This window comes from Podarcis filfolensis (genome assembly GCF_964270895.1).
Source record: "Podarcis filfolensis genome assembly, chromosome: Z".
NCBI lineage: Eukaryota > Metazoa > Chordata > Lepidosauria > Squamata > Lacertidae > Podarcis > Podarcis filfolensis.
Genome location: NC_139617.1, coordinates 13,415,347 through 14,568,779, shown reverse-complemented (window position 1 = coordinate 14,568,779; position 1,153,433 = coordinate 13,415,347). Strand labels below are relative to the sequence as shown.

The window sequence follows — 1,153,433 nt, the reverse complement described above, 5'->3', positions numbered from 1 at the left end:
AGTATGACCCCCACATCTTTTTTACATCTCCAACAAGTTGGTGATCTTCCTTTATACATTTTAGCAAGTTTTAAAGGAGTGTGGTGCCATCTGCATAACATCGTCATGGTGTTTTCCCTTAGGTTATAGCATGCTGTAAATTTAATATCTACCCTAAAAAAAGAAAAGAAAGAAATATGAAGGGAGAGTGGCCTACGTACCAATTAATTTTAGAAATAACCAATAATCACTTTCTAATTCACATGTCAAAGCTATACACATGTACCATTGTCTCTGAGGTTTCCTGCAATAGGACTCGTGTTGTTATTTTTCCTTCACCAGCCAGGTCAGTGCACATACCACAGGTTTCATAAGTGCACACACTGAAAATGTCAGTTCGAACAACAAATGGGAACAAACTTAGTTTTGAGTGTATCATGTATCAAACAGATATGGTCGTAAGAGAACCAGGACTGATTGTGGTTCCCTGCTGAATGTACTTGCAGTGGCAAATCTGCAAAAGGATCTCATTGATAAATAAATATGACCTTTTTGTATTCGTCTTTCAAATTCAGGCCTGGTCCACACATGAACAAAATAACAAGGTGGTAGGGTCCAACTTTCATTTAAGCACTTTTCCATTGTTATTCCTTCATCTTGGAATACTCCTTATTAAGGCTACCTGACCATTTGTTTTCAGCATCTGAGCAAAAATACCTATATAATAAACACTGCATAAACATAAATTTAAAAAAATTAAAAATTGTCCAGTAGCACCTTAGAGACCAACTAAGTTTGCTCTGGGTATAAGCTTTTGTGTGCATGTACACTTCTTCAGAAAAACAGATACTTCAGATATACAGATACTTCAGATACACAGAAGCCACCAGACCCTTATATATGGTGACTTCTGTTTCAGTGTATCTGAAGAAGAGTGCATGCACACAAAAGTTTATACCCAGAGCAAATTGAGTTGGTCTTTAAGGTGCTACTGGACAATTTTTAAATTTTTTAAAATTTATTTCGACTGTGTCAGACCAACATGGATACCTACCTGAATCTAGATTGCATAAACATGACCTCCTTCATATGATGACGATGATGGTGATGATGATGATGAAAAAAGAGGAAAGGTCTAGCTCAGTCTTTCTTGACTAAGAAATGTTTTGAATTGTAACCATCAATATTCTCTGGTCACTTGCCATGATGAGAGCTGCAATTTAAAGTATATGAAGGGCACCAGACTGAGGAAGGCTAATGTAGCTCATCCCTCTCTGAACTGTTAGTTTTTACTTTTGTGGTGGTGGTGATTTTACGCAAGGAGGCAGTTAAAAATGTGATTCTGCACACAGCTAAAAGTGGTATAGCTCTACCATTATTAACATTCTGAAACTCTTATGTTTTATTCTGTTGCATTTGCAGATCCTTAGCTCCATTTAAGCATTACACTGCAGGCTTATACACATATACCTGTAAGTCACATTTAGTTCAATGCATAGGATTGCATTGCAAGTGTCTTTTGGACCCATCCAAAACACTAGTGGCAAACTGAATTAATTTTGAGACAGGGAGGTCTTTGGAGTTTTGCCCAGATTCAGGATGCAAGGACTTCACTACTGATTGCCATGCCCCTGCTAAATCAACTAGTTAAATTATGTGCAGTTAGTAAATCATCCTCTGAATTTTTAAAACGTCATTTTCATTAGCATTTGTAGCTTGATAATTAGCAGTGTATTATTTTTTCAGAGCTACAAGCCTGGCTGACACAAGAGTGATAAGTGATTATCATTGTGCTGCTGACCCCCACACGCTCTGTGGGGCTGGCCTTGAGATTGGTTCGAAAGCTGTAGCTGGTTCAAAACATTCTACTCACTAGGGCAGGATGTTGCCAGCGTGTTGCCAGGCTGTTGAAAGCATTGCAATAGCTGTCAATTAACTAGGCTGAGTTCAAGGTGCTATTTGGGTGGGGGTGTATTATTCTATGCAACTTGGGACCAGGATACCTGGAAGATCAAGCAATCTTTGTGCTTTGCAGGCCAGAGCCTCTTACAGATACCATCTTACCAAGTGTGCAAGAGGGCTATTCCACACAATGTAGCAAACAGAGCTTTTAGTGTTGTGGCACCTACCCCAAGGTATCCCCTCCTCCTCCATAATATTAGACAGGCACCATCTCTTGTTGTCTTTTTGGCACCTGCTTCTTCCCGGTCTGCATCTCTACGGGATTGTTCTTAAGATGTTTTAAAGATTAGCATCATCATCATCATCCATGTTCTTTCCTATTCTGGCTTCCTTTGAGAGGAAGGATGGGGAATAAATTCAATAAATTAATAAGTGGACTTGGAGGCTACCATGATAAACCTTCAGGTCCAAACATTGTCTGTGTTACTACAAATTCAAAATCTTGTCAGAGACTTGACCCATCTTTTTACCTTAGTTGGTATGTTGTAGGAAACTGTCCTGTGCCACTTCAGACTTTTTGTTCATTTAGGTGGGATCCTCTTTAAGGATGGTCCTGGTTGCGGGCAGGCCCCCAGACTGGTTCCTCCCCCCCCCCCGGCATGGGCGGAATAATGCTATCATGCCAGGGTGGCACCACGATCACCCCAGCTTCTTGGCCAATCACTTTTGTGTGGAGTGATTGTGGGGGGATATAAAAGTGGCAGCATGACGCATGTCAGGCACATGCTTCACGCTGCCAAACACCTGTCCACCCACCCTTTATTTTAGGTGCCCTCTGGCCTTGCTTTGGACTTCGGTTGGTCACCTGTCTTGGGATGGGGGTCAGGTAGGAATTTTTCCATTTGGCAGATTGGTGCTGGCCACTTGGTTTTCGCCTACCTCTTAGCAATCGTCACAACTTTGTAAGATTTGGTGGTTAGGCATTGGCTCATTGATTTGTGGGGGAGGGGAGGTCAGCCATCGCTTGCCCCTCCATTGACCAAGGGCATTCCATTAAAGGAATCCAGGGCCTGAATCCTGTCCAAAGTCTGCTTGAGGGGCTAGGGCCATGCCAGGCCTCTGGAGACACTGAGAGCTACAGGCAGGTTCCCTCGATGTGGCTTCCTCTTTGGGTGGTTTACCCTTACTGACTTCCTACAAAGGGGGCAGGAGTCCGATATAGTCCTTTGCCAATGCCTAAGCCAATACCACTCACATTTCTGTAATCAATAAAGTTGTGGCCTAAAATTCTGCCCAATAACCTTAAACCAAAATTCTGTGTCAGTGTGAATTTTATTCTAATGAGGGGCTGGTTTGGGGGCCTTGCCAGGCAACCCACTAAGTTGGATCTCTGTGTGTAGCTCAGTGATAGAACATCTGCTTTGGATGCAGAGGTTCCCAAATTCAGTCCCTGACATCTCCAGGAAGTACTGGGAGAGACCCTGGTCTGAAATTGTGGGTAACTGTTGCCAGTCAGTATAGACAATATTGAACTAGATGGACGAATGATCAGGCTCAGTAGAAGGTGACTTCCTATGCCCCATGCTGTTAGCCCAGTGGAAGGCATAAGCACCTTGTCTTAGCTACACTTTGGGATTGTTGAGGCAGTTCAACATGAACAGCAATGCAAGAAGCGTGTGATCATTATTATTATACTGGCATCAATAGGTGTTGGACCATTGCATTTAGCCAACATCTCCTAATTGTATGAAGGAGAAGGGGTGTGAGTCACCGCTGGAGTAAGGCAATGTGCATTATGACATCCTCCAGCCTGCTGACTAATCTCTAATTTCTTCAATTAGTGAATTAAATACAAATTGTTTCAATATTCTGGGCATTAATGAAGAGGGAAGAAAATATTGTACAAATTGCTTTCTTTCGGGCGGATAAGAACTTCACTTCCTAACATATAAAATGGGATGAAGCCATAGGGTGCCTCCTGTAATTAGCACTGCCATGATTTGTCTGAATTGCAAAGCCAAAGCCTTATTTCCCTCCCTTAAATGGTTTCTATTAATTCTCTGAATAAATGAAATTAGATTGGATAAAGGTATTGTCCTGCACTGATGCCTGGATAGAATGAAGCAGACTATAAAGGGACATGCGCTCCACTTCCTTGAGCAGAAAGAGGTTCCAGGGGCTTTTGTTTCTTTTGGATGAAAGAGAGCGCTGGAGACTTAAACTGCCTTTGCAATATCTACTTTATAGACAGGTTTAAAACACTGAGTGCAAATGGGAACAAATGAACACTCCAACAGTGCAGAAGACACCCCAGACAGGCTGCCTCTATGATTAGACAGAGAAAGGAGGATCTCAGGAATTCTCTCCCATGAGAGATAGCGATGGTCACAAATTTATGGAAGCTAAACCTACCAGTGGCTACTAGCCATGGTGGCTATGTCCTAACACCACTGCCAGAGACAGCATGTTCTTTAGTCACATGCTCCCAAATCTAGCTCATTCAAGCATAGTGGAGGATATTGTGTTGGAGTTGGAGTCAGCTTTAGGTTGGCTTTTGTATGTGGACAGTGGGGTGGGGTGGGGGTTGCGTGCACCATCTTGTCCTTCACCACAGATAGCAAATCATTCAGTTCTGCCCCTAAAGGGCAATTTGGGTAGACTATAATGCTATACTCCCTGTTTCCAGCTAACTGGAAACCTTTGGAGCACTCTTTCACCTCCATCAATTCCAGCAGCAGAGTGGTATATTTCAGAGTCACCCTGGACATGGTGATGGGGGAGCCTCACATATGTTATCAGTGTGTCAGCCCCATTCACATTAAGCTGTGAACCTTAATTAATTCTCAGGGGAGAACACTGGCAAAAAGAAGGCAAAAATTGGATCTTGAAACTGGGAGAATGAAAGTTTTTTTTTTTTTTGCCTTCTGGGTTTCATTGTTGAGGAAGGGAAATGGAGAATCCAATATAAAACAGTGCATGTCAGTCAAGGAATGGTATATTTCATGGGATGGATGAATCTGTATATTTCCAGTCCACTCACTTCCACATGTGCTAACTCATAAATTTGTTCCATCCCATTTTTGTGTTTGTGTTTTTTGGGTGTTTTAACCTGACCTAAAATTCCCACTTAAGTAGGTTTTAAAATATGCATTTCTAAATGCATTTTCTCTCAAAATACACATTTCTAATGATACTTTTTGTGAGCCAAGAATTGCATCAAACATTCAGGAAGTGTGAAAACCAGAGAATAACTTAGCACAGTTCTGCAGTTTTGTCACGGAGGTGCAGATCAGGTCAGTCCTTGTTGAAACTTGCAAAGAATGAATTCCTCAAGTATGCCTAACAATAAAGTACAGCATGGGGGACCTGATCACACACACAAACATTATATAGTATTACAAATAGCAAAATTTGATCATGTCAGGAGTTGTCTGAGTAGATACAGAAAAAGTCAAAACTATGGGTAAGATTTAAGGATGTGTCTGTTCGGACAGCAGACAATCAGATTTGGGTTTCTGATAAGCCAAAAAACACATTCTTAACTGTAACGTTTCCCACTTGCCTTGTGGCAAGCTCATGTTTACACCCCATTCACAAAACTCCTTACTGAAAATTCAGAACTTAGCAAGTTAAATGTTTAAGGAAGTTAACTCTTATATGTTAGCATCATGCAGCTAAAGAACCATTCAGCTACAGTAAAACTACAATGAACAGCTTGGGTTTAGAAATTTGACTTTAAAATAATGTTATTCTAGCCACTCTTTCCTGGGTATACATGAATGGAGAGAAATACTTGCAGTGGACCATTGTGGCACAGATGTGGCATTTAGGTACATGTGATCACAGAAATAATCAACACTGAGACCTAAGATTCCATACATTTTGTATAGTCATTCGCAACTCCATTAAACCTCCAGGGTCACTCACTAATTAAGAACTAAGAGGAGACCAGAATAATTAGGGAAGTGAAATCCAAGTCTTATGGTGCAGGATCTGTAAATGGCAACTGTGCTGAATACAAAAAGCCCCCCCTTTTTTTTCTTGCACAAGGACAGGTCTTCTGGGAACTTGGAGCCTTGGGACAAAAATACTAATTAGTTGAGATCAAAGAGTATGTCAGGAGTGAAGGACAAACTATGAGTAAGTGAGAAGTTGGTACTGAAGAGCAAGGCAGAAAAGAAGGAAAGAAGCATGAGGTAGCCATATTAACTAGAAGCAGGGCTGACCCAAGACATTTTGGCACCTGAGGCAAACCACACAATAGTGGGAGAAGACCAGCAGTGCATCTTATTTCCCAAGAGCATTCCTTGCAGGCCAGATCGCCAGCTCCCAGTATGTGTAAGAGCCACTGTGGTGTAGTGGTTAAGAGCATTGGACTCGTAATCTGGTGAACCAGGTTCTCTTCCCCGCTCCTCCACATGCAGCTGCTGGGTGACCTTGGGCTAGTCACACTTCTCTGAAGTCTCTCAGCCCCACTCACCTCACAGAGTGTTTGTTGTGGGGGAGGAAGGGAAAGGAGATTGTTAGCTGCTTTGAGACTCCTTAGGGTAGTGATGAAGTGGGATATCAAATCCAAGCTCCAACTCCTCCTCCTCTTCTTCAAGGATCCTCTTCTTCAAGGATCCGCCTCACTTTGCCACTTGGCCTTGACCAGAAGTCATGGGATGATGAAGCCGATAATCAGGATCAAGAAGGACAAACCAGGAAGCAGGTTTGAGAAGTAAGCTGGAAATCAGAACCAAAGGGCGACCAAACACACAAGAACACCCCACGGTTCAAAACAAACTTCTTGCTCAAATATGGCTCAGCTGGAACTGGAGGCCTCTAATGGTCTTTCCTGTCCAGGAAGATCCAATACCAGCCTGGCTGTCTGGGTCAGTTGGGGGCTTAAAGATACTGAGCTCCTTAGGCAGATGCTGCAATATGCAGTTCATTGGCTCTTTGTACAGGGCAGTCACACAGAGAGCTGACGTTTATGAGTTTGTGCCCTTGACAGACTTCAGTCTGTGGGTCAATGTAGTTAAAGCAACCTTAGGACATAGGAAAGTCCTGCTGGTTCACGCCAGTGATCCATTTAGCCCAGCATCCTCTTCTGGGAACAAAACCTGGGCACAAGAGCAATTGGTACTCAGAAGCATTAATGCCTCCAACCTTGAAGGCAGAGCATAGCCATTGATAGCCTTATCTTCCATGAATTTGTCAAATCTTCATTTTTCTTTAAAATGAATCACAGATTGCCACAGAAGAACTTAATTTCAGATTGGAAAAATGAGAAGTAGAGAGAAGCAAAATTAACAGATCCACCCACCCTGACTGTAAACTTTGTGCCCACCAGTCAGGTTGATTGCTCAGTAAACAGGTTGTCTGGAGAATCAGCAATGATTTAATTAAGGTAGGGGTTTCAGTTATTTTAAACATTCAGGGAAGAACTTCTGAGCAAAGCTAAATATAGTTGCTCTCTGTGTGTGTGTGTGTGTTTTGTGTGTGAGAGAGAGTGAGTGAGAGAGAGAGCACATTACTGACAAAAATGTAATAATTGTGTTTCCTTGCCTCCATAACATATACCAATCCCACATCAAGCTATAGTTCTCACAGTTCCACTGTTTAATACAGACAATGTTTTTGTTCCTCTTGTCAATGAAAAGATTAAGCTCTCTGATTATACCAGTCATCCATTAGGGCTCTCCTATATGGAATAGATAAAAGAAGAAAATGCAAAGACTTCTCTAATTAAATAATTCATTTATTTTTTTAAAAGCCATATTTTTGTACCCATTTAGTTCATAATATAAACTAATTTCCTTTCAGCGTGTGAAAGGTGTGGGGGAGTACTATATCAGAAAATATTAAACTTCTGTAATTGCATGCAACACATGCCAAGTTTAATTTTACCTTCCTGAAGCTTTGTAAGATTTTTTTTTTTACATCAGTAAACATCAAAATTACATAATTACACATTATAATTACCAATTACATGTATTTACACTAATTACATAATTAGATGAAATTACATTAATTATGTTAACAATGCGGCATCTAAAGAAGTGTGGAAAAACAAGAACATTCCCGCAAATTGAAAGGAGTAAACTGCACTTCGGCATAAGGGGTTGGTGCAGAGGGTTGGTGGGGAGAGAGAGTTGAAACATTAATATTAAATCAGCATTGCTGAGCCACAAGTCAAACTGATTGTGCTTTGTCACTGTTTTATATGAAGTTTGACAAACAATGATCCACACATGTATCCCACCAACCAAGACCTCAACTAACACCAGGTTCAATTTTGGCATCTCCAAGCAGACCTTGGAAAAACGCCTGCCTTAAACACTGGAGAACAACTTGTTAGGGGGTGTGTGGGAGTGTTCATTCTGTCCAGAACTCACTGAAAGTTCTTGAAAGTTCCAGAAGGTTCCAGAAATTGCCAGAAGCTGTTAGAAAGCTGTATGCTAGTCTTAGGACACCTGAGAGCAGCTGAATCTTCACATGTTCAGTTCTTACAGTAGCTGTTTATAATAGATTGTGTTGAGTCAACACTTCACCAAGCAATCTCCTGGCAAGCCCACAGAATGTAGGAGAGAGAAGAGAAGGCTTTGTTGCTTGCAAATGCAAAGCCTGGACCTCCTCAGGAAAAGACTTTTCTGCAAATGGACTCTGTAAATGGAAACTATGAGGTTTTTCTAACCCGGGAGTAAAATACTTCTGTCTGTACTTAATGGCCTCTGTGAGATATTGCCTTTGTTTGGCTGGGTCAGAACTCCTGAACACTTTGACGTTGCACATCGCTCTGCTGATTTATGACTGCTGGCACTGGGAAATATGCCGAGCACCATAAAATGCAACACAACTGACAGTCGGTGCTGGCAGTGCTGAGCTAGATGGACTCATAGGTGCTGTTGGGCTGTGTAGAGCATACCCCTCCCTACAAGAATCCTGGTGACTATAGTTTGCTAGGTGTGCTGGGGCTTGTAGATTTTTGGGTGTTGAACTATCATTCCCAGGAATCTTGAGATGGCATTTGTGCTAAAGTGCTTGTTTACAAAACCATTGTACTATCAACCTTACTGTACGCTTGTGAAACATGGACCACTTATAAATGCCATCTCCAACTCCTTGAAAGATTCCATCAACAGTGTCTCTGAAAATTTTTACAGATCACTTGGGAAGACAGGTGAACTAATGCCAGTGTACTGAAAGAAGCAAAGGTCACCAGTGTTGAAACAATGATTCTTTAACATCAGCTTCATAGGACAAATCTAAAATAAATGTAGCATAAACACTGACAGTTGGGAAACACTGGCCTGTGAGCACTCCGATTGGAGAACAGCCTTTACCAAAGGTGTCATGGACTTTGACGACACTTGAACTCAGGACGAAAGAGGAAAACGAGCTAAGAGGAAGACACATTTGGCAAAATTTGGTGGTGTGATGTGTGTGTTTCTTTCCGTTACATATTTCCCCAGTGTTCTGAAGACCCTGAAGACCCTTTTCATGGTGCTTTTCCCAGTGTTTTTATTAAAGGGCTTCAGAGACTGGCTACCAAGCACATGAGATTGGAACACCCACTGGTCTTGTTTCTAAGGGAAGTTCTTCCTTTTGCATTTTTTAAAAAAATACATCCGTATTGATTTCCTAATTTTTTAAAAAGGTTTTTAAACATAACAATAAACAGTTTCCAGGGGCATGGAAGAGTCATTGGGTCTTGTCTTACTCACAGGAAAAGCCAGCTGAGGAGCTGTGGTGGAGTCTCCTTCTTTGGAGGTCTTTAAGCAGAGGCTTGACAACCATATGTCAGGAGTGCTCTGATGGTGTTTCCTGCTTGGCAGGGGGTTGGACTCGATGGCCCTTGTGGTCTCTTCCAACTCTATGATTCTATGATTCTAGCTCATAGGGCTTTCAAGAATTGTGGACATCAAAGGCAGCTGAAGAATGCAGACCACTGGAGAGACTGCTTGTAAAAGGAACTCATTTGGTCACTATGAAAATAAGGGTAGCCCATCAAAAACCTATCATGCACTCCACCCATTATAATTTTGCCATTTCCTTCCTCCACTTTGATAATTTTTCAATGCAATTAATGGAGAATGATAAAAAAGGAAAATGTTCAACATATCACTCCCCAGATTCAAGGAGTGATTTTTTTTTAAATGCCCTTTATTTGTGATTGAAAATCACTTCAGGACTTTTTAGTGTGAAGCAATGTACAAATTTCATAAACCAAAACCTAAGTGTGTGCATAGGATTGGAGTCTTAATTCCTTAACACAAGGCTGACTTCAGTCCTGTGTGGTTTGCTTTCTCAAGTCTCAGTGGACATTGAAGAATTTTAAGAGTCTCTACAAATATTGTTGGACTCCAGTGACCATGAGTCAAAGACAGCATGGTTTATTCTCAGAGATGTTGGCAACTGAAGTCCAACAACATCTAAAAGGGCACAGATGCCTCATCCCTGACATAAGGTATACCTTATCTAATTCACATTTAACGCCCAATTTAAAGCAGTACCATCTCTCTTTAAACAGTCATGTCTTCCTCCAGAAAATCCTGGGAAGTGTAGCTTATAAAGGGTGCTGAGAGTTGTTAGGAGACTCCTATTCCCTGCACAAAGATACAGTTCCCAGAGTTCCCTGGGAAGAGGGATTGTTAAACCACTCCTATAATTCTTATAGGTCTGTAGAGAGAACAGGTGTATGCATCCATAAGCACCCTCAGACTGAGTGCCTGCTCCTTCAGGGAGAGTGCAGTTCCATACAGGGCAAGCAAATGAACAATCTATAATACACACAAAATTGCACGAAGAAGTCACATCTAACAGTTGCATGGAAATCAAGTGGGATAGGCTAGTGGTCTGACTCTGTATAATGCCGCTTCCAAAATTCCTAAGGGATCCAACATATGGGGTGGAGTTGCACATGTGTCCTTGTTCTCCACCCTCATACAGTGGGGATTGTGTGAAAGCAAATGGCTGAAAAGGCCTTCCATCTTCGTCCAACCCATACTACTTCAATCTACAGATTACAAGTGTGTGTTTTTTCAAATTAACTTTAATATTTCATGACATATCTATCGCAGAATCCAGAGCTTAACAGAAAATACTGTATTCATTAGCCCCAAGAAAATCTATTTCTCCATTCCTGTGACTTGTGAAGAGAACTGGATGACTTCTCTCTTTATTAATAATGCTGCCCTTCGTTGCTTGCTTTTTATTTTATTTTATTGTATTATATAACACTATACAAAAACTGTCACCCAAGTCTCCCTGAAGTGATTGAAGGCACTCAAATTAAGTTTTGGGTTTCTGTAATTTTCCCCCACTAAAGAGGGTCAGTGCCTGAGGTGAACTAATTGTGAATCTGTCTTTGGAAAAAGCTGAAGCATTTCCAGAAAATTCTGGATATTTCCATACAATATATAGCCATTGTTCCTACGTTCCTAGGTACATACAATCTACTGTATGATCACTTTTCTTAACACATATTTCATTCCTATATATCACCAATCTATATATTCCTATTCCAGCCATGTAGACATGGCACATTATTCAAGAATCAGTGGAGACTTCTTTTTTACCTGGTCGGCACATAACCTAGACCTATGGCATATTTTTGCCTCTCAAAAGCGCATTTTGAAAATTGGATTCGTTCAAAACACAGTGGCTCTTTGCAGATTGATTCTGAATTACTCTCTACTGTCCATTTAAAATCAGATGTAGCCTTTCCCAAGAAAAAGGTGTGCTATTACACCTGCCGAATGACATTGTGGCTGGCCATATAGCAAGAATGCAAGGGGATAGTTTTCAAATACTTTATTTATTTGTTTGTCTCTTTGTTTGTTTCTATATCTCCCTTCACCCAAGGATCACAGGGCTGTTTATAATATAAAAACACAAAAATACATAACATAGTAACAAATGAAAACAATTATCCCCCTCTGTTTAAAAGGCAATAGATTGTTTAATTCGCCAAAGGCCTGGGGGAAGGGGTGGGTTTTCAAACACATATCAAGTAACCATACCCACCAGTCCGGACAGCAGGATCTGTAATCAATCTAGATTGGAAGTAGCATGGTGAGCATGAGCATGAAGAATCCTATACAGAGAAAACCTACCTATTTGTTCCACAAATGTTTGTGTGTGCAGCCTCTATATCAGTGGCTTTCCATTCATGTTCCATATATTATATCCAGTTTCAAATGCTCTGTGTCAGTGAAAAATAGTTTCTGGGAAACACAGGCAGAAAAGTGCTATTCCACTCAAATCTTGCTTGTGTGATTCCCTTAGATATCTGGTTGGCCACTGTGAGAACATAATGTTGGGCTAGATGTTTTACTCAAAAGAGCTTGTCTCCCTCTCTTAAACTGAGAGGTGTGTGAATGCACACTGATAAATTTAGTATTAATTGGTTGAAATTTATAATTTACCGGTAATTTATTACATTAAATTAATTAATTAATTAGAAATTCCTACTTTCAAATTTTACTTTTGGACAAATTCATTGGTAATTGTGTGGACTGTGAGCTCCTTTTCAGCTTTTAGTTCTTCTCATCCCAAAATCAGCTTTAAAGGTCCCCAGTACAAAAGCCCCTGAACTTATTTGCCTTCAGCTTGGCATGGTTCTTTCCTAGGAGAATCTCACATGTTCAGTTTTCATACCAATGGTCAACTAAATGCTAATGGAAATAATGTAACCCCCAGCTCACCCTAAAACTAATTGCTGCCCTAATTGCTGTCCCTGCAGGAAAACCACTACAAACTATCATTATGAAATTTAGCAGGATTCATGCCCTCAGATAGAGCAATGTTACGTGCAAATATCATTCAATTCTGCTTTCTCTCAAAAGTAAAAACATTTCCTTTTCATAAAGTTGTGGGTTTTTTGGTGGAGGGAATGAAGTCATATCAAGAAGACTCATGCAGAGCAGGCTGTTTTCCAAGGTGTTGAATCAGGATCCACACCAAACCCTGTGGCCAGTAAAGGTAAAAAGGTAAAGGACCCCTGGAATGGTTAAGTCTAGTCAAAGGCAACTATGGGGTGTGGCACTCATTTCGCTTTTCAGGCCTAGGGAGCTGGCATTTGTCCACATATATACCCCTACATAGGACAGGGCACATATGGTTCTGTCCTTCAAGACTTCACTGCTACTTTCCACCCCACCACTAACTGTAACCTAAGGCAGCTGCATTACTGTGCCTAATGGTAGTACCAGCCCTAAATAAAGCCTCTAGTATTCAGGCAATGGAATATTTCAACCAAATTTTAAGCAAGCACATGTTGCACCCACCTAGGGCTGTCCTATCCATGAAGTAAGGTGAGGTGACCAGATCAGGTGGCAGGATTCACAGGGGCAGGATCCAGCCTCCAAGGAATGCATTGCCTGCTGTTGCTGTTGCCACACTCACCATTGTTCCCCATGTAGAGCTTTATTCCCTCCCCCCATTCCTGATGTACGTCTTCACTCACCTCTTCTTCCCTGGTGGATGGGAGTGCAATTTTGTGGTTTGGAAGAAGAGTTTGGATTTGATATCCCGCTTTATCTCAGGTTCCAAAATGTTTTGGGCTGGGCCAGCAACCACCCACTTATCACAATGTTCATGTGGTTCCCTTTTGATTCTCTTCAGGGTGGCAAAGCTTGTTCAATCATATTATACCATGACAGCAGCTTAGGGGCAAGCAAAAGGTCATAACCTCCACCAAGTGGTACCTGGGGCTTTAAGTCTATCTGTGCCTCATGCTTCTTTGGCCCAAACAATGTGTATTTAATTAGCATGATTTTACCTTCACAGTGTGTTTTCCTAGTTGACAGCTTCTGGCACCAAAAAGAATGTCCTTGAGGGGAAAGTCAGGCCTATTGACTTGTGCATGCTGTTTGACTTAGCGTTCAAGTATTCTGAAGGAGCAGCTTGAAATAATGAAAGACAGAGCACTGTCGAGCCATCTTAACTGACAGTGTCAGGTGGGTCGAAGCTATTGAACAGTTCCTATTAAATTAGCTTAACTTCATCTCGTATAGTTAAAGCTGGAAGCTGACAAATTAGTTGCTTTTTGTATATAAAAGAGGAAAGCCACAATGAGACAACTGTTCACTAGCATGACGACAGCAGATAAGTCACGTCAAAAGGTCAATAAGAACCTGCCCATGGAAGAACTGCAAATGTTTTGCTTATGTTGTCAATATGCTCAGCCTCAAATAGTGAAATATTTATTCCTCCAGCTGACAAGTTCATTGCTGCTACAAGGGACCAGTAATTAATTAGAATGCTTCATCTTAAATTAGATTTCAAATTTTCTTTTGTTTCTTTTTTAAACTTTTAAAGCTATTTTCCCCACAATCTCATGCTCTGTATAAATAAGAGTCTAAAGAACTACAAAACTGATTCCATGAACATGAGTTACAGACCTGCTCTAGGTGGAGAAGCCAAATTACAATTTGGACTTTGGGCTAGTTTGGTCCCAGTTCTCTCTCTCTTTTCTGTCATATACTCTTATTCCCTCCCTGCCTTCTTGGTACAATAAATTTGCACCATCCATACTTTGCCTCCGAAGTGAAATTAACTTCAAAATATAGTTTCCTATTGTGGCTTGAAGGCAAATTATGGTTTGTGGCACCATACTGCCCAGTTTTGATGTCATGGCAAATTATGGTTTGCTTATTCAAGGGAAAGAATGAGGGAATCAGAAAATCAGAATATATGAGGTGGAGGGGAGAAACTTGCAAACCATAATTTGCCATGACATCAAAACTGCTGCTATTGTGTCTGAACTAGCCTTAGAGTTGCTATTTTTCCTTCAAAAACAGACCTCTGATCATGACAAACGTATCTTTAATCTGGGGAAATCTAAGATACCTAGAAGAGCCCTTGCTAGATTAGATCAATGGCCATCTAGACCAGTCTCCTCTTCTCACGGTAGCCAGCCATATACCTATGGGAAGTCCACAAACAGGACATAAACACAACACCATTTCCCCTACATTGATTTCCAGCAACTGACATTCTGAAGCATACTGCCTCCAACAGTGGTGGCAGTTCATAGCCGTGAAGACTAGTACGCATGCATAGTCTTTTTCAGCAGAAAATGGTCTAATCTCTATGTGGAATTGAATGTGATCATTCTTGCAGAGCCAAGTGGGCTGTGCAACATAACATCTTGTCCATTATTGTGGGATTGGTTTCAGCTGGTGAAGACTAAGGGTGTGGACAAGGAGCTTGCAGGAGTTTAGCCCACAGCATGCTTCTTCCACCCTTTCCAATCATGGGTAATTTGAGCTAGTTGAGGAGAGTTGGCCAAGTGGATCCAGGAAGTGGTTAAAGCATTTTGTATGGTGCCTGGGGGGAGGTAAGAATGCAGTTCCTCCTAAGTACGGTAAGTTCTCCTTGAACCCTTCCTTGACAACTACAGGCCAGTCATAAATACCCCTTTTGGGGATGCTATGGCAGCTTAGTGGCATTTCAACTTCAAACGCTCATGGAGGATCCTAAGTAGACATTGAATCGCAGCTATTTTTTTTTCTTTTCTTTAATGAAGCTGAGATCCAGCTCCTTATGAGTAAAGATCCTTAGGTTTTGATGAGTTGTGGTTAATGCATGACTCCCCACTCCTGTGCATGCCTGATGTCAGATAATGTTCATTGTGCATTCAGTTCCAGAACCCTAAAATGAACAAGATATTAAATGTATATCTGCACTTCTAATTAATGCCAGTTTTTATACCAGTGAGACTATCATGGGTGCCACCCCCAAAAATATGGGAATTGCAGGAGGTGGAGTTTCTGTTAAAGATTCTTACCCAACCTTTATGATCAAAACAATAATGGTAATGATTATTTATATGCTGCCCAGCTGACTGGGTTCCCCAGCTACTCTGGACAGCTTCCAACAAATTAAAACATCAATTCAGAGGCTCTTCTATCTGTCTTATAAGTGTGAAAGATACAACAGGTAGACAAATGAGATGAAGTGTTCTTCAGAGTACTGCCAAACAACCCAATCCTAACCATGTTGCACCTATTGAATTTAATGGTGCTTACTCCTAGGCAAGTGAGGCTAGGATTGCAGGCCAATTCAACCTTCCCCAGACTGGTCTTTCTAGAGGGTTTGGACTATAGCTGCCATCATCCCCAGCCAGCATGGACAAAGGACAGAGACAATGGGAGTTGTAGTTAAAATAAATTTGGAGCAGGGAAATGATAGATTAGGAAATGATCTTTCTGGAGAGATTCACCAGGCTACTATTAGACTGCTTTTTATTTGGGCATGTAAGGACCTTCTGTTGTCACCAAGACTTTGAGTTTGCATGGTGGCTGTGTTGGAACTTTTGATTGATTTGATGATGCTTGTTTTGACTCTATTATGTAATTTGTGATATGTTATATTATTATTTTTCCCAAAAAATTATTAATTTTCTCTTATAGAACACAAACATTCACACAAAGAAAAAACATTACACTTAACACCACATAAAAACATCACAACAACAAAAAATAAAAATAAAAGAAGAATTGTTTCTTCTTGTTTCCTGGTTAAATTACATTGCTAAATGACTTCCTCGACACCCTCCAATCTGAATTTCATTGTATCACATATTTAACAGTTTCCAATTTCATATTTATAACACAAATATCTTCTTTCAGTTACAAACTTCTTATCTTTACTTTTTATTCTAATCCATAATATTCACTATTACTAATCTTTTTCTATCCCTAGGCCTGATTTGTTACTTCCAATAATTTTTTAGTTATCTTATATTACAATATCTAGCTAAATATTCTTTAAATTTCTTCCAATCTTCTTGTGTTTCCTCCTCTTTCTGGTCACAGATTCTTCCAGTCAGGTCAGCCAGCTCCAAAAAGTCCATCATCTTCATCTGCCATTCTTCTATTGTCGGTATTTCTTGCAATTTCCAATGTTTGGCTAATAAGAGTCTTGCCGCTGTAGTGGCATACAAAAACAGTCTAACATCCTTCTTGGGCAATTCCAATCCTAAATTTGTGATATGTGATAGATGAGAAGAGGTGTTGATGACCAACAACACCTGATGGGCCACAGATTCTCCATCTCCCCAACCCTGATTTAGCAGGTATGGATGCAAAGAGGAATCCACATGAAGATCTGTTTCTTCCCTTTAACATAAATCACACATAATTTGGTCCTTGGGTTTATATAGGAGTCTGTGGATGTCATAGCCCATGTAAAATAAGACCTTACATACCTTGAGAATCTAATGTTGCTGGTTAGCTCAGTTGGTTAGACCAGGCTTCCTCAACCTTGACCCTCCAGATGTTTTTGGCCTACAACTCCCATGATCCCTAGCTAGCAGGACCAGTGGTCAGGGATGATGGGAATTGTAGTCTCAAAACATCTGGAGGGCCAAGGTTGAAGAAGCCTGGGTTAAACCATGGTGCTGATAATGCCAAGGTCATGGGTTCAATCTTCATATGGGCCAAATGTTCATTCATTCGTTGCAGGTGGTTGGACTAAATGAACCTTGTGTACTTTCCAACTCTACAATTCTATTATTCTATTGGAGTGGGGTGTTTCTGTTTCCTTCAAAGTTCAAATTATCATTCCCAGCTAGAGCTTATGCTGTAGCAAGGTTAAATTGATTTCACCACTCTTTTGTCACACTGTTCTCCTCCATTTCAACTTCGATGTGCTCACTGCAGCACCCTATCTGGCAGAGAGACTCCGGCACCACTGCTGGCATAGTCATTTCAAACTCTTTAAATCTGAAGGCTTTGATCCCAAATAAACATTGTTTGCTGGCTAAAAGGCTGCATTCTTCCCCTCCTCCCATCTGCAGGGAATAATCTCTGGTAAGGACACACTGCCCTTTCTTGGCACTTAGCCTGTTCTGAAAGAAACACACTGCTAATTATTGCCAAGTTAACTAGTGCCGTTTTGAATAAAGTCATGCTTTATTCCAAGCATGGAGAAATGTGAAAAAGCTCTTAACTATGCTTACTTGCAGTTATATATCATGAGTGCAAGTGGGACCTGCTAGGAATGGAGGACAAATTTGACACAGCTCACATTTCAAGGTGAGTCTATTTCATTTGCACCTCTCCCAAACAATATGCAAACTGATATATAGCCACCCTTTGAAATTCACAGACCAGGAGACAGCACCAGCCCCTGCTCTCATCATATCCCTGTTCAACAAATACAAGAAGAATCTCAGTTCTTGTGGGCACAGATGACAATTTTGTGGGAACTCCAGAACTGAATGCTGCAAGATCAGACTGTCCTACTTCCTAGAAGAAAATATACTGGGAAACAACAACAAAACTAATTTCTAGAACATACAGAATACTGCTAAAATAGGAGGCTTAAAACAAATTAGTTAAGGCAGCAATGATACACTGGGCATCAAGTATGGCATCAACATTGAAATTTCAGTTTGGGAAAAGCGATGGAATAAAATGATAAATTTCTCAGCTTGCTATTTGAGAATAGACTAAAGATGGTTTATGGGTGGTGTATGGTGCCCAGCAAACTCGCTAAAATGGATAAAAGAGGGTCCGAACTGTGTTGGAAATGCTCAGATAAATAAATTAATAAATGAAAAGGAGCACTGCAGAGTACCGTTTTCACTTCTGAAAGGAATATTCCCTTTCACTTTCACAGATCCCTCAGGAATCTCCACACCCTCCTCAGCCACATCCTTTCCCCTGGGCCACATCCCTCACTATCCCTGCTTCCTGCTCCCCTTTTGTGTTTTTGTTCTCAAACTCCACTTGGTTTCCCACATGGGACGTCAACAACTATGTGATTCCTCCATTGCAAGGTAACATTTCCCCCTGTTGTTAATGGCCACTTTTGTCCCTGGCCTCACCCACCACTGACACTTGGCCCACGGAAGTCTGCTCTGTCAAATTTGACTTTGGGGTGTGTACCTCAGTAAAAAAAAAAAAAAAGTCCACAGAATTTTGGCATCACACAGGGTGCAGCTGAAATTTGAGACCCCAAGATCTTCCACTGTTATTCTGTCCACTGAATCTCCCTTTAGCTATGAAAATGATAGGGTGCTTAAAGTGTGTATATGTGTGTGGGGGTTTTTAAGGGAGGAAATAAAGAAGTCACTATTTATTTAAGAAAAGTATTCATTATAAGTGAGTAAACTTCCGAAGTTAAAAATAACTATTATTATTCCACCTGTGGCTTTCTAATGCTAACCAATCTTAAACACTTTGTCGACCTATGGAGCACGTCAGTTCAACATAATTGAAGAAAATAAAAGTGTTGCCCTCTCCGCAGCATAGTTAAGAATCATATTTGGTTCGGAATCGGCAAGCAAGGGCATGCATTACTTCCATGTAAGTGCCAACACTGTGTGAGTAGTTTCATCAGACGAGCAGTTTAACATATTTAGGAACTAGGAAAGCAGTCTGGCCGCATCAGCATCCTGCCGGGGGAAAAAACACAACCTCCTATTTAAATAAATAATCTGGAACACTTAAGTGCACCTGGTGGGCAAAGAACTGACATATCGCTTTAATGTGAGTATGCTGGCAGCAGGGTAATAAACGAACTGTTCGGCTTCTGATGAGTGTCTTGTAAGGTATGGAAATAGAAGCAGTAAAATATAACTCTTTCAGGTGGCATATTCTGTGAGTTCTGCCTGCTTGCTCCAGTCAGCCTTCTAGAATAAGAGTTTCTTCTCCTCTCTTGGATCAATACCACATTGCAGGAGGTGGGGTGTTCAGGTATGACACCTTGGGTAGTCCATGACAACTAGGCAGTCCATCTTGAGTAGTAAGTAAGGTGCACCAGTGTGTCTCTATAGCAGTTTATGAACATAAAAAGAGCTCATTTTCCCAACCTTATGTTCAATCCAGTTTCTCTGCATTTTAGTTTATATTGCTCATAGAATACACATTTTGTATAATCTATTGATTTTTGCAAGTGTCATCTCGTAATATAATGCATTTTTTTAAAGTTATTTTCATTAATATGCATGTTTTTAATCACATTTGCCTGTATTCTATCTCACATACTGTTTTGGAAGTACAATCACTCTCACTAGCCCATCATCCTTGGTCAGTGGGAGAGCATCTGAAATTGAAGAAGCAATGAATTTGTGGGTTGTGTTTCAAACACTTTGCATTGACGGTGGGAATTTAAGGAAGGGTCATAGCTTAGTTGTAAAGTATCTGCTTTGTATGCAGAAGATCCCGGGGAGAGCTCACAGAGACTGCAGCCAGTGAGGGTAGACAACACTATGAGTTGGATGGACCAGTGTCTGACTCAGTAGAAGGTGTCTCCCTATATCCCACACTGTTAGCCAAATGAAGAAAAGAGAAATGCCCTTTGTCTTGTCTATCTCTTGGAATTATCTGGGCAGCAAGAAGCACAGTGATTATTATTACTGTACTGATACCAATAGATGTCAACAGGTTTGCAACAATTATGATATATGGAAATAGTCTCCAATAGATTTTGGACCATTGTTTTTAGCCAACATCTCCTAACAGGGAAAAGGAACATGGGTGTGAGGTCCACTGCCAGTCACTAGACAATACTGAGCTAGATGGAGCAAAGGTCTGACTCAGTATAAGGCAGCTTTCTGAGTTCTTAAAATTCAGGCTGAATCCAAATTCTTCCCATCCCAACTAAAGTATGGTGTCTTCTCCTCCCTACACAGTTCAGGGAATAATGTCCGAGAGGCATTCAACTTTATTATGTATCCAGGTTCAAAGTGAGTTATCTGTGGGTCTCTTTGAGATCCTTTTCCTGTTTGCAAGTAAGCCTATGCAGGATTTATCCTGGAATGGCAGAATAGTCACCGCAATGAAAAATTAAGGATAAGTGAAAACTCCTGGGAAATTTTGCTCGTGTTATACAAACTCTTTTTGGCTAAGCAATAAATTTGTTGGTGGTTCTACCTGGACATTGCCTCAGTGTTTTTGCTGAAGGTGCAACCTGATGGCAAGGCGAAGTAGCATGACTTGACTTCCAGGCTCTTTACATCTCACTATGCTGGCAAGGTTGTAATAATGAAAACTGCAAGAAGAGCTTTCTTAATTGATTGTAGCAAGACCAATGAAGAGCCCTGCGGCATTGGAAAGGCTAACCAGATGCAATGTGGCATGAACTTCCTAGGCTACATCCCAGCTTATCAGCATATTTATTCATCATCCTAATAACTTCTGTTTCCTCCAAAGAACACAGAATATGTTATAGCCAGTTCGGAGCAGGATCCCAGAAGTGCACAAGCTCAGAAGTTCTTAAATTCACAGTAGATTCAAGACATCTTAACATGCTACTCACATGTAGAAGGTATGCATGTTGAAGTGGGGCTTAGGGCTGAACAGTCCAATGTCTGGTTGCAAATCATGTGGTGCCAGATAAAGAGCCCTCTGAGATGCTCAAGAGGACAGAAGGAATGAAAATGGCAAGAAAGCAGAGACTGGCAGTTTCTGCATTAAGCTAGATGACCTGCAAGGTACCTATCAACTTATTTTTCCCCATTCCAGTTTGTGCAAAAGATATTTCCGGGTGATGAATTTGAGAGAACAAAAAATCCCTGGGATAAGTGACTGGAGATCAGATAGGCAAGAAAGCATCCCTCATGTACACTTTATAAGAATGGAGATCAGGGTTGTGCACACAAGCAACAGTCATGGTCTGTTTGTGGTGGCTGGAGGGATGCTACAATCGACTGAGGGTATGCTGGACATTATGTATTGACTCTCTGTTTTCAGAACATTTCATATGCACTTCTGTTTCCATGGTAGCCATGAATCTGAATGAAACAGAATTTAATAGACTGCATGTTAGCCTTAGAAAGCTTTGGTGTGGAACATCAAATGACCAGCCTTCTGTCCCAGAACTGAAGACTGCCAAGACAATGTTTCTCAGTTATTATACACACACACATTTTGTGTGCACTCTCCTGGTTTCTTTTGGCAAATTCCTTAAAAAAAAAAAAAAAAACTGCAAATCGCTAGCCAAGCAAACTAGCCAAGCAAACGAAGTGATTGTTTGAGAAATCTCGTGCCATAGCTGTGTCAAAGGGGAGAAATAAGAACAGGTGCCAGTACAGGCACATCTGAGAATGAAGGTTTCCTAAAATTGAAACGGACTCTGCCAACAATGCCTTCTTTTATTATTTCCATTCTCATTGTTATGGCACTGAAAACCTGTATCAGTTGGCTGGATCAGGCCACCACATCCAGTATGCTAACAACAATCAGTCAGATAACTATGCAATGTTTGTAAGAGAACTGAAACACAGCTATCCCTTGAAATTCACACCCCTCTCTCTCTCTTTTGTACTAGTCTGTACAAAAATGTATACACTAGGGTAAAATGTGCATTAAAATGCACATATTAGTCAAATTACGTACAAAATATATTCTGTTAAGGAGAAATGCTTGCAAAAATGTGTATATTAAGCAAAACTGTTTATAAAATCATGTTTATTAGATGAAGTTAGTACTAAAATACTGAAAAAATAGGATTTAAAAATCCCTTTAAAATCATTAAAATCCTAAATTTAAAAAATGTGGTGTTTGTTTGTTTAAAATCCAAGTTGTTGTGGAAATGTGGAGAATTGAGTTTAAGACTGGAAAAAACTGAGCAACTTGGAGAACTGAAATGGACAGATTTATCCATCCTTAGTTGCAAACAAATCACACATCAACCTGTGGAACACAAGCATGGGTGAAAACATTGTCTTCAGTAGTTGCATACCCCCTATCACACACACACGTGTGTGTCAATGGGGAGGAGTGCAGCTAAATCTTTCATGGGCACTCTTATTCAAAGACTGTCCATTCACAGACTGTCCTTCACCAACTGTCCATCTCCTTCATCTGCATGGTAGAGCATCTTCATCACATGCAAAATGCCCCAGCTTCTATCCCTGACACCTCCAGATAGGGTTGAGAGAGAACCCCATCTGAAACCCTGGAAAACCACATGCAGTCAGTATGGGCAATCCTGAGATATGCCTCACTCAGCCTAAAGGCTTGCAGTTTCCCACAGGCACCTGGTCAGTCACTGTAAAAAGAGGAATCTGGAATAGATCCAGCAGGATCTTATTATGTTCTGAGGCAGATTCTTATGTTCCTATGAGCCTGAGATTGGCACAAATCCACAAGACAGTGGTTTACCTGGCTTAATCCATTCACAAGGTAGGGAAGGGACACAAGAAATACTGCAAAAATGATAAAAAGCAATTAAGCTACACTCAATGTGAACGAAGGTTACAATGAACCAAACAGAGATTCTTCTCCTTCCATCCCCGCCCTCAGTTTTCTATTGTGCATTCTAGTTTGGAGGAGACATGCCAGAGTGCGGAATTTTATTTGAGTCTGACGGTGACATTAATATCCCTAGACTCCTGATAGATTTTCAGTCTACTGTTTTATTCATTCCGTTGACCACCTTTGTGTGGTCTGACAGCAGTGCACTTATTAAGCCAAGAGTTATCTATAAGATGTTATCCCAACTTCCACAATCATACAAAGTCAGCATCTAACCATTTGAAAACAGGTCTGTGCCTTGTCATGGATTTTTAGAGACCCTTATAAGACCAGACTATCATATTGGGGATGTTGGGAGCTGCATCCATATTTCTGAGCTTTTTTCTTTTCTTTTTACAAGCAGGCATTTAGCTGTTATGGCTGTGGAGATATGCATGGAAACACACCTGCATTCTCAGGTAATGACCTCCAGCAGCAGGACCCACCAGGGTTCATTCTTGTCCTTGTGTCACTTTCAAGCTGGGTCAGGGAATCTGCATTTTAAATTTACCACAATGCCTTGGAATGCCCTGGAAAAGCACCACTCCAGGACATTTGCTTTTTTTTTATGTACTATAATTTATTTAAAGCCTTTGTTACCCCAGCACCCTTCAGCCCAAAGAGTTTCCCAAACAGTGCCAGCCCAAGGCTTTTTGGCACCTGAGGAGAACCACAACATGCCATGTCCCTCTCCACCAAGGAAGAAGGGGTGAGTGAAGAGCTACACCAGGAACAAGGCAGGAGTTAATATCTACATTGGGATCTGCTGCCCCTGTGCATCTTTCTGCCTGAGGCAGTCGCTTTACCTTGCCTCATGGATGGGTCAGCCCTGCTCCCAAAGCACCTTACAGAATCAACTGTGAAATGACTCAACACAGCCTTTTTAAAAATACAGATACTGTAAGAACTGAGCATGTGCAGAATCAGCTGCTCTCACAGGCGTCCCTTAATTAAAGACACATACAGCTTTCTTTATTATCTTCTGGAACTTTCACAAACTTTTAAGTTTCTCATGTTCCAGCAGGGTCCAGGAAAACATTTCTGCCCTTAAAACAGACATTCAGGCCTGCTTAAGCCATGAGCCAGATTTTTCTTGGCCAGAGTTTGCTTCCATTCCACTCTGTTGCTGTCTAGGATGTTCACCTTCACCATGCATACAGATTCATCCCCATCCCATAATGAGCTGAGTAAAAAGCTGTTTCTGGCAATTCATCTACTGAGATGCCTTGCCAACCACTGCTGCTTAGGAGGAAATACAGGCAAAAACTGTGACAAATAAACACACCCACCCACCCTAAAAAGGTCCCATAATTTTCTATCCCATAACAACTCAAAAACAAATTGAGCATGTATCCCAAATTTCTTTCTCTAAATTTTAATGGCTTAATGCCACCCGACTCCTTTTTTACCCCTTTTTAGATTTTAATGTTTAATGAAATTATTGTAAAAATAATGTAACACTATACTAATTAATTAGTTTCCTTATATATTTCTACAGAGGGCACAGTGTCGCAGATTCATGGCAATTATAATCAAGTTTTAATTTTCCATTACCACTAATTAATGTTGACTGTTCATGTTTCATTAATGCTGCTTCTGCTGACACTGAGGGTTAGTTTTTTGTGTTTTTTAAAAACTCTGGAATGATGAGAAGTTAAGACTCTTTACTCAGGTGGAAAATCCCTTGCAATACCCAGAACATTGTGGGGTTGTTTTTTTTAAGGAAAAGGTCTCATTTTGAGTTATGAGAAACTTTTAAAAGTTACAATTCTTTGATAAAATAACTCATGAGTATAAATTTTCTAGAATTTATCCGTAAGTTTGTTTCTATGTATATAGGACTCAGTCAAGACCAGATGTTTCTTTCTCCATATCAAATTGTAGTTGATGAAAGGAAATACACACACACACACACACACACATATATATTTAAGATGCTGTACCACGAATTCTTTTTTGAGTGGTTGCTGTAATAGACAGGCATGACTACCCCTTTACAATATCCCTCCCCTTTCGATTCTCATGATTCTGCCTGAAGGCAGAAATCTTGTAAGGACCTATCGTTGTATAATAATTTCATGCTCAGGAATTTCATGCCTCATTGCATGTGAAGGATGGTGACACCTTTCCTCTTCCATGGTACTTATCTAAAGCAAAAAACGTCTCCAGCCTACATCTCTCTCTATCCTATGTATGTCTTGTGGCTTTTGTTCTAAGCATGTGCAATGGTTGTGATGGTGGGAGGACAGCTTCCACTGGCCTCACAGGTCCTATTAAAAGGTTAAAAAGCAAGCCAAGTGGGAAGCTCTTCATATTTTCACCCCTGCAAAATGATGCCACTAAAAATGGTCTAAAATTATTCCAGTCTTAGCTAGAACCATGACCATCCCGGAATCTCAATGCCATTCCAGTAGTATTACCCTTTGTTGCTAAAGGGTTGAAAGATCATTTCTTCATAGAGGCATAATGGGCATTTCACAATCCTTAATGGAAGCATTATAAGGTACCACTCTATCACTTGATCAGTCACACGGCTTTTCACATTGCCATCTTTTCTGTTGGGCTGACGAGCAAAATTGACGCCTTCTGCTGCAGACATTATTAATGCATCTACAAGTATTGAAAATGTCTGTAGGTCAGTTCAAGAGGTCAGAGTTTCAGAAGCACTTCAAATAATGATATTTTAATGTGTCTCTAACTTGCCATGCACAAGCTCCAGAGAGTACAATTAAGTTCAAGATTCCGGTTACAATTATCCTGAGCACATACTTTCAAACAAATGTATGTTGGATAGAAACAGACTTGTTTAATACTGATCTACTACAGTGGTACCCTGGTTCTCAAACACCTTGGTACTCAAACAAGATGGAACCCAAACACTGCAAACCTGGCAGTGTTCCGGTTTGCGAACCTTTTTCGGAAGCCGAACGTGCTCCGTTTTGAGTGCTACACTTCTGATTAGAGTGTTACACTTCTGATTTGAGTGCCACACTTCCGTTTTGAGTGTTATGCTGAGTTCTGTCTGTTTTGGCTATTTATTTTGTGTTTCTGTTTTTGTGGCTATTTTTTTGTTTTTGTGACTGTGTGGAACCCAGTTCAGCTACTGATTGATTGTGTGACTGCAGTACATTGTTCATTGCTTTCATTTTATGGATCAATGGTCTCTTTAGATAGTAAAATTCATGTTAAATTGTTGTTTTAGGGGTTGTTTTTAAAAGTCTGGAATGGATTAATCCATTTTGCATTACTTCCTATGGGAAAGCGCACCTTGGTTTTGGAATGCTTTGGTTTTGGAACGGACTCCCAGAATGGATTAAGTTTTAGAACCAAGGTACCATGGTACTTTGGAGACCATATGTGAGATGGAACAATGGGGTTGGAGGATCAACAAACTGGAAAATGAGTATGTTCAACATGGATGCAAAATGGCTATTTTCCTCTCTTCCAAAGACTTACATTGGTAAATAAAGGCTAAGTAAAGTTAGCAATGACATTTCAAAAAATAAAAATAAAAGAAAAAAAGATAGCAAACCATATTTCAATGGTTTCTCCTCTGGTGGAGTGCATGGGGGAGATTATTATATTTGACAGAAGTCAGTAGGGTTTCTCGTACAGAAGGGCTAAACTTTAGTAAGGCCTGAAGTTCATCCTTTCTTTTGAAGAGAGATTCGGTGATGAAAGAAGATATGATCTTGCCTTTCTCTTTTGTATTCTAGAATACACTGAAACATGGGGGAAATCTCCATTATGAGTATCCAGCGGGAATCTAATATATTAAGGCATGCTAGCTTAATGTCTATTACAGGAAAACTGGTTCAAAGCATTATTAAACATAGTATTAGCAAGTACAGTGGTACCTCGGATTACATACGCTTCAGGTTACATACGCTTCAGGTTACAGACTCCGCTAACCCAGAAATAGTGCTTCAGGTTAAGAACTTTGTTTTAGGATGAGAACAGAAATTGTGCTCCGGCGGCGCGGCAGCAGTAGGAGGCCCTGTAGGCTAAAGTGGTGCTTCAGGTTAAGAACAGTTTCAGGTTAAGTACGGACCTCCGTAATGAATTAAGTACTTAACCCAAGGTACCACTGTATAAAAGTAAAGGTAAAGGGACCCCTGACCATTAGGTCCAGTCTTGACCGGCTCTGGGGTTGTGGCGCTCATCTTGCTTTATTGGCCGAGGGAGCTTCTGGGTCATGTGGCCAGCATGACTGAGCCGCTTCTGGTGAACCAGAGCAGCGCACAGAAATGCCGTTTACCTTCCCACCGGAGTGGTACCTATTTATCTGCTTGCACTTTGAGGTGCTTTCGAACTGCTAGGTGGGCAGGAATTAGCAAGTATACAGAAGAACAAATCTTGCTGAAGCAAAACTCAGCATGGCTCCTACAAGGCCTCCACAAGGCTTCATTAACTTTTTAGAGTTCCTTGGGTGTCAAAAAGCTTGTGGACAGAGGTGGTGAAGTTGACCCAAAGTCCCCCACCAAAGCCTCCTGAGTAAGCTTAGTAGGTATGGAGTAAGAGATTTCCTCTTATGCACCCGCAACTGTTTAAGAAACAGGAAGCAGAGAGCAGGAATAAATGGAAAGTTATCCTACAGGAAGCATGTAGAAAGTGAACTTGCCTTGTGCATAAACTGTGAAAATAGGGGTAAGCAGGGAGATAGCTAAGTTTACTGATGATACAATATTGTTCAGAGTGGTTAAAATAAAAAGATTACAAGGAACTCAAAAATGATGTCTCGAAATAAAATGTAAGTAAATCCAAAGTGATACACATTTCTGCAGCCTCTGATTCAAACACTTAGCCCACTGCTACATTTGACAGACTGATACATTTTCACCACAATTGTGACAACTGGAATCCTAAGACTTCCCCCTGACAAAAACCTTGGAATTATCTTCTGACCCACTATCTATGAGCTCAGGGTGGGGCTCCATCCATCTGCTGGCTGGTAGAGAATCTATGCTTTGTCAATCACTTTCTTGATAGCTGTGCCTATTCCCTTTGTTCTGTTTCAATGGTCCATCTCCCCAGGCAATTGTCTGACATGGAAAGCTGGTTTGACCTCTATTTTAACATGCTAAATCCAGTATCTCACAGGAGCCCATCCTAGAATCATAGAGCTGTAGAGCTGAAAAGGACCCCAAGGGTCATCTAGTCCAAGCTGCTGCAATGCAGGAAACTCAGCTAATGACAGATGGCCATCCAACCTCTGCTTAAAAACCTCCAAGGAAGGAAAGTCCACAACCTCTCAATTAAATTCTAACACTGACTAAATCCAGGAATTATGGGTGCCTTGCACCCACAAACTCTGGCACCCAAACGAGGGTCTAAACTAGCAGTGACTGATCAAGAACAAAATTGGAGGGTAGATTGAGGTACCTCCCTCAAATGATACCCTTGCAGTGTCATTATCCTCTCGGAGTCTAGTAACTTCTTTGGGCAGATAAACATTCCTTAAGCGTTCCCAGTTGCGAAAACTGCATTCAGAACATTGAAATACTTTTCAGGTCTTCTCATCTAAAGAAGATTTTTGAAATAGGACCTTATCTGGAAGCCAGTTGTTGTCAACTGCTTAAAGCATTCTTCAGTACAATAACAATTATTTTTGTGCCATATGGTTCCTCATAAGCCTTGCTGAAATGTACACCTTTGCAACTTTAATGATATTTTTGTCTACTTTATATGAAAAGAAAACATACACATCACCCTCATCTATTTCACAATTATAAATGTAAGGTCAGAAGCAAAACACACACACCAAATTGCCAGATACATGCTAAATAAACTCCCATGTGCCCTGAGTTTGGGGCAAAGAAATTGTGAGCCTCCTTCACAGGGAAAGACAACTTTAATTTGAGGGCAAACTGTTGGGCAGCACTAGAGAAAGTACAGTGCTACACCTAGTTGTTGAACCAGATCTTGAGTGAGATTAGTAAAACCCTTGCACAGATGTAAGGTGATTGGAGGTATAGCACTGGTGGGGATCTGTCAGTACAAGATGGGAAAGATTAAAAGTCAAGCCACACTGTCTGTGTCATTCTCTCAAATTTCCCCATCTTGTGCTGGCGTAGCCCTTCCTGTAATATGTCAGCAGTTGCCACCCACCTGTGTCTCTCCCCTCTGCTAGAGTAACATCATTCCCTATGATACAAAATTGTGGTGAGTAGAGGATGGGCCAGTGGGGCAAATGGGGCACTGCCCCACTAACCTCAGTCTTCACTCAGCCAGCCACCATTTGTTTGCCTTCCTGCTTACAACCATTCCAGAGATTAGCCTGGCTGTCAGCTTTCGCCTCCTTAGTCTCAATGTTGCACAACTCAGTGGGGACAAGGTTGGGGACAAACTTAGAAATAGCTGGCACTGCCTGAAATTGGCTCTGGCTTCACCAACTGTTGGACTCTCAGCTTTGTATCTCAGCAGTCCAAATAATCTCACCATCCCTCACTGATTGTGGCCTGCATTACCACATTGTGTGAGCCTCACAGAATTGCTGGTTCTGAAAGTTTTCTGCTCCTACATCTAAGATATTCTAGTATAAATGCTTTTCAGTCTCTGTCTCTCTTTAATATACCAATATATGCCTCAAAACAATTGTGGTAGAGGCACTACTGCATCAATTTTTAGTAAGACTATTACTTTCTCTCTTTCTTTCCCATCTTCTCTCTCAACATTATGCCATTTTGTGTTTATTTCTTATTGCGCCTGATTACTATAACATGATGCAAGGTAACCCAAATTAAGATGACAAAACACACAGGAAATTAAAAACAAGTTCGGGTCTCATCTTGTTATATAATGAGTTTCCAATTAAAAATGGAACAAGCTCAAGCAAATACAAACAAAAAGACATAATGAAATCTGCCCAGCCTTCTTGAAGTAGACAAGCACAAGAGTTTTTAGAAAGTATACAGTCTCCATGGAGACATTGTATTTCTCTCCAAAAAGTTTGAACTCTTTTTTATAATAGATCTTAGTGGTTAATAAAACAATTCCCAGTGCACTAAACTCCTGTTACAATGCAGAATTGCCAAAAGAATGGATTTTAATGGAATACAATAATACTAAAAATTAAGCCTTCAACATCTGTTCCATGCTCGTGTTCTTGGGGAACATATTTCACAATTATAATCAATAAAATTAAGATAAAAGTGATTTATTTCAATGTGGGGTGTTTTTTTCCACAATGCCGCATGCATAGTCAATGATCTCCTAGCCCCTACAAATATGTTTTTTGTTCTCTCTCAAAAGTTACAGAATGTCTAATGCAATTTATGGCTCTGAAGCTTCATGGAGAAGCATGAGCTTGCATCCTTAAAATGTTTAAAGTACAGGTTAAACAGATCCCCCTTTCAAGATGTAAGGATTTCATTGCTCACTTTATTAGCTCTTTCCTCTGCAATTAAGCAAGGAATGGCTTATTCTAGCTGCAGCAGTACATGAGCATACTTTTGAGTAGGTCTACTGATTTCAGTGGGAATGTTGAATGTGTGAGTACAGAGCCATAGGAAGGATTGTGGAAGGGTTGGAGACTCTGCAGGACTGGGACCCACATGCTTTCAAGTGTTCTGGAAATGAGGGTTGGAGCAATGCAAGGGATTAACAGTGTCCCTAAGCCACAGCAGTTTGTGTCGTGTTTCAGAAATTTCAAATTTGGCAAATTCATCTTTAAATGAGAACTGAATTGAATTCCCCACATCCCTACCCAAGACCATCCAGAAGTTGTAGGGATTCTGACTCCCATCATCCCTGGCCATTGGTCATGCTGGCTGAGGCTGATGAGATTCAGAGTCTAATAACATCTAGAGGGCTACAGGATCTCCATCCTGCGGCATGGAGGAAAAATTAATTCTGTCTCTACACAAGGCAGGCTGGGGAGTATTGCAGTTACATAACTGCTCCACGAGTTCTGAAATCCATACACTGTGTTCACATAGCAGTTTATTTCATTTTCTGGATGTTTGTACAATTCTTATTTGCTGCATTATATTTGATCTTTCAAACAACATAAAAGCCACTTCTGAAAATATAGCAGAATATAGTGCAAGTTAAGCTCTCTGTTTGCAAAAAGCACAGAAATGAGTGCTAAGTTTATGCTGTACTCTGTGGAAATTAACAGTTAGGGAAACACCAGGAAAGCTGAATAAACTATTGTGTGTATGCAGCCATATTCATTCTCTCTCTCTCTCTCTCTCTCTCTCTCTCTCTCTCCACAATCACCTGCTGCACAAGTATTTGAGCTGTGGTGGCCCTTCCAGAAACATACCTCACCTGTAGGCTATAATAATGTATGTCTTAGATTTTCAGATAAATGGTAGAGACTAGGGACTTTTTCTCCCCCTGAAGGGCACATTGGTTTTTCTTCGGCTAGTGAATGTCTCTCTTTATATTTTCCAGAACATTACTCACTTGAATGCTGATCTCAAGCACTCCTATTTCTTTCCACAACAGGAAGCCAAACAGATTTTAAAGCTTGGGACACTTAATGTCCATACTGACATCCTCCACAATTCAAACTACAATCTCCCCCTCCACCCTTTAATTGCTTAAATGCTTTGTTCAAAACTCTCTGGGGCTGTGCAGTCATTGGCCAAAGTACTATTATTCTCTTGCGTGTAACATTACCAAAGCTTATGATTAAGCATCTTTTCTTAAATAAATAAATAAATCAGAATAATCGTTTTTCTATTGGTCATTTTGACTGTGGTTTACCCCGCAGTGTTTTGAACTATTAAGAAAGCCTGCTTCCTGCTATACGATTAGACAGCGGTTATTTCTTTCTCTATGTCTCCAGTAAATTGACAATGTTTGGAAAGCCATTCAGTAGGTTTCAGGATTCTTTGGTGAAAAGCAGTTTCACGTCATGTCAAATGATTTGGCTCATGAAAACTATCAAGACTGGTATAAGCACCCAGCACTCTCAGCATTTGCTACGCACCAGTATCTTGGTGAGCCCAGCAGGTTACTAAGAACTACTTTAAATTTCCCATAATACCCAGAGTGCCTGATACAGTACTATTCCAGTGAACAGGATAGCTTTCTGGTGAATCCAGGGCCAGGGGTAGAGCTGATGTGGAAGGGAGCCTACATACATGATGACCATGTGAGTATTATAAGCTTGGGACAACTTTTTGAAGGACAGCACATGACCTTCCATTGTGTACAGTAGAAAGTTTCAGGGCCCTCTTTCCATGGCAACCTTTCCCCAAAGGTAAAGGTAAAGGACCCCTGACAGTTAAGTCCAGTCACGAACAACTCTGGGGTTGCGGCGCTCATCTTGCTTTACTGGCTGAGGGAGCCGACGTTTGTCCACAGAGAGTTTTTCTGGGTCATGTGGCCAGCATGACTAAGCCACTTCTGGAGAAACCAGAGCAGCGCATGGAAACACCGTTTACCTTCCCGCCGGAGTGATACCTATTTATATACTTGCCCTTTGACATGCTTTTGAATTGCTAGATTGGCAGGAGCTGGGAGCAAGGGAAGCTCACCCCGTCGCAGGGATTCAAATCACTGACCTTCTGATCGGCAAGCCCTAGGCTCAGTGGTTTAGACCACAGCGCCAATCATGTCCCACCTTTCCCCAAAGCCACCCCTAAAAACTAGGATCCTTTATACTGGCATTTAATACCAACTCAAAGCTGCAGCTAAATGAGAAAATAAGCAACTAAGCCATGTGAAAAGTAGACCCATAGAAATAAATGGATTGAAGTGAGACATGGAACATATACACAAAGATCAACTGGATTTATTTATGGGGCATGTGTGCATGTACGTGTTCATGTGTGGAGAGATGTCTATTATTGCACTTTTGCATTCAGTGGGGTGTTCAGTGGACATGGGGGACTAGGCTAGTCCCTTAAATGTTACTGGTAAATTGAAGTATTAAAGTATTAAAGCCTGACACCTCCTTCTTAAATCCTGGGAAACTTCTGCCTGGCTTAGGAAAGGAGTTGTGATGCTTCCACACAGGACATCAGCCCCCCCCCCCCAATCACCCTCACAAGCTGGAGCTTCTGGCCCTTATTGTTCCCCTATGAAAAATTTCACCACATGCCACTGATTGCACTGGGGACAAAAGTTGGTCATCAACAGTTAGCAGCAGTACTGTTTTTCTAGAAAAAGTGGTGCTGCAACTCACCATGTACGCCTCCTTTGTTCTCTTATAATGGCAATGGTGCCCACTTGAGAGGTGCCGGAACTGAGTTCTAGTGGGGGTAAAGCCCTGGTTAGCAGTACCTGGTCAACAGATTGAGCAGGCACACAAGTCATGCCTACTATGTTGAGATGTATTTCCATTTAAGCGATAGGAATTCTTAGGGCTGTGCATGCCTCCTCACCTGCTGTGGAACACTGATAGGAAGTCCCTGCACCATGCTCACCCACCCCTTGCTGACCCAGAGACCATTGGTCCCAGATCAATTTAGGGTGAGGGGTAATGTTCAAATGGGACTTTTAAAACTCTAATTAAGTACCGGTATATGGTGCATTCCCTTCCCCCTCAATACTATTTGGGTTATAGCCAACACAAGACTCTTTGGGTTATAGCCAACACACCAATATTATAGGACCTAAGTTAGTAATCTCCATTAATGTTAATGGCTCTACACTGCATATAACTAATGTTGGTAAAATCCTTTGTTGTTTTCTCTGCAACAAACTAAGCCAGCTGTCTCTGGCTTAGTCTTGCTATAGCTAGAATTGCTATATTTATTTGTGATTAATGATACTTAAGAAGTAACAGTGCTATTACATAGCAAGTATTAAATAGTATAAGCTTAATGCTCTACTTATCTACAAGTGTCAAGGGCTCATATGAGCAGAAGGTTACCAGAAGGCCTGTAACGTCCTTCAACTGCCTTAGGCACAGAAGTGTTCCTCCTTGCAGCGGCATTTGGCAATTAATTTGCCTCTCGGTTCAACTTGAAAGCCAGCAAATAGAGAGCATTCATCCCTGTTCCTTTCCCCCAACACTGCTACCTACCAGGCAAGCCTGAGGGCATGAAGGTTCATAGTTCACCTCCTGGTTGACTTTGACTGCCTACCAATAGCCTCCTTTTAAAATTCAATTTACTGTGGCCACTTTATAGAGCAGCTGGAAATGCAGTTGGCCCCCTCCCTCTCGTGTGACAGAGCAAATTATGGCACAGGAGGGGGTTAATGAAACTGTCTGCCAGTGGACTAAATAATTGAAGGGGCCGAGTTCTGGGGATTAGGTTGAAGACAGGCTTGGTGTCCTAAATTATAGCTTGTTAGAGGTAGGGGAGCTGTGTGTTGTTTCTGTGAAAAATGATGACATCGACTTAGCAGGAGCTTTGTTGCACACCTGATATTTTCCTCCACAGCAGGTGATTTCATCCTGGAGGGTCCAACATGAATAAAGTGACGGGGATTCTAAAATGTGCCTGTTAGATAATAATAAATCTTCACTTCTTGTGCTTTTGTGGATATATGCACCAATTCTATTCTACAATTCATTTACACATACGAATGTAGCTTGGGAGCATCACTTGTGGGTGGGGGGGGGGGGAGAGCAATCATCTGCATGAAAATTGTTAGCCAGTCAAACAAAGGAAGCTGTTTTCACATAGGAATGTAGGAAGCTTCCTCAGTATTGTCTACAATTTCATTCATCCCCGATCTCTGAGCAGTGCGATATTTCAGGGGTTCCAGCCTCTTACCCAGGGTTCAGTTTCCTTGAAATGAGGGACAGTGAAGACTGGGGGGGGTGTCTTTAGGATATACAATTTATTTGCACATATATGCAACCTGAGCCTATCATGGAGGGGCTCACTGCTTTTACACCCCAAGAAGATCTTGCTTCTCCCACAGCCTTGGATCCCAGCAGAAATCAGGTATCTCTCTCCTTCTCCCAGCTGCTCAACCTGCAACCTTATTTCTAGTTTCTGGCTCACACACTCAGCTATCAATTATGGCCTTTGTCTTTCTAACTACCAGTGAGTTGAGGGAGAGTGGGGGGGCACCCATTTGTCATCTGGCACAAAACCACTTCCTTTTTCTACCTTAATGGGCCACTACCAAGGTGGTGCTGTGGTCCAAACCACTGAGCCTCCTGGGCTTGCTGATCAAAAGGCTGGCAGTTCAAATTCCTGTGATGGGGTGAGCTCCTGTTGCTCTGTCCCAGCTCCTGCCAACCTAACAGTTTGAAAGCACACCTGTGCAAGTAGATAAATAGATACCACTGTGGTGGGAAGGTAAACGGCATTTCCGTGCGCTCTGGCACTCATCACGGTATTCCATTGCACCAGAAGTGGTTTAGTCATGCTGGCCACATGACCTGGAAAGCTGCCTGTGGACAAACACCGGGTCCCTCAGCCTGAAAGATGAGCACCACAACCCCATAGTTGCCTTTGAATGGACTTAACAATCCAGGGGTCCTTTACCTTTTACCAAGAAACTTGTCTGGCTATTTCAACAATTTGAATCCTTGCTTAGATTTTACCCCCTATGGCAGGCTTCCTCAACCTCGGCCCTCCAGATGTTTCAAGTCTACAATTCCCATCATCCCTGACCACTGGTCCTGCTAGCTACGGATCATGGGAGTTGTAGGCCAAAAACATCTGGAGGGTCAAGGTTGAGGAAGCCTGCCCTGTGGGAATCAGGAATAGAGCCTACCCACCCACCCACCTCATGACACTACTCTGACTGGCAGTGGCTCTCCAGAGCTTCAGGCAGGAACATTTCTCAGTCCTAGGCAGATGCACTCTACTACTAAGCCAAATGACAGAACTTTCAGCTCTGGGGAAGGAATCATAACTGATTTCTGCCAACTGAAGTGCAGAGTGTTTGAAGACTGGGACATTCGCAGGAAAACCAAAATGCTTGTTTACAAAGCTATTGTACTACCAACCTTACCATATGCTTGTGAAACATGGACCACTTATAAATGCCATCTCCAACTCCTCGAAAGAGTCCATCAATGGTGTCTCTGAAAATTTTTACACATCACTTGGGAAGACAGGCGAACTAATACCAGTGTACTAGAGGAAGCAAAGATCACCAGTGCTGAAGCAATGATTCTTCAACATCAGCTTCATTGGACTGGTCAAGTTGTGCGGATGCCTGATTATCATCTTCCAAAGCAACTACTCTATTCCGAACATAAAAATGGAAAGCGTACTGCTGGTGGTAAACAAAAGAGGTTTAAAAACTGTCTCAAGGCAAATCTTAAAAAATGTAATATAAACACCAACAATTGGGAAACACTTGCCTGCGAGTGCTCCAACTGGAGAACAGCATTTACCAAAGGTGTCATGGGCTTTGAAGACACTCGAACTCAGGACCAAGGAAGAAATGTGCTAAGAGGAAGGCACACTTGGCAAATCCACACCATGATCAACTCCCACCTGGAAACCAATGGCTCCACTGTGGAAGGACGTGTGGATCCAGAATTGGCCTCCGCAGTCATTTACGGACCCATTGTTGAAACTGTGTTTATGGAAGACAATCTTACTTGGCTACGAGTGATAGCCAAAGAAAGAAAGAAGAAAGAAAGATTGTTGGATGCAAGCCAAACACTGCAGAAGCAGCTATCTTAATGTGATCATACTCACATATTGATTACATGAATATTCTTTGTGTGTGTCTGTGTAGTGATTCACTGATACACACATGTACTCTTGTGGCTGGCAAAATGCCATGCTAAATACATATGTTCTTTATTATCACTAAAATTTATGCTATCTCTCTCTGTGTGTATCTTTGTTTTTGTGTTGTTTGATCAATGTGGAAAATGCTCATCCATAATGTAGATTAGGTGAAACACTGTGTTAAATGTAAAATTATTTCTCTTTATGTAGCCCAAATGACACTGTTAACATACATAAGGGAGCAATCAGCATGCCTAGAAGAACCAAAGACTTGCAGAAAACACAAACATTTTCAGGGGAAGGGGGACTTAGGGTGGAAGTTTGGGATGCCCCACTATGCTGTCTGCTGCCAATGAGAAGCTAATTTGAAGTCTCTCTTCTCATAGCACTGATCTCAGTAAAAGCTGGAGAACGTAGTCTAAAGGCTCACATTCAGGTATGAACATGCACGTCCTTGCTCTGCTGGTGCATAATCTGTAGCTATTATACACTGCAGACACCCTCTGTAGTGTACCTTTGTGGTTAATGTGAGGAAGAAGCAGACTTTAGCCCCATCTGAATGATTTATTTCAATTTGAAAGTTATCGAAAGAAGAACTGAAAAGTTTGAGTCAGAGCAGCAAAAAACATTTCTGTTATAAAAAAAATCCCAACCTCTCAAACAATCAGAACCATGGCTGCAGCTTCTTAAATTTCATATCGCATAAAAACATAGTTCAATCCTTGACCTTTTCGTTTTCATTTGTTCCCTTCTTTTTGTCTTTTAAAAGTCCAAGTTCACCATTCCACCTCCCCAGAGCTGCAGCCCCTGCCATTAACCCTGAAGTTTGGTGTGTGTTTTTTTGTTTTCCCCAATGCAGGTTTTTCTTACAATGAAATTATCCATAATTGTTTTAGTTCCTGCTGACTGGTTAACTGTAGCTCACATTAAGCACGGCTGGGGATACTTGCGGGGTGTATGTGTGTTGGGTTTAATAACAGCCAATTGTCTGGATGTTAGCTAATAGTCAGTCTCTTTGGATCAAGCTGGAGAGACACTCTGCCTTGTCGCACTCCCCTAGCAGATCAGAGCCTCTGCAGTTCAAAAGAGGACTGCAGTGTGTGTTGATGTCCTCCTTGTCTATTGCAGGGTTTTATGAAATCCCACAGCACTGAAGCACTTCAGCTGAGTTCCCATCACATAGCTTAGCTTGCCCTGGTGAATCAACAAAACATATCTACAGCAAACACCTTATTGTTTGTAGGCACCCGAGGCTAAGAATTGGGTTTCCAGCTTGCAAGCCGCCACAATGAAGGACAAATAGCACTCAGATCTGTACACATCATCAAAGGTGACAGGAAAAGATTAAAGGGGAAATCATAATTTTGGAAGCACTGGTTTCCTAGTACCATTTCTTTCTGTTGAGGTAATGTGTGATTTCCCAAAAATAAATAAATCCAGACTACAAAATGAAGCTTGTATCCAGTTAATATTTTTTTTGTATGCCTCCTTACATACTGGAAGTAGGGAGAGAGGAGAGCCTGAATTGTATCCTGAAGCTTGCTCATCACTCTCCTGTGCCTTGGCAGATCTTGTGGAACTGGGCAGGACACCTATTACTATTCTGTCAATGTACATAGTGCTTTGCAGTGTAATATGAGAAACATACAGTCTAAATCTTGACAGTGGGTGAGATGAGAAGAGGTAGATCGGGAAGGGAAAGGTACATATAACAGATTGGGGAGGACTGGGGAATAAATGAGTAGATGGTGATATTCAGCAAATGAAAAAAATTAAACTGGCTGCATTGGCTCATTAAAAATAAATATAAATGTCCATATTAGGGCAATATCTTTATAAGACCAACTGAAATATCACAAAATAGTGTACAAGTTTTAGAGCTATCCAGAACTCTTCATCAAGTTAGATGATTTTTATTATTATTATTATTTTAAGGTGGGCAAGGGGGGAATACTGTTGGCCGCCAAAGACTGAATCTGGTAAATTTTAAGATGACAGGCTGGGATGAGCTAGTAGGCATTGTGAAAGGAGATGCTTGTAGGTTTCATGTAACACCACCACCTCCTGGGCTGAGGCCTCAATCTCATCAAAGACAACAACTAGCTGTTACTCATTTCTGTCGCCACCCTTAGGTGAAATGGACATATATTCCTGGTAGGTAAGTAACAGGAATAAAGAGAAATTATGTAGTACTTTTATAAACAAGACTAATGAATTCCAAACATCGTTACATTTGTCCATGGCAAGTCTACAAGGCTAGAGTGTGACCTGTCAGACCACTTGAAAAAGGAGAAGCCAGACAATTGAAGGTACCATCTGGGCTTCATTCCTAGTAACCCATGGGTTGTCACAACTGAAGCACATACCAAATCAGTTCTGGATTAAGTGACCTTTATTTGGAATGACAAACAAACATGAGTCTGACAAAACTGCTGGAGGCAGTGGAAGACAGGAGTGCCTGGCGTGCTCTGGTCCATGGGGTCACGAAGAGTCGGACGCGACTAAATGACTAAACAACAACAACAATTTGGAATGACACACAGGCTACAAACATTTATCAGTTTTATTATCAGGTGTTTCTCTTAAAAACTGAGCCTTTTAGCTTTCTTTCCATGTATGCCCTGGAATCAAATGCGAGATCATGGGTGATATCTTGTTTTCCCTCAGCAACCCTGAAAAGAGACTTGTCTAGGAGAAGCTTAGCTTTATATCCAAATGGAAAGTGAACACTAGTTGAGTCTATACTATGGTTTTCTATTTTTGAAGGAACAATGCTGCAATTTATTTTCAATTGGATTAACCATCTGAGGTTTGATTGCCCTTTTGTTTGGCTTGATGATTCACATTGATGTCCCAGTGGTCAGCAAAGGAAGCATAAGTGTATGCAAGGTTATATTGATACACACACTTGGTTTTTGAGACTACAGCATTAATTGTGTGCGCTGGTGGAGCAAAGGAGTCAGACGGCAATGTGTCTCTCATTCAAATGCTTCTGCAGCTGTAAATATTTCTTACTGAATCCCTGAATGTAACCAAATGCCTTTGACATCACTCTCTGCTCCTCATTATTCCTTGAGACCTTTAAAAAATCACAACCACCAGCAATAAAGACATTATGCCAAGACTTTTCCCCAAGGGTAAATTGAATAAAAATTCTCCGGAGCCTATAAATCTATTTGAAGGAGTTAACCTAATCACTTGGATGCCTGTCAAACCACAAGGAAAAGTGATAAGTAAATCAGTAATTCTATGAAATATGGACTTTTACTTATCTGGCTTGACCTTTCTTCCTGCTCTTTGGCCTTTCTGTCCTTCAAACCTCCAAGCAGTTGTGTATAAAAGTTAATGTGTAGCAAACAGCTACTTGGTAAACTGGTGATGTTTGCAAGATGGAACTGTTGGTGTTTCGCCTGATGATTAGTTTCTTATCAGAGCAGACTATGTGTGTGCATGTGTATATACACAGAGACACAAACACCCACTGTGTTGAGTTCTTTTTGTGCTTGATATATCTTTTACAGTGGTACCTCGCAAGACGAATGCCTCGTAAGACGAAAAACTCGCAAGACGAAATAGTTTTTCGTTTTTTTAGTTGCTTCGCAAGATGAATTTCCCTATGGGCTTGCTTCGCAAGATGAAAACGTCTTGCGAGTTTGTTTCCTTTTTCTTAAAACCGTTAATACCCAGGGAATCCGTGCTTCGCAAGATGAAAAATTCACAAGATGAAAAAACTCGCAGAACGAATTAATTTCGTCTTGCGAGGTACCACTGTAAATTGTTTCAACATATCATTGTAAGACACATGATCCTGTGGTGGAGACAGCAGATGCTCAGATTCTCCAGATAGTTGACTAAATGAGCCATGGATTATGGTTATTGCCTATTGCTCCTATTTTAACATCAAATCTCTCTCCACTGCTTGTCACCCACACCTACATGGCTTCTGACCTCTCTGGTGTATCTATACCTCTGGTGTATCTATACTTTAAGTCAGAGATGTGGTATGTGTGATCCTCCATATTTGTTGGACTACATATCCCATAATCTCTGCCTATTGATCATTCAGGCTGGGAGTGATGGCAGTAGAAGTCCAACCACATCTGAAGGGCTAGAGCTTCTCCATCCTTGCATTACCTGCTATTGTAAAGTATTGCAAGGGGCTGGACTAGATGACCATTGCGAACCCTTCCAAATCTACAATTCTGTGATTCTATGATCAGAATAAAATGGCTTAGAAAATCACTAAAAGTTCAAAATGCATATACTGGCAAAAAAGTGTGCATTTTTTTTTTTTTGCATATATTTGTAAAAATAACATGCAAAGGGTTTTGTGCTAGGGAAGATGGCTTTGCAAAATTGTGTATATCAGGTTGTGTGGCACACACACAAAATACATTAAAAGAGATTCACACAAAAATGCTAATGCATTTCCATGAGATTTTTAAAAAGCAATTTGCAAACTGGTGCTAACATCTGGAGAACTAAGCTTAAGACTGGAAATACAAAAAACTGAGAATCTTAAAAAAGACAGATTCACCCATCCCACAGCAACAGTGGTGACATCTGTATTCCCAACCACCACCATTGTGGAACTACTAACAACTAGAGAAAGATTTACCTGTGAGTGAGATCTTTCCAAGTTGGTGTCTGCGGTGTTCTGAAATGGAAGTGCTCCAATATCCTAAAGCTCTTGGTGCCCTGAACCATGGAATGTGTTAGAGCGTATCTGTTCCCTCACCTCTGCTATCTCCACATGACATTCAGGAATTTTGACCATAAGCGGAATAAAGTGTTTTGTGTAACCTTGTGTTTGATCACAAACTGTTCCCCATGTCTTCTTCACCCCATAGGTATGTTGCATCTTTAAAGGCTAACCTTACCAATATCTCCATTTCAAGTAAGCACAGAAAGAGAACCCATATTGAGACGACTTTTTTGTGTGAACAGACCTATTCTCTAATTCAGGTCAGTGAAGAATTCTGTGCAAGTCAAAAACTTGTGGTACAACTGTCTGAGCTTAGTTGATTTGTTCTCAGAGCCTAATACAACATAACAATTATATATATGTATATATATGTGTGTGTGTCTGTGTGTGTGTGTGTGTGTGTGTGTGTGTATTTCCAACCACCAGTCAGCACCTGCAAGGCTACAAATTGCTAGCAACAAATGGCTGAGCAAATTTTAGTTACCATAAATACAAATGTTTTTGGCACCTAGTGCAACGATGAGGCATTTCTCCATCCAAACTGCTTGCAAGCCAGTTGGTCTCCAAATTCATCACGCATTTTAATCTTGCCTCCCATTAAAGGAAACCTCTTCCTAAATGTATATTGAAATGATTTAGCTCAATAAACCTATTTTCTAAGGTGTCTCTTATCGAATTAAAAAAGAGAGCAGTTGTCGCACGGTTAATCTGCTGTTGGAATTGATGGTGATGGAGGGCATTTATCAACATTTTAAGGCTATCTTAGCCACCCACCCAGATGGATGCTAATTTTCAGTGCCAAAAGCATGCTCTAGGAATAGATCTCTGTTTGAGCTAGCCTTGACATCCTAAAATGACTGCAATAATGATTTTTTCTTCTTCAAAAAAAATTATTGTCAGTTCACTTAAATTCTTAACCAGTAGCAACAATGCTTGTATGTGTATAGTTCAACCCATGAATATGAGTTAGAAACTGGTCTATTTGGATTTCAGACAGGGTTCTTTCTCAGTCATACCTGGAGATGCCAGGGATTGAAACTGGGACCTTCTGAATGCAAAGCAGATGCTCTACCTACAGTCCTTCCCCTTCTGGGCTTACCATTTATGAGCACCTGATTTGCCAGTGTGGCAGCTGAATGCTATATGATATGAATCTTTGGTTTATCAGAAGGATGCTAAAAGACCCTGTATTGCTTATGTCAATCAAAGAAGAACAAGCAGCCCATCGGCTGTGGTGAGGACTGCAGGGCCTGCTCCCTTCCAGGGCCTTTTCCAACTGGCCCAGGGGGTGTGGCCCAGGCCCTCACTCTCACCTACAGTTCTTCCTACAGATCAGTTTTGTTTGTTGAGACATTAGGAAGAAAAGGGGGAGAGAGGTGGAGGGGGGAGAGGAACACAAGTGAATAGCAAAGAACCTGTACAAGCGACGCTGACACAAAACTCCACATATATTAAGTAAAATAATAATATATTTATATCCTGCCCATCTTACTGGGTTTTCCCAGCCTTTCTGGGTGGCTCCCAACAGAATATTAAAAACACCATACAGCATTAAACATTAAAAACTTCCCTAAACAGGGCTGCCTTCAGATGACGAAGGTAGGCAGGAACATCAGAGATTTGGGAGGGGCTTTAAAATCACATCTCTTTTTGTCCACCAACTCACCAAAACTATTAGATAAACATGCAAAAAGTTCTCAGAGGAAGTTACAACTACGACCCACTTTGTGAAAATAGTTTGCTGCATCAGAAAATTGTTTCACTATAACTATTAGAATTTTAGTTCAGTAAGGGGGGGGAGATGAGAAAAGGGGCAAGATTCAGGATTAGACCAGAAATGCAACAGGGAATGAATTGCATATAGAATTTAGAAATATAAAAATCAAAATGGTTTCATTAAAGGAAACTACTCAGAAGTTTCTTGTAGGAATTGAGATTAAGAAGTAATCCATGCTTTAAAAGTAGCACATTGTAACTTCTTGTTTTAGTAGCTTATTAAAGCATTTTCCTCTGCTTTACTTCCATCTGGATATTCTGCAGTCATGCAGGCTTTAAGGAATAAACGAAGAAACGTGGGGTTGGGGGTGGGGGGAGAGAACACTGTGTCTTTATGATAAAATATCTCACTCCCCCTTATTTTATGCAAAGAAATAATATACTTGGAAAGAACACAGACCATCTTGAAACAATACGATTCTGTAATTTCAGTTTTCAATCACCAGATAAATCTTAGGGGAAGAGCACATCTTTATACCCTGGAGGCCACAGGTTCAAACACAGTTTGCTTGCTTGCTTTTAGATAAGAAGGCAGCTGATGAAGAAGTCCTTTCCCTGGGACTCCAGATAGTTCATTTCAGTCAGAATCGACAATGCTGGGTTAGATGAACAACTTGGAAGGCTTTAAAAGTGGATTAGATGAATTAATAGAATATAAGGTTATCAAGGCCATCTAGCCATGTTCTACATCCATTGTTGGATGAAGCATGCCTGTTGCTGGGAATCACATGTGGGGGAGAGACCTCTTGCAGTTAGGTCCTGCTTTGAAGCTTCCCATGGGCAATCTGGTTGGCCATTATGAGAATAGCATGCTAAACAAGATGGTCATTTTGTTTGATCCAACCTTTGGTTTGCTCTTACATTCTTATGTAGTCTCACCTGGTATTAGAGAATTTACTGTGTTCATAGGATTTAACTAGCACACCTTGTAACTATTATTGTTTTCAGTTTATTCATCACAATCGTTTTAGTCCCACTTCCTGCAAATAATTTCTTGAGTTGTCCCAGCTCATCCTCATGAAAATCCTGGAAGATAAGTAAGACTGCAATAAGACTGTGTCCAAAGTGACAGAATGAGCATCATAGCAAAACAGAGATTTGAAGGCGGGTCATCCATTGCCTCATATATCATATTGCCTCTCTCAGGTGTTCTCCCTTTTCATCTACAGTTGCTGAACTATAGTAATTAATATACATAGTGAAATCACATGAACACTATTTTATGATTCTGTGATTCTCAACAAGGACCTCACATTGCATGTGGGGGCGTTTTTGTGTGTGTGTTCAAAGACAAATGCCTTCATACATTAAATGAATGTGCAGTGTAACATTCCAGAACACGATCCAGTTCCCAATAAGTCCAAATATCTGCAGTGGCTGGCGAATATTGAGACAGGTACTGCAGAAGGCAGGGAGACCAACAGTAGTTGAAACATGTGCCAAAGACAGGGAGAGCCAACTCACACTAAAATTCTGATGAATTTTTATGGGTTGTTTTTTTTTAAAAAAAAGAAATTGCAAAGTAATATGGAAATGTGGAGAATTTAATTTAAGACTGGAAAAATGAGAAACTGAAATTGACAGATTCAGTCATGCTTACTACCAAATTTAAAACTTAAACTTTGCGGCACTAGGTTCAGCTCTGAGTTTTCTTAGCTCTTCACCATGAAAATCATGTCTTTCTCATTAGCTTTAGTATGCTGGCAAGAGCAGGATGGGTCCACATATCGCTGTGGTGCTTCCAGAATTTACAGCCCACTTCAACCAGGAGAAAGACTTGCCTGAGGAATCTTAAGCAGTGAGTTAAGTTTCATGGTCTTTAGTGCATCTTCTGGTAAACACTGGTACACACTGCTGTAAAATGAAATTGTTTTCCATCTTCCTTTTTTATATCTCTGAACTATGTGTCAAAGGACAGAAGAGCACACACACAAAAAACAAAACCACAAACTGAACAGACTATTTTTTATGATAGACGTAACAAATGACAGGCAAAGAACCCATTTTCTTCCTCTGTAGCCTAATAATGCATCACTTCTTGATCAGACCTAAGGTCCACCTAGTCTTGCTTTTTGCTTGCCATGATGATCACTGACCAGCCAGATTCTTCTCAGAAGCCCATGAGAAAGACAAAGTCTGCAGCAGCAGCAGCAGCACACCCCTGTTATTTTGAGGAACAAGTGCTTGAAGAAACCAATCTTTGTGAATCCCAATTGGGATAAAAACCAATGTCAGGTCACTCTTCTCCTGAATTCTTTCTTTGCTCTGTTCAAAGTTTACCTACATGCCACCACTCTTTTCCAAAGTTTACCTACATGCCACCACTCTTTTCCAATGTGTGCCCAGTTGTCAACCTTCCTATTCTGATTGGCCCCACAACTCTAAAGGTGGCACCTGATTAGCACAGCTCAGATCACAGTCATACTGTTTGCTATGATGTTTTTAATGAAAATGGAAGCAGCCACCTGGCCTCCCCTGATTGTCAGCATGCCACAGCTTGTCACCTCAACCTGGTAGTCCAAACTTTGTGGTACCACTGATTCTGATATGAACTGACCTGATATGTCCCTTGCAGACCAATGTAAAGAACACAATATAGTTTTCCTTCAGATTTTATACTTCTCTGGATTGTGTGATGCTGTTCTCAACTCAGCTGAATTGAGAGTGTTCCATTCTTCAGGGACCTTGGTGTCTGTTTTATCCTCCCCTCAATGCTCACACTGCTGTTTATGGCCCTCTAAAGATTCCCTCTCTATATATACAGTCCTCTGCTGCTAATGCTGTTGCTTCTACTCTTCTTGAGGAATGAGTAGTTTGTTGATTCTGACATGAACGGAGACCTGATCCTAAACCAGTGTTCTGATCAGAATGTTGCTAACCTTCATACCTCCCTGAATTTTGTACGGCACTTCTTGGCTTTTAAAAAAAAGTATTTAAAATATTTTTTGGGGGTAGAAAATGGACCCTAAAATACACAATTAAATATGAAACTTTGTGCTCCTTCTCCTCCTCCTCTTCTTCAAAGCAATTTCTGGTAAATGCAAAACAGCATTAATATTCAGAACTCACTGTCACAGGAGGCAGTGATGGTGACCAACTTGAATAGTTTTAAGGCAAATTCTAAAGGGTAAGGCTATCCACAATCAGAGTAAGTAATGCTTTGGAATTCCAGTTGCTTGAAACTCCAGGGCTGGTTGGGGGCTGCTCTTGTGCTTGAGTCTTGTGCTTGGGTCTTGCTTTTAGGCTCCGCACAGGCATCTGGTTGGCCACTGTGGTAACAGGATGCTGGACTAAATGGGCCTCTAACCTCACCCAGCAGAGAAATGCAACATGAAGATCCAAGCGATCAAAGGAATGGGGATCAAAGGAAAGGAGCAAAACTTCTAGGGGGAAAAAGGGGTGCCAAGTGCTTCAACTGCTCCCTCCACTTTTACTCCCCTCCACTGGTGGAGGAAGAGAATGGCGGGGAAGCGCACTGCCCCCGGCACCACGATCCTGATAGGGTGCCATTGCAGCTGCCCCCTCCCGTGCTGGGTGCTAACCCCCGCAGGCAGTGCACCCCACCCCCAGGATGCGCACCAGCCACTCCCCCCTGCTCTCTGCCCCCAGTGCCAGAGCATGAAGCTCCCCCAACCCCTGAAGGTAAAGGGACTCCTGACCATTAGGTCCAGTTGAGGCCGACTCTGGGGTTGCGGCGCTCATCTCGCTTTATTGGCCGAGGGAGCCGGCGTACAGCTTCCGGGTCATGTGGCCAGCATGACTAAGCCGCTTCTGGCAAACCAGAGCAGCGCACGGAAACGCCGTTTACCTTCCCACTGGAGTGGTACCTGTTTATCTACTTGCACTTTGACATGCTTTCGAACTGCTAGGTTGGCAGGAACAGGGACCAAGCAATGGGAGTTCACCCCGTCTCGGGGATTCGAACCACCGACCTTCTGATCAGCAAGTCGTAGGCTCTGTGGTTTAACCCACAGTGCCACCTGCGTTCCTCCCCCAACCCCTAGCACTTTATTTACTAGGTTATTCAGTCTGCTAAGATTTCAGGACACCACCACCACACAAATGTAGAGGGGGGCTTTATCCGACCTTACATGAGAGCTATGCAATTTAACTTACATTCAATAATGGGGTTTAGGGGTACCCGAGGTGATTTGGTTAATCTCCACACTAGCTATCCAAATGCCCATTGGCCTTACACAAAGAACTTTTAATTAGGACTGGGGGAGCTTGGGGGAATCATTTTTACTAGCTAGCTCTCTCTTTCTTTTATTATATCTTTCCAATATTGGAAATAGAGTCAACTTAATTGCAATCAATAAGGATAATGCACAAGAATGGGGTGGGAATCCTGGCATTGAGGCACACAGTGTTTATGGGAGACCCTAAAGTGGGGAAAGGGAGAAGAGGAAAGGGAGACAGAGAGACCCCCCTCAGGGAAGTGACAGCAGAGACCTCCTTGGGGAGTCTTTCCCACCTGCTCACAGGCAGCTTACTGGGCACTGGCATGGTCAATGCCTCAGAAAATTCTAGGTAGCAACCTGTCAATCTGCCTAACCCCAACACCCAACATGTGGGCGCATCATAGAGATAGGAAAAAGTTAAGAGTGCTTATCGGATGCATACTTCCTGACTCCGCTTGCATAGCAAGTCTTTGTACAGAGAGCAGGTGTGTCCATAGAGACAGGAAAAAGTATAGAGTGATAATCGCACATACATTTCCTGGTTCTGTTTGCAAAAACCCAGACATTTTGACAAATTCAAACAATCTGCCTGGATTGAAATTTTACCCCCGATAAAGAGGACCTGTCCAGGAAAAAGAGGACATATGGGAACCCTAACCCTACTGAACTTGACAGACTTTAGTTCTGATCCCTCAAATGACTCCCATCAGCCCTAGCAATATGCCCATGGGCTGGGGAACATATTTCGTATTGAGTGGTACCTCAGGTTAAGAACTTAATTCATTCTGGAGGTCAATTCTTAACCTGAAACTGTTCTTAATCTGAGGTACCACTTTAGCTAATGGGGCCTCCCGCTGCCGTCACTCCGCCACTGCCGCCTGATTTCTGTTCTCATCCTGAAGCAAAGTTCTTAACCTGAGGTACTATTTCTGGGTTAGCGGAGTCTGTAACCTGAAGTGTCTATAACCTGAGGTACCACTGTATGACCCATCTATCCCAAAGCTTAAATTTAATTAAGATTCTACACCTGAAATGGACTAAGAAATACCTGTTCATATCGGTTTTGTCAGTACAAGTTTTTATTTGTATGACAAAGCACAATTCATGCTAAGAACTGCATCTTTTCTCTCTCTCTTCAGGTTTTGCCAGTACAGCTGGATATCTCCTCTTCCTCCCGTTGCCCAATATATATTCAAATTGTAATGTTTAACAGAGGCCATAAAACTGACAAAGCAGAAAGCACAAGTAGTTTAAAGTGCTCCTTGGCAGCATACAAAAAGTCATGATAGTGAAAACATTACATTTACCAAGTTGGAAGCTTATGCAAAATATGTACTTAACATGCCTGAGAGCCTTTGCTGAACATCGTTTGGTGAAGTGCTATCATATCAGCAAGGCACATGGGGGGAAAATGGCCTTGGACATTTTTGTTTTGTTTTGTTTTTGCAGTAGAAGTTGCATCCTACTTATTGGGGGAAAGTTAGGATTTCCCTCATTTGAAATCTTCTCATAGTTTTGGTACATGTGTGCTTGTGTGCACAAGTAAAACACACTCACACGAAAGCAAATTTTGACTATCATATCATCGTACCCAAATCCTTTTGAGTGGCGTTTTACTTAGATGCAGAAGGTCAAGTGAATATCAGTCAAGTGAAACTCAGGCTTCCCATGGACATCTAGTTGGCCACTGATAAAACAGAATGTTGGACTAGCTGAGCCATTCATCTTATCCAGCAGACTTTTTTTATGTCCCTACGACTTCACGAGGTGAATTATCTTCTGACCTTGTTAAAACCCATTTTTTATTTAAAAAAAAACACACCCAAAAACTAATACAATTGTTGTTATTGTTTCAACTAGCTTTGGGATGGGGATGGAGAAGAGCAGAGCAATCAGTCCAGGGGTGAGTCCCAGCAGACCTGCTCAAGACTGTAAGTCCAACCACAGGCCATCCAAATCTCATTTGTGTCATGAACTTGATTTTTACCAGAGGTAGGTGTCCCTAACTGGTGTGTTTTTTGTTTGTTTTTTAGTATTTGTCCAGTAGAGGCAGGTATTGTTAATTGGAGTAGGAGGGTGTACCTGGGCTGGGGGGTCGCCCCTTCCCCCACTTACTATAAATATCCAGTTAGTAAAACTGCCTGACAGATTTTTAAAAATGCTATCTCCTGAACCTGCTGATTGATGTGCTTTTTAGAATGCTGCCTCCTAGACTTGCTGCTTGACTTTCTTTGGAATGTTACCTGTTGGTAAATAAAGGTCTGTTAAACTCTTTGTATGCCATCTCTTTGTGGTACTGCAGAGAGTGTTTGTTATCTTGTTAAGAGAATGGAAGAAAGAAGTGTTTGTTTGTTTAGAGAGCAGCAGGAAGAAAGCTAGTTGAATGACAGCTAGAGGACTTTGGATGCAACAGATGGAGACCTGGATGGAGAGCACAGTCAGTTGCTGAGACTGGAGACAAGCCGGACAGAAGCTGTTTCTTCACAGTGGAAATGTGGGTGAGAGCAAGAAGTCCCTACTTGGAGAGCCTGTTTTTGAGGAAGTGAAACTTGAGAAGTGACCAAGAAACCCTTCAACTTTTTTTTATCAGCACACACCCACTGTTGGAGGGAGTGTGGAATGAGTGAGTTTACCTAGATGAGCTATGTGGACGGTGACTATGACTGGTTGCCAAGGAGAAGACTGTCCCAAGAGACATCTGTTGATAGGCAAGGAAGAGCCACCATCTTCGTGCTGCCTTGGTGAGGATTTGGATCATGATCTCTTGGCTAGAATTTCTGCTTTAGAATCCAGCCTGTTGACCACGGAGAAGGAAAAGAACTCTCCTTGTTTATCTATTCCTGGTTGCCTACCACGGGAGGGACTGGATTACCTGACAGATACAGAGCCTAGCGGAGAAACCAGATTTGGACGTTCATTGAGGACAGGGAGGGGAGTGATCTCTTTGAGAACGACAAAGATGAGGTGGCAGTGGCGTAGCGTGGGTTGTCAGCACCCGGGGCAAGGCAAGTAATTTGCGCCCCCTAACCCGTGGATTTGCGCCCCCTAACCCATGGATTTGCGCCCCCTAACCCATGGATTTGCCCTAACCCCAGATATTGCGCCCGGTGCGGCCGGCCCCCCCTGCACCCCCCACGCTATGCCACTGTGAGGTGGTGACCTTCGAGCTGGGTGAGATGCTTCCCATGCTGTTGGTGGCAGAATGCAACAATGCCCTGACAGATTCCAAGAATGAATGGAACTTGTTTCATGAGAAGCTAGAAGACTATGACTTGGCTCAATAGCACCTCTTTCTGAAGTCTTGGACTGCCTTTTCAAGTTTTCAGGAAGTTGCACTTTTCCTGTGGTCTTGTGGCAGTGCCTATCCATTCCAGGTGCTGCTGGTGTAATAATAACTTTTTACCCAGGGTCTGTCTCCTCCTGTCCCTGAACCCCACCCTACCCTATTTGGGGATAGGTAGGGATTTGTCCATCAGCCAAATTGGCTCTGGCCTTAGGGTTTTGCCTACAACATAGCAATCATCACAACTTTGGCAGCTTAGGCATTGGGTAACAACAGAGGGCAGGTTGCAGTTTTTGCTTGTTCCTCCAGAAGTAGGGTATCCTTTTAAAGGGATCTGGGAGGAAAAGCTTTTGTCCATATGTCCAGACAGGGGCTTGGGCCACAGAACTCCTCAAGTGAACAATATTTTTATAGTCTTATATTTCAGACTTCTGTTGTTATTTTGTTTAGAGAGATAAGCAAAAGGGGAGATCTAGCCTGCCAAAGACATCCTGGATAATTATAGAAAGCTACAATAATTGAAATAAATGAAATGAAAAAAACTGTAGTAATATACATTAGTATAGCAGGAAAATAATTTTAGATGGTGCTTTAATTTACCTCACAATGGATCATACATCTTCTATCAGATGACAATCGCACATGCCATCACTGAAAACAAGGGTCATTTAATTTTATTTTTGTCATTTCCCCTTCTCCTCAGTTTAAAGAAATTGATTTTGAAAATAAAGATCTGAAACGTTAAAAAAAGGTACGGACGAAGCCAATTGGGGCCATTCAGGGACATGAATGCAAAGTTAGGAGCAGATGGGCTGATATTGCTAAGAGCCTGCAATCTTTGCCATAGTATTCATGAAAGAACCTGAAGGTCATCTCTTTAAGAACAGGACAAGAGAGAGAACAGGAGAACTCTTTTCTTTCTCTCTCTCTTTTTTTCCTGGGAGATGAAATGCTGAGACTTTCTGATTACACAAGGAGCCTGCCTGGTAGTTTTACAATATAACCTATTAGAAGCCTGTCATTGTCAGAGATCAGGATGAGCTGAACCTTCACTATTATTTGGAAGAAGAGCAATGAGAAGATCATTTATTGCAGTGTTTGTGAAGAGTTCCCCCCCCCCCATGTACATTGCGAATTTATCAGAGGACTAGCAGGACATTAATGCGAAGGGACAGTTTCTTCTGGGGAAAGAGTGCCTGTATGCAGAATGAAGGAATTTTCAGATATAAAAAAGAGAGCAGAAGTAGAGAAATAAATGAAATGAAAAGCGTGTAGCATTTATGAATGTCAGGTTTGAGGAGTTACTTCTTCCAAAATTAAACGAGAACTGGGGGAAGGGAACTGGACAAAGTTGACTTCATGTCTGCTTTGTTAAAAAAGGATTTGATGTTCCCTGGAGGAACATTTGAGCCTTGTTAGCTTAGGAGAAAAGGAGCAAGTAAAAGGTGGCATGATACAGAAAGTGCATAGGGAGAGGTTTCCCCTCCCTTTCTAGATATGCTGGAATCCAAAGGGGTCATCTGATGAAACTAAATTTCAGATGGTTCAGGACTGGCAGAAGGGTAGTGCTTCTTCATGCAGTACAGTTTATTTAATTAATTTATGGAGAATAAGACTATCCATGTCTAATGGTGATAATGGCTATGCTCTCCCTCTAATATAAGAAGCCATAACCCCCTTATATCAGTCACTGGGAAACAATGACTAGAGAAGGTTAGCGCATTCATAACCTGCTTGGAGAAAGGCCCTACCTCTGCATGTGAGCACCTGCCTTCCATGCAGAAGATTCCAGGTTCAATATGTTGCTGGCTGGAACTCACATATATTTGACAAGCAGTGAAAACAAATACAGTGGAACCTCGGTTTTCGAACGCAATCCGTTCTGGAAGACGGTTTGACTTCCAAGACATTCAAAAACTAAGGATTAATGGGCGGTCAGCAAACTCCATTGAAAAAAAATGGAAAAACGTACATCAGAAACCGTTTGACTTCCAAGGCCCGTTTGAAAATGGAAGCAATTACTTCTGGGTTTTCTGTGTTCGGGTTCCGAATCGTTCGGCTTCTGAGACACTCAAAAACTGAGGTTCCACTGTAAACACAAATCCCAAATTCACAATTTAGCAGTGAAATACTTCATCAAAATGATAAAGAGGTGGGATCAGTCTCAGAGGCTCTCTTAAATAAAACTGAATTAATTTGGGGTTGAAAAACTGAGGGCTCATCCACACTTCCATTTGGTCCATGACTTCCAGATCACTGCTGCCAATTCAGCAGTAAACAGTGGTGGTTTTCCGGGGAAAGTCGCGGGACCGAAGAAAAACCTCTCGGATCTGAGCCTAGAAGTCCCAGACCAAGTGGAAAACATCTCATGAGAAACAGAAATGTGGGTGAGCCCTAACAGGCAGAATTTTCCCCAGGAAGGAACTTCAGAAGTGATGTTGCTACTAATAAGGACTTGTGCTTAGGATCTTCGCCACCAAGTTTATTTATTTTAATATTTTTGCACTCCACACTTGTCATAAAAAGGCTTCCAAAGTGCCTTCCAAATAATGAGAGAGAAGCCTACCTTCAAGTAAGGAAGGGCTTGACTTAATTTCTTAATTTCAATGGGTCTACCTTAAGAAGCACTTAGTTGGATTCAACCTACGGTAATTAAAATGATAAAGTATCAGTCCTTTGAAATAGAAGCCATCTGGATGAGCTTTAAGGATCAAGGTTTCCTTGTATCCGACTTGACTTTTCAAAGCCTGCAAATGTCGCTCTACGGTGGTGGCTCTGTCTGTTAGCTTTCTTGTTGAGATTTCATCTCTCCACAATGTCTTCAACTAACAGCCTGCAATTGTGACGGGCGAGATTAAATTTCTTCTTCTTCTTCCCCAGTTAAGAGACTGAACAGAATGCTTGTGGTGCTATGTGTGACCAATTGCAATGACAGGGCTGTGTAGATGGCGGCTCATGATGCAGAATGAAAACCACAGCCACAGAGCGTGATAAAGAAGGCTGGGATATAGATGCCTCAGCAGCGATTTGTTTTTGGGATGTAGTGTAAAAGGCCCTATATTAGACACTACATCCAGCCTTCTGCATCGTGGGGAGGGCTCCATAGATAAATAGTAAACTGCATTCTTTTTATACCTTCATGCAAATAGCCTTTCAAAATTATCTACTCTATTTGTGAGCAGAGTTAGGTGTGGTTTTGGTGTATGTGCGGGGCGGGGGGGGGGGGCATCATTTCACAAAATTGCCCCAGAGGCAGAAAACACACCCTAACAGTTCATTGTGGAGGTACTGCTGGTTGTTGTTGTTGTTGTTGTTTAGTCGTTTAGTTGTGTCCGACTCTTCGTGACCCCATGGACCAGAGCACGCCAGGCACTTCTGTCCTCCACTGCCTCCCGCAGTTTGATCAAACTCATGCTGGTAGCTTCAAGAACACCATCCAACCATCTCACCCTCTGTCGTCCCCTTCTCCTTGTGCCCTCCATCTTTCCCAACATCAGGGTCTTTTCCAGGGAGTCTTCTCTTCTCATGAGGTGGCCAAAGTATTGGAGCCTCAGCTTCACGATCTGTCCTTCCAGTGAGCACTCAGGGCTGATTTCCTTGAGAATGGAGACGTTGGTACAAGTAGCTGGTACAAGTAGCTAAAGCAACAATTGGACTGCAGCCTGGCTACCATTTTGCATTATCCATTATTCACCGGATCAAAACATTATTGTAGAGGTGCAGTGGGGACAATGTTCAGCCTGAGGGACACATTCCCTTCTAGGCAACCTTCCAAGGACCACATGCTGGTGGTGGTTGGGGCCAGAAGCAAAAGTGGGCAGAGCAACCAATGCCACGCCCTGTGCTGGCGTGGAACAGCCTGGTGCCCTTGCTCTGGGCCTTGGAGGGCTAAATGAGTAGGATTGGCTGGAGGCTGCAGAGGTCTTGTCCTCTGCATGCTCTTCAGCTGTCTAATTCAATGAATTCCCACACATCCTTGGGAATAATACAACACTACAATTCTCATGGGATACTACAACTCTCATGCATATGCAGGGCCACTTGTACCTTTAGATAGGCATGGGGCTGCTCTTGCTTAGCAGCCTAATCCCCACCACCACCCTACTTCCCAAGAGTATCTTTGCTTTGAGAATATGGCCTGGCAGGGAAAATTAGGGAACAAGCTCCTGATTTGGTTCTGGATCTAAGACTAGGCTAGAACCAGTGCACAGCCCTGATGTAATTCAGGCAAATGTGAGACTTAAAGAGCCAGGCTGAATTTTTTTTTTTTTTTAACAAGAAAAGAGTATGAGGCCATGAGCAGATAGAGAAGTTCAGAACTCACTACAGTGGTACCTCGGGTTAAGAACTTAATTCGTTCTGGAGGTCTGTTCTTAACCTGAAACTGTTCTTAACCTGAGGTACTGCTTTAGCTAATGGGGCCTCCCGCTGCCGCTGCGCCGCCACCACTGCACGATTTCTGTTCTCATCCTGAAGCAAAGTTCTTAACCCGAGGTACTATTTCTGGGTTAGCGGAGTCTGTAACGTGAAGTGTATGTAACCCAAGGTACCACTGTATCAGTTCTGGCAAAGCTGAGGAGCAGGAAGCGATCCAGCAACACCAGGGATGAAATAAGGTAGGAACAAGATGAAATGCTTAATCTATGAACTTCACATAGAAGGTGCTTTCTTGTATGCCGGCAAACAAGGGAGTTGAATACTGGAGAAGGGCTGTGGCCAATCGAATAGGAAAGGCATGGAGTTAGGCAGGTGTTTGGTGAAGCTGTTTGGGATGTCAGAGGGCTGTGATTTTCAAGAGCAAGCAAAAGCTCTAACTTATCCCTGGAACTGTTTCAGTATGAACATCCTGTGGCTGGTGATCTTGACGCAGATAATTGGCACAAGACTCACTGTCTCCACCACACTGCATTTAGGTAATATCTGTTGCATCGCTTGCATGTCAAACTGCATCCTTTACAATGCAATTCCTAAGCAACTAAAATACTTTAAGGACTTCTCAAGAGAGCATTGGCTAGGTTTTACTCATCTGATTTTCTAAAATGAACTCCAGTAAAGCAGTTTCAAGCAGGTAACAGAAGGTGCTTTCTAAATGAAAACACAAAAGAAAGCAAGTAATTACAATGTAAAACTTCAATGTTCCCAAAGTAAGGATGAATAGCTATACATATTCAATTGGTGACTGAGTGCGCAGTGACAGAAATTGCCCAGTAGATGCCAGCCTAAGCTAATTGAGCTGTGCAGAAATTTTTATCAAACCCATTGAAGTCCAGTGGGTGTGGGTGTGTGGCGGGGAAAATGAATCAAAGAATAAAGAAAAGGTGTAGATGGCATTTAACTGAAGTATTAGTAGCACCTGCTTCTCCAGATTTCTTTACAAGAGAAGCGTAGAGATCTAAAAGGCAAGAAACAAAAGGAGAATTGATAGCACAGCTGCTATTTAGCACTGTTGGAAATGAAATTTAAAGGCTAATTCGGAGAATCTTGCTTGTGCAAAACATTTGAGTAATTCAGATAAAAGCAGAAGAGAGAAAAATGCAAACACATTTTTCTCAGGATGCCGAGGTGAAAGTTCCTGAATGGGAACTTAGAGGAAATCACCAATGTTATTTAGCAGGACAAATGGTGTTGTGAGTGGCAGTGATGGGGTAGGCTGTGTGCCTGAGTCTCTTTTTAATTCCTGGATCCAGCAAGGATTCAATTGCTGGAATAGTCAGGGCAGCTTCTTGGTAACAGCCTTAGTTCCGGAGGGCAAATAGGTGGCTGGGAGTGAGAAGGACAAAAAGCTAGGAGTGTGAAAGACAAAAGTCAGAATTGTATGTGAGAGCTGGAAGCTGACAGGCTGTAGGGTGAGCAGCTGAAATCAGCCACGCCTGATTTCTGCTGGGATCCAAGGCTGCGGCAACTGGAGAAGCAAGACCTTACTGGGGTGCTAATGCTGTTAGTCCCGCCATCGTAGGATCAGGTTGCATATGTGTAAATAAACCATATAACCTAAAGATACCACAATCTCCATTATATTTCATTTTGAGGAAACTGGACCCTGGGTAAACAGCTGGAGCCCCTGAAATTTCTCACCATTCAGAGATTGGGGTGGTGTGCAACAATATTGAACATATTCAGGACTCCCCTTTGATAGCATGTACTCCAAAGATGTACTTGTGCCAAGCTATTGGCACAGGCATATAGTTACTACCCTGGTCTTACATTATAGAATCAGAGTTGAAAAGGATCCTAAGTTACATTTAGTTGCATCTAGTATCTTCATAAATATCTCTTTTCCCAGTTCAGTCTCACTACTTAAAGAAAGGACTTTAACTCAGCAAGAGAGCATATTCTTGCATGCAGGTCTCAGCCTCAATAGCATCTCTAGTTTTTGATCAGGCAGCAGGGTGTGCCAAACAACTCTGCCTGCAACCTGGGAGAGCGAATACCAGTCACAGTAGGCCCCCCTTGGCTAGATGGACATGCAGTCTAACCTAATCTAAGTTACCTTTTTGTGTTTGAAATTCAAGTTACTTGCATTTTTAGTATCTTAATGTCAACTGTGTAACTCTGCATGGAATAAATTATGCACAATACAACTACATTCCTGTTTACTGCACAGATGGTGATTCCCCCCCCCCCCCGGTCTATCAAAGAAATATAAAAAATACCTCCTTCTGTCATGCTGTGCTTTAAAATGGAACGTCCTGCTAAATGTCTGTGTGGACTCTCTGTTGGGGAAGGATATCAGAGTCCAGGACATGCGAACCTAGCACTGGTTTCTGTTCTACAATTATTTAGTAAAGCATTGAAATGTAACACACTGAGGTTGAGCCTGTTGGTGGCAGCAATAACTTACCTTTAATTTCTCATCAGCGGCATTTGGAAACACGCACACACACACACAAAAAAAACAGTTGTCATGCCATCCACTGATGACTTGCTTTGATGCAAAAGCCCTTTCGTGAACTACATGTTTGAATACTGTGCACTGATTCCTTCTCCAATACATCTCAGAATTCAAATTTAAAAATAACACCCTTGCTCTGAGCAAATAAGTGCGCCAAGGCTTTGTATCGGGCTGAACAATAATTGCTTATTGATAGCTGTGAAAAATAGATATGAAAGCAACTTATCTGCAGCAATTGCAGCAATGGCTCTTAGTGTTATTCAGAGGCAATGCTGGCTCATCCAGTGGACAAAGGGAGATTTCGATTTGGACAGTGGAAGGCTGCATATATTACATGGAGTGACTAGTCGCTTGTATGTTCCTTTGGAGTCCTCTCTTCATAAAGCATCAGGAATGTTTTCCATTGTACCAGTTAAGGTGGGAGTCATTTGACCGAAATTATCATTTCTATGCTCCCATCATTTTGCCACTAGTCTCAGCCCTTCTTATCAACACCAGCTGCTTGTGGGAAATTAAACGGCAGCACCTACCCGCAATGTCATGATGGGGCATTATATGGAATTGCAATGGCCAAGCACTGACAGGAGCACTGCCTGCCACTATAACTGCCTCTAGGTCAGAGATGGGAAATATTTTCCATTCTGAGGGCTACATCCTATTCTGGGGAACCTTTGGAGAGCCACATGATTCCCAAGAGCCAGAAAAAAAGAGGCCAGGATGGCTGTATTTGTCCACCCTGGCATGCAGCTCCCCAGCCCTGCTTTAGATAAAGGCCTGTATCCAAAGTACAGCTTAGTTAAAGTCAGTTAACTTCTTCTTCTTCTTCTCCTTCTTCTGAAATGGTTTGCACTGGTGGAACATTGTTGCACAAGAGAGTGCATAAGCAAATTGCTGGTAAGTATGTTTCACCACAGATGGCACAATATGTTGCACAATAAGTTTCTGCTGGTGCAGGAGTTGCACTGGATTCATCTGTTGCACAACACAAAGCACCATTAGTCAACTACAGTCATATCCTGGTTCTCGAACAGAATCCAATCCGGAAGTCTGTTTGACTTCTGAAAACGTTTGAAAACCAAGGTGCGGCTTTTAATTGACTGCAGGAGTTTCCTGCGCTCAATTGGAAGCCGTGGAAGCCATGTCAAACATTCAGCTTCCCAAAAAAGTTCGCAAACTGGAACACTCACTTCCGGGCTTGTGGCATTCAGGAACCAAAATGTTCAAGAACTAAGCTGTTCAAAAAGCAAGGTATGACTGTACTACAAAAGCTCTTGCGCTAGCAGGCAGTGAACATCGGATATAGCCCAAAACGTTGCTTAAAAGCGCATTTTGCATGTATATGATTAAGTACATATTTTAAATACACATCCAAATAACATCTTTGTACATTTTTAAAAATAAAATAATTCACTGATGCAAAAATGGGATTGAATATACTTTTGAACACGTGATATAGACTGATCTAGCCATACATGTGGGGCAGTTGCAGTATCTGAATGCTCCTTCATGTTGGTGATGAGGAGGGCACTTAACCTCTGTGCATGCATAAAACCACAGCACACAAGGAAGAATGTCTGCATCCCAACATGATCTCTGCTATACTTGTTTTGTGCTTGCAAAGAATTTGGTACACAAGTGAAGGGCATTCAAAAGACATTATTCTTCCGCCGATACTTCAAAGTGCTACAATTCATTCAACTGCTTCCCTTCCCTTTTCATTTCCCTGAATGAGTAGACCAGTCCTAAGAGTCAGGCTATGGAGTGAATGAAGTTGGAGGGAAGGGTGGGAGGGAGAAGAAACTAGTGTTGTTTAACCTTACTCTCATTTGACCTTCACAACAAATATTGTTCCTCCTAAGTTGTCCTACGTTCCGCATCCAGCTGCCTTACATTTTTGACTTGAGAAAATTATTGCTTAATATGAACCACCAATTCATTGGCAACTAAATGTGTGTGTGTGTGTGTGCGCGCGTGTGTGTGTGTAGTGTGGAGATTAGTGCTGCAATTTCAGAGGGCAATTTTGGGTGTCCTCTAATGCCTGACACAAGAAAATCCTGCTGTCATCCAGACATTTCAACAGCTTTTGCAATTTGCTCTTATGTCGTCTGATAGCCTATCTTTCTCCAAAGACACTCTTATACATTTGCAGAGTCTGAAAGGCAGAGAAACAGTCTGAAAGGCAGAGAAATATTCTATACTCTGAAATTAAGTTGCTGTATTAGTCCTAGACCATAACATAGCATAGAAAAGAGATAAGTGACAGATCATGTGATGCTATGGTTTATTTATATACTGCTTTGGGCCGAAAGGGGCCACATAGATACAAAAGAGAGACACAATATAAAAATGCAACAAAATAATCAATGCAATATAATATTGCAAAACCACCAAATACACACCTATCATACTGGATATACATCTGTGATCTGCAAAGCAATTGCCCAGTAGGTATGCCCTTCCAACACCTCTTTAATGGCAGTCTCCAAATATACAGGCTTCCCTTCCGGAAACCAACTAAATTTTTGGCACTGAGAATTGTGGAAAAATAAAGCTTCACCATGGGACGCGGGTGGTGCTGTGGGTAAAACCTCAGTGCCTAGGACTTGCCGATCGCATGGTCGGCGGTTCGAATCCCTGCGGCGGGGTGAGCTCCCGTCGTTCGTTCCCAGCTCCTGCCCACCTAGCAGTTCGAAAGCACCCTTAAGTGCAAGTAGATAAATAAAGGTACCACTTTACAGCGGGAAGGTAAACGGTGTTTCCGTGCGCTGCTCTGGTGCTGGCTCACCAGAGCAGCTTCATCACGCTGGCCACGTGACCCGGAAGTGTCTGCGGACAGCGCTGGCTCCTGGCCTCTAGAGTGAGATGAGCGCACAACCCTAGAGTCTGTCAAGACTGGCCCATACGGGCAGGTGTACCTTTACCTTTACTTTAAAGCTTCACCATAACTAGAAAAGATCGTGAAAATATAGGCTGGGGGGGAATGTAACCAATAATATATATAATGTGTTTACAGAAACAATAGGGTATTTTGCTGGGTGGGGGGTTCTCCCATTTCTCAGTCAAACAAGTCTCACCTGTCTGAAAGCTATAGAACATTGGGGTTCTCCATGATCATGAAGAACCTTACCATAAAAGAAAAGAAAAAAATCAATCTCTGCACAAATTTGTTTATCTTTCTCAAAGCAGAAATTTATCTTCTGGACTAGACTTAAATTAAAAAGCAATCTCTTTTTAATTCATGTACAGAGTCTCATCTCACATTCCAATGTGATAGAAGAGCCTCTGAGGATAATTACAAGCTGGATAAATTCCTATTTTGACCCAGGCAAATAAGAGCTTTGGAAACATTGATATTTTCCCTTGCCCCTTGTCACAATCTAGCCCGCATCTCCAGAGAGGTACAGTTCGATTGGAGACGGCAGTAAGATTTGGAATCAGGAATTCTAAACATTTAAAGGTAAAGGGACCCCTGACCATTAGGTCCAGTCGTGACCGACTCTGGGGTTGTGGCGCTCATCTCGCTTTATTGGCTGAGGGAGCCGGCGTACAGCTTCCGGGTCATGTGGCCAGCATGACTAAGCCACCAGAGCAGCGCACAGAAATGCCATTTACCTTCCCGCCAGATTTATCTACTTGCACTTTGACGTGCTTTTGAACTGCTAGGTTGGCAGGAGCAGGGACTGAGCAACGGGAGCTCACCCCGTCGTGGGGATTTGAACCGCCAACCTTCTGATCAGCAAGTCCTAGGCTCTGTGGTTTAACCCAAGCGCCACCCGTGTTCCTAAACATTTACTGGGGAGTAAATCCTTTCAACAACAATGGGACATCCTTCAAGCACGGCTGAATAGAAATGCCAATTTCAATTTCTCTCAGTTTCTCAGTTTTTTCCAAGTTTGCCCTATTTCTGTATTGGCTATTTATTTGTTTGTTTGTTTAAAAAAGCCTGAACAAAAATTCATATGGATTGTCATGCTTATTCATCCTACTCTGCACATTTTATATGCAATTCCCCCAAATATGTGCAATTTGAAACTGATTTTCCCTAAATAATTTTTGCACGCTATATTGACTCATATACAGATTTGTGAGTGCAATCTCTCTCAGTGTATCAAGTTATTGGTATACCTTTTGATTTTTGGTCAGAGAACCACATCCTGAAATTCAGAGATGTGTGAATTTCTGCCTTTGGGATTTACAGGGTGGTTTGGCAGTGAGAATTTGATAGGCTTGTATTAAAATAAGAACCAAAGAAATTTCTTTCCTTGGAATAATTACGGATAGGATTGCATAATGGGTATTTTCACAAAGTCAAGGATGTTGTGCCATGATAAAAGGAGATGATCATGAAGAGTGCTGAGTCCTAATTATTCTCTCATTTATTGTGATGGCTGTCTGTCTATTGCACAACTTAAAAAAACTAACCTTGGGAGAACTTTATTGCAAACATTTCCATGAAGCTGCAATTGATATGCATTTCAATATGGGAGCTTCAAAGTGAGGTCTGATGTTTTAATTCTGTGTGACATTTGAGAAATAGTGCAGTCGGAAAGTGATCCCCCCCCCTCAACAAATATAGGGAGTGTAATATTAAAGATTATATTCTTTTGGTGGAAGCTAATAGTACTGTTACCATGGTGCACTTATTCCTTTAATTTCATGTAAATTTAAATTTTATGATGTTTGCTTCTCCGAGATTATATAATCCCTTTTTTATTGAAAAGAATCACAATTATGCAAATGATGATATCCAAGGAGACAAGTCGCAATTAACTGTGAAAGACAGGCTGTTACCGTAAGACATTTATTCACACTGAACAAAACAGGGCTTGCTTTAAAATAAACCTTCCTCTAAAAGAAAGAAATCAATTTGGCATAGTCTTTTAAGGGAGACATTTCTCTCAGACAAAAGTTTGCAGTCTTGGTGTATTAATGTCATTAGTTTTTAATACCTTGTGCTCCAATGCATCAGTCTTTCCCTTTGTTCAGTTAAAATAATATAAAACAAAACTCCAGTGATGGTAATTGTGGCTCTGATAATCTGGTCTACACTTAACAATGACAAGCTGGTGTATACACCTAACAGTGGATATGTGTCCACATTGTCACATAGGTGAAGATTGACCTTCATGAAAACATTTTTCTTCCCTTAAAATTCTTGAGATTGCCAAATTTGCCCCATGATTTCACATTTGGATGGAATTTGAATGGCTTGTGTCCCAAGCCATTTAGGGCTTTATATACTAGTATGAACACATTGAACTGGTCCTGGTAATTTACTGGCAGCCAGGGCTGGTCTTTCAGACCCAGTGATTCATGGACCCATCAGGCTACCACTTTTACCAACCCAGCAGCTGCAATCTGCACTAGGTGCAGCTCATGGGCAATCATTGCCAAAGGGCAACACATTACATCACCCTAAGCAGGAGTATGGTTAACTGAGGCCAGGCTATCCTAAGTATAAGCACTCTTAGCCACTCCAGTGACAAGATGGAATCCAGGAGTATTTCTAGACTATAGACCTGTTCTTTCAAAGGGAGTGCAACCCTACCCAGAACAGGCATTACACAGGAACCACTCACCAACATCACTTCTGTTTTGTTGGCTTTTCCCCACACCCCCATCACTACCTTAGGACTCTGCCTGGCACTTTAATAGCCTGCCCTTAATGCAATGCAATGTAGGAACAGAACTGTGTGTCACTGGCTGACACCATTTCCCAGATCCCCAGATGTCTGCTCCCAATGGTTTATTATAGATTTTAAACAGCATAGGAAGTAGAATGGATCCTTCTAGGAACCCAGATGCCAAAACCCATGGAGCTGAACAACATTGTACTTCTACTTTCTGGTAGCAACCCCAGAAGTATGACTAGAACCACTGTAATACAGTACCTCCAATGATCATCTCTTTCAGTTGCTCCAGAAGAATGCCAATTGCTCAATGACCTCAGGAGCCACTGAAATTTCAAGGAGAACCAACTGTATTACATAAAGGTTACACATTAGACATAGGGCATAGGAAATAGAATGGATCCTTCTAGGAACCCAGAGGCCAAAAGCCATGGCACTGACCAACGTTGGACCTCTACTTTCTGGTAGCAACCCTAGAAGTATGACTAGAAGTACTGTAATACAGTACCTCCAATGATCATCTTTTTCAGTTGCTACAGAAGAATGCCGATGGTCAATGACCTCAAAAGCCAATGAAAATTCAAGGAGAACCAACACTGCCAGTACAGGACTCAGGACATGGTATTGTGGAAAAAAGGTTATACAAGTATCTCACAAGTTGTGAATTGTATGCATTTGGCTTTATGAGCTTGGAAAATGTTTATTTTTTAGAAGGGGGCAGAAACGGGGCACACATCCAGAGATGGACTTTGGGTTCAGTGGCAGGTGGGATTACCAATGTGTTTTGACTATATTTTATTTTGGCTTTACATGCTATCCCTGAAATTTAACCCCTACGTTAAAGTGAGAGTCACCTGTATTTAGTAACTATAAATACAAATACAAGTGTTCCACCAAAGGAGGAATCCTTAAATTCACTTCATTTGTTATTCTGGGCAAGACATCCATGCATTTTTTGTTTTTTGTTTTTGTTTGCAAAACTTTCTTTTTAGCTTTCCTGAGAGCTTAATTCAGATTTCCTGATCCCCCTAAGTCAATATACACATTCAGCTGCTAAATGGATCAACGCTTTATCAGATGAACTGAGCAAGCAGAGTTGCCTACCTAAGAGGAAGGTGATGCATCCAATCAATGGAAATTCAGGGAGTGCTGTTAAACTAACTGCTGCTGTCTCTTTTTATGGCACTGAAATAACTAGGCATGGGATGGGTCAGAAGCCACATTATTTACCGCAAGTCTTTATAGTACTATAAATGACATTTTAAACATGTGCATTGTTTGTTACTCAACCAATATGAGAAAATGATAGAGTGGAAAAGCCTGGTTTATCAGTGGAGATAAGATATTATGATTATAGCACTGAGGATTGTTGAGAGAGAGTTTATTGTTTTGTGAAAACTCTATAACGCTTCCCAGCAGTGTCGTTAACTTACTTGCTGACCCTTGTGCTACAAAAATCCTGCCACACATTATATTAATACTAAGCTCTTATCAGACAGCTCCATTCACATAAATGGGCTGCTCTGCCTTCAATCTTCTGGTTTATAATGACAAAAAGTCTTACACACACACACATACTGCATGATCCCAATGGTTCACCCTGCTCCCAGTGGTTCAGAATCTGAGATTCCTTTGAAATGTATGGATTTAAGATCCCTCCCCCACCCAATGTTGAAGTCCAATAATTTCCCTCCCTCTCTAATAATTCTAAGGGTTATTATTTGAAAACTGCCTGGGAAGAGGTTCAGGACAGACCAAATGAGGTCTGACCTGGGTAGGGAATATATTGCGGGTCCAGGTACTGTGGAGGTACAGGCAGGGAGGTGACTACACATAACTACAGTAAGACACAGGATAGCAATACAGTGGTACCTCAGGTTACATATGGTTCAGGTTACATACGCTTCAGGTTTCAGACTCCGCTAACCCAGAAATAGTGCTTCAGGTTAAGAACTTTGCTTCAGATAAGAACAGAAATCGTGCTCCGGCGGCACGGCAGCAGCAGCAGGCCCCATTAGCTAAAGTGGTGCTTCAGGTTAAGAACAGTTTCAGGTTAAGAACGGACCTCTGGAATGAATTAAGTACTTAACCCAAGGTACCACTGTACTGGGATTTAAACTAGACACAACCTTATTGATTACAGTTGTCAGCAGGTTTGGGTGTTGCATGTGTATCTTGAAATCAACCAGCCCAATTGCTGATTGACGACTGGCAGGATTGACCAAGCTTAAGAGTCACCCTACAACATGTATCATATCCATTTGGGGTTCTATAGCCCATCAGCCCTCAAGTTGGGCATCTGGACAAGAAGCACTTCCCCATGGCTCCCACTGAGGTATGAGTACAGGTCATGTAGTGTGGCCTATTCAATACCAGTCTTTGCAGCCCTGAGAGTAGTTGAATGTGTGAATGAAGGTAGCAGTGAAACCCTCTCCAGAAGGCTTCTGTATCAGAACATATCATTGACTCCAGAGCTTTCAATTTGTATTCGCTTCTCAAAAAAAGATCAGGCCTGGTTCACTGCTCATCCACAATGATAGCTCTCACCTAGCCAGGCATGGGTGTTGTGCAAAACAACAGTGGCATGTGGCATGCAACCCTCAGACTTGTCAACTCACTCTTTCAGAATAGGTGCCACCACAACTACCACCTCCTGGGGCTTTCCTGTCAAGAGAATTAAAGCCATGGGCCGGTGGAGATCCACAGCATACAAAAGATATTTGTGCCAGAATACCCTGGACATCACATCTTCCTGTTGCCGGTATGCTGGTCAAGAAGATCTGGATTTGGGGTTAAGCATCATCCACTGGACCTGAGTCAAGTGGAAGAGGAAGCAACCTTGCCTTTCCCCCAGGCATCCAGATCTCCTGACTAGGAAGGAGAGGCATGAGAAGACAAGAGTTCATGACCATGGCAGCAGCCAAAATTGACGCAGGTGGTCCCCCAGACATCATCATTATACAATTTGGGAGAAATGGTTTAGGTCTCCAGAAGGACACTGACCTCACGTGGGCCATAATCGAAGACTTACAATCACACCGGCCCAATCCCAGGCATATTTGTCAGGTGGTCAGTTACTAGAAAGGTGGCAGTGATGCAGGAGCCCTAACCTTGAAAGCTTGAACTAGGCCAGAAAGAAGGCCAATTGCACAGCTGGGTGCAAGATGGTTCTTTGGAAAGGTTGGGTGAATCTGTACCCCAGGATCAGATTTGACCAAGAAGTGCTATACCATCCTGATGGAGTTCACCTCCCTGATTGCACAAATTACATCTGGTTGAATGATGTGGTGGAAGGATTAAAGGGTTGGTTGCAGGTGCAAAGGTTGATTTTGATCAACTGACTGGCAGTGCCTGCTTACTCCTTTTTGCTGCTACCAACTTCATCTGCCCCACACCTGATGCCATTTATGATGTTAGATATAGGGCACTTGGCCTTTCCTTAGCCAACATGGTCTGGCAAGCCTAATTTCTGATTAGCAATTAGTGGTCTGAAGCCTTCCCACACCTGGAATAAGCCTTATTTAATGCAGTAGGTTGCATAACTGAATAAACCGAATAAACATAACAAGCCACGGGGTGACCTTGGATTGGTCTCTCTCTGACAACCCTACAGTTTGTTTGTTGTGAGAATAGACAGCAGGGGCATCTATGTTGCCATGACCTCCTTAAAAGGATGGTGGGATACAAGTTGAATTAATGGAAGGAGAGAGAAAGATAAGAAATGCTCCCATTGACTTAAATGAATTGCTCTTTATGTCTTTGATTTTTGTTCAGTGCCAATCTAATCTCTTCAGGAAGAAAAAAAAATCTGCACCACAGAAAACTTGCTGATAGTTGCTTGCAAAATCGCTCAACAGGTCGGAAAGCCATGACCCAAAAAATAAAATAGGAAACAATCCCCCTACCCACCCACCCCCTGCCCATCTTCTGGCTAACATTTTTTTATTGTAAAGCTGTAGCTAGCTTAGTAAAGACTGACGTTTCCATGGCTCATTGAAGCAGATACAATAATTCTGTCCCCATGATTGAAGATATTTCAATCAGAAAGGAGCAATCGTTAAATATAGGGTGTACAAACATATCAGGCTGGACACAGAGGCTTAGTCTGTCCAGTGGGCTATGATGGTAAAAATACATAGCTTGAAATGAAGACTAGCTGAGCCTCAGTAGCACAGAAATGGTTTATTCATGAATGTTATTCATGAGATTTGCAACACACATACACACCTTCCTCCTCCTCTGTCACTGAATATTATTTTCCTTGTGTTATTATTCTCCTCGGTTGAATTTTCACACTGCTTGTCTATGTTAAAGAAGTAAAGTTGTTCACTTTAAACAACCTTATATTTAAAGATTGTGTGTAAATCAAAAATTCTCAATGTATTTTTTAAACCAGACAGTCCCTGAAGTCTCCAGTTCAATGGGAAATAAATACTATAAACCTTAGACATCCAATCCCCCCCCCCAATTCAATTGGGAGGAATAAAAGGGCCTAAATTTGGCTGGACTGTGCGACATGTAGGTATGGGGCAAAAATCTGAACTGGGAAATTACTAGCATTGAGTACAATTTTAATCTGCAGAGCCAGTCAAGCATTTATACGTAGGTGTTGAGTCATAGCTCTGAGACAGGTTGCATCTAGGATCCAGCTTGGGTGCCGAGATCAGAAATGCAAAAGGGAACCAGACAGCAGGCTTTCTTGATAGTTGCACCTCTCCCGTGGAATGCCCTTCCATCAGATGTCAAGGAAACAAACAACTATCTGACTTTTAGAAGACTTCTGAAGGCAGCCCTGTATAAGGAAGTTTTTAATATTCAACACCTTACTGTGTTTGTTGGAAACTTCCCAGAGTGACTGGGGCAACCAAAATTATTTATTATTGTTGCTGTAACTGTAATTGTTATTATTTGCTATGGTGGCTGGTGCTGACTGGAGCCCAACAACACCCTGAGGGACTCACTGCTGCATCTGGGAAAACTGGCTTCTGATTTTGCACTAATACTTAGTTCCAGCTTTTCTAGAAATTGTCTCCACTGCTTTTGCTGGTTTCCAAGTACAGATGCTGTCAGCATTCCAGGGTAACTGTCATCCCAGGGCTTAAAGTGAAAAGTATTGAGTGCATGAGCATTTACCAGTGAGAATAAAATGGGCTTATTTATCAAAGTCCACATCCTTGGTGAAGGGCTTACTTCCTGCATCTCTCATAAACACACTTGCTGTGCGTGTAGGATGATAAATATGCATCTAGTATGTCTCTTTCTTTCCCCCTATTTAATTGCCTGGCACATGGCTCTGTATAATCCTCCTCCCCCCCCCCCCCGAAGTGTGCAAAATGTTTATTGTAATAGCACATAATGGAAGACATGATATCTCTGCACACAAAAATGATGCACTACTTGATCATTGTAAGCTGACTTCCCCGCTAGGCAGGTGTAACTATATCTTTCTTGAATTATATTATACAGTAGGAATAGAAAATTTCTCTAGATGGTAGGGGGAGAGAAAAAAAAGAAACTAATCTTTCAAAACCAAGATGTGCTAAGTTAATGCCAAAACTCTGCTCTTGGCTGAGTCTGTGCGAAGAGGAAGGTTATCGAAAACCAGGTAGCTCAATACAGGAAAACTTTTCTCATGCTTAGTATTATTTCTGAGCCTCACTGGGGCTTCTTGATGGCATTCTTGTAACACCTCAATCTTAGCTTTGGCTTTGTGAATGGAGAAACACTTAGCATACAGAATATGATGTGATATGTTACTAGTGCACTGCCAATATTTTCTCCTGCATATTTTCATTCATCATCAATTTGCAGTAGAACTAACATGTATAATATGCAATTAGTTAAAAACAAAACAAAACCCAAACCTTAGATATTATGGTGGATGTAATACCTTGGAAACACACGTTGGTAACCCCCCAGAGAGTTGATTAGTACCATGCACTTTACATGGGGCTGCTGCATGGTTGCTCTCTGAGGCAACCTTTCAACAATTTGTGATACCTTTACCAACTTTCTTTACTTTTCTTACCAACCTTACCAAACTTGATTCCCTCCAAGTGTTGCTGTTTCTTTAAACCATTATTATTCAGCATCAAAATTCATTAACATCTGAGTCAAAATAGTAGGAAAAGTACCAGGAAAGCTCCATGGTAAGGAAAACCCCATTTCCCCTAATATAATGCATTTTTACTTGCTGTTGGTTCACATATTGTTTTGGGAGGTGCGTATTAGATAGATTCATCTTTAAATGTGAATTGAATTAAACTGAAACATATATGCAAGAATGCATATAGTAGAATAAAGTGTGCATAAAAATGTGAACAGCAGTGAAAACAACATGGGGAAAATGCATCATACTTAAGAAAATTGCATATAAAAATGTGTATATTGGGGGGGGATGCACTAAAATGCTGATGAATTTCCATGAGGATTTTTAAAATAAAAAATAGTAAAAATGGCCAACTGCTGGGGAAATGTGAGGAAATGAACATAACATGGAAGAAATGAGAAACTGAAATTGATAGGTTTGCACCTTCCTGTTGGAAATGCAACATCCACTCAGGATCAGGAGAACACACCCCATTTTTGGGTGCCTTGTTTACCCTCCTCTGCTTCCGTCTCTGATTTTTCTCCTTTTCAGTCTGATTTGGGGTGATATGTGGTGTCAGTGAGGGCAGAAGCAGCACAGAAAACACAGCAGCGACATCAAAAAAGAGAGAGGGAGGGATCCAGTTCTCTTTATTTATTACCTGACATCTTCTTTTCCTCTGTCATACTGCATTTGTACTCTAATAAAGCAAGTGATTCCGATGACACAACAGCAAGTCCTTCATCATGTTAGGAAACAAAAGTGATTGCTATTGTTCATCCTTCAAAGAGGGTTGAAAAAATAGCATTGAGGGAGGAATGCAATCACCCACTTTCTATGAAAGCACAATTTGTTTTTAATGTGTTATTGTTGTAATGACAAACATCCATTTATTCTTCCTGCCTCAGCTCGCTCTCAGGTCCCATCCTTGGCTCTCTAAGACTTTTGACATCCTGTCCAATTACCTTGCATTTGCTTCTACAGGAGCCTTGCTTTTTCCTCATAAGGACAGTTGAGAAGTTTGGATAAAGTGTTATCCTTCTCAGCGCCCTCAGGAATATCCATCCTGTTTGGATGGCTTTGTGAGAGACAGCCACACTGAATCGCAAAAACCTCTCATGTTTGACAGGAATACATCCGCTGACCTTCAATTAGGCTGCAGGTTAAGACAATACTGGAAAATCAATTGCTCATTTTCTCCCTTTTGCTCTCTGATTTTGATGTTTGCCAAGATAAAGGATGACAGTCTTGAAGGCGGGACTCTCCAAAGTACATCCATTTGATGTTACCAGAAGCTCAAGGGGTCGTGCCTTGGCGTAATCGTCACAAAGCTCCTTGCCTCTGTTCTGTCAATAAACATCAATCCCACCTCTGGACAAATGTTGCTGTTTCTCTTTGGGGCCTCAGATATTTCTTTAACTGTCTTCAGACTCCGTATTCTCTCCCTTCCTGAATACTTTTTCACCTTTTCCTGGGGAGAAATAATAGTATACGACAATGGAGCATGTCATTTAATTTTATCATGGCTTGGCAGGTGACTCAACTGACGTTGCTTCTCAATTACAGAAAAGGAAGGAATTTTTTTACCTCTGTCTAAAGTGTGGAAGGGAGATGGAGGGGTGTTGTGGTTTGGGAGTGGGGTTTTTTTTTTAGCAATAAAGCTTTGGGGATGAAAGATAATTAGGAAATGTCTATCAGTATTTTAATCTTCGAGGGATGGGAATCAGTGCTAAGCACACAATAGGCTTTGCTCTTATCGTGGTAAGTACATCCCCCCATTTAGTTCAGTAAATATCTTTCATTTAAAAGAAGAGACAACCTCCATCCCAAATTACATTACAGTTTCACAGCTCAGTCATATTAAACCTACATGGTTCCAGCCATAGGCACCATCTCATGGGAGCTGAGCTCCCTTTGCCTGCCCCTGTCCCCAATAAAATGCCAAATTCTATGGGTCTGCTCTGTTTGGGCATAGTCAGAGATAATGTTTCAGCATCTATTTTCTATTTTTCTCAGTGGTATTGTCAAACCTGCTGAAGGTTTGGGACTCAGCCAAGAAAATGCAAATTAATTTCCCCCTCCCAGTTCACTTCTATTTTCTATTGCAGCCGGAGTGTAAAACCATAGATTAGGGTGGGTGAATCACCATCTTTTTTTTGATCTATGTTACTTTTGCATGTAACTTTGATCTATGTTACTTTTGCATGTAACTCCATGGACAAAGACAACAGGCATATAAAAGTTATGATGCTGGAAGTTGAGCCCCTCAGGGCGGAAGGCGTCCAAGATGCTACTGGGGAAGAGCGGAGGACAAGTACAAGTAGATCCAGAGCTGATGAAGCGGCTGGGCCAAAGCCGAAAGGACGCTCAGTTGCGGATATGCCTGGAAGCGAAAGGAAAGTCCAATGCTGTAAAGAAAAATATTGCATAGGAACCTGGAATGTAAGAACCATGAACCTTGGTAAGTTGGATGTGGTCAAAAATGAGATGGCAAGAATAAATATTGACATCCTGGGCATCAGTGAACTAAAATGGACAGGAATGGGCAAATTCAGTTCGGACAACCATCATATCTACTACTGTGGACAAGAATCCCGTAAAAGAAATGGAGTGGCCCTCATAGTCAACAAAAGAGTGTCGAAAGCTGTAGTGGGATGCAATCTCAAAAATGATAGAATGATCTTGATACGAATCCAAGGCAGACCTTTTAACATCACAGTAATCCAAGTTTATGCACCAACCACTGGTGCTGAAGAAACTGAAACTGACCAGTTCTATGAAGACTTACAACACCTTATAGAAACAACACCAAAGAAGGATGTTCTTCTCATTATAGGGGATTGGAATGCTAAAGTAGGGAATCAAGAGATAAAAGGAACAACTGGCAAGTTTGGCCTTGGAGTTCAAAACAAAGCAGGGCAAAGGTTAATAGAGTTCTGCCAAGAGAACAAGCTGGTCATCACAAACACTCTTTTCCAACAACACAAGAGACGACTCTACACATGGACATCACCAGATGGGCAGCATCGAAATCAGATTGATTATATTCTCTGCAGCCAAAGATGGAGAAGCTCTATACAGTCAGCAAAAACAAGACCTGGAGCTGACTGTGGCTCAGATCATTAGCTTCTTATAGCAAAATTCAAGCTTAAACTGAAGAAAGTAGGAAAAACCACTGGGCCGGTAAGATACAATCTAAGTCAAATCCCTTATGAATACACAGTGGAAGTGAGGAACAGGTTTAAGGATTTAGATTTGGTGGACAGAGTACCTGAAGAACTATGGATGGAGGCTCGTAACATTATACAGGAGGCAGCAACTAAAACCATCCCACTGAAAAGGAAATGCAAGAAAGCAAAGTGGCTGTCCAACGAGGCATTACAAATAGCGAGGGAGAGAAGGCAAGCAAAATGCGAGGGAGATAGTGAAAGATACAGGAAATTGAATGCAGAATTCCAAAAAACAGCAAGGAGAGACAAGAAGGCCTTCTTAAACGAGCAATGTAAAGAAATAGAGGAAAACAGTAGAATGGGGAAAACCAGAGATCTGTTCAAGAAAATTGGAGATATGAAAGGAACATTTCGTACAAAGATTACCATAATAAAAGACAAAAGTGGTAAGGACCTAACAGAAGCAGAAGACATCAAGAAGAGGTGGCAAGAATACACAGAGGAACTATACCAGAAAGAAATGGATGTCTCGTATACCCCAGGTAGTGTGGTTGTTGACCTTGAGCCAGACATCCTGGAGAGTGAAGTCAAATGGGCCTTAGAAAGCACTGCTAATAACAAGGCCAGTGGAAGTGATGATATTCCAGCTGAACTATTTAAAATTTTAAAAGATGATGCTGTTAAGGTGCTACACTCAATATGCCAGCAAATTTGGAAAACTCAGCAGTGGCCAGAGGATTGGAGAAGATCAGTCTACATCCCAATCCCAAAGAAGGGCAGTACCAAAGAATGCTCCAACTACCACACAATTGCACTCATTACACACGCTAGCAAGGTTATGCTTAAAATTCTACAAGGCAGGCTCAAGCAGTATGTGGACCGAGAACTCCCAGAAGTGCAAGCTGGATTTAGAAGAGGCAGAGGAACCAGAGACCAAATTGCAAACATGCGCTGGATTATGGAGAAAGCTAGAGAGTTCCAGAAAGACATCTACTTCTGCTTCATTGACTATGCAAAAGCCTTTGACTGTGTTGACCACAGCAAACTATGGCAAGTTCTTAAAGAAATGGGAGTGCCTGATCACCTCATCTGTCTCCTGAGAAACCTCTATGTGGGACAAGAAGCTACAGTTAGAACTGGACATGGAACAACTGACTGGTTCAAAATTGGGAAAAGAGTACGGCAAGGCTGTATATTGTCCCCCTGCTTATTTAACTTATATGCAGAATTCATCATGCGAAAGGCTGGGCTGGATGAATCCCAAGCCAGAATTAAGATCGCTGGAAGAAATATCATCAACCTCAGATATGCAGATGATACAACCTTGATGGCAGAAAGTGAGGAGGAATTAAAGAACCTTTTAATGAGGGTGAAAGAGGAGAGTGCAAAATATGGTCTGAAGCTCAACATCAAAAAAACGAAGATCATGGCCACTGGTCCCATCACCTCCTGGCAAATAGAATGGGAAGAAATGGAGGCAGTGAGAGATTTTACTTTCTTGGGCTCCATGATCACTGCAGACGGCGACAGCAGTCACGAAATTAAAAGACGCCTGCTCCTTGGGAGAAAGGCGATGGCAAACCTAGACACCATCTTAAAAAGCAGAGACATCACCTTGCCAACAAAGGTCCGTATAGTTAAAGCTATGGTTTTCCCAGTAGTGATGTATGGAAGTGAGAGCTGGACCATAAAGAAGGCTGATCGCTGAAGAATTGATGCTTTTGAACTATGGTGCTGGAGGAGACTCTTGAGAGTCCCATGGACTGCAAGAAGATCAAACGCATCCATTCTGAAGGAAATCAGCCCTGAGTGCTCACTGGAAGGACAGATCGTGAAGCTGAGGCTCCAATACTTTGGCCACCTCATGAGAAGAGAAGACTCCCTGGAAAAGACCCTGATGTTGGCAAAGATGGAGGGGACAAGGAGAAGGGGACAACAGAGGACGAGATGGTTGGACAGTGTTCTCGAAGCTACAAACATGAGTCTGACCAAACTGCGGGAGGCAGTGGAAGACAGAAGTGCCTGGCGTGCTCTGGTCCATGGGGTCACGAAGAGTCGGACACGACTAAGCAACTAAACAACAACAACACTTTTGCATGTGGATACCCATAAGCTTGTTCTGACTCATTTCCTCAATCTGCAAATTCATTTTCAATGGATTTACACAAAAAATTAAACATACATTCTAGACTTATCTTCCATTTAAAATATGCATTTTAAGACAAGTTTTCATGTTGTTTAGCTAGTCAAAACTTTCAGGAAGTGTGAAAGCCAGTGGATAACCTAAGCTATGATCAACACTTTAGTAAAGGAGATATAGATGGACACATCCATCAATTTCAAATCTTCTTTAGTTTCTCATAATTCCACTCTTGAATTCACATTGGATTGCATTTTTTAAAAAGCACCTTTTAGTCTACTGCTGTTTTTAATTACTTGTTCTAAACTGCATAGTGGTGGCTTTAATATTCCTGATAGGCCTCTTAGGGTTTTTGTTAAAATTAAGCAGTATGTAGATTGTGTAAAATAGATTAACAAAACCATAAAGTCATGTGAAAATCCATCAGCATTTATGTCTACATTTCTCCTAATATATACTTTTTTGTATTCAGTTCTGCTTACATTTATGTGAGCATGTTCCTTTAATACAATGCAATTATTTATGTTATTTTCACTAACATGCATTTTTTAATGCACATTGTTTTTACACTTGTTTTGTTGTTGCTAAGAACTGTTTGTTTTGCAAAATTCTGAGAACTGCACATTCTGAATGAGATTGGTGTTTTGGTTCAGGTTTCAGGATCTGCACATTAGGTGATTTTGCATTAAATTGCAAAGCAAACAGAATTTTGCAAACCAATATGAGTTTCTTCTCTACCCCAGCATGTATTAGGTCATGTTTGCATCCTGCAGTGCTTCAGGAATACTTTAAATATCACTTTACTTAGGGACTGTCTGGAAAACCTAAGTGGTCCTAGGAGGAGCTACGATCAACTACAGCAGTGCTCTGGAGCAATGCTACGGTATGTTGTAAGTGTTCAGAAATGTAGGAAATTAGCTTGATCACAATGTATGTTAAAATTATTCATTAATACATTTTATGTATGTCCATACTTTTATTTCTTCAGCAAATTTTATTATTTATTTGGAAGTATGTAAGCACTGTTAAAGAAAAGCATTTGGAAGATTCGGTATATCTGATTTTTTAAATAAAAAAAAATAGAAATAGCTGATATATCACTATCCTTAAACAAGAAATAAAGATCTTAAAGTGTTCCCAATAAAACATGTTGGAATCTTCTTGTGTCTTGCTGTATCAGTGCATGACAAGGAGTTGAGAAAAGCAATTCAAACCTCCCTTGTGCTGGCCTGAGGACAGCGTCTAGCTCTTTCAGCTAAGCTAGTCTCCTGCCAGCTGCTGAACATGTGAGTGGGAATAATGCTGGAGTTATATTCACCAGTTGTAGCCAGGAAAAAGGCCCTGGAATTGGGGCAAGGAATGGGCAGGGCTGAGCTGGTCCAGGATCCATCAGATCCTAAGCCAGTTTCTCGGCCATTGTAGAAGGGCGTTGGCCTCTTCCATGCCTGAACACTGCACCAGCTCCACATCTTTCTGCTGCCCTTCCACCCCAGCTATGATGCACAGCTGAGCCCTGTTGGTGAAGGTGGTGGTAAATTGCACCCTTCACCTTTAGCTGCTTGCCATAAAGGTGCCAACAGAATAGTCACTTGCTTACAATATGATTTCTATTTGCATCTGAATTCTGTTGGGTGGCTGTCACTGATCTTTGCTGTTGTTGTTGTTGTTTAGTCGTTTAGTCGTGTCTGACTCTTCGTGACCCCATGGACCAGAGCACGCCAGGCACTCCTGTCTTCCACTGCCTCCCGCAGTTTGGTCAAACTCATGCTGGTAGCTTCGAGAACACTGTCCAACCATCTCGTCCTCTGTCGTCCCCTTCTCCTTGTGCCCTCCATCTTTCCCAACATCAGGGTCTTTTCCAGGGCCAAAGCATTGGAGTCTCAGCTTCAGGATCTGTTCTTCCAGTGAGCACTCAGGGCTGATTTCCTTAAGAATGGAGGGGTTTGAGATCTTTGCTGTAGAATGGCACAATCTAAAAAAAGACCCCTTTGTTTTTAAAAATATATTTATCTATCATCTATCTATCGCTGCAGAGCACCTTTAAAGTGACACTTGCAAGCAAGGGCAGAGATATAGGATATAGATAAACTTTAATTACATCAGTGGTTAAATGGGTGTTTAATTTTAATGAACTGGTAGTCTAGGGGCTCATGTCAATATCGGGAATGAGGGCTACCTTTGCTGAAGAGACGATCTTGTTTCATTCTAAGTGAGAGACAAATGGAGCTGTTCAGAGCTAATGGAGATAAAAGACATCTCTGGTGTTTTGTTCACCTAAGGAAGAAAATGCAGCCATCAATAGACTTTTAACCATTTAGGCTTTGATTTGAACTGTCTGTGACAGCCCCAGAGAGGACAAAGCATGTAGCCATGTTAATGGTGGGGCTAACCTCAAGCAATGTGATCAACTATTGTCTAAATGAGAAACAACAGAGTACTATGGTGCATTAAAAAACCCCAACAACAACTAAAACTAATGCAGTTATTGTGCCATTGGTTTGGGTAGAGTATAGTCTGGTTCATCATATCCAGTAAGTCTCCAGGAAGATTACCAACAAGTGAATATCTTGCACAGATATAGTATCAGAAATTCGGGTATTTACAGAATTAGGAGTGGAGCATTGGGAAGTTTGGATGGAGGGGTAGGGAACGTATTTATTCAAGATGTCAGATTAATCAAATGAAAAAATACTCCTAATAAATTACATCAAGGATGAGAAATTATTTTCAGACTGAGAGCCACATTTCCATATGAGCTAGAAGAAGAGTTTGGATTTGATATCCTGCTTTATCACTCCCCTTAAGGAGTCTCAAAGCGGCTAACATTCTCCTTTCCCTTCCTTCCTCACAACAAGCACTCTGTAAGGTGAGTGAGGCTGAGAGACTTCAAAGAAGTGTGACTGGCCCAAGGTCACCCAGCAGCTGCATGTGGAGGAGCGGAGAAGCAAACCCGGTTCACCAGATTACGAGTCTACTGCTCTTATCCACTACACCACACTGGCTCTCCCCTTCTGGGGGCCACATGCAAGTGGTTGGCAGCCAGAGAGCAATGAATGCAAATGCTTCCTTTGTTCAGCAGGGTTACTGTATGTTCCCTCTGTATCCTCCATCCATCCAAGCAAACAAGAGGCAAAAACACTCTCACCTGCAGATAGTGGGGATGAGGTCTCAGCTTTTTTAAAAAATGATTGTAATTAGAAGATTTTCTGGGTCCCAAAGTATGTGCATTGTCCTTTTTTCAGGTCATAGAATCATTTCTACTAATCAGTTACAGTCATTGTGAGACATTAATTTTGTATACAGTATAAGTTTGGGGGAGGAGAGAAGGGGAAGAAGTGGGGAAGACAGGTATTGTTGATGGTAAAGTATGTAAACTTTTGAAAACTAAACATTTTTTTAAAAAAATAAATAAAGTTTGAATTTTCTCTCCCTCGTTCCCTTATAATCAAACCCTAAGCAATCACCTAAAATAATTTCCTCTTATATTATTTGGACTTTGTGACTATTCTCCAGCATTGCCCTTGGGTTTGTGAGCACTATTGGGACTTAAGTGTGACTATGCTGGGGTTCAGGACAGGTGCCCGCTTCCTGGAAGTCCCACGGTGTCCTTGACAGGCCTTCACTGTGAAGGTGAAGAGGCTAGAAAGGATGGTTTTTCTGAGCCTGACCACTGTTCATTGTTTTTAAGTGACTTCTTTATATTTGCTTATATTGTTATAAGAAGGTAAGAAAACCTACAGAGATAGAGAGGCCAAAGGGATATGGAAAAATAACCCTGCTCCTGAAACAGTTTTGAGGTTGAACTGTGGCTCCTGAAATGCAATTCAAATTGGAAATTGAAGCTGAAGAAAGGCAGAGTTGAAGTTCAGTTATGGAATATGCAGCCATAGCCATTCTCCTCCATTGAGCTCCCCAAGTCCCATCATAGCAAGGCTCCTAGCAAACATAATTCTTCCTTGGATGTGTTCATTAGGAATATGTCATAGTTTTTATGATGGATAAATCTGTGTCAGCAGAAAGAAAAAGGATTCAGAATGTTAATATTTACCCTGTACCTGGCCCCTAGACCATACCTAATGTTCAGATCTCTGTCCCACATGTCCAATCAGGGACCAAGGTTATGTTTTTAATGACATGCCAGAATATAATTTGGCAATTAGCCTGTCGGATCCCTCCAGAGTTTTCACTAAATGAAGCTCTTTGAACGCTTCAAAATTACAACTTAGCATGGTGATGGAGTGCATAAGAATTGCAAGAAGAAACCCTTGGTTTATTGAAGATAGAAGAATGAGACATTTATTGCTCTCAGCATAGAAAATGATGTCCTTTTTAGAGTCTTGGGCTAACTAACTTCATTTTTTATTTTTTTTTTACCTTTAGATGATTAAAACAATGTATTCCATTCTCATTAACGTCTTATCACTGCATGTGTTTCACACATGGAATAAATTTGGCTAGAAAGAGTGGAAGATGCTAAGCAGTGTCAAAAATATAAAACACAAACATTTGTGGGACTGTATTCTAAATCATTATTGCAAGAGTTGTTTTGTAATTGTTATATTTTACCGTCATCTACATCAGCTTAATCCAACCTGGGCTTCATTCAGACATGGGGTTTATTATGCTAATTTTACTAGTTGCAATTCAGGCTTCTCCTGCTGCATTATGGAATTGTGGCTTTTTGATCAATATACCGCAATGTAGTATGAAAAAACTGCATCCTAGGATACTGCCCCAAATTTCATCAATGATGATGTGATTAGGAAAAGAACATGGAAACTACAACACAAAGCTCCTGTGATTTTTCAAGTTAACAGGGTGGCAAATGCATTTTTTCTGGAACCCATTAACATAGAAATGAGCACTAAACTTCCGCTAGATTTCCAAAAGAGGTGTTTACATCATGTGAAAGAGTCACAGCTTCCCCATCCCTGATCTGTGAAATCTCAATAAAGCAAAGACATCTTGCTATTCACAACTCTTTGCTGTTCTGAGATGTTTTATTATTTTCATATTTATGGTCACTTTACAATACCTTGTTGGTGTTGTAGAATGTTGGTGACGTAGAGTGTTAATAGAAAACTTTTAAACATAACAATGGGTGATAGATAACAAATAAGTGATACTCAGATGAGACCCATTGAAATCAATACTCCATAACACTGGATATCACACAATGCAATAGAAAAAACAAACAAACAAACCCTCAAAAATAAAACAGTGCCAAACACAATGTCTTTTACAAAATAAACTAAAGCCACCTTGAAGAGTTAAAACAACAACAAACCACAATCAACAGCAGATACTATAGCAAAGGAGTATAAAGGTAAAGGTAAAGGACCCCTGGACGGTTAAGTACAGTCAAAGGTGACTATAGGGTTGTGGCGCTCATTTCGCTTCAGGTCTAGCAAGCCAGCGTTTGTCCACAGACAGCTTTCCGAGTCATGTGGCTAGCAGGACTAAATCGTTTCTGGCACAACAGGACACTGTAATGAGTGCCAGAGCACACTGAAATGCTGTTTACCTTCCTGCTGCAGTGGTACCTGTTTATCTACTTCAGTGCCTTGTTGGTGATATCACCACCAGGGGCTGCCTGGTTGTCAGTGATCTTTGGCAGGGCCTTTTCAGTGGCGGTTCCTGGCAACCCTGAGATCACTGCATGAAATAATATTTTTAACTAACTGATTTTTGAATGTAACTGTAATACAGAGAGGATCCAAAATTGACAGCTTGTCCTTCTCTACCTGCTGCATGGGGCAGATTAAAAACTGGCATTCTGAAAACTAATGAGCATGAGGATTGGTGCCCATGAGGAACTCATCACATTTCAGGAGCTAGCACATGTGGACTTTGCTGTTTTGTGTGAGCAGTTTCTCACCCTAATTAATGGTGTTCAGAATAGGCTTTCTAAAGCCCTTTAGACCAATGCTAGCTTTGTTGTTGTTTAGTCGTGTCTGACTTTTCATGACCCCATGGACCAGAGCACACCAGGCAGTAGGCATTGCTAGCTTTACTGTAGCTAACAACAACAACAACAACAACAACAACAACAACAACAACAACAACAATATCTTAGCTTGGATACACAGCCCAGACAAATACTAGTTTTACTATGGCCATGAAAACCTGATTCTGATACACAGTTCTTACAAAGCTTGTGGCCTTTATAATCATATAACCTCATGTTATGGACTCACTCCATGGATGGCTAAGGATGTTCTTGTTCCATCTGGGAAATTAGGAGAGCAAGACAATGGGCTTTCTTTTCAGGGAAGAAGCTGATATGGTACATCCCTCCCAACACCTTTGCTCCAGATTTTCTTTGTTGTAGGCAGCTCCATAGAAATATACTTGGATCATCAAGTGAGAATTTTCATTGTATACCCTACAAGTGGCAACTATTCCCATACCTTTATGGCAACAAGGTGACCCATTCTTTTTCAGCTATAAAACTTTTAGTACTTCGTTTTATTGAGCCCTAACGAACACACAAAGCAGCCTCTGTGCTTTGAGCCCTGTGGAGCTGTTAAGTAGCTATCGCTCCCACTAGTCCAGGAAGAAAGCTGAGGAAAGCCGAGGTTCATTAAGGAACCTTGAATCTGAAACATCCTCAACTGGAAAAGAAACATTAGGACACCCCATAATGAGTTAAAGGCAAATGAGATTATTGGAATTATATTACCTATAAAGAGCTACACAGAGGCTGCCAACATCACAGGGATGTAACATTTCAAAGCACTGTTATATTTCATAGCTGGTTACCAGATTCCCTGGTGAAAAATATTGATTAATAAAGAGGAATATATGCCACCCTATACACCTCATCATGATACTTCATATGCCCTTAATGCATTATTTTTCTCCTGGGAAATTTTTTATTTGGAAGTGAAATGATTTTCAGAAGGCACTGATGAGATAGTTGGATTCCTCAAACTTAATCCAATATTGCATCTTTTTCTGTATATGTATGTACCTCCCAGTTACAATTATCAAAGTCAAAACATTGCCCTTTTCCACACATTACAGTGCTACTCCAAAGCTTAGGTTGCACATGGAATACTCTACTGCAGTCCCCCCCCCCCCCGCGCCTTTCAGATCATGGAGTTCCATTTTACCTGAAAAATTCATTGGAACAGTAATGTACAGTATACAGACTATACTGAGCAAGATGGACTAGTAATCTGACTTGATATAAGGCTGCTTTCGATGTTCATATGACAACAGAGCAGGAGGAAGTTGGGGAGAATGAAACAGATAATTTTAAAAGCTCATTTTTTAAAATATCCCTCTTGGCCAGGTTTATACCTTTCCATTAAACAGGCTTAAACCGTCCCATTATTAAACAGTATTTGTGCATATGTGTTTGTGTGTGTTTCAAACATTTGTTAACCATATTGTGGAAGCAGTATGGTATTTTGTGTAGCAGAAAACAGTGGATGCCAGCAGTGTGGTTACAGATATAAAGCTGTAACATGAAATTTTAGTAGCTCATTTAATATTTCCTAGCCTGGGGCTACTGACAGGCTAGGAATTGCACCCATGCCTGTAGGAGAAATGTGATTGATTGTGGAATTCAGAAACCATTTCTTTTACTCAAATCAACCCTTCTTTTTCACAACATGTACCAATTTTAAGCTCATATAGCTCCCTTTTAATAAGCCAGAAATATTGCAAGTGCTTGTCTTCTAGAACAAAGCTCACAGTGGCTTTATAATATATATACCCTAGTGCTTAATCATTGCACCTGTGTTGCAGCAATGGAAAGTTGTGTGTGCTCCATTAAGACACAGCTCTCAGCCGATGGTTGCATATATAGGGTGAGACAGAGACAGAGAGGCAGACAGAATTCCCCCTAGGGCCTTTGCTTCAGTTAATAAGTATGTCACAGTAATGTTGAGGAGTCCAGGCCATGAGGAGGCTCTTTCCTAAGGAGCTTCAAGCTACGTATTAAATATTTATTAGAAGGGGACCAAGATAGAAAACTGCATTCCCTATATAGAGGACTAATAGAGTCTCTAAATACATAATCATGAACAGCACTCTTCAAGTTTGATGCAACTCTCCTCCTGGGTGTGAAGAGAAGAAAGAAATGAAGACGGTACTTATGAGACAGGAATGATTCCTGCAGTTGTCGCAAGAAGGGTTAAAAATGAGCTCCAGTTGCTGTAAGCTCAATATTTTCCTGGGACAGCCTTGACTGGTGTTTGGATTGAGGTGTAGGCTTGCTAATAGCTAGAAAATGTCCCTTAATAGCCACTAACCATCTGAAAGATCATGAAGAAATTTTCCTTTTTTTTTAAAGGACAACTTGGCTCAGACAAGCTTATGACAGGATCGTATTATGCACCCGACACTGGACAATCCCTGGATCACCTGGGAGGTGATCTAAATGCATGTTTATATCGTACCTTAGACAAAAGCAGTAAAATACATTATACAACCACTACTGGCAAGCAACTTTCTGAACTTCCAAAAGCAGAGAGTCTGTGTGACTCCTGGAGAATTCTGTATCCAATAATGAGATCATATACATTCCATCATAATCATTTCAGGACAAGATCTTACAATAGTTATTTGTTCATGTCATTGGATATTTGGGCACAAGGTAGTTGATACTGATATTGGCTTAATAACTATCTGATCATGCCCCTATCTCTGTGCCGCTTAAGCTGGGCTCTTGCAAACCCAGAGAGTTTTAATGGTATTTTGATGCATGTTTGTTATCTGATACTTTGTATCAAGATCACCTTTCTCAGACCTTAAAATATAATTTTGAAGAAAATGCTCAACCAAGTATCAGTGACCCCTTGATGTGGAACACAATTAAATTGGTAGCCAGGAGACATTGTATAAGCGAGAGCTCTAGATGTAAAAAAATGGATAAGGTGAATATTGGGGGGATAGCCTCTTAGCTGAATTAAAGACCCTAACACAAGACTTTAATAAATCTGGATCTAAAATATCATTTAGATGTAGGAAAACAAACGAAAAAGCTGAATTACAAATGTTATAAACAGAGTGTATTTAATGAGCACTATCCTATTTAAGAAGTTCTTATTATGACTTCCGGTTAAGGCAGCATGGTGGATGCCATAGAAACAGGCAGCTCCTGAAGCCAGCCAGAACCTACAAAGCTACCTGGCTGGCTCCTGGGCTGCTGGAACTGCCGCTGCCAGCACCACTGGTGCTGATACCAGCACCGACAATGGAGAGGAATGGGGGGGCGCCCAGAGCAAACCGCAGCCCCCCCATGACCTTGACCGAGCTGGGACCAAGGGCACCCAGCCATCCGGAGCTCAAAGGTCAGGAGGACCTCGGAGCCAGGGCAGAAGCAGGAGGGGAAGAAGATACCTAGGGGTACAAATAACCAGAAACCTCAGTAAACTGTACCTCCACAACTACAAGCCCCTGTGGCAACAAAGAAAGACCTAAAGAAATGGAACAACATGAATTCCACTCTCTGAGACAAAATAGTCATGATCAAAATGATCACCCTCCCAAAACTAACCTGCCTATTCCAAACCCTCCCAATCTGGATTCCCTAAACCCAACTCCGCAGATGGCAGAGAAAACTACACTCCTTTATCTTCTCACACAAAAAACCAAGAATAAGCCCCAAATACCTGCACCTCCCCACCCCAGAAGGATGATGGGGAATCCTCAACATAGAAGCATATTACAGTGCCAACCAAATACGCCATATAATCCCATATATACTAGAAGATGAGACAAAACAATGGATACACCTAGAGAGGGACACTATTGAAAATACCTGCACCCTCTCCTCCCAAACAAACTAAGAAATATTCCCACAACACTTAACAGGTACACACAGACTACGATCAAAGCATGGAAAACAGTAATAGGCAAACTATCCCCAATCCCATCCCCACTAATTCCCCTGGCGTGCCACCCATTGTTCCACCACGCAGCACAAAACCTCCAGATTAAAACCTGGCAAACCAAAGGCTTATATCGCCTAATACAGTGGTACCTTGGGATGCGAACGGGATCCATTCCAGAGCCCCGTTTGCATCCTGAACAGAATGTAATATGCGACCGCGTGCGAGGGTTGTGCATCGCCGCTTTCACGCATGCGCGTGACGTCATTTTGACCATCTGTGCATGTGTGAGCGGTGAAACCCGGAAGTAACACGCAACCCAAAAGAGCTCAACCTGAAGCGTATTTATCCCGAGGTATGACTGTAAAGCGTATTTTTATTCTATAAAAATAAAAAACCTTTGTCAACACAAGAAATACAAGACAAACTAGAAGACACCCAAATTCCCTGGTTAGTACAACACCAATTACATGCCCTCTTAAACAATCCAGCAGTAAAATCAGCAGCAACTAGGCCCCTGACAACCTTTAAAAACCTTCTCCTAACAACAAAGGGACATGGTAAAGGGATGGTATCCGCAATATACAAAATACTACTCCAAAATCCCACAAACCCCCTAGACGCAATCAAAAAACAATGGGAGGATGACATAGGCTATGAGATTAACCCCACTCAATGGACCAGAATGTGGTCTAAACCCCCCTTTAAATCCACATCAACAAAAGGAAAAGAACTCACTCTGAAACTCACCTACAGGTGGTACCTAACACCAAGAAAACTAGCGCTAATACGACCAGGAACCTCACCAAAATGCTGGAGAGGGTGCACCTCCACAGGCACATACCTCCACATGTTGTGGGAATGCCCCAAAATCCAACTATTCTGGACAACAACCATATGAGAAATATGTAAAATAACCAAGCAAGTATTAGAAATCACCGCAGAATTGGCCTTACTCAATATCTTCCAAGACAATAATGTCCACTTACACCACAAAGAACTTATAATCCACCTACTTTCAGCAGGCAGAAACATCATAACCAGACATTGGAGAGACCTGTCAAGAATAAGCATGGACCAATGGTACCAAATAGTATGGGAAACAGCCTTACTAGAAAAATTAACCAATAAACTGAAACTGACACGGGGACAATTAGAAGAAGACACCTTCACCCCAGTATGGCTCCCCTTTATCACATACACAGCCCAACAAGACAATGACAAAAATCCACCAACAGCATACAAATCAATATGGCTAACCTGAACCAAAACACCCACCCACCCCACTCACACATGAAAACAAAGACCACCACAGCCAACCACAAATGAACAACCACACCCTAGGCCAACCCCAACCTCTCTCACTACCAAAGGAACACAAGTGAACAGCAGAGAACCCGCACAAGCAACACTGACACCAAACCCTACACCCCCATCTTCCCCCTTCCCCCTTTTCTTCCTAATGTCTCAACAAATGAAACTCATTTGTAAAAATGTTACATGGAAAAAATATGAGAGACATTGCATATACTTTTGTAAATCAAGAAAATCTTTAATAAAAATACATTTTAAAAAGTTCTTATTATGAGCACAGTGTTAAAGCATAATGTGAAACATAATACAGTGGTACCTCTAGTTACGAACTTAATTCATTCTGGAGGTCTGTTCTTAACCTGAAACTGTTCTTAACTAGAGGCGTGCTTTCGCTAATGGGGACTCTTGCTGCCACTATGCCGCTGGCACATGATTTCCATTCTCATCCTGGGGCAAAGTTCTCAACTCGAAGTAACTCTTCCAGGTTAGCGGAGTTTGTAACCTGAAGCATTTGTAACCTGAGGCGTTTGTAATTTGAGGTACCACTGTACTTTGAATCCTCCGTTGGCTCTTTATAGCATGATACTAGTGCCACCTCAAAAGAATCTGATATATATGATAATTCATCTCCGAAGGTAGTAAGACTCCTACCTCTTTAAGTTGAACATGCAAGTTCTAACTCAGGAGCACAGAACTCTTTTGAGTAATTAGATTTCAGAGCAAGAAGTAACTGATGCATTGGGGGGGGGGAATAAAGAATGGAAAATCCCTGGGGCCAGGTGGGTTTATCAATGAGTTCTATAAAGTCTTTAGAGGCTTCTGGTTCTGCTCTGCCTTAATGGAGGCAGCCCCCATGACAGTGGGAGATCATTGTCGCAGGAAAAACAAGGATGATTGAGGGTAATTATGCTTGCAAATTCTCCCCAGGGATGGGGGAGAACTGGCTTCATTTGCAGTTCGTCTTGGTACTAGGCTCTCACTCCAGCATGGAATGCGGGAGACAGGGGGGCACTGAGTGCAAAAGCACTTCACCTGCCAAAACCCCTCCATTAAGAAGCAGAGGTTCTCCTGTTAATTAGAGCTTAGTTGGACTAAAGTACAGGTGCATGCGTGCTAGAAGAGATGAAGTCACAAATTGCAGAACAAACCAAAATTGCAGGACTAATTGCAAGGACTTTAAGATTTGAACTTGAGAGAAGGCTTCATTTGGTGCAAAAGATGGTGGGTGAGGGTGAAGGGAGTCTGCGGTTTCTTTATTTAAAGTTTTCTTCTCTACATTTATTATTTGGCAACCCTTGTCTGAATGTTAGTTTAAATTATATTTGTACAAGCGAGGATGGAAGAAATTGGCTTACAAATATGGAAGATAACATCCAACGGAACGAGGTGAGTAAAAAAGGGGGAAGGGAAGGGAAGCTCTATTTTGCAAATGGTTTACCAGGGAAACTTAGAGCTGACTCTTCCCCATTCTTTATTATCATTTGCAAAGGTAACTAAGAGGACTTGGAATTTCCTTTAATTGGAAGTACAATTGCTCATATATCTTCACAGTTGGAAGGAAGGATGAAAGAATCTGTGAACTGCCAAGGAACCAATAAGGTTCTATATTGAGTCATCTGCGGTACGAGAGACCACTCTTCTTCCCAGGCTGAGAAGAAAAATGGTGACAACAAGTAACATTTACTGGGAAAGAGTGACTTTTGCAGCTGTTGTTAAAGTTGCAAAACAACAAAGCACAGGATGGAGCGATGGAGAAATTTCTGGAACAACAATGGATATCAGCTCCACCCAAGGCATGACGGATAACAGCAACAACTGGGGAAAGAAAGAAATAACATTTAAATAAAACCAATGAGGAAACCTAGCTTGAACAGGGAATACTGTAATACTTTAATATTTTGCTGGAAGCTGCCCAGAGTGGCTGTGGTATAAATACAGTGGTACCTCTACGTACGTTCACCTCTGGTTACGTATCCTTCGGGATTCGTATGTGGTAAACCCGGAAGTATTTTTCCTGGTTTTGCTGCTTGCGCATGCGCAGAAGCACTAAACCATGCCATGTGCAGAAGCAGCACCTCCAGATATTTACACCTCGGGAACCCACCAGAGCTCCTGAACTGATCCCATGCGCAACCAGAGGTATCACTGTAATAAATTATTATTATTATTATTATTATTATTATTATTATTATTATTATTATTATTATTACAAGGACAGGAAAAAACACCATGGACAGAATAATTGCCACACAGGAAGAACAAGGATATAGTTTGAGTTCACTTATAGTTTTATAAATAATTTAATGTGTCAGCATGAACAGAAGTTATTAATATTGCAGTTGTATGAAGGATTATTTTTATGACCAGAATGTAATTGAAATGAATAAGATTTTGGAACGCAGAAATAAAGTAATCAAACCGTCAAATCTAGCACACGGGGGGGGGGGGGCACTTTATCTACACCAATCAATATGTGCACTCCCATTTCCACATGTCTCCAGAGTAACAATTAAAAAACTAGAAAACTCAATCTCAAGGGTTTCAATTCTAGAAACTATGTGAAGCACAGCTGGCACCCAGAGTATTCCCTCATACACCTATTTTAGACCACCCAAAGTTCCGCTATACAGACAAGTATAGGCAATATAAACAATAGGAAAGAGCAGGAATATCATTCTCCCAGTTGCTGAGAAAAATATTAATTGAAATATTCCTAATTTGTTTCTTAATTTGATCCAAATACGCCATATTTGTTTGTTTGCTCATTCACTTATTTGCAAAAATGAAGGCATTCAACCCCTAATGATGTTTGAAGTTTGGAAATTAGATCTCCTTGCGAAACCCTAATTAAACATTTAAAACGGAGTGTGGCCTTGCTAATAGCTAGAAAATGTCCCTTAATAGTCACTGACCATCTGAAAGATCACGAAGGAACTTTCCTCTTTATTAAAGGACTTGGCTCAGACAAGCTTATAACAGGATCCTTTTATGCCTTTTAAACATTTAAAATGGCAGCAAAAAAATCTCAGTTAAACATTAGCCCCGTCCTCCCCATTAACTCTGGTCCAGATCTGGACTAGGCTGGGTGATCTCCAAGTTGGCCAAAGTTGAATGAGGGCCAACCCATGGCACCAAATTAAGGTCCTGGATCAGGCTGGGGGGGTTATGCATAGCCCCAGTTTTCCTTACACTTCTATACCCTTCACTGTCTTGCATCTGAGGCCACAAATGTGTGCAGCACATGCAGCAGTGATGTTTGGCAGGTTGCACCTAAAAAGCTATGAAGAATGTTCCTTTCTGTCAAATTAATCTTGCATTCAAGTTCCATTACTACAAACCTTTCCATTTAATCACTGACTTGACTTGCATAGCTGTCAATATCTTAATTTGATTAAAGGTTTCCTTCAGCGGAATGTTTCTCAAATGAGATCCAGTAAGGTCTAATTTAGGAGGCATACTAGGCAGCATTAATGGCTGAAATTACCTTTATTATGATTAAGATTAACTCCAGGAAAAATTGTCTTACAGGAATGGCTATACTAAGTATTTATCGGAACAAATATAACACTAATAAAGAGTTCATAACAAAGACATGCTGTTCAAGAATAAATGAAACTATTGAAGTTCTTCTGGCTCCTACTGCTTCCTGGTATTAGGGAAGGCGCACTGCAAAGGTTTCTGTGCACAATCTCCCACTTAATGTACAGTAGCCGCTGCTACTGAACATTAAGCCACTACAGTCATGGCTTTCCTCAAAAAAATCCTGGGAACTGTAGTTTACTTATAAGTAGTTTTATTTTTATATTAACCTCTTTTTTATTAACTTTCCTATCTTTCCTTTCCTTTTGTGACTGTACAAAAAAAGAAGGGGAAGAAGCCACATTTTTTTATTATTATTAATTTTTGCTACCTGGTTTCTTTGCCCTTCCTAAAGGATAACATGAATTTCTTTGAATCAATTAAACTGAAAAATACAGTGGTACCTTGGGTTACAGATGCTTCAGGTTACAGACTCCGCTAACCCAGAAATAGTACCTGAGGTTAAGAACTTTGCTTCAGGATGAGAACAAAAATCGTGTGGTGGCAGCGGGAGGCTCCATTAGCTAAAGTGGTGTCTCAGTTTAAGAACGGACCTCCAGAATGAATTAAGTTCTTAACCCAAGGTACCACTGTACACCATCCATATAGACTGCATAGGGACTCATTTGTCCAGTACGGAAATTTCAGAATGTCCCTCAACTTCATTCAGCTTTCCATGCAAACTGAAATTAGTTTCAAACACACCCCTCTGACTGCTGAACTTTCCTCCTCATCTTCTGTTTTTGAGGTACTATCTTCAAAAAATCATGGGGGTGGGGGGACTCTGCTGAAAAGCCTGTAAGGGAAGCATTCTACACCTGCAGTGCGAATTTTACACTCTTTGAAAGATGCAAGAAGTTAAGGTGAATCCTTTAAAACAGGCATCCCCAGCCTGTGGCCCTCCAGATGTTTTGGACTACAATTCCCATCATCCCTGACCACTGGTCCTGTTAGCTAGGGATCATGGGAGTTGTAGGCCAAAACTTCTGGAGGGCTGCAGGTTGGGGATGCCAGCTTTAAAATGTTTTCCAAGTATTCAGGGAAGGAGAAGGAAACCAACCCCAGCCCCTGTCTGCATTCAGTGTTCAAAGTAGTAGCATACTATTTTAATTAGTCATGGTTTTCCTCAAAAGTCCTGAGAACTGTAGTGTGTTAATCATAAGGTAGCAATATGCTTATATAATTTCCCTCTCTATTAACTTCCCTGTCTCTTGCTTTCCTTTTGTGACTACAAAACAAACACACACACACACACACACACACACACACACACAAACCACAACCCACCATTTTTGTGGGTTATTTTTTACTTCCTGGCTTCTTTGCCCTTTCTAAAGGATAACATGGACGTCTTTGAATTAATTCAGTTGACAAATAACCCATCCATATAGACCTGTGACAGAGCAAAAGTCCTGCATGGGGACTCATTTGTCCTGTATGGAAACTTCAGTGTCCCTCAACTTCATTCAGCTTTCCAAGCAAACAGAAATTGTGTGAATTTTACCCTCTTTGAAAGATGCAATAAGTTGAGACTAATTCTTAAAAATGTTTGCCAAGTGTTCAGGGAAGGAGACACATTTAGAGAAAGCAACCAACACCCAGCTCCCATCAGCATTCCGTGTTGAAAACATAGCATACCACCTTAAATAATCATGGCTTCCCTCAATGAATGCTGGGAATTGTAGTTTGTTAAGACTTCTGAATTTTGTTAGGAAAAGTCCTGTTCTCTCTACAAAGGTATAATTTTCAGAGTGGCTTACTACTCGGTCCCTCTGCCTAGGGAACTCTTGGAATTGTATCTCTGGAAATTAGTAATCTGGAAAACAGTAAACTGTAGTTAATAAACTACAATTCCTATTATTCATTGGAGGAAACCATGACTTGTTAAAGGAGTGTGATACTCCTTTATATGCATAATACAGATGGGGCCAGTGAAAAAGTGATATTTCCACACACCCATCCCCTGTCAAATGCAGGGTGAATCTTTGAAGCTCAGCATAGTCATTGTGGTCATATAGAAAAGCTTTCTGGGCTTTACATAATCCCTGCAACCTTTGCCTACAAGGGGTTGATAGATCGAATTATTTCCTGAGTATTTCAGTGTTGCATATTCTCAATCATAAATTAATCTCTTCCCATTCTCTGCCACTGTGCAAGCTTACACACACAGCATTTAAATTGTACATAAAGGTAAAGGTACCCCTGACCATTAGGTCCAGTCACAGACAACTCTGGGGTTGCGGCGCTCATCTCGCTTTACTGGCCGAGGGAGCTGGCGTACAGCTTCTGGGTCATGTGGCCAGCATGACTAAGCCACTTCTGGCGAACCAGAGCAGCTCACGGAAACGCCATTTACCTTCCCACTGCAGCAGTACCTATTTATCTACTTGCACTTTGACATGCTTTCAAACTGCTAGGTTAGCAGGAGCTGGGACCGAGCAATGGGAGCTCACCCCGTCATGGGGATTTGAATCGCCGACCTTCTGATCAGCAAGTCCTAGGCTCTGTGGTTTAACCCACAGCGCCACCCACGTCCCTTTTTTGTACATATTCCCACCTAAAATTTGTGTTCACATTGCATGCATTTATTCTAAAAGTTTAAGAACAAAGGATAACTGCATTCTGACCTGGAAATACAAAGCAAGTCATTTTGCTTTAAAAAATATGGCCAAAGTAAAGTCATCCAGGATTCCTAGAATTAGCTGGTATCTTTCATTTCCACCTCTACCATTCCTTCACCTGTAACCTAGATGCTTTTTGTTGTTGTTGTTCTGTTTTGTTCTGGCACTTGTTTCATTCCTATCCCCTTTAAGAACATATTTGCTTCTCAGCTGGAGAAGTTTATTTATGACTTGTTTAATGGCTTCTATGAAGGGCACGCCATGCACTCGCCCACCACAAAATGCATTTATTCAGTCCCATAGATTCGCCATTTGCTTTTAAATAGCTTAATGAACACACCTGAAATATTCATAATGAAATGCAGGATCCTGGAGCTATAACAACTTTTGGTTCCTGAAGAGTGTGTAGATTTTCTATTAAAATGTATTAAGTTACTGTTAATGCATTTATGGGGGCATTATGCTGGGTGGCAATGATTATAGTCATAATTCTGGGAGGCTGACAAAGAACCCCAGACTAAGTCATTACCAGAAAGTTTTTATAAGATCACCGAATATAGCAGACCTTAGAAATGATGTGAAACTTCACTGCAGGTTAGACTGCATGCGTAGACAAGGCTTCAGAACTCAGGTCAATCCATATTTTGTTTGTTTAAAATAATTTGGTTTTACAATTTGATAATGTTTTGCAATGTGCCTTACACGTTACTCAAAAACAGTTTTATCTTAAAATAACTTAAAATAACTGGGTAACCAACACTTACCATTAAACAAATCCTAGTTGATTTATGATTTTAAACAAATCCTAGTTGATTAATGAAGATCAATTAATAGATTAAGGTTGCAATCTTATACACCTTTTTTTCAGCCCCAGGGCCATATTCCATTCAGGCACATGCAAATGGTGGGCATAGCTAGAGGCAAGAGTGAGTGGTACAATTAATACAAATTTTACCTCTGTGAATAGACTAGTTTATATCCACATTCACATACAGGCCCTAGTCCTCCACCCAGGCAAACAAGAGGCACTTCAAGGATACACTCCAGCTAACAAAACCAATTCAGGTGTGAAGCAGGGCCAATGAAGTGTGTTGCCTGGACATATGTGGTATGGTCTAGGGGAGAGAACTGAAGGTCCACATTTGGCCCCAGAGCCTGCGGCTTTCCATTCCTGCCATACACAACTATCTGGGAATATATCCAGTTGATCTCAATGGGGCTTACATCTGGGTAGACATAGAGAATATGGTTCTGTTAATTAGATTAGTGAATTAAAACCCTTTTTATAGGGCTGCACTGCAGCTCTGCAGGAAAGGGTGCAATCCTAACGCAATGTGAAATGATTTTGTTACTTGATGCAATTTTGGTATAGGCCTTCAATTTTAAAAATGTTGTTACTTCATACACTGGCATCAAAGGCATAACTTTAGATACAATGTACTATATTGTCTTTTAAATTTTCACCCATGGCTCTCCAGATTTGTAGCTTCATTAACAAAATTACTGATCCCCACAAACTGATGCCAATGTTTAGTGCTCGTTTAGTGCCATTTTGTGCTGCCCCCCCAACTGAGTAATTGAAACTCAAACTTGGGTCATAATTAAATATCCCAAAACCCAACCTGATCCAATTGACTCCAAACGAGTGTCAAAGTGGTGTGCTGGTTTTGTGCCATTTTGTGATGCAAACCCTACTTTCTGAGCAGCCCCTAAAACTGAGTAATTGAAGTCAAACCAGGGGCAATAGGTACACCCCAAAACTGAACCTTGTCACACTCAAACCTGGGTCACAAGTAAATGGCCTAAACCCCCAAATGGGGATTGCGGCACAAAGCAACACCAAACCAGCACAATACTTTGGCACTGAATTGCAGTTAATCAGAAAAGTGTTTTTTTGGGGGGGAGGGGTTGCTCAGAGACCTAACGTCTCTCTCTCAACATCTCAGAGATCAATTAAAAGTGGTGAAGAGATCAGAACTCCACCTCCAGCCCTTTCTGGGAACAGAAACAATTTGGAGTATTGCTTGTCTGTCTGTCTGCCTGCCTGTCTCTCTCCCCCCCCCCCTCTCTGGGGTGTACATATGCCGCCTGGTTTGAGGGTCAAATACTGAGTTTGGAGGATGGCACAGAAAGTGCGGTTGGCAGCAGAAAATGGTACCAAACCAGCATACCACTTTGGCATCCGTTTGTTGTCAAAATGGAACAAAATAAGCACTAGTTTAGGGCATGGGTAGGCAAACTAAGGCCCGGGGGCCAAATCCGGCCCAATCACCTTCTAAATCCAGCCCACAGACGGTCCGGGAATCAGCCTGTTTTTACATGAGTAGAATGTGTCCTTTTATTTAAAATGCATCTCTGGGTTATTTGTGGGGCCTGCCGGGTGTTTTTACATGAGTAGAATGTGGGTTATTTGTGGGGGCATAGGAATTCATTCATTTTTTTTTTCAAAATATAGTCCGGTCCCCCACAAGGTCTGAGGGACAGTGGACTGGCCCCCTGCTGAAAAAGGTTGCCATCCCCTGGTTTAGGGGGATCTGGAAGTTTGGGGTCACACGTTAATGAAGCTCAGATAAGTTGGTCTTCAGATTCCATCAGCTCTATCTAGCGTAGCCAATGGTCAGGGTTGATGGGAATTATAGGTCAGCAATACCTGTTCTCCATTCCTAGAACAACAGAATATTAAGGAGAAGAAAATATTACCTTGTGTTAGAGACATCATGAAAAGCTCTTCTTGTACATCATGTGACACAAGGTTCACATTCATTCTTCAGAAAATAGGCTCATGTGCATATATTTAGTTTTGCTCCTCTCTTTATTGCAGGTATAAGATACTTTCATCAAATGTCTGAGTGACATTTGTTCTGCAAAGGAACAAAGACAGAGAGTTGTTTCCCTAGCAACCACCCTTTAAAAGTTGTTCAGATACCACCTTGGGCCTACTCCAGCTACTCCTGCCCTTTGCTTGTTTGTACATAGATTCTCTGGGTAAATTAGACAGGTCCCAGATGCCAGGCTTACTGGAAGGTTGGAAATGGAGAGAAGATTCCCTGCTTATAGAATGACTTTCCCAAAGAGTTGCCTGCAGAGTTTGAGGCCTTGTTCAGATGTAATGAGAAACCATGGTTTCCTATTATTTAAACAAACTATGGAAAGTATTAGGTTTGCATAGCCACCAACTACTATTCTTCTTTTTCATGTTCACAAATAGAAGATTAAAATATATATTTTTGTAATTTAAAAGAATGGGTAGGGAACTTGCGACCTTCCAGATTTTCTAGTGCTACAACTCTCATCATCTTCCCCTTTTCAACTTTGCCTGGAGAGCAACCTTCTCCAGGATTTCTCTTTAGCACACTGTTCCTGTTTTTGGAAAGGGGAATGAGGACTGTTTTCCAGGTTTTCCTGCCTCCCCTTGCAAATTAGCATCTCTCCGGTGCACAGCAGGTCAAGATCCACCCACACTGCTATGAAAGACAGGAAGGACACTTTAGACTCCAGAGCTTCAAGGAGAGGCTGTGGTTGGAGGAAGCCCCCGCAAGCTGGGAACCTCAGTGGCACCCCTCTAGAAGCTTCACCCAGAGCTGAGACCTTGGCTAGCCTCCAGTTAACTATGGCCCTGAGCATGTTCACTAACAGGAAGCTGCCTTATTCTGAGTCAGACTATTGGTCCATCTAGCTAGGAAGTGATATTCCACCTGAACTATTTAAAATTTTAAAAGATGATACTGTTAAGGTGCTACACTCAGTATGCCAGCAAATTTGGAAAACTCAGCTGTGGCCAGAGGATTGGAGAAAACAGTCTATATCCCAATCCCAAAGAAGGGCAGTGCCAAAGAATGCTCCAACTACCGCACACTTGTGCTCATTTCACATGCTAGCAAGGTTATGCTTAAAATTCTACAAGGCAGGCTTAAGCAGTATGTGGACCGAGAACTTCCAGAAGTGCAAGCTGGATTTAGAAGAGGCAGAGGAACCAGAGACCAAAATGCAAACATGCACTGAATTATGGCGAAAGCTAGAGAGTTCCAGAAAAACATCTACTTCTGATTCATTGACTACTCAAAAGCATTTGACTGTGTCAACCACAGCAAACTATGGCAAGTTCTTAAAGAAATGGGAGTGCCTGATCACCTCATCTGTCTCCTGAGAAAACTTTATGCGGGATAAGAAGCTACAGTTAGAACTGGATATGGAATAACTTATTGGTTCAAAATTGGGAAAGGCTGTATATTGTCTCCCTGCTTATTTAACTTATATGCAGAATTCATTAGAGTGGTTAAAAACAACAACAGAACATTGCTTTGCACCTTAGGAGATTGGATGTTGTTTGCATCATTGCTGGTTGCTGTCATCATTCAAAGACCTCAGTCAACTGTTACTATGATAGGCAATTTTAGCTGTTGCGATTGCTTTTGGGGTTGGAGCTACAGCTAATGAGAACAATGGATGATAGGATTATTAGGGTCAACTATTAGCCAAAGAACATCTTACTGTAGTGCATGAACAAGTTTGATATCCTGTTCCTTCCTTGCCCTACCAAATAGGTAATCCTCTTCCACATTTTGACTTGAGTGAAATGCAAGGAGATTTGAGTTTTCATCTTCATCCTCAGGGAAGACATTTTCTGTTCCATTTTCCTTCTCTGATCTAAGAAGTTGAGTAGGAGGGAGGGAAAGGGGGATTTGAAAGGTCAAGCATAAAATAGATGTACTCAATCCTCTTGTGGAATGTTCCAAAATTAGCCATGTGATTGGCTTGGCATCTGAAATCAACCCACAAGTTTAAAATAAGAAGAGCCAGCAGTCCGTCTCTGTTTCTGCATTGCATTTACAAAAGTGGCCAGGCAGGTCTATCCTAGAAACTCAGAAGCAGAGTATGAAGGCAGTCAAGTCTGCATATACTGTTTGGTTATTGTTATGTATTGAAGTTCTCACCCTGGCCACCAGGAGTATTGTGTATGTAGTTTTCACTCAGGTCCACGTCAGTTATTTTAGGCGGGAAACCCTGGGTTGTTGTTGCTACAATGTTGACAGCCGGCTGCCTATAAAAGCAGGCCGGCTGAGCTGTTTGCTGTTCCAAATGGCTGGAGGTGGCCCTGATGCCCTCCACCACTACCGAGGCCGTCATCCGGGTGCTGCGAGGCCTCTTTGCGACGCATGGGTGTCCTGATGTCCTTGTTTCCGACAACGGACCGCAGTTCATGTCAGGCACTTTTGAGCGGTATCTTTTGGGACTGGGCATCCGCCATGCCCTAACTGCACCATTTCATCCATCCAGCAACGGGCAAGCGGAGAGAATGGTGTGCTCGGCAAAAGAGGCACTGGTGCGCCTGGACCGGGGAGACTGGCATGAGCGGGTCGCCGAATACTTGTTCGTGCAACACATCCCCCCTCATGCGGCCACAGGGCGGAGTCCTGCTGAACTGCTTATGGGCCGCTGCCTCAGGTCACCGCTCGACCGGCTGCACCCGGACTTTGCCGAGGCTGAACCCCCAGGCTGTGCCAACACGCCACGGTCATTTGTTCCAGGAAACCAGGTCTTTGCCCGGAACTATGTGGGGGACATTCCTTGGGTGCCAGCCACAGTAGTGGGAGTCACTGGACCTCGCTCGTACCAGGTATCACTCGAAGACGGACGCTTGTGGCACCGGCACATAGACCAGCTTAGGCGCCCGGTTGGGGACTTGGACACTACCGTGGTGCCCCCAACTGCGCTCGTGGCTCCAGAAGAGACACTTACAGATGGCGAGGCTCCACCTACACCTCCCTCGCAAACTGCCAGCGTGGAGCCGAACCAAGCCACTTCAGAGGGTCTGCCAGACTTACCACAGGCTCAGACCACTCCACTTGCGGAGGCTCCACCCACAGCAGCGGATCCAGGGGACTTGGTTTCAACACCACCTAGGGTCGCACCACAGCCTCAGCAAGAATTGTGTGGCCCCCCGGACTTGGCTACCAGTCCCCGGCGGTCTGGCAGAGTTTCCAAGCGCCCAACTTATTTAAAGGACTATGTTGTTGGACATGTATGACTGTTGGTCTAAGTATGGGAAATGTAACCGATATGCTTTTGTGCCTAATTGAACCATTACGTGTAGTGCTGTATATAAGGAAACCATTACGATTGTAACTAACGCCTTATCTCGGTGGGGAGGGGTGTTATGTACTGAAATTCTCACCCTGGCCACCAGGAGTATTGTGTATGTAGTTTTCACTCTGGTCCACGTCAGTTATTTTAGGCGGGAAACCCTGGGTTGTTGTTGCTACAATGTTGACAGCCAGCTGCCTATAAAAGCAGGCCGGCTGAGCTGTTTGCTGTTCAGTTCTGTCCAGCTTACAAATAAAGAGCTTCTTTGGAAGAATCGCTGTGTCGTCTCCTATGTCTACCCACTATTCAACAGTTATCTTCAGCTCATGGTAATAAGAGTACAGGTGGGGAAACAGTCCAAAACAAACCAAAAAGGTGGAAGAAATAATTACAGTGGTACCTCAGGTTACATACGCTTCAGGTTACATGCGCTTCAGGTTACAGACTTCGCTAACCCAGAAATAGTACCTCAGGTTAAGAACTTTGCTTCAGGAGGAGAACAGAAATCACACAGCGGCGGTGCAGCGGCAGCAGGAGGCCCCATTAGCTAAAGTGGTGCTTCAGGTTAAGAACAGTGTCAGGTTAAGTACGGACCTCCGGAATGAATTAAGTACGTAACCAGAGGTACCACTGTATCTCTAAACCAACCCAAAAGGTTCAGGGAAAATATATCTCACTCATTCCCAGATATTTTCCCTTAGAGTTGTGTATGCCCCTCATCCGATTTAGGATCCAATCTGCTGCTTTGGATCCAACCTGGTATAATCCAGGACTGCCCCTCCACAGATCCAGGCCCTGAACTGATTTGAGCATCTTGAAGAATCAGGAGGGGATGGAGAAGGAGATGTGTTTCTTCTTCATTCCCTTCTGACTATGTTTAATCAGGGTTTCAAACCTTAGTTATGCATGCATTTTCCTGCAGTCAGACCAACCCTGCTTTAACAGTCCTGGATTGCTCCACATGGCTCCTACAACCTGATCAAGCTGAATCCTAGGTGGACTAAAATCAGCCCAGCTGGGTTTGTTATCTGGTGTTTAGATAGACCCAGTGTGCATTCCTACTTTCCCTGCCAGTCTCTTACAGGGCCCATTGAAATTCTTGTTACTACTTCTTGGGGAAGTATGTTAAAAAGTGTATGGGTATGCCCTACTGTGCAGCTATTCCCTTCCATCAGGATTTCGCAGGTGATAACTTGTGGCATTCAAGCAATAAGCTAAAGGATATCCAGTATCAAAGATGAGGCAAATATTTGCATTTTATTTTCTTGAAGGAGGATATGTCCAGGATATGCTTGCTGGATATGTGTATCTGCCTCCACATGGTAAATACATGGCCTGTGGCCATGTACAGTATAGTGCAAATGATCATCTGGCCCATCATGATGCCACTGCTGTATCTCACTTCTACCCTGTATTTTCTATCTTGACTAAGTGCAACTCTCCAGGGTCATTCTTTTCTATCAGTTGCTACCTGCCCATTTAACCAGTGATGCTCAAAATTGAACTTGGGGACCTTTTACATGGAAACCTTATACTCTGGTCTATGGCTGTCATCTTCATCAGAACTCTGCATTTGATTTTTCCAAGATGAGGCTCCCTTTCCCTTGGGGTTGAGGAAAGGAGCAGCAATGTGGACACTGTCCCATAAGAACAAATGGGACTCTGCCCCACTGGCCACAGTCTGGCCTTAGCCAGCCCCCACTTACCGACTTTCTTGTTTACAACTATCCAGTTGTTTGCACTGTCTGATAGCTTCCTCCACCTTAGTCTTGGTGTTTCCTTCATGGAACAAAATAAGGAGGAGGATGGGAGGAAACTAGAATTAGTTGGTTCCGCCTCCCTTGGCACTGACTCAGATCTGCTCCCCACTTTTGGCTCCAAATAATATAAAGCAGATCAGGGAATTTGACTTCTCATTCATTCATTCAGCATTTATTGGCATAATGACTAGACATGTATTACAGTTATCATGGTGCAACCAGTTCAGTTTAGGATAGTTCCAGAATATGCACATAGCACCCCATACGGGTGTTCACATTCATTTCAAAAGAGAGAGCTCATACCCCTCAACTGTCCCAATTAAATTGGGACATCCTGTTTTTGGGCTCTGTGCTCTCATGTGAGAGCACAATACCCGAAATGCATGAGATTGTGGCACCCAAAAAATGTGTTTTGGGGGGCTCCATATTCTTGCATTGGTCATGTGACTCACCCAGAAGAAATGTGTCTCGGTTTCTTTGCTGCAGCAGGTTGGAGGGTATGAGAACTCATACATGCAAACAAATTCATAGAGCTATTCTGATTCTTTGTTGCTCTTTTTAATTAAGTATGACTTCTATAATTTTATTTGCACAATATATACATGGTTCTTAAATATCCTGTTTATTTTTGCAGTATCTAAAGGTAATGTCTAAAGGCAAAAATGGCTACTTTTCTGGTAATAGGTCAAGGAAAGAACCCAGCACATACTGCAAGGACCTTTCAAGACCTGCATTCTCTTGATTTCACAGCAACTGTTCAGATGCTAATTTATTAACTTGCACAAATTGACCTTTGTTTTTTTCCTAAGTGAGCTTAGCCCATAAAAAACTGTGATTTGCTATAATTGTTGGTGTTTATTTTCCCCGAACTAGGCTTAATTACCACATAAATATTCCAGTTAACAGAAAACAGTGACCGTTTAATACTTTATTTGCTATGTCCAATTAACATTTGTGACTGTGGGGCTATGGTTAAGTGAGAATTTTATCCCAGAAGGATTGTCCCCTCTAGTCAAGCCAAAGTCTCGTGCCATTTCATACCTCCCGCAAACAAACACAGAATAACTCTCATTAAGCTACAACAAGAGATCATTATGAATGTTGAACAATGAGTTGCCAGGAGCTTGATGGTTATATTCTGAAATACTTGGTTGATGGGAAGGGGAATTATGTAAATTTCTAGTAATTATGAATATATTATATAGCCTTGGGGGAGGGGTGTCCATATAAATGTAAAGCATTTAAAGCAAAATAAAGCAGTGTCTAATATCTCTTTGTTCCAAGGATTGGGCCTTCCTATCTGCTGCCTGCTCAGTCATGAGTTCACTTCTTCAGATCGTGATAGACTTTATTTGATGGTATATTGGTCTCCCCATTTTGGATTCTCAACAATCAACTCAACAATCAGTTTTCATCTCTCAGGGTTATTCAATGTTCTCATTAAATGTTCATTATAGGCAACAGATTGAATTCCAAACTCACATTAACCACAGACTCACTTGAAAGAATTCTACCATTTTGTAGAACAGGAGTGGGTAATCTTTATTAATCCCAAGGGCCACATTCCCTTCTAGGTAACCATCTAGGAGCCAGTAGGGCCAAGGCTAAAGGCAGAATTGGGCAGAACAATGAATGTGATTTTTACCTTCAGACAATAGGCGGTTTATACCTACAACCGTGCACCCCTGTCTCCTATCCACCCACCATCCAAGCAATCAAGAAGCATCATGATATTTCAACACACTCCAGCATGGAAGAAATATGCAAGGACTACACTGACTATTGCATGAGGAGAAAACAAGCTTGCACCATCTTCCATGTGACCACACTTCAGATATTTGAAGATGCCTATCCTATTTCCTCCCAGTCTCCTCTTATCCAGCTTAAACATACACAGCTTCTTCAACCGTACCTTGTAAGACTTTGTTTCCAGACCCTTTATCATCTTGGTAGCCCACTTCTGCATACCTTCCAGCTTGTCTAACCAAGGCAGAATAGAGTAGAATTATTACTTCCATTGATCTGGACACTATACTTCTATTGATGTACATTTTGGTTGAATGCTAGACAGAGGGGCCTGAGTGATTGTGTCAGGTTGTGTCCTAACCAAGTCTCAGCTAGCAAGGAGAGAGTCGTTTTCTGAGTAGTCACAGCCTGAGTAGTCCACAGCCCATATTTCACTGAGTAGTCACATCCTGCAGCAGCATCACATTCAGAGTTACCTTGGTTCTCAAACTTAATTGGTTCCAGAAGTCTGTTCCAAAACCAAAGCATTCCAAAACCAAGGCACACTTTCACATAAAAAGTAATGCAAAACAGATTAATCCATTCCTGACTTTTAAAAACAACCCCTAAAACAGCAATTTAACATGAATTTTACCAGACCATTTCTGGGTTAGAGTTAGGGTTACTGTATTTTTTGCCCTATAGGACGCATTTTTCCCCTCCAAAAATGAAGGGGAAATGTGTGTGCGTCCTATGGGGCGAATGCAGGCTTTCGCTGAAGCCTGGAGAGCGAGAGGGGTCGGTGTGCACCAACTCCTCTTGCTCTCCAGGCTTCAGGAAGCTCTCCGCAAGCCTTGGGAGCCCGCGGGAGTTCCTGTCGGGCTCCCTAGGCTTGCGGATAGCAGCCTGCATCTCGAAGTCTGGGGCACGCTGCACAGCACACCCCGGGCTTCGGTTGCCTGACCTGATTTGGAGGCTGGCAGTGGGGAGAAGCACGCTTCTCCCCGCCGCCAGCCCCACAAGCTCGGGGGACTGCGGGGAGGTGCAGCGCTCCATCCCGCTGTTCCCCGACCTGGTTTGGGCTTCAGGCAGATATCCGCAAGCCATGGGAGCCCGACGGGAAGTCGCGCCAGTCTCCCAAGGCTTGCAGAGAGCTGCCTGTTCTAGGGGCTGGGGTCGGGGGAAGCTCGGGCTTCCCCTGCCCCAGCCCCGTGCCTGGGGGGGAAATAATTATTTTTTTCTTTATCCCCCCCCAAATAAAACTAGGTGCGTCCTGTGGGCCAGTGCGCCCTATGGGGCGAAAAATATGGTACTTTTTGGACTGGGTTAGGGTAAGGATTTGAATTAGGGTTAGGGTCAGGGTCAGTGTTATTTTATGTTTTCTTGTGATTTTTATTCATTTGGGGTTGGTTTGCTTTTTCAATTTGTTGTGTTGCTGTTTTTTCATGAGTTGCAAGTTTGTTGGCTTTGTGGTTTTCAGGAAAGTTTCAGTTTTATTTTTGAATGCAGCCCTGCAGCCCCGGCTCTGAGCTGATCTCTCAGCTGGGAAGTGGAGGCTTCGCACACCCCAGCTGAGCTGCCTGCTCCCGCTCCTACTTGTGAGCAGCAGCAGAGGGACCAGTGCTGGAGGGCGGCAGGTGCCTGCTCGCTTGCCACCCTGCCCACCTTCCCTCACTAGGAAAACGGAAGTATGGCACTCAAAATGGAAGTTATACTCAGAACAGAGCACATTCGGCTTCCAAGAAAAGTTCAAAAACCCAAACACTCATTTGCAGGTTTGAAGTGTTCGGGTTCCAAGTAGTTTGAGAACTAAGCTGTTCAAAAACCGAGATACCACTGTACTAAGGGGTTTGGAGAGGTGCTTCCCTACCAGAGCTAGGTAGATTACTCATCAGCCTATAGTTTATGAATTCACTTATTTGGTTTGCAGTTCCTTTGAGTAGTTATATTAATAAATATAGCCATGATCCCAATGCTGTGTCTCACGAGTCTTCTTTGTGCAGGTTCAATATTTTTTATTCTTTACAGGATTGATCTTTCTTTTTGTGTCTTTGTGTGGTATCACCAAAGAAGACTTTTATAATGCATCTATAATTATTAAAAGAAACATGAGCTGGTGAAATAAATGTGTCTGAAATGACACTGATGTGAAACTGAAGCGTTTAACCCTTCCAAAGCTGAATTTCTTCATATTTTGAACAGCTCTAAGACAAACTCACTGTGGCTAAATCTTGAGAACCTCAAGTCTGAATAATGTATAGATAAACTATCTGTTGACCTACTACGGTGGCACAGGCAAATAAACAGTTGTGCTGTGGATCCCTTTAGAACTGGAACAAAGGTTGTTGAATCCATTAGTTATCAACATAAATGGGAGCAAATACTGATCACAACTGCCTGTTTATATTCATATATGTTTATGTATTTCACAAATAGTGTAATAATGGCATGCTTAATACTCCAAGCAAATTATAACAACTCTATTTGGCTCACCATAAAGAGCAGTATAACTATATGCATCACCCATAAAGTGGTTAAAGAGCTTGAGAAACCATTTTGCTCAGGAGTACAACTGTCCTATAAATAGCCTTATAAGTCATGCTTGAGAAGTATTATGCTGTTTAATCACTTGTGCTCCCAAGGATACATCTTCCAGTCACCTGAGGCACAGAAAGAGAGACAGAGATAGAAAAAAATCCCATCTACCAGGTTAGTTCCTTGTCTCAAGCATTGTTTATCTAATTGTACATCTAAATTGCAATGAGAATCTCAATCCAAAGGTTACCCAGTTCTCAATTAATAACCTTTGAAGATAAGAAAGAGCTCCCATGTTCCCTTATTTGACGGAACTCATAGCTCAGCCATCAAAATCTTATTTGAATGTAGATACAGCCAACAATTCCCCCTTTTTCATATATAAAGTGTAAAAGTCTTTCATTTCTGGTAATTATAGAGCAAAACAAATAGAAGAAGAGGAGGAGGAGTTTGGACTTGATATCCTGCCTTTCACTCCCCTTAAGGAGTCTCAAAGCGGCTAACATTCTCCTTTTCCTTCCTCCCCTACAACAAACACTCTATGAGGTGAATGAAGCTGAGAGACTTCAAAGAAGTGTGACTAGCCCAAGGTCACCCAGCAGCTGCATGTGGAGGAGCAGGGAAGCAAACCTGGTTCACCAGATTATGAGTCCATCAATCTTAACCACTGCACCACGCTGGCTCTTGAGTGTGGAGAATGTCCTAGGAACTGGCTCAAAAGGTATATTAAAGCCAAACTCTCATTTATCAAAAGATTTCTTCCCACCCTACATATTCTTTTGAGTTGTTTTTCTTTTTTTCATGCTGATAATGAAGAGAGAAAAGTGGAAGTCACAATGTGGGTTTTGCCTTGTAGGAGCACTGCATCCCTGGACAGCTTCTGACACTGACTATGCCTGCCTTAGGACGTCTTTTTCTGGCACTCCAATGAATTATGGGTGGCTTACAGCTACCCTTTAAATATTCTGCAATACCCCAGAGTATGTCCTGGTCAAGCATCACTCTGATACACTGTGAATATCTTCAAGGACAGCACCAAAGCTGTTCAGTACATACTGGTGTACCCTATTGCTTCTTGCTGTCACTGACACCCACTAAGTCCAGCGGGACTCATGGATTCCCTTGACAAAGGAAGAAGGCACTTGAAGGCATTATGTCAAATACACAGCTGGATCCACAGACATTTTTTGTGTATGTTTCACATTGGATCTCAACTGGTAATCTGCTTTCCCCAAAATCCCACCTTGGATGTGCTAGGAAATACAATGACGGTTGGAACTTCATAGCCTGTTGAACCTCTACTGATACTTGACATGAAGCCATTTTATTTAAGCAGGTTGTTTCTGCACAGTTGTGACAGCCCCCCCCCCACCCTATCATGTAAAACTCAGAGGTAATTTGGACATTACAAGAGGCATTGAACATGACATTTTAAAAGTCCCATGCTTCTGATGCAATATTAGAACCTATTATTGGCTCTATGCTCAAAGCCTAACAAAATGCATTAAAACTCATTAAGCTGTCGATGGGGGAGTTTACTTACTTACTTACTAGCTTACCTTCTGCATGTGTGTATAATCTTTCTGGGAACTTTTCTGAATTGATGTGGTAGTGGTGGAGTTTGGAGGGGGGAGCAGTTAAACCCCAATTTGGCAAAAATGAGTACTTGTTATAAAACTGATCTGGCTCATATGAATGAGCTGCCGTTTATAATACTAGGTTGAGTTTAAGGAGTAGGAAAACAAATAATTGCCAATTGCTAATTTAACTTGAAAGATAGCAGTGCTAGACAGTATCGCCAAAGGCACGACATATTTCTTCACCATCCATCAGTTATGGCAGATATTGTCTTGAACAAATCTGTCATTGATCAGATTTCTGGGTTTTTCATTAGGATTGCCTTATCTATATAAACATGCCCTGTTCCACCTTCTCAGACTCCCCTGGAGGTTTATAATAGTTTCCAGTAATCATGTATTACTTTTTTTTTTTAATCACCTATCTTTGATCTTGATTTAAGCTGGTTCTTCTGTAGTTAGCCGGTGGGTGTTTTCCTTTCTCTCTCCCACAGACAAAATGTCATAATGTAGCCAGTTTATATGGCACTGCCAGCATTAGGACAAGAGAAGGGCGAAAGGAGAGGGAATTGCTGTTCTTTTATAGCTTAGAGGAGACAAAAGAAAAGCTGGAAACAGTATGATTGTTCCCCTAACTTTCAGAAAAGAAAAGGTGCAGGCAGAATAATCTTTGAAGAATGTTTAGCTTTGAAATTAATTGGACCCTCAGCAGGACTCAGTGGCTAGTGAATTAACTAAAGATCTGTTGATCGGTAGCTTTTAGACTTTCTGCTTTCAGAATATCCTTTCCTCATAAGCACTCAAGAAACCTGATCATTTCCTAGAAACCATAACGCTGGGCTAAAATGTTCACCTCAATTCATGCCTCAGTTTGCAGTGGAGTGCCTGTTTCAGTTATTTGTGGGGAGGGCATGAAGTATGAATGAAATTCCCTGATGTATTTCCCAGCATCTTTCTGTTGGCAGGATGCATAACTTAGCATATTCCAGGACTTTCTGGTGAAAAATGCCAATAGTCAGCTGAGAAGAACCAGAAGTAGTATTTGTGAGTTCCAACACCACCAGAACTACCCATTGACCTGCACCCTTGAAAAAGAGGCGGTTTCATCCCTCAAATTCCCAAGTCAGCCTGAAAATTCTCATTGGGAAACATCCTGCCCAACCCAATTGAGCAGGACAATATGTAAAACTCCTTATCATGTGGGATTTATATGGAGTGTAGGGACATATACCCATAGAATGCTTTTCTTCAGAGTGGGTGCATTTAGACTTTGGGAATGTTGCAAGTCTTCCTGATTGTAATGCTAGTGCTTCTGTCCCATTTTCGAAAATATTCCTTTCATACTCCAGTACCTGTTGCATTATGGAGCTGTGTCTTTTTGGCCAACATACCAGCATGTCACACTAGATTTCATTCACCCCATTGGGCCTGTTGTAGCACAACAATGAAAGTCACCAGAGAACATCACTACTTGCCTACCCTATCCTCACATGCATGCTAGTGTTACTCCATGATTCAGAACTGTATACCAGTGAAACCTCCAGAGTCCACCACCTCCAGAGGAAACTGTCACAGGGCTCTATCATCTAAAGGAAATCAAACTATTTAGTGCAATCTCTGGAACTTCTCTGAGCTCAGGGAAGTGGGAAGAATGTAGCAATACTGATCAGAATATACATAATGCAGCACCTATTGAAGCAAGCAAGTCTTCATCTGCTCAGTACCTAGATTGGAGACAACCTGAAAATCTTCTGCGCTCCATTGAGTTGTATAATCCAATAATGTATTAAATACAAAATATACAAACATACAGATAACCAAATGCACACGAGATGAGATATGGATCACCATTCCTTATAGTTCCATTCATTGGTTGACTGTTAGGACTTCGTAGTTTGATTCACCTTTCAAAGATTTGATTTTGGGGAAGTCCTTTGGTAAAACATCCAAACTCAAATCATGCTGTCACAAATCTTTTTTTCCTTTCTCTTGGAGATCAAATGTTGCCCTCCACATCTACAGCTAACACTATAAAATATGGCCTTAAGGTTTTCATCTATCTTCAGCGGTGGTGTGTGACCCTGTTGCAGGGCGGGGCAATTCAAATTTGAATGCAGTTAATCATTCTTTCATTTGTCATGTGCTACCCATGCTGGTATTGATTCATACATCATTCTCATTGTGCCAGGCAGAATAATGATGGTCAGTGTGGAATCATCAAGGAATGCTGTGCTGCTTTGGAAAATTGGTTTGATGAACTGGATGACTGGAGTTTGGTATCCAGTGTGATTGGGTCTACTGGATATGTGAGGATTCAGTATTAGGTTGACTTCATTGTAGTGCTTTGCTGAAAACCCTGCCTCAGCCACTGTAATCAGGACAGGACTGCTTTATCCAGACTTCTCGGTATTCCATCTTTTTATATGTAGACTACATTATTTTAAAATACCTGAGTATGGGAGAGGATGACCCAGTTGCATTTTCATCTAAGCTTAGATTAATTCTTTTTTATGCCTCAATTTAACAATTTCTTATTAAAAGACGAGCAATTGTCCTCAGGTATTTTCTCTCTCACCTCAATTTTTGTTGGGTAGAATCCTCTGCTAAATATCTTATAATCCCCCCCCCCTTTTTTTGGGTTCTCCAGCAGATTGCTTTATCACATACAGTTAAGTATGCTGAAGATAATTTATTCTCAAAGGAGTCAAATGAAGCTTTTCAAGCTTGTATCACAAGAAAACTCTTCTAGAGTCTAATCTTAGAAGTATCTATGGAAACTAATTGCTGGATACCTGTGCATTCACCATCTAATTCAACAATCTCATACAATCTCGTCACTTCAACTAGACCAAGTGTGTGTGTGTGCTTGAGTGTTGGAAGGGAGTGTCAGGAGTGACCAGCATAGGGAGGGCAGTGTCACAGAACCAGTCTTCTGACCCCAGTATCACTTCCACTTACCTGGACAGGACAGGCAAGGCAGAAGTGAGGCTGGGGCTACACTGGCAGAGATACAGTGTTACTACTGGTATGGCCACAAATCCATGGTCTTGCCATGATCTCACACCACCCAGGTAAGTGGCCACAGCACCACTGTTAGGATGCGGTCACCACAATGGTCACTCATGGGGCATTTAGGCAAGGAAGATGTGCACATCTAAGTGTTGGACATAAACCATAGATAGAGAGTAAGGCTACCCCTCAGATCTGATCCATATTATGGATGGAAGTCAGCAGGCTTGGGAAAACCCCAAGGTTTGAAATTGCAGGGGGGGACATGCAGGAGGTGAATCCAGCTTGGAATAGAATGGCTAGAAACCTGATTAGGAGCACTCGACAGTGCAACAACATGTTACAGGGGCCACTTGTTTTAGCTGAATATTTGCTACCTTAAGAAGTACCTAAATAAGTTGCACATGCAAGGAATTGATCTTTCAGTGTGACAGCACCAACACTCTGGAATTTCCTTCCCCATTAACATTAGGCAGGTGCCTTCACTGTGCTATTTTTGGCACCTGCTAAAAACTTCTTTATTTAGGACAGCTTGTGGGTTAAACCACAGAGCCTAGGGCTTGCTGATCAGAAGGTCGGCAGTTCGAATCCCCGTGACGGGGGTGAGCTCCCGTTGCTGAGTCCCAGCTCCTGCCTACCTAGCAGTTCGAAAGCACGTCAAGTGCAAGTAGATAAATAGGTACTGCTCCGGCGGGAAGGTAAACGCCATTTCTGTGCGCTGCTTTGGTTTGCCAGAAGTGGCTTAGTCATGCTGGCCACGTGACCCGGAAGCTGTCTGCAGACAAACGCCGGCTCCCTCAGCCTATAGAGCGAGATGAGCACGCAACCCCAGAGTCGTCCGTGACTGGACCTAATGGTCAGGGGTCCCTTTACCTTTACTTTTACCTTTACCTTTACGGAGAGAAAGAGTGAGAATATATTTGACTCCTGTTATTATTTTGTTTCTTCTTTTTTCAGTCTACTTGTTTTTATTTAACACCCCCCCCCAATAAAATGTATACAATGCTTGTTTGTAAAAAATAAAATAAAAGTTCAAAGCAGTTTACAAAAAGACAAAACAATAAAATCAGGGGAAGGTCACAATAGTGCTTTAAAACATATAAAAGTTTTTTTGTTTTTTTAAAAAAACAGATTAAAGTTACCTCAACTTTCTAAGCACCTGCGTAGGCTTGTCTAAACAGGAATATTCTTATCAGGCACCAAAAAGAATATAGTGAAGGTACCCGCCTGATCTCAATAGGCAGGGAGTTCCAAAGTCCAGGGGCTGCTACATTAAGTAATTGAGTCATTACAAATGTGGAATGGCTATTATGTGGCAACTGTAGTACTACCAATTCTGCCAACCGAAGCAGTTGAGTGGGCACATGGGGTAAACAATCTCAGGCAAACTGGTCCCAAGTTCCTTTTGACATCTGCCTTTCTAATTATGATTTTATGAAAACCACTCAGAGAGTTTACCTATTTCTAACTATTAAGTGGTCTACAAATTCTGCTGGATAAATAAATAATACCATGGACAAAATTCCAAGTGATTTATGCAACCGTTGAAGGAGGTCTGCAACGAAATTATAGAGGGGAAGAAGGCACCTGAATCGTGGAAAGAAGCTTATATTACACTTATACCAAAGACAGAGACTGAAAAGAACCAGGTTAAGAACTACCGCCCAATATCATTACTCAATGTGGATTACAAAATTTTTGCAGACATTTTGGCAAAAAGACTGAAAAGAGTTTTGGTGGGGGAGATTCATAAAGACCAAGCGGGCTTTCTTCCAGGAAGACATTTGTCAGACAATGTGAGAAACATAATAGATATTATGGAGTTATTGGAAGTTAATATTAATACCAAGGCAGTGTTAATTTTTGTGGATGCGGAGAAGGCCTTTGACAACATTTCTTGGAATTTTATGAAAAAGAACCTCCAAGGGATGGGGGTAGGCCAAGGTTTTGAAAATGGTATAAGTGCAATTTATTCTGAACAAAAAGCAAAATTGATTGTAAATAACGTGGTTACAGAAGAGTTTGCTATTGAGAAAGGGACACGACAGGGATGCCCAATATCCCCATTACTTTTTATATCGGTCCTGGAGGTCTTATTAAACATGATTAGAGAGGACCAGCTGGTTAAAGGGATTCAGGTCGGAGCTAAACAGTATAAACTGAGAGCATTTGCAGATGATCTAGTTTTAACCTTGGAAGAGCCAGACACTAGTACGAAAAGAGTTTTAGAATTAATACAAACATTTGGTCAAGTAGCAGGTTTTAAGCTGAATAAACAGAAAACGAAAGTACTGGATAAAAACTTAACAGCTGTTGAAAGGGAGAAGTTTCAGAGTGAAACTGGTTTGACAGTAGCAAAGAAGGTGAAATACCTAGGGATTAATCTGACATCTAAGAATGTGAACTTAGTTAAAGACAATTATGAGAAATGTTGGACAGAAGTTAAGAAAGATCTAGAAATATGGTCAAATCTAAGACTTTCCTTGTTGGGCCGAATTGCTGTTATTAAGATGAATGTTTTGCCGAGAATGTTGTTTTTGTTTCAAACATTGCAGATTTTGGACAAAATGGATTGTTTCAAGAGGTGGCAAAAAGATATATCTAGATTTGTCTGGCAGGGCAAAAAGCCCAGAATAAAATTTAAGATATTAACTGATGCGAAAGAAAGAGGGGGGTTTGCCCTGCCGGACTTAAAGTTGTATTATGAATCAGCGGCCTTTTGCTGGCTGAAAAACTGGCTGCTTCTTGAGAACACAGACATTTTGGATTTGGAAGGATTCAATAACAGATTTGGCTGGCATGCATATTTATGGTACGACAAGGTAAAAATCTATCAAGGTTTCAAAAACCATATTGTCAGGAAAGCATTATATAATGTTTGGATTCGGTATAAAGATTTGTTAGAAAACAAAACCCCTAGGTGGTTGTCACCAATGGAGGCTAAGGAAGTGAAAAAACTTAATATGGAATCCAAATGGCCGAAGTATTGGGAAATTATAGAACATGAGGAGGGAAAAGTAAAATTGCAGAGTTATGAGAAGTTGAAATTTAAAGTAAGAGACTGGCTACATTACTACCAGATAAATGAAGTTTTTAAACAGGACAGGAAAATTGGCCTCCAGGTGGAGAGGTCAAAATTAGAAACAGAGCTTTTGGAACCCAGCACTAAAAATCTGTCAAGAATGTATAACTTGTTGCTGAAATGGAATACACAGGATGAGACGGTTAAATCAGCTATGATTAAATGGGCACAAGATATTGGTCATGACATTATGTTTGCTGACTGGGAACAGTTATGGACCACCGGTATAAAGTTTACGGCATGTAATGCCTTAAGAGAAAACATTATGAAAATGATCTATAGGTGGTACATGACTCCAGTCAAGCTTGCAAAAATTTACCACACACCCAATAATAAATGTTGGAAATGTAAGGAAACTGAAGGTACCTTTTACCACCTTTGGTGGACGTGCCCAAGGATTAAGGTCTTCTGGGAAATGATTTATAATGAAATGAAGAAGGTGCTTAAATGCACATTTGTGAAGAAACCAGAAGCCTTTCTCCTGGGCATGGTGGGCCAATTGGTATCAAGGAAAGATAGGACGTTTTTTATGTATGCTACAACAGCAGCAAGAGTACTTCTAGCAAAGTACTGGAAGACACAAGAACTACCCACACTGGAAGAATGGCAGACCAAGGTGATTGACTACATGGGACTGGCGGAGATGACTGGCAGAATCCGCGACCAAGGGAGAGAGACGGTGGAAGAAGATTGGAAGAAATTTAAAGTTTATCTCAAGAACTGTTGCAAAATTAATGAGTGCTAAAATGTTTTGGGTCAGGTAAAACAGAATTGCGGGGACAAATAATTGGATATGAGAAAAAGGATTCAAAGGGGAAAAAAGTGTTATAAGTTGACATTGGGGCTTGCTGGAAAACTTTAAAACAGGGATGCAGAAAGGGGAGGTATAAGGAAAGCGATGAAAGAAGGTTTAAGAAAAAATGTGAAGAAATTATACATGTTTATATGTTTGTTTGTTTTTGTATTGTTTTGTATTGTCTATTATTATGTGTTAAAAAACCAATAAAAATTTTATAAAAAAAAAAACAAAATTCCAAGTGATTTGAAATGGATCTTGTCACTGAGTAAATTTAAACAATGTAGGCTCTGCCTCTTCTCATGAACAAAGTCATCTGTGAATTTGCCGATGCAGGCCTCAAGAACCTGCAAATTTCCATTTGATGAGGAATTCTGTTCTACTCAAAAATGTACATAACCATTCTACAACACAAAGTAATCCCAATAAAGGAAACTGTATAATGTACAGCTCAACATGTTACACTTCTGACAAGTTCTTTCTCTTTCTATTTCAGATGAGCACTGAGCTGAGACCAAACAGCAACCCTAACAATGAATTCCCCTCTTTCAGTTCTTTAATTAATGCATTTTTTTACCATTGCTGTTCTTTCCAGTGAAGCAATTTTGTCCAAATTCCCACTTCTTTGTGATGGTGGCAAGGGATAGAATGCACCCATTTTCTACATGTCTGCATCAATGGACACTCTAATGAATGGTTGTGGCAGTTGTTTTAGAAAAAAAGGTTATATTATCCATTTGCTGGGCAAATTCCAAGTTTCCAAGCTGCTAGGCAAGCTTCAGAGAACACCCTGAGTTTAATTAACTGACTCTAAATATTTCCCAAATGAGAACTACCCAAAATATACATCAAATGTGTCAAACCCCATTTGGAATCTGACATTTGTAAGGGTATTCAGCTAACCCATGACTAGAGAAAGTAGCAAACGTTACTAAATGAGATGTAGAAAATCTTTTAATTCTTAAAAAAAGTGCCTCTTTGAATACTACATAGCATTTAGACAGTCGATGTAAGTGCTTAATATATTGCCAATGTGAAATAGCCCCTTTTTAGTCCTTTAATTCATACACCGCTGATCAAATCATTCCTTTATGTCAGCTGAAAATATCAAAGGCTCACTGATCAAAAAGTAGTTGGTTAATAATAAAACAGGAGACAAAAGCCACTGAAAATCTGAACATGGTGAATATGTTCTGTGGTAAAGTATAACACTCTTTCTAAAAAGAAGTCAAATGTTCAATTTTTTATTTTTTTTATTATTTTTTAAAAAAAAACTTTACTCTTCCATTCCTGCCATGAAATACATATTCTGGGATAAAAGGTACACATAAGCATACACATGCAAAAATGCATTTCACTGGGGAAAATTGCTTTGCAAAAAAAGTATAATAGGCAAAATTCACACTAAAATCCTGCCAGCATTACATGGAAATTGAGGCATGACTACCCCTTCCTAGGATATGAAGCCTGCTAAATTTCATAAGGGTAGGTTCAGCTATCCTCCTCCAATGACAAACTTTTACATTTTTGGAGGGCAAAGTAGAAACCATGTCCCCTTCCCCACCACTTTTTTTGTGGACAATGAGTTTGAAAACTGGACACATGATGGAACTGTCCCTGGTTAAGCAACCTTCCACAGTTCAGACAAACAAGTCCAGAGTTTAATGTGCTAGACAATTTCAGCTATGTTATATAACTTGAAAGGATAGTCTCCCTCCCTGCTCTTGCCATTCTGGATCATAAGCCAGATCGCCTTGATTTGCCTCATCCAGGGTATACACAGACCACCAGATGTACACCCCTAACATATACCCTTTATGGAAACCAAAAGCATAAACTATGTGGTGTATTCAGGTGGATCAAAAATTAACTGGTAGTAAGATCTGAGGAACATATTCCATAAAATTTGACTGTTCACTTTGAGCATACTTGGCCCTGATTTGGGCCTTGTTGTCTTCAGAGATTAGTTGGCCGACAAACTGTGAGTGTTGTTTTCCCAACCCTGCTGCTTCCATCCCAAGATATTACCCTCTCTCTGAACAGTAGTCCACTTGATGCTTAATATTCTGTCTTCCCAGCTTCAGATGGAGATTATTTTCTTTTCCAAAACTTCTGTCTAACTGGTTTATTTTTCTATTAGTTTTTATATGACCCAGGTAGTTTGATTTGTTTATTTGACACTATAAAACTCAAACTTAGGAAAGAATTTTGCCTGTTCCATTCCTGAAATTACTTCTATTTCACCTTGGCCTCCCCAATTTTTAAGCTATAATTTTTTAACAGAAAGCTTTGGTTTCAACAAGTCTGAAGTACAGTCATACCTCTGGTTGCGAACATGATCCGTGCAGGAGGCATGTTCACAACCCACAGCGTATGCAGCCTGAAGCGCCGCGTCTGTGCACGCTTGTGATGCGATTCAGCGCTTCTGCACATGCATGAGCACCGAAACCCAGAAGTAACCTGTTCTGGTACTTCTGGGTTCGGCGCAATCCGCAACCCAAAAGCACACAACCTGCAGCATTCGTAACCCAAGGTATGAATGTAGCGAGAGTAAATGTACTGAGCGACTTGGCCACCGAATTCATCACTAGCTAAAGTTTCCAAACCGTCTTCAGAGGCAGCCCTATGTATAATGTGTTGCAGTAATCTAACCTACAGGGAACCTGAGCATACAGATGACAAGTTATGCTATCCCCGTCCAGATAGGACTGCAGCTGAACCACATGCCAACACTGATGGAAAACACTCTGGACAACTGAAGCCACCTGAGCCCCAAGTAACAGCAAAGTTTTCAAAAGTACTCCCAAGCTGTGTACCCACTCTTTCAGAGAGAGTGTAATCCCATCAAGAGCAAGCAACTTCCCAGTTGCCTGGTCTAGGAATCTACTGACTAACAGTGCCTCACTTTTACCTGGACTGAGCTTCAGTTTGTTGGCTCTTGTTCAGTCCATTACAGAAGCAAGACAACAGTCCTGCATATCCACTGCCACACCTGCAGATGTAAAGGAGAAGAGCTGAGTGTCATTAGCATATTGCTGACAATGTACTCCAAACCACTGGATAACCCCACTCAGAGGTTTCATGTAGGTGTTAAACAGCATAGGGGATAGAATCAAATCCCAAGGAACCCCACATTGAAGGCTTCACGGGGCTGAAAAACACTCCCCAAACAACACCCTCTGGAAATGTCTATCCAAGTAGGAGTGGAACCACCGCAAAGCAGTGCCACCCATCCCTAACTCGGTTAGCCATTCCAGAAGGATACAATCATCAATGGTATTAAAGTGGCTGAGAGGCCGAGAACTAACAGGGACAGATTTCCTCAGTCTCTCCTGCAACAGAGGTCATGATACAGGCAACCAAAGCAATTTCTTTGGCAAAACTGGGTTTAAACCCTGACTGAAATCAATCTAGAAAATCAGTTGCTCTGACATACCTGCAAACCACACACACAAACAATACACTCAGTACATGTAAGCACATAATAACCCTTAGATTTGTTGTTTCTCTTATCCTGGTGTAGATTTCAGTCTGCACAGTATATCCCTCCAAATAAAGAACATGTGACTGAAATCCACAATGCTTTTTTAAAATAAGTATGTAGTTTAAAGTAAAACCTTTGAAAGTATTTTAGAACCTGATATCAGCCAGTAGAAAATTGTTTTTAATCTTCACCTAGAGTAAAATTGGTGTGCATTGAACTCTGTGATTTTTTTTTTTTAATCAGACATGTCTTAAATGGTCCTGTCCAGGTTTATGTCTTTTAAATCAGAGGAGAGACTTAATAAAATCAAAGTCTCTAAATCTTCTGGAAACGAATGTTCTAAGGGTTGCAAGATTACGAACATGCACACACAGAGAGTAGTGTAACTGGATAACTTTATAGTACCATTTACTGGTATCATAAAGTACAAGATGTCTGACTTCAAGAATACATTTGCAAAGCAGAGTGTAAACCAGTTTACGCATCCATAGACACTTTGTATTTGGGCATTCATTTCCTACGAAATTTGAACTGGAATCAAGGCGCTGTTTTGCCCCAATTTGTGGGTAGGTAGGCATGTGAGAGAATTTCAATGAAAAGGGGAGCAGAAGTTGCCAGAAATTGTTTATTCTTGCCATTTCTGGAACAGAAGTCAATCCAGCAAATATGTTTGGGATTCACTGTTGTTAGTTTTAGTCCACAAACAATATGTAATTGACTAACCCCCCACCCCGCTTGAATTATATTTCCTTTGCATTGAAATGAATTGGGTGAAATAACGTAATGACAACAAATTGGGTGGAAGAGCATAATGACAACATAATTTACATAATTAGGAAAATTGGGTAAAATTTGAGACAATTTGAGTCTTTAGTAGAAGGCAAACTACATTTAAATGGAAGCAGTGCTGCATGTGATGAATAAAGGGTGGGGCAGGTAAATGAAGCTTTCTCACATCCCTATTTGGGAACCAGGATTTCGCCCTATGACATGATTTTGGGGTGGCTGGGAACCAAAGTTGCCCATCTGATTTCAGGGTAGAGATGATGCCGTTATTTACCATAGAAGTCAGTGGTTCTTGAATTGTTATAAAAATAACAAAAACAAAAAACAAAACAACCGACTTGCTATAACAACAGCTGTTTTCCCCTATTATGTGTTTCTTTCAAAAGTGGGCAATCACAGAGTCCTTCTATTTTCTTTTCTTTCTTTTTTTGCCTACAGAAGGAGTGAAAAATTCACATTTTAAATTGTACACATTTCCCCTGCATTATAGGTGCCCATTCCCCCTAAAATAGGCATTTTGTATGTCTTTCAGTGTGTTTCCCCCTAAAAGGTTGATTTCTGTGCACATTTGTTTTCTCCAAAATGCACAAAAGTGCTTGATTTGACTGAAAGCAGCCTTCTGATCTTCAGATAAGTCTAGAAGCAGAGAACTGGATTCGTTTGCTTTAAAACGCAGGGCAAAAGTACTTCTGCATTCAAATCTGCAGCCTCTGAAGGTGGTGCAAACTGGAACTCTAGAGCACAGCTCTGTCTGTTAATTTCACACTCAGGGTCCCCTGGAGCTAGTGGTGTGAAAGTGGCATAATTCCAAGGGAAATCTAGAGGGGAACTGTGGTTGTGAGTTGATGTGGTTTTAAAATGCCTAAACAGCCTCGTGTATCTGAAGAAGTGTGCATGCACACGAAAGCTCATACCAAGAACTAACTTAGTTGGTCTTTAAGGTGCTACTGGAAGGAAAAAAATTTTTTTGTTTTGACTATGGCAGACCAACACGGCTACCTATCTGTAACTAAACAGCCTCGGTCCAGTATACCTGAAGGAGCATCTCCACCTCCATTGTTCAGCCTGGACACTGAGGTCCAGCGCCGAGGGCCTTCTGGCGGTTCCCTCCCTGCGAGAAGCCAAGTTACAGGGAACCAGGCAGAGGGCCTTCTCAGTAGTGGCACCCGCCCCTGGAACGCCCTCCCACCAGATGTCAAAGAGAAAAACAACTACCAGACTTCTAGAAGACATCTGAAGGCAGCCCTGTTTAGGGAAGCTTTTAATGTTTAATAGATTATTGTATTTTATACCCCAGATGGGCGGGGTATAAATAATAAATTTTATTATTATTATTATTATTATTATTATTATTATTATTATTATAGTAAGAAAGTGGTGGAGGGTTGTGGGTACCACCCCAACAGGTAGCATTTATTAATGGTAAAAGAAGAAAGAAGTGGCTGCCACCACCATGATAAGTTATCTCTCCCTAAAACAGGAATGGGGAACTGGATCCAGAAGGTGGGCTTCTGGACACCCAGTGTCATAATTGGGGGCTTTGCTGGGCAGCCAATCAGCTGACTGGTGGTGCCTCCAACCTCTCTTTTAGCCTTGCCACATCTTTGTGCATCCCACATCTGACATCGCACGCACCATAAGTTGTAGGGTAGGTGAGCATAGGTTGTCTGAAATGGATTCATGGGCCAAATAGGGAGAGCTGGTAGGCCCAAAGCTATGCAATCACTGAAATGACCTATCCCGGTTTGACACATACAGCTGAAGTGATGAATCTGGGGGAGCAGTTTGGCTTAGGCTTAGACTTCAACATTGTGAGCTACCCTCAAATGCAATAAAGCAGGCTTTTGGAAATGTTCGTTGAAAAGCTCTTATCCTTGAAAATGTCTACCCCGGGCTCTGTGATCTGTTCGCAGATGAGATTATTGAATGTTTCCAGCCAAACACAATTGAGAAGCATTAACTACTAGTAAAAATTCAAACGTGGCTGCACTTTTCGATTTCTCTTTACTTGATTACTTGGTATTGTGGACAATAAGAGCTTTAAGCATGAGTAAGAGATTGACAGAGCAATTGACACCTCAGGAATGAACTGCTTCCTGTGTAGAACACCTCTGGCCTCTCCCACAGCAAAATGGTAGCTCTGCATGATGCCAAACCTTCTATATGTCAGAGAGTAAAATGCTAGCTGTGGAACAAAATGTGTAGATTGTACAATATTGGTAGAGGTTGTTTAGATTTAAACAGAGGGTTTCTCTGGCTTCAAAGCTGTTTTTGTTCACATCCTCATTATGAATATTTTCTTTCTTACATCAATTTGTGGTTGTGCACACATTTAAAGCACACTTAAAGATCATTACCTTCAAAGGATCTAAAAAAAATCAGTTAACCCTCACAGAGCTACAATTCCCAGGACCTTTAACTAACTACAGTTAGGCCAAAACCAGGCCTAAACCCTGATTGAAATGGATCCAGAAAATCAGTTTCTTCCAAAAGCGCCTGGATCTGGTTTGCAACCACTCGCTCCAGAACCTTGCCCAGGAAAGAGAGATTAGCAACTGGCTGGTAGTTTGTTACGTTTTCTGAATCCAGGGAAGGTTTCTTAAGGGGTGGTTTTACCACTGCCTCCTTCAAACAGGCAGGGACCACCCCTTCTTGTAAAGAGGTATTGATCACCTCCCTGGTCCAGCCAGCTGTTCCCTCCCTGCTGGTTTTTATCAGCCAAGATGGGCAAGGGTCTAGAGCACAAGTGGTCGCCCTGACTGAACCGAGCACCTTGTCCACATCCTCGAGCCTTACCAACTGAAAATCATTCGACGCAACAGGACTAGACTGTGCTCTGGACACCCCGTGAGATTCATCTGCTATAACAGCAGAGTCAAGGTCTTGGTGGATGCAAGCAATTTTATCCTCAAAATGCTTTGCAAACAGGTCATAGCAAGTTATCATTGGTTCTATCACCTCCTTTGGGCCAGCCTGTAAAAGGCCCCATACAACCCAGAAAAGCCGGACAGCATAATGAGGATGCAATGGAGGCAGCAAAGTGTGCCTTCTTTGGTGCCTTCACTGCCACTGGGTAGGCTCAGTGATGAGCCCTTACCAGTGTTCGGTTGTATTCATTCTGATCTTTCCTCCCACCTTGTTTCTTCACCCTAAGCTATGGAGTATACCAGGGGGCCAATCAGGCTCCACAAATTGGGGAAGGGCACTCAGGGGTGATCGTGTCAATAGCCTGAGCCATTTGGGTGTTCCAGAGTTCAACCAGGGCTTTGACAGGAGCACCAGTCATATCAGCTGGGGGGGGACCCCAGAGCCATTTGGAATCCCACTGGATTCATCAGCTTTCGAGGGCAGACCTTGCTAATAGGTCCCCCACCTCTGCGGAGAGGAAAAGGTGCTGACATCCTAAATCTCAGCAGGAAGTGATCTGACCATGACAAGGGACTGATGTCAATGTTCCCCACTTCAAATCACCCTCTTCCTGCCCAGTTGAGAAAACAAGGTCCAGAGTGTGGCCTGCCATTTGCATTGGGCCAGTGACATGTTGGGACAGCTCCATGGTTGTCATGGTGGCCATGAAGTCCTGAGCCGCCCCAGAGCCAGCTGCTTCGGCATGGATGTTGAAGTCTCTCAGAACCAGCCATCTCAGAGTCCTCAACAATGCCTCCAAGACCAGCTCTGTCAGCTCAGGCAGGGAGACTGCTGGGCAGCGAAGTGGGCAGTAAATAGGGATGGTTTCCTGGTTTCCTACCCCATCACATGTGTTGCCTAACTGTGGTGTTATATGTGTGATAGCTTATTCAGACATTGCCTGGTGGGCACATATGTGTCAACAAGTTTGCAAGGGAATTTTCTTTCTTTTTTAAAACTTTTAAACTGCTTCCACCAGTAGGGTTAACCTGAGAATTTGCCTTGCAACAAGTTTTGAGAAGAATTTTATTGGGTTTCTGAAGAGTGTCTACAACGCCATCTCCTCTTGTGCAATCACTGGTTTTATGGGGCATTGTTAACTCTTGGAGTGATTTAGTGTTTTTATTATTCCTTTTTGATTAGTGTTTTACAGAACGGAGCTAAATCGCTCAGAGTAGAGCAGGCACAGTTTATCACAGACAATGCCTCTCTGCTTCTCTCCCCCTCCACCATTTTTAAGGACTGTTTCTATATAATGCATGTGTTCATACAAGTCACTTTTATAGCAAAAGCAAAACAAAACAATTAGGGATGCAGAGAGTTGTCTTACACTGTGTCAGACTGTCAGTTCATCTCTCAGAATTATAAAAAATGAAATACAGTAGCTCTCTAGGGTTTCAGACAGGAGTATCTCCCAGCTTTACCTGAAGAGACCTGTTAGCTGTTATCAACCCTGGAACACAGGAAATGGCTGTTTCTACAGAGCCACTTCCTGCTCAGAAATGCTCAAATTTGGGAGGGGGGGAGCTGCAGTCCATCTAAAAAAATCCACATAAAATGTACAGGATATGCATAGCTGTGGCAGATTACCATTGGTTTTCTGCTGAAACTACCACAATCAGATACAATCCAGTACAGTCTATGGGGCTTTGTAGCAGTTGGAGTATTGGTTACTACTTGAAGATCTAATATTAGAGTTCCCACCAACTTTGTCTAAAGCAAAATTTTGAGGTGATTTTGGAAGTTCCTCCCCTAAGGGAAATATTAACAACATTATAGTTTTTCTAAGACTAGCTGCATTCTCAAGGGTATATATCAACATCTGTGATAATTATGATGGAGCGTGGTGTTATATGATAGAAGTATACAGAGTTATTTTAAGCCCACTATTTTTCCTCTTTTTTATTATTTTATCTAAACCTTTTCATCCATCCCAATAAAGAAGAGAAATAATGGCTGATCCTCCTTTCTGTGGGTTTGTGGAGATATCCCATCAATATCTCTACTGGCAACATTACGCTAAAAGCAATTCACTTATTGGCATATTTAACAGCCCCTTAGTTTATGCATAGCTTTGTCAAGTCTGATTGGAATCAAATCAGTCAGTTGACCCAATGCACTAAATCTAAAAAGTGGCAGCCCCCAGTTCCTCTGTTATCAGAAAAGCCGGCCTTCCCTAGCTTGTTGGTGAGGTGGATCAATGCAATTATCATCCCCTGACATATGGCAAGGAGCTATGAGTATTTTCACATGAACTAAATTGAATGGGACACAAATCATTGGCTTATGTCAAGGAAACCAGAGTCAGCACCTGAAATGCTGCAGATTTCAGAGGGTGCTGACAGCCGGTGAGTGAGGCAAACAGAGCAGCATGCTTCTGCTATCGTGATGGACAAAACTCACTCAAGCACAGCTGGTTTTTAATATTTGCTCTGTCACCCAGAGCAAGTTAAGTTACACAATCTGATCTATGCTCTAGGTTGTCAGGGTTTTATTGTTATTATTATTATTTATGTGCAGTTCTTCATTTATTTTCATATTCCCTCCAGAGGCCAAGCATCTTTCATTCCCTTGGATGCTATGTTTGGTTAACTGTAGTAGTGTACTGTGCAAATTTTCATGGCACTAACTATAGGGGCTGAGAATCATTCCAATTCTGGTGGAAAGAAAGAAAGAAAAAGTATTGCATTGGGGGTTTGATATTTCCATTGCTTGCATTTAGGTCACTCCTTTCCGTCATTTAAAAAGTGACATTTGAGACCTCTTAGGATGATCTAATAGGGACGCGGGTGGCACTGTGGGTTTAACCACAGAGCCTAGGACTTGCTGATCAGAAGGTCGGCGGTTCGAATCCCCATGACAGGGTGAGCTTCCGTTGCTCGGTCCCTGCTCCTGCCAACCTAGCAGTTCGAAAGCATGTCAAAGTGCAATTAGATAAATAGGTACCACTCCAGCGGGAAGGTAAACGGCGTTTCCGTGCGCTGCTCTGGTTCACCAGAAGCAGCTTAGTCATGCTGGCCACATGCCCCAGAAGCTGTACACCGGCTCCCTCAGCCAATAAAGCGAGATGAGCGCCGCAACCCCAGAGTCAGTCACGACTGGACCTAATGGTCAGGGGTCCCTTTACCTTTACCTAGGGTGATCCAACTATTTTAAATGGAAGTATATATTTGTACTGGAATCTGTGATATGCAGTTTTTCCTACTATATAAAACATTTTAATGGAGTTTTCACTGAAATTTTTACAATGCCAATGCAATTTATGTGCACAATTTAACTTAGCACATGCATGTTTGTATACATTACTTGACTGGAGAACCATATTTCGAAATTCAGAGAAGTTTTAAAGGATGGCTGGCTTTCAATTTGAAACTCCTTTTGAAACATGAAAACAATGAAGGTTTGCTTTTATATGTGAACTGAATTAAATTCCTCCCCCATCCCTGGTTGCTAGTGACAGAAAGTGGAGGGGCAGGAGAGGAGTGAAGCTACAACAGAACTCAGATGGGGGCTTGGATGATGGTGGAAGAGAGAAGTTCCACTCTGGCTCAGATAAAAATCCACGTTAGAGAAGAATCACAGGGCTGCATTGCTTGCTTTGTATTGAAGGTGACATTATGAGTTGCCACGACTCTTCTTCTCAACCAATGAATCACAACTTTGGCAATATTAATAGTGATTACTGGAAACCATGGTAGACTCTCTGTCACATGAAGTTTTAGAATTGGGGTAAGATGTCTTTCTGAAAGATATATTCTGCTGTTAAGCTCCAAGTTATGCATTTGATGCAGGACTTACTAGATAAAAATTTCTTGGCCTTTGATATACAGAGATCAGACTAGGCAATTGTAAGGTCCCTGCTGGCCTTCAAATCCATGAATTGTGTATGCCAGGCTGGGAATTGTACATTCAAATGAGTACTTCTAAGGACTGTAAAAGCCAAGGAAAAAAGTTTGCCTGAGCTCAGAGTTACACACAAATATTTCTTAAGATGAACTTTTCTCTGTGATGGTACTAATCTATCAACTGAAACCTTTCAAATTCACTTCGCTGGGTATTTATCTGAACTTTCAGCAGGTCAAAATTCAATGAAATGTAAAAAGAAAACCGGGGGGAGGGGTACATTGCCTGAATTCCCTGGGTTTGATAATTCCTTCCTTCCACTGAAGTGATGTTATCTCCAGCCCAGGAGGGGCTCATAAATTGGGTCCAGTGGGGTGGAAAGCAGTAGGGTAGGGAGACCTTCAGTAGGTGAAGGCAGAGCCAATGGCAAACAAACTATACTGAATTCTACAAAGGCAACACAGAGAAAAGGAGTAGGAAGCTGACAAGTAATGGAACGCTCTCCCATCAGACATCAAGGAGATGAGTACAGAAGACATCTGAAGGCAGTCCTGTATACACTTTTAATATGTAATATGATTTTATATATGTTGGAAGCTTCCCAGAGTGGCTGGGGAAACCTAGTCATATGGGAAGGGTAAAAATAATAAAATTAGTAATAGTATTAGTGGCAAACCACCACCACCCCGTCTGCTTACAGATAAGAACACAGGCAGGTGGCTGAAGAGTGACTGAACTCAGAGAGACAGTGCTTCATCACACTATTGGACTGAGATCAACTGACAGCCAGGTTGGATCTAGAGGTATGATCAAGTTGTGTGGAAGAGGATGTTGGTGAGTCAGAATAAAAGCCATTTTTGGCAGTAGAACCTTATTGAATTCATAATGCAGTTCTGCATTTAATTAATTGTTAATGGGGGAAAGTGAAATTGTAGCGGTAATGCCACCAGAATGCAACCCATAAGAGTGTAAGAAGAGCCCTGCAGGATCAGATCAAAGTCCTTTGTGGGCCAACATGCAGTTTCTTATCCTGTTGGCCAATCAAATCCCCTGAGAACCTTACTATGAATGGCCCATCAGTTAAGGACCTATGTTGTAATCAACTTGAGAAAAAGGGGTGCTCTTAAATACCATTTGAGGTTGTAGGATAGTTCAGGTAAGCCCTTCAATGGTATTTTGAACCCAAACATTCCTTTCACAGCTTTATGCTTTCCTTTTGGGAGGGTATCGTTGGCAGAAATGGTTAAATAAATTATAATAATAAATAATTATAAAGTAGCAGCTGTTTCACTCTGCAGGAGTGCATATTGCTCATGGGAATGACGTTTGATCATAAAGCAAGCCTACAGCCTTCTGCCTTTCTCCTTGCTGTATTTATTTGTTGTGTATAGAGTGCACTGCACACTTAACTGGATACCAAATACATCGGTATAAAAGCTGACAGATGGAAACGGGTATGTACATAAGATATACATAACTGTTCCCTCGGAAGAGGGATTGACAGCTAAACCACTCTGTAAGGACAATATGGGTCTTCTAACAACTCTCAGCACCCTTAACTACAGTTCCTCGGATTCTTTGGGGGAAGGAAGCTGTGACGGTTTAAAGTAGTATCATTGTTTTTCATACATAGAATGTGGATACAGTCAGAGAGAAACTACTTGTGTAATTTGGCAATCTCTTTCTCCATCAATGATCCAGCTCTCACTGCCCCCCCCCACTTTGCTGTATTCTCCCTAGAACTACTTAAAAAGTTGGCAAACATGAGCCAGAGTGGAGGCCTACTGGAGCTTCGCACACAAAGCTGTGTTAGAAATTAAAGCTGGCAGGGAAGGAAAAGGAAGAGGGAATTGGGGAATATTTAAATCTTCTGCCTTACTCATTTTCTTTTTGCAGCATTCAAGTGCTGAAGACTTTTCATACAGGTTGTGCAACTTGAAAGAGGGGGGCTGAACATAGAATTATGAATAGATAGACAGTTTGCCTTTAAGAGGATTTTGTTTTATTTTTTTTAAAGGCAAGTTTCTTGTGGGAGCTCAGAAGCAGAACACCTGCTTTGTATGCGGAAGGTTTCAGCATCTCCAGTTAGAGCTGAGAGAGAGCTTGAATCTCTTCTGAAAAGCTAACCATAGTTAGCAAAACCTGCTACAGATGTAATTTTGGAACATCAGTTAGCTCTAAAAGTGAAGGGAGGGTAAGGGTAGATGAGAGGGTAGTAGTTACTGTGTTGGACTCAAACCTGAGATAGCAGAGTTCAATTCCCCATTTGATCATGAAGCTTCAAGTGTGACCTTGGGCGTGTCACCAACTCTCAACCAGCTGTAGTTCATAGGGTTGCGGTGAGGATGCCACCTTCAGCTAATTAGAGGAAAGACAGGATATAAATACATTGGGTTGCACTTACGCTAGTCCTACAGAGAGTATATCCATTGAAATTAATGAACATGACTTAATGTGGGTCTATTAATTTCAGTGGGTCTTAGTTGGATACAACCCATAAATAAACAAACAATAAAATATATATAGTCAACAATATTAGGATGATTGTGCACTGGGGTCTTTGTGTTCCTACATAAACATTTGACTTCTTCATTCCAAACAAATTGAAACCCATTTTTTTTTTTGTATTGATCTTTATTACGGCCATTGGCCCATCACACGACAGTTTCCCATACCAACATAATGTACTTAAACCTCCAAATTTAAAACCGCCAAAACTTACAAACAACAGACAAGAACCAAAGCAAAACAAAAACAAAGGACCAACATCATACATTACAATAAATTTGTAACATAAACATCGCCCTCTGCTTATAAATTAGTAGAAGACATCCATGGTGATATCACCTAATTACAACCTAAAACATAGATCATAGTTTAAAGGGATTATCCGAGCCGCACAGGAGTCCGTTTCTCTTCTTTAGGGATAGGACACTGATCAAGAATCTGGCAACCATGAGTGATCTTAGGGGGTCATCATCATTTAAAAGATATCTCAGTTTGGCTTCATTCGTATCATCGGCAATTCCCTTTAGATATTGAGCAAGAAACTTGCTCCTGGCCGATGAGTGAAAAGCACAGTCAAGAATTATGTGATGCAACGATTCCGGTGCCCCACAATTACAATCACATAAGAGCGATATCTGTCCATTGGAGAATCTATTTCTCAGCACGTTCGATGGGAAGGTGTTGAATCTTGCCTTTACAAAGGCATATCTATGAGCCGAAGAAGTCAAGGAATTCAAATAGTTTGGGAGCCTTAAGAGGGGTAGAAACCCATTCTTTGTCTTTGACCATTTGTTCCAAGAGCAAATATGTAACTGAATGTTTCCTTTTCTCTTCAATTTTTGCTGCTAGTGGCTTTCTGAAATTTTATTTGTCTTCCATCGTACAAACAATAATAACAACACAAACTTTAAAGTACAGAATCTGGTGCATGATATGGAGAGCAGAGGGCTAGGGGTTTGCAAATTTGTATTTTGGAATGTTTTCCAAAAGATTTCTGCATCTATATTGTTTCTATAGTAGCACGCCAGGAAATTTCAATCCTTCCTTACAAGTCATTGTGTGATGTACATTGTAAATGGTGCCAATTTATAGATGGAGGAACTGAAATTTGAGGAGGAGACTTTTCCATCTAGTGAGTTCAAGGGGAAAGTAGGAGGGATGTAAATCTATTCCAAGGAGAGATGCATGGATCTGTCAATCTTGGTCCTCTAAGTTTCTCTTTTTCCCAGTCTTAAGTTCAGTTTTCCAGGTTTTTGAAAATATTTGATGATGCGTGTGTGTGTTTTAAAAAAATCATCATGAAATTTTCAGTATTTTTGTGTAAATTTCTTCTGATAAATACATCTTTGTATGCAGCTTTTATTTATATACATATTTTTGCAAGCATTTTTCACTCATAACGCTCTTTTGCACTTTATGTATCTTTTTCCTTAGGATATGTTTTTGTGCAGTGCAAAATTCATCAAAGTGCAAATTTCAAAGGATAGATAGGTTTCATGTATCATTTTAGGAAATGCAAAGGGGGTAAATTAATTTAAAATGCATACAAAACCAGAATTCTTCTCAATCCCTCTTCCAAACTGGATTGATACCACTTTGTCTCCAGAGACTGTCAACTTTTAAAATTTATGGTAGTACCACCTTCTTATTTTATTTCCTTCCCCACATGAACATCCTCATAAGGACAAATTTGAGTTTCCTTTATAATCATGTCATATTATTTATGTAACACTCCAAAACTAGAGTACCAAACTGGATGGTAGACCATTTAATACAACTCGCTGGATTATTACTATTATTTTTTTAATGTCAGTAGCAGGATATCTGTGGCTGAATGGGCAGAATTTAAAATGGAACTATGTGGGGGGGGGGCTTAAGTAAGAGGAAGGGGCTGTATATCAGTGGTAGAGTTTATGCTTTGCATTCAGAAGGTGCCTAATTCAAGCCCCAGCAACTCCCAAGTACAGAAGGAAAATATTCCCTGTCTGACACACTGGGCAGCCACTTGGGTTGGATTTACACTGATCTGGAAAATGTTATTTTTTAAAAAAATAGTATAACTCTCAATGCAATTTTACATTGACAATGGATTTTTACTCTACAGCGCCCTCTGGTGTCACATTTTTATAACACATTTTTAACGTTTTCACTGACCAGTGTAAATTAGTCTTGTATACTGAGCTAGATAGATGGTCTGACTTAGCATAAGTCTGCATCCAAACTGTTTCTGTCCCCCAACCCCAGCCCCCTCCAGCCCCATAACCACTCCTGAAGTGTCATTTCACAAAAACAAAGCAAAACTAAAATATAATAACATTCCAAATAAACCACATTTTAGTACTACAGTGGTACCTTTAGATACGAACAGAATCCTATTTGCATCTAGAGGTAAACTTATCTAGCGACGGCATGTCTGCGCACTCGTGTGTCGCTTTTCACCACTTCTGTGCATGCACGTGAGGCCATTTTGAGTGTCTGTGCATGCGCAAGCAGCAAAACCCAGAAGTAACGTGCTCCGTTACTTCCAGGTTGCCGCGGAGCACAACTCGAACACGCTCAACTCGAAGCGTATTTAACCCGAGGTATGACTGTATAACTATAGCAAGAATATTGGATACATGCACTACCCAACAGGGAAAATAACAGTTTCACCTTGTTCCTAGAAACACTCCTCCCATGTTGTTGCTCACAGTCTTTCTCCTGCAGCAGCTTCTTATAATGCTTCCATGGGCAGTGGGTAGAGTAGTTGGAAATGTCCTTCCCATTGTGTTTCTTATCATGAATGCACAATAAAAAGGATGCCTGAGGGAGCATATATGTAGATGCTTTGTATTCAATGTAAATATTAACTGCTAAGCTGTTTGCCAGGCTAGTTGACTACATCATGGCTGGCCTTACTATAAGGAACACAAAGGGCCACCTGGTTTGCAATTCACACATGCAGAGTTATCATATGATGGCTGCAAATTCAACTAATGACTTGTGCGGGGCAGTTGACCTTGAATGACCCTAATTTGCTGACCCTGTTTTGCCCCCATCCACCTCATGAAAGTTCAGAAAAGATTCCCCCCCCCCCCGCCACACTCCAGTTCTAGGATAGGGTTTTGCAACCTTGGTGGCCTGCCAAAAATTGGGTAGTGGGCTAGTATCTGTCTACTGTCCGCCTTCTGCCATAAAGAGTATAGCAGTGGGAAGAATGAGTCTGATGAAGTGTGTGTGTGTGTAGAAGACGTACTATCAGACCAAAATTGCTGCCTACTAATTTTATGCTCAAAGTGGGATAAGCATGTAGTAGATATTGAAAGACAGCGAAAACTGTAGTAATTGCTAAATCAATTGAAATGTCCTTTTAGCTCAAGAATATGCTTCCAGCTCATTTTACCCATTTTCTGCTATCATATCTCTCGCAGGGGAACACAGTTCCATTATAAATCTATTGAGTACAGTATACCTATTTTCTACCTTTTTTGTTATATCTCCATTATAACTCTATTGCCATGGTTGGGAATCCCTGGCCCTTGGACCTAATTAGGTCTGCAAGGCCTCCCCATTTTGCCTGTGATGCTGCTATGAGTCACACCAGCTGTAGACTAGAATCATATGAAGGCAGGTGTTGGGTAGGTAATGATGGAGCTTAACTGAAAGCAGGGTCTGAGGGCACTGCTGATCAGCTGCTTTCAAACCAGGTGGGCAAAGGAAAATAAAACCATTTTTTTAAAAATTTGTAATTTTCCCATAATGAAAAAAAACTTTATTATCATATTATTATTTTATAATAAATAATTCTTTATAATATAGAACAAGCAGCACTTAGTAAGCAAAAGTCACCCAAAAAGAAGAACAGAGCAATAGATTTTAGGCTATTGCTTATTACAGATATAGTCTTCTTGATTGCCATTACAGGCTAAAAGTATAAGCTACAGTGAGGAATGCTTGGGCTAATTAGAGATCATATCATGAAAAAAACGAAAGAAAGGTCAGGTCAACCAGATCATTTTGTACCAAGAGGTTGGATACCATCCTGTCTCAGATTTTGATGTGTATAAGATAAACAGTGGCAAATTGCATGTTTCAGAGGTTTTGATTTGCCTTACATAGATCTTATGTTTAGGACCAACATTTTTTAATTTAATCATGAGGCTACCTGGTAACTAGAGGTGATATCATAACACTAGTGTAAATTTGCTTTGATGTGAGCTCGCTTGAGTTTGCATATTTGATTGTGTGAAGGAATTTAAACCTTTGTGGGGCTTTCAACCCTGCCAAGTCTGCCAACACCCCAGCCTCCTCAAAATCACATCTGGCAATTTTCCCAGCTGTTGAACTTGCTTGGAACTCAAAGACATATAGCCTCAAGGGCAGCCAAGGGCAAAATGTTTTTGTCCCCTTTAGAAGCTGTTGTTTACATCTAGTGTTTAAAAACTGGATGGTTAAAGAAGACTATTTATTCTGAAGAATGAATGACACCTGCCAAATGTCATTAAAAGCCAATCAAAACAATGGATTCTGCTTATTAAATCTGCATATTAATTCCACTTGAAACACAATATTATAAAGCAGGTAATAAATGTTTGGGTACACAGTGATTGTGTGTGACAAGCCATCAATGCAACTATTCACTTTGAGAATGGCTTAGTAAATTGTTTATTAATCCAAACCTTGTTGTTTCTCTGATTTGAGATGCTCTTATAGCTGTAGGGCCTGTGTTTCTCTCTCTTTCTTGTGTTTAGATGACGGGAAGAGATGTATATTTTTTATTCTCTTTGCTTGAACCTTAGAAAAGGCATCAGGCTGTAATGTTGAAAAAAATATTAATAAGCAGAGTACATGCTGGACAGATCAGTTGGTTAGAGTGGAGTGCTGATAGTGACAATGTTGCAGGTTTGATCCCCATAAATGACAGCTGCATATTTCTACATTGCAGGGGTGGACTAGATGATCCCCAGTGTCCCTTCCAACTTTATGGCTCTTTGGTTCTATGACAGTTCTTAGGGTGGAATTTAATTAGTATTATGAACAATGGCCATGCAGAGAGTGAAGTTCATGTGCTTTCTGAACTGTTTGAGACGAACTCATTATAAAAATCTTGCATCTTTATATGCAGCAACATTTGCTGTCTAGATAGACAATCATGGGTGTTTGTGTGTAATGGAAGTGGAAAGGAAACAGTGTGCTGATGTTTCAGGACTCTGAATGTGTTTCACATGCATAGGCACAATAGACTATATGGGAAATTGGGGAGAGCACTTAACTGCTTTTTCACATGGGGTTTAAAATGATGAGAATTGTATCTGAGCATTTATTACGGTGGCCAGAGACCTCCTTCAATTCCTTTCACCCTTCTTTACTTTTTGCTATTTAAAAGGCTTTTGTTTGTAATAATAATAATAATAATAATAATAATAATAATAATAATAATATATTTATACCCTGCCCATCTGCCTGGGTTTCCCTAGACACTCTGGGCAGCTTCCAACAAAATATTAAAATACAATGGCCTGTTAAACATTAAAAGCTTCCCTAAACAGGGCTGCCTTCAGATGTCTTCTAAAAGTCTGGTAGTTGTTTTTCTCTTTGACATCTGGTGGGAGGGCGTTCCACAGGGCGGGTGCCACTACCGAGAAGGCCATCTACCTGGTTCCCTGTAACTTGGCTTCTCACAGCGAGGGAACAGCCAGAAGGCCCTCTGCGCTAGACCTCAGTGTCCAGGCAGAACAAATGGACCGAGGCCATTTAGGGCTTTAAAGGTCAGCAGCAACACTTTGAATTGTGCTTGGAAACGTACTGGAAACCAATGTAGATCTTTCAAGACTGGTGTTATGTGGTCTTGGTGGCCACTCCCAGTCACCAGTCTAGCTGCTGCATTCTGGATTAGTTGTAGTTTCCAGGTCACCTTCAAAGGTAGCCCCACATAGAGCGCATGGCAGTAATCCAAGCAAGAGATAACTAGAGCATGCACCACTCTGGCGAGACAGTCTGTGGGCAGATAGAGTCTCAGCCTGCATACCAGATGGAGCTGGTAAACAGCTGCCCTGGACACAGAATTGACCTGCACCTCCATGGGCAGCTGTGAGTCCAAAATGACTCCCAGGCTGCACACCTGGTCCTTCAGGGGCACAGTTAGCCCATTCCGGACCAGGGAGTCCCCCACACCCACCTGCTTCCTGTCCCCCCAAAACAGTACTTCTGTCTTGTCAGGATTCAACCTCAATCTGTAAGCCTGCATACTGGTGAACACCCAGCCAAAACCCCCTGATGATCTCTCCCAGTGGATGCATGTAGATGTTGAAAAGCATGGGGGAGGAGACAGAACCCTGAGGCACCCACAAGTGAGAGCCCAGGGGTCTGAACACTCATCCCCCCCCACTTTCTGAACACGGCCCAGTAGGAAGGAGCGGAACCACTGTATAACAGTGCCCTCAGCTCCCAGCCCTTCTAGACGGTCCAGAAGGATGTTATGGTCGATGGTATAAAAAGCTGCTGAGAGATCCAGCAGAACTAGGAAACAACTCTTACCTTTGTCCCTAGCCTGCTGGAGATCATCGACCAGTGCGACCAAAGCAATTTCAGTCCCATGATGAGGCCTAAATCCTGACTGGAAGGGATCCAAATGGTCCGCTTCTTCCAGGCGTGCCTGGAGTTGTTCAGTAACCACTCTCTCAATCACCTTGCCCAAGAATGGAAGATTTGAGACTGGGTGATAATTGGCCATATTGGCCGAGTCTAAAGATGTTTTTTTAAGAAGCAGTTTAATGACCGCCTCTTTCAGCGGATCTGGGAAGGCTCCCTCACAGAGAGAAGCATTCACCACCCTGCAAAGCCCATCGCCCAGCCCTTCCCGGCTCGCTTTTATCAGCCAGGATGGGCAAGGATCAAGGAGACAGGTGGTTGGTTTCACTCATCCAAGCAGCCTGTCCACATCCTCAGAGGTAACAGATTGGAATTGATCCCATGCAACTTGACTAGACATGACTCTAGTACTCTCCTGCCCTGCTCCCACGGTGGAATCTACCTCTTCCCAAATCTGAGCAACTTTATCTGCAAAAAACTTTGCAAAATCATTGCAGGAGATCTTGGGGTCCCTACCAGGCCCCAGTGACGAACGTGGTTCCGATAGATGGCAAACCACCTGAAAGAGTCTCCTGCTGCTATTTTCTGCAGATGCAATAGAGGCTGTGAAGAAAGTCTTCTTTGCTGTTGCCATTGCCACTTGGTAGGCTCGACATTGAGCTCTAAAAGAAAAAGAAAGAAAGAAAAGAAACTTTGACAACATAGTTCTAGCTATCACAGTATATCACATGCATAGAGCCGCTGCAATGATGCTAGTGACAGGTAGAGTGGGGGGTTTTAAGTATAAAAATGGGGGAAGGGAACAAAGGAAGACACCGGCTAGGAAGAGAAACATTCCTTCCAGATAATATTCTCAACAGTGTAGTGTAATGATTAGAATATTAGACGAGGATCACGGAGACATGGTTTCATAGAATCACAAAATCTGTGGAGTTTGAAGGAATAATGCAGAAGGAAAATGCAAGGTTATTTTGACCCAATCTCTATCTATCACAGTGTTTTGAGGAAAAGATAAAGGGGGAGAACCATTTAAACTGCCTCAAGCTTGGAGGAAAGGCAGGATATAAACATAGCTCTTGTTGCTTACTACTACTACCTGTTGTTGTTATTATTTTACTTTCACTTACAAAGGCCAAAATTATGAGGCTAAAACCATGTCTTCAAATTAAGCAGAGTCATTGGGAGAATCCAGCCCAACCCTAGTGCCTTGCAGTTCAACAAAATCCCCCGCCTCCCCTCCTGCAAAGCACCCCCCAATGTCTCCTTAAATATCTATACAGGAATAGTACACAGGAAAATAAAATAGCAACAGCCTTTGTTTTGAAAACTCACCCGGTCGGCAGATTAGTAAGCGGTCATAGACTAAACAGGAACAAGCAGTAAAAAATTGAAAGAGAGAGGAAAGTGAGTACTATTAATGAGGAAAGTGAGTACTATTAGTGAGCATGTAAGTAATGATAAGTTGCTACTTGGCAAATGGTCATCTACATGACCCACCCACTTCCACTATCTTCTCCCGCCTTCCAAATGGATCCCCCATTACCTGTCAATGAAGACTCCTCCAAGTACGAAAGCCATCTGTTAAATCTCCTGTTCTCCAGGAAAATCCTCACAGAAGCAGCATGAGTATCGTAATAAACGTATTTTAGGACTTCTGTCCTCAGGAAACAAACATGCACACACACTCCCATTTCAGCCTTATTCGGAGCAGAAGTTTTATTTTGATGGGAGTACTCAAAAATAAGTGGTTTAAGTACTCCAGCCTTGGGAAGAAAAACACACAAACCTACACAAAGCCCTTTATTTTCTGTTCTAAGGTCATACACATCTCCCAAGCACAGCTGCTATAACAGCCAGGAGATCACAAGCCTTGCCAGCTGTAGGACGCTTTAGTGAAACCTATGTGTGTATATAATGCATAATTATCCATAAATCCATGTGCATGCAGGCACACACACTCATACTTGTACACACACTACACAATAATACCCAGGGAACTACACAATTTTTCCTCTTTAAACTTCATTAATCTTCTGTGCAAATGGAAAGACTTCCCTTGAGTGACATTTTTATGTTAAAATTATATTATATTTGATTTGAAAAGCAACCTAATTAAGGTTGGCTTCCTGTAAGCTATTTAAGTCTCACCTCCCAATGGAACCGTGGAACATTTAGAAAAATAATGAATTACATCTTATATAATCTTTATTGCTACTTTTTAAATGAGTAATATATTCAGTTTTGGTTGAAATAACATATCCCTGAGGAGCAATTCATTTCCACAAATTAGATTGGCTCCTCACAGACAAGATTATTAAGCATGAAAGTTATTGGGCTTTTTTGTGCCCTATAGGAACCATATTTTTTGTCGAACCAAGCACTGAAATACAACTTAAAACCTGGCGATAAAAAATATATGCAACAACAGCTACATTTGAAGTGCTAACAGTTTCTCGCTCCCCATTTTCCCTTTTGGACCCTTTTGGCATAAGATCAGTTAAAACTAGCTCTGAGCAGATGATAGATCTTAAGAACTACTGATAGTCCATCCCACTCAGCACTGTATCTCCTGAAAAACACCATCCAACAAGGAAACACAGTTGAATGATGTTTCTGGAATTGCTGACATTCCTATTTTTTATGTTGACATTTCAGTAGTTCTGTGCAGAGAAGAAAAATGGGGAAAGCAGAAGGGTGGTACTATTTTTTCAGCCCAGAGGCCACATTTCCTTCTGGGCAACCTTCTCAGAGCCATGTATTAGTGGTGGGGATGGTCCAGGAGGTTACTTCATTCACTCTTGCACTTCCCTCCACTAGGCAAGAAACTTTATAATATTTCAAGGGCAAATTCCAGGCAGGCAAAAACATTCAAGTAGTGAGCAAAGCAGGGCTGATGAGGGGTGAGGTTCAGGAGAGTGTGGGGGCTGAGGAGAGTCCGAAGGGGATTCTTGGAGGGTTCCATTTCGCCCCGAGATAATCTGTCTCTGTAATAGTTCGTTGTTTTCACAAAGGAAAATTGTCAGGACAAACTTCTTTGTGGTCACGTTCTGCTCCCTGGTTTCCCACATACATCTGGCTGGGCACTGTGAGAACAGTGTGGTGTAGTGGTTAAGAGCGGTGGACTTGTAATCTGGTGAACCGGGTTCGATTCCCTCCTCCTCCACATGCAGCTGCTGGGTGACCTTGGGCTAGTCACACTTCTTTGAAGTCTCTCAGCCCCACTCACCTCACAGAGTGTTTGTTGAGGGGGAGGAAGGGAAAGGAGAAAGTTAGCCTCTTTGAGACTCCTTCGGGTAGTGATAAAGCGGGATATCAAATACAAACTCTCCAAACATGATGCTGGACAAGATGGGCTATTGGCCTGATCCAGCAGGCTATTCTTATGTCCTTGTGCTCATGTTCAAAATTATATGAGGCTTTCTGGAGCGAACAATAAGGAAACATGTTAACAAACATACAAAGAATCAAATTCCAAATTAAGCGTAGCATTGTCATGTCTCAAATCTGTGATGGATTATAGACTCGGGAAATTCTTCTTGTTCTCTATCACCTGCCACCCCCTGCCTAGCCTATGTGGCTCTAAATCTGCCAAACAGCAGGGACAGCTAAGGGACAGATAAGAGGACCATGAATGGACAGCATAGGATAAGTCACAGTTCTATCTTCTCCTGCATTCTCATTATAACTTTCAACAGGGCATGCAGCATCCCCAGGCTTACAAATTAGTTAAAACTGTGTAATTATCTCTCCCCCCCCCCGAGTATTAGGAATTTCAAAGTGTATTGGTGACTTCAATGCTGATTACTGCAATGTACTCTCGATAAGTTTTCTCTTGCCATTGATCTGGAAGCTGTAATTACAGGGGTTATTGGGTTGTTGCTTTTTATTTTGATTATGTATTTTGAGGTTTTATATTTTGATTTTATTCTGTGAACTGCCCCGAGACCTCTGGGTGTAGGGCGGTATATAAATTCAACAACAACAACAACTTTATTATTTATACCCCATCCATCTGGCTGGATTTCCCTACTCAGAGATCGGAGCTTCCTTCCTTTTTGTTCTTGTTCCATACTTAAAAGAAATTGATATTTTAGTGTGGCAGCATCCAGACCGTGGAACTCTTTCTACTAACATCAGACAGGTGCCTTCACAGCTCTCTTTTTGTTGCCTGCTTAAAGCATTTTTGTTTAGGCAAACCCTGTCTGGACATGTAGAAGTTACATATATTTTATTTATTTTCAGCAAGCATTAATTTTAACCATCTTTAAAAAAATAATAATACCCTTTTCTAACTGCTTTATTGGTAATTTTAATGTTCTATTTTACATTGTTGAAAAGAGCTTAGAGGGTTTATTTTACAATCAAGTGGCAAATACATTTTGTAAAATAAAATAAATAAAGCTATTTTGCAAATCCTTGCTTAATTATTTCATATATGGGATTCCTTTGGGGTAATTTGCTTGTGTTACCAAAACTAATTTTGTATCGTTAGAAATGTAGCCTAGGTATAAAACCTTGACATTCTCCTTGGTTAAGGTAAAGTCTGGTAGAAACTCTAAATGTGACTGGAGGCTCACAATTTAATTTGCTCACATTAAGCTCATTGATATCCTCTTCTACCCTGCCCCGCTTGAAGTAGGGGATGTCTGGATTGTCCATACTTTGTTAGGATAAAGCCTAGAGATTAATTGCACTGGTAACAATTGTTGTAAATTGTTGTACATGTTTGCTGCCAACAAATTAAAAATAAGGACTAGATTCATTATTTTGGGTACATGTCTGAATTTCTCATAACATAAAAGATGGGCTTTATGGGATTTTTCTAGCATTGCGCTTTCATAGAATGTGATTTTTCAGTTTCTTTTCATGTTTGACTCTTTAATTTTATCACTATGATTCAGTTCAAGCAAAAATCTCATAATAATAATAATAATAATAATAATAATAATAATAATAATAAATTTATTTATATCCCGCCCTCCCCAGCCAAAGCCGGGCTCAGAGCGGCTAACAACAGTAAAATAATACAACATTCTAAAATCATTTCATTATAAAATTAATTCAAATCAGATTAATGGCAACCATTGGGCTAGAGTTCTATGAGGACTGCCAAAGGAGGGAGTCAGGCTGTGCCCTGGCCAAAGGCCTGGTGGAGCAGCTCTGTCTTGCAGGCCCTGCGGAAAGATGTCAAGTCCCACAGGGCCCTAGTCTCTTATGACAGAGCGTTCCACCAGATCGGAGCCACAGCCGAAAAAGCCCTGGCTCTGGTTGAGGCCAGCCTAACCTCTCTGTGGCCTGGGACCTCCAAGATGTTTTTGTTTGAAGACTGTAAGTTCCTCTGCGGGACATACCAGGAGAAGCGGTCCCGTAGGTACGAGGGTCCTAAGCCGTATAGGGCTTTAAAGGTTAAAACCAGCACCTTAAACCTGATCCTGTACTCCACCGGGAGCCAGTGCAGCTGGTATAGTACCGGGTGAATGTGATCTCGCAGCGAAGACCCCGTAAGGAGTCTCGCCACAGCATTCTGCACCCGCTGGAGTTTCTGGGTCAGTCTCAAGGGCAGCCCCACGTAGAGCGAGTTACAATAATCCAGTCTGGAGGTGACCGTCGCATGGATCACAGTGGCTAGGTCAGGGCGAGAGAGGTAAGGAGCCAAACTCCAGATTATTATTAGTTCCCAAGTGAGATGTACCACAGGAGTAGGGAGTCTGCAGTCCTCCAGGTGTTGCTGGATTCAAACTCCTGCCTCCTCTTGGTCAGGGAGATGTCATAGATTCTGAGAAAGAGTGGGAGTTGTTTGGGTAGTTGGAGCTGAATGACCCTATTAAGGGTCCTAATGGAATGGGAGGTGAGTTGGCAAAGGAATGTTCTGCCTCTGTGAAACTGAAGACCCTTAACCAGGTATGTCTTGTTGTGGATTTGCCCCCAGTGCATTCTCCTGCCAGTAAGGAACCTTTTGCTTCTGGGTAGGCAGCTGAGAACAATTGCTGAGCCAGCACCAACTCTGCCTCCATTTCCAAAGACACAGAGATGCCAGTGTGGGTGTGAACAAATCTCAAAGGCACAGCCCACTTGAAAAGTGCCCATCTGGAAAATCGGCCTCTTGCCATACTAAAAGCTGTGCCTACCCTGTTCTTCAAAAGGGCGGTGCATGGGTATGACACTTGTTGGGCCAATGTCTCAACTAATACTTAGCCATGTGTCTGTACACCTTATGTACCTGCTGTACCTTTTAACCTGTGCCTTGCCTATGTTACTGATCTGCTTTACACATTAAAGCCAGTGGCAGAAACAGAACAGGACATTTTTCATCCAGCAGTGAGGTCCAGGACACTGATGAAGACGTGACAAAAGTTCAGTCTCTCTGCCTTGATTTAAGGAGAGGCTGATCTGTGAATCAGTCAATCACTTCCTTGCAATTGCTGGCATTAAGTACCAGCTACAACTGGGGCTCATTTGGAGAATCTCTGGCGTAGCAATCAACTGCTCAGAGAAACAGAGGAAATAAGGGCAGTCCTAGTGTCAAAAGATGAGAAGCAGTAACCTCTCATGTACTTCAGGGCTTGCTTGAGCTTCGAGCTCCAGGGAAATGGGTTGAAATGTAGAAAGCTACAATATGTACATTCTGACCACCCTGAATTACAAAATTGTGTCTTACAGAGGGGAAAGGAATACACCACCATCTTCGCTGAAGAGTGTAGGCCTCAATCACCAGTAAGAAATAGCCATCTTGGGGGAAAATGGTAAAAAAAGTAAATGGTCTGTGGGTGTCATAGGGATGGATGAATCTGCCAATTTTGATTTCTCTCAGCTTCTCATTTCTCCAAACTTATCTTCAGTTTGCAATATTTCAACTTCAGTTTTTCCAGGGGGTGGGGTAGGGGGACAACATGAAAATTTGCCAGCATTTTAGTGCTAATTTCTCCTAATATAAACATTTTTGCAAGCAATTTCTCCTTATATAATGCATTTGTAAGTTTTTTATATGTTTATGTATTTTTACACATAATTTCTTCCAGTATATGCATGTTGGTATATTTTTGGGGCAGTAGGGTATCTGCATCACAAAATTCAGAGAAGTATGAATTTTGAAGACTGTATTTCAGTTCACGTATTGCTTCTGGAATCACAAATTTGGTGAGGATAACGCTGTGTCCTCTGCTTCTGCCTTTATCTTAGGTGTGTGCATATATTAGTAGTGTACTGAACCAAATCAGGCAAATCTGGAGGGCCTCTAGCCTTGGACAAGTTCCGTACACACAGCCACAGATTGCTGTGAGTTGAGTTGAACTGACCCAGAGTGATCTGTAGTGATCTGCTGTTGTCCACAGGCAAGGCCTTAGGTAGGAAGAAGAAGTAGGCAGAATGCAAAAATGGCTGAGACTTACCTGACCAGCAGCTATGTCTTCCTGGGAGAAGGTGGGCCCAAGCTGGGATTTTCCTTGCAGCCTGATGTGCCACAGGATAAATGCCTCCACTGTACACCCATTGGCATCTGTTGAGTGGGTGCACAGGAAAGCTGCTTGCAAAGCAACATATATGTAAGATCTGATCTTGCAGGGTGCCAGCTTGTGTGCAGGATTCTCCCACTTAGCATCTGTGAAGCCATGCACCCCCTGATAATTGTTAAGGTTTAAAAAAGTTTACACAATTTTTAGCCCTGCCTAAATTGTTTCAGGGACAAATTCAGAGTGGAGACGATAGAATCCAGGACCACATAGTAGATTGGGAGTCTATTAATCAAAAACAAGATTAGTACAATTCATTATTTGCAGATGCATTCTTAGCTTATTTTAATAGATATACTAGACAGACAGACAGACAGACAGAGAGAGATTATAGATAGATACAGTATAGCAATCTTTCTCTCTTTGACAAAATTCAACATGTGCACTGTGACTAGATCCAAACACACGTAAGACAGATATGTCCAATTTCCATTAAGAAATGTTGAAGTTCACTGTTGCTCCTGGTGATGTGGATTAATTCCTACTCATCTTTTATGGCTTCAGGGGACAAGTCGATTCCTGACACAAGTCATCTTGCATAACTGGTAATGCCTTCCTGGAGGGAAAAATGAGGTTTTGATGATGCTTAGAAATGAGATACTGCAAGATGCATTAGCCGTTTAAAACCAAATGACCCAGAGGCAGGCAGAAGATAAAGGTTGAATGCTATTACTGCAAGGTTTAGGGTGGGTTTTTTATGCTTTAGGTACTGTGCCTTTTACATCGTCAGCCCTTTGTTGTGGAACAGATACAATAGCAAAGGTGCTCTGGCCCTTTAGTCTATTCAAGTCCAGAAGTTGAGCCATCAGCCCTCTTGATTCAAGCTAAAATATTTATTCATGTTGTTATACTTACTGCCTAACCCATCAGGAAGTGACAGGAAAGGTAACTAGTAGAATTTATAACTTCCTGTCTCTGAATAAATAAATAAAAACCTTCGTATTGGAATGGAAAGTAGCAAGCAAATTGGATCCAGAAATCTATAAAGGAATCAAAGGCTATGTTCTTGCTCCACTATCAGAAACAGAATACCTTTGAATACCACCTGCTGAGAATTGCATGTGGGGAAAGTGCTGTTGCCTGTGGAACAGCCTTCTGAGAGAGCAGGATGCTGGTCCTTGGCCTGATCCAACAGCCAGGTTCTTCGTCTATCCTTAAGGGTATCAACTCACCTGTTAAGGGACTTCTTTGCTGGTGTGGCTAGACTTCATGCACTCCTTTCCTTTAGCCAGAACTAGATGATTGAATACACCAGCTGGTTTCCTAATCAACATCTGTTAGTTCACCAGATTCTATATGTAGCACAGTTGTACTCCAATTCCCCGCCCCTAGCCAACCAACAATGGTCAATCATCAGACATGATGGATGCTATAGTCTAGCAACATCTGGAGGAGCACAAGGGGGGAAAGGTGGCAGGAACAAAAGAGGCAACATATAATTAATGGCCACAAAATCACATGTATTTTTTAAGAGGATTAATCCATGTGATGGTACCAATAACATTACAGAGAAAATGCCATTTCTGTCCTTACAATGGAAACACATTTGCCCTCACCTCCTCTTTTTATTCAAATATGACTCAGGAGTTTGCTATTGAAGGGTAGGGTGGATCCTATACCCAATGGGTAGGGGTGGAGGGGAGGGCTGAGCTGGGCTTTATATGCCTGCCCCTCCCCTAACTCAAACTCCTTGCATTTCTTCTTCACCCACCTGCGCTTCATATGGCATGGCTGAGTCGGAATTCTTTTGAAATTATTCTCTGAATGGCTTTAGGCTCTCTCCCTTTTCACCTACTCCACACTACTTGGTTGAATTACAGTTGACATCTAGGAGTGGCATGGTTTTGTTGCTTGTAGGGGCACAGGGCCTGGGCAAGTAAAGAAATGGGGGAGAAAAGCAGGTTATACAGATGCATTATAAGGTTAATGGTATCCTTTTAGGATATGTCAATGCACTGGGCTTTGTGGAAACTGGGGATAGGAGGCTTTAGACCTGACATGCACATCAGGGGCAAATGTTGGACAGTGGGACCCAGGTGTATGCTCTGGGTTCATACCCAAGGCTCAGCTAGCAAAGAAGTAGTCATGTCTTCCCCATCCTTTACTGGAGAACCACCGCATGTGGCTGCATCACATACGCAGGGGTTTAAAGAGATGCTTTTTACCAGAGTTGCCTAAAATCCTCACCTGCTCCATTTTTATTAATTTGAATTATTTCGTTTGCAGTTCCTCGAAACATTATATTTAATAAATTAAGCATTTTTTCCAGTGCTTGATCTCACTAGTCTTTTTCATGAGTACTACTATACCTCTTGATACCAGGTGCTGAGAACCACAATTGGGGAAAGCACTGTTGCACCCATGACCTGCTTGTGGTTCCATAAGTAGCTTTTTTGCCACTCTTAAAAGAAGATGCTAGACTAATGGACCTTTGATCTGTTCCAACAGGGCTTTTCTCAATTTCTTCTAGGAAATGGCAGTGATTTAGGGACATATTTAAGCTAAGCTAGAAGTAAAACATTCAACCAAATGTATGAAGCTAAAAATCCTAAGCCCAGAAGGTAAAGCACTTCCTATTTATTTTGTTGTCTTACTCAAGACAAACCACAGAGCAAAATGAAAGCAAGACACAGAGTCACAGAGACTCTTCTTCATTACAATAACGATGCTCATTGGACCAACACTGTTTTCATGTGGCAATAAAGAAGCTCATTTATCATTCACTGAACAGTTTAAAATTATGCTGACTGCTTGGAAACATGTAAAGCCATACAACAAAAGTTTGGTTTCAGAAAAAAAAAGAATTCTACTGGCTCTGAATATTCATTTGATTCACGCAACTGTCACATGAATAGTTACCCATGTATACAATAATATAGCCATTTAAATGAGAGCATAGAGATTTATAGCAAACTTAATCTGCATTCTGCTACTAATCCATCAAGAGGAACAAACAAACACACTCTGTAGGAGAAAGTGAATGTGTGCATCTATCAATTTCCCCATTGGTCCTTCCTTTACAATTAGTTGGGTTCCTTTTTATTATTATTATTCACAATGGCCGTTATATCATATTGATAGAGGCTCATTTTTAAGAGTTTAAGAGAGATGGGTATTTGCAAAGTTATTTGGTTTCTCACTGCTGTTCACACAGAATATATAAAATTGTAAGGAATGAGAGTGAGTGAACTACAGTCTGCAAAGCGTCCAACAGTTGATGTCACACTCCTATAGTAAAGGCAACCTGCAGGAACAAAATTAATTTGTATCAAATAATTAATGAGTGGCAACCAATTTCCCATATAGTCAGAATTTAGTGTACCTTTAAATTGCTCTCCATAGGCTGTTAGCTTTACCATTATTGCAATTTTACAAACTATTTATAACCATTTAACTTTTATCACAGAGTTGTTTGCTGCAGCGAAACCCTGAAAAGTAATCATTAACCTTTAGTTTACAGCTACATTTGGTACAGATTATGCCTTTAAAAAGTTTTAAAAATTATGGAAAATATAAATTCAAAATACTTAACAGCAATTAATGATCCATTTATTAGCTCCACTGAGGAAGTTCAGTGCTTCACTTGGCAGGCACACTCTGTAGCCCATGAGAGCAGTTGTTGGCATTTGTCCGTCTCAAGAAACAATGGAGTGTGCTTTGGGAGGTGAAGTCAAATCCCTGGAGAATCACAGTGGCTTCTGTGGCTGCAGAGACCAGTAACTCATAACTGTGGGCTCCTGTGTTGTTTTTGCTGCAACCTCTCCAGGATGCAAGTCTGAGCAGTGTGTATGGAGGTCCTGGGCTGCAAAGAAGACAAGACCCACCTCTCAGCTTCCCTGGTGTGGTCCAAAGAAAAGCAGAGCAATACATTTGGCAACAAATTTGGGGAAGTATGAATTATAGAAGAGTGGTATAGTCAAGGTGCTATGAATTGGGTGGATCCACCTTCAACTATGAATTAAAATTTCCCCTCCGTTCCCTCAACCTGATTGAAATTTTTTTCTTTTCTTTTTTGGCCCAGTTAACTGCCTGTACTGGGTATGATGGAAAAGGCAATTAGGTGTGGAATGGAAAAAAAATGGCTTCATACTTAATTAAAGAAGAACACATTTAGTTGTTATTATACTATTTAAGGCAGCAATTTAAACACTGTGAAAAAATATTCTCATTTCACTTTCATTTCATTTTTTAAAAAATTCTATGTTACCATATTTAAAGTGGTTTACAACCCATAGTAAACAAGAAAAATACCATCGGCATCCTGTAACTGTTCAAAATATAACTAATTTTAAAAAAAACCTAAAACAAATTAGGAGGGGGGAAAGTATCGGCAAACAAATACAATAAAGACATTCCCCCGGCTTTTACTTAATTGACCAGTGACTGCAATGTGAGCTTCCCTGATGTGGTGAAGAAGGATGAATGGGGGGGGGGAGTTTAGTCCTCAGTTCTCTTCATTGCCCCAGTGCCAATGCCTTTGGGATCTTTAGGTACCAAAATCCAGGCAGAAATTCTGTTGAGAAGAATTTGGGATGCATTCCTTTTCCTACCTCTGTGTCCAGAATTCAGACTGACAAACTTTTACCTGGCAGCAAAAAAGAAAGTGATCTTGACTAACATACAAATCTGGCATGTTTGACTGTAGTCTAATTATCACAGCTGAACTGGATGGCTCATTGCAGGAGGTCTGGGCAAACACTATGATTAAGTTGGTATGAAGACTTTCATACTTCCCCCCCCCCATCCCTCCTTTATATACTTACTATTTTCCTCCCATTTTCATTTGTTAATTTCTTCACTGACTTTAATTAGGCTCTTGCTAGACTTCTGACCTTGGTCGCTACAGTACACGGATTTGCAACTCCCTTGTAGCTTTAATCTTCAGCCTTTAGAAGGGAAGTGCCGGTCTCCAGCTGGGATTGCAAGTGACTAGAATAACATGCAGGATTAACCAAAGTGTCTGAAATGTTTTACATGAGTTGCTTCCAAGTTCCAAGGCCACCTCCTCCCAGTTGTTCTGAGTTATTGCAAACTTCGAAAATAGTTTTACTCTTCCATTGACCTAATAAAAGGCAAATTCTTAAATATTCATTTTGAATTATTGTAATGTAAATCAAGAGGAAAGCGACTGTCAGATAATAAGCTTATACATGTGCAGCCCTGCCTTTTGGGGAAAGCTGCAGTTAAGTGGTAGAGCATCTATCCTGCATGCAGAAAGTCTGGGGTTCAATGTGTGGCATCTTCAAGGTAAAGCTGGAAAAGACTAGCTACTGTCTGAATCCCAGCAAAGTCATTGCTGGACAGTAAATAGACAATACTGAGCAAGATGGGCTAGTGGTCTGACTCTGTATAATGCAGATGTCTATATTTCTGTGATACATACTGTGTTTAGTGAGGTTTACCTCCAGCTGTGTAGTTTATTATCCTTAGCTACTACAGAGCACTTAACAAAGCAATTCAGAAGAGTACAAAAGTGGGGAGGGGGACCAAAGGCAGACGTATTATATAAAATAACAGGGAATGCATGTTGTTGTTTCGTTAAGTAGTTGTTTTTTATTTAAAGAAAACACACTCAGAAGACCCTGACCTCTTTATCCCACCATGTTGCAATGTAATAGAAGAAAATCGCTATGCAGCCTTACGTGACAAGAGGCTATGGATGCCTTGAACTTCTTCTTGATGCTTTAAAATTAAATCTACAGCATGTTTAAAATGTAGCTTTCCAGCAGTCTGTCTACTGTTCACCCTCTATTTATTTATTTTTAAGAGGAGAAACTGTTTGTTTAAAAGATGACAATTATAACACCCGGGAATTTTTCCACCTCTCTACCCTGCAGCACTTGGAAATCCTAAGAACGTTAATAAAATAAAAGAGAAGTATACCCATTTAAATCTGTGAAATTATATTACAGATTAGAGTGTCCTACGGTTAAAGGTTTTGTAACCAAGGCTACTATAAATCCATTTTCAGAGTTTTATAAGTTTCTCATAAATGTTCACTTCAGGCTAAATTCTCAGTACATAAAATCTTGGCTTAGAAGAAATTGTTTTCTGGGTTGTTTTTTTATGAAAGAGGAAAGCTGCTTGGAAACTGGAATTAAGAAATTGATTAATAAAAAATATGTGGGTGAACATTCATTAGTACTAAAAACTAAGTCTTTCCTAGCCCTGTTAACCGAGGGTTCCTTATCTCACCTGTGTCTCTCTTCATGTCATTGTACTGCAGATCCCATAATCCATGTCCATAGGCCATACCAGGTGGGTCTAATGGAAGTTATCCACAACATTTGGAGGATCATAAATTTCCAATCCTTGTTTAATCTGGACATATCAGGAACTGAAGCAGAAACTTTATGTAAATAAAATATTTGTTCTGCAATTGGATTAAGCATGCAAAATTTCAGCAGACTCAACTACCACCTGCTTGCTCCCCAGGGAAAGGGATAGTGACATCTACTGCTTCTCTTTCTCACTAGTGCTGTTAGATGGAGCACAGCTACAGGTGGCTGAAGTAGCAGCCAGGGTGCAATGATGAATATAATAGGGAGGTTTAGAGAGCTCTTTTTCATGCCCCCCTGCTGGGAAATGGGCCCCCAACAGATCCAACCAGGCCTCTTAATGCTAGCCATGTGCTGCAGAATAAGTCCACCTAATTCCCCCAAAAGATGATCTCCAAGTAGCCCTTTAGAAGATGACCTCAGCATACAGGCTGGTTCATAGAAGTGATTGTGTGTGGGTTTTTCCACCTCTGTCAGACATCTGGGACATTTAAGACACCTTTTTTCTTGGATATGTGGGAAATATAAGACTTTGTGGATAAAAACTACCGGTACCACCTTATGCATGAATTGAGAATCAAAATAAAGGTTATCAAAAATTATACACACTGGAGGTACCATCTAAATTATTATTCATAATAATGCAGATTCTAGTACCTTACTCTGTATCTCCAAAATGCACAGCAAGGCTCTTTGGTAGCTAAAAGAACAAATAGCTGTAATTTTCCTTCTGTTAAGTCTTTTCAGCAGAGTGATTAAGCCTGCAGTTGAATAGATCCAGAACGTCACAGCCATTCAGTATTGCAAGGTATCCAAAAGACAAAAAACAAAATAAAATGCAGCCCATCCAATCTTTGTAGTTTGTGTTGCAAAATTAACAATATTAATATGAAGCAGATCTATTAGGAGTTGATGCATTACAGTTATTCACTACAGGCCATAAGTACAGTACTTCATGCAAAGAGAAATCCAAACAATTTAAACTGAAAATCAAAACATTATTGTAGAGCAGGAGACTGTGAAGGGAGAGAGGAGGAAATTACCATAGAGACAATAAACAAGATTGCATTAAATTGTTCATGCCATATGAGTGTTCTCTAACTTCTTGAGCTAACAAACAATCCTATCTAATTACAGCACGATTTTTCTTGATGACGATTGGCCTGGCCCTCTACTCTGAGCTGGGAGTGGAGGCACTGAGACTAGAAATGAAAGGCAGAATGTCAGTCCTTGCTGTCGAGCCCCCATAAGACTATGACTGAACTACTGAGGTCTAGATTGTAATGCCTATATTATAATGTCCATCTAACCACCCAGTGTGTGTCCATGTGGCTAGATGAGCTGGGGTTTGTAGATGCCACAAGAGGCAGTGATGGCTACCAAATTGGTTGGACTTAAAAGGAGATTAGACAAATCCATGGAAGATATGCTTGCTAATGACAACTACAGTCATGTCTCATGTTGCGTTTGCTTCATGATACGTTTTTTCAGGTTGCGTCCGGAAAGGGCTACTTCTGGGTTTCGCTGCTAACACATGTGTAGATGTGCAAAATGATGTCACGTGCATGCACAGAAGCTGCGAATCGCAACCTGTGCACGCGCAGATGCGGGTTGCGTTCTGCTTATGCTGTGAACGGGACTCTGGAAAATTGCTCACCTGCTGGAATAAAGCGCGAGCCCGAGATTGGAAGCGGCGGGAATTGTAAGCGACGTGAGTGGTTGTGTGCTGCATTCTGGTGGGTGAACAATTTTCGGCATCCCCCCCCCCCAACAATCAAGCGGCCAATCGCCACTTACAATCTTGGGCTCGTGCCAAAAAACCATTCGCCCGTCCCCCCTCAGCGCTTTGTATAAGACAAACCTAAATTTTGAACCTCATTTTTGGGTCAAAAAAGCTTGTCTTATACACAGAAAAATGCGGTAAATGCAAACCTTTAGATGTAGATTTTTTTATTTTAAAAAATCTGCACAAAACTGCCTAGAATAAATCTATGATTGTGTGCCAGTGGGAATGAAATGTGATGCAATTAGCTGTTTGATCCATTCTTAACTAAACATTTTGAGGCCACTTGGGCAAGGATGTCATGAATGTGTTCTGGCAGTTAGCAAATTTAGGAATTATGTTGGCCAGCCCGAGCACTTTGTAAAAGCTACCCCAAGGTTAAGGTTATAATCATTATAGAAATTCATACTATGGTGAAATGCTGATAACTATGATGTGATGTAGATCTGGTACTATCCCATTGGAAATATACTCCGGATGAGAATAACTTGTAGAAAGAAGTTAACAAAGCCATTTTCTGTGATCATATATCTATGGAAAAGTAATAGTCAATTTAAATTGGGTGAAGGAGGGGGAATCTAATAAGAGTCCTTAATAAACTATCTTAGTTTTACTCTAATTTAGATGAGTTTTGCCATTAATTGCACCCTGAAGTCTAATGATTCAATTATAATGAAAATTCAAATTTAAATAAGAAAAAAACCTATTATATTCCAATAAGGCTTTTTCTCATCCCCTTTTACTTAGAATTGGTTTTTTATACCCAGGTTGTCATAATTACTTAAATGATCAATGACGATCAAAAGGTAGAAAAGAAAAGAAAAAAGTATAACCTTCTGACTGTATTTTTTATGATTCTTGACTTTTAATTTTGAAGGGTACAGAAGGGTTTGACAGCTTGACAGCTTGATAAAAGTTTTGAATCGCATCATATTAATGGGAATCTAATGGTAAAGAGATGTGTATTCTTCATCCTGAAAGGTTATGCTCATCATTTGATGACTGTAACATCAAGTGATCAGTTGCATGTGTGAATCACATCACAGATCAAAAAACTGCTCTAGATAGAACTTTTCTATCACCCCAGACATCCAGTGTTTTCAGTGGAGTCAGTGCACCCATTCAGTTGCTAGTCAACAAATGTTTAAAGAAAGTAATTGAAGTACATATATGTGTGAATGCATCTCATGTGTAAAATAAGCTGTTTTCATCTATTGCTTCTGCTCTGGTTAGGTTTATAATGATTTAGGGTTGCCATATTTCAAAATTCTTAAATTCCTGGCACCCGCAAAGTTCCTGAGCTTTTTTTTTTAGGAAACCACCAAAATTGTGGAGCTTTTTTCTGGGTGCAGACCCAAATTGTGGAGCTTCTTTGGGGAAACGTCCCCACAAAATAGTGATTTTAAGCTTTTGGAGCTGTTTTCCAATGCTTTTTTCTTTCGTGTAGCCATACATCTGGGTTTTCCCTGACATTTTGCCAGTTCGGCAAAATTGCCCCCTGAGACCATTTTCACATCCTGAAACCATGGCTTGTGCGTCAAGGCCACAGTCCACCCCCCTGGTAATAAAGACACAATGGCACATGCATTAAGTTTAAATGTTAATGGGCAAATTTTGGCCACAACTTTATTAAATACAGAATGTGAGCGATATTGGCTTAGGCACTGGAATCCAAAACTATAACTGACTCCTGCCTGCCTTGCAGGGAGTCTGGTAAGGGTAACCACCTGAAGAGGGAGCTCGGTCGATGGCCATAGACTCGAGCTCTACCCTGGGGCTCCCAGTGGGTCATGGCATGGCCCTCACCCCTCCACTGGTTTCGGACAAAATCCAGACCCCCGGATTCCTTTAACAGAATACCCTTGGACGTGGAGGGGCAGGTGATGACCGCACCTCCTCTCCCCCACACATCACTAATCCAATGCCTAACCGCCAAACCTTACAAAGCTGTGATGATTGCTATGAGGTAGGCAAAAACCAAGAGGCCAGTGCCAATTTGCCAAATGGACAATATTCCTACCAGGCCCCCGATCCAATATGGGCAACCAACCAAAGTCCATAGCAAGGCCGAAGACACACCTAAAATAGAGGGTGGGTGGGCGGTTGTTCCACAGCTCGAGGCCAAGAAGGCTCCCAGTGTCGGGCCGCAGTTTAAATTGGCCCCACGGCCACACACCCCATGCTCCCATTGGAGCACCTCCCTGGGGTGACCGTGGTGCCATACCCCAGCACAGTGCAGAGCACCACTTCGTGCTAAAGAGGGGATGTCCTGCTCCCAGCGCACAACCCAGCCCCTCAATTAAGAGGGTCCGATATGTCAGAATTTTCCCTGACATATACATTTGGGTTTTCCCCTGACATTTTGCCAGTTTGGCAAAATCCCCCCCGACACCGTTTTTATACCCAGAAACCTGGACTTGTCAGAAATTTTCCTGATGTATGACAAGCCTAATATAATGCAGTTTCCTCCATTGGTTATAGCTGTTTTTTCTTTGGGGAAGGAACAAGGAGAGTGAAAGACAGGCAAGATACCAACTGTGGCAACCCTAATCAGCTGTGATTGCAGGCAGGGAAGAGTATAGCCATTTTATTCTCTTTTTAGACATCCTGGATTAAATTGATCCATCATTTATTAATGCCACTTTCACAATCTCTTTGGCCTTTTGTTAATAGGGATTACACTTTAAATAATATGCAAATATTAGAATTACCATGAACTATATCCCCAACTACCCAGATGGCACATTTTTATCACTGACACTTAAAAGCACATCTCTGTGAAGGAATGAATACACACACACACACACACACACACACACACACAATACACACACACACTTAAAGAGTTGTTAATGCCTACCTCTTTTCCCAGTTTCTTAACTGAGATTCCCTATGCGCGGTTTTAATACTCAGTGGATAATAATAATAATAATAATAATAATAATAATAATAATAATAATGTATTACTTGTACCCCACCCATCTGACTGGGTGGCTTTAACAGAATATAAGAAAAACACAATATCAGACATAAAAAAATTCCCGAATACTGGATAACAGCAATATTCCTTATGAAACAAGCTAAAATATAAATGTATTTTTTTTTAGCAGACTGAGCAACCAGTCTCCCATCTTTAGAGAATCTGAAGGAGCTTGTTTCATTGATGAGTTTTTAGCAGACTTGTCAAAAGTACCAAAGAAGCAAAATGGCTGAAGGAAGACCAAATGCAGCTGGGCAATGAGAAGGAACCAGGGTTTTTAACTGAGTAAGCACAAGGATTTACTTTCAGTGGCTAAGTGACAGAAGAATATGTGGCAGGACTAGAGTGGGAAGCCTTCAGGGTCCCATTGCCTTCTCGACAAGCTTCCAAGGGACACTTGACATTGGTGGGAATGTTCAGAGCCAAAAGTAAGCAGAGCAACAAATTTAAATTATACCTCAGGGTGGTAGGATAGTTTGCACCCACCTACCCACCCACCTTTCTCTGATTTCTCCATTCAGATAAGCAAGATATATTACCAGTGTTAAATGACGCAATCCAGCCAGGCAAAGGACATGGGGTGAAGAATACGGCTAGTGAGGGGTATGGCCTAATTACAGTTTTGAGGGCGAGATAAAGAGGCTTTAAGAACTGTATTTGGCTGTCAGGCCTGAAGTTCCTGTGCCTGATATAAGGGAATACAGGTCCATGACTTTTTCAGAGTGGAACTGATGATGTCATCCACTGTGGGCCCCAGCATAATTGATGGGCCCTTCTTGGCCAGACAAGTGAATGAGGTGACAACGAGGCTTTCAAGTAGATTTGACAGATTAGCACACAGGAACAAAGAGAATGGAGAAAATAAGCAGAGGTTAAATATATCTTTCCCTTCCTTTGATGGGCTTCCAACTTTATGGTTGCAGTTTAAATGATAACACTTTATTTGCAGGATGGTTTTCATTTCTAATCAAATGCTAAATGTTGCATTTTAGCTACATTAAGATATTTTTATTTTTATTATTAATTAATTAAATTTATATACCACCATTCATCCAAGGAGCATAGGGGGTTCACAACATAAAAATGAAAAAAAAAATATGAAAACACAAAATACTGTTGCTGTTGTTGTTGTTGTTAAAATTCAGTGTGTTTATCAGCTGAACCAACGCAGTAGAACCACTGAGTGCAACACAACTTACTCCCAGGTAACTATGCATTGGATCAGTCATGCTGATCCTAATAAATTATTATGCTATGTACTGGGGGGGGGGGTATAAAAAGGGTTCCACACAGCTGCCTGCAGTTTTCGACTTCCATGAGCACTTTTAAACCTCATTGTTTTCAATGTAAGAAGTTTAAACATATGTTTATCCCTTCTCCTGGAAATCAATCAGGCTTAAAACTCCTAAACTGTGGCTGGATGTGTTTCTCTCATCATGTGTAGAACACGCCATATTCTGTAGTTCTCATTGTACCCATTTCCTCAGCTGCAGAAGAGCTAGCTAGGAACCACTTAACTTTCCCATGAAATCTGGGAGTGTAAATCGTAATTCATCCTTTCTATAACTCTCACCCACTATTAGTCACTTTTCAAACTCTTCTGGGACTTATCTTTCAGACTGGCAAATCTCCCTCTTGGTGTAGCATCTCATTCCATAACCCCTCAGAATCAACAGCATGCTTGTTGTCTACAGCCACAGAATGTCAAATCAGTGGCAGTTACATTATAATTCACCTGACCAGATCCTCTTTTGGCCTGTTTCCCTTCAGGGTGTTTGCAGTGTAGAAAGCCTTTTTCTTGCTCTTTAAAGGAAGCGGCAGAATTACCTTCTCTCTCAATGTCACTTTGTTTTCTGGCTAGCCATTCCAGGCTTAGTTTGAGCCAAGTCCAAGAATGTGTCTCCAAGTGTTGTGGATCAGCTTTTGAAAACATGGAGCAATAACAAAGTGAATACCTCTGAGAATGTATAAAGTGCAAAGCCAGCCAAATGAGGAAAGAAACCTTCATATCTGGGTTTGGGCCATAACTTTCAGCAGCACATGACGGATGTTCTCTCCATTGTGACCGTTTTGTTCAGCTCGACCTGTGAAGCACCAGTTTCCTTACCTGAAATGGAACAGAATGTACTCTTACATAGAACAACATGCATCAGTGCACCTGTTTTTAAGAGATGCCATGGGTATTCATGAAAGCTCTATTTTATGTCTCTGACTGCACCCGTCATTTGGGGACAGATGTCCCTTCATTTCTGCAGTCATTTCTGCCATCCTACATACTGGCATTCCATGTCTGGGACACTCGTCCAAAAAAAGAAGATATATAGAGCTGAATCAGTGTTCCATACTGCATGTATGTTGTTATTATTGACAATTGGATTAATTGTTCGTCCTGTTAACATCCATCAATTCAAAAGCTCACTTTTGGCTATAGGACATATTGCTTCTACAGATCCTTTGAGTTCTTAGATTTCAAAAAGCATAAGAATCAGAGCTAGTGATAATTCCTACAGATATTTCTGCCTTCTCACACATGGGATTGATGCATTTGAAACGCTAACCCTTAACAGCTTGGCTGAATGGAATTGTATAGTACCACATTCAAAATAAGGCCAGAAACCACAGATAAGGTGCTGAACATCAAGAAATGCTTCTAGCTGGTGGTGCCAAAGAGGATTATGTGAAGCTCCAAGCCCACTAGGGAAGAGTATTACAAAGGGCATTACTGCACCATGTGGCACAACTTACCCACAAACCTACATATACAGTTTTCAACTCCAAAGTTAAAAACCAGAGAAAAAAGTATTTATAGGCTTTTGTAGTCTTTCCATATAACCAGATGAAAGCCAGTATCCAATGGTTGCCTAGATATGCTGTTGGAGAAAGGTAGTGAAGGAATTATGGAAACAAGAGGTTTAAATGCAAATGAGGTTTTGGGGAACTTTGATGGCCATCTGGATTCATTTTATAACTAATCCAACTGAATGGTTAAAAAAAACCAACCCTGGATTTGTTCAGATATCCATTTTGTCATTGCCAATGGAAAGAATAATTTGGTTGACATTTTTCAGCAAATACAAAGGCTACCTATGGTTAGAGAAGTAGAAAAAAGCTAATGAAATAGTTATGACATCAGGTCCTAATGATGTATATCAAATTATTTTTATATATTGGCTCTCATATATTCATTATCTTTTTTTGCCAATGTCATTAATATGCACAGATTTTCCATTTATAACAGGTAATATTATATATGTGTGTGTGTACATATACACATATTATATATGTGTCACTATATATATATATATATATATATATATATATATATATATGACACAAACACATCAAATAGTATAATTTGATGAGCGGCAATTTTCTACACTATTATCTTTACTGTGAAAATATTCCCAAGCCCCACTTAATTTCAAGCTTTGGCTAACATGTTGAAGTACAGCATAGATCAATTTAGTTTTATCCCCATGCTATTAAACTCTACAGTTGATAAAATTTTGATTTGCTGCTTTTGTATGTCTTTGGGGGTGACTCAACCACTGGTGATTCATTTGATTGAAATTGACTCTTTCCATATCAAGAATAAAATTAAAAATCTGAGCTGAAACCCATAGTAACAGGTTTTTTTATATGTCCATCTTTTCATTAGAACCCAGTTCTTTTTTCAGAAAAAGAAACGCTCTGTTTTAAAATTATCCACACAGATAAGGGATTTATGTTAGCTCCTTATATCATCTTCATCTTGGCATGATCTGCCCATTTAAATTGTGTGATAGTAGATTTTCAGCATGAACTATATAGATTGGGATTCATAACATAGATTTAGTAAGTCTCCCAAGGATGTGCATATATTCAGTAGTATTGATAACTTTTTTAAACAACTGCCTTGCATCAGTTCTGACCACTAACTCAGCACTATATACTCTGACTAGTGGTTTCTGATGTATCTTTTTGTTGCTAATATAGTATGCTTTTTAACAACTGAGCCATAGTATGTCTCTCCCCAACATCTCCTTATAGTGGTAGGGATTTCAATGGATGCCTCCCCCAAACTGATAAGACTAGTGCAATGTACTGCAGGATGCTTAGGCTGTCCCCAAATCCCCAAAAATGTGGAGCAAATTTGGTGGTTCCTTTGGAGAAATCCGAAAGAACTTATATGAGAACAGTATAATTTTTCAAGAATTTTTTTCAGACTGCTAATTATATTAGGCCATAGCCATTACTAACCCTACTCACAGTAGACCTACTTGAATTATTGGAATCTGGTCATTTCTATTCATTTCAATAGGTCTACTCTGGCTACCACCTATTGTCTGTGCATCTTAATACCTTTTCAGATATTAAGATGTTCGGAGCATGTAGCATACCCCACACCTTGCCTGGTTGTTGGGTCTGGCTTGCTGCAAGAGTAATAAAGGTAAAGGTAAAGGGACCCCTGACCATTAGGTCCAGTCGTGACCGACTCTGGGGTTGTGGCGCTCATCTTGCTTCATTGGCCACAGGAGCAGGCAGACAGCTTCCGGGTCATGTGGCCAGCATGACTAAGCCGCTTCTGGCGAACCAGAGCAGCACACAGAAATGCCGTTTACCTTCCCACTGGAGCAGTACCTATTTATCTACTTGCACTGGCATGCTTTCGAACTGCTAGGTTGGCAGGAGCAGGGACTGAGCAACGGGAGCTCACCCCATTGTGAGGATTCGAACCGCTGGCCTGATCGGCAAGTCCTAGGCTCTGTGGTTTAACCCACAGCGTCACCCACATCCCTTCTGCAACAGTAGTAGCTGCTACTAATAAGAGATCTTGCTTGACAGTAAAAGAAAGACACAAAGAAAAAAAATCCCTGGTACTTTGTGGAACATATTTTATTTAGAAGCTTGCATGCTTACAGGACTATGATAACTTTCTTGTTTCTAATATGGCTGTTTTTTAAAGTTTTCTACAACACAGGGAAAATATATTAATTTAATATACATATTTGCAAAACTGTGCCAACTGTTTTGGCACAAATGCTACTTCGCATTTCTATAATTTCAGTAATTCTTCATCTTTCTCTGTGGACTCAAATTCCACCTCTACCATTTGTCACAGGGTAATTCATTCCTATTCAGTCCCATCAGGGAAAATTTAGTCTTCTGATTTGCAAAGGGTGCTCTTTCTGCAGGGACATGTTTTGTCCCACTACTTAGGACTGAAAGGAAGATAGACTCAACAATCAAATGCAACATGTGTGTTCACTTGCTGGGCAAGGTAAGGTGTGCATTAAAAGCAGCCCCAGCCTCCTTTTCAGCCTCTTGAGCATTAGGTAGCAACTCATTCTCCCATCCTTCATAAGACTGTGTCATTTGCCAGTTGCCCATTTTTGGCCTGTGTAAGATTTCCCCCCACAATTGGCTAAGGTTCATCTTTTTTCACATACTCTCAGACATTAGGTTTTTATTTGGCTGATTGGTTTAAACAGATAGGTAGGGAAATTAGCATGGACTGCCTTAGTAAGTATCCTGAGACATCAGCATAATTAACTACCTATCATTGCAAACTGACTTCAGTGGAGGGCAGGGTCCCTTAGGCCCTGCAGGCCCTTGTGTGTCTGCCCGTCTGACAATGGGAGAAGAGGGTAACTGGAACAGGGACAGCAACCACTGCAAGCAGAACTGGTAACAAAATGAAAGGAAAACCCAACAGAGTGCTGCTAAATCAAGGGCCCACCAATTCCTAATTTAGCCATGTGGCATTGCATGAGCAGAGTTTCTGTCTAAAAAACAGCAACAACTAATTAATACCAAGCCATTTAGAAGTCATATGGAAATTGGTCAGATGAGTCAAGGAAGGATTGGCGATAAAATCGATTCAGTTGACATTTTAATGTGACTTCATCTAAGCAACTACTCAAAACAATACACAAACCGAAACACAAGTATCATTTGAAATTTACATTTCTCTGAATTTTGTAGAGCATCCTTCAACCCCCAAAAAGTATCTATTAAAGGTCCATAAAAATGCAGATATTGGTGAAAATAATTTCATTTTATTGGGGTAAATTGTTTGAAAAAAAATGTGCTTAATGGGCAAAATTGCATGCAAAAATGTAACTATTAGGGTAAATGTATGTTAAACTGCTTTCAAATTTACATGAGGTGATCCATGGAATATACACTAAATAATAACACAATTGTGCAATACCATCAATTGAAACTTTAATAGTGGAATATATTGGGAGTTTTGCAAATATACACAACTGAGAAACTAAAAAAAATTCTCTCTCTTTTGGGCAGATGGTGAAATATAAAATGGGTTAATAGTTTCAGCCCAGCCTCAATACTCTTGCACCTCACAGGGACTAGACTATAGGCACCTTCCTCTTTGAAGTGTCCTCTGAGAGGCTATAATTGTTGTTCTGTTTGCTCATTGAAAGATCTTTCTCACATTTTTTCCTGTACTTTAGATATTTTGTGGGATATTTGCCTCCATCAATGGCAGCTGAAATGCAATTGAAAAGTTCACTTTTATCCTACGGTGGGAATTTCCCAGTTGGATGCTCTCATTTGACTTACAACCCCCTGATGTTTTTTTAAACACATTTCTGACAACAACCCCTTTTCTAGTCTTTGTATTGTAAAGAATCATTTCTTTTGACCCTGATAGGCAGGCAGCAAAATGTTTCTGTTGATTTCTAAGCTTGAAGTAATTCTTCAGCTATAATTGGAACATGGCTGCATTAGAAAAGAGCAAAACATAGCTCTGGGTACACTCCATGGGAAACACATTTTGCATGAGTCCCATTTAAATGAATTAAAGCTACACATGTAGTGGTCATTTCATTGAATGATTCAAAAAGGTCTTTCTGCTTAGTGATCTCCCCCAACCCACCCCACTTTCTGAATTCATGAAGAGAAGGTCAAGATTATACACCTGAAATGGATTTTCAGGTAGTCTTTCTCAAACAGCAGCTCTTTTGCTCTAATGCTACATGGAAAAATTGCTGTTGAAGAATTGGAGACATTCAGAAAGAGTTTGTGATAACAGCACAAGACAACTGCTGCTCATAGAAAAACACCTCCACCCAATGGATCTGTATCTCCCTCTTCTGAAAGATAATCTCAGACTATGTGAGGATTAGGCCAAAGAATAGGTTTGTAGACAACACATCCTGAAATGTCTCATTGTGGGCGAGGGGCAAAACATTACTTAGGGGGGGATAGATTACATGACATGGGACAGCTAGGCCAGGCATGGCTGGCTTTTATAGCCTGGGAGCAGACCAGAGGAAAGAAGTGGCTGCAACTGTGGGTTTCAGGGACTGGACAGAAAGGGACGAGATGGAGGAGGAATGCGGGAGATCGCGCCCCCCCCTCCTGTAGCTTCCAGAGAAGCGGAAAATAGTATTGAATTAGAGCAGGGGTTTGAGGAAGATCACAGTGCAGAGACCCACAAACAAAAGAGTTGGGAGGTGTTAGGAGAAGGGGGAGGGGAGGCAGAACCAGTTGACACGTTGTCACTGGAGAGTATTTCTGATTCCCCCCCCCCCCTTCGGCCAGAACTCGGTGTTCGTTAAGAGTTCAAGAGCAAAGGACTCAGAGACAGTTTGCCATGAACAGACACCGTGAGGGGGAATGCTATTGCTAGGAAGGAAGGGAGGAGGAGCTCAGTTGGAGCAACTCCATTACCTGGAGGCAGACTGCATTCTTTTGTCTCTTGCTATTATGAATGAATTAGAAAGGACTCTACAGTATACCTGAAGGAGCGTCTCCACCCCCATCGTTCTACCCGGACACTGAGGTCCAGCACCAAGGGCCTTCTGGCAGTTCCCTCACTGTGAGAAGCCAAGTTACAGGGAACCAGGCAGAGGGCCTTCTCGGTAGTGGCACCCGCACCCTCCCACCAGATGTCAAAGAGAAGAATAACTACCAGACTTTTAGAAGACATCAGAAGGCAGCCCTGTTTAGGGAAGCTTTTAATTTTTGACGGACTACTGTATTTTAATATTTTGTTGGAAGCCACGCAGAGTGACTGGGGAAACCCAGCCAGATGGGTGGGGTATAAATAACATATTATTATTATTATTATTATTATTATTATTATTATTATTATTATTATTTTGTTTTCTTTGCTTCTTGCTGCCACTGGGGGAGGGACAGCAGAATTCCTTGAGCTTGACAGTGGGTGAGCCCCAGCAGCCAGTGAGACTAGTGGAGGGTGAGGTGCAGGAAGGGAGATCAGTGTTGCACTCAGATTTAGCTTGTGGGCTTCCCATGGTTGTCTAGGTGGCCACTGTGAGAGTAACACAGCAAGGCTTTTTTTATATGCATTTGTGATAGAATAACTCTGTTTACCTCTGGAAAGTGAAGCTGTGTGCTAAAAGTTCAGTGTATTAAAATTTGCAGCTTGAAAATAACTCCCTTTCTTCAAGAAATTGGCCAGATCATTTCTTATTTTTTAATATATATATAAAAAATCAAACTGTGCTTTGCGCACAGCAGGGAGTGCATTTGATTAACTGCTGACAAGAAAGAAGGCAGTGAATAACTAGACATCAAAGGAGCAACTTTGACAGCACTAGTTGGGCAGTGATTAATGAGCAAAGCAAATGGAGACTTCAGGAATATGCAGAGAAGGAACTCAAACCTCATCATATAGAGTTCATGTAAGATATTAATTGGTTAAAAACAGCACTTAAAGTAATTAATGGTGTCAGTAGCGTTTTAGGATAGGATTTGGTATAGCAACTATGTTGAATAAACCACAATATTAAGAAATTGGAAGGTTAGCATGTAATTTAAAAGGAAAAGGTATACTGCTATTATGTCAAGGAAGAATAACTGATTTCTGAACTCACAACATATCATTTATCTATATCAGAATTACAAGCCTCACTCTGCATGAATGCTATATTATGACAGCTAGGCTGCAATCCTGTACTAGTTTCCTTCACATTGGTCCTATTGAGATCCATGTCTAGGACTGCACTATTAGAGAATAAGGATAAATATTCTACTCTTCCTTCTCCCAGTACAAAAAGATCAAAAGAAAATCAAAATCAACAATCACATGGTCACATAATGTCTCATACACTTAAGGCCAGGTATTGCCAATCTGAAACTTTTGGGTACCAGTGACACCATTACTTCCTATGGTGCCTAAGAAAGGTCCTGGTTTAAAAAAATATATTATTTGCTTGTCCTGCTTGGTCCATGTTTGACTGACTTGGCATCTCCTACATTGAACATGCTTCCTTAAACATATCCACATTTCACTGGATTCCAATATTTTATACCCATTCTTACTTCTTCTCTAAGTGCAGAGGGAGTTGACGCAAGTGTTGCCCCTCCTCCTCCATTGAAGTTGTATGTGTATCATCTAGGCATTTTGTGGTCCTTTTTTTGTTCTTTACATGAACCATTCTGTGTTATGCCACACTCTACAGCAGCTGATTTATGAAAGACATTCACAGAACTTCCTTAAAATTCCAGATGTCCTCAATGCTCCCAAAATGGTGGCACCTCCCACATAAAGCTGTGAGGGCTGTAAATCAAGATGGCCTCCTTCTGCATCTGAAAATATTGCCTTTGGGAAGAAGCAGGCAGTATATTGCCTAGCCAGAGTAAGCTCAGCTGCTTAGACTAACATTGGGTCCAGACGTTAACAGCTGGCCCCTGCCTCAGCCAGAGTTTCTGCATTTATTTAAGTAATGCTATTACTTCTGTTGTTGTTGCTGCTGCTGCTGCTCCTCCTCCTCCTACTAATAATAATGTGTCCTGGCCCTGTGTCTTACCTTTTTTTCTTTGTGTGCAAATAGTTATTATTTTAGAATTACCCATTTCTGTTAGGGCCATGGGATGCTTGCCCCATGGACTTCCAAAAATATAAAAGGTAATATATAGAGAACAGTAGAGCAGAGTGTTCTCCAAAAGGCATGAAACTTGGTAGAAAGTGTATGTGTCAGATTTGCTGTGTAATAATTTAACTAATAAAACTTCAGTGGACAATGTCATTCCATTTCAGCACATTTAAGAGGAAGGATGGGAACATGTAACAAACTGCCCAACAAAACAGAGTGTGCTTAGCACTACATTGTTCTGGAGTTTTGGCATCCCTTGGTAGTTCCTATTGTGTTTTGAACAAGCTCTCCTTAAAATGTCACAAATGCATACAGGTGGGTGGAGATCTTTGTGGCTCATGTTTTCATTTAGCACAGTTCTATTTTTATTTTGCAAGAGGTCACACAAGAGGTTGAGGGAAGAGATCAGCTTTGGGGAGCTTGTGCTCACTTCTGTCTAAACAGTTTGCTTTAATACTGGATGGACCTGACATAAATGAAAGAAGTGATAATCAGGGTAATATGCCTGGCTCTTGCTTAAAGTTGGAAAATTGGGTTTTATTATCATCAAAACAAAACACAATAGTGGCAGTCATGGTTGCATTCCCAGGGTGAATGGAATGAATGGAATTCCAATAATGTAGATCATTGTTATTCTGTTCTACTTACGATTTCTAAAACTGAATTCACAATTGGTGGGTGTACAGTCTCTTCCCCATTCTTAACAGGTTGCCAATGTGCACCAGAACATGCAAACATTTATTAAATCAAGGCATGAATAAATTTTGATGCGATCACATGACTGCATCAGGATTGCTTCTCATGCTGTGATGAAATTGATGCGCATATGTTGTGGTGTGCTTCAGTAACTAATAAGAGGGTGGGGTGAGGGAAAGCACATGAACTGATGAATACATGAAACTGAACATCAGCTGCAGTATGAACAATGTATAAAACAATAGTACAGTGGTACCTTGGTTTACAAACTTAATCCATTCCGGAAGTCTGTTCTTAAACCAAAGCATTCTTAAACAAAGGCACGCTTTCCCATAGAAAGTAATGCAAAATGGATTAATCTGTTCCAGACTTAAAAACAACCCCTAAATCAGTAATTTGACATGAATTTTACTATCTAACAAGACCACTGATCCACAAAATGGAAGCAATAATCAATGCACTGTGCTATAAAATAAATAAAACAGTGTTGTAGATTATTATTTTTTTAAAAAAATTCTAATCTGCACTGATGATAGTCATCGTTTGGATGTAGGGCTTTTATCCATTTCTGGTCACACAATCAAGCAAGCAAGCAATCAGTAGCTGAACTGGGATCCACACGGATCCCCCCACCACGCTGCTGCGGGAAATGCTCCCTAGAGCGTGCACCTCCCACAGCGGCATGGGGGAGAGTTGCAAGCCCGCCAACCATATGGCTGGTGGGTGCGCAGCTTCCGTCTCTCGTGGCTGCAGGAAACGCTCTCCTCCCGCAGTGGCATGGGGGTAGGTGTTGCGCACCTGCAAACCAGCTGGTTGGTGGGTGCGCAGCTTCCTGCAGCTTGTGGCTGCAGGAAACACTGTGACAGCCTCCTTTTCCACTGCTGGACAATGAAAGTGTGGCACTAAAAATGGAAGTGCACCCCAAACGGAGTGCATTCGTATACCAATAAAAAATCTGCAACCCAGAACACTCATTTCTGGGTCTGAAGTGTTCATAATCCAAAAAGTTTGTTAACTAGGCTGTCCGTAACCCAAATTACCACTCTACTGCTTTTGTAAGGCAACACCCATGGCTAAAAGAACATACTGGGTGGTCCATAAGAAAAGAACATACTGGGTGGTTCATAAGAAGCAGGTCCAATAAGTGAAGGAAGATGAAGGGAGCAGGTCCAATAAGTGTGTCTCACACTCACATGACTGGAATTACATAAGGGAGAACAAGTAAGGAGGATATGTTTCCAGTGTGTGGATTGTGTGATGGGTGCACATGTGAGGGTGTTCCTGGGTAGAACTCAATGAGGGTATAGCCCATGCGCCAGTGTCCACTATAGTTGAGTTGTACAAATTGACACTAATTCACTCACTCACACAAAAACCCATACATGTGTAGAAATACTATGTACCTATGCTCAGTGTAACAACCCCCTTGTGTTTTGCGCTAGTTGGAACATAGGAAGTTTACTTCTGTTGAGTGGAACCATTCCCCTATTTGTCAGCTACAGTCACAAGCAGCAGCTCTCTGGGGATTTTACACAGGTGACTTTCCCAGATGTGCCTTGGTATGACAGGGCTTGAACACAAGACTTTTCCAGTGTACTTGCCATTGAACAACAACTCTTGCTTGCAGTGTGGAAGAGCTAGTTGGAAATATGACACGGCCAGGAATGTTGCTTTACAGGTTACATGGGTTCAGTATCTCATTCCCTTGTGCATGAATTCTGTTACGATTTAGAGAGAATGCATTTCAGGGTGATAATTCAGAGATTCCTTCAATAAGTTACATTCTCTTGGGGAATTTTCTTTTTTTAAAAAAATAAAATAAAATGCTGCTGCCAAGTATCTCCAACAAAATGTAGCCTCCTCCGCTGACTTGTTACATTCTTCATTGGGCTTCAGTAACATTAAGGAAAAGATAACAAGATAATTGAGTTGCAAAGTCAATACTAAACTAATCCATAAACTGTAGATATTTTCCCCTCTAGCATCTTCTTTCCAGGAAGCAAAATGTTCAAGTTAATTTAACCATCCTAATTTAACTTAGAGGCTGATAATCTGATTGCTTGTCTTTTACAATAAGGGTGGAGGAGAGAAGTAAAGATAGAAAACTCTAATGTAGCATCTCAGAATTCATGACATATTGGAGTCATTTAGTAGGGTTTCCTTTTATATAATTTCAAGACTATGCTAACTTGGATACAGGGAAAGTGTTCTTCGATTATGGTGACATAAATGTCATATTTATGGTAGTGAATTGACTTGATGTATTCGGAAGCATGCATTGATTTTTATTTTTTTAAAGCCCTTCACCAACCTGGTGCCCTGCAGATGCTTTATAACTCCCATCAGTTCCATCAAGCATGGCCAATGTTCCGGGATGGTGGAATCAGTAGTGCCAACTTGAATAAAATATTGTGTGGGACTGCCCCCCGCTCTGCATGGAAGGTCTTATGATCCCATAATCTTATACTTTTTTATCCACCCGTTCATCAAAATACTGTCCATAATTACCCAAACCACCAGCTCCTTGTTTGAAGCTGAGGTTTGCAATAGTTTCTTCTTGTTCCAATTCTATAGGTGAATTCAGTGAAAGGGGTTTTGTTTTTTGTTTTTTGCTTGGAAGCTGTACTTTATCCAACTGAAAGAGCATTTGTTGACCCCACCCCCCTTTTCATTTTTCTTCTGGGCTCCCGATTTGTAAGAATACATTCTGGAGAGATCATTTATAAATTATTATTTTTTTATCTGAAAAAAGGGGGGAAATATAAAAAGACAAAAAAAACCACAACTAAGAATTTAGTAGTAGTAGAAGTACTGGTAGCAGTGGTAGTAATATTTCCGTACGTTAGGAATTGAAATTGTACCAAATCTGGTACATTAGTACCAAATGTAGCAATGGTGTGTTAGACTCTGACAAAAAACAGAACTGAATGGTTAAAGCACATTAATGCATTCAAGGGTTAAAGCACACTAATGCATTGATGCTATGATGAAAGTGAATAATATTGTTCAGTATACCTCTACATTTCCTAACACTACATGTTGTTTGGGATCATAATTTCTACGCATTGCAATATATAAGACTATGTAGGCTTGCACAACATGAGCACACTAGTATTCAAGAACTGCAGGGCCACATCCTTTCCAGGCAACCTTTTGTGGGCTATATGCCTGTGATGGGCAGAGTCAGAGTAAAAGGTAGGTGGATCAATGAATTTAAATCTTACATTTGTAGAGTTGGCTAGTTTTTACACACATTCACACACTTGTCTGTATACTCCATTTAGGCAATCCCCGGCTGTACTTGAGGGACGACTCCAACAGATTCCACACAAAAAACACCGATGTCAGTGGCGCATGTCCTTCTGGCTTGCACTCTTTATAAAGACTTGAGGAATGAGATTATCGCCCCTCTTTTATTGTCCATTCTGGGTCACCCAACCACTGCCACAGTGTCCTTTCTTTTGGCAGATCAAGATGAGCAGGTGACAGCAAAGGTTGCAAGGTTTTTAGCTGGGGTAATCAGAATAAGGTCAACTATTTGACAATGATTCAAAACACTAAAATGTATTTTATATAACTTTATATAATCCAGAGCCATCGGTGCTCAAGGACATCCCAGCCAGGCAAAAAGCTAGGCTGGTGAGGAGTGCAGCCTGAGAAGGGGGTGTAGCCTGGGAGATAAGTCCAAAGGTGAGACACAGAGGCCTAGGAGATCAGATTTTGCTTCCAGGCTTGAGGTTCTCCACTCCGTTCTGAATGCATCACATGCTACCTTGGTGTTTCCTAGCAATCTTTCCCCAACTCTCTGAACTTGGCCCATTATGCTGAGAGTAAAATTGTAACTGGGACCACCACACACATTTATACATCACTTGTTTTATCAGTACTTGGTGGCACACTACTGAATGTGTAAATGGACTCCACTGAAAACCAGCATTGCATTTTAATTGATTGTCTAAGGATAGAAAATGGCCCAGCAAAAACAATACTTTCTGTATGAAAGATTTTGTTTGTTTGTTTTAAAGGACACACACACAGAGAGTGAGAGAGTGTGGCATTTGGCATAGGTAATGTGCCTTTAAACTAGCTACTCCCAAGTGGAGGCATCTAAGGACCTCTACTTTAATGCACTCTCTGTGTTTAGAAGTAAACTCGTTTAACTATTAACAAATTATGAATAGTTCATAGATGTCCCTCATTCCATCTGCTGCCTTCCACGTTTCCAGAAGAATGGTTATGATGAGAGCTGCAGTAGCAGATGATCAATATGTGCACAACCATTAATTCACAAAGGAGAACGAATTTGTTTCTGAATGTACCTGGAGTGTTTCCATAGCATAACAATGCATTGTAATCAAGCGTGAGCAATAAGGAGCAGGTGGGGGGAGGTGAGAAGGAAGTGCAGCACAGAAATATAAAACCTTTAGAGACTTGCTGTGTCTTACAAGATGAAACCAATTTGTTGCTCTTTCATAGCACAACATTGTGGCTCAGATGCATTTCTGGAATGACTATTGTACTGTCAAAACTTTTTGGTTTGAATTTGAGTGGGTAGATGATGATGATGGGAATGTTGCCGGTGATGATGATTTGGAAGGGTTGATCTTCAGAGGGGCAAGTTTTCTTCAAAGTGTTTGTTGAGGGGTATGAGTGGCCACCATTGTCAGAAGCACGGTTATTCTTTATTTTATTTTTTTACAGCTTTATAGGTCTGGTCAACCTTTGTTTAGTTTTGATGGTTCTCCCAAATTTGGGATAGCACTTTCAGATGAACCTCTGAAATGAAAGAAGGGGGTCGAGCAAAATGGTTTGAGGATGGAGGGTGCTTACTATTGCCACAGGAAATGGAAGGTTTCTTTTCTTCTTTTATTTCGTACAGATGCTTATGTTTTTGGCCTGTGTCTATTATCTTCTTTCAGGGCACATTAGAATCCAATACTATAACCTTATTTCTTATTTTAATTTCACTACACACAAGCATATCTCAGGGTTAGAGGTGTAAGAGAATTCTGAGGGAAACAGGAATGGAAATTTCCAGTGTTGGCCAATTTGTTCAATGTCCAAAATGAAAATCAATCCAATGAAAACAACCAGCATTTGTGATAGTTGTTGCTCTCCAGTGTAGACCCAATATATAGTTCTCTCTCTCTCTCTCTCTCTCTCTCTCTCTCTCTCTCACACACACACACACACACACACACACACACACACCAATCTGCACTGTGTTTCCTGTGCATTGAAATGAATAGGATGAAGTAACACAATAAATAACAAGACAAATAACCGTTTTTGACAGAAAGTGAACTGCAATAGAAAGGGAAAAGTGTTGCATGTGACATATGCAGGGTGGAACAGAAAAAGATGCATTTTTATCATTTCCCAGGGTTACAGTTGGCTTTATCTCCAGACTGTCCCCTTGCAAACTCAGTTTGATGCCACAGGGCATCAGCCATCCTTCACCATCAGTAATAAATCCCACAAGACAAATAATCACTTCAGAAACACACTGTGAAGCCCAGCCCATTAAATGGATTGACACAGGTATAGACAACTGGAATTTAGTGGTCAGCAATTGCTGGAAACAAGATGGACTATGTGTGGGGGGCCCCTCATAATCTCTGGCGTTGCTCCATAGCACTATCTGGCTTCCTCACAAGCCAAGTAAGCAACATTTGCCATTAAGGATCTTAAGATAGTAAGATTTGTACAGACTTCCCACATTCTCAAGCCAACTTTTATGGGACAGAAAATCAATTTGCTTGTGCAGCATCTGCTGTATGTGCTACAGTTGACTGTTGAACAGCAGCATGTTTGGGAAGCAACTAAGATTTTATGAGGCTGCTTGACGCAAGTGAGAATAACGGTGTACTCTGTACATGAACAGGCAATAAGGATTCTTTTTCAACATGTAGAGCCTTTCACACATGTAGAGCTTTGCATCACAGGACTGATTCTTCCTTCTATTGGCCAGGAGGTGGAGAAGGAGGGGAAAGGATCACCCTGCAGGATTCAATTGTTCATTCAGCAGTTGGTGAGCTGAGGATTCAATCATCAGGGTGCTGGTTTGCAAACACCTCTCCTATGGGGATTAAATCCTCTGCTCCTCGGTCTTATTTGGTTCAAGATTTGGCCACATCCAGTACACAGCCCAAGTATCAACCAATGTTACTCTGCTAAAAGGCATATTTCTACCTCCCTTGTGTTTCCTATGCTTTGGGACCCATACAGCATTCTATGCTATGGCTGTGCTAGGCATTTTGGTCTATGGGACAAAGCCTATCTTCGCTCTTCCTCTCATGAACTGGGTCCAGTCAGAGGTTTGTTTCTATTCATTTAGCTTAGTCACTGCAGGTGCAGGACTGCAAAAAGTGCTACTAAAGGTTCATATATGCTGCTGGTTGTTAGTGAATGCTAATCTACAATATTCTTTCTTTTCAAACTATATTGTTGAGAGATGCTGATCCCCAAAGGACAATTATGTATTTTTCAAATCTCACTTCTTCTTTCTATTATTTTTTAAACTGGCCAGATTATTATATTGCATTTTCTGGAAATAATTGGGCATGCTGCCCTTGCATCTATTGCCCTCTTTCTCATCAGCAATAACAGACACAATAAATAAAAATGGAGTCTGCCTATTAGACAAGGGAAACGTTGTCTGCTCCAGTTTTGCTCACTGCCTCCATGTGTTTATTTTTATTAGTTTGAGGCCTCTGTTTCCTATGATTCGTATTTTCCCTAATGGCAGTCATTCCAAATAGGCACAGCATATTCCCCAGCTTCCATGGATGACACTTGCTATCTCCATAATAATAATCATTTGGCTTCAGATTTAAACCATTTCAACAGGACAGCACACTGTGACATTGACAATTGACAGCTTGCTTCACTTCTAAATTGGCTGCTACCTTATCAGTACACTGGAGGTTCTTGTTGGCTGTGATTTCAGAAAGTCCTTGAGAAGTGAAACAAAGACAGCCCCCAATGATTGGCTCTTTGGTGTTTTCAAAGTGGCAGGATCAGTAAGCCAGGAAGACTGGAGAAGTTACTGGGAATGCTGGTTGTGATTATTGTATAAATGCTAGGTGATGGTGATGATAGAAGGTCTTAAATTACTGTAAGCAACCTTTGGTTATCCTACCTTCTTGGGTGATCTATGCTAATGTCAGATACACTTTTCACAGTGGCAATGTTCAAACAAGCAAGCTGTATGTGATTTCTGAGCTAGTGCAGTAATATGGGAGAATGTGCCATGCCACATTTGCACCTCATATATGTCTAGTTGAGCTGTCTGAAGCCACATGCACATTTAAAGCACTATGATACCACTTTAGGCAGTCACATTTTCCTCCAAAGGATTATAGGAGCCATAGTTTGTTAAGTGTGCTCAGAGTTGTTAGGAGACCTCTAGTCCCTTCACAGAGTTCCCAGGGAAGAGTGATTATTAAACCACTCTGACAATTGGAGCTCTGTGAAGGGATTAGGGGATAACCTAATGACTCTCCACACCCTCAACAAACTACAGTTCCCAAGATACTCTGGGGGAAGCAATGATTATTTAAAGGGGTATCATACTGCAAATGTGGCCTAAGTAGGTGGCCGGACCAGAAAACTGAAACCAATAAATGCTAAGCAAATGCTCTTGTTAGTCACTGGTGTGAAATAGTCCCCTGCATGAGTGCCAACTTGAATAAAATATGGGAGGAGTAGATAAGCCCCACCCTGCATAATTGATCACATGACACAGTACATGCACACTGTTTGCATGGCAATGTCCATCAACTGTTTTTTGGGGGGTGGCCCCCTCAAATATTTTATGGGGGTGGCTGAAGACCCCCTCAACCCCTAGGAGTTGCCTACTATAGTCCCCTGATCTGTAGTCCTGGATTTCCAACTCCTGATATAGACTGTGACTAAGACAGGATAAGTGCTGATCTCCACTTGTTTGTTTACTTGGAAGAGAGTTTTCTATAGGGAAACTTTCTAAGATTTAATTCCTCACTGCAATCCCCAAATTGAAGTTAAGGCTGGCCGATAAGGACAAATAGGGTACTGTCTCACTGATTTCAGTCTGTCCTTAGACAGTCACACAACTTTGTCCCCCGCCCCGCAAAGAGCTCAGCAACAGCTTTGTGTCTGGATTTTCTCTTTTCAAAATATGGCAACCCTATCTGAGTTGGAGGAGGATTCAGCAATAGAGAAGCTATGGATTCCTTTATTGCAAATAGTTAAATCAAGTTCATCTTATGTTTATGGGCATCCTGAGTTATCAAATACATACACCACACCTGCCTCCCTACTTATAATACGTCCAGGGCGAGATGCTGGCTGTCAGCTTCCTCCTCTTTAGTCTTAGTGTTGTCCTGTACAGCTCCAGTATGGAGAAGAATGGTAGCAAAACTTGAATTGGACCTATTGAAATTTAGAGTACAAAGCATCAATTAGGTAGATAAATATTTTTCAAGTTGCACTGGGATCAATACAATAAATGATAAATTAATGTGCTCATCATTTTATTAAGCTTTTGTACTGTGGAGATTACACTTTGGCACAGACATAGAGAGGCAAGAGGTAGAAGAAGAGATGGAGATGGAGAGAAATATAATAGGAGAACTATATCAATTTTACTTTCTTGGGCTCCATGATCACTGCAGATGGTGACAGCAGTCACGAAATTAAAAGACGCCTGCTCCTTGGGAGAAAGGCGATGGCAAACCTAGACAGCATCCTAAAAAGCAGAGACATCACCTTGCCAACAAAGGTTCGTATAGTTAAAGCCATGGTTTTCCCAGTAGTGATGTATGGAAGTGAGAGCTGGACCATAAAGAAGGCTGATCGCCAAAGAATTGATGCTTTTGAATGAAGGTGCTGGAGGAGACTCTTGAGAGTCCCATGGACTGCAAGAAGATTAAACACATCCATTCTTAAGGAATTCAGCCCTGAGTGGTCACTGGAAGGACAGATCATGAAGCTGAGGCTCCAGTACTTTGGCCACCTCATGAGAAGAGAAGACTCCCTGGAAAAGACCCTGATGTTGGGAAAGATTGAGGGCACAAGGAGAAGGGGACGACAGAGGACGAGATGGTTGGACAGTGTTCTCGAAGCTACCAGCATGAGTTTGACCAAACTGCGGGAGGCAGTGGAAGACAGGAGTGCCTGGCGTGCTCTGGTCCATGGGGTCACGAAGAGTCGGACACGACTAAATGACTAAACAACAACAATATGTATCAATATTCCAATGCTCTTGAAATATTCATTTGATCCTGGTTGGGGGTGGAAGTTCACACCAAGTTTTCATTTTAATAATTAGCATGTTTGGCTAGAGAAGAGTAATATATAGACGTTATTTGTAGCATTGTTTTTTGTTTTAGGTGGCAAAGGCCAGCAGACAAAGAAAGCTGACCTTTGGGGAACAAATAGTGGAAAATGTCACCCAGCTTGTTTCATTTCTTTTGCTTTTTTTTTTTTTAAAGTAGCTTTTTGAAAAATGTTGTTGTTTCTTTTCCTACCTCTCTTTACAGAAATAAAAAGAGAGAGCATTTGAACTGGAACAATGTCAATATGGTAGAACAGTCTCCTAAGCCCCTTGTCATCCGTAATAAGGACATCAGTTATAGTCATTGTCAACATTCATTAAGTTCAGATCTTCCATCCTTCTGTCCCTCAGGGTGCCTTTCATTGATGTGCTCCTCAGACAAAGAAACAGCCCACATCAAGCCAGCATACAGTGTTGAATTCCTCCCCCTTAGAGTATTGCTACAAAAGGAACAAATTATTTTTAACCATTCCCCACCCCCACTCCCGCTGAGCTTCTCTTGGGTGCTGAACTGATTCTCTTCATACAGATGTAGTCTTTCCACCTGTTGCTGTTCCTCCACCCCTGGCAAATGTTTATGCATTATTTACATACTCACTATTCAAAATGCAGTTGTTGTTTTTGACAGACCAATAATAGGAAAAGCGTATGAACACAGGCCAGGTGTAGGTCACCTACAACTCCCATAACCTCTAGTTATTGGCTATGCTTGCTGTTTGCCACTCCTTCATCATTGGGTCCCAGGGTGTGATAAACCTATTTAAAATTCAGGATTTTAAAAAGTTAAAACAGATATTCTTTCCCCCCTCCCAAGTATGGGATATTTCTCAGTTCATTTTTTATTTTTCATGTCTCTAACATGAATGTCCTTTTCAGGGGTATCAGCTTGAATAAAATATTGAGGGGGGTGGGCTCAGGAAAGCTGTGCCTGCATAACTGATCACATGATGTAGTACACACACACCATTTGAATGTCAATGCCCATCAACTGGGGGGGGGGGGAGCTTAGCCCCCTGAAATATTTTAGGATGGGTGTGAAGGGACCTCAGCTTCTAGGAGTTGGCTCCCATGGTCTCTTTGAAAGGTAAAAGTAAAGGTAAAGGTACCCCTGTCAGTTAAGTCCAGTCGCAAATGACTCTGGGGTTGCAGTGCTCATCTCACTTTACAGGCTGAGGGAACTGGTGTTTGTCCACACACAGTTTTTCCGGGTCATGTGGCCAGCATGACTAAGCTGCTTCTGGCACAGCGGAACACTGAAACCAGAGCACCACACAGAAACACTGTTTACCTTCCCACCAGAGTGGTACATATTTATCTACTTGCACTTTTTTTGGTGTGCTTTTGAACTGCTAGGTTGGCAGGAGCTGGGACCAAGCAACAGGAGCTCACCCCATCATGGGGATTCAAACCGCCAACCTTCTGATCGGCAAGCCCAAGAGGCTCAGTGGTTTAGACCACAGTGCCACCCGCATCCCTGTGGTCTCTTTAAAGATGTCTTAAGTTTGCTGTTGTGTGCATTAGTTACATTAGTGCCAACTACCATGCATTATGAGACTTAGCTCAAAAGATGAGGCTCTACTCCTTCCTCTGCTGTTCCGTCAAATTGGCTTAACTGAGCAGCCCCTTTTGCAAGAAGCAATCACATTTTATTTTATTTTTTTGCTTCATCATTGGGATTGGCAGATACAGTTTTAGACCCTGTTATTTCAAATGTTACCTGTGACTGCAAAAATGTAAATTTATTTTTCTGAACTGAAACCCTTTGTGAATTGAAATGGATAGCCACTGCATCCTTAAATGAGATAAGGTGGTTATAACCATGTACCCTCAACACCATTTTATTAATTAATGCATGTTATATTCCATATTTTCCCTGAAAGCACACAGTGGCATAGATGGCTCTTGCCTACTCAGTATTATCCTCACAACAACCCTGTGAAGAAAGTTAGGCTAACTGGCTCAAGGTCACTCAATGAACTTCAGGACTGAGTAGGGATTTGAACACTGGTTTCGACACCCTAAGATCAACATAAACTGTTACCTTAAGAAAGGTACCATTCCCTCCTTTTTGATATACCATCAAGGAGAAACTGAGCTGAGCCAAAACTAAGGGGAAGAACTCCCCATTAATTAGAACTTTTGTGTTTGCATGTAAGTTTTCCCTATATTGTTGAGTAATTTTTCTAATTACTATATGAATGATTGCATGGACAAAATCATTGGTAAGTCGCAATGGGCAAATTACATAAGTCAGCATGAGGCAGAATGTAACCCAAGATTGGCCCAAAAGAGATAAACAAGTAAATGCTAATGTTTTCAGCGATTTACTGATGAGTAACTTAACTCCAGCCCTCAGGCATTGTTGAAGCCACATCTCTTCCCCCAGTCACATTAGGAACTAATTTGACAGTTGCTGGAGGCGAAGTTGCAACATGAGTCAAGTTGTCAAATGTCCTTTGTCCTCACAAATGCAAAATCTTTAAACTAGATTTTGAGCACGGTTGCATTTTTCATTCTGAATTATTGTTCATTTTGCCTGTCGAGTTGACACTTCCCCCTCTGCTTCTGGTCTGCTTGCACATCCCCCTCCCTTTAAACATTTGCTCAATGGGTTGTCAATCACCAGTGGGCAAAAAGAAGCAGAGAGAATGACAGATCTAACATGCTTGCAAGTCTATGTGGATAAAAAAATGGGATGTTTTAAAACAATGGATTTTCTTTCTTTTTCCATTTCAAGAGAAGTTATATGCCATTGAGGATCGTAAAGTGTATGGTGAGTGAGTCCTGACTAAGCAAGCTGCATTGGTGGCTGCCAGTGAGATACCGGGTCCCATTCAAGTTTAGTTCTAGAGTACAAAGTCATAAACCACTTGCCCCCCCCCCCAAAAAAAAACCACACCTAATAAGTATGTTTCAATGTCAACCAGTTTGGGTCCTGTTGGTGATGCTGCCACTGGGTACTGTTCTTTGGCAGGACCTTCTCAATATCTGTTGAGGGCCAAGTGCACTGGAGACGCAGGTAGTAGAGTCAAGGCATTATATATGTAGTTGCAATAAACACAGGTCAACTAATTTTAGCAGGCCACAAGTTTATCAATTACCATGGTACCTCTGGTTAAGTACTTAATTCATTCCAGAGGTCCATTCTTAGCCTGAAACTGTTCTTAACCTGACGCACCACTTTAGCTAATGGGGCCTCCTGCCGCCACCACATGATTTCTGTTCTCATCCTGAAGCAAAGTTCTCAGTGGCGTAGCGTGGGTTGTCAGCACCCGGGGCAAGGCAAGTAATTTGCGCCCCCTAACCCGTGGATTTGCGCCCCCTAACCCATGGATTTGCGCCCCTAACCCGTGGATTTGCCCTAACCCCAGATGTTGCGCCCGGTGCGGCCGGCCCCCCCTGCACCCCCCACACTACGCCACTGAAAGTTCTTAACCCGAGGTACTATATCTGGGTTAGCAGAGTCTGTAACCTGAAGTGTATGTAACCTGAAGCGTATGTAACCCAAGGTACCACTGTACAGATGTTACCAGGTTTTGTGTAGGCACTGAGTGTGTATCAACAAACCCATCTGCTGGTTGATTGCTTGGTCAAGTTTAAGGATCACCCTATGACATACATCAAATCAGGGTGACCCTCTCCGAATTTGGGGGTGTTTAGGCCCATCAACCCCCATTTTGGCATCTGGACAGAAGCACTCCCCCCTGGATCCCTTTAAGTAGATACCCTGATACAACATACTTTCTATTCAAGAGGCATTCCTTGATTTTCTTACTCAGGTGAATGCTGAAGGTGGGGAGTCCTCAGAATTGGTATAGTTGGACTCCAGTGGATGCTCATCAAAAGAGACACCTCCCTCCCATACTGCCTCAGCATCCTGGCTGCTCCTGACATGCCTATGCTAACTCCATCCCAGTAAAAATCTAGTGATGTCCCACTATCACTATCTGAAGAAAGTGCTTCAATTGCACTTGATTGCTGGACTTCTAGGGATTCTTCTTTAGGAGGTGCCTCTTGCAGGAGCACTTATTTTGCTGCTTTTCAATGGGGGTTCCCTAGCAGAGCTGGAGCCCATTGGCTGCACTGCATGTGGATGTTCCTGCTTGCTGCCTTTAGGGGGAGCAGTCGACAGTTGTGTAGATGTGTCTGATTTTTGAGTTTCTGTGTAGTCAAGCCACCCAGCTATAGCCTCCAGGACTTACACAATGCCCTTCAGGGAGTGGGCACTTTCCCTGGGCCTACTAGAAGCTGGTGTGTGTGTGTTTTTGTAGTAGTTGTAGTTGTCAGGACTAATTCCCTACCCCACCCCCATGGGTGTCAGGGCTAGAACCCTAGCCTCCCTGAATGATGTTGGGGGTAATCCCCTAGCACCCCCAGAGGATGCAGGTAGGCAGGCAATGTGCATTCTAACTGATTGGCAGGGAGTATCTCTCTGAGTATTGCGGGGGGGGAGGGGGGACACACACACAGAGCACATAACCAACTGGGCCTTTTTATAGGGCATCTTCTTTCTTTGGCGATCACTCGTAGCCGAGTAAGATTGTCTTCCATAAACACTGTTTTAACAATGAGTCTGTAAGTGACTGTGGAGGCCAATTCTGGATCCACACGTCCTTCCTCAGTGGGTTATAGGAACATGCAAGCCCACTCACCACGACAAGGTGGTGATCCAGCGAGTGAGTTTTAGAGGGCATAGCGTGGGATACAGGATACCACAGAGATAGTAAGGCAGACTAGTATCCCACCACCACACCCCAATCAAAGATAATCACCCTTCTGCACAGACTGTGATTACATGAACCCAGGTGTCTGTTGGCTGTGATAAGTTTGCATTGCCTACTGTAGCTCCTTGATGGAAGGCTCTAGTGTACCTTGTGGCATGTAAAAACTCCCTTTGGAATCAATGTGTTGTGTTGCTGGTGCCCAGACATAGATTCAGTGAAACCTCTGTGCCCCAAGCTGCTCAACCCTGTATCAGCTGCACCCCAAATCAGCAGGGCTCGATGTATGGGGGAGAGGGTGTAAGTATCTCCCTACATTTCTAGACGATATCCCTAGTGGCATTCCCCACATGGGGGAGAGGGTGGGGAGTGTCTCCCATGCTCTCAAAGGTGTTCCCCTATGGCAGAGGTGATGGGGAATATCTCCTGGATGCTTGGAGGCTTTCCCTTATGGGAGAAGGGGGACTATCTCCCACACCCTCAAAGACACTCGACTATGGGGAAGGGGATGAGAAGTATATCCCACCCCATGTGGCCTTTGGGAGGAAGGCTTGTATAGAAATGATAATAAGAATGTGTTGTATCCAGGTACATTCTACTTAGAATAGACCCATTAAAATTAATTAACCTGAGTTAGTTGTGTCTGCTAATTTCAGCTGATTAACTCTGAGTAGTACTAGCATTGGATACAACCTAATAATAATAAAGGGGGGAATAATCATAATAAAGCGGGAGAGGAGAATCATCTCTCAGATTAGGGACATTATTACCTCTGGAGCACAGAACAGAGGTGAGGACCATCTAGCCCCTCTTTGTTGTTGGGTAAGGGAACATTACAGTGGGGGAACATGTGCCCCCACTGCCACCCCATGGGATAACAACACTTGTTGTTAACACTGGAAGATGACTTATCTCAGGGCCTGCCTGTTGTTCCATGCTCAGCATATTTGCAAGCAAGCAATTACTACAAAAAAGAGTTTTGGTCTTTGTTACTCACCTCTCACTTACAAAAGGCTGCCCCCTCCATTCACACAAAAAATATGCCACTATGGTAGAAGTAGAGATTATCCAACAGCTATATTTCCATTCACTCAACAGATGATCATTTCTCATCCCAAGAAAACTAAGCAAACAGAAGAAAGGATGAACTTTGCCAGAGAGGAAAAGTGCTAAAGCCACCACACTCTGTATCCATCAACATTAGGGACCAGCCTGATGGGAGATAACAGACAGATTGTGGAAAAGGTAATTTTGTGGCTTGGCTCTGATTTTCTTTGCCGTAAACCCAAGAAACGCTTTCTGCTCTGTAGGAGAAAAGACCAGTGGCTTATCTTCTTTACGGCTTTATCGGAAAGATTACATCTAAGCTTTTTTCTTCTTCTTCTTCTCAGGGTCCAGAAACAATAAAAAGTTACACAAAGGTACCTTCAAAGAAATGAATGATGTGCAGAATCAATAGGAGAGCTTTGATAAACTGCTGAATGATCATATCCTAAAGCATCAATTAAATTTCTTGAATGCCTCTCTAATCTAGCCATCTCTTTCAGAAAACACATGTCCCATCGGTGTGGCTGGTAGAGTTTGGGGAAGTAACTTTTTGGGATAATGTCAGTAAAAATCATACCATCTTAACTACCCAAATGCCTGGAACACATAATTTTTGTGTACCAATCAAGTGTCTCCTCTGGCAGCCTTGGATTTAGGTTGGTGCAGGCGATTCCCCTGTACCACCCTAAATCCAAGCTGCATGGGCACAAAATAATAACAACAACAACGCTATATGGATATTATTCTGAGAATACCCATAAAAAAGTAACACTACCGATAGGAATTATTGTGAAAATAAGAAATATTTAAGGGGTGGGGGTGTTAAATCTTGTCCTTGCTCAGGGCACCATGTTACCAAAGTCCACCTCAAGGCACCCAGAGTTGTATGCTGGAACCAAGTTAGGCTCTCAGGACCAGCTGCCTAATTCCACAGGGTGGCTGTTGGCCATTGGGACTGGTAGGGTAGAATCCAGTGAGACCAATGATAGGTAGAACAAGAGCCAATGACAAGCAGAGCCAACTACAGGCAATCCTGCTTTATGGAACCCCTCCTCCACACACACATCAGCAGGGTCCTTGTAAAGTGTCCCACCCCGCCCCTCTTCTGCCCCCGTTTCACCATTTTAGTGACATTTTTGGATCAGTCGGACTCACCTAAATCAGTTGTTGTCTGTAATTCTAGTTTATTCCCATACTTCCCTTGCTGAGTTTTAAAATAGCAATACTGACACTACAGAGAAAGAAGCTGACAGCTAGTGCCACACCCTTGGACTGGATATAAGTAAGAAGGCAGGCAGGTGAGGGCTGGCCGAGGTTGGGGGCAATACCCATTCCCCTTTCCTGTTTCTCATTCTGTTTTGCAATACTTATTGTCCAGTTCTGACCTTTTCTCTTTTTCACCATTCCTTTTTCCTTATCTTTGTCATGTGGCAAACACCTAGCTCTCAAGGATGTAGTAAAACTGTGTCTGGGAGGGATGGTACATCCCACTATATTAGAAAGGAAAATGCATGCACATTGAATACTAGTTTGTTAGTGTGAAGATAGCTTAGGAACCTTCCACCAGTCATCTAGTTTTCTGTCAAGAGAAATGTTGGCACGACTGTTCCACTGTTGTTGTTTTGAACAGCTTGCACTATCAGGAAATTCTTCCCAATGTGTAGATAACATCTCCTTTCTGTTAATTTGAAGTTGTAGTTCAGATTCTAGCTTCTGGAGCAGGGGGGCAGAAACAAGGTCCATCATCTATTCAATGGAGATAATTTTTTGAAAATGGCCACCATTGAAGAGTAGCGTTATTATTATCAACTCTTAATCATACCTTATCAAGTCTAAATTTACCTAGCTCTTTCGACCTTCAGTTTCCAGATCCCTCAGCATCTTTGTAGCTCTACTCTGGACATGCTCCATATAAGATTACCCCAATCATTCCAACAAGGAAACTCAATCTGCGTGCACAAAAGGATGTGCGTACTGAGCTGAATTTACGAATATAAACTTTGGCATACCAGGCCCAAAGCCCATCTACTGAGCCATTATGTCTCCAAAGAGTTTGAAGGCATGTGCCTCCAGAAAGCCCAGAGACATGGATAAAGTTACATATCTCCTGCTGCTAAATGAAGAAACCAGATCTCATAACACCCACTCTTATCCACCCCTCCGCACTAACTTCCCCTGCCAAAGAGAAGACTTGCATAGGATCTTAAACTTCTACTAGAAACTCAAGGTAGGAGTTCTATGGGGGTTGTGCATCCAGTTCGATTTTCATTCTTTACAAAATGAATGCTGTGAGTAATCAATGTGAAATGAAAATCTATTCAGGAAACTCATGTATACTCACTTGTCCCTTGCTCCTACCATTACAGGAAAGCCTTACCTGTCTCCATTAACAGTGGTAGGAACTGAGTGTTTTCTGTCCTACCTAGTTTATGAAACTGATGGGGAAACTCTGCTCTTGACTGCTGCAGGAATCCATTTATTTTTTTGTTACTCAGAAGAGTAGAGCAGAATTAGACTTATGATATTATCACATTGCATCATCATGAAGCCAAATCCGAGTGAGGGTATGAGGGTCATCCATCAGCAGCAAGTCTGTCCCCTTTCTGTTTGTCCCCTTCCAAATGAGAAAATTTGAAAATTTGGGGAGAAACTTCACAGCCAACATACTAGGTTTTGTATGGAGAGGGGTGGTTGTTTCATTTCAATGCTCAATTAATACCTGCTTTTATATATATATTTATAAAAGAGAGTATTACCAGATGCATGAAAAATACATAGTTTGAGTGGCGCTGTGGGTTAAATCACAGAGCATAGGACTTGCCGATCAGAAGGTCGGCGGTTCGAATCCCCACAACGGAGTGAGCTCCTGTTGCTCAGTCCCTGCTCCTGCCAACCTAGCAGTTCAAAAGCACATCAAAGTGCAAGTAGATAAATAGGTACCACTCCGGCGGGAAGGTAAACGGCGTTTCCGTGCACTGCTCTGGTTCACCAGAAGCAGCTTAGTCATGCTGGACACATGACCCAGAAGCTGTATGCTGGCTCCCTCGGCCAATAAAGTGAGATGAGTGCCGCAACCCCAGAGTCGGCCACGACTGGACCTAATGGTCAGGGGTCCCTTTACCTTTACCTAATATCTGATGCAGAAAAACTGCTTAATCTACACACTGAAATTTTTCTGAACTAACATAAGGTGAAGCTTAACACCCACAGCTCTCTTCCACCAGTGGAATGTCCCCATGCCTGTCTAAATATTTTTTAAGAAAAAACAACAGCAGGAAAGTTTTAACACATGCAACCTTTTTCATTTCAGTTGTGTGTATCATGCTGACAAATGACAAGTTTTATAAAAGATAAACCAACCAAAGTTCATTTGTTTATGGGTCTGTTGACAATTTGAACAATTGTTTTTCTTTCTTCTCATCATCAGTACAATCATGTTTGTCAACATAACATCAGATTTGTTTTCTTCTTTCTGGCAGACTCTCTCAATGGATTGATTGGGAAAAAGCCAAAACCCATGTAATGTATGTGAATGAAAGCATTTGAAATGGTAATTTGTTAACAGCGTTTTGCTAGAACTTCTACTGGATACACCCCAACATCTGTAAGTGTTCAACTCTGATCATTACATATTTTGTGTTACGCTATTGCTAGAAATTTCTGTTCTAATTTATGGAGGTTTTCCGTATCTGGTTCAGAAATCAGTGTTAACTATTGAATGACAAATAAGTCAATTTTAATTTCCTTGGTTTCTTATTTTACCTCATTTCCACATCAAGCTTTTTAAATTACTATTATTTAAAAGTCATTGCAAAAACACATATTCAATTTTGATTCCATTTCTTGTAATTTATGTATTTTTATGTAATCTTGCTTAATATATGTATTTTCCCAAGCATTTTCCATGCTATGCTGTTGTCATCAAAATACCCATTTTTTGAAGCACTTTCCCCAATGCACATATTTTTAAATTTCACTTTTAGCTGGAAACCTGCGTCGTAAAATTCAGAGAAGTGTGACTTTCGAATGATGCCTTTGTTTCACTTTATATAGTGATTCCGAATATGTGAATTACGTTTTATTAAAATGAGAACCAAATAAATTTATTATTAACCACTGGATGTTAATACATCCTTTATCAGGCCTATGCTGAGTGGTTAGTGCTATGAGGTCAGCTGCAAATTGATGAATTGGTCACATGTTTAATAAGACTGTTTTAATAAGTTTAAATTTGCTTTAACTTTTTGCACTATAATGACTTTTCTTTTTCCAATTTTGGTTTGCCATGTATTATTGCTGTTGTTGTACCTCACCCTGGGATCATGAATCAATCCCCAGAATTACAGTTTGTTAAGAGTGCTGAGAAGTGTCAGGAGACCCCATATTCTCCTCACAGAACTACAAACCCTCTTTTCTGGGAAGAGGGTTTGATTGATAAACCACTCCAGAAATTGCAGCTTTTGAGGGGAACTGTTATCTTATAAGAACTCTCAGCAAACAAGCTACAGTTTCCAAGATTCTTTGGGGGAAGCCATCACTGTTTAAAGTTTTATGATACTGCTTTAAGGGTGTAGGTCTGCCAACCAGTGCTGGTGGGGCCCCGGGAAATTTAACCGCAGTGCAGCCAGGGCACTCACCCCTTTTCTTCAGATCCCCCTACCCACCCACCCTCTTCTTTTTCCTGCTTTGCTATGACTCAACCTTGCTATGGACAAATGTCGGTTGCCATAATTTTGGGGCTGGGTAGGATTTTTTTCCACTTGGCAGATTGGCACCAGCCATTTGGTTTTCGCCTACTTTGTAGCAATCGTCACAACTTTGTGAGGTTAGGCATTGGGTAAGCCTTTGTTTAGATGGAGGGGAGATTGTAGCCTTCGCCTACCCCTCTTCATTAAGGGTATCCTGTTAAAGGGATCCGTGTGTGTGTGGATTCTGTCCAATGCCCCCAGTGGAAACCCCTCGGGGTGTACCTATTGGTGGTTTACCCTTAGTTGGACTCCCTGGTTTACCCTTAGATGGGTGGGTGGGAGTTGAGATGTAGCCTGACTTCACCCAATGCCTAAGCCAAACCGCTCACATCTGTAACCAATAAAGTTGTGGCCTATTTGAACCCATAAATCAAAATACTCATGTCCATGTGCTTATTATCCACTATGGAACTGCGGGTCATGTGGCCTTGGCACACAATGCAAATGGGACCTAAGATTCACTTATTAGGCTGACAAAAGGTGTAAGTGGAATGCGGCTGAGGTGACAGGCAACAAAATATCTTGGGTTGGCCCAGTGTTAGTTAGTGAGCTTTGATGCTAAGTAGACCTTTGAATCTGAGTTTCTTTAGCTCTACTCCAAGACTATAAACCATTACACTACACTGTTTCTTGGTGCTTAGATAGTATGGATGTGCATAAATTCTTATTAGGAGTTTGAATAATCTCTTTTTAACTTCCCTAGCAATTTCTCTGATGTTTTGCCAAAGGAAGGGCTTCACTTTAGGTGAAATTTGGTGACAAAAAAAATCCCCATGAGAGTTCTATAAAGGAGCTTAATCATTTTTGGCAATCATTCAGAGAATCAGTTTGAAGCACACTGCATGCAATTAGTACTCCACAGAGAACCATCAGCACAAGAACTGTTAATTTGCATCCTCTTATGAGTCTAAAGCAAACAATCAAAATAAAATTAGAATAACTGGATTCTGATTTCTACCCCTCCCTTCCCCCACCACACCCACACATACACACCATCTTCTGAGCAAAATTTATTCATTTTCATTCATCCGTTGAATAACCAAAAATGGACAAAGTTTATTAACCATTCTAATCTTTTGAAATAAGAAGGCATAGAAAAAGAAATAAGCTAAGTTGACCTGGTTCTCTTCAAACACAGCAAGATTTATTTTATGCTAGAATGAACTATGATTAAGACAGCCTGCCTGGATGAATTATTAGGAAATGTTAATTGCAAAAGAAAAGAAAAGAAAAACAGAGGAGTTAGTATGTATTTTGTGAAATGCAGTTGAAATCATTTGCAAGAGCAAATTAAATATATTCATGAGCAAAAGGTCCCAGATCGTTTTATCTATTGACCTTCCAAATTTACTGTATCATTTCTAGCATTAACAAAACAGCACATATTACAGTAACCAGCCTTCAGTTTGCATTCCCTTTTTATTTATGCAGCCACTTAATAAATTCCTGATTTGAAACAAAGAAGTAATATGGAACTGGCTTACTGGGACAAGTTGCAGGCAGTTCCACAAGTGAAACAACGTCAAATAGAGTTCATTTGGGCCAGTAAGTTGGTGCATGCATGCTTTTTTTTTGGGGGGGGGGGTTCTCCCATGACAGCTTTTTAGTGTTTCCAAATGTGCCAATAGGTCCAAAGATCAAAAAGTCCCTATCTAACCACTGCAGCACACTATTGTTGTTTAGTCATTTAGTCGTGTCTGACTCTTCATGACCCCATGGACCAGAGCACGCCAGGCACTCCTGTCTTCCACTGCCTCCTGCAGTTTGGTCAGACTCATGCTGGTAGCTTCAAGAACACTGTCCAACCATCTCATCCTCTGTTGTCCCCTTCTTCTTGTGCCCTCAATCTTTCCCAACATCAGGGTCTTTTCCAGGGAGTCTTCTCTTCTCATGAGGTGGCCAAAGTACTGGAGCCTCAGCTTCACGACCTGTCCTTCCAGTGAGCACTCAGGGCTGATTTCCTTAAGAATGCATACGTTTGATTACACTATGGTATTTCATAATACGTTTGAATACACTATGGTATTTCATAAATAAAATAATAGATATTGCATGCATCAGATTATTATTATTATTATTATTATTATTATTATTATTATTATTATGTTGCTTTTTTGCCACAGCAACTCAAAACGATTTACAATACTTTATGCAAAAACAAACAAATACATATTTTAAAACCAACACACACACAAACACACGCACAAAGGTGGCTCCCTCTGCAGCCATCTCATTCCTGGCAAGAGTTTAGTTTTCCTTCCAGCATCCACACCACTATTTAGCAAGAATTTGCTATCCATAGACATTATGGGGACATTAATAACATTTGAAATGATCATCAGAAGACCCACCAAAGCAATGACTGAGTGTACTCCACAACAAGCCTGAATAAAGTACATTGGTATCCCCCCCCCCTGAAAATTGGAAAGAGGTACGTGATATGCTTTATTTAAAACCGGGGAAAGGGGATCACAAGTGCCAATTTTCATAACTTTTTAAACTTGCTGCCTCTATTGCAATTTCTGTTGGGTTGGTTTGGAATGTGACACTTACATGCTCCTCATCAGGTAGATCATGTATGCCATGGTTATTAGACCAATATATGTCCTTTTAATTAGCTGTAGAATTTGAGGATTATAAGAACAGAACCTTGTTTTTTTACTACTCACCTTAACTGCAGGATGCCAGCCTCGCATGCTTCTGCCATGCACCCGAGCTCCAATAGTATCTCTGCATTTACATTCAAAGAAATATAGCCGATGGGAGCCTATGATGGTAATACATGCGCAATGTGATCTAGTGTGCATTGAGGCAGGCCCTCATATGTATCCCCTTGTTCATAAAGTTTTATGGGTAATTCATATTGAGAAGACTTAGAGCTAAACTGACTATCATGTAGGCTACTCTGCTAAATCCAAACTACTCTGTGTAATTAATCTGGAGTGAACTGAGTCGTGTCCATTCCCCCGCCCTTCTTTTTAAACTCCAGATTAAATCTACCATGTCCTCATTTTGTACTCTAATGGCATTGGGATCCTCAATCTATCATTAACAATACTTTAAAATATTACAGGGAAATGGTGAATGTTCTCGGTCTTTAGGACACTCACCAGAAAATAAAGTCCATTAACCCCAATGGAAATTGCTTTTGAGTAGACATACAATTATGCATAAAATTATGTTATCAGGATGCAACCCTATGCCTACCTACCTGAGAATAAGCCCAAGCAAACACAGGGGGGCTTGCTTTTTTAAAACATGCATAGTATTATACTGCATGCATATTTTATATGATGTTCGTTTTGCTGGACATATCAAAACCCTGTTCCTTTTTGTGTCTGAAGTGGCCTTTGAAGTGTGAGCACATGCAATCAACAATTGCTTATAGAGCTACACCTCAGGTTTAGGCCTTGGGATTTCCACACCAAGGCTCTCTGAGAGCTGATGAAGGGAAGACGGTAACTTTCAGGATTTTACAAACCTAGTTTAGGGTCACACTATTTGCAGCTGCCCTGATCTTTGGCTCTGTTCCAGATGATTTGGCATACAGTTTTTATTTTGTGGATAGTTTAAAAGAACTGAAAGCTATTTGAAATGGGTCAAAACTAATGTGTGTGTGTTTCACAAATGTTTTTTGCCAATTAGCTGATGTCATGCAGTCAGTTCAGAGTCAAGCAATACTTCCTGACTCCACCCCCAAATTAGCTTTAGGGCAGTGCCAAAACTAGGGGCATTTAGCCCAGGATTTTGCCCAGGGTGAAGCCTCCAGAGAGTGCTTTTGAAGCTCTCAGCCTGCCAGATAATCCACAATGAGCTCTGACGGCTTGTTTCCAGCCCTTGCTGGGCATTTCAAAAATGGCTCAGGGCAACTTGGTGGCACTTAGCACTGGTTTCACCCTTGAGCTCTTTCTTATGGGTGAACAATCCCAATAAATAGTGAAGTTTTATTGAAAAGGGAGGGAGAAACATGAAGAGAGAGTCACCAACATCTCACTTTGGCCCCCTGGTGTAGTGTCCCATGGCTTTGTTTGATAGCTGAGTGAGGCTGCATGCTATTGGGGGAGGTGGAGAATGGCTTCCCCATCAAACGAGGCTCTCTTGCCTTTAAAACAAAGGTGACCCTGTTGAGGGTCTTGGCTGATCTTCTGGAAATACAGCCTTTTAAAGATGCTTTAACCAAATAAATCCAAGTCAAACCCCATCCTCAGATAGAGAACTGCTGCACATGGAAGCTCTATTTTTGACAAACAATTTACTTTACTGGAAGGGACACTCATTTTCCCTTTGGTCATGTAGTCATAATACTTCTTAGGATTCTTCAAATGATATTTTATTCTCTTCCTAACTTTCTATGCCCTTTAAGAACAAATGTGTGTGTGTGTGTGTGTGTGTGTGTGTGTGTGTACAAGTATGCAAACATGTGAGCAGGGCTGAACTGAGTCATTGACCCAGGTAAAAGAAAGCCTAGCTTTGCCCCTGCTTTGGGGTCAAATGCAGCCCTCTAAACCCATCTATCTTGCACTCAGGCTACCCCTCCCCAAGCTACACCCATCATCCCTAATTTGCATCCTCCTGGTGTTTCTTTGCCTGACTGCCCTTGAACTGTGATAATGTTTTGTACTTTCCTGGATGAAGAATAGACGGGTTTGAGAGTATGTCTAAAACTATTCTACTGTACAAAAGTACCCTTTAAAATGTGTTTGAGGGGTGGGACGGAGGTTTCTTTTGGTTGTTCGTGTTTTTATTATGCGTTTTCCCCACATAGGGTTGCCCAGAAGTGAATGTGGGCCACAATATGAAAAATGGATTGGCATCATTTAGAGCGGGATAGTAAAAAGGTAAACGTAAAGGACCCCTGACCATTAGGTCCAGTCGCGGAAGACTCTGGGGTTGCAGTGCTCATCTCGCTTTACTGGCCGAGGGAGCCTATGTTTGTCCGCAGACAGTTTTTCCGGGTCATGTGGCCAGCATGACTATGCTGCTTCTGGCGAAACCAGAGCAGCACATGGAAACACCATTTACCTTCCCGCCAGAGTGGTACCTATTTATCTACTTGAACTTTGATGTGCTTTCAAACTGCTAGGTTGGCAGGAGCAGGGACCGAGCAACGGGAGCTCACCCCGTTGCGGGGATTCAAACCACTGACCTTCTGATCGGCAAGCCCTAGGCTCAGTGGTTTAGACCACAGTGCCACCAGCGTTAAAAAATGCAACCAGAGAAGTAGCAGTGGGGGAGGACTGCTGAAAAGAGTGAACATAAATGTCAAAATAGCTACTTCGAAGGTTTCTTTCAGGAAACCTTTAAAGACACATGTACACACAGAAACACCCACACCCCAAAAGACTCAGCTCTCCCCTTTTACCTCCAAAAGTTTGTAAGTGAATGTTTGGCACATTCCTAAAAACTATAGAAGAGAGGCTCCTGATAGCAGTGCTGTGTCAGGCTGCGCCTTTTGGTAACTTGAGGAAATTACCTGGCTACATAACGCTCTCACCTCATTAGAAATGGTTACAGGAAACAATATTTGCATAATAGCCAAGGATGAGATAACACTTTCCTAGTTTACAGAGAGGAGGAAAGGCCTTTTGGAAAGGGAATAAGCATGCACACTCGAGTTAATTTGATTAATCTAAATTGCAAAGGGATCACAAAACTCAACCTTTCATTTGATTCTAAATGAAGGGAAGGACTGAGATGCTGTGGACAAGATTGGTTTCAAACCCGTTGGGACAGAGAGGAAGCAGGCCTGCGATATACAGCATCCTCTTTGCAATGCAGATAGGTCCTCATGATGAACAGGGAGACTCCCAGAACACTTACTCTGTTTTATTTTTCACCTTTAATGTGTCTTCGTAATCAACATGCTCTTTGAATAAATAGAGCCAAGGGACCATTGAAATATATGCAGCTCTTTCCCCTCGATGATAGCTGGAGAATTATGACATGACTACATTGACACCTTTCTCTCCCCTGTGGAACATTTTTGCTCTGAGATGAGTTAAAAGTAAGAATAAGATAAAATATGTTTTACGGCACAATTGATCTTCTGCTCCCTAAAAAAAAAAGGAGCAAATTTAGGTGTCAGCGCTGACAAAGTATCCAGCTAGTCCTGTTTTTTCAAGGTTTGTCATAAAACCCAATCTTTCTGCTCCCCCCCACCCTCATCTTCCCCACCATGACCACACACCCAAAATCTCCTGAGAATTAGAAGCAGAAGCATATCTGAAGAGCACCATAAATACTGACAGGTTTCAAAGGAAAATCAAGCTGCATTGACGGTTTCAAATACAAAGCTTGGGATATAGAAATTAAATTCATCTGCTCCTTGGCATCGTGGTGGTTTGTATCAACCCATGAGACAAGTTTTATCACTCACTAGATGTGAAGGTCTAATGGCAAACCTTTGTATAGCTGTCTGACCTTCCAGAAAATAGTAACATGAGCATCAGTACACCAAGGGTGTTTTTGCACATAAAGCTGAAAACACTCTGCTTCCATTGCTTTCATTAAAAAGGGTATGTAAAACCTCAGTTTACCAGAACAGTTAATTTAGAGTGCAAATGCCCTTTCCCCCACAACAGACACTTTCAGGTGTTCACATAAATAGTACATGAGAGAGATCCAGATACAATCCAAAACCAAATACCATTTTTACAGCATGTATAAAAATGCTTTAAAAGCATATTCATGGAGGAGTTTTCAGCCCCAGTACTGCCACACTGGTTTCTTTAGCTGTTGTTGTTGTTTAGTCATTTAGTCGTGTCTGACTCTTCGCGACCCCATGGACCAGAGCACGCCAGGCACTTCTGTCTTCCACTGAGGCACTTCTGTCTTCCACTGTGGACTTTCCTTTCGCTTCCAGGCATATCCGCAACTGAGCATCCTTTCGGCTTTGGCCCAGCCGCTTCATCAGCTCTGAATCTACTTGTACTTGTCCTCCGCTCTTCCTCAGTAGCATGTTGGACGCCTTCCAACCTGAGGGGCTCATCTTCCAGCGTCATAACTTTTATATGCCTGTTGTCTTTGTCCATGGAGTTTTCTTGGCAGGGATACTGGAGTGGCTTGCCAGTTCCTCTTCCAGGTGGATCACGTTTGGTCAAAACTCTCCACTATGACCTGTCCATCTTGGGTGCCTAGCTCATAGCTTCTCTGAGTTATTCAAGCCCCTTCGCCACAGCAAGGCAATGGGTTCACGAAGGGGTTCTTTAGCTAGCTCCTACCTTTTTTTCTTGTTGGAATTGTCTACATTTGTTTCTTAAATATTGCACCAAAAAACTCCCATCCATCTTGTACTCCTTTATCTTAGAGCATTTATGACCATGGGATCTCGCCCAGTATTTCCCTAAGCATTTTGAAAACAGCCTTCTTAAAGTCTAGAGTGCATTCCTGACTACACTCAGCTTTCCCTTGCCTCTGTATGATGAAACTCAAGAGAGCATGATCACTTCCACCAAAGGTTCCCAGTACTACCACTTCATTCATTAGTTTCTCCATATTGGTGAGAACCAGGTTCAACATGATCCCCATGTTGCATCTTCCACATTATAGGAAATAAAATTGTCAATGAGACCATGGAATAATTTGTTGGACCTTACATTCTTGGAAGAGTTTGCTACAACAGATATCAGGATAGTGCCTATGATATCACTCCTTTATGAAAATTTGGTAAACTGCTGTAGGAAGGCATCATCCAAGTCTTTAGTTGGGCTTGGAGGTTTACAGCAGACTTCCCTGGTAAGGTCACTGTTGTTTCCCTCTCCTACAATTTTTACTCATATACTCTCAATCTGCCTTCCCTGCTCCAAGTCATGGATCTCTTCACAAGTGCACACATCCTTTACATACAGTGCTGCTACTCCTCCCTTCCTGTTTGTTCTATTCCTTTTGAACAGGTTATACTCATCCTTTTCTAAATTTCAGTAATGAGTTTCATCCCACCAGGTTTCAGTGATGCCTATTACGTCATATTTGCCATCCTGTATTAAGAGTGCAAATTCGACTTGCTTATTTCCCATACTCCATGCATTTGTCTGGTGACAACTGAAACCACAAGTCATTCCCTCCAGCTGCTTCCTTCTTGTAGTTTACTGTGCTTAGAAGATATCTAGAGAACCATAACAGTTTCCAGTGCATCAATGAAGGTCCTCTCCCCAGTACCAGGTGCTCCCCTGAAGTCTGTAATATTGTCTCCCTCCTTCTCAGGATTTAGTTTAAAGCTCTCCTGATCAGTTTTGTGAGACTCTTAGTAAACACATTATTGCCATATCTGGCCAGAAGTCCTTCCTCACTGGACTGCTGCTGGCATCCCTTTCCCTTTTGGAATTTCTCCCTAATCATTATTATTTTTTTGTACTTGAAAATGTTGAAGCCACTCCCACCAACATGGAACCTACTGACATTCCCTTTTGTGTCTTGATGGTGCTAGAGACTGACACTTGGAGAATTAAGTTCAATGATAGTTTATAGGAAGATGATCTACTTTTCATGAATGAATTTATTATTTCACTTCCTTCATATAGCACCTTTTTGACATTTAGAGTGTTTTACATTTAAAAATAAACAACAGACTTGTTTGAAGTCATTAGTGGTGCTTAACTGAATTTATTAAAGCAAATAGAGAATAGTTTGTCCTTACAGCAGTTTTTCAATGGATTCTGTATTGGAGTTCACCTTCTGCCCCAAATTGTTAATACTAGAAGTGTTCTGGTCAATTTTAGTTGTCGCTTCAGTAACCTGTTTACTTAACTTTTCCAATGTTTCATAAATTTTGTTTAATACTGAAGTAAATCCCTCTTCAGAGGCCATTCCTTTTGATCCAGCTTGTACAGGATCTTCCCCCTGTGATACAGGAGGGCCGGAAGCAGATGCTCTACGCTGCTGGGATACTGCACTGGTCTGCTGTAATCTGACCTTACCCGATCTTGTTATTTTTTCCTCCATCACACTTTGTCTGGGAATCAAGGACAGTCCCACGGCCAAAGCTTGTTTTGCAGTGGAAATTCCCAAGCTAGTTGAAAGTGGAAAATTCCCCAAGTAGTTGTAACAATTTCAGTATTCCTCTAGGGGGACACAGTAACAGTCAATAATAATGTTGCAATAGAATATCTCTTCCAACTTTTCCAAATCCCCCTTCAACAAAATAGGCAACAGTTTCAAGTCCAAAGAAGCCCTTTAACAAGTATCTCCCTTGCAGAGCTAGCTGTCAAAAAGTTACATTGTCCATAAATAGTGCGACTCTCAGTACAACAATTCTAACGATCCTGGCAATCCGTTCCCAAGGATTAAGTGGTGGTCTTTATTCCCTTTTCTCTCCTTCTTGTCTTTTTTTGCAGGCAAATAAATTACTTCCCTCGCTTCCCTCCCCCTCCTGCAATTCGAGGAGGGAATTCTTTTGCTTTGACGTTCGGATTTAAGACTTTAAACGTAACTCTCCAGGTCTTCGCTTAAACAGTCTTTGCTTTGATCTATATACAGAAAGCGGAAGGCGGACTTCCTGTTTACACCTTCCCGCTTCAGTGCCAAATTAGTCCTTTTTTTCCCTTTTAATCCCAATCTTTAAAACTTCACCTACTCACGGGTAGTTGTTTAGTAACCGAATTGTCACAGGAAAAAGGTCAGCGCTCTCCAGCAACAGCTGCGCGGCTTCACTCCACGGAAAGAGCAACTGACTCTCAGCACCGCGCCGATCTCCCCGTTACGCTCCAGAGCCCCTCGCGGGGTTCCCTCGCGATTTGGGGGGGCACTAAGGGTGCCCACCGAGTCCCACGGTCACAGGCTTCACCCGCCTGTGATTTTCGAGAGGGTCCCCGCTTTGCCATAGCGGCAAGACCCGATTTCCGCGGAGCTTCTCCCTCCAGACTAGAGGGAATCCGCCATTGCAGAGGAAGCAAGGGAAAAAGCAGCGGCTGTAGAGGAAAAAATAACACCGATATGCAAACAGCTTGGGGACCATCAGTCGCTTTTGTCTATGATTAAACTGAGGGAGAAACAGACTAATCTGAGGATCAGGGTGGTCCCTGAACTTGAAAAAGACAGCCTAAGTGACTTTCTTACACAGGAATTTGCAGGCTATTGGAACTTGGATGACAAGCAAGACTTTAAGATAGCAAGTGCTTTTAGACTTGGAAGAGGAGGGAGAAAGAACAGGTCGAGAGACTGTTTGATTACCCTCCGATCAAAAGAGGAGAGAGACAAAATACTGAGTCTGCACTTCCAGAAGACCTTGGAAATAAACGATTCAAGAGTGGAGATATTCAAGGACATTCCGAAATATCTTTTGGACCTTAGGTCTAATTACGGAGATTTGGTGGCCCTGTTGAGAGGAAATAGAATAATTTTCAGGTGGGAATTCCCCCAAGGCCTATCCTTTACCTTTAAGGGGAAAAAAGTTTAAAATAAGATCAGTGGAAGATAAAGAAAAATTCTTGAGAGAACACGAAGAAGACCTGCAAAAAGAAGCTGTAGAAGAGCTAAGAGCTTTAAGACCAGGAGTACTAGACATAGTGCCACCACCTCTGGGATTGGACAAGTTAGAAAAAGTGATACCACCGTCAGAGCAAGAGGAAGTATTGGGAGCAGTTGGAGGAAAGTAGAATAAATACACCATGTCTCTGCAACTATTAAGTTGGAATATTCATGGATTTAACTCCCTGGAGAAGAGGAGGAAAGTTTTTCATTTATTGAAAAAGGAACAATTGGACTTAATTTGCTTACAGGAAACACAGTGATAAGGCTACACAGGAAAGTATTGATTAATAAAAGTTTGGGTCAAGAGTTTATTTCATCGGATAAGGTTAAAAAGAGAGGAGTTGTTATTTATGCAAAAGAGAGCCTATCACCGAAATTCGTTTTTAAAGATGAACAAGGAAGATTTGTGGCAATCGAAATTCAATCACAAGGAGAAAAAATTTTAATAGTAGGAGTTTATGCACCAAATGAGGAGAAATCTGATTTTTTAAAGAAATTGCATGAGACATTGTTAGACTATATGGATTACAACATTATTATGATGGGAGATATGAATGGAGTGGTATCCACAAATATGGACAAGTCGCAGAGACAGGTTGTAACTAAAGATGGCAGACTACCAAAAACTTTTTTTGAACTGACTGACAATATGGACTTGATTGACATTTGGAGAATTAAGAACCCCTTAGGAAGAGAGGGAACATTCTTCTCTGAAGCCAAAATGACATGGACAAGAATTGACCAAATATGGATAACAAGAGGACTGGCACCTAAGACTCGAAAAGTGGAAATTTGCCCAAAAACTTGCTCCGACCATAATGCTGTGAAAATGGAGATGAAACTAACACCAATCGGTTCCTTCAGATGGAGGATGAATGACACCTTGTTTAGAGATCAAGAGGTTATTAAGAAGGCCAAAAAAACCTTGAGAGACTATTTTGAGATAAATTTGAATACTACTACTGAAAAAAGAATAATCTGGGATGCAAGTAAAGCAGTTATGAGGGGGTTTCTGATCCAACAGAATACAATAAAGAAGAGAGCCCAAAATGAGAAAAAAGATAAAATTTTGGAAAAAAATAAAAGAGGGTGAGAAGAAACTAAGAGCGAAACCAAAATCACAAGAGATTCTGAGAGACATAAAGTTATATCAAGTGCAATATATGAAGATGATGAATCAGGAAATTGAATGGAAAATCAAACAAATGAGACAAAGGACATTTGAATCGGCTAACAAATGTGGAAAATTGTTAGCTTGGCAAATAAAAAAAGACAAAGGCTCAATACTATTACTAATTTGGAAGTGGAAAGAAAGAACATTCAGAATCCAGTGGAAATTAGAAAATGCTTCCAGAGGTATTTTAAACAGTTATATACACAAGGGCCACAGAAAGAGTTTGATATAGACCAATTTTTAAAAACAAATGGATTACAAAAAATCTCTCAAGAAAATAAGATAATGTTGAACCACAAAATTACAGAACAGGAGGTAGAAGGTGCCATTCAGAATATGCAGTTGGGTAAATCTCCAGGGCCGGATGGCTTAACCTCAAAATACTATAGATCTTTGAAAGATTGGTTAATTCAACCACCAAAGGAGGTCTGCAATGAAATTTTGGAGGGGAAAAAAGTGCCAGAGTCGTGGAAGGAAGCTTATATTACGCTTATACCGAAAACTGAGTCTGAAAAGACACAACTTAAGAACTACCGCCCCATATCCCTGCTCAATGTGGATTACAAAATATTTGCTGATATTTTGGCTAATAGATTTAAAAAAAGTATTAGTGGAAGAGATACATAAGGACCAAGCTGGCTTCTCCCAGGTAGACACTTGTCTGACAATACGAGGAACATAATTAACATTTTGGAGAAGTTGCAAGTGAATATTAATACCAAAGCAGTTTTAATTTTCATAGATGCGGAGAAAGCCTTTGACAATATTTCTTGGAATTTTATGAAGAAAAATCTTCAGGGGATGGGGGTTGGTCAAGGGTTTGAAAATGGTATAAGTGCAATTTATTCGGAGCAAAAGGCTAAGCTAATAGTTAATAATGTGATGACAGAGGAATTTAAGATAGAGAAAGGGACACGGCAAGGTTGCCCAATTTCCCCATTGCTTTTTATTTCGGTCCTGGAGGTTTTGTTAAATATGATTAGAAGGGACCATCTGATTAAAGGTATTCAGGTCGGAGCCAAACAATACAAATTGAAAGCTTTTGCAGATGACCTAGTTTTGACGTTACAGGAGCCAGAATCTAGTATGAAAAGAGTATTAGAACTGATTCAAGAATTTGGTCATGTGGCAGGATTTAAGCTGAACAAGTAAAAAACTAAAGTTCTTGAGAAAAACTTAACACCGATTGAGAAAGAGAGGTTTCAGAAGTAGACTGGTTTAACATTAGTTAAGAAAGTAAAATATTTGGGGGTTAATATGACTGCTAAGAACTTAAACCTATTTAAAGATAACTATGAGAAATGTTGGACAGAAGTGAAAAAAGACTTAGAAATATGGTCAAATTTGAAACTTTCCTTGTTGGGTCGAACTGCAGCTATAAAGATGAATGTATTGCCAAAAATGTTATTTTTATTTCAATCACTGCAAATTTTGGACAAGATGGACTGTTTCAAGAAGTGGCAGAGAAATATTTCTAGATTTGTCTGGCAGGGCAAGAAGCCCAGAATAAAATTTAAAATATTAACTGACGCAAAGGAAAGAGGCGGATTTCCCCTGCCAGACCTTAAACTTTACTATGAATCAGCAGCATTCTGCTGGTTGAAAGACTGGCTGCTTCTTGAGAACACAGACATTTTGGACTTAGAAGGTTTCAATAATGTTTTTGGGTGGCATGCATATTTGTGGTACGACAAGGTTAAAGCACATAAAGCATTTAAAAACCATATTGTCAGGAAAGCATTGTTTAATGTCTGGATAAGATATAAAGACTTACTTGAAAATAAAACCCCAAGGTGGTTGTCACCAATGGAAGCAAAGGCTCAGAAAAAGCTCAATATGGAGGCCAAATGGCCGAAATATTGGGAAATATTGGAACAAGAAGGAGACAAATGGAAATTGCAGAGTTTTGAGAAACTAAAAGATAAAGTGCGAGACTGGCTTCATTATTATCAAATAAGAGAGGCCTATAATTTGGACAAAAAATTGGCTTCTAGGTGGAAAAATCAAAATTGGAAACAGAACTGTTAGATCCCAAAACTAAGATACTTTCAAGAATGTATAACTTGCTGTTAAAATGGAATACGCAGGATGAAACGGTTAAATCTGCTATGATTAAATGGGCACAAGATGTTGGACATAACATTATGTTGGCTGACTGGGAACAGTTGTGGACCACCGGTATGAAATTTACGGCATGTAATGCCTTAAGAGAGAATATTATGAAAATGATATATCGGTGGTACATGACACCAGTCAAGCTTGCAAAAATCTATCATTTGCCCGATAATAAATGTTGGAAATGTAAAGAAAATGAAGGTACATTCTTTCACCTTTGGTGGATGTGCCGAAAGATTAAGGCTTTCTGGGAGATGATCTATAATGAAATGAAAAAGGTATTTAAATATACTTTCTTGAAGAAACCAGAGGCCTTTCTTTTGGGCATAGTCGGCCAATTGGTGCCAAAGAAGGATAGAACTTTCTTTATGTATGCAACAACAGCAGCAAGAATACTTATTGCAAAGTATTGGAAGACACAAGATTTACCCACCCTGGAAGAGTGGCAGATGAAGGTGATGGACTATATGGAATTGGCGGAAATGACTGGCAGAATCCAAGACCTGGGAGAAGAGTTGGTGGAAGAAGATTGGAAGAAATTTAAAGACTATTTGCAGAAACACTGTAAAATTAATGAATGTTAAAATGATGTTGGATTGAAAATAAGTGGTATTAGCAACAAAGTTAATAAGAATATGCAAAAATGGATTGATAATGGATGAAAATATAGAGTTATAATATGTTAAGATATAGAGTTAAGATAAAGGAAAGAGGGTAAGGATTTGCTGATTTGATTATGTAAATGGGAACACAAAAAGGGGAGGTGTGAGGAGGTCAAGGAAACAAGCTAATGAGTTTAAAGATATAAAAAATGGATTTGTTTTTAATTTTTTCTTACTTATTCATTTTTTGTATTTTGTATGTTTATTTTTTCTTTTTTCTTTTTTCTATTTTATGTATTTTTGTATGTTTTCTTTTTATTTATCTTTTTTATATGTTTTCTTTCTATTTTGTAAACCTTTGTTTTTTGTAAAATCTCAATAAATATTTTATATAAAAAAAAGAGAGAGAATAGTTTGTCCTTAGCTAGCCCTATTCTTATTAAGGCTCTTTCTCCTAGTTCTATAAGCACATACTTCATTAGAATCACTTCTATATAGCCAGTATAGACTACCATTCTTAAAGGAGCAACTCCTTCCCAACACAACGTATTGCCCTCACACCCACAAAGAAAACTTATGAGACCAGAGATCTGAGGAAATGGCTATATTTATTAATATAAGAACTTGGAGGGCCTGCGAGTCAGATTAATAAAATTGATCAAATTCAGAAAGTACATGCAGTTGAGGAATATAGCCGTCTCTGGTAGGGAAGTATGTGATACAACCGCAAATTGTGGCTCCTTAGTGAAGGGTTGGAAGTGCCTTCCTTCTTTCCAGGTGAGCCACGGGCATGAACCTAACATGCACATTCATGCCCCACTGTAAAGTATTCATCCAAACTGGGCATGTCAGGTCTAGAGGACACCTTCCAAGTGACACCCGGAATAATGTGTTGGCAGATTCCTAGGGAGGGTGACCGTAACCTAACAGTGCCCTTGGTATACCTAAAGTATTCCCCCCAGTTTCCTCACCTGCCTGGACTCAAAGGAAGGTGGGCAAGTAAACCAAACCACTCCCAGATGTCAAACAAATTATTCCCAGCAGTGTGAAGTAGGCAAACAAATGGGGACCCTAAGGCCAATCAAGGATCCCTTCCAAAAATCCTCCTACTCAGCTCCTTCAACAGACAACTAGTCAAAGTCTACATTGCATATAGGGAGAGATAGTGCAGCAGAAACACAAGGAGGAAGAGCTCAGGGGAGGGCTGGACTAAGACACCTTACTCGGATCCTTCAGATTTGCCCTTGGACCCCACGTGACCTGACTTTCAAGCCTCTTACCTCAAAGAGAGGCAAACTTCTGATCGCTCTTTGAGGAAGGGGGATGTGGACAAATGCACCCACTGCTGCAGGCAGGGGAATGATACAGTTACTGAGTATAGGAAAACCCCACTAAAAGCAATTATTCTTCCATGGCTATGTTGTGTCATAAATTTGCACCAGAGGTTAAACAATTACAATTGTTTCATTGGAAATTTGAAGTGCCTTGCCCTGGGTTTCTGTTTTCCCACATGAGCCCATGTACCAGAATAAAACAACATGGCAGTTAGCAAAGGATTCCCTCCATAGTATGATTGCAGAGACTCCTCTAAGAACGGGTGAGTGTTCTGAGTCTTGCATCAATTGAAAAGCCACGTTTCGAAGTACGTGAATCATATGCAGAGCGGATCAATTGGCGTTAATAGACTTGGCTTTGCCATGACCATTGAAGTCAGTGGGTCTACTCTGAGTATGATTTTGTTGGAGACAATGCATGAAATTGGTTGTAGATTGCATTTGAGAAAATAGTACCACTGATTCTTTTTAATATTAAATTAGATTATTATTCCCTAGAAATAATGACATCCATCTACCCATCAGATGCACTAAAAGCATAACAATCACTTAATATTCATGTGGCAAGGAATCATTGTTCCCCATACTAGGGCAGATTTAATGTAAATTGTGTTAATCATTTCACAATGTTTGCTATTTGAAGAGATAATGAGGCGTCACCCCCAAAGTAATGTGTCTTAATTACAAAACAGTGTCAGTAGAAGAATGGCATGCTAAAGAACAATGACAAATTATATTTTATTATCAGCAAAAGATAATTAGACATGGAAGTTTGATGTAAATAGGCTGCAATGGGGAGTCCCCAGAACACATTCTTTCCATTAGCTATCAATGGGAACAAGGAGACTTCAAATGGTACATGGTCCCAAGCAGGTCAATGGAGGGGTACTCACTACCTTCAGTTAGAGGCAGATGGAGATATTTTGTTCCTCCCCTCCAGAAACTATCAACTAGCCCCAGCCAGCTCAGTGGTGGGGCTTCTGATGGACTGGATTTAACAAAGGCAGGTGGAATGGCTGCAACTGGGCATTGTTCTTGGAGAGCATATGGTTCCCCCCCCCTTTGATTGATGTGCTAATTGCAGACAGGTGGATGGTGGTGGTGGCGCATATTTAAATATCCTTTTGTTAACTCTTGCAGGAAAGCTTCTAGTATTAGATGGAGAACATTCCTAATTTTTGATTTATTGTGTTGTTTCACAGGCTATTCCTTGGGATGTGCCTATTGCTGGAAACTTGGAATTGTATTGCTTTCTGTGTGATAGGCTGCATGAAAAATGCATTATCACACATCTGCCTAAAAACACCCTAATGAGGCCTTCCTCAATCAGAGCAACCAGTCCTATGACTGCTATGAAAGGCAGACAAAAGAAGGTGATTGTATATACAGATGTATATTGGTTGCAAACTATAATCATCTGTGCAATTTTCAGGTGAGTACATCACGTAGCCCAGTTTATTGGGAAGCAAGATATAATTTGAGGAGTAAATACTTGAAAGGCACTTCTCACTGTACAACTCAATAGGTAGGGAGCAAAAGTGTTCCCTTCTCTTCCCCGCATTGTAAATTGCAACCCACATTAAGCTGAACTGGCACCCCATAATACTACTGGGCATTGACCTATTCTAAATCACAGGCTGCAGTCCAAAATAAAGAAAAAATATGCTTGGTATGATTTGCGGAAAGAAAATAATAATCATTATGGTCTATTAAGATGAACTGAACCACCCAGAGCACAGTGAATAGGAGATCAATACACTATGATTTATAAACAAAACTAAAAGTTGTTGTTTTTTCCTCTTAAAAAGCAATATAGCATTATTTGAAGGTGAACTCAGTATGGTAATGATTTTGCTTTGAACTCAGTAGGAAGTCTGGGTGGTTTCTGATAGAAAGATCAGAGGCATGATAAAATGTCCTAAAACTCAAATACAGTGCTAACTCCGGATGTGGACAGGATTCATTCCGGAGGTCCGGTCAGACCCCAAGGTTTCTGCAACCTCAGGACCACTTCTGCACATGCACAGACCGCTTCTGTGCATGTGTGCACAATGAAACCCGGTAAAATACTTTCGGGTTTGCCACGCATCCCGAAGTTTATGTAACCAGAGGGTTACATAACCGGAGGTACGACTATAAGTACATCTCACCAATGGGGTCAGATCAAAAAGCTTGTTACAAGGACTATGACAATGGTAAACTGTTGGAAGAGGGGCAATGCTTTCTTATAATAGCAAATCCAAATCCTCTATGGAGGTCTCATAAGGTAAGCTACGCTCTTTTGGTTGAGTTTGCATTGGTTCAGATGTGCATGCACATTACTTGATTTCCTTCACTCCACACACACTCTTGGCAAGACCTGATTATGATGATTACACTTATGTATGCTGTGGAGCATGTCTTACACTCCCACCTGCCAGCTATGGCTTCATATTGCTCAGAACACTTATTTTACAGGCCTGTTCTCCATCATTAAAGCAGAGGAATGATGAATAGCAGACCTGATAAGAATATATCACCCATCTCAAGTAGAAATAACCACAGACGCTTTAACTGTATATAAAGTATACAGTGGTACCTCGGTTTTCCAACGTCTTGAAAGTTGAACATTTTGGTTTTCGAATGCTGAAAACCTGGAAGTAAATGCTTTCATTTTCAAACATGCCTTGGAAGTCGAATGGCTTCCACTGAGTTTTTTCTTTCTTTCAATTTTCTCTATTGAATTTGCAGACCACCCTTTGTGCCTCAGTTTTTGAACATTTTGGAAGTTGAACAGTCTTCTGGGATGGATTACATTCGAAAACCAAGGTGCCACTGTGGTAAGGCAACAAGCCAGAATCCTAGAAGGGCTGGCAAAGAAAATTCCTGAAATGAAATCCTAGGAAACTTTCTCTTGCCTTCCTCTTCCATTTCACCAAGGCTGTGTTAGCTAGAAAATTAATAATGTCTTCAAATATAATTCAAATCAAGTTTAGTGTGGTTTTTAAATATAACATATACAGTTTTCTTACGTTGCTTGATTTTTCCCTAGGGTCACTTTACGTTCATTCTAATCATCAGTGATGGCCATGATTGGTGGGCCCACAAAGGAATGTACAACTCCAACTTCATCAGCAAATCCACAAATTAAAGAATGGAACACAGAAAGGCATCTGAAAAAGAAGAATAAAATTATAGAGGGATTAAAGAATTAAAGAAAATTGAAATTGAAAATGTGTGTGAGAAGGGCTAAGTGAAGTGAAAGTTAGAATGTGAAGGTTGTGCTTGCAAGAGAACAGTGAGAAGGATGGAACAACATGTACACAGGAGCTGTTGCTATAGCTGTTAAGGGTAGTTATAGCACATGCCATGTGATTAACCCAGTAGAAGCTAGTACAGTGGTACCTTGGGTTAAGAACTTAATTGGTTCTGGAGTTCCGTTCTTAACCTGAAACTGTTCTTAACCTGAGGTACCACTCTAGCTAATGGGGCCTCCCGCTGCTGCTGCGCCGCCAGAGCACGATTTCTGTTCTCATCCTGAAGCAAAGTTCTTAACCCAAGGTACTATTTCTGGGTTAGAGGAGTCTGTAACCTGAAGCGTCTGTAACCCGAGGTACCACTGTAGAAGGAAATGCTGCCATATATGGACATAACTACTCCTTTGCTTGATAGGTGTATAAATGGTACAAGCGTACCATTTTCATATTTGGTGTGCCACCCCTCAACTACTTGCTGGTTGAGGTAATGTTGCACTGGCCTTGCACCTAAATAAGTGTCCTGTTTGACTGACAGTTGGAATCTGGATTTTATTGACCATCCAGGCTGAACACACAGGGTATTATACTTTGAAATCCAGTATTTCCCTAGCAGTACTGGGCGGAGGTTCTAGCAGGGGAGCGAAGCTATCATAAACCTTTGACCGAAGAACGGTACACTCCTTCTATCTGGGATGGTCGTCCTCTTCCACCAAGTTCACAGCTTTGGGAGGGACACACATGTAGCAGTGAGGGATGAAGGGGACACCCCCTGGCCAGCCAAATCAGCCAAATCAACCCTGGTGATCAATGACAGATGTTGCAGGCAGATCACCCTCACATCCACAAATTCTCAATGCACATATGGCCCTAACTGTTCCCCTATGAAAAATTTCACTACACACCACTGTTGTATGCCTCCTTCTAGCAATCCCTGCAAGCCAAGCTGGTGCTGCATATGCTGTTCTGCTTTCCTTTGGGCCACATCAGTGAGGCCCAGGGCCTCCATACACACTTCCCAGGCTTGTGCCCCAGATAGGGCACTTTGGTGCTGCTAGCATGGTGGTTTGACTTCAGCCCTGGATGCACACTCCATTGCCTCTTGAGACAGTTGGATGCTGACAACAATCCTATAAATCCTATAAATAGTAGTAGGAGAGAGCAGAGGCTAGAGAATGTGAGTTGAGGAGTGTACTTTTAAGGGACCACCTGGAAACATGATGTATCTGGATCTTGATGTGGAGAATGAATGGACACAGCCGTGAGCAGCCTGAGGCTGCTTCATCCTCCTTGAGCATGCCCATGAAAATAAGCCCAGAGTGAAAAACTAGGGTGCTGTCAGCAGTGTCTAGTAACTTTCCTCTTTTTGAATTTTTTGAGGCAGAGATTTGAGTTTTCTTGGGCCCTGGCTGAGACCCAGGGTGAATATGTGAAGGAGGCTGAAAGGAGAGGTGTATTGGAAGAAGGAATTGATATTGGTTTATATGCATTGGTAATTCTGTATTATTATAACATTTTTATATGCAAGTGTTTAATTTTTTTGTAAAATTGGTTATTGCTTAAGTTGTCTTTTGATGCTTTAGTTTTCTGTATAAAAGGTAAAGGGACCCCTGACCATTAGGTCCAGTCGTGGCCGACTCTGGGGTAGCGGCGCTCATCTTGCTTTATTGGCCGAGGGAGCCGGTGTACAGCTTCCGGGTCATGTGGCCAGCATGACTAAGCCGCTTCTGGCGAACCAGAGCAGCGCACGGAAACGCCGTTTACCTTCCCGCTGGAGCGGTACCTATTTATCTACTTGCACTTTGATGTGCTTTCGAACTGCTAGGTTGGCAGGAGCAGGGACCGAGCAACGGGAGCTCACCCCGTTGCGGGGATTCGAACCGCCGACCTTCTGATCGGCAAGTCCTAGGCTCTGTGGTTTAACCCACAGCGCCACCCGCGTCCCTAGTTTTCTGTATACCACTTAAAGATTTTTTTAATATATTAAGTGGTACAGAAATGGAATAAATAAATAAGGTAGGTTTGGCTAGGAGATAGCATATTAAAAATTGTCTGGTAAAAAGAGCAGTGGTAATAGTCCTGGAAATAACTGGAAGGGCAGTTCTAAAAGTGTTATTCTGAGCTCTGTAGCATCTGTGATCAAATCATTTTGCTCCTAAAGAATCTTTTCAATGCCGTAATGAATACTCCCTATCTTTCAGAAGTGTATTTTCCCCACTCTAAAACACAAAGAAATCATTCTTGAAAAGTTGTAAGTTATCATATGCCTTTGTGTGTTTTTTGGTAGCGGGGAGTCACAGGGGTAGGGCAGTCAGAGGGAGGGAGAGGCTTTGGTCTGACCCTGAGATATTAAACTGATCTTTCCAAGCCTGAGCAGCTGACAGTTTATTCTGCCCATACTGAAAGCTCATCACAATATAAGTGCCTGTTTGCTTTTGTGAAATGGAAGTTTCCTTGAATTCACATGACATTTTATACCTGAGTGCCAAATATATAAAGACACATACTGCAGCCATTGTGAAAAGTAATGGCCAGTTTACTTGAGAGATCACCTGACACTATATATGTCCTATTACAGATGCCACATAACATTCTGTTGTAATCAGAAGTTGATATTTTTATGTAGTGGCACCTACATTTTGGAACTCCCTGCTGGTTGACATCAGACAGGTGCTTTTCCTGTTTTATTTTCAGTGCCTGCTTAAAACAGGTTTTAATCTCGTTTACTATTGATTTTAATTGATTTTATTTGCTTTTAACCATTTGTTGATTTTTTAAATATTTGTAATAAACCACTTAAAGGTTTTAACTACAATCGAGCAGCATATATAAACAAGCAAGCAAGCAAACTTAGCACATAGTATGTGCACACATAAGAGTCCACATTGTAAAAGGGTTATAGCTAATTTGTAGAGCAAGTGCCTGCCATGCAGCGTCCCCTAGGTTCAATCCCTGGTAATCCCTGGTAAGGCCAGGAAATATCCTTATTTGATCCCATACTGAGATCCTGCCCATAGACCCAGGATGCAGAATCAGAGTCCCTCAAGTTGTTATTAGGCTACAACCCCCATCACTAATGAGGGTTAGAGTCCTACAAAGCTTCTCCTCCTCCCAGAGGGGAGGGGTTGTGACTGGGAGGCGATTCCCACGTCACGCAGGGGGTGTTCTGCCCCCTGCCCCATCCCATGACTGGAGTGCCACGCCCCCCCCTTGTCGGTCATCCAATCGGGAGGGACGCGGTGTGTGGTTTAGCCGCTCAAATGCGGCCACGCCAGCCATTCTCCCCATTGCGCACACATTCTCGGTTAGAGTCCTACAACATATTGAAAGCCACAGGTTCTCCACCTTTGATGTAGAGAAATCAGGGATGGACACTCATGCAGAAAAGAAAGTGTCTCAGCCCTGTGCATATGTTGTTGTTGTTTAATTGTTTAGTCGTGTCCGACTCTTCGTGACCACATGGACCAGAGCACGCCAGGCACTCCTGTCTTCCACTGCCTCCCGCAGCTTGGTCAAACTCATGCTGGTAGCTTTGAGAACACTGTCCAACCATCTCGTCCTCTGTCGTCCCCTTCTCCTTGTGCCCTCAATCTTTCCCAGCATCAGGGTAGACTCCAGGGAATCTTCTCTTCTCATGAGGTGGCCAAAGTATTGGAGCCTCAGCTTCAGGTTCTTTCCTTCCAGTGAGCACCCAGGGCTGATTTCCTTAAGAATGGATACGTTTGATCTTTTTGCAGTCCATGGGACCCTCAAGAGTCTCCTCCAGCACCATCATTCAAAAGCATCAATTCTTTGGCGATCAGCATTCTTTATGGTCCAGCTCTCACTTCCATACATCACTACTGATGTAAAAACCATAGCTTTTACTATACGGACCTTTGTTGGCAAGGTGATGCCTCTACTTCTGCTGCTTCATCCTCTGAGATGCCACTCAGACCCATGCAGTGGAGCAGAGCCATGGTGAGGAGATCAGGGCTACATGGACCAATTATGTTCTTTCTCCAGTGTATCCACACAGCAACACAAGGTGATCAGGTCTGTGTGAGTTCTGGCTGGAAAAAAAAGCTCTGATAGAAAGATTGCATTTATATAGCATAGGTCATTCATATACAGCCCAGCCTCGTTTTTAGCACCTGGTTTGCTTAAATACTGCACCATCTTTTAAGTAGGGTTTCTCCACACTGTCACTATTTTGTATGTGGGATTCAGGCTACCCACTGAAAAGTTATGTTTGCACAGTTAAAGTGGATTAACACTTTAACACTGAATCTACTTCTTTTTTTTTCTTTAAATAGTTAGGAGGAAGTGTTCAGAAAAGTGTGAGATGAAATGTTCAACAGGAAGACATAAAAGTTAATAAATAATAATAGCAAATCAGGATCAAGGCTCATTGGCTCATTGTCACATAACCACCCCACAAACTGAGAATGAATGTTCAATAAATACGGGGCATAGTCTAGCCTTCTTGTAAGCTTTGTGCAAGCAAATCAGGATGGATGCTTAATCAACAGTTTGTCTGGAGGAACCCTAACATTTCCAGAAATCTCAGGTCAGAAAGTGTTGCATGTGTCCTCAGGACTTTCTAATACAAGACAAATGAAACTGAACATGTCCCAGATACCCACTAGGAGACTATTACCACATGCAGCAAATATGCTATATCAAAACTAAGCAGGTTCTCTAGCTATTAATTCCAGACCGTTTAGATTCTGGTGGGAAAGGAATAATCAGCGCTCACATAGAAACTTTGTAATGTAGCTTGCTCTTTCCCTTTGCAAATTACTTATGCAGAGAATGGAAGTTTCTATTTGGTTATTTCTCCAGGTAAACATCACACTTATTACATTCAGAAAACAAGTGACATTTACACAGCTGAGACAGCACTTATTCCTGTATTGGGTTTGCTCCTTGGCGTTTGTAATAAAGCATGAATTATAGATGGAAACATCCCCTGCTTTGTTGAAATTGTTAAGGAAAGCATTTGTTGCCTAATTAAACACAGAGACCTCTGTCAGGCACCTGGATGAATGAGATTACATTACCCCATTGATTTCAACAAAGAAAGTAAAAAAGAAAAAAAAAGTAACATGATTAAATTAGTTACACCTTATTAATGCTTATTGCCAGGTTTTTTGAGTAGCGTAGTGACTAAGTAGATTGTGCTATGGATCAAGAAATCACTGTTTTGAATCGTAGATCTTACCAGGTGGCGTTAGGCCACACACTGTGAGTTGTAACCGATGTATTGCTAAGTTAAAGTATTTTAGTATACTTGCTGTGTACATGTTGTGCTGATGGGATGAAGTGACGAGTAATGAGACACTCTGTGTTGACCACCAGGGCATAGATTTTCAGAATGACCTGCAGAAGCAGGCTGTTGTTAGAAGAATAACCATGAGGGGTGAGAGCCTGCATAAAATAGCCATTTTCAGAGGAAGTACTGTGAGAGGAGAGACATTTTGTGATTGCCATCAGGTTGGTTTCACCTGTGTTGCCCCCCCGTCAGCCCTAGAAGCCTTCATAAGGGAGTTGCTTAATAGGTACTTTAACTCGGTCAATTGGTAAGCTGTGTGCTAACTTAAATGACACTGTTGTTCCACAAGTGAAAACCCAAAAACATTTTCTGAAGACTATTGTGCAGTCTTCAACTAGCAAAACTGTTGTACTTGCTTCCATTGCTGCACAGCCTTTAAACTCTACCATCTGCTAGAACAGGCTTCCTCAACCTTGGCCCTCCAGATGTTTTGAGACTACAGTTCCCATCATACCTAATCACTGGTTCTGCTAGCTAGGGATCATGGGAGTTGTAGGCCAAAAACACCTGGAGGGCCGAGGTTGAGGAAGCCTATACTGGAGTAAGGGTTCTTCCCTAGTAGACAGAGGACACTAAATATGACCATCTCTCTTAGCTTCATCATACATCTCCAATAGGCCTTATAGGATTGTTCTGATGATTACAACTAGAAAGCCTGTGGCTCTCCCAATGTTGTTAACCTCTAACCCTCATCCACATGACTAGTGGTCAGGAATGATGGAAATTGGAATCTAACAATATCAGGAGGGCCACAGGTTCCCCAGCCCTGCTCTATCCCAATCTTCAGAATAAGATTTTGAGGGACATGATTAATAAACTATAAACAATTTAATTACTTGATTGCTCTTGCTAAGAGTTTGGCTACATATGGTGACCAGGGAGTTTATATTCTTATTTAGTTCAAGAATTCTAGAAAACTAAAATTAAAATTAAAACAGTGCAGTTTTGAAAGGTTCAGTCTGCCTTTCCATTCAAAATGGTGTCCAAATATATCAAAACATAGACAAAGACCTGCTCCTTGGTTCTGGGAACTGTCATTAACAAATGGTTACATTATATGAAGATTCTGGGATATGTTTTTGAAACTCGTTTATGTACCTTTCAAAATGCTAAATAATATATATATATTAAAAGACAGCTTAGTAAAGTAAATAGCAATTGTTTAGTAACTATACAATTTCCCTTTCATATTTCTATAATTAGTTGCAGGTGCAGTGCCGGCGCATCCCATTTTGCTGCTTGAGACAAAATGGGAAGTTCCACCCTGCTCTGCTGCTTCCACTGCCATGCCACTCACCTCAACTGACACCTCCAGTACTCCACATCCACTGGTGGCAGAGAAGCGCTGCCACCATCGGCACTGTTTTCCAGTGAGATCTTGCTGAAATCTCACTGGAAATTGGCACCGATGCAACTTCTGTGGCACCACCGGAGGTGATGGGACACAGGAGGCACCTGCAGGGGTGCCACTTGGGTGCTTTGCCCCACTTCATGGGTGGACCAGCCTTGAATAGGAGCCCAAAATAGCACCCAAGAGGGAATTGTATGGGGGTTCCTCTGAAGCTCAAGTATTAAAAAGCACCAGGAGGCTCATTTGCTCCTTAGTTGCTTCCTCAAAACTGTGGCAACACTTCAAGCCAATAGAAAAGGGGTCCTGCATAGCCAAGCAAAAGCCTTTAACATCTTAGAGCAGAAAAAAAGCTAATGCTTTTCTAGGCTGCATCAATAGAAGCCTCATTGTAGTCTGGTGCTAGCCCTAACTAGAAGACATTCCATGTGCTTATAAGAGCTCCTGCCGCTGTAAGAGGTGGAAAGACCAAGGTGGATCTCTTAAAAACAGCCACATAGTAATGACAGATCAGAAAGGATTGCAACACATGATTTCTAATATGAATAAAGTCTTTCCACATTTAAAATAACCATAAGGATACTGTCATATCTGTATGGAGAAGTGGCTAAAAAATCATCATCCATAATAATTTGTCTGGAAACCTCTGCTGGTCTGGATCCTCACACCATGAACATCAGAGGCAAACATAAGCTTTTGTGCAGCAAGGTGAGCAAATTATGTGAAGGAAATGCATGATTACATCTGTTTCTCCATTGCCTAGGATGCTCCAGTCACAATAAACTTATACTCTTTGCTTATACAAGCTACAGGTGAAGCCAGGCAGCTGTTTCATATCCCAACGCTGCTGAATGAAAGCAGTGTGCATATAAATGAGAGGAGTTAATATTTGACACAATTGTATTTCAGCTGCCTATACACTCCCATTAATTCCTGAATGGATTTAAAAGATGCAATTAGATACAAGAAGTATGCTCCTTTGCATGGCATTTCTATGGCTTTGGGTTAAATTCAGGCAGTAATTCAGGTGCAGAATATGTAATGCTTTGCACTGCAGCCTTTATTTGTGCTATTTTCCTCCCATCAGCTATTACCGCCAGGGAGACAATAAGAGAACCAGTTGCTTCCTGAAAGCCACCCAGGACTCAGTGTTAAGCCACAGAATGACTGGGAAATGCCCTCCTCGGCATTTTTTTCTATTGCTTATTCCATAGGTTACTATAACACATAATGGGGTGAGGAACCTCTAGTCTGCATGCCAGATTTGGTCTGAATGTCATTTTCCCCAAACCATGCCCACCTACCCCACATCTGATGTAATATGTGTGTCAGAAACCAGAGCACATGGAAACACCATTTATCTACTTGTACTTTGTGCTTTTGAACTGCTAGGTTGGAAGGACAGAGCAATGGGAACTCACCCCATCGTGGGGATTCAAACCGCTGATTGGCAAGCCCAAGAGGCTCAGTGGTTTAGATCGCAGCACTACCCGTGTCCCAGTAAGATACATACACAGTAATATACTGTTTTAAAGATACAGTGAAGAATGAGGCAAAAACGATTCAAGTAAGTGGGAGAAAGAATGAACAGAAGAAAGAATCACAGACCTATTTAGAATTGAAGCAATAAAGCGAGGAGTTAGATGGGCTTTTCACAAAGTGTATTTAATAAACTTGAGTGGGGATCCTTACTTGTACTCTCTCTCTCTTTTGGGGGAAGTAATGTTAGTTCTAAACTTGACTGTGGTAGTCATTAAGTGTAAACCAAAATCAGTAATTTATCACCTTGAGTACTGAATACTTGAACCTTTATTTTCCCATTCCCTGCAGTGTAGAAAGTTACTGGTCTCCTGTTAGAAGACAAAAGAAAAATCAATACCGGTGTTGGAAAAAGAAACCTGCATGTTTTACTTCACAAACAAAGTTCTTGTTTAAGCTTCAGGAACAGAAACTGTAATAGAAAAGATACGAATGCCTTGACTTAATTATCGGAGTATACAGAAAAGCAATATTGGTTCAGCAGATGCTGGAGCTCGGGATAGAAATGTTTTTCTCATTTATTTCAGCTGAAAATATTTCAGCAAAAATAAGGATGGACTGATAATGTTTTGACATTAGCATTTTCAACCCTTAAAAAAAAAAAAAAGCTTTACGAGAAGAAAAACTTGTTAACTTTCATTTAATGCCCATGCATGCCTACAGTGATTTGTTGATCCACTGGAAAATTAAAAAAGAAAAAAATGAATCCCCCTTAGTTAAAAGGCTAAGGGAAAGCCATGATTTTTCTGTCACTTTTTTTGGCAAGAGTGATGGCATCTTTTGTTGTTGTTATTTCCATTGCCTGAATATTTTCATGTGTTCATCTGGGCATTCTTGAAGATGAAGAAAATTTAAATAATGTATGATACTATCAGGATTGGGAGAGGGGGAAGCACTAACTTGAAATCCTGCAGTTTCCATTTCCCCCCTCCCACAAATGCTGGAAACTAGTTGTGGAGGAGACTTCAAAGGAAGCATTTGTTCAATAAGATACTGATTATTATTATTTTAAAGGCACAGTAAATGTCCCAGTTCTAATGAAACTATTTTTAACATCTCTGGTATTAATATACATAGATTTACATCTTATGTAAAAGATTTACGGTGCCTGCAAAGTATAGAACCATCCTTTAAGGTAGGGAAGCCTATTAATCGCTATATTGCACATGGTGTAAACTAAGATCTAGAATTGTAGATATGGAAGGGTCCCCAAAGGGCATCTAGTGCAACCCCCTGCAATGCATGTTAAGCTTGTGGTCTACTAAGACCCCTAGATCATTTTCACATGTACTACTGGCAATCCAGATGTCCCCCATCTTATATTTGTGCAGCTGGGCTGTCCTGTCTAAGTGTAGATCCTGGCATTTCACTTTGTTAATTTGACCCAGTTCTCCAATCTGTTAACCTCATCTTGAATCCTGATTCTGTCTTCAGTGGCATTAGCTACCCCTCCTAGTTTGGTGTCATCTGTTGATTTGATGAGCGTGCCCACAATTTCTTTATCCAAGTCATTTATAAAGATATTAAACCACAGGCCCAGGACAGAACCCTGCGTCACCCCACTTGTCAGTTTTCCCAGGATGATAAGGAACCATCTTTGGGTTCAGCCAGTCAACCCACTTTAAATCCACCTAACAGTTACCTCATCCAGCCCACATTTTCCAGCTTCTCCGCAAGAATATCATGGGGGACTTTGTCAAAAGCCTTACTGAAATCAATATACAGTACTTCCACAGCATCCCCCGATCCACCAAGCTTGTTTTTTGTGAAACCCAGTTAATGATGACACCATCCTTTTATATGTGCTCCCATACTGACTTTTTAATTTTCTGTTCTAGGATGTTTCCTGGTATTGACATCAAGCTGGCTGGTGAAGCTGTGTTTTAGCACCTCAGGTGGTAAAAATGTACCTAGAATTTACCATTTAAGATTGTAAGTAATAGCTCATGTGCATGCTAGAGGAACCATGGGCCCCATGATTCTCCTTGTATCTGTGCTTAATTATTATTACTATTTATTTATTTATTGAATTTATATACCGCCCTATGCCTGGAGGTCTCAGGGTGGATCACAGAACAAATTATTTTTCCTAATATGTTTCTGAGTTGTTTTGTGCTGTACTCTGTTTGCTTCTAATTTTGGTTCAGGTTCTGAGGCACTCTGTATAAGTAGATTTTTTATTTAAAAAAAATAGAAGACCCTGCTGGATTAGGTTAAAGGTCCATCTCTGCCAGCATCCTACTCTCACAATGGTCAACCATCTGCCTATACCCATGTAAGGTGAATATCTGTGTTTCCTATCCCCTCTTGCAGTGAATCTGAATATAGTACAGTGGTACCTCTGGTTAAGAACTTAATTCATTCTGGAGGTCTGTTCTTAACCTGAAACTGTTTTTAACCTGAGGTACCACTTTAGCTAATGGGGCCTCCTGCTGCCGCCACGCGATTTCTGTTCTCATCCTGAAGCAAAGTTCCTAACCCAAGGTTAGTGGAGTCTGTAACCTGAAGCATCTGTAACCTGAAGCGTCTGTAACCCGAGGTACCACTGTAGTACAGTACCTTGGGATGCGAATGGGATTCGTTCCGGAGCCCTGTTTGCATCCTGAGCAGAACATAAGACGTGACGGTGCATCTGCGCGTGTGCGGGTTGTGTTTCGCCGCTTCTGCGCATGCGTGTGACGTCATTTTGAGCGTTTGCGCATGCGTGAGCGGCGAAACCAGGAAGTAACACGCTCCGCTACTTCTGGGTTGCCACAGAGTGCAACCCGAAAGCGCTTAATCTGAAGCACATTCAGCTCGAGGTATGACTGTAACTTTTTCCCTTGCTACATAAGTAGATAAAATTTGCAGGCATGGGAGTCCGTCCAGAGTGAATCAAGATTTTGTTGAAGAACTAAAAGGGATTTCATTTCCTCTATAATCCACATAAGGGCAATACCTTTATTGGTAAAAAGGATTCTATTTCCTCTATAATTCGTTTTTGGGAAACACCTTTTAGGGGTAAAATTAGTTTCATATTTTGAAGGATGGTAGTCTTTGTTGTTCTTTCTTACCTTAACTAATAACAATCTTTCCCTTTCAAATCAGAGCATGATTAAAAAAAAATTCCACCCACTGTTCTCCTTTAACAGCAGCAGCAACAAATCATCCAGATCTCTTCTGTGCTCTGCAGGCAGCCTTTAGGCATCCCTAATTCTTGCAAAGACCATGGACCTAGAGTATAGAAATACAGAAACCTAGAAAGACATGGAGTTATAACTGACATAAAATTAGAGACACAGGTGGGGGGGGGAGCAGCATGAGGCTTCACTTCTCAAGAAATGGCAAGAAGAGGAAGTTAATGTAAGGAAAGAGTGGCTATAAACATTACTTTTCTATAAGATTCCAATGTATTGGGGTAACATTTATTTCTATCCACATTTATTTGTTGGGGAGGGCTTTGTAAATCCAAGGAGTGACCAGTCATGTGATATAACTAAGGCATTAAACATTAGATCAACCTTCCCCAACATAGTGCTGTCCAAATGTTTTAGACTCCAGCTTTCATCAGTCCAGCCAGCATGACCAATGTCTGACCAACATCTGAGGTTATTATCCAAACCCACTCTTCTGCACACCTCTCAGTCATTCCCATCTGCTTCTTTGGCTTGCTGTTCTGGTTGCAACAGAGGTGGCCTCTCTGTTATGTGGCATCTGGCATACAGATATTGATGCAGACCAGGTGCTAGAAAGGAAAGCAAAAAACCCCACCATTTTTCCACTTTTTACTACTGTCACCAGAGTGGTAAGGCAAGTAGGAGCAGAGAGGGAGTTTGTGGGTAGAGAGAGAATGGCAAGTAGACATACAGGAAGACGAAGTAGTCAAGTGGGAATCTCCCTATGTAGACTGAAGGGGTGGACTGAATCCTACTGTTGTATGATTAGTGACATCATCAAGAGGTACAATAGCATCCACTTTAGCTCAGGTTCAGAATAAACCAAGATATTTGGGCTTGGAATAAGCCCTGCTGTTTCCATGTTTGGGAGAGGGCGATAGCTTGGTTTTCCAAGGCCACTTCCAAGCCTGACTGCAGAAGTTCAGTCCTTCACAAAGTTTGCAGACCACAAAGCTTCCAGTTTCAATTTTAACTCAGCCTGACTCCCCCCCCCCCAAAAAAAAAACACCAAACCCAACAACCACAAAATGCTATTGCCATGCCAATAATATACTAGGCCATTTCTTCATAATAGACTTTACATGAACTACTCATTGGCATAGCATTTGCAAGGATTTTCTGTAGTAAAGCATGCTGTGTTCCTTGTGGTATTCTTCCTATGCAAAATACCCGCAGAAAAAAGGGTGGAGGAAAGATTTGACATAATGACTCACTACAATTTAAATCTTATTATACAAAGCCTCATTCAAGTCAAGATCCATAGTACAGAACGACAGGGGTAAGTTTTTGAGCCTGGTGTGAGCAGAATGAGTCAAGCAATCCCCATTATGGTTAATGGAAGGAAACTGCCTAATACCCCCGCCCTATGCAAGCACACACAGAAAATGTACCACATGGTTCAGATTACAAATCATGTTGCAAAGTGACTGCTCTGCACTCAGTGTAAAACAGCTCCATTTGGGACAAAGGAGACATCTCACTTAAATCAGGGTGGGCGGAAAATAACAGCAACTGGTTCACTACTGGCTATTATTTGACAACTGTAATAGCCAGGCTGATAGTACTGGAAAGGTGTTTTCCCCCAGAAACACAGCACAACCTTTTTCCTGATGTTGGTGAGGCAATTTATGTTGATTAAGTATGGAAGCAGCTGAAGCCAAAAACCCTCTTTGAGTCAAGCTACCTGGTATTCATAACAGTGACAATAAGGCTCTAAGGGCCCTTAAAGAACTTTTTAAAAATGTTTGTACTGGCTCTTAAACAAAGTTAAGTACATTACAGATAATAATACAAGTTCCTTACCTGCCCCGCCCCCAATCCCTGGCATGAGGCAAAACAGAAAAGAGAAGAAAAAGCATCACCCTAGCATAGTCATCCCACCCATTAATGTCCATGAGTCCCTGGTGGATTGAAACCATGTTTTCTTGTCCTCACATAAGAAATAAAGATTCGCCAAACAAAACAAACCTTGTCTACAGTTGTTTCTCCTTGCTCATACTTCATATATATGTTTCTCTATCAAAGCTAAGGATCCAATTTGAGAGGTCCATTCATGAATTAGTTCCCCAGACAGAGTTCATCAATGTTTAGATACCACCAATCTTGCCACCACAATAAGATGAACAATCAATTTCTTGGAAGTTGATGATATAGAATTTGGGCCAAAGATGGATGGATGGGCTAGCTTAAGAAATGATGATAGATCTTATTAAATTAGGTTCAAGATTTATTGGGGAAATATTCTCAAAAACACAAGAATCTTGGGCAGGACCACCATATGTGGTAGTACAATCCCAGAGTATCACATTCCCTCTAACATTTATTGTCTCCTTTACACAAAATCATATTTAAGCATTGGGGAAGTTTAAAATTATTTTCTTTTTCTCTAGCCGAAATCACTTTATATGGTAAACCAGTCCAAATCCTAAACCAGCCCTGTTTAGGGAAGTTTTTAATGTTTGATATTTTATCGTGTTTTTAATATTCTGTTGGGAGCCGCCCAGATGGGCAGGGTGTAAATAATAAATAATAATAATAATAATAATTAACCATTTGTCATGGAAAAGCAATCCTTCTTTGGGTTCCAGGTTGGTTTACACAGCACAGCAGTGGCTGTTGTGTGTTTTTTCATAGGGGAACTGTTAGGGCCATAGGTGTCAGTTTGCAAGGGCGATTGGCGGGGGGGCGGGGGTGTCATGTGCAGGATATCCTGACATCCTGCCTGTGAGCATCACACCTCTCTTCCTAAACTAGGCAGAAGCTTCCTGGGCTTTGGGAAGGAGGCACCAGGGGAAAATTTAGGGGAATAGCTTATTTCCCTAGTCCAATGACTATACACCGCTGGTGTACAAGGTGCCATCCTACCATTTTAAGAACTCTGGATTTGCGTAGGGTCTACTCCTTAGCCTTTTCTTCTCCTGAAGATATCCCACAAGCCAGCAGAGGTTTAAGATCAGAGGCTTCCTTCGCCTAGGTGGGCTACCTTTCCAGGTAGTGAGGGGCAGATGAGGACTTATAGGGTGAATGTGAGGGTAACAGGCAAAGAGAGATATGCACATCACCCTGAACTGTTTGGAAAAGGGTGGAGTGTGTATTTGTGTGCGTGTGAACATTTTATTTAATAATGTTCTTTAACAATCTTTCTGTTTGGAAAGATTTTCTGAAAAGGACAAATAGCAGAAGGTAAAAGTTAGGGATATGTGAATCCCAATTCTACATAGACTAAAGCTTCATCTTGTTCTTCCTTTGTCCTGCCCTGTATGTGAAAGTAGGATTTCTCCTGTCCTTTGTGGAAGAGAGAGACCATATGTTTTTTTGCCCGATTCATCAAACTGAACTTATATTTCTTTATTATTCATGGAACTGCGTTCCTAACCCTGAATCTCACTTTCCTTCTCCAACTGTATCTCCAAAGCCCTCCCAACTACTTTCACTATAATTTCCCTTGAATCTTCATGGTTGTTAATTCATTTTTGTTTTGTTTTCTGCCCCCTGTTTCTCACTGCCTATCAGCTTCTTATGCTGCATGCCATGTTTAATCTCTTAAAAAATTAGTACTCTTTTTTTTCTCCCTGACACAATATCAGAAAGTCAGCAGTGTCTTCTCAGTTCATCTGTTGTGGTGCTTAGCACAGCAAGTAAGCCATGAAAGACACTTTTGCAAGATTCTAACACTCTATTAGTTCATGTCTGCATCATAATTTAGCTTTATCTGTCACTGTTATAGCTTATTAATTATGTCCACTGTGCCCATGCCTAGGTGCAGCCCATTCCATTTTGCTACCTGAGGTGAAACAAGAAGGTGCTGCCCTTTGTGCCAGCGACACTTACCCCACCTTGCTCTCCCCACCAAAGCCTCACTTACTAAGGTTGTGTGGCCCTGTCATGCTACCTGGGGTTGATGTGAGTTGGAATCCAACAATGTTTAGAGACCCACAGATTCTTCACCCATGTTCTACATGCTGCAAAGCTGTCAAAAGCTCTGAGAATGTCTTCACTTGCCTCTCTGTGCATCAGAACTGGTGCCTTAGCCCTTATAGCCCTCATGCAACATAAGCTTTTATTCACCAAAACCCATTGGTGCATGAAGTGGTTAACTAACTGGGAACACTGACAGAGAAAGGCGGGTGCAGGGGGTGTGGTGCGCACCTGGTGTCAGTTGTGAGGGTGGGTGACATTGCCACGCCCCCCCACTTGCTGCGCGGGTGGCACCCCCGGACGTTCGCTGCATGGGTGGCAGGCTCCTAGGGACGATGCTGCCGCAGGCGGCTGGCAGCACCCCCTGATGCTCGCTGTGTAGGCAGCAGGCGGCTAGGGACGCTCCCCGCATAGGCGGCTAGCCCCTCCCCCACACCGCTCCAGGTGCCAGGGCAGGTAGGTCTGCCCCTGACTGGGAATAGCAGAAGAAAGAGCAGGAAAGGAACATAATGAGTAGATGGAACAGAAGATTAGGATATAGGAGATTCTCTCTCTCTCTCTCTTTAACCAGTTAGACCAACAGATCAAAGAATTCAAGAGATTATTGTAGGTGTGCCATAGTGCTATGCAGGGTGGCAATGAAGGTGGAATACATAGATGTGATTCTCTCCCAACTAGCTGCCTCTAGTGATGAACAGGCATACCAAAGGCCATAGTGTAAAGTTAATGGAAGTCAATATGGTACCACCCAGATTTTGTGTGCTCTTCCCATCATACGCTGCCAGTGTGGCCAAAAGTCAAGGATGACAGAAGTATCGGAGTTGTAGTCCACAAGATCTGGAGGGCACAACATTGGCTAGCTCTGTCACAAGTAAACAATTCAAAATGCAAAACAATAAAAATGGAGGTTGAACTTGCTCGCCTGCAAAGCGAACAGTTCTAAAATAATACAGCTTTACTGCTTTTCAACTGCTGAAAACAATTCTTTTCGATCTTGATCCTCTTCTTTTTAGTAGCCTGTGGCCATCCACTAAGGGACACGATTCCAAAGAATAGCATCCATCAGTAACTTTTCAGACATTCATCTCTAATGGAGGCAGAAAGGGACAAAGTTCGCCAAATAAGTATGGTGGAAACGATTAAAATGAGACAAGTTACAGAATGACAGATGATTACTGGATAGTGGAGAGAGGCAGTTTCTCCCCTGGAAGCCCCTGAAGATCTAGAGTTTTTACCCCCTCCCCAAAGGTGTCCCACCAAGGGTGGTAAATGAATTCTAGTGTTTAGTGCCAATGTTTCCTATGTACAAACAAGTTCATTAAAATTGCAAGCGCCTTTAGCACTCCATAACAACTTGCCCGAAGGTTAACATTTATTGTTCTGCACTGCCAACATCAAGCTTTTATGGGGCACATTTATATGCTAAATTGCCTATTATGTTAAGTTGTAAGTTTCCATTTAGCAGCATCAGGAATAAGATTTGACTATAAGTGTTTAGATTTTTATTAGCACTGTGCCAATCTTCTTAATAGCTCAAACTTCCTTGGGGCACAAGAAACCCTCTTCACTCTCCCAACCCAATGAAGTCACTCCATCCTCCATAGAGCACACTTCTGCAAACCATGCCACCCCCCCCACCCCCAATAGCTGTGATAGGAGTTTAAAAGGTAGTACTTTGTGATTCTGGTCACCACAGAGAAATGAAAGTACTTCATTGGAACTTACCCACAAGCAAATGCTAAATGATGACAACACTTAAGCAATTATTGCAGATAAAACTATCTAAGTAATGACCACTTGCTAAGTTAACGAGCCCAAAGTAACACAGCCAAAAACACCCCGAAGAGCTGAATGCATGCTAATAAGGATAGCTTTTAGGATCCTGTTATTCAGTTATTCTGATGTGCCTGACCTTAGAAGACAAGTGTACACAAACATAGAAGATAAGGCTTTGAAATGAAAGTTTTCAAAAGAAGGAAATGTCTTTGTCTCAGGTATTGCCACTGCAATTCTTATGATGTCATGGCTTAGTGGCCGGGCATACAAGCAAAAAGTTCTAAGTTCAGACCCTGGAATAGCTGCAAACAGGATCAGATATCAGGCCTGGAAAAGGCGATTCTGCTTCAAATTTTGGAGGTCCACTGCTAGTCAGAATCAATCAGCCTTCCCCAACCTTGTGCCCTCCAGATGATTTGAACTACAACACTAATCATCCCTGACCTTTGGCCTTGCTGGCTGGGGCTGATAGGAAGTATGGTTCAGAACATCTGGGGGGCACCAGGCTAGAAAAGGCAAGAATAGATAATACTGGGCTACAGTGAGCAAGTATCTGACAGCTCATGGTTTTATTTTTACACCTTTGTTCTTTCACACTTCCTTCCATCTTATTCAACTACACCCTATCTTTGGAAGTAGTGGCCTCCAGATATTCAAATCAAATCAAATCAAATTTTTTATTAAACGGTCACAGACCAGATTAACTCGTACAGCTAGTCAGCAAAGCATAACACCGGAAAAAACAAAGGACAATTTCAATACAGATTAGGCCATAACAGCAATTTAAAATTAGACAGCATAAATAAAATTAAGTATTTACCTTCGCCTGCATATTGGCATTGGAAAGCTCTTGTTTCCTGCGCCTAATAGCGGCTACACAGAATTTGGCAACATTGATCGTAATTTCAGGAACCTTATCTTCTACCAAGGCTCTCATACGTTGGAACAAAAAAAAATTTTCCTTCCAGTAGCACCTTAAAGATCAACTAAGTTAGTTCTTGGTATGAGCTTTCGTGTGCATGCATACATTCGTGTGCATACCAAGAACTAACTTAGTTGGTCTTTAAGGTGCTACTGGAAGGAAAAAAATTTTTTGTTTTGACTATGGCAGACCAACACGGCTACCTATCTGTAACTCATACGTTGGAGTTCTGGTTCATTTTTAAGCTTTTGTAGAACTGGGGCAATAAAGGTCAGGCGTAGATCATTGTAGTAACTACAGTGCAGCAATACATGCAGACTTGTTTCCACTTCCGATGAGCCACATGGGCAAACACGTGACTCATATGGTTTGCCCTCGTATCTGCCTAGCAGCAGGGCAGAGGGCAGAACGTTAAATCTGGCCAGGGTAAAGGAGTGTCTGTACTTAGGTATTTGTAAATCAGCCAGATAATTTGCCAGATATTCATCAGGCTGAGCTGCTGCCATTTATTAATAAACAACTTTTTGAAAATTTATCAATATTTTAATTTAGCACCTCTCTTCATAGATTTTCCTTGAAGTACCTTTTGTTTTGTTTTTAACACTGCAGCTCCCACTTTTGCAGAAACAGTGGTGAAACACAAATACAGACAATGGGAAAGTGGTAATCACATGGGATCTATGTCCAAGTGCCTGTATATATGTTTCAGAACATAATAGAAGCCCTGCTGGATTTCCCAAAGGCCTGTCTAGTCCAGGATCTTGTTCACACAGTGGTCAACCAACTGCCTCAGGGAAATCCACAAGCCCCGCATGAATGCAACAACAGTCTCCCCAGTTGTGATTATCAGCAGAAGGATACTGCCTCCAACAGAGAGGTAAAAGAAGCCATTCAACAGGAGTGATTAATGGGAAGGCATGGTCACTTGGAGTGAAGTTGCCATCTTCAATAGGTCTTTGAGTCTGAGTGGTATTGTGAAATGGTTTGATGTGAAAAATATTTCTGGTGCCTTTATTAGCATTCTTTGGTGTAGTTGGACTGGTCATGTTGTTCAGATGCCTGCTTATTGTCTTCCAAAGCAACTACTCTGTTCCCAACTTTAGAATGGAAAAAGAAATGCAGGAGGACAACCAAAGAGGTTTAAAGACTCTCTCAAGGCAAATCTAAAAAATAATGTGGTATAAGCACTGATAATTGGGAAACACTGGCCTATGAGCCTCTACCAAAGGCGTCATGGACTTTGAAGAAGCATGAACTCAGGATGAAAGGGAGAAACATGCTAAGAGGAAGGCATTTGCCATGATTAACTCCCTCTTGGAAACCTATGTGTCCACTGTAGAAGGACGTGTGGTTTCAGAATTGGCCTCCACAGTCACTTATGGACGCATCATTAAGAGCATCTTCATGGAAGACAATCTTACTTGGCTACAAGTGATCGTCAAAGAAGAGGAAGAAAAAGAGAGGTCTAGTGATCACTATGATATGACAAAGTGCTCTCCATGCTCCCCATGAATTTGCTGAACCCTCTTTGAAAGCCATCTAGGCTGGTGACCATCACACATCTTGTGAGGGTGAACTCCATAGTTTAGCTATGCACTGTTAGAGTATCTCCCTTTGTCTGTCTTGAATGTTCCAACATTGAAGATCCATCATAATTGTAAGGTGAAAACTGCAATCCTTTGGCTAATTAAACAATCTGCTACTTTTTAAACTCTGGGGTGTGTGTGTGTCTGGGGTGTGATTATTTTGTTTGTTGTTATGTTATGTATTTTTGTGTTTTTACACTGTAAGCTGCCCTGTGATCTGAGGAAATAAAAATAAAAATAAAATGTTAAACTCCAGTCTGCATGATATTAAATCCTATGAGCAGTAGCAGATGGCATGCTGTGGCAGAGGCACTCACCTGGCCTCCTATAGTATTGCTTCTGCTTACGGAGAGGTAGCAGTAGAGGGGCAAGGTAGCCACAAGGTTAGAGCAGTGCAAATGCACCACCAGGAGCCCCAGATTGGCTCAGCTGGTGCATTTGCACTGCACTGACCTCAGTGCCTTTTTGCACCTCCTACTCTACCTCTATATTCTGGTAAGCAGCACCTATGTGACCTACCACCTCACCACATCATCTGCTCCTGATTCTTGCATATCATTTCAAAAACCAACCTGGAAGCCACATTTAACTTTCTTTGCAACTTAAGGGTTAGCAAAGACTGAGTTTCATCAAATCCAGGATGACTTTATTTTATTTTTTAAGGTAATAAGATAATATGAAAGTATAAAAGCAAAGACATTGACTTCAGTAGCAAAGGCCTGGTAGTGGGAAGAGGGGGAGAAGCGATGACCTATTTAAATGCCCCCCTCCCAACCATTTAAAGAAAAGGCTTAGCTAATGCTGTCTTTAATCAAAGTTCTTTTGCAAAGAACTGAAAGGTGACAGGTCAGCAAAGACAAGCTTATTTAAAGACTGTATTTTTAGAATTTAAAAGCTAAGAGTCTTAACAAGCTTAATCTTCTAAGGAATTATTATAAATTATATTAAAAGTTCAAACCTTGTTTATTCAAAAATCAGGGTTTTCTTTAAAAGAACTTAAGAAGTTATACTCAAAGACAGGAAAGTATTTAAGTATCAACCACTTCACAAGTGACACCTAAAGTTTATCTCATCAGGCTAGCTGGTCAGTTTTGAGAGGTGCTGCATTTTATATATTCCCCTCAAATCAGCAGAGTTAGAAAGTAATATGTTTATTTCAATTTATCAGGTGAATATTGTGCCATTGTTCTCTCATTGTCATACACAATAACAGTGAGAAAGTGACAGGATTAAGACAATAATGTTCAAAGAAATATACAAGTAGTTTGCAGCTTCTTAGGATTCTTTCCTCATTATTTCCTCTTTTTTTTAAAAAAAAAAAAACTTTTGTCAATGCTATTGCAGCTAAGCAGCTAAGGAATGCCAAGAAAGGGAGACAGAGCTAAAGTATGGTTAGCTAAACTTCAGAATTACACCTTGAAATTTTCTTATCTTGGACCCACAGAAGACATGAATGCAGGTTATCATAAGAACATAAGAATAGCCAATGACCCATTGAGTCCAGGAACATGTTCTCACAGTGACCAATCAGATGCCTGTGGGAAACCTGCGAACACAAGAGCACTATCCCCTCCTGTGGTTTCCAGCCACTGATATTCTGACGCATTGCTGCCTCCAACTGGGGAGGTTGAGCTTAGCCATCATGGTTAAGCCAAGGTCCGCAATCTTTTCTGGGACAGTGGGCACATGTGAAATTTTGAGGAAATGTTGGGGCGGGCACCAGTCACAAAATGGCTGTGTTGTGGGGTGTGTCTCATAAAATGAAATGGATGCAGTGAGTTGTGTGGCATAACTGACTGCCGCATCTCAAAGAACAGGAAAGCATAGCAAGGTGAACATTGATGGAAAGAAAGGCAGCCACTCCTGCAGTCAATCACAGAGAGAACCCCTTTATTTAGAATGGGAGTGAGGGGTGGGTGTCCAATCCTGGCATCCAATGAAACATGCCTATTTAAAGAGGCATGTTTAGTGTAGGAGAAGCTGAATCAGTGCAAGCAGAAACTGAGCAGAAAGAACAAACTGTCTCTTGTGCATTCTAGATTTTTGAGGGTATATTTTCTGAGACATTTTCTGGGCATCATTAGCACATGAAAGCAGGCACACTGGTGACCATGAATTCCAGCTGGTTACTGCCTGATGTTCTGTGGTTGTCAGGCCTGGTGTCAGCATGTGTCATCTCTGGGCAGGTAGGACCAGTGCTTTTTTTCCTGGGGGTGCTCGAGGGTATTCACTAGAGTAACTTATTTCCTTCTTCCCCCTACACCCCAATGTTTTCTTGCAGCATTGCTGCTACATGGCAGCAGTTACCTTTCTGGTGACTTGGCCCCCATTGCATCCTCAACTGTGCCCCAGATCTAGCATGATTGTAGGACAGGGGCCAACACAAAAAGAGTGATGGGAAGTATTTGGAGAAAATTCTGCAAAGTGGCCTTCTTATTCTACGGAGGTGAGAAAAGGAAAAATATCAGAACATTTCTTGGATTATAATATCTTCTAAGAAATTTCAGCTCTGCAGAAAACACCTTTTGAAATATACCTGCAGACATATCCATTTGTTCTACTTATTTCAGTACTTGTTAGCTCTTTCAGCATACTTCCCTGGGCTTCCAAACAATGCAATTATTGTGAGATGAAGTCCGATACTGAAAAGTATCTCTGTCTTCAGCTGCAGTCATTTCTGAATATTCACCATTAATATGCAATGCAATAACAGATATTGTAGGCAGAAATAAGCTACTACACATGATTACATTTTACATCTCACACCAAAGCCGTAATCATTTCAAGAAAATGAATTACTCATTGAGGAGACAGATCATACACTGAACGAGATATATTACTAGCTGAATTCCATATATCACTTAGTACATCCGATAGATCATAGAAGGAATGGGGGTATATCACCTGCTGAATAAGATATATTACCTCACTGAGCCCAGATCTATCACCTGAATTAGATGCATCACCTTTTGAACCAGAAACATCACCTACTGAATTAGATACATCATCTGCTGAATCTAATACATAAGATAATAAATCAAAGATACCACCCATTGATTCAAGGAAATTGCAATAAATCTGGCCTCTGGGTGCATACAACATGAACACGACCCGTTTCAATAAAATTATGTAATTGGTGTGTGGGTGTATGTGTGGGTGTGTGGGTGTGCGCGCACACACACAAATACGTGCATTAAGAAAGAGAAAGAGAATCCCATTAAAAGAGAGTCAGTAATTTGAACTTTGAATAAAAAAGCACATTTCTTATTATATAAAGTCAGAACTAGTGGCGTGTACAATGCTTGGAACTGATGTGGTGTAGGGGTTAGAGTGTAGGGTTGCCAAATTTTGAAGAGCAAAAAAGAGGACACATTTGCCAACTTCTACTTTTAACTAGGGACACAGGTTGCGCTGTGGGTTAAACCACAGAGTCTAGGACTTGCCGATCAGAAGGTCGGCAGTTCAAATCCCCGTGACTGGGTGAGCTCCCGTTGTTCAGTCCCAGCTCCTGCCAACCTGGCAGTTCGAAAGCACGTCAAAGTGCAAGTAGATAAATAGGTACCACTCCGGTGGGAAGGTAAACGGTGTTTCTGTGTGCTGCTCTGGTTTGCCAGAAGCGGCTTAGTCATGCTGGCCAGATGACCCGGAAGCTGTATGCCGGCTCCCTCGGCCAATAAAGTGAGATGAGCGCCGCAACCCCAGAGTCGGTCATGACTGGACCTAATGGTCAGGGGTCCCTTTACCTTTACCTTACTTTTAACTATGGATTGCTATGATGAAAAAGAGGACATATGGCAACCCTAATAGAGTGCCAGGACTCAAATCCTCACTTGGACATGAAACACCTTGGGTGACTTGGAGCCAGTCACCATCTCTCAGCCAAACCTACTTCACAGGATTGTTGTGAGGATAAAACATGGAGCAGGGGGAAATGTGTATGCCAACTGAAGCTCCTTGTGAAAAAAAGGTGGAGTAGAAATGGAATGAATTAATGATGAATGAATGAATGAATATTTCTGTTTTGGAACTTTTAATATTCAAACAGCATGGCAATGCCCTGGTATAATAAGCAAAGTACAGCTGCCCATGAGTACAAAGAAGTCTTCAATACAAGATCAGTCCAAGTGCAGAGTCAACCTCTGTGATCAACACTCAGCTGCCAAGATCCCAGGGTTCTCTCTCTCAGCTCTTATGGATTAAAACTGAAAACAAGAAAACAATACCCTGATTTTTCTCAATCTTTTTGTATATTGTTATTTTGTCCTGCATACAGTGACTGGGGACTGGGCATCCATTTCAACCATCACCAGCATTGTGTTTGTGTGTGATTACTATATAAAGGTTAATTCAGCAAATAAAAAAAAAGAGGTTCTGCTTCAGAGTCAGAATGCCATTCCGCCTTTCTGCGAGCTCAACCACCATGCGCTTCTTTGGCAGCAAAGTCTGGGTCTTGAGAAGCTGGCCACTATTTAAATTTCCCACACTACCTCCAGAATGATGCTACTTCAGGCTTCCAGGAAATTGTACAACAGTGAAAATAGTGCACAAGTTCCTAGATACAGTCTCTGCTTTCAGGCAGTAGGACAGAAACAGGGTTCGTGCTGGTGGGACTAGGATTTTAATCAGCACAAGTGAACCTTGCTAGAAAACATGGGTCCAGTCTTTTTCCTGCAGATCATGGGTACTGGTGATGACCCTTCAGATGCCTCTCACTTTTAGCTTTTGCATTTTGCCTGGAGGGAAAATAGGAACATGATAAATACACTTGTGACATTTCCAAATTCCAAATTGTGCCAGTGCAAGTTCCAAGTTTCAATATAGTGGTTACATTTTCCACCATGACCAAAGCAGCTTCCAGAGAAATCTCCACTTGTACATTGGAAACACAGAGAAGATTTTTCCCCTTGGTTGGAAGAAAGAAAATGGTAGAGCCCCTGCTTCCACACAGTAGAGATCGGTGTGTGCAAAACAGCACTACAGACTTTTTGGGTGCTTTCCTAATATCCTAAGCATGTATTATGGAGCGTGGTCCCATATGTGCTTGGAACTTGAGGGTTGCTGTTTCATCTTTCCTGATGACCCTGTATGATGGAGGAAGGTGACCTGGATCTTCAAAGCACAGTCTTTTCTGTGACTTTGAAAAACTTAGCTCATTTTTTGGCTCAGTGACCTTGAGGAAAACACATTTACACTTTTTAGATACAGCCTGGTAAGAAACACATTGTGTGAATTCTTGCCTTTTGTTTCCTTAATGGAAAACAAATGTGGCCTTTTTGTTTTTCTCTCCACTGAAAGCATGTGAAGGGTACAGATCAAACAATTGCATCAGTCCCACGAAATGAGAGCCAGAGCAGGTAGACAATACGGGTCCCACCAAAAAAAACCAACAACCTGGATTTACATGCATGATGGGCTAACTGAGGAAAATACAATGCTGTTTGCAGATCAGGGCAGCAGTCACAAAGTGACATTCAGAAGCCCTCCCCCACCCCCCGGGATAGTCAGGCTCCATTCTCTGAATTTTAAAAAGTAAGTACCTTGGCCATTTATGTGTGGAGGCAGAGATATAAGGAAAATAGTGTTGGGGGTACTCAGTGACTCACTAATCACTAAACTTGCTCCTGCTTTTCAAACTTCTGAAAAGGAAGTGAGATAACTGGCAAGGATAAGCATACACACTTACTTTTATCAGAATAGTATCTGTTTTGGGGTCTCCCCACCATCTGTGTTAATGTGCTGTGGGATGTGATCTTCTCTCCCTGTGCACTGCCACAATGCACATGTGCCTTTTCCTTCTGTGCACACATATACTCTGTTGTGTTGAGTCACAATTCATGACATTTGGAAGCCTACAGTGAGTGGGAGAAAATCCACAGAGATGGGAATTTGACAGTGCTAATACAGAAAACAAGAAAACATGTTAAGCAATTGGAGAGCTTTCATTTTCTGACTGATTCCTACTTTATACCAGGTCCAGGGAATAATCCACTGGGTAGCCATCACTCCCCTCAAATATTTCTTGCTACCCCACATCTTCCTATGCCTTTTGTCACAGTACATTAAGAACTTCATGTTGTGGTTGTTGTTGTTGTTGTTGTTGTTTAGTCGTTTAGTCGTGTCCAACTCTTCGTGACCCCATGGACCAGAGCACGCCAGGCACTTCTGTCCTCCACTGCCTCCCGCAGTTTGATCAAACTCATGCTGGTAGCTTCAAGAACACCATCCAACCATCTCATCCTCTGTCATCCCCTTCTCCTTGTACCCTCCATCTTTCCCAACATCAGGGTCTTTTCCAGGGAGTCTTCTCTTCTCATGAGGTGGCCAAAGTATTGGAGCCTCAGCTTCACGATCTGTCCTTCCAGTGAGCACTCAGGGCTGATTTCCTTAAGAATGGATACGTCTGATCTTCTTGCAGTCCATGGGACTTTCAAGAGTCTCCTCCAGCACCATAATTCAAAAGCATCAATTCTTCGGCGATCAGCCTTCTTTATGGTCCAGCTCTCACTTGCATACATCACTACTGGGAAAACCATAGCTTTAACTATACGGACCTTTGTTGGCAAGGTGATGTCTCTACTTTTTAAGATGCTGTCTAGGTTTGTCATTGCTTTTCTCCCAAGAAGCAGGCGTCTTTTAATTTCATGACTGCTGTCACCATCTGCAGTGATCATGGAGCCCAAGAAAGTAAAATCTCTTACTGCCTCCATTTCTTCCCCTTCTATTTGCCAGGAGGTGATGGGACCAGTGGCCATGATCTTCGTTTTTTTGATGTTGAGCTTCAGACCATATTTTGCGCTCTCCTCTTTCACCCTCAATAAAAGGTTCTTTAATTCCTCCTCACTTTCTGCCATCAAGGTTGTGTCATCTGCATATCTGAGGTTGTTGATATTTCTTCTGGCAATCTTAATTCCGGCTTCGGATTCATCCAGCCCAGCCTTTCGCATGATGAATTCTGCATATAAGTTAAATAAGCAGGGAGACATTATACAGCCTTGTCGTACTCCTTTCCCAATTTTGAACCAATCAGTTGTTCCATATCCAGTTCTAACTGTAGCTTCTTGTCCCACATAGAGATTTCTCAGGAGACAGATGAGGTGATCAGGCACTCCCATTTCTTTAAGAACTTGCCATAGTTTGCTGTGGTCAACACAGTCAAAGGCTTTTGCATGGTCAATGAAGCAGAAGTAGATGTCTTTCTGGAACTCTCTAGCTTTCTCCATAATCCAGCGCATGTTTGCAATTTGGTCTCTGGCTCCTCTGCCTCTTCTAAATCCAGCTTGCACTGGGAGTTCTCGGTCCACATACTGCTTGAGCCTTCCTTGTAGAATTTTAAGCATAACCTTGCTAGCGTGTGAAATGAGTGCAATTGTGCGGTAGTTGGAGCATTCTTTGGCACTGCCCTTCTTTGGGATTGGGATGTAGACTGATCTTCTCCAATCCTCTGGCCAGTGCTGAGTTTTCCAAACTTGCTGGCATATTGAGTGTAGCACCTTAACAGCATCATCTTTTAAAATTTTAAATAGTTCAGCTGGAATACCATCACTTCCACTGGCCTTGTTATTTGCAGTGCTTTCTAAGGCCCATTTGACTTCACTCTCCAGGATGTCTGGCTCAAGTCAGCAATCACACTACCTGGGGTGTACGAGACATCCATATCTTTCTGGTATAATTCCTCCGTGTATTCTTGCCACCTCTTCTTGATGTCTTCTGCTTCTGTTAGGTCCTTACCACTTTTGTCCTTTATTATGGTAATCTTTGTACGAAATGTTCCTTTCATATTTCCGATTTTCTTGAACAGATCTCTGGTTCTTCCCATTCTGTTGTTTTCCTCTATTTCTTTGCATTGCTCATTTAAGAAGGCCTTCTTGTCTCTCCTTGCTATTCTTTGGAAATCTGCATTCAATTTCCTGTATCTTTCACTATCTCCCTCGCATTTTGCTTGCCTTCTCTCCCCCGCTATTTGTAAGGCCTCGTTGGACAGCCACTTTGCTTTCTTGCATTTCTTTTTCATTGGGATGGTTTTAGTTGCTGCCTCCTGTATAATGTTGTGAGCCTCCACCCATAGTTCTTCAGGCACTCTGTCCAGCAAATCTAAATCCTTAAACCTGTTCCTCACTTCCACTGTGTATTCATACGGGATTTGGTTTAGATTGTATCTCACTGGCCCAGTGGTTTTTCCTACTTTCTTCAGTTTAAGCTTGAATTTTGCTATAAGAAGCTAATGATCTGAGCCACAGTCAGCTCCAGGTCTTGTTTTTGCTGACTGTATAGAGCTTCTCCATCTTTGGCTGCAGAGAATATAATCAATCTGATTTCGATGTTGCCCATCTGGTGATGTCCATGTGTAGAGTCGTCTCTTGTGTTGTTGGAAAAGCGTGTTTGTGATGAACAGCTTGTTCTCTTGACAGAACTCTATTAGCCTTTGCCCTGCTTCATTTTGATCTCCAAGGCCAAACTTGCCAGTTGTTCCTTTATCTCTTTATTCCCTACTTTAGCATTCCAATCCCCTATAATGAGAAGAACATCCTTCTTTGGTGTCACTTCTATAAGGTCTTGTAAGTCTTCATAGAATTGGTCAATTTCAGTTTCTTCAGCACCAGTAGTTGGTGCATAAACTTGGATTACTGTGATGGTAAAAGGTCTGCCTTGGATTCGTATTGAGATCATTCTATCATTTTTGAGATTGCATCCCAGTACAGCTTTCGCCACTCTTTTGTTGACTATGAGGGCCACTCCATTTCTTTTACGGGTTTCTTGCCCACAGTAGTAGATATGATAGTCATCCGAACTGAATTCGCCCATTCCCGTCCATTTCAGTTCACTGATTCCCAGGATGTCAATATTTATTCTTGCCATCTCATTTTTGACCACATCCAACTTACCCAGATTCATGGTTCTTACATTCCAGGTTCCTATGCAATATTTTTCTTTACAGCATTGGACTTTCCTTTTGCTTCCATGCATACCCGCAACTGAGCGTCCTTTCGGCTTTGGCCCAGCCGCTTCATCAGCTCTGGATCTACTTGTACTTGTCCTCCGCTCTTCCTCAGTAGCATGTTGGACGCCTTCCGACCTGAGGGGCTCATCTTCCAGCATCATAACTTTTATATGCCTGTTGTCTTTGTCCATGGAGTTTTCTTGGCAAGGATACTGGAATGGCTTGCCGGTTCCTCCTCCAGGTGGATCACGTTTGGTCAAAACTCTCCACTATGACCTGTTCATCTTGGGTGCCCTGCTCGGCATAGTTCATAGCTTCTCTGAGTTATTCAAGCCCCTTCGCCACGGCAAGGCAGTGATCCATGAAGGGGAAGAACTTCATTTGTTGTTGTTTAGTCGTTTAGTCGTGTCCGACTCTTCGTGACCCCATGGACCAGAGCACGCCAGGCACTTCTGTCTTCCACTGCCTCCCGCAGTTTGTTCAGACTCATGTTTGTAACTTCGAAGACACTGTCCAACCATCTCGTCCTCTGTCATCCCCTTCTCCTTGTGCCCTCAATCTTTCCCAACATCAGGGTCTTTTCCAGGGAGTCTTCTCTTCTCATGAGGTGGCCAAAGTATTGGAGCCTCAGCTTCACGATCTGTCCTTCCAGTGAGCACTCAGGGCTGATTTCCTTCAGAATGGAGAGGTTTGATCTTCTTGCAGTCCATGGGACTCTCAAGAGTCTCCTCCAGCACCATAATTCAAAAGCATCAATTCTTCGGCGATCAGCCTTCTTTATGGTCCATCTCTCACTTCCATACATCACTACTGGGAAAACCATAGCTTTAACTATACGGACCTTTGTTGGCAAGGTGATGTCTCTACTTTTTAAGATGCTGTCTAGGTTGGTCATTGCTTTCCTCCCAAGAAGCAGGCGTCTCTTAATTTCGTGGCTGCTGTCACCATCTGCAGTGATCATGGAGCCCAAGAAAGTAAAATCTCTCACTGCCTCCACTTCTTCCCCTTCTATTTGCCAGGAGGTGATGGGACCAGTGGCCATGATCTTCGTTTTTTTGATGTTGAGCTTCAGACCATATTTTGCGCTCTCCTCTTTCACCCTCAATAAAAGGTTCTTTAATTCCTCCTCACTTTCTGCCATCAAGGTTGTGTCATCTGCATATCTGAGGTTGTTGATATTTCTTCCAGCAATCTTAATTCCGGCTTCGGATTCATCCAGCCCAGCCTTTCGCATGATGAATTCTGCATATAAGTTAAATAACCAGGGAGACAATATACAGCCTTGTCGTACTCCTTTCCCAATTTTGAACCAATCAGTTGTTCCATATCCAGTTCTAACTGTAGCTTCTTGTCCCACATAGAGATTTCTCAGGAGACAGATGAGGTGATCAGGCACTCCCATTTCTTTAAGAACTTGCCATAGCAAGAACTTCAGAACTTTAAGAACTTCATAGCATATATTAAATTTCTAGAATATCACAATTATTTCAGAATTTGAATGACATTTCTGAGTAGAAAGCCAGCCCAAGAAGAAAGTCAAGGCATTTTGAGGATTACAAGGAAGAAAGAACACACACACCAACAAACCACACAAATGGTATGTGCTGTTACCAAACATTTCTTGAGTAAATACCTTTCTTTTCTCTTTATCTTCATTCTTCATTTGAGTACTGATTCAGAACTGTAAAAGATATCATTAGACTTGACAAATTGGCTTAAAGAGCTGCACATTGCATGACCCGGCGGCGAAAGCCCCAGCCCCTAGGGATCATAAGGAAGGAATAAAGACCCTGACAACGTTATATGGAATTAAAATTAGGCCACAACTTTATTAAACTTCCGAAGACCTTGGCTTAGGTCTTGGGCATGTATCCCTCCCAGCCCCCCATCCGGGGGGAACTGGGACTCATCAGGGTAAATGGGATATGGGGATGCTCTGCAAGATGTAAGTGTAGCAGGCAGCCAAGCCCATACCCCGCACGCAGGGTCATTCACTGACAACCTTTCAGTGTATGACCAGTGACACCCATATATATAACCCATTTAAGAGGGGGACCCTGGAAGCAACGCTGCAGGGGGACTAAAGGATTCCACCTAAGGCCATAACCGCCAAAGTTGTGACGAATTGCTATGGGGAAGACAAAACCTGCCAATGCAGGAAAATTTCTTCCCAGTCCTTCAACAGCAACTAGTCAAAGACCATAGCAGCGCCCGCTAAACAGGAAGAAAAAGTTAACTTGCAAACAAGGAACATTAAACAAAGGAAGGCTGTTGTCACCTCCACCCCCTATTTATAAATGGGGCTGGCCCACCTCGCAGCAAGAAGGTTACTGAGGCTGGGCTTGAACCTCCAGAAATTAACAATGAGAGGCAAGCCAGCACACCACATGCAATCCCGCAAAGGGCACCCACAATGTAAAGTGTGAGTGCTCATTTTGGTGCAGGGCTGCACATTAGGAAAATCCCTGATCTATTTCTGGAGTATATGGTTATTAATAAATTGGTGCTTATCTGTGAACTGCCCTGAGATCTCTGAGTATAGGGCAGGATATGAATTCAATTAATAATAATAATAAATTTCAGTGTGTTTTATGAGGGGGGGGTGTTTGTGTGTGGCAACCTGCCTTGGAGGTTTCACCCTGAAAGGAGGGGAGGAAATGCAGACACTACTACTGTTTTTAAAATTATTAACCCACCCTTCCTCTAAAGAGCTTGGGACAATTTACAAGCTTGTCCTCCTCTTATCCTCCCAACACCCCTGTGAGCCTAGGCTGGGATAAGAGCTGGTGACTGGCCCATAATTACCCATTCAGCTTTGTTGCTTAGGAGGAATTTGGACATGGCTCTTCAAGCTCATAGCACAGAGAACATATGTCATAGAAAGTTACTTTATGTTGAGCCAGAACAATGGTCCATCTGGCTCAGTATTTTCTACACCGACTGGCAGCAGCTGTCTACTGTTTCTTACAAGAAATCTTTCCCAGCCATACCTGTGGATGCCATAATATCACAGTCTGACCAACCACAACCAGCTAAAAAATTGTGCTACTCAAATAACATTTAAGCCACCTGGTTCCCTTAGCTTCCATCCACAGATTCCTGTTTAACCAAGTGGTAGGCTGAACTCTTAATGGTGTTTTTTCCCCCTTTTCTGTCTGCTACTGGCTTGAGAAAAATGGGGAGTTGGGGTGGACTGTCTGTTCAGTCTATAAGTGGAGGACTGAACATGTGCTAATCCTTTCTACATAATTCCTAATTCTCACGCAATGCCATTTTTTCTTCACATTTGTTTATTCAAGCAGTATTAATTATAATAGATAAAACTAAATACAAAAAAGAGAGAGATTTCCACTTGGAAGCATGGCAATTACAGGCATGAATTAGTTTTAAAATATCTAAGTCTGAAAACATTTTACAATGATTGGGTACCCAGCCCCAGAGTTCTTAGAACTTCTTCAAGCCATTGGAGAGTTCTGTTGATGTAACAATGGGCAGATTATGACCATTGTATTTTAGTCTGGTTTTATTGTTATTCCTTTCCCTTTCTTCTCAAATATTTCATTTTGAATTCACGCTGATCAATGAAAGGGAAAAGGGGCTGGTTTAGAGAATATATGTATGCAAACATTAGTCCATTACCGTACCATTTCATATGTGTGCAATCATAGATCAGGGAAGGGCTGCAGATCAGTGGTAGGGCAAGTGTTTTGCATGCAGAGGATCCTAGGTTAATCCCCAGCATCTCCAGGTAAGGCAGAGAGAAGAGAACCCTGTCTGGAATCCTAGAGAACTGCTGCCATTGTAGACAATACTGATCTAGATGGAAAATCTGACTCAGTATAAGTCAGGCTCCTATGTTGGATGGCTCTAAAAGAGGATAAGGCAAATTCATGGCTATCAATGGCAACTGGCTTATTATGCTATATCAGTTCCAAATTGAATATATGAATAACCCTTTGCCAGAGAGCTTCTTGCTCACATTTCTTCAAACTGAATCTGAAACATGGGACCAAAGAATGTGAAAATTAACCCTGCGAACTGGAACTAGCTAAAACTTTTTACTGTCAGACTATTGGCAATTAAATGGAGCTGCCCTGGAAAATGACTCCTAGCAAAACAGTTTACACATTAGTTGAATTGTTTAAAAAGAAAGATGCAAAACATCTGATATGCTCTGCTGAATTTCTTCTTTCAATTTAATTTATTGAGAGCTTCACCTTTCTCAAGGTCAATAAACACTGCCTTAACGGAACTTTTCCTTTGCTTCATCTTCCAAACAAGGATCAAAATAAGATCTTCTGCTTAGCTAGAAGAAAAACAGAAGGCTACCATTTGAATTCACATAATAGGTACATGGGAGCAGTCATATTTTTCTCCACATTTTTCCCCAGGAAGGGGCTGCATGTTATGACAAACAGCTGCTTTGTGGGTGCTTTTTTACACAGATCATTATTATTTTTACCATGCAGCCATGTAAGAGATATTAACTTGCCCTGCACCCAGACTGAATGCCCCATAAGAGAAACGTGTAGAAAGGTTTTATTTATTAAAAGATACCAAGGAAAACTTGTGCAAAGTAAAGGCAGGTAAAACTTATACGGGCAGTGAGCAAATCACCTGCCTTTAGATAATGGTCAAATCACCCTAAATAAATGTCATCAACCAAGCTGGTGTGATGGGAGGCAAATAGCCATCTCCCCACAAAGGGAAGCCAAAGGTGTATTACCTGTTGGAGAATTTTGACCAAAAAAGAAATGGGACTGGAAGTTTCCAATGTTTGCTCATTCACCCCATGTACGGAACAGAAATCAATCCAGCAAATATGAAGAGTATTCACTCCTGTTGTTGCTTTCATAATTGATTATGCCCTCACCCAATTTGGATTGTGTTTCCTTTGCTCTGATATCAACAGAGCAAAATAACATGACAATGTAATTCATATATCATATTTTTCCATGTATAAGACGCCCCATGTATAAGACGCCCCCAACTTTTGAGGACCCCAAATTTAGAAAATAGGCATATGCACTATCCATGTATAAGGCGCCCCCAGATTTTTAACCTTATTTTAAAGTAAAACAAAACACAAAAACTAGTCTTATACATGGAAAATTACGGTAATTAATTATGTAAATTAGGTAACTTACATAATTTACATGAATTACATAATTTCCCCGCAGAGGCCAATGAGATGAAAAACATAGTTTGGGGCAGAAGAGAAACTGCAGTGGAATAGAAACATTCCTACATTAGACAAATGCAAGCTTTAACAGAAAATGATTCCTTTTTTCATCCCTAGTTACCTAACAGGTGTCAGCCACCTCTGCTGTTCAGTGCTCAACTACCAGACCCAAAATGCACCAAACCAAACAGCCCCTCCCTGAGCTAGCTGCCAATAGGAAAAGGTTAGTGAAGTGCTCTCTACCCAACTTGCCTCATGATGCTGACCAACCATTTACCTGTCTGCACTACATGCCAAACAAACCAGCCAAATAACAACCCAGACCACTAGAAACCATGCAAAGCAGGCAAATAAAAGGTCTCCCAAACATCAAAAGGTCTCCCAAAGGCCATGTGGTGGAGTCCTTCACCCACTCCTCTTGGGAGTAAGTTATGTAAGCTTTCCCCCTTATTGGGGTGGAGCAAGTACAACTCCAACTGATTGTTGAGAGTAATCTTCCGTAAGTAAAATGTCAAACAAATAATAAGGAGCTCCCAAGACCACTTCATAAGAAAATGATAATCAGTGAACATACCTGTGCATAGATCCATGCTGTGCTTATTTATGTTCTGATCCACACATTGGTCTGAGGGTGTATGCAGAATGGGTAGGTTCATTCCAAAATGCAGAGATAACTTGAGCTCTCCCCATGATCCACCATGAATGCAGAGACCCAAGACTTTATGCTAAGCCTCAGATCTCTTGTGGAACTTTTCCCATTGTTTGTTTGTTTGTTGGGATTTATTTACGGCTCAACGTACGAAATACCCAACTGGTTTACGTGTTAAGACTTGAAAGCAAGTACAAAATAAAACAGGGGAAATAAATAGTAAGACATTTTTGGCAGTATGGACATCATGGCTCGGCCATTCACACACACTACAAGAGAAGTCTGTGTGAATAAGAACATTTCAGGCAAGCATCTAAAGCTTGTGGGCAACCTTTAATTGATCACATGTCCGTGGTGGGCAGAGTCAGAGGCAAAATGGGCAAACCAATGAATTCAAAATAGGGTAAATCCAGCCACAGTTAAGTCAGAGGTTTCTGAACATCTCTTCATCCTCCATCTAGGCAATCAAGAGGCATTATCACAGTTTAAGGACATGCACCAGTCAGGCAAAAGCACTAAGGAGTGAATGCTGGGGGCATTCAGAAAGATTGTGGCCTGGGAATGGTCTTGAGGGCCTTATAGAGAAGCTTGAAAAGCTGCATCTGGCTCCTAGGTCAGAGATCCCCCACCCTTAATTTTGAGTTCTATTTCTACCAGCAAGATCTTAAACCCAGCCCTGTAGCATACAGCTAGCTAGCCAGTGCAGTTCTAACAAGGGAGCAAAGAACAATGGAGAGAACTAAATATTTTGAATATTTGACACATATCAGATTCAATTTGACCCTGTTTGTGGTGCAGTCTGGAATCTTTATGAAAATACACCTGGGTGAAATACATCCAAAATTCAGTTTCTGAACATCACCCTATTTAGGGACGTCAGCACCATCACTATGAACAAGATGAGGCTAAGAATACAGTGTCAATACCATAGAATCCAACACAGAACCGCAGCATGCAAGATGAATTTCATATCAAAGAAATCAATTATTTATGCAGGACTTTTTCAGATCATTTTGTGCTCCTTAGGAAATTGGACCAGAATGCAAAAGAAGAGAGATGTTGAAGTCAAGGAGACTTAATGCTGCTCTACTAGGAATTTCCGACTTCATAGATATATTTTCCACCCCCCTCCTCTTGCTGGCAAGAGCAATTTTGCTTTGAAATAATTCCCCTTCAGCATCTTCCCCTTTCTTTGGGGAGCCTTCAAGGCAGTTCTGAGAGGTCACTCTTCGCATATTCAGTGCTAGTAAGAGGAAAGAAATTGAACAGCAAAATTTACTAATATTGCAAAGAGCATCGCTAAAACGGGAAAGAGGTTATCTAATAATTCATTCATCAGAGACATCTGCAACTTCCAATCTTGCCCAAACAGAGAAATTCCCTCTGCTTATTTGGCCATATAGTTCTGTAAAAATTGATAGCTTGTGTTAAAGAAGCGGGGGGGGGGGGGAGTGATGGAAAGTGCAGAAAGAGACCTTGAACCAAAGGCATTCAAGAGAAGCAGAACCTCCCAACAGCATATTGTTGTGTGCATTTTTCAGAGTTGGTCTACAGATCAGGCTCTACAGACCTCATTCGAACCTTGCTTTCCCAGGCTCATGGTGCTCATCTACAGTTAAGAAATGGCTAGCAATTACATCTATGGACATACTGAGAAGTTTGTCAAGTGAGCAAGTGGTGGGTGATTTGCCAAATTATCCTGATGCCTTGAAGATGTTGGTGTGAAAGCAGAGTGGGCTCTTGCCAGTATTGTGGAGGCTGCATTCAATGACAGCCTGATAACGGCTTGTACGAAATACTCTTTCATGGTGGTCCTAGTTTGAATTAAAGATTTTAATTCTCTTCTGAAGCCAAGCAAGGCATGTAACAAGCCAAGACTCAAATATATGATGTGTTTTACACACTGCCTTGGCTTTTACTCTATTGATTGCATTGACTAACAGACGGGTTTGTTTTTCCTCTAATAAATTGGTTTGTTAATTAAACATATTGATTTGCTTAAGTTTACCAATCGATGTTGGTATTAAATACATGAGTTTCGATGGCAGCTTAATTAGTGCGTGTATGAAATTCATCGATTCATGATTAGAGTATATTGCTTTGTATGTGCCGTGCAAGCCCTGTTTACCCTGAGCAAAGTCTGCTGTGATTAGTGTTTGTTGGCATTTGGAACAGATGAGGTTGCACATAATGCGCGTTCTGTTCCTTGTATGGGATAATACACAGCCATAATTTGCCCGAGGGAATGTTTTGAATTAAGCACGACAGAATTGTATAAAATAAACATTTACATTATACCATATGTAAATTGCTTCGTTGCATGCTACCATTAACATGTTTTTTAAAAGCATATTCATGTATCATTCTTTCGGAGCAGATATTCAAGATCATGAAAGCCAGACGGGTTACCCATCAACATATTTTCATCATCCTTTAAAACTACAGTTAAAATAATGAATAGGATGTGAATAGTTGGCTTCAAAGTACAGAATCAGTCTATTTTCATGAGCTGAATGTTTTTCTATGTGATTATGATTTAGCGACATAGATTGGTGAAGATGGAACTTGCCACATTCTCACCTTGCTTGGCCATTGATTGGGATGTTTGAGGCATTGGATCTTTGTGGTTTTGTATATGACAGGGGTAGGGAACCTTAAGTCCTGGAGTCAAATTTAGCCCTCCAGGCTGGTCTGTGTAACATGCAGGTTTCTCCCCAGGCCACACACCCTCTCCCCAGATTCTGCCACTCACTGGCCCTGCTCTGTATACCTCTTGTTTGGATTTGCTTTGCTAGAATGTCTTCTTGAATGCTGGATGCTTGTAGTGGTGGCTGGTTCCTACTGAGACTGCTTTTGTGCGAAGAAGGGAGCTCACCAGTAGCTGAAGACAGAGTCAATGAGGGGCAGAGCCAATTGATTCTAGTTTTGTCCTCATCCTTCTCCCTGCAATAGAGAATGGCAACACTGTGAATGAAGCAGAATACGTTGACATGCAGATGGTAAATAAATAAGAAGGCATGCAGGTGGGAGTTGAGGTTGTTCAGGTGGTGCAGTATTTGCCCTACTAGACCTTCCTTCCTTTCTTTCTTTCTTTCTTTCTTTCTTTCTTTCTTTCTTTCTTTCTGCATGCCACCCTTTATCCGGAGATCACAGGGTGGCTCCTAAGATATAAATACATATAAAAACATAAAATGAGAACACAAAATACATAACAAAAAAAGTAACCACCTGCTCCTACAAACATATTTAAAAGAGTACAGACTGTTTAACCAGCCAAGGGACTAGTTATAGAGAAATGCTTTCACCTGAAAAACACTCTAGAAGGATACCATGGTTAATGGTGACAGCTGCTGAGAGGTCAATGAGAATGAACAGGGACAAATTTCCTCCATCTCTTTCCCAACAGAGGTCATCATACAGGGTTACCAAAGTGGTTTCTGTGCCAAAATTAGGCCTAAATCCTAAATTCTAGGCTCTAGAAAATCAATTGCCTCCAAGAGCACCTGGATCAAGAACCTGGTCCAAGAAGGGGAGATTGGCAACTGGCCAGTAATTACTTCTTAAGCATTTAGTGCTTGGAAGTGGGGTGTGGGGTGCAGGAATCTGTATAAATATGTATTTGTAGAAACCTCTAACTTTGAGTTTAACCTAGTGTGGAAAGTTAAGAGTCACATCCATTGTGCCACACATTCTTGCTTCACCTCATGCCCAAGAAGTTGGCATGCAGAAACTGGGAAACCGCCCACAAGGGAATGTGACCTTCAGGATGAATAAATGTTTCCCACCCAGCTACACAGAATAATAACACATTCAAAATAAATCAACCAGATTTTGCACTTCTGAGAATGTTGCATCTTCTTACACATATTGAATATGCATTTAGAAATACATGTTGGGGAAAATATCTATTTAAGTACTTCTTTTTAAGAGATAATTTGCATTTACAAATGTTGAGAGGATCTACATGGCTAAAAACATATTTTGTGAGAAAATATGCACCATGCCTGCAGGAACTCCTGGATTTAGCAGGAAGATAAAATCATGCATTCAGTAGGAGAAACAGTGGAGCATTTGGGCTCAATTATTTGAGCTAATGATATTTTCCTTAATGTGCATCAATGACCATTATTTTCTAACTTGTTCTGCACCTTCAGTTCCCTCCATATGACCTTTAGCATGACTTATCTACCCACCTGCATTTTAATAGATATCCTTGTTTGTAACTATTCAGTTGCATTACGCTCAGAGGTAAATTCTGGACTTCACTGTGTCGGATGACACAAGAAGGAGGTTTATGTCATTGTTTAACCATAACATTCAATAAAAGATGAATAAAAATAACTTGTTTTTAAAACAGTATTAAAATGGCAAGGACATTTAACAATCAGCAGACTGGGAACCATGAGTGGAGCCTGTCTAGCATAACCTCGCGAGGATTCAATTTGGTTTGCTGCACCTCATGCAACATGCATATGAAGGTGCAGAAATTTAAAGCCCATAATTGTAAGAATATTTAGAGCAGCCTTTCTCAACCTGTGGGTCCCCAGATGTTGTTGAACTACAACTCCCATCACCCCTAGCTAGCAAGGCCAGAGCTCAGGGATGATGGGAGTTGTAGTCTAACAATATCTGGGGACCCACAGGTTGAGAACTGTAGATTTAAAGACACTCTCCAGTGGAATGGGAATGTCCCACAGAGAAGCTGCTCCCACCACTGTACCAGGGGAGGCACAGTGCCTCATGGGTTATAGGATGAGTCTCATGGGTTGGACCTCCATTTCCAAGAGTGGAGAGAGAGGTCCATCAAGAGAGAGAGAGGGAAGGAGACACAATTCTCCCTCTACCACCTAGGCAATTTCTTTAGCCCTTGCCCTTGCCAGTGTTGGAGCTCTGAATTTGGTAAAGCCAAAGTCTTACTGGGAGAGGACCAGTGGAAGACCAGAGGTATGATTTGGTTTGGGATTCTGACTTTGACCAAATCCAGCACACAACCCTATTATAAATATATAAAAGTGGCACGGACTGCTAATAGTCACCCATCCCTAGCTTTTGAACATTTCTCAGATATGGTGACATGTCTTTTAGTGCATGTTAGAACATTCGGGTTTCACGTGTTAGAGCACTGAACCTCTTCTACCCCTTCCTCTTGGTTCATGTGGGAACCAATGACACTGCAAGCAATAGCCTCCAGAAGATCAAAAGAGATTACGAGGCTCTGGGCAGGAAATTGAAGCAATTAAATGCACAAATTGTCATCTCATCTGTCCTCCCAGTTGAACGACGTGGCCCAGGGAGAGAGGGAAAAATAGTGGAAGTGAACAACTGGCTTCGCAAATGGTGTAAACAGGAACGGTTTGGATTCTTAGATCACGGACTGCAGTTTCTTGAAGATGGACTTCTGGCAAGCGATGGGCTGCACCTCACAATGGTTGGGAGGAATGTTTTTGCCAAAAATCTCAGAAACCTCATTAGGAGGGCTTTAAACTGACTAATGTGGGGGAGGGAGACAGTGCTCCTGAAGGTAGGAGTCTATCAATTGATGAAGATGATCATCCAAATGTCATAGACCGAATGGAGCAAACAGCACGCAGACCTAGTGGTGGGAGGAAAAAATCCTTAAATAAGAGACACGGGGGAATGATTAATGGACTTCAATGTCTGTACACTAATGCGCAAAGCATGGGAAATAAACAAGATGAGCTTGAGCTCTTGGTACAGCAAACTAAATATGGCATAATAGGCATCACTGAAACCTGGTGGGATAAGTCCCACGATTGGAATGTAATAATGGAGGGATACAATCTATTTCAGAGAAACAGACCAGACAAGAAAGGAGGAGGAGTGGCGTTATATGTCAGGGATGTGTATACCTGTGAAGAGATCCAAGATTTAGAACCTCAAAGCCAAAGTGAGAGCATTTGGATCAAAATTAAGGGAGAGAAGAATAACAGTGACCTCATTGTGGGAGTTTACTATAGATCCCCAAGCCAAACGGAGGACATAGATGATGCCTTCCTGGAACAGATGGCCAAGCATGCAAAAGGAAGGGAGATAGTAGTAATGGGGGACTTCAATTACCCGGATATTTGTTGGATGTCAAACTCAGCCAAGAGCATAAGGTCAAACAGATTCCTCACTGGCCTAGCAGACAACTTCATTGTCCAGAAAGTGGGAGAAGCAACAAGAGGAACAGCCATTTTAGATCTGGTCCTAACCAATGTTGATGACCTGGTTAGTGGGGTAGAAGTGGAAGGATCATTGGGCGTGAGTGATCATGCTCTACTGAAGTTTACTATACAGCAGAAAGGAGCAGCCAAGCATACTAGGACTCAATTTCTTGACTTTAAGAAAGCCGACTTCATAAAACTTAGGGAAGTGCTGGGTGAGATCCCATGGACAGTAATACTAAAAGGAAAGGGAGTTCATGATGGCTGGGAGTTTGTTAAGAGGGAGATAGTAAAAGCACAACTTCAGGCAATACCAATGAGACGGAAACATGGAAGGTACCTAAAGAAGCCAGGGTGGCTATCTAAAGAACTTTTAACTGAGTTAAGATTAAAAAAGGATGTGTACAAAAAATGGAAAAGGGGGGAAACCACCAAAGAGGAATTCAAACAAATAGCCAGCACGTGTAGACACAAAGTCAGAAAAGCTAAAGCACAGAATAAGCTCAGGCTTGCTAGAGAGGTTAAAAGCAACAAAAAAGGCTTTTATGGGTATGTTCGTAGCAAAAGGAAGAACAAAGAAACAGTGGGGTCACTCAGAGGAGAAGACGGTGAAATGCAAACAGGGGACACAGAAAGGGCTGAACTCCTCAATGCCTTCTTTGCCTCAGTCTTCTCTGATAAAGAAAACAATGCCCGACCTGAAGACTTTGGAGCAAATGATTCAGCAGAGGAAACACAGCCCAGAATAACTAAGGAGATAGTACAAGAATACTTGGCTAGTCTAGATGTATTCAAGTCTCCAGGGCCAGATGAACTGCATCCAAGGGTATTAAAAGAACTGGCAGATGTGATTTCAGAACCACTGGCAGTCATCTTTGAGAATTCCTGGAGAACAGGCGAAGTCCCGGCAGACTGGAGGAGGGCAAATGTTGTCCCTATTTTCAAAAGGGGGAAAAGAGAGGACCCAAATAATTACCGCCCAGTCAGTCTGACATCAATACCAGGGAAGATTCTGGAGCAGATCATTAAGCAAACAGTCTGTGAGCACCTAGAAAGGAATGCTGTGATCACCAATAGTCAGCATGGATTTCTGAAAAATAAGTCATGTCAGACTAACCTGATCTCGTTTTTTGACAGAATTACAAGCCTGGTAGATGAAGGGAACGCAGTGGATGTAGCCTACCTTGATTTCAGCAAGGCATTTGACAAGGTGCCCCATGATATTCTTGTAAAGAAGCTGGTAAAATGCAGTCTTGACTATGCTACCACTCAGTGGATTTGTAACTGGCTGACTGACCGAACCCAAAGGGTGCTCATCAGTGGTTCCTCTTCATCCTGGAGAAGAGTGACTAGTGGGGTGCCACAGGGTTCTGTCTTGGGCCCGGTCTTATTCAACATCTTTATCAACGACTTGGATGATGGACTCAAGGGCATCCTGATCAAATTTGCAGATGACACCAAACTGGGAGGGGTGGCTAACACCCCAGAGGACAGGATCACACTTCAAAATGACCTTGACAGATTAGAGAACTGGGCCAAAACAAACAAGATGAATTTTAACAGGGAGAAATGTAAAGTATTGCACTTGGGCAAAAAAAATGAGAGGCACAAATACAAGATGGGTGACACCTGGCTTGAGAGCAGTACATGTGAAAAGGATCTAGGAGTCTTGGTTGACCACAAACTTGACATGAGCCAACAGTGTGACGCGGCAGCTAAAAAAGCCAATGCAATTCTGGGCTGCATCAATAGGAGTATAGCATCTAGATCAAGGGAAGTAATAGTGCCACTGTATTCTGCTCTGGTCAGACCTCACCTGGAGTACTGTGTCCAGTTCTGGGCACCACAGTTCAAGAAGGACACTGACAAACTGGAACATGTCCAGAGGAGGGCAACCAAAATGGTCAAAGGCCTGGAAACAATGCCTTATGAGGAACGGCTAAGGGAGCTGGGCATGTTTAGCCTGGAGAAGAGGAGGTTAAGGGGTGATATGATAGCCATGTTCAAATATATAAAAGGATGTCACATAGAGGAGGGAGAAAGGTTGTTTTCTGCTGCTCCAGAGAGGCGGACACGGAGCAATGGATCCAAACTACAAGAAAGAAGATTCCACCTAAACATTAGGAAGAACTTCCTGACAGTAAGAGCTGTTCGACAGTGGAATTTGCTGGCAAGGAGTGTGGTGGAGTCTCCTTCTTTGGAGGTCTTTAAGCAGAGGCTTGACAACCATATGTCAGGAGTGCTCTGATGGTGTTTCCTGCTTGGCAGGGGGTTGGACTCGATGGCCCTTGTGGTCTCTTCCAACTCTATGATTCTATGATTCTATGTGCTCATGAAAGTACTTGCACCGTAATTACTAGGTTATGAGCAACACACAGGTAAAATGTAATTTATGCCTCTCTCTCTCTTTTCTTTTAAAGTGTCATCATAGTTTTATTGTACCACATTGAAGGCAATCATCATCATATATAAAGCCCTAAGAATTTAATAAACATGCTCATATTTAGGTTGATGGGTTCAACATACACTGTATATTGGTTACTCTATGTGTGTGGGGGAGAGATTTGTGATTTCACTTGAGGCATCTTTTAGGATCAAATAGGCATTACTCAGGAGAGCTAACATTTCTGCTACTTGATCCCACCATCTGTTTGGGTTCTTTTATTCAACAGCAGCACATTTATCAATAGCAACAAACTTAATAGAAAGCATTAACTTGAGTTCTATGTCCAAGACATCAAAAAGGCATTTGTTTACCTCCCAGAACTAACTCAACTTTAAATTATGCATGTTGTAAAGTCTTGTTCATTAGAAGCACTAGAGGGCTGGGGAGGGGAGGGGGGAGATTGGAATTAGTTACATTTTATTAATGCTGGCTGCCATTTCTGGTTTAAGCTACTATATTGGATTTTTATTTTATTTTTTGCAACGTATGTCAAAAAACTGATAAGAACCAGAGAAGGTAATGGAGTCTACATCAGGTAGGAATTGTGGATATTTGGGCAATTTGATATTTGCAGATTCCTATACCTGATCTGAATAGCAAAATAAAAATATCACCCCAAGGTGCACAGTAGCCAAACCTGATCAAGTTGTTTTGCTATTTGAGATGGAAAATCTCAGGAACATCCTTTAAACTCTCTGCCAGAAAAAAATACTATAATAAAGTAGATCACTAATTTTTACTGCCCTTTCATGATACAAAAACTTAGCTGATTGAGATAGCTGCCTCACTCTGCCTTATGGTTGGCCCTGAAGTTCAGAACTTAGCTTTCCAACAAATGTTGTACTTCTGCTATTTTTGCAACACAGTTCTGTACGGTTTTCACATATCAAAAGTTCCCAATGAGCATGCTCAGTGGATATGAAATGATGGTTGTTGGGGCTAGGATAAAAGAAGATGTGAGGCAGGGGTCGAACTGAGTGTCTGGAATCCTGAACAGAAGCACTTCACACTGCAACATTTTGCTATGGGCCCCACTTGTAATGCTCCCACTTTCCCTGTCCATAAAACACACCAAATGTTATGTCGGATTAACCTTAAGAATTAAGCAAATATTGTCATCTTCTTTCAAAAGTAATCTGTAGTTGACCAAAGAGATTCTTCCCTTGCAGTAACGGTTTTTTGATGTTAGGTATTTCAGAAATGTCATTGCATTCAAGAATGAAAAATAGGGAAGAGCACTTGGTAGAAAATGAAGATTCATGCCTAAGTTAAATTCAATCCTGAAAAAATATATATAGGAGGGACACATGACTGCGCTTACAATGCAGATGAGATAGAGTTTAAGAGCTGTCCCAGATCCTCACTTAGATGCAAGCATTCAAGCAAAGATTTGATGGAATGCAGTCAAGCGATGGGCTGCACAATGGACTTGCTTCAATGGTGACCTACTGAAGACAGCTCATTCACCTTCCCCATGTCTTAAAATTATAATATAATTCCAAATGCTAGAGTTTAAAATAACAGAGGATTTCCTCTTCAAAGTTTCTAAGCATGTTTTAATACTCAGAGTTGCATGCAAACTTTTGCACAAGGACAATGTGTTTTCTTTTGTGCATGGGGAAGAGTTGTATCCTGTCCCTTTATGATGGGATGCTTTAACATTTCCTTGGGAACAGCCTTCTCAACATCCCTGGTATGCAGAGTGCCTTCTCCTGCAGGATACATCTGGTGGCAAGTGGCAAGGGTGTCAGGTGACTCGCAAGCATTATGAGTTAATGACTAAAGAGCCTTGATCTTTTGTGAATGTTCACTTGGAATGTTACCCATTTCAGGTAAACAGTAAGGTGTCTATGCATCACTACAAAGTGTATGTAGGTTGCAGTCATCTGTGCACTTACTTGGTTAAAAGCATTGGATTAAGCTGCAAAAGCCACCTGTGAAGGCAGAAGCACATTTCCTGAGGTTACACCTGGGATGGATGAATTTGCAAGAGTGATGTAGTAGTTCAGATGCTGGAATAGGGCCTTGGAGACCAGGGTTCAAATCCCAATGCAGCCATGAAGCTCACTGGGTGACCTAGGCCAGTCCATATTTCTTAGCCCAACCTCAAATGAGAGAGTTGGGACTGTATATGCTGACTTGAACTCCATGGGGGGGGGAGGGAGGATTTTGTTGTTGTTGTCGTTTCTCTCTAATTTTCATTTTTCCAGTCTTGTTCAGTTCACATTTATGTTCACATCAGTTTGTGAGTTTTTTAAGTCTGCATGAAAATCAGACTTGAATGAATATTTCTCCTAATATAGACATTTTTGTATAAAATCTTACCTAATATACAGTATTTTCAGTCAGTCAGTTTGGTTTATTGCATTTAACAAGCAGACATTATACACATAAAATAATAATACCAACAGGAATACTGCTACTAATAATGGTGTATATTTCTGCTCCTTGATCCCTAGTGGATGAATCATTTCCCGTTCCCCCTCAAGTTTTGTTACATAAATCTGTAAAGCCTTAACAGGAAATTAAGTTGTTCTAAAGGATATATATATATCAACATCATATATATATATATATATATATATATATATAATCAACATCGTACAGCAAGAAACAGGTCTTTGCAAGAGATGATCTTCCCTTCTGTGATTTTAGCAATGGGTGGATGTAATTGTTTCTGGGATTGTCATAGAAAGGGCACTCAGGAAGTACATGAATTATGTCTTCTATTGATAAAGAGTAGCAGCCACAAACTATCCTTCTTAGGAACTCCTTTATGTTGACCTGTCCACTATGGTATGCTCATTCTAGCATTTGGTAAATCTACCAGATATCTTGGCAGGGATGGATACAATGGGATAAAAGAAGCATACAATTTATTAGATGATATACAATATTTTACAAGCAGTTCCCAATAATATAATTCACTTTTGTCTGTCATTTTCAGTAATATATTCACTTTATGGACACTTTCATCTACTATCTTCATACACGCTAAGCAGTATTCAATGTCCTGTCACTCCAAGGATTTCTACTTGCACAAGGGGGATTTCATTCCACTCTTCATTCTGCATGTGCTCCACACCTTCCCCAAACCTGCTCCATAGGGTTGGGGAAAACCACAGAACAGATTTAGGGAGGGGAGGAGAAGAGTGTTATGTAGCCTAAGGTGTTATTTTAACACTGATGGAAAAAGAAGCAGTGTTACATTTGCGCAAATTTGGAATAACTGTGCTTCAGTTCATGCATTTTTTGAAGGCGTAAACTACATAGGTTCACAATAAGTGAACCAAAATAATTTCTTCCCAATCCCAAATTATATTCACAGCAAATAGCAATACATCACATGGGTTACATGCTGATGCAAAAGCTATGAAGGCAAAGGAATGTGCTGCATGAAAAAAAAACACAACAAATGGCACAATTAGTAAATGATATTAGCCAAACAGTAAATGATGGCAGACTGCAATTGTAATCTGCAAACAAATGCAATTGTTGCAGTAGGATTAAATCCTCCATGCAGAAGAGCACCAGGCTTTAATAAGGTTAAAAATGGTTTGTTGGTTTGATCTCAGCATAACTCTTTCTCCCTACAGAGGTTTTCTTTTAAATGACAAATCTATCTGGAAGGACAACAGATGAAATTCCATCTATATTAATCTTTCCTAGAGACTGGGCAATTTTTTTAAAAAAAATGTTCTGCATCTCCATGGCTCTGACTATAATGTTATCTCTCGAAGAAGAAGAAGAAAAAGAAGAAGAAGAAGAAGAAGAAGAAGAAGAAGAAGAAGAAGAAGAGGAAGAAGGATGTTAGAACTGATGCCATTTTTGGCTTTCCCAGCTTGTAGCTTGCACATGTCCTTAGGTAGGGTAAATTTAAATTGACTCCCATACTCCCATGAAATTATCTCTTCTACACCATCCACATAAAAAAATGATCTGTGGGGGAATGAACCTCTTCCTATCACAACATTTCTGTCTATGGGCCTGTCCTGCACCCCATACTTAATAAATAAATAAATAAATAAATAAATAAATAAATAAATAAAGTCTTATGTTGGCATTATTTGGAAAACTTTGCCAAGTTTTCTTTTGAAGAGGTTTATTTGAGCTAGGATTTAGTTGCTACACTTAGCAACCATATATGAGGGATGGTGGTGAAGTTAGGTAGGCTCTGGACTCTGGATGGCCAAATCTGTTGAGTTAGATGTTTCTCTGGGTTTCTCATTTTTCACATCTTAAGTTCAGATATTGAGTGATGTATTCCACCTGAAGCTGACTACAAATAAGAAGTCAGTATATGGGACATTGTTGTAGGGGCCATCTAAGACTATACTGGGCAGCATTTGGAAACACAGCTCAATAAAGGCCTTTCTTAAGGAAACTGGTGAGAGTTTGGTCAGATAATTAGTTTTAAAATGCTCTGTTCTCAAAAGTGGATACCAAGGGTTTGGTGTTTCTAATTCGTTGTAGGTCTCTTCTGGATTCAATTCAGAAGAGCCAGTCCCTTAGTGGACACTTATTCAAGGTCAAAGTGGAGCCCAGTTCTAGAAAATAATAGACTAAAACTTCTTTGACAAGCTACTTGCCAGAGTTGGTTATCACCCAATTCTGTATAACACAGTGCAGGAAAATGTTCAGCAGGCATAATAGCACTTTTAAAAATATACTTTATCTGAGCTCGGTCCACTACTGCCTTAATTGTTGGCCACCTGGATTATGTATGAAGAAGACCTGCTGAAATCTGATGGTAGAGAGTATAGTTCCAGGGGAAGAAATATTCTGTGCAGTTTCCAAAGCTTTAATGGAGTTCAAATCAGAGCCTCAGATTTCAGCACCATAGATCATTTGAGTAAGCACTTTGCTAGCAGATAACTTTAGGGCAGGTTTAGAACTTCATCAATGCCCCTATTGTTTTCTGTGCTTTGACTTTCACTGACTTTCACTGCTTCTATATGACACTTCCAAGAGAGTGTTTCTCTAAAGAGTATATCCAGGTATCTAAATGAGTGAGTTTGTTCTGTAGCATGCTAATCCAAGCACCATCTATACCTATGACCATGTATGCCAAAAATCACAATCTTGTTCTTAGAGTAATTTATAGATAGGCTTTCCTGTTTACAGCATTTGTTGAACACAGACCCCATTGGGAAAGAGAGAGGAGTATTAAATCATCTTCATACATCAATATTGAGATCTTTCTGTTCCTAATTACTGGAGAGGGGGAGTTTGCATTGGCTAAATATGGCACCAAATCATTAACATAAAAGATAAAGAAGTGGGAGCCAGAATGCAACCTTGATTCACTCCTCATGACATTTTAAAAGCATCAGTCATACCACCATCTAAACCTACTCTGACCTGCATGTCTGTATTGCTGTATAGTTCTTGGATCAATAGCAAAAGTCTGTAGTCAATGTTAGCAATTTAAAATTTCTCCCACACTCCGTTTCGCTTAATAGAGTCGAATGCAGCTACATAAAGATTATTCTTAATGTTCTTAGTATATTTTGTTATAATATGGTTCAGAGTAAAACATTGATCAATGGTGCCCTTCGCTGAACTCCACTTGGTCTTCATGAACAATGTTATTTTGCAACCAGTCGGATAATTTTTGAAGGTGATACAGTGCGTATAGCTTTAAGGATATGTCTAACAAACTAACTGGTCAATAGATTTGTGAATCCATCCTATCCCTTTTCTTATAAAGCAGGAAAATAATACTCACTTTCCACCCAGAGGGCATTTGGCCCCGTTGTTTATAGTGGTAAATAAACCAGTCGGGATAGGCATCCATAATTCTAAATGGGATTGTTTTTAATGTTTAGATGGGGTGGGAATTATCTTAATCTGATTATAATTATATATTGTGTTTTATTTTCTATTGGTTTACAGTTTATTTTTAAGGGAGAGGTTCAGGGTTGCCATGGGAGTGGGCCCTAGCCAATAGGATGGCTGGGCAGGTTCCACCAGGGTTGGGGGTTGCATTGGGACACCTGCAGTAATCTCAATAATCATGGGCAAGAGGAGGAGTTATGCTAGGACCAGAATATGTCATTACCAAGGAGGCAGGTTTAGGCATTGTTTGATGACTAGGGTCTGGTCCTGACTAGAAGGATACTGGAATCAACAAGGGAAACCCACATGACCTTAAGGTGCTGCTGTGCAGTGCCAAGTCAATGATTCACAAGACCATTGCCATCCATGATTTGATTGTGGATGGGGGAATTGATCTGGAATATGTAACAGAGACTTGGTTGGAAGAGGCAGATGGGCCTGTCCTTGCCACTGCTTGTCCACCAGGTTTCTCTTATGCACAGCAATCCAGGTCATGTATGTGGGGGGGGTGCAGTGATTTTTAGGAAGTCAGTAGCTTGCACCAGGCTTCCTATTAGGGACACCCAATTTTATGAGTGCATGCTCTGGAAGTTCGTTAATAGGAGCAGTACAGGATTTCTATTGGCATACCAACATCCCCACTACACCAAGGATTCCCTGCCCAAGCTGCTTCAGGTCGTGGCAGATGTTCTCCTGGTGACACCTAGCTTGATTGTCCTAGGGGATTTTAACATCCATGCTGACATGACCTTACAAGGGGCCTCTTGTGACTTCATGGAAAAAATGGCCTCCATGGGGCTGTCCCTGAATAAGTTTGACCCAACCCATAGCCATGGACATGGCTTAGGTCTGGTGTACACTTTTATGGACGTGAGTGGTCTAAAATTAAGTGAAAGTGAAACAAAAGAAGAGCCATGGTAGGATCACTTCCTGGTGCAACTAGACTTCTCCGCAACCCTTCCTTTCTGCAGAGAGGTGGGACTGATTTGGATGGTCTGCCCCACCCCTTAGTTCATCCAAATGGTTTCCAGAGAGGGGTAGGGGGTGTTTTATCCCATGTTTATGGCCTCCCAGCTGATTCCCTGGTGGCCCACTAGAATGAGGAGTTAACCAGGACTATCGACTATCTAGTGGGCAGGTGTGGGGGACTCCCTGGTCCTGAACGGGGGGGGGGTAAACCATGCCCCTGAAAGACCCACAGCCTGGGAGTCATTTTGGATTCACAGCTGTCCACAGAGGCACAGTTGAATTCTGTGTCCAGGACAGCTGCTTACCAGCTCCATCTGGTACGCAGGCTGAGACCCTACCTGCCCGCAGACTGTCTTGCCAAAGTGCTGCATGCCCTGATTATCTCCCACTATTGCAATGCGCTCTACCTGGGGCTACCTCTGAAGGTGACTCAGAAACTACAACTAATCCAGAATGCAGCAACTAGACTGGTGACTGGGAGTGGCCACAAGGACCATATAACACAGGTCCTAAAGGATCTTCACTGGTTCCCAGTATGTTTCTGGGCACAATTCAAAGTGTTGGCACTGACCTTTAAAGTCCTAAACAGCCTCAGCCTAGTATACCTGAAGGAACATCTACACCCTCATCACTCAGCCCGGACACTGAGATCCACCTCCAATGGTCTTCTGCTGGTTCCCTCACTGCGAGAAGTGAGGTTACAGGGAATTAGGCAGAGGGCCTTCTCAGTAGTGGCACCCTCCTTGTGGAACACCCTACCTTTAGATGTCAAGGAAATAAGCAACTAACTGACTTTTAGAAGACATCTAAAAGCAGTCCTATTTAGGGAAGTTTTAAAGGATTGATGCTTTTATTATGTTTTTAGATATGTTGTAAGCTGCCCAGAGTGGCTGGGGAAACCCAGCCACATGAGCAGGGTATAAATAAAATAATAAATAAACAAATATGCTAATTTGTATTTATTTTGTCAATTTATGTAAGTGGTGTACTTAATAAGATCAAAATAGCACAGTAAAATCAAGGACTAAAACCATCAAAAATCCAACAGGCATAGAAACTGGGTCATGGATCTGAGAAAGCTTGAGTAAAAAGGAATGTTTTGATGTCTAAAAATGGCATTTGCATAACACACATAGGCAAAACGTCTTACAAAACTGGTGAGATCACACCATTTCTTGTAGCCATCAAGGAAATATCATGGAGCACTATGATGAGCACATCTCCAGCCAATCTCAACAGGCAGATCTCAAAAAAGATATTGTAGAGTTGGGAAAGGTTCAGGAAAGGACAAGCAAAATGATCAATGGGATGCAGAGATTTCCCTGTGAGGAAAGATTGGGACTTCTTAGTTTTTTGGGTTTGTTTGTTTTTTAAAAAGTGAGTATGGGGGGAATTGAAGAAGTTTCTAAAATGTGCGTGGCTTGGAAAAAGTGGATAGAGAAAAGTTTTTCTCTCTCATAACACTTATTGTCATCCAATGTAGCTGAATGTTGGAAGATACCCAAAAGCTCAAAGGGCATATGCAGCATAACCAGCTCCCACTGGATGGCCACCAAACTGGATGGCTTTAAAAGAGGAATGGACAATTTATGCAGCATAATGGATGTGTTTGAACTCAACTATCAAAAGCAATATACTTCTGAATACCAGTTGCCGGAAACTACAGGAGGTTTGTGCTGTTGTACTCATATTCTGCTTGCAGGTTTCCCACAGGCATCTCATTGTTCACTGTGAGAACAGGATGCTGAACAAGATGACCTCATTGGTCCAAGCTAGCAGACTCTTCCTATGTGGGGCTTTGGACTTCTGCCCCAAAGTCATGCCCTAGCAGCACCACTGATGCCAAGTGTTCATTTGAACGCCACTCATAGGGATGCATGAAAAGCTGCACAACCCTGCCATAATGCATGTATTAACCCTACATGTGAGGCAGCCTTCTGACCAAGAAAGAGGCACCTCCACACAAGAGAGGATCCTCAATGAAACAGGATTCCTGTCCTTGCATATAGACTCCTTGTGTGCTTAGGGCTATTTTTATGCTAGCTGAATGTGCAATCTGGGTGGGTGGATGTGGAGGGAGATGTCCAGTACACGAGGCACCCAGAGGCATAGGGACATAGAAAGCTGCCTTGTACCAGATCAGACCATTGGTCCATCTAACTCTATTGTCTACAGCAGGTACAGGAGCCACTTTTAACCCAAACATGCATTCAGGGACACGTTTCTTAATATTTTGCCACATATTTGCATGGTGGCAGTACTCCTCTTGTGACATTGAATCAGGTTGCAGCCCTTTAGTGAATGTCCTGATCCCAGGGCCTACCTGGCAGACAATGTTCCAAGTTCAGAAGCCAATCCACACAATGAAGTTCCAAGTTCCAAAATCTAATCCATACAACGAAATTTCAAGTCCTGAAGTCAATCCACAAAATGAAGTTCCAAGTTCCAAAAGCTAATCCATACGATGAAATTACAAGTCCTGAAGTCAATCCACACAAGCCAAGTATGGGGTCAGTCCAAAGTTCAACAGTCTTTCTCAAAGTAGAAACCCATGAAGGTACAAGGAGAATCCAGATGAGGTCCCTCAACATGGGCAGCTAAGCAGACACAGCGCCTTAGCTCTGCCGCCTTCTTATACTGTGTCTGCTGATTGCAACATCTAGGCTTGTTGAGGCATGCGACCCTCATCTGCTCTCAGCTTGCCCCAGCCGAGGAATCACATGCCTCCTTCTCAACCTGGCCAGCTAGTGAACTAGGCTGCAGGCCCTGGCCTGCCTCTGCTTCCTAGAGTGCCCCACCCACTGTTCCCTGCATCTTAGAACCTGCCATGTTCATGGGGACAGGGGCCGCTCTGGCTCTGGTGAGGGGTCCCACTCTTTGGCTTCCTGTTCACTCGCCCCTGTCCCCTCATCATCCTCTGTCACCCCGTGAGTATTGTCTACAACAACCTCTCATTCCCCATCCCCAGCTTGCTCTTGTGTGACCCACTCCCAGCTGCAGCCCTCACCAGGATCCTCTTCTTCCTCCCTGAAATCCTGCCGATTCATGACAGTGGGTCCTGCCCCACCAGTTGAAGACTAGTGGTTTGTCAGCAGCTCTTAGGATTTCAGACAGAAGTCTCTCCCAGCCTCCCTAAAGATGGTAGAAATTACACCTGGGCCCAGAGTAGAGGCTCTACCACTGACATATGGCCCTCCCTTTCTAATGGTGCTAGAAACCTCAGAGCATGTTGGGAGAGGGGACCTTCAGCTGAGTCACAGCCAGTGGGCATACACACACACACACACACATTTCAGGACCTCAGACAATTAAACTGTTTATTTATCTCAGAGATCTGAGAAGAAAAGACTCCAGCAGTGAGCAATTTACAGATATGGGAAGCATCTCTATTTTTTAGGTAGAAGTTATATTGCTAATGAAGCCAACAATCTAGAATTTAGGTTGCAGGCAGAGAGGAGGGTGGGAAAAGCCTCTTTTAAAAAAAAAAAAGAAAAAAGAAAAGAAAAGCATTTGTTGTAACTACACATATTAGCTGCCCGTCAAAACTCTAATTTCAGCATTGTTCTATCCAGAGGTATTAGTTAATCATTCAGTAGGAGTGAAAAAGAAAGAGGCATTTTCAGCTGAGTAAAGATGGCAGGCCCATTTGCTATAATGAGACACTGGCTGACAATAAGAGAATATCTTTTTTGCCCTCGATCTGAAAAGAAAAAAAGCTATAATACTTCAGTGTTATCATTCCTCGTCCCCAGCAGGTCATTTGCAAATGATTGTAGGCCAGCTTTCTTTTACTCTTGGAGTTAAGAACTAGACAGTTTTCCACATATGCCAGAAGTAGTTTAGTGCTAAATGCTGCAAGAAGAGTAAGATCACAGTGTCATCCTATGTAGGAAGGGAGAGGGATCTGGTGAGTCTTGATTTCAAAGTGCCTCACCTGATCTGACCACACCAATGTAAGGATTGTTCAGGGCTGAGCTCCAGAATCCATGCATTGCTGGATTCCCACTCTCATAAATTCACATATGAGGTGGCATAAAGGCTGGCTGCCTGTCTTCTCCCGTTGTTTTTTAAAAAAATAAATTTTAGCTGCTCATAGGTACACATAGATGTTAGTACATGGTGCTTCTGCCACTGGGTACATCAGGAATGAGGAACTTCAGGTCCAAGGTCCAAATCTGGCTTCCCAGCACTCTTCTACCAGCCCTCAAAAAATGCCACAACCCAAGCCACAACATGGGCTCTCTTTGATGGCCTCCTCAGTTGCTTTTGCCTGGTTAGAATTTGTCCTTGTACATTTGTTTGCTTGTTTGCTTGTTTGCTTGTTTGCTTGTTTGCTTATTTGTTTATATGCCACCTTTCATCAAAAAGTCTCGGGATGGTTCACAAGATACCATGATAATGCCTCTTGTTTCCAGGATAAAGGACATTTGTGTGTGCAGAAACCTCTGACTTTTCTTTCCACTAGTCTTTTGTCTTGTATACAAAGGTAAGGATCACATTCATTGTACAGCCTAATTTTGTCTATGGCTTCACTGACAATTTGCTATGCAGCAGGTGAAACCCAAATGGCAACAGCCATTCAGCCAAGTGGGAAAAATTCCTGCTGTGCCCCTGTCCCATGCAACAGATGACACACAACAGCATAGCAAGGTCAAGCGCAAAAGCCCTAAAAGTAGGGAGAGGTGCGTGGGTGTTCCTAATGCACGCGCTGAAAGAGGAAACTCTGGGTCACGTGAATGGGTATATATAGGTCCCTCGATCTGTTTGGACTGTGCCCCATTGGCCAGATTGAACCCAACACCGAGGGACCTACCAACCGGGTGTTGTGGCTAACCAATCTTACCCACCCATAACACAGGAGGTCGGTCTCCAAGTTTCACCGCAACATGTGCTCTCTTTTAGGGAGGACACGATATGTGAAACGCAAAATGAAATCAGCCCTGAAAGCGACCTCTGACAATGTGTGATGCATTATCATTCACCATTGTTATTTGCTGTTTCTTATGTCAGGGACAGGCACTGTTGGACTACAAATCCCAGCAGCCCCAGCCAAAAACTTGGAGGCTGTCACATGCTCAGAGCCTCCAAGTGTCCCTATATTCCTGAGACAGTCCCAGATTTACAGAAGCCACCCTGGTTTTTTATTTGATCCCAGAATGTCTTGCTTTTCCTTAGGACGTCCCTATTTTAATCAGACAAATGGTGGCAGGTATGGTGTTATGTGACCCTCAAGCCAAGGAGATAAGTAACTATACAACCTTTGGAAGAGATCTGAAGGGAAGGTTTTTTAAAAATGTGTAATGTTTTATTATGCTTTTATATATGTTGAAAGCTGCCCAGAGTGGCTGGGGCAAGCCAGTCAGATAGGCGGGGTATAAATAGTAAAATTATTATTATGGAATAGGGCATCCCTATTTTGACTGGAGAAATTTTGGAGGGTATGCATGCTGTGTGCGGATGGGGGAGCTACAATGAGGCAGAGTGAGGCAGCTGACTCATGCGGTGTATGCTGAGATGCTGTGGGGGGGGGGGGCTGAACAGAGCTGTGAGTTCCACAATCCTGACCTGTACCCCCAGTGATATAGCCTGCTGTCCTTGGGTGCAGTGGAAGTGAGATTTATCTGCCAGTCCAGCTGGCTTCTGCATGGGCCGGGGGAAGGCATCATCTTGCGCTTCACCTCAGGCAGCAAAATGTCTTGAGCCAGCCCTGGTGTGGGTATGGGTGTAAACTCATTCCATTTGTACCTCTCCTGACTTGTTTCTACAGCACATGACCCACCCCTAACTTAATTCAGAGTGGGATGGCGTGGAACGAGCCTGTAACCCACAGGCAAGGATAGTTCTATTACACTACATCAAACCCTAAGGTGGAAAGAGATCCATTGTTTCCTTCCAGACTGATTTCTGTAGCTGTTTTTTTAAAAAATAGAAAAAGAAAAAGAGAAGTGAAGAAAGAAATAGCATAGCCTCTTTTGCCAAGCACAGGAGAAATGGGTTTTTATTTTATTTTTAAAGCTACATTTTCACGAAATAGAAAAAAAGAATACTCCAGTCCTCTGTGCCCCTCTCCAAGAGGCCCTAAGGACTAACGCGGAAAGCTTCTAATAAGCACTAAATAAAACCATCGGCGAGACTTCCCCTTGCTTCTTTGTCCTTGCACACCTGGACTTTCAAACTGCTTTGAAATCAGTCTTTCAGCAGGGCTGCTGTGAAAACGGGTCTAAGAACAGGGATGAGGAAGATTTGAAGTACTTTCCAGAAAGAAAGCTGCTGGGTTTTCAAAGGTTATTGGCCTGTCATAAAAGGGTCTTTAGTCTGAGGGGGAAGGGGAGGAAATGAAGGGGTTTTCTTTCCTTCCTTCTTTTTTATCAGAGAGAAATGTATGAAAACTTCAGCATTTCCTTTTTATGATATTTGAGCCTTTTTCTTGGTTACTCTTCTTTAGTAATGTTTTTCTTTAATAAACAGCTGATGGATGTTCCTTTGAATTTTTATCTACTTATTTGATGTTAGCATCTATGGGGAGTGTTTCTTTACACTTAAAATAGAAATTTATTGAACTGGAAATTGATGTACTGGGTATATTGGACTCTGCAGTGTCTTTATAGGAAGGAATTGACTAGTTTAGATAGATGCTGTCAATGTGATACTGATAATGCCACTTTGAGGCATATGATGTGTGTGTCCAGGGGTGTCTTTGTATCAACCTAGTTTTGGAGAAATCCTTGATATGTGCAAATGTTAAAATATAAATTACCGTATTTTTTGCTCTATAAGACTCACTTTTTCCCTCCTAAAAAGTAAGGGGAAATGTGTGTGTGTGTTATGGAGCGAATGCAGGCTGCGCAGCTATCCCAGAAGCCAGAACAGCAAGAGGGATCGCTGCTTTTGCTGCACAGCGATCCCTCTTGCTGTTCTGGCTTCTGGGATTCAGAATTCCCCCCCCCCTTGTTTTCCTCCTCTAAAAACTAGGTGTGTCTTATGGTCTGGTGCATCTTATAGAGCGAAAAATACGGTATATTTCTGATACGTGGGCCACCTGGAATGTACGCTCAGAATTATGATCAACGTGAAAGTGATTAGGAAATGCTTGCATTTTCAGGAATTTTGTTTCCTCAGTGGAGCTTACAAACATATAGGAAGACCCTGTATAAGGTTGGCAGTCCTTGAAAAGGGTTAGATAGTAATAAGGAAGGATTTAGGTGTCTCGGGTTTTCTTGTTCTAGTAGCTGATGTGATCATGAATAACTGACATTATGACTGGTCAGTCCTGCTTGGCTCATATGATGCAGTGCCATTCTGCACACATTCCCTCCTTCCCTGAAATGAAATTCCATTTAGAGGTCATTGTCATAGAATTGTCTCTTCCAGGTCCAGTTCAAAAAAAGTATAAAGGGGACATACAAATTGCATCTAAATGCAGTATCCTATTTAAAAAAGGGAAGGGAGAATGAAAGGCAGAAGTGTTATTTATTTCCACAACAAAATTTTAAAATATTTACAGCCAGTTCAGATGATGAACTAAGTTCAACACATGCGCCCATCTAGCTTACATAGGAAGCTTCTTTAATTTATTTCAGACCATTGGTCCATCAAGCCTAGTATTGTCTAAGCTAACCGGCAGTGATTCTGCAGAGATTCAGGCAAGGGACGTTTCCAGCCCTACTTGGAGCTGCTGTAGATTGAATTTGGAACCTTCCACATGCAAAGCAGATGCTCTATGACTGAGCTACAACACCCCACCATCAAGCCTCACTGTTCTATTCTAAGAAGAGAAGCATTCTATATGTCCTCAGAGGTTCCCCATAGCATGGGCATTATTTTCCTATGTTGGTGCAAGTGTTCTTCCATAACAACTGTCCATGATTAAATCAATTGCAGTGAGATGAACAGGAGATGGATCAGTGGAGCACAAAATACCTTTTTTATAGTGAAACTCCTGAGTTGCAACAAGAACATTTAATTTTGGACTACGGGTGTAGATATCATTTGCCAATCTGGACTGAGCATCCATCTAAAATCTTTCAGATGTCTCTAGTTCAAAAAAAGGCCCTGCAAGAATTTCTCTCCAGTGATTCAAAACAGGTTTCCCCTCCCCTTCCATACAGCAGAGATAATCAGGCCGAATTTAGTGACTCTGTAGCATTAAGTACCTTCTCTGCAGTCTCAGCCAGAAGTTCATTCCACTCTGCCTGTCAAGCAATCATGGACAGAAGCATGAAAGCTAAATTCTTGTGATCACAGTTGGAAAAGTCTGTAACCTTGAACTAGCTGTTCCCTGATGAACATCAGATGTGTTAAAATTATATTGAATCTGGTGCAAAGTGATGAATATGAACAGAGAATTGCCTTTGTTCTTTGGACAGCTTGTAATCAAGACCTCTGCTTCTTCCACCACTCTGTCCCTTTGCCAAAACTTCAAAATGCTGTAAAAATCAAATAGTCATACTAGAAACAGATTGGGTATACTGATGTTGCAATTCTAAGCACAGTTCCTAGAAGGTCCTATTTAATTCAGCAGGACTTATTTCTATAGAAACATGGTTAGGAATGAATTGAACAAAGAATGGGGGGAAATTCAATTTTGTTTGCATTTCAGTGAGAAACTACCCAATTTGTACTTCTTGAACTTTTATATTATGTCCCCCCCCCATGCAGTTCTCTAAGAAATATGTACAAAAATGCATGTATTAGAGGAAAGTGTTACATAAGAATGCATACAGTAGTGAAAAATAACATACAAAACTGCATTTCATTAGGGCATTGTATGTGTGTACATTAGTCAAAACTCCATGCATGAAACTCTTTCTCTGGTGGTAGTACCCTAATTTTAGAGCACCCTCCCTAGCAGCGGTGACTGGTGGAGAAGCAAACTGGCCAGCAGTGGCATCTCCTGCACTGGTTGTGAGTAGTAAGCTCCCCCTTTCAGGGAGGGCTGCTTTGTGGGCAGGAATGCAGGTCCTCACAGCAATCCGGTAGTGGGTGGAAGAATGCAGCCCACATCTGCAGGATTCCTGGCCGCATCACACACCCCGGTCAGTCAATAGGGTTTGCCTGGGGGCATGGCTACAACAGTTAAATCGTGGCATGGCTGGGGAGGCATCCTCCTTTGCCTCCATTTCAGGATCTCCCAGCCCGACCTCTTTTCTTGCATGGTTTGACTATGGCCTTGCTATGACTTATGTCGGACACCTGGTTGTCAGGGCTGGGTAGGAATTTTTCCGCTTAGCAAAATTGGCACTAGCCATTTGGTTTTTGCCTGCCTAGTAGCAATCATCACAATTTTGCAAGGTAAGCCTTATGGGAGGGGAGGTTGCCTCCACCTGCCCCTCCACATTAAGGGTATCCTGTTAAAGGGATCCCGGGGTGTGGTTCCTGTCCGAAGCCTGGGCATGGGCAAGGGCCATGCCATGACCCCAACAGTGACCCTGGGGGTGCTCAATTGCTGTACATCATAGGGCTCCCCTTTCCGGTGGTTGACCCTTAAGAGACTTCCTGCAGTCGGGCAGGAGTCAGGATATCAAACTGCTCACATCTATAACCAATAAAGTTGTGGCTTCATTTATCCGATTAACCCAATATACTTGTGTATTTATTTTGGAGGGAACTAGGGGGTCCGGGGCCTCCCCATGCAAAGGAAGAAAGCAGGTGGGAACTTACTGAAGACTGAGGTTGGTGGAGAACTGCTTCATTCACCTTGATGAACCATCCTCTACTGCTCCCCAGAGAGATTTGTGGAATTACAATCATAAGTTTTCTAGCGCAAGCTTAAGAATTTATTATTTCCCAAGCAGTATAAGAGTGACATTTGTTTCCAATTTGCTTTTTGGTTTCAGCTGCATTTATTTATTTTAGCCTGTGTTGTTTTATTGTTAATAATAATAATAATAATAATAATAATAATAATAATAATTTTTATTTATACCCCGCCCTCCCCAGCCAAGGCTGGGCTCAGGGTGGCTAACAAGCAATAATAAAAACAAGTTGAATGAATACAACTTAAAAACAAGATTAAAAGACAACCTTAAAATATTGAAACATTAAAATATTAAAATGCGGCCTCATCACAGGAGGAGAAAGGAAAAAGAAAAAAGAAAGAGGGGGAGGGAATCAAATTGGCTCCAAGCCAAAGGCCAGGCGGAACAACTCTAATCTAACTAATCTAATCTAACTTCTTTAGGGCCCGGGACCACAAGGGTATTGCTATTTATGGACCTTGAGGCTCTCCGTGGGGCATACCGGGAGAGGCAGTCCCATAGGTACGAGGGTCCTAGGCCATGAAGGGCTTTAAAGGTTAAAACCAGCACCTTAAATCTGACCCTGTACTCCACCGGGAGCCAGTGCAGCTGGAAAAGCACTGGGTGAATATGCTCCCATGGCAGAGACCCCGTGAGGAGCCTCGCTGCAGCATTCTGTACCCGCTGGAGTTTCTGGGACAGCTTCAAGGGCAGCCCCGCATAGAGCAAATTACAGTAGTCAAGCCTGGAGGTGACCGTCGCATGGATCACTGTGGCCAGGTCAGGGCAGGAAAGGTAAGGGACCAACTGCTTGATGCAGATGTTAAGAACATCCATCTGTCTTGATGGACAATGGAGTGCTCCTTTTGGGGTGAAGTCAAATCAATACGTTGGCGCACCGAAGTGACCTCCTCTAGGCTTGTCTGGGCAGTGCGTATGGAGGTCCTGGGGTGCTGAGATGACAAGACACAAACCCTCCAGCCTCACTGATATGGTCCAAAGAAAAGCAGAGCAATACGTTTGGCACCAGCTTGGCTGCAGGAGTTGTCATAAGGAGTTGTACATGCACCATCCAACCATTTTAGGGACTCGGGTCTGGATTTGTGTAGGGTTTACTCCATAGCTTTTTCTTTTCCCGTAGATATCCACAAGGTGGTGGAAGTTTAGGATCAGAGTGTTCCTCCTCCTAGATGGGCTACATTTGCAGATTGACAAGCCCCCAACTGTCCCTCACTTCCCTCTACAGCATAACCCACCTTCTTGGATTGTTTTATAATGGATTATTATTGTATTTTATTGTTATCATCATTGTAAACCACATAAAGAGTAGTATAAATAGATAGTTATAGCTAGATATATGGAAGAACAACAAATTAGTTTTGTGTTTCCTTGTATCCACACCAATGAATTTATGACAGGGGTGAGATTTCAAGTTTCAACTTCAACCCACTCTGCTAATTTAACTTTTACATGCTCTTCTTGCCATTAAGCTTGATTCCTAAAGGCTGCCTTTCCCAAGCTACTCTCCAGATGTCTTGAATTATGACTCTCATCATCCCTACCAACATGGCCAATGGCTGGGCATGATGGAAATTGTAGTTCAAAACATCTGGATGGCACCAGGTTGGGGTGGGTTGCATGAATGGATGACACCAAGATCCCTCCCTTCAGCTAAATGTACAGGATGGTCGATTGAGAATAGACCATAATGTGTGGGTATGTATGAATATTCTTAAGGATTGTATGAAATGTATGTTTGTATGTTTGTATATTTGTAACATGTATGCATTAATGTTGAATTATTTTAATAATAAAAATTCTTTAAAGAGAGAGAGAGAGAGAGAATAGACCATAATGGTTGTTTCCAAAGAAAGTTATCAGAGTAGACATATTGGAATTAAAGGACACAAGTTAGACTGCAATCTACCACTACCCCATTACACCAGATGTGGTGGTGGTGGGGAGTGAATTGGGTGCTGGCATTCTTTTGTGGGCTTCTGCTGACTCATAAAGTCTTCCATCAATTCAGCCTTCTATCTTTTCCCAGTTGCACAGGCTGATCTAAGGACCAGGATTGATCAGGTTCAGGGTCCACTCCCGAGCCACTCTCACAGCTCATAGTTGGCATTGAGCTGAATCCAGATCCACACATTGCACCAGGCTGGAGCTGTTGCAGAGGTTGGACCTGATCTGGCTGCCCTCACCTTCTGCTGCTGCTGTGGTGAGAAGCCATGTTGTGGATGTGGCATTAGCACTGCCTCTCCACAGAGCCTCCACGGCAGCAATAGGAAATGTGGATTACTCTGCCATTTATGTCTGTTGGGTCTACTCTGAGTATGACTAACATTAGATACAACCCAAAGATTGAACTCCTGCAACATTTAACTGCAAACAGGTTGCATGGAACTCAATGGGGTCTGTTTCTGTCTAGACTCACATTTTCAGTTATATATTAGGTGCACTGGTGGAGGAACGGGAGTGCAGAGGGAGCGGACCACCCCCGGCACCACTGTTTTGGTAGAGTGCCAACACGGCGCCCCCCCGGCATGTGCAGTGCACAGGCGGTGTGCCACACCCCCAGAACATGTACCACAGTCCCAGGGGTGCCAACCATGCCCCCGCCTTCTCTCCGCTCTCGGTAGCAGAGCATGCAGCTTTGCCACTGATTAGGTACAACTCATCTCCTGAATTACAGTAGCCCGCATCAGTAAGGCAAGTATCTTCACTGCAATGCACATTCCCCACCCTGATTTCTGAAGAATGACATTGATTTACTATGCAGTTCTTCAATATTCCTTGAAAATTCTTACCCCACAAAACAACAACAACAACAACAACAAACCTAACATGGAACTCAGCCTATGTGCCCCTAAAGAAATGTCCACACCTACATCAAAATTCGAAGCAAAAGGCATCAGTGAACAACTGGCAAAATAAAAAAAATAAAAAAATTAAGAGCTTTTGCTTTGAAAGCAAAAGGGGGAGGAAACTGTTTAATCATTCCAGAACTCCAGATGGCACTCTAAAGTCTTCTATGCAAAAAAACCCAATTCTGACTTCTTCCTTTTTTTTATAAAGAAACCTAGTTTATTCTTGTCTTTAAGATAGCCTTTAAAGCTGTTGGAAGAGCAAAAAAACTTTCCTGACAGGCATAAGATATATATGAAAAAAAGAGCAGGAATGAAAGTGTAGAGTTCAGAAAGTTCAGATTAATTCTCAGACTGAGGCTTTCTGAGACTGCTCTAAGCATCGGTCACATTTAAAGTGCTGCATTTGGTTGTCATTGACTTGTCATTGATTTCTTACTGATTTCTTTCATTAATTTCACAGCCTTGGATTTTTCTTCCACATTATACAGAGATGATCTCAACACACACAGGATTCTTGCCTTCAAAGAAAGCATGGAAGCCTTTTCTGATGCTTCCTCTAAACAATGTGATGCCGAAAGTTTGCCTTAATGAAAATACAGTATTAAAAGAAGTTATTTGACAGTACAGACATCAGAGATGAGCCTTTTGAATTCATGACTTTGATATATGTTATTTTGTTCATTAAAGACAGGGCTGCTGTTCTGTCTTTGAAAAGTGGCATAATTGCCCTACCCCATGCAGGGGTGGAGAGTGACATTTCCCCTGTGAGCATGCGTATCAGTGTGTGACTGATTTATTTTACCTGTTTATCAAATTTATGCCCACCCTTCTTCCAAAGGAACTCACACAAACAGACAAACAAACAAACAAAGCATATTTAAAACATCTTAAGATGCACAAGACTCTGCTGCTGTTTAGAAGTGACCTTTGGCCACTCACCGTTGTTCTCAGCTTGACCTACCTTGCAGGACTGAAATGCGGTCGAGTGGTGTCAGCAGAGGAAGAAACATGCCTGTCACTTTGAACTTCTTAAAGGAAGAGCGAAATAAGTGTGTATGTGATAAAAGTGCATTCTTGTGTTTTTTGTTTTGTTTTTTGTTTTAAATCTTTATCACACTCACACATGTGTTATATTGTCACCCACAATCGGGGTCACTAGCACACTTCTAGTCCGGAAAGGAACAGGAGACTTGCTCTCCTTCAGGGCCTCCAAACCTAGCAAGAGTGAATGTCACCCTAAACACCCCCCATCCCCTTCAGAGGCCTCTTTTCCCCCACACCACCTTCTATGGCTAGGTACATAATTGCATGCACAGTCCTCAGCCTGCATTCGCCCCATAGGACGCACACACATTTTCCCTTCATTTTTGGAGGGGGGAAAGTGTGTCCTATAGGGCGAAAATTACAGTATTTTTAGATGCCCCACAATTGGCCTTTTTGCCTACTTGGTTGTTTTTGCATTTAGCTAATCAGGTGTTCATTGGGATCCAGTGCTTTCATTTTGAGTAGTTGTCACAATTATTTGAGGGAAAGAGTCAGAAAGTGCAGGCTGGAAGGTAAATTACTTAACATATCCCCAGTGACATATTTTTAGGTGAGGGATACTTAAGAAACCAACTTAACATTGCTCTCCAACTCCTGAGGTTGCTGTGATGGACACAGGCCAGCAGAATGATGCAGTGTGGACTCAACTTGTGTTTATCACAAAATTCAGATAAATTTGGCCACAGTGACAAGGTAACACACTCTACGTGGGGCTGCCTTTGAAAAGTGCTCAGAATCTTCAACTGGCTCTAAGAGCTGCAGCCAAAATGCTGACCAGGGCTGTTTATAGGAAACATATGACTCCCTCGTTAAAACAGCTCCACTGGCTTCCGGTCTGTTTCCCTGCACAGTTCAAAGTCCTATATGTCATAGGTCCAAGCTATCTGAAAGACCATATTTACTTATTATTTATTTGATTTATATACAGTCCTTTATCCGAAGATCCCACAGTGGTGTACGGCATTAAAAACATAATATAACAACAACACAATCACAGGAAAAATAATGGTAACAGTCCCCCCCCCACTTAAGGCCATAGATTTTTTAATGGCCAAAGGCCTGGGTAAAGAGGAATATTTTCATATTGATGGCTCCAGGTGAGCCTCTTTGGGGAGAGCATTCCACAGATGGGGAACCACCACAGAAAAGGTCCATTATCACATTGTCACCTTCTGAATCTCTTGGGGGGGGCACAGAGAACGGCTTTGGATGACAAGTACAGGGTATGGGTTAGTTCATATGAAGAGAGGTGGTCCTGAAGGTATTGAGCTACTGAGCCATGTAATTATTTATAGGTCAGTACCAACACTTTGAATTGGGCTGGGAAACTAATTGGCAGCCATTGCAGTTGAACCAGGGTCAGCGTTATATGCTCAACTTGTCTTGCCCTAGTGTGCAACCTGGCTGTCAAATTTTGCATCAGCTGAATTTTCTGAACTGTCTTCAGAGGCAGCACCACATTGTGGGGTATTCCCTCATATGAACCTGCCTGGGTTTTGAGATATTTGTGGGAAGCCGTTCTCTCAGTCCTGCCACCCTCACAGACATGCTTGGCAGGGACACAGGAGAGGGCCATCTTAGTGGCTGCTCCCAGACTTTGGAACTTCCTCCCTGAAGAAGGCAGACTGGCTCCCTCCTTGCTGCCCTTCTGCCAGCAAGTGAAGACTTTCTTGTACCAACAGGCTTTGGAGAACTGATGGCTTTTAATGAGGGGGCTGGGCCATGTTGTTGTTACGTGATTGTATATTTTAAATAGATTGTATCCAGTGCTTTTGGGGGGGGGACACAGGGGTATGCATACCCCTAAACATTTTGTGAATCTAAGTTTGGCCTCACTGAGGGGCAGTTTTTCAATATGAGTAGGAAAATGAGAGTACCCCAAACATTTTTTTTAAAAGGGGGGGGGGAGCACTGATTGTATCTCTATAGTTTTAATTCTATTAATGTTTAATTGCTTTTAATGATTGTTGTTTCTATGTTCTGACCCTTCCTATTGTATGTGTAAGCTACTTTGAGCCCCTGTCAGGGGAAATGTTGGGGTATAAAGAAACATATAATTTTAAAAAAATGTTGTTGTTTTTTTGTTTTGCTTTGTTTGCATATTGTTTGGTAAAGTGCTGATTGGATAGGTTTGCCTTCTCCTCCATCCCTAAATATATTCTACATTTGTTTATTTGGAAGTACATATGAGTGAATACCGAATCAGCATGTTTGTTTTAAGCAGAAGATTTCAGCATTGGTGGAAAGCAAAGTCTTCATGGCTTTAATCAGGTACATGAGTTTTCCAGAACTGAAACAATTATTATTTACAACTCTATTATCTGATAAATGGTTCTGCACTTTACTGAACCCAAACCAAAAGAGATGTGAAGATAAAGACAAACTTGCTGAAAATCAAAACCTACTCATGCAAGCTAGAAACACATGAAAAACAAGTTCCGTTTACCTGATAAATCTTCTAATAGACTGGTGTAATAATTAATCAACATTAATTGGAAGGGGAGAGAACAGAACAACTGAATCAAAGTCCCATGGCTCATTAAAGGAAAATCTCTGAGGAGTTGTAAAGAAAAATACAGCTTTATCTGGGAAATTTGTTTTCAGAAAAGAAAGTGAGCTTAAACCCCACCCCAAGAAGACTTCAGAGCAAGGAAGCTGAGAAGGCTGGTTTGACACATTTGAAGTCAAATGTATGCATAATTTTATCATTTATTTCTGGAATCCTTGGGTACCAGTGTCCCCACCAGTGCCTTCAGAAGGTCTCAGTGAATAACATGAATTGAAAATCCACAAAGCTGTTCTTGCTCACTGCCATCTTGCACTGTCTTAGCCTCTCCTACAATGACTACACAACCTTAAACATACATGTTGTACACCATCCCAATCTGCCAAAGGTGTGAGATTCCAGGGGTTCCAGGCATTTATCCCAGGTTTATGATTCCTTTGGGAATGCAGTCCTGAATACCATGCAGCCCTTATGATAGGATACAATGCCCTCCAATGGGGCTTGTCAAGACCTTTTGGCAGGGGCATAGTGTATGGGGTGCCAAAATAAATCACACTGGACACAGGATATTTGTTTAAGATTTTTGGCATTAATTTGGCCACAACATTATTGATTACAGCATGTGAGTGGTTGCTTAGGCATTGGTTCGGACTACCTGAATCTGCAACGGCAGGAACAGGACTGACAACTGGAACCTCCAGAGGTCAGTAAGGGAAAACATACTGGGGGAGCACAGAGGTGGATTTCATAGAATCATAGGTGTATGGGGGTTGTGGCCTCAGGTGCACAATTTTTGCAGGTGCCCCTGGTGTGGCCCTGCCCGGTGCTCCTCCTTGTCTTTGATCTGGAAGCTACAGTTAGTGAGAAATACTTCAGCATGATTGCTGACAGGAGTGAGACCCTGACAGTATATAACACCTCTGCTCAGAGACCTGCGCTGGGTGCAATTTGCTAACAGGCCTAGTTCAAGGTGTTACTAGAGCAGAGTTGCACTTTATGTGGGAATTAGGTTCTAAAATCAGTGCATAGGGTGAAATTCATGTATAGTCAAAATTACACTTCCCTTCCAAATGGCCTATAAGTGGAGAGATGACCCTGTGCTGAAATGAATCTTCTGACTGGCTGTGTGACGTGTTTCTATGGTAGCTATGACTCCATCTACTCCTCCCACAGTCCATGTGCCTTTCTTAGGCCAGCAAACAGGAACTGGGTGAATCAGTGTAGCAAAGAGAGGGGATTTCCCACCTTCTCCTCTAGCTGGTGTGGCTGTAGATGGTAGGTGCTGGATGGCAAAGGTGAGAAGCTTGACAGAAAGAATGACTCTGTTTCTCCACTGCCTCCCCTATCCCCTCCATGGGCAAACCTAAAGAGCTCCCCTCTGACTGGAGGAAAAAGCTTTTCCCTAGGGGAAGAATCTGGTAAGGAAACAAGGGAGGAGGAGGCAAGCAGGCAGGGAAAGAGAAAGAAGAAGACAGGCAGGGTAAGAAAAAAGGGCTGGAATATTTCCTGTGGGTGGTAGACAGGAGGAATAAGAGCAAAAGCATCCCTCATCATTGTTTCAGGAGCTGCTTTGGCAGAAATTCTGCTACGGCACACTTCTATCCCCCAAGCGCATATAGTTGACCAGTGCTTTTCTTCTAGGAAAAAAGAAAAAGAAAAATGCCAGTATTGTGTACCCTTGAGTACCCCCAGAAAAACAAAGCATTGCATGCAGTTTACTTCTTGCAAGTCAAAACCACACCTGACACCTTGGCACTACTTTACATGCAAGATCATCTTAACTGTTTGTGTCACATACTTGACCACTTCGATCTGTGCAAATGGCACTTTTATAGGTGCCACATAATACTCATTCCAGATTTGAATGTGAAGACCCCCAAACCCACTCCAAAATAAATCACACAGGACACAGAATATTTGTTTAAGATTTTTGGCATTAATTTTGGCTACAACTTTATTGATTACAGGATGTGAGTGGTTGCTTAGGCATTGGTTCGGACTACCTGAATCTGCAACGGCAGGAACAGGACTGACAACTGGAACCTCCAGAGGTCAGTAAGGGAAAACATACTGGGGGAGCACAGAGGTGGATTTCATAGAATCATAGAGTTGGAAGAGACCACAAGGGCCATCGAGTCCAACCCCCTGCCAAGCAGGAAACACCATCAGAGCACTCCTGACATATGGTTGTCAAGCCTCTGCTTAAAGACCTCCAAAGAAGGAGACTCCACCACACTCCTTGCCAGCAAATTCCACTGTCGAACAGCTCTTACTGTCAGGAAGTTCTTCCTAATGTTTAGGTGGAATCTTCTTTCTTGTAGTTTGGATCCATTGCTCTGTGTCCGCTTCTCTGGAGCAACAGAAAACAACCTTTCTCCCTCCTCTATGTGACATCCTTTATATATTTGAACATGGCTATCATATCACCCCTTAACCTCCTCTTCTCCAGGCTAAACATGCCCAGCTCCCTTAGCCGTTCCTCATAAGGCATCGTTTCCAGGCCTTTGACCATTTTGGTTGCCCTCCTCTGGACACGTTCCAGTTTATCAGTGTCCTTCTTGAACTGTGGTGCCCAGAACTGGACACAGTACTCCAGGTGAGGTCTGACCAGAGCAGAATACAGTGGCACTATTACTTCCCTTGATCTAGACGCTATACTCCTATTGATGCAGCCCAGAATTGCATTGGCTTTTTTAGCTGCCGCATCACACTGTTGGTTCATGTCAAGTTTGTGGTCAACCAAGACTCCTAGATCCTTTTCACATGTACTGCTCTCAAGCCAGGTGTCACCCATCTTGTATTTGTGCCTCTCATTTTTTTTGCCCAAGTGCAATACTTTACATTTCTCCCTGTTAAAATTCATCTTGTTTGTTTTGGCCCAGTTCTCTAATCTGTCAAGGTCGTTTTGAAGTGTGATCCTGTCCTCTGGGGTGTTAGCTGGGGTGTTTCCGCCTCTTAGTTCACCCCAGATGCTCCCAGGAACTCTGGCCTGGCCCTACCCCTGAGAGGGGATCGGACAGAGCAAATCAAGCCCCTGGATTCCTTTAATGGAATTCCCTAGAAGCAGCAACAAAAATGAGGGGCAGGCACAGCCAATCCATAATCCCCTCCACCAAAGAATGAACCAATGCCTAACCGCCAACCTTACAAAGTTGTGACAATTTGCTAGTCAAAAACCAAATGGCACCAGCCAATCAGCCAAGTGGCAAAATTCCTACGGGGCCCCTGCCCTAAAAACAGACAACCCCTAGACAGGCATAGCAAGGTCAAAAACACAACCTTAAATTAGAGGGAGGGAGGGCAGGAGATCTGCTGCACAATGCGAAAGAGAAAGTACTTCACCTCATGTAGCCCCTTAAATAGCCCCTTAGTTGCCAATCAAACTCCAACTGACAGAAATAATAATAATAATAATAATAATAATAATAATAATAATAATAATAATAATAATAATTTATTTTTACCCCGCCCAACTGGCTGAGTTTCCCCAGCCACTCTGGGCAGCTTCCAATCACTTGTTAAAAACAATACAGCATTAAATATTAAAAACTTCCCTAAAAGGGCTGCCTTCAGATGTCTTTTAAGGAGAAGATAGCTGCTTATTCCCCCCAGCAACAAAGGGGCAACCCATGAGGTGCGGAGGTCATCCAAACGGGCCCACCCCAGCAACAAGAAGGCAGTTGGGTGATCTCACTGCAACACATGGCTCTCCGTGATTTGGAGGACACGGTTTGTAAGAAGCTGACATTTTCGTGCAGCAGCACCCATCTTTGGAACTCCCTGCCTGTTGACATCAGACAGGTGCCTTCACTGTATTCTTTTTGTTCCCCAGTCAAAAAAAAAAAAAAAACTCAGACAAGAATTTCAAAAAGAATGGGGAAAATGTAAAGAATACTTCACAAAACAGCACCCTAAAATACACACCTGGACTTGTTTCAATTAATGTCTGCAGGAGACTTTGTGGTGGTTTTTTTTTTTTTAAGTCATAATTTGAAAAATCGTAATAACAACTCATAAAGGAAACAGTTCATAAGAAGTAAACAAGGAGGCCATGTACAGGATAAAGGAAGTCTTTTATTTTGTCATTTGTTATATTTTATGTTTATTTTATGTTATGTTTATGTCTAATGGTGGTGGGTTCGTTTATTTGAGTTGTGGTGGATTCATGTTGTAATAAATAAAATAATAAAAGAAGAAGAAACCAAACATGTTTGTTTATGCATCTCTATCCAGGCATGTAGAATGTTGGCATGTTTAATGTTTTAAATAGTTGTTTTTAACTGTTTTTTAAAACTGATAATTGTATTGTTTCAATCCTTTTGGAAACCACTTAGAGGTTTTATTGTAGTCAAGCAGTACATAACTCTTATGAAATAAAGGAAATAAATTACTGGACTATATCAGGGCAAGCGTCTTCAGGAAATTTCAGAAATGATGCATTCTAAATGTTTGTTGTGTTATCAGACTCCCCTATCTTAATATTAGTCACAGAACTGGAAGAGACTCAGTAACTGCCTTTTTATTGCCTTTTTATTGTTTTAAAAATGAATTTATACTAGCTTATCCATACTGATAGGTCTGTGCGTGTTTGCGCGCGCGTGTGCGTGCGTGCGTGCGTGCACAGGCACAGGCACATGCACATGCACATGCACATGCACATGCACATGCACACACATTTATATTGATCAATGATATTGACTCAGTGACCTCCAGAAGTTTCTGGTTTCTAGCTCCAATAAGCCCAAGCCAGCATGGCTATTGATGAGGGATGATTGGAATGTAGTTCACCCACATATGGAGAGCATGGTTGGCCAAGTCTGGGATGGAATGATAGAGAGGGGGAGAGAGGAGGGGAAGGGAGTCCTGTCCATTGATGGAGAGATATAAATAACAACAACAATGTGCATTTGCTTAGTTTGAAGAATGTACACAGATTAACAAATTCAGCTTTTTCGTGATGCCACAGAGCATTACTGCAAAGCAAACGGAGCCCAGAATAGAACCCTCATACACATGCATATATTCCATCCCAGCCTCTTTCTTGCACAGCTTATGGATGATAGCCTGACCCACATGATCTCTCTCTGTTTATCAATCTAAGCTCTGCATGGTGCATGCTGATCATGAAGATAAGATTCAGCTGGGTTTAAATGTCTTGCAGCAAGCGAAATGCACCCTGTTACCTCTAGCTCTCCCTCTTCGCTTCAGTGCACAAGGACTGTTTTGATAATAGCAGTTTTGCTGGCTAAAACGGTTTTTGCTTCTGGCAAACCCTGTGAGAACTGGCTTCCCTTTCAAAAGCTGGCAAAAAGTCAGCATTAGATAGGGTTTGCATTGCATGCTAAAAACAGAGGAAGACACCCTGCAATCCTGTACATGTCTACACAGAGGTAGGCCACAGGGAGCTCCATGGGGCTTATTCCAGGGTGAGTGCATATCCATTGCAGAGTTAGCAAATGTACTGTTGGGCATTATGCTGCAGTATTGAACCTGGGTTACTGTATGCCATCTATACTTTAAAAGTGTGTTATTTGGGAGGCTTAATAGAATGCTCATTTAAATTCCCAAGTTGCTTACACAATTTCAGACTACTATAACAAAACCCATGCAAATATATACTAAAAACAGCAAGGTTAATAAGAACAGCAGAGGGTTGTATCCAATGCTAGCCCTACTCACAGCAGACCCATGGAAATTAATGGGTCAAAGTTAGACATGCCCGTTGATTTCATCAGACCTGCTCTGAGGTGAACCAACAATAGGACACAACCCATAGCGAATCATTCATTCATGGTCTCTCAGAACAGATGAATGCCAACAAGCAAATCCAACTCACCACAATAAAGCTAGTCAAATTGCATTAGAGGGCCTGATAAAAAACAAAAACCGAATCTTGATTTGATATTAAAGCAAAATCAAAATATGTATCTTGTGAGTTCTCTTTGGGAGAGCATTCCATAATCATGTGCCATCACTGAAAAGGCCCTTTATCTAGTAATCTTGTAGGGAGATATTGGTGGAATTTAAGGCCACTCCTGAATGTATAGGGAACTATGACCCTAAACCTGGCTGTATCTATGACTGATCTTCAATCATTATGTGTAATTGAGTCATGTGAGCTACAATCAGCTCCTCCTCCTCCTCCTTTTGAAAATGGAATTAGCTAAAATTTAAGCTTGTTAAATGATGGAGGCACACTTTGATCGGGGGGGGGGTGTTAATTAGTTCAGTTGTGATTGGAGGGCACACCCATGAACTTTTGAAAGTCAAGATGAATTTTGAGGAAAAGGAATATTAAGCAAAACCTTACAGATGGTGTTTTCTTAGCCTTTACCACTTGAAAGCAAATAGACTTAACTCTTGATGAAGTGGCAATTGCTCTTACCACAGCAGAACGTACCCATTAGTTCTACATTTTAATTATTGATATGTACACACAGCCAATGTGTATAAGTTGCACTATCTGAGGACCTTGCAAAACTATGAACACAGTGACTATTCACACAAAACTTGTACCTGCAAAGGTTCTGTGCAACATACCCAATCAACAGAAGGATGCTGAGGGTGAGGTCAATAAGCAAAATCGCAGTGGCCATTAATGTGCTGAGTGTAAGTGCTTTCAGAAGTTCTCAGACAGAGGTAGTATTTATTCATTGTTAATTATCTTGCACATCCCTCTATGACCTACAAAAAGAATGAATTATCAATATTGATATTTAAAAGGAGTAGGGATGGAAGGATTTGTCACTGGACACAAAGACTATTTTTTGCCTCCAGTCGGAAGCAGTAATGCTTCTCTGAATACCCGTGGCTAGAAATTACCAGAAGGGAGTTTGCTCTTGTGTTCAGGTCCTGCTTGAAGACTCCCCATAGGTCACTGTGAGAACAGGGTGTTGACAGCAGCGAGGATACTACTGACCCAAAGATGGAAAGAAAACAAAGTCCCAACCAGAGAGGAATCACTGATGAAGATGATGGACTAGGCCGTAATGGCAAAATTGACTGGGAAAATTAGAGACCAGGAAGAGAAGAAATTCAAGAAAGGTATTTAAGAGAACACTATAAACAACTGAAAACCTTGGCAGGATTAGAGTAATGTTTGTAACATACAAAATACAATGGAAAAAATGGTTAATAATATTTCTAACAAATTAGAGAAAATAGGATAAGCTGAAGGATAAAGGATTGACAATGGAAACCAGGGAAAGGTGGTGGGAAGTCTAGGGATTCTGAGAATCCTAAATGTGAAGGTGAATGATGACATGTTTGAATTGAAATTTGTTATGTAAAATCTATCTATCTATCTATCTATCTATCTGAACAGGGTGTTGGACAAGATGGGCCATTGGCCTGATCCAGCAAGGCTCTTCTTATGTCACTTTTGGTTCTCTCAGTTTCTCATTTTTCCAAACTTAAATTCAGTTTTCCACATTTCTGCAGCAATCTGTGGTTGTAAAAATCATCAGCATTTTAGTGCAGATTAATCCTAATAAGCACATTTTTATGTGCAGTTTTGACAAACGTACATATTTTCACAAGGAGTTTTCCCCAGTACAGTGCATATATGCATGCTATTATATATGTGTGTGTGTGTGTGCATTTTATGCACACTTCCCTCTAATACTGTGCATTTGGGGGGGGGGGGTAAGTATTGCTTGTTTGCAGAACTGTACCACAAAATTTCAGATAAGTGAAAATTTCAAAATATGGCAAATTTCAAAATATGAACTGAATTTAATTTCTCACTTTCCCCTAAAGGGTAGGGGCCAGAAGTAAGTGGCAGAGAATATGTTTTACAAGCACAATATTCCAGCTTGAATGATCATCTGCTGCAAGAGATGGAGAAATTTATTCTTTGCCAGAGACCCTGGAAGAAGCCAGTCGAGAGTACACTAGGCCAGGTTAGATTGACCAGGCTAGATTTAGGCTGCATTCAGACATTGTGTTTATTGCACTACTTTTGTCTAGATATTTAACCTTCCTTCTACATTGCAGTACCTGTTGCATTATGGAACTGTGGCTTTTTGATCAATACACTACCATATCATGCTAAATTTCACTCGCACCAATGGCATGGTACGACCTCATAGGACATGTGGTACGAACCTCATATGACATGTGGTTATCCCCCAACCCTTTTGGGGCATGCACACCTCTGTTCCCGTATTACTCACCAAGTAATATGCCAAAGTTTTGTTACAAGAGCAAACTCCTGCAATAGCTCAGGTTTCACACTTGGACTTTTAAAAGGAAACAATTAACATGAAAATAAGCATTAAACTTCCACTAGATTTGCAGAAGTGAATTTTATATTGTGTGAAAGATCACACTAAATGTGAAAATTGACAGGTAAGCAAAGAGCAGGAAGATGGCAGGAAGTGCCATCTGAATACACCCTAAGTCTGACCTGATATGACACAGGGTAAGTTATAGTCAAATAATGTGAGTTACATGCAGATTTTCTCCCCCAAGGAATTTCATTCAACTTATCAAAAGACTTCCTCCCACTTCCTTCTAAACTCCTCAGTTGTTTTTGCCCAAACAGCAACTTCTAAATTTGCTTCAAATTTCCTTTTATGTGAAATCCAGTGCCAAACTACCGGTGTGCAGAACCGCCCTAGGATATGCCACCAGTGTCACCGGGAAAAAATACTTTTGTCTTCCTTTGAGATTCCAATGAGCAGAAATCTCCAAATTTTGCTGCAGGTGATATTTGGTAGCAACTTGATTATCTGAGCGAGAGTAAATGTAGACTTTTTTTTTTTTTTAGCCTACTTAATGCCAGACTGTTTGAGGAATGGAAGCAAGATGTAAAACAGTAAAAAATACATGTCTGCAAGAGTTATGCGTGGTTGATCTGTACATTTAAAACAGGCACAACCCAAACTAATTACATTATGCTTTCCCCCCTCTATATGCTCTTGTTTTGGTTCAGTTTGCTATTCTGTCAGGAACAGAATGAACAAGAGGTGTTATTTCCTCCCTTTTTATGCAAGGATGAAAGTTCTAATTTTCATTTATGCTGAGTGACTCAAAGATGCAATTTTATGCAAACAGTCATGTCTAAAAGAAAGCTAAAAACAAAAACAAAAGGCAATTCATCTCTCTCCCTAATGCCTCCCCCTTCTCACCCACCCCAAAAGCTCAACTTTTGATGCTTTATTAAAGATCAAGTGGTTTTTGTCTCATGGCTCTTTTTGCTATGGGCTTTGGAGATTTGCTGAATATACTAAACCACATACTGTGCTTTGCTTTGCAATAAGGGATACAGTAAGCAATCTAGTGTCTGCAGAGGTTGCAATTCTCTGAAGATTTTCATCTGCTGAAAAAAAATCCTGCCTCTGGAGCTACACTGATCTAAACAACTTGCCTGACATCCAACACAGAGAGTGAATAGCCTATATCAAACATTTCAGTCTTCTCCAACCTTGGGTCTCCTAATACTCTTGGACTTCAACTCCCATCATCCCCAACCATTGGCTCAGCTGGCTATGGGATGGTGAGAATTGTAGTACAAGAACTTTTGGGGACTTAAGAATGAAGAACACTGATCCCAGAGCAACATGATATGGCTTCAAGTCATCAAGCATCCGGGAACAGCTAAACATAGTCAAGATTTTCAGGAAGGGAGAAAATCCAGCTGGAAGTAATAGCTATTTTTCAAAAAGGGGGCTGTTCATGAAATGGTTGTCACCATGGAAAAAGATCCTCAGCAGGCTGTGTCACAACCAGAAGGTCCTCCTCCAAAGATCATGAATAATAGGCGTTTCCATAAAGCAGCAGACATTATTTCAGGTAATCTGATCCCAAGTAGTTTAGGGCTTCATAAATCAATAAGAAAACATTCAACCTGGTTCAGTAGTAATTTGGCAATCAGTGAAATTCTTTCAGAAATGGTTTCAACTGCTCATGGTAAGCAAACTAACCATTTGAGACCATTTGCAGTTTCCAGGCCAACCTTAAGGACAGCTGCACATAGAGTACAGTACAGCATTTCAAGAAAAAAGTCTCTTGCTTGGGACACCAAAGAGCCACTGCCAGTGTGGCTCCTCCAGGGAGCCACAGCTCTGAAGCACCGGCAGGGTACCTAGGACTCACCTGTTGTCCGCCTCCTGCTTCCGCCTCCTGCAGGCCTGCAGAGTGGTGTGGACATGCAGCCTGGCCCACAGGGTGCACAGGAAGTCCTATACCACCTCCAGGCAGGCCATGGCTGCACACAAGCCACCTGATTGGAGGCAGGAGGGAGGGAGACAGACTCTGCCAGCAGGCCTGGCTTCCCATCTCTTCTGCTGTCTCCCAAAGGGAAGAGGAGTCACATCCACCCCACCTGGGAACAGTTCATGTCAGTGCTGGGCAGCAGCATTGTTGGTGGGGAAGGGTCTTCCCAGCAGGGAGAGGGAAGCAGATGTGCCCTCCCCCCCCACAAAATCGTGCTCAGGGGCAAACATCCTTCTCACACACACTGTGTGCATCTGCTTTCTGAAGAAAGCTCTGTGTGCATACATTCCATGGTTGAAAAAAGTTGGGGCAATGTCACTTACTCGAGTCTTTATTTACTGAAGGGAGGAAAACACAAACAGTACTAGACAAAATATGAGCAGGCAGATTTGCTTCAGAAATCTGCTAACTGGAGCTGAGGAAATAGAATTCCTTTTGTACTTGTCACACACCACTAATTCACAATCCTATTCATTTTTCTTCTGCCCCATGAAAATATTCAGGCCATCATGGTTTCTGTGCCTTGAATTTAGCCAATTTTCTGAATATACTAATGAGACATGCAGATTGTTGGCCAGTGTTGAAATGGGGAAATGGGCAATCAAACTTGGTAACTAATGTGTTAGGAGAAAGGTAAAGTCCCTCAAAGTCATTTTCTCTTCCTACCAGGCCTAAAACTACTAGTTTTCATCTGTGGACTTATTTATGATCAGACACATAGGGAGGCTGATAGATGCTTTGTCTGTTCCTGATGGATGAGGTGTATATAGATGGGTGTCAACAATGTTAGAGTTTTCAAAAGCTCACATTTCACACTACTGATCTGACAGATGTTGAAAGGAATAATATAAATTCTTTTGGGATTCTTTGTAAAGCCAGAGAGAGCGAGAGCTACCCATCTCAGCTGACAGGATGATGCTGAAATAGCTGAGAAAAGCCAGAGTAATGTGTGGCTCAGGACTTGTCCATCAGCAATGTCAGGAAGGCAGGATCTTGGGTCCTGCAGGTAGCTGCAGTAAGAAATGGGAACCTGGGTCTTTTAGCATTCTCCATAGTGTCTGATCATCTTCAGAAAGTTAAAATCATTTTGATAGCATTGTTTCCCTAAGAGTTTAGGGCAGGGGTTACAAACCTTTGGCCCCTCAGCCAAACCTTCCCATTTGGCCAATGAAACAGAAAATTGTAGAGTTGAAAGGGACCAACACCCTGCAATGCATCCATGGCAAATGGTCATCCACCCTGTGCTTAAAAATCTCCAAGGAGGGAGAGTCCATCACCTTCAAGGGAGTCTGTTCCACTGTCAAACGGCTCATATCTTCAGAACTTTCTTCCTGATGAATCTCCTTTCTTGTAACTTGAATCCATTGACTGTTTTCAGTAAACCACACTTGCTTCTGACATCAGATATGACACCAGATGTGGAGCAGGTATTGACATAGCTCCCAAAGAACAATTGGAAGCTGATGGTCAGAAACAGTACACTGAGTTCCAGTATCACCATGCTTTTTTGCATTGAAGCTGAGGCTAAACCTGAGTTTTTCCTCACTATTTTCGCAGCAGTTTCACTGCAAACTGCTTAATATGATGAAGCAGCAAAGATCCTTGTGCTGTGGTTCCCATGCAGCTGCCAGACACTTGGGAAGCTCTGAACAGCTGACTTTGACAGTAGGGTGGGATAACCCACCAATCAATAATCTGACATCACAGTGATGTCAATTGCTTGTCAAGTGGGTTGCCCAGCTTACTTGTTAAAGCTGCCACTCTTAAGAACATAAGAAGAGCCTGCTGGATGAGGCCAATTGTCCTTCTAGTCCAGCATCCCGTTCTCATGGTGGCCAACCAGGTACCTAAGCACAAACAGGACCTGAGCACAACATCACTCACTCCACCTGTGGTTTCCAGCATCTGGTATTCAGAAGCATGCTGTTGATTCAGAAGTAAGCACCACTGTGTACAATGTCCAAGTAAGTGGTCATAGGATGGTGACCTTTCTTTTCTTTCTTTTTTATCCATTTGTTAAATGTTCTTTAGTCCACAAAAACCAAAAGCAGCATACTACACATTTTTTAAATAAAAGAAATGGAAACCTGAGTTCTTAAGACATTCTATGACCAACAGCAGTTTCTATACTTAATAGTTACATCATGGAATACACACAGCTCTGTACAAAAGCGAATTGAAAAGGCTTATTTTTCAGACCTATAGGATTAAGACTTTGTTGTGGTAAAGAGGTAGCAGGCTTGACAATGTTAACAGCAAAAAGCAACTCAATAGTACCAGAATAAAAACGTTAATCTTCTGTGAAGCAAAGCAGATGGACTGAAAAAAAGTTATGACTCAATAAAGACCAAATGGGTGAAGGAAATGACAACTCAAACACAAAATGTGTGACAACTGAATATGTAGCAGGAGTGACACAAGGTTACTGTTTTCACACATTTGGGCCAATAATATGAAGCTATGTTTGTGTGTGCATACTTAAGGATGCTGTGTGATTTTGCATGGATTACATTTTAAGCAAACTAATCAAAGTTTCCTTTCCTGGGCTATGATGCAGATCAGAACACAGTCATATTTTATGTGGTCCCCCCCCCCCCCCGCTTCTCCAAATTTTGTAATGCAGTTCTTGGCTCAAAAGGTATCCAAGTGCACTAAAAATGTACCCAAATGCATATGTTTTAAAGGGTAAAATGTGTGCAATAATATGTATTTTGTCTTTATTTGTGTGGAATGTTCAAAAATAATGCAAATTTTCATTTTAATGTCAATTAGTGTAGAAACAACATATAACGAGACTTATTAAATAACAGGTGTGAAACTGACATACACCAAAAGTAGATGGAGTTTTCTATCCAAAGCACATATCTACACACCAGCAGCAAATAATGCTTGGGTTGCAGGAACAGGAACATAATATTGTGGGATAGTGGTGGTAAAGCACTGTGCAGGCCAAATCTGATTTAAAGACAAAGAACTCTAAGGACTCAGTTACATTAGTAAAAAAGCAATGTTTTGAATGTGTTATAAACATGCAACATCAGATGGTGCAGTAGAGGAGAAAAATTTTCTATGCAATTTTACATAGCATTTTCTTCTTTTGTTATAATGATTTAATTTCTGACTTATTTATAGCATTTTTCTCCTGTGTGTAGATTCACCCTAAGAATGGAGACTTGTAGGGAACATAGTCTTTCCTAAACCTAGGCATAAAACTGAAAACACACACAGGTGACCTGCTTACAGTCTTCTGCATGAGCAGAATATGTCTTTGTAAATATACATATTTATATTATTATCATTGGGTGATATTCAACTATGTTTTACTCAGAGTATTGAAATTAATGGACTTCAGTCATTTCTAAATTTGCCTATCATCTATTATCTATCTATCTATCTATCTATCATCTATCATCTATCTATCTATCTTCTATCTAAAATATTCAGATTCCTCTCCTATTAGGGCCAGATTGAGACCTAGGCTGGATCTACACTGACATGTCTGATGTTATAAGTACAATATTAGATGTGTCATTCTAAAACGTCACAGGCCATACTTGTTAATTAAAGTGGTTTTTTACCTTTGTTCCCCCCACCACCGGTGAAAACATTGTTTCCCTACTGCTGGTTGGTCTACAGCACCCCGTGGTGTCACATTTTAATAACACATTATGAACATTAGAAGTAGGACGTCATTTTCCATTTTAATGCAAATCTGCCTAATGCACACTAATTCACACTTTGCAAACTAGTATGTGAACCAAACTGCAGTTTTCCTTTAAAATTTGCACTTCTCTGAATTTTGTGATGCAGTTACACAATCATAAACGCACACTTGAGAAATGGGGAAAGTGTATTCTAACCAATATATATTTGAATATAATTCACAACCATGCATTGTATTAGGAGAATTTGTTTGCAAAAATGTGTCTATTAGGCAAAAACTGCATGCCTATGCCTATGTATATACAGTCATACCTCAGGTTACAGACGCTTCTGGTTGCGTTTTTTTGGGTTGTGGACTGTCAAAACCCGTAAGTACCTGGTTACTTCCAGATTTTGGCGGTCGCGCATGCGCAGAAGTGCTAAATCACGCTTTGCGCATTCAGAGAATCGTCGAATCACAACCTGCATGTGTGCAGACGTGCCACTGCGAGTTGCGGACACTATGGGTTGCGAACGTGCATCCCACACGGATCACGTTCGCAACCCGAGTGTCCACTGTATAGTTTATAAATCAAATGTGAAACCCCCCCCCCATACACACACCTCAAACCCAATCCAAAATAATTATATCTTGAATCCAATTCAGAAATTTGAATCTTTGGTCCTACCACTAAGAAGCCATAACTCTTCTCCCCCCCCCCCATTGGTACATAACATTTGGACATATGGTATACCCACAAGGCTAGCTCTGCAAATTTTTATGCAAATATATCTCAGGGATTTATGCAAGCCACCTCAAAGTTTGCTTCCCTCCAAAAATATAAACTATATTTTTTGAAAAAGTAATACCACTTTAGGGGTTATTAGGGAGGGAATTATTGGGCAAGGGTTGGCAAGTATAGTGACAAAGGATGCAGCCCATAGTTATTTTATTTTATTTTTAATGCAAACTGTGGAACTGGGGTGAACTGGCTTTAAGATTTCAAAAAGGAGAAGCCAGATTTATCCATCTCTAGCCAGATGTAAGAAACATGACCCCAGGAAGTCAGATATGAAATCTGAAAGTGGTGAGCAAAGTTCGGAAGAGCCAGAAAATGGTGGCATAATCCCTGCCATGCTGCAGGTCAAATTCCAAAAGCAGTAGAAATGAGAAGGGTAGAAGCAATTGCGTTCAATTGGAGAAAGGTACTGTATAAATGGAATAAAAAAACTGTGTGCATAAGAGAGAATGGACTGCAATAAACTGAGATCCTCCAAACAGATTTAGAATTTTCCATTCAGGATCTGAAGTAGCAAGCACAGGTTTAATATTGAATTACATTTCACCTGTAGATGATGGTACAGAAAAGAATAGTCCCTTTCCATCATGTGTTCCTGCTGTTTTGCTCTTGCTGTGCTCATGCTGTGCTCAAGACAAGGGAACATTATGGGGTTGTTGGTTGTTTTTTTTTGTTTTAAATTGTTTGAAAATGTAACAAAAGTTTTGCTTTGGGACTGAAAGAGAATGCAAAATCTGAAGAAGATGAAATGAAATACCTCTGAGCTGATGAAGAATAAATCTCCCTGCATTTCTGAGGTTACCTTTCTCGTGAATTTGCAATGTGTTTAGCTAGATTTATGATGAATACATGTTGATGCAAAAATAGATTAGATTAGATTAGATTGGAAAGAAGATGTGACAGTGTAATATATTCTTTTTGGCTCTCCTTTGTGGCTCCCAGCCTATGCCAGGGCAAGCTCTATAGGACACACTATATCACTTCTTTCCTTGCCAAAAAGTGAGATAAGATAACCACCATCCCTCTCTTGTAAAGAACAATTTTAAAGTAGCCTTTCTTTACATTTGTTAAAAATACCATACAACGGATTCAATACGTGGCTCGTGCTGATGAGATGTAAATTAGATGCAAGAAATTTGCATGTGTTCAGGAAGTTATCTTGACTACATTCCAACTTTCTTAGTATTGCTGCTGAAACAGAAGCTGGCAAGATACTGACTCCTGAGTTGTTGCAAATATCATAACTAGGGATGGAGGCGAAATTGTTTTTTCAGTTTTTTGTACACCACTTAGAAATCTTTTTAATATATTAAGTGGTATAGAAATGAAATAATCAAATCAATTCACCCTCTGGAGATAACCATCCAAGCAGAACTGAAACCACAGCAAAGCGGTGCCACCCACCCCTAGCTTGTACAACCACTCCAGAGGGATACTATGGTTGATGGTGTTGAAAACCACTGAGAAGTCAACGGGAATTAACAAGGACCCATTTACCCTGTCTCTCTCCAGACAGAGGTCATCATGCAAGACAACCAAAGTAGTTTTGGTGGCAAAACCTGGCCTAAACCCTGATTGAAATGCATTTAGAAAATCGGTTTTCTTCAAGAGTGCATGGATCGGGTCCACAGCCACCTACTCAAGAATCTTGCCCAATAAGGGGAGATTAGCAAGTGGCTGATAATTACTTAGATTTTCTGAATCCAAGGGGGATTTCTTAAGGAGTGGTTTTACCACTGCCTCCTTCAAGCATGCAGGGGCCAGCCAGCCACCTTCTCTTGCAAGGAGGCATTAATCACGCACACACACACAGCTTTGTCAGTCGTCCCATCCCTGCTAGTTTTGATCACCCAAGTTGCGCAGGAGTCCAGAGTGCAAGCAATTGCTCTGATCAATCCAAGCACCTTGTTTGCATCCTCAAGCTTTACTAACTGGAACTCATCCAACATAACAGGACTAAACAGTGCTCTGGACACCTCTTGAGATTCATCTGCTGTAACAGTGGAGCTAATGTCCTGGTGGATGCAAGTGATTTTATCCTTAAAATGCTTTGCAGACAAGTTACAGTGAGCTACCGTCATTTCTGCCACCTCCTTCAGGCCAGTCTTTAAAAGGCCCCACACTACCAGGGAGAGCTATGCTGGATGGATGGCGCAATGAGAATGCAATGGAAGCATCAAAGTATGCCTTCTTTGCTGCCTTCACTGCCACTAGGTAGACATGATGATGAGCCTCCCAAGTGTTTGATTTCATTCAAATGGAGTTTTCTTCCACTTGTGTTTCTGCCGTCTCCCGGGTTGTTTCCTGGGCAAAGCTAGCAGAAGAGAGGGGTTAGCTGTAAGTGGTGAGAGGACTGAAGTCTCTCCTCTCACCCCCTCTCTCTCTTTCTCTCCTGTTTGCCTCCTTGCCACAAACAGTCACTTTGTTCCTTGGACCCACTGAACGCCAGTGAATATTAAGGAAGATTTATTACAAAATCAGAAATTGCTGTGTAAATGTGGAGAACTGAATTTAATATTGGGGAAATGAGAAACTGGGAGAAATTTCATAGAATCATAGACTCATAGAATCATAGAACTGTAGAGTTGGAAGGGACCCTGAGGATCATCTAGTCCAACCCCCTGCAATGCAGGAATATGCAGCTGGTCCATACAGGGATTGAACCTGCAACCTTGGTGTTATCAGCACCATGGTCTAACCAACTGAGCTAAAAAACAGATTTATCCACCCCTAATATTAATGTGTGAATCCCCCCTCCATTTTTTTTCTGCTAAAAGCTACTTATATACACCTTGAGATCTCATACTCCTCTGAGATGTTGCTGTGTAAGAATTGTATAATCTCATTGTATCATTGTCCTCTGGGGTTAACACTTCTCAGGTAGGGAGAAATTGTTCTTGTCTGCTTTTGCCATTATAAAAAGCCGTGCTTAGCTGCCCTGAGGCTTTAAAGAAATATATTGGAATAAAATTGCATTTGTGTTTTGTATCAATTTAGAATGTCTTTTGGTTGCAGTGAAACCATCATAAGAGTTACGCAGGACAATTGAGACTGAGAATCTGTTTTTTCACATTATTAGATGTATATGACCTTTATTTATCATTCCCCCCCTTCTTCTTCTTCTTCTTCTTCTTCTTCTTCTTCTTCTTCTTCTTCTTCTTCTTCACATACCAACATATAGCTAAAATTTACCAAAAACCAAGGAGGAGAACCTGTAGCCCTCCATATATTATTAGACCCCAATTCTTATCAAACCCAGCCAGCATGGCAAATAGTCAAGGATGATGGGAGGTGTAGTCCAACAACATGGCCAACTTTCCTTATTCCTGACACATACCATGGTCATCAGGTCTCATTTTACAGAAAAAGGCTTCACCATTTTGGTTAAAAGTACCTTAGTCCCTGCTGCAACTTTGATAACTATGTTGAGGCAGAATATATAAAAATAGTTTGTCTTTCTAGGGTAAATGGTGGATTCAGAACCCCAGGATTATGTACTGGAGCAACAGGGAAGAACCCAAAATATCCCCCTCCCCAGCAAGTCAGCATAGGAAGTTGTGTTTTCCTTCCATAACTCAACAAGTGAATCATGATGTAAGAGGGTTTTTTTCAGAGGGGTGGTGGGATACAATGGTCCTGGAGGTTACTAGAAGCACCATGACAAATTGGTTGCAGTGGCCACAGTGGAAAAAAGAAAGAAAGAAAAGTCTCTGCTAAGCTGATTCTTAATAAATGCAAGTCTCTACCCTCTGGATGTTTAGAGAATATAGGCACCCATCCCTAAAAAGTGCAGGAGTGGCCTGGGCTGCATTAGTAAGCACTAAATCCAAGGAACCAGTGGCAGATGAATTAAAATGAGGTATAGCTGGGAGTTATGAGCAAATACTTCCAAACCATATGGCTCAGCATCTTCCTATACATGGTCTTAGGGTTGGAGCTCTGAAACACCTGGTAGAAAGTTATACAGAGAAAGCCCATCACTACCCTCTGTAGCTTCCCAAAAACCCAATGCCTGTATCCATTTAAGAACAGACTTTATTCCAGTATGTATCTGTGCTGAAACTATTTTTAGCCATTTTATATGTAGGACTGTTTTTTTTTTTAATGTTTTGAATCGCTTTATATTTTAAAAATTGCTTCCACGCCTTTCTTATTTTATGGTTATAACAGTCTTAGTCATTTTATACTCATAGGTTTAATGGTTGTAGCTTCTGTCCTGGGACCTTATGGTAAAGGGCAAGTCAGAAATCCAATAAAATAAAAATAAACATGATTGCATCAGAAACCCTTTACCGAAAGTCGTTTTTAAAAATCTAGTAATTTTGTCAAAGGTGGACAGAAAGGAGGAAAGTCCCTCCTATGGAGGTGTCAGTTAGATAGTTAGATATTAAATGGAAAGGGGGCAGGGAGCAAGACAATTCCAGAGGTTCCCTTTCTCCACTGTCAAGTGGCAATATGCTTCTGAATATCAATTACTGAGAATCACAAGTGGAGAGATTACCATTGTGCTTAGTCCTGCTTGTGGGTTTTCCACAAGCAGATGGTTAACCACTGTAGCAACAGGATGCTGGACTAGATGGCATTTGGCCTGATGCAACAGTGCTCTTTTTATGTCAAATGACCACATATTTTCTAATTAGGTATGTATGTGCGGGTTTCTTCTAAATATCAGAGCAAATTAGCCTGGCATCTTGCTGAAGAAGAGAGCTTAATATGACTTGTGATGTCTTTTGTTGCATTTCTGAATAGAGTACTCAAAATATTCAATTGGAGTACAATTTGCAGTATTTGAGATGTCTTGAATAATTCACACACATTCATTTATTCTTGATTAGTGGATCAGGCTTGGCAAAAAAGGTAGTATTTATATTATTTTATGACATGTAGTATTAATAATGCATTTCTTTGCTCTCAAGCTGCTTTTTATTTTATTGTATATATTTTAAAAGAAAGAACAAAAATATGCAAAGAGATGAGACTCCTGAATAGAGATTAAGGAAACATGGAGATACTTTAAGTTGTCAATTGAAAATGTGGTTCATTGTATTAGTTATCCCTTATGGGAGCAGAGGAAAATGCATGGGCTGGTAACATGGCAGAAAGGGGGAGGAAGTACGGGTGCAGAGTGGGGAAAGTATAAATAAATAACCTAGTTTGCAACAATGAAAGCAACAGATTTTACTGGTTGAACATGAATCCCCACAGTTTTGTTGCAAGCACCAATCTGCAGGAGGGGGGAGGGAAGGGATGCAGCATAATGCAGGGAAGACTTGTCAGTTGAGACAATCTGCTTTGCATGCAGAAGGTTCTAGGTTCAATCCTCGACTTCTCCAGGTAGGGCTGAAAAAGACTCCTGTTGGAAACCCTATTATGTTTTGCTTCTGGCTGAACAAATTTATTTGGAGTGGTCCAGATTACACCCTTTGTGTTGCAAGATTGCATGAGGTGCCTAGCAGTGCAGGAGTAGCTACATGGACTTGTTGGAACAGCATGTGTGGCAACCATGGCCTTAACCACACACTGTTCACACACTTGACTGGTGCATATTAATGTATACAAGTAGAACTCATCTAAACACAGGGAAATCATTGACATGCTATCCAGAAGCACATAGTGATATGTATGTGGCCACCATGTGTGTTGACTTGTGAGGGGTCAGGGAGAAAGTAAGGCTAGCCTACATGGTCTCACAAACCCTGTTATATATGTTTTCTACAACTTGAGGTGGGGAGTGTCATCTGAATGCTCCTTACGTCTTGTCATTTGCAGAGCATTCGAAGATCACTCCTTGAACTATCAATCTTAGTATTGTATGTCTAGATCTCGTTCTGCCTTTGTTTGCTTTTTCTTTTTTTAAAAAACCACTTTCATCAACCTTGTGTGATTTTCTCCTAATAAACACATTTTTGTATGCAGTTTTGACTAATACACATGTTGTCCTCACATTCAGAAGAAAGATTAAACACAACATGTTATGTGGCAAAAAAAAGGTTAGATTTGTCTTTTAAACAAATAACAAATGAGAGGATCTATCAATTAGCTGAATAACTAAGCATGGGCAGACTGAGTTCAATGGTTACATAAGAGGGAAGTCTCTCTTACCACCACTGGACATGTAAGGAAGAACGCCTATTTGCTCTCCAGCCAAGAATTTTTTAGCTATATGAGCCTTGGATAAGCAAAGTCCAACTTGTGCACCCTGGCTCCGCTGCTCAGTATTCATCAGGATGCACAGACTAGGCCCAAAGGAAACCCCCAAGTACCCCAAAGCCTCTATTGCTCTCCCCCATAATGCCTCAGCATGGCATTACATGGCCTGCACTGAATGCCAAACAGCTGAACAATGACAAATGAGGAAAGGCTGTTCTACAGTGGGAAGTAGAAAATGGGGAGTCCCAACAGCCAGTCTGAGACTCACCCAAAATTCCTACTTGGTCCCACACTGAACAACTAGCCAAAGCCCATACTGTAGAAGGAGGGAGGATACTGCAAAGAGCAAAGGAGGGAGAAGCAGCAGAGCAGCCTTAAAGGGGCTGGTCAACCCTTGTCCACACTGACCGGCAATGGCTCTGCAGGATGAAGAGAAGCCACCACCAACAGGTGCAGAAACAAAAGTCTCAATTCGGACAATATGATTCAATTTCAAATGCACACAGGGTATATTCCTGAGATCAAATTAATGCTGGAAAAAATTGATTCTTGGCAAGATAAAGCCCTGAGTTAGAAACCCGCCCCCCATTCTCTCAACACATAGAAATCCTCTTTGTGGAATGCTGAAGAAAAAAGCCATTTTACTATAATTCCAGATAAATCAAATGCATGCAGCAGAGTGGTATATCATCATCATAAAACATGATCCATCTGATCAAATAAAGATGTTCTTTAGCCTTGCTTAAAATATGTATGAATCAGACTGTGTAACAGCATATGAGCCTCTAATACAACCCACTGGATTATATCACTGAATTAAAAGACTTCCTTGAAATCCCAGGGACTTATTTTCTCTGCCAATTCTTTAAGTGTATTTTTCATGAAGCAGTAAGCTTGGTGTTTCTAATCTTATGAAATGCCAACTACAGTACTGTCTAATGTACACTGCTAGGCTGCCAAAAAACCCACCCAATATCTTATATTTATAGACCCAGATCTCAGCATGGAGGGCAAATGTTAACTATGGGGCCACTTAAGTAATAGTAATCTCAAGTTTGAAACTCAAACAACTTCTATCAACTTTTCTTCTTAGTCCTAGGCACTGGTTCATAGAACTAGAGTAAGTCTTCTTCAGCCTGGTGCTCTCCACACTAGCTGGTACTGATACGAGTTATATTACAGAACAACTGAAGGTCCCCAGGTTGTGAGAAACAGCTTGTGATTGGATAGCCCTCAAATGTAAGTCCTTGGCCTTAATACGAAGTCCTCTAAACATTAGCCCAATCCCAGTTAGCATGCATAAGTACAAAGCACGCACACAGAGCAAATTAGCAATTACAATGATGACTGAGAAATGTCACTGATATACCCTACTGGTGGGGTGGACAGTTCTGGGGAGGAGATCATAGTTCAATGGTAGTGAACATGTTTTGTATGCAGAAGGACTCAGATTAAATCCCTTGCTGCCTTGCATCTCCAGTCAAAAGCGATTAGCTAGTAAGTGATGTCCAAGACCTCTGCCTGAGTCCCTAGAGGGCTTGTCATAGTGAGCAATACTGACGTAGCTGGACTTGGTGTAAAATAATATCATATATCCCATCCAATGTTCCAGTTAAATTAATTTTTTTTAATGTCACAGACATTTGTGAAATTACAATTTAGCACATCAAGATACTCCTTCCTATATTTCTAGTGTGATGTTGTTGCTTATTTCCCAAGATTTGATCCCCCACCTTAAAGGCAATGTTTGGAAGAAGGCCTCATGTTAGGTGAGGATATAACTACATTTACTTTATGAGTCATTCCATTCCTCACATCACGTTTATGGAGTATATGTGCACCTGAGCCTGAGAAAGTGCTGTAGCTCTGTGACAGAGCACCTGCTTTGCATTCAGAAGGTCCCAGGTTCAATCCCCAGTATCTCCAAGTAGGGTTGAGAATGTCCCCTGTCTGAGCCACTGGAGAGCTGCTGCCCATCAGTGCAAACAACATTATGCTTCAGGGAGCAGTGGTCTGACTCTGTATAAGGCAGCTATGTGTTATCTAAATGGCAGCCTTCCCCAATCACTGATGCCGAGTTACTGTCAGAAGTGTCTCACCTGGTCAGATGGAGTCACTGTACTGGCTTCTTGGCACATGGGTCCTGGTGAAGGAGTGAGGGGATAGAAAGTTCATCCACACAAGCAGGAGCACTGGATTGCTTCTGCAAGTGAGTTTGCAGAGCATTAACCCCCCCTGCCACCTCCCCCCTCCAATAAGCATCACTTTCTAGGAAACTAGTACTATACCCTACTTGCTGAGTTGCTTTTGGCTACTATTATTTCAACCAGTTGTGTTTTTCTCATAGATTTCAGCACAATAGCAATCCATAATATATGGATTCCATTTGCTATTGTATTTTTTTTGGAATATAATGAAGAAACATATACCAAACAGCACGTCTGTTTACTAAGAAGATTGCTGTTTTACAACTGATAAAGGTTTGGTTTGAATGCTGAAGTGTTTCCTGGCTCCAAATCTAGTGTTCTTTCTGAGATGTTCTGCTTCAGCTGGTCTTAAATTGATGGATGAGCCAATAACTCAGCCTGAACATGGGCTGAACTTAAATACTTCTTACTTATTCAGGTTTTTCCTCTTTCTCAGGTGCCTATGAAGACTGTGATCCTGGTTCACAGTAACCTGGTATGATGTGACATGATATACAGGACCAAAAGCAGAATCCATCTGAGTAGCAGTTGCAAGGCAAAAACAACAGGAGAGAATATTGCCCTCACGGTCCCGCATTTGGGCTTTTCATAGCAGTGTTGAGGTTTTTGCTTACAGTCAAGCAATACACACACACACACACAAATAAATAATCATCCGTTTGAGCACTGTGGAGGCAAAATGTTGGACTAGACTGGTCATTTATCTCACGTTCATGTCTGATTTTTATCATTTAAAGAGCAACCACAAGGCTGGGGTCATCAGAATTGGGACCACAATGTGTGTGTGCATCAGCAGGGGTGGGGGATAGGAAGGATTCAATCTTTACTTCCACACCACAGTCTGAATGCAGATTGAATCTATTAACCCCAGTTAGAACTCTCCCGTAGTGAAGTCACTATGCCAGTATACTGGATTAAAGAATCGGACTGCACATTTTAAATATTTATTGCATTACCTTGTTAAACCTTTTCACTGTCATATAACCTCATTTCACTCACTTTGTCTACCCAGTCAAGATTCATCTTTCAACTTCATATTTTGATTCTCTTATCTTTTCAGATCTCTCGCTCTCTTTTTAACAGATACACAGAAGACTTACTTTTTTAATAAAAAAAAAGGATGGAGCATTTGTATCCATCTTCTTGAATACATTGTGCTACATTGTGAGTTTTAACTGATTTTTAAATGAATCACAGAAAGCACTAGAGAGGGTTTTCAAAGGTGTGTTCTTAATAGTTAAGTGGGTCCCCACCCACTTCTTGCATGTGGAAGTTAGATCAAACATAGACTATTTCAACTGAATGACTTGCAGGGCTGCTGCATGTTGAGGATATTGTTTTCTAAAGTATGGCAGGTTAAGGCCTTTTTTCCCCTTAAAAAAAAGGGTTCTGAAATTATTTTACAGAACTTTATAGCATTTGTATTGAAAGAGAAAGAAAAGGAAATAGTATTCTTTCCCTATGTGAGTTCTCCTTGACTATATATACCTGGTTTTGTGACTAATTCTCCACCTGCACTATACCTTTACAACGGTATCATACGTCATTTAATAGGTATGGGTTTTCCAAGAATATCCTGGTTACTTTGTTAAGGGTGCTGAAAGATGTTAGGAGACGACTATTCCCCTCACAGAGCCACAGTTTCCAGAGCGGTTTAGCAATCAATCCCTCTTCCCAAATCTAGAACATTTGGACAATCTAGTTCTAGTACATCTGGTTGGACACTGTGAGAACAGGATACAGGAGTAGAGAGACCTTTGATCTGATATAGCAAGGCTCTTCTTATGGTCTTGGGTCCCATGCTGTGGGTGTCCAGTGTCGGCGCACACTGCATTGCACCATGACATCGCACCATGGGGGAGGGGCAAGCTGGGGCAGGGCGCACTGCCAGAACTGTGTCCCTCCCAGCGCTCTCCACTTTGAGGGCTGCTGAGCCGGTCTAGGAGGCTGCATTCCTGCAGGGCACCCTCCAGCTAGAGGGTGCCTGCATGTGATGTGGCGCAGCAGCTCTGGCTCCCTGCAGTCACTTGCAGATGCCCTCCTGAATCTTGCTGGAGGGTGTCTGAGGGGAAGGCAGTGGGTGGAGACCAGCCCCATGTTTCCTTCTTGGGCAGAGCATGGTGCCTGCAGGCGCCTGAGCCACTGTATGACGTGTGGCTCAGACGTGTTGCGGGTTTCATGGGGCCAGCACAGGGTAGTTGCGTACCTCCTGGCCACCCTCTGGGAGCCAGGATAGGGGACAAAGCAGCCCAGCACACTGGAAGCCAAGCCCAAGGACACACTGATTTTGGGAGCAGTGCACTGGGCTCTGCGCCACCCCCAAGGTAAGTGCCGCCCAAGGCACCACATCCTCCCCACCCACGCCTAGCTACACTACTGCAGCAAATGAGCAAGCAAACCTGTCACAGTGGAAAGCCCTGTGGGTGAGGAGGGGCAGGAGTGGATGGGTTGGTGTGCCACTCTTCTCACTCTGCCGCCTGAGACAAGTGGCTCACCTTGTCCAATGCAGACCCTTCCCTCCATGTAGATGGTTTGTAGAATCAGCCGGTCAATAATTAGAACACTGTTTTTGCTAAACATGTTTCAACAAATAGATACACTACGCTAGGGTTACCAGACGTCCCCGTTTCCCAGGGGCAGTCCCTGGATTTGTGAATAAGTGCCCGGACAAATTCCATCCCCGGAATGTCCCCGGATTTTATCTAATGTCCCCGGGAAATACCGCAGCGGCAGTCTCAGGAGCCCGAAGCAGTTGGCTCTGGCTGGCTGCTTGGAAGTCCCCATATGATGGTGATGCAGGGGCTCTAAGATGCAGCTTCTGGGCTGCCTCCACCTTCCCTGACCCCAGCAACTAAGCAGTGAAGGGAGGCTTCATGCTGCCTATGAGAGCAGCCTCACAACTCCTACTTGTGTAAAATCAGGATCGGAGCGGGGATCTCTCAGCTGTGAAGGAAGGCTTCACACTGCCTATCAGAGCTTGTGTGCAAACAGGAGTAGGAATGGGATCGGGGCTGCTCCAATGGGAAGGGAGGCATCGCGCTGCCCAAGCCTCGCTGCCACTGCCACTCTCCGCCTTCCATGCCAGACCTACCGTGCACCACTTCCCCACCACCACCTAAGAACCAACAACTCAGGGGCTGCCCAGGCTCATGGAGAAAGGAGATAGAAGCCTTGGAAGAAGGGAAAACATGGCGGTTGAGGTCAAGGTGGCGGCCGCTCCTGCCACCACCATCGCAGCAGCATCAACATCCTGAATGCTAGTTAATTAATTAATTAATTAATTAAAGCGTCCCCAGATTCGTTGAAAAAAAATTGTTAACTTTACTCTTCCTCGCAGTGTTTCGTTCAGAATTGGGGGCCCCTTTCAAGCAGTGTAGCATTGAGATTCAGTGATATTGCACCTCTGCACACACATTCTAAATTCCTGATTTGGGGCATTGTGACAAAGAACTCCAAGTCCTATGCATCAGTCCTGTGTGGCCCAAGCACTGTGGGAGCAAACCAGGAAAAAAAATAAGTTAAGACAGCTTTAGCAACTTATTTCTTGAACCATTCCATTTCATACTTTTGAAGCCTTTTAAATATTGACTTGAACTGTTTTATCCAGCAGGCAGATAAGTACACAACACATGGTGAACCTCCCCACCCCCACCCCCTCTCCCAAAAAAAGACTCTTTTTTTGCTTTTGTGGCTCTAATTTTATTAATAAGCATCTTAATTAACAAGACAACATGCTGTACATAACCTGAAAGAGAACTACAGTGGGTTTAACTGGACTTCCAATGCTATTGAACTTAACAGCGTACAATGCCCAACAGCACGATTCTAAAGCGTGGATTAGGGCAGTTTCAGTACAAATACACAGACTTAATCACTTTCAAATCCTGTAGTATGCCACAGAGTGAAAAAATCTCCCTGAAGTACAAACTCAAATACATGTATTTACAAAAGCTTTTTTCAGATATCTTCCATAACTAGGGTTAACATGACATACACATAGTTTTGTTTCCTAGGATTTACCAAATACAATCCTTGCCTGCAAGCCTGTTTACTTATGATCACAAAACCCAACTCTTTACTTTTACAAAAAGATAAAGCCCAGACCTGAAACAAGTAGGATTTGTACAAGAGGATGACTGTTATGAACCTTGCTCCAATTTCAGCACACATAATTTGGCCAATGCATTGTGCCCTCATTAAACAAAGGTTGTTAAAGGAGCCTATTTTCTTTTGTCAATTAAGATTAATCACACATTTATGTCAAGAGAGCCCACACACTGGGGGGGTCTTTTTAATTTGCAGGCATCAACAGGCTGCACCTAAATGCTGACAATGACTCTTCTTTTTCTGTCTGAAATAATTTCTAAATAATTAATAACAAGTTTCTAAATAATCTATGTTTATTTTGATTTAGAATAAGATATCACTCATTGCTGAGAAGAATTTGGTTTGATCAACGGAGAGGGAAACAGTGCAGTAAAGACGGCAAGCTCTTTAAAAAATAAATAAATCTACAAAACCAAATGAAATTTGACTTTCTTATTATACTCAGCAACCAAACATACTGCTGCCTATTTCCACTCCTGGTTTTTTTCTTCTTCTTCCCCTCTTGGCAGAATCCTATTCACACTTCGGAATGAAGCTACTCTAGGATGGAGAAAGGAACAGTTGCAACATCCCTCTAAGTATAACTTGAAAACTGATTTTAATTCAAAATGGATTTTTTAAAAAATCCTTTTTTTAAAAAAAGCCCAAACCCCTCCCCTAAGAAGCAATTTGCACATGGATGCCCATTGATGACTGTGTCACAGATTTAACCACAAGGAGAGGTGTTCTATAACCCAGGAGGGGCTGGTGTGGTGAGGAGGGGTCATGGAGACGATCTCCCAGCCATGGAGTTGATCTCATCACTGCTTCCTGGGATGGCAAGTGCATGTGGTAGGGCAGCAGTGAGGGCAATCAGGGTGCACCATTGGCACCAAATTGAACCTCCCAGTTGGGCACAAAAGTTGCCTCAAACTCACTGCTGCCTTGCTCTGCCACATGCCAGTAAGTGGCAATGATTCCAGTGCTTAGAGGCTCGCTCTGCGTTGATTCCACCGGCCCCTTTTGCTACAACCTAATGCTACCTCAGACACCATATATATTTATTTATAATTTTATATATATATATACAGAGAGAGAGAGAGAGACAGAGAGAGAGAGAGAGAGAATCAGAGAGACAGAGAGAGTCAGTTTTCACACATTGCACAAACCAATGCAGAGTGAGGAGAAACCTATTGTTGTGCATAGATGTGTGAATCAGCTAGAAAGGAACACAGTATTATTTCCAACAAACATGTTTTAAAACAAAACCGTTCCTGGTTTTAAACATTGTTTGACACTTTGTTCACCTGAGGAAGGCAAAAAGTGCACCCCTCCCATTTATAATATATAGTATGAAATAAATCTCTGTAGCTACACAGTATGTACTGTAGTATATAGTTTTAAGTTTCTTTTTTAAAAAATAAATAAATCAATTTCAGGCAAATAAAGTAAAATAAGCCAGATGACTAAATAAGATGACACAGATGGTACTGGATGATTGCTTAGATATGGTAACATGTGTAAATGCCCATGGATGTTATTGGGTACTGGCGAGAAAGACTCAGAAAGAGTCCACATATTATTATTATTTTGTATGCTAGATAATTCAGGCACAGTTGTCCTCTTCAAGTATTCTCTAGTCAAGTTAATTAAACCCATGGAGGGGGAAGGGGAGTGGCAAAGGGACATATGCATTAGCTCTCCCTTCTCACCATCCTTCTGAATGCCCTTCCCCAAAGATGGAAGGGAAACTACTTAAGCTGTTCACATTTTAAAATGAACATACAAAACCTGCATCTTCTGAAAAATGTACTCTTCCCTGAAATTTGTCATGCAGAGCCCCGATCTCTCACCAAAAAGACCTGTACCCACCCCGCAAAAGAAAGATGGCAAATGTTAGGAAAAAAATGTGCACAGAAACAATTGTATTGGGGAAAATAGGACACAAAACTTGAACTGAAATACACCCATCCTTCAGAATGTACGCACATTTTGCAATGCTACTGCTAAGCCAACAAACATCTACAAAAATGAACTCCCTGGGGGGGGGGGACATGCTGTGCATTTATGCAAACTAGTGCAGAAAATGTGAAACTTAGCCCAAGACTGGGGACAAAAGAGGAATTGAAAAAAGCCAGAATAATTTTTTTAAAGGGTAGGGAGCTTCCACAAGTACAGGAGTTCTCTCTCTCTCTGAGTTTGGAGGATTATCAGGGTGGTGATGGGGCACAATGAGCACACTTGTCTGTGCATACAAACCCCCTCATGTGATTAATTAAAATGACTAGAGAATGCCTGAAGAGTGTGGCTTGTATTCCTCCTCTGGAGCTCTCTATATAAGGGGCATATCATCCTGCATGGAATTTCTGTCAATGAAGAGAGAGATTTGTGCACCCGATGAAATGTGTACCCAAATAAGTGTTCCTCCATTCAAAATTAAAAGCGAAGTAGTTATTGGTGTGAGACATCAAGTAGTATGTTGGCTGTCCCATGTGAATCCGTAACCACAGTTTTGGAAGTGGGGGAAACTATGGGAAACTTCACTGATCTATTGATGCATGCAGTTTAGTATTGCCTGCAATGACTGGCTAGAAGCTCTCTGAAGTTTAAGGTGGGGGTCTCTCTCAGCTCTAACTGGAGATGCTGGGGATTGAATATAGGACTTACTGCATGCAACACTGATCTCTGCCACTAAGCCTAGCCCATCCAAAACAATATGGCATAAATGAGCTTTGTAGTTTCAGGGAAGGACTGACGTGCATGGAGCTTGGCCCAGTGTGATGCATGGTGGCAGAGCCAATCTGATGCTTCTGCTGCCACATGTTGCACCAAGTCAATCTTGCTGTGCTGCACCCTTCCCCTTTCTTTCTCAGTAAGCATGTGACCCACGGTGTTGGGAAGCTAGAAGAGTAACGCTGATCCATCAACATCACTTCACTGGCCACTACTAGTCCCCAGCACTTCCTGTTTAAAAAAGGATCGAGCATTAGATGATGAGAAGACCTGTGCCTGAGACTCAGGAGAACTGCTGCCAGACAGAGTAGGCAATACTAAGCTAGATGAACAATTATCTGACCTATGTTCCTAACCAATTAAAAAAAAGGAATAAAAATGAATGGAAGTGCACATGGAGCTTCTGAGAGCAAGTGCTCTATCTCTCTCTCTGTATGTCATTAGCTAAGGGACATCTGTGTATGGAACAGAGATTCTACTCCCACAGTAGCTCATACTTTGCTCTCTAGTAGGTTCACATAGGCGTCACTTAATGACCTCATCATGATGACTTGCACATGTGAATGAGACATCAGATTTCAATTCCACATGTCTGATTGTTATCAAACTTCTCACACAGATTTTATATATATATAATCAGAGCCTGTTTAGCTGAAGGCATCAAGAACAGAATAAGTGGGTGTTTCAAGTGTTCAAATCTGAGGGCTCAAACATGTAAAAATCTCAGTTTCATGCAGAACAGGCAGCAGTTTGTTTTTACTGCTTGATTGGAACACTCGAAAAGCCTTGAGCCCCTATTGGAATGAATTGTTTTATACTGAAGATAAGCGATACAACATGGCTTCATCAGCTGTTTAGTGGTACTGAGAGAAACTCAGTTTTTACCTAAGGGGTCCCATTACAAATGTGATCATTAGAATAGTAGTCTGGACTTTTGAAACCTGGGTTCAAGCCCTCACTCACTTATGTAATTCACTGGGTTGACTTGGGGCTAAAATGACATTGCTCTGTCTAACCTACCTCAAATGTTTGTTCTAAATGTAGCATCTATCTCTTTGAGGTCCTTGGAGGAAGCCTGAGATGCAGATGAAGCATCTACTTGAGCTGCCAAAGATAATAATAATTGCTGCCCCTCACCTCCTCCTCTTCCTCCCCGGAATGCCCAGTGGTGGAGTTTGGTCACATGGTAGGCAGCTGAGGAAGTGGCAGTGGGCAGTGGAAGCTCAGCAGCCAACTAGTTGCAAGAGGCAGTGAACAGCACACCCCATGGGGACCAAATCTGCCACCCCTTCCAACTCTCTGGAGCCTGCTGCTTCCTCACCTTGCCTCATGGATGGTTTTATGCATATGAATGCATTAGTAGTAACCATTCAGAATGCAAGCAATCTAATCCGATAAACGGTGTTTCCCCCCAGTAGTTTTAAGTCTTGATATTTAATTCTTCCTACATAGCTTAAAAGCACCATAAAGTTCATTGACACAATCTCCCCCCTCCCCTAATATATTGTGGCAAGACCTAGCAGGAACCATGAAGGTCTTAAAACACGTTAACTATGAACTTTTTTGTGTATTGATTTTCCATGACAGCACTCTCAATTTGCCATTAGGAGATGAAGCCATTTAATTCTGATGGATGGGTAAAATCAGCTCAATATTTTAGCTGTTCAAGTGGATATAAGGAAGCTAGTTTGGGGAAACTTTATGTTTTACCAATGATTTTTTCATAATTTAGTAGTCTTATCATTCTGTGTCAGGGTTCAGAAATCAATGCAGGGCTTTCAATGCCCATGGGAAATCAAAGACGCCAACACATAGGTTGATGGAAACTTAGTCTGAGCTAACCAAGTTAGATGGGGGCCATATAAATAATAACATCATCATTATTATTATTTGTTGGAACAAACACTGGGTAAAATCACCTTTTAGGTTCTTTTGTGCAAATCCCATAAAAAATGGACCTGCACAAGCAAGTCAAGTGAGCAATCCACAGATCTTTGAGATCTAGGTATTCAGCAGGCAAAATAACCAAGCAGAATTTTCCAACATATACCACTGAACTGTGAGTTTGCATAAGAAGTAATTCTGGAGGTACTGACATTGTGGTTGGAGTAAAGTCTTGCTTCTCAACTGTAATGTAGCATATATACCCTGCCCCCCCCATGGATGTTTCGAGAGCTTAGATCTGGTATGAAAGCTACAAGCTTGTTATAATTTGGGAGAGAAGTTTCAACAACCACTAGTTTCTTATCAGGTGCAGCATTTAAGTCACCCATAATCCCGCTTTAGGCACTAGAAAGAGGGCTACATGGGAGGGGGGTTGTAGTGGGATGAGTGTGATAGCACCACCCACTTCTCTAGCAACATTTTCCTTGCCTTCCTTGTGTGGTAAGAGACTATTTGCAGTGAGAGCCTTATAATTCCATGGAGGTTCATAGCACATTTGAGAACCCCAGTTATGCAAAAGGTTCTAAAAGGTGTTGACAGCCTCCACGGATATAAAAAGCTCTCCAGCACAGTCTGTCACCTTCTACAAGCTGAAAAGCTTGGTTGGATTTGCTAGGCTTGCCTTTAAATGCAAACTTAATCAACTTTCTCTCTCCCCGCCCCCTCCCCCTCCCCCCGCCAATAGGGCATATAAACAATATTTTGTAAGATTAACTTTTAAATGGAAGAAGTAAACTTTAAACTTAACAATTATGTGTGCATGTGCATGATCAAGGCCTATGTCGACTATTTTCTAAAACAACAAAGAAGCTTTTTTTGTTTTTTTAATACAAAGCGAACACTGAAGACTTAAGTGAAGGTTTCCTGGAACCGAAGCTGCTTTCTGATTGATTTGTCAAAGTATTTACTGTGCTTGAATTAGTGTTGAGTCGTTGTGTCAGTATCTAAAGCATTAACATGTATCCCAGAATTTACATGCAGTGAGCCCTATCTCAGACAAAGCATTTTGTGGGGTTAGGGAAAGATACACAATAACATAGCCTGAGCTTTATATGAATTAAATGCAACTGGAAAGTTAAAAGTGAAACTTCTCTTGTAATTATTATTATTAGTATTAGTATTACTTTACATTACATGTTAAAAGCAAAATGTGTTCAGAATAACAGTGGGGATAATAAAGCTACTTATAGTTGCTGAGGGCAATACAGAGAAACTCTGTTAGCATTCATTGGAACCCTCAGCAACAGGAATTTCAATAAATGTACAACTCATTTTATATTACAGTAATTATACACACAGAAGTTTGCTCATAAGTTACAGATTTTAAAGTTACATTGATGAGCCTACATGAAGTTCTTTTCACAGGAAAAGATTCTTCTTTTTTTTCAATCACACTTTGCTTCCTTCTCTCCATCAAATTTCGATTGTCTGTGGTAAAGTAAAATTGGAGCTAGGAAAGCTGTTCGATTGTGTTACAGACAGGTTATTTGGTTGCAGAATGTACAAGACTGCAGGAATCAAAGGCTAGGGAGAAAGAAAAAGCAAGTGGATCAGGACTCTTTCATATTAAAAAAAAGAAGAAGACATATTTTCTGTACCCGGTATAGCCTTTACCCGCTATTCATTATACTGTATATGAAAACTAGCACACAGAGATCAGTCATGAATGTCTAATCTTCTCTGGTACATCACCTTGAGCTGCTACAGAATACCGTTAACAAGGGGGACTTCATAATTACATCCCTCAAACATTTGCTTCCTGGTCCTCTCATTCTTTAGACTAATGCCAGTGATTTGCTTCAGCATAGACTGAGCAAAAAATGCCAACAATTATTTTGCCTAATGGCTTTTGCATACAGCGTGTGAAGTTACAGAGTGAAACCTACAGGAACTGACAACATACATTCACTACCACAATGTTGTCTCCTAGAGGATACTTGTTTACCACCAAGAGGCACAACACAGGCCCATGCAGAGAGTGGGGTGGGTGGGTGGGTGAGGGCAATCAGGTACACATGTCCTGGGCCTCAGAGGGCTAAACTGGTTGGGAGCCCCCACCAGGGACCAGCTGCTTTTTTTGTTTGTTTCAGTTTATAATCTAACAAGACTTGGGTCTTGGGCCTCATATAAGCTCTGCATGGGCCAGGCACAACACAACTCATAAAGGTCTATCTATTTGATTGGGGAATCGAGGGGCATAATAATAGTTAGGAATCTTTATAGCCATCCACAGAGACATAATATACAGCAGAGCCGGGGGATTCTTTTTTCAGCTGAAGGGAAGCATTCTGGTGTGGGCAAACTTCAAAGAAGGCGGGCGGGGGGGGGGGCTGGCCAGTGATGCATAGGGTGAAAGGCAACATGTAGGTGGACCCAGACACAAAAGTGTACAGAGCAACAAGTGTGGCTCTTACTTTTATACAGCAGGCTACACTCCAGCTGTGCAAATGTCAGAGGTTTCTACGCCCTGCATGCACATCTCTCCACCTATCCTCTATCACAGTTCAGGGACATATTCCACTCAGGAAAAAGCACATGAGCATGTAGCCTTGGTCTGGTGCGGGGTATGACCAGAGGAGATGGGTGTGGCCTGATGGGGAAACATAGCATTGGGGAAAGTTACAAGGGCCAGAAAGGCTGGAATGGTGCTTTGAACTTCCAGGTCTGAGGTTCTGCACCCCTGATTTTGTGTGTGTGTGTGTGTGTGTGTGTGTGTGTGTGTGTGTGTGTGTGACTTCAAGGAGTCATACTCCAAAATAAGGGAGGTTATATCTTGGTTTGGGGATGTTTTGCAGATCAGACCTATACTTGTGAAAATAATACGTGAAAAAGTGGAAGATAAGAGGTATATCGTCTCCTGTATGGTAAGCTGAAATTTCTTGTTGCTTCCCCTGCCTAAAGCTAGAATCCCAACCCCTCTTAACTAGCATAGTTCAATAAGACTTATGTCTCAGAAGACATGGTTAGGATTGTGCTGTAAAAGGTTAAATGGTACTCTCCTCCAAGTTGGCTAGCTTGGGTTCTTTATTGCTCTGTCCTGGTTTGTAGGTTTGTTAATTTTGTTGAGAAAATGTTTGGGGGTGAAAAGGGGAAATGCCCCTGCCAGGAGCTATTTATACGTCTGCTTATTCACCACATGTTGTAAACCTGATGGTGTCATGGCACCTTGCAGCCTGTCAGAGGAACACTTATATGAAAATGTCAAGGAGGGAAAAAGAAGCTAGTAATCAGTTTGAATGCCAGGGAGGGGACATGTGATTCTATATTGCCCCCTCTTTTCCCCCAGATTGCTGCTGCAGCAGTTTATCATAGCTCACCAAATCAAATCAGATACTAGAAGGTATAGTCCTTCTTCGCACCCATTCAGAATAAAATATTTCCCTCCTTAATGTTTTACATAACAAAATTGGAATGGCTGCTTATCGCGGTAACACCATCACATTCACATTGTGACCTTGTTTTGGCTGAGATCTAGGCCCCACCTGCACTATAAAGGTTAAGCATTATCATACTGCTTTAAATACTCAATAATCTTGGGAATGGTAGTTCATTTACGATGCTAAGAGTTGTTAGGAGACCCCTATTCCCCTTACAGAACTATAATTCCCAGAGGGAAGAAGGTTTGACTATTAAACCACCCTGGCAATTGAAGCTCTGTGAGGGGAATAGTGGAGGTCTCTTAACAATGCTCGGCACACTTTAAGAAACTACATTTCGGGGGGGGGTTGTGTGTGTGGGAGAACCATGGTCATTTAAAGTGGCACAGTACCGCTTTACATGCATAGTGCAGATGGGGCCCATGCCATTGTGCTTTTTTAAATGGCATGTGGAGCTGCAGGATATCACACACACACACACAAAATGTGCTCCCCAGGTGGACCCCCATTTTTATATATATATAAAAGTCTTCCCTCTTCACACCTCATCACCAGTTTCTCAGTGATAGCTTTGCAGCACAGGTAGGATAGAGGAAACAACGCATCAAATTTCCTGCAGTTTGCAAGGCTGGAAGAGACCGATCTGTTGCAACCCTTTGTGATACCACACCAGCCCTTCCTCTCCTAAATGTCTTTGCCCTTCTTCGCTTACAAACCCAGCACTAAGCAAGATGCCCTCATCAAGCCAGAAGATACTGGACATTGTAGGTGTGTGTTCCCTGGGCTATGGTGGAGAATAAATTTATTGCACATTTAATGCAACATTGCAAAGGCTCAGATCTCTTCAGGTGCTTCAAGTGCATGTGAACAGATCACTTTTGTTTGTTTGTTTTAAACAGTTTATACCACCCTTTATCATTTTGGTCTTCTGGGAGGCACATGCCATATTGTAGGTTGCATGTACCATACCACCCCTTCCTAATGTTTCCCCTTTTGGAACTCACCAACATAACAGGAATACTTTACTTTCCATTTTTAGTTCCCTCATGAAGAATTGCAAGGCTCTGTCATGAGTATAATAATTATACTGGGTGTTCATTATTATTATTATTATTATTATTCTGTACAAGTTAAAAGTATGACCTGAAAGCAAAGAGTTTATCCGAAAGTTCTCCTCTTTGACTGTTGCTGAGCAGATCTTTTCCAAAACTTGCTGTCACTTCTATCAAAAAAGGGATACCAGCCTTGTCTTTAAATGATATTTTGTGTCATGACAGCTCATTGGGGAAAGAATCACACTTTTTTGTTTCCTTTTTTCCTTTTGTTTTTTGCATACTGTTATATACTGATTAAGCTGAATTTCCTTTAACTTGTTACTTAGGATAGAGGTCTTCAGCTTCAACTCAGAATTCTTATATACATGAATATTAACAAACCTGAATAGGTTTGCATATGCATTATAATTGTGTTAAGCTGTGCCTATATACACTCACACTTTAAAGCCCGAAATAGCTTGATTTGTCAAGGTATGCCTTTATAGTTGGTGCTCATGGATCAAAGTAGCGTTCTTCCCAGATATGGAGGCTGCCTGGGCCGGGATGAAGTTTGCAAGAGGAATGACTTTGACTGGGTCTTCACTGGTGCAGTGTCTTTCGCAGGTGTTGTAGAACTGAGGCCTGGGTCCCCCTTGGCCTTTGTCAGTATCATCCTTCGGAAGGGGCCTTCCGAGGGTGTGCCTTCCCTCTGGCATGGCTCCACACCCCCATCCTTGCTGGAAGCCGAATGCTGCCAAAGGAGGATTGGATTGCTGGTACTGTGTCAGGGAAGGAGGCATCCAGCAATTGTCAGAATGGCCAAGGATGAGACATTCTTGTGTGCAGGTTTCAGAAGCTTCAGCAAGAGCTTTTTGGAGGTTCACTTCAATAGCTTAAAAAGAAAAGAGAAGAAGATTAGGTGTCATTTAATAATATTTATTTCTTGTAGAGCAGGGGTGGGGCCCTCCAGATGTTGCTGGACTCCAACTTCCATCGTTCTTGAGAACTGGTTATGCCAGCTGTTACTCATGGGAGTTAGGAGTCCAGCAACAGTGAGAGGAACACAAGTTCTCCATTCCTGATGAATTCTATTTGTGATGTTCTGGGGTAACAAGTTTCAGAACACTATTCAACTGAATAACTCTTTAGCTTTATTGTAATTATACATGTATGATTTCATTAACTATGGACATTTATAGCAACATAGGAAGCCACTTTATACTGAATCAATCCATTGCTCTTTCTAGTTCAATACTGTCTACTCCGACTGGCACCAACCCTCTGGGTGTTCAGATAGGGAGCTCTCCCAGCCCTACCAGGAGATGCTGGAGAGGGAATCTGAAGCCTGCTTCATGTGGGATAACCAGTCTCAGGTTAACCAGTCTCATATAACAACGTTCTTAAATCTAATTAATGCATGAAGGGATTGATACCATAGAACATGCTGTCCTGCCAGGCTTAGCTAAGTCACTTCCCTCAACTAGAGAGGAACTACCGGTAGGTAATCAAGCCTTTGTTCTCTCCAGTCTACCTGAGAAGCTCAGCATGTGGAGATGTTTGAGCTAGAGGCTCCAGCTCACCCCTCTTGGCTCTCACCAGCCATGCTTTAGTTTCTCTACCAGTAATTTAGGAACTTGCATCACTTTGTAACTAAGCCAAGTTTTACTGCCTGTGCAGCTTTCTGAAGCCCAAGAATTTGGCCTTTGGAAAGTTTGTAAGTATTTTTTTTTAAAAAAAAATATGTGGTCTTTTTCCTATGCTGGTGGAAGAAGGGAAATAGCCCCATTCTGAATCAGATGAATAGAACTCCACCCACCACAGAATTACACTTCCTATAATTTTCAGCACACCAAAAAAGAGAGAATTATTTTCACTCTTCATGTTTTTATGATCTCTTCATTTAGGTGCTTTTGTTCTCATTTGCATCAAATACAAAGATATCTTTTTGAAGGCAGAGTATGAAGTCTTAAGCTTTGATGCTATGGATAACACAGTTGTCCACTGTTGTAGAAGCAACCTGCAGACATAATGCAACATGCTCTATATCTCTGTATATACACAGAAACTAGGAATGCACATTGAATTTACATGATTCCCTAATTCCAAAGTAGAACCAGATACTTCAGGGGTCAGGCTTACATTTAAATAGGATTTTTAACACTCTTAAACATACAGTAGGGAGGGCACGCATACCCCGAAAACCACACTGCAGAAAACTAAATTGAACCTTCTGTTAACCAGATGGGGAGCAGGGAGTTCAATCCTGCTGGGTGTTGCTTTGTCAATATGTTCCCCACAGGTAACACCCTAGTTAAGTAGACCCCTGCAGCCAGCAGGACTCGGTTTGTGAGTGGAGAGTGCATTAGTGCTGGGATATGCTTCACCAGTGCATTCACATTTACCTATGGATAGCTATGGTGACTCTACCCATGAAAAAGAGGACGTGTCCTGGAAAAATAGTACATATGGCAACCCTGCATAAACTTTGGGTTAAACCCCGATTTTGTTTTTTTGCGAAACAGCCTTTTTGTCTGAATGTGGAGGCTACCTGATGTAGCTCAGTGACTCAGATCTACTTCATTCCCCCACCTTCCTCCATGCTGAGTTCTAGGAGCAGGGCCGGCCTACCCAAGAGGCAAGATGAGGCAACAGAGCAGTAGATTGGGCCTCCAAGGAATACATCACCCACTGCTGCAGGAACAAAGGCTGTGGTATACTCCTTGGAGGCCGGATCTGCCACCTCCTTGGCAGCAACCCCATGCCTCCTATACAGTGGCATGTCACTGGTGGTCTCCTCCCCACCTTGTTTCCGATGTAGATCTTTCTTCCTCCCTTGTTCCTGATGTAGTTGTTCACTCACCCATTCTTCCCTACTCCAGAACCATTTTGTGGTTCACATCAGGTGCCAAAATGTCTTGAACTGGCCCTGTCTATGACGGCAACATAGAGACAAGAGGGGAGGAAGCTGACAAGCTGTGCCAGACCCTGAACAGGAATGGGTGGGGACTTGCTAAAGGCAGACTGGGGTTGGTGGAGAAGTGCTCCATGCATCTTAATGAGTATAATGCAACCACCCATATGGGCAGGGCCCCCCACATTTGTTCTTAGTCTTTCATTCAGTCTCTCTTTCCAGAATCTATTTTCACTGTGAAGTAGAAGAAAAAGAAGAAAGTCTGCAGGATAATATACCTGCTGTGACTCTATTTTATAGCTACAGTACACATACCTGATCAAACTACCACATTATTTGCAGAGTCAGGGCAAAGCGGAATTTCCTGGGTTTTAAGTACTATTGTCTCTCTTTTTTTGTTTTTATGTCGATCACACACAGACACAGTAAAAGTACACATCCTGTTCTTATTTGAACTCCAAATTGCTTTGGGGAGCAAACAGTGGGATCATATTTGTTTAATTTGTCTGCCCCAGAAATAAGAACTTTTTCCCCCCTTTAAGGCTGTCAGGTGAATTCCTGTCTCCTCAAATATACAGATCTGAGTTTGACTTACAAGCATAGCAGTTTAAAGGCTTTTATTCATTGTTCATCAGCCTGTATCACTCGTAGGTTAAAAGAGTTTTCAGTAATTATATATAGAAGTGGAGTGTGGGACAAGAATCAAGGTTGTTGCAGTATTGCCAGTAGCTATCCTTGAGGTTCTTTTTTGTTTTTTTAAATCACTTAACCCAATTGACTTCTCTAAATCTTTTTTCTTATCCATCGAGGGAGGCTTTTATCAAAGACAAAAGTCAGATACAGCAAGCATAAATGGGGATCGAGATATGATTATCCATGAGGAATAATAGTAGATAGTAGAACAAAGAGGCTGGTAAAGCATTCTTGCTTTCCTGTGATGTAAAAGGAACAGAAACCCCACAAATTAAGCAGATTTGATAGCTGCTGCCCTTGGAAATGCCATAGAGATCACAAAGATGCACATGAATCATTTCGCTTGGACCCAGTGTGTTTTGTGTCAGGACATAGTTCCTCAGGGGCAATTGAACCAGTTTCTTCAAAGCAACAGCTCAAACAGCCTTGCAATCTCCCTGGCAAAGAAAACGGAGTGCATCCATCTAAGTTACAGTAAAGCAGCGGAAATTAATGGACCTTCATTACATCCATTCCTTTCAATGGGTCTGCTCCAAGTATAACTAATGTTGGTTATGACAGGTGCCCAGTGTCTGGGACAATATATATATTGTCCAGCACTTTCTCCAAAGAGGGCAGTATACAGTACCTGGTTCCAATGTATCCACTCATTTATTCACACAACAACCCAGCAAAGGTAGGTTTGACTGATAAACAGTGCCTTGGCCAAGTACACTGATATATTACACCACTATTTCATTTTAAAAAATCAACGCGGTTTGAAATAATAGCACATAAAACCATTAGATAGATAGATGATAGATAGATAGATGATAGATAGATAGATGATAGATAGATATGTTAAAATCAAACATCAATTAACTATTGTGGAAAGAGGTGTTCCTGGTTGCTTGCATAGGCTTGACAGAATAGAAAGGTTTTCAGCAGATTCAGCTACCTCTCTACCAGCAGAGTACAGTGGGACCTTGGTTCTTGTATGGCTTAGTTGTCAAACAAATCGTCTCCCAAACGTCTCAAACCCTGAAGTAAGTGTTCCGGTTTGTGAAAGTTTTTCAGGAGCTGAACATCCAACATGGCTTCCGCTTGAGTGCAGGAAGCTCCTGCAGCCAATCAGAAGCAGCACCTTGATTTTCGAATGGTTTCAGGAGTACAACAGACTCCCGGAATTCGAGAACCAAGGTACCACTGTATTCTGTAATACTGGGCCAATGACACTAAAGTCTCTACTTATTGTTATCAAGTGAGCCTTGCCAACTCAAGGAATGACCAGTGATGCACCTGCAGATGATCTTAGTGATCAAGCTGGGATATAAGGGCTCAGGTGATCCCTGTGGTACCATGGACCTAAGTTGTTTAGGGCTTTGTAAATTAATACAAGAGCCCTGAACCTGGCTCAGTAGTAGATGGACTTCCGGTACAGGTGTTTTAACAATGGTGTTCCATGCTGTTGCCCAGATGCACCCATCAGCTGTCTGACTGTTGCATTCTGCACCAGCTGAAGTTTCTGAACCAGACCCAAGGTCAGCCCATGTAGAGCACATTACCGTAATATAGCCCTGAGGTTATCAATGCATGGACTCCAATGGTTAGACTATCCCTGTCCAGAAACAGCATAGCTGGTGAACCAATTGAAGCTGCTAGAAGGCACTTAGTGAGATGGATGGCAGAGGTGATACTTGAAGCCTAGACTCCTCAGAGCTCGTCTGACACTAGATTTGTTCGCACATTACAATGAAGACTATTTCAAGCTGTCTCTAAAAGCTGAGCCATGGCTTAGTGGCAGAGCATTTAATTTGCATGCAGGTGTTCCCAGTTTTAATCCCTGGAATCTACAGCTGGGGCTAAGAGAGAACCCTGCCTGCAATACAGGAGAGCCACTGACACTCAGTGCAGTGTATTTAATACTTTGCTAGATGGACCAATCATCTGACTCATGGCTTCCAATGTTCCTACACGTTTACAAGTGTTGGCGTTAAAGAAGATACACTAACTGGTTTGTTCAGCTCAACTATTGTATACACAGACTGAACACTGCATGTGAACAATTATATGATTACACAGCTGATATTTTTGTGTGCACATGGACACGGAAAGTACACTTGTTGAACACAGCATGTGAACACATCTACTCTAGTCAAGCAGCATATATTTTGTCCAAGATTTAATAGTCACATTGAAATCAATTGGGCAAATATACAATAAACGTGCATGAAGCCTAGGCAGCTATATATGTTCTTAACTTTCCTATTGATTACAGTTGAAGAACTACACACACACACACACACACACACACACACACACACACAGGCTCTGGTGTAGCCTATCAATATGGAACATCTGTCCTCTTTTACAAGCCAGGGAATTATCTGCATGCATTCTGGAAAATCCCTGTGTGTCCCCATGGAACTGTTCTATTAATGAAAAATGGGCCACTCCTGTGCTGCTGGGATTTTGAATCATAGTATAGCTGCCTGTTTGCAACTGAAAAAAGAAAGAAAAGAAAACACTAGAAAAATCACTTAAACACAGTGTATTTTCCTTAGTGTTGTGTAATGAGAAATGTTCAGTCTAGCTAAGTCTCAACAAAAGCCAACACAGAGTTTGACACACTGCTGGATGGGAGCCATCCAACCTTCCTTCGCACCCACTCTTATTTCATCACAAAGCAAGCAACAATTAGCACACAATTAAGCAAATTGCCATAATTATGCCATTGCTGTTCTACTTTTCATATTTCCCCAACACAGTACATATATGAATACATGGCTGGCGGGCCAGCATCATTCGTTCGGCAGCCCAGAAGTGGCTCTCTCAATTGCTGGAACATTTCTTATTAAACAGCTCCAGCAGCACATTGCAGCCTTATCTGCTCAGCAGGAAGTTGCACAAGTGATGCCGATGACAAGCTTAAACTGCTCATGTCAGCCAATAGCTAATAAGGAATGTGCCGGTTTCTTGCTAGAGGTTGTACTCCCGTCTATGCGGGAAGTGTGGCCTAATGTGAGGAAATTATGGCTCAGAATTACTCTGGTGGCCTGAAGTAGCCACTTGGGTACCATAATTTAGCAGCTTTAGCTATGTAAGAGACCTGAAATGACAGTAAAAATGAAGAACAAAGTAGAAGTCGTCTGTTAGTATAAGTCGGGTTGCTTTAATGAGGTCAGTACCAAGACACTTTAATGTAGAACCCCTAAAATGATTGCTGTTATAATATACTCTACCTTTTTTTTCTTTTTTCTTTTCTTTTTGGTTTAATAATAAAATGCCTTTGGGAACAGATTGCCATGAATATTTTAGTTTTCCCATATAAGTTTAAATAAATTTGAGGGAAAAATAAGACTGTGATTAAAAGTTCCAAAGCTTTACAGTTCTTTAATCATAGACTGAAGTAGAATGCACATTAGTCATTGACAGGTTTCTTTTAACTTTTTGGTCTGTTATAAAGAGCTTATTCTTTAAAAAGAAAAAAAAATCAAGGACAAGTGAACTGTCTTATATTATTGGAAAAGGAAACCATTGGTTCCAAAGTTTGTGTTAAATTAATATGTTCTCCACACATTTTCATCATAATATTGGGCAATCCTGTTAATTTATCCTAGAAAGAGCTTGAGAGCAGGTTCCTTGCAACTAATAATTTCCCATGGGGATAAACATTAACAACAACAACAAAAAAACCCTTCTTTCCTCCTCAATCCTTAAATATTTAAAAGGGAAATTGTAATGAATTGTAATGGTTCTGCATTATTTTACAGAGAATTTGATGCATATTCAAAACATTAAAGCATCCGTATTGGAATGAAGGTGGTACGTTGAGCTAGATTTAAGGTATAAATAACAACGGCTTTGTTTTAATATTTCATTAGTCGCTTCACTTTTGAACTGCTCCTTCTTAAAACATTGATAGGAGCTTCTTTTATTTAACAGGGCATATCAGACAACACTGCAATGATTTTGGATGAAAAGTACGGTAATACTATTTTGATACAAATGACTGATAAACACCGTTAAACCAATCAAGTATTTAAAGGGGGCTATTTAAAAGGAGTTCATCGTATACTTGGAATATTCAGGGTAGTCTAAATGTCCTTATTTCAAAATGTTTTCTTCACATACTTTATCATGCAGAAACCTCTTAAACCCCATCACATTAATAGGATATTTGAATAGGCTGTAGATATGTTGAAGATCCATGAATTGTCACCACTGACCTGGTTTTGTTGTTGTTTTTGTTTAATTAAACCAGGTGGGCATAAAAGTTGCTGTTGTCCCATGTGCCAACACTGACAGTCTAGTTGGTTGTTCTAAAACATACATTCCCTTTGGAATGTAAATTGTTGTTGTTTGTTTGTTAAAAAAAAAACAATTGCAGCAGCAATACTAAAATGATTACGTGGCTGCCACATAGGAACACAGAAAGTTGGCTGTTATCAAACTGTCTACATAGTATAGTACTGTCTAGTGTAGTCCTTGCTAACCTGGTGTCCTTCTAACTGTTTTGGATTACAGCTCCCATCAGCCCCAGCTGTTTTTCCTTGAAGTAAACTGTTCTTCAACTCACCATGCTTTCAGAGGTATATTATTCTCAGATAGGAGCCCTTACAAAGATTTTCCTTATCAAATTGACTTCCACCTTGAACTGCTCACCTCCTGGCTATCCCCAGCTGGGTGCGGTGGATGGGAGTTGTAATCCAAAATGGCTGCAGTGCACCAGGTTAGTGAAGGTTGGTTTAGTCTGACTGGAAGCAGCTATCTAAAGCCACAGAGATATTTCACACCCTGCTACTTGGTATCATTTTAATTGCTAGTGCCACATATTGAACCTGCATTGTGGATACATAAGGGCTCACCCACTCACTTCGCTAGAAAGGATAGCTCTCTATGAGCATAGAGATGCATGAATGGAAGTATGCAGATGCACATTCAACAAGTGAATGAGAAAGTCTATGATCCATCCAAAGTAGACCCACAGGCACCAGATTGCTCAAAGCCAATGCCCATGAATGTTTGTTGTTGTTGTTGTTGTTTTATACCCCGCTGTCAGGGAACTGGCATCATGGAAACTTGTTGTGCAATGGCTGCTTCTTGTGAAATCTATTGCACAAGAATCTTTGGTAATGCACTTGTGTTTTCCTTTGCAAAACAATGTTTCACCAGCAGAACAAGGATATCTTTACACTGGATATTCCCATTGGCCTCAAAATGGAGATTACAGACCGGGCAGATGAGTCTCTGCTAGGTACTGCAGGTCTCAGGTTGCTCCTAGGTTTCTGGGGGAATGAATAAATATCTGATCCCTATTTCAAGGGACGTAAAGTCTAGTATTTATCCAGATCTCTCACCAGCCTTAAGTGAAATGCACTGGTTCCTGATTAGGCAGAGATTAGTCAGAAGCAGTGTGTGTATCATATTTTCTGACATAAACAGGCATGCAATATCCCAACAGGGTTAACCACCATTAAAAAAGATGGTTTATACATATGGCCAAATAGAAATTAAAACACATTGAAAATAGAGCCTTCGCTGTTGCATGGGGAGGCATAATTTGCATTGGATTCCCTAATATCAGCAAATTACACAGCCTTGCCACCAAGAAATGTGTTTGCAAGTTCCATGGGGATGCAGCATGCTGTTTAGATTAAAGGAAACCTGGTGCAGAAATAATGACATTCTCAATGGCTCGTCAACTGGACTACAATCCAGCTATTGGGCGGGGGGAGCATCTAAAGATGGCACTTTGGAAGTGAAACAAAGGCTAATTAACTGAAAGCTGCTTAGCCAAATTAAGGTAACTCCGGCCATTGTGGAAAGGCATTTATATCCCCTTTAACAATTGCATAATTATTCCATTCCCTCATTAACCAGGCATATAAGAGCCAATTAGCACCAATTAAACAGATGTGTATACACTTAAGTTCAATTATTTATTTAATCAAGAGTCACTGGCAACATGGTATATGCTATCATTTAAATGAGAGAAGCCTCTTTATATGCATGCAAAGGCTATTGGTGATGGTGTTTTATAAAGTTTACTGAAGATGTGTTAAGAATGAGGAAGTAGTACCTGCTCAGGGATTAAGGGGTTGGAAAGAACAGAAGATTGGGTGAGGTACACTCAAATGCTGCTGCTGAAACTTGATAGATATCTGGTACAGTATACCACACACATAATCTCAGTTTTGTTTGTGTCCAAAATATAATGAAGATATATAATTAATATAGATTCAGGTAGGTAGCCGTGTTGGTCTGACGCAGTCGAAATAAATAAAAAATTGTCCAGCAGCACCTTAGAGACCAACTAAGTTTCTTCTGGGTATAAGCTTTCATGTGCATGCACACTTCTTCAGAAACACTGAAACAGAAGTTCTTTTTCACCCACTGGTATTCCTTGAACAGCTGTCTCCCCACAATTTTGTGTATCACCTTGTGAAACACGTCAACAATCATTTAGGAATAATCCTAAATGTATCTCAGCTTGGTCATTGATATCATACCCTCCTTGTAATCCGCTCTGCTTCTCTTTTCTCCCCACCCAGGGTGGCCCTGTCCTCTGCCTGCCCCTCAGAGATGGCGTGTCATGCAGAGCTGGGCCTCGGTGGCAGCATGCTGTCCTCCTCACTCGCTGTCCAGCAGCCCCTACTAGCTGGCAGCAGTGGCCATGGAGAGGCAATGGAATGCTCCTTTTGCCATTGCTCAGGATAAGTGGAGGCTCATCCTCACCCCTGAGCTTATGCTGATAAGCCCAAATATAGGGTTAATTTTTTTGGGGGGGGTTGATCACTGGGTTTCTGGAAAAAGAGGACATCCTGGAGAGTTACTGGAGAGCAAGCGTGGTAAAATGGGCAGGCAGTAATGCACATTCTTCTCTCCCACACCTCCAGGCTCTTCATGCCCTGGCTCTCTCTGGCTGAATTCACATGGTCTTTGATTCTGAAGTGGGACCATGGTTTTATGCATGGGAAATTCCACCCTGACTGAAATCCTAGAGAGTCGCTGACGGTCTGTGTAGACAATACTGAGCAAGATGGACCAATGGGTCTGACTCAATATAAAGCAGCTTCCTAGGTTCGTATTCACTAGCTGGGTGCAGAATTGCATGTTGGTTGAAGGCCTCTAAATTTTTGGACGTTCCACTGTAGCATATACACTTTTAACAAGGTGGAACACACATCTTTAAACAAACTGAATATTTGGCTTTTGTATTACAAAATTATGGCTTCAGGCCTGTCTTTGTGATTTCAGATGCGATTCTACTCCCCCCTCCCTTGATTTGCTTTAGCACTTATTTAAACCTCAAAAGAAAAAAAATCAAAGCACTTCTCTAAATCAAATGACAATGGAAAGAAATCGACTTCAATTAAGCTTTCAAAATATGCTATTATGTTGCTACAAAAAAGTCTCTTAACTGTCTTCTCCCACAAAAATAAATAAATATATATATATTTTAAAAATGTGCCAGTTCCAAATGAGGGCACTTAAGAGGAGAAGTATATAACCAAACTAATGTCATTTAGCTTTATTTTCATGAGGGTAGGAAGCTATGACTGCTCATTACTGCTGATGAAAAAAAGAAAAGAAAAAATAGGAAGGAAGAACTCTGTCCTCCAGCTAAAACCTTGAAAATCCCATAAAAAGGTTCATGCATTCATGCATAATTAGTAGGGGTCATCAGATCAAACTTATTAATGGAAAGTACATTTTAATTCTCATAAACTGGATGGAGGAGTTTCAATTCTCTTTTGCATATTAGGCTGCTTAATCACACTGTACAACCTTAGCAGGGAGGATTAACTGGCAGGAGAAGACATTGGCGCACAGAATACTCCTTGTCAGGAAAATTCACTTCTTCCCACAGACTCTGTGTCCCCTTTTTTCAGATAATATAACTGTTCCAGGGGTTGAATAATTCAAGATCCTCATACAAGCAAACCTGTTACCTCTCCACACACCAAACCTCAGTGATCTAACCCACTCAGCTTACACAGAACTAATACATCAGATAAGGAACATAGGGAACAGCTTTAGGGGCAAACATTAAGGGGGGAAAGAAGCTCTGCTAATATTATTGCTAATGGTGAGATCCACCTGCGAGAAACTGAAGAACGTCCTCTCAATTTCTATTTCCCCAAATAGAGATAATTTTGCACATAGCTCTAGATCCTGCCAGATGACATCATTATGGAAAGTGCTCCCATTCAACTAGATTCATAGTTTACTGGCATCTCAACTGTAAATCCAAGATCTCTGCTAATGGATATTCTTACCCAAGCAAATGTGACATTCTCAGTTCCTTGCATGAGAATGTTTCCATTAATGTCTCAGCATCTTATCAGTCTAGAAAGTACTTCACCAGTTCCAGCCCACACCTCTGAGGCCAACTTTTGAGCCCAGACATTCCCGAAACTTCTCATTCCCACACCCCAGTACTCCCTCACACTGCAACATAGAAATGGTTGCACAAGGTCGGCCAATTGGTGCCAAAGAAGGATAGAACTTTCTTTATGTACACTACAACAGCAGCAAGAATACTCATCGCAAGGTATTGGAAGGCACAAGATTTACCCACCCTGGAAGAATGGCAGATGAAAGTGATAGACTATATGGAACTGGCGGAAATGACTGGCAGAATCCGAGACCAGGGAGAAGAGTCGGTGGAAGAAGATTGGAATAAATTCAAAGACTATTTGCAGAAACATTGTAAAATTAATGAATGTTAAAATGATGTTGGATTGAAATTAAGCGGCCTTAGCAAAAAGGTTAATAAGAATATGTAAAAATGGATTGATAACGGATGAAAATATAAAGTTATAATATGTTGAGATATAGAATTAAGATAAAAGAAAGAGGGTAAGGATTTGCTGAATTAACCATGCGAACGGGAATACAAAAAAGGGAGGTGTGAGGAGGTTGGGGAAATAAGTAAATGAAATTTAAGATATGAAAAGATTGATTTGTGTTTAACTATTTTCTATTTATTTTTTCTGTATTTTGTATCTTTTTTTCTATGTATTTTTGTATTTTTTGTATTTTTTCTTTTTGTTTTCTTTTTTATTTTGTAACTTTCTTCTTTTTGTAAAACTTTAATAAATATCTTTATAAAAAAAAGAGAAATGGTTGCACAAAAGCTATCCATTGGAAGTAGGGGCCAGGGCTAGCACTAGAAAAATAGAAATACACTGTTATAGAAGTTGCCCATCAGTCAACAAAGTCCCATGATTCCTGGATGGTTGCAATGCAAATTTGCAACTGTACAAAGAAAACTCTTGTTTGAACACAGATTTCAGGAGAGAGGAAACATAGGAAAACAAGGTTGTAGAAAATATCCTGTGACCTGTTTTTCCCCATTTTCATAACATCAATCAGCCTCTATGGACCTGAAATTAAATCCTATATTGCCATCACTTTCAGTGAAAATGAAAGGAAATAATACTATCAGAGGCAGAATGCTTCAGTGTGATTGCTGATGCGTAAGATTCTGTGTGTATATTACACATTGGCTGCCACTTTGCTATTGCAAAGTTCAAGGTTTTACTATTAGTAAATAAAGCCATTACAGTGGTACCTCGGGTTACATACGCTTCAGGTTACATATGCTTCAGGTTACAGATTCCGCTAACCCAGAAATAGTACCTTGGGTTAAGAACTTTGCTTCAGGATGAGAACAGAAATTGTGCTCCAGCAGCGGGAGGCCCCATTAGCTAAAGTGGTACTTCAGGTTAAGAACAGTTTCAGGTTAAGAACGGACCTCCGGAACGAATTAAGTACATAACCAAAGGTACCACTGTAATGCTTTAGGACCAGTTTACTTATGGTATCACCTCATTTACAAGCACCACATAAAGTTTGTTCTGCATTTGCAAAAAGTCATTATTTTAGTCTGGCAGCACTTCCTTGCCTATTGACATTAGGCAGCCATACCCAATATACTGTTTTAGATGTCTGCTGAATACTAAAATATTTCATGAAGCCTACCCAAATATAATTTAGTTATCTATACTTGTTTCAAAAGCTGTGCAGATTTTATCTGGGGGTTTTTTTTAATGCATGTATGTATATATTCTTTTGTGGGTTTTAGCTGTGATTTACTCAGGTTGTATTATGAAAACTTTTTAGCTCTTTGACTAAGTGGTTTGGAAATATATATAAATCAATAAACAACAACAAAGAGGCAACATGATCAGACAGCAGTGAGACCTAGGCATAATGTACTTTGCTCTGCATAAAGCACTAAGTAAGCTAGCAGCTGTCCCTCTCCATCCCTCCAAAATTCTATAAAAAGCCTTTGATAGGGTTGAGTGGAAATACAAAATTGCTTAGGCATTTAATTGTGGTGATTTTCCTTTAAGAAATCAATAGTATCAATGAGTAAACTGCTTTCCTCTTTTTCTGTAACTTGTAGAATAAGAGATGGTTGGCAATTGTTCTGCTTTTCTTGAAAGTTCTATGGAACCATTTGTGATGGAAGACAAAACAAACCAAAAATGTATGTATAATGATATAATATTACATTTGACAAATGTATAAAATTCAGCATCCCAAAAGGCAATCTACTAAAGTGTATTATTATATTTCTTGGTAAATAAAATGTCTGAAATTGTGGCAATAAACTAAACTAGAAGCTATTCTGCAATATAATATGCTCAGTCAATTCTAATGCACTGTCAGTGTCTCAGACCCTGAGTCCTTGGAATCCTTCAGCAGGCAGAGCTAATTTCTGACCCATACTAAGTAGACCCACAAACATCAAATTCTACATTCAACTGCCCAAATTCAAATCTGAATAATATGCTGTCTCCTTTGAGAATCAAGGAGGCTGTGCAGAGCTTCCACTGACAAAGTCTCTGGAGCCCAAAATATTGCTTCCTACAAGGAAGCAATGAATGAACCAAAGAAAGCATATTTTAACTGGTATGTTGTAGCACCCAGAAAACAGTGTACTGACTGGCAGATGTGATCTCAGAACCACTGGCAGTCATCTTTGAGAATTCCTGGAGAACAGGCGAAGTCCCAGCAGACTGGAGGAGGGCAAATGTTGTCCCTATTTTCAAAAAGGGGAAAAGAGAGGGCCCAAATAATTACCGCCCAGTCAGTCTGACATCAATACCAGGGAAGATTCTGGAGCAGATCATTAAGCAAACAGTCTGTGAGCACCTAGAAAGGAATGCTGTGATCACCAATAGTCAGCATGGATTTCTGAAAAATAAGTCATGTCAGACTAACCTGATCTCGTTTTTTGACAGAATTACAAGCCTGGTAGATGAAGGGAACGCAGTGGATGTAGCCTACCTTGATTTCAGCAAGGCATTTGACAAGGTGCCCCATGATATTCTTGTAAAGAAGCTGGTAAAATGCGGTCTCAAGGGCATCCTGATCAAATTTGCAGATGACACCAAACTGGGAGGGGTGGCTAACACCCCAGAGGACAGGATCACACTTCAAAACGACCTTGACAGATTAGAGAACTGGGCCAAAACAAACAAGATGAATTTTAACAGGGAGAAATGTAAAGTATTGCACTTGGGCAAAAAAATGAGAGGCACAAATACAAGATGGGTGACACCTGGCTTGAGAGCAGTACATGTGAAAAGGATCTAGGAGTCTTGGTTGACCACAAACTTGACATGAGCCAACAGTGTGATGCGGCAGCTAAAAAAGCCAATGCAATTCTGGGCTGCATCAATAGGAGTATAGCGTCTAGATCAAGGGAAGTAATAGTGCCACTGTATTCTGCTCTGGTCAGACCTCACCTGGAGTACTGTGTCCAGTTCTGGGCACCACAGTTCAAGAAGGACACTGACAAACTGGAACGTGTCCAGAGGAGGGCAACCAAAATGGTCAAAGGCCTGGAAACGATGCCTTATGAGGAACGGCTAAGGGAGCTGGGCATGTTTAGCCTGGAGAAGAGGAGGTTAAGGGGTGATATGATAGCCATGTTCAAATATATAAAAGGATGTCACATAGAGGAGGGAGAAAGGTTGTTTTCTGCTGCTCCAGAGAAGCGGACATGGAGCAATGGATCCAAACTACAAGAAAGAAGATTCCACCTAAACATTAGGAAGAACTTCCTGACAGTAAGAGCTGTTCGACAGTGGAATTTGCTGCCAAGGAGTGTGGTGGAGTCTCCTTCTTTGGAGGTCTTTAAGCAGAGGCTTGACAACCATATGTCAGGAGTGCTCTGATGGTGTTTCCTGCTTGGCAGGGGGTTGGACTCGATGGCCCTTGTGGTCTCTTCCAACTCTATGATTCTATGATTCTATGATTCTCCATGGTTGACTACACAGCTATGGCCTAAGGTCCCATGACAAGTTACAACAATTAAAATGTAATATTAAAAACAGTTCAAAACAATTTAGAAACACATAAATAAGGTGGGTCCTAAAAAAATACACCTCAAATGTCAAAATTTAGGATAAAGTTGCATCAAGGAGTGCTGAGGCAACTAGTCCCTCCTGCTCTCAGCTAAAGGATTGCTGTCCATGGTCCTTGGTCAAACATTTTGAGCCTGCTTCCTTATCTGACATCACTCCAGCAAGAAGCTTGCTCAGTCCTAGCCATCTTGTTTGGGCTGTTCTCTTGGTGATAGAGATTGCTAATGATCAGGACATGAACTAGGCTACCTGTTAAGATACTTTGGAATATATGTTGATAATAATTATAATATCCTGTTTAAGGACAATTACCCTTCATCACTGGTATAGTACTGAGGTCTTGCTTTTAGGCTTCACACAGGCATCTGGTTGGCCACTTTGAGAAGAGGATGCTGGACTAGATGGGCCATTGATCCGATCCATCATGATTTCATCACTTATGTTCTACCCAGAGGTGACTCAAGAAGTGGCAATGAATAGCAGGTGCTCCCTGAAAACATTTCCCCTAGGATTTGTATTTAGTCATTGTATATATGTATTTCATGCATATCATACAAGCCTATTCTCTTTATAACTGTATTTGTCACATACTTCTGCCCGCCGTGGCTACTGGCTATTCTCAGAGGTCACATGCCTCTGAACACTAGATGCTGGGCATCACATGTGGGCATAACCCTCCAACATTCCTCTGATGCAAATGGGGACATCCTATGGAAAAGTGGGGCATTCCAGGATCAAAGCAGAAACCAGGACGGCTTTTCCAAATCAGGGACTTCCCTGGAAAATAGGGACACCTGGAGGGTCTGTGTGGGGTTCTGCTTGTGGGTTTCTCATAGGTCTCTGCTTGGCCACTGTGGGAAAAGAATGCTGGGGAATATGAGTGTTTAGACTGACCCAGCAGATTAAACTAATGTTTGCTTTTCTGGAGTTAGCCTTTCCAACATGGTGTAATCTTTTATGCGCAAAATAAATGTCGTAAAGACGAAAATTTTTGCTGAAAATAAACTCATTCCAAAAATACCACTGACCTTATCAGGGGAGGGAAAGTAATCTGTATGGAAGGAGATTGTCTTTTGATTTATCAGGGATTTAAAATAAAACACCATGAATAAGTAATAAAATTGCATATGATAGAAAGGGCCATGATAGCTATTCTTTCCCATTCGAAGTAGTAGCAAATTACCAGTATTATCTTTTTTTAAAAGCCTAAGGGATATAGATATTGACAATTCCATATAAAATGTCTTATTGGAAGAGCCATGGAATAAACATAGAAAAAAAGCTTCCAGCAGATATGTTGCCACTACCACAATGTGGATTTAGCCTACATTTCTACACTTAGAATGCAATCCTATACCCACTTACTTGGAAGCAAGCCCCGCTGAAGACAATGAGCTTTGATTTTTAACAGGATTAAAATGTTAGGAACCAAGTCAGCATTAGTCAATGTATCTTAGTGCAGCCTACACTGACTGGCAGCAGCTTTCCAGGGTTCCAGAGAGGGATCTTCCCCAGTGCTTACTGAAGATACCAGGGATTGAAACTGGGAACTCCTCTATGCAAAAGAGAAGATTTACCACAAATGGAGAAAGCTTTCCCCAGCTTACTGATTCAGCAATAAGCCCTGTTAAAAATGTAGGAATTATTTCTCAATAAACATGCATGGGATTGCTTCATTAGACCAGTGCCTCTGTTATTTTGGAAAATACACAACTGAGATTATTGTCAGGATTCCACCCCCCCCCCCCGCAGAATCCTAATTTCCTTTATATATCTAATTAGACTTTTCTTTTACCAAAAGGGGAAAAGAACTGACTATGGAGGTAGATAAAATGATGCTATCTCAAAATATTGTACTCATATTTAGATAGGCAATATACTATAATTTGTTTTAAAGATGACTAGTTATTAAATGGTATTTTGGAACCAAATAAATGCTTTAAAGACATTTCAAGCTAATAACACAATAAGCTGGTTTTCTGCTGAAAATAAAGGTGATCTTGTCTTAAGGTGCATTGGAATCATAGGCTTTTTGGGAAATGATAATGGAAACTACTAATGAAATGTTAAATATTCATCTACTTGTTGATCATTTTTGTGTCTACTGAATTATGTAAAAACTGACACTTTTATGTGGTCACATGAACCCTTGATTTATGCTCTAGCAGCACAGTTAATTTTCACAATACATTGTAAGAAAGTAAAAAAATAAACCGTTCAAAACTGAATCACTTAGAAAATGGTGAGACTCATTTATTTCATGGCCTTACTGAGCTTATCATATGGAATACATAGGCTTCACTTGCACAACATGTAGCTGTAGATCTGGATGTTGTTAGCAACTTTTGTTGATATATTTGATTATTTTTGTGTTATTCCTCTTTTTCTAACATTAAGATGCATAAAAGGGTCATAATTTTTAAAGACTTTTTTTAAAAAAAGAGGAAAGAGAAAGCAGGATGTTTGACAGCCTTCGGATCCCCCGGATGAATGAAATGTGAAAGGTAGTAATTAGACTGGTAATTATTCAGACTTCAGTCTCTTATGTTTTCTATTTCCTCCATTTCTGGGCAGCTGGAGCAATGACTCATTAATAATAATAAAGTCATTTAACCCTGCAGCCACATTAGGAGAAGAATGGTGCCATTTGTCATCCAACATGAATGGAACAATCATTGTGTGTGTGTGTGTGTGTGTGTGTAAGAGAGAGAGAGAGAGCACTGTTTCATATTCATGGCAAAGGATAAAAAGGACATTTGGCACTTATTGTTAACATGACATCCCAATCTGCTTCTTAATTATCAATAAACATAAGGGGACAGCAAATGGCATACAGGGCACTGCTAATGGGGTATTATCCGGAGGTGACATTTCTGTAATTGATTTACAGCTACCCTATATGAACACAATAGTTTGTATTTTCTGCTGGTGAAACTATCAAATGCATACTATGCAAATCTTTGATAAGCGACAAATCACATGTTCCAACTGAACAGGATTTTTTCCCCATGGGTGAACGAACCCTGCTCACTGAAATTCATGCAGCTTTTGTTTTGTGGATTTCTTTTTTTAAAAAATGAAAGATTCACATTTAAATTGTACACATTTTGTATGCTTTTTGAATGTATTATTCCCCTAAACACTATTCTTCTCCCAGACCTTTGGCTAATTATACTATCTATGGCCTTTTAATAGTGGTGTTATTGTTTATGTTTGCCACTATGTAATTTATTCTTGCATTTTTATGTTGCAAAGCACCCCGTGATCCTTGGACGAAGGGTGGAATAGAAATCATCATGACCATCATCATCTACACATTTTCTACAGCTTTTTGCCAACAGACATTTGTGTGCATTAAAAAAAAAATCAAAGTGCATTGCAAAATTCAGAAAAGTGCATAATTTGAATGACACCCGCATTCCAAGCCGCATATAAGTCTAGGACCGTCAGGATGCTGCCAGCGGCTCCCAGCTGGTTGCCCAGGAAAGTATAAAGCCAATGAAGTTTCTTAGAGTCCTTTTTTTATTTACAATTTTTACAGAGAGAGGCTATAGAACGCAGCGTCTCAGATAACGGCATTGTCCTGAGTCAATCTCCACCCTCCATCTCTCCCCCTTCCTCATTTGTCATCATCATCACCACCTCCATAGGTGCTGCTATGTGCCCTCTGTCTTCAAGCTCTTTGCTCTTCTACTTTAAGGCTTGCCAGGTTCTGGGAGATGGTGGGTCTGGAATGCTTTCTAATGACAACGTGTCAGCCAGCTGCTGCTCCTGCTCTCCCGTTATTTCCCAACTTCTCCCTTCATCTGCCTCAGAGATGTGACCTCCCTGTTGTAAATCTATCCTGTCTTTCTCTTCCTGTTCCCTGAAAGGGTCAGGATAGGGAGGCAGTCTCCACCGTTCTTCCTCCTCTGCCCAGTCCCTGACAAGGACTGACAAATTAATTCAGTTCACTTTAAAATGTGGACTAAACAAATGTCTCTTTCATTTCTAACCACAACTGTTTATTCTTGTCTATGGGCCTTGGCGAAGGACAGGGGAGAATTTTGATTTGGTTTGCATTTTAATGTAAACCTACCTAAATCACATTTGCTGGAAAAAAATTCAATCTGAAACACAGACTGAATATTTGAATCACAATGAAACACACTACTCTGAATTTGGTGACACAGTTCTCCACCTAAATGTGTATATTAGTGTGAATAAAATGCATATATTAGTGAAAATACATACAACAATGTATTATATCAGGGACATTGCTTAGCCCCAAATGTGCATATTATGCAAAATCTCATACAACACTGATATGGAAATGTGGAGGTCTGAATTTAAGATTAGAAAAATTAGAAACTGAAACTGAAATTGACAGATTCATCCATCCGTAGCCTTGACACAATTAAATCAATAATAGCTAAGGAACATAACAAAAGGAGTATCTCCGGCTATGTGGTAGAAAGGGGGTTTAAATGAGTCTTTTGCTTATATCCTTGTCTGTCTGTTTGGTTGTAAGTCACTTTGGGTTGCCCTGGGCAAGATAAAGTAGCTAACAAATTCAAAAAATAATAATATTATTTGAGTGAGTATTTGAATTGCATAAAAGGGGAAGATTCTGTAAAAGTCTTTGCTGCTATTTACATTGAAGGGAAAGGAGCTAACAAGCCTTTGTCCCAACTTGCATATGATGCGTGGAGCCAAAGTTTCAGGCCTTTTTCCATACAAGTATTGCCTGCATTCTAGTTATCTCTTACTTCAACTACAATAAGTCACTGGCTTTTCATCCTCTAATCACTGACATTCTCTTTCAGCTCTATTCAGCTGCGAATTTGTATGCCTTCTCATCACAGAAATTGTTATACTGAGACAAGAGAATGGTCTGCCAGCCTCATTGTACTATCTTTCAACGGCACTCAGTCCAAGAGAAATCCAAAATGCAGACAGAATTGGTGATATCCTCTCCTCAAGTCTCTGTACATTATGACTATCAATGGCTACTAGCCATGATGGTTATATTCCACCTCCACTAATGGAGGCAGAATGCCTCTGAATACCATAATGATACTGGGTCCTTGCCTAATCTCAGCTGCTAATTAATTCCAAAGGGCAGGCACGGCAACACTAAAACCCCTGTTTTTAGTCCAAATTAAGCATACTTCTGGGGCATGCGCCATCTGAGGAGTGCAGCTGCCAGGCAGGAATATATGTGGTGAGGTGGTCACTTACATTATTATATCTCTGGCTGTTGGTGTGCCTTTGGGTATAAATTTTGTCTGTTTGCAGCTTACAGATTCAGAGGCTATGAGTAGCACTTTTGCTGGGGAGCAGCACCAGGGAAAAGGATATCATTTTCATGTCCTACTTTTGAGTTCCTCGGTGGCATCTTGTTGGCCACTGTGAAAAATACGTTGCTGGACTATTTAGTTTGATTGTATAGGGCTCTTCTTATGTCTTTATGAATCTATACTGTGGCCATTTTAAGAAGAGATGGAAGCAAGTATCATCTGAAATTAAATTTCATGGAATATTTCAAGAATCCTCCTTAGACAATATTAAATTTAAGGTCGGGAGCCTTTAGAATTGGTAGGATCCATCACTATCCACAGATTCAGTTGCTAGGGACACCAGGCAAGGACTCTGAACAGCAACGCCTTCATGAAATCTTAGGGAGCTAAACCCCATTTCCTATATAGGGTCTAGCATTGGGCCCTATGCCTCAATGCTACACTCTTAACCATTATACACTTGCCAAGATGATTGTGTCACCCAGTATTTCATATGGATACCTTACAGGATACCTTACAAAGGCAAAATAAATGTAATAGTTAAAAAAAGTAATGTTAATTGTTCTCTGCGATAATGGTCTCTTGACTAAATAACGGCACTTCTACAGTATCATGAGAGTCTATTCATTTATCTTGGTAAAATGAGAAATGTTACACTTATTCAGCATTTAACCTAATTAAGAACATCTATTATCCCTAATACTCTTTAAAAGTAGTTAGGGCCTAACAGTCTGAACAGACTTATTGGAGTTTATAATAGGCTTAGAGAATATAGTTAATGCAGGCTTTCCTGATAATTCACACTGACTTAATTTATGAATGGTACAATTTGAGATCATGGATTGTCCTGTTCTCTCCACCCTAGTCTCATTCTCTCTCTCTGCCCATGCCAATTTTGAGAGAAGAGACACACTTCTCACTTTAATGTTTTGGGAACAGTCATGTTGTCATCATCAATTTCTTTCTCCTTTTGAATGGTTTTACAGACCACTTAGGTTGGACCTAGACATCAAAATCATAGCGAGATGTCACACATTAATGGTCTGTAATTTTCCCTGCATATCTTCCTTATCATGTTTCTCTGGCAGCAAGAGGAAAAGTTAGCAGCATGATGTTATTGTCTCACTGGTGAGTTTTCAGCAGGCATAACTGAAAGGATGGATATAACTAGATATGGGAGAACTGATTTCAGTGACAGTCCCATGCCTTCCATAACAGATATGTTTGCTTGCATAGATACCACTGGATCAACTGGGATGCTTACCATATGGTAGTATAAGAAAGTGATTAAGAAGGCAGGAGAGGCCAACAGGGTGGGATGCTGCTTTGCAGCTGGACTTCCAGCAGCAATGGCACTGCTGGTTACTGGGATAGTGCAAGGGCAAGGCAGGATGGTGTCAAGGGCAGTGAGATTGGTCTGGTGGAGCCAATTCAGCACTTCCATCAGTGCACAGAGCCTGTTCTAACCTCACCATTCTCCTGCTCTGCCGTGTTCCAATAAGTGGCAGTGATTCTACTGCCAGAAGACTAGTTCCATAGTGTGTTCGATTCCAGCAGCCAGGAGGGAAATGCCGCTTCCCAGAGACAATTATTCGAACTACGGCACAAGCTGAATCCTCCTTCCATCGGGCACTGGTGGGCAGTAAGGAAATTTTACCATCAAGAAAGAAAGATGCATTGGTGGGCAGTAGGTATAAAAAGGTTGACTACCTCTGGTGTAGACAGTACTGAGCTAGATGGACCAACAGCTTGACTGAGTTTAACATGGCTTTCTATGTTTTTATTTGATTATTTATAGCCATCACAGAGGAAAAACAGCTAATTTGAACTGAGAGCAGTGCTTCCAGATGGGTCACTGGGGTGATCCCAGCAAATTGTATCACTAGTTATACTCTCTGTGTGTGCATGAACAGTTTTGGTGAAAACAAAATGGCTGGGGGTGGGTGTTCACTGGAAGGTGCTAAACATTAGTATAATTTATTTTCAAAAGCACTCCAATTTTCTGCTGTTGCGACAAAAGTGTTTCAAGTACGACAATGCTTAAAAACAAATTCAGTAAATATGAGTCAATGGACATATCATAAATTGAATGGCATTAAGATTACATTCAAATGCACCATACCAAACAATTTATAAAACGTGTTTTTATATAAGGGGGTTTAAAGGTATTTTAATATAATAGGGCCTCAACACAAACATATATATTATACATTTTCCTTTCAAAAACATATTTAAACTCCACCAGTGTAGGAAAGTTATACTCATAAAATCAAGAAAGTATCTGTTACATATCCTCATTTTACCCTTCAGATCCAGAATGTTTCCATTTCAATAACCTGCACTTATACTTTCCAAACTCAGTAGTGGCTAGTACCAATTGTTGTTCGCAGGGTGGATCACAATGAGCTCATACAGAAGATGGGGCCAGAACCAATGATAGCTGGAGCCAGTGGCGTAGCGTGGGGGGTGCAGGGGGGGCCGGCCGCACCGGGCGCAACATCTGGGGGTTAGGGCAAATCCACGGGTTAGGGGGCGCAAATCCATGGGTTAGGGGGCGCAAATTACTTGCCTTGCCCCGGGTGCTGACAACCCACGCTACGCCACTGGCTGGAGCCAACTAATTCTAGCTTTGCCCTGATCCTCTTCCCTACTGAGTTATACAAGGGCAACACTGAGGCTAAGGAGAAGGAAAGCTGACAGGCTTTGCCATTCCCTTGACTCATTATTATGTAGAAAGGCAAGCCAGTGGCTGAGGGCAGACAGAGGTTGGTGGGGCAGATCCCCATTCACCATAATAAACCAGCCTCAACTGCTTACATACGGCTTATTTATCTACAAGTACTAAGGGGGGATGTTTCCTAAGCAGTTTTCTTTCCCTCCCCCTTTTTATAACAATGTACACAATTCCCATTGCAAAAATATCCCTGTATGGACATACCATTAGCAATGCTTGTGATTGTTGCAGTTTTGTACTCTTTTGATGACTTTAAATAATAATAAAAAATAAATCATAAAAAGAGGAGGGCTTTCAGTGCTGCTGAAAATGTTTGCAAGAAAGGAAACAGAAAGAAAAGGAACCTTCTTTACAGCTAAGGCTTCTTTCAAATACTTCAGAAGTCAAAGTTATAATGGGTGAAACTGAATGCACACAAAACATCAAGCCCTATCCTGGTATCTCTGCATCCTCCTTGCCTCAAAGGCTGAGAGCACCTCTACAAAAAAAACCTGATTAATCGCAATATGTGTGTTTTTCTGTAAATGTAACGTTTCACCCTATCCTATAAATAAAAATCAGTAATCTGAATTTCAGTTCTATTTGTATAAAATGTAAATGAGACACGGGGATGCAATACCATTGCAATTTTTCTCTTTATAAATTGCTGCCATGTGTATTACATGAACTCAGTGTGAACTTCAATATTATGGGGGTTTAAACTGCTATTTAGTACAAACAACTGCATCTAAATGTATAATCCAATTTCCCCCCCAGAATAAATTTGTATAAAAGGGAGGGGGGAACAAAAAAAAAAACTACAAACATAAATATGCTTTAATACATTCATAACCAAACTGACAGTCTCAGTACATGAGTTGATGTTCATTATTAGGTACCAAATGGGTAAATAAATAAATAAAGCTAAATTTGGGGAGATTTGTTTCTGTTGAAGCATCAGTCTAGAATTTCTTAAGGAAAGAGGTCTAGTCAAACTGACAAAACAGAAATCTTATGAGCGCTGCAATTTTCACATCAATATGAGGTAAAATGTTTTGAATGACTGTCATTTTTACCCAGTTCGATAAAGAAAATTACCCCCAAATGGGTGATAATTTAAAACAGGGATAATCCAGATTCCATTGTGTTTCAATCATACATAAGAGAGATATAGCAGACTGTGTGTATACCTGTAAGTAATATATATTTCTGTTTAGTAGTGACTTTAAAAAAGGGGGGGGGGAGGATGGTTATTTGGTGTTTCTACAAGGCACTTTTGAAGATCTGTTGAATAATGTAAAAAATGTCACTTGTAATGGTGGTTTTCTCCAATAAGCCCTGGGCAGCCACATGCCACCATTTTAATTTCCAGCATTGCCCATACATAATGTCTCTTCACAACATTGTGGCAAATTGAAATGGTGGCTCCATCAGAGGGCGGATGGCTCTGCCAGGACCCCTTAGTGATATAGCTCCCCATCAGTGAGTAAACCATCCTAGGCCCCATCTGCCCATATCAAAGAGCTATCACACAACTTTAAACAGTCATAGCGTCCCACAAAGTATCCTGGGAACTGAAGTTTGTTAGGGGTGTCCCCTCACAGAGCCACACTTTTCAGAGTTACCTCAAGAGATGCATTTATTGCTAAACGATTGTGAGAAGTGAAGCTCTGTGATGGGAATAGAGGTCTCCTAACAACTCTCAGCACCCTGTACAAACCACAGTCCCCATAATTCTTTGGAGGAAGTCATGACTGTTTAAAATGGTATACTATACTGCTCTAAAGGTCCGTATAGTTAAAGCTATGGTTTTCCCAGTAGTGATGTATGGAAGTGAGAGCTGGACCATAAAGAAGGCTGATCGTCGAAGAATTGATGCTTTTGAATTATGGTGCTGGAGGAGACTCTTGAGAGTCCCATGGACTGCAAGAAGATCAAACCTATCCATTCTTAAGGAAATCAGCCCTGAGTGCTCACTGGAAGGACAGATCGTGAAGCTGAGGCTCCAATACTTTGGCCACGTCATGAGAAGAGAAGACTCCCTGGAAAAGACCCTGATGTTGGGAAAGATGGAGGGCACAAGGAGAAGGGGACGACAGAGGACGAGATGGTTGGATGGTGTTCTTGAAGCTACCAGCATGAGTTTTATCAAACTGCGGGAGGCAGTGGAGGACAGAAGTGCCTGGCGTGCTCTGGTCCATGGGGTCACGAAGAGTCGGACACGACTAAACGACTAAACAACAACAAATACTGCTCTAAATGTCTAGTGAAGACAGGGCTCTACTCTCATCCCTGTCTTTGGACTTCATACATCCCACACCAGAATCTGATAGCTGACTAATCTGCAAAATTAAATTTATTTATTTTTTTAAAAAATAAAATACTTGTCTATTCCCAACTCTAATATAAAGGTTAAAGTAGTAAACTGCAGATTCGATGTTCATTAAGAATTCACCCATCTGCTGTGGTGCTGCCCACCACTGTGGTCCTTGAATTCATCCATCTTCCACCTCAAAAATGTCATTAATATGCTTAGCGTTAATTCATTCTAGTTCCAATGTTTCAATTCAGGTTCATGTTAGCAGAATATATTCATCACAAATGATGAGACTTGAAAAGGCAGATTTAGATTCTGACAGAGAATAATTTATCATGGGCAGGAAAGAAGCTTCCCACCAACTGGGCTATTTGAAAGTTGCAAGATGAAAATATACCAACAGGAGAGACTATGCAAAGTGGGGTGGGGGTGAGGGAGGAAAAAGGGAAATCTAGGGGAGACTGCTATCAGTTTTGGCCTTCTCAAATGAAAGAAACACAATTCCAGGAAGAAATGTATTTTCTTCTCCTCTGCTGTATGCTTCTGCAGATCCGTGAAAAGACATTTGACCCTGAGGTTCTGAATGGAGTATAAATGGAGAAAATAGGGTTGAAATCCCCAAGCAGAGAGTTATATAGAGCAATCATCCATTTCCCAAAGGTCTGAGAGTTTCTGAGCAGGGTAAGAGTTAGAAAATCAGAATAGGAAGCACATACCACCAGCTCCAGAAGACAACACACCAACAACAACCTATAAAAGTGACTGTCTCTACTCAGCCATCTTAGCTGATACAGTTGGTACCTCTGGATGCGAACGGGATCCATTCCGGAGCCCCGTTTGCATCAAGAAGCGAATGCAACCCACATATGCACGTCTGCGTGTGCGCGGGTCGTGATTCGCCGCTTCTGTGCATCCTTGTGCCGTCATTTTGACTGTCTGCACATGTGTGAGCGGCAAAACCCAGAAGTAGCGCACTCCGTTACTTCCCGGTCTCTGCAGCACGCAACCCGAAAATACTTATCCTGAAGCTACTTCAACCCGAGGTATGACAATGACTGTAGTTCAAGACCAGCATCAAGTGTGGCTATTTGTGGGGAAAAGGTCAAATCCCACAACCCGTCTGATGGGCTATGGCTGACTCCTGGAGCCCTCTTTGTTCTCTTCCCTTCTTTGTTGAACAATCAGAATGAACTTCTGGTGCTTAGGAATGTTGGAGAAAACAGAAATGGGAGCAGAAATCTCTGGTGTTTACTTATTTGTTCAATGGCCAGGACAATCCAGTAAATACCATGGTAATCACTGTTGTTCCTTTCAGCGCACAAAAGATAATATAATTAATTATTTCCTAACCCCCCCCCCCTTTTGCACTGGGTTTCGATTACATTGAAATGCATGAGGTGCAATTACATAATGACAATATAATTTATTTCTTTAATTACATATGTTATGAAAGTTACATAATTTCACCACAGTAAGACGAAAAATCTAGTTTTTGGTGGAAGACCAGCCACAGCAGAAGATAAAGGAGGTGCCCCACAAATCTCAGAAATCACTGGGAAGAGGGATTGGTTAAGCTACCCTGAGAACTGCCGCTCTGTGGGGGCAATAGGGTGTCTCCTAATGACTTTTCAGCCGGAACTCCTAATGACTTTTCAGCCGGAACTCAGTTCCGGCACATCTCAATTGGGCACCATTGCCATTATAAGCGAACAAGGGAAGCATTCATGGCGTGTTCTTTTTTTAAAAAGCACTGCTCAGCACCCTTCACAAACTACACTTCTCATGATTATTTGGCAGAATCTATCACTGTTTAAAGTGATATGATGCTATTTTAAATGTGCAGCTCACATGGGGCACAAATTTGAAGCACCAACTGCCATACCACACTGACTTTTCATCACTGTTTAAACATTTTCCTGCTGCCTTGATTACGTTTTAAAAAAGTGAGGCAAACATTCTAGAAATAAAATCATAAAGAAAATAATGTTTAGTCCCAGACTCGTGTGCTATTTGCTGAATTCTTGCATCAGCTCGTTTGCTTTCAGAACAGCAGCTCTTGTTTTCAACCAATCTCTCTCAAAAAACAACACAATGCAGAGTAGAGACTCCATACTAAATGGGTTTGGGCTAAATTAAAGAGACCCTTGAACTGCAACAATCGATGCCTTTCATTGATTTTAAGCTTTTGTCTATTTGTAATTGACACGCTAACAAGCCCAAGTTGCCTTTCACAGTCATTAATAATCCTATAAATGAAGCTGGAAGTCTAATCCTCTCTTTGCACCCCCCTAACAAATACCCATCTTAACCGTAAAGAGTTAATCAATTTCTTTAATAAAGGTCATTTTAAGAAAAAAAAGACTCAAGTAAATGAGTTGAGATGAGAAGATATTGGGAGCAGACCTCAGTGTACTCTCAGCGATATTACCCACCTCAACTTAATTAAAGTCAATGACTTAATAAAGTTCTTCGTTAGTAAACCGATATCCAAATTTCTCATGACTCCTTTAATTTTAATGAACTTGTTTGCAGTCTGTTGTTCTGCCAACAAGATCAAAACACATTAAGTCCTAGTTTACATTGTCAAGTGCAAGGGGGGGCGGGGTTGCGGGTAGGAGAAAAGAAGAGGAAGAGCCGATGGTCTAGACAAATGAGACAAGCTTTCTTTTAATAACCAACAGGCACCAATTGTTCAAGTGAAATCATTGTTCTATTTGCTGCAAAAACAAAACAGCCATAAAGGCCTTATCCAGGCAGTCTCTGATTCAGGGCATAGCTGCTGCTGCTGTTGCTTTCTATATTCAAATCAGCTGATAGAATTAAGCTAACGCATAAGTGCATTGCAATGTGTGAATCAGAATGATTTAGAGTGCAGCTCTCTGAAATCTGAACTACATAATCAAAGGAGCATAAGAAGACTTTGCTGGATCAGGCCAATGGCCCATCTGGTCCAGCATCTTTTCCTCACAGTGGTCAACTAGGAAACATCAAGCTAGACTAACCACAAGAGCACTCACCCCTTCTGTGGCTTCCAGCAATTGTTATTCAGAAGCATTATTGCCTCTTGACTGTGGAATTAGCTCATACCCACCATGCTGGCTATAAGGAGTGAGATTAGTTGATTTGTGAATAGATGCATGTGCATTGCATATATGAATATTCCCCTAGTGAAAAATGACTATGTATATACAAAAACTAGGATGCCAGGGGAAAGGGTATCTAGCTTCTCCCCAATATGAGAATGTATATGCAAAGAGGGTTGTTGTTTTAATATGGGCAATCCAGTATGCCTTGAATAATATAGACAAATTCACATTCCAGTGCCCAGTAGAATGACCTTGTTTGATCGCCCAATCGCTAACGGTCCCTGTTTGAACCAATTGTTTTATTGACCAGTTCTACCACTCTTACGTTCTAATTTTGTTTTATGTCATTATGACCTATGGTCACACAATAAAAATATATAAAACTACTTTAAAAATGGAGAAGCAGAGAAGTCATGCCCCAGTAATGAAATTCTCTCCCTGGGGAGGAAATCTTGTGCAGTTTCTGACATCGGGCAAAGACCTTTTCATTTACCTGGCCCTTGTAAAATACTGCTTCAATTGTGTGTTGTTGTTGTTTTGGGGAAAAAATGCTGCTGGCTTTTTATGGTTCTGCTGTTTCAATGTGCAACTTCAAAAGAAGAAGAAGTGTATTTGATTGTTGTTGTTTTACCTTGATCTTTTGTTTTAATTACTGTATTGTGCCCTGAGAGTTGTGTTAACACTAAAGAAGGGGGTGTAGATGGGCACATAAATTTATGAATTATGTGGTATTGTTGGGACCAGTTCACTTAAGGGATCGCCTTATCCCCATAGGTGTCTACTCAATCACTTTGTGCACTTTTACAACTGCCATACAGTGTTCATTCTGCACTTGTGAGGAGTTAATACTTTAGTGTGGCAGCACCTATGCTCTGGAACTCCCAGCATCTTGACACTAGGTAGGTGCCTTCATGATAATGTTTTAGTGCAAACATTATCAGTTGTTAGCATTCAGTGACTCATATATTAATTAGCTATCTACACATTATCCAGTCTTGGGCAGCTAGCCATTAAGCAACCACACACATGTACAATGCTGACTGCAGACCATCCAAGTGTCCCTGTTTTCCAGGGACAGTCCCTGATTTACAGAAGCCATCCCGGTTTTTGATTTGACCCTGAAACATTCCACTTTTTCTTAGGACATCCCTATTTTCATCAGAAAAATGTTGGAGGGTATGGAGTTATCCGACCCTGAGCTGTCTGAAGGCAGTCCTGTACAGGGATTTTGTTTAATGTTTCATGTTTTATTATGTTTTTTTAATATATGTTGGAAGCAGCCCAGAGTTGCTGGGGCAACCTAGTTAGATGGTGGGGTATAAATAGTAAAATTATTATTATGGAATGGGACATCCCTATTTTCATCAGAGAAATGTTGGCAGGTAAGTGATTGCAGTGGTCTTTGTTTCCACTATCGCCTTTCATGGGATCCTGGTCAGGACTGATCTTTCTCCCTCCACAAGAGTTGGCAGTAACTACCAGTGAACTCCTCTGACAGCTGGCGCTGGCTTCAGCACTGTGGTAGGGGGTCAGTTGACTTTGTACCACTCCAAGGATACTTAGAGTCTTCCAAATTACTTCGCACTTGGCATTTCAGACCTGGGGCTTATCATGCGGTTAAGCCTAACAAGTGAAAATATCTATACAAAGCTTTGTGTACGAAACAGATAACAGCAGGGTGAGAAAGATGGGAACATTCTGTGGCATAACTGACCATAAATTTGCTCTCTAATGAAGGATGGAGAGAAATTGAAGAGAAAGAAGGTTTCCAAATCCCCCCCCCCCCAATTTGTAGGTGTGTTTCCATTAACCAGCCTTTGCAAATGGACCCCATAGGGTTGGTTATTCTTATAGCTAAACCCTGACTGATTATCCACCCCATTCAGTACACTCACATTACTGTGATGAAATGTACATGTTTGGGTCCCAGCATGAAGGTAGAGTCCCCACATGGTGAGTAATTCCATGCTGCTCCAAAGCGAGAACAGATGCATTACCCCAAAGTTAGTTATAAGGAAGACTAGGTGCATCCTTTCTTTATAATTTTATATATAGTCATGCTTGAAAACTCCTGCAGCTTCGTTTTTGGTCTGTGCCTTTTATTTTTCACCCACCATGTTTGTTGCTGTTGTTATTGCTCTGTAGTTTGTTTAAAAATCATGATACAATTTGCTTGCTGGCAGCTTTGGCTCTAAGTAAAATATAAAATGCCATAAATCAGAAATCTCATCTAAAGCATCCATGACGGATGGCCATCCAACCTCTGCTTAAAAATCTCCAAGGAAGGAGAGTCCAACACCTTACAAGGGAGTTTGTTCCACTGTTGAGAAGCTATTACCACCAGCAAGTTCTTTTTGATGTTTATGTCCTTTCTCGTAACTTGAAACCATTGGTTCTGGTCCTACCCTCTGGAGCAGGAGAAAACAAGCCTGCTCCATCTTCCATGTGAAAGCCCTTTAGATCTTTTTCACATGCTACTGACAATCCAAGTGTCCCCCATCTTATATTTGTACAGCTGGTTCTTCTTGCTTAAGTACAGAACCTGACATTTGTCCCTACTGAAATTCATTTTGTTAGTTTGGGCCCAGTTCTCCCATCTGTTAAAGTCATCTTGAATCCTGATACAGTGGTACCTCAGGTTACATACGCTTCAGGTTACAGACTCTGCTAACCCAGAAATAGTGTTTCAGGTTAAGAACTTTGCTTTAGGATGAGAACAGAAATCGTGCTCCAGCAGCGCGGCGGCAGCAGGAGGCCCCATTAGCTAAAGTGGTGCTTCAGGTTAAGAACAGTTTCAGGTTAAGTATGGACCTCCGGAACGAATTAAGTACTTAACCGAGGTACCACAGTACTGTCTTCTGCAGTATTAGCTACCCCTCCCAGTTTGGTGCAAGCTGCAAATTTGATAAGGATCCCCTCAATGCCTTCATCCAAGTTATTTATATAGACATTGGACAACAATGGGCCCAGAACAGAACCATGTGACACCCCATGTCACTTTTTTCCAGGATGATGAAGAACCATTAGTGAGCACTCTTTTGGTTTGGTCAGTCAACCAGCTACAAATCCACCAACAGTTACTTCGTCCAGTCCACATTTTACCAGATTTATCAGGGGGGACTTTATCAAAAGCCTTAATGAAATCAACATACACAGCATTTGCAGGATCCCCCTGATCAACCAAGCTTTTAACTCTATCAAAAAAAAGAAATGTCTGACATTACTTGTTTTTCAGATTCCCATGCTGGGTCACAGTATAAATTGGGAAGGAGGAGAACCAAGTACACCACCTTGAGCTCCTCAGAAGAAAAAGTGGAAAATGGAATAAATAGTAGTAGTAGTAGTAGTAGTAGTAGTAATAGTAGTAGTAGTAGTAGTAGTAGTAGTAGTAGTAGTAATAGATTTGAACATAGGTCAGGACATAAGTCCAGATGTTGGATTCCTATAAAGACATTGGAAAATTCCATCAGAAATATAAATGAAGGCTCCATACACACCATACATTTAAAAGACGGGACCGCCCCCGAAGAATCCTGAGAACTAGTTTACCTCTTGCAGAGCTACTATTCCCAGGTTTCTTCTTTTTTTTGCGGGGTGTGTTTGTGTGTGTGTGTGTTTTAAATGTGCATTAAATGCATGGTGCATATAAAGCCAAAAGTGGACACTGCTGCTGTTCCAGGTTTTTGTCGCAGGTCTGGAACAGAAATCAGTCCAGCAAAGTGGTATTCACTTACAGTGTTGTTCTTGTTTAAGTTGTTTTTAAAAGTCCACAAAAGATACATAATTAATGGCATTATTTTTTATGCTTCTTTACATTGAAATGAATGGTGTGGAAATAATTGGGTCATTAATTACATGAAAACTGTAACTTACATAATTAAGTAAAGTATGTTAAATAACAGACAGCAAGATGAATAATGTTAGTATTTGGAGGAAACCAATTTGCAGCAGAATGGAAACAGTGTTGATTGTGATGATGATAGTTTGGAACAGAAATCATTGCCTTCTTATATCCCTAGTCCCAACTCCCATCATCCCTAGCCAGCATGCTCCATGATCAAGGATGAGGGGAGTTGTAGTCCTGCCACAGCTTTTCCACTCCCAAATTAGAATACTGGCACATTCCATCTAGAGTTGTGTGCTCCCACTTGCAGTGGTTATCTTACAGTTTAGGCAAATGGCTATCCAGGCCCTGTTGAATGAGACTGGTAATGCCAAAGGAGTCTTTTGATGTGAAAACCACATGTTTTACCCCCTGCTATTTAAAATAAAAAGATGAGCTATGGTCAATGAACAAAATGGACATGGTAGGTTCTAAGCATACAAAAGCAATCCTGTAGCTAATGGATGGAAAAGAAATTCATGGCTGGCTTCACATGACAATCTAATCCTCAAGTGGTTGCATGATGCACACTGTGGTTGCATTACTACATGGTAAAAATGGCTGTCTCTGCTCAGGGGTATTGAGCCACAACTATTCCAAGTCTGTGAAACAGAGCTGGAGAGATAATTGCCTTGCCCAGGAGACAAAAAGAGTCCCTGATGGAGGGGGAGTCTTGAACCAAGACCTTAACCAGAACCAAATACAATTCATTATCTCCCCCCACCCCCATCTTTCTCTTGGGCTGCACAGCCTCTCATGGAACAATGACATTGTATGACATTCACTGAGTTGGATTGGTATCATCACTTATGTCAATAATTCACAGGGAAAGAATAGCAAGCAAGCAAGAAGGGGGAAAAAAGAATTAAATAAGGGCACAAGACTGACATTGCCAGCCTTCCTTTCAACAGGGGAGGTTGAGATTAACGGGATTTCAATTGTAGGGAATGCACATCACGTTATCATCGTTTTGACAAGATCAGCGAGTGTCACCGGAGATAACTGTGATAAAATACTAGGATGACAGATAAAAGAATATGAGCACCCCACCCTCCAAACCCAAGCCTCCTGAGATGGGATCTGGCTGTTTTCCGTAACAGTGTCCTACTGATATAATGTACAGCATACATAAACCCCACAGAGTATGGGGATAATACTATTCCTGACATGGATTCACTTGCACTGAGCTCTTGGGCATTACAGAGTCTATTTTAAGTTAAAAGACTTCAGATCATTTTAAATCACTTTTCACAGATCTAGTACAATCAACTCCAGTGGCTGCTTTAATTTCCTTTTTGTCTCCAGAGGGACGATGAAGTGACACTTTTTTTTAGGGGGGTGCGACAGAACTCAAGAGCAACAGTCTTCTTGGGATTAACATCCCAAGCAGCACATAAATCCTCTCTCTCTCTCCACTTTGTGGGAGGAGAAGTGTACATCTCAGCTTGGACACACACACATGCATACACACAAACACACACACACACCCTCAGACTTGTTGTTAGCAAAGTCATTTAAATAATGCACATGCAGGACAGAGAGAAAATAAATCCTCTAATACTTTACTGATGAAACTGAGCAAAACACAATGTATAGCTTGAAGAGAAAGTAAGAAAGAGCATTTGTTTTCCTGACTCTTTACAGGGCAGGGAGAACATTCAACCAAATTTACAGAGGAAAAACTGCCTCAGGACAGCACATCCAATCAGGAGCCCGACTGCAAGCCCAATTCTGTGGAACTCCTCATGGCTGAGCTCAGAGAGGCCTCACCCCTGTTCAACCTCCAATGCTAGGAGAAGCAAGTATTTTAAGTAAGCTGTTCTGATTGTATGGTTAATTTTAACTCATATTGGGCATTATTCAACCAAGTTTTACTCAGAGCAGGCCTGTTGAGATGGACCTGCATTTTTCATGTTTGTTAACTTCAGTGGGTCTATCCTGTATAAATTGGAACTTACTTTTATCTCTATAGTAACTCTTTTGTAACCTCACTGCATACCATTTAGAAATGACAACCCTATCAAGATATAACAGGCACCCACTAGCTGCACCTTCCGAAACAACTACAGTGGTACCTCTGGTTACTGATGCTTCAGGCTACAGACTCTGCTAACCCAGAAATAGTTCTCCGGTTAAGAACTTTGTTTCAGGGTGAGAACAGAAATCGCCGGCAGTGATGCAGGGGCAGCGGGAGGCCCCATTAGCTAAAGTAGTACCTCAGGTTAAGAACAGTTTCAGGTTAAGAACGAACCTCCAGAACGAATTAAGTTCTTTACCCGAGGTACCACTGTAAAGACATTTTTAATCCAACAAGCTTCTCTCAGCTGGATGAATAGGTCTCTACTATGGATGCTGTGTTGTTTTAAAACTGTTTTTCTTAGGTTGTTTAATTGTATTTTGTACACCACGTTGAGACAGACGTGTTCAAACAAACTAACTAACTGTTGAAATAATAAAAATAACCCAATCTGGTGAAAACCATGAATGTTTTAAATCATACCAGTCAAAGTCTTAAATTGTGCAAACATGACAATGAGGTTAATCCAAGGCATGATTATTGTGGTTTTTAAAAGATCACCACCTGACTAAATTAGGCCCATTCATTCCAATAGGTCTACTCTGAGTAGAACCCACAGATATCAAAGGCTTAGTTTACAAAGCTGACTTCTTCAGGGAATATGACCCTCAGGTTTACAGTGCAGCCAGCCACAAACTGTCTGTGCACCTTGGAAGGGGGTTGTTTATATTTAAATATTCTTTTATCACACACACCAGCTTAAAAAAAGGTTCCATAGTGGCTTACAAAGATCAAACATGACACAAAAGGGAAATGGGCTGCCAGTGAGGATGGGGGAAAACAAACTCAGGCACTAGTTATTTGATGCAAGTTGACACCACTGCAGATGGCCGGGAGGAGTTATTGCAGTAGATCTTATGTGAGCCAAGAGACCAGTGTGCTTTCACTTAGACCTGCAAAGCCTCAAACTCTTGCTGAACATCAAAAGCTGTATTTTACCCCTGGAGTGGCCAAAGTTCAGCAACTCCCGGCTTTCTTATTCAACAGCAATACCTTCCATCTCACCTGTCTCCTTATCCAGACTGCCACCTCCGATTGCAGGTATGCTGAGCCCCATCAACTCTCTTTTAGCAATAATCTAGACAAAGTGAAGGCCTTGCTGCCATCCATATTGCTAGTGGCCAACCGCAAGTCAGAGAGATCGATCTGAGCCTTTCCACTTACAGGGGCAAATTAATTAAACCGCCTGCCTCTGGTTACCTAAAATGCACTCCTGAAAGTGAAACAATGGTCTAAATCCATGCACCTGTGACTTGTATGTTTATTCCAGGCAACAGGATAAGAGGCAATATTCATGAATGAACAGAAATGAAGAAGGCAAGGAAAAAGGAATTGCATTCACTTTCCTTCTGAGGGTTTCTAAACAAGCGAACAAAAAGTTGTACTCCTAGGTGGAAGCGCTAATCTGCATTTAAATAGAATTCCCTTTTTTCCAACACCCTCAAATATCAAACAAGTGCCTCAAGCAACATTTTTTACAGGAGACACTTGCTGCTACACTGTGTTTTATTATAGATCTTAATCTGGCTGTCCCTAATCCCCTCACGGCTTGCATATTCGCTTTGCAACCAGTTTATCAAGTCATCTTGGTGAGGAGCAACAGCAGACGTCATTGCTGGTTCTGTTTAATACTTGATTGTGTATGTGTGTAATATCACACTGAAGCAATTTCAAATCAATGGCTTCCTGCTTTTTGAAAACAAGCATCTTAAACAGCACCAGACTAGTGCTGAATTTGAATCAAGACTTCATGGGAACATAAGAAGACCCCTGCTGGATCAAACCCTATACTAATAGCTTGGTCTTCAATGTGAGCACCTTGTCATTTGGGAAGTATCTATAAGAATAAAAACATAGGCAGTTGCCTTATACTGAGTCAGATCATTGACCAATCTCATACAGTTTTGTGTATGCCAACTGGTAGCTGCTCTCCAGGGTTTGATGCAGAGTTCTTTCCCAGCCTTACTTGGAAATGCCAGGATTTGAAACCAGAATGATTTGCATGCAAGTGATATGCCCTGCCTTTGATCTGGAGCCCTTTCTAAAGCTCTAATCCTACAGATATAGATAGATATAGATATAGATATAGATATAGATGATATAGATATAGATGATATAGATATAGATGATATAGATATAGATGAAATAGATATAGATATAGATATAGATGATATAGACAAACCTAGACAGCATCTTAAAAAGCAGAGACATCATCTTGCCAACAAAGGTCCGTATAGCTAAAACTATGGTTTTCCCAGTAGTGAGAGCTGGACCATAAAGAAGGCTGATCACCAAAGAATTGATGCTTTTGAATTATGGTGCTGGAGGAGACTCTTGAGAGTCCCATGGCCTGCAAGAAGATCAAACCTATCAATTCTTAAGGAAATCAGCCCTGAGTGCTCACTGGAAGGACAGATCGTGAAGCTGAGGCTCCAATACTTTGGCCACCTCATGAGAAGAGAAGACTTCCTGGAAAAGACCCTGATGTTGGGAAAGATCGAGGACATAAGGAGAAGCGGACAACAGAGGACGAGATGGTTGGACAGTGTTCTCGAAGCTACCAGCATGAGTTTGACCAAACTGCGGGAGGTAGTGGAAGACAGGAGTGCCTGGCGTGCTCTGGTCCATGGGGTCACGAAGAGTCGGACACAACTAAACGACTAAACAACAACAACATAGATGATATAGATATAGATAGATATAGATATAGATATAGATATAGATATAGATATAGATAGATAGAGATTCATATTCCTGGGAGTGAGGCCTACTGAACTCAGTGAGGTGTGTGTCTGATGAATAGGGACAAGCAAATATGTCAGTTTTGTTTTCTCTCAGTATAACTTTTTTCCAATCATTTCTTTCCAATATAATTCATCCAACCCCATTTTTCCAATCATAAATTTGAGTTTCCCAAGGATTATTACGAAGACCTGCGCACCTTAACTCATTCATAAACAATGTACAGTTAGGAACGAGCAACGAGGTGGCAATGTTTGCTGATCGTTTATGATCCTTTAAAAATGGGATTGTGAAGAGCTCCAATAGGGCCTCTCTCTGAACTGGATGATGCTTGTCGGAGCAAAACAGTATTAATTTCATGTAGACACTCATGGGGTCTGAACTAGCTGTAATTGTCTAGGAATGAGACCTTGGGATCTTAGTGGATTGTCACATCCATTTGGCATATGAGGCAACAGAACAACATAGGCCATTGGCCTGATCTAGTAGGCTTTTCTTATGTTCTGCCGTTCTTATGCCTGGTTCCCTGCGTTTTAACATCAGTTGCTCATTTTTTTTTAAAGTTGAAATAAAAATTCCTCAACATTTAGTGAAAATTTCTTCTTACATGTACATAATGTATGCTATTTCCCTAATAAGCATATTTTTGTAAAGCAATGTTCTCTAATGCATTTTTAATATTTTATTTCCACTAATATACACCCTTGTGCAAATTAATTGAAACAAACAATGAATTTAGTAGTTTATTGTACAAAACTCATATATACATGTACAAAACTCACATATACGTACATTAGTAATGGATATGACCTCTGCTATTTTTAAGCATTTGAACACGGTTTGTCATGGAGTCAACTAGTTTCAAACAGTCCCTGTTGATTTTCGGATCCCTGTACCACACCTGAATCAGCGCCTGAATGAACTTCTCCATAGTCGTACCTTCTACAGCACGGAGGCAACTTTTGCCTATAGCCCACAAATTCTCAATGGGGTTTACATCCGGGGAATTCCCTGACCAATCAAGTACCTGTATTTCCTGCTCTGCCATGAATTTCTTCACCACTTTCAATGTGTGGCAGAGGGCTAGGTCCTGCTGCAATATCCCAGCACTGTCAGGATACCTCTTTCCCAGCTCTGGAATAACTATCTTCCGTTGAACCTCAATATATTGTGGCGAGCGCATCATTCCTTCTATTTGCTGCAGGCTTCTGACACCCTAATGATCAACTGACTTTTCGTGTTTGTTTTGAGTACAGGATTACGAGTAAGATAGAAAAAATGCTTTGTTTCAATTAATTAGCACAAGGGTGTATGCGTTTTATGCACACTCTGGCTTATAGAATGCATTGCATTGTAGAAAACTGTGAGTGTTGAGGGTTTGTTGTGTTTCATTTCACATGTTGTTATTGTTGTTTAGTCGTGTCCGACTCTTCATGACTCCATGGACCAGAGCACGCCAGGCATTTCACATACTGTTTAGGAAAGTATAAATGCCAACTGAAACAAAATCCTTTCCCATCCCTACTGGGGAAAAGTGCATGAATCTGCACTGTAAACGTATTTCAGCCTGATCCAACAGGGTACTTCTAAAGTCCTAAAGTTAAGCATTTTTCCTCCCACCCACAACCATGCTAGGTTTCTTGGTAGTCTTCACCACTTCCCTTGCAAAAACCAAACCACTCCTGAAAGCTAGCAGAAAATGAAAACATAGCAAGGTGAAAACAAGATCAATTACATACTAATTTCATTATATAAAAGATGCTGTGCCAATAAAATAAAAAGTTAAAAAAGAAAAGAAAAGGGTCAGCGTTGGTGGTAGAGCGATACACTTAATTCCACATTATCTAAAAGAGAAACACAATTTAGAAATTGCTCGTAACTTCCCAGATGCTGTCAGCAATGCTTAGCAGCAAAATTAAACCCAATATCTTAAATTAAATATAACAAGGTCCTTTGGCCTGGGTTGCTTTTAAAATGCTTACGTGAGAGAAAAAATATTTAACAAAACATTAGCAGAATCTGATTCAATTTGAATCATTTGCAAGGGAGTTAAGCTAATACACAGGGTTTTAATGGCATTTAGCTTTTTCTCAGAGGTTTTTCACAGATTGCAGTCAAAGAGAAGTAAACACATTTTCCCCCATTAAGAGATTCTTCAGAATATGCCTCCATCTAGGAATGTAAGAAAGCATCATTTCCCTTTCTTCCCCTATTCATTGCATTGAGCACTATTTCCATTCTGCTGCAGTTATTCATCTCACTGTCCACTGTGGCAAAATTACATAACTTATGTATATTACGTAATTAAGCACCGTATTTTTCACTCCATAAGACGCACTACTTTTTCCCTCCTAAAAAGTAAGGGGAAATGTGTGTGCGTCTTATGGAGCGAATGCAGGGGGGAGCCAGGCAGGAAAAGCCCCCAAGAGCTGCACACAGGCTCCGCGCGGCTCTTGCAGGCTTTTCCCCAGGAGGGAGAAGGGACTGACGCGGCCAGTCAGTCCCTTCTCCCTCCTCGTAGAAAAGCCTGCAGGAGCCGTGCGCTCCTTAAAGGGTGTGCGGCTCCTGTGGGTTTTTGCGGAAGGCGGGGGTATTGCCATAGCCACGCGTAGCCCCTCCAGCCGGGAGAGGTTGCGCGTGGCTATGGCTTCTGTAGCTGCATGCAGCCTCTCCCGGCTGGAGAGGTTGCATGCGGCTAAAGAGGAAGACAAGACAGCGAGTGGGATGGATCCCACTCACTGTCTTGGCTTCTTTGCTCTTTGGGGCTGGGGGGGGGAATCCGGGCTTCCCCCGGCAGACCCAGAAGCTCTGGGAGAAGCGGACATTTTTTTTCTTGATTTCCCCCTCTAAAAACTAGGTGCGCCTTATGGTCCGGTGCGCCTTATGGAGCGAAAAATACGATAAATGATGTTAATCCAACTGATTCATTCCAGTGCAAAGGAAATGCAATGCAAATGGGGGGGGGGCGGTGGTAATCAATTGTGTATAATTTGTGGACCGAAAGGAACCAAAAACAGTGAATCAATCACATACTCTGCAAGTGTCCCCTTTCAAGTGGGACATCCTGAATCACAGAAGCCAATCCTGACTTCTGTTTGGATCCTGGAATGTCCCATTTTTTGTACCAAAAGATGTTCACTCTGGCTCTCTGACACTCATCAGCAGGGTCGCAACACAGTGCCTCCCTTCCAACACTCTGAAACTTCCCTCCAAATGCTCGCCACAGTGCCTGCCAGTCGGGTGCTCTGGCAACTTGTTGCAGGGTTGTTGGAAAGTGCCTTCCTTCCAGTGCTCTGGGATGGCCCTGCAGACAATTGCCAGAACACCAGACTGGAACACATCTCCTACCTTACATCTGGATTTTGGGAACAAAATGTTGGGTGGTTATGCAATCATATTTGCACAACTAACCCACAGACATGAGATAAACAGTGAACATCAGAATAGTGAACATTCTGCTTCTGTTTCAGTTTTCATTGGAATTCTCCAGTATCTTGACCCCCCCCCCCCCCCAGTGTAGGATAAGACTGAAAGCTATCACACCATGGACAGTGTTATTAAAAACAAACAAACAAACAAACAAACAAACATGTTTGACTTTCCAGTCATAGCCCATTCAACCAACTCCAATGGCCAATGGCGCATGCTCTAAAGCAAATGCTGAACCAAATTCATTAGAAAGTGAGGCAGTTTACAAGCAATAACAACCAAGATTAGTTTAGATAAAAAGAGAGCACATGACCGGCATGCTAAAGGGTGCAGGTTTAACACAGCAAAGACAGCACTGAGGAAGGATTCCTTGGTAAGCCTGTGTAAATTTATCTACTGTACAAAAGTAAAATTTACATTCTTTGCACCACCTACTTTTGCCTCTGGCCACACCCTCCACTAGCATGTGGCCCCTGGAACATTGCCCAGGAGGAAATGAGGCCCTCAGACTGAAATAGAGTGCATTGCTGTGCAACAGCTCTGCAGATTTTACAGCAAAATAGTTTTCTGAGAAATTCAAACTGTGATTTTTCCTGGGCTGGTAAGCTGTATCTCATTACTGGCCAACTATCTGCAGAATGATTGCAATGTTGTGTTCTCCAGCTAAAATGTGAATTAATTATTTTATTGCTCCAATGTCCTGTTTTTGCCACTCTATTTTATTTTACACTTTTTCTGGCATACCTCCTTCAAGGGGTCTTGAACCTATGGTATAATTTCATCAGTTTACTGGAAGCCTCCTCCTTTTCTTCTCCCCCTCCCCCAGACACCACCAGTTGTCAGTAGAGGAGACCAATAGACGATAGAAAATGAAGAAAGATTAGTGTGATGGCTTTTCGTTCCCGTAGATTGAAAATGAATGGTCTTCTATGGTTGTAATGAGGGCACCTGGAAAACCTCATCGATTGAGTCCAAGGTGAGGGCCATCACTGTTATCCATTATTGCTAAGATTCCTTCAGCTATTACTCCAAGCTTCAGTACATGAGGCCAACTGTGCTGCTGCAACTACACTGAGCCACAGGTCCAGTTATGTATGGTTGACTGTACAATATGCACTGAGAACAGATTTAACGAGAAAGGGGGCTATCACAGAAGATTCTGTGCTGCGTGTGTGTGTGTGTGTGTGTGTGTGAGAGAGAGAGAGAGAGAGAGAGAGAGAGAGAGGGAGAGAATGCTGTGATAATTCTTTTTGTAGTTCTTCATTACATTTATTTATTTTATTTATTGCATCTCCAGGCAGCTCAGGGGTATGTATATAGTACTATCTGCCCCTGATTTTATCCTCACAGCAATTGTGTGGGGTAGGTTTGGCTGAGAGTTAGTAACTGGTTGGTTGGTTAGCCAGTGACTATAGATGGTGGGATTTGAAGCTGTGCCATACAAATCTAATAATAATAATAATAAAGACATTGTCCGGTAGTGCCTTAGAGACCAACTAAGTTTGTTCTGGGGAAGTGTGCATGCACACGAAAGCTTATACACAGAACAAATTTAGTTGGTCTCTAAGGTGCTACTGGACATTTTTTTAATTTTTTAATTTATTTTGAATGTGTCAGACCAACATGGCTATCTACCTGAACCATACAAATCTGGCACTCTACCCAAAATACCAGACTGGCACCCACACAGTAGTCTATTTTCCCAGCCACATTCATAGGGCACTATACACTATTTTCCTGGTGTTTCCCTAACTGTTAATTTCTGTGTAATCTTGCATACTTTGAAAGGGGGAAAACAGAGAATGAAACAATTCGGAGCAAGAGTCACCAGCTCCCATGCTTCTGTCATGGGAAAAAAGATTAGTGCTAGTCAGAAAATAATTGATTTAATTTGAACTGCTTGACAATAATAGATTTCATTCAAATGGCTCTCATTAAATAGTTGCATTTTCTCGGAGCAGCTGGAATGCTAAGGACAGTGGGGTATTTCCTCTTTTTTGTCCATTTAAAAGATATTACTTTGGGGCATATGCTGTGAAGCTAGCCACATATTGTTAAACAAGATTATTTTATGTTGCCATTCCTGTAGGCTTCATTATTGCTATTATTGCTAGTAGCGCTTTCTTATTTTAATAATATTTCCACCAGCTGTTAACTGTGATGGCTATTCATACCTCATCCTAAAAATGTCAGATCTCTCCTATGGGACTCCTTGACTTCTGAGGGGGCAAAACTTGCAGGCGGGTTCAGATATTGCAAAATTTAAAACACTGAAAGCTCTTGGAATTCTGTAACATTTCAAGAAGCCTTAAAAATCTCATGCAACTGATTGTTGTTTGGGCATTAAATTTTGTCATTGAGGTCAGACATGTAAGGCTGTATTTCCAGTACAGTCATACCTCAAGTTGAATGCGCTTCTGGTTGAGCGCGTTCGAGTTGCACTCCATGGCAACCCGGAAGTAACGGAGCATGTTACTTCCGGGTTTCGCCGCTCGCACATGCGCAGATGCTCAAAATGACATCTCACGCATGTGCGGAAGCAGCGAAACGCGTCCCGCGCATGCACAGATGCGCCGTTGCATCTTGCGTTCCATTCGGGATGCGAATGGGGCTTTGGAACAGATCCCGTTCGCATCCCGAGGTACCACTGTACATATATCCAAGACATGTGACGCTGTATTTACATAGATCAGATCAGATTATAGTGCAGTGGTACCCCAGGTTACATACGCTTCAGGTTACAGACTCCGCTAACCCAGAAATAGTGCTTCAGGTTAAGAACTTTGCTTCAGGATGAGAACAGAAATTGTGCAGCGGCGGCACCGCGGCAGCGGGAGGCCCCATTAGCTAAAGTGATGCTTCAGGTTAAGAACAGTTTCAAGTTAAGAACGGACCTCCGGAACGAATTAGGTACTTAACCCGAGGTAACACTGTATTGTGGTGGCTGGCTAATAAGAATGGCTGAAGAATTCATGTAGTCTCTTTTTCATAGCAAATCAACTCAGTCTGAGGCTCCCAGATTTGCTTGTTGATTGGAATGCAGGTCCAGTCAGATTATGTACCTCTCCAGATTTTGCAATGCATTTTTATGCACGAGAAGTGCACACACAATACATATTTAAATAAAAGATTACTGTACTGATCACTATTTAAATGTGCCTTTTACAAAAAGTGTATTTTACAGATGAATGCATTCAAAAGCATTCAAATGTACTTATGTTCCATAAAAGAGTGAGTTTCATGTAGACAGTGCACACGAAATGCATACAATAGATCAGAATGTGATAGAATTGCACATCACTATGCCTATCTACTCAAAAGTAATCCCTACTGAGAACAATGAGTGCTCAGGTGTTTATAAGATTGCAGCTTTTCAGCAGCATGTCCCAGTGGGTTTAATGGGACTTGTTCCCAGTTGAAGTGTAGCCACTATCTGTATAATAATGTTTGTGAGTCCGTAAGTAAGTTTATCTAAGATATCCTCCTCCTGAACAGGTTCACCTACACAGATGCATTTGCGAAGCCAGGAGAGATTGGAAGAGTGTGCCTGGGGACTATGTGATTTTACTTTCAAGATAGCAACCAAATGCTCCCCTCACACACCCAGGAAACAGCAGTAAGGAAGTGGCTCCTCAGTGCCGAGTTAATGCCCATTGTGATTATGGTATCAGCAGCCAGAATCCAATCCTCTTCTTTTCCCCTTTCTGCATACCCTCCAACACTTCTCCGATCAAAATAGGGACATCCCATTCCATAATGATAATTTTACTATTTTTACCCCACACATCTTACTGGGTTGTCCCAGCTATTCTGGGCAGCTTCCAACATATACAAAAACATAATAAACATTAACCTTGTTTTTAAAAAAATCTTCCTTATACAGGATTGTCTTCAGATGACTTGGGTTTTGGATAACTCCATACTCTCCAACATTTCTCCAATGAAAATGGGGAAATCCTAAGGAAAAGCAGGACATTCCAGGATCAAATCAGAAACTGGGACGGCTTCTCTAAATCAGGGGTGTTCCTGGAAAATAGGGAGACTTGGAGGGTCTGCTTTCTCTCATTTGCATGTTTGAACATTGCAAGCGGCTCAGTGAAAGCTGGGCCATACTGCAAATTTCAAAATGTTATTTAATTAGAGTTTATGTTGGCACTGAGTGCCCCAGCTGCAACAAAACATGTCTCTTTTGTATTTGTCCCTGCAGCCATGGCAGACATTACAACCTTCCAAAAATCTGACTTCACGTGCAAAGGTGCACTCCTCCATTGTCTCCTGAGACAGATGGATGCCAACATGCCAATATTGGCACCAAATGACAGTGTAATATATTTGGGAGATAAAGACAACTACCCCAGGCTTGGTCAATAAATCAATGGCCAAGAAAAGCAATGCAACAGGTTATTCAAAGAAGCATCCAGCCTAACATACCTTCTAATATATCTATCCTGTATACTACATCATGCTGCATCTTATACCACTATCTTGGTGACAACCCCAGCCAAAGAATATTTAAAGAGTCCTGAGTTCGTGACCCACAGAGAGCAATGAGTTGACCCACTTGCTATCTGCAGGAGATTTTCTGAGAGAGTAGGGTTTCTTCCCCACAATTCAAGCAGAATGAAAAAATAATGGAGTAGCCTTTCCAATTACTGAACCATTAGAGAAAAGTCTCTTATGAAAGGACAGCACTCCACAGCCTGGTTAACAATGTTGCAGGGACAATTATGGACAAAAGGCAATTCATATGGTGGAAGGTGAAATCAGACAATCATCTGACGAGTCAAGGCCAATTTATTTTTTTTAAAAAAAATCTAACTGAGATGAGATGATGGTAAATCCATTGTACTGTGCATTGCATGCACTCTAGCACAATCTAACACAATCTTAGAAAAAGGTGTTCTTAAAGACCCATTCCAGTTACATTGCATGTGCACACACACCCCCACACTCAGTATGCTGTTCAGATACATGCAACGGCATTGTGGTTCAGAAATGTGTGTGTGTGTGAGAGAGAGAGTTTTAGCTTGTAAGTGTGGCTATTTCCTTCACAATCATACAAATCGATTCCACCCTGCCTACAGCTACATTTGTTTGTGACTGATTTCTTTTCTTTTTCTTGGAGAAATCCTATTTACTGCTTTAGCATTCTCATATATAAAACAACCGGTATGATTTTTTTTCCAGAGCTGGAGAGCATAAAGTGATGATATGCACAAATGGCCTCTCAAAATTCTCCATCACAATTTGTGAGTACTGTAGATAAATTGTGGAGAACCATTTCCCCCCAAATTTCTCCAGCAGGAGGAGTGATGTTAATTGCCCCCTGCACTTGGATGTTCTGTGTGACTGGTCCAATGTTTTGGAACACTCTTGCTTTTGACTTTCAGAGGTCTTTTGAAGTCGTGTGTGTGCGCACGTGTGTGTGCATGCGTGCGTGCGCACCAACAGGTCTTTACAGTTGCTTACTTTCTGAGTAGTCACTCAGCCACCTGAAATGATTATTGGCATGATATTTTATGTTTAATAGTGTCCACCACTTGGATATATTTTCCAGTTTGGAGGTATCATCGTGTGTGTGTGTGTGGAGAGAGATTGAATCTAACACAATATGGCACATACCACCAATCTGCCTTCTCCATTTTAGACCGGAATACAGGGTTCTTACATTCTAAGACATTTCAGCCAAGTTCTAGGTTTTTATCAGGTTTAAGCAATTTGGTGCAGCTTAAAAGCAAGCACCCAGCCCATGGAAAAAGACCGGATCGGCATCCTGATACAGAATGCGCATGTAGAAGAATTTTGACATCTGCATGACTTGAACCACAGTTGCATTTGCAGGACTGTGGCAACTTGCTGACAAGCAGATTTTTGTCAAGTTGAGGTTCAATATTTCCAGAATTACAAGGGAATATTTTGCCTAAAATTTGTCCTGAGGTGAATTTGGAAGCTAATTTATATAAATCATCCGTATATTGCTATTCATCAGATTCCAGGTTCAGTGTACAACATATATGGATATATAAATAAAATACACACACACACACACACACTGTATATATATATGTGTGTGTGTGTGTGTGTGTAAATATATAATGCAGACCTCAGAGGGCTAAGAGGTAAAAATTTAATGGACTAGATCCTATGTTGACAACCCTATACCCAGTTACCTGCCAGTAAGTTTTATTGAACTTAATGGGGTTTACTTCTGAGTAGACACATAACTTTGTCCTGTTAGTCTGGAACTAGCCCTAAGATAGTTGCAGTTAAGATCCATCAGAATCAGTGTGCACAGTGGCTTATTTAAATCTTACATATTTCAATGGGAACTTTGTGAAGCTAATATAGTCTTGTTGGTAGCAACAAAATACGACTAGCAAAACTTGAGGGACGGCTTTCACAAATCTCTGAAATTTAAAGTTTCACACTGTACTTAAATGTATATATTATTCAGATAAAATTGCATGCCAGATCTGTTCAAATCATTGAGCTCTCTAATCACGTTAACAGCGGCTAGTTAAAATGGGTCATCTCTCTCCCTCTCGCTGTATCTATAAATGGGAGTTTGTCAAATTATTCATCTTTTTAGGTATGGTACCCAATCTGCAAAAGGATAGATGTATGGGTGATGGTCAAAAGTCTCATTACTGAAGGCCTTTCTTAAAGAACACGAAGCGTCTCAGTGAAGTGAAGTAAGTGCAGTGTTCAAAATTTCTGAAATCAATGCTCTGGCTTGTAGATGAAACAGGGCTCTAAGATCAGAGAGAGCTATCACATATATTGCAATGCTGCCTCCATATTTTATTCCTCTGCTATTTTGACTTTCATCTTACCTAGCGATTCACTTAGCTTCGTCATGTCAATTCTTCAAAGGAAACTTCTAGAAGAATTTTGTATCCTCTACCTTATCTCAGAATTCACTGAAGCTTTGGCATAAAACAAAAATTACATCCATTCCTGGCTTGAAAGAGCTAGGTAGGATATTGTGGGAGGAGACTAAAGACGAGGAAAGGTGAAGTGAGCTCACCTTGCCAGGCTCCCTACCAGGCTCTCTGCCAGCCTATGCATAAGTATCAAAGTTCTAGCCTTGTGGGATACTCAAGAGAGGGCACCAGGGACTTGTGACCACCAATGGAGAAGTAAGAGCCGTGGTGGGACAAGAGATGGAAACAAGATAAGACAAGAATGGAGAACATCTGTAGATGCAAGGATGCAGCTGTGAGGTCCCCAAAATCTCAGTCTTAGGCATCCTTTACTTAGAAGTAAGGGGCATTCAAGTTCAATGGGACTTACTCCCAGGTATAGGATGAGTATAGGCTGGTAGCCTAAAATTGCATCTCAAAAACTCAGAGCAGGGCTTTCAATGTGGCTGCTCCTGTTCTGTGGGAAAGCATTTGGAGGCTTTTTTTTTTTTTTTTTGAGAAGCTTTTCCAGCTGTATGAAGAAATCTGCCAAGGTGTTCCTCTCTTTATTGTTTTTAAGCTTGCCTTCAGGTTGGGGGGGGGGTAGTTGTTGTTGCTAAAAACTATTTTTAGCTGATTTGATGATATGTCCAATCACTTTGACATATATGTAGAATGTGATTCATAAATTAATAAATTGCAATGAGAGGTTTTAAAAGGATGGTAATAATGATAATTTATATTTAATCATGTATCTTCTCATAAAAAGTGTATACAAGTCCATAGTTTGATACTTGTAAACTGCTTAGAACTGCAGTGCAACATCTCAGCTATTGAATGCCTAAGTTCACTTTTTCCAGATAAAAACAGTGGCTCACATCGTGCATTGAGTTCCATGCCAAGAAGTTGGGCTTCTTCCCAATTCAAATTTGACAACAAACTGAATGCCAAGACCTCAAAACATTTGTGGTTAGCTAAGATCTGATCTATGGGACATGGGTGACGCTGTGGGTTAAACCACTGAGCCTAGGGCTTGCCGATCTGAAAGTCAGCAGTTCGAATCACCACGACAGGGTGAGCTCCCATTGCTCGGTCCCTGCTCCTGCCAACCTAGCAGTTCAAAAGCACATCAAAGTGCAATTAGATAAAGAGGTACCACTCCGGCGGGAAGTTAAACGGCGTTTCTGTGCACTGCTCTGGTTCACCAGAAACAGCTTAGTCATGCTGGCCACATGACCCAGAAACTGTCTGCAGACAAACGTCGGCTCCCTCGGCCAGTAAAGCGAGATAAGCGCCACAATCCCAGAGTCGTCTGCAACTGGACCTGACGGTCAGGGGTACCTTTATCTTTACCTTTAAGATCTGATCTATTTGAAAGTTTCAAATCAGGGCATTTCATATCAGAATTCACACACACAAACTCCTTAAGCACACTGACACGGGGAGTCAGCTGAGTCCAGCAACAATTGCACTATGGAATGTTAGCGCATAACATTGGACTTTACCTAGCTTGTGATGAACAGACACCTAGCCTGATTCTGCTGCGTAACCCAGAGTTAAACAAGAGCTATAGTCATTTCTCATTTAGCTGTTTTGGCATTTTTTTTAAAAGCTTTCACTGTTACTTCAGTGGTAAAAGGTAAAGGTAAAGGGACCCCTGACCATTAGGTGCAGTCATGGACGACTCTGGGATTGTGGCACTCATCTCGCTTTACTGGCTGAGGGAGCCGGCGTACAGTTTCCAGGTCATGTGGCCAGCATGACTAAGCCGCTTCTGGCAAACCAGAGCAGTGCACGGAAATGCCGTTTACCTTCCCGCCGAAGTGGTTCCTATTTATCTGCTTACACTTTAACTTGCTTCCGAACTGCTAGGATGGCAGGAGCAGGGACCGAGCAACCCGTCATGGGGATTCAAACCACCGACCTTCTGATCGGCAAGCCCTAGGCTCTGTGGTTTAGACCACAGCACCACCTGTGTCCCTTCAGTGGTATATCACAGCAATTGCTCTTCCTCAGAGACTCCTGCAAGGCAAATAATGGTGCTCATAAAGTCACTCAGAAGTCAAAAGTAAATAAGAGTGGAGCTGTGGCTATTAAACCAAGTAATATAAAAGGATTACCGTAATCCATTAGAGTTCATGACAAAAGGTGGTATGCTGATCTTGCATGTACAATATCACTAATGGAGAATGGATCTACGATCTCTAATTAAGTGAATTAAGTGGACACCCTCTTAATTATAACAAGCACATTCCAGCAAGCATTGTGGCAATGCAACCGCTGTGAATGTGAATGCAGCTGGTATCAGAACTTCCAGAATCCTTCAGGGAAACATAGGGGTCCAGTTTGCCATTACTCCTGCCCACTCACATAAGAGAGAACATCAGTACACAAGTGAAGTGCAATAGAGCTCATTTCAACAAGGCCAGAGAGAAATAAATATATTTTTGTCACTTATACAGTAGTATCCATTTTATCATTGTTCCTAGAGCTAAAAAGTTATACAGCCTTTTGGGGTGGAGGAGGGTCATTGATTGCAACTTGTACCTACTATTTTACCCCCTCCCGGCTCATGTTATTGCTGCTAATAGTTTTACATATTTCACTTTCCTGACTGCCTGTGTTCCTGATGATACCTGTGTTTTCTGAATGGTGGGAGCCCTGGAGAAGAATCCTTAAGCCTTATAATCCTCCTAAATCCCTATAGGAAGTACTTTACAACATTGCATTGAACAGTGGCTTTTGCCTACAAAGCCTAGAGGAAATCACAAACAGTAGAAAGGCAAAGGTCGTCTGTTTGCATCTCAAAAGGTTCTTTGACAAAATGTGGGCAATCCCAGTGGCCATTTATCAGGCTTTTTCACGGGATAAAAGAGATGGTACCACCGGTGATCATTCCCGTAGTGAAAAATTGTAATACAGAGAACAAAAATCCTAACATATAGTAATGCTTGGATGGGAAACCTGTGGCCATCTAGAAGATTTAGCATCACATCTCTCATTATCCCAGGACATTGATCATGCTGGTAGGGGTTCTCAGGAGTTGGAGTCAAGCAACTCTACAATTCTAAAGAGGACCACAGGTTCCCTGCCTGTATGGATCTGTCACAAGAACTCAGAAATGTCTGGGAGCAACTCAACATGCCTATATTTGATTAAAAAATAGATACCGGTATTTAAGACTGAACAATTCTTATTTTAAAAATGAACTGTGGATTAGCTCAAGCACACCCAGATATAGTATTCTTCTACTCGAAAGCTTTTTGTTTCTAGGACATTATTATTACTGGAAGGAGCACTGCAGATGCCTAAAGGCCTTTTTCTCTGCAGTATGCCCTTCACATTGGGGGTGTCCACATGTTACATCTAGTGAGCATACAACCTGCATACCCGTATGCGATGTTCAACTCGTGTAAGTGATAGCTGAAATTCACAAATCAACAAGTTTACATTCCTTTGCAGAAACACTTCTATATTCATAGAAACAGCCTGCACCTGTGTTTGGTGTAATGTGTGAAGACCCCTTATGTGAACATTCAGTGACAGCATAGGGCTGTATAGGGAAGTTTTTAATATTTAACGCACAATTGGGAGCAACTCAGAGTGGCTGGGGAAACTCAGCCAAATGGGTGGGGTATAAATAATATATTATTATTATTATTATTACTATTATTATTATTGGCATGACAAGTCATCAAAGGGAGGGCAGGTGGATAGAGGAAACTGAATGTAGCTGGCCAGCTTCTGAGAGTGTACTTGTCTCCTATCCTCTCTCCTTCCTTCTTTTAGGCTTTGTCTGTGGCTTCTAGCTTGTAAGCAGAGGACACTGGGTGGAGCTGAGGGTAGGCCAAGACTCTTACTATTTTTGACCACGCCTGTTATTGTTTGGTTAATGGAGACACCTGGAGTGAGCACTGGAACTAGAAAACCAACTACAAAAGAACTACAAAAAGATAGTCTACACCCATTGCCCTTACATTAGAGAGAGCTAACACGGACTGCAAGAAGATCAAACCTATCCATTCTTAAGGAAATCAGCCCTGAGTGCTCACTGGAAGGACAGATCCTGAAGCTGAGACTCCAGTACTTTGGCCATCTCATAAGCAGAGAAGACTCCCTGGAAAAGACCCTGAGGTTGGGAAAGATGGAGGGCACAAGGAGAAGGGGACGACAGAGGACGAGATGGTTGGATAGGGTTCTTGAAGCTACAAACATGAGTCTGACCAAACTGCGGGAGGCAGTGGAAGACAGGAGTGCCTGGCGTGATCTGGTCCATAGGGTCACAAAGAGTCGGACATGACTAAACGACTAAACAACAACAACAACACAGTGATCTCTGTATGTTGTTAGACAACAGTTCCCATCTTATATTGACCATATGCTGCTCTGGCTGGGACTGATGTGAGTCGGGATGGGGGAGCAATTTTATTTAGTTCACATTTAAAGGTATCAAACTAATTCACACTTTCTAAAACAAAAGGACTAAGGCACAGTCATCCTTCAAGATTCACACATTTCCAAATTTGGCAGTACACATCTCCAGCCAAGTAATATACACAGAAATACATATACATACACAAGGACAAAGTGTGCAATAAAAATGTGCATATTAATGAAAATAGCATATAAATGAGGCAAATTTGCAAAAATGTGTAAATTAGGCAAAATTGCATACAAGATGTACATATATTAGGAGAAATTCACCCTAAAATGCTGATTAATTTATTAGGACTTTTTTGAAAAAAGCTAACTGATGTGGAAATATGGAAAACTGATCATTGGCAGATTTACCCATCCATAAATGGGAGTTAGAGTCCAGCAATATCTGTGGGCTCCATGTTGGCTACCACTGTTCCACATTGCTGCTATGAGCTGGAGCCACAGAACACTGTTAGGACACTCGGAGTCTGAAATGTATTGGGGGAAAATAAGCTTCTATTATGCTGGCAGTTATTATTTTTTAAGTAAGTTTTTAATGCTGTTCCGTTAGCTTTGGCTTTTTTAAAACCTCTCATTTTGTGTGACTTTTTCATGATGTGGTTTTGTTGTATTTCTTGTTTACAACCTTTTGATTGTGTGCTGTTTGGGAATGCCTTTTTTTTTTTTTTAATGCAGCCTGCAAATTGCAGCATAATAAATAATGGTGATGAATGGTACAGTAAATAACACCATTCTACCTTTCTGTGTTGGAATGAGCAAAGTGTCATTATTGTTAAGATTCCTGTGAGTAACTGCATGGGGGGAAATTCCAGCTCAAAGACTGCATCTCTTTCTGGGCAACCTTTTGGGGTCACTTGCTAGTGGCAGGCAGCGCCAGACCCAAAGTGGTCCGAGCAACAAATCCGTATTTTACCTATCTTTAGTAGGCTAGTTTCTACATAGTCACACTGTCTTTTATCTTTCACCCAGGCAACCAGAAACACATTATCAAAGTTGAAGGACAGATTCCTGCAGGTAAAAATACTAAGCATTGCTAATTAGGGACAGGCACATCCTGTTTCACTGCCGGAGGAAAAACAGAAATGTGGTTTGCCGACATGTCACCACACCATGGATTCTGGCGAGATCTTTGCAGAAGCCAGCACTGGTGTCAGTGCCGTATCTTTGCAACTACCTCACTTAGGTAGTTTGCAGCTACTTCACTTAGCCTTGTGGGTGGACCTGGTTACGGGTGTGTCTTGAGGAGAAAGGGTTTGGTTGTTGAGTTGGTTTTGCCAGGTTGCAGAGGCCTAGTCTGGCCTCTACACTGAGAACTCCTGGGTGTGTGTGTGAATATTGAGAGTGCATTATTCTTGAGGACTCAGCTACATTAGTAAAGAAACAATGATTTGAATGTGCTATAAAAATGCAACACAGATGGCGCCAGAGAGCAGGAAATTTTTATACACGTTTTTCCATAGGGTGTTTTTTTTTTAAAAAAAATGTTATAACGATCTAATTTCTGATTTATAGCGTCCCCCCCCCCCTGTGTGTAGACCCAGCCTGGAATAATCCCCCAGCCCATCTGATTTGAGAGGCTATCCAGACAGAGGGTTTGTACAATAGTGATAAAGAGTATCAGTGCCTCTCACTTTAGAAATGTATGACTGGTTTACACACCCTGCACATTTCCCATTTCCAGAGCTGGCATAAAACATGACACAGCCCAAGGTGAACTGCTGCTCCTCTTCTTGCTTCCCATCACTGTCAAATGTCCTCTTTAACCCACTTTTCTTTTTAAACATTTCACCAGACTAGACACAATGTAGAAATCAGGGAGAACAAAAGCCCACTGACTCATCCTCCTTTGATCGCTGCAGTCAGCCACTTATTACCAAAATAATAAGAATTAAAAAATTATTACAGGTGATCCTAACCACAGATCTCCTGGTTCACTTGACTGGCAGAAGTTCAACATAGTTTAACCAAAATATGAAAAGCAGGGATGTCAGAATTCCTATGAAAATGGAAATGTGAACAGATATTGCAAGTGCTTGCTTGCTCATTCATCTCATGTTCAGTATGGAAATTAACTATTGGTATTAGTATTATTTATTTATCTATACCTTGCCTTTTCCCCTGACATGGAATCAAGGCAGCTTACAGATAAAATAAGAACAGCTAAAAAAATAGGGGAAAATTATCATTAAAAAACAATCTCTCTCTCTCTCTCTCTCTCTCTCTCTCTCTCTCTCTCTCCCCCCCCCCCTCTCTCTCTCTCACACACACACACACAGAGAGAGAGGGGGGCGGGGACAAAAACAGCACATTCAGCTGCCGGCAAAAGGAAAAGGAAGGATCAAGTCCAAAGTCTGGCAGTAGCCACCAAGAAGGCCCTCTCCCATGTCCCCACCAAGCGCATCTATGAGAGTGATGGAATCGAAATAAGGGCTGGGTAGGTTTGTATGAGTGAATATGGTCTTTCACATAGCTTGGACCAAAGCTGAATGGGGTTTTACAGATCACAAGTAGCATTTTGAATTGTGACCGGAAACAGACCAGGAGCCAGTGAAGCTGTTGTAGCAATGAAGTCATATGCTCCCTATAACCAGCCTTGCTCAACAATCTGGCTGCAGCTCTTTGAGCCAGTTGAAGTTTCTGAGAACTTTTCAAAGGCAGCCCCACATTGAGAGCATGAGAGAAATCAATCCAATGGTTATGTTTGGTATTTGCTTTTGTTGCTGCTTTCAGTCTGCAAATGATATGTAACTTGATTATGTCTCTGCCCCTGATTTTCATTGTTTCCTTTGCACTGAAATGAGAGGAGTAATCGACACAATTAAATAAATAAGCAAACAAATAAATAAATTACATAAATTATGCAAGTACATAATTTAACCACAGGGAACAGTGAGATGAATAAAACATAGTTTTGTCCACAGAGGACAAACTGTAGCTGAATGGAAACAGGACTACGTGTGAATAATATGGGGTAGAATGGAAAATTGTGCCTGCTTACTTTTCTGAAAGAAAATGCATTATTTTGCTCAGGGTTTAGTATAATTGTTTTGTTTTTAAGCTGCTTTTCAACTCCTCAAAGAGGAGAAGAATGAGAAAAGGATGTCGGCTGTTTAAAAAGATGCAAGGGGATGGCAATCCACGACTTGACATTTCTTTTTAGATGTAAAACAGTGACATGAAATATATCTGCTTAGCTGTAAATAATGAGAACTGGAGAAATCACCGGAAAGATGTGCAATTTTAGGCTTAGCAACCATAAAATCTTTTAAATTCATTTTTATTTCTCTTGGTCCTGCCCAACTGCAATTAATTCCTCTTGGTTCTGCCCCACTGGATTATAGTGCTTAGGCTACGCCAAATGAGATTGATTCATTCCATTGACCAGTTACAAATTTATGGCTGGCATGCTATGACTATTGCCCTTCATCAAAATGTACGAATGCCAATAAATAACAGGGCAATAAAATTAACCTGTGGTGGCTTCAGCACTGAATAAGGATAGCAATGGACAGTGATTATCACTTGAATGCAGAGAGCCACAGCTGTGATCAGCTCTTCAGATATCACTCTAAGCCATGAAGGAAATGGGAAATCATTGTTGGAGACCCATGACTCAAAGGCATCTTGGCATGAACTAACTACCCAAGAGCAAAGAGAGAAAACTAGGAAACCCCATCTGTGCTCATCATCTTGAAAATCTGTCTATTGCCTTTCATTTCAAAATAAGGCTATATCGACTCTGTCCTTATTTTGCTAGGAATTTTAAAGCAACCCCCTTCACGCACGTGCACACACACACACACTGTTATAAAAAGCTGTGATTACCATTTAGCTACTAGAATCTTTCTCTACAGCTGAGTTCTGAAGTAATCTGAACTAGCAAACTGCTTCTGAAGGTTGTTACCTGCTGCACACCTGTCATCATATATGTGGGCATGGCTTGTCTAAAATGGCCTGCAGGGCAAATGAGGAGGTCTACTCAGACCCACAGGCTGTAGGTTTCCTACCCCTATTGTAGGGCATGGGAACTACCTTTCCGATGCGGAAAGCCTACAACATATGGGTTTTCTAATGGGATAACACATTTAACCATTGATAATAAACTGATATGAAGTCAGCTGATGTTCATTCATCTGTTAATCCCCAGGCTAGAACAACAGGTGTATCAAGTATGATTTGTCAGAAAGAACAGGATGATTGTGGAGCTTTGTTCTATAAATATTCCTGTGTGAACTAGCACATGCCATCAGCTCAAAGACTTCCACTTGCACAATAGAGCTTTCTCCCCCCCCCCTTTATCCCTTGCACAAATCTTCCTAAATCTGCTCCAGAGGTTTGGGAAAACCCTAGAGGGTTCAGAAAACCCTGGAAGAGATTTGGTGGAGTTTGGCGATCAGCAATCGAATCATTGAACCACAAAACATGTCACAAATATTGGGAGAATGCATTTTAAAATCAGGAAATGGGATAAGATTAATTGTAGGGATGTTCACCCATTTCAATTTTTCAGCAATGAATGGAGCTTTGCTTTTGGAGATGGGAAATACTTTAATGTCTTGTTTGTTTGTTTGTTTGTTTGCTGCCATTGCCCCCACTCTCTGCTACTGCTTTAGTACCATTTACTTCCATTCCTCAAGGTTTCTATATCCTCCCTAATGCTTTCCCAGCAAATAAGAGATCATCAGTGAAAGTGATGATGTTATGCTTATACATGATGTCACACTATGGGCAAATACATCTTATTTATAGTCAGGGCAATTATTTATAGTCAGGCCAACATTTCTCCAATAAAAATAGGGACATCCTAAGGAAAAGTGGGACATTCCAGGATCAAATCAGAAACCAGGATGGCTTCTCTAAATCAGGGACGCCCCTGGAAAATAGGGACATTTGAAGGGTCTGAACCACATAGCATCCATTCTTTTACAACTGCCTTATCCTCATACAATTTTGCAGCACTAGTGGAAACATTCTGTGTGATCAAGTGCTTGGGATGGACATACTGAACTATTAGCACTAATTATAGCTATGGTATAAACATGACAAGGCAGAAAATGTCACTTATTTGACCTGACCTTTCAGACTCTCCATTTTAAGCTATTTGAAGATACATGGCATTAATTTGAGGGACACAACAAATGAATTCACACCATAGATATTTTTTTTTTTAAAAAAAGTTTGCGCTTTTTATGGAGTCCCTGTGTTTAACAATGGAAACTGCTCCTGGATCGATGTAAAAGGGTAACTCTAACCCAGGGGTGGTCAATCTTTTTATACCTACCGCCCACTAATGCATCTTTCTTGATGGTAAAATTTCCTTACCGCCCACCAGTGCTCGATGGAAGGAGGATTCAGCTTGTGCCATAGAACCCCCTACCGCCCACTAAGAATACTGAAACTTCCACAAGTGGGCGGTAGGGACCAGGTTGACAATCCCTGCTCTAACCGATGGAACATTTTGCCCTTTGGGATAAAAAAAGACTGGCCTGATCTTGTTTGAATCCTAGGACTTGACTTAAAATGTTGGGGTAATCACTAAACATTAAATTCAATTACGCATTGGACTGAAACTAGGGATGGGATGCATTTTTCTTGCTCTGATCCTTTATTATTTAAGCAATTCATTTGTTGTTCCTCCTGTTAATGGAAATCAATCCTAGAATCAGATCCTGTGCAGTTTATCTCAGCTTTCAGTTCCTTCTGTTCATTTTGCCCCCCCCCATGTTCCCATTGTTCACATGTGCACTAATAAAAAAACCTAGTCTTCTTTCCCCCTCCCCTAAGTTTCACTTATTATGTCCTAAGTTATGGGGGAAATGGCTGCTCTTATTGTATGGGGTGGTTGCTATCCCTGGGTTTTAACCATGCATTGAGCTGAGCATCACTAGACCCCTTTCCACAGAACTGTGGAAATGTTCAGTATATTGCCAGGTTACAAATAATTTTTTTGGCTCTTCATGCAGAACTTGATAACCTCTATGCTAAGGTATCTTGATATCACCCTGCTTGGGGTCGCAGCCCCTTGTCAGCCCCCATAAATAACTAATCACATCATGGCTGTCATAGAAACACACTGCAGCCACCTAAAATTCTGTTAAACAAGCATGATTTTGGCATGAAATGCTATGTGCCTCACACTTTCCTGCACCCCGCCAGGTGATTGTGACAGCTGTCAGGAGATGTTCTATTTTTGCTGCAAACCTGTGAATTATGTTATCTCAAATTTCTCTCTGGAAAGTGAAAAACCCACCAGGAAATGAAAAATGCTGTTACCATTATTCTCTTCTACAGATCTGCTACCGAGAATGCTCTCCAACTTGGGGTACTCAATAAGCCTGCTTGGGAAATTCTAAACATGCAAGTGGGCAAGGTGATATATAAATAAATGTATTAAATAAATAAAAGTCTTTTCATGTGGGTGGTGAGTGGATTCCATTTATGGGTCCTTACTTGGAGATAACACCTACATTTAGATCCTGCATATTTTTAAAGACACAGAATGAAATAACCTGAGGGAAGCCAAGCTTTATGAAGAACAGTTGAGGGAACTGGGAATGCTTAGCCTGAAGGAAAGAAGACTGAGAAGTGATATGATAGTGGTCCTCAGATATCTGAAGGGTTGTCACATGGAAAATGAACCAAGCTTGTTTTCTGCTGCACCAGAAGGTAGGACCTGAACCAATAGATTCAAACTAGGAGAGAGGAGATTCCATTGAAACAATTGGAAGAGCTTTCCAGCGGTAAGAGTAACAGACAGTCTGACTTCCCCAGAAGTTGTAGACAATGTGCATAGGAAATGAGAGAGGCACATGAGAGTGCCTGAAGAGAATTTCAGGACTGCAGGAGAGGAGTGAAAGCTCATTTATTTTTCATTCAGAAGGTCCTTGGTTCAATCCCCAGCAACTCCAGGTTGGGTCAGAAGAGATCTCTCTCTGAAACCCTGGAGAGTTGCTGCCAGTCAGTGTAGACAATACTGAGTTAGGTGGATCAATGGTCTGACTCAATATAGGGCAGGTCCCCATGTTCCCATAAGATGGACATTCACAAGGTGATTCAAACAAATGAGCCAAGAAGAAGATTAAACACCACGCATCTCCGTTTTGGTGGCAATTTTATCAGTGTTGTTGTTGTTGTTGTTGTTGTTGTTGTTGTTGTTGTTGTTGTTGCAGGAATTGCTTGCCATCTTTAAATGAATATGTGAGAACTTTAGCAGATTGGAAATAAATGCATTAATTAGATCCAAGACACATGATTTGGCCCGATCTAGCAATTGAAGAGAGTGGCAAGGAGAAACCCAAATGTAATAACAAGGAGTGAAATGTCTGTTGCCAAAGACATTTTTGGCTGCGTGCTAAAATCCCACTTACTCAGCAGGAATTCCAGCATGGGGACTATCCTGGCAGACAGCCTGAGCCAGACCCTGACCGTAGCCATTTATCATCCTAAGTGGACATACATGTACTCACTGCTAAATAATATTTTAGCTCTTACATGTGGGTTTTAGAAGCCTCCAGCAGGGGAAGTACTTCCCTTTCTGTCTAAACAATCCAGGCACATTGTTAAACTCTAATTGCTGCAAACACAATTTAATTATCTCTTTTTGTTTGCCAACTAGGACAGAGCAAACAGTTTAACGAGAATCCAACCACACCAGCCTTTGCAGCTCTTAACTTTAATTGCAATAACTTTTCTTGGCTCTCAACACCGAAACGGAGGCATTGCCTCCTTGTTTTACAAACTAGCAGTGCTGGCAGGCTGAGAGAGCAAAAAAGCATAGTCCAGAAGGCAGGCAGCACACCGTAACTGAGTATGCAGCAAATAGAATGAGGCAAAGCTGGTGAAGATGGTGCAGAGACATCATGCAGAGGCTTAGCAGAGACCAAGGTACTCAAATAGAAGACTCAGGTCAGACAGGGGAAAGCGACACATTGTGAGTTGGATGTAGAATAGCACTTAAATTTACACAGTGCATCTGTCCTGCAGAATGCATGGGAATTTTGCATTCTAACGTAAAAGTTTCCTGCATGCATATTACTCAAAAATATTACCAGACCCAAAATAAGAGATCAATTCAGTGAGTGGGTATAAAGACGACATTTGCAGGATAAAAGATACCTTCAGGGCAAAACTGGGGTTGACATTATCTAACACTTTGAAAATAAGGCTGTATCTCTCAAAAATAATGAGGTTAAGCGCAAGAGGCAGGTGACAGAACTTGGAAAGGAATGTTAAATGGTAGAAGAGTTCAGCAAAAGGATAACAAGGTTAACTGTTCAGACAGTGCCGTGAAGGACACCCTTGCAGCTCAGAGTTTTAGTTCATTAAACTTTATCACTTAAGCGACTTAATTAAAAATCGCTCACACAAGAATCATGAAATGTCTCGTTCGGTTATAGGTGTCCGTGATTTCCAAGAGACTTACATATTTTTGATGCTGGATTTAATGTTAATGTTTTGAGGGCATGAAGGGGGCTTTGAAAACCAGAGGGGATGGGGTCTTAAGGAAAAAGCTGAAATGTAAGCATTTTGAAGGACCTGGGAGCATGTGATCTTTCCACCAGGCCATGAAAGAAGTATATGTTATGGTCAAAATATCCAGGAAAAAGGTTTATCTCATTGCTAATTCTTCCACCTAAAAGAGTATTCTGTGAATCAGAATAGAGGAAACTTCTTTATATTGAATCAGACCACTGGTCCATCTAGCTCAGCATTGTTTTTACTGATTAGTAGAGGCTCTCGAGGGACTGGGATCATTCCTAACTCTTCCTGGCAATGCTAGAGATTAAACCTGAGGCCTTTAAACAGGAGTCAGGCTGTGATAGCTGGCCATGTTAGAGGCAAGTCAAACAATTCTAGGCTACTGTTAGATCTAGGTTACAGAGCTTCATTCTGCTCTTAGGAAGTCTTGATGTATGAGAGAATTATATATGCACAATGCTCTGGTTGTCTGAAAATAGAGGATACATTTAGTGCCAAGAGTAGTGAATTTACACTGTAATTCTAATCCCACTTACCCATTGAATTTAATTGGAGTAAGTTTTGAGAAGACATGGATAGGATTGCAGCATTAGAGAAGGAAAGTGTCAGTACATGCATACCACCCAACTCAAGCATTTCAAGCAAATGATAGCACCTTCCCTTTTTGTTTATTTGTTCATGCCTGTTCAGAGCTGCTGTTGTGAAAGGTTGAATAAATCAAATAAACAAGCAGTCATTTGGCATAGCCATGGGATATAAAGATTAAATGGACTGTGTCAGGTCTTTGTATTTGACATCACAAATGTAAGGGTCAAAAATACCATCCAGGGGAAATCCCTGTTCTTAGTCAGTGATGAAGAATTCTAAATGACCCCACCAGCTGTAATTGGCATTATAATAATTTGACTGAATCTAACATTACCCTTACTCAGAATAAAACCACTGAAATTAATAGGCATGATTAACTTAGGTCTATTGATTCCAATATGGAAGTGAAAGCTGGACCATAAAGAAGGCTGATCGCCGAAGAATTGGTGCTTTTGAATTATGGTGCTGGAGGAGACTCTTGAGAGTCCCATGGACTGCAAGAAGATCAAACCTATCCATTCTGAAGGAAATCAGCCCTGAGTGCTCACTGGAAGGACAGGTCATGAAGCTGAGGCTCCAATACTTTGGCCACCTCATGAGAAGAGAAGACTCCCTGGAAAAGACCCTGATGTTGGGAAAGATGGAGGACACAAGGAGAAGGGGACAACAGAGGACGAGATGGTTGGATAGTGTTTGCGAAGCTACCAGCGTGAGTTTGGCCAAACTGCGGGAGGCAGTGGAAGGCAGAAGTGCCTGGCGTGCTCTGGTCCATGGGGTCATGAAGAGTTGGACACGACTAAATGACTAAACAACAACAATTGATTCCAATGGTCCTAACTCTGAGTGTAATGGAGTTAGACACAACCCACTGCCTATTGGCACAATTAACAAAATGCAGTGTCTAAGAGTCATGTAAGAGAAAGACAAACAATGTGCAAATCAAAACACATTCATCCTTTGAATTTTGCTACCCTGAATTTTGCAATGAAGTTCTCCAGCCAAGCGATGTGTACAAAAATTAATGTAGTAGTATAGTGTGCATAAAAACCCATTATTTTATGAAAATAACATACAAGAATTGCTTTGCAACAATTACTATATTAGGTAACAGTGCATATTAAACTGTGCATATTAGAAATTTGCACAAAAATGTTGATGAATTTTCACAAGAACTATATAAAAAAATGCCAACTGATCTTGAAATGTGGAGAATTGAACTTAAGATTGGGAAAAATGAGAACACAAAAGAAACCAAGACTGATAGATGCTAGCATCCCTACTAACAATACAGAACTGTATGTTATAACGACCTCTCATTTAATACAAACGAGGGATGATAAGGCTATCAAAGGCTACTAGCCATGATGACTATGCTCCACCCACACTCCAGAGAGGGGGAAAGGCCAGGTTCAGCAGGTCAGCACAGTGCTAGTACTACAGAAGGATTGTCTGCTACTGTAGGTGGCTAATGTCTAGGGATAGGATATTCTCTGTTATGGTGACTCAAATTTGCCAAAAAGCCACCAAGGTGGAATCTACACACATTTTAAAAATTTTCTGAAATTGCTTTTTAAAGCATTTTTTTAAAAAAATAGATTGAATTTTCCATATGGCTCACCATCGCCATCTAGTGTCACATCGTATATTGCGCATAAAACAAACTTAATATGTTTTATTTGCTATTGTATAGCTGAGTCCCAAACCTAGTCATCTTCAGAGCAAAGTTAAACACTTTTCATCTGTCATGGCCTTTTAGTTCTCTTAGTTTAAAGCTTTATCCAGTTGCTCTCTTGAGAGTTTATCTGTACTGATGTTTGTTTGTTTAAAGAAGCACAAATTATATTGATTTTATTATTGTTGCTTTTGCAGATTCTGTTCTGGAAGCCTGCACTGAAGAGTGGTACAGTAAATGTTTGCAACAAATTAAGTAATAAAAAAGACGAATTGCAATAAAATCACCACCTAATTTCCAACAGAATTTCCTGCCCTGAAAGTCAATTCATCTGCTGTTGTTGTTGATTGGTTTTTGTTTTTTGCACCTTCTGTTCCACACTCCCATTAACACTGAGTGGTTCACATAAGCCAAACTTTAAACAAGTTTTAAAATGCCAATTATGCCCCTGTTTGCCAAAAAAGCTGTTCTTCCTTCACCAAACTCCAAACACTTGGGATATATATATATCTTCTTCCTTCTACCAACTTCATTGTCTTGTTTTCCAAATGCCTCCACTTCAGGATTTCTGTTTGCTTCTCCCCTTTGTGCACAAGCAAATTACTTTAATTCGGGATTAGCACCCTCCTCTCCCTTCATGCACACACACACATGTTTCTTCAGCTGCCTGAGATTCAAAGTATTTAAAGCTTGTGAGTTAATTGGAAGAAACGTGATTGGAAGGGATTAAGCAATCCCTTCAATTCAATATGCAGAATTATGTTTACACAGCCAAAAAGAGATTAATCTGCTATTTTTCTCATTTTGCTCCATTTCCAAAGCTTAGAGACCTCTAATCACAAAAGCATAACAACAAGCCCATGCTCCTGTTATTATATGGTGGAAATTGCCTGAGGTATAGGAAACCAGTACTTGTAATAAGCAGATTGGCTTAAAACTGTCTTGCATCTACGAGCCAAACTTTTACTTCAGCGAGCATACACTATTTCTCTCAGTTTGAGGCTACCAACTATCACCACAGTTTAATGTTTAATGGAACTGAAGATGGCAGTTACCATGAAGTTTTCAATTGCATTGATCATATGTATTTTATATCTTCCGCCTGCTTTATTCCCCAAAGCCTCAAAGTGGGGGATCAGCATTTGGGAAGTAAAAGCTACTTACATTTACACATACTTATGGATTCCATTATTTATTTTGATAGGGTTCTGTTGTGGAATTGCATTTTGAATAGAGTACAACAGCTGCTTCAACAGCTGCTACCTACACTTCTCAAACCTTCTCTTAGACCACAGTCTGCTTCCCTGGTCCAGACAGAGGATAATTAGACAGGAAACACTTTTAGAGATACTAGCTGCCTGAAATTGCTACTGGTCAGACATTGCTACCTGGGTCACTTTCTAAGCTCCCTGCTTCCACCCATGTTTCCAATGGAAAATTTGCATTTGAACTATACAAATTTTGCATGCATTCTGCATGCATTTTGCTCACATTCAATATGCATTTACTCCCATAGATAAATGGTTATCTATGCTTACCACTGCATTTCCCCCTAACCTACATATGCATATGTGCATTTCTTCCCTGCAAAATGCACCATTTTTGTGCACATTTTCCTGAACTGTAATTGCATTGCAAAATTTGGAGAAGGGCGCAATCTAATTGGTAGCTATATTATTGATTTCCATGTAAGTATCTCCATCAACTTTAAAACACAAATGCATTTCTTTGCCATTCCTGTTCTTAGGCAGTTGGCCTAATGTGCCTTTTCCTGGGGAAAGCTGAATACCTTTATTGTGATGAAGTATGGTTTGCTGCTTAGGGAACAGTTTCTTTAAATGAAGTGGAATATGCCTATGGCATTTAGCAGAAATCAATGTGGAAGGACACGAAAAGCCCACAGCTAAGATTTTTCAAGATGTATCCTTGTTTGCTACATCCTGTTACCTAAGTCATTTCTTCTAACGTTTGATAGGAACGCCCCTGGGTGGTATGAGAGGAAACGTCTTCCTTTTTTGAAAAAAATAAATCTTCAGATAATTTAACTTAACTTTTCTGTCACTGGTGAGCAGAGCTTTGCAAACTAAAACACTATATACTCTTTCTTTTCAACTTGTTGGAACTGACTCAGGAAGATAAATACATACTTTGTAGCTTGACTGTTCTTTCTTAGTTAAGACCTGTTCTCCACTAAATTATTTCAGCTTGCTTACCTGTGTGCAAAATAACTACCAACAATTACCTGTAAAGTGATCTTGGTTGCATCAAATATAGTAGGTACTTAAAATTACTTAGCAGAATACAGTACAGAGGCAGATTTAGGGGAGTTAGAACAGTTTGGTTGCACTGGGCATGGAGCCCACAGGGTGCTCCACAGCTATTATGTAGAATGGAAGCTGAAAGGCAATGGAGCACTGAGTTTTGGTGTTGCACCACTGAAATCAGAAACCCTAAGGTCCACTACTGATACAGTACTTATTCTGCCGGTGCAATGTTTTGTGCCAGCAGAGCATTGCAGGACAAGACAATGCATAAGTAGGTTGCTGGTAACTTTGTTGCACAATAGATTGCATAATCTGCTGCACAGTGGGTTTCCAGTAGCACAACTGTGGCATAGGATTCCTTCGCAGAGCAACACTGAAACTCACCTGTTCACAAAAGCAAGAGCCCTTGCACTAGTGGACACAGAATGCTGGGTACTGCCTTGTGTATCTTTAACTTGGTAAAAATGTAAAGTCTAAACGATGTAGGGCCTGAGGCTAGAAATCCAAATAGTACACCACTTTCATATACATATAGGGTCATTAGTACGGGGGCAGGGGCAACCCTACCATTGGGCAGCATGACGTGACTGCCTTTGGTATATGACTCTTAGACACAGTCATGTTAGCCACCTGGCTGTTTCTCCTTAGACTAATTGTTCCCCTTACCCACACAGCTTTTGATCTGTGCTGACTTCTCTGCAGATGCAAACCACTGTTTGCACACAAGCATCAAGTGATGGATATCCTTGTGTGAATCATCCAGGGGGAAATGGCCTTCTATAAACATTGATCATGTACAGCTGGCACAGTTATTGTGCAGCATTGGTATTCCCTCTCACCACTCTAGTTGTAGCAGCTCATGGTTAATTTTCTGAGCATTAATTATTGTCATGAGTTTGTGCTTGAAATCTTAAAATCTGCTTTGAAGCATTTCATATTCTTATATTAGCTGTCAGAAAACAACAATTGAAACCTAGGAATTCTTTTTTCTTTTTTGCTCATTTTCAAATATCTGGAGACAAAGTGTTCCCTCCCCACAAGAAAGATTCCTGAGTTCTAGACGAGTTTTTCTCAAAGGCATCAGGATCCTCTCAAATTACTAGTTTGTTGCTGCTAATACTAATGTTAATAAACCAGCACTAATGGAATGCTTCAATATAATTAATAGTATAGATGCATTCAGGACAGGCCCACAACATTTTGCTGCCTAAGGCAAAGAAGAAACTACATAGAAGCTGCCCAGATTGGAGCCTAATTATTATTTTGACATTGGCAATAGGACAGCATCTTCCACAGCACCTGAGGGCAGCAAGCTAAGTTATAGCACATAACACAAGCTGCAAGGCACTTACATATCTTACATCCTCTGCCCCCCACATCTACTACCTCAGCAGGCCATCTTACTTTGTCCAGTGGTAAGACTGGATCTGTATTTTGAATGGGCTTAGTGACTGGATAACTCTCTCCAACCTTCGGAATTTTACAATTTACAGTGGCAATTTGGACACAAACATATTCTACTGCAGTTTCGGAATGTATTGCAAGTGGAAGCCTGTCTGTTTCCAAAATGCTGTTCTCATGAATGAAGAAAACAGATGCTATGAAAGACACCATAAGTCTGCAGTGGTTTCTCCCATTATAAGGAAACATACTCTGTGAAGAGGCCAGTTCTGGAGCCTCCTGCAACCCTGGTTTTGTAGGGTGAGCTGCATTTTTCATATCAGTGTGGATGAATCATGCTGTTTAAGAAGGTCTGCAACCAAGAGTGTATGGAGTGCTAAAAGAGGGGTAGTACCTCTGGTGGGGGACACCTCATGCTCTTTCTCAGGTAGTTTCTCCACTTTTGGTCCCCACCTTGCACTCACCTGTGGCTCCTAGAAGCTGTCACTATGTGACAGCAGCCACACCCCAGAAACAGCTTTGTCTGGTTGGCTAAACCATGTGAGGGTAGCCAATGAGTCTCAAACCCTTGATGAGTTAGGGACTTCTCCTGCATGTGAAGATTGACTCCAGTGGACTGAGCGGGCAAGGCCAATAGTGGGTCCAATGGTCAAGAAGGTGGTTCCTGCCCATGTTGTAGATGGAAGTGAGGAGCAGGTGAGGCTCACCAACCTGGGAAAATAGCCCATCCAGTAGAAGGAAAACTCTGTTCCTAAGCCTCTGCTACCATGCAGGATAACTTCAGGAGAAGAAAAGGTTAAGGATTAAACCATACACAAATCCGGAGTGGAGTCCCTAAGATGGTTAGATCGCACCTTACATGCCTCCTTCTAGCAACTCCTGCAGCCAAGCTAGTGCCAAATGTATTGCTCTGCTTTCTTCTGGACAACATCTGCGAGGCCGAGAGATGAGTCATGTCATCTGTGCAGCCCAGGACTTCCATACACACTGCTCAGGCTTGTGCCCCAGGGAGGTCACTTTGGTGCTACTAATGCAGCAGTTTGAATTCAACCATGGAGGCACACTCCATTGTGTCTCAAGACAGATGGATGCCAACAACTGCAATGAGAAACACTGTATGTAGTAAGCTAAGCAAACAAACCTTCAGGAAGATGTACCTGTCTGTTCCTCCAGCAAAGGAGACTGCACAGCCCAGTGAACTATGCAGCTGGTATCACTACATCACCTTCTAAAGTACAGGCAAGCAAAACAACAACAACAAACAAACAAGTGGGGGAGGAATTTGCATATATGTGCTGATGGTTTAGACAAATGGAGGATCTTTTAATGTGCCCTTCGCACAGCTGACAGCACATGAAAATGGTTTCAGTTTTTTTTGAAAAACAAAAACTTTTCTGAAATACTGTATGCCCTGTGTGGAGTGCAATAATGGGAATCCATTGTATGAGAGGGGAAAGATCTTGGGCATTGGGATTTTATAAGAAATTACACACTTTGGTCTGGAGGACATTTTTTCCAATCCCACACAAATAATCCAGATAAACAGAAGGCAAAAGCATTTCTTTCTAACCAGGCTTTTGGTTTATTTGATTGGTAAAATGGGTTTTTTGGGGGGGGGAGGGGGTTATTGGGTTGTTGTTTTTTTATTTTGATTATGTATTTTGTGATTTTATATTTTGATTTTATTCTGAGAACCACAACTGAGACCTCCGGGTAAAGGGAATTATAAATTCAATAAATAATAAATGCTTGAGGCAGCTAACAACAGTGATACGTAATTCACGAAATAACACTCAAAAACACAACATAACATTTTAAATCTGCACCAGCTTTTTGCTTCTCAGTGGTAGAGCTACTGTTCAATCACCCACATGTCTAGGCAGGACTAAGAGGGAACAGGTTCCAAAATCTTGGAGAGCCACTGTCAGCCAGTGTAGACAATACTAAGTGAAATGGACCAATGATGTGCCTCAGTAAAAGACAGTTTCCTATTTTGAAAGTGAGAATGGCCAGGTGACATTCCCATGACAGGAGGAATTCCGCAACTGTGGTGCAGCCACAGAAAAGGGCTTCTCATGTGTCCCAACCAACCTTGCATAAGCACATATAGAGACACAGAGCAGGTTCTCAGCTTCATACCTTAGTAAGAGGTAAGTAAGGGGATGGCCTTCTCATTTTGCAAAAGTTAACATCCCCTGCAAAAGACAGTGCATGCATGCGACACAGTGCATGCGTTGTACGTAGTGGTTTGCCGTGGCCGCCGCCCAAGCGCCGTACGGACGGTGGCGGGATCCTCTGCTCACAGCTGCAGCGGCGACAGAGGAATCCCACCGCCATCCGTATGCCGCTTGGGCGGTGCCAGTGGCAAACTGCTATGTACAGTGCATATGCAGCATCGCTGCGTACAGCGCATGTGCGCGACACCACACATGCGTTGTACGTAGCAGTTTGCCACCAGCGCCGCCCGAGTGCTGTATAGATGGTGGCGGGATCCTTTGCTAACAGCTGCAGCCATGAACAGAGGATTCTCCACATGCGGCTGCAGCGGAGCAATGGCTGCTCGCACTGCCACACCCGGAGGCAGTGGGGCGAGCACCCCGTGGTGTGCCTTCTTGTCACCCCCCCCCCAGGCATGGCACCCGGGGGACACTGCCCTCACCCCCCTTGTGACACCACTGTCCCCAGGGGCAGCAGATCTGATCTCCATGGTATGTGTTGCCTGCTGCCACTGCTGCTGTGGTAGAAATCATGGCTGCAGTGCGCTTCTTGGAGGATGGATCTGACTCTTCCTTTACAGCCTCCCATCTCAATGCCACCTCTACAATGGTCTCCGAAGAACTGGATGCCCTACTGGTCTCCTTCTACCCATAGGGAAGGGCTGTCCTCATTGGCTTTGCATCTGCCCAGTGTAATTCAGAGGAGGCCCCTTTCTCCCAACCAATGCCTTTTATTTCCATTTCAACCACTGGGTAAGGTTGAATTTCATTTCCCCTCTTGTTCCAGATGTAGAAAGCTATTTCCCCTTGTCCCCCACGTAGATCTTCACTCATCTCTTTATCCTTGGAGGGAGGGTAGGGTGCTGCCATTTTGTGGTTCGCTTCAGGTGCCAAAATGCCTTGGGCTGGCCCTGTTCTGCCCCATTCACTGGGCACTTAATAATTTATCCAGAACTTTTTCAGAATATCAGTGAGTGCATCTTGAGCATACCTTATCACTGGGAAAGGCTGACAGTGCTTCCTTCCATTAAACATTTCTACAGACTCCTGCTGACTTGAAAAATGCCGATGGGGGAGTTACCCCATGACCCTCTTCCCCTGAGCTTTAAATGAAGCATGTAAAGCCAGAGGGGATGGCTTCCAAGAGCCTCAGACTAAAGCACTCACAGGTTTTATGTTTAAGTGAAGTCTGTCCTTTTACTTTAAAAGAGAGAGAGAGTTAGAGAGAGAGAAAGCTTTCCCACACTTATTTAGTTGAAAGTAAAAAGACTTGACTTAAATATCATAGCAATGGGAAGTTGTCAAGAACATAGCTGGCAGCCTGTCCAGCTTCCCAGACTTACCAGAAAGCCAAGTCAAGGATTTTATGGTGCTTTAAGGATGTGTGGACACCCAGGAAGGCTTTAGAATGCAGAATGCAAAAGAGGTGATTTAAAGAATTAAAGAAAGGGACTTCCGGGTTGGCGCCATCGCCGAATGGCGGACTCCCTCCGAGCTCCGGAGGGAGTCTGCTCGGCAGGGGCTGGGTTCTACCGCACCGGCGATGCGGGGACCCTTAGAAACCACGGCCACGGAGGCCGTGGACATGGAGACTCGGCTTGCACCGTTAGCGCCCTCCCGACTCGTGAAGGAGCCTTTTTAAAGGCTACGGATCGGGTGCCGGGGAGAAGCGTGGTGCCTTGAGTTTTCTGCTTCCCCTGCTGAGCGAAGCCGCATGCCATCCGGCGGAGAGCGCTGACTTCTTCCATTGAAAATTCGGACTTTTCAACAACAACCCGTGAGTAAATTTGGAAATCGGGTTCAAAAGGAGGAAAAAAATTTTTTTTTCGAATTGGATACGAGCGGGGGGGATCCAAAAAGGAAGTCAGTCCCCTCCCTATTGTAAACTTTCCAAAACAAGGACGGGGAAACCAAGACCCAAAAAGGCTTGCATTGCTGATAAAAATCCAAAATTTCACGATGGGGAACTACAAGAACTGTGCTGGAGGAGGAACTGGAGAAGGGAAAAGCAACCCCCCCCCCTGGGAACCGGGGCGACTGAAGAGAGAGCCTGGTGAAAGGAGTCGGAGATTTTGACAGCTGTCAAAATAGCTGTCAAAGTCGAAAAGCGGAGTGGATTTTATTATGAGAACTTGGCTGGTTAAATTTGATACAATTTGCTACAACTTGTTAAAATTTGGATACAAAATGGCGAATATGGATAACAAATTGACTTTTGGATTAGAGGAAACAAAGTTACAACAATCCCCCTTGAGGAGCTTCGGGACATTACAAGGATCGGGAAAGTGGAAAAACACCAAATGGAACTTTACAGGACTGGTTATCTTCTGGGAAAGCCGCAAAACGGAAATAACATCTCGTCTTCAGGGTGTTTTCTTTTTTGTTTTTTTAAAGGAGACAATAGATTTTTCTATTGAAGAAAGGAAGGGACTGAACGTAAGGTTTTGCCCCTGAATAACAACCATCCCTGCAGACTTACCAAACTTTCGAACTACAACGTTTTAGCAGCGGAACAAAGGGAAATCAGACTACAACCTGGAAAGAACAATGGAGGGAGTTCTATTACAGTTTTATTAAAGACTGAAGTTAAAGTTTTGAAAAATAATGATAATAATAATAATTTTGATTTTCAAAAAAATTTATTTTTAATTTTAAAAAGAAAAAGCCAGCAAGGAGTTGGGGAAAAGTTGTGATTTATGGCCTTAAGAATTCCAGGCAGACACCAGGGGTTGATGGTCAGGGGGAAATTAAACCGGGGACAGGGGGGGGAGAACTAAAACTCCAAAGGCTTGCCAACTTGGTTATTTTTTGCTGAATTGGTCTATTAGTCATTATATTTTTTTTTTATTTTCTACCTTTTCTGTTTCTATTATCTGGGGTGCTTCTTTTATTAAAAAATGGAAATTGTGGAATGACATGGGGTGGGTCTTGGGGAAAGAACACTGGGTTTTTTTTCTTTTTTTTATTGTAAAACAAATTAAGTTTCAATTTGGATGGGGAACTTGTTTGGCCAACAATATGAAAGGGGAATATGGTAGGGGTGGGGGAAGGGGGGAGTCCCGTAAAGTGATATTTTTTGTATTTTTGAAAAATTTTTAATAAATATTATTTAAAAAAAAAAAATAAAGAATTAAAGAAAGGACATTCACAAAACCCACAACAACCTTGAAAGCAATGCAAGCACAACAATCACTTTGCATCCCACCCATGCAAATTTCACTGAAATTTTCTCTTCGCATTAGTTTTTAATGCAATTTCTTTTCTTCATTAATTAATGCAAATTGGGACATGGGGTGGATTTATTTTTTTTAAAGCACAGCACTACCACAGGCAGAATGTTAGTTTGTAATGAAAATCATCAGCATTTTAGTGCAAATTTTGATTAGGCAGTTTTATATATACTGCTTAACTCCAATAGTCTCTAAGCAGTTTACAATAAAAAAGTGAAAACTGGTTAAAGCTATAAAATCAATCTTCAATCAAAATGCCTCCTGGGATAAAAGAGTCTTCAGCAGGGACTGGAGGGTCAGCAGTGAAGGGGCCTGTCTGACTTCAGCTGGAAGGGACTTACATAAATTTGGGCCAAAAATACCACATGCATGGCTCCTAGTAGATATGCACTGTGCATCAGAGCCCCTGAGGAACTACTAACAGTGACTAACACCTCCAAAGGCTCAGTAACTGGGCAGGGATGTAACAGATTAAGTGTATCCTGGACCCAAATTGTTATGGGTACTTTAAATTACTGCAGTGACGTTGAACCTGGTAGAATATATGCAGCCAATGCAACATTTTGAGCATTGGAGTTATGTGTTGGAGATATTCTGTCCCCCTCTGTTTTGCACCAGAGAAATTTGCATTAATATATTGGGATGTATATATATTTGAATGTAGTTTTGCAGAATTTGCAAAATTCAGAGAACTGGGAATTTCAAATGATTGATATGTCTCAGTTCATGCTTTGGAAAATGTGAAGTAGGTGGGTTGTTCTTTAAATGTGAACTGAATCAAATTTCTTTACTCCTATCCCTAACCCTGATATCATGTTTGGAAATGATGCTACGGGTCTCTCTGTTTGATCTATGCTACCTCATTCCAACATGCAGATATCAGCCCCCCATTCTTTTGCTGGCAAAAAAAAAAAGAAAAGAAAAGAAAAGAAAAAGGAGGGAACAGGGTAAGTTTCTGGGCTCTCACCCCCATTCTGTGACATATCTAGTAGCAGCAATATTGAAAGGAAGGGAGAAGTTGTGCAGAAGGGGAGGATCAGTTGGCCGGTGTATCCCACTTCCCATCCCTTTCCCCCCATCCTGAAACGCACAGCACATTCCTATCCCGTCATTTCAGCTAAGAAGCAAATCTGACAATTTATTACAGCTCTCGTGTGCCACATAATGGCCCAATTGATGGTATGTGACAGAACAGCTTAACATCAAGAGCCAAAGCTGCTTCCTATAACTGCTGTCACTTCTGCTTTCTGCAGCTTCACCTCAGTAAACGATTTTTCTTGGCGCTGTTTTAAATTTCGATGTGTCTTGCTTCCTCAGGAGATTTCCAAGAAAAGTGAATAAAAAATAGGTAGGTGTAAAATGTATGTTTTTAAAAAGGTACATCATTTTCTGTCTAACATAATCACAGTGCTGGGGTAGCAGTGCACAGAAGAAGAAGAAAGGTAAAAAGGAAAACCCACTACGTTTTCCAGGCTCATATAAATGAATGGTGAACAGCTTACCTTCACTACTACCATTAATCAACAAGGAAATGTGTGGTTCAGAACCAGCCTGATTGCATAAGTAGCCTAAGGTAGTGGCTAGGGATGTGGGAGAAATTTGATTCAGTTTATATTTAAAGACGAACCTATCAAGTCCACACTTCCTGAAACGATGCATGAACAAAACAAAGCCATCCTCTGAAATTTGTGCTTCTCTGAATTTTACAGTGGGGTGCCCCAACCAAGTAATGTGCACAGAAATGCATGCTCTAGGCTGAACTGTGCATAAAAATGCATATATTAATGAAAATAACATACAATATTGCACTGTTTCAGGGGAAATTGATTTGCCAAACTGTATACATTAGGCGAAATTGCATGCAAGACGTGTTTATTAGGAGAAATTCATAGCCTGACAAATTTTCAGGATGACTTTTCTTTTTTAAGAAAGTAAGTACACTGATGTTGAAATCTGGGCAAACTGAGGCCTGGACAAAATGAGAAGTCAGGAGAAACTGAAATTGTTTGATGAGACTCGTCCATCCCTAATTTCATATCACAATTCATTTTTTGCAGTGTTTTATTGAAGTAAAATAAGTAATGAAGAAGGAAGGGTGATAGATACGAGTTAAGGAAACTGAAACTGTGCACAAACTTAAATAAATATGTTTCATCATGCATCAGATCTGCTTCAGAAACAAGGACAGGAACTGTCGGGATTTGGGGACGAAATTGTATGAAAGGCATTTTGGAAGCAATCTTTCTCAGTGCCTATGGTTTCTCCTATAGATCTCCTAACCTACAACTTCCCCTCAACCTGCAATCCTTTGAGGGTTTAGGATTTCTAGTACACACACAGGAGTTCCTCTGAAAAGCTGCTGCCAGTCTGAGTAGATAATGCAGGGTTAGAGGGACAAATGGTCTGATCGCATAACACAGCTTCCAATGTTCTCATTTTCTATGACATTTCCATCCACCTCAGAGTCAGAGACCGATCTGTATGCTGAAATGGGTGACATTTAGTGAGGGTGGGCAATAACCAAATAGGAGCAGTGCATGATTTTGGAGGGGGGGTACTCTAGTTTGCGCACTGTCTTTGGCACCAAAGTAGCTGTACCTTTTTTTTAATCGTGTTCTATTTGCTTAAATAAACAGGTATAAAAAAAACTTAAAGAAGGACGAGAATGATCACATTCCAAAGCAAAACAAAAAACTGAAAACTGAAAAGATCTCCAGTAAGGTCCTGAGATAGACTTTTTACAGTTAACACTCAGCTGAGCCATCACGTTCTGTTTATGCAGCACAGGTGTTTTGGAAGTGTGTCTGACTTTGCATGCCATATGGGCTGTGATGTTGGAAAGGTTCTGGTGTAAGCTTGGCTATATGTGCATGGCATAACATGCCTTTTACTCAGAGCTATCCAGGATAAACTTCAACTAACTCAAGAGGTGTGTGGAAAGAGGGGAGAGAGAACCTGTACAGACACAGCATTATGGCTCTTAAAAAAAAAAGAGTTACATGGTTAATGGAAATCGGGTTCTCCCTTAAAGAGGGCATGTATTGCGGTGAGACCTGGAAACCGACACTCTGTGTTGTGGGTGGGTAAGATTTGTCAGCCACAACACCCGATTGGTAGGTCCCTCGTAGCTGGGTGCAATCTGGCCAATGGGATGCAGTCCAAATGGTTTGAGGGACTTATTTATACCCATGCATGTGACCCAGAGCTTCCTCTTTCGGCGCGTGCATTTGGAACACCCACCCACCTCTCCCTACTTTTAGGGGTTTGTGCTTGACCTTGGCTATGCCATCGTATGTCATCTGTTGTTGGGACAGGGGCATGGCAGGAATTTTCCGCACTTGGCTAATCGGCTGTTGCCATTTGGGTTTTGCCTGCCGCGTAGCAAATCGTCACAACTTGTAAGGTTGCGGATAGGCTCTGGTTCAGGTGAAGAGTATTCCGTTAAAGGAATCCAGGGACTCGATGGTTTGGTCAACCCCTGAGAAGGAGTTGTGCCCATGCCTGAGTCCAGGGGGTCATTTGGGTGGCATTCCCAGCTTTCCGCTTATCCAGGTGTTCACCCTTGGCCGATCCTATGCTGGAACCCTGGGTCAGCGCTACCTATATGGGAGGGAGCTAGCTGAACCAGAGCCTATACAACCAATAACTTTCTGTAATCAATAAAGTTGTGGCCTGAATTCTGCCAAAAACCAAAACTAAAAATTGAGTCAAGTGTGAATTTATTTGGGGGGGGGGGTGTTTTTGGATCTGAACACGCAAATACTATTTTGTGGTGACAAGGGACAAATATTTGATGTTTTTACTCTTATTATGTTTTCAATATGTTTGTGTATTCTTGACTACATCACTATATTTTTGATGACTAAGCAACTAAGAAAAGCCAGCCATGAATCTACCTGTTTGGGAGGGGCCTGAAGAAAAGAGCTTGACAGTAGGAATGCAGCCACATAAGGACTCAGAACTCTTTTGAGTTTTGCAGCTTGTAGGCAATAAAATAAGGTCAGGAAGATGCTCGACTTTGGGCCAGTTGATGCAGCATGAGAAACCAGCACTCTTTATCTCAGTGCTTGCTACTCTGCATCTCCTGCCCCTGCTTGTTGTATTGTTATATGCAAACAAGTCTTCAAAAAGCACTTAAAAGAGTATTATAAACCCTCTGAAACTCAGCCTGTAAAAAGTACACACCCACACCCCTTAACACAGTCACTAACTCAGGAAAGTGAGGAGCCACAAAGCATATGCCATCTGAATGTTATTTATGACACCGTCAGAAAACTTCCTGTTTCAAATTAAATGCATTACTTGGCTCTCCGAAAAGTGATAAATACTATTAATGCTTCACTTTCACACTCTAGGACATTTGTTCTTAGTCGGGCAATCAATTTGGGCATCTGCCGATTGGTGTCCCTGACCTGAGCTTACTGTAAACAAGGACATATTTACAAGACCCATTAATGACATGAAGTGGAGCATCGCTCAGTCTTGGTAGATTATTTTCTGGCATCAACTTGTGGTTGCTTTGTTCATTTGTTTGCATGGTCCTCCAGCAGCATTAAAGGACTGTCAATGCTGCTATTAAATTATATATTGTGAGACTACAAAACAATGGTAAAAGTTAACTCAGGGGACAATAAGCAATTCCAAACGGCGTGATCCTCACTTAGAATTCTGTAAAGCAAGAGGAGTTTTAAAAAATAAATGCCAGGAACTGTTGGAACATAGTGAGCCACTGGACTGGGCTCACTCCACCTATCCAGGCTGACTTTTGCATCCTCCTAGAAAGAAAAGAATATAAAGGGGCTTTCTGTATCTGTTGAACCTTGCTTGAAGTATCAAGCTGGTTTTGAGCTCTGTTGGTTGTTCTTTAATCCTGACTTGCTCTTCAGCCCTGACTAATAGCTTTGCCATGGCTTCTGGCTCTTGGCTCATCACCAACTGGTGCCCATGACCAAGCCCTAACATATAGTAGAACAGCATTATTGAATAAGGTAAATGTTGATTAACTGTGTTACGTGTGTACAGGGATGTGTGTACAGGAGACTCAAGCAGCTGCTCTGTGTGCCAAGCTTTGGTCCTGGGGTGCCAGTGAGGGGCTCTCTACTACCCATTTAACAGCTTGACAAAGCTGGCAACACTGGTGTGAGTAGTTGCATCAATGTCTGAGGTTGGCTTAAAAAAAAAAAAAAACTTGGAGAAATGTAATATTGGGGTACTTCTTTTTCTTGAAAATATATTTTATTGATTTTCAATGAAATGAACAAAGAACAATCCAAACCAGAGTGCAGTGTAGGCAGCCTCATGAAACCATAGAAAATTTCAGCTTTTGCATATTTGATGGATTACATAATAGCAAGAAAATAAATATGTCTAACTCTCCATGTTAATCATCCTTGGTCATTGGCTGTGGTGGCTAGGGCTGATAGGAGTTTGATTCCAATAACATATGGAGGATGCTACATTGGCTACCCATGGCATAACAAATTGATGTGGGTGGGTGTATGCCACAGATACATTCCTTGATGGAATGCCATCTTCTGTAGCACCAAATTATTTTATATGTAATATGCTTGTATGTACATTACAGCTGGGGCGAGATTCCCTCAGTTCCCTGAAAATCTCATCTATGACATCAGGTATGGAACAGGTAAAAATCTGGCTCAGCCAAAAAAGGGGGGTTTGCATGAGCCACAAATCAGCCTTATGCAAACCACTGAGCAGGTAGTGCTTTAAGGAAAGGGGGTTCTGGAATTCCCCTGTGGGCAAAAAGCTCACCTGATGTCACTGTGATGGCGTGTGATTGGCAGGGAGGTGAAGTCACTGACTGGTCAAACTTGGCTCACAAGGGGTGGAGGAGAGAAAGCAACCTGTCCCACTGGCCAGATCCAGTTTCCCCATCCCTGCTGTAAAATTGCAGGGTTTCTCACACACTCCTGAAAAATCCTTAGAAAATGAGAGGTTTTTCTGCTCTCCACTCCTCCCCAGATAGCAAAAAAAAACCCCAAACTGTGCCAAAAGGTGGAGCAGAATTTTAATACTTGTGCACATAACAGGCACAGGAATACAGTGAAGCATGGCCGACTGAATGCTGGTCTAGAATAAGGGAGATCATAAGTTCTGATTCCCACTGTCACAGCCTGTGAAAGGAGGAACAAAGCAATCACCCTTCTAGCTGGTATCTTATCTTTGAATAACATTGTAAAGGTGAGACTGGCAGCAGCTGGACCATCTCATAAGCCCTTTTACGTATACATGTTTTCCCACGCAGAATTTTCAGGAATTGGAACAGGATGTATTTTAGACTTTCCCTCTATGGAAACAGGGTAGGACAACCCTGGAAATATATTTGCATCCATCCTTCATGCCAAATCTTAGTTAATTCCTGTTTTAAGTGCAAAAGACCTCGTAACAGAGAGCAGCATACTGTAAGAAAATCCAAGGCAGGGAAGAAAAAGGATGGTTGAGTATTACAATGACCGATCAAATTCAGTAGCGATGAAATGAAATCTGTCTAAATGTATATCAAACGCTCCTGTATGTGGGGAGAAGAGCGGGGGGGGGGGGCTGTTTGTAGATACCGCATGACAACCACACTCAGATAAACTTCATCTTCCCACAAGGTAAACTGACAGCCGCATTTAATTCTGAGTACGAAAGACAGATTTTTAAAATTTCTGGATATCTCTGGCAGACAAGATGCAAAAATTCACTTGGCACAGCAACACCAGGGCAAAATGCAATTCCAGGCCATGACATGTAAGGAATAGGGACAGTTTGAACAGCTGTTATTTAATAACCTTCCTAAATCAAAGGCGTGTTTTCTTAATGCCTGATAGGGCACCCTGGGGAAACACTGGAGCTACAGTATATGCTGTCTCTTCATGTGGTGAACTGCAGGTGGCAACTTCTCAGTGAACTACCTCAGTGAAATAACTGGGGTAAGGGGTAAGGAACTGGTTCCAAGTGGTGGAAGGATCCAAAATCCCCCCTCACCCAAAGGGCTGCCTACCTTAAAAACCTTAAGAGTGCACTCCAAATTTTTCCTTTGCTGTTGCAACTTGTTCTAGGATGATTGTTCAATTGGAACTGGGAATTTTCTGACTACAAATTGACACTTTTGGAATTTGGCACCTTTTTATATCTCACTCAAGAAAGGACCCTTCCCTCAGACTGAGACATCCAATTTCCTGCTACAGATACATGCAATGGCTGATTAATGCCTAACACAGAGGGGAGAGTTTAAAGTTAATGTAACTTTAAACCTCTAATTGCAGGCATCATTAGCTGCCACAACAAGCCTTGGTGATGCTGCAGCCACTTTCATGGCCACCTAGCTCAGAATACCTTGCTCTTTGGGAAGGACACCCTCCCTCAGGTCTTTCCTAGAATGAGTCAGGCAAGAAAGGAAGCAATATAGAAAATACCGGTAACCAGTTCTGCAGCATTGTGTAAATTGGATAAGAGATTAGAGTTTTGCTCCTTACCAGGGAAGAAGGAATGAGTGAAGAGCAACATCAGTAGCAAGGGAGGGGAGAACAAAGATCAAAATCAGGTTCTGCTGCCCCTATGGATTCTGCCACCTGAGGCAGCCGCCTTACCTTGCCTCCTGATTGTGCTGGCCCTGGTTAAGTGGCATAATCTCTTGTACCAGCTCTGGTCCATTCATCAGCCTGTGATGAAACAAGTGTTCCAACATTTGTGGAAATCACATTTAATCTCCAGAAGTCTGGAGAGAATGGGTACTTGAATCTAGCAAGGGAAGCAAACTAATCCTGGCATTGTGGACTTAGCTTTAAATTTACTTATCTGGCCTTATCTGGCACCACAGGGTAGGACCATAGGTGTGAGGAACCTTTGACCCACTAGATGTTGCTGAACTATAATTCCCATATGCCATAGCAAACATGGTGATGCCCAAGGATGATGGGAGTTGTAGTCTAGCAACATTTGGAGGACCAAAGGTTCTCCACACAGGGTGCAATTTCTTCTTGCTTGTATGCCACAGCAAATCCACACTGGGGGGGATCAAAAGAAAGGGTTAAAATATTTACAGGATGTATGTAAGCCATGTTATTTTTATTTGGAAATGTGGAATTGAATGACCATCTTGCTGGTTTTAAATAGAAAAGGTGTACATGCCGTGCCTATTTATTTATTTGGTAAATTGCAATTATGTATATATTTGAGGAATAACTCCAGATAGTCCAGTCATTCTTAATGTAAACAAAGACATTTGGTGAAGTAATTATTAAACATCTGAAGCAAAGCAGAGCTATCATTTCAAAGTTTTATCAGATGGTTATGAAAACACTTAAAATGTTAAATCCTTCAGTTATGGGGCTTGTAAGCATTTTTACTTCAACACTCAACAAATTTACAAATAATGTCAGCGTAAGAGTTTTTGAGGAGAAATTATCTGGGTTGGGGGGTGTCTATTCATTTGCCAAATCACAGTCAGAGCTTTGTGTAAAGGATGTCATGAAGTAGTTTCAAGGCATTGGAGCTGGAATTATATTCAATATAAACTATATCAGGTGACAAGCTCATAAAATCCAATAAATTCTTATTAAAGAGCTGGTCTTTAGGTTCTGAGAAGGTGGGGGGAATCAGAACAGCGAAGTCACCCAGTATATGAACTTTCAGATCAAATTAATTTGAGCCAGTTTCTCAATCTGTAGCACGAAGGTAGTCAATATACTCTCAGTATATTGTGGAGTAAAATTCCCATCATCCCTAACTGTTGCCCATGCTATAGTCCACAATATATTTAGGACACTACTTGGCTACCTCAGCAGAATCTCTTTCCTTCAAGTTACAGTAAGGGAGGGAGGGGGGAGCATTCCACAACTGGGGAACCACCACAGAAAAAGCTTCCAGACCTCTCATGGAGGAGGCCAACAAAGAAGGGCCCCGGTTGGTTAATATGGGGAACGTGGTCCTTAAGGCACTGCAGTCCTGAGCCATTTAAGGCTTTAATTGGGCCCCAAAACTAATTGGCAGCCAGTGCAGTTGGTGTAATATGCAGTGCAGTGCAGATTGCTGTAATATGCTCAAATTATATTCCAAAGTAAGCAGTTTGGCACTGAATTCTGCACCAGCTGAAGTTTCCAAACTGTCTTCAGAGTCAGCCTTACATGTAACATGTTGTAGTAATCTAACCTACAGGTTACCAGAGCACAGAAAACAGAAGTTAGGCTATCCATGTCCAGATAGAGGTGCAGCTGAGCCATCAGTCGAAGCTGATGGAAGGCATTCTGTGCCACCGAGGCTACCTGAGTTTCACCTGGCAGCAATGGCTCCAAAAGTACCCCCAAGCTGTGTACCTGCTCCTTTAGAGGGAATGTAGCCCCATAAAGAGCAGGCAACCTTCCAGCCATCCAGTCTAAGGAATCACCCACTAACAGTACCTCAGTTTTATATGGGTTGAGCTTCAATTTATTGGCTCTCATCCAGTTTATTACAAGGACAAGGCAACAGTCCAGTACATCCACTGTCACACTGGAGATGTAAAGGAGAAGTAGAGCTGTGTGTCCTCAGCATATTGCTGAAAATGTACTCCAAAATTCCAGATGACCCCACTCAGCAGTTTCATGTATATGTTAAACAGCATGGGGAATAAAATTGAACCCCGAGGAACCCCCATTGAAGGCTCCACAGGACCAAAGAGCACTGCCCAAGCATCACCTTCTGGAAACATTCATCCAAGTAGGACTGAAAGCACCACAAACAATGCCACCCACTCCCAACATGGACAGCCACTTCAGAAGGATATCATGGTCAATGGTATTAAAAGCTGCTGAGAGATCAAGGAGAATTAACAGGAACACATTTCCCCCGTCTCTCTCCTGACAGAGGTCATCATACAGGGCGACCAAAGCAGTTTCTGTGCCAAAACTGGGACCAAACTCTGATTGAAAATGATCTGGGGAATCAGTTTCCTCCAAGAGCAGAGATCTTCAATGATACACAGGCAACATTTGGGGCAGTCTCATTTCTTGAAAAGTCCATGGATCTGGGGAAGCAAATATAGTGGACTACAGCATAGAAACAGAGCAGTAGGCAACATGAAGCTTTACTGGGGAGTCCAATCTGAGTTGGGGTGGTAGTGGGGGTACTGATCTCACAGTTTGACTCAGGAAGGGAGGGGAAATCTCTAGTTTTCCTTGTTCTCTAACCAACACACAAAGCTAATCCAAACCCCTAGAAGATACAGGTGGCATTTCAATTGTCTAACTTAATGGCCCTTTCTGTAAGTAGCAGAGCAAAACCACAAAAACATAAGCAAACATATGCAAGCTTTTATAATCACCAAGGCAGAGGGCATAACTCCCAGTTTTGGCACAATCAGAAGATATTTTGCAATTGGTCCTTGATAAACTGTTTGATGCTACTGAATTACAGGACTATGTTATGCTTGAGGGATCTGCAAAATGTTCAGGAGCATCCGATAGACATTTGAATAGACACAGAAATAGCACAATCCACTGAGGGGGGGTTGGGGAGGCAAAACAGGGCACCTATATCCCCAAGTTTATTTCCTTCCCAGTCTTGCCAAGTGAAATAGTGTGATAATGTGCAGCAGCTTCACAAGATTTGTGTGTGGATGACTGTACTCAGTTGATGCTTTGAGGAAAAAGTCCTGAACCACAATGCATTGTTGTTCCTTTAAAGTTCAAACTCCACTCACTCATCATTGCAGCTGTTTTCAAAAGCACATCATTCAATGCAGAATCATAATAGTGTATGGCTAAATCCATTCATCCCATGCTACTGTAGTGGTACTGTACTGTAACATATGACTGCAAATCCCTTATGCGCTCCCTAAACCCTCAAAGGGGATGATGTACCTACAGTCACACTCAGGCCTTTGCGATATATCTTCAAAGTATAAGATTATCTACGTCTGTCACTCTTCCTACATCAAGGCATGATCTCAGGGCATGTGACACAACCAGCTTGCTGAAGCTAAGCAGGTTTGGCAAGCGGGAGGCCAACCATGTATAGTACCTTTACTTCCATGATGGAAGGAAGGTGGGATTTAATGCCTAGTATGTATAATGAATCACTGCAGAATGTAAGCAACTCCTAATCCTCGATGACAACACTTAGGAGCTTAGATGCATTTAGCATAGGTTGGGGAATCTAAAATGATAATTAAGAATAAATTCCATTAATTTCTTCCAGATGTTTGAAAATGTGCAAGAAAGCAGATTGGTGTTGTTGTCGTTTATGTGAACTTTGCAACAAGCACACATAATCATGTAACTCATTTCTCCATGCTAAAGTGTAATTAACACATTTACCTGAATGCTGGGTTGTTGGTGGTGGGGGTTTCTTTTGTGTGTGGGGATGGCTTGTTTACAAAAAAGGGGGTTACCAAATGCCATTTTTTTGGCGGCATTATCACAAAGCACTAGTGATGCTGGTTATTTAGAAGTGCCTATTCCTTCCAACTGTATGCTTGATCAAGCAAAACTGTTGTTTTACCTCATAGGAGGAGGGAAGAGATGATGGTTGATAAAACTATGGGAAGAGTAGAGTTGGGACCATAACACTTCTAGTATCTATGGATTATCTTAGCACAATTATCTAAGGTTTGGTAGCTATGGGTTTGACTACTGCAATGTGTTAAATGGGGCTGGCTTTGTGTGTGGGAGGGGAAGAGAAATGTTTGGAAATTTCAGCTGGTTCAAAACCTGATGGCCAGGTTGCTTGCTGAAATTCATCAAGATAATCATGCTTCCCCACTAGTTATCTTTCTCCAGAGGATTTCAGTTTCTTTCCAGACAAAATTAAAAGTGGTGTTTTTGACCTATGGGGTTTTAAGTACCCTGAGACCAAGGTATTTCTGATGGAACTTTTCCAGTATGATCCTGCCAACAAAAAAATGTTCCCACCCTAGTGTCAGGATGCTGTCAGCATCTCCCAGGTGGTTGCCCAGAAAAGTAAAAAGACAAGGAAAAAATTCTTACAGTCCTTTTTTATTTCAAACTTTACAGAGAGAGGCTATAGAACCCATCCTCTTGGATAATGGTGTTGTCCCGAGTGAATTCTCTCCCACTTCCTCATTCGTCGTCATCATCACCTCCTCTATGGGTGCCGCTAAGTGCCCTGTCTTTAAGCCCTTTGCTCTCCTACTTTTAAGGCTCGCCGGGTTCTGGGAGATGGGTCTGGAATGCTTTCTAATGACAACATGTCAGCCAGCTACTGCTCCAGCTCTGCCTGCTCCTCCTCTCCTGCTACTTAACAACTTCTCTGAGCTGTGTCCTCTCTCAAACAACTGTTATAACTCTATACTGTCTTCTTCTTCCTTCTCCCTGGAAGGGTCAGGGTGGGGAGGTGGTCTCCACCATTCCACCTCTTCTGCCCAGCCCCTGACACTTAGAATGCTTCAACTTTGGAGAATAATCATGAACCTACCAGAGATAGGACATTTTATGTAAGTGTGGCTCAGCTGTTTCAAGAAGGAGATTTGCCTGAAACTTTTCACTTTTTACATTTTTACTGTCATTTAGATATCAGGCCAGGACAATCATGTTTGGTTTTCACAGTAATATTGATAAACAATAATGATAATAAACTGACATCATTATTCTGACATTTTACAACTTTATTTGTATTGATTAATCCACCACTCTTTTTAAACCTGTTAATTCATAAGATGCCCAGTGCTGAAAGTGAACCCTTACTACCTTAATAACAGGGAGTAAAATATCCCATTGCCTTCCCAACCACACTCCTTTCTCTCACTACACACACGCCACACATATTCTTGTTATATTCAACAAGCATACAATTGCTAAGCTGTACAATATTAGTTATTCATGTGTAACATTTAACATGTATGCAGTCTGTGTTCCCAACTGTTCAGCTGTACAAATTGGCAAGTGTATAGTATTTCACACAAACACTTGTACATGTGTAGTGATAGCTTCGATCTGTGTTACCAACACACACCCTATAATAATGCCAAATCTTTTATTAGCTATATACCTTAAAAGAAGCAGCAGGAAATACTGCTCCTATACTTTCACACTTAAACTGGATGTTTCTGAATCTTCTGTGTGCCATAAATGCAGACACATCAAGCTTGTTTTTAAGTACTGTTTGGCTCTCAAGTTAATTGTGCAATAATTTGTGTGTATTTATGAAAGGTTAAAATGTCCATGTTGTTCTATGCACTTCATTACTGTGCTAATATTAGCAAAGAACAGTGGTGTGACAGTTCACCGGACAAAACAGCAAACAGAGCTCCTGAGGGTTGTGCTTTTCTTTTTTTTTGAGGGGGAGGATTAAACTTTTTAAAAACAAGTATTATACACAACCAAGGAAATACTCATTAGCTCCTTTCTTATTCATTGTCTTTCTGGAATGAGAACATTTGGGGAAATTCATCAGTAAACAAACAAGGTTTTGAAAACATACATGAGTGTCAAGATATAATTAGGATATCTCTCCCTTTCCCTAGGGCAATGAAGACTGTTCAAATTAGTAAATTCAGCCTTGCCCAATGCCCAAGCTTTGATAAAACAACCCAGTCATTCCAGTTATCGTCTCTCTGTGAAGGTGGCATCAAGTGCTCAGGATTTGTTAAGATCCAGTAGTGGCCAGAGGGGCAGAGTGGATTGGGGTGTGTGAGGCTTACCTGGCTTTGCTACACAGAAGCCTTGCAGTGGTGCTGGGATCTGGCTTGGGTTGGCAGGCTCCGATGGAGGAGGAAGTAATGGGGGTGGGGGCTGAATGGAGGGAAATTGAGTTGGAGGAGGAGAGACCTCCCCTTTCCACCCCTCAACTTCAGTCACATTTGAAGGAGGCAGAAAAGAAGAAGAAAAGAGTGCACGAAAAGGCCGATTTGAAAATCCAGTTTATGTGAATAAGTAGTGTATTCAGCATCAAATGCTAATGAGCAAAAACAGATGGAGGAGCTACCATAAAGCACCCATTTCTAAATACATCAGCGTATATACATATTGCAATCTTATGTTCATACAAGCCTCACTAAAAATTATTTTTACTGGTGCCCGGAGTGAACAAGAGAGGTCACTAAATTGCAGAAGGGAGTAGCCCCAACGTGTGCTTGCAATCTTGGCATGAGTGAGGGTTTCACACCTCATCTTTAAAAGCTCCGTGGGAAGGGTGGGGAAACGTCTTTGTTGGGACCTTCTTTGTTGCTTCCATTCAGTTCTGGACACCTTCCCCTGCTGCTGAACCCCTGAATCACGACTTGCGAGCACTGCATCTGCTGCCAAGCCTGTACTAGGGCTGGGTGACATATCCGTATATCAACTAAAACTGATTTCATAGTCTTTGATCACCAAATCATGATGAGTGTTAAGGCTGGGAGATATATCACCCAAAACCGGTTTGAAGTCCATATCGTGATATTGTTTTCATATTTTTTTGACCAAGCAATGTACCCAAAAAATCAAGAAATTGTGTGTGTCCACAAACCATGGGAAAAAAAACCATGCAGTGGGTAATTTTTAAAAACTAATTATTTTTATTATTGTGTGTGTGAGAGAGAAAGAGGACTGCTTTAAAGCAGAACTAGAAGGAAATCTACTTTTTTCATCTATGACTCCATTATTCATTTCTTCCTTGCTCTTTTTTCCCTCTTGTAAAAATATGACCTATTTCCTTCAGATTTCTCCATCTTCTTTGCAACAACATTTCTAAGATGGGGTAACAGATGGAGACTGGTTATCAGACTCACATGCCTAATGTGGGGGGAAGCAGGAAAATACATAAGAGAACTAAAAAAATAATGTAATACTCACTCTGAAAGGAAAAAGGTAAGAAGGAAAGAAAAAAAAAAGCAGATAGGAGAAGGAGAGAACATGAAATATGCATGCATTTGCATACTGTCTCCTGGGCACACAAATTCTTGGCTAAGAGAACATAATAAGAGCAACATTTCTTGTCTATGGTCTGCAGTGCTAAACATTAATTAACAGAGCATTTAGCAGAAGGGTAAAGGTTAAACAATCATATTCCTACTAATGACTGGAAGGACTAAACCTGAAATTTTCTGCTCAAAATTTTATCCTCAAACTCCCTCTAAATAGATGTTTGTCATCCTGATTCCCCAGATGCATTCATAGCATCCCAAATAGCCAATTATCTGCGAAACATCTTTTCTCCATATTTGACCTGCGGTGATATTTGATTCCACTATTATATTTTAATATTTAGTTTCAGAATAATATTTGAAATCTATGGATGTTTTTTTTTTTTGGCAGATAATGATATTTCCTATTTGACAATATTTGATGGTTGATATGTAATAACATTACATATTTGACCATGTGTGATAACTGACATGTAGACTTCCGGGTTGGCGCCTCCGAACAATGGCGGAATTCCTCTGATTGGGAGGAATTTGCTTCGTGGAAACTAGGGTCTGGCCGCCACGGCGAAGGCGGGGACCCACCAAAAATCACAGGCGGGAGAAGCCTGTGAACGTGGGATTCGGCTGGCACCTTTTGCGCCTCCCCTACTCACAGGGAAACCCGGTTTCGGGGATCCGGAGTGACGTGGGGTGAGTGGCGCGGTGCTTTGAATCAACTGCTTTTTTCACGGAGTGAAGCCGCATTGCTGTTGCCGGAGAGCGCTGACTTTTTCCTGTGGGCAATTTGATCTTAAAACAACTACCCGTGAGTAGAACGGAAAATTGGATTTTTAAACGTCTTAATTTGGCACCGAAATGGGGAGGTTCTAAACAGGAAGTCCGCCTTCCCCTTTTGTAAATAGACTGAAGCAAAGAGGCTGCAAGCTAAAGTCTTGGAAAGTCCTTTGTAAAGAGTTAAACTTCCATCGGCTAAAATCAGTAAACCCCCCTTGGAGGCAGGAGAAGAGGGGGGGAAATTTGGACCGTGCAAGCCTGCAGGAGAGAGAGTGAAGAAAGTTAAATTACCACCACTCTGAACCTGGAAACAGGCTGCTAGCAAGTTTGACGTTTTGGAAAAGTTCATTGACTGTGAACAAAACGTATGTTGACAGATAGTTAAATAAGAGAAATACATTGTTTCCATTGTTTCCTTCTGCGTTTAAAAAGGAGTAAAAGTAACTGAAAATTGAAACTGATTTTATTGCTTGAACCGTGCTTAAAAGGATTGATACAAATAGAAATTGTTTCCCTCTAGAGGGAGCCTTTGAAACTGTAACAAGAGTTGAGCTGGGGGAATCTCTAGCTGCAAGATAAAAAATCGTGAGAACCAGGGATTGACCTTGGATCGGTAAGAATGTCAACAGAAGAAGCCTTAGTGATTGCATTATGCAAGATAAGTGACTCATTGGAACAGCTCCATAAGAAGACGGATGTGATGACTATCAAAATTGATAACTTGGGACAAAAAGTGACTAATTTGGGACAAAAAGTGAATATCTATACAGAAACTACTCAGGAATCAATATAGGAATCTACTATGACACTGCAAATTGTGGAGAAGGCGAGGGAGAAAGTTGTTGTTGTGGAACCTAAAGTAATACAAGTGGAAAAGGAGAGAGCCCCAGCCGCACAGGGGCAATTTGATGAATATAAGTTGTTGCCTTCCATGATTGAATTTAGAGAAAGTCAAATTTTGAAGATTGGAGCCCTGCTTGGACTGGAGAAGGAAAGTTGGATAGATCCCCCCATGCAGGGATGTATTGACATTTGGGACCTGGTCTTGGGTCAGGAGGAGATTGGAGTTGTGGGGACCTACAGATTTGGATGGATTTTGAAACACGTCCTGAAATATCTTTTGGATTTTAGTTTTAACTATGGAGATTTGGCTGAACTGCCGAGAAGGAATAAAAACATTGCTAAGTCGGAGCTTCCCCGAGACCTACTCTTCAGCATTAAAGGAAGGAAATTAAGAACAAGATCAGCAGAAGACAAAGTAAAGTGCATGTATAAATATGAAGATCCGCAGAAGGGACTTAGAAAAGAGTTAAGAGCCTCGGACAGATGATCACCAGGTTGATGGACCATATGGAATTGACGGAAAGGACTGGCAGAATCCGAGACCAGGGAGAAGAGACGGTGGAAGAAGATTGGAAAAAGTTTAAAGTTTATTTATAGAAATATTGCAAAATTATTGAGTGTTAGAAAAATGTTGGAATGAAATTACATGGCTTTAGTAGAAACGTTATAAGGAGTTAAGCATAAATAAGTATTATAGTATTAATGGAAAATAAGGTTAAAATAAGTTAAGAAAATTATATGACAGAAAATAGTGAAAGATGGAAAGGAATTGCTGAAATAATTAATAGAAGTGGAATACAAAAAGGGAGGTGAGAGGAGGTCGATGAAACAAGGGAATGAAAGATAGGGCATTGAAATGGTATGATGTATGTTTTTAAATTGTTGCTGCTTTGTTTTATTTAGCCTAATGTGTTAATGTTGTGTATTGTTTATATATTGTATTGTATTGTATTTTCTTTCTTTTGTTTTTTTTCTTTCCCCCCCTCTTTTCTTCTCTTTTTCTTCTTTTTTGTAAGGTTTAAAAGTAATAAATATATATATATATATTTAAAGATAACTGACATGTAGTGGTCCTTTATATCTGATAGATGACATGCAACAGCATTAAGAATCTGACAGCTCCGGAGCTTTCAATAGTTGATGCCTATCAAAATCAAAATAATCAGGAGAAACCAACAAGCAGTCACATTTATTTAATTTATTTTTTTAGGTTAAAAGAAGCATATTGAAGAATAAATGGGCTAATGATGTTGGATATATATTGGTGATAAAAGACAATACCACCAAATAAAATTGGAGAAGCCATTCTTGGCTAAGTTATGGTGCACTCCTAACCATGTCCATTCAGAATTAGGCCCCATTACAACCTTATTTCTTAATGATTTGCAACCTTATTTCTTAATGGCTTGGAAACTGGAATATACTGAATATACTGACCATTCTGATCTACCAAAAGCCGAGTAAATATTCTTGTACCAAGAGCAGTCTGGAGCAAAACCAAACCACAAGCCTGAGCTCAGATTGTTAGGGTTTCAGATGTGCCTGCAAATCAGTGTCCAATAAATCTATATATGCTCTTATATCAAAGAATTAGTTGAAGATTTAGAAATACATCTCAGCCAGTTCATAGTGCTTAGTGATAATATGTCTGGGCCAAAACTGAGACAAAAGTTTCACGTAAGAAAGAAAAGAGATATAGAAGTAGATAATTAGACAAAGCTTGTGGTTCTAGACCGCAATACTTTGTGACATTTCAATATCTTAAATAGTACCATGAATGTAACAGCAGGTTATACAGTGGTACCTTGAGTTACAAATGCCTCAGGTTACAAACGCTTCATGTTACAAACTCCGCTAACCTGGAAGAGTTACCTCGAGTTGAGAACTTTGCCCCAGGATGAGAAGGGAAATCGGGTGCCGGCGGCGGAACGGCAGAAAGAGGCCCCATTAGCAAAAGCACGCCTCTAGTTAAGAACAGTTTCAGATTAAAAATGGACCTCCGGAATGAATTAAGTTCGTAACTAGAGGTACCACTGTATATGTTTACACCAGGGAAAAGACCAGGCCATTAAGACAGTTGCTGGACAATCAGAGCATTACATTCTTTTTATTGATATGTATCACTCGAGTGTATCACTCTTAAGTGTCCTACAAGTGCTCAACAAGCATTAACCTTGCCTAATATATCACTCTTTCATTTTTGTACCCTTGTATATCTGTGTTAAACATGTGGCACATTTGCCCTGCTACATACGGTAGTGCGGCTGCTGTCACAGCTGGAGTAGAGGAGGAGCAAAGTATCTCTGCTCTGGGAGTTAGGGCTTTTGGTGAAGCATGGTTAGGATTGGTGTTACATGCTGGATCTATGTATTTTCAAAGGCTTTACGAAATGGATTTGAATTGTTAAGGTTTTGTTAAGCCACTGTGTGGAGGATTTCCTCAAAGAACAGACGACAAATCTCTTTCAAATAAATTATTTAACGGAAAGACAGTGGACCAACACTGTATTGGAGCTGGTGGGCACTCATTCACTGGATGTATTAAGCAGAGGGTGTTATTCCATCCTGCATTCCAAATCCTATACTGAGCAAGGTCCTGTCCATCACTATAGGTTATGTTTCCCAGTAAGTTCCATTCTGAGTAGACCCTTTGACATTAATGGGCTTAAGTTACCCATGTTCATTAACTTCAGCATGTCTAACTTGAATAGGACTAGTTTTGGATACAACCCTACGGATTCTGTTTCTTTTGATTTTATGTTTACAACAGGACACCCTAACCCATCAAAGAAGGCTAAGCTATCGACGGCAAACAGTCTTTAAGAATCCTGGAGCCATTTTCAGTTATATTTAATATAAATGTTTTAATTGTGGAGGGGAAAACCTTTTTACATTCATTCCTGTGCAGCAGTATGGAGCAAAATGAATCCCCCTCCTTGATTTTAAGTTGGCATTATCGACATTGTGCTGAACGAACCCTGTGCAGATCAGTTAATAATATAGATCAAAATGCAAAAAGTCTGTTATCTATTTGGCAGCCATCAGCTTCCTGGGTTCTCAGAAATGATTTCACTTCTGGGATACCTTAAGAAATAAAGTATCCGCCACATTATGGACCCATCTGGAAATTAAATGTCAAAGATAAATGAAGTAGAAAAGGGGGTGGGGGGAGAGAAGCATAAAGTCAATGACTCTATGGGAAGACACGGAGTATTCTGAACAAATTTATTAAAAAGGAAAAGAGAATGTTTGCTCAGTGCCAGATGCATGCTTTGATTCACCATGAAACCGATTAACTTATCCTGATGCAATTAAAATGCAATTTCTCCTTTCTTTGCTGAACTTAAGATAGATATTCGTACTGTCGTCCCCAGATAAATTTAAAACAATATTGTGTATTATTATTAATCATTCAAAATGTTCTGAAAAAAACGCCTGAATTTGTGAAAAGCTGGGAAACACTTATCGGCTAACCCAGCAATATTTGGCCGACCAGCCTCTTTCACTGATCTCTTGAAAAAACATTCAGATAATTGCTAAGCATAATAACACAGGAAGCTGCTTTGTACTGAATCAGACCATCTAGGTCAGCACACTGAAAGACAGAGTGGTTCCTCAGGATTTCTATCCAGTGGTACTTGGTGCCTATTGGGACTGGGAGGGCAGAAAACAAGAAGACAAATGGCAAGTGGAGCCAGGACCAGGTGGACCACCACCTGGCTTGTTGTAAGGAAGAAGGCAGGCAGGTGGAAGCTAGGTGAAGGCAGACTGAAATTGGTGGGACACTTTTATAACTGCCCTTGTTAACCAGCTCCACTGGTTTTCTCCCAGCCCTGCCTGGAGATGCCGGAGATGTCATGGATTAGGGTCACACGGGTAAGAAATAGATGAGGCCCTCCCTCTGTTGTTTTACAGAGACTAGAACTTGAAGTAGAAACTTTGTCTGAGGGCAGTTTTGAACCCACTGCTGTGCTTCCTACTTGACCTGTGCCTTCAAAGGCTTTCAAATGGAAACACAACTGTTATGTTTAAGCCTTTTTGTTTGCTTGCTTCCTGGCTTCCTTTCGGTAGAAATGTGCTGAGTTCTTTTCAGAGGAAAAAAATTCTGAGAGGTTTCTGAAGAGGATTTCATCTTCCCATACAGTATTTATTGAAGATGTCCCCACCCCACTTTCCCACCCACAGATAGAGTAGAAAAATTCTGGTGAAACTGTCCATCCAACCCAGTTGATTTTAATATTATTGAAGGAAGCAATGCATTTGACCCCTGATATTTAGGGGTTAAATGGGCCCCCTGGGGCCTCTATCTGACCACCAGAACTCACATATCTCTTTTCCCGATATTATGTTCTTCATTGGCCCTGTTTCACACACTTTTCTTTGCTTAGCTGAAGTGTGTCATTTTTACAAGGGCTTACCTGTTTACCATTATGTTTCTTTATTGACTGCATTTTTTCTTTAAAAAATACCTGTAGGAAATGTCATGTTTAAATCCACAATGCTTAACATGTGTGTTCACAAAATACACATTTTAATATTTATTTTGAGACTCTTTTGAGCCAGGAACAGCATAATAACTTTCAGGGAGTGAAAAAGACATTGTCTAAAGCAGTTATGAACTGCATATTACTTGAGAATGTACACATAAGGTCAGTTCATTTTGGAACTTGCAAGACTGAATTCCTAAAGCATCCGTATCCTTAGCTGGGGCCCTGTTAATTTTCCTGTCATCAGCAGCTGGTGACATTTTTTTTAGGTTTTTAATGGGTCATCTTATTCTTGGAGCTTCTGGTTTTATCTTAATTGTTTTACTGCTACTTGTGCCGTTATTTCATTGAGAATGTTTATCGTTTCTATTGATGGCCTGCTGAAACCCTCCATCCTATTCCTCTTGTGCCGATTGGGGTGGGGATGAGGGAAATGCATTTTCCTGGATTTTGTGCAGAAACATTTTGAGCCCAAGGACCACATTTCCTTCTGAGCTATATTCTGGGGGCTAGAATTCTGCATGGGTGATTTTCACCAACGGTTGCAGAATGCTGCAGTGAGGCTCCTCACGGGGTCTCTGCCATGGGAACATATTCACCCAGTGCTTTTCCAGCTGCACTGGTTCCCGGTGGAATACAGGGTCAGATTTAAGGTGCTGCTTTTGACCTTTAAGGCCCTTCACTGCCTAGGACCCTCGTACCTACGGGACCGCCTCTCCTGGTATGCCCCACGGAGAGCCTCAAGGTCCATCAATAGCAACACCCTAGTGGTCCCAGGCCCTAAGGAAGTTAGATTGGCTTCAACCAGAGCCAGGGCCTTTTCAACTCTGGCTCCGGCCTGGTAGAACGCTCTGTCTCATGAGACCAGGGCCCTGCAGGATCTGATTTCTTTCCGCAGGGCCTGTAAGACAGAGTTGTTCCACCTGGCCTTTGGCTTGGAGCCAATTTGATTCCCTCCCCCTCTTTCTTTTTTCTTTTTCTTTTCTCCTCCTGTGATGAGGCTGCATTTCAATATTTTAATGTTGTATTTTAATCTTGTTGTATTTTAATCTTGTTTTAACTTGTATTCATTCAACTTGTTTTTATTATGCTTGTTAGCCGCCCTGAGCCCGGTCTTGGCTGGGGAGGGCGGGGTATAAATAAAAATAAAAATAATTATTATTATTAGATGCCAGTGGTGGGTGGGGCCAGAGTCAAACTTGGACAGAGCATTGAATTCAGTTTTTACCTAAGTACAGTAGGGTAGTTTCTACAAACACTCACACTCCCTTCAGTGTTTGCCACCCAGGCTGAATTGCCATCTGATTGGGCAGCTCCAGCTCTGGACTTACATGATCAAGCAGAAGTCCGGGACAATTCATCCTCCTACTCTACAAGTAGGTGGCCATTTAAAAGTTTTGTTAAAAATAGCAAAGGATTGTGCTTCAAGTGTCTCTAGAGAAAATCACACGAAGTTTGGAGGTTCCTCTTCAGGCAAAGTTTAAAACATTTCAATATGAGTAGCACATTTGCCCCAAGTGAAACTAAGGGAAACAGAGGGTTGGTCCATAGTTCAGCATTGCAGCCTCTGCTTTGCATGTGAAAGGCCTCAGGTTCAGTCTCTAGCATCTCCAGGTAGGGCTAGGAAAGAGACCATCTAAAACCCTGATAGACACTGCCAGTTCACTACAGATGACACTGAGCTAGATTGGGCAATGCTCTGATTTAATTCCCGATGTTCCTAAGATCTCCAACTAAAGATGATGTGAAAGAAAGACCTCCGCCCAATGATATATTGGAGTATACAAAGTACACTGGAGTATAAAAGTACACTGCCAGAGTAGACAATTTTGGAATAGATGCACCAAGAGCCTGACCTGGTATAAGTAAACTTCCTAACATCTTGTGGAGGCACATTATTCTGTGGTGTATGCATTGATTTTTACACACATCTCTTTTATTTATTCTTAGTCTTGAAAGATCGTACACCTGCTTACAAAATTGGCTTTTAGATCCCCTTCTTAATTCTTCATTGTGCAAACAAGGTTGAAATGTCATTGTGTCTTGTTCTACTCAAAGCATGATGGACTACCACATGGTGACGAACACTTAAGAAAAGTCTCCCTTCGAATCAAATTCCCATTAATGAATGATTTTGATGTTATCTGTCAGGATGTGAACTTTGGGGAAATAATCCGTTAAGCAAGGTCTGCAAAAAGTTTCATTAACCTGAAGAAACACAAACATTTCACATCTCAATCGATTTCCCTTTCCTGTCTGAAGACGAAAGAGTCTTCTTTTTGTAGAAGGCATTTAAGAATATAGTCTAGGGGGAAATTAGTAGGCTGGCAAGAGGAAAACAGAGCCTTGTGGTGGCTGAATAGATTCTCCACTGCAATTATGCGCCAATTTGAACATGGGTGAAGGGAACTGCATTAAACTGATTCAGATCATTGGTCCATCTAGTTCAGAATTGTTTACACATGGGATGGGAAACCTATGCCCCCCTGAATATGGACCTTCCATCAGTCCCAACCAGAGTGACCAATGGTCAAGTATGATGGCAGTTGTAGTCCATAAACATTGCAGATTCGTGATTCCAAGACTACGCTATCTGGTTGTGACTCTGCAAGTTTTTCCAATCCTACCTGCAGATGCCAAGAATTAAACATGAGAACTTCTATCTACAAAGCATATGATCTACCACTGAACTACAGTATCTCCCTGTATGTGTCTGCTTCATTTGTTGTTGTTTTCTGGGTAAAGAAAAAGACATAAAGGTGAAAGAATAATGCCATTTTTTGTCCCTAACATGAAAAAAGGTAAGATTGAAATGTGGGTTGCTAATTAAATACCAGAAAACCTTTGAGACATCCACTTGCGATCTCCCTCCATGGAAGTATAGCTAACATTAATTAGTGGGATTGTTCTGATTAATTAAAACTTAAAAGAAGCAGAATAAGTGCATGTAGCATGGCTGACACAATTAACACTAAGCCATAAACAGTTTGCGTTAGAAATGAATTGCTTGGCAATGTATTACCATTAGGAATGTTGCATTTTAAACATGCAGAAGGCTTTACAATTCTCAAGAGCTTCTAAGGGAGGGAAGCATTCTATTATTCCCATTTTACTGAAAGAAAGAAAAAAATGAGGAAGAGGGTCCATCAGAGGTCAGCAAGGTTTACCTCGCCTGGGCTGGTTCACTCCAGTGGAGATCCCTCTGTGGGCTGAATCGCGCACCTGCGCTTGCCACGCACCTGTGGTTTCTGGCATCTGCGTCTGCATAGACACAATTTCTGGTGCTGTGGAAGCAAGTCCCCGTGCCACACCGCAGTGGTTTAGCACACCACCACCTACCCCTATTCCCAGCTGCTTTTATCTTGGCTGGGCTCTGAGACCGCAAAAAGTTAAGATTAGAAAGAAGAATAGGGATTGAATGAGAGAGTTGCAAAGTATCAAAGACAGGAAGTTTGTGCCTTCAAGTATGGATGGAAAAATCTGTCACCTTTGAGGGATAAGGAAGTGGTGAGGTAGTGTGTAGGTGCAAATGCAATGATAATGGTGGCCAGTTGGGTCTGCTGGTGTATTTGCACTGCACTGACTTCTCTCATGTCTCACTGCTCCGTCTCTCCCTTCTGGTAAGAAGCAGCAGCAGCAGCAGCTCACCTGTCAGCTAGTGCCCTCTGCCTCTCTGGGCCATCTGCTACTACAGAACAGCCAGCATTAAAGCAAAGTGTCTCCATTTTTACCATTAAAAAGTTACTAATGTATGTCAATCAAATTATTTTCTAAAAATATCAGCAGCAGAGAACTAATTATAGGTTTAAATGCACAACTAAATTGTTGCACATTATATATATATATATATATATATATATATATATATATATATATATATTCTAAATAACTATTCAGCATGCTGCTGCAACATGGAAGGAAACTGATCAGTTTTACCAAGAGGTAGATTTAGTTTAAAGTCTGTAAATGGCAGCTTCCTTAAGCTCTGATATGAACGCTGATTTAAATGCCAAAGGAACCAAGGTGGCATTGTAGCCATATCACAAGAGTTAAGTTTGCAGTGCAGTCAGCAGAAGCTAAAGCTATACAAAAAGTGAAGCTTAACACAGTGTTAATTGCTTATTAGACAGCAAACATAAATGAAACTGAGCAGGTCTGCTATGATTAGGGAGCTGAATGCAATCTTTTATTTCTTAAAGGCAATTGAAAATGCCATTTCTCATATCAAAGCTTCTGTTACCAATTCTTAGCTGTAGAAAATAATGTAGATATACATACATATGCTAACGGCTGCTCTCAGTGTTATTTCTCATCAACTCAAGTAGCGTCAATGTCACTTTTGGATGGCTATGTATCTGTCAATTCCTTGCCAGTACTATTCTCAAGATACTCAAAAATCCCTAAAAGGGGTTGACCAAAGGCTTTTCTTAAAAGTGAAACTGACATGTAAGGGCATATCTCTCACCAGCTACTTCATGCATTCATTTCCCTAAGGCTTGCTTATGCAACACTGACAGGAATGGTAGGTTTCTTATTCTACATCAATATGCAGGTCACAAGGTGAGGAAATCTCTATTGTTGGTGATGAACTTAGCCTAATTTAACATTTGAGATGACTTTAAAGTTTCCTACTTCGAAGCCCAAATAGATTCAATGAGGCTACTAAAACTTCACAAAAGAATGCCATGAATCCAATAGGAATCACATATGGAGCCACTTATTCATATTTTGTGTCAGTTTCACGTAAGGTCAGTCATAGGTCTGTTTTGTTCTGTTTTACTTCTTTGTACACATTTTATACACATCATTTCCCTAGAAGGTGCATTTTTGTATGCTTTCCCCCCTGGAAATGTACATTTTTCTATGCATTTTCTGGGCAACATATGCATTTATGTGGACATCTTTTGGACCCAAATTGCATCACAGTATTCAGAGAAGTGCATGATCCAACTGACAGAATGTTATGATCCACATACAAGTCCAGGTTTGCAGAGTTTGGTCAGTCCAGTTTAAAATGAAAGCCATCCTTTAAAAAAATATGCACTAAAAACTTGCTAGAGAGGACTCTGTCCAACTCAACTCAGGGCTAGGCTTCCTTGATATTCCCAGCCAGAAAGCTGGGACATAAGAAACCAACTGTGACCTGGTGAAATTGGGCAGTATATTGTATTGAAAAGAAATGAGTTGACCAGTATTGGAGCATTGGTCACTGAATGAGACAGATTATAAATCTAGGTCAAAGTTACAGCTACTCATTAGCCATTTTTTAGCCTGATCCAAATAATTGTTAAAAAATTCTGCTTTAAGCCCTTTTGAACCCAGTGACACCAGTGGAACTAAACTGGTCTAAACATGAGCTTTAAACACTTAGGGATTGAGCTGAGGGCCCCAGTTGGGGGGATACCTTCGAAGCAGGAACAATATTCCTATGTAGGGCTGCCAGAGTGCATTTTCAAAGTGACCCCGTCAAGGCTCATTGTGACTGTATCTTCTTCTGCTGAACTTCTGATAAATGGTTCGTGATTGTATGCTGATTTTGTCAGAAACTCCATCCAGGCATGAACAATGCATCTGCTGGCAGCAAGGTCATGAGAGAGCAAGAATCTTTCCCCACAAAATGCAGTTCTGCTACAATCTCACTTTTGCCCATTTGTGATTGGGAACTCTATGCAACTTCCTTTGTATGCTTCCACACATACACAGGGAACCTCACTGGAGTGCACTTGCAGAAAAAATGTTAAAAATTTAGCTACAATAAAAACAATAATCTCATCCTGACTTGAGAAGTTGCATGCAGAGTTTTCACCAACAGGGTTCTCTTTTCCTTTGGAGACTTTTTGCAGACTCAGCCTTTAGCATTTTCCCCCACTTCCAAAAAAGGTTTAAATTAAAATAGAATTACTAATAGAGCCTTGCCATGTTAAGTACTACTGCTGGGGTTTGGTGCTACATCTTCCAGAAGAGTGGAGGAAGCCCTTGTGTATTAAATGATAGATTACTGTTTAGAGCATAGTTTTAATTATAGCTTCTTGCTGCCAAGAAAATGAACTTTTCAAAGTCAAAATCCTAGTAATGCTGTCTGTTTCAATACGCTAATAGAAATTTAAGTGCATTCCTTTGAAAAGGTTAAAAAAAGAGACCCAATCACCATCATCATCAAATTTATTTTGTATCCGGCCGTGCTAGTCAAATTAGCAGCTGTTCAGAGGTGGACAGTGGGTTGCACAGGGGCGCCACAACAATCTATAACCCTAGGAAGTCAATGTATTATATTCATTTGAAGCACCAGAAGTATTTGGCTAGACATTTTTCTTCTGTGCTGGCTGAATTAAACATCTATATTTGCATCTAGCTTTTCCCTATATAGATTAGAATAGTAAACAGGATCACTGCTGTAATCTCCATGGTGTAGATTGCTACTTAAACTGAGAACGTCAGAGGAGGAGGAGGCTAAGAACAGCAACAACTGGTCCCATTCAAGCTGTATGCTATGGGTCTTTCCCCCAAGAAAGCAGACAGGAGGCAGGTTGGTGGCTTTCCCAAGCCCTGAAACATGATTGGTTTCACCCATGCTGCCAAACAGAGCAGCAGGACTACCAAGGAAAAGAGAACCAAGGAATGGGCAAGGTATAACTTCAGCAACACCTAGGGCATGACACAAGCACTACACAGAAAGAAGAGGAATTGCAGAGGTGCCAAGAGAAAGGCTGGATAAGGAAATACAGAAGCAGCTCTGTAAAAAGAGAACCCAAGAACATTGTCTTTGAAGAAGGAAAAAGGCCTCACACAATGGCAAAGCTAAGTGGGAGAATCCCAAAATCAATTAGTAAAGATGGTTGAGAAAATCAAGGTATGGCACCTTCAATAAAATACATCGGTAAACACAATAGCTAGAGATGCCAGGAGCTGGCATTAGCAGTCAGGAAAGGTTGTTGGTGCAAGCCCCCAACAACTGATGCCTTCCAGTTAGGCACCACCGTGGGGAAAGCTCTTCTCTGCACCACTGGACTTCTGCAGACGGTGGTACAGTAACAGTAACGAACTGCAGTGACTGTAAATGTAATGGAATTGCCTATCCACACTAATCACAAGCCAAAGTAACATGGACAATGTCTGTTCCTAACATTAAGATAAGATACATAGATGCTCAGCCAAACCCCTCACTGTTAATATAGGCCAAATACTCACTGCACACAGGATAACCACAATCCCCCTGTACCAGTCTAAGAATCAAATACCAATTAGGGTAACTATCAATATCAAATTCGAAGTCAACAGAATAAAGTGAAGCTGTTCTAGTCATAACTGAATAAAAGCAAAGCCACATATTCGATTAACTCAATATATGCACAACCACTGACAAAAAAAGGTAACTGTATTGAGGTGCTACAGTACTGTGGGGCTTTCTAGAAATGATTTGGGATATGTGCATGATGAAGCAGCATTTTGAGGTGCAGAATATAATATGGTATTTCAGAAAGGTACCCCAGAGTAGAAGATCCTCTGGTCTGCAGGACAAGCATCCCCCTTCAGGGATTCAAATGTAGATGCACTGCTGCTTTGCCAAACAACAGCCTCCTGACCTATGCCTCCATACTTGGCATATTTTATAACAGGGGTGTCCAACTTCCAAGAGACTGTGATCTACTCCTGCTGTAAATAAACTGGCAGTGATCTGTGAACCCATTGGATTGACCAGAGTTGTTCAGCTTTTGGGGGGGGGCTGGGGGGGGGAAATCACTTAAGATCATGCAATCGACCAGGAAGCCCAAGGGAAGCCCACAATCGACCGGTAGATCGCGATTGACTGGTTGGACAGGCCTGTTTTATAACACCAGGCATGTGGCAGGTAGAGGAACAACTGCCTCTTAAAGTGCTCTCCTGGTTGACCATTGGCAAGGGAATGCAAACTTCAGCTTTACTGTCCATGTGCAGATGGGGAGCAGATCCAAAGCCTGCTGTATCTGGATCAAGTAAACCACAAGTTTCCATGCAGGAATGGTAGTCATCAAGTGAAACAGGAGTGTCGTATACTCAGCTTCCTCACTGAGGCTCTTTGCCTGCAGGTAAGCTCCAAAGGAAAAGGAAATGATTGGGCCATTTGCAACAACACAAGCACGTTATGGAAACCTGCATTTTCACAACACGCTTTGACATTGTGAGTGAAATATCACCTCTATTGCCACATAAAGCAAAACGGCTGCCGATTGTCCTATAATGAATATTCATCAGGTAATGAGCAACACTCTTTAAATATTTTCAACCTTTTGTCTCCAGAACGCTGTATCATTTAGGATTATTGCTAAATTTGACATGTGTACTGTTTGGGCTGTGCATGCAACAGCAGCATACAAGAGTGATTATTTCTAAGAACTGAAGGTGTATTCAAGAGATATGGATGAATTGCCTCATTACTTCTGCATAAGGAAATATCAAGCCTCTATAAACCATGGTTGCAAAGACAGGTCATGTCAAAGATTCTATTTCTTTCTTTAGGAAAAAAAGAATGCAGACATACATTAGAAAGAAACAAAAAGCCTCCAGCTAACCTGACAGGATCTTGGAGAAGGTAAAGGAGGCATTGTACAGATCCTCTATAGAGCTGTTGGAGAGAGGAAAGCAGCGAGAATCTGCAGATTCAAGGACACGCTAATGACAGGGGTTAGCCATCAAGAGCAGTGCCTCTGAACAAGTTTTCTTTGAATTCCACCCCCCTCCAGTGATGTTAAACAAGATGACAGCAGATATTCTAGTAGAGTCCAAGATATTCAGATCATGTCAAAAGTTCATTGTAATGATATCTCTCTAGGACAGGCCAAATCTAGCGTAAACACAAGCCCTGGCAAAGCGACTGACTTCAAGGCCTGTTACTGAACTAGAAATCTGTTACATGGAGCACTGAAACTGATGTGCTTGGATATGACAAGAGGGACAGTTGAGCTGGTGAAGTCAACCAGTGTGTGTTAAAATAGCTACCTAGCCATGTTCTAACTGTAATCTGGCATATGTCTTGTAAGAATACCGAGTAATTTTTTTGCCATCTCTTGGAAATCTCAAGTGCTGACTTCAAGTCAGGGCATTTTGATACTGCTGCAGCTGTCACCCTGGATACAGGAAGGTCATTCTCCACTTATCTATCAACTCAACTAAAGGAACTTACAACAATGTTTGGCATTTCAATGCTTTTGGTGAATAGGCATTACCTAAAAATGCAATCACCTTTTCACTCATATTGCAATATCATAAAAATAAATGCATGTTTCGTAATGCAAGAATGTATATGCCAGTGTCTATTCCCGTGTGCTGGGGGTGGAGGGCCAGAGACAGATAAATAGGTTTACATAATATTTACTCCCTTCCTTTAACTGCTATTGAAAATTCCTTCCCTGTGTGTGTGATCCACATGACAGTGCAATGTTAAAATCCATGGATTGCACACATATCAGGGCTCTGTTATGTGCATATTATTCAGATGTAGACCAACACACCACATTCTACTTTTTACCATGCAGATCATCCACCTGGGGAACAGCTTTTCACCAGCAGCCACAGGTCCTGACTAATATATAAACTAGTTTTTGATCCATGTTATGGACATCCACTGCTTTATCCACAACCAATATGCAGTGGCCAGGCTTAATCTTGACAACCAGAGAATGCACAGCTGTGAACATGGAGATTCCATATAGGTATGTTGCCTAAGGGCCAAATTATATTTGTCATTTAGTAGGCCACTGTGTCTAAGGTCTCCCCCCCCCCCCCCGCACAATTACCAACATGGAGTGTGCCCAATCTAGATCAATGTATTTTCGAAATACTGAACATCTGAAAACTGCAAGCCTTGGAAAATGCAATAGATTCTCTTATTATTAGTGCTGGGTAGGTTCTTATTGCCATTGTGTGAAAAGAGTTGACTGTATGTGCTTTGAGCTCCCAATTTGGTCGGAAATCCTGTGGACTAGTTAGTTATTAGATCATTTTGAAATCACACTTTTTCCAAGGTTCCAAGAGAAGTGGACTGGGAACTAAGGGTGGACCACAACTATTTGGTTAATAATAATAATAATAATAATAATAATAATAATAATAATAATAATATTTACTTATTTATTTACTTACTTATTTATTTATTTATACCCCACCCATCTGGCTGTGTTGCCCAGCCAAAGACACATATTCATATACTCGGTCCTTGCTGAGATTATTTTGGGGGGAAGAAAGGGCTACCTTTGCTAGTAAAAGTCACCCTGGGCTTGAGACCAAGCATGAAAAAGGTTCATTCATCCAGGACCTTGTTTTACAACCATCTGTGCATTGCTGCCTTCTAAAGTAATGATCTGAATCAAGGCAGAACACCATCCACAGGAAGGCAACCTTACTCCATGTGCCAGTGGGGTTCTCCTTAGGGCCCAATGCACTGACCTTGCCTGACCTGAAAGCTGCCAGGATCACAGTGTAAAACCTCTCAGCTAGAGTTGAAAAAGAGGAGAAAAATATCTGATATAGCTAGAAATTATGCTGTCTGCCTTATAGCAGTGCCAGAGTGATACGCTGCTCACTTAGAAGGAAATGCTTCAGCGCATCTTCCCTTGGCTACTAATGGTGGTGGAAACATTTGAAACCATTTCTCTCACCCTCCTTGCCAACTTATTCACATTGAGGGTAGGGGATCACTTATACCCAAACCAGACGCAAGAGGTGAGAATGACTCACTTTATCACAGTGTTAGTACATAAAAGGAAGTGCATTTTGGGGTCCTATACTCACTTACCTGGAGGTAATCTCTGTTAAACTCACTGCACTTTCTGAGCACACAGGGATGGGGAACCTGTAGTTCTGCAGAAATTGTTGGACTTCCACTCCCATCAGCCATAGCTAGACTAGCCACGGACTATGGGTACTGTATTCCAGCAATATCTGGAGAGCTGCCGGATTGTATTGCCAGTGATGAGGAGAGAATGAAACCTTCCCCTAATTATTATTTCCAAGCAGAATTATCAGTGGTTTTGCTCCATTTCTAAAATAAGAATGTTCCAGCCATCTTCTTAATTAATTCCAAGCAGCATTGTTGATCTCCTACTGGAGTGTTAAGAAGAAGTGAAAAGCATTATGGGAAATAATATGACCCCTAGCTCATATCTCCCTTCCCACTGGTGAATTTTTTTGCAGAGGCTTGAACTGTTATTTCTAATAAGAACCAAAACTATAATGAAACTCAAAAAATAAAATAAAATGAAGAAAATGATAGCAACCAGTTTTGGTCTGTACAAATGGTTTAGACAAATGAGTGACTAGAATAACAGTAGTAGTAATGATGATAATGATGTTCTTCTGAATATTTCACTGCTTAAAGTCTAAGGTGTGAAGCAGTATATACAAACACACAGTGTTATTCCTAGCATATCTTAGTTCTGCATTCCTAAACAGAAAAACTACCCCTTCATTTCAACATGCCATCTCTTGTAAGAAAGAGAAATGCATTAACCTCCAATAAAAGGAGGGGGACTTGTCTTCATTCACACCACCCACCCCAACTGGTGATGTAGCAAACTAAGTTCTGCTCAGAGTAGACCCATTGAAATTAATGGATCTAAGATAGTCGGGTCCATTAATTTAAATAGGTCTACTCCGACTGGAACCAACATGAGTTTGACCATGTTCAACATGAGTTTGACCATGTTCAACATGAGTTTGACCAAACTGCGGGTGGCAGTGGAAGACAGGAGTGCCTGGCGTGCTCTGGTCCATGGGGTCATGAAGAGTCAGACACGACTAAACGACTAAGCAACAACAACAGCTCCGACTGGAACCCACATTGGATACAACTCCTAGTATTTAATTAAACAAGGCCTGGGAGTCATGGAAGAATTAATGGATGGAGGAGGATTGTTGAATGGAACTTACTTGGCTACAATCCTAAGCCTCCAGGAATCTGAAATATTTCCCCAACTCGCATGCTGGAATCTCTTAACAGATGCACCCCAGTTGTGGTGTGACGGACAAGGAGAGAAAATGGAAGCTTTGTCAACAGACCTAAGGCCAGGATCTTTACATGGAAGTTCACAAGGTGTGGTAAGAAAGTTAATAGGCTGCAGTTCACAAGATGTGGTGGCTGAAAGAGAATTGCCTTACAGCCGGAGTGGTGGTGGGGATAAGATAATAAATGCAGACTGCACAATATATGTCCTCCTGTCACCTACTTTAAATGCCATCTAACACTTGAGGCAGATAACTCTCAAGACAGTATGCTAATTCTATATCATAATCCTAAACTACAGCAGGATTAATGATGGCATAAGCGAGGCGCACGCAGCGCGTTATAGAAATGTCAGCAAAAGGCGTCGCACCTGCTTCCCTTACTGCATAAATGCTCAGCTTATGAATAATGTGATTTTATATGGATGCCAAGCATATAAGAACATGACAGGCTAAACTAAATAACAGGCTTTGCTTTTATTTGATAATATGCTGGATTTACTATGCAAAACAAATATCCAAAAAATAAGTATGATTTAATTTCATTTTAGGACAAGCAAAAAAAGAGTACTTTTTATTTTTTTTATTAATACTTATTGCCCCAGTTTGTTTCTATAAAGAATTAGGAATTTATTGCTGCATCAATTATTTGATATTTTATGCACATTTCTATGGCAAAGGCATAAAAGACTGTCTCAGTCTGTGCCATTGGCAGCAATGACAGTAGATGATCTTTATCACTTCTACTGCAATTTCGATCTAGGCCAGGACTCAGTGTTTCTGCACACACACAAAAATATTTTTGGCTTGACAGTTGAAAAGGTCACCCAAATAAATGAAAGGATGGAGGAGGATCTTTTTATGGAAGATGAACTGTGCACACAGCAATAAATTAATCCAGTTGTCAAAGACTGAGCCTCTATACCTGACGTAGAGGGCAGAAAACACATATTTTATAAACACATGCTGGAAAAACATACAGACTTGCCCCATTGTCACCAGAAAGCCTGCAGAAGGAGACCTGAGAAGAGATGGATTGATGGATGGTCACTTTCATTCAATACTTCTGGGATCTATCACTGTCACAGGAGGCTCAGGTAGCCTCAATGGCTAGGAGTGCTTTTCCAGTTCTATATAGTTTGCCAACTAGAGTCCCTTTTGGAGAGAAATGACCCCAGGACTCCATTCTTTGGTAACTTCCAGACTAGATTATTTCAATTTGCTCTTCATGGGATTGCTCTTGAAAGTGACTAAGCTTAAACTTCAGCTGGTCTGAAATGCAATGGATGGCAGTGGTGGAGGAAGAGGAGTGCAGGGGGAGCGCACTGCCCCCGGCAGCACAGTCCCGGTGGGGTGCCATCACAGCTGCCCCCCTGCCCACGCTAGGTGCTACGCCCCCACAGGCGGCACGCCATTCCCCTGCATTGGCAGCATACCAGCCCCCGGGACATGTGCCAGCCCCTCCCCTGCTGCTCTCCGCCCCCAGGTGCCGAGCATGAAGCTCTGCCACTGGTGGCCAGATTAGTGGCTGGGGTTCCATTTGGAAATCATATAATCCTTGCTTCAGAAAAGCTACATTGGTTGCCAGTTTGTTCTGGGCCCAATTCTAGATGCTCACATTAGTGTTTGAAGTGTTACATGATTTGACTCCCAAATCATTCTCCTGTCCCACCTCCTTCGACCCCCTTCTCCACAGACCCCCTTGAGTGTTGAGATCAGCAGAGGCTGGTAATTCCACCACCTTCAGAAGCTCAGGGTAGCAGCGGCCTGGGAGAAGTCATTCTCTGAGGCAGCCCCTAAACTGTGAAATTCCCTGCCCATGGAGTTGTATCTTGCACCTCCAGTATACAGTTTCTGCGAATGATGTCGTACCTTTTAACATGTTGCCACAGAAAACCAGAACACACGTCTTCCAGGACACAATCCCTCATGAGTCACACGACCCATTCGAGATCATGCCCCAAATGTCATTGGCACATAAAAATGGGATGTACCGATTTAATCAGGGCAGATGAGGGGCATGTGCTAAGGATACACTTTTTATTTTTTAGGATCCACCCTATTCTTGTGATTAGTTTTAAACAATTTTTAATGTTGTATTTTAAATAGTTGTGACCTTGCCCTGGTACCATAGGAGGAAGTACAAGTAATAAATCAAATTAATAACATTAGTAATACAGTGGTATCTCGGGTTACAAACGCTTCGGGTTACAAATGCTTCGGGTTACGAACTCCACTAACTCGGAAGTAGTACCTTGGGTTGAGAACTTTGCCCCAGGGTGAGAACAGAAATTGCGTGCCGGTGGCACGGTGGCAGCGGGAGGCCCCATTAGCTAAAGTGGTACCTCTGGTTAAGAACGGTTTCAGGTTAAGAACAGACCTCCGGAACAAATTAAGTTCATAACCCGAGGTACCACTGTAATAAAAATACATAAGAGAAAGTACAATTAATAATTTCCTCAAAGGCCACCCAGAGCCTTCTGTTAGAGCAGAATATGTAAAGAATAAATTGCATGTGGATATTTTCATTACGAATCATGAGCAGAAGTCAGCCCTAGTCTACTAATCCTGCTCCTGCAATCTTCTAGAAAATTCCAAATGGATATCCAACTTCAGTGTTATCACCCATTTCTTTAAAAAAAAACAGAACAAAGAAACAGAGTAACTCACACTGAAGGAAAGCATTAGGTTAGAAGAATTGTCTGGTCAAAGCCTACTTACAGAGGTTATAATTTCATCACTGAATGAAGTCGACGTGTTTATGAATATGTATTGTTCAGAGACTCTAGTCTCTCTTACAGAAAATGTCCCATGTGCTATTCTTTGCCAATGAGCCTTGAATTTATGTTTCTTAAATTCCAGACTCATTTATTATGAACTAACCCTCAGAATAGTTTTTCCTCCTGTTCAGGCAGAAAAATGCTTGTACTGAAGGTCAAAACGTGTTGTAAAGTCAGAATGAAAAACAATACATCCTGAAGCATGAAGTGCCATAATAATGGCTGGATACGTTTGCATGGTGAGCAATATTAATTTTAATAACATTCCTCCACAGGTGCAAAAATATGCAGTCCCTCTTGATGTATAATTCAAGTCACCCTACAACATCTCCTGCTGATTGCAAAGCTAATAAGCACCAGTTTTACTGTACTTAAACAGATCGCTGAACATTTTAGCCATGAAAAGTGGTAAAGACCAAATCAAATTTCCATCTTCAGCAGAAGGGAAGGTTCATGCGAGTCTCTATTTGAGAAACAAGTCACACATTTTAAACAACAGCCATGATTATAGTGTCTGCCTAGCTGTCCTGTTAGACCTGGAAGAAAAATCAAAAGTCATCTGCAAAGGAGACATAAGGAATTTTGTAGTGGTGAAAATGAGAGACTAGGGTTGTCAAAGGAAGGAAAAAGTGAGAACAGGGGGAGATTTGTCCTGGTCCCCTAGTGTCATTGCCCTCTTGTTGCCGCTGGTATTTCCAGGCCTCTTAATCAGTGATGGCTGGTGACCATTGGAACCAGTAGGGCAGGGAGAGCAAACAAGACACCAGGGGACCAGGCTCTGCCAATGGGAGGTAGAGCCAACTACTGTAACTATGTTTTTCTGTGTCATCCTCCCTGCTGAGTTGTATAAGGTCAACTGAAATTAAGGAGGAGGAAGATGACAGTCAGTGCCACTGCTCGACGTGGATGTACCATATTTTCTGTGTACAAGACGATCATCTTATACAAGGATTTATATAGTAGGTCTTGAGTGATTTGGCAGCTTCAGCTGAGGTGAGGTGAAGCCAGGCACAGGCTGGAGAGGCAAGGTGAGGCTGTGCCTGCCAAGGCATGGGGAATCGCCCAAAAAATCTCAACGTCAGGGACTGGACAGAAGGGGACAAGAAGGAGGAGGAATGGTGGAGATCGCCCCCCTTTGTCCTGTAGCTTCTGGAGAAGCAGAAGGCAGTATTGAATTACAGCAGGGGTTTGAGAAAGATCACAGTGCAGAGACCCGTGAAGAGAAGAGTTGGGAGGTGTTAGGAGAAGGGGAGGCAGAGCCAGCTGACACGTTGTCACTGGAGAGTATTTCTGACCCCCCTTCTTCCATAACTCGGTGTTCATTAAGAGTGCAAGAGCAAAGGACTCAGAGACAGTTTGCCACGAACGGACACCATGAGGGGAAATGCTGTTGCTAGGAAGGAAGGAAGGAAGGAAGGAAGGAAGGAAGGAAGGAAGGAAGGAGGAGCTCAGTTGGAGCAACTCCATTACTGGGAGGAAGACTGCATTCTTTTGTCTCTCGCTATTATGAATGAATAAACTCATTAGAAAGGACTCTACCTTGCTTTTCCTCTGCTTCTTGCTGCTACCGGGAGAAGGATAGAATTCCCAGAAGCCTGGCACTCAATGGCTTAGAGATGAACAATGATAAAATACTGATTTCTTAATTTTGGGCTCCCAAAAATAGAGGTCATCTTATACATGGGGTCGTTTTATAGTCGGAAAATATGGTAAGTAAGAAGGAAAGCAGGTGGCGCCTGGCGGAGAGCAGACTGAGTTGCTGGGACAATGCCACATTTCCCCAATAGACCAGTCACCACTGCGCCTAATAAAGCTGAGTGGTTTCCTTCCAGATTCACAGGGGGCAACAAACATTTTCAGCAGGGGGCCGGTCCACTGTCCCTCAGACCAGAAAAAAATGAACAAATTCCTCTGCCCCACAAATAACCCAGAAATGCATTTTAAATAAAAGGACACATTCTACTCATGTAAAAACACGCTGATTCCCAGACCGTCCGTGGGCCAGATTTAGAAGGCGATTGGGCCAGATCCGGCCCCTGGACCTTAGGTTGCCTACCCATGTTCCAGAATATTCCTTCAATCACCTCCACACACACACTCCATCTTTTCAACTGGGCGCCTAGATTCCTAAAGTGATTCCTCCTTCTTTATTCCATTTGACATCAAGGCAGAAGGTTCTGAGAAATATATGTAACAACACAAAAAATAGAGTTGCAACCAGCATTAGTCCTACTCAGAGTAGACACATTGAAATTAATTGGCACAACTAAACTGGGACCATTAATTTCCATGGGTATGCTCCTTGTAGGATTTAGTTGCATATAACCCATACATACACATGAAGGACCTTGCTAAATCAGGTTGAATATCCATATATTCCAGGATCTTGTTTCCCAGAGTATTTCCAAATATTTCCTGGAAGAAAAGTAATAGGGTATCAAGACAATAGTCTCTCCCTGCTCCAGAAAACCACCACCATTGATGCCTCATTGAATATTTTATTTGCTTCTGCTTCATCACATAATAAAACACATAAGAAACCAGAACATCCTCAAAAATAGCAGCCGTACCTTAAACTCTCAGTCCCTCTAAATAAAACCTGCCAGATTAAGATTGGCTTTATTCCAAGGATAACCATTGTGATGCCCTCCAGCTATGGTTGTACTCCAAAACACACCAGCTTCAGATGAAATGGCTGGGAGTCTGGGATGATAGGAGTTGTGATCCAATAACATCTGAAGGGTGCAACAATGGCTACCTCCAAATTAATCATTTTATGCTTTAGTTGATTAATTTGTTGTATAAATGGATTAATGGTTGTGGGTTCTCAAAGAAGTAATAAATAAGGATTCACTGTTTCAGCTATGAAAAGGTTAAATAATAGTACCTCTCAAATATATATATATATATATATATATATATATATATATATACGCACACGCACACACACACAGATACACACATATACACACTTGTATGCTATCTGTAAAGATTGTCAAATGACTTCTGCCTGAGTGTCATTTTACTTGGGGCCTAAATGTATAACAGATGGACTAGACTCCACACTGTTTAGTAATATCTCATGCTAAGCCTTGGAGTGCTCTGGCAAAAGCTCAGTAGGCCTGATTTCCAGTGCAGGCTTCATTCGATGCCTCGGGAAGTCGGATTTTGAGCCAAGTATTTAAAATGTGTGGTCCCATCACCGCAAATAAGCTAGCTGTGGCATGCGAATGGACTTTGAGCATCACAGCTGACAGACAGCAACTGACCTCTAAAACTAGGCTTCAGAACGAACCTTTTCAAAAAGCAAGTCCATGTGAGAGGGGTAAGAAGGGAAGCATGCAAAACAGCAACATGGCCTTTAAATCTATGAGTAAAAGTCAAACATCTGTAAAGGCATAAATTTGTGGACTAATAGTAAATAGTGCAAAAGTTTAAATGAACATACACTCTTAAGATTTCCCAGATGAAAACAGTGATACACTTCTGTACTTATAACACCCTTTCTTACACAGCAAGCTGCACTCCTTGATTGCGCTCTCTCTCTCTCTCTCTCTCACACACACACACACACACACAGAAACATTCATTCTCTCTTGCTCTCACACATATGATCATTATCTCATATTGATGAGGAGTATGTGGTATTAGGAGAGGGGTAGTACCTCTGGTGGGGGACATCTTGTGTTCCTTCTGAGGTAATTTGTCCACCTTTGGTCCCCACCCTGCCACTCAGCTCTCACCTGTAGCTCCTAGATGCTGTCAGCCTGCAACAGTGGCCACACCCCAGGAAATGGCTTTGACTGGTTGGCTAAGGAAGGCGAGGGTAGCCAATGGGTCTCAAATCCTCAGTGTATTAGGGACTTTCTTGCACTTGAAGGCATGCAAGGCTAACAGTGGATCCAGTGGTCAAGAAGATGCAGGGGCATCTTAGCCATATAGGCTAGTGGTATGGGGCGCCAGGGCGCCAAGTTCTGGAGAGCGCCAGGGAAGAGGCAGAGTCTGGACGTGGCGCCTCCTGGCATCAGCTCGCTGCCCTCGCCCGCCTCCGCCAGCAGCACCGCACCTGGAGCCTCTGTCTGCTGTGGCCACCATCGCACAAAGTGGCCAGCTGAGTCAGGAGGCGTCGCATCCAGCCTCCGCCTCTTCCTCACTGGAGGAGCTGCTCTCCAGCCGCTGCCCGCCTCCTCCAGCCCCACCGGCAATGCCGTCCTCCCTTAAAAACTCTGGGAAACAGGGGGGAGGCGTTGGAGGGAGCTTTGCACCACGGTGCCGGGTATGCTTAAGACGTCCCTGAGAAGGTGGTTTCTACATGTATGAAGGGCACATGGGGCTCATCCACCTTGGAAGGCAGCTCATCTAAGAGAACAAAAACTCTGGTCCTAAACTTCAACTACCTTGCCTTCTTAAAAAAAAAAAATACAAGGAAAAAAACCTTGAAGTATGTTCAATTGAAGGACTACAAATACTTAAAGGAGCAACTTCTTCAGTACCAGCCACCCTGGTTCTTCTCGGTGATGGCACTCAGTGTACAATACAGCTCTTCCTACCCAATACAGCTCAAACTGCCCTCCACCAAAGCATCAGCTTAAGACCCATTTATTTTTGCAGGCCTTCTTACCATGGCAGGAGTGGCCCCATTTATATGGCTAATTTGCCTAAAATGTTTTCCCTTGCAGTGACTTCAATGCTTTCTATTGCTATTACAGTGGTACCTCGGGTTACATATGCTTCAGGTTACATATGCTTCAGGTTACAGACTCCGCTAACCCAGAAATAGTACTTCGGGTTAAGAACTTTGCTTCAGGATGAGAACAGAAATCGTGCTCCGGCGGTGCAGCGGCAGCAGGAGGCCCCATTAGCTAAAGTGGTGCTTCAGGTTAAGAACAGTTTCAGGTTAAGAATGGACGTCTGGAACGAATTAAGTACTTAACCCGAGGTACCACTGTATATTAATTTGTGTGCGGCTTTAATTTTGCTTTTGTGCCATATTTTATGGATGCTGTTAGTTGTATGAGGAAACGATGAAACCTTTATAGTTTCATACTCTATTTTTAACCGACCAAGAAGCCTTGGTGAAATGAAGGATCCACCTGAAAATTCCTGAAAACATACTTTGGTGTGCAACTTTAATCAAAATGCAGGGTGGGGAGTGAGGGAGTTAGCATACCCACTATAATAGTATCTTATAAGCTCCCTCCCTCATTTCTCTAACTAAAGCCATATTTTGTACAGAAGAGATTTTATATTAATTCAGTTTAAAATGAGTTATGCAATGATTACCTAAAGGAGCATTAAGGGAAATAGGCAGGATAATTCCATCAGGCTTTTTTTTATTATAAAAAAAAACCTATCTGCAATTTGTCAGTCTATTCAGGGGGTTAAGAATCTAAATGGTAGTGGCAGAAGCCACCATTTATGCAGCATTGTCAGATCCCAGGAGTTCTGATTAAGCTCTGTATTAGTTGTGTGTGTGCATGTTTTTTTAGAGAGAGAGCTATCTTAGCATTTATTCAGCCTCATGCACTGGCAGCTATATTCAGTGTTTGGGCCATATGCTACCAATTCAAGTGTACTCATTTAATTTTGTGTTTCAACACCTAATGTTCTTCTTTATTACCTTCTTTAAAAGAGAAAGAGAGAGAGAGAGCACGCGCCTTGGGCTAAATAAGCGAGCCAGAGCACTGCAAAGTTAACAACAATAAAAAAGAGTTGTTTCTCAATTCTGTATTCTCCATATTCTGTAAACAGAAAACTCAGATTCTGCAATTAGAATATATCAGGGCTAGGTGGCCTTGGGGCCTCCAGATGTTGTCATGCCACAGCTCCCATCAGCCCCAGCCAGACTGGCCAATGATCAGGAATGATGGTAGAAGAATGCCAGATTTCACTAGAATTTTGCAGAAGAGAGGAAAAATAGATGCAAGGTATCAGCCAGATTCCTGCCATATCCACACATTCTGACCACAGCATGCATGCAGATATTAGATGGTTCTAGTATAACATATTTTCTCAGTGTTAGGAGAAAAAAATGGGAGGAAGATCAGGGTTTACATAAACATAAAAAAGAGAGTGCTATATGATGCAATAGGCAAGAGCAGGACCTAGTGTTAGGAACAGGAACTAAAAAGAGCAATAGTATTTCACATTTGATCCTGTGGAAGCACTATATAGCCACTTAGAGCAGGCAAAGAAAGACTGAACTCCAATAAGCAATAGTGCTTGATGCAGTAGGACTGCTCTGCTTACCTGGAGTTACTCTGGTCAGGCTGCTGCTGCTGCTGCATAAAGTGATGGCCTATTCTAAAGATTCCCTGGTGTTTTTTGTAGTTTGAAGAAGAGAATTAAAACTCTTTTGGCCATGCACATCCACGAAACATGCTGATACCACTAGTGGAGCAAGAATACAGCCTTTTGACAAGGCCCTGTTAGGATGGTTCCCCAACAGTTTAATGGCAATCTGCCAAGGCATCAAATATAATCTGTGGATCTCAATTTACGTATATCTCAAAAAGCAAGGAGCTCAATACGATACCATTTTGGAGCAAGTGCAACTGCATGGATTAATATAGGGCTACTTACATAAAGTCCATATGGTTCCATGACAAACAAGGTGCCATTTCCACAGGGGGGTTGTAGATTGCTCTCTCAGCAAAACTTATTTAAGTACCACAGCATGAGCTACTAGCTCTTTAAAAATTAAATACAGTGGTACCTCGGGTTAAGAACTTAATTCGTTCTGGAGGTCCGTTCTTAACCTGAAACTGTTCTTAACCTGAAGCACCACTTTAGCTAATGGGGCCTCCTGCTGCTGCCATGGCGCCGGAGCACAGTTTCTGTTCTCATCCTGAAGCAAAGTTCTTAACCTGAAACTGTTCTTAACCTGAAGCACCATTTTAGCTAATGGGACCTCCCGCTGCCGCTGTGCGATTTCTGTTCTCATTCTGAAGCAAAGTTGTTAACCCGAGGTACTACTTCTGGGTTAGCGGAGTCTGTAACCTGAAACGTCTGTAACCTAAAGTGTCTATAACCCGAGGTACCACTGTAAATGCAAATGATATTGCAGTTCGGCACATGGTAATGGTAAAGGTAAAGGGACCCCTAACCGTTAGGGGTTGTGGTGCTCATCTTGCTTTACTGGCTGAGGGAGCTGGCGTATAGCTTCCGGGTCATGTGGCCAGCATGACAAAGCCGCTTCTGGAGAACCAGAGCAGTGCACGGAAACGCCGTTTACCTTCCCGCCAGAGCAGTACCTATTCATCTACTTGCACTTCGTGCTTTTGAACTGGTAGGTTGGCAGCAGCAGGGACCGAGCAACAGGATCTCTCAGTGGTTTAACCCACAGCGCCACCCACTCTTTAAAAATTAAATAATTTCTATTTTTTTTAAAATTACTAGCTCTTTAAAAATTAAATAAATGCAAATGATATTGCAGTTCTGCACATGGTAGGGTTGCCATATTCCAAAAAGTAAAAACCAGGACAGGAGCTTTTTTTTTTAGGAAACCCCCAAATTGTTGAGCTTTGGACATATTGCATCAGTAGCACGTGGAAAGGACTTCTAGAAAAATGAATCAGTAAAATTGGAGCTGCAAACAGTCTCACAAAAATGCTTGACTAACGTGGAGGGCACATTGTCACCAACATTTCTTTCCAGGGGAAGGAAAAACTCTCCAGTTAGTTTTTCAGGGGTTTGGCTCCAGTGCCAATAGCATTTCTTTCTTTCTTTCTTTCTTTCTTTCTTTCTTTCTTTCTTTCTTTCTTTCTTTCTTTTGCTGGGGGCAGGGAAACTTTTGCTGCTGCAAGGACTAACACCAACAACTGTGTTGGGAACGTGCATTTGCATCCTGTACTGGAATTGTTCCAGGACATTGTTTGGGTTTGTGTGATGGTGGTAAATTTCAGGAAATGTTCTGTGAAGTGACCTTCTCTTCCAAGGCAGGTAAGAAAAAAAGAAATCCAGAGGGAAATGTGTGTTCAGAGAAGAAGAAAAACGAACAGCTCAACTCTAACTACAATTCATCATCATCATCAAATAAAATAAGAAAAGCAGATATGTAACCCTGGTGTATATCTATGTAAGTATACAGTACACAAAAGACATGGTGTGGCAGGGAGAGATTTCTTAGCAGCTTAATCCAGAGGGTTTTGATGAATAATTAGCTACATTTAATCATTGATTTTTTTATTTAAAAAAACCACAAACAAACTCAAATTTATTTGCTTATTTATTTATTTATTTATTTAATTAAAGTCATTATCAGTTGACCTGGATATTTCATAGCATTCAACATGTTCCCCTCCTCTGCTTGAAGCAGCTGATCACTTCCTCAGGGGGTAGCATCTGGTAACTGCTAGACAACAATATACTACAGAAACACACACACACACACACTCTCTCTATATATATATATAAAATCACAACTACCTCTAGAGTAATTATTGCAGGAATAATCCTAATGCTGGTGGGGCAGAGAAAGGTGTTATTTTACTATTGATTGTTGAAATATATGCCTCCTGCCTAATGTTTCCATGGCACTTTTGTGCTCAGAGTAAGCCTAAGAACATCCAAAGCACAGTCCACATGCCCAGCTGGGAGCAGAAGAGCTAAACATAGCAGTGCAACCACTGCTGCATTGAAAGGTCCGCTGCTTGTGCTGGTGGTGGGAGAGGCAGTAAATGCAATGTTTTTTTGTTTCAGTTGTTTTGCTGTATCAGCTCCAGAATGGTGCAGTGCAGAGGTCCGAATCAGGCCCATCACCATTAGCTAGACTGGCTTAGATCCCACTGGATCCTTGCCCAGCCAGCTTTGTCCTCTCACTTCCCCCAGTGCTCTAAGTCAGTGTCTTACAATTACCACTGGCAGTAGCAAACACTTTCATCAGATTCATCAGGGCCCTGTATGCTGGTGGCAAGACATTTCCACCATACCCAAACTTTATCCAGCATGGGCTGCTGTGTTGCCAAGGATTTTGAATCTTTGTTCTTTTTTCCAGTCTTCAGTTCATCCCATTTCCCTATTATTATTATTATTATTATTATTATTATTATTATTATTATTATTAACATGAAAATTTGTATGTATTTTGTGCCCATTTATAAATGTGTATAACACATTTTTTTGTGCAATTTTGCCTAATATTTACATTTTTGAAAGCAATTTCCCAAAACCAATATAATTGTAAAAATAGTTTCATTATTACAAGCATTTTTGTGCACATTCCCCCAAAACATATGCTTTTTGTTATGCACTTCTTGATGGGAGAATGCATTGCAAAAATAGCAGAAGTGTGAGTTTTGAAGCACAACCTTGTTTCTGTTCCTGTATTGGTCTCGGAAGTACAAATAAAACAGCTTCACATTAAAAAGTAAAATAAATGAATTTTTCTCTCATCCCTTCCTGAAAGTGATATTGTTCTTTTTGTGGGGTGACTGAATAATAATATTATAATATGCAAGAACATCCAAGCTGAAGTGCCTTATTATTTTATCCATATATAGAAGTATGGATATTTGAGAATGTGGTTTCTGTGAATTCCAAGGCAAACGGATCTGATCTCCACCTCCTGGGCTAATGTGCAGATTAGTTCAAAGCAGGCATATATTTTTCACAAGATGACTTTCTGCCATTTCCTACAGAAAGTGAGATATATTGAGATTTTCCTTACTGGCTTCTAATTGCGTGGACAGGCGGAGTCCCCAGATCCTGAGCGGTCCCCCCCGTAATGTGGAATAACGACTCAAGACAACGTGCTATGGGATTAAATTGACCACAACTTTATTAAATTTCAAATGTGGGTAGACCTTGGCTCAGGCATTGGGCATTCTCCCTCCCCAGTCCCCAGCCGGGACCTAGGGAGCTTCAGGGTTATCCAGTGGGGGGGGGTGGGCCGGCTCTGGAGAACATATGTTCAAGCAGAGATAGCTGCCCCCGTTATGCCGCCGCCGCAGGGGAGAGCAATGACGACCTTTCGGCGTACGGTCAAAGCCTCCCTTCAGAAACCCCTTTAACGGGGAACCCTGGTATCGCCGCTGCAAAGAGGAAGATGGACTAAAGGATTCCGCCCAAGGCCTGATACCGCCAAAGTTGTGACGTTTTGCTACGGGAATGGCGAAACCTGCCAATGCAGAGAAATTCCTTTCCGGCCCTTAACAGCGACCTTATCGTAGCAGCGCCCGCATACCTGTGAAGAAAAGTTAACCTGCAAAACCTATGAAGAAAAGTTAACCTGCAAAGGAAGACATTAACCGAGGGTGGGTAGGGTGGGAAAAACTCTGGAGCCAAGTGAGGATTCCCAGGTAAGATCCTCCCTCTATTGTGTGGGCAGGTAATCCCTCCCCCTACCTGGCCTGGTCTCCTTGGCAACGCTTCACCCAGGTGGGATTGGACAACTGACTGAGGTAGGCGGAGACCTCCAGGTATCCCACCTGAGGGAAGGCAAAGCCAAGCCTATGCTGATGGGGCCGCTCCAGATCTAGGGCTGCGCGCGTCCACGCAAAGGGCGCCCCCCGTTTTAAGCGGGGAGCGGTCATTAGACCAGAACCTCAAAAACCACTCATAATGTGAACCAAGTTGTTGGCCAGGTGTCAACTTGCCTGTGTCCCATACTCCCCCTCTACTAAATACTTGCACATACAATCAAAAGGTTTAAATGGCTTTTTTAAAAAGCAGTAATGTGAATATCAACTATTTTCACTTAGAAATTACTAAAGATGGGGGGAATTTTGTTTGGTTTAAATTGTGATGCAACCCTTTTTAATTTATGCTTCTTTAATTGATATGAGAACTGAATTACAGCTAATCTTTAAAATGCACTCTCCTTTTAAATTTGTGGTGCATATTAGGGAAATATGTACATAAAATGCATGTATGAGTAAACAAAAACAAAAACCCAACAACGTAGAAAAATAACTATATTAAGAACAGCATTGGATTTAAAGCAGTGCAGACCATTTCCCTAGATAGGGTGCTGAGCTGAGGGGGCACAAAATTGAGAAGATCCATAATTGAGACGATCCATTTGGGGGACACAGAATTTTTGCCTCGCACAGGGTGCCATATTATGGAAGATTACCAAAGTCCACCCCTGCGTAGAGAAATTGATTACAAAAATGTCCTTATTTGGAGAGGTGCACATTAAAATGCTGGCAAATATTTGTGATGACTTTTAATTTGCAAATTGATGCATAAATGTGGCAGACTGAACTTCAGATTGGAAAAAAAGAGGAATGCTAACTGATTTGTCCATCCCTGGCAATTATGCTTTCATGTCTTTACTTGGCTGACAGTACTTACAAAATTTAATCCCCCAATCAACCACAAGCAGGGGAAGAAAATGAGAGTTTTCAGCCATTCGTGAGGTTTCCGCTTAGTTGCTTAGAAAAGAATTTTCCCAATAGGTATGCATGCAGTGATGGTATTTTGACCACCCAGCTCTCATGCATAATGTTGATCCACATTCAAGACTATAAATAGATGTAACTCCTACACGGTGGCTTAATTTTGTTGTTGATGAAACTTCTTTCAAATCTCTATTGTCGGATTGTATTTTTACACACAAGCTCCAATTTCTCCCAAGAGCCTCTGGTTATTCAATGACTCACTCATCTCCTATTGAGGAACAACAACAGTCCAAGTGATGAGACAGTTTGCAAACCATATGGAGTGCTAACTGGAAAACAATTCAATTAAAATCAACACACACACAACTTAGTGTGGACAGGAGGGAACAGAATGAAATTGAAGCATTCAGAAGCAAGCAGCCCCGAGTCCAGTCTTCAAGTACAAGACACAGAGCTTCATGACACAAGCAAAAACAACAAAGCTAATCAAGATGTAATACTTTTCTTCTTTATATAACAATGTAGGCCAATTCATACATCCACTGTTGAGATACAATTTCTCATGTAACTATGTTCCCATTTTGCTGTGCTGATTACAGGTCAAGTCCCTATGGCTGACATGCCCCACAAACTGGAAAATAAAGTTTTAAGTAGAGAGCCTCCTCTATGTGTGAAAGCCGCCTGTGAGATTTAGAACCCTGCAATATTCATTTTTTAGGCAAGATCTGAACAACAGATCTACTGACCAGATCAGAGAATTCCAATGAAAACAGGAAAGGAAAGAAGAAATTCACTTACTCATGCCCAGAATGAGCAAAACAAACTTTTGCTGGGGATACTTCCCAATGTGTTTGCAGAATTCCACGTTTCGTATGTGTGTGTGTGTATGTTTGGTATAAAACAAATTGAGTTCTGACCTCTAAATGTGATATCCTGATTTTTGCTTCAATGTTTGATTGCCTGAAGGACCTTAGAGAAGATAAGGGTCTTCTTCATAATGATTACTATTTTTCAGTGCTGCCCAGTGAGATGCAGAGTCATTAAATATTTGATTAAGAAAATGTCTTTCATGTCAGGTGTTCAGAAACAAATTTAAACTCTCCAGAAATCACATATAAGTGTGTGAAAGAACTTTAACATGGAGGGGAGGCTCTCAATTTCCTTTCTCTGTGACCATAATAACATTTTGAGCTACAGAGTCCACAGAATCTAGCCATATTATTGTTAACAGTCCAATATTCAGATTACCGGACTGTATCAGTTAATCATGTTGTCCCCCCCCCCCCCAAAAAAATCATAGATATGATAACAGTAAAATGTTACCCTAAGTGGAAGTTTGGTTCAAATATTTATGAAGCTTATTATAAGACCATATCTCATAAAAATATGGAAAGAACACTATTAATAAGTTGTTGCATACTAAAAGTCTTGGAAGAAATTCTGTGTTATGTGTGTGCATACTCACAAAAAATGGTTTTCATGTGCTTGTTTATTTATTAATTATAGAACATCTGTTGGCTGCAAAACAACAAAGTTTTCTGGGTGGCTCACACCAAGTTCAAACAATATGCAATCAAAACTATTAAAACACTAATTAAAACACTTAAAATGTTAAAAATAAATCACTTCAATTTCCTACCTAAAAACCAGCACAAGGATCATAACAAAGTCTTTAAAAATTAGGAGCAATAATATATTCCAATATATTCTAAAAAAATCTTCTAAAATACTGTGGCCTTTTAGAAGTGGGTGGGATGTTTTAATCTTTCCTCTTGGTTTTAATGTATCTACATGGTTGTTGTTGTTGTTTTGTCCATTTGGCTGTAAGTTGCTTTGGGTTGCCCTGGGCAAGATAATGCAAACAATAAATTTAATTTTAAAAAGGTCTGGGATCTTATGTCAGCCTCAGACCAGACTTCTTACTTTAGAGAGTGTAATCTCTCATGTACTGTTCTCTCCAGCTCCTTGAGTAGACACTGTGGTGCGTCAACATGTGCACACCCAGATGTTGTGTCCTGCCAACATCCTGAACCAATAACCATGCAGCCTGACTCTGACGGGCATTGAAGTCCAAAACATCTGGAAGGAACCATGTATTTACCCCTAAGCCTTTGGACTAGTGATCATAGTTGGAAAACAGGTTGGAGTGTGTGTGTGTATGGTAGGGTATCCATGCAGGGATGCATATTTAAAGTATGCATGCTTAATTGGAGCTGACAGAAACAATTTCAGGGACAAACTGAGTTTGCAAAAGATCAATTAATGCAATAAGATCCTCTTGGCTTGTAGGATCTTAGAAATGAAAGCAAACCCAGCCTGCTCTGTTTTCACACTGGCAGGAACTCTCCATTACAGCGGCTTTCTTGCCTCCTACTTCTGCATGCTTGTGAGGCTCCCTGGGAATACTGGTTTGGGAGCTAGTGGTCTGGTAATACAAAGGGGATTGAGGTGAGAACACAGTTCTCTTGGAGCCAATGTGAAAGGCAAAGGGAAAGGTAGCTTATGTATTTGGCAGTTGGTCCAAAACAGAGCACTGGCTCTCAAGAGAGGCTTGAATTGCTGCAAGACTGTTCACACACAATTCTAAAGACAACCAACACATCAGGGATCAATGCACTTAACAGAAAAAATCTCTCTCACACTTCCCTCCACCTCCAGTTTGAGATGTCCACGTACATCCCCCCTTAAGCCCTGATAAGCTTGGCATGTCTCCTTAACATGTCAGGAATAATAATAATAAAGGCATAAAGATTGCCTTGTAAGCTCTGCCATGGGGGCAAGTCCCAAGAAGTGGGAAAGTGTGTGATTTGCTTACCAGAGTGCAAACTGTACCAGTGCATTAGCACTTCGATGTGTTGAAAAACACCCTTTAGTGGGGAAAAATCGACCTCACTCTACCAAAATAAAAGCAGTTTGCATTATATCTTGAGGTCAACTACCACAAGGACAAAACAGCTGGCAGTACTTCAAAATATACCTCATATATGCCTGTATTCAAACTTTCCCTACAAAGTTCAACGATTCAGAGTTCTGGTTTGAAGGGGTGGGGTGGGGGTGGAATGCACAGCAGGTGCATTATTAATCTTACACAAATGATTCTTTATTTTAACTGCATAATGAGATTATTTCAGTGCTTCTGAATTCTGTACACTGCACATCAGTAAATCTATAGACAGGAGAAGAGCCATGGCTTGTTGTGACACTCAAAACACTGAAATAATGTACAATAAAATGCACACCCACCCACCCGCTTCCTCTATCAAGTATAATGTGTTCCATTTACAACAAAAGACCAGCATATTGGCTGAAATGGGATTTGCATTTTGTAGAATCACTTGTAGCCAACCCGTAATGGAATTCATTTCACTCATAATTGAAGGATTAATTTCTGTCTCTGCAGATTGTACAAAGGCGGCGCTTTGAAAACCGATAGACAAGCATCAAAAGTAGTATTTAATAGTCAACATAACAATGCAAAACATCTCATTGTACAATGAACTCACACCTAATATGTACAAATGGGATTTTCAAGCTTGCATTTCTTGATTTCCATATAGTAATGCAATGTTTTGTTAGTTAACATTTTATTTACATAAACATTTTTCTGTGTAGAGGGGAGAGGTAGTTGAATTCTTTAATAATAAATATCCAGTAAAGGATTCTGTCTTACATTATAGTCATTTTACTATCAAAATTTGATGTGGATTAACACCATCTTTTCATGCAATAAACCAATTTAGAGCTAAATTACATTCTTCCAAACCATTATTTTTTTTGGCTATAGCCTCCTGACTTCTTTCCACACTCACTGCATGTGTACACACTCATTACATCCAAGGCTTTTCACTTTTAATCACTACTTTCATAAGCTAATGGTCCCATTACCCTCACTACACTGATTTATGGCTTGGTTTGATCTTCATCTTCCTATCTGGAGAATGGAAAATAACTTCACAAAGCTGTGTGTTACAGATATGAGAGATAAGGAAGCTGTCACACATCACGCACAGTACCATAAAAATAAAGCAGGACATGGGGTGAAAATAAGTCATGATTACGTACATTTGAATGAAAACATTAAATTCCTACCTCCAACATATTTCAGTTTGCTCTTTTTGGCAGAGCTTGCAAGACTGGTAACAGAGAAGATGAAACTGCTTTACACTAAGAAACAAAATCAATTCCATTGCTATTCAGAGCATCTTAGATACACTTTCTAAAGTGTGGGCCAAATGAATGCACCATTCATTTATCAAACTAAAATTGTTGCTGCAGCACACTTATCACATCTCTTTATCATCACACACACATATTAGATTAATGTGGATTTTCATCATCCTGACCTCCCCAAAGTAACAAAAACCACAACGTCCATTCATAAAAATAATATATCTGAAAAGAATCCCTAATCATCAGTTCCAGAAAACAATGAGGACACCAAGAAGAACCAAACAGATTAGTAATAAATTTAGCATAACATAATATTTGTTTCTATGTATATTGATTGGTACACATCAACCTCCCCCTGTCTATTGCCCTCCAGATGTTACAAATAAATAAATATTTATTTATTTAAAAAGAATTTGGGTTCCTCTATATCATAAAACGGTGGACGCGGGTGGCGCTGTGGGTAAAACCTCAGCGCCTAGGACTTGCCGATCGCATGGTCGGCGGTTCGAATCCCCGCGGCGGGGTGAGCTCCCGTCGTTCGTGAGCTCCTGCCCACCTAGCAGTTCGAAAGCACCCTTAAAGTGCAAGTAGATAAATAGGTACCGCTTTATAGCGGAAAGGTAAACGGCGTTTCCGTGTGCTGCGCTGGTGCCGGTTCGCCGGAGCAGCTTCGTCACGCTGGCCACGTGACCTGGAAGTGTCTGCGGACAGCGCTGGCTCCCGGCCTCTAGAGCGAGATGAGCACACAACCCTAGAGTCTGTCAAGACTGGCCCATACGGGCAGGGGTACCTTTACCTTTATATTATAAAACAGGATGCAGGTGGCGCTGTGGTCTAAGCCACTGAGCCTCGGGCTTGCCGATCAGAAGGTCAGCGGGTCGAATCCCCATGACAGGGTGAGCTCCCGCTCGGTTCCAGCTTCTGCCAGCCTAGCAGTTTGAAAGCACGTCAGAGTGCAAGTAGATAAATAGGTACCGCTCCAGCGGGAAGGTAAATGGCATTTCCATGCACTGCTCTGGTTTTGCCAGAAGCGGCTTAGTCATGCTATCCACATGACCAGGAAAAACTGTCTGTGGACAAATGTCGGCGCCCTTGGACTGTAAAGCGAGATGAGCGCCACAACCCCAGAGTCGTTCGCGACTGGACTTAACTGTCAGGGGACCTTTACCTTTACTTTATATCATAAAATATCAAGACCAACTCCTATCATCCCTATCCAGTGTCGTGCTGCACCAATCCAACATCAGCAAACTTAGACAATTTGTGGAATGGTGTAGTGGCAGGGTTTACCAACAAACTCACAATTCCAAATCAGCCAGCTTTGACAAGGTACAAACACCAAACCTCTAATTTCACACATGGAACGCATGAAAATGGCATTATGGTGAAATATGGCTACCTCCCCTTCCTAAGCCTGCCAATTATCCAGTTTGTTTCATCCGAGCCAACAAAGTTCTAGATTAGTACATTGCTGAATATTTATCCTGTATTTTTCCCCAAACCTTCACCAATTTTGCTTGAGGATTTTATCTGAGTAATAAGTTATACATTGCAATGATATTTGAATTTCTCATATAAATAGATTTACAATAAATTAAAAGCATCATATGGTTGTACATTATCTTGATATGTGTTATTCCGAAACATTAGAAACATAGCTAGTTTCTCCATAGAACTATTTGCTGATTAGTTCGCATTTTCTAATAATGCGTTAATTTATAATTACCATGATGGAACATATTTTATTCAGTTTGTTGAATGAAAGACAACATAGTACTCTTTTCCAATTTTTAGCTATGATTATTTTTGAAACAGTTAATAAATTAATTGCTACCTCAAAATCACTTTCTGGAAAGGGATGTTCTTTAAATATTCAAGCAAAATTATCTTTTGTTTGTGGGGGCAGGGGGCAGGTATCTAATATCCTAACATTTCTGCAATACCATTCAGTTGTAATTGTTGTTAAAATTATTACCCACCCTTCACTAGCGGCTCCTAGGATGGATTACAACAATGTAAAATTCAGTATTGAACAAAATATAGCCACATGAATAGGGTGAGTCCTGAAACCACATATCTCAGTTGCCAAAGGTGTTAAAGAGTTGCATTACAGAAGATCATCAATTTATAAGAAAAGATACTGCACTCAAAGATTATGAAAGGGGGCAGGGCCAGCCCCATCATTAGAAAGAGTGAGGCAGTTGCTGCCGGCCACAGAGGATGAGGCGTGGAGTATAGACAGAGTTGTGTTTGTTGCATGGCCTGCCTAAGCTGTCCTTTGCAGCCCTCAAGTCCATTCCACACAGTGTAGGAATCAGGCCATTAGTGTGGAACTCCCTCCCATTACATAACAGAGAGGCACCAAGTTGGATCCAATGCTAGCCCAATTTAAAGTAGACTTGTTAAACCCAATTAATATTACTAACTTTGATCTATTAATTTCAATGGTTCTGCTCTAAGTAAAACATAGTTGGAGACAAGTCAACTCTAAGAAAATATACAGTAGTTGGAGACCATTCATTATTATTATTTTTGGTGCTTCCTGGAGGCTTTCATTTTTTAAAAATAAAACAGCAACACACCTTTTAAGTGGCTGTTTTTAGTCTGCATCTGTATTGTTTTTGAAATTGCTTTAATACATGAAATTGCTTTAATTGTTGATGTCTTTATTGTAAGGTTACCAGACACTTTTCAACTTCAATGGCTTTTGTATGGGGACTGATTTGTGAATCCGGGGACTGTTCCAGGGGAACGGGGACGTCTGGTAACCTAACTTTATTGCTACATTTGTTCCAGATGTTTTATAGACAGCAATTCATGAATTGAAACAAATCAATAAATAAACTCCCCCTGGGGCTTTTTCAGATCAAAAAGTGTAGGCACCTGGTAGGGAAAAAAAAAAAGAAAAGAAAAGAAAAGAAGACATAAGAAATGCTCACTGTCACTTCTCAGTGATAAGATAAGCTGAAACCCACATCCATCAAAATTCAAAATGAAGTCTAAACTGTCTTGAGAGAGAGACAGAAAAAAGTAGTTTATTTAAGAGGGGATGGAAGCGTTCAAGGAATGGGGGGGGGGCAGTTTTGCCACAGGAGCATTCTATATTGCTTTTGTTAACAGCCTCTCTGGAGGGGTCCATCAAATGATTTCGCTTCTGGCAATTGTTGCAAACTCTGTACACTAATGTGTACCTAATTCATTATTGACTATCATGCCCAAGAGTGCCAGGTATAGGGGTTGCAAGGGGCTTTAGCCCCCTCAATATTTTGAGGCTGGGCACCAAGCCCCCCCAATATTGAGGGAGCCAACATCTGCCAATGCTGGGCACCCTCTGCGCACACAGCCTCTGCCTGGGAGCTGAACAGGGCCTGGGACAAGCAAGGGCAATCTTTGCCTTGTTCCTTCCAGCTCCTCCAAGCCTCTGTTCCCCAGTCTCAACCTGCCTTATGACATCCTTCTCGTCTATTTTGGCCTGCCACTCTCCTCCTGCGCCTGGTCATAGCTCAGGACCCATGGCATGCTGCATGTATTACTTTCTGGAATAGGCTCTATTCAAAATACCACAAGCAACGCCCGTGCTTAAAATATTTGTGTTAGAGGTCTATGGGCCACTACTTTAAAACTACATGTTGTAAAATCCTGGGTTGGCTCATTGCCGCAGTGCAGAAACCTCTGAATACTGTCTTAACCATGTCTGTGTAGGACTAGACCACTGTTTTGCAAGTTAATACGAGGTCAGAATATATTTTCTTTCTTCTGTACAAAGAAAACCCCATCTTTCATTGCAGCCTCTGCTGTCATCTGATGAATATCTCTGATTATTTATAGTGGAGTGAGGGTCAGAGAGCATTAAGAATTGAACTCAAGCAGAATGCAGCTTGCACTTGAATACGCAATGCCAGCAGCCAAAGGGTGAGCTTTCCATTCATTCAGTGACTTCAACCCTGACCCCTCCTGTTAATGTTGGGGGTAAATAAGCTTGTTTTGCTGTTTCTTCCAAGGTCTTGGAAGAACAAATCCTATACAGTTGTATGCACTTGTGGAGGTACGTCTAATTCGTATTGTTATCAATAAACATGCACCTCTTGAGTTATTCTGATGTCAAAAGTATTGTTGCTGCTGTTATTATGAATACATAAACTCCACTGTTCCTTCCTTAGAACAGCTTACCTGTGGTTTCCAGGCAGTCTCTGCTAACAGCTATTTCACATTGTATAAATAACTGGCAAAAAAACAACCCCTCCTTCTACCTGGTATACACTCTCTGAAGATATATGCCCATGCATACAATTAATAGTATGCACAACTAATTCATTGCAAGTATGCCAATTTGTGAGGTCTTCGTACAGCAATTCAAAGCCCCTTTGCAGTTGGCTGGGTGTGTCAGTGTGCTTGCATTTCAATATCTCTCAATTTTCAGTTTGTGCTTTTAGTTCAGTTCTCCACATTACCACATAAGTTTGCATTTTATTTTTTTATTTTTAAGTCCTCATGAAAATCCATCTCAATTTTAGTGCAAAATTCTCATAATATATTTTTTTTGTATGCATTTTTTGCTTAATATATACAATTTTGTAAAGCAATTTTCCCTAACAAAATGCACTGTAATCATCCTAAGTTAATTTCAATGGGTCTGCTCTGACTAACAAATATGCATATCCTTTATTTATGGCCCACTGGCAACAAATAAAAAAATTACAGAATGTTAAATATATAGGAATGTTAAAAGATCAGAATGGCATAGATTGTTTAAGGCAAATTACTATAGCAAGACATTTTGCAACTTTTTGCTTAGTATGTGTGTGTGTGTGTGTGTGTGTGTGTGTGTATACGCGCTTTGAGGACCCTAGGACACCCCCTGTATAAACTAATTCACACAGACACATATTTTAGATTAAGGTTGATGGGCAAAAATTTAGGCCACAACTTTATTGATTACACAATGTGAGCGGTAATGGCTTAGGCATTGGCAAGACGTTAACTGACTCCTGTCCACTCAGCAGGAAGTCTGAAAGGGTAAAAACCAAACAAAGGAGCTTCACCAATGCAAACTGACTGAAGCTCACCCTGGGGTTCCTGGGGGTCCTGGCATGGCCCTAGCCCCTCAAGCGGACTTTGGACGAGATCCAGGACCCCCAGATTCTTTTAATGGAGACCCCACCCCTCCCACACCCAACACTAAGCCAATACCTAACCACCAAACCTTACAACGTTGTGACGAATGCTGGGAGGTAGGCGAAAACCAAATGACCATTGCCAATCTGTCAAATGGAAAAAAATTCCTACCAGGCCCCTGACACAAGACAGGCAACCAACCGAAGTCCCAAGCAAGGCCAGGGTACCGAAACCAAAGAAAGGGCGGGTGGGCGGGTGTTCGGCAGTGCAAAGCAAGTGGCTGAGCCACGTCACGCTGCCACTTAAATACCCCCCACAATCACGTCAATCAATGTAAAACTTGGGACTTGTCCACATTTCTGAGTAAAACTTGGGACGTGTCCACATTTCCACTTGTCCTATGCTTAGAAAGCACAGGTTTGAACAGTTTTCGGCTTGCTCCCCCTCCCCCCTTTTTTGGCATGAGTCTGAGTAGTTTAGCCTTTCCCCTGACACTTCCCTATCCTGAAAATGGTCTCTTTAGAGGTAATCCATGGAAAACCCAATTACCCTTTGTTCCGATTCAACACTAAATCATGTTTTTTTTCCAAGGGAAAGCAGCGGTAGAGAGGGATGTGTGGACAAAACCTTAGTTGAATACTACCCAATGGGTCTACTTCAGTATGGCTACTTTTGGATACATACAACCATTTTTCGCTGGTTTCCACTTCAGTATTAGGTGGTTGATTTTGTGTAAATGATATTTTTTTGAAGAGTAATACGTGATTCAGAATATTTTCCGGGCCTTTATCTTTTCTGTCTTTCCTTGTCAGACACTGCAGTGACGTCTGCCAAGAGACAGCTTTCTTCAAGCCACAATCAATTTTTAAAGGACCACCGGACTCTTTTTAACTGTTTCCTTTTGTGCCATATTAGCCTCGCTTCAGAGCAGTCAACGTAGAGAGGCAAAAGGGAGACATGTCTATTAGCCTCATAACAACTAAAAAGTCATTGGGACAATCTCTCTCGGGTAGGGTTACATCATAAACTTCAGATAACGTTTCCTATTAAAAATGAATGTGTTCTTCATGAAAGTAATGGGGAAAGTGGATGCTCTAATATTTTCAAATGCTTTGACTGCATTTATATAGTTTCAGTGATGGATGGCAGCAGGGAAACTGGTCCAAACCTATTGCAGCCAATATAAATTAGATTCAAAATGCATATGCTGTTAAAAAGCAGCATGATGGGGAAATAAACTGAAACAAAATGAACTTTTATAGAATGAATGCTCTCCAACTTTTTTCTTTGCATATGTGTTTGTGTGCAGTGGTGGGAATATAACATTAGATCACATGAAGAGCCAGTGATGGTTAGAGTCTGCACTAGGACCAGGGAAATCAGGCTAAAAATCCTCCCACCCAACCATGAAACTCACTCAGTGACTGTGGGCCAATCACAGCCTGTTTCATCCTGACCTACCATACAGAGTTGTTGTGAGGTTAAAAATAGGGTGGGAGAGAAAAACGTACACACCACTTTGAGCTCCTTAGTAAAAAGGCAGCATAGAAATTCAATCTATCATAATCATTTCCACCTTTTAAAAATCCATCTACGTATATGCAAGCTTATGGTATTGGGAATTCGGGGAACTTGTGACTCTCCAGATGTTGTTGGAATCCAGCTCCCTTCAAGGATGATAGGAGTTGTGAGTTGTATTCTAACAACATCTGGAGAACATATTCTATTGGGGAAACAAAAAGTGCAAAACTCATTTCAACAACTCAGGTTGTCCCCTATTAACTCGTTAACTTCCACCGTGAATATTGCACGTGTGTGTGTGTGTGTGTGTGTGTGTGAGAGAGAGAGAGAGAGAGCGAGAGAGAGAGAGCGCAGTGGGGCTGACCCAGCACATTCTTGACCCCATAATGGCCCATTTCAAGGCTTTCCATGGTCTAATGCTGGCAGGGATCCCACCAGTGGTACTTTTAACCACCGCATGTTCAGCAGGCATTATCAGGAAGCTCCACGCTGACAGAGAGACATTGGTATCACTCTGAGGGTAGAGGCTAGTGGAGTCCATTAGGGCTAGGTGTAGAATAGGGATGAGGGAGAAATATGATTCAGTTTGCACTTAAAGGCAAACCTACCTAATCACACTTTCCAGAACAATACACAAATCAAAATATAGCAGTCCTTTGAAATTTGTATCCAGATTGTCTAAATGCAGGCAAGGAATGTGTACAAAATGTGTATGTTGTGATACATTGTGCATTAAAATCATATACGGTGGTACCTCAGTTTTTGAGCGTCTCAAAAGTCGAACAGTTCGGCTTTTGAACGCCAAAACCCAGAAGTAAATGCTTATGTTTTCAAATGCTTCTTCGAAGCTGAATGTGCCATGTGGCTTCCGTACTGAGTGTTCCAGACGTAATTGCTTCCAGAAATGTATGCTTTGGTTTTCAAACGTTTCAGAAGTTGAACTGTCTTCCAGAATGGATTACGTTTGAAAACCAAGGTTCCACAGTATTAATGAAAATAACATACAAAAATGCATTACATTAGGGGAAACTTCATTGCAAACAATTATATATTAGGCAAAAATGCATATGAAACATGTATTTTAAGATGTATTTTAATTGATTGCTTGATTTTATGGTAATGTGTCATACATTTGATGTTAGCTGCTCTGAGCCCGGTTTTGGCTGGAGAGGGCGGGGTATAAATAAAAGTTGTTGTTGTTGTTGTTGTTATAAGAGAATTTGCACTAAAATGCAAGTGCAAGTGTGAGGATTGTGTTGTTTTTTAATGTAAATTGATATGGAAATGTGGAGAACTGAATTTCAGATTGAAAATATGAGGACTTTAGAGAGACCAAAATTGACAGATTCTCCCATTCCTACCTGGAAGGAACCCCAGCTAAATTCAATAGCAGTTACTTCGAAGTAGGCGTGAGACTGAAGCAGCTGCCAATATGTGGATTTCTCCCACTTAAGTGAAGCTCTTTCTCCAGCATCTCAGCCAGCTGAAACAAGCATGAGATAGACTAGGAGAAAAGCTCCTTGGTACAAATGTTGTGCAAACAAATAATTTTGTAATAAACAGCGTGTAGAGAAAAGGTTAGTGCTTGTACCAATTACACCTCGGGTTACTGTTTTATGATCCTTAGAATATGAAATGGCATTTCTCTGTCAGGTCTTCCCCTGGTAAACAAATTATGAAATGAATTATTACTCACAAATGCATGAGAATATGACACGGCGGATGCACACCTAAAAAGACCAGACTGCTGAATAGATTATAAAGATGGGCTTTATTGCCCATTTCTTGCACAACTTCAATAATGGATGAATAACACTCTTGTTTTGGGGAGTGTGCTGTTCAGACAGCAGAGGGCCATTTGTTTTATCCCAGACATAATTAATTAACACCTCACAGGAGTTACAAAATTAAAAATATTTTTAATGCAACTTTCAAAATAAAAGAAATGAAGAAAGTGATGTGGTTGCAATGTGAGATGACATTGGGAAACCCTGGTTATTGTGGCTTTTTTTTAAAGTTGAACAGTGACTGGTCCATAGTTCAGTGGCAGTACTATCTTGTTTTACACCAAAAGGTCCCAGGTTTAGTCCCCACCACATCCAGGCAGGGCTGGGAATATCCATGGAGAGCCACTGCCAGCTAGTGTGTAAACACAAAGGCAAATGGGCCAATAGTCTGACACAGTATAAGGCAGCACCCTATGTTCTTATGACTTTATGAGCAGGAGAGATCTGATTCATATTGCAGGCTGAGAAGATGAGCTAATTCTTTTCTCCTGGGCCATTTTCCTGATTAAAAAAAAAAAATGTTCTGGCTCCTGTGTTAATGCAGAGTTCTAACATCCAAAAATGACTAGAAAAATGGGTCCTACATATTTGCCACTTCTGAATGGAGCGGCATTTTATGCCTATTTAATGTGCCATAACTCTTGAGTATTCGCTTGCAATCCTGCAAGCTGTTATTGTAAACATTTTGTACCAGATGGGCGTCCCTAGTCCAGGCAATGTCAGGGCCCTAATCATATAGAGTGGTACCTTGGGTTAAGTACTTAATTCGTTCCGGACATCCGTTCTTAACCTGAAACTGTTCTTAACCTGAAGCACCACTTTAGTTAATGGGGCCTCCTGCTGCTGCCGCGCCGCCGGAGCACAATTTCTGTTCTTATCCTGAAGCAAAGTTCTTAACCTGAAGCACTATTTCTGGGTTAGCGGAGTCTGTAACCTGAAGCGTATGAAACCTGAGGTACCAATGTATAGCTTTCAAAAAGGTGGTGGGTGGGTGGGTGAGAAAGAGAGAGAGGGAGAGAGAAAGTGGCTATATTTATTTTGACTTTCTTTTTTGGTAATTTTTGATTGAGATGAGAATGAAGAGGGCTAGGGAGGATAAGGTGTCTAGACCATACCTAGTATGTATAACCTTATGGGGTTTTAGCTCAGTGTTTTAAACATTTGTCAAGAACTTCTACAAACAAACAAACAAACATACATACATACACACTAGGGAGGAATCTACACACATATTAAAAAATGCTGTGAAAATGCTTTTTTAAAAAAAAAGTTTTGAAAAATCCACTGAAATTACCATAGCTCTCTGTCACCATCTAGTGTCAGATTTGTATATTGCACTTTACAACACACTTAAAATGCTTTGTTTGCAGTTGTCCCAGGAATCTCTAACTGGAAACTCTAACAGTGTGACTGAATCATCTCTTTCTTGAATACGCTGCAGCACAGTGTCCCCCCAGGAACTGCTGGACTCCCCGAAGCCTCAGTGTCACAGGTTTCCCCCATCCCTGCTGTAGCAGCTGCATTGAGCGTCTGGTCTTCTTTCTGCTATGTTGCAGAGTCACCACTGCAGATGGCCCTCCTCCAACCTACTAAAGATCAAGTGAGTCATTAAGCCAGTAGGGATTTCATTCAATACTCTAAAGCAGTTGACACTAGCATGGTAAACTGCAGCTAGAACTAGTGTTAATGGACAACCCACTTGCACTGGGTTGGCTCCTTTTAAAAAATACAAATCCAGCTGCACTTCAGTGCACGTGGAAGCAATTTCATGATGAATTCAGCTTGAAATAAACTAGTTATATTGAGGTAAAGTAATGCTCTAAAGAAGCTTAATATAATTTTCACATTCTTTCATCAGCTGACACTCTTACAAAATATACATTATCTTAATATGTAATGTGTATTTTGTAATGCTTGGCAATTATACATATATTCCAAATAAATGCTGAATGAGACCAGTAGAACTGTGCAGATAATAAGGGGCAGAAACATTTAGGCCTGCAGGACATACTTATTTTAAACCAGAACATTTAAGTAATTGTGTTTTATCTTTAAAACATATGTTCCAGAATGTTAATAGCATGGCGGTCCTGTTTATTCAAAAGCTTACAAAGAGAACAATAAGATATCATCAGAGTAACCACACAGGTCACTGCTTTCAAAGCAGACAGACCGGGGTGTGTGTGTATATAAATGGAACTATTTAAATATTAGTAGTCAGACTGATATCTGGACACTTGACAGTTGATAGGTTCTTTGATCTTTTGTACTTAAGCCAATCTAAAGGGCAAGGATTTGGACACAGCAACGAGTGCAACCCAAACTGATGATTTGGCCAATTGACCTAGGGAACCAAGTATTAATACTCTGCCCTCATTTTGCTTAAGCAGATGGTAGTCTTTTTGTCATTAGCAGTGACCGGGGAGTTTCAGGGACCAAGGAAAATACAGAGAAGATGTCTAAGTAGAGAATGGTACAGTTACAGAAACATTAGCCTCAATGAACTACTCAGATTGGGGTTTACCAGTATCTTTCATGGCTGCATGTCCTGGTGTAATTTTGTGAGGGGAAGAGATCTGTATTTTCATTTTAAAACCCGTGTTGGATCTGCTCCAGTTTCCGCCATGCTAGAAGTGCTATAAAACAGGAAGCAGACTTATAAATATTGCACACACACGTGTGTGTGTGTGTGTGTGTGTGTGTGTGTAAAAGAGACTCCAAACCACATTTATTCAGCAATCTTGAATGGTGTTATTTCTTACCTCCTCAACATATATTTAGTTCTTTTAATTTTTGCTTTTGCAAATGATAACAAACTACTATTATGACTGAAGATGAGACTTCAATAAAAATGCAAACAAAATGTTGTGCTACAGGAAGGGGGCTGGGAAATAAATTTGTTGTTGTTGTTTAGTCGTTTAGTCGTGTCCGACTCTTCGTGACCCCATGGACCAGAGCACGCCAGGCACTCCTGTCTTCCACTGCCTCCCGCAGTTTGGTCAGACTCATGAAATAAATAGAAATAAATACAACTGCTTAATAGAGCCTCCTCAATTACTGGTATAGTAATGGAGATAACAGTCAATGAATCAATGACCTGGACTATGGAAGCTATAACCAGAAAATATGGCTGAAGTGCTGGCGAATGTATCATGTATGCTGTTAGGGAAATTGAATATGACAGAATGAAATTGTAATAGCAATATATAGTTCCAGGTAGTGCAGGATACCGTTCAGATATGCATGTACATTCCACACATGCTTCATAAGTTGTGAGTCAAAGTATTGCCTGACAGCAACTCAGGCTGATGGCTCACCCAGTCCAACGTCTTATTCTCACTTTGTTCAACCAGATGGGAAGCCTGTAAGCAGGACATGAGAAGCAGAATCCCCACAATGCTTAGTGTACAACCTAAACTCCTTTGATTATCAGTCATATTGAATATATCTATCTAGAGTATCTTCACTTTCAATGGAATCACATGACAATGGTTTCCATAGAATCAACATATTAGTGTTCTCACCCAGTGAGAAGGAGGGAGGGGGTCCCATACAAGCGAAATATTTAGCACATCTCAGAGAAGGAAGGTGATAAGATAGCCATCTTTCAGATATACAAATATTCTCACATGACCCTTCTTCCTCTGACTGTGGTCCGAAAGGTGCAAACTAGAAACAAATATGCACTCTACACCATATGATTGATTATGCAGGGTCTATAGCTTGGCTGTTAGTTACTGAAAGCAATCAGAAGTCCCATAGCCATGTCACAAGGCTCAGTTTATATTTTTTTCTTCTATATGACTGGTTAAATAGCCTGTAACCGCCTCCAGTGGAAGCTTTAAGTGATTATGAACACTCCCGCTTTTCATTTCAAATTAGCTGGGATGGCTTGTCTATCATCCAAGGAGCTTTTAAATCAGTGACCTTAAAATCTGCTCAGCAGCAGGCATGCTAAAATGAAACTTCGCTTCACTTTAATTGGTTCATATTATCCTTTGTTTCTAACTACAGATTAGCCTAACTGATCCCAATATAATTCTAAAGGTTCTTCATTTCACATTCAAGAAAGAGTAACAAAGCATTGCTTGATGGAATGCAATGGTCATTTACTGGTATAGAGAGTGGTTTAAAAAATAAAGGGTTAATTTGTTTTTGCCTTGATTAACAAATTATTTGAGAACATATTTATTATAATTATTATTAATTTTATTATTATTTTCTTGATTTTTTAATGTATCGATATGTTCGTTAGATTGCTTATTTGTATTAAAGTCCTTATTAGGGCAATAACTTTGTTAAGCCAAACAAAATGTCACAAAACAAATGCAAGATTCCTGTAACTCTTCTTCAAGCTATGTGGTGGGAGAGAGAAAAAACTAGAATAACACCAACAGCCTTTTTCCTCTCTTTCTATCCCACTTCATGGACTTTTTAATACATAGAGCCTGATGAATAGTTCTGGGAAACTTAAAAGTTTGCACTCTATGTTATGGCATTTTGGTTATGCTGAGAAAGGTTTTGCTGTCTTATGGACTTTGGATTTTTTCTAACAGTCCAACAATGCTACTATTTACTTATTTTTAGCCTGCTTTTCCACCAAAAGGTATTCAAAACAGCTTACAAGTCAAAAACAAAAATCATCATTACCATCATCAATATGCATATTAAGTAGCCTGTGCAGCTGCAAAATAACCAATTGCAAAGTAAAATGCATACAAAACTGTTTAAAATCAAATATCTATAAAAAGAAAAGAAAAGAAAGTGTGGGAACCATATGGATTTTTAAAAGGGGGGAGTTCAACAACTTTGCTACCTCTAGGTTGTGTTTGATGCCCCACACCCAGCAAAACACACACACAATACTTCTGATAGGGTAGGAAACAAAGCCACACTAGTTATTATCTCAGTTGCTGGTCCATTTCATACGGCGAAAGGCTGTGCTTGATACCCTGGGCCCAAGCGGTATGACAAGCACTTTGAACTGTATTACAATTAGAGACATGCTCACTGATGTCTACATCAGCTGATGTTTTGGACATGCAGCAAGCAGCAACACCAAATGCAGCATGTTACGGTAGTCCACCTTGGATTGACTACGGTATGTGTGATGGGGGCTGGTCTGCACAGCCACCACAAATTATTATGCTACCTTACCCATCACCGCCACTCCTCTGGTTGATCTCCCCTACCCCTCTCCTCTTTGTGGTGGCAGCTCCCCCTCTGTCTGTATCCCTGCTCTGCTTACTTTTTCTTTGTTTTGCTTTACTGGCAGCAGCAGTGGCTAAGCCCTCCTCCTCCTCTCCTACCTCAACCTAAGAAGGGGAAGGGGATATTCATCCAAGCAAAGTATCCTGTGAACTCCCCTGAGATCTGTGGGTATATAAAGGTAAAGGTAAAGGTACCCCTGCCCGTACGGGCCAGTCGTGACTGACTCTAGGGTTGCGCGCTCATCTCGCTCAAGAGGCTGGGAGTCGGCGCCGTCCGAAGACACTTCCGGGTCACGTGGCCAGCGTGACGAAGCTGCAACTGGCGAGCCAGCACCAGTGCCGCACACGGAAACGCCGTTTACCTTCCCGCTATAAAGCAGTACCTATTTATCTACTTGCACTTAGGGGTGCTTTCGAACTGCTAGGTTGGCAGGCGCTGGGACCGAACGACGGGAGCTCACCCCGCCGCGGGGATTCGAACCGCCGACCTTACGATCAGCAAGTCCTAGGCACTGAGGTTTTACCCACAGCGCCACCCTCTGTGGGTATATGGAGGTATATAAATTCAATAATAATAATAATAATAATAATAATAATAATAATAATAATACTGGGTGAGGTGGCCATAGCCACAGTTTCCTGGGGATTTGGGTTGATGGGTATTTATTTCTCTCCTTACAACTTTATCTTTCTGGTACCTGCTGCCCCAGTTCTTCTTTAATTTAGTGTTTTGTAGCATCTTGATTGCATTGTTTTATCACATTGTTATCTTTCTACCTGTCATATCCCACCATCTGTCTATCTGGCATGTGTCTCTGTTACCTGGCTTAAACTTTTCAGATAGGTGGGATAAAAAAGGGTTTAAAATAAACTGCATACATCGGATAAAATGAATTAATTAAATAACCGTGGGTTCCAGCACAGGGGATACAACAAGCTCTCTGTGAATGAGGCTTTTTTCTTTTAGCACTTGCAAAATCCCATGTAATTCTTGGAAATGGCTTTTCTATAAAAGCATTTGGTGGCTTTTATCATTCCAAGACAAAGAGAGATGTAAGACTCTCAATTCCCAGTGGTGACTCCTGCTTTTACTGCTGGAAAGATCACAAAAGAAAATGGATCACAGCCTGAATATAAGTGACCTTCACAATTACCTTCAAAAAATTAAAACAAAAATTAACAGGGCTTTGCAGAATGCAGAAACTTGTTTCTTTCTTTTCCTTTTGCTGATAACATAGTTTCACTAATAAAATAACGTAGAGAAATGTCACTTTGCTCTCGAAATGCTAGAATTTCTATAACTGCCTGTCTGCCTCTAATTCTGTCGGATTGTTTTTCCTCCATAGCAACACCCACTACACACACACCCCTCTCCTTTCTTTCCTCAGCCCAGAAACTAAGCAAAAGTGCACTAAAATGCTGGAAAATATTAAATGGGGAGGGCTGTGAAACTGAAATTGAATCTGGGACTGTCTCCATGCAAAGCTATCAGAAAATCCTTTCCTGCTTCTGATAAGCTTACCTGCATGGTGGTAGCCAAGCTGAGGAACAAGATGTTGGACATTTGGTATGAACCAGCGGTGCTCTTCTTATGAATAAAGGACTGGGGCAAAGGATTTCAACTCCCTACTTTGTGTGCTTTCACCAAATACAAGCACATCAAAACGACAACAAAGAAATGGAACACATACCAATTCCACAGAGTTTAAAGCGATTGATACAAAAGACAGACCAGCTCATAGCTCTTTCCATGAATTTGAGACCAATCAATGTAAACTTCTTAAAACTGTACAAAGTGGAAACTGTAATAGAGTTTGTAAGAAAGCAGCCTGGGAAGATCATTTTGTAAAACATATCTAAAAAACAAAACAAAGCAAAAAAAAAAAAGTGTGAAAGGAATCACTTGGCTCACTCTTGTCCTAGACATGGCAGCCCAATAGCTTATGCGGCTCTTATCTTCCCATTGTGTTTCCCAGTTCTGCAGAGAGGAATCACAGGCTATGCCAGATACAGTTTGCATGTCTTCTATATAACTTTGTCTTTGACTAGTCCAAGCATTGGGTTGGGAGAGCATACAGTTTAGGGACACTGATTCTACCTGCTTGCTGGGGGAACATTTCCTGCAGAATATTTATATTGCATTAAGTACAACACAGAGACACACACAGAGAGAGAAGGAGAGAGGAAGAGGGAGAGACCCCCACAATGTTATTCATTATCTTACTACAGGATGAAAGCTTGAAGGGGGGTTCTTCATGTGTTCAGAGGAACAATCTAATAATTCTCCCAATGACCAGGAATCCTACAGAATCAGGGTTCCCAGTCATGACGATTCTAAGCCCATTCAGGTGAATACATGAAGAATCCCACTTCAGACCTTCCCAAACAATACAGAAAAGTCAGAGGTGGAGCTGGTGGGGTGATTAAGTGCAAGGCTGGTGCATACAGCCCCTATCTCCACTAATGTTTGAACCCAGAACAGAACTGAGGTCAGAACCAGTGTGGATGTGGGAGGGCTGCCTTAACTCAAGCACGGCCAAACTTCCAAGGACCACAGGTCAGTAGTGGGTCAGGCCAGAAGCAGTTCCTGAAATTTTTATCTTTGTATGGCAGGCTAGTTTGGATGCACACTCACACACCCCTCTCTATCCTTTTTTCAGGCAGGCAAGCTGCATGTTTGGAAGTCAATGACATATTTAAGACAGGACAAAAAACACTAAGGAGATGGCATCAGTGCAGCTAGTGCAAGGTACTGCTGTATCAACTGGAGAAAGGCAGAAGGCTAGGATCCTAGTGTTCACGCTAGGTCTGGCCAATCTGCAACTAATATTTCACATCCCCATTGCACTCCTTTGTGGACATTTCCTATCCGAGGAAAACCATCCATGCAAACAAACCCAATGAGGGCTGGAAGACCGTTCAATCTTTTATTTTTTAAAAACGCTGATATTTAGTGTGTAAACCCAAAGCCTACATGCCACCCACACTGCTCCAGTATCTAAACTGCCTAGATTTTAGACATTGTTTATACTATTTGACTTTGATTCTTTTGATTCTTTCATTATCCTCTAAACTCCAATAAGTGCAAACCAGCCTTTCTTTTTTTAAGGGGGGAAAAATTGCTTACATGGTGAAAAATAAAATACACAAAGGCTTGCATGTAGCTCTGTTGTTAGAGCCTATTCTGCTTCAGCATTGTTAAGCCTGGATTTCAATCACGATTTTGAAGAAAAGCCAGTGACTAAAATCAATCGAACTACCCAGTCCTATTCATCAATTTTTGCTTTATTGGCAGCTTATGCTTGGAAAATTAAGTCTCACAAAAGGAACCTGGGGAGGGGCAGGACGTGTCTGCCTGATAGTTGTGTTGCCAGATATTATCTCGAAGACAAAGACCTGCTTAACACCAGGTCTTCGCAGCTCTTCTGATTGCAATCTCATTTCACTTGTCCTTGGTAGTGCTGTGTTTGCTGTGACCTCCAGCTTGTTAAATATTCAGCAGAAAGTTTATGGGCTTTCCCATAACCTTGATTAAAAGCCTATTGGGAACCTGAATGCTGAACCAAGAACTTCATTTTCTTCTTCTTTTCTTTTCATTCTGAAAAGCAACTGGAGTAGTTCATGCTGATTTCTGTTTTGTTAAGAGTACTTCTAATCAGCAGGCTGAGGGCCTAAAGATGGGACTGGGAATGTGGGGTGGGGAGACAAGAACAAGCCAAGAGCCAGTCCTGAATTGCCTTTGTCCTTTACAGCTAGAATCAATGTCAGCCACAATATTCAGTTTGCAAAGCTGGATCCCCTTGTCTTGAGAGGGAAATTAGATTGTGGATGTAAATAAGGTGGGCCTTAGGAGAAAATCCCCACTTATTGTTTTCTTCTTTCTCCTTTTATTGCACCAAACCACTTTGTATATGTGTGTTTGCTTATTTGCTCTCAGATATCTGTATGTGCTTTAACTACACATCTCCTTGAAAGACAACTCTTCCTCTAAACCATAATTTCAATCAAATGATGCAGCACATTTAGATAAAGTGTTGTCTTTCAAGGAGATGCAGAATTCAAAGCATGCATAGGGTTGTAGGTAGAGGAAGCAAGAATGGGGAACAGGTAGACTCACAGAGCAATCCTAAGACCAGTTGGTGCTGGTTAAAGGGAAAGCGCCCCCCCCCCTTTTACACTAGGCTGGTATAGCTTCAGGGATCAGAGATCAGGCTCCTTGGAAGATTTATATGGCTTTTGATCAAGTAGATCCAATGCTACCAATGGCCTATCCCTAATAAATTTTGAGGTTTTCTGAATACTATTGCCAGTGGTAGGCGATGAGTGTGGTCCTGAAAACCTACCCCTTTTGTACACACTGCAGGTAATCCATAGCAAATAGACATTCAGCCAAATGGGCCCTGTTCTTCATTCATTCCAAAATAAATGCACATCCATTTTGTCTGGTCACTGACCCTGTTAAATCACCATCCCTATTACGTCCCTTTATTACGTTCTTAAAATTATGGTAGCACAAATGGTAGTGTTGCCATTCTTAAGGATTTAGTACTCGGGATCTGCAAAATGTTAAATCTAAACAAAGGATGGGTAGATATTTCTTCTGCACACATACACAAAAACATGTGCATGAATGCTAAGGTGCCATGCTGTGTACAGCCTGCCATTGTACACTGTCACTGTTAATGTATATTTTGAACCACTCACAGTTTGTAGGCTACTTGTGCTTATGCAGTATATCAGGGGGAAGTAAATGCAATGGATGGAGAGGCTGAAGATGTATAGGAGCAGAGAAAGTGGGGCCGGGTGGAGCTTGCAGCCTACACAGGAGGCTAAGGGCTCTTGTCCGGCTTCCTTACCCCAGAAAAAAAAAGTTATTTAGTGGTCAATCAGAGCAATATGAAATTGGGTTTTTCTCCAGAATGTTTGTTCCACTTTAGCATGAAAGAGCAGGTTTTCCATGGGGAAGGAGGAAACCATTCAGACCTATGCCTAGAAAATGTGGGTCAAGCAGAAAACCACTTGGGCCCATGCTTTGTAGGCATGGGACAAGCAGAAGTGTGGATGAGCCCTAAGACAAAACCACAATTAATTTATTTCAGTTCCCTAGAATGAGGGACTATAGCAACCAAACCTAGAGGTTATATAGCTAGTACTGGAACTGATGTGGCTCTCTGGGGTCATCTGGTTTGTGACTTTTGTATCCTGAGTTGAACTGTCTACATGATTCGAACATGTAAGAAATCAGCACTTGATTCATGAGGCTCTTGTCCAATGTGGTGATGGACAAATACCAAATAAACATGCCTTCCTAATCACAGATCTGGGGATCCAAAGCTCAGAGAAGCATTACTCATTATTTTCTCAGCTGGAGATGGAACAAATAGGCGGCAGCTGGACGCCAAAAGAAGATTTATAGAAAGGAGTCAAAGGTATCTGGATTTTCATCCTAACAACAATCTATACAAAATGGTTGTGTTTCTCTCAGAAGTAAAACAGGTTCTTTAGGTACATAGCCAGTGCAAAAATGGGAATATACTTTTTAGTGTTTTGTTACAGAAAACAGCATGTCTCTCTGTCTGACCCAGCTCTTTCGGTTTATTTGTGTCTGTTCCTGCCCTGTTAATAGATTATTCTCGCAACAGCTCAAAAACAAAATAAAACTGCATGTTTCTACTACTATGTTGGATAAACAGAGAATTAATTGCTCCCAGTGAGATCCCAAGTCCACGGAAGAACATTCATTACCTCTTCCTACCTTAACTATTCTTGCAAAGAAAAGTTGCGCTCATTAAGCTTAGACTTCGGCAACCAAAACGAATCAAGAAAGAGATTTCATTACAGTGGTCAGCAAAATCATTGGCAACCCCAATCAACAAGCTCATAAAGGCTCTAACACTGAAAGACCTATTCCTGCTAATGAAGTGAGAATTCATTGATCCAACATGATTAGTTTCCAAACTACGAAGATAACAAACCTCCTTGCTCAAATGCTTTGTCACTCAAGAAATTTCCATCAGGAAAGTGCAAATGTTTAATAATGTATCAGAGAAGAGTTGATGATACATTGTAACGGGTCATCATTATTCATTTATGCGTCTTCAGCCAGGTAAACTGATGGGGTTTTGACAAGGGACTCCATAAGAAAAGTCATATGGAACTTCATGGACACATTAAGAATTAAACAGATTCTGCACATTACAACACAATGACCCAACCTTTCCCTCCCCAACTGCCAGGAGCCAGAAATAAAGAGGATGAAAGTGCCCTGCATTAAATACCAACTTCCAATGACTAACATTTTTTTTTTAAAAAAGATGCAATTTGTTTGGAAATGAAGTTGCATATAAAATTTGGATCATTTGAATAGTCCCCACCACCACCACCACCACAACTGAACTGTCCCAGTCTGCACTGGATTTGCAACCAGTTTCATACATAAATAATTGTAGCTGTTTTTGTGTATGAAATTGGTTGATATGGGTTTTCATTTTTGATGTTCCTTGTTGCTAAATCATGTTGAGATGTTTCATAGGAAACAATTCATAAAGGAAGATGGGATGGAAATGTATAAATAAATGCAAATTCACTGATGACGACACCACTTTAATTTCCTACGGTGACTCAGAATGATTCCCTTGGGCAAGGTGTGTATATGAATAGATCTATGCATGCTGTACACCTCTTACTAAGTGGTCTGTACAGATATTAGGTGGCCTATACAAGAAAATATTATTAATAATAACAACAAAAATTAAAACATGAAGAGGTCAAGGTAGATCTGTAAGACTCCAACAAAGATGGTGACAGTGATAATGATACTGTTTTCCCTGGAAGTGATTTGCATCTCTGACCTATTTTGCTGTTGATGCCACCCTGCAGAGTCTAATAGAAGCTAAGGAAATGAAAATGAGAACAGAACCAAGAGTTTTTCATCTGACCTAAAGCAATTTCTGAAAATTGCAAAAAAAGAATCTAACCACAAGGACGCTCATGCAATGATAACACCAGCTTTATTACACAATGACTCAGAATGAATCAGCACCAGCAGAAGCCAAAACTCACATTCAGCATTGTAGTTATGCAGAGTTTTGTCTGTTAACCTCAAGGTTAAAAATAAAAATACTTTAAAACAATTTTCATTGATCAAAAAATGCATTAATTTATAAATGGGATGTTGTGAAGAAAATAGAAAACGGAGTTATTGCCTTGTAACTTTTAAATAAATCATTGCTAACTTCATTACTTATGACGTGACTTCTTGGATTACAATAGGGTGATTCAGGCCTTGATTTTATTGTCTCTTTTTCTTTCTGTGATTAATTCTGTTCATCTTCTACAAGCCTTTGAGTGCAGATTTTTTCTCCAAAGTCATAATATGAATTATTCAAGGACTTAAATGGGATTTAACCCAAAAGAACATGCTTCTAGACCACATGACCATGGACAAATGTCTGAAGTTGGGGGGAGAATATGTGCCAGTCTAGAACTGGAAATAATGATATCTTCTATGTGATTGCCCCACTCTGTCTCTATTTTATTTTATCTTATTTTATTTCCAAGAAACTCAAGATGGGGTCACATTTGGATACATGACTACCAACAGCTTAGAATCTCAGGTAACTTTCTGAAACTTGTCATTTTCTGCAAGGGAAGAAGGGAACCTCCCACCTCTTCTCATTTTTTTTCCATCACATCATTTTACATCTCCCCTTTGCACATGCAAATTGACGAGAAGCAAAACTTTATCTAAAGCATAGATTTTTGCCTTGCTACCTAGGTATATTAGCTGCAGTACTTCTTCTCACCTACACTGTGTTCTCAGGGCACATCACAACACAATGCATCAGACTTGCAAGAGGCTTGGAGGTAATGAAATTTATTGCCTTGTTTAACTCTCCTTCACTACAGTCGTGAAATCAAAGCAACTGCACTGGCAAAACCTGTCACTCCAAGCAAACTTTGGCATAGAATTCCTAGCTCAAGCATCTGATTCCACTTAACTCAAACACAGTTGCAGGAAGGCACCGTTCAAATCTGGGATAGGTAATATTATTTATTTATTCTCACAGGATTTCTACACCGCTTGATTGTAAAAATCAACAACCTCAAAGCAGTTTACTAATAGAACAAAACAATAAAAGTATCATTTTTGGGACTCTTGGACTTAAAAGAAGTAAAAAACAAGACTTGGATTACAATTCTAAATATGGAGGCCTGGCAGGAAGAAACATGGACCTTATTGGGACAGAGCTTCTCCGAGATTTGGTGTTTATCATAAAGGACTATCAAAAAAACCGGCAGAGAGGAAAGGAGAGAGATTTAAGGGCCTCGGACGTGAGGTCACCAGGCTGACACCAGATGGATTGATGGACATCGGTTGGAGATTGAAACCGGGAAAGGCGGGGAGTGGGGTTTTGGGTATCCAAAGGCGGTACAAATATATTTGGTTTTTTCTTGTAAATATTTTGCTTTGTTACTTAGATTAAAATGGGGAATTCGTGAAATGGAATTGGGGTTGACTTTAGAAAAAGGTATTAAGAATAAGTTTTGATGTATAAAGATTGAGGTTTATGTAAGATTGAGGTTTATTTTATGTAAAATTGGTTAAGTAAAAGGATTTAAATATAATAAGGTAAAATTTGGGGATAGGAACTTGTTGAATTAAAAACTGAATTGGAATACAAGAAGGGGAGATGTGGGGAAGTCAAGGAAATATGTGATTGAAAGTTATATGTCTGTTTTTTGTTCTTTTTTGTTTTTTGTTTTTCTTTAAACTTTTTGAAAATTTCAATAAATATTTTATAAAAAAACAAAACAATAAAAGTATCAGTAAAAACAATTTAAAACAAACAAACAAACAAACAAACCAGCAACTTTAAAAAATTCAAAAAAGTAATTAAAGTGTAAATGCATGTGGACATTTGGTCTTTCCTTCCCATATTGTTATGTTCCATAACTTTCATTGCCTCTTACAGTATAAAAGGTAAAGGGACCCCTGACCATTAGGTCCAGTCGTGACCGACTTTGGGGTTGTGGTGCTCATCTCGCTTTATTGGCCGAGGGAGCCGGCGTACAGCTTCCGGGTCATGTGGCCAGCATGACTAAACCACTTCTGGCAAACCAGAGCAGCACACAGAAATGCCATTTACCTTCCCGCCGGAGCGGTACCTATTTATCTACTTGCACTTTGACATGATTTCAAACTGCTAGGTTGGCAGGAGCAGGGACCGAGCAACGGGAGCTCACCCCATCGCGAGGATTCAAACCGCCGACCTTCTGATCAGCAAGCCCTAGGCTCTGTGGTTTAACCCACAGCACCACCTGCATCCCTCTCTTACAGGTATAGGTTCTCCTATTTTCCTAAGATTAGTATTATTAATGTGTTAGGGAATATGAGTAACACACACAAACACATACAGCTGTTTTCTGGGGGGGGGGAGCGCAGGGGACGTCAATCTCCTTTGGGGATGGGGATATGAATACTCTCTCTCTTAAATTAGGATTGGGGGTTATGCATATTATTAATTTGCCCTGATGTTCATTCTTTTTTTGTCTCTTTTATGTTTGCTTACTTTTAGGGGTGGGGGGAGAAATTAAATTCAGTTAGCATTTTCAGGTGTACTTATCCAATTCACAACTTCAAAAACAAGCCATCCTTAAAAACTTCCATTTTTGTAAATTTTGGGATGCAATTCTTTGGTTGAGTGATGTGTACAAGAATGCATATGCTAGGATGAAGTGTGCATATGAATGCATATATTAGTGAAAATAACAAACAAACATGCTTTATAGTTGGGGAACTGTCTTTGCAAAAAAAAAGTTTATATCAGGAAAAAATTCTGTGCAAAATTGGGTATACAGTGGTACCTCTGGATGCGAACAGGATCCATTCCGGAGCCCCGTTCGCATCCTGAGCAGAACGCAACCCATGTCTGCACATCTGCGCGTGCGCGGGTCGCAATTTGCCACTTCTGCACAGGCGCATGATGTCATTTTGAGTGCCTGCGCATGCGCGAGCGACGAAACCCGGAAGTAACCCATTCCGTTACTTCCAGATCACCGCGGAACGCAACCTGAAAACACTAAACCTGAAGCGTCTTTAACCCGAGGTATGACTGTATTGGGAGAAATGGGCACTATAATACTGATGAATTTTCAAGGGGACTTTTTTAAAAATGCAAATTTGTGTGGGAATGTGGGTAAATGAATTTAGGACTGGAAAACTTGAAACTGAAAGAAGCTAAAATGACAGATTTGCCTAACCCTATTAACACTATAGCTTTCCTCTACATAAATGTTTTACATTTTTGTTCCTCTTGTTTTCCCATATCTTGACGGGCTTTCTAGAGCAGTAGGATTAATTTCATCTGGCCACAGCCATCACCACTGCTTTGGCAAGGCTCATTATCGTTTGGCAGGTACAGTTTCCTTCACCCTACAAATTTAGTCATGTCATACCATCTTCTCCTGCGAACACTGAGGGCAAATAGTTCCATCATTTGTGTTGCAACTGTCTGCTCTGTCTATAAAGCATGCCTTGCCATGGCCTGCTGTCTCTTTTGCCAATATGGAGTTTCCAAGGAACAATTTATTCCCACACAGTCTTAGACAATATACACCTTTTGCATCTATGTTCTCTGATTTATTTCTATAGCTGCTACTTTAGACTATTTTTGTCCTTTCCATTTTATTACCAACACATGCCTCTCACCCTTGATTATCTTTTACACCTCCCTGTTTATTTGCAGATTTCTCTCCCTTCCCAGCTCACACTATATTTGCTGCTAAGTGGCATGCATAACCCTAGAAGCATCCATCAATATCTCTCTCTGGGGAAAAAAAAATCCATTTACTCTATCTGTCCTTTTCCTGCCTTGACTCATCTCATTTGATTTTCATAAGCACCACTGCTCTTTATCTAAAATCCCCTTGCCCCTGATCCTAAAAGGCATTGTGCTGATTTTCATCCCAGTTGACAAAAAAATTACATTTGCCATGCGTTTCTGGGAGTAAAACTATTGCACTTTTAATATCATTAGAAGCAAATTCAAAGTCATGATTTTAAGCAAGGATATATCAATGAAAAATATGTTCCTTTTCAATTTACATTGCATTTGGATTACTTGATTTTAGATACACTTGTATATGTAAACTGCAGTCATCTACACTGGGCAGGGTGAGGAAGAGGCTGCTCAGTGGTAGAGCACATGATTTTCATGCAGAAGGTCCCAGGTTAAATTCCAGCATCTCCAGTTAAAGCATCCCAGGCAACTCTGATGAAGATCTCTGCCACAGGTGTGGGGAAATTTGCCCCTTCAGATGCTGCTGAAATACAACTCCCATCATCCCAGACAATTTACCAAGCTTGCTTGGGGCTGATTGGAGTTGTCATTCAGCAACACATGGAAGGCTAAAGTTTCCCACATGGAAGGCTAAAGTTTCCCACCCCTGTTCTGCAAGTGGACAATACTGGGCAGCTTAGAGCTATGGTCTGATGCAGTATTGAGCACTCACACTTTATACCATGGGTGCCCTTTGTGGGATCACGTGCGGCGCTTTGGACCCCAGGGAACTTACCAGTTGTATGGGCTGGCCTGCCTCTCAGTGTTATTCTTTGTAGGTTCACGACCAGCCTCAGCTAAATTAAATTACACTGCTGGGAGGTGGAGCCAGTCACATAAATAGGGGGTGGAACTGGCAGCAGCCAGGCAGTCCGCTCAGGAGCTTCACCCACCCAACCCTCCCTTTGTTTAATGTTTCTTGTTTGCACGTTAACCTTTTTCTTCCTGTTTAGTGGGGGCTGCTATGTTCTTTTGACTGGTTGCTCTTGAACTGGGAAGAAATTTTCCTGCATTGGCAGGTTTTGTCTTCCCCGTAGCAATTCGTCACAACTTTGGCAGTTTAAGGCCTTGGGCGGAATCCTTTAGTCTTTTCTTCCCTAAATGGGGTGTGTGTGTGTGTGTGTGTGAAGTGATGACTCACTCCTCCCCTGCGATGGTGATTCCAGCATCCTCTCTTAAAGGGGTTGTAATATGGGTGTCACTGGCCATACATTGAAAGGTTGTCAGTGAACTACCCTGCGTGCGGGGATATGTGGTGGGCTGCCTGCATACACATGCGTCTTGCAGGGCACCCACATATCTCATTTACCTTGAGGAGCCCCAGTTCCCCCAGTTGGGGGGCTGGGAAGGATACACGCCCAATGCCTAAGCTAAGGTCTTCCTACATTTGAAAGTTTAATAAAGTTGTGGCCAAATTTTAATTCCATAACATGCTGTCATGAGTCTTTATTCCTTTCAGGTGGTCCCTGGGGGCTGGGACGGTCATTGCCTGCTCACGCAAAAGATAGTTTCATATAGTTATTATACAGTGAAACTTAGGGATTTTGGTACAGTGCATATTTTCCTCAAAAGGTGAGAAAGGCAAGGTTCTTTATCTTCACAAGATTATGGCCTTAGATCACTACTTTTATTTATCCCGCCCCCCCAGGTTACCTTTAAGAGGGTAAAACCCTCCCAAGGTGGCTTAAATAATATAATGCAATATGACTGCTATTAAAGTAACTGCAAATAAATGAATATAAACTACCAGTGCATATCGTCTCCCTACAATAAATAAATAGGTATCCACCTAAACAATGTCAGAAATATTAACTTGGGAGAATGCCGGTGAAAACAAATGAGCCTTTAGGGTTCTCCTGAATGCCTCTAAAGATGGGGGCTCAACAGTTCTCATCTATTTCCAGAAAGACTGAGCCACTGGGAAAAAGACCCCCTCCTGCTGCTCAGTAACCTAAATGGGCACTAGTGCTGTGACAATATCTGCCCTTCAGTTTCTGAAAAGTTTTCCCATATGAAAGCAGCTTCCTTTATCTGCTCCATTTGCAGAGCACTAAATTATTTAGAATGTCACTGGAATTTCAGTGGGTACCAGAATTTGAGTTTTCCATATCCTTGTGTAGTGGCCAAGGGTAGTTTGGGCGTGTGTTACTTTCCAGCACAAGTTTCCAACAATCTGCAGCCTCTCCAGCTGCCTCTACTTCCTGATGTGAAAAAAATGCTCCATGCAGCCTAATGAAATCTTCCCCTATGCTGGGGTGTGGAATCACTTGTCAATCACCTGACATGTCAGTGACATCAGGCAATGCTGCTCTTTGAAGCTCTTAACTGCCAGGATTTCATAGATCAGGGTGAGGTTGTTTGAAAGTTCAGTGCTTCTCTTTAAACCTTTGCTAGTGAGTGGAGAGTTGAATCATGCTGGCGGCAGGGATATGCTTTGTGAGGAACATGCTGGCAAAGCAGACCTTAGTTGGATCAAAATTTAGCTAAGCATGTCAAAGACGCTGAACCTTACTGATGAGAATTTCACTGAAAGTTTCTCTTCCTTTTGATAATTATGGGATGATATTTGTTTTCCCATTAATTGATGGAGAATAGTTTAAAACTGCAGGATAAGTTTTTGGCCCAGTACATTTGGCACAAAAGAAGGACCTTTATTTTTTATCTTAAGGCACAGGGAAATAGGTGAAGGGTTGAAAAGGGACAGCATCTTATGCTCTAGCTTCTGGCAGTTATAACTGAGGTCTGAGAAATCCTGGAGTGGAGTTTGGCTTAGTGCATATTAACTTCTTTTCTTTCCATTCTTAACCTGAAACTGTTCTTAACCTGAGGTACCACTTTAGCTAATGGCAGGGCCGTCTTACCCATAGGCACTAGGGGTGCGGGACACCCAGGCGCTGGGCTCTCGGGGGTGCCAGACTGAGAGTCCAGGGCTGACATTTGAAGTCTGGGGATTGGGAAGAGCCGACAGCCACCACACTGGGTGGAGCAGAGTCTGTTGGAGTGCTGCAACTCTTCTGCTGTGGGTGAGTGAGGCGCTGAGGCAGCCAGCCGGCTCCGCCCTTCTGTGCGCATGGGATTGGCGGGCCATTGAGAGGCCTGCCCAGTGCATGCCTGCTTCGTTCAGCCGCCACCACCTTGGACTCGACTGTTGTTGCGTTGGGCTCTGCTTGCCCCCCCCCCTGGTGCCCGGCCTTGCCCACCCTAAAAAAGGTCAACAACTTTGGGCTCCCCCCCCAAAAAAAGGTCGACAAATCCTGGCAACCTGGGGGGGCACTGGGCGGATCTTTGCACCCCGATGCCGCATATGCTTAAGATGGCCCTGGCTAATGGGGCCTCCTGCTGCCACCACACGATTTCTGTTCTCATCCTGGGGCAAAGTTCTTAACCCAAGGTACTACTTACAGGTTAGCGGATTCTGTAACCCAAAGTGTTTGTAACCTGAGGTACCACTGTATAGCACTAATGTTGCCTTGCCCGCAATACTTTTCAATAGCTATAATTAATTTCTGCCAACAGTTTTAATGGCATGATATATCCTCCTATTTCCAGATCTATTGTCCACCCATGTTCCAAAATCTTGAACAAGTTCCATGCTTGTTATCAGACTGCCAACCCAGTAGAAGACGGCTTTTGAAATGTGGGCAGTCTCAAAATCAGTTCATGACATAATATGGGAGGATACTGTTCAAGGAAGGAATGAAGGAAAGAGACAAAATGCAGCACAACTTGGATCTCAACCTGTAACACTCACCTGCACCACTCATTAATGGTGGTTTTGCTTTTTAGTGTTATTTTTAACAGTAGCAGCTTTTGTACACTGTCCTGCGTGAAATCTACACACATATAAAAAGCATTTTAAAAATGCTTTTTTTAAAAAAAAAAAGCCAAAAAAGCATTTTTTTAAAAAAAATACATTGAATTTTCCATAAGGCTCACCCTCGCCATCTAGTGCCACATTGCATACTGCACTTACAACACACATAACATGTTTTATTTGCAGCTCTATAGCTGAGTCTCTGAACACTTTGGTGGAAAGAAGTTTGAGAGGAAAAAAATATTTCTCTTTCACTTATATAGATTCTCCTCCATCCACTTATGTGAATAAAAACATCTACACAGACACATGCGCGCACACATGTGCACACACACACACACACACACACACAAAATCTGGATCAGGACGATTAAATTGACCTTCAATTATTCCAATCTAAGTAAACATTCCAGTTCTGGAGCATGGCACAATCAATTATTTCAAAGTACTCTTTCGGAAAAAGTGATCATTGCTTTATGTGTGAATGCTTTCTCTGTACAAACAGATTATTGCAAGGACAAATGAAGGTGCTGACAGGAAGGATAAGGTAGGCAGGGATTCAGAGACAGTCAGATAAATGTCGAACTGGAGGAGGAAGAGGAGGAGGATAGACATTTGAATAAGATGGGGAAAGGAAAGCAAAGATGGACTTGAAAATAAGCAGGTGGTGAGAGCAATATGGCAAAAAATGTACAAAAAGAATCTGGCATTTACAACTTTATTTTCTAAGTGATACATGCTGGCTTGCAGTTTGGCTATTCAAACACAATGCCAAGAATATTTCTGAGAAGACAACTTGCTCCATTAAGTAGTTGACAAATTTTCAAGACTTCTGTTCCACTTCTTACAGCTGTACTGTAGAAGTCATTTACTTTATAGTAATCAGTTTGAGCTTAGCTGATTAAGCTTTTCCAGTGCTTTACCGACAGGGCAATCTGTAAGGAACGTTAACACCAGTTTTTATCCCCGGAGACCAATCAACTTGCAACAGGATTGGTCAAGTACATTTTGGGTTTGTGTGACGCAAACCTCATTCTGTTCCATTTGAACGTGCAGTGCTCCATCCTTTATACATCCCCTCAAGTATTTTCTAAGTTGTCCCCTTGGCTTGCAAGACCTGGAGCAGAAGCTCTTGGGTGCCTTTGTTGTCTGAAGCAGAATAAAAATAGGTGTGACGATTGAGTAGGGGTATCTGGACCCCTGGACTCCAACTCCCATCTGCCCGGGCTAGCAAGGCCAATGATGAGAAGTGCATTCCCCAAACACCTAGGTGGCTGCCTCTGCAAAAAGTGGATGGTTAAGAGCAACCACTCTATTTTAATTGTGATGTCTTTCCAAGAAAACACACAAGAGATACTTAAGGAATGGATTTGAGGTGTCCAATTGCCTCAGAGACAATGCCTAGCTTTCTTCCTTCCACCACAGCTCAGTTTCTGCCAAGGAAATCCTCCCCACTCCCAGCAGAGTAATGCCACGCCCCCCCCCCAGCATTAGTTAAGCCTGTCTGCTGCTCTGAGCCAAGGAAGAGGGGGTCTGTAAGACTTCTGAAAGGAGAGTCTCAATGGGAGGACCTCCCACTTGGATGTCTTTCCTCCCACTCACTGTCCTCATGAGAGTCAGTAGAGAGGAAATGACAATAATACTATAACTGCGTTTCTTTCATGGTGGAACTCAAATTGGTGTATAGGGGCGTTCCTAGGCATTATCCCACACAGTCACTTACCATACTTAGACCCGCCAAGCTTTCACAAGCTACCTGTGGCCTTCACCCCATGCTGTGGGATTCCCCTTTCTCCCTGTAACAGAAATCAGCTCTCTGAAGACTGAGGAACATTAGGTTACATCTACATAATTTCAAGCCTCCCACAGTTCTGAAAGAGCATTTTGCCCCATGGTAATTTGTATTGGACAAGATTAAATTGCATAGCCACTCTGAGATCGTGCTACTGGTCTCACGGGTCCTTGGGAAATAATAGCTGGTGCCCTGGGGGTGGTGGAGAAGGAAAATAAGGAAGAAATTGTTATTAGCTTCAGAGGAAGAAGTATTTATCGTGCGGCACTACGGGAAATCTATAACAAGCGGAGGTTGACCCTTATATATCATGCTAAAAGAAAAGAAGCAGACAACTATTTTTTCCCCACTTCCTCCCTATATGAAGCTATTTCTCTGTCATCACCTTTATTATTGTGAAGATCCATTTTTCTCCCTCTTACATCTAGAACTTAAGGGATGTGTGGAATGGGGACAGACTTCTCTTTCAAAGAAGGGAATGTTTTTCATGTCCTTGGGTTTTCAAGAATGTCTGATTGCAAGCAGACATTGAAGGAAAGGCCAGGGCTGGGCCAATACTTTCTGCTGCCAGAGGCAAAGGACAAGACGGGACCTCCCAGATTCCATGAAGAGAATCCAACAGGTCTGGCAACAACCCAGCAAACCCCCCCCCCCATTTTAAAAGGGCATAGGATGTCAATCAAATCAACCAAAGGCCTGGTTAAAAAGAAATGTTTTTGCCTGGAACCTAAAGGTCTATAACGAAGGCAACAGCTGAACTTCCCTGAGGAGACCATTCTGCAGATAAGGAACCACAGCAGAGAAGGCCCATTCTCCTGTCACCCTCTGGACCTTTCAAGGCGACACATGAAGAAGGGCCTCTGAAGATCTCAGGGTCCTTGTAGGTTCATATGGAAAGAGGCAGTCATTGAAGTATTGTTGTCCTGAGTCATTTAAGGCTTTATAGGTCAAAACCAGCACTTTGAATTGGGCCCGGAAACTAATAGGTAACTGGTGAAGTGGACACAGGATCGGCGTAATATGCTCAAACCGTGTTGCTCCAGTGAGCAACCTGGCCACCGAATTCTGCATTAGCTGAATGAAATAAGCTTTATGGAAAAAGTCACCTATTCACATAACTATGAGGAATATTTGAGCTGAAATTATTAATACTAGCTTGTAGTGGCCCACTTTTGAACCATGGTTTGCAATACCCTGGGTTGTATTAATGCCACAGGTTCTCACAGTGCATAAATGCAGTGAATTTTGTACCATACTTTAATCATTCAGTTGCCCAGCTCAGGTGTTTCCTCTCACGAGGTTCCATTTTGCGTGTGGTGGGGAAGCAAAACACACTCACCGCTCCTTCCCACTGCATCATGTTCTTGATTGCTCATCCCTACATGGGGGACTTCATGTCTGAAGTGGAGAGCAGCTTTTTACTTAGGTTCCCATATGATATAGAAACCTATGTTAAAGGACTAGGGGCAGATTTCTGTTTCTCCTCCTTTCTCATTTTTCCAGTTCTGAGTTCAGTTCCGAACATTACCCCAGTTTTTATGATGATTTTTTTAAGAGTCACTATGAAAATTTGCCATCATTTTAGTGATGATTTCTCCCAATACAATTTCTTTTTGTATGCAGTTTTGGCTGCTATACACATTTTTTTTAATTGGATTTTGCTGCATCAGGTCAGTAGCCAATCTAGTCCAGTTCTCACAGTGGACTGATTAGAATCACATGAGTGAGAATGCCCGAGTAGATCTGGATCTCTATAGGATCAGGTCACCAGATAGTACAAGGATATAATATTTTCTTCTCCTTGGTAAAGCACATCCAAGCCTCTGCTGTCATCTGATGAATACATTTGATAATTTATGGTGGAGTAAGGGTCAGAGAGCATCAAAAATTGAACTCAAGCAGAATACAGCTTGCACTTGAATACACAATGCCAACAGCCAAAGGGTGAGCTTTCCATTAATCGCATTGCCAATGACTTCAGCCCTGACCCATCCTGTAAATGTGGAAAGTAAATAAGCTTGTTGTGTGTGTTTCTTCCAAGGTCTCTGAAGAATAAATCTCAATCAAATGTGTTTGATTGAGGAGGTGCATTTATAGGTGGCTAATTTGTATTGTTATTCATCCACTTGCAACGCCCAAGATTTTGAAAGTGGTGTGTGTTGCTAACACTCATGCCCATTTATTCCTGAAAGGATCTCAGAGTAACTTCCTTTGCATCTCCCATTCACAGTTATTTTGTGTGAAATGACTAATTGGTCAAAATAATCAGTCTGGTGCAAACTATCCAAAAACCGAATATTTTGATATGATGTATAACATAATTAGTTGGCTTCAAGTAGGGATAGGGAGAGATTAGATTGTGTTGACATGTTAATGAAAAACTACATACTTTTTACTTATCGGATCAATATACAAACCAACACAGAGATATCCTTTGAAATTTGCACTTCTCCAAATGTTGCAGGCAAGTCAGTTCTCCACATGCAGAGAGACAAGGAGGGGCAGCTGCCCCCAATCAATAACAATTAATAAAAATACATAGCAAACTGAGGTTCTGCCCCTCCTCTAACAAAAGCCTTGCCCCCCCCCCAAGAAATCCTGGCTACGCCTATGGTTCTCCAGTTAACCATTTGGCACAAAAAAGCACTTGCTAGGTAAAGTGTGCATACAATGCATAATATTTCGTGGCATGACCCCATGACTAGCAGTTCCCTAATAATACAACCATCTGTCATATTATTAACCAGGTTAATCTGGTCTTTGATTCAGTCACTTTGGGTGTTTAGGTACAGGAAGGGAACAGTTACCCTACATGTGCCCATTCAACCACTTTGATTGGAGGAATTGGCAATAGCCACATAATACCCATTCTGCAGCTGGAAGAACTCAAATCATTTTGTGTGGCAGCACCTGCACTTTGGAACTCCCTGCCTATTGAGATCAAGCAGGTGCCTTCATTGTATTCTTTCCATCGCTTGCTAAAAAACATTCCTGTCTTGACAAGCTTGGGAAGTTGAGGTAATATGAATCTGTTTTATTATTTTAACTTTTATGTGTTTTAAAGTAGGGTTGTGGACTTTCCTCGATTTCCTTGTTTTATTTTTCTGTAAACTACTTTGAGGTTTGGTTTGGTTTTACAATCAAGCAGTGCATAAATTTTATGAAATAAAATAAAAATAAATAAATTATGTTTCAGCCAGGTGATCCCAGTCTGGGTTATGAACTGGCAGTGATGCTTAATTTCTGGGCTCTGGGGGTGGAATAGGCCCTGCTTTTGAGGGTAAACTGCTTCATCATCCTGAAGCTATGGGGTCTCAAGGGGTGGTAGAGCAGCATAGGCCTTCCTACTCACTTTCTTGGTGTGGCCTGGGAAATGGGAGTCAGGCTGGACAGCCATGCTGCCACTTCCAGTGTGGTGTAGTGGTTAAGAGCGGTAGACTCGTAATCTGGGGAACCGGGTTCGCTTCCCCGCTCCTCCACATGCAGCTGCTGGGTGACCTTGGGCTAGTCACACTTCTCTGAAGTCTCTCAGCCCGTCTCACCTCACAGAGTGTTTGTTGTGGGGGAGGAAGGGAAAGGAGAATGTTAGCCACTTTGAGACTCCTTTGGGTAGTGATAAAGTGGGATATCAAATCCAAACTCTTCTCTTCTTCTTCTTCCTGCAGGCAGGGCTTAGCACCTTAGTAGCTGCAGTTTCTTTCAGGTTGAGGTTTCTTCCTACATCAGTAGTGTTTTCCTTCTGAAGTGGATTTTATGGGTTTAATCTTGGACAAAGAGGCCCTACCTTAGTCCAGCCTTTGTGTCTATTTCTTTATTATGATCAGCAGATACAAATAAGAAGATGATAAGCATGTGTTGTCAGATGAAGACTACTGGACTGAGAGAGTGAAGAGACACAGGTAGAAATCCACACCCAGAAATGAAATTCACTGGGTGACCTGAACGTCCCAGCCTAATCTACACCTGTGATCATAAAATGTGGGAAAAGCTGGAGAACCATGAGTGTTGCCTTGAGCTTCTTGGAACCAAACTCAGTTCTGCCACTTGATGGCATCAGGCTAATTCAGGCCCAATTGCTATGCCAGCTCTGATGCTATATAATTATCTGGTGCTGCCTAACCAGGGCTGAATTGTCTTGTTAGGATGCCCAGTGAGAAACTTAGGAACAGATTTTTTAAATTATAATTTTAATCATGTTTGAGGAACCTCTGCCCCTGCAGATGTTGCTGACCTGCAACTTCCATTAACCCTGATAATTGATCATGCTTGCAGGGGATGATGGAAATTGTAGTTTGCCAACATCTTGAGGACCAAAGGATCCCAACACCTGGTTTATAGTTTTTCCTGTCATTTTTTTGAGAATGGGATAGAAATGCTGTTGATGAGGGGCAGAGGGAAATAAGAGGAGAGAGGCTACCACCTTGGTTGCCATTTGTCCTGTATTATGGAAAGGGAATAAAATAAACCAGTTTTTAAAGTCCCTATTTTATTATTGCCAAAGGATAAGAAGAAAAAAGAGCTTAAGATAGTCTGAAAATGTGATGGGGGAAGAGTGAGAGGAAATAGAGAAGGTCATAAAAAAGGATTGCCTCATTGCCTCATAAATAATAGAAATATAAATGTCATGTGAATTTTATTTTACAGCATGGGCTGCCTACTAAAAAAAATAAGAAGCAAAGGAAGACTCTTGTGAGGAGAAGGGCTACCTATTCTGTGTCACTGAAGATAGTCATTCATGCTCAGTGGCATTCCAGTCCTTCTGACATCAGCTTTCTATTGGCCAAGCACACCAGGTTCCATGTGTTTGTCATTTTCAAACAGAATTGACAAGATAAGGGATTGCTACACTCAGATCAGACTGTTCTCTCTGTCTCTGATAAATCCTCAGTCTAATCCATACTGGGTTTAAGATCCTCGAGATAAACTCATCCTCAAAACTGCAAACGTAAATGGAACTCTGTCAACAGCTTCAAGTTCATACATTAAAGAATGACTTCTTTCTCTCTGGGTTGCTATCCATTTTGACTTTTGGGGTTATTGCTAGTATAGGGCCCCATTGCTTGCTTTGAAATCACATGCACACCAGTTTGGACTCCCTTTATACAGCTAATGTCCAGCACTTTTCACATCAGTAACAGCAGTGGGGAAGGGATATATAAAATGAAAGAAATCTGCTTTGTTTCTCCTTTGTATCCTGCTACAGCTGATGAACCTGTCTATCCCAGCCCTTGTCACTTCCACATACAGTATTTTGACCTGTAATTCCATTCCAGTTCCATGCTAATCTGCATTTTTGAAATCCATTCAAAATATTATTTACACATGCATTATGAAAATAGGGATATGGTGTAAGTATAGGGGTGCAAGCTGCCAAGAGCTGCATCACAACATCCAGAGAAGCATGAAATCCAGTAAATAGCTGGGATCAAATTCCTCAAGCATCCCTGGAAACACAGAGCTTTTGATGTCTTAGCTATTGTGGGATGAGCTCTTCAGCAAAGTGGTGGCTGTCAATGCAACACCGACACTTTCCCTAAAATAGCAGGGAAAACGAAAACAACATACATTGCAGGCTTTGCTCTGCAGTTTTGCACTAAAAACAATGACAAAGTGAAGTCTTGAAAAAGGGTGCATATTGTATTGTTACTATTGCTACTAGGTTAGGAAAAGTAGCGTCTCCTAATAACTCTTGGCACACTTTACAAAGTTCCCAGTATTATTTGGGGGAAGCCATGCAGTGAAAGTTGCAACAAAGTGATTTAAATGTATAGTGCAGATATGCCCTTAATAATGTGAACTGAATAAAGTTCTCCTCCATTCCTACTGAAAACTGTGTCATAGAAATTTGAAATGGAGAGGTCTGCCAGTAGTGATGATGGTTAAATGGAACCACCATGTGCAGGGTCAATGTGCCATTGAATGCCAGTTGCTGAATGGATCAGTGTGGAAGGGTTTCTCAAAGGCATCTGGGTGGCCTCTGTAGAAGCAGGACACTGGAGTTTGGACAGATTCAGCACAATGCTTTTTATGTCCTTTGAAAGATAAGCAAAGGAATGCAAACTGAGGGAGCTGGCAGACCTGTGAATGTAAGCCCCATTCCATGCCCAATAAGCACAGGACGCCTTTGCCTGGTGACACCCATAGATTGCAGCAAAATACTGGGCAAGGTTTTGCCCAGTATCTTCCACCTATGAGGGGAAAACCTATATAAGGCTGCCTTTTTTCTGGATCTCATAGGCTTTTTGCTTTAAGAGCTTCCCTCCTGCCCACCCACCCTCATGTTAGAGCCTTCACTGAACAATTTTGGGTCATTGGTTGACAGGGCTGTAAAGGATTTCCCCCCCTATCAACCTGATTGACACTTGGTTGGGGGTTTCTTCCGCCTTCCCCTCAGTGAAATTATAGCTTTCCTTTGTTAGGCGGAAGAACATAGTTTGCATGAGGGTGGAAATGGCACTTGATGGGATCAGCATAATTAAGGGGACTCCCCATAAGGGGCCTGAGGGGAGCATTGACCATAGCAACCACAAGCATGTCTTTGGTATCTGCCTGGTGTGAATCTGCACCCTGGTCTCCCAGTGAGACCTTGCTTGCTTGGCTTGCACCACGGCAAGGTTCAACACTGGCTGACTCCCATCATGCAGGTTTGGAGCGATCCAAACCCAGCAGATCCATTCCATCAGCATAGGGCTTGTGGAATGATGAGCTGATCCTGGGACCCAATGCCATGCCAACCCTTGCCTTGTCTGCTGCTCTCAATAAATATTTGGCCTGATTTTATCCCATCACCATTGTGCAAGTTATTTTGCTGCTCTCACGGGTCACATAATGCACCTGCCTGGGCAATCCGCAAGCTGAACTGTTGTAGGCCAAATATAAGATGCTGCATCAAACAGTGAAAATTAATTTAGTGCCAGTCTTCATTTGTGAAGTTTTGTGAACATCAAAGAACTGTTTCTTGAATCTTCCCCTATGATATGAAAGTTTGGCACATCTAAAATATTTGCTGCTTTGATTTTCACCTATGGCTGTTATGGCCACTACTACCAAACCAAATTTGATGCTATCAAGATATAATCATACATTATTAAGAGTGTACAAAAGGACTGACTCATTTAAAATGAGAATGTTCAACCTACTCTGGGTTTTTTGATCTTCCCCAGTTTCCTCACCTTTTAATTCAAACATGCAACTAATGACTACCCAAGAAGTGATGTATGGGAATGGTCTCAGCGGGTCATCAAAAAAAGGGTTGACTTTTCTCAAAGCCTTATAGTAAAGTGTTCAGCTATTACATTCTCCCACCTATGTGCAGGCTAATTAGATTAAAGGTAGAAGATCAATCATGCAGTACTGTCTTGCTAAGATTAATTACTCTGCCCCTCTGCAAATTAATTATTAGCATACCACTTTGAAGATGGGAAAAATCAGTAGAGTTATGGAAGAACCCACAAGTGGACATCAACATAGGTGGATACACACACACACACACACACACACACACACACACACACACAACACACACACAGTATATATATATTTCTATAACCCAGTGACAGAGTCTACCTCTTGGTTTAAATATACTGTTTTTTGAGCATTAAATGTTGTAGAACTTCAGTGTCATTTTTTCAAAAAAAGTTGAGTACTTTGAGTACATTATTATTATCCTTAAAATCGTAAACATTTCTTTATTTCTCAATCTGAACTTAAAAGGGGCAAGAACATATATCCTTATTGGTGAGCTATGGCTCATTTTTTGTTTATTTTATGGCTATGTTATGGTTTTGTACACACAGTTTTATTATTCTATATTGAAAAATGCTAATTAAAAATTAGATAGATAGATGATAGATGATAGATAGATAGATAGATAGATAGATGATAGAGAATTAGCCCTGGCACACCTACTTTTTCAAGTCTGAAACACCATTGTATATTGCATACTTGGTCGTTTTCGTTTTCATATCAAAGTCTTTTTTGACAAGGGATAAGATTTCGTTTATCTGGTTGACAGAAATCACAAACTCTACTAAATTGTTAATCCCATTGCTCTGCTCCAATCATTATTTGGACAGAACTATGAAAAGCAGTGATTTTGAAATCACAGTTTAGGGAAGCTAACAAGCCTTAAGAACAAGGAAGCCCAGAAGTCTCTGAACTACTCCACAAAGGGCAAATTTAGGTAAACTGCCAGACCAAATGATTAAAAGCTCAAGGAGATTTCCTTTATAAACACTGTGCAAACTCCCCAAATGCCATGTGACTGACACAAGCCCCATCTACAACCTGGCCAGAGTAATTTAATCTATGATAACATTCCAAAACTGGCTACAAACCCTATACCTTGGAACTTCATGTCTATTGACACCAAGTACACTCCTGCTTGGTAGAAGTTTAAGACTCCTTCCTGGTAGAAGCACATGTAAAACACATTTATTTTTAGTATATTGTTGACTTTAATGATATTTCAAATCATTAAATGCTTGTTTTTAACAGCATTTTATTGATAACTTTTGCGTTTTATTTTCTATAAACTGTTTGAAGGTTTTATTATAATCAAACAGCAAAGAAATTTTGTTCAATAAAATAAATGAAAGAACTTCGTACAGCATGCATACAGAACTAACACTTGTCCAAGTCTCTTTTTTAAAAAAAGTAAAAGTTAAATGTTTGATAACTCACATGAACTCTTTTTTTCTATGTACTGCACTTTTAAAGTTCAGTTAATTCTTTCTCATTCACTCACACCACCACCCTAGAAAGTTAGCTGTGTTATTCTTCTAGTTGCTAGTTAAATTTAACTCGCTGGATATAGTCCAATTTTGCCAGCTGCCAGTGCAAATTAGGAGTGGCTACAGTTTGATGATTTGCATGTATACAGTCTCAGGTTCAATTATCCACATTCAAGTTCAGTTCACTCAAGCATTCAGTTGAAAAAAGTATATCTGCCACAAAACAGCTCTATGATTCTAGTTCTTGTTTCTATGGAAAACATTTCATATATCATACTCATCTGATGAGGGTGTATTGTGAACATCCTGAACATATTTTTGTGTGAGAGTAGAATCACTAAAGAGCTACATCACAGTAAAGAATCCCAGACATGGTTGAAAACTACCAACATCAGAGGACACAACATCAATTGCATACGTCAAAGCACAGCTATTGAAGTCGAAATCACATTAGTTGGGGTATACATCTCCACACTGCAGAACACTAATTATTCTTGGTATTGGATTTCAACTTGAGCTGTCAGATAATTAGTCATCTAAGAAAAATAGGTGAGTCCAACCTCCTTGCAAACTTCTCACATCCGAAGACACATCTATCACCACATCAGCCATGAGGTAGTGATGTGTGCCACTACTTATCAAAGTATATATCATTAGGATCAAACTGACATTGCAGCTATTTCAAATGGGACAAATACCCCTCCCTAAGTTGAGGGGAAGAATCAGAAAGGGCATCCCAAATGGCAACAACTGCTCCAATCTCGGTTTAAGCTGAAAACACAGCCCTTTTCTAGATTGACCACTAAGTTTTAAGTAAATGTGAGGGGGTTACAAGCTGTCTCTGTTACCATCCAACCTGTGCACTCTCTTGAAGTGGTACTCCTGTACTCATGGAGACTTCCTGCATACTTTAGAACTTGTTGTGAAACATGAGCACTGGAGGCTTCCCTCCAATGTGTGGCTGGAACTAACATGTTTGTTGCTGCTGTCTCCTCTCATGAGTTTTTCCTCCCTTAATGATTGATTGATTGATTGATTATTTATCTGCAGATTTATAAAACGTTTTCCAACCAAAAGGTACCAAAGCAGCATGCAATTAAAAAAAAAATCAAATACAAAAGATAACAGGCCCAAAACCAAAGAAATAAAACCAATTCTATAACTCTATAATTCTATATTATTCCATAATAGTCCATGAACATTAAAAATAAAAATAAAACTACAAACTTACAATTTGCTTTGCTGGATCAATGCCAGCTTGGATATATCTCTCTGAAATTATACAACAACCTAAAAAAAAAATCACCCCATAAATAGTAGCATGCCCTTTAAGAAGCAAACAGCAAGTGTGATTTAATTTCATTATTCATTTCTGCCTCAGCTGCATTTTTCATCTTTTTGCAAACTCTTTATAGGCCCTTCAATTGCCCAGTCCTATGAAAAGCCTGTCTTTGTATTTTACCCAAACAATGAAACATACACTGAAATTAAAAAAGAAGCACTCAAAGACAGCTACTGCTCCGTGTTTACTATTCTCTAAGGCACTTATTAGCTTAGACCCCACAGGTCTTCTGGTCCTGATTTCTATCCTGCTTTTCCACATAGGGCCTTCCTCCAAGAGCTGGGTTACTGCATCCTAAATACCACCAGTTTGGTCCGTATGGGTTCATCATCTGAATCTCAAAATGCAGCTCAGAAAATATTACTACAAGGCCCTTCAGCCATGGACAAAATGATGACCTTTGTCCTTTCAGGTGCAACAAAACAAATACTATTTGAATCAGAATAAATTGTCACTATATACTGGATGCTCATTTTGGACCCATGAATTCCCTAGAGTGACAAATGCCCATGATGCAACAGACTTACTGGACTCTGGATCTGAATTGCCATCTCCCTCTGTCCGACTGTTGGGTGATGTCTGCTCATAGTACTCCTCTTGCGGGAAACCAAGTGGCAGAGGATGTGCTGTGCTAGCGGTGCTGCTGGGCTCATGGTCTCCTAGCCCACTGTCACTGCAGCTTTCCTGAGAACCATCCGGCAGGTGAAATGTAACTCGGCGCTGCGACTGCAGAGGAGAAAAGAAAACCATATTGTTCCAGCAGTGTTCCCAGGTTGTTGTTGACTATAACCAACTTATGAAATGTATTCTGCCCTGGTACCTATCAGGATGAACAGATCTGCCAATTTTGTTTTCTCTCCATTTCTCTTCCCACCCCCCAGTTCTCCACATTTCTACATCAGTTTTTTGGAAGTTATTTATATATATTTAAACAGTCCTCATGGAAATTTATCAGCATTTATCCTAATGTACACACATGTGTGTACACAATTTTTCCTAATATGCATACTTTGCAGAGCAATTTTCCGTAATACATTTCACATTGTTATTTTTATTATTATATTCACATTACATTTTATTTATACTTTACCCTAGCATATTCATTTTTGTATACATTACATGGCTAAAGAACTGCATTGTCCATAAGGCAATACGGCCCTCAGGCTGAAAAGAAAGGTTCTACATCCCTGTCAAAGATGATACTATAGAAAACAACTGTATTTTATAAGAAAGAGTAAGATTCACTTTAATATATTCAGTCTGACACTCTCATGTATTGGTTGTGTGTACTATTCTGATACTCTCTCTAACATCTATATTTCATATTTTTCATAGAGAAAGAAAAAGGATATTTGGAAGAGATAGAACAGAATAATGGGAAGTACCAATGCTTCCATCCATCCATCAATCTAACCAACCAACCAGCCAACCAACTTTACTCCTTATATTTATGTTCTTTAGGGTGCAGGAAATCGCACATTACTTTGAACGTGACATTCAGAACAATACAAAGGATGTAAACATCCCCTTTTTTAAAATAAACCAACTGAAGGCTTTTGCACTCACAAGATAATGCACATCAAATTACAGTCAGATTATTTTTAAACATCTAACATAAAACTGATATTTAAGATCTTAGGGAGTTCAGAAGCTTAGAGAGGAGTAAGAATGACAGTACTTAATGTCTGTTTCTCCCAACAACCTACAAATGATTTTTTTCCCTTTTAACTTTTCTTTATTCTACCACATTTCTTCCCGGCTATCAATATTTAATAACAATGAGTGATTTATCTTAAACAAACAAAGCACCCTACTCTCCAATTAAGAATATATTTTTAATTGATAAGTAGTAGTCTCGTTTGACTGTTACTGTTCCCGTGTTGCTCTAGTCCAGGGGTCAGCAACCTTTTTCAGCCATGGGCTGGTCCACCTTCCCTCAGACCATGTGGTGGACCGGACTATATTTTGAAATAAAATATGAACAAATTCCAATGCCCCACAAATAACCCAGAGATGCATTTTAAATAAAAGCATACATTCTACTCATGGAAAAACACCAGGCAGGCCCCACAAATAACCCAGAGATACATTTTAAATAAAAGGACACATTCTAGTAATGTAAAAACATGCTGATTCTCAGACCGGCCGCAGGCCAGATTGAGAAGGCGATTGGGCCGCATCCGGCCCATGGGCCTTTGGCTGCCTGCCCCTGCTCTAATCCTTATGAAAACTTACCAGCATTTTAGGGCAAATTTCTCTTTATATATACATTTTTGTATGCAATTTTGCCTGATATACTCATTTTTGCAAGCAGTTCCTCCCAATATAAGGCATATATAACATGCATGCCATTTTCACAGCTAGATACATTGTATGCTCACTTTCGCTTAATATGCACAGTTTGGGGCACATCATTTGGTTGGAGAACTGCACCCTAAAATTTAGAGAAATGTAAATGGCAAAGGATGGCTGTGTTTTTGTTTGCATATTGTTTCAGAAAGTGCAAGTTATGCACTCAGTAACATTAAAACTGAATCAAAATTATCCATTATTCCTAAACCCTGCTCCCCACTCCCATGTAGAGTACAATTGTGCCTGAAAAGAGCTTGCGTTTTCAACCAATTTCTCCATCTGAAAAATTATCTAAATGCCAAAGTGCTACAATGGAAGTATGGTATAGGTAACAAGAAACTCTAAAATTCTGTCACCTTTCCTAAAGGGTGAAATGTTCTATGACATATTTCATACTGTTATAATTTGTTTCCTGCAATAAAGGGAAATTATTTTTGCTCCCAAGGTTGCCAAAAGTGTAAATGCAATTCTTCTAAGGAATGTCAGGTGTCAAATGAGGTCATGCCATCAACCAGGGACATTTCCTGAGCAGTCATATTGAAGCAAAGAATTTTTTGAAGAGCAGAGGTTCTTGAAAAATGTCACTGGACATCAGGGATGGGGACACTGTGAAATTCCCCAAGTTTTTGGTCTACAACTCCAGTTAGTCCCATCTAGCATGGCCAGTGCTAAGGGATGGTTGGAGCTGGACTCTAACACCATCTGGATGGCCACATGCTTCTCATCCCTTTGCTAGATTATGGCCTAGGTTATGGGGTGTTGCTTGGGGTGAGGTAGCTGTTAGAAATGAGGGAGAGACCTTCACTGAAAACATCTCCACCCAAATTATTCACTCACAAACGCTCAAACAAATATTGGCCAAATTCTCTATCTACCCAAATTCTAGTCGATGTCCCTGTAGTAAAACCATCACACCATGCCTATATTTATTTTAAAACTCAGAATATGCATTGCCCAACACATATTGTCATGCATTCTGTTCAGTAGGCAATATCCCTGGTGGATTTAGTTTGAAATCTCTCATATTTAATGAAGAGTTATCTTTTGTTCTTTTTAAAATAACGGGTGAGCATATTACACAATCCACCAATTGCTGGATTGATGGGACAATTTACTGGGTTGGTTAGATGTGAAAAGCTTAGTAAGACTTTAGACCTGTATTCTGACAAAAGAAGCACCACCCGCTTAAGTAACTGTCCAAAAAGCTGGAGAAGAGCTGTGGCTCAATGGTGACTCATCTGCTTTACCTGCCAAATGCCCCATGTTCAATTTTTGGTATCTCTGGGTAAGACTGGGAGGGACCCTTGTCTGAAGCCCCTCTAAGAGCTACTGCCAGTAAGTGTAGACAGTACTAAACTAGATGGACCAATGGTTTCACTTAGCAGCTTGCTATATTCACCTATGGTTTGACTCAATTAATCATATGCACCATTGGGGGAAATCCAAAGCCCTGGCCTGAAGCTTACTGGTTTTATGGAGTGCCATGGAGTGGAAAGTGAGCACAAGAATGACTCTTTTCTAAACCAGCTCCCAGGTTGATCTAGCAAGGAGGCCCAGATTGCTATCAGGTGATAGCTGCAGGGCTAGCTCAGGGTCAAGCAGAAACTGTGAGCTCAGTTCTGGCCCCTCCCTCCTGAAAAACCCAATTCAAGCGGTGACCTCTGGCTACCATCAATGGGAATTCCACTGCCAGCTGTTTGGATGCACTGAAATGTTGCTCACTGGTGAGACTCCCCCACTGGAAATGGAATTCCCCTACCAGGAAAAGCCAGCAGATCTTGGTGGAGGGATAATACTGTTCAAACTGGGGAAGGGATTGCACATGCCAGACCATTGTGGGGAAGGGCAGGTAAGAAATTGTATGTATAAATAAATAAATAATAAATAATGCATGCACACAGCATGTGGTAATCAAATTAAGAGAAATGGGGAGGACTAGCCCACAATCCGTGTTATTTTGCTACTATCTATACACGCTCCCTTTGGAAAACAAACAGGAAAACAGCTGGAGTCTGAGGATATTTTCAAATTCAAATTGAAATGCCTGAAGGAAGAACTTTCAAAAATAAATGTGACAGAAGCTAACTCCCTGCTATTGGCAAAATTGTATTCGCATGTCTTGCTTGCGATTGCTATAGCGATGTCTGCAGGAATTCAGAAAATCGCAGCTCGTCTACTTCTCGGGGAAGGAGTAAAGAACACTTTCCCCCTCCTTTTGTATAATAATAATAATAATAATAATAATAATAATAATAATAATAATTTATTTGTACCCTGCCCATCTGGCTGGATTTCCCCAGCCACTCTGGGTGGCTTCCAACAAAGATTAAAAATACATTAAAATGTCACACATTAAAAACTTCAGATGTCTTCTAAATGTCAGGTAGTTGTATGTGCCTGTAAAACGATTGTCAAGGTAATAATGACAAGATATAAAATGTTCCTAATTCTCTCCCCCCCCCCCCCACCACGAATGCTTTCAAGTAGGTGGTTATAGGCCAAATCTTAAGCGGTCATAAATTCATCATCTTTTTCTGTGTCCCAGAAGAATTCAATCATACCTTATGAATGTGTGGCACAGAAAGATGAAGGGGTGTGTGTGTGTGTTCATCTCTAGGGTAATAATAATAATAAAAGGGGTGTGTGTGTGTGTTCATCTCTAGGGTAATAATAATAATAATAATAATAATAATAATAATAATAATTTATTATTTATACCCCGCCCATCTGGCTGGGCCTCCCCAGCCACTCTGGGCGGCTTCCATAGAAACCAAAAATACACTAAAATATCACACGTTAAAAACTTCCCTGAACAGGGCTGCCTTAAGATGTCTTCTGAATGTCAGGTAGTTGTTTATCGCTTTGACATCTGCTGGAAGGGCGTTCCACAGGGCGGGCGCCACTACCGAGAAGGCCCTCTGCCTGGTTCTCTGTAGCTTTGCTTCTCGCAATGAGGGAACCGCCAGAAGGCCCTCAGCGCTGGACCTCAGTGTCCGGGCAGAATGATGGGGGTGGAGATGCTCCTTCAAGTATACTGGACCGAGGCCGTTTAGGGCTTTAAAGGTCAGCACCAACACTTTGAATTGTGCTCGGAAACGTACTGGGAGCCAATGTAGGTCTTTCAAGACCGGTGTTATATGGTCTCGGCAGCCGCCCACAGTCACCAGTCTGGCTGCCGCATTCTGGATTAGTTGTAGTTTCCGAGTCACCTTCAAAGGTAGCCCCACGTAGAGTGCATCGCAGTAGTCCAAGCGGGAGATAACCAGAGCATGCACCACTCTGGCGAGACAGTCCGCAGGCAGATAGGGTCTCAGCCTACGTACCAGATGGAGCTGGTAAACAGCTGCCCTGGACACAGATTTGACCTGTGCCTCCATGGACAGCTGTGAGTCCAAAACGAGCATACAGTTGAGCATACAGCTTTCTGAAGTGCCCTGCCTTCATCATATTTTGCTAGAATTGTATTTAAGGAGGGTGCAAAGTGATTTAGACGGTGAGTTGATGAATGGGGCAAGCAGGGGTGGTAGCTCCTACTGCAAGAAGAGATTCGTTATTACCTGCAGTAATGGCAAGCTCTGCCCATGGCACAGTTCAGGAAGCATTTGGTTTTTTCTGAGCTTTATTTGATAATTATCTGATTAACCTCAAAGTCTTATGCAGGTTTATTTCAAGGAAGCTGTGGAACGGAACCAAATCTAGGGAGAATGACCCTGTACTTTCCAGTCTCCAGATCCCAATCTACCTCATCCAACGGAAGCCTCTTCCCCATCTGATTGCTTTCCTTTCTGCTACTTCCTTGGTTTTTCCATTCCACTTGTTAATGTGAGGGCAGAAGGAAGGCAATCAGATAGCTGGGAAGGGAGATTGGAGGCTTTTGTGTTGGATATTTGTGGAACAGAGGGTATGCTGTATGCTATGTTAATGGGAGGACAGCAACAATCATCCACCCACCCACTACAAATGAGAAAGAATTTGTGAGATTTTCTGATCCAGTTCAGGACTTGTAAAGACAATACACACACAATCAAAATATTTAGTAAAGGCCATGAGTCCTCTTGGCATAGACCTCCCCCGCTCCCAGTACAGCTCTTTCATAACAACATGCTATGAAAAGGAACCAAGCGGTTGCCATCCCTGGAAAACTGGCACAATTAACCTCAAGAATTCCTTGACACAAAATATTTTGATGGCCAGTAGCTTTCCTTCTGGGCTTTTTAGCACTTGAAGAAAATGGGGAGTGTAGCAATGATTAATACAACAATTCAGCGATATAGATACAAAATACCATTCACCAGCTGTGCTCTCAGTCCAAATTCAGAACAAAGTGAAGGGCCAACAGAGAAACCTCATCTTAAAGTTGCATCTAAAGATGCCCTATTCACCTGGGGATAGACTGTCAGAGTCACTGAACATCAAGAACTGTCCTCTTCCAGTTTTCTCAGTGTTTCTGGTACTTAGCACATCTGAAAGGCAAGCCGCTAGCAATCACATCACTTCCTACACCTCCTTCCCCTTTTGCTGCCAAATCTCATCTTCACTGGGAAACTATACACCAGGGGAGGGGGTAGTAACAAGTTAAACCCATGAGACTCTGGAACAGCTTTCCAAATGACAAGTTAAGAGCAGCCATATCTGATCCACCATTCCCAGTGGATTCCTTCTCTCCAGCATCATTAAGCTCTCCATCATCATCATTATATGGATGTGTGGATCTAGTTAGATCAACTTTATGTTCACTACAGTTGCTAATAAGATTGGTAAGGGCAGCATTCCCCCAACTGTTGGATAGAAGTGGAATTACATTTGACCTTAAAACTGAAGGTACCTTTTTATTTATTTTTATTTTACTTTATTTTGGAAATGATACTCCACTCTACCACTTAAATAGGACACACAAGGTACTTTTTGAGTACATATGCAAAAGGAATAATGACCCATCTTCAGAGGATCCTGCCCTCCTGACTGGAACAGTTGTTCTTATTATTCAGTGGGCAGCCTAGTATCAGTGCTCAACATCTTCTGGTACTTCTAACTGTTGCTAGCATTGCTGGCACTTCTTGTTATCTACTCTGGGCCCAGTCATTTTAACTGGTAATTGTGTATAAACAATATAAGTTTAATATGTGTAAAAATATAATGTAAAAAAATTGTTTGACTGAAGTTAAAACTTACATTTGCATTTGCAAAACAGATAAGTTTGTATTAATTGAGAGGTTTCACTGACTTAAGTTTGCTAGGCTACCTGATTACTCATTGCCAAAAACTCAAGCTACAGATATCACACAGCAGGATGCTGAAACTTGAGAAGTCAGGGTGTGCTTCCTCAGCAATTGTCCTTAGAATTAGCAGTAGTAGAAGGTAAGCTCCACAAAGATGAACAAGCTCAACATCAAAAATACTAAGATCATGGCCACTGGTCCCATAACCTCCTGGCAAATAGAAGGGGGGAAAATGGAGGCAGTGAGAGATTTAACTTTCTTGGGCTCCATGATCACTGTGGATGGTGACAGCAGCCACGAGATTAAAAGACGCCTGCTTCTTGGGAGAAAAGCGATGACAAATCTAGACAGCATCTTAAAAAGCAGAGACATCACCTTGCCGACAAAGTTAATTTAAAGTTTAGCTAAAGCTTTTTTGTTGTTGTTGTTTAGTCGTTTAGTTGTGTCCGACTCTTCGTGACCCCATGGACCAGAGCACGCCAGGCACTTCTGTCTTCCACTGCCTCCCACAGTTTGGTCAGACTCATGTTTGTAGCTTCGAAGACACTATCCAACCAAAGCTTTTTAAAGTTAGTTAAAGCTATGGTTTTCCCTGTAGTGATGTATGGAAGTGAGAGCTGGACCATAAAGAAGGCTGATCGCCGAAGAATTGATGCTTTTGAATTATGGTGCTGGAGGAGACCCTTGAGAGTCCCATAGACTGCAAGAAGATCAAACCTATCCATTCTGAAGGAAATCAGCCCTGAGTGCTCACTGGAAGGACAGATCCTGAAGCTGACGCTCCAATACTTTGGCCACCTCATGAGAAGAGAAGACTCCCGGGAAAAGACCCTGATGTTGGAAAAGATGGAGGGCACAAGGAGAAGGGGACGACAGAGGACGAGATGGTTGGATAGTGTTCTTGAAGCTACTAACATGAGCTTGACCAAACTGTGGGAGGCAGTGGAAGACAGGAATGCCTGGCGTGCTCTGGTCCATGGGGTGACGAAGAGTCGGACATGACTAAACGACTAAGCAACAACAAAGATTTACAAAAAGAAAAGCACACACCAATAAATAAATATTAGAAAAGGCCTAGATTAGATGTGGATGCATAAATTATTTTTTTTAAAAATCAAGACTCTTTGCACTCTGCTCTCATTTTCTTCCCACCCAGGGCAGTCCTGCCCTCTGCATCTGCCTCAGAGCTGGCATATCACATGCCTCCTTCTCCACCTCTTCTCCCGCTTCCCGGCAGCTGGTATGAACTGTCCAAGGGAGGAGGCGGTGAAGAGGCACCACGATGCCCCCTCGCGGCAGCTGCCGCCACTGCTCAGGACAAGCGCACGCTCATTCTCTTCCCTGAGCTTGGCAGTGGCGGCACCGGCAGAGGAAATAGGTGCATTCCAGGATCAAATCAGAAGCCGGGACTGACCCTGGAAAATTGGGTCACTTGGAGGGTATGCATACATAAGGAGAAACTGCTTTGCAAAAATCATATCGATAAGGCAAAACTGCAAAGAAAAATGTCTTAATAGAAATCCACACAAAAATACTGGTGAATTTTCCTGATGACTTAAAAAATTGTCAGATTTGCTTATCATAATTTGTAGGCCTCATCACTTGTCAATAACACCAGTCTCTGATGCAGTCCCTTGTGGGCTGATTTCCCACATTTTGCTTGTTCCCTAAGGGTAATACAATTGGTGTAGTTGTATCCATTGTGGCTGCTTCGTAAATACCTTCGAGCTAGCAAGTTCAATCCCCCTTAACTTATCAAAATTCACTAGGCCTAAACCGTTACCCAAATTCCTCAGATCTGTTTGAACAGTTCTCTTAAGTAGTGAAACCTCCACAGATGTCACACACAGTAGGAAGGTGATCTTCGCTATGCCTTTCATTGTTTGGGAATCTGATCAAAGGTGGATTTCAATGATTTATGAGAAGAAGCCAAAAGGATCACCTCCCAATCATTCTAATTCTCTTTCATGCCAAAAAACATAACATGTTTGATGTGTTAATCATCATTTTCCCTTAACAACATCTACCAATTAAACTATCATCTTTCACACTTATCAACATCACAAAAGAGCCACAGAACTGAAATAAAAGAGCAAATAAAAAAAGGAGGGGGATACAGCAACATTTAAAGTGTCACAGATATTTAATTTGGCTTTTGAAAGGCAGTTATTGTATGCTAACTAGATGTCAGAATGAGACCTAAAAAGCAGATTTTAAAATTTAATGTGTGCACAATCTTTCACATTGGCATATGATTAGTTTGAAATTGCGTATGCGATACCCAGCTAAGTGGTGCCTGGTGTGAGTGTTGCACCCTAGGGTTAAAGAAATGTATGTATGCCAGTTCTGTGCTTTGGTAGCTCATGTTATGGCAGGAAGTGTCAATTGAAGGTTCATCCACACTTCCACACTTGTACTGTGCCTAGAAACCATGGTTTTGAGAGGGTTTTCCGCTTGTTCCATGCTTTGTAGGCACAGGTCCAAGCAGTTTTTCACTTTTCCCACTATTTGCCCGGTTTGCAACTGAATCAGAACAAACATCAGTCTAAGGAAAAACTGATTATATGGTAAATAGCGGGTTTTCCTGGGGGATAGAAGCGGGACAAGTATGGGCAAGCCCAGAGACTGGCTTAAAGAATGCTGCTCCTCCCAACCCACCCAAAAATATTTGATCCACCTTTTCCTCCCAAGGAGCTCAGAGTGAACGTGGTTACCCTATTTTAGGCTCAACAAACATTGTGAGATAGGGCTGGGTGAGACTTGGTTAGTTATATGGTGAGCTGTGCCTCTTGCATCTCCCACCAGTGAAGCTGCCCTTAAACTGAGTCAGAAAATAGGTCATTCTAGCTCAGTGTTGTCTTCAGTGCCTGGCTGCTGCTCTCTAGGGCTCCAAGCAGGGAACTTCTCTCCTTGCCCTACTTGGGAGTTTCCAGGATTTCAGGCAGGGAGTCTTTAACAGAGCTATCAGGAATTGCCAAGGGTTGAACCTGAGACCTTCTGCATGCAAAATAGGTGCTTCACCACTGATCTACAGCCCTCCCCTCAAAGCCTCCTGGGGAACAAACCATCTGTGAAGGACTACCACGCAGCTGCTTAGGCAGACATGTCTGGGCTGACTTCCACGGAGACCTGCTGTGGACACATGGAACATCTGAGGACTAGAAGGAAGGCTTATAGTATCTTTGCTTTCCCAGAGACTTCCACAAGGTTCAGGGGCTCTGAGGAACATCAGTAGTATAGTGAGGAAGCTCTGGGTTTAGGAGCTCACACTATTTGCTAGTCAGCTGCAATGCAGTTATAATTCACATAGGTATTATTTTAAATAGCATCAACTGTTGATAAAAGCTCATTGTAAAAAAATACCCCTCAACCCTGTACATTCGCCTTTCTCCCTGTATATGCAGATAAGTGTGAATTTACATTTCATAAATGTGCTGTATTATTTATGATAGCATCAGTTTTTAGAATTAGATTTTTTCCATTGTGTTTCAAGCAGCTACACTTCTTCCTTCCCTGTGTGCAGGTGCAGATTTACTCAATGGCGTAAGTTATTGCAATACCTTTTTCATTGTCCTCCGGACCCTCATTTTACATGGTAATGCTCAAGGTTAGACCATTAAGTGCCTGCATGATGAAGCAATATGAGCTCCAGGGATTTGGAGAAAGTTGGAAACAGCTGATCAAAAATCAATTTGCTCTTTTTTGCCTGCCCCCTCCCACCCTTTCCCCTTAATTTTTCGTTTAAAGGTCAAGTCCTTATGAAGCTAATATTCAGGAAGATAATTCTACAAGTGGGACCTGCAACAAAGTGTTGTAGTATAGAGTGTTCTCTGTCCTGGATTCATCTATAGCCAGAATTTACTATTCCTCATCAGGCATGTGCTTGCTTGCTTACTTACTTACACTTACACACACACACACACACACATGCACGCATGCACACACATTCTTCTGCTGATCCTGGACTTAATTCTTCCCCTTTCCAGCATCCAACTCTCTGATCTTGAATAGGGGAATGAGTAGGGTCACACTCTCCACATATCTCCCTCCTGACAAATGTTATTTGGAACATAACAGTAGGCTTCTTGCCATGCCATGCTTTCTTTGCAGAAACAACCTGTCATCCTGTTTCTCTATGACAGACATCTCTAAACAAGGAGAAAACTTATTATTCATTATTGCTAATTGATGCTTAAACATCCTAGACACGGTGTGTTAAGGATGATGGGAAGAATCCTGCTGCCTTGTTTTCTTCTAATTCTTGAGCAGAAATTATGGTGTGAGACCTATAAAACTGTCCTATATTTGCCGACTGGCCTTCGGTTTGGAACTAGAATCATTAAGCAGTCACACAGATGCCATCAATTAGCACTCTGAGCCATGGAGCTGGCACTAATTATAACCCCAATTGTCATTCTGAACTGCGAAGCCAAGATGTAAATTGGCAGGAACGCTACAATCCTTTGTGGCTTTGCTTATCTCCACGCCCCTCAAAGGACAACTTGCTGCAAATGCTGGAAATCAGTGCTTGTGCTAATGGCCCTTTTATCTTCAACATTCAGGAACCACCAGTTCAATGGCAAATGTGGCTTGCTTCAGGGAGGAACCGGGTGCTACAGAAACTGCCTGGCCCAAGGGGCCCATGTCCAGTTCCTCCTCTTCATCCCCATAACACAAAGTAAAGGATCATATCATGAATTTCTTCATTCCCTGCCCCTCATCAAAGGATGCTGACATGTTACCAATTTCAATTCTTCATTTTACAGGAGAAGAGAAAGTAAGGCACATTTGGGGGTGATGTTTTTTTGGTCACATCTAGTTCCACCGATAGTTCAGTATCAGAACATCTGCTTCATCTGCAGGAGGTCTGATACTGAACTAGGGGTGGAACTAGATACAAATAAATACAAACTCTCTACATATTTCTATCACCTGAAAATACGGTAAAGCAGAAAATGATCATGTTGTAAACCATCTTCCCTTCATTTACAGACCAAAACACTGCTGCTGTTCCCAGAGCATCTTTCTGTATTTCTTACCTATGTGTTACCTGCCTTCAATTAATACCTTGTTATGCCACATGCCTGCCATGACTAAGAGTTTATCAAGAGGCCACTGGGTTTCATCACTAATCTGCTCCTATACTTACGGTACTCCTTTTACTCCATGCAGTTAAAAATAATAATACTGAAAGCAAAAGTCTACATATGATAGGGCCAATACAAAAGAGACTTTATTAGTGTTGTGGACATAGCCTGCAGTATAGCAGATGCTTTGTAGGTAGGGTACCCTAAGTAATATGATGATGGACACCAACTTAGACAGCTTTAACAAGGGATTAGACAAATTCATGAAGGATCAGGACAACAGTGGCTTCCAGTTATGTTAGCATGTGCAGACTCTGGGTTCAGAGGCAATGTGCCTCTGGATGCTAACTGCTTGAGAGCAACAATGGGACAGGGTCATTGGCCTGCTACACTGCTTTTGGGCTTCTCACAGGTGCCTGATAGGAAATAGAATACAGACTAGATAAGCCTTTGGTGTTATCAGGCAGGACACATAAGTTCAGTCCCTTCAGTTAATAGGGTCTCAAAAGCTCCGCTCACTTGTTAATGGCCTCCATGAGTGAAACAAGGACCACAGGTACTGGCCCCATCTTTCCACCTCCAGTATTCTTGCGTTGAGCAGAAGTGCCTGACAGGGCTTTGTAAGCATATTTAGCTCAACATTATTACATTCCTCTCTGCGATATGGAGCCCAGTACAATCAGAGCTTGCAATTTTGGGAAAACATGCATGTTTATGTACAAAACTTTTAGACCACACTGCACAAACAATAATATCTGATAATACCACTCATTAATAAAGCATGACAGTGCAGAAAAGTTTCGATCTTTAAGTGGCCTTAATTAATTTCCTCCAAAAGCAGGAGAAACATGTTTCAACATGGTGATGGAATCCCAATGAGGTTGTTGCCATCTGCTCCTCTAGGGAAACAGATTTCCATAGTCAAGGAGCCACAAGAGAGTAGGCCCTATCTTGCTAGTACAGTCATACCTTGGTTCTTGAACGCCTTGGTATTTATACATTGCGGCTACAAACCCAGAAGTAAGTGTTCCTTTTTTTGGAAGCTGAACATCCAACACGGCTTCTGATTGAGTGCAGGAAGCTCCTGCAGCCAATTGGAAGCCGCAACTTGGTTTTCGAACATTTTTGGAAGTTGAATGGACTTCCCGAACAAATTAGGTTCGAGAACCAAGGTATGACTGTACAGGACTTGGCTATGAATAGATTTTTGCCTGTGAAATTGACATTGTAGTTTAAGCTGCATCAGGACGTTGGCATGGATGAAACTAAGGTCATAATAGATATTTTATATTTTTATATAGTTTTAATTCTATTATTTATTTTTATTGTTTATTAATTAAATTCATTTGGTATTTTGGTTTTTGGTTTAGTTTATTTAGGTTTTCAGCTTCACAAACAATAATAAAGAAAACAAATAAGACAATGTCCACAAATTAAATTTGTATACCACCCTTCATCCGAAAATCACAGGGCTGATCACAACAGAAAAATGCAAAATGCATAATAAAACAAAAACAAATCAATAACACCCCCTCCAACAAATGCATTTAAAGGGTCATATTGTTGTTAAATTGTTATTTTTCTATATTTTTTAGCTGCTCCCATTTTATTTGTAAGTCACCTTCCGCACCTGTAAGATAAAGTTAGGTTTTGGTGTTCTGTATCTTTCTCTATATGGCTCCTTCCCTTGCCAATGGAAGAAGGTATATCAGCTTCCTCTGCACTCTTCAGTCTATGTCTATTTTCCTCCCATTCTTGCTCTCCTACTGAATGTGCACAGGCTCACATTCTACACCAGGTGATAATCATCACTTCCGAAATAGCCCTGCCTTGCTTAAAACATGTTAGCTGCTGACAGAGAATTAAAGAAAGGAAATACTGGTGGTGATGAGCTTTGCAGTGGTACCTCAGGTTACATACGCTTCAGGTTACATACGCTTCAGGTTACAGACTCCGCTAACCCAGAAATAGTACCTCGGGTTAAGAACTTTGCTTCAGGATAAGAACAGAAATCGTGTTCCGGCGGCGTGGCGGCAGCAGGAGGCCCCATTAGCTGAAGTGGTGCTTCAGGTTAAGAACAGCTTCAGGTTAAGAACGGACCTCCAGAATGAATTAAGTACTTAACCCGAGGTACCACTGTACTTCAGTTTTACAGTGTCTTTATGCTGCTGTTTTTATACTACCTTAAAGGCAAGAGACCAAGGCATTTAAAGAACAGCAGCCATTTCCCACAGGGTGGTGGATTTGGGTCCCTTAAATCAGAGTCCCTTGACTTTGGGGGGCGACAACGCTAATTATAACAAGCACAACAAACATCTGCCCTCATAGCATTTTCTATATAATGTTTCCAAAGAGAGAGATAAGCAACTCAATAGAAAAGCTGCCAATTCCCATACAGACTCCGGTATCATACAATGAATGACAGCAATTTTGGATGGTGGGAGGTCAGAGTCACTAGTCCTGGGTTCCCAAAATGCACAAAGGCTCTCATTTAAAGGTATTGGTAAATAAGTTCATTGTCCATATCATTGCAGGCAGGGGAAGAAAGGTGGCTGGAAGGTTACAATCCAATAGTTGACCATAGCAAGAAGAACACTAGTTTGGGACCTTTCGTTGGCTAGGAAAAAGCTTTGCTCAGACTGCCAGTGGCCCTAGAACTTCAGAAATGAAAGGAAGGACACTCTAGTTTGCAGCAAAGAAACAAGGGCCACTGACTCACAGATCCCCCATAATGATTCTGATGTGCTTTAAGCCACATCGAAAGATAGAATACACACACACACATATAAAATTAATTTTAAAATGTTCATTTTTTAAAAAAGGAAAAACTTAAATGAGTTTAGCAAACTAACTACGAGCTTTGGGGAATAGCACAATCTGGCGCAAACCAATCACTGTAAAACTGTGTTAAAATATTTTTCTTTTGGGGGAAAAAGAAGGTTGTCAGAAGCTACCCTAATTTTTCTGAGCTTTGCAATGGGTGTGGGAAGAGATGCAAGGCATACTTAAATGGCTTCCTAAAAAGCTTTGGATTTCCCACCCATCCCCAACGCTGTCCAAGCCACCAACTGATTTACATTCTAGCGCTGTCCAACGTTCAATGTCAGTGGAGGAATGCCCTCACAATTAAAGACTGTAAATCCACTCATACAACGAAAACCTCATTCGCAACTGCATGCCCTCCAGGGACTCACAGGACAAATGGAAAGCATTGAGCAACTGCTGGAAAAAGGAGCTTCTTCAATCAATAGCCCACCTGCCACTCCAACAAAACGTGGGCTTCCTCCATGTGTATTACTTTGCAAAGCTCTTCATCAGTGTCAATAGCAACATGGGAGCAGTTCTCAGGAAGCCTTCTGAAGTATCTCATGGGACAGGATGTCTGTTCACTTTGGTTTCGTAATCATGGAAATAACTTTTCAACAAGGAGGAAAGGACTCTATATGATGCAAGGTTGCCTGCGTGGAGTGGTGTGTGTGTGCATGCATGTATGCATGCAAGCATGCATGTAGAAACTGTGGTATGGCTGGAATACAGCGTACTGTTGCATCTATGGGCCACCCACCCTGCAAACTTGTCCACAACAGAATGTGGCTATCAAACTGAAATAGGGTTCCATACTCTGGATCTCTGTAAAAGGTCTATGTTTGTTCACTTGGCATCATTTACTGCGGGTGGAGGAGGCAACTCAGCACAGAACTGACCAATGCACCAACCAAATCATTAAAACAATATCTGCTTCCTGCACAGTTGTGTTAACGTTCGCTGGCAAGGCAGCATACTGAGTCATACTTCAGTCCATGCTGTTTGACTCCAAAGATGCCATTAGCACTTTCTCTGGATATACACACCTGTATGTGGAACTCACAGGATAATAATGACCTTATAAACTCTTAACAAGACTGAGAAATTGGCTGCTGTCAAAGGTGCACACTGCCAAATGTGGCATCTGTTAATAACAGGGATCACTTCATTAGTGGAACTGTTCAAATTACAGTCATAAGATTCCAAGAACTGAGAAAAACTGGCCCTGACCAATCAGCGCCACTTTAACTTCAGAGCTATATAATTCACAACTTTGGCAAGAACTTTGTTAGAGCTGAGCTGGCTCTGAAATATGGATATGTCACCTCTATAGTGTTCCGATCCCTCTCTTTAAATTCATTTCAATGTCTAAGTGAATATTGGATTGCCTTGGAAAAACCAGGATGAAAAAGATTAGGTGCTGCAGTACATAGAGTCTTATTGGATCTACTGCAGTAGAGAATTTCATTTAAATCCACAATGGTTCATTTACCGAGGAAGCCATTCACAGAGGCAACAAAAGTTCTGTCAGTTCAGTACTGAAAGCAGCTATGCACAGAGGCAGAAAGAATGACAGGGAACTGCACAAATCTAACTAGTCTCCCCCCACTTCCTTTTTCACCCTAAAACATCTCTGAGAGATCCATGCCTAAAGATTTTCTTGAAAACTTCCAATGAAGGAAGCTGCTTATTCCACTTGGGAATTGCTATGTTACCACCAAGTAAATTATCTGCCACCAACTGCAGTGCAGGAAGGATCCCAAGAGAGGTAGTTGAAGAAAACATTAATGGTCTCTCCCCCACACTCCGCCACTCCAAAGGCCAACTACCACCACCAACCCTGTGGGAAGCTTCATAGCTGATGACTTCATAGAGTTGGTTCTCTGCCTTGGTTCTCTGCCTGTGGTTTTTGTACTTTATTGTTACTTGCAAGTCACTTTGGAAACATTTATATCATGAAAAGGGAGATAGAAGTAATTGCAGCAATAATCAAACAAACTAGGGGGTTTGCCAATAGCCACAACATTCCACATACCTCCCCACTCCCACCCCCCCATATTTTCCAATGCAAATATAAGCAGTCCAAATTGGCATCAGACATAAGCGAAGCAGTCAGCTATAAAGGGGTAGGGGGAGGAAGTGCAAGCTGATGAACAAGTGAGCTAATAGCAGATAATAGACGGTATGCAATACACAACAATGACTGGTACCAGCAATAGGGAGCTAGTTGTGTTTTGAATGGGAAATGCAATGTGCAATTTAGCAAAGGGACATGAGGACCTGCTTATCAAGCACTCATTCTGATTTGTTTTCACAAAGTTTGAGGCTGGCATGATGCTGGCTGTTATTGAGCAATCATTCTGACTTGTGTGCAGATGAGTTATATAACACTATGCCCAGTGCTACTTTTCTACAAAAAAGAGGTGCCAGAACTCACTGTGAACACCTTCCTTGTTCCCTTATAATGGCAATGGCACCCATCTGACAGGTGCCAGAACTGAGTTCTGGTGAGTTCCAGCTGAAAAAATAGGCCCCAGTTGTGTCAAACAATGGTTGTTTCACACTTGCCACTTCCCTTCCCTATCAGTTTCAATACTGCAAAATGTCCAGACAGTTGGGGTGGTTTGTTGCACAAGAGTGCCAAATTCATTTTAACAGTGCAAGCTACATTTGCAAGCTACATTTGTAGGATTGAATCCTATCAACAGAATAGCAGTGGAAATGGATGAGAATGCACAGTATTTTGAATTTGCTCTGCAAAACCTGCACGTTTTGTTTTGCAGATATGTGTCCTGAACATGCAGTGCTAACTTGTGGAAACATCCATGGCACACAGGAATGATCTGACCCGTAGTGGCTGGTAGAGAGGAAGGCAGAGAGGCCAACAGTATGTAGAACTGGAGCCAGTGTCAGGCAGAGCCAACTAATTCTAGGGGTGCCCGCATGTTCCTCCCTACTGAGTTCTGTAGTGGCAGCTTTCAGACTAAGAAGGAGGAGGAGGAGGAATTTGACAGCCGGTGCCACCCCCTGGCAGGCAACTCGGGGCTGGCTGACGGCAGACTGAGCTTGATGTGGCAGGAATCCATTTCATACACCCCTACTCCTTCTGATAGAAAACTCCCAAAACATGTGTGCACGAAGGGAGGGGCTCTACTGGGGCAGGCCCAAGGCATTTTGGCACCCGAGGCAAACCCAGTTGAGATGAGATGGGGAGTGAAATAATTCCATTGGAGCAAATTCAAATTACAGTGCACTCTCAGCCATTTCAACTCTGTTTTGTTTTGTGTGGGTTTTTTTAAAAAATGTGGATGGGATGGTCTCATTGTGAACCAGGGTGCAGTAACTGTTCTGCTACCATGATGCCACAGGCACTATGAAGACACCGACCAACTGGTATGCATATGCGAAGTTGCCCTCGGATTTGAACACATCTGCTGTGTGTAAACATTCAAGAAACGTTAAAAAGCCAGAGAAAAAACAAAAACAAAAACACACCTTTATTACCTTATGGCTCACATGAGAGCCATAGTAAAGGGAGAATAGGTTTTCAATTCACTTAAATTTGAGAGAAGGCAGTGTGTGAATATGAGGTCACAGAAGATCATGTTAATGATAGGTGAAAAAATAAATACATCACAACTTCTGGCTGCTCATTTCTTCATTTGGCATTTAGAAAAATAGGATGGGAAATAGGACCCTTTTTGCTCTTCAAAAAGGCAAAAAGTTGCATTAAAAAGAAGTCAAAATTATGAAAATTCATCACATACAACCTGGTTTAGAGGACCAAATGGCAGCCAATTTTTAGGCAAGAATAGTAAATTGTGCACACAGGTTTTTGTTGGCTGGCTCTTGACCAGCTGGGATTTCTTCTTATTTGCCGTACAGGAATATGAGGCTGCAAATTTAATTCATTCCATAGCTTTAAAAAGGCTGTTCTATATTCATGCTCCTGGAGATCATTTACTCAGTAGCTCTTGAAAAATGCATTGAATGTCGCATCCAGCATTTCTGGATTTCGTTTGTATTCTGTTTCTTTCCAAACTGCACACAAGAAGCGCCCAGATTAATTTATACGGCATCCATTTCAATTTTTTGTCATAAGCATACATACACACTGAAGCAATTATTTGCTCCACGGGTCATAGAATCTAGCAACTTAGTGGTTAACTCAAAGGCTGGGAACGCAGAATGACAGACTGGGTCAAGCCAATTTCAAAACAACGGATGGTATTGCAGTACCTATTTTTATTTCTATTATTTTGCTCACTAGAATTTATACATCATTTGACTTCTAAACTACTCTGATGAAAGGCTGCCTTTGCTTCCTGTAAGCTCAACAACTTAATTTGGGCTGCTGGTACATTCCAAACATGAGTGATATGGGTAAAAACAAATTGATTTTAGATATATTTTCAATTACTGTTCCCTGACTGTTTGGAGCCATAATACAGAGACAGAAAGACATTCTTTAGATATTTCTCTTGATGTGCCTATGTTGCCATTACCCTCAGTAGCTCTTTGTGTATGTTGGTGTAACAGAGGTATGCCAGCACATCTTTAAAGGAAATGTAGATTTGTGCTATAACTGCATTTGCAGGCATTATGGATCCAGGAGCTCCTTCTGATAGTACCTTACTGGAATGTGCGTTGCTACAGTCTAGGTTTCTCCCATCTCACTCTTGTGATATTGGAAAATACGGGCAAAATTCAGGGAGCCCATTCTCTTCGTGAATATTCAGGATGACTGTTAATGGGGACCAGTGGCGTCGCAATGGGTGATGGGGCAGTCTGCCCCAGGTGCCATGTCTGGGGGGGGTGACAAGAAGGCACCCCACAGGGGCTCGCTGCAGCACGAGCAGCCATCGCACAGCCGCATGTGTAGGATCCTCCATTCGCAGCTGCAGTCACAAGCAGAGGATCCCGGCAATGGCACCAAACTGCTATGTACAGCACATGTGCGCCGCCACACATATGCGCTGTACATAGCGGTTTGCAGAGGTCATTTGACTGGCCCATGAGCCATGCCCAAACCGAGCAGCTCACTCATACGCTGCACTAAACCAGCACAGCGCGACACGGGGACTTGCTTCCGTGGTGCCAAAAATCGCGGGCACGTGCATGATCCAGCCCATGGAGGGATCTCTGCAGAACCGATCCAACCCAGGCAAGATAAACCTTGCTCACCCCTGCTTTAGCGGAATAGTGCAGGTGTGCAATAGTAGACAACATATTATTCAAAATCAGACAGCTGCACATTCAATCCCCAGCACATCCAGTTAAACAAATATCCCAGATAAACAAGCCTGGGGAAAGTTCTGCATAACTTTGGAGTGGCACTGCCAGATGTAGCTCTGGTACTGGGCTTGAGGGGCAAGTCATTTAATTCAGTATTAGGGGACATGTTTATAATAACTTCCCCAAAAAAATCCACACATGCAATAGTTTTGATATTAAAAACTTCAGGGGAAACCTCCCCTACACAGGCACCACCCTGACAGCTGTTTCTCCCTCCTTTTCTGGAAGCATTCACACCTGTCTTGTCAAGCAGCTGCATATTCCTCTTCCAGTGAGTGCTACAACTTAACGTGCTAGTAGAATTGAGTAGAAGTATGGGTTATGCATTCCGATCTGTATGCAGATTACCAAACAGTCGCCCACAAACCTCACAAGAGGGAGGTCGAGGGAGGCAGGGGAAAAGCAGAAACATACATCTGTGTGTGGTAAAAAAAAGCACCCCAATTTACCTTGAAGTAAGATAACGTTGTTACTTTATATGCCTAGGAAAGAGTTTCCTGCAGGGCCCTAAGGGCATAGAAAGCTGTCTTATCCCATCTCAGTTCCATCAACAAGGACTGACAGCAGCTCTTCCTTGTTTTGGACAGGGATCTTGCTCAGTTCTACCTAGAAAGATCCTGAGACCTTCTACATGTGATTTAAACACTGAGCTGTGGTCCTTCCCCTCGCCACCCCCAAAGGAAGCCACAACAGTTGCAGCACGTAGGGACATCAGATTGCATCTTTCTTAGCTATCCCTTCCCTGCATATCTTTGCATTGAATTGGATGATCGATCACAGAATCATGGAGTTGGAAGGGACAACGAGGCCATCAAGCCCAACTCCCATTTGCTCAATGTGGGGCTCAAACCCACAACCCTGAGATGAAGAGTCTTGTGCTCTACCAACTGAGCTGCTGTTTCTGCATTTGATCCTGTGTTCTGTATTTTTTATTTTTTTATTTTATGCCGTTTAAAACATTTTGTTGTACGCCATCAAGAAATTCAGCAGTTTATAAACACTTTTATATAGGTAATAATGATAACCATAAATAACAAGGCACTTTGGGAATCTTTTGGCTCAAGATAAAGCCTACAAGGGATGCAGGTGGCGCTGTGAGTTAAACCACAGAGCCTAGGACTTGCTGATCAGAAGGTCAGTGGTTCAAATCCCCGCGACGGGGTGAGCTCCCGTTGCTCGGTCCCGGCTCCTGCCAACCTAGCAGTTCGAAAGCACCTCAAAGTACAAGTAGATAAATAGGTACCACTCTGGCGGGAAGGTAAACGGCGTTTCCGTGCGCTGCTCTGGTTCGCCAGAAGCGGCTTAGTCATGCTGGCCACATGACCCGGAAGCTGTACGCCGGCTCCTTTGGCCAATAAAGTGAGATGAGCGCTGCAACCCCAGAGTAGGTCACGACTGGACCTAATGGTCAGGGGTCCCTTTACCTTTACCCTGAAGCCTACAAAGTTGCTTAGAAAGTTCAGGCAATTTTAATCTGTTTTAGTATTTTAACTTTTGTATGTTTTAAATTATGGGTGTGGGTTTTTTCTTGATTGTACTGTTTCATCTTTTGTAAACCACTCAGTTTATTTTTTTTAAAAAAAGACAACCATGCAGCGTATACATTTTATGAAATAACAATAATAAATAATAAATAAATATATATTAATATATATTTTTTAAAAGGACAATGGCTGTTACTTGGTTAGATAACTGTTATGCAAAATCACAAAAATGTTAATTTTGAAGGATGTCTGTATTCATACACTGTTTTGGGAACTTAAAATTAGTAAATTCACATTTAAATCAAATATTCCTCTCCTCCCTAGTTGCATAGTCTTTCATAAGCTACTACAGAGTTCTTACACTAAATCTCAGGGTATTTTTTTTTTTAAGATTAAATAAATTGAAGGCAATATAAATTGTAGTAAATAATCCATTTGTTTGATTAATTTCTAATCCATCCATCAGTTTTATTAGATTTAAGCATGAAGATAACTTATAATACAATGTAGTATCATATTGTAATGGGAATTGGGGTTGCTTGTGTGTAAATTCCAAACTGCTCCCAGCTGTTGGGGTAGCTAAACCTTTCCCTGATCTGACAGCCCTTACAAGGCGACTGTCTCAGTCACTGGCAGAATCCGTCAGTGGGCGTTCCCTAAACTTCTTCCAGCATAAAAGCTGTTTGACGCCATGTCTCCTCCTAGCCTCCCTGCGTGGAAGTCTCCTGCGCAGAGTGCGCGTGGCCAGCGGAGGTCCTGGGCTCTCCCCGCTGGACCCTGTGGAAGGGTCTTGGAGCCCTCTCTCCGAAGACCTTCCCTCCTCCCCTTCTTTCCTGGTGTCACGCCGGTTTCCTTCCCCAAGGGAAGTGTTCTCCCTCTCCCTGCTGGTCCCTTCTCCTGCATCGTTGGAGAGCCCTACCTCCACTCTGGGCTCCAATGTCAGTTCCCTGACACATATAATACATGATAATATATATATTGAACTAGAGGTCCTTAAATGTGAAAGGACATTTCAGTCTACTAAAAGATCAAGAGTTGAAATAGAATTTTAATGCGTGTACCAGTGATGCATTGTTATACATACACAGCATTCTCATTTGCTAGTCTCCATTTCTGATTTAATACACCAGTGCAAGTCCTAGGTGCTTACTTTTGGTGTGGAATTATAGACCTTGAAACTTTGTGTTATTTTGTGGTTTAAAGATTCCCTCAGTGAGTAGAACAAATAACAAATTATTTGTTCTCTACAGCATAAATAATGTAGATCATACCAGATGCCTTTATTAATATTGCTTCAGCTAAGGGATCTTAAAAGTTGGATAAAGTACTGCCTTTCTGCTTTTGTCTTCTTCACTTGTGGATCATATAACAAGGTATATATTGTTATAAGTTTTGTGGGTGGGCAATTTCCCCCAAAGTTCTTAAATTTAATAAATGCTTGGAGCCAGATGTTAGATTTAGCGAAGTGCTAAAACATAGGTGAGACTGGTTTCTGGGCCCAGGAAGCCACTTGGCACCAGGAAGCAGTTAACCTAACAAGAGACAGGGAAAGAAGAGATCGACATAACAAAGGCTGTGTGCTGGCCAGCAACTGGCTGAGTAGTTGGAAGAAAAGGGGAAAGTTGCCACAGTTTCAGGCGTGATGTCACAGGAAAATCTGTCCCTTTTGAAATCTAAAGGCTTGCTGGGAAGGAGTGGGGCAGAATTCCATGGGCTGCTGTGGAGGCGAGAAGCAGGAACAGAAAGATGGCATGTAGGATTACTCTGAATTCAATGCCAGGTGGTGGGAAAGGACAAGGTGCTATAAACTCTGCACTCCCTTCATCTACACTCAGGTTGTACATATGTGTTAATAAACCATATTTCAAAGACACTGCGGACGCCACTGTACCTTATTTCTCCCTGAAGAGAAAGAAGGGCAATCACATGCACCACTCAGCAGAGATTGGGGTGGCTTGTAACAACATTATGTGTATCCCTCCCCCTTTCACTGGTTTTTTAATTTCATTCCTTTACAGTAGAGGCATGGAAGCTTTTTCATCCCATTCCCTGTTGGGCAGCCTTCCAGAAGCCACAAGGTGGGTATGCCCAGAAGCAAAAGTGGGTAGAACCACAAACATGAAGTTTGCTTTTGTACACTAGGTTAATTTCTTCTGCATTCAAACATGAAACACTATACTTCACCCAGGCAAGAAAGAAAAGTTAGCGGAGTTCAAGGACGCATTGCAGTCAGGTAAAACATACTCAGGGTGCAGGGCAGGGAGGGCATGGGTGGATGGCATCATATGTGGAGAGTCCTGAGGGCCTGACAGACCCTGCAGGATCACACCTGGCACCCCAGCATTGATTTTCCCGTCCTTTTATAGATAGGGTGAGCCAAAGGGGGGGGGGATATTGTTACTCAAAATAATGCGCCCTTCTGCATATTTGCTTTTCCCCATTAGGGTGAAAGAAATAACACGGAATTAGAATATTGTTCCACATAGAACAGTGTTGTCCACTCTGTCTGCAAGCAGCTCACCAGGGTCTCAAAGACCCTGCTACCTGAAATTCTTTTTGCCGCAGAAGAAATGCCAGGAAGTTGACCCAGGACTTCTGCTTGCATAGCATTTTCTCTTCTGTAGGTGGTGGAAATGCCCCCCACATCAAGGTCCACATTCCTTTGTAGGTAACCTGTCAAGGGCTACATGCTGGTTATGGGTGGAGCCAGGAAAAATATATGAAGGCCCACCCCCACCCCCACCCCTCTCTCTCTGACACCCCTTCTATTTTCTCTCTTTCCCTATCTAGCAGGTTCCTGGGGAAAGACAGACTTTGCTCTTGCCAAAGATATGGACCAATTGCTTTCAGAGGGCATCACTCCATCCATTAAAGACCACCTCCCACCTCCCTTCTTTTTCTCCAAGCAACGCTACTGAAATTAGGGCAATCTGAAATTAGTTTCCACCACTAGAAGTAAAACCTTTTTAGTGTGTGTTTTTTTTAAAAAATGTTCCACTAGTTTTAATTTTCTGGGATGGGCATGAAGAGCATGCCTGAGCTATCAGAAGTTTGGGAGAGACTGGATTATGCGAATGATTGCCAGGTAAATGATTGTCCCAGCATGATAAAGTAAAATTAGCGAGGGTATCACTGAAAAGAAATCCACAAAGTTAAATTATGTATCTAAATATGATGGATCGTCTGACATAACATTTGTTTTTTTCTTGATGAAGTGACACCTGGTAACTCTGTAGTGATTAACTTGATAGAAACACCCATAAATAAAAGGAAGTTTAGACACCTCACTATTTATTTAGTGTGTTTACTCCTTTGATATACATACATAATTTGAGTGTCTGTCAAAAGCAGAAAACCAAGGGATGTGCAAAAAACCAAGGGATGAATAACTCATATAGAGGAAGGGATAAAAGCTTGGTGTATCCTTATTAGCTTCTTTGCGGCGTCATGGCAGCTGATGAAAATGCAAGTTTCGATCACTTCATCTGTAAGCTGACAGCACTGGCTGAATTTCTATGCAAAATTAGACTTTCAAAATAATGGCATCTAAAAATACAAACAGCACAACCTGGCTGAGCTTCTGAGAGGGGGGGGGAACCAAGAAGAGGTAGAAGCTCTTGTGGGTTCATTTCAACAACCTATTTTGCAGGTAGAAAAGTTGCCATTAGAATTAATAGAATCATAACATTTTAGAGTTGGAAGAGACCCTGAGGGTCATCTAGTCCAATCCCCTGCTATGCAGGAATCTCAATGAGATCATACATGAAAGATGGCCCATCCATCTGCTTAAAAACCTCTAGGAAGGAGCGTCTACCATCTCTCATGGGAATCCGTTCCACTGTCAAAAAGTCATTTCTGATGTTTAATCAGAATCTCCTTTCTTGTAAATTGAAGCCATTGGTTTGAGTTCTAGCATCTGGAGCAGGAAAAAACAAGCTTGCTCCATCTTCCCAAGGCATTCCCCCTTCTGCTTCTCTCCCCACCCTTTCAAGTCCAGTGTCTTTCTTAGGGAAAAAGTAATGGTCTAACAAAATACCTGGCTGGTAGGGATGGACAGCCCTAGAACTCTGCAGCATAGTGATAGCTATCTAATCTAAAAAATATCTAGCTACCTAGCTATCAGTATGCAGCAGAGTCGTAGAGCTGTTGCCACCTCTTTCTCTATTCATTCAAATCTCCCCAACCATAGGTTTGCGATATTTCAAAAAGTAAAATTCCTGACACCTGCAAAGTTTTTTCTTCTTCCAGAAACCCACCCGAATGGTTGAGTTTTTGGAGCTGTTTCCACTGCATTTTCCATCACTCCATACATCTGGGTTTAGCAAAAAAAAATCCCCCGATGCAATTTTTACATCCCCAAACCCAGGACATGTCAGGAATTTTCCTGACGTATGGCAAGCCTACCCAACCACCCACCCGCTCAGATCTCATTGCCCCACCAACTCTAATTAGCTGAATGTGTGAGGACATTGTGTAGGGGTCGTGGGGGTCTGCATGCTGCCCTCACCCCCAATATCCCCATCTCCATCTACCCACTCCACCTCCACCACACTATGTTCACCTTGTATATATGTGTGAATGAAAACATCCATCCTAAAGACAGCAGAGTATCTACGGATCATTCCAAGGAAACTGAACCCTGAGTAGGTGCTTGGACCCCTGAAGTCTCTTGCCACTTGAAGATTGGGGTGCACACAGAGCGAGAGTCCACTGCAGTGATATTCCTATAAGCTTGTATTCAATAATACATAGTTCTAATATATTGCTGAGGGTGGGTGGGGAGATATTGAAACAACAGCATCAAAATCCCAAGAAAGAAACACATTATAGCACAGCTCCGTAACTAAATTTATATAGTTCTAGTTTAGCAATTTAAACTGTTTGTATGGTTTATACAGCATATAATTCAGCCCTTCTTAGCATGTTAAATATTCATGCAGGCTCTCAGCATCTCTTTCCACAACACCTCGAAGTGTGGGATTGTAACGGCTCTCAGTTGGGCAATTCCATCTCGCGGATCTAATGGTCTCCAAGGGAATTGAGCTTTGCAAAGTAGCATAAAAATGACTTTGAAAATAAGAAAAAAGCGTGGGGGAGCTTTGCAGGGATGAAGATGACAGCGTAGCCAATGAGGGACGTGATAACATTGTATAAATGCAGGATAAATTGTGGGTGTTCTCCAGAAGTGTGCGATGGCACGATCAGACTGGGAAGATCGGCAAGAGGGAAGCGAGCAATGAAGAGAGATGGTGGGGGCGAAGTGTGGGAAAGTAAAATAAAAGAGACAATGAAAAGGAGAAGAGGGGCAAGATTCCACCTCATACTCCCCTGCATGCATTAAGGATGCAACAAATATCTGTGACATTCATTTCCCAAAGCAAAAATAATCACACATTCCAACCTAAGGATAAGTGTTTCAAATGAAGCAGTGGCTTTCTGAATATTTGTGGCAGATCCTGGCTGGGGGGAGAAAAAGAGAAGTAGCAAGGACTGCATGTGAAACTTCACACCTAAGTTAGTTTCACAGAAAGGGAAAAGGAGGCAAAATAGTGATTCCATTAAAGGAGGGAAACAAAATGGGAAGGTGCTTATTGAAATCTACAAGTTCCACCTGTGACCTTTCCTAGTTTTAACTGTTTTCCTCTGTAGCCTCCTGAAAATCATAGCTAATGGGCCTGCAAAAAAGAAAAAAAGAAGCACAACAGGATCAGGCCCAATTTGCCCTCTTATAATGCAAGTGCTGGTGTGGACTACACCAGACTTTTCAGCAACAGCTAGGCACCATGCCCAACAGCAAGCTGGTCAGAACTTTGAACAGGGAAAGAGGCATACATGCTAGAAGTCTAAAAGTCCATTCACACAGTTAAGCTCATTCACCCTGCACTGAAAAAGCTGATTGGAATACAGGCTGTAAATTATGATGAGCTGGAAGCCATTTCTGTTCTGATGTCCAGCTCGAGCTCCCATTGTGGATATGGCTGCCAATTTACTATTTCCACCCAGTTCACATCAAGTTTTCTGCACATGGTTTTGCATGCTAAAACTGAAAATAAACCAAGATGGCATAGATGTGAGAAACCTGTAACCAGAAAGGAAGAAGCACTAGGTGCCAGACCATAGCAAAGGATGTCACACAAGATGTTGGCACTCAAATGAGACAAAAGGGTTGGATCTCAAGGCAGGGGACTCACACGGCACAGGAGATCAGAAACCTGAGGCCTGCTTCATACATCCTAAAGCCTACCATGTGCTCTCAGGTATGATAGGATAAAAAAGAAATGGTCAACAAGACATTACCTGGCTAATAATTAATCTGAGACAGTGAAAAATTCTGAAGCTTTTGTGTGATGCAGGTTTCCCAAGAGCTCCAGAAGTTCAATTATGGACCTGGCTCAGGAGACTTTTGCTAGCATACCTAGAGGCTGGAAATTCCAATTAAAATGAAAAAAGTATGTTCTACAAATCAGGTGTGTAGTGAACAGCTATCTGAAGTTCTATGAGTCTCTGCTTTAGGCAGTTTCTAAAGCAATCTCTTCAAATCTAGCACTTGACAATGGAACAATCATTTGCAACGATCAAGGCGGAATTAAGCAATCAATTGATAACATTTCGGGTTGTAGTGGCAGAATGCAGCACAAAAGCCAGAAGTAATGAGATGAAACTTTGGTGACAGTAGAAGAGTTCTATCACCAAGGTGTTGTGTAGCAATCAAGACTCTAGGCCAGCAAGGCTATGCAGAGCCACATCAGTGTAATCTCTAATTCATTTCAGATGCTTGGTTCCTTTCATTAGCCCAACACCTGCACGGGTAAATGCTACAACTTCTCCTACATTCTTAATGGGTCTACTACTTGCAGTTCTCCACTTGTGACCCTGAAAATAATGAAAGTTGTTATAAAAGTCAAGAGTGAGCTGAAGCAAGCTGTTCCACTCCACAAAGCTTTGGCCAGGCTTGGCATGGATCCATCCCATTAGAGCTTTGGAACTTTGGATTATGGAAGCATGATTGAACCCTGCAATCCCTCCCAGGCTTGCAGAAAGAGCCAAGCTGCCCCTTCTTTTGCTTTTGTAAATACCTGGTCTGAAGGGCATGTAAGCAGCAACCTGGCATGGCAGCAACCACCCTAGGTACATAAGCCAATTAACTCTTAAAACCAGAAACACAAATCATGAATAAAAGCTGGAGCAGTTTACTATTCACATTTAGCTATTTACTGATTAAAATGTACACTTTTGGGGAGAGCAGTGAGGGGCAAAAATAGATGAGGCAAACAACATAAAGCAGCAAAGTACACCAAACCATCTGGAATGCAAGGACAATCCCTATGCACTGGTGATTAAACCTGCTATTCTGGCACCACTAAAGACCTGGAGGAACAGGCCTAACATTGATTATTAAGTTGACTATTCAGAGTATGCCCCTGAACACCAGCTGCTGAGAATCACAAGTGATGTGCTCAGGTCCTGAATGCAGACTTCCCATGGGCATCTGGTTGGCCAGTGTGAGAACAGGATACTGGGATACACGGGTCTTTGGCTTGGTTCATCAGGGTTCTTCTTTAACAATGTGGGTTTGTCTATGAAGGGTAGCCTGCGTATCTGATATAGCTGTAGATACTAAATGTTATTGTATTCCCAAGTCAGTCTTTTGATTTATCCAGTCCAGTTTGGTGCTATTTGAATTGGCAGTAGCTTCTCAAGTTCTCTCAGCCTGTTAGTTCTGAATCATGGGCAGTAGCCTGAGGTGAGCCAGAAGCTTAGAACCAGCACCTATATGACCTGCCAGTGGCAGCAGCTTTTGGCTGGTTCCTTGACCTTGCCTCCTGGTTTGTCCTTGAGGTTATCTTTAGCCATGACTACTGTCAGGAAATATCTGCATGTGTGTTCAGGTGGAATTATCCTCCTCCTACTGCTGCTTTCTTGGACCAGGCTGGGTATGGTGGTGGTGAGGACATGGCCATAAAGTTTGGAGTGCCTCCACAAATCCACTGCTCCTGTTGATGTAAACATGTGGCTGTGAGCTCACTGCTGCCCCAATCCAATCCACATAGGCAGCAGCAACACTTGGGCTGGATCTAGATACATCAAAAAGGTGTTTCAGAAAAACACGTTGTAAACCTCAAAGGGGGGGAATCACATTGGCAAAAGAAGGGACTCCACAGTGCCATCTGGTGTCACAGTGTTATAAAGCATATAAAATGCTTTTTCTTTACTAATATAGCTGGGTCCATGCATTAGGAGGCTCTCCCTTATGACAACCATGCCAGGACTCTGTCCTTCCCAGTTCTTGCAGCCCTCAAATTCCCAGCAACCTCCTCCAACCACCTCCCTCCCAAACAGCAGAGGCACAAGAACCAGCAATATAAATTACCATGGACTGAACAAGACAAGCCTAGCCTACGGACAACAGGCTGAGCAACATCTGTTGGCCTGAAAGATTCACCGGGAGATGCTAAGAACAGATTTGTAACCATGGTAGTGCCCAAGTGTGAACAGAAAAGGCAGCAGAATTTGTCAAATTTGTCAAAATTCTATGCTTGGGCTGCTCTGGCACACTTTCTCCCTTGCTCAATATATGCCAGAGCACGGGACTCGTCCTTCCACTGAAGATTCAATATGGTTTGGTTTACTTTGCTGTTTCATGTTGTTTGCCTCATTTTGCTTTATTGATTGTACGCTTGTGGGAGGCTAGAGACAAATAATGTAATAAAGTGCCCTTTGGGGAATGGTCCAGTATTTGTTGAAAGGCAGACTGAATAATCTATGCCTGTTTCAAAAGCTTGAGCTTCTATCTGCCAGACTTCTCTTTCATCTACGCTTTTATATCTCTCACTATCATTTTACTGGCATCATCAGATTTACTCCTGACGAGTGCAACGGAGACAGGAAGCAGTTCTAGAGTAATCACTGATTTAAGAAGAGTTACATACAAGATTACTTCAGGCCTACAATTCTGTTCTATCAAGTTGGCCGATAAAAAGACAGAAATAAAAGTATCATTTTCTCCTTTGCTTTCCCCCAGAGCGACTTGAAGCCAATAGGGAAAAGAACAAAACGCTTCTGGTCGATACTACTAATGCTAGTACTAATAAGTACTACTAGGGCATGTATATTAAAGGAGGGGAAGAGAGATCATCACTTCATGTAGAGCATCAGTGGATAACATTTTTTGCAGCCCATGAGCTACATTGCCTTCTGGGCAACTTTCTGGGGGCCACATGCTTGTGGTGGGTGGGGCTAGAGGCAAAATTGGGAAGATTAATTAATATAGCTGTTACCTGCTTTAATCTGACATCCTCTAACATGAAGAAGAGAGCTTCTTCTTTGCTCAAAGGCATCCTGAATGGTGCACTTACTATGCCATTAATCTGGCAACGTAGTGTGGGAAGTACTCAGTTCATCTAGTCCAGAAGAAGAAGCCCTTGAGAGTCCCAGCCCTTGTGCCATGGGATTTGGTTCAGTGGGTTCCTGCCTGCAAGCTTCTGGTGCAATGAACCCCTGATCACAACATCACTCAGAACCTGGAATCTGGTCCAGCTCAGCAGCTGGTGACCCTGCAAGCTCTAACTTGGTGTCCTGCTCACGGTTTTGGGCCTATCCTCAACAATCCATGTTCTCCTTTGCTCAGACTCTAACTTAGTACCCTAGTACTTAGTACTTAGTTGGTCATGTAACTCCTACCCCTTATGCCTACACTTGACACCCCAAAGTATTTTATTCAGGAGTACAAAATTCCAGCAACTCTACAAAAATGTCAAAGGCATGTATGGCCTGCTAGGAGAATTTGCAATTTGCAATGCTGTTTTCTGTTTTTATTTTTTTTTTAGCATTAGGATGGGGGTGGAAGAACTTTTTTTCCAGCTTGAGGTCCACACGGCAACCTTATGAAAGCCACATGGCAGAAGTGAGTGGATCTGGAGGAGAAAATGGATGGAACAACGAATGTTGAATTTACCTATGTACAGTAGGCTAGTTTCTACAAAGACTCACACAGTTCTCTCTACTCTCCATCCAGACAACCAAGAGGCATGATCAGAGTTCAGGTACACATTCCAGTCAAACAAAGCCCCTCAGTAAGGGTGCATATCAGGACTGCTGGGGGTTGTGGTTTGGGGACAGTAGGGTTTTAGGGGCCTCCCTAAATCAAGCTATATGTTGTACTATCTATTCTTCCTACTGTAGAAGCATCTCTCTAACATCTCAGAGATGTGGACCAGCTAAGCTAAGCAGAGGTTCCATACTCTCCAACAGTCTGCCGATTAATATTGGAATGCACATCTTTCGGTGCTGCACTCCCGTGCAAGCCAGCTGGGGGTTCCCAACCCCAGCTCCCGTTAATGGCAGCTGCTCTTTCAGTGAGCGCTGGACCAACACCTCCAGCTCCTCTCCCTTTTCCCTGTCACCCCCCTCGTCTTCATTGGTTTCTTCCATTCCTCCAACAGGAGTGTCATTGGGTAGAGGAGGTGTAGCACCTGGGCCTGGCAGGGGGCGGTGGCCTGGCCTGCACCACCACCAGTCCTCCCTCCTCCCCTTCCATGAGCTCTAGCTCAGGTGTCTTCATTTGCACAAAAGATACACATCTATTGGTGCCAAGCTCCCATGGGAGCCTGCTGACTCAGGCAAGAATTTGACACCAAAAACACGACATCCAATCAGAAGCTGGGATGGCTTCTGTAATTCTGGGATGTCCCAATCAAATCAGGACTGTTGATAGATATGAGATTTCTAGGCTAGGACCAGGTACAAAGAATTCGTTTATTTTACTATTCAACCAGCAACCAACACATGAGAATAACACACATGAGAATAACAGAGGGAGCAGGGAAGTGAAGCACTCCAGAAATCAATACACAAGAAAATGTACTGGAATAAAATAATAACAGCCCATCTCATCTACAATCATAGAATGATGGGTCAAGGACTGGGCAACGGAAGAACTAGTGAGTTGAAGAGTGTCAGTCTAGGAGTGGAGAAACCCTGGTTCAAGCTATCAAACTCACTGGGGAACCTTGGGCCAACTACATTATTTCATTGTAACCTACCTCAGAGGGTCATTATGAGAATAATAGTGTTAATGGGGGGGGAGGTATGCATGCTTGCCTGCACTCCCTGGAGGAAAGAATAAGTAGGCAGCAGAAAAGGTACAAGAATAGTTATTTTGAGACAATTCTGGGTTGTGGTCCCCCCCCCCCCTTGCTCAAGAAACAGAACCTGAAGAGGGAATTGAAGGAATAAAGGAGATAGGGAAAGCCTATGCAACAGCATGGCAGAAGGCAGGAAACTACAACTATCAATAGGGGGAATATACAACAGTAAAGTATTCTCCAGTGGTTTCTAGACACAGCTGTGGTTGACTGGTATATATATAATTTTAAAGGATGGGTATCTGATTTCCCCCCCTGTTCGGTCAAGTCTTAAACAAGATCAGAAATGCAGTAAAGACCTTTCAAGGAAGGAAGACTGATATTATGTAAGGTAGCAGTTGGGGCACATGTCAGAATTTAAATGTGAAAAATTAAAGTGAAGTCTGAAGTGAATAAAACCATGTGGCCAGCCTTCTTAAAAAGTACAAACAACCCAAATCATAATGTGGAAAGTTTAAAAAGAAAAAAAGAAAAGAAAACCCCAAATAAATTAAATATATATATTAAAAAACAATATCATAATATACTTCTTACAGAGTCCCACCATCCGAAGTGAAAGAATAATCACCTCGTGTAATGATGACTAACATTAAAACAAAACAAAAACCCTGCACACACAAAAGCCTCCCAGCACATTGTCAGACGAAGATAAGAAGTCAGGCGGCAACAACGCTAGAAGCACAAAAGGAAAAGTCTGCTCCCAATAAAACAAAACAACAAAGGGAAGCAGACATTAAAAATCCATACTGCAAGCTGTAAAATAGATTGCTGTCATGGATATAGACCTGACAGGACCTGTAGTTGTGAAAGTGCTGAAACGAAACAGACCAGGAGTTAATGAGCTGTGTGGTGCACTTACTTACAGCCAGCCACTGTGGCAGGAGTGCTTTCTGACAGCTGGAGAATTATATGGGGCTGATTCAAAAGTACTAAAAGCCTCTGGCCCCACTGACATGTATCCAGGCACGGCATATTAACCGTGCAGTGTCCCTTTAAGAACCATCCACCTTCCAGCCTACCTTGCTTTGTTTGGGCTCACAACACCCTGCTGCAGGCCAGCATTTCCCTAGACATTAGCTGAGGGGTTTCCTGCTCACCCACCCCACAATTCCCTAGTGAATATTTGGTGAATGACAGCCTCATGTTTTCCGTCCCCTGCCCAGCAAATAATGTTGGAAACTTGGGAGGCTATTTTGGCCTCCCAAAAGCAGCCTTGCCTCAACCCCAGGATGGTGCTCCCCGACTTGATGGTAGCCAGATGTGATAACAAGCCTTAAAGGCATTTCTCACTCCTACTGCTATTTATGTCAAGTAGAGGTTTTTATGAGTATGATTTCGCTTTCCTCTGACAATGCATAACTCCTAGGGAGCACCATGGTTCAATGGCAGGGTCTCTGTTCGCAGGCAGAACATTGCTGGTTCAATATTCAGCATATCCACTTTGGGCTGGGAGAAGCACTGCTTGAACCCCTGGAAAGCCACTGCTGGTCAGTGCAGATGTTACACTGGATGGGCCAGTGTTCAATCTGGGTATAAGCTTCTGGCACTGGCAGTTACAGGTCTCTGTCTCTGCCACATAATCATTATGTTTAGGGCAAGAGGGCCAGCAAACACTGGCTTGAAATGCAGAGGCAATTTAAAGTAGTGGAAAGAAGGTGAAGTTGACTCATAAAATCAACGATCCACCAAGCATCATCCCTGAGTAAAAATAAAGCGTTGAAAAGCAACAATGCTGAATTGATTAATTTCCAAGATGATGCACTGATGGACCTGGGGCACTACACTGCTCCTAATAGGGCCATTTAAAAAGAGTAATCGAAACAAAGCTCTGCATGCTTGTAAATGACAACACAGTTCTGCGAAGAAAGGAAAACGAAGTCCTACCACATCAAAGACTCGTGGAACAAAGACTTTGCTATCCCGATTATCTCCCTGGATTTCCCTTGGAAATCAAAGTTTAAGCATCTATCAGACACACTGACACAGAAAGATATCCTGGTGGTGTAATCAGGGGAGGCAACAGGAGTTTAACTTTCATGTCCTAAATGCTTTTTGTTTTTGGCTACTTGAAAAGTGCAACCGTGGGGAAAGTGATGCCTATTTGCTTTGAAGAAAAGTTCAAATGTTGAAGCCAGATCCCCCTCCCCATTCCTGCCATGTTGAGCCACTTCTGCTGAGCCACTTCTGAGTCCAAACCTAGTTCAATGGGAACCAAAAACACATTTCCACCTTTGATGGATGCACTGATCTCACAAACCTGTGTAATTTACTGGCATGAAAAATGAACTGTGATGGCTCACAATGGCCACCTCAAATACGCAATGAGCATTATGAGACCCCAAAATAATTTTTGCCACCTCTACCATTCGCTCCCTCATCAGCAAACCACCAAAGCCATTCAAGCTGCACACTATTCTAACTGCTGCCCCAGCAGCATGAAGGATGTCATAGCTGCACAAGTGCTGGGGAGGGGGGGAAGATAGGGGCTACTTGCACATCTTCTGTTGAAGTTGTGGCAGTAGTCACAAGAAAAGCAGATGGACAGGAGGTAAAAGGTGTATTGAAAGCTCCAAAGGGAGTTTGGGAGAGACTTGGGGGACAACAATGTGTAATCTTCATTTATAGGAAGCAGCACAGTTTATTCCAATGCAACCTGAGTTTATTCTGAGCTAATTTGAGCAGAACTGGGGCAAGAGAGGTTTGTTATAACTACTACAGTAATACCTCCGCAAACGTCCACCTCGTCTAGTGTCCATTCTGGCGAATGTCCACGGCAAACCCGGAAGTACTGGAATGGGTTACTTCTGGGTTTGCCACTCGCTCATGCACAGAACTGCAAACTGCTCTGTGAGTGTGTGCAGACGTGGCACTTAGCCCTGCTTCCTTTTTGGCTAGTGGCCGGGGCTCTGGAACGGATCCCGGCTGCAAAATGAGGTATGACTGTACAAGGAAATAAAGTGGGTTAGCAGCATGCTGTTTTTACTTGAGTCATCAGGCATTCAAACTGAATGTGTGAAGAGAGCAGCAATGTTGTGTGCACAAGTCCCACTTCCAGGTGAGACCTTTGGATCCTCTACACAATCAGAAACCCTGTACAGTTAAAGGTTCCTACCCACTCAATGCAGGAGGGACGGGGAAGCACATGGCCCCCATTGCCATGCCCTGTACAGGCACTCCACCCACCCACGTTTCTTGAATGCTAGAATAGAAGTTTGGAGATGATTGCATTCATTAAGCCTTTTCAGATTTTTTTATTTAATTGAACTAAAGAGGAACATCAAACTGTCTACACTTTCTTTCATTGTTTCAGAGAAACAGCAGCATGTTCTGGAGCTTTGCAGTACTCCCCCCACCCACCCACCCCAAAAATCCTTGAAGTATCCACATTATGGTTCAAATGTCCCATATTTGTTCAAATAAGGAAATCTTAACTCAATACAGTTTTTCCAATGAAATTTACCAGCTGCAGGTTCCACATGAATGATAGGAAATAGTCTGATCCAACATGGTAGCACTTAGCTCCTTAAGGAACCCTTGACAAATGTGCTATGCCAGTAATAGAGAACCTGTGGTCTTCCAGGTCATGCAGGACGCCAACTCCTACCATCCCACCACTGACCATGCTAGCTGGGTGTGATGTGAGGGGGTACAACAATATATGGAGACCTAAAGGTCCACCACCCCTGTGTTATGTCCTTTCCTTTTAAAACAGAATTCATAATATCCATAGAGAACCTATTAAAAATCTTTAAACAGTGCTCTAACAGAAGATGACATTTTAATGGGTCCTCCAATCACCTTCATTTAATTGCAGCTTTATAATGTTATGTCTGTTGTTAACAGTGTTACACACATTGAGCTGCATACCTAAAGGCAGATTGATGGCAACACAGATGCTGAGAAAATGCCAGCACACTCTGCATCTGCATGTAGAGTGTTTGTTCGCTCTTTTATTATTGCTATCACAGTGCAAAGCTTGTTTTGATGCCATTAGTGATGGAGGGAGAGAGAGAGAGAGAGAGAGAGAGAGAGAGAGAGAGAGAGAGAAAATAGCCATCTTTGGCATGTTTTATTAATACACTAAAGTTTTCTTTATAATTCCACCTTGGATATATCCATTTCCATAATGAAGTTCGTGTTCTAGCTTTTTATAATTATTTCTACTCAGAACAAAATTACGTACACTTTGGATGAGAGAGGGGAAAGAATGAATTGTGCTGCAATCAGGTAAGATAATAACATGGCACAGTAACCTTTCTTTTCTTTTCTCTCTTTTTTTTCTGGAGAAACTACTTTCCGGAAACTATCAAAGCTGCTGTTAAAAGTGAATTTTTCATTATATGATCAAGCAGTGATGGGTGAAGCCATTCCCACTCCAGTTAGGTTCAGAATTGAGCTTGACAAATACACACACACACACACACACACACTTGGGAAATTGCTCCCCATCCCACATCACCTGTGTGTTCCTTGAATTCATTAAAATAATATTGGAAAATATTCCAAGCTTGATGGGCTCCTGATTATAGCACTAGGGGTGCAACAGGAACCTTATTTCCTTCCCACAAGTATCTGTGAGCCCTTGTCCGTTTCTATGATAAAGAGAGGCTTTGTGCTGGAGCTTGGAGCTCAAAGTGAGCTTCTGCTTTAGCAGTGAAGTAGCTCAGGCAGAGAATTTATAGAGGACCTGGAGGTTCCATACTCATAAATAAATACATATATTCTTAGATGGCAGGCACACACACATGTACACAAACACACAAACACGCACACGTGATTATACCTGATGCTCTGCAGAATGTGCAGCAGATGTACAATGAAACACACGGCTCTTTAAAGCATTGAGTTAAAAATTGGGCCACTGATTAAACTAACGCTATCAGATGGATTAACGAACTGAGGGGGAAAGTAGAGAGACCCTCAAAGAGACAAATTCTGTTGTGAGGCAAGCCCGTCTGTTTGATACTTCCCATTTTGGAGTCAGATAAATGCAAAACACATTTTATTTCAGCAGCATCAAAGAGTCTGAAGAAGAATAAAAGGAAGGAAAAGCAGCCTTAGAAAGGTTAAAGCCAATCTTGTAAAAGTCAAGATAATTTTAGTGTTATGAATCACGGTTGTATCTGATTAGAGATTATTGTCTCCTGAGCCTGGGTGAACAATAAGCTGATGATCACTTTTAAGGGAACTTTTTGCTTCTTCCTCAAAAGCTAGAAATCAACTGGGAGGTCATTGCCTCCCACCCTTTCCCTGCTTTTATTTCATTTCAGAAGTGCTGTATATACCGGTAGTTTCAAAAGCTGCTTATAATACAATGGAGAAGAGAAAAGAGAAGGAAATCTGATAACTGTTGAAGTTTATAAGAATAAGTAAATAAGACAAATCAGCTGAGGGTTTTCAAGCAACAGACACAAAAAAAGGGCAAGGCAGTTTAATTTGAGGATAAAGCAGTGAAGATGGGTACAGGTAACTCACATCTTACACAAAGGTTTGGTTCTGGGTTTCCATGTGTGTATGTGAACTCATGTAAAGCCAGGAACCCCTGGAACTTCTCTCCCCCCCCCCCCAAGGCAGAGGGCTGCATACCTGGCTTTGGGAAGGTGGCAGGAGGGCTATGGCAGTGGTCCCAGAGCCCTCTGGCTCCCTCCCCAAAGCCTAGTAAGTCTGTGACCATAGCATTGTACAGGTGAAGGGAGAAATGTGTGAAAACATTTTCAAACATACTTTTTTAATGGGAAAATGGGAAAATGGAGTGAACCAAATTTAAGATTGAAATAACAGAAGTGGTAGGAACCTAAAACTACTGGTTAATTCCTGGTTTGACATCAACATATAATGTTACTTATGCATGACAGGTGCACAGAAGATTCCCCTCCAACTAATATGAGAAGGGTTAGCATTGCTGGTCTTGTCCCCATAAATTGTGCATTTCCATATGCAGTCTTTCCATGCTGTCAGAAATCCTACTTGACTAGGCAGTTCCCATTTCCAACATCATATAGGATCCAAGTGTATCAGAATTGAGTTGAGGGCCATACCCAGGTTCAATCTCCAGCATCTCCATGTAGCAGTGAAAATGCTCTTGTTTGAAACCCTGGAGAGATACTTCCAGTGTGGACAATACTGGGATGTCAAAGCTGGAAAAGTGATGTATGCTTTAGATACATCCCAGTTGAACTGCTTTAGTTTTTTTGGGGGGAAACACGTTTGGAAGCTTCAGCTGGTCCAGAATGCTGCAAGCCAGACTTCCGACTGGGGTCAGTTTCAGAGAGCAACTTCACTGGCTATCACTCCATTTCCATGCATAACTCAAAATGCTGGTTATGACCTATAAAGCCATATATGACTTGGGCCCAGGTTACCTGAAAGATCACAGCTCCCTTTACAAACCTGTCCACCTGCTAAGACCCTCGGGTGAGTATCTTCTCTCAGTCCCATTCACATCAGAGGCATGGTCGGTGGTGACACAAGAGACAGCCTTTTCCGTGGCTACTCCCATAATGTCAAACTCCCTTTCAAGAGAGGTTAGATCTAACAGCAGGCGAACACCTTCCTATTCAGACAGCCCTTTGAAAACTAAGTGCAGACTGGTTTGATGTCAGAGCAATCAGCACTTTAATGCTGGTTCCACATGTGTTTTAGTGTATTTAACGATTGTTTTAAACTAGTTTGTTGCTATTACTTTGCATTTTTTAATAAAGTTTCTGAAATGTTGTAAGCTGCCCTGAATCCCAGCTTGGGAGAAAGCTGAGATATTAATCCTAATAATAATAATAATAATACTGCACTAGATGGACCAGCAGTCTCTCTCATTATAAGGCAGTGATGAATGATGGTCCATGGGATCCATCCATAGAAGGGGTTATTCTAACCAGCCCTATAGCTGTATGGATAAATATATACAATAATTCTTCATGAAGCTGAAAGGATACCCTAAATAGGCTCATTTCAGATCTAAATCACCGAAACTATTTTCAAAGCAATTTCAGGCATTGAGAAGCACTGTGGATTTCAGATGTGTGTGCCCATGATATGATAGGCACCTGCATTGTCTGAATTCATAAATTACATCAGTAAATCTGTACTGGCATGTAGATCTTGTACCGTAAGAGTGTGTATCTAAAATTATCCCTGCTAATCATCATCTCACCCAATTAAAATGAATTGGTTTTATAACAGCACTGACCCAAACCTTACATCCCTCCTATCACCAAAACCCTTAACCAACTGTTTTGTTGACTGCAAATAGCATACATGGAAGAATAATTAATGCAATTATCAAACTTTAATGCTTATCCAAAAAGCAAAGAGGAAGAAAAAAAACCCACCCTCTGCAATAAATCTTATTTTGTACTTAAGAAGATTAAAAAGCTTCCCCAGGAGTCCAAGAGACATTTATGTGTTTTGATTTGAAAAGGAATATGATATAATACAGATGACAGCAAATCACATCACACATACCCAGTCTGTTGCCCTTAAAGGGAGACTACTGAAATAAAAGGCAGCCTCCTAGAATAAATGCAGCAGGAAGAAATAGCAAAGGTCTGTCTATCAGTGTTAGCTCCACAAATCTAGGGCAAAAACTCTGTGCAGGTACTGGTGTATAGAACAGTTGACTTGGGTGCTCTAACCTGTGTTTGACAAGGATTGCGGCTCCATTCTTAGGTTGCAGAGGACTCTGAAATGATGAGAACATCCTCTGGATTGAAAGGGAGATGACTGAATGGTTAATGAGAAGAATTGCTATGGAATTCTGCAAAAAAAAACCCTGTCCTGTTAAGTCAAAGCCAAAGGTTCATCTTCTCAAGTCTTCCATTGCAACAATTCCAAATAGATTCATCTTAAATTCATCTTTAGGAGGACCTTGAGCAGGGCAAGAATGCCACGGTCCATCACTGTTCCTTGCCTCCTGGTAGCCTATATTAATATTCTAAAGCCGGCAGTTCCATTCAGTGGTCATATAACTTCATATATTGCTAACATACAACATATGCTCCATGGAGTTGTCTAATCTCACTTTAAAGGACATCTATAGAAACTGAATACAGAATTTGAGGATGCTAAGCAAAAGCGCCTGAAGGTTTCCTTTGGGGAGGAAGGGAGAGATAAAAGTGAAGCAAATCTAGTGAATATTCTCTAGCAGGTTTTGCCTATCTAATTGGAAAGCAAAGGTTCCCATTAAAAGATTCTAAGTGCAGGAATGAAGTTGGAAGTACCCACCTGACCATGAATTAATGAGAAATGGTTTTACAGTCAAGGGACACCAGAAGCTGCCTTATATGGAGTCAGACCACTGCTCCATCTAACTCAGTATCACCTGCACTGACATGGGTTTCATGAAAGAGTCTCTCCCAGCCTTACCTTGAGTGGCTGGCTGGGGATTGAACCTGTGACCTTCTGCATGCAAAACATGCATTACATTGCAGAACTGTGGCCATTTCTCCACCTAATATCTGTATAGGGCTGTCATTGAAGGAAAGAAGGACTTCCAGTTCAGAATAATACTGACATCATTTTGTCTTCTTCATTTGCCTTCTAAGAACCTTCTCAGTGGTGAACGCCCTTTCCTGCAAGATATGTCTGAGCCACCATGGTTTAAGTGCCACTGGAAGATAAACCACTTTGTGCAAGCTTTTGGAAAGGGTTGCTGAAATAAGACCCTATGCTGATGGATGTATTAGGCATTAGGATTCTTTTTTTATCTGATGTTTTAAATAGCCGAGCTTGCATCATCTTCGCCTGTTGTGTACGTACTGTGTTGTGATGCTCTGAGGGATCACTGACCAACAAAGGGGTTAACATTTACCTTTTTCAGGATTAAAGTCCAATAAATGGTGAAAACTACAAGGTTTTTCAATGAGACATAATCAAATAGCAATGAGAGTGAGGGATGGTTAGGTAAATGGGCTTCCTTTTACTACAAGGCAGGAAGTAAAACACCACTGAGCATCCAGGTAACCTGTAACTACAATATCTTCCTTGCAAAGGTTTACAGGAATAGTTTTAAAAGCTGCCTTCAGGGTGGGGACATTATTGTAAGAACCAACCCAGAGCCACAATGACTCAAGATGTTAGTTGACTTACATCGGGGTTAGGATTTTGTGTGTGGGTTGTTCAATTCTGGCCACTAGGTGGCATGGGTGATCAAACTCCTTGAAGCCATTTCTTTACATTTGAAACACACTTTTAACTAGATGTATGTTGTAGATGTTTGCATGAAAACCAAGAGCAATATTCTGAATGTTTTGTCATTGATGACTTTGATTCAAAATCATTCGGAGTGAATCAATTTTGATCTTTTGTTTAATATCATTTTTCCCCCAATTACTGTTTTGCCTCTAACTATTCGTTTCTCTAATTCCCTAGATTAACAAAGACCTTGACTAACACTGGTTAATTATTTCTGAAGCTACAGGCTTTTAAAAAATTGAATTCGGAAGAGAAGATAGTAGTTATGAGCCATTAACGTCATCTTTTTGCATCAAATACTGCATTAAAATCAAACCACATGAATGTGTAATAATGTACAATTTCCCATCATTTCTAAGATTACTTAATGGGTTATTGCCCATCTGAATGAGATATTCCAATCATTACTTATTTAATAACATTTGCCAGTTATTGCCAGGAATAACGTGAGCATCTTATTTATAATGACAACTCTGCTTATGAAATTCATTCAGTTTTCTTTGGTTGGGAGAATTAAAAGAGGAGTCATGTTCTAACATCACCTTATCTGCTGTCTGCAAAAGTGTTTGCCTTATCTCAGTCAACAGAGATGATGAAGATAAAGGATGATATGACCTCATGGATTCCTTACTGGTTTTATTGCAGCCACCTTGATGGTGCTTTGAGATGAATTAGTAAGCAGGAGACATGTCTCTCATTATCTATGCCCCTCAACCTCGTGTTTAATCAAGATTTTAAACATGTGATTGGGAGGGGAAGGAGGAGACTCACCCAGACTGTATTCAGGTCTGCTCATCACCATCAGTCTGGCACCCCTCACAGCCCCAGATTACTGGGGGGGGCAATCTGACCATGGGAAGTCTGAGGCTGCCTCAACACAATCCAGCCAAATCTCAGGTCCACCTGAGGCAGTCCAGTCCAGTTCAGGACATGGGATTCAGCTGGATCCGATGCACAGCTGTAATATAGATGCAAGTTTAAGAATAAATTTTGCAGTGTAAATAGAAATGAAAATGCATCTCACCAAAGAGGAATAGACAGTAGCCAGTCAACCTGTGCATCCAGGTCTCTGGTGTCCCCTTTTAGGGTTATTTTATCTTTAATTCAGATTTGAACCAGACAACTATTCAAAATATGCACACTCCTTCAGATAAATTTCTCTCTTCTGACAATCCTTCAAATAGAGGACTGTAGGTACCTGCTTCCGCCTAATTGCAGGGTGGACAACCTCAGCTAGAAAGTATCACACAAAGGAATCCCTTTCAGGCACTCAAAAGGTATAAAGGTACGTGCTCACAAATATTTTCAGCTGCAACCTAGATTGCGTCTAATTCTCTCTATCTTTTAATTTCTGGAGTAGCATAGAAGTGCCTAAAAACTGCCTCTTGATGGGACTGTAGAATAAAACCTCAAAATATTAGAATTATAATTATACTATAATGGCTGCCAAACAATAAAGTTCTCTTGCTTTTATGCCACGTGTAAAAATTACTGAGCAGAACAGAACCCTTCCTTTACCAACAGAGTGACTGGTTTAAAAAAAATCATTCAGGTTAAAAAGGAGTAGGAACTGTGACAAAAATCTTAATTAGAGGAAGGAGGATGGGGAACAAAGAAAAGTATCAGCTTTTGCCCTTTAACATTCCTCCAAGAGAGCCATTGGACAGCTTATGTTCTCATTCCTGGCTTATGTTTTCATCCCATCTAGAACCTGATTAAAACATATAGTTTACAGGGTTGGCGGAGATATTGAACAGTGAGCATAGTCATCATGGTTAGTTGCCATTGACAGCCTTCTCCTCTGTGAATTTGTCTAATGCTCTTTTTTAGAGCTATCCACGTTGGTGGCCATTGCTGCTTCTGGTAGGAGCAAATTCCATATGAGGCAGTGATGGCCATCAACTTGGATGTCATTAAAAGATTAGTCTAGAATTGGCCATGCCAGCTGCAGTCAATGAGTTCAATAGAAATTGAAGACTACAACCTGATGTGCCAGAGGTCCATAGTCCCCACTGACCATTTGTAGATAAAAAAAATATGTCAGTGGGAAGCTGAGAATGACAGGGACATAACGGAGTTATGTTTAAAGAAACTGTGATCTTTTCCTCCGGGAGGAAGGGCTCTAAAATCCCCATTCCCCTAGGAATAACAGCAAGGCAAATGTTCTCTTAATCTCAAGATAAAGCTAATAATTGTGAAGTCATCAGCAAGTAGAACCATTCTTAATGTCCCTCTCTACGCTCTGTCACAAGAGACTAGGGCCCTGCGGGACCTGACATCTTTCCGCAGGGCCTGCAAGACAGAGTTGTTCCACCAGGCCTTTGGTCAGGGCGCAGCCTGACTCCCTCCTCTGGCAACCTGCACAGAGTTTTGCTTAATGGTTGCCATCAACTTGATGATAATTAATTTTTATAATGAAATATTTTTAGAATGTTGGTTTATTTGATTGTTTGATTGTTTGATTATTTGATTGTTGTTAGCTGCCCTGAGCCCGGCTTCGGCTGGGGAGGGCAGGATATAAATAAAATTTATTATTATTATTATTATTACTTAGCTATATATTTTAGCATGCTATGCTCTCAAATGACAAGCTGGCCAATGTTGCAGGTCGCACACATTCCAACTATCTTGTTATATCCCACATTACACTCCTTATTTTTCATAACCATGCAATGCTCCCTTACTTCTGCATTATTGAGGAACTGCATTTAATTAGACGTGATGTGTCTTGCATTTCCACCACACGGTCTTTCACTGGGGATCTTTGTACTTGGCCTATACAATAGATTCACAATGTGCCATCCAAATTTAAAGACCAATATGCGTTTTGGGCTCAGGCTGCATGCAGCCCTGTGGATTATTTTATGGAGCAAAGGGGCACGGCAGTTATACTTTGCTTCATCTCAACAGACCAGGACTGCTCAGTGGCATCAAACAGGCATTTCTATTGTACAACATGACTGTCTACTTTTTCCTTTAAAGCCATGACCTCTCTTCTTATCCCCCCCCCCTTTTGCTTTCCCACAAATAATACAGTCTACTCTAAAATGTCATGGTTAGAGGTAACAAACAAAAAAAACTTAATCTCTGATCTGTCATATGAGCTGGAGATTCATTACCAGTGAAAGATTTTACTTTGCCTGTAATATGCAACTAAACACATTAACTTGGGAATCTCTTCCTTGTCCAACTGAGGCAAGCAGCAAAGTGTGAGTTAACAGAAGACAAAATACCTTTCAGAAGCCACCAGCTTACATGCTTGCTTAGTTTACCATTGCAAGCCTATTGACTGATGTGTGCATCAATCAATACAGTGTTAACTGGAAAACCAAAGATTCCTCCCCTCCACCATAGACCAGAGAATGAGGTGATAGAAAATACTTCAGCATGGGCTTATTTTCTCTGCAGCTTTTTAAGACAGGCTAAAGCCACCATGGTACCCATCCCCAATTACTGGCTTGGGCAAATGAGTGTTTGAGTCCAGCAGTGTCTGGGGGGAACCCTTTTGGCTTCCCCTGTTTTAATACGTGGACTGATGTTTTCTCTGCAAAACCTGGAGGGTTCAATCAAAAACTTTGACTTCACCCCCCTCCACTCCAAAGGTGCACTTCTCCATTGTCTCCTAAGACAGACAGATGCCATCAACAAAACCAATCATCAAAAACAATGGGGTTCTAGAGATAAAGGGACAACTTTTCAGTGCAAACTGAACAATACATTGCAGATTTGTGTGTTGTAGAGAGCATGGTACAATATTCCCACAGGAGAAGAGGGACTGTGGGTTTTATTAGATCTCCATGTCCTAGAATTGTTGTTAAAAAGAAAAAAAAGCTGTGTGGAGAAAGCTTGGTTTTAGGTTATGAACTGTTAATGACACTCTGGGAAGAGCGGGGTTAATATTTAATCCTCGCAGGATTTCCCCAAATAAAACGATCTTCCTCATTGTTTTTGCTTGGTTGGAATGTTTCCTTGAACTCTGAAGAGTCAATTCCCTTCATGGAGGATATAGAGAAGTGAGTGTAGAAATTATCCTAAATTTAAAACTGATAATTCATTTCTTCATTCATGTTTGCCTTTCTGGCCCTGACCACCACTGGGATATGGCTTCCAGAAAGTTGTCCAGAAGGGAACGAAGTTACTGGGCTGAAAAAATATGAATGACCTGAATTTTGTATCACATGACCTGCTCTGGCCTGTACATTGGCTGGTCTGCAGGGAGACCTTTCCTTTGGCCAGGACTGGGTCATAGCATACAGAAGACATCGCTCAGGTCAGTGGTGCAGTTAGATAATTTAGGCTCTGAAGTTCATAATCTTACGAGGAGCCTCCTCTTAGAGGTAAATGTACATTATATCACTTCAGAATGTGGTAGGCCTGTTCTGATTCATTTCGGGACCCTTCTACTCATTCTGCTGAATGGGCTGTGGATGTCCACCCCAAAAGCCCCGGTCTGAGGGGGATCACTGCTTCAGGTTCTAAGTTCCAAATATGCTACAGAATTTGGTTCTGACATAAGCTACGAACAGCAACATATTGGCGCTATCAGACCTCTCACTATAACTGGCACAATAAGATTCTAGTTTCACTTCAGTGACTCAAACCCAGAGATTTCACTTCCTGTTGTAACTCCAAAAGTAAAATAAAAGAAAGAGTATCAGCATCAAGATATTCTTGATGCTCTGACTGCTTTGAGCTCAAGGAAGTAATTAGCAAACAGTGACATCTTAATAGGTGTGATTAAAAAGGAACACATTATTTCATTAGCACAGAGGGTTTTTTATTTAAAAAATGAACTCAAAGGCTTGCTAAATTTTCAGCTTAATTACTACGGAGTGTAGAAAATAAGTAATCCAATAATCAAGAAGAAAAAAAAGATAAAAAAGATGTTATATATCCTTTCGAACAGTATAATTTAATCGTGTTCCGTTTGAATTTTTCTTTGCACCCAAGCTGGCTCAAAGCAAAGACTTTGAACTTAACCCCACTAAGATTTTCCTTCTCATTGAGTCTACCCCACCTCTTTATTTTGACCAAGTACAAAATCAAAGCCTGAAAAAATCAGTTTTCATGCCTCAGGTTTAGGACACCAAACAGCATGGATCATAGATTGATGCATAAGCATACTGCATCAGAATGCAAATTAATGAGTCACACTCTAGCACAGCTGAACTGCCTTATACTTACCTCAAAGAAAAAGGATAAGAGGGCTATCAACTGCTGAGTCATCTTATATAACAGAATCAGGGATGGATCAGAACTCCTCTCTCTGGAAACGAGGTCACGGGGTGGGGAAGGATTTCAATGTTTTATTGCCCAGGGAAGAGGAGGAGAGGCTGGCAAGAGTCAGGGCTAGGAAGGCAGAGGAAACTGGAGATGAGATTTCTGTAAGAACTTCTGCATTAGGCGAAAACTCAGTGGGGATTCTGCAAAACTAGCCTCTAGCTTTCCAGAGCATTCCCACATTAACAGATGCTTTGAATTGTCTCACTGGGAACCTCTTTGAAATGCAAATCTAACAACTCTCTCTTCACATGCATCTATTGCTTTTTGATTGAAAGTGTTTATTGGGGAGGGGGGCAGATTTGATGCTGAAAGGAGATGACACACGTCCACCTAAGGCAAGGCTTCAATTCCCATCTTCAGTCTGAATTATGAAACATTGCACTCAACTACCCCAGACTCAAGTAGTTGACTAATTTTTAATTACCTGACCTCTGTTGCTAATGACAGTGGCAGACTTTGGTCTTTAACATTTTAGTGGCGATCCGTGCGAGGTGTTCCCCCGCCTCTTGCCTTCCGTTCTGCTCAATTCACTATAATTGTGAAGCCCTTCTGTACCCACTCCTGTCAGTGCCCAGTGCAGCAGAACTGGTTGCACTGCCCGCAATTCGTTTCTGTTAATGACTCAGGGGACTGTAGACTAGACTACCGTAAAATGCACTATATAGGGCTGTCTAAGAAGAAGGACGCGGGCAGCGCTGTGGGTTAAACCACAGAGCCTAGGACTTGCCGATCAGAAGGTTAGCGGTTCGAATCTCCGCGACGGGGCGAGCTCCTGTTGCTCGGTTCCTGCTCCTGCCAACCCAGCAGTTCGAAAGCACAAAGTGCAAGTAGATAAATAGGTACCGCTCTGGCGGGAAGGTAAACGACATTTCCATGCATTGCTCTGGTTCACAAGAAGCGGCTTAGTCATGCAGGCCACATGACCCGGAAGCTGGATGCAGGCTCCCTTGGCCAATAAAGCGAGATGAGCGCTGCAACCCCAGAGTCGGTCATGACTGGACCTAATGGTCAGGGGTCCCTTTACCTTTACCTTTAAGAAGATAGAAGGGAGGTGGCTGTTGGGGCACATCCTTTGCATTAAACAGGACTACAGTTCTGTCCCAGCTCTCTTTTTCTTACTTTGATACTATGAAGCTGCTTGGAGAAGTTTCACAGCAGACATGTCGTTTTCTGTGTCATTGTACATAACAAAGATCAGTAATACATACATAGAAAAAAAATGGCTATCTCCATCAGCACAGCATAGGGAAAAGCCATCTTTTTGTTTGTACAAACACCTTTTATTGCACAGAAATGGCATGCAATCTCTTCTTTTTAAAATCAGCTTTGGGTTCATTGGGTGGCAGAGGTGCCACCCTCGATACTGTTCATGCTTCCTTACCTGGAGATGCCAGGGATTGAACCTGTGACCTTTTGAATGGAAAGCACATGTTCTTCCCACTAAGCTATGGCTTCTGCAGCGAATGTCATCCCTAATCAGCACATACTTAACTGTACAATACCCAGAAGTGGCAAGTGACATATGACCACGCCTCACCTCATGCATTTTGTCAAGTGAAGTGGTACTTCCATTACCAGGCCACATGCTATGCTCACCATAGTGATTAGCAGCTTAGTACAAATTATCATGTGAATCCTAGGTATCACAAATTATATATTCTCAACTCTGCCAACAGCCTCCTGTAACATCAGCTAGGGATCAGAGAAATGTACTTGAATCTTAGAGCATTCCTCTAAGAATCATCCACAAGCCTGCTGGAGAGCCAAACTCTCAGGGGAGACTAAATAAATGCATGTATAGATGTTGATATGGCTGCCAGACTCCCCTAAATTCATGGGTCCAGTTGGTGCCAGAATTTGAAGTGTTAAGACTTGGGTGCAAACCCCATGAGTATTAAGCCAGACTTGTGTGTTTTAAGCTGTGTGCTAGACACATCTAAATCCCTTGGAATCAGCTAATCAAGACCAATTTGCACCAAGTTGTGTGCTAGACAATTGTGCTAGACAATTATAATATTTTAATTAAGACACCTCACCTATGTGAGGTGATAGCTTGGGGGATGAGCCATTAAGACAACAAAGAGGATCAAAAGGGGCCCTCCCTCAAAATATAAAAGGTAAAGGAACCCCTGCCCGTACGGGCCAGTCGTGTCCGACTCTAGGGTTGTGCGCCCATCTCACTTAAGAGGCCGGGGGCCAGCGCTGTCCGGAGACACTTCCGGGTCACGTGGCCAGCGTGACGAAGCTGCTCTGGCGAACCAGCACCAGCGCAGCACACAGAAACGCCGTTTACCTTCCTGCTATAAAGCGGTACCTATTTATCTACTTCCACTTGAGGGTGCTTTCGAACTGCTAGGTGGGCAGGAGCTGGGACCGAAAGACGGGAGCTCACCCCGCCGTGGGGATTCGAACCGCCGACCATACGATCGGCAAGTCCTAGGCACTGAGGTTTTACCCACAGCGCCACCGGCGTCCCTCTCAATTGAAAAGAGAGGGAACTAAAAAGAACAAGGAAAGCAGCAATATCCATTCTATGCAGCTTACAACACTGTCAGTATACAATATAAAGTTCCTCCTTACCTGTTCTATGCATTCTTTAGATAATGGTGGAGATGGAAAGGCAGCAAAGATTAATATCCCAACATAGAGATAAGTTAAACCCACCAGAAAATAGGCAATGGAAAGATCTCTGACATTGCTTTCCTGGTTCTTTCCTGGTTCAAAACATAAAGTGGAGTTAATACTATGAGCCCCTCCTTCATAGGCTCAGGTTTTATATATTTGTAAATAAACCATATATAATAAAGACACGAAAGCCTCTTCTGTGCCTTATTCCTAAAAGCCTTATTCCTAAAAGGAACCTTGGGTAAGCGTGCCTGGAACCCCTGGAATCTTGCACCACTCAGAGACTGGGGCAGCGTGTAACAATATGATAAAATGGAAAGAAACTTTTCATCCATTATTAATTGATTTTTCACATAAGCCTAACTCTTGTAAGGATCAAAACCAAAATTCTGACAACATTTGAAAACTTACCCTTCCTCCCCACTCCTGGTTAATAATATATTCCCAATCTGTTGTTCATTAAGGTGAACAGCTGTGGATTTATTACTATTTTTCCCACTGTGCAGACAGATCTGCCTGCAAACTTCATACATACATATCTAAATAATAACTCCATTATAGGTTTGGTTCATGGAGGGCCACATAATTCATTACCTGTTCAGGGTACTTCTTTTCAACATTTCAGAAAGACTACCAAGGTAGTAATAAATAAAGGAAGAAAATAAATGAATGCTACATTATGAAGCCAAAGTGAGAAGAGATCTCATGGGAACACTAAAACTTAATTTATTTGGCCCAGTGTATTTCAAGTCGTATCAGAGAGGAAGATCCCCAATGGACCAGATTAAAGGTCTATCATCTAGTACAGTATCCTGTAAGAACACTGTCCAACCAGAGCCTATGGAAAGCCTATAAACTGAACAAGAGTGCAATAGCCTTCTCTCATGCTTGTTCCCCAGCATCTGGCACCCTTGGTGCAGTTGTTACTGCAGGTAATATATGTCCATCATCATCGTTCTGGAGGTCCGTTCTTAACCTGAAACTGTATACTGTGTACATTCCATTTTTATGCTTTCCAGACTCTCGACCAAGCATCCCTTTTAATACTGTCCTGTAGTGGGCTTTATCGGACTCCAAAGTATGAATGAGCAAATTCATCTATTTCAAGTTCTCTCATTTCTCACTCCTCCCCCCCCCCAACTTAAATTCAGTTCTCCACATTTTATATCAGTTTGCATTTTAATAAGTCCTCGTGAAAATTCATTAGCATTGTGGTGCAAATATCTCCTATAATTCACATTCATATTCGTGTGTGATTTTGCAAAATATACAGTGGTACCTCAGGTTAAGTACTTGATTTGTTCCGGAGGTCTGTTCTGTACTTAACCTGAAACTGTTCTTAACCTGAAGCACCACTTTAGCTAATGGGGCCTGCTGCTGCTGCTGCCGTGCTGCCGTAGCACGATTTCTGTTCTCATCCTGAAGCAAAGTTCTTAACCTGAAGCACAATTTCTGGGTTAGCGGAGTCTGTAACCTGAAGCGTATGTAACCTGAAGCGTATGTAACCTGAGGTACCACAATATACTTTTCTCCCAAAGCAATTTCCCCCAATATAATGGTTTGTTTGCGTGTTATTTTCACTAATATCTGAATTTTTATTCACAATATGAGGATACATTACTTGATTAGAGAACTGCACTGCAAAACCTGGAGGTATGTGATGGCTGTACTTTGGTTCACACATTGTTTTGGAAATTTCATAGATTCCCCTTTAAATTGGGAACTGAATCTAATTTTCCCCAAATCCCTACTCCACAACAGGTAGAAATACTCAAGCCCTTGATGTTAGTCTCTTTCTGCCAATCACCCCTTCCAGCAAAAATTTCAGTACTCCCAAGAGAGAGTTCAACATGGTATATTTAAGATCCTGCAATCCACAAAGCCAGGGGCATTTTTTTTTCATGGCAGCATACCTGACTAATTCACACATTTGACTTGGCAGCAACATGCCCCCTTGCCAGACAGAAACGGCTTCCAGAAAAGCCCCTGGGACACTCCTTTTCTGCTTCAGTGGAAATATTTGTGCATTACTGCAGATAAAACAAGGCGAGATGTCCACAGAAGCAGCATTAATACACAACAATTAGTATTATGTTAAACCAAGAGGCAGAATAGGAAAATATTTTTTTTGCAAAGAGATACGTGGGGGGTATCTGCATTAGACATATACTGCTATTTCATAGCATTATAAATAGTGCTATAATAGTGTAACTATTTCTATGCTCTATTTTTGTAGAGACTTTTGAATATTTTGAATTTTGGAGGTTTTTAACATGTTTGCATTGTTTAATTCAGGCATGTCCAACGTTCGTTTCAGGGGCCCGCCGGTCAGTTTAATCTGGCCCCTGCGGCAGTTTATTTCCTCTGGTAAAATGCTAAAAAAAACCGCCTCAACAACTTCAATTCTAAAAAAGGTCAGCAACTTTGGTTGGCCCTCCGGTCAGCCCTCATAGCCCTTCACTTCATCAAATCTGGCTCTCTTTGAAAAAAGTTTGGACACCACTGGTTTAAGTGGTGGTTATTCTTATGTCTGGTTTAATGAAGGTTTCTTTCCCCTGAAAAGTTGTTTATGAATTCATTAAGACAGGTAAGAAAATAAATTTCTATCCCAGCAATGTATCATAGAACTGAAAAGGTTTTTAAATAACTTTTTTCAGCTTAGAAAAGCTCAGAGGGTAAGGAGAAAAAACAAAAAAACATTCTCCTTTCATTTTCTTTTCTTTCTGCCACCACCAATTTTGTTGCTGATCATGTCCCCGAATGCTGTTTTTTCGTGGGGAGGAAAACAACACACACACTCCAGAGTGAGAGCAGGAAAAGCTGCCCTTACTTTGAACTGGCTTCAGCCTTTAGCCTATGAAAACATAAAAAGCCAAATCAGAGTAAGGGAAATGCTTTCTGCCTTCAGCCTGGAATTGTGTGGGTAAAATCCCTGCTGTCCAGCAGATACTGTTAGAAAGTTTGTCTCATACTTTGCCATTCTTTGTACTCCACCCATTGAGATCTCCATCCACTATGCCAAAATACCTCCAACTTCAAAGCCTGCAAAATGAATCATGATATTGTTGGAAGGTGGATTTCAGCTCAACATAAATCCTAATGCAGGCTGCCTGCATGTGCTTCATGTCCCTGTATTCTTTTGCCCATTTGCCAGGTGTGACTGACATGTGCTGTGAATTGTTTGCAGCTAAACAGGCAACTCAATCCATTCAGAACCCAAGCATGGGCAATCCTCTTGCTGTAGGTTAGACCATTATTTTTCTTTTTCAATTTGCTGCAAGCAGATTACAAAAAGCACTATTTCATTTTTATTTATTTTTAAAATCACAATCAGAAAGGATTCCAATCTGGGCTACAAAGGGGGGAAATGCAGCTGGGATGCCACTTAATGAGTGAAATTGCAAACTGCCACATTTACAGAATATTCCATGTTTTTGTTGTGGAAATGTTTTGTAAGTGGGAGCACTAAGGCTTCAAGCAGAATATGCATAAATACAATCAAGCCCAATTATTTATGGATTCAGTTAAGATGTATAAACACCTCCATCGTAATCCAAGTCTGTCTGTCCTTGGAGCCTTTTCTGCAAATGAATATTTACATGATTCAATAAAGGGAAACAACACAAAACAATACTTTCCCCCAGAAAATACAGTGTGTGGACTCAAGCAGGCTATTGTGAAGATCACAGGGGGAAATGAAAACAGGAAAGTGTTATAAACACAGCTTGATATTAGGATTAGTCTTGCTATAATGGAGTGTAAGACATCCGTTTCCAAAGAGGGCAACGTCATAGGCAAACATAAAAAGGATAGGCTGGAAGAAGATTTTCTTCTGATGTAGAAGAGCTAACGCAGATGAGCATAAGCTTCCTTTATCTTTTCTTTATGTCTGTAGTGATTTTAACAAGTGGCAACTCTGAACAAAATGTTGCAGTTTATCCCCACCTCCTAGGAGAAGTGGTTCTGCTTAGGATTCCTACCAGTCAACCAGGATGCTGTAAGAAGCTGTAAGAAGCTGCAAGAAGCTGCTAAAGGCTACAGGACACAGCCCTCCTATCATTTTCTGTTTTAATTTCTCAACCTCCTATGGCTACTGAGGATGGCCTGACTTCAGTGGGTCACTTTCTCACCATGTTGTATTCAAATTATACTCAGAATAGACCCATTGAAATTAAACCCTGCTCACTGATTTTAATGGATCTGCTCTGAGTAGCCTGCAATCTATTTGTTTTTGTTTTTCCATAGTTGCTTTTCAAGTTTTTGTACCGCTCCGTGCTCCGTGTTACCTACTCTCTCATTTCCCAGTGGCCCCATTTTGACTACAATGCTCTCAGTGTTCAATACTTCCATTTGCTATTAGAAGGAATCATTATTTTTAAAAAGTATTTTCAAAAGATGGGGGGAGCCATATGTGATGTAGCTGTGGCCGGGTGGTTTACAACCGATCTGCTGGGCGAGGGACTCAGAGAGGATCAAATGTCTGATACTCAAATAAAATAGAGCTGAAGGCACCTTATTGCAGTCCTGGTGGTTCCTGGCACATCTGACATGTTTCCTGGGGGAAAAAAATCCTACAGTGATTCTCCCCCCTCCTTTTTAGGGAACATATGCAGTTTTTATTGCCAGTTCCTTCTTTCTCTTGTTCCTGACCCACTAATGCTTTGGTGCTATCCCCTGCCTCCCCCAGTTATTAGGCGTTCTTTTCAATCAGGGATCATGAAATATATGTGATGGCATCACGTTGATACATGTCTAATAAGATAGCACTGAAGTATAGTATGTTCAGAGACGTGGGTGGCGCTGTGGGTTAAACCACAGAGCCTAGGACTTGCCGATCATAAGGTCGGCGGTTTGAATCCCTGCGACAGGGTGAGCTCCCATTGCTCGGTCCCTGTTCCTGCCAACCTAGCAGTTCGAAAGCATGCAGTGCAAGTAGAGGTACCGCTCCGGCAGGAAGGTAAATGGCATTTCCATGTGCTGCTCTGGTTCACCAGAAGCGCCTTAGTCATGCTGGCCACATGACCCGGAAGCTGTACGCCGGCTCCCTTGGCCAATAAAGCGAGATGAGCGTGCAACCCCAGAGTCGGTCACAACTGGACCTAATGGTCAGGGGTCCCTTTACCTTTACCTTTATAGTGTGTCCAATATTTCCTGGATATCATGTGGGTGATTCTAGCCACTCAAGAAAGTAGAAAATAGCAAAGCCGCTGCAGGGTAGTAATTCTTAAAACTGGTTATGCCGAAACCGACTTCCAGTGCTGGTGAAAAGGTTCAACAAAAACTATCTCCTTTTATGCATGCATAGTGTGGGGGGGGGAGGGGAGGGGAGTCCATTAAGGTTTCCCTAAAATTTACTTTTTGCTAGTTCTTGCTAGTTATGCATACGGAAGGAGAATTTCTCCTGGGGGAAAACTCACAGTTCTCCCAGCTAATCTGAAATGATGTTGCCCATTAACAGCTCACATAGAGCTTCTGCAACTCTGGTTTAGGTATAAGTTTTACAAAACCAGGAATACTTTGAAATGATGGCACTTTTCTGCAACTGATAATGTTGTTGCTGGAAAAGTTTGAAATCTATATACATGCAACAGCAGCAACATCCAAAAATAAAAACAAGTTTTATGAAAGAGAGACCACAAAGAGGTTTGGAAGAGCTCAGATGTGTTCAGTAAACACCAGGACGGACGCAAGACATTTTGCTGCCTGAAACTCAGGATAATAAAAGGACATGTGAAATAAAACACTCCCAAAAAAGGCAGTAATGACCACCAATTTGTCATGAGACAAAGGTTCTTGAGAGCAGAAGCAGTAAGGCAAGGCCTACAAGGCCTACACAATCATTCAAGCCGGCTAGCTGTAACTGTTATCAGCTAACTGCAAAGTCACTGTAACTCGTGACTCATCTTGAGTTCCCTATAAAAGCAGCCAGCATCTCTATGGGCCTCAGTCAGTGTCTGTCAGTACTGTGTGTGTGTCTCAGCCAGTATGTTGTGTTGTTGCAGACAGAGTGGCTCCAGGACTCCACTTAATCAGTAACTAAGACTATGTCTCTGTGATGTGGGACTGGATAGGCCACTGGGATCCTATATCGGGTCCTCCCTTAAAGGGGGCACGTATTGCAGTGAGACCTGGAAAACCGACACCCTGGGTTGTGGGTGGGTACGATTGGTCAGCTACAACACCCGATTGGTAGGTCCCTCGAAGCTGGGTGCAATCTGGCCAATGGGACACAGTCCAAATGGTTCAAGGGACCTATTTATGCCCGTGCACGTGACCCAGAGCTTCCTCTTTCGCCGCTTGCTTTCGGAACACCCCCCACCTCTCCCTACTTTTAGGGCTTTGCGCTTGACCTTGCTATGCCGTCATGTGTTGTCTGTCGTTGGGACACGGGCACGGCAGGAATTTTCCCCACTTGGCTGATTGGCTGTTGCCATTTGAGTTTCGCCTGCCGCATAGCAAATCATCACAACTTGTAAGGTTGCGGATAGGCTCTGGTTCAGGTGATAGGGATGGGAGAATGCTCTCGCCATCCCTATATGAAGGGTATTCCGTTAAAGGAATCCAGGGTTTGGTCAACCCCTGAGAGGGGGTTGTGCCCGTACCTGAGTCCAGGGGGACATTTAGGTGGCAGAGTTAGCCTGTTCCCGGCTTTCTGCTTATCCAGGTGTTCACCCTTGGCTGACCTATGCTGGTGCCCTGCATGGCAGGGAGCTAGTCGAACCAATCACTTTCTGTAATCAATAAAGTTGTGGCCTAAATTCTGCCAAAAACCAAAACCAAAATTTTGAGTCAAGTGTGAATTTGTTTTTTTTTGGGGGGGGGGGAGGTTTCTGGGCCTGAACATGCAAATTCCACTTCCGGTATATTCCACTTCAATGTCATGAGAGCAGGCTAGCTTATGTGGCCAGGGCAGGGTGCATGGAACACAGAGTTCTGTCGTTGAGGAATTTCTATAGGTAGCTGTTTGGCCACTTTGAGAACAGGATGCTGTACTAGATTGGCCTTTGACATGACTCAGCAAGGCTCTTCTTTAGCACTTAATGTCCTGTATCACCTAGGTACCCATCAGTGCTTAGTACCTTCTTTAACAAAAGGTGCAATGCAACGGTAGCAGTGGCAGAACTGTATACCATGCAACCAGAGCAATGAATGCCCATTTTAAGGTATGCATTTGGATAGTTTGCCTGCCTGCCCATGGGATAACAAAAAGCCCTGGTTGAACCATTATTTTGGAAAGGTAGAATGTCATTGTTCTCTGCACCAGTGTGGGACTGGTAGGGCAATATGCAGGGAGCTTAACTGTAGGTTGAGTCAGAGCAAATGATAGGCAAAACCAGCTAATCCTCCTCCCCTGTTAGTTTCAGTGGTACATTTTTAGAAATAAGGAGGAGGGAACAGACAGCCAATGCTACCCTTTGGACAGGTTGTAAGCATAGCTGTCAACTTTTCCCTTTTCTTGCGAGGAATCCTATTCATAATAAGGGAATTTCCCTTAAAAAAAGGGAAACGTTGACAGCTATGGTTGTAAGAAGGCAGGAAGGTAGAGGGTGGCTTAAGATAGAATGAGGTTATTGATGCCGTGTACCATTCACGCTAATGAATGAGCCTCCACTTCCTTATTGTAACTAGTAAGAAACAGAAATAAGCTCAAAGAGAAATGCAGAAAACAGAGTAAAAAAAAAAAAATCTGTTCAAAACATTATATATTGCTTGATGCCCTTGTAATGTTTGAAATATAAAAGAGGCATGTTAGGATTTGATCTCAGGCAATGTTTTTCAAATAAACTGTATATGTAAAGAAACTGGTCACCAGAGATATTTAATAGTTTTGTTAATTCAGTTTGTTTATTACAAGTTCTCAGCTGTGCTGCATATTAATGGTGTTTTCCGCAAGACACTGTAATGAACCAAATCCTCAGATGCTTAGCAAATAATTAATAAGCCACAATGTGGAGAAATGTGTTCACTGCAGCATTGTCTGAAAATGTATCTGATGCTACATACACAACTCTAAATGCAGGGGAAATGGCAGGGGGCTGCCCTGGGCAAAGGCAGCCAACATGTAGTCCAGATGTTGTGGACTGCAGCTGCCAATAGTCCCTCATCAGAATGGCCAATGGTTAGGGATGATGGGAGTTGGAGTCCAGAGTGCCTGGAGGACACCACATTGGTTACACTGGGGTAGGCAATGAAGCATGGAAAGGCAATCACAGGACTGGAGCTGCATACAGGAAGTATTTTGCCTGTCCTAAGAAGGATACCAGCACAAAAGAGATGGTCTTTTTTTTAGGACCAGGAAAAGGTAGACAGGTCATAGCTTAAGACATTGGCAGGATTATTGTAAAAACCTGCAGTTTTGAAAACATATATGAGGTACACATGAGAATAGACAAATAAAGTGTCAAAGTATCTGACTTTTAGAAGACATCTGAAGGCAGCCCTGTTTAGGGAAGTTTTAAATGTCTGATGTTTTATTGTATTTTTAATATTTTGTTGGAGGCTGCCCAGAGTAGCTGGGGAAACTCAGTCAGATGGGCAGGGTATAAATAAATTTATTATTATTATTATTATTATTATTATTATTAAGTTAAGATAATTTGGAGTATGCAGAAAATGACAGAAATAAGGGTAAAGAACTGCAGAAAGAGAGGAAGGGAGTCTAAATCTGAAATGTTAGAATTATTGTTGGAGAATTGTTGTATTGCATATAAATGAAAATTATTTTTTAAAATTATTTTAAAAAGGAAAAGGTAAACCAGTCATGTATGCAGAGGACCAATCTATATTATTTAGACCACAATGAGATACTGCAGAAAAGGTCCAGTGACTTTATACAACTAGTTGTAGTAAAGCATGGTAACCCACAATTGAGGGTGCATGACATTACCCTTCCTTAGATATTTTGCTAGAAAAATAGAAAGATGCCTTATAGTGAGACAGATCAATGCTCCCTCTAGCTCAGTACTGTCCACACTACTAGCAATGGCTCTCAAGGAATCCAGCAGGGTTTTAACCTACAGATGCTGAGGACTGAACCTGAGAACCTCTGCATGCAAAGCAGGTACTCTAGCACTAGTGAGTTCCCTTGGAATTGCACAGAAGAGAAACACCAATTTCACTTCAAATTTTACTCTAGGCAAAATTATGATGGAGGAAAAAAGAACTTTTGGAACAGTTATCTGAGATACAGTTATAGCTAGAAAAGCTCGTAAACTTCTCATTTGTGCATGGTGTTCAGTGTATGGGGAGGAGGGAGTTTCACTCAAATGAGTGAAGAATCAAAAATTATTTTGTACGTGTCAGTATAGGAAACTGGAAACACAATAGAAAGGCAAGGTTTTTCCTGAAAGCCAGTAAGAGCCAAGCAACAGCAACAAAAATTAGGAGAGGCGGTCTCTATGGGATGTATGTGTGCTCCAAATCAGTCTGGTTTCTCCAGATAAAGTAATTGCTTTTGAACACTGTAAACATCTTCAATAAGCTTTGCTAGAAGTCACCACTGAATGAGGGTAAACATAGCTTCTCCAGTGATAACATCCTCACTGAATCAGAGTTTTATTTTTACAGCAGTGCCCTTCTGTGCCTAACATCCAATGAATATGCTAGTAGGCCCAGTAGGCCAGGATCAGTGGCTTGGAAAAATCTTCTTGCCAGCCCTTTCATTAAATAAATATATATAATAAGCTTTTATATATCACTTTTAACTATGCCACTTGTATTATCATATTTCAATCCTTACAGCAATGTTCCTGCAAGCTAGTCAATGCAAACACTTGGTCTGAAGCTTGAAGATTCAACATAAATCGCCCAGAGATGTGCTGACTCATAGCTCAGCCGTTAGACACCAGTGCATTTGAAGTCCTTCCTCTGCCTCATGAAACTAATCCCCTCCTGTAAAAGCAGGATATATTCATTTTTGTGAAGGGAGAACTTCATTGAAACTTTCACTTAGCTCTTTCTTTGATGGCATTCTAAGGTGTTGAGTGGAGCAGTGGTCTTTCTTCTACGTTTCCAGTGTCTGAGGGTTTTGGGTGGCGGGGTTAGGTTAAATGGAAGCTTTTTAAGCTAAAAAAAGGAAACCCACTCTGGGGTGGTTGAATGTATGATCACATCTGATTAAATGGACAGTTCAATCTTTTATTGTTTGGGTAAAGGTAAGGGGACCCCTGACCATTAGGGCCAGTCGTGGCCGACTCCGGGGTTGTGGCGCTCATCTCGCTTTATTGGCCAAGGGAGCCGGCGTACAGCTTCCGGGTCATGTGGCCGGCATGACTAAGCTACTTCTGGTGAACCAGAGAAGCGCATGGAAAGGCCGTTTACCTTCCCGCCAGAGCAGTACCTATTTATCTACTTGCACTTTGACATGCTTTCGAACTGCTAGGTTGGCAGGAGCAGGGACCGAGCAATGGGAGCTCACCCCGTCGTGGGGATTTGAACCGCCGACCTTCTGATCGGCAAGTCCTAAGCTCTGTGGTTTAACCCACAGCGCCACCCGCGTCCCTTGAGATTGTTTGGGTACCCCCCAAAAAATGCAATGATGAGACAGCGCCAATATGTCTAAACTATATAATACAAACACATTAAAGTGAGCTTTTTTAAAAAAGGAGAAGGGGAAATGTCCTGACTTGCCGCACTTCCCAAAATGCCTGTGGGAGGCAGCATGATGCACTGGCCTCCTGTGGGCATCCCAGGAGGTACATTAGAGAAGCATTAGAAATCAGTACAGTCATACCTCTTGTTGCGTTTGCCTCATGTTGCAGCTTTTCGGGTTGTGAACATGGCAAACCCAGAAGTGTATACTTCCAGGTTTCACTGCACGCGCAGAAGCATTCTGTATACTTTGCGCATGCGCAGAAGCGTTCTGCATGCTTCACACATGCGCAGAAGCGCCGCTCTACTTGTGGACTTTTTGGGGTGCGAACGGCAACCCGGAACCGATCGTGTCCGCAGCTAGAGGTACCAATGTATTATCCTTTCTCTGACTTTTTAAAGAAAGAAGAACTCAACATTGTTTCATGGTAACTTATACTGTGGATTCCACCACCCTAGGAAACCTACCAGGCCACTTCTGCTGACTTTTAGGAGACTGAGGAATCTCTTTAAAAACCATAAATATATTGAAGCGATTGCTGGCTAGTGAAAGCAATGGGTATTGTTATCCCAACAGTTGGGTGGTCTCATAACTGGCTTATTGGGCTTAAGTGGGTGGATTTCCTTGGAGTGTTTTTAATCATTATAAATGGATCTGACTGCATTTTGCTAGTCTATGCAAACTGGCACGTGGATCCTCTTGAATCGAATGGCTGAACAGAAATAAAACAAACAAATAACTGAGTGACTGCCAAAGCCACTGTGTGCCTGACAAGAGAGAAAACCTGAATGAATCTATTCCCTAGCTCCATTGTGCAAGAAGAATGACTGCAGGAGGGTGTCCAGCTTGCCCGTGTGGGAGCAATGTGTTAGAAATAAAGCACCATGCTATTATTTATATCCCTTCACTGAGAGAAACCCATATAAAAATAGTGCTATGCCAGCCAGACTGGTGCAGTTGACAGGTATAGAGCTTCAAAATATTGCAGCAATTAGGTATCTCGGCTTAAAGCAAGCACATGCACATACTCACACGAACACGTGCCAGGTTTAAGCATTTCAAGTGATGGAGCTGCCAAGGTTTGTAGCAACTGCTGAGGCAGCAATACATTCTGAAAGTTCTGCTGCACCAAAGATAATGTTCCCCAGCGATTATGGGTCTTCCAACAACTTAGCTCTGTGAATCAAACCACAGTTCACTGGTAGGCACAGGCGAACCCGACAATTTCAGTTTCTTTTAAGTTTCTCGTCTTTACAATAGTCGGTTATTCACATTCTCACATCAGTCTTCTTCTTTTTTAAAGTCCTCATGGAAATTCATCAGCATTTTGTCGCAAATTGCTTCATAGATACATATATTTGTATGCAATTTCCCCTACACATTTTTTGAAAAGGTATTTTCACATGTTGTTTTCACTAAAATATGTATTTTTAAAATGGAAACTTTACCCTAGTTTTTGTACACTAATATTTTGAAGTACAGAAAGCACTGCAGAATTCATAGAAGTGTGCATTTTGAAGGATGACTGCATTTTAGTTTTCATATTATTTCAGAAAGTATGAATAGAAAGAAAGAAAGAAAGAGGTAAGTTTAATAATTTTAATAGTAATAATTTTATTATTTATACCCCACCCATCTGGCTGGGTTTACTGTTTCAACTGAACTGAATTTGTACCCCATTCCTACTCACTGGCAGATTAGATACCTTGCTTGTACAAGGTATCAAGTTCAGTCTTTGGAATTTCCAAGTCAAAGGATTCCAGGTCTCTGCTGGTAGTCACAATAGTCAGTACTAGATGGAACAATGTTTGGCTCAATGTGAGGCAGCTTTCATGGGTCCAGATGGGAAGTCTGATAGTCTATTAAAGTTCTGTTGAAAAGAGTATTTCAAAAACCCTTATGAACCAGACTTCCTCTATTTTCCATGCAGTGCCTTCACTAGCATCCATTCCTTTGGCAAGCAAGCATTCAGAATCCTTCATGGAGCCCATTACTGTGTGTATATAGAGTAGTGTCCCAACTACCGGCATTGGTACATAACTAGAACAGGGCAGCCAGCCAAGGAAAGATATAGGAAGGGCAGGAGATAGAGATGAGGAAGAAATTTGGTTCAGTTCACATTTAAAGGTGAACATACCTAATTTGCAGTTTCCAAAACAATAAGTGAACATACCCACCCACCCTCTGTCTTCCACCAGAGTGCAAGGACACATTTCAGTCAGGCAAAAACATTCAAGGAGGGTATAAATAACATAGGGTTGGTGTGGGCTGAGGACAAGGGTATGGCTGTAGAGAGTGTGTGGCCTGCAGGGACAGGATATTTGAGTCTGAGTATACCCCCTGCTTCTATAAAGGCTTCTAACAAATAAAACCTGAGTAGTTGCTTTTTAAAATAAGTTACTCCGCCCCCCCACTAACAACCAACTAGGGCTGAGGAAGAAATTTGGTGAAGTTCACATTTTAATTTGTACCATCCCAATTCACACTTCCTGAAACAATGCACAAACCTAAACGTAACTTATTTTTGAAAATTCATCCTTTTCTGAATATTGTGAGTTTTCTCCCCTCCGACCATAGCAAAAGTATATGAGTATGTATATCTGAGGGGTGAATTCTTGTGGACATTAGGCAAAACTGCACTGAAAAATGTATAGAAATAATGTTGCAGGAAGCATTTTATGAAAAGAAACTGATGCAGAATTGGGGTAGCAGAGAGAGAGAGAGAGAGAGAGAGAGAGAGAGAGAGAGAGAGAGAGAGAAACAATATGTTGATGTTATCCCTTGTTCCCAGGTGTTCACAGCAGCCCAGCTTCAGTGTGTTTATGTGAGCATACACACTAAAGGGTGTTGACAGGATATTTCTTTACCTTCTGAACACTGGCTCAAGATAAATTAGGAATGACTTACGAACTTCAATTGGCAGTGAAACTGGTTTGAGAAACAACACATCAAATGGCAGCATCTTAACATGAAGTACCTAATACATGTGCTGGTGGGACAACATTGTGTGAACACAGATTAGAAAACCAACACCATAAATGTGGTGAGTGCACATTAAATAAGAGTGTGAACATGGCCCAAGAGTAACTGAAATCAACAGGTTCATCTATCTGCATTACCTTGGGTCTTCCAAAATAGCAAACAACTTGGGTTGGCATTCTATGCAAAAGGAAAAACAAAACTCCTAGAATGTTCTTTTTGCTTTCTTTCTAAGAGGCAAAGATGTCTTGAATACAGACAACAGCTGATTCGCCAAAGTTCAGGTGGACCTTCCCATAGCTGGGAGCTCTTATTCTTTCCTCCAGCTGTGACAATTTGTCTAGCATATTGCCACAAAGCGATACGGTATCAGAAAATGTCAGGCAAGTACACAGCAGCTCCAAAATCCCTTTTCTTCTGTTTTCCCTTTCTCCCCCCTCTGATAAAGCGGGAAGTGGGGGAGAGCACCACATACAGTTGCTACAGCTGCCTTCACAGCTGTGTTTCCACGGCAACACCTCAGAATTCATACTACTAGTAAAAAAAACAAAAACAAAACCACCACTACTCAATGGGGAAGTTTGTGAGATTAAGCAAGAGACGGAGGCTAAAATTGAGTTTAAAAGGCTGATAGGGAGAGATCAAAGATACAGTCACTGTAGGAAGACTAACATTATGAAAGCCACCCTGACTTCCCCTTTTAAAATCTGTGCATATGATTTGTGCTCAGGTGGTACTTTTCAATCTGTCACATAAATCGTTTCTTTCTTTCTTTCTTTCTTTCTCACTGGTGTTCCAAAATGCCCATCCATTGAAGCCACAGGGAACGGCTATTAGCCAGGAAATTGATAGCATGCTTTCTGCCCTCTTCGTCTCGCCTCAAAGTAATAGTCCAATCCATCCCATGTTATTTGCTTGCTTAGGCGAGTAACTAACCAATTAACAACCCAGTGCATTGTGATAAACAAATACTTCATAAACATTACATAGATTCAGAAAGCCCATTACTTCCCTTTTTAATAGTCTTCTTGCGCTTCTGTGCACAAGCTTAGAGTATTAACGTCTTCCATTTTACAAAAAAATAAAAATAAAGGAAAATAACAGAGAGGGAGAGAGGGGGAGAAAGAAAAGGGCCTCTCTTCATTGGAACTAGATTATAAGGGTACTAAATTATTCAAAAAACTATTTTCACAGCTTGCAAGCCACTGTCTTTTCCACTTTTTATAACACTGCGGATACTATCATATGCCTTTCTATTCATGGTCCTGGGTATAAATTGAGGCTCCCAGTGTGCACATACCAGAACTGTTAAAATGTTTGTATCCAACCTATTTTTCCCAGCATTAAATGGATAATACTCAAAGGTATCAGGTGGGGAAAATAAAGATTGAAAAATACATGCACACACACATGTGCACAGCACACACCCAGCACAACCTCTGCAATGTAAGGATGAGGAACTATTATTGAAAAGTTGATTATAATCTATGTTTTCATTTATTTCCATCCCACTCTTTGTCTAATTAGTTTGGGATGGCATCCCCAAAGCAATCTTATGTGGTGGGTTAGGCTGAGATATATTGACCGACTAACTTCAAGTTACCCAGTGAGCTTCAAGGATGAGCAGGGAATTTAATCAGTCTTCCTCCTCCTGCATGTCTGGCATCATAAAAACTATACCCTATTCACTTCATTCCATTAAGAATCTTTCTTGAGACTGCCTTCTCCTATAAAAGGCAACCACATACTGAGGTGAGTGTGGTGTGTGGGTGTAATTAACGGGCTGTGTACTGCCCCCAATACACCCTGTGGCCCAGATCTAGGGGTCCCCAAACAGGCCAACCCTGGGATCAACTTCCTCACCCTGGATCAACTGCCAGATTAGTTCTGGGGCAGTGCTGATGTTTAATTAGGAGCTTTGTTTTTTCTTTTTCAAACTAAATCTGTGATGGGGGAATCAGATATTGCTCAAAGCTTGGGCCAGATCAGATGCACCAACGTAGCATTTAAAGGTGTGGGGGTATCAATGCTAATTTTCCTGGAAAAAGACGTGCCAGAACTCACCATGAACGCCTTGCTTGTTCTCTTATAATGGCAATGGCACCCACCTGAGAGGTGCTGGAACTGAGTTCTGGTTGAAAAAAAGCCCTTGGGGAAATTATTAGGAAAAGCATACATTGAGAGAAAATGCATTTAGAAATGTGTATTTTGAGAGACAACACATCCAAAAATATGTATTTGCATGCACCTTTTTTTTTACTAACACCCCCCTCAAAAGAATAATAATGTAGAAACAGAATTAAGCAATTATGAGCAGATACATTTGAATTTAGCATGAATTGGGAGTAAACTGATACCTCAGTCCACTTCTGGCTCTCACACGAGAACCAAGGTAGGAGAGTTAGTTGCTAAATATTAACAAAACTGCATTTTAATGAAGAGGCTAGAGAGGCAACCCAAATAATATAGCCACAGCCCTTCATCTCATTGGCCATGCCCCTGCAACGTCACTCACCATGCTACACTAATTCCTAGCATTCCTATCAAGTCAAGCATCCTCCAGCCACCATCTTTCTTACACAAGGAAATGTGGAAAATTGAAAGTAAAAGTGGAAAAATGAGAAGTAGAGGTAAAAGGAAGAGCAACGTATTTCCCCATTCCCACTAACCACCACTGAGTAATCAGCATACTCTTGTTTGTGAATGCCTGTTTAGTAATCCACACATTTAGGCAATCTTGAAAATGAGACAAAGAGTTGTCAGATCTAGGAAAGCATAATAGAAGATACACACACTACTCTGTTGACTTTGTGTTATACCCGGGGAGATTCAGGTCTTGCTAACATATGTTGGTCACCCAGAGGGAGTCACAGCACATAAAAACAAAACAAAAACAAAACAAAAAAGAAGGGGAAACACCTGCAAAATATTGTGATGTGCTACTTTGCTTGATTTAAGGTATTGTTTCCAAATACATCTTTCCCAGACTGCTCTCTCCACCCCAGCACAACAAAGTGAGAATTGCATTGTGAGAAACAACACAAGCTCACAAAAACAAGAAGTGTGTGTGTGTGTGTGTGTGTATACGTGTGTATGCAATTATTAGTGGTGGACAGGAGTGGAAATAAAGCATGTTATTCCATTTTGATAGTTAGGTTTTCCAGCATATTTAATATTTAAGGGCATTTTGAGATAACTTCAAACATTTTCTTTCTTTGTCTACTTAGCCCTATCTCCTTTGCTCTTTCCCTATTTTTATTTTAGATGATAAAATAAATAGACCTGTCATAACTGTTCTTGCTGAAACATAATGCACCTAGATGGTGTGTTGTTGTTGTTGCTGTTGCTGCTGCTGCTGCTGCTGCTGCTGCTGCTGTTGTTGCTGTTGCTGTTTCATATCCTGCATTGCTATTCTGCTAGTACAGCAGACCTCTGCTTGCACATTGAAGCTTGTCCTTTTCTCCTCTCCCTTGCAGCCCCCTGCTGACCTTCAACATCTACCTGCTGCAGAGTGTTGGAGAAGTAGATTGTTTGGGTTCTAGAGTATGTGGGAAGAGGAGACAAAGGGAAAGTCCCATTGCAAAAGCTGAACTCTGGGCAAGCAGCGTAGGATACCATGTTAGAGCTGTAATACAATGTTAGAGCATCTGTTTTACATGCACAATGTCCCATGTTCAATCCCTGGCACCTCCAGGTAGGATGAAGAGAGCACCCACACTGAAATCCTGGAGAACCACTGCTAATATGTAAGGACAATATTGAGTTAGTGGATCAATGGTCTGGCACAATAAAAGGGAGATTCCTAAGTGGGCGTCATCATCATCGTCATCATCATCATCATCACACCTGTGCAATTTCAAGAGAAAAATGTACCAGCCATGTAATGGAGCAGACTGGAGTGACCTTCTTCAGGAAGCGCTCAGAGAAGGAGTTGATGTATTTAGGCAGGAATTGTTGTTCACATGATTCAAGACTTACAGCTGTCTCTGAGTACGAGGATGCACAGTATTTGGGTTAACACTGCAACTTGATGAAACAGGCAACAATTCTTGGGGCAAGGGAACAAGTGTACACAGGCATTGCCACTATCCAGTTTAAAATTGGTTGCTTCTTGCCTCAGTGGGGAAAGAAGAAAACGGCCACCTGTCACACCCACACCAGAACAGAGGGGGTGGAGCAGGTGGATCAATTGGCATGGATCTATAATTTCGAGGGACCCTATCCTGAGTCCCTTTGGTAGAGTCTCTTTTGCCTTTGGTAAGGATTACCAAAACAGCACCTACATTTTCCATCTGGCCTGGGCCTGTTACCAGCTTTGTACGGTCCTGGCTGCAGCAGCACAGGACAAAGTTATTTCCCTTGTCATGGAGGTGCAGAAACAGGAGATCATGCACAGCCGGTATGGCTAATCCAGTAGTGTTTCATCTTTGGAGGAGTCTGCAATGATCTCAGTGTTGAAACTAGGTGGAATAAGACACTGCAAGAGGGATTGTCTTCAAGCCAGCACTTCATTCTGGTGCCTTATGATCATTTCTGCCACTAGCCATGCAACTTCTAAGCTTCAATACAATACAATTTGATTTAGCACTTGCATGACTCCCAAGGACCAATCTAGCTCCAGAAGGCCTTGTGAAATCCCTGCTTCCGTGTCTTTGGCCTGATAACATTGTCTTGCTGGAGAAGATCCTCCCTAGTTAGACTCTTGCTCCCTCCTCCTACTCCGCTCATGCTGGAACATGATCTTTGCTGATCTGGATAACAAGGAGACTTTCTCCTGCTAAGCTATGGATTAGTCTTCAAACTTTCTCCTCCTCTGTCTTTGCTCTACCCTGCCCTTGACTTTACAAGAGCCAGAGCTGACAATTGCACCTTATCTAATAATAAAGGATAATGTTCAACTCCTCTTTACTACTGGTACGTGCAAAGGGCTCAACATTCTGAGAAGAAACAACAGAAAATAGTAGCACTAAGAAATCGCTACCACTCATAGGGTGTTTTTTTTAATAAAATAGCATGCCTGAACTGATTTGCTATGAATTAAAAATGTGGAAAATGTTATGTAAGTTGCCACTGCCAATTTGTGAATTCCCCAGGAAAACAGAAAAACCCTTACGGCCTCCCACATATTTGAGATGACAGTGCACATCATACACTGCATATCAAAGATTTCCCCCCCTTTGCAATATCATTTTCTCTGTAGCAGGTAAAATGACAAACTCCATAAAATCACCTTAAAATGAGGGTGTTCGGTGATGCTAACTGTTGCATTGAGAGTTTATATTTGTCATTGATTTATAGCAGATGCATCCTTGCAGCAAACAAGAAATTGCTGTCAGTATGGTTCTAATCTTGCTTTGAAAAGCCAAACACATTTTTTTTGAGGGGTGAGCTTTCATTTGCAACTATAACGTTATAGTAGCCAAATTGGGCTTACACAATAGCCCAACATCTTTTTTAGCAGCACTGTGGGACCTCAGACCCTGTGTGTGTTTGTTTGTTTGTGTGTGTGTGTGTCACCCTCCAAGCATCTATAGCTAGCCCTTTGGACTTCTCCCAGGTCACATCCTCTCCCCAGTCACACTTTTCACATTCCCTGGTTAGCACCTTCATTGGGTGTTTCAGGGGTGTTAGGGGAGGGGAAGTACCTCATACTCCTTCTGGGGTAGTTTGTCTACCTTTGTCTCCACCCTGCATTCAGCTCACACCTGTGGCTCCTGGAAGATGCCAGCAGGCAACAGCAGCCACACCCCAGGAACAGCTTCAACTGCTGACTTAACCAGATAAGGATAGCCAATGGGTCTCAAATGCTCAGTAGATTAGGGACTTCCCTTGCCTGCAAAGACAGGCTCTGGCAGATTGAGTGGATGGGACCAATAGTGGGTCCAATGGTCAAGAATGCAGTTTCTGCACGTGCTGTAGAAAAAATGAGGGGCAGATGAGGCTCATCAACCTGGGAAGGTAGCCCATATTGGAGAAGGAAAACTCTGGTCGAAAAACTATCCTGCCTTGCAGGATGTCTTTGGGAGATGAAAAGGCTAAGGGGTGAACCATACACATTTGGGAGTTCCTTCTCAAAGGAAATCCAGTAAAATTTCGGTAGGACTAGGAGGATTTCTCAGGGGGTTCTGCACATCCCAAAACTGTACCTAGGTTTATCCTAAAGCAAAATTCAAAGTGAATTTGGATGTTTCTTCTTATGTGAAAATTAATATTTGAGAGCATCTCAAGCAGATATATCAAAAGGAGTGTTGATACAACTAATACAGTTGTTCAGATATAGGTGTGTCAAGCCCCATAAATCTCTTTCCAGATATGAGCTATTTATGCTTTTTCATTGATTCTATTTTTTATGTTGTTTTCAATTTCTATTTCAGCATTATTATCATTATTTTTACCATCCACTAAAGGGAGAAAATAGCATATATTTCCCCTTCACTCTCTCTAATGCAACCCAGCTGCAGAGATAGATAGATATAAGTAAAAGGAAGAATACACGCTACATGTGATGATGAGATTAAATATACAGGGAAATGAGGAGAAGCAAAAGCACAAACAAAAAGCTGAGAACTTTAACAAAAGGGGGAAAGGAACTCTCTAATGCAGACACTGTGTAGCCCCCTATATAGACAAAGGAGAATACTGTTAAATAAATGAAATGGTAAATCAACTGGGGAATCACTGTGCAAGACGTATGCGCCTTTCTTGATTTCAGAGTTTGGTCATGCAGAATAAACCATATGTGTGAGGCGATGTGCAACTGTGGCGGAGAATATGAATACTGCGGTCTGCCTTTCAGCTCATTGCTGACAATAATGCTGGACTTGTTGAGTTCAGGTCCACATGACACAGAGCCACTCAATTAGAAATGACAGGCGCATCGTCCTCTCCCAGCATCACAGTCATATTCCCGGTGGGGCACAGCGCTGTGTAATGCACCCAGTTGTACGGGAGCTGAAGTTCAAACCTTTTGAAATGAAGGCAAAGGCACAGATGGGTTGGAAAGATGCAAATGTACAGTTCCTCAAAACAGGTTCTTGCATCTTTTCCATAAAGCAGACCAATGGTATTATAGGACTGTACTTTAGTGATTTGCAAGGTTTGGAAACCAACCTGGTTTATGGGTGACATAAAAATAGGGTTGCCATATGTCCTCTTTTTCCAGGACATGCCCTCTTTTTTCAGGATTAAAATTTCTGCCCAGACAGATTTTTTAAAATTTGGCAAAATTTTGGGGTTTTTTGTTTTTGTTTACAGTAACCCAATATTTTTTTATTTTTTAAAAAAACATTTGTTAAAGTTCCCCACAAATAAAGACAGTAAATGGAGAAAAATACAAAGATTCACAAAATGTTTAGGGGTATGCAGCCCCCTGCATCCCCCCAGAAAAAAGCACTGTGTGTGTGTGTGTGTGTGTGTGTGTGTGTGTGTGTGATACCAGTTGATCTGCACTCACAGTCTTCCATTGATTCTGGCAATGAACATGATCCCACCAGGCAGTTTTCTTAGGCAGGTTCACTCTCACTCTTTCTCGCTCTCATTAATTACTGCTCACTCAAAACCTTACGCTGTTTCATTAAGGTGAACAAATTGGAGGAATTAAATAAACAATCCTTGTCAGCTTTCCATCGCACTGCCTGTGATCTTACTCTGCTGCTCTCAGAATGCCAACAGCTAAAAGGGGGCTCTTCCCCTTCCTCCTCATTATTCCTGTCCTAATGTTTCCCATGTTCAAATCTCTCTCTTTGTGGCAATGGCTGGCAGTCTCAAATTAACCCTTCAGCACAGTGCTGGAAATATGGGACATACCAAAGGCAACTACATCTCACTCCCCCAGGGCATTTAGAGCAGTGCACGGCTCATAATGTGCATAAGTACAAACTTCCATGGACCCCAGCAGAGCACAAACAAGTAGGGCAACAAGAATGGGTGGTGGTAAGAAATATCCATAGCTTCCCTTGGTTTTGTAAAAGGTCTGTGGTTCAGAGGTAAAGTGCTTGCTGTGTGTGGACATGCTTAATCTTTTACACCTCCAGGCAGGGCTGGGAGAGAACCCAAGTCATGGAGAGCTGCTGCTGGTAGACATTACTGAGCTCAATGGACCAAAGGCAGCTTTCTATGTTCCTAGGGCAGTGCCTAGAAAAGTCAGTGTGGATGCACATATAAAAATGTAATGGAGTAAGGGTGGCAGCTCAGTGGTAGAAGAACTGCTTTGCGTGAAAAAGTTTCAAGGTTCAATCTTCTCCACACCCACCAGCATCTCCAGGTGGGGATGGGAATGTCCCCCAGGAGAGCCACTGCCATTCAGTGTAAAAAATATTGAGCTAGATGGGACACTGATCGGACTTAGTGTAAGGCAGATTTCCATCCCCTACTCCAGATGCGGATGGCAAGCATGTCTCCAATGTCACATGGACCCCTCCAGCTTATAACACAGCTCTTGTTACACCTTTCGCTCTGGGACAAAACCTCCTGACTTTGAGAACATGCACTACTGGTCTGGTATCTGGCATCACTGGTGATGTCCAGGACCCTGTAGACAGCTCAGATTGCCCATTCCCTTTCTGTTTCAAACAAACAAACACTGCATGGTTTTTCAGAAACAATATAAACTACTCATAAGAAGAACACCGATAACACAGATCTTCCAGAAGTAGACATTATAACATTTATCAAATATAGTTGAAATTAAAAGTTTTAAAGGTATGGGTGTAGAATAAAGTATATATGTCTGGGTTGGCTTGCCTAAATGAAAAGGTTTTTTAACAGGCATCAGAAGCAGTGAAGGCAGGGAGTTCCAGAGAGTAGGTACTGCCTAAAGGGTTGATTTCTTGTAAGAGTAGGACAGACGTTATGTGCCAGTTGTGCAGATTGAAGCAGTCAAGCAGGCATATATGGGGTAAGGCAATCCTTCAAGTAAACTTGCCCCATAACCTTTATGGCCTTTATATACGGTACTACTAACAACATTTTGAATTTGGCCCAGTAACAGAATGGCAGTCAGAGTAGATCTCTGAGCAGGGGTGTAATAGGCTGACAGGGTCTCACTTCTACCACCAATTCTGATTTCATTGCAATGTCCAGACCAAGCATACAGTAAAGGAAGCCATGCAGAGGGTGTATTGCAGTAATCCAAACTTGGCATCACTAATGCCTGGACCACAGCTTGGAGCAGGAATTTGGGGTGGGCGGGCAGAGGTTAATGCTGGAATCCTCTTACACACTTACCTGGGTGTTAGTATCATGGAACTCAATGGGACTTACTTCTGAGTAGTCATTGATAGGTTCTCTAACGGAATCAATGAGGGATGGCAACAAAGATTTAAGAGGGAAAGAGAGAATGCATATTTACATGATCAGAGAGGGTAGCTCTAGATAAACTAAAATATTGTTATATCACTTCCTTTCCCAATCAAAAGGTCTTTGTCTCAGTCCCCATAAAAAATGAGCAATTATTATTTTCTTTTTTTAAATGCCCATTAGTAATTCATTACATAACACATAAATCCAACCTTCTACAGTCAATGCCAGCAATTAAGTTTTCCTTTCTCGCAAAAGGAATTGAGAAGCTGAGCCCTTGCGTTTTCATGTCTCTGTTTGGTGCAAATTGACTTCTTGGGCTTAGATTGGCTTCACCTATTCTCTTTACTGCTGACTGTACCAATTTACAACAGCTCCATTCTCACGCCAGCTCCTATCCCTTTGTTGAAGAAAAGCCAGGCTGTTGAAAGAATGACATTATCTCATAGCTTTCCCTTCTAAGAAAGGATACAGATCCCCCCCCCAATGTATCTAAATACATTCCAATTGATGTCATTTGGAAGAAGCACAAATAAATTGCAAGGCTGTAGGATTTGCAATTTGCAATCTCTCTCTTCCCCCTGCACCGCCACTCTCTGTAGCAAGTCTCTCTCCCCCCGCCACCCACCACCACCCCACAAGCCATTCCCTTCACCAGTTTTTCTCCTTCAGTTCTCTATCTACTTTGTCTGAAATGGACCTATCAGCTATTATAATGCTGACTGGCAGTGATGAGGCTGCCAAAATGTGACAACCTTATCTGCAGTACAGCCTGCAAATTGCCAGCCATTGATCCAAGAGCATGGACCATCTGATCAGTACAAGACAAGATGGATTTCGGAGGAGGGGAGGAAAAGACAAAGAAAGACAGAAAATTTTGAATTGCATCTACTGAAAATTGTGTCCAGCGGTTCCTCACCCCCAAACAACACACACTCAGGCGGCAGTCCCATGGCCAGTTACATTGAAATACTAGTAAAATCAATAAATAATGTTAAGGGAGAGCACAATATTATGATAAGAGGCTGCTGGGGGGGGGATTTGCTTCCATTCCCATTTTAAATCCAACCTTCCCAAATTAGTGCTCCACAAAACCATATGTGAAATGAAACACACCTACCCTTCAAAAATTGTACTTCTCAAAATTTTGCCATGCAGCTTTCCAGCTGAAAAAGTGTACAAAAGTGTACATATTTTAAAGAAAATAGCATACAAAAAATGCATTACAGTAGGGGAAATTGCTTGCAAAAATGTGTATATTGGGAGAAATGTGCACAAAAATGCAGATGAATTTGCAGAGGACTTTGATTTTTTTTTTTAAAAAAAGGTGATGTGTAAGTGTTCCAAAAGAGAAACCACAATTGACAGATTTGTCCATGCCTATTCCTATCTCCCAATAACTCTGGGCCCTGCCCTGATGACCAGTATTTCTTGCGGTTAGCATGTGATTAACCACAATATCCTCCTGGTCCAGCTATGCAGAATGGGAATCGGGGGCACTGTGTTACATTGCTACTGGTCCTACCTATGGGGCAAAGTCCAGAGGGTAGCACTATAAAATTGCCTCCCCCTGCTCCCGGTGACTATGGTCACTATGGGTACAGGACACTATTCTATCCCCACTGCTACTTAATATCTATATAATGCCACTTGGAGTGGTCATTAGGAGTTTGGGGGCAAAGTGCCACCAGTACATTGATGATATTAAGATTAATTTCTCCATAACATCTGAATCAGGAGAGCAGTCTCTGGACTGGTGCTTGGATGTAGTGATGGAATGGACTGGGGCGGGGAATAAACTAAGCTAGAATCCTGGCACTGTGGGTGTGGCACATTGTACACGGAGTGACACATAAAGGGATCGCCCCGAACACATGACAAGAGTTTTAGTGAAGAAGCAGTACTTTGGCACACTGAGGATGGGGGAGTAGTCTGCTTTTGCTAATGGTGTCAGACCCACCACCAGCTCTCTCTGATAAAACCTGATGGATTTCCTTCAGCTTCAGGCAGGATGGGGTTGATGTAAATAGCTTGGGGTTGCAACATCTCCGCGAGAGACAGAAACATAACACTTCTCATTACGTAAGGAAGGAAAAGATGTGAAATATGCTTTATGGCAGATGAACACCTTGGAGGGGAAAAAAACCTTGTCACACATTATAATGCTTCTCTCTCCCTGCTCCTTTACCTTCACCGAACTCAAATGGAAGAGGGAGATAAATCAAAGGAGACATAGGAGTCTACTTGCAACTAGCTGTTTGGTAATGTTAAAAGAACATTATTTGAGTCATGCAGTGCTATACAGAGCATCAGCCAAACATACTTGCTTTTATTCCACAAGGTCAGAGCAGAACAAGATTTGTGGCTTCTATTCTATGCACACTTACTTGAAAGTAAGCTCCAGTGAGCCCAGTGGGGTTTTCTGTACATGCATGGGCAGGGTTGCATGTCTGTTTTTAAGAGGACACATTTGGCATTGTTGCAGAACTGCTCCTCACTTGTGCTAGTCCTTTCCACTTTCTATCTAAAACTATAGGGTGTGTGGGTGGGTGTGGGTGGGTGTATCACATGTAGAGATGGAAAGAGTGGCCTGGTTTGCATCTCATACTAATCCTGCCATGGGCCTCTTGCTTCTGCCAGCAGCTGGCACAATTTGTAACTCCAAATGGAAGAGTTGGAGGAGAAGCTGATAGGGGGCTGGAAGGTAGGCTCTCAGGGATGGAGGGGAGAGATTCTCCTCTTGTGACTCTAGATGTTAGAAAGGAAGGAATAGGTATGCCAGCTCTCGCCGCCACCACTCCAAAGTACTCATTTGCATTTGTAAGAAATCAATCTGTTAGTGTGGCAGCACCCACAATTTGGAACTCCCTGCATACTGACATCAGGGAGGCATCTTCTCTGTACTCTGTTGTCCTTTTGGCACCTGCTGATAATAAAAGTCTACCCAGATATGCAGAATGCCTACATGTGTTTTAATCTGCTTTTTGCTAATTGTTGATTTTAACTATTATTTGAATGTTTTAAATAGCTGTTTCTTTTAACTTTTTTTTTTTTACTGATCATTTTATTCTTTTTGTAAACTGCTTTGGAGTGTGTGTGTGTGTGTCTTACAATCAAGCAGTGCATAGATTTTTATAAAATTAATAAAATGTGAATTGAATCAAATTTATTTCCTAATTCTAGCCTCACGGGGGGTGGGGGGTGGGGATACTTCTGAGAAGTTCAATTACTTGTTTTCCCTATATTTTTCTGAACTCTTCACAAATGTCCATTGATTTGAAGAATCCTAATTTTTCAGTGTCTATATAGGAGATTTTGTAAGATTTGGGTCCATTGAGGAAAACCACTAAATTCTAAATATGCCTGATATTGCGCTCTATAATCCTCTCCAAAACTGTGGGGTGGGGGTTTCCCTTAAAAAGAAGAACATGCTTCAAGGGTGGAGGGAACAACAAATGAAGCAACATTCATGTCCATTCATTCATGTATGGAGACAAAATAAACTTGCTTGTTATGTGTCGCCTTTAGCCCTCAAGTCTCCAACCTTCACACTCTGTCCCTGTTCAAGTCAATAAGTGGTTTAGATTAACAGTAATTCCAGGGAGTTAAGTTCAAAACCTGACCTGTGGAAGAAGCAGGCTCTGAGTCCCAGGGCGCCTTCCACTGCCTTTAATTACACGGCACTGTTCTAGCCTCTTACGGTGCCAGACACAAAGGAGCAATTTCCTCCCCCCCCCCTTGCTTATATTCTGCTATGTCTTCAAATACCAAGGGTCTTTGAGCATAACTTACATTAGCACACCATTATGGAACAGAATCCGAAGGGAATCGCCCAAAAGCAAAGGCTAAGTGTATTTGCAAAATAAAAAAATCCAACAACACTCTGAAAATGAATTGGAATCAAGGCAGGAGCTAGAAATGTTGTGCTGATGGGGTCTTAAAAGTCCATGGGTCGTGGGGGGAGAAAACGGAGTGATAGAATCAATGCCAAACAGCCAGAGCCTAAATACAGGCAGTCCAATATGTTCAAATGTATTCAACTAATAATATGACATTTAAATGTTAAAACGTCAACTGCTTGTTTTTGACATTTTTGGACAGAACAATGAACTGCAGAAGAACCATGCTTGCTACAGTATGTGGGTTGCTCTGTTGCATGTTGAAGGTCCGAATTTAAATGATCACATAGTACATGATGGGGGTAGATTGCTTTCTGAATCCCTGGAAAGCCAGTGCCAGTTTAAGGTGGACTGGGAATAAACAATATGTGGCCTTCCGTCTCCCATCAACCATAGTCAGCATAGCCAATGGCCAGGAATGGTAGGAATGGAGTCCAATACATGGAGGGCCACAGGTTCCCCATGCCTGGAAGAGACAATGCAAGGTAAGATGGACAAATGGTGTCTCTTGACATAAAGCAGTGTTCTATGTTTCTAGTGGAAACCAGTAACACATTCTCTTCCTTCGGAGCAGTAGGACAGAATAGGTTACTTCCCTCTTCCATCTGACAACCTGTCAGGCATTTGAAGTTGTTTGTTTTTGTAAGGATTCAGGATAACACATGTAAAGTGCTTTGAATGTTCTAAAACACGGTGCACACATGTGTCTAATTTGGGTTCAGTGCAATAGGATCTACTCAAAGGAGTAGCTTCATTAGAAATGAAGAAGATGCTAAGGATTTGCAAATCTGTTTTCTTCCTACTCCTTTGCATTCAATATTAAAATGCAAATGCAAATACCCTACAACATAAACACTTGTGCCTCATTAAAAGATCTATCAACCCATCCCTCTGCTAGAATTAAATCAATCATTTATTTGCTCTGCATGTGTGCTGTATTTGGAAAAAGAAAAAAAAAAAACAAAGAGGAAGGGGGAAAGGGGGGGAGGGTGATACAATGAAATCAATAACACTTTGATGTTTTCTCCCCCAAGTAGCTTCAAATGAACATTGAAAGATGCATCACTGTATTTCAGCAGTTAATGAGAACAGTGTAATATAGAAGTTTGGTATTTAACCGGTAGGCCTTTAATGCGCTTCTTTTTCAGCATGACTGAAGATGAGATCCCTGGTTCAATGCTCTGGTGTAATCAGGAGATGGATGTAACCAGGCATTTCTTGTTCACTAGAGGCTCCTCATTATTTCACATAACTACAGATAGAACATGAATAAATAATAGCCAAATTCCTATAAGCTATTTGTCCAGGCATTTTTTGATTTGCCCTCTTCTTGCAAAATGGATATTGGTGGTCATATGAGAGACTCTTCTAAAAAAGAGACATGCTGAAGCATTGGTCTTAAAGAGCACATCCCAAATACCAATAACGCTAGCAAAGTGAGACACAGGCAGATCTGATCCACTAATGGCACAATCTATGAGGACTCTCTCCAGCCCAAGCACTACCATGAGGCTTGCATAAGACAGGATGCCATTCTGAATGTTATACATCAGTGAGCGACCTGTCCCTTGGGCTTGTGCTGAGGCGGTCCAGTTGAGTACACGCCCATTAAGCACAAGCATGAGGGGATTAGCAACACAGGGCTGTCTTGTACTGAATCAGACCATTGGTCCATCTCACTCAATACTGTCAACAATGACAGGCTCTTCTGGGCTGTATTTACTCTCCAGGGAGCATTCCCAGCTATACCTAACGATGCCAGGGATTGGATCTGGACCGTCTGCATGCAAAATAGATGTTCTACCACTGAGCTATGGAGTTGTGAGCCATAGAAACTGACCCTACCTTCCACCAGCTGCACGTTCATGCATGGTAGCAATGAGATTCCATGGACTTGGAGCTTATCTACACATACCATTTGTCCCACTCTTTCCAGGCACAGATCCACACTCACAAGCTCTGTGGCTGAGCATTGTAGGTTGGTTGGTTTGCTTGCTTGCTTGCTTGCTTGCTTGCTTTCTCCATGAAAATCTGCTCTTTAGCACTCAATCGGAGCAAATGTGAATTTGAATCTTCTGCAGATTGCTGTTTGCTCCAGTTGAGCTTTAAAGAGCTCTGGAGCAAAACAAAGAACACTTGGGCACAGAGTGTTAAAGCAAAGAGCATGCCTGGAAAGAGAGGAGGCAAGGATGGATAAACCCTTGGTCAATATCATGCATGGAGCAAATAAGAAGCCTACAACACACCCCAGAATCCTCTGGAGTCCCATGTCAGACAAGCCAATGTGAAGATGTGCTCTCCAGATGTTGCCCTCTAGATGTTGAGGGACCACTGGCTATACTGTCTGGGACTTAGGGGAACTTTGAGTCCAACATTATCCGGAGGATCAGAGGTAAGCCACCCTTGTCCTACAGCTGAAACGGGGAACCTGTGGTCCAGCTGTTGATCAACTCCAACTCCCATCTCCTGCAACCAGCATAGGCAACACAGTCAGAGATTATGGGAGGTGAGCATTACAGGTGGTTGGACTAGATGACCCTTGTGGTCTCTTCCAACTCTATAAGTCTATCATTCTATGATAGTCAGAAACCATCTATATAGGTTAATCATTCATGCAGTAGAACAAGCTAGGCATGGAGGAATTGTTTGTACCTGCACATTTCCAAGATCCTCCCCCCCCCCATACTTCTATGGCTGTGTCACTGAAGGAAGAAAAGGAAGAGATAAATGTAGAGAGGCTTATTGTTGTTACTGGTCTGTTTAAAATATCACTTTCTACAATACATTTTTATTGGGGTGATTGCTTCCTTTCAGATTTGACGCTCGCATCAATCCTTTTCAGGATTCACATTGAACCATTAAATATTATCATTTGCCATAGCAACTAAAATTATTTCAATTTGCACAGGTTTTAACCATAGATATTAGATGAGCTAGGCTAAGCACTTTGGGGTTGTTAAGAAGGAAATGAGAGAGTATTCCAAGAGCAGATATTTACATCCAGGCTCAGAAATAAGTAGTTAATGTCTGTCTGTTGTTGTTGTTGCAGCTTTTCTTTCCACACACATTTTTATATTATAGTAATTTTAAGCAGACAACTCAGTGAAACAACTCTGATAAACTGACCCACAGGATAGCCTGAAATCACCCTTCTAACCAGGTATTTCCTCTGTGCTACATATTATGGGGTGGGGGGTGCGAGAGGCTGAATATTGTGCCTTTACATATACCTAACAGCAAGAGGTGTGCACAAATTTGCTATAAATGTTGTAAACAAGACAAGGGCAGTGTATGTAGAAGTAAGTAAATCATTTGGCATAAGTTAAGAACTGCTCTGGAGAAGAAGAAAAATCACTTGAGCCTTGATCGGGATCCAATCCTTTCTACTGAGGTTCAAACAGGCTTGTGGAAATATCGCTATTCCTCTTGTTTGGCTCCAGAAGGCCCCCTAGCTAGGAGGAAATCCAATTTGCAGTCAGAAGGGTCGACAAATCTCACCTGGACATCTGTTCATTTTGTTCCACCCTAATCAAAAGCAGGGCTGCTTGGGCTTCCCAGCCCCAGGGGGCAGTGGTGTGAGCTGGTGTGGCTCTGTCATGGTCCCACAATCTGCAAATATTTCTGAGCACATTTGCAGGAAGCCAGAACAGCAGGAAAGCATAAAAAATGAACTACTCGCTTGAATAGCACATGTCTTATGTGGTGGTCTGAAGAGTGTCAGAAAAGATAAAGCAGGAGAAGACTTGGGGATTGGAATCATCAGAAGGGGAATATAGGGGGAGGGAAGAGGAGCAGTATTCTAATTAGTACAGGAGAAAAGAGGCAGAAAGAACTGTTAATTTGGAATCTATTAACAAGTTATGTCTATATTTGGTGTATTTTTGTTTTCTAACATTTATATCCCACATTTTCCCCCATAGTGGAATTCAAAGCAACATACCTGTGGTTCCCAGGTACAAAGATTGGAAAAGTCACACAAAAATGGAAACAGGGTAGAAATTGCTGATGTTCAACTTATTTGCTTCATGTCTAGAATGGAAATCAATCCGTTGCATATGATCTGTATTTATTATTTCTGCTTTCATTGCACGTATGATGCGTAATTGATTAGATCACACACACACACACCTCTGCATTTGCACTGTGTTTCCTTTGTATTGAAAAGAAAGGGGTAGAGTAACATATTGACAATGTAACTTACATGATTTATGTAATTTACATAAATTATTTGCATTGCATAATTTCATCACAGTGGACAGCAAGTTGGATAATGTAGTTTGTGGTGGAAGATGAACTGCAGTAGAACAGTAGCAGTAGTTAGGGAAGATACATGAGACCAGTGCTTTGTGAAAATTAAGCAGATCTGTGCAGTGTCCTGGGAATCAGTATATTTGAAAGGGTGTGTGTGCATGCGTGCTTTTGAGCTGTTTCACTGCAGTCCAACCTTCTACATTGCCAGAGCTGAATATGTAGTCCACCACATTGGATGGGGTTGATGGGAGTTAAAAAGATAAAGGGACCCCTGACCATTAAGTCCAGTCACGGACAACTCTGGGGTTGCGCTGCTCATCTCGCTTTATTGGCCGAGGGAGCTGGCGTACAGCTTCCGGGTCATGTGGCCAGCATGACTAAGCCGCTTCTGGAGAAACAGAGCAGCACATGAAAATGCTGTTTACCTTCCCGCCAGAGTGGTACCTATCCAAAAGGTGGGCTATAAATTTTAACAGCACTGGCAATGTGGTAGCAAGAAAATGGTGAGGTCATAAACTGAGGTGAATTTACGGCTGTGAGAACAATTCCCCTGCACAATGCTCCAAGTCAAGGGAGACCTTCTCGCCTCCTTTCCAAAGCCTAGTAAATCCTAGCTTTGGAAAGAAGGTGAGAGGGTCCTAGAGTCTTCCCCACTCCTTCCCAAAGTCCATTAAGCCTTTGCCCAGCTTTGGGAAGGAGTTGGTAGGGCTCTTCCCAAGGCCCAGCATCTTGCTTACCAGGCTTTGGGAAGATAGCATGATAGCTTGGAGGGGGTATCAAATTTTCACCTCATACAGGGCACCAAGTTCCACCCCTGTCATAACCCCACTATACTGTAGCAGAGGAAATGAAGCTGAATGGCAATGGCAGCAAAATATGTTCTGTTCAAAGAGATGAAGGGAAAGGGAGAGAAGGTATGGGACCTTGGGAGAGTGCACAAAGAGAGAATTCTGAAAGCTTACCTTCCTCTTATTGAATTCGTGGACACTAAACTAAACAGCCATTTGCTTTGATATATGTCTTCTGCGGTATTTGTTATTTTCTGAATTATTTAAACTGCCTAACAAATAGAGCAGAGAGGAAAAAGCAATATAGAAACTGGCCTGCTAGACAGCTTCCTGGGGGCATCTGGTTAGCCACTGTGTGGGAAGATGGATGATGGACTCCTAGATGAATGGGCGAGGGAAACCTCGTGTGCAGTCCCATTGTGGTCTGCAGTGAAATTGCCTTCAAGACTCTCCCTGGCCACACCCAACCTCATCCACACCCACTTCCCCAAAATACCTCCATCACCAACCCTACTTCATACCCCTCTTGAGTGGCTTTTGCTTCCTTGCATGTGTGCTTGAATGTTGACAAGCCTTATCGGTTGCATATATGTAGGACAGAGAGGTGTCTCTCTTGTGCAGAGGGACTAACCTACTGTACAAAGGTTTCCCCTACTCTTGCCTCTGACCATGCCTACCATTAGCTTGTGGCTCCCAGAAGACATCGTTGCCCTTGATCTAGAAAGGATTCTCCACCCCTGCACTAGATGGAGCTTTTGGTCTGATCCAGCAAGAATCTTTTGAGGTTTGCACAGAACAGGAGAAGAGTAAAAAGCGTTGAGGGCTTGTAACAGAGAAGTGTGTGAGCAGTGCTGGAGACTTTTTCTCCCCTTTCAAGCTCTGCAAAAGGGTTTTGGTTCTCTGCTTTGGTCCCCTCCCCAGTCTCTTTCCCTCGATCCCACACGCTGCTCCCTCTGCCGACTGTGATAATAGAGAGCGGAGCAGCTTTTCTGTCCTCTGCTGATTTTGTAAGATAGGAAGGCAGGGAAATAGATGAGGCCGGGAACAGTGAGATGCAGCAGAAGTTCCTTGAATGCGCCTGACAAATTACTCTCCCTCGCTGCCCTCAGTCTCCCCCGTTGCTGGGGAATGACTACTGGCATTGTGGTGACTAACAATCTGTATTCCGTTCCAGCTGTGAGCTCTGCACAGTACTTTTGTGAGCCAGAAGGATCGTTTCTCATTCCTCCTAATGTGTTTTCACACACAGCTACATGATCGTGTATCAGCTATCACATTTTAACAGGGAGCTTCAATATTTCTCAGGCTCCAAATTTGTTCAAGCTAGGCTCTCTAAGGAAGAAGCGCAAAAATTGCATAAATATCAAAGGCACTTAAAAAATATCATGTGGCTGAGGAAGGGGGGAGTGCACTCATATTCAGCTCTGGCAATGCAGAAGGTTGGACTGCAATGAAACAGCTCACAAACATGCATAATCATTGTGTGTGTGTGTGTGTGTGTGTGTGTGTGTCAATTTATGTTCTTTCACTTTCTCACCCCCCAACTTAAGTTCTTCATAATCTATACCAGTATGCAATGTTTTCCTTTTCTTTCTTTTTTTCCAAACTCACAAATTTCACCTTCCAGATATTTATTGATTTCTACAAATTCCTCCCCTCTTATTAATAGCCTTAAAATAAATTGAAGTTTCAATCATATACACAAAAAAGAAAAGAAAAAAACATATACTTTATCTTATCTTACCTATATATAAACCTTGAACTTCTGCTGTATTTATGTTAACTCTTAAGCGATTATTAAGAAAAATTCTTATCAAAAATTCTTAACAAAAAATATCCTAAGGACTTTGGACTTCCTGTCAATTCCTGTTGTATAACTTATTTTGATAGTGAATGTGCCTGCCATTATTACTCTATTCTTTACATATTCTCTAATACATTCTTACAACAATTTGCAATCTTTTCTTGCGGGGGGGGGGGGGGTTGGCAAATTTCTCCTAACATATACACTTCCTGTATGCAGTTTTATTTATTTATTCATAAAAAACAATATGCTGCTTGATTGTAAACAAACAAACAAATCCCTAAGTGATTTGCAATGAGAATAGGAAAATTATCAGTTAAAGGCAAATACATTTTAAAAATTAAAAAATAACAATAAACTACAAAAAAATCAAAAATATGGGCATTCTACTTGTCTGGGGAGGTGCTGACAAGTGTACCATGAAGGTACCTACCTGATGTCAATAGGCAGGCAGTTACAAAGTGCAGGTGCTGCCACACTAAACAATTGAGTTCTTACAAATGTGGAACTGGTATTATGTGGCACCTGCAGTAGTGCCAATTCTGCCAAGCCCAAAGATGCAATATGTTTTTCCTTGTTTTATTGTTGTTGTTATTAAAGTGACTTGTGAATCTAGCACCATCCTCTCCAGCATCTAGATCTCAAAGTCCTACCTGCAGTCTGCAGCTATATAGCTTCGCCATACCATTTATGTTCCTCCCCTTTCCCAACTTGTTATATTTGGGAAAACGTCTGAAAGCAGGAAAGGAAGTAAGGAGATCACCAGTGAACTCCCTGAGGCTGGACCAAATTGTATACTATCATGTATCTGTGAAGTACAAAACCAAAACATTTTATCTCAAATACAAAATTGGTTGCTCGTAGTTTTGTTTTGCTTTGAATCCCCTTACAGTGTCTTCCCAAGAATTGTTTCATCTTGTAAACCGATTCAGCATAGCTCTAAAGGTTTTTCTTCTTCTTTTAAGAAATCATATCTGGTATTGAAGGGAAGTGGAGAAGCCAGACAAAAAAAAACAGCCAATCAGCCCAAGTGGACGTGTTGACATCCCCAATGACAAAAGAGCAAATTGCATCCCACATATGAGATTGCAATGAAAACACCATTTAATTTGTTTCTATTTGCACCTGTAGGGCCAAAGCCCCACTGCTACCTCCTTAGACTGACCAGTCAAGCTATAAAATCTCTACTGAAGTTGCAGCTATCGGTAAAAGTGCAAGAAAGACAAGATCATGTGCGCGCAAACACACACACACACACACACACACACACACACACTAACCCCTCCCCCCAAAAAAAACCAGTTTTTATGAGGAAGGAGAGAATAGGTTGGTGCATAGCATAGATAAAGTAGCAAACACAGGCTTGGTTTGAATTTAGGAAGAGGAAAACTGCTGTGGTCCAAGGAAAGAGGCAAAGAAAATGCAAGAGCACTCTCTTGATAACACGTTTAGGCCCCCAGAGTCTGCTGCCTCGATCACAATCAATGTCTCTTCCATTGTGCTGAGTCTTGTTGGATAAAAACAACAGAAAAAAAGTCATCCAGGAACTAGGAAACTTATTTCGCTGTAGTCAACATCTTCTCCTCACTGGATGCTTGCCATTAACCCTTCAAGGGATGAGTATGAAAGCAGGGGGGAAACGTAGCCTCTCCAAAAATAAGGAGATGGGAAGACCTACCGCTCAATGACAGAGCATCTGCTTTGCATGTGGAAGGTCCCACATTTTTACCTCAGCATCTTCAGACAGTAGTGGGATGGTTGCCTGTTGGAAACCCTGGAGAACCACTGCTATTCAATGTGAACGGTGTAAAACAGATTCCCATGTTCGGGTATTTAAAACATGCTCAGAGGGCATACGCATGTGTTACAACATCCCTGCTGAAGCTAAATTGGTCTTTGATGGGAGATGACAATGGCATGTCACATTGGGTTCCTGTAGTGCAAGGAAATTGAGAGGGAAAGGCCATAAATAAATAAAAGCCAGCCAGGCTCTAGTCTCATGGGGAACAGTTCTACCATTTTATCATCGTAACAACAAGGAGATGATAAAATGGCACGACCCAGTTTACACGACCTTGAGATGCTTGGAGGAAGCTCAGGGTGTAAATAAGCATAAAGAAACACTTGGCCCTCTGTGACGTAACTTACAATGAGAAAGAAAGAAAGAGGGAGCACATGCCTGAACACAGCACCAGGTCCCCCAAGGCATCAGGAGAACTGAATTTAAGATTGGTAAAATGAGAAACTGAAAGAAGTTAGCCAGTTCATCTGTCTCTAGAGGTCACACATCCCTGGCTAAGCTTGCCCCTTCCCAGAAGTCCATGTTCAGCAGGTATTGCAATGTTGGATGAGGAAGTTGTGTGACCTCACAATTGGGGACAAAGGACCCACTGTTCCTTCTATGCTCCTTCTATGCCCCCTTCAATGCACTATTGTTTTGGAGCATTCTGGGCAGCACAAAATGGTTGTCAGAAGCAGAGAGGAGCCAGAGGAAGTACATGTGATTTTTGCACCAAACCCTCAAAATTCAGCTCCCAAGAATAAACATGAAAGAGAGGCAGCTTCCATCTCTCTTTTGCTGCTACCCCCTGCAAAGAAAGAAATCAGGCTGAACTTTTCCCATATTAAACATATAGCAGAGTGCTAAATTTAGCTCCTCCTTCTCCTATCTCAGTTTATTAAAGACACCCTGTGTGTACCTAACATTCCTTCTTTCATTTCCTAAAAACAACAGACTTTCAGGGAGAATCAATGCCCTTTTGATCTGTGCTGATGCATTTCAAATACTGAAAAAGGAACAATCTATGTCACAGGATCTTTAATCATGTGAGCAACATTATTTTATTTTCATTATTTTAAAAAGAACATTAAGTGCTCCCTTTCCCCCTTTGAAATAGATCATGTTTTTTGATGCAGTAACAGGAATGGAACTCACTGACTTCAATCTTAGACAACCAGCGATAGGGGAGTGGGGACAGCCAGAGAGTAAGAAAAGGAAGAATGTGTGGTGAAAAATTGGATTTCCTGATATTATCTAATAATTATTGAGTTCTGTTTAAACTGGATTATCTGTTACTGGTTTCCAATTAAGTCATTTTTTAAAAAAATATTCTGACATCTTTTTAAAAAAACAAAAAAAACAAACAAACACATATTTCCAGATATACTTGGAGGCAAGATAAGTTTTCAGCTGTTGTCTTCCATACTATTCAGCTTACTGCCTCTTCTTTTAAGTGCTTCCCATTTTATCAACTTTGTAGCAAAGCCTAATCCTAAACTTCCAAACAAGGAGGACCATTCTGTTGAAATTGAATGGGTGCTCCTAAATCTAGCTAGGAGTTTCAGAAATCTGTTGGACAAGAAATAAGCAAAGCAAGACTAAAAGATCTGGTTGCTGTAGTGAGTACAGTGGTACCTCTGGTTATGGACTTAATTCATTCTGGAGGTTCTGTTCTTAACCTGAAGCACCACTTCAGCTAATGGGGCCTCCCGCTGCCGCCTCGCCACCGGCGCACAATTTCTGTTCTCATCCTGGGGCAAAGTTCTTTAGCCGAGGTACTACTTCCGGGTTAGCGGAGTCTGTAACCTGAAGTGTTTGTAACCCAAGGTGTTTGTAACCCAAGATACCACTGTACAAACAAACATATGAAAAGCCTATCGGATCTGGAGAGTTGCCCATCTGGTCCAGCAACCTGTTATCACAGTGACCAACCAGTTGTCTAAGGTAAATCCACAAGAAGGATTTGAGTGCAACAGCAACTCTCCCCAGTTTGTGATGTCCTGCAACTGAATTCAGAAGCTTACCACCTCTGTCTGAACCCTTAGAGAGCTGCTGCCTGTCAGTGTAGACAACACTGAGCTAGATGGACAAGGATCTGACTCAGTATAAATTTATCATGTTCATATTTATTTCCTAGGGACGTGGGTGGCGCTGTGGGTTAAACCACAGAGCCTAGGACTTGCCAATCAGAAGGTGGGCAGTTTGAATCCCCACAACAGGGTGAGCTCCCATTGCTCGGTCCCTGCTCCTGCCAACCTAGCAGTTCGAAAGCACGTCCAAGTGCAAGTAGATAAATAGGTACCACTCCGACGGGAAGGTAAACGGTGTTTCCGTGTGCTGCTCTGGTTCGCCAGAAGTGACTTAGTCATGCTGGCCACATGACCCGGAAGCTGTACGCCAGCTCCCTCGGCCAATAAAACGAGATGAGCGCCACAACCCCAGAGTCGGTCACGACTGGACCATTTACCTTATTTATTTCCAACCATGGGCATAGCCAGGATTTATTTTAGGGGAGGCAGCTTTATGTTTGAATTTGGGCAGAACTGAGTTATCTGCCACACAATTGGTCAGTTATTTAAGCATTTTTATTTATTTACTTGATGGGGGGCAGCTGCTCCTCTGCATGCCCTTGGCCACGCCAATGTTTCCAACATTCATTAATCACCACCTCAAAAAAGGACAAGGACAACACTAAAGGAGAAGAAGAAGAAGAAGAGGAAGAGGAAGAGGAAGAGGAAGAGGAAGAGGAAGAGGAAGAGGAAGAGGAAGAAGAAGAAGAAGAAGAAGAAGAAGAAGAAGAAGAAGAAGAAGAAGAAATTGTATTTATATCCCACCCTCCCCAGCCAGAACCGGGCTCAGGGCGGCTAACATCAAAATATACAATACATTAAGACATAAAATTCAACAGTTGACTGAAATACAGATTAAAATCAGATTAAAATAAAAATAAGATCAGATGGCCACCCGCAAATTATAACTACAGGGGTTGTGAACCTTAAGTACTCACCTGCCTCAGCTATTTGTAGTTAGAGAGTTAGAGAGGCTATTTATATGCAGGGTCTTGTAAGAGGAGAGAGGTCAGACTGAGCCCCGACCAAAGGCCTGGCGGAACAACTCCGTCTTGCAGGCCCTGCGGAAAGATGTCAAGTCCCGCAGGGCCCTGGTCTCTTGTGGCAGAGCATTCCACCAGACTGGGGCCAGGGCCAAAAAGGCCCAGGCTCTGTTTGAGGCCTGTCTAACTTTCTTGAGGCCCAGAACCTCCAAGATATTATTGTTAGGAGACTATAAGGTCCTCCACGGGGCATACCAGGAGAGACGGTCTTGTAGGTATGAGGGTCCCTGGTCATATAAGGTCATATAAGGCTTTAAGGGGCATAGCTCAGCGATAGAGCAGATGCCTTGCATGCAGAATGTGCCAGCTTATACAGTCAGCATCTGCTTCAACATCCAATGTTTCCTCTGGCTCAGAAATGAAAATTGGTACAGAATGTCTTTGTTTAACATGCTGAGTGTAAGTGACATTTAGGGATGCCAGAGTATTTTCATCTAGGCTGGATTTTTTGTGTGTGTGTCACATGCAGAAAACACACACACAATTCTGCAGTTTGGTAATAAGGTAGCTTCTTATGTTCCTAGGTGATTCTGCAGTCTGGCATTCAACTTGCAAGATCTTCCCTAAAATTACTCCAAATTATATAATCATTGTGACTGTGTGGCGGGGGGTGGGGGTGGAAGGAACATTAATTGGAAATGCATAATTATGTGAGATAACAGCAAAATTAAGTGTAATAAAGTCGTGCATGGAAGTAATTATGATGCCAGTGTTCTTGCGACGGGTTGAAAACAGGTTCACCTCCGCTTAATTGAAAACAAAGCATATTTGTAAATATGCTTAAGATGGCAAGCCAGGTGCTAAATATTGTTTTGGCACCCTGGTTTTGAATATTAGTTATCAAGATATTGGGGTGTTAGGCTGTTACAATGCCCCCATGCTTGTCAGATTTTAGTAATTCACTAGAGGACCCATTCACACAATCACCTGCATTTTATAGAACAGAAGCTATTATATTCTTCTTCCCAGGCTAGCAGTGTCGTTGAGGATGATTTCGGACATTCAAACTGTGTTACAAATGGTGTTGTGTGTATATAACCAGTGAAGTCAGAAGGAAATGAACCACAGAAAGTTTTACAAGGTGCTCTCTCTTTGCAAAAGGCCACTTGAGGTTGCTGGACTCCAGGTCCCATCAGTCCCAGCCTGCATGGCTAATGTACAGGGATGATGGTACTTGAAGTCCAACAATAGCTGAAGAACCACAGGTTAGTCACCTCTCATTTACAATATTCCACAATCCACATATAGCAGCATCTCAAGATGACGTTTTATGCATCTGATAGAGTGGACTTGAGTCATTGAAAGTACATGCCATAGTAAATGTGGGTTTCATTTTAGAACCCTGAGAAAATTAGCATTCGGAAATGCACATGGAGCCTACACAAAGTATAGGAGGGTATTCAATTCAAAAGTACAGGCTACATGACTTGGAGGAACGAGTGTAGTGACAAAGCTATCCCTCCTGCCCCTTAGCATGTTTACCAAAGTTGTAATCTTAACAAAGAAAAAAGAATCTCCAAAAATACTAACCAGCCTTCCTTGCCTATACATTTTAGGTTCTGGTGGTGAAGAAGAGGGCGGCAGGTGGGGTGGGGGGACTCAACCGATAAAATGTATTCTGGCTGCAGGGGAGGTTTGCACATATTGTCTTGGTAAGATGACAGAAAATTGCAGTGTTGTAAAATGGCAGAAGACTCTATGTTATAGCCAACTAAATAAACCCTTGGAATATTTTTAGGCTTTCGAAGTGCCTGTGTTGTCAATGTATTCGAGGCCAAAGACAGGTGGGGAAAGCAACAGTACTTTTGGGTCAGCACCAACAAAACAACAGAAAGAAGCCCATCTGTGAGCTTATTATCCCCAATGATCTAAGGGCTTGGCTTGCATTGCTGCATTATACTTGGATGGTCCAGGACTCTCTGTGAGGATATATAGAGATGCTTTAGACTCAATTCAATAGCCCATCTGTCTACACTACTGACACCAGCTCTCCAGAGATTTTTCCTGCAGTGGCTGCTACCTGCCACTCTTTAACTGAAGATGCTGGGGATTGATCTCCATGTGAAGCAAGTGCTATATTCTAGTGTAATGCACACTGTAGAATTTGGTTATTTTTCTTGGGATTACAGAGATGGAACTACTACCATTGTACTCTCCTCTCCCTTCCCTCTGATTAAAGTAAAGGGTAAAGGGACCCCTGACCATTAGGTCCAGTCGTGACCGACTCTGGGGTTGCGGCGCTCATCTCGCTTTACTGGCCAAGGGAGCCAGCGTACAGCTTCCGGGTCATGTGCCCAGTATGACTAAGCCACTTCTGGCGAATCAGAGCAGCGCACGGAAACGCTGTTTACCTTCCCGCCGGAGCAGTACCTATTTATCTACTTGCACTCTGACGTGCTTTCGAACTGCTAGGTTGGCAGGAGCAGGGACCGAGCAACGGGAGCTCACCCTGTCACGGGGATTCGAACTGCCGACCTTCTGATCAGCAAGTCCTAGGCTCTGTGGTTTAACCCACAGCGCCACCTGCGTCCCTTCCCTCTGATTACACTGTGGCAATTTAGGGCATATCTTGGCAATAGGCTGGGGCTGATTCCATTTCACTCCCTACTGAACCCAGGGAGTTGTAGATGGCAGTACCTTCTCAAACTGCAGATCACAGGATTCTTCAGGGAAAGTCATGATAGTTAAAGGATATGTAACAAGGAGGGAGAGGGAGAGGGAGAGAGAGTTCCAGCTGCATCTTCCTGAAATGGACCTCTGCATCTGCAATTCTAGAGGATTTTCCATTGTTAAAGTTTAACCCTATCCCCTGGTAGAAGCCTTTTTTATTTTTGGGGGGGGGGGATAGACAGGGTGCTGCATAGTACATGAGAAAGCTGGATATCCCTCAAGAGTGTAGAGTGTGGAAGTCAAGCATGGCCCAGAGTGCGAAGCTGCATATGACCTAGAGTGTTATCTAACAGCAAAATAATACAGTGAGCCTACTGCCTATGTTATTATTATGAAGCTGTTCTTCACAGGAAGAACTCAGGATGCAACGCTGTGATACAGCCTAATCTATGATGGGCTGGGCAACCAAGACTACCATCCTGTGCACATATGGTGAAAAGATGTAGGTCCCATAACACATGTCTAGACAAAAAAAAAAAAGTAGCTTTCATGTTTGAAAATAATTAAGCTTGCAGATACATGCAGCCTTATTCTATGCATTGTTATTAAGGAGTTAACCTCACAGTGCTCAGGAGCCCAGGGGCGCATTTCCTATTAGGATACAACAACCACAAGCACTATCAAGGGAGATGAGTATGTGTGGGACAATTTCAGCACAGGTACATTAGAGGGGAACCAGAAGTTTTTCCTCTACTATCATGTGCAGCGAAAATAAGGCATGCACCCGCAGCATGTGACAATTGGATGTATGAGATGAACATGATTTCACACACAAAAGCATACAGGAAACGGTGTACCTAGTATCTGTGTACAGTACCCATATTCTGTCCATTAACCTTTTAACAGTCTTGCTCTTTGCCCTATAATCATTACTTTCAGTAGCCAGCAGGGGGAGATGTTATCCTTTATGCCATTAAAAGGATATACTTAGGAATAGCCAAGGAATTATAGTTTTGTTTTGTTTTGGTTTTTTTGTTTTAAAAAATGGCACAATCCTGGATGGTCAGAATGTAGGAGCTTAGCCTGATGAATGCACGGCACATTATATGCTGATCTTTCAACGAGGGAGGCTTCAGGCCTGTCATTCCCATGGCCCTGTTCGCTTGTTCATTGCATGCAGCCTAAGATAAGCTTTCACAACGTTATGCTCTGACATTAATGGAATTCTTCCTTAAAGAAGAATTAATGTAAGTTGGAAGTCCTAGCATTACCATTTAGAATTATTTTTAAAACAACTGAAAAACCTACAAATGTGACACCCAGCGCACAAAGCTACGTTATTCTTTCGAAAGCTTTAAAGAAATATCAATAATATTCATAATAATTCAATTTACAGGCAGGTGATAAATACTGCCATTATTGCGTGGAACAGATAAAATATTCCTTTGCTTACACAGAAAAGCATAGATAGGTTTACAATCCATATTGGCAAGAAGGGGAAGAACAAAGCCTTCAAACACTCCATTATCCCCTTGAGATCACCTAGATCTAGACTTCACATCAGGGTAAACAATCTTTCTCCAACCTGGTGTTCCCTCCAGATGTTATTGGCACTGTTTGTAAACTGGCACCAAGACATAAAAGCTGTCTACATAACCAACATAATGTCTGTGATTATGGCAGCATCCCCCTCACCCTCTTTAAGCCATTGCAATCTGACAGATTAAAACTGATGTGTGATGGACTGGAATGCTGTTTCTTAAAAAAGCAAAACAAAGGGAGGTGGAACTCTTGCCCATCTCATAATGTTAACTAGAATAAGAATGCAACTGCTGTCTGACTGCTATCAGAATACTCTCCCCCTATAATCAGCAAAAAAAAAAATATTAAAAAAAAATCCATCTTTTGGTAGGAAAGGAGCAGTCCCATGAAAACTTTTAATTTAAAGCATTTTCCCCCAATAGCAACCTGCATGTAACAACAATAACAAACAACTTGCAGGGTGCTTCAGAGGGAAAACAAACAATGACTACAAAACAAACAAATTTATTAACCTGCTGGTGATGGGGAGGCCAGAGAAAAAACTAGACTGAACAGTTTTGCCAATGACTGCAATGGGTTAAAGCTCAACACACACCTACAAGTAATTAAAATGAGTGTGTCTCTGCAAGGACACGGGATTATTTGAGTTGATTGTAGCTATCTGAACTCAACTGCCACTTGACTGCAAAACAGAAGCTGCTCAGCTATTATTAGTGGTATTCTTAGTGTTCATTTGGAGAGCCCTTTTAACTCTGCCAATTGCTTTTTTAATCTGCATTTTATTCATGTTCAAAACAACCTGGCGAAGCAGCTTATTAGGGCAAAAGTATGGGCAAATAGGTAGTAGAGGACATTTTCTCTTAACATGAAGCCCTATAAGAACTGAGTGGCTGGATCTGCCTGGAGATCCATCTGGCTCACTCTCCCTGACAATGGAAGATCAGATGTTTCTATGAAGAACAGAAAGGCAATATGATCAGGGTTGAGGAATGAATTTGCTCAGACATAATTCATATTTCCTGAGCCAATAAGTGAATGAGTGAAAATGTTCAAACCGCAACACAGCTATTCACAGTTTTCTTAATTTTGTGACGCAGTTCTCCAAGCAAAGAGTGTGAATATATATATGGAAGTAAAATATGAAACTACATTACATTCAGGGAAAGTACTTGCAGAAACTGTGTATATTAGGCAATATTGTGTATCAAAAATGCAAACATTAGGAGATACATACCACCTGCAAAATGCACATATATTTTATGCAGATTTTTAAAATAAAAATTCACAAACGGATATGGAAATGGTGGAACTAAACTAAAGGCTGTAAAAACTAGGAGCTGAAACTGCCAGTTTTACCCATTCCTATGATGGAAAAATCCAGTCTCTGTCATTTGTCCCTAGCACTTGGTAGAATCATAGAATTATTCAGTTGGAAAGGACACAAGGATTATCTAATCCAACCCTCTGCAGTGCAGGAATTTCAATTGAAGTGTCAGTGACAGATGGCCACCCAGCTTCTGCTTGAAAACCTCCAAGGAAGGAGTCTACTACCTTCCAACCAAGTCCATTCCATTGTTGAACAGCTCTTACCACCAGAAAGTTCTTTCTGATGTTTAGTTAGTCTCCTTTCTTGTAACTTGAAGCCATTGGTTTGGGTCCTACCCTCCAGATCAGGAGAAAACTCCATCTTCCAAGTGACAGCCTTTAGGGTTGCCTTTTTTTGAAGAGCAAAAAAGAGGACACATTTGCCAACTATGGATCGCTATAACAACCCTACCCATGAAAAAGAGGACACATGGCAACTCTATAATGGCTACCATATCTCCTATTTTCCAGGTGAAACATACCCAACTTCCTCAACCATTCCTCATAAGGCTTACTTTCCAGACTCTTGATCATCATGGCTATCCTCCTCTGCACACGTTCCAGCTCATCAATACCTTTCTTAAATTGTGGCACCCAGAACTGGTCACAGTATTCCAGATAAGTTCTGACACAGGAAGGAGCAATACTATTACTACCCTTGGCCCGGACACTAGACTTCTGTTAATGCAGTCTAAAATAGCATGGGGGGGGGGAGGTGGTTTCACTGCATCATGCTGGATTACTTTTATTTTGGCTGCATAATTAACAGATTCGGAAAAACTGGTCCTCCCCAAATCTGTCTAATTTCAGCTAGGAGCCAGGCATCATCACAACTCGGGGGAACAAATGATGTCAATTAACCATACATTGCTTGAAGATATAGTCTTGTTCAGTTGGCCTAGATTTCCCACCAATAGATTTTGCTAAATGACCTACACTCTAGTATTTCCTGTTGTTGTTGTTGTGTTTGTTGTTGCTTCAAATGGATTGTTTGTATATTTGTGTGTTTTCTCAATAATCCTAGTGCTCTTGGATAAATCTAAGGGTTTTGCATTTTGAGGGAAAACTCAACTGATCCACATCTTCCAGCCTAGTGTGCAAAGTTCCAAGTTCCAAGAATCAAAGGATTTCTATGAGGTGATATGAGCAGGTTGCTCTTGACATTTTCTTTCCTGTTTTGAACTGAAAATAGCTAGAATGCACAGTGTTTACCGTTGTGTTTGAAAACAGTAGCCAAGGAAGAAGCCACGACAGGCCTTTATCCATATAATCCTCCTGGGACTAATAACATCCTATCCCTTCACTCCACCATCACCATCAAAAAATACTGGGGGTGTGTGTGCTGATTTCCCCCCTGCAGCACATTTATTTGTTTGTTTGTTTGTTTGTTTGTTTGTTTATTGCAAAAAGCATATAAATGCAATAAATAAATGCAATAATAAATAGTTTAAGTGTCCAGGAATTGTTCCAGCAAATCGTATCATCATCATTATTTTTACCAAAAGAGATCTTATCTTCAAATTTTAGCTTTGAAAATGCAAACGTGGAATATCTTCCACCAGATCAAAACGTGCAAAATTTAAATCAAAGATTGTCATCCCAGCTTCATGCTGCCAAGGGGAGGATAAAGGCCATGTCTATGCTGCTACTAAATTGGGAAGCAATGGCTGTTTGAGTGCCAGAAAACACTGAGATATTATTGACAATGAGAGCAACTTCCTCCCAGCAGTAGGGTCACCTTGATCTGAAATTTATATATTTATTTATTTTGGGCAGAATGACAAAAAAAAAAACCCAAACAAACAAGCAAAAAATCCACTTATTTCCCAACTCACAATTTTGTTTTGTTTCCCCCCCCCCGCCTTGTATTTACTCTCGACTTCCTGCTAACACTTTCTAAGCTGCAATTTTTCGCAGGGGGCGGTGGTCATTCTTATTCAGAATTGCCTGCTGCATAACCTCCACTTGCCCTCTGCTCTCTCAGATGAAGCCTCAAACAGTCAGAGAGCCAAATGCCTGTGTTTCTTATCCTCTTTTTCTCATTACAGGCTGATGTTTAGATTTTAACCCAGGGTATGGGGTTTAAGGGACACGGGTGGTGCTGTGGGTTAAACCACAGAGCCTAGGACTTGCCGATCAGAAGGTGGGCAGTTTGAATCCCCACAACAGGGTGAGCTCCCGTTGCCCGGTCCCTGCTCCTGCCAACCTAGCAGTTCGAAAGCACATCAAAGTGCAAGTAGATAAATAGGTACCGCTCCGGCGGGAAGGTAAACGGCGTTTCCGTGTGCTGCTCTGGTTCGCCAGAAGCAGCTTAGTCATGCTGGCCACATGACCCGGAAGCTGTACGCCGGCTCCCTCGGCCGATAAAGCAAGATGAGCGCCGCAACCCCAGAGTCGGTCACAACTGGACCTAATGGTCAGGGGTCCCTTTACCTTTACTATGGGGTTTAAATCTAAACCCTATCAGAGCCCTCATGCCTTTTTCCCAAAGCCGAGTGCCTCATTTACCCAGATTTGGGAAGGCAGAAGGAGGGCTGAAGTGAGGGTGGGAGGGTGGGGAAGCCCTGGGACTGCACCTTGGACCACCCTGTTCTAGATAAAAGAATGCCAAGCAAGTGTTCCTCCCTTCCATATATACGTTTAACCGAATGAACCATGGCAAGTCTAGGTGAATGCTCCTAGACTTTCCTTGGATCAACTTGGAGTGATGCAAGAACTTCTTGGGGGCGGGGATCAGAAAACCTCAGAAGATTTTCCAAGCCAGCCCAAGGCCTAGGAAAATGAAATATGACCCACTTCATCCTCTTAAACTTCTTTCTATTTAATGTAACGGAGTCCGTTAAATGGAGAAGCAGATTTTTACAAGCCCCAGATTTAGGGCTTGTAAACCTGGCATCTCTATTCAGTCTAGTTTTATTTGTGCATTTGGTTATAGTATTTATACCTTACTCCTTCCACATCTCAACCTCACAAGATCCCTGCTAGGAATGCTAGGCTGAGTGATGGTGACTGAATTCAGACCAAGACAGTCAGCTTCAGTGAGTAATGGGAATTTGAACCTCAGCCACCCAGGTCCTAGCCCAGTGTTATAACCACTACACCACACTGGCTCTAGTCTAGATGAGGTAAGCCTTCATCCTTCATCCTCTTGGCTTTTGAGTCAGTTGCAAACAAGCTATTACAAAATCCAGAGTGCAATAAGGCAGCAACCTTTGGTACGAATGGGGATGCTGAACATCCTTGCACGTTCTTAAAAGGTATTATATCTGTTTATTGGGGAGTGGATAACTTAGAAGAAAACATGATAACCTTATATACTGTTGCTGAAAAAACTCCTTCCGGTTCCATTCTTAAGTACAAGCTGGGGTGGCAGCCAGCATTTAATTGGGCTAGCCTTTCATTACACTAGCAGATAATGGATATTTGAATCTAACAAGCCAAAAATCTTCACCCATGGGTTCCATATTTAACTTATCTGTCTATGCCAAGACCCTACCATAGTCACAGAGATCAGAGAGCTTCATTTTCCAGCGGGTCTAACAGCACCACGACTGTTCAAGTAATATACTAGTGCTTTAAATCTATAGCACAGATTTGGCTAGTACTGGCAAACAGCCAATATAAGGATTGGCCGCCCCTACTGCCCCTCAGTATTTGCCGCCTGAGGGCATCTCCTCAGTCTGCCTAATTGTAGGGCCAGCCTCACTCCCAGACAAGGTGTTCTAGGAATACAGCCTTATAGTAGCCTTTACACTGGCACATAGCTGTCAACTTTTCCCTTTTCTTGCGAGGAATCCTATCTGGAATAAGGGAATTTCCCTTTAAAAAAAGGAAAAGTGACAGCTATGCACTGGCAACAGTGTAAAGGAACCAGCTTCACACTCACAGTTCGCAACTAATGAGTCACAGTGCAGTGTCTGTAACTGCTTATTCTCTCAAACCAGATCATGACATCGGCACATGCCCGCTTCATTTTATTGTAAGGAAATGCATTCTCTACCGCTAACCTTGACGATAAGCTGCTGCAATTACACAATATACCGTATTTTTCCGTGTATAGGATTAGGTTTTTTAACCAAAAAATTAGGTTTAAAATGGGGGCTCGTCTTATACACTGGTAGTGCTGAGGGGTGTTTTCTTAATTTGGAGTCTCCCAAAATAGGGGGTGTCTTATACATGGTGGCATCTTATACACGGAAAAATACGGTACCTCACGTGTTCCAACCACTGGCCTGTATTTCATTTGTCTGTGCTCTCTCAAACACATTTTCTTTTTAGTAGTAGTAGTAGTTGTAGGTGTTTGTTTATTTTTTGCAGTTTTCTTTGTTAATGTACTGCTGCCTTGAAGGTAGAATATAGAGATGAAATGCAGCCCAAAGACGTAAAGATACTCAAAGCATTGCTCTTAGGAATTGCTGCACTTCACCCAAGCTCCTATTCCACCCCGCCTTCCCCATGCTAAATGAAAACAAGAGCAATAAGCTTCCATTTGCTTCAGTTTATCACCCTGTGGAATCACTCAACTCCCTTTCTGGCTTTCATATTTCATCAAGCGGCATCAAATGTCATCTCAAATAAGAAAAGATGCTGCATTAAAGTACCATTATCCTTAATATTTTCTTAACAGACAATGGGACATAGACAATTGGTTTGAGCTGAAAAGCACTGAAGAGTCTTAAAGTCTCAAATGTCAGTGATGGATCATCAGCTCAGAGTTTTTGTGTCTTTGTTGACTACTGGCTTTCTGATGAGAAAACAGACTTTAACCCTTCTATTCACCCCACCCACCCCCGATTGCTAGAGTGCTGTAAACTAAGAGTAATTTTAGATCTTGTCACAACAGACTAAGTACATGCTCAAGAAAAATGGGAGATGAAAGTGATCCTATATGTCTGATGAATGTACCTAGAAGAAACATAATCAAACAATTGACCCTTGCAATTCTGTCATACTTTTCGGTGTACACTAAAAATTTGGGAGAAATTCAGTTAAGTTCTAATTTTAACGCGAACCTGTTGGAGTCACACTTCCTGAAACAGTATGCAAACTGAGACACAGCTATCCTTTGAAATTTGCTCTTTGTTGAATTCCGTGCGGAAGTTCTTCAGCTAGATAGTATATACTAAAATGCATTATGTAATAATGTAATATATTATGTAATTCATTTAGTTTTTGCAAATATGTGTACATTAGGTAAGATTGCATACAAAACTGTGTATATTTGCATACATCCACACTAATATACTGACATTTTTGGGTGAGAATTGCAAAGATGCGGAAATGAAGAGAACTAAAAAGTGGATAACTGACGAGTGAGAAAGTTGAGAAAGTAAGCAAAACTCAGGTTGACAGATTTGTCAAACCCTAGTTGCACACACAAACACTATACATATGTTTGTATCTCAGGAAGGGATACTGCTTTTGCACCTCTTCCCCCCGCCCACAGTGAATGAGGCAAAACTGATTTGCCGGAAATATCAGAACAGCACTACTTTTGTCTAGATATATCACTATCGATGTTCACAGCTGGACTTTTGAGTGCTGGTAGTGAAATAAGCAAATTGGCAAATAACCTACACGTCAGGACAGGAGAATCCATCAATTTCAGTTTCTCTCAGTTTTTCACTTTACCGATCTTAGTTCTCTACATTTCCGAACCAGTTAAATTTTTTCCCCTCATGAAAATTCAGCCGTGTTTTAGTGTGAAATATATCTCCTAATAGATATATTTGCATGCAATTTCCCGCAAGAAACACAAATTGCAAAGCAATTTCTCCACATATAATGCATGTGTGTATGTTATTTTCACTAATATGTGCATTTTAATGTACATTTCACCCTAGTATGTGCATTTTTGGAGAACTGCATTGCAAAATTTGGAGAATGAAAATTTTTTGAAGGATGGCTGCTTTGTTTTTTGGTATTTTTTTTCCAGAAAGTAAATATTAGGTAGGCTTACATTTAAATGTGAACTGAATCAAATTTCCCCCTATCCCCATGACTGCAACAAAATGCTGCAGTGTTGAATGCTCTTGTTCTGTATTTCACCAGGTCATTCTGTCTTTTCAGGTTATTCAATTCCATCTCCTTCCCCCTTTTTTCTGCCCTAGACACTCAGCATTCTGTAGCCAAGCCATACTCAGTCCTCGTAAGGCTGGGGTTTTTTTGAGGGGAATATTAGGATCTCCATCCATTCCCTCCCCCCTAGTTCTGCCAACCTCAGGGTTGCTACCTGTTAGGATCTTCAAGCCCATATCAGTCAGAGGAATTTGGCACTCTCCAGGTGCCCGGCTTGATTCCCTGTTGATCTCCCCCCGTCAGCGACTCCCGGCAAGACAAGGCGAGATCCCGGCGATCCTTCTTCAAACGTGAGAAGGACACACCATCCCTCCTCCCCTGCCATTCCCCAGGGAGGGGAGAGAGACAGACAGAAATGTATTTACATGCCTTTATTTCTGTCTCTCCAGCAGTGCAGAAGAAACATGTCTGCACCCTCTCACATCAGCAGCCACAGCAGAGAGGGAATAACTCCACCCATGTACTTCTGGTACAGGGTCATGTGACACTCTGAGCTAACATCCGGTGCTCAGTGCACATAATAGACTGTCCCTGGTTCCCACGGTACAGTCCCATAACATCAACATCCTGTTTGGCTTTCCAGCCATCTGGAGCACTCAGCAGCGTTGCTCCTTTTTCGTATGATGAGACTGTTTAGAAGGATTGTAGTTCTGTGGCAAAGCATTTGCAGAATACAGGACATCTCCAGTTAAATCTGGGGGTGTCCCCTCCTTCCTATGTACCTTTCAGTGTTGGGTACCTAGCCATCATAATGCAGAGTGTGGTTTGTTTGTGTAAGAGAGAGAATATAATGAAATGATTGACTGTTCTGGGAGAACCGCTAAAAAAAAACAAATAAACATGGAACAGAAATCTACAGCACTGCTAGTATAACTATCTGAAGTTCTTCAACGTGGATGCACTGCTGGCATTAAAGACTCCACCAGGGAGCCTCCAATGAAAATAATATCATTCTCCGCCAGCAAAACGAGAAGCAACAATAATAGAGGGTTGTAGCATAGTTCAGTACACAATAAATATATGCCTTGAACAGCTCTGTTGGGCCCCATGTAGGAAAAGTTCCAGGCACCACACAGTGGATTTCTCAGATACGCAGCAGATGTGTTCAGCAAGGACATCTGTCAAAAGGTCTCAGCACCACCATTTCACAGCCTAGATGGTCTTATTTCTCCCTTCTCCCCCCGCCCCTTTCCTAGAACAAGATTTCAAATGTACAGCATGGGCCATAGATAGCTTATTCCCTTGACTGAAGACAGTAACTAGACAAATGCCTGTAAGACAGGGTTGGGGAACCTTCTTCAGAACAAAGGCCACATTCCATCCTGAGCAATCTCCTGGGAGCCACATATCCATGGTGGGACGTGACCAGGAGCAACAAATGTGAATGTTTCTTCACATCCACACGTCCCTTCTTCACATCCACACGTCCCTTGCAATGCAGCGAAGCAGAAAGCATTATGAGAATTCAAGTATACCTTCCAAAGGGTGTGCCCTAGACACAGTCTTGAAGGCCAGACATTTGGGAGCAAGCCTTGGGTCCCCTATCCCTGCTGTAAGAGTCCCACTGTATCTCTAATAAACATGCGCAGGGCACGAACAACAGCGGCAGTTGGTGGTAACTATCACATCAATTGTTGGAAATATAATGCTAAGACTAGGCAGATATTTGACTGACCTAGCCAGGGAATCCTAGAATTGCCAGCTACGTATTGACTATATGTCTGCAAAATTAAAAGAAAGTAAAGAAATTTAAAGCAAATACAGCTAACCCATTTTGCCTAAACATTTAAATGACCTTGTGTTAGGTGCATGTGTATTTGAATTCAGCTAGTCTGAACAAGCTAAGAAAACGACCACATAGCCCCCTTCCTTCAATTTGGTATGTGTGTGTTTGCCCCACTTGGGTTGTGTCTGTACTTTCAAGATACAAATATTTCCTGCAAACTGGTCTGTATTGGTCAGATATAGACCCACATCTATGCATGTTTGGAGGTAAAGGTGGGTGGGTGGAGGGGAGTATCACTGAGATAAACACTGGAATTAAATCCAAATTGGGTGTTTGCTTTGGTTTTGCCTGGAGAGTTTGCAGTTGGTGAATGTGATACTCTGAAAATGTGTTCTTGTTTGAGCAAATAGTTCTTTATAATCCAGAGCAAGAAAAAAAAAAGGAGGGTGCAGTAATAGGTGAAAGGAAACAAAGCGGAAGAATATTTCCTGAGACCTTATAATGCAGCCCCTGAGAAAAGATTAAAAATAGAGATGGGTAGCAGGAAGAAGTCTATTGTACAGCTTTTAACTCTGAGAGACAGAATGAACACTGTACTTCTCTGTATCTGGAACAGGCAACCTGTGGCCTTCTAGTTGGTGTTGTACTTCAGCTCCCAACAGCCCCAGTTAGAGTAGACAATCATCAGTGATGGTGGGAGTTGGTGGTAGCCAACACAGCCTCATGTACATTCTTATGCATTTGTTAAATGCTGCATATGGAGATGGACATATGAACACAAACACCCCAAATAAACTCCATTAAATTCCACTCCCCAAGAAGCTCCTTGATTTCACACACATATTATTTCAAAGTGTGGGTGGAGATGATCTTAACGCCTCCCTTCGTTTCCTTTGTGGGTGATTTCTGTGGGTGGGCATTTGGTTTACCAGGCAGAAACCTTTCAGATTGGCCTCTGTACAAACACCTTTACCAATTGTTTCCATGGGAGCAAATTTGAAGTGCTGTACTTGGGCTAGGAAATTAGAGCAAAATTGAGGTGAAGGTGGGTTTTCTGTACGCACCTCAGTTCTCCATGTAACAATTTCAGCAGGAGCGCTCAGAGCTTGTATAACAGCCATGCCTCAAATTCTAGCTTCATCCCTACTTCAAAGGAAGTGATTTTCAATGGAAGTCATTCAGCATTCATTCACCACTTATGCAAGAATACCGTGATCAAGTGCAAAAGAATCAAGGATGGTATTCAGCTAAGTTTCACTCAGAGTAGGCCCAGTGAAATTAGTGGACCTAACTTAACCATGCCCATTAATTTCCATGATTCTATTCCAAGTAAAACTTAGCTGAATACCACCTATGTGTTAGTCACACATGTCCCAGGATTGGCAAGTTCTTATGTTGATTGAGATGGCTCTTGTCTACCCTGAGGGAGTAATTCCAGTCTGTTTCAGCAATAACTCTCTTGCAGGCTTTTTGGTGTCATTCACAGACTACTGTTTCTTGACCATAAAATTACAAAATTTACCTGCAGTGACAATAATCCTCCAGTTTCAACAGTCCCTTACTTCCAGCATTAAAGATGTGTTGGGAGTCCTTCATAGAATCAGAGAGCTGGGCCTTACAGAGATCGAATGTGCAACCTTGGCATTATCAGCACTGTGTTCTAACAAACAGAGTTATCCAGGCTGATAATTCAAATTGCCAGCATTTGAGAGAATTCCTCCAGGACTTCCCTCAAGTGATAATTCACCATTTTAGGGGCTGAAGTGAACTGAGAGGTTATTAACCCATGATAAAATGACCAAGTAAGGTAAAGGTAAAGGGACCCCTGACCATTAGGTCCAGTTGTGACTGACTCTGGGGTTGCGGCGCTCATCTCGCTTTGCTGGCCGAGGGAGCTGGAGTACAGCTTCTCGCTCATGTGGCCAGCATGACTAAGCTGCTTCTGGTGAACCAGAGCAGCACACGGAAACAGCGTTTACCTTCCCGCCAGAGCGGTACCTATTTATTTACTTGCACATTGACGTGCTTTTGAATTGCTAGGTTGGCAGGAGCAGGGACCGAGCAACGGGAGCTCACCCCGTCGCAGGGATTCGAACCGCCGACCTTCTGATCAGCAAGTCCTAGGCTCTGTGGTTTAACCCACAGCGCCACCCGCGTCCAAGTAATTCCAATTAATTTCAATGCATCTTATGTGACTGGTATTGATTGTGGATGGGAAACAATTCGGTATAAGACAAAGGGGCATACCATGGGGCTTTCCTGCTTTTGTCTGTTGCATGATTAGGGTATCACCCTGCCATAAGGAGTGGACCAGTGGTTACATAACCATGATCTTCTCAATACTATCACACTACTACACTATTAGGTCAAATCTACACCACATACATTTAAACTCCCAACATGCCACAATCAGGTTCCTGAGAGTTGTAAGGAGACCCTATTTCCCTCACAAAGCTACAATTCCCAGAGTTCCCTGGGAACAGGGATTGATTGTTAAACCTCTCTGAGAAGTGTACATCTGTGAGGGAAACTGTGGAAATCTGGTAAAAATGACCCATTGAAAACACATTCTGTCTCTCCCTCTCGCCACACTATGTCACTGAGAAATGGGCAGTTCAGTCTAATGAGTTTTTTAAAAAAAAATAGGCACAGAGTGACACTTGGAGGCAAATTGCAAGGTGGATGGCCTAACATATGTTCTCTCAAATGCTCACACAGCCTGCACACCTTCATGTTTGACTTGAACACGCCAACTGCACTAGTGACAGCTGTTTTAAAGAGGAATGGCCAGAGGCAGGTGGAGAATTTTACATTAACAGCTATGAAAGCTACTATTTCTGTTACCTCCTTGCCTAAGCTTGATAGAAGCCACTTTGTAAATTCACCTCAGGCAAATATGGTGAAATAAGAAAAGGCACTCTTTGGAGAAATCCCACTCGGTTCAGCTCCTGCCACCTTTAGTTTAGCACTTTGGTGAACATTCTCTTTTACAAGACTGGCCATTTGTTTCAGGCCTGAGGGCAATTCAAGTTTTAGACATTAGTGAGGCAGAGCGAGAGAGGGAGAGGCTCTGCTGAGTAGAAACATGTCAATGTGGGGTTCGATTGGGCACATTTCAAACAAAGTTTTGTTGAAAGCAGGGAAGTAAGGAGGGGTGCCATTTTGTTTTTTCAGTGCAAACAGGGCTGTAGTCGGAGTGGTTTTCAATGAGCAAACAACATCATAAAACTCAAATGTCTGTTCCGGATGCATTAAAAAACCCCCAACCCAAACAAATACTAGTGTATTTTAAGAGGACTTATTGTGATTACTTTTGAAAACTCACAATAATCACAAGAAGCTCATCCTCTTTCTAGCTAATGGTTTAGTGCAATTTGGCATGTTTCAATACAGCACACCAGCTTATCTATTTTTTTTTTTTTTTGAAGAACAAACAATTCCCCTTCCCCCAACAGATACCATTGACTGTTTGGGTGCAGCAGCTGAAGAGGAACTACATCCCAGGACCAAGAAGTAGGGGAAAAAGCCAAACATTCTTTTGAAATCTTCTTTCCAAGAACCCAGGACTTCACAATTCAAGTTTTGCCCAGCCATCACCACCTGCGATGAGCAACATTGAGGGATAGGGGTGGAGAGCACAGCCTCTCTCTTTTGTTTCTGAAATAGAAGATATGGGGGTGAACCCTTTGGGTCTCTTTTTCTCTCTTTAGGAAAGGCCAATGACATTTTTTTAAAAAAAGAAAAAAGGAGAAGGAATCCATAACTTTCAATACTGAACAGCACACGTGGAACACAATACAATGGTACCTCGGGTTACAGACGCTCCAGGTTACAGATGCTTCAGGTTACAGATTCCCAGAAATAGTACCTCGAGAACAGAAATCACATGGCGGCGGCACGGTGGCAGCAGGAGGCTCCATTAGCTAAAGTGGTACCTCAGGTTAAGAACAGTCTCAGGTTAAGAATGGACCTCCAGAATGAATTAAGTTCTTAACCCGAGGTACCGCTGTATGGAAACTGTAAATCTAGGAATGAGTGGATCTCTCAGTTTTGGTTTCTCTCATTTATTTCTAATTTAAAATTTCAGTTCTTTTAAATTCATTTCTGTATCAATTTGCATTTTTAAAATAATGTGGGCAGGGTCAACAACAGCAAAATCCTCATGAAAACTCATCAGCAATTTTATGTGAATTTCTCCCAATAAAAACATTTTTGTGCACTCTACAGTGGTACCTCAGGTTAAGTACTTAATTCGTTCCAGAGGTCTGTTCTTAACCTGAAACTGTTCTTAACCTGAAGCACCACTTTAGCTAATGGGGCCTCCTGCTGCTGCCGCGCTGCCGGAGCACGATTTCTGTTCTTATCCTGAAGCAAAGTTCTTAACCTGAAGCACTATTTCTGGGTTAGCAGAGTCTGTAACCTGAAGCGTATGTAACCTGAAGCATATGTAAGCCAAGGTACCACTGTATTGACTAAAGTACACTTCTTTTTCAAGCAATTTCGCCGAATATAATGCATTCTTGTGTGCTCTTTCTACTAACACGTGCATTTTATGGGGGGGGAATGTGTTTGTACACATTGGTTGGTTGGAGAACTGCATCACAACATATGGAGAGGTATGAAAGTCAAAGTGTAATTGGTTTGTGTATAGGTTCGAGAAGTGCAAATTTGGGAACTCATTAAAACTAAACTTCTCCCCCATCACTACCCAAGTATACTTATTTGTGCTTGCTTCCAGTCAGCAAAGTAGAAGAAATGAAGAACCTGCAGCAAGCAGACACAACTGTCAAGGACTAAGAGAGAACGACCATGAGCTGGTATTTTATTTATTAGTTATCGATTTGCTATTTTATTTGAGTGTTATTAAATATTAAAACACCATCATGATCAAATTTGTTTTGCTTCAATTCACCCCAATGACCAATATGTTTTACCGAGAAACGGCTATCTAATTACACTCCATTATACTGAGGCCAGCTGCAGAAACTGCATTATCAACATTTAAAATTTTTAAAAGGGGCTAGTGCAGGAACTCCCAAACTGCGGGCTGCAAGAGAGGCTGATTTGTGCTTTGAAACTTTATGCCACACCGCTGCATCTATATCCACCAAAGTCATCTTCATGCAGCACTGAACATCTTCTACTACAATAACATCAGCAGAATTTTCCCAGGGAAGGGAGCAAGGATGAACCAGGATTCCCTAACAAAAGCCATGCTTAAATAGGTCTGGGAGAAATGCCACTCTTGTCCCAACCCTGATTGGTTGAGCCCTGGGCACAGAGACAATAAAAAAATAGTCGGGCTATCCTGTAGCAGAGGCAGTTTAAGGCAGCAGAACCAGTTTCCCTGCACTGGGCACTGAGCAAAGAGGTTGCCTGGTAAACACTTCTTCAGCTATGACAGTGGTGTCCAAACTTTTTTCAAAGAGGGCTGGATTTGATGAAGTGAAGGGCCATGAGGGCTGACCAAAGGGCCAACCAAGTTTGTTGAGCTTTTTTTTTTAGGGTTGAAGTTGTTGAGGTTTTTTTTAGGATTTTACCCCAGGAAATAAACTGCCACAGGGGCTGGATTAAACTGACCGGTGGGCCGGAATAGGCCCCCGAAAGGGACTCTGGACATGCCTGGGCTATGAGAAGGGGGTGTGAAGGTACTGACAGGGTCCTAGAGCCCTCCATCTCTAAGCCAAGTTAGCGCTTGCCCAGCTTTGGGAAGCAGGGCTAAGCCAAATTTTGGCCTAGCTTTGGTCTAGTTTCAAAGTCTGCTGCCACTGCCTGCAGCTGAATTTGTTTTTAGTTGATCTTTGAAAATAACAACAGCAATAGCAAATAGTATTTTACTGATGTGTTCATGTGGCTCCTACTCACAGTTAACCTTTGGTGGGGAGGGGACATGATGTAACATCATCTAGCGCTCTGTTTCTCTGTCTCATACTGTTTTTATCATCATATACCTGTGTATCTGCAAAAACTCTGAAAACACACACATTTGTGGTTTTGTTTGTGTAATGTTTTATCAGCACACACATATGCATCAAATGCACATTTGGGCATGCTGTGAAAGAAATAAAAGGCCATATGGCCATAATTTTCTGTTTCACGCAGAAGATTCAATCCCTGGTTTTTCCAGCTAGAGTATTGGAAGATTCCCTTGTCTGAAACTCTGGAGGGCTGCTGCCAGTCAGAGTAGACCATGCTGATCTAGATGAACCAATATCCTGACTCAGAATATTGAGGCAGCTTCCCTTGTTCCTCAGAGAGATGCAAAAAGCACAATATGCTTAGTGTTCTGTAAAAAAAACCCAGCTTTTTTTACTAATGGAATAATGGATATTACATCAGGAATCAGGAACCAGCTAATTCAGAATTCAAAAATCCAACTAGAAATTCAGATGGGGGGGGGAGGAAATTGCATGCATGCATGCCTGTAAGCATTATAGTTGCCTGCGTGTCAAACACATTTATAAATCAAGGTAGCATCTTATCATTGTTCTAGGCAGTCATGTGAGTACAATGGCACAAGCAATGCAACCTTCCTCAAGGTCGCAGGCTGCCCTGGCCACAGGCAACCCAGCATGCCTTGAGAGAAGACGTAGCCAAAGTAGACCAGACCGTAGGCAATGTGCCTGTGGCTCATGTCAAACTGACATTTTGCTTTGTGTGGCTTCCATAGACAGCTGTGCAAGCTTGCAGATTTTCTAGACAGCTAAACCTGGAGGTTAGCTATTTTAGGGGAAATGCCGTTATTTCAGGGGAGATAAACTTTGACAGAGACAGAACTGCTGGAAGAGGAAGGTCAAAATAACTTGTAATACTTTTTTTAAAAAAAATACATAAAACAGATGATTATAATTTGACTAGCTTTCAATAAAGATCCCCCCTGGGGTGGGTTGGAAACCAGAAACAGAAAAATGATAACAGTTCAGGATTTTATTTTATTTTTTGTATTTTTATCCATATTGCTAAATTTGTAGTCAATTTAAAATGTGAATAAGCAAAATTGGTTTTACTTTTTAAATATGGAGTTGTATTGATTGATTGATTTTTAAATGAACCTAGTAGCATTTGTACCACATAGAGTACATAGTCCACACTTCCACCACCTTTCCCCCACGTGAAAACCCATTTTACCATTGAACCAAACAGAAACACAGTTTTTCTGTGCTCTGTCATTTGTTTGGATGCAGTGATAAAGTGTGTGTTTTCCAGGTGAAAGCTGCAGAGCCAACACAAAACCACCCAGCTCAAAGTTTAGAAAGCATGGGGCAAGTGGAAAGGTACCTGTGCCAAGACAGAAAAGCACATTTTTTCAACTTCACAATGATAAGATAAGCTCCGACCCCCACACTCACCAGAACTCTAGAGAAAAATTGAAGTCACTTTTGCAGAGGAACAAAACTTTGGAGAGGTTGGAGGTCAGATTTTTGACACAGCCCTGGTTTCAAACAGAAGTAGCCTTTGGAAGTGCAAATATCATTCTACTGTGTGAAGGCTACAGAGGTCTGTACAGCTACATACAACCTAACTCTTTTAACTGTAGGTGACCGAACCTGGGTCTTTCCGCATGTAAAGGAGGGACTGTTTCACTGAACTGTGCTCTAAGCAATTTCTCTTATATAGCCGACAATACACACATACACCTTTGCTCTTTCTAAGGAAGGCATATATACATTGCAAAATAACTCTTGAGTCAGGAAGTAATAGAACAGTTTATTTTAAAAACGGGCAGTGATTGAAAACAACAACAACAACAACAGCAAGAGAAGGGGAAGAGGCACAATGTGTCCGATGGAGAATATCTCGAGAGAAGATGGATTTCAGGGAGCCAGGCAAGGCACTCGGGGCTGGAGGCATTTCACCGCAAAGCTATCACTGTAAGGCTTCGCGTTGCCCTGCCTCATCTCTTTGCAGCTCCCATTTACTAGCATTTTGCTGTCATGGCTAAATGGTAAATTGACACCAAAATGGTCCCTTTTTATTGCTGAAATTTATCATAACATAAGTACTACAGGAGAAGATTCCAAAACGATGCTGTCAGCACTACGTCGTTTTTGCACAGCAGACAAACTAGTTTTTAAAAATAAATAAATAAATCAGCATGAAGAAATTGCATCCACGTTTCCACAAGTAGCCACTACTCCCTGCGGGGAGCATAGCTAAACTTTGGAGGGGACACATCAAAGATTTGTATCTTGGTGTCTATCTGTTAAGTTGTGGGTGAACATATCAGAAGACACAGAGATTCTTCAAACAGCTCTTGTTTATTCAGAGGCCAGAACAGAACTGAACTGAAGGGCTCAGTCAGCCGGCTTATATAGAGCTCCAGTACACATAATTGTAACAACTTTCTAAAACTATCCAATCACTGAACGTCACTTTTGATCCCTTATTTGCATAACTATCTACAGTATCCCCCTGCTGGCCCAGGGTGAGAACTTCAGTACATAACACCAGCATCCTTAAAAAATGACCCCATATTGTGTAGTTTACAAATGTTAAGTGTTTCTTTAGGTTGTCTGATTCACAACAGTTCTCATGTTACTTTTCAACAAGGAATATCTAACGCATGTATGACTTCAGTGCAAAGTGATAACAATTATATGTGAATGGATCATCTGGGATACATCCATCATAGATGTGGAGATGGAGGAATGATTCAGCGTAGTTGTGATCCATGCCATTTTTAAATGTATATACTCATAAACTCATTCTGCCTGTTTTCGTTTTATTCAGCTATATAATATACTATGACAATAATAAATCCTCTATTTCTACTATTAATAACAATCAGTAAGTAAACAATACTAATACTAAATGCACATTTCTCTAAAAATGCATGTTTAAGCATGTATTGTTACTTTTATTTTTATATATTTGGGATTAAACCATTGAACAACTAAGTTGCAGTCCACAATAATGGGTTTTTGTGGGGGGGGGGAGGTTAAATTCAGGTTACTTGATTTCAGAATACAGAAAGCTCCAATTGTTTATAAGCACCCTTAATAATACCACAGGCAGAGCATCCATATCTCTTTACAACCCTCTCAAACACAATGCTTTTGATTCAAATCAGTTTGTACATTCGGCAGAGCCTGCCCCCCCCCTCCACCTCTATGTATGTTACTTGATCAATTCCCAAATACTTGGTGAATGTTTGAACCGATTCCCTTGGAAATAAATGAGTAATGCAGGGAGATATAAAAGGTCCCTGTATAACACCTCGCTTGTGGGTTTTGCACTGGTTGCCAATGTGCTAAAGGACCATGTCCAGGGTGATGGTACCAGTGATGGATTTGGGGCTCTCAAATTCCAGCAGTGCCCTGTGCCACGCTAAAATGTGGCCTCCCTCGCCTCTCATGCTTGTTCTATAGCATTGCAGTGGCGTCACCTGCAGCACTGCACTCCGTGTGGCCAAAGCGACTGCACTAGCCTAAAACCGCCTCTGATGGTACTAACATTTAAGGCCATATACAGCTCAGAACCATGTTGCTTGACAGATCACCTTGTCCCTTATATACCCAGTAGATCATTATGGTCTGTGGGAGAGCTTCTGTTTCAAATTCCAAAGATGCCAGAACCAAGCTTTGCAGTACCTCAGAGTACAGCTTTTCGAGTTGATGCTCCAAATTCTAGGGAACAGCATTTATGTTGAGATATGAGATGTATCTACTATCTATATTTTCCAGAAACAGCTGAAGACATTTTCATTGCCATATGCTTTCCCAGTTGGATGAATAGGTCTCTACCATGGGTATCTACTTTACATTGCTTTTAAATTCATCTGCTGTTATTTTCATACTGTTTTAAACTGGTTGTGTTGTTTTTTTTTAGCATAATGCTTGAACAGGATGTGATTAACATATATATGTGAAGCAGTCCAAACTGCTTCAAGTATATAATAGTTCAAGTACAGTGGTACCTCAGATTAAGAACTTAATTCGTTCTGGAGGTCTGTTCTTAACCTGAAACTGTTCTTAACCTGAAGCACCACTTTAGCTAATGGGGCCTCCTGCTGCCGCTGCACCGTCGCTGCACAATTTCTGTTCTCATTCTGAAGCAAAGTTCTTAACCCGAGGTAATGTTTCTTTGTTAGCGAAGTGTGTAACCTGAAGCGTATGTAACCTGAAGCATATGTAACCCAAGGTACCACTGTATATAGAAACCAAAGCAGTTCAGGTATATAGAAATCAAGTCATGAATGTATGTGTAAGAATTAGGTGTGGACAGACCAGATGAATTGTGTTCTATGTCAGGTTTCCCCTACAATATGCATTTTGTGTGCAATTTTAATGTACTATACATATTTATTTGTTTGCTCTCCTTTTCAGACCAAAACTGTATCATGAAATCCAGAGAAAAGCATAAACCTGCTGATAGTTGTGTTCTGGTCCACAAGCAAGTTCAGGGACAACCTAATGGGTTGCTTCACTGCAAAAGAGTGCCAAACAAATTCCTCCCCTCATCTCGAGTATGAATGAGGCATAACTCATTTTATTTTAAAAAAACCTTCCCCTTTTAACACCTGTGCCTGGTATGATAGCTTCAACCATTTATGGAATGGGAACTCTTGATCACAGTGGTTCTGACACTAGTAGCTTCAAGATTTGGTTTACTGTAATGCACCCTACACCACAACCCCAAAGAAGGGCAGTGCCAAAGAATGCTCCAACTACCGCACAATTGCTCTCATTTCACACGCTATCAAAGTAATGCTTAAAATTCTACAAGGCGGGCTTAAGCAGTATGTGGACCAAGAACTCCCAGAAGTGCAGAAGGGGCAGAGGAACCAGAAGTGCAGAAGGGGCTGGATTATGGAGAAAATAATAATAATAATAATAATAATAATAATAATAATAATAATTTATTTATACCCCGCCCATCTGGCTGGGTTTCCCCAGCCACTCTGGGCGGCTTCCAACAAAACACTAAAATACAATAACCTATTGTACATTAAAAGCTTTCCTAAACAGAAAGCTAGAGAGTTCCAGAAAAACATCTACTTCTGCTTCATTGACTACGCAAAAGCCTTTGACTGTGTCGACCACAGCAAACTACGGCAAGTTCTTAAAGAAATGGGAGTGCCTGATCAACTCATCTGTCTCCTGAGAAATCTCTATGTGGGACAAGAAGCTACAGTTAGAACTGGATATGGAACAACTGATTGGTTCAAAACTGGGAAAAGAGTATGACAAGGCTGTATATTATCTCCCTGCTTATTTAACTTATATGCAGAATTCATCATGTGAAAGGCTGGACTAGATGAATCCCAAGCTGTAATTAAGATTGCTGGAAGAAATATCAACAACCTCAGATATGCAGATGACACAACTTTGATGGCAGAAAGTGAGGAGGAATTAAAGAACCTCTTAATGAGGGTGAAAGAGGAGAGCGCAAAATATGGTCTAAAACTCAACATAAAAAAACCCTCAGATCATGGCCACTGGTCTCATCACCTCCTGGCAAATAGAAGGGGAAGAAATGGAGGCAGTGAGAGATTTTACTTTCTTGGGCCGCATGATCACTGCAGATGGTGACAGCAGTCACGAAATTAAAAGACGTCTGCTTCTTGGGAGAAAAGCGATGACAAACCTAGACAGCATCTTAAAAAGCAGAGACATCACCTTGCCAATAAAGGTCCATATAGTTAAAGCTATGTTTTTCCCAATAGTGATATATGGAAGTGAGAGCTGGACCACAAAGAAAGCTGATCGCCGGATAATTGATGCTTTTGAATTCTGGTGCCGGAGGAGACTCTTGAGAGTCCCATGGACTGCAAGAAGATCAAACCTATCCATTCTGAAGGAAATCAGCCCTGAGTGCTCACTGGAAGGACAGATCTTGAAGCTGAGGCTCCAATACTTTGGCCACCTCATGAGAAGAGAAGACTCCCTGGAAAAGACCCTGATGTTGGGAAAGATTGAGGGCACAAGGAGAAGGGGATGACAGAGGACGAGATGGTTGGACAGTGTTCTTGAAGCTACAAACATGTGTTTGACCAAACTGTGGGAGGCAGTGGAAGACAGGAGTGCCTGGCGTGCTCTGGTCCATGGGGTCACGAAGAGTCGGACACGACTAAACAACAACAATGCACCCTATGCAGGCCTACTCTAGCACTTGACCTGGAAACTATAGTTCATGCAGAATGATGAACCATGGATGCAGAGACAGGATGGAGAACCTGATTGTGTATAACACTTCTCCTCAAAGGTCTCGAACCGGTGGCTCATGTCCTCCTGGCTTGCACTTATAAAGATTTGAGGAGTGAGGTTATCACCCCTCTTTTATTGTCCATTCCAGGTTGCCCAACCACTGTTACAGTGTCCTTTCTCTTGGCAGATCAAGATGAGCAGGTAACAGCAAAGGTTGCAAAGTTTTTAGGTGGAGCAATTACAATACGATCCATTATTTGACTATTGATCCAAACACCCAATTTTATATAATTGATTTTCTACCTTTATCTGCTGAATACGGCATTTTGTTTTTGTTTTTTTTGCTATGGCTGGTGGCTGATGCAAATAAAGATTCATTTATTCATTCAACACCTCTCCTCAAAGGTCTGCATTGGTGGATCATTTGCTACCGGCCCATGTTCAAGGTGCTACTATTAATATATAAAGCCTTTAATGACTTGGGACCACTATGCTGGCAGGACCACCTTACGCCATGTAAGAATCATTCCACTTATATCAATGTGATTTAATCTCCTTTACTGTTAGCTGTTTTCATTTATAATTTTAATATTTCTTGTAAACTGCTTAGAGATTTTACAACTGTCATGCATTAAATCATTTTTGATAAACAAACAATTAGTGTGGTTAGAAATGGCAGTCTAATACCGTGCCAATTCCCCCCCTCAACCATTTGCCTGGACCCCACGGTTCCTGATATTTGGTGGTGTATTAGGACATCGCGTTGGTCGCATAGTGTTCAAGCCTTCCATTTTAAATAAAGCACACAACTGGCATAATCTGCCGCAAAGCTATCCCACAAAGAAACACCACACTGAAATGATTTTTAAACACACATTTGTTGAGGTCCATCATGAACAATCATAGAGAGATCCAAACAGTTGAGCTGCATATCCTTCTATTGTCCTGCGTACGATGTTTATTTCCCCCAAGACGCATTTAACGGAACCTAAACCACATCCCAGCGAGAAGCCAAAGTGCACACATTTAAACCCACTCATGTCAGTGAGACAAAAATGTGGCTTATATCCAAATGGTTTGGTTTAAATAATTGTGGTTCAGCCTCTCTCTCTCTGTGTCCCTTAAAGATACTTTAAGAGTTGGCATTAAAACACAAATACTCACGAAAATAAAATAAAAAGAGAGAACCCCTTACTAGCTTTCTCTTCTTCTAAGGGTGCCTGATTTTATGAGGACAGAAAAGCAAAGTTAAGGTAGCCCTACTCCATTACCCTTACCATTTATATTTTATTTATAACACTTGCATGATATACTTTTCCGGCACGACAAGACACAGGTTCAAGTGTATTATACTTTCCATTTAACTGCAAGCTTTCCAAGCTTCTCTGGGGATATGGTATCCAATATTTCTATTAAAAGAGAGCATATAGAGTAGAGCTGGGGCTCCCAGAGGAAAACAGGGAAGTAGCTAGCACAGATTGCCGGACAGGAAGCTAGGCAAAGGAGCTGTGTTTCAAATCCTACTCTGCTGGAAGGTTTGTTAGAAGAAAGTCAGGAATGTATGCCCCCTTGCACTGGTGAGGATCACATGGGAATGTCTCACCCTGCTAACAAAGCTGGGTTAATACACATTATACAGTGTGGGGCCTAGGGATGGGTAAGTTAACCTACTTTTATTTGTCTCAGTTTCTTATTCATTAGCATTTTATTGTGATTTTTTCCTAATAGACACACATATATGCAATAATATAAACATTTTTCTTTTTGTGAAGCAGTCCTGCCTAGTACAGGGATACCTTGGGTTACATACACTTCAAGTTACATATGCTTCAGGTTACAGACTCCGCTAACCCAGAAATAGTGCTTCAGGTTAAGAACTTTGCTTCAGGATGAGAACAGAAATTGTGCTCCGGCGGCGCGGCGGCAGCAGGAGGCCCCATTAGCTAAAGTGGTGCTTCAGGTTAAGAACAGTTTCAGGTTAAGAATGGACCTCCGGAACGAATTAAGTACTTAACCCGAGGTACCACCGTATAATGAATTTTTGCACTATATGCATTTTAATGTACATTTTACCTTAGTTTGTGCATTGAGGCACACATCTCCGGGCTGAAGAACCGCATCACAAAATCAAGGGGAGTGCAAAGTTCAAAGCGTAGCTGTATTCCACTTTGTGTATTATTTGCTTTATTTTATTTCATAAAATTTATACATTGCTTGATCTAAACAGGTGGGGAGTTCCAAAGTGTGTGTGCTGTCACGTTATTTAATCTCTTGGGAATGGGGAGGTCACGGGACCTCGACACGCAATAACTCCCTCACTGAATTGCACCTCAGGAGTGCTGTGGCCCTAGCCCCCGCCTGGGTGTCCAGACAGAAGCATCTCCCCTTGATCCATTTGACAGGATACCCCATTTTCTGGAGGAGCAGGCAGAGGCTACAATCTCCCCTCTGAGACTATGCCTACCCAATGCCTAAACTACCACTCAAGCAAAATGCTCGCCACCAAACCACTCACATTTGAAGCCAAGATCTTAAGCGTTCTACCAGGTCAGTCAACCATACATCAATTCCATCATCAGACAGGCATACCCCATCCTGCCTGAATAAAGTCTCTTGGATTGCACCATTTATAAAGACTTGAGGGATGAGATTTTCACCCCTCTTTTATTGTCCATTCCAGGTCGCCCAACCACTGCCACAGTGTCCTTTCTCTTGGCAGATCAAGATGAGCAGCTGGCAGCAAAAGTTGCAAGGTTTTTAGCTGGGGCAATCAGAATAAGATCCCCTATTTGACTACTGATTCAAAACCCTAAAATGTATTTTATATAATTGACTTTTTATTTCTATTCTTTGTATATTGTATTGTTGTTTTATTGCTATGGCAAATGGCTGATGCAAATAAAGATTTATTCATTCTCTTGACTGAGTGTGCTAGGTGAGTGCCAAATTACCCGGCCACTAGAGCTTCCCACACAACACAAAAAGAGTGGTGGTGGAGATGGGGGGAGGGTCATCTTATGAGGCCCCATGGTTCATCCACACAGTTAAATTCAGAGCATATGAAGAGGGCTAAAGATGTTGCCTACTGTGGGACATTGGCAGAAAATGAGGTTTGCATAACAATTTTACATATAGACCTGGATGAGAAGAAATACAGTTGAATTTTCACCTGCTTCCGAAGCTTTTTATAAGTAAAACATCTCTGTGTACCATACATTCATGAAGCTGAGAAAAGATGTGCGTGCATGTGTATTTTTATATATAAAAATTGTGTGGGCAGGAAATCTATATTTCATTAGATATGCTTTAAAGCTCTCATTAAATCATATTTTATGAATGCTTTTAGTTAATATTTAATTCACCAGAAAGTTATATATATATTTCAAAGTTAGACTTTCTGATATATATTTTTTAAAAAAACCAAGTGTAAAGCTCATACGGACCTGCTCAGGAATAGTCTGACAAATGGTGCCTGACATTGTGGTTATCAATCCCTTTTAGAATGCAACCCCCAAATATTTAAAATATGGGAGAATAGGAAAAAAACACTCTTCAGTTCAGGGATACTTGAGACTTTTCACTTCATTCTGCCTTGCCTCCCCTTGATCTTGTATATACAAGTTCTGCAAAACTGGTAAGAACTGGGCAAAGATTTAAGACTTGACCATAATTCGTAAATTTGTGTTTTATTCTTATTATTAATTTAATGGAAGAGAGCCTCTGCTTGTATAAACTGCAGACATGATGCACATTCAGACCAAAGCAGCAGGAAAATAGAAACAACATCATACATTTTTGGAAATGAACCTTAACTAATATGAGGGAGCTCAGATCTTGTGATTTTAACACTGAGTCATCTTGAATAGTTAGACTGAAAAGGCAAGGTTGAGCTAACTTTTCATTTGTTAGTTAAGGACTGCAAATATGTTACTAGCCAAGTACTGGAAAAGAGTGGAAATGAGCAAGCCACTGGGAGGAACAATATCGCTCAATTGTGAGATACCTAAGATTGGCATGCATTTGTTATTATAGGAAAGGAAGGAAGGAACATACAGGGGTACCTTGGTACTCGAACAGCTTGGCTCCCGAACAAACTGGCTCCCGAACACCACAAACCCAGAATTAAGTGTTCCGGTTTTCGAACTTTTTTGGAAGCCGAACATCCAATGTGGCTTCTGCTTGAGTGCAGGAAGCTCCTGCAGCCAATTGGAAGCCACGCCTTGGTTTTCAAATGGTTTCAGGAGTTGAACAGATTCCTGGAATGGATTAAGTTCAAGAACCAAGGTACTACTGTATATGTATACTTTATTTGAAGCATAGGGATGAGCAATGAAGTTGCAAATAAGAATCATAATCAGACATATAGGTCAATTTCTTATATTCAGGTGAATGGAAACAAGAAGAATCTATCTATATATGTAACTGATACTGAAAACCAGTCTTCTTCAATGTGCTGCCCTCCAGATGTTTTGGACTGCAATTCCGATCAGCTCCAACAACCATGGCTAATGTCCAGGGTGTTAAGAGAATATTCCAGCAACATGGGGAAGGCTGTAGTAAAAGGGATGTGTTGGCTGATGCCATTTGATGACATAGGTTTAATCAGATAAGTAAACTGTAGGTTGCACTGATTATGTCAGTTACACGTTTTGTATTTTATAACAAAAATATTTTTTGGTGTGCATGAAAAGAAACGGTGGCTATTGTTTGCAAGCCAAGCAGGGAACAATATACAGTGAGTGTGTCCAATACACACATGAACCCTCTGAACCATATACCCTTGCACCATCCTAGTTTATGTGCCTGTTAGTCTATGTTGTTTGCCATTGTCACAAAGGAAGATAAATACTCAGCCTGAATGACAACGTAGCAATTTCTTCTACTTTTATTGCTCCTTTGGTCTGAATTTGGCAGAAAATGGGGGAGTCTTTTCTTTCTGGCACAAAACATAAAGCAAAAGTCCTGCTTTCTAAACTCATTATACTGTATGTATAAAATCTGTAAAACTATGTTTTCTCATTTGGCCAGTAGCCCGGGGGGGGGGGGGGAGGCTGCAATTTTATGATGCCTCAAAGGCTACAAAGAAAGTACAACTCAGTGTGAAAATTCAATCCAACTTGCAGGCTCCAATATACAAAAGGAAAGCCTTCGTTCCACCTTCATCTAAGGAATACAAAATGTGTGAGAAATCATTTCACTTATACACCCTTCAAAAAAGCCAGAAGTACACAATGGCAAGAAATCTGTTTGCTGGGAAATAATGCCATTAAGTTTGCAGAACACAAGCCTGCAAAAGGCATCTCCAGGTAGAGCTAGGAAACACCCCTCTTTCAAACCCTAGAGAGCCACTGATAATAGTGTGGACAATACTAAGCTAGGTGACCCACAGGTATAAGGCATATTTCTGCGTTCCATATGGTGGCTTCATAAATCATCCGATAAGAAAAATGGAAGCCTGAAGGAACCAATAAGTCTCAAGTTCACCTGATGGAGCACTACAACTGCCAACAAGGAAAGTCTGAGGCAGAACCACATGCTCAGCCTCCCTGCCTTGCCTCAGAGGACCTCAGGTGGCTGTGCTGCCTAGTAGCTGGTGGCCAAGGATGGGGCAGGGAATTATACCTGAACAATCAAAGCACCTCATAACATAACCTGAATGTGATTATTATTATTTTAATTGCAAGCTGAGTCAGAGAGAAGAAAGAAAGAAAGAAAGAAAGAAAGAAAGAAAGAAAGAAAGAGAAAACTGAATAATTTTAAATCTATTATACTGGAATGGCTTCACCATCAAACCCTAAGAATTATGCTTCTATGAAGAAGGTTGAGGATGCTCTAGTTACTTCAGATTGATTCACTTCTCGGGATTCCTTGGGGGGAAACCATAATACTTTCAGCTTGCAAGGCAAACTGGATGTACAGAAAGAGAATTCATTTCACTTCCACCTGGTTAATGCACAGTAATTAACCATGACATAAAAAAGAAGCACTTTAAGGACTCAATCCTAAAGCCAGGTAGTGGGGGGTGAACTGAAGGAAGAACCACATCTAGTCCCTTGCTGGGTGCTCAGCAATAGGGTGGAGATGATGGGTATTCTTGCTCTTTTCTGTCTTTCCCCATTTTTCCTAAATTTTATTTTCTTAATTTATACGAATCACAATGGTTATTGTCTGATGCAAATATTTAATGTAATATAAACTACCAATCAATGTCATCTCCGGTTGTGGGCTCCTTCTAATCCCAGCCTTCCCAACACCTGCACACCAACTTTCATAATCACATTCCCCTTTTGCCCTTAATGAAGTAATTGTACAATGTCAGTAAAATGAAGGTCACAGAAGTTTCTTTGTGGTGCGAGGAAGGCATCAACAATTGGATCTCCATCCCTAAATTTGGGCCACAAATTCTGCCCTTGGAGAAGGCAATTTGATGCTATGGCCTTTGGGATGCCCTCTCCAACCAGGACCATAGGATTACAGGGTCCAGTATCCAAATCTATATAGGGGTTTTCCCCAATGTTTTCTGAATGCTAGCACAAAGGCTCTTGTGCTAGTGGATGGGTGAATTTTAATGTTGCGCAACAGAGGTATCCAGCGCAACAGTTGCACTAGAGGAAACTTGTATTTCAACCGATTGCACAATCTATTGCACAACAAAATTGTCAGCAAGCACTTCCATCATTAGCGACATGGGGTATTTTCCTGAGACATTTTGCTAGTCGTAATGAAATCCCCTTAGATTTCCTTGGGAGTGTTGCTGTCAATGAAACTTGGGGTGCCATGTAAGGATACATAGACCATCTATCCTCATCATTTCATTAGTCTTACTGAAACATTTTTTCTCCTCATAGCATTTCATGGGTTTTTCTTTTCCCCCCTGGTGTAATCCCCGAAATTCCTTGAAATTCTTGCTGTACCAAAACTCATTCATGCCTTCATTTCCTTTATGAATTGCTTTGGCATGAATGGAACAAGCCAAAGCAATTAACAATTGAAAAAGAAATCATTAAAACAATAAAACATGTAAATAATGTAAATAAAAACATCTGATCCTTTGAGTTTAAAAGGCAACATATTTTAAAGTTGCACAGAATGATCATGCTTCCTATTTGTAAAAAATAAAAATCTATTTCATTGCTATTTTATATACATTGATGCCCACACAACCCCTTGTTGTTAACATTCCTTGTTATTCACATTCAATATCATTCATATATGACAAATTAAAGGCACTTCATTTGTAAGAGCATTCACCAGATTGTAGGCTAGGCACACACATAGTTAAACCACCAACGAGAAAGGAGGAGAAAAGAAAAAGCTGCCAAGTCCCCACCCCCCAACCCACAGAAATTATGCACCTAATTGTTTAAACAACAGCTGAGAAACTACCAGCAAGAAATTGCACAGACCAGCAAGTACTTGTCTGGCACAGGGTTAGCAATAAAATCAAATTTACAGCCATTGATGTGCCAAAGTCTTGACACAGGAATTACTTTCCTCTAGATCTCTGTATTTCCACCCAGCCAGTTTGAAGCCAAGCCATTCTTGGGATGGCACCCTGAGATAATGAAAAATAAACTCAGGGTTCAGGGTGAGGAAGTCACAACAGCAACGTTTTATGGAACATCAAGAAATAAACACTTAAAAATGGAATATATGTTATAATTTATGGGGGAGAAAAGACAACATGTATACAACACTGGAACACATGTTGAGCAAAATGAAATAAATCAAAGCAACCAGATTTGTGAGCTGACCAGAGAACAATCTTAATGGTTGGATTTATATAGATATTAGTTACTTAGTAAAAAAATAAAATAAAAAAATCAGCCTTCCCCAATCTGTTGTCTTCCAGACATTTTGGACTACATCTCCCACCAACCCAATCCAGCTTGACCAATGATAATGAGAGTTGTGGTCCAAAACATATGGAGGGCACCAGGTTGGAGAAGGCTAAAGTTAGTGGGGAAAACATAGCCCCACTTCAAACACAATGGCAGGGTAGTTTTCCCTATGGAAGAGGTGGTTTGTCCATCCCAATTCCAACCAGCAGCATTACATGTGACATTAAGATGGATGCTGCACATGGATGCCTAGTCTACTCAATCTCTCCTCCTTTTGAGCGAAATGAACAATGCAAATCTGAGGATTGCATCACACACAATCAGCAACCCAAGCAATGTTGGTTTTATCAAGTGAGAAGGGCAGTCACCAAAACTGTGTCAAAGAGCAAGTTAGGGAGGAAAGTACTGTAAGGTACACTAAGAAACTGGAAGTTGTACCTTATCATGGTCAAGACATGGAAGATGTGGAGACAGAGGCATCTTTAATCTTATTACAATACATTTTCTACTTAGGTACAGTTGTAGAAAATGGCTGAAATATTCTTAGGAGGTGGGGGTGGGGGTGGAGTTAAGAAGAATATTCTTGCAAATATGCCCAGATTAAATTCAAACTGGCTCCAACAGTGATCATTAAGTGGCTACAATGCTATTTCTTCAGTGATACTAAATGCCTGAGCACAAGGTTAATATGAATAATAGGAAAACATATGTTCTGCAAATAGCTCCTATTGTATGCGGAAGAGAACAGGTGTCTTGTTTGTTTTCACAGCTATTTCACCAGCACAGCTAAATGACCCTTTATGTTCCATCTTTCATGCTTCACCTTATTTTCCAAAAGCCGTATATGACTGATCTATTTAATTACTAGTGGTGCTGTTGAGAACATTCCCTCCAGCATGTGAGAGAGCACAAGTTCATCTGATACACTTTACAGCAGCCTTTCCCAACCTGGTGCCCTCTAAATATTTTTGGACTGCAACTCTCATCATTCCTGATCACAGTCATGATGGTTGGGGGAGCCTACTTTACACCAGCTATTAGCATGAAAATAAATAATGTGGAACAAGAGTAGGGTCAAATGTTAGCTAATAACTGAGCAGTGAGCAATGACCATAAGAAGTTGCCTTACACTGAGTCACATCATTGGTCCACCTACCTCAGAACTGTCCAATCTGATAGGCAATGGATCTTCAGGATATCAGGATCTTTCCCTTTAGCTGGGGAAATTCAACTGAAGATTATGGGGACCAAAGCCAAGATCTTCAGTACAGAAAGTGTGTGTTCTGTTCATTTATGTCTCTCCTATAATGTTCTGACTTCTTTTTAAGCAAGGCATATACCTCTGTTCTTGAGCTCTTTATTTGTGGCAAGCTTTTTGTAATCTGTTTTGAGGTTGTTGGGTTTTTGTTTTTGTTGTTTACAAACCAGCAGTGTATAAATTTTATGAAATAATAAATAAATGGAACAAAGCCTAACCCCCCTCTCTTTCCTGATGTGCAGTTCAAGGAAGGACAACATTTGGACTTAATTTCATTAGGCATTGGCATAATATCACCTATTTCCTGCAAGTGGCTAGTTCAGATCTGGCAAGAGTGATTTGTTCCTAGTAGGACTGAGCAATATATATCAATATATCATCCAAAACTGGTTTGAAATCCATATAGTGATATTGGTTTCATAATTTTTGACCTGGAAATGTATTGCAAATAATGGTGGGTAGGTGGGTGGGTGTAGCAATGTTTAACTGGTGATACATCGCAATGTTGAAAACCAGCTATTACCCAGCCCTAATTCCTAGGCACCTTGCTGGAGAGAGGGACAGAGAGAGATGGCCATTCCAATATTAGCTTTGTGCCTGCCCAGCACCAGCTTTTATCCCATGCAATATCAGGACTTATCCAAACTTACCTTTTTGCCTAGCTCTTTCCAGACTCCAAGTGACCTTTTTTCACCCCAAGCTTCCCTCTTAAAAGCCCACTCTTTAAAGCTGAATTGGAACAAATGACAATTCGGGTTTTCTGCAGATTGCGATTGACACTGATTCAGCAGTGAAGAGTGGGTTTTTGCAGCCAAGTTCTGGAGCAAGCAAAAAGGATGGACTGTGCCTGGAAAGTGTGGAGGAAAGGCAAATGTAGATAAGGCCTAACTACAGATTAACAAATAAAATGTGACCATCAACAGGGAGAAGGGAAGAAAAAAATTCCCACTCCTGGTGTAGTTCAAACCAAGGAACAGCAAAGCAGTGATGGGGGATTCTATGCAACTTATTTATTTATTTAATTTTATTTATACCCCACCCTCCCCAGCCAAGGCCGGGCTTAGAGCAGCTAACAGCAAGTATAAAAACAATTGATTAAAATACAACTTAAAAACAGGATTAAAGTATAACTTAAAATGCAGCCTCATTTCAGTGGAAGCCCAGATCAAAAACTGTTTGGGGGGAAAAAACATCAAATCTTCACCAAGGCCAATTATCTAGACTGGTCCTATGTGGGCCAGAAAAAAGCCAGGGAGGTCCCCAAATAGGGGTTCCATCACAGGAGGAGAAAGGAAAGAGGGGGAGGGGATCAGGCTGATTCCAAGCCAAAGGCCAGGCGGAACAACTCTGTCTTACAGGCCCTGCGGAAAGAAATCAGATCCCGCAGGGCCCTGGTCTCATGAGACAGAGCGTTCCACCAGGCAAGAGCCAGCGTTGAAAAGGCCCTGCCCTGGTTGAGGCTAATCTGACTTCCTTAGGGCCCAGGACCTCTAGATTATTGCTATTTATGGACCTTAAAGTCCTCTGTGGGGCATACCGGGAGAGGCAGTTCCATAGGTACGAGGGTCCTAGGCTGCAAAGGGCTTTAAAGGTCAAAACCAGCACCTTAAACATGACCCTGTACTCCACCGGGAGCCAGTGCAGCTGGTAAAACACTGGGTGAATGTGATCCCATGGCAAGGACCCCGTAAGTAGCCTCGCCGCAACATTCTGAACCCGCTGGAGTTTCTGGGACAACTTCAAGGGCAGCCCCTCGTTGAGCAAGTTACAATAGTCAAGCCTGGAGGTGATCGTTGCATGGATCACTGTGGCCAGATCAGGGCGGGAAAGGTAAGGGACCAACTTGTGAAACAGAAATTTTGATTCTTATGTTAAAATAGAAGGGGATTTTTAAAAATACAGTGGTACCTCGGGTTAAGTGCTTAACTCGTTCCGGAGGTGTGTTCTTAACCTGAAACTGTTCTTAACCTGAAGCATCTCTTTAGTTAATGGGGCCTCCTGCTGCTGCCACGCCGCTGGAGCCCGATTTCTGTTCTTATCCTGAAGCAAAGTTCTTAAACCTGAAGCACTATTTCTGGGTTAGTGGAGTCTGTAACCTGAAGCATATGTAACCCGAGGTACCACTGTAACCTGATCCCTTTGTGACACCAAGGACCAATGTCCCTGTTGACAAGAGATCAGGCTGCACTGCTCCTGAATTTAGGCAGTAAGTTGTGCGGAGTTTAATAAACTTCAAACATTCATAAACCTCCAGAGACCTGGGGGATTTAATGGATGACATTTAATGTTAAATCAGTGGTGTAAAGAGAGAGGCTCCCTGCTTGGGTCTTGTGGGACCAGTGCTATGTCTTCTTTATCACACAGCCTCTTAATTGTAGTGCATCTTGAAAATGATTAGATCTATTGTTAGCAACAGGCCTTTGTCAGGGCCGGCGACCCTGTGATGAATAGGAATTTCTCCTTAATTCCTTTGGATGCTGAAGCCTGAAGTCACAACTGAGCCACAGACCCCAATTATTAAGTGATTAATGAAATTGTAATTGCCACCCTTTTGTTCACATTCATCACCTGGTTCACTATTAATCATCACAGGTGCTGCGATAAGGAAAATATTTTCCCACTGAAGGGCTCTAGATAGATAGAGAAGGGAAAATAAAATAAAATGCAGCTACACAGCAGTCCAGAATAGACACAAAGTTATGAAAAGCCAAATTAGCTGCACAGGACAAAACATGCAAAAAAATGGGAGAGGGGAGCATAGCTTCTGGGTGCAGAAAATCAACATTTGTGACTGTAGAATGGGAAGTAATTCTCCCCCCCCAAACACACATACATACAGTGGTACCTCGGGTTACATACGCTTCAGGTTACATTCGCTCTTCAGGTTACAGACTCCGCTAACCCAGAAATAGTGCTTCAGGTTAAGAACTTTGCTTCAGGATGAGAACAGAAATCGTGCTCCGGCAGCGTGGCGGCAGCAGGAGGCCCCATTAGCTAAAGTGGTGCTTCAGATTAAGAACAGTTTCAGATTAAGAACGGACCTCCAGAACAAATTAAGTACTTAACCCAAGGTACCACTGTACTTTCATACGAGCCAGGTTTATCCTGCTTATCCTGCACAAATTGCCAGGATGTACAGAACAACTCAGCATCTCCCTACTACTCCAGGATGAAAACCCAGATGTTACATACTCAGTTGCTAGATTTTGCGCTGCCATGATGGATATCCGCAGAAGGATGGTTTGTGCTACAAACCAGTCATAAATTGAAGGCCCATATTGCAAGACCGTTATTCCCCTAAGCTCCACCCCTTATAGTTGTTTTAATTGCGTGTCTTTTAGTCCTTATCTGTTTTAATTATCAGTTTTTATTCATCAATTATCTTTGTTTAATCTCGTATTCTATTCACATGTTTTATCCTATGTTTGTTTTTTGTGTTCTTATTTGCTTTAACAATTACCAGTTTAACTCCTAACTGCTATTTTATCCATATGTTTCTCTTATGCTGGTCTGTGACTGTAATAAAGTTTATTCATACATACTTTTAGATTTTTGCTTACAGATTTTATTAAAGCTACTAGCACTAGTAACTTTAAAAAAAAAAGTTTACAATGGTTGAAAATGAATATGAATACATAATACGGAGAGTAAATTGGTTGTTCATTTGTTATCACAGTTTTATCCCATACCTTTCCTCCAAGGAGCTCAGTGTTACAAACAACATTTTCTCCTGAAGAAGGAATAGTTCGGTCAATAGAGCATGAGTCTCTTAAGCCCCATGTTGGCCAAAAGATTTCTGCTCTACAGGGTGTTGGAATTGATGACCCCTGTGGTCATTTCCCATTCCACAGTTCTCTGATTCTATGGGATTTGCTTCCATGTGAAATGAACAGAGAAGCCTTTCTTTCTAGGAGAGCTAATGTTTACTAATGTGATGATGACACAACCTTTGACACCTGAGATGCCTTATTTTATCCTCAACAGTGTGAGGCAGATTAGACTGAGAGAGAGAAGAGGCTGCCTCTAGGGCATGTAGAAGTGCCTCTAAAAGTCCCTCAATGAAGACACAATTGGTCCATGTAATCAGCCTATGGGGACACAAGATTACAAGCATTGTTTGCAGAACACAGTCTTCTGCATATATATATCTATGACAATTTCAAATGTTGTTGCTCTCCTTACACAAATACAGCAACTTACAGCCATGAAGTCTTTTCAGGCTTGCCTGTGCCCTCCAATTACAGCTATATTTGGGTCATTCTTACTACACAGTACATCTCCCCTCCACACACCCACACATGTTCCTGCTGAGGTAGTGCTTTACCACATATCTTGTTCTTGTTGCTGAGAGAACATTTACGTGTGTGTGTGTGTGTGTGTGTGTGTGTGTAAGTAACTTCATGTATTCAAGCAGGAATTGCATTCTATAATGAGTGCTGGAGAGATAGTAAATGACTACGACTGGCTGCCCATCAAGTCACAATGCAGTCTTTCACTCAGCTCCCCATACCCCATTCAAATGTCCCATCAGAGCAAGTTGTGTGAATGTTCCTATCATATGCTAGATTTCACTCCTTTTCTAAACTGGCCTTATAAAAGTGAGAAGTGCTTGCCACCAAATGAGCATTGGGCCTGGACAAAAGTCACTGTATCATCTGGCTTCTTGTGTAGAAGGTAGAATCCAAGGACTATGGAAAAAACAAAGGAGGAGAACCTGCATTCCTTATTTAGAGTAGTGGCTTACTAATGATGCTCCAGGGAACCCTGGGTTTCATTTAATGCAGGAATAGCTAACTTATGGCCATCCAGTTGTTGTTGGACTATAGCTCCTATCATCACTGACCGCTGTCAGGGGCTGATAGAAGTTTCAGCCCAATGTCTGGAGGGCATTAAACTCTGGTTTAAACCTTAGCAGAGTGGACTTGTTTTCTGGAAACAATCAACACAGAAATGAGCACTAAACTTCCACTAGATTCCACTAGATTTCCAGAAGTGTAAATTATCAGGCAAGGAGACACCTGGAAAATGGAATAAAGTGCTGTCTGAATACTGCCTAAGTTTCTTAGTCTTCTGTGGACCTTTGCTAGCTCAACAGCTCCATTTTGAGCATGTGAAGCTCCAGCTCCAGAAGACTTTCTGGCTCACAATGTTACAGCTTTAATCCCTGCTTCAGTTACCATGGATCGTTGTATAAGAACATAAGAAAAGTCTTGCTGCTTCAGGCCAAAGGTCATTTACCTCCAGCATCCTGTTCTCACAGTGTCTAACCAGGCCCATGAGCAGGACATGAGCATTATTGTGTTCTCCCCACTTCTGGCTCCCAGCAACTGAGATTCAGAGGAATAATGCCTCTGAACACCACCATGGTGCATCACTGGAGGGCTTGGAATGGACAACTCACTTCAAACCCACTATAAATCAGACCTAGACTCCCATAATACCTCCTGGCTCATGTTGGGCTTGATATTGCGCCATTAAAATGAACCCTTGTTATGGCTATGCAGAGATGATGTGACAACAGAGGCCCAATCAAAGTCAAGAGAAAACGAAAACGCTAGTTTCTGAGCTTTCAGGTGCCAATGAATGTCTGTCAACAAAGGGAGCTTTGCTCTAGGTAATCCATAGCTTTTTACAAGAGCTCTCAGGAAAGGCCCAGAAAAACTGAGCCAATTATGACTTGGAGAGCTCATCCAACGCTTCACAGCATCTTCCTCAACTCACAGGGGTTCCTTCAGCCAATGTGGATAATGCCCTGAAGCAAGAAAGATGAAACAAACTAGTGAAAAGGAATGTTATTAAGGAGGAAAATGGGTTTGGTAATTTTTATTATGGAAGTATACGTTTTAAAACCATGGGAGAAAGGCCTAATGCTCCACTAATTTATCACAATTCAATGTTGTGGTCTCACAGGGAAAATGAAATATTTTTACCCAGTGAATGGTGATGTAACTCACCATTCAGGATGTACTGGAAGGGGCTAAATTGGGTTAGCAGAGTAAATAAATAACCACAATGAATGATGAAAGAGGAATAATAAAGTGCTATAGGGTTCCATTACACTGTTCAGACAGACATCTTGTCATTTAGTGTATGAGATAAGGCCAGTATTATCTATCAGGCTGTCTGGAAATACAGTAATATGCTAAGAAACAAAGTGATATTCAATTGAGTTATAATGGTTAAAAATAGGCTGCTGCAAATGTCCAAAACAGAGAGCCTTTGTTCCATCTGGGAAAGGCTGGTGCAGTGCCAGCTCCAAAGTCTGAATGGCCTTCAGGTAAGCACATATCCTGGGAGAAGTGGAGTGTGCAACTGAAGAACTATCTCCTGCTGCCTTTGGATCTTTGTCCCATGCAAAGCCAGAGAGGTGGTGGTGTTATGGGAAGGAAAAGCTGTCTGTTGGGCTGGCCCTACTTTAGGCAGAGTGAGCTAGCTGGCTCAGATAACAGTGGGAGGGCAAGGAATGGTGATGAGTAGTTGGAGGGCAGTGAAACATCCAGCTCTGCACCACCTAAACTAAACAACTGCTCTCAGGTGTGGAGTACAAGAATTTTTGTAGTAAGATACAACCACCAGTCTGGTTGTCTTCTGCAGGAAGAGTTTGAGGGGGCACCATCTCTCCTTTGCCACTGGTAACAACATGCCTTGGGCTAGCTGTCCTGCTGGGGAGTACTGTGACTGAGATTGCAGAACTTGCCTACTTCCTCTTGCAACAGCTATGTCCCTATCCTGCAGCAGCCAAGTCCCTATCTTTAATGTTTGCCTTTGTGCTTACATTCTGGTTATGGCCTGCATTTGCCACAGGATTTAGTCTAAAGCCCTCTTGGTGTGCTTCTACCAAACACGTTCCCCAGGCTTTGTGTGGTGTATCCCCTCTCCTATCAACACTCCTCCTTTAAGGAAGCTTAAACCACGACTAGGGGTGGGGGTGGGGATTTGGGCTCTCAGAGCACAAACCCTTAACAACCAACCTTAACAACAAGTTCCCAGGATTATTCCACCTTAATAATACTTTAAATGCATGGCATCGAAATGGCCAGAGGTTATGGGAGTTATATATCAGCAACCACTGGAAAGCCACAGGTTAGCCACACCTGCAATAAGATATACATTTATTTTCCATTATTCCATGAATTAATAGAATCCTCCTGGCATTCACATTCAAATGGAGGTGGGCTTGGAATTATGGGCATTTATTGTACATTCTTGTAGACTCGTTTTTAGAAAGCTGAAATGAAGCTCAAAAAAACACACCATAGTGCCTTCATGTAGAAGAGCTCAAGGGAAACATTGATTTCCTGAATATTAGAGCTGCATGTTATTAAAGTGTCATACATTTGTACTATTCTTACACATCGGGGGGAGACAGAAGAGGCTGGCATTTATCAGGTGGCCTACATAAGGCAGCTATGGATTAGTTCATGGGGAAAATGACCTACTTCGGTCCTCAAAGAGAAACCCTCAAACTGACAAGTGGAAAGAATGTTACCTTGTGGCTAACTTTTTGACAGAATGGAAGATGCATAGGTAGATCAACATCCTGTTGCTGCTGCAATTATGGAATCCACTTTCCCCACTTTGGATATGAAGGTGACTTAAAGTGGCATGGTCTAAGAGGTTTATGCCACAAGGTCAACTCAACCGTGATGTAGCAAAAATAAAAATAAAATACCGTTTAAATAAGAAGATAATAAGAAGCTCCCAGTCCCCTCTTAAGCTACTGCCACAATCCAACACAGTTTTTTTTCACTATAGAAAAAGAACCACAGGTGGCCTTACTAGGAAGTAGCATTTGGCAGCTGTCTGAGAGGGACTGACTAGGGCCACATTCACACCATATATTTATAGCACTATGGTGCTATAACTTAAAACAGTCATGGCTTTTTCCCCAAAGAATTCTGGAAGCTGTAGTCAGTGACGTAGCGTGGGGGGTGCAGGGGGGGCCGGCCGCACCGGGCGCAACATCTGGGGGTTAGGGTTAGGGGGCGCAAATCCACGGGTTAGGGGGCGCAAATCCATGGGTTAGGGGGCTCAAATTACTTGCCTTGCCCCGGGTGCTGACAACCCACGCTACGCCACTGGCTGTAGTCTGTTAAGAGTGCTGAGTGTTGTTAGGAGGCCTCTATTACAATTCCAACAATAGTTTAACAGTTAATCCTGCTTCACAAGGAACTCTGGGAATTGTAGCCATTTGAAGTGGTATCATATTGCTTAAATGTTTGGTGTGAATGTGGCCTATAGCTCAGTGGTAGAGCATTCGTTTTGCATTCAGAAGATCCCAGGTTCAATCCTGGGCAGCTCCAGTTAAAAGGACCAAGCATCATCGAAGACTAATAGCCTCTGCCTGCGACCCAAGAGTGTTGCTGGCAGTCAAAGTAAACAAAACTGAGCCATATGGACAAATATTCTGGCCTTGTATAGATTCCTATATTCTTCCTAGGTGGCAAATTCTGATTAATGATATTGGAGTCAGGAGAAATGGATCTAACACAATCCACCAGATGATCTTGTGGAAATTGCGCTGAGTTCAGTGGGTCCTGTACCTCAGACCTTTCCAATGGAAAATAAACAATGTTCATCACTGGGAGCACCATTTTGATTTTCTGATGCCTTGAGCCAGAACGGAGAACTGTAAAAACTTCTAGGTTTGGTATCTAATCACCCAAGCCAAGAACTATGGAATGGGATCACTATTGGTGACCTAGAATTCCTGGTTTACCTCTGGGGAGAGTGCCTAGAAGCCTGTTAGTTTCCAATATAGCCTAATGGTACCACCAGCAGCCAGACTCCTCCTCATCTCTTAGTTTAACGCAGGCTGTCGTGTCCCTGTTAGCAGCTGGTTGGAAAGGAAATGTCATCTTCCGTTTTCTCATATTATGGGTTTTCCTTTTACCCTTCGCATCACAAATATACAGCAGTGGGAACCAAGGATGGACAATAAACTAGATGAAACCATTTCCCCTGGGTATACATACACCTGCACACACAGAGAGTGCACTGTAAACTCTGTCATACGGTGGCTTGTTGCTGCCATAGGAGAGACTGCCAGCATCTGCTCCTAATCAGAAGAATTTAATTCAGTCTCTGCATGGGCAGCTTTCCTTATGCCATCACATTATTCCTATGAATGGAAAGTGAATCTTTCTTATTTTTTCATCCCTGGTCAGAAGCTGATGTGGCGAGAGAGCAGGTCCCTTCTGATTAGGAGAAGCACGCACCTTGGTAGAGGACTGAATGTTAAGCAGGGCCTCTCTGCAGCTCAGATATTGTCAGTGTTTTGATCTAGTCATTTGTAGTTATTATGAGCAACCATTCAGGGATGGACCAGCTGGGGATGACACAGACAACTCTGCAACTTCTCTGCTGAGACTTGTAATCATTACCCACTGAAGCTTAAGGATTTACCCATCCTGTTTTGCCTTCTTGCTGGAAAACATGACAAGAGGCATGGGGCGGGGGGGGGGGGGGGAAGCACTGAGATACTTTTTGTGCTAATCTCAACAAAACCCAGGCAGCCTAAATTAACAATTTGTTCAGCCATCGTTAGGGATGCATGGATCTGTCAGTTTCAGTTTCTCATTTTTCCATGTTAGTTTGCAAGTTTTTTTTTAAAGAAATCCTCCTGAAAATTATTCAGCATTTCAGTGAAAATCTCTTCTAATACTGTATACACATTTTTGCAAGCACCTCCCCCTAGCATAACATATTTTTACAAGCAATTTGCCATAATACATTACTTTGTTGTATGCTAGTTTCACTGACAAGTGCATATATGAAGTATGTGACGTTTTGTGTACATTACTTGGCTGGAGAACTGCACTGCAAAATTGAGAAAAGAGCTAACTTTGAAGGCTGTTTGAGTTTTGGTACTTGTATTGCTCTAGAAAGTGTGGATTAGGTTCATTGCCTCTAAATGAAAACTGAACTGAATTTCGCTTTGATCTATAACCACTGTAGGTCATTGTGAATAAGAATGTATTGGAATAAAAGACTATGGTGCTCTGTCCCCCTCCCCCCTTGGGGAACAAAAATCACCTCTGCAGGAATGAGAGGGGATGCTATCATAGGAGCAGAAGCTTTACTGTAAAAGACAAAGGTTTTTCTTCTCCTGGCAAAGAAGTACTTTAGAGAACCCATTAATGCTCACACTTAGAGAGCTAATTGCATGCTAGGTTACATGGGTGATCTCTAAAAGCAGGAAGATGACTCCAGAGCACATTCACGGTAGTGGCTTACTGCTGGAACAACTGACAGATGTGTCCCTTACGACTATAGGATTCACATTAAATCTGCCACGGTTTAGTGTTACACTTATGCTAGATAACCTGGCAGTGGTTTACAATTGCTTCTACAGGGTTGCTTCAATGATAAAAGAAGGATGGCCCTGCAGTACATTGCAACTAGCACACTCCTCCTAGGCAGAAAGTGTTTAACAAAATGCTCATTTCAAAGATGAGCCCCATACTCATCTGCAAACAAAAAGACGAAGTGACTAAGTGTATGTCATTACATAAATGTAACCCATCTGCACTATAACTTACAGCAGCAGCATCATACCATTTTAACTAGTCCTGGCTCCCCCCCCCCCCCACAAAGAATCCTTGGAGCTATATTTTGTTTAGGGTTACTGTGAGTTGTCAAAAGACCCTTCCTCCCCTTACAAAGCTACAATTTTCAGAGTACCCTGGGAAGAGGGATTGATTGTTAAACTACACCTTTCATTAGCTCCCATTTACATGAGAGTTACATTCCAAGGCACCACACACCTTGGTGAAATCGTTTATAATTGAAACCCATTGAAGAAGCCTGCAAACACCCTTGTTCTGCTTCACCCCGTTCCACCCCCCATCCCCATTCTGCCCTTTTAGTGACGTTTCAGTGACACCTTTATGATGTTTCCAGGTCACTTCCGGGTTCATTGTCATTGCACACATACTGAATGTATGTAAATGGGGGAGGGGGGCTGTCTTGATTACAAATGCAACTCCACTGACTTTTTTTTTTCTTTTTTGGAGAAGTGTGAATTTCAATGGATAGCTGCATTTCAATTCATGTATTATAAATTGGTAAGTGTGAAATAAGAAATAAAAAGGGAACCAAACCAAATTTCTTCCCCTCACCATTCCACACACACACACACACACATTTCTGTCCTTGTTTGCATACATGTATGTCCCGTAAAAATGATTCATGATAGCAGAATTATGAAAAAGAATCAAAATTAATCTGCATAATTTATTCTAACTGCATAATGTATACATTTCTCTTTGGAACTTAATCTGAGGGATGAGGAAATAGTTCAGCTATAATATAAGGTTCGGCTAAATATGTTGTTTGTGTTCTGAGTGGTGCACGTCTGATTAATTCTAGGAATGATCACTGATCTGAAGTATCCCTCATATGCATGCTAACTGCCCACAAATAACATTTATTTGCAGGTCTCCTCCGATGAACACCATCAGGGCATCATGCATTTTCAAAAGCACAGGGTTCCTTCCATTTCCACACGGTGCTGTGAGAGGGATTAGTCTGACAGTTGCAAAATGAGCAGACGTTACTTCAAGCAGTTTGCAATGAAATTTAAACCCTCGGGGGGGGGGGGGGAGAAGTGAACATTGTATTGTGGAAGGGAGGAGGGAACCAAATGAGCACCGACCCCCTCATGCTACCTATGAATGTGTACAAAGGAGGCCTGGCGCTTGATGAAGCACACTGCAAGGTGGATTGTAAAGTCGGGACTGTTTGATCAGCAATCACTCGTTCTGTAGTTGGCAGCTATTTAATGCTTGTAGTTTGAATGTGCTCAGTGTGAGTTCAGGTTCACTCTGAACATGTTGCAGAACTGCTTCTTGCAACAGCCAACCTTTCACCCTTTTGCTTCCCCCTTGAGGAAGAGGGAAATTCTAAAGGCAACATCTAATGGTCCAGCAACTCCTCAGCGGGTGCTGACAAAAAATCGCTGCTTAGAAATCAGCGGTGCAGTTCTGCTCGCTCCATGATAAAATCAAAAGACATGCAGAATAAATAAAAGGAGGCAGGAAAGAGGACGGAGGACAGAGAGGAGTACAAGGAAGAATGTCTTGCCACTCATGGCACTAACCAGGGAATGAGAAATGAATGCTCAGTGCTTTGTTCCATCTCTCATGATTCCTGCATTTCAGTTATGCATTTCACTGTGCATTTACCACAGCTATGGAAATGTTGTCTCATCTGTTTTTACAGAAGTGCTCGATTTGGTTAGCTTAAAATATCAGAAAAAAGGCACTCGAAGTTAGCAGAATAGTAGAAATTAAAATAAACCCAGTTTTAAGCAGCATTATTAAATAGGTATAACGAAGAAGAAGAGCAGTTCTAAGTAGTGGTCTCTTATTGGATAAATTATTGAAATTATAGAATGAAAATTGAAACGTGTGTGAGAAGGGCTGAGCAAGTGAAGGCTGGAATGTGAAGATTGTGTTTGCAAGAGAATCATGAGAGAAGGATGGAGCAACACGTACACATATTGCATTAACACACAAGCTATTGCTGTAACAGTTGAGGACAAAGGAAGGAGGGAAAGATAAGAAAGTTGCTATGCCACGTGATTAAACCCGTAGAAGCTAGTAGAAGAAGTAAACACTGCTTCCATTTCCTTGTAAGTGTATTAATGTTTTTGCTGTTTTCATATTTGGTGTGCCACCCCCTTTACTACTTGCTGGTTGAGGTTTTCCACACCAGCTTTGCAGCACCTAAATAAATGTTCTGTTTGGCTGACAATTAGTGTCTGGATTCTACTGGTGATTCCAGGCAGCCCAGGGTGCTGAACTTGAATCCCAATATTACCCCAACACTCTGAATGCACATCTATATAAGAATGCCTTGCTTGCACAGTTTCTAGAAATCATATTTATTGGTAAGCAAATAATCCCCTACAGGTGTGAAAATGGCAAATAGAGAAGTTCCAATTATGACACCATTGAGCACAAAGGACACTTGAATTTCATTCCATTTATCATTCCTGGGCCACAGCATAGAAGACCCTGCTACTTATTGCCTGAAAGAGCCCAACTAAAGGAAATCCACAGATATCCTTATTTGGGAATCTAAATAAGAAATTAGTTATTAAGTAGCATTAGTAGTGGCTTCTTGGGGTGCACTGGGTATTAGTGTAGGAATAGTACCCTTGGTGGTGGGCACATAATGCTCCTTCTGGGGTAGTTTGTTCATTTTTGGGCATCACCCTGCACTCAGCTCTTACCTGTGGCTTCTAGAAGCTGTCAGCATGTGACAGCAGTCACACCCCAGGAAATGGCTTCGACTGGCTAAACTAGGTGAGGCCCTTGCAGAGGGGAGGGTAGCTGAGTACTCTTGCCTTGGTGGGCTAAGCTAGCTGATAGGCCCCACCAGGGACTGCCAGACTTACACTTTCATACCAAGAACAAGACTCCCAGGCCTCAGACAAGCTCTGCATGGGCTTGCAGGTAACAGTAACAGATGGGGCTCATCAATCTGGGAAGGAATCCCATTTAGGAGAAGGAAAATTCTGATCCTGAACCTCTGCTGCCTTGCAACTATACTCATTTGTGTGAAAGGTTTTGGGAGTAAACCCTGAGGAGCAATCAGTACTCACTGCCTTGGAGGACATCTTCAGGAGAAGAAAAGGCTAAGGAATAAACCCTACACAAATCTGGAGTGGAGTCCCTAAGGTGGTTGGGCGGCATTCTGCCTTCTGGCAGCTCTGGCAGCCAAGCTGGTGTCAACAACTTGGGAGTCAGCAGTTACAAGTTACTGGTCTCCGCAGCTACAGAAGGCACTGTGATTCTTCAGCAGATTGATTTCACCCCTAGAGGTGCACTCCATTGTCTCTTGAGACAGATGTGTGCCAACTATTAGAGGCCGGTGGGGCTGTGTTGCTCTTCTGCCTTCCAAGTATCACTGTTGCTTACTGACAGATGAAAGGAAAGGCAGCAAGAGCTTTGCACAGTGTAGACACAGCAGGGACAAAGCAGGAGGATCATCTGATTGGCTATGTTGCAGCATTCACACCATGGCAAACTCCCACTTTCTTGCTCTCTCTCCCCCACCTCTTTCTCTTGGTGAGCAGCAACATACTACATTGGGAAGATGGGAGAGCAATGGCACCCCATCTGCACAGCCCTGGTGTCTGAGGCTATGTATAGCTTTCCTAATATGCAAGAAACTGCACAATAAAGAGCAGACTCTTCTCTTCGGCCCTGCATTTTGGCATGGGAAATGCCAGTGCCTTCCACATTAAGAAAAAAATTCAGCCACATTTCCCTCTTCACATTCAGATACTACAGAGTTGTCATTTAGACGGCAGCATTCACCCTTGCCTTGAAGGGCAATGGAAGGCTTTCTTCCAAGCCTAATTGCAGTAGGGAGAAAAAAGGACAGGAGTCATGAGGAGGAGATTATTTGAGCTGGATGAAGAGACCCCAGGGGCCACATCTGGCCTGTAGTCCTCCATCAGCAGCTTACAGCAATTCCAACTCCCTGCTATTATGAGCAGGCATTTTGGCTGTAAAGCAGTTCATCCCCATGCTCAGAAGTAACTCAGTTGACTTTCACTGATCCAGCCCTTGACCCACAAAAGCTTTCCATGCAGACTGTCCATGTCCTTCCTTTAAACGAGGGTGGGGGAAAAACACCACATAAGCAGCAACTAGGAATAGGAATGGAAAGAGTGAGGAAAGCATCTGTTTTAGGGAGGCTTGGGGAACAATTCTGTGCAGCAGAATAGTGGAGGGGAAACACAGCCGAGTGCAGCTCAATGACCTCTTCTTTTCGGAACAGGAGTGATGATGTCATCTGCAGGATTGCCACGGTAATTGACAGATCTTCATCCCAGATAGTGAAGAGGTAGCCTTCCTGATGTTGTTGGACCACAGCTCCCATCAACATCATCCAACATGGCCATTGGTCAGGCATGAGGGGAGCTGTAATCCAATGACATCAGGGGGCACTATGTTGGCTTCTGCTGCATTAATGAATGAGGTCATAATGGCGCTTTCAAATTTCCTTCTTGCAGGTTAGGATAGAGGAAAATAATGCAGAGGCAAGAATATTTTATTTCTTGTTTCTTTTCAGGGGGTTCCTACTTCTAGCCATAGAAACACCCCCCTGCCCACCACCAGCAGAACGCCTTCCTCTCACCAGGTTTTGGGCAGGGTGTGAGGGCAGAGAGCAGGAGCGATGCCTTCACATTTCAAAATGTGATAGGCCACCACTGTCTATGCATTTAAAGCGTAACATTTATTTGTAAAATTGTATGCATTTCTCACTACTAGCAAAACCCCAAGCAAAAATATTTACCTGCTGCCTTGTAGAGTATCTTTGGGAGAGAAAAAGGCTAAGGAGTAAATCCTAAAGAAATTCAGAGTGGGGTCCCAAGGACAGAAGAAGAAGAAGAAGAAGAGTTTAGATTTGATATCCCGCCTTTCACTCCCTTTAAGGAGTCTCAAAGTGGCTCACATTCTCCTTTCCCTTCTTCCCCCACAACAAACACTCTGTGAGGTGAGTGGGGCTGAGAGACTTCAGAGAAGTGTGACTGGCCCAAGGTCACCCAGCAGCTGCATGTGGAGGAGCGGAGACGCGAACCCGGTTCCCCAGATTACGAGACTACCGCTCTTAACCACTACACCACACAGCTGGATGACACCTTGCACACCTCCTTACGGCAACTTCTGCAGCCAAGCTGGTGCCAAATGTATTGCTCTGCCTTCTTTTGGACCACATCAGCGAGGCCAAGAGTCTTGACATCTGGGCAGTCCAAGACCTCCAGACACACTGTCCAGACCTGCACTCCAGACAGAGGCTGTCTCTCAGGTAATCTGGTCCCTCAAGAAAGCTGAGGTGTATACTACCAAAGCTTTGAATTTGGCCCAACGACATCAGCATGCAGTGCAAATCTCACAAGCCAGGCTTTATATGCTGGTGGTAGTTTGCCTTCAGACTAACCTCAAGGGTAGCCTCACATAAAGCACATTGCAGTAATCCAACTTTGAGGTTACCAGTGCATAGAAAACTGGTTTTGGCTGCTTGCCCAAGAGCAGAGGCAAAAATTGAAACAGGCAGTCTTTCAGCAGTGCCCTAGCAGGAGCAGAATGAAGTATGAGTATTGCAAAGGACCCTTAAAGCAACGTTAAGTGAAAACATAGTCATGAAAGCTAACCACTGCCACAAGCAAAGGTTTACCTTAAATGTTCCAGGAACAATGGAGATATTGTTCCATGTTTAAGCTGTTATTGGTATGATTGATCTTGTTCCATTTGCTCTCTGATCCTCTTTCCCACCAGCCCCAATTATTTTTAACATACATGTTTTGCTTTTAGCTGAAAGCAGGTTGACAATACATCTATCATTCTTAAAGAACCATTCTCAAGGCATTTATTTTCCATAGTTCCATTTATTTGGTCTCTTACTCTGTACATTCCCATGAAATGAATCCATCACGTTCAGCTTTATTTTTTTCTTTCCTCTCTTAACCTGAATAGCTTTTCATCAGTTTTTGGCATTTGTTTCAACACTACAGTATATTCATTAACATTTACTCCTTACTCATAAGGTGTATGATGGAAAGAGCAGGTTCTGAGTAGGGATGGGGGAGAAGTGGGGTTCTGCTTGCATTCTACACTTCTTGAACCGATACACAAAAGTAAGACCATTATCCTTAGTAATTTGCACTTCTCTGAATGCTGTGATGCAGATCTCTAATTAAACAATGCATACACCAATGCATAAGCCACAAGAAAATGTGCATAAAATAAGATGCAAAATGCATTATATTAAGGGAAATGGATTGCAAAAATGTCTATATTAATTAAAAGTGCATACAAAAATATGTATATGAAGAGAAATTCACCCTAAAGCTGATGAATTTTCATCATACAATATGCTGTGCAAATGAAGATAATTGATTTTAGGTTTGGAAAAATTGAAAACTGATATATCTGTTCACCTCCAGTTATGGGCCCTGTTTGTGTGTATCTGTGTGTGTGTTTATGTGTCCAGATCTCTCTCTCTTTTGTCTCATGTGAAGTTTTGTGTATTTATTAGACATGTGGGAGATTTGGAAGGAGTAACAACAAAACCTGCAACATTTTCTGAGCAAGTAGCAAATGTAAATTGTGCTGCAAGTGGTCAAATGGGCCAAACAGTCATTAGAATGTTCCATCTTCTGGCCAGATCCATTTTCAGCATACAATGAGATGCATGGGGAAAATTGTGATCTGAACCAGACCATATAAATGAATCTAATTTTGAGCAGAGCAAATAGGTAACCACTTTGCTATGAATCTAGCTGAAATGCACAAGTTGCCTGCATGCTCCAGAGTCAATTTTGGGTTAAGTACATCATCCTTGCAGAGTCTGTTTATTATCAACTGTGTGTACTTGAAACTACCAGTCATGTGCAATAATTTTCTACATACTCAGTGCAGTTGCATGAAATATACTTATTTGAATTACACTGCTACTGTTATTTAGATAGCATTTTTCATTATTGTTGTGGGTTAAACTACAGAGCCTAGGACTTGCTGATCAGAAGGTCGGCGGTTCGAATCCCCGCTACGGGATGAGCTCCCGTTGCTCAGTCCTAGCAGTTCAAAAGCACCTCAAAGTGCAAGTAGATAGGTAGGTACCGCTCTGGCAGGAAGGTAAACGGCATTTCCATGCGCTGCTCAGTTCACCAGAAGTGGCCTAGTCATGCTGGCCACATGACCCGGAAGCTGTAGGCCAGCTCTCTCGGCCAATAAAGCGAGATGAGCGCCGCAACCCCAGAGTCGGTCATGACTGGACCTAATGGTCAGGGGTCCCTTTACCTTTATATTCCATGTAAGCTCATCAGTTCTAACTAATTGCAAGACAGGTCACCTTTGTTATATTTGTTGTATATGGCAGGGATAAGGAACCTATGGCCTCCCATGTGTTTTAGAATATATCTCTCATCACCCCTGACCATTAGCCATGCTCACCTGATTTCAGTTAATGAATTCTGGATTCCAATAACATATGGAGGCCCAGAAGCTGCCCATCCCTGGTATATGTTGAGGAGTGCAAGGTGGTTTGCCTAAGACACCATATAGCAATCTTATAGCTCACCTTTGATTGTTGGCCTTCCCAAAAGCTTGAGCTAACATGCTTTATTGCACCCATTTTAAAATATTCCTATTACCTTGATGCTTAGAATATCTTTTTTATGACCATTTTTTTCCAATGTAACATCTGTGTATAGTTGTTTTATTTCGCAGTTACTTAGTCTTCTCTGACCTTATATTTTCATTAAGAAGCCCTTTTCTGGAGCATGACAACAAGATAGTACTGGTATTTGAATTAAGAGACAGGAATTAAAATTGGGGATGCAATTAACCAGCTCCCCTTTCCTCATCGACTGGAGGGTGGGAGGCAGAAAGCAGAAGGGGGCATCTAATATCTCTTGAGCTCCTTAAGGAATTAAAAGGACTGAGAAACTTTCCAAAAATGAATCCACCTTGATGACAGGTAAGAAACCCAACGTGTTCAAGTAACGATCTAACAAATCCCAGTTGAAATTGACTCTGCTTTAATTATTCTAAAGAGTGAAATGGATTACATTACCCTAAGCTATTTCATCTTCTACAAACGACCCCTTGATTAGAACACAGGTAATTCAAGACCCCAGAGGTGACCACGGGACCTCTTGCAGAAGCTGTCAAAGTTTATATGCCACCAAGGGAGGGGGAGGGTTGCTGCTCGGGTGACTAATGTATCTTGAACATTGAAACTTGCAGAGGGACAGAAAAATGAAAGCTAAGCTTTGTCATTTTCTAATTTCAACATAAAATAACAAGGAAGAAAAGTAATATAAGCAGGAGATTGCACAAGCTTGCAACAAGCTAATTGACCGAACTCTCTTAGATCCCATGCTCTTTTCACTCAGTCTTTTTTTCTCAGGAAGGTGGAAGAGTGTACCCATCTGTGAGATGTGTCTGCTGTTAAGGACGTGTGGGAAAGGCCCGAGAAAGGGAGCAGTTCCAGAACAGATAGAGGCAAGGCTGTGGTCTAGCAGGTCATATAGCTTGTTGGTGGCACACCAGCTGAATTTCTGCCTGATATTATCCATTCCTCAGACAGTTGCTACAGGCTCAAATCCTGATATTCCCCATCCCTAGACAGCATTAGATTGTAAAATGGTTTGTTCTGCTAGCACAAGGATTGGGGGGGGATGACCTTCCAAATGTTGTTAGACTACAGGGATGTCTCCTGCTTCCCGGAGCGTCGGGCGCCCTGAAAGCAGAGCGCCCGGCGCTTCGGGAACACATCCGCAGCGTGGGGAGCCCTGGAGGAGTTCCCCGCAGGGCTCCCCACGCTGCGGGTAGCAGCCTGCCACCCGGCGGGTGGAGCGCCCTGAAGCAGAGCGCCCCGCGCGCCAGACAGACATCCGCAGCGTGGGGAGCCCTGCAAGAGTTCCCCACAGGGCTCCCCACGCTGCGGATAGCAGCCTGCCGCCCGGCGCGCAGGGCACCCTGAAGCAGAGCGCCCCTCGCGCCAGGCAGACATCGGCCAGCCCCACAAGCTCGGGGGACAGCAGGGAGGCGCAGCGCCACCATCCCACTGTTGCTCGACCTGGTTCAGTTTCCCGACCTGCTTTTGGGGGGGAAATAAAGGAAAAATTGTTTTCATTTATTTCCCCCCAAAAAAACTAGGTGCATCCTATGGGACGGAGCGTCCTATGGGATGAAAAATACAGTAATTTATATGAGAGGTAAGCTCATCCATATATAATGTTAGGTCAAAGGTGGGGAGCATCAAACCCTGGGTGCAGAAATCACCTCTCCAAGCCTTTTTATTTGGCCCTTGGGACTCTCTGTAGGCCACACACTCTCTCCCCAGACAACATCTTTCACGGACCCTGCTTATATCATCCTCAAACATTTTTGCCTGGCTGGAATGTGTCTATAACTGTGATAATGTTCCTTTTCTTGCATGGATGGAGTATGGAGAGAGGCATGTGGGCGCAGAAGCCTCTGACTTTCCTGTGAATGAAATGTAGCCTACTGTAGAGAGGTAAGTGCATCACTGATTGCTCCCACCACCTTTCACTCTGACTCTGACCACCACTGAACATGGTGCAACTAACAGGTTCCATCAGCCCACTCATGCAATGGACCCCCCTCCCTCCTCCCCCTGTGACCCCCTAAAACTGTTCTAGGGGTCCACCCAACCCTCTGGAATAGATTTGTGGGAGGTGTGGGGCATGCATGGGGAGAGGAAGGGGGGGATGTTCTATTGAGCAAGCAGAAATCCTTGTGCTGACAGAGCATGTTAGTTGGATGCCTACCACAATCTGCAGTTTAGAGACAATAGGGCAATTTATGCTCTCACAATTCAGATTGCATTTAGCACTCTTTAAATTTCAACATGCTGAAGATATATTTCTATAATAAAGTTTTTGTTTCCCCAACCATCTTGGCTCTATTAAGGGGGGGGGGAGTACAAAACACAATTTTCACTTCCCTTGAAGGAACCTAAAGCTGCCTGACTAGCTTTCTCTCCAGCTGCAGGCTGTTTTGAATGTAGACAAATTGCCAGAGCTGATTTCGTCTACAAAAAACTGATTAGTGAACCCCCTGTGGATTCTCTAACTGTACCGTTGGCAGCCTAAGAGATTAGTGAAGCAATTCCCATCATCAAATTATTTACTGTTAAAATATTGGATTAGGGATGTTGTTATCCACTGCTCTGAGATTACAACGTGATTCTGTAAAGATGAGAAAGGAGGAAAATAAACTTACCCTCAATCATTGGTAATTAGGATTTGAACTTTTTAGCTGCTTTCCCATCTCATTAAAAGCAAGTGTCAGCTTCCTAAAGATTCACTTGTGCTCATTACAAAATCTCCTTCTAACTTCTCTTTCTCAAGACAAGGGCCACACCAGTACGTACAGAATGCCTCCCAGACATTTCACTAATCGTATTAGAAACTATTTTAGCTACTCTCAAAATTTATAGAGCCATCTTGGCTGAGCAGGGTACTCCAAATTAGCCTCCAGTACCACCCTTGGGAAAGAATCCAATAGCAATTTGCCAAAAACTTATCCCTGCCCTTGAAAGGTGCCAATTCAGAACCTGCCTTCATTAACACAAATTTTCTAAAATTCTGCCAGGAATTGCAGTCGCCACCTTAGAGCATCCATCCTATTCTGAGACAAAAGCTTGCTCTGGCTAATCAGTTATAAAGCAGCTTTGTACATGTTTATTGACACACTTTATTATTCAAAGCAAGTAGGTGCCAGCTGTGCCCATTGCCAGTAAAGGCAGATTTTGGTCTATCAACTTTCAGTGGTGCCCAGTGCAAGGTCAAAATGCACCCCTTCCTTCACGTTCCATTCTGCTCAATTCTCGACATCACGGTTGTGGTGCTCTGCAGTGCCCCTTAGGCTCAGCAGCCAGTGCAGCAGAACTGGTCACACTGCCCTAAATCCGCCTCTGCTTCCAGGATTCCTTGCCCCTTTCCCTGCCCTCCCAAGCTTTCTGTTGCTTTCTTGTCAACATTCTTTGGCCCCTAAGTGTGCTCAGTTATCATTGTGCTGTTGCTCAAATTCTTCCCCTCAACCTTATCTATATTCTTCAGAATTTCCTTTTGGTCCTTCCACAATCCTTGAACGTGTGGGTACCTCTCTCTCGTTTATGGGTGGTACAATTTTGGCCATGCAATTTTGGTTTCTGCATCCAGGCAAAGAATCATTTTAGCGTATAGATTATGTTCCGCATGTGAGCCTTGGCAAGAAAACTGGCCACCCATGGGATGCCCAGGTGGTGCACATCTACACCCCTCCAAAGCCTTTCATGGCACCCACTGGGTTTCCTCCTGCTGCTGCAATTAAAATTGAAGAAGCATTCAATTGCAGCAAGTAGAATAGGCCATGGTATGTGATAGGATGTGATGTGTCCATAGTCCCACCCCAAAAGTTGGTGACCTCTGCTTTAGATTAACAACTTTTAACCTAACTTTTAAGGCTACATACACAAATAGCATCTAGAAGAGCTCTGCCAGATCAGGCCAAAGGCTGAACTAACTCTGTGTTATGCTCTCATAGTAGTCAATCAGATACCTATGGAAAAGTCCAAAAGCAGGACCAGAGTACAACAGTACTCTCCCCATTTGTGTTTCCAAACAACCAGTATTCAGAGGCACACTGCCACCTTAAATGAAGATAGAGCAAAAGCTTCATGGATACAAAGGCTTTTAAGACTCACTGGAGACTATTGCTTTTACTTGTCTGTTGATACTTATCAATCTATCACTCAATCTATCTTGTATAACAGATTGGATAACCTCACATAATATGGTCCCCCCCTTTGTTACTGTTAACAGATTTGGATATTTTTAATACAAAAGTGATACAGAAATATATGCTAATTAAAACATATAACAAATAAAATATGTTCCCGGTCTTTGTGCACCTTCCAGCAGTTTTGGGTAGCTGCAATGATAAATTTGCTCCTGCTGTGAAGAAAGTGGCTCCAGCTATGCCTAATGAAGGCTTCTCTCGCTTCCTTGGAACTATGCAGCCTCTGGAACCCATATCTCTGGCATTTCCCCCAGAGGTGGCCACACAACTGTTAGGCATCTCCTCCTGCATCTTACTGCGTAACAAGTCAGTCAATCACTTAAGCAGTAACAACTGGTAATAAAAGACCCAACATCCTGTGGTTAGCATGTAAGTCCAACCTATAAAGTATTTGCAGATGTCCACCAGCTGGAAATGATTACAAATGAGGTTTTAATCACTGGACATTGAAGGCGGCTAAGAAAGAACCTTATTGAAAATGCTTTATGAACAGAGTATGCTAACCTTCAGGGTCACCTGTGCCTTGGCTTTAGCTCAAGGGGAGGGTCGGCAAATATATGGCAGTTGTCAAGAAGGTCCATATATTACTGCAGCTACTGAAGTGGGTTCTCCAAATGGAGAAGCCAATTTTGTTTGATGTATATTTACTCTGGGGCTGTCGATTGGAAATGTGCTCAAGTAGCTTGAAAGGCAAGGGCATGGGCAGCATAAATTACCATAGCAGCCCCTGGTCTTTCCACTCTTTCCTGTGTCCTTATAATACAGACAGCAATATTTGAAAACAAGTTGTTCCCTTTCAATACAAATGTACTGAAGAACATGATGAATGTTTAGAAGGTCAGAGAGCATGCTGTATTTGATGCCAGGACATATTGACCCAAGATGTCTGACTGGAAACCTAGCAGGTAGTCATTGTACAAAATTCATTTCCCCTTCCATCACCACCAGCAACAGCACTTCCAGCAAACCAGATTTTCAGTGAGGACGCAGTGAAATAAGACTTCAAGATGCTGATTGATTGGGTGGATAGTGTGCTTGTGTGCATTGGTGGATGTGTGAGAGTAGAATGAGATGAGTGATATTGAATATGGACCATTTTAACTATGCATGGCCTTGAGACCCTGCATGGGAGAGAATGAAGATGATACCATTTGTCTAGTTTATTTAGATGTAAGGCACAATTTGGAAGTGATAAGCAGTATTTTGTGAGTCTTGGCAAGATGAAGACTGAAATGGAAGGAATCCTTGGGTCTAAAGAAGTTTCAAAATGTGCTTCTATGTTTTGTTTGGTTTTGTTTTGATATATTATTGTTTTATTGTCTTGTTTTATAGTTTTGTTTCATATCTGTAGTTTCAACCAATGCTAATCATGCTGGTAGTGTGATGAAACAGCATGGACCTGGAGCTGCATGATGCAGTATGAGCAAAGAGAGTTAGATTCAATGCCCCAGGAGCTTGCAATCTGAGTGGCATGTCAGTGAGGTCATCTGCATGCAGCAAAATGTTGTTATATACTTCCAATATGGTACCTGGTGCTCAATTTGACAAACACACACACCTTCTGTTTTCCGCTCTTTTGGAAACAGAGATTTGATCTGACATCCTTTGATCTCTGAGTCCAAGACACAACTGTGGAAAATTGAATTTAAAGGAGATTGCTCCCAAAGCTGAAATAACCATAGAAAGACTTGGAATATGTCAAGCTAACTGACCTCTGTAAAACCAAAACTGTTTACGAGTCCCCTTAACTGGGAAGCTGAAATAGCTTAGCAGCCACGTGCTTTAATCAGACAGTGGAGGAACAAATGAAATAATGCATGGTGTTTAATATCTCAATAAGCCCTGCCCATAGATCACAAAATATGTTCTATTCTCTTTGCTTTCTTTTATCCCTTAAAAACAATTGGCCTAGATCTTTACCCAGAAAGCTCCTGAGGGTCTCTGGGATATTCACATTATTATGGCCATTGGAGACAGCCACCTCACAATGGTGATGGAAGGTGGTGAACTCTTAAAACTTGAAATAGCTTGTGTTAATCTTGCAATCATACTTATCTTACTTTTTAAATTGGAAATTAATGCAGGAGTGCAAGACCAAAACAGAATAAGCTATCATGTGATTGTAAGAACAAATTAAAAACACCAATCAAACATCACTGGAGAGTCTACTTATCTTCCAGGATAGAAAGCATTTTCAATATGGTATATAGCCTACATTTCTGACAGGAAGGACCTTGCAAACTTAGTGCACTTCCTCCCGCTTCATTCAAAGTCCCACCCCCAGAACTCTATTGGCTCCCAGGGGTGCAGTTTGTCTTGAACCATAGCATGAAGCCCACTTTATTGAAAGCAAGCTAGCTAGCTCTTGCCGCAGTCGTAGCAGGGATGCAGCTGGGACCCATTATGGAGGGGTGGAAAGCAGTAGCGTAGCATGGGTTGCCAGTACCCAGGGCTGGACAGATGGATGGGTGGGAAGGAGGGAGGGAGGGCAATGGACAGAATCCGCATGCACATTCAATTGCTTAACAGTGTCAGCATCACACAGGACATTGCAGAGATAAGAAAAGAGGAGTCATTCCATTGTAAGGAAAGGTCATTTCCTTGTTCTCGTGGAGAAGCCATTTTCAACAGAGCCCAGCAAAAGAAGCTAGATTGAGGCACCACTGGGTGCTGAAATTTTGCACCTTAACAATTTTGCTCCTGGAGCAACCACCCCTGTGTGTCCACCCCCCCCCCAACACACATACAGAGTATGCCACAGGTGGCACCCTTGAATTTGCTACAGAGAAATAAATATATTTTGTTAGCAGAGCATACCCTCAATCATAAGAATATTCACCCCATAATGTTCTGGTTTGACCTGGTTGTGTTTTAATCAAGAGGGAGGCGCAAGAGCCAGGTAACTGGCTTCTAGCCGAGTATGCTTCATGCCATGTGTGTCTTCAAGGAGTAGAGTGAGTGATCTCAGCCAATCAGAAATGCCATATTAAGAGAGGGCAGCTTCAATTACATGGGTGATCCCAAGTAATCAGGTAGGTGGATGAAGAGACAGTGCACATGCATGTGAGAGGGTGGGGACAGATAGCACAAATTGGTGTATGTGTGTAAGAGAGAGGGTAGAGAGCATAAGTGTGAACAGATGTGAATAGAGAGAGATGGGGTATAGGGGAAAACATAGAAAGCTGCCTTATACTGAGACCATTGGTCCATCTATCTTAGTACTATCTACAATAACTGGCAGTGGCTTTGCAGGATTTCAGGCAAGACTTTCTCCCAACCCTACCTGGAGCTGCTGGGGATTGAACCAGAGACCTTCCACTTGCAAGGCAGATGTTCTGCCACCAAGCTGTGGCCCTTCCCACCACTGGCCCTAGCCTCATCCACAAGAGGCATTTGCAACCCCTGGCATATTACTCCTGAGAGAATATAGTCCTCAGGGTAATAAAGGTTCCCCATCTCTGCTGTCCAAAAAGAATAGTACCAAAGCACAATATGCACCCTTGAATAACTCAAAAGAAGAACCCAACACTGCTTACCTTGGTTAGCATGATTGTAGCTGAGGATAAAGAGGGAACTCTATTCCACTTACAGCTTCCAAGCTTCCTGTCAATTTGTAAGGCTCTTGGGGGAGCTAAGCAGTTAGACCCTCCAAGATAAATCCACAGCTATGTTCTCATGACAGGGCAACAAACCATTCCCCATTTCAATTATCTGAAGGTACAAAGGCCCTAACCAGCTCCAGTCATCTGGCACAAATTGCTGCATGGTTTATTTCCCTTGCAAAGTTCAATTTGTAATGCAGTGGTTTCAGCAAAGGATTTGAATGCAACCCAAACCATGGTTGATGCAAAGGATTTTCAGATTCATGCAAAATCATGTCCCAGTCACTGTTGCTATATTGCATCATTAGAGGAGGTAGGAAGTTATAGGAGCGGGAGAGAGTAAACATGTTTGTACTCAAGCTTTTCTGAAAGACGATTCAATTTCAAACTTACTGGCTCATTGGTCTCCTTATAGCACTGGCATTTGTTAGAAGGGGGAAAAGATGGACCAGAGAAAACACAATCTGTGATTGAGGTGGAAACAGCTAAAACCAGCAATCAGAGCAATAACTCTTAGTAAACCTATACCTGATGCACAACAGCTATATTCCACACACACCCCATCCCAGATGTCAACTTCAACCCTAGCAGTTTCCCATGTACAAATATGGTTTACATGCCTGACTCGTTGCTCAATTCAAATTGTGAAACAACATGTAGACAGGGATAATCTGTCTGAATTGTTCTGCTAGGCAGGCTGACATAATGCAGCCTGACAATAAAGTGCTGTATCCAACGTTTTGTGAGTAGAAGGCAGCTTGGACAACCAATTTTTCACTCCCCTATTTCCCCCCTTGCATTCCCATGTCTCCCCTGAAAAGCTATTCTAAGGGTCAAGGGACCTACCACCTCTGTGGCCTGTGTCAGGGGAGATTTGCCTGAAATCAGGCAGAGGAATCTTGCATGGTTCAGATAAGGTCCCCAGTCTGTAATGATTCCTTCCTCCTACAGCACAGCTCCAAACTACCAAACAGATGATAGTTTCCTCAACCCTTTGAGAGCTGTTTTGAGCATAAGTGGCTCACCAGGTGGGGTTGAACTATGCTAGCTTCCAGGTACATGGGTTGCTATTGCTTAATGGGAGGGGGTGAGGCAATGGGGAGGTCAGTGCAGTGCAAATGATCTGCACACACAATCTCGAACTGCTAGTGTGCTTCTATTATAATGAGCAAACACCTTGCTGCCTCTCCCTCCCAAACTTGTTCCCAGTAAGCAACAGTGCGACACCTGCTGGAAAGCTAGAATAGCAGTGTTGTCCCACCCAGCAAGCCACTGTTGGTTTTGAGGGTACGCAAGACTTCATGGACACCTTAGTCATGGTCTTACAGTTTGTTGGCAATTGAATGTATTTGCTAGAACTTGCTATGGTTTTACAGATGCCGTATTTAGGACAAGGAGGAATTTATCCCATCAGACTAATAGGGCCTGTCTGAGGGTTTTGCCTTCCTCACAACTATCATAACTTTGGTGGATATGGCATTGGGTTAGCTTCTAGTCAGTGTGGAAGGGGATCTGTGTTCTCCGGCTTCCCACTCTATGGAGGTGTGGTATCCCATTAAAGGGATTCAAAGGGGAGGTGGAGCTGCTGGCCAAATACCCAGGCAGGGGCCAAGGACCATATCACTCCCCAGAATGACAACCTTGTGGGGTAGCACCTATTTTAAGTATGTCATTGTTCTTACCCACACCAGGCTTGACCCCTAGATATCCATTTTTCTTTTTTAAAAAAATATTTATTAATACTTACTCAGAGATATACAAAAATACATATCCATTATGAAGTATCTACACTGATATGAAACAGCTACTTGGTCTTTTTTTAAAAAACAAGGAAGAAAGACAAGAACAAGAAAATTCTAAAGAAAGAGAAAGAAAGAAAAATTAGAGAAAGAAGAAGAAAAAGAAAAAGACTTCTGGCTCTCTGTACTACAGCTATATATAGCATTCAGGTATCCTTCCAGCAGGCAGGCTGGAGGTCTTAATAGGCTACCCAATGCCAAGACAAAACTCACTTACATCTGTAATCAATACAGTTGTGGCCTAATTTTAATCTCCAATGAATTGTGTCTGTGGTTCTTGTTTCACCCAAATGGCTTGATGGCGGCTTCACGACACTTGGGCAATTCAAGCCAGGTCGGTAATACAGCCCCAACTGTGCCACAATACCAGCCACTACTGGCTACATGCCAAACAGTTCTGTTACCTTTTCAGCTGTTATTCTACCTGGATGAAGCAGGGGACAAGATGGGAAGCTTGCTTCTGCTTGGCTCCCCCTCAAATATATCCATTTGAGCTGCTCAACTTTGCAACTGCAACCAGTGTCTGAATTTGCTTGGTCCTTTCTGCTCCCTTTTTCCTTTTGTGTTGTGTCTTTCAGATTTAAAATGTCTGGACAGATAATGTCTTGTTTGTTATTGATCTCATGTAAGCTGCCCTGCAAGTCTTTTCAGCCAAAATGCAGAGTAATATTTTTTTAAAAAAAATGTTTCAAGCAAATAAATTCACACTGAGAGAGAATTGTGTGATGTAAAGCACCATGTACAGCTTGAACTCCACCATATACAGTACAACTTAACTAAAGATAGTTTCGAACTACAAGAAAAACAGCAAGACAGGCAAAACCAGCTGGGGCAATTATTGAGTAGTAATTTGGAATAAATGCAGAAAGAAAGAAAGAAAGAAAGAAAGAAAGAAAGAGGAGAGAGAGAGAGAGAGAGAGAGAGAGAGAGAGAGAGAGTTTGTGAGGCCTGCCAAAACAGAAAATATAATTAAAATCCAAAAGTTTTGTCAATTTTTCCTCCCATCTCTAAGTTAATATGAAAAAATTAATCTGCTCAACTCTGCAACCCTAAAACAATTACGTAAAGACACAAAGCAATATCAAATAACGGTAGCTAATCAAGAATCCTCCTTTTATAACACATTATATAGTCTTCAAGTTAAATGTTGTCCATGAATGTACTCATTCATCATTTTTCTCATCCCTTGAATTGCACAAACATAATTTCTTTTCTGTTGGGTCAAAACCAGTGGACCTTAAGATTTTAAAATGTTCTGCTGATAAGCTTTCACCATTTATTTCTAATTTCTCACATGTACCAACTATTTGGGGACTGCTTTGTCAGGAGGCGAATAAAGGATGCCATTTTCGAATGTTTTTTCCATAGTTCAACAAAAACACTCACCCTCCAAGCAAATAGAAAACTAGCATGTTTGAAGTGAATTTCCAGTTTTGCTTGCACAAAATGTATTTATCTCTTAAAGCATGCAAACATTTGATTTCCCGACTCTGCGTGTGGAAGTGGTACAAGTCCAGGAATGATTGTGTCACACGAGGTACAGCACCAGTACCTTGCATTTTTGGACACTTACTGCTACTCTGGTCCTCCAGTATGGCCTACTGGTTCTACTGTCTGCCTGAATCTCCCCACACCATGTAGCCAGCATTATGGGTCACTCTTTTAAATGTGTGTCCTAGTATGATTCAGGATATTTTTTGAAATTTAGCTGGTTGAGACTGCTGCCAGATTAATCTGCAACTGCTGGGCAGAGAAATATCCGCCAAGTTTCTTCTCAAACCTAGAGTGATTTCCAAGGGCATGGCATGCTGTACAAACATCAAAGTTCAAATTGCCAAACAAAACTGAATACAGGATACCCAGAACTACTAAGAAGTGAGCACATTCCTATCATGTGTCTACTAATCCTGTCATTTTTGGAGCAGGATCTAAGAAAATGAGAGGCCTAAAATATATGTATTTTTGAAGTACAGCATTTACCATTGCTTGTTTTCAGAGGACTATATGTTGTACACAAACCAAAATATTTAAAATCAATATATAGTAATTCTCTGGGGACCTATGGCACTCCATATCTTGTTGGACTACAGCTCCTATTATCCATGATCATTGGCCATGTTGGTTGGGGCTAATGGGAGTTTGGTACATAGCTGTCAACTTTCAGATTTGAAAATAAGGGGTCAGCAGCCTCGAAAATAAGGGATCAGCAGCCTCACCTGTCCCGGGGACAGTCTACGGGATATCTAACAATCCGGGATAACAGCGGGAAGTGGTGCTGGAACAAAGGAATTTCCCACAAAAAAAAGGGAAGGTTGACAGCTATGGTTGGGTACTCAGCTTCATACGGAGTGCCATGCTTTCTCAATCCTTGCTCTAGGACAACATGAGAAAAGGAGAGATAATGCAAATGCTGTTTCTTACCTGTGGCTGAGTCCACGACTCTAGACTTGTCTCTTTTAATGGTGTTTGGGGTCTTCCAGATTCTTTTGAATGCTTGCAGAAAGAAAGAGAAATATGAACAGTCAGTATTTTTCAGGCCAGCATATAAACATTTGGCATACAGTTGTGCATGTTTGTATGAACATCAGTGAAAGGATTATGACGTTATAATAATTCACTGTATTTAAATGGTTTTTATAGTTGCTGTAAGTGTGCTGGCTCCTGCCAAAAAAACGACAACAGATACTTCCTTGTAAGTAATGGAGGGGAAGGTTATTATAGCAGACAAGTGGTATCAATTCAGCATCATGGAAAGAGCAGACCACAGTCTTACATGACGAAAGGACAGCAACAATAGTTCTGGTCCAGGATCAGCACCAAGGTACAGATTTCCAAGATCCATAACATAGCTTCAAAGACTGCACAGGAGCTGTGAAGTTGTTCCAGTGAGTTTCCCCACCTACCTTGCCAACCTTTTAAGAAGAGGCAGAGAATGCCCAGCAGCTTGTGAGAATTCCTGCCCCTGGGGGAATTCTTGGCCTGAAGGCGGAATTCATCTCTCTTTTCTTGTTGTGCCACTTCTCAGTAACATACACTGCTAGATCCCTCCCACTGTGCTGCAGAATGTGGCACCTCTGAGATATGCTCAGCCTTCACATTCTCTAACAGTCCCTTCTCCTCCATGGGTAGAAAAGAAGCAGCCTCTGAAAATCTGGGAGATGGGGTGGGGTTCATTGAAAGTACTCTGCTCTTTTGTCTCGCCCCCTCCACTTCAGACTCTTCTTCCTCTAGTGCTTCCTACTCCTGGTCTGGATCCTAGTACCCAGGGGGGATCACAGCAATAAGCTGTTCAAATAACTTTTGTTATGAGGATGCAAAGAAATGTTAACAAATAAGAAAATAAAATGTGCCTTGGCATATCTCTCTATCAGCTGCACTGGCTCCTGGTGGAGTACAGGGTCAGATTTAAGGTGCTGCTTTTGACCTTTAAAGCCCTTCACGGCCTAGGACCCTCGTACCCACAGGACCGCCTCTCCTGGTATGCCCCACAGAGAGCCTCAAGGTCCATAAATAACAACACCCTAGTGGTCCCAGGCCAGGCCCTAAGGAAGTTAGATTGGCTTCAACCAGAGCCAGGGCCTTTTCAACTCTGGCTCCGGCCTGGTGGAACGCTCTGCCTCATGAGACCAGGGCCCTGCAGGATCTGATTTCTTTCCGCAGGGCCTGTAAGACAGAGTTGTTCCACCTGGCCTTTGGCTTGGAGCCAATTTGATTCCCTCCCTCCCTCTCTTTCTTTTTTCTTTTCCTTCTCCTCCTGCGATGAGGATACATTTTAATATTTTATTGTTTCAGTATTTTAATGTTGTATTTTAATTTTGTTTTTAAGTTGTAATCATTCAACTTGTTTTTATTATTGCTTGTAAGCCGTTCTGAGCCTGGCCTTGGCTGGGGAGGGCGGGGTATAAATAAAAATTATTATTATTATTATTATTATTATTATTATTATTATTATTATTATTATCTTCTGCTATGGGACTAATCCAGGTCTACTGTATTATTTTTCATGGATGTCTGGAAATAACCTGCCGTGGCTGGACTTGAGCACCCCTTTCCTATGCCTGGGATGAGTCCTGGCATATGGACACTGCCACTGTTAACAGCGCCATGAAGAAGGTGACCACTTATGCAGTGACAAAAAAAGAAGCAATGCATCAATGAAACAGAATATGAGGGTAGGCACAGATTTGCAGAAAGTGTGCATGTGCTAATTTATATGTTGCACTGCCAAAAGGACAATGAGCATTCACACTTTACATTGTGGGTGCCCTTTGCAGGACTGCGCATAGTGCTACAGTTCCCATGGAGCTTAATGGCAAACAGGGGCTGGCCTGCCTCTCAGTGTTATCATTTGGAGGTTCACGCCCAGCTTCACTAGTCAAGTTTCATTGCTGGGAGGTGGGGCCAGTCCCATTATATACAAGGGGTGGAGCCAATAGTAGCCAGGCAGTCGGCTCTGGAGATTCACCCACCCTCCCCTCCCCTCCCTTTGTTTAATGTTTTCTTGTTTGCAAGTTAACTTTTTCTTCCTGCTTAGCGGGCGCTGCTACAGTCTTTGACTGGTTGCTGTCTGGGAAGAAGGACTGGGAAGAAATTTTCCTGCATTGGTAGGTTTTATTTTCCCCGTAGCAATTCATCACAGCTTTGGCTGTTTATGGCCTTGGGTGGAATCCTTTAGTCTTTTCTTCCATATAATGGGTGTGTGTGTGAAGTGGTGACTCCCCCCCTGCGGCGGCGATTCCAGGGTCCCCTCTTAAAGGGGTTGTAAATGGGTGTCACTGGCCATACACTGAAAGGTTGTCAGTGAACTACCCTGCGTGTGGGGATATGGGTGGGGCTGCCTGCTACACATATGTCTCGCAGAACACCCCCATATCCCATTAACCCTGATGTGCCCCAGTTCCCCCGTCTGGGGGGCTGGGAAGGATACACGCCCAAGGCCTAAGCCAAGGTCTTCCTAGATTCAGAAGTTTAATAGAGTTGTGGCCTAATTTTAATTCCATAACACTCTGTCAGAGTCTTTATTCCTTTCTTATGATCCCTGGGGGTTGGGGCTGTCACAGCCTGGTCACACAATGTTTTTCTATTTTGAATTCAGGTGGGCAAATCTTATTCGTAGGATGAAGCTGTAAAGAACAAATGCAAAGGGAAAGCAAATAAACTTACACCCCTCTATATTGCCTGGAAAACCACTGCTATATAGCTCCTAGAGGATCGAAAATCATGAAAATGAGAGCAATGTATGTGCTGGCAAGTCCTGCCCCCTATCATGTGGCCTCCTTATTTAAAACCCTCCATAAGTTGAAGGGTGAACTTCTGAAGCCAGGAGTTCTTTCATTCCTGAAGGCAATATAGAATCCTGCTAATGCAGGACTTGCGAAAGCAACAAAATAAATTGGGGACAGAGTGGGTGGACATTCCCTAACACCCTTGCTCTCCCTCATACAATTTTCATCCTGTGTATGATCTGCACACCCAAACAGAGTGTGGGTGCTCTGGAAGTGACGTCAGATGCATGTGTGGGCATCTTTGCATCTCCTCTTTTTATTGTTTTTACCAAAATCATTTCTCAAAGGTAATTTGGAATGGGATGCAGCATGTTGTGGTCCTATTACAAACCCTGCCCTTGTTCAAAGCTGCTATTAGCTACAGCTCCCTCTGTCTTTCCCATTCCTCAGCTAACAGCAGCTCGGAGATGGGGAGGGAGAGTTAACTATCACCCTGCACTGAGACCCCAATCTAAATCTGGCAATAGATGCATGCATAAATAACAGGGTGGAGATGCATTCATGCATCTCCAGTGTCTAGTTTGGCCTTAAAGTGGTGACCCTGTTTGTATGCAGTCTGGATAAACCTTGTAAGCTTAATTATTAAAACAAGTTTGAATGTGTTTTTCACACACACACACACAGAAAGAGAGAGAGAGAGACTTAGGCATTGTGGGGGTTTTTATTACAGGAACTGAAAAAGAGGCAACTTTCTTTAAAGCTGCTTCTTTTTTTAAAAAAAGTGTTTTGTAAAAGATGTAGAATTTAATAGCTCATTGGCCTTTCAACTTTTTTTTTTAATCTTACAACTTGGCAGATCTCCTAATTAGAAATAAATAAATGAATTAATGAAAATTCATATGATCTGGATGAATTAAAGTCGCCTTTAAAGAATCCCTTTTGCTGAGGCAGCCCATTCTCCCCTCCCCAGTGAAATTACATCTCATTTTCCAGCCACCTTGCAAAACCAGCTAATGTGCATAATGATTGCTCAACTCTGCCCATAAATGCTACGGCTTTTTATGAGCACAGGGACGGAGGTGCCACTGCAGCCTCCAGAGTATCTTTACTAAATTCTTGTGTGAGTATATTGCACCTGCTTGCCTTGAACCAGCGCCTGAGATGAATGGCAAACACTAGGCTTTGTTTCCTAATGTAGTGAAGCTTCATACTAGATTTTGGTAAACAGCAAATATACCCTCTGACTTCCTGAAGGACATTGACTGAGATTTTTTTCAATGAAGCTAAACAAGTCACAGAGATGAATGTGCATTATATCCATGATCTCTCCCTCCTTCCCTCCCCCTCCCTCTCTCTGATGTATGTGTGTGCGGGGTGGGGTGGGGAATCATGTATAATGACCAGATAATGTACAAAATTTAGTCTACACATGCACATTTCCCAAGGCTTGCTGGTGTTTATGTCTATTGACTGGGAAACGTGCACAATTCCTTCTTCATGGGAGGCCTGGTGAATGTGCACAATGGCCATTTCTTATGTCCTTTAACTTCTCTCTCTCTCATTCTCTCTCTCTCTCTCTCAGTAGTGGTAAAAAGCATTCCAGAGGAAAGATCTTAGAGGATTCTGAGAAACTGCATACAGTGGTACCTCTGTTTAAGTACTTAATTCGTTCCGGAGGTCCGTTCTTAACCTGAAACTGTACTTAACCTGAAGAACCGCTTTAGCAAATGGGGCCTCCTACTGCTGCCACGCCGCCAGAGCATGAATTCTGTTCTCATCCTGAAGCAAAGTTCTTAACCTGAAGCACTATTTCTGGGTTAGCGGAGTCTGTAACCTGAAGCGTATGTAACCCGAGGTACCACTGTACTTCATTAAAGACAGTGTTGTTGGTTGTTGGGAACGGGTTTGATATTTTGCTCTTTCTCTATTTCCCAAATATGGCTACATATTTCTCTGATATGGGGAAAGACTCTGAATTCACTAGAAAACATGGCACTGTAGGTGCAGAGCCTGAATAGAAGGCAGACTTCATGAACCAAGAGAAAAGCACTGTTCTAATGGTTACAGCTAATTTCCTCATCAATAAGCATCTTCAAAAACTAATCTATACACACATTATTACGGAAGTGTTCCATTTGACACCATCTTAATAGCCAACAAAGGATTTCCACTGGCACAAGGATTTCCATTTACAGAATGGAACTTCTTTCTCTTGCTGCAACCACATGTCCTCCCCAGGTCTGTTACAGAGCACTGCAGAAACTCCTAGAAGGCATGCAGTAGAGGGCATGCAGGAGGTGAGGGGAGAGAGGAGAGGGATCACAAGTCCCTTTGTGCTAGTAGAAGCAGTTAGTTGAATACCACTGTGGCATTCGTACAGAGCCCCTGGTCGTTTCACAGACTATTGACCTGTACACCACTGCTTTATTCTTCGCTGCCACCAACCAGGTTTCTTCTGGTGAAATACTGAGTCTCAGTCAGGTTGTAAAGTCAACAGCGAAGATTAAAGTTTATTGAAGAACAAAAAAGTTTTAAATATGTTCAGAATGGTTTCTCAAATGCGCGCTCTTAGATGTGGCACTATCTCACACTGTCACACTCTTCTCTCTCAGTTCTATCCCTGTCTCTTACTCTGGCTGTCACAACTGCTATGTTCGTCTTTTACTGGCTCTGTCTGACTCTGACTCCCCTATCCCCCAATGGTAAAAGCTTGGGCTGAGCCTCAAAACCAGGTAGGCTCCGTCTCTGAGCTTTCTCATTGGTCAATCTACATTAACCATTTCCATCCCCCTGTACAAACAAAATCACAAGGAATGGGCAAACGCCACAGCCACCCTATTTGACTTGAAAGAATTGCTCATTTTAGATAGTACCAAAAAAATAAAAAATAAAAGGAATTGTGAGGATCATTATCTCAGCCTTTACTACTGTATGTTGTTTGTGGAAACACCCACACCCACGTATTCAAACATTTAATTATTTCCACCTGTAACTATTAGTCAGTTCAGAGAGGTTTTGGTGGATGCAGTGTTCAGCTTACTCTACTGTTGTAAGATGGCTGTGGGTGATGAGGTGTGTGTGATTCTTTCCATTATACATTTATCTAGCTATCTAGTTTTGTCCCCATTCTCCTCCCCAGTGTTCACAATTCCCCAGACTCCAGGCATGTTTTACTACTGGCACGTGCCCAATTGTGACTGTATGAAGATTTCTGGGCACCGGGTTGGCGACTGGCATCTCCATCAAGCCAGCTGACTCGTGTACAGAAAAAGATGTGCGTCTTGTACTTTTGCACTGCTGTGCGAATCATGGACCCCTTGCCGGGCATCTTAGTCCTCCATCATCACATCAAGGAAAGTAAGTACAGGGTTGAGTACAGGTATATTCGACAGTGCTGAAGCTTTTCCACAGGCCACCCTAATGGAACTCAAGACCACAGTTTAAAAACCTCTGCCTTAGTCCATAGTTAATACCATTTCCATTTCCTCTGTATGTGTTCCTTCTTCTTGCATACTGGGACAAATGAATTGTTGCAAGAGCAAGCTACAATCAAGCAATGTAGTTGAGATCATAGAATCAAAGAACTGCAGTGCTGGAAAGGATGCCAAGAGCCATCTATTCCAACCCCCTGGAAAATAGGTATGCTGTTGTGGCAACCACAACTCAGGTTTAAGGTGTCATTTGCTGCCTAGCTTATACATCTGAATTTCCAACACTGCTCCCCACTGTTGTGCTCTACAAGGATTAAGAAGAAAGAAGCTGCCACCCCTAGGCTGGTTGTAAATAAGAAGGCAGGCAGGTGGAGGCAGATTGGGGTTGGTGGGGCAGTGCCCTTCACTGCCTGTATCTTTTTGCATTTCTCCTTGAAAATGCACAAGCTTCTAGGTAAGAGATAATCTTCCATTATCTCTTTCTCATTCACACATACTTTTACCCCAGATAAAACCTTCTTCCCCCGGTCTCACAGAACACAGGAAACACCATTCCAGGTCCCTTTGTTTATGCTCCTTTTACTCTCATCCATCTGACATTTAAACTTAATACACAGAAGAAAATTAAATCTATAATGAGATGAAGATGCTATGATTGATTTCAGTTTGAATGTTACATTATGGCATCAGCGGCACAGTTACGGCTCCCAAAGCCCCAATCCCGGCACCAATAAAAAATTTCCCTGGCAACCAGGCATGGTTGTTAGCAGAAATCAGGCTCACATAATGGCATGCTTAACTAAAGCTCAAGTAACTTTTAAAACTATAGTCCTTTGAAATAACCTACAAGTGTAATGGAGAACAGATTCAGCATGGATGGCTGAAGAGCATTGAAGGGATAGAGCTATCTCCAACAGCTCAAAACACAGAAGCACATTCACACAATATGCCATGTCTCTTGCATCCAGGTTCCAACTTCACTCTGAAGAGGACTCAAAATCAGGGATTGTAATGAGGTATATGTGACTACCGAGACTAGCCAGACGCATTATCCAGGGTGCCCAAGCCCTAGCTGCAGACAAATTCCATTGGGAATGTGACATAGAAGGAGAGGTCTTGTCCATTTGGAAACAATTTATTTCAAATATAGATTAAGTATGAGCATGTTCAAGATGTCAACTTAATGAATCCTTTCATAAAGATTAATTGCTGATATTCTCTCTCTCTCTCTCTCTCTCTCTCTCTCTCTCTCTGTGTGTGTGTGTGTGTGTGTGTGTGTACCATACACACTCAGGAAGTGGTACCTTGATACCTCATCTCATGGTGGACCTTCCACACAATACCTCTTTAGACCGGTGAATATTGCAAGAGGAGCAGTCATGCTGGTTCAACACTCCCACTCCAATAACAGCTATAAAAATAAGCTTGGCATCATTACTGAAGCTAACAGTTATCATGACATCCTAAATGCCATTTATTTTGCCTGTTAAGGAGGTGTGAAACTCATCACCACAAGCAGGATACAACTTAGTTCAACCAAGGCAGCATAGATTTGCCAGCCTCTTCACCATCCAAAATTGCTCTGCCAAGCATCATCTATCTTTTTTTGTTTGTTTTGTTCTGAAATGCACTTATTGTTCCCTCTCAATCAGCCAATTTAAATGACCTCATAAAACATGAATTGGGATTCCTGTCTACCCACTGTCACTACTCGGATGGTGGGGAGAAGGTTGTGTTATTTGTTAAGAATAAATGCTTTAGAAGACAAAATGGTAATCAATTTATTTACACGGAAAAGCTTTAGAGGCTTAAGCCACCTGCCTTGGGGATGCTTTTGACTAAAGAAATTTGCTTACAGTACTCATGTGCCACACATCTGCACAAAAGCATCCTTCACCTTCTTTCATCTCCTTTTTTAAGCTACTACACACCTTTCCTGAAAAGTGTGCATTGGATTACATAAAGTCACTCTCAGTCATCGTTGATGTTTTAGGGAAACATAAAGGTATAGAAATATGGTTGTTATGATAAGCTGATATACAGAGTTATAAGGCTATCCTTATTTATCTATTTCGATATTTCTACTCCACCATTCTGGAGTATGGAACATCCCAGAGGCTCCAAGAGTAACAATAAAATCTTTAAAAATAGATTTGTATCTAAAAGAAACAAACCATTAATCAGGAAGCCACATACAAGTAAAAAATAACCTCAAATATTCCAAACACCCATTACATCACACAATTAGACACGTAAGTCCAAAAACCTGATGAAAAAAGCCACTTATTCACAAGTACCCTAAAGAAATCAGCAAAACTGTGGGAAGGTCCTTCCAAGGGCAAAGTTAAGGTGCCATGACTAAGAAGGCTCTGCCTCATAAGCCTGTCAGTCACATTTCTGACAGCAGGGGGAGGAAGAGCAAGACTAATTCCATGGGAAAGTTCATGTGTGAAGAGGTGAGACATAAAAGATCTAGGAATACCCATGGTTGTGAGATATAGGAAGACCTTTTCCTCGTGAACGTTTTGTCTGAGTCATTTGCCACCACAAGCAGAAGTGGCAAAATCACTACAAGCCGCCTCAGTGTGAGAAAGGAAGGGAAAACATTAAGGTTGCTGCTGAATGTTGCCTAAAGTAAAGTGCTAAAATTGATTTACAGGTCTATAATTTGAAAAGAAAAAAGAAAAAAATCTGAGAAATGTCTAGGAATACAACATGGTTAGGGTAATATTGTAAAGCACCCTGTGATCCTCAGGTGAATGTGGTATAGAAATTTAATAAATAAAAAGTTAAATAAAATGACTGTTAGAAACCTGGACAAAACTGCTAGCCAGTAAAACTAATGCAATAAACCCCATGTCTGAATGCAGTCACACAAATAGCTTTGGCCAGGAAAAGCACAGGATATATTGAAATTACCTTTTCCTTATGGCAACAAGGAAAATACCGTATTTTTTGCTCTATAAGACTCACTTTTTCCCTCCTAAAAAGTAAGGGGAAATGTGTGTGCGTCTTATGGAGCGAATGCAGGCTGCGCGGCTATCCCAGAAGCCAGAACAGCAAGAGGGATTGCTGCTTTCACTGTGTAGCGATCCCTCTTGCTGTTCTGGCTTCTGAGATGCAGAATATTTTTTTTCTTGTTTTCCTCCTCCAAAAACTAGGTGTGTCTTGTGGTCTGGTGTGTTTTATAGAGCGAAAAATACGGTAACTTGGAAGCCTAGCAAGCTTGCAGCAGGATCTTCAAGAGGTTCTAGCAACCCCATTATTGAAACAGTATCTATTCAGATTTCAGGAGGAGAAGTCATGTCTTTGTGGCACTTTATTCAGTTACCTGCTAATATGGTATGAATTCAGGGTTTGGGAGGGAGGAGGGATAGCTAGGGAGGGGGGAAGGAAGGGGAGAGGAGAGGAATGAGTAACATGATAAGGAAAGCTCAAAAAAGGTTTAACGAAACCTGCCACGAGATTTGGCAGATGGTTCTGCAGCAGATTGTCAAACTTTAAACTAATCTTCATTTAAGAGTTTTAAGGGTTGTATCTAAAGCCTTTTGCTCTTTTGCCGGGTTGATTCTAGTAAATTATAGATCAGACTTTTCTGAAAACTGCTTCCATGAACAGAGGCTTCTTAAATCTCAGCTAAACTGAGCAAGAAGATTACACGTTATTATGATGGGGCCCAGCGGGGTGGTTTTACCCCCCTATTCTCCCCCTTTTCTCTTTCTGCAGCAAACATAATGATGTCGAGAAGGATAAAGCGATCATTTTGCACAAGGAGGTCATCCAGACAAGAACAATGCCTTTCAACTCAGAGTGCTGGCAAATCCCTCTGTTGGTGAATATTCATGCAGCAAATTCTGATTCTTAATGGCTCCATAAAACCCAGCCGTTTCTAAGGAGAGAAACCCAATCCGTGTTCCGAGACCAGATGATTATTACTGCTCATTGGTGGAAGTCATTGGGGAGAAAGTGATGCCGAAACATTCTATTTCATGGGTAATTTTTAGCTTAATTGCATCCCACCATTTTTTTCCTTAAGTTGAGAAAAAGGATTTTCTCTCCCGAATCCCGAGTGAAATGTTAGATACTGTACGTGGTATTAAAAATTAAAATCATCACTAATCTTGAAAGGCACATTTATTCTTTCTTTCTCTCTCTCTCTCTCTCTCTCTCTCTTTACTATAAATCAGAATGACGGAAGAAGAAAGAAGTCTCAGTGAAATTTCTCAACAGCTTGATTCTGTGATGTGCTGGCCAAGGGAAAATGTGGATGGAGTTAAATGGAAGGGCTCTGGCACTGGTGCAATCAGAGCAGAGATGCTTAAGGCATTAAATCTTTGGAAATTCTGAAATGAAATGGCCTGATCACACTGCTCAGATGAATGTGCAGATTGGAGCTAAGCTATCTGCCAGAATTTTTGCACTTATTTGAATGCTGTGATACAGTTCTTGGTAGTTTAAATATACCAATATTGCACATTAAAAATAATATTTTCAGAAAAACAGACATTTGTAAATGTATCTTGAGACAATAAAGACAATTAATATTTTTGAGGAAGGGGTGGAAAATGCAGATGATAGCAAAAATGGTAAAGATCTATTGGCAAAGACGTTCAGAACTAATATGGGCAAGAAATGGACAGTAGTCTTCATACCGGACCCTGAATGAGACAGTTGTGGCCAAAGCAATGTGCCGAATGAGCTGAATGATCATTGTAAAGAGAGCAAACACTCATCACAATCCTGTTAACTTGGTAAAGGACAAAGCTCAGTGGAAGAGAATCTGTGGTCCAACGTCCAGCTGTCAGCTTCTCCAGATAAGGCTGAGAGTGACTCCCACCCAAAACTATAGAGAGTTATTGCTAGTCCATGTAATTGGAGTTATTGCTAGCTTCCTGTGTTCACAATATGACCAGGAATCCCATATAAACTAGTTCCTGTTTGCCAAGACATCTGTTGGCTAAAATACACTGTTATGGACACTGCTGGTATCACTGGCTGAGATAATGTGATTGTTTTTAGCTGTTCTTAGAATGCTTTTAATGATATTGTTACTGATGAATTTGCCACCCCTGCTTGCTTTGGGAGGACAGGTGGAATATAAGTTGATCAACAAACAAACAAAGAAACAACATAACTCTCCCAACCTTACCCTTCAAACTATCTTTATGTCACCATATCCCCATCCATCAGCTTAACTCTAACCAACTCTTACCAGCCTCAACCCTGCAGAAAGGCTTCTGTTCCTGAAATCACTCTGCCACTCTTGTTCACTTCCTCTTTTACTTGGGGTTTTCCTTCCAGAATTCCTGTGAACTTCCCTTGCTGTTTAAAATTTAAGATGCCTTTCTCACACATTCAGTTATATCCATCACAGTTTGGACATAGGGGAGGAAAGCTGTCCTTAATGGCCCAAGGTGCAAACTTCTCCAAAAATCTGAAATTCAAATTCTTAGGGGAGAAACAATGAAGAATATCTGATTTCTTTACTTTCCATGATCAGAAGTGTTTTTTTAGCACGAGCAATTACTTGGCCAAACAAGCAAAGCAAAACTTTCAACTATCCTACTGCCAAATTAGGAATGTTTAGGAATTCCAACTGAAATGGAGGTGGGATCAGAAATTGTTGATGTTCACTTTTTCATCCATTGTCTGAAATGGGACTCAATCCAGTGAATGCTATTGATATTCACTGCTGTTTCCTGTCCACAAATTGTATGTAACCAATGACTCTCCCACTCAACATTTGTACTGTGTTTCCTTTGCAATGAATGGTGTGGAGTAATAATGCCATTAAGAACATAATATTCCTCCACAGTAGGAAGTAAGGTGAATAACATAGTTTATTCAGAAGCTGAACTGCAGTGGAACAGAAACAGTACTGCATACAACAAATATAGATCAGAATGTAAATCAATGCCTTCTTACACCCCTAATCCCAATTGGCAACATAGGTCCTTGTTGGTAGTGTCTGTGTGTTTAAATTGCTGCTTACTAATTTTTAACTTTGCGGTATCTAGATCTATTCCAGTGGATGAGCCAGATTGAGCCAAACACTTCACACCTCCCCCTAAATGATGGCCTGCTCTGGCATAAAACAGTATATAAAAATATCAGTGATGATGACTCTGGGTGGGGGATGAGGAAGGAATCCTATAAAGTTTGACATTGCATATATTTCCTACCTCCCAGTGTTGGCTGTGTCACAGCACAGAGATGAAATGAAAGAATATTGAGCATGGGGCTGTCAGGGGTGCTTTTAATACAAACTCCCAGGTTTATTTCCAATTATATACTGGTTTTTACTTAGCCTCAGCCTTCTTTTGTCCTGTTCTTATGCTGTCTTTGTCCATCTCCCCCTCCTTCCCCAAAAGCCCATAGGTCTACTGGTGTGACCCACCTGCTAGTAACCCACCAACAGAATCAAGGTGGTGATTGACCCAAAGTATTAAAAACTAAAGTAGGAACTGGATTTTTTTCCTGGACTGAATATAGGGTGCTGTGTGATCAGACAGTAACTCAAAAGGTGAAGCCAATCCACCTTCTTTTGGGGTATAAAGGTAAAAATGAAAGTAAAGTAAATTTATACTTTAACACACTAGCAAAAGGAGACAGCATTCTCTTTCTTTTCAACACAGACTTTCCCATGAAAATGTTTATATTTTAAAAGTACTTTACCATGGCAGCACAAGCTAAGGTATTATTTTCCTCAGGAAAAAGAAAATACAAGTGGAAAACAAAAGCACAATATTTATCCCCCCCACCAGAGCTGAACCTGAGCAGAATAAATGTTGCAAATGTATATGATTCCATCTTACAATTTCAGATGGAACTGTCAGAGGAAATTGTCTTTCTCAGCCATTGACACAAATGGGGTAGAAGAAGAATAGACTCGCAAACGTCTGTTAAATTTTGCAGTTGCTATCCATTGGGTATCACACGAACACTAGGTCTTCTGAAGCAGTCTAAAGCATGATACATATTGTTTATTGAACCAGCTAAATTATGAGTCCAGTTGTGGATATTGACTGTGAATTATTGTGCAAACAAGCCCATTTCAAAGGAAATATTACAAGTCCTTTTAGTATTATCTGAAAACAAAAATAGTCTCTCAGACTATTTGTGTACATGAAGTCGCAAATGCCAGCATAGCAAAGCAAACATTTCTTGAAAACGTTAGGAATGGAATCTTTTTGACTGCTCTAAGCTGTCCAAATGCTTCCCCATCACTTTTTTTACCATCAAAGAAAACCTGTAGCGCTGAGAGATAGGTTAGGCTGAGAATCAGAGACGGGCTCTTAGCTACTCAGTAAGTTTTACAGTTGAGAAGGAATTTGAACTTGGGTCTTTCAAGCCACTATCCACAATACAGAGCCCCAACTGCCTTGAAATACAATACAATACAATACCAAACAAAAAACAAAAAATCCCACCTTATTAGATTCGTATCTTATCCTTTCTCTAGGTTGTAAACATGTATTTAGTCATTTAATCCTTAGTCTCCATGCCTTGTCTCTCCATGCCTTGTCTCTCAAATCCCATGTCTATGACTAAGGACAGATGGATCTGTTTATTTCCATTCCATGCAAGTGCTGAAGCTTAAGTTTCTGTATTAATCTATGATGTTGATGATACAATGGTTTTTAAAATCTTAACAAATATTGTATTTCAATGTGTATTATCACAAGATACAATTAGATATGTAAGCTATCTCAGTATGTGCAATCCTAAATGCATTTTATCTTATCCTAAACGAAACACAAATAAACAACTGGAATGTTTTTTTTTTCTATTTTGATACTTATTCTGGTACATTTTTGAGTTGTAAAATGTACCACAATTTTTGCCAAAATACAGAAGCTGAAGGGTACACGTACATTAGTCAAAGTGTTGCAGATCAAGTCAGTTCACATTGAAATTCACAGGAATTGAAATCCCTAAGCATTCCTATGTCTGCCAATGCTTCCTTGAAGCACCCTATGCCCACCCAGTTTCTGCCTCTATTACTGCTTTTGCCCATCTTCATTACACATAGGCTGTACAGTAGATCCTCTGAACTTGCCACTATATTTGCATCCTCTATGAAGCTTACTGCACGGCTAAGCAGAGCAGCAATGGTGTTTGTGGCAAGATCCAAATACAGGGAGTTCTGAGATTTTCTCATTTCAAGAATGACGCAAAGGCCCTCCCATTTCCCCCCATTGGATTATGTACATCCAATACTGCCCTTATTGGGGATTTGCCTGAAGGTACAATCTGCTCCTAATATGTTTGGAAATTACTGTTCCATTATAGTCACACCAATATGCAATCAAATAGAAATTATAGGGGAGGCAAAGTGATTTGTCTTCTTAATGAGAGTCACCTTGCTGATTCCTCCAGTGCTTTCAGCAATCATTAGCTGTGCTGGTGAAATAAACAAGAGGCAGTTGCTTCTTGGGTGGTAGCAGCAATCCACAGTGAGACCAGATGGGCAGCTCCCCCAAATGACTAATCCTATTTAGAGCACTAAACATTTTTCTTTTACTGTCTTGGCTTCCCATAGCAGTGGTCCCCAATTCTTGACAATGTAGCCAACCTCATGCACAACAGTGAAAATGTGACCAAACCTTGCCTTGGAAAAACAACACCACCAGGAGGATTAGGCTCTTTCTGGCAGAGAAGATTAAGACTCCTGCTGCTTCTAAATGGGCTTGATATATTGTTACTACCTACTGAAAAAGGATCCCATGGGATCCATCAGTGACTCTTTAGTTTGTAAGCATTCAGCAAGCCTGATGTTATTTGGAAAACTGTGAGCTGGCCAGACATTTTGCAGTAGTGAAGGCAATAAGGACACCCATGGGTAAGAAAAATGGGAAGAGGTGATAGTTCCAGGTATCCACTGACCTTGCTTTGCATGGAACAGACGTGGATTGTGGGCAACATCTTTCCAAAACTTATCAATTAAAGGTACAAATAGGAATGGGAGGCAGCACTAAGAGTCTCCACGTTGCAGCCATATTGAAAATTGAATGAAATATGATAAGGGACTCTGTGTTTGTGCCGGTTTGGTTTCAATTTCATGTGAATCTATGCAATCCGAACTTCTGAAAACAATATGTTAACTAAAATGCAGCTATCCTTCAAAATCTGCATGTATCTGAATTTTGTAATGCAGTTCTCCAACCACATAATGAGTAACAATGTGTATATTATCTGACAGTCTGCATTAAATGCATCCATTGGTAATAATAACATGCAAAAATTCATTGCATTGGGGGGAAGTGCTTGTAAAAATACATATAGTAGGTGAAAGTGCATTCAAAAATGTGTGCTTTAGGAGACATATAAGCACTAAGAAGCTAGTGCAGAAATCTGGAGAACTGAATTTAAGAATGAAACAATGCAAAACTTAAATTAACAATTTCTGCATCCCTAAATATAATTCAGAGATGGAAGTGATTTGCTTTAAAGCAATGTGGCATATTTGATTCAGGGTAAGGGTGGCCAGGTGGGGAGGAACCCGTCCACTGGCCATGTATTTTGGTGTGCAAGTACAATAGCAGAGCCAATTTGAAAGGGCTGCTATACGTCCAAAGGCAGAATTGACATCCAGGGGAATTTCCAAAAGGTGGCTCTTTGTCCTGGTTTTTACTTTTTGAAATATGGCAACCCTACAATTTGATGATCCTGACAATACTGGGCTAGCCTCCCAGTCACATAACAATGTAGCTGTCAGGAGGTTGTGTGAATGGCACTGTCCCTCCTCATGATCTGCACGTGATTCAGGGAGATGCACTGCACACAAGTCCCAGTAGAGTCCTTGCTGGTGGAAGTTCAACCACACATAGTGTCAGAAGTTGAGGCCATGTTCAGCACTCACAGCAAAGTTGTCCCCTTATGTTGCACAGAAGTGAATGCCAGGCAGTTGTAAAAAAAAGGGGGGGGGTAAACTGGAAACACACCAGAAGAATGAGTGGGTATATGGGGGCCAAGGTTGCAGTGGAAGTGACTGTAGAATGTGTTTTCTGCTGTATGAGGCTGGAAGTCAAGTTCCCATGATTTGAGTATATGAGTGGATTTGCAAGTGCCTCTGACTTTTCTCTTATAAAATCATAGAATTCTAGAGTTGGAAGAAACCCTCAGGATCATTCAGTCCAACTACCTGCAGTGCAGGAATATGCAGCTGTTCAATATGGGGATTGAACTTGGTATAGGAAATATTAGTTTCAGACTCCATTATTGTCTGAAACAAGACAGGTGGTTGAAACCATGTAGCTGGAGGAGAGCAGCTCAGTGCTCCACACACACAGAATTCACATGTAGACTGAGAGCACAAAAGGCTTGGTTTACCCATTTCCTCCCAAGGTGAGGGGAAGTGACATACTGTAGGCTAAGCCTGGCATGACAGATTACTCTACGGCATTAACCCCTTACTGCATTAAACCCAAGCACACTGGTCGTATGAGGCTGGTTGCCCTACACCAGGGATGTCCAACAGGTAGATCGTGATCTACTGGTAGATCGCGGGGGGCTGTATGTAAAAAAAAAAAAATCATGATCTACATGCAGAAAGTGCAAAATACATGACAAACCAAGCCTCTGAATGAGCACACACTGTGATGCCAGAATGACTATTTTTATACATTACATTTTCTTAAATGGAGTAAATCTTATTTTATGATCATTTTGCTAAGGTGTGCTCTTGTTACTCTATCCTATTTCTTCATTGTATGACAACCAGTGGTTTGCACAAAATCACAGGTTTGATTGGATTACAGCAATTCCTCTTTGGAGAGGTCGTACTTTTGCAGCTTCAATTTACATCTGAATGGTGGGAATTTTTTAAAGGCACACAAGGTAGAATTTGCACTCTACATTCTTTAGTGTACACTGCAAATCTCCCAGACAATAGGAGCCCAATTTTACCTTGGGGAGCTATATTTTATTGTCCTTAACATCATGATTAAGCTGGTCTTACCTTTGAGTGATTCTGCCATTTGTTACTGGTTTGCTTGCACTGACTGACAAGGAACTCTTTTCTGAGATGATGTACACTGCTCTCCCTTCAAAACTTTCCTGGATTTTCATCAAAACTTAAAGTACAACCTCAGTCTATCACTTAGTCTGTGCAGTATCGAATTCCCATGACATCTATTCTTTCTACCACCACACATGATTTCTAATTCTCGCCCTGTTCGTTTCTGGGGAGAAGATGAAATTCAGAAACAACAGAAATGATGGCTTGTTCTTACATTACACGTGGGAAATCTAAGTGTAAGGATTCTCAAAAGACCAACTGATCATACAGAAATGTCCAAGAACTTTTTAAAAAAATAAATTGAAGGAAGACTCAAGTTTTCCATTATAATAATTACATATAAGTTTCTGAAGTTAGCCCATTGCTAGCAGTCTCTCTTTCACTTTACTAAACAGATTAGCCTGATTTGGGTTACAGATACACAGCTGCGCATACAAAGAACATTAGAAGACTCCTGCTCTATCAGGTCATAGTAACAAAAGAATACAGGAAGCTACCTTAAAACAAAATCAGGGCAGTGGCCTGTCTAGTTCAATATCGTCCACAGTGATTTCAGAGAGGGGGCTTCTTTCAGCTATGCTTTCAGATGCTAGAAATTGTCTTTCTACCTGCAAAGCAGATGCTGTATCAATGATCTATGCTCCTTCCCCCTATGTGTTTCTCAAATAGTTATATCTATTTGACTATAAAAAATATATCTCAGTTAAAAACATTTCTAAAAGATGCCTCCTTCTGTGCCCAATAAGCTTGGGATGTATTTGCCTGGCAGCAGTATAGCCCAAGGTTTTGCCCAGTATCTTGTTTGTATGGTGGGCTTATGCCCTTGCAGACGAGACAGGGAAAGCCTATATAAGGCTGCTTCCCCTGGAGCTCAGGGCCATTTTGCCTTGAGAGCTGCAGGAAGACACAACATCATGGGGGGGCGGGGGCGGCGATTCTGACAGTAAGTTCTGTTCGACAGCGGAACAGTCTCCCTCAGGAGGTTGTGGACTCTCCTTCTTTGAGGATTTTAAAGCAGAGGTTGGATGGCCACCTGTCATGGATGCTTTTGCTGAGATTCCTGCATTGCAGGGGGTTGGACTGGATGACCCTTGGGGTCCCTTACAACTCATGATTCTATTATCATTCCTTGGTATGTTACCGCCCATTGCAATTGTCTAACCCTGTTGTGGTCTTATTGTTCCTGGGATTTTTACTAGATGCCAGTTAGGGGAAGCACTATGGCAATTCTTCCAGCTCCCTTTTCAAGGGTGCCATTCAAAAGTAATTTAAAATAAATGAAATAAATTAATAATTTAACAAATAAATAATTCACCTATTTAGGGCACTGGCTTTCCTCAGCCATGTGTTTTCTTTCTTTCTTTCTTTCTTTCTTTCTTTCTTCTGTTGAATGTGTGTGTGGCAGCTTTTAATGACGTAAAATGGCCGATAAACATTCCTTTCTCATGCGAACCTTGTGACCCTGGAAGATATTGCAGCCTTACAAAGTAAGAAGTTAAACTCTTGTGTGTGTGCAACAGTGCCAGCTGATGGTTTTGTGTGGGTATTGCAGCTTTGCAGTGTATAGATTTAAATGTGTGTGTGTGTGTGTGCATGTGTGTGTGGCCTGGGCAGTTTTGAGGTGAGGTCCATTGGCCTGCTAGCATTATGCACCCTTGTTGGTTGATGTACTAAATGAGTAAGTACCTAGCAAAATAAATAAATAAATAAATAAATAAATAAATAAATAAATGAATGTAAAGGAATTCAATGAATAAATACACAATTTCTGGCAACTGAATATGTTATATTCTGTCATTGATAATTACAATTATAATCTGAATTAATTAACATATATAATAAAAGGAGTAAATTTTACTATTGCAATAAATTGCAATTAATTATGGGACACATGCTGGATGTGCACAAATATCTACCCCTGAGCAATACCGGCGGAAGGTCCCGGGTTCAACACGCTGGGGTGTTGTGGCAATGTACCTTAGGGGGTGGACGGATGGTTTTGTTGGGGTGTAGACAATATTACCTTGAGTTGTTTAAAAGGCATGATTGAATTATGTGGGTGAGTGGAAATACAGTGGTATCTCGGGTTAAGAACTTAATTCATTCCGGAGGTCCGTTCTTAACCTGAAACTGTTCTTAATCTCAGGTACCACTTTAGCTAATGGGGCCTCCCGCTGCTGCCGCGCTGCCGGAGCATGATTTCTGTTCTCATCCTGAAGAAAAGTTCTTAACCCGATGTACTATTTCTGGGTTAGCAGAGTCTGTAACCTGAAGCGTCTATAACCTGAAGCATCTGTAACCCGAGGTACCACTGTATAGGAACAGGGGCAAAATTGTCATTGCCATTTGCCCTGATTGCATGTTCCACCAACTGAATTGTTGGTGTCGCTGGATGATATGATGATGATGATAGTGGGACACTGAGTATAGACCCTGAAGTGGGAGCTAGAAAAGCCCATCTGATGGGGCAGTCTGGTGTTCTTTGTTGGTTTGTTTGGCATTGTTTTCTAACATCAGTACCTCTTTAAGTTCTCTCAACAGGTATGGCCTTTTTACATCCCTAGCCATCGGTCTGATCCAGGATAAGGAAGATTCATTTGTTCACTCACTGGTCATTGTGTGGTGTCCCCCTCATGCAATTCATACAGCTGTTTCATGCTTAAAAATTTTGCCTGAACAAAAGAGGGGAGATACTGGCTGTGGTCATCAAATGCTAAGGGAACAATTTCAACACACAAACACACACCATTAAAAATGCTTCACAGAATGCCATATATCTGATGTACTCTTAAGCATTTACCAGAATGAAGGGCTTACAACAATCCAAGACTTGCTATGAGATGTCTCATATATTAAAGCTACAAATTAAAACATTTTCAGTAGTATTGCTCCAACAAGAATCTTGGTGTTTTCTAGGCATCTAGTTCATTAGCCACTGTTTGATTTACAGATGCACACTGCTTTGAGTTCGTAAATGAAGTGAGGTTTACAGCTCAATACTGAGAGACCATATTCTGGGCTGCTTTTGGAATGAGTGGTGGCATCACAGCTGCAATGAAACTTTATGTGGAGATAGACATGGTTTGTTAGATGTCCGGTGTGTGCAAGGGTTATATGGCTGTGGAAAGGTCACTGCTTCTGCTTTATTGCTTATTCTCAAGTGGCTGAGCAACACTTGCCGCTGTTCTATTCTTTAGTGACCAAACCAGACTGCTTACAAATGAGATGCAGCGAGTTTTGGTGCAAACCTGGAAGTCAAGGGAAGTTTCTTATTTTTCCACTGGACTGGCATAGCTCCTCCAAATGCTTAGACTGTTCAGAAGGGCATAAGACCATTTTTGTTGGATGCAGACTGTCCCAGAATCACTCTGCTGTGTATTTTAATATGTATGTTTTAATTTTAACATTTGCATATTTGGTTTTTATAATTTGCTAAATCATTTAGAAGCCTGATTGGATATCAAACAAGTATTACGCAGTGACCAAACAATCAATTGATCAATATAATTCATATACTTTTGTATTGATGTGTTAATATCAATGGGTTTATGTTTTTAAATATGTTGTAAGTCACTTGGAGAGCTCTGTGTAACAAGTGACTCATAAAATGATGATGACGCAATTCTGAAGAAAGCAAAATGGTAGCCATCAGTGCCTTCCTGCCACCAAACAGTTAACTAGGATAGGAAGTTTTACCCTTTTCATCTTTGCCCTTTCCAAGTCAGGCAACGCAAACTGAATTGAATTGAATATTAAGCAAAATTCCATACAAACATGTGTGTATTAGAATAAATTCGCATTAAAAGGCTGGTGGGTTTTCATGCTAATTAAAAAAACCAAAACACTATTGTGGAAAACTATTTTCCAAACTATTGTGGAAATATGGATAGCTGGAATTTAAACTGGAAAAATGGGTGCCCAGATTGACAGATTTGCCCATCCCTAGTGGCAACACAACTTCCCACACATCAGCAACAGAGCCGCAGTAACAAGTCGTCCTCTTGCAAGATTACAGAGTAGCACAGAGAATTTAAAAATCCCACCTAGGGTTCTCATTTAAAGGCCCCTGGCACCTAGCATATGCTGCATCTTAAGACACTGGTATCTGGTGTGGAAGTTTGCAATATACCTCCCCCACTTCCGGCCCCTTCCTCAAAAAAAAATAAATCAAATTATAGGCATGGAAACTCAAATCACTGGACCAATATAAAAATGCTCCTTTAAACAAACAAACAAACAAACAAACAAACAAACAAACAGAAAACAAGTTTGTGCCTCAGTTTGTCACTGTAGCAAAGGGAGACACCTGTGAGAATCAGGTTGACTCCATGCTAAAAAGCATTATAGAAAGAGATACAATATTTACTACTTATGAAGAAATACAATTTGCAATGCCACCACACTTCCTTTTTCCACCTCGCTGTGGGGTGTGTGTGCAAAGCCCTGATAGATGTTTTCACGTCAGCACTTTTGCTTCCTTGAACATCTAAATGAAACTTGTAAGCCTGGGTACATATTAGGTGTTTTCATGCCACGACTAATATCCTTTAAGGAGACTAGCGGTGTGGCTAACCTTATTTAATAACTGTCTAGGGAAGCAACATTTTTCACCCTGAAAATGGAGCCTGATGCATACCTCGTAATATGGAGGAAGGGATAAACAGGGATAAAATGGAGGCATTTTTAACATCAGACCTTCCCGGGGCCCTCTGCGGCATAAAAGCATTCACAAACAACTAAGAAGGACCATACACAATTTAGAAACTTTGCTTCTCTCGCTTACACCAACATAGACATTGAGCTCCTGAAAACTGAGGTATATCTGGGAACATGGGATGCTGCCTTATGCCAACTCAGGTCATTGGTCAATCAAGCTTAGTATTGTCTACACTATTTGGCAGAAGCTTCCTAGGATTTCAGACAGGCTCTTATGATCCTACTTGAACTTAGGAACATAATGAATTCACAGGCCCATCTAGTCAAGTGTTATGTTCTCATAGAGGCCAAGCAGATGCCTATGGGAACAGCACATACAGGACCAGAGCATGACCATGCTTTACCTCCTGCAGTATCCAGCAACTGGTATTCAGAAGCATACTGCTTCTGACAGTGGAAATAAGACATAGTCATCAGGGTTAGCAGCCCTTGATAGCCTTCCCATCCACAGAGTTATTGAATCCTCTTTTAATGTTGGTAGCCGTCATTGCCAAGGATTGAACCTGGGTCATTCTGTATGCAAAGCAGATGCTCTACTACTGAGCTAGGGCCCTTCCAAGCAGGACATGAGCCCCAACTGCTGTGCAAGAACATCTGGTGCTACGTTAGAGCAGCTGCAAGAGCTCCTACTCAAGGTATGGGCCTTCAATTCCTCACCAGGGCTGCTGCCAAAATAGGATGAGACTTTATGGGGCCGTGTGTATTGCTTTCAAGCTATGTAAGAATCTTTGACACAGGGATATAAGGAGGTCCTCCCTTATATTCAGCAGTGGGTTGTGAGGGAGCAGAGACAGTGACATCCTCCCAGTGGCAGCAGCACTACGTTTGCTGGAATGGGGCTAGATAAGGTGGTGGTGAGGTTGGTGGAACACTAGGTGGTGGTGATCCTGCAGGTATGCACACCCACACACCTATGGAGAAACCATTGCCAATCCAGAGCTCCCCTGACCTAACCCCAACCACCTTGTTCTACATTATACCTCTCTAGACAAGTATAGGACTGCCACCAGGAGGCTGCTCTTGCCTCCATCCTCATTAATGAGCCACCACCAGTTATATTAAGGCGATACATTGAGTTGAATGCAATCCACTCCAACTGAGGGTGGTTCTCCAAGTCTTTTTATGCAAAACATGGACTATGCCAATGTGGAAACTAGCTTATAACAACTAACAAAATACTGTAGATTCCAGTGTATAACACGACTTTTTAACCCCGGAAAAGAGTTTAAAAAGTTGGGAGTCGTCTTATATGCCGGGTATGGAGCCCACCCACTGCTGCTTTGGAAGCAGCAGCAGCGGGCAGCGGGCTCCGTGCTGGGAGGAAGCTACCTGGCGAAGCTGCCCAGCGATGCTAAGCCGGCTTCGCTGGGCGGCTTCATCCCAGCGCAGAACTGCCCAGCGTATTAGGCAACTGGGCTTATAAGACGAACCCCCAAATTGGCAGCTGCCAATTTGGGGGGGGGGCGTCTAATATGCCCAGTCGTCTAATACACCAGAATCTATGGTATGTAGTTTCTAAACTACATTGCTCAATGGATAGGAAAGAATTTTGGATTGAGGGTGGGGAAAATGTCTCCACTGAAGTTAGAGAAGGAGGAGCTATTTTAAAAACCTGCACGTACAAGATTTAAATCAAACTTCCTGCATAACACCATACTCTTGTAACTTCATCCTCTCTAGAGAACTCTCAAGTTTTAATAGTGTTACATTTTGTTTTCTTCCTGCTTTTCTATACATTATACAATATTGATAACTATTAATAAATCATGTGTGCTAACCTGCAGGGTATGGTACAAAGCACATCAATTTACTCATGCTTTTCCCCCTCCCCGCCCCCTTTTGGGGCAGATATTTATATTCTAATATATTTTTTCTAGTTAACATTTAATAGCAATTTTGTATTGTCTGCTTTTGTACAGCCAGAGGCAGAATTATTAAAATGAAATAAGCAAATATATATTCTACCAACAGGAAACCGGAAACCATTGTGCTCATTCCATTCTTTATAGCAAACTGTCAACTCAAGTAAATTTTAATCTAAGGATTTGCTGCATCAGCTAAATGTACTGTATGGGCTAAGAGACTGTGACTCCTGGTTCTAATTTGGCTTCCACTCTCAATTTGCTATATTGCCATAGGCAATTCCAGGGGGTGGAGGGATAAGAGGTAGAGTTCATGCTTTCAGTGGTGGCTGGTGCCCATTGGGCAGAAGGCACGAGGATCAAGAATTGGTGGAGTGAGCACCAACAACAGGCAGAGGCAATCAATTTGAGTTTGGTCCCATCTTCCTCCTTGTTGCATTCTGCTGTAAGACAATACTAGGGACAGGGGAGGCTGACAGGCAGTGATACCTCCTGGACTGGCTGTGAGGGAAAGCGGAGGTTTTGGGGAAAATTCTCCACTTGCCCTATGGATCAGCCTTCACTGCATGCTTTACTGTGCCGCTTACAGAAGTTCCAAAGTTCACTTCATCTTAAAGGATCAGGAACCAAGTGAAGAATCAGAATAGGCACTGCTGGGAAAGGTGCACATGTCTGACCTGGAAACATGGAAGACCATTGTACAGTGAAACCTCGGTTGTTGAACGTAATCCATTCTGGAAGACTGTTTGGCTTCCAAAACATTCGACAATTGAGGCACAATTGCCAGTCGGCAAATTTCTTTCAAAAAATGGAGAAACGCTCCTCGGAAGCCATTTGACTTCTGAGGTGCGTTCAAAGACAGAAACATTCACTTCCGTGTTGTCGGCTTTTGGGTTCCGAATTGTTCGGCTTGTGAAACATTCAACAACGGAGGGGCCACTGTATTGTGAGGGCTTAGTGGTGTGGAGCAGTGGTTCCACACATGCCCAGATCTCCTCTTGGGGGTACCAGACTCTCCTCCAAGAACCTTAGTGTAGATTGAGGGTAGGTGGCCCATCCATTGCCATTCTAGGGAATTCACAGCAATTGAAGAGGCATAAACTCTGATAGATTCACTCACATATATAAATTTCTATTGCAATAGGCAATCCAGCATTGGTTTCTGTCTATCTGGACAGGCAGTTGCCATTAGAAGTCCCTGAAGAAGCAAATGGACCAATGGTCTGACTTGGTCTGACTGCTGGATTGCTGTATTCTATGTCCATCACAGCCCCCCTGTACACAGAGCTCAAGCTGTTCCTTAGGTCCAAGAGGTAATCACAAATTCTGTATGAAGAGTCAAGAGGCTGCAGCTGAAGAGAAGGATGGGTATGAATCATAGGCCCCCAATTTGTGAATGGAAGTGCACTTCACTTGTGCTAAGACTCCATTGGATCCTAGTCCCGGTTTACACCTGTTCAATGCAAGAGAACCACTAGTACAGCAAAGTGGGTCCTGAAGGGTAAGAATGTGGGAACACGGCTATTAAAGAGGGAATTCAGAGACAGGATGTTGTTTACTACTTTACCTATTGCTAGGGTTGTTGGAGAATTCGGTTGGAAATATTAATGGGGGCAGAAATTCTTGCAATTTTTAGGGATCATTAAGTGTGTGACTTAAATGGTTAATTCTCTTTTTTGACAGGGTGACAACAGGCTCTGATTGACTGGAAGTTGTTGTCAGTTGGGAGTTAGGTGTCAGTGAGAGAAAGGGTTGAGATTTGATGGTTGGAGGAACTGGAGGGAAAAGGCATTCAGAAGGACCCCCCCCCACCCTCCCAATGGCTGCCTGTAAATAAGACAAACTTCTCTCTTTCTTTCTGCTCTTACTATGAACTGGTTTTGTTCTTTTTACCTCAATAAAATATTATCAGTTCCTTTTCCCTCTGGACTCCATCTGCTATATTCCAGTTACTTTGCTAATAAGGAACACAAATCACGTAAGTGAATGTGAGCTTTACCCGCTATCACTGCTTTTCCTGCCTGCAAACATCATGAAAGTAATTACATTATTTACTGCATTGTTTTTGCTGCTTCCCTTCCATGGAAATGCATAGAAATTAATGGTGCAATTAATTACATGTGTTTTGATCATAGCAGACAGTGAGAAAAATAAAGCAGATTTTAACAGAAGCTGAGCTGTAGAAGGCCAGAAACAGTGCTGGTTGCTATGAATGCAGGGCAGCATGGAAACTTCTTCCACCTTACACCCCTATTTGCCCCATTTATGTACATCATATTCTCCAAGGAGTTCAATATGGTGTACATGGTTCCCTTCCCCTGTTTTGTCCTCATTATAACAGCTCACCCAGTTATCTTCCTGGTCACGTTGTAGAATTGAACCGAGTTCCAGGTTCCCCCTGTAGTCCAACACTCTAAACACGACACCACACATACTACACTGAAGGAGATTGAGAACTAATATCATTTAAGACAAAATGAAACTAAACAAAAACTGTTGCAAGGTGTGTTTGTGGGAGACAGAAAGGATGTGAAGGGAAGGTGTTGATTTCAGCCAACAATTTTTTTCTGGGAGGGGGCAGGAAGAAGAGAAAGGAAGGAATTCCAGGCACCTGAAGATAAATTATTTCAGATCTGATGCATTTCCATATAAAACATACCTGTGACACATTGGCCTGTGACCTAATCAATCGAATGATTTGATTGCAACCACTTAGTCTGAGTGGAGATCAGTGCACAACTCAACTCTTAATACCACTCACTGGGGCTGTTGGTAGGCAGCCTTGTCTGTGGCCTGGTCTCAGGAAGAGGAGAGCATGCAGTTCCTGCACAGCCAGGGGATGAGGGAAGAGATGCCTGACACCTCCCCTTCCCAGTCATGTTGGAACACCAACTAGGTCCTGCCTCATGAGCGGGAGGTGAGAGGCATCAGGAGAGGGAGGTGAGACAGGCATGCACTTATTGTATTTAATAGGGTGTCCTGCTGCAGGTCACCCTCTTGGGAGATCACCACAGGATTCACCACTCACCCACACAGGCAATAAGTAGCCTGCTTGGTGATAAATGGGCAGGATGGCACTGGACCTTGCAATGGTTTATTCAGTCACTGTATTCAGGGTCAAGGAAGTATTTTTCATGCTGACAAATTGACCGGTCTTCAGGTTTTCACCTACCTCATAGCAACTGTCACAACTTTGGTGAGCAATGCATTGGCTTGGATCCTTAATTGAGTGGGTACCCATTAAAGGGGTCCAGAAGGAGTGTCTCTGTCTCAGAGCCAAGGTGGGGACCAATGGGCCAGAACACCTCTGGATGGGGTCATGGCACCTGATTTATGTTAGAGGTGACTCCCAACTTCAGGCCTAACCTCACAGGGTTTTATCAACCAGCAGGTGGGCTGCTTGATATTGGATCTATACCAAATGCCTTGGCCAAACTTACTGCCATTTGCAATCAATAAAGTTGTGGCTTATTTCAACCCAAGTACCAATTTCCTGTGTTTACAGTGGTGCCTCTGGTTACGAACTTAATTATTTCTGGAGGTCCGATCTTAAACTGAAACCGTTCTTATCCTGAGGCACGCTTTGGTTAATGGGGCCTCCCGCTGTGCATGCGCCAGAGACGTGAAATTTCCGTTCACATCCTGGGGCAAAGTTCACAAGCAGGAGCAGCTATTTCCGGATTAGCGGAGCTCATAACCTGAAGTGTTTGTAACTAGAAGCGTTCAAAACCAGAGGTACCACTGTATTTATATGGTCTTAGAAAATGCATGCAATTCAATGGGGATCCATGCAAACAATTGTGACTAAATTGGAGCTAAGTGAAATATACAAGTTCTCAGTTTCTTCCAGGTGCAAATTCTTGCCAAAGACCATTAAATTTCACTGAAATGCTTTTTCATGGTTGCCCCCAAAACAAATTTTATTAAATGCATGCAAAAACAATTATATGTCTATTTCTATATAGAAATTTAAATGATCTCTTCCTGCCTTAAATTGATTAACCAACATCAATTTGGGTACCATATAGTAAAAACAAGTGCAAAAGACTGATTTCCATAGGCACTGCATTATCTTCTCCTGAGGTCTATAACAATTTCATGAAATGCTCATCAGCCCTCTAAAACATGCGAGTCGAGTGTGTTTTTGAATCCTGAAACAGACTGTTGCATGTGCACAGAGATCTGGACAATGAAAGGCTACATACTGTTTGAGCAGAGGAGAATTAGGAAATGAGGAAGAAGCTGGACTAGTCCTGTACTGCAGCAGGTTGAAGCTAAGGTCCGGAACATCCCGGACATAGCTGAGATTTGGCCATCAGAAACAGTGTCTGGGCGGAAACTTTTGTTTCCGGATTTTCACTTTTTTGAAATATGGCAACCCTAGATGAAGCAAGTTACTTCAAGTAGCACCACAGAAGGAAGAGGGATCAAGGCAGGAATTGTTGTTGTCTTTAGCAAGGGGCTGGAGGGAGAAGTATTGTGAGTTCTGTCTTGGGATAGCTTAAAAAAGGACTATAAGTTGGATAGTCCACCCTGGCATGGAAAACAACAATAAGGAAATGGACTGGGTGCCTTTGGTGAGAAGAAAGTATGCAGAAACTGGACTTGGCAGAGAAACCATCTGCAAAGGGGGGGGGGAGATTAGAGAAGATAACCTCTCCTCTCCAACACCAGGTTAACAAAGGACAGTAGAATAAGGAGAGAAAGAATGTCTGTGTAGTGAGGGAGGAGGGAGATTCATATAGATTCAAACCTCTAGAGAAGTCATAGTTACAGTCCACATTATCACTCTATGCCACTTTCCCCACTGTTTGCTAAACTCCCATTTCATACTCCAATGGCTACCACACAGAGAGACTCTCACAATGTTAAAACACTGATATGCCACACTTTGTGAATGCGGTTAGATTTTTTTTTTTTAAGGATGAGAAAAATCACCAATGCATTCAACTCTGAATTGACAGAGGCTCTCTCTCACACATAGTAGGGGTTCCCTCCCAGTTTTGTCCCAATCCCTGGATGCTTTTAGTGACTTCTTTCCTTTCTTCCACCCCCTCTTCACTTCACTTCTCTTCTCTTCTACACTGAACAAGCCAGACAACCTTCAACATCGTGGTAGAGCAAGCAGGCCCTCTACAGAACATACAATGCTCAGTATTCATCAACAGCATATTAAAAGTAGAAGAATTAAAGTTGGATAGATAGATAAAGATTGATAGATAGACATTACACATACACCATACACACATACACAAACGCATACATGCAGCAAGAGAGCGAGGGAGCTGTTAGCTTGGGTGAAGGAGCATTTTCACAGCACGGAAGGATTTATATCTTCATAAAACCCATTTGTCTCATTAATGACTGCAGAGTGACAGCCACATCACCAAAGCCAGAAAACTACCCTTGGCAAAATCATGTTCCCAAACACTTATTTGTAGGGGTAATGCAAATCAAGGTGTGGGGTTTTATGGGAGAGATTCAAGAGGTGCCCACTTGCCTGTGTCACTGTTGCATACAGCAGTAGCAAGTTCAGCATCATGCAAATGCACCAGCAGAGCCAATCTGGCACTTCTGCCAATGATTTTGCACTGTGCCAATCTTGCCACTGCCTTCCCCATTCCCCTCTCTGAACATGGTATGAAGCAGCATTTCATGTTCACACTATCACTACCTCATGCCATCCACTATTGATTCTTATGGGAATAATTTATCAGGGGCTATATGCCAGTGGTGAGTAGGTCCTGAAGCCGGTGGTAGGTGGAACAAGAGGCTAAACATGGGTGGAGCACTAGCCCTTTCTCTCTCTCTCTCTGTCTCTCTCTCTCTGGTACCTCTCCTCTTGCTTAGCAGCATGCTCTTTCCAGAGGTCTGGGCCGATTGCCTGCAGAGGGCTTCCCCCCTTCCTTTTGCCACAGGAACATCAAGGCAGATGACCATTGCTCCATCTAGCTCAGAATTTTCTGTGCTGACTGTAAGTGGCTCTCCAAGGGAGATGAGGTTCTCTCCCTGCCTAACTGTATATATTTTGCTCGAATTGAACTATACAATGGTGATTTTCTTGAGTTAAAATGAGAGTACCCCTAAACATTTTTTTAAGAAAAAAAGCACTGACCCTGGGACTTCTGCATGCAAAACAGCAGGACCGTCTCTACCTTGGGGTTCAAGGGGTGCGGGGCCCCCAGGCACTGAATTCTGGGGGCGCCAGGCGCCCGCTGCTGAAGCCGCCTAAGCTCTTACCGCCACCACCTCAAAGACTGAGCAACAGCTGCCGCCACCCATTGCAGAGCCCCTGGCCTGGCTGCCACCACTGCCCAGAGCCCTGACCAAGGGAGGAGGACGAAGAAGGAACACAAGGGAAAGCAGTGGCAGTGGCAGCATCTGCAGCGATGGGGAGGTGGAAGCGGTGGCGGGAAGGGGCGCACGGTGGAGCTGGATGGGCAGCTGCTGCAGTGCTCCTGCAGAATGGAGTGGGCAATGGGGTGGCTCTCACAGAGAAGTACAAGGGGCGGGGCCAGCAGCGGGGGCCATCCCCTCCCCTCGCAGCTGTGGCAGCGCCTCAGGCCAAGCCCAAGTTGGGCTCAGCGGTAAAGCAGGAGCAGCCGCTGGCACTGCAGAGACCTTAAGAAAAGCTGCACCTGGAGGAGTGGGAGGTGGAGAAGGAGGTGAGGCGAGTGAGCAAGAGCATCAACCAGGTGCTCAAGGAGCAGAAAAGGGAATATAAGCAGACACACTGTCAAGGCGTGGGCACTTGGCGGTGTGCGGGGCCGGCCAGAGTCCCATCTCAGCCTTTCCCCTCCCTGCCCCTCAGAGCCCACCCGTCCAACAGACAGACCCTTCAGGCCGGCGAAGGCACTGTAACCCATTCCCTGGCTCCAGGGGGGTCTGCTTCGCTGGCTGTGCACACACTCCTTTCCCACCCAGGGAACCCATTGCCCACCACAGTGCATGCTTCCCTCCCTTCAGGCCACCTTAAATTTGGGTGCGCTAGGCGGATCTTTGCACCCCGCCACCACATATGCTAAAGACGGCCTTGCAAAGCAGAAGCACTACTACTGAGCTAAGTGCCTTCACTCAGCCTATTTCAGCTCCCCTAAGCCATGTCCCTTTCTGCTCTCCAGGCTGCTCCCAACTGAATACTGTTAATATGTTTAGGGCTGGGTGCAGCCACTGAAACAAAGGTTCTCTATCCTGGCATGAAGCAGTGGTCAAGTGTTCCTTTGGGAGGTTGTGAACTCTCCTTCCTTGGAGGTATTTAAGAAGAGGTTGGATGGATATCTGTCATGGGTGCTTCAGCTGAGATTCCTGAATTGCAGGGGGTGGCTCTCAGGGACCCTTTCAACTCTACAATTTGATGATTCTATGATAAGTGATGATGGTGTTGGGGAGATGACAAAGACATTCAACTACTTCCACACCATTACATATTCCTTGGGGACTCCAGCCTTTCAGTGCCATTTAAATCTAATTACCACACATTAGCTGGGCTAGTACAGCTCACTCGCCCTGTGCTTCCTTCTACCTGCCTGACATCCAACCTCTTCTCCTTTGAATCTTTATCGAAAATCTTTCAGTGTTTGACTTTCTGCACCTCAAGAGAATTTCACCCATCAGCTGAGACTCTAATAGAGAGCAGCTTCCTTTCCAGAAGAACTTTGATGTGAAGCAAAGACTTTTAGCTTTCAGAAAATGGCTGAAAGGATTTCATTTGGGGGTGGAGGTGGGAAGGGGCAAGAGACCTTTTTAAAGAGAAGAGGCAAGGACCAACTGATGCACTGTGTTCATATTGGGGGACCTGTGTGAAGCCAACATATCTAGTTTATGCCAGAACAGAATGTGCTACCATAATAAATACATTTCAGAACATGGAAGATCCAGTTTTCAGTTGGGGCTTTTCATGCTACGAAAAAAAGAAAAAAGAAAGAAGCCAAGCAAAGCTTTGTTTTAGATTCCCTCCCCAAATACAAAGGCTTTATGGACTTGAAAGCAGAGAGCTGGAGCAGTCACAGGCTTAAGCTTTGTTTCCTCACAGGTCTACTTTTATGTGAAATCTCCTTTTGTAATCTTTGCTTTTCTCTTTACGCATTTTAGCCTAACACTAAGCTTTTATAGATGAATAATGGATGCATTCCTTTTAAATACAAGAAAAGTGTTTGCTTTGACTGGATAAAAGGTTCAGGCAGCTCATGTAAGGACAGGCTAGGTATGTTTATTATTATTTTAAGTTTTAACAGCAAAGTACAAGGCAGAAATTGCCTGCTGCACCATTGGATTCCCCAAATGGCTTTCATGAAACAAAAGGAATAGATGTATTATGAATATTGTGTGATCGGGTTCCCTGGAGGTGAAGAATAAAGATACCTCAAAATCTTATGAATGATTATTTCCAGTGCCATGTCTGAAGAACCAAACTGGCAATCTCTAAAGAATTGTGCCAGCCTTGAGGTTTCATTATCTTATAGCAATGTCATAGCTGCCCTTTGTGTAACTAGCCACTGTGTCCCAAGTATCTGGTGGTCATTCCATTTCAGCTCTAAAGTTACAACTATATCTAAGGTAATGCTGCCATAATGCAGTATGCCAAGGGTCACAGAGACACTGCTCTATGGCACTGAAAAATGGTATTGGTATGTACCCCCTAAAAAATCTACAATGCACAACAGAATATCTGGCTTCCCTTTTCAGTTCCTCTTTAGCATTGAACATGCTCCCTTAAGCATGGCCGATTGCCCTTGGTGCCAGGACTGGACACCCACTTTCCCTTCCATTCTGAACAGAGAATAGGTGCAAATGGATTGTTTATTTCACAAAAGTTATGTATCAGCTTGATTGTAAAAACAAACAAACAAACAAAACAAAGACACACCATTCTTTCTGTGAGTGAGCATGGTGGTGGCTGATGTAAGTGCCTTTTCCCCACTGGTGACAGAGTTATGGGGAACATGTTATGACATGCCCTCCATGGCAACCATTTGTGTTATATAAGTTATTTTGTGACTTGTGCTCATAGCACTTCCTCAAATTTCCAAATGTACAGTTCTTGAATCCTCTTTGGCAGCTGCTTACAGCTCAGCCACATCACATATTGTACTAAGGAGACAAAAACAGCAAAGTGCTTTGAGTTGAATGAGAATGCCAAAATTGGGGTAGAGTGTTGTGGAAAGGGGTTCCACCAATTACCAATGGTGGACACCTGGAACAGGTGGAGATTGTGGGTATAGGTGGTACAGCTGTACCCAATTCATATCCCTTTATAGCAAAGACAGGTAACTGTATTCCTCCACTTGTTGCTGAACTTCAGCTCCTATCATCCCAGCCATCATGACCAATGATCAGGTGTTATAATCCAGTAACACCTGGAGTGTGATGGTTCCCTATTACTACTTTATGGCTCATACAAATGCAGTTGTCTCATCTCTGTTAAAGAAGTATGGACATAATGTGTTAGAACTGGATAGCAGTTTACTGAAGCATGATTCGGAACTGAACATGGATCTGGATCTTGGTTTCCTACCTCAGTATCCAGAACTACATTGTAGTGCATATACCACACTGGCTTTTCATATGAGCACAAGGACTGGTGCACTGACAGCAGTTCAGAATTGATGTAGCTCTGCGCTGCTGTGCAATACGTTTTCTCCACATCTGATTTCCATTCAAGGGTGGGATGCTAGCTGTGGGGAGCCTTTTGAAACAGCTCAAGGCCACAAGCCTCTGGCATGCCTCATCTACCCTCCCTTTCTCCAAAGAATGTATGTAAGCGCATTGTCAGGTGTAAAGCCAAGGCTGCATTCAGCAGCGGTAGCGTGGTGTGTTGGATCTCTCCCCAAACTTTGATCTCTTTGTATATTTTGAGCTCTTCACTTTACCCTCTAAGACCAGGTTACTGTATAGTCCATGATGCACCGGCATTTTTAAGCTTTATGCATATAATGTGTTTGAACTATCTTGTGTCTTGAGGCAATAAAAGACTTTACACTGAACTTTGTGGGAAGGGAGTTTTCTTCACTGTTGACTGGAAAGTCTGACAAAGGGAAAGGGAGAAGACTCTGAAGCTTTGCTGGACTACTCTACTGATGCTGTGCAACTCTGCTACTCACGCTGTATGTGTGATATCAAAATGCTATCATGGACTCAGCTACATTAGTTTAAAAAACTATAAACATCCAACACCAAATGGCACCAGAGAGCAGAAATTTTTTATATGTGCTTTTCCATAGGGTTTTTTTTATTTTGTTATAATGGTCTAATTTCTGACTTATTTATAGAGTTGTCCCCCTCCTCGTGTGTGTAGATTCACCCTATGTTTCAGCCAGCATTATACCCTTAAAGACATCCAAGCAACCTGTTCTTGTCAGCTGTCTGCTTTGGCTTGACATAGACGTGACACTGCCCATTTTGCCTAAGAGTCTCAAGCCATTATAGAACAAGACAGGAATTAGCAGTACAGTGGTACCTCGGGTTACATACGCTTCAGGTTACAGACTCTGCTAACCCAGAAATAGTGCCTCGGGTTAAGAACTTTGCTTCAGGATGAGAACAGAATTCATGCTCCGGCGGTGCAGCACCAGCAGTAGGCCCCATTAGCTAAAGTGGTGCTTCAGGTTAAGAACAGTTTCAGGTTAAGAACGGACCTCTGGAAAGAATTAAGTACTTAACCCGAGGTACCACTGTATAGATGTTAAATTGTGGCTAGGTGGTGATCAGCAGGGCAGGGTATTTGAAATCAGCTTCCCGTAATGAAGGTTGGAGTTAAAAGTGGGACTTGAGTCTGAAAATTGAAGTCAACTGCTCTACAATACACTGTCACTATGCACAGGTGCAATGAAGCACAATCATGGCTGTCATGTCATACAAGGACATGACCAACGTAGAAGTGGTAGCTAATTACTTATATGCTACTCTGAATGCCTCCAAGGCACAATGGAAACAACTATATTTGCACAACCCTGATTGTCACAACCTGTAATAATGGGAGACAGGCAACATAATTGGACAGGTGGCTGTTAAAGCTTCATTGGCCCAAGTCACTACATGCACCACAGGAGTTATGCAGTCTATTGGAGAGAGACAATAGATGACACTTGGTTGCTCCTTAGCCCCACTTTCCGAAAGTGTGTGCTTCAAATGAAGTATGGCTCCAAGGCAGTCAATTGAGCTTGAAAGTTAACATTCCTGAAAATCGCCAAGTGCCAAGTCCAGTTATCACCATTTACTGTGCAACCAACTTCTGAAAGTTAGTGCCAAAGTATTCAGCTAATCACTCTTCAGAGCTTGCTTGCCTCCCCCAGGTCTTGTGGCCAGCAGCTATCTATGGTGTTGAGAGAAAACAATAGACCTTGTATGCTTCCTGGATAAGTAATGTTTTGACAAGTCATTAGCATGCCATTCCAATGATGGATGTCAAAACTGGAATGTGCCCTAAACTCCAGCAGTGAGAAAGCAGGGAACTTCAAGCAAACCACATTTAGCAGGAGAAACCTGAAAGGAAGCCAATTATTTCCTTATAAGCAGAATGGACTCAAACCACTACCAGATTTCCAGGAGCCTGGTATTTCTTGAGACTTCATGAACCCCTAATCCAATCTTGCACCCATATCCTGGTTACAAACCAATAACTGAAATACAGCTTCCCAGTTTGCTCATCTCAAGAAGCTACGGTTTAACAAAACAGGCTAGAAGCAATGAAGATGGTACACAACAGAGCACACAATTTTGTTCCTGGTCCAATTAACTGGTTTGTCAGATCAACATTATTATTCAGGAAATTCACATCTTTTTGGGGGTTATGTTATGGGGATGACACACATGTCCATTTGAACCAGCCACTTGGAACTGCCCCTGTACAAACAGTATTACCTTCTGGAGTCAGCGTGCCAAATGGGTCTTACTCCCCAAGCAAGGCAGAGAGCTTTTAAGCTTTCTGCCTTGCTTACTGGGTTCTGGGAGGCTCTCATAAGATCTTGCAGGAGCATCCAAGATCTCACAAGAACCTTCCAGAGCCTGTGCAAGAACGTCCCAATTCAGTAAGCAGGTCAGAGAACTTAAAAGCTTGTTGCATACCAGGAAAACCCTGTGCAAAAAAAGCTTTTAAGCTCTATACCTTCTGTGCATTTAATGTGTGTGATTTCATCTGCCTGGCTTTCAATCATGTAAGTTCAAATCACACATGTTAAACATGTGTGTAGGTTGCAAGTTATCTGTATTTGAACTGGTTCACTTATAATGCAAATGTACAAAAAGAAAAATATATTCCTCCAAATGTGAAAGGCAATAGAGTATAGGGATTAGGTATGCACTGAATATCAGGAATAAAATGTATCAAAGTTCTAAGTAGAAAGACATTGAGGAACAAATTTGAATAGCAGCTTGAGAATCAAACTTTCCCAACCTGGCATCCTCCATATGTTTCAGCCTATAAATTTCATTAGCCTGAGTCAGCATGACCAATAGCCAGGCAAGATGGGAGTTGTAGTGCAAAATATTTTGAGCGTATTAGGTTGGAAAAGGCTGTCATAAAGAGGCATAAGTCATTTTACAAATGCCAATTACATTAGTTATTGCTGGGCCCTTGGGACAGTACATGTCAAGATCAGGGGGCAGAATGAAATATCAGTGTTCAAAATAAGATTGAGACAAGTTGTAGATGTGTATCACCCCTATTGTAGAGGCTTCTGGGACATACAGACTTAACTTTGATAGTCATGCTTTTTGGTTTGCATTAACCAAAGTGGAATCCAGAAACAGCCCATGTACTTCCCTGTTGATACAGATCTCAGAGGAAATGCTTGGATAATGGCAGGTATACGGTCTTTCAGGTACATTTCTCCACCATCAGATATCTTCTCACTGAGGAACACAATATAAGCTTCTCAGGAGCCTCAGGGTTCCATGAAAGCCACCAAGTTGGATGACTGATGGGATTGTTAGGGCGGCCAGGCACAAAAAGCATACAGAACCTCTGCACCTTTAACAGTGGTGATGAAGAGGGAAGTTCAACAGGTGCCACCTGCATGACAAACTACACCTGCTGGATTTCCCTCTTCTGAAGACCAATTGATGGTGTGAGAACCTTGTCCTCTTTTGCACCTGGACACTCTACTGATAGTAGAGGTACCTGGTTGGGTATCAGGAGACAAATTCATTTGAAGTCACAGCCCAAAAAGCTTTCACCAAGACACCTACAAAAAGAAAAGGATTCTCGTCAACCCTAAAATATTAATTGCTTGCTTTCAGCTCAGATGTAAAAGACGTCTGTGTGTTAATGATATGTCAATGGGTTTGACATTTTCTCCGCAGTGTTTATCCTCCATTCTTTCAAACAGATTTGGTTTCCCTGTTTCATTAGGCATCTATTAATAGCGCCTTAGCAAAGACTTGATATGTCAGCATTCACACCTTCCATTTTTAATACCCATTATGGGAGATGCTTCAGTTCTGCATCTGAGATTATTGTCACATTCCAGGGCTGAGAGAGGAGTGTACGTGTATGTGTGTGTATAATAAAGGTAAAAATAGTAGGTGAAACGATCGGGCTTGCAAGTGAAAATTAAAGGTGTTTGGTGAAGAAAAATGCAGGTGCAGATCTCCAGCGACAGGAAGCTGATTATTGTAATGTTCCTAATGATGAGACTTGCCAACATAATAATGAATAGAGTCATAGTTTACAGCTAGTGGTGACATTTCCTGTTGTCATTCAGCAAACTAATTGCCTTCTTTGTCAGGTCTGAATTTCTCATAACCCAGATGTTAAAGGAAATTGGGTCTGGCCAAGACAATACACCTATTATGACTGGTGGTGTCTCTCCTATTTAGTAAAAAACAACAATAAAAAGAGCAGGAAAAAAGCCGAATCCTGTTTTTACCAGCTTTCTTCACCACTTATGCAGAAGCCTGAGGAATTATCAGCCTCATCCTTGTCTTCATTCAGAAAAAAAGGAGGGAGGGGGAAGACAGACATGTTAAGAAGCAATTTTCCAGCCTCTGTACAATAACCTAAAAGATGTATTGATTACTTTAGAGTACAGTGTCTATTTAATCTTCCTGGGTAGTTATTCATTTTGTATGGCATTACAGATAGTTTACTCCTGTTTTTTGTTGTTTTTTTAAGGGATGCCTAGGACTACCTTGAATAAAGCTCAACCTATAACAAGAATGGGTACCTCAAAGAAGCCATTTTATTCACAATGAACTCCCTCTTTAGAATCGTAAGGACATGTAGCATTAAATACGAAGTGCATTGTGGGCTAGAATTAACACTGTGCTAACTCTAGAAAGACTAGCTTTACGCCTAAATAATTCCCTGTTGTTCAAAATAGAAGAAGAAATTCAGAGAGTCTATTCTTTCTGCCCCTGCATGGATTAAGGCAAATTAGTCACTCTCAGTTCCTGAAAAGTTTGGAACAGACCAAGCAAATGGCAACATCTCACAGGTAGGGATGGGTGAATCTGTCAATTTCTGGTTCTCATTTTTCCAATCTTAAATTCAGGTCTACATATCTACTTGCTTTTTTTCAGGAAAAAAGGAATCCTGGTGAAAACCCCAACCCACAATTAAACATGATTGGTGCCCACAAACTAGATTTAGGGGGCGGATGATCCTAAGGCTGGCCCAAGGTGGGTCAATCTGCATGGAAACTCCCATATCATGGCCATGCAGAGGTGGTGGGTCCCTGCGCAGTCCTACTTTTTGGGATGGTTCAAAACCAAACACTTAGGTTTATTATTAGCTACATCTCTTGCAGTTTAGTGAGCTACTGTAGTTTTATTCATCCTAAGGTACTATTCACTCAAATCCCCCCCGAAATGTCCCCCCACAATGTACGCCAAAGAATCAAGCATTTCTGTAACACACAGCTACATTAACAATGCAATTGCACTCTGCATTGCTACTCAAGGGATGGTCGCTGCTCGCTTCTACAATTGCTTTAAAATCAATAATATATCAATGGATATAATTACATCAGAGTTAGCAGAGATGTTCGAGCTTACATAATTGCTATTCCTACATGCAGTTTTGCAACAGCCATCTCCTGCCCTGAATATCTTTGTATCTTGGAATATTTCAGCACAGCATATGTGTGAGATCATGTACATAATGGATTCTGCCTCCCAGGAATGGAAGCATTTTAAAGACCTTAAAAAAAAAAAATACAGATATGCACGGTCTAAAAAATGAGCAGCATCTATTAGGCATACATTAAGGACCCACTGTTTACTCTGGGACCTGGTATTCCATTACCTATACTATCTGTCAGACAGAAGGATCAAAATCACATGCAGATAATCTTGGACCTTCCAGATGTTGTTGAATTGCAACTCTTATCCTCTGCAGGCACGTCAATGACCATGGTTAATGGGAGTTGTAGTTTAGCAACATCTGGAGGGCCAAAGGCTCCTTAAATCTGATCCCAGTGATAGGCTCAGCCCCTTTTCTGAAAGATCCACAGAGGCATCTAAGTTGGTTGCAAGCCTATTCTGTCAGAAGAAACATATTCTGTACTGAGAAACCAGCCTTCTTCTGACAGCTGTTCCAGATGACCCACTGAGCATTCAGCCTGATTTGCCCGGCCAAGCCCCACACAGAGGTTAGACCATATCTGGTCTTTAGTGCACATTTGTTCCAATTTGTTTGCTGTGAGATTATAAAACAGTGGGTGTTCATCCCAATTTGCTGGGGCAGTATTTGCAAGTCTTTCCATTGAATTGTTTGTTCATTCCACACTTTTCAATATTTATTCCATCAGGTTCCATCCTGACAACCAAAAGTATGCTTTTAATGGATTTTGTTGAACAAGCATGACAGTTAACTTTAATCTATTATTGCGGTAAGCTAAATTCCTGGTGTGCATTGGCCTCTCTCTTTTCCTTCTAATGACTTGGAACTTCCTCAGTTTCTAGCTGACCCTGTTCCAGACACAAGGTAGAAATTTTGTATCAAGACACAACCAAGGCACTTTTGGGGAAATAAAGAAAGGGGGCTTACGTTGCCTTGATAAGCATCCATGGCAAAACCAAGCTTGAGAATAGTTACTGATGTTTCCCAGGTGAAAACTGTAGCAGAGCAAAGCTAAATCTAGAAGTTATCAGACAGAAGAGTCAGTTAAGGGGCCCCTCATGGTGGCTGAATCACAGCTTTCTGTGCTTTACAAAGTGACCATAGCCTATTTTTTCCTTGGAGGAACCAGCTGGGAAAAGCTGCACAAGGCTTATGAAAAGCCATAGATTGCACTTATAACCATATTTACCCAATTTGTGACTGGTATGGCAGAAGGATGGGGGACCAACAGTAGACAGAACCAGAGCCAATGATAGGTAACTAAGTATATTTTTTGTTATTTTTATGGTTATAATTCCAAGGAAAATGGCATTAGGAGTGGAAATTGATGGTATTTGCTTAGCAAATTTAGTGTGGGGATGCAAACCAGGCCAGTTCATACAAATAATTATCACAAATAATAGTTTCAGATGCATCCTTACATACAGTGGTACCTCGGGTTAAGTACTTAATTCATTCCGGAGGTCCGTTCTTAACCTGAAATAGTTCTTAACCTGAAGCACCACTTTAGCTAATGGGACCTCCTGCTGCTGCTGCGCCACCGGAGCACGATTTCTGTTCTTATCCTGAAGCAAAGTTCTTAACCTGAAGCACTATTTCTGGGTTAGCGGAGTCTGTAACCTGAAGCGTATGTAACCCAAGGTACCACTGTATTAAGGATAGAATTTATTGATTATTTCCATACTAACTGCAGACTACAATGAAATACTGAGGTTTACAGGTAATCTAAAATGGGAAAGGGCAATAGCTCAGTGGTGGAACACCTCCTTTGCATAGGGAAGGTCCGGAGTTCAGTTCCTAACATCTCCAGGCAGGGCTGGGAGACAACCCTGCTTGAAACCATGAAGAGCTGCTGCCAGTCAGTGCAGATGTTACTGAGAAAGATGGACCAATGGTCTGATTCAGCATGATGCAACTTATTTTGCTCCTCTGTTTAATACATACCTTTAAGGTAGATTCATATCATTTATTCCACAGCTATTTCATCATTTCTGAAGTAAATGGTGAGCAGAGGGGGAAAGTATTTTCATCGGAATATTTCCCCCACCCCAAGGACATCAGAACAGAACCCTGAAATGGGTTTTGCATCAACATAACATGTCTGCCAAATTAGCAGTCTGAAATCCCCCCACCTAGACGCAAAATTCATTTTAATGTTGATATATGGCAAATTACTTTCCTGCATGGCACAAGGTGTAATGTTAAGTTTCTTAAAACACTTTAATTCAGACTATTTAGAAAATAATGCCTCTATTTTATCCATGATTCACAATTAACTTACTTGGATTTGGTATTGTTGTCATAGTTCTATTTAATTTGCCAGTTGTGGGAGACTGTGCTTGGTTAAATCAAATATGTAAAAAAGAACTTCACACATTTTCAAGAAGTGAAAAGATAACGTGCCGTATTGCAGTTTGTCACGCACATCCTTTGAGGTATTCTTTACTGGAAGAGAAACCTGAGATCTAGGTTGCCTCCAAACTGTCAACATTTTGAGGGAGGTATTTCAGCACATACCAGAAATTTAGGTTTGCCCCATTAAGGTGGATTAATATACTCTGCCAGACTAGCACAATAAATCCACTTGATTTTGCAGATAAGAAAGTGACTGTGAAATACATTGAAAAACGCAGGATTAACAAATGACTAATGGGAAAATGTGTAAGCCAGGATGAATGTTCATAATTGTATAACTTCCCTGCAAACAAATCAGAACAAATTCTCAATAAAAACAAGGTACAGTGTAAGCTCTGTGTAAGCTTTTAGTAAGAAAATGAGGGTGCATGCTCATTAAACAGCAGAAACCTTTTGCCATGTAGAGTGCTCCTGTACATAGTTCCAATTAGAAGAAGAAGAAGAGTTTAGATTTGATATACCGCTTTATCACTACCCTAAGGAGTCTCAAAGCGGCTAACAACCTCCTTTCCCTTCCTTCCCCATAACAAATACTCTGTGAAGTGAGTGAGGCTGAGACACTTCAGAGAAGTGTGACTAGCCCAAGGTCACCCAGCAGCTGCATGTGGAGGAGTGGGGAAGCAAACCCTGTTCACCAGATTACAAGATTCACCAGATTAACCACTACACCACACTGGCTTAATAGGGCATGACATCCTCTAGAACAGCCCATCCTACCCTGACATCAGTCAATCAGCATTCTGTGGCCACTGAACACTCTCTGGGCTGTTTTGGGGGTTTTGCCTTAAGCTTCCCTCCACCGACAATATTTGTGTACTACTTGGAATTTCCCCAAGCCTACTGATATCTCCCCCTATGTGGATGCACTATTTTTGCTACCTAAACATCAACATTCACACCTAAGCATCAGAAATATTAAAAAAAAATCTGTAGCCCTCCTTTGATCATAATGGCCTCAGTGTGGTGGACCCATAACTAATAATAATAATAATAAAATATGCAATAACTTCTAATAATGCAATTACATCAATGAAACACAGTTTTAAAAAAACACCTCTGCATCAATGGACCAAACTACAATATTGCATATATAATGTTTATATAATATGTTTCCCCCCCCCCTCTAAACTGAGCAAAAAGGTGATTGCTTCAGCTGATGCCAGGAAGAATAAAGCCTTTTTGCCAACCACACCTTGAAAACAAGGGCATTCCAATGGCAGGGTACCTCCACAAAGAATTTTATTCTACTCATTGTCCTGTAAAGTATCTCATTAGAAGAGAAAATGATGTGTTTAAGCTGAGTAATCTTCTATATGTTAAATCATTTTCAGATAGGTGGGAATTGCCTTTTTTTAAAAAAAAAACAATGTTGAATCACTGTCCATATGCTTGGCAAACTCTCATTTACAATTTGAACTACAAAACAAGGCACATGGATCTTTTATGTTTATGGGGTCCTTCTTCTGTCAATCATGAATCGTTGCTCATGGTGAATGGGTCCTCTAACTCATTTATCAGGAATAAAAAATGGAATCTTTATCATCATTATGAGTTTTCCACTGAATTATGAGGCTACTTTTCACACTTTGGGATCAGAGTTGACAAGAACAAGGAGTAGGTTTGTCACTCTTATCAAATCTGCAAGTATATTTGTAGTTTTCACATCATGATAACTGTCAGAGGAAATATGTTTGGGTCCAGATGTGGCTCACTCTAGTGAAATTTTTCAGAAGCAACTCATACATCCTTGAATTCCCAACAGATGGACATATTTCAAAAAGCTTTCTATAGGTGGGGTTAGAAAACTAGCACTAGAAATATGAATCAAAGCGAATTTATTTCAACTGATAAATATGTGCAATAGAAAATTAATATAATTGGATTAAGATGGAAATGCACCATTTTAAATGGTGATGAATTGCTTGATCAAAACGGGTCAATTGGACAATCCTGGGTTTTTACTTAACACCAGCTTTCTGGGAGCTTCAGTTTCATACATTAGGAAGATGAATTATCACAATTAAAGAGAATTACACAAATGAAGGTGAATTACATGACAGGAAGCAAAGGCTAATTAAACTATTATGAAGTGGAGCTGATGTTCTCAAGGAGTATGAATATGTTAGTCATATGAATATGTTAGAGTGCTCATATTTTCTACAGTTGCTGCATATTTCTCTCCCACCCTCCCAATGTCACAGCTGGGTCATTCCTAGTATCTAGTCTGCTCCAATGCAATCAGCACCACAATGGTGGATGCCATTCAGTTAGAAAGCAACAGGGAGGGGCTGCACAGCTGGTTAAGCAGTAAGGGGTAAACTAGGTTGTGAAATGTGAATGAGTGAGCACTATTTTCAGGGGTAGGTGACTGCCACTGACTCATTATGGTCTGTGATACATCTCGTATGGACTCAGGAATCTTATATAACTGATCAGGCAGCTGGTTCATCTCATCTAGTACTGTCTAATCTAATTGGCAACAAATCTCCATAATCTAACAGAGGAATCACTATCCATTTAGCTAGATTGAACCTGGGACCTTCTACATTCAAACCAAATGTTGTACTACTGAGCTACATCCCCTTCTCAGAAAACGCAACCCAAGCAGGATATTTTGCTATTGTTGCCATTTTGTATTTTGGAAGACTATTGAACAGCCGCTGAAACCTCTAAATCAAATAAAAAAAATAAAAATAAATAGAATAATTATAGAAACCATAGTCCTAACCTTTTGCCTTCTTCTAACCACAAGTCTCATTAAAAAAAAATTCAAGAAAGAAAAAATCAGGCCACTTGGCTTCTAATGTTGGCTCATGCCTTTGGGTATTGTAAAGGAAGGCAAAAAAATCTTAAATTATGTCACTGAAGAAATGCATATGCTATTTAGTGTCAAGAAAATAATTCCTGTGGATTCTTAGTGCACAGCCTTAATCCAGCTGTCACTAATGCATAGTGACACAATAGACTTGCAATGGCTTTGAGGGAGCTGCTGTGCTATATCAGTTCTATAATCCGCAAACTAAGGAGGATTTACATGATAGGCTGTATACGCTCCCCCCAGGGGTCTTGCTGCCTTTCTTTTTCTGAAATCCAGTTTTTTAAATAAAAAAATAAAATCATAGAACATATATCTTTAACCCAATAGGCAGCAAAGCCCAAGTAAAGAGTCACCAAAACCATTTGGATTTGCAGTTCTCATTTGTGAGACACCTGGGAATACAATTCCATGAGAAATTGCCACATGCTTCAAGGTACCAATGGACATGGAAACATTCACTTTACATATTTGGACTGAGAAGATAATCTAAACACATACTGAACTCAACACTTGCGAAATAAACAATAATTTCATAGGCCAAGGTATATGGCAGGGATGGGGAATCCTTGGCCCTCCATATGTCTTTAGGACTGCAAACCCCATCATCTCCAATCATATTCCATGCTAGCTGGGGCTAATGAGACTTTGAGTCCAACAATATCTGGAGGAACATAGGTTCATCATATCTGGGGTAACTCAAACTCAGGAAGACATTCAATGGATATACCGATGAAGTTTCATTAAGCAAGGCTCAAAATCCAATGATCTTTCACTTGAAAAAGGCATCCAAGTGCCCAATATCCATTCTAGATTGTTTCTGGCTCAAAATGAGTTTGATTCAAAGCCTCCTCGAGCAAAATAAAAAATCATTACCATTGGTGAAGAGGGAGGAAATAACAAAAAACAGAATAAACTCATAGAGAGTCTGTGCTTCCTGACTCCTGAACTCAAAATTATGCTTTCGTGCATGACAAGCAGAACAAAGCAGCCAGGTTGCTCACCAAGACAAAATGGTCTGGGTACATACCATAAATCCTGACCTGAGTGTCTGGGCTCAAGTCTAAGTGCTGGTTTTGACCTATAAAGTCTTATGAGGTTTTGGATCCCAATACCTCAGGGACTACCACTCACCATATAAAGTGACCCCCAACCCTGTGATACACATTTCTGTACACATTAGAATCACAGAGTTGTAGAGTTGGAATGTACACCAAGGGTCATCTAGTCCAATCCTCTGCAATGCAAGAATCCTTTGCCCAACATGGATTGAGTAATGCATTGCACAGTTGAGAGAAGTGTGGATTTTGGATCGCTGTGTTTCGATTTCTGAAAGTGTTAGGCAAGCAGGTTCAACATCAAAAATGTGAACTGAGTTAAACTTCTTTCCCATCCCTAACTAAACCTTGGCTTAGCTGACCACACATTGGGAATAAAAATGAATGGGGAAAAGCAAAGTGGCTGAGAACTCCTCTCCTGGAGCCCAGACATTTGCATAGTTCTGAAATGCCATAGTCTGGCTTACAATGATATGTGACCCAGGCCACTTAATGCCTTATGTCAGTGATTCTCAAAGGGTGTGGCAGGAGATGTTGGCAAGTGTGGCAGAAAGATTCAAGGACAATCAAAGAATCATTTAAGCATTTCAATGTACTATATTATAGTATATTATAGCATGGTATAATTTTATTTTATTTTTTGGCAGAACATGGATAGATAAGAGCAAGAGCATCAAGTGATACTACAAGCTCATGCCTTTCATTGTGTTTGTATAACTACTTAAGGTATATATGTAAGAGGCTCATTTATAATTATATTTTGGGGATGATTCATATTCTTATGTGGCTGCATTGTTTTCTCTTACTTTCTGGATGTCCCTGATCATATTTTAAAGTACAGTTGTATCTCGGCTTTCAAACGTAATCCATTCTGGAAGACAGTTTGAATTCCGAAATGTTCAAAAACTGAAAACTCAATATGGAAGCCTCAATACAAAAGCTGTGTGTCCAAGGTGTGTTTGAAAACTGAAGCAGTTACTTCCGGGTTCACAGCGTTCGAGTTCCAAAATATTAATCAATGGAGACATTCAAAAACCAAGGTTCCACTGCAGTTGTGTTCTATCAACTAATCAATCACTGCTTTGTTTTCCAATGTACTTCTTATTAATTAAAAAAAATTATTCTGAAATAATGTGGCCCAGAGGAAATGGTTTTGGAACTACTTCCTTATCCAGTTCTCAACATCAATGATAGTTTTCTGGATTAGGGTGGAGCATTCTTCTAGGTTTGAAATATTCCAATATTGCTATATTCAGCTATGCACAGCATTCCTTTGAGAGAAGTCTTATGAGTGCCCTCTTAACATTTCTAAAATGCAAATCTACAAAGGCCTTTGATAACCGGAATCTCATCATGTATAGCACACAGATATAAAAGTCCATTTCCAGTCATTAAATCACTGTAATTAAGCGCTATTACAAGTATTCAGCTATGTGAATTTCTGCAAGTTTGTAAAAAAGAACAAGCCTGCCACAGTTCCAAAAGTGGAGTGGGGAGGGCAGGAGGTAATAAAAGATGCATCAAGTTGGGTTTTGACGAAAAATTCAGAGATGGCAATAATGAAACCCTGACTCTTGATTGAGCTAGTGAATGAGCAGCCAATTGTGATAAAAAAGACAAATAACATTTGAGAGATAATCAAAAATACAGATATTAAAATAATATCTACACTATGCTGTAAAGCTTACTTTCTTCACAAATGCAACCTCATTGAAGGGTTAAAGGCCTACAGTCCCTTACAGAAGACAGAAAATACTGCAGATCCAAATGAGAGTTTATAGTTATTTTAATCATAATCAGACAGGCATAGTGTTCTTTTTGGTTACTTCACTGCAGCTATGCATCACAAATATCTAGGAACACCTTTGTAGAAACACAAGCCAAATATGTACATCAACAAATAATATTTAGCTGTATCAAGCATCACTTGCTTGGTTTTTCAAAGCATGGGGGCCGGTTAGAGAGTGAGACACAGGCACACTTTCATTTTGGAAGGCTGCAGAGAGGGAGATAGACTGTTCAAACGACATATCAGATTTGCTAAAATATCATGTTCTGTGGCAGAAGCAGATAAGAGGTGTATGTATGTATGTACGTACGTTTTAAACAAACAAACAAACCGAACAACAAGAACAAAAGGATTTCTAATCCAGAGTGCAAAACAAGACTTCTTTTTTGGGGGTGGGGGGAGGACACACTGATGGTTTGACTAAAGGACTCTAGACATTTTCAGTAGCAATAGAATTCATGAAGCACAACAGAAGTGCTATAACCCCAAAATATCATGCCCTGGTTGTGTACTAGAAATCTTCCATTTTCATGTTTGAAATTTCCCAGTAGGCTCTCTCTCTCTGTGCACTTAACTTTGTTTGGAAAGATCACGTATCTTGCAGATTCATATCCAGCAGTCTTCACATTTATCTGCAAATAACACATATATGTTTTTCCTGTACTCAAACTGCTCCCCCTCCCCCTCCAAACCCTGTTTGTGCATTCCTTATGCCCATGTGGAATGCGGGTGGCGTTGTGGTCTAAACCACTGAGCCTCTTGGGCTTGCCAATCTGAAGGTCAGAGGTTCAAATCCGTGTAATGGGGTGAGCTCCCGTTGCTTGGTCCCAGCTTCTGCCAACCTAGCAATTTGAAAGCACACCAGTGCAAGTAGAAAACTAGGTACTGCTGTGGCGGGAAGGTAAATGGCATTTCTATGTGCTCTGGCTTCCGTTACAGTGTTCTGTTGCACCAGAAGTGGTTTAGTCATGCTGGCCACATGACCCGGAAAGCTGTCTGTGGACAAATGCTGGCTCACTCAACCTGAAAGTGGAGATGAGCGCTGCACCCCATACTCGCCTTCGACTGGACTTAACCGTTAACCCAGGTGTCATTTACCTTTATTTTACTTTACAGCAATCCTGAAAGGTAGAAGAAGGCTGGAGGGAAGGGACATTGGGAAATAATGATTTGCCTAAGGCCACCCAATGTCAAGTGCACAAGATGAGCCAAGATGTCAATGAAAGGTTATACATTCTCAGTGATTTTTTATACCAATGTAGCTCCACTACCAATCGTGTTGAAAAAAAGGGAGTGTTCGCGGGGGGGGGGGCGTGTATGCCTTTTATTTTTGGGAGAAAGGAATTTGTTCACTAAAATAAATTCCAGAATATCTTTCCTAATTAAAAGTCATTGCAGTTAAAAGTCCCCTATACCTTAATGTCATGCCTGCTTAAATAGAGAAAAAGACTTAAGTGCAATGAATGGGATTGTGCTAGAAAAACCCATAAACCCAGAGGTTCCTGATTCCCCCCTCCCAAATTTTTGCAATATACATACATGTGTGTTTTTTTGGGGGGGGGACAGAAATACTAGAGATAATTTCTATAAAGAATTCCTGTGATAAGAACAGTTACATCCTTCAGCAGTCATTTAAAGCAAAGCTCATCAAGGGTAACCTTACAGGAGTAGATTAATGCTTAAAGGTAAAGGTAAAGGACCCCTGGACGGTTAAGTCCAATCAAAGGAGACTGTAGGGTGTGACACTCATGTTGCTTTTCAGGCTGAGGGAGCTGGTGCAGCTTTCCGGGTCATGTGGCCAGCATGACTAAACCGCTTCTCGTGCAATGAGACACCATGATGAGTGCCAGAGCACATGGAAACGCCGTTTGCCTTCCCACCACAGCGGTACCTATTTATTTACTTGTTCTGGTGTGCTTTCGAACTGCTAGGTTGGCAAAGCTGGGTCAGAGCAACATTGAATAGATTCAAACTGCTGACCTTCCAATCGGTAATCCCAAGAGGCTCAGTGGTTTAGACCACAGTGCCGCCCGCGTCCCTACATGCTTAATCATGCTTAACTATGGTTGTAGTGGTAAATGCCTAGTGAATGCAGAACAAAATATAGTTTGATTGTTCAATAGATAGATAGTAGGCCCACAGACCTTATCTACCCTGTTGCCCCAGCCCAAAGGTCCATAATCAGGTAAACCAAACCTGGACCAATCCAGGAAGTACCTGCCCTTCCCTGACTCTGGTTTTGAATTAGTTTTGTGGTGGAGCTAATGTTTAATTAGGGAGGTATGTATATCTACATATATATCCAATTAGACATACAACTGTGAGGCAGACCCTCCCCACTCCAAACTAAGAGCAGGAGAAGTTGAGAAAGGGAGATTCTCTTCCCTCTCCACTATGATCAACCCCCTCCCGCAAAGGAAAAGGCTTAGAAAAAAGAAACAAAATCCTTTTTTCAAGCCTAACTGCTAAAGGAGGGAGGGAGTGTGTGGTTGCAGTTTATGTCCGGTTGCAGTGTTTCCTTGGTTTGCAAATGTGTATATGCCCCCACCCTCCAAAAAATGTTGGCAATCCTTTTTGTTGGATCACTAGCTGTTGCCTATGATTAGTACTGGATCACAAGCCTGTGTGTTTATTGTAATACACAGAGAATCTGCTGGGCATGGATTAGGGATCCTTTCTTGCCAATGGACCTTCCTCACAGACAACCTCTCAGCCCAGAGAGAGAAGACAAAGGCAAAACAAAGGGATATAATTCTTTCCTTTCTTGCAGACCGAGCTCACTGCTCATTCTGCAATTTCGCAGGCACAGAAGCCTTGCCCAGGAAGTAGATGTTGCGCACATTCCAGTTTCCTGGCCCATATTCTTCAGAGCACATCTGCTAGGAAGGCATTGTGCCTGATTCACAAGACAGTCTGCCAAGGTCAGGATAAGCAAAGGTGCCAACCAAGTGGCAGCTTAGAATGAATAGTGGCAAACCGTAGGAAATGACACCTTTCCTAGAGATAAAGGAGAATAAAAAAAAATTAAAAATACGCTTGGCAATCAGCAGTGCCAAGTTGAGAACACCTGTTTCATTACAAAGGATCATGTTTGCTTTTACTCATATATTATCCCTTTACAAAAGCTTCTTATGCTGCATGTTGTCTTAGCTGCTTCTACAACTTCATTCCCAAGTGGTCCCTCTCTGTATCTTTTTATTTGGGGAACAAAATGTTGTTCCATTTATCATGTGATCAACCAAATTAAAAAATCAGAACCCCTCTCCCCACATTTCCTTAATCTTTCTGGGGGTTTTTAGGTTCACCTGACATTTCTCCTCAAATATGAAGCAGAAAGTTTGGCTTCTTATATTCTGTGTGTGCCTGTGTCCATGTCTCTTAGAATATGATTGTTGTAAATATTGTAACTCAGTTGTAACCACATACTTTAGGGCTTCTGGGCTCCACTGATCCTTTTGCTGCTGAGCCATTTCTTATCAAACAGCCTCTCTAATTCCAGAACCCTCCATGATATTCCTTCAGTCCCACTGTCTCTGTGACCTCCCTTCATTCCTTTACCTCCTTCATGTCATATCCTAAAAGGTGTTAAAGTGTAAAGCCAAAAAAAAATCTCATAGGGCTTAAGCACTAACAAATAACAATGTTTTGAGAAGGGCCATGGCATCTTTGGCCAAAGACACTGGTAGCAAATCTCTCTCTGCCTCAGACAATTGAGTAGAGTCTACCAATATGGCACCCATAGACACAACTGCACTTTTGAAGTTTCCCTCTATTGCCCATGAAGGCTCTGAGCCCCAGCTTGCACTGCATTCTTGGTCCTGAGATGGTGAGGATATTTACCTTTTCTTCCCTTGAAAAGTGAATAGAGGTGAAGGAGGAAGCTGAAGGAGTGGCTGGCACTCTTTTTTTTTTAAATAATTTTTATTAACTGGCCAATCACATCAAATTAAATCATATCACATAAATTCTGAATTACATAGCCAAATTTTAAATTTTGTTGGGGGGACCCATATTTCAAGATCCGAAGGGGGATTCTGATCATCTTCTTGCTGCTGCGTTAATGTCCAAATCAGTCCAAATCAGTCCAAACAGAGTTCATAATTCTATCCCATCTTATCTTGTTGTTTCCACATCACATCTTGTTCATATATTTTCTCTTTTTTCTTTATGATCTCTTCTGATAGTCTCCTTAAGCCGATAAACACCAATAGTAATAATAGTCCTGTGTGAATTTTCCGTTCTTTCAATCCTCAAATCAAGATGGTTTCCATATATCGTCTCCTTCATAGATAACATCACTCTTTCCATCATAGTCTCGTAAAACTGTTGCTCTTAAGTCCCACTGAGGAGTTTAACCCACAATATATAAACAGCTCTATTTCTCTCTTTCTCCTCCCAGACTCAAGACCTCCGACAGAGCTTCCCAATATGGCGACGGCATTTTTAACTGCGTCATTCCAAAGCTCTTACACTTTCCACGCTCTTCTTTAAACGTGAGTGGCTGGCACTCTTTCCCACTTCCTTTATAAGCTTTTTAGGACTCAGATTACTTCTAATGAACCCAACTTTTAACCAGATTCCTTGGAAAGATTAAGCATGTGTGCATGCACATTATCTCTTGGTGTGTATGTCCGGGGGAAAGGGGAGAAGTGACCAGAGGGGGTGTGCTCATGGCACTTGTTCAAAACACCAAATATTTCTATGACACTAAAAAGGTTGGCTCCCCTATATTAGAGTTACCTTGTCAGTCAAAGTAGTTAAGAGATTAGGATTTGCTGGATTAACAATTTGAACTAGAAAACAAGAAGGGGAGGTATGAGGAAGTCAAAGAAATATGTTATTGAAAAACTGTTATTGAAATTGATTTGTTTTTAATATTTTTCTTTTTCTTTTTCTTTTTGTGTTTGTATAAAATTGGAAAATTCAATAAATATTTATTAAAAAAAACAAAGTAGACGATACTGAGCTAGATGTAGAAATAATCTGACATGGTAGAAGGCAGCTTCCTATAGTCCTAAAAAGCAAATTGAATAAGCAAAGAAAAGAATCTGCTCAAATCTCACCCTACCTCTGTTTGGTTGTCTTTAGGGCAGGTTTTCCTGACTTGGCACTCTCCAGGTGTACAGGACAACTCCCATAATTCCTGACCATATGCCTTATTGTCTGGCACTGATGGAAGTTATAGTCCAAAATAACTGCAAGACACCAAGTTGACACCAAGTTGAGATCCAGGACTCCATCTAACCTTCTGGATCTCAGTGCCTTCAAGGACAGGGAATGGAGAATGATACATAACACTGGAAGGTGTCTTCATAGTAGAATACTCCTTTCCCCATCAGTGAGTTTGTGTGGACTGATGGTCAGTATCCATGTTGGGTCTGATCCTGGCACCAGTCATGCATATTTTGTCAAGTGTGCATCATTTACTTCTCCCCTGTGGTTTTTCTCATTCTTGGCCTGCAGATTTTTAACACTTGACACATATTCTCATCCAATCCTCTGTCCCAAAGGGGCCACCATGAATAAATTTCCTGAATATGCATGACGACCATCATATTCCTTTGATTTCTTCTGCTATTTAGGGTTTTCCTGGATTCACAGAACAATTATCACTTTCCTTTTTCTTCTCATTCCACTTTAGGTTTTCTCTCATATGTACAAAGGCATGCAACATCTCTCTTGACATTGTACCATAACAATCCGAACAGGGTTGGTTTTTTTTATAAAAAAAAAACATTTTGATGCTTGGGGTTTTAATTTTTAAAAACCACACTCTATCCTATCTCTGGAATGCCAACATCAAAGATACAAGTTAAAAGGCAGACCTTCTCCTTGTCTAAAACAAATAAGTAAGCAAATAAAACAAATGCAAGGGAATGCTTAATTTCATTATGCCAAATGCAGATACTTTGCATAAATCTTCCAGAAGTCAGATATAGCTATGTTTAAAGCTAGCAGACCACAACATAATGAATGTTTAATATCAATGGAAATAAATAATTAGTTTTATAGCTATAAACACAAAATGAAATCTATTTCTAAGGGAATATGTTTACCATGCACTACTATTGTTTTCTACATACTGAAGTGCATTGCCTATTCAGGGTGGAATTAAGATTACAAGCAGGACAGAACAGTGGCTGAATATGGCATCCCCGTGATATCATCTCCCCCTCAGCAATGTGCCTTTACACGTTGTATATGTTTAGTGCTGAGCCTGTGAAAAAACTTCCAAATTAAAATTGTGAGGGAGTAAGGGATGTGTTTCTACTGCTGAGCCAAGCATGTACACACAGGAATGTGCATCCAATTGCTTTGGGGTGTGGAGAAAACAATGCAGTATGTTAACATCTGCAACTGAATGCTCATGTAAACTTGGTGTCAATGTGATATTTCAATAGGATGTGCATTTGGATGCTCACCTGAATGAACATCCCCATTACACCATGACATGCACCTGTCCTGCAAGAACCAGGTATGTGTTACGCACCACAAGAACTGGATCAAAGTAAATGTCTTGCTGTTTGTCAAAGGTGAGCGTTGAAACAGTCTGGTGCAGCATTAGACATCATATCAACAGAATGAAATCTTCCCCTTTTCCTCCATATCAGCAAATAATATGGAGTGGGGGTCAGGGAAGCACAGAACATTAATATAACATGACATGAGCTACAGCCTAAAAGAAGTGGAGAAAGCTGAATGGGGATTCCCCACCCCCCTGCAAGGGTTCCATGTTGTGTATAATGCTATTTCTATTCTAAGAATAAAAATAATTAGAATTTCACTCTTTTTTCCCCATTGGTTGACATCCATTTGTCTTGAGAGACAATGGAAGAACATACCTTTGGGGGTAAAGTCAAACCATTGGGAAGTTACAGCACCTGCTGTGGCTGTAGAGACCAATACAGGAGAGGCATGTTTGGCTGTAGCTGGGGCAGATAAAGGTGTCTGGTTCTAGCAGTGGGGGCTCAGACCCTATTTACATAATCTTGAAGTAGAAGAAAGAATTCACTCAGATAACTAAGACTGAACTATTCCATTCACAAAACAGTTGATTCATTGCAGAAAACCATAGCTGGTAAAATATTATTTGTGACCTGGTAAATATTGCTTCCTGTCCATCCCTGGGAGAGAATAAGGGATATAGGAGCTGCTTCCTGAGAACTAGCTACCAGAATCAACCAACGAAACACCTGGAGAAAATAATGAATTGCTGGCCCACCCATGATGCAAGATGAAGTGAGCACCTCAGGTGGCAGGATCCACAGGGGCAGCAGATCCCTGGTGGGAAGGGGAGTGCCATTTTGTGATTTGCTTCGGGTACCAAAATGTCTTGGGCAAGCCCTGTCTGTGCAAAACCCTGATAAAGTTTGCTAATTCTTGCAGAACTTTTTGTGTGCTTCCAAAATTGTTTGGGAATTTTTAACCTAAAAAGAACCTCCATATTGGTATTAGGTTGGAATACAAGGTCTGTGGTTCCCTTAATGAAACTTCTCCTCAGATGTTCCCTAAGGCAAAGTGTGGTGACAATTCTAGTTGTCTGGATTAATCCAAAGTGGATTCCTTCCAGCTGCTGTTTTAATTCACCATTTGTACCTTTCAGTAGTGATGGGATATAGGCCCTGAAGCTCTGTCTTAATCACTTACAACATGTTCTGAGTAGCCCAGAGAGAGGTCCAGATATCTTGGGGTGTTGCACTACCAGGCTCCAAAGCTCAACTGTCAAAACACATTATCAACCAGATTGGTCTTAACGCAGGATTGTTCTCCTGTATCATCCATTATCTCCTCATTGTAGGACAGGTATTCCTATGCATAATGACAACATTCCCCTTGTTTTTGTCTTGGTGATTGCTGTAGATCTTAAAGGATATTCCACCTGATGTTTCTGGCTCATTTCTCTCTATCACATCTACCTGGAACTCTACATTTAGCTGAAGTAACTCACTGTAGATTGCATCTCTCCTAAGGAGCTTGCTCTGTTGATTTCTGTACTTAAAATAATTGTTAGGACAGCACCCCTGAACCTTTTTTTTTTCACATCTTGAAATGAATGTTAAACTTTGACCCCATATATAAAACCATTCTTTTGTTGTACCTTAATAAATAAACTTGAGGATCTAAGGCAGAAATGGGGAACCAGTTGCCCTCCAGATGTTTTTAGACTCCATCTCCTATCAGCCCCAGCTAATGGTCTAGTGGTCAGAGATGATGGGAGTTGTAGTCCAGCAACATCTGGAGGGACACAGCTTCTCCACCCCAACTTCAGAATTTGGCATATAATTTTTCCTGGTAGTATGCTGCTTTCCAATATTTCATCTCTAGTGGGTGTGGTGTGAATTGGCACCTGATTCCATTAAGCATAATTGGGGGTCTATTTTATATATGCAGTGGAATGAACTGATGGAGCTCTGATGCAGAGATAGTGGGACACTTTAGATTGTTCATGGGTGAATCACATTTTTTTAAATATTCCTCTAGGCAAAACATATGCACTAGATCTCCTGTGGGGAGTTATTAATTAATAAAATTAACTTTATAGTATTATTTCTAATTCTGCAGCTGTACACACACACCAGTGTGTGAAAATTTTGTGCAGATCCGTGTCCTCTTTTTGCTCCCTTTTTTCGGATGTACTTAAGTGGACCCCCTATTTCTCCTTGATGTCATAGCTTTGCTTTGTTTTCACTTGCAAAGCTTTTCTTTTCTTCTCAACAAAGGGAGAACATTCAAAAATGGTATTCCCCACTTTCACTTTCAAATTTTAAAGTCTACCGCCTCATTCTGCTGAATGTGTAGACCAGCCTAAATTCTGTGTGGTCAATATTGCAACAAGATAGCAATATTCCATTCCCCTAATATCTCAGTTACCCACCCACAAATTCCAAGTCAGGAAGAATAATGCTGAGACAAGGAAACTCCTGTATGTGGATGTAAATCAATGCAGGAGGGCGTCAAATCTTTAATACTTTGGCAAAGTGCTGTTTCACTGCAGAACCAGAAATTGTCTGGCCTCATCATTTTGATTTTTCTCTATAACACATTGTTGAAGTAAGCCATAAGCATCTCAGCTAGCACTGTCAGGAGTGGGCCATTTAAGTCCCCCTCCCCTTTGCTGAGTTCTTACACATATGCCTCTCTTCCCCACCCCAGGCTAGTTTGACAAGAGCTTTGCTGTGGTTTTGTTGAAATCTCCAGAGAACAATGCTTTTCTTGCAGTGTCAGGCAGTCTCCTTGAAGACAGCAATTCTGCCTTACAGTTCCCTGCTCAAGCACAATGGAACACCAAATTAAAAAAAAAATGGAGAGGGGGGTTGCATGAGAAAATAGAGCTTACATTGCAGAAGATGGATGCAGACTGAAAAAAATTGTGTCACTTGGCTCAAATAGTGTGAGGTTTTCATAGCAAGTGGGAAACAAGTTCAAGTTAATTGTAATGTGTTTCCCCAAAGAACACACACATACACACACAACAACGCATACTGGCAAAAGGACTTCTCCATTATAATATAGTTACACTACATTTCAAAAGTATAGTCAATAGTCATTAGATTGCTAAATGAAGACCTGGCAGACCTGGGTTGAAATCCCTGCTCTGCCATGGAACTCAATGAGTTACTTACCTATCAGCTTCCCTTAACTCACAGGATTGTTGTGAGAATAACATGCAGGGATGTTGCTTTCCCTGGAGCTCTTAGGTGGAAAGGTGAGATATACATGTATGGATTTAGGAGTGTGATTATTTAACATATTTTTATAAAGCACCTTCCAATACATTTGTGTGTATTGAATTGTTCCCCTAATTCCTGGAAATGTTACATCTCTATCATTTTCCTCTGTTTCTTTCATGGTTTAATACCTAGAAAGAACATAGTTGTTATACAGGTCCCAAACCTGTACAGATTGCAGTAACAATTCAGTACACCTGCAACTCAAAGTCGATTGATGATACTTCCAGGCAATCCAGAACTCCAGGACTCCAGGGTATAATTGAGCTAAAGATCTGCTTCTGAAATTGTCTGATTACTCTATGGAAACACACAGTCCTGAACACTTTGTCACCTGCCAAGCAAAACTCAACTTGCCACTATGTGTATTGTGACAGAATAAATCGTTTTGCCCCCTCTTCCTTGTTTTAAGCAAGAAGGAAACAGATAGCAGTTTACCTTGTCCCCATAAGGTCCAAATACATGTTTGGTGGGCCATGTTGATTCTCACAAATTCTGGAAGTCTGAAAGAAAATCCCAACCACCACTGACACCATTCCTACTCAAATTCCAATCATGCAATATCTAGGGCTGTGAAATTTCCTGGATGAACAAAGTTAGTTTTTATCATGCACAACTCCTCAATCTGAGCTGCAGGCTAAAATGAATTAAACAGAAATCTTGGTAAGCAAGCTTCATTTTCTCCATGAGAGCAACAGCTGGCCTGCTCCAGCTGTAGCAAGGGTGTATGTAGGGCAGATCCTCGAGTGCTCCTAACACAAACCCAAAAATAAACGGCACCTGCAAGGGCATATGAAGAACTCCCATATGAACAAACCTCATATGAATTCTGTTCTGTAACTTCTTCCCTGTGCAGGCCCTAAGTTGAACTTGGGTCCTTCCAACTAGAAAGGATTACATTGTGTGCTACAAAAGGAACAAAAAAATTGTTTCTCACGTTGAATGTTCCAAGGCAACTTTGCATTACCACTTCACTTCTGATGAGGGAGGACTGGAGATGTATGGTGGGTTCTCCAGCCCATTTCCCCCCTTTCAGTTACAGAGGTAGAAAACATGGGAAGCCAGGAGGTACAAAGCCATACAATGCTATTCATAAAGCATCATCAGCTCCAAACCCCAGAGGTCCTTAACATAGTTCTAATAGAAGCTGCTTAGCACTTACAGATTTTGTCCATTCTATTCTTTCTCTGTGGGTTTGCTCTGGATCATGTTCCTCTTGCCTGTCTGGAATATAGGGCTGCATTGTGCCCCGTCAGGTCCCCCCTATGTAGTCCTCTCCCAGGCCACAACCTGTCTCCCACATTATATCCTTTCCCCCTAGACATGCCCTTTACAAGCCCTGCTCTGCTCCCTCCATAAGTGTATTTGCTGGGTTGGACTGCTTACCTGGATAGCTAAATGTAGGAGGTGGGAATAGGTAGATAGGTAGGCAAGTAGTAGGCTCTGCATTGTCTCCTTGATTTCCCTCAGGATCTCCTGGCTCCATAGCTTTGGACATGGGTCAGTTTGCCACAAACAAACAAAAAATTAAAAGATGAAACACTAGGTTTATCTGTCAGGACTCATGAAACTAGATGTGTTTTTGCAATGTGTGTGTTTTCTGGTCCCATCCACTGCCAGCACCAACCATGCCTACTGATGGTCATACAAAGTTGTATGTGGCTCCTGAATACCTGCTCAATATTGCATGTTGCCATTGGGGGACAAATAGCTTTCTCACACCTGCCATAACCAATGCAGGACAGTCAATTAAGGAGCATAAGAGCAGGAACTGCATGAGGTCAAGACTGGCTGTAGCTGGAAAATTTGTATCACACCCACAGGGGCTTCAGGTCTAAGTCTTGTAGTTCCTGATGTCTCCTCCAACATCCTTCCAAACCAAATCTAGAACTGCCCACAATGCTTTTGTCCCACTGAGTTACATTTGACAGTGACCATTTAGTTTTTCTAAGATGTGAAAGTTGCACAAAGCATAGACAACTTAATTACCCTGGCAAGAAGGAAAGATTTATCTTTGAATGTGGCCTATGGATTCACTTTTCTAAATTAAAACAGTGTCCTTGCTCAACAAAAATGAGGATTTGATAATCCCTTAACTCTGTGCTCCTTTCGTCTCTTTAATAAACTAAGTACCTTGTCTTATTCCCGTACACACTTGCTGATCGAGCAATCAGTCAGGTCACAGATTCATATAAATATGACAAGCTCTGATTGGTAAATGTTGCCACTTTTAACAGCTGACACACATCCTGAAAAATGGTGCTGGTAATGAAAAGTGACTATAGTGTCCAGTAACAAAGCCTACCAGTAGAGCAATGTGTCAATCCAACAGCAAATCACTGAAGTAATTTGTCACAATGTTACATGATGTTGCCAGAAACCAAGTCCTTCTCCTACAAATGTGGTGGGAAACTTCAGCCCTGAGAGCCCTAATGCAGCTCTCCAGAATTCTTCCCCAGGCTATGGCGGTCTAGGTGGAAGATAGAATGGATGTGTGAGTTTATGCAAAAACTAGCCTGCTGTGCAAAGGTAAAAGTTACACTTGTTGCTTTACCGCTATTTGTCATTTCAGCACTATGGTTAGCTCCCAAGTTACTCTAGTCTAGGAGGTTTATGATGTTGTCAAACTAAGTGGTTTGCCTAATTGACTCGGTTTTTGTCTTTTATTACAAAAGCACATGTGCCATACTCAACACTATATGGCACATTATAAACTTCTTCTTTTTTACATTGTGTGGGGCTCACCAGTGATTAAAGCTGATCCAAGGGGCTTATGGGATATAAAAGTCTAATGAACAAACATAAATTGAGCGCTGTTTCAAACTATACTGCTTCTCTTGATAAATGCTGGCATTTGATGCATCACTCTTGGCATTTTGCAGTATGTAGAAGAGAGAAGAGGTTTCCTCTACAATAATTTTCCTTTTGCAAATCCTTTATCTGGTTCTACAATTGGAATAAATAAAAGAGCTAACAACTGGGGAAATCAGGCAGCGGATTGGACATACCTTATTTCTTCCTCAAACATTTTAACCCAGTGTTAAGAAAGTAAGAAGAGCTTATGTGCTTGAGCAGACAAAAGGCCTATTCAGTCCAGCAGTCTATTCTCATACTGGCCAACCAGATGCCTATAGGAAGGCCACAAGCAAAACGTGAGTGAAATGGCATTCTCTCATGGAAGTTCATGTGTTCAAGAACTTCCTAGAATAGCTAAGTGTAGCCACTAAGGGAATAACAGTGGTAAGGAATTCAAAATTTGTTCTGTTGGATTAAGAGGAAAGCAGAGGAGACTAGGAGTCTAATTTTGTTATGCAGATGCTCTTTTCTGCTCAAAGATCTGTGCCAAAAAACCCACACACAATCAGAACAAAAGAGCCATGCTTTGTTACCATGAAGGGAAGCATTCTCCACCACACATAAACAATAGCTTTGGTTTGATGAAATGTCTGACCTTCCTTTTGAACAAACTGCAAACAGAAATCCTACAACAAACTGCAAAGAGAAAATAGAGTTACAATGTAAAAGCCTACCCTCCCTCCATTGAACTCAAAGGGGCATACATGGACATACACCCCACACACCATTTTATCTTCAAAACTATTGATAGCCTTATCCTGCATGAAGTTGTCCAATCCTCTTTTAAAACCATCTAAGTTGGTGGCCATCACTCCCTCCTGTGAGACTGACTTTCATAGTTTACATGGAGAAGTATTTTTTAAAAAATCTATCCTGAATTTTCTAACATTTCTATGGATCCAGCTCTCTACTTCCTAGGCTGCTAGCCCCTTTGCTGGGCTCAAACAGTGCTTGGGGTCACCTCCACATTCTGCTAGGACTATCCTCAGGGCTGTTCAGCTCAAATTTCCCAACCTTTTCCTTTCGGATTCTGCCCATCCCCTCCACCATATCTCCATGGGACTCATGAAATATTGGGTGGGGTAGAGCATTTCGAAAGGAAGGAAAGAGAGAGAGAAAATGTTTTTAAAATAAGCCAAGCATGGAAAATACCACTTGACAGTTTAAGAATCTACTATTCTGGTAGATGAGCTGTAAGGGAGGTTGCTGCAAAGTATTTTATCTGCAAATTTCCCATGAAAAATCGGGAATAAAGTGCATACACTTAAATTGCAAGTTCCTTTATTGAATATATTCCATCTATCTAGCTTAGAAAAGTGGAGTGCACAAAGATTAAAAGATCCCGAGTGCATATGTTGTGTAAGTAAATCCTTATTGCAAAATGTATATCTTATATTATTTCACTCTCTGCATTCCTTTTATTTAGTATCATTGTGATTTTTTAAAAGATAATTTGCACCAAACAGGGAAGAAAGCTAAGAAGGAACATTTTTAATTCTAATTCTCCCCCTACCCCACCCCCTTTAAAAAGAATTAAGTACAAGAACGTACTGAAAGTGCATGCATCCATGAAAAGATTGATATTAAGATACACATTAGAGCATGAAAAATCCTGCCTAAGCTCAGTCATTTAAGTAGCAAAGTAGTAATCAAACCTCATTAACCACATGGTTTGCATGTTGTAGAATATCCATCAAGATGGCTTTAATAAAACGATAAACTCACTGGCATGGGAGAATATATCTGAGAAGGTAGCTGGGGTAAACAAATACAACTACAGTTAATTATCAAATTACTTCTTAACAATAGATATGAATATAACAGCCGATGACTACCAATTGCAATGACTAGTGACAAATGTTTGCTTAGGGCTTGACTTCTTCCACTACTAAATTATTGTTTAGAAAGAAAGAAAGAAAACGTTTGCTTTATTTCAAATAAAACTGTTAGGTCTTTGCAGGAGGACCTAAGATAAAAAGTTCAGAAAGCACAATCTCTGTATGGAGAATGTTCCGTTGGCATGATCCCTGCTGTTAAGTGACCAGGCAGTCCCAGCTGTGTAGAACTGGGGTACTATAGCTTGAAGAGAGTTCAGAATTAATCACATCATGGTCCTATACAAAACTCATAAACTATTGGACATATATACTTAACTGACATAGATACAACTTTGTTGTCCCCCATAAAATCAGTTCTGTTTTATGTTTAATGATATTCAGGGACCAACATAGACCACAACAGTGTCAACCAACCCTCCACATGAGTGTGCATGTGTTTAGAATGTGAGAGAGCACTCATACACAGTGCTGGCCCAAGACATTTTGGCATCTGAGGCGAACCCCCAAAGGTCTCCCTGCCAAAGAAGAATGGGTGAGGGAACAAGGAGAGGGGCAAGAAAGATTGACATTGGGATCTGCTGCCTCAGTGCATCCTGTCACTTAGGCATCACCTCACCTTGCCTCTGAGTTGGGCTGGCCCCCCACATTCCTACATAATTTAGAGAAGAAAGATGCTGATAGAACAGGAAGACAGGCACCTCTAGCGAAGTAAACTTTGGTTATGGTATGGTATTTGTTCATCTAGACTAGGGATGAAAAAGGAATCCATTATAAATAGATAAATAAATAGATGGGATCCAGTAGTTCCGACCCAATTCCACTGAGCCTCTTGAGCTGGCCGATCAGAAGATCAGCAATTTGAATCCCTGTGATGGAGTGAGCTCCCGTTGCTCTGTCACAGCTCCTGCCACCCTAGCAGTTCAAAAGCACGTCAAAGTGCAAGTAGATCAATAGGTACCGCTCCGGAGGGAAGGTAAATGGCGTTGCTGTGCACTGCTCTGGTTTTGCCAGAATTGGCTTAGTCATGTTGGCCACATGAACTGGAAAAACTGTCTGTGGACAAAAGCCGGCTCCCTCGGCCAATAAAGCGAGATGAGCACCGCAACCCCAGAGTCTTTCGTGACTGGACTTAACTGTCAGGGGTCCTTTACCTTTACCTTTTAGATAAGTGCACCATTGAGATTTTCAGAAACATTCCATTTCTATCCAATAGTGAAAGTAACCACTCACCTATTTCTTGAAGAAGAACACACCCCAGGGGCAATTAAAAGTAGCAACAGTGATGTAGGCTTTCCAAGCACTTTTGAGCTGGGAAATTTCTCAGTGGATATATGGGGTTGTCTCCAGCTAAGTTCTACACACTTTAGACGGATTGAAATTAATGGACCTAAGTTAGTCATGCTCATTAATTTTAATGGGTCTACTCTAAGTAGAAATTGAATTGAAGACAACTCCTGATTTGGTATATTTGAGGAGGAGAAGGAGGAAATAATCGGAATACTGCAAAACTTATAAATATCTGGAATACTTTCTGATATTTTCTGATAGTCAAAAACAGTATTTGACTGGTGCATGTGCATGAGGGAATCAAAAAGGGCATTTGGTGTGTTTTAAGCATTAGATTCAAAGTTTAACTTGGAAATTATTTTTGGGGGAATTGATGTAAATAGGAGACAAATATGACAAAATAGCATGCACTGTTGTTGCATTATTTAGTGTGGGTTTTTTGGGGGGGGTTGTAAATGGTTAACATATTGGGCTGGATCTAGATTAGGCTGCAATCCCAATCACACCTAATCAGAGGTTGAACCCTATTGAATACAGTGATATTTGCTTCCAGTTCAATCACTGTGAGAAGAGATGCTCAACTAAATGGGCCACTGGCCTCATCCAGCAGGCTCATCTTATGTTCAGTAGTTTTGACCTCATGTTAAAGGACAGAATCAGCACTTCTGCTGGAAGCATGAAACTTCTGAACTGGTAATAGGGTTGCAGCTCTACAATATATGTGGACTATTTTTTAAGTCACAAGATAGAGGTAAACATAGCTATGATGCAGCCAAATGTTGCTCCTCATCCAAGGTACACATGAGACGTGACTAGGAAGGCAGAGCAGGTGCAGCATAATGGGATGCTGGGTCTTTAAATCTATTTACCATGATGCAATGGGCACTAAGCTCCCATCTGACTTATGCATTTAAAGTAGTATCAAACCACTTTAAACAATCATACTTCCCTCAAAGACTCATTGGAACTATGGTTTATTAAAGGTGCTTAGCATTCTTCAGAGACACCTGCGTCCCTCACAAAACTACAATTTGCAAGGTTCCCAAATAAGAGGGATTGATGGTTAAACGTCTTTGGGAAATATAACTGTGCATGGTTTGACCATCAATCCCTCTTCACAGGGAGGTTTCCTCTCTGTGAAGGGATTGAGATCTCCTAACAACTCTCAGCACCCATAACTACATTTCCCAGGATCCTTTGGGGAAGTCATCATTGTTTATAGTGTTATAATACTGCTTTAAATGCACAGTCCCTAAAGGGCAGCCACCATGAAAGGGAAAGCCTCTCTGCTTGCCTGCAAGCAGTCTTGGAAGATGAAATTTCACAGATCAAGTTTTGTTGTTAACAAACATGCAATAAATCAACATGAATTTTAAAAGCCAGGGAGGAAAAAAATGGCTAATGAAATACCAAAGCAACTGATAGATTATATAGTAATATACTTGGTTCAAAATGCAGATAATTAAACAGATTAATCACAGAAGCGGGAGGGGAAAGCATTGCATAAAATAGGGGGGGGAATCTTATTACTTATGTTTGCCATTTACCTTTGAGTTTACCCCATGCATGTGAGTTGACAAACCAGGTGAGAGGATCAGTAATCTCTCTCTCTCTCTCTCTCTCTCTCTCTCTCTCTCTCTCTCTCTCTCTTTCTTTCTTGTGGTGGGAGAGAAACACTCTCTATTATGCCTTTGCAAGCCATATAAAATTACTATTGTCTCCTGCTGAAGAAAACCCTGCCTCCCACTCCCCATTGCTCCCAATAAACTTGGTGATCTGTCTTGTGCCTACACATCAGTGCCTTTAAAACTACAAGTGGGATTAGCATCACTCTCCTGGGATATTCTACTGCCTCATCACAACCAATTTGTCACAATGAGAGTCTAATTAAATGCATTACTCTTATTCAGGGGAGAAGCAAATACATGAACTACATTCCCAACTTAGCTATGCAAGTCTTCCTCTTTCCTTCCTTCCACAGTAGAGTCCTTGCTTTGCTATGTCAGACCCCAGGGGATGTCCTCAGGCCCTTGTGTGTTATGAAGTCAGTGAATCTAAGCTTCCCTCTTTGCTATAACGGTTGGATGAATAAGTCCCCATACATTCAAGGGGCTCACCCTTCAGGGTAAGCATTGAACCGAGCATCTCTCTGTTCTCTTTAATCATTCAGTTCTTTCCCTCCCCCCTTTTTTGTTATCCCAAATGAATCAAAACTGAAGCCTCAAGGAGAGTGGAAGAGATCATATAGACTGCTTTGACATGTCAAGTTGTTCTGAAAGGTAGTCACAGCTATGGGACCATTGTGTTTGCTAAATAGGATGTCAAAAAGTCAGTTAAGTGTTTTCCTTCCAACAATGAAACAGTATTTGTAGAGCGAATCAATGTAACAAGCAACAGTGTATATTTTGTTATTTCCTTGATTTGTACACACACACACAATGGCATGACTGTTTTATCTCTGATATGCTACTCATGATTCCTAGATAAGGGGAGTTGATATTGGGCTAGAACAAGGGGGGGGAGCCCTTGAATAATGAGGGATTCTGTATTCACCTATAATTTGGGGGTGAGGAGTAAAAGAGATATGGCAATTATTTAGAAAATGCACAGGCAGGCAAAGAAACCAGAATTCAATGAATAGTATCTTGTGATAATAACTGGAGCAAGAGAAATAAGAAGCAACCATTTCAATTCCTTGCTGATGAGTTCAAAGTGCTGGTGAAAACTGCTAGACTCATCTGAGGTATTTACCATAAGTATGTTGTTGTAGAGCTCCTTATCTCCTTACCCCATGGTCTTCCAGTGATTCACAGTCTCAAGTATCCTGTGGATCTTAGCAGGAGATGGACCCACCCAGGTGACAATTCTGGAATACCAACCTTAGCAAGCACCCAATTCCAAGCAGACTGAAGTGCTGAGAGTTCCAGAGCATTACAACAGGTCAGTATCTCCAGATCCAGACTCTGCTCAAATGGTCTCCAGAGCACAGGTGGCAAACCAGTTAATGGGGCTGAGATGAAAATGGATCAGACCAGAAGTCACGGTGCATGGCTGGCACTAGGCCTTTCATTTCTGAGCTCTCCTCAGCAGGAGGAATCATGAACCCAATTAGCCTCTAGAGCAGGGCCAGGGCAGCAGGACCAGCTATAAAAATGAGTCGCTGCTGAGATGTCACTGCTGCAACATTTCCTTGGGGAATCACCATGGTGCTAGACTCCTACTCTAGTTACGCAACTGGAGAGCGCCCTTCTGTTTTGGCAACCTTGTCCTGAAACCCACTCCCTGGCAGTTCTTTTTTCTTGCTGGGAGAGAGAGGAAGTCCAAATCTTATAGCTCTAATATGGTGGCAGTGGCACAATGATCAAAAATATGATCCAAGAAATGCAACTGAAAAGAAAACTGTCAACTGAGGAAGGAAGAACCCACAGGACACTTTCTCCTTTCTTAGTTTGCCTTTATTTATTTACTATTTATTAATATTAATTCTTCCCTTCCATTCTACTGCAGGAGCAATGCTCAGTGCTTTCCAGGACTCAAATATACAGTGGACGCTCGGGTTGCGAACGTCATCTGTGTGGGATGCACGTTTGTAACCTGCTGCTGCGCGTCTGCGCACACAGGGGTGGCGATTCAGCACTTCTGCGCATGCACAAAGTGTGATTTAGCACTTCTGCGCATGCGTGACTGCCGAAACCTTGAAGTAACACGTTCCAGTACTTCTGGGTTTCGGCGGTCCGTAACCCAAAGAAACACAACCTGAAGCGTCTGTAACCCAAGGTAAATATGTTCTTCGTACAGAGAAGAAGCAGGTAGAAATCCCTTGACTTGGGCTGGAAAGAGTTACCAAGCTAGGCTCGATATTTGAAATATTTGTGCATACAAATACCTTTTTTCAGACCATTTCAAAAAGTTCAAGATGACACTCATTCTTATGCCCATCTGTAATTGTGCAGTTTCAGGCTCACCATGTGTCACATACATACATACATGCTCTTTTAAAACCTATACCAACAGGACTAGGAAGAGCTCAGTGATGCAGCATGTGTTTTGCGTGCAGAACGTCCTATATTCAATCTCCACCATCTCCAGGTGGACCTGGGAGGAAACCCGACTTTAAACCTTGCGGAGTTGCTGTAAGTCAGTATGGGCAATACTGAGCTAGACCCAACAGCTTGATTCAGTAAGAACCACCATTCCAGGATGCTATTATGCCTCCATTCTTCAGACTCCATAGAAAAAGTTGCAAATGGTATCATAGACTCAATATTATAGCCACAATTCACCTGATTATTTTTTTAAAAATAAAATAAAGGTAAATACAAACCAAACTGGATATACACAATTCATAACAGTATCCAGACAGGGATGAGATGCAACAGGCCACTTACAACACATGATAAATTAAACAGGATTAAACATAGGACATGCAACATACAAACATATCCATTAATACTGGCTTTGCTTTGGGCCTGCCTCTCCAAATGGGGATTTGGGCCATGCAGAAGAGCAAAAACCAGTGTCCAGGAGGGCTAAGATTACCACACAGGAAATAATGGAGCAAAAATTATAGAAATGAGGAAACTAATAAATGGTTGTCTGCTACAAAGGGCTTGCTGATAGCTGTGTTTCGGATGTGGGGAATTGCTCAGATTGAAAACTCTCTTTCCATTTGGCTCCTGTTTATCACACAGGCTTCCATATCTGACTGTGTTTTCCCCCCATTCTTCTTCTGAGTTGGCAGAACTTAAATTTCTGCATCTATTTGGGTTCGCATACAAAGCATCATCTCTACCAGCCAACATTCCCCCTCTTTTTTTTTTAAACAGAATAGTTTATGTAATTAACGTCCAAGGCAATGAGTGAACTATTGTTCCATGCACAATGTCTGTACCAATTGCCTGCCAAGTCACTGTCGCTACCAGTATTTAACTCATTACTTTGTCAATCCCTTTGAGATCTATCAAGTAAAGAAAAGGCTCTTTTGTACAGCCAAATTCCATTCTTCTTTGCATTCAAAAGGCCAACCCTTTTTCAGTCCAGATGTGGGTATGCCTGTTTGCTTTAACTGTGCACCCAATATGAAGAAGAGAACTGGCAAGTCCCCATCCCCCCTCCATTTGCAAGCAGATTTGGATTCATGACAGAATTGTTTTTTATTATTATTTTGGGGAGGGGGACCTCATCTCAATTTCAGCATAAAAGAGCCTTTGTTTGAATGGGCATGGTTAGGGAAATATAGCTGGAAACAGAACTGTGATGTATAGCAGGGCAGCAAAGTCAGAGGGGGAGATATTGTCTCAATAGGGGTTGAACTAACAAGAATATTGGTAAAAGGCAGAGGGCATATTATCAAACACCTTATTACAATTTAGGACCTTTAGAGTTAGGTCTATAAAACATTACTTGTGTGCAGTTGTTAGTTCCTGATGACCACAAACAATGTGCAAGGTAGAAAAATCATATGTGTATTGCTGGAATGCCAGAGCTATTGAGCTGCACGAAGTGCACATGATCCACATCATATTATCCTTCACTCCTATGTGATTACCCTGCTACACACAGAAAGCATGGTGTGGAGGTGTAAGCAAGCAGTGTCTTGGGTAAATCGATGGCCTGTGATGAACTCATGCAAATCTAAACTATATTGTACTACCAGGAAAGTAGATGCAGAGTACGAATGCACATTGAGAGCAAACACTTTGTTGAAGGAAGTCAATCAAGCTACATATTGTGGGGAAAACAGAAAAATAAAGGTCTACCCTTCTCATGCATTATCACAATAATTTCACAACATGAGTAGCCAATGTGGTGCCCTCTGGATGTTGTTGGAAAACAATTCCCATCAGACTAGAGCACAGTGGTACCTCGGGTTACATATGCTTCAGGTTACATATGCTTCATGTTACAGACTCCGCTAACCCAGGAATAGTACCTCGGGTTAAGAACTTTGCTTCAGGATGAGAACAGAAATTGTGCTCCTGCAGCGTGGCAGCAGCAGGAGGCCCCATTAGCTAAAGTGGTGCTTCAGGTTAAGAACAGTTTCAGGTTAAGAACGGACCTCTGGAATGAATTAAGTACCTAACCTGAGGTACCACTGTATTAATCATGATGGCTACTAGGGTAGATGAAAATAAAGACCCATCACTCAGCATCCTGTTCTCATAATGGCGCACTAGACATCTATGAGAAGTCCATAACTCTCTCTACATGTAATTCCCAGTGACTAGAAAACAGGTGTTTGACACTGGAGATAGCACTGTATTGTTATGGCACTGTGCTGACTACCTGTGTCTTATAGCATGTATGCAGCACAAGAATGAGGAAGCTATTGGTCCAGTCAGCATATTCAGTGGTCAGGGATGATGGGATTTGTAGCCCAACAATATCTGGAGGGCCACAGGATCTTCATCCCTACTACAGGAATATAAGAATTTTATGTTGCAAACTGCCCTGTGATCTTCAGATGAAAGGCAGTGCATAAATTAAATAATAAATAATAACAATAATATTACCCCCAAATTTCTGATGAAGGTGAGTGAGAGGGAGAGAGGAGAGTCTGTTGCAGAAGCAATGTTTTAACAGGGGAGTTCTAGCTTACAGCTCCTTTTTTTAGACATTACACTACACTAGTTATCTTAGAGGCGGATAAACTGGTAATTAGAATCAATCATGTTGGTGCAGATTCATATTCTTCTTGCTGTATCTCCCGATTGTTATTATTATTGCATAAATGGAGGAGACAATTAAAAGAGAACTTTGAATAATTTATCACAAGCACACCTGCATCCTGAACTCTAGAACATCATACACTTTCACACTTGATTAGTCATAACTTCATTTTTAAAACAAGGAAATGTTGTTCTCTTCCCCTATTGAATTGTGGTGACATGCTAGAATAGTGTGAAAATTAGTCTCGTGCAAAAACATATCCTCCAGTTTCTCAGACACTTTGTTCCCTTGCAAAAAGAGGCTTCTATTTGTATACCTCTTTCTTAGGTCACTTTTGAGTGGCTTTATAGTGGTGAGGGGTTGATATTACCTTACCACTGTGAAGTGGCCCAGGTGGTTTCTTCAGTGCCCTGCAGCTTCCCTGCCTGCCTGTTCTTCCCAATCTGAAAAAGACCCATGGGAGAAGATACCTCATGATGTCTTCACCTGAGTGCTAAATGAAGTGCAGGAAGCTGTGGAGACTGGCTATGAGCATAGGAGCCAATTCCTAGGGGCTGAGGGGTCTTCGGCCCTCCCAATAAAATATTTGAGGGGCCCTGGCCCCCACATAGTTAATGGACATTGCCATTCAAATGGTGTGTATGTGCTGCATCATATAATTGATTATGCGGGATGGGGTTTACCTCCCCGCCACCAATATTTTATTCAAATTGGCACCCCTGGCTACAAGCTTGTGGAACTGATATGCTCTTTTGTTTGTTTTTTAAGGGAAGTCTTCCCTTTTGCCTTAAAACAGAAATATGTCCTCACTGAAGTGAACAGCTGGCAGGGAACACAACAAGGCAGTTCCCCGCATTCCCATGCTTACTAGAAAGCTCTGCCAAGGATGCCACAAGGTTTGCAGGAAGCAGAGTCACATGGGATGGCTGCAGAATGCAGACCACCAGGAAGCTAACTTGTAGAATCAAAGCAAATTCAGACACTCACAAGCCAGACACACTTGGAATGGTCTTAAAAAATCACAACACAACCTTCAATACTAATGAGAAAAAATATTTATGCATCTCAAAAACCATATAACCTGTGGTCTGGAATTCACATTATATCAATAATGTAATGTATGGATGGTTTAATCAAGTAGGTGTTAGCAATGCCATTTGAAAGCACACATAGAATCTGGAAACAAAAGTCTTGAAACTGAACCGAAAAATGGTATAATTTGAGGAGTAAGGGACACTGAGCTTTTCTCTTTCTAACTTCAGGTGCCTTACATACTAGAGAGATATTAATCCAAACATACCAAGGAAAACTCCATCAGCCAATCTGAGCACAGCCATTTTGAGCACAGATGCCCTGACCCATATCTCTCAAACTAATGTATGGACCTTAGTTGTCCACAAGATTCTGTACTTGTCTGAATGTTAGGATGCAGTTCTCAACAGTTTAAAGTATGTTTCAAGTGAAAATACACATGTGAATATGTATGAGATGATTAAAGGGGAGGGGTCTACAGAAAGTAAAACCACAGATTAATGCCAAAATGAAAAAGGGGGAAATTATGCTAAAAACAAAGTAAAAAAAAATTGAAACAAACAGAAATAGACAGATTCATCCATCCATACTTCTCCTGAGCTACACCACATCAAATGTAGCTCATAGGGATATTATTGTCATTGTTATTGTTAATTTCGCTTCTATACCACTTTATATTTTTAAGAAAGAAATCTCAAAGTGGTTTACAACACATTAAAATCAATTAAAACAATTCAGAATAAAACATTACTGAAGAAAGTAAAATATAAGTACACATTCATAAAGCAACATAAGTACGGTAACTGGAAACAAAGGAGGTCAACTATAGAATGCACATTTAATGCAACAAAGTTAATCCGAATAATTGTCTTAAAGATTTCGATGGATGTTTAAAAGAGAATAATTAGCAAGAGAATAAAATGTTGTCATAAGCATAGAACCTATCTGCTGCTGTTGCTGTCTATCCTGACAATGATGGGCAGCAGTTGTGAAAGCTCAGGCTCAATTCCCTGGGCCTGCACTTAAGAGACCACCAAGATGGTCTCTGGCCTTTTCAGCAGCCCCAGGTTCTGTAGCTGGAATCAGTCAGGGTTCCACCCACCCAGGCCAGGTGGGAAAAGGCCAGCAAAGCAGAGACCAGGTTCCCCAGGACTCACAGTCAAAATGATAGAGCACACACTTTGTGTGCAGATGATGGCAGGTCCATATCCCTGGATCTCTTGGTAGTGCTAGGAAAGGCTCATCTCTGAAACCCTGGAGAGCCACTGTCAGTCATTGTAAGCAATAACCAAGCTAGGTTGATCCAAAGCCTGTATAGCTTAGTTGGTTAGAGCACTGTGCTGATAACATAAAGGTTGCAGTTTTTATCCCCATATTCCTGCATTACAGGGGGTTGGAATAGATCAGAGTTTCCCCGAACTTGAGTCTCTAGATGTTTTTGGACTACAAGTCCCATCATCTCTAGTTAGAAGGACCAGTGGTCAGGGATGATGTGAACTGTAGTCCAAAAACAGCTGGAGACCAAAGTTTAGGAAACCCTGGGCTAGATGATCCTAATGGTCCCTTCCAACTCACAGGTCTATGATTCTCTGAAAAGCCTGACCAGGTATTAGGCAACTTCATAGCTTAGAAGACAATTCTTTGTGTAAATCAGCATTGCTGCCTTAAGGTGGTGATGCATGTTGACTAGCCAAATTCATTCTGAGTTCACCTTGCTTGATCCTGGCCTGATCTTTGACTGAAAATGTATCCTTTGTATATTACACATGCAAAACAGCATCTTCCCCTCCCCTCTCACAAAATGAATTCCTATCCAAAACAGACATACCACATTAAGCAAGGTTAAAGCCAAAGGGATCCCATTTCCTTAGATTACAGCAGAATTAATTGATGTGTTTAATCAAAGAGATGCTACTTGGCAACCACATAAAGCATCTATTCTCTTGAGATCCTCTGAACAATATTGGCAGACGGGCTGCCTTTAAACAAACACAAAAAACCAGCACCAACAAGGAAAGCATGCTTGGATCTGAGCACTGTTTGGATTATTTCTTTTAAATGTTTATTTTCTTTAAAAAATATATGTTAGCACTTCCCACCTAACCCCATCTTACATGGACCATTAACCTCTATTTTTAGCATTTGACAGGCAACTAACAAGGATTATATCAAAGCTGTCTCAAATAGGAGGGAAAATAAAAGAACTAAAGAATTACAGTGCAATACAACAGTTGTTGTATTGTTTTGTTAGTGAATAGCAACAATTGATGGCTTGGCTTCCAAACATTACCACAAAAATCTGTTCCTTCTTGTACTGCATGCAAATTATTTTACTTGCATTCTAACATGGTATTATGTCAAGAAATGATAACATACAGCTTTATCCAATGCAACACTAAGTGAAGGTTACTTAGGGGTGTACTTATCCCAATGGGGAAATGATTTTGTGCCCATGCAACAATGTTGCACAAGTGAATTCATAAGCAGGGTGCTCATAATTTTGTTTCGCAATGGATGGCACAATCTGTTGTGCAATGACTTTCCATTAGGACAGCTGTTGTGTTCAATTCCTCTTCAGTGCAACATTAAAACTTACCTGTCCACTAGGCACCAGCAGATGGAGATGGAGAATGTTGAATGCAACCAATTAATTGGGTTTGGGAATATAACTCTGTAACGAAAGTTCATCTGGGATGCTTTGCACAAACGTGTTTAAAGTGACACTCCTGTATTTTATAGGATACTATTGCAAAAGTGACCCCTTTGTGTAATAAAAACACACTTGAAAGAAGTACTTTTTCATACAGCACATAGCTAAACTTTTGAATTCACTACCAACTTGGACAGCTTTAAGAGGGAATTGGTAAAATTCATAAAGTATTAGGCTAGCAATGACTACTAGTCTTGATGGATATATTGCATAGTGTGACAGAGGCAGTATGCCTCTGAATATCAATTGCTTGGGATCATGAGCAGGAGAGTGCTATTGTGCATATGTACTACTTGTGGGGTTGTGAATGGCTGGCCACTATGAGAACAGAATACTTGACTGGATGAAACTTTGATCTGATCCAGCTAGAGCTGTTCTTATGGCTGCAGGAAATGTATAAACTATGCATTGGAGGACACAGTGAATTTTTAGGGATGGTCTAGTGGAGGAATTAGTTAGAAAACTATTGCTTTTAAAGAAAAGGAAAACAGTGCTTACTGAGGCAGGCAGCTGTTTTGGTACACATTCAACTTGAACAACAGCACTATGAATGGAGTGGCAAGTGCTCTCTGTGCACCCCTTATTTGGCCATAATTCTTGCTTTGCAAACATATAAGCAAATTATTGAAACTGCAATGATACCCAAATTAAAAAGAAAGAAAAAACTAAGAACGTAACAGAAAAACAAAAGAAGAGCATATTGGATCAAGCTATCTAGTCCTGTCTCCTGTTATCTCAGTGGCCAACCTATGGGAAGCTTGCAAGCAGGACCCAAATGGTACCCAAGGTACTATCCTCATTTGTGATTCCCAGAAACTGGCATTCAGAGATGTATTGACAGTGGAGGTAGAACATAGACATATTCTCCATGGTTCCACACATACCACGATCCTTTTAAAGGCCACCATTGCCTCTTGTGAGAGAAAATCTGTGATATCTGCCTTTATTAAATTGGTCACATTTAGAACACCAATTCTTTCACAAGGGATATATATATATATATATATATATATATATATATATATATATATACTCCTTCAAGTGAATAGATATGGACTTCAAGTAAAAACTTCTTCATAACATTACTGCAATATGACCCCAGACCAGTGTACTTCCTGTTATTATAGCATCATTGAGCTGGAAGGAACGTCAATCTACTCCTGTGCTGATGCAGGAAATTCACTACTACAGCATCCTTCATAGGAAGCCTCCATTGACTGCTTGAAAACCTCTAACAAAGGAGAGTCCGCTACTTTTTGAGTTATTGTACTTCACTGGCAAGCAGCTCATACCCTCAGGAAATTATTTCTAACGTTCATATTTTTCTTGTTGTTTGAACCCATTATGAATGAGTATGACTTGTTATGTCATCTTATAAGAAACAAGCATAGCAAACAAAAGACTCAAACCTCCTTAGCTTAGAAGCAATTGTAAAACTGAGTGTTGTGCATAAAAGGATATGAAATTGTCATTTGTAGCTTAGTTCTGCCACAAGTTATTGACTGTGAAAGCTCTGTATTTGCCCCCCCCTCCCCGTTATTGACATATGTGAAATAGCTTGCAGATTTGCAAGGAGATGAGGGGGAATTCTCCTCTAGCTCTCCCAGGCACGAACATCTCATAGAACTTCTGGAAAACTTGGACAGGAATTGCACATTAATGATGTGTGTTGGTTGGTTAGTGGAATATTTTGGTTATTTCTGGATTAAGGTTTATTGTCATTAATTAGATAACTAGGAACATAAGAGCCTACAATCATACCAAATGTGTCTTGTCTACTCTGACTGATAGTGGTTCTCAAAAATCTCAGGAAATATCTATTTTCTAACCAGAGATACTAGAGAATCTAGGATCTTCTGTACACAAAGTAAGTGCTCCATCACTTCTCATTGACCCACCATACTGTGGATTGCAATTATTAAAAAACAGCATGATGAGATCAGACCAAAGGTCCATCTAATGTAGTAGGCCTGTTCTCACAGTGATCAACCAGATGCCCATAGTAAACCTGTGAGCAGGACATGAGCACTACACTACTCTTCCTACTTGTAATTTCCAGCATACCATAGACATACTGTTTATGATACTGCAAGCAGTACATAATCATCATGACTAGTAGCCTCTGATAGCCTCATCCTCCATGAATTTATGTAATCTCTTTTAAGTGCCATCCCAGTTGGTGGCTATCACTACATACTGACAGTTTTATTAACGTAACATAGGATGCTGCCTTATTGGTTCATCTAGCTCATTATTGTCTACACTGACTAGTGTTAGATCTCCAGGCTTTCAGGCAGAAGACATTCCCAGCCCTACCTGGAGAGGTTGGGGGTTGAATCTGGGACTTTCTGCATGTTTGGCAGATGTTCTAGATGCACAGCTGAAGTTAATATTGTTACAACACTCTCCACTCAGTTTACCACCTAATATCTTTCATTTCTATTGCTACAGCACAACTTTGGTTGTTGGTAAGATGCAAGACAGTTTAGAATGTGTACTTGAACTATATTTAGGATAAAGCATAGTTGTCAGCTTTCCAGTTGCACGTGAGCCTTCTTCAGGTCTGAATCTACAGAGTTCTATATCGCTCCAAAATTAATTGCCGTACACTATACACCTGAATTATTTTGGATCATTCCTGTCTTTGTGTGTGTGATGAATTTGCAAATAATATTCTCTGAAACCCATCTTCAATAGCTGTATTGATGCCCAGCCCTGTTCCCATTTTTCCAAGACCTCAAAACCATTTTGATTTCTGCATTGATTATACTGCTACAACATGCTGATAACTGACACCATACATTTATGCCAGAAGTATTATGAGTATTATATTACCATGCAAATAAAATTCAGAACTGAATGTGCATTACAACAAATCCCACCAAATATGAATGCTTCATAGAATTAATTCTGTGCATCCTTAACTGTGCTGAATAAATTGCTAACAAGTATTAAATTAACTGTTACAATCAAATTACCCCATTTACCACTAATGACAGATACAATGAGCTTGGCATTTCAATGCGGGCCATTTCCACCCTGAAAATTTGGAATTTAGCTATCCAACTGCACTTCTGGAGATACTGCTGACAAAGAGGAAAACAATCTTAATAGTGTAAAAATCACAGAGTATTTGTCACTTGCATTTTAGACTGGGGAGTGCGGGGGGGGGAGAGAAAGTGTTGAGGAGACTCATTATTTAAGCTTCAAAGCACCTGTGGATTGAGTATTAATTCTTACTATTGTTTTCAAAAAGGTCAGTGGAGCTAAACAACATTTGCACAACATGGTCTATTGAGCCTGTGATGCATCCATATATATTATTACCCATTGACAATCACCCCCTTGAAGAATTGAACAGCAACTTGGAGCATGCCATTTTAAGAAGAAAAAAGTAGCCCACACCAACCAAAGGACCAACTCCCAGTTAATACTATGTACAAACCATCACAATTTATGCTTTGAGATGTTTTGTTTTCAATGAGCTAGAGAATTTGAGTTATAGAGTGCATTGTTGTTAGGCCAAAGGGTTAGAGCTAAACTGCTGGCAGAGGAGAAAGGTGTATCCATAGCAAGGGTAGCCAACCTAGTGCCTTTCAGATGGGCTACAACTGTCATCATCCCTGAACCTTGCTTATACTGGCTGAGGCTGATGGGAGCTGAAATCCAACCACATTGACTACCCCTGATTCACAGCATATACAGTAATGATTGACATTGAAGGCTTCTGTGATGAGGGTTGCCTACAGGATTTTCTAGGCCTAGTACTCTTTTTAAGTATGGTTCCCTCTGTCCCACCAGCAAAATACAACTTTCCATGCAAATTGCATATTCTAAATTCTAAATATCAAATTTAGAGGGGGGGGGGGAATCACAATATATACAAGGAGGATATGTCACACCATAGTGGGAAAGGCTGCTGGGTTGCTACACACTACACTCTAAGCAAGCAAGCGCACACATGCACACTACACTTCTTTTCAGGATATGTTTGCAGGGCTGACATGATCCTTGATATACGCATGCTAATGCTGAACTCTCTGTCTCTATGAAAATTCCAAGCAGACAATCAGCAAAAATGCTTTCATTACCAGCAGACGGCAACAACAGCAACAAATATGGATTCAGAATGAAACAGGAAGTTCATCTTCTTCCTGCTTCATTTTGAACTGTTTTTTGACCTTCTCTCATGTGGATGTTTGCGTATGACATGAGATCCCCCCCTGCTTCTCTTTCTCTATAAGGCTTCCATAAATGTTAATCAAACATTGAACTGTGGAATTAGGTCCAAGAGGAGGCAATGATGGCCACAAACTTGGATAGCTTTAAAAGAGGGTTACACAAATTCATGGAGGATAAGGCTATCAGGAGCAACTATCCACAAGGCCTATTCTCTACCTCCACTGTTGGAAGCATTTTGCTTCTGAATGCCAGTTTCTGTGAAACACAAGTGGGGAGAGCACTGTTGTGCTCAGGTCCTGCTTTCAGACCAGTTGTGACTGGTGGAGTTGGGCCATCATGTGAGGAAACTGTTTCCACAGCTTCCTTGCACACCAGAGCCAGGCTCCAATGAGGAAGCCTGTTGTGGGGGCGTCTGGTTGTGCCTCCTATGAAAAAAAGAGAGCCTGGGGCCACCACCACCTCAGCCTCCCCTCCACACTATGCCACTGCTTTCAGGCTTCTCATATGCAAATAACTGGCCACTGTGAGAACAAGATACTGAACTTATGGAACACTAGCTCAATCTAGCTTGCTCTTCTTTTCTTATGTTCTTACAGCTCTGACTTCACTGAAAACCAAGTGTGGGGTTATTTATCTGAAAGCAATTGGTTAGAAGTTAGAATGGTGTCTGTATTTTGCAAGGGTGCCAGCGATTTCTTTTTTTAAAAATTAATGATCAGAGTCCATGCCCACTGCTCACTCTGGGACCAATTCAACAGTTTCACCTGTATGCCCCTCTTGTTGGAAAGTGGGGAGTCTTTAATTCCACCAGGATTGTTGTTTGCTGTAGTTGCTAATGATGAACTGCAATGGCAATGTGTGAATAAAAAATAGCAATATCACTTTGCAGTTTGAAAATGCAAACAGAAGTTGATATGGGGGGGGGAATACTCTAGTTATCTCAATAAACCTCAATTAGTCAAGGAGAAGATATTTTGCCTAAAGGAAGCCATTTTTATGAAAAAGAAAAAAAGAGCTTACAACAATCTCCCCCCAAGTTTTTGTATCTGAATTTCCTAGTACAAATTGCTTCTGCTGTAACTTTGGCAGTGAAGATAAATTGTACATTATGCTATAAGTAGACTAGTTCAATGGGTTCTTTTGCAAATTCAAAATCTGAATTCTAGGAAAGGTTTCTGCTCGAGTTAAGTAATTTTCCACAGGTGAAAAGATATTTGATGGTGATGATGATGATGATAAAATGACTACTTTGGATTGTCCCCTGCACTATGCATAAGCTGCTTATTAAATGGAGAGTTCCATACAGCAAATAACTGGGAAGTATTACTAGAAATATGATTATCTGGACAATACATGCAATCATTATTTGATGCATCAGCATAGAATTGATGCATGCATCGTCCAGGCAATATACATAGCCTGCAAAATATATTAGAAGATGCATTTCATGCATCTAATTACAAATGTGGATCATGCCCAAGTGGAGAACATGCATAGTAGCCAGATAATGTATCTAATATTATGTTTATACTATGAAATCACATATATTCAATAAAATAATTTGGAGACTATAGAGAATGCCATGTAAATGTATCAAATATACCTTTATGCTGTTCAATTGTGAACATTTTTCACATTGTCCAATGAATCTGAATAATGGTTGGTCACATTTTCCTGGCAACATACACACATTTATTCTACCGCAATGTATTGCCCTTGGTAAAGCGTGTTCTCTTTCATGGAGAGCACATGTTGCGGTGGCGGCTAGCAAGACACCCCGCTGTTGTTCGGCGGGAAAGAGTTTGGCCACCATTAGCAGAGGGCTGGCTGTTTCTGGGGAGTATTATATGTTGCCATTTATTTGATTGACAGCCCTATTTGTTAAATACTCTGCACGCAGCGACGAGCTTCCTCTTTTCGCTGGGTGCATCGAATCACCTGCCCTCCCTCCCCATTTTAGGCTGTTCGCTTGACCTTGCTATGCCTGTCATGGGGTCGTCTGCTTTGGGGCAGGGGCCCGGTAGGAATTTTGTCCATTTGGCTGATTGGCTGGTGCCATTTGGTTTTTGCCTACTGCGTAGCAAATCGTCACAACTTGTAAGGTTGTGGTTAGGCATTGGTTTGGGAATTGGTTGGTGGAGGGGTATAGATTTGGCTGTGCCTGCCCCTCCAAAAGTGCTGCTGCTGCAAGGGTTTTCCGTTAAAGGAACCCAGGGGTTCGCCATGCTTTTGTCCGAACCCTGTCAAGGGGCTAGGGCCATGCAAGAGCCCCTGGGAGCATTTGGGGAGAGGTGAGGCATGGTTCCCAGTCCTGTCTCTCTCCCTGGGTCTTACCCTTTTCTGACTTCGCAGGTGTGCGAATGTCAGACTGTCCCCGTGCGGGGTCAGGTAGTCGCAACCAATGCCTAAGCAACCACTCACATTGCTTGTAATTTAATAAAGTTGTGGCCAAAATTATGCCAAAAAACATAAACAGAAAGAATGTGTCATTTGTGTTTTATTGGGGGGTTTCTTGGGGACCTCGACACACAACTCTTGCTTTGCAGGCTTCTTCAGATTCTGAAACTGCCCATTTGGGGCAGATAAGGAAACAAGATGGGTCACATATACTTAAACCACTCTTATACCACTTTAACTAAAACAAAAAAAAAATTCTTCCTAAAAGTTAGTTCTTGGTATGAGCTTTCGTGTGCATGCACACTTCTTCAGATACACTGAAGTAAGTGTGTATCTGAAGAAGTGTGCATGCACACGAAAGCTCATACCAAGAACTAACTAACTTAGTTGGTCTTTAAGGTGCTACTGGAAGAAAATTTTTTTTTTTGTTTTGACTATGGCAGACCAACACGGCTACCTATCTGTAACCACTTTAACTGTCATTAATTTCTCTCAAGGAATCCTGGCAACAATAGTTTGTTAATGGTGCAGAGAGTTGGAAGTAGGCTCACAAACAGTTGCAATTCCCAACATCATTAATAGTTTCCAGGACTTTTGGGGGCAAGCCACAACTGTTTAAAGTGGTATAAGAGTGCTGTAAATTAATGCTGTGGATGTCACTATGGATTCAGGGGACCCCCCCCAACTCTCATGTGGATATATATCTTGTGTATATGTAATATGCGTTTGGATAGCATATACCTTTTACTCTTAAGGATGCTCTGTCACTGTTGTTCTGATATCAGATGGGTGCAAAGTTCTTGCATATGAATGGGCATTGAGAAAGTACTGGCTTCAGAAGTAAACGTTGCCATAAATTTTTGTTTCTGGCACTTATACAGCCAGGCACTAATCTCAATGTTCGCCGTGTGCAAAGTAGCAAGAGCTATAAATGTTATTACATGCTGCTCATTAATATGCAAAGGTGAACTTGTATTTTCTTTGCACATTGTCTTTGCCAGCTGATGGGCTGCTTAAACTGCCTTCAGCTCAAAGCACAGAGTAATGCAGCTTTTCCCCCTTTTTCTTTCTTTCTTTTTTTACACGGCTCCGCTATGGAATTGATCTATAAATTAGATGGCTATACTTAAACGAAAATGAATGACACAGGGCAGTTCAGCCCTTCCCTGTGGACTCTGCTTCTAAATGTGGTTAAAATGCTGTGTTTGGCCTTTAAATTATGAAATGTGCATTTCTTCAACACTTCAGGCAGAAACCAAAACCTATTTCAAAACATGTCCATGTATAGAAAAATCAGCACTTCTGTATTCTAAAGGAAGTACCGTGCATTGTTTAGACTGGCAGGTTCACAGTTCAAATCTCACCTGAGTCATGAAGTCAACAGAGCCATATTCATGCCATACATTTAAAACACTATGATGCCATTTTAAACAGCCATGGCTTTCCCCTAAATAATATGAGAGATGTAGTTTCTTAAGCGTGCTGAAAGTTTTTAGGAGAACCCTATTGCCCGCACAGAGCTGCATTTCTCAGAATTCTCTATGAAGAGGGATTGATGGTTTAACCATTCTGGGAACTGCAGCTCTGTGAAGAGAATAGGGGTATCCTAAGAGCTCTCAGTGCCATTAGCAAACTACAGCTCCAGAATTATTTGGGGGAAGCCATGACTATTTAGAGTGGTATCATGCTACTTAGTACTGGTGTAGGTCATAAACAAGACAGTATTTAAGAGTCTCTGACCTCTTCTTATGCACTCCCTAGGTTTCACAGGAAATGAGTCCATATAGCTACATATTGTTACCCTAGTTTTCAGACTGGAGTCTTTCCCAGCAGATGCTGAAGATGTGAACCTCATGTCTTACCACTAAATTAAGATCATTTCCACCATCTACATCAGGTGTAGGGAATTTCTGGCCCACCAGTTATTACTGAACCTCATATCCCATCATCCCTGGTCCTTGGCCATGCTTCTCAGAGCTTATGGGAACTGTAGCCCAGCAAAATTGGAAGGGCCAAAGGTTCTGCAGTCCTGATCTACCATATGAGATTGATAATACCGGCCTAGCAATATATTTTACTTTGTCTATTTTACTTTGTCTATTGTGATTGACAGTAGCTCTCCAGTGTCCTAAGCAGAGGTCATTCTTAATCCCTCCACCAGAGACCTTTGTAGTGAAAATGACAAGGACTGAACCTCAGGCCTTAGATGTGCAAAACATGTTTTCTATCTTTGAACTCTTCTGCAGTCCTTTGCAGGGTTGTTGTAAAGACAGCTGAAAGTGTGGACATAAAGGGTTTTGCATGCTGGAAAAGAAGTGATATTTTTTTCAACACAGCAGAAGGCCTTGTCACTCAGACCCAGTTCATTCACATCTTGGGCAAATGATATTTTGTGACAAGATGCTCACTTCTAAATAAGCCTTTAAAATATCAGATAAGTATTCTTATCTTATCTATCACCTATGTATCATCTATCCTTTCTTCTACTGGTATAAGGAGCTTAGTATTTGTTCATATGTTTAGAAGTGAAAGGAAGAATTGTGAGGTCAGGCAATTAGACCATAAAACTGTAAGGCTGGAAGGGACCCTGAGGACTATCTAGTCTAGCCTCCTGCAATGTAGGAACATGCAGTTGTCCCATACGGGGATCAAAATTGCAATCTTGTCACTATCAGCATCATGCTCTAATCCATTGAGCAATCAGGTGTATGTGATTGGTATTAGAATTTCCAACAAATTCTGGACATGACTGGAAATTATTAATGTGATTTTAGAAAACCATCCTGCTTGTTGTTCTACTGAGTTGAATAAGAATTTATTCAGCTTCTGATTCTCTGATGTGTCAAATAACACAAGTATCATTTGCCCCAGAACCTCTTCTCTGCCTCCGTGAACTTTTTTCAGAGCACTGTGATAAATTCAAAGCTGATTGGAGGGGGGGGGACACATTGCCATAATTGGGCTGTGCACTAAGAATAGGGATAGGGGAAGCCATTGATTTTGGCTCCTGTCAGTTTCTCAATTTTAAATTCTGTTCACCACATTTCTAAATCCGTTTACAAAATTTCCTCCTGAAAATTCACCATCATTTTAGTGCAAATTTCTGTATGCAGCTTTGCCAAACATGCAAGGTTTTGACAAATTTCCCCTGAGTTAATGCATTTGAGGTATGCATTAAATGTATGCATCTTTATGCCATTGTTACCAAAAAACAGGTATTTTTGTACAAATTACTTCACTGCAGAGCTGCATTACAAATTTCAGAGAAAGATGGATTTTGAAGGGTGGCTGTGTTTCAGTTCCTGCGATTGATCTGGACAGTGTGAATCAGGTAAGCTTGCCTTTAAATGTGAACTCAGTTTAGTTTCCCCTCATCCCTAACCAAGCAGACCTGAAAACCTTTAAGGCTTTCAGTGCTAATTTGACATTTCTGCTATAAAACTTGTTTTCCATGATTTAACCAACTCCCCATCAACAGAATGCTTCATAGGTATGGCTGTACAATAAATTTCCACTTAAACTATCTTTCCCGCAATCCCTGGGTACTGAATCAATCACTTACTTTTAGGAAGAGTCCCATCCATATGCTCCACTCAGATGATTGATTTATATGAACCAAAGACACTTTTGGCTTTCCTTGCCACGTGTACACATGAAATTAGCCAGCAAGCAGAATGAATTCAACTGTTTAATGCAAAGTACTATTAGACTCAAAGAAGGTCAACTTTCTGGAAAACAACACATTTAGGGACTTTCCAAAGACAGCAAAGAAATGCTTATAACCTTGGGGGACACATACCAAAAGCTAGAACTTCAGGAAAGCACTATTAGATTTGTATTACAAGGGACAATCGCTGAAGTGACAAGCAACTTGAGAGCTTGTGATCACTGTGTGTACATCTTTAGGGCTTTCGAAATTGCTACTGTGTGGATTTCAAGCTGTGTTGGTCTCTGTGTGTGTAAGTGTTAAGGAGAGTAGGGAGAAGACAGGTTGCATCAGCATTGCTCTGAATGATATCCTCAGGTGTCTTGGGGACCAAACCCGCTGACTTGCTAAGTAGGTGGAGTGGTGAGATAATTAAGAGAAAATTAAAAGTATTAAAATGATTTAAATCCATCTCTGGAAGTTTAAGGTTAGCATAGGGTTTAGCCTCATATTCTCAATGCCCACAGAGACCCCCCTCTCTAATAAAATACAGCAGATGTAAAACTAAATGAAATCTGAGCTTAAACGATCCCTCTTCACTCAAACAGCCTAAAGGGCTTGAGGCCAGCAAAATACACAATGCTCCATGGAGCTGGCCAAGACAAAAGGCAAAGCGTGTTTTGTTTTGTTTTGTTTTGTTGTGCGCAATGTAAGTGCTGATTTTATGCATAGGATCAACTGAAGCAGTGGAGCTATGTGAAACTGTGTGTGTATGTGTGTAGATGGAACTTTCAAAACTATTTCTATAATACAACACAGAGACCCCTTCTGTGCACAGTTACACATGTCACCAGGCAGCAATGACTGAAAATAAAGGAAACATTATAGGCTAAACAAGGCCACAACCTTATTTGTTACAGTATATAGTCAATGCTGGCATGGCATAAGATAAGGATCCATTTACCGGGGATCATCGTTTTGCAAAGTTGACAAGGTTTGGAAGTCCCCGCTATGGCACAAGTCATCCGTGAAGGGCTTGGCCAGCAACGTGGGGTATGCAGCAGAAGGCACTGGTTCTCTGAGCTGGGGCTGAGGCAATACCCCCAATACCCCACTTTCAGAGAACTCTCTAAACTATGGATCCTGTCAAAGGCCTTCCCTCTCTAATTAAAGTTGTGACAATAAGAAATAGATAAAATGAATCACACTCTTACTACAAGAATGGTAAAACCCTAACAGCCGTTAGCCAATTACAGCTGCAAGTAAAATTCATTTCCAACCTCCTACATCAGAGATGGGGGTCCTGTGCCCCCCATATGTCTGATTATTGGCCACACTTGTGGGGGCTGATGTGAGTTGGAGTTTAACAACATCTGGAGGACCACCTCAATTTCCATCCTTTGTTCTTTATTCCCAATTAAAGTTCCAGTGTGATACTATCACCTCGTTCAGATGTAACTATACTATTTATTAGGTGAGGGAAGAGTTGCAAATGTGATATGTTGAAAAACAATTATCTAATGAATGAACTAACAACTGTCTAGGCAGTGTTAGTGGCTCTCATCCAGCCCCAGGCTACAGTGAACTAATTTCTCTACCCATGTGACCAATATTCCTTTGGGAGTTTGTCTGAAGGCAACAGTCACATTTACAACATTAAAAATACCTCATGGAAATGATCTGCAGTAAGCCTTGTTATTGCACCCTCCCTCCTCCTCTCCTTATCTAGTGTGGCTGAGAGGAGTTTGAAACCTTCCGCTTCTGTTTTAGACTAACCGCAGTTAAGTGTTAAAGTCTGAACATGGAAAAACTTTGATTACTCTTCAGCATGGATTCTTGAAACAGACCAAATTCAAACCACAGTTTGCTCTGCTGTATTGTTTCATCACCTCATAGTTTAGTGCAGAACTCAGATGCAACACTAAACTGTGATTCATTGAAATCAGGCACACACAAAAACCTTCTAATCTGCTCTTTGAAGCCACACCAGTGGAGAAGTGGTAGAAAGAACAGAGTGAGCCCAAGACTCGTGCACATACAAATTAACCATTTTTTAATCATTGCATCTGAACCAGACCAGTAAGACCTATTCCATGGCCAGGAAAGCTACATCAAGGAGCATTCACCAAGATTAGTTATGGAACTGTTGTGTAATATGGAAATATATGAAATACGTATGCCAATATATTTTTCAAAGAAAAAAACAAGATATAATCGAAACAAATATAAGCAACACATTTATAGAGTTTGGAAAATAAAGAGAAGTTGGATGCAAAATATACATACATGAGGGAACAAAGAACACCACAGCAGGAGCTGCTATGCGAAGAGGAAGAAGGCAGGGAGAGAAAGCAGCAGGGGATCCAAGCAGGAGGTAGAACAAGAAATGAGACAGCAGGTGGAAGGAAGGGCATGTGGCAAAACCATGTGGGTGGTTTGAAGACAGAACAATTGGAGATGAGGAGGAGGAGAATGAAGAAAATCAGCTTCTGTTGCACTCCTATCACGAGAACATCTCAAATCATCAGACAAGGAACAAAATCCTGAAATCTGTTCATGGAGCATAAAGGATTGCCTGCAGTGACTAAGGGTATGAAATTATAAGAAGGCATGTCCCCAATTTCCGAAGACAAAGCAACTGAAGGCTGCATGAAGAAGGTTCCAATTTCAGTCCCTAGTATCTCGAGGTAAGGCTGGGAGAGACTCCCTGCTTGAAATTCTGGAGAGCCACTGCTGATCGATGTAGGCAGCAATGAGCAAGACTAACCAAAGGTCTGACTCAGTAAAAGGCAACTTCCTGTCTTCCCAGCCTCAACACAACTCAACGGCAAAACTGGATTTTCTGCAGTAAACACTGCACACCAGTTTGGCATATGAGCAGTTGACAGCTGGGAGAAAATGTACATGGAATCTCAATGTTCAGGAGCAGTACACTTTTGAATATGAGATGAAAGGGCAGGGTTGAAGCATTTAGTCAGCTACTGTTGGAAATAGAATACTAGATTAGATCAGATTTGGTACAAACCAGAAGGGGTGTTATGTGTAGCTTCTTTTCGTGAAAGTCAGCATTCCAGCCCTGAGAAAGTGTTCAGAACAGCTGACCACCATCTCAATTGCACACAGAAAGTACCGATTCATGCAATAAGGAAGTCAAATATTTATTGCAGTGGACATTCCAGATCTCTCATTCTCTTGCACAAGTTAATTTGGACATTGTGACACAATGCACTCATTAAAGTGATTAGCATCTCCTGATCACAGCGGTATCTTCACTAACCAAAATGTTGAGTCAATGGCAGCTAATAAGAAAGGAACTTACAATGTAGAGGAGGAGGTCACTATCAATACTGTCAATCTGTGTGGCAAGTCTCATAATGCCCATATGCTGGTGAATAGGGACAGGGCCTTTTCTATTATGGAACCCCATCTTTGGATTTCCTTCCCCTGGGAGGTGTGCTCAGTTAGGATGAAGATTTATACAGGGGATTTGATGGCTGTGATCCATTTAAGGTTTTCTCACATAGGAACACTTATTGCATCTAGGGCCTAGATATATCCTACCTGTTGTGTATGGCAGTTTTGGGGAAAAACCAATTATAATCAAAAGCATACAGAAAAATACACATGCATATGAAAGAGTCAAGCCCTACACTGTACAGTATCTCTGCAGCAAATTACAAGTGTTATAATTTTAGCCCAAAAATGCACACATAACTTTTATGCAGTTATATGCAATCTTCTATGTATCTGTTTATTTGCTGGTTATTTTGGACATGGGAAGTGTGCCCCTGCTAGTTCAGTTGGACCTCTCAGCTGCTTTGATACCATCAATCATGGTATCCTTCTGGGCTACCTTGCTGGGAAGGGACTTGGAGGCCTTGTTCTACAGTGGTTCTGTTCCTACCTGGAGGAGCAAACCCAGGAGGTGATGCTGTAGGACTTCTGTTTGACACCTTGGCCATTGGCTTGTGGCGTCCCTTAGGGTTCTATTCTATCCCTCATGCTGTTTAACATTTATATTAAACCACTGGGAGAGCTTATCCAGAGTTCTGTGTCATCAGTTCTGTGCTGATGACACCCAGCTCTATTTTCCCTTTTCACCTAACTCCAAGGAAGTTGTCTCAGTTCTAAATCGGTGTCTGTCATCAGTAATGGATTGGACAAGGGTGAACAAATTGAAACATAATCCAGACAAGACAGAGGTGGTTTTGGTCAGTCGGAAGACACAACAGGGAATAGGGATTAACACTTCATCGGAAGACAAAGGTTTGCAGTTAGAATGTGCTTCTGGACTCAGGCCTGAGCTTGGATGTCCAGGTGTCTGTGGCCAGTTGAAGTTCATTCCTTGAGGTATCTGATTTGGCCACAGTGACACACACCTTAATTACATCCCATTTGGATTAATATAACGTGCTCCAAATGGAGCATAGTTTAAAAACAAAAAACCTTCTACATGACTAGTTCAGTTTAATACCTGTGTTGTCATCATGGTTTTCCCCAAAGAATCCTGGGAATCAGTTTGGTAACTGTACCAATTTATATCCTTTCTCTCAGTTCATATAGATTCACATTCTTTCCCACAAAGAACTGCAATTGCCAATATTTCCTGAGGAAACAGTGTGATTAACCAGTTTTGGTCTGAGGTGTAAGCATTTAGTGGGCCCTAGCTGGGTACTGCAACGGTCTCAATTTAAGCTAAATGTGTCCTTCATAGTAAGATAAATCAGAAACAGAGAGAAGGGGAGAGAACTCTCTCTCTCTCTCTCTCTCTCTCTCTCTCTCTCTCTCTTATATAGTAGGGAACTTTTCAATTGCAAAGGGGTTGTTCATTTCATAAGGACAGTAGCAAGAGTCCAATCCCACACAAATCAGATAAAATGAAAGAAAGAACATAAGGGATGGGAGATACATATTTACAGAATCGAAGCCTTTTAGTCAGCTGGGGGGGGCAACAAACCACACACACACACTCCAAGCCGCTGAGTTCAAAACAATTTAACCTTTCATCACAAGTCAAAATGACTGAATTGCAACAATTGCTGCCATTATCATGTGTCACAATGTTCTTGGAGCACATTCAGAATAGTGATAATAATAAACAATAATATAAAAGAAAAGTTTGGTGAAAGTCAAGAGTTAGACACAGGGCATCGGGGCGGGGGAGTGTGTTTCTTCTAGCTAGTCAAAAATAGCAATGTTGAGGTGTTAATGAAGTATTCTCTCAGCCCAGTTTCCTGCTTTTGGCTAGTATAAGAAAAAAGCGAGGGAAGTTGGATCACCCAGTTGGCAGATGGCCGAGCAACTGAGAAGATGAAGCATCTGGATGCTAAACAGGGAGTCTGAGAATGCTGCTTGAGGGAAGAGAGGGATGTACTTCTCTGGAGAGAAAAACTTCTATTCTATAGCTGGAGGAGGTCTGATGAGGAGGCTGGCAAACTGGAGAGTCCATTTTTTATACTTCTGTGGCATAAACAGAACTAGACTATGACTTTCTAGATAACAAAAGACCTGACTTTATTATAATTAGGAGGGCACAGTAGTGCATTTGCCGTTGTCATTATTGCCATTAACTCAATTTATACCCTGCTTTTTCCTCTTGAAGGAGCTCAGTGTGGTAGACATAGCAATGATAAAACATTTTTTAAAAAACCCCAACTAAAAATAGTTAAAACATCTTAAAAACAATTACAGTGGTACCTCTAGTAATGAACTTAATTCATTCCGGAGGTCCATTCTTAACCTGAAACTGTTCTTAACTGGAGGTGTTCTTTCGCTAATGGGGCCTCTTGCTGCTGCTACACTGCCGGCACACAATTTCTGTTCTCATCCTGGGGCAAAGTTCTCAACTTGAGGTAACTCTTCCAGGTTAGCGGTTTGTAACCTGAAGTGTTTGTAACCTGAGGCGTTCCTAACTCGAGGTACCACGGTATCTCAGTTAGTGATCTCAGGGTTGTCAGAAAGAGCCACAAAATGCATACCCAACATCAGCCTGGATAGCTCAGTTGGTTGGTTTTTACATTTCTCCAGAAAGTCAATTATCAGGGAGATAGATGCACCTCACTAGTGAGGACATTTCACTTAACAGGCCCTGTCATAGGTCACCATCAACTGGACACTTCCCAATGGCAGCACCAGGCCTCACCTGCCAATCACAGTATGATTGGAACTGGGGAAACAACTCTTTTAAGTACTTGGGTCCCAATCCTTATAGACTCCCACGAGAGGTGGTGGACTTTCCTTCCTTGGAGGTTTTAAAACAGTGCTTGGATTGCCACCTGTCATGGATGCTTTAGCTGAGATGAGATTCTTGCATTGCAGGGGGTTGGACTAGATGACCCTTGGGGTCCCTTCCAACTCTAAGATGCTATGATTCTATGAAAATATATTCCATAGTGGAATACACAAGGTTCACACTTCCACAAAACATACCAAATATTCATTAATGCTGCCAAATAAACTCATATTTAGTGGGAATGTGCCAACCTTGAGATTTTGCTTCTGCTTCGGGGGCCATTTGTGATTTGTAATGGTAAGCTTTTAAGCTGTTTTTAATCTTGTATTTTAAATTGTTGCAACCTGCCCTGGGACCTTAGTAGGGGGGAGTGGGGGGTAATAATAAGTATAAAAATTCAATGAAATCATTGTATGACTCCTTGGCTAGACTGCTTCCTTAGTGATTCAGCAACTTGGCTGAGACCTGCCCCTTGCTCTGCTGAACAGCTTTGGGATTCACTGGTAAGATGGGAAATCACATCAATCAGGAATTGTGCAACTGAAACAGGAACTTACAACCTAGGCAGAGCTTGATTTGCCAAAAGGTCCTGGGGCACATGCTTTCTAGGGTGTCATGACTTTCTTATCCCAAATGAATTGGCACTGGTAGCAGCTACACGTTCAGGGACAGCCATCTCTTACTAGTCTGTTATTATTCCTGGTATTATGAACAGGATGCAAAAATATACCCAATTGTGTGCAATTAAGCTGGGCAGTTTGTGAAGTGAGATTTACAGGATTTTACTTGTGTGGATTCCTCCTCCCCTCTTTCTCTCTGTGCATGAAAAGAAATAAACAACAGTGGGTATTTTTCTTTCAAAACAACAACGGCAACAGCCCCACCATGCTTGCATTTTCATTTTTTTCAGAGTTAAGACTGGAATCTTTAATGCCATCCCCTGTCGAGTACTAAAGGAGGCAAATTATATTGGTTTGCCTGTTGACACACCATCCAATTACCTTACTAGAGAAACCTACCTGGGTTTCGGCAGTGAGAGAAAAATGCAAAGACAGACAGATCTGACAACACAGAAGACAAGAAGTCTGAAAACAAATCCATACTGGCAGCCTCATCTAGGAAGTAAAATGGAACGTTGCGTGCCATCAAAAGGATAGAGCTTTGCAGCATTTTCTCATCTTTTGCAAGGGGATTTGTAACCCTGCCGCCATCTAAATTGACTTTCTGTTTTAGAAGAAAGCCCTAAACCACTAGATCTACTACTAGGAGAGGGTTTTTTTGTTTTTTTTAAGCACCATCTCCACCAAAGCATTGCTGCTTATGTTAATATGACAGCGACTCAATTTATTCAAGTGCTGATCAATGCTAAACAATCAGAGGAGTTCATGTATTATGTATTTCAAAAAAACGATGCTAGTGCTTTTTAGTGGAATGTCACAAGGTTAACCAACTGGTAGACATTAGGTCCCTAGAGCCCAATTTCAGCTACAGCACTTGCTATCTGCTTCGAGGAGAAACAATAGCAAACTAAAGCATTGTTTGGTGCGCATAATGAACCACTCTCATAAACCTCAACCTTCAGAAGACATTATACTTTACAATTGGATACAGCAGACAATTACTGGATCTCCATTTGGCTGGAAACAGCCAACCTTGTGCTCTATTCCTTAACCATATCTCAGTAATTATTGATAGCACAATTGTCTCCAATTGCCCTGTTAATACAAGTGCATTAGCAATTAAAACCACTTGTTATGGTTTTATTTCCTGTCAGGTGAAGTACGACTCCCTTAAATCTACCTCCATTTATTAGAAACATGGCCTATGTTAGAGAGAAAGAGAGAGAAATGGAGAGAGATATATTGAAAGTGGGCAGTTCTTTTCTGTAATTATATTCTTTCTACTACCATTCTAGGTGGCTGCATTCAAAATAGTGAATCACATTTTAAATGTGATGTGGGAAACAGCAGAAGAAAAGGCTATACAACCTTCCAGCCCAGCATGGACAGATTGTTTTAAAGGATCAATGGTGAGGGGCATCCTGGCCATGGAGGTAAACAGCCAATGGGATGCCCTCCAGATTTTTTTGGACTACAATTCCCATCATCCCTAGCTAGTGGCCAAGCTGGATGGGACTGTTGGGATATTCAATGAGGGACAGAAATAAATTCTATTCAGTTGACACTTAAGGCACACCTACCTAATTCTCAATTTCAAAAGTAACATAAGAACAAAATACAGCCATCCTTAGACTCACACTTCTCTAAATTTTGCAGTGCAATTCTCTAACCAATGTTTACAAAATGCATATATTATGGGAAGAAATGAATATATTAGTGAAAATAATACACAAAAATACACAATTCAGGGACTAGTGTTTGAAAAAAATGTGTATATTAGTAAAAACTATTCATGAAATTGTGTTTATTAGGGTAAATTCACACTAAAATTTTGATGGGGAAAGACTATTCCCAGCATATATCTTTGGTGCTCCAAAGCTTGCACTGGCTACCAATATGCTACAGAGCCACATTCAACATTCTCATATTAATTTGCAATGAGTTTCACAACTTGGCTCCAGGATACATCAAGAACTGCCTGATCACTGAGATATTTTGGGGAATCACTGTTAGTAGCCTCCCATGGCTTGGTGATGTGGTTTGTATCCACCAAGAGCCATGAATTCAATACTGTGGGCCCGATATTAAATAATTTCCATCCAGCTGAGGTGAGACAGACCCACTCCTTGTCAAATTTTCTGCACCTACTGCTTATTGTCTTATTCCAGCAGTTCCAAAGCTTTATTCATGCAGGAACTATTTATATGATGAGTGGAGATGATGGTGAGAAAGTAGCAGACATCTTGCCTGGAGAGAACAACAAACAAAATGGCTCAGCTTTTAGGGGTGGGGTTAACTTAGACAAAGCAAAAACAACAAGTAATTGCTGGCTAGACTGCTAGACAAACAGTGCCCTCCCATGGTTTAAAGTAGCAGGTGCATTAACTAGAAGTTTGTGAGAAGGAATGTGCTGTATTTGCTTTTCTCTAACAAGGTCTAACAGGAAAATGAACTTTGTAATAGAACAGACTTCTCCATCCTGGGGTCCTCCAGGTGTTTTGAAGTACAAATCCCATAATCCCTCACCAGCATAGCCAACAGTCAAGGATGATGAGAGTTGCAGTATAAACAGTTTGGAGGCCATGAGGTTAAGGAAACTTTAGGGGAAATACAGTGACTAATCACTTAGGATAAAGTTTTAGAAAAGCAGTGGGTTGGTGAAGCTTCTTTGAGTACCGGAAGGGAATTAATGGGAGTAGGTAGCTCATGGAGTAGAGCTCCTTTAAAGTACTCAGGAGTTATTGACCCAAGTCCAGTGTAGAGGGTCATGATGCATCAAGAGAAAACAAAATGTAGTGTTACCAAAGCAGAAATGGAATCTTCTAATGCAAAATCCTGATGCAACCTCAAGTCTAGTTTGTCTGACTGTCTTTACCATGCAAGGATAGCTTTTCATATGAGATTATTCACTTTTATTATAGCTCATAAATATCGGTGCTTTAAACCCATTCTTGAATTTCTTAGGTCCATGTCAAGGGAAATGTCTTAGGATAAATTTTACTCCTCTGTGAAATTAGGACTCTGTGAGTTTAGAAAGATTATATAGCTAGCCTGCCCTGCTTGCAACTCATGAAGATAGAATACCATGGAACACTGATAAAGATGTTCAATGACACTAATGCCAGACTTCATACATCACTATGCCTTGCAAAGGATACTTAACATCTCCTCAGATTAGCAAGCAGATCAGCACTAAATTAAAATTTATGATAAGAATTTTAAATAATTTATAGAGATTATGTTACGATGCTACCTCAGAGCTTCATTTCAGTGCATGCTTACAGCAAGTGTCTATTATGGGAAGATGAAATTTAGTGTGTCTGCACACACAAGTCATTTTCAGGCCTTGTAAATTTTCATATGATTAGGGGGAGTGGGCATGAGTGTTCTAGTTCCACCTCCCAGTACCTGTTACGCTCACTGGTTTGGTGAAAGAACTTCTGAAGAAGGGGGCCTTTTCTCTAGGCACCTTGCGTGATTTAGAATTCTGGTCTTCTAGAGTTCTCCTCACTCCAGATGTTCACCTGCAACTCCTAGAGGACAACAAAGCTAGCAATCAGAGTGCATAGCTAGTGTGATCATTTAATGACATCTGGACAATCCTGAGTTTCCCATCCTTGGTTTATGCAACCAATCAGGTAGATGGAGGGTTAGGCTTCTAATCCACACAGCTGCTTTGCTTCAGAATAAGGAAACTGTGGAGGAAAACCTGACTCGAAGAGTTGGATGAAATGAAGAAGAGGACTAAATAAAATGTGGATTTGCATTAAAAACGTATACAGTGCTTTACATGTATTGGTGCACAGTCAAAACAAAACTGTACTTTTCATTGCACCTTACTACAGGAGTGGGGAATATGACCTGGTGGTCTTTGCAACTGCTCAGTCTGCTAACCACTGATGGGCAACTTGAAAGCCTTGGCTTGTCTTCTGGTGTGCAGTTCTTTATCTCAAAATCAGACCTGGACAGACAGCCCTTCAAATAGAGGGCACCTTCAAATAGAGGGTTATCCTCTGGATCACTCTAAGCAGACCTAAATTCCATAAGAATACATTAAAGCTGTAGTACAATAATCACCCTCCTGAGAATAAACCCAACTGAATTCAATGTGACTGAATTCAGAGTAGAGTTTAAGGGGCCTTCCAAAAATTGCCACAAACTATGCAAAATGGTGTTCAAACTTGAGCTGGCCAATATTTTCAGGATTTTCTTTTTACACTTAGAGGAAAAGAAATCACTTGCGGGGGGAAAGGAGGGCGAGGAGGAGATATAATGCAAGTTATCATGATGAGAAAGAGTTTGGTTTACCTTATCTAAATAAGGTGAAGAGAATATTTATCTTCATTGTTGGAAATAGCCTTGCATGACATGGGTGAAAGCATGCCCAAACTTCATAAACCCTGACATGTTTGCTGCCAGAGGAGCATCAGGATGTCCATGATAACATTCCCAGACCATTGCAACCCCCTGCCACACAAAGTGTGGTAGTTTCTGGTATGCTTCATGCTCACTGGTTGCTAACCATGCAAAGCTTATTTATTTTATTTTAACAAGCTAGGTTCATAACAGAAAGTTTTGAATTAGCCATTGTTTGTTTTAAATACAGATTTGTGTCTCAGATGCAGGAATCATACCCACCAAGAGCTATGAATTTGTGGGTACAATTTTATGCAACTCTCTTTCAGTCACAGACAGGCGCACAGACAGGCACCTTTCCCTAATGAACCTCTGGTGTACCTCGGGTTACATACGCTTCAGGTTACATACGCTTCAGGTTACACACTCCACTAACCCAGAAATAGTGCTTCAGCTTAAGAACTTTGCTTCAGAATAAGAACAGAAATAGGGGCTCCGGCAGCACAGCAGCAGCAGGAGGCCCCATTAGCTAAAGTGGTGCTTCAGGTTAAGAACAGTTTCAGGTTAAGAACGGACCTCCGGAACGAATTAAGTACTTAACCTGAGGTACCACTGTATACCTGGAGCTATTATAATGGAATTCAGATTCTGTTATTTTACTGCTTAGTGACAACTGTAATTAAGCAGTATATAAATTGTCAAAATAAATAATAAATAAATAAAGATGTAACAATAAGCCAAGATTCATTAAAAAGCAAAAACTAAAGTTGGCGGAAATTTTCTTCCTGTTTGTTCAGGAGAAGGGGATTTAAGAAACCTTTCTTTGTTTTTTCTTTGTTTGAAGATCATTCATGTAGCAGTAAATGTATGAACTGGATCTGTGAAAAATAATAACCTAGGTGCAGCCTTCCAAATGGTGTTAGGATTATACAGTAACTCCCATTAGCATGGACAATGTTCAGGAATTAAGGAAGCTGTAGTTCAAAAACATCGAGAGGACACCATTTTGACTACTGCTGAATCAGATGAGGAATCAAAACAACTTGACTTCAGCAGCAAAACTGGTACCTAATGACAAATAAAGTATGCTAAAATAAATAAATAAATAAATACTGAATGAGATTAGAAATGTGCCTGTGACGAATTGTGGAACAGATATTGTGGGACACAGATGATAATGTAAACTAAGAGGTCAATGGGTTATTCACCCCTGGGTAGAAAAAATAGGTCAAGGCAGAAAGAGTTATGCTTAATTCTCCAGAGGTGCAATTATTTTAGGATATTTAAACCCTAGATTTATGATAATGAAACTTCTTTCTCAATGCTACATGTAAATAAATTATTCAAATTGATTGCTTTGATCTCTGAAAACTGTTGGTTAACATTTATAATATTTCAGCTTGGCAAAATTCGGAAAGATTAAATTACCCCAAAAATAAACCATGCAGAGATTAGGCTGTGGTTTTCATAATGAAGAATATTTACAGTATCTCTATTTTTTTTTTAACTGACTAATTGGTCTAGAATTCTCAAACTGAAGAAATATACAACTCATTCTAAGAAATCTCTTGCATTTTTGCTAATTCTCCACAACCTGGTTCATACATGCAAATCCACTGCATGATGACTCCAATATGAAATTAAGACTTAAATGTGTGAGTGAACCATCTCAAACAGAACTCAAAAATAGTAACAGTTCTGGGTGTTGAACACACACTCAGCAGCTTGTGATATATATAGTTGTTTCACCCATGCATATGCATCATTTGATGGCTGATGCTCGATTTGAATCCTTGGTGAGGGTTGGGGGGCAGCAACGTGTTTGAAGTGATATCATTCTCAGTGCTTAAAAAGTACACGTGATGGATCATTCACTCATATTTGATGTTGCATTCTGACACAAAAAGAACATGTTTGTGTGAAACAACTGTGAAGCCATATGACTATTCTTATTAATAAACAAATGCATGTGTTGGAAAAGTTTAACCTGCTTCATATTCCATGCATACAAGGACCTGTCTGTATAGAAGCTAGTGCATCTATATCCAAATGCCTGTAGGGGCCCTTCATGTAATGATCTGTACCCTACAAACCCAGAGATGTGTTTTGTGCTGTGGAAGCCGGACATCGAACATATGGAATACGTCCTTTTCATATGTTCCATTGCACACCTTTAACGTATCTTTTTGATCGGATTCCCCCTCCCAGTTTTTATCATGCTTGCCCAAAGACAACAATAAAATGAGAAAGAGGGGAAGATGGGGGCACATAAGGTAGTCGAATAAAGAATATAATTATAGATAACCATTATCCAGTATATGGTATAAGCATACATGTACATGTAGCTCAGTGAAGGGGAACTGGTGGCTCTCCTGATATTGTTGGACTCTAGGTACCATCAGTTCCAATGGTTGGAGATGGTGGGAGATGTGGTCTTGTACTGTAATATATGGAAATTCACTGTTTCCTCATTCCCTCTGTAGGCAATCCAAATGGCCCAAAAGATTTGCTGAAGTCTTGCCAGCAGCATGCTATGTGTGTTGAGATGCAGAAAGGACAGTAATATCTTCAGTCTATTGATGAGGGAAAGACTGCATTTCCTGTGTTGAAAGTACAACTATTTTTCATGTTCACGTTCATTAGTACACTTATCTGCAGTGTCTCATGTGTAAGCAACCAAAGATTTGGAATCTAGAGTAACTGAGAAACCTCCATTCCCTGTACATCTCACCCTAGTCATTTTGATCTATGGATAGAGATCTGATGACCATGTCACATGCCGCTGTTGCAAATCATGCTGTGATTCAAGCACATGCTTTTAGTGTTGTGGTACCAGCTCTATGGAATCCTCTTCCCTTAGAAGTGAAGCAAACCCCAACATTGCTATGTTTTCACTGTTTGTTGAAAACTTTTATTTTCTCCCACGCCATCGCAAATCTGCCTACTTTATTCCTGCAGTTTTTAATTCATGTTGCTTCTTGTGTCTTAAAGGTGTTTATTATCTGTGTTACATTTTACAGTCTTTTTTTGCTGGTGTAATGTTTAGCTGTATTGTATTCTGCAATTGTTTATATTTTACCATCGGACAGAGTTCATTTTTATTGGAGGTTGTGAGCTGCCTTGTAGACAAGTTCCTCAAAAGGCGGAGTATATATATATTTAGAAATAAGGAAAATATATAATAGACTCTGAGATGGTCCTCTTGCACATCTCTGAGAAAAAGCATATATAAAAGCAAGGTTATGCTTCAACTCCAAGAGAGAAAGGTTGGTGATAGTATTAAGAGACGACATGGACTTGTATAGCTCTGGCTTTGGAAGGTCTCACACTTTTCTTAGCATTTTTACAGGAAATTGAACTCAAAGTAAAAGCGGGGATCAGGTGTTTTAAGATGCCAGATGCTTGACAGTTCCCTGCTCACCTTGCTGGCCTTTTGAAAACTCTGGATCATATCAGACACACTTAAAAACAGCACCTGCAAAAAGGTGAACTTTAGAAAAGGGAAATGGGATTTAGTTGTCTCCTTAACGTCATTGGCAGACAGGGCCACGTTTTATCTGGGTTTAACTACCCAAACATCGTGACAAGGTAATCTGTCACTATAAAAGAAAGAAAGAAAGAAAGAAAGAAAGGAAGAAAGGAAGGAAGGAAGGAAGGAAGGAAGGAAGGAAAGCAACGAGGACTCCATTCTCATATTGCTTTGGACATTCCTTGTTTTTATTTTGATCTTCATTCACACATCTATTTGGGAAATGAACCTGTCATGCTAGCAGGGGGCATTTCAGATATTTCAGTGTCAAGAAAATCACAAATATGCAAATGTATTTTAAGGACATTTGTGGTAGTTTGTATGTATATGTTAAGGGCCGTGCTATGTTTTCTAGAAAAAGAGGTACTGGAACTCAAAGTGAACGCCTCCCTTGTTCTCTTATAATGGCAATGGTGCCTACCTGAGAGGTTCCAGAATGGAGTTGAGGTGAGTTCTGGTGTGTGTGGGGAGCCCTGGTTAAGCGGGGTGGGGGGAGCCCTGGTTAAGTTGTTAATGTGCAAAACAAGCAGCTATTGTACCGCATTCACTGGGCATCATGGAGAATGTGCATATAAAGCTTCCAGGAAGAGGAATTCTGCACATTTCCTGGTCAATATATGGGAAATGTGCATATATTGACTAATTTTGTACACTCTCCAGTAATTACACATAATCAAGAGGTTTTGGAAAAATATACCTATAGCGACTGAATTTTGTGCACTCTCTGGCCATTATGCAAAATCCCCAACAGACTGTGGATAATGTGCATATCTCAATTGTTATTTTGTATATTCTCTGGGCAACATACACATTCTCTGACCATATGCATAGCCTCCAAGCAACATGTATTCTTCAAAACTTCTGTTTCAGAAGTGTACATTTTCCATTCCCTGAGCTGCTACAACATAACCTCCCAATCAAAGCTAGCCCACAGATGAGGGAGGGTGAAGCAGCCATCCCAGGCAGTGGAAACAAAAAGGGTGGTGCCCTGCTTGCCCCACTGTTTCTGTCACTGCCAGAGAAGTCTGCATTCCTGCTGGTCAGCACCAAAGCTCTCCAGAACACCCCCTATCACCAAAACCTTTCAAGTGGGAGGCATTCCATTGCTCCACTTAGGTGCTGGACAGTGTCAAACCTTGGTGAGAGTGGAGTGTTCTGGATGCTGGTACAGAGATTGCTACCTGGCAGTGAAGGTTTGCAAAGGCTTTGCATTGCAAAGATTCATGCTGCCCGCATCACAGGGGCAGCCATGGGGCATTTTGCTTCAGATACAAAAATATATTGCGCCACGCCTGCTCCCAATGATTTCTGCCAAGGAGACAGGATGAATCCAGTCTTTTAAAGTTTGCCTAGTAACACCCGAGCCTTGTAGCTACAAAATAATGTGTCAGTTTCCCCCCTCCTTTACAGGTAAATTTCCTCCATCTCCACAAATTGGCACAATTTTGTGTAGGTGTAGCATTCTTTTAAGGCTTTTCAAGCATGATATTCCCTACTGCATTATCTTCCTGATAGACGAAAGTACCCACTACCGCCGCTTTAATGACCGCCTCTGTGTAAAAGACGGTATGGTATGTTAATTATGAATCCCCCCTGGGAGACAGATCTCTGCTGTCTGAATCTAATCCAACCACATCCACTCTTGCAGCAAATTTCAGAGTAAGAGATGTTTACCTCTGCTTGGAATCAACACAAGCAAGATTTCATAATGCAGACTGACATGGGGAGGGATGCATTCTCAGTCAAGTGTGTGGCAGAGCTCCATTTCCTCCCTACCAGCACAAGTCTTTATATAACAGCAATGCTAGGCAAAACACTCAGAGATACTGCTCCTTTTCTAGTCCTCACAGATATAAATCATGGGTTACCAACAGGGCAATGATGGGCACACACCCACCTACAGGGGTCCTCCCTGGTGCCTGCATGTTCCCTTCCCCCATTCAAATTAGGTCCTAAAAAAGTTGAGCAGGTATGCCTGGGAAAGGCCTAGCTGAAATGGGAATGTGAGAGAAAAGATGAAAACCAGGCAGCAAACGGGGTTTAAATGAAATCAAGTTCACAGGTGGGGAATAAAACAGTTCTTTTATCTGGAGGGCCAAGCGATATTCATGTGACTTTTGTTTTACACTTGCAGAGTTGTTCCTTCAGGCTTGGTGTTAAATAAATGAATAAGGAAACAAAACACATAGCTGGTGGTGCTGGGAAGGTATAAATGGGAGAGCCCATGAGGCCATTGAGTAGTACTTCCACTCCCCCACCCCATACTTAAGGCAATGGAGAAAGCTTTTTTAAGGCTAATTGGGTTAGCCACACCACCTTACACAAAAGGATCTAGAGTTACAGAGAGACATGCGGGGGCTAGGGATGGTTGAATCTGTCACTTTTGGTTCTTCTCAGCTTCTCATTTTCCCATGCAAGTTCAGTGCTCCACATTTCCCCTTCATTTCACAATTTTGTTGCTGTTGCTGTTGTTTAAAATCCCTCATGAAGATTAACCAGCATTTTAGTGTGAATTTCTCCTAATATGCACATTAGAATGCAATTTTGCCTAATACAGGTATACACGTTTTCTGAATAAAAACAGATATATATTTCTATATATTTTCTATATATATATCTCCCCCCCCCCATGATATTAGGTTGGAGCACTGCATTGCAAAATCTGGAGAAGTGTGAATTTCAAAGGATGGCTGTGCTCCAGTTTGTGCATTGTTTCAGAATGTGCCAATTAGGTAATTCACCCTTAAATATGAACTGAATTGAATCTCTTCTTCATCCTAGCTGGGACAGAAACAGATGGAAGATCTCCCTTTGGAAAGCAAGCCAAACCCATCTATAGCAGTAGGATCTTGGTCCTGAGCAGCCGGCAGGGTGTAAGTCTAATAGGCAGGGCCTGGCCAGATCTGTTAGATCTGCAGCACCAGAAGAAGAAATGCTAGAAGCACTCCAGTCCCCAGTATCATGACCAGATCAGACCTGAGCTACAGCTCATGGGATGAGAGGGGCCCTTGAATCAGGGAATGCTGAACTAGGGCCTCTGGTGTCTGTATCCTTGGAGCCTGCACTGTTTGAGGGATTCCCTGCATGCCGTGGACACACGTCTCCATGTCAGCCTGTTAGTGCAATCAGTGAGGAGGAGGAGTAGTAGTTTGGATTTGATATTCCACTTTATCACTACCCGAAGGAGTCTCAAAGTGGCTAACATTCTCCTTTCCCTTCCTTCCCCACAACAAACACTCTGTGAAGTGAGTGGGGCTGAGAGACTTCAAAGAAGTGTGACTGGCCCAAGGTCACCCAGCAGCTGCATGTGGAGGAGCGGAGACGTGAACCCGGTTCCCCAGATTACGGATCTATCGCTCTTAACCACTACACCACACTGGCTGAGCCAGGGGAGAGGCATATTATCAGCCATGCTAGCAAAATGAAGCCTCCACATTCAAGAGCAGCATGCATCTGAAAAGAAGTTTCTCTGCACCAAGTAGGGGAGGACTATTGGCTCCAAGCCCTGCCAGCAGACATCTTGGGAACATCTGGCTGGCCACTATGGGAAATATGAAGCTGAGCTAGACAGACTTTTAAGCTAATCCAGATGGGCCCTCCTCGTGTCCTTCTCATTAGCTTGATGGAAGTCTGTACATAGTCACACTAGAAACAAAAGGAACAATCTCCTGCCTTCTGTTAAGTAGTTCCCATCACCCCTTTCCACAGTTTAACAGCTGTATCTGCTGCAGAGCTTTAATTGTAAGCTGAGGCCCTCGAGCCTCATGTTTTTAAACACTTCTTTCTAACCACCTGCTTCCAAATTGCATATAGGAAATCATCCAAAAAGATGTGAATGAGAAACAGCAACTACTTCAACCAGCAACAATGTCTGCATTTAGTCTGCAACAATAAGATCAAGGAATCTAGTCCAACTTTCCCTCAATTCAGGATCCACATTGCTGGATGCCACTAAAGCATTGATGATAAATGGCCATGTAGCCATTGTTTAGATACCGTCATTTAAAGTTAATCTCCTCTGATTGGCTTAGAAAAAGCACAGAATCCCCTGTCCCAAATCAAAACAATCTCGGCTAATCCCAAGACATTTCCAGTTCAGTTAAACCCAACATGAACTCCATCAGGGGTACAATGGAGCACAGTCATTCTACCAGCTCTTAGGAACTTCCAAATCTCTTAAATCTGGCCACCTGTTTACCATGCTGGGAGGAACAAGGTCTCCTTTTGCCTTCCCTCCAATGCCTAACTCACTGTCCTAACAGCAGCAGGTGAAAGGAGAGAAAGAAAAAAATGAGTGACCTCAGTCCTGAGACTGGAGGTGCAGCTAGATGGCAAGCAGGCAGGTAGGCAGGGTGGGGGGCAATTTGAGGCAAGCAGGAAGATGGGATGGTAGGTTGATAAGACAGAATTGAGTTCTCCTCAATTCTAAATTCTAACCCAGGGTAGGAATTGGGTGTCACAGTACTTGCCTCATAGCTGAATAGAGTATTATGCCAAGATTTGCCCACAGAGTCAACTGACTGTAAATTTCACTACTTTATATATCTTCTTCAGGACCACTTCAGTGTTGCTTGTCGATGTGCAGAGCTCTTCTGCTTAATACGGGTTTCTCTACTGGTTTCAAACAAAGCAGAACTCATCCATATAAAGGTACAAAGTCCACTGAAATGAATAGTTCATGACTTGTAGGTGATCAAGTTATAATCTGGATATATAAAGGGAAAGGCCACAGTTCAGTGGTTGAGCATCTGTTTTGCATGCAGAAGTCCCAAGTTTAAATCCCAGTACGTATCTCCAAGCCAATCATGGAGAGACTCCTGAGCTAGATCATTTGGACAAAGCTTCATTTTTTTGAAGGAGGCCTTCTTGACTCTAATAGCTTATTTAACTTCTTGTTTACCACGCTGGTGTCCTCTTAGCCCTCATTGTACCTTTGCTGATCTGCGGTTTACACTCCAGTTGAGTTTCTAATATTGTGTTTTTAAACAAATCCCAAACGTTTCGGAGTGATTTGACCCTCTGAACTTTGCCTTTCAACTTCCTTTTAAACAATCTCCTCATTTGTGAGAAGTTTCCTATTTTTAAATCAAATGTCACTGTGTGGGATGTTCTCGGCAACTGGCCATTTTCAAGTATAATTGATTTAATAGCACTATGATCACTGCTCCAATCTGGCTCAACAACACTTACCTCTTACACTACATCCTGGGCCCCATTCAATATTAGGTTCTGGGTTGCTGCCCCTCTAGTCAGTTCCAACAACAATTGTTCAAGATTACAGTCATTTAGGGTGTCCAGAAATTTTAAACCTCTTTCTCATGTCTAGAACACATACATCGCCGGTTCAAAGCACCCATTACTACAGTGTCTTCTCTTTTGGAGGCTTCCTTACTTTCATCCTTCATCTCAAGTTCTCCCTTGAGATGGGGAGACAGGAGCATGACCCCAGCACTAATTTGATGCCATGTATCAACACCCACAATTATTATGTGGAGAAGTCTGCCCCTTTCAGGATTTCTAGTTTACTGGACTTAATGCTTTGTTTGATGTACAGAACAATACTACCTCTGAACTTCTGAACAGAAGCCTCCTCTACTCCCATGGTCCTATATGTTCTTTTCCTCTTCAATCAGTTTAAAAATATGTTCTTCCACCTTTTTATTTTAAGCACCAGCAGTCTGATTCCATCCCAGTTCAAGTGGAGCACATCCCTTTTGTACAGGCCCAGCTTTCACTAGAATGATTTTGGAAGTTTTGCATTTCAGCATACTACTTAGCAACCTTAATTTAACTTCCATGAGCTTGTAACTACATTTTCCCATGTCACTGGTACCAACATGCACCACGACTACCATCTCCTCTCCAACACTATCCAGTAATGAGCAGCTTCATAGCCCATGTTTTCTCTTCTAATGTTCCTCTATCTTTAAACTGGATTTGGACTGGACAGCCCTTCAAATAAAAGACTCCTTCTAGTAGAGTCCTGTGCAGTGTACAGCAGGGTATCTGGGCACTTTTTACATCCAAACTTGTCTTCAACAATTCTGTTGTGGACTGGAGATTAACTTTTTTCATTCCTTCTAATCCAGAAATAGAAGTCCTACTGATTTAAGGTATGCCACCTTTAAAACACACATATACACATGCCCCAAGTGACATATCAAATTAACAGCTTAAGAATTTCACGAACTATTTCAATAATATTTCATTTCAATAGCATGTCAAACATTAAAGAATTAGCCAAAAGCTCAAAGCAGCCACAGAAACAGCACAAGCATGTTTCTCCCCAATGAATTAAATGAGCCAAATCATTTAAATATGAAACCAGTAATATAAAATACACAAATTTTTAAATGCAGGTATGTAAGTATACAGAGATGGGCTTATTATTGCTGCTCTTTTCATGGGAAGAGAAACTTTATCGTTTATATTTCAGGAGACAGGCATAGTCTCCTATCCCTGCTTTGCTGCTGCATTGCACCTCTGAATAAATGTACTTTTTTAAAATCTGGAATGCAGCTTGGAATGAACAACTGCCCAGATTCCTGGAAATACCCAGTGTGTGTTTAATTTTGCAGTTTCAGTTTTGAAGTGCAACAACAGCCCTAGGAGTTATGAAAATAAGTCGGAGCCTCGAGTGCTGAAAAGTGCCACTTGTCGGCTTATGGAGCATTTAGTTGGACGTGCTTATGCCATACAGATTCCCAGCCCTGGCAAAGAGTTTAGCACTCATATTTCATTTTGCAGCTTGAATAGGACTGTATTTTCACAGAAGGAGGAGAGAGAGAGAGAGAGAGAGAGAGAGAGAGAGAGAGAGAGAGAGAAAGGAAAAAAACCAGACTCAAATCCTTTCTATTCCTGCCAGGAAAGCAGAGGTGACATTTAACACTCATATGTAGTATTTTTCCCCGTTGAGTTTAAATAGAATTCTTTGTTAATAGACAAGTAAGTGTTAAGCTCCTAATATTTCCACCATGCCAAAATAGTTCAAGTTCGTCGTTTTACAAAACAAAGTAGTTCATTTCAATTTCATCCAAACAAACATTTATAAAATAAATTTATAAAATAAAATAAAAGGGTCATTTTTAAAAACATGTGATAAAGTGACTAAGTGTCTGCAGCAGCAGCAACACCTATGTTTCTGTGTAAAATGCCTAGAGCACTGCCTCCACTTTTTGCTTTCTAACTTTTTATATAGATGAACGAGTTGATTGGAAGCACTGCCAAAGGCACACACCCTTTAACTTCAACTTTAAGACTGTAGGAACATACTTGTTTCCTTCCCAGTTTAGTTCACTTTAGAGTTTGGGAGCAGTTATGAAATAATCACCAGTGCAATGGAATACATGCAATAGACTTCTGATTGAATGTGAGTATTTTGGATTTTTTAATTAGGATGTGAGTTGCACAGCTATAATTAAAAGTTTGTCAGTGGTTCAGTTTTTAAGTGCGCTCTTCAAGGGTTTAACTTGGTCATAAAATTGTGACTGTGTTTGTGTGTCAGAGAGGGGGGTGGGGGGGTGGGATGAGATAATAATGCTTGATGTCCCTGCACTCAGCCTCCATGCATTCATCTGAACCAAACTCCATACATGTTGCACGGAGGCAGGTTCTGTACATGTGTTTCAATGTATATATGGTGATTGGGAACCGTGCCAGCAATTTCTCCCCTGTGTGCATTTAATTCTACATTGTGTGAACTATTCTAGGTTGTGTTTATGATGTTGCGAATACATACACCGCCTGCATATTCAGTGGAATTCAGCCCAGTGCCAGGCACTCCAAATGGGAGTGGGGCACTGGGGAAAAAATACTGGATTGGCCCGAATATAAGCCACACTCCCCCCCCCCCAAATGTGAAAAGTTAAAGTGCAGCTTATATTTGGAGCCAAGCACCGGCAATGGCTTGGGGAGCAGGGTGCCGAGCACTGGCCACCCCCAGCGTGGTAGTGCCAGGAGGCAGGTGTGCAGTGCGCTCGGAGCTGAGTGCCGGCACCGGTTTGGGGAGCAGGGCGATGCGCGCCGGTCACCCCCCACCCTCTGTTCAGGGCGGTAGTGCCAGGAGGTGAGCCACACCTGCAAATAAGCCTTGAATTTTAAAGGTGTGGCTTATTTGCAGGTGCAGCTTACAGTTAGGTCAATATGGTATCAAAATATGGGATGGGAATTGGTCAATCCCCTTAATTCCCTATGCTTTGGTAGGCTGTCACTTGGGACCTAACCGGTGAAACTCCCTACCATTAGAATTTCAGCAGGAACCATCCCTCTGTCCCTTCAGACAATAAAATTTTTCTGTATTAAGAGAAAGCTGCCTGCATTGCAATATGCAGTTATGGGTAAAGAGAAGACTGATCCTCATGAAACATTTGGAATACCTGCCCACAGAGGAGGCTGGTCTATCAGGGCAATTGGGACACTACTCCACCAGCTGACTTCAACCAGTTCCTCATTTGCCTGCTTTCCTACTTAACAAACTTTCAGACTGCTCCTTCTTAATCTCAGTGTTGTCTTGTAGAACTCAGCAGGAGGGAAGAGGGAGACAAAATAAGAATCAATTTGCTCTGCCTGTCATTGGCTTTAGCCCCATCGACAGCTGAGCTTCCTGCTGCCGCCCTACCAGTCTCAATGGGCACCAGTCACTACTTGATGCCTTGGAGACCTCTTTAAATTTCACCCCAGCCTGATGCAGGTGGTTGGTTGACCCTGAAGGCGAGGTCAACCCTTTGGGACAGTCTCTTTGGGAGTGGAATGCAGATAAAACCATTGAAATATATGTGATAGAATGATTTCTGGCTATTATGCTTTTTTAACTAGCAATTGGAAGTGAAACAGACTTTTGAGTTTTGTTTTTAAGTTGCTGTGGGCCATGCTAATGACAGTGATATGCACCTGGAACAACCAATGGATAAACAGTGTATGGTAGGGACTTAGTTATTGATGATCCGGCTCACATCATTCCATTTTAATATTGAATTTGACCCATTGTCTTTGATTAATTCCGGTTTGCTCTTTTTTAATGATGTCATATTTTGGTATATATTTTCTGAGCTGCATCAGGCATTGTTGACAATAGAAAATCAGCATATATGCTACACTAAACAGTACTGAGTTAAAAAACACACACCCAAACCTTCTTGCAACTACTAACATAAATTTATGAGACAGATTTGTTCTCTGTGAAACATGAAGAATCCCACATAATCCTATGATGAACAGTTCCTGGTTGTGCATGGTCCTGAGGATTATGGGATGGATAGCACACAAGGATCCTGAACCTTTAAATGGCTTGGCATCATCAAATGGTGTCCATCCATGCCTCTTTAAATTGCTTTCAATATTGAAAAGACTGGTTAAAAATCAAATTATTTAAAGATATTTGGTCACTAGTATAAAATAAAATGTTCAGTTTAATAGCCCTATTACAATAGCATTAAGGCCATTAAAACACTCCAGAGTATGTTTTAGGACTCCATTAATACACAGAGACCAGTTAGCTGGATAGTTGGATTGCAGCCTTTTGCCTGCCAGTACACCCAAGGTGTGGATTAATTAAGCCATAAAATATGCCCAGTCATATCTAAATGGTACCAATGAACCCAGTATGAGGCTCTTATGCCTTATTTTAAGAGGTTAAAGTGTAATGAAGCGGTCTGAGTATATTGTGAATTTATTGAACATTTTTAAAAGAAAAGAAAGAAAGAAATAGTGAATGAGGAGGAGAGAAAAGTTAGCATCAATTTCAGAAAGATATTGATTTTGCTTTTTATCTTAATGAAAACTTATTTTATTCAATGCATCAAGCTGCATTGTACTCAACTACAAAGCTGGAAGAGTTTGGGGATATCTGTTATATGTAATGTGTGTGTGTGTGTGTGTGATGATGTGGGAATGTGAAATATGGCCTGAAACCCTGGAGAGATGCTGCCAGTCACTGCAGATCATACTGTGCTAGGTAGAACAATGGTCTGGAATGGTATAAGGCATATTCTTATGCTATTATGGCCAAATTCAGCCATAGTGGCTGAGTGTTGAGTTAGGAAATAAAAGATCTACTGTCAAGTTTCTGTTCAGTGGGAATTATAGATGGCTTAGGGAAGGGCTGAGTAAATTTCTTTTATTGCAGGTGGTAATATGTCAAGGGCTGGATGTGGGTCATGAATGGGCCTGCAGCTGATGTTGCATGGAGTCAAATGAAGAAGTAGACAGCGGGGAACCCTTAAGGGGGAACCCTTTTCTCTCTTTCTCTTATTGCTGTCTCTTTTACTCTTACTCTCTCCTTCCCCCCCCCCCCGCCATTCTTTCTCGCTCTTTCCCTCCCAGTGTGCTGCAAGAGAAGGAACAGATGTTTCTTACTATAGAAGCCAACTCCTAGGGGCCGAGGGGTCTTCGCCCTCCACAACAAAAATATTTGAGAGGGCTGAGGTCCCCAAAGTGGATGGGCATTGCCATTCAAATGGGTGTGCCATGTTACACGGTCAGTTAGGTGGAGTGGGGCTTACCTGCCCGCCCCCCCCAAAATTTTTTTATTCAAGTTGGCACCCCTGGTTCTTACCACAGGTCTGAACTGATCACTTGTAGAGAGCTTTCACCCCATTAAGCCTTATTTGCACTATACATTTCAATCAGTACTGCACCATTTTAAACAGTTATCCTGGGAGCTGTGGTTTGCCATGGGTACTGAGAATTGTTAGGACAGCCCTCCTCCCTTCCCCAAGCTTCAGTTCCCAGAGTGGTTTGGCAATCAATCTCTCTTCAGAGGAAACTTTTTTCAAACCCTAGCAGACAATACAGTTAAGGCTTCAATTCTAAAGACAGCAAGGTCACAGGGAACCAAACACAATTGAACTGCTGCATTCAGTGCCCTGCAGGCTCCGACCAGCAGGTAGAAAGTAAAAAAGGGGCAGCACTCTTGCAATTCTTTAGGGAGAGGAGAGTATTTTGAGGCGGGCACATGCAATTCACACTTTCTGAAACAATACACAACCATTCTCTTAAATCTGCAATTCTCTGAATTTTGCAATGCAGTTCTCCAGCCAATGTATGCAAAAATGGACTTATTAGGATAAAGTGTACATTACAAAGGAATAATTTAGTGAAAAGAAATTACATACAAAATGTGTTGCTTTTTAAAAATATGTTCATTAGGCAAAAATTATATGCAAATATGTACATGAGAAATTCATATTAAACGTTGATGAATTTTCAGGAGGACTGTTCTTTTTCTGATTTCTTTTCTTTTTCTTTTTTTTGCAAACTTACATGGAAGTGTGGAGAAATGGAAAGAAACCAAAGCTGACAGTTTTTCCCATCTCTATAGTGCTTTCTCTCCCCACCCCTGTTCACTAGGAATAGTGGGAGAGGAATTCATTCTTATTTGAAAACTGGGAAAGCTATGTATAAGGGCAAAATCAATAATTAAACAGCAACAATTTCATTTGAAAGAAATTACTTTCTGCTTGCATATTAACTGAGTTAGCAATAATTATTGTATTATTACTTATTTTGTTAGTTGCTTTTTCTTACAAAGGTAACTCAAAGTGATTTACATTAAAAAAAATAAATTAAACCTAATCATGAAGCTTGGATCTCATCTCAAAAGCACACAGCAAAACTCCAGACCCAAAAAGGGTGTTTACTGTTATTGTTGTTTTTTAAAAAAAATCTAGGGACATGAATTAAACTGTAAGAAAGTGTGTTTATTCGTCACTATTTCTTTTAACTTGTTAAACTGATCCTGGCAACAAACTTAAATCTAAGTTTTAAAAGATAAAGAAACAGCATATCACAGCTGTCTTGGCATTTCATTCTGTTTTATTTATGAATCCTTTTTGCCTCAGAAGTTTAATGGAATTTTCACTGTGATTTTTATTCCTGTGTGATTTATAATACATCAAACGTGTTAAATCAATCAGCGTTGGCTTAAAAACCAGTCCAGGTTGATATTGCCTCCATTAAAACAAATCCTTATGGTTGTTAGAACCCACACATGCTTGGGCATAAAAAGAGAAGTCATTAAGGCACTGGACAGAGGTGTATATGATTTAAAGATCTCATTTTGCAGGTAAGTAATACCCAATTAGTTGTGAAGAGAGATGGTCTAAATATTGGAAATTGAATAAAGCGATCCAGTTCTACAGTGGATGCACCAACAAATTAAAGCTGATGGTGAGGAGCACACTTGAGATGTATTCTTAACTTTTCTATTTTAATTTCATTGCTGGGCAGTTATCCAAATCAGCTTATGCATTCAAATTAGAGGTGTCCATAAAGATCTCCCAATACAGGAGTGTGTGTGTGTGTGTGTGTGTGTGTGTGTGTGTGTGTGTGTTGTAGTCCCTCTGAAAGGACAGGTGAATTGCTGGTGCCTGGTCCCAATAATCACACACACCATACATTTAAAGCACTCTTATACTACTTTAAAAGCTGTGGCTTCCTCCAAGGGATACTGGAAACTGCAGCTTGTTAAGGGTCCTGAGAACTGTAGCACTGTGAGGGGTCTTCTAATAACTTTCAGCACCCATAACAAACCTCGGTTCCCATGATTCTTTGAGGGAAGCCATGCATGTTAAAACAGTGCTTAAAATTTATGGTGTGGACATGGCCTTGATACCAAAGCAATCAGTCCAGCCTGGGGACAATCCATACCTACAGGCATTGGTGAGCTGCATCCTCTGTGTTGTCTTGGTTTTTTTGTGTGTGTGTGGGTTTTTTTGCCCTGTTGCAATGGGACAATATGGATCCTCCTCATGCAGTTCCCCCCCACCACAACCACTTCCACTGCAATATATTGAATGGGCTCCAGTAGTCTGTAACATTAATCTTTCCATTTATTTTAATGTTATAGATCAGCCCTGTGGGCATTTCTAGTCTCATAGGCATACTTCACCTAAAGATACCCTAGAGCAGGCATGGCCAAACTTGGCCCTCCAGCTGTTTTGGGGCTACAATTCCCATCATCCCTGACTACTGGTCCTGTTAGCTAGGGATGGTGGGAGTTGTAGTCCCAAAACAGCTGGAGGGCCAAGTTTGGCCATGTCTGCTCTAGAGGATAAAAGGTAAAGGGACCCCTGACCATTAGGTCTAGTCGTGGCCGACTGTGGGGTTGCGGTGCTCATCTTGCTTTACAGGCCGAGGGAGCCAGCATACAGCTTCCGGGTCATGTGGCCAGCATGACTAAGCCGCTTCTGGCGAACCAGAGCAGCGCACGGAAATGCCGTTTAGCTTCCCGCCGGAGCGGTACCTATTTATCTACTTGCACTTTGACGTGCTTTTGAACTGCTAGGTTGGCAGGAGCAGGGACTGAGCAATGGGAGCTCACCCCGTCGCGGGGATTCGAACCACTGACCTTCTGATTGGCAAGTCCTAGGCTCTGTGGTTTAACCCACAGTGCCACCCGCATCCCGCCCTAGAGGATACATTGTGTTTTTTGAAACCAAAATTCTGTCCGTGTAAAATGATCTAGAAAACGTTTATGGTGGCAGTGAAGCTGGCTGAGCTACCCTAAAAGTACCAGGAAGTTTGTTTAGAAATAGACTAACTGGTCTGAGGGTAGCATTATCAGAGCATACAAAATGACTTAGGAAAGCGTAGTTAGGAGTAGGGAGCTGGTAGGTGAGAAGGTAGGTTCTGAGAAAGCAGGGCATCATGGGAAGCAGTGGGGGGGGATAAGACCTGCAAGAAAGAGCATTCCGAGGAATAGGAATAGGAAGAAGAGAAGACTAGAGAGATGAGTCAACTTGGAAAAAGAAATGGCCCAAAGGAATGGGGAAAAGAGATGACTAGAAGTAAGGGTCAACCTGGCATGGTCCAGAGCAATGAGGAGGAGAGGGGTCAATGGGAAATTGAGGGGGGGATGAGTTCAGGGAAGAGGTGCACATTGCTGAGAGCTGCAGAGCCTCCTTTCTCTTAATGATTTGAGACAGCCAGCCAAGCCTTTGTGTATAGACCTCTCTCCCCCCCGCCCCGACCTTCCTCTTTTGGACTCCAAGTAGCCCTCCAGGGGTTGATTGCAGTACTTTAAAATATGCTGATATTTCTTTGCCAAGTGTCTGCTCTTTTATTTTGGGGGAGAAAATGAATTTCCAGCAGGAACTGTAGCAGTTTCTTTATGGAAAGCTGTGATTTTTATTGCCATGTCCCCACATTCCTATTAGGCTGAGATACCTGTAAACCAGTGAGAAGCCATCTCCCCCAATTACCTGAAGAGCCTGCAAACGATACCACCTATCTCGCTCCAGTTAATAGGAGCATTCCACAACATCCAGCCTAGGTATATATTATGTGAGATTAGAGTTTGATCACCACCTTTTGTTACTGCTTTCCCCACAAGCACAATTTGGATGTTTGGAGCGGTGAGTATCAGATTGATTTGGCAGTTCTCTTTTTATCACTGTTTTGTATTATCATTATATTCAGGTTGATATTCCCTCATTTTCTTACTAGGCTTTATTGAATGCCCCAGAGAGGCTTTATTTGGTTTTTCTTAACATCTCAGAAGGATGTATGTGTGTGTGTTTAAAAGAGAAAGAGATTCATACATAGGGATTGCCAGATCAATCAATTTCTTGTCCATGTCACTTTTGCATGTGTTCACTCATAAATCTACTCAATCCTATTTCTGCATTAATCAGCTGTTGTTGTTGTTTTTAAAATTGAAAAGTTGCATTTAAATGCATTTTCTTTCACACACACACACACACACACACACACACACAAAATCTCAAAATAGGTCTTTTTAAAGTAAATTTTGGTTCATATTTTGAACAGAGAACTCCATTGCAACATCCAGTTCAAGTCAATTTGTATCAGGGTTTGCAAGGATGAAATTTTTCAAGCTTCCTTCTAATTCATGAATGTGTATTAATGAATGCTCATCTCTTGGTTTTATTATTCAACATATCATGGCCCAGGATTTTGAGAAGTCTTAGTCAGGAAGAAACACAGTATTTCTAAAACCAAGTCTGAATAAAAATAAAGCAAAACAAAAGTTCAGCCTGTATAGTGTTTCAACTAAGGGTGAATCTTCATTTGTTTATTTATTAATTTCTAATATTTCATAACTGCTGATCAAGATAAGGTCGCAAAGTATATTGCAATATTATAGGTAGCCGTGTTGGTCTGCCATAGTCAAAACAAAAAAATTTTTTTTCCTTCCAGTAGCACCTTAAAGACCAACTAAGTTAGTTCTTGGTATGAGCTTTCGTGTGCGTGCACACTTCTTCAGATACTGAAGAATTCTTCAGCTACTGGAAGGATTTTTTTTTTTTTTTTGCAATATTATAATCAGACAATTATAAAAATAAGTAATACAGTTGCAAACAAAAACAGAACAGTATAGAGGTGCTCCCCACAAAAATAATTCCTTAATCATCAAAGGCCCAGGTAAAGGGAAAGGGAATTCTGTAGGCTTAATGAAATCCACAGGCCCCACACCAGGACTTCCAATTTTAGCCAAATGATACCTTATAAATAGGTATAGCTAAAAGGAACAATCATAAAAACACAGAGCTTAGCTCTACTCTGGTCACTTGTCCACTATGAGCACTGAGCTTTGATTGTTTTTTCTCTGTAAAACTATCCAGTCTAAATATAATAATAATAATAATAATAATAATAATAATAATAATAATAATAATAATTTTTTATTTATACCCCGTCCTCCCCAGCCAAGGCCGGGCTCAGGGCGGCTAACAAGCAATAATAAAAACAAGTTGAATGATTACAACTTAAAAACAAAATTAAAATACAACATTAAAATATTGAAACATTAAAATATTAAAATGTAGCCTCATCGCAGGAGGAGAAGGAAAAGAAAAAAGAAAGAGAGGGAGGGAATCAAATTGGCTCCAAGCCAAAGGCCAGGTGGAACAACTCTGTCTTACAGGCCCTGCGGAAAGAAATCAGATCCTGCAGGGCCCTGGTCTCATGAGGCAGAGCGTTCCACCAGGCCTAAAGTAGAGTTGCCATATGTCCAGATTTCTCTGAACATGTATGGGATTCCAGTGATGGAATAAATGTCGGGGGGGGGGTGTGATTTCAGGATATCAGCAAAAAGTCTGGGGTTGGCTCAACAACTTTCCTTTAAAAAAAGCTCAACAACTCAACAACTTTTTGTGTCCGGACGTTTACTTCTTGAAATATGGCAACCCTAGCGAGTTGTCTCAAACACAGTGTATTCCCCCTTCAAATATAAATCTTGGTGTATAGCATATGTGCCTAATATAGATATTTAAAATCCTACAAATTTTATTTTGTGTGTGTGTGTGTGTGCATGCGCGCATAATTTTAATTAATTATTTTAATTAATATTATTTTTTATTATAACAGCCAATATTGAAGCTGGATGCTGGAAGAGTCAAGAGGCAGACAAAAGTAAGGTGGACCCCTGCCCCTCATGCTCTTATCCTGCTCTATTAGAATATTCAAATCAGTTGTTTATCTTAACATTATTTCTGGAAACAATGTTCCTACCTCATGAAAAGCCCAGAATGTCTTTGGAGGAATGCAAAGAAAATTTATTGAGGATTGTCAACCTAAATGTTGTTCTCTGTTGTCCCCTTCCCCCCCTTTTTTGTCACAGTAGAACTCCCTCACCCCCCACTCCACCCCCAGAATATAAATGAATAGCACAGCCTAAGTCCTATATCCATTTGGCTCCTGTATAAAGGGTTTCATTTAGTGGGCTGAAATCAAATGTTGAGCTGATTGGAACATTTATTACAATAATAGTTCATAATTAAGGAGCCACTCATATTTATAAAAAGAAACATTCAGTAATTTGAATGCACAACTCATTTTTTCCCCTTTATGAATATGGAACTAATGTTTTAGAGGATGCTTACCTTTCATTTTTTTTCCTCCCTCCCAAGCCATACAAAATTAAAATAAAAGCCAACGACCAAACTTAAAAAATGCTGCAGTAGCCCCAGATGTGGGTAATGTTCATTCTACTCAGTGTGGGGCGGGGGGAAGAGTGTATTGGCACGTCAACTGCAAGCAGAAGCTGGGATATTAGATGGCCTTTTTCACATGATTAGACAAATTCATTGGATGGATTGGTCTGTCATCAGCTGTTAATCACGATAGCAAAGAATGATATGCCTCTCAGTATTTGATGCTGAGCTCTGTGAAACCCTATTCAAGCATTCCTATTCTGGATTAAATTAATATGCAAGAGGGGAGAGTGGAAATTAGGGCACCCGATCTTCCCCACCCCCATATGAACATCTCTTCCCACAGGTTGGAGGGCAACCATCTGGAGCGGGGTGCCTGTGTGAGTTGGAGTTCTACATCCTAGAGAGAGCCTATGTGAGTGGAGAAGGCTCCTTGCTGTTTGCAGATGAACACCTTTGCTGTCCATGAACATCAGCTAGTGTAGGGACTACAGCAGTAAATGAGACTCTTAATCTCAGGGTTGTAGGTTCAACCCCACGTTGGGCAAAATATTCCTGCATTGCAGGGGGTTGGAGTAGATGATCCTCGTGGTCCCTTCCAACTCTACAATTCTATGATTCTATAAACCTTTCCGACTGATGGACAATTTCAAAATTGGTGAGGGTCTTCATAGCCATTTGATGGTTTTTCTGCCTGTTTTAGTGATGGGGTGCTCGGTCCCGGCTCCTGCCAACCTACCAGTTCGAAAGCATGTCAAAGTGCAAGTAGATAAATAGGAACCACTCTGGGGGGAAGGTAAACAGCATTTCCATGTGCTGCTCTGGTTCGCCAAATAAGGAGAACTGACCACTACTTCTGCAATCCTTGGGAGTTTCTTCTATGTGAGTGGCACTGTTTTGGTGACATGAGCAATGACCCTCTGTGCCTGAAGATCAGAAATAAGTGAAACAATTCCTCAAAAGGAAGGAAAGCAGTTGCCCCTGTAAAAATATTCATCACTTTCATATGCATTATATAAATATGCAGAAAATATTAGCCATTTGTTATTTATATTGAAAGGGGTGTGTGTTTTGTGACGACAACAAACTCTTAAAAAAAAAGAAAGAAAGAAAGTAAAAGGCAGAAGCATAAATCCCTTCCGGACAACCCACACAAAAAGGGGAAATGTATTCATTGTTCTTTTGGCTCACAGCTTCTGGCATTGCTTTTTTTAAATTGGTATTTAATTTCATGCAACAAAACATACCCATACAAGGAAAACAGAGCTTAGTAGATGTATAGAAAAGGGAGGAAAATATAGCAGCTGATGTAGTTTTAGATATTCGAAGAAAGGCAATCAAATGAAAGTATCTCTCCATAAGGTTCCAAGAGTCGATGGAGGGTGAAAACCATGCTTAATTGTCTTAACAAAATCAATAGAAGGCTACCATGTCCTATAGAAGGTATGAGTCTCCCCTCCCCCACACACACCCAAGATAGATATTCCTTTTGTAAAATGGTTCATCTGTCTATAAGCACGATGTCCCATACATGCGAAAGCCAGGCTTTAAAAATATTTGTGTTTAAAGTTTTCCAATTTTTGCAATCACTAATATAGCTGCAGATACTTTAAAAAGAGAGAGACAGGCCGTGTCAGAATTACCTTGTCACTTTCCCAGTGACAAGTGATTCGTCTTAATTTTTTCAAAGTCAATTTCAGTAGTCAGAGCAAATTTTAAAAAAATCACTGTAGCACGCCACCCCAACCTCTAAGTGGTTAGAGATTCCAGGGTTTCCAGGCACTTACCCAGGGTTCATATTTCCTTTTTGGAAATGTCGTACAGCGGAGACTGTGGTGTCTTTATGATATATGGTTTATTTACACATACATGCAACCTCAGCCTATTATGGAGGGGCTCACAGCACTGACACCCACAAGGATCTTGTTTCTCCCACAGCTGCAGCCTTGGATTCAAGCAGAGATCTGGCATGGCTCTCTGCTCTACTTTGCTTCTGGCCCACGTCACTACAACTCAACTCTAAACTCAGGATTTGTCTTTCTAACTATTTCTGGGTTGAGGGAGGGACACGACTTATTTGCCATATCACACAGAACTCACTTTCTTTTATTCTCGTAATGGTCCATCACCCAGACAATCACCACCAGGAAGCTAGCCTGGCTTATATTTTAACACTTGCTGGATTCAGGGGTTAGAAGCATCTCACATACAGCCTTTCCCAAAAACTCATAACAGTGCATTTTTTTTCTCCCAATGGGAAAAGAGAGAGTAAAACCCTGATTCAAAAAAATTATGGATTTGAATAAATTACTCCTTTGCCTATGTTTGCTGAACATTAAATGAATTTCTCCACTGTGTATTACCAGGCAACAAAATATATCCTTAGGAAATGCAGCAATATTCTCATATTAACACTGCCACGTTAAACAAACCATTTAGTAAGAATGCTGGTCTAAATAAAAAACTCCCTGCTTGCTAATTCAATCAATCATTTTTAAATACAGTCTCAGGATTCATAAGTGGCTGTTGATACGTTAAGTCCAAGTGAAGGTTTACCTGCAAGCAATTCTCAAATTCCTATATACTTTGCAGGCCATATTCAAAAGTGTTTCATGCATTCATTGAATGCATGAAAGGGGAGCAAATCACACCACTTGGCAGAATGTGGCAGGCATATGAAGTAGCAGGTGCTGAGCGGCAGGGTGCTGGGATGAGGCGTTGGAAGACAAAGTTTTGCCGTCCTACGTATGATTCCCCTTGTTCCTCCTAAGCTGCCCAGTTACCCTAAGACAAATACCATCCCATTGCCAGTGTTAAAGATTCAACTGGCACTGTAATGGGCTACTGTACTCTAAAATGGGAGGACATTATCTTCAATTTTGCATTAGGCAGCAAAATGTCTTCGACTGACCAAGCTCTAAATGCATACCTCCCAGCAGCTCCACTCCTGAATTAAGAAAAGGGCCACTGCTCAGTAATAGAGCATGTGCTTTGCATGCTGAAGGTCCCAGGTTAAATCCACGATATCTCCAAGTAAGACTTGGTAGAGGTTCCAGCTTCAAATCCTGAAGAGACACTGCCAACTGCTGTAGACAATATTGAGCAAGATGGACTAGTAGTCTGACTTAATAAAAGGCAGCTTTGTACATTATGTTCCTCCATGGAAGTTCCAAAGCAGTGAACTTAAACATGAACAGCTGTATGTGCATAGACTTATCTGCATGATCAGGAGGCCTGCATGATTCCCAGGGGTTCCTAACCAATTGCAGGATGGAAACTGCGTACATAAAGCTGTGCATGCACAGGCCTTCCATGGAATTCACAGAGTTAAGCAGGGATGTTGACACTGTAAATGAGACCAGGAAATGTGGTCCTTCTCCACAGCCAGCTTCATGACAAGTCATATTCAAGGTACAAGGCCACGGTTTACTGTGAACAACAACAACATCAGCAGCAGCAACAGCAACAACAACTATTATGCTTGTAATGGGCCAGGGGACTAGACAATCTTACTGTCATAGCTGCTCACAATTAATCTATTATTAAAGGCAATAAGGTGCAGTGGATAGAGGATCACCTCCTATGTACACAGGACTGAACTTCCAAATGTAATAAATTGCAAATGTAATAAAATCCATACATATAAGCAAGACTGCACAGTAGAATGTAAGAGCATAAGTCTAAGAAAGAAAAGTGCATTTTGACAGCCATTGAAATTTTACAGCTGCACTGAAACTGCCCCCCCTTCATTTCAATGAAATACAGACATTTCCTAAATGATCTGGAGCATAATTTGCTGGATTTTGCCAAAGCTGCTATGTAGTCACATTGACGATGTTGAGTAAAAATAGATTGACATCTACTAATGGGAATGAACTAAGAGGCTTAGAGTAAAATGAGGGCAATCAGAGTCTAATACGGTAAACAACATGCTGATGTCCTTAGATGATGATACACAGAGATGAATAAAACAGGCTGGTTCGGAATAGATACTTTTCATTTGAACACCAAAGACATTAAAGCAACAGCTAAAAATCCCAGAGAGATAATTTGATCGGTCACATTACAAATTCCATCCAACTTTGCTGCCTGATCTTTACTTACTATGTTTACTAAAAAAAAATAACCTCAACTGATTTCAGTGGGACTTTATTTTATTTTATCAAAGTTTTTATACCATTTTAATTTTATTCTTTCTTTTAAAATATTTATTTATAAATTAACAATCTACAATAATTTTCCTATTTTACAGCAGATATATATCTGTGTGTGTATGCGTGCCCTGTTGTGTATCCTATTTTTCATAATGCTATTTGCAAACAGCTAATGTCCACGGAAGCAAACTTTGTTTAACCATCTATACAATTGTGCTCCACTGGCAATGCCGAATGCTTTATTTACCCCAACCATTTTTGGTAAACAGGCAATAGGGTATTACTGCATTTCCTAAATCTACATTCTTAATTTGCTAATTCTAGATAAAAAACATAATTAGCTGCTTATTTAAGGTGAGCAACCATTTCACTCTGTCTTAAGGGGTGTTGATTAGTTGCCAGTTTGTGGTGGTTGATGTGAGTCTTTCAAAGAATGTGTGGGATAGCCAGCCCATATAAGCCAACATGCTTAAGTTTAATTAATGCTTGAAAGGGTTAATACCATAGAGTAAGCTGTCCTGCCAGGCTTAGCTATGCCCCGTTACCTTGGAAGGAAAAAGTTAATCAGGCCTATTGTTCTCCCCCAGCTCAGTGTGTAAAGATTTGTGAGCTGGTTGCTCCAACTCAGACTGTGGACTCAGCTATACAGCTGCAATTTTTTTAAAAAAATGTGTTGTAAAGTGCAAGATACAAATGTGACACTAGATGGCAACAATGAGCTATGCCAAATTCAATGTATTTTTCAACACATTTTTTTAAAAAAGCATTTTCACAGTGTTTTTTATATGTGTGTAGATTCCACCTGCATGGCTTCCACAAGCCACTCTTGAGTTCCTATTTAGGAACTTTCACCATTTTGTAACTAAGCCAAGTTTTACTGTCTGTGCAACTTTTTAAATGCGTTGTATGGGAAAGTACAGGAATCTGACCTTTGGAGAGTTTGCAAGGACACCATTTTTAACATGCCAAATGTGTGGCCTTTTTCTGTACTAAGGAATAGAGGAACTTTGTAACTCACTTTAAAGGAAACATCTTAAGGTTCGACAGCCTATATGTTGCCATGTTAACTCTCTGCTGGGGTTCTCTCACCAAAAGTACTTGCCCCAAACTTGGATCTTGGCATCCAGGAATTCTTTTTATATATTATTTTTGCTTGAAACAACATAATTCTGGGTTAAATGGCCTATGATCCAATCCAGCAAGACACTTATTAAGCAATGGTAATGGTTAGATAAATCATCTAACATGGGTTCAAAACATGCATTTCCACTCTATCCTGATATGCTCTCCATACTTCATTTTGATTTAAATTTCTAGCTATCACTTTTTTCAGTTTTGCTGAAACAAGCAAACTATTTTTTGAAGATGTTCATTAAAGAAATAGGTCTGTATCAGGTAGCAGAAAGGGTTTGGAGTTGGAAGGCGTCATGGAGAGGAGAAACTCTGCCACAGCTTAATGGTGAGGTCAACTTTCAAGCTCTATCAATCATCCAGATTCAATTTTATGTAGAAAAAACCCTCCATTTCATAACTGCTTTAATTCCCCACCCCACCCCATATATATATGTGCAACACACCCACCCACCCACACCCTGCAGAGCAGATTTTGGTGCTTGAGATCAAGTGAAAAATTTTATTGGGTCCTTAATGTATATATGCATAACTTCCATATGCACTAATGAAATTCAGGTGTGTGCATCAAGGTGTGAATAGATTCTATTGTCTTTTTACGATGCAATTTATAATGAAGAACAGGATGAAGCAATAAAACTCTGAACTCTGAACTGTAAAGTGGTTTATTAATTACCCTTAACTTTTCTGCCAGGTAAGCTGTTTAATGGGTGCTCTCCTATTCCACCCCCACACAGCTACTAGAATGTCATGAAATAGGCACCACACTGTGTTACGATGAGCTTAATGTAATAATTTATTTGAGGTCCCAATTTGGGTAATGGAGAAACTTTAGCCCAGACTGCAGAATTCAGTTCCTTCTTTTTTGCTCTGTTGCACTTGTGATCCTCCTATCTATCGGGGGGGGGGGAGGGGGCAGCCAATTTCGGATTTCTATCTTTCAGTGGATTACAGCTTGGAATTCCAGTCCTTTGTCTCTTTATAATAATGCCTCCCTTCCCTTTTGTGAACTACATTCAGAGCAAATCAGCTCTGGATTTCCTCAAAGCTTCACATTTAGGCTGCTTCTTGCATTTACTGGGACCAGTTTTGGATTACCGAGACAGGGCAAAAGTTCAAACCCAATCCACAGGCCAGCTCTGCTCAGACAAGAGAACCAATTTGGAACTATTATGAGAAAATAACTTTCATTAAGCTTTCATCATTTTTTTGCAGAACACTGAAAAGCCATCTTGCCTAGCTAAAATGTCAACATCTAAAAGTGGCATCATCCTTTATTGTGCTGCAGAGGAAAAGGAAAGATCAAATGGAAATCAAAAGGCAACATCAGTTCCCCTTTGGACAGGCTACAAAAGCAAAAGAAGTCACCATTAAGTCAGATCATCTGTACTGACGCCCCATCTGCATTATATGTTTAAAGTGGTATCATACCACTTTAAAAAGCCATGGCTTACCCCCACAAAAACAGAGCTGCAGTTATCAGAGAGTCATTACTTCCATCAACCATGAGAACTGTAGTTTATTACGGGTGCTGAGAGTTGTTAGGAAACTTGCTCCCCTCATAGAACTACAGTTCTCAGAGTTGGTTAACAACCAATTCATCTTTCCTGGAAACTACGGATATTGTAGCTCAGTGAGGGGACTAAGGGTCTCCCAAACAACTCTCAGCACTCTTAACAAACTACAGTTCTCAGGATCCTTTGCAGGAAGTAATGACTGTTTAGAGGGGTAGGATACTGCATTAAATGCATAGTGCAGATGGGGCCCAGGTAGGTGGTAGTAATGTCACTATCAGGAGGCCAGCTCTTCTGGTTGTGTAACATTTTATTTTCTTGTCACTGCTAGAATAAGAGACAGTATTTGTACTACTGGCTCCCTTTCAAAGATCATAAAAGATGTGGTGTGTGTGTGTGTGTGTCTCTGTGTGTGTGTGCGCGCACGCACACACACACATGCAGTTATCTGCATTTATAAAGGGAAAGAATTCAGTCTGCAATGAATTTTTAGAGCTTGGTCATAAACCCCCTGAAAATGGGGATAATGTGAAAAGCTAACGGATTCTTAAGTACATTAGCATGCTTTAAATATAAGATGATTTCAGCTCCATAACGGCTACTTTTTATGCATGGAATGCCCCTCTAGGCATAATTGATGTGTTAGATATTCATGGCTGAACGAGACAAAGAGTAGGCCAATTTCCTACACATATACATACATTTCCTCCACACACACACACACACACACACACACACACACAGAGGCAGACAGACAGACAGATAATTTATATGGCTCATTAATGTACGTCTTTCAAGTAAATCTTTTGTGGCTCTCAGGGTGCATATTTGCAGGAAAATGAACATAGCCAACAGAATGTCCAGTATTCTTTATTTACTGTCAATTGTTGACAGCTACCTTGCTGTTTGGTCATTTCAGAACCAAGGATGCTTCCAGATGTTCTTCATTCACTCAATTCTTTTACACTGTCATAAATTGAATCTGCATTTTCTCTTACCACAGCAAAATGTGTTAAGCAATAAAAATCTGATCAACATCTGCCGTCACCACCACTACTGTAGGAAGGGGTGATCTGTATTGCCACAACCCACTGCTTTGAGTTGCTTGTCCCATGAACACAGCTGTCTTGTTTCTGGCAACCCAAAAAAACCCTGCCTATTTCTGCATGTGGAAGTCACACAGGAATTTTTAAAACCCAGCAATCTTCTCAGGATCTCAACACATTAGAGGCTTGGAGTCTATAACTTCAATACAAACATGCATTGGGATAATAATAGTGGTGGTACAGAGGTCCAGGCGGTAGAGGTTGTCCCATTAGAGCTATTCATTCATTCATTCATTCATTCATTCATTCATTCATTTTGTATACCGTCCTTCATTCATAAATCTTGGGATGGTGCCCAACCAACCTTAGTAAGCCCCCTCCTGCTTTACTTCTCCTTACTTACACCACCTGTTAGTTTCCTCATCCACAGTGTCAGTGTGGTCTTTTTAGAACTCAGCTGGGAGGAGGATGGGGATGGGTACAAAACTAGGCTTACTTGGCTCTGCATCTCACTGCCTGTGGCTCCAGCTACTGTTAGCTTTCCTGCCCGTTGCAATGGGGCTCAGCCACTACTAGTTCTAGGTAAAGGTAAAGAACCCCATGTCCTTTAAACTCCAGTCAAAGGCGACTATGGGTGCTGTGCTCATCTCTGCTTTCAGACTGAGGGAGCCAGCGTTTGTCCACAGGCAGCTTTCCTAGTTATGTGACCAGCATGACTAAACTACTTCTGGTGCAATGGAACACCATGACGAGTGCCAGAGCGCACAGAAACGTTTACCTTCCTGCCGCAGTGGTACCTATTAATCTACTTGCACTGGTGTGCTTTCGAATTGCTAGGTGGGCAGAAGCTGGGACAGAGCAACAGAGCTCACCTTATTGCAGGGATTCGAACCGTCGGCCTTCCAATCAGCAAGCCCAAGAGGCTCAGTGGTTTAGATCACAGTGCCACCTGCTGAGTTCTAGAGCTTCACCGTAAGGTCCCAAGGCAGGTGTTGACAGTATAAAATGCAATATTGTTTAATACTAGTTTTAATACTACCTGCATGTATAAATGTTTCTGTTGACTATAAATATGACTATACATTTTTGGAAATAAATTTGGATTAAAATTCAAGGCAACCCAATGTGCACGATACCACACAGTCTGAAGCAGGGGCCAGTCTTCATGTTTTTTAGATATCCAGAACAAACATGTACAAACATGTAACATGAGGCTTTTTCCATATAACGACCCCATTCCATACCTACAATCTCACAAAAGAAATGTTTCCATTTTAATTCTGATATTGCAAAACCACTTGGCTTTTAAACTGATGGAGCATACACCAGGCACACATTTAGTGAACAAAGGATCCTGAAAAGAAGCCCAACACACTTGAGAATTGTTTTGTCTCGGGAAAATTGAACAAGCAAGCTAACAACAAATTTAGCTGTTCCAGCAGAGAAGGCAAATGCGCACAATTCATTTCCTGGTGACCTGGCCCCTCATTGATAATTTTAGCAGGCACAACCAGTAAGCGTTGGGGGCAAAAGGTGCACAGAGAAGCAGCTAAATAGGACATATGCTCCATCTGCTTTGAGGTTACAGACTCATGACCAGCTTAATACGTTTCCTTGAGCAAAACGGATCACGCACATCTGTGCATAATTATATTTTGCTCTGCCCTTTTGCAACAGTAACTATAATTATTATCTGAAAAGACCATCTCAAATTCTAAGATGTGTGTGTGTATGTGTACGTGTGCATAGTGTATAATTTATTGTATTTCCCCAAAGATTTAAGAATATTATCCAAGGTTGGTATGTATGTATTGGGAAAGAGTTTTAAGATTCATGGAAAACAATACAGTGGTACCTCGAGTTACAAACGCCTCAGGTTACAAATGCTTCAGGTTACAAACTCCACTAACTTGGAAGAGTTACCTCAAGTTGAGAACTTTGCCCCAGGATGAGAACGGAAATCATGTGCTGGCGGTGTAGCAGCAGCAAGAGGCCCCATTAGCGAAAGCACGCCTCTAGTTAAGAACAGTTTCAGGTTAAGAATGGACCTCCAGAATGAATTAAGTTCATAACTAGAAGTACCACTGTGATGTGCATGGTATGATGGTGGGAGTCAGGGAGTGTTTATGAGGGGGGTGGAGTAGATCTGGGATCTGGATATTGTAAATAAGATTAAGCCTCTTTCAACAGACTTTTGGCACAAACAGCTAACAACCCACCTCCATCTCACAACCCTGGGAAACAAAATTGTGCAACCTGATCTGGCAATTACCTCCATAGGAGAGATTCTGTTCCATCCACAGGGCACCTGTCCATTCATTTAAGTTGGGGGTCAACTCTATGAGCCCATTTTTTTGCATGTGAAAGAATTTATTATCAAGCTTCCCTATTGAGTTGAACCACACAGAAACTGGGTTCTGATTGGTGATGCAGGTTGCTTTTAAATCAAGATTGCTGTTGTTGTTCCCAGGATCCTCAATGATTTATTGAATCTAAAGTGAAATATGTGTGGTTTGTTAGCTCCACAGTAATACCTTGGGCAGACAAGTCTCTAATGTTCTGAATAATATATGGTAATTCTATGTCACAATTGGGATTCCCGAACATATTCCCATTATATTTACAGGGATACAAAATATGTCATTACTCGGGGTGGAATTACGTGTTCTGGTAGATGTGGGAATACCAGAAAAAATGGCATCAAGTCCATCCACTTTCAAGTGAAATGTCACTTTCAGCAGTGCCCCTGGATCTCCTGTAACATTTTGTCTTCAATATTATTTCTCTGAGCTATGCTCTCCTGTTTAGTAGTCTGTTATTTATCTGTTTTGTCTGTTTTGCAATCTTAGCTTCTGCTGTTTTGGCTGCTAGTGTTGTTTTAAGAAAGTACTGCCTGCATGTGTGCTTATTTACCACCTGTTCAACCTGCACATTTGAAAAGAAAAGAAAGAGGTGCAAAAGGCATTGTAATTTCTAGACTAATCTTGTCATAGGAAAACTGACCCTGTGTTGCCTATAACATTCTGTACACTGTGAAATGGGAAGCATGAAAGAAAAATGTTAAAGTTTCGTTGTCTTTCACAACAAGAAAAACAAAGTCCTTCAAAATAATATGAATGTAAATACAGTAGTAGACTTCCACATCACACCAAATTCTCATTTCCTTTTCCATTTCCTTATCTTTTTAGTCTTGTCCACTGCATCAGCAAATTCTGTGGGCAATTGTAAAGGCAATGCAAAATGTTGGCTAGCATAATCATTGGGAAAGCCCACAGATTTGCAAAAGAAAGAAAAGAAGGAAGGAAGGAAGGAAGGAAGGAAGGAAGGAAGGAAGGAAGGAAGAAAGAAAGAAAGAAAGAAAGAAAGAAAGAAATGCAACATGCACATTTACAGTTAGGGTGCAAGGAGGAGTTAGAACAACAGCAGCAAAATCCAAAATAAAACTCATCATACGGTTTTGCATATCTCAGTCCCTAACTGGCAATTAACTCTGATTTCATGAGATTTCCCAACCATGCATGCCTAAGGGGGTCTGTTTGCTGGTTAGATTTGCTAATAAACAACGTCAAGGTGAGTAGGCACGTTTGCCCATTTGGATGAAGAATGATTTGGCAACGGCTGACTTCTTCCTCTTCTGGGACCATTAAGAATTACATATTATTAGCATTATCATCCCCTAAGAGTATTTGCAGAGACCTATGGCTTTTTAGACAATTTTAGCTGTGGACAAAGAAAGGGTGCCATTCCAAGACCTGTGAAGAGAGTTATTAGCAAAGCTGAAAAGCCTGCAGTCTGATATAAAAAAAGAGTTAAATAAATAAATGGTATTTAAAATGCCTCAATTTAAGAGCATTTGTTGTAGTTTTTGTTTTTGTGCAGTTTGCATTCCAACACTTAATTTACACTTCTCAAACCAATATTTCCCAATAAATACAGTCATACTTCAGAAGTTCGCATTACTCTGATTTTTGCAATAGTATTCTCCAGCCAATAATTGTGGGAGCTGTAGTTGGTTAAGGGTGCTGAAATTTGTGAGGCAGACCCGTATTTTTCTTAGACTACAATTCTCAGAGGGTGTTCATCTTCCTGGGGAATTTTGAAACTTAAAAAACATGGATCCAGCATTTTACAGCATGTAGAATATACATCTGAGGCATGCATCCTTATGGTTCTTAATTATTTTAAAAATAGAATTTCCTCAAATCACCATCAAATCACAGGTTACCTTTGTGTCCACAAATGTGTTCTGTGGTGTGTGTTTTTTTGGTAGTTTTATTGTGTTATAAAAGCAAAAACAACAACACTAAATATCCATGAAGATCAGTGCCTTGGATCAATGCTTTTTGTGATGATGGCAACCATCAGATCTGTTATTTTTATTTTCACTGTTGGATTTACTTTGATGGTGAGCTTACAACAGCATCATCTAAGTATAATAAAATGTAAACTGAATGGTGTTTAGTTTCAGAGGGAGAGAAGCCTTTGAAAGCAAGTCTACAGAAGAATCAGCCAAGTATGAACCAAGTAATATCGAATAAATATCCTTGCCTGACTCCAAAGGGTGGAGGAAGGGAAAACACTCCTGAAAGATGATCACCACCGCTATTACACACCTGGGCTGATGTGTTTTCTATAAACCTTGAATCAAGAACAACCATCTCTTATCCACAATAGTCTGATTCAACTTGTTCCAGAATCTCTCATGGGAAACAAGACCAAAGGCTGATTTCAAATCGATAGAGGCTGTAAACAGAATGCATTTGTTTGGTTTTGTATATTTCTCTGCTAAATGTTTCACAACTAGACAGGGATCTTAGGCAGAATGGCCTAATTTAACACAGATTCTTAAATTAAGCTTTAAGTCTATTACCAGACACATAGCAAAATATCTAATTCTTTCTCGTATCTGCTAGGATTCTTAGTTCCAACTTGTCATAAAAAAAATTAAAAAATGTTTCCACTGAGATTGTGACTTTGTATTTGATACCATGCATTTTGTTTATGGATTGGTTCACGACAAGAAACAATGGATTGACTTTCACGGTGGCTTTTCATGCAAATTCAAATGGATCCACTTTTGTAGTAGTGGATCCAATTTTTATCCAGCTTATTTTTTTTAAAGCTGTTTTTGGCTTTAGTATGATTGGTTCTACAAATCTGGTGTCCCTGGGCATAACAGAAATGGAACTAACACAGGGACACTTAGACCTCAACGCACCATAGATTTAAAGCACCAACATACCATTTTCAACCATTACAGCTTTCCCCCAAAGAATCATGGGAACTGTAGTTTGTTAAGGGTGCTGGGAATTATACCTCTGGTCTAACAACTCTTTGCAAACTATAGTTCCAGACGGTTGTTAGAAGACCCTTGTTCTCCTTACAGAGTTTTAATTCCTCGAGTTCCCTTGGAAGAGGGATTGATTGTTAAACTACTCTAAGAACTGTAGCTGACATGCTACAGTTTCCATAATATTTTGAGGGATAGAAGTCATGACTGTTTAAAGTGCTATAAAAGAGTGAGGAATTAGCAAGATCATGCATAAATATTGCCTTCATTATCAAAATGAACTACCAAAATGGAGCAACTGTCCTTCCAAGGATACAAGTGAAAACCACAGCCCAATACGGACTGAGAATGCTCAGTGACCTCCAAGAGCCACAGGACACTGAGTGTCTGTTTGAAATTAAATGAAAGCTGTAAATCTGGGACAGGAAAGAGTTGATTAGCTTGCCTGAGCTCCTTATAGCTTATACACTCCTGTTTGGGGTTGGTAAGGGAGTACTGAGGATATACTGCAAAAATAATAATATTGCTGTTCCTCCCTCTGGTGTGCCATATTCCAAAATTTATTTTTAAAAAATGAAAAAGAAGAAAGACATTAACTACTATCAGTGATTTTGCTAAGCTGCAAGTTGTCATAAGTATCCAGCAATCAGGAATGCAATATATCAAATGATCAATCAATTGAATAAAAGTTAGCAGACTGATTAGAGATGGAAGTTGACAGGCCTATTAATAGGCCGGTTAACTCACAAACACAATATAAGTGTAAAATAAGATTGTGTATGAAGATCTAATTAATTTCCCTGAATTACTCTTATTGAAGACCCTTGAACTCTTTATTTAATAAAGCCTCTATCTAGCTATCTAGCTAGCTAGCTATGGAGATAAAGGCAGAGACTCACACAGGAAATCCTGTACAGAATGCTCACTCAGTTGCTAGTTTGCTAAACAGAACAAGCTTACATTTTCATTTTGTTTTCATTCAGTGTGTGTTGTTTGTGTAAGGATTTTACAGAATCACAGAACTGTAAAATTGGAAAGGATCCCGAGAATCGTCTGGTCCAACCCGCTGCAAGGCAAGAATCTCAAGCGTCCACAACAGATTTGTTGAGATGCACATGTACATACACAAATAGTGTGACGCAAAGCAACAAATATCCACACTTTTTTCTCCCACCCCAACATACATCCAGAAGAGTCACTTGGACACCTAGTTTGAGTGCTCTAATTATCTGGGACAACACTTGCTGCTAGTCTCTGTTGATACCTGCTTTCCTGAGCCAAGAGCATATATTATCCCACAGCAAAGAGAGAGGGCTGTCCATTGATGGAAGGTCTTCTGTTTTTTGTGGTTCTTTAAATCTACAGCTTCAGCAACACTTTCCAAATCAAGGGGCCCTGTTTTCTCAATAGTGACAGGCTGCCCTCATTTTGAACCTGAGCAAGGGCATGTAGTGTGGAAGATACTAAATGACAGAGGCTTTCATAAACAACAACAAAATGAGAAATATTGTTAGCTAGCCTTGAATTGCCAACCCCTCCCCACCTCAAAAAGTCCCATACTTCTTCACTAGGACAGCAAGCTTCAAACACTTTATTATGAAGATTGATTAGAAAATATTGAAGCAATTCACAAAGACCCTTTGTATAACTGCGGGGGGGGGGGGACCTGAGTAAATAAGCAAACAGGCATTCCCAAGTAATCAGGATATATGCACATAGAAGATTCCCATCTTAGAAAAGGCACACCCTCCTGTCTTAAAGGAGACTGGCCACAGCTGGAACAAAGAGGAGGATGTGAACAGACCACAAGACTTCACTCACAGCTTCCAGATGGATATTGGCATGACATTGTCAATGAATCAATATCATGGTGGTAAGCTTGGTCGGAAACCTCTCCCAGGTACAAAGGAAATAAGTTTGGCTTGGGGCAAAAGCCCGATAAAGCCTCTCATCCCCACCCGCTGTGGACAACTAGGGACTGTGGCAAGCCCCAAGGACCCTGAGCTAGGCTGGCAGGGAGCCACTGTCTTCAAGACCCTATAAGGAATGAGGACTGGCAACAGCAACCTGCAGTGTGGTAATCCCTTGCAGATGACCACAGTGCGTAGAGACAGTCAGGTTGTGCATCCTTAGCAGTGACCAGGAATGACTGCTGGGAGGAGCACAGAGAGAAGAAGCACCCTGGTGCATATGCAGTAGCACAACCAGATGCCTTCATCTGCCCCAGCTGCAATGAAACATGTGACTTCTGTTTTGGTCTCTACAGCCACAGGTATGGTAACCTTCCAATAGCTTGACTCTACCCCCAAAGGTACACTCCTCCGCCAACAACATCCTCACTCTGATCTGCCTCAAGGCTCCATCGGGGGGGGGGGGGGCAGGGATAGTGGAATGGAGTACAGTGAAAGATGCTGTGGCTGTTTGGCTGGCATCCTGGATAGAAGAACTCCATACTGAAAAATATTGCTTTTTCCCAACCCTAAAGTGAAGAGCCAAATTGCCCCATCAAACACCAGTGTCTGTGGTTTCTAACATATATCTGCTCTTCCTCCTCTTTTTAAACTCCAGGGAGGGGGGCTAATACAGAGGCTGCTAGAATACAACTCCCATTATCCCCACTTATGGCCTATGCTGACCGACTGACTGATGGGATTTAGGAGGGTCCCAACCCATTTTAACCTTTACAAACCTGAGCTATGGCAGATGCATTCCTCTTTGCCATGGCAAAGAGTGGCTAGGTGGCTTACACCAGCATGGTCAGCTATGTTACCAATTGGTCTCACTGGTACATAGATGTTGTGCCACATATTGAACTCTGCACAGATCCATTGAGTTTATATTCAAAAGATGCCACTTCGTTCATCTGCAACGGACTATAATTTGAAACAAGGTTAAATTGCTTGGCAAAAGTAGTATTTTTCCATATCTTACAAGGAGCATAATTTAAAATGACCAGGATCTGGATGAAGTAATATTTTGAAGTGCTGTTATTTTGAGTTATATTGTGCTTCCCATCAGATGTATGTGCAGAGTCCTTTTTCCTCCTTTTTTTTAAATTGCACACTCTAACAAGTAGAAAGCCTCTATTTATAAATTCACAATCTGACATGTTGTCTTCAAGGGGTGCAATTCAATTTGCTCAAAAAAAAAAATCAAATGATTCCGCAGTCAATTAGACCTTGTGTACAGAATTTTATTGGTCACAATTACAGGACACACTAAATCTGCTTTAAACTTTAGCAAAAAGCCAGCATATTTAACTGCCTGGAGTTTGAGACATAAATCTACTATATCCAATCTATTTTTTTTTTAATCTATATTTTATTTTGCAGTTAAGAGTCAGCATAGCTAGATATAATGGGTCCAAGCACAAAATAATAATAATAATAGAGTTTTCTAGTCTCCCTTTAGAATAATAAAAAACAAAGTTGTAAATCACTGTGTTATGGGATTATACATTTAATACATGTATGCCTATGGGTGGGGGACCTTAAGCCCCCAAAGAAAGCCTCTATGTGGCTTTCAGAACCGGCTCCAAGACATCTCCTACTTCCCATACCACATCACAACATCCCACATCACCTCTACTTCATAACATCCTTGTGTGTTTTCACATGGCTGGGATGTGCCTTTGTGATAATGCCTCTTTCTTTTCTCAATTGGTATGGACGGGGGTGGGGGGTGGGGAATGCAACCACTACTCCAAAAGGACAGTGACATGGGAAATTGTCCACACCCCAGAGACATATGGTACGAACCATTTCATTACTAAAAGCAACTGAACAAAATAGTAGCTGTAGTTTAATGAATGGTACATCTGGAAGCCCTGGTCTCCTTTGGGAAAAAGAGTGGGATATAAGTATAAATAATAATAGTAATACCCTGAATCTCATCTCTGTTAGCCCCCTTTGCATATTCACTTTCTCCCTGACTTTTCCCACTCTCAGAGACATACACTTTCTCTAAGTCTGTTTCCTTCACTCTTTCTCAGCCTCACCCTCCCACCCCCATCCACATCACAGGGTTAACAAATACAAACCTGCTTTGCAACAATACTCTTGTCACAATTGCCAATATAATGTATGTGATGCCTTTGCGAACACTCTATAAATGCTGCATGTTATTATTAATCTTTCTCCCTCTCTCTCTGAAAAATCTACACCCCTGCCCCCACCAGAATGGTTAATTTAATCAGAAGCAACCTAATCACTGATCACTTGAATACATAATCAGCTGCACACTTGTGCTCACTTGAGAATTATTGATTCCTCGTATTAAAACAAATACAGGTCCAGGTGATGCATGTTATAATTATCTCAGTTAATGTGATTACTGCATGTAAACTGATTACTATAATTAGGGAGTGTTGTTTGTATGATGCAGGAGTGTGACGCGGGAGGAAAGAAAAGAAACATGGCTAGATTTCAAAATAGCCGCAATAAATAAATAAATAAATAAATAAATAAATAAATAAATAAATTGCCCCAAATAACCATCGCAAGGTGTTTTGCAACACATTAACTGTGTAGTCTTTAAAAATAAAAATATTAAAACTTCAAGTGCAAAGTGTTAAGTTATTTCATTCAAATGTTAACATGGGAAAAAAATATGTGAAATTAAAGACTTAGCTTGGGCGTACCTCTGGATCCTTTGCTGTCACTTGACGTTCAGCTGTTTTCAGTGGCTCGGAGTACCTTTCATCAGCTTGCCTGCTCTTGATGGCCTGACATTTCCTCTGAATAAGCAGGTACATATCTTGGGGGTACCCCTGGATCCTTTGCTTTCACTTGAGACTCAGGTGGCCTCAGTGGTGTGGAGTGGCTTCCATCAGCTTCGTTTGGTGGCCCAGCTGTGCCCCTATCTGGACAGGGCTAACCTAACTTCTGTTGCCTATTCTCCAGTAACCTCTAGGTTAGATTACTGCAACATGTTATACTTAGGGTTGCCTCTGAAGACAGTTCAGAAACTTCAGTTTGTGCAGATTTCGGTGGCCAAGTTGCTCACTGGAGCAAGAAGGTTTGAGCATATTAGACCAATTCTGGCCTGACTACACTGGCTGCCAATTAGTTTCCAGACCCAATTCAAAGTGCTTGGTTTTGTATCCAGACGTTAACAAGAATTCTTGGTAGTGGCGCCCTCCCTGTGGAACTCCCACCAGATGTCAAAGAGAACAACAACTACCAGACTTTCAGAAGACATCTGAAGGCAGCCCTGTTTAGGGAAGCTTTTAATGTTTGATGTATCACAGTATTTTAATATTTTTTTGGAAGCAGCCCAGAGTGGCTGGGGAAGCCCAGCCAGATGGGCAAAGTATAAATAAATTATTATTATTATTATTATTATTATTATTATTATTATTATTATTACAGAATGCAGTAATATAAGATTATGATAAACGCATCAAATAAGGCACGGGGGAAACCTCTTTAATTAAATTGTACTAAATTGTAATTAACTGACATTGGTATTGTTGCATTAATTTGGAAATAATTTGTATTAGTACAATTGGGTTATTATTGGAGTAGTATTGGAAAATTAATTTTAAAAATATTATTATCGTTATTTAAATAAAACCCACAAAGTGCTGGTTTTGACCTATAAAGCCTTAAACATCCCAGGATGACAATACCTAAGGGCTGCCTCTTCACGTATGAACGGATTTCAACCCTGAGTTTCATCATCTGAGTCTTTTCTTTAGGTGCCTCCCCTATGAGAGATGCAGAGGGTGGCAACATGAGAACAGCCGTTTTCTGCAGTGGCTCTTCATTTCTAGAATTATCTCCCAGGCGGTTCGCCTGGTGCTTTCACTGCATATCTTTAGGCACCATGCCAAAACATATATTTATAACCAGGCCTTTGGCTGATTATCATTCTATGGAAATATACAAATTTAATAAATAAAATAAAAATAAATTTCACGAAAATGCATTTCAAATCAATATTTGGAATTTGATTCTCTAGGCCACAAGAGTTGTCACTGCCATGGGGGGGGGGGAATCTTCCTCAGACGAAACTTAGGAACAGCCTGCTCCATCAGGTGCATGCCCCATCGAGTCCAGCAACCGATTTTCACAGAGGCCATCCAGATTCTTGTGGGAAGCTCATAAGCAGGATCTGAGCACAATAGCACTTTCCTGCCTGTAGTTTTCAGTAATTGCTGCAGAGTTTTGTGGAATTTTGAGAAAGCAACATTCTTGGAGGGGGGAAAAATGGGACACACACATTCCTAGACTGCTACCAGATTTTACCTATATAAAATGTTGTGGTGCATGATCATATATTCAATGAAATCATATATCAGGGTAGGTTTGATTAGGGGGGGGGGATGGAAGTATTTGTAACACTTGTTGTTGTTGTAATCCTAAAAGTGGGGACCAAAGTCTAACATTTCAAGCAAGAAGTTGCCTTTATTTTCATGTTGTCCACAGCAGAAATCTTGGACAAAGATAGTTTCAATAATGTTATGGTCCTGGGATTGGATTCCATTCTTCAGGATACAAGGTTGAGGATTCTTTGAGTCAGAGGGGAGATTACATACAGGTCCAAGCCCAGTCATGGGAGAGAGATTTATCAAAGGTTACTAGCCATGAAGGCTAAGCTCTGCCTCTACAACTAGCCATGAAGGCTAAGCTCTGTCTCTACAGTTGGTTGTAGCATTGCTTCTGAATGCCAATTGCTGGAAATGACAGGAGTAGCGAGTGCTCTTGTGCTCAAATCTTTCCTGAATGTTTCCCACAGGCATTTGGTTGGCCACTGTGAAAACAGGATGTGAGCTAGATGGGCTGTGCACCTGACCCAGCAAGCTCTTCTTACATTCTTATGTTCAGTGCCCCTCCAGCCTAAAGTGTTCTTGCTATCCTCTGATACAGAGGACTCCAAAACTGAAGCCCAAGTACAATCAGCATCTCCAACACTAAGTCAGCGTAAAAGATTGCTGAAGCAGCCTGGGCCCGTTTAAATGAAGACATGCCTTTCGGTAGCTTACAATCCTGACAGAACTGATGTTACTTTATAAATTCTGGTCTGAGGCTTTCTGTTGTTGAAGCAACATCATCAGAGCACTGCTCTCCAATACCAGTTAGCCTGAGCCCTGTCCAAGGTCCTGATTTGGATTAGGTCAGTGCTTGCGTCAGGACATGGGCAATCAACAAAATCAGCATCCAAGAAGCTGACAGGGAATCCTATATAGTGTGAGTGCTGCATCCCTTCCACCCCTTGTTTTGTCAAAACCACAGAGGGAAGTTAAGCTAAACAGAGGTTCCCCTGACTGATAGCTGTGGCAATGAAGATTTTATTACACTGTGCAATACTCATCCCTCACACTGCTCTATGTTCTGTCAGCCTCAGTGCAGAAAACAGTCCTCAATCATGAACAGCTTGACTCAGTAAAAAACGATGGTGTTTGTCTCACAAGAGGATTTGTCAATTTTGACACATAGAACTGTTGAAATTTGTTTATACCCTCTAGGTTTCCTCTGCATCCTACTGTGTGCATTGTGTTACACCTATCTCATCTTCATCTTAATCACCACCATTTTATTTTTATGCTGCATTTCCATAGTTAAAAACATGTTCAAGGCAGCTTACAACATGAAAAGATTTACCTGATTACAAACATAACACAAATAGTCCAAAACAATAAATAAAACACATAAAAGTACACAATTTCCTCATAAATCATAGTAAGATTTAAAAACAAATAGGTAAAAATATAATATCAATAACCACCACAACACACACATACACACGACCCCCCCCCCGAATGGCATATTAGTCAGTTTCCCTTACTGGCATCCATGGAATGTAGCTATTAATCTAAAATTGACCTCTTGGCAAAATAATAAAAGTGAGCTCCTTCTTTCTTGGTACTGTATATCACTGTACTTATAACCTGTAACCTATAATCTTCCTTTTCTGCTCTTTGTTTCTCTTCCTAAATTTAGTCTTCCATCCTTCCTTCAACATTTACCCTGATAAGCACCAGTTATTAGCAGAGTCAGATAGGATGGACCTTATGTCAAGTCTCTCTAGCTCAATATCATCTACAATCAGGGCTGGGAACTTTTGGCCCTCCAGATATTGTTGTGCTCCAACTCCCATGAGCAGCTCCAGCAGCATGGCCATTGGTCAGGGATGATGAGAGTTGTAGTTCAGCAGCATCGGGGCAGCGGTGCAAAGATTCCCCAGCCCTGGTCTACATGAATTTACTATTGCTTTCAGAAAAGAAATATTCCCAGTCCTAACTGGAGATGCCAAGAATTGAACAATGGCATTGTGAGAATTAGGGCTGGCCTGTCCATGAGGTGGGCTGAGGCAGTCACTTCAGGCGGCTGAAGCCAAAGAAGTGGTGCCCCCACAAGTGCCCTGCCCACCCTGCTGCCTCTGCCACAGGTGGAGAAGTAGCAGTGGCAGGATCTGGCAAGATGAGATCTCAATGAAAGTCTCATGAGATCTCACTGAAATCTTGTGAGATCTCACCAAAATCTCATGAGATCTCATGCACTCTATAAGACTTCTCATAATATGCCATCATTGCCACCACTTCGCAGGCACCACCACACAACCCAGGTAAGGGAGGCTTCAGTAGCAAGGTAGTGGCACCTTCCCATTTCACCTTACGTGGTGCTACAGGATGTGCTGCCCCTAGTGAAAGTACACCTAGTATCCTCTCTGGGTGCTCTGGGAATTTTATTCATTTATTGTATACTACTATTCTTGGTCCCTTCTAGACATGCCTTAACTCTGATCCTTAAGGAGACTTGATATGCCCAGTTGCCTGACTTGATCCAATAAACAGATACCAACCCTAGATTTTCTTCATTGTTTGTCATTTGTTTCTTGTTTCTTTTCATCTTCTTCCTTCTCTTTCTCCCTCATTAACACCCTTCCTCTCACAATGGCTCATTTTGTCTCCTTCTTTCTTACCTTCCTTGTTTCATTTCCTTGCTGCACTTAGTCCCTTCCTCCCTCCCTCCTGTGATGGCTACTACTTTAGTCCAGCCTTACTTTTGTTGGACTCCCCTGAGGTTCTCTGGCTCCTTTAGACTCAATCCTTTCCTGTCTTATTCAAACAAAAATCTTCTGCTAAAAGGTTTCAGTGGAGATGCTGAGGCTAACATTTCTGAAATAAGCTAATTTGAAGAAAAGCGTTGAAAGCTTTGATGGAAACGCAGACTTCAGGACTGAAGCCAGCTGAAAAGGGGGGGGGAGCATCTGCTTGTCCTTACTGTAAGTGATATAAATCTCCATAGGGAGCAAGGAAACATCTGTGATGCACAGAGATCTAGGGTCCTCTGAGTAAGGTCTTCTGCTACATACAATTTTAGAACTGGGATACTTTGGGATCTAAGCATCAGTTTGATTTTATATAATAATTTCCTATCCTAAATACACTTTTCAAGTTGCTGTGTAGCTTTGCTCATATATACACATCTCTAACAAAGCCTTTGCTCCAAATCACTGAGACTTCTCTTGATAATCTTTCTTTCATACCGACTGCAAAGAAGAGATCTTATGCCCAGTTTACACCTTGGATCCCAAAACCTGCTCTTGGCTTCACCAGAAATGGGAAGAAATCATTAACAGGAAAATGTCGTTTCTTATATTGCTACCCAAAGTAGCAGTTTTCTGGCAGCATGAAGTGTGAAATTGCCAGGAGTTATTTGTGAATCAGCAGTCCAAATGGTAATAGGCTTTGGAGCCTCAAGTTCAAGATGGAGTAAAGCCATAAGCCAGGCTGAGTCCAGAGATGAGCTATATTGAAGGAAAAGTTCTGGCTCTGGGGAACCAGCTGCTGTGAGGGAAAAAATGGCAACATGAGTTCACCTGGGCAGAATCTTCTCATTGGGAAATATACCATTCAGGACAACTATAGTTGTCCTTAAGCTGTTGATATTTTCATCAGGGTGACCACATGTAGGAAGGAAGAGGTTAACTCATTCTTCCCTGCTATGGTCCTGAGGAAATTCTTCTCTCAAGCTACTAACCCTGGGGAGAGGTTGCCCATTGGCGATCACAGACACTTTTCTTTCTTAGGTTGGTTAGGTGGGTGATTTTCATTGGAACCGCAGGGGAGTTAAAGTAACTGCCTCTTGCGATGCTGTCTCCATGTACTTAGAGGAGCTATCAGCCCCCAACAACTAAGGTCCAAACTAAACTAATCACATAAAATTGCATATTCTTTTAAATTGTCAATAGGTGTCATTGTAGAGGTGGAGGCAAGTTTTATCAAGTCACTCCAGTTTTGAATTAGCAGCACTAGTTAACTGTTGGTTGATGGGCTTAATTTAAAGTGCTGTTACTAAGCTTTAAAACCCTGAAAGGTTAGGGGACAGATTATTTGAGAATCAATTACATTTATGTCAATCCACAGGAGCTGTGAGATCACCCTCAAGGGGCCACTTTGCCATCTCTCTCATGACAGAAATGTGTATATTAGGAGAAATGTTCACTAAATTGCAGGTGATTTTTTTCAAGAAAGAAAGAAAATGGTAAACCAATGAAGAAATGTCATAAACTGAATTTAAGATTGCCCTATTTGACTTAGTGGTCCCTAAGGACACTTTATTCCACCATATATTTTTAGTGATGTTACACATTTTTAATCCATGCTAATTTTATTATTTAGAACTTGAATTTATTCTTTCAGTGCAAGAACAGCAGTAGTGTGTCAGACAATAGTGAATAAAGTTTCTTCAGTAACTGCTGGAAGACGTGTGTTTCACCAGTTTCCAAAAAGAAAATGACAATGACACTAGACATTCCTCAGTGGGGAGAGTATTTCTTTCAATTCAATTATTTATTTGTCTGCTTTCAACTTCTTTTAAAAATAAAATAAAATAAAATAAAATAAAAGCAGCTGAATAACCTGTGGACTTCTAAATGAATACATATCCCTGACCATTGTCCCAACTCCATATGGAGAGCCACAACTTGGTCAGCCCTGCCCTAAACACTTTGAGCATTTCATCTCACTTCATAGTTATGGCTATAGGGAGTAAGATGTTGGGTATTGCAGTTTACAAACTGTTTCCCTGGATCCCTTATTGTGCCAACATTCAGACCACACCCTGAGTACACCTTCAGCCTGACAGCAGAGGAGACAAGCTTTAAAAACACACTGCTTTTATCACAGAGGAGAGGGAGAGAGGCTGGGACTAAGGACGGTCTTCAGATAATGAAGACAGAATTGAAGAAGAGCCTGCCTGAAAAATGTTGTGGTAACAATGACAAGGAAAAAGACAGATCTTCAAGATGTTGATATATGATGGCCAGAAATTCAGGAAGAGGAAAGAAAGGTGCTGACAAGGTAGAGGACTGGATGATTAGAGAGATTTATGGGTCATCAACACAAAGATGAGAGATTAAAAGGCTGTGGAACACCTAGGTGGTGAATTTGAAATAAAAGCAAAGGATGGTCAGAGGGAGGCAACACAGACAAGAGTAAGAGAGCAGATAGAGCTCAGAGCCATGACAACAGATAAGTGACCACTTAGATGAATGTGACATCTTGCTAAAAGTGGAATCTAAGGAAAGGAAATATCTTTTCACCATCCTCTCCCCTGTGCCCTGTGCAGAAAGTGTGAAGGTGTTTATACAGGCAAACAACACCTGTGCAGGTGTTTCAGTAGTCTCATGATATCTGATTTTCATATAATTTCCCCAAGCACATCAGAAATGTGGGGAACAAGCCACCTCCCCTCATGTGTTTGCACTACACTGACCTTCCAGATCCTGTCTCACCCCCCCCTCCATTTCCCTCCCTTTCAGTGCAATAATGCTGATGATGGGAGATCAGGTAAGGAAAAACACAGCTTGCCCTGCCCACATTGCCTTTATTAAATGTTGGAAAATACACGGTGCATATTCCATGTTGAAGTATTTCAGCTTATAAAATATTGCATATCCAAACCCAGTTTGCCACAGACACATAAATGGGCCTAATTAGCCAAACGTGTGTTTTTCATCACAAGCATCACCTAGAAGTCATTAAAACTGTACTCACTATAATACAACCAAAGATATGAGAAGCTCATTTTCCTCTATTTGCGAACACTGCAATCGACAGTGCTGCTCATTTTGGAACACTCATTATTTTAATGAATGTGCAGGAACCACAAACTGAAAGGCAAGTTCTGAGTTAGTCAACCTTGAAAGATAACTACCCCCCCCCCCAAAAAAACCATCACTACCTTTATTGGTCAGTAAGGAGAGGAATTTTGCAACACAACCTCAACTAACTCAGAGCAAAATCATTATTCAAGATCAGATCCAAGTGCTAAAATGATGACTTGTATCATTTTCGGGAAGGTTCATAAACTATATACGGTACTCTCATTCATATATTGCTTTAAATTATCGTTATTTAGTTCTGCATACTGCTGAAATCATGGCTGATCTGCTCCTGTCCAGATTCTGCTGCTGTCAAGAACAAGACTGTCTCTCCAGCCTCTCCAGAAGGATACCATGGTTGACAATACAATAAAAATATAATATTAATAATTATTATAAAATTATAGTTGACAATACAGTGTACAGTAAAAGATATAAAACATGACTTGCAATAAACAGAAGGTGATAGATTACTCGCGAAGAGATTCATTTGTCCCTAATGTCTTGTGAAACTGGGGGAGAGATAAAGATGTGACTGTTTTTGCTGATATATTCAATGAAGTCCCACTAGACCACAATAAATGAGTCTGGCTTCACTTTCCTATTAAAACATTGTATGTACCAGGTAAGTTTTTCTTAAAGGACTAAATTCCACATACTGTTCCACCAGTTTATAATACTGATATCAGATAAGGTTTTTTGTTGTGTTTTTTTTAGTTTTGAACTGTTGTATGACAAGAAAATATTAATAAAAGTATTAACAGATCCTTTGCCTTAATTTATTCATTTACTCTATTATACAAAGAAATATAAGCCAAATCTGGTGAGAACTGTGTCTGTAGCAGTTTTTCTTTTTATTGTGTTTTTCTTTATTTGCAATGCCTATTAATCATAAACAGTGATTCATACACAGCTATTTTCTTTCTTTTAAACCATAGTTCAGTTGCAAAATCAATAAACCATAATTGTAAAACCATAGTTGCAAAATGGACAAATATTCACACCTAAGCCATAGCTTAGCTGCAAAAATAACAAGGTAGCAAAACACAAATCATCCATCCCTAATCAACGTGTGTGAACGTGTATCCATTTTTGGTAAAAGAAGCATATAGACACTTTGAGTTCAGTTTCTGGAGAGCAATGGCATAGAAATTACTGCAATACTGAATAAATAGTTCATGGCATCCATAAGAACTACTTTATCTGCCAAGATGCTTGGCACTTTAGTTGTGCTTCTTCAATATGCCAGTTCAAACCCTTTCAAAGCAACAGAAATAAAATTTACAATTATATTTTGAGCTTCTGGAGTTGAGTCAACTCACCCCCATTCCTCATCTGTTCTTTGCCACCCAGGTTTTAAATACTCCTTTGAGGGGTGGGGCAGGGTGCATTTAATCTGGACCAGAACACAAAATATAGCCAACCATATGCAACTCTTCAGCTGCCCCTTTCCTGGTGAAATATATTTATAAGAGGCAGATTTGTCCTGGGGATTTTTTTTAGGGGAATGCAACACATGGGAAACAGAGAGAGACCTTCCAGAAATAAAGGAACCTTTAATTTCATCTGTCAAATATTTCAATCTCTTTATATAAAAACAGGACATTTAATAGGTACATTCAGTTCTAGAAGAGAGAATACACAGAGAAATGAAAAATGTAATACTTTTATTGGCTTTGATTAGTCTTGACTAGAAACTGAAAGCTCAATTTCAAGAAAGATTAGAAAGCTCTGGGTCCTGAGAGATCACCATGGATTCAAAAGCATCGAAATAGGGATGTTGTCATTCTTATTTTTCCCTGCCAAAGTTAATTGACCTATAACATAAATGCTAAGGAACTAACATTCTCCACAAGTCAATTGTCTGGGAATTAGGAACCTTTACTACCAGAGATCAGATGGCTTCTTTTCAAATACTCTCTTTCCATTATAATGTAAGTAATTCTACTCCAAGTGAACTTTATGCGCCAGGACTTCATAGTTCATTGGGATGTGCTGCAGAAAGAAAAGGCACTGGGGGTAAATCAAGAATGGCATTAACTCCTTAGGGGACCAGGATGTCAAGGAAGCAGGAAAGCGCATAAACAAAAGAAGAGAGAGAAAGTGTGAGAACGGTTTCCCTGTTTTATATCAGTACCTGAAGATGCCTACAACCGCAATTTTCAACGTGTAACCCATGGACCAGAATCATGGGAAGTGGGAAATAGTTCCATAATGTCTAAGGACTACACGTCGATTACAATGGCATTCATCGTTGTAGAAACTTGAGTCTATAGACTGTGCTAATTTCATGGACATAGTGTTTGCTTCATTGCTTCTAATCCTGCATGTACTCCAATTCAGAAAAGGCTATGCATGGAAGCTTGGAGATTCACAGAAGATGTTGCTTCTGTTTAGACAAGGCATGGGTAACTTATGGCCCTCCAAATACCTGATGCGTTCTTCCCTGATCATTGGCCATGCTGACTAAGGATTATAGGAATTAGTTTACTAGCCCTGGTTTAAACTCAGTGGTTATATTGGAGCTGGAGGCTTCCTGGTTCTAAGGCAGGACCTGATTTGGGCATGAAATCCCTGCTTTTCCTGAGTACATGGACATGTAGCTTTCTAGACACTTTGGTGGTGGCTCTGAAGCTTCGGCCTGCTGCAATGCCTCCTCTGATCCTGTGGCCCCAGCATTTATCCCGAGTGGGTGTCAGAGATCCAATTGTTGTGGAAACTTCCAGTCTTATGGATGGGATGTCTGGGTCCAAAGATACTCAAATTCATTGGTGGTGTTGGGAGCTGTTGAAGGTGTGTGCTGCTCCCCCTGTTCCTTCTCCAAGGAAAACTCGAGTTTCTAGTTTGGGGAAGGGCTAAACTCTGACAAAATCCACACCTATCAGGCCAGGCTTCCACAGGTTTGCTCAGCATGCTCACCACAGTGTGTGTGCCTCCACTATCTGGTGTGCAGGATAAGCCCCATCCATCTTCACAGCCATGGCACTACAGAGGTCAGCAGGCTTCATCCTAGCAGTTGTGCAGAGATCCATACCATGACCACCACTGCCCTAACACCTTTTCAAAGGTTTGTAGTACAGGAAAGGGTGGTTTTGGGTGTTCAGTGCTCTTAAAGCACAATCCTACTCCTACACTTTACTAATTTGGGGGGTGGGGAATAGTTATGTGGGACTTCTTCTGCCACACAGCAGCCAAACCAGGAAGTTGAGGGGCACAGGTTCTGACAGCCACAATTTTGGGTGTGGCTACCAAGAAGGCTAAAGTTGCAGACCCTTCTTTCGAAATCATATCTCAGATGTCCAAGGCCAGAGCAAAGATGTTTTTATTGGGACCAACCCTATGCCTGTGACTGTGATTTGTTTTAACTTGTTTTAATTTGTAATCAAACACCATACAGCTGCACCAGGTTAAAATTCTTAAACTGTACTTTAACACACAAGGAAATATTTTATACAAGGTTGGCAAAATGTTTTGTGTGTGAATGTTTTGCACAGAGTTGTGAAACTGCACATTTTTGTTGCTTGCTGAATATCTGTATCTTGAATTTCCTCCGGGGAACTCAAGACTGTTTATACTGCCTTCTCCTTCCCCTTTTAATCTTCAAAACAACCTGTTAGATATGCTAAAGTGAGAGTTGGTAGTTCAGACACCAAAGTTGTGAAACTGCACAAACTTAAGAGTATTTTTGCTTGCTGTTTATCAAGGTTGGCAAACTTTTCGTATGTTTGGGTATTTTGCTGTAAATACCAGTACTATGACTCATTGCAATCAAAGCAAGGATGCAGTTTTTCTCACTTTCTTTGCAAGATCTCACTTTCTTTGCAGGAACGGCATGGCATAAACATAAAAAAGAGCTGCTGTATCACACCAATGGCCCATCTAGTCCAGCTTCCTGTCCTCACGGTGGCCAAGCCTGATGCCTAGGAGAAACCTGCAACCAGGACTTGAGCACAAGATCACTCTAGTATTCAGAAACATTGCTGCATCTGACCTTGGAGTCAGAGCATAACCATTGTGGCTAGCAGCTACTGATAGTCGTCTTATCCTCCATGCATTTGTCCAACCCTCTCTGAAAGATGGCCAAGTTGGTGGCCATCACTTTCTCCTGTGGGAGTGTGTTCCATAATTCAACCCTTTTTTTTCCCAACAGCCCTGTGAGGTAGACTAGGTTATGATCCAAGATTTAGAACCTCAAAGCCAAAGTGAGAGCATTTGGGTCAAAATTAAGGGAGAGAAGAATAACAGTGACCTCATTGTGGGAGTTTACTATAGATCCCCAAGCCAAACGGAGGACATAGATGATGCCTTCCTGGAACAGATGGCCAAGCATGCAAAAGGAAGGGAGATAGTAGTAATGGGGGACTTCAATTACCCGGATATTTGTTGGATGTCAAACTCAGCCAAGAGCATAAGGTCAAACAGATTCCTCACTGGCCTTGCAGACAACTTCATTGTCCAGAAAGTGGGAGAAGCAACAAGAGGAACAGCCATTTTAGATCTGGTCCTAACCAATGTTGATGACCTGGTTAGTGGGGTAGAAGTGGAAGGATCATTAGGCGCGAGTGATCATGCTCTTCTGAAGTTTACTATACAGCGGAAAGGAGCAGCCAAGCATACTAGGACACAATTTCTCGACTTTAAGAAAGCCGACTTCATAAAACTTAGGGAAATGCTGGGTGAGATCCCATGGACAGTAATACTAAAAGGAAAGGGAGTTCATGATGGCTGGGAGTTTGTTAAGAGGGAGATAGTAAAAGCACAACTTCAGGCAATACCAATGAGACGGAAACATGGGAGGTGCCTAAAGAAGCCAGGGTGGCTATCTAAAGAACTTTTAACTGAGTTAAGATTAAAAAAGGATGTGTACAAAAAATGGAAAAGGGGGGAAACCACCAAAGAGGAATTCAAACAAATAGCCAGCACGTGTAGACACAAAGTCAGAAAAGCTAAAGCACAGAATGAACTCAGGCTTGCTAGAGAGGTTAAAAGCAACAAAAAAGGCTTTTATGGGTATGTTCGTAGCAAAAGGAAGAACAAAGAAACAGTGGGGTCACTCAGAGGAGAAGATGGTGAAATGCAAACAGGGGACACAGAAAGGGCTGAACTCCTCAATGCCTTCTTTGCCTCAGTCTTCTCCGATAAAGAAAACAATGCCCGACCTGAAGAATTTGGAGCAAATGATTCAGCAGAGGAAACACAGCCCAGAATAACTAAGGAGATAGTACAAGAATACTTGGCTAGTCTAGATGTATTCAAGTCTCCAGGGCCAGATGAACTGCATCCAAGAGTATTAAAAGAACTGGCAGGTGTGATTTCAGAACCACTGGCAGTCATCTTTGAGAATTCCTGGAGAACAGGCGAAGTCCCGGCAGACTGGAGGAGGGCAAATGTTGTCCCTATTTTCAAAAAGGGGAAAAGAGAGGACCCAAATAATTACCGCCAAGTCAGTCTGACATCAATACCAGGGAAGATTCTGGAGCAGATCATTAAGCAAACAGTCTGTGAGCACCTAGAAAGGAATGCTGTGATCACCAATAGTCAGCATGGATTTCTGAAAAATAAGTCATGTCAGACTAACCTGATCTCGTTTTTTGACAGAATTACAAGCCTGGTAGATGAAGGGAACGCAGTGGATGTAGCCTACCTTGATTTCAGCAAGGCATTTGACAAGGTGCCCCATGATATTCTTGTAAAGAAGCTGGTAAAATGCGGTCTTGACTATGCTACCACTCAGTGGATTTGTAACTGGCTGACTGACCGAACCCAAAGGGTGCTCATCAATGGTTCCTCTTCATCCTGGAGAAGAGTGACTAGTGGGGTGCCACAGGGTTCTGTCTTGGGCCCGGTCTTATTCAACATCTTTATCAACGACTTGGATGATGGACTCAAGGGCATCCTGATCAAATTTGCAGATGACACCAAACTGGGAGGGGTGGCTAACACCCCAGAGGACAGGATCACACTTCAAAAGGACCTTGACAGATTAGAGAACTGGGCCAAAACAAACAAGATGAATTTTAACAGGGAGAAATGTAAAGTATTGCACTTGGGCAAAAAAAATGAGAGGCACAAATACAAGATGGGTGACACCTGGCTTGAGAGCAGTACATGTGAAAAGGATCTAGGAGTCTTGGTTGACCACAAACTTGACATGAGCCAACAGTGTGACGCGGCAGCTAAAAAAGCCAATGCAATTCTGGGCTGCATCAATAGGAGTATAGCATCTAGATCAAGGGAAGTAATAGTGCCACTGTATTCTGCTCTGGTCAGACCTCACCTGGAGTACTGTGTCCAGTTCTGGGCACCACAGTTCAAGAAGGACGCTGACAAACTGGAACGTGTCCAGAGGAGGGCAACCAAAATGGTCAAAGGCCTGGAAACGATGCCTTATGAGGAACGGCTAAGGGAGCTGGGCATGTTTAGCCTGGAGAAGAGGAGGTTAAGGGGTGATATGATAGCCATGTTCAAATATATAAAAGGATGTCACATAGAGGAGGGAGAAAGGTTGTTTTCTGCTGCTCCAGAGAAGCGGACACGGAGCAATGGATCCAAACTACAAGAAAGAAGATTCCACCTAAACATTAGGAAGAACTTCCTGACAGTAAGAGCAGTTCGACAGTGGAATTTGCTGCCAAGGAGTGTGGTGGAGTCTCCTTCTTTGGAGGTCTTTAAGCAGAGGCTTGACAACCATATGTCAGGAGTGCTCTGATGGTGTTTCCTGCTTGGCAGGGGGTTGGACTCGATGGCCCTTGTGGTCTCTTCCAACTCTATGATTCTATGATTCTATGATTCTATGTTTATGTATGTAAGCAACAGTTCTTGTTAACTGGCTGCATCAGGGGGAGGGGGGAGGCTCAATCAGCATACAGTGTACTGAATTCAGGAAGTCCTGTTGGTATCCTTGGTTGGCAGAAAGCAGGGATGAGGAACTTCAATGTGGACCTGCAGCCTTCTCTATCTTGCTGTCTGGCCTATTTCATGGCTACACCCTCACCCCAGACCATGCTTCTCATGTACTCTGTTCCACCCATTTGTCTCACTGGAATGCATTCTTGACTATTAATGTGCTTCTTGCTCACCTGGATGTGTGTGAGGGTGTAGAAACCCCTGGTTTTTTGAGAGGCTGGAATGTAGCCGACTATACAAAAGTAACAGATGCATCTGTTGCTCTGCCTGCTTCTGCTTGTGGTCCCACCCACCAGTGGAGTGTAGTCCCTGGAAAACTGTCTATGAGGAGATGAAGCCCTCAGTGAAAAATGTTCCCCAGCCATAGAAGCTAGTAGTTCCTTGTCAACTTGGCAGAACCACTGATAACCTTCTCTTATTGTTCCTTGCTGCTGCGGTTCTTATTTGCCTGGCCCCTGGATTATTTCCTACAGCCTTTATCTATGTCTTCCTAGTCTTCTAAACCACAGGTCCCCTGAATTTAGACCAGACTTCACCTCTGGTTTACTTCTCTGTCCTATGGATCAATGGATGCATATTATCACATTGCTCGTATTGAACCCCTGCAAAGGCCTTGTCCTTATACTGCCAGTAGCAGTGTTTCAGCAAGGCATCCATTAACTAGTTAAACAATGAATCCTATAATCAGTGGCAAACACAGTACAAAAAAGGGGGAGAGAATAGTCTAAGCCAAAGTTCATATTCAGAATTTACTGAAGCATTGATTAAGCATGCTAATATATGGCAAGAGCATTTGAGAGCTTCTCTAATTAACAGGGAAATGCTCTTAATAACATGCATCAAGTGTTTTCATCCAGATCACAAGCAATTTGCTTCTTTGAGGGGGGGAGGGTGAGAAAAACTGAGCAGCTCTTGTTACACTTTAAGACAATGCCTTCATTCATACAATTAATCAGATGTGATGCTGCAATAGGAAGTTGTTCTTTGTTATGAACCATATCAGCCTATGTCGGAATTTGCAACATATTCAGTGACAAGTTCATATTAAACCTATACTGGTCCATCTGCATTATCTGCTATTTTGCCACTGATTGACAATATCTATATACCACTTCCGGAGCTAATGTCACAAGCTCCTTGGCCTGGACAGCCTTGCTTCCCTTAGCACAGATAGATCTTACGTAGCCCCATGGAAGGGAGGGGAAAGAGTTATCTCTTGGCTAGCTAAAGGTATTGGTTATGGGACAGAGAGTTTGCCATCAAAATTCTGCAGCTGTCCAGAGAGACCCACACTTAGCATTTATATGCAAAATATCACCTCACCACTGCCACCCATGCTTTAAAAATGTTTTTTTTATATGTGCTGCTGACTTATATCTTGTAGCATCACCACTGTGCTTTTGCTTTATGTAGTAATGCATTTTTTAAATGTTCAAAGCCAGTGTTGACACATGACACGATCAAGGAGCCACTAGGTCCACAAACCACTAGGCCACCAAACTTAATGAGGCCCCACCTCTAATACTTCACCTGTAGTCAGTGGCGTAGCGTGGGGGGTGCAGGGGGGCCGGCCGCACCGGGCGCAACATCTGGGGGTTAGGGTTAGGGTGCGCAAATCCATGGGTTAGGGGGCGCAAATCCATGGGTTAGGGGGCTCAAATTACTTGCCTTGCCCCGGGTGCTGACAACCCACGCTACGCCACTGCCTGTAGTAGCCATTTGCATTCTGATCACTGGCAGGTTGCAAGTTCTGGAACAGCCTCCCATTTAATTTCCCACAATTTCCCTAATGTAGCATCACACTGGGACCTGGCACTAATCCTAACCGTGCTGCTTGCTGTTACCACTGCTAGGTCAACATGTCTGTCAGATAGAAGCAGAGGCACTGACACAGAAGACAGGTACCAGAGGGAACTTTGCAAGGCCCTTGGCAAAGCACCTTGGGTGCCTTTACAGAAAAGTGGTATATGCATGAAGTGAACAAATCTATAGGGTGTCCCCTTCCCTCTGCAGCCTACAGATATTTGTAGGGTATTCAGAGCATTTGGCAGGAAGGCGTATAAAAATAAATAAAATTTGCATCAGATTTATTTCTTAGCCCAAATCCACACTAAACACACACACACACACACCAGCCTACAACTTCAGCCAGGCAACTTTGTTTGGAAATACTGTACTAAAAAGAAAAGGGAAAGTACACACTCACACCCCAGTTCAGCAGCCTCTGTTTCACAGTCAGGCTTCTGCTAGCAAATCTGCAGATCAGGGCCAAAAAAAAAAAAAAAGTGTCACTTAAAAGGATAATGCTTCGAGTCAAGAAGACAAATAGCCCACTAAAGGTGAGGCAGCTCAGTCCTCAAGAAGTAACAGCTGTGTTATCATTACAGACAAAGCTCTCATGATCATACACCACTTGTATCAAAATTTCAGCCACCTTCCTCCTGCCGAACAATTTATCTTCCAGGCTGGATTCATTATCCTTGCAAGTGACAAGCCTTCTGCAGCTAGGATCACTCTGCCTCTTGGGGTTTTCTATATGGAAAAAAAAAAACCTTTTAAAGGCCACCAGCTGAAAGCCAGAAGACTTCACCCCCCCCACCAAGTGCTCCCATCTCATATTCCTTCCCCCTCCCACCCTCCACCCATCTTTTGCACACCAAGACTTTCCAAAATCAGGGTCCCTTCATCCTTCTCAAATTTGGTTTTCCGGAAAGAAAGATCGAGTGAGCAGTGTAGTCTAGGTGAATTGTGCCCCCCCCCCACCGCCCCGGCAAAAAAAAAAAAAAAAAACCCCACCCCAAAAACTTCTTTAAAGTATGCTAAATGGAAAGCCTTTGTTTTGCTACCATCACCTCTGGCAACTGTAAATGAAGTTGAGACAACCTTCGAAGGAAAAGATGAAGAAAAGATCCTCCAGGTGAAAAATCAGATAGGAAACAAACAAACAAAAATCCTCTCTGACTTCATTTGAAATATGTGTTTTGTTCAGCAGTTACCTTACTGTTCTCTAAAATGATAAAATAAGTTTCCCCATTCTTCTGGTTCCAGTTACTAAAGTTAACACAGAGATACATTTAATGAATTTATCTGAATGCAGATGAACCCACTTCTTTATAATAAATGCACTTCTCAATCTACCTACATTTTCTTTCTACATTATTCTTTACTTGCACAGCACCTGCACAGTCCAGGTATAGGGCAAGATACCTGGCTTAGGGAGAATTACCTTGTGGGCCAAATTAGACATGTGAGGTTCTCCACTACTGTTCTATATAAAAATATATAAAATATATAAAATATATAAATATATATATAAAAAATATATATAAATGTTGTAAGCTTGTTCTCTAGTGTTTGCACATTACACAGGCACAAGCAGTTTCTACACAGGTATAAGTGCTTTTGTGAAAGAGTGTACACTTTTTCATTTGTACAACTCAGCTTTCATGGTTGTACACGTTACACTGAACACGAGTATAAGCTGTCCCTACACAAGTGTCTGTGTGAAGAAGTGAACACTTGTGGACAGAGGCACCAACTTGCACACATGTGATGTCACACGTGTGATGTCACACTTACAACGCTTGATGTTGCATCACATTTCGGGAGGAGCCAGCGTGGAACCAAATGTGGTGTATGGTGGCTCCTCCTCTCTTATGTTGGGCCAGGAGGTGGTGGTGATGGAGGAGGAGGAGGCTCTCGCTCCTGGCTTCCCACTGGTGGCAGAAGTGGGATGTATGTCAAGGGCTGGCAGGTGTGGAGAGACCCATGGTTTGGGGTTGAGGAGGGGAAGGGAGATGTAGGTGAGGCTGGGTGGCAGCAGCAGCTGCAGCAATGGTCATCACTGCCCTCTTCTGAAGCCACCTTCTCATGGCCCTGTAAGCCACCTGCCTCAGCTGCAAGGGTAACACGGGAGAGGGGAAGTACCCACAAGGTGCCAATGGATAGAAACTGCCTCCTTTACCCCACTGGCTGGTCAACCACTGCTTTTTTTCTGTGGGTGCTCAAGGGTACACAGTACCGGCACCTTTTCTCCCCAAATGTTAAAAGTGTGGCACTTTTTTGTAACACTTTCGTGGTGAGTACCGACACCTTCTCTACTATATATATATGTAGATAGATAGATAGCACAGCGGCCAACCAATGGATATTCCACACATGCTTGTGCACGGGGCCCCACCTCAAAATGTAAACAGCATACAAGATATCAATACATAATTTAAAACTTTAGAAGTGCAAATAGCATTTCAAACAGACAACTCATTAAAACAACATGCAAAAAACCCTCAAACAAGTAAACTCACTCTCTATGTGTGTGTAGTATTTGTGGAAGAGAAAAGCTTATTAATGTATTGGAGAGAAGGAAGGGTGCACATTCACAGATCATGACAAGATATGCGACTGTGAGCAAGAGCCAGCCAGCATGCACAGCCCCCTTCCCTCCTTGGCTCACTCCCAGCCCCTACTCCCAAGCCCCAACAGAGCTCTTATGACATACCCTCCAACATTTCTCCGATGAAAATAGAGACGTCCTATTCTAGTAGAAGTAGTAGTAGTACCCCACCCATCTGACTGGGTTGCCCCAGCCACTCTGGGTGGCTTCCAACATATATAAAAACATAATAAAACTATACAGGGCTGCCTTCAGCTGTCTTCTGAAGGTTGTATAGTTACTTATCTCCTTGGCTCAGGGGTTACATAACGCCATACCCTCCAATGAAAACAGGGACGTCCTACCATACCCACCAACATTTCTATGATGAAAATAGGGGTGTTCTAAGGAAAAGCAGAACATTCTAGGATCAAATCAGAAACTGGGACAGCTTCTGTAAATCCTGGACTGTTCCTGGAAAATAGGGATGGGGCAGAGAGGAAAGGGAGCTGAACAGAATGAACAAGTGCCAGGTGGCAACAGTGTTCCTGGCACTTTTTATAATTGAGTGGCTACACAGCTCAGCTTACTGTGTACACAGATATACAGTTATCCACTCACTGACCATAAAAGGTGAATACCTCTAGTGCATGTTCTTAGAGTAATGTGTGAATATCCCTATTATATACATAGGTAGGGCCTATACACTCATTGAATATCACATTTGAATTACTGTATGAGTGTACAGTTAAATTATCTGTGCACGCAGGCCTCAGCCCTATATACCTGAAGGAGCATCTCCATCCTCAATCCTTCAAACTGGGGCACTGAGGTCCAGCTCTGAGGACCTTCTGATGGTTCCCTCACTGTGAGAAGTGAAGTTATGGGGAACCAGGCAGAGGACCTTCTCTGTTTCCCACCACAAATTTAATTTCTAGAGACTTAGAGAAGGAAGCTGAACTCTGCAGGGTGGCAGTGCTAACAAATCACACCAATGAAGATCCTCAAATGCAAAAAAAAAACCGAACAAAAAACAATAACAACAACCCAAGATCACAAGGCAGAGGCAGTGATTTGTCAGGGACAAGCATCAGAAATGCAGTGTTCTCGTACATCCTCTCAGGTATATCAGCTCATGCAACACCTTTGAATTCTTCAATCCAAAGCTGAGAGAGGTTGCCGGTGATCAACTTTGCCAGAAACAGTATTTCCAGCCGTTGAGTCAAGGGCTGTAGAAAAGGCTCAGAGCTGAGTGGTAGAATGCGCTCTCTCTCTCTCTCTCTCTCTCTCTCTCTCTCTCTCTCTCTCTCTCTCTCTCTCAAAATCCACTCCTTTGAGGCCTCCAATATATTTTGCCTACTATCATGGTTTTCCTGTTTTTAACATATGCTGATCTGACCTCCTTAAGGTGCAATAGTGAAAAATAAATTGTTTTTAAATGATAAGTATGTTTTGCATGCAAAAGGTTCCAGGTGCAATTGCTGGCACCTCCAGTTAGGGTTGGAAAACACTCCTGTTTGAAACCGTGTATTGCTGCTGCCAATCAGCATGGATTAGAATAGGAATCTGCATTCCTGATGTTCCTGGGCTCAAGCTCAAGTGTTGCAGGCCAACAATATCAGGAAGGGAACAGATTCCCCACCCTTAATGTAGACAACACTGAGCTAGACAGACCAATGGTCTGACTTGGTATAAGGCAGCTTCCAAGGTTGGCTGGGAAAGCTGTAGTATATGCCTTTTCTTTTCTTCTTTTAAGAAAGGAAAAAAGAAATGAATCCTTGTGGGCTGTCATTTAGCAGGCAGGGAAATGATGATTTTAAAAGAACAATTCATCATTATCCAAGCTGCAAGCATTTTCTTTAGAGTATTTGCTTCGGCCTTCATTTCATAGCACAAGTGTTTGGCTTCGGATGCTAAGCTGACATGTGGAAGCGTTTGTAAAAATGTTGTCCCCAGGCTGCTTTCCAGATTCAACTAAACCCTTGCATAATTAAACTGTCCTTTCTAATAGTGGCCACTTGTTTGATCAACATATATATGCATATGTATATATATATATATATATATATATATATCACACATACATACGCTAAAACAATGTGTATCCCTCTGGGTTAGAATGCAGAAGTTGATATTAAGTAATCAAGTTCTCCTGCTTTCTAATTAAACAGCCCCTTGTTTCAGACTCCAAATTTCCCTCCCTGGGAGAATCTAGTAAGTTGCTGTTTAAATAAGGCAAAAGATTCTGGTCCAAAGGGTTGGCATTTGTGTGTGGTGTCCACTCTCCCTTTTTATAAGGAGTGTTTAGATTTACACAGATGGTGGTCTGAGGTGACCTGGTGGGACAGCAGCAGCATTGGAGTAGCGAGTGTCCCAAATTTGGGTTGGGAAAAGTTGGAGGGTATGCCCCCCATGTTACAGTCTAAATCCATACTGGGTTGAGTGGTGGTGCTGAATACCTGTACAGTGGTACCTCAGGTTACATACGCTTCAGGTTACACACTCCGCTAACCCAGAAATAGTGCTTCAGGTTAAGAACAGAAATCGGGCTCCGGCAGCGCAGCAGCAGCAGGAGGCCCCATTAGCTAAAGTGGTGCTTCAGGTTAAGAACAGTTTCAGGTTAAGAACAGACCTCCGGAACAAATTAAGTACTTAACCTGAGGTACCACTGTATTAAAACAACCACCACAAATCTGCCCTGAAAAGGCACAGCTATGTAGCTAATGTAAAGTGTAGTCCATTTCTTAGAAGACTGAGGAGACCTATATTGTTGACTATTTAATGGTTTCCTTTATACACTGCTTTTTCTACCAAGGCACTTATGAGGTGTGTGTGTGTGTGTGTGTGTGTGTGAGAGAGAGAGAGAGAGAGAGAGAGAGAGAGAGAGAGAGAGAACACTGCAGTTTGAAATAATGGCCAACAGACCTGTTGCAAAAGTACTCTATAAGAGAAATGACACAAACCTGCATCTAAATTGTCCCCTCTTCCTCCTCACCAATGACATTGTCTCATCCCAACTCACTTTCTGTCTTATTTTCCATCCTGGGGAAATGTTGGATCTCTAGAAGCTGAATTTCTATGTCAGGGCAGTGGGGTGGGGTGGGGAGGGGAAGAGCTGCTTCTTTTTACTCCAGTGCCATTCCATGTAAATCCATGCACATAGACACAAAATTCCAGTTTTGAAAAATGTTTGCCAAATTGGTTTGGGAGTTATGTGTGTTTTAATAACTGTGTGTGTTTTGATAAATTTGTTATAGCTTCTTTAATGTACTGCAGGCAGAGAAAAGACTTCAAGAATGGGTAATGGAAGAGTGACGGGATCACAGATCAAGGCATGATTATTGCTTTGAGAAAGGGGATGCCCCTAAGAACGCCCCTGTTGTCTGTATGAAATGCTGGAGGATGTGGACAAAATGGGAAGAAAAAAGGAATGAGGGTAGAACAGCAAAACATGCAAATTTAAGGTATCAACTCTTTAATGATGCCTTATGCTAAAACTGTGTAATGAACATGCTGGAAGGGTGCTTGCTAAACAGAAACAGGCCACAGCCAAGGACAGATCTACTATGAAACTAAAGAAGCTTAAGCTTCAGGGTCCCTAAAATCAGAGGGGCCCCAGAAACAATTTTAGTCCACATTGCGTAAAACATTTGGGTCTAGTAGACCAGATTTGAATCACTCAACTCAAATTGATCATTTGTTGTTGTTGTATATATTCCAACAATAGCAAAGTTTGAGAATCAGTAACACAGATGTTGTAAAGATGGGGCGTACAGCAATTTTAAGCAAAATTGGAGTAGTTTTTTTTAAAAAATTGTGGTGATCTGTCACGGAACAACCCCATTGAAGAAGATAACAGTGGTTACCCAGACCACACTGCTGGTTGCAAAGGGGCCCTCATGACAGTTTAAGGTTCAGGGCACCCAAAATGTAGGTCTTCCACTGGTCACAGCTGAACTTAATGGGGAAGGCATCTCTGTCTCACACCTCCCACTGACTGCCTGATTGATTAATCCAGATTGTTGAAGATGAAGATGGAAATGGGTAGGTAGGTTCCAGCTCCTTCCAGCTAAGGCAATGGATGGAGGCCCACTGTCTCACTTTTCTCTCTCCTGCAGACAGGTGGAATAACCATGAATGGAGACAATCCTGGTAGAGAAAGTCTCTCCCAAACAATGGAGGAGGACCCACTATATCACTGTTTATGAGGATCTTCCTGTCCCTGCATCTTAATACATGCCAGTTGAGAATACTGATTTAGATTTCAACTAGCAGCCTTGTACCGGGCATTGCTCAGGAATTATAAGAAACCAAAAAACAATGCAATTTTGAAATGTTCAGTCTGCCATATTGATTCAAAATAAATGCTTACCTAGTCCCGGGGTGGGTGGTGGTTGTTGCCCGTTGTGGCAGGCCCCAAACCCCAGGGAGCAAGGCTGGGCAAGAAGGCTGGCAGTTGGGAACCCCCAGGCCGGCCACTTAGAGTGGTGGGCTTTCCCGCCATCCAGATATTTGAATTCTGGCCGATCCGGACAGGCTGAGTGGGTGGGGCTTGGAAGCAGACCGGAGTGGAGCAGGCTTCACCCTGGTCTGCCCCTAACCTATAAAAAGACAAGCTGCACCTGACTTCAGGACCGAAGAACAAATCCTCCCTCCCCCCATTTAGTTATGCTGTGGGTTTTATATGCTAACCTTCCTTCCCTCCTTCCTTCCTTCCTTCCTTCCTTCCTTCCTTCCTTCCTTCCTAGGGCACTGCATTTACTGACACTGCTGTGGTTAAATAATGGTTTCGGAGCTGGGTAGGAATTTGCCTGCAAACAGATTGGCCCCATTTACAGGTGTTGCCTTCCCCATAGCAAAGTTCACAACTTTGGTGGATAAAGCTTTGGGTGGAATCCTTTTAGTCTAACATCAGGTGGGGAGGTGAAGTGGTGCATCAACCCAACCTCAGAAGGGTGCGTTCACAAGGGTAACCCCTTAGAGACTCTAGTTTGGAGTCTCTGTCAAAAAGCCAAGGCGTCTGACAGATGGCCATAGAACTTTTCCCCCCAGCAGCTTGGGAGGACCATTCGTTTAGACCTGCATCTTGCAGAGGACCCATTAATCCTAGGCTTGACTCTGTCATGTCTCAGCCCTCCACCCAAAGGTTGAGAGGGATATAGACCAAATGCCTAAGCCAAACTCTGCCTACATCTGGAATCAATAAACTTGTGGTCATTTTTAAACTCCAGAATGTTGTCTTGTTCACCTTCATAAGCTAGGCCTTGCTCCCTGGGGATGGGGTGACTGTGACTGGGTCCGCAATGCTGTCCTTTTGTATCCAAACCGATGAATACCTGCTCCTTGATCTCTGGAAAAATTATGCAAAATTGGATTAAGATCAGTGCAGTTTTAAACAGTCCAGTCCACCATCTTGATTCAAAACTGTATCCAATGGTATCCAGACATAGGCAGAAACATGCCTTTTGATCTCAAATCAGCCAAATTAACAAACCATGAGCTTTCCAAAATATATCGTATATGTTCATTAAAAGGCAGGTTTCCTATCCTGTGAAGGTGGCAGTCTCAATGCTAGGTCACAGGGGATAAATATTTACAAATAGTGGGAGCATTCAAGTAAGTTTTACTCAAAGTGGGCCTTTTAAAATTAGTCATAGCCATTAATTTCAATGACCCTACAATGAGCAAACCTTTGCTGAATACCATCCATAGCAACATAGCATAGCACTCAGTAGAGCTAGTGTAGAATGATTTTTCAGTGAATTTGCCCTTTTGGGGAGTAACTACCAACGTCTTATGCTTACAGCAGGAAATTACTTGACCACAAGATATTTTGGGTTAGGGCATCCTATTCTCTTTAAAACAGAGAGAAGGAGAAAGGGAGAGATGTGGTGCTTTAAGCCACAGTACCTAAAATTAAATTAAATTAAATTAAATTGAGTGGGTTTGTTTGTGGGGCGGGAGATGAAGCAATGCTTAGAAGATTCCATGACAATTTCAGGCTTAGTATCTGACATTATATTCAAAGACAGCTGGAGGAAAAACAGAAGCTCACTATATGAATGTATTCAGTGACCCATAAAATCTAGCAACATTCAGCACCATTTAAATTAAATTTAAACAAGCTTTTACGAGCTCCAGTTTTACCTACTTATGCAGTATGAAACTTGTTGAAAAGGAAAATCGGACCAGTAAAAACAATCTGTAATACACCTGTATTTTCATCGGTATATACACCACTAGTTAAGCTTAATAAGAAAAGAGAAAGAAATCATGCAAAAGAATTTAATTCAGTTTGACAATCGAATTAATGTTACTTGTGACACTAATTTTTCTTGATTAATGCTCATACAGAGGCATTGTCATTTTTATCAAGAAGTACATTGTTCACGGGAGTTTTGATGGCTTCATAAACACCCTTAAAGCATCCTAGTAAGTATTGAGATTAGTTATGATATTACGATATTTCATTTCTTTCAAATAATCTTATTTTAAACTACCTTTTTAAAAATAATAATAATATGTGTGGCCAATACAATATGAATTCCATTACAGCAGAGTGGAGGCAACCATCAATAATGGAGCAAATAAATATGTATTAAACATCTCACTTGAAAACAATGTCATTATGAACAAAACGTTGCCCTTCATGCAATTTATTCTAGTCATCCGTATTAATAGAATCAACATTTCTGTCAAGATGAATAGTAAAGTTAATGTTTGCTGCACTGGGGAGTTAATTTATTGCTGTCATTCATGCAGATAACAAAGTCAACATTAATTTTAGGTGTCTATAGGTGTCAACACAAGTTCCAATTCTAAAAATAGCACCACATAACTAACAAAGTCGCTTCTCACCCACAATCAATAGTGAGTTTTGTAGCCTGGATTAGCCAGTCAAAGCTTGAACCACAGCAGCCTTTGGCCTGCATACTTAGTCTTTCATGGGTGAGCCACTCAAGGCCTAAGGAGGGCAAGAGGCATGCCAATGCCCCAAGCGGTCCAGAAATACTTCCAGGCCATGCATTGACCTTTGGACAATAGCCTAACTTTGGCCTCACCTGCTCAGTTGGATGGTATTCAGTTGCTGAGTTGGATGGTATTCAACTGACTTTCACTCAAAGTAGACCCATTGAAATGAACGGCTCTAACTTAATACAGTGGTACCTTGGGTTACATACGCTTCAGGTTACAGACTCTGCTAACCCAGAAATAGTACCTCAGGTTAAAAACTTTGCTTCAGGGTGAGAACAGAAATCGCGCGGCAGCGGCATGGTGACAGTGGGAGGCCCCATTAGCTAAAGTGGTGCTTCAGGTTAAGAACAGTTTCAGGTTAAGAAGGGACCTCCAGAACGAATTAAGTTCTTAACCCGAGGTACTACTGTAATGCCAATGACTTGAAAACCCTTCCCTTCCTTCCTTCCTTCCTGCCTGCCTGCCTGCCTGCCTGCCTGCCTGCCTTCCTTCCTCTTTTGCAATCCTGAGCAGTCAACAAAAATGGTGGTACATAAATACCTTATGTGTACAGTGGGTTTAGCAGTGTAAAATTAGGCTTGTGCCAAAGCAACATTCCACAGAAGTTGATTTTCCTATCTTGGTGTTTTGATGTTCTGGGATTGGAAGTAGTGCAACTATCTTGTGGCATTTGGTGCTTTGTCTAGTTATAGATGCTAGGATGTCTTCTGGGTCTCTTTCCCTTCACAGCTTTCACCAAAATCCAGGCAAAGTGGCATGATGTTAGCTGAAATAGCACATGCCCTGATTGGCTGAGTAGTTTTGAGGGAGTTTTTATGCTTAGTTGTATGCTTAGTTGAATGCCTCCATGTTATGTACATGGCTGAGAGTAAGAGAAACAAAACCTATTTTCTTTTTTCTCAAATAATACACTGGGTCTTTGTTGTTGGAATTCTTTTCTCTCTGAATTATGTCTGTGTTATTTAGGTGATTGTGTAAACACTATGTATGTTCTATGTTACAGTTCTCTTTTTAAAGGAATCCCCTTTTGCAAAGGCCTTTCCAGATAAAGTACTATTTAAATATACAAACCCTTATGAAGGGAAAGGAACTGGGACCTTGAAATTGCCCATCAACAGGTCACACCTGGATGTACAGCACATGGAACAAAAACATTGTTCACTTGGTCTCAGTCTCCTCCATGATGGTGAGATCTATTGCATTTCAGTTTCCAGATTTGCATCTTTACATAGAAATTAGTATGTGCACATTATGAAAATCCATGACCCATGATATTGCCTTCCTTTCCCCACACTGAAGAAGGAGAGTGCTAACATTCTCCTTGCCATTTTGGAGGCCATTTTCGAAACATAGTGCAGATTCACACCATGCATTTGAAAAAACATCCAGCACAAATTTAAAGTACATTACTTCCCCCAGGGAATCTCGGGAGCTGAAGTTTCCCCCTCACAGAGCCACAATCCCCAGTACCCATAACAAACTACAGTTCCCAGGATTCCCTGGGGAAAGACATGTGTATGGTTGTGGATCTGCTTTTAAACACATGGTCGATGCCTATCTTGCATTCATTCAGTGTCAGGGCCATGAAGGAAAAGATGGATCTGTTGAAATAATCAGATATTCTTACTTCATTTAAATAGGTAGCCTCTCCTCATTTCATCTAACAATGTTGTTAATTAGTTTTTCATCCTATGGGCATGTGTTCTCCTGAATTCCACACCATTTCACAGTGCTACTGCCAAGATGTATGTGTGTCAAAAAATTCTCCCCCCTCTACTTTAAACCTACAATTACCATCTTGCCACATTCTCAATAGCAGGAAATCCAATTACTTTTTTCTTTAAATGAATATATAAAGAAAGCAGGAATGGAAAGGGAGGGGGAAACCTCAGCAAGTGGTAAATTATTCATATTGTCATACAATCCTAAATGCTCTGGTACAACTGACGGCCTCCATTTTAATCGTGATGCAAGGCTGCTTCCCTGATTTGAAGCAATAAATAAAAGTGCACATTCTTGTACTGGCGCAGACAGTACAATCATAGGGCAGTCATGATTTTTTCTTTCCTTCTTTCTCTGCAAAACATATAGCGTAGATAGATACAGGAAATGCCATCTCTGCACTCCTTCAGATGTCATTCCAGAGACAAAAATAAAACAAAATAGTAAAATCCTATAGCATTTTTTGCAAAGCATCATGCATACTATCAAAAGAGCTGTGTATCCTAGACTGGAATTATAAAAGCTGACAAACACTGGGTTGCCTAAGACCACTCTTCTAATTTTGTGAGCTAGGATTTGAGCCACAGATTTAAACCCCCAAGTTCATGCTCTGATATGCCAAATTCTGCCTCCAGCTGTTGGCAGCATGTGTTTATATGTTGGTGAGACCCTAGTAGGCCATCTGTTCCAACCCACTGGTTCATGCAGGAAATCCAGATCTAGAACATTTCCAACATAGACTATCTGACCTTGCTTTAAGACCTCCAGTGAGGAACAGCCCAAACTATTGATCATCAACAAGACCCACAACTAGGTTGAAGCTTGATCTAAGGTGGGTTGCAACAGCAGCACTACCTCCATATAAATAAAGGGTAATGTGTTAAAAGGTGGGTCCTCCAGATGAATGTTTGGGTTAAAGGTGGATCTGTGTCTGAAAAGGTTTAAAAATGATGCTATCACCTTTAAATCCTATGGTCCATGAAGGTGTCCTGGGGGCTATAGGAATCTTTGAATCTCCTCTCCAAGGGGCAGAAAGAGGTGTCAAATATTGGGGCAGGAGATTTGACATCTGATGTCCCCTCTCTGCCACCACAAAAACATATGTGATGCTCGCCACATGGCTCCGACACAGATAAGGTCCAAAAAGGTGTGTGTGATGGGTTGCATGAAGGAACCATAACCTTCTGAATTGCTATCCCTGTGCTCTAGGAAGAGAACCATGTGAGCAGATACTGTAGCATTCACAATATTATTCACAATAGGGGGGAATCACTAAAGGAGAAAAAGAGAAAGACATGATGGAGGGGTTCCTCGCTTCCACTTGGCCAGTATGCTGTCAGTTCTCTCCCCACCCCCTTTTAGGACTGCAGATTTACTATTTTAGAAAACTATTCAAATATTCAAATATTCAAATAAAATCTAGCTTCTTATAATTGAGGCCTAATAGATTTGACCTCTTCCATGACAGTCCTTTAGGTGTTTAAAGTGTATGATCATACTTCCTAACCAAACCCACACCCAGGCTTTCTCTTCTCTTGGCTAAACATACCCACTTTCTTCAACCTTTCTGCACAAAACTTGTTTCCAGACTGTGGGCCATTTTCACTGCCCTTCTCTGTACCTGTTCCAACATTGTCTTCATCATTATTAAAGTGTAGCATCCTGAACTGTATGCAATGTTCCAGATGAGAACTGACCAGTACAGAATAAAGTGATATTAAATATATGTTTACAAATTGTACCAGGAGTTGTTGTTTTATAAAGAAGATCCTAACCAATCAATGTCTAAGTAACTGAGTTTCCAAACCAACAATCTTTTGGTATTGTTATCCGTGGAATAGTTAGGTAAAGGTAAAGGTAAAGGTACCCCTGACAGTTAAGTCTAGTCGCGAATGACTCTGGGATTGCGACACTCATCTCACTTTACAGGCCAAGGGAGCTGGCATTTGTCCGCTTCCACAAACAGTTTTTCTGGGTCATGTGGCCAACATGAATAAGCCGCTTCTGGTGGAGCCAGAGCAGCGCACAGAAATGCCGTTTACCTTCCTGACGGAGCGGTACCTATTTATCTACTTGCACTTTTTGGCGTGCTTTTGAACTGCTAGGTTGGCAGGAGCTGGGACTGAGCAATGGGAGCTCACCCTGTCGTGGGGCCTCGAACCGCCAACCTTCCGATCGGCAAGTCCAAGCAGTGCAGTGGTTTAAACCACAGTGCCACCTGCCAGGTTCATCTAGATATTATTGGACTCCAACTCCCACTGCTCTTATCCATTGGCCATGCTGACTGGAGGTGATCAGAGCTAGATTCCAACAACACCTTGGAAGGAAACATGTTATCCACACCAGTAGTATAAACAATGAAGTTATCTAGACAGAATGGAGGGGAAATGCCTGATTCATAGTTAAACTCAAAAGCAAAGGAAGCCTGGTTAAGTGCAGAGCAAAGTAACTGGTGAAATGTTACAGCACTTTGAAAGCCAAAAATCAAACAATCTTCAAAGTAGGCCAGCCTTAGGTGAGATGAAGCAGAACAAATCCTGAATTCTAAGAGATGGCGAAGTTGTAGGTAGAAATTGTAATATTCACTAGGAACCATGAAATGTTGCCTAAAGCAGGCACACTGAGACTATCTCAAGCATGAATAACATAGAAACACACACCTTGACATTTAAAAATATGTTATCTTGACATTGTAGCAGTAGAAAAGACACTGCTTTAAGGACACTGGGTATTTAACTCCCGAAATAGCTATTTCAAGGAAGGCATAAAACAAGTCATTTTTTTGTTAAAAACAAACCCCTCCACATCCAGTCTTCCATTTTGACCTTATGTCAAGATGAGCTCCTTAGTGCCAACAGTGCCTATTATATAAAAACTACATGCACGCTTCACTCGGTTATATATTTAAAAATATTGACACATGTTTTGGAGAGTATGGTATTTTTCAGGTGTTCATTGTGGGGGGGCAGAGCAGGAGCAGAAATCTATTTCCCAAATTGTTTAAGTTACAGATGGCAGGAGTTTAAATTGCACAGACAAATTTATAATGATGGTGGTTTAAGAGTATCCCTGGTTTGAATATCACACTCACTGTGAACTCACTAAGTAACCATTTTTTCTCAACCTCAGTCAAGCCTTCTGTAGTAAAGGGGATAATGATATTGACTTACCCTGCAGCCAGTGGCATGTAATAAAATTTTTCATAGAGGAACAGTTAGGGCCAGAGGCACCAGCTTGTAAGGGCGATGGGGGGGGGGGCAACATCATGTGCGTGAGCATTGGGCAGAATGCTCTGGGCTTTGGGAAGCAGGCATTAGGTGTCTGACAGAATACTTCAGCCCTCCCCAAAGACAGGCGGGCTTTCGGAAGGTGGCGAGAGGGTTACTGGACCCTTTAGGGGGCTAGCTTAGTCACCAAAGTCCAGTGACCACACACCACTGCCTGCAATGTTATTGCAAATATTACAATGGAATTCATGTAAAGTGCTTTGAATACTTGAAAGCATTACAGTGGTACCTCGGGTTACATATGTTTCAGGTTACATACGCTTCGGGTTACAGACTCCACTAACCCAGAAATAGTACCTCAGGTTAAGAACTTTGCTTCAGGATGAGAACAGAAATTGCACGGCTGCGGCACAGCCGCAGCAGCGGGAGGCCCCATTAGCTAAAGTGGTGCTTCAGGTTAAGAACAGTTTCAGGTTAAGAATGGACCTCTGGAACGAATTAAGTATGTAACCAGAGGTACCACTGTATACAACTGCCAGTTGTTGTTCTTAAGAGCTGAATATATGACTTTTCATGGAACAGATTCACACATATGCAGTACTGGGGCATGGAAGAGTCTCCTTCTCTCAGCAGCTTTCTGCTGTCTCTGAAGCACCACTGCCAGTTTCACCATCCAGGTAAGTAGAATTGAAGAGTGGAATCAGTATGCAAAGGAGTGGTATAGGCGTTCTAGTTAACTCCTGATTTTGAGGGGAAAGATCTGCTGAACTCTAGTCCTATCCAATAAAAATGGGTAGGGGGGTGGTGCATTTGAAGAATTAATGACATTTTCTTTTAAAACACCTGTACCTACAGCAACTTTGGGTGGGATTGAGGAGATGCCTTGTAAACCAACAAAGTCTGTTTCTATAATCAGTGGAATATGCTAAGAGATTCATATTCTACAAGTATTATTTTTAAGGCCTGCTAAACTTTTGGAGAAAGCACCTAATTAATTGCTGCTAAAGCCTGCTAAATGCTTAGCCCCAATGAATATCAAATGTTAATTATTTAAGAGATTTATGTGATTAACAATGTAAAGTTAACTTTGAAGCTTAACATAATACACAACTTCAGGCCCCTATGGCTTCCAACAGCTTTTCCTGTGTTGCAATTTTGATTACAAAAATCTCTTTTTAATATGGTCTCTCTACACAAGCATTATTGACCACACACACACACACACACACATGCACAAAAATAGCCTTGCCACAGCAACAGTGAGATGGTATGCAAAGATGAGTATCTAAAGTGGCTATCTAAAGTCCTTGTTTGACATTATGCTTATGGTTAAGGAAGCACGTAAGGGGGTGCAGTAATCATAAGGGCTCCTTGTGCATCTTAGATGCCTGGACAATAGAGCCAATGTGGTATAGCGGTTGGAGTGTTGGATTAGGACCTGGGAGACCAGAGTTCGAATCCCCTTTTGGCCATGAAGCCGAGTCACTGCCTCTAGACCTAACCTATTTCACAGGGCTGTGGGGGGGGGGGGGAATTAAGGGAGATGGGGGAGAACCAGGCCCATCACCTTGAGCCCCTTGGAGTAAAAGGTGTGGTTTAAATGCAATGGATAAAATAAATAATAATGAATAATACATGAATCTAGAGTCCCTACAAATTCTAGAACCATTATTTTATTCATTTTATTTTATCCATTGCATTTACACTCCACCTTTTTTGAGAAGGCATATGTGAAGTTTTGTATACACTATTTGGTTTGAGAACTTGTTTTGGAGAAAGCGTGTTCTCACTAAAGGAGAGCACGTGTTGCGGATGGGGCCTAGCAAGACACCCCATAGTTGCCAGGCAGTATAAGATAGAGGGGCCTGGCAAGGATTGGCTGTTTGAGTTGCTGGGATAAAATTGATGTTGCCAATTTGGGGGTGGGAACAGGTTATTTAAACAAGGTTCACAGCAAGCTGCTTTCTCTTTCAATGTGGGAACCGGATCACCCGCCCGCCCTCCCTTTTGGGCTTGTGCTTTGACCTTGCTATGCCTATCATGGGGTCGTCCGCCTTGGTGCGGGGGCCTGGTAGGAATTTTTCCATTTGGCTGATTAGTGTGTGCCATTTGGTTTTTGCCTACTGCGTAGCAAATCGTCACAACTTGTAAGGTTGGCGGTTAGGCATTGGTTTAAATTGGTTGGTGGAGGGGTATGGATTGGCTGTGCCTGCCCCTCCAATGCTGCTGCTGCATGGGAATTCTGTTAAAGGAATTCAGGGGCTTACCATCCTCTCGTCCAAACCCTTGGTGCAGGGTGCGGGCCGCGTAAGCTCCTGGGAGCATGCGGGGAGAAGCTGAGGGTCTGTGTCGCAGCTCCAGTTATCCCTGATCTTGTTCCTCCACACTGGCTTTCGCTGGAATCCGGGAGTCAGTGCTGTCCCCCAAGGCGGGGGGGGGGGACAGATAGTCATAACCAATGCCTAAGCAACCACTCACAATTTGTATGTTTAATAAAGTTGTGGCCAAAACTATGCCAAAAACCTTAAACAAAAATTTATGAGTGATGTGTGAGTTATTGGGGTAGGGGTGTTTTGGGGGACCTCAGCACGCAAATGCCCATTTTGAAAGATAGCCTTCACATATTGTTTCAGAAAATGCCTTAAAATGCAAACTAAAGCAAATTTATCCCCTGTTACTAATCAGAAGCCAGTCCTGCTGAAACGAAGTTGGGGTAACACAATAGACCACTTTGCCCCCCCCCCAGCCTTGGTCGTTAAATTAAAAGGACAGCAATCAGGCTCAAAATCCCCTGAAATTTAAGCTGTTGCACTTACTAAACAAAGGCAGCAAACACACAGAATCAGCTGAAAGAGATTGAATTGTACCTGTAAGTGTAGCAAACAAAAAGCCCCTTGAGCAGTCTATTGTAGCAGGTAAGCCATTACACCTACTTGCATATCTAAAATCACGCAAAAGGAGATACTGCAGCCTTGTAAGCCAACATAGTTCAATTTCTTTTCATTTCATCTCAATAAAAGCTCTTTATGTGCACATTCATTCCTATTTCTCAGCTTCTGATCAACTAGCATAAAGCTTTCTGTAAAGTTTCACAGGCTTCCACTTGTCAGATAATATTAGTAGCACCTGCGCAATACTATCTTACTGGCTTGAAAATTAACAATCTTGGAGCAATTGGGGTGCAGGGGACGGGTTGGGGGAATTCCCTCTCTATGTATATGTAAGTTGCTAATCTGTAGTGGGGCATATAAAGTAAATGTAAAAGAAGAGGCTTGCTTCTTTATAATGCTAAAATGAAGCCCAGTCATAGGAACACATTTGCAGGTGGAGTGAGGGGCCTTAAAAACAAAACCTTAAGGCAGCAAAAGATAAAAATAAAAATTCAAAAATAATATGTGCACTGCATCTAGGAATGGGCAAACAAGTTACATTTAGTTTCTCTCATCTCCTTAATTGCTCCATTCTTAACTTTGGTTCGCCATCAGTTTGATCTGTTTTTCCTTTTGCGAATTCATCAGCATTTTAGTGCTAATTTCTCCTAATACACACCTTTTTAATATGCAAAATTTGCAAAACAATCCCCCCAATATGTTTTTGTATGGCACTTTCACTAATGTATGAATTTATATGCACACTTCACCCTAGTATGTGCATTTGTTTACACATTACTTGTTTGGAGAATTCTATCACAAAATACAGATAACTGAATTTCTAAGCAAGGCTGTGTTTCAGTTCATGTACTGCTTTGAAAAGGGAGAATTTGGAAGATTCTCCTTAAAATATTAACTGTTTCAAATTTATCTTCCATCCCTACTCACACTTTTTGTGATAACTCAAGCTATTATGATGTTGGTGCGGGAAGGCAGTTTACTGCATGGCCATGCCTACTACCTCCAACATGGAAATCAACCAAGTTTTCCATCGACTGAAAAATGATGTAGACCAACATTCCATGATGTTGACCAATATCCCAATCAGACACATCCTGTAGCTTCCCAGTACCTGCCATTGATCAGTATTCCGCCTGCAAACATGGTTTTTAGCCATTGATAGAACTGCCATCTGAAGATCTGTGTAATCTTTTTTTTAAAAAAAACAAACAAAAAACCCCCAACAAACTGAAATATGCACATGTATGCTTTGAATGCAATAGCTGTAGCCTCCATGGCTGATCCTGAATACAGTGTGCTAGTGTAAATACAACCAGCTGACACTGTGCGCTAGTATGGAAATTTAAGTACCACCATATTTACTCACATAAGGTTTGGGGATTTAAAAAAAAGCTTTGGGCCTCCAGGGCTCTAAAATGAAAATGGAATTAATCACAGTTTATAACATAAAACTTCATACATTATTTCTTTTTGCCATCTGTCTAACATTGTTTCCCCCTTCAACCAACCTGCTAGTGATTAATTCTCCCAGGAACTTCAGATCTCAGGATCGTGATTAGTATTGCCACAAAAGAGCCGTATATTGCGAGACTATAGACAACATAGATGTTACAGCCAAGTGCCATGGGAGTGATATACAATGTAGCTGCTGCACACACAAGCTATTTCCATGACAAATTCGATTTTAATCATTCTCTAGCTTAGCAAGTGTCAAAGGAAGACCTTGTAAAACCATTGAATGAAGCATGGACTCACTTGACAATACTGAGCTATAGGACAGGGATAACCAATGTGTTGTCTTCTGTATGTTTCTGGACTATAGTTCCCATAAACCTTGGCCATTTTCCACACTGGCTACTGCTGATGGGAGCTGTCCAAAACAATGTGAGGAGCACCATGTTTACACTTGCTATAAAAACGAAATGGATATCATATCACTGGGGGATCATCACAAAGCAGCCTTGAGTCATTTCTATGGAATTGGTGATGGTCATGTCTAGCTCATGCAGCTGTCTTATAGCAGAAACACCACAGCTACCTGTTTGTGTGAATTGGATTTCACTTTCTTTCTCACAGGCTAGAAACCAAGTTGAAAGCAATGACCATTATAGCCCAAATCAGTGGGCAGTGAAAATCCAACAAAATGCTTCAACCTCATTCTTGATGTCATGTAAGATCAGCCTGTCCCTTTAAAATATAACAGCTGACCTGTTGCTGGCATGGCCTTAGGTAGGGTACAGGAGCTTGGCTTTAAGTCAGTTTCTCTCCCAACTTTGCTGCACCTTCCCTTTACCGTGTGGGTTTCTTCCAGTCACTGGTCTTCCAGGGCTGAGTAGGGTGGGGGTTTTGGGGGTGGGAACTCTTTCTTCACCTACAGTTGGATACAGATGCAGTTGGCATACAGGATTGGTGTGGCATAGTTGCCAGTTTGGCATGAAGTTTGGGCAGGTGGGGAAAGGGAAAGTAGGCATATAGACGCATTGTTTAGTTAAGGACACATTTCAGGGATCTGCCCATGCAATACGCCTGGCAGGACCTTGTAGGTCTGACATTCACATTTTGGGAGAACGCTGGACAGCTCTGCCTGGGTGTTCATATTGGGTTCATACCCAAGGCTCACCTAGCAAGGAGGGAATATTTTCCTCCTCATCCTTAGCTTGGGAGCCACTGCTTGTGGCTGTTCACATGTCCAGGAGTCTGGAGAGATGCTTCCTTCCAGAGCAAGTGAAAATCCTCAGCTGCCTGAGCTATTGGAATCTGGTTGATTGGTTTGCAGTTCCAGCAATATGGTTTGCAGATACTCCATTATCACACTTTTTTGTCTTAGGAGTCTTCTTTCTGAATGTGGGGGCAAAGTCAGATTAGATGCATCTTTAAAGCAACCCTACCTAATTTGCAGACCCTGGAGCAATACATGAGCCAAAATGATGCTGTCCCACCCCCATGTGTACAAAAATTCAAATATTAGGCAAAAATGTTCATTAAAAGGGATATATTTGTGAAAAGAACAAACATGTATTGTATTGGGGTGGTGGGGAGACTGTTTAACCAATGTTTTAATGGTTGATTGAAAACGGTTTTGGTTTTTAAACTGGTGGGGGTTTTGTGTTTTTCTTTTGGTTTGGTTTGGTTTTTAAAGCTTATGCTCCTCATTTTTAATTAAGTTTTAAAAATTGCTTTTAGTGCACTATGAATTTGATTGGTATGCATGCATTGCTTCAAACATAATTGTGGAAAAGTATTTTCAGAGAGTATACCATATTTTTAAATTATATTGGCAAGGGGAGTGGATGAGAAATTTCTGTCTGTTAATCCAACTGAATAGATGTTCCGAGAGTCTGACCCATGTAAGAGAGACGGGTTATATTGACATTTAGCAACATAAGTGCATAGATTTGGCATGCTGATTCCTCTGGAAGATGTTTGATAACCCATTAGTGTGATCAGTACTAAGTGCACAGAAACTACAACATGGCATGGAGAGCCATTTACAACATCTGCAGAGGGCAAGACACAAATACATTGTCGGTCGAATAATGCACACATGGTGCAGCTTGCTTGTTGTTTTCCACGGAAGCAAATTAAGCAAAAGAATGGAATATAATTATAAGTGCTCCAATCCATGTAAACCACAAATATGTTACCGGTCCAAAAGTCAACTGGTATATTTATGTGAAATAAATTCAATGCTTACAAAACACAATATGTCTGAAGCGATGAAAAGGAAGGCGAAGGCTATTCACTGCTGGGATAACTATTTAACTTTATTTATAGACATATTGTGTTTGTACAAAAACTGAGCCACCAGTTTCCACTATTCACTTATTTTGTCAAACTTGTTTGTGTCTCAATATTGGGTGTGTCTCCCTCCTCTGATGCCCTCTCCCGTCTCTGTCTCTGTTGGGCTCCTAAGGCTGGGGGCATCCTCTTCCCAGGCCCCTGGGGGGGTGGCATGAGAAGGTACCTCTCTTTGGGGTGGGATGGGGTGTCTCAGAGACCAGAGGCAGTGAAAGAAGCTCCTTGGAGAATTCCAAAGAGGGGAGAGAAGAGGAGCCTGAGGGAACACTCCACAAGGGAGGGTGTTTGAAAAAGGATGAGGGGCTGCTGACTCTGCAGGCAAGGGGGTGGCATAACCGGGCTTCTGAGCTTGGAGTGTGTTTCCCCAGAGAAGAGCCGCAGGACAAATGTAGTTGGTCAAGGGAGCCATGAACTCAAAAAGGCTGAAAACCTCTGAGCTAACCCATTGGATAATGTAGATTGATTGCTGTAGAGGCTGACTTTTCAGGGTATCAGAGCACTGTCCCAACAATCCTACTTACCAATCAAGTAAGCAGAACTGGCTAAGAGTAGGGGAGAGGATGTAAAAAAACAACAACTAGAAATAGTTGGCTCAGCTGGTTGTTGGTTCTTGCTCCACCAATCTTGGTGTCTCTGCCTTCTACCCTATCAGTCCCAATGGGTAAAAAACAACCAGTGCTTGACTGAATTTTTATACAGCTAAATCTGAGCATTTTAGTTTTTGTGAGGACATTCACATCATTATGTATATTGGAATTTCCAAAAAGTATATTAAATAAAATGTAAAGACCACAGAAGTGAACAGGGGGTAGAATACAAAATAGTAGAACATTGAATCTAATGCAAAAGTTTGTTTCAACAACTCTAACTTGAAAGCAGCAATACCTTTCCAAATCTATAGACTATTGTTTTGAGAAAGTGGAACTGCAAAAGAAAAAGAAAAAAAAGATTTTCAAAGAGCATGATTTTTCTTTCTCACTGCCTGCTTTCCTCCGCCCTTATTCCAGTTGTACTGCATTTGCTAAAACAGTCCAATTGGTCAGTTGTCTTCCAGGGATCATTTTTCCCCAAAAAACCAATTCCCCAAGCTAGACAAGTGGCCTTAATGAAATGTAACTCAATAGACTGGGAGATAAAGGTCATATTTGCATGAGAAAATAAAGTTAGGTGAGGAAAAATGATCTGATATAGACAAATAAGTGACAAGACTGACTCCCTATAGCATTGGGAAGTACTGAGAACAGAGGAAAGCCCTTTTGTAGCATTTGCCGACAAGACGGGCACACTACAGATAATTGAATTAACAATGTTGTTTAAATCATGTTGCTCTTTTCCATTGCCTTTGTGATAAAGGCTGTATCTGCCAGCAATTTCATTTGAAACCAGGATGGTTATGGATTAAACAATGTATATTGATTGGAGTTATTATTACACTGAGTTCAATGGAACAGAATATTCACTAGAATGTAACCAGAAGCATTTTATTTGTTTACTTATTTTAAAAAAGGATTAAATATGCAAAGAAATTTGAGAGAAGCCAGAAAGTTTCAAACAAGAATAGTAACATTTTCAGCAAGTAGGTAGCAATCCCATAATTTAGTCATGCATACTAATCTGCTTATTTTACCTATATTTTACTAATAAATATTCTGTTTTCTGTACATTGTTTATTATTATTAAACAGGTTATAACATTTCTTAAAAACAAGCAAATAATAAACAAACAAACAAGGGGGTTCACATGTTCGTAATTCTCTCACATGACCTAGCCACAATTCTTATTTGTTTTCTCTTTGCAATCCACCATGTTGCCTTTCTCTGGTGACTCTGATGTTTTTCTTGTTGTTGGCACCCATCTGCCTCGAGAGACAAAGGACTACAGCTCGGGGGATGAAGTCAAACCATGAAGTGACCTTTCTGAGGTACAAGCCTGGGCAGTGTATATGGAGGTCCTGGGCGGCCCAGGTGCCCTAAACCTTTCCTAAATTATCTCCTACTGAAGGAGCTTTATATCTAATGAGTGTAAAAGAATAGGGAAAACTTGCTGCTCAACAAAGCGTTGGCTAAACACCTGCCACCAACTTTACAATCATTTTGGCCCCAGGTAAAAATATTTTTATTCGCCTAGGTTTAGAGGCCACTGTAATGATACTGCTGTTAAGAGTTACTCAGTCCAGGCTTGTGTGTGTGTGTGTGTGTGTGTTTTACTGATATTATGTTTTGTTTTGAACACATTCTGATCATGTTTCATTGTATTACATGTATTGTAGATTGCACTGAGACTCTTAAATTTAAAGCGATATAATGTTGTATCCAACATTATTCCTACTCAGAGTAGACCCACTGAGATTAATAGGCATGACTGACTTCAGTCCATTAATTTCAACGGATCTCCTCTGAGTAGGATATAATCAGATAGAGCCTATAGACTACACACACACACACACACACACACACACACACACACAGAGTGATATTTAAGTGTAAGAAATCATATCAAAATGCATATGCAAATAAGTATTTTGAGAGAAAGCACATTTAGAACAGTGTGTTTCAAGAGATGATACATTTAAATATTTATTTATTTAAAAGGCAGATAAATACAGAAACAGGATGGATCAAACATAATGGTGAACATATGTGAAACTGACAGGGACTGGAAAGAGATCGATGTGCCGACCCCTAGCATGAAGAAACAGAGAGAGGGCTAATCAGAAAAGCAAGACTAACAAGAGATTAATCTCCCTGCAAGTGTCTTCTGTCCATATTTGTTTCAGGCTCGCATGGATAGAACATAAAAACTATGATAAGCAGTTGGATATCCCCTTGTGAAATAATATCCAAATTGAGCTACACTAATAAAAAATAATATTCTCATTCTTTGGTTTCAAATTAACTTCCTTTTCCCTTGAAGAAACTCTTCTTTTTTATGGGCATGTTACCAGCAGTATGCCGTATTCACAGCAAACAATTCACCATCCTAGACACAAGAATGTTCCAAAATGCAAAAGAAAATTAGGCTGCTGGCACTCATGAAAGGACTGCCAGTTATTTAATCTGCCAGATAACAATGGGAAAATCCAGTCATGTTAATGAGAAAAATCCTAAACCAGAAAGATTGTTCTTACTGTTCCAAAGGGGGAGGAGGGGGGAAAGGTAATACCTATAGAGTTGGATAGATATTAGAATTATTTCTGTGATCCTCTTATCTCTCATCCTGCATATGGGCTATTTAATGAAAAATAAAATAAAATAAAAAATATCTTCTCTAGACTAAAGCCATACAAAAAACTGGAACAACTTCTTAGGAAGAGAAAACTTTAACATACGTAAGAAATAAATGTTCTTATGATGGTGAATGCGAACAATTCCAACTTAGAAACTGTCCCTAATCTACCTAGTCTCAGCTCTCTACTTCACCCGGATACAGTTTTAAAATTGTTAAGTAACTTTGAAAAATCAGTAATTATTAACATTTATGAAAAACTGCAAATGATTAGAACAAATTGTATCAAGCTTCACTTATTATCTGGTGCTACTCCAAAGCCTGTCATTTTATTCAGGCCTTTACATCCTGATGAAGAATATCCTGTAGGTAATTTTTTCATGCCAGTAAATTGTGTGTGATGTTTTTAAATGATGAGGACCACCACAACATAATGGCCTTTGAAGGACAGCTTGTGAAAATGTTGGTAGTGTGAGTTTGTAGTCATCACGCTCTCTGGAGTCTATTGCACTGGGTGGGTGTATGCATTTTGTCTCTAGCGTGGAATCATGATGTGCAAAAGTAAAGTGAGGCAATGCTTTCTAAAAACAGGGGAACTGATGATGGAACTAGTGAATATCCTCTTCTATCTCAAAGGAACATACGGTCATACCTTGGATCGCGAGCACCCTGTGAGTCGAATATTTTGGCTCCCGAATGCCGTGAACCCGGAAGTGAGTGTTCCGGTTTGCGAACGTTCTTTGGAACCTGAATGTCCGATGGGGTTTCCGTGGCTTCCGATTGGCTGCAGGAACTTCCAGAAGCCACACCTTGGTTTCTGACCATTTTGGAAGTTGAACAGACTTCCAGAACAGATTCCATTCGACTTCTGAGGTACTACTGTACAATAGGATGCAGTGATCACTTTCTAAGCGGGGTTCTGTACACTTCTTCCAGCAACTAGGACTTCACATTTTCACTTCACTGGAGGAAGTACCTCTGCACAAATGCACTACTTCCCCTCTACTGATATGAGAAGCTTATGTGCATCGCTGACCTATGTGCAGAATGCAGCATCAAATGGTTTTGTACTGGGGCTCCGGAATTGAGAACAGATGTCCATTTAAACCAGGGATGGGGAACATGTGGCCTTTCACTTGTTCTACTCCAACTCACATCAGCCCCAGCCAACATCTCCAGTGACCAGGGGTGATGGGACTTAAAGTCGAACAACATCTGGAAGGCCACATTTTCCAACTCAGATTTAGACTAACATGCAAAGTTTTAGTGTTTTAGTATTAAATACCAGTTGTTGAAAACAAGCTTTTGCCCCTGAAAAATTGAGGGCTTCTTTTTTTTCTTTTTTTTGGTCACTAATTCTTTCTCTATGACTCCAAATGAATGTGTATTTTCCTTCCCAAATGGATCCATGTCTATCTTTTGACACATCCTGCATCTCTGTAAATGCGTGAATGTACACACAGAGAGACGTTTTTTGGGGGGAGGAAATTAGCATAAATTTCAAACTACCCCCTCTTGCCCCCTTTTTAATTTCTGATGTTCATAAGATTGTGCATCTTGCATTGCATTCATAAGTAGCTTACAGATCTGCTTCTCTTGAGATTGGCCATCATTTTTCTTCATAAATATTTTTTATTAAAGAGTTTCTCGCTTTAAAAAGTACATGCATTGTCTCTTCAAGTTGTGTTTTCTACAGATCAGTTACACTTGTTGTGAGACATTGGTGTTATATGCAGTACAGGGTTGGGAAGGGGTGGGTGGGATGGTAAAGCTTATATTCTTTTACGTAGTGTAGGGTTGTGTCAGTGTCACTTGGGTAGGTTCTCCTTCTATTCAATTGTTATCTTTCATTGGTGGTGAGAGAGGTTGGAGTGGCCTGGGGTGTGGTTGATTGTCTTTGGTTGGCTGCAGTGGGATTTGTTTCTGCAGGGGGGGCGTTGTTGGGTTAAGTTAACCATATTGAATCATATGCTGTCAGTGGGTTCGCGTTGTTGTCTTGTTGGGCTGTGTATGTGATAAAGGGGAGCTTTAAGTTAAGTTAACCATATTGAATCATATGCTGTCGGTGAGTTCATGTTGTTGTCTTGCTGGGCTGTGTATGTGATAAAGGGGAGCCATACTGGAGTGAAGGTGTCCTCTTCTATTTCTCCCCATGTCAGTTTCAGTCTATTGGTTAGCTTTTCTAGTAAGGTGGTTTCCCATACTACTTTATACCAGTGTTCCATGTTTATTCCTGACAAGTCCCTCCAGTGTCTATGATGTTTCTGGCTGCTGAGAGTAGGTGGGTTATGAGCTCCTTATAGTGTGAGTGGGCACTGCTATCATGGAAGTTGTTCAGTAGGGCCAGTTCTGGGGTGACTTCTAGTACCTGTTTAGTCATTTTGCTTATTTATTGTATGACTGTTGTCCAGAAGAGTTGGGTTTGGGAGCATTCCCAACACATGTGGAGGTTTGTGCCTGTGGAGGTGCAGCCTCTCCAGCATTTTGGTGACGTTCACTGATATGGATTTAAAGGGAGGTTTAGACCCATTCTAGTCCATTGGTGAGTTAATTTCATAGTCTATGTCATCCTCCCATTGTTTTTTTTTTATTATTATTACGTCAAGGGGGTTTGTGGGGCATTGGAGCAGTGTTTTGTATATTGTGGATACCATCCCCTTGCCATGTCCCGTTGTTGTTAGGAGAAGCTTTTTGAAAGTAGTCAAGGGCCTAGAGGCTGTTGATTTTACTATTGGATTGCTTAAGATTGGCCCTCAAATAAACATGATTTCCTTCCTCAAATCTACTTCCAAATATAGCAGTGAGGAACATTATTCTAGTTATGTTAAATTTATGCATTGTACAAGCCTAACAACAGTTTTTGCCAAGTCCCTGATGTCCCTTTTTGAACATTTCTGCTTCATTTTGGGGAAAAGAGATATGTTTGTATCACACAAGCCCAGTCCCTCAAGTTGTCACATGCTATCCTCTGGAGGGAAACAAATTTGATTGATGTAGTCCATTGCCCTTAAGGTGCAAGCTTCAAGGAAACCTGTGGGAATGCTTCTTGTGAATTCCATTGAGAATGTAGAGCTATCAATCCTTCCTGTGAATACATCGCTTATGACAGAAATTGTAACCATCTATTTTAGATGGGGGAAAGGCACCAGAACGTTCTTTAAACTTAAAAACAACCACAACCACAGAGACTTAGTCATATTTAACATTTGTTATAATAACCATAGCGATCTTTCCAGCTTTTCAGTTAGGCCATTGGCATGTCAGCAAAATCTCCCATGTTAAAATCCCAACAAGAGAAAGAAGATGGTAAGAAAAGACTGGCTGAGGCCCCTTTTCACTTAGAAGGGCCTCACACAGTAACATCTTACTGTTTTCCTTGCCGGGGTGGTGGGCAGTCATTTCAGTGTTGGGCATGTGGGAAAATGTAACACCTTGATCCATGGATATATAGTCCCTGTTGGATTCTAGGATGGTGGCGTGTATTATTATTGTTGCCGATGCTGCAATTGTGGCAACAGAGTGGGGAAGCTGATGGGATTTGTGTTGGAGGCACATTGGAGGGACAATGCTGAAGGGGCTGCGTCTGCTACTGGAGCTGACTGGTAGAATCTTATCGTATTATTAGGTTTCTGTTACATCAGATGCAGCTATCACTTTGACAGGCACTGTACTCAGCTATAACTTGCCATTTGTTATTATTTAATTTGTATGGTAACTGGGCTGTTTCTAAGGCAGGGCACATAGTGAGAAGTTCACTGAGATTCCCTCACTGTGAGAAGCAAAGTTACAGGGGACCAGGCAGAGGGCTTTCTTGGTAGTGGCACCCTCCCTGTGGAATGCCCTCCCTTCAGATGTCAGGGAGATAAAGAATTATGCAACTTTTAGAAAACATCTGAAGGCAGCCCTGTATCAGGAGGTTTTTAATGCTTGATTGATTAATGCTTGATGTTTTTATTGTGTTTTTAAATATGCTGTAAGCTGCCTAGAGTGGATGGGGAAACCCAGACAGATGGGTGGGGTAAAAACAATAAAATTGTTGTTGTTGTTACTTGCTCATTATCACTTTTGAACATTGCTTAGAATACCCCCCAGCAGCATTCACACAGAACTGTTATGGGGAACCCATGGCCCTCTAAGATGTTGTCGGACTCCAACCAGCCTTGGACAGAATGAGTTGATGGGTATTGTTGTCCAGCAATATTGGGGAAAGCCACAGGTTTCCAATCCCTACCACAGAGACTCTATTTTATGTGGGGAGTGTTCACATAAGCTGCTTCATCCACCCAGCCAGCCACCCCACCACCGCCATCGTTTTGGAGGAACTTGGGACTCTACATGTCCGACTTTCCAAATAACGGCTGCACTTTGTTTGTTTATTTGTTTATTTATTCATTAGATTTTTAAGAACCCACATTTTAGCCCAAAGGCTCCCAGAGCAGTGTACAGAATTACAACAGTAATAACAATAAAATTAAGTCATGAAGTTGGAACAGTATAAAAACCAAGAGTGAAAACGAAAAGATGCAAAAAACCTAAAATGCCTGAGCAAAATAAAAAAGGCTACAATCCTAGAACTTAGTAAATGGGCTTCTGTATTCATCTGCCAACAAGAGTGGCTGTTCAACTCCTGCTTCCATCACCCCAGCCAGCATGGCCAGTGCTCAGAAATGATGGGAATTGAAATCCAACTACATCTAGAGGGCACCAAGCTAGCTACCCTTACTTTCGCGAATTTTCTCTATGCACTATAAATCCATTTAGAAGAGCCATAGGTGGTTTTCCCCGCCTGCTGTGGCAACTGCAAAACTCCGCTATTACAGGCATTGTGCATCACATTTCAGCTTTCCCCAACCTGGTGTTCACTTGATGATTTGGATCTCATTCCTGCCAACCCCAGCCAGCATATAGTTCACCAACAAAGGGTGGTAGTATCAGATGGCAGGGTTTAGCAGCAGCAATCACTTGACTTCTGGTCACCTGTGTTGCTGCTGCACTCTGAGATGGAGAGGTGTGAGCTGGGGGTGAAATCAGCACAGTGAAAACACATTGAAAGAGTTTATTGGATGCCATGGCCAGTTAGTTTGAACCATGATAAACATGGAAGAAAATAGATGTCAAATACGCAATTTTGTTAGATTTTATTTTTATTTTATTTTTACTTATTCTGAACCTAAATTCTGAGTGGCAAAAACTGTATCTGACAGGGCCTTAATTCTACAAAAATGATCACAAACTCTATGTTTGAGTCATAAGGCCATTCATTTTTGCACTAATTTTATATCTGTCTGTCTTTCTTTTTCTTCAAGAAGAAAAATGTTATTTTTTAATTAGAAAATAAGGGGTTTGTTTAGATCAAAATCTCATTTTCAAGATACTAATATGGTCAATAGTCAGGTATGATGGGTGTTGTAGTCCAGCAATATCTAGAAGATATATTTGGGGAGGTTGATATATTTGTAGTCTTGTCTTTAAATCACCTTGAGACATAACTGTAGTTTAGAAGTTGATTAATAAATCAACTGATTTGATGATGATAACGTGCACTAAATCTGGTATGCAAATGTGCACAAAGGGGTGCTTCTTGCAGCTGTCCCATAACTTTGGAATTTTCTTCCTTCTCCCTCCCCACTTCAAGCTGTCATTTGGTAGTCAGAAGTAGGGAGGGGACAGAGCATTAGTTATCATTGCATTAGTTTCCTCAAGCACTAAATGTGGAATAAGCTGGATGTCAAAAACATGCATTATTTTCAGAGTGAAAGTTAGTTTTGTTCTGGATCGAGTTTCTGAACGTGCGAAACTGACCATTGTGCCTGAGGGGTCTTTAATATCACACAATGAGGAGAGATTCTCTGTCAATTTCACAAGCTCCTTCATTAAGAGACTAATTTTGCATCTGGCACTTCTTCTCTCTCCTCCCCCCCCCCCCAACACAAAAAGAAAAATATTAACGTTTTTATTATTAAAGTTTAAAAAAAATTAAGAGCCACATTTCAAATATAGACACTGCTATTTAAAATGCCTGTAAAATGCTCAAGCAAATAACAATAATTTCTTTCCTTCGCCCCAATACACAGCCAAAAGGAAGAAGGATTTGCAATGACATACAATACTGCAGGAGAGAATTTCTCCATTAAACTGAAAAATAGTGCTTCAAGTGCCCTATTCAGATGGGTAACATTTAAGTGTCCTTTAAGAAAGAATGGTGAGCCAGGCTAAATGAATTCTATTGTTGTCTTAATTAACACACCAGGAAAGTCTTCTTTTTAACAGAGAGATATGGCCTAAATCATAATGAACCAGCCTCTCTCTCCCCCCCCCCTCCATCACTGTACAAAAGGACTTTAGAAACTCTTTACCGGAAAGCATGGGTTGTATACACCTTTATAGCTGCTATCTTTCGCCCCTCTCTTTCTTCTTTCGTAGTTCAACTGCTCCTGCAGTTAGTAGGTCACAGAGATTTCCCGTCACCCCCAAATTCACCTTTGAATTAACTAAAAACGAAGCTCTATCAAACATGAGATTCACAGTTGCTGATCCGTACTCCCTCAGGAAATGTACATTCATAGACACCTACTCAGTTTGCCAATTAATGAGAAATCTTCCATTCTCTCACTCAACAACACCCCACCATTTCCTCTAGGTTAAACATACCTAGGCTTTTAACAACCTCTCCTCATTTGATCTGCCTATTAGATATTCATTTATTAAAAGCATTTCTAAACCACTTAATATTTAAAAATATCCAAGAAGTATACAACCCCCTAATAAAAAACAACAATAAAATAGTATCATAAACACATAGATTATATACCCCCCACCAGTATTATTAAAAAACATGAATTTGTAATATCTGGGTAAAATCTCATGGGCTAGAGCAGGCATAGGCAAACTCAGCCCTCCAGACATTTTGGGACTACAACTCCCATCATCCCTAGCTAACAGGACCAGTGGTCAGGGATGAGGGGGAGTTGTAGTCCCAAAACATCTGGAGGGCCGAGTTTGCCTATGCCTGGGCAAAAAGAGATGTCTTTACAATATGTCTGAAGTAACTGATGGAGCATAATTCATATATGGCAGAGGGAAGGGCATCCCTCAGTATAGGAGCAATGACAGAAAATGCCCCCCTTTGGTGTGGGTCACTCTCTTGTGACATTCTGTAGGACTGGGTGCCTCAGGTAAAAAAATTTCCCAGGTGATCTGATGGATTTTACAGGTATACAGGTGTGGCTTAGCAACCTAGCAAAGTGGTATGATCTTCATTGAGGTGACACATGATGTGATTACCTGTGTAGTTTAGGGGGAGTTTGCAGGGGCATAGCAAGGTGAGTGCGGTAGGTGCGGTCTGCCCCCGGTGTCCCACTGAGGGGGGTGACAAAATGGTGGGCAGAACTCACCATGGGGCCTGCAGCCCGCCTGAGCCACGTGTCTCCTGGGTGTGACGCGGTGGCTTGAGTAACCGCAGGCTCCACGCTGCCCAAACAGCCCGTCCATTGCCTCCTCCTCAGCTGTAGGACAGCTGAGTGGGAGGAGACAGGCAGACTCCTTGGAGGCCCCGACTCAGGCTGCAGTCTTGCTCTGCTGCTGGGAGTTTGATCAAATATAACCATGCTATTTGAAAGGCCTGAAATAAGAAGTACAAAACTGCACTGTTCCATTCCCTCATATTAAACACTGTTTTTGATCAGTTTGCTCAGTAAAGTGTTATCTGCACTTTTCTCTCTGGACTTCATCTGCTTTGTTTAAGTGAATTTTGCTCTCACTCTCTCTCTCTCTCTCACACACACAGATATGTGGCTGCTCCCACATTTTGCCTAACGTGACATAGAGGTCCTGCTTGACCCAGCTGAGACACAGGCAACAGTGTTAGGCCTGAGACAGAAATGTATGAGATTATTTTGGAGATTCCCGCTCAGCTGAAATACTTATGGAACGCCATCAAAAGTCTTCTGCCAACTCAGTCTTCTGAGTTAAGATATGCAACGTTTCATCAAAACTGTGTTTTGTGTGAAATCTGGTGGCAATTCTAATTCAGATCTATTTTCCAGGTGGATCCCCACTAAGGGAAGCTCCAGATATTTGTAAGCCTTGGTCAAGAGACCTCATCTGGGCCCCATCTTACCCAATTTCTCTCCCCACTCCATCCCACTTTTATATTATATGCACTGGCGAAGTCATTGGCTTAGTTGTTTGGGTAATAACTAACAAAGAAACACAGGAAGTTGCTTTATACCAATTCTGACCATTGGTCCATATTGCTTAATATGGTCTACATTGGCGGGCAATGACTCTCCAGGGTTTAAGACTGGGGTATTCCTAACCCTAACTGGAGTTGGGGACTGAACTTGGGCAAAGCAGATGTACTACCACTGAGCTCCAGACATTTTAAGCTTGTTAAGCCAGCCAGGAGATAATATTAACCAGTGATGTCAGGCTGTGTTGTGAATTTTGATGCTTTTCTGCAACATTCCTGGCTGCTACCAGGATATTGAGTGCATGGAGATTCACAATAGGATCGTGGCATTCTAAGTGCATCATCAGTTTTTATGCACCTTCTCGGAAACCTTTGCTTTGAGTTTTGTACTCTTAATGCCCCCCCTCCACTGAAGATTCAAACCATTGAGTAGTACATGACTAAGTCATAGAACAGGGCCATTGAAACCAATAGACAAGTAAGTCTTGATTAAGTCCTTTGGTTCCAAAGGGTCCAACTCTTGGTCAGATGCAACCCACTGTGCTGCCAATTAAGGCTTCAATCGTAACCCCATGTAACTGGGATTAAACCTAACTGAATTCAATGGGATTTACTTCTGAGTAGACATGGTTACTATTGCAGCTTTGAGGAACTTCTTACAGCTTACTTGCTAGATGTTATTTCCAAGGGGGTAGAGAGGATAAGTGTGAATGCACTCTCATCTTTCCAGGAGTCCTAAAGTTATCAAATCTCACCCATGCTACTGTTATTTTCCTTGCCACCCTACATGCTTTAAAAAATGAATTTTCAACAGCAGATACATATATTACCTTGGAGATGTCCCCCACCCTACCCCAACACACACAAACACACACACACACTTGAAATCTATGTCACCTTGATATCAAAGAGGGATGCAGTCAGCCTCTCCCTATCAGGCTAATACTGGCAAAGACTATCTCCCAACCACTCTTCCCCTGCTTCTCTTTGTGCTTTCTGATTACTGTCTGCCCGGTTAATTTCTCCAGCTTTTCAAATAGCACTAATCAGGAATTAAAAGCTAGCATCAGCTTTGTGAGCTGCAGATTCCTGCCCCGACTGGTTAGAGCGGATTTTCAGAACAAGCGCAATTCTCGTCCCTTGCTGATTATCTCCAGACAAGCTCATAATCCAGCCGCTAGTATTTATGAAGTCAAGCAGTGAAATAAACAATGTTGATTATAATCAACTGTTCTTTTTTTATTATTCTCATGAGATAAGCAAAAACAAAACAAAAAACAAACCCAGACTTTAATGCCACCATCTTTCTGCCATCTGTTTTTTTGCTTGGCTTGTGTTTTGTTCTTTCTTCCTTTCATAGGAAAAGTAGGACAGAAATGCCTTTGCATGGAAAAGGAAGCAATTTCACTGATGCCTCCCGTACTTTCTAGATCCCACAAGGTGCAACCACAGACGACAATCCCTTATCTTTTTCAATCTCTTGTTTGGCAAGTAAATTAAGAATTTCAGATGGGATTATAGCGATTAAGATGTTGGCTAAAGAGCTTATGCATTTCTAAACAGGTATAGATTTTAGGGGACAAAGAGAAGGTCAGCAGATTTGGTCAGGAAAAGAAATTCTTTAGAGACAGAAGGAATGAAGGGTGGATGTATCCTTTTGACTAGAGTGTAATCAGTAACAGTGATGCCAGAGTAATTAAATGCTGTTCTTTTTCCAACAGAGTTGAAACTATTTGGAGACGTTAGCATTTCAGGTTCCGTTTTTTTCTTCTTCTCCTTTGTGAATATTTCAGTGGCAGGTAGTGAGTTCAGAAAAGCAAATCTTATCAGTGATACCGGGGGGGGGGGGATTGTAAAAAGTAATTTTAAATCAGAAGGTGACAACTGAAAAAACGAAGGAAAACAGCTGCATATCAGAATGCAGATGATATCTTAGTATCAGCAGTGGGGGCCTTCTGTTAGCTGTAAGAATAGAGTTTCTCAGCAAGTTCAAATCTACGGTTGCCGTATCTTGAAGAGGACAGCCCAAGCCGCTGCTAGCCCAAGTCAGGGAAAGAGCCATGGGGGCATGGATGTGTGGGGCCGCCGCTGCTGCACCCGCTCACCTCTTTCCTCTGCTTGGGCTGGCAGCAGCTGCAGCATGCAGAGCAACCCAAGCTGAAGCCCGAGAAACCCAGACATTTCTTTTAAAATATAAAAATCTGCCTGGATGGGCATGTTGGCCCCCCAAAAGAGGACATGTCTGGGTTTTCCCAGATGTATGGCAACCCTTATTTAACATGTGGTATGAGGACTTTGATTTGGAGTGTAAATGGCAATATGTGTGGCTGGTTTAGATGGGGGCTGAATTCACTGCGCTTTACAAAACTATATGCAAACCAAAACACAATTACCCATTGGAATTCGCACTTCTCCCAATTTTGAAATTCAGTTCTCCAGCCAAGGAAATGCACATACCAGGGTGAAGTGTGCATAAAAATGCATATATATTAGTGGAGCCAGTATATATATATAAATGTATTATATAAGGAAAACTGTTTTTAAAAATGCGTGTATTAGGCAGAATCTCGTACAAAATGTGATTATTAAGGTAATTTACTCCAAAATGCAAAATAAAAAATAAATAAATCAGAAAGTGACAAGGAGTTAGTTAGTTAGTTTAAGTCAATGTCATATGATGGTTCAATTGGATGTTTTGTTACGAAGTCTGATAACCTTCCATGAATACAGAGTGGATGGGTAACTGAGGATTCAGGAAGATTCAAGAACATGTGTGCCCATGGCTCACAGAGCCTTCCAGTTGAAACTTCTACTTGATCTTGAACCCACTTGAACACAGATTCCCTGGAAGGGTGAGAAGGACAGCAATATTTGACTGAAGTGGTAGGGTTTTTTCTTCTACTGTCTTTCTTTTCATTTAAGTATTCATTATTTTAATTTTATTGCTATTTTATAATGGTTTTCCTGTTAATGCGATGTTTTAAAAACTGCCACAGGCCGATAACAGGACCTTTTTGGGGGGTGGATGAGGTAGAGTTAAGGAGGCAGGGAATCATTACAAAGTGACCAGATTATACATACAGTTTAACTTGATTGTATTAACTACTAATGTATTTGTACTCGTTGGCTAAAACACTTGACAGCAGGAACACATTTACTATCTAGTTAGCAACCGGGCAGAATCCTGCTAGTAATCACACACATTCACAAGTGAATGGGATGATGACTTTTTTAATGAATGAATAAATTAAAGAAGCACCCTGAGGTGTCCCTGAGATCCAAAGAGCTAAGAACAGTGCTGTTTTTCTAGAAAAGGAGGCATCAGAACTCATCACGAATGCCTCCCTAGTTCTCTTATAATGGCAGTGGTGCCCACCTGAGAAGTGCCGGAACTGAGTTCTGGTGAGTTCCGGCTGAAAAAAAGAGCCCTGGCTAAGAACATCTACCTAGATATTTCCCTTAACAATGAAATATGAAAAATTCCTCCTAATTACACTTGAACTAGTACACACCAGGAAATTCACCAAGGGCCATTTCAACACCAGTCATTCCCCTATCTCAAGTTCAGGACTTGCATTTATTTTGATAGAGGAAGGTTATTATCTCAGCCACGATAATGCCTGGAAGAGAGAAACGGAGGGATGCAATGAACCCAACATGATCTCAAAAGAAAGGATGGAACCATCACTGGGTAGGTTTCCTGTGTGTCAAAACTGTCTTATTAACATGAGATGACAGCAGGTGGAACCTCATAGTGTCTGAAAAGGAATAGGTCAAGGGTCAGCAAACTTTTTCAGCCACTGTCCCTCAGACCTTGTGGGGGGCCAGACTATATTTTGGAAAAAATATATGAACAAATTCCTATGCCCCACAAATAACCCAGAGATGTATTTTAAATAAAAGCACACATTCTACTCATGTAAAAACACCAGGCAGAGATGCATTTTAAATAAAAAGACACATTCAACTCATGTAAAAACTCGCAGATTCCCGGACTGCCCACAGGCCAGATTTAGAAGGTGATTGGGCTGGATCCGGCCTCCGGGCCTTAGTTTGCCTACCTATGGAATAGTCAATGGTGATTAGGTTGTTTCTCCTGTGATAGGAATTTTATGGTCTTAGATATATGGCAACGTTCATAACCACACGTACATAGATCAGCACAGGAAAGCCAACCTGGAACCATTTTGATTCCTAAACTGAGTAAATGTTTCTCTGCATGGTCAAAATGGAAAAGCCTCCCCATTGTCTCTTCCTTCACAAATCCTGTCTTAATCTGTGTTTGAATAAGGGTGTGAGCCTTATCATTACAAAAGACTGCCCAGGCTCCCCAAGAAATCCAATCAAGTAACCTGCCAGACAGGAAATAAACAAAGCGACAGGAGAAAACAACATGCAAATGTTCTGTTTTAGACCGCCTTATCTGAGGGGTGGTCTTAGGTTACACCCCTTCTGTGATGAATGCATAATGTTTCTGGGGGTGGTCTTGATCTAGAGGATGGGAATTTCAAAAGTCTTTATAAGCCCTTGCACAGCATTTTTGAGGGGTCCTCTTCCTCTCCTGCGTGTGAGGGGAGTACCCTGTTGCAACAGATCAATAAAGATCAAGCTTACTAGCTGCTTTGCTTCTCAAATATTCTCTGGTTGACCTCTGTTATTTTCTCCTACCAATAGGGAACCTATGTAAGGACTCTATATGGGCTCTTGGATACCCCATAAGGGAAAAGGGCATATTTTTATTTACCACAGATGGCGACCACGCACGAAGGGACTTTTGGTTACCCGGATTCTGGGGGCGAGGAAGGACTGGTTATCCAGCGCGCACCAGGCAGTTTGCCAGGAGGAATAACCAGTCCTCCATCGATCCCAGGGTCTGGAAATAACTGGAGGTTCAGCGGGGTTAACCAGGGGAAGCAACGCTTGATCAGGCCGGCCTTAAACAACCAGTCAAGAGATCGTGGGATCACCAGGAACAGCGCATGCGGAAGTGAGTATTAAGTAGGAAACACGGGTAGTGGGTTGGGTTCTCTAAACCACAGCAACCAAAATTCTTTAATTCTTCCTTTTCCCTTCAAATCTAAAATTTCTACTTTTTTCCTCATCTAAAAATTGCCTTCTCTTCCTTTCTGTCCCCTCGATCTCAACACCAGTCCTAGCCCTTCGGAGTATGCCCAGGCAAAAGTTTTGTGTGACTTCTTTCATTTCCCTTCTACAGTCTATATGCCGACCTATTCCTTCGGAGTTTTGCCCAGAAAAAGGTCGTGCTTTTTCTTCTGTACTGAAACTATAACTCCCAGGTGCAGCCGCACCTCTGCCATGGCGATCTTTGTTAGAGATGACCTGTGAGCAGAGAAAGCAAGGGCACCTGATTCCTTTCCTTCTTTGTCATTTCTGAGTCCCAATCTGGCACTGCGCTACGCAAGCGTCCAGTAGGGAACTCTCAGGTTAGATTGTAAGAGGCAGAAGGTTGCTGTGGGCTCCCTGGCTGAGTAATGACCAAAGGGGGGGGGGTTTGAGATCGCTGACCGCACTGTTAGCTTAGTAGCCAGGAAAGGCCAACAGCTGTACCAGCCTAGTAAGTCAGGCCAGACGAACGGCGGTGTGTCACAGTACTAATTCTCGGAGTTGTCCAAATTGAGTCTACTGTGGGGTTATTTATTGTGTTTCCTAAAAAGTGGGGATAAAACCCCGACTGCAGTATAAAAGTAAAAGCTAGCGCTATTAAAATTCTTAAAATGGGTGCACCTCAATCAAAGAAATGAACCCGCAGACTCCTGATGGGAAAGAAGCCCAGTTGGCGCTTATTTCCGGCCTGGACTCTGACAGTCCCCTTCAATTTGTGTTTAAGAAACGTTTTTCCTGTGTTTAAATTGTACTTAGGTAACATCCAGCAGCTGCTTATCTTGAAATGTGCCATCTAAAATAAAAATGCAAGCTTGCTCCAAAATTTTAAATCTAAGAAAGCCATGTTGGGCCTTATCAATCTTAAACAAGACAAAAATGAGAATGAAGTGTGCAAATGTTTGTTATTTGAGAGAGGCTCAAAAGAGTCTTCCTCCTTGTATGTACTTCATTAAGCATATGCCTATGAAAGTATGGTCTTCCTTCTAAGAAAAATATCTGAGTCCAGTTTTAACTTTGATTTTGTTGGACAGAAGAGTTATTGTAAGGCTCCTGATATCAGTCTCTATAAGACTTCCTGGCCTCTTTTCTTAGAAAATGCCCCCCCTTGTTTCATTCTGTCTCTTTCAGGTTTTTTTCCTTCTTACTTCTGTGCCAGGTAAATTTACTCCCGAGTAAGCTTCCTTTAAAGGAAACTGCAAAGGGGGGGGGGCATAGATTAGGCTTACTATTCCTCTGCAAGTTCAGGAAAAATTGTTCACTTTTGTATTCCTTTTAAATCAAATCTATGGCTGTTTTAACTATGCTTAATAAAAGATCCTCTCCCTATCTTAGGAAAAAAAACTGTTCACTTAATCTTCCTTTAAAGATAATTTCTCTAGTTACTTGCATTCTTTAGTCTAAGGAAGCAAACTCAAACTATCTCAAGATCTGCTAAAAGGGTTCTGTGTAAAGTTGGGTACTTTTATTTTCCTTTTCCTTAGTACATGATAGGAGCATGGCTTGCGGTCTCCTCCCCAGTTGTGTCTGTGTACATAAGTATGTGTATGTGTCTCGGGTAGTACAAATCTTGCTATGAACACTGTATTTTAGGGTTGAACTAGATGACCCCAGGGTCCCTTTCAGCTCTCTCAATTTGTGGCTGTGTGGAGGGCCATGTGTCTGCAAGCATGTGATGAGTTGAAATTCAGCCCAACTTGCTCTTTGTTTTTGTTTTTTTAAAAGGTGAGAGGTAAAAGCCATGATGTTTTGAAGCAGAACTGGTGATATCAGGCATTTGAGTGATTACAGTGTTTATCATTTTGTCTATTATTTACAAAAATCAAACTTGAAAGTCTATTCAAAGTTTAAGCACATAAAAATTCATATAGTCAAGTAGAATGAGCCTTGACCATCTATCCTGTAAATAAAGGGCAGAAAAATTTGTCTGCAAATGGTAAGGCTGAAATGACTGAGAATGTTAAAAATCCTATAAATTCTGACTCTCTGGCCATTTTTTCCCATATATAAGGGCGTGGCATTGTTCCGCGAATGACCAGATAAAATGACCGATAATATGACCAATAATGATAGCCCTTTCCTGTAAATAAAGGAAGCACTCCCTTGCTTGGGCTGCAGGAAACATGATCCCTTAGAAAACTTCTAGCTTTGGTAAATGCTTGAATTGCGGAGTTTCTTGTTTTGTTTTAAATCTAACCCTATTTTTTTTTTAATCTACTCCTTACCCTTCATTTCCTTTATTCAAATGGTAATTTAGCCAAAAGATTCAACATTTTCAATAGTATAAAAGGTTTGCTGAGACATGGACTCTGCACATGCACAGAGGCTAGATCAGCTTACAAAGAGAGAGAGAGAGAGAGAGAAAGGAGGGGGGAGAGAGGAGGTTTGGAGAGCTTGGGCTGCAGGGAGAAACCTATCCAAATTTCCTTATGTAAAACTTGGAACCATTGAGGGAAATCACCCTTAATGTGTCTTTTGCTCCAAAGGCTACTGAACCATCAAAAGTCAAGAGGTTGCCAAGTTTCAAATCTTAACATGCCAAATTCTTTTCACAGGTAAATATCAAAGCACTCCCACTGACTTCTCACATGAAATAATTTTCCCTTTTAACAGGATATGTGAACCCCGATAACAAAGTGTTTGTCCCTTCTTTTCTCCCACAGCAACTTTCTTTCTGTTCTGTGAAACAAGTCTGAAACCTTGCTGTATTAGTGACTTCCATCTCTTTGTGGCTTTGACACTTTAAGTTACAAATAATCTGTTTTCATTTATTAAATCAGTTTTTCCATGATGTCTATGAAATTAATCGAAGCACAACCAAACATTGTTTGTGGAATGGTATTTGTTTACCTTTTTGCCTGAGTATTATTATTTTTGGTTCCTCATAGGTCATTGTGTGTGTGTGTGTGTGTGTGTGTGTGTGTGTGTGTGTTTTACTTTGGGGACATGTCCATCACATATTGAAAGTCATTTTAAGCCCTTTTCCATTGTTTTCCCATTTTTTCAGTCCAGTAGTAATCTGTGTGGTTTTGATAATATCTTTGTATTATTTAATAATAATTCTTTTCTAAATCTGATGTCTTTGTGTCAAGTCTGTTTTCATCTGACTGGTAATCTAATTTTTTGCTTTCTTTTTTATTTTTTAACCTTTGTTGTATTTTTTACAGTTCTCTTTCTATACATGTGGAGTAATTTTTTATTTAATAATATAAAAAAACAACAAAAACTAAGTGAAGGAAAACAAACAAACTTAGCAGATAATAACAGTAATTATATGAAAATGTGATAATAATATTAAAATGAGTAAAATGCTTAACTTGCTAAGATAACTCAAGGAGATTGGGGGGGGGGGCTTTTGCCCCTTCCTTTTCTAACTCTGTCTTTTAAGTCCCTAAAAAACCCTGCCCCCTTACAGGATGTCACTTCTACAGATGTGTTACTACAGACCTATGATGAAAAAGCTTCGCCACCACCTGCAGCAACAACAGACACCAAAGTTTTCAAAGTGCCCACAGCTATCTCTTTCAAAGGATATAGACTGACAGAGGAGTGGGGCTGACAAAGGGGGGAGGAGTTGAATTGCAAGGACATTTTATCACTTTTGAACCTTAAGACTGTGCTCCAGGATTGAGAAGATCACAATTGTCTCAAGATATGCAACTGATATTTAATTAGGTTTTTTTGTATTATGTGTTATTATGTAGGAATGTTGAAATGTGTCTGACAGTGTGTTATTTCCACAAAGGGGGGGGGGCTATTTTTGTGTGTAATTGTTTTTAAGTTTAATGTCTTATTCCTTACACCCCAGTGGAGGATTCTCATACATTTTATGCGTTCTAATAGACCAGGCTATTGTGTAGTCCAATGTTTAGATTGTCCCACCTGGCACTATGCCAACCTTCCCTACCCATTTTAAAAATGTGCTAAAACTCGCTTTACCAAGGAGAAGCTTCTAAGATACATGAAGGTGGATATGCTTTGGTTTAGCAGGAATGATCCCTTATAGAGTTAAATTGACTTATTTGGACAAGTGCCCTTTTTAAGAATGGTTTTCTTTTAACAGTTTGTTTTGATAAGTTGAGAACCATGAGCATATATAAATTATAATTGGACTCAGTTTGAATTGGGCAAGTGTATCCAGGCTGCAATTAGCTTTTTGGTCCTTTAAGTGCAAGTGAGCAACTTCCCATGAGTGCAAGACCACAGCCTATAATAAAATCCCACAGAAAGGCCAAGGCAAAGACATCTCTCTCATGAGATGTCCAAACCTGTGCCAGCTATGGTGAATGCCAGGCGACATGGTTAAATGAAAGCCCCGAGGGGATTCAACAGGATGTGTTGCTGTAGCACTATGCCGGTGTGAGACCACAGAAGAGCTAGCTTGACACCTGAGAAACACACAAAAATGGCGAAGGACAAAACACCAACTGCATTTTTCAGTCAGTAGTGGACCTTCCTGCTAAATGTAAAGCATAGCCACTATTGAGAAAATGTTTCTCCCAAGAGCTAGAATGCCACAAGTAATTTAGTAACAAAATGCAACATATGTTATAGTTAGATGATATATTTATACAAAGGCATCCATTTACAACATACGATGTTATTATTTGTGGGGCAAAAATTTTTAAGAAAAATTCTAGCCCCAAAGGGGGGATAATGTGATAGGAATTTTATGGTCTTAGATATATTGGCAACGTTCATAACCACACGTACATAGATCAGCACAGGAAAGCCAACCTGGAACCATTTTGATTCCTAAACTGAGTAAATGTTTCTCTGCATGGTCAAAATGGAAAAGCCTCCCCATTGTCTCTTCCTTCACAAATCCTGTCTTAATCTGTGTTTGAATAAGGGTGTGAGCCTTATCATTACAAAAGACTGCCCAGGCTCCCCAAGAAATCCAATCAAGTAACCTGCCAGACAGGAAATAAACAAAGCGACAGGAGAAAACAACATGCAAATGTTCTGTTTTAGACCGCCTTATCTGAGGGGTGGTCTTAGGTTACACCCCTTCTGTGATGAATGCATAATGTTTCTGGGGGTGGTCTTGATCTAGAGGATGGGAATTTCAAAAGTCTTTATAAGCCCTTGCACAGCATTTTTGAGGGGTCCTCTTCCTCTCCTGCGTGTGAGGGGAGTACCCTGTTGCAACAGATCAATAAAGATCAAGCTTACTAGCTGCTTTGCTTCTCAAATATTCTCTGGTTGACCTCTGTTATTTTCTCCTACCAATAGGGAACCTATGTAAGGACTCTATATGGGCTCTTGGATACCCCATAAGGGAAAAGGGCATATTTTTATTTACCACACTCCTTCCCATACTGCCTGAATGCATATCAAGAATGCTCAGAAGTTTCTTCCACTTTTCTGCTTGAGGCAAACATTTGAAGATGCACATGGCCATAATTTTGGAAGTAGTGGTTGGACTAAGAAAAAGCAAGAGAATTTGGCAAGAGAAAAATGACATGCAACAAGAATAGACAAAGAGCACAATATTAGAGCTGAGATGAAATGCCTCTCCCAAATTCAGCACTGTTTGCAAAGCTGGAGTCCATCTCAGCAATTCTGAGGGTAATAATTTGCTGCTGGGCATATTACCCCTCCACCCCCAAAAAGTGTTAATTTCATTCCCGCTCACAGGACACCAGAATTCAGGATAAAGCCAACTTAGAGGGGTGTTAAAAGCAGGAATCAATGGTGTCTTCTGGCTAGAAGCAGAAGGAACTTCACAGGGAAAAGAACGCGCCACGCAGGAGGCATTGGGGAGAGTATGATCAAACAAGCAAGCAGCTGCAGTCAAAAAGGCGAGTGAGGTGGTACAGTTTCATGAAACAAGCTTCCAAATTTGAGCCACACAAAAAAGTTATTTGAAGAACTTTGGCTCAGCTCTACAGTGCCATACATGGGAAAAAAAGAAAAGAAATAGCACAGGGCCCCACCCATAAGCATGTGTGAAACTCATAGTCCTCCAGATATTGTTAGAGTCCCAACTTCCATCAGTCCTGGCTAATATGGCCAATGGTTGAGAATGGTTGAAACTGTAGACTGACATCTGAAGGGCTACAGGTTCCCCGTTCATGGTGCATGAGAATATATATACAGTGGTACCTCGGTTTAAAGGGACGCAGGTGGCGCTGTGGGTTAAACCACAGAGCCTAGGACTTGCTGATCAGAAGGTTGGCGGTTTGAATCCCCACAACTGGGTGAGCTCCTGTTGCTCGGTCCCTGCTCCTGCCAACCTAGCCGTTCAAAAGCACGTCAAAGTACAAGTAGATAAATAGGTACTGCTCCGGTGGGAAGGTAAACGGCGTTTCCGTGCGCTGCTCTGGTTCACCAGAAGTGGCTTAGTCATGCTGGCCACATGACCCGGAAGCTGTATGCCGGCTCCCTCGGCCAATAAAGCGAGATGAGCGCCGCAACCCCAGAGTCGGCCACGACTGAACCTAATGGTCAGGGGTCCTTTTTACCTCGGTTTAAGAACAGTCCGGTTTAAGAATGATTTGGTTTATGAACTCCGCAAAACCGTAATTAGTGTCCCAGTTTGAGAACTTTACCTCAGTCTAAGAATGGAATCCAAACAATGGAAGGGCACCAGCGGCAGGAGGCCTCATCAGAAAAAGTGCGCCTCGGTTTAAGAATGGTTTTGGTTTAAGAACGAACTTCCGGAATGGATTAAGTTCATAAACCAAGGTACCACTGTACATGCAATATTATAGATAGATGATAGATGATAGATAGATAGATAGATGATATAGATAGATACCTATGCAGCTTGAATACCTTTTTTGAACAGTGTTAAATCTACCTGCTAGCTACCTTAGCACATGATACACTGAATCAAGTTCTTTTCACTCAAGGTGCAAGTTATTTTCTCCGGATATACACGAGCTATTTTAATTGGTGTCTGACAACCTTTTCTTCTATTTCCTCACCCTGCATTTTCTTCCCTCCCTTGTCTTCTTTGTTTTTTTAATCACCTTACACAAACAGCAGCCTTTCTTTCGTAGGTATCACCCCTCCCCCCAACAATGTGCTAAAGGACAACAGAAAACTTTCCTGGGTTTGATCTTCGCACTAAAACTTTCACTGAATTGGAAGCACGTTGTGAGAAAGAATGTGGTATGAACAATTTTGAGGCTTTTCATTTGTTTTGGTTTTCTAGGCTGGGAATTGTGCAGCCCCCAAGAAATACATGAAGGCACGCCTGGCCCCAGAGCCACATGAACCAGACCTATAAGGAGAATCAGACCCACAGCATATTGGTCTCAAAGTTTAGCTTCCTCAGCCTCTTTTAGAACTAACAACCTTCATAGCCAAAAAAATGAGCAAACAAAAACTGGCCAAAACATAATGTGGTGCCCAGAGACTGACCCCAGACTAAGGTATTTTTGAAGCTCAGGTAACATTTAAGGTAGGTAGGTAAGACAACGCAATATTGATTGAGGTGCCTTGGCTCAGTCTATTTTTATTATCTTATTTTTTGTAGTTTTTCCACCTCTGAGCTTATCTCCTTGTTTTTAAAAAGTGGTTCTGGGTGGTGATAGTGGTGGGTATATCTCAGTAGTCAGGATGATGATGATGATGATTTTTAAAAAAGGCATTCTGAATGCAAATGTGCTGTGTAAAAAGAATGGCTGGTAAGAAATAGGTTGGCAGGGGAAGATGGTGAAGGAGCAGCAGTTGCACCTAAATTTATGGTGAGATCCATCAGCCCCTGCTTTTGTAGAATCTACATAATTGTAGGTTTTAATCTAATCTGCACAAAAAAAGGGGGATGGGGATATCTTGAAACTTGATAGGCTTTTTTATATATATTCAGCTAGCTTTATTATTAAGGAAGTAAGGAGAATGACAAAAACACGTATTGATATCGTTTTGTTTTCATCTGAACATAAGGGAAGGAAGGAAGGAAGGAAAGTCTTTAGAACAACAACAATGCACACGCACTCACACACAAAGAGAGGGAGAGAATATATGCTTGAATTATTTAGCATATCAGGGACTTGGCTGGAACTCCCGAGAAAGTGCCTCCAGTACAATGCACTGCATCCCTATTTTATACACCATTGCACAGAACATCTCCAAATTGCCCTGGAACTCATGCATTGCCCTAAGGCTCCCTCGCATTATTCCCAAGCTGTGGTTACTTCTAATGCTCTGTTAATCGTTCTGTGCTCTAACATGCTCTGGAGGAAAATCAGAACATCCCCACAAAGTCAAAGAGAAGTCCCACTAATGAAATTAAGCGAAAGGAATATAATGTGTTTTTTGTCAATGCAGGCCCCCTTAAGCTAAACTTTGGATGGTGATGCACATGGATTATTCAGTAGGAAACACTTTTAATTAGTGTTACTTTTACACTTACTTTGCAAAGGATGAAAGGAATCCAAACTGTCTATTGTCATTGTTGGGGCAGGGGGATACATGGGACCAGGCAAATCTACTCTCAACAAAGCATTCCTGGAATCTCTACCTGTAACTCAAGCTACCTTAGGATACAATCAAGTTCCTGTCATGGAAAGTACAAATTTCTTCCCTGACTTGTCTTTTCCCACAAGCTATTTTAATCAGTATCTAGCATTCTTTTCTTTCTGCAGCTTACATTTTTTTTTATTGCCATGTATTTCTTTTTGTTAAATGGAGGGGGAGAGAGAGAGCAAGGGAGAAAGAAAAAAAAACTATATTCAAAGAAGACGGTGTGAAATCTTTAAGAACATTTAAATTGGCACTGCCTTAAGAGCATTTTGCAGGGTATAAAAAAGATAAGGGGGAGGGAAACGCATTTCTTGACTATGCATTGCTATTGATTTCTAAGCAGCCTGATGTGTTAATGTGTTAATGTAATTGCTTTAATGGACAACTGTCTACAGCTTGTAAACTCAAATGAACCCACATTGTTCCATTGTAAAGACATCCAAAATAGTATCATTTGTAATAGGGTCCATTAAAAAAATGTAGCAAGAGAGGGTGGTGCTGATGGTGGTGAGGAGATAATCTTTTGGGGAGTCTTCAAACTTAATTTGTAGATTATGTCTAAGTGATAGGAAGCCAGTATTGTCATCAACTGAGTGCTGACTGTCCTTGACAGTTCTGACATTTAAACAGTGAGTTGTGAGCTGACAGATTCAACAGGAATGGCCTCATTATTTATAGTGCTGTGTGGGAGTTGGGAGACCTAGGATTTTCTCCCCCATCAGCCTCTGAATGGCAGACAGCCATGGACCCCCTGCTGCATTTCAAAGTCCTGTCTCCTTCCTTTAGATTCCCTAATTGTATGCTTCTCATCTTCCACCAGCTTCTTCCCAGGGCTTCTTTGTGTCCCAGCCAGCAGGTTACAACCAGTACAGGACTCCCTAAAGCGAGTCATTGTCACAGTGAGAAGTTATCCAGCAAAGATTGCTTAGAGATGAGAAGGCCTTTGGGAGCCCTTAAGTGATTAAGCTAAGAAACTGGAAGTCCAAATCACTTGCTCTGTTTGCAGGATTTACACTTTATCTTCTTCCCGCTTACCCCTCACACCCTTCCGAAATATGCTGCAGAGGGTTCAAGGAGGCTCAAAACATATTTAGGGGGCAGATGGGGGGAAGAGAGGGGGCAACGTTCTGTTGCACAAAGCAGAAATTTTGCACTGGTGGAATGCTCAAATAGTGCTACTCACTGGAAGAATTTGGGAAACTATCTCAGTTGAATAATCCAAGACACCAACAAATGTTCTGCCCATGCACCCAGGCCTACATAACAGCATGGCTTGGAGTTGGTTTGATATCAGATTGTTCTGAAAAGTGTTAATCATAGTTTCTTAGTTTCAACAAAACATGAAATGGAAGACTTCTAGTACTTATGTCCTATTTTCTAGCACCCTTTTCACACTGCAGAACCTGTGGTGTTATAGAATTGTGACTTTTTGACCAATATCCCCATGTTATTCATCCATGCGAGTGGCAGGAAATAACTGTATGCTGGTCTACTGCCCTAAATTTCATCATTTTACTCTCACAGTTTTCCAAATCAAGGGAGGTGCAAATACATCTTTCTCTAGAAGCAATTAGCATGGAAATGAGCGCTAAACTTCTACTCTATCCTGCTAGATTTCCGGAAGTGCTTTTTATATCTGGTGAAAGGTCAAATATAATGCAAAAGGAGAAATGTCAGGGAAACTGAATAATTTGTTGTATGAACGCAACCTAAACGTTGTTGCTGTGTCATTCATTACATCCCAGAGAGAGGAAGCCATGAGCCAAGTGAAAGACAAGCAGCCAGAAGTTAAAGCTCATGCTTGGCAGATGATCCCAGGTTATTCGATCCTGCCACCTCCAATTACCGTATTTTTTCATGTATTAGATGAGGTTTATGGACTCAAAAATTGTGTCCAAAAATTGGGGTCGTCAAATACACGAATAGTGGCATGGGGGGGGGGGAGAGAAGCGGCCTGCCTGCCCGTTTGCCAGTTGGAGGGAGCACAACTTCCCCCGATGCCGGTGTGCATGGGAAACGATCTAGGGAGTGTTTCCTGCCCGCAGTTGTGTGGGGAGAGAAGCTCAGCAACTTTGGGCCATCTCCCCTCTTTTTCTTAAAATTGAGTCCCCCCAAATAGGGGGGTCTTATATATGGGGGGCGTCTTATAGACGGAAAAGTACTGCCATTTGCAAACCATCAAATCATTGATTTCACTGAAAATGTTCTTGTTGAAATATTTGCATCAGCAATATACTCTCCTATACCAACTGAGTTTCCTTAGTGAATTTTTAGCTATATTTAGCACAGAGCTTGAATGTGACTATATTTAACAAGCTCTTGCCAAATCTGAGGGCACAGAACCAGAATTTTCATGCATGCACCTCCTGGATAGATGGAGAATCACGTGTGCAAAGAAGTGTGATGCATGTGATAGGCAAGACAGTCCAGAGTTCTAGGGTTGTACTCCTGACCAGATCATTGCCAACCATCTCTCTTCGGGAGCAATAGGGGATGGACTTTAATCAGATCTTTAACTCTTCCCCTTATTGATGTGTTCATTGATGATTTGACTGGGTGGTGGTGGTTCCTTAACACACCTAAAGTTATGTTTGGCCCTCTGGCTGCTCCTTCTAATCCACAGAGGTCATTCTCCTCTGCTGGAGGGCAGAGCAGATCTAGCACTCCCTAAACTAGCCTGCTGTGTTCAGGGGCATTGAAGATGCTATCCCATCACCAGTATTGAACCAAGATTTAACAACTAGTTCACTCAGCTTCTGTACATGGACTAGAAAGGAGAAACCATCTTGTCCTTTTCCTCAGGCAGCAAAATGTCACAAGACAGCCCTGCTTATGGTAGTGCCAGTATACAGTGGTACCTCAGGTTAAATACTTAATTCGTTCCGGAGGTCTGTTCTTAACCTGAAACTGTTCTTAACCTGAAGCACCACTTTAGCTAATGGGGCCTCCTGCTGCCACTGCGCCACCAAAGCACGATTTCCGTTCTCATCCTGAAGCAAAGTTCTGAACCTGAGGTACAATTTCTGGGTTAGTGGAGTCTGTAACCTGAAGCGTATGTAACCTGAAGCATATGTAACCTGAGGTACCACTGTATATACTTGCTCCTTGTACTCTGTGCTAGTACTATGAACAAAGAGATCATGGTAGCCAACATCATGCCCTCCAGATGTCCAACTCCCATCAGCCCCAGCCAGCATGGCCAGGGATGATGGGACCAACAATATATGGGGGGCAGGTGGTGCTGTGGGTTAAACTACAGAGCCTAGGGCTTGCCAATCTGAAGGTCAGTGGTGCGAATCCCCACGACGGGGTGAGCTCCCATTGCTCGGTCCCTGCTCCTGCCCACCTAGCAGTTCAAAAGCACATCAAAGTGAAGGTGAAAAATAGGTACCGCTCTGGCAGGAAGGTAAACGGCGTTTCCGTGTGCTGCTCTGGTTTTGCCAGAAGCAGCTTAGTCATGCTGGCCACATGATCCAGAAGCTGTATGCCGGCTCCCTCGGCCAGTAAAGCGAGATGAGCACCGCAACCCCAGAGTCGGCCACGACTGGACCTAACGGTCAGGGGTCCCTTTACCTTTACCTTTATTGTCAGTTACTCCTACAGAAGGTGGTGGTTCTATTAAAAAAAACAAAACTATTTTGACTCAACAGGTAACACAAAGTTCAGTGCCAATCAGAAAATGAAAAGAGTACATTAAATAATTCAGAGTATCTGAATGTCCCATATAACCCTTTAAGATTGTGATATGTTTAATATTTTAACCTCTGCATTTCCTATGAATTCCTGGAAGCCTTGCTTCCAACTGTGCCACACGGGGGGGCGGGGGGGGAGTAGCAACAACAAAAGTTTCATTTAATTTTAATGCTTCCCACCCCCTTTCATTTTTTCATATATATATATATTTGCAGTATAATGGCTGAAATTAGAGAGGAAAGTGCATTCAGCAAGAATCCTTAGAAGATACGTTCAGTATTATGATATCTCATCTTACAGGATAACCACAAAACTCATTGGAATTCTTTAAATACATGATAAAGCAGGAACATTTCAAGACAGCAATTTATCATTTCCAAAGGTTTCCAAATCTCTGGTCAAATCACAATGAAACTGGCTTTAACTCACAATTACCAATGAGGTCAAACTTTGGAGAGGTGTTTTCCTAAGGAACTGAATGATTTAGTCATTTTTAAATGGATGTTTCCAGTATATAGATTAGAGCAGCCCAAATGCCCCTGTCCAGGGGAGAAATGCATGTAAAATGTCAGCAGTAAAGAGGGATGCTGCTACAGGTGGTGATATTACCCCTTTTCATGCAGTTAAAGACTTCTAATGAGTTATTATTAATTATTTTAATTTATTCTTATGTTGCATTTGAAAGGCTAAAAGTACTATCAAGGTAACATATGAGATAAACCACAAGAAATACAACTAGCAGTAAAGCAACAATTCGGCCTAAACATGTTAACATCTAACAGGATATGACTAAAACCATCAATCTAATAAGCACAGGTTGGCTCCTCCTAACAGAGAGTCCATGTTGTGCTCAGCCCTGAAACTCTTCCCCAACCGGCTTGTGGGTGTGGCTTACCATGGCCTTTAGCCAATTCGCAGCGTGGCAAGGTTGGGTTAGGTCGTGTTTGGCCTTGCTTTGGACTTCAGTTGGTCACCTGTTTTGCAACGGGGGCCGGGTAGGAATTTTGTCCAATGTGGCAGATTGGCTGTGGCCACTTGGTTTTTGCCTACCTCTTAACAATCATCACAACTTTGTAAGATTTGGCAGTTAGGCATTGGTTTAGGGGAATGTGGGGAGGGGAGGTGCGGCCATCACCTGCCCTTTCAATTAATAGGGTATTCTGTTAAAGGAATCTGGGGGTCTGGATCTCGTCCAAAGCCCGGAGAGTGGCTAGGGCCATACCAGGACCCCCGGGAACCCCAGGGGTGAGCACCAGTCAATATACACTGACAGAGATCCCACTGCTGGTTGTTTACCCTTACAGGCTTCCTGCAGGGTGGGCAGGAGCCAGTTATAGTTTTGATACCAATGCCTAAGTCAATACCAGTCACATTTGTGTATTTAATAAAGTTGTGGCCAAAATTTTCCCATTAACATTTAAACTAAATTTTGTCTCCACTGTGTCTTTATTTCCATGGGGGATGGGTTTTGGGGCTCGGAGCACAACTCAGGACGCCTATTTACCCGATGGGATGTTTATTCAGAGCACTTGCAGTGATGAAGCCTCTAGGCCCCAGATGGTAAGACATTCCAGAGAGGAGAGGCGCCTGTAAAGAAGGCTTCCTCCTAATATTCCTAATGTGCCTAATAAGCACATAATGCATTTTTTTAAGGCAACTTTCCCCTTTTGCTTACATATTACTTGCAGGGAGAACTGCACTGCAAAACTTGGAGAAGTGTGGATTTCAAAGGATGGCTGTGTTTCAGTGCATGTAACCTTTTCGCAATGTGTGAATTAGATAGGTTTAGCTATGAATGTGAACTAAATCGATTTTTTTCCCCATTCCTAGTTCAGAACAGCAGGACGTGGGTGGTGCTGTGGGTTAAACCACAGAACCTAGGACTTGCTGATCAGAAGGTCGGTGGTTCAAATCCCCACGACGGGGTGAGCTCCCATTGCTCGGTCCCAGCTCCTGCCAACCTAGCAGTTCGAAAGCACGTCAAAGTGCAAGTAGATAAATAGGTACCGCTCCTGCAGGAAGATAAACGGCGTTTCCGTGCGCTGCTCTGGTTTGCCAGAAGCGGCTTTGTCATGCTGGCCACATGACCCAGAAGCTGTACGCTGGCTCCCTCGGTCAATAAAGCGAGATGAGCGCCGCAACCCCAGAGTCGGTCATGACTAGACCTAATGGTCAGGGGTCCCTTTACTTTTACCTAGTTCAGAACAACTAAATCTGTGGTAAGAAAATAGAACAAGATAAACATACAGCTATAAAAACTGCACATTTTCTGACAGCAGCAATTAATGAGAAAGCAATTAATCAAGGAGATTCACAATTTTTAATGTACTCTTTTACGTAGTTTTATTCTGATTTGCATTACTTGGAGTATTTTTCATTTTACTCAGTTTCCTATTTATTAAGAGCAACGGTTTTTCGTATCTTAAAGGCTTGATTTGCCTAGAAAATCCAGCATTCTAAGCTTGCCCATGTTACAGTTTATTTGTGTTCACCTTGTCTTATTTTTATATTGTTAAACTTTGTTTTGTAATGGCCTGAGGACTAGAAACAAATCTGATTCCGAGAAGCACAGTGGTAAAATCACAGCCACAGTGGAGTACACATCATGTTCTTCATGATGATAACCCAGCAGCTTTCTTTTCTGGGGGTGGGGGATTATGCCATGGAAATTGCCTCGGGATAGGAAATCAGACAGAGCAGATACACATTTGCACACGCCCACATTTCCAGAGCATATTGATTTATGGCAACAAGCAAACAGCAACAAAATTTCTTCCTTTATTCTTTAATTATCCCTATCCTCCTTGTCAATTTCAAGTGGATAGCAAAGATTTTCTGTAACTACTACTGCCACGCAGGGGAGAATTCTTAAGGAGAAAATGCAATCCAGTAAGACAAATCTTTTTATTCTTTTTTTTTTAAGGAACAAAGAACAAAGTTAAAAAGAGGGTATAATGAAATACTATCTGCAAATGAAGAAAACCTTTCTTCCATTCATTAAGTTCTCCTGTGGCCAGGTTTCTGCCTGATGGGTCATTGCAACAGCATCTTCGTTAAATGAACCAAAGTGACAGCTACTGGGGTCAAATCAGCACTTGTTTTCTCTCTTTAATAAGATTTGAAGGAAGCTGTTAACTTTTAAAATGCAATTATTTGAAAGCCTGTGAAAGTCGTATTTTCCTTCCCCCCTCTTCTGCTTGCAAATGATTTCTACTCCAAAACCTCAATCATATAATTAAATATAAGTATTTAATTTAGCTTGACATTGATAGGATATACCAATTTCCTTTCCAAATATTGCATGCAAAACAAAAGCAGTATTGGGAAGTCAGGTGTTCATGACACGCTCAACACACTCATGCATGCTCATTTTTCATATTTGTGGTAGGTGCTTCAGTGTTAAAAAATGTGTTTTCTATAAGGTAAAGGAACATACAGTTTGGAATTAAATGTTCACAAGCCATACAGGGAGTATACTCAGGCTTCAAATTTTATACTTGGGAATAAAGATAAGAACAGAAATCGTGCTCCGGCGGCGCAGCAGCAGCAGGAGGCCCCATTAGCTAAAGTGGTGCTTCAGGTTAAGAACAGTTTCAGGTTAAGTACGGACCTCCGGAACGAATTAAGTACTTAATCCGAGGTACCACTGTATGTCCCATTCCATATTGATAATTTTACAATTTATATCTTGCACACTTTTATTAGATTGCCCCAGCCACTCTGGGCAGCTTCCAACATACCGTATACAAAAACATTAAAAGTTTCAAAAATCCTTCCCTATACAGGAATGCCTTCAGCCAGCTCGAGGGTTAGATAACTCCATACCCTCCAACATTTCTGCAATGAAAATTTGGACATCCTAAGGAAAAGCAGGACATTCGGGGATCAAATCAGAAACCGGGACGGCTTCTCTAAATCAAGGATGTCTCTGGAAAATAGGGACACTTGGAGGGTCTGTGGTATATGTAAGCTACCAAATCATCTTTCGGCAGAAACATTGTTCCTTTATACAGGAAATTCTGAGTTATGCCTTTGATTAATATTTGGCAACTACAGTCAGGATGCTGCTAAGATGTTATAATGGACCTTATTCCGATATTATTCCAACTCCTTTGCCTCCTGGTTTGTTTCTGACTCCAGGACAAATGCTTTGTTCCACATCCTGCTTCCAACTGTGGTTATGATGGTGGGTTCATGTGACAGGGCCTTCTCAGTAGTGGCTCTGGAACTCCCTTCTTCCCTTGGAGACACTTCCTTCTTAGCCTTCATGAAAATGGTGAACACTCCCCCTCCATAGGTGAGTGTTTAATGTTACATGCCCCCATATTATTTGCCTTAGGGAGGGAGCTGTTATTGTGTTTTATGTTTAAGCCACCTTTCATACCACATACCTAGCAGGAAAAAGGTATAAGATCAGTAAATGAGAACACATGCCCTTGAACAAGCACAAAGTACAGGAATAGCCACATACTTTCAAGCTCTTCTCGGCTTTGTGACTGTTCTTCCAGTAAATAATAATATTAAGTACTACATGGTTCTGAATTGCAGTTAATTGTTGAGAAAAAACAGGTGTTGGGGCTCAATGAGATAAAGTGGCATCATCATAATTTCTTATTTCTAAAGCACTTAATATGTGCTTGGTAATGCACTGAAATAGAACACTATGCCTTGTCTGTAGGCTTGTAACTGAATGAGTGACTAAAAAGGCAATCAATGAGAGTGAGTGACTGAATATTCAGTCAGATAGGAGAAATGGAAGGAAAGGGGGGAACTATATTCCCTACTCTAAACAAATTGGAGAAAGGGACAGATAAAAAAACTCCCCCCTTAAAGTTAGCCTGGAATTAGGGATGGATGACCTGCCCATTTCAGTTTTCCCACTTTCCCAAACTTAAATTCAGTTCCCCATATTTCTGCAGCAAGCCGTTATGCTTTGTTTGTTTGGTAGGGGGGAAACATAAATGAACACATTTTTATATGGAGTCCTTACTAATGTACACATTTTTGCAGGCAAGTTCCCCTAATATAATGCACTTCTGTATGTTATATTTGTTTCTATGCACACCTTTCCCCAATTTATACTTTTTTGTAAACACTGTTGGATTGGAGAACTGAATTACAAGAATTGGACCGCCGAATTTCAAAGGATAGTTGTGTTTCATGTATTTGAGAAGTGCAGATTAGATAGTTTCTCACTGGAATCGCCAAACCCCCAAAACTGATCCCATACCTCTAGTGCTGATGGACAACTTATGGTGATTTGTGAGAGGGGCAATCTGCATAGCCTCAAATGCACTCTTTTCAGTATGATTGTTTCAGGTGTAAGGCCTAGATGATGCTCTAAACCTGAGCTCAAGACTGTGAGCTCTTCATCCTCTCTCCCCTCAGCTTCTTCCTGAATCTCATGTCTCCATGGCCAGAAATGTACTAAGTTATTTTGTAGGTCACACTCCTAAATGCCAGTTGCCAATTCCATGCATGTCTGAGCCTCCTTTAGATTGGGAAGCCGTATAGAGGATTCTATTTGGTGTCATATTACATATGCGAGCAGTGCCTCTGCTTCACAAAGGAAAACAAAGACCAAGGCACATCTATTTAGCTGTCATAGTGCAGCTATTACAGATGCATGCATTGGATCTATCCATCATCCAAATTTTAAAAGCGCAGAGATGAAACCTGAACGGAGAGAATACCTCTCCATTAAATTGGAGCTCTTCAGCTTCATCTTAATTATGAAAAGGTGACAGATACTATATGGTGGAGAATGTAAGAAAGCTTTTGAGGGTGACTGATGGCCCTTTCTATTCCGACACAGCTGAGGAAGAGAGGTCTTTCTTGGTGTTCGCTGTCAAAAGACCAGCCTGTTAATATGCCGAGCCCTAATGAGACTGACAAGCTTAGTCACAGCGATGGGGAAAGTACTGTTTCTCACGCCAGCCCACCTGCCCTGCTCCACTAGCCACTCCGTCATTCCAAATTTGTGAGCTGGTGTACACATTGCATTTGCCAAGGGGAATGCTGCAGAAATGGAGCAGTTTGATAACGGGGTCCCATTCTTATAATGGGGTGAGAGTGAATCCTTTGACATGCCAGAGCATCTTTCGTTCTGTTTCAACGTTTTGTAGATGTTGATGCCTGAATGTGAAATTGCTTTTGCCAAATTGCTTTAGATTCAACTTTTGCAGTTATTACTTATATAGCCTCTTTACTGGCCTAATGGGATGGAAACAAAGTGCGTGCTTAATTTGCTTTGCTCTGTTTCCTTTGTCTAGGGAAGCAGAACCCTTGGCCCTCCTGATGTTCTAACTCCTATAATTCCTGACCATCATCACTTAAAGGAAACAAAGCAAAAAGTCCCAAAGGGAAAGCACACTGAAGGTAGAAGTTGGTATTCCTTTGCATGTTTCACTCACTCAGACTTGGGCTGCATAGGGAGTGAGATTGGTTTGCTCATTATGCAAAGAGATTGCCTTGCCAATTCATCATAAGTTGGGAGTGTGTCATGCCTGCAGCTGACTGGATCTTTTTACCATTTTGACTTTATTCGCCCACCCCATTTGAGTTCTGCATAGAACATTACCCACCTATCCCTGCCACTGCGTAATTTTGTAGTAACATCCCTACTGCCACCCTTACTCCCTCTGTGACAACGTAAACTTTTTTTTTCAGTGGGAGAGGGGCGGAAATACTGATAGCACTTCCCTCCCCACCCCACTGCTGCAAAGCATGCTATATTGCGAAGTGGTGTCATTCCCCGTGGAATATCTATGAAGCATTATTTATTTATTTATCCATAGACCACTTTTCCTCCAAAGAGCTCATGGTGGCACACACGGTTCTTCACCTTCTCATTTTATTCTCACAAAAAACCCCTGCGAGGTAGGTTAGGGGAGAGGCAGTGGGGAAGACTGAGTGAGAGAGATTGACTCAGGAAATCCCATGGCCCCATGGAGATACAAGCCCTTGTCCCCCAGATCGCAGTCCAACATTCTAATCATTCTACCACACTTACTCTCTGGCTGAGCAAGGCTGCCATTCTAAAAAAAAAAAAAAACCCCTCAGCTGGAACCCCTCAGCTGGATATTAGGTAAAGGTAAAGGTACCCCTGCCCGTACGGGCCAGTCGTGTCCGACTCTAGGGTTGTGCGCCCATCTCACTTAAGAGGCCGGGGGCCAGCGTGTCCACAGACACGTCCAGATCACGTGGCCAGCGTGACGAAGCTGCTCTGGCAAGCCAGCACCAGCGCAGCACACGGAAGTGCCGTTTATCTTCCCGCTAGAAAGCTTCCCGCTACTTGCACTTAGGGGTGCTTTCGAACTGCTAGGTGGGCAGGAGCTGGGACCGAATGGCGGGAGCTCACCCCGCCGCGGGGATTCGAACCGCCGACCATACGATCGGCAAGCCCTAGGCACTGAGGTTTTACCCACAGTACCACCTGCGTCCCTTTAGGATATTATCACCTGCTAAATGCCCTTCTGCATTGTTTACCCACTGTGAGATGAAGAACCAGATAACTAACCACAGCTCTACACTGGTACAATGGAACAGATGACAAAGGTGAAAAAAAGGTGAGAGCTGCTAGGGAGAAGTTTACATCTCAAGTGCTACGTATTTTTGCTAAAAGTTTAACACAGAACACTCAGCTCAGCCTTACCTTGAATCATGGACCTTCAGTTTACAATCTGATGTGCTAAATAAAGCACCCTGCGCACAAAGACACCTGAATATTTGGAATGAGATGTAGAACTACCTATAGGCTAGTGACTTTTCCTATTATTCAGTCACCAAGGTCAGCCAATCTACTTTCCTTGTATTAAAAAGCTGGGCGACTGGCTGCAGAGTTCACTCTACACAAATGAACTCCATTAAATATAATTTATGTTCTTGATGTGGGTGCTCTCAGACCTGGCCTGCACGAAAATCAAACCTAAATGGCATTTTTCATCAGGATTTCATCTTGATAAAGTGCTTCTCCCCCCTCCCTCCCTTTATTTCACAGCAGCATTTGATATGCATTTTGTTCTTGTAACAATCTCTCCATCTTGAACCTTATCAAACTCTGACAGAATCTCTTCATCTTAATGAGACAAAAACAGGGATGCTGCGTGTTTGCCCTTACTTTGTTCAGATCGTCAACAGGAGGAACTTGATTGACACTGGCCAGGGGGTGAAAAAAAAGAAAAGGTATTGATCTTATCTGAAAATATCTATTCTCGGCTTGGGTCCCTCCACCCCCATGGAAAGTCTATTTGACCTGGTTCAGTTGCACATTGTATAACAGGATCAGATATCCCTCGCTGGTTAAAAACACAATAAGAAGCTGTGTGTGTGTGTGTGTGTGTGTGTGTAAGTGTGAGCCATACATGTGTGGGCAAGTGTGATGTAAAGGTTAGAATGCTGGACTAAGACCTGGGAGACCAGAGTACAAATCCCCACCAAGCCATGAAACTTACTGGGTGATCTTGGGCCAGTAACAGCCTGTCAGCCTAACCTAGCTCAGATTGTTCTTGTGATGATTGAATGAGGAGAACCTTGAGTTCCTTGGAGGAAAGGTTTGGTATAAATGTAGAATAAGAATAGGAATTCTTCAAGCCCTTCAGTTGTGGCACTCAAGGCAGCAGGCACATGTTTCTGAGGCAGGGAAGCTGAATGACTTCAATAATTCAACATTGTGACCTGACCTGCAGCCACTGCATGAATGTGCAGTTCAGAACAGAGTTATCTTGCAGATTTTGCACTTATGATGTTGTTCATAACTCAAAATGAAATGTCATCAAAATGTGTTTCAAATATGTATCCAGAAATAAAATATATTTAGAAATAATCTCTTTTGTAAGGAAATGTGTTCAAAATGTGCATTCAAAAGTGATTTTCCATACAGACTTTTCTTTTGTTTTAATGTGGAAAGGGGATAGAATGGATGTATGATATTATGATAAATACACTTTCAGAACAAATTACTGTTGCAGTCCAGGCACTGGTGTATTTTAGAAGAGCTATAGTTGTTGTTTTCAAACCACATAAGATCCTTGTTACAGTGCATCATAAATATGCTTATATCCCCTGGGTAGTGATGGCTACCAACTTGGATGGTTTTACGAGAGGATTGGAGAAATTCATGGAGAATTCAAGCCCTCCCTTTGCTGCCAGAGCAGTATCCCTCTGAATATCAGCTGCTGGTGGGAAAGTGCTACTGCAATCATGTCCAGTTTGCAGGTTTCCCACAGGTACCTGGTTGGCCACGTTGAGAGCAGCATGCTGGACTAGATGGGTCATTGGCTTGATCCAAAAGGCTCTCCTTATGTTCTTACACCTTGTATAGTTCATGTACAAAGAGAGGCCCCTCTTTACCTGTATGCCACTGAAGAAAACTTTATAAGGTGAAGAAAGCTTGTTGCAGGAACACATCTGGTTGCCACAGTTACGATCTTCAAAATCCAAACGTTTTGTCAATGTTATATATCTACGTTGCATTTTATTGGTGTAGTACAGTTATTATCTCTTAAACTGTTTGCTGCAGTCAGTATCTTTAAAAATATTGTTTAGTCTAATTATACACATTTCTTGAATCCTATTGAAAGCAACATACCATTGTTCAGTAACGTTATTCTTTACATTTCTTTACATTATATATGTGTGTGTGTGTATGCACACACTATATAATATATTGTGTCTATTGTGTACCTTGACTTCAATTTTTTGCATTTAGCAAGAGACAAGGGAATATATTCTCTAGACAGTACTGTGTCCAGACCTTGGTCAGATCCAAAATACTGCAGGTTGCTGCATCACGGGTCTTCAGACCACAGCTCTGGCCATGATTTATAGTTCAAGTCCTGGCCCTGTGTTCCCTTACAAGCACCTCTGAGATCTGAAATGACTGAAAAATTGAGCAAAGGCATGGAGGTTTCAGGGTCAAGTTGAAATGAAGGCTTTGGAAGACTATGCTTCATACGCCACTTGCTTGTATCTTAAGCCTATGGCACAGCACACCTACACCAGTGTGAGGGTGCAAAAGTTAGCTTTCCCCATCATAAGGACTTGGATTCTCTATCAAATGCAGAATGCCCATTGAACAGGAGGGGAACCTGCCAAATTGCGATAGCAAAAGGCATCTCTATCTGTGATAAACTACTACGGTACAGGCAATCCCCCATTTACATGGGGGTTACGTTCTGAGGCACAGTGAATATCCACAAAATCGCATATATTGAAAACACCATTGGAAAAGCCTATAAGCACCTCATTCTTACCCCGCCCTGCCCCTTTTGGTGACATTTTTTGGTCATTTCCAGGTTTGGCGCAATGCGTGTGTGCACAGCCACACACTTATTGAACACGTGCAAATGGGGGCTTGCTTGTACAGAAAAGGCATGTTATGCATTTCCTGTCACCTGCTACCCCAACAGATACATAGTTAGTCACCTTACTAGACCTTTCTTCCATTTCAGAAATCTACTGTCCCATTTTGCTGCACGTGTAACCCAGGCCTAAGATTATCAGGATGGGGAAACAGTAGCCGTGGCTATAGTTTGACCAGAATGTGCTTCAAATTCTATAAGATGTGGCATGGAAGGAAAAAATAGCAACAAGTAACAACAATACAAGAACAGCAACTCACATGAAACCAACATTTCACTGCTATGCAATATCCACCCACTCTTGTCAGACTCCCATTCATTTCAACAGGATTTGCAGAAGACAAATTTCAATTGATACAATCACTCATTTAACAATATTTAATACAGGATTGACTGATTATCTGGAATTTAGTTTCTGCTTTCCCATGCATTTTTTTTAAAGCATATTGGGAAGCAACAGGGAACCCAGCCAATAAATGTGTTTAAAGAAAATAACCTTATATTTGACATTATGGCCAAACAAGCTACAAGGAGAAGATACCAAGGGGGGGGGGGTGGGGAGTAATGCAAAATTTCCAACCTGGCAATGATACATAATAATAATATTATCTTACTTGTAGCCTTTCATTTGCAGTTCCTAGTGATGTCTATTCTAATTATAACTAACCTTTCAGAGGAATTCATCCATCAGTTTCTATTAAAGTTTGCCCTGTGTCATTGACAGGACATTTGTCCTGTTAGACAAAATGACAAATTTTAATGAGCTGTATCCACTACAAAGTGGGTTACTGCTATGTCAGGATTTGTTCTTCTTTTTTTTCAAAACCATGCCAAGGGCTGCAGCTGTACCTCTTGGAAGTTAAGATAAAAATAAGTGATGAATTGCATAAAAAAAGATGGCAAGCAAAACAGAGAAATGCAGGGTGTGTTTTTAAAAAAGTCTGGCAGACTTGTACTGCACCCCGATATTTGATCCCCTGCATAGTTCTATACAGCATAGTAAAGGTAAAGGGACCCTTGACCATTAGGTCCAGTCGTGGGCGACTCTGGGGTTGCGGCACTCATCTCGCTTTACTGGCCGAGGGAGCCGGCGTACAGCTTCCGGGTCATGTGGCCAGCATGACTAAGCCGCTTCTGGCGAACCAGAGCAGTGCACGGAAACGCCATTTACCTTCCCGCCGGAGCAGTACCTATTTATCTACTTGCACTTTGACGTGCTTTCGAACTGCTAGGTTGGCAGGAGCAGGGACCGAGCAACGGGAGCTCACCCCGTTGCGGGGATTCGAACCGCCAACCTTCTGATTGGCAAGTCCTAGGCTCTGTGGTTTAACCCACAGCGCCACCTGCGTCCCTATACAGCATAGACCCAGGGCTTATTCACACTTACATTCTGCCCTTTTTCCAGGCAGAGGTCTATGCTTTAACGCTCCATGTCCAAATGTTTTCTGCAAATTGATATTTGCACCAATTGAGCTTTAAAGAACAGGTTTTCACAGGGAAAGCTTGGGGGGGGGGAGATGCTCAGGCATGGAGCTTTAAATCAGACTTTGCCTGGAAGGAATGGAGGAAAGGTAAGTGCGAATAAGCCCCCACTGAAGTTAATAGACCTAAGTCCATTATCTAAGTAAGGAATGCCCATTATTTTCAATTGATCTACTTTGAGTAGGGCTAATATGGATCTATCTAATCCTTTGCTGCATTTTTAGAACTAGATTGAAGAGTACAAGAAAGGAGCTCATCGCACAGCCGAGAGCAGAACAATTTCCTTTTCTTCCTTTTCTCCCTCTGTCACTCTATCATGCTCTATCTCTTGATTTTTGTCCACGTGTGTGATCTGTTCCCTTATTTATTTGTACCGTTATTGCCTTCATTAGCTATGTTGGTATGCTAATGTGTCCCATAGATCCATTATCGATGTTTCCACGCAGTTTAGAAGTGAAGCTGCTCTGCAACTTATGCCTTCTTCATGAAACGGGGGCAGACAGAGATGAGCGAGGTTGGGAGCATAAAGGTGGGAATGTTTGAGATTAGAAAGGAAAGGCGTTTGTTATACTATTGGAGTGTGCATTTGAAATAAACAGCTAATGAATGAATGAATGAATGAATGAATAATAGTAAGTAAATTACTAAATAGGTGAGTAGTCCTGAAAGCATTCCTCTCCCCCATTCTCTCTCCCTCCCACCATCCCACACAAACAAAACCAGGGCTGAATGTTTTCTTCTTTTTTTAATGCCATTTGGGACATCCTGAAACCCATACCACACACACACACACGAATCCTGTGACACTTGGGACACATCTACACCATACATTTAATGCACTCTTACACTCCTTTTCTTGTCACTTTTTCCTCCAAAGAATCCCAGGAACCATAGCTTATTAAGGGTGCAGGGAATTTTAGCCCTATATAGGGTCTGCTAACAACTGTCTGTAACTGTTAACAAACCACAGTCATACCTTGGGATAAATATGCTTCAGGTTGAGCGCTTTCGGGTTGCACTCCGCAGCAACCCAGAAGTAACGGAGCGCATTACTTCTGGGTTTCGCCACTCACGCATGTGCAGATGGTCAAAATGATGTCACGCGCATGCGCGGAAGCGGCGAAACACAACAGATGCGCTGTCACGTCTTGCGTTCTGTTCGGGATGCGAACGGGGCTCCGGAACGGATCCTGTTCGCATCCCGAGGTACCACTGTATCATTCTTCGGATTATTTAGAGGCATCCATGACTGTTAAGAGTGCATTAAAAATGTGCTGCAGATGTGAGTGCGCTCTAATTATCTGTCAAAGTCTAGTGTCTGCCTTCCTCTCCTTGGATGATTTTAGCAAAACTTATTCCACTGAATCCCTCAGGCACCAGAAGGTAGTAACACTCAAAAATTACTTTGCATTTTCCTATAGGCAAAATTCCAATGGCAATTCTTATTTTGCTTGCAATGCAGTAATCCTGCCCACAGGATTCCTTTCCTGGGTGAGCATGAATGACCAACCTTCCGGTTAACAGCCAGAAAATGTGCTATAAAGTGTCCCGGGTCAGCTGTTTTACCAAATACCACTTCCTCTCCTTCTACCATTTTTTTTTTTAAATGCAGACATTTAATAAACCATTTCAGTTTTAACATAGGCAATATTGAAATGGAATGTAATAAGACTCCCTGGGTGGCACACCTGCAACTCTCAGCAAACCCAGTGTCATTCTCCTTTCTGGATGTTGTCCAATCTTTCAAAGGAGAGCTTGCAGAGATTTTGACCAAACACCTGTTTCTTCAATAGGCTGCAATTTCCATCTATCTGTATTTTTTTAAAAAAAAAACCCAACAAAACAAAACTGTAACCTCGTGTAGTACAAAGTATATTAGCATTCAGCAGCTCTACTTCTGGGACACAAAATTTGTTGTAGCTCTTACACCGGTCATTGCTGAATGAGCCTGGAAATTTCCAGAAGTGATTTTTACGAGCCATGTGTGGGAAGGAGGCACAAGACAGAGGCAGGAGGAAGATGGTAATTTAGATTTATTGTTGAGAAAAAGACTATAATTTTTAAGGCATTAGAAGAAATGGAAAAATTGCTTGCACTGCTAGAGAGGTGTGAACTGCAATTCAGAGACTATAAAGGCACTCAAGTCAAAACCATTTTTCTTTATTGATGCATTGTAATTATGCTTGGGTTCTGTCTATACGGAAGCAATGGATGGTTTTACTAATGTTTGCATGCATGGAAGTGCAGATGCATTCTGCCAGATATGGGCTTATTGCAGCAAACCTTTGAAATGGGTAGCTTTGCATGGCAGAGCAGAAAGGGGCCAGAGGTCATCCAAGTGTAGCTCCCTGTGGTAGAGCACACACTCTGAATGCAACCATGGTGTGAAACTACTGCAAGTAGGGTTGTGCTCACTTGATTCCATGAGTCACTGTCACAGCCTCCCCTTTCTCCCCCCAAGAACTAGAATGGGGAAAATAGCAACGGAAATGACAACACACACTCCTGGGCTTCAAAACAACATGTTTTTCCTAATGGCCTGCCGGTCCCAGAATCCTTGGTGGGTAAATTGATCCTGGACATGTAGTTTGTGCTGAGAAGGTCCCCCGTGGCAGGAAATACTCTGTTAAGATCCAGGGGAGCCCACAACATATACCAGTACTTTTCTCCACCAATGTATAGCCTGGGCCTTGGATCAAGCGGAGTTGGAAGGCTGCAGCACAGGAGTGTGGAAACTCCAGTTTATGGGGCAAAACTCCAGCCCATGATGCTGTTTAGGGGAAGCCACATCCACATGCCCCACAGGTGTGGGTAAGGGTGCGGCTTCAAATGAGCAATCCAGAATGGACTCTTAATTGTTCCTTGGCTGGGGGATGGTACACTCCCAGCTGGGCAACAGCTGATGGGAAGTAGGAGCATGATATACCTTGCTCAAGGAGAGAAAATTACTTCTGCTTTCCATTGCTTCCATTGCCTCCCCACACTTCCCCTTTCTACCTCCAATGTCAGGGATGGAAGGAGAAGCATGGGTTTTGTGAGCATCACTGTGTAGCACCATTCCACCTCTGCCATCAGAGGTGAAAATGAGATACATTGGGAAGTTTCCAAGCACAGAACTAGCACCAGCCCTTGCAGTGTGGTTAACAAGCTTAGGGACGCCACACAAAAGATTTTAACAGGTGGGTTGGTCAACCTAACTGCCAGTTATTACATCATGTGATTGACAGGAGGGTCTCCCCATTCACCTGTCAAAGTTGGATCTGGCCCACAGAACCAAAAAGATTTCTCACCCCTGCTGTAGTAGGTGCTTTGCAAGAGCCCTTGCAAGCCCTCAACTTGCAAAGGTTCAAACATTTACAGGGCCAATGGTCTAAACTTGCAGAATTCACCAGGGGTAAAACTGGTGAATCAAAATAGCAGTGACTGAGACTTGAGGTGATTATTCTACCAGTTAAATGGATGACTGCAACTTCCTAGCAGGAATGTAACATAACGACCATGTTAATTTGGTATGGGGAGGTCGCATAGCTCAGTGACAGAGCAGAATGATAACTTCATTCCCTAAATGGAGCAGTGCACATAGCCTCATTTACAAAATTAGTTCAGTATATCGTATGAGTTGCACACAGTTACTCAATGCACTCTTGTGAGTTCAGTGAAAGCAGCTGTGGCTGTTCTTGAAGCCCTCCACATATTCCATTCAATTTTCACTGCTGTGGTCCACAATGCCCTCTGGGACACTGAGACACAAAGAGTCTTGAATTTGAAAAAAAGTGTTAGAATAAGTTAGTGGAGCAAAAAAAAATATCCCCTAGTGCAGAATCTGTTTTATTTCATATCTGTTTCAAAATCCATGCTGCCATTTGCTAATTCCAAAATGTCTTTTTATTTTTAAAGAAGAAGAGAGGATTGTTAGAACAGATGCTGGGAACCTTAAACAACTAAGCACACACTCATCTTAGACATATTCAGTGTTTCAAAGCCAAAGAACTGTAGCTAATCAATCATTCTCAGTGGCTTAAAACAAGACAATAATAGTGCTGCCTTATAGCTTGTATGCAGATTATTTCAAAGGGTTGTAAGTGTTCCCTCAACACACTCAAGAAAGCTCTATTACATATTGTCATCATCAGTGGTGTTCTCAATTTCTCTGTATTCTTTCCAAAGTCAACCTTACTGGTTAGTAAACTTAATCTCACTAGATTTAGGCTCCTTTGACATGATCCTTCAATTTTGTACTTGAGTTTGTCTGCCTGAACGCAAAATGTCCAGAGTCTCAAATCAAGTATGAAATGTTCCCGTCTACGCATAGAATAAAATTAATGCTTCTTTACCAAGATCAACATCCTTTTGTTGAGAACAAAGGAAGAACTCTGCTGGATCATGTCAAACAACCATCTAGTTAAGCATAGTTCTAACAGTGGCCAACAAGATGCCTACAGGATGCCTTCAAGCAGGACATGAATGCAAAAACACTCATCCACAGTTGTGATGCTGTCTTCTTATTCTATGACTGCCAAGTTATCCTGGCCATCTTTTGACATTGCTGTCAAAAGCTTTATGAAAGTCCAAGCAAACAACGTTTAACAGTTTCCAATTTGTAGCCCATTCTCTTCACCACTATGCTACAAGAGCTAATTTTTGTATAATCTTGTGTGATTTTGATTTCTATTAAGCCACTTTGGACTTCCACTGAATAAACAAGTGAGTTATATATGTTTGCAGCTCTACCTATCTGTTTATTGATCCATCTATGGATAGATCTGTTGTCAGTGCCAGAGCACAGTGACAAGGGATTCTTCAAGAGGAGAAACTCCAAATCCCATGCCTTATGCTTTTCAACCAAATCAGATGATGATGATAATTGTATGCCACCCATCTGGCTGGTTGCCTAAGCCATAGTGTAACAGGCCATTGTAAGGTTTCATTCTTAATATTACTCTGGAACATTTGTATGCCCCGCCCAGGGATTTCACATTTTGGTGAGCATAGGAAAGGTCTTTGCAAAGGAACTTTCAATGCCTCATGGAAAATGCATGCTGAGTAGCTCTGATGACCAGAACAATAGCCACACTGAGAGGGCATACTATTTGCATGGAGAACTGGTGGCTTTTAAGGATAAATACAGTGCTAGCTTACACTGGTGGGCAATGTTGACATACAGTGCTGGGCAAGATAACCAAACTGGGCTCCTCTCTAAGTAGGTCTCCTCATCCTTGGCACTTTTACCACTATTCATGCAGTTGCCCTCCCTCCCTTTGAACCCAATTTGCACCACTGTCCAGAAGGAGAAGACAAGTAAAGAGGAGCTTGGTGTTCCTTCCACTTCTTGCTGTTACTTTTCATCATATGTTTGAAAATGACAGGTGAACAGGTGGAGATATCAGGGAGGAGGAAGTGCAATGCTAGAGGGCTGGAGGTAGGTTCCCTGCTGTGGTGAGGGCATTGACAGGTGTCCAATGCTGTCAGGCACTGATGCCAGCCCTGTGTAAAGGTTCAAGTGGAATCTACGGGTGAGGTTGGTGGTTGAGATAGCTTGGTGAGAGGGGAAAGTTATGGAGGAATGCGGGGGGGGGGGCAGAGAGTTAAGCCTCCCTCCACTCTCACTTTTACAGAAAAACACCTCACTCAGAGCTGATTTTGGTTCAGAGTTAGCCCTTCAAATGTCTTTTTAAATAAACAAGTAACACAGAAAAAAACACACAGTTGAACAGTGGATCAAACCTCCCAAAATGAACCTAACTTTCATTGACAAAAATCTTAAAAAAATAAAATAAAATCAGACAACATCAGTTTGTTTGCTTATCAAGATAAGATCCCCTGGTTTTTCACAGGCACTAAAATGTAGCAGGCAATAAGCGGCTAAGTTTGCAGTTCCTTGTTTTTTACGGCAAGAGATTGCATTCTCCGCCCTGTCCGATTTGGACTTGCACATTCTAAGCCTTTGCAATCTGACACCCATCAAAAACCCAGGCATTTCTTTGACATGCCAGCATGTGTTTTTGTCATTTATGTCAGAAACTCACATGACAGCTTCCTTATTCTTCCACAGCTGACAGAATGCAGTTTTGGATGACCAGAGCAGGTTTTGCTTTGATCCATTGAAAACTGACTTGCTGTTAATTGGCATTATTCACATGGTTAGCCACGTAAGATGCATATGCCAGTGTGATTATTGACATGTGAGGTGAGTTTCCTAGAGTTTTCTTGGAGTAGAAAAGGGGAGTCTACCTTCTTAGATGTTTCCTGGAACATATGCTGTCTAAACCAGACCTCCAAGGGTGGAGGTGATTGTAAATATATATGCATCCTTCACTTCGTGAAACTGTTTGTTTGTTTTTTTCCATTAATTCTGCCTGTTGTGGGTTTGAGGAAACCAGTTTTGTACCTTTAATTTCCATTTCACTGTCCCTAAGATTTAAGAACTAGAGTTAGAACCTACCAAACTGCAATCAGAGCTACTTCAGCTATTGAACTCTGAACTCAGGACATACACGTAGATAAGCTTTGCTTTACAGAGTTGTCTTCTTCTGTCAGAGGCTACAAAATTCCACTCTAAAGTACACTATTAAGCTTAAAAGGTCACTGGAAAACTATAGGGCCTGGACTATCCGCAACCAAGGATGCTGATATTCAGGATTTACGGTTCTATGAAAAATATACATAGAAAATCTCTAGCTCAACAACAGAGCACATGTCTGGCATGGAATGTTCCTGGGTTCAAATCCTAGCATCTCTGGGGAACCCTGAGAAAAAAACCTTCTGGCTGAAAGTTTAGAGAGCCACTTCCAGTCAAGATACAATCTGATAAACAGTGCCAAGCTTGATGGGACGGTGTTGTGATTTGGTTTTAGACAGTTTTTATATACATCTAGACTCTAGAAGGTAAATCCCATCCTATAAGCACCACATAAACATTGTTTCGTTGCTCCTCCTGCTGCTTTTTTTTTGAAAGGAAAAAAAAGGCAGACCTCAAATCATAATCTAAAGCAAGGTATGGCACATTTGTTGTTGTTGTTGAGGGCTGAATTTTCTCTGGGGTGATCTGTTTGGGACTACATGCTATCAGTAGGCTGCAGCACAGTCAGCAGTGGGAGGGGACATAGACAAAAGCAGGTGGGGAACTTTTTTTCTTTCTTTCTTTTACTATTTTGTCACCTATTTTCTTTCAAAGGGCCACACACAGCTCTTGTGCCACAAGTTCCTCAACCATCAGATAGGTCCTGGGTCCTACCTGCACTATACATTTAAAGAAGAATCAGACCATTTCAAACAACCATGTCTTTCCCCTGGGAGCTGTAGTTTGTTAAGGGTGCTTGGAGTTGTTAGAAACGCTCCCCCCCCCCAGAGCTACATTTCCCAGAGTTCTGTGGGAAAAGGGACTAAATATTAAAGCACTGTGAATATTGTAGCTCTGTGGTATGGTGCTGCTTTAAATGTACGGTGCAGCTGGGACCCTGATTGATGCCTGCTTGGGGACTGCTTGAAAGCCAGAAGGAATGAAGAGCAGGATACAATATTGTCAGGGAACTGCCATCAGCTCAGAGGCGAGAGGTGGAAGGGCAGTTGTGTTACAGGGAGCCTCCGAAGATCTTGCGAAGCAGTTCCTCCTCTGGCGAGGAGGAAAGCCCTGCCTCCAGTAGGGAGGGGGTGCAGGAACCAGGAGATGCTAGGGAGAGCCCCAACACTGAGCCTGAGCAAACCGGAGAGGAGGGAAGCACCCCTTTGCCAGCGCCCACTCTGCGAAGGAGGTTTGGGCGCAGAGAGGGGAGGAGAAGGATGGAGGTCACAAGACTGTTATGTTGGGGGAAGTACAAGGACCGGCCATGCCCAGATTCTGCTAGCGACTGAGCAGACATGGACTTGCGACGCTCTGCACTGTAAATAGTTTGTATTAATAATAAAGCCTGGAAAAGACAGGTTGGAGTCTTGCCTGTTTGCTATTGAGCAACCACACCAGTCACCTGACAATTATTGAATTAATGAAGATACTGCAGCAATTTGTCCATGGCAAGGTGTATAATTTCGCAGCATCATGAAAGCTGGACCAGAAACATGAGCATACTTGAGAAAAGTGCCAGGCCTCCTTCTCCTAAACAGCTGCAAAAGCCACCTACTGCCCCACGGAGGGTGAAGGACACCAAAAGTTTGCAGGTGATTTCTATTATTCTCAGGACAATATTTCTGGAAGCCTTTTAATTGGTCAACATCCTTCTTGAATTGCAAGATACATTTATTTTTCCTCACTCTTTTCGGAAATGTTTGCTTTCTCAAATCACTAGCTACATACCAGCAGAAAGTGGGAATGGAATGAAATCATTAGATGCCCTTTTTATAGAAATCACTTTACAGAGATGCAAGGCCAGGGCTTTGAAGCGAGTTTGCTGATACAAAAATGGTAAAAAGACATGCCTCTTGTGCACAAGAGAAATACAATATAGTTCTTCTCGTTTAGAAACAATGCAGGGAGAGTGGAGTTCACAAACCATAGCTAGTCTTTCCTTTCAAAAAATCACAGATCCAGGCACACTGATCCCAGCAAGGGCAGCGAAAAACTCCATTTTGCTATCTTAGAGGGGTTGTTATTTTTTCCCTTTCCCTTTTCCCAATCCTATGTTGAATTTTACTCATTTCAAAGTAAGTTTGCTTTTAAAAATGAAAATTATTTGCATTTTAGATGTATGCACACTTTGCCCTAGTGTGTACATTTTGTACACACTGCCTAGATGGACAATGTCTGTGTTTCAGTTTTTTTTATTAATTTGGAAAGAGAATTAGGCAAGTTCGCCTTTGAATGTGAACTCAGCCTAATCTATCACCCATCCCTACTTTTAGATTGCTGTATCTTTTTGCTGTTAGGAACATAGGAAGCTGCCATATAGAACATCAGACCATTGACCCATCCTGCTCTGTGAATGGCAGGAGCTCTCTGCAGTTTCCCACCTGGAGATGCCGACAGAGATTGAACCTGGGACATTCGACATGCAAACCAGTTGCTCTACTACTGAGCAATGATTCTTTAAAAGCAGAGAGGGTTACTCATGTTTCAATTTTCCAGAGTTTGCTGTTGTTAGCCATGGCTGGTTTCTCAAGTGATTCTTAAAATGCCTCTTTGCTGCCAACACTTTCCCTTACATATAGTAAACCTGCAGCTTACGTCAGGGTTACGTTCTGGGGATCATAAGGTAAAGGTAAAGGGACCCCTGACCATTAGGTCCAGTCGTGACCAACTCTGGGGTTGCGGCGCTCATCTCGCTTTATTGGCCGAGGGAGCCGGCGTACAGCTTCTGGGTCATGTGGCCAGCATGACTAAGCCGCTTCTGGCAAACCAGAGCAGCACACGGAAATGCCGTTTACCTTCTCGCCAGAGCGGTACCTATTTATCTACTTGCACTTGGCAGGAGCAGGGACCGAGCAACGGGAGCTCACCCCGTCATGGGGATTCGAACCGCCAACCTTTTGATCGGCAAGTCCTAGGCTCTGTGGTTTAACCCACAGCACCACCCGCGTCCCTTTCTGGGGATCATGCCTAAAGACAAAATTGTGTATAGTCAAAACACATTGGGTGCAACAGCAGGTGAGATTGGCAAAATCTTTTTTTCCTCAATGTCTTCCCCCTTTTCCACCCCTTATTAGTTTGTTTGTTTGTTTGCCAAGCCCTTAAAGTTGAATGTGCAGAAGTTAAATGTAAGTTGTGGGCTTTCTGTACAAAAAGAACATTGTTCATGGTCCCTTGTGAGGGCTTATTCACACTTACCTTTTGCTTCATGCTTTCCAGGCACATATCTGGGCTTTAAGGCTCTGTATCAGAGCATTCTCCCCCCCGCCCTTTGCCCTGGAAACCAGCTTTTTAAAGCTGAGGTGCAACAAACAGCAATTCAGGGTTTTCACAGATTGCTGTTTGCCCTGTTTCTATGGGTTGTTGCAGGGAAAGCTCCAGAGGTTATAAACAAAAATATGGTGCTTGGAGCTTTGAAGTGTGGACCTGGAAAGCTTGAAGAAAAGGTAAGAGCCTGTGTTCAAGGGACACCATTCTTCCATGCACATCATGACTGGGCTTGGGTGAGACAATTACAGCTGCTGGTGTAGGGTAGACACACAATGAACCAGTCAAGTGTAACCTGAGTGAAACCCTGGCATATCTAAAAAGGCATATCTAACACCTGGGCTCAGACTTTGCTGGACCAACAAGGAGACATACCAAACATAGCTATGCTGGTGGAAATCCTTCTGTGCAAATGGAATATTAAATGGTGAAGAATTTATATGAAAAGAAACCACAGATGGCAAACTATTTAGACCTTAGCTTCCAACCTCACCTCCCCAAGCTACAACAGCAATTAATCTATGCTACCTCTGTGCATATTTAACCCAATGTTCAAAAGGGCTTATTTGTTCATGCCCAGAGCTTTATAACTTTCTTTCTCATATGGCTTTGCTGGATCAGAGGCCATCTCTCTGTACGTATTTACACAAGCTGGTTTAAACTCTAGGAAGTTAACATTTTGCAGAATGTTGCAATGTCACATACTTGAGCTCATACATACACGATCTAAAAATAAGTAATCTATATTCCCCTTTAACCTTTGTGTCTGTTCACTGCCTCAATAATGTTGTGCCTTAATTTGATTCAGTACATGTTGCTGTTCAGTTTGATGTATGCTCTCGGGGAGGCAAACTTATTAGAAAGAAGTCAGTGAATATAACAGAGAGAGAGAGAGAGAGAGAGAGAGAGAGGGAGAGAGAGAGAGAACACACCGTTTTACAGTGTGCTTGTTTGCCTAACCACTGACATTGTGATGGATGTTATATAAGGAAATACAGGGCAGAAAATATTGGGCACAATCTCCTGAGCAGTAATACTAGGCAAACCCCATTGAAATGAATGGACGGTGTACAAGAACACTGCCATTGCCAATTTTTCTACCTGCTTCAATCTTTTCTGCAATTGTCTTCATTTCAATTCAATGGGAAGAGGTGGTGCTAGTTCACAGAATATTCTCCATTTTCAATTTAAAACACTGAAAGAGCAATCTTATACACTCTTACCTGAGAGAAAATCCAATTGAACTCAAGAGGGCTTACTTCCAAGAAGACATGCATAGAATTTCTTGCTATTGCGTTTTCCTGTTTGCTGCTTTTTCCTTTTCCTTTTTTTAAGGGGGACAGTCTTCCTGGATTTGTCACACTGACCATTTAATCCAATCTGCAATCTCACAATTAATATGATGGTGCTACATAACCAATCAAGTTTAGTTGTGTCATGGCATTGATTGGAGCAAATGATGTGGCAATGGAGCAAGCTGCCTGAATTTGAAGCAAAACTACCTATGTACTCTTGCTCAACTCAGAGAGAAGACTCAAGGCAGGCCATTTCCACTGTCTGTTCTGCTTGTATTCCACCATCTGCTATCCCTTTCTCCAAGAGAAAAGTAGCCTCTGATAGGAGAAGATTAGACAGGGAGCATGGGGCTTCAAGCAAAGAAGGAAGACCCCAGCAACCCTCTCCTCCAGCAGGAAATGATGGTCAAAAGTGGGCATCTCCCATCTCCACTGAACCCTCTGCAATGTGATTATCCATTTTCTTTCTAATATGCAAAGCCTTTTCTGCCTCAGGGAGCAGGCAAGAAAGGGTAGCCTGAAGTTCCAGCCTTTAAAGTGGTATACAGTGGTACATCGGGTTACAGATGCTTCAGGTTACAGACTCTGCTAATCCAGAAATAGTACCAGGATGAGAACAGAAATCGCACAGTGGCGGCGCGGTGGCAGCGGGAGGCCCCATTAGCTAAAGTGGTACCTCAGGTTAAGAACAGTTTCAGGTTAAGAACGGACCTCCAGAACGAATTAAGTTCTTAACCCGAGGTACCACTGTATATCAAAGGTTTGAAGGATTCCATTGAGAGTTTCTCAACATGCAGCAGTAATAGTAAGAGTGCAAATGAGTTTCAGGGAAAGCCCTTTGGTGCTTGCCAGAACTTAAGTCAACAGGGAGTGAGGGCAAGATATATGAGAATACATGTTTAGTTGGGTTGTTTTGTTTGGTGGGGTTCCTGCAAGTAGTACCAAAAATTGTTGTTTTTTAAAAAGGTGTGTTTTCAAAAAAGTGAAAATATTGTGAGAAACTTGGAAGTAGTTCTGGCTCAGTCCTGATAATTCAGACTCAATAATCAGGGGCAGAAAATCCTAACGGGAGGGGGAGGTGGTCTGAGGGATGTCAGATCAGGCATAGAACGAAGTCAAAAGTAGATGACAAGTCAAGGACATCCTTCATCATTACAAAGGAAAAGGAAATATCCAGAGAGGCTGAATGCTGGGAATTCAGTTGATAATGCACCCAGTGGCAGAGCTTGGCAGAAGCTTTGTGTAGAAAGTGAACCTTAATTTATCTGATGTTCTCCTACCACTTGCAATGACAATAGAAAGGACTGCCCCATTTATCTTCCTTCCTTCAAAAATTGACATGCATTTGAAACAGAGATAGGTGAGACACAGCTTAAAAGGTTGTGATACTGCCAGTACTATCTCTTACCGAAGGGGAAAAAATGATGACTAATGTCTAGTCAATTGTATATATAATTGACCTCTATTCATCCCAAATTAAATTTACATTCAATATCTTCCTCACCTGTGACAAAAAAAGTCACTGATCCTCTCTATCCTTCTATCTGTCTGTCTACAGTAAGCTATGATCAAAACAGGATATTAAACTTAAATAATTTATTTAACACTGGTTTCAGTTCAGTTTCCCTTTCAAATATCAAGCCTTTGGAGATGCTGGGTGGAATTCAACATTGCACTGTTACGGTTGTTCCTTTAACACAAGCATTTCAGCTTTGCAGATGGAATGATGGCCCCTCCTTCTCCTCCTCATGTGGTGATGTGGGGGCACTTTCAACCCTCCCGAGCCAATTTTAAGCGGTGGGAGGGACATATGACAGGGTGAAATCACCAGTGCGCCATGACCATTTTGTTAGGCCACATCCACTGATGTCCTGGAAGCCTGCTGAAACCTTCTCCAAAAAGGAGAAACGAGAACTTACTGTGGTCCACTAGAATATGGAGCATTATAAGCACTGAGGGGCTTTATGACTCTGAGAAACCCAATTTCCCCCCATGGATTCCATCATAACTTTACACTCTCAGCCATCACCCTGATAGGGATAAGTAAATCTGTCAGTTTCAGCTTCTTTTCGTTTCACTCCCCTCACCTCCAACCTTAAGTTTAATTTTCTATATTTCCACAACAATTCACAATTTTATTTTATTTTTTTTTAATCCTGATGAAAATACCTCAGCATTTTAGTCCAAATTTACCCTAGTGTACTGATGTCTGCAGCCAATTTTGCCCAATATATACTACTTCTTTTTTTGCACAGCCATTTCCCCTAATATAACACTGTTTTATATGTTATGTTCACTGATATATGCATTACAACGCAAAATTTACCCTAGTGTGTGTTTTAATACATTATTTGGCTGGCAAACTGCACTGTAAATTTCAGAGAAGTGCGTTTTTTTAAAAAATGGCTGTGCTTTGATTCATGCTAGAGAAAGTGCGAATTAGTCAAGTTTATTTTAAATGCTAACCATTTTAACCACCGCCCCCTCCAAAACCCCCAGAGCAGAAGGAGCAAAAGAGACAAAGGGCACATGCCAGATACCAGGACTGGAAACATAGCCTGAGGCTCCCTTCTCCCCCAACCCTGTTTGGTAACAAGTGGTCTTCAGGATATCTTTCTTTCTTTCTTTCTTTCTTTCTTTCTTTCTTTCTTTCTTTCTTTTCTTTTCTTTTCTTTCAAAAAGCAAATAAAAATAAGCGCAATATATCACTAGCTTTACAAAGTCCAACCTTCATTTTATTTAGATAAAATAAATAAATAAAAACCATTGTACTTATTAATTGTGTGTGTGTGTGTGTGTGTGTGTGTATTTGGTAGGTTACCTAAAAAAAACAAAACAGGATATACCCATTAAATTATGTGTCACGATTTGACAGAAAATGTGTGTGTGTGTGTGTGTGTGCCCCCGAACTATAGCTTATATTACACATAAATAAATTTATATAGGCCCAAATCCTATGTGTATTTACCTAGTTCTGAGTAGATCTGCGTCACATTACTGTGCTCCTTTGAGGGGGGAACCCCATGGGAGTGTTTTGGTAGGCAGGAGAGAATTCCTCCAGAATCTAATAACACACTCAGTCCTGACAGGAGGACATACAACAGGCTCTCTCAACTAGCTGCAGATTAGGTGCTGTTTTTTGACCTGCACTATTAGCTCACTTCAAATCCAGGTGAGCAATAAATCTGTTTTTGAGATTATATTTGGAAGAACTGATCTCTGGGAGACATGCATTCACAAATAACCCCAGCAAATCAGAGTGATGTAGGAGAGTGTTTTTGGTGTAAAAATAATATTTGTTATCGCTCTGAGCTCCTATCACCAGTATTTTTTTCCAAAAGCATGCATATGCTGGATGGAATTACATGTTACAAAGGACACAAATGGATTTCAAAAACATGCTTCCTTCATAATTCCTATACTGGGAGAATCAGTAGGTGAAAAAGATGCTTATCCTTTTCCCCACCTACCAAGTAAGGAGAACTAGAGGGTTGGGTGGGGTGAATGTGGAAAAAAAAAATGTGTGTGTGTGTGTGTGTGTGTGTGTGTGTGTGTGTGTGTGTTAAGCAATCCTCCCATGCACCAACATTGCTACACAAGGGTCAACAAGGGATAGAAGAATGGGTCAGTTTCAGTTTTCTCCATTTCTTGATTTTCCTGTCTTGAATTCAGTTATTCATATTTCCACATCAGTTTGCAAATTATTTTTTAAGTCCTTGTGGAAATCCACCAGCATTTTAGCGCGAAATTCTTATATACATTTTTTTTGAATGAACTTTTGACTAATGCACACACATTCTAGATTATTTATCTAGTGGTGGTCATGTTATTGAAGTGATGTGAATGTTCTCCACCAATGAATGCAACATTGACACCCGCAGCTTAAAGGACTGCCGCCTCCACCCTATTCTCTTCCACATCAAGAGGCAGCCATTGCCCATGAAAAAACTTGAATATCAGGAACAATTCTTTCCTCCATATGCCATCAGACCCATGAGTCAGTGGAGGGAACAGGAGGAAGTTCAAGCTTCAGCATCACCGTCCAATGATGCTACCAAGGAAAAGTGAAACCACTTAGGAGTGACATCGTTTTTGCAATGAGTGCCTGAAAGTCATTGGACATGGGAGGATCCCCCCCTTTTCCTTTAAAACAGTTCCATATTTGTCCTGTTTGACTGACTGCCCTCCTAATATGCCTCTGTTTTATAATTTTCTCCTGCTTGTTGTCTTTTGCACCTGTCCCCTAGTTGAGTCTTTGGTTTGCCCAGTCTGCTGATTACCAGCCATACCCTGAAACCATAGCAATTGCAGCTCTGGCTCTAGTTTTCAACTTAGACTATAGTCTCTGGCCTTGTTCATTACCTCAGCTTCTACATCACCTGCAGTCCTATCAGTCCATGGAACCCAACCCTTCCAGCAGTCTAAACTGGTCATCAACGCACACAATGGAAGTGCAGGCCTTGAAACAAACAGCTGCCATAAACCATGGGGTTAAAGAAACCTTTGTTGTTGTTGAATGCAGTGTTTTGTTTTTTAGGAAATTTGTGTTGTATGTTCTGACTACCACTAAGAATTCTTCAAGTCTGAGCTCGATGATCAATACCACAAAATGAAGGGGGAAATGTAAAAGGAAAGGGGAAACAGAAATATTTCCGGTGGAAAGAAGAAAATCTATTTTCCAAGTTATTAAATAGTGTCTCTCAACAGTGGGGGCCCAACAGCCACAGCTGCAAATATTTGGCACAATATGTTAAACTGCTTCCCTGCTGTCTTGTGGGACATCTTTGGGAGAAGAAAAGACTAAGGAGTAAACCCTATGCAAATCCAGAGTGAAGTCCTTAAGATGGTTGGATGACATCTTGTACACCTCCTGCAGCCAAGCTGCTACAAATGTATTGCTTTCCTTTTCTTTGGAAGACATCAGCGAGACCAGGTGGGGGTGGGGCTCATGTATTCTGGGCAGCTCAGGACCTCAATAAACACTGCCCAGGCTTGTGCACCGTGGAAGGTCACTTTGGTGCTGCAAACACAGCAAAAACAACATGGGAGGCAGCAGTTGCAAGTTACCAGTTTCTGCAGCCACAGCAGGCGCTGTGACTCTCCATTGGTTTGACTTTACCCTTGGAGGTGCACACCATTGTCTCTTGAGACAGACAGATGCCAACCATGCAATGATAAATTTCAATATACCATTATAAATAGGATTTATTATACTTTACAGATCAGAGAGCCAAATGAACATTTCCTTTCAAAAGAGCCAGATAGCAAACATGTGAAGGGAACTTGAGGTAAATGTCCTTGTTGACAATCTACAGTTTGACAGGTGAGAAAGTAGGATCACATTGCAAGCCTGTTTAAAGTACAGTTACATCAGATATACAGTAGCATGTGAGATTTCCAGTTTTGCAGCCTACTTAATGGATCCTCAATAGCTTTTAAAATTTCAATTAAATGTTAAGCATACTGTGTTGTAGTGTTGTTGTTTTATGCAAGCATACATAAAGTCCATCACCCGCATCCAGTGCTATGTTCACGTGGGAACTCAAATATCCACCATGGATTGCCAGTTTATTTCCCTGGAGCAGCTAGTGGGAACCTTCGGATCACCAGATGCTGCCAAACTACAACTCCCATCAGTGACAGGTATGATGGAAGTTGCACTTCAGCAATATCAGGAGAGCCAAAACTTTCTCACCCTTGCTCTGGAGAATCAGAACCAGGGGAAGCACCTTTACATGGGCTCAATCCTGCCAAAGATGGAGACTTTTAATACCCATTGATTTTGCTAGAAGAGAATTATCCAAGAAAATGAAAAACAACACTTAGTAAATATGTCTTAGGGTGGCAAATTATCTCAAAATAAAGCCATGCAGACTGTGTCAGAATAAATTTACTCATTTGTGTGGGGGTTGTTGTTGTTTTTTGTCCTTCTTTGCTTGAAAAGTCACATGGAACATTGCAAATGCCAGGTGAAACTTCTTCTTATTATTAATGAAATTTATATACCGCCCTATACCTGGAGGTCTCAGGGCTGTTCACATTGTTTATCACTGTTCAGATAACAGGACCCAAGAAAGAGTAAGAACAGGTCTAAGGTAAAGGTAAAGGTACCCCTGCCCGTACGGGCCAGTCGTGTCTGACTCTAGGGTTGTGTGCCCATCTCACTTAAGAGGCCGGGGGCCAGCGCTGTCTGGAGACACTTCCGGGTCACGTGGCCAGCGTGACGAAGCTGCTCTGGCGAGCCAGCACCAGCGCAGCACACGGAAATGCCGTCTACTGGTGTATAAATTCTGAAATGAAAAGTGACTGTGGGACTAGATCTATACACTCTTGGAGGAAATTGATTTTATAGTTCCATTTCAGTTGGGGTTTAAGCCTGGTTTTGGCACAGAAACTTTGTTTTGGACACCCTGTCTGATGACCTCTCTAGGGAGAGAGACAAGGGAAATTTTAATTGACCTCGACCTCTCAGAGGTTTTTGATACCATCAACCATAGTACCCCTCTGAAGTGGCTGACCTGAATTAGAGGTGGGTGGCACCACTTTGCGGTGGTTCTGGTCCTTCTTGGATGGTTGTTTCCAGAGGGTGATGCTTGGGGAGTGTTCTTCAGACCCATAGAGCTTTCAATGTGGGATTTTTTCACCTATGCTGTTTAACAACTATATGAAACTGCTGAGTGGGGTAAGCCAGAGGTTTGGTGTATGTTGTCAGCAATATGCTGATGAAACACGGCTCTTCTTCTCCTTTACATCTGCAGGTGTAGCAGTGGATATGCTAGATGTTGTCTTGCCTCTGTAATGGACTGAATGAGAACCAACAAATGGAGCTCAACCCAGATAAGAGTGAGGCACTGTTAGTGGGTGGTTCCCTAGACTGGATCAATGGGATCTGCCCTGCTCTCAATGGGGTTACAGTCCCTCTGAAAGAGCAGGTATATAGCTTGGGGGGGGGGGGGCTTCTGGATCCTTTGCTGTTGGTTGAGGCTCAGGTGGTCTTGATGGCACAGAATGCCTTCCATCAGCTTTAGCTGGTAGCCCAGCTTGACTGTACTGACAGTCAACTGATTTCTGGGCCTGATTCGAAGTGCTGGTTTTGACCTATAAAGCCTTACAAACGGCTCAGGACCACAATACCTCAAGGACTGCCTCTCCCCATATGAACAAACCCAAACCCTGTGATCATCATTTGAAGCCCCTTGGGTGCCTCCTCTACGAGAGGCCTGGACAGCAGCAACATGAGAATGGGCCTTTTCTGTAGTGGCTCCTCATCTGCTGAATGCACTCCACAGCAACGTCTGCCAGGGGACCTTCATTACATAACTTTAGGCACCACCTGAAAGCATTTCTCTATACTCAGGACTTTGGCTGATCAAATATTCTATGGCCTTTTCAATGAGATTTTGGAAGGGGAGTTATTGGTGTGCTTTTGTTTCATTATGCATTTCATGATCTTATTTTGTATTTTTATGCTGCGAACCTTCTAAGGCTCTTTCGATGTTGGGCCGTAAACAAATTTATTTATTTATTTATTTATTTTTAAATTCAACTCTGAATATATGAAAGGAAGAGTACATGCTTAACATTTACTTTTTAAAATCAATGTGTGTTAAGAGTGCTTAACTCTGGCAGGATTACTGCACTCAACATGTTGTAGAAAGAAATGTGACTGAGAGTAGCACTCAGCTTTTGCTGTGCATTGACTTGTCCGAAAAATCAATGTGGGCTCCAGGCAAATATAAAAGATTTAAATAATTATGGAGCTTATGCATTTCTTTTTTTCAGGAGACACGTGTTTAAAATGTGGAAGCACGTGGCACTTCTACATTTGCTTTTCTTGTGCAAAAGTGCTTCCCGTGGAGCAATTTCTTGTTGATCTAGGCGCACAATTAATATGTGATTGGGACAGATACCTCTTCCCCCTTCCCCTGCCATCTAGCTATCCAATTTTATATTAGCATTCATACAACGACAAAAAAAAAATCCAGTTTTTTTTTCCTTTTTACTCCTTCCCCCTTTTTTAAAAGCACTGAGTGCAATCCAGTAGGAATATTGTTCAAAACATTTGAAGATAATAGAACCATTTCTGTGCTCTTGTAGAATCCTACTTTTCAGTGGGATATCCACAGTCAAAGTTCTAGGTGGACTGTGCTCAATGAATCCTGCACCAATCCAAACACTGTTACATGAAGTGTACATTCTTTTACATTATTGCCCAAGGATGATACAATGCAACACATTAATGCAACACATTAATGCAAACTGTGATAGGCATAGTACACATTTTAAACATGTAATAAGCAACAACCAAAAAATGAAAATGTTACATCTTATGCTAACCAAAGATAAATTCAGTGATCTTGCCAAATTGCCTAAAAAGGCAGCCATTTTAATGCTAGGCAGCAGTATTATTATTTATTTGTACTAGTGGTAGTTAAGGTTTTGATTTTTTTTTTTTAAATCACACTAAATGCAAGACCTTTTGCTTAAATATTGGGGAAGGGCGTGCCATCTAAATTGTGCCTAAGTAGGTACTCTTAAAAATGCTAGCCAGCATAATATAAAATAAGCTTTCATCGAAAAGCTTAACAGTTAGAATAATAAAAAAAAGAATGAGAGAGGCTGGCTACAAGTGTATACTATACATATATCTATACGGAATTGCAAGTACGAGGTACACCCTCTCTTGGGCCCAGTTCATACAACATGCAGCACAATCCTATGCATGTTTACTCAGATGTAAGTCCTATTGAAATCAATGGGACTTACTTCCCATTCCACATGTTTAGGCTTGGAGGCCTAGTGGACCTATGATAGAGGAGCAGATATACAACTGTCCCCCACCCCATGGATGCAACATGTGGAGGTGGGTGTTCCATGTAGAGCAAGGGTACTCATTGTGGTGGACTATAACTCCCATCATCCTTGACCATTGACGCTACTGGCTGGAGCTGATGGGAATTGGAGTCCAGCAATATTTGGAGGTCCCCATGTTTCCTACCCCTGCTGCACATGGAACCGTCCGTCACATTCTCCATGATGTGTGTCATGGAGAAAATGCATTAGCAGCTGACTTTCCACCATGCTGAGGACTGATAGCCTGTTAAGCCAGTGGAAAGAGCCATTCGGCATTTTAAGATCGACAAAGCACTGTAAAATGCTCATATCTGGCTATCCTGCATAGCGGAAAAAGGTATTTCTTACAACAACCCCCCTCCCCCCCACCCAAGAAAATAAAAAATAAACCAACAATAATTTCTCATTCTGGAGCATATGAGACAAAGCATTTTACCAAGAAATGCAGGGAGTATAGATAACTTTACTTTGTCTTTCTTTCTTTTTTTTTTGGATGTATATGCCTAAAAGTTATTGCTCCTTTATCATCATGTATATGGGAGAGAAGGCATAAGGTGGGATTGGGGAACCTGTGGCCCTTCACTGTTGCTGGACTATGCAACCCACCATCCCTAACCACTGGACATGCTGGGTGGGGCTGATGGGAGTTGCAGTCCAGCAACACCTGGAAAGGAACAGGTTCCCCATCCCTGCTATAAGGGAGGGGAGCATGGACAACATATATCCTCAGCATAAATAAGTTAAGGGCATTAGTCCATTAAGGACAAAGTGGCTATCAGCAACATAAGAGAATAAAAAGATTTATCTTATATAGTTACCACCATTCACACCCAGTGATGGTTAATATCACTTATTTTGCCTTAGGGAAAAACCCTACATTATCGAACACTTATAGCACAATGTTCTCAAGTCTCTCTTTGTCTTTCTTTTCTTTCCTTTTCTGTCTTAGCGTTCTTGCCCTGAATACCTTTCAGTAGGGCAGCTTGAACAGTTCACCGCCACTTCGAAAACCCCTCTGGAGATCAGACGATAAAATTCTTCAGCAATCAGGGAGAGAGGACAAAGGGCTTTCTCGTGCTATTCCCATATTTCCATGTTTGCTGGCTTAACATCATTGTGTATACGACTTCAGTACTTAACAGCTGATGCGAAGACGTTCAGAGCTGGCAAACAGAGAAACAGCATGAGAAAAGCCCCTGCCTTAATCATCACATCTCCAACCCTACCTTAAAAGTTGGCTTGGCAGCTATCAACTAGCTTAATACTGTCATGGGGATGGGGAGGGGCTCGGGGAGATTTTACTGTTTTTAGATTTAGATAGGCAATTCAGATTTAAAGCATTCATATGGGAGATGTGGGCTTGGGGAACCTGTGCCCCCCACTCAGATGTGGTTGGGCACCAATTCCTATCAGTCCCACCCAGCGTGGCCAATAGTAAGGAATTATGGGAGTTGTGTTCCTATAATATCAGGATGACAACCGATTTCCCATCCCTGATTTACAGGATGCTTGCTGTTCGGGTTTATCTGGATATAACAGCTCTCCCTCCAAGCTGCCCTACTAAGAGACATATCAGGATCTATACAAAGGATAGATTTGCTAGGTAGCCAGCATGGTGCTCTCCAGATATTGCTGAATTCTAGACCTCGGCCCCAGTCAGTGTGGGCAGCTGTCAGGAATGGTGAAAAATGCATTTCAATATCAAGGGAGCAACACATTAGCCAATGCCTGCAAGGGGTCATTCCTTGGAAACTTTAGTTATATATTCTGTGAAGGTGGAGAGGGTGGGGAAGGGGTGCTAACTAAGCATTGCATTAAAGGACTCTTGACACATTCATCAAACTACAATTCCCAGGATTCTTTGGGGAAAGACATGACTAGCAAATGGCTTTAAATCAACATAAGATCATAGTACATACATGCCCTTAGTGGAAATACATTACTTAATACAATGCAACTCTTATGCCAAAATATGTGGTACAGCAGGCTTCAGGACTTGTATATAATTATAAAATGTCATGCACTCAAGGGACTCACTGCAACATATTTTAACCCCCCCATTTTGTTAGAATTTTCTGAAATTGAGGAAGGTCTGTATAAATAAAAACAGGCAACATCCACGTCCCTCCCTCCTACCCGCCAACCATGTATTGTCATCGTGTTTAAGAACTTGTTTAGATTGCTGATATCAAGATAGCATCAAAATATTGTGAGAAAATAATATTGGGAAAGATGGAATATGGGAGGAAAGAAGACTGAAACAAAGCAGAGCAATTAACATAAAATATCCTAACCAAATCGTCATGATCTCACTGTAAAGTGCAATAGTAAAGAATGGTCAAAAGTATGCATGAAAGCAGGGCTGGAGAAAATCAATGCAGAGTAATGGCAAAGGAGTCAAACACACAAAGGTCCTGTTCCTACAGCAAGCATAGTTAAATTTTCCTAAGTGCATCAGTGCAAAAATGCTAACTTTTGGACCCAGTTTGCATATGTAAAACTGGCTGGCTTGATTTTCAGTGCAACCCATGTCATATAAGAATGGATACAGCCTGCTGGAATGCCAACAAACCAAACTGGGGAACTCAAGCAGCAGTTCTGCATGTGCAAATTCAGCTTTACCTGAAATGGTAAATGAATTGATACTAAAGGCACACACACTTAGTGGTCACATATGTTAAGAGGTGCAGAACAGAAAAAGCTAGTGAACTCTCAACTTTAAAATGTTTTTCAACTTGCACTGAGTCACCCTGAGTACTGTCGTTATGTAGGAAGGGTGTCGCACAAACACTCTTAAATAAACCTTAAATATTTTTCTTCCTCTTTTTACTAATTTGCTTGGATTTTAATCAGTGGCGTAGCGTGGGGGGTGCAAGGGGGGCCGGCCGCACCGGGCGCAACATCTGGGGTTAGGGCAAATCCATGGGTTAGGGGGCGCAAATCCACGGGTTAGGGGGCGCAAATTACTTGCCTTGCCCCGGGTGCTGACAACCCACGCTACGCCACTGATTTTAATGCAAGAAAAAGGTAAGTGGCAACTTCAGAGGAGGGCCAGGCTCAGAACTGCATTCAGCTTAGATGCAGACAATCTATCCTAGATAGTGCTGGGACAACATCAGACCCTCCAACATTCCTCAGATGAAAATGGGGACACTTCTCACACACCCACAACTGAACCTCCTTAACCTCCATCCCCCCCCCACCACCACAAAGCATTTCCTATTGGAAGAAGGGTAAGCGCCATCACCACCACACCAGTGGGACACAGCACACGTGCCGGAATGGCTTTCACAATTCTGGCACTGTCCCTGGAAAATCATTTGGAGAGTATGCCACACCAGTCTCTGGATAAGGTAGATTTACTCATCATTAAGCTGCCACAAACTCCTCAGGTTGAGGGAGGATGGAAGAAGTGTACTGGTATATCTCTGAGTACCTGCAGCAGCTATTGGTTGCCCTGCCTCAGTAATGGACTGGATGAGAGCTAAAGAACTAAAGCTTAATCTAGATAAGACTGAGACACTGCTGGTGGGTGGTTAAGTAGCATGGATGGCTGGGAGACTGTCTGTTCTTGATGAGGTTACATGCCTGAATCTGGTCTGCAATCACCTGTTCAAGAACCTTGCCCATGAAGGGGAGATTAGCAACTTGTTGGTAGTTACTTAGATTTTCTTAATCAAGGGAGCGTTTCTTGGGATTTTATCTTTCAAGTATGCAGAGACAATGCCCTCTCACAAGGATGCATTAATCACCTCCCTGACCCAGCCAGCTGCCCCCCCCCACTATTTTTAATCAGTCAAGAGGGACAAGGGTCCAGACCATCTTGTCCATATCCACAACTGATCCAAGCATCTTGTCCATATTTTTGAGCCTTACTAGCTGAAACTTGTCCAACACAACAGGACTAGAAAGTGCTCTGGACACCCCTTGAGAGTAATCTGCTGCAGCCGCAGAATTAATATCCTACTGGATGCAAGCAATTTTGCTTCCAAAATGCTTTGCAAATACAGCGAGGAGCTACCATTGATCCCACCACCTCCTTCAGGCCAGAATGTAAACGACACTGCACTACCCAGAACAGCTCTGCCAGATGGCAGAGTGAGGATGCAATGGAGGCAGCAAAGTATGCCTTCCATGCTGCCTTAACTGCCGTTAGGTAGGCTTTATAAAGAGCCCTCATCATTGTTCATTTGCATTCCACCAGATCTTTCCTCCACTCACATTCAAGCCATCTCCCAGCTCATTTCCTTGTTCTAAGCTCTGGGGTATAACACAAGCCCCCCCCCCCATGGGAGAGGGTGATTGGGGTGTTCATGTCAATGACCTGGGCCACTCAGGTGTTCCAGAGGTAAGAGAGGGCTTTGGTAGGAGTGTCAGTCATATCAGGCAGGAAATCCCCCAGAGACATTTGGAAACCCATTGGATCCATCAGTCTCTAAGGACAGACTGTCCTCATATGTCCCCTGCCCTTCCAGAGGGGAAAAGGTGCTGAAAGCCTAAATCTCAAGAACAAGTGATCTGACAAGACAAAGGGACTGGTGTCAATATTTGCAAATCACACACTTCCCGTGCAACTGAGACAACAAGCTCCATAGTATGGCCTGTCATATGCATTGGGCCACTGACATGTTGGGACAGCCCATAGTCATCATGGCAGCCCAAAGACCTGAGCCACCCCAACACCAGTCACATTGGCATGGATGTTGAAGTCCCCCAGAAGCAGCAGTCTTTGAGTCCTCAATACAGTCGTACATTGGAAGTTGAACGAAATCCATTCTGAAAGTCCGTTCGACTTCCAAAACATTCAAAAACCAAATCGTGGCTTCTGATTGGCTGCAGGAAGCTCCTGAAGCCAATCAGAAGCCACAAAAGCCTCATCGGATGTTCAGGTTCCAAAAGAACGTTTGCAAACCATAACAATCACTTCTGTGTTTGTGGCGTTCATGAGCCAAAACGTTCGAGTTCCAAGGTGTTCAACAACCAAGGTACTGCCTCTGAGACCATCTCTGTCAACTCATGCAGGGAGACTGCTGAGGAGCGGAGTGAGTGACAAATCAGCAGAATCCCTAATTTGTCCCAGTTGCCCAGTGCCAGGAACTCTGTCCCACAGCTGGACAGAGAGCCTGGAGAGAGGGAGAATCTCTATAAACCAAAGAAACTCCCTCTCTCCAACTGTCATGGATTGGTTGGCCACAGAGGAATGGTGGGAGGAACCAGCTGGGGAACCACCAAGGGAAGAAGGCTCAGAGTCTAGAGAGTGATGGTGGGACAATGATGAGTGGTCAAAGGGAAAAGAGGGAGAAGATTCGGATGAGGAGGTGTCAGAAGGTGAAGTGGTAACAGGGCTTAGTGAGCTGGGAGAGTCCGTGGCAGAGAGCAGTCAGGAATCAGAGGCAGAAGTTGAAGCAGGGGAAAAAGGAAGCCAAGAGACAGAGATGAGTCTGGCTGGGAAAGAGTCATTAGTTTATCACCCTCGTCCTGTTACAAGCCCCTCTCCCCTCTGGTCTCCCAGAATGAGAAGAGGCATGGATGAGAAGCTGGTTGTATGCAGGTGTAGTCTCCAATTGCTTGAAAAAGGCTCTGGGTGTCAGGGACTTTGATGGCTTGAAGAGGTGGGGACTTTCAGTCTTGGCAACTGATTCATGGGGCCAGACCTACCAGGGATGAGTTGCTCTGCTCATTAAGCCTGAAACTCGACAAAGTATGTGGAGATTGTGTTTTTGCTAATAAAGAGTTAACACCAATTGTGAATGGTGTGATTTACTGCTGGCACACTCCTGTGACACTGACCCTCAAGACTGCCCTGATGCTGCACCAAGTACCGAGCTGGGCAGAACCAGGTGAGGCCACCTCTAGCATCCTCACTCACCCAGGTCTCAGTTATACAGGCTGAATCTGCCTCCTTGTCCATAATCAGGTCAGAGAGGTCTTCCTCAGCCCTGGCATTCAGCAAAAGCAGCTGTAGAAGGGAGGACTGGCTGATAGCACAACCACAAGTTGGAGGAGGGGCTGGCACACAGCAGGCACCAACTGCCTGTGCCATGTGTCCCTTACACAGCTTTCCCCTCCTTCCACCAGTATCTCCTCCTGCTCTGGACCACTGTGATTCCCCACCCCCCCAGCTTTCTCCTGCTCCTCTCTTCCTAAACACATCCTACATCCTTTTATTTAAAACATAAACAAACCCAAAATTTAAAACCCACAGATCAAAGCCATTTAGAAACAATGTAAAACATTTTAAACAGTTGGGGTAGTAAAGCCAGTAACAGAGTCCCCAAGAGGACCCCCTTAGACACTGCCCCAACCCAAGAGTCTGTTTCAGCTTTTTGTAGCTGGAGTAAGTCTGGGTCCTGCCCTCCCAGGTCAGACAAAAAAACCCTCCCAAGCAGGGAGCAGGTCCTCCTAATAAAATAATCCTGAAACTGATAACCAGTGGAGGTTAACACACATTTGGATGAGAAGGCAGGGAAGTAAGAAAGTATATTTTTCTCTTCAGCCCTGTATTCATTCATTACAGCCCAAATGCCGTGAATCCCTTTTCTATACTGCTACTATGCTCAGTCTTAATGGTTGAGTTGGATCTGACTAAGGACCACTTACCCCCAGTGTGCAGCGACTGCAGCCTCCTATGGACCACGGTTGCACTAGGGGCGGGGGGGGGGGTGAGTGCTGGTTTCCTGTGCATTTGAGTGGGGGACAACATTTCTTCCCCAATGGTCACACAGGCTTCCAGTCTTCCATCCAGGCAATCACAGGAGGCCCAAGAGGCGCAAGGGTTCAGAGTAAACCTGGGTAAAGCCAGAATGCACCTCCTGCCCTGGGTCTAGTTGGTGGTTAACTTCCCCACCCTCCCTTCCTTCATGTCATGCCATGGTTCTGTTTGAGCATTAGTGAGCAGAAAGCAATTAGGACCTTGCTATGGAAGCATTGGGTCACCACATTTGGGGCCAGGGAGGAATTCATCCTCCAGGCAAATTGTACCATTTGAGAGATTTTGCCTTCTTTGCAGCAATTGTCACAACATGGGTGGGTAAGGCATTTGGTTGTATCCCTAGTCAAGGTGGGTGGAGCTGGGAGGTGAGCAAGACTCTCACCTCACGCTCCATTGGATGCGGGTACTTCATTAAAGGGCCAAAGGGAGGTGCTTTGATCCTGATGCCCAGGCAGCGATTGATTTCCCAGGATACTCTCCCCAAATGGTGATCTCAGAAGACACCCTGCTTTGATGTACGTCACAGGGTGATCCTTAAACTGAGATTAACTCTGATTGAGAATCAAACAGCAGTTATGCTGGGTGATTCCAGATACACACCAATGCCTACTCCAAAACCACCACCACCACCTTCTTCTTCTTCTTCTTCTTCTTCTTCTTCTTCTTCTTCTTCTTCTTTTTCTTCTTCTTCTTCTTCTTCTTCCCTCCTCCCTGGTTAGCCCCCACCCAATAGCAGCCTTGCTGCACCCAGGCCTTTAATCTATATATCTGGATTAAGGGAAATGATTCCAGGGCTGAATATAACCTTTGTTTCTGTTTCCCACATTTGTCATACAATAGTTGCAATTGTTAGTAATGTCTTAAAAGTAGAATGTCAAGTTTACTTTTAATAGCTTAGGGAGTGGAAGGGATAGAGGAAGAGGAAATTCTAATAATCTCTAGGTTCAATCATTTAAATCACCTTCTTCCAACCTGGTTACACCCAGACATTTTGTGCTCCAGCTTCCACCAGCCCCAGCCAGCATGGCCAAGAATTAGGAATTATGGGTGCTGGAGCAATAGCACTCATAGGGCACTCAGTTGGGGAAGCAGCAACTCTCCATGGTCACAGGCAATAGGACTTCCCTAAGATTAACTCCCTGGTCATTCAGCATAGCTTCGAGAAACCTCAGGACAGATGGTGTGAGAAGTCATTCCTTTCTCCTTCCTGAGCCCTGCACCAACCCAAGTGAGATCTGAACATCACTACTGGGCTCTTGTTCCAGAATGCCTAGTGCCTAAAACAACATAACTCCTCTTGGGATCAGGAGAAGTTTGCAGAAGGTCCATAGCTAGATGGTAGAGCATCTGCTTTGCATGAAGATACACCCAGGTCTAATCCCCAGTATGTCCAGGTAGGGCTGAAGTCTTCCCTGCCTGAAATTCCTGTGGATTATACTGACCTAGATGGACCACTGGTCTGACTCTGCATAAGGCAGCTTCCTACATTTCACATCATTTCATTGCATGTGCCACTTGTTCTGTTTGGAAACCGTCCAATATTCACATTCCCTTCATATATTTTCTGAGCCGTGATTGAATCTCACTCTGATTTGAATAAGCCCAAAGTTTCCTTTAGTGATTAAATATAACCAACCTGAGTCAGCAGGACAGCACTCAAAAATATTTCCATTCACAGACGCTGAGCATTTTTTTTTAAGAAAGAAATTCGACTTAAAATAACAGTTCACTAAGCATCTCTCTGTGTCTTATATCACAGAAATTGTAACTACTGCTGAAGCTGTGTTTTAGGCATGAGAAAAAGATGAGGCCTTCCTTCAATCAACACCCATAAAAAGGTGTAGAAAAGTTTTAGGGAGGCGGGTGTTTTAAGTTCCTTCCCCCTTAACTACATTGTCAATTGCCCAAGAAGAAGCAAATGAAATTCAAAGACCCCATTCTCAACTGAGACAAGTCATTACAACACAACCGAAGTAATGGTCAATGGAGGGAAATGGGCAGCACACCTTTGCTGCTGCAACACTTCTTTTTTAAGAGAGTCTTTTTGTTTGATCAGCTCCTTGAAAGCCAGACAAGCACTCACTGCAACAGTAAGCATATCCAGAGGTAGATTTAGGGCAACGTTGCACTGGGCAATGAGCTGCAGGCATTGCAAGTACGATTGTGCAGAACAGAAGGTGAGAGGTGGGGGAGCGTGCTGAAATTCCAAAGACCAAAGTCCATCCCAGCGTATGCTGCTAGTATTACTGCTAATACTGAAGTTTTAAATTATTATTACTTTTAATGGAAACAATGCAGCTTTTTAGAATCACCATTTAGAGGTGTGCTTCTCCTGCATTCTCTTTATCAACTTAAAAAGCTAAACACTGTGTAGTTGCACTCTGCCCAACCCCTTCTAACACATAAGCCTGGACTGCGCTTTAGCCAGTGACATGGGAGACTAAATTTACAGTGTAGTGTCTGTAAAAGCTGGGCAGCATTTGTAATGCCTCTGATATTATCTTTTCCTCCCCCTTTAACTTCAGGGCTGTTTCATGCTGTCAGTTGTGTCAGGTGCCCAGCTTTTAGGAACCAAGACAGCAGTGTATATTCCTAGCCTGGAAAAAGGCACTCAGTCCATTAAGGGGAGTTGAGGGGGGCAGCCTGCTTTCTTCTTCTTTTTTTGCTGAGAGACCTTGAGGTACGGCTCCAACCAAAGAAGTCTGCAATTCCAGACTCCATTAACATTAAGAACCACTTATCAGATCCTGCAAAGCTTTATTGCTTTCCACCTGGCCTAGATTGCTTAGATTCCCAAGCAAACGAGGCTAGCGAGGACAGGCCCGTAACCTCTCTTTTGTTCTGCAGATCTAAGCTACTGCTATCCTCTATGCAAAGCGAGAAGTGCCACACTGCCATCTGCAGACGGGAATTACCTTCTAAATATGCTCATTCAGCAATCAAAATTTCCTGATAGCCAAGAGTCACTTCATTCTCATTTTCTTCCATTTAGTATTGATGGATCACAAACTGTTTACTTCTCAGTGCTTCAGCCAAGCATGAATGCTTAAGGTTTATATATTTATATATAAAGATTTAAAAGGCACAGCGAAATAAAAAGGAAGAAAAAGATAAAGCAAAAGGAAAGGAGAGAAGCAGAGAGAAAGGTGCAAGTGAGCAACTTGGCATTACCTGTCTGTTGTGGATGGAGCCTGGAGTCTTGAAACCTCCTTGACAGCTGCATTCAGAGACGCTGTAAGGGTCTGAGCTGCTGGAGGAGCACTTAGAGAGTGAATCGCAGCCCACCACGAAGGTGTTATCCAGAGGCAGTTCCTGAATGACATGGTGCTTCTTCGGTGGCACTGGAGTCTCGGGTTTTATTTGGAAAGTGGGCTGTGGCGAGGCAGACTTGTAGTGCTTTGCTAAATCTGGGCTGTCAGGCTTAAAGGTTGTTGGTGTGGTGGCCCAGTTATATTTTCCCATAGTCTGTTCTTCCAGCTCCACGGGAATGTCCAGAGTGCCATTGATATGTTCATGGCCAGGATCATCAGGCTTAGATTCTTCGATGGTCACAAAGTTGAGAAGAAGGCTTTTGGGAGAGCGCTTCTTCTTCTTCTTCTTCTTCTTGATCTGACGATTTTCTTGGTTTGGAGAAACCCACTCACCACTCTGCTTGCTTTTCTGGACAACCTTGTGCCTGGGTGTTTGACGGCATCGCACCAGGGCAGTCACAAAGATGACCAGTATTACTGTCATGGTACCTGCAATGATAGCAATTATGATCTTGACATAGTCGTTCGTCTGTGGAGTTATCTCACCATCCCCAACGTTTTGGCCAACTGGAGTTTCCATGTTTCGGCGCACTAACTCTTGGACATAGGATCCATTGGTGACAGTTTCATTCACAAATAAATGCACCAGTGCTATAGTATATAGTGACTCAGGCTGTCCTAAATCATTGACTTTGATAACCAGCCTGTGTAACCCATGATCTGCCGATATGACCTTCTCTTTCAAAGTAACATTGCCTGTTAACTGGTCAATCATAAACAATCCCCGTGAATTCCCACCAATAATGCTATAGCGAAGCTCTGCATTCATCCCTGTATCATTGTCAATGGCAAACACCTTTGTGACTACAGAGCCCGGGCTGGTGGTTATTGGAACCAAGTCATACGAGTAGTTAGATGAAGGCATGACAAAAACAGGCCTGTTGTCATTCACATCAACCACATTGATGGTCACCTTGGCAGTTGATGAGCGTTGCAGCCTCCCTCCATCCACAGCCTTCACCTGAAAGGTATAAGAACCTTGCTGCTCCCTGTCAAAGGTAATATTAGGCCGTATGACTCCAGTGAGGGGATCAATAATGAAATTATCTTTGCCATTCAATATAGACAAGGTCACGGCTGCGTTCTCTCCGGAGTCTGCGTCTGTCACAGTGATCAGCCCAACAGTGCCATACATGGGTAGGTTTTCTGGTACATAGAAATTATACTCGTTATGGGTGAAGGCAGGGCTGTTGTCGTTCTGGTCCAAGACTGAAACTGTCACAGTAGCATTGGTCTGTAAGGGTGGCATCCCATTATCTTTCGCCAGCACAGTGAATGAGTATCTGTCCTGTTTTTCCCTGTCCAGCTTTCTCACTGCTGTCAGAATGCCTGTACGGCGGTCCAGGTTGAAGATGGGTGGTGCGTCTAAGCCCAGCATGTAGCTGATTTCAGCATTGCGCCCACTATCTGCATCTGTAGCACTAATCTTGGTCAGCTGGGTGCCAGGAGCATTATTCTCAGGGATAGACAGTCCAATGACGGGCTGCGTGAACACGGGTGCATTGTCATTCTCATCCTTGATTTTGATGAGCAACATTGCAGACTGGTTCAAAGGTGGTTTCCCTGAATCAGAAGCCACTATTTTAATGGCATATTCCCGGGTGGCCTCGTAGTCGAGGAATGTGGCTGTCTCCAGCAGAAACTGATTATCAAACACAGGCTTTAACCTGAATGGCACATCGTGGTCAGTGTAGCAGGTAACTTTGCCGTTAAGCTCAGAATCCTTATCCATTACAGTAATCAGGGCAATTTTAGTATTGAGTGGTGCTTTCTCTGACAAAAGCACAGTCCCATTCACCGGGTTGATAATGTACCTCGTGTCTATTGATGGGATGTTATCATTAATGTCTGTGACATTCACGGTCACTGTTGCTCTTGAAGGTGTTGAACTGCCATCGCTTGCTAAGACTGTTAACTTGTGTACTGGAGATTCCTCCCGGTCCAGTGGTTCCTTGATGGTGATGAGACCTGTGGTGTTATCAATGGCAAACAGCCTTTTGGCCAAGGTGGTGATTTGGCTGCTAAAATAGAAGTGGATCTGGGCATTTGAGCCCAGATCGGCATCAGTAGCATGAAGCTGAGAGACCGAGGTGCCTACAGGGGCACTTTCAGGAACACTGACTTCAATATCATTCTCCTTGAACACTGGGCGGTTGTCATTCACATCAGTGACTGTTACTTGGAGAATAGCAGTGCTGGATCGTGGAGGGTTGCCGCCATCTTCCACTTTAATTTTCATCACATAGGTATCCTTCTGCTCCCTGTCAAGGACCTGCTGTACTATCAACTGGGGCCACTTGTCCCCCTCCGGCGTCTCAATTATATCAAGTCCAAATACATTTTGACCCTAGAAGCCAGGAAAAAAAGATACAGAGGGGTACATTATTACATAGATCTGCTATTAGTTGGACATACCTGAACAATATTAATGTGCATCCATCAGTTTATGGCTCTTCTAGTCCTTTAAGTTGGAATTAATGTGAAATACTTTGATGCTTTGCTATGTCAACAAGTGAACAGTGCAATTCTAAACATATATTTATTTATTTATAAAATATGTGTATACCACAATTTCATGTAAAAAAAATCAGAGTTGTTGACATCAATTATAATACAATCAGAATCACACAAGAAATAAAATAGATTACCAGCTGAGTATTGCAAAAATGCTTCTCTTAATCATTTGCATAACTCCACAGCAAAGAAAAGTTTTCAGCAAATGTTTAGAATAGCAGGTGCTTGCTGAATCTTAGTTGTAAGAGCATTCTCCAAGAGAGGGCCAATAACAATGAAGGCTCAGTTTTGTCTTGATGTCAAATGAGCCTTACCAACTCAATATATTGACTTCTGAGTAAAAAAATCACTGAAATCCTATGAAGAAAATCTGGTTAGGGTTTGCTATAAAGCACAACAACACTTTTATGCCATGTTGAGTTAAACAAGTGACTGGCTATTGGGTTTAGGTATCCATGATTATCCCATCAGACAAACTGCTTACATGATGAATGTGTATTCAGTCATGAGTCACAAGTGGGCCTGAGGTTGTGTGATCACCCTGCTTTGAACTGGCATGGTGATTCAACAGAGAATAAAGTTCAAAAGAATCTCCACCTTCCAACATGCTTAATAGCCTGACATTCATCGTGGCATTTCTGATGTTGAAAGTTTGCAGAGACTGGCAATCTGGTTTGTTGACAGTGACTGAGGAACATCATCATCATCAACAACAACATCAGTATCATAGTTAATGGTAAACAGCCAACAGAATGCATGGGCTAAGAAATATTTATGCAATAAGAGATTGTGCACATAATCTAGACCAGCCTCACTCAACCTGGTGCCCTGCAGATGTTTTGGACAATTCCCATCAGCCTATGTTGGTATGGCCAACAGTCAGGGATGACTGTAACCCACCAGGTTGGGGAGGGCTGATCTAGACCAGTGGTCTACATCTAGCGGGTCACAGCCTGATCTAAGGTACCTAACAAGAGCACTACCACCATGCAAATATAGAGCGAAAGATCTAAGAAATGAATCCGCAAATACATGCTTGTGTTAAAACTAGGTCATGGGTCTAAAAAGGCTGAAGATACCTGATCTGGAAAATCCTGAATTGTGTCACATTCCCTCTTTTAAGTTGTAATTGGCCAACAGGGCTGCATCAATCAAAGTCAAGAAGGAAACCTGGCTCTAAAACATTTGGGGGTAATATCTTTTGTCTATAAGAATATTTAGTTAAATACAGAACAATGTACCTTCCTTGTGCATTTCTACCACTTGCCCCTCAGTATTTGGAGAAGTGTTTCTTCTGTTCACAGCTTAAATGTTTACTGCAGTAAATTCCTGATTGCTCATGATGCAGCATAGAGTGTAGCACAGATCTAAGTATTGTAGCAGGTGAACAGAAATTATAAAAGAGGAATTTATTTTCTTTCGTTGCTGGACAGGGCATTGTAGTCCTCTGACATGGTGGAAGAAAAGCTGTGCCACATTAGAAAACACATTATCCCCTAATTTAAGGTGATTTACCAGGTCAGTTAATGTGCTAACTACAGATACCCATGATGTTTGCTCATGAAGGCTTCTTACCTAAAAGCACCACGCTTTCATTTGACAGCTGTGCAGCAAAAAACAAAACAACAACAAAACAAACCCCCACCCTCAGAATGGGAACCCCATAATTACTGCATTGACATCTGGCTTATGGTCTGCATAAGCTCAGCATCCAGATATATATATATACATACATACATATATATAAACAACACAAATATGAAGCAAAACAGTAAGGCGGAGAATGCAATAAAACCATCTGCATATAATGACAAAGGGATACATAGGTAAACAGGTACATTGTGGAGTACAAAGAAGTAGCTTAATAATTAAACTAAAAATAATACCGCCCTGTCTTATTTTATTGCAGATAAAGGTAATTCTTGTTTGTCCTGGTTAAATTGCAGATGACGGGTTTCTCCAGTGGATATTTGTGAGGTTCAAAAGCAGGCGTATTATTCCGGCTCTGCATCATTTTTGTTAATAAAGGAAATAAATTCTTGCCAAGTTTTATCAAATAAACACATGGCTTTATGGTTTCTTGAAGTTCTCAACAGGTTAAATTCGCCATAATACCAAGGCTCAAGATATCTATTTTTCCTACCAGAGTTCGGCGGTATAGAAATTTAATAAATAATAATAAAAGTAATGGTTAAACCAACTGCTTCTTTCCAGTGCTGCGGAATTACAAGGTATGCTGCCACCAGCATGTATTGCATTAGGTGGTTAGTGAGCAACCCCATTTTCTCCACAAAACAAAGAAAGAAGACAGAGTTGTAGACCTTTCACAACTGGATACTAAATTATCAGGTTGATTTCAGCTATTATGTCATCCCAATGCATTTCAACCAAAGGACACCCCAAGAATAGAAGAAAATATTATCCATTAAAACACTTTCCCCCATATCTGGGGTGCAACTACCACCTGCAAGTGTCTTAAAAGAGTTTTTTCCCACACCATTAAAGAGACAAAAGATCAGCAACCAACATTTGAATTTCTCCCTGGCACAAGACATGTTTCATAGGAATTTTGTTCCCATTTTTTATATACCTTAACTTGTCTTTCGCTTGACCACATTCAGAGCCTACCCACATGATATTCTGTAAGTCAACAGACCTTATGGATAGGTGAATGTGAGGGTCCTGTTGGGTCAGCTGGCCTGAGTCACAAAGTGCTACTGTTGCAATGCAGCTATGACAGCATCACAGTTGCTTTGCACACTGTTAATCGCACGTACCATACAACCGCTAGTTTTGCACTTTGCACAGTTCCCTCACCTGGATTTTTCTTCTTCTTCCCATCAGGTACCTGCCTCCTTTGTGACTTGTCACAATAAGAATGAACAGACCACAGCAAATCTGATCTGTGCTACCCTTTGTCAAGTAGAAAGAGAAATAATGCAATGGCTGAGATTCATCCCATGCAAAACTTAAGTACCAGCTCTGTAATTTATTGTATGAATCAGAAATAGCCAAGTTACAACTGAATCACACCAGATTATGAGAAACAAATTGAGATCAAGGTAATTCAGTATTTCTCTTTTTATCATAGTGCATTCCATGGCTGCAGTGAAAATTAGATTCCAAGTGTTAAAAATAATGCAACCATTACATTTACACACTGAATAATAAGGATCCTGAAATAGGTTTTGTTGAACACGGCATGCCCTTGTTACAGCAAAACAGATGCGTGGGCATGGAGACAGACTCTACAAACATATCTCACACTGAATAGGGCATGCAGGAACGATGTTTCGATACTGCTGGTGGGAGAATAGAATTTGATTCGTACTAGATGGTGTCTCTCTGGGCACCCAAGCCTGGAAATGTTTTTTTTTTTTCCCTTTAAAGGAAAGTGTGGGGAGGGAAGAGAAGAGAAAGAAACAGCCAACACATCCCCTGAGGAGGAAGAAGTGATTAGCATTCATCAATAGCAATCTCTCTGAGTGATGGAAAATGGTGCTGACAGGCTCCAAAGGGAACGGCGCCAACTCTACTTCACCAGAAGCGAGGAAAGGAGTGATAATGCAGAAGCACTGAGGGTGGAGGTGAAAATAGGCACCAGAAAACAAGGGACGTCCAATTTCCCATTTGCTTTTCAAAATTATCAGCACTTGTTGGGATAGATGCCTTCAGTCAGAGACGTCAAGCACTTATGAACACGGGAAGCTGCCTTGTACTAAGTCAGATCATTGACCCATCTAGCTCAGTACTGCCTACACTGGCTGGCAGCAGCTGCCCTGGTTTTCAAGCAGGAGTCTTTCCTGGCCCAACCTGGCAATGGCCCTCTCTTCAGAGGTGCTGGCCAGGCTTCATCCTAGCCTGAAAATTCATAGGGCACTTTCGCTTGCGATGCTTAAAGCAGTTTGCAATGCAAATGTAAACAGTAAATGCCTCTGTTTTGCGGCAATTCTGTTCTGTTGCAAGTAGAGCAAGAGAGACTCAAAGCCAGCTTATGCCTCATGGTTCAAAAATGTTGTATTTTCTCCTGGAAGTCCTTAGCTCTAGGCTCAACGTTTATTGGCAGGGATGGACCAGTCATTAGGATGGGTGAAGCCACCACCTTAAGCCCACCTCACTGGCAGCAGAGGTGCCAGGACTAATTTCTGGTGAGATCTCACCAAAAGAACATGAAAATCTGCAAGAACTCCCTGGAAATTGGCACTGATGCTGGTGACAGAGGCAGTGGGGCAGTCAGCGTAAGTGGCTGAGGTGGCGGCAGCAGGGGATGACAGCATTTCCCATTCTGCCTCAAGCATTGAAATGGGTCACATTGCTCCTGTTTTTTGGTAAGGCAAGATCACTCTGCACATGCTTAGTGTCTCTTACTTTACCATCATTTGACTTTTGCATGGAATAACTAACTGACATTCAGAAAACAGGTCCCAAGGCTAAACAATAAAAAGCCCTGGGCTTATAACCCAGGTCTTGGGCTGTGCAGATTTGGCACAGATTGTGTCCATTCCACAGAGGTTCCTACTAGCTGTTTTGCAAATTGCAGCATGTGAACAGTGCAAATGGAAACACTGGGAGCAATCAGTACTGAATAATGCATTGATCCTTCCAAACCCCTAATTTATCTACTAACACTGGCCGCCAGAATGCTGGACTTCAGGAGCCTCTCAAGCACCCAATGGGTATGGTAGGGAGAGTCATATTTACTTAGAAAAGGCAGGGCTTGCCAAACAAAAAAAATTCTTATGCTGCCTCTGACCTCAGGGACTCCATTAAAAATGGATGCAGTCATTCTCCCATCCCTGGAGATCCAGAAACCTTCCCATGTACTAGAGACAGCCCTAAATCTTAAAGGTGTTTTTTTTTTCCTTTCTTTTTTAAGGTGCATGCCTTAAACCCAATAACTGGTCCAGTGTGTGTGGAGTGTATATCAATGCTGAAACTCTCTGTCACCACACAGAAATGGACTCTTCTTCCACAAGGAGGTTGTGGTAATGATCAATCAATCCACCAGACAAGCTTCCATATATGAGCAGATCCCTATAAAGAGCCCCTATTATGTCTCTGCATTCATCATATAGATTTAAACTGTTAGTCCTAACCCCCAAGAGAAGCTAAACTTCAATGTGTTGAAGAGTCTTGGGGCACCTTAGAGAATAACATGGTTATTGTATAAACTATAGTCCACTTCGTCGGATGCATTAAATACCATCCTGAATAGCAGAGGGGTGTGTGTGTGAATACTGGAATCTGCCTTTATACTGTGCCAGACCATAGGTCAATCTAAGTCAGTAAACTAACTGGCAACAGTTTTTGTCCTCCAGTGCTGCCCAGAGACACTGCGGATGGAGACTGGGTCTGTCTGTCTGGAAAGCAGATGTTCTACCGAAAAGCCACAGCCCTACATGATTTGCAGGGGAGCTTTCAGAATGAAAAGTACAAAGAATTATGATAGCCTTATTAACGCTTAACCAAGCTTCTTCTTTGTCTTTCTTTTCTTTTTTTTATGCAAGAAACTAACAAGGCTACCCCTCTGGAAATGTAAACCTAAGCATGTGTAACTGCATTTGATCAGATCAATCAATGCTTCCGATCCTTTTGTCATCTTCCCTGCAACTGAAATTTAGTTTGCAAAGTCTTTAGGGCAGGGACTTAACTTTTACTTGAATGTGAAGTACACTAATGGCACTATATAGGCAATATTGATGCTACACTAGTCTTAGACAAACGCTTAACCAAGCTCTGATTTGCTGTGTATTTTTACTGGGTATTTCCTGCACTGAATTTAAAGCGGTATCTTTTTAGGTTCTTTACCCTGAAGTAATCACAGTCATTTCAAAAGAAACAGTAAATGGCTTGAGGGCAGCAGCCAACTTCTCTCTCTCTCTCTCTCTCTCTCTCTCTCTCTCTCTCTCTCTCTCTCTCTCTTTGGTTGCAAAATAGCTAAAATTATATATGCTGCGTTTCTTTTCCTCCTTTTTTTTTTTTGCAACGATTGGCAGAAAAAAGCAACAGAAATGGTGAGAAGAGCATCCCTTCACTTCTTTATTTGCACACAAGTTGACAGATGTGCACTGATTATTCTGTCATTAGCTCCTGAAACAACAACACACAGATTTTTAATTCATGCAAATACATACTCGGTTTAGCTTTTCTTCAGCAACCACATATGAATGGGGGGGGGGGAGAGACATCCTTCCCCTCCCCCAGTTACAATGCATAACATCTGATTTCAGAGAAAGGATAGTTTCAGTTCAATGTCTGTAGAAATATGCATCAAGGAAGTAAGCATCCATGGGCAGGGCAGAGGAACAGTAAAAAGCAGATATCCACACTAATAACTTTTCTTCATAACTTAACAAACAAACAAGAAGGGGGAAATGAGGTATTAAGCAGAAGGCATGAAAAGATGCAACAGGTTTTGTTCACGACGGCTTACCTGATACCGGTGAATAATCACACAAGTTCAAATGATGTGAGAAAGTGTGTTCTCCATCATGGAGAGCACGTGTTGCAGTGGGGGCAACCAAGACATCCCTCTATTGCTGGGCAGGGTGGTATAGATGGCCACAAATCTGATTGGGTACCCCTTAGAAATTGGGGAGAATTTGGTGTAGCAATTTTATGAGTGACTGTTGAAGGGCTATTTATTCCCTGCGCGCAGTGTTGGGCTTCCTCTTTTCGCTGCGCACATTGGATCACCCACCCATCCTCCCTATATTTAGGGTTGTTTGCATTGACCTTGCTATGCCTGTCATGGGGTCGTCTGCTTTTGGGGCAGGGGCCCGGTAGGAATTTTGTCCATTTGGCTGATTGGCTGGTGTCATTTGGTTTTTGCCTACTGCGTAGCAAATCGTCACAACTTGTAAGGTTGTGGTTAGGCATTGGTTAATTTGGTTGGTGGAGGGGGTATGGTTGGCTGTGCCGACCTCCCCATTGCTGCTGCTGCAAGGGTATTCCGTTAAAGGAATCCAGGGTCTCACCATGCTCTTGTCCAAACCCCTGTCAAGGGGCTTGGGCCACGCAAGAGCCCCTGGGAGCATTTGCGGAGAGGTGAGAGCCTGGCACCCAGCTCTACGCTCTCCCCCCAAATGTTTTCCCTTACTGACTTTTGCAGGTTTGCGGGTGTCAGTTCTGTTCCTACCTCTAAGTGGGAAGAGATAGTTGCAGTGGCGTAGCGTGGGGGGTGCAGAGGGGGCGGGCCGCACCGGGCGCAACATCTGGGGTTAGGGCAAATCCATGGGTTAGGGGGCGCAAATTCACGGGTTAGGGGGCGCAAATCCATGGGTTAGGGGGCGCAAATTACTTGCCTTGCCCCGGGTGCTGACAACCCACGCTACGCCACTGGATAGTTGTGAACCAATGCCTAAGCAACCACTCATATGCTGTAATCAATAAAGTTGTGGCCAAAATTTATGCCAAAAACCTTAAACAAAAATTCTGTGTGAATTGTGTCTTTATTTGAGGGTGGCTGTGGGGTCCTCAACACGCAACAAGTTTAAACATTCCTCTGGGAAACAGTGACAGGTCAGAGGCACAGCATGCAGAAGGTCTGAGGTTCAATCCTCAACTATAGGAAGGCTGGGACACCCATAATTTATACAGTCATACCTCGGGTTACAGATGCTTCAGGTTGCGTTTATTCGGGTTATGGACCGCCAAAACCCGGAAGCACCGGAACAGGTTACTTCTGGGTTTCGGCGGTCGTGCATGCACAGAAGCACAGAAGCACACTTTGCGCATGCGCAGAAGCGCCAAATTGCAACCCGTGCGTGCACAGACATGGGTTGCGAAGCTTGCAGGTTGCGAACGTGCATCCCGTACGGATCACGCTCGCAACTCAAGTGTCCACTGTACTATGTTCACCAAATTGTTTATATGTTTTGTAAGTAATTGTGTCCCCCCCCAAAAAGATATGATATGTATTTTGATAATAGGTTAAATGTTTATTGTGAGATGCTTTGGACACAGTTTGCTGTGGACAAGCAGCATATGAATAAATAAACTGGACATTTTAAAACAGTGGTAGAAGACAGAGGCTGCATTTGAATGTGATGTTTATTACATTAGTTTTACCAGTTATAATGCAAGAACTTCTGTCTTGATTTCTTTTTGCTCTGCAGTGCCTATTGTGTTATGGAATCATGGCTTTTCAATCAATGAACTGCTATGTTGCACTAAATTGTGTGTGTGTGTGTGTCGGGGGTGGGGAAAGGACTGGATGCCAGGTTACCAACCAAAAATTTGATACATGGGTGGTTAGGGAAACCATTTCAAAAAGTAAAATTCCTGACACCTGCATATCTGTTGACCTTTTGAGGGGGGGAGGACCCAAATTACTCCCCCCCAATAGTGTTTTTTAAGTTTTCCCATCATGTTGCCATACATCTGGGTTTTCCCTGACATTTTGCCAATTCCCCCCATCACCACTTTTACACCAGAAAACCAGCACATGTCAGGAATTTTCCTGACATACAGCAAGCTGAAACATGATGAAAAATTCCAAGTTAATGGGGTTAAAACATCTGTGTTTTTTCCTGAAAACATTTAACAGGAATTGAAAGTTAAACTGCTGTTAGATTCCACTGGATTTCCAGAAGGAGTTTTTGCACCATGTGAGAGATCACATGAAACACACCAATCAACAAGTAAGGAAATACTGGAAACACAGAATGATGCGCCATCAGAATGCAGACAGAGTGAAGGCCAACTGGAACACCTAAGGAATGGAGTTTAAGTGTGGCCCTAGAGTAAACTCTCTGCTGTATCCAAGGCAATTCTGCTTCAGCCATGCCACAGCATGCATGTTAGAGAAGGTAGAGAAATAGGTTTGGTCCACTTTTTGGAGGAGACCAACCAGCTGCTCCCAGACATATCTGTGGATTGAAATGCAACTCCCAGTCACATTGCACATATGGATGAGTGACTATGCATCTATATCAGTTTGTGATTTAAAGTAAGAAGAAAAAAACCTCAGGGATACATTTTTTGCATGCATTTCTGCCTACTATACACATTTTTTGCCAAGCAATTTCCCCTGATTTAATGCATTTTTATCTGGTTTTCATTATATATGCATTGGTATGAACAGTTTAGCCCTTCATATGCATTTCTGAACACATTACCGAGCAAAAGAGCTTCAGTGCAAAGTGTGGATACGTGCAAATTTTGAAAGAAGGCTGTGTTTCAGTTCACAAATTGTTTTGGAAAATTATTGCTTGCCCTTGAATGCAGGCTGAACTGAATTTCCCCCAAATCCCTAATTACACACTTATCCAGAGTTCATGATGCACTGCCAAATAAACTCTCCTTTTTACATGCGTTTCAAGTCTTTTCAATATTAAATGAGCATTTGTGGGTGGAGTTTTTTTCCACGCCAGTACTGCACACACAAAAATGTGCATTTTATAAGGAAATGCATAGAAGTGTATGTATAAAACAATGGATTTTGGATTAAAAAGTGTTCATAAAATGCATACAACTTAAGCATGGGTCTTTCATGCATTCTTTTACGATATCTGCATAAAATGGGATTGAAAAGACCTATGATTGACTGCCAGCAAGGCTGAAACTGGAAACAGTTTTCTCACTCCCTAATTACTGCTACATCAAATGATGGACCATCACAGATGACACATCCTAGTCACAGCTTCCTTATTATCAATAATATTCACATTAACCCTGACACACATCACTTTCCAGTGGAGACAAGCTGCAAGCCATGCAATAGTTAAGTAATACCTAGTGAGATACATGCATTTGATAATGAGCTGCTGGATGTACAGCTGAACCCAAAACAATACTGTTCAATACTGTTCAGTGCTTAACTAGCATTGAAACAGGATGTTACACATTCACATACTGATATCTTGTAGATATCTTGTAGATATCTTGTAGATATCAGTACCTTTTGGATTTAAAACAAACGTTTTGGCTTGTTTTAAAATCAGGTTTTCCACATTCGCCATTTCAAATTCAAAATATTGAAAAAGGGTTAGCAAAATATTGAAAAGGGTTAGCAACTCCATTATACTTACACAGAGACAATGTGGTACATTAACAACAAAAGGGTTTTAACCAAAAGAAAGAAATCCCCTGTGGCTTTTATACATATTTACCTGTTCATTTGTAATGGATCCAAAGGTCCTTTTCGGAGCTGTTTTAGGCTGTCATGTAAACACAAAAATGAGAAATTTTCTTTAAATGCTTTTCAATGCATTAGATAGACAGATAGATAGATAGATGATAGATAGATGATAGATAGATTCACAGTCAAACACTTAACCTTGACAATCAAAATCACTCTTCCATCACTCCTATATAGCTTTGCTGAGGCAGAAGCCTGGGCTTGCAATACCTTCCTGTAGGATATAGCACTTCAATTTAATGAGCATTTGCACCTGTGGTGGTAGAGCAATACTCAACATCCTGAAAAAGAAGAAAGAAACTCAAGCAGAAATACATGCAGGGTTGAATTCAGATGCCCATTCTTGTGCACAATGGAATCACTGTTTTGCGGTCGGGACAATGAGTCTGCACATTTCTTCTTAGTTATCTCACACATAAATCCCTGACTGCTGGAGTTGGGCTGAAATTTCTCAGACTTTCTGATAAATTTGTCTTCTATTTTTTTTCTGTGAATGACTTCAATAATTTACTCCCTCTCACCAGGCCAAAAAAGATGGGGATTCAACTGAATATTCATCAAATACTCTTCACAATTGGTTGATGTTGCTGCCATCCCCACAACAGTGTTCCAGAACTACACTAAAACCAGGGCACTGTGGGAAGACCCTAAATGTTCACCTGGCTGCCACCAACACAGATATGTTGTTACCACCATTGCTAATTGTAACAGCAGTATTGCGGGGCAGGGGGCTGCTAATGGTGACCACTCTGCCCCAAGAAACTGCCAGATAATTTTACTCCCAAAGTGAAATGCTTTCCTAGATTTTGCCACCGATGGAGAGAATGTAAACATTTTTTTGTGGGGGAGTGAGGGCGTTTAGATCCAGACCTTATCTGTTTATTCCATGCATTCATTCAGTAATAATATCCAATGAAAATAATACATCCAATATAAAAGCAAACTCTACCTGCCAATAAAGTATAAACATGCCAAAACACAGTACAAGTTCAGTGCTAGTTCTGTATTATTTTATTGCTGTAGTTTGGAATTGTGTGTGCTTTCTTTTAAATGACTGTAAATTGCCTTGAGACATATGTGGAGGATGATTCACAAATTCACAAATAATAATAAATAAACAAACAAACAATAAACCAGCATAGAAAGTGGAGTACGTAAATATAAACGATAATGCAGATCATAAAACACCCACAAGATGCAACAATAATTAAAAGGTGCAAAAATAAAACAATTTGGAAAGGTTTGGGTGGAAAGAAAGCTTTTCAGCTAACCTTGAAAACATAGCAATGTTGGGACGTGTTTCACTTCAAAGGGAAAAGGATTTGATAGAACTGATGCCACAACTCTAAACTCACATTGTGAAGTCAAAGTAAGCTTTACCCCAAGAGTGAGTGGCACAATTAACATCAACCTTACAACTTGCCTCCCTTGCCCCATACAGTTTTACATACAAAGTTTTCTGAGTATAATAACATACCTACTACTCATTTTAAAGTAGGATGGAGCTGGCCATACATAAACATGGTGGGAGGACATGTTACGTGTTGACTCATGAGATGTTCATTTAAAGTGGTTGGTTACATCAAGGACCGGTTGGGGATTTAAGCTGCCAACTGTTACATCAATAGACTGTGATGAGTCTATCAGGATGTGACTGTCCCAGTGAAATAACTGAAACAAGCCCAGTTTTCAATATATACAATTGCTTATTCAGTATTTAGCATGAGAAAGCACATGAAATATCAACAGCAATGTGTCATGTGTAGAAATGTTCCTTAAAGAGCAGAACTGATATGAAATGCCAGCATCTGTATCCTGCAATGCATCCCACAAGTACAGAATTCTCAGAGTTTCATGGAATTAAGCATTAATACCTTAAGATGATATACCTTGGGACACAACATAAAAGATAGAGGTGATTTTTTAGTATGATTGCCACTTTTGTCAATTTTTTCAACTAGCCAGTGGACTGCACCAAACACATTTAACATTTTTGAACACATGGTAACTAAAACCCAATGCAGGAAGAATTTGTTGGCCTTTGGCCAAGTGATTTCAATCAGTTTAAGCACCTTATACTCTCTGCTAGATGGAGACCAGTTTCTTTACCTAATGACTCTGTTAAGACTGCAAACTATTGCCCACTCCATTGGGCAAACCCTATTAATCTTTGTCAAATTCTCCTTCCAAATAAAACACACAGGATCAGGTTTGATGAAGACACATGCATCAAGCAAACACCCTACCTGTGAGTACATGAGCTGTAGCACATGCACACACAAATTCTGCACTGCAAGTGAATATTAAGAGTATGCATATTTAGTGATGTATGACTGTATCTTGAAGGTTTCATGGCAACTGGTTGTGCTCATATTGCCTTGTGTAACTGTGTGAGGCAGGTAGCTGCTATAGTTATTTGTTCTTATTAATTACCCACTAACAGCAATTGAAAAGACAACATTAAAAACTGTTCTGAAAAAATTACAATTACAAAAAATATACATTTCAAAACATACATTTCACGGATCAAAGATCAAGATATAAGAACATTCACAAAGAACTGCATAATGAAATTGCCAGATGCACTTCTATGAGAGGAAGCTCCTTACCAAAATGGCTGTCACAGAGCAGGTGCTCTCTCACAGGCCATCCCCACCCTGAGCTTCTGAGGCTGATGGAACTATGAAGAATGTCCCTCCTACAATCATAACACCGTTCTGTAGGAGAAGGAGGCAGGTGGTCTTTCAGACATTTGGGTCATGGGTTGTTTAGGGTTTTCAACACTAATGTGAGCACCTTGAACTGGGATCAAAAATGAACCGGTAAACCAGATGTTAACTGTTCCCCTCCCCTCCCCACCCCACCCCAAAAAGAAACTGAATTACTTTGCAGTCAATGCATTTCAACCCTTACATTAGTGCCTCTCAGGCTGAAGCCCCTATTCACTTCTTTCAACCACGGAGGTGTTAAACAACAGCAGCAGAACTACCAAAGCTTGAAACATATTTCAGTCATCACCACTCAGTTCATCTTGCAGGTTTCCCATGAAAAGTACTGCATTTGTTTAACTGTTAACGAGGTTTTGCACATTTCTAAGGATGAGGAGGCTGGGCAAAGAGCTGGGTTTGGAGTTGAAGGAGTCTTTGATAAGATAAGGGTAAGGGCAGGGTCAGCCCTATCATTAAGTAGAGTGAGGCAGATGCTGGACAGTGTGGAGCAGCACCAAGACATTGGAGAACAGAGCTATATGTTCCACATGGCCTGACCAGCACCCCTCCCTTAAGGCAGTAAAGATTCAACTACAACTCTGGTCAGGTTTGAGAAATGCAAGGATGTGCCTTAGACAAAGTCAGACCATTGGTCCAACTACCTCTGTGTTTTCTGCACTGACTGGCAGCTGCTCCCCAGGAATCCTTCTCTAACCTACATAGAGATGTCTTGGGACCTTCTGGATTCCACTGAGCTACGTCCCCTCCATATGGCTATACATATAATTGGGAGGGGCACCACACTGGAATAAAGGAAGCTGATTCAGTCCATTGTTCTACACTGACTGACAGTTGTCCAGAGATGTCAGGGATGAGCTATGGACCTTCCCTGTAGCATAAATATGTAGCACACTCTTTGGAGATCAGCACAAGCCATCAGAATACCTGGGAGACCATATCTGAATGAACAAAGAAGTGTGTCTTATAGTGAGTCAGGCCAATGGTCCTCCTAGCTCAGTATTGTCTATGCTGTTTGGCAAAGCTTTCAGGAATTCAGACAGGGAGTCTCTCCCAACCCTATCTGCAGTTGCTGGGTATTGATTCTGGGACCTACTGCAGTGCTCTACCACCGCAAAGTGTTGTAGATGTGCAACATGTTGGGCTGCCCCTGCAAGTAAGGATTTCCTGGATGCCTCAGTTCTCCATATAACATACAGATCTGAAGAGTCGCTCTGCTCACAAGGACAGCTTTTCAGGCTGCAGTGAGGAACGGGAGGTTGGAAAAGTCCTATTCCATGAGCAGCTATCTACTCAAAGTACTCAGAACCCTGTATCATTGTTATTTCTGATGAATATCCAAGCAATTCTTGTCCCCATGTGCTATGTATTTCAGTGGAATACATGTAAGGGCAAAATCCAAGATCAAACAGCAACTCCCAGCATAATTCATAGAACACTTGAACCTGCAACCATTATTCCCCACCCCCAATTTTGTTAACAGAAATACACCCTTTACTGCCCCCACCCCAAATTAAAGGGATGAATGCAAATTGTGTGGTTTTTATAGTGCTAGCAAACTACTGCCTGGAACAGATAAATGTGAACACATTCAGAACTACAGTAGCGTGAATGTTGCAGCAGTAATAAAGGATGCAGGTCCTCCATCTGCTGTCATATACCCAGTGTGTAATTCAGATTTTCATGCATTCTGAAAGATGAGGCCACATTACACTGCTTTCCCACTTAAAGCAGCACAGAATGATGCTCTTTGCACTGTATCGAGGCAGGCATCTTAATAAATGTACAGCGCTGGAGTTTTAATATTAATATTTAGCGTGCACATTTCAAATATTCAAAACGCTGCATGCGCTGGATACATAACTGCCGCTTGATTTATGTTAACCTTTTTTGGTAGGGCTTTTGTTTTCCTGTACAAATTTAAGCCCATTATATTGCTATGACATCCTCTTAGAAACTCTCACAGTTAGGAGTGGACAAACAGCATATTTGTGGTCTATGACACTTTTGCTTGTGTTCACGTGTAAAAATGATTAAGAGACTGGAGCAAGGAAAGATTACATTTGGGGCTTCTTTGGTTTAGGGGGAGGACACAACCGAGCTTTATATATAGGTATACATAACATGGAGAAAGTGTATTGGGAGAAGTGTTTCTTCATCTTTCATAATACGAGAACTGTGGGTGTTACAGTGAAACTGAAGACTTGGGAGATTCAGGTCAGAGAGAAGAAAGCAGTTCATGCAGTATACAGTCAAGCTGTGGATTCCCTCAGGAGGCAGTGATGGACAACAGCTTAAAAGGTAAAGGTAAAGGTACCCCTGCCCGTACGGGCCAGTCGTGTCCGACTCTAGGGTTGTGCGCCCATCTCACTTAAGAGGCCGGGGGCCAGCGCTGTCCGGAGACACTTCCGGGTCACGTGGCCAGTGTGACGAAGCTGCTCTGGCGAGCCAGCACCAGTGCAGCACACGGAAACGCCGTTTACCTTCCCGCTATAAAGCGGTACCTATTTATCTACTTGCACTTAGGGGTGCTTTCAAACTGCTAGGTGGGCAGGAGCTGGGACCGAAAGACGGGAGCTCACCCCGCCGTGGGGATTCGAACCGCCGACCATACGATCGGCAAGTCCTAGGCACTGAGGTTTTACCCACAGCGCCACCCGCGTCCCGGACAACAGCTTAGACTGCTTCAAAAGACAATTAGGAAATAAATAATGGTGGGTAAAGTTATCAGTGGCTACTATCCACAATGGCTACATCTGCCCCTCCACTGTCGTAGGCAGCTTGGCTCTGCATACCAATTGCTGGGAATAACAGGTAGAGAGAAAGCTGCTGTGCTCAGAACCTGCTTGTGGGCTTCCCATAGGCATCTGGTTGGCTATTGAAAGAAGAGAATGCTGGACTAGATGGGCCATTGGCCTGATCCAGCAGGACTTTTTTACATTGCTAAATGTCCCAGGCATCTCTGCTTAACGAAACATAGGAGGAGGATATAAAAGACTTCTGCCCAGGACCATGGGGAGCCAATGAAGTAAGAGTAGGCAAATCTGGATTATGTCAACCAGTGCTTTGACCTAGTATATTGGTGTGCACAGATTAGTCCGATTTGATGGTCTATAAACCTGGAAAAAATCGGGAGCCATGGCTTTGTAACTCCTACCCTTGCTATACTTTGGAAGCTGATTTCTCATTTCTTGGTCAATTAAAAAGAAACAAAAAACCTCCACAGTAGAATGCAGATAGATGAATTAAGGAAGCAAATTCTTATCTCCATCGCACATGATTAGATCTGCTGAGAGACATTTACACAAACCACAGAGAACAGGAGACTGATTCTGTATGTGAAGGACAGATTAGGATATCGGTTATGACTGTGCTTTGCTCTAAATACGCCAGTTTCTCTACAGCCTGAAGGAAGATTCCAGAAACATTAACTGTCCCAGAAAAGAAAGAAAAACTAAACCCTTTCCCCTCAGTTTGTACAATGCTGTTATGATGGAAATGGGGGGGGGGCAGAATATTTACTCTGGCATATTATACAAATCCCACAGCCATGGGGTTGAAGCACTATTGACACATTTCAGTACACGTTGGATTGTTGCTTCTATGCAAGCAAGGCCACATGGTCTGGGAATGATAATAAAGCCAACACAAATAAGCACATGGGAGAAAAATAAATAAAACTGGAGGTTCAGCACTAGAGATGTCAGAGAATTCTGTCAGAAACAGAAACAAGAGCAGAAAGTGCCACAAATTGCATGCTCATCTGAAGCCCAGAATGGAAATCACACACGCAAATGCAAGTGGTAATAGTTATGATGGTTTCTTTAGTCTGCAACTCTTATGCAGATAACTACATTGGGGTTTTCTGCATTGTATTTGCTATTTCCCGTCCACTGAAACTAATTATGTAATTAATTACATTAATTTCAGCCTTGGGGATAACAAGATGAATAACATAGGTCTTAGTGGAAGCTGAACTATAGCCGATCAGAAAAAGTGTGGATTGTGACAAACACCAGGACAAGACAGAAATTGCTGCTCCCTTACACCCCTATTCAGTAAATAGTAACCATCCTGTAACTTATCCACTGGCATGTTTTAATGCCTGTAGTGGGGAATGGGATTTTGGGTAGGGATGTTAGAAGGTATTGTTTTCCATTCTGCCCAGCATTTTTTGCAAGCAGTGCTGTCTCTGTTCCACTGCAGTTCATCTTCTTCCAAACGCTAGTAAATCATTATTCATCTTACTGTACACTATTGTGAATTTTTGTAATTCATGTGACTTATTCACATAATTATTTATAATATTAATAATAATAATAAATAATAAAATTTATTTATATCCTGCCCTCCCCAGCTGAAGCCGGGCTCAATGTTAATTATAGTGCAATTGCAATATTCTACCCTATTCATTTCAGTGCAAGGAAGCACAATGCAAAAGAGGGAGGAGATGCTACCAATTATATACCATTTACAGACTGAAATCAAATGTGGATCATAATTGCAGAACTGATTTCTGTTCTGGACATGGGATAAATAAGCAAAACGTAAGCAATTTCCATTACTACTTCTATTGAAATTCTCCAAGATCCCCAATACTGTATGGGGGAGTTTGAGCAGTCAGTAAACGGAAGTTTTGGAGTTCTGGATTTTTACTGAATATGGAACCTTTGGGTTATTCCCATAGGAACCACACTGGCCTCAAATATTATTTGTCCCATACATACATTCCCAAAATTTTACAGTTGAATATAGACACAATCTTGAGGGAATCAGAAGGAAAATGCATCTTGACTCTAGTGCACACAGAATATATAAATATCTTAACATCCCTAGGGGAAAGGAGGAGGAGGAGGAGCAAAAGCAATCAATTTCAATGTTCATTTTATATGGTCTAACAGAATCTAAACAAAGTATCAGAAGCCAGATCTTATTGTTGTGTAACACTTCTTTCTAGGAAAAATGATGACAAGTTTGTCTTAATTTAGGTAACATGAATAAACAACAGTGCTTTAAAGAAAGAAAGAAAAAAAATGGAACTCAGATGATCACTATACATAATGAAGCATCAAAGAGAACAGATTCATCGCAGTATAGCATTATTTCATGTACACAGATTAATGTCAATCTTCCCCCCTCTACACCCCCCATTGCACTCTGTGAAAGAGAAAGAAGTACATCACAGAATGCTGGAACATTCCAGTTTGCAAATAATCTACTATTACTACTACTACTACTACTACTACTACTACTACTACTACTAAATGTTTAGGGAGGGATATAACCCCCCTCTCTTTCATTTGCGCAAAGTAATTGCTTTGCTTCCCTGCTTTGTGCGTATATGTGTGTTTGGAGTTGTAGAACTATTTGCAAAACAAAATCATGGACATCATAGCAAGCATTTGTGCTTTGCAAATCAAAAAGAGATAGAGGTTTATGCTGAAAGTCCTTGTCCTTGGAGAATCATTTCAACATTGGCAAATACATATATTTAATTGGTTTAGAAGGGAATCATCAGATGCGCCTAGCTAAACTCTTGACATGTTCCTCAAAAAAATGCCACTCCGCTGCCTACTGAAAGATAATAACAACACTTGAAAAGTTATAAATCTGATAAAATTGCCCAGACAAAGCCAGAGTTACCAGGAAATACTAAAAATAGTATCGGTGAGATTGGATTTTAAAACTGATTGAATAAAGGTTGTTTACCAAGCTGATTGCAGAATGCAGAGAACACAAGAGAAACCTCATTTATACAATCATAGAATTGTAGAGTTGGAAGGGAACCCAAAGGTCTTCTAGTCCAACCCCATACAATGCAGGAATTGCAACGTGCAGTCTTCCATCCAATTTGAAACCATACCGGACCCTGCTTAGCTTTGCCTTCCTGCATCCCTTCTAGCATCTGATTCATAAAAAGGTCAGCTGGTTGTTCTTTCTATGTCTCATTCAAACTATTGCCCTTAAAATTAATCCTCCTGAAAGAAGCCTAAAATCTGGAATATCAAAAGGGGAATTGATCCCAGAAGTGTTGTTTGGCTTGCAGGATTATATTCAATAATATTTAATACCCCACCCCACCAAATACCGGTAAGTCAACATGGTATAGCTGACAGAGTGCCAGCCTTTGACCAGGAAGAGCTGGATTCAAATCCTCTTTCAGCAACTAAGCCCTGGTGACCCTGGAATAGGCATTATTACTTGAAGACATGAACAGATAAGATTCAAAGTATATGTGATTACATCTCCTGATGTTTTAGTTTTAATTTTAAGACTCACTGTGAGGGAAAGGAGAATTGGGTTGAGCTAGTGGCTCTGGTGAGAGTTAACTCTTTTTTTCTGCAGTATTTCTCTGTTCTAGATAGCAGCTGGGAGGGAGAAATTAGTCCAACAGAGGCCATGTTCAGAAAGAAGAGTGGCAATAAACAATTGTCTTGTTCTGGGCTTCTCAACTGTCATTTATTTGGGAGAAACAAACGAAAAGCATTATTTTGGTTGCATCACTCTGTGTTCCATGGTTTGTTCCCCTGTGCTATTTGTTTAACTGTGGTTTATGGACCTGTGTTACATCCAAAAACAAGCCACTGTAAAATAGCATTTCTAAAATTAAAAAGGTCTGATCATGCATCTCCCACAACTCATCTATTCTGCCTCCAAATGATTAAAAAATAATAACATGATTTTGGGTTCTGTTCATCCCTACTTGCAAACAAAAGGTCCTGATCTAGTAATGATCATGGACAACTAGCCATGAGTAACAACAACTAATGGAACTGACTGAGATGTGTTTCCTCCCAAATATCCAAAGACACAGACAAGTCCAACTGAATACTCTGTAAGAGCACCTAGGTGGGGGCGTGCATCCAGATGTTAATTTGTATTGGCAATTTCTGTAGAAGACTGCTTGGGCATGTGGATAGCTCTTGCTGTATTGGGCAAAAAGCACCCAGCTGTGTGCTCTCAAATTTTGGGATACATGGAAAGGATGTCACTATATCAAGTTCAACGTATGTGATCAAGAAAGAAAAATTACCACCACCCCCTTTAACAGAAGCACCGGGGTGATTTATTGTGACAATACATGAGATTATTGTCACCCTTGTTCATCCACTTTCTCTTTCATCAGCTTATAACCTTCACTGTGGTGTCATGTTGATTTAAGTTGCAATCCTGGGACAGGAGTTGTGTCTTCATTGGTAAACAGTGGCTTTCCCATGCTTAGAAATAATGAACTAAGAGTCACTACGAGTACTTTCCTCTCCTTCTGCTTCCTTAGAAACTCAAAAGCAGACATCCAAAGAACACCTAATGGGAACTCCCAGAGGTCAGAACATATCCACACCTAAGTCCTTGACTCCAATAAAGGGAATTGGTTAGAAATAAGCCAAGATAAATCCCACCCACCTACATATAAAGCAATGTCTCAGATTTATTTCTTAGCAAGTCTAAGTTCCCTATAAAAATCAATCGACATGTTGATGTCTTCATTAGTTACTACAGAGGGTTTTAAGGAGGTTGTATTTCTGCAAAAGACTTGCAAAAGACAAACAGTGGTCCTACTTTTGGAAAACCAGTTTTCCCAAGTTACTTTTAATGTTTGACTGTTGTGTGACCCCCCCCCCCACAACTACCATTGTGGAAGTCTCTGAGTGGGAAAGGATAAAGCCATTAAGTCTTCTCTGGCTCAGTTTGAAATCCAATCTAGAGAAGAATTATTGGGAGTTTCTCAAACATTTCCAGGCCCATGTCTAGTGAATGTCACCAGAATTTCTAGAAGTGACTCTAAATTAATCAAGTTATTTCAAAACACAGCTGCCTTTCAGTATGTGCGTCATGAGGAAAGGATCTGTGCAATGATTTTGAAATCACATGCCTTTTCACTTTTCTTCCTGGAATGTCCTTTACTCGAAAAGAGTTGTTGAATTTATCAAGTATTTGTGGCTAAGAAAGCATATTTATTTATTTATTTATTTATTCCTTGAATAACAGCTTATTGAACTACCATGCAGCAAATGGGGTCAATTGGCAACAGGCTGTCCTACAATCTCTGCTGGCCACGTACAACTGGAGGCAAATATACCTCTAGTTCAGTGGAGGCACCAGAATAAATTACAGATTTTCTTCCCCAAACCTGTTAGCTATTGATGTCGAATTCATATGATCTCAGAGGGGGAGGCATTTTTCTTCACAAAACTGGGTTGATGGCTTACCTTGTCAGCTCGGTTCCAATCATTATGCAGGAACTACATGTTAATAAGTTTGCTATGTGCCCAGATCAGCAGCAAAGCCCCTCAGCCATTGCATTCATAAGTTTTGTAGCTGCTGACAGGTGTACAGGAACACTGGCTTGACTCACATAGTGAGTGTACTTACACTGGAGTGATTAAAAAGGGAAATCGGTTCAAAATAGGGACTGTGGGAGAAATTCAGCACTTCTTGTTATTGCAGTAACTCTATATGAGTAGTTTCCTCTACTGAGTCAGAACATCTTGGTATAAACACAGTATTGGCAGCAGAACTCAAGAGTTTCAGTTTCAGAGTGGCATCTTTCCTAGCCTACCTAGAAATGTCAAATATTGAACCAGGGACCTTCTGAATGCAACGTGACTGCTCTATCACTGAGCTACAACCCAAATAATGCCCAGTTAATATGGTTGTTGTGTGGCAATAAGAATGCTTTGTCCCTCACTCATTTCATCATCAATCAACACATCTCCATCTCCTGGATTTAGAGAGCCACAAAAAGTTTTAGAAATGTGTAAAGAAAGAAAGAAATCTTCATCTTATATCTCTAATCCACATCAGCACTTAGAAGAGGCTTCTCCCCTCCACCTTATCAAATGTTAGGGAGAGAAGCCAAGGAAATAATTTTGCTGTTCTGCTGATCAAGTAAAAAAAAGAAAAAAAAAGTTATCTGCTTAACAAAATGCATGGCTTCTGTAATTTAAAGGGAAATATATGCACAACCAATGAGATTCACCAAATGATATTAATTAAGGCAGATAAAAGCCTCAAACAAGCTTCCCTATCCCCGAGAAGCTCAGCAATTAACTGGGCTACTTTCCCTAATGGGGTTACACATGCATCAACACTGAAGCAAAGCATCCTATACCTGCAGGCATTAATTCTGTGAAGTCATGAATGAGCTGGGCATGGTTACAACCAGATAGGATTTCCAAAGATTGCACTGAATGCTCAAATTGATTGATTGATTGAATTTATATACTACCCCACACGCGGAGGTCTCAGGGTGGTTCACAAATTAAAACAACAACCCAACCCCGCCAATATTTTAAAAGGGCAGATGATGTCAATAAAATCAACCAAAAGTCTGGTTAAAAGGGAACATTTTTGCCTGGTGCCTAAAGGTGTAAAAGGCAGCAGGTGAACTTCCCTGGGGAGAGCATTCCACAGACAGGAAGTCACTGCAGAAAAGGCCCATTCTTGGTTGAAACCCTCCGGACCTCTCGAGGAGGAGGCCCATGAAGAAGGGCCTCAAATCTGTTGTCCTCTCATCACCTGATCTATTTAACAAGTATTGCAGAATTATCTATTTAACAAGTATTGCAGAAGTACTGCAACAAGTATTGCAGATCAGGGATGAGGAAAGCATGGGCCTTCAGGCTTGCAACTCCCATCAGATCCAGCCAGCACTGCCAGTGGTCAGGAATTATGGGAGCTATGTTCCACAGCATCTGGGGGAGTCAAAGATTCCCCATCCCTGCTGCAGATCAAGCAACAAAGAAACAAGAACCTTTAATTCATTACAAAGAGAAATCTACCAGCTGGATTTGGTAGATTTGGTGCAATTTGTGGGTGTTGATGTCAATATTTGGAAATAATTCTAATAAGAGGTTTCTCATGTGAACCAGCAAAGGAAACACACAACCTGCATAATATTAGTACTGGTGTTAAATGTGTGATATTGTGTTTTATAGCGTGCTATAGTATTCATAGTGTTTTAATAGTTTTTATACATGCAAATCACCCTGAGGTTAGTTATGAGAAAGGACTGCCTAGAAATTCATTGAATAAATAAAGTTAAGTATCTTTGAATCTAGCAGAGGAATAACCAATATGGTACTCTCCACATATTCTTAGATTACAGCACCCATTACCTGTGACCAGCATGGCATTGTGATGAAGTTGTAGTCCCAAGAATATACAATGCCTACCCCTGGTTTAATACCTTGAAAACGGGAGTTGAAGTGATAGGATAGGCTTCCTCAAACTCAGCCCTCCAGATGTTTTTAGCCTACAACTCCCATGATCCCAGCTAGCAAGACCAGTGGTCAGGAATGAAAACATCTGGAGGGCTGAGGTTGAGAACTTTGTGATAGGATAATAGAGGATTGTGAATCAAACTTTGGTCAGCAAAACCTGACTAATATTTTTTGGGGGGTGTGGGAAATCATAAAGACCTGCAGCCCCCACAACACTAACATATGGATTGTGGCATTAGCTATCATAGGCAAAGCATGGTTGTGACAAAGCAGACTACAGAAGAAAGCTCATGCCACTATGCATTTATTTACCAATCTACATTCCAGCCCCTCCTTGCCACCCACATTTGACTTGTGCAAACCTGTCAGGATTTGAGCACAGGTCCTAAACCTATTTACTGGTGACAAATCATACCATCAGCACCCTAACTTGGTTCATTTTCCAGGTACACAACAAATCCTAGTTCTGTATGCACAGAAATGACTGAAGGGGCTCATGCTATGATTTTCAATAAAGAAATAAAAATGCACAGTCTTGTGTAAGGTTTTATACAGCAGTCTGATACTTTAAGAAAAATGGAACTCCCGAGCTGGCATAGAAATACTGAAGCATTACACTGACAGAGGGAAGTCCCTGGGGTGAATGGCAATGGACAGAGTGGGAGGGATTTTCAATGGTGGTGGATATACACACACACATATACACACCTCTTAATAATATAATTGTGTCTATTGGGGGTGGTTGGGAACTCCCTTGGGTGAAGAAGAAATTGTGGAGGTGGAGAGAAGCAGTACTGCTAAATTGATAAGCGAGGATGGGCAATATTCAATTTCTTTCTTCATTGCAAACACTTTGGAGGGGCCAGACTCTGCCCATCTTCTCTTGCTGGTTAGTTAAAGAATGTTTCAGGACATATTTCCTTATCATTAGTCCATAAGAAGAGCCCTGCTGGACCAGGTCAATGGCCCACGTAGTCTAGCATCCTCCTCTCACACTGGCCAACCAGATGCATGTGGGAAGCTCCACATGCATCATGAGTGGAACAACCTTCTCCCCACTTGTGATTCAGCTTTATCGGCTACTCACAAGTTCCAGTATTATGAGAGAAGAATAAAAACTTATCTCTATTCCCTTTCTCCTCAATGGGCATAATTTTATAACCTGTATCATATCTCCTCATGACATTTCTCTACACTTAAAAGCCCCAGAAGTTGCAACCTTTTTGCATACATTGCTCTCATGACAAATCCAGCATGAGAGAGGGTCATTGTGGTTAAAATGTCATTGCATTACAGATTGTGCAATCTACTGCACAACCAGAAACCTGTTTCTGCATTCTCCTGCACAAGAATAGTCTGCTGGTGCAAAACTTATCACCACCAGAACAAGTGATTTTAACTTAGAGCTGCATTGGATTCAACCCAATATATCTCACCTTTTGACCTTGTGATACTCAGAAAACATAAAAACAATCACCATTAAAAAAAACCGCAAAAACAACAACAACACAGCACATCAAACAGTCTGCAGACTACAGAACATCAGGAGAGGGGGCAGAGAGAGAGAGAACACACAGAAAACACATCAATCAAGTCCTGTTGAAATGCAAAGATCTTTAGTTGGCTACTGTGCCCTACACAGGAGCTTAAGAGATGTCCTAAGGCAGAGTTCCATGCTGTTATGAAGAAAGTGCATCTTCATTCTTGTACTCTGTCTTGTAAAGTGCCAACTCTTCTAGGAGGGACACAGCGCCCACGGGGCAAAGTGAGGTCACTGCCTCAGGCATCAGGACTCAGAGGGGCAGCAGATCCAGCCTCCAAGGAACACATTGTTTGTGGCTGCTGTCAATGTGACAGCAGCAGCTCCAGCACAATCCTTGGCAGCCAGATTTGCTGCCTCCTTGGCAGCCCCCTCAATGCCAGCTCCACAGTGGACTCTCAGAGAATAGGAGGCACTGCTAGTCTCCATCCACCACTAGGGAGGAAAAAGCAGGGACTACCCTCTGGCATCCCCTGGGCTCTGCACCTGCCCAAAGTGATTCAAAGCAGGCCCCTTCTCTCCCCCCACCCAGCCATTGATTCTCAGTTCAATCATCAGGTAAGGCTGATTTGACCCCAACATCTTGTCCCTGATACGTATTTTTCACTCCCTCCCCCTTATTCCCTGGTGGGAAGACACAATTTTGAGGTTTACCTCAGTTGCCAAAACATCTTGGGCCAGCCCTGGAAGGACAACCAAAATTCAGTCTGCAAGTCCTTCTTTGTCCATTACGTCGGAAGAATCCCAGCTGTCCAGCATCAAGATGGATCAGAATAGCTCCATCACAACTGAGTCTAACCTACCTTACCAGGATGCTGTTAAGGAAAAGGGCGTGTGGTGCCATAAAAATACAGTACAATAAAACAAAAGCCCAGCTTTTGCACTGGGAGTCCATCCCTGGCATCCCCACCCCCCAGAAGAGTCTCAGGTAGCAGTTGTGTGAATTCATCCTTCCACCCAGAGCCCTCAAGAGACAAAACTGTGCTAGATGAACCACCAGTCTAGCTCAACATACAGTAGAGTCATCTGCTCATATGAGTTTTGAAGCCAGTTAACATTAGCATTCACTGATTTACCTGTTAAGTTCCAGGTAAAATTAAAAATACTGCCTTATCTCTGAACCTACTCTGAAGACCAAAAAAATGTGCTGCTTTCTTTCCTCTCAGGAGCTTTCTAGTACTACAAGCAGTGGCAGAGCAAGCCAATCGGGTGCCTGGGTGGCACACATGCCCTGCACCTGCGGGGTGGGGCAGGGCGGGGTGGGGTGAGCTGGGGCAGGATGCTCTGTGGGGCCTCCGAGGAGTCTGCTTGCCTCCTCACACTCAGCTGCCCTACAGCTGAGGAGGAGGAGGTGGGCAGATCGGTTGGGCAGCATGGAGCCTGAGGGCACCCAAGCTACCGCATCACTCCCAGGAGAGACGTGTGACTCGGGTGCGCTGCAGGCACCGCGATGAGTGCCGCCTGGCATTTTGTCACCCCCCCTCAGTGGTGACACCCGGGGTGGCCAGCCCCTACTACTTCCTCTGCCTCTGACTACAAGCCACTGCTTGATTTATCTCAGCTACAGCAATTCCTGGTGTGCACTGTGTGGGAGCTCTATCCCTTGTGACTTGCTCCCACACCACCCCAGCAACATCTGTAGAACAGGATCCAGTAACACCTTTTAATGAATGGAACTCACAAAGTTCCTGATGGGCAGTTGATCCTGGAGAGATAAAACGAAACTACTTCTTCACACAAAGCCAAATTTAATTTATGTAATTTTCTGCCACAAGATATGGTGGTGCCAATTAGCTTAGATGGCTTTTAAATGGGATTAGACAAACTCCAGGAGGATAGGTCTATTAACAGCCATTAGTAATGAAATAGAACCTCTGGGCTCCAAGGCAATACGCCACTGAATACCAGTTGTTGCAGCAGCGTGGGAGAGAGCCATTGTCTCCAGGCCATGCTTCTGGGTTTCCTAGTAGGCCACAGTGGGAATGAAGATGCTGAGCTAGATGGAACTTTGAACTTGCTTAATGAATATGGTTCATTTTCATTTTATTGCCATTCAACCTCACACATGATGGTGGTGTGTGTTCATTAGGGTGGGTGGGTGAATACTTCTTCATAATATCAAACCACTCCTACTACCCTTCTGAGAAAAACCCCACCCCACCCTCCCACTATATATAAGGGTCTGGTGACTTCTGTTTCAGTGTATTTGAAGTAGTGTGCATGCACACAAAAGCTCATACCCAGAACAAACTTAGTTGGTCTCTAAGGTGCTACTGGACAACTTTTTAATTTATTATATCAAACCACTGTTTGCTAAAATTGTCAGGGGGAGGGGGCATCTCTTACTGCTGTCAAGAAACAAAAGGCAACCAATAAATTCTTACTACCATATATAAGAAAGAGGATTACATGTGCATGTCCTTTCAGATTTCAGAATATGGACTGACAAGATGCACTAGCAGGCACTCAGATCTGTTTGACAAGTGATGACTGACTCTTTCAGGCAGAAGTGTGTCAAGAACTGTATGACAATGATAAAATAAGGTTTTGTTTGAAACACATTTTTCATTCATATTCTCGCTCTGCCTCTCTCGTATTTTTTTTCTAGATAAGAAAAACAAGCTTGCTTCAACCATGTATATATTTTTATATTAGTGGGATGCACAAAGTCACCAGAAGCTTTCAATTAACCACAGTCTAGTGTTACATCTGAGACCTATACTGTCTCAATTAACTCTGGTTAATTGAAGCAAGCTAGATTCATAAGCCACAGTATGGAATAAACTTGTTTCAACAGAATAAGCCCTAGTTGAGAGTGAGCATAGGGGAGAAAATGGATTCACTTTTAAGGGTGAGCCTACCTAAGCCACACTTTCTGAAATAATACAGAAACAGACATCTTTTGAAATTGCTGTTCTCTGAATTTCAAATGCTGTTCTCCAGCCAAGTAACATGTACAAAATTCATATTCTAGGGTCTCTGGGTCTGCACACACATTCATTCTTGAACCTTCAAAAACACATTATGAGAAATTTATTTACTAAAATGTATGTATTAGGCAAAACTGCATACAGAAATGCTGATGGTTATTCACAAGGATGAAGATTTGGCTAAACAGTATACCTGAATCCAGGTTCATGGTTATCCTGCTCTAGACAAACCACAAGACGTAGCCAAGGTCTGCCGTATGGTCTCCCACTTGTGGTTTGTGTGTGGGAGATAAACCATGAGCAAAGTTCAGACAAAGTGGGCAGTGATGTGCCAGAACAACGTGGTTAATTTCTAGAGCTGCAATTGTGCTGCAAATATGCAAGAAGTGTGCCCTGAACTCACATTTTCACCATGCCATGTTGATAATGTAAAGTTACCCTCACAGAAAAAATGGGGAGGAGGGGTGCTTGTAAATTGCATGCCCATGCCAGGGAGTTTATGTAAAGTTCTCAGAATGTTGAAAACAAAACATTCCCCCCACAACAACCACAAAAAGTATAAAAAGAAGCACTTTATAACATGTTTTCCAGTGTTTGAAGTCTTTGAAGTCTTGGTATTGACTTAGAGTAGACAATGTGCAGAGATTTTCTAACCCTGGGGCAGGAAAGGGCCTGGCCATGCCGCATCCTATTTCTATCTGAAAGCCTGCTATGTACCCTGAGTTAGGAATAAAGACCAGTTTCAAGCTGAAATGGTATGAGTTCAGGTAGGAAAAAAGCCCTCCACAGCACTTCTTCAATGCTGACCTGCTAGAAAGGGAGAAGAAAAGATCAGGAGTGGATTGTACAGGATCGTACCCCATTAGCTGGCATCTAGAAATGTAGCAGGGTCATGATGAAAACAAAGACTGGGAGAAAAAAGGAAGAAAGAGAGGCAGCACATTTGCAATGTATCAGTTAAAGCAGAAAAAGAGGAGGATTACTCATGGCTACATAACACCAGTAATAACCATTTCACCAGCATGAATAGCAACAATAGGTAAAACCCTTCATGTAATACAGAAACCTTTTTCTACTCCCATTTTGTTTCTTTTAAAAAGTGGCACCAGTGTTCTTTGATGGTTTCCCCTAATATCCATAAGTATTTTGTGACTCAGAACCAGGCCCTTTTACATAAATTAAAAGTTACATGGCTTTGAGCTGCTCTTTTGGAAATTAAGACACTTAATCCTCATGAGAACTGGCTGTGACTAAGCTTGCTGTTTAAAACCATCTCTCCCCACTTCCCAAACATCTCTCCCCACCCTCTGTGTACCCCGCCCCCACACACTTATTAAAAGCCTTACATCCTACTTTTCCTGTTGTTAATAGAAAAGCAAGGCAGCTAACAGAATAAAAATAAAGTCAACACAAATCAAAAGAGGAATTAATATGAACACACACGGAGACACCTTTAAAGAAATAGCAAAAGGAAAAGCTAGCCGAATCAGGAGCAAATTCACCAGCAATCCTTTGACCCCTATAGGAAGATCCTTCCAAAAAAAAGAAGAAGAAAAAGCCAGGTCTGTACCACAGAGAGGGAGGTATGCAGTGGCTGTGGCCAGGTGGCTCTTCTGATATCATGAATTAGAACTCCTTGATTCTTATACCCCACAAGCCAAACTTCATACAAGGAAGGGATATGGAGAAGGACCTCCAATATTGATCTAAGCATGTTCATCAGGAGAAGTTAACACAGTGTCCTTCCAATGATTTTGGGCTCCAACCCACATTATCCGTAGCCAGGGACGTCAGAGAATTCTGATGACAATGTAAAAGAAATGGAAATTTGCTTATTCGTTCCATGTCTGGAACAGAAATCAATCTAGTCAGCATTCACTGTTGTTATTTTCAGCCCACAAATGATACATAATGGATTATATTTTTCCCCATTTTAAAGTTGTGTTTCTATTGCATTGAAAGGAAATATGGAATTACATTATTATGTAAAATTAGTAACTTCATTCTGCTACCCACTATTTAAGGTGATTTATACAATCACAATGGGAACTGGAGCTCCTCAACATCTGTAGAGCACCACATTGACGGGAATGTAAACGACATTTCCGTGCGCTGCTCTGGTTTCGCCAGAAGCAGCTTAGTCATGCTGGCCACATGACCCAGAAAAACTGCTCTGTGGACAAACGTTGGCTCCCTCGGCCAGTAAAGAGAGATGTGTGCCGCAACCCCAGAGTCACTCGCGACTTGACATAACTGTCAGGGGTCCTTTACCTTTTTCTTTTTATGATGCACTCAGGTATTTCTGAGATTATTCCCATGTACTTGACCCCATGTCTAGTACGTGGCTTGGTCATGTCTGCAGAATGGAAGAAGGCAATATCCCCAAGGACATGCTCGATGTCTACAAATGTGACATGAAGGCTGGCAACATCAACCTGTCATGTTGGAATCCCTTGCATACCACTGCAGTCAAGTTGTGTATTCACAGCAGTGACCAAAGAAGGTATGCCCACTGGTAGGAGCACAGAGAGAAGAAATGCCATGGTGCATCTGCAGCAGCACAACCCAATGCCTTCATCTGCCCCATCTGCAACAAAACATGTCTCTACCATATTACATCTCCCATATCTCTCCCCAGTTGTTGCAACATTCCAACAGTTTGACCTCACCCTGAAATACACACTCCTCCATTGTCTCCTGAGACAGACGGATGCCAGTAACAATGACTCCACTGCCCCTTTGCATGTGTTTATATTCCCTTATTATAATGCTGAAGTGGGCAATAGTTTGTAAAACACTCCTAAGGGGAGTGGGCAGCAGTGGCTAATAATTGGCTTCATCCCCAAACTGTGGTTATAAAAGGTCTTTCCCAGGATGAAATTAAAAGCAGGAAACCTGTTCTTGCACTGATTAATAGCACACACTCTCTCTGATGTCTGCACTTAATGTTTCCACTATTGCCTGCTTCAGATGATAATGAAAGATAACAGATTTTGCTCGTCCTTTTATCATCAGCGTTTTACAACCTGCTATTGAGCAGGGCTACAATCCAAGAAATCATATTCTTCACATACACTGTAGAGATGAATAGATGCTTTGCAGGTGCAGCGATGAGGGCTATTTCTGTTTGGGCAGCAGAAGAAACTGGAAGGAGACAACATTTAGTTTAAATAAGTGGTGGGCTTCATATAAGCAGTGTGCTAAGTATGACCGCAGACATGGAGGAGCTGTCCACAGGGAGTTCCAGGTGAAAAGTAATGACTGCAGGAATGGGAAAAATAAAGGTGGAATTGTGAGTGAGATGTAGGCAAGAGAAGGGGGAAAGAACAACATTGACAAGTGTGTGTCCCCATGCCAGATTATGCCTGCAAACTAAGTGATATGCACTTAGAAACACTTCAGGATAGACATTTTCTGCTCAAGTGGAGATTTTAATCCCAGTCTGTATTTGTACTGGACTTGAAATTGTTTTTTAATTATGTTTTTATTGTTGTTGTTTTATTGCTAAATCACTTTGGGGTGCTTTATGGGAAACAATTCATAAACAAAATGAATGAATTCTCTTGAAGTACTGCATGTGAAATGAATTCTTTTTTTTATTTTTGCCAATTCGCTTTTTGTCATATTTTGAACCAGTATAGCCTGGGCAAGGTAATTTTATGGTTGTACATTTTGCCATATCCATCTGTTGTAAACTACCTGGAGCATGATAATGTAGAAAGATGGTATGTAAAAGGAGAGGAAATTACTGACTCTTGGCTTTATCTCTTGGCTCTTGACTTGGGATGCAAGAAGGCATCATTCTCCATTCCATCCCATATTCATCACATACAGCACTGTTTCTGCTCCACAGCAGTTTGTCTTCTGCCAAAAGCTGTGATATTAACCTCACAGTCTACAGTGGCAAAATTACATAACTTAATTATATAATTAATTGTGGAAATTGCATTAGCTACATTGTCATGAAGCAGGCAATGCTATCCTGGACAATGACATGAGACAAATTAAGTGAACACTGGCAATTTCCACTTCCCATTTTTCTTGGAATTCTCTGACATCCCTCCTTTTGACTCCCTTGTCATCCCTTTTGGCTCCCAGCTCCTGAATCTCCACTGACTACTGACTACCGACAACTACACAAAAGGGATGAGGGTGGAGGCAGTCCCTGCCTAGAAGCAGCAAGTGATGGGTCTTGGTTCTTATGGTGCTCTGATTACATTATATTTCACAGGGTGACGGCTACACAAAGAATTTCAGCATCAAGAAACACCAACATTTACCATGGGGGGAGGAGGAAAGGCCTTTCTGCTATTAAAAAGCTCCTGTGTCATTTCAAAGCCAAAAAAACAACATGCAGAGAGACAGAATCAGATATTATCTCATTGACAAGCCTATTGTCATTTTCTGGGAGTCCCACTGGGTCAAATTCTTGCTAGGCTCTCTTTCATGGCCTGAATTCTGTTGCACATTTCAGGTTATCTCCAAACGACTTTGTTGTAACCCACACGCTGCCTGTCACATCATTGCATACCAACTGGGGGGGGGGCAGGATAAACCCTTTATTTCTACAAAGTCAGGAATACTATGATATAAAATAAAATTCAGTAGCATGTGGTGCTGCCTTTTTCTCCTGTGGGTTGCAGGTAAAAAATATTCCCAGATGTTACTGAAAGCTCGAAGACACTGTGTGTAATCTAGGCAATGAGACAGAAACTTAAGAGGGTTTAGGTTTTGGGGGCTCACTCACAGAGCTGGCATCAGGATTCATATTCATTGAAGCTGCCAGGTCCCATGGCTCAGAAGGGGGGCACAACGCCTAATGGACATTGGCCCTGCTGCCTCCCCCTTGTCCTGTGCATAGCAAGGATGGGTGAATATGCCAATGCTGAATTCTCCCTATTTATATTTATTCCACTTTTTTCAGAAAGCCCTCATGCAAAACCCATCAGCATCTCACTGTGAATTTCTCAGACTATATGTATTTATATGCAATTTTGCCATATATATACATTTTCTAGGCTTATTTTCCCCAATATAGTTCATTTCTGTATGATATTCTCTCTAACAGTATGCACACTTTATCCCCGTGCACATTACATGTCTGAAGAAGCACATCACAACATTCTGAAAAGTGCAGATTTTGAATGGTGCCTGTGTTTTGGTTTGTGCATTGTTAAGGAAAGTGCAGATTAGGGACATTCACCTTTAAATACAAAGTGAACTGAATTCTCTTCTCCCAAATCCGTAGTGCATGGGCACCTGCCTTCCCTGAGCAAGCAATGACAGGTGTGAGGAGAAGCAGCAAGAAGCAGCCTTTCCTTTCCCCTTACTTCATGCTCTGGGCTGCCATGCAGATTGGGCCCAGAGAAAGAAGGCCAGTCAGTAAGGATTAGTGATGAGGATGGCGAGGAAGAACTCAGAGTGTGGGACTGCTGAACAACATTTTAGGAATACAGAAAATAGTGGAATCTGCCTTATACTGGATCAGACCATTGGACCATCTAGGTTAGCATTATCTACTGGCAGTGGCGTTCCAGGGTTTCAGAAAAGCAGACAGTTAGTAGAGAGGGGCTGCATTTTTGGCCCCATTCCCCCACTACGACTGTGTCTGCTACCATGGCTCTCTGAGTTGGAAAACCTCATTTAGCTCTTGGTGCAGAAGCTTTCCCAAGGTTCCAGAACCAAGGTAGGCCCCACACAAAGACGTAAAGTCATGGTGGCTTCGCCATTTCACATGGCCATGTAAACATGTATAGGGCATAAACAGGGCTGGGGGGGGGGGAGTCATGCGTCATGGGAGCAAAAAACGAACGAACGAATGAAAACCCAAAAGTACAGCCCCTCTCGACAAGTAACATAAAAGAGGACTCATAATAAAAGCTGATATATACATTACACAGAGCAGTCAAGGTTTGGAACAGTGCCACTTCAGATTGTGATGTGCATGTACATATATGTGTAAATGTGCATGAGTGCTCCTGCTGTGTATTTTAAAACTGCTCCCCTCCCAGCATCTCAAAGAGGAACGGATCACACTAAACATTTCGTGATGTTTTGGTTTACTGCATGCAGGGAATTGTTAAGTGGAGAACATTCAAATATAAAGCGAGCCCTTCTTCTACAAACGGACTGAAATGGTACAAGTCCAATATTCTGTCCTTTTCATCTACTACCTCATTCTGCACAATATGCTGATCTACACTTAGTTATGCTAAGATAATCACCAACTCAATCCTTGCCCGTAGATCTCCATTACTGTATGATTAAGAGGAGTTACTGGAGGTTTGTGCAATACACAGTTCTGGAGTTTATTTCTCAGTTTATTTCAAGCCTGCCTTTTTTTTTTTTTTTTGAAAAAAAGATTTTAAAAAATAGATTAGCAGTAATGGGAGGCTCCCTATCATTAATGCAAGATGAAGAGTTTCTAACTTTTAAATGCTGAAGGGGGTTACTTAACACACACAAGACAGATAAAATCTTTGATCACAGTAACACAGCCTAATTGGAAGTAGACGGTACTGTTTAACCGAAACAAATGGCCTATTTCTGAAATGGGTTAGCATCATTAAAATTCCAATCACACAGGAGAGCCTCGTCCACAAATACTTCCAGTCTTTGCCATTGACAGAGCTGGACTGAGGACTGCCAGAGCCATTGCAGAGATTTCTGGCAGACCTCCCCTCCCCCATTGCAATCCAAATGGCTGATAGACAAATGTGCTGTCAGGGGGCTCTGCACTAAAGAGCTATGCACGATTCCTGCCCCTGAGAATGGAGAAAGCTTAAAGTTTAGCCTTCTCTTGGGCACTCACTCTGCCACCAGGTTTCATATTGGGGGCATCTCTGTCCAGCACCCAGAGCTCTGTACAAAGCAACCCTTGACCTGGAAATGCATCCCTTTAATATTGACAATTATTTATCTATTTTTGTAAGAAGTCTGTTGGATCAGAGCAGTGACCAGTCTAGTTCAGCATGGTGGCCAGCCAGATGCAGCCTGCTCCAACAATGGCCAACTGCCATTCAGAAGTATGCTTTTCTCTGATAGTGGAGGTAAGACATAGTCATCCTGGATGCTAAGGCCTCCTGAAGAAATGCTTTGGAGCTGACTGGCTCTTCAAAGTGCCATTCAGATGTTTATCTTGCATTTGGAGTTTTCCTTCTCACAGTCTGAGAGGTACTGTGGAGATTCACTTTAACAAAGCATTGGAGAACCTCAGGCCCAGTGGCCCAACGTGGCCCTCCAAGCTTCTTTGTCTCACCCTCAGAACTCTCCCTAGATCACATCCCCCATTCTTCTTATTTGGTGATTACATGTAGCCAAGTTAGAGTGTCTTCCATGAATGCAGTCTTAACAGTGTATCTGTAAGTGACTTTGGAGGTCAATTCTGGATCGACACATCCTTCCACAGTGGGGACATAGGTTTCCAGGTGGTATATCCCCAATTAGCTCTGCTTTAAACCAAAATGTGTTCCTGCTTGGCTGGAATGTGTCTTTGAACAAATGGTTGTGCCTCTTGCTTGCTGGGATGGAAGAGAGAGAGAGGTGTGCAGAGCACTGGTAGAAACCAGCCCAGGGTATAATGGTACAAATTTGCATTTGTTGCTCTGCTTACTTTTGCCTGTGACCTTGGCCCACCACTGTGGCCCTCAGAAGACTCTATAGAAGGTCATGCAGTCCTCCATTCCAAGTGGTCTGCAGTATATATTCTTGAATGCCTAAAATAATGAAATTAATTCAATTCAAGCCCCAACCTACATTAAAAAAACAGTTTAACAACTGCAGCTTGTGCTGCAGCACAACAATTAGAAAGCTTGTGATGCTTGCTTTGGGGGTTATGGGGGCATTATTTCTGATATTCCCCAAACAGCCCCCATAAGCTATAACAAGTGTGAATGAGGCATTGTATGGTTCTGCAAGAATGCAAACAAGACAGATTGCCTGGAACCCTCAATCCCTCCATCTTGATTGTAGCATTCTCCCACCAAAGGATTCCAACTAAGTGCCACAGCAAGTTTTGAGAAAAGTTGTACAGTATTAATATTTAGACTTTCTTTCTTTCTTGTTTTTTTTTAAGGAATTCTCTTTAAAATGAAAAAGGCCAAGCTATCCTACCCCAACCCAAAAATCCTCTTGAAATCTGTGGGAAGCTAGAACAAAAGAAACCTAAAACGGGGTGGGGGGGGGGAATCACACCTAAATATAATTACAGCTTGAAATACCTTGGTAAAAAGCCAAAAGACTATGTTCAACTTCAGTGGGCTTCAGATCAGACCTTGAATCAATAGCAATTATGAAACAGAAGAACAGTCCTGGTAGAGAAATTAATCTCTTAATGAATTGCTCTCAAACACCAACCAAAGTTCAGAAAATTTGGGCTGGATTTCCTCCTGGATTAGGTGGCACTGGGCACATTATAATGATTAATCTTCCTTGTCCACGGCTTTTGCTGAGTAGCTCTTTAAGGGTGTTAGGCAAAAGCAAGTACCTAATGACTATGTAGCCTCCCAAGAGACTTTGTGCTACCATTCAGGTACTTTCAGAAAACCTAAGCATTATAGTGTTGCTTCTACAAGGAGGCATTCTACAAGCAGAAGTCTTGCTCCCCCCCACCCTCATTCAGCCCTCACAAAGGCAGTTTGGTCTAGGATAGGGATGTAACTATTTCCTCTTCCAACATGTATGCATCACATGCAGCACTATTTTTGTTCAGATGCAGGCCGGTTTCCAAAAGAAATGACATTATTTGTCTCTCAGTCCAATTTTACATAGGAAACTGCCTTATTTTGAGTCAGGGCACTGGTCTATCTAGTTTAGTATTGTCTGCAGTAACTGTGGCTCTCTAGGGTTTCATTCAGAAACCTTCTCAGTCCTACCTGGAGATGACAGGGATTGATCCTGGCACCTTCTGCATGCAAAGCAGATGTTCCACCACTGAGCTACAACTATTTCCCTCATGAATTATGTAATGCATCAAATTGTTATGTTATTCAACACCACTAATTTCAATGCAGAAAGAAGCAAAAGCAAAACACAGTGCAAATCTGCAACTGAAAAGAACAGTGAATCCCAATTTTATTTGCTGGACTTCCATTCTATACATGGAGCAACCAAGTGAACACTGGGAATTTCTACTACCACTTTCATCAGAATTTTCCAAGATCCCTAGTATGGGAGACAAGGGTGAGGAGCCTTTTAGGGACAGAGCCCAACGTTGCATGGAAAGAAAGCTGTTGAGAAAAAGAAAGCTGCATTCTTATAGCTGATGAGGCTGGACTAGTGATGTGAGGTGAGAATATTCTCCGGAGAATATTCTCGAGAATATTTTCTGCTAAATTCTAATGTAAGAACCAGTTTTACAACCCACATTAAAAAAATCTAGTAAATAATAAGTCAAGCTGTGATATTGCCAGTGTTAATAGCTTCTTTTTTATATGTATGCATATAGTTTTGTTTATCAAGTTGTGTTTTAGTCACCAAAACAGTTATTAAGTGTTAGAGCTATTAGAAGCACAAGATAGCCTATTACTGAATTTACTTGTATCAAACCTTAACATGCCAACTGTATTTTTTGAATTGTCCTATAACATGTACATGTTCTAATGGAAGAATAAAATATGATTTAACTACTGAGTTTCCTTATACCAAACCTTAACATGACAATTACTGGTGCCATCACCTTAGAATGGTTTAACTTTAACTATAAAACATGTTTCACTTTTTAATTTGATACTTGCAAGTGACAAGTAGGCTGGTGCTTATATATTTTCACTGTGGTTCATTTACTAAACAACAAGTTTCCCTATATGTCAACAGTGCTGACCTGCTGACCAATAAGATTTTTCTAGACTCCTCCCATGATCCCATCCACACTGCCAATCATCTTCAGTTGTTTAGTGTGTCTTGACTGCCTTCAGATCTTGAGTTGTGATTCTTGGGAGCTTAACCACTTAATTTCAAGTTTGGTGAAAAAAAATATCAAAGAATGTGAATTCACTGCATTGCCCTATTGAATAAAAGTATCTGTACAGTTTTTGGTTGCCATCTGAACAAGCTTAGACATGAATAAACATGTATATTAAGTAACTATATCATTTTAATGCATTAAAACTATATCATTTTCAATGCATTAAAATGAATATTCTCCTATTTTGAATGAAAATTCTCTAATATTCTCATTAATCAAGAATATTCTTGAGAATACTCTCCAAAAGATTATTCTCGAGAATTTAACATCACTAGGCTGGCAGGACACAAAACAAACACACTTATCTCCCCTTCTCTCGCTCTATTTCTTCTCTGTGCTCTAGTCAGGGAGCATAGTTCAGTGATAGAAAATATGGTGTATATACATAACATCCTGGTTCAATTCCTGGCATATCCAGTTAAAGAAAACCAGCAACACACATAAGCTTAGCTATAATAAATATTATCATCCTGCCTAGGAGAGGATCTTGGGTTGTACCAGGTACATATCTAATTGGATGCTCCACACAAACATCACATCCCTTTGGGAGGTTAGGGGTGGGAACCACCACACAACTGGGTGGATAGAATTTGCCTTGGTATTCCTTTGCTCATTTTCTTCCAGGATGAGTCCCACGTCTTACCATAAAGGATTCTGTCTTTCCTTGATGCAAGCCTCTATAATTTAATTTACAATCTCTAGAGGTAAGAATTATCTAGGATTTAGTGTCTACGTTTTCTTTTCATGTAACTCTCAGTTCTCACACTCTTTAATCTTGAACCACTTAATAAACAATTTTTTAAATAAATAAATTAAAATATGGAGTTGACTAATGAGCTTTTACGACTAGAAGCTCGCCCACAGCTGACTTCTCTGACACTACAGATACTAGAAGAAGAGTGGACTCAGACCTGCTTTTTCCTTAAAAAAACAACTCTCTGCAGATCTGGATTTCTAAATAAAATGCTGGACTCAGAGAACCGTACTTCAAATAAGGGGAAATTGCAATTCTGAATAAATTAACTTAGGCTATTTGTGCTAGCCAGTAAATGTGTACTCACACAAAAATCAAACATGATTGGAAATGGTTTAAACAATTTTAGAATGATAAACAAATCACAATCACTGGTAATCCCTTTCAGCTTGCATAAGAGGATTCCCTAAGATGGAGAAGATGCATTTGTATTTTAATACAGAGTTGACAGTAGAGGTTGGCACTTTTGGGCACAGCAGGAGACCTACTTCTGTCCTCTGGCATTGATCTTCTTCCTCCTTTATACCTCCACCTGTTCACCTGCCGTTTCCAAACATATGATAAGTAACAAGAACAAAAGGAAGGTTCTTCTTGCTTTGCTTCCCCCTCCAGGGCAGTGTTGTAGCGTAGACCCAGAGGAAGACAGGGAAATTGAATGGGTAGCAGGGATGGTGTTTACCCACTCAGTGAGGGGGCATGACTAGGATAAAATGTAGGGATGCGGGTGGCACTGTGGTCTAAACCACTGAGCTTCTTGGGCTTGCCGACTGAAAGGTCAGTGGTTCGAATCTGTGCACTGGGGCAAGTTCCCATTGCACCAGAAGCGGTTTAGTCATGCTGGTCACATGATCCGAAAAGCTGTCTGTGAACAAATGCCGGTTCCCTTGGCCTAAAAACTGAGATGAGAGCCACACCCCATAGTCACCTTTGAGTGGACTTAACTGTCCAAGTGTCCTTTACCTTTTACCATTTACCTTACTAGAATAATCTTGCACAAGAGATCCACAAATTTGAGAGCTGGTGCCCAACACAGGGATCCTTGGTACCAACTCTATTAAACTATATGAAACGTGTGTGTGTGTGTGATGCTTGGAATGATGGGAGAATCTGATAATTCCTATACAGTGGTACCTCGGGTTACATACGCTTCAGGTTACAGACTCCGCTAACCCAGAAATATTACCTTGGGTTAAGAACTTTGCTTCAGGATGAGAACAGAAACCGCGTGGCGGCGGTGCAGGAGCAGTGGGAGACCCCATTAGCTAAAGTGGTGCTGCAGGTTAAGAACAGTTTCAGATTAAGAACGGACCTCCGGAACGAATTAAGTATGTAACCAGAGGTACCACTGTATACCAGTGGGTTATATAAATTGATATCTGAAGGCAGCACTGTGTAGGGAAGTTTTAATGTTTGATGTTTTATTCTGTTTCTAATCTGTTGGGAGCTGCCCAGAGTGGCTGTGGAAACCCAGCCGGATGGGCGGGGTATAGCTAAATCATCATCATCATCATCATCATCATTGCTATACTGTCTTTGGTTTCATTTCCCATACTTGGTAATATTTTTGAATTACAAGATTATCTAATAGTTGCCTACACACACACACACCATCACCACAACTTCCTTCCCCACTCGTCAGGAAGTACAAGGGTGTGAGGCAGCGGCAGAGCAAGCTGATTGCACGCCTCGGGCAGCGTGCGGGCCCTGCTCCCAGGGGCAGGGCCAGCCGCCTGCGGTGGTGGCAGCTGGAGCAGGATGCTTCACGGTGCCTCCGAGTAGTCTGCCTCCCCTCCTCACACTCAGCTGGCCTAAAGCTGAGGGGGAGGTGGCAGGCGGACCGTTTGGGCACCGCGGAGCCTGTGTGTGCCAAAGCCACCACCCAGGAGAGACACGTGACTTGGGTGCGCTGCAGGCCCCGTGGTGAGTGCTGCCCGGCATTTTGTCACCCCCTCAGTGGTGATACCCAGGGCAAACCACCCCCACTGCACCCCTGTTCCTCTGTCCCTGCATGAGGGAAATTTACAGGATTCACAAAAGTCTGACGAAAGTAAGAATCTATTATTATTTTGTAAGGCCAACGGAGGGCATCAGTGGGGAGCCTTTTTAAGCCTGGGGGCCACATTCTTTTCTGGGCAACCTTCCAGGGGTCATAGGCCATTGATAGGTGGAGAAATGAATGTACAATTTACCTTAGTACATTTTACCTCAGGTTAGTTTCTACAAACACACCTCCCTAACTTCCATCCAGGCAAGAATTATCAGAACTCAGCATTCCAGCCAGGCAAAAGCTCTAAAGGGGGATATGAAGCAAAGCCATTGAGGGGTGTGGCCTGGGATGTTGTCCTGATGGAGAGGAGCCTCCTGACTTTTGTGTGGCTTCAGTGTAGAAAGGTATGAGTCACATCTTCACCAGCCTGCAGTCCCTGACACGTTTCCCCATAAGCCAAATTGACCATTGAGCTGCAAGAACAACCTTCACCCTGGCATAAGGCCACAATCTGCTCTTGACTGCAGCACAGAAGCATCACAGCCCATGTCTCAGGCAAGCAATTCAGCTGTGTGTGAATCTTTCAAATGAAAGGAGAGGGGAAAGGAAATGGTCATTTTCCTCATGTAGATTGTCAGCCAAAGGGTTTTTAAAAGAAAATCCTATCTTCAACCTGATTAATACATCAGCAATTTTATTTAGTAGCATCAAAACCTTTACCCACTAGAATTTATCACACACCTGAGATATAAGCTAGTCTTCTGGAGTCAGACACACATATCTCCTAGAATGAAACAAATACTCAGAAATTGGCAGGAGGACTAGCCAAGTTCCATTTACCACTTAACGCTTGAAATAATTGCTCTGATTTTCCAAGGTGACAAGAATTCTGCCACATTCAAGCAAAAGAATTAGAATGAAATTTTATATCCCTGAGACAGCAGCTGGACTCTTGGGTCAATGTTCAAAGTTGCATTCTTTGCCCAATGAAAGAGGTGCAACTAATTTCCTGAGAAACAAGATCTAGATATTTTAACAGCCTGATCACAGCCAGAGTTTTGTACTGAAGCAGTGGATCACAGGATTGAGTCAAGGAATCCTGTAGCTTATTGCATGTACTTGAATGAAACAGCATTAAAAGTAAAATTGGGAAAGATTTACCTAAAATAAAAAGCACAGTATGCTCCATTTATTATAAATTCAGATTGTTGCAATTGCAAAAGGCATTATTAGTAATTTTTCACACAAAAAACTATTGATGAAGGCTACTGTGGAGTGAGAGTTTGTGTGCATTTTAAGCCATTTTACTGTGCATATTTTACTTCTGCTTCTCCTCCTCATTTGTCACTGTGCTGTCACCATGCTGTGGAGATACTATGGATGAAGGCTGTCTAAAGAGAGTTTGATTGATGTTATCAGGGAAGCAGTATATTTGCAACTGATCATATCCATGTTGGTTGGGGAGTCCATCACAGACAAGAAACACTTTAGACAACCTATTTCACAGGGAGATGGTAAGACGAAGTTGGAAGAAAGAAAACTGTAATGTGCCACAGCACAAGGGCCAACAACACGCAAAGTCTAGTTGCTCTCATACATGAATTTCTTTGCAGTGATACCACACTCATCAAAATGCCATTCCATATTCCCACCCCCTCTGCTGAACAGATTTACTGTTGCTGCTGCTGCTGCTGCTCTGTGTGTGCGTGTTTATATTAAATTTGCTGCAGAAATGGTATATCCAGATTCAATTCAGTTGTGGAGGGCGTGAGGTGCCATTTTCATGAGGATTTTGTTGTGTGGGTTCTGTGAAAAAACTTGCATGCATGAGCAACACTGAGTAGGGGTAGGCAAATTTGTCAATACAGTGGCACCTCGGGTTACAGACGCTTTAGGTTACAGACTCCGCTAACCCAGAAATAATACATCGGGTTAAGAACTTTGCTTCAAGATGAGAACAGAAATTGCGCAGCGGCAGCAGCAGGAGGCCCTATTAGCTAAAGTGGTACCTCAGGTTAAGAACAATTTCGGGTTAAGAATGGACCTCCAGAACGAATTAAGTTCTGGACCAGAGGTACCACTGTATCAGTTTCTCCCTCCCTCCCTCCCTCCCTCCCTCCCTCTCATCTTAAATTCACTTCTTCACAAATCATCAGTGTGAGCATCTTCCTTTTTTAAAAAAAAGTTGACATGAAAATTCACCAATATATTGGTGCAGATGTGTTACTATTTATCATATACACATGTCTGCACGCAATTCACTAATATAGGCTTGTATGTAAACATTTCCCCCTATTTTTGTATGTTATTTTCAAAGTTATGCGGCTTTTATGCATACTTTGTCCCAGTACATGTATTTTTAAAAAATGAAATTTTACCTAAACAACAGCAAACAAGTCTCTGCCTCAAAGGGCTTACAAACTACATCTTGACAGCGGGCGTGACAATGGGTTGTATCTAAAGCAGTAGTTCTAAATAATTTGTTCCATTCAGAAAAGGTCTTCTGTCTGCATGACAGAACGTCCCCCCACCATGCACCCCCTAAATCTATTATCCATCCATTGCAGCAGGTTTGGGGAGTGCACAGGATATGCAGGGGTAGGAGAAGCAAGGAAAGTCTCATTGCACAAGTACAAATCTTTACACTGACTGGATGCACTAGCTGAATACTGTTTCAATATTTAAGAGAAAACAGTAACAAGAGAGGAATGAGAGAAAATGCTGTGTGGGTACAGAATAGGTTAGAAATGGTGCAAAGTCAGAGCAACAGCACAATAGTATTCATCACTCACTGAGTGACAGAAGCTCCCGTCTGTCACTTGTGTTTGTGATCTTCTTCTTCTTAAAAAAAAGAAAAAGAAAAGCTAAGGCAGGAAGTTATCAACGGAATAGCCATAAATACTCTTGGGGCAGAGACCCTGGAGGCAGTTAGCCCTTTAAGGAGCAGCTGATAACCACAATGGCAGAAGCAAAGTCCGACAGTTATTCATGAAACGGCCATTGATAAACTGGGCAAGAAAGCCAGGAGTTAAGCAGTTATCAGGAAAATCTCTCAATAACTCACTGCTGCACAACACACTAAAGCTGTTACCAGTTGGAAAAGCTGTCAATAACTCATTGTGGTAAAGCACCACAATTATAGACGAAGGGACCACCTATAACTCATTGAAGCAATGCAAAGTTTAGAGAGCTAGAAAAGAGGTCGATGTAAAAATAAAATAAAACAGGTTTCTATATTTAGGGGCTGCAGAGCCAGGTGGTATTGTCCACTGCCAAATTCAAATCTAATGTGATTGTCTCCTGCAGGTTTCACAATCCCTACTGAATGGGCAGGACCGTATTTCACCAGGGTAATATTATTAATTGTGCTCATTATTATTTAATGTCCAGGTTAGGAATGGGGAAGCTGGATGGTCCTCCAGGTGTTGCAGGACTATAACTCCCAGGATATTTGACAGTGGCAAACTAGATAAGGACAATGGGAGTAGGAATCCAACAGCATCTGGAGGGCCACAAATTCTGCATCTCTGCTCCAAATAAACCAATTATAGAATAAGAGAATCATTGAAGAGTTGGAAGGGACCCCAGTGGTCAACTACTCCAAATTCCTGCCATGCAAGAATATCAACTAAAGTATCCATGACACATGGCCATCCAACCTTTGCTTAAAAACCACCAAGGAAGGAGACTCCACAGTCTCTGAAGGGAGACCATTTCACTGTCAAGCAGCTTTTACTGTTAGAAAGTTCTTCCTGATGTTTAGTCAGAATCTCCTTTCTTGTAACTTGAAGCCATTGGTTCAAGTCCTGCCATCCAGAGCCAGAGAAAACAAGCTCACTCAATCTTCCACGTGACAGCCCTTGAGATATCTGAAGATGGCTATGATATTTCCTCTTAGTCCTCTTTTCCTGGCGAAGCATGCACAGCTTCTTCAATCGTTCCTCAAAAGGCTTGGTTTCCAGCTTCTACTTTGCTTTGTTTATAAACTACTTTAAGTCTTGAGTAAAATCCAGAGACCTGTTGTACTGACTGCTGCATGGCAGCTCTTGAACTTTCTTTGCCGGGAGATCTGCCAAAAGCTCTATTTCAGATAGTGTAGCAAGATCTGCAGAGAAAGTTGTTGGCGGCTCTAACTTAGGTCCCCACCCTACCTCAAGCAGTCTATTTTAAAGTATATATACCTATTTTTAAAAGCATCCATAGGGTGCATCCATGGAAGCTGGAACTACTAAGACACTGTGAGGACTCATGTCCACAATGTCCACAATGAATCCTAAACCTAATATATTATCCACCTATCAGTTTAACAAGACACCCAGGGTAACTCAAAAACAGTAATAAAAACAGTATCATTTAGAACATAATATATATAAAAGTAATAGAACGATGAAGCCTGAGTGAGTTAATAAAAACCATAGTGTGTGTGTGGGGGGGGGGGTCAGATTAAAATCAGCTCATACGGCATGTAGGAAAATATGGGTACATAAAACACACTTTTACCCTGCTCCAAAATAACATCCAATTCTGCACAATATGAGCCTTCCTAAATATGATATTCCCTATTTCAGGGCTACAATGGAGAAGACCCTCTTTCAAGTCACCACACTTCCTACATCAGAAACCTGGGGGATTCAGAAAAAAAGCCTTATAAAATGAACTCAAGTAAGTAATCAGACAAGCTTATATGAAATTTTAGTCATGGATTTGGTCTCAGCTTATGGATATAGGAAAAAACTACAACCAGAAAGGAAACTGGTTTAACAGATGGTGTTATATAGCCTGATTTTCTTCCCCTTGCACCCCAATACATTGTTATTGGGTACTTCTGAGTAAAGCATACTTTTACACTAGAACTCATAGGCATCCAATGAAGCTGAGCCATGATGGTTGCGTTCTGTCTCCACAGTAGGAGACAGTAATGCTTCTGAATGCAAGTTGCTGGAAACCAGAGGAGTGGAGAGGACTCTTGTGCTTAAATCCAGTAGCCTGGTTTCCCACAAACATCTTGTTCAGGGAAGTTTTTAATGTATGACATTTCAATGTATTTTGAATCTTTGTTGGAAGCCGCCCAGAGTGGCTGGGGAAACCCAGTCAGATGGGCGGGGTACAAATAAATTATCATCATCATCATCATCATCATCATCATCATCATCATCATCTGGCTGGCCATTTGAGAACAGGATGCTGGCTTATATAGGCAAGAAAGGTAAAGGTAAAGGGACCCCTGACCATTAGGTCCAGTCGTGGCTGACTCTGGGGTTGCGGCGCTCATCTCGCTTTATTGGCCGAGGGAGCCGGCGTACAGCTTCCGGGTCATGTGGCCAGCATGACTAAGCCGCTTCTGGCGAACCAGAGCAGTGCATGGAAACACCGTTTACCTTCCCGCCAGAGCAGTACCTATTTATCTAATTGCACTTTGATGTGCTTTCGAACGGCTAGGTTGGCAGGAGCAGGGACCGAGCCACGGGAGCTCATGCCGTCGTGGGGATTCGAACCGCCGACCTTCTGATTGGCAAGCCCAAGAGGCTCAGTGGTTTAACCCACAGCACCACCCATGTCCCATATATATATATATAGGCAATAGCTAGGCCTAATCCATCCATATATTCTTATGTTCTTACTACTGGGTTTGGAAATTCTTTTTCTGCCATTTTATGATCAAGCAGGCCCCCTCCCTCACAACCATTTCTATGGACTCCCCCCCCCCCCCGCATTTGAAAGGAGTCTCTCAGTCTCTCACACAAGGAGTCAGAGGCAGGTTGCAGATTCAAATGAAATAAATGGGCTAAGAAAATGCTTTGGGTGTTGAATTACCCTGTGGTTCTTCCAGGAACTGCCAAGACTGACGCTCCATTTACAGTTGCATTTCAGTTATTCAAACAAACCCCACAACAACCCATGCCCACGTGCACACGCAGTACTATCATGCCATCGTATCATACAATTTGTTTTTTGTTGAGGCTTTCACAGTGATTTATCGGTGTGGGCCTCAAGGCTCACGTTATTGATTGTTTTACCTTTCCTGTAGAGGAAACGTACATTTTAATCCAATTTTAGGAGGTTTAAAAAAGAAAGACGCAGGAAAAGTTCAGATTTTGAAAAACTGCCAATTACAAGGTGGTTCAATGAGCAAACTCTTTTCCTTTAGGAACCACACGTGGGGAGAATTACTGTATCCGTAACACCCAGCATATGTGATTTCCCTGGACATCAGCAAAAGACAGTGTTCATGTTAAGACAGATGAAGTATAGGATCCCACGTGACAGTTTTGTCCCTTCCAGCTTTGGCCTATCATCCCTACTACACGAAGACAAGCTTAAGCTGGACACTACTTCTCCTTGACAGCTAGTGAGAAAATCACTGCCTTGGAAGTCAAGGGATACACTGATCAACTCCTGGCCTCCAGCCCCTCTATTCTCTATGCCTGGAAGGAAAGTTTTATCTTGCAGTCCTTAGACAGGGCCCTGAAGAGATGTTAAGATAACAGAACCTGACAGTTTGGAATTTTATTTTATTTTGCCCAGCTGTGATGCCTAAAGGACCATGGTACCAACCAACAATAAGCATGGTTTTCAAATACTATAATTGCCTTTGAGATCTGAGACCACCAGCGCTGTCAAGAGAGGTCAAGGCACTTTAGCACAGCAGAGGAAGCAGCAGGTCTGTTTGCTGGGACAACCACAAACGTACCATTTCTTTTCCATAAGTGCTGAAAGTTCCATGAGATTCAGGTAGGGGATTCTAATCCAATAACATTATTAGCACCATCTATGTAGCATGATTGTAAATTGGGGGAAAGGCTATAGATCGCTGGAAGATCATCTGCTTTGCATGCAGAATGTCCCTTGTTCAATCCCTGACATCACCAGGTAGCTCTGGGGGAAATTCCCTGTCTGAAAGCTACTGTCTGAAAGGGGAGAGCCACTGCCACTGAGTGCCAACCCTACTGAGTAAGATGGGCCAGTGGTCTGACACAGCATAAGGTATCTTCTTATACTGAACACAGAGAATACCAATGGGCTTTTCTCATTCAATGTCCTTGGTTTGCAATTGCCCTGCTCTGCTGTAGACTAATGAATTGTGTATCCTGTACACTGGGTAATGCCTACACTGTGTTGGCTTCCTTAATAAAGCTTTCAGGTTTCCTCAAGCCGATAACTGTCTGAAGGTGGAAGGCAGGTCAGATGTAGGCAATGCTGTGAATTTAAACTGTTAAAAGCATTTTGTCACACCTTTTTATATACTATATTCTAAAGACGCTTCCCAATGTAAAACAGTGTCTTCTCAAAGACCTGTGGGACATAATATATAATGAAATTAAGACTATACAGCAAAATCCCAAAGAAATCCTCAACTGTATTTATGTATGTGACTTCAGCAGCAAGGATTCTCAACACTCAGAAATGGAAGGAGGAGAAAACACTCTCAAAGGAAGAATGGTTGATGAAAATCTTGGAATATCCAGAAACAGAGCCATCCAGGGACATCCCTGATTTACAGAAGCCATCCCAGTTTCTGATTTGATCCTGGAATCTCCCACTTTCCCTTAGGATGTTCCTCTTTTCATTGGAGAAATGTTGGAGGCTATGCAGAGATGGCAAATTTAAAAGCTTTTAAAGACTGAAAACCTTTTCTAGTCTGTATATAAAGTTATTTCTCATATGTGAAGACCATAGTGGGGTTTGAAGTGGACAAGAGTAGTGAAACTTATTAAGAAACATGTTAGAGAGGATGAAATTAGATCAGACAAAACCTTAAAACACAATCATATGTAATTTGGGTTATAAATATCAATGTTGGGTGAGCAGGAAAGGTACCAGTAATTTCAATGACATTTTGTTGATTCAAGCTCTGTATGTGTTCATCTGATAATCTTCAAGCGCTCAAAAAGATTATTGGAGATGTAATACGGACAATGTTTCTTTGAAACATACTATATTTCTATGAAACATACTATATTTTACACTTACTATATATAAAGACACTATGGAATTTTTTTAGATTTCCAGAGGTGAATATGCTCTTGAACATTGTATGGAAATTGACAACAGGAAAACAAAAATGGATTCTGCACACCCTAATGGTGGCCAAGAGACTGAAACAGATGAACTGGAAGAATAAAGATACGATTTCCCTTAATCAATGGCTTGACAACATGACAACATTGGCAACATATGAACGGACAGCTTATAGATGCAGACTTTCTTTGGCTAAATACAATGATATTTGGAATGAGTTTACACAAAAAAGTATATGTGTATTAGGATAATAAGAATATACTTATTCTTGTATATTAATGTACGGTAATGTAACAGTATTGTTTCTTTTCTTTTTTCATTCTCACTCACTTTTTTCTTTCTTCCCCCCCCTCTATCTTTTACAAATGAAATCCTCTTAATAAAATATTGATTTAAAAAGTGCTCAAAAGGAATTTTAAAAATGGCACAACCAGCCACATTTTCAGGTATGCACAGCTGACAGCCATTCATGGTGGGCCGTTTACAGGGCACGTGGCAATAAAGCCCATAGAAGTTGCTCTGTAAGTTTCCAGAGCCTTGAGATGAGAAAGATGTTTAAAATGGATTTATGATCAGCAGTAGCTATGACTCCTGACAGCAGCAAGAACCCCCTGTAAGCACCTTCAGGGTGCGAACCTTTTGATGCGGCACTCTGAGATTTAGCTATGTAAAGCCACTGAGCTAGGAAGGCATTCCTCAGAGGCTTAGCTATGACAGCTCCCATTTGTCTTCCAGGTGTCATTTTTCAGACCTAGTAAGAAACTCTCCCAGCTCCTTTGCTGGAGCTAGCTCAATCGCTTGCAGCACACTCCGCTAGCTAGCTGGGGAATAGCCAATAATGGCCTTTTAAGAATTCATGTCTAAACAGTGCAAGAGATCTGTCAAAACTTGAACTCATGAGTCCAAGAAGTGTGAATGTTAAGGAAACTCAAGGCTATGAAAGAGGCATGTGTTCAGATTTTGAAACGTGCAGAGAATCCACATGGATACCAGTAAACAGCATAGAATCACAGAACTGGAAGGGACAGCAAGCGTCATCTAGTCCAACCCCCTCTGCTATGCAGGAATCTCAACTAAAACATCCAGGACAGATGGCCATCCAATCTCTGCTTATACACCGCCAAGGAAGGAGAGTCCACAATCACCCACTGTCGAACAGCTTTTGCTGTCAGAAATTTCTTCCTGGTGTTTAGTATCTTGAACCCACTGGTTCATGTCCTAGCCTCTAGAACAGTAGAAAACAAGCTTGCTCCTTCTTCCGTTAAACCGGAAACCTTCTGCATGAAAAGCTAACATTCTACTACTTCACTACTAAGCTAAAGAGATGAAAGTAGAGCCTACTCTGGAAACCTTCACTTCAATCAGCAATCCAGTAGTGGAACCTGGTGGAATCTCTTCAGACAAAATATCCTGTCCCCACAGCAAACCCAGGAACCCAGGAAAACTCTTCTTTACAAAGTTGGACCTCCATATTGTCAGCACTGACTGGCAGTGTTTTTGAGGATTTCTTTCACCAGCCTCTTGTACTACCTGCTGAACCTGGGACCTTCTGCATACAAAGCACATGCTCTTTCAGTGACCTACAGCCCTGCCCAAAGCTATTCTCTGCAGTACGACATGGTGATCAGCAAGCATGCCAAATCTGTCCAATCTGGTTTGCAGCTCTAAACAAGGTGGATTCCTTGGAAATTCCTGCATACATTTTAATTCAGTTTCAGGGAAGCAGCTCCTTCTTCCTGATCTGTGGGGGGTGGGGAGGGAAAAGAAATATTCACAGCCATTTCCCACAGCGCATAACATTTTGGGGGGGCAGTATTAATAGGTTACTGTACACTTACCGGAGGCATCTGATACTCCTAGAATAATGAAGTCAGAAGTTACCTAATCCTATTTGTGTCAAACTCCATAATTTTCAACAAGTCCTGTCAGCATTAATAAAGGTCTGTTTACAAGTAGAGGGAGCTTCGCATTGACAGGTTTTGTTTTCCACATAAGGTGGACGCTGATAACAACCACCCTAGGCTATCAGTGACCTACTTAAAGAGCCAGTATACCACTTTATTGTCCTCTCCGCCTCTCCTCCCAACTGCCAGCACATGAGAAGAGGGCTTGTGAAGATGAATTTCCAAAGGTAGTGACGTGAGCTGTGGTCACTCTGCACCCCGGCTTTGATTCAGGCTAAATAAAGCTATCGCTCTACCATTTCCACTCCCCCTCCCCTGAAGGTGGCAGAAAGCAGTAGTCCTCTAAGTGAAACATTAGGCCCCTTGTAAAGGGGATTCAATTTACTTTCGAGTCGCAGTGGAGTTATTCCATTAGGCTGTTACGTGTGCCACAGGGGTGGCATTTGCAACTGACATTTGCCTGTCTATGCTTTCTCTCTCTCCCCCCACTCCGCTCTTCTCTCCCCGCTTCAGATATTAACAGCAATACATAGCTCTGAGCAGGGATGGCATAAGGTGAAGAAAAATCATGTCCTCTAGGCCATAAAAATTAATTTTGTATGTCCTTCTCTCCTCTCTACTGTTGTTATTTTCCATTGCCCAATCAATTTGAATCAGAGTTGCTTGCTCGGCTCATAAACAGTGATTTCTTATGTAACTGAGGTGTTATAAAGTTAGATTTAACCACAAGCTTGGCTCCAGTATATAATCCTGGGCTCATATCTACATTTTTCTGTTGTTCAGAAGTAGTGGTGTGTGTGTGTGCGTGCATGCGTGTTTTGGGTAGGGGGAGAGTGGATGCACATCTCCTTCCACAATGTTTATATACAGTGCCATTATATACAATGTTTATATACAAAGTCATGCAAAAATCATGGGGAAACAGAAATATTACTGGCTAAAATATAATTAAAAGCTTAAAATTAGGCAGAAATTTAGGAAGCAAGTGGCAAAGGGATCTTGGAGCCGCAAACTCAGAAAACAACCGGAATGTTGGTTTGACACTCTGTCAAGTCAACTGCACATTATAAAAGGGTCACAGGGGAGTTGCACTCCCTCTCAAGTAGCAGGTTCACAGTTTTGGGGTGCTTTTGGATCCACTTTTGTCACTGGAGGCTCAGTGCCTCTTGCTAACAACTGATTAGTTCAACAGCTGTAGCTGTTCCTGGACTGGGAAATCCCTGCCACAAATCACTCTACATGTGATTAGACCAATGCCAGGTTGCCTGGGCGATGTGAACTGCTGCTCTTAACTAAGTCATTATCACTGTAGTTTCTGTGTTTCATTTTCCTCTGACCTCACTGTTAAACACGAATAAACCCTCATATTTTTGTTTTACGGTGTGTTAATGGTTTTATTGTACACCACCAATAAAATAAACAGAATGTGTGCACCTCAATATAACACTGGTGAATAGCCATAGTAGCAAAGCATCTGCTTTTCATGTAGAAGGTCCCAGATTCAATCTCCATCATCATTTTCTTCCAGGTAAGGCTGGAGGAAAATTCTGCCTGAAACCCTGGTGAGCTGCTGCCAGTCCGTGTGGACAATACTGAGCTACATGAACCAATGGTCTGACTGGGCTTAAGGCAGATTCCTGTGTTTTTTATTAACCTATTACATATATGATAAAGTGCACTGAAGCCCACATAATCTTGTGCCATGACAAATTTGCTAATCTTTAAGGTGTTATTATCCTGTATCAATCACCCTTGTTTCAAAAGGCTGGGAACTGAACGGTGGTTTCAGGCCTAGATTTTGTGAGTGTTAGTAACACAGGAAAGCAAACAGGTATGAATCAGAGTGGTTGGACTGTCAAGCACCCATTTGGTCATAACCTAGAACCACACACTCAACCTAGCGCCACACTCAAAGTACCAGATGTGCATGGCATTTGTTTTTTAACTTCCATGAGCTGGAGACAATAGCAATGTCATTTCTCCCAGTCTATAGAATGGATGTCCAGGCCATAAAGAAGGCTTGGGGTACATGTTCCCCATGAACAGAGCAGCAACATTTGAGTTGGCAATCAAATTAAGTAGATTATCACAACAACCCTCCATCTGCTGGCATTATCTATCAGAGTGTGCAACCTTCAGTGGGAATGAATATCACACACCATTTAAGGGATGGAGGGATCAATGGACATTTCTGCAGAAAGAGAGAAGAAAACATAATCCCAGTTCAGTTTCACTGCTTTAAGAGGGGTTTTTTTTCATCCTAGAGAATTTACAGTAGAAGGTGCCTTCCTGCCAAAAAAACCCTTCCAGTGTGTGTGTGTGTGTGTGTGTGTGATATATATATATATATATATATATATATATATATATATGGCTATCAAATTAATCTATTTAGAAGCAAAGTGCCACTTTTATTTCTAGCTCTCCAGGCCAGCACTGTACTTAGAAAATAGCTCAAAGCATCACACACAAAAATAAAAAAAATCTTGGAGATGGAACCACTACACAAAGTTGCAAGTGGGGCTATAAATCTGATACACAGATCCTTCAAATTAAGGGAAAATGCTGCTATAATCATTGTGGGGAATTGATATCACAGCATGACATGCCTGTCCATGAATATATTGAGTCTGCGGCATATTCCTGTGGGGAATCACATTGCTGATTGAATTAAAGCAGAACAACAACAACTGGTTATGTTTAGCAGTCTGCCCTGAAAAAAATATCGCTAAAGGTTAAAGTCGGGACAGAACTTACTCTGCACTTAATAAGAAGTAGGCAAACCTGTACACAAGGGCATTCAATATCTGCTGCTAAGAAGGGCAGGTTGCAGAATGCTACACAAAATGAGCAATTTTAAACTACTTCTCTTTGGCTAATTGATTTCACTTCATGGAGAGAGATGAAGACCGATGCAGTTTTGCATTTCCACCTGGTAGCTAACAGAATCACAGAATCAAAGAAATATAGAATTGGAAGGGATCCCAAGGGTCATCTAGTCCAACCCCCTTCACAGTACATTTCCAACAAACTTTGGATCATAACAGGCTAGAAGTCAGCTTCTGCACTTTTTCAGCGATTGCATGCAGTAAAGCAGGAGTGGGGAAACTGTTGTTGCTGGACTACAAATCCCATCATCCCTGACCACTGGCCATGCTTTCTGGGGTTGGAAGGCTACAAGTTCTTCATCCAAAACATTCATTTCCCTTTTGCTTATTTAATTTATGTTGCTTATGCCACTTTTAAATAAAGTGAAGCAAGTGTTTAAAAATGCCTATATGCCTGGTCAGTGTGATTTTTTTACCCTCTCCAGCTGGTTGGCACATAGGCACAGACAGTCATAATTAGCATGCCATCTCAAGACATTGGCCTCAAGCAATCACCGGCAACCACTGTTAAGTTTATTAAAAGTGGAGAGGAGGTTGACGGAGTATTTGGAGAGGTCTGAGAGCAGAATTGGCTGTAGCATAAAGCACTGATAATGTTAATGAGTTGAAAAGTTCATTCTTAAATATAGGCAAGGGCACCAAGTCTGCTGTAGTCGGCATCTGCATGTACTGGCTACAAATTTATAATGTATTACTACTACTTGCCTCAGCACTATTGCTACACTATTGTGTGATACAAAGCCCACTAGACTTCAGTAGATCTTGGACCAAGTTTTGAATGTTCCTTGGAGCAATGAAATGGAAGCAAGTGTTTATCTTTTACCCTCTGAGATGCTCTGTTCCCAAATCCAATTCACAGAACCTAGAACTGGAAGGAGTCGGACTCGTGTGTTTTAACTCTCCATTCACACGCTCATTAAAGGCTCCTCTGGATGAATTTTTGTGTCACTGACACAATAATAGTGTATTTACAACACTGATAACAACCCAGAACACTTGCAGTAGGATGTTATGGTACCTGCATCAATTGGAAGCAAAGCGGTATCCCACCCCAAAACAGGTGCAAACAGTACTGAAAGTGGGAATGTGTATGAACAGTCGAATACCACCATGAGCACAAATCACCATGAATGCAGAATAAAAAGGACACATGGAGGGGCACTAAGATAGCAAATCCAGGATACATTGGGTCACAAGCAGTTAGCAGGTGCTGTGCACCAAGACACAACTGCAGAGCGAATCCTATATGCTAATAGTGAAGTCATTCTCAAAGTGTGGATCCTTATGCCTTATGTGGTGAAAGTCGTCATCACCCCCACACACGAAGGCAATATTAATAGGAGGGACCCTAAAGCTTACTGGAGTACCACCAGCACCCAAATCTTCAGGGGGAGAAGGGAGGGAACACTCAAATGGCTTATGATCACAAGCCACATAATTCTGGCTGAGTATGGGAGGGGGGGGAATCATGGAAAACTAAAGAGGAAGGGAATGAAATATAGCATCCTGGATAGTGATGGAATATTCTGATATTCCTGGTGTTGAGCAGATTTTTGTAAACGCCATTTTGCGTGTGTGTGTGTGCACGCACGCACACACACACACACACACACACTGGTTCAGCTTAAAATATGAACTATTTTCACATTTTACATGCATCATTGCATGCACACAATAGAATAGTATATGCATATGCACTCTGAGTTTCCTAAAGCAACCAGCACATAAACAGATGCATACAACAATGCACATAAAGGTAAAGGTACCCCTGCCCGTACGGGCCAGTCGTGTCGGACTCTAGGGTTGTGCACCCATCTCACTTAAGAGGCCGGGGGCCAGCGCTGTCCGGAGACACTTCCGGGTCACGTGGCCAGCGTGACGAAGCTAGTCTGGCGAGCCAGCACCAGCGCAGCACACGGAAACGCCGTTTACCTTCCCGCTATAAAGCGGTACCTATTTATCTACTTGTACTTAAGGGTGCTTTCGAACTGCTAGGTGGGCAGGAGCTGGGACCGAAGGACGAGAGCTCACCCCGCCGCAGGGATTCGAACCGCTGACCATGCAATCGGCAAGCCCTAGGCACTGAGGTTTTACCCACAGCGCCACCCGCGTCCCAACAATGCACATAACTGTCTAAAATAGTTATCTATTAATACTTACTAAAAGTATGTAGCAGAAATATAGTGCCACATGGGGCTTGTTTCGTTCATATATAATATATCTATAATATATGTTATGCTCTGCATATAACTTTATATATAATTTGTTGGATATTTTTAATTTAAGAAATGGGTGAGCAACTGGGCCCTAAGTGAGTGTTCAAAACAAATGGTGGTTCAATGCAGGGAAAGACTGACAGGCTTAAAAATGATTTCCTCCTCAGCAAGCTTGTGTTGCAGGTCCCACTTTTAAGCTTTCCAAAAGCTCAAGCAAGGGAACTGAGCACAAAGTTGCTTCACAGAACCAGTAAGAACCACGAAGCAACCTGCTTCCAAAAGACAAACAGTCAAATTTTGACCATGAACAAAAGACAACCTTTGGAAGGCAAATATGCCAAATCCCAGAGTGCGTGCACAACCAGCTCTTTTCTTTTCGGTAGCAGCATGAAAGCGATTAATTTGGAGCTTCTTCCTGTGGCCCACAATATTGTGTGGCCCTGGCAACACTACTGCCCCAGGCACATAGAAGCAATGATAAAGTCCTCCCTATAAAGACAAAGCCCTTCCTCTCGTGCCACAAGAAGATAAGAAAACAAAAATACACCATCAGATCACCTGTAGCATGGTAGTAAGGAGATGTCGTGGGCCAAATTGATGAAAGATCTGCTGCTTTCACTAAGCAGTCCTTTGTGGTTTTGCAGCACCAGCAAAAACCACTAACACTTCTAATAGAGAGATATTCATCCTGATAATACTTAGAGCTTCACACACAGCAGCTTATTATCCTATAACAACCCTGTGAAGTAGTTCAATATTATCCCCACACTGCAGATCAGGAACTGAGAAAAGAGAACTTGCCTAAGTCCGCTTAATGAATCCACAGCAAATGTGAAATTCAAACTGGAAACTTCCTGATTTATAGCTCATCTCACCACCACCAGTACTATCAGACCTACTTTTAATCAATAGACCAATGGACCTGTTGCGTATATATCACTCAAAGCACTGATCAGGTCTAAACAGCCACTGCCCAAGAGAATCTAAGACAGTAATTCTACACACACATACCTGGGAGCAGTGGACACTGGTCCATGCATGCAAATGTGCCACTGCCCCACCAACCAGTCTGCCCTCATCCAGTCTGTCCCACTGCCTGCTAGGGAGTAGATTCTTCCTTCTTTGTCTCAGGGTTCATTCACACTTCCGCTTGTCCCATGCCTAGAATGCAAAGAGTTTTTTGTTTTGTTTTTTGCATTCCAAGCAATTTTTGTTTGCCCCATCGCTTTCCCCAGGAAGAGTTGCTATTTAGCACTGAATCAGAGCAAACATGAATCCATGGGAAAACCTATTGATGTTTGCTGTAAAGACTGGATTTACCTGGGGGGAAAGGCAAGACAAGTGGAAATCTGGATGACCTGTGTTGCTCTTGTAGAACTTGGCAGTGGGGCAGAGGAGGGCAAAAGATGAATTGGCTGGCTCTCCCTTTCCTTGGTTCTAACTCCACCTACTGTTGGGTTCCATGGATTCTGCCCTACTAGTTTCAATGGGCACCAGACACCATCGCATGGGAGTAAATCCTGTTGCACTTAATGGGGCTTCCTACTAAGCACACTTGTACAGGATTGCACTATCATGTACCTGTTATGCAAAACTCCTAGGCATACAGTATATTAACTCCACTTCTGCCTCATCAGAGAGCTTCTTGGTACCAGAGAAAACAGTACAAGGCACAGAGATAAATAGCTATGTGTGCATGTTTGTATGTGTGTATTTTATATAGATGCAGTATGTGTTCACACCAAATCTTTAGGCTATTTTCCAAACACCTAGCTAGACACTCCAGCAAAATTTATACTCCAGTCCAAAGCAACTTTTAATGAGCGATTTCTATACTTATTTGCCTTCTACACAGGTTGGCAAAACCTCTGTTACTTCTGAAATCACTATGCCATATATTTTATGTTGCTTGATAAAGGTCAGGTTTCCCCACCGCCCAAGAGCAATCTAAAAGCTCAGCTATTTCAGAATCCTCATTAATGTCATCGCCTCCTCATTTATTAAATGGCTCCTCTTCCTCCTTGGAAGCATTTCCTCCTGCAGTCGAGTTGCAAAAGCACTTTTTGCTCCCCTTCCACCTATATCAACCAAGCCCTGCCGCCTCTCTCTTTTAATCCTGCTTCCTCCCTCTCTCCATCACAGGCCATTCACATGAATTGGATTTTTACCCAACAGTGCCAAAGCATGCATCATTTTAAATAAATCATTTGCAATGACCTATTTACTGTAAATCACCAAAAAAGAGAGAGAGGGAAATATATAAAATCCATGCAAACGGTTTCAAATACATTTGCAATCTTCATAGAGCACCGCCAAGTCATCATGAATACCTCTCTCAATAGAAAGTGTTCTAGACAGTTAAAGCTGTCCCTGCTAAGTCATTTCTTTGCAATTGAAGGATGCTTCCAGGCTAGGTGATGGGTGTGGAACTGCAATGCTTTGTTGACTCACTTTTAACAGGGCATCCGCACATCCAATCATGCTCATCCCGTATTTTCCCTGTGGCTCTTCTATCTTTCCCCAAACCATGTTTTTCAGAAGAGCTGACAGCTAGAATGCATTTTACTGGTATAGACTAATTTAAAATAAACTGGCGGTAATGAGACAACACACACCACAAAAATTAAAGTGAAGGTGTGCTGAGCTTCAAATGGGCACAGCAGCTACGTCACATGTACAGTGTGGCTAGAAGGTAGTGGGATATACACAGATGGGGAAAGTGCAATATTCAGGGATGGTAACTTACAACAGAAGAGCAATGATTCGCTATGATCCCCTTTACATTGTTTATTATGCTTGTCCAGTGGGCAACAGGAATGCCTCTCTCTTTTTTTACCATGTCTGCATCTGAGTCACCAAGACAGTGGGACATTTTAAAGCACCAGCACTGTATCAGGGGAAAGTGATCTATAAAAAGAAACTTCATCATTTCAGCCCATTCCTACTTTCTGCTGGCACGCAGCTAGTGATTAGAGCAAAGAAACAAAGACAAAGAGTCAGCAGAATATATATATATATATATATATATATATATATATATATATGTGTGTGTGTGTGTGTGTGTGTGTGTGTGTGTGTGTGTGTGTAGTTCAATTCAAGTGAAGTTGCTGCAGCAGTAGTTGGTCTATGCAGTCACTTAGGGAAAGGAGACCTAGCTCTTGCCACATGCATGCTCAGGTATGCTGTGTAGGGCTGAGGTTTGGCTACTTAACCCTGCCACACCTTCTGCTGGCCTTCAGGAGGTGGGGGGGCGGTCGCCCTGGGTGTCAATACTGAGGGGGGTGACATTATGTTGTCCCGCCCGCAACTCCCAAGCCTACCATGGTTAAGAGTGGTGGACTCGTAATCTGGTGAACCGGGTTCATGTCTCCGCTCCTCCACATGCAGCTGCTGGGTGACCTTGGGCCAGTCACACTTCTCTGAAATCTCTCAGCCCCACTCACCTCACAGAGTGTTTGTTGTGGGGGAGGAGGAGAAAGGAGAATGTTAGCTGCTTTGAGACTCCTTAGGGTAGTGATAAAGCAGGATATCAAATCCAAACTCTTCTTCTACCCTGAGCTGTTGGGGGAAGGGGGGCGGAGCTGCGCCGCCTTGCCAACGCCTTCCCCCTTTGTTTTGACAGCTCGGGGGAGGCTTGGGAGTCACGGGCGGGCGGCACACTGTTGCCTCCCGCTCCTGGGCTGCTTCTGGGGTGGGGGGAGCCTCACCCGAGCTATCAAAAGGAAGAGAGAAGGCAGGAAGGCTGCTGGCAAAGTGGCGCAGCTCACTTCCCCTGCCACCGCCCAGGAAGCAGCCTGCCATGGGCGGCTCGCCGTGCCCCCATAGCCCCACCCTCAGGTGCACAGCATGTGCGCTGCTCCAGGTGCAGCTAGCTCCAGCTCTGCCAGCCTTCTGGAGGTTTGGTGGCATCCACCAATCCCACTTCATTCAGTCCAGGCATTGGCAGGTCACCTTTGGGTGTGGGCAGTATGCTTTTTTTTTTTTTTGGCCCATCAGTTGATTGGCATTGTTTGCTAGTTTATTTTTTGGGGGAGGAGGTTCCTCAAGCTTCACTGGCTTGGTGGCATGTGTCCGCAGTGGAGGGATGGGTTGTTGTTAGATTTCCCACACTGGCAGGTAGACAGCTAATGTGTGGTGAGGGTAGTCACCTTTAAGATTGAACAATGTAGCCCCAAGTCTTACCTGCAGTGCTGTCAACCCCCTGGCAGGGCATACCCTCCAACATTTCTCTGATGAAAATAGGGAACATCCTAAGGAAAAGTGGGATATTCTGGGATCAAATTAGAAACCGGGATGTCTTCTCTAAATAAGGGATGCCTCTGGAAAATAGGGACACTATTGGCAGGGTGGAGTGAAACAGTATCATCTCCCTACTTACATGAAAGCATGATGCAACACTACCTCTCCCCCTTGGTGGAGCTGACTTGCCCAGTTTGTTACGTGTGGTTTTAATATCCCACACCTTTGTTCCCTTATTCAGATCTGTGGTGTCAAGCCTTTGTAATCTGCTGCCTTATTTCCCTATGTGGCTGCAATACATGACTGTGTAACTTTACACAAAGGAGGTGTGCATTATGAAGACTGTTCCATTTATTTCAAAGGCCTGTCTAGCTGAGCATTCTGTTCTTGCAGCGGCCAACAAAATGCCTATGGGAAGTTCGCAATCGGGAACTGACCACAGCAGGGCCCCACTGCTCCTTTGACTGCAATGATTGAGAAACCTTTCTGAATAGAAGGGCTTCATGTTGGCTTTGGGGCTCCTGAGCTTGTGTGAAATTAAGGTTCATCATCAGCTAGAGAAAGCAGAAACAGCCAAGACTGCCACCAATCACAAGCAAAAGGTGCCCCGGACATAGAAGCTGGTATATACAAGCAACGAAGGAAAGGGGGAGGGGCACAGGTTATTCATGTAAAAGATAACAAATTCAACCCCCAACAAATCCACTGAAAGGATCAGGCAGCAAGTGATAGGAATGTCTACTGCTTGAGATGTTTGAGAATCACTGCCAGTTGAAAGGGGCAGGGCAGTGATGCACCACCAAAGGTCCATCTCACTTTCAAGCAGATTCAGAGGTTAAAAACCACTTCTTTCGCTGCAATTTATTTGTTTATTTACTACTTAATGGCAATCATCTCTAAGTGAGGAACAAGGAATACAACATGGAAAGGGTAAGAATCGGTTAAAACTATAAAAATCAGACCAATTAAAATGCATGATGGAATAATAATAATAAACTTCACTAAGTGCTGGAAATTCAGCGAGGAGTGAGTCTGTCTGACCTTAACTGAAATGGAGTTGCATAAACTTGGGCCCATAATACTGAATGCACAGCTCCTGGTGGAGATGAACCATGCATCCAGACTACAACTTCTATCAGTCAAAAAAGGCCAGTCATGATAGGAGCTAGAGTCTAACAACAACTGAAAGATCAAAAATTTAGTCCTTCCTGGTGAGTCACAGGTGTTATCTTTGGCAAACCATTCCCCCCCCCCCAATCACACCCTGTCTTGAGCAACCAATAAATGTGCACCAGAGATTTTGCTTATCAAGAAACAAAGGAGAAACTGTCTGCCTCTGACACCCCAGCATCACACACACGCAAAATTATTTGTAATGTCAAATGCTCTGCTTGTTTCTACAGAATGGGCATCATTACAGTTGCTCTTTTCTCTGTGTGTGAATAACTTTTCATTTCCCTTTACTATTAACCTACCCAAGCATTACCAAAGCAGGCTGATTGAGCCAGTCAGATGGAGGGCTTCCTCTTTGCTTCTCCGAGAATGTTAATTTGCTTCAGTGCATATCACTATTCCACGGGGCTCCCTTCTTTGCTTTCATATGCTTCACTGCCAGAGCTACTGGTCACATTCACTAAGTACATCCCTACCTCCAGCTTCTCCTTGACAGATATATATATATATATATATATATATATATATATATGCATGCTGCGAGTTTTGAAAAATGTCCAAGCGTGCAGTTCTTATGGGACTGACAGCTCAGGCAGTCTAAAACTAACTAGTACTGAAATGGAAAACATCACACAAAGTGGTTGTGAATTTCCCCACATATTTAGTGTATGGGATGCCAAAGATTGGTTAAAATGTTATGTCTGGAAATCCAGCTTATTTTGGATTCAAGGTATATACTGATGGCTATAAAGGTAGTTGGGTGGCAAGATGTCGTTCTTCTTCTCATCCCCTCTCCTAGCTAAGGTTCCTGCACCCACAGCAAAAGGCTCACACACAAATTGACTGCTCATGTGAGTAGTTAAATGCAGAAGAGAGGGTTTGCCAAGGCAACACATGAATTGTGCCTGAGTGACTCAGAGAGAATGCATTTGTATGTACACACACACACACACACACACACACACACACATATAAAAAACACTTTCTTTGGTGCAGCCCACAAGCATATATAGTCTACCACATTCTGCCAGTTTAGATCATATATATAAGGCAGGCAAACTTGAAAATCCCTTATTGCATGAGAAATGAGGAGGGGAATATGGGGAGAGGAGATCCCAAAATGCTAAGATGTTTATATGTGAAACATTATTATTATTATTATTATTATTATTATTATTATTATTATTACTACTACTACTACTCAATCGTCTACTATCTTTCCACCACTCCAGTCCATTCCCCACTCCTCTGTTTTATTTTCACTTTTCTACTTTCAATCAATACCCCCATCTTTCCTTATTCCTCCCCTTGCTGAAAGTTAAATGCAATGCAAGATCCTAGAAATTATTAAGAAACTCAAGGGGAAATAATGGAGATGAATCTTTCAGGGGAGATACAAGGACCAACATTCACCTTAAGGAGTTCATAGTGCTGGATGCCGTTGACTCCGATGTCAGGATCAAGAGCAGATGGGACAGAATACCGGGAATTGATGGCCGTGTTCTCAGGGATAGAGATATTGATGACTGTTGATGGGAAAAGAGGGGCATTGTCATTTATATCCTCAATCAGGAACCTGATCTTGACCAGTCGGAAAACTTCATCGGGCAGGACAGCAACTTCCACCTCATAGAAACAGCGGTTCTCACTAAAAATGCCAGAGCAGAGCTTTTCCCGGTCAATGCGGTTGGCAGTGGTGAATATTTCTCCAGTATTCTCCTCCACATGCACCAGCGGAACATCCCCAGTCTTATACACAAGCTTGAACTGCAGGGGTGACGAAAGGGGCACATCAGGGTCCAGAGTCAAGTTGAGGTCCTTAAGCAAATTGCCAATTAGGACATTTTCTGGCAACTCCTCCCGCACCGTATAATTCTTCTCCTGGGCACCAGACTGAAACACGATACAGGTTAATAAGGCTGCCAAGAGGTAGGTCCTGGAAAGCAAGTCCATCTCCAGAATGGCTAAGGAGTTGTCCAACCGAACACTAAGAAGAACTAGGAAATAAAAATGAGAAGAGAAGAACAGATTAAGAAATGCCAGCAACCTAATAAAAGGTTTTAATCTGTTTTGTCTTGTTTTGTTTTTTAAAGGAACGGCAAATTCAAACATATCATTTGGCAACGGCTGTTTCGCAATGAGCACTGGCACAGTGAAAAACAAACAAGCAAACATCAATATACATTTACTGTTTGTAAATGCTTAGTGAAGTAGATTGTTTAGTATTTGCAAGGCTTCCAGCCAATACATGCCAATTGCCAGCCAATTCCACTGCCTCACAAGTTTTGTTTTCAGGGAGAGGGAGGGAGGACCATCTACAGGGTAGCGCAGCATCTCCTTGTAACTAGGAGCTAAAGTCATACATCCAAGGAATTCCACCAGAGTATTCCATCTGGGTGTGCTCACCCAAAAGGTTTCCAACATTCGGTTTGCATACCATTTGCTGCTTTCCCATGGATGTTTGTGTGTGGGTGGGTGGGTGGGTGGGTGGGTGTGTAAAGAAAGTATTTTCCCCATTCACATTTGCAATACCATCACACACCATATACAAACACTCTCCACCCTCCTTCCTTTGCAGTCTGTGGTTTGGCTGTTAACACAAGTCATTCCAAACTATTTATTCTGAATTGATGGAGTGCATCTTCTTCCACTTTGAGGCACCCCAATGATCTGAATTACAGAGTTTAATTTGGAACAAGGGAAGATGCTGACTGGTAAGTCAGAGGTCCTGGCTGCCACACATCCAGGGCAGCACAATGAGGCTTCCTGGCCATAGGCAAAGTGATGAAGATAGGGGAGAAATTTGATTTTGTTCAAATTCCAAATGAGAAAATACTACAAACCAATATGCAAACAGAAACACACTTCAGAATCCACACTTCTATGAATTCTGTGGTGCAATGCTCCAACCAAACAATTATGTACCCAGACACATCTACTAGGGGAAAGTGCACGTAAAATTGCTTGAAATAAAACAAAAAAGCATCATGCTACAGAAGGTTGTTTGCAAAAATGTGCATTATTAGTCAAAACTCCATATAACTGTGCTTATTAGGAGAAATTCATACTAAAAAATTTTGGGAAAATGACTATGAAATTGTTTTAAAATGCAAATTGTTGTGGGAATTTGGACAACTGAGTTTAAAACCAGGGTAGGGGTGAGATGAGAAAACAATATTGATAGATTTGACCACCCCCACTTCTTCCAAAGAAGGAAATGCCTAGTCTTAGAATAAGGTTTAGAATATATTCACTATACGGGGCTGCCTGCAGATGTCTTCTAAAAGTTGTAGTTATTTATCTCCTTGACATCTGATGGGAGGGTGTTGCATGGGGGGCCCCCACTGCTGAGAAGGCTCTCTACCTGGTTCCCTGTAGCTTCATTTCTCGCAGTGAGGGAACCACCAGAAGGCCCTTGGGGCTGGACCTCAAGGTCCAGGCTGGATGACAGGGGTGGAGATGCCCCTTCAGCTATACTGGGCCAAGTCCATTTAGGAACAATCACCAGCTGCCTCCTTGTTCTTCTGCCAACATGCTCCTGTGCTTTTGGGCCTCCTCTTTGAGGAAACAAAAACACACTCCCTCTTTTAATCTGTATCCAGCTCCAGAGAGAAAGCAAAGCTGTTCAAGAGTTCTCCAAAGCACAGATAGTTCTATCCATTTTCTCATATGAGAACTCAGGCTGGCATAGAAAGCTGATCAGAGTGACACCCATCTGGCAGAACCCAGCCGAGAACAGATAGAACACATTAGTAAGTAACAGAAGGAGGTTGCAATGGGCATAGCAAATGACAAGTGGTTTTATGTCAAACTGGCTATGTCCCCATCTCAAAAGAAATGTATTTCTCAGTTTCTTTGGATGTTAGATTACACAATGTTGCGGGGCCTGCAACAAGCTCCCCATAGCACACGCTGGCATAACTCACTGATTCCCTATTTAAACTGGCTCTTAATCTTTAAATCCCTTTATCTGCAGGATCTGATATAATGAGCTAAGAATGACATTGTGGACACTTGGCCAAGCACTCAAGGCCAAGCCCATTCTTTTGTCACAAACATTTACTCCACATGTGGGTGTTTTAATTGAAAAAAATATTTAAGTTAGCAGGTTGCTATTGCTTTTCCAGACACTGCATTTTGGATCTCTGATGTCTTACAACTGTTTTGTTTTGTTTTGTTGTTTTATTTATTTTAAAGCTATTTTATAGTACAGTGGTAACTCGGGTTACAGACGCTTCAGGTTACAGACTCTGCTTATCCAGAAATAGTATCTCAGGTTAAGAATTTTGCTTCAAGATGAGAACAGAAATCGTACTCCGGCGACATGGCAGCAGCGGGAGGCCCCATTAGCTAAAGTGGTAGCTCAGGTTAAGAAAAGTTTCAGGTTAAGAATGGACCTCCAGAACGGATTAAGTTCTTAAGCTGAGGTACCACTGTAGATTCAACCTACCAATGAATTCTTAGTTGATTGATCTATTAATCATAAGATGAAAACAGCAATAGTTCTGAAGCAAGAAGCACAAAGTATGTACAAACTTTTTATTTAATCATGTATTGTATCTCAATGCATGCATTTCTAGATATATGTTTATCCTAAAATACTCCCCCTCCCACACACACATTTTGAGTCATATATCGAAATTCTGATGCCCCAAATCTGATGGGAGGAATTAAATCCCCAAAAATATATCTATCTTGGGAAGATGAATGAGGTTTGTCCACTTAATAATAATGAAAAGCACACTGAAAAAAAATAAGTGACAGCAGACTAGTTTAGAAAGGGCAATGAGTTGATAGATAGATAGATTCTTTATTGTCATTACACACGTGCAACATTGCACAAGTGCAACGAAATTGGATGCCATCCCTTAAAAACAACAAAAGCAAAACAACAACAACAACCCACAAACCACATTCCAGCCACACCCACACCCACACCCATCAATCTCCCAAGTCACACTATCGAGTTACAGCATTCAAAAGGGCCACAGCTCTCGGGTAGAAACTGTTTTTCAGTCTATTTGTCCTTGACTTGATGTTTCTATATCTCCTGCCAGACGGCAGTAGTGCAAACAGACTGTATCCCGGGTGAGATGAATCCTGCAGGATGTTGTTTGCTTTCCTAAGACAACGGGAACCGTACAATTCTTCCAAGGATGGGAGAGGTTGACCAATAATCCTTTGTGCTGTGGTTATGACCTTCTGGAGCACCTTCCTCTCCCTAGCTGTACAACTGGAGAACCAAGCACAAATACAGTATGTAAGAATGCTCTCTATGGAGCCTCGGTAGAAGGACACCAGCAGTCTCTCACTCAGATTGTTCTTCTTTAAAAGTCTGAGGAAATAAATTCTCTGCTGGGCCTTCTTCACCAGAGCAGTGGTATTTGCGCTCCAAGTCATGCCCTGATCGATAGTTACTCCCAAAAACCTGAATTCCGCCACCCTCTCCACCCGTTCCCCATTGATATGCAAGGGCTGAATGTCCGCCTTTTTTTTCCTGTAATCCACCACTAATTCCTTGGTCTTAGCCGTATTAAGAGCCAGATTGTTCTCTCCACACCAAACACAGAGCCGCTCCACCTCGTCCCGATAGGCGGACTCATCCCCTCCTGAAATGAGCCCTACCACCGTAGTGTCATCAGCAAACTTGATGATTTTGTTGCTGGAATAGATGGCTGTACAGTCATACGTATAGAGAGCATAGAGCAGGGGACTCAACACACAACCCTGTGGTGAGCCGGTGTTAAGGCTAAGGGCTGTGGACATATGTGACCCTACTCTAACCCTCTGAGAACGTTCTGACAAAAAATCCAAAACCCAGAGACAGGTGGAGTTGGAGAGTCCAATCGCCTCTAGCTTGGACACCAGTCTATGGGGGAGAATAGTGTTAAAAGCTGAGCTAAAATCCACAAACAGCAGCCTCACATAACTCCCCGGCTGCTCCAGATGGGACAGAGCAGCATGGAGAGTGGTGGTGATAGCGTCCTCTGTGGATCTATTTGCCCTGTATGCAAACTGGTAGTTGTCAAAAGTTGATGGAAGACAGGAAATAATATGACGGCGCACCAGTTTCTCAAAACACTTCATGATGATTGGAGTCAGTGCAACTGGTCTGTAGTCGTTCAAACTACTGATTGTGGATTTTTTGGGCAGAGGGACAATAGTTGACGACTTCAGGCAGGGTGGGACAATAGACTGGTGTAAGGACTTGTTGAAGATCTTAGTAAAGACCCTCGCCAGCTGATCCGCACAGCCCTTCAACACCTTTCCAGTGATGCCATCAGGTCCAGCCGCCTTCCTCGGATTCACCATCCTCAATACCTTTCTCACCTCATGCTCCTCTACCGTGAATGAGGGGCCCCTAAGGGCTGGTGGCTGTAATACCGGCGTCTCAGGTGGCTCCTTCTCGAAGCGAGCAAAGAAGAGGTTAAGCTCCTCCGCCAGCAAAGGGTCACCGTCGACAGCACCAAGGTTAGGTTTGTAGTTGGTAATGTGCTGAATCCCCTGCCACATCTGTCTTGTGTTGTTGCTCCTTAAATTATCCTCAATCCTCAGCCTATAATCCCGTTTTGCCTGTCGAATACCCCTCTTCAAGTTTGCTCTTGCCACACTGTAAAGCTGCACCTCGCCTGACCTGAAAGCCCTGTTCCTTTCCCGCAACAGGCCCTGGACCTCTCTATTCATCCAGGGTTTCTGATTGGGATAAAACCGGATGGATTTGTTTACTGTGACAGTGTCTGTGCAGTGATTGATATAGCACAGAACTGCCGCCGTGTGCTCCTCCAGGTCTGAACGATCGAAAATATCCCAATTAGTTCTCTCAAAACAGTCCTGCAGCTGGTGAATAGCACCTTCAGGCCAGATTTTAACAGATTTTAATGTTGTGGGAGCCCGTTTCCTGAGTGGGATATATGCTGGTACCAGGAACAAAGACATATGGTCGGACTGGCCCAAGTGTGGCAGCTGTAAAGCCCTATAGCCGTGATTTACATTCGAATAAACTTTATCTAGTGTCTTGTCCCCTCTTGTGGGACATTTCACATGCTGATAGAGCGTTGGGAGCACTGTTTTAAGTTCTACATGGTTGAAGTCTCCCGCAATGATGTGCACAGCTTCAGGATACTTGTCTTGCTGGCTGCTGATAAGGCTCTGCAGGCGTCCCAAAGCCAAGTTGGCATTGGCATCTGGTGGCACGTACACACCAGTTAACATAACAGCTGTAAACTCCCTAGGGAGATAGGCTGGTCTACATTTAACAGCCACATATTCCAAATCCGGTGAACAGTGACTGCCCACAGTCTTAGAATTATTGGACCAGCATTTGTTCACATATACGCACAGCCCCCCTCCTCTAGTTTTTCCGAAGTCCATGCCTCGGTCATGACGATGTACCACCCAGCCTTCCAACTGAATAGCTGTGTCTGGTATGGACGGTTGAAGCCATGTCTCAATGACAAATAAAACGCAGCAATCTTTTACAAGGCTGTTCTTTGCTGCCTGCAACCTCAATTCATCCATCTTGTTGGCAAGAGATCTCACATTGGCAAGAAATATGCTGGGGAGTGGTGGTTTAGATGGACTCCTCTGTAATCTTACCAGGACGCCAGCCCGACAACCCCGCCTTTGCCTCCTGTCTCTACGCCGCCTTCGCCTCCTCCCTGGAGGCATAGTAATCCATGGAGAGCCCGGCGGCCTGGCTACTCCCACCGGAACGTTATCTAGGCGAAAATAATCAGCTCTTACAGCTTGTTCACACTGTAATCCGACCTTCAGAAGTTCCTGCCTGCTGTAAATCTTTCTTGCCCGGTCAGACATACTCGGACCAAGTAAAAATAATAAAAACAAAACAAAACGCTAAGGGAGAGCACTAAGCCGCAGCGTCTATGCGCGCCGCCATTTCTGATCTAGCTTCCCTCAGTGTCTAACGAAAGATGTAGAGGAGGGGGTGTTGCTTTATATGCAGAAGGTTCAATCCTGACAGGTTAAAAACAATATCAAGAGACGTTAACAACAACAACAACAACCTATTTATTTATTCATTCATTCATAATTAATTAATTAATTATTTTAATAATTATTATTATTAATAATAATAGAGGTTAAAAATAAAAAGGTTTCTTTGGCTATGTCCGACGTAAGAGGAAGAACAAGCAAGTGGTAGGTCCTCTGCCTGGGAAAGATGGAGAAATGCTGTTGGGTGACAAGAGAAAAGGCGGAACTACTCAACAGCTACTTTTCCCAAAAGGAAAGTGATGCCCAACCTGGTGATAACAGAATAAATGATGTAAGGAGGGAGCTGCAGCCCAAGATAGGAAAAGAGGTAGTAAGGGACAACTACGTAGCTACTTTAAATAAATTCACATATCCAGGGCCTGATGAGCTGCATCCAAGTGTACTAAAGGAGCTTGTGGATGCAATTTGTTTATTATCTTTGAGAATTCTTGGAGTACAGGTGAGGTCCCTACACAACGGAGGTGGGCAAATGTTGTCCCCATCTTCAAAAAGGGGGGAAAGGCCCAGGTAACTACCAACAGGTGAGGTTAACATCCATACTAGGGAAGGTCCTAGAACAGCTAATTCAACAGTTGGTCTGTGAGCATTTAGAAAAGGATGCTGTGATTACTTGGACCCAGTATGGGTTTCTCAAAAATAAGTCATGGCAGACCAATCTGGGGTTTGTTTGTTTTTTAAATGAAATTACAAACTTGGTGGATCAGGGAAATGCTGTGGATATAGTGTATCTTGATTTCAGTAAGGCTGTTGACAAAGTCCCCCATAATAGTCTCAAAAGGAAGTTGGTAAAATGTGGGTTGAACAAGATAACTGTTAGGTGGATTTGTAGCTGGTTGACTGACCGAACCCCAAAAGTACTCATTAATGGTTTCTGGGGAAAAGTGACAAGTGAGGTGGCACAGGGTTCTGTCCTGGGTTTGTTGTTGCTCACCGTCTTTATAAGTGCCTTGGATTAAGGAATTGAGGGGATGCTCATCAAATGTGCAGATAACACCAAACTGGAAGGGGTAGCTAATGCCACAGAAGAATCAGAATTCAAAATGACCTTAACAGATTGGAGAATTGGGTGCAAGCTAACAAAATGAATTTCAAAAAGGATCAATGTAAGGCTTTGCACCTAGGCGGGAAGAACCAGATGCACAAATATAGGATGGGGGACACCTGGCTTACTAGCAGTAAATGTGAAAGGGATCTAGGAGTCTTGAAGGACCACAAGCTTAACATGAATCAACAGTGTGATGCAGCAGCAGAAAAAGCTAATGATATTCTAGGATGCATCAACAGAAGTACAGTGTCCAGATCAAGGGAAGTAATAGTACCACTATTCTGCCTTGGTCACTCCTGGATTACTGTGTCCGATTCTGGGCACCACAATTTAAGAAGGATGTTGACAAGCTGGAATGTGTGCTGAGGAGGGCAACCAAGATGATCAAGGGTCTGGAAACTAAGCCTTATGAGCGGCACTTGAAGCAGCTGAGTATGTTTAGCCTGGAAAAGAGGCAACTCTTTTCAAAAGAGTTATGATAAAAGGTAAAGGTACCCCTGCCCGTACAGGCAAGTCTTGACAGACTCTAGGGTTGTGCACTCATCTCACTCTAGAGGCCGGGAGCCAGCGCTGTCTGCAGACACTTCCGGGTCACGTGGCCAGCGTGACAAAGCTGCTCCGGCGAACCGGCACCAGAGCAGCACACGGAAACACCGTTTACCTTCCCGCTATAAAGCGGTACCTATTTATCTACTTGCACTTAAGGGTGCTTTCAAACTGCTAGGTGGGCAGGAGCTGGGACCGAACGACAGGAGCTCACCCCGCCACGGGGATTCGAACCGCCGACCATATGATCGGCAAGTCCTAGGCGCTGAGGTTTTACCCACAGCGCCACCCGCATCCCTAGGAGATATGATAGCCATCTTCAAATATCTTAAGGGCTGTCACATGGAAGAGGGAGCATGCTTGTTTTCTCCTGCTCTGGAGGATAGGACTCAAACCAATGGCTCCAAGTTGCAAGAAAGGAGATTCTGACTAAACATTCAGGAAAAAACTTTCTGACAGTAAGAGCTGTTTGGCAGTGGAATAGACTCCCGCAAGAGGTGATGGGCTCTCCTTCCTTGGAAGTTTTAAAACAGTGGTTGGATTGCCACCTGTCATGGATGCTTTAGCTGAGATTCCTGCATTGCAGGGGGTTGAACTAGATGATTCTTGAGTCCCTTCCAACTCTAAGATTCTATGACATCACCAGGTAGGGTTGAGAGTAGCGGCCAATCAGAATAGTCAATGCTGAGCTAAATAGGCCAATAGTTTGACTTTCTACAGACAATTATTCATGCCACCACACATACACACACACACACACAGAGAGAGAGAGAGAGACAGAGGCAGAGAGCTGCCCAATATAACGTGACAAATTCAGGGATCAGCATTAGTAAGAATCTGCAGATGTGGAAATGTAAGCAAAATAGCTCATATGCATAAGCAAATGGAATTTTGCTCAATGCATCTACCTTCCTGACTTCAGTACATCCAAATTCCATACAGGGATGGAGAGGAGAAACACCTCTACTTCCTTAGCATGGCCTTTTAAATTGGTTAGTCTTTGGCAACAGCTTGCTTTGAGCAGTCACCTTTAATCTCTATTTTGGAAGAATTTGCATAGGACAAATTGTGTAGAATAATAATAAAAAACCAAGAAATCATGACCCAAAACATTTCCTAGAGGAATAATATTTAAAGGCTCGTCACATGCACTACAACCTAATGCTCCATTTGTGCTACTCTGTCTCATCAGCATTCTTTTTTACTTCCCAACAAACATTTTCATGTAGCATTACACAACAGAGAATAGGCCATATAGATTCTTTTTTTAAAAAAAAAATTTCTTCATCTAAAATGGGAATGAGTTTAAAATATCGAACTAAAGTTAACAGCCATTTAAGTGTTGTAGCAATATGTGTTTAAATGACAAAACTGTACTGGCAGCATTCATATCGGAATGTGTACTGTGCTATTTTCCCCGTCTAGCTATATAATATACACTATACACAGTGCAGGTATGTGTGTATATGTGTACACACACACACACACACAGACACACACACATCCTCTGAAACTAGTTACCTGCTTTTGTTTCGGCAGTATTAGCTGGGCCTGGGGTGGGAAGGGGAAAACTCCCTATAAATCAGAGATTCAAGATCAAAACATATGGCCAAGTTTTGTCCATGATGGCTACCTTCAACTAAACCCATGGCCAGTCCCTGTTCTCACAGTGTCCACCCAGAAGCCTGTGGGAAGCCAGCAAGCAGAGCCCAAGCGCAAGAGTACACTTCCTTCCTGTGGCTTCCATCAAGTGGTATTCAGGGTTGATCAACATCATTTAAAATCACACCTTCGGTAATAGGTTTGACACCCATATATTATACTGAGTATATTGTATTGAGTAAGGCCATTGTTCTATCTAGATTTGCACTGCCTACTACAGGCCTCCATACATTTCCATCCAGTGGTCATCCAGAACTTCAACAAATTCAAGATACCTCCAATCACAATTTATAACTAGAACTCCTGGGTGTTTCTGTAGGGATAATATTTCTGTCTGAATACAGTGGTACCTCGGGTTAAGAACTTAATTCATTCTGCAGGTCCGTTCTTAACCTGAAACCGTTCTTAACCTGAGGTCCCACTTTAGCTAATGGGGCCTCCCACTGCCACCGCATTGCCACCACACAATTTCTGTTCTCATCCTGAAGCAAAGTTCTTAACCCGAGGTACTATTTCTGGGTTAGCGGAGTCTGTAACCTGAAGCATCTGTAACCTGAAGCGTCTGTAACCCAAGGTACCACTATACAAGTCTCCTTGTAACTACCAGGGTAGAGTTTATACCCCACAGAAATAGAAAACAACAACAGTCATTTGAAACTCAGATTAAGAAGATATGGAATACATTGGCAACATTGGGGCCACCATCCAGTACATGAGAGAAGAAAGAAAGAAAGAAAGCTTCCAAGACAAAGGACCTCTATTTTCTTTTTTGAAACATGAATAGAATGGATTTTAGGGGCCTACTGCTTTACTTGGTTAATACTCTCTCTCTCTCTCTCTCTCTCTCTCTCTCTCTCTCTCTCTCTCTCTCTCTTACACACACACACACACACACACACACACACACACACAGAATGCTTTGTAATTTTTTATCCATGTCTCATCCACTCAGTTTTAAAAAGGATATTATTAAATGTGAAATAAGATCATGTAAAAAAATAAATAAGCTTTGCAAACTCTCAGGGAAAATCACTAGGATGCAAAACACATGCACCATCATCAAACTTCTGCTACCTAATTTAAATGATGAACCACAGAAAAGCAGCACAGTAATATAAAAGTATAATCCCAGAGAGCATTTCTAGTAACGATAAACAGCAAGACCACAGTGCTGGTGGCTTGTCAGCAGAAGAGAAAACTGTAGGTTGCTGGTGTATTAAATTGCCAAGAGTTGGTATGGAAATGAAGAATTGTGCAGCTGACATACTGATTTGGAGTCCTAAAAGGAGAGATCCTCACAATCTTTTTTTTTTAAATGACCCCTGTACTTCTCCTCTTACCTGCCTCAATATTTATTTGCCTGTATTCAGACAACAATACCTGCCCCACAAACATGTGAACTCTCAAGAAGTATATTCATCAAAATGAACTTGCCTGCTTAATCTCAACCAGATTAAACACCCTCTGCAGGTAGACTTGGCATAACAGATTTTAAGCACTGTGCAAAAACTTTTTCTGTTTTTAAAAAATCCAGACTTCTTAAAATGTTTAACTACAATATTGCTATGCTGTCATTTAGCTGCTGATGTTATTCTATTTGCTCTGCTGCCTAGATGTATTTTCATATTTTAATTAGTATCTTTAGATTTAATCAGGCTGCATCTAACATTAGCCCTTCTCAGAGTAGATGCATGGAAATTAAAGGAGATAACTTACGGTAGGTTCATAAATTCCAGTAAGCCTGAGTAGGACTCATATTGGACACAAGCCATTGTTTCAAACCTTTTAAGTATGTTTGACTTTATCAGGGTATTTCAAAATAGAAAGATGGTTTAAAATAAAAAGGAATAACCCCTGTACCCCCATTAAAAGCAGGGGTAAGTGGTTAACTCGATATAGGGCATGCTCTCTATGTTCTACACATTGCCAGGTCAGGGTTTGTGTCACTGCCAGTGTGGCTCATCCTAAGCCACACCTCCTACTTGCAGTAAAACTCATTAAATACAAGGTGCCAACTTTAGTTAACAGTTCATGGTATGTGTGGGTGCTTTAATGTGTCCTCCTGCAAGCGCCCATCCAAATTAGCAAAGCTTATGTATGCCAAGGGAACGGCAGGAAAGCAAGGGACTTCAACTGAGTAGCAAACCTTAGCAGGTCACTCATGAATTCAGTTTCCTTTGAAGCATTCTGTATTTTCAGAAAGGCTTCCCAGAGGAGTATTTGCAGCGGCTTGTTAATCTTCCCTTTTGCATCCTTCCTTCTCTGCACTTTCACTTGCAAATTATCAATGCAATTCATACTTATTTACATAATGAGGCATTGCAGATAGTGTTAGAACATGGGCAAAAGAATCTTGTACATAGTTATGTCTTTTTAAAAAATGCCCCCCACCCCCCTTACCAGAAAGAAAAAGGAGTTTTGTTAGACGAGGAAATATTTGGACCAGGTCATTCACATTTGTGCTCCTAATCTTGAACGTACATTTTTAAATCAATACAAACATGACCTTCCATGAGCTCTGTTGATCTAAAGCATGGGACTTTTCTGACCCTCATCTATCACATGTATTGACCAAAGAGCAATCTTTTGTTAGATCCCTGTTTGCTTTGCAGTTTGAAAGAGGGTGGTCCTGTTCAGTGGTCTGCCACAAGGGAGCTTCTAAAGCAGGTGTGATTCGGAACTAAAAATTATCCACACCCCACAGCTGAACCCTCTGCAAGCAGAGCACTCACAGGTTTCAACAGTGACAACATGTTAATTATAATGCCTTAATAAACTAAATGTTTTTGAATTATGGTGCTCGAGGAGACTCTTGAGAGTCCCGTGGACTGAAAGAAGATCAAACCTATCCATTCTGAAGGAAATCAGCCCTGAGTGCTCACTGGAAGGACTGATTCTGAAGCTGAGGCTCCAATACTTTGGCCACCTCATGAAAAGAGAAGACTCCCTGGAAAAGACCCTGGTGTTGGGAAAGATTGAGGGCACAAGGAGAAGGGAATGACAGAGGACAAGATGTTGGACAGTGTCCTTGAAGCTACTAACATGAGTTTGACCAAACTGGGAGGCAGTGGAAGACAGGAGTGCCTGGCGTGCTCTGGTCCATGGGGTCACAAAGAGTCGGACATGTCTAAACGACTAAACAACAACAAGTAAACTAAATGAAACAGGGTCCTACTTCAGAAAAGAAAAATACAAAATGCTTGGGGGAAACAACCATTTCACATAGACACAGCTGTGTGGGTCTGCCTGTCATTTGTTCTTGGACGAAGGTGGGGGGGTACTATGGCAACAGTTACACAAGGAGGAGGAAGAAAAAAAAGAGTTGTCTAGCAACAAGAAAACAGTTAACAAAATTGGGGGTAAATGCCTTGGGATGTAAGGAATTCAAACAGCCCTGCTACATGAAATCAATGATCCATGTAGTGTAGTGTCCACAAAGTGACCAAACCATTTAAGCAGAACATGAAGGGAATAAGTGCCTCCCACAAGTAGGTGCATCTCTTAACCATTGGTATCCAGTGACATATGCCTTAATTCAGAGATTTCACAGACTATCATGACTAGCAATCATTATTAGCCTTATCCTCCATGACTTTATCTAATGCCCCTTTAAACTCACGTAAGTAGTAGTTATCGGCCAATTTCATGTTAGTCTAAATACATCCACAGATATATTGTGCTGGCTGTGTAGAAACTTAACTTTCAAAACTTGCAGTACAATGCCTACATCTGCTCTGCCCTAGAAGGACCTGAATATTGTAGAGGGCCATGGTAGTATGCAAGTTTTTAGAATGGATTTGGTTCCAGACATAATCTCAGCATTTTGCACAATATGAAAATGACACCACGTTTCAGGGCCAACCAACAGGTGACTGTAGCAGTGTGTTAATTGTGGGTCTACCCCAATCACATAAAAAACAAAAACAAAAAACCTGGAGGTGGAAAAGCCAAGCTGGAAATGATTGGAAAGGGTTTGACTTGCTGAACCATCCCTCATCATACAATACTTCCCAACCATCTGTTCTCTAATGTTTAATTGTTTCCTTCAGCTGGACTGTAATACTAGAAGCAAGGCCTGTTGGGATTTTCCTTTGAGTAGAGGGTGTTAGGCAAGATTGCAGGCTAGCAAGTAGCAGAAAAGTGTAGCAGCAGCATGCCTCATGTGCATTGTTCTTTTGCTAAAACTAGGTCCATGCCCATCATATTCCACATGATTGTGGCATTAAAAGGAGGGATATTGGGAGCATAGTATGAAACTCTGAATGCTTTATATGATAATTATTCCAGGAACACAGAAAGCTACACTACTGGTCCACCTAGGTCAGTACTGTTTACATTGACTGGCAGTGACTTTCAAGGGTTTAAGACAGGGGTCTTTCCTAGCTGTAAATGGAGATGTCTGGGATTTAACCTAAGACCTTCTGAATCCAGTGGTGGTCCTACATTTTGAGGGGCCTGAAGCTTGAACTGCTTTGGGAGCCCCTTCGTAACCAGCACACCTTTACGACAACTGTGCTACCGACTATCAAACTTTGGGATTGTTGAAATATATACAGCAAAAAATTAATTAATTAGAGTCATGCAACTCAAATTAGGTCTTCTAAACTCAAGAATATCATGCAATGTGGACTAAAGCTATTTTGAGCCCTCTTGGGATTAGGGTCTCCGAAGCTTAAGCTTCATTAGTTTTATAGTACATCTATCCCTGTCTAACACTGGGATAGGGTCTTTTCCTAATGTGTTTTACACGAAATCCAACTTTGGAGATACTTTTCAACAGCATGTCTCATCAGAAGCAATGGAATAGGCAGTGGTTTCTGCTGCAACAGGAACCATTGTCCCTTTCTTTTGTTAACTGCTGTTTAATAATTGTAGACTGGTGACCTCCATAGATCATGTCAGATCTATGGAGACGGTCTCTCTTACAGGGGATAATTATTTCCAACACCATTTTTGATCCAAACTAGAATCTGGGCACAGAGTTATGTTCACATCAATGTGTCAAACCTGTGCATCATTCCACAGCGCAAAAGCCCACATGGTACAAGCAAGTACACCTCTGGCGTGCAATCTGTGTCAGTCAAACACAGACTGAATGTGCTTGAGCTTTTGATGAACATGAGCCAACAGCACAACTTTTTTTTCCCACCCCTTGTAAGCCAAGCTGTTGACACATGCAATTTCAAGCAAAAATAAAATAAAAAAGCTATGGGAATTCTTTTGTTCAATGCTGATTGTTAGCCACAGCTAGTTATCAACTGTATACCATGGACAGCAACAGCAAAATTATTAGGTACAGGTTTTGTTGGCCTGCTTGCAGTGGCAAAGGGCGGGGGAGATTCAATAAAGGTTTTGCCTGCAAATAGTGGACTTCATTGTTTATCATCTCAAGCATCATGTTTTATTCAAGGAACTTGCTAGTTAGGTTGAGTAAGAATACTTTCAAGAAAAGGGGAAGCGGACACAACTCTTCTGATGATTTCAAATAGCAGTCAAAAGGGGGGGGGGAGGCAAGGCTGTCTACGCCAGCACAGAATCAGATATTCAAAAGCTCAGAAGCCAAGTTGCATGCCTTCTCAAATATTTACCAACTTCTCTTAATTAAAGGCTATTTCCCCCCTGAATCAGTTCCACTCTGTCACTTTTGGTATCCATCAATAATCAAGAAATGTTGCACTTAGGAAGAAAACACCACCTGCCTCCGAGACAGGAAAGTGAAGAACTTCACTGAATTTAACACAAACCAATCCTTTGCAAAGGCCATAAACCTAATCTGATCTTGCAGGTAACAAGCTGCTGTTACTGAATTGGGTCACCCCAATAATGTCTTGTAAGACACACACACACAATGTAAGTCTGGTTTGCAACATTAACAAGGGAGAGAGCTATGGGGTGGCCTTCCCTCAAGTTTTCCCACAGGACTAGGGAAAGTCCAACAGCAGGCAAATTCCATATAAGAAGCATAAACCTTTTGTTTGGATCAGATATTCAACTTACTTCTTGGCTATCTTTATGATCATTTGGATAAGAACACCCCTTTTAATCCTGGATCAAAATCCCAAATGCTCAGCATCCTGAATCCTGTGCCAAATACAAAGTTCTGGTTTGATGGTATTTTATATGCACAGAACACACACACAGTCCTGTGCTGGAATTGAACCTGTAATCCTATCTGCATTTTCTTGAAAGGAATTTGGAGCCACAATAGCTGTAGAATCAAACAATTGTAGAATTGTAGAGTTGGAAGTGACCCTAAGGGTCATCTAGTCCAACCCCTGCAATGCAGGAATCTCAACTAAAACATCCATGACAGATGGCCATTCTAGCTATGCTTAAAAGCTCCTTCCTCTCCAAGGAAGGAGAGTCAACCACCTTCTAACACAGTCCGTTCCACTGTAAAACAGCTCTTACTGTCAGAAAGTTCTTCCAGATGTTTAATCAGAATATCCTTTTTTGGAACTTGAATCCGGGATATGATATGATTATCAGATATATGATGTGAATGTGTGAGTGTACGATATGGTATGTTTGCATGATATGTATGGATGATTGTATGATATGATTGTGATATATCATATTATGATAATGTGTTATGAGTGTATGTGATTCTGTGATGACTGTATGATATTACAATTGTTTATGGTATTATGATTGTATGATATATATCATGATTGTATGATATTAGGATTGTATGATATGTTTTTATGTTTGTATGATAGTACAATATTATGATTCTATTATACAATTGTATGCTTGCATATTATGATTTTATGATATATGGAACTACAATACAGACATACTTAGTTAAACTATTGGGCTTTACTATTAAGTGTATGCACATACAGTATTTATCTATTTAAAAAACAACAACGATATATTAAAAGTATGGCTATATTTCATTTTGCAGCACAAACACACACACCACCATATTTCCATGTTTCAACATCTGGCAAAAAGTAGTTGAGTGGAAATATTTCAGATATACTATGACGGTTACCTACTTCATAATCACATGCTGCATTAACTTCCCTGATAAAACAGTAGCACTCAGAAAATAGAGGGCAAAGCAAGCTAGCAATGAAATAGCTGTGCCCCGTGCTTGAACATCAGTTGCACAGAATGAGGACAAAAAGCATGGAAGAAAAGGTGAAGCACTCCCTGCTGATAAGATGTCTACTTCAATTTACTTAGATGGAAAAACTACAGCCCATTAAAAAAGTCCATAATGCAGCAAAATGGCACAGATCGGTGTTAAAAACAGCACTTACCAATAGCAATTAAAGTAATGGAGCAGTGCAGCTTGGCACCAGAAAAAAACACACAACGAGGGATAGTATACCCAGACTGTGTTGTTCAAGGAGAACATCACAGCCTTACTGGGATACTGGTGCAAGCGATGGAGCAAAATTTATTTGGTAAGGAGTCCCAACTCTTGCTTGCTTATCACATGGGTTCCAAAACTAATATGTAAATCACAGCATTCACAGGATCATTCATCATGTTAGAAGAACCTAATGGGGATGGCTTCTGCCCAGTGGGATATGTATGTGAACTGGTATTTTGCTTAATCTGCCCAAGATTATTAATTTATCTTGGACTAGTCCATCACTCTGCTATTCTTCTGCCTCCTACATCCCTCCATTAACATGTTCTCTTGCCTTTCATATAAAAAAAGGGGGTGATGTCCTTCATTTTGCTTTACCAATGTATACTTATCATTTCATTAAAAGAATACTGGAAACTGCCTTATAATGAGTCAGAACACTGATCCAGCTAGCTTTGTATTGTGTGCACTGCTCAACAGCAGCTCTCCAGGGTTTCAGATAAGCCTCAATATGTTCCCTACCTGGAGATGCTGGGGATTGAACCTGGAACCTTCTGCATGCAAGGCATGTTCTCTGAGCAACAGCCCTTCCCCAATTATCCCTTTAAAACACTGGCACATTTTCTAGCAAATGCATAGTGCACTGTAATTATGAAAGACATATAAACAAATAAAATGTAGATATAAAAGAAATATCAGAAGCAATTCTAAACAAGGGAAGACAAGTGGGGGGATGGACTGTTTTATAATCATAGTAAAACTGCATGCTGGCAGATTTCTCCCACCCATATTTTGAGTTGCTTTGAGTTGGTGTGGATTTTTAAAACAAATATAATTTTGGTCCAGCAGGTTGAAGGGAAGTTTGCTCAAAGTCATTCAAAGTGGAAAGCAATAATAAATTCATTTTGATATTTGTAATTCCAGCTCAGTCGCATAAAGTTGGTTCATTCTCTTTTTGTCTTTGTTTTTCTCTCTCTCTTTCTCTCTGTCTCCCCCCCCCCACACACATCTCTCTCTCTTGCTATTATTCACAGCAAGGAAAAGGATAAGGTATTTATTCTCTGGGGACTGAGTCTTAGCATTCGCATGTTAGATTTCAATTTCCAGACTTCTAATCACAACTTTAAGAAGTTTGCCTGGTACATCCGAGAGAGAGAGGGGGGGGGGGGAGACTCTCCTTTAAATTACAACATCTATTTCCAGAATCTGCTGGAATAAATGACATACATCCTTCTGTGTACCTTTGCAGGATCGGTTCAATTACATTAATATATTTGTGAAACAGGTTGTCAAAAGGAGATGCAAGACTGAAAAGCACAGCACAGGCAAGCCGGGGGGGGGGGTGGAAACGAAGGACGAAGGACAATTGCTGAGCCTAAGCTGAACACAGCTTTGCCTTCCAACGTACACAAATGGCAAATGTTTCCCCTTAAAATAGGATTGCGAGATTACAGTTGTAATACTGTTAGGGAGGGGAAATGTATTTTAATATTGGTTTCTTGCTCAAGTCGTCTTAAGGCCATTGCAAAATGAGAACACACAGCATGTGCCATTTCCTGCCCTTGTTCTTGTTTCCGTGAGATGGTGAATTAAGGGCTCAACTTTACAATGCCTTACGTAGACTCAGCCACAAAGAAGATGCAAGCACTACACAGGCTTAATTCTATCATTCCGCAACTAATCCTCTTGCCTTCTAGTTTACCATGTTATTCAGGGCACGCCAGATGCTGCCTCCTGCAGGATTACTGTTTGTATTATTATATTATTTAAAATTTATGTTATGCTATTTATTTACTAAATTTGTGTCTCACACCTTCAGCCAAAGAAAGGGAAATGTCCTCAGGGCAGCGAATGAAAGAAAGAAAGAAAGAAAGAAAGAAAGAAAGAAAGAAAGAAAGAAAGAAAACATAGCATGTAACTAAGATATACAAGAAATGAAATTTACATGAGATTTACTGTATGAGGAATTGTAACTAAAACAGATGCAGTAACTTGGCCTCAGTGTTGCAGAGGTTCAAAAAGCTGCAGGTTACTAAAGAGCTAGAGTGGGAGGTGGTGTTTTCATTAATATAGGCATCAAGCAAGATTCCCTGGGAAGGGGTTTCGAAAGGCAAGAAGTCACTACTGAAAAGACTACCACTGAGCTTCAACGAGCCCCAAACAATTATCTTAGGACGACTGGTTTGGAAAGAGACCAATAGGAGGTACCTGACTACCAAGGCTTTAAAGGAGGAGTGGGAAATATTGGGCTTTCCGTATGTTGATGAACAAAAACTAGAAAAATCATTGACCAGTGGTTTTCAGCCAGTGTGCCGTGGCACCCTGGGGTGCCTTGAATGATGGTCAGGGGTGCTGCGAGCAACACTGGTTTCTGTCCCTCTTTACTTCCCTCCCACCTCTGATGCCCTCTTGCATCTTTGCTTCCCAAAGGCTTGCACAACTGTCTATTTACACTATACTGTTGTAAGTTTGGGGAATTAGCCTGCATGATGCCCTGAGTCCCAATTATTGAGTTCCTGTATCTGTGGGAGCAGAAGATATGACAGCAAGCTTGTCAAATAAGTCTTTTTGTCTGGGCAACTGTAAGAGAATGGCCTCACAGCTGGACACTAAAGCACCATGATTAGCATAACCATATAGTTGCTCTGTGCCATAGGGCAAATGAGTGGGCCTTTTCTCCCCTCATCTGGCTGTTTCTTAAAAAAACAGGGCTCTGGACTTAAGTTTTCTGCACTGGATTGGTGATCTTAAAGAGTGGATGAACTTTCTACAGTTCCATTGTCAAGCTCAGGTGGTGGGGTTTAGATTTCCTGGAACACAGAGCTTCTGCAGGGGTGGGCAGGTGTATAAAATAAGTCTACCCCAGAGGCTGATGCATCCAGATGATTTCCTGACAGCTCTTGGAGAGTTTCATGTTGCTTCAGCAGGTGATTCTTTTGACATCCTAGTGGATCTCTGGACTACAGAAATGACCAGGACAGTGGACACAATCACTCCAGGGCATCTCCTCTAACAGAATGGAGCCAAGCCAGCCCCCTGGTTTTCTAGGGAACTGGTGGTGATGAAATAAATGAGATGGTGACCAGATCAAAATTGATGGAAAACTTGGAAGAAGTCCAACCGAATATAAGCTAGAGTCTACTTGAAGACCTACTCTGTGGCAGCGCAAGCAGTGAAAAAGCTATTTTTCTCTGCTTCTATTGCATCCAGCAGAGCTGTTCCTTTTACAACCTTACCCACGTGAGGAGATTTTAGACCACTCGATGGCCCGCTGTGAACAATTTGCTCAGTACTTTGCTGACAAAATCACTCAGATCTGTTCCAACTTGGATGTTACAGTTGACACTGGTCTAGTGGATATAACTTTGGTCCCTGCTTCTTCAATGATAATTGATACTTTTCAATTTGTGCAGCCTGAGAATGTGGACAGCATCCTTGAAAATGTGAGAGCTACCACATGCGCTAGTTTCTTGCCCTTCCTAACTCATTAAAAAGGCCAGTAGGGGACAGACCAAGTGGTAAAGGGAAAAAGCAAGGCAGGAATACAGCACACCTAAAACAAGCAGTTATAATTTCTCAACTGAAAAAGCCGTCCCTGAATCCAACTATATTGGATAAATTTTGGCCAGTTTCCATTTCCCATTACCGGGCAAAGCATGTGGTAGCATCTCAGTTCCAGAGGTTCCTGGAAGAGAAAGATTATCTAGATGCATTTCCATTTGATTTTAGGCCTGGTTATGGGACAGTCACCTTTGGATGACATATGTTGGGAGGAATTGGACAATGGGAATGTGTCCCTGTTGGTTCTGCTGCCTTTTCAACAATTTTTGATACCATCAACTATGGTATCCTCCTGGGGCCCCTTGCTGGAATGGGACTTGAAGGCACAGTTTTAATAGCATCTCCATTCCTTCCTGGTAGTGCTGGGCGACTCCTGTTCAACACCTTGATCATTGGCCTGTGGGCTCGTCCAGGGCTCCGTTCTGTCCCTCATGCTATTTAACATTTACATGAAACTGCTTGGAGGAGTTGCTCAGAGTTTTGGGGTTTGGTGTCACCAGTGTGCTGATGACAGCCAGCCCTATTAGTCCTTTCCACTTAAATCCAAGGAAACTGTCTTTGTTCTAAACCAGTATCTGACATCAGTAATGGACTAGACAAGGGTGAACAAATTGAAACTGGATGGGGTAACCCTCCCCCTGAACACAGAGCGTGTGCTCCTGGATTCAGTTCTGAGCCTGGATACCCAGGTTTCTGCAGTGCTGAGGGTTAAAGCTGTACAGTTAAAACTAGTATGCCAGCTGTCCGCATTCCTAGAGATGTCTGATTTGGCCATAGCAATACACACCTTGGTTGCAACTGGCTCTATGTGGAGCTTTATTTGAAAAGTGCTCAAAACTGCTACAACAGACTAGTTACTAGTCTGTTTCAAGGCACAATTCAAAGTGTTGGCTATGAGGCCTAAGAGGCTTAGATCTGCCTGGGCTCTGAGATCTTCTGTGGAGGCCCTTTTCTCAGTCACATCACTCTCAAAGGAACATTTGGTGAGGGCATGGGACAGGGTCTTCTTGGTGGCTGCTCCAAGATTTTGGAATTTCCCTTAGAGAGGCTCCTTGTCCTTCTGCGAGCAGGGGAAGACTGTTTTACTTTGACAGGCTTTTGAGAACTGATTGCTTTTTATGGAAATAGCTTTTCACAGTAAAAACAGCACCACACTATTTGTGCTTTAACAGAATCGTTTTTATATTGCTTTTATTCTATTATAATTTAATTCCCTTTTAACTATTGTCTTTTAAGCTTTCTGTATTTTATCAGTATTTTTATTTTTGCAAACTGCCTTAAGTTCCGCTGTAGGGAAAATGCAGTGTAGATATATTAAAAGAATTTTAAACTAATGAATGGGGAGGGGTGGCACTCCCCAGGTGTTCAGAAGGAGAGCGTTTCAAGAGTTCTCTGATAGAAACCCCCTCCTCCTTTTACGTTCTTCCCTTTGAGCCTTTTTCCAGAAAGTAAAATGTCACACATGCCATCTATTTCCTCCAACGAAAACTTTGCAGAGTGTGGAAATAGTCAAACAGAACAATTTAACAGTCGCACAGCCCCCGCGGGACCCTTCAGTTAGGAGCACAAAATGTTTTGCCATTTACTTACCCTGGAATTGTCTATACAGCTTAATGATTTTTTAAAAAAAAAACAGTTTTCAAATGTGTGTTTTGCTTTGAGGAATGAGAAGGGGGACTCTTGATTGGTTCTCTTCCCCCTCCTCTTCTCTCTCTCTCTCTCTCTCTCTCTCTCTCTCTCTCTCTCTCTCCTCTCTCAGATGAGGAGAAAATTGTTGAAGGCCCTACACATAGCTACAAAGCAGGTTTATTGCAAATCGTACCTTGTGAAAAAGTGTCTGAACGTGTCTACCCAGAGAGATACACCAGACGTGATATTCAATGTGCCTTTGCATTTAACATGCAAGCTTCCAAAAAATAAAATAAAACAAAGAGCAGCCATTGGGGAGAATGGTCATTACTGGGAATGAAGTAAGTTGGGCAAGAGGGGAATTTAACCCTATCCAGCTTTGTTGGCAGCATATACAATTATCACCTTCCGTGACCGCTATTAAATGCATGGAGATTAAATGCAAAGATGCCCTTAAGTCTGCATGTAGTTCAGCTATCCTCCCTTGTAATTCCTCCTATGGTACAACACTCCTCTTGCCATGATTCACAAAGTACAGCCATAATTTGGTTGCCCCTTGAAACCCTGCAGTCTGCACCGGGCTGAAAATAAAGTGGGGATATCTATAACAATTAGGAATGTTTACCTATACTTGGTAAGCACATCTGCATCACACATTTAAAGCAATATTATACTACTTTTAATAGTCCCAGAGAATCTGGGGAACTGTATCTCTGTGTGGAGAAGAGAGGATTCTTCCTAACAACTCTCTTTTTTTAAAAGATATTTATTAAGAATTTAGAGATTACAAAAAAGAGAAACAGAAAACAAACAGCAAAAAAAAATTAACAACATATACATTACAATATATAAAAAGTAAATAGAAAAAAGAAAAAAAAGAAAAAGTAAAAATAGAAAGAAAAATACAGCAATAACAATAAAAAAGTAAAAGTAAAACACACATCCAATATTCCATCTCTTTGTCTTTCATTTACTTGTTTCATCGACCTCCTCACACCTCCATTTTTGTATTCTAATTTAATTATTTGTTTCAGCAAATTCTTTCCATCTTTCTCAATTTTTATTGGATAATCTATCTTAACAATCTAACCTATCAATTAACTCAGCAAATCCTTTTCATCTTTCAAAATATTCTGTCATTCAATTTACCTTAATTTATTTTAACCTTATCTTACGATAAAATACCTTAAATCCTAGAACTTAATACTTATTTATACATATCTCCTAATATCATTTCTACTAAAGCCAAATAATTTCATTCCACCATTTTTCCTAATTCCCAAAATAAATTTTACCCTAATTCCCAAAATAAATTTTTAAAGCTTTCTTCCAATCTTCATCCAACGTCCCTTCTTCCTGGTCTCGGGTTATGTCAGGCCTTACTGTCCTTTCCATCTAGTCCATCAACCTGGTAACCTTATGTCCGAGGCTCTTAAGTCTTTTCCATGTCCCTTCTGCAGTTCTTCTTCTTGTTTATACCAGCACTTTGCCTTGTCTTTTGTTAGTCTCTTTCTTAATTTCTTTCCTTTCTCATTGAGGAGTAGGTCTCAGGGAAACTCCAACCCAAAAATATCTCCATCTCCCCTCAACAGATCAGCCCTTTCCCCACAGTCCCATTCCCCACAGTCAACCGGGTAGTCCAGAAAATATTTAAATGCATGTTTCAAAGTCCCTCCAAAATTAAGGACCCCCACAACTCCAGACCCCCCCGGCCCACTCCAGGTTCAATCTTCAAAAACAGCGGCTTATGCTCCTCCAGGGCCTCGGTTCTATCCATCTGTGTTACTTGAGGTTCAGCAGCAACCTCCTCCATTGTCTTCTGCATTTGCACTTGCCCTGTCAAAACAGGTTCCTGGGTTGGGTCCTGAGTGGTTTCTATATAAGTATTCACTGTTTGTCCAAAATTTTGAACTGCAACAGTCATCAGATTCATCTTCTCATGCATCTGCTCCAGCAAAGCATTTGTCTTGCAAAAAGCAAGCACCAAAACTTCTTCTATATCCATTTTTGTTCAAGGTCAGAGTCTGGTCTCACGATCCTAATCTCCACAGCTGTGAAATCCCCAGATTGACTCCAGCAACAATTTAACAAGCTCCCTCTAGAGGGAACAATTTCCATTTGTATCCATCTTTTAAAGGCAAGTCCAGCAAAAGAAAGTTACTTTAATTTTTCAAATTTTATTTCTTTTAAGTGCAAAAGGTAACTTTGGAATCAATTTGTTTCTCTTCTTCAACTATCTGTCAAAAAACATTCCATTCACAGTTGATGGGCTTCCCCAAAAGCTTCTGTCTCTGACACCCCGTTCCCAGGTTTGAGATGGTGGAAATTTATCTTTCTTTCCTCTCTCTCCGCAGGCTTAAACAATCAAAAATTCCCCCTCTTTTCCCCTGCTTCCAAGAGGGGCTTTGATGGTTAAAAATGAAGGAAATTTAGGTTTTTATATACAACTCTCCAGACTTTGGCTTGCACAATTTTTGCTTCAGTCTATATACAAAAAGCGGAAGGCGGACTTCCTGTTTAGACCTTCTCGCTTCAATACCAAATTAAAGTGTTTCTTAATCCAATTTTCCATTCTACTCACGCGTACTTGTTTAGAGTCCAATTGTGCACAGGAAAAAGTCAGCACTCTCCGGCAACGGCTGCGCGGCTTCACTCCGTAAGAGTAACGGTCGATTCAAGACACCGCGCTGCTCACCCCACGTCGCTTCGGATCCCCGAAAAAGGGGTTTCCCTGCGAGTAGGGGAGGCGCTCCTGGTGTCAGCCAAATCCCACGTTCCCAGGCTTCCTCCACCTGGGATTTTTAAGGGGTCTCCGCCTTCGCCGCAGCGGCAAGACCAGATTTTCACGGAGCGGGTTCCTCTGAGTCAGAGGAATTCCGCCATTGCCGATGGCGCTAACCCGGAAGTCCCCCTTCCTAACAACTCTCACCACCCTTAACAGAGTTCTTAGGAGACCCCTCTTCTCCACACAGAGCTGCGTTTCCTAGAGTTCCTTGGGAAGAGGGACTGGTTGTTAAATCACTCCTGAAATTCAGAACAAAACATGCAAAAAGACTTTTTGAAGGTATTATTATTATTAGCAGCAGCAGCAAAGCAGTGGAGGATTATATGGTTTAAGGAAGTTGTCCCACTGCATAAAAAAAACAAAGGGTGGCATTCAGCAAAGTTTTACTCAGGGTGGACCCATTGAAATTGAGGGACTTAACTGATCAAGCATATCCATTAATTTCAATGGATCTACTCTGAGTAGGACCAGTGTTGTTAACCACCTATAGCTGTTGTTTCTAATCTATAGTAAAATAAATAAAACACAGCCATACAGCTTACGTATTGCTGCTGAAATTAATATATATTTTATTAAATAGATAAATAATAATTATCAATGATAAGAGCACTGTGGTCTTCATTTATAGTTTCTGACCACCTACTAGAACCCACAAAATTGCTAAATAATCCCTAGGATTAGCGATGAAGTATTGCACAGTTATTCTTCTGGGAGTTCAACATCCTCTCTCAATTCCTGAATTTTTCCTGACAGCTCTTCTCCCTTCGTCATCAATGATTTAATTTTGGCTAGTGCACTCTTCATGTTACCTGGACAGTTTTGAGGAATAAGACTTAGATAGCTTTCTAATTTCTCAGTGAAAGCTGCTGCCAACACCAAAAATTTGTCTGCATATTTGTGGAAGTCCTCGTCAACTGAATTTTTGTGTGTCGCACAGACCAACCGTATCCCCTGCCTAAGATAAATTGTCCTTTTCAGAACTTCCTCTAGGTGGCTGTTATTCATGGTCAGAACCTGGCATTTATGTGTCAGGTGGTAGGAAGAAAGGATGTTTTCTCTATCTTTTGCCACTAACAGAGTTTGAAGTTCTAGTGAAATCTGTTGAATTTCAGCTTGCAGATCTGCAATACCTTCTAGCTCTGGGTCGTGAACTCTGCAGGGAGTTGGTTCTAAGCAAGGAGCTGGTCCTACATGTTGATCCAAAGGTTCCTGGGACACATCCCCTGCCAAGATGAAGCGAGCAAGCTGTGAATCCTGTTGCTGATTATCCAGAGGATTTGAGGCCATAGCAATGATTGCTTTCGTTGACCACCTCCAGAAGCTGCCTTTTTTTTAAAAAAAAGGGGGGGAGATAACTTGCCTTAACAGAAATAAGAAAAATACCATTAACAAAACTGCAAACCTATGTAGTCCATTTGTTAAAGTAACCATGGGAGACGAAATCTCTTCTGAAATGGGATTTTCATTGTCTCCCAAACTGCCTTATACTCATGCAATTTCCTGTACTTCACATTTTTTATTCTTTCTTCCCTCCTCAAGCTAAGAACAAGAGCCTGAATTATTACAAAACATGGCCTCAAAATTGCAAATCCAGTTTCTAATCCTTGTTGGCAAACCATAGTGGCAGGGCCACTTCCCTTCCACATGGAGTCCTACATCATTTACCCCACAATTCCTTCAAGCCTTGTAATTCCTGGAGCTTTGAAATATTCTCTCGCCAAGAGAATGACTACACTATGGATGTGGCACAGAATAATTTCAATAAAATGGAAACAGGAACAGAACCTAAGAGGAGGGATCTCATGCATGCAAGGTGGGACTATACAGAGATTATGTACTCTAAATGAGAGTTCAGAATTCAATTGTGGCCCATATAATTACTGTTGTTGTTGTTGTGGTCATTGTTATTTATGTAGCACTTAATGCCAAAATAGGCTTCTAAGTAGTTTACCAATATAAAAACCAATGGCACAATTCATACACATGGGATGCGGGTGGCGCTGTGAGTTAAACCACAGAGCCTAGGACTTGCCGATCAGTCTCCAGCTGTTAAAAAACCGAAACCTAGGAAATATAATCCCTTGCCAATACATAGATGCAAAATAAGAATGTAAAGATACTGAACAACATGCATATCTGTAACAAAAACCCAAATGCTTATACCTTTCCATTATGTGGGAGTTTGCTCTATCCCATTCATAATTTTGCTCCTCCAGTTGTGAACTGTTTTCCCTTCTAAAACATCTTTGAGGTTCAGCAAACAGAGCACTGCACACTATTCCTAGTGTAGTTGCGCCATATAACTGTATCTCAGTAGTTGGACATCTGACTTACAGACAGAAGGTCCCAAATTCAATCCCTAGCGTGTTTCAGCAGGACTGGGAATGTTGGTGCTGACAGTCTGTGCAGACAGTACTGACCTAGCTGCTCCAATGATCTGATCAAATACAAGACAGCTTCCTATGCTGCTAAGATTCCAGTGGTCCAGTCAGGCCAAGGAAGAGAGGTGGTGTTCCAGCAGGGCTGAGAAGGCCTTTAAGGAATAGAGTACACCCAGACATGAGGATTAGTGCATTAGTTTTCTTGGTTATAACTGTGGCTTTAGATTGATATACCACCACATCATCCTAATTTTCATTCATGCCAATGGGTGTGGTGTGGCACAGCAAAGGACAACATTGGACCTGTCACAATCCTTTATGCACACAGGTGCTTCTGTTCCCCCATGATTCACCCATGCAGGAGCTATACCACTCCAAATTTCATCATACGTCACGAACCCTGAAAACAGCTGTAAATTTACAGCACAAAACTGGAACTATTTCCCCAGGTTCACAGGGTTGAAAACTGTTCCCCCCACCCCTCAAAGCAATTAACAAGGAAACAAGCACTAAACATCCACTAAGTTCCAACAGATTTCCAGAAAGGGCTCTTACATTGAGGGGGGGGGGTCACATAAAACAGAAATGATCAGCTAAGGGAATGTTAGGAAAATGGAATAAAGTGCTGTTTGAATGTTAAAAGAAAACCTGTAAGTTCACCATTTAGAGCACAAGAGAGCGAAGAAGAAGAAGAAGAAGAAGAAGAAGAAGAAGAAGAAGAAGAAGAAGAAGAAGAAGAAGAGACTTGCACTTTCATCAAAGGACAATTCAAACATCAAGCCCAAAGGAAAAGGGAGTCATTTCCTCCAAACATTTTCCTTGCAGTTCTTAGTGTTGGAGATATTTGTGATTTCTTTAAACAGAGAAAGTGGGGTTGTGGGGGTGGGTGGGAGTTGCTATAAAGCAATAGTAGTCAATATGTTGAAGTATTTACACTTATCACATTTAACTCTTTGGTTGCATTGCTTCATGTTTTAAATAGGATGTTTGCTGTTATTCCCTTGTTTATTTTTTGCAATTCAATGCTTGTCTCGTGCAAGGGGCTGGTGAGGGCGGACCACTTCGTTTAGGGCAACATTCCCTCATAGGCAACCTCCCAGGGGAACAGAAGAAAGACAAGCTCCAGCGCTTCTTATAATAAGCTGTTCATTTAGCTCAGCTGTTTGTATCTCTCAGTTTTCCATGGGTCGGATGTCAGGCAGGGAAGGGGCAAGAGGCAAAAAGTGGGTGGGGTCAGCATGATACAGTAGTACCTCGGTTTGAGAACAGCCCTGTTTATGAACGATTCGGTTTACGAACTCCACAAAACAGGAAGTAGTGTCCCGGTTTGCAAACTTTACCTCAGTCTAAGAATGGAATCTGAATGGTGGAAGGGCACCGGCGGCGGGAAGCCTCATTAGGGAAAGCACGCCTCAGTTTAAGAATGGTTTCGGTTTCAGAACGGACTTCCGGAATGGATAAGTTCATAAACCAAGGTACCACTGTACGTGCTTCTCTACCTTTGTATGGTAGTTTACACTGAACAACACCAGGGTCAGGTTGCTACACCCACCCACAACTCCCTAATCCAGGCAAGCAAGAAGCGCAGTTTAAGGAAACATTAAAGTCAGGCAAAAGCACACAAGGAGAAAAGATAGTGGGGCCTTTGGGGGGAATAATCCAGGGAAAGAGAGCACAGGCAGGGACGGTGTCCAGGGCCATAAGAAGAGAGGCCTGGATGCCTGCATTTGGCTCCCATGAGAAAGAAAGAAAGAAAGAAAGAAAGAAAGAAAGAAAGAAAGAAAGAAAGAGGGAACACAGGTGGTGCTGTGGGTTAAACCACAGAGCCTAGGACTTGCCGATCAGAAGGTCGGCGGTTCGAATCCCCACGACGGGGTGAGCTCCCATTGCTCGGTCCCTGCTCCTGCCAACCTAGCAGTTCGAAAGCACATCAAAGTGCAATTAGATAAATCGGTACCGCTGCAGCGGGAAGGTAAACGGCGTTTCCATGCACTGCTCTGGTTCGCCAGAAGCAGCTTAGTCATGCTGGACACATGACCCAGAAGCTGTATGCTGGCCCCCTCAACCAATAAAGCGAGATGAGCGCCACAACCCCAGAGTCAGCCACAACTGGACCTAATGGTCGGGGTCCCTTTACCTTTTTTTAAGAAAGAAAGAAAGAAAGCTAGAGAAAAGAGACTCTGAGCTGAGTGTGAAGGACAGTGTGTGGTGTCCTGTAAGAGTAATTAGGCCAGGAATTACCTGGGAGGCTGAGGCTGAGACAGGAGAAGTAGAAGCTGTAAAGAGACAGTCTACTTAGGTCTCATTCCAGTCAGGAGGGAAGAGATTCTTCTAGAAAGAGAAGACTCCCAAACCAGTGAACCCTTGGGTCTATTACTTGGAGTACCCCAGGAGTAGGGCTGTCTAAGGGGTGCGTAACTGACAGGAAGTACCACCTTGTTAAGAACCAAAGTATTAAGTTTAGAACCAAAGTATTAAACGGCAACAGTTGTGCAACAACTGAGAAAGTATTGAAGCGAAATAACATAATAAACTGAAGTATCCTATGTTTTACCCTATGTCTGTATATAATAAAATAGCTACAGGAATGTACTCACAGGCTTAAGCAACATATAGGCAACTTCCTGATATAATTCTAAACTGGCCTTTAATGTTCTGTTCCTGTAGCTGTACAGAGTGGGGACACACACTTATGCTATAATTGCTTTCTTAGCAAGGCAGTCGAGTCAAGATTTTTTTAAAAAATAAAATAAAATGCAAGATTTTTAGATTTGTGGACGTGGCAAAATGGCCACTGGGAAAACAAATCCAATGTGTAATGATTTGTTTTGTTCCCAGGAGGAGGGTTCCTGAAATGTGGCCGAACTCAACAGCAGGTCATTAAGGTCATTAAAAAGCTTCTGCCCTGGATTATTAGAATCATCTTAGAATATTAAAGCTTGATTCAAAGACTTGCAGCAACAGCAAGTAAGTGCTTAGCAGAGACCTACCAGTTTTCATTTCAGTGTGCCAAGCTGTATTGATGCTGGTGCAGCTGATTAGGAACTGGGTTGAGGGTTATATTCTGGCATTCATGGGTTCACTGGTTACACGAACAACTTGCAATTTCTATAGCTAAACACACAAAGGGAACGAAAATAATCCAGTCTTTCTAATACCCCTCCCAATTCCAAATGCCTGTAGGGAGCCACTGTGATCCTGCTTTCTTGCTTTCATTGTGTAAAGAATGACAAGAGCACTCAGCAAATAATAAACGACAACTTAAATACAACGGTAAAGTCAACAAAATTAATGCCTTTAGATTATTTTGTTTACGAAAATAATAATAATAAAGCTTTCACATCACTGTTATGGAATCTGAGTACTAATTGTTCAATTCCACAGCCTGGGGATAATGAATGGCACTCACTTTCTCTCTCTCTTTCCCTTGTTCAAAGTATTCTGCCAATGCCCTTGGTTACATTTAATTTGACATTAAATCAAATGAGCATAAAAATAACACTGGAGAATAAATAGTGCGTATTCTGCATTGCTAGTCTAGCAGGCTACTATAATATATATATTTACCCCTCTGAAATGTTTCCCTCATTATTTTGTTACCATGTCAGCTAGGCGACTAAATAATATTTGCTGATGCTACAGGGGCATGTGAACATGGTGGCATTTGGTCAAGTAAGGAATGTAATAAAGAGCTGTATATATGTGTGTGCATGAGTACACACATGCACATAACATTTCTAGACCACCTGTCACCCAGGGATCGCAAAAATGTCAAAACTAGATAGATAGATGATAAATAGACAATAGATATAGAAAGATAGATGATAGACAGATAACATTAAAAACCTCCAAGTGACAAATAAAACTGCAGCACAGAAGCACAGTACATGCATTTCAAAAGAAGGCATGACATCCACTCAACCAAAAGTTATGATAGGGCTGTTCACACATTACATTCAATGAGTGTACAACCTGTCTGCGTGTATACTTAAATGGTACAGTGAATGTACACAGACTGTGTACACCAGGCATAGTCAAACTCAGCCCTCCAGATGTTTTGAGATTACAATTCCCATCATCCCTAACCACTGGTCCTGGGATGTTGTAGTCCCAAAACATCTGGAGGGCAAGTTTGCCTATGCCTGGTGTACACAGTAGTTGGCCTGCACAAATTAACAAATGTGCACACTTTCATGCGTAGAGACAGCTTGCACCCATCTTAATGAAACCTGATGTTTCATTAAAAGCCGAGGGAGGTCTGGTTGCATAGCATACCTCACTGGCACACTAGTTTTCTATATGAGGGATTTCATTTAAATGGAGGAGCATTCAACCATGTCCTGCATGGACACAGTATACCCCCTCTGTGATTACTAGGCCCAAGTCACTGCTCACTTTATAAAACTAATAATGGAAACAGCAACCTGAAATAGCTAGCAACTTGTAATACAATAGGTAGCTGTGTACAACAGGTAGCTATGCACTGGAGTAAATGAAATGGTGCAGAGGCAAATCTGGAGCTCTGGAGCTTATAAGTATGTTTAGAATTCATTAAATTCCATTTCCAAAGAGTTCAGGATAGTAACTATCCTACTGTATTTACTTACTTACTTACTTACTTACTTACTTACTTACCTACTATTACATTTATATCCTGCATGCCTTTCCTCAAAGGAGCACAAGATAGCATACATGGTTCTCTTCCTCTCCATTTTTATCCTCAAAACAACCCTGTGAAGAAGGATAGGCTGAGAGACTGTGACCAGCCCAAGGTCACCCAGTGAGTTTTATGGGTGTACAGTGGTAACTCAGTCTACGAACAGCCCTGTTAACAAACAGTTTGGACAACGAACTCCACAAAGCTGGAAGTAGGTGTTCCAGCTAGCGAACTTTGCCCCAGAAGATGAACAGAAGCCAAACACCGGCAGCAGAAGGCCTCATTAGAGAAAGCATGCACCACGGTTTAAGAATGCTTTGGTTTAAGAATGGACCTCCGGAACGGATTAAGTTCGTAAACCGAGGTACTGAGGTACCATAGTGATTTTAACCTGGGTCTCCCAGGTCCTAGTCAATCACTTTAACCACTACACCACACTGTATCCACACATCCATCTTGTGAGATGAATCACTCACTCTCCAGTCTAACCTAAGATCACCCACTGAGATTCAAATCTGAGTGGGCATTCTATACCAGCTTGAACACATTATCCATTTTATCACAGGACCCCTATGTAAAGGTTACTTCATCCTGGTGTGATCTCATACAAATGGCAGATGAGAAAGGGCAACAGAAGCAAAGCGATCCCATGGGTAAGATTGATCACAGGGACCTTTCTTTCTTTCGCAGCTGGCCTTCCACCCTGCAACTTGCTTGGAAAAACCAGTGGAAAGGTCACTTCTGAGAACGAACGAATGAAGAAGGCTCATAACTGGGCTCAGTGCATGGTTCCCTCCCTGCAACTCCACACTGAACTTGTCACTCAGTCCAACATTATGAGCCAGACAAATGAGACAAAGTACCAAAAATTAAGACAGAACAAACACTGAGAGAATAAACCAACTGCATGGGTCTTTCCTGATTAGTCAAGAATTCTGGACCCATATTTGCACCACCGCTCAAATGAGAAGATCTTAGCTAACACCATCATCCCCTCATGTTATATTTGATTAGCTGTGTAATCTCTTTTTCTCCCTGTCAAGTGCCACATTGTTTACTCAGGACCATAGGATCAGTGGTAGAGCATCTGCTCTGCATGCAGAAGGCCCAAGGTTCAATCCCCAGCATCTCCAAATAAGGCTTGAGATGTCCCCTGTCTGGAGAGCCATTGCCAGTCTGTGAAGATGATACAGAGCTGGATTGACTAGTGGGCTGCCTCCGTCTGAGGCTTTTTCTTTTGTTTCTATGGCTGCATGCCATCTGTTGGCACGGATTAAGCCCTTTGTACAGACACCTGTTCCATTGTTCTTTCTCTTTCTGATATCACCTCTTCTTTCTCCCCCTTTTCCTTCTCGTCCAGTGAGTGAGCTGCCAAAGAAGGGACAGAACTGTTCAAACCTCTGGCAAAAGTGGACATTTGCAAACCAATTTTGAAAATTGGGGAAGGAACCACATAACATTAGGGTGAGGGATCCAATTGGCCTCTTGTTGCCCATACTTATATTGGAACAACCACAGTTCTAAGATTTCCAGAGCAATTTGGAACTCTGACTGGAGTGCAGTGGAAAGCAGATCTTTTCACTTTTATTGTTGTTATGCAAGGAGAGATGGGGGAATACATGGCTCATAGTTTGACTGCAATTTACTTCCAATCACCTGAACCATAGTTCAGCCAATTTGATACGTTCTTGATGTTGATGGACTCCTAACTGCCATCAGCCTCAGCCAATATCTTAAGGGCTACCCTGGTTCTGATTTTTGTTTGAACAAGGGTCAACAGACACGTTATGGATCTCTTGTGCCACTGAATAGGAACATTGGGAATGTGGTTACTACCCACCTTCACCCAGATCCAATTCATAACAATGGAACTAAATTATTCCAGTGGCTGGTGGTTGATCAATCTATTCCTACAAAGAACTAAAACAGAAGGTCCTGATAGAATAAAAACTATTTTCCTATCTTTAAGCAATTGTAATAGTCAACAGTTGAACATTATGGCTTGGATTTATTACTTTTAATCGCTTTGTCTGGAGCGAGTGGGATAGACTCTCCAGTACAGTACCTGGTAGTGTTACTTCTAATCCACCAGCAAAAGAAAATTACCTTTCTGAAAGGAACATCTCAGCCTACTTCCCAACTCATAGAGGCTGCAAGATGTGCCTTTGTATATCAAAAGGATAAAGACGACACAAGGCATAATTGCTCAGTTTTCAAAGAGCTGTAAGATATTTCCCATGGAAAAAAGCTTCCAGACAATAGAATAAAAAACCTAGCCCTAGCAATTTCAACACATTACAGCTCCCTTTGTTAGCTTTTCAAACCATGCAAAAAAACTTCTATCCCTCAAGAGGCTACCCACACCCATTAGAAATAATCCCATTCTTGCATCTTCCACGGGCCACTCTGCATTGAGAGACATTTAAAAGCTAACTGTTCTTACTTCTTACCAACCTGTTGCTCTCACTCTGGAATAGCACCCTCCCCTTCTCTTCCCCAAAATAGCAGAACACCACTTTTAAGACAACTGATAGAGGGAAGACTCCCAAAATGAGACCATAGCTGCTTGTTACAATTATGATTGGTGAATTGTAACCATCCATATGAAGGATGCAATAAAATACCAATGGTGAAAAACTGCATATCTGTTGTTGTTGTTGCTGCTGCTGCTGCTGTTGTTTATAGATTTCTTAGTAATTTGTTAACTAAAAGGTCTCCAGTCAACTTACATTTAAAATCACAAACACAAAGACATTATTGCAGACTTCCAGACAACAATGACAGGGGCAATACTTTTGCAATTGAGCCAACTGCACAGAATCAAGGAAATCTCAGGCATTCTAGCGGCATCTGACACCTGCATAACAGCTACATGCTTCCCTCATGATACCCAAGTTCATCCTCACAAGCTTCCCGATACGTACACAAACACACATACATACATCTGTGCACGTGGTTCAAAGGACAATATTTGAAATAAACCAGGACGATACTGCATTTAGGGTTTTGTGGACCTATAATCAGGGACACGGGTGGCGCTGTGGGTTAAACCACAGAGCCTAGGACTTGCTGATCAGAAGGTTGGTGGTTCGAATCCCCGCAAGGGGGTGAGCTCCCGTTGCTCGGTCCCTGCTCCTGCCAACCTAGCAGTTCGAAAGCATGTCAGAGTGCAAGTAGATAAATAGGTACCACCCTGGCGGGAATGTAAACGGCAGTTCCGTGAGCTGCTCTGGTTCGCCAGAAATGGCTTAGTCATGCTGGCCACATGACCCAGAAGCTGTACGCTGGCTCCCTCGGCCAATAAAGCGAGATGAGTTCCGCAACCCCAGAGTTGGCCACGACTGGACCTAATGGTCAGGGGTCCCTTTACCTTTACCTTTTAGACCTATAATCATTTAAAACTCTGACCTTTCCCAAATAGTATTCAAGTAAAAACACACATTATTTGCAGAATTTGCCACAACTTTCTGTATGGTAGCAGGAAACAAATTCAGCACACACTGCATTATCTGCCATTTATTCATTCTAGTTGTTGGGTTTTTGTTTTTTTTTAAATGAACTTCGCTTAATTATTTTCTTAATTCTTTTAAGAAATACAAATAGAATGCTATTAAAGAGTATGGGAACTTATCCCAACATCCTTAAAGTAAATCTGCACACTACGAAGTACTGCTGTATCCTATCGATCTATGGAAGGGGAAATAGGTTCAGATATTTCAGCTGAATGGAGCAGCTAACCTTATACTTTACAGTACTAAAAATGTCACCTTATTTTGAGGATTAAAAAGTGATAAAAGCATATTCAGCTCTTCCAAAGCTCATCATCATCATCATTATTAATTTTTTTTTTGGGGGGGGAGGTGGATAAGTTCCAGCTGACAACCACAATGCAGAGGGTTCAGAAATTTCCAGTGCAACAGTGAGCTGGACCTGATGCAACAGAGCTACAACTTGCACTTCCCATGCAAAAGTACAGAGGGTTGATATTGATGTTAAAAATAATAGGAAAGACCCACAACTGTAGCCTTTCTAGGTTCTCCTAGGCTGACTATAACTCTGAGAGACCTTTGTCAGCTTGAACACACTGGAGATTGGTTTAATTTATTAGCTAATCTTTGTGCAGAGTGTTTTGCTTTAACATCGCAAGACACTGTAAGAGTCCATAGTTATCCATGTTGAAGTTGAAAGAGATTATTATTATTTATTAATACATACAAATCCTGTTTGTAGTCCATCTCCCCCCCCCCCAAAAAAGGTGGCATAGGCATTTTGGATCTTTGGCTCAGTTGTGGTCCTGGGGACATCACAATGACATATATATGCCAGTGTTATAAGTGAACCAAAAATTTTAAAGTACAAGGACTTGTTTGGATGTCAAATTCCAGAGTACCATGCACACCCAAGTCTGTACAAAGTAGTTACGAATATTTCCCCTCCAATTTAGAATATAAAACCATTGGCATATTGATAATTTAGCATGGATTCTTAGAACAGATACATTAAGAACGAACAGATTACAGAAGTAGGAACAAATATGTTTAAGTGTATTATGCATTATGCATCCATGGAGTTATGGATATGGGATTAATTCTTCCTAGTGTGTGTACTGTATGCATTATCAATTAAACATGTGGTACACTGCCCTTTTAAAAGAAACAGCTGTAACCCAGGAGGCTTGCTGACTCAGAGGTGCAGCCTGGGTGGAAAACTAGTTTGTTTTTAAGTCTGTGCGGGCTCCCAGGACTCTTCAAGAATCTGAGAACCTTGAATCTGAGCAAGTCACAGAATTGTTTATTACCACTGGCTTTCTACTAGACCCAGAGAATAGTAAGCCATCACAGAAGATGTCACCATGTATTCTAAGAGAATAATTCATAATGCCAGTGATTGTCAATGTGGCACCCAAGGGTGCCCATACGCCCAAATAGGCTTTCTCTGGAGCCCACAGGGTCAAATCCACTGAAATTAAGCTTGAAAAAAGTGTTCTATTATAGCCAACAGAATAGGCAGCAGTGACCTTTTGGGCATGATGAGCATAAGTTTCTACTGTTTGCAAATATGCCCGCAGGCCCTAAATGCATTCAGTTCTCCCTTCTGCCACACACACACACAAACACACACACTACCAAAGATAACAGACATTTATTTACTTTCAATCTCCTGGAGAAATACACTTTTGCTTAGCAAACTAGGAACCTTTACTTTAAAAATCTTTTAAATAAACAAGGCCTTGTGCTTTGGAAGATTCTATACCCTTATAGATTTTCTCCCCCTGCATGTTTGCTTGTCCCACCCTGCTCCAATGGGAATCAAACAAGTGTGCAAAGGATTAGCCTGTGTCTCCAAGGAAGAGAACTTGCTTCCTATCATACTTGTATGTGTACAGAGTGAGACACAAAGACAAAGCTTCCTCTTAACTAAGCAGGACCTAATTCTGCAAACTGCAGCACAACAGTCCTGTGGGTTGCAAAAAGAAAAGAAAAGAAAAGAAAAGAAGCAACAAGGCAACAATCGCACAAAAACCATTTAGGGCTTGGTTGAAGAAAAAGAGGTATGTGTCCTGTGTACTTGGAGGTCTCCTTCCTTCCTTTTCTTAAGGGCTGCAGGCTCTTATAGATTATACAGAGGCTTGGTTGAGTTGTAAACCAATACACTTCAGTTATCCAAGAAACCAGCCAGAATGCATGCTTCCCCAAGAAATATATGAATTTCAAAACAACAACAAGAAAAACCACAACACACCATCACCTTCATTCACAGCCAGCCAGCCAGTCCTGGATCAGGTACCTACAAACAGTGAAAAAACTTTTTATTTCACATGCATTGGGCTACAATATTTGAAGTTAACATCTCACCATGCAAAGCCAAATACAGTAGTAAGTCAAGGACTGTATTAGCTGCACAGAAACATAAATAAATCTGGTCGGCATTTATGCACACCCAGTATGTGAAAACGTTCCTCCAAAAGCACAACCCAAAGTTACTGCAGTTAACCTTCTTAGGTAAAGATTAGGCCTAATAGTCCTATATAATACAGCATTATAAACAACACATTCATTCTCTCTCCCTCTCTCAATAAGGGAAATGTAAGATGAGAGGTTAATGTGCATTAACAGCTGGCCATTGTGCATATCTACCAACCTTCATGGAGAATGTGGGGAGGGGGTTCCACAAAGAGGGAAGTATGCATAAACTACAAGGGACATGGAGGAATATGAATATATGATCAAATAGTGTACATTTTTCAATCATTATGTACATTCTCTGGCCAGTATGCATTGTTTTCAAGAAACATGCACCCCCACCCCCAATTTCTTGGTCAGAATTCTTCTGTCTTCTCAAAGAGAGACAGAAAAAAGTGCCGTACATGATACAAAAAGAGCACCCAAAATCTTCTTGCAGTGTCATAAGAGGGCACTAGGTGGAACACATAGGTCATACATCTGGGACATGATTAGGTAAGATTCCCTAGTACACATATATTGTGCATTTAGAAACACATCCCTCTATTGTACTCCTTTTCTTTAAAAATGCAACTAACACTAGTGAAAATACACAACAACCCTCTTACCATGTAAACAGAATTTGCTCTCAAGGCAGTTCTGAGCAAGTCACTAACACTCTCAGGCCTACCTTGAAGGGTTGGTGTGAAGCAAAAATGCCACTTTTTAAGCTTTGTTCAGAAAAGGTGAGAAACCGATCAAACCAATGCAATATGTTTTGCCCCCCCCCTCCAAACTTCATAATCCAATATGCCCAAGAATAACAAGAGTTATTTGAAATATGCATCATGAAACAAAGAGAAGCTTCTTATGAAACAACTCACTAAGCTTCTAAAACAGGACACTCCCAGTGGGCCTAACTACTTCAGTGACAGGTATTTTTAAAACTGCAGGTGTTCATTATTATTTTTTAAAGCGAGAGGAGCAATTACAAAGACTTCAGGGAGACTGCAACAGAATGAGATAATTACTGAAAGTACATGAGTTTGCACACTACCTTTGGGAAGGAACTGTTCAAACTGACATGGGCACCAGCATATGTGCACACTGCTTGTTGTTAGTTTGTTTTTTAAGGCTGAGTTAGCCTATTTTATATCAGATTTACAGGCCTATTTAACGTGAAGGAATTCTTCCCACTAGATATAAAAGGATAGGTTTTTCTTTTAATCCCACTGGATATAGTAAAAGGACAAGACACTCTAAAAATTCCTCAAAAAGTCATGAAGTTTAATCTCTCAATTCTTTTTCTTTTTTTTCTTTTTTCTCTGTCACTGAAAACTATCTCTGCGTGCGCGCACACACCTCAATACAAGAGTCAGAGGCAATCCATCTCTGAATGCCAGGACATTGCACTCAGACCCTGCTTATGGGCTTCCCATAGACATCTGCTTGGCCACTGTGAGAACAGAATGCTAAATTAGATGTGACTTTGGCCTGGTGCAATGGGTCTCTTCTTAAGCTCTAATTCACTCTGATGCTGGTCCCGATTTCTGCTTCTATGGGGTCAGGCAAATGTAATAGGAGACAAATAAGAAAGAATTCAAGCTTTCTATCCTGTGTTTTGTTATACATCCTACATCTCTTGCTATACTCAATAAAGAGACAGGTAATTTGGGGGGGGGGATGACACAGTGTTTGCCCACAAGACTAGAAAGGGTGCTTTGTCACCATTATGGCTCATTATATAAAATTGTCGCCCCTTTGTAAGATATAGATGAGATGTCCCAAATTAACATTATTTCCTCCTCCAGTGATGCCTAGGAAAATAATAAAGATTAAAGACAGGGTAGTAGCCAGATCCTTTTTCTTCATCTCCCCCAGCCCGCCACTGCCAACCCTCTTTTTTTCAAATGCAGCACATTCTCTGGCGAATTCAATATTGTATAACATTTGCAAAACCATGTACATGGAAGAGATTTACTACTGAACTGTTCTATTACAAGAATCAAGAAGGTTCAGCTTTTGCTTAACCCTACCATTTGGAGATGTGCAAAAGACCCACTGAACATGGTGTACATAGCGCTAAAATGCATGGCATGGAGTTCAAGCTTATGTACAGCAAGATTTTATATGGGTGAGTGGCATTCAAGTATGCAGTCCCAAGTGGTACCTTTTAGGACCAAGTCCATCTACAGAAAGCTCAGAGGTTTCTATTTCCCACCCACCCACCTCCACTGCCTTCTCCATCCAGGCATGAAAGAGGCATCATCATGGGTCAAAGACACATTCCAGCCAGGCAATAGCACTTCAAAGTGCAGAGCAGGGGCAGTGAGGAACTTGTGGGCTGGGAATAGCAACAACAACAATTTATTACTTATACCCTGCCCATGTGGCCAGGCCTCCCCAGCCACTCTGGGCAGCTTCCAACAGGATATTAAAAACACAATAAAACATCAAACATTAAAAACTTCCCTAAAGAGGGCTGCCTTCAGATGTCTTCTAAAAGTCAGGTACTTGTTTATTTCCTTGACATCTGATTGGAGGGTGTTCCACAGGGCGGGTGCCACTACCAAAAAGGTCCTCTGCCTGGTTCCCTGCAACCTCACTTCTCGTGGGGAGGGAACCGCCAGAAGGCCCTCAGAGCTGGACATCAGTGTCTGGGCAGAGCAATGGGAGTGGAGACACTCCTTCAGGTATACTGATAGTCCTGAGGGCCACACAAAGCTGTCTGGGGGGGGCACCATGTCCAAGATTCCCCACCCCTGCTTTAGTGTAACACCTGTTCATCCAAATATACATGAATTACTTTCTTGACCAGTGTGGATGGAGAAAAGTATTCACTTTGAAAATATTCACTTATTTATTCTCTTCATATTCAGGTGGCGAGCATTTTGCATGTTTCCAAGTGATGCATGACCGTCGATGCACAGGCCCTTTTGGATCCAGAAGAGGGCAGAACACGGAGCAGAAGAGGGTGGAATGGGGTGTGACCTGGGTGTGGGTGTGTTATGTACTCTGCACCAACTTGTGCAGTGCCCAGGAACGCAACCCACATGCAAATCAGGGGTTGCCTGTATTTCAGTGTTAAGCCATGAAAATGAAAATAAATATGCCCTGTGATTCTACCAGTAATATAGGCTCTGTGCTCATCTGTTCCAGCCTCCTGTCCCAAAGCACACGCAGCATATCCAACAGATGCTTTGTCATTTTTTCCACCAAAACAACTTCCAGGAAGAAAGATTCCATACAGTGTCTCTCAGCTACACATAACATAAGGAAAAGTAAATGCATCACAATATAGACATCAAAGTATTCCCTCTCTACGGGTATGCTATCCAACAACAGGAAAACTCCAAAACAATACACAAATAGCTTATAATGAGCGCAGAAACAGACTGGTTCAAAGTTCAATGTAAATTGGCATAACCATGCATTTTAGGTTGCAGGTGGCTCTTTATCTGTTAGGGTTATAGCCCTCCAATGAAAAAGCCTTAATGTTGTGGTTCTATACCAGTTACCTGGGAGTAAGCACCACTGAATTCAACATGGTGAACTTCTGAGTAGAAATATGTAAGAGTAGGCTGTAAGTCACCATCTACTAAAATTAATTTTAAAAGTAAAATCTGTGATACCAAGTGTCAAGTTATGGTTGATATGAGTTGCAGTCCCAACAACATATGAAGGACACTATAACAGCTACCACTGCCTTAAGGGATTATATAGATATGTATGTCAATATACAGACCAAGGCTTTGTCTCATGCCAGAGAACTTGTGTCTTGTTTTAGTTAAGATTCCTACTCCTTAACATCAAGGGGGGAGAGAAAGAAGTTACAACTATTATGACCATTAATATTATGAATTTAAATACTAGAGTTAATATGCTGTTTTTTGCAGGCTTGTTAACATTTTAATTCCATTTTTATTCATTACTGATGCTTCAATGAGATACAAATGTGCTTTGTAATATCCAATTACAGCATTTTTTTTTAAAAAAAAGTGAAGATTTTTAATTGCAGGGTTTATTTTAACACTACAAATGCAAATGCAGACAAAAATAAATAAACAAAAGCAGGAGTTAAAATAGGGACAGGTAACTGGTTGGCCAAAGACATCTGGTTGGCCACTGTGATGACAGTATGCTTGGTCACATGGATGACTCGTCTAATCAACAAGGTTCTTGTTATGTTCTTAAGGGGCAGTGGGAGATGGGTGAAGACGGGTAGCCAACATGGCAGCCTGCAGAAGTTCTGGACCTCAATTGCCCAGACAACATGGTCAATGGTCAGGATGATGGGGATTGCAGTTCTGCAACATCTGGAAGCACTACATTATCTACCCCTGGGTTAAGACATTCTGACCATATAAACTAAAAGGACCAATATGACTAGAATATGGCATTAAAAAACAAACAAACACCTGACCATTTTCCAATTATTTGTTGTTTAAACGTCTCTAAAACTTTATCCATTAGAGAATTACTTGAAGAAGAAGAGCCATTTGTGGCCTAAGGAGCACTGGGCCTTTTAAAATTAATTTGTCCACTTATTTTGAGCTTTCGAAAAGGTCCCCATAAAAATTCATTAGCATTTTAGTGTGAATTTCTGTTAAAACACGTTTTTTACAAGGCAATTTCCGTAATAGAATGCATTTTTATATGTCATTTTTACTGCGCCTTTCCCTCCTAATGTATACATTTTTGTACACATTGCTTAGCTGTAGAAGAGCACTGCAAAATTCAGAGAAGTGTGAATTTTAAAGGATGACTCTGTTCCCCTTTGTGTATTGTTTCAGGAAGATATGAATTAGGTAGGCTCACCGAATCAAATTGTGTCCCATACCTATGCACTGGGCCATGACACACTGAGGATGAGATAGCAGTGGTCAGCTGGTGCAATGATATTCTTCACATTCAAAGGACTAGATTAAACACCACATTAAACAGCCATGTACTCCCCCAAGGAATTTTGGGAGCTGTGTCTTGTTAAGGGTGCTAAGAGTTTTTAGCCAACCCCTATTCCCCTCACAGAGCTACACCATTCAGAGTAGTTCCACTTCCCATGGAACTCTGGGAACTATAGTTTGGGGCTGAGGGAAATAGGAGTCTCCTCCCTAAACACCCTAAACACCCTAAACAAACCACACTTTCCAGAAACCTTTAGGGGAAGACATGACTGTTGAAAATTGTGTCATTGTGTTTTAAATGTATGGGGTGAATGTCGTCAGTGATTCAAATTCACACATACACTTAATTTCTGGTTAGAGGCCTGGCAACCAGAATTAAAAACCCTCAGCAGTTTTTCCTCCTTTTCATTCCAAGTAAAGGGTCTGACCCCTTTTAAATACTCTGTACAGACCAAGATTATTGCTTAACAGCAGCTGAAACAGCAGGAATGGTTTTCTCTTTTTCTAGGCACTGAAATCTCCAAAAAAATAATAAACCCACAAGAAAATCAGCCACCCCCAAAGACCATCCCTCTCCATTCATATCCACCAACTCTGACCTGCTGCTTACTATGAACTGGAAATGACCTCACCCTTTAACCAACTCATCTCATCCACCAGTCATGTAGTTTGCCTCAACAATTGTGGCTGTAATGATCTGCATTTAATTAGCACACACAATGGCTGGTTTATTGATTTTGCTGAAATATGTCTAGTTATAGAACTATGCTAATTAAATAATTGATCACTGGACATATTTGCTGAGTTACTGAAATCTTGTAACAGATGCGACCCTTAAATGTTTAACATGTTCCCTCCAGCACGAGCAGCTATTTGCTGATCTCACCTCACTCACCATCACAGAGCGCAACTCAAGAACCATGTTTTGCACTTTCAGTTAGAGAAGACATTACAATGCTTCTTTGTTGTAGAGCACTTCCACATCCTGACTATGGCATAACTGCACAACCATTTTGCAGATCTAGCGACGAGCTTTAGAAATCATCCACTCAGTCACACTGCATAAATATGCATGCAGGACATTTCAAGCATGCAAAATACTTCATTCCTTGATATTCCAGTCTTTCTCCAACTTAGTGCCCTCCGAAGTTGTTGAACTCCAAATCCCATCAGAACTAGCTAGGGGTGGTCATTGGTCTGGAATGTTGGAAGCTGTGATCCAAAAGATATGGATGACAGCAGTCTGTCAAAGTTTGGAAACAGCTGGAGGATGCTAGGCTGGGAAAGGCAGAAAAGATCAAAACAACCTTGTAAGGTTTGCCAACACTAGCATTCCCATAAATGGGATCATCTTAATAGATGGTCCTGGTTGCAGACAGGCTCTCAACCTGGTTTCCGCCACCCTGGCGTGGGTGGAGCTATCACCTTCATGCCGGCGTGGCACCACAATCACCCAGGGCTATTGCCCAATCATGTCAAAGGGTGTTAGTGGGAAAAAGTATAAAAGTGGCAGCGCAATGTGTGCTTGGCTCCTGCTTTGTGCGGCCGAACACCCTCCCACCCTCCCTTTAATTTAGATCCTTTGGCCTTGCTTTGGACTTTAGTTGGTTTCCCGGCTTGAGCTGGGGGCCGGGTAGGATTTTTTTTCCATTTGGCAAATTGGCACAGGCCACTTGGTTTTTGCCTGCCTCTTAGCAATGGTCACAACTTTGTAAGGTTTGGTGGTTAGGCATTGGCTTATGGTGAATGGGGGAGGGGAGGTCGGCCATCGCCTGCCCCTCCAGTTCCAAGGGTATTCCATTAAAGGAAGCCAGGGCCTGGTTCCTGTCCGAAGTCCGCTTGAAGGGTGAGGGCCATGCCAGGCCTCCGGGAACACCAGGGGAGATGCAGGCGAGTTCCCCCGAAGCAATTTCCCTTTGGGTGGTTTACCCTTACGGACTTCCTGCAAAGGGGACAGGAGTCAGATATAGTCTTGCCAGTGCCTAAGCCAATACCGCTCTCATTCCTTTAATCAATAAAGGTGTAGCCAAATTTTTGTCCAAAAACCTTAAACAAAATATCTGTGTCTGTGTGAATTTATTTACCCTAATGGGGGGTCGGCTTGAGGGTCTTGCCACGCAACACAGATCAAGAGTGGCAGCAGACACAATGGTGGCTTATCAGTGAGTTCATGAGGAGGCAACATCTAAATTATTCCTGGCTCACAATTTGTGCTCTAAGCCACTATATGGAACTCCATCTCCCAAGGAAGCTTGTCTAATCCATTTCTTTGGAACAAAGGTAGAGACATCCACCCTCTACCAGGCCCTCTCAGTACAGACCAGGATCAGGAATACTAAGCTATCCACAAGCTTACACTGCAATCTAATGGAGACAAGGACGCCACTGAGTGTTTCTGGGACAGCAAAGTGAGAAACATCAGCATGAACATGAAAAAAAGCCATTCAAATCATTAACTATGTTAATGACCAAAATAAAGACTTTGCTATACCAACCATTCTTATCTTCTCAGAGGAGAGGTTATATTAAGCACTATGTTTGAACACTGGATGTGTAACTTTATGTTTAAAGTCAAGAAATAGTACACGCACCATTAGATGTGCTGCTGGATAAGTGTTTAATAGTTCTTGTATTTGTTTAAGAACCAATAAAGAATTTGTTTTGTTCTGTTTTAAATAGCCTTGTTGCAGTTGTCAGCCTCAACAACACAAGACTGAATGTACGCTCCAAGGTGCAAGTCCTTGGATAGGGAGGTTTCAGAACTGTGATGGCCTTGTACAATTGCTTAAAAAGCAGGAAGTGTGAGATTTACTTGCATTATACGACTTCCTCGTTGAGCAATGGGATGAAATGCATAATTGGAAAGACTGCTGTGAGCCCTTAAAGCCATTATTCTGAAAAGCCTTGCTCATGCCCTAGAGGGACCTAAGCTTGTTGAACCATATGCGGATCTTTGCACACAGATGGAACATTTGATGCACAAGGATAAGGAGCAGGTATAAATCTTTTCTAGATTAATGTGGTGGTACATATTAGTTTCATTTCTCTAATCTAGAGCTAGAGAGATGATGGAGGAGATATAGAAAGCAGACAACCCAGCAACCTAATGATAGCTGCATCTCTGTCAGGTAAATAATAATAAAAAGTTTTGTCCAATTTTCACAGTATCATCATATTACCATCAAATGAACATGTCTGTGATGCATTATTAAAAAAGTCAGATATGCTAATCAATGACACTTTCTATGAACTGACTCTTACTATAAGTAGCAGTCAGCTTTGCCTTAAACTTTGCTTATGCTAAAGAAAAGACAAATATCAAACAATCTGATCAGTCATCTTCCTCCATCTGCCTTTAGGTAAAGTACACATCTGGCTATGTTGCATTCATCTGTTACACTGTATGATGCAAAAACATGAGGATCATGAGAAGGAAAGCAAAGCCTAATTCCTATAACAAAATCACAAGCCCACAAACAAAACAGCATGATTTTTAGAGAGAGAAAGAGCAGAGTACAATATGTTCACCATCAAAACACAGATTCTTTTTTCATTTGATTGTCTTATCTTTTTGGATACTGCTCTGAGGTGGTGGTGGTTGTTTTACAAATCAAGCGGTGCACAAATATTATGATATAAATAAAACAGGAAAGGCATTTAACCAGTTATTTGTGCTTTTACCATTTTAAACAATGCCAATATGGCATGGGAATTTCCCTTATACAGAATCAGACTTTTGGTCCATCTAATTCTGCATTATCCATGCTCACTGGCAGCTCCCCATGGTTTTTGACAAGGGATCCTTCCAAGCCCTATCCACAGATGCCAGGGAACACTCCTATATTCTGAGGAAGGCACAGCAAATCGGAAAAACATAATAAAAGCCTTGCTAGATCAGACCAAAGGCCCATCCATTTTAGCATCCTGTTCTCACAGTAGCCAGTTAGATGCCTCTGGAAAGCCTGCAAGCAGGAGTGCCAGCTTGGCCCTTCAACCATGGGTGCCTGGGACTGTGGCTGTCATGCGTTGTGCATGGCCCTGTCACTGAAATTTGTGGGTGCCTGGCCCCTTCATGGGGAATTGTGTGGGTGCTCAGGGCCCCAGGGAGTTTGCACCTAAGCCTGCAAGTAACACCAGTGTGCATTATATCAGTGTGCATAACACCAGTGAGCACTCCCCAGCACCTTGTGATACCGAGCAACTGATTGTCAGAGGTATACTGCCTCCAGTGGTAGAGGTGGAATATAGCCTTATCCTCCATGGATTTGTCTAGTCTTCTTTTAGAGCCTACGCTTGTAGGAGTGAATCCCATAGTTTAACTATGCACCATGTGAAGTTTTTTCTGCCCTGAATATTTCAATACAGTGGTACCTCGCAAGACGAAATTAATTCGTTCTGCAAGTTTTTTCGTCTTGCAAATTTTTCATCTTGCGAAGCACGGAAATGCACCTCTTCAAGCAATGCACCCGGTTTTAAGAAAAAGGAAACAATCTCGCAAGATGTTTTCATCTTGCGAAGCAAGCCCATAGGGAAATTCGTCTTGCGAAGCAATTCAAAAAACGTAAAACTCTTTCGTCTTGCGAGTTTTTCGTCTTACGAGGCATTCGTCTTGCGAGGTACCACTGTATTCTGGATCATTTTGCTGTTCCAAAGTTCTATCGTTACGAGACTACCCACTTTCTCCACATCTTGTATTCTTTTACACAGTTCTACTATGGGTACTCATAGAGTAGACCCACTGAAATTAATAGACCTAAGTGAGCTATGTTGTTTAATTCCAATGGGCCTACTCTAGGTAGAGCTAACAGGGGATACAACCCAATGCCTCCTCTTCTTAGCCTTTTCTCCAAATGAGTAAGACCCAGAGGGGAGTTGCTCTATTCCCTTCAGCATTCCAACATCTGGATAACACAATGCCTACGCTTGCTTTCCAAGTTGTTTTGCTACACTTACAAAACACAGAGGATGCCATCAAATCGGCACCAGAAACATTTTCTTCCCTATATTGAAACATGCAATAAACCCCTTTGTAAACCAAGAATTGTAGTTAAAACAGAAAGAAACCAGTTAGATGTTAAACAACCTGTAGCTCTTAAAAAAGAAGAAGAGTAAAATGTAATGTGTGCACTTCACAAAATACACGTTGCTATGTTTCACTTAGCAACACAATATAAATAGGCAACAGTGGAGATAACATAGTATTAGAGGGAAGAAACTCCCCCTTCCTCCTGTAGTGGAAATATGGAACAATTGTAGTAAAGCATATTTACAAAGACTGGCAGCAGCCAAGAGCTGTTCCAAGACACCAAATCCTGTCCCAGTGAACTACAGGTGGCATTCCATTGTGAACACTGTAACATCCCTGGTATGTACACTTGGTTCCTTCAAAAAGCTGTTACCCCTTCTCCTTGACCTGGCACTCCAAGGGGTCACTAGATAAGGCAGGCTAAAGTGTGTTTATGCACCCCCACGTTGCCATTGGGCTAAAACCTACCTTAAATTATCATGGCAAATTAGTAGACAACACCACTTATAGAATAAACAAAGAAGCAGAAAGAGAGATCTGACTGGGGTTTCACGTTCCTTTACTACATCTCAGCAGGGTTGGGTCACCTCAGCCATAGTGTCTGAATGTAACCCTCCAAGCCTTGCTATCTGGTCCTCAGGACTTTGCCCAGGCAAAATTTCTCACCTGCATACCTCTCTCTCTTCAATAGTATTTGCCTAGATGAATGTGTCCTTGAACTGTGATTACATTTCTTGCCACGATGAAAAAAATGTTTGGGCAGTGTACAGGTGTGTAGAAATCTTTGGATTTTGTGTGCTTGGAATGCAGATTACCATGTGGAGAGACACTCTGCTCACTTTCACCTCTCGCTTTGCTCATGCATTGCCTCTTGCCGCACCCATCACCCTCAAGCTGAAAAAAAGGTGCCCTACATCTGTCCTAGAATGCACAGCAGAACAACTCGAGGCAATAGCATAGGGTGAAATGACAATCTCAGTGGAGATAGATGATAGATAGATACATAGATGATAGATAGATAGATAGATAGATAGATGATAGATAGATAGATGATAGATAGATAGATAGATAGATAGATAGATAGATAGATGATAGATAGATATAGATAGATAGATAGATAGATAGATAGATAGATAGATATGAGAAGATATGAAGAAGAAAACACTGTTTGCAACCAAGGTTTCTGAACTTGTGCTACTTGATATCATTAGCAGGTAGTAGGCCTTACATATTGCACACATTCCATTTTAAACAGCAATAAATATGAGGAGCCAAATATGTCTCCTGTCATATAATCAAGAGAGGCTTTACAAGGCACAGCAAGCTAGACACAGGGGTCAGGTTTTCCTGAAATTGCATAAACAGAAGTCACAGCAGCTGGGAGCAAAGGGCCACTGTGACAGAGATTGAGACTGTCTTAAAGGACTCGTGGTGCCACGTAGTAGGTATTGAACTCAGAATCAGAAAAAGTTCAAATGTCAATCCAGCCTGCATAGAACAATCAAGCTATTGCCAATGGGGGGGGGGGGGAGAACTACAAGTTCTCTACATCAGATTGACAAAATAGAGTAAAACTGGTGAGGTCTGAAGTCTACAAAAGTTTAGCAGTCAGGCTCTGACCCTTGTCATAGTTAGACACACACACACCCATACATGTGCTTAGGTTAATTAATTAAACTCTGTTCTAAGTGCAACAGGTAGCCTAATGGCTAGGAGTGGGCTCTTTTGGTGGTGGCACCAATCCTTGCTGAGATTTTTCTCATGAGAAACTCACCAAGGACTTTTACGGCTAATCTTTTGTAAGACAAGTTACTGTTATTTTTATTTCAAAAGGCTCATTGAGGAGCGATGCCTAGCCATGTAAACAAAACTGAAGTGAAAAAAGAGATGTGGAAGCCCTAACTGCAGCATACTATAATAAAAATAAAAATAAAAATAATGTGCACAGGTCACTTTGGGGAGGGCAGGGGAGGGATTTTGCCACCCATCCTCACTTCTCTGCTCAAAACAGCCCTTGAAAAACAAGTTGCTGACCGGAGATATTGGTTTTCACTGTGGCTAAAATTGACCCCATCCATCACCCGCAGCAAAGCTGTGGCAAAATGAAAGGATGAGCTATGCCTCCTGGGGGTGGGGGGAATCACCAAGCCAACATGCTTTGTGCACTGCATTTAAATCTGAAGCATGTATATTAGTCTACCAGCCCACTTAAAAAACAAACATACATTTCCACAGCTTGCTTGCTTAAATAAAATAAAATAAAATAAAATAAAATAAAATAAAATAAAATAAAATAAAATAAAATAAAATAATAATAATAATAATAATAATAATAATATACATACATACATAGTTTATTTCCACCAAGAATACACAGGAGGGAAATCTTCTATACTCTGACCTCCTCAACCACACCCTATCCACAGCTGCTGACAATGAATGAATAGCAGGGAATGCTTACTCGTGAGTAGACCAGCAACTCTGAGCCCCTGAATGCATACAGTGCCATTGATCATCGGCCTGGATCCAAAATTTCTGGTATTGGTACTCTCAAGGGCTGGGGACCTCTCCACCTCCTCTTCCGACAGTTCCAGGAATTTTTCATCAACAAGGAAATCCTCAACATTGGATTCAGGGGGCTCTGCCTGCTCCAGGCCAGAGAGCTAGGCATGGTACTTCTTACTCAACATGGAAAGATTAGGAGTGGAGGGACTGGTTCATGCATCCACATGGCACCTCCATGGAGTCAACTAATGAATGTCTGAAAAGGTTTCAGCTTGGCATGAAGTTGAGTCTACCTTTTCCTGCTAGATGAAGCTGGCAATCAGAGATAGGTATTGGCTTTTTCATGTGTTTTTCAGTCTTGTAATAAAGAGTTTTTAATTTATTGACACTCCCTTAATGTTAAGGTCTTGCCCTGAGTCATATGACCTGGGCAGTTCCTTAGGCCTTAAGGTTCAGTTCCTGCAGAGGGTCTTAAAGGCTCCTCTGAATAAAGCTCATGTTTTAAAAGTAATCCTCTTTCTTGTCACCAAGGGATCCAATCAATCAGGGATAGGCTGGTAGATTCCAGTCTGCCTTCTACATATGGATGAGATATTATACTATATTTTGTGTGTGTGTGTGTGTGTGTGTGTGTGTATATATATATATATATATATATATATATATATATATATATATATACCTTCAAAATGTGCACTTCTCTGAATTAAGCAATGCAGTTTTCCAAACAAGCAATATGTGTAAAGCTGCATGTATTAGGGGAAAATGCACATAAAAATGTGTGTATTTGTCAAAACTCTGTAAAAATATCTATAGAAGAACTATGCATTAAAGTGCTGGCAAATTTTCTTGATTTCAACTTGCTGCTTAAACAACAGAGAACTGAAACACAGATTGGGAGGATGAGGAACTGAAATTGAGAGATTTGTCCATCCAGCCCACCCCCCTTCACTAAACTTTGTTTGTGTGTTGGTGGGGGTGGTGTGTGTGTGTGTGTGTGTGTGTGTGTGTGTGTAGGGGAACTGAATCACCCTAGAAGGGAACAGAACATAAAATGAGCCCTGCTGTGAACCCTGTCAGATCATACCAAACACTCATCTACCCTTGCATCTCATTTCTCACAGTGGTCAACCAGATACCTCTGGGAAGCCCAGAAGCAGGGCATGAAGGCAAGGCTTTTGCCTCTTGTGGTCCCCAACAAATTAGAGGCTGCATACAGCACGCAATAGATTAGCTTGCATCACTATTATCCAGTCTCAGCAACTGCCATTCAATGGGTAAAAGACCAGTGGCCAAGCGGCACCCTGATGTATGGGAAAAGTCCTGAACTGCAATTGAAAGAAAATTTGTTAAGTTAAGGGTAGCTTTTCAATAGTGTGAAAGTCCTTCTTTTCCCCTGGAAATGAAGTTTCTTGAGATTTTTTAGCATGCTGAATAATTTAGTATTTTCAATGTTAATAATTTAAGGGAACACAAAGTGGCAAAACAGCAGGGCTTGTGGGGGGGGGAGGTAGCAGTTCAAGTTAGAACTAAGATTACTGCCTTTGTAACAAAGAGCTGAAATGCTTTGATCTATTTATAATGAGTATTTCGAAGGGTTTACTAATTATGTGAAATCTGGAAAAAGAAACTCCTAGTCCTTTACCCCCTTCCTTATTTGAAATAAAGCCAGATACTCACACACCCCAAGCATGGAAAGCATGAAGATGGGCAATCTAGTTTTTGCTGAAAGAAATCCACCACAAGTACCATTAGATTAACAGTAACCCTAGGTTTAAGCACTTGCCTGGCTGGTAGCCATTGGTGACATAGGGATTTCATATAGGTGAGTGAATGAGCTAGAGCAGGCTTCCTCAAACTTGGCCCTCCAGATGTTTTTTGCCTACAACTCCCATAATTCCTAGCTAGCAGGACCAGTGGTCAGGGATGATGGGAATAGTAGTCTCAAAATATCGGATGGGCCTCCGGAACGGATCCCGTCCGTAACATGAGGTTCCACTGTACAGTGGTACCTCGGGTTAAGTACTTAATTCGTTCCGGAGGTCCGTTCTTAACCTGAAACTGTTCTTAACCTGAAGCACCACTTTAGCTAATGGGGCCTCCTGCTGCCGCCGCACCGCCGGAGCATGATTTCTGGCCTCATCCTGAAGCAAAGTTCTTAACCCGAGGTACTATTTCTGGGTTAGCGGAGTCTGTAGCCTGAAGTGTATGTAACCTGAAGCGTATGTAAGAAGAGTTTGGATTTGATATCCTGCTTTATCACTACCTGAAGGAGTCTCAAAGCGGCTAACATTCTCCTTTCCATTCCTCCCCCACAACAAACTCTGTGAGGTGAGAGACTTCAGAGAAGTGTGACTGGCCCAAGGTCACCCAGCAGCTGCATGTGGAGGAGCGGAGACGCGAACCTGGTTCCCCAGATTACGAGTCTATCGCTCTTAACCACACCACCACACTGGCTCTACCACGGTACTGTGTTTGGTATTATTAGATAGAATAGGTCATTTCAGTTTTTATTTTTAAAAATTGCTTCATTTTACTTTGTGTTGTTGTTTATGTGTATTATAATATACTTTGCATGTTATTTTAATGGAGAAGTATAAGTATTTAATCTAATCTAACAGAGGCTACAACTCTGCTTAGGTTCTCGCACCACAAATATTTCAGGAAGGGTATTTCACTTAACTCTGTTGCCGGACAGTATGAGACACAAGGATGGACCCAATGAAGTGACATTTTGTTGGATTTTAGTGCTGATATTATAATGAGGACAGGGAGTACAAGAACGTTTTCATATTTATGAATTTGAAGTCTGAGTGTCACTGAGTTAGTGTGCACCCCCCCCCAAGGATTATCTCAGCATGCAGCAGGTGGGACCTCACAAAAGTGAATACTTCTGTACAAATAACTTTTTTCTCTGGTTTCTCATGCAAAAATAATTTCAAAAACCAGCTATCAGTGAGGTTCAAACTATGGAAGACAAGAGTTGACATTATGTGGCAGCACAGTTATTTAAAGCATTAAAAGAAATGTGAACAGGGGAACTGGCCTAACTATAACTTCATTTTCCACACCAGAAGATAAACACCAGCCTGCTATTCCACTGCCAGGTTCTGAGGAAGGGAATGTTTTGCATAAGTACTTCAGCCTTTAATCATGCAACCACACATGTTTTGACCTAGGACAGGGATAGCCAATGTGGTGCCCTCCAGATGCTGTCTGAGTCAAGCTCCTGTCATCTCTAACGACTGACCATGATGGATGAAATTGATGGGATTCAGAGTCCAATGTAAGCAAGGTACCACACTGCCTGCCTGTAAGCTAGGAAATGTCATACTTCCTGGTTGTGTTCCTTAACCTAGAATCACAAAGATCATAGAATTGTAGAGTCGGAAGGGACCCTGAGGATCATCTAATCCAGCCCCCTGCAATGCAGGAATATGCAGCTGTCCCATACAGGGATCAAACCTGCAACCTTGGCATTATCAGCACCACACTATAACCAACTGAGCTGGGCTGCACTGAATGCTATGTTTGTTTTTTGATCAAGGAGATCTGGGCCCAAATACACACTCAGCCTCAAACAGTGAATAACCTTGGGCTAGACACCACCCTTACTCTAGCTCAAGTCTAAAGGCTGCCATAAGGGTTAAGCTCCCTTTACATTCTGCCCAAGTCCTTTGGGAAGCCTTCCACTGCAAAATAAAAAAGGCTGCATTTCTGACTTTAGCAGGAAAACACCCTTTTTCAACAATAATGAGTGGTTTGAAAATAGCAATATAGCATTTAAGTCTCAATCTATTTCATTTCATAACCTAATGCAACGAAAATGGTACCCAAGCTAATTGTTACATCTAAGCTAACAGGCAATTCATCCATTTGAAGTGTAATCTGCAAACAAGTAAAGAAAGGGGAAAATACTCATCTGAATGTTTAATTGATTACAACCATTTATTTAGCAAACAGTATTCATTTTTCAGCTGTTTGCAACATCCTTTTTTGCATTCACCTTTTATGCAAATTTTAATAAAGTTGCATCTCTTACAGAGAAGGAAAAACACAGCATATGCTACACTAACATTACTCAGAAGGTGAATCATGAATCAAACTTAAGAATCTGATTTCCCAAAGATGCAACTAACTCATGCCATAATATTCAGCTTTTATTTCTGAGTTAACTTCAAACAGCGTTTTCAACCAAGGAGATCTCCCAAGAGGAAAACAAAGCTTTGTTTAGAATGAGTTTTACATCATGCATAGACATGGTCATTCCCAGTCTCTGTAAATCACATGAAACACATTTGTCTTAATGGAGCTGCCCGCACTAACATCAAGATTAGAAATACCCACTTAAAAAAAGAAAAGAAAAGAAAAAGCTAATCCCAATTATTAAAGCAAGAAGCAGTTTTGATGAAGAGTTTTTAATTAGTTCTATAAGGGTTTGCTCAGAAAAGGCATTGCTGCCTGCAATCAAAAAGGTAAAGGTACCCCTGACCTTTGGTCCAGTTGCGGACGACTCTGGGGTTGCACGCTCATCTCGCTCTATAGGCCGAGGGAGCCGGCGTTTGTCCGCAGACAGCTTCCGGGTCATGTGGCCAGCATGACTAAGCCGCTTCTGGCGAACCAGAGCAGCGCATGGAAACACCATTTACCTTCCCGTCGAACCGGTACCTATTTATCTACTCGCACTTTGATGTGCTTTCGAACTGCTAGGTTGGCAGGAGCCAGGACAAACAACAGGAGCTCACCCCGTTGCAGGGATTTGCACCAACAACTTTCTGATCGGCAAGCCCTAGGCTCTGTGGTTTAGACCACAGAACCATCGGCGTCTGCTGCCTGCAGAGTGGAACGCTAACTTCTGCGTCAAGATTTACGCCAGTAGATGGGTGTTGTAAATGTTGGGTTGGTTTAGACATACTCCTGGTTTGGACAGCGAACCATAGTTACCAATTAAGACACAATGCCAAGCTATTGTTTGATTGAACCAGGAAGTCAGGAATAGAATTGGAGTGTGTTAGAGAAGATGGGAACATTCCAACTTTATAGAATTTTTTTGAAGGGCTTCACCATTTCAGGAAGAGAAGGACTGAGTAGTTACATCCCAAATGACCTTTGCTAGCAGACAAAAATGAATTTCTTTAGGCAGGTTTTGAAGATATGTGGAAACTATGTCGTTTTAAATAATATTTTACTTGCCCCTTTTTAACATTCCTTTACTTCAGTGGCACTCAATTAACTAAGTACTGCAGACCCCCTGTTTTTCAAAAGCCAGGGCATGGATCCCTTTCTTCTGAGAATTCTGAAGTCTCTGTGGTAGTTTTTGTTATATGCACCCCCTGGACAGGTTATGTAGACCCCCTGGGGTCCATGAACCACAATTTGGGAACCACTGTTTCACTTGTATTTTATTGCTGCTTTACTGTCTGTAAAAAATAAAAATAAAGTTGTATAATTGGTAACAGATTCACATATGTTGGTATGTTTCCTTTGGGGGGGATGTTTGGGAAAATTATCTTCCCAATGGTGATAAGAATAAAATCAGCATCACACAATAAAAGACACCAGATACAAACAACCTAAAAAGCACCCCATGGTTTTTTTTTTAAAAAAAAAACTACTCAGTTTGCCATTCATTAAAAGCTCAAGCAAAGTTATGCATAAAAGGGCTTTCACAACTGTAGTTCATAAGCTGGTAACATACCTTTACTGGAAACTGCATTACATGAATTGGCCACAATTTGTTGTGGCCAATTCTACAAACTTTATTTGCTCCTATCTAAAGTATGGTGCTTAATCTCTGGATCTCCTGCAAGGAGTCCAAAATTAAGCTCCCTTACCCTGCTGCCTGCAAAATGGAAGTCACATTTTCCTTAGGCAGCTTGATAAACTGTGGACATACTACGCATACGTAAGACAAATTCTGCAAAGTATAAAGCCAACCTACTACAGACAAATACAGTATTGCACATCACAAGATGTTTTCCAATAGTGCATCACGAAAGCCATTCATTTTATCTGGTGCGTGTGTTGTGGGGAGGGTAAGGGGGTAAGCTTAAGCTAGCTTTTGTTTAGAATCAGAAGTATGACCATTACTAGAGCACACAGATAGAGAAGAGAAGACTGCATCCAGGTCTGAGCAACTCAATTCAGTCTTTAATTTCCTGGTTTTTGAAAGATAGGAGTGTAACAGCAAGAACTGTGCAAACTTAATTCTGGTCTTTTTATTGTAGTTCCTAAAGAGGTCAAGATGCTTATACCACTGTACAGCAGGGCATATCTGAGGCTTAGTGGTTTACTTTACGTCCCATCCATTCCCACTCTACCTTGTCCTCTGTAAGCTTGGATAAAACTTACTGAAGTACTATGCATCTTTCCTGACATTTAAATGAATAGCATATAAAATATATGCTGGGGAAATAAAGCATTAAGCACCTAATACGGGTTCTTTGCTGTTTTACTGTGGAAAGTACCTAAAGGATCTAACCAGATGCAACATTTGTCATATTGCTTGCATTGCATAGTAGCTTCTTTCTTTCTTTCTTTCTTTCTTTCTTTCTTTCTTTCTTTCTTTCTTTTAGCAAATAACAAGAGCTGGGGTCAGCAGTATGGGAGGAGACAAACTGGGATGATAAAGTAGGGGTGGCGGTTAACATCTCCCCTCCCATCATAACCCAAGTATGTGCTTTTTCAGGACACATCTATACCATACATTTAAAGTGATGTGACAACACTTTGAATATTCATGACTTCCCCAAATTCATATTGGGAACTGTAGTTTGTTAAGGATGCTCAGAGTTGCTAGGAGATACATATTTCCCTCACACAGCTATAATTTTCAGAATTCCCTGTGAAGAGGGATGGATTGTTAAACCACTCTTGGAATGAATATTGGAATGAACTGCAACTAATGCAACTATTTTATGGAGTTTTAGTGGCACCAGTGGAAATCTTCCTCCCATTGTAAATCAAAAGAATGGGGTGGGAGGGTAGGATTCCAATCAGGACAACTTTGGTGGCAGAATATTAAAATTCCCTGTCAGATGGGATAGGGCCAATCCAGCTGTGTGTGCCCACACATGTGCCAGCTTTCTGTTAAAATAAACAACAACTTTGGAAACAAAGCTGAGCAGGCAAAACACCGTGTGTGTGTGTGTCCTGATTTGCTTGAAGGGAGGTAAGATAACAACAGCTACTTTTTCGAGCATTCATTCTGCTTGGTTTGTTGGGAGGTTAGAAGATGTTGCCTCAGGCGTTATCCCACACTTTCCAGGTCAGTTTTTCAATTGCTTTCCTTATTGAAAAAGATCTGAACTTTGGCAGAAGTGAGTAAGATTCCAGTTTGCTCCACATTTTGGAGAGAAACTTCCCAATCTTTTCCATTTGGACCCATGCATGGATTGGATTAACCTGTGGATTAAACTGCATAATTAACAGTATTAAACAGGGCATAGTCCGCCACATTTCCCCCCATATAATTCTCCAGGAAGGGACTGCATGTTAAACTGCACACTCACTTTCAGGAAACATTTTATAAGCTTTTTTTTTTTTTACCATGTGGCCGGACAATGAATTCCTCCAAGTAACTTAAAAGAGGAGAGGAGGAAGGAAGGAAGGAGCTCTTGAACAACCTCATCTCTCTCTCTCTCTCTCTCTCTCTCTCTCTCTCTCTCTCTCTCAAAAGTGCTTTTTAAAGCATACAGTGGTACTTCTGGTTGCGAACGGGGTCTGTTCCGGAGGCCTGTTCGCAACCTGAAAAGAACGCAACCCACATCTGCGCATGCGCGGGTTGCGATTCGCCACTTCTGCGCATGCGCGTGTTATTTTGCGCGGCTGCGCATGCCCGAGCAGCAAAACCCGGAAGTAACCCTTTCCGGTACTTCCGGGTCACCGCAAGACGCAACCTGATGCAAATGTAACATGAGGTATGACTGTACTCCTTTAAAATCCACCTATAAATAGCATAGGACAGAGCCAGTTTGTTGAGAAAACCTAGATATGTATATGGTTGCATTCAGGCTGCACTGCATTATATTATCCTGGTGTTTCCTTCACACAACATAAAAGCTACTTCTGCAAACCTAGTGGAAGTTTAGTGCTCATTTCCACATCAATTGGTTCCAGAAAGAAATCCATGCGCAACCCTGTTAACCCAGAAAATCGTAGGAGTTTTGCACTGTAATTTCCCTGTGGTTTTCACTGCCACTCATGTGAGGAAATTTGGGCTGACATTCCAGTATATGTTTCTTTTCCACTGCTTTCATGTGTGAATCATGGGAGAACAGAAGAATGAATGTGCATAAAGGGCTGCAACACGTCCAGTGATGTCCTCTGTTGTGTCACACATGCCCACTGGTATAAATGAAATTTAGTGCAACATGGTGGTATATCGATCAAAACCCACAGTTCCATTCTGCAGAGCTCAATCCAGTGGATGTGGTATACCAAATTCATATTTCTACTACTCTGAATTTCAACAGAGATAGTTATTGTATACAATCAAAAGGGAACTGAATAAACACTGAGTAGACTGGGCACACTTTCCAAACCCCTTGTTACAAGCTCGTCTATTTAAGAATATTAAACCAAATTACTGAACTCAATAACAAATCTATTTACTATTTGTACTAATCAGATATGGAAAAACCTGGCAACCTATTATTTTTCCATTAATCCCAATATCACATCACCAAGATTTTTTCCAACATGGGAGAGATAAACAATTTGAACACTGGGATTCCAAAGAATTATAATACATGTTATGAAATTTCTATACAAATAATCAGCCTATATTTATTAACCAAATAAAAATAACTTTGTCAAATCTCAACACAAACTGGATTCATTTTAAGCAAATACATGGTTTTATTATAAAAGAACATTTTATAAGCTCCAAGATCCTTAACAAAATTTGAAAATGTATCTAGCACAATGTGTAGAGGAAAAGGGATTAGTTTCTAAATTGTACTATGTATTGCTTAATGTAACTTATGGAAACTAGATACTGGCACACAAATTCTTCCTAAGGATTGGAATAAAAGTTGGAAATCACAACCCTTAAAATCTATCTCCAGTTTTCATTCTAAAACTCCTTAAAATTATTACACAGATGGTATTGCACTCCTTTGCAAATGCCAAACATGTTTTCTTCTGTATCACCTAATTGGTGGGGTTGCAATAAGCTTGTTACATATTTTCATTTACAGTGGGAAAGTCAGTTGGTGTAAGATTTTATTTAAATGTAATTTTGACAGAAATGATAAATATTTCTAAATATTGTTTGTTGCCCAAAATTAACGTTACTGTATATTTTTGATGATACCAATGTAAATATATTGTCAAAAGAATTGGTCATATATATGAGCTTTGCAGGATGAATAGGAATTGCTACTGAATGGAAAACAGCCCCAAATCCTACACTGGACACTTGATACTGATGACTCCAGAATACAGAAATTAAGAAAATAATACATAATATGTGATTTGGATGAGGACTAGAACCTCCAGACACTTTTTATATGATTTTGCATTCCTTTATTATATAAACAGCAGAACCGTCATTTTCAAGACCACCCTCTTAACAAGCCTGGCAAATCTGGAACTATAGATGAAAAATCTGATAAACATGATAGTCTTTCCTTGGAGTTTGTTATTTTAACTCAGGTGCAACTACTCTTCCTACATGCCTACTTTATACTTTTGCTTTTTGACTTTTAATTTTCATCTGTTCTCTCTGTTTCACCCAAAAAAAGCCATACAGTGGTACCTCGGGCCAAGTACTTAATTCGATCCAGAGGTCCGTTCTTAACCTGAAACTGTTCTTAACCTGAAGCACCACTTTAGCTAATGGGGCCTCCTGCTGCCACCGCACCACCGGAGCATGATTTCTGGTCTCATCCTGAAGCAAAGTTCTTAACCTGAAGCACTATTTCTGGGTTAGCGGAGTCTGTAACCTGAAGCGTATGTAACCCGAGGTACCACTGTAGTTCCACAATGCAGTAAGGAATACAGTGTAAAAGGAATGTTAGAAACTGGGACAAAAGTGGTACCATTAAAACACAACAATCCCCACATCTAAATGCACCCCTGGTGATCTGTGCCTCCCTAAAAAGTGACTATGTTGCACAAGACCTCCAAATAAACTTTAATTGCTCAATCTGAATCCAAGCCCAGAATAGCAGTCTATAATAGAATAGCAGCAACCAAGCAAGTTATTGCAGAATAACAAAACCTAATCCGAAACATGACTCCCTAGTCTTAACCTGTGGAGAAGCTCCTGAGTTTCAGACAGAGTTTTAGCCCTGTAACTGCTTGTTTAAGCACTTAAACATGCAACTGTGCTTGAGTGAATTCTACACACTTTAATAGGACATACAATAGATCAAATCCTTTACAGAATGGTGCCTAAAGTGCTAATTGCTTGAAGAGTCACACATCCACAAAGCAAAGTATGCAACCCAGTGTTCACTTTACCTAGCAAGTCTGAGGTGGCGAAAGTCCTCACTCCCAAATTTACCTTTCACCTTTTAATGTTTTATAACATCAAACCTAATGCCTGCTTTGGAAGCTTAAAGATGCCTGAGAACATGAGCTAAGTTGCAGCATACATTACAGAATGTATACAAGATAATTTGCAGTTATACAATGTAAGCATTTTGGAAGATAAACTTCGTCATTCCTGCGTTTTTGAGATCCACTCACACATCCCAAGGCCACTAAATATAATTCTTACAATTGTCAGAATCAAGAGGTTATGCTTAAGGTCAGAGTTGAGGAATCTATGGTCCTTCAGATGTTGCTGGACCACAACATCCATCATCCATGACCACTGGGTGGGTAGATGTGTCCATTTCAGTTTCACATTTTTCCAATCTTAAATTCAGTTTTCCACATTTCTGCATCAGTTTGCTGTTTTTCGAAATATGTCTATCAGCATTTTAGTGCACATTTTGCCCAACACACACAATTTTGCAGGAAATTTCTCTAATGCAATGCATTTTTGTATGTTATTTTCACTAATATGTGCATTTATATGCACATTTTCCCCTATCCTATGCATTTTTGTATACATTACTCGGCTGGAGAACAGCACTGCAAAGTTAAGAGAAGTGTGAACTTCAAACAATGGCTATGTTTCAGTTCACATATTGTTTTGGAAAATGCAAACGAGGAAGGTTTGCCTTTAAATGCAAGCTGAATCGAATTCTATGATTCTATGATTCTCTGCGATTGGCCATGCTGACCGGTGCGGACAGGAATTGAAGTCCAACAAAAACTGGAAATTGACAACAGTTATATTTGGAATGAAACAGCCAGCAGCTATTAAGAAAATGGAAGTTGAAAGCTTTCAAACTTCTCACACCCACAACAGAGGAGCAGGGAGGATAACATGAGCCTGAAGCTTGCTGTACATTATACCCTTCACAATAAACCACGGGCCTATCATCCAAACTGTCCCAAATTGCTGGCAGAGCTATCTGCACAAGACACGACACAGAACAGAACATATGCTTGATGCAGCAGACAACACAACAGGGAACTCCTTAAGCATCACACTGTGGATTCCTTTGCCTTTCCACTGTGCTCTGTGCACCCACTCCACACGCACCAGAATAAAACACACAAATGTTGTATACCCAGCTTCCATTTCAGAATTTACAAAGGGATAAAGAACAAAGTGACAGGTTGCTATGGGGAGTTGTTTATTTATTTATTTTTAAGCAAATAGTAATGGATCAATCAATGGATCAACCAGCATATTATTTGCTGTCAGAAAGACAAGTTGACAAAGATGTGTGTGTGTGTGCGGGCGGGCATGCAGATAAGCAAAATTATTTATTCCCAAAGAAAGATTTTGCAGGGTTAACAAATAACTCAAATAATTGTGGGAGGGGGCTTCAAAAGTTCATAAAAGAAGGATTACTCTCATCAGATTGATAAGATTCGCATGATACTATATTCCAAAACATTTGCTGAACGTGATAGTATGGAGAAAAAGCTACCCACAAGAGACAGGCATTTAAGCATTCTAGTCTTGTCCATATGTTGTCACTGCATCTATACCATAATTACTTTATCCCCAGAAGCCCTAGACCAGCTATAAATCATAGTGCAGGCCACGTACACAATCATGGTGTTAACAATGTAATGAGCTGCATCCCAAATGCATTATTCCAGTAACAATGTCCTCCTTTAAAAAAAAACACCACACACTCTGTTAGCATAGCTAGCAAAAAGAAGAGCAACAATATTGTTATTATTCTTTATTAATAGGAATGAAAAAACATATGCAACAGCAGCAAAGTAAGACTGAGCACATATTTAAAAGCAAGCTGTAAAAACCAAAAGAACAAGGAAACCTACAGCTATTCTGCTGCACTGGAGAGAGGTTAGACATGGGCCAAAATCACACGTTTATAGTGAGTGAATGAAATTGTAGAACACGTCCAGTATGGTTTCTTGTCCATATCACTAAGAAAGTATCCTCTGAAGAACATCTTCCACTTTGGATAACAAGGGACCTGAACCCCAAGCAAAGTCAGTTTGCCCCAGGATAAAGTCAGACCAGTGTGTTGTAGCAGTTAGAGAAGGCTTTCTCAGCCTTGGGTCCCCAGATGTTGTTGGACTACAACTCCCATCATCCACACCCAGCAGGGGCAGCAGTCAGGAATGATAGGAATGGCAGTCCAACAACATCTGGGAACCCAAGGATGAGAAAGTCTGGGTTAGAGTGTTGAAGTAGGACCAAGGAAATCTGGTTTCAATCTCCCACTCAGCCATGAAAGATCCCTGGCTGACCTGGAAGCAGTTGCCACTACAAGACTAATTAACTTCATGGGATTAAATGAGAACAGGGAGGAAGCGGGAGAGAGACAGCTACATGGAAGAGGAGGAGTTGGGAGATGCACTGGTGCTGGTTAGCATCAGGACCCCAGACCCTCTAAGAGGCATTTTCATCAGGATTACGTCCTGCTGAACTTGTAGACTCCCCAAACCAGCCTACAGGCACTGGGGCTGCAAAAAGGGGGATAGAAGGCCAGTCTGCAGGCCAGGGGCAGTGAGTCCCATTTCGCAGGCAATGCAATTCCACCCTGCTGCCACATACCACCCAAGGCATCTACCTCATGGGTGGGTGGGGTAGCAGAAGGGAGGAAGTGGGAGAAAGGAAGCTGGCTGGACAGTAGTGGGAGTAGTAACGTTGTAACTCTGGTTCCTCCTGCATTATTACTTTTTTAAAGAAAACATAGCTGCATGCTATGAGTTTATGGCAATGTGTAGCTTAGCCCAGAGTGTTTCAGACTTGGTATTGTGAAAGCTTCTTGAGTGGGCACTAACTTCAATATTCAGAATTTGAAGCAGTTCACAAATGCACCTGTAGGTCACTCTAGTTTCACATTCTTCTTGGTGTACACATTTTTGTAAGCAATCACCACTAATAAAATGTATTTTGTATGTTATTTACTCTAATATATGCATTTGCATGCACCCATTCCCCTAGTGTATGCATGTTTCTACACAAGAATGGCAACCTGCGTTGCAAAATTCAGAGCAGTGTGACTTTCAAAAGATGGCTGTGTTTTGGTTCATGTATTAGTTCAGAAACTGTGGTTTAAGTAGGTTTGCATTAATATGCATTAATATGCAAACTGAACCAAACTCTTCCCCCCCCGCCAAACCATAACTGTTGCATCAGGCAACACAGACAAATATGTGAACCATATGTGAACTGGTATGTGAACTGCCCTTAGACCTCCAGGTATAGGGTGGTATATAAATCAATTAAATAAATAAATAAATAAAGCTTCTTATGCTGCAAAGAATTCAAGGTGGCATGCATCCCTGTAATCTCCCATCCAAACCCACTTTAGCCTCAAAAAGTTCTTGCCTTATAAATGGTGCCTTTGGCAATAATAAACTTGCAGCAGCAGCTTGACTGTTTGATAGCAAAGAACCAGGAAGGGCTGTTCTCTTGCAACAATATTGTGGGCTTTTCACTCTACTCCCTCTGCTGTTCTGCTTCAGTCTGGGATATTTGTACCTCTCTGGCCAAAGAGCCACACGGAATAAGAGCAATTCATCCTACGCTGCTGAAAAGTATTTCCTACATCCTCCTCCTCTGCAAGTCTAGGCTCACACTAGAGCATTTTATTTGAGGCTTTGCTATTGGGTGCTCAGGGTGATTCAGGTCATCAGGGGGCCCAGCATGGTTCATTATTTCTCAGCAAGATCATCAGATTGGCTGGAGGGATAGGAATTCTAGCACCAGTTAGAAATTGCCTGGTCTAGAGGAAAATATTCACAGCTATGTTGGTTTTCACAACAAATGGAGTATAAAGGGAAGCAAAGAAGATTTTATCAGAGTAACTAAAATTCAACAGCTTGGAAACAAGACTTTTCAAGAGAATTTCTAAATGTTTCTTAATATACTTAAAGTTCATTTGAAATTTTATGAGCCACCCTGGGCACATTTTTGTGGGTAACGGGCATACAAACAAACAGGTGATGAGATAAGTTGTTACGTCTCCTTAAATGTATATCAGATGCAAGGGTTGTGCATCATCATGATTAGTACCGCTTGTTATAAGTTATACGAGTGATGAGTCTTTTTATTCTCCACTATTAAGATTTAAAGCTTTGCAAGGAATGTCTTGTACTGTGTCCATTACAGGCTAGCCCACGACATTATTTAAACAGACCAACCTACAGAAATAAGCAAAATTACTAACCAGGTTGTTGTAATCCATTGAAAAATTATTAATTTTTTAAAAAGAAATTCAGCTCAAGTTACTGCACAAGGAATTCACACCACTGAATGGGAAGAAAATGTAAAGACTGCTTTATCTGAAACCAACTAAGAGACCACATGCCCTGGCTGGCACCCACCAAGTATGTATATAGGTTTATGGGAAAATTTGATGCATTCATCTGTTCTGGAGGAGGAGTTGGGAGGGGAAAAGCCAATTGTTTTCATGCTGTTTATATTCATGCTTACATTTCTCTTGAAAATAATAATAATAACCACCACCACCACCAAAGGTAACCCATTGGGCCAAAACACATCTGTTCTTTAATAAATTTTTGTGGTTGTTGTCTGTTGGAGATATTAGGATGCTGATCAGGCTGAATACAACAGTCTATTTGTATTACATTTTAATATTCTTACATTGGATTAAAGATACATTTCACTTTCCTATACTATTTAGAGCATTCCATATAATTTATTCTTACCCAACTTAGGTTCTTTAGGGCTCATCCACATTTCCATTTGTGCCACAATTTCTAGATATGGGTCCGAGCAGGGTTTTTTGTCCCGCCACTTTCCGAGAAAAACCCGCTGAACTGGAACAAATGTCAATCACGTTTTTCCAGGGAATGCAGCAAGGCAAAACAAACAAACCACTCAGACCTGTGCCTACAAATCATGTACCTGTGCCTAGAAATCGTGGCACAAAGGGAAGTGTGGGTGAGCTGTTAATCTATTTATTTCTTGAACTTATTTCTCACCCTTTCTCCAATGAACCGAAGATGCTGTGCATAGTTCTCCCTCCCTTATTTAATCCCCACAACAACCCTGTGAGGTGGGTTAGGCTGAGAGGAAGGGACTAGCCCAAGGCCACCCAGTGAGCTTCATGGCTGAATGAAGCTTTGAACCCTTGTCTCCCAGGTCATAGTCCAACCTCGAATCATTACACTACACTGGCTCTACAAGATTTGTAAGCTGGGGTTAACACATCCTTTCTTGTGTTGTCGAGGGAACAGGAGGATTCCACTTAGAAAATGAACTGCAAAGGCTGCCAATGAATCTCTTGTAAAGTAAATGGAATTGATATTTACTGGTATGGTTTTGCATTGTGTTAAATAACACCATTACAACAGAAATTAGAAAGTACATTTTAGAGATCCAATGTGGTCAAATATGACGATATCACAAAGTGCTCTATTTCCTTAGCTGTCCCACAAGGCAAAATTAGAAATGGCATCTGAGATAGTGTCCAAGTTGCTTCATGCCACTCTGGCAGAACCAACAGCTGCCACCTGCAGGGCATTCAACGAGAGCCATCACTTCTATATCTGGTTAGTTCTCTACAGGATGGGCTTTTGATATGCTGCTATAGTTTCACCTCCAAGATGAAGACAGGGGACTGTCAGAAGAGGTGGAAGCCAGTACAGTGGTACCTCAGGTTACATACGCTTCAGGTTACAGACTCCGCTAACCCAGAAATAGTGCTTCAGGAACTTTGCTTCAGGATGAGAACAGAAATCATGCTCTGGCGGCGCAGGAGGCCCCATTAGCTAAAGTGGTGCTTCAGGTTAAGAACAGTTTCAGGTTAAGTACGGACCTCCAGAACGAATTAAGTACTTAAACTGAGGTACCACTGTACCCAGGTCACTTGCCAGCTATTTCACACACAGACACACACACACACACAATGAAACAGCCAACACTCCAATATACAGCAAATTCCTTTTGAAACTAAGGAGCTTCTCTTATTTGCAACATAGCATGAAACCAGCTGCTCACAGCCGAAAATTCTGAAGGATTTGTTTGAGCCCCAGTGTCTCTTTTGATCTTGACCCCAGAACAGAACATTTTCTCAACTTCACTCAATCCTATCTCATCATCAACTGCCAATTCATTCTAGTACTTCTAACACAGAAACCTCTGCAAAACGTTCTTTTCTGGCACACCCTCACACTGTTCAGCTCACCTCATAGTGCAGCGTCACTACCATCATTAAGAGAGTAGCATGCCAGCTTGGGAGCAGCTAACAGCAAATGACTCATTGCTTCTTCTTTTTTTAAAAAAAATAAAAATTGCATGCTGTGATATGAGCACCTGTTTCTTCCCCATGCCATTTTGTAAGTTGGCTGAGAAGCTATTCTTACCCACCCCAAATAGCACACAATAGATCTGAAGTGTGGGGAAAATCCTCACAAGCTGCTAAATGGGTACCACCAGAGCAACAGATCCTATACTACACTCCAGCCTTCCTCAGCCTGATGTTCTCAAGATGTTTGGTCTACAGCTCCCATCAATGCCAGCCAAAGTTTGCTGTCCAATTATTCCATGTGTGAATTCCATATGTGTACATATATGCATATCTTTCTCTCTCTCTCTCTCTCTCTCTCTCTCACACACACACACACACACACACACACACACACACACATTAGTGGCAGCCCAGAGTGAGTTAAAATCAAATTTGATTTAAGCATTCAGTGATACATTTAAATGTAAGCATGTAACTAAGTATTGATATTGAATGGATTTCCAAGTGACTCAAGAGTTACCAAACATTCTCATGTAACTGGTCCGCTATAATCTCAAGTATGGAATATGGTAAAGCCAATTACATACAGTTGTCCATCTGTTATTTTTATATTGTTAGAAACTGTGGCAGTTTGTGGCTACACAGAATTTAAACTGATTTCAACGTACATTTTTTAATTTAAAAAGAACTCTGGAACATTTCGTAACTTTTAATTTTTTATTTTTTAATTTTTTTTTAGAGAGAGAGAGCGCGCAATCTTCTGGAACAGCTTCCCCAGAATGCCTTGCTCTGAAGGATCCCTGGACCTTCCTCACTGCAAGACAGAGGGAATGAGAGCCAGACACTGAGGCCTCGATAACAGCAATATGCTGCCAGTGATAGCAAAGCAATTAACAAGGAAAATAGGGTGCTGGAGAGAGCAGGGGTAAGAGGGGCCTTGGAAGAAGAAAATTCCTCCCAACTCTGGAAGCTGCTTCTCAGAGAGCTGTTAATAAGAGAACCACAATGTTAGGAACATGGACAGCTGTCTTATACTGAGGGTACATTCAGATACAGGGATTTAATGTGTTAGGTTTCCTTATTCTAATGCTAGTGCTTCTAACCCATATTCTGCTGTTTCTATTGCACTACAGTACCTGTTGCATAGGGATGCAGGTAGTGCTGTGGTCTAAACCACAGAGCCTAGGGCTTGCTGATCAGAAGGTCAGCAGTTTGAATCCCCACAACAGAATGAGCTCCCATTGTTCAGTCCCTGCTCCTGCCCACCTAGCAGTTCGAAAGCACATCAAAGTGCAAGCAGATGAATAGGTACCACTTCGGCAGGAAGGTAAACGGCGTTTCCGTGCGCTGCTCTAGTTTGCCAGAAGCAGCTTAGTCATGCTGGCCACATGACCCGGAAGCTGTACGCCGGCTCCCGCGGCCAATAAAGCGAGATGAGAGCCACAACCCCAGAGTCATCCGCACCTGGACCTAACGGTCAGGGGTACCTTTACCTTTACCTGTTGCATTATGGAACAGTGGCTTTTTTATCAATATAACTCCATGCTGCGCTACATTTTAAATGGCAGAAAGGAACATATATGTCTGAATACCTCCCCAAATTTTGTCACATAGAATAACAATGCAACACTCCTGAAATTTTATGGGTTGAGAGATTGCAAACAGATTTTTTCCCTACCAGATCCTCTCAGCTCACCTACAAATGGCTCACAACGAGAAGAGTTCCTGGAAACAGTGGACAACTGACTCTAGAATTGCCTTTTATGGACAAGCCCAAGGTGGATGGTACTTTCTCTGGGTGCCCACAGCTGTGTCCCATTCAGCTGCACTCTCCACTCCAAGTTTCAAGAACAGCAGGTTTGTTGAGTTTCCCATGGGGTCCAATGGATGGGAAAGGTGCCCTTCTCCACTCACAGCTCTTTCAGCACCCTCTGTCCTCTCCTCTTCCAGCTCCTTACTTCCTCTTTCCTGGGAGTGGTAGAAATGGGCATTTACAAAGGTCTATCGAAACCAGCAAGGGTGTCCTCTACCCTAATATCTTCTCTTTTCACAAAGGTGTGGAGAGAGTGTGCTGTTGAGTTCATGTCCCAGCTACAGCTCTTCCCTCAATTCCTCCAGTCCCATCATTTAAGAAGCCCTGAAGCATCCCACAAAGCTCCCTGCCCCCCCTCTTTCAAGGCCCATCTGCTCAGGCTGCACCACCTATTCTGAAGCTTCTCCATCACTGGAGCTTGAATAGGAAGGATGTCTGACCACATTTTGCACGGTTTGGTGTGTGTGTGTGTGTGTGTGTGTTTGTATGTATCTGTGAATTTATTATTTTGCTAAACAGGCTTCTGCTCTAAATTAAAATTCCTACTTGGTATGGAATGCACACAATGCATCACTGTACGATCGTAACAGAATGACAAGAGCACTAGAAGCATTATTAATTTTATAAATTTTAAACAGATTAACCAGGAAACATAGCGCACCCCAGCTGGCACCCAACATGAAACAATAAAATACACTTGGAAGATATGACTACTCAATGAAGTGTAATGCAGTCAAGAGATGTTCTTTTTCTTTTTTAAAGAGACTGGAGAAGACAGGCAAAAGGTAAACCAGTGATACACCTGATGCATTAGTTTCTTGCAGCAGAGGGTATCCCTTACCACCTTCAAGGGCCCCATTGAATGCCCATGCATGCAGAACACTGCAAGGACACAAGTATCCCATATATGCAACTGGGAGTGAACAGATCACCAAACTGGGACATAAAAATGGGGAAATAATATGTGGATTCCCTAGAAGTATCTTTAAGATTTATCACCTACCTATCAAAACCAGATACAGAACAGCTAGATGGATAGATATGCCTATCAAAGGATAAAGAAAAGAATACATCTGTGCATCGGATTTTTGTGCTAATAAAATGTAACATGTTACTATGGTTACCACTTTAACAAATCCAGCCCTCTGCCATCAAATCAATTGTATTCCATAAACAGTTGTAGAACTGAAAACAAATTATTAAAGGTAATGAACATTAACAGATAAATCTGAGGATGGCTCCCACAAGGTCAGAGATTTTCCTCTTCTCTTCTCTTTCTCAAATGGGAATCCTCTCCAGGGTGTATTGGTGATACAACATCAGGAGGAATTACTGGGTCAGAGCCTTCTCAAATTGTTCACAGCTTACTCACTGTATATATACCCCAAATATAGGATTCGAGAAAGGGGGAGACCCTATTTCACTCAGCAATGCATAGTTTAAAAAAATGAGTTTTTACAGTCTTGCTATTCCATGAATATGAGGAGAGCAAATGGAAGTCATTCCCTTACACAGCACACTGAACCATGACAAACATGCATTACTTCACATTGACACAATTTCACACACAAATTGCAGTCAGTCTGGTCCCCTAACCCTGACTGGAGTGCGACAAGTTTAATTCAGGCTGAGCTAAGCCAAAGTGAATTTAGGCCAACTTCCACCTTTTCCGGGGCCTAGACTGTCATGGCTGAAATTTAACCAAGAGAAGAAATCTGTTCTCTCAAATCTAATTTAAGACACACCGTATTTTTTTCTTCAGATATCCTGGGATCCAGTCACTGCTCTGCATCCTGCTTTGTTTTTGTTTTGTTTTTAATCAACAGTCACTCAACACAAAGGAAACTCAAAAAAATATGGCTTTCCCTGATCTAATATAAAATGCAGTACATATGCTGGTAAGTGTTCTAAACTGCCAGAAGATTTGTGAAGATTGTAATGAGAAAGGGGGAAGGAACACCAGTCAGAGGCATACAATTGTGTGCAATTAAGTAAGCAATGCACAACACTGAGTGCCTTTCCACACTTCCCATTTACAGGGGTATAGTTGCTTTTTTAAATGGATTTTTTGGGCATAATTCCACATGATATCATTACTCAGCTGCTATTCTGGGATAATGAGCTTTAAAAACCTCTGCTTCTCCTTCTACCACAAAAATAGGACTTTTGTGAAAGATCTGGAAAGGACCCACAATTATTTTCATTTGTGTGGCATGTGTGCAAGCATTGTCCTGGTTTCTGTGTGGAGGGGTTGGTGGACATGGTATGGGAGACATCTGTTTTGTGTCACTTCCCTCTGACTGGTATGAGCTGTCAGTTTGCAAGCTCAGTTCAGAGGAGAAATATGGCAGATGGGGAAGATGGTACTGAGTCAAAGTACTGCCAGTGACAGCAGTAGTTAGTTGCCAACAAAATTTCATAGCAATAACCAGGTTCACCATAGCTCAGTCAGACATGTAGTTCCTCTTCGAATTCTCTATACTCTCACAAGATTAGAACTCTAGAAGTCCAAGCATTTGATACAAAAGCAAAGAAACCTACACATGGGCTATCCATATGCACATGTCCATATGGATCAGAAACATAACTGCGTCGTTTAGTGGCTAGAGGAACGTATAAGCGGATATAAGGGCTGTGGCTAGAGCCACAGAACTTTCCTCAACTGAAGCACAACCCACATTAGTGTGGAAAGGGAAACCCCAATCCTACCCTCTACTAAGAGTAACATGACCAAAGATGCTGACATCCATAAGAAGTCTGATCAAATAGCAGCTATACCACTATAAACCGTAGGTGCGGAAAGTCAAATCTGCATTATTCAGCTTAGAAGAGAACTGTGGAACCTATTAAATGTCCAGGGAATACAGTTTTCATCAGATCCAGCTTCTGTGGCCACTGTTCCAAGTTTCATGAACCTTGCAGCATGGTTTAGATCAGGTCTAGGTTGGCAGTTCCCAACGTAAGAGGAGGAGGAGGATTTAATGTGTGTTGGGGAAGGGGGGAAATTCCAGGCATTGTAGTCCAGTAATATTTTGCGGCATTACTAATGGCTACCATGAGAGGGGTACAGAGAAAGAGACTTCTGATTTTTGCATCATTGGAATATAATTTACTATACAAAGTTTAAGAGTCACATCCATTTAGGGTTGCCACCTGTCCCTGAAAAAAATGAGACCAGCCTTTCTTTTCTTTTCTTTTCGAGAAAATGTCCTCCTGTCTTGTTTGAACTTCAAAAGGGACACCTTTTCACATACTGTATTTAAGCTCCTCCTCCTCCTTAAAACTGTGTGGGCAGAGGATGGGTCCATGAGGAGAAATGAGAGTAAGAGTTATCACAGGACATAGGCAAAGGGTGGGACTCAGAGTAGGAAAGAAAGAGTTTTTGAGCGGGCAGAGCAAGAAGAGGAGAGTTTGCAGTGCATGAACCTGCTACAGCAGAGTCTCGAGTTTTATGTGGGCAGGGGGTGCAGCGTAGTGTTCGGAGAGCAATAAGGGGAGTTTGCAGCAGCCCAGGTCTGCTCCGGTGCTACTGGAGAGAGATTTCTGTTTGCGGTCATAGAGGTGGTGGGTGGGCTGGACTTGGAAAGCGAGAGAGGGGTTTTTCAAACAGGCCTGCTCTGGTGGAGAGTGGAAGAGTTTGCAGTGCATGGGCAGTGAGGAAGGGTAGGCAGCCAAAGAGCAAGATCAGAAACATAATTCACTGAGAGCACTCAGCACAGAATCTGGAATGCAGCAGAGCAGTGAAAACATGAGGGCACTTGCCTTGAAAACACCTTCTTTGCAATGGTGGTGGTGAGTAGGCTCAAACTCTTGCTCTGATTGTATTTATGATACCTATTTTGGAAAATGAGATTCATACCGGGCAAAATAATAGTTTTGTTTCTAACGTGGCAATGCTTTTAAACCACTGTAAACCCCATGTTGCCATTGTAATGGACTGGGTTGAAGCAATCTCTGCACCAGGTAAATTAATTTTTAACCCCCCAATCTCCCCGCCAACCTGCCCCATATTTAACCCAACCTGTCCTTTATTTTGCCTGCCGAAAGGTGGCAACCCTACACCCATTGCTTCTGGCTATGGCTACCACTGGTATGTGGACCACCAAATGTTGCTATTGGAGGAATATGGCCCTTTGGCTGAAAAAGGATTCTGCCCCTAGTTTAAGTCAAGAGCCTCAGTATGCAGCTGATGCAGGACCCAGGAGAGGGGGGGGGACGACGACCCAGAATGTCCAAGTTACGTACGCACAGTTTGATTGGGAGATATAGAAGCAAACTCAAATACAAGGAGGAAACGACGACAACATAATCATTGTAATCATATACCAGCTTCACCCGAGGGAGCTCAAAGTGGCACACAGGGTTCCGTCGCTCCCTATTTTTATATTCACAACAACCCTGCAAGTTGGGTTAGGCTGAGATACAGTGAGATACAAGGTCACCCATTGAGTTACATGGCTGAGTGTACATTTGAACCTTGGACTCCAACCAGTACACCACACTGGCTCCGACAGCCACAACAGGTTTGTCTGGATAATGACTGGCAGTGCACTACATGGCAGTAAAAGAGGAACAGACAACTGTTAGAAATCTCCCCTCCACCCGAAGTATAAGTGAGAAGTGGAGAAGAGAACATTTCTTTGATTGCAGTGACAGACCCAAGGTGTCTTAACTCTCCGTAGTTCAATGGGGGAAAGACAAGACACAGAAGTGAAGGGATTTTTCATACAGGTCTACACTGGCCAAGGATAAGGCCTCAAGGTCTGTCAGCTTTATCAAGGAAAGAGTGCGCAAAACTGTTATTTCTCCTACGGAGAGTATAAAATGGGAACGTTTGCTCACAATGGCTGAAACAAAAGGCTGCACACCAAAAGTGCTCCGAGGTTCTTTTTGTCTTCAAAACTGAGAGGTGGGAGGGAAAGAGGCCCGTTTTCACACAAAGACCTTTAAAAATGGAGTAGCCAGCAGGACTGCTGGTTTAAAACTCAACACTCATCTTGACATTAGCCTAGAGGATGGAGGTCTATTTTGCTGCTTAGGTCGAGTGACTACATCCTTTACCTTTAGAGGAAAATATTAGGGCAGTTAACAACTCCAACAGGGCTACAAAAACAAGACTGTGTGTGTGTGTGTGTGTGTGTGTGTGTGTGTGTGTGTGGCAAGAGTGTGTAGCTTAGGCACACATTTTACAAGAGACTTTCTGCAGCAACAATGCTACAGGCAGTTCCAAGTTCAGATTGATTATCATGGTGTTTAAAACAAACAGCGCTCTGCTGAGATCTCCTGCTGCCTTTGGTTCCCCTCCAAATTTGCTACTGGCACTTCCTTCATTTCGGGAGGTTGCCTTGAGAGACTTTGCTGCAGCTTCCTGCCAAGGCATTGCCTATTTAAACTAAATTATTGGGCTTTCCTTTGCCCATTCTGACCCGTTGCTACAAGGGCATCAGCATCCATTCAATATAGGCATTCTTGCATGATCTAAGACAGGGAGATTCTCTGCTCCTACTCTTCCTTTTTGCAAAGCCTTGTACACACCAACCACTAGTCTATACTAGTAAGCCTGCAATTTGAGCACATTTAATTCAAATTAAAAAATTAATAGAGATCAGGATTCTGGGGGAAATGACTTTGGCAATTGAACCCAATGGGATTCTGGCTTTAGCACAATTCCCTGAACATAATCACCACATAAGTTGTAGGCCTACTGTACTCAATGGCAGCAGCATTCAGAAAGGGTCCTTCTCCACCCCCTCCATCTGATCAGATCCCAGCCTTGCAAAGAGGCTTGGGGCCTGTGTGGCTTCAGCGGCAAGGGCTAGGCAGATGCATGGCGGGCTCTGTTTGCCATACGCCCTCGGGACTCCATCCCTCGCAGCGCATGTGCACACACATGAATCCCAGGCACCAGGAAAGCATGCACTGCTGCTGGGGCAGGCGCCACTTCTCACCTTCAAAAGGAAAATGCAATAGCTCAGTGGCAGAGCTTTTCATGCAGAAGGTTTGATATCCATCTACTCTAGCTAAAAGTAGTGGGTGATGGGAATCATCTCCACCTGAGATGCTAGAGAACCACTGCCAGACAAAGCGAGATTGACAAATGGTGTGACACGAAGCATCTTCCTGTGAGCCCACTATACATGCAACATCAGATATAACGCTAATACACTTCTTTGAGAAACCAGCTTTCAAGTTCTTCTCCCATACAATTTTTACTCTCTTAAATAAAATGAATGCTTGCTGGATATGCTTATGACAGGGTGATAGAAACCGGTCCATTTACTATTCATTAAGATGAGAGTAAGCATAATAACAAGGCTTAAGAAAGCTTGTCCAACTTTTCAATCTTTGTCATAGAGTTTAAGTGTCACTAAATGATTTTTTTTTGTTTTTAAAAATGAAAAGAACTGTGGGGGAGGGGAGAGCACGATAGCTGCATCTTATTAGAGCCCCATCATTTTCACCAAGCAGCAGGGTCTTTAGATCATGGCAGCAAGCAGCTACTTGCAACTTGTTACGGTTAACATTTGGCTGTAGCTGCCAAGCTCTCAGCGTAGTTGCTGGCTTTCTTCCTAAAAACTTGCAAGCTCTCGTGACACAAGAGAGAAGAAGCCAACATTTCTAAAGTACTTTGCATGCACATAGAATAAAAAATTAAGCTTTTCGCAAGATGACCTGGATGGGGGAAGGATGAACTCTGTAAGTCTGACCTATAGCCAAACTAGAGAACATATGTCTACAGGCCAATTACCCAGCAATTCGGGTTAGAGTATTTGAAGGCATCTTTAAAAGTGTGTGGTGTGGGAGGTCTTGCACATGGCACAAACTTTTACAATCTGGAAAGCTGCACAAAATCCCAGGATGGAAACCACTTCTACAGTGAAGCTTCAATTGATGCAGGGAAACATAAATTTTCACAACTGCTTTCTTCAATACTAACTTCCACATTGGACACCTGGGAAGTTCTCCCATTCTAGATAGCTCTAAGGCAGAAATGGGAAACCTTTGGCCTTCCAGCTGTTGTTGGACTGCAGCTCCCATCAGCCCCTGCCAGTATGACCCATGGCCAGGTGATGATGGGAATTGTAGTCCAGGAATATCTAGAGGGCTACAGGTTAGCCATGTCTGTTCTTCAGGAGCACCAAGCAAAAAACTGAAAGTGTTCTATGCAAGTTGAACACTGCTGAAAATTATTATACATTCATGAGGCCATGAATTGGTAGTGGCTTCAAAACATACTTAAAAGTAAAAAAGAAAACCACTGTCATCCATTCTGCTTTCTAAGCATAATGACCATTCCCTCATGAACTTTCCATAGGTTCGCTGCCTCCATAAACTACACTCTATAAATGGGGTGGTAAACTTGGGGAAGATGCTTTCATTCACAATTAGTTCTGAGTTGCTGATAGCAGGCTCACACATCATTGTGAGGGTAAAAGTAACTCTGGGTTGTTCCATCTGCTCCATGACTCCCCATTATGGATGCAATGTTTTCTGCAGAAAAGCATCACAGTATTCTCATTGCTTATTACAGTCGTACCTCGGAAGTCGAGCAGAAATCATTCCGGAAGTCTGTTCAACTTCCAAAATGTTCGGAAACCAAAGCACGACTTCTGATTGGCTTCAGGAAGCTCCGGAAGCCAATCAGAAGCTCCGGAAGCCCCATTGGGAACATCCACAAACCAGAACACTCACTTCCGGGTTCATGGCATTTGGGAGCCAAAACGTCCGAGTACCAAGGCATTCAACAACCAAGGTACAACTGTACTATTATTAGTAGTATTGACAGTAGTAGGGGTGTGCAGAGAGGGAGAGGAATTTATTAGAAAACCCTATGGATGAGAAACCATGAAGCTATATTTCATCCCAGAAACAGCTAAAACACAGATCACATTTTGTTGCTATCAAAGCTTACAGCATATTTGTGTGCTCCATTAAATAACGATGCCAACAAAACAGAGGAAATATAATCATTCACAAAAAGAAAGAAAGAAAGACTTTTTGTGCTATGCAGGGTGGGGGTGGGTGGGGAGAAAGCATGAAGAAGACTAGAAGGGGGGAAATAGCTAAAAATAAAGTATTTGTTAAGTTGGTTATAACACACACACACACACACACACACACACACACACACACACTTGCTAGGCTTTGCTCTAGGGCTATTTCTTCTCCAAAGATGAGAGCTACATTGGTTTAATAAATTGCTAACTTGCTATGCTTCCTTTTCAGTTCACAATGATAGAAAAAGTTAACAGTGGGCCTTCAGTTACTGCTTAATGCTGCAAAATGTGGGACAGGAACAAAATACAAAACAAAGGGGAGAATAGGAGCCACTCTGCCCTGATCCCAGACTTTATTCCATCCTGCCCAGTTTATGTGTGGCGCTTGCTCAACTGAGAACTGAAAGTGCTGCTACAGTTTCATGGAGTCTACAACGAGTTTGTCATTAGTGAGGAAGGACTGGTAATGTGAATATCTCTTTAAAAGGGGAGGAACATTTTTATCCCAGCAGTTGCCAGCATGGCGTCCTCAGAATTTCTTGCTCCATAGCTCCCATCACCTCCAGCAACTGCCCATGCTGGCTGAGACCGATCACAGCTGTTATCCAAAAAATCTGGAAGGCACCAAACAGGTCAGTTTTTGAAATGGGTGAAGACATTTGAATAAGTTCGCCTCCAAAGGCAAGAATACTTAAATTCCAAAATGATAGGTGAGCAACTATCCTTCAAAATATGCTGCTCTGAATTCTGTACTGTAGTTCTCAAGCCAGGTGATAGGCACAAAAATGTACTGCAAAGTGTGCATATAAATGCAGACATTAGTAGAAAATGCATACCAAGGGATATAATATAAGGGGGAACTGCTTTTCAAAAATGTATCTATTGGGAGAATTTCATCCTGAAATGCAGATGGATTTTCATGACAGTTTTTTTTTTTAAGTGCTAACTAATGTGGAAAAGTGAATAACTGAATTTAAGACTGGAAGAGAGAAGCAAAAATTGACATATTCACCAATCCCTAGTCATTTGATATAACTTCTTGTTCATACACAACAATCCATCTCCTCCTTTTCAGTGGTGGTTTTCTAAACTCAAGAGTTAGGACACATTTATTTAAAATAATTTACATCCATCTTCCTACTGTATGATATTCAGGGGGTGGGGCTCACAACAAATAGTTAACACAAAGAAACTTAAACTTTTCCACTGTATCCACAGAGGTGATCCTGAATCTGCAGAGACTTTTTAAGTAGTTATGACCTAGAACACAGCACACATAAAATTAGCTCTCTCTTAACTGTGTTTAAGGAATGAGAAGCCAGCCTTGAGAATCCACATCCCCTGCTTAATCACTGTGAAGGGAAATGTTGGAAACAATCTGAGCCGTGTCATATACTAACCAGAGATCATGTTTAACTAAGAACTGAAACTACAGCTGCTCTTCCAAAAAGTGGTTTTGTAAGTAAGTAAGTAGTAATTGTTGCTACTTTCTCATTTAAGGAAAGGGTGTGGGGAGCTAGCTTGCTGAAGTATTAAAGTAAGAGAGAGAGAGAGAGAGAGAGAGAGAGAGAATATATGTGTGTTTCCCAGGATTTAGGCATTTCCTCCACAGAAATTTCATTTGGACATTTTTTACTTATTTTGCAAAACCTTTCACATCACAAAGTAAAGTTTGCCAAAGTTGAAAATGTTGAAAGAAAATGTCGCTTTGTTTCCTCACACTTTCTACTCCTCTGGAAACTGGGTTCAGTAGACACCCTGCTTTAAATGGATTACAGTGGTACCTCGGGTAAAGTACTTAATTCATTCTGGAGGTCCGTTCTTAACCTGAAACTGTTCTTAACCTGAAGCACCACTTTATCTAATGGGGCCTCCCACTGCCGCCGCGCCGCTGGAGCACGATTTCTGTTCTCATCCTGAAGCAAAGTTCTTAACTTGAAGCACTATTTCTGGGTTAGCTGAGTCTGTAACCTGAAGCGAATGTAACCTGAGGTACCACTGTATATTGCTATAACATGAACATGCAGATGGATCTTACTTCACTCCTCCCCTAGTGCAAGCAGTAGCAACAAGCCACAATCTCTGGTTTAGTGTTAACCACACTAAGGATCATGGTTTGTTTCCTTCAAAACAAACTACAATGTAACACCAACGCTTATTTTTGGTTTCCAGCTCATGGTTGGTCTGGAACAAAACATTAACCCTGTTTGAGATGTAACACAAAGCCAGGGATTGTGGTTTGTTGTTCCCACTCAGGCAAAATGGCTGCTTCTGTGCAATCACCATGAATTATGAGTTAACTATGGATAACTGTGACATGGCCACTGCCCTCCCCCCCAAAAAATAGATGCTGCTGAAGGAAAAAAAAGAGACTAAATAGGTTTCATTTAACCTTTCTGAAGGTATCATCCCAAAATGCAAGATTTAAAATGATGAAATAGCATTGCCTTCATTTCTAAATACCTTCGAGCATCATTTCCCTTTCCTTGAAGATAAATCATGGTCCCATCTTCTTTTTATTCTCTTAATGGTTACCTCCACAGAATATTTACAATAGTTTCCACCTTTACGTCTACTGAGTCTCTCAAGAGATTCATTAAAAACCTAAACAGGGATTGCTTCTCTGACAACAAATGATATTCTGGTAATGCCTTCTAATAATGAAGTTGTTTCAAGGGAAATTAAGAGTTTTGCGATTTCCCTGTGGGTAAAACAATTCAAACCAAGCATCTAACCTGCAGTAGCATTTCTAAGTGGTCTTGGGCTTCCCAGTTTGGTTAGGATTGAAAGCAGAGGGGTAGAAAGGAGGGAGGAAAAACTGGTGCAGAACAGAATGTCACCTGTAGAAAATGGCCACCTCTCCTCCTCCATCACCACCACCACCCTCCCCCCTCCCAAAAAAAAGTGATGAAGAAAGTTCAGGCCATTTTGTGGTAAATCTAGGAATTAGCTTGTAACAAGACTAGTCCCCTCCTGACAAAGGGGTTTTACATAAAATGGGTTGAGCTACAGTACGTCCTAGTAAGAAAGCATTTCCTAGAAGATCACATTCCCTACTCTCCTTATTCTTATTAGAGAAGTGATGAAAAGGACTAGCCACAGCGGCTATTTGAAACTGCCAGGTTCGGAGGTAATGATGCCACAGAATGCCAGCTGCTAGTGAACAACAGGAAAGGAGGGCTTCTGCCTTCGCAAGCTGCCTAAGGGCTTCCCCGGAGGCATGTGATTGACCACACTGAAATGCACCATGCTGGATTCCATGGACCTTTGGTCTCATCCAAGAGGACTTCTATGCTTTCCCACTGTGTGGGTGTGGGTGTGCACGTGCGCGGGTGTGTGTTAAGATTTTCCCTAAACACCACTTGGGGTCATTCGATACTGCATTCAAGTCCTCACAGTCCTTCATGTATACTCTCATCTCCTTACAAGCAGATATGTGAGGTGTGACAAGCTCTTACTGACTCTACTGCAGTTAGGTGGAGAAGCTAAGACAACAACAGTTTTACATAGACTACTGATACAATTTCCCAGACCAAGAGGGTGACAGTTTTGCTAAGGCTTATGAGTGAATTCCCCAGTTCAAAAGCACTTGATACTAAGCCAGCTCTTGCCATTTATTTTATTATTTTATTTATACCCTGTACTTCCCCACAAAGGAGCCCATGTTTCAATGTATCCTGTTTTTCAAAACGAACTGATCATTCCAAAGCTACTAGAAATAGGTAGGTTGGTTGGAGATAAAAGATGGCCAGCTACTAAAACTGTTCTTCGGTCTTGGTTAGTGATGTTAAATTCTCGAGAACAATCTTTTGGAGAGTATTCTCAATTAATGAGAATATTACAGAATTTTCATTTAATATAGGAGAATATTCATTTTAATGCATTGAAAATGATATAATTCGTTAATATGCATGTTAATTCATGGGTAAACTTGTTCAGATGGCTACCAAAAACTGTACAGATACTTTTATTCAATGAGGCAATGCAGTGAATTCACATTCTTTGATTTATTTATTTTTTTGCACCAAACTTGAAATTAAATGGTTAAGCTCCCAAGAATCACAACTCAAGATCTGAAGGCAGTCAAGACATACTAAACAACTGAAGATGATTGGCAGTGTGGATGGGATCATGGGAGTGGGAGGAGTCTAGAAAACTCATTCTTATTGGTCAGCAGGTCAGCACTGTTGACATATAGGAAAACTTGTTGTTTAGTAAAGGAACGACAGTGAGAATATATAAGCACAAGCCTACTTGTCACTTGCAAGTATCAAATTAAAAAGTGAAACATGTTTTATAGTTAAAGTTAAACCATTCTAATGTGATAGCACCAGTAATTGTCATGTTAAGGTTTGGTATAAGGAAACTCAGTAGTTAATTCATATTTTATTCTTACATTAGAACATGTGCATGTCATAGCACAAGCCAAAAAATACATTTGGCATGTTAAGGTTTGATACAAGTAAATTCAGTAATAGGCTATCTTGTGCTTCTAATACACAACTTGATAAACAAAACTATATGCATACATATAAATATACATATAAAAAGGAAGCCATTAACATTAAATATATTATCATTAACCTCGTGTTAAGTCATTAATTCGTTCCAGAGGTCCGTTCTTAACCTGAAACTGTTCTTAACCTGAAACACCACTTTAGCTAATGGGGCCGCCGTGTTGCTGGAGCACAATTTCTGTTCTCATCCTGAAGCAAAGTTCTTAACCTGAAGCAATATTTCTGGGTTAGTGGAGTCTGTAACCTGAAGCGTATGTAACCCGAGGTACCACTGCATATCTAAGTATGTCAATCTCTGGTAAATGGCACCTTGTACCATCGAACGGCACTGGAAAAAAGAGTTACTGGCGCTAAATAAAAATATAGAAACATCAACTGTTTAAATCAAGGCCACCTCACATGCTGTTACACATAATTGTACAAACCTAGGTACTTTAAGTTTATAAAGCATTAAAGCTACTTCCTGTAAAAAAAATCACACTGTATGGCCAAGGGTGTAGAACTGCTAAGAATAAGGTCACACCAAAATAGAAAAAAAGGCTATTACATATTGTAATGGTTATATGGGGTTGCTCGTGCGCAAGTTGCCGCCACTCCTGGCTAGGTTGCCTGGTTAAACCTTTTCCTGGCTGGACAGCCCTTCACTTCGTGGCTGTTTCAGTCGCTAGCAGAATCCGTCAGTGGGCGTTTCTTGAACTTCTTCCAGCAAAGAAGTTCTTTGACGCCAAGTCTACGCCTACTTTCCCTGCGCGGAAGTCTTCTGCGCAGGGTGGGTGTGGGTAGCGGAGGACTTGTGCTCTCCCCGCTGGTCTCTGGCGAAGAGTCCTGGAGCCCCTTCGCCGATTCCCCCATCCGCCCCCCTTTATCCCTGGTGTTACGCTGATTTCCTTCCCCAGCCGATGAGTTCCCTCTCTCCCTGCTGGTCCCCTCTCCGGCATCGCTTGGGAGCCTTGCCTCCACTTCTGGCTCCGATGTCAGTTCCCTGACACATATAGTTGAAATACATAAGAATTGAAATGTTCATCAAATTAAATGAATAGTGTTTTTAAAACAAAACAAAAAAATGTTTTCTGTAGCTCACATTTCAGAACTGCCAATGGTGAATGACACAATGCCCAGTAATGTAAATGGATAAAAAAAAAACCATTATTCATTACTTACACTGGCAATATCACAGTTTGACTTATTATTTACTAGATTTTTTAAAATGTGGGTTGTAAAACTGGTTCTTACATTAGAATTTACAGTTTGTGGAGAAAATTAAATTTTCTCGAGAATATTATCATTCTCGAGAATATTCCCCCCAAAAATATTCTCACCTCACATCACTAGACTCTTGGTTCTCAAAAAGTCTGGCAAAGGAGGAAAATCTTCACTGATTGAAAAACTACAGTCATACCTCGGGTTAAATATGCTTTGAGTTGCGCTCCTCGGCAACCCGGAAGTAACGGAGCGCATTACTTCTGGGTTTCGCCACTTGTGCATGCGCAGACGCTCAAAATGACGTCACACGCATGCGTAGAAGCGGCGAAAAGCGACGCGCATGTGCGCAGATGTGCCGTCGCTAGTTATGTTTACCTCTAGATGCAAGCAGGGCTCCGGAACGGATTCCGTTCGTATCTAGAGGTACCACTGTATTCTACAAAGAGTAGAACTCACTCACATCCTTTATAAAAGGAACACCATCACCATTAACAGCCTCCTCATGGTAGAAACATACAGAGTACCTTTTGATTTGGCAATCCTACGCAACATGCAGGTACAGTTCTCCCCAACAGCTTTGCATTTGAATATAAAAAATAAGCCCCTGCTATCTCAGGGAAATGCCATGTCAAATACCTTGTGAAAATCCAGAAACAAATTATTTCCTCCCATTTCTATAATGTGCCTGTCAATCAGCTTCCAGGCACATACAATATAAACAGCAATAAAGAACCTTCAACATGTCATCACCTTGACTATTGTTAAGTAGTCTGATCGCAAACTTACACTTCACTTGTTCGTAAACAAAGCTTCTGAAAGATTTCACTGGAACACACACACACACACGGCCACAGAAGCATTTGCAATATTTTGGAAGGCAAAGGCATGAGATATCTGAAGTTGTGGGCAGAGAGAGACACACAGAGAGAGAGAGAGAGAGAGAGAGAGAGAGAGATCCAGCTCTCTCCCCCCCCCACCTCGCCACACACACAGAGCGCATACGTTCAATTCAGGGAAATGCCAAGGAAGGCTATCAGCCAATTTTAAAAGTCTTTAATTGTACATGTTTTAGTCAATTTATCAATTAAATCTGCAGATGGAGTAAAGACAGCCTTCCTGAAGTGAAAGACACACTTTGTTTTTAAATGATGAATGCACGGATCTATGAATACAGAACTCCCACATCAGTTTACCCAACATCAGAGAGAAAGAAAGGTGGCTTTGTAGACAATGCTTGATAACTGCCTTTTAAAAAAAAACCCAGCTCTTCATTCAAAAAGGTTCCCTAAGTGCTTGTAGGACAGAGAAGGAGAGGGAGGGAGGGACAGACCCTCAGGCTTAAAATCTAAAAAGACATGACATAAAAAGAAAAATGGATTAGAAGGGAGGGGGAAATTAGCAAACTTGGGTTGAGGTTTTTAGCTACGTGAAGAGGTATTGGGGGCAAATGCACAGTATGCTACCATGACCAAGGTCAGTCTGCCTAAATGTTACAGGTATGAGTGGCCACACAACACAAGGGTGCCATAACTCCAGCAGGAGCCCCGGAAGTCACACCAATCTTTGACCTTAACTGCCAGCAGGCTCTATTTTGCTTCACAAAAGAAAAGCCCTATTTGTTCCCATGATTTCAGTTAGGATCTAGGTCCATCCTTTCTCCCCAATGGAGATGCTGGAATGTCACAAAAGGCAATAACGTGGCCCAGCCAACACACACCTAGTTGGATAAGCCTGTGCACATCAGATCACTGAAATGAGGGGAACCCCCCCATCCCAATTGAGGCACATCCCAAGACTGTGCTCAAATGAGCATGCCTGAGCACCAAACTCTTAATGCCAGATATCATAAGCTGCTACTTCAGCACAACAGCTTCCAAGACTGGAATGTAAGATGTATATTTTAGGAGTTGCAACACCTCTAAAATTCTCTTTCATCAGTTCCCACTACAACCGCTTTGAGATTTAGCTAGATCTTACAGTTTCCCTACTGATTTTTTTCTTTTAAACCAAAATATATCATTATATACCTATAACTGCTAGGAATAACATACAAACGAAATGACAGAAAACTCCAGCCAGTTGCTTTGAATCGTGGGAGATTTCGAAGCTGATCAGAAAACAGGTCCAGCTGCTTCAGTTTGATACTGCCATCCTGTTAATGGCTTCCACAATTTTGCTTGAAAAAAGGTGAGGACTTTTTTGCCTGACAATGACTAAATCAAGACAAGAGATCCAATACTCTGGAGTGACAGCATTTTCAGAACTTTGTTAATCCTGCAGCAACCATACAGCACCACCTGCCAGCCTCGTCTAAATCACTTACTCTAAAACCCTTTTTCAATTATTTCTTTCAAGATTTCTTTCAAAAAAGTTTGCAATACAATAAATCCTGGAAGCTGTGTTCATGCCAAGACAAAAATGCACACAAAGGAAGTGAAAGTAAGGGCATATCCAAACAAGAACCTCCAGCTAAATACTCTTTAGTAATGCCATTTGTAAATCAGGGTTGGGGAAACTTTTTCAACCAAAGGATTGCACTGGTCCTAAAAGACCTAAATTAGCTCCCAGTATATTTCCAAGCCCAGTACATTTCTGAGCACAATTCGATGTGTTGGTGTTGACCTTTAAAGCCCTAAGAAGCTTCGGCAGCCTAGACACTGAGATCGAGCTCCAAGGGCCTTCTGGCAGTTTCCTCACTGTGAAGTTACAGGAAACCAGGCAGTGGGCCTTCTTGATAGTGACATCCATCCTATGGAACACTCTCCCATCAGATGTCAAGGAAATAACCAAGTATACAGCCTTCTGTAGACATTTGAAGTCAACCCTATATTAGGAAGCTTTTAATGTCTGGTGATTTGATGTGTGGGGGGGTATATTCTCTTTGAAGTTGCGCAGAGTGACTGGGGCAATTCAGTCAGATGGGCAGGGTACAAGTAATAAATAATAGGCAACTTGCTGAGGGTCATGTGCCAGTGGTGTCTGCAGTCAGTGGCAAAAGTGGATGCAGCAGCACATGCAAATTCCACCTTTTTGCAGTAGGCCAGTTTCTACGCTCCCTCACACCCCCATTCCTATTCTCCATCCAGATAAGCAAGAACTGCCTGAGCAAATTTTGAAAATTTTAACATGGCACCAAGAAGGAATAGTGTTGGTGACACCCATATCTTCCTCAGGTGGGTATTCCAGAAAATTCCCTCTTTTGTACATATACAGTGTATTTCTCACAACATAAAATTTGAAGCTCACATGCATATGTTTGTGTGCAAATATTTGAAGCCAATAATCCTGTTGAAATTAAGATGTCTAACGGGGTTAGCTACAATTATGTGGGACAGAAAAAATATCAGCAGTTTATTTTCCCCACTAAATTTCCCCCCTCTATTTCATAAGTTCATTAGTAACAATGAATGGGTGCCATCTGCAAATAAATGTTAGGCAAACTTGGCAGTTTCAAATTTTTTAACTTGTATTTAGTAAACATGCTAAATGAGATCACTCTAGGGCATCAGAATTTTTTCCAGTGCAAACTAAAAACATTTCTGATGCAAATGACTCTAATTTGCATAAGAACATTTTCTGGAAGTTTCCCAGAAAACCCATATCACTGGATTGGACTTATCAGACTGCTTCTATTCTACATCACTTTCAAACACACTTAGTCATAGATCTGTTCCACTCCCAGGTTTGCAGATTTTATTTTATTTTCTGTTTTTAAAATGCACAAAAATTTGCATTTAAATTATACACATTTTAAAATTGTGTGTAATTTTGTGTATAAATTGTGTGTTTTTCAGTGCATATCCCCAAAACACATTTTTGCATGCATTTTATCCCCAACAGAAACTGCACAACAGAAGTTAAGAGAATTGTGTCTTTCAATCTATAGATATCCTCCTCGGTTCATGTCAAGTCTGGGACTTCCAAATCACTCCAATTTGCTTTAAAATTCACAACAAATTCCTTTGTCCCACATCTCCTGTACCAAGAGCTTCAATCAGAGTCCTACACTGCAACTGACCAAAAGAATCCAATTTCTTAGTTCCACTTTACAAGTCCTCAGAGAAATTCACGTTCATTGGTGTTTATCTCACATCAAGGAGCAGATTCCCTGCAATATGTTGGGGTCCATAGCCTAGGCATACCTGCAATTTGGCGAGGGGGGGCAAAGAGTGCATTCACTTAGGGGCACCCCCATCTTTTGAACTGGAAGCTTGCATGGCCCTTACTGTCATTTCAGCCCAAAAATACTTTTTCATTTCCCCAGGCTTTTTAGAGACTTAAAGACCCTTTTGAACCTTACAAGGGCTAGGCAGAAATGGCCTCTGGAAATTATCCACTCTGCAGGCAGCAAAATCGAGGGAGACATTTCACTGAATATTCTCCAGGGGAGGCAGAATTCTCCAACTGTTTGAGAGATGGAGGAAACAGAAGAAGAAAATTACCCAAAAACCCTTCTGAGAAAGTTCAGAGCAGGTTTTTTAAAAAAACTATTCAGGCTACTAGGGATCCTGCATTCTGGAGTGATGTCTGCTATTTTTAAGATGTTTTATGAACAGATATGTTGAGATTAACTGAAAAGATGCATGGAGGGTGGGTGCATGAAAGCTAGATCCCTTTGAGGCAAATGAATGGATATTTGTGCATCCTATTCATCCTGCTTATTCTACTGCTGTTTCTTCCGCATGCTGCTGTAGACGCTTCTGTCGCTGAAGGATTGCTTTATCAATGTAATACAAATACATATAAATAAGTATTATGGTCTTATGACAGCATGAGATTTGTAATGCTGGAGGCTCGGCATTCCTCCATGTTCCTGTGCAACTCAGGATGCACAAAGAACACCAAACATAGCAACTGTGTCCGTGTGCAAAGCACATCTCGCTCAAGCCACACTGCAGCACGAGTTCTGCAGCATTCACAGTGTGAAATCACATTTGTGTATGCACATGCTTTTGAAAGCAGCATGATATTGCAAATTGCAGGAGAATAGCTGTAGCAGCGTGAGAACACTGAAACCTCCCTTGATGAGAAACCAATCCAACAGAATCACAGCTGATTTTGGATACATTTGCCAGTTTCCAGAGTGGCTGGAATTTTGTAGAATTAGTACTGTGCTGAAAGTTTCTCATACCTTTCCTCCTTGCTGCCCCCATTCTCCATCAGTTAATGAGAAAATAAACTGCTTTTGAAGGTTTATCAAAGAGGAGACAGACTTTCTGTGAAATTCTCATGTGTCGGGTGCAGTTTTTGGTGTGCTTACTTTATTTTCAAGGTGGCCAAATGCTGTTTGCAAGTGACCTTTCTATCCTTTTACAACTCATCTCCCCAGTGGTCTGGACTCTGCAACCTTCCTTGGTCTTCATCTTTCCTGACCACCACATGACAACTTCAGCTGGTGGGAAGGCTGTCTATTCTGTACTTGACAGTTGTCTGCGGTTATTTTTATTTATTTATTTATTTCTGCTCTGCATGGGACTTCCTTTGAAAAGAGCTGCAGCCAGATTGTTGACCAGAGAGTTGGTTACAGGGAACATTCACTGGTTGCCAGTCTGTTTCCAGACATAATTCATAGTGCTGGTTATGAGCTATGAAGCCCTATTTGGCTTGGGTCCAAGCTATCTGAATGCCCATATTCCCTCATATGAACCTGCTTCGGTTTGGGGATCTCTGGGGAAGGACCTTCTCCTGGTCCTGCCACCCTCACAGCCACCCTTGGTAGGCATATGGGAGAAGGCCTTCTCGGTGGTTGCTCCCAGACTCTGGAACTCCCTCCCTGGAAAAGCTGGACTGGCTCCCTCCTTGTTGTACTTCTGCCAGCAGGTAAAGACTTTCTTGTTTCAACAGGCTTTTTGGGAACTGACTGCTTTTAATGAAAAAGCTAGTTCTGTGCTGCTTTTGTTGTGATTGTATGTTTCAGATATATATAAATACATAAAAAAACAAAAAACAAAAGAATGTCTTGGAATTACACATTTAAATTTTCTGCAGAAATTTAACCACGCTAACCTTCAAAATATAGATATGGTACTTTAATAGAATCACCATTTGTGAAATGGAAGGTGTCCACTGAAAAAGCCAATTCAACAAACCTTGTTTTTTTAGCTTTTTTCTATCCCAGTTCCCTTCAAATTTGCAAGTAAAGGTTACCAATAACATCACATGGCCACACCTTAATGAATTCCCTCCAAATTGAGGGGCAGTTGGTTCCAACTCTTGTAAGTGGCTGGTTAAGACACACATTTTCCAATGGGCATTTTGAAGAGAGACCCCGTTACTCAAATTTAGAGACTTGTTATATATTGTTATATATTGTCTGACTTCACTGTAAACAACCTGGTGATTTGTGCAAATAGCAGTATATAAATTGTCCATTCGGGGGGGTGTTATATAAAACAGTACTGCTATCAATCAACAACACTACATGTAAAGTTCACCTAGATAACATTAGGATATCAGTTTTTGAATGTATGGACACTAATTTCAGGAGTGATTTCATTCATGCTTACAGAAAAAACCCCGGAGTCTGGTCTTATGGGAATGGGACAAAAAACAATTTGGCACATGCTTCATTAAAAACAAACGACAACAAGGCAGGCAGCATTGATAACCAGTACAGTGGTACCTCGGGTTACAGACGCTTCAGGTTACAGACGCTTCAGGTTACAGACTCCGCTAACTCAGAAATAGTACCTCGGGTTAAGAACTTTGCTTCAGGGTGAGAACAGAAATGATTCAGCGGCGGCACGGCAGCAGCAGGAGGCTCCATTAGCTAAAGTGGTGCTTCAGGTTAAGAACAGTTTCAGGTTAAGAACAGACCTCCCGAATGAATTAAGTTCTTAACCCGAGGTAAAAGGTAAAGGGACCCCTGACCATTAGGCCCAGTCATGGCCAACTCTGGGATGGCGGCGCTCATCTCGTTTTAGTGGCCGAGGGAGCCGACGTACAGCTTCCGGGTCATGTGGCCAGCATGACGAAGCCGCTTCTGGTGAACCAGAACAGCGCACGGAAACGCCGTTTACCTTCCCGCCAGAGCGGTACCTATTTATCTACTTGCACTTTGACGTGCTTTCAAACTGCTAGGTTGGCAGGAGCAGGGACCGAGCAACGGGAGCTCACCCCATCGTGGGGATTCGAACCGCCGACCTTCTGATCAGCAAGCCCTAGACTCAGTGGTTTAACCCACAGCGCCACTGTATAATACAACCCAAACTGGGAGCAGAATAGGAGCAGCCTTGCAGAAGCATCAGCTTGGAGACACTGCCATGTACATTTTACAGGCCATCATACAGGGGTGTGGCAGTGTGGCGGGGAGGGGTGCATAACTGCTAATCTATTTAGAACTGGCATGATGCAGCTCTTTGAGTCCTCTTGCTTTTCACAAAAGCCTTCATCAATATACAAAGCAGAGTCACCACGAGAGCAGAAGCCTGCCTCTAATTAACTGTTGCCAGGTGGTATCTCTTGGCCAAAGTGTGAGGAATTCCTTGCCCAACTCAAAGGGAATCTTGACAAACAAGAAATCCAGCGAGCCAGAGAAATTAGAAATGGCAGAATGGGGATGGCTGGAAAGAAAGGGCTGCAAGTTGCTGTTGATGCTTTCTCCTTCTTCCAAGCTCACTGGAAGAACAAATTAAGATAAATGTACAGATGGGAAACTGTTCACAGGGTTGTGCATTTATTTTGATGCTTCCCAGGCTTAACTCGCAAGCTCAGGACAAGCTGCAACAATTGTGTACAAGCGAGACACATGCAGCCAAAAGTTCTGCCTGGCTTTTTTGTGTGAATATGCATTGCTGCCCCACCCCATCAACAGCACAAAGCTCTCCTATATCCCACTCCTGGGCTACATCTTTCCTCTGCCACACCTGCCCTTTGGTTCCCTAGATGCACATCAGCTCATCAGCCTCCCAATCCTAACCCTCTCTTTGATCCTGAATGAAGTTCTTTCTCTTCCTGGCTGCACGGATCCCTCACATCATCTACAGCACTCAGGTATGTTTGTGTTTTTATCGCTGAAAAGTGGGGTTAACATATTTCATTGTAGGAGGGAGGAGAAACTAAGGAGGGGTAAACTAATTGCATATTTAAAATAATTTCGCCAAAAAAAAAAAAAGCCCACAACATTTAAAACAATAATAGATCAGATCATTTACTAATAGGGAACTAATTTAGAATGCATAGCTTTGTTGTAATTTTATACTGGACTTTTTAATTATTTAATTGACCTATGTGTAATGATTGTTAATGCTGCCGCCACCATTCGTTTAAGACTGCTTGCATGTATTGTGTTTTCATGACACTGCAAGTCCTTTTGGGTATTCTAAAAGGCAGTGTATAAACAAGTTTGTAAATAAGATAATAAGAAAAGAGTTACTGAAATCCAATCGAACAGGTTCTTGGGCTGGGATATAGTTCAGGGGGTTTTGTTGCTGATGTTGATATTATTATTTTTTGCACCTTTAATTTTAGATCCTATGATTTACAGTGGTACCTCAGGTTACATACGCTTCAGGTCACATACGCTTCAGGTTACACACTCCACTAACCGAGAAATAGTGCTTCAGGTTAAGAACTTTGCTTCAGTATAAGAACAGAAATCAGGCTCTGGCGGCGCGGCGGCAGCAGGAGGCCCCATTAGCTAAAGTGGTGCTTCAGGTTAAGAACAGTTTTAGGTTAAGAACGAACCTCCAGAATGAATTAAGTACTTAACCCGAGGTACCACTGTATGTGGAAATTGTTCCATTTGGTTGTGTACTCTTTGATGCGTTTTATTTATTGCTTATGACTACTTTTGCTATGTTTGCAATTATGTAAATCTTTTTATGTTGTAAGCTGCCTTTAGCATGGTGTTTTAACTATGGAAAGACGGTGTACAAATAAAGTGATGCTGTGATAGCAGCAGCACTTTCCCCTAAATTAAACACAATAATATAATAATGTAATTTACCCTGAGCATCTGGCTGGGTTTCCCCAGCCACTTTGGGAGGCTCCCATTCGAATATTAAAAACACAATACAGCATTAAACACTAAAAACTTCCCTAAGCAGGGCTGCCTTCAGATGTCTTCTAAAAGTCAGGTACTTGTTTATTTCCTTGACATCTGAAGGGAGGGCGTTCCACAGGGCGGGCGCCACTACTGAGAAGGCCCTCTGCCTGGTTCCCTGTAACCTCACTTCTCGCAGTGAGTGAACCGCCAGAAGGCCCTTGGAGCTGGACCTTGGTGTCCGGGCCAAACAATGGGGGTGGAGACGCTCCTTCAGGTATAATGGGCCAATGCCGTTTAGGGCTTTAAAGGTCAGCACCAACACTTTGAATTGTGCTCAGAAACGTACTGAATGCAAGGCTAAGAAACCTGCATTCTAATTCCTAGAAGCTTCAGAGGGCATGCTTGTCTGATTCAGTATTTCAGTTTTTACTTAGAGAAGCAATGTGTTGCTTTCTGATTACTGTATGTTCTTGCTAAGGACAAAAGAAGACTTTCTCTCAGACGGTATTTTGAAAAAACTAACCTAACTCTCCAGTCTGGGATCAGAATGAGGGCTGTAATTCAAAGGATTGTGTGTCTCTTCTTGGATGATGCACATCTACCCCTATGTTGCGGTGCAATTTAGGTTTTTAAAAATGCACACGCAAATTCTTATACACATACAAAGTGTTTGAAAGATGTGTACCATTTATTTTTTCATTCAGTTAAAAAAAATGCGCTCTCTCTCTCTCTCTCTCTCTCACACACACACACACACATATACACACGCCCGAGAATGCAATAGGCCTATGAAAGAGCATATATGAAACTTACATGAAATGGAAATTAGTTCAGGCAAGAAACCATATGAGGACTGAAAAGATGAAGGGAAGAGCCTAAAATTAGTTCAATCATCTCCCAGTTTACAAAGCCTCCTGAGAATACGAGACGGGCAAAACACAAGGAATCCACAGAGAAAAGATACATGAATGAACGCATGACACTGCCTCATACGAAGTCTATCTCACCCAATACTGACTAACAGATAGTCTGTCTATTCTAACTGGCAGCAGCTCTCCAGAAACTTGGGCAGGATTTTTTTATAATTTGGGGGGGAGGGAGGGGGCACTGCATAATAACTGTGTTAACTGGAAATGTCAGAAAGAAATGTCAGAAGCTAGGCTTGGGTCTCATACATACAGGCTTGGGGGGGGGGCGTTTCCAGACTCTGGTAAATGAGACTGCACCTCCTTACAGGAATTTGAGGGGGGACAGAGCCCCCCCCACCTTCTACCATGAGGCCAGTACGGAAGGAGCCACACCATGCTTACCAGGCTTTAGGAAGGTGGTGGGAGGGCTGTAGGAGCCCACATGCTGCCAGAGCCCTCATGCTGTCTTCCCAAAGCCAGCAGCATCCCAGCTTTGGGAAGGAGGTGCTTGGGCCCAGAGCCCTCCCACTACCTTCCTAAATTCAGGTAAACAAAGCCAGTGCCTTTGAGAAGGAGGCAGGAAGGCTTGGCATCCCCCCCCCCCACCTCTCCATTCTGCATCATTGTTGCAGTGCCCCCTGCAGCCTAACATGTCTCAGTACCCTAAAACTGTCCCTGCTGGCAGTGTCCTAGCATCCTGGAATGCTGCCAAAGCCCTCCTGCCACCTTCCCAAATCTAGGTAAAAGTGAGGAGCCCAGTAAATGAGGAAAACCTGCTCAGTGTACAGGTTTCTCTCCCACCCACCTGCATAACGTTGTGATTGTGTAATGTAAAGTGAGTGCAAGTTGTGGGTTTAGCATATACAGAAAGCAGTTAAAAAACAGAAGGTCCTTCCACGCTGGCAGGTTGTTGTTCTTTTTTGGGGGGGTGAGTGTGTTCTACAATATGTCATTGATGTGATAATTGTGCATTAGTGATGCACTGGGTAATCCACACATCATTCTGATTTCTTGTTGAGTCTGTAGTGCTTCCCCAGTGTCAGCGCTTTATTGCCATCTGGGAGGGACAGATTTGCACTATAACAAAAAGCAGAAATGGGACCAATACAAGAACAAGTGCAAGAACTCTTGTGGAAGGAAGAGCTACAGGATTTCATCAGGAAGCCAAAGACATGCACTGATAGAAAATGAAGCAATTATGTGCACCTCACAACGTTTTACAGACGCAAAGAGTATCGAAAGCAGAATCATGCATAACCTCTCTGATATCAGCATAGCACTAATCGTCATGAATGCACAATATAAAGGACACCGGAAAGGACCTCAGTTTCCCCAGGAGGCTTTTTATTCCAGTAGGACCAGTCAGAGAGAACAGTTGATATAGTCACCTCACCACAGCAGTTCCAGGCTGCTGAGTCCCAGCCAAGCAGCAACCGAATCAATGCTAAATCAGAACAATGACTGACGTGAACCATACAGCCAGCTATTTCTCCTTTTACATTTCATTCTTCCTTCCTTTCCCCTTCTCATCTATTTACAGCGGGGGGGGGGGGCTATCAATTTCTTCATATGTTTTAACATAAGTACATTTGTATTCTAATCATTTTTTTTTTAATGAGGGCCAGATCTAAAGGAAAGCACCTCAAAAAAAATTCCACCAGAGAAATCTAAGAGATCCAAGGTTGCCAAAGCAGAATAAAAATGGAGGCAGGGAAGAAAAAGGAGTCCTGCAGTCTTTAAGGAAATGGTTTCATTATATTAACGCTATTGCTGTACTTCCTTATAAAGCAACCTCACTTAAAACCAACCGCCAAATAAATATTCCTGGAGTCACTTAAATGACTGACAGAGTAAAAGCAATTACTCCATTAAATGCACTGCTCCTTTCCCCCCCTTTCAGTCTTCACATCTCCAGCTTATCATCTCCAGCTTATTTATATATACTTTATATATATACTTTATATATACTTGCAGTGGATGGAAGAGACAGAGAGAAAACTCTGCATCAAGGTAAAAGTGGAATGGAAGTCCCAAATTGTTTTCAATAGACTGCAGCATAATAAATTGAAATTTCAAGTGAGAACCATAAGTCATAAGATGACATTTCAGTACATGCAAGAAAGTTCTGCTTTCATTCTCCTCCCCATTCTACCTTTTGCACATCTCCACAATTTAAACAAAAAATATAAACTAAAGTGTGTTTTAATTTATTCCAACTCAGAAGCATTGGAGAAAGTTTTATCCCTCCCCAACCCCAAATCTGGTGAGACATGGAACTTTGGGAAGAAACTGCCAGGGCTCCAGCCAGGACCCAGTGGTGCTGGGTTTCGGGAAGGAGATGCAAAGGCTCTAGCAAAATGTCACTCTCACACCACCTTCCCAAACCAGGAGAGTGAAGTGCCAGGTTTTGTAAAGGAGCCACTAGGGCTTGGCAGTGCAAGAGACTGGGAAGCAAGGGGGCACTGAATTTTGGCCCTGCATAGGGTACTACTGAAATTTGAGCCCCCAAGGTCTGCCAGTGCTTTGACTCCAGCAACATTCCAGAGCTGTCCTGCTGCCTTCCCAAAGTCCTGCTGCCTTCATAAAGTCAGGGAAGCGAGCCGCCCAAAGCTGAAGTTGCTGCCTTTCCAAAGCGGGTAAGTGAGATGGCAGGCTTTGGGAAAGAGATGTAAAGATGTGAGGGCTGTAGTGTCCTGGCGCTGGCTCTAGCAGCTTTCTAGAGCCCTTCTGCCGCCTTGCGGCAGCCTCATAAAGAAAAGATATAAGGGCTCTGACATTGTATTGGGCACTGGGCTCTGGTAATGAGGTGTGAGGGCTGAGGCTGCTGCACCAGAGAGGTGCCAAGCTTTGGGAAGGAGGTGTGAGCTCTCTGAGGGTCGTGCCCCAGGCCTTTGGGAAGGAGGTGCAAGGGCTCAGGGTTTTGGAAAAGAAACACTGTCTTTCCAAAACTGGGAAAGGGAAATGTCAGGCAAATGTCTGAAAAAAAGAGGTGCAAAGGCTCTGAATCCTCATTCAGAGGATTCTGAATGGCACTTTCCCAAAGCTAAGCAAGCAAGGTGTGAGGCTTTGGGAAGCAGGTGCAAGGCTGGGGAAATGAGATGCCAGGATTTGGGAAGGATGTATTTATGCTCCACCATCCTAGATGCTCGGGCTCCCTGGCCCAATGCAACGCTTTGGGAATGAGGTGCTTTGGGAATGAGGTGTGGCTTTGAGGAAGTGTTTGGGCTCCTACACCATCCCAGCAGCCTTTCCAAAGGCAGATAAGTGAGGTTCCCCACTCTGTGAAGGAAAAAAAGATCTCTGACAGCAGGCTTTGGGAAGGAGATAGGAGGGTTCTGGCAGTGTCCTGGAGGGAAGTGCAGGGCTCTGACAGCGTCCCAGAGCCTTCCCGTCACCTTCCCAAAGCCCGATGCCAGGTAAGTGAGGAAAACCTGCTGGGGGTGTGTGGGGTAAACAACAGAGAGTGCTGAGTTTCACCAGCTCTCCGTTTATTCATTCATTCATTCATTCATTCATTCATTCATTCTCCCCTCCATCTGTCTAAGTTTGTGATTGCATTAAGTAAAATGTGCCTAAGTTGTGGGCTTATTTTCCATACAGGTGCTTTTTGGGTTTGTTGTGAGTGTAAGTAAGGTGCAGGGCTTTGGGAAGGAGTCACAATATGGCTGCCCCAGGGATGCATGAGGACTGTGGCATGGTCCCAAATCCCTACCACCACCTTCCCAAAGCTGGGTAAGCAAAGTGTCCAGCTTTGGGAAGGAGGTGTGAGGGTCCTTACACTGGGCTTCAGGAAGGAGCCACTTGGGCTCCAACAGCATCCCCGCCCGCTTCCTAAAGGTGGGTGAGGTGCAGGGCATTGGGAAGGAAGTGGAAGGGCTCTGGCAGCTGTCTAAGCACTGGGCTTTGGGAAGAATGCCTTAGAGCCCTCCCAGAGCTTCCCAGAGCCAGGTAAATGAGGAAAACCCTCTCAGTGCATGGGCGAAGGGGAAATAAATAAAAGGAGAGAGGGAGTACAAGGTTGTGACTGAATAGGTAAAGTGGGCACAAGCTGTGGGTTTACGATACACAGAAAGTGATTAAGAAACTGAAGTCCTTCCATACAGGTGCATTTTGTGTTTTTGTGGGTGAGCCCTATTTGCCACAGCACAAGGGAGAGGGAGTGATAGGATTTGGGGCATGGAGATGTATACTGCATCAACATTAAGAAACCATTCAAATGGTTTTTTTTTTGGTTAGGAAGTAAGCCCTATTAGTCTGTTGTCATAAACATTTGCAGCACAACATACAAAATGCCTTTAAGCAAAATGCCTTTAGGACTCACAGTGAAAGCTATTCAATTCCCAGAGGAATTTTTCAAGAGCCTCCTGTTTGTGGAGCCAGGTGACAATTGCGGAGCTTCTTAGGAACCACAAAGCTCTTCGTTGTTAGAGAAACAGGAGGCATCTCTGAGTTGCAACCTGGCAGACTCTAGGCCAGTGTGCTGAACAGTAAATAAAACAAAAGCGAGAACAACAGTTTTGTACATCATCACAGCAGAGCATTGCAAGTGACCCAACTGCATACAAATGTGGGTACCAATACAGCTCTATCTGCAGGTTTGCTGGTATGCATCACCCACCCCTTGCTTAAAGACTTCCACCACTGTCTGACTGTGGCTTGTAAGCTAGAAACCTTAAAGGTTTCCAGCATGGGGCACCAAAGCCCAAAGCATTTTGATGCACCATGAGCAGCAAGAAGCACACAATGACTCATGGAAGTATCTCAGCATACTCTAAATAAAATGAGGGTCAGCCCTGCTCGTCCTGGGATCCAAAAGAGTCATTTAAAGCACACATTAAGACAGTGCAAAGGGAACCAATGCATGCCATTTGCAAACCAGCGAATTACATTGACCAGCCTGATCATATAGAGCATCTTGAATCCATTACCGCAAGTTCTCGTGGCAAGTTCTCTGTGATACAGAGATAATTTAATTATCCTTACTGTGATCTTGTAAGTTGTATGCCACCTTGCTGTATTATTTCATTATCAAATTTATATCACGACTCTTCCTCCCAAAGAAGCGCAGGGTGGCAAACAAACAAATGACAAAGCATCTAAAAACAGTCCCAATATAGAGGCAGACTGGGAAAGCGTTCTACTTAAAAGGCTTGTTGGGAAAGGAAGGCCTGTTTAGGGAAGTTTTTATTGTGTGACATTTTAATGTATTTTAATCTTTGTTGAAAGCCGCCCAGAGTGACTGGGGAAACCCAGCCAGATGGGCGGGGTACAAATAATAATTTATTATTATTAATTATTATTATTATTATTATTATTATTATTATTATTATTATTACACTACCAAAAAACCCAAGAGACTGTACTATATTTGATGAGAGGGAATTTCAAATGATAGGAGCCACAACAGTTAAAGTCCTGACCCAACATTGTGCAGAATAGACCTCCTGATAAGATGGTATATACAGGAAGCCCTCACCTGCAGGATTGTTCGGGTATATAAGGGGCGATCTTTCAGGTATCTTGTTTCCAAGATGTATATGGCTCTATACTAGCACCTCAAACTTTTCCCTTGAACTTATTTCAATAAATAAAATAAAGCCATCCTTTGCTTAGAGAAGCACTGCCTGATTTTGAGAGATGCTGCTAGTAGTAGAAATATAAAATTTCCCCACTGCATCAGTCCAAAAGAACTCAGAACCACTGAGGGCAGAGGACAAACTGCAGTATGCATTTCTGCATAGCAATCTGAAATTCTGAAACAGTTAGAATTATACCACTTGATGCCCTGCAATAGCGATATTTGTTCAAAACTATCAGAAGCTGATTAGGATGCACATGAAAATTGAATAGGGCCACAAAGCAAAAGGTTTTTTTAAAAACACACACACACAAAGAGAGAGAGAGAGAACAGTTGTGTAATAAGTATATTTATTAAACAGTATACATTTTGTCACATACATGAAAGTAAACAGACCCATACTTGTTACTCAGATATTTGCTTTCCTAGTACACCACACTGGTTCTCTTCTGGCGTTGCCATTACTGCTGGTGTAGTGGACCAGTCAAGGATGGAAGTAGGATAAGAAGAAGGGGATTATATGGAAAGAGATTGTGAACTGCAGGTACCTACAGACCACTCTTTGCCAACTCAACCAGGCTAACTGTGGCTCCTGCTTTCCATATCTTAAACCTCCATTTTGCTCACTGACTATCTTATCAACGATAGAGTAAAATTCTGCTCTGGCTTCCTGTTCCTCCTTCTGTGACACCTTCAATTGAAATTAAATTCCACAGAGATAACTGCACATTGCATTAAAAAAGATTTATAAATAAATAAGTGGTGTGGAAGCTAGGCCTTAATTAAAAAGTCACAAACCCACACCCACCCCTCTTTAGCAAAAGGTTCCATGTAGCTTGCTGTAAGGAGAGCTAAATTGTGCAGCCTTTGCTCACTCGAGTCCAGCTTCCAGCACTAACTAGAGCATACCGTCTCAGAATAAACGCGAGCTGAAGCTTGCAATACTTATAAAGCAAAACCACAGTTACGTAGCTGTCACAATAATTTTACCTGAAGCAAAACCAAGATCTTCTTCAGGCCAGACATTTAAGGAAACTCAACCAAATATAGTTATAAGGCAACATATTATGCCTTGTTCAAGTTCTACACACCCTTATCTATGATGTATTCAAAAATGTATCCAGAATGCCCAGTTAGGCCTTTGAAATTGCCCCAAAGGTCCCCTTCAGTCTGGTGGGTTTTGGGGGTGCCTTCTCCACTATGTAATTGGTGCAAAAGTAGTGCATTAGTGGTGGATTATACTGGACCATGCACACATCATTCGTTGTTCTGTGATTCTTCCCCCACATCACTCTTGCACTGCGGTGTCACAACAGCGGGGCAAACCAAAAGGAAAAAAGGAAAATAACCCACACAAAACACACAAATAAACCAGAACATTTGTGAAAATTAAAGTTGCTGGATTACAGCGGCAAGTTATAGGATATGCATGGTTTGTTTGTGGAAACAAATCACTATGTCCACCCCAAATCTTCGGCGCTGCAAACAGTGTTGAAAATGAGATTGCATGTAATCACCACAATACAGTACTATCACAAGCACAAATCATGAATGAACAATCAAAAGGATGTCTGAGGCCGTTCACTGAGTTTGGGATCGTGCATTCAGAGACGTAGGAAGCTATCTTATGTTGGGTCAGCACATTGATCCATCTAGCCCAGAACTGTCTACACTAACTGGAAATGGCTGTCCAGTGCTTCAAAAGAGTCTTTTCTAGTCCTACCTGAAGATTCTGGGTATGACTCTCAGTTCTTCTGCATATAAATCACGGGATCTATCAGCAAGCCATAACCCACTCCCCAGTAATGCAATGCAGAAGATTTTGAAAGGTTTATATAATTGGGGGTGATTTGGGATGACTTGGCAGGAGGCCTTGAAATAAAACCCCAAACAGCTTTTTTTAAAAGATCTGGTTCTATTGAAATATCTAGTTATGTGCTTTCCAAATGCCATTCACCCACTGAAACATAAATGTATCTGATACGCCTTTTCTTTATCTGCACTTGCAAAGAGCAAGGGGGTGTGGATCAGTGCTATAAAGTGTTGGGTTTGGTATTTTCTTTTTTTAAAAAAAGCAGATGAGGGAAATAAGGTTTTAAAATAAGTAACATATCTGCTGCTGGTGATAAATTGATATTCTACAGAGGCCACTTTTATTCCATCCACAACACAAAAGGAAGAGTTAGAAGTGAAGTTTAAAATCTGCTAACAGGGATTTTGCAAGCAGAGAAAGGTAATAGCATGTTATACAAATTCTGTCAAGTCACTCTACTAAACTCAGACAATAATTGAAAGAGATTGACTTTCAAACTATTTGGAATAATGAAATGCAGAAAGTCCCTTTGCAAACCCCGTAGGATAATGGAATGCACCCTTCCAATTTACTTTTTTTTTCCCCCGCTCCTTATTTCATCCCTTCATTCCCATGTCTAAGCACTTATTTCTGCCTAGAGCATCAGCCTTCAGGAGAAGCCTGTGTTAAAGTTCAGTTTCACACACTTGGCCACTGTAGGCAACAAAATGGCTGCAGCGCAGCACTCTACACAATTGCTCAGGGATATAGACCAGTGACATCACCAGGACTTGCTCCCAAGCAAGATGAGACTGCAGACAGCACGGTGCTTCTGCACCACATTTGCTTCAAGGTAGGAAGAACCTCCAGGGCAAGAATCCTGACCCTGCTAACTCAACTTCAATGAGACTTTCAAATGAGCTAAAGGATGTTGGAGTTCTGAGACAGCAGGTCAACATTAAACACAGAGAACCACCTTCTTCCCAAGGACATGTGTCCTATCAAGGGCAAGTGTTTTCAGAATTGCAAAACCAGGGATTTCGTCATCCTCTTATTTTCTGTAGACTCAGAGTAGTATTATGCTCAGAGCAACATAGTGCCAGTTTTTGGACACAGATAACAGAACTGACTCTTATGACTTGTATGACCCTACTTCTAGGTAGCTCACACACCACCGCCTCTGAACTACTTAGAAGCAGACGAGCATCTACCAAGGGATGTGTTCATCCCATCAAGCTTAAGCCAAGGGCAAACAGCAAGCAGCCCACTGGCTCAAAATTCGAGTCATGTGCAAAATTCCCACAGAACATTTCACATGAACTTTCCATGTACAGGATGTGTACACAGCTCCAACAGTGCTATGAAATGGCATTTATGGGCAGAAAGTCAAACATATGGAATGGGGAATTCATTGTTTTCCTGTTGCTCAACATTTCGCTAGGACTTGTAGAATGCATAAGTCTATGTGTTCCTTCTTCCCAATAACCTTGCAGAGCAAATCACTCGCTATCATTCTTAGCGCATCAAGGCAGTGCTCTCAGATTGCACTCACTGTGGAGTAACCCCCACAAAATACAATGAGGTTGACTTAAGTTGAGAATAATTATGCCTAGAACCAAATCATAGACATATGAGGTCAACCAGTCTGAGGCTACAAAAACAAAGAGAATGCAAGACCAGAAGAGAGAAAAGCTTGCCTATGTCCTCATAGTACATTCTCTACCCTTTGAATTCACTGGAGAAAACAACGTTCTGCATAAAGCCAACACACCATTTAGGTAGCCTCACTAATTTTATGTGCTGCCTTAACTATATCTTTGTGAACAAAGGAATGGAATGGTGAAACACATTCTATAGCATTCCACATCAAGATTCACACATTATATGCCAGTACTGAACTATGCAGGTTTATATTTTGCTGCTTCCAATTCCTAAAAGTCCGTTACCTTATACTACAACGTTGCTTCATTCTGTTTGGATATCAACCGTAACTTAGACTGAAGTGCACTATCAGAAGTTAAACCACCTACAGTTCCCAGAGTGAACCAAAACCAACCCAACACATTCCTTTCTTCCAACAGTGATGCTCATCTGTCCCAGGAAAAGCTTCATCAAGCCCATAACATGAATCAAGCAGTCATCTAGAACTCAAAGAAGCCAGAAGCTTTGTTTTTTCTTTATATAAAAAAAGGTCAGGTTCTTCCAACCCTTAGACCCTCGCCACTTTCTGATGATCACCATCAGAAACAGACTTTAACAGACTGCAATGTGTACAAATAATGCAGGCTGCATCAGTAGGCTCTGGTTACAACTCAAAGCACAATTTGGATGGGTAAATAATAAACCACTAAGCAAATGAGTGCTAAAAAGAACGGAAGGAGATGGACACAATCTTAACTATGTGAGAGACCGACAGAATGTTGCCTAGGCCCATGCAGAATACAAATGTGTTACAGGTCTAAATCTTTGATCTTCCTTTTTGAGGAGCTGTGATGTATAAAACCAATTGTACCAAGCAGACAGTCCTATGCTGAATATAAATTATCCTGCAACTATGGTCATGTTTAAAAGAAAAGAAGGAAGAGCTATACAGCCATGAAGCAATAATACTTCTTTATGGGGTGGGGGAATTAAAATGCAAACAGTTATCTGTATGGGTAACCACCTTGAGGGAAGAAATAAAGCAACAGATATGCACCTTAACTGTTTAATTTGACAGAAGGAGGATTTAAATAGAAAACGTTCACACATCTTGCAATAACAGCAGCATCTCGTTACTTGCTACCCATGAGAGAGAGTTGATTCTGCCATACCATCCATATATATATATATATATATATATCCCAAGAATCATTGACTTAAGTAATGTTCAGTTTTATTTTCAGATTTGACTACAGACACAGCTGAAGTAGAACATGCCTGGAAATTTAAAGACCTCTCTCTGCCAGCTCACTCTTCAAAAGAGCTTGCCTTTTGCTTATCAAGCTAACCCCTTGCGTCTCCAGGGTTTAAGTCATTGATATTCTGATCCCGTCTTTGCAATTGACACCCACATGCCAATTTTTCTACACAGATACACACACACACAATATAGATGAAAAAAACGTGGGGGGTTGTTTTTAGTTTTTGCTTAGTGGGGTTTTTCTGTGCTGTACTGTACTGCATAATGTAAACTCATGCCTCCCTCTCTCGCTTTCACCTTTATCTTAAGTAAAATTTACAGTTTTGGAAGCATTCAAGTATGAAGGCATACCCCGAGTTCCCTTTCACATTTCAGATGTGAAAACAAACCATTTCTGACAAGCCAATAAAGCTTTATTTGAATATATTTACTGAAGTCAGTCTCTCTCTCTCTCTCTCTCTCTCTCTCTCTCTCTCTCTCTCTCTCTCTGTGTGTGTGTGTGTGTGAGAGAGAGAGAGAGAGAGAGAGAGAGAGAGAGAACTTAGTCCATCCTAGAGCTGTTGGCAATGTTACAGGAGAGGTTTCTGCTGGACACTTTCTGCACAATAAAGAACTCTGTTTAACTTGCAAGCTTGCACACCAATTCCATTGACAGAAGAAGTCACTCATCTGTCTTTTCCATTACCAATCTGGGAAACATTGTCAGATAAAATAAAATAAAAACTCCACGAGGTTCTAATTAGATTTTTAAATCTATGGTGTTACTTATGGAGGAAATCATTCCTTTTGTAAGAGTTCACTGGGCAGAGGAAGTAACTTCTTGCCTCAATACTTCTCCCAGCCCCACTTTAAACAATTGATTGCTCCTATTTCAGCCCAATATTTACATGCATCCTTTCATTCGTTTATAGCCTTGGCTCATTTGCAGCAAGAGTTCTGCTTGGATCTTCTGCATTTTCATATTTACAACAGTGGGAAGTTCAGATATTATTGCCTTCACCATCGCATCATGCTCAGAGACCCTAAGAGATGCTCTGAGGGCACCTTCCATTTTTGATGGACACTCCTGCATTATCAATATTCTCTGCTTTTTATTTTATTTAAAAACATCAGATCAGGATGGAAGTCACAGGCTTTGCCTAAGGCAACAGGCTCTTTATTTTTTGCCTTCTTAACAAAATGCTTGCACTCAAGCTATTTTAAGGCAATGCTGTATTCGTATGGTCCACGCCCCCTCCCCTCTCATGATCATACAGAAGCTAATGCCTCCTCCCCTGCTCCTCATCTCAGACCTCAGAGCTACTTCTTACAAGTTATTACTATGCTAAGCTTGCATGCAGGAAAAGAGAGACCCTCCGGTCTGCAGCCAAACTGCAACATTTCCATCTGCAGCCAGCAGGTTTTAAAGATCCACACTGTGACCAATTTCTACCTAGGAAGGGGGAGGGAGCCATAATCTGATTCCTGTCTTACTCACTTTCTCCCAATACTGCTAAGGAAAGAGAAAGCCATGCTTAGCTTAGTGCTCCCTAAGTCTTTCCTTTCCAGGTCCATGCAGAGCTGGAATTAGACATTAGAGATACGAAATGTTAAATTTCTTCTCCCGCTCATTCAAGGACTCAAGGAAATCACCAGTATATTTGCCAACCCACCCAAACACTGATCTGTGCTACATCTTATTCTAATGTGCCAAATGCACAGTAACTTTAAGCTGATCACCAGAGTTCAAGGAAATCCTTCAATCAAGGAACTTCATTTACAATCCAGCACATCGCTGGTCGGTGGAGTGTTGTTTTTTTACTTTCCCTTACTCTCTGTCTGTCTCTGTCTCTCTCTCTCTCTCTCTCTCTCTCTCTCTCTCTCTCTCTCTCTCTGTGTGTGTGTGTGTGTGTCACACACAGAGCAGTTTTTTTTTAATGCAATCCCCCGTCTAATGCAGTCTCCATTACAGGATTAAAACTGCATCAATAAAAAACTCCATATGTTTTTCCTCCCCCATTCACATCTCTGACCCTCCCCCCCCCTTCACTAAGTACTCTGCACCCTGACACTCAAAAGCTGAACTGCTCGCGATGGGCTTTGCATTGCAAAAGGGAGGGAGAAAGACCGTGCGATCTTCAGCGATCGGGAGGGATCACATCACATATCAGTTTGCGGAAGGGGGGGTTCCCCTCCTCCCAGAAGCTACACAGTTTGGCTTCTCTCTCTTCCACCACCACCACCCCCGAAAAATCTAAGCCACGGGTGTACCAGCGCTGCATACCTAGATTGCAAAGATCTACAGCGTGTGGAAGGATAAGGAAGCGAAAGGAGAATCTAGATAGAGAGAAGGCGCTTGCTTGTAGACCGCCAGCGCTCTCCCTAGACGAAGTCTCTCCCCAGCTCTCCTCGAGACGCACCACCCACTTTCTCTGCCTTACCTTGAATTCCTTGTGTGAGCAAGAGAATCTCCCTCTAAAGCTGCTCCTCAGCCATGCCGTTCCTTTCCGTTGCCTTCAAGTCAGACCCAAAGCGCACCATGAGGTGGGTAAAGAAAAGCAAAATCCTTGTTCTGCTCAGAATCTTGGAATGAATTATTACATGGGTACGGGCACGGAGGAGATCGTCTAGGACGAATAACAGTAAGATCAAAAACGAAGTAGTGAGACTGGTGGGGGTGGCTGGGAGGGGGGTGCCCTTCTTCCACAGCGTGAGGAGAGACAAGAGACAGAGACAAAACGAAGAGATCCTAACTTGAGAGTTATTCAAACACGCTTGCTGCTGTAGGGCAAGTGAGAGACCGGGGAAGGCAAGTGAAGTCCGCGGACCCACCGGCTTCTCAACTACCCAAAGGAACGCTGGAAAGAAGAGGATGGGGCCAAGTCTGGCAAGCTGCTGGCTGGCTTGGTTTGGGTTTCTTTTTTTCTGAAAAAAAAGAACTTGCACGAAGAGATTCGTTGCAACTTGGAAGGAAGAAATCCTCCAGCTTTATGCAATCACCGGGATGATTTACAACGTCCTTCTTTTCGAGTGCCGAGCCCCTCTGAGAGGTCGGCGGGGGGCGGCGGTGCTGGTGATGTAGGGGGTCGGAACAAGAAGCGGCTAAGGGCGAGACGGTATCCCGTCCCCCCCTCCCAGGAGAGGGGAAGTCTCTTCCCCGGGGCTCAGGTGGCCAGTCTGCCCCAAGAGCTGTCTCGGTCTACGCAGGACTCCCCCCGAAGGCGAGCCGGAGACTCCGGGCGCGCTCCCGCCCGGGGGCTCGCGATTCGTGTTGCTGCTGCTACTGCTGCTGCTGCTCCACGCACTGGCCGCATCCGCTCCGCGCTCCGGCTGCTGCCGTCTGAACTCCGCTTTCCCAACCACTGCCAGCAAGTCCTCGCCGGGGCTGACATCACTGCAAAGGAGGCGGGGAATGGAGGGGGAAATGCAAATGAGGGAGGCGGGGGAAGAGAAGGAGGGGGGGTTTAAAAAAAGATTCCCCCCCACAGCTTTCCTCCCGTGGTCTTAAGGGTTCTGTAAGCTGCTGCTTTCAGCTCATGGAAAAATCAGGCGAAGGCATCCAAAGCAAGGCAGAAAGACGCTCGTTTCTCCCAAAAATACTAAGTCACCTTTAATAAATAAAAGAAGGCAGGGGGCTAATAACTCGAGGATCTAACCGAGCTGGGATCGTTCTTGGGCGTTCGTCTTAGGGAAGTAACAGATGATTAATCTAAAAAATTCGTTTCCTTTGATCTTTTCCCTTCCCCTTTGGGTGCTATCCAACTTATTCAGAGTAGTCCCATTTAAGTAAATGGAAGTAAGCGATTCTGCTCTGAATATAGGGAGCTATCTCATACTGAGACTGGTCCGTCTGGCTCAGTATTCAGAAGCCCCAATCCTGCTTGGAGACCTGCTGAGGACTGAACCCAGGAGCTTCCAAGTGCAAGGGAGATGCTCTGCCACTAAGTGACAAGCCTTCCCTATTCAGCATGAATGGGGCATGGTGGTGGCTCCTAGGCTGCTGTCTTAGCAGGTGCTCTGCTACACACAAATGGTCCATCCCAAAAGAGTCTGGGTCTGACTATCACTGGGTACCACCTGCTATGTTTATTTGAATTCTGTTTGATTCCAGTCTTTCTCCAGGGACCTCAAGGAAAGGCAGCTCATTCTCTCCACCACCCATCCATGAGGCAAGGTGACGCAATTGCCTTGGGTGGCAGGATCCATAGGGGCAGCAGATCCAGCCTCCAAGGAATGCATTGCCTGCTGCTACAGCTGCTGCTGCAGCAGCAGCAATGGCTGTGATATGCTCTTTGGAGGCTGAATCGGCCACATCCTTGGCAGCACTCCCCATGCTGCCTCTACAGCAGCCTCTTGGCAAATAGGAGGCACTGCTAGTTTCCTCCCACCCTTGTTCCCAATGTAGATCTTCCCCCCCGCCCTTGTTCCTGATGTAAATAATCACTCACCTAGTCTCCCCTAGTGGGGAGGTGTCATTCTGTGGTTTGCCTCAGGTGCCAGAATGCAGAGGTGAAGCACTGGTGGAGCTGGGGGGCCTTAGCCCTGGGCTCAGTTTTTTTTTTGGGGGGGGTCGCATTCCTCATGACACCCTCCCAGCATGCAGTGCACTATGAGAAAGAGGCAAAAGGCATGCACCCTCCCAGCCCTGCACCACATTTGCAAGTCTCGCAAAGCAGCACTGGACTCACAGGGCGCTGTGAGTGCACCCCTCAAAGCAGGGCCGTGTTGACTGGCTGGGCTCCCCACTGCACGACTAGGCAGGCAGTGCAGCATGGCCTCACAGCTCCAGTGGGCAGGGGTTGCTCCAGGCATGTCCTTCCACCATGGTGGCCCACCTACCCCAGGCGCCAGCAAGGAACACTCCACCACTACCAAAATGCATTGGGGCAGCCCTGCCCAAATTTTAGCTTGGTTGGCAGAACATTGTCTTTGCATGTAGAAGTTTCCAGGCTCATAGGCAGGTAGAGCTGGGAATTGTCTCCTGCCTGAATCCCTGAAAAGCTGCTGCCAGTCAGTGTGTACTGAGCCAGCTGTACTAAGTCAGCTTCCTCTGCACAACATCTTTGTGAGATACTAATGGAAAGAGAAGGGGAGGGGCATTAGAGACTGACCTACAGTCACCCAGTGAGTTTAATGACTCAGTGATATTCCTAGTCTTGCCAGTGGAGGCTAGCCCGACTGTTAGGCAGAGTGACAGCTTTGCCTCAAGCAACTGATTGATGCAAAGGCAGCAAACTGTTAAGTTAGGTGAGTGATGGTTATTGTCTTTCTAGTGCCAGGGAGGGGGGGAGGACTTTGTGGCATTTTCTGACCCAGACATCAAAAGGAATTGGCTGCATCCTGGGGTACTATGTACCTTGACTTGCCAGCGAAGAGCGCCATTTGTTGTCCACCTAATGCAGCAAATTGTCTTGGGCCAGCCCTGATGACAACCTAACCAAGCCTTCCCTGAACTCTTTCCTCCAGATGTTTCAGACTGCAACTCCATTCCTAATCACTGGCCATGCTGATTGGGGCTTATGGGAATCACAGTCCAAAACATCTGTAGGTGAACAGATTGTGCAGGGCTTTTCTAAACTCTGCAACCAAAAGCCTGGAGAGGAAATCCATCTCACTCAAGTGCTCCTCAAGTGCTATGAAACTGGCAGAGTTACTGCACATCAAGTGAGGGTTTGGCAACTGCATGAAGTAGAGGGGCCAGCCTATTAATGAAAATAGGGAATCTCAGCCAATCCCAACCTGCTCTGCATCCTTATCTGCAACCATTTAAGCTTTGCCTGCCATTGGCTCTGGCTCCACCTTCTGTTGGTCTTCTTCCTTTCTCTCCTACTAGTGAGCCTTCCCCACAAGAGATCTTTTCTGCATTGGCTCCCCATCTGTGGAATAGTCTCCCCAGGGAGGCTTGTCTGGCGCCTCCATTACACATATTTAGGCACTAGGCAAAAAAAGTTCCTTTGCCTGATTAACATATTGTACCCTTTAAATGTGTTTGTGGGAGGTCTGGGGAAGATGGAAATTAGGGAGGGGGGTTGTTTTTATTTTTTTTATGTATTTTGTGTTTTTATATTGTATTTTTATGTTGTGAGCCACCCTGGGATCTACGGGGGAAGGGCACTACACAAATTTAATAAGCAAATGTTCATCAGCCACCACTAGTGTGAAACAAGAGGCCTTCTATTCATTGAAGCCTGCCATGCATTTTGAAACTCACAAAAAGAAGACTCCAGATTTATGTTATTCTCATGAGCATGGCGGGTGGGCAGGTGAGCAGATGGAAGGGAATGAATGGAAAAGAAGGATCTATGACTAAGAGGAGAGGATCTATTCAGGTCCCTTCCAGACAGCCTGTTTGTTGAATATTCATTCTGATTTGCTTGCACAAAGCTTATATGTAGGTTTGACTATGCCCAGTCTTCACTGAATATTTGTTCTGATTTGTATGCACTTTAATCCACTTTAATTGCACAACACTGCATTTTGTATAGGGATTTGAGTCCCTTCTGCAAAATATGGACTTTAGGTGGTGATTTGTTGGCAGAATATTTTGTGGAACCACTGTATATAATACATGCTGTTTTTTTAAAGCCTAATTTGGCGACCAGGTGCAAAAGAGGACCTATTTCTTTCACCTTTTAATAGTTGTGTAGAAGAAGGAATTTCAGCTGATGGAACTTCCATAGCAAGCAACACATGCTGAAATTTTTATGTCACTTTTAGCCCACATCAACCTGTCCTAGCAACCCTCTCCAATATTTTTTTTTACCTGACCATGTTCTCTGCAGTATCAGAATACAGTTCCTTCTCCATGAAGTGCCATATGCCTAGTGCCCTCCAAGAACAATAAACAAACCCTAGTAATTATTATTATTTATTAAATTTCTATACCACCCTCACAGGGTGGTTTACAATATAATAACAACACAAAAATACCATAGTAACAAACAAAATCAATACCTTCCCCTCCCCAGAGAATCCTATGGATTTAATTTCATTTTAAGAAAAGAAAAGAAAGAAAAGATCTGCCACTTCCATTTTAAAAAGCTGGGTTGTTTGTTGAGATTTGTGGTCTGCCTGGAGTGTATGAAGCTTGCTAAACAAAATAATTAATACATGCTTTAGCAATCACTTTTCCTGAACTTTGCTACCCAGAGGAGATTTTTTTAAAAAGAAGAAAAGAGAAGGATACAAATCATAACCAGGGAATGAAATATATTCAGGTCTTGGAAGGCAGAGAAAGCCTGCTTATAGTAGTTTTCCTTTTAGGATTCGAAGATAAACCCCCCCACTCATTCATCTTGTAGTAGAGGTGGATTATAGTGTCTGTGCTGCAAAATACCAGCAAAATATCATTGTTGCCTTCTAGTTTGTGCTTAGACAGTGAGACAGGAAGACTGAAAAGCATTCTGAGGCAGCTGGTTCAGACACCAAATCACTCAGTGCTGCATGCCTACTTCCCGCTTACTAATATTTTATTTAGGGTACACTTGTAATCAATTTACATCAGTCACATTACTGTACTTGGATTTCGCAGGGTATTTCTGAACTGATCTCCACTTGCCTTTTCGTTAGGAAAATGAAAACAGCAATCCTAAACACATTTAGGGCCTGTTGGTGGTGGTGATGCCCCTGAATGTTTCCCAGTTGGCACTCACCTATGGCAGGGCCTTTTCAATGGTGGTTCCCCATATGTGAAGATTAGGTGTGTCTGTCTTTCCCATTATTAACATTCAAATTGAACATTCCTGTTCACCTAGGCATATGATTGCTGACATATACTGTTTGTAGCCACCTTAAAATGATTAACTATGATGGTATTCTTTCAGATGTTCTTCATGTTTTTTGTTTTGTTTATTTGAAAGATGATTTTATTCATTTTAATTGTATTTTTTCTCCTTGTTGTTTACCACACTGGGCTCCTTTGGGAGTAAAGTTGGGGCAGAAATTTAATAAATAAATACAACTAATAATAATAATTAATTTATTTATAAGAAAGCCCCGGTGAGCCAGCTGTCCCCCTTGCTGCTGGTTGTTATCAGCCACGATGGACAAGGGTCTGGAGTGCAAGTGGTCAGCCTGGCCGATTCAAGCACCTTGTCCACATCCTCGAGCCTTACCAACTGAAACTCATCCAGCACAACAGGACTAGACAGTGCTCTGGCCACCCATGAGATTCATCGGAGTCAAGATCCTGGTGGATGCAAGTGATTTTATCCTCAAAATGATTATGTTAACAAGCAGTTAAAACGATTTAAAATGTTCAAAACAGTTAGGACAATAATAGCAGCAACAAAACACACTAAGAAATATTCCACCCCAAGAGTTTCAGCCACCTCAGCTTTTGTAGCTGGAGTCAGCAAGGGCCCCACTTTCCTAGGCCAGGTAGAAAAGGCCTGCAAGACGGGGGCAGGTTTTCCAGGACTCACAGCAAAGATGTGAGTCCTAAGCTGCAGTCCTAAGCACACTCCATCCTTTTGTAGATGCATTCTTAACAAACTACAATTCCCATGGTTTTTTGGGAAAAACCAGGGCTGATTTAAGTGCTATGACACTGTTTTAAATTGTACCCAGGGCAGATGGGGGCTCTGTTTCACTCTGCAAGTTGTGAGGAGAGTTCTGTCATAGCCCTAGATCTCTAAAAATATACCTGTGTTTTAATCAAGAACTCGGAGAATAAATTTCAACAAGGACCAAAAGCTGGATTTTAATTATATTGGTGGGAGGGGAGGGGGGAGGAACACACATACAAACAACTGTAAACATTGCTTCATGAAGCAAATGAGTTAGCTGGCTGATGACAATGTAATTACCTTTCACTTTCTTTACAGTAATGAAGCTCTATAAAAGCTAAGAAAATGAATAGTCAAAGACATCACTTTTAGTTTTTTTCCCTTCACTGTCCACTTAAACAAATGCATTATGCTCCAGTACATCAGCAGGCATTGTTGCCCCAAATTGTTGGTTATGTTTATCAACAATGATACCCCTGACCCAAATTTTATTTGTTTTAAAAATTCTAAATTGCTTTCCTGCAACTGTACCAAACACAGTACAAAGGTGCCTAAATAAGAGAAAGCAAAACAAAGGTCCTTTTTTGGTGTAACAATAAACTGTGGTTTAGTGTTACATAAACAAGCCTCAAACCTGCACCCCTCCTCTTTCTCCTATTGCAAAGCTCCAAAGGAGAAATTGTATGCTTCCCCATCTAAACTCATCAGAATTCCCCTTTATGTACAGACTTGGAATCAAGCTACAAATTAAGAGAAATGCATAGATAGGAGCATGACACTTTTAGTTACAGCTGCTTGGCTTCTCAATTTACATTGGGACTACAATGCCCAGAGAGTGGAGGTGAATGGAATATTTCCCCCTCACCCCACCCCAAAGTTAAATGTGGCACTGGGGGAAGACAATGTGGTGCTCGGAAAAAATCTTCCTCAGGATTGTGTCTGGTGAGAGAAGGGTTAAAACGCCAAACACAGAGGTTTGGATGCAAATCCTTCCCACTCTGATTCCTGAATTAAAGAAAGAAAAGCTCCGCTCCCTAGCTACCTTACGTAGTCCAATTAAAATACAGTTTGACCCTCAAGGGAAATACGGTTAGTTCAGCAAGCTAAAGCAAATAATAGTTTATGATTCTGACTTGCTCACTAACCACTGTTTAAACTAGCCAGAGTTGCTCTGAGTTCAGATATTGCATGTGAAGACCCTGAAGCCACCCCTCGTTGATGAATAAGACACAAGGACACAGATATTAGGTTAATGGTTATTGCGTGGCAAGTCCCCTCCCCCATGTGAAATGAAGACACTGGACACATTATTTAAGGTTAATGGGCATAAAAAGGCCACAACTTTATTGATTACAGGATTGAAAGGTATTGGCCTTAGGCATTGGCTCCTATCGACTACCTGGCATGGAGACCGGGAAGGGTTATCCACAAGCCGTGGGAGTCCTGTTGAAGTACGCCAACTAGGATCCCACGGGTGTCACCGCTCGGGGGCGTGCCGGAGGCCCTTACCTCCCTAGGTTTCGGACAAGGCAACGCCCCCCGGAGTCCTCTACCAGACTACCCTTTTCATTGGGGGAAGGTGATGGCGCTTCCTTCCCCCCATTCATTTGCATAATAATTAACCCCTGCCAATGCCTAACCACCAATACCGCGGAAGTTGTGACATTTGCTACGAGGTAGGCGAAAAAACCAAAAGGCTAGAAGTGCGCCAAATTGGAAAAATTCCTACCAGGCCCCTTGCGGCGACCAACCGAAGTCCATAGCAAGGTCATACCTAGCTAAGCCTAAAGGGTGGGTAGGATGGGAAAACCGCTCAGCTGGAAAGGGGAAAGAGGGCGGTCCCCGGGCATGCCTGGCCTTAAATAGGCTAGGCCCCGCCTCCCCGGCCCGCCGATTAGCGGGCAGGGTCGAAGACACGCCCGGGGATTCCCTGTTCATGCGGGGGGCAAAAGGCCAGCCCCCGCATGTGTGGGAGGGGTTAGCCCGCAACCCCCTCTCCTCCCAGGTCGGAAATGGCTTTGGGCAAATTTAGGCCACAACTTTATTGGTTGCAGAATGTGAGCAGTATTGGCTTAGGCATTGGAATTGACCCAACTATATCTGACTCCTGCCCGTCATGCAGGGCATCCTATAAGGGTTAAACACCAATAGGGGGAGCTTCATCAATGCAAATCAACTCGAGCTCACCCTAGGGTTCCCGATGGGGTCATGGCATGGCCCTAGGCCCTCCCCGGGCTTCGGACAAGATCCACACACCCAGATTCCTTTAACGGAATATCCTTAATATTGGAGGGGCAGGTGATGGCCACACCTCACCTCCCCCAACGTGAGATCAACCAATGCCTAGCCACCAAACCCTACAAAAGCTGTGATGATTGGTATGAGGTAGGCAAAAAACAAATGGCCAGTGCCAATTTGCCAAGTGGAAAAATTCCTTCCAAGCCCCTCAATGGCAACCAACCATGGTCAAAGGCCAGTGTCAAAAATCTGACAAAAGGGTGGGAGGGCGGGAGATCAAAGAGCCAAACCAGAAGGAAGCCGGCGGGCCCACAGAGCTGGTTAAAAGGTCCCGGCCATGCCCCCGGGCAGTGGGATTGGTCAACTGTGGACCATGACACGGCCAGGACCTCCATGATAACGCGGGACATTGTCCCACCCCTGCGCCGAGTGGGCGGATTAATGGGAAATGCTGGTAAGTTTCAAAGCAGAAGGGAATGCTTCCTGTCATTCCTTTCAGCCATGGCACAAGGGAGAAGAGGAGGGGAGAGCAGGTGAACCCAAGGCTCTTTTATGCAACGCTAAACCATAGTTTAGTGTTGCATCTGATCCAGCCCAATATGAAATTACAACTGATATAAGGATGCATGAAACCAGTGCTAATTTTATAGGAAAAGGGGTGCCAGAACTCACCATGAACACCTCCCTCATTCAAGGGTGCCCACCTGAGAGGTGCTGGAGCTGAGTTCCTGTGAGTTCCCCCTGAGAAAAAGCCCTGCGTGATAAAAATATTGATTATTTTTATTAAAGGGCATGAGTGGAAAAAGCGTCTCCCTACAGATGTTTTTGACTCCAGCTCCCATCATCCCAAGCCAGCATGGCCAATGGTCAGAGCTGTTGGAAGTTGCATTCCAGCAGCATCTGGAGAGCCACTGGGCCATACCAGCTTTGTGGAATTTCATTTCATCATTGTATTGTATTCTGCTTGTCCTCTAGTTAATTTGATGGTGGTGGTGGTGGTGATGATATGGAATTGAAACTCTCAAGAGCCTGCTTCACAATTAACATGCATAAAGAGGTATTTGTAGAATTCCAGAGGATAGGGGCATGCTGCTAGCTCTATCCCTGATGTGCTGCTGCTTCCATCCAGACATGATGTCCATTAGTCAAGCACAGACATAACCCACATTGGAAGCATAGAGGTCCACACGCCTTAATTGTAAAGCAATTCCATTGCAAAGCATTCCATTACCTGGGGAAGCTGATTTCTGTCACTGTCTAGGCACACAGATTGCCTGTCAAAAGTCATCACCCTTGCCAACTAGCTAAGATCTGCTTAATAAATGTTTCTCAGGGCAGGGAGGAGGTGCTGTCTTCTGAGAAGATAGTTACTGGAAAGAAGTTCACTGCAGAAGCACTTACCACGTTTTGGCCCCTCACTCACAGGCAATGATTTGGGTGTCCCTTTTTTATGATTCTTTGAGGGAAGTCATCCACATTCTCCTAAGGTTTTGCTGCAGAAGACCTCTCAGAAAAATGCTACATGATGATCTCATATTATTCTTAGGAAATTTCTTGGGGGAAATGGCAGCTACTAGCCACTAGGACAGGGACAAGGAACCTGTGAGTGTCTAGATAACCCTAAACTCCAACACATACAAGCCCCATCCAATATGGCCAGTTATCAGGAATAATGGGAGATGCAGTCCAACATTATCCAGAGGACCACAGTTCCCTCATCCCTTTGTTAGTACTATTAAGCCTGATCATAAACATATTTACTCAGTAGTAAGCCTCATGACATTCAATGTGGCTTGCTCCAAAGCTTTTAAACTGCTGAATGTACCAGAGTTGCAACTGCTGCTTGCTGCTGCTGTTTGAAATTATTTGATTGTCTTTATTATTTATTCAATTGTTCTTCTGAACTTGTGATTTATTATTATTATTATTGTAATGCTCTGGTATCTGCCTTGGGAATTTCTTATTGAAAGTATGTTGTTATTATTTTTCTAAATAAAGTAAGTAAACGGGAGCGCATACATTTGCAGCCTTTTAAGAAAATGTAACAAGGCATAAGATAGATGCTTTGTTCCTGCTCCCTTTGTACACATAGAGAGCAAAGTCATCAAGGAACAGAACTTGGAGGTCTCATGGGCTCTCAATTAGCCTCTAAGGCCAAGGCAGGGGCTACAATGAAACAATCCATACACATTCAAAATGATTATTGTACAGTAGTATCTTAATAGTAGTATTTATGAAAATGTCTCATTGGTGATTTATAATTTCCTAAAAGATCATTTGAAGGCAGTAGCACATATTTGAACAGTCAAAATGAGAGTGTGCATTCATGTGTCTCTTGTAATTTTTGTGCAGCTGAAGACAGCTTTCACCTTAGTGGAGGGGAATAATGTGTGGCCTACAATTCCCGTAGGTAAAGGTAAAGGGACCCCTGACCATTAGGTCCAGTCGTGACCGACTCTGGGGTTGCAGCGCTCATCTTGCTTTATTAGCCGAGGGAGCTGGCGTACAGCTTCCAGGTCATGTGGCCAGCATGACTAAACCACTTCTGGAGAACCAGAACAGTGCACGGAAACGCTGTTTACCTTCCTGCCAGAGCGGTACCTATTTATCTACTTGCACTTTGACGTGCTTTCGAACTGCTAGGTTGGCAGGAGCAGGGACCAAGCAACGAGAGCTCACCCCATCGCGGGGATTCGAACCACCGACCTTCTGATTCGCAAGTCCCAGGCTCTGTGGTTTAACCCATAGCGCCACCCGCAATTGGCCATGGTGGCTGGGGCAGATGAGAGTTGTAGTCCATAACCACTGGCGGGCACTACATTGGCTACCTCTGTGTCAAGCCAAGCCATGGCTGAACTCAACATAGCACAGCAGCAAAACAACAGGAGAGAAGCAAAGCAGCTAGAGCCTCTTCTCCAGTACGCTGCATGTTCAAGCTAAGCCATGGTTCAGCTTAGCGTGACCTGTAAACCAGGCCAATCTTGGTGTAAAGGCATCTCTTTCCATTGAGTATTAGGTGAGCCAGGGCTTTTGAGAAGCTTTGGTGTGTTTTTGAGCCAACAAATGGACAAATGCTCTACAGTGCATTTGTATTATGAATTCAAAAGCTAATCTTAATTAGTGGTAGAAAGTGCAAGCATCAGTTATGCCCCAGTCTGTAGACAACAGTAAAAAAAAAAGGGGGGGGAGGAAAGAAATAATAAAAAATCAATAGAAATACAACACTGAAAAATGCTGCAAGTGAGGGGTCAAGCACCTTTGAAGTCACACAACCAAGGCAGAATGCAGCCCCCAGCCATGTTCAGTTTTTCTGCCTATCTTCGCCGAAAAGGCCCTCAATGGCACAATGAAAGGGCACTCAAATCATGCACTGAAATTAACTTTTTAAACTTTGTATGTTCCACACCATGCTGCTCTCTGAATGTTTTAAAGATCTCTGGGGGTTAATGACTTGTAAAATAATAGCAATCCATGAGAAGTCGGAAATATATTGTCTCCCTGCTATGCTTTATGGCACAGCTTAGGTAGGGGGAAAAATAGAGCCCCAAGAGCAGTCTAGACATGCAAAAATGCTCAAACAAACAATACCTTTATTGTAACATTAAATTAGCTTTTACAGGGAAGCTATAAATTTCAGGCTAATGCACACTAACAAGGCACAGTTTGTTGTAGGTATCCTATGCATTTCATTCTTCCTTTAAAAGGTATTTTCAATCGGAAAGGATTCTGTTACCTGCTATTTTAGTTTAAGATTATGTCAGTACCCAGCAATTACAGGGAGATTCATTTAAAATCTTCTCCTTAGAATGTCTTTCATTTCCTTGATTACTGTTCTGCAGCAGGGCCTGGAATACAATAGGGTTTTTCAACAAGTGGGGAATTCATCAGTTGGTCACCACCAGAATTCACTGATTGGAGAAATAATAGCCCCAACAGTCTCCTTTTTCAGTGATTTAAATGGATTCATCAGGGCACAACAGGCCATGGGGTTTTGCAGGCAGCTCCACAAAGTTAAGATCTCAAGCAGGGATTAGAAACCTTCAGGTGTTATTGAACTGCAACTCCCGTCATTCCTTACCATTAAGAATGTTGGCTAGGGGTGCTGAAAGTTGGAGTTCGGCAACATCTGGAGGAGTGCAGATTCCCCACCCCTGATCTAAACTAGCATTTGGGCCTATTGGATTGAGAACAATGAAACCAGAATGTTTAGCTATTGTTTGAATGGTTATGTTTGCATTTAACAATAAGTCACAAACTTAGACTTAATAAACAAAACTATGCATGAGCTTTGTGTTGGTGCACATAGGCTCATAGCTCCTACTTTCTTCCTCCATTAATCAGGAAGACTATAACAGCATTGGGTTGTTATACAGTGGTACCATGGGTTACAGACACTTCAGGTCACAGACGCTTCTGGTTACAGACTCTGCTAACTCAGAAATAGTACCTCAGGTTAAGAACTTTGCTTCAGGATGAGAACAGAAATTGTGCTGCGCAGCGTGGCGGCAGCGGGAGGCCCCATTAGCTAAAAGTGGTGCCTCAGGTTAAGAACAGTTTCAGGTTAAGTACGGACCTGAGGAACAAATTAAGTTCTTAACCTGAGGTACAAATGTACTCAGTTAGAGTGGATACGCTGAAATTAATGAACCTAAATTAGGGCTAATCCACACTTATCTTTCCTCCACCTTTTCCAGACACACCCATGATTTAAAGCTCTGTGTCTCAGCACCCTGTTTTTTGCTTCAGAGCTTTCCTCACAGAAACCCATTCTTTAAAGCTCAATTGGAGAAAAACATTGATCTGTGGAAAACCTGAATGGATGCTTGTTCCAATTCAGCTTTAAAGAGTGAGCTTTCATGGGGAAACTCGGGGCAAACCAACAAACAAAAACACTTGGACACAGGGCAGAAGATAGATATGGATAATCCCTTAGTCATCTCCAGCAACTTCAATGGGTCTATCTTGAGTAGGTATCCATTGCATCTAAACACAGGATTTATTTTTATAGGCAACCCCCGATTTGTGTGGGACTTGCATTCTGGGTCATTGTGTGCTTGCCTGAAAATGTGTGCAGTTTAAACACCCCTCCCCACATGGTGGTGGGGGGGGATGTGTGAGCCCAGTGCCTGACCATTCAGTCTTACACCCTTAAAGACTAGAATTATAACATGACATGATGACCCCCAGCACTAAATAACTCACTGCTTATTGCTGTATGGTGGTTTTAAATTATCTCCAAAACAAATAATATGTGTCATTAGTAATGGCAAGTAAATCTGCAGTCTCACAAATTTCCATATTCACCATACTAATCAGTACTCATGAAATTTGGTTAAGTGAATTCCCAGTTACATTGGTGTACTCCTCCAATAGACTTCCTTTTGTAGCATGCTTTATATTTTTCACAATGAATGCTTTTAATATTCATTATGAATATTATGAGTTTCCATGGTTAGAGGCAGTAATGCTTTTGAATACCACTTGCTGGAAAACGAGGGAGGGGAGAGTTCTCTTGTGCTTGGGTCCTGCTTGTGGGTCTCCTGCAGGCACCTGGTTGGCCACTCTGAGAACAGCATGCTGGACTAAATGGGCCCCTGGCCTAATCCAGCAGGGCTATATGTGCAAAATAACTGGGGGCCCATTTGTACTCTTCTGGCAGAACTGTATTAATTTGTTTATATTTTATATTGTTACAATACCTATCAATGAAGTAAAAAAGATTACCCCCCCCAAAAAACCCCCCACCATATAAGCATAGGAATTACAGGAGACTGTATCACCTAAAGATAGGAGTGATCTGAATGTTGCTTTTTGATGAAATGAATTCCATTCCACACAACTTTCATGCATCATTTCCCATCTGGTTAATATCCTTTTCAAATGTACTTTCACATGGTACAGTCTGAGGTCATCACAGCCTGGCTATCCACTGAATGCTAAAAATATATTGTCCAGATCATAATGGCTTCAGTGTATTCTGTACCATCTTAGAACTGGAAAGGACCCCTGAGGGTCAACTAGTCCAGTGCCCTGCAATGCAGGATCCTGCCCACAGCTCTCCCTGGGTGGGATGACTCCATATTAGGCAAATGCCTACTTTCCTGTGGCAGTGAGACACAGTGCCTTGGAAAGTGATAAGCTCTCCCATGTCTAAGCAGAAGCTTAAATGTTGGGGATGCAGGTTTCCTGAACTGACCAAGGTTTTGGACTGGATGACATCCAAGATCCTTACAATTTGTAGGATTCTTCAGGAGAATGTGGCAAATCTCAAAGTGTACAGGCAATTACATTCGTAAACCCTCCTTTGGTTAAGCGATACCAACGAAAGAGTCAAATTATCTTCCAGCAAGCATTTAGTAATATCTTAGAAGTGCAGAATAGGTTGACCTTATTAATAGGCAGTTTTTGAAGGTCACAAATATACAGCCTCCACCAGCTTTTTGAGCAATGGAAGACATTACGCCATGGTCATCGTTATCTAGTAAATAATAGGACCAGTGTGGCTTCCAGGTGCCTTTTGCATTGCCATGAGATGTTTATTCCCCTTTCTTGACAGTTGTAGCTGGTCGAGGATAATATAACACTGTACCTTGGGGCTAAGCTCATGAAGTTGCATTATGTAGTCTTATAAAAGATCTTGCAGCACTGGAGTACCTGGGGAACTCCCCACATGAAAAATAGATTTTGTGCCCTAAAACAAAAGAATTACACTGATATTATTCGACCTGAAGTGAGAACTGTCCCTATTTTCTCCATATCTGGCTCAGTTTTGGTATAAGATCCATGTGGGGGAAAGCTATTCAAAAGCTATAGAAGGCAGTAAGGTAAGGTGGACCAAGGGATGGGCCAATCTGTGAACTTCTGTTTCTCTCAGTTTCTCGTTTTCCCAATCTTCGGTTCTCCCTATTTCCACCACCAGCTTGTAGATTATTGATTTTAAAGTCCTTGTTAAAATTCATCAGCATTTTATAGTGAATTTATCTGTATATACAAAAGTTTATATGCCGTTTTGCCTGATATGCAAGCAATTTGGTGAAGCAGTTTTGTCCACACACAAAGAGCCAGTGTGGTGTAGTGGTTAAGAGCAGTAGACTCATAATTTGGTGAATTGGGTTCATAATTTGGTGAATTGGGTTTGTGTCTCCGCTCCTCCACATGCAGCTCCTGGGTGACCTTGAGCTAATCACACTTCTTTGAAGTCTCTCAGCCCCACTCACATCACAGAGTGTTTGTTGTGGGGGAGGAAGGGAAAGGAGAATGTTAGCCTCTGTGAGACTCCTTTGGGTAGTAATAAAGCAGGATATCAAATCCAAACTCTTCTTCTTCTTAAAGAAGATGCAAGAAACTGTAGCTGTGGTGAAGAAGATCATTCCAATATAACATACAGGATTTGCAAACCACCAAATAAACATAAACTTTAGACAAATCAAAAGATAGCTTGGGCAGGGAAGTTTCCCACTCCTGGACATGTTTGCAGGCTCCACTTGCGGTCCTGCAGCAAAGGGCTGGAAGGAATTGTTTGTCTTTGCTATGAGACCCTTGAGTATATATGAACCTGACAAGTGCAACATTGCACCATCAGGTCAGCATTCATCCCAGTGCACCTCCCAAACCTAAAGGGCACCCCCCCAATGACAAATGGCCAAGGTGGCATAGAGAAACAAAGAGCGCCCTTAGACCAGTAATGCCTCGGGTATTTACCCCAATAAATTTTCCTTTCTTTCCTGCTCAGACTGAAAGCCTATTAAGCCAATAAAAATATCACTGCAAGAACAGGACTCTCAGCAGTATGGAGTAGGCAAGAAAAACAGGAGCCCATGGCCAAACAGGAGCACCCCAAAAATTCCTACGCGGCCCCCAAACAAGCAACCAGCAGCCCAAATTACATATAGAGGAAAGGCACTGGAAAGAGAATAGTGGAGTGTTTGGGGTGGAGCCAGCTTATAAAACCTGGCTTCTTCCCTTTCCTGCTTGGCCCAATGACCTACTTAGCCCTCTCCTAATTCCACTCCAGAGCATTTTGAGTCTTCTTCCAAGGGGAGTTGGGAATGTGGCGAATTCACCTCCAGTTGATGATGGGAGTGGCATTCCATAATTGAATGAATTTTTTGTACCCATTACATGACTGGAAGTGGGAGCAGGTGGTGCTATGGTCCAAACCACTGAGCCTCTTGGCTTGCTGATTGGAAGTACGGCGGTTAGAATTTGTGTGATGGGGTGAGCTCCCGTTGCTCTGTCCTAGCTCTTGCCAACCTAGCAGTTCGAAAGCACACCAGTGCAAGCAGATAAATAGTTGTGTTGGGAAGGTAAATGGTGTTTCTGTGTGCTCTGGCACTCATCACAGTCATCCATGCACCAGTAGCAGTTTAGTCTTTCTGGCCACATGACCTGGAAAGCTGTCTGCAGACAGATGACGGCTCCCTCGGCATGAAGTGAGATGAGTGCCGCACTACATAGCCAAGTTTGACTGGACATAACTGTCCAGGGGTCCTTTATCTTACATGACTGGAGAACTACATGGAAAAAATATATCCACTTTTTCCACCCCATACAATATATACATCTTTATTGCATTTTCCCCTTACTCTCTTTTCCTCTAAACTATAAAACAAAATAGCAAGTGTTGTGACCTTAGTTTTTAGGGTAATTATTACTGTCCATTGATCATCTGTCTTGCCATTTTCTGAACTGTTTCTAGCTCTACACTATCCTTTTTTGAGGTGTGACAATCAGAACCGAACACACTATTCCACATGCTGTTGCACTATAGATTTGCATAACTATAGATTTGTCTTATTGGTAGCTTTATTTTCAAGCCCTTTCCTAATGATTCTTAACATGGAATTCACTTTTTAAAAAACAGCTGCCAGAGACTGAGTTGGCATCTTCAGCATGCTCTCCACCATGATTCCAATATATCTTTCCTGGTCAGTCACTGCCTTTCAGACTTCATGAATTTAAATGTTAAATTAGGAGCGTTTGCCTCAGTTTGCACCATTTTAAGTTTGCTTACACTGAATTGCATTTGGCATTTTAATTCCTGTTCACTCTGATCGGATAGACCTATTTGGAGCTCCTTCCAATCCCTTTCTGAACTGTTACTACTGTGAACCATTTTGTGTCATCAGCCAACTTGGTCATCCCACTGTTCACCCGTAACCCTAGGTCACTCGTGAACAAGTTAAAAGTACAGGTCCAGTTCTAATCCTTTGGGGACCACACTTCTTACATCTTTCTATTGTGAGAACTGTCCATTTATTCCTACTCTCGGTCTGCTGTTCTTTAACCAGTAACTAAACATAAGAGGACCTGTTCTCTTATCCCATGACTGCTAAGCTTATTCGGGAGTCTTTGTGAAGGACTTCATCAAAAGCTTTTTGAAAGACTATGTAGAAAATGTCTACTGGATCACCCCTATCAATAGACTTATTGACACTCTCAATGCACTCTAAAAGGTTATGGAGACAGGACATGCCCTTGAGGGAGCCATGCTGAGGTTTTGCTTCTGGAAGTTCTTTCGTATGCTTGATAGTTCCATGTTCAAAAACATTTTTCACCATTGTTCCAAGCTAACCATCCTGTTACTTCCCAAATCCACCTTTAATTTTATCTATCATCTATCTATCTATCTATCTATCATCTATCTATCTATCATTGGCCACTTTCAAGTCCTTAGGTATAGAAGCTGATATTAGGGGCAAGATCCGATGTGAATTTTTAAAGAACTATTGTGTGGATCCCACATGGACTCAAGTGTTTTCTTAGCATAAAGGGGCCAATAGCTTTCTCCTTTCCCTCACTTCCTCCAAATCCTCTCCTGAGAAAGTTATGGAACAGGGATCTGCCTTACACCATCCACAGTTAATACAGATGCAAAGAATTCACTCGTCTTCTCTTCATCTTTTCCCTCCTTTAGCACCCCTTTTACTCCCTTGTCACCCAAAGGTCCAACTGCTTCCCTGGCGAGTTTCCTGCTTCTAAAGTATCAAAATAATAAAAATTTTCTTGTTGCTGGTGGTCTTTTACTCAGGGTAGGCTATTAAAATAAATAGCTCTAACTTAATAATATTCTTTCACTTGAATGTATCTGCTCTGAGGAGGCCTCTCATTGAATTCTACCCAACTGCTTATTTGACTCTGCTCATAAACCACACTGGCATCATCAGCCTTTGTGGTAGAAGTTTCTGGAAAAGAAAAGAAAATTCTCAGAGGGATTCAGCTCCTGCCACACAATGCCTTTGCAGTGCCCTCCTTGTGATGTGACTGGATGCTTTAAATAAATAAATAAATAAATAGGTTGATGGTGGTACTTACTCCCTCATTGCACAGCTGCTTAACTCACTTATTATTCTGGCTGGAGGCACAACTCTTCGTCCGCTAGGTCTCTGTTAAAGAATGGGGAGATAAAATGAGGGGGTTTGTCACAGCTTCTAGATTGACTCATTATATTCGTTTTAAAGTAAAAACAAAAAAACAAAGAAGAGAGAGTGACATGACAAATCTGAAACATACTGGAGCCCCTTTATTGAATCTATCAAGAAAAATGGGCGGATATCAGATATAAATCATGGTTTTGCAATGTTGTGAATATTTCCAACTTCAAGGCTTTCTTCAGTGTTACATATAATATTTTGTTCGCTGCTTTTCCAATCAGTTTGAAAACCATAGCTTATTTTTCATTATGTTTAATGAAAGTGGCCTTAATAATGCTTGAGTTTGTTTGTAAACTTGGTTTCAAGATTGGTAGATTTCTGCTTTATCTTTTGCCTTTGCTGATGTTCATATTTTGCTGATGTTCATATTGATTTTATCTTTGTTGATGTTTGATTCCCTTTTCTAGTCAAAAAAGAACTTCCTGAAGGTATAATCTGTTTGACAGTGTAATAGACTGCCAAGTAAGTAGGGATGGATGAATCTGTCAATTTCAGTTTCACTCAGGTTCTAATCTTGAATTCAGTCCTTTACATTTATGCACCAGCTCGTGATTTTCTTTTTTAAAGGCCTCATGAAAATTCATTAACAATTTAGTATGTATTTCATCTAATATACACATATTTTAATGCAGCTTTATCTAATGTGAATGTCTTTGCAAAACAATTTTCCCTAGTGCACCTTTCATGCTTTCTCCTGGTATATGCAGTGGTGGAGCTTAAAGCTCCGGTGGGGGGAGGAGAGCAGGCGGGGGCATGGCTGGCGGCATCTCAGGGGTGTGGCGCTCATCCCCAGCGCATGGCGCACTGCCCACAGGAGCACAGCATGCATCCTGGGGGCGTGGCACGCCGCCTCTGGGGCCGGGGCGCCAGCCGCTATGGCACTCCACCGGGATCATGCTGCCAGGGGCAGTGTGCTCCTCCCACACCCCTGTTCCTCCACCAGTGGGTATATGCATTTACTTTACCCCAGTATATACATTTCCCCCCACTTTCCCCCCACTGGATAACTGCATTACAAAATTTGGATAGGTGAACATTTCAAAGAATCTCTGCATTTTTGGTTCTGGTATTGCTTTGGAAAGTGTGCATTAGTTGGTTCACCTTTAAGTGCAAACTGAATAAAAATATTTCTGGCATCAATACTAGTAAGGTACTGGATTCTCTATTTGGAGTTAGTTCATTTTTTAAATGGCCACCTATCAGGGAAGTTTTAGTAATAGATTTCCTATATTGGCAAGGGTTTGGGCTAGATGACCTTTGAGGTGCCTTATAACTCTATTATTCTATGGCATCCCGGTCATTCTGTTGTGGTATTTCCCAGCACACAGTAGGAGAACCACTGCTCTACTGCTCTTCTTTGAAATCATGACGCAGAGGATGCTATTCAGAGATGGTAGCGATTTTTCAAAGAATTCTCCAGTTGGAATACAAACAAAATGACAGGTTGAAGATACACTTATTGCATCCTGTTTTGCTAAACCTTCCAGCCTGTGCTTAACTAAGGTCCTGGCAGCGTTGTGGCCTTTACTAGTCTTCTTCTCTCCTGAGGCAGAATAAATCAAAAAGGTGTGAACAGGACGTTCAGTCTTCTTTCCCAGTCGTTCTACCTGCCACAACATCACCAGCTGCTCATAGAATCCCTGCGGTGAATTTGTATTATGACTTGAGGTGTTTGGTTTTTCTTTCTTCCTTCCTTTCCCCACTAGATATGTAGAACGAATAAAGTGGCTCTGCCCTCCTTTGTGATGGAAGCAAGATACAAGTGATTTTCTTGACAAGCACAATGGCGTTTGGTAAAGCCAGGAAGTCATCCATACCATCTCAGCCAAGTAGAGTAATCTTAGCTGCTTTGTTGAAATGCAGAGGAGAGGAAGCGAGGAGGGGGGAAGCTGACTCTCCAGCCGATGAATGTGCCCAGAATCTTTGATTACTTTGATGCAGCATCCTAATGAGACACTGATTTGAAGAAGCCCATTGACAAAAGGTTGCTGAAGTGTTCCCATTTCTCTGAAGCAAAAGGCAGCTGTTTATAATGGTGGGCTTTTGCTTTCTTACACACACTCATTTGGGAGGGCAAGTGTACATTCGTAGGAAGAGAATATGACTAAGTCATGGGACTTGACAGAAATGCAGGTAATCATCAATTGTGCCAAGGAAATGAAAAGAAGGAGTCTGTTCTTCATCTCTGATAAAATGTGAACTTGAGGCTAGCCAGTGAATTGGTGGGCAGCAGGTTCTGGAAGTTCAAAAGAAATCCAGTCTCAAATAATTAAAGGTGCCATCTGACACCCACCCACACCTACCCACCCATTTTGGGGGTGGGAGTTTTGATTAGGAGAGATGTCATCTCCACTAGTACTGAGCTACCTGTTCTCCCTGCAGAAGATGCAGATTGGAGTAAGTCCAAGCAGAAAGCCACAACACAGGGTGAGAAGGGAGGAAGAAGAGAGAGGGGCTGTTGGTCCATGATCCATCGGATGCCTTGCTTGCCCCACTGCCACTATGTGATGGTAGCTTGGTACCTGCAATTAGGTACCAGGCTGGTGCAGCGGTTTGTTTCCACCACAGCTGGCATACATAGCAGGGCTGTGGATGAGGTGTTCTCCCTGCTGCTCCTTTAAACCTTGTCAGGCAGTTTGGAATGTACGCTAAGTTATGAATGTGACTGCAAGAAAACTGGTGATGCCAAGGTGGTTGTTAAAAACGATGATACATATACATGGAACAAGGCATCCATGGCATCAAAATATAGCCTCCATGTACAAAGTTCCATGAATATCAAGTGCTAGGAGGATAAACAATCAAGGATAAATGTTTACCACCCTCATGTCCTGCTTGCATCGGTGGTTGGTCCTCTGTCTGAGACCAGTGGTGTACTACCGGTATCTAGTTCTGAAGTACAGGAGAATAATTGCAAGCGTCAAATTCAGCCCTTCAGCACATTCCACAGCTATACCCATAATTCCCAGTTCATTAGGATGAGAGTGAGTGCAGGCCTATGCCTAATTTCCTGATAGTAAGCATGGTTTTTACTTCTTACTGTATAGGTCCAACTTGCAACACACATTGAGCTTTAACAAATGATGTCCAGTCAGCTGAAATGTAATGTTTTGTGTTTAATGAAAAGAAATGCAGGCAATCTTGCTAAGAAGGGCTACCATTTAAACTGCAAGCATGAATTAAAACATGGATAGGCAAACTAAGGCCCGGAGGCCGGATCTGGCCCAATCACCTTCTAAATCCTGCCTGCGGACGGTCCAGGAATCAGTGTGTTTTTACATGAGTAGAATGTGTCATTTTATTTAAAATGCATCTCTGGGTAGAATGTGTGCTTTTATTTAAGATGCATCTCTGGGTTATTTGTGGGGCATAGGAATTCATTCATCCCCCCCAAAAAAATAGTCTGGCCCCCCACAAGGTCTGAGGGACAGTGGACCGGCCCACTGCTGAAAAAGTTTGCTGACCCCTGAATTAAAATGTCTCAGAGCTGCACTTCCCCGTTTATACCCCAGTGGAGGCCAGTCCATTAGGACAAATGGGGCACTGCCCCACCACCCTCAGTCTGACCTCAGCCAGCTACACTTCACTGTCTTCTTACTTGTTGGTGGCACTATCAGCTTCCTCATGTTTTGGCTCAGTGTGTCCCACAGTAGGTAGGAGGATGAGAACAAAGCTAGAATAAGCTGATTCTGCCTGTTACAGGCTGTGGTTACACCTATTGTTGGTCTCCTTGCCTCCTGCCTTGCTGGTTCCAATGGCCATGGGCCACTTCTGCTCTCTATTACATGACAGCCTGAGACACGGATTACCAGTCAGAACAGACAACACAAGGTTAGATGGACAAATAGTCAGAACTAGCATAGCACACATTTCCTTCTGGGGACAGAGAGCAATTTTTATTTGATGCAGGAGGAAAATTCATAGAATTTTCAAGGCAATATCATTTTTGAAACGGAGAGTCGTTTGCTCATCACCTTGGTTAAATCCCTGAGGTTACTACTATCAAGAACATGTCGTGACTTTCCGTTCTGAGAAACCTGAACTTAAAATTCCTTCAAGAAAGCACTTACATATGATTCATGGATTAGATAGTTTAACTCAGGTGAAGAAGAAGAAGGTGAAGAAGCCCGAGTTCAAATGGGGAAAATGTTGATATTGAAAGAGACCAATTGTGAATTATTTCCCACTTTTTCTACAATGCATGAGGAAGTATAGATCGGGAAAGAATCAGACTTCCATGTTATTGTTGAGAAACCTGACCTTTTAATGTGCATGCACTGTAAAAAGAAAAAAGGGGGGAAAGATGATATTTTACATGCACGTTGCAGTTTAAAGCCAGGGTGGGGAGCCTCTTGTTTCCCAAATGCAGTCCTCTAACCCTCTCTATCTGGCCCTTGTGGCTCTTCCTAGCCTCCTCCTCCTCCTCAGCCACACTCCCTCTCCCCAGGTCTCGCAAGCTCTGCTTTGCACTGTCTTTTTACCTGGTTTGAATTTCGTTGAACTCTGACACTGCCTGCTAGTTGCCTGAATGCAGAATACAAAGGGTTGTGTGTGTGTGTTAAAGCAGCCTGCCACACAATGGTAAAACTTGCATTTTTTGCTCTGCCCACTTTTGCTTCTGGCCCCGCCAACTATTGGCTTGTAGCCCCCAGAAAGTTGCTCAGCAGGGAATATGGTATTTGGGCTGAAAAAGCTAATATCCTTTTTTTTTTGCACATGATCTCAAAAATGATGTGTGAATGGACCCTTAATGTGTTTCACTTTGTTATACTTCGTCACTTATATTCCGTTTTCATGCATTGGCTTAGTGACAGAGCGAGTTCATAGCAAGGCAACAGAACCCTCGTTTCCCCCTCTGGTTTGCAGTTTATTGACCTTCTTGGCCATTATGGTTTACCAACTCGAGGTTCAGTCATGAAATTAATGTGTGAGAAAATCTATTTTGTCAACTAAACATAATCTTTTTTGTTGTTGATAAAATTGATTGAATTTGTTCATTGGGTGATTCTTTTTACCCCATCCCCCACAAATAGTCCCCTTTTAATATTTCAAGGAAACGCTTGCAGACACCAACCCACAAAACGTTTAAGTGGTGTAGAAAATATCACCCTCGAGATGCCATGAATCAACTTGCTGTTAATTTTTGTTTGGCTTCCTGCTTAAATCTAGCCTGGCGTTTTCCCCTTTGTCTTCAGGTGCAAGACATTATCCTGCAATGGCCATATTCCTCTTTCCCTAAAAAAATGTTTTAATAATGTGCTGGCAAGGAAACAAACAAGCATTTGTTGTTGAAGATTTAAGGCTATCTTTACATAACCAGACATTTGTCTTAGAAAAGGTCCTGAATCCGAGGAGCCCCCTGGCTATGCCATTATCCTGCTTCTGGTGTTCACCGAGAGAGTTGAGGCTAAAGTGCCTGGAGATTTAGTTTGCAGGGTGGGGTGGGGACATGATAGGAATTCAGTGGAGGCAGTTCCAGTAAGAACTCTTGCCTCAGTTGCCCCCACCTGCCTGCTTTCTTACTTACAAGGAAGGACTGTACTTCATTGGTAGAGCACCTGCTTTGCATGCAGAAGGTCCCAGGTTCTGAGCTAGAGAATCACTGCAGAACTCATTATGGAAGAGGATGGAGGTGAAACTAGAATTAGTTGGCTGTGCCTGTCATAGGCTCTAGCAACTCATTGCCTCCATGCTTTCCACTCAACCTCACAAGGGACACCAGACACCATGGTAAGAGTTTATGCATAGTGTCAAGAGAGGGGAAAGAGAGGAGGTGGAAGTGGGCTGGCTGAGGGCAGAGTGAGGCTGGTGGGGCAGTGCCCCATTCACCCTAATGGAGCAGCCACCGCAGCAACTTGGGCTTTCTCTGTGGTGGCACCCACCATGTGGAGTGGCCACTCCCTGTATATATGGCAGGTGCCAATGGTACTTATGTTTTTTCAGCTACTAAAAACAAGCCTGTTACACCAAGACCTTCCCGGGTCTTGGATACGTCATACTAGTTTGTACTGATCCTTAAGGGACAACAGATTTTTATGTACATACACTAGAGTGGGGATTAATTTGTTTTAGTGCATCGTCTTGAGCTATGATGCTTTACACTGCATTGGCAATTTCTGGTTTAAAGGTGGCATATGAATGATTTTAATAAACAGACAAACAGCAAATCATACTCCACAGGTAGAATGCCACCATGTGCAACAGAATAGAGTGCTGCTTTTGAGCCCATAAAGGCTATGTTTCCCCTCCACTATTGAAGATGGCATGCCTCTGAATACAACTTGCTGGGAACTGTAAGTTTGGAGAGTACTAATGTTGTGCTTTGGTCCTACTTCCAGGCTTCCCACAGGCATCTGGTTGGCCTCTGTGAGAACAGGCTGCTACACTACATTGGCTATTGGCCTGATCCAACAGGGCTCTTCTTGCATTCTTCTGTTCATTCTAGTTAGCCCCTGTGGAAGACAATGTAAGTAGACCTTTCGTCTGAGTATGCCCTTTCTATTGTCTTTTGGCGATTCAGTGATTTGTAGATAGTCTTTCCCCCTGCCTTCTCAAGGCTTGCTGGGTTAATTTGGGTTTTCACACAGAATCCCCAAATTACTTTTTTATAGCATAAGCAGAGAAAGGATGGTACCGTACACTGGGATGTTGTTTTCTCTCTGCTTATTTAGTTTCTCCACAGAAGTGTGACATTTGATCTTCAGTGCAGAACTCAGCATCCTACACACCTCAGTTTTCTTTTTTTAAAAAACAACAACCCACAACTTTCTAGCCCTTGTGTCACTGTGCAGTCAAGCTTGAAACTGCATCCACAGTGCCTGCTGCAATCTCAGACACCAGAGGAGAGCTAAGCAATATTTGCAATGGTTCTCATAGTTTGGATAGATCTTTACCCCCTTCTCACGTGTAGCCAGAAGAAAAACATATGCATACGCTCCACAGACAAGTAAATATGTAGATATGTTTGATTTGAATAACAACTTTGGACTGCAGAATTTTTCTTGGTGCAAAATATGGAAGAAGTTGGTGCAAATTTGGGTGTGTGTGTGATACAAATCAGACATTTATTTATGTGCCCTTTATTTGCCTGTTTACTCATATTGATCTTTCCCCAAAGTCCTCAAGATGATTTACATTTTATAGTAATGGTTTGTACGGTAAGAGGCATGGTTCAAAATTCAAAGAAGGAATGGTGATTGTTATGTATTGAAGTTCTCACCCTGGCCACCAGGAGTATCATGTATATAGTTTTCACTCAGGTCCACGTCAGTTACTTTAGGTGGGAAACCCTGGGTTGTTGTTACCTATAAAAGCAGGCTGGCTGAGCTGTTTGCTGTTCAGTTCTATTCTGGCCTGTGATTAAACAAGAGCTGTTTGAAGAATCGCTGTGTCGTCTGATATGTTCATCCACAACATAACAGTGATGGCTGAGGGAAATGTGCACACTCAGGTGCAAAGTTGTTCAAACTGTTAAACCGCAGCATAATGGACACATCTAATGACCATTGATGGAGGCTGCATGGATATGAGAGGAGCTGCATGGAAGTCCTAGCCAAGCCAATGGAAGGGGACTGACTGTCTCACTTCTTCCTTTGCTCTGGTCAGGCAGAATGGCTGTTGATGGAAGCGGTGCTGGCAAGATAGGAGTTGCAAGACAGTTGTCTCAGCAGGGCTGGTGGATGGGACCCTCACCACCTCACTCCAAAAATATGTGTGTGTGTGTTTTCTTGGTGCTGCTCTGATGATAATTTATCAACCACCTGCTTACACAGCATACGCTTGAGGAAGTTTTGCCAAATACCTTAATTCTGATTTCCCCACAGTGCTGCAAACTTAGAAGAAACCAGGGCCATTTTAAGATCTCTCTGTCTGGTTACCCATAATGACCTGTTCCTTGTGAACTCCAAGTAAATGTGTTTCTCCAAGATTTTTTATGACTTTCCATCAAACAGCAGTCAAAAGAAAATAATCACAGTAATTGGAATTTCTTTTGCGGGAAATTACTCTCATCCCATCCCCCAAAGTCACATTTTTGCTGTTCTTGATCCTATTGCCTAGATGAATATGATTTATTGTCACACTTCTGCAGAATGGTTGGAAACTGCATTCTGGCTATTGATATTTTAATAGAGAGGTGTAACTAAGAAGAGGGCTGTTGCTGTTGCTTAGCCAATTCCTAGAAATGGCTGTCATGTTCACAGCAGCCTCACTAGGGGGAGTTGCAGCCAATATTAGTCAACGAGAAGCAAAGCTGCATGTTGGACAAAAAAAAAGTGTTTTCTTTCTAAATTTTCTGGGTGGGGAAAATGGATAACTCCCTTCCAAGCTGTTCATTATTGACCTACATAAGAGGATAGTCTATCAGTTAGATGACCAGCCTTTGAACTTGGTGTGTCAATTTATAACTGTGCTGTGCACTTATAATGTGGTCTCAGACTGAGAAACATAAGTTGGTGCTTTATACTGAGTCCATCTACAATTGGTCCATCTACATAGCTCAGTACTGCCTACGTAAGCTGGCAATAGTTCTCCAGGGTTTAAGGCTGATTTATCTTCCAGCCCTAACTAGATATGTCAGGAATGGAACCTAGGATCTTCTATATGTCTTGCAGATCCCCTACCCTCACCTGCCTCCCCCCATCAGAAGACTACTGACCTCATATGAACTCTGGAAACTGTATTAAATTTGACCTCCTAGTCTAGGATCTGCTTCTCCAGGCAGAGGTCTTCCCTGACAAGTTCCTACTTTTCAGAAATTGAACCTGGAATCTATTGTAGTGCAAAGCCTGTGTTGTGTCACTGTGCTAAATTCTGTCATCTCTTTAAGCTCTCTCTCCCCCCCCCCACCTTCTTTCCTGCTTCTCATATTTCTGAATCTTCCTCTCAGTTCCCAGCAACAGCAGAGGTAGAACATAGCCATAATTGCTAGTAGCCATCATTGCTAGTAGCCATTGATAGTCCAATCCTCTGGAGGCTTTATCCTCTTTTAAAGCCATTTAAGTCAGTGGCCTTCACTGCCTCCTGAGACAGCAAATTCCACAGTTTAACTTTACGCTGCATGAAGAAGTGCTTTCTTTTATCTGTCCTGAATATTCCAACATTCAGCTTCATTCAGTTCTAGCGTTATGAGGGAGTGAGAAAAACCTTTCTCTAGCTACCAACTCTGTGCCATTTCACTTCCATGTCTCCTCAGCCACATCTTTTCACTAAACAGTTCCTGGAAAGTCTGGGCAGCAGAGTTGCTGTGTCCAGCACCTGGGACCAGGCTATTAAGAATATATAGAGAAATCAGCACTCAGATGAAGTAGGAATTTAGTATTGTTCATTTCACCATTGTCTTCCCCAAATTATTTGCAAGTCTTTCCTTGTGCAGAGTTTTAAGTAGGTTCAAATACATCAGAGGAGAAACAACAACGCAGGAAAACGAAACAAGGAGGGTGTGGGTTTTTCAGGGGAGAATATATCTGTCAGGGAACTGTCATCTGAGACGAAGGAGGTGAAAGGGCTCATGGAGGGTGAGAGAGACCACTCAGCGGAGGAGGGGACCAGCAGGGGGAGAAGTGGAGCTCCAAGGGAAAGTGAGTCGGAGGGAGGGCTCAGAGACACTTCAAGCGAGAACAGTGGGGAGGTTTCAGGACCTCCCGTAGGGACACCCACTCCTCGGCGGAAACTGTCACGCCGAGAGTCCAGAAGACGCGTTTCCGTTAAGGAGCTTTTATGCTGGAAGAAGTTCCGTAAACGCCCACTGTCCGATTCAACGAGTGATTGATGGAGCCATGCTTAAGGAGCTCCATCACAGACAGAGGTTTGGGAACTTAGCCAAACTCTGAGGGATCAGGATTTTACGCACAAGCAGCTCACCATCCCATCACAATATCGATGGAGATTAAGAGGCAATGGAACATGGCTTGCCCTGTGCTACTTGAATCTTGCTAACTGTTTGTACATTAGCAGGTGACTGAAAGCTGAAGTACCAGCAGTGGGAAATGGTCCTGCAGGCAAGCAATACCAAAATACATCCGTTTGTACTAGCATGGCAACTAAGTAGGTTTGAAGTGATGCAGAGAACATTCCTGATAAGCAAGTGAGGAATTGACAGAAGCAATTGCCATTTAGTTCTTTCATTGTTCCCTTACAACCAGACTGGAGGGTTGACTGGTTTCAGAAGGATGTTTGTTTTTCATTCAGAGGTGGCAAAACTGAGGGCTGGGGCCACATGTGCCCCTCTATGCCTCTCTATTGGATTGTACCCCTCACTGGCCCTGCTTCACATCCCAGGTATTTTTGCCTGGTTGGAATTTGTCATTGAACTCTGATAATGCCTCTTGCTAGTCTTGATGGAGAATAGAGAGTGGTGTGAGAGTGTGTATAGGAACTAGCCTACCAAACAAAGTTATTTCCATCCACTTCCTCACACACACACCCCAGCTCCACCAATTCCTAGCATGTGGCTCTGAAAAGTTTGTGCACAGGGGAACACAACCCTCAGACTGAAAAAGGTTTATCTTTCCTGGTTTAACTCACTAATGAACAGAACATCTGCAATATTCCTTCAGCAATGCAAACATAGAGGGGAAAAAGGGGGATTTGCAATTGTCAGGGCTAGTACACACCAATAGGGAGCCAAATCTCTTCTATCTCTTGCTCCTCCTCTTTATTGTAGTTTCTTATTCCCTTTCCCTTTCTGAGCACTTTCCCAAATGAACATGGAGAGAAGCAGAGTTCTAAAATGAGTGTGAAGCTCCATGAGTATACAGGCTCCCACTGCTCACAGTCACCATTCACATGTTGGAGGGTGATGGAAATGGTGGTGGAAAGCAAAATCTGGTACTATTGTTCCCATTATCCCCCTTCTCGTTCACCCTACATTATAATGTGTATTATAAGAAATATAATGCCTCTAACAAATCTGCTATGATGTGTGAATATTTCAGCAAGTGTCACTTCTCATATTCTTCTGACATACATCTTGACCCTAGCCTGAGCTGGTAATATCTTCCAATAGTTTCAGCAAGCAAAAACAATGCAAGGTCTTTGTGAAGGGGGAGGGCACCTGAAAACACTGATAAAGCAGTTAACTACATATAGGGGAACCTGCAGCCTTCCAGATGCTACCGAGCTCCACTCCTATCAGTCCCAGACAATGATGAATGGTTAAGAATGTGGGGAGTTGTAGTTCAACAGCACCTGGAGGAGCAGATTTCTCCATCCTTTGCTAAATGGTTCAGCTGAGTGGATTGCGCTATCCTTTCTAAGGTCTAAAACTGATTCCCAAAAGCTTGCAAGGCTCCTTTTCTCACACATGAAAACATTCCTTTGTGAAAGAGTGAGTGGAATTGACAGCTTAGGTATGTATTTCATACACATATAATCTTACATATGGAACTGCTTTAAGTGGATGCCTTTTCAGACTCAACTTTGAAACAAAGCAGCCCAGGAGTGTGACATTTTATTGCTGATAAATCTGAGTAGATAAATACCATTGGAAAACATTTTTTTCCAGCCGAAGGACCCATTATCTCAGGCTATTACATACCCCATTGTGGATACATTACAGAGTTCAAAAGTCCCGTTATGAGCGATCTGGTATATATCCGCTTTTCATGATGGCTGTGAGCTGGTTTATGTATCTAGCAGACAGTCCAGACAGCTGCATTTTAAAAAGAGCAGTTCTAAAACAAACAAAACAAAACAAAATTCTAGTGGAGGACAAAGGAATGCATATTTGGATGTGCTGCAGATTTAATGTGACTGAGGCTGTGCATGCTTCTCTTTCACTCTTGGGATGCTGAGTTGCAGTTTAGGAATAGAGAACCTGTGACCCACCAGAGTTCTAGGACTCCAACTTCAATCATCTGTAGCCAGCATAGCTAATGGTCAGGGATGATGGGAGTTAGAGTCCAACAACAACTTGGTTTGCCATATGGTCCCCATCCCTGCTGTAGGCAAACTAGAAATCTGGCATGTTGGGAGAACTGCTGCCAAGCAGCATGGGTGTTACTGAGCTAGATGAACTGTTGGACTGAGTATAGGGAACTAAGTTCCAGCAGGGGGCCTCAGAGCTGTGATAATACTTCCTTTCTGGAATGGATGCATTCTAGCCAAACAAAAATAAACAAGAAAGATGGGAACAGAACTGGTGATGAATGTGGCCTGGATATGGGGAGGGGGCATAGCCTAGGGCCAGATAGAGACCTGGGCAGATAGATAGAAAGAGGGATATTTGGCCCCTGGGGCCCAAGGACCCCCTACCCCTGATGTAGATTCCAAGGCTCCTGGCAGCCAACCTCATCTATGAACCACAAAATGAGAGGGGATTGCAGGTTGCTATGAATTACAAAGACTCTCACATCAAGGGATTTTCCTGACATTGTAATGAACCAGAGAACAGAGCTTAAGTGGTTTATTATGTCACTTGGAACCCTCACAATGTACTTATAGCCTTGTTCACATCACTCCACATTTTTAATTTATGTTACACAAGAAAACAGTTGAAAAATCCTCCTCAGTCTTCACCACTGAAATATACTCAGAGTCACAAAGTGATTTCATGCTCTTTATTCAGCTCATAGTGGTGAGGAGGAATGAATGAAAGTCCCCTCAAAGTATCTGCTTTATATACATTATTTACACAATGGGCTGCACATGACTGGCTAATTCCGGAATTCTACTGTAAGCCAATCAGGTTGTGGATTCACTTCTATCTGGAGCATGATTGGGTGGTTCCTGCCAACCAATCATACTACTGCATTGTTCTAGGACGAATCAGACTGCTGCATTCTGAATCCTATTGTTCTAGGACCAATCAGACTGCTGCCTTTTGGATCCTATTGTTCTAGGACCAATCAGACTGCTGCAGTTTGGATCCTATTCAACTCAGTACATAACAACCACCTTCTTCCCTTGTGTCTGGCTGCTGCTTCCTAAGTTCCACTCTCTCTGTCTCCCCCTGTGTGACCCACTTTTAGAAGAAACTTAGGTGCTAATTTTTGGCCATTTGAACTTTCTTCATACCTTGTATCACAAGTCATCATGGACATATACCTGTGTAGAGCAACTAGAGGCTACCATATAAAGATGTCCCTAGATTAGAGATGGCCAAAGCAGTGCCTTCCAAATGTTGCTGGACTCCAAATCCCATCAGCCCCATCCTAATATGATTGGGGAACATAGAATATCTGGATATTCTATTGGTTAGTCCTGGTACTGAAATATTGGTGGGGTAAGTAATCTTTTGCACACTGTCCTGGACCCCATCCCCAAACACAGCAAACGTTGCTCTTGTAATTAAGAAAAAGGATACTTACCAAATCAGAGCAATGGTACAGATTCAGCAGCATGAAAAGAGCCATTCAAGTCTGGCCCTGGCCAGGGAGGGTGGGGTATAAATAAATAAATAAATAAATAAATAATATTATTATATTAAGTCCCAGAGCTCTCCCATAATGAAGGGTTGGTGGCCAGGCCAGGTGGCCAGGCTAGGTGGACAAGTTCAAGGCCATGTACAATAAGTTCAAGAGTGCATGAGACGTGAGGAGTTATTTTAACAAGTTTGCCATGCCCACTTGCCTTGCTTTAAAGATGAGCTGGGCTATGCTCTTACTCCCAGGAACATGAGCAACTACATACATACATACATACATACATACATACATACATAATTTTATTTGTATGCCACTTCCCCATATTTCAAACCATGCTCAAGGCAGCTTACATGAAAAAATACGCAATAACAAAAGTAGTAATGAACAATAAATAAAACATGAAAAAATGCAGAGCTAAATTGAACATAAATAATAATATATAAAATAACAATACAAAAAATGAACAACAGCAACAACGCCCTTAAACAAAACTCCCGAAACAGCACCCCAGCCCAAGAGTCTGTTCAGCAGCCTTAGCTTTTGTAGCTGAAGTCAGTCCGGGCCCTGCCTTCCCAGGCCAGGTGAAAAATGCCTAGCAAAGCAGGGAGCAGGTCTTCTAGGTGAGAGCATCTGGCCCCTTTTTCTGAGGCAGTGCTTTGGATCTCCCCCACAAATCCTGCTCAGCCACCCCAGGCCAAGGCCTTATGCTCTCCCTGAATTCTGAAAATGCTCTTTCCTTCTCAGGAGGGAAGAGAGCTACAAGTCCTCTCTCTACACTGGAGCCAGACAGGATGGGGGAAATAACTGGGGAATACCAGTTAATCCTGAAGTCCCATATATGCCTGAATTAAAAGAAAAGTGTGGGGCTTGACTCAGTTTCTAACCAAAAGAGTCCTCAGCAGAGCATAAAGCTAAAATATATGTGCAGAGTTTGCAAAGTGTGGAATACATGGGTTGTTAGACCTTTAAATGTCCCAGTACTAAGCACTGACAATTGTGCTCTACCTCTCCTGGAGTGAATAAACCACAACTTTAAGTAAGTTTAAATGCTTTATTTACAGAAATCAGAGGTCTCACTTATGTATTGCTCAATGCTACAAAATATGGAAAACAGTCTCAAGCAAACAGACTGCATCTGGAGTCCAAGCCTAAGATGTCTGCTCAGTTACATGGTTCAAAGAGAAGAGAAGAGAAGAGAAGAGAAGAGAAGAGAAGAGAAGAGAAGAGAGGAACAGGATACAACCTTAATTTCCTCTCTTTTTGAAAGTGAGAAGTCATGACCAATCTGAGTCTTCTCTAGCAATTTAGAACTCTGTGGTCCTTAACCCCTTACCTCCTGGCAATTAAGTACAGTTGTCTGCATAAATCTCTCACACTTACATCTGTTCCAGACTCCTCCCATTCTACCTTCTATTCCTCCTCATATTCTTCCTTCCCATCCCAGGCCAATCTCAACAGAGACACATAGCTCTCATGTTCCTCACACATTGACATGAAGGTTGACCTGACATGAAGGTGTACTGATGAGCTAATTTCTGGACAAACTGTGCCTTCAAATGTATATGTATCTACGGTCCTGCAGCTTCTTTTCATGTTAACTCAATATTTTGCAATCTGTCTAGTAAAAAAAAAAAATCCTGCACATATTCTGGAGTCACAGTAGGAAAATATTGAACAAAAGGCACCTGCAGGTCCTCACAATGAAGGATTTTCAGTTCCTTGAACGGAAGCATCACTGATCACCAGTAGGCTGACAAGTTGAACTTGCAAAGAAGAGGTGAATGACATGTGGAACAGTGGGTAAGTGCACCAATCTTTTTACTCTTATGAAACATCTAACATGACACAGGGCTGGATACATTGCATGCTGCAGCATTGTCAAGGTCAGAAAGAAAAGTGGCTTGATATTTTTTGTTTGCAGTATTTGCCCTGTTTCAGTGCCTGAAAGCAGCCAGATATTAAGAAAGAGTTTCTCCTCCCCTCCATACTCCAGATGCATTTGTCTGGCATCCTTCCTCAACTTCAACCACAACACAAATGAAATAGATTTGGCTGGAAGCGGAGGGAGAAACCACAGAGAGCTTAACTTCTTTCTTTCTTTTTTTGTACTTGCACAATAGGGATGGAATAGAAATTTGATTCAGTTTGCATTTATAGGTGAGCTTTCCTAATTTGCTCTTTCCAAAACAATACCTGAACAGACGCACAGCCATTCCTTGACATGTGCACTTCCCTGAATTTTGCAATGCTCTTCTCCAGTCAAATAATATCTATGAAAATGCACATACCAGTATCAAGTGTGTATACATTAGGGAAATCAGCATACGAAAAGCTTTCTCATAAACATTTATATGAGGCAACATTGTGTACCAAGATGTGTATACTGGGAGAAATTTGCACTAAGATGCTGCTGAATTTTCACAAGGGCTTTTTTTAAAAAAAGCAAACGGATACGGAAAAATGAGAAACTGGGGGCAGCTGAAATTCCAGATTCATTCATCCCTATTGCAGGGTTAGCATCAGGGGTCTGCATCCTAGGGCATCTGCCAAAGTTCACACTGCAGCCAAGTGATGGGAGGAACACAGACTATTGACTACCAGAGCCCCCTAGCCCAGTTGCTGTTTCTCTAGCCACTGCCACCTATTCACCCCTTGCTGCTGGCACAGAGGGAGAACAACAGCAAGCAACAGGAGTGAACAGAACAGCAGTCATCAGCTGCTGTTGCCTGCTCACTCATCTGTCATTTCTCATTGGACAGCAGTGGGAATTATGCTCAGAGGGAAAGAAAATGGGAGTGGGCAATTGCACAGAGTAGACAGAGGGGCTGAAAGGTCACCCTAAGGTGGCATTGAGTATTTAAGACCCGAAGCCAAAAAGTCTGGTTCGCATTAAGCATGCAAAATTCACCCCACCCTTTACTCTCTGTTGCCACAGTTTACCAGCTCCAAAGCTACTCTCCCTGCCTGTTCATATATATTTCACAAAAACACACACTACATGGATACTGCATGAAAGGATTCTATGGTTCTTGTATACTCTCCTACCCCCCATTTTCTCACATCTGGGCCTCCTATGCATCTGAAGAGAAGAGAAGACTGCATGCACTCATGCATGTATGTATATAGGTTGACCCAGTACTTTTTTCTGGGGGTACTCAGGGGTACGCTTTTTAAGAAAAAAAGCACTGGGTTGACCAATATGCTTGCTATGGACCTGCACTCATCCCTTTTTGGCCAGAGGAATAACCTTCCTCTGGGGCCAACCAGTTTTTCCTATTTCCAGCAGACACACATACAGGGCGTTTGTTGTCTTGTCCTTGTGGATATCATGAAGCACCTGCCTTGCCCAGAGCAAAGTTTCACATTAAAAGGAGAGAGAGAGAGATTGGCTCCTTCCTTTCTTTCTTCCTTGCCACATTTATCTTTGACCAGCTGCACTTCAATAGTGAGTGTAGCCATTCCACATGCAGACTCTCACATGCCTATGCTCTCTGTCTCTCTCTCTCTCTCTCTCTCTCTCTCTCTCTCTCTCTCTCTCTCACACACACACACACACACACACATACACAAAAACTTAACAAGATAGATTTTTGTAGAGTAGAATAGATCGAGTGGTAGTGGTTTGATGATTATGATTGGAATAATTGGGCAAATGGTGTGTTTGTGTGCACGGGAGGATGTGCGAGAGACAGCTGATGAGTAATGGGTACTGCATTATTTGTGTTTACTTAGTAGGGAAGTTGTTTGGGACACGGGAGCTGATATTAAAGCAGAAGCTGGGTGTGTTAGCAGAGTGAGCATTGCATTTGTCAGCCGGGACATGCCTTGGCAAAGCAGAGGATGAAGAAGGAAGGGACTCCTGATTCTTTAGAAGTTTTCAAATGTTATGCAGTAGTGGTGCAGGCAAGGTGGTGGTGCTGTGCACTTAGTAATCAGCAGTGACATGCAGCGCTGGGAATCTAAAAGTGAGGGGGGAGTCTCAAAGTGGCCAACATTCTCCTTTCCCTTCCTCCCCCACAACAAACACTGTGAGGTGAGTGAGGCTGAGAGACTTCAGAGAAGTGTGACTAGCCCAAGGTCACCCAGCAGCTGCAGGTGGAGGAGTGGAGACGCGAACCTGGTTCCCCAGATTACGGGTCTATCGCTCTTAACCACTACACCACACTGGCTCTCTGCAGTAAGGCTGCAGGAAGCTCACAATGGTGTGGGAGCAGCAGCTACAGCAGAGCCAATCCAGTTCCTGCCACTGTTTCAAGCTTCCCTCTGCCTCACCCCTCCCAGCAACTGGCAGTCATGCAAAGTGAGAGAAACCAAGTGAGCAACATGCCCTGCCTATGCTGCCCTACTGGCTGCTATTGGTGCTACAATTTTTTTTTATTTTTTTTGGATGATATTTTATTGTTTTCGTTAGTGTATATATTATTTGTTATTTCTTGCAAACCACTTTTTTCGGTATTAACCATCATGTAAATATGTGATGTAAAACAATAAATAAATAAATAAATATGTCAGGTACCCTTTTTTAATAAGAGAGATGAAAGTCTGTGTGACACACAAGGAAGGGTCAGAAATGAAGGCTACTTTTGGATTCAGGTCTGTTGTTTGCTAGAGACATAGGGAAAGAGATATCACCCCACCGTGGGAAACAGAGCTCATTCAGTCCACATTAAAAACAAAACAAAACTTGACAAAGTTAGTAAAAGCTCTTAAGGGGAGAGCAGCTAAATCATAGGCCCCATCTGCAATGTATGTTCAAAGCAGTATCGTTCCATTTTGAACATTGCCAGCTTCCCCCAAAGATTCATCAGAATTGTCAAGGGTGCTGAGAGTTGTTAAGGGATCCCCTTATTCCCTCCACAGAACTAGTTTTCAGAGTTCCCTGGAAAAAGAGATTCAGAATTGTATGTCTGTAAGGGAAATATGGGTCTCTTAACAACATTCAGCACCCTTAACATAATACCGTCCCCATGATTGTTTGAGGGAAGCGGTGACTGTGCAAAGTGGTTTGATACTTCTTTAAATGTATAGTGACGACAGGGGCCATAGATAGGACACTTGTTGGCCTATATGTTATCCTTTGGGCCAGGTTTGTGCTTTGTTCAGTTCTATACTTGCCACTTCTGCTATTGAAATAAAGATAGAACACAGTCAGTGCAGCTGCAGCAAGAAGTGATTACAAATAGGAATGGGCATTAACGCTCCCAGAACATGTACCACTCATGAAACAGCATACAGAATATGTGTGTGCTACAGGGACTTGATGAATTGTCTGATCTGCAAGTCAGCCCCCTATTTATTCATGCCCTGCACTATTTCATGCTACCTAAAATACCGCTTAGAAGCATGTACATTGAAAAAAGAAATATATTATCCCTTTAATAACGGCTCAAAAAAGAAAATGTGATCTTGGATTACAGCTGCATTTGCTTATAACTGTAGATCATTAGCCTGGCAGACTGGATGGAAACAGAAGGAGATTCCTCAGCTTCTTTCCTATTTCTCATACAGCTGCTGAACCAGAAATCATAATACAGGTGGCGGGGGGAGGGGAGAGGAAGAAGAGAGCAGGAAGGGAATGACAAAACAACCTTCCATTCATATTTGGATGAACCACTGTGGGGCAGTCAAAACAAGATATTCATAGGCAAAACAGCTAAGGCTTTCCCACAGCCTGTAGATTTGTGTGGAACATGCACGTAGAATCCTAGATTTTGAAGGAAGTTTGAACATGTTGAACAGCTGTTTCTAGATTCAGCTTTTCTCAACGGAGGAATGGCATTCTCTTGTCACCATTTAGAGCACCAGGAACAGATCTTAATTAATTTTGCCAGGCAACAAGACAATTAAAATATATTAAGGAAAGAATTTCTTTGGTAATATATTCCAGTCAAGAGGAGGTGTGTTGCCAAAGAGAAGCAGCAAGAGGAACATTGCTAACATTTAACATTTCCTGAGTAAACGAGGGGTGAATGAATCTATCGATTTCAGCTCCTCCCATTTTTACTATCATAAATTCCCTACATTTCCACATCAGATTGCTATAGTTTTTTTTAAAAAAACCTCATTAAAAGTCATCAGCATTTTAGTACAAAAATTCCGTGGTATGAATTTTTGTATGCAATAGTATGAATATACAAATTTCAGCAAAGCATTCCCCCCCCATAATACATTTTTGTATGTTATTTTCAAAGCACATTTTACTTGAGTATATACATTTCTGAACACGTCAGTTGCAAAACCTGGAGAAATGCAAATATTGAAGGATGGTTGTGTTTCAGTTTGCATATTATTTTCCAAAGTGTGAATTAGTTTACATGTAAACTGAATCACATTCCCTATCTCTAACCTTACAAAAAATGCATTAGGGGGAAAAAACTGTCCCATATAAAAACTCCTATATTAGTGAAAATGGCATACAAAAATGTACCTTAGTGGGGGAAATTCCTTGCAAAAATTGGTAAATGTAGTGCCAGCTCCAGGTCTGAGCCACTCCCTGAACTACTATGGTGGCTGGCTTTGGGCTGTAATCAGAGAACCAAGACCAGTGTCCCCACAGCACAGAAGATGCAGCTAGGTATCTTCCATTTGCAAATGCTGCTGGGCTGTGGGTTCTACCATCTCCTCTCAGGGTACAGTTCAGCATCTGTGTGCTTCAGGAAAATGCATTCGGCAATGGCAGGAAGCAACAATCATGTCGAGTGCAGGCTTGTCCATTAGGGTGAGTGGAGGCAATGCCACTGCCCAACTGCCTACGTCCTTACTTACAACAAATCCAGGATTTGGTGGTACTGGCTGTTAGCCAGTCTAATTTGGCAGAGAAGAGGATAGTGACAAAACCAGAATTAGTTGAATCTGTCATTTGCTCTGGTTCCACCACCCACTCCCTGCCTACTGCCCTATCAGTCTCAATGGACACCAGCCTCCACTGATCAGCCATGCCCACTGGAGATCACAGAAGCAGCAGTGGCGGCCACAGCAGCAACTATGCAAGTGGTTTTGGGACACCCAGGAAGCCTACTGAGGCAAGACTGGTCCATACTGGGAAATTATTCAGAAATAATTCAGGTCTACTCAACAGTCTTTGGCTTACAAATATGCCAGTATGATTCTGACTACACATGGCGAATGGAACTTGCCTTGTAACCCAGATTTAATGCACAAAATGATAGCAACCTCTGACAGGTAAATTGTTAAAGTGGAATGGCAGCTGATCAGGTATTCCCTTCAATATTTCCTCCCATTCTTTGTGGCTGCACAAATCTTAAATCGCTCAGATTGTTTGAATTGCTGCCTTGAGAAATGTAAAAGTTAAACATTTTGATGCTGTCACAAGTAGAATCTGAGCACAATTGAGTTTTGCTGCTACTAATTATGCTGCATTGTAAATTCTGGCATTCCACATATTTTCTGCATTTGAAATTATCAATTTCGAATGAGAACATGAAAAAATGTGGTCTGTGCTACTGCTGTGGATATGACATCATGTTTCATTCCCAAACTACAGTCTCATGCATGTATAGAGGAGTGCAATGGGCACAGGAATATAGGAAACTGCCTTCTATGAGACCAGGCTATTTGTCCACCTACCCAAACACTGCATGTTCTGCAGGACCATAGATCAGTGAAGGAGCATCTGCTTTGGATGCATAAGGTCCCAGGTTCAATCCCTGACATTTCCAGTAGGCCTGGAAATGTACCCTGGTTTGAAATTTTGGAGTGCCAATTCCAGTAATGTGTAAACAGTACAGAGTTAGATGGACCAATTGTACAATTCAGTATAAGGAAGCTTCCCTTTTCCCTATGATCGGTAGTTGCTCTCCAGGTTTTTAGGCAGATGACTTCCCGAGTTGTGCTATATAAGGTCTTTACCAATGAACACCAGCCTTTTTACATGACTTTCCCAAAGTCACACATTGAGTAGGCTGTGATATCAAACACCAAACTTTGAAAACTACGTTTCCATGTATTAATCAATCATGTTTTGTGGCAAGGCAGTCACTCGGCTCCTTTTCTACACATCACACCTGAGCTCACACTCCTCACTTCAATCTGCTTTTACAGTCAGGAGAACTGATCACCCATCATTTAGAGCAAATGTAGGGAACCTTTGGCCCCGCTGCTGAACTACAACTCCCATCAGCCTCAGCAAGCATGTTCAATGGCCAGGGATGTTGACAGTTGCAGTTCAGCAACATCTGGAGGTCAGATGCTCTGATTTAGGGAATAGGTACTAGGTAATCCAGAACCTATGTTACCTCTTCTTAATTCATTCTATAGGAGGAAAACATGTGGAAACAGGAGACAAAATTAGCTGCAAAACAGTAATATTGAATAACTCATGATTTTACTCATAATTTGGTGAAATTGTATGTTAACTTGCTTTTAACATTTGGTTTTATCAGTTTTTGGTGAACATGGATTATTATTATTATGGATGATTAAGCACAATATAAATCCTATTAGTTAAACAAACATCTCAGAATGGCCGACTATGTAGGTGGAAATGAGAATAATTTTCTCCCTCTTTTAAAACACTGGAACTCAGGGTCATAATTAAACTATGGAATTCTTCCCACTACCAAATTGAAGGCTTTAAAATGAGGCTAGACAAATTTATGGATGTAAAGGCTACCAGTGGCTACTACCCATCGTGCCTAGCCTCTGATGCTTCTGAATACCAGTGACAGCACACCACAGGAGCAGAGAGTGCTATTGTGCTTGAACTTTGTTTGAGGGATAGGAATCTGGTTGGTCAGGATAAACCTTTGACCTGATTCTACAGAGGGATCCATAGAGGATATGGCCACCCAGGACTATTAGCTGCAGTGATTATGTTTCACCACCATTTGCCTGGACATCGACTGTTGGGAATCACAAGTTGGCCATGGTAAAAACAGGATGCTGGAGTAGATACACCTTTGGTCTGATCCAGCAGGCTTATTCTTATGTTCTTGTGTTAATCTTAATATAGGTTCCAGGAGTTCACATGTAAAAACAAAAGCATGTGAAGCCAGGATCCCTCAGAAGCAGCCCTGCCAGAAAGTAAGAGAGGTACCAGGCTTTGAGGAGGAAGCATAAGGACTCTAGGATGCTGCCTGTCTGTATCCTGGTAACCCTGTAATCACAGCAGATTGGTAAAGGGAATAAATAAATGGAAAGTGTACTTCCTCTTTTCTCTATTTATTTATTTCCCTTCATCTATGCAAAGCTGTGATCACGTAAGTATAATAGGAGTAAGATGAAAGTTACCTGTTAAAGACTTTAAGAAATAGATGGATGATGACCTATTTGCCACTCAGACTATATGTTACCCTGAAGCCATGCTTAACAACAACTCCAATGGTCCACTCTTCATTATAGAGAATCCCTTAGAAGGAACCATTCTGAAATGCAACGTTTTGTATTTCCCATTTTTTAAATCTTCCTCTGCCAGCCCCTTTTCATCTGAAACATCTTCCCCATAGGTGCATTATTTGGTACTTTGACTGGAAAACTACACCAGAAAATTGAAGGAGTGTGGATTTCAAAGGATAGCACTGTTTCTTAATTTCTCATCTATCTCTGCTGGGATGCAGGGACGAACCTCCAGGCAGGCTGAATCCTGGCACTTCCCCATCTTTTTGGGAGAGGGGGTTTATGCCCCCTGAGTTGAGAATTTGCTGGAAGAGGAACAGGCCACCCACCAGGCATCTCATTTCACAGTAAGACTCCCCTTCACCTAAAATAAATTGTTCCTGTTATTTATATTTACAGTGTAATCTAATACCTGTCTACTCAGAAGTAAATCCTAGCAGTATTTCACTTGAAATTAAGAGGTGTTTTCAGATGACTACTATGGAATTTCTGGGGTTAAGATGGGGAAACGGACAGCTTCCAGACTAAAACATCGGATGAGTTTTTAAACAGGCCACAACCACACCATACATTTAAAGCACAGTCATGGCTTCCCCCTCCTCCCAAAAACGTATCCTGGGAGTTGAAGTTTGTTAAGGATGCTGAGAGTTGTTAGGAGACCCCTCTTCCCCTCAGAGAGTTGCAATTCCTAGAGTAGTGTAACAATCAATCCCTCTTTGCAGGGATTGCCCCCATTACCCCCTAACCCACAGACCTACTCCTCAGGATATTCACTGATGTTCACTAAGGAGAAGGAAACCATTCTAGAACATGGGTACCACCTTTCTTCCTGATCAGTCATGTATAATTGTTATCAGTGTTATGCTAGGCATGGAGATTCCAGAAAATATAAAATATGATTTTTCTCAGCAGGGGTTGTTGTACTTTCTTTGTGTATCTCTGTGGGTCCCTCTCTGCTGCTTTAGTTTTTGGGTTTTGTTGACATTCTTCGTTCAAAATAAAGTTTTGTTGGAGTTCATGTTGCCTCTGGGTGAAGCTTAAATATTTGTATTAGAGTTGTGAAATTTTCGGTGAAACAGAGACATGCAAAGAATGTACCAACAACAACAGTCACTTGCTACCGACTCAGCTAAGAGAAGAGCAGTCGTGTGTGGGTGTGGGTGTGAAATAACCATGCACACAGCCACACACACACACACACACACACACTAATAATTTTCTAATAGTCAGTCATATGGATAAAATAACTGGGATGGATGAATCTGTCACTTGCAGTTCCTTTCAGTTTCTCCCCCTGCCCCCGTATTAAGTTCTGTTTTCCACACTGGCTTGTGGTTTGATAGTTTTCATTTCTTTAAAAAAAAAAAACAACCTGAAAATTTCTCAGCATTTTAGTGTGGAATTATCCTAATATTCAATGTTTGTATGCCATTTTGCCTAATCTGCAGGTTTTTGCACAGCAATTTCCCGTAATGTAATGCATTTTTGTGTTTTATTTTCACTAACATTTGCAAGTTTATCTCGGTAGTTTTTATTTTTTGTACACATTACTTGACTGAAGAACTGCACTGCAAAACGGAGAGAAGTGCAAATTTCGAAGCAGAGAAACGTCCAGAATAAGAATCAAAAGCAGAAGGAGGAGAGGAGGGAGGCCAACAGGCAGAGATGAGTCAGATGGTGAAGAAGCCAGGGGATCTCCCCCTCCTGCCACAACAAGCTCCGCTCCTCTCCCCTCTGATCTTCCAAGACCAGGAGAGGTATGAAGTAGGAAGAGCAAAGTCAGGTAAGGCATGGTCTCAGATTGCTTGGGAAGGATTTGGATGAGGAGGAGACAGGCAGATGTGGGAGGGTGGGGACCTTCACTCTCTGCAACTGCCTCATAGGGGCAAGACCTACCAAGAAGAGTTGCTGTCCTCATTAAGGCTGGCACTCCTGAGCAGCCTTGTTTCTTCTATTAATGAATTAACTTCACTTATTCCATGTGATCTATTGCTAGCTTGCTCCTGACAATCATGCATTGCTGCTGCTTATGAGCAGGCATGGGGCAAGGCAACAGGGAGCTCACTACGTTGTAGATGCAGCAGCTGTGGTTATTTCCTGCTTCTGCCCCTGTGCGTGCACCATGCCACTGTCCCTGCTGCTTTGCCCCTTCCACTCAGTAAGTGGCAGCAGCGTGTGATGTTGGGAAGCCAGGAGAGCAATACACCACCCATGTAGCCTTGCCCTCAAACCAGAATTATTCAAAGGAAAGGAGCGGGATGATTCCAATATGAACAAGCAAGCAACATTTAGACTCGAAAACCCAAACAGGAAGTTTCAAACAGATGGAATAAATGAAAAAGAACTGTAAAGATCATTAAGGGTGGGTAAACAAAGGATTGGGTTGGAATGAGGTAAATTAGTTCTGCTGGTAACTAGAAAAACACAGACAATACAAAAGTGTTCAACTATAACACAGAATGCCTCTGGGATGGCTCAGTCAGTAGAGCACAAGACTCTTAATCACAGGATCTTGGGTTCAAGCCCCACAATGGGCAAACAGATTCCTGCATTGCAGGGGGTTGAACAGATTACCCTTGTGGTCTCTTCCAACTCTACAGTTCTATGATTCTGTGAAAAATTGATTTAACATAACTGCTTCTCAATGACAGAACTTGCAAAGAGCATGAAGTATATTTATGAACTTCAAAATCCCTCTCCCAATGCATTTTGATTGGAGAACCCTGGTAAAATCATTCCATCTAATTACAAGATAAATCTGTAAATCACAATGGCGCTTTCTCTCCCCCCAACACTGGCATTTGTTGGGGGGGGGATTAACTCCTGGATGCCAAGATCCAAGTTTGGGGCAAGTAGTCTTTGGTGAGAGAATGCCAGCAGAGATTTAACATGGCAAAACATGCAGCAAAGTGAAGTGTGGAAATATAGGCTGTTAAATCATTTAGAATGTGCCCCTTCAAGTGAGTTCCAAGCTGTTCCCTTTAAAACCTGCTTCCAAAGTTTCCCAATTCCCATAGCATAGAAGAAGACCACATGTTAGGTAAGTTATAAAATGGTTTACTTACAAATTCTCCTTAAGTCAGATTCATGTGCTTTTCCATACAGCACTCAGAAAATGTTGCACAGAGAGTAAAACCTAGCTTGGTTACAAAACAGTAAAAGTCCTTAATAATTGGTATAGGAAAACACTAGTTTCAGGCTCCATTCTTGTCTGAAGCAAAAGAGGTTGGTTAAAGCCATGCAGCTGAGTTGGAACAACCAGCTCAGACCTTCTCACACACCAAATTCAAATGGTAGACTGAAGGAAACAAAGACTTGATTGCCGATTTCCTCTCAAGGTGAGGGAAATGACATGGCTAAGTCTGATAGGACAGCTTACTCTATGTTTTTAACTCCTTAAGCATGTTGGTTAGATGTGGCTGATTATCCCTGCCCCTCAGGTTTCCCGTATATTGTAAGCTTAGGTACATTACTTTCCATTTTAGCAAATGTGGAGGTGTGGTTAGGGGAAAACAGCCTTGGGCAAAAATGAAACCTCTGGTGGGCCAGTGGGCCAGAGGTTGTCCACCCCCAGACTAGAGTTATTAGCTCAGTAAATGCTGCACCAGAAATATCAGACCTTAAAACAGCAAGGACGTCTGGTCCATCTCAGAATAAAATAACATCTTCCTCCATCCAACATTGACAAATACAGTCCTTGTTCTTCTCCTGCTCTTCTGTGTATTGTGAGTTGAACAAGCTGGAGGCATTAGCAGCAGCATCCACTGACTGTATTTGGCCTTCATTCTGAGTGAAGTAGAGCTGGGGTCGAATTTGCTCTGTAATTGGCACCAACATAGGCAGCCCTTGTTTTAGTAAATTCCAATTTGAATAATTTGTATGCAATTAAATATTGGTATTATGACTGTGGCTGCTATAATTAGCCCATAATAATAATCACACTTACATTGCACTCTTAATTCAAGGATTTCTTAACAACAAATGTTAATTAAAATCTAACAACGCCCTTGGGAAGGAAAGAAACAGGAAGCCACCCATTTCATATACGGACAGATAAACAGGCTTTGAGAGTTTTTCCTAGGGTTTATGTAAAGGATAAAGCTTTGCGTCATTTTATATGGTTGCTTTTTCCAGTTGTGTAAGTATAAATTAGGATTGCATCAGTGCTACAAAGACCTTAGGCTGTTGTTGTTTGTATCTGTGAAACACCATGCTGATGGTATAGTCAACATGCAACTGTCGGAATAAATAGCTAAGGCTGAAAATATAAACACAATTTATTTTAGAACTAAAACATGCACAACAATAACAAGAAGCATATTTATATATCCAAAATGACAGTTAACAGATTTTTTAAAACTTTTTTTTTTAAAAAAAGAATGGTGCTTTATAAATGGCTGATCTTCAAATGATCTCTTAGAAGGCCAGATCTGCTTAGCTGCAGCAGTGTGATTATCTCATCTGTCTCCAGACTATTCTCTGGATGCTCAACCATGTTAGGAAACAAGATAATGGGGTTCAATGTTAGATAAAATATAAATTCAGAAATAGTTTCAGATAGAGATTTAGGCAATCGTGCAATATCCTTGGATTTCATATTGTTGGTAGGGCTGGTGTCTGCAGGAAATCCTTCTCAGAACCTTCTGCAGCTAAATGGAGATTTGCTTCTTGAATCACAGTCTCTCTTTCCTTCATCAGCCTTGGGCATTTGGGCATCAAATCTTTGTCTGATTTGTCATACTCACTTTCCTCTCTGGTACTTCCTCTTCCCATAGTGTCCAAGTGTCTCTATTTACTAGGGACAGTACCAGAATTACAAAAGCCACCCCAGCTTCTGATTTGATCCCTGAATGTCCCTATTTTCCCTGACAGTGCGGCATTCTTTCATCTCCGCCAAGCTAAGCAGTTGGCTCCTTATCTCTCTCGCCCTGACCTAGCCACTGTGATCCACGCGACGGTCACCTCCAGACTGGATTATTGCAACTCGCTTTATGTGGGGCTGCCCTTGAGACTGACCCAGAAACTCCAGCGGGTGCAGAATGCTGCAGCGAGACTCCTTACAGGGTCTTCGCTGCGAGATCACATTCACCCGGTGCTATACCAGCTGCACTGGCTCCTGGTGGAGTACAGGATCAGGTTTAAGGTGCTGGTTTTGACCTTTAAAGCCCTATACGGCTTAGGACCCTCGTACCTACGGGACCGCCTCTCCTGGTATGCCCCACAGAGGAACTTACGGTCTGCAAATAAAAACATCCTTAAGGTCCCAGGCCACAGAGAGGTTAGGCTGGCCTCAACTAGAGCCAGGGCTTTCTCGGCTGCGGCTCCAATCTGGTGGAACGCTCTGTCACAAGAGACTAGGGCCCTGCGGGACCTGACATCTTTCCGCAGGGCCTGCAAGACAGAGCTGTTTCACCAGTCCTTTGGTCAGGGCGCAGCCTGACTCCCTCCTCTGGCAATCTGCACAGAATTTTGCTTAACGGTTGCCATCAATTTGATTTTAATTAATTTTTGTAATGAAATGTTTTTAGAATGTTGGATTATTTGATTGTTGTTAGCCGCCCTGAGCCCGGCTTCGGCTGGGGAGGGCGGGATATGAATAAATTATTATTATTATTATTATTATTATTATTATTATTATTATTATTGCTGAGCTTTGAGAGGAAGATGAGCCGGTGTTTGTCCTGGGTGGTGGTTGTAAGGCAGCATCCTGTTCCTCTCTCTGGCTTCTCCGTGGCCTTTCCATGGCCATAGTTGTTTTTGTTTTTTAGTTACTGTGCTGCCAATGCTGTTATTGTTGTTATGGGGTGGGGTGACTGATTTACATTTGTTGCATGGAATGTCAATGTTTATGTGGTTTTTAAAATGTATTTATTTATATATTCTTCAGTGTAAGACACTTGGAGACCTGTTTAGTAACAAGTGACATTTAATAAAAGAAATAAATTATTTTAAATGGTAATACAAACAGTTAAAAAGGTATAGTTACAGATAGGTAGCCGTGTTGGTCTGCCATAGTCAAAACAAAAAAATTTTTTCCTTCCAGTAGCACCTTAAAGACCAACTAAGTTAGTTCTTGGTATGAGCTTTCGTGTATCTGAAGAAGTGTGCATGCACACGAAAGCTCATACCAAGAACTAACTTAGTTGGTTCTTGCTACTGGAAGGAAAAATTTTTTTAGTTAAAAAGGTATGTATAAGCTATCCACAGTGCCTGCCATTGAAAGGCCAGAATCACAATCTTCACATTGCAGATGGGGCAGAACTGAGGATGATCGAATAGCAGTGCTACACTCCCAGTTTCTTGGTGTAGTGAGAGTTCTAGGGGCAGGCCTTACCCAAGGCTGGTTTTCTTCAGAAGGACAGATTTCTGGAAACAAGTAGAGCATATTTCCCATACCTGATGCCCTCCAGATGCTGCTGAACTCCCAACTCCCATCAGCCCCAGCCAACATGGCCAACGGTCAGGGATGATGAGAGCTGGAGTTCAACAGCACTCAGAGAGCACCTGGTCAGGGAAGCCTAAAGCAGAACATAGGTTGAGTTAAATAGCTTTAAAACTCATTAAAATACCCTAATCTATTACCTTGTACCAGGTTTCCAGAGGGAGGCACCACTGGACCAAAGATGCCGTCTACACTTAGCAAACTCTCACCCTGTCTGAGTTCATGCCTCATTCGATGTATCACCACCTGTTCCACAAACTGCTTTGTTACATCTCTTTCACACAGATACTCCCCCCCCCACACCTACCCTCACTCTTTTTAGAGGAAGGGCCATAAGCCAGTGTTTTGCATGTAGATTTTCCCAGGTTCAGTCCCCATCATCTCCAGGGAGAGCAATGTCACCTACTGTATCTGAAATCCTGGAAAGTTGCTACTAGCAGTCTAAACCATACTGAGCTAGATGGACCAATGGCCTGACTTGGCTGCTTTTTATGCTCTGGTGTTCTTTCACACACATGCATATTTTTTCTTTCCCTTAAGCCAGTGGTGTAGCTTGGGGGGGCAAAGGGGTCCATGGTCCCAGGTGCAAATTTCTGAGGGGGCGCAACCAGGTGCCCCCACAACAGGCTTCCTCATTGAGGCTGGAGCTGTGGGGAGGCAAACTGTACCCCTGGGCCAGTTGAGAGGGAGGGAAGGGGAGGACACTGCTGCCCACTGAGGAGGGAGGAAGAAGATGACAGGAGCCATGTACGTTGCCCAGAGCACCTTGCTGCAGGAACAGCAGGGCAAGGCAACACAGCCGCGCCCCATTGTCACGTTTCTCTGCCTTATCTCTGCTCCCAGTTTAGGGCTAGTTTGCAAGGAGAGACTTCTTTGATTAGACATTGGGTGGCAAAGGGACTGACTGCTGCCCAGTCCACCAGGACAATACTTGACCTGCCTCAGGTGCCAGCAACCTATTCTACACCCCTGCCTGAAGTTAGTGTCACCTTCTCAAATTGATAACTTTTGCCATTCAGAATACTCTTATTTTGTGGTGATTTGTTCCAGTTGAGGGCTATTACCTAGGTATCCTGGTGAATTAAAGTTTTGTTGTCCAGACCCTACAGGTATTCACTGCAATCAGATAGCAAACAGTGGCAGCTTGCCTAAGGCTGTAGCTTTATGTATGCTTATCTGGCTGGAAATGAGGCCCACTGAACGCAGTAGGACTTACTTGTGTGCACCTACCTAGAGGCAAGATTTGAACTGAAGACTCTTTGATGTACAGTGTATACTGCTAGTCACTGCCCCATGCCAGCTCTTAAGTACTGCGGTGAAATAGGGAAAGTGCTTTGGAACTTCATATGACTGCAAAAGGCACCCTCGCAGGATTTTGTCGAAGGTGTGTAGTGAGCCAGAAATGAGAACCAGCTGTGAACCACAAATTTGCCTAGTTAAACATACCATAGTGATGGAATCTATTTCCTTTACATACGGGCCACAGTTCATCAGTCAATCTTGTCCATTTGTTCTCCTCTGCTTTTGAAACTCAGGGGGTCATAAGGGCCGCTTACAGGTGCAAAGATCTCTCTTATCTGAGGGAAGACAGAGATCTCTGACAAATGTTGACAAAATCACAGCAGTTTGTGTTGCTCATGATAACACGCAATAAAATGCAAAGCAAGAGGAGGTGCAGGTGTTACAGCACCTGTTAAGAAGAACAATTACTATTTTTCAACTCTTAATGTATGTGTGTGTTCAAGCAAACACAAATGAAAAGAGAAGCAGAACCCACAGTTAGTTACATAGTCTTATTTAAAAAGTAAGGTAACAGGAGAGAGACCATAATTGCAGCTGGTAATTAAAAAAAAATCACTATTTAATTAGGAGAGACAAGATGGTGTGTTCATTCTGATGCCTTCAAAGAGTGGTAGTTTTGCTCCTACAATTATAGCTAGAGCAAAAACCTTCATTCTGAGCTGCTACTTCTTTGCTTCAGAACATGTAACGAGGAGCTCTAAATGTTACTGGACTCCAACTCCATCATATCTTATCGTTAGTCATTCTGGCTGGGGCTGATGGCTACTGGAGTCCAGTAACATCTGAAGGCCCCACTGGTACTCCACCATTGCAGTACGTCCTTTGCATGATGAAGAATGAGTAATGCTATTGGGTGACAGAGAGAAGGTGGAACTGCTCAACACCTGCTTTGCAGTGCCCAACCTGGTGATAACATAAAAAGTGATATTAAACCACAGAGCCTAGGGCTTGCTGATCAGAAGGTCAGCGGTTCAAATCCCTGTGATGGGGTGAGCACCTGTCCCTGCTCCTGCCAACCTAGCAGTTCGAAAGCACGAAGTGCAAGTAGATAAATAGGTACCACTCCGGCTGGAAGGTAAATGGTGTTTCTGTGTGCTGCTCCGGTTCACCAGAAGTGGCTTAGTCATGCTGGCCACATGACCCGGAAGCTGTACGCTGGTTCCCTCGGCCAATAAAGCGAGATGAGTGCCGCAACCCCAGAGTCGGTCACGACTGGACCTAATGGTCAGGGGTCCCTTTACCTTTACCTAGGAGGGAGCAGCAGTGCAAGATAGGAAAAGAGGTGGTAAGGGAACACCTGGCTTTTAAAAACAAATTCAAATATCCAGAGCCTGATGAACTGCACCCAAGGAGCTTGTGAATATAATAACAGTTACAGGCTCTGTCTATAATCTTTGAGCATTATTGGAGAACAGGTGAGGTCCATGCGGATTGGAGATAGTCAGGTATCCCCATCTTCAAAAGGTGTGTGTAGAGGGGAGACCCAGGTAAATATGTGATGATGTCATGTCTCATTGCGACATCATGACATTGTGGCACGCGCACTCATGGCGACTAGGCCAGGGCCTGCGCCTCTGCCATGGAGCCTCTGTTGGGGCCCGCTGCAGCTGCCAATGCACTATGGAAGCACATGCACAGCCACAGTGGGCCCCAAAAAAGGCCCCACAGCAGAGGCATGGGCCCTGGCATCAAGTTCCTTATAAGATAGCTGCATTGGGGGTTGGCAAATAACTCAGTGCATCAAGTATTTGCTGGTGATGTGACTCAACCCAGCCATTCCAAATTCTTGATGGGTTTCTTGTGGCAAATCAGGGCATTTTATGCTGCATTATTTGAATTAATATCACTTCTCTTGAACGCTTCTTCTTCTTGGTGTACTAAATCAGGTTGTCCAGGCTTACCGTCAAGCACACAATATATTTGTCTTTTTTATCATATTTTCTGTGTCATTACAATCCACGTGTCTCATCTCCAACAGAACTTATCCAAGAAAGCTTGAGGGCTCCATATTATTTGTAATCCGCAATAAACCTGCTAAAATACTTATACAAAAATAAGACCTATTTCCTGATCAACGGCTTACTGTACACTTATTGCTTTCCCCTCAAGTTTTAATTAAAATCTAAAATACTTGCAATTGTGTAATTCACTTAAGAAATTAAAACAGTAATTACGTTTTGCTAGTAGGCTTAGGTGTCATTTTTTGGCAGAGAGCAGTTGTTCGAATGGTTAACAAATGAAAGGAATACATTGGCTGAAAGGCAAGTTAGTGATTTTTAATTAGAATTTTTACTCTCACTCACTTCTGTGTCACCAATTAAGCAATAAAGGAACTAATGGCTAATTTTAGAGTTTCCACTGTCAAAATCATTGTTTTCAGTTCCGATTTCTGTCAAGCTATACTTCAAATAATACCTTACACATTGGAGTGTGCCTCAGAACCGGGCAATTCCTAAATAGCAAGCTGAAATCTGCCATTTGGGAAAGATTCAATACTTGTCCAAACCACAACAGGAACTGTCTGAAGTGTGCCAATCTGAAGCAGAAGTGATTCATGACACTTTGGATATTCAGACATTAGGAAACACCATGCAGTGTGTCTACCAAAAGAAAAATATTTCTCACTAACCTCACCATACAGGGAACATATCAGAGAGGGGAGAAGGTTGAGGGAAAGCTCTTTTTTGATTCAAAGGTCTAGCTTCTAATCATAAGGAATGGCTTATATGGATTCTTGAATCATAATGTGTGCAGAATTTTGAGGCATCACCTTGATCTTGTCTTCTCCATGCTCCTTATGAGTTCATTAATTGTTGTTTTCTTGAGCAATCCTTGGACTTACAAGTTCTTCTGCTTCTGCCACATGTCCCCCTCTGTTAAACCAGATATCATCTAGGTTCTGTTACTTTTGGTGTAACAGAATCCAATTCTTCATTCATCATAACTCCCTGCCCCTGCAATCATCCTTCTGATATTTTCCAGGTTTACTTTACTAGGGTTAGCTCTGCAATGTGTGTGATTTTCTTAGTAAAATTGTTAATCACAAAACTAAAGACTGAGAACCCAACCTAATTTGGTGTCATCCCCACATAATTTAAATGGTGCCGAATGTAATCCCGCTGCCAGAGGTTTTGCCGTCTGAGGCAAGACAGGAAGATGCTGTGCTGTGCGCCCCCACCAAAGCCTAGCTTACCACAGTTACGCATCTACAGCTTCCACATTCAGGCAAAATCTCACAGGGCTCTCACAAAACATCTCTGGAACCTGGAAGCCACTGCAGCTGCTTCTCCTTAGTTTTCCATTTGCAATGGGGTAGGGGGCACCCATGGAGGCACCTGCAGATGTGCCGCTTATATTCTGCCACCTGAGGCAGCTGCCTCAGTCTGTTTTGTGGACGGCCCGGCCTGGCCCTCTGCAAACCTTCCCTAAATTTGACAGGTTTTTGTTTTGTTTTTAAAGCTAGAAGCAGCTCTATAATGTTTGTAATTTTCACACAAATTGCTTTCAGAATGCACAATTTTTAACTGCCATAAAACTTCAATGTGTGCCTTTGCAGGATACCATTGCAATTATGCTTCTGAGATTTGGCAAGTATTCAGCTACTGAAAATGGGCTGCCATGTCTGCCAGTTTCATCTAATTTGACCCTTCTTCTTCTTCTTCTTCTTCTTCTTCTTCTTCTTCTTCTTCTTCTTCTTCTTCTTCTTTAAAATAAGTTATAGGATGTTCCTTTGAAAAAAACAAATAACTAGTGGTTCCCAACATAATTCAATTTACCAGGAATTTTGTAGGATTTATTCACTTAACCGTGTCAGCAAATTTCATCCAATTCTATCAAACAAAAACAAATTATGATTTCTCCCACCTAATCCCATTTCCAGTGATTTGGAAAACCTGAAGGTTAGATTTTTTTGAACTGAGGTTTGAATCTGAATCAGTCTCTCTTTAAATTAGTCTGAACTTAATTTGTCTGCTTAGGAAGTGTGGCATTGAGATTCAAACCAGACCAACTCAGTTTTCCAGTATGTGACTGAAAATGGTTCTAGCTGGACTATGGAAGAGAGGAAAAACTGGTATTTTACTTGCTGTTGACTGATGTAGGCTTCTCATTTCTTCATGTAGGCTTAATTTCTGATCTCTCTCTGATAAGGTGCCTGATATAGTATTGTTTGTATGAAATCATTTTTAGTCAGTTAGGAAACTATTCCTTCCTCCCCCTTTTACATGGAACTGAAATAAAACTAAAAACAGAATACAAGATCACAAATTAAGAGGGAAAGTTAGCTTACTGATTATGGCCCTGACAATATCATGGATAAGCTTGTGGGACAAGCTGAGGAGAGGCTAACTGAGAGAGTCCCACCGAGTTCAGTATAAAATTTCCCTATAATTACAGTGAAAAAACCACAATAAAACAGAGCATAAAACCAAAATAATGATGATGAATTTATGGTAAATGCTGTTCCTCTATATAGCACACCCATTTTGTTAAGAAGAAGTATTCACTGCGTGAAACTGATGTTGCAAACACTACATAGGCAAGGTTAATTGTGCAGGTCTTCCCCATATGATCATTATCCTCGTTCCTGGCTGGGTAACAAATGAATAAGAAAGACCCACATGACATGTTCCTCCTACATGGTTCCAGAATTCCAGTCGTTTCCATGGTGGTGGGCAAAGCAATTGTGGGAACTATATCCTGTACTATTGTATGCAAAGGGATCCTTCACTGTTTTTTCCTTAATGCGTGAAAATCTTTATATAGTTCTTCTTATTATTTTATCTGAAGAAGAAGAAGAAGAAAAGAATTAAACACTAACTACATATTTATACCTAATTATACTTGGTGTTATCCTTAGATTTAATCACAGAATATTCAGGTTGGTGGCGATCACTCTAACCAAGTGGTGAAATTCTACTGCTTCTTTGGTTTATATTCTTTTGTAGCACCACATCACTCAGAAAATAATGTTCTTGCCATTCATTATCCTTGCCCTTTTTCTATTGAATTGCATAAACCACTTATCTATGCCATTGTGAATTCTAGAGTCCTTCTACTTCTGTAACATTGATGGGTTGTTCCTTTTCTTTGACTTTAAAGCACATTTTTGTCACCTTAATCTGAGTGATTTTTTTTAAAGTATTGTAACAGAAACAAAACTGAACCTTGTAGCATTTTGCTTCCGATTTTTATGACAAGCCACCCCTACCTACAAGTTTCCTTTGATATTAAACTTGTCTCTCTCTTTAAAAACAAAGCAGTTACTCATTTCTTCTTAGCAAGTCTTCACACTTTCACGTTGTGTTGTAGTATCAAATACATGAATAAAATCCAGGTGAAACCTTTCTCTTCTCTCTCTCTTTGCCATTCCAACCATGGTTACCTTTTCCAAAAAGTTACGTTAAGGGGGCCTGTCCTTAATTTAGGTGTAATGGGAAATCTGAATAATCTGTACTATGAGAGGGTCCTGAAAGTACAGGGAAGGTCAGAATGGGGTATCAAGGAGGCTTGAGAAGGGAGTTGAGATGCCGACATACTTTGAAAAAAATAAGGAGGGGTGGCAATGCCTTAACTCTCCTATCGTGCTCCACAAGGAACAAGTCAACATGAAAGGATTGTAGCTAAGGGCGATGGGCAGGAATACAATACAGAGGTGAAGAGTTGAGAGAGTCTTATATCACTTATTTTGACTGATCTGTGCCTTGAAGAAAAAAAATGGCTGCCATATGCAGGTTGCTTATGATTCTCTCCTTGTACAGCAACTTTCCATCCCAACTGAACATTTCGCCATACAACCTCAAACATTTTTAAATGGTTTGCAGATGTGGAGAGAAGTGTTATCCAGGTGGCAGTCATTATGTGTGTACTTAATCTCGGCTGGCAGAGGCCGGCTTCATTTGGGGAAGGTCAGTAGCTCAGAGATAGACCATCTGCTTTTCATGCAGAAGGTCCCAAGTTGAATCTTTGGGTGGGGCTGGACTCAATCTGAAGCACTGTCCTATCTTCCTTCTCTGGAGGCTGAGATGATGTGACACAACAAAAGACAGGACCTTTCCCTTGAGCAGCAGCCTGGCCTCTGACTCCAGCTTGCAGACTCCAGAAGAAGAGGACCTAGAAACCAACTAAGGTCCCAGGGTTATGAACAGTCCCAGTTCCATCAGATCAGAGGCCCTTAAAACAGGGCCCTCTTAGTTATGGTCTCCAGATCCATAATTTCAGAGTCAGAAGCTCTCAAGGAACTGAATCCTTCCATGTGACAAACCCTCATCCCCATCCATGCCAACCTGCCAATGCAAGCAGCATGTCTGGAGCAAACTGTCAAAAAGGAGGAAGAGTTATAAGTTGCTTTCTGGAGGCTTGCTCTGTTGATCTTCCATAACTCAAGGAAGGGTTGATCCAGCCCACAAAGCATGAAAGTCTCTAGTCTTCTCTTGGATATTGCCAAATCCAGTTGCTCACTTGGAACTTTCCTTGCCCTTGTGTGCCCCCATGGGCTCATGGTCAAAACCAGAACAGGGAAAATAGGTATGTACCACACCAGCATACAAATATGTGTTTGCATTTGCTGAGATGGAAAGAAGGTAGCAACCTATATCATACCATGCAAAGGTAGGATTAATCATCATTCAGACACTGTGGTTCAACATGTATGCATCCATACCTGTGCCCTGTAAAAGTCTATGCATAAATGCAAGTTTGTAGTGGATGTGGAATTCTGAAGGAATGTTCTTCAGAGTAGGAGCAATTATATTGTTATGAGCTTGTGGGTACCAGGCTGCCCTAAATTCCTGGGTCCAGTAAATGTCAGGCCAGTTTCGTGACCAGGACATCACCAGGACATCTTTAATAAAAATTCTGTGACATAGGCTAGATTCAGAGAGTGAACGGACCAAGGCTGCCCAGTGAACTTTATGGTTGATCAGAAATGTCTTCTCAGCCCAAGTTTAATATGCTAACTGCTACATCAGCTTTTGTCACCTTGCTTTTTTAAATGACTGCCAGATGATCTAATAAACTGGTCTGCATTTGTGATATATACACAACAGATTAAAATAGCTGCCTTTATTTGTGGGAATAGCTATAGATTATCCCTGGAGTGTGGCTATTTATGCTGTCACAGAAACATACCTTATACCGAACTGGAACACTGGTCCGTCTAGTTCAGTATTGTGATTTGACAGAGGCTTTTCAGGATTTCAGACAGTGGTCTCTGCCAGACCTACCAGGACATGTTGGGGATTGAACCTGGGATTTTCTGCATTCAAAGCAGATGCTCTACCACTAAACCACATGGCCATTCCCTTCATGAGCCTCTGAATGTCAAACTACTGCACAAAACTATCTGAAGTCTGAGCACAGAACCAGGAGGGCTGTAAACTGTCATTAGGATTCATCTTTATGCTAATATCAAAAGGTCCTGAGTACTATTCCTTTTAAATGCCTGTTGCTACCTCTGCTTGCCCCTTGGTAAGCCCTGTGATCTCTTTCATACATTTTGGAGTGATACTCATAAATTCATATAACTCCTCTGCCCAAGGAGAGCAATAACTTGATTGATTTCCATATTTATTAAACAATGAGCTCCAGGATGCAGACACCTGCGATGCATCATTTTGTTTTCCAGCGCTGCCCTTTCGGAATGGACTTGTAATATGCTTACCAAAAAACAACAACTGACAGTTAAAAAGGTAGAAAAAGCAAGAGGTCTTACGCCATCGAGGCTTGCAGGGTTACATACTTGCAAGGAGGAACCAAAGGAAGAGATGTGCTGAATTTCAACCAGGAAAGCTGAAAGTGTAGATGTATTATTTAAAGCCTCCAGACTAATTCGGCAGCTACTACACATTTTGATTTTAACTTAATATTAGTCTAAAATATCACCAGTGAAGTGTGAATGATGCCTTTTGTTCCCTTGACATCTAACAAGAAAAAGAACATAAGCGGAGCATGTTTCAAACCCGTCTCTAATTACACCACTCTGTTTAGGCATTGTTTTTCAATGACTGTTGCAATTGTAGGGATGATTGGACTGTGACTGGTCAAAGAACAATGAGCACCAGACTTATTTGAGCCACATCAGAGCTAGGCTGTAGGCAGCCTAGTCAGAGGACAATGAAAATGGAATTTCTACTGTTCCAAAATTCTAACTCATTGTTATCCTCATGTTTCCAATGAACTTGGATTGTCAGTGTCTGCTGGGCTTAGGACATCACCAAGCATGCCAGTGCTTGATAGATTGATGTTTAAGTTACAACTGACTCCATACAGGATGAATTGAATATACACACATGTTGCAGATAAATGTTGGAGATATAGAACTAATGTGCTCCATGTTTTCTAGACCTGTCCTAAAATCATAAAGGATTGGGTTTCTCTCATAACTGTGTTTTTCTTTTAATGAATGCTAGGAGTTACCTATAGATCCATTTAGCATATATAAAGGCTATAATATCCCCAGATGAAAAAGATATGGCAGTGGGCTTATTAATGGTGGCTTGTTTAATGCGGGCCCTGGGGCCGTAGCTATACCTGGAGAGATCCCAAATACCTGAAGTTGTAATTCCTTATCAAAAGGGTGGAGAAACTAGACACAGTTTTCCAGGTGTGGTCAGATCAAGGCAGAACAGAGTGGGACTATTGCTTCCCTGCATTGGGACATTATACTTCTGTGGATGCAGCCTAGAATAGCATTTGCTTTTTTTGCTGCTGTATCACACTGTTATCTCGTGTTAAGCTTGCAATCTACTAACACCCCCAGATCCCTTTCACATATACTATTGGCAATCCGGGCATCCCCCATATTTTGTGCAGCTGCCTAAGTGCAGAACTGTATATTTGTCCCTATTGAAATTCATTTTGTTAGTTTGGGTCCAGTTCTCCAATCTGTTAAGGTCTTCTTTAATCCTGAATCTGTCTTCAGTGGCATTGGCTAGCCCTCCTAGTTTGGTGTCAATAAAAAGGATGCTTGGATGATCAATATTCTACTGGCTCCATGCCCTCCAGCATTTCAGTGGGCAGGGAGGAAGCTTCACAGAGTGACCCACTCTACTCTACAACTTTGTTGAAATCTTTGCTTCGAGCTGAGTTCAAGTTTGTGAAACAAAATCAGTTAATGATCTCATCTTCCAGTAGAAATTTATGCTGGTTTTCTATAGAACTGACATCTGAAGCTGGGAAACTATTTGAAACCAGTTCTAGAAACTTTCTCAAGTCCTCACTCTAGACATTTCCTTGGCATTTGACCAGCATAGTGTCCTAAGGCAGCTGCCCATTAAAAATCACATTAATCAACTGTAGCTGCATAATGATCTCCTCATACCAATGAAATTCCAAGTGGGGGTTTGCCAATTTGGCATTTACAAGCGTCTGCATTTTTCACCCATTGCCTCACCCTGGTTCTACTAAAGCAGGTTGAATGTCTGAGTAAGTGCAGCAGAACTTGATGCAGAATGCCTTACAGTGCAATCATCATTATGTCTGCACAGAAGTAAGTCATACTGAATTCAGTGGAGCTTACTCCCAGGTAAGTATTCTTAGCACTGTAGCCTTAATCTGGGGCACTGTGACTTCCCGGGAGAGTTAAACCCACTGTTTTACAGGCATAGTTCTAAGACAAGCAACCAGCAAATCATTTTTGGAAAAAGGAGGCAAACTCTTTCTAACAGAAGACTATATATTACACTCTTCCAGAAAAGGGGATTGTGGATAGAGAAATCTGTCAGTTTCAGTTTCTTTCCATTTCTCATATTTCTAGTTCTAGTTCCCCAAAATTCTGCATCAGTTTGTAATATTTTGTTAAAGTCTACCTGAAAATTCATCGCTTTGTTAGAAAATTCATCTCTTTCTCCCAATTTACACAACTTTGTCTGCAATTTTTCCAGAGTATGCACATTATTGCAAGCAACCTTACCTAATATAATGCATTTTATGTTATTTGTTATATACACTTTACCTAATATGTGCATCTTTGCACACATTATTTGGTTGGAGAAGTGCAAGGTTCTAAGGATAGCCATGTTTGGATTCACATATTGTTTCAGAAAATTAAACTCTCTCTCTCTCTCTCTATATATATAGAGAGAGAGATAATGAAAATACGTTTAGAAACATGTATTTTTATAAAAAATGTATTGAAAACCCTTTAAATACAATTATGTGTAGGGTTATTTTTAAAAAAAAAAAAAACACACCACACACTACAAAACAGAATAAAAACAAACCCCAAATAATGCACAAGTAGGACACAGATCAGGAAGAGATTGATTTGCTCTTCTGTACTTGGAATTGAGCTCCATGTGTTATAAGATGTTGTCTCTGTTGGCATTTTCATAATTTGTGGGTATAACAAATGGATTCATTATGTTGGCATTTAAAGAAACAGCCACTGAAATCTGCCTTAATGGCATATCACCAGGGCTAACATACTTTCATTTTAACCACAGATGGTGAATTAATTTACTATGATCCCATCATTGTCATGGTAGAGAGAGCTCTTTCTAATGTCCCATTTCAGAAACAAAACACTTGAGAAGAAAATGGTTCAGTTTCTCCTATTTTCTAATACTAGAATACCTGGGCAAGCCACAAAAACCCCTGCCTCATAGTAATATAGAAAGCTGCTTTACACTATCAACCCATCTAGAACAATATTGCATGCACTGACTGGCAGCAGCTCTCTAGGTTTCCAGATAGGTGTGTCTCCTAGCCCTACCTAGAGATGCTAAGGATTGAAACTGAGGCCTTCTGCATGCAAAGCAGATGCTCTAAAACAGAGCTATGGCCCCTCCTCTAACAAACCAACATTTTGGGTGAATTTAAAAGGATAATCTTGCAAAGCCTTGTCCTTAAATATAATGAGCCACCTGCTGTTCAAAAGCTGAATAGTGTATAGCATTAGGGGCCAGGTCAACAAAAGGGTATCCTTCCAGCACAGTCCTGGATCAGCATTGCCCACTGACAACAGTGACACCCATATCAAACTCCATTTGGTCTTGGGCAAACTGTTTCTAAGAGCAGCAGACTGATGAAAGGGAAAATGAGGAGAGATGTTGGAGCTGGGAAGTTAAACCACACAGGTGCAGCAGAAAACTCTTAAGTGTGCTGGAAGTAGACACAGGGATGGACAGATCTGAATGCATCTCTGAATGCTTTCCAATGCATTTCCTCTCAAACTCTTCATTCCTGTGCTTTTTGAACTGACACTGCAACACAAAATTAGGAGAAGTGCATAATCCAGGCATAGGCAAACTCGGCCCTCCAAATGTTTTGGGACTACAACTCCTATCATGCCTAGCTAACAGGACCAGTGGTCAGGGATGATGGGAGTTGTAGTCCCAAAACATCTGGAGGGCCGAGGCACAGTATATAAACTGTACAGATAGGCAGATGAGCTAAATAAATGAGGCTGACTGATGATTCTGGACAATTCCTACATGGACTTCAGCAACATATTTAGGACTGGAATATACAAGGAAAAGATTTATATATGGCACACAGCAAATCATGTGTCTGAAGTGGGGTCCCATCTGTAGTAAACCTTTAAAGCACTTTAAACAGGTCTTGGTTTGCCCCCCCCCCAATAAAATCATTGGGACTCTGGCTTGTTATGGATGCTGAGAGTTGATGGGAGAACAGTATTCCCCTCACAGAGCTACAATTCACAGAATAGTTTAACAATCAATCTCTCTTCCCAATGATCTCTGGGAATTATTCCACCTGTGTAGCTCTGTGAGAGGAATAGGTGTTCGGTGCCAAACAACTTTCCGAGGATTCTTTGGGTGAAGCCATGACTGCTGAAAGTGGTATGATACTGCTTTAAATGGATAGGACAGATGGGGCCTGGGAACCCAATAAAGACATGTGGTGACTTCCCAAGAGTAGTGATGATGACTCAGTAAGATTTACCACTTTCTGCTTCTTTGAGATTAACCAGTTGGCTGAGACTTCTGCTTCTTAGAGTCACCATATTTTTCTTAAGAGGATCGTGCTTTTAAAGACTGCATAGCAGACAGCAACAATAATAATCCTCCAGTTTCATTTTTTTTTAATTCTTTCCTTAGATTGCTTGTCCATTTTTATCTCTACATATGTGAAGAAACAAAACCGTCTAGGCATTTTGTGTATTGTTCTTAGCTGTAAAATCGTTTTTTAAAAAAACAAAAAAAGCCTGGTAAAGGACCCCTGAAAGGTTAAGTCCAGTCAAAGGCGAGTATGGGGTTGCAACGCTCATCTCGCTTCAGGCCGAGGGAGCCGGTGTTTGTCCAGACAGCTTTTCGGGTCATGTGGCCAGCAGGACTAAATTACTTCTGGTGCAACATGACACTGTTTTGGAAACCAGAGCGCACAGAAATGCCGTTTACATTCCCGCTGCAGCGGTACCTATTTATCTACTTGCACAGGCATGCTTTCGAGCTGCTAGGTTAGCAAGAGCTGGGACAGAGCGACAGGAGCTCACTCCATCACAGGAATTCGAACCGCTGACCTTCTGATTGGCAAGCCCAAGAGGCTCAGTGGTTTAGACCACAGTGCCACTCGTGTCCCTTGTAAAATGACTTCTTTTCTGTTATAGGTTGTTCTTGTCAAGAGGTTCAAAAAAATCACAGGAGACAAAAGCCCAGGGAACTGTAACCTAAAGGAGTAAGGAGAAATAGATTTACTATGGGAGATAGGTACCTAACAAAACTCTACTGCTGTTCTCATTGGCCATGAGGCTGTGTGGTGAAATTGGAATAGTGACTAGGTGAAAGCTGGTGAGCAGGCAGGAGAGTGTCTTTGGTGAATTTAAAAGCTGGGAATTAAAAGAAGCCAGAGTGTTACAGAGTAACCAAACTCCAGCAGCAAAATAAGGTGAGTTGCGAAAAAAAGAAGGCTAGAAGCTCCCCTTAGCTAAAATTGCTTCCCTTCTAGGTCTTGGCTTGAATATGGAAACAGTCTAGATTATGTTCAGAAAGATGCATCCCCCCCATGTTATTTTCATATCATAGTTACTGCTAAAACTGATTTACACCTTGGCAACTGTTTGTTGGTTTTCAAAACCTTCAGCAAATATTTATTTATTAATAACACCCCCTCTAACATGTACCCTGGTGGCTCATCACAAACACACACACACACACACACACACACACACACACACACACATGATGCATGGTGCAATGGGCTTCCATTTACAGCCCTAGCTAGGAACACTGAGTGCAGTCAGTTTTTCTACAAATGTGTGGTATCTGAAACAGACAACTAAGCTAGGAGAAACAACTTTTACATGGGTCCATCTCTTTGAGTATTATGCCCATAGCACTGGCTCTAGTCAGATTTTGTGTGTAGCTTTGCAGGGAAACAGAATGATTATTTTTATCTCTGCTTTCAAAACACACAAGAGGTCTGTGCCAAAGAGATCTCTTATTCATGTAAGGCTATCTGTCGGCTGCTGTAATTAAGAAGAATCTCTTGCCTGTCTTACCCGGAAGGGCAATCCTCCCTAGTTTCCATGGCTGTGACAGAGGAAGCTTTGCATTTCTGTCGCGAAATCAACAGGAAATATAGAGGAAGAATATGTTATGCGGGGGATACTATGCAGTTCATTTTAAGGAGAAACATCTGAAGTCTCTAACAGCTGGATCTTAGTTTGAAGCTGCATGTTTGCATTGATCTTCACTGCTACCCTGGAGGCTTGCTTCAGTGAAACAACTTATCAGATAAATGGTTGGTGCCACAACCAGACTCCAGGGAACGGGCAACCAATCCTCTTTGAAAGGAGTACACACTTGCATAGGATCTGTAGGCTCCATGTGCCAGGTCCTACAGAGAGGCCTGAGTGTAACACACCCACTCATTCTGTTCACAACCACCAATATTAACAATAATCATAAAGGAGCTCCTGCTTCCTCTGAAGTGCTCTTCTAGGTTTCCACAGAGCAGATACCACCCGCCTCCCTTAGACCATATTTTTTATATAAAACAATTTGCAAGATCCAATTTTAGTCATTTATATCTCGAGTATGCACCCTATGTAGGGTGCCCTTCAAGAGAACTTAGAAACGACCCTCATGGTCCCTTCCAACTCTACAATTCTAAGGTTCAATTAATCCAAATTGTAATGGCGAGATTACTGGCTGGGGTTACCTTTAGATCCCACACAACCTCCCTGTTAAAGCAACAGTTCAGTTCCAGGCCCAATTCCTAGAGCATTTAGTGTTTAAAGCTCTCTATGACTTAGGCCACAAATATCTAAAAGTCTACCTCCTTCCCTACAAGCCTTCTTATGTGTTAAGCTCAGCAAAGGGGGTCCTCTTGGTCCTCTACCCTCAGACGTTTGGGATGGTAGTGGCTTGGGAGAATGCCTTATATGTAAAAAGGTAAAGGTAAAGGACCCCTGACGGTTAAGTCCAGTCGTGAACGACTCTGGGGTTGCGGCGCTCATCTCGCTTTGCTGGCTGAGGGAGCCGGCGTTTGTCCGCAGACAGTTTTTCCAGGTCATGTGGCCAGCATGACTAAGCCGCTTCTGGCGAAACCAGAGCAGCGCACAGAAACGCCATTTACCTTCCCGCAGGAGTGGTACCTATTTATCTACTTTCACTTTGATGTGCTTTCGAACTGCTAGGTTGGCAGGAGCAGGGACCGAGCAACAGGAGCTCACCCTGTCGCAGGAATTCGAACTGCAACCTTCCGATCAGCAAACCCTAGGCTCAGTGGTTTAGACCACAGCACCAACCACGTCCTTTGCCTTCTATGTGGCAACCCCTAAATTATGGAATTCACTCCCCACAGATGTGCATTTGGCAACTTCATTATATAGTTTCTGTTGTAGGCTGAAGATACATTTGTTTACCCTGCCCTACAACACTTGGGAGGGAGATATTTTAGTACCCTACCTATTCCTGTGACTAAAAATTATTTTAAACAGTTTTTAAAAATGTATTTTTAAATTGCTATGACCCACCATGGGAACTTACAGTGAAGGGAGGGTACATCATCACCAAACTACCCAATATCTTGTGCCTTTATTATTATTATTTTGTGATTTTCAGTTATATACATTTCAATATACATTTTACAGTCATTTTAACATTTCAAAACTCAACTTCCTTCCTCCTCTTTCTGCGGTTCCTTAAATTTATATTTATCATTTCTTCCATATTCTAACTTAACTTATTCTTTTATTCATCTACTTTAATTATTTATTAATAAAAAACTTTTTTTATAGAAGAATGGTTTATTGAATATGCACAAATATATTGTAAACAGATAAGGACATTGGCAGGATTATTGTAATAACCTGCAGTTTCATAAGAGTAAATACCTTGTGCCTTTTGGTTGTAGTATCGCCCTGTATGTGGTATGCCTTCCCTAGGGGGATTTGCCTGTGACTATCTCTACTTTCATTCAGTTGCTTTTAAATGTTAAACATCCTACAAATTTTCTTGAGAGCTGTTTTTTTCCTGCCAGTTGTTACATGGTCTGTGTGCTTTGAGTTGTTCTGACATTTTAATTGCATAAACCACCCTGGAAATAACTTTGGTGCAGAGCAGCACAGACATATTGTAAATAAAATAAAATAAAAGGTAGGGGACAACTCACTTTGACAGTAATCTCTCTCTTTAGATGTAAGTGAGATGTATTTCCTCCCAGAGATCCTGGGCTTTGTAGTTAGAAAACTATAATGGTTGAGAAGAAGGGTTTAAAGTAGTTGTCGCTCCTGTCAAACATGCAAAAAGACCTATCCCTCCCTCCCTTCACTTAATGTTTATTATAATTTCAACACATGAAATATTTTGTATTTATTAGCTGTAATTTTGCACTAAGGCATCTCAAAGCACTTAAACAACAAAAATTTAAAAAGACACTGAAATCAGATGTTAAAAACAACAACAAAGAGAAACTGAAATGTTTAACCGAAAATATATTTAAAAGGACAATTCCCACCCACCTCACTTAAAGGAAAAGGAAAAAGAAAAGCCGTTCACATAACTAACTACCCTTTCAAATAAACATTGATGGCCTGGGTAAATAAAAAAATGTTAGCCTGGTGCCTAACAACCAACCAAAGGGTGCAGGTGTGCTTTGACTGGGGAGAGCATTCCACAAACTGGGAGCCATTACTCCCTATTATTCGCACATTAAAAATAACAAAACTTTAACAACATTCCTCTTTCTCTCTCTGTGTGTATGCACATATATGTACATATATGTATAGTGATAAATGATCAATATGGTTCTGCCAGTATATTCTTACCACATGGCAAAGCTATTATATTCATCAATATCCATACTATATCTATTGTTTTCATACGTTCAATCAATGGGAGCCATTTACTTCTAAAATTTTAGAATCAATAGGTTTGCAGTGAGGCTCTCACTTTACAAAGATTTCCTTGCACCTTATATACCCAATCTATTATTGCTCTATGCAGGCAAGGGCCTCCTGCATATTCCATCTTACCAGGAGGTTTCTTCCATACAGTAGAGCAACTGGGCCTTTAGCTGGTGTAGCACCTGACCTAAGTAATTCCCTCCCCTAGAATATTATACATGTACCATCTCCACTGACTTTTCAGTGCCTACTTCTGCTTCTAACAAGCCCTTTGACTGAGGTTCTTTCCCCAGTCTGTTTCTGTTCTGGAACTGTTTTTTTAAGATGTTGGCAAAGTTTTATCAAGTGTGTGTTTGCCTGTGCTCATTTTGGAGGATTGGTGGGAATAATAATAATAATAATGTGCCACAATGCAAAAGATTACAGGGCTCCTGCACTGTTATGTATTACATATATTTATAAACCGCTTAAAACAAAAGAGTTTCTAAATAGCTTACAAAAGTAGTACCAGTGTATAAAAATAAAATGTTGAAACTGGTAAAAAACTACAATGCAGTACAAAAGCACAGTAAAAATAAATCCAAAGAAGCGAAAACATTATTATTATTATTATTATTATTATTATTATTATTATTATTAATACCCCACCCATCTGGCTGGGTTTCCAGCAGCATAAACACATAAGAATAGCCTGCTGGATCAGGCCAATGGCCCATCTAGTCCTGTATCCTGTTCTTACAGTGGCCAACCAGATGCTTGTGGGAAACCTTAGTATAGCCCTTGTATCCTGAGCAATATCAAACAACTGTCTTCTAATTCTCATGTGCGGCTGCTGTTGGGACTAATGCACCACGTATTAATCACCCCAGGGTGGGAGAACCTGCAACCCTATGGATGTTGCAAAGACTAAAACTCCCATCATCCTTGACCACAGGCCATGCTAGTTGGGGCTGATATAGTAGCTGCGTAGAAGAGGGAATTTTGGTAGTTGTGGCTTGTTATGATGAAATTCTGATGGCCCCTTGTTCTGTTGCAAAGAACGCCCAGCAACAGTGTTAGGTCTCTGCCCCATCAGCCTCAGACTGCCTTCAGCCAGGCCTACATCTGCCTGCTTTCTTACTCACAAGAGCTTGTCAGCTTCCTACTCCTTGGCCTCAGTGTTGACTTTGTGCAACACAACAGGAAGGGGGATGGAGACAGAACTAGAATTAGTTGGCTCTGCCAGTCATTGGCTCTGGCTCCACCTATAATGCAGCCTTCCAGGAATAAGTCTGCAACCCTGATTGCCTAGGAAGTCTTTCAGAAAGAAAGCAACTGGCAAGGAAATGGATAATCCCTGTTTGTCTCTCCTGCCCGCTGTGCCGATGCAAATACAGTGGTACCTCTGGTTATTAACTTAATCCGGTCTGGAAGTCCATTCTTAAGCTGAAACCATTCATAACCCGAGGCGCGCTTTCGCTAATGGGGCTTCCTGCTGCTGCCGCATTGCTAGCGTGAGACTTCTGCTTACATCCCGGGGCAAAGTTCATAACCGGGAGCATCTACTTCCAGGTTAGCAGAGCTCGTAATTCGAAGTGTTCGCAAGGAGGATGGTACATAACACGAAGTTCCACTGTAGTTCTTTCTCTAAACCAGCCTCTTAAAGAGGAAAGACTCCACAGAAACTTGGTCACACACAGCCATGTTGCAGCATGCATTTTATCGTGTTGTTTGCTCCTAAGAACTGAATACTTGCATGAAACAAAATAACTTTATTTCTGCATTCTTTCCCTCCTTCCATTAAGGATAGAAGACCTTTATAATCTCGATCTAAAATGCCTTAAAGTGGAATAAGTTTCTCTCTCTCTCCCCCGCCCCTGCTGCCATCAGCTTCAAAGGTCAGGGTTTAGACAGTCCTTCCCAAGCCCCATGGATAATGTTTACAGTACTCTCAAATGACTTAAAATAGACTAAATTGTTTTGAGCTGACAGTCGAAAAGGTCACCAAGGAAATCAGTAGAGTCAGTCCTGCCTGCTTTCCAAACCACACATGGTCAACTCTGTCGTAAACTACAGCAAAGGGAAGCTAACAAAAAAGAAGAAGAAGGAAAGAAAACCCCACACATATTGGAAGCTGAGGCAGTGAAATCAGGGTTGGGAAACTGGATCTGACTGGCAGGACAGATCTGCAATATATCTCACCCACTGGAACCATATCCACCATGGGCCAGCTTTGACAACTGGGCAGAAGTGCTAACTTCTCAATCATCTGATGTCAAAATGAAGTCATGTGGTTTGTATTTCTTTGCCCCTGTGTAGGAATGGATGGATCTAGCCATTTCCATTCTCTAATTTTTTCAATTTTCCAACTTTAAAATAAATTCACCACATATATGCAACAAATACACGTTTGTATGTTCTTTCTGATCATATATTCATCCTTATGCACATTTCCCCTAAACATAATGCATTTTTTGAAACATTCTTTGGTTGGAGAACTGCATCACAAAATTGTGTGAGGAGCACAAGTTTGGAAAGATGATTGTGTTCAGGTTCTTGCATTGTACGAGAAAGGGTGAGTTAGGCAGCTTCATGTTTAAATGAAAACTGAATTTCTCCCCTGTGTGGTTTGATAAAGCTGTGATCAGCTGATATTTGGTGCCTGCAAATTTTCCCCTGGGGAATTCCATGGTCCAGGTATCAGCCAAGGCACTCAAGGAGGATGCGAAGTAGGTCTGGTGAGGAATGTGACTTAGGGAGAGGAGCTATAGTTTGGATAGATTCTGTGGTGTAAGACAGTGAGTCTTAGACCTTTTATTCCAAAACCCTGTTATAGCACTTTAGACTGTCAGCTTTGTCAACTAGAGTCTATTTTATCAGATCTTTATCAGTCAGCATGCATTCATGTACATGGGTATGTGTGTGACAGAATGTAAATTTGGAGTTAAATGTAATGCATTTTGCATTTCATAGAATGTTTAGAATGAATTGAAATGTAGTTCTTACGTGAACACAAAAGTAGGGATCCATAAGAACTTGCTTTCATTTCAGTTTCTTCTCTACTTTGTTTATGGTTATGAAAGATAATACACCTATAACATACACAAAGCTTTATATCATAGGGATAAGGGAGATTTCCCTGGGAACTGCGATCCCAGGCTCTTAATAAAGGAGAAACAATGTTTCTTGACATCACAAGTCCTCTGTATCCTATCCAGGCCCACGATATATGTTCCACATAAATCCTAATGGAATATTGTCCAAATCTATACCAGCCACTCTTATTTTCAGTAATCTGCTATGATCTTACTAGTGAAATACAAAGCAAACTGCTAGCTAGGAAATAAGCTCTGAAATGTTTTGAGTCAGTGTACCCCTTTTACTGCAGGTATTTGCATAACAAGCTAAGGATTTCATCAAGTGTCATTTGACCAAGGGGGAAAAACAGTAATAGGGTTTTGCTATTGGTTCATCACAGCTGGAGTTTTTATAAAGCAGTCAAGTTGAAAACAACAACAACAAAATATTAACTTTGGTCTGGGAAGGATTTTAACCAGAGCAGCAGAGCTTTGCTTTCATCACAACTATGTGCCTTCTGTGGCCTACAGAGAAAAAATTGGGATGCTTGCCACTTCCTCTGCCAAGGTATCTGAGGAATGTCTTGTTGAACAAGGTAACCTCCAGGGCCCCTGTTCATATGAAGCAATTAAACTATAATCACAGGCCAGGGCATCAGGGGTGCCAACTTGATTAAAATATGGGAGGGGGGCAGGAAAGCATAATCAATCACATGAAGTGGCACACTATCAATCACACACTATTTGAGTGGCAACGCTCATCAACTTTGGGGGCGGGTCCCTCAAATATTTTATTGGGGTGGGGCTTAAGACTCCTTGGCCCCTAGGAGCTGGCTCCTATGGCAGGGCTGTCCCAGGGCAGGACTCCAAATTCAATTCAATTCAAAGTTTCAGAAACCAAACAGCCAAACATTTACATGCTAAAAGACACAAGCGGCTGAACTATATGGACACTTGCAGCTCCAGCGCAGAGATAAGGTTTAAGGTGGCCCCACAAATAAACATCCATTCTCCATCAAAAACAAATGCATTCTCTCTCTCTCTCTCTCTCTCTCTCTCTCTCTCTCACACACACACACACACACACACCACCCTGTTAAGATTCTTATGAGGGCCCCCCTCTCCTGTCTTCAGTGAATGGCTGGAAGTGGGGATAAAGAAAAGAAAACTCATTTTCCCTTCCATTCTGCGATAGAGCAAAGGCAAGTCCATGATTCCCCGCTCCTCCCCATCCCTCATATTGCATACATATTTCTGGAATGACTGCAACCCTCTGTCAAATCTTATCTGCCTGGTCAGGTGCACCTGACCTATAAGGAGCAGAAGGTGCTTGGGCTTCCTCAATATTGGTGGGTAGGGGGCTGAGCCTCCAAAATACTGAGGGGGCCACCATCCCCCACCGCTGCAGGGGCAGGATGTGAGGGGGGCTCAGAGGAAGCCTTGGTGTTGGCTGGTGCCAAAGAGCCCATGCACCTCCCTCTGCCCCACAGGTGCCTGATGCCTCGCCACCACCACTCCCTGGGCCACCCACATGCCTACCCACTGCCCAGGCAGCACCAGCACAACGACAACCGGCTCCTGCTACTCGGTCCTGTTGGAGTGCTCATGGACGGAGGTGGTGGTGGTGGCTCAAGAGTGCTGCTCTACCTGCCTCTGGGCCACTTCAAGGACGCCGCTGCTGAGGTGGATGAGGCTGGGCAGCACTGAGAAGGGCGGCAGTGTGTTGTCCTTGTAGGGCAGGATGGCGCCTTGGAGCCGCGCTCCCCTAGTGGAAGATGGGGGTGATCTTCGCTCCAGGTGGGGGCAGGATGCATCACAAGTAGGGGCCAAGTTCATGCCCCTGTGCCTGGTTAAGTTCCCTCCCCCAATTTAAAAATAACCCCCTTCCTGGTCTCCCTATCCATCCTGTTTTTATAGGAGGTTGGAAGGCTGAAGACTACAGAAGAAATATTTAATGGAAAGCATAACGCAGACACAAATAATGATCACATCAAATGGCAGCTCCCTGTTTGTGGAATGCTGTTCCCAGGGAGGCTCACCTTGTCTTCAACCAGGCATTCTGGTGATTAACATTATAAGGCTTTATAAATTTGTTTGTGGGAGGAGGGGTTTTTGGGTTTATTATTATTATTAATAATTTGTATTCTCATTTTGTATTTTTATGTTGTGAGCTACCTTGGGATCTTTGGGTGAGGGGTGTTTTACAAATTTAAGTAATAGCAATGATAAGCAACACATAACACACACTGAATTTTAAAAGAAATTCTAAAGTGCCAAGATGCAGCATTAAAACTGACATCTCTGTTGTGGGGGAAGAAGACTTCCAAGAAATTGGAGGACAGGTTTCAGCATAGCACTAATTAAAATGCCTTCATTTAAGAGATTCTTCCACGTATAATGATTCTTCTTAGGGGCATGGTCCAGCTGAAATACTCTTTGCTGAAGCCCACTGAGATGTAAGAGAATCACAAAAGAGGCACAGATGTCAAAGCCTAATGCCTGCCCTGCAAGTAACGGCAGGATTAATTTTTCCACCATCTCAGTATAGAGCAGCAGATGAACAGTAAGAAATGGCTGTACATACATTGATGAAAGAATTGGAGAAAGTGCCCTTTCAATCTGGCTATTGAACTGAGATGGGTAACTGAAAAGCATTTTCATTAGTGAGGTCACTTATTGATCTCCTTTGATCAATACAAATGGAAATGTAGGAAACAAAATACATACTAGAAAGAGAATGTGTGTGTGTGTGTGTGTGTGTGTGTGGTGTGTGTGTGTGTGTTGGAGAAAGTAAATCAAAGTCTAGTTTTATCTTCTCTAGTTCTTTGGTAGCCTTCAATATTATTCCTTCTTCCTTTCTTTTTTCTGTGTGCAAAGCATTCATTGTCACCAGCCTTGTGCATATACTGTATATACAACAGGATGATGGACAGTGTAATCCATCAAAACCTTGAAGACTGCACCTTTTCCACTGTTGACAGAGGAAAGGAAGCCAGTTTGTGGTTTCTGTGCTTGCAACAAGTACATGAAGCTTCTGCTTGGTTTATGTAACAAGATCCAAATATTTTCTCTCTTGATCTGTAATGTGTCTGCCTTACTGCTGAGACAGTCTGACACATTTAGGCTTTTAATAGATTGTTACAATGAAGTGACAAGCTGTTTAGGGGTTATTTTGTTGTTGTTTTTAGTTTGTAAAAGCATTTTCAAAGGTCAGGGTTTTACAGTGGAAAATTATCAGTTTGCAACTGAGCATTGATCTCACAAAGGCTAATTAATTGCAATGACTTGAAGTCACAGGCAGACGGTGACAGAACAAATGCGCAGTGAATGCTTAGGAACATGTTGCCGGTCTTTCAGAAGCGCAGATAGAAAGGCCCTGGTCCTTCTGCAGAGTAGATGGAAAGGCCTTGCAATCCCCTCCAGTGTGGTGTAGTGGTTACAGTGCTGGACTAGGACCCGGGAGACCAGGGTTCAAATCTCCTCTTGGCCATGAAGAAGACTGGTTGACCTTGGACCAGTCACTGGCTCTTAGCTGCAAATACCTCACAGGGCTGTTGTAGGGATTAAAGGAGGAGGGGGAGAACCATGCATGCCACCTTGATCTCTCTGGAAAAGAAGTTGGGATATAAATGCTGTCAAGCAACAGAGCTTCTGATAAGGCAGAGTTTGCAACCCAGGCAAACACCTCTCATGCTCTGAAGATCTTCACACACCACATAGGAAGGCCTGTTCTCCATGCTAATGGTGGTAGAACCAACATTCAGGCCCTCATGCTTCTAACAAACTTAGTGGGGATGCATGAATCTGTCAGTTTCAATTCCACAAAGTTTCTCATTTTTCCAATCTTAAATTCAACCTTTCTACATCAGATTCCTTGAAAAAGAGAGAAAATTCATCATCATTTAAGTGTGTTTCTCCTGATATATACATTCTGTATGCATTTTTGGCAGTACAATTATACCTTGGATCCCGAACGCCTTGTGAGTCGAACGTTTTGGCTCCTGAATGCCACAAATCCAGAAGTGAGTGTTCTGGTTTGTGAATGTTCCTTGGAACCCGAATGTCTGACGTGGCTTCCGTAGCTTCCGATCGGCTGTAGGAGCTTCCTGCAGCCAATCGGAAGCCGTGCCTTAGTTTCCGAATGTTTTGGAAGTTGAATGGACTTCCAGAACGGATTCCGTTCAGCTTCTGAGGTACGACTGTATACACATTTTGCAAGCATGCAGTGTTTTTTAAAATGACATTTTGACTAATATGTGCATTTTTAATGCACACTTTCTGCTAGTATACATTTCTGTGTCACATTGTTTGGAGATATAGCTGTGTTTTGGTTCCTTGGGACATGATGGTCATTGGGTAGCCTCCTGCCTCCCCCATGACAGGTTGGAGAGGGTGTGGCTGCTTCAGCTGGGCCATACTTTAGGGGAGCTAGATGGTGGGTAGCTCCCCAGGGTAATCTCTCTTCTCTTCCTGCCCTAAAAAAATGGCACTTTGCTGGCTACCATCCCTCTATCCACTATAACACTAAATAAAGACTTATAAATGATGTAACACTTCAATCCCAATGATAAATCTAGAGAACATTTTGAACAGGCCCACTTTGATAGCTAACTCTTTGTTAGCTTATCACTAGAATTGAACAGGTTGACATTCAGCTCTTATGAAATAGGACCATTTCATGGGACAACCTGTGTAGAATGCATTTCCCCTTATATATAATATATCTGGAATATTTCTGAAGCTAAGAACACCTGATAGGCAATCAAATGTCAATGAAATTTTGTTGTTGTTGTTATTTGAAACCTGAAGCTAAAATAGCATTTCGATGCTCTTTGATAGGGAACACTATTAGAGGAATCTAAATGTCAGCACACCAGAGTCTCTTGGCCTTTCCCTTCATATAATACAGGCAAAAGAATCTGTATGCAGGCAACTGTAGATTTAAAGGGTTATCCCTAGTCAAAATGGAACATCCATGAAACAGTAAGATGGAAATAAAGAGGCTATCAAATATTCCCACCAAGACAAAGATACAATATAGATGAAGTTTTTGTAGAAATCATTTCCACTGAAGGACACACTTGAAATATTTCCCTGAAAGCATATGATAAGCCAGAGGTGGGGAATTTGTGGGCCTCCAGATGTTTTTGGACATAAATTCCCATCAGCCCCAGCCAGCACAGTGAAAAGTCAGGATGATGGGAATTGTAGTCCAAGAATTCCCCACCATTGTTCTAAGCCAGGGCTGATAAAAAGTGTAGCATTCAGAGGTCTAAAGGTTCACCACTCCTTTGTTAATCTGTGTTAAGAAGGAATAACTGAGCATAACAGGTATTCTGAAAACAATAATTTTGTAGAAAATACAACACTTTTTTGGGGGGGGGAGTAAAGTGGGAACAAGAAACAACACATTGCAATTCATCTGTTGGCATCCGTCTGATTTGGGAGACAATGGAGGTATGTGCCCTTAGGGGTGAAATCCAGTTGTTGGAGTTTACAGGGAAAGAAATGTTTTGTTGCAGCTGGGGGGGGGGAGGCAGATGAAGATGTCCGGTTGTGGTGATGAAGATACACCATGGTGTTTCTTCTCTCTGCACTCTACACTCCTCCAAGCACTGGGCACAACAATTTAAAAAGAATATTGACAAGCTGGAATGTGTGCAGAGGAGGGAGACCAAGATGATTAAGGGTCTGGAAACCAAATATTATGAGGAACTGTTATGAGGAACTTGGTATATTTTAGCCTGGTAAAGAGGAGACTGGAAGGAGATATGATAGCCATCTTCAAATATCTAAAGGGCTGTCACGTGGGGGATGGAGCCAGTTTGATTTCTCTTGCTCCGGAGACTAGGACCGAAACCAATGGATTCAAGTTACAAGAAAGGAGATTCTCACTAAACATCATGAAGAACAATCTGATGGTAAGAGTTTATCAGCAGTGGAATGGACTCCCTTAGAAGGTGGTAGACTCTCCTTCCTTGGAGATTTTTAAACAGAGGTTGGGTAGCTATCTGTCATGGATGCTTTAGTTGAGATTCCTGCTTAGCAGAGGGTTGAACTAGATGACACTTGAGATCCCTTCCCTCTCTGCAATTCTATGATCCCTGTATTAAGACAATGTCATCATCCTGAACACACACAGGATGATGGACTGATAGCAGACCAGTAACCAGGACTCATAGCAGATCAGTAACCAGAGCAAATTTTGCTAGCAATGTGTTATATGCCCCAACAAGCAACCCAGCTACAGTGGAACCTTGGTATCCGAAAGTAATCCTTCCAGAAGTCCATTTGACTTCTGAAATATTCAAAAACACCAACCCTTAATAAACTTCTGTCACATCAACTCTTAACTCACATTTTCTCTAAACTAAAAAGTCCCAATAGCTGCAAGCTTTTCTCCCAAGGGAATTGCTCCATCCCCTTGATCATTTGGTTGCCCTTTTCTGAACCCTTTCCAAGTCTACAATATGCTTTTCGTGGTTAGGCAACCAGAACTATAGATTTGCATAGTGGCATCATGATTATCTTGGCCCTTTACTGTACCTCTTGTGATTTGCAGAATACCTTCCAGTTGAGCTTCTAATGATGTGTTTTAAAACAACTACCTAGAATTTTGGAGTGACTTGACCTTCTTGACTTTGTCTTTCAACTTCCTTTTTTTTACGAATCCCTTCATTTTGTGGAAGTTTCCTATTTTCAAATCAAGTGTGACTCCTAGCTATGTAGGGCCACTGAACTAGTGACAGAACCAGATGCAAGAGCACCTCCAAACTCTCTACCTGCTCTTAATGGGAGCATGTAGGCAGATTTAGCTATATAAGCAACATCACACACAGCCTGAACAGTGAAATAGTATATTATGCACGGGTACCATTGAATCATTTTAACCAAGTACACCTGAAAATCAGTTTTCCTCTCTAGCACACAACAAACAGGAATGTTATATCAATTCTTTCCTTTATTTTTGCATGCTTAACCTTAGAAGACATTATTTCTGATGGTTCCAGAAGTTTATGCTTCTTTTCTTTGTCTTCTCTCTCCTCTGCACCCCCAAATATACATTTAAATGCAAATGAAATCCTCTTGATGGACTCTCAAGCCCCTTCCAGGCATTTCTTGGAGCTGTGCCCAAAGAAACCATTCAGAATATATTTACGTGTATTTTAATGTGTTTAGGACATTTGAAGGTAAATGTATTTTCTATTACTTTCTGCTTTACAAATTCCAGGAGAGATGTTGCTAGATAGATAGCCACTTCATATTGTAATAAAAACTCCATTATATAAAGCAGATAAGGGGAAGGGAGGGGGGAATCTATGCACATTTAAAGAATCACAATAGGTGATAAATGTACATTTAAGCCAGGAATTCTATCTGGATCATTATCGGTGCAGTACAACATATGTTCTTTCCATTTCTTCTCAGTCTGTTTCAATTGAGGCTTACAGTACATGTTTCAAGCTTTTGTTAGGATGCAGCAGATTATCTGGAAGATGTTGCTGCTGTTGGCGTGAGTACATATTCATTATTTTAATATGAGTCGCCTCACCACCAAAATACAACATTGGGACAAGGAAGCATCTGGACCACCATCACATATATTAGTCAGGGAGCCAGATGCCACTCAGCCTGCACATTGAAGGACTGAGCTTCTTGGGGAAGAGCCATAGCTCAGAGGCAGAGGATCCACTTTGCATGCAGAAAGTCCCAAGTTCACTTCTCAGCATCTCCAAGGCTGGGAAAACAAATTGAATTTGAAAATTATAAAAGGGGACATAAAATTCCAACAAAATTCTGATGGTAGGGTATGGGACTTTCTGTTGTGTTTACCTTACTTTTGATGTGGCTGAGAGGCATTTGTGAATGTCTTTTCTTTTATTCTGCAAAAAATCTCTCTCATGGCCTGAATTTTGCAGTCTTCCTGAAAACCCTATGGCATTTTCACCCACAAAGACAGCGGAGGACCAGCCAATATTGGAGAAGGAGGAGAAGCCGCCCCAGGAAAGCCTAATGCAGAAGAGACCAAAAAGAATGTTGCAACTCTCAAACTACCTTCCACATCTACGGAAAGTATTCAGGCTCTTTCCCTCTCTTTGTAAGGTTCTTAAGGTAAAGGTAAAGGTACCCCTGACCATTAGGTCCAGTCGTGACCGACTCTGGGGTTGCGGTGCTCATCTCGCTTTATTGGCTGAGGGAGCCGGCGTACAGCTTCCGGGTCATGTGGCCAGCATGACTAAGCCGCTTCTGGCGAACCAGAGCAGCGCACGGAAACGCGGTTTACCTTCCTGCTGGAGTGGTACCTATTTATCTACTTGCACTTTGACGTGCTTTCAAACTGCTAGGTTGGCAGGAGCAGGGACCAAGCAACGGGAACTCACCCCATTGCGGGGATTCGAACTGCCAACCTTCTGATCGGCAAGTCCTAGGCTCTTTGGTTTAACCCACAGCGCCACCCCTGTCCCTTGTAAGGTTCTTAAACTGTACCAATTGCTGGGAAATATAAGCCAGGAGAGAGTGGTTGTGCTTGAGTCTTCCCTGAAGATCTCAGAACCTGGGCAGCCTCATATGAGGGAATACAGTTGTACCTTGGATTCCAAATGCCTTGCAAGTTGAACGTTTTGGCTCCCGAACGCCACAAACCCGGAAGTGAGTGTTCCGGTTTGCGAACATTCTTCGAAACTTGAACGTCCGACAGGGCTTCCATGGCTTCCGGTTGGCTGTAGTAGCTTCCTGCAGCTAATTGGAAGCCATTCTTTTGTTTCCGAACGTTTTGGAAGTCAAATGGACTTCTGGAATGGATTCCGTTCAACTTCCAAGGTACAACTGTACAGCCTTTCAGATAGCTAAAGAAGTGGCCAACCATAAGACCATTAGAAATCAGTGAAGCAATACACAAGCAATCTAATTCCACCCCATCATCCCATTGACTATAATGACAAGAATCAAATTTTAGCATTGCCCTTCTTTTTGTTTTTGCTTTAAAAAATAGGTCTCCTCCACCCAATTTGTACCTATATGGACACATATATATGTTTTCCCTCACACATCTGCTATAGTGCCAGATCTCAGGCTCAAGTCAAAAGATTTGCAATTGAAGCCTCAGAATTCAAGTCACATGAGTTGCAGATTGAATCCTTGGCTTTTCAATTTAATTATTTTGTTATCTTTTCTTTTTTCATATATATATATATATATATATATATATATATATATATATATATATAGGATTTCCTCCCTTCCCCTGTCCCACATGGCTTATTTGCTCTGCAAAGCTCCCCGTTCTCCTAAATACTTGTGCAGAATAAGGTATTTATATACATTATTAATTTGGCTAAAGATGCCTTGATTAGTATGGAATTTAAAGATATCAAGGCAGAAAGATAACTTTTTAAAGAAACACAGCCTTGTATACAACTTAACGCTGAAACTATTAAACATTGCAATAAAAAACCCAAGCCCTACCAGAAAATTGTAAAAAAAAAGTAGATGGTATTGACTGTTGTGTCCCTGAAACCAGACATCCAGACTCCCCGATGTTTTAATTTTTGATTTAATTTTTTGATAACACATCACAGTTGCAGCTATGTGTCTGAAAGGAAGCAGATAAAAATGACAAGCTGAGTCATTAGAGATTTTTTTTTTACAGCTATTTACCTTTTTAAAAAAAATAAAAATGGTTCTACTGTAATATACAAAATCCCCCTTTCCCCCTCACTACAAGATAATATAATATGGTTTATTTTATTTTTTATTTTTTATAGAATCTGCAATCATAGTTTTCCTGGTCCATAGCCTTGAAAGGGAAGAGCCTCGATCAGAGCTAGACTGTGTGCTTTGCATACAGACAGGTACTGTTAGATTGTGGACTTAATTGTCTTTTGATGGTAGATAATGTGTATTACAGATATTGCTTATTACTTCACTTATATGTGATAAACTCAGCCATGTTGTGTGTGTGCCTCTTGCCTATTTTGTGGAGTTGGCACAGGATGCCTTTGCACATAGCATGCTGGGATGATATCACTGCATCCCAGCTTCAATTCTTGGCATCTCTGGGTACATCTGGGAATGCCACCTGTTTGAAACTCTAAAGTGTCAATGTAGACAATACATGAACCAATGATCTTACTTGGGATAAGGAAACTTTCAGTGTTCTGATGTGTTTATCACATTTCTATGCATGGCATCCCTGCATTCAACCTTCCTTGTTAGGGTGGCATTTGGGGGGGGCAGTAGGTGGGAGGGCTCATAAAGGTAAAGGTAAAGGTACCCCTGCCCGTACGGGCCAGTCTTGACAGACTCTAGGGTTGTGCGGTCATCTCACTCTATAGGCCGGGAGCCAGCGCTGTCCGGAGACACTTCCGGGTCACGTGGCCAGCGTGACAAGCTGCATCTGGCGAGCCAGCGCAGCACACGGAACACCGTTTACCTTCCCGCTGGTAAGCGATCCCTATTTATCTACTTGCACCCGGGGGTGCTTTTGAACTGCTAGGTTGGCAGGCGCTGGGACCGAGCGACGGGAGTGCACCCCGCCGCGGGGATTCGAACCGCCGACCATGCGGTCGGCAAGTCCTAGGCACTGAGGTTTTACCCACAGCGCCACCCGCATCCCGACTGGGAGGGCTCATAGTGCTGGTCAAACCTGCCACCACTCACTGGTGGAAAACATGTGTGTGTGTGTGTGGAAAACATGCAATGAGCAAAGAGAATACCAAATTAGTTAAAACAAACAAGCAAACAAAAATAGCCGCCCATACCAGAGACAGAGAGAGACAGAACCCAGGTCACCCACGCAAGAACCAGAACCTGGTCCGCCCATGCAAGAGCCTAAACTAGAGTCGCCTGTGCACATTTTTAAACCCCCCCCCCCAAATCCAGGACATTTGCTTTAAAATGCAAAATTCCCCCTGGATGGGCATGTAGGACCCCCCCCAAGAGGACCTGTCCATGAATTCCTGGACGTATGGCAACCCTAACACACACACGTTCATAAACAGTATCTGGTATCTGAAGAAGTGTGCATGCACACGAAAGCTCATACCAATAACAAACTTAGTTGGTCTCTAAGGTGCTACTGGAAGGAATTTTTTTATTATGTTCATAAACAGAGCAAGAGCACATTACAATGCAATCATAGTCAAAAATTTAGGGAGACTGGTGCTAACAACAATAAGTATGACTTTCTTGCTGAAGTCAAATGAGACTGAATCCTTAACTTTGTAAAATGTGTACTGCACAATAGTCTCCCTTTGGTAAACTTATAATAATGCTTGATAAACTTGCAAGAAATCTTTTTGAATAGAAGTTTCACAATACACCTTTTTCAGAGTGGGAAAAATGCATAGCCCCAGAATTTGTACTTTAGAACAGTTGCAACATTTGTCTCCCCCCTAGAATTAATGTAAAACAAAACAAAACAAAACAAAACAATCAAAATTAATGTTAGGTGCCCTTTCTTTTTCAAATACAATTAAAAAAGCAAATTTTGTGTGGGGGGGAAGGACTTTTGAGTCATTAAAAGTCTATGCGACCAACTGATACAGGCCACAGTGTGTTTGTTAACCCATTCTTGAGGGTCCCTCCTCTAGTACTGTTTCTGATTTCCTTTCATGTTGAGCAACCAAGGGGCAACATTTTACCTGGTTTCTACATAAAGGACCAACTAAGCAAGTGGAAAGCAATTTGATTTTCTTTCTTTCTTTTTGTTGAGTTGATTTTTCTGCTCAGGAACCCTGAAAAACCTTGTACATACTGGGAAAATTAGAAATTAGGCCTAAACTGCAGCCTAGGTGCCCAGCCAGCTAATTATAGTGTGCACAGCAGTATTTCTATTCCTCTAGGGCAGTGTTTCTTCCATTGCTATAAAGTACTCAATAGATTGTTTAATTAGCCAAAGGCATGGGAGAAGAGAAATGTTTTTGCCTATCACCTAAAGATATGTAATGAAAGGTGCCAAGTGAGCCTCCCTGGGAGAAGCATTCCACAAATGGGGATCTACCCCCCAAAAGCCTGTTCCCATGTTGCCACCCTCCAGACCTCTTGTGGAGGGGGCACTCAAAGAAGGGCCTCAAACGATGGTCACAGGGTCTAGGTTGGTTCATATAGGGAGAGGCAGTACTTGAGGTATTGCGGTCCTGAGATGTTTAAGGCTTTATAAATCAAAACCAGCACTTTGAATTTGGCCCAGAAACTAATTGGCAGGCAGTACAGTTGGGCCAGTAATATGCTCAAACTGTCTTGCCCCAGTGAGCATCCTGGCCACTGAATTGTGCAGCAGTTGAAGATTCCAAACTACTTTCAGAGGCAGCCCCATATATGACACATTGCAATGATCTAAGGCTGGATCTGGACACATCAAAGAAGCGATTCAGTTAAATGCATGTTAAACTTCATACAGGAAAATCCTGTTGGCGAAAAACAGGACTCCATAGAACCATCTGGTGTCACAGTGTTATAACACATATAAAGCGCTTTATCTTTACAAATGTAGCTGAGTCCTAACTTAAGGGTTAGGACTAGAGCCTAGACAACAGAAGTTAGCTTATCCTTGTCCCAACAGGGGCATAGCTAGGCCATTAGTTGAAGATGATGGAAGACACTCCATGTTATCAAGGCCACCTGAACCTCAAGAGACAGCAATGGATCCATAAGTATAGTTTCAGAGAGTGCAAATTATGTAAAGGATCCAGAAGTACCACAAAACTCCTGGTCCTTCAGAGGGAGTGCAACCCCAACAAGAGCAGTCCATTCTCCTTTCACACTTGAAATATAAAGGAGAAGTATTGCTGTGTGTCATCAGCATTGCTGATAATGTACTGGAGCCAGATGACTCCACTCAGATTATGGACTACAACTCCTATGAGCAGTGGACCAAATGGTTGGAGATTATGGTGGTTGCTATCAACACCATCTGGAGGAGCTACCATACTGGAGGAGCTACCATACATTATGGGGGAAGTAGTTCAACTACATTCATTACATTCTGATGCATTTGTTGCCAATGTGGAGAATGTTTGTTGGAACCATGCATGGAATACATGCTGGTCTCAAACAAAGCCCTCAAACAACTGGGGGGGGGGCAGGATATATTTTTCAAAGCACACATCCAATTACAGTATATGTATGTAAGTGTGGGACTGCATCTCTATAGAAAGTTTTTGTACCACACAACTTCTAGCTGAGTTAAATCGTTGTTTAACTAGCTCAGCTGAGTCCACTCTGAGTGGTATCAGCTCTCTAATACAGGAATGGAGAAACTGTGACCCTCTAGGCACTGTTGGACTTCGAAAGTATGGTCAATTGTCAGGGATTATGGGAGTTGTAGACCAACAATAAGAGGAAGGCCACAGGTTCCCTTTTTTGCTGTATTGTGTCAGGTAGAAAGGTTCTCCTGAGATCCTTTTAAATCTGAACTGGAAAGAATATTCTGAATGCAGAGCATGTGGTTTGCTTGAGTCGCACGATCTAGATTGCCTTGGAGACCTCTTATTCTTCTCTCTATTCATTCCTTATCCATTTGTCTCATAATTTTATAACAATTAAATTTAATAGCATGAGCTATCAAAATGATCCAGGTAATATCTGTTCTGAACACTCTTGTCCCTTTGAGAATAATAATATATTGACAATGGACTCCACTGATCAGTGGAAGCAGATCAAATTTTGCTTCTGTGTCAGGTCCGACATGCAGATGCTGCTTCAGATGGAGTCCACATTTCTAGGATAACATGTACTGTGGTTGCCACCAGAGATCTGGCTGGGAATCTAGGGGTTCTAGAGTCTTGCTTAAATTCAGTGATCTTACATTGATTTTATGGATAAAGATTTGCCCTTCTACCTTTCTATTTAGAGCATGGAGGAAACTTATGGCCCTAGCAGATGTATTCCAATTCCCATCAGTCCCAGCCAGCAGAGCTGGGCAGAGATGATGGGAGTTGCAGTCCAACAACATCTAGAGGACCACTGGCTTTTCTTCATGAGGTGGGATGGGGAGACTGTGGTCCTCTGGATAAAAAGGTAATTTCTTATCATTAGCCATGCAGGCTGAGGCTTATGGGAGCTGGGAGTTCAACAATATCTGAAGGGTCATAGCTCCACACCCATGTCTGTAGAAGGCCAAACTGACTAGTACAAACATGGTGTACTTGTAATTGATGTTCTGCTCAATCAGGGCCATAGGTGACCACCTTGGGTGCCAGGATCCACAAGGGCAGGTGATCTCAATGCTGATCTTTCTCCATCTCTGCCCCCTCTTCCTGATGCAGATCTCCCCTGACACCTTCTTCCCTGGTGAGGAGGAGGAGGGAGGAAGCACCGTTTCAGGGTCTGCCTCAGGTGCCAAAATGTCTAGGGCTGGTCCAGTGCTCAATTGTCTCTAAGGTTAGTAAGTAACTAGCTTTAAGGGAGTCAGTCTCTCCCTTTTGTTATGCCTTCTACTCTTACCCAGAAGTGTGTGTACATTGACAGGACTTTCTGCAAGTCATAATCTGGGACTACTAATTTAGCACACCAGATCTTCCATTAGACAACATCTCAGGTATGGAATAGTGATGAGTTCATCTATCTCAGGTGTTGGTTTTGGGGTGCATCATTGCCCATTGTGCTTTTCTGCCAAAGGTACCAAAAAACCTTGGGCCATTTGCTACTATAATACCAGGTAAATCAGTTCAGCCCTACACAGCACATCTTGGATGGTAGCCTTCTGTGAAGGGATCACAACCGAGAAATAGAATTGTAGAATGTATTTGTCCCATGCCTCAAGCCTAGGATTCCAGCTGGAGCTCAAAGTCTTTCTATTCCCCCTTTTTTTGCAGCTGTAGATATCTATGGCATCACTGTGCCAAGAGATGAAATATCTGTGTTCCTTCCTGGCATTTTGTTTTCTTTTCCAAGTGCAAATGGGAGAGTGGGCGACAGATTTAGCTGTACAGTACAAGCCAGCACATTTTATTACAGCGACTGCTGTATAAAGTCATGAATCTATGAGCAAACTGCGGGGGGCAGGCGGGTGAGGGGGAAGTATCTAACATACAAGTCTGCTGTGAAATCTGTCAGGGACTTCGCAAGTCAGGAAGCCTATGCAGAGAATGGAACAAGAGAGGAAGACTGTCAAACAAGACCTGCAGAGTTACCTAGATTTATTTGCAACCTAAGTATTATTCTTATTTTTTTACATGTTGAATGAAAACTGGAGGAATATATTTCTGAGTTGGGAAAGAAAAGAGAGCGCTGAGAAGCCGATATGAGCATGTTTGGGATTTGTAATAACAATAAAAAATACATTCTATTTTATCCACATTGAAGAGTAAGATCTGCAATCTAAGCTCAGAGCGAACAGACAACAATAGATCCAGCACTGGCAAGATATATTAGAAGATTTCTCACTTTATTCTGGAACGCAAGCTAAGCAGCTGACCTTCCTGAGTAACAAAGGCAAGGGATGCAACTTGGAAAGAGCATCTGACCTGATATGATGTGAACAGAGAGGATGGGATATATATTTTTCCTCCTTTCAATGAGATCATGGCCTGTCTTTTAACATACTAGGATAAAAAGAAGTCTGTTGCCATCTCTACTATTCTGTATGGCTACTGCTACTCAATGTGAAGTGCTTGCTTTACCCCCCATGGATTCCAGTTAGGAAAAGTGTATAGGGAGTTTTCTTTCTTTTTTGGGGCCCAGATTTCAGTGCTGGTGATATCCTTTAGTGCCCTAAATCAGGGGAGTGAAACTTGTGGTCCTCCAAATATTGAACACCCAATAGCCCCAGCAGGGCCGGCTCTATAAGGAGCCAATGTGAGGCAACATGGGAGACGCTTGGTAAGGGCAGCAGTTTTGGATGAAGAAGAAGATGAAGTGTTTGGATTTGATATCCTGCTTCATTAGTACCCTCAGGAGTGTCAAATGGCTAACATTCTCCTTTCCCTTCCTCCCCCACAACAAACACTCTGTGAGGTGAGTGGGGCTGGGAGACTTCAGAGAAGTATGACTAGCCCAAGGTCACCCAGCAGCTGCATGCAGAGGAGCGGGGAAGCCAACCCGGTTCACCAGATTACGAGTCCACCGCTCTTAACCACTACACCACCCTGATCCTACCTCACTTCCTTCCTCCCATCCTGACTAGGGGCTACAGCAACACGTAGTCTACCGAGAGGGAGCCCCGAGATCTTCTGGTAATGGTTGGGTTGTAATAATAATAATAATAATAATAATAATAATAATAATGGAAGAAAGTGACCGCCAGCCAGGATTCTGTGTTTGTGGTCTGGATCTCATCTGCCTGTGTTTATTATTGTAATGAAAGCATTTATTAACTGTTCTTCAGCATTGGCTCTACTAGCAGTGTTCAATACAAGACATGAAATGCCGTACACTAGGGGTGTGCATTAGCTTTGTGTGCAGGCCAAATAACAAGATGAATCAGAGTAATACAGGGCCCAGAGGATCTATACAAGTTGCAGCACAATGGCAATACCTCTTAAGTCAGATTAGGACCCCCCTACAAAGCCTCCTCTTAAGGTTTCTGTTATTTTCTGTAAGCAATAGCTCCAGGTTTTTCTATATTTCTATGTTATTCAAAGTGCATTGACTTTCCAAGACATGAGGCTGTCCAAAACGTTGCTTGCAGAGCACTGGAGGACTCTGGATTGTTTTGTCATTGCTGTTAAAGCTGGATTATTGTTGTTGTTGCTACTGTTGTTATGGTTTGGGACAGGGGCATAGTTGGCCAGACCTACCTTACAAAGCTTATGTAGCACAGCTATTGATAATACTTTCTCTTCCTATGGAAAGTGACCCTAAAATCTCTTTCCTCAATTCTTGCATAGCATGCTATAGGACTGGGCCAATTAGTTTATTGTTTATACAGTTTTGAAGTGGGAGGACCATCCAGGAAGATGTCAAATCAGCTTTAAAACATGCAGCTTGCAGACATGAATTGCAGTCTAAAGTAAATCTGTGGTTTTTGACAAAAGAAAGCGAGCAAGCTGTGGCTGATTCCTCCTGCCCTTAACAAAACCACTGCTATGCTAATGCTAATAGGAACTGGCTGCCTGCTTGAAGCCTAGGGATGTCCCATTACAAACTACAGATCTTGAACAGCCAGATTGACTCTACAGTGTGTTTACTTGAATGGCCTCCATTTCAAGAAGGCTCTCTTCCCATAGAAGATTTTCATGTTTGCTCTTTATTCTGGTTTTACAGCATCTAGTTCACTCTGGGGATCTCTGCTGATCGTTTACAAAGTGAACAAACACAGATGTTTCTCTAGAATGTGTGCAAGCAAAGGATATGTAGGCAACTCTGGTAAGCTTATTGGTTGCATACCAATGACTTTTTCATCAACTGGCTAGTTAAGAAGAAAAGAAGTAGTAGTAAAGGAAAGAGAGAATGACAAATTATAAGGGATATTCCACACTTGACAGCAGAGTACAATGTGTCATTAATGTGAAATCCATACTGGACTGCTGAGGCTATAATCCAGAAACCTGGGTGTTGCCTGACATGAATTCATGGCGACCAATAGTGATGGGCGGAGATAACCTTCACTCTCATTTGCAGCGGGAGTTTATATTGCATTCAGAATTGCCACTACATTTAATTCTAAGTGAAATTTGAAGTCGTTTTGGGATTTCTCTCCCCAGGTGGAGTGTCTGAGGAAATTTAAGGATGACCAAAGTAGTTTCGTTGACTAGTGAAATGACATTGGTTTCCTTGGGGAAGCAAAAATCATAAGCAATTATTTCACCTTATTAAATTTGAACCACAGTGCTGATTAAGCAATGCTGGCTCAAGATACATTGCCGCCTGAGGCAAATAACAGGATGGCATCAGGGTGGACTTTGGTCTTTCAAATGTCAGCAGCACCGTGTGCAAGGCCAGAATCCACTCCTTGCCTCTTGCCTTTTGTTCAATCCACTATATCATAGTTAGGATGCCCTGCAGCACCCCCTAGGCTTTATGCCCAGTGTGGCAGAAGCAGTCACACTGCTCTCCCCATTCAATGTACAGAAGCCTGGTGAGCAAATAGCATGCTACAAAGCACCTGAAATAGCTGGTTAGGTTAGGGGCCAAGGAAAGGTCATTTACAGCTCTGTCATCTAACTGATAGGAATCTTGCAGGATGAAGAAAAAGAGATCTGGAAGCATTATTTCATTATTTCTTCCCCTTGGCTTTAAGTAGGGATTGTTGAATCGGTCAGTTTCTCTCAGTTTCTCATTTTTCCAATCTTAAATTCATTCCAACATATTTCTGCATGAGTTTGTGATTTTTTAAAATAAAAAAGTCTTTATGAGAATTCACCAGCAATTTAGTTCAGATTTCTCCTAGTTTAGAGTTCTGCATGCAATTTTGTTGAATATACATGTTTGAAAAGCAATCCCCCCCTAATATAAGGCATTTTTAATGTTGTTTTCACCACTGTATGCTTTTATGCTCACTTTATACTAGTATTTGTGTTTTTTAAAATTTATTACTTTGCTGGAGAACTGTACTGCAAAATTCAGAGAAGTGCGAATTTTGAAGAATGGCTGTGTTTCTGCGAATAGAATTTTCACCCCCAAGTTCCTTGTTTTAGCTGAAATGCAGGAAGCTGAGGTGGTTGCAGAGTGCAGACTGTTGGAGAGATTATTTCTAGAATGAAAGGAAGGACACTCATGAACCCCTCTCAGCCGTGAGCATTGACGTTTTCAATGCAATTTATTTTCTCTTTATTTGATGGAGAATGGGGAAAATACAGGCAACAGAAAATACAAAAAAAGAAAAGAAAAGAAAAAGAAATTGACAGATAGATACAGCCAGGAACCCCTGGAAATTACACAAGAACCCATCAATTAGGAATGGTACCGGTGATGCTCCCCACCCCCACATACTCCTTCTCCAAAGAGGCAGCCAGACAACACACCACAAGGGGGGCATCTCTCCAGCACATACCTTGCATCATCACACAAACAACATGCAAGAAGATTCCACAATGTTCTTGCTGCTCCATAACAACAGGAGAGGCAGGGGACCTTTGGCTCTCCAGATGGTCCTTGACTACAACTCCATCAGCTGCAGCAAGCATGGTCAATGGCCAGGAATGATGTGAGTTGTAGTTCAGAAACCTCTGGAGGTACAGAGGTGGCATGTAGGCACTGGCACAGTCCCTGATTTATTTTAATTAATTAATTTATGGTTTGTAAACTCTGTTCTTCCTCCTGCTGGAGATCATGACAGCTTGCAAGCATCTTAAAAAGCAGTACAGATATAGCAGAGCATTAATTACAATTATAGTCAATACATCAACACACAGTAAAACTCTCACTGTTCCAATGTTCAGTGAGTGGCCATGTCACAGTACAGTCCATGGCAGGTGGCTGTGACAGTGTTTAGAGGGATGCTTGGGTGCATCTCTAGTTTTTATTCCATTTCTTTGTATTGCCCATTTGTGTGCTTCCCCCCTCCCTTCCATTGCTGAGCTGCCCATAGTCCAAATAAATCTTGCAGTGTACATATTTCATTTTGTTTCATTTCATTAAATTAGGAACATTGGACACTGCCTTATAAACAGACCTTATATTGGTCTGTTTCACTCAGTACTGTTGATATTGCCTGGCAGCATCTCTCCAGGGTTTCAGACAGAGGACATACCCAGCCCCACATGGAGGTGCCGGGGATTGAAAATCGGACCTTCTGCATGCAAGGCAGATGCTCCTCCATTTGATGTGTCAACTTTTGCATTGGGTGTAGTTGCAGTGTTTCACTGGTTCCAGAGTAATGAAAGTATAGGGTTGCTCTGTTAATGGACAAACTGACATAACAAATAATACTACACATAAAGACTGCCTTATTGAACACTGGGTTTCCTCTCATTTCACAAGCTAGTAAAGGATTGTCTCTCTTAGGCATATATCTGAAGGTCATATATCCTTCTGGTCAGACATTTTAGCGTCATCGATCCTTGGCATGAATGAAGGATAACTTTAGACATTGCTCTTGCATTGCTAGCAATTACTTGGTCTCCTTGATATGGTCACAACTGCATTTGTGCCTTTCTTTTTTTGCCCGTCCCCCTTTGAAAATTAGCCAGTTTCGCATTAAAATGCAAAGAAAATCAAATTTCGCTTTGATCCCTGGTTGAGGTTTTTCATATATGGCCAGCAGAGATGTTTAATGTGGCCATCAAAGCACTGATCATATACTCTTGATTGTTATGAAATATGTTTTTATTCACTGCTATAACCACACCTGCGGTGGTCTCACCAAGTGAGAAAAGGCACTTTACTCTGCCTACCTGTGATAGGCGCTGCCTCTTCAAACCAGGAAGAACTATATGTATTTCTGTTCTGTCTGGGGTCTTTTCTTGGTAATTATTGTCCTTACTGGTTTTGACTTTGTTTCCTGAATACCCTTTTGATTGTCCATGGCTCAGCTTTGATGTACCTATACCTGGTGCCTCCTTCCACCTCCTTTCTTCATTTCAAATACTGGGAACACACACACACACACACACACACACACACACACACACACAGACTTCATAAAAACTGAACCCACCAACTTCATTTTTGTGCCAGCAGACTGCAGGTATTAAGTATTTATTTAATTATTTTTGCCCTGGAAAGATCCTCCAGTAGTTTTGCCAGTCACAGAGGTGATGATTACATCGCCTTAGACAAATTCCACTCATGGTAATTACATTCTGCTGCCTTAATTTTCTGCAGCAGTTTCGAATCCATCAAACACTCTTCCCTTCCTGTTGATTTGTGCTGCTGTACTCTGAGGAACAGCTGCCATGTTTACCTAATGGTATGTGTGGTTTGGTGGGGAACAAAGTGAGTCTCACTTTTGTGTGAGATCCAGTACAACTTTGTCAATTTTTTTTGGACATGGTGACAGCTGTTCTGATTCACAATATGAGGAAGTCAAGAGGAGGAGGTGATCCACCTCCCTCAACCCCTACAATAAATTGAGCCCATTCAGGGCATTGACAAAAGAATGTTGTGTCTCCTTTCAGCCAAGCTTGAGCCATGCTGAATGCTATCATTGCCAATTGTGTCTGTCATCCAAATTGTCGAGAACAACAGCAATCCAAGAGCCCACTGGGGGAAAAGGGCTGGCACCATCCCTTCATCCTATCTTGCAAATGCTGCAAGGGAAATCTAACGAGGAAGCTTTTGGGGATGCAATGCACAGTTGCAAACATCTGGATGCCAAATAAGTACAGCTCAGGCAGCTGCTAATCTGCCTGCAGGACATACAGCTTGTCAGCATCTTTGCTTGCAATGGGAGGCTGGAGGGAAAGAGTTGGCCAACAGCGCAATTAAGAAACGCGCTTTCTTCTTCCTTTCCCAGTTTCATGCTGAAGGTGCTGATAATGCAGCCGTTAGCATAGCCATCATGGCACTCAGTATACTGGCTGCCTCTTGGGACCCAGAATTTAACTGCTCCAAAAGGATGCATTGAATGTTAGAGTGGAGGCAAAAGTGAATTCCTGATACTAAAAGCTTCACTATCCCCAAAGTCAACATGTTTTTTAGAGTTGTGTACTCACCTTGAAAGATGCAAAGAAAAAGCACACATACACACCCAATAACTATTCCATTCCTTATGTTTAAAACAGTGAGTTCTTTGTGAACAGGGGAGTGGAAAATGATACAGAGGTTTTGAATGTGTAATGCAACGTAAATAATACAGTGTACATCTAATGATAATTCAAAGCACAAGTGACAGAGAGAGGGGTGGGGGGAGATAGCGAGAGCGAACAGAAGGGAAATTAAATTCCTGTTGGTGCAAACCTACTAAACATGCAAAACTAGGAATGGAAAGTTGAAGGGAATTTACCTTGCCTTTGCACTTCGAAATAAATCCCAGGCCTTATAAATCTGTCACACATTTTCAGAGGACACACACAGAGAGAAACTCTTGTTCTTGACTTTACAATGGAAATTGGATTTGAATTTGGCTTAATCGGGTTAAAGCTGTTGTACGTAGCTGAGCATCCCAGTGTCCCAAGAGTGCAACACTAAGCAAATGTGAATGATGGATGCTTCCCTGAAAACATAGGGAAAACAACAACTGGCTCTTATGACTCTTATACACATAAAGTCTGCAACTAACTAGTGGCATTAAATAGAATAGTGGTTTTGTTCCTTTCTCAGGCCTGGAGGACAAATGTGGCCCTTCAGACATCTCTATTTGGGGTCAAAGGCTTTGATCCAATGCAGCACTATGTGCAAGGATTTTGGGGGGCGTTAGAACTCCCTCACTTTCCTCCACCACCTGCATACTCTGGGAGGATAAGGAGCAGAAGTCCCTTTGTGCAGCTGGAAATACTTGAACTGACAGGATTATTATTATTATTATTTATTAAATTTCTGTACTACAGACCCCCCAAGTGTCCCTATTTTCCAGGGACAGTCCAGATTTACAGAAGCCATCCCAGTTTCTGATTTTATCCCGGAACGACCTGCTTTTCCTTAGGATGTCCCTATTATCACTGGAGAAATGCTGGAGGTATGCAACCCCTGAGCCAGGGAGGTAAGTAACTTCAAAACTTTTAGAAGACATCTGAAGACTACCCTGTATAGGGAAGTTTTTTTAAATAAAAATAAATAAATGTTTTATTATGTTTTTATATATGTTGGAAGCCACCCAGAGTGACTGGGGCAACCCAGTAAGATGGGTGGTTGTTGTTGCTGTTGTGGTTGTTGTGGTTCTTGCTGCTGCTGTTGTTGTTAATTTAGGACATCCCTATTTTCATCAAAGAAATGTTGGGGGGGTATGATACTGCCTTTCATCTGAGTATCACAAGGTATGTTACAATATACAGTGGTGCCTCGGGTCACATACACTTCAGGTTACATACGCCTCAGGTTACAGACTCTGCTAACCCAGAAATAGTGCTTCAGGTTAAGAGCTTTGCTTTGGGATAAGAACAGAAATCGTGCTCTGGCGGTGTGGCGACAGCAGGAGGCCCCATTAGCTAAAGTGGTGCTTCAGGTTAAGAACAGTTTCAGGTTAAGAACAGACCTCTGGAACGAATTAAATACTTAACCCGAGGTACCACTGTAAAAGCACAAAAATACACAAACTAGTAGCAAAGAAAAACAATACTCCCCTGCAAAGGCCTTAGGGGATGTGGGGAAGAACGCATGGCACAGACAGCTCTGTCCTCCAGCACATGGGAATGGCCAAGGGGCTCAGGCAGAATGGGCCAGAGAGTTGATGCTGCTGCCTCCTAACATCATTTGCCAGCCTCTTTTGCTTGTGGTAGCTGCTTCACTCTCTACCTAATAGTAAAAGGTAAAGGTAAAGGGACCCCTGACCATTAGGTCCAGTCGTGGCCAACTCTGGGGTTGCGGTGCTCATCTCGCTTTATTGGCCGAAGGAGCCAGCGTACAGCTTCTGGGTCATGTGGCCAGCATGAATAAGCTGCTTCTGGCAAACCAGAGCAGTGCACAGAAACGCTGTAGGCCCAGCCAATTGGCTCCACACTATTGAGCAGAAGAGTAGATAGGAGGGCTCTGACATTGCAGAGGAGAAATGCTAAGCAATATTAACAGATGCTTTACCTAGCTCTTTTCTTGTGTGTGCAGTCTATCTGTCTATAGCGTCATTTTCAGTCTGCTTCCTCTTGCCCCAAGGTAGATCCTCAGATATATGTCAAGACCCTCCAGAGGGCCCAGACATTGTACATGTTTTCTGGGCAAGTGAGGAAAAATGGTCAAGGAGAAAGTTGCAAGGGAAAGGTAGAGATGAGAAATGGCTATGGCCCTTATTGATTGATTGATTGATTGATTGATGATTGTTGCACTTCTATCACATCACCCCAAGGAGATCAAGTTGGTTTTGCCTATGGTTTCTTTTTTACAACACACAAGTATCTTTACTGGTACTTTGCATATCAGTAGCAAAGGATGTGTGTAGAAATTCTGTACAGTCATACCTCAGGTTAAAGATGCTTCGGGTTAAATCTTTTCAGGTTGCGTCCCGCAGTGACCTGGAAGTAATGGAATGGGTTACTTCCGGGTTTCACTGTTTATGCATGGCAGACGTTTAGAATGATGTCACGTGCATGCACAGATGCGGCAAATCGCGACCTGCGCACGCGCAGATGAGTAGACGCGGGTTGCATTCTGCTCATGATGCGAACAGGGCTCCGGAACAGATCCTGTTCGCATCCAGAGGTACCACTGTATTTGCCCCAGTTCTGTCCACAGGTAACAAGCTTCTCACACAGTTTACATGAATCCATGCTAAACTGCCATGTGAAAATCATGGTAAATAAACCATGGTACACTTGGGCCTTGCTCAACGGCCACCTGTCTTCACCCTTCTCTCTTGAGCCACTTCCCTCTGTATGTAGGGCCAACAACCACAGCACTTCTGATCCCACCAGATGAGGCTCTCATTTACTCCCTCGGTGCTTTTGTTTCTCTCTGCACTTCTCTGGCTTTAATTTTTAATGTAATTATTCATTTGTTTTCTGTAAGCCTTCAGAAAACCCTGCATATCATTGATGATGAAAAAACATGCAGAGTATCCATTAGGCGCTCAAGATAAAAGAACCTTGGCTCCAGTAAAATTGAATAAAGTAAAATAAAATTATTTGTGAGCATGATACGTTCTCCAATACCAGCGCCTCTTGCTGATTTCCACTTTGCCTTGTATGTCTTTTTTGGTCATTGGAGGCTCTCATGATCTTTGCAGCATTTTAATTTAAAAGCCAGACATTTTCTTTGGGTACCGCCGTACAAGCAATCAGTTAATTATCCGATAGAGATTAAAAGATGTGTGCAATCCAAAATTCAATTAAAATGAGGACGATTGGTTAATATGTTGGGAGCTGTTTCTACAGGCAACCAAAATTATAATTATGTGTAGCTAACAAAGTATTGTTTTATCTTCTATATCTGTATTTCTCATTGACTCTCTGGGTTTTCACCCATCTCCCTCCTCCCCCCATCTTTAATGCAATCCCAGCTGCCATCAAAAGGAACTTCAGAAAGCCTCTTGTTTCATGACAGTTCTTCCTAGGGTAGAGTTTTTGTGATTTGAAGCAAATGTTTAGTCATCTGGATATTTTTAAGTAAGCTTAATTATGGAAATTTAGAGTGGATGACAGTTTTGCTTATGAAATGAAAGTGGATTTTATTCTGGTGCTTAATTGGAGTGCTGTTAAGCTGGACTTGGGACTGTCTACCAGCCCATGGGTTACAGAGGAAAAAATTGTTTGAATTAAAATTAAGCTGTGATCTGGTGGAGTGTCAGATTTTAAGTGAGTACCTGTATCTATCTATCTATCTATCTATCTATCTATCTATCTATCTATCTATATCTATATCTATCTATCATCTATCTATCCCAGCATTCCTCTTCAGGTAAGGAAACATCCAAATCAAGTTTAAAATCACAGAGTGAAGTAAGAGTGATTAGAGAATTTTATGCTGCTGCCCACTGGTTTATGTCCTGTTGCTCCCTGAGCCAGCCACCCCCTCTCACAGCCAATGCAATGATGTTTTGGGGGCAACATAAATGTCCCACTTGAGCTGACCACAGGGTGAACATTTCCCCTCTGGGAACCATCAAGGCAGCTTAGTATTGGACAGATATCCATTCCTTTATATGTCATCCGAACACTTAATAACAAATAAAATAATAAAACATAGAAGTCTACATGTACAGCTAAAAGACTGGGAGAAATTATGGAAAGAAGGAACAAAACTTACTGCATGTAATGCTTTGAAAGAAAATGTAATGAAAATGATGTATAGATGGTATATTACCCAGTGAAATTAGCTAAAATATATAAAATAAGTAGGGACGCGGGTGGCGCTGTGGGTTAAACCACAGAGCCTAGGACTTGCCGATCAGAAGGTCGGTGGTTTGAATCTCCGTGACGGGGTGAGCTCCCGTTGCTCGGTCCCTGCTCCTACCAACCTAGCAGTTCGAAAGCACGTCCAAGTGCAAGTAGATAAATAGGTACTGCTCCAGCGAGAAGGTAAACGGCGTTTCTGTGTGCTGCTCTGGTTTCATCAGAAGCGGCTTAGTCATGCTGGCCACATGACCCAGAAGCTGTATGCCGGCTCCCTCGGCCAGTAAAGTGAGATGAGCACCGCAACCCCAGAGTCGGTCACGACTGGACCTAATGGTCAGGGGTCCCTTTACTTTTACCTCATAAAATAAGTAATAAATGCTGGAAATGTAAGGAAAAGGAAGGCACTTTTTATCATCTGTGGTGGGAATATAAGAAAGTGAAAGGCTTCTGGGGAATTATTTATAATGAGATTAAAAAGATGTTGAAATATACATTAAAGAAAACAGAAGCATTTTTACTTGGTATTTTTACTGACATTAAAAGACAAGATACAAAACTGTTTTTATATGTGACAACTGCAGCAAGAGTATTATTGGCATAGAAATGGAAGCAGGAAGAACTACAGACAAAATTGATGGACTATGCCGAATTGGATAAGATAACAGGGAGAATTCAAAACCAGCAGGACCAGAAATTCTTGATAGATTGGAGTAAATATACGAATTATCTGAAAGACAATTGTAACCAACTGACCACACTTGTAGGACTACAAGAAGTTTTGTAAGGAGAACTATATGAAATATTGCAGAAAAGATTTATGAGAATGGATTTTAAGTTATGGATTATTAAAAGTAATAGTTAGGATAACAAATATAAGATTAAGAGATGAGGTTTGAAAATCATTAGACGTGGTTGATGGAAGTTTCAGGCTAAAATAGACAAAATGTTGTATAAGATGAGATGAGATGATATATTCGGTTTGGAAAATATATGTAATAACTAATAAAAATGTATATTAAAAAAATAGAAGTCCCTTCTACATCTGGATCTCCTTTGCAACACAGGGAGATGATTATGCTTTCTTTAAAATAAAATAAAGAAATTAATAAAGTGTTTTAGAGCAGATGCAATTTTGTACACATGCCATTAAAGTTTCAGTGATGCTATTTGATTTCTCTACGCCTGCCCTGTTTCAGCCTTAAAGCCATCTTCATCAAAGCTGGCATCATGACTGTGTCATGTTAATATGGGTGCTTTGTTTACTCAAAGGGCAACATGTTGGACCAGATGAGTGATTTCTAATAGCTATCTAATAAGGAACATCTTACCAGCAGTAAGCCAGCTGGCTCTTGATAAATGATTAGCTACCTTCTTCAGTTATGCAAGTTGGCCGGCACATAAAATACAACTGTAGCCAAGGAACTGAGCAAGCACAGCAACAAATGTCTCGGTTTCACACATCAACAAATGTTGGACCATCTTTTTTGTGTTTTCAGGACATGGCTTCAAAGCAGGCATACCATGGTATGCATTTGTTAAGCAGTGGACTGAAACCACCAACCAAATTAATATTATGTAGTAGACAACTCACTCTACATTTTACTACTACTACTACTACTACTACTACTACTAATAGGTAAAAGGTAAATGACCCCAGGATGGTTAAGTCCCATCAAAGGCGACTATGGAGTTGTGGCGCTCATCGTGCTTTCAGGCTGAGGGAGCCAGTGTTTGTTCACAAAGAGCTTTCCGGGTCATGTGGCCAGCATGACTAAACTGCTTCTGGCATAACGGGACACTGTGACACATGCCAGAGTGCACAGAAATGCCATTTACCTTCCCACAGCAGCAATACCAATTCTCACCCCATCATGCAGATTCGAAGCACTGACCTTTCAATCAGCAAGCCCAAGGGGCTCAGTGGTCTAGACCACGTCCTGAAACTGAGATGAGCAACGCACCCCATAGTCGCCTTTGACTGGACTTGACTGTCCAGGTGTCCTTTACCTTTTTTTACCTACTACCACTACTAATAATAACAATGGAATTTCAGGAAAGGGTTGCACGATCACTTTTCCTTCCTCGTGTTCAGTAAGAGCATAAGAGCAAAAGAGCATCTCCACCCCATCGTTCAGCCCAGACACTGAGATCCAGCTTCAAGGGACTTCTGGCAGTTCCCTCACTGGAAGAAGTGAAGCTACAAGTAGAGGGACTTCGTGGTAGTGGCGCCCACCTTGTGGAATGCCCTCCCATCAGATGTCAATGAGGTAAATATCTAGAAAACTTTTAGAAGGCATCTGAAGGCAGCCCTGTATCAGTATGTGTTTTATTATTCTTTTATATGTGTTGGAAACGACCCAGAGTGGCTGGGGAAACCCAGCCAGTTGGGCAGGGTACAAATAATAAAATTAATAATAATAATAATAATAATAATAATAATAATTATTATTAACATAAGAATTCCCTGCTGGATCAGGCTTATGGCCCATCTAATCCAGTATCCTGTTGTCACAGGAGCTGAACAGTGCATGTGGGAGCAAGCAGGGTTTGAGCACAAGAGTACTCTCTCCTCCAGTGGTTTCCACCAATGGGTATTCAGAAACATTTTTGCCTTCAAGTGTGGAGGCAGAGCATAGGTATAATGTCTGGTAGCCACCAATAGTAAACTACTTGAAGTGTCCAGCACTTAGGGGTGAGGAAGAAATTCAGTTCACATTTGAGGATGGGCTTGTGTGCTGAGGCCCCCGCCCCTGCAGCCCCCTTAGATCATAAACACACAAACGAGGAGGGGCAGGCGGAGGCTACAACCTCCTGTCCCATAAACAAGGCTTACCCAATGCCTAACCTCACAAAGTTGTGACGATTGCTACAAGGTAGGCAAAAACCAAATGGTTGGTGCCAATTTGCCAAGTGTGAAAAATTCCTACCCAGCCCCATCAATATGGCGGCTGACATATGTCCATAGCAAGGTCATTTAAAAAGAGGATGGGTGGGCTGGGAGATCCTGTGAGGAGGCGAAAAGCAGAGTGCACCCCCAGCCACACCGCAGTTTAAATTGCCACTGGCCATGTCCTGGCTGTCCCAATTGGTCAGCCGGGGGCATGACGTGGCCGGGAGTATTGGTGATGTGGGTGGCATCCCCCCATCCTCCCACCAGGTCACTGCGAGGCCCAGATGCCCCGCCACAATGCCGCCCACTGGGGGAAGGTGAGCAGTCCTATCTAATTTACACTTGTTGAAATCATACAAAGACCAAAACACAACTGTCCTTCACACTTTTCCAAATTTTGCAGTGCACTTCTCTAGCCAAGTGATGTGCCCAAGGTTAAAATATCCATGAAAGTTAATAACCAACATCAATGCATTCTTTCCATGGATAAGTGTTTTAAAAGAAGGTGTATATTAGGCAAAGTTGCATACAAATATGCATATTAGGGGAAATTAATATTTTAGTGTTGAATTTCCACGATGACTTCTTTAAAATAAAATGATGTAGAAATGTGGAGAACTGAACTAAAGAATGAAAAAAATGAGGAATGGATAGAAACCAAAATTGAAAGTTTAGCAGTTCCTCCTGTGATTGAGGCAGGAAGATATGAGTCTTAGTATCACCCAGGTCAGAGACTCTGGTGGCAACTCTGGTGTGCTTTCCATTGTGTTGGTTTCCCTAAGCTCAGTTGGCCAGGGATGAGAACTATGCATGACATTATAAGCTCCTTGTAGAAAAGGTGGGATATATGTGTCTTAAATAACTATGGTTCTCAAAAAATATCAAATAGTAGTGCATGATTTAAAAAACAACTATGGGAACTCTTTCTCCAGTGCCTTTATTTTTTGAAAAGGGTTATGGTAGTAGGTGATGGAAGGATGCCATTTAATTCCACCTTCTTTTATACATGCATTTGGCATGTATTAATCAAGTTGCTCACTTTGTACTTTTCACTATGTGCTTGATATAGTTTGAGGGTCTTTCACCTTTTTCTCCTGCACTGCCTTAAAAACAGCAGGGATGACAGCTCTTGTTTTAAGTAGTTATATTTGTGTATACATATTTCAACAAAGGAGGGCATCCATGTGAAAGAGAAAGTGACCTTTGCATGGGGAATTTAATACTACCCACTTAACCGCCTTTCTGCTCGGGTTGAGAGCCCCTGAAACAATTAAAGTAGACAGTCTATAATCTCTGATAGGAACGCCTTAAACCAGAAGACATATTTAGACAGATATCAGTGTTTCCCCCTCTAAAGAAACAACAACTCCTGCACAACAATGGGGGTGGGGGCATAAAAAACACTGCAAGCTGAAAAAAGAATGATGAAATGTGTTTCAGAGAGACATTTTTCATACCTAGCTGAGCACTTTGTTTTCAGTGGAATAACTTCAGTAAACAAGTGAAAGGAGAAATGGGGAAAATCTGTAAGGAGGTTTGTCCATGAGAACTCAGTTCTTCTTTTCACCCAGTTCATCTACTGCAAGACACCACAAGTGCTAAATCCACTGATGGCTCCCATTAAGATTGATAAGGCATTCATTTATTTAGCAAGTTTTATTACAGAAGCCAAAAGTTACAAAACAAGATGATGGCCCTTTAACCAGCCAGCCAGCTCCTCTAGGAATACCACTTTCCAAGAGATACAGAGAAGTATATCACAAACTAAATAACTCCATATGTGGTCCTCAAAAATTCATTGACAGTAATGTACAAAAAATTCAACACTTTCCAATATTTAGAATCTCAAATGATATTTACAATGCCAAAATAAGAATGACATGCAATAGAATTACATATTGAGTTGTGTATGTCATTATTATTTTGGCATTGTAAATATTATTTAAGACTCTAAGCTCCTCTAGAAAGGCAGAGCCTCTCACATTTCAGCATGGGTCAGCCTACATAGGGCTTCGTAGAGCACCTTCAGGCAGGGTTGGGAACAGGGGTGTGAATGGGGCAAGTACCATATTTTTCCATCTACAAGGTGCCCCCATGTATAAGATGCCCCCTATTTTGGGGGACTCAGATTTAAGAAAATGAGGGGAGATGGCCCAGAGTATAAGATGCCCCCTAATGTTTGACATTATTTTTAAGGGAAAAAACTAGTTTATACACGGAAAAATACAGTATGCCCCGCCCTACATGACTGATCATAATACACCAAGCATGCACATCATTTAAATGGCAATGCCCATCATGGGGGTATGGGGCTGGAATATTTTATTGAGAGGTGAAGGGAGCTCAGTCCCTAGGAGTTGGCTCCTACAGTTGGGAAAGTCTCCTGCCTGGCACATTGGAGATGTATTACCTGCTAGATGGACCAATGGTCTGAGGTGAAAGAAGGAAGCTTCTTGTGTTCCAATTTCACTTGGCTCTTGATGTTGTTTCTTCTGCCTCTTTTATCAGGGCCTCTTGTAATTATCCAAAGTCATGTATTATCTCTGTTTTACTTGGACTTATGACTGGGCACTGTCTGCTTCTCCTGAAATTCTCAAGCACTCACAGAACTGCACACTCTGAATGATTAAGGCCACACCTTAAGTACTGTGCTCAGTGTAAAAGATATAAGTTTAAAGTGCATAAAATGCTATGTTTATGTGCATTGTGTATGAAAGCTGGTGGAGGTTTGCATTTACCAAATATCTGATTTGCAGAGAACTGTAGCAAGTGCAAAAAAGGATGCTTGTGCAGCTGTAGAGCTGCAACAAATGGGAGAAGTCTTTGTTTCAACTTTTATGTTAATTGATTCATCCTGGGAATCTGGATGTCTCTCAGAATGTGCCAGCATTCTTTCTCGAGAGAGAATAGTTCTTTGACTATATATTAACAAGTAAAAATCTAAATAAAAATGGACTGCATTGCTAGTTGTTTAAGAACAATGTGTTGATTTGTATTTGCAATGTTTTTTTGTAACACATTTAAATACAGTTTGCAGTTAAACTTTGGAACTCTTTTTTCTTATTGTGGAGAGTTTATTGAGTAATACTCTGTACAAGGTTCAGATAAGGGAATAATTATCTGGATCAGAGGAGGGCGGCCAGTATGCTGAGGAACATGGAAACCAGAATTTTGGAGAAGAGAAGTTCAAGGAGAAGCATGGTCGCTGTCTTCAAATATCTGTGGTGACTCAGAGGATGTAGCAGACCAGAACAAATGAGTAGACATTTCAGGGAAGGTAAATGTTAGTGAATAATAATAATAATAATAATAATAATAATAATAATAATAATAATATATATTATTTATACCCCATCCACCTGGCTGGGTTTCCTTCCCCAGCCACTCTGGACAGCTTCTAACAAAAGATTAAAAATACATTAAAACATCAGTCATTAAAAACTTCCCTAAACAGGGCTGACTTCAGATGTCTTCTAAATGTCAGATAGTTGTTTATTTCTTTGAAATCTGATGGGAGGGCGTTCCACAGGGCAGGTGCCACTACTGAGAAGGTCCTCTGCCTGGTTCCCTGTAACTTCGCTTCTCGCAGTGAGGGAACCACCAGAAGGCCCTGGGTGCTGGACCTCAGCGTCCATGTTGAACATTGGGGGTAGAGATGCTCCTTCAGGTATGCTAGGCTGAGTTAGAAAACATCTAACTGTCATAACTATTGGACACTCATAGGAATTCATAGGAAGATGGTGAGTTATCCTTTGCTAGAGGCAATTGAGTTGATCCACCAGGGTTTTTAATCATGTAGGACGTTGTGATATGATAATGACTTGCATGTAGAGTTTCAATACCTGAAATCTCCAGATGTGGCTGGGAAAGATTCTGATCGGACATCCTGCAAAGTCACTGCCAGTCTGTGTCACCAGGGATGGGGAACCTGTGGCCCTCCAAATGTTATTTGCCTCCAACATCCAGCACCTTTCAACCCCAGCCAGGAAGGCAAGTGTTCAGAAATGATGAGAGTCCTGCAACAACGGAAGGGCTGCAGCTTCCCATTCCGGCTAAAGAAAATGTGTTGCCTATTATGGTTCTTAAGAATTCACCAGGAGAGCTATATGAAATGTGCAGTATTATTACTATTATTATTTTAAAAAACTCAGTGTCTGTTCCATCTTCAAGGTACAGCCTGTTAGTACTTTTACAAGTTCTGTTTGAAAGTTTTCCACATGCTTTCTTCTCCTAATATAGGTTAGTCACCAGTGGATAAATATTTGGCCATACTCTTCTCTGATTCCTGGAACACTGTCTATATTCCTAAATGGTAAATGTCACACTTTTTTCATCTGCAGTGATTTAGTGCAAAAATGTCTTTTAATGCAGAATGTTGCCTTAATAAATTTTATCAGTCTTGCACTGCAGGCAACAGTTTCAGGAGCCAGGTTGGTTGTTTAGTTTCTGAATAACAAATGACATTTTCTAACAGAATTGCTGTCACACCCATAACTATTATGACTGGGGTCTTTGCTAAACTCTAGTTAAAGAATAACAGCACATGAGCCATAAGTCCTGGCAGACACAAATCTCTACTTTTGGCTGCACACATTGATGTGGTTTTTCTTTTTTTGAAAAATGAAAACTTTTAGGAAAGAACACAAAGATGAGCACTGAAGCAGAGCTATAAATCAATCAACAAGGAAGTTGTATTTCTTCACAGCAGTATGTGGTTCCTGAAAAACACTCATCATGCATCAGGTAATGGGACAGAGCTTTGCTTTGCTTGATGTTCAGGATCCAGTAATTGTTACGTGCTGTACATCTTGTTGACAGTAAATGGCAAGAAAAACCCTCAGCTCACTCGAGCACCATCATCAGAAATACAAGTGCAGAGGCCTTACTTGTAATCTGCCATCCAGGTGATCTCATGACAAGTTACTTTCTCTCTTTCAAAGAAAATTGCCATTTCACTGATTACAGACAAAATGTCTAGTTAAAATGGAGACCATGGTATGTCAAGCATACAACAGTGTACCATCTAATGTGAGCAGAAGAGCAATCTGTGTGGTATATTTAAAGAAAATAGAGTGTTGCATTGTCAGATCCATGTATTTCAGAATCTGCATTCATACATCACAGGCAAGTGGGGATGGGGTAGAAATTTGTCTGTTTTGCATGCTAATACAAACTGTATTAATTTGTCATTATTAGACCAACACAACTATCTTTCAAAATTTGTACCTTCATAAATTTGCAATGCAATTCTACTCCAAAAATGTGTATAATTTGGCAAGATTGCAGTGAAAACTGCAGACGTACAGAGGAGAAATGTACACCCAAGAAATCTATGCAATTTTGGGGGGCAGACTAAAAAAACAAGCAAGCAAGCAAGCAAAAAACAATTTGCTAACTTATGTGGAAATAGCGCAAGACTGGAAAAACTGGAAAACTAAAATTAACAGATTTGTCTAAGCAAGCCTCCTAAGGCTGCATTGTGCTACTGATGAAGTGTCTTCCAGCAATCTGATCCTCAGCAAGAAACAGTGGATGCTGATATCTATTAAATACTGGTGAGGTATTCACCAAATGACAAGGCTGTTTAACATTTGTAGCACAGGCCAGCTTACCAGCTAGGAATTTCCAGCAGAAAATGGACTAGTGCACTGGTGTTGGCTGATGTCAAGAGATGCCAGGGAATTCTGAAGAAAACTGAAATGGAAGTGGACCCTGATGATATTCACTTAAGGTAAAGGTAAAGGGACCCCTGACCATTAGGTCCAGTTGCGGACGACTCTGGGGTTGCGGTGCTCATCTTGCTTATATTGGCCAAGGGAGCCAGCGTACGGCTTCCGGGTCATGTGGCCAGCATGACTAAGCCACTTCTGGCGAACCAGAGCAGTGCACGGAAATGCCGTTTACCTTCCTGCCGGTGCGGTACCTATTTATCTACTCGCACTTTGACATGCTTTCAAACTGCTAGGTGGGCAGGAGCTGAGACCGAGCCACGGGAGCTCTCCCTGTCATGGGGATTCAAACTGCTGACCTTCTGACTGGCAAGCCCTAGGCTCTGTGGTTTAACCCACAGTGCCAGTCAGCAATATTACTGACATTCACTAGGGCACTGCATAGCCCCTGAGGTTTATCCTGTGTCTACGATTTGGCCCCTCTAGTCAGGCCAACCTGTCCTAGGATAATTTGACAAATCTGCCCCCCACAAACTAAGAGCAAGAAATATCAATTCTGTGGGGTTTTCCTTTGTACTTCACAGGGAAGCCACTTGTGAAAGATCATCCTGCACCTTGCAGAAAAATGAAATTTTTCATTGAGGTAGGGTAATTTCTTCTGTTTTCAACCCATGATGGAAGACTTTTGCTCATCTGTCAAAAGATGTAGCAATATAGCAACAAATTGCTCTGGATCTGTACAGCCAACTGAAATAAATTAAGTAAAAACAAATTTAGCCTGTTCCTATATTATAAAGCAGACTATGAGGAAGCAATATTTGATTCTATGCAGGGAAAAGTCCATTTATGGACACAAAATTAAAAGCAGGGTACCTGAGCACTAGATCATTGAAGATACCTTTAACTGGCTTTATTTCAATGTATAATTGATTGGACATTTCAAACAAGCTGGCATAAATTATAAATAACATGAACTGTGTATAAATAATCCAGTATCCTCCAAAGCAAGTGATCCTCCGATGGTCTATGGGTTAGGTCTGTGCTCCAGGAATATATTGCATACCAAGCGTGTGAATCTTTGATGCGTGCCAGAAGGTTTCGTTGCTTTAAAACCTCACATCCTTTCTAAACAAATATTTGACAAAGGACATAAGAATTGTAGCCCAGTGACCCACACTATTATCTGTCTCCTAGTATCCTTGACATTTCAGCCCAGCAAACAGGTTCAAAAAGCCCCCAAAGCACAGGACAATTTCTTTTGATACCCTTTATCCAGGCTGTGTACCTGACCACACACAAATCCTATCCACACCATCTCACCTGATTGGTAGGATCAAAACCTTTGAAGGTTTGTCACTTCCCAAACCATCTTGCCTATGTCTAAAGATCTTCTGGTGCAGCTCTGCTCCACATTTATATCTTCATTATTATAGCCACAGCAGGCGCTGTAACCTTCCAGCAGTTTGCCTTCACTCCCAAAGGCACACTCCCCTATTGTCTCCTGAGACAAACGAATGCCAACCCATATTCCCACTCCCAGAGCAGCTTAGAAATACCAGTAAAAGTCAGTGCCTTCACAATCTAAGAGGAACAATAGAAAAGAAAAAGGACTGGGGAGGAGGACGGGAAAGAAAACAACCTCAGGTACTAGTTCTTAATTGTCATGATCTTGTAGTGAATAGCAGGAATGTAAAAATTTGGAGAGAATCCAAAGGTTGCAGGTTTTTCAGCAGAGCCAATGGAGAACCCAGCAGTTCCATCTCTACCTGTCTCTTACAGCCTGAAAGAATGGCTGCTTTAGACAACAGTTAAAGCTTTTATATAACAACCTTTTGTGCTCTTCCATACCCGCCCAATGTTCCTGACCCTTATTTTGGATTCTTTTAGCTTCTTTTAAATTCTTATAGACTTTTATATTCACCTTGTGTTTTAATACCTTTTAGCTTTCTAAAGTGCTTTTTAGATTTTAAATGCTGGTCTATGACCGTAATAAAGATTTGTTTTGTTTTGTTTTGTTTTGTTTTGCATTGTATTGTATTGTAATGTATTGTATTGTATTGTATTGACAACAGGAGGAGCCTGATGCAGTTTTTTTCTCCTCCTAAATATAGCCCACATGGCCTGAAGGATGGACAAATCCGACAACTTTGGTTTCTCTCCGTTTTTCATTCTTCCAATCTTAAGTTCTGTTATTCACATTTTCATCTCAGTTTCTGACTGAATTATTTAAGAAAAATATATTATCAGGAAAATTCATCAGTGCGAATTTCTCCTGATATACATATTTTAACCTGTGATTTCCTCTGTGCTATTTACATCAATATCCCCATTTTAACCACACGCTTCCATATTATAAAAATGTTTAATGTAATTTGGTTGAGGAACTGCACTGGAAAGTTCAGAGAAGTATGAATTTTGAAGGATAACTGCTTCATTTTGCATGTTTCAGGAAGTATGAACCAGGTAGGTAGTTTCGTATTAAATGTGAGCTGAACTTAATTTCTCTCTGATCCCTAAAGGATTTTGAATCAGATATATGACTGAGGCAAACAGAATGATTGTCTCTCTGAATGGCGCCCAGACCACCTTTGCTGACTGGATTAGGTTTTTATGATGATTGGACATATAATAAAGCCTCTCTTTTAACTTATTAATTTGTGACCATTCTGAGGGTGGATGTTCTCTCTTCACTCTGAACCTTGATTTTTGTTTCAAGCTTCGTAAAGTATTAATAACCATAATTGCCTCTTGGCCATGCTGAAGTCTAGACTTTGCAAAACACAGTTGATGATTGATTTATACAATCATTTCTTAAACATATGCACATAGTCTTGTGTTCCAGTTTGCCTATGAAGAGCCTTTCATTCATGGTCCAGGTTGCACTGGCTAATGCAGGATGTCTCCATTACAGACTAGAATAAAACACTGCAGAATAATATCCAACAGACTTGCAATTAGAGATTGCTGGGGAGATGATTATGACTATCCATTGGGGAGGGTACAAGAAGGCATTTTCTCTCTTTAGGTGAATCATAATCCCTAGATTGCAATTTGCATCTATAACAAATAAAGGAAAAAGTACAGTGGTGTGGTGTTTGCTCTCCTAGGTGTGTGACATCATACTGGGTTATAAGGAAAGGGTTAACTAGGTGTAAAATGACTAACCAATAGGAACCCAAGGGGAGGAGTTAGAGTTGTTAAGAAGTCAGTCTGGAGTTAGAGAAGAGAGAGGGAGGATAAGACTGTGGGTTGGGCTAGTCTGATGTGAGAGAGTCAAACAGTTGAGATAATCAGTCCGAAGGTATTAGGAAGGTATAGGCCGGTAAAGAAACTAGGGTTAAGAAAGTGACAAGAAAATTATCTGAGAAAACATAAACTTGTTAATGCTTATAAAATAAACTTGTTTATTTGGTTTAATTTTAACAACTGTCTGGACTCAGTGTGTACCCGAGAGTAATGGGTTGGTGGCAGTGGGGAAGCAAGCACAGTGGTGGCACAGGGATCACTAGACCGTCAAACGTCTGGGGACCCTGTGTGATCACCACAAGAGGTACCTTGGTTCTCAAACGGCTTGGCTCCCGAACAAATCGGCTCTGGAACACTGCAAACTGGAAGTAAGTGTTCTGGTTTGTGAACATTTTTTGGAAGTCAAACATCCGACGTGGCATCTGCTTGAGTGTAGGGAGCTCCTGCAACCAATTGGAAGCCACACCTTGGTTTTCAAGCAGTTCCAGGAGTCGAACAGATTCCCAGAATGGATTAAGTTTGACAACCAAGGCACCACTGTAAATAGAAGCAAAGATTTAAGCCAAAATATGTGGGCATTGTTCCTCTCGTTCATTTTGTGAGAAACTAGCCAACTCCTGCCTTTGAGTGTTTTTAGCCAATGGATGAAGTAATAGCAACGATTAAAATTTCCTACCTAATATGGTGAAGAGGAAGCTAGAGTGAAATAACCATTTTCTGGATTGTGTTGAGGAACTTCTGGCCCACTGGCTTAATTAGGCCAACCAGTTTGGCCTATTTGGCCCATAAGACTGCTGTGGCCAAGGCCTGCCCACATATCATAGATGATGTCTGGTGTGGAACAGAGAAAGAAGTGTCTTGGCATCTCCTGGTAGGGCTGGGAATGCCCCTTGTTTGAAACCTTGGAGTCACTACCCATCAGAGTCACCAATACTGAACTAGATGGACCAATGGTCTGACTTAGTATAAGGCACATTCCTATATTCCTACACTTTTACAAAAGGGACACAAACCTTTTGTTTCAAGTTATTTCAGATGCCTTCCACATTCTAGGCAATTGTGAGAGCATATATGTGGAAGGAATGCTCTTCCACAGGTTATGCTTCAACATCCATTTCCATTACCCTTTGCTTGAACTATTAGCATTATCTCCCAACATCCTTCTGATCTCTTCTGTCTAGACTTTCCCAGAGGTTGTGCCCTGCCTTACCAAACATCATTGCACTCACAGGAAATCAATACATGGGAGCTTCCAAACCAACTATTGAAATTCACTATATTATGCAAGCAAGGCTATTCCAACCTTAACAAAAGTTCAATTAGTCCAAAATGCAGCACCTTTTCCCCAGCCAGAAAGAAGCTTAGGAGAACATTAGTGTTCTGTTAGCACAGGGAGGGTGGGTTATATATAAGGTCTGCATGCTACTCTTCAGGGTGCTGGATGACAGTAGTATTAAAGGTCATTTCTATTTCTGTGCTTGTGGCTTTCAAAAAGGCTCATTCCTCATAAGTTGGAAGCTGTCATCCTCCAAAAAAAGGGAGAAAGAGTGCAATGGAAGCATGGCTGTGGTTTTGGCACTCATTACCTAAGAAAATTAGGGTGTCATGCAGTCTTGCTGCTTCCTGGGTGAAATGTAAAACTCATTCCTTCATTTCAGGCATTTTCTTCCCAACTTCACAGTTTCTCTAGTGGCTTCCTTTTGGTGGTTCCCAAAGATGTCACTTTTGTATTGGGGAGGAAGAGAGGCTGGCAAATGAGTAACAAGGGCTTTGTCAGATCAGATGAAGAACATAGGCTGGGGGCTTCCCAGCTTTAGTCAGCTTGGCCCACACTCTACAATGCAATAATAATAATATAATTTATTAATTATACCCCACCCATCTGGCTGAGTTTTCCTAGCCACTCTGGGCGGCTCCCAATCAAGTATTAAAAACAATACAGCGTTAAATATTAAAAACTTCCCTGAACAGGGCTGCCTTCAGATATCTTTTAAAGATAGGATAGCTACTTATTTCCTTCACATCTGAAGGGAGGGTGTTCCATAGGGTGGGCGCCACTACCGAGAAGGCCCTCTGTCTGGTTCCCTGTAACCTTACTTCTCACAATGAGGGAACCGCCAGAAGGCCCTCGGCGCTGGATCTCAGTGTCCGGGCTGAACGATGGGGGTGGAGATGCTCCTTCAGGTATACAGGACCGAGGCCATTTAGGGCTTTAAAGGTCAGCACCAACACTTTGAATTGTGCTTGGAAACATACTGGGAGCCAATGCAGATCTCTCAGAACTGGTGTTATATGGTCCCGGCGGCCACTCCCAGTCACCAGTCTAGCTGCCGCATTCTGGATTAATTGCAGTTTCTGGGTCACCTTCAAAGGTAGCCCCACGTAGAGCGCGTTGCAGTAGTCCAAGCGGGAGATGACTAGAGCATGCACCACTCTGGTGAGACAGTCCGCTGCCAGTTCTTAGCCTGCATACCAGGTGGAGCTGGTAGACAGCTGCCCTGGACACAGAATTAACCTGCGCCTCCATGGACAGCTGTGAGTCAAAAATGACTCCCAGGCTGCGCACCTGGTCCTTCAGGGGTACAGTTACCCCCTTCAGGACCAGGAAATCCCCCACACCCGCCCGCCCCCTGTCCCCCCAAAACAGTACTTCTGTCTTGTCAGGATTCAACCTCAAGGGAATGTTTGCACACCAGGTTCAACACTGCATAATAATTTGGGAAATCTCCATGGGGAAAGCTGTGACATTTCTACCAATAGACTTTTTTAAGGCTCAAGACCCTGATGCAGGCCAATGGCATATGGCAAAATGGATGGGAAATGACCAGTTATTTCCAGGACTGAAGGGGATAACAATGAATTTCCTCTGGGATCCTCTTCCCTAGAGTCTTTGCATGCAAAACAAACTCCAATAGCCACCAGCATGTTCCGTATGTTCCATATGTTTCTAAAATTGAGTGCATTATGGGTTTCCAAAATTAAGACCATGAAGACCATCCAATCTGTCTCCTGTGTAATGAATGATTAGAGCTATTGAATAGAACGTTCACAGAACAATAGAAGGTTCCTGAGCTCTAGCACAATTTATTTCATCTGCCTAGATCAGCCATTGGCTTCCCCTGACCAATGAAGGTAATTTGCCTGAGTTGATACCACTATATCAGAAGCCTGGCATTTGATTGTCAGCTGATGGTGGTCCTCAGCTCTGAACTAAGTGGTAATCTATTATATCTGTACAGTTATTTTGCCCAGTACTAAATACGGATAAAGGTAGAGATGGATTGTTTTAATTTTTAATAGTAGCTCTTTAAATACAACAACATACAAAACATTTTCTCTGTGTTTTGCACTTTCCAAAGTAAACTTGCGAAGAGAACTAAAATTGGGCAATAAGCATACGGCTTTCTTGTTTATCACATATTTCAAAGCTACTATTATTTTTAGATTTACAGACACTGTGGCATCTCTTTCATGGACACTTGGTAAATATAAACTTTCAGACTTGATTATCCCCCCTCCCTTAGCCCAATTAAAAGGTTTGCTGGTGTCTGTGGTTTTTATAATTAAATTTATGCAAAATATTACTTTACATCATTTCAAAAAAGAAGTTCTGGTGGATGTTTTTATATTTCCTCCTCACTTCTAGTAACAGCAATTAATGTTCATCTCACACATTCATTTCTCACTTAATGGTGTGTGTGTGTGTGTGCGTGTGTGTGTGTGCGTGCGCATGTACGCACACACACACAGTTGAAGTAAGTAGACAACTTTAAAATAATCCAAAATATTATGAAAGTGGTGCCTAATGGCTTAGGCCATTACAGGCTCCTCCAGACATCCTTTTTTTATTGTGCATCCATGATGATATGTGCTCATGACAATATCAGGGTAGTTATACACAATCTCTCTTTGTGCTTTCAGACAAGCTGGGGTGGAAATACTGCTTCATTTCCAATCTGTGCATGTCCCATGCATGTCCTAAAACTCTGCAACTTTTTATACCACAAATGTCCCATGTATCCTGGTTCTGTAATGCTACAGAGTGCCCCTCCAGACAGCAATAACACAATATGTGGATGGTCCTATATCTATCCCCTCCACTAATGCACCATTATGCACTATGCACTAATGCACTAATGCACAATAACATGTTGCAAAATATACCCCCTCCCCTCCAAATGGCTAGGTTCTATCTCCACTGTTGGATGCAGTAATTCTTATGAATACCTGTTGCTGGAAACAGCAGGAGGGATGAGTGCTGCTGTGCTCTGGTCCTGCCTGTGGGCTTCCCATGATCATCTGGCTGGCCACTGTGAGAGTGTAGCACATGTAGTCCAGGCACATGTAGTCCAGGATCCTGGACTACATGTGCCATTGGCTTGATCCAGCAAACTACCATGTTCTTAATTCAATTGCTTCACTAAGAGTAGAAAGCCCTCTTAGTAACAGGAGGGTTAAAAGCACGTAGGGACAGTGGCACAACACAATCCCTGCCCCAATGTCTAACTGACTGGTGTCCAAGCATGGCCCTGGCACTGAAATTTGTGGGTACCCGGCACTTTCATGGGGAATTTTGTGGATGCTCAGGCACCCAGGGCCCCAGGGAGTTGGCACCTATGCTGTCAACTTCCAGACAAGAGTGTATTGTGTGTTGTATGAGAAAGTATGAAAGGAGCATCTATACATGCTTGGCTGAATGTGGTCAGAAGCCATTACATGACTGGGATCCCTGTCTTGTCACTCAGTCTGAAGGTCAGTGTTCAAGTGAAAAAGCATTAAGTAATGAAGAAATGCTCTGTCCAATCAGAAGCCCAGCTTGGAATGTGGCTTGTGCACATTCGTAGGACCTTGGGCTCAGAGACTCTTGACTCTATTTCTCTGTATGTCCTATCACGGGAGAGGCTCAGTGGTAGAATAACTGCTTTGCATGCTGAAGTTCCCTGGTTCAATCCTAGCCATCTCTAGGTAAGGCTCAGAGAAAGCCCCATCTTTAATTCTGTGCAGACCATGTGGAGCTAGCTGAGTCAATGGTCTGATCTGATGTAAGGCAGCTTACTATGTTCCTAAAGTCAGATCCTGACAATAGGTTTCTGGAAAGAAATACAGGGTTTATTTGATCTTATGATAAGAAGCAAACCCTCAATGGCAACATTAAAAAGAAGTTCAGTGATCAGAAACACTAGTCTGAAGCCAAATTGGACAGTCAGCTGGTAAACAATGGCCATATCCTGGGGTAGGGAGATCATACTTATCCTAAAGCATATTGCATTTAGATTGATTTGAAGCTATTTTGAAATGGAAAATGACAATAGATTTTGCAGTTTTCGCCAGTGTTGATTTGTTTTCAGAATCTTATGCTAGAAATGCAAGCTAAATAGATCTCCCCTAGGAGTGATTACTTGTAAGTGGGTACCCAGACAATAGCCAATCACCAAGCCAGGGACCAGGAGCAAAGACTTAAGAAGGCCTCTTTGACAAATTTTACAATTAAAAACCCTTCCGGGAGACATCATCAGTTAATCATCTCCCATTCCTTACTTTGCTGTTGTGAGCACATACATTCCCATTGAGATTTGCACCTGAGTAAGAGCCAGCATGGAGACATCCATCTTAACTTGACTCTAAAGGTGTAAGAGGGGCCTTAGGCATATTGTTCTCTCTCAGCCTGGCTCCTTTGGCAAAATGGGAATAATAATTCCAAGGCTTTTGTAACAATTGCACAGAGAAAGGATGTGAAGTCCTGTAAATGATCTCTGACAGCTGCAATTCTAATATTATTTAGCCATTTAAAAATTGACTTGCCAACACCCATGATGTAAGAGAGAATTTTTTTAAAACACACACACACACACACACACACACACACACAATCACCACCCTGAGACCCCCGGGCATAGGGTTGTATATAAATTCAAGCAACCAATCAATAAAATCACAATATAAAACAATTGTATATTACCTCCAGTTTGACCAACAACTGGAGTTAATATATAAAATTGTTTTATAGTGTGATTTTTTTTATTTTTAAAGAAGCTCAAAATTTTATTTTAGCACATCTTTATATATGTATGCTATCGCAAGGTAGTCTAAATCTGTCCCATCTTTCTATATTAAGATGATTTATTTATTACATTTATATTCCACCTTTCTTCCAAGGAGCTGAATATGGTGTACATGGTTCTCCCCCTCCTTACGACAGCCCTATGCAGAGTGATGGTGATTGGCCCATGCTCAAATGGTAAGCTTCTTGGCTGAATATGGGTTTGAACCCTGGTCTCTCAGGTCCTACAACAGCACTGCAACCATTACACAATGCTGTTTGATGATGGTGGTGGTGATATTATTATATATCTATTTATACACTCTTTTTTCCTGACAGGAACTCAAGATGGCTTACAGACAATATTTCCTGTTTGTCTGACTTCTGGGACTGAAAACTTTCCCACCCCTGCCACAGATATGTGTCTACTCTGGACCTAATGTTCCTGAGGTTGAACTCCTTAGCTTACAGATCTTACAGATTCTCTTCACAGCCATGGAAGTCTCTTACACGTGTTGGCTGTAGAGCTGAAGCTGGAGAGAGAGAGAGAAAATGCAGTGATGTGAAGATTTTGATTACTTTTATGCACCAGCACTGGGACTTTATGGATTTCTTTGGTGGCTCGATCATTAGCATCAAGTTATGATTCCATCAGAATGCAAGGAACGGTTTAATGTAAACTGTCACTGCTGACACATTTATGCTCTAACTAACTTGGCATCACAATGTGATGGTAATTGCATGTTATGCTAATTACATTTTCTTCCTTTCTTTCTCTTTGCTAGTGCAAAGGGACCCCTTGTGCCGCCACTTATGACTGAACATGTGTTCATCAAGCAAACTTCATCAGCGTTATTGAAATGTGCAATATTTTTTATTACAGCTTCAGCTCACGGTCATAGAATGTGACAAGCGTAATGCCCAAGAGTAATCACCCTTCGAAGGATGTACTGTGCTTCGCTGTTTCCTTTTTTTGTTTTGTTTTTGTTTTTTTGTAAACTGATATTCTTCCATGCACTGCTCTGAAGCCAATGAAATGGTTCCAATGCTAGCAGAGTTCTGCAGGAACTTATGGTATAGTTTCAGGGTTTAAACTATAGCAAATCATGTTATCTCCTTCATGGATCACTGCCTTGTCATGGCGAAGGGGCTTGAATAACCCTGAGAAGCTATGAGCTATGCCGAGCAGGGCACCCAAGATGGACAGGTCATAGTGGAGAGTTTTGACTAAACGTGATCCACCTGGAGCAGGAACCAGCAAGCCACTCCAGTATCCCTGCCAAGAAAACTCCATGGACAAAGACAACAGGCATATAAAAGTTATGACGCTGGAAGATGAGCCCCTCAGGTCGGAAAGTGTCCAACATGCTACTGAGGAAGAGTGGAGGACAAGTGCAAGTAGATTCAGAGCTGATGAAGTGGCTTGGCCAAAGCCAAAAGGTCACTCAGTTGCGAATATGCCTGGAAGCGAAAGGAAAGTCCAATGCTAAAAAGAAAAATATTGCATAGGAACCTGGAATGTAAGAACCATGAACCTTGGTAAGCTGGATGTGGTCAAAAATGAGATGGCAAGAATAAATATTGACATCCTGGGCATCAGTGAACTAAAATGGAGGGAATGGGTGAATTCAGTTTGGATGACCATCATATCTACTACTGTGGGCAAGAATCCCGTAAAAGTCAACAAAAGAGTGGTGAAAGCTGTACTGGGATGCACTCTCAAATATAATAGAATGATCTTGATACAAATCCAAGGCAGACCTTTTAACATCACAGTAATCCAAGTTTATGCACCAACTACTGGTGCTGAAGAAACTGAAATTGACCAATTCTATGAAGACTTACAATATCTTCTACAAATGACACCAAAGAAGGATGTTCTTCTCATTATAGGGGACTGGAATGCTAAAGTAGGGAGTCAAGAGATAAAAGGAACAACTGGCAAGTTTGGCTTTGGAGTTCAAAACGAAGCAGGGCAAAGGCTAATAGAGTTCTGTCAAGAGAACAAGCTGGTATCACAAACACACTTTTCCAACAACACAAGAGACGACTCTACACATGGACATCACCAGATGGGCAGCATCAAAATCAGACTGATTATATTCTCTGCAGCCAAAGACAGAGAAGCTCTATAAAGTCAGCAAAAACAAGACCTGAAGCTGACTGTGGCTCAGATCATCAGCTTCTTATAGCAAAATTCGAGCTTAAACTGAAGAAAGTAGGGAAAACCACTGGGCCAGTAAGATACAATCTAAATCAAATCCCTTATGAATACACAGTGGAAGTGAGGAACAGGTTTAAGGATTTTGATTTGGTGGACAGAGTGCCTGAAGAACTATGGATGGAGGCTCGCAACATTATACAGGAGACAGCAACGAAAACCATCCCAATGAAAAGGAAATGCAAGAAAGCAAAGCGGCTGTCCAACGAGGCCTTACAAATAGCGGAGGAGAGAAGGCAAGCAAAATGTGAGGGAGATAGTGAAAGATACAGGAAATTGAATGCAGATTTCCAAAAATAGCAAGGACAGACAAGAAGGCCTTCTTATAGGAGCAATGCAAAGAAATAGAGGAAAACAACAGAAAGGGAAAAACCAGAGATCTGTTCAAGAAAATTGGAGATATGAAAGGAACATTTCGTACAAAGATTACCATAATAAAGGACAAAAGTGAAAAAGACCTAACAGAAGCAGAAGACATCAAGACGAGGTGGCAAGAATACACACACAGAGGAATTATACCAGAAAGATATGGATGTCTCGTACACCTCAGGTAGTGTGGTTGCTGACCTTGAGCCAGACATCCTGGAGAGTGAAGTCAAAAGGGCCTTAGAAAGCACTGCTAATAACAAGGCCAGGGGAAGTGATGATATTCCAGCTGAACTATTAAAATTTTTAAAAGATGATGACGTTAAGGTTCTATACTCAATATGCCAGCAACTTTTGAAAACTCAGCAGTGGCCAGAGGATTGGAGAAAATCAGTCTACATCCCAATCCCAAAGAAGGGCAGTGCCAAAGAATGCTCCAATTACTGCACAATTGTACTCATTTCACATGCTAGCAAGGTTATGCTTAAAATTTTACAAGGCAGGTTTAAGCAGTATGTGGACCAAGAAGTCCCGGAAGTGCAAGCTGGATTTCAAAGGGGCAGAGGAACCAGTGGAACCAGCGGAACCAGCGGAACCAGCGGAACCAGCGGAAACAGAGACCAAACATGGGCTGGATTATGGAGAAAGCTAGAGAGTTCCAGAAAAACATCTACTTCTGCTTCATTGACTACGCAGAAGCCTTTGACTGTGTTGATCACAGCAAACTACGGCAAGTTCTTAAAGAAATGGGAGTGCCTGATCACCTCATCTGTCTCCTGAGAAATCTTTATGTGGGACAAGAAACTACAGTTAGAACTGGATATGGAACAACTGATTGGTTCAAAATTGGAAAAGGAGTACGACAAGGCTGTATATTGTCTCCCTGCTTATTTAACTTATATGCAGCATTTATCATGCGAAAGGCTGGACTAGATGAACCCCAAGCTGCAATTAAGATTGCCGGAAGAAATATCAACCACCTCAGATATGCAGATGACACAACTTTGATGGCAGAAAGTGAGGAGGAATTAAAGAACCTTTTAATGAGGGTGAAAGAGGAGAGAGCAAAATATGCTCTGAAGCTCAACATTAAAAAAATTAAGATCATGGCCACTGGCCCATCACCTCCTGGCAAATAAAAGGGGAAGAAATGGAGGCAGTGAGAGATTTTACTTTCTTGGGTTCCTTGATCACTGCAGATGGTGACAGCAGTCATGAAATTAAAAGACTCCTGCTTCTTGGGAGAAAAGCAATGACAAACCTAGACAGCATCTTAAAAAGCAGAGACATCACTTTGCCGGCAAAGGTCTGTATAGTTAAAGCTATGGTTTTCCCAGTAGTGATGTATGGAAGTGAGAGCTGGACCATAAAGAAGGCTGATCGCCGAAGAATTGATGCTTCTGAATTATGGTGCTGGAGGAGACTCTTGAGAGTCCCATGGACTGCGAGAAGATCAAACCTATCCATTCTTAAAGAAATCAGACCTGAGTGCTCACTGGAAGGACAGATTGTGAAGCTGAGGCTCTAACACTTTGGCCACCTCATGAGAAGACTCCCTGGAAAGGACTCTGATGTTGGGAAAGATTGAGGGCACAAGGAGAAGGGGACGACAGAGGACGAGATGGTTGGACAGTGTTCTCGAAGCTACTAACATGAGTTTGACCAAACTGCGGGAGACATTGGAAGACAGGAGTGCCTGGTGTGCTCTGGTCCATGAGGTCATGAAGAGTCAGACACGACTAAATGACTAAACAACAATAAAATCATGTTATATGTCAGTATAATTTAACACTGGCAGTTAATTGTTCTTGGGTCTGTCTCTGCCCTTCCACCTTGTCTCATTTCTGTTCACAGTTATAATGCCAGCTGCTGTGGGTCTCCTGAAAACTGCTCATGTGAGGGTTCCCTCCCACCTTTTCTCACCAAAGGGGAGAATTCTATGTGAGTGTGTGTATTAAGTAATTTATAGCATGCTGCAACCAACAGCCTTTAAGCCTCCATATTGAGTCAAGCTACCAGTTTGACTACAATCTCCTGTTTGATTGCAGACTCTTTTTGATACAGAAGGAAACCAGATTTTCTTTGCTTAATTGCATAGCTCATGATGCACAAGCATCTCCTAACTTTATGTATATAGTGTAAATAATTGTCTTGTTACTTGAGGCAATAAAAACGCTTTATGCTGTATGTGCAAGCAGTTTTCTTCACCACCAATTCTGAAATGGTTGACAATGGTTAAGGATGAAGATTCTAAAGCACTGCTGCACAACTCTGCTGGTTACCAGGTGTGATCTTACATCATTATCAGATCAGAGTTATCCTAATTTAAGAGCGCATCTCCAAAGAATCTCAGGCCTTAAACTGTTTAATTCACAATTCCACTATCTAGGTACTATTATTCCAAAAAATCTATTGAAATTGAAATAATAAGCCAGTAATTATGGAATTTAAAGCTAAAATGAAAACTTGGATGAATCTATCTATGTCTCTGTAGGGTTGGATTCCAGCTGCTGAGATGATATTACTTCAAAAAGTTAATTTCTTTTTCAAGCGATCCCTATCCAAATTGAAGATTGGGTTCTTTAAAAATGGCAAAAGCTTATTATGACCTTCATCCATCAAGGTAAAAGGTCCAGACTCCACAACAGTGTATTATTTATGCTCACTGAGAGAGGTGTGTAGGTATTCCTTGATTAAAATGGTATTACAATGCATTCCTCCTTAGGAACATTCTTTATATAATACGTGGAAGCGAACTGTCATCTTGCCTAACCATGGGAACTGAACAAGGAAATCTAACCACTCTTAAAATACTGTCCCCTCAGACTCTTAGTGAAATCTCCAACACTTTTGTACATCAGGACCTGGTTTTATGGAAACAATAGAGATATATTTTGGCTGCTTCTTTGTCCCCCATGACTCCAGTTTGGAGGATCCCTTGTTACAAGATCCTGACAGAAACCATCACTTTAAACAGTAGGGCACTGTGGGATTCTCGATTATTAATGGTTCTTGGGTGTATGTGCCTCCTTTAACAGGTGCCCAAATTAATGTACAAGTAGTAAATCTCCCTACAAATTGGTTTCATATTCATCAAATTCTACATTTGCTTAACTTACTGGATGATTTTTAATAAACAAACTAACTAACTAAGCTACTAAATCATGAACCTACGTATTTTGAATCTTTAATGTATAATCCTGAAATACTGGACTCAGACATATTTTCAAAATTTTATAAAATTCTCTCTTACACTGTTGTGGATTTTAACAATAACTTTTAATAATGCTGGGAAGAAGATTTTGAGACAGGGACAACGTTTGGCTAAATAAGTCCCATGAAGCAATTTCAATCATGGTAATGAAAAATTCCTTTAAACTACTCCATAGATGGTATCTATATCCTCAGCGTTTAGATAGGATTACTAAAAGGCGTGACAACCATTGTTGGAGAGGATGTAAGACAGTTGGAACATACTCCCACATGTAACAAGATAGCTGTGTTTTGGCAAAAGGTTTCCCAAACAATTTCACTAATAAAATTTGACATACCTGATCCTTTATGGAGTTAATACAACCCAATCCAGAACAGACATATTAAGTCTGTTTATTTAACACAAATAGAGGTTGCCATCTCATTAGTGTTGCTACAAAGTTTTGATGAAAGGGAAAATGTAATGTTGTTTAGAAGGTTCCTGATTAGAAGGACATTTGAGGAGTTATGTGGGAAGAAGAAAGTGTTTCAATAGGGTAGAAGCCAGGGTTCTTGATTATTATTATTATTTTATTTATAAAAAGAATTATAGACCATTTAACCAGAAAACTCTCTTAAGTAGTGTACATAATAAGAAAAGGTATAGATAACATCAGTGGGGGAAATAGTTAAGAACAAGTACACATAAAACATTCATCAGTAAAACACAGAAATCTGAAAGATATTTTAAAACAAATATAAGTAACTAAATGATATGTCTGTGCACGTTTGCGGAGATAAAAAAAGTGTTCAGCAGGTGCCTGCATAATGCCAATAGACAGGAAGTTCCAAAGCACAGATGCTGCCACACAAAATGAGAGATTCCTTGCAAATGCAGAACAAATAGCACATGACACTTATAAAAGTGCATGTTCTGCAGATCAAAGCAGTGGAACAGAGGTGTATGAAGAAAGGTAAATTGTCCAAAGCCATTAAGGGCTTTCTATGCCAACAGTAAAGCCTTGAATTTGGTTGGGTAGCAAACTGACAACCAGTGCAGATTTTTGAACGCAGATATAGCATGTTGAAAGGATTCCATTCCTGTCTGCAACCATGTTGCAGTATTAAGTCATGGAATGCTGAATAAGTATGAAGTGTGTACTGTGTAAGTGGTTAATGGTTTTAGCTTGGATTGGGGAAAACCAAGTCTAAGCTCCCTGCTTGACATGAAGCTTGCTGATGGTTTCTGTTCAAGGAGGGAATAGCTCAGTCAATTCCCATGTTGGGTGAAAGATTCCTGTATTGCAGGGGTTTGGACTAGATGACCCTCACGGTCCCTTCTAACTCTACAGATCTCAGTGACCTCAGAATGGTCAGTACCTCTCAGTCCAAGTTACCACACAATGTTGTTGTGAGGATAAAGCTGGGGAGTTGCGTCAACATGCATGCCACTCTGCATTTGTTAGAGGAAAAATGGGAGACCTATCCACACAAATTTTATATTTGGCTTTTCATGGGATTTTATTTTAGCACCATAACAGCAAAAGTTGCTTTATTACATGCATAGTCAATATATTGCTCTTCGGATGTTGGACTACAACTCTCAGAATCCCTGGCTATTGGCCATGGTGGCTGGAGCGGAAGGGAGATGCCGTCCAACAAAATATGAAGGGTATCGTATTGGCTAATCTCATACTATACTATAATGATCTGGTGCTTAATAGCACCAAGCTGTTCTCAAACTTTATTCGGGAAAGGAAATATCCCACCTAACAGAAACAGTGCCATAAATAAATACTGATCGTATGATACATTCTAGAGATCACAGGTAGCAACATTTGATTCCACACACCTCTGCTTTGCAGTGGGGAAATAGCAAGTTTTTTGAAACAGAGCTCAATTTTGGTGAACTTAATTTGCCCAACATGGAACAGCAGCTAATTTTGCCTTAAATACTTGAAGGGAAAATGCTGACCATTCCCATAAATCTTCAGAATGAGGTTGCTTCTCCTATGATACCTTTTATAAACCCAAAGTCTTTAGATGTAATATAGCGCTCTGTTATCTCAGAATGCTTTTAGGATGAAAGAGAATTGAGCCTCGTGTAACTAAAGAGCATGCAGAAATATCACAGCAGCTTTCCACCCTTTTCTTTCTGAAGCCTGGAGATAATTTGGCAAAACTGCTTCTCCCCCTCCCAGCTCCAAAACAGAAACATCAAAGCAATAAATCTGTTATTCTCTCCTGTCCCTGAATGGAAGCCATGTGAGTATTTTTCATCTCAGTCCCTGGGTGATGATGTGCACAGGTTCATGCTCATTCACAGGTATGTTAAGGCCCTAGAAGTTATGAAACACCTGGGGCTAGCCTTGTACCATCCATTTTCTAAGCATAAAGCCCCACTGAAATCAGTGTGGAGTTGTGCCACAGAAATCGATGGTGCAATATAGCCCCAAGGGCTCTCTAACTTTTTGTAGCCTCTCGAGGGTGAGATGTGCACACACCATCTTCTCCAGGGCTAAGTATATGTTGATGGAAGGCCTGTGGGATACAACCAACCTAGCAAGACTTTTATCCTAGTAAAGCTTCTGTCATGGCTGACTTCAGAAGTTGACAGGGTTAGGTGGATGCATATTATTTCATATTAATAAGCACAACATTTCATGTTATTTCCCTACACTATTCTGGAAACTGATGCAACTGAAACTTGGCACTGAGGAGACTGAAATAAAACTTCCAGTTTCATTACTTCAGGTCTAATTATGAGATTGTGTAACATGCTGTGGTTAGACTGTTGGGGTGGAGGGGCAGACTACAAACAGAGATTAACTCTGGAACTGAAATACCTGCACATATGTTTTCACGTCAAGTTCAAGGTATTTCCATCAATTTACAAGGCCCTTAACAACTTGGGTCCAGGATACCTTAAGGACTGCCTGATTCCTTAAGGACTGCCCGTTCACTGAGATCTTTTGAGGAAGACCATTTTATTTTAGTGGACATTTTAAGTAAGCTTTCAGTTTGTGTGATTGATTTTATCACAGCATTTCTTTTTAAATCTTAGTGTTCTTAAAAATGCCAGTGTTTCTGTGGTATATAAGTAACTGGAATAAATAAATGAAAAACAATAAATAATAGCATTTGAAATTGGAGCTTAGCTTATAAATAGTTGGTCCTAGCATCAGTGTCAGCAACCTTGCCACCTTCCCTTTCCCACACAGTAGGAGTAATAATTAGCAGGGCTGTTGCTGTGGCCTTCACTAGGTGGCAGCAGCTGACAAAACTGTGTGTCAAGGTCCTGGAAAGTGTTATATTTGTGACCACAAGGTTGCTCCTTGCTAATGAAGGCACCACCAATAAAGCTTTAATGAAAAGATGAAGCAAGCTGTGAAGCTTTCTGACCAGATTTCCATTCATGGATATGGTACTCAGACTCTCAGCACAATTACTTCCAAAAGCTGTATTCTAGAATCCACTAAAATTCCCAGACATAGGCATCAGGTTACAAGGTGCACATATCAGTGGTTTAAGCAGAGCTCTAGAGTTCATGGCTAGGTGTAAGCTAAGTTGTTTTCCCAGCATGCAACACCCCCCCCTGAACTCTCCTTCTGAACAGCAGGGCAGGCACACTCATTCATGTGGGTCCCATCCTGAGCCATAGGCTGGTGCAGTCAACTGAGCACTTCTCTAAGTAGGCTCAGTCTCCTCCTGCTGGTGCAACCAACAGTGTTCACTATTCAACCTAGGCTCTGGCATCTCACCAGGTGCAGGGAGTGCATCACAATTCCAAGTGTTGGTGTTGGCCTTTAAAGCCTTACTGTCAGGGTCACATAGTTGCTCTCTTCACACACAAACAGTAGCGGCAACGTCTGCCATTTTTATAGCTTGCAGTTATTGCTATTTACACAACTGGGCATGAGCCTGTGCAATTTCAGTCTGTATAGTTCTCGTCAGTTGGTTCCACTGATTTATGGCTTCTTTTCCAACAGTTAAAGCAGGGAATTTTTATGACCTTCCGCCTACGTTCACGAAATCTCCCGATGCGCCTTGCACAAGGGGACTCAGGTCTTTGCCCCCCCCCCCCGACTCAGAACTTAACCCTTGCACGGCCTGGGAACTTGCCTGTTCACTTTCCTGCATCTCTCCTCTTTGTGTTCCCTCCCTCTCCGTGGGCTGTAATTCCAAAAAATCCTGCTTGTACCTGGCTCTCTTTCACCTTCTGTAGCAGGGTTGCTATCTCTTCCTGCTGCTGCCAGTTCAGTTCAGCCTCACTGGGGTATCGTATGTCAGGGGACTCAGAGCATTCTGAAGGCACCCTGACACAGCCCAACATGGCCTTGGCCCAGTATACCTGAAGGAGTGCCTCTACCCTATCATTCAGTCTGGGCACTGAGGTCCAACTCTGAGAGCCTTCTGGCAGTTCC

General features: G+C 41.7%; 2 protein-coding genes and 3 long non-coding RNA genes across 12 annotated transcripts; 2 read left to right on the top strand and 3 right to left on the bottom strand.

Annotated features, from left to right (window-relative positions):
- Positions 1 to 224,285: 224,285 nt before the first annotated feature.
- LOC310754369 lies at positions 224,286 to 232,160 on the bottom strand. 3 transcript variants are annotated; one of them, XR_014543766.1, is made up of 3 exons: positions 232,027 to 232,160; positions 225,703 to 225,868; positions 224,286 to 224,752 (listed from the first exon to the last, which is right to left on the bottom strand). It is a non-coding gene; the product is annotated as an uncharacterized lncRNA (long non-coding RNA). The 3 variants fall into 3 exon arrangements; XR_014543767.1 differs by having other exon boundaries at positions 231,948 to 232,059; XR_014543768.1 differs by lacking the exon at positions 232,027 to 232,160 and adding an exon at positions 231,763 to 231,888.
- Positions 232,161 to 294,890: 62,730 nt separating this feature from the next.
- PCDH11X (protocadherin 11 X-linked) lies at positions 294,891 to 1,031,947 on the bottom strand. 5 transcript variants are annotated; one of them, XM_083595815.1, is made up of 9 exons: positions 1,031,020 to 1,031,947; positions 951,853 to 951,945; positions 925,571 to 926,154; positions 873,566 to 873,613; positions 860,800 to 863,286; positions 620,316 to 620,387; positions 467,140 to 467,338; positions 303,016 to 303,448; positions 294,891 to 299,669 (listed from the first exon to the last, which is right to left on the bottom strand). In XM_083595815.1, the coding sequence occupies exons 3-8, from the start codon at positions 926,108 to 926,110 to the stop codon at positions 303,057 to 303,059; spliced, it is 3,738 nt and encodes a 1,245-aa protein (XP_083451941.1). In that variant the 5' UTR covers positions 926,111 to 926,154; positions 951,853 to 951,945; positions 1,031,020 to 1,031,947; the 3' UTR covers positions 294,891 to 299,669; positions 303,016 to 303,056. The 5 variants fall into 5 exon arrangements, 3 of the variants coding, with proteins under 3 accessions (XP_083451941.1, XP_083451940.1, XP_083451942.1); XM_083595814.1 differs by lacking the exon at positions 951,853 to 951,945; XR_014543680.1 differs by lacking the exons at positions 294,891 to 299,669; positions 303,016 to 303,448; positions 951,853 to 951,945 and adding an exon at positions 777,030 to 777,131.
- Positions 855,642 to 872,767, top strand: LOC310754354. 2 transcript variants are annotated; one of them, XR_014543741.1, is made up of 3 exons: positions 855,642 to 855,958; positions 866,298 to 866,515; positions 872,002 to 872,767. It is a non-coding gene; the product is annotated as an uncharacterized lncRNA (long non-coding RNA). The 2 variants fall into 2 exon arrangements; XR_014543742.1 differs by having other exon boundaries at positions 855,643 to 855,901.
- Positions 951,422 to 952,009, bottom strand: LOC310754702 (HAUS augmin-like complex subunit 2; the record flags this gene model as incomplete). The annotated part of the gene is made up of 1 exon (XM_083596782.1): positions 951,422 to 952,009. The coding sequence occupies one exon, from the start codon at positions 952,007 to 952,009 to the stop codon at positions 951,422 to 951,424; it is 588 nt and encodes a 195-aa protein (XP_083452908.1).
- Positions 1,031,948 to 1,131,431: 99,484 nt separating the features above from the next.
- On the top strand, positions 1,131,432 to 1,132,942 carry LOC310754704. The gene is made up of 3 exons (XR_014543959.1): positions 1,131,432 to 1,131,552; positions 1,132,520 to 1,132,587; positions 1,132,910 to 1,132,942. It is a non-coding gene; the product is annotated as an uncharacterized lncRNA (long non-coding RNA).
- The last annotated feature ends 20,491 nt before the right edge of the window (positions 1,132,943 to 1,153,433 follow it).

Excerpts from the sequence above, each read along its gene's own strand:
- PCDH11X (XM_083595815.1), bottom strand. The coding sequence starts at position 926,110 with ATGGACTTGCTTTCCAGGACCTACCTCTTGGCAGCCTTATTAACCTGT. Across the intron at positions 873,614-925,570 it reads AGCACTATGAACTCCTTAAG|CCTAAAACAGCTCCGAAAAG; the intron begins GTGAATGTTGGT and ends TTTACATGACAG. Across the intron at positions 467,339-620,315 it reads AGTCGTGGACTCAGCCACAG|TCGCAGCGCCGAGTTACATT; the intron begins GTAAGAAACAGC and ends TCTCCTCTGCAG.